This window comes from Stegodyphus dumicola, chromosome 8, assembly GCF_044657685.1.
Source record: "Stegodyphus dumicola isolate Sdum_Otavi_A_Nest chromosome 8, ASM4465768v1".
Lineage (NCBI taxonomy): Eukaryota > Metazoa > Arthropoda > Arachnida > Araneae > Eresidae > Stegodyphus > Stegodyphus dumicola.
The window spans coordinates 103739594-104864506 of NC_140775.1; the positions used below are offsets into that span (position 1 = coordinate 103739594).

Here is a 1124913-nt window from a genome sequence, read left to right on the forward strand (position 1 = left end):
TTTAAAATGGCATAAAATCATAAATATTCTTGAATTTAAAGCTCTGCTTTTAGCAAAATTAATTTTTCACACCTTGGTTCAAAACGATTTACAGGTTTTCAGGGATTGTTTTGGCTGTTAAAGCTTGACGATGAATGGTGCAGTGAGTGAATTTAGTTTCAGGTGTGACTTTTTTTATCTGAGAAATAACGCTGGAATGTTTTCCTCTTAAAACTCGAGCTCTGTCACTGCAAACGCCAATGCACTTATTCCAAGGAATATCATTCTTAGACATAAAATTGTCAATTACTTTGAAAATTTCATTTGCAGTCGCTCTATCATGAAGAGATTCACAAAATAAATATTCTTCGGCAGTTTCTTTATCTTCTTTGAAACGTATGTAAACTAATAATTAAATAAAGCTCGTTATATCAGTACTTTCATCCAAATGCAATGTGAAATACTCAATGTGTTTTATTTTTTGAATGTGTCTCTTTTATGGAATTTGCCATTTCATGAATTCGTTGACTTACTGTATCATTTGATAATAGAATATTAAGTTCATTAGCCGCTTTTTCGTTGAATAATATTAAAGCTATATCTAGCTGCTGGAAACAAGGTTTTTCTTCAATAGTGTGAGCCTGCCTAGTTTTGGCAATGTTGACGCTTCCTAGGTAACTAGCTTGCAAAGCTTTTTCACTTGAAGTAATATAACATTTCATTACTTGTTTATTATTTTTGAACTCCAATAATTTCCTCTTAAAGTATTCTTCAGATTTACCTTTAAATTGGCATGCTTGGATTCAAGATGTCACCTGCTGTTAGGTACAGCAAATTGACGTAAAAGACGTAATCAAATGATTCTGATTGAAAATAGAGCAATGAAACCCTGGATATGGTGGCTATATAAAGTGTAGACATGCTAATAAATATATCAACTTTTAAAGAATTAATGAGATACTATTATCTTTTTATAGGTACTTATTTTTATTTTCTATTAAATACAACATCCATTTCTATTACTCATTTTAAAAATACCATTTATGACAAATTTTATTATGCCTATGGCTAAGAGAATATTCATGAAATAAAAGCGGACATCTATGAGCGGCTATTGACCTCGAACAAGGCTCAGATCGCATAATTTATTAGTGTTAGAGAAAAAAAAAAAAAAAAAAAAAACTTAAACAGGATGTCAGGGTGCTTAATTTTTGAATTTAATGATTAAAAATACTTTGATACCACCGGTTGAGAATCGCTGCTGTAGAGAACTATGTTGATCATGAAATAAAAGTATTCTGCCGCTCTCAACTCTAGCCCGGATGAAGAAATTTGTTAACATTATCTGACAGGAACTATTGCCAGAAATGGCACCATTCGACCAAGAATTGTCATGTTCGGAGCGTTAAATGTGCAAGTCACTATAAAACTGATAATTGGCACCTGGATATTCTTAAGTGTGCGAATTGCCTAGGCACTCATGTGGCCTCCTATAGAGGCTGCCCTAAATTCCCATAATACAAAAAACGTTTTCAAAAATCTTCTACAAAGCCAGGAACAAGTATGCACAGGCTGTTCAGCCCATTTGCACTGTCAACCCAAACCAGAATGTTCTAGAAAATGTGTCAAAAATTAAAATTCTCCAACCTGATAAATTTTACCGAGGTGGTAATACAGATAATCGCCCTTATCGCGCAGATATCTCTGAATTACTTAATGTAATGAAAGAAGTACAAGACCTATTTGGTTTTCAAGTTGGCAAAGTTATTCAACTATACAAGAGTAAGATCTCGGAACTTAAAATATGTAACAACCTGTTAGATAAGATGCAAATCTTACACCTCATTCTTGAGAAGGTAATGCTAACTTTCAAATGCAAATTAATCGCAAATATCTTGTAACACCATAATTAATCTGTTACCGTCAACTACTAATTATTTTTCATTTGCTACACCACACACCTACGTTCCACCTACCGTGCATCTTCCTTTTCACTATTTGTTTTTGGAGTCCCCTGCTACTGTTTTTACATCTGATTAATAATTATTTTGATCATTAATTAATTATCGATAACTAATACAGTAGACGCTCGTTTTTACGAACTCGTAGGGACTACGAAAACAGTTCGTTAAATCGAGAGTTCGTAATTTAGAAAGGCTTCGGAAATTGTTAGTATTTCACATTTTAATGTTTTCGAGACAGGTTAGTGATACTATTCCATGCTTTTATTTATGTATTAGGAATTATTTTTAATAGTATTACTACTTAATAAATGATATCCATTCTACTAAACAAACAAGAAATATAAAATATTTGTAAAACGTACCTTTATTAAGTCATTGAGCAACAAAATAATCACTTATCTTTGTCTGTTTTAAAACAACAGATAATACAATGCAAGACTCCATCTTCTCTGTATTTGTTAGCATTTCACAATTATCACTGGGCTCAAAAAATCGTCTTAAGTTCTGACAAGTATTCAGCAGCTTGTTTTAAAGTCGGTCTTGGTGTTACTTCATTTTCTTCTTCTTCTGGATCTGAAAGTCTCATTCTCGTTGATTATGCTGCTAGTAATATCGTGATCCGATATTTCCTCCGTGCAGATGACATTAGAATCCACATTTAAAAAATCCTCGAATGAAAGTTCTGGCAACTGTGGATTTCTACGGCGAAGTTCATGCTGCATGAGAACCTCATCTTCGTCGTGAGATCTATTGCCATGGATTTCTTCAGTTACGTCTGTTTCTTTAATAAAACCTGCATGTCGAAAGGCTTTAGAAATTGTTTCATCTAAAACATCATTCCATGCACTGATTGATAAATGCATTGCACCAAGAATATCAATCTGATAAGGTTGTTCCCTTTCCAAGCCAAGGATTACTCTTTGCAAGAGCACTGTCTTATGTTTTCTCTTGAAACTATTGATTATCCCCTGATCCATTGGCTGTAAAACTGCAGTTGCATTTGGTGGGAGATATTCCACACGGATTGCCTGAAGCCCAGTGACTTCCATGTGTGCAGTACAATTGTCCACGATTAAGAGAACTTTGCGCTTCTCTGCTGAAAAACGGTTATCTAAATCTCTCAACCATTTTTCGTAGATGTGGCCAGTCATCCAGGCCTTATTATTAGCATAATATGCAGCAGGAATCTTCTGAACATTTTTGAAACACCTTGGTTTCAGATATTTTCCAATAAAGAGCAGAGGCAATTTTTGTGACCCAGTCATGTTGGCTGCAATCAAAAGTGTAAGTCTCTCTTTAGCTTTATTACCTCCAACACATTTATCTCCTTTGTAAGCTAATGTTCTTTCTGGAAAAATCTTAAAAAACAAAGCCGTTTCGTCCGCATTAAAAACGTCATCTGCAGCGTATTCAGAAAGAAGCAATTTCAACTTTTCTTCTTTCCATTCATTTGCTGATGACGTGTCTACTGCTGCACTTTCACCACACACTTTCCGGAAACTCAAACCATTCCGAAATTTAAATTTCTGTAACCAACCATCCGATGCTTTAAAATCTTTGATGTTTAATTTGGAAGCAAAAAAGTGTGCTTGTTCTTTAAGTACATTTCCATCAATTGGAATGTTTAAGCTTCTCATCTTTCGAAACCAAACAAGCAAAGCCCTTTCCAAATTTGGGTGTTTTGATTCTCGAAAATATTTTCGAGAAGAGGCTCCACATTCATCGTTTCCGTTCTTAGCTCCAAAGATCTTCTCTCTTGCCTTTAAAATCGTCGATAAACTATTTTTAGGAATTCCATATTTCTGAGCAATTTGTGTCTTGCTTAATATTTTTTCGTCAACTTCTTTTAAAATCTTCTTCTTTATTTCAACCGCTAAACAAATTCGTTTCTTCATTTGCGACATAGCTCTAAGAATCTTACTTAACAAAAACTGGCCCAATCTCCCTCTCGACTAACGAGACTTCACTGATTGAGTTGTCCAGATGAAATGACTATGACATTACAAAAAGCAACTCTCTTTTAGAAGCAACCCAAACCCCTTTAACACGAATGGTCTCACCCCCACCCAACAACATCAGGCCGATGCTCTTCTGAGAACCTCCCACAACAAACAACACCATAAATTTGTCCTAATTCCCCCTCTTCTCCGCCCCCTCCTTCCTTACTGTACTTCTTCGAATGTTTCGCACTTGCTGCCTCAAAATAGTTGGAGATTTTATTTGATCTTCACACTTCGTCCCAATGAAACACGCTGAAGTATGAAAACTGATTTCGCAAAAAAGAGATTTTCCTGATTTGTAGTTCGTAAATAAGAGCGCAAAATTACATTACATCTATGGGAGTGTATTCGGGACCATTCGCTAGTTCGTCAAATCGAGAGTGTTCGTAAAAACGAACGTGTACTGTACTTGTACGTAAAATCAATGTTTGTTTTATCTAGTAATATTGCTGGCTTGCTTTTTCTTACTGTGTACTCCGCACTTACTGCCTGCATTTACCATTACATCCTCATTCCTCGGAAAGTGTCTTGCATATTGTGGCATTTCTTCTTACTGACTGCTTATGAACTTTGTTTATCCACGAACTCTTTTACTCGTACTTAATACTCATTTGATTGGCTAGCATCATAAGAGCGGTATTGTGTCGTACGGTTCACTAAATGTTAATCAAGACTGACATATTATGCCAATAATTGCTTTATCTTTTTGGACTTTGTGCTGTGATATGCCATTTTCTATTCTCGCAACTAAAACACGATCGAAAATAGTCAATGATACTATCCTGGAATGCGCTGACGCGCGGGTGCCCGATTTGCAACTCGCGAATGAACGCCTGAGCCGACAGGAACTAGGAAAGTGTACCCAACACCCCAGGGTGTCTTCATTCTAATTACACAGGCCAAAATTTCTGTTTAACCTGTTTTATTGAAGCATTACATAATTGGAAGATAAATCAATGAACTGCGAACACTTTATTCCGGATCTGAATAATCAGATTTTCGCTAGTATGAGTATTATAAGCGACGGAAATTAGTTTAATAAACGGCAGTTTTTCTGTTGATTAGTATATATTCGCTTTGGTACCTGGAAATTAACGCAATACGCCGCTGAATTCATTAACCAACGATATAATGAATTCAGCCACTTATTCTACTATTTACGGACTTCCTCAGATGTCAGGCCCAATTCGGGATTCACTCAGGAATCTGGAAAGAGCAGGAATAGGAATTCCCCGCTGCATGCCAGAATAATAACAATAGTATCAAACCAATGATTTAAATCTGATATATTTTTTAAATAATAAATTTTTACACGACGTGTGTTTTTCTTCTCCTGAATCTAAATGAAATAACATTTAATTTATAAAGACAGTGTAAAACCCACAAAAGAAGTGGTCTTTGTAATTCTACTCAAAATATTCCGGAAAATGCATACGGTTTATTTACACAAAGCATATATTCTCCATACTTTAGATGTATTATATTTTTAAACTAAAGCTGACTTAACTTTATTGTCTTGAAAACTCATGGTTTGTAAGCTTTCAGCTTAAATCCTTTTTTTCCCAAATTAAGAATCATACCCTAGTTAATACACTTGATTAAATAATGGTTAAATACACTTTCAGCTATACAAATAGCAAAATGTAAATTTGCGTAAATTTTAAGATATCTAATAATTTAATTTATTCAAAATAATTTGATAGTTTTAAACAATGCTTTTGCTGCGATATAACAGGCTTGTCTAATTAGTTGATCGAAAATTTGTTACAGAAACAATCCGATCAAGAACTTGCATATTTATGTTGGGTTACCCACTTTAAAATGATGGATTCCGATGCAGGCTTAGTCTGAAATGGCGAAAAAATGTTTCCTAATCATATTCAGTAATGTTTTCAGTTTTTTAGTTGTTAAACATTTCTAAAATATTTGAATTCTAGCTAAATATTTCGATAAAATAATTCAAGAAATACACTAAAGGAAAAGCAAACATTGGGTTTTTAACCACGATTACAAGCGAAATTATAGATTTTTTTATATTAAATAATTAAAAGAAAATGATGACGCAAATTAGATTGGCCTTCCTATGCTTTACTCAGTTGTAGGCACCAGCGGCTACTTAAACTCTTATCACATCTAGCGATGGTCCCTGCTAGACGGGACTTTTCTGAGAAATGAGATTCTGGTAGCACTGGTTTAAACGGGAGGATTCCTAAAAAAAAAAAAAAAAAAAAAAAAAGAGCTCTGCTGGAAGCTAAATCCTGCCTAACTACGGAAACGATGTACCGGCTACGCGGAATTTTTTTGAACGTCGCCGAAAATGTTTTGGCTGCAGTTCTGTCCCTCGTAGAGAACAACCAATCAGAGGAAAGTTCTGCTTCTGAAGAATCACTTGATTCCAATCTGAGGGAGTAAGTGAAAATGATAACTTAGTTACGTGGGTTTCCTGGAAATGTGCGGGTTCTGAGAATTACCTCTTTCGACGTCCAGTCCCGCTTAGCGGAAACATAATGTCATAGGGATTAAGGCATTTAGGATTGCATGCTAAAAGCTCACAAAGCGAATGCTGATGTTAAATTATATAAAAGCAAAATAGTTGAAATTTAAATAAATTATTTGAATTTTTTAATTGAATGTCAAACCAGTACTTCTGATTGCCAGTACCAGGAATGTTAAACCAGTACTTCTGAAAGTTTTCAGTATCGCAATAGGTACACTGCGGGGAAAAAAAAAAAAAAAAAAAAAGACAGTTCTATTTATCCCTTTCTAGTGGGCCGATTGACGAAATTCAACTTGCGTATTTCATGTCCCGAAAGCGCGTCTTAGGATATGTATTAGATTTATATATAACAGTGTTTCTCAAACTGTAGGTCACGATCCTCAAGGGGGTCGCCAAAAATTTTAGCAGTTTTGATATTTCTTTAACTTATTATAATAATTTTACAATTACAAAATATTTGTGCACAATATATCTGAAAATAGATAAAGAGAAGACAATACAGACAAAGAAAAAAAACCGAAAACGTTTCGACGCATTCTTTTTATAATATAAACGTTAATTTTCCTTGCTTTGCACGTGCCGCAGTCATTTCGTCTGTTACTTATTTAAAAATTTTCACATTGTTCTATGTCTTAAAATAAGAAATTAAAATTAATGACCTAAAACTGCAATAGTATGTTACAGTACAAGTGTAAAAAATTGACAGTTTCACTCACGCGTGTGACGGATTTGCGCAATATGGTCCCACAACATTTTTGTAAATATTATGGGGTCCTGGGGTCGCGAAAAATGTCTCAGTGATAAAAAGAGGTGGCGACCGGAAAAAGTTTAAGAAACCCTGATATATATCATTGTTCTAATATAGGTATTTTGGCACAAAATCGGACATTTTCTGAAATATCATACCAATTTTTTTTCCATATTTCGATTCTACGATTCAAATTACGCCAAAGTACCAAGTTTTGTAAAAATCGCACGAGTAGTTTTTAAAAAATTAGCTCTCAAAATTTTAGCTCCTCCTAATTGAGTGTGGTATATATTTATTAATCTTTTTTTTTTTTCATTAAACTTATTTGATTCTTCCTTTCACATTTCGAAATTCAGGTTCATTCCAAATAAAGTTCACTCATTTTTATGATTTATTTTTAAAATTTGTATTTTTAAATAATTTTTATAAATTTTCAAAAAACAATTTGATTTATAATCTATAAAATTTTTACCATCATCCTAAAGTAGACGTATTTCTTAGCATATCTGGAAAAACTTACAGATTATTTTATCAAAATTTCCGAAGATATACGTGAATTTATATATATATATATACATATATAAAGAAACACAATAAGTTCCCCATGTACCACTTAGTATCACATGGGGCTTACAAAAGTAAGTATGAAACACAATAACAGAAATAAAAATAAACAGAAGAAACTGAAATAAAATTAAGGATGATTACAAAAAGCTTTACAATGAATTGACAAAAAGTGTTAGAAGCACCTCTCTCGAAAATAAATTGGTAAAATTCTGGAGGTCAGTTAATATTAAAATTTTTCAGTCCCAGTTTCAAGACTTCTTTTTCGCTCTCATATTTAGAACATAGAAGAAGCACATGTTCAACATTCTCTTCGCCACCGAGGCTACAATCACAGACAGACTCGGAGCTCAAATCTGTTCAAATAACTTTTGAAATTTCCATGGCCAGTAAGAAATTCGGCTAATTTATAGTTTGTGAAGAAGTGATGACATGACAATCTCATCTTAATAGAAGGGAAAAAATCTCTTAGTTAAGCTCCCTTCATTTGAATTAATAAATTCGTGGTTCCACAACTTCACAATACTTTCATACATGACCTTCTTATAAAAGGAATTAGGGATATTGACAAAAATGTCAATTTTCCGCCTAGTTGCAGTCTTAGCAAGGAAATCGCCTCGTTCGTTTCCAACAACACCTGTATGACTACGAACAAATGAAAACGCAACAGAAATATTTTTATCTTTTAGGTTTTTCAGTTCTTTTTGAATCTCGATAATGATATTATTATTAGAAGAAATACATTTTAAGATCTCCAAGGATGAAAGGGAATCAGTACAAATGAGATAGTCTGAAACAGCACTATTTTGTTCAGAGACTCATTTGATGGCGAAGTTTAAGCACAAAAGTTTAGCTATAAAACCGGTACATTCATCTCTACTTCTAAATTGAAAGTGCTCAAATTCAAGAGCATTTTTGAAGACAACAAATGCGCGACCAACCTTGCCATCAATTTTGCAGCCACCAGTATAGCAAGTTACAGGCGAATCATCTACGATTTTATTGCTAAACTGAATAAAATTAACAGCATTTCTTTCTGAAGGATGAGGGAGATCAGATGGAGGTAAAATACAATCATACTGAGAGACAACAGAAGCAGAAATATTTTCCTTATAAGCACTAGAACGAAGAATGGCAATGTCAATTGGAGTAAAGCCAGAAATTGCATAAACAGACTCATAGCTAACGGTACGATATCCACATATGACCCGCAGAAGTATCCGCCTTTGAACGCGTCGTAAATACAGGGGTTGGACAAAAATATGGAAACACCTTTAAAAAAAACATGTTTCTTTGCTTAATATGGTGTAGGAAACCCGTTGGCATCCAAAACAGCTTGCAGTCTTCTCGGAATGAATAAATACAGTTCCTGTATGTTTGCCAAGGGAATATTATACCATTCTTCGTGCAAAACGGTGGCAAGTTCAGATAACGATGCTGGCGGTGGATAACGAGAACGCACTTTCCGTTCCAATGTAGACCACAAAGGTTCGATAATATTCAGGTCTGGTGACTGTGGCGGCCAGAGGAGATGGGACAACTCATCCTCGTGCTCAGAAAACCAGTCCTGGACAATGTGAGCTGCGTGAACAGGGGCTTTGTCGTCTTAGAAGACACCATCACCATCGGGGAACAAAGTTTGTACCATGAGATGAACTTGATCGGCCAAAATGTTCACATAAGTCTTGGCAGTCATGTGCCCTGACACAGTTATCATGGGGCTAGCAGAGAACCACGATATGGCTGCCCAAACCATAACAGAACCCCCGCCATGTTTCACTCTTGGCAACAAGCAGTCTGTATTATAGGCTTGAGATGGCGTTCTCCAAACGTAAACTCGGCCAGAAGTGGGAAACAATGTGAAAGAAGACTCGTCAGACCATATTACTCGCTTCCACTGCTCTATAGTCCAGGCTTTATGACTTAAACACCACCTTTTCCTGTTACGGGCATTAGCATCACTGATGAGTGGCTTCCCAATTGCAGCACGGCCAGCAATTCCCTGTTTATGAAGCTCCCTTCTAATTGTTTTGGTACTCACAGGGTTCGGTAACACAACATTCATTTCAGCAGTAACTTTTGCAGCTGTGGTCTTTTTATTTTTCGTCACAATTGCCCTTAATGATCGTCTGCCACGATCACTCAGGACTCACTTTCGTCAGCGCTGTGATTTAGCAGATGATGTTTTTCCGCTTTTCAAATATGCGGAATAAATCTTCGATACAGTACCTCTTGAAACACTAAACACCTCGGCTACCTTGCTTACGGAAGCACCTACCATACGTGCTCCAACAATTTGCCCACGTTCGAACTCTGACATAATGCAATGACAACCTCACATAACAGTACTCCGACAACAACTGAACTGTTTAGCACATATACGAAGTTGTATAGGTGGCGTCAGTAGTCAAATACGCTAGCGTCACCTACATATTTCATTAAAATCAATCTTTCTTTTCAAACATGCATTTCACAAGGTGTTTCCATATTTTTGTCCATCCACTGTATCTATAATTTATTTTCTTCTTGAGCGATATACCCCAGACTTTAGAGCCATACATAATGAAGGGTGCAATTCCTTGTTTATAGATGAGCGAATAAACGTGCTCATGAATTTATATATTGGCGGGTTTTGAAATTGCCATATTTGTTGAAAGCGATAAAACATCAAATGTGGTTTAGGCACTTTGCGAAAATTATTTGAAAGTTGGAACGATGTCCCGCTCTGCACGATGTAAAAAGGTAGGAAAGAGGTGCCTTTTTTCCCACTCGGGCATAATGGACAGAAAGTTAAAATTGTTTGCCATATATTAAGAAGTTCGCCAAGTGAATTATTCGCAAACTGACAAAAATTGGGCAAAATAAATTTTTGAATTTCTCCTTAAATTTCGCGCCAAATTAAAAAAAATTAATATCTAGGTATAATTTGAGTCTTGGAATCGAAATATGGAAAAACATTGGTATGGTATTTCAGAAAAAGTCCAATTTTGTGTCAAAATACCTATGTTAGAATATTGCTATATATAAATCTATTGTATATCCTAAGTCGAGCTTTCGAGACATGAAAAACGCAATTCGAATTTTGTCAAAACGGAAGATATAGAACTGTCTTCTTCTTTTTCTTTTTCTTTCTTTTTTTTTTTTTTTTTTTTTCTTTTTTTTTTTTTTAAAGGTGGGAATAATCGGGAATAAAATCATCAAGACTGTTGGGAAAAGTCTCATTTGGGTCGAACATTCTCTTTGACCTCCTCTTGTCAGACTTATTCAAGGTTTAAATATAATATTTCGAGCTATATTACACATGTATATGTATATATGTAATGATTTTAAAATGCGTAGATGAAAACAGTGGAACTTTTAACAACTTAGATACTGCATAGATGACCGAGAATACCGTAGTGGGTTGAAGGTGACAGAGTGGAAAGCATGATGACGCAATTTAACACAACGTATCTTGAAAAATCACAATCTTTATTTTTTACGCATATCAAATCATTCTTTTTTTTTCAGACAAGATGTTTCCTAATTATATTTGAATACAGTAAGTTGCATTTTGAAGTACGACGTCGTTTTAAGCAAGTAAGCGGCAGCAGCATACATAAAAAGCATCTTGCCGGCGGGAGAGCTTATGCGGAAAAGGGGAAAAGTTATGGTACTTTCAGAGGAAGAAGGTTGGGAGTGGGAGAGTTTCAGTTCAGAGTTTTGGTTTACAATTAATTTGCTTGGACAAGAGGCATCTGCATTAAAACGTTACGTAAGATAGAACATTCTGGAACCTGTGAGAAGAGATGAACTTAGGGGCAGATCACCAGATTTAGAATGTTAATTTTGAGGTCGCCAATTATTTTTTTGAAATAGCTATCATATTTTGTTATATCTTACATATATATATCTATACATATTCCTGGTGGCGTCGCGCTCCGCGATATATACCAGTGATCTTGACTTGTTACATACATATTCCGTAACCGGACTCGTAAGTTAAAATTCTCGTATCTCAGATGAGTTTTTCCCATTGAAATTAATTGAAATGTAATTAATTCGTGCCATCCCCCCTAAAAAGTCATTCCAGTTTTTTTGCTAAATACATAAGAAAAATATATTGAACAAATATTGTATGTAAAAAAAATAAAAACTTAATAATTTGATATTTTTTAATAAAACCTTTTAAAAGATAATTTTAAAAATAAACAAAAACATACGCATTAGATTATTAATATGATATACATATAAATGTTTTCTTTTCCCTCACCCCCATCCATGGAGGTAAGATAGAGAAGACATGCCTAAACTGTTGTTTCCCATAGGCTCTTCGAAGCAGTGACACACACCCTTCTTGGTGACCAAAATATTCAGTGACTTACTATTAAGAATCAACAGTTTTTTTGTTTTTTTTTCATCATCTTAGAGGTAAACATTTTGTAATTACGTCGTAAGTATAAATGTATATATTTTCTTTTTCTGCAGTATTTCAGAGTCCTAAAAGCATATTTAAACAGCATTTCATTCTGAATGGAACTAAATGCTATACTTTTTCCAGAAAAGTTTTAATATGAATGAAATGTTTTTACAAGAATTTGCTAATTACATTAGAATGAAATTTTAAGGTAATTCAATTTTATTCGGTTAAAAGTTGAAAAAAATGTAAATCAAAGTTTATTGTGTTATTAATATTAAAATCACGCGTTATTTCTTTTATGTTTACAGAGCTTCTTTTTAAAATATTTTCTCAAATATGAGATGATTTGCAGCTTCTGAGGCATTAAATCAAAAATCAAAGTCACTCTGTAATTAGTGCTCTGTTTGATTCATTTCAAATTAGAGCACCTTTTATTTTAATAGTTAAATATTGTTGCTGATTTCCATGTATTTAACATTCTATGAGTATTTTTGAGGGAGAAGAGGGTTTGTTAATCTATATTGGGTTGTTAGGAGAGTAATTTCATTTTTTTCCAACAGAAGAATATAATTGTATTTTTTCACAGCCAACTTCACATTTAAACCGCATAGTCATTATATACTCTATAACAAAAAAATCTACACACCAAGAAGGATTTATCCGATGGGGGAAACAATTGGTGGATAGGAAGATTATGTACAAAATGGAAAATTATTAAAATTTCAGAATAATTGTATGATTTATTTCAGAGTTACATAGTTACAAAGTAACGAGTTCAATAAGGTGTTGACACACCTCTAGCCTGGATGCAAGTTGTCAAACGGCATGGCATAGACTGATAAAGCTCCGGGATGGTCTCCTGCGGTATTTCTTGCCAAATTTGCCTCAATTGTCGGGCTAGGTCATCAACATTTCCTGGTAGATGCAGTCACCTTCCCATAATATTCCAGACATGCTCAATGGGGAAGAGATCTGGTGGGCCAAAAAAGTGTTTGACAGGCTGTAAGATAGTTCATAGCAACACGTGCCGTATGTGGTTTGGCATTATCTTGCTGAAAAATAAGGCCAGGGCACTGTAAAAGCAGCGGTAGCAAAACAGGTCTCAGAATGTCGTCAACGTACCACTGTGCTGTAAGTGTGCCACTAATGTAGACCAAAGGGGTACGGCTATCAAGGAAAATGACACCCCAGACCATAACTCCTAGTTGAGGGCCTGTGTGGCGTGGAATAGTGAAATCAGGATCTATACGCTGCTCTGGGCTTCTTCAGATACGTCTTCGATGATTCCCACGACACAGTTGAAAGCAGGATTCGTCGCTAACGATTATACGTCCCCAGTCAGCATCATTCCAACCTGATCGAGCCAAGCACCATTGTAATCTGGCTCGACAGTGAAATCTGTTCTTCAATGTGTGTTGTGTATCTTCAAATCGTTATGGTTCTAAGTGTAAAATTACAGCATACTCCAAATAGTACAAGAAATATGTGTTCTCCATCTGGAAATTATATTTTTATAGTACTTATACTGACTGAGTTCCTTCTACTCAAGCTCGTGATTAAATCTCTCGCTTTCAGTTAAAGTAAAGACTCTTTTGATCGCTAGATGGCGGCACTCGTCCATGGATTCGGCTTTTCGGCGTGAGCACGCCTGTGTTCTTAAACTTTTAAATAACGCCAGCGCCTTCGGGCAAAATCTTCAAATATAGGAAAAGCATATTTTAAACGCTAAATGCCTATTGTATCCTGATGACCAATGAGATAAAAATCTGCTTTATTTTGCAAAACGTTGCCACTGCTCGCTTTCAAATCGTAGATTTTGTTAAAAAAATTATAAGTTTTAGAAAATAGGAAATAAAAATAGCATTGTCAAAAGTTAAACATCTTATTGTTATGAAAGGTCATATTGTGACGTTGAAGAAAGCACATGAAATATAAAAAAAATTTAAGTTTGCAAAAAAAAACGGAAAATGTGAATGAAAAAAATAATACATTTCATATAGTAAGAAGTGAGAAGCAAAAACAAAGCAATGAAAAAAATATGCTTGTGAAATAAAAATTAAAATTAGAAATGTTGTGAAATTTCACAATTAAAACAGCAGAGAATAAATTTAAAGCAATGACTTGAAAAGGCCGTTAACAATATACACTGACAGAACTATACACACTACTTTTTTTTTTATTTTTTTTTATACTTTTTCATGAAAGTTGAGGAAAAAAATTGATGTTTAGTGGACTCCTGTGCAGATATTATGATGAGTAAAGTAAAACTTTTCTTTTTCTTTCGTAATAAATTATACAAATAGCTGCAAGATGTACGCATTTTTCGACAACCAAGTAAATAGTAGCGCTCAAATGGACAGATTTTTTAGTAGCGATTACTGGGCATTATTATTTAATGACTTTCAATACTGCGCCTCTAAATGCCCTATCTACTAATGTTGCTAATTTTTCTTTATTTGCTTGTTTGGTAGCAGGATGAGGTAGAAGATATAAAATAACTATTTGACTCCTTTCTGCAGCTATTTTAAGTCTCCTCAGTATTTTACTGCTAATCACCACTAGTAAATAATGAAAATAATCAACATCGGCAAAGATCCCATAGCGAATTTTCTGTAGCGATGGCTACATCGCTACAGAAATGTAGTGACATTAAAAGGAATGTAGTGACATTTTAATGGTCATTTTGCTTTGCGCTTACAAAAATAATTCGTGTATGTATACGCTGGAGGTAAATTTAAATTAGAAATTTTTAATCTCAGATTTTGCTGTCGTAAAAACGAATCGTCATAAGTTGAGGACAACATGTATTTACGAATTACTGTTGCTACGCAACTTAAATTATTACATTCAATTAAAACTTTCATTTTTCATGCACAAGTGCTAAAACGTAACTGCAAAACGTTAATTAATTTTCAAATTCGCCAGTATGTCCATTTTACTAACAATTAACGAGGAGTAATAACGCATAAATCTGAATGAAATTCATCGTTAGGCATGTTACTTATAGATGGCAGCACTGAATATTATTCTCTCATGAATCACTTAGTTCAATGTAAGATACGTAGGTAGCACAGTTATATCAACGTTATTTTTTATGGCTAATGATAAAAGCAATCAAAGCAGTTTCTCCTACATTTACATAAAAATATTTTAAAATGCAAATACTTAATTATAATTATTCAGACTTTCTGGATAAAAATATACGTATAAATATAGAACATAATTTCATATCGGAAATTTCATATTGCAATCTAATACCTCAAAGAGCGTCTAAAAATTTAAAAAATACTAAAAATCATATTAAAATATTTCGCTTCTTTAAGACTAAAATTGCTTTTGACCTTAGTTAAAAGTTGAGTGTGAAAAATGATTAATGAAAGGTTTAATGCATTAATTTTATTTCATGTCTTTAATGAATAATCCTGCCACAACTTTCTCATGTTGAATTTTTATTAATTTTAAAAGCAGAAATATTTAACCTGTGTAATATTTGTTGACTAAACGAGATATAAGTACGAACGGTGAATTTATCGTAAATGAAACAAAAGAGTTAATGCATTTGTGTTACATAATACCTTTCTTTCGTAACTAAAGCAATCGCCCACAGCGACCGAGCGGTAAAGTCGTTGAACACTGGTAGTTCGGTTCCGAGGTTCGAATCTCCCGAACGGGCTGGGTGTTTTCGTGGTTTTCCCCATGTTTAACATGTATGCGAGCCAGTTTCCCTTAGAAAGACCTCCATGAAGGCATCCCTTCCCTTAGGCAGATAGCCGTAGTGTGCTTTGCCATAATTAAATAAACCAAACCAAACTAAAGCAATCCATTTCTTCTTTTCCAAACCAAGTTACTTCATTGTGAGAATCAAATGTAAAGGCATCTTGGATTTGTATTATGCAAAGATGTTTGAAATGTGTTAAATTATACACACTTTTAGAATGATTTCGATGAAGAATTAAAAAAAAAAGCAAATATTTAGAAATTATCGTTTGCTACTTTTAATTTTATTCTTCTTTCAAAATGTAGCATGTAAACAACCTGTGGATTAAATGATAAGTTTTTGCGCTTTCTGAAGAGAAATATTTTTGTTCCATAATTCAGAAGCGTTGGGAAATGCGCCGTATTAAAATTTCTAAGTGGAAAATAATCAACATTACTAATCGGAAAGGGAAAATACCATAAATCATTACTTCTACATGAAAAAAAAAAACTCCAAATGAATACCCGAAAAAGGTACGTATTGTTTCTAAGGTTTCTAAAGCTAAATCGTTAGTAACAAGAAAGAGTCCGCCGAGGCAGAAATCAATTGCATAGTCTTTAAATACATCTGTAGCAACAAAAATAAAATAATAAACCAAGATTTACAACTTAAGAAACCTAAAAAAGGATAACATTCTTTAGCTTTTGCAGAGGTATGTGGTTCAACGCAGAACAATTGATAGCTCTATAAAAACTACTTTGTTGGAGATAAATGGAATCACATTGCTACGCTTAATGAAGCATGAGTTAACATAAATGACTGCAACACGCACACACACACACATTAAAAAAAAAAAAAAAAAAAAAAAAAAAAAAAAAAAAAAAGGTCTATTTATTATCAAAAAAGGAAAGGGGAAGAACATGTACAAATCTGATTTCTTCAATGCAAAGAAGGTTTCAATAAGGCGTTTATGATTGTCACAGGACTCTCTTACAGTGGCAACAGAAAAAAAAAAAAAAAAGTAACTTAACACACTATCAGAAGAAAGTTTTACGTCTGGTATTTAAAAGAGAAATTCCATTTCTTACTTTCTGTTTCTTGACTTTCAAAGACTGAAACTTCGACAAGACAAAGCATTATGACATGCTTCGAAAAGTGCCACTGCATTCTTTGAAAAAATGAAGACTGGTATAGGTACTGTATGTACACATTTCCAACGTATTCCTGCGAAATCTCCTGACGTTTCACCTGCGAACTATTTATTTGCCTTTGATCTCTTGAAAAGAGCTCTTTCTAAGCGCAAATGGCTACGGCTAATGGATCTGGAGAAATTAGTGGATGAAGACTGGAAATCAGTATCTTTGGAAATTGTGCGAAAAGCCTTTTTGTCATGGAAATCACGATGCAGACCTATAGTCCGGAAAAAAGATTACCTGATCGAATATATATATATATATATATATAAACCCACCACTCTTCGCACTTTAAACTTGAATTAAATGGCCTCGAAATCATTCTAAAAATGTGTAAATACTCTATAGATGGTATATGTAACTAGAATTACTTAGTTTTCGAGGTTTATCTGCTTCGAGGGAGGATTCATAAACACACATAAATTTTTTAAAGAAATTAACTGCATATTTCATATGGACGTTAAGCGTGAAGAAAATTGCAAGACAAACAATGCAGGTATTCTCTTAAATTAACTGGAATTGAATTCCCAGGGAAGCTGTCAGTTTTTAATTACTTTACATCTAGGGAAATTCTCGGTCAGAAATAGTTTTGGTCAGTTCTATCTGCAGAGAATAATGTAACTTGACTGTGTTAGAAGAACTAAAGGTAAGTCAAAATGCTCGTTACTTCAGGTTGCAAACACTCAAATAAGCATTAGGCATTTAAATAAAGTGCACCTTTTTTCAGTTATTCTGCTATGAATATTTCGGTACATTTTCTATCTAAAACTGAGAAATAATAGACTAACTTTATGATTTAATCTGTATTAACAGGAGCTTACATGCTCTGTGATACGTACGCTTGAAACCACAGCATTTGAGTCATACGCTTGATGTAGATGCTAAAGGAACAATATTCGTTATTGCAAAAAAATTGAAAAATCTGTTTACTTTTTATAATATAATTTGCACATGTGCGTTATAAGATGATTCAACAAATAGTAATAGGGAAAAGCTTTTGGGATCTTACGGGTATAAATTTGCCAATGATTTATCAAATGAAATCAAATAATCGCCGCCCCCGAAGTATATAACATATTTACAAATATTTGGTTAATTAGTAAACAAAAATTGAATTTAAATGAATAGTCTTTGAGAAAAGTTGGCACAAAGTGAATGATGTGGAAGTGTGTGTTTTCCTTAAGTAGGGTTGCACAAATGGCAATTTTACCTTTCTTGCACACTGCGCGTCTCTTACTGTCGGTTCAAACCTCAACACGATTTTGATGGTTTTTCCTTAAATAGAAAATGCTCCTGTTTTAAAAAAAAGTATTAAAAAAAATTTTTTTTTGTGGGGGGGGGGGAAGGATTGAATTATTTGTGCCATAACCCAAGAACTATCTGCTTAGGTTAAGAATTGCATTCGAGGAGGATGTTTTAACGGAAATTGGTCTGTAATTACTTTACATATAAGTACTTTACATATGAGTAAGAACATGCAATCTGAGTCTATTCAACTAAAGAGAATAGAATCGGAGAACTACTAGCAGCGTTTCTTTGCTTCAGCGACTCCAATATGATAGGTCTATTCAAGAAAGAGTAGTAATAAGTAATAGGTAATGAAATTTACATGTGCGAATTAATGCAAGCTTTACAGGTGCAAGGGAAACAAATCAAGTGATTTCGGTCTAAATCCTGGCCTGATTATATGTATCGAGAGCTTGACTCATATTTCTTCTGCCTGGCCTGTTATTTGTTACTATATAACTGAATTCAGTCGAACCTAATTCAGTTAGTATGTTAGTTGATTTTAGCAACGTTCCTGAGGGCACTGATGTGCGGGGCATGCCTTTTTGGAAGACCTTTCTAAAGCAAAAGTGGCTAATATCCATGTTACGCACGAAGAAAATCCTATTACACTAGCCCGATAAACCGAGAGCGGAACTCGTATTCAGTGATCATGGCACGCTTAGGTAGAGTCTCAATCTTGTTTATTTTGTTTAAACCCGATTTATGTATATTAAATCAAGACTTACGTTTCCTATGTTTGGCCCTTACAACTTAACGTACCCAATAAGGTAATAATTTTTCTGTTATTCATCAATTACTATTTTGTACAAAACATATCCAGATATAAATTCTACCAATATACGCCTTAAAAATTTCCTCTTTAGAAATTTGCTGAAATAATTTCATAACCTATAAATTCTTAATTATACATACTGAGCATTATTTATTTATGATAGCCTGACATTTTTTAGGAATTTTTTAAATGCGCTGTTAAAAAATCATTATTCCACAAAATTTAAATTTAGTGAAACTTTGAAAATTTAAATTCAAGATAATCAGTAATAGGTTCCGTGTATTTGAAGTTATACCATAAAAGCGATGATACTTCGTCGAAATGTTATTAATAGCCGAAAGATGATCCACAAATAAATATCAAAGATTATTTGCGATTAGAGATTCAAAAGCATCTTTTAATGTACATGCAAGATGGTTTATCTTAAATCAAGAGGCACTGATAGGGGAAATATTTGAAAGACTATGGGTACAAAGGTAAGCGTCATTGTCAACGAAAGCTTGTTTTCGATAACACTGAAAGTTACCCCACAGATATTCTTGAAAGAATCTTCAGTAATCCAATTTTTGCTCTGAAATAAGATTTAGGTAAGTTTAAAGGAAAAATGTTTTATGTCGTCATTAGTATTTATTGTCAGCGTAGAGTTTCAGTTTCCCCGAAGTCTATTACTATAATACCCTAAGCTCTAGTTTTCAAGATCACTTAACTGTTGTTTGTAATTTAAACAAAATTAAGCTTGTTGAATTATACACTTGTTTTTATTTTTTTATTTTTTTTTTCGTTGATTTAAATTCAGAGGGAGAAAAAGAGAGAGACTGATATTTTGTCATTAAATTTAGTATAAATTTAGTGAGTAAAAACTGAATTTTGCAGAATTTTTTGTAAGTAAATTACGACAATAAAAGAGCTTTTATTTATTTAAACAGGGGTAGGCTAAATTTCGTGTTTTACCCATATAAAATAAATTTTTAAATTTAAAATAAAAAAATCTGTGTAAAGCTATGTAATTAAGCTAAACAGTTTTAGTTAAATACACTCTAAAGGTCATTTTGTCTTAGCTGTCAAAACGTGGCTAAAATAAAAACCAGACTTTTAAAAAATGATGGATTTTAAATCAGAGTAGTCTAAGAGGATTAATTAAATTAAATGTAATTAATTTCATATATATCATTTCTGGGTTATAACTTGTATTGCTCTCTAAAGTTCAATTAATATTCCAATATAAAGCTTTTAGGGCATGCTGTGCTTTTTATGTTTATCTAAATACGACCAAGAATATTGTATTACCTGAAATGTTTTTTATTGTTCAGTGCATTTAATTAAAAAGTGTTGGCTTAAAACTTTTTTACATATATTTTATTTTATGTTTTATAGTCCACACAAAGGGAAAAACAAAGAAAACCCTTGCTTGTGAGCGTAAGAAAATTATTGCTTTTAATAACAATAAGAATGACGTACATGGTATCATGTGCTTCGTACTCTAAAGGAAAATGTATTTTTAAAGATATTTTGACCTATCTAATGATATAAGTTTACATTAAATTTATACGAATTTCTTTGTGACAGTTTTAATCTAAAAGCCCATCATTGTTAGTCAATTCCTTGATCATTGTTAGCAAACGTGATTGTTACCAGCTTGAGATTAGAAAATATAAGATGATTTAAGCACACCATTTACACACGAACCAAGTCAAAATGTGAATGTGTGTTTTTTGTTTTAGATTTGACCGCAGAGAAACATGACGTTGGCTTTTTCACAAAAGGTGCTAATACATTCGTATATGCAGCTTTCTCAACCTGCAGATAAAGTTCAGTGTATGTACGTCTGGATTGACGGATCTCTCCGTAACGTCCGAGCTAAATCCGTAACCTTTTCAACAGTATCTAAGAATCCCACAGGTAGGTATATACAGGTACATTTCTTACATATATATATTTTGATGATACGTATTTACTGCTTATCCTTTTGTTATTGATCTAAGTTTGTTGTTCTATGTTTTGTTTGTTTTAAGTCAAGCTCTTTTAGTAAATCTCTTACAAAACATTAAATGTTGACATAGTGAATACTATTTGAGATATCTTAACTACTTGTATTACAAAGTAAAGATAAAATTCCAAAAGGTTTTTGTCATATAGTCAGTAAATTTCAACATGAGTTTCGTTGTTTGCCCTACTGATATCAAAACGGTATTCTATTTTTATCCACGTGCGTTGCATCATACCTGGTGCGTTATGATCCAACGAAACAGGTGACTGTACCCCGCAAGTTCGCCGAAACTTGTATACATTTATATTATGTACATTTACATTTTGCATACCACAACACGCAATGCACTTTTTGTTGTACAAACTGGTTGGTTAAAGATGGAGACGTCATTATTACTAACCAAAGTTTCTGTGTCTATCAGGCTTACCTCGCTCTTCCTATTACGGATGTGTAAACAATTAAAATATGAACAGTAAAATTATTTTGGTATAAATTCTGAGAAGAATTTATGATAAAGTGATTTAAAATTAGATCCGTCCTTTCGATGGTCCTGTTTTTACATCCTTTTAGTGACAGAAAAATATACATCCGGGTAGCTATTTGTTGAATTTAAAATAAAATCTTCATGCAGAAAATAAAAATTGGGCAGGAAAAGAAAGGTAGTCATACTGTTAAATGTGCTTATAGAAAGCTGTCAAATAAAAAGTGTTATAAAGCATAAATTATTTGCCTTTAGTATTATATTATTAGCTTTGTAATATTTCTGAAATATTTTTTCAAGACAGTTGTTTGAATTCAGCTCTACTGGCCGCCTGATAGCAATTTCAAAGTATTTTCTACGTGTTGATTATTAAATGCATGTAATGATATATTCCTTTTCTATTGTCTCTGATATTACTCTATTCTCAGGATGATTTTTAGATCGTTTAAAGCGTAATTTTTTCTAAAGCTCAGAAGACAAGGTTTGACAGTTTAATTCCCGAAATGTACTTTTAAAAATTCACATGTGCAATTATTTGTTAACGTTGCTTACAAGTACTCCTCTGTTTCATTTATATACTGATTTAAATGGCATTTCCGTTTACGGAAACTGGCCTGGAACTCATTTTCCGGCATACATATTGCATACCTCTCTTCCGCTGTGTCTGATATCAGTTACACTAGAAAATTTTCAATATTCAGACCAGCATTTAATTTTGGAAATAGTCGTAAATTTTTTTAGAATAAATTTCGTTGAAGAGACTATAAGGTATTTCTCTCACCTTCTTGGCATGCCTTCGTGGTGTGGTGGTCTGCACCATGGGCGCCTATTCGAGAGGTCCTTGGTTCGATTCCCGGCGAAGGCGTTACATGTTTTTCATCTCTCCTGCTTCCAATAAACCTAATGTCTCTGCACTGGCGCCCGAACTAAAAGGGTGTTGGATGATGGTTCTCCACACCCAGGATTTGGCGATTGGGTCCCCAAAAATCCCAGTCGCCCTTTAAAAGGGGGAGTATATAAGGTATTTCTCCCACCTCTTGGCATGCCTTCGTGGTGTGGTGGTCTGTACGCTGGGCGCATATTCCAGAGGTCCGAGGTTCGATTCCCGGCGAAGGTGTTGTTAATTTTTCATCTTGCGTGCTTTAAAAAAATACCTAGTGTCTCTACAAGGCAAAATGATATAATTAAATAATCACTTTTTTTTGGTCAGAAGGAATTTGAGGGCAGCGGGGCTGTGACAAACGTAAAGTTTGCAGAAGTATTTGTCATGTCAAACACTTCAACTTAATTAATATGTAATTCTTCGGCTGTCTAGCTCATACTCAGTCGTTTGCTGGACCATATTGTGTCCCATATTCTATTAATTTTTCTAAAATTCATCGTTCTTGTTTGTGGTTGTCAGTTTCTAGATCCTTGGTTACATTTTTGGGCCTATCTTTTAGATTTCTTATGCCATTCAAGCACGTTCTGTTCTTTCAAAGTACCTTCATCACGTCCTTCTTTCAATTATTTTAACGTTTCAACAGCACGTTTTCCAATTATCATAGAAAATTTATTGTTAAAATAGTGCCTTAAATTTCAATTAACCATCTTTACTCCAAAGTGCTACCGCAGATGTCTATTTCCTTTACAACATCAAACAAAAAACTATATCATCTTGAAAATTATTCTCGTATTAGTTCAGACATGTTCTTACATGAACATTCGTACAATTTAAGTACAGTTATGTTAGGACCGACATCATGCAGCTGTTCTCAGAATTAAATTGCTGCCTCTTGCAATTTCATGGGCTTCAAATTGGTTTCAAAGCAATACCAGTAACATCATGTAATGATAATACAGAGAAAGTTATGAAAGAGGCTTTACATGTTTTTCAACTTTCAGAACTTCCACTGATGGAATTTTGTGGGTCTGCTACAGGCTTGGACGTGGGAGATGTTGCTGACTTCTATGCAAAGCCAATAAAATTTTACAGCGATCCTTTTAGAGGTGGAAACAACAAGCTGGTATTTTGTGAAACGTATTCGCGAGACAAACTGCCAACATGTGAGTATGGAACGATTTCTACTTATGATTCTCAAATTGTAGAATATAGAATTATCAATAATGTCATGCTGCAGTGAAATACATTGTTTGATTGAAATTCGTAACTAAGCAAATGTTTCTTTTTCGGATACGTGCTATAAATTAGACTTAATTATTTAAACGTGTCTCATTAAAATGTTTCTGATCTTTTATTCTTTTTATTATGACATTTGAAAATATTTCGAATCTTTAGTTTGTGCAATCAGTATACATTCGGTGCATTTTAAAAGACAGCTGACATTCGTTCTTTTATCACGACGATATTGATCTAACTGTAAGTAGACGGCTAAATACAAATCAAAAGCTTGGATGATCGATATTTAAATTAAACATGATATCTTTCGTCTCTGCATCAACACTTTGCAGATGCAACGGCTTAATTTTAAGTCCTAGATATTTACTGAAATACATTATTTGTATTCAGTTTTCTGTTGTCGTTATTTTTACTTTGCGACTAGGATAAATTATGGTCGCATAAGTGGGTGCGCCTGTCGTATGCCTGAAAGTGGTAACAGAGCATGTGTACTGAGAATCCCAGTTTTGATCGATAACTCATCGTAGAATACAATTCAAAGATTATAGTATTCTCCTTATTGTACCATCAATTTCCTGAAAAAGCTTTCTGATCAATGTGTTTTAAATGCCCTCATTCAACGAGATATTTCATTAACGTTTGTTCATCTGTTGCATTATTTGTGATTTAAATCCGAGTTTGTTATTCTTCGTTAGCTATCACATAACTACCGTAGCACATTTATCGTACTTTCTTTGTCTCCTATAGCATTTTTTCTTTTTGCTTATTATACATAACTTTTATAACTTCTGTTTTGTAGGTAGTTGAAATAAATTCATTTTGAGATTTAATGCAATTTTTCTTTCAGTGCTGTAAACTATTAAGTAAAAGGCTCAGATATGTGACATCAAGCATCGGCATTATGTACGAATTTCACGGTGAAATTTTAATAGGTGAATTTAGAGGGTTATGAAATTAATAAGACTGAAGTACATTTAAAGGATTTTTTCATCAAAAAGTGCAATAAAAAGAACTGCCATAAACCTAAGAAATATGCGAGGAAAAGCATCTTGAAGCAAATGATTCATTCATAAATTTCAGTTAAGACTTTAAAAAAAAATTCATGTTACACGGGGAAAAACGGCCAATCAGCCGGAATTCCAATGCAGTCCTAATTTCCAGGCCCACCAGCGGCCGAGCGGTAAAGTCGCTGAACATTGGTAGTTCGGTCCGAGTTTCGAATCCCGCGAACGGGCTGGCTGTATGGGTGTTTTCGTTGTTTTCCCCATGTGTAACGTGTATGCGAGCCAGTTTCCCTTAGAAAGTCCTTCACGAAGGCATCCATCTCCTTAGGCAGATAGCCCTCGAGTCTTTGCCGTAATTAAATAACCTAACCTAGCCTAACCTAATTTCCAGTTTTCAACGATCTTATCCATTCCGTCGCTGGTGGTCAAATAATCTAAGAAAAACGACTATCTATGAGTTAATATTTTTTTCACTTTTGTATGGCAATAAATGCCGGGAAGTTACAAATCTATCCATTCAAATAGTTTGAGTAATCTCCCTTCCAAAATCACAAAACAGTAATATTCTACACGGGTTTCATTCGCAATGGTTCAAAGATTTCTGCTGCATGATGTTATTCTCTTTGTATTATGTAAGTACGGGCCGGTTTTCTTTAATGCCTCCGCCATGGTAAATACTCTCAGGTGAATAACTACAGTGGTTTTGCCACAAATAAAATGTCCAGTCTAATCCATTCTTGCAAAAGTGACGAATTTATGCAAAGTGTTATCGAAAAGTAAATTTTAATCGGTTGCTTAGTTCAGGGCAACTATTACAATTTTTTCATGAAAGTATGTTCTTAAAAATTTTAACTCTTGTGCAGAAACTTAAATTTTATGATCATTAACAGGAATATTAAAGCCTCACTTAAATTAAAAGAAAGTACAGCAATCTAGTTACAGCAAGTGTGTGATAGATATATCATAGCACCCAGTATTCTAAGATTATGTCTACTATACAGTGTGGCAATATTGCGCTCAAGCTGTGCTGCCTTTGCTATCAGCATCTCATCTAAAGGAAAGATTAATGATTTCATGTCAAGCTCTCCTCTTTGCTTATTTCTGAGTTGCTATCTGAGGCGTTGGATGCAGTGAGAGAACTAAAGTGGAGGGAGAGAACTAAAAATGCCCATTTATAATATCATTCGTTGGAGTTGGAAAGTAGTATTTTACAATGACTCTGAGCTGAGCTGATATTATTGCAGAAGAAGCTGTAGGTTTCAAGAACTTGTTTTCTCGTTGCTTCCTCGGAGATCAAAAGAACCTTAAAAAACCTAGATATTATTCATCACAAAAAACTTGTTACAGGAAAAACTTAGAATGTTCTGCCCACCTTCCTTTTACCAAAGAGGCTTTTCCGTGCAGATTTTATTTCAAATTTTAGAATCCTTACGGACATGACTTTATACATAGACATCTACACCGCACTAGTGTTTCTGATTTCCCTGACCTCTCTTTCTCTCTGCAGCGAGCCAATGTGTTTTAATCATCTGATGAGCTGTATCAATTTAATCAGTATTATAATTCTGACAATTTTTTATTTTAAGGCGCCTTTATATTGCGCTTTTCGAGAGAAATTAGAAATGCCGGAGCCCTATGGAAGACTGTCAAGGTAGAAGAATAAAAGTAAAGAAATAAATAAAACGGCTAGTAAAATAATTAATAAGTAAATAATTAAATAATTAATTATTAAAATTAAATAATTAATGATTAGAATAATTAAACAATTAATGTTAAAATTTAATAAAATGTAAAGCCATAAATAAAAATATAATAAGTTATTAAATAAATGGTAAACAATTCAATATTAAAATAAAGTAATGGACCCTGACTTTTTTGGGGGTTTTTGGCTAGAATTACAATTTCACATAAAAAGTAAGAAATAGCTCAACCGGTCTTCGGTTTAATTTAAGCTATAACCTACTACTTCAAAGGATGATAGAAATTAAGATTACTCTTTTTCAAGCTCACAAAAAAAAAAAAAAAAAATGTTCAAATGGTTAAAGCTTCACTAATGAAAATATAGAGAATGCTATAAACAGTAAAAGAATATGAAGAAAATCTTAACGGATGACCTGTAGGTATGCCTCCTCCCCCCCCCCAAAAAAAAACAGAAGAGTCCAACCCAACATTTTCTGACCACGATCTCCTCTCAATATACTTCTAACTGTCAAGCAGAATATGACAGGGGAACAAATTTTGGCCGAATTGCAGGGTTAACTGGAAAAAAAGTTACAAACGACAATTTCCATCTCCCAGTCATTTGTTTCATGGCTCTAAAAAGTCTGCAAGTGCTCTTTTCCGCGGGAAGACACTAGCGTTGGAAAGAATAATTTACCCGATGTCATAAATTCATTGTACGTTCTGGAGAATAAGCCTTTGACATGTGGGTGGGAGCTTCTCTTTCTTTAAAAATCTCGACTTGTATCCAAGAGTGTTTCTCAAGGAAAGAAAAGCATGCGTTCAGAAATTATAATCGATTTTTAATATAATTTTATTTTTAAAATTAAAATTTTCGAGTTCAGATTTCTGCTGAAATTGTTGTTCAGTTACATTAAAGAAAAGGTTCCGGTGCGCTTCTGCTATAATTATGATTAATCCCCAAAACTAAGAAGTACCGGTGCTTAAGCTCTGAGCCTAAAGAAAGGGGGGGGGGAAAGAAGCGTACGTGGGAAAGGAAATCTCATAATAAATCCTGATATATTCTTTGCAGGTTTGTAAGGTTTATGTTAATTTTTCTAACCGTTAATTTTTAGTTAAAAGTTACTTTCCTATCTTTCTGAATTTCAGCTTACAACTTCCGGCCAGAACGTATTTTCAGAAACGCGTTTGAATGCACATGAGGAGAAATATTTAACTGTGAAGCTCTACTAACTTCGTTAGAGAGCCAGGTATTCCGACTAGCGCGCGTTCGCCTTTTTAGGCTACACTCTCTCTTAAGCTATTATTACGCCCGACCGTACTTTAGACCCTTGATAGCTTCGCCGTTAATTAGCGTTAAGGAGCCAACTCTGTTAGAATCTTGATAACTTCGACTATATCTTTTTAGTTTAGTTATAAGTTTTATTGATTATTACTCCCGAGTTCAAGCCCAAGTGGAGGCTTCATTGTAACTCCAAGAAGGAGTCGTCTGTTAACTTTATTTTGAATAATAAAAGTGTAATTAATACTTTGTACGTTTACGTTTCTCTCTCTCTGAACTAAGATTATTCGCTTACCTGTTCTTAAGGTTCCTCAATTTCAGCTGCAGATTAAAACATAGGAATCTTACAGGCTAAATATATAGTTTGGAGTGCTTACATATTATCATTCTTTAATGATGAAATACATTCTACTATGAATTTAGTTCTTAACCTTTGAAGCACGCTTTGACACCGAATTTGTAAAAGAGAAGGGGCATCAAAATAACCTATTATATTAATTTAACTTTCTTTTCTTCATTTCTTTTTCAGTTGCAAACAACCGCTATCGCTTATTATCAGCTGAGCGAAATAGCCGCAATCATTTTAGTCAATATGGTTTCCAACAGTCTTTCACTCTCCTTAGGAAAGATGGCAAACTACTGTCTTATATGAATCCAGCTTATGATTCTGATTCGAGTAAGTTTATGATGTTAACAGTGTCAGCGGTATGATATGTATAAGAACTGATTTAAACTTTCCTGAAGCTATTTAAAAGTATTAAGAAGTGAAGTTTTCTCAGTGAAGGTTTTAAGTTTCAAAATTGAGCACAGTTCAGTACATTGATGTCTGTTCTTTCGTATTTGTCAGTTTATAATATAAAAACTAATTGTAAAATATCTTTAATTCATAACATCTACTATATGCAAACAAAATAAACAACATTAAGCGTATTTTTATTTTATCATCAAACATATATTTTTATCTTTGTTTCTTACAATGACGCTTCTTTCTAATCTGTAAGATAAATAATTGAACTCTGCTGACTGAAAACAATAGCATCATAAAGCGTAGATTTCGATGTGAATACAATGAAAAAAAAAATAGATTAGAGTATGAATTATTTATATAATATTATAAAATTATCTTTCAAACGGGTTCTTTAAGTTCCCGAAATTACCTTGTTTTGCACAGTTTCGGAAAAATCTAATCATTTTTAATTATACTAAATTTACTAGAAGTCCTGGAAATTCTGGATTTTAGTGCTATCCACTTCAGGATGTGCTTCTCCAGGATATATTCTCGATACCAGAATATATCCTCGATTTTGAAAACAGTAAGATACTTAACAGTTTGGCTAATGTCGTTCTATACATTATTTTTATGGATTCGGAATAGAAATATGTTCCATATTTAAGTAGCGTGGCCAACAAAAAGAGTGATTTGCAAAATAATTTTTGAAATTCTGCAGTAATTGCATTTCGTATTTGAAGGAAAAAAAAAAAAAAAAAAGGTAATGCAATTAAATTATCTGCAGAATTCTAAAAAAGGATCGGATTGGGAAGTTAGGGAATGCTTAACCTTTTCAAAGAAGCATTTTGACCATGGAGAATTATTTGATAACACAGTATTATTCAATGTAATATTGTATTAAAAAATGCGTACTAGCATTAAATAGTACCCGAGTATAAAAGTGAGCTATTTTTAATTAATTATTTTAAAATTTAATTACTTTAATAAGTTTTCAGAGCGGGAATGTACATAATAGAATTGCATTTATTGGGATGCAAATGCTACAAAGAGTATGTGTTTCGGTAGTAAATCATATGTAGGCAACCGAATGATCATAAAATGTAATGCTACTAAACTGAACCAGTTAAAAGAAGCAAAGTAAGCATTCTTGATCAAAATCTTGGAATTAAGCGTTAAGTAAATTATTTTGGAATTGAATGGTTTTTGAGTATCATACTATTTTGCCATTTTATGTAATTAAATATTGTCAGATGTTTTATGTTATAAGGTATGTTCTCCCTCCTTTCGATAGCCTTCTTGGTGTAGTTGGAAGAATTCTGGACTCGTGTTCGAGAGGCCCAGGGTTCGAGTACCAGCGAAGGCACTGCCTATCTTTCAAGTCTCCTGCTTCAAAAAAAAAAAAAAAAAAAAAAAAAAAAAAAAAAAAAAAAACCCTAATGATACTATAAGTGGTACCCGAACTAAAAGGTGGTGGACGATATTTCGTCACCACCAGGATTTGGCGATTGGGTCCCCTAATCATCCTTTAAAAAGGGGGTGTATGTAAGTTATTTCCTCCCTCCATTCCGCATACTTTCGTGATGTAATTGGAAGCATACTCAACGCGTATTCGAGAAGTCAAGCGTTTGAGTCCCGGCGAGGGCACTGTATATTGTTCACATCTCCAACATAAAAAATCCTAATGACTCTACAATGTAATTCCTCGAAATAATCATATTAAGCTTCAACCGAAAGTAACTGAAATTATATTGTGCTGAATGTCTTAGGACAAATTTGGTTGCTTTAAATTATACCAAAAGTGCTTTAAGTATCCTTTGCCGCGTTCAACGTTTCTAGAGGTTCTTGTATATTTAGCAAGAACATAAATGCAAGTATTTACCGAAAGTTTTCATTGACGAGTCGATTTCAGCTAAGGAATTTGACTTTTTTCCTTATTTATATTTAAAGGTGATGTACCGAAAGTAATCTTAATAAAATGCTGCAGTTTGTTAAATATAGACTCTAAAAATTATCCTAGAATATGCTATTTTTTATTTCTTATAATAGAACCTTAGATAAATATTTAAAGTACTTTAAATAAAAAGTTTTGAGAGATAACTTCATATCTACTTGGTAGTTTGTTACGAGTTTGAATTTTGAGCAGATAAAAGGACACATAAAGAAAAATTTTGAAACCCGTAACAGACTTTAAAAAGTAAGTGTTTGGTTATTATTACTCGAAAGAATTTTGGTCGACAGCGCATTGTCATCTACTCGGTTTTTGTAAAGATCATGGAGTGCACTGAATCAGTGACAGACACTAATTAGAGCATTCTGTGTACTCTGTAAACACTTAGCTGAGCGATCGACTAGTCGCTGAGTTCTCTGCTGAGAGAGCACAGACAGTACCTTGATATTTGGGTTATCGGTAGAACATCGTAGAACGTTATTTGTAACTGTTCATCACTAGCAAATTGATATTCACTCAGATACCAACCCCTACTCCATTTCTGAGACTATGCGATTTCTGCGAACCATTTCTCCGATATGTCTTCTGTTAAAAACATTAGTGCCCTTCTTTTCTTGTCAGCATATCTGCGCAGACGTGTTCGGTTTACAGCATCATTTGATTACGAATAGGTATGAATGCTTTTGTTCAACCTCTAATTTTACAATGAATCTTGGTACTCTGAAAACTTGAAAAATCTTGCCGTTATTCATACTTTAATCTTGATGAAAGTTACCAGTTATTGCACCATTTTGCTGTTGTCTATGATGGACTTTTTAATGCTATTAAAATCATATAATTTTTATAGGAAGGCAAGAATTTGAGCTTTATTCGGTGTATGTATGATTGTTATCTTCTAATTTTGTCATTTTATGACGACAGCTGTAACTTATGTTTTTCAAAAATTTTTCTTTTATAAAGAGAGAAGTAATTTCTGCTTTTAAAGATTAAAATACCTTAAATCCCTACATAAATTATAAGAGTAGATTTCTTCCAGAGTCAGGCTTCGTCTGTGGCCGAGAGATAGCAGAAGCATATTATCGAGCCTGTTTGTATGCTGGAGTCAGAATCACCAGCATGGAGCCTCTTTCTGTGAAAGGACAGGTAAACTTATTTTCGAAATTAAACATTTTCCTTCGGATATTTTTATTACTATGCAGCGATAATAATACTATTCTGCAGTAAAATGTTCCGCAAAAAATCATGCAGCCATTCTACATAATTTTGACTTCAGTAATTTTAAAACTAGCCTTAAAAATACTCTATCGCAGATCATTCTTAAGAAATAAATTATGTTCATTGAAAAATTGCATTTTGAACAAGTTATTGGAGTAAAATTTGTATAATAGGCCAAGTGCAAATTTATTATTAGGCTTAACTTTAAAAAGTATCATAAAGCGGAGTCCCTAACAAGTAAAAAAGCTAGGATCCAATAACTGCGAATGAAAATATTATTGCCTTTATGGATTCATTTAATTTATTTAACAGTTAATTTTATTTTAAAACAACTTTCCTTTTATTCTCGTTTTCAACTCACGCTTTCTTGCCAGAATGTTAATAAGCTAGCGCGCGTGTATTCAAATGAGGTAGAATGAAGTAGTATTTAAGGGAAGGTTTTGGTAGGTGATCTTTATTCATTCTTTATAAATGATACTTCTTTGTTTAAGTAAACTGCATAGTGATATTTGGGAAATTTCCCATTTAAATACCGTTTATCTTTGGCTGCATTTACCAAGAGCATCATAATTTTTTAGTAATTTATCCATTTCTTTCTGGTTAAAACTTTTCTTGCAAGGCATTTTAGGACATATTACGAGTTATGCACAAAGCAAATTAAAAAGGTCTCGTTCAGCGATTTTCTAAATTTCAAAATTTATGTTTTTTTAACCAATAGAAAGCCTGCATTTTATCTGCTAAATCGATCTTCCAATTCAATGTTCTTATATTTTTTTTTAATACCAATGCTTTTATTTTTTTTTTCTGCTTCAATCTACAGCAGCCACTCACCAATCCATTTAAAGACTGACAATTTTACATAATGCTAGAAAGCATTTCATGAAGTTTTCTGAGAATTCCATGTGAATCTAATGTGTGTATTAAGGGAAGATTTTGATCATGGAAAGCTTCAAAGATGGGATACTTTGTACTTTCTGCTTTTAAAAGTATCCATCTTTGAAGAGTTAGCTAGCATTTGAGAGCGTGTTAGCTAGCATTTGAGAAAAATGCTCACTTATGCTTCTAGGAGAAGCACTTTTTTTAATCATAAGATATGCCCCTCTCAGTTCCAGTATGGACAAACAGGCTGCAAACAGTGCCTGACAAAAGCCGGAAAAAAGAAATACACTGGCTGGAATTTCGGCCATATCTCTGTCATTAAGCATTTCGTATGTGAATGATAAATAATTCACCGGCCTCAATGAATGGTTTACAAAGAACTTTTATAGGTAGCGACAGAATATTTTGATACTGAAGAATCAGTCTTTTGAAACCCTGAATTTTATAAGCGGAGAAGACGAGTTTAATAAACAGAGTTTTTTCTATTGATTAGTATGTATTCTTTTCGGTTGCTAGAAGTATGAACACAATAAATGGCTGATTTAATTAAGCAGTGAGCTAGCCTGCTTTAGACAGCAAAGCAAAATGCAATATATCAGAACGAGAAATTCAAAACAGGGATGAATTTAAAAAGACTTCATTCAGGGCTATGCAGATGCAAGATATAAGTTGGTCACGCGATTGTAGCTCAAGCTAAAAGGGAAAGAAACGGCGGACGAACGTCGGTTTACAACACGGGACTGCTACTCATTCAAAGTAATTTCAAGTTTAAAATACTGTAAATTACAAAGGTGAAATTGTAAATAGTGACACCGTATTAAGTTATCAAACTTAAGATTGAAGTGAAAACTACAAATTAAGATCGCAGCATTTTTGGTAAGACTTATTTACCAAAAATGCAAACTTGTTACAAAATAAACGTATTCTTCTCAGTTTCAAACGTTTGACTTTGCACAATTAGCTTTGTTGCTTTGTCGCTAAGGGTGTACGGTGCGATAGCACCTTATCTTAAAATCTACCGTGATTGGCAAATAATGCAAAATAATTTTGACTGGTAAAACTTCATAGAAGTCGAGTCCAACAGTAAAGTGATGATCTGTGATTTCCTGGACAAGCCAACAGTCGCTATTCTCTGCTGCTTAGGAATCCAGAACTTCAAGAAGTTCATCGTTCCGGAAAAAAAATGAACAATGGCATGTGAACGAAGAGATGCCTGGGCAACGAAACCGTAGGCAGTTTCGGCAAACGTACGATTTTACGAGGGGTCAGATTGTAGGTTTAAGCACTGCTAGTTGTGTTAACGTCGTGCCATTGCTGAAACGCATTTAGATGTGCATAGAATATGGTCTAGATGGATCAATGAAGGAAATATAAATAGTCGCAAAAGCCCAGGTCCATTTAGGCATATTACAGAACGCATAAAAAGAGAAGCAGTTGCGGCTTCACAGTAGACTACTGTGAACATTTTGGGGAATGTACCGGGAGCTTCGAATGCTCCAGTATGTGGGAGAACAGTTTCCCGACATTTGACTTAAAGCGGCTGGCGCATAAACCGTCACCATCGAAAGACTGCGATGGTGTCGTTAGCGAGCCATTTTGGACACAGGAATGGTACAATGTGGTATTCAGCGAGTGTCTTGGTTTTATTTGCCTGATGATAGTTACCAGTTAAGGCTCTGAAGCCGTCGGGAGACAAAGTCAATCCGACTACTATTACTGAACGCCATATCGCTCGCCAGCGTGGTATAATGGTTTGGAGTGCCATCAATCATGATAGCATCAGAGGCATAGTCATGGCAGACAGTACGTTGATGACGTGCTGCAGCCGGTTGTGTTACTTTACCTTCAGCGGCTTCAAGATGTTATCATCCAGCGACTTAGCACACGGTATTCGTTAACCGACAAGGCTTGCAGTATGTCCCATTGCTTCTTTAGCCTGCGATGTCCCTTGATCTTTCGCCGATCGAGCATATACGGGACTTGATTCGTTGTCATTTGTCTGCTCTGCCCCAGCTTTTATCAGAGGGCGAACTTTGGAGAAGGGTTCAGACCATATGGGCCTCCATCCCTCAGGACACTATCCGCACACTAATTAAATCCGTATATCTTAGAGTGGCAGCTTGCATCGCCGCGAGAGATGGTCGTACATCTTATTGATTCCCTGTATATTTAAGCACTGTATAAATTTATATTTCTATAAATAGCATCACTTATTTACATATCCATGCTGTGTCTGTGTATTAGTTAACATCACATTCTACCCAGTCTTTCATAGTGCTGCATTTTCTATGTTGGGCAGTGTATATTTCGTAGGTTTTATAAAATTTCATTTAATATGTTTAACAATTCCTATTTTTTAAGATTTTACAAAGATAAAACCTTTTTGTGCTTTTTATATAAATTTTGATTTTAGGGTTTTGAAACAACTCTCTCTTTTCATGTTTAACAATGATAATTGTAAGCACCCACTTTAGAGAAGGGATGATATAAATGCTTTCTTATTCAAGATTCTTATTTTGATTGCAGTGTATCGTATTTTTATGTTAAATGCTCCCTTTAGTTTTTCATTTAAAGGGAATCTTATTCAAATAAATTTTTTAATTCTGTTTGATGATTGTCTGGTTATTCCATCTATCATAAATTTATTAAATTTTAAAATTGAATGATCACATTAGGAATTTTTCGTTTCCTTTTAAAGAAATTAAAAACATCTTTCTTTTGATTTTGGTTCTTTTTCTTTTGGTTTGGAGCTGACTATCTTTAACTAAAGTTCTCTCTAAGTTTAGATTTACGAATCTCCTTAACACGCGTTTTTTGATAAGTTTCTTTTATAGCAATAGAAAATATCTTCTGTTTCCGATCTATTGAGCCGCAAGAGACCTGCGCTTTTATTGAGAATATAACCAGTATAGTATAGAGACATCTCATATGCACGTTATGTGGGATGTATACACGTTTTAGATAATATCTTTAAAATTGTTTGAAGAAGCAGTTTTAAACATCTTGCTATATAAAGCATTTTAAGCGCACTTGAATAAAATAATAATTTCATCTATTCTAAACTAAGTTTTCTTTGTACTGAATTTTGCTTTAAATTCCTCATCTTGCTGTGTTTATGTTATAATGATCATGTATATTAATCAAAAATGTTTTTTTCCAAATTAAAGAATCATCAAATTAATTCAATAGAAATTAGTTATCTATGTCCAAAAACTGCGGACAATCTGTATTGGAATTCATTCTGAAGTAACTTTCTGCAACTGCAAAATCCAAATAAATATCGCAAATATATTTCTGATATTTATGTCCCTATGCGTTTAATTTGAATATTTTTACTTTTACTTTGACTGATATCTTTCTTCTGTGTTTTCTCCATTGTTCAGGTATTATACGTTCTTTTATTGTTCTGCTTGTTTCAATCATCAAATATTTTGTTCGATTTTTTTTTATAAATTTCAGTTTTGTTTCTTATCTTTTGAATATCATATCCAGAAAGTATGGTCAATTCGCGTTTTTTTTTTTTTAAAGCTGCTAGCGAATTACTTTTTTCTTATTAGATTCTGGTATATTTTAAACTGCTTTTCTGCTGATTACTACTTTTCTGCGTGATTTCATCTAGTATTAAGACACTTATCATAACTGATCCCAAATTTTGAGTTCCAGGGTTGTTTTAGACATTTTCATATTCTATAAAATTCCAGCCACCAAGAAATGTTTTCAGCAGGATTTATGTACTAAGGTGGTCGCGCCGGACGGCAGAAATTGGCGGGACAAAAGTTCGAGAGGCACCGGGCGCAAAAAGTTTAGCGCCTGGTGTGAAATGTAGAAAAAGATGAAAATTTTTGGATCTGTTTTTGAGTTTATACACATGAAGGAAGTAATGATGAATTTCTTGTTAGCGAAATGAATTAATGCACCACTTCTAATATTCAAAATATTAGAAACTTATTAGAAGCATCTTGCACCTTATAATGTTGGAAATGAAGGAGTTTCACATTATTGCACAAATATCACAAATGTCATGATCGTAGGTACAGTAGTAGCATTCATACTGATAAAACTTTAAACGAAATTATTATGAGCTGCAGCCAGTCAAAGAAGGATAATTTTGTGCGTACTTGATCCCACCAAAATGTTTAGCAAATTCCAAGTCCTGCAATCGCTTTTCTAAGCAAACTTCATTGTCCAGGTGTAGATTTCTGTTCTTTTATTTTCAGTTATGTTTTGTAGGGGAAAATAGATTGCTACTACAGCAAAACATTAAACAGTTCCAGAATGTTTAGCACAATAAAAATTACATGTCAAAGGTCTTACATTTTCTGTTTGAAATGCAACGAATTTCACACGCCTAGAGTAGGTGGCAAACGACAGTAATTTACGAAAGGCCGAAATGACATATTACATTGTGATGGTTTGATGTGCTTTTCCCTTATAGCAATTTCGACATAAAGTTGAAAGCTTGGAACTTTAAAACCAAATCTTTATACCAGTTATTGTAATGTAGCAAAGCCTTATTGCTTAGCCACGAAATTTAACTTACAGGTTTCAAAATCGTTATGCCGCTGTGTAACGCTCCCTGAAGTCATCGTAGTTTCACATTCTGTGCATTTAGGAAGCTAGCAGGAAACACCATTTTACAGGTGATGGCCCCATGATTATACTGATCATATTAAACACACAGGATGGCGAATATCAGAATTTCTCCAAATATCATATGTAGTTTACTCATTGAAAGAATTAATCCTATACGCGCACACTTGGGAACTCTGCGTTGCAGTGGCAGTATTTTCTAATAGAACTTATTTTCTGAATAATTATCTTAAATATATGAATTTCTTTCTTATATTCACGCAAGTGATTTAAGCTAAGTTATCATTTTATCTAAATACTTTCCCATCTCATATCAACAGCCAGAATGCGCTTAATAAATTAAAACAATCCATCCTCATAAAGAAAATAATTACCATTTCTTGTCATAGAACTTAATTAAATTGAAGAGTTCTAAACTTAACTACACTTTTTATGCTCTTCTGTTTCATTCATGTTAAATTTAAGCTGGATAAAGTAAGATGATTTCTAAAAAGTTAATTATTTTTTTCAGTGGAAATATTGTATAGGTCCCTGTTCCCGAGTAGAGTTGGCCGATGATGTTTGGATGAGTCGCTTCATACTGCTTCGCGTAGCGGAGGATTTTGGGGTCTTGGTCAGCTTTGAGACATCGTCATGCACGGAACTTAGAAATCGCATTTCTGCAGCTCTTATTATCTGCACCGAAAGTATGATGCAGGGTGAGAAGCAACGGTAAGTTATGCTTGACTCTGATTCTTAGTTTCAACTGAGAGTACATAATCTTGTCAGGGGAAATTACATAGGAAATTAAGTGAACATGTGAAATTAAGTCAACATGAATTTCACTTAATATCCTTACGATGTTGCATACGTTAAGAAGTTAAGTAAAATTAGGTTTCAGATTCGAAACTAACAGTCACAGAAACCCAACTTAAAAAATTCTTCACTGAAGCAGTATCAACAAGTATTTTGACCGCAATAAAAGTTGTATTTCTATAATAGTTTGAGGAATTTGTCGGACATATACTACTGTTTGAACCTGTAACGTTTATTTAAATATTCATTTTGGGTTAATTCTTTTCTGTTCTTTCTGTTTATCTAAGAACCTTTTCTCAAAGCAAATTAAGTAGCAAGTGCAACAGAAATTTAGAGAATGTGGATTGGCAATACTAAATTAGCTGTTTACTCTGAACCGAACCGTTGCGAATCGCTTTTCTATATGAAGTTGTTTTTACTTTCTGTTAAGGATTTGTATTAATCGGAGGAAAGGAAGTTGAAGTCGAGGCTTAATAGACTGAGTTTGAATTATAACATTATCACTTATATTCCTATATTAATTTGAAATATTGCAAGAAGCGGTGGATAGCATTACTAATTTTAAGTTTTTAAGCTTTGCTAATTTTAAGTTTAGATTGCAAGCCCTTAAATGTAGTAGTAAATAAATCTTTGAGTTTATAATTCTGTGTTGTGAAATTAAACTAAAGTAAACAGTTAACACGTAGAGTTATCTTAATTTCTTGGTCAGCTCCAGCCCTTACAGTTATCTAACTGTAAACGCACACACATGGAAGGTCAAATTAAAATCCAAGTATAATTTATTATGCCACTCTTTGTAGTTTACTACTAAGTTACAATACAAACTAAAACGAAGTCTTGTCGTAGTAAAATTATAAAATCGAGTCTGCTTTGCTCCGTAAACTTGAAGTCTTTACTAACAAAGTACTTATTCAAAGATCAACTTTGGTCGGTCTAAATTATATATAAACTCATAAATCGGTTACCAACCACATAGTTACTTATCTATGTTTGGCATTCCAGGGATTCAGCAGACACTAGTTCTCAGTTAGATAGCCGCAGTGCAATAAACGCTCTAAAAAGCAACATTTTAAGTCAAACTCTTCCTTTTAAATTATGCTGCATTCATGCCTTCCTTGTTTGAGCGAAAATGGTGTCAGAAATAAAGAAGGATAGGATGAAGTCTAATTCAAAATCTGTTAGTAAAATTTAAACTGAATTTTACCTTTGTGAGTTACTGAAGTTTAGTTTATGCATTAATTAATTTGTGGGAATTATTGTTCGTTTGATTAAGGTTAGACATGAAAGAAAAACTAAGTTATCGAGACTTTATAAACTATCTTTAAGCATTTTAATTTTATGAAAAATCTTAAACTTTGGTTTCAAAGTTTCGGTTGGAAGTATTCATTTTCGGTAACTGAAAGAAATTCAAAGTTAAGTTTCGCATTTATAAATAAAGCTAAAATTTTACAAATCAATAAGGATTCTTGTGATTTTGAATCTTAAAAAGTAAAAGTGATGTATCTAATAATAAGTTGCAGAGGTTATAGGTGTGCTAGATAACTGCAACTGTGAGTTAGATAACTGTTTTGAGTAAAGATAATTATGTAATTATAGCTTTTTCTTCATTCCATTGGGACATCACCCAGCCTTCCAGTTTCAAAATAGATTCTTCCATTGATACATAGAGATTTTGGTATAAGAATTCCATTGGGGCATCACCCAGCCTTACAGTTTCAAAATAGATTTGGTATAAGAATTCCATTGATGCATAGAGATTTTGGTATAAGAATTCCATTGGGGCATCACCCAGCCTTCCAGTTTCAAAATAGATTCTTCCATTGATGCATAGAGATTTTGGTATAAGAAACGTTGGACAAACTGAGTATTTGTGAAGTATGGGAAAAAAGGGGGAGGGAGAAAAGAAAGCACTATTAGTTCGGTCATATCAATTTAAGTGTAATAAAAATTTGGTATCGGTTCTATTGTTTATAGTTGTGAATTTAAAAAAAAAAGGAGAGAGAGAGAGGAAAAAAAAGAAAGCACCTTTAATTTAGTTTAAATATCACGCTGAATGACAGTCAAAAACAAAGTCCAACAAAGAATCAGCGTAAACTTTAAAAAATATTTTGCAGTACTAGTTTCGATAGTTTTTTAACTGTCTTCTTCAACTGCTAAAAACTATCGAAACTAGTACTGCAAAAATTGTTAAAAAATTACGCTGATTCTGAGAGAAAAAGAGAAAAAATAAAGCACTTTTAGTTCGTGTACCTCCCTGTTTCAATGTAATAAAAATTTAGTGTCGGTTCCATCATTTATTAGTCGTAAATTTTTAAAATGTTTCACGGATTTAGTGAATAATTCTGTATAACGGAAGATAAGTCAGATTATATTATGATGACAGTTGAATTGAAATTTCATTTTTACTCAAATTTTTGTTGATAATGTACAAGAATGCATGGAATGTAATAAAATATTTCCATTTTTAATTATTAATAAATAAAAATATATTTATAACGTTCTGAAATGACCATTTCAATCAACTAAGAGAGAAAAGTCGTATGATTTTGATGCATTAGTTGGCTCAGCAAGAAATTACTTTTGTGCATATAATTTTGCATATAATCCCTAATTAATATTAGCTTCCATAAATTAAGAATGTAAAATAACTGCTTTTATAACTCTGTGATCAAAACATAAATACGCAGATTCGAGAACCCATGATAATTTCTTTTCAGTTGATACACAAAATTATATTATAAAAACCTGTAATTATTTTTCATTTTATTCATATATATGTTCTATTATTTTCAGTATCGCGGAAACTTTGTTTTCAAAATTTGGGCTGAAAGAAGAGAATCCATTAAGGGTTCTGTCTTTTCCTGGAAGGATTCTTCTTTCCGATTTAAATGCAGATGTTGATCCTTATTCGGCCATCACCAAAGTTTTGGATGCTTTAAAATCGGTTAGTTAGTAAAATGTGCATCATGTATTTTACGTTGGTGGTATGAATAATAAAGAATTTTCTTCTGCATAAAATTTAATCATTTGTCTTTAAATATGTCAGAGGTTAATATGTTATTTAATAGTTAATTAGGTATAAAATTTAAATCATACCAGGAACTTCATTGTTCAAATCATGAAAATTTTTCTGACAGTGTAATGCCGTTTGTCAACCGATTTTCATAGCGGTCAGACGCCATAAGTCCCTGTCTCATCGCCTTCGGAAGGGATAATTCTTTTCAAAATTTACGCTAAACTAAGGTTGCTTTTATGCCTAATTTTAAATTATGCTCTGTCGTGTTTTTCTTCCAGCATGATAAAATATTTATGTTTTGCGCAGTGGTAGCTCTTGCTGAGGACTCGTTTTAAATTCCTTTCGTGCTGCTCAACCTGCAGTTTCCGAAGAAATATTGTCTCTATGGATTTTATTTTGTCCGTTTGACATCACAGTTTGAGCTGAAATAACGTGAATATAACAGTGTGTATTTCTTCTAATTAGACCCATAAACACCTTTTGAGCTGCAATAAATGTGCACTGAATATATATCATAGATGGTTTTCAGAATAAGTTCAGAATTTAAAACAAGTTTAGAATATTATGGTCATATAAACAAAGAAAAAAATCAGCTTCGTTATATGTCTTATTTTCTGTTATTTTTACCAGGCATATAATCACTAGCAGAATATGGGCTTGACCGAAATGAATCTACTCAGAGCACCAAATGAATGAAAATCCATATATGAAAGAAAACAAAAAGTTGCAACTTTAATTGATGTAAAGTAAAATGCGCGAAGCGTCAATTTCGAAGGTCAGTTAAAGCGTTCAAAATTGTAAATGCCATACATTTTATTAAGTGTATGAAAAGTTTTACCAGTTTTTCAGTCGAAAAGAAAGGCTTAGAACTCTAAAAGCAAAGTCGCTATAATTTTTTTAAATCGCTAACATTATGTGTAATCTCTAACCATTTATCTGGTAATATTTTATCTCATATTGATAAAACTCATTTGTTTTAGACTAAAAAATGTCTTCCATCTTTCACATCGTAGAAGATTTGGAGTGCGAAAGTTTTCTATAATGGTCTAACGAGACGGTAGAATGTTGAAACAAAGTCCGGAGAATACCTCGAATGGGTTACATTTCACAATCAAAGTGCAATATGCCGAGTGAATAAAACAGCGCGAGGTCTGACATTGTCATTATGAAGCATAATGTCTTTGCGATTGGCGTGTGGATTGTCTCTTAAATGTCAGTTCTGTTCCAGTTTGTTCAACTACTGAGAGTCTAAATTTATGTTTCCTTACATTCTATTAGCTTATTCTTTTGAAATATCACCGTACACTTTGGGATGCAGTCCTCTTTTTGAGGCTGATGGCGCAGTTCTTTAACTATTATTCAATCCTTCAGTGTTTGGCATTGCAAAACAATATTTACTTCTTATCTTCCAGTATAATTCGTCCCAGAAATTATTAACTTATATAATATGGAAAAAGGATGTACAGAGGTTGATTCTTTTCTTTTAATATTTCGCTGATATCTGATATGATGAGCCTAGGGACCTGCATCCTTCTTTTGATTGATATTTTAGTTCACTGATAACGTTTCTGCTAGATTCTGGATTTTGGGACGTGGTTTATTTTTAGGCCTCATCAAAAATTTATTTGAAATAACTGATAGGTCTCTTGAATGTGATAGACCTATATATCACCTTTGTCTGCGTCCTAGCATTGTTGAAACTAACGGTTACATCAGCTAACATCATTCGCATCCTCTCCAAACACGTGAAAATTGCAATGACAAACTTCGGTTGCATTATTTACTGCCTTTATCAGACTCGTACGGTATACAGTGTCTAATGTGTTCTTTACCATTTACCATTTAAATTAATAAACGCGTGAGTTTCTTTGAGAAACTTAATACCTTTATTTGCTTTATTACTCTTCTTATTCTTTGAAAACAATTCCAGTCATTCAGTGTTATCTGTGGCATAAGCTGTCTGTCATGTTATCTGATTATAGGCTGCATTTACAAAAGGTAAACAGATCAGATAATTCCCTAAAATGTTATTTTTTTAAACATTTAATTAATTTTGCTTATCTTTGTCACAAGAAGCTCGAATGCTTGTGAATTTCATTCTCATAAATGTTCTTCTGAGCGTATGGAGTAATGTATGCTTGTGAATTTCATCTGCAGTTGATTGATTTAAGTTCTTTGACTCATTCTGAGAATGTGCCATATGGAACTATTGCTACTTTCGAGTAGTTATAACCAGATACTTTTACAGTTTCTTTGCGACTTTCAGTTATAGTTTTAGTCACAGTTAAGTCTCAATTTAACAGATAAAAATCCGACTACTGATCATTGCTGTTCAATTATAGATGACACTAAGAGAAGGGACACATTTATACCAGTTTACACCCTTCTTCAGTTCAGATGATAATTTATCCTATCAAAATCAGTCTCTAGTATGATAATCAAACTAATTTCTTGCCAACTTGAAATCAACTAGTTTCAAATCTGAAAGCGAAAGAATGCATTAGTTTTGAAAATATAAAATTAACGAGATGAACGAAGCAGTGAATATTAAAACAATCTAATTTTGTAACATCTCAGCGTGGTCTTCTTATATAAACTATCAGTTCAGAGTGCTGACAAAATTATTTAAGTTAACGATGTGTGACAGATGATAAGTGACAGAAATACAGTTGATGAAAGAGAAATAAATAAGTCTTATTATTGTCATTTCTTATTATTATTGACTATAATTATTGTTTCTTAAACAGATATTGAAAGATAAATGGATGGAGAACACTGATTTGGCTGAAGCAAATTAATTTTTTTTCATATTTCCTCGCACAGAGATGTTGTATATATATTAATATTTTTGTCAGGTTTTCTAAGAAAAATATTCATATTTGTTACAGAAATGAATAAACTTAGATTAACCCCACTCAGAAATCATTGAAAAATTTTCCCCGCAATGAAAAACACTTTCTCCTTCTTTCAACTCTTATGTTATGTTATTATAATTCAAAGCGCTTTAAATTTTTATTAAACAGAGTATATTAAAATTTGAATAAAATACTTCGAAAATTAATGAAATAAATATAAATTTACATGTCTGATTTTATATGATAAAATCTTTATTATCTGTTTCGGAACGTAGAAAATAAAACAAAGGTAATTTGAGAGCAGATAAATTGTAATATGCATTCGAGCCTTCATTAACAACAATTCCACTTTAAGGAGCATCCTCTATTAACTGATAGTTCTGAATACCCAGACGTTCGATGTAGGAGAATAAAGCACTCCCGTTTACGAACGTTCGAACATTAACGAACGTTCTCTGCTAATTAAAAAAGTACTTGTCCCGTGAATGTTAGCTAACAGAAGTGGTTCGACTGTATTTATATTTATGTTTATTATATTAATGCATGGCTGGTAAAATTTCTGTTCAGTCGGGTTCGGTTCGGTTCGGTTAGGTTATTCGAATATGACAAAGAAGGAAACGGTTATCAAGGGTTATCTGCTTAAGAGAAAAGATGTCTTCGCGGGGGACTTCCTAAAAGATACTGACTCGTATTCAAGTTACATATGGGGAAGATTACCCAAACCAACCACGCAGCCAGCTCGTTCGCCTGGGATTGAACCCACCTCTCAAAATTCAGCGTTTTAACCATTCGCCTTAATCTTCTAGCAGTCGGAATCTTTTCTTGCGACAAACAGTGCTCAGAACCAAGAAGTGTATCAAAAATTCTATGGAAGAAAAATCTTACAGATCTTTTGTAAGCCTATCATTCATCTGACTAATAGTCTCATAAAATGTTTTGGTCCCTAGATGGCACTTATAATATAAATTAACAGTATTAATAAAGTTATACTATATAATTTCTATGCAACTGATAGAAAACGTATGCTGTAATTTATCGTACATCTTAAATTAAGTCAATGTGTTGTAAAGTCATTAGGCTATTTTGAAGCAGGAGAGGTGAAAAATGTGCACTGCTCTCATCAGGACCCTGGACGTTTCGAATACGCATCAAGTATGTTTTCAATTGCATTACGAAGGCTTGTGGGAAGAAGGGATAAAATACCTTATACCTTAGTGCATTTTAAAAATAATCTTTGCCGGAAGTAACTTTATGTAGATTCGTGTCGTTCAGGAAATTAAGAAATCTGATAAAATGTGCCCCAGGATTAGCTGATTTAGGTATTTATAGTTTCTGTTATCCGGAGGCGCCCAGACGGTATAGTGGTGAGGGAAGCCTGACTGCGATATCGAACGGCCCGGGTTCGAATCTGGGAGAAGCATGGATGTAAAAGTATCTGTCATTTCATAGGAGGCAAAGGTGACCCTATTAGGTGCCTCCATAATAAAGAGACCACCACATCTGGCCTTAAGAGTGGCCGATGCCAGCATAGGCAAGTGTCCGTCATTGGGAGAGAGAGAGAAAAAAAAATTCTGTTATCCGCCGTTAACAGCGCAATTCAGAAAGAGGTACACCGTTTTCGATTCGTAAACACACACAAGTGAAAACAAGAGAGAATGCAGTATATTATCGAAATTCAATATGCCCAATATTGCCGCTTCCTACATTACAATAAATATCACAAGCATAGGTACTTGCAACTTTCTTTCGAACCGATATAACGAATATGGATAGAGAGTGAAAATGCTCATAAGCAAACTTCACATATATTTCCTCTTACAGGTAAATTTAGACAACCATTCCTCAGAATTCTCCAACAACAAAATGTCACAGAGTATTTAACTCATATATATATATATAATTAAAAAGCTAGGTAGTAAGTACTGTGCAGAAAGACCTATTTGGTCTTGAACATTTTTTGAGCAATATGCTGCAAAATTAAGGAAATGAGAAGAAGATAAATTGTAGTGAGTTCGTCAAAAAGTTACCAGGAGCTGTGGCTCCAAGAAATAGTTCAACACTGTATTTTTTAAAAAACAGGGACATTAAAGGGTGAAAAATTAGGCTACACGCGAAGTAAAATGTAGAATAAAGAGGGAGCTAGCCTGCTTTACAGTGTTTTTTGTAAGGAAGCTTTACGTATCGTAAAAGTGGAACTGTAAACAGTTTCAGGTAACTCATTAGCTAAAGCTTAAAAAAGTTAAAAACTAAAAACCATCTAAAACTTACTGAAACGTTTTGCGCTTATAGCTGCTAAAAAGAAATAAAATTAAAAAGCTAGGTAGTAAGTACCGTTCAGAAAGACCTATTTGGTCTTAAAATTTTTTTGCGCAATATGCTGCAAAATTAAGGAAATGAGAAGAAGATAAATTGTAGTGTGCTCGCCAAAAAGTTACCAGGAGCTGTGGCTCCAAGAAATTGTTCAGCACAGTATTTTTTTAAAAAACAAGGACATTGAAGGGTGAAAAATTAGGCTATATATATATATTGGTTTCCGCACTCACCCATCTCAGTTAAAATTCCATATACTGTGACGTGTATACGAGTCAGTTTCCCTTAGAATGTCCTTCACGAAGGCGTCCCTCCTCTTAGGCAGATAGCGCTCGAGGCTTTGCCATCATAACATAAACAAACCACAAATCCTGTAGTGTGCTATTGGAAGTCTCCTTTTCTCACTGTTCTGCGTTACCCATATATATATATATTTTTTTTTCATTAACGTACAGAAACTGAATGCTTGGGTTCTTCAGATTAAGTAGAAATATCAAAATCCCTTACTTTTACTTGTATTAGATAAAATATTATTCTGATAAAAAAGTATTGAAAATGCTTTTATAAGCATATGATTCTATTTACTAATCGATATTTATTGCATTCCTTCAATATAATTCTCTCCGAGTGCAATGCATTTATGCCACGTTTTTTCCAATCCTCGAAAGTTGTTTTCATGAAATTTCTTCAGCGCTTGCAGCGAATTGCCTTTTCTTAAATTAATAAATTTAAAACAGTGATAACAATGTTGCAGTTCTTATCATGAAAATAAGAAACAGTCATACGGTGCTAAAAATACACGAAGGCAAGTATATTGTGAAGAAATATATTATCCTGATGCAAAATCCATGAGTTACCTCCCCACAGTTTAGATCGCTTTCTATGAAGTGTTTCACGCTTCACGCTAAGGCCAAAAAAACACTCAAATAATACTCTTTATTTTCAGTTTGGCCAGTTTGTAAATACGTATGGTTGATAGATTTCAATAAATGCCAAAACAACTGTTGAAAAATCTTTGCAAGCGACTTCTTTGCTCGCGATTTCTTGTGTATTTTCACTGAATCATTTTCGATATTCTTTTTATCACAGTAATATACCGTACTATAAAGTATCGAAATAGTTTTTATTCACAAAGAAAAATATAATGTAACATTATGTAACATTATGTAAAGCATACTTGATTAAATATCCATAATGTCTCATTAATACATAATTTATGAATCGTAAATGTATGTTGCACCAATATGTTGTTTTATGTAGCCTTATATTATCCTCATTTCACGTATCCATCATAGGTCAGGGGATCATAGGTTATGGGATCCTAGGTGATCCACCATAGGAGGCAAGACCACTACTGTACATACAGGGTGGTTATAATTAAAGTTACCCTATTTAGATTTACGTAGAACCGAGTCTGGTAGATCTATTTCATTGAAACGTGGTATATACGTTATGGACGACGAGGAAAAGAAAAAACTGCAATAAAAATAATAGTTCAAATTTCGACCACCAGCTAAGAAGGGGCGCATGAACGAAAAACACAAATTGGAAACTTAAAAAATTTTATTTAATCATAGCATTTATTGAGTGTGCATTCCATTTGCGTCAATCACACGCTCAAAGTATGTTATTGCGTATTCAGAGGTAGCGCGAAGGGTTTCTCGATCAACTGCAGCAACCTGGTGTGTTTTGCTTACTTTCAATTTATGCATGGTGAGTATGCTTTCTCCATAGACACAATCCTTCAGGAATCCTAGAAATCATAGTGATTCAAATCCGGAGAATGAGGAGGCCAAGCAGTCAGGAAACATCTTGAAATTACCGACCAGCTCCAAAGCGGGCACGAAGCGATCGATGCCTTCACTAGTCCTACCAATGCGAGGTAGTGAACTATCTTGCATGAAGACAATCTCTAAACATTCTTTTCCTTCTAACACAGGAATGACGTGCTGCTAAAGAAGTTGGCAGTACCAGGTAACTGTGATGGAACACATTTGAACCCTTGATGAGTATTCTCATCAAGAAAAATGGACCAAGAATGAAATCAGAAATATTGTAAAACTACACCATACGGTAATGTAATTAAGATGCAGAAACTGTTTATGCATAATATTAAGACTTGCAGTACACAATATACAACTGTTTTGAGTATTAACTGCTCTGTCTAGGGTAAAATGCGACTCGTCCGACCACAATTAGTTCCAAGGCCATGGGTTGTCAACGGCTATTTTGGCCAAAAGAAGGCTAGTAAGATAAGTGCCTTTGTTCGGTTCTGCAGGATTTACCTCTTCCAGAATTTGGATGTCGTATGCAGTCGTATGCCATCTTGCAGTGGATCGCGGAACCTTCCCTAACATCGATCATGGGGGAGACAAATCCGAGACATCGTTCGAGTACTTGTCGAAGAATACTGGGAACAGGACGCTCTTTCTATCCCGCAAGAGAAACTTCTTCAACAGTTTCACGTGAAATCCATTTCCGCCCTCTCCTCGCAGCACGCACAACTTCCATTTAGTAAAAAATCTGTTTCTGTCCTTTCTTCGCAATACACATAACTCCCATTTAGTAAGAAATCCTTCTCCGTCTTCTCCTCTCAGTACACACAACTCTCATTTAGTAATCATCTTTTTCAAACTCTGCCTTGATATGGGCCCCTTTTGTAGGCCTTTAAAGCCTACTGCACTGCATTATTGTAGCAATTTTTCAGCAATGAAGCTGAAAAACTACTGCTGTTCTGATTTAATAACGTGGTCACTAAGCTCGATCTTTCTTCTCCAAAGGTATAGTGAAGAATGATTTTACGGCATTGACTGCTTCCTTTTTAAAACGCTCCAAATTTGCATACTGTCCTTTTGGCATTGCATGAAAAGCGCCATCTGTTGGTCAAAATTTGAATTTTTAATTTTTATTGCAGATTTCTTTTCCTCATGGTCCAGATAATACATATACCAAGTTTCAACGAAATAGGTCTACTAGGAATAAGTTCTGTGTTTGTCTAAATAGGTAACTTTAATTATAACCACCTTCTATTTTTCATAAGAAATGAATTTCAAAAGATACTTTGAAATTAAATATTTTCAAAAAATGAACACAGTACATGAGAGAGAAAAATTTAATCTGTGTGATAGTTGTATCGTAAGAAATCAATAAAAATAACACAAAAATAAACTGAAAAGCAATAATGATCTTAGTGTTACTATACTTTTATTAGTTTCATTAAAATGATTTCATGTTTTCACAAACTTTATATGAAGTGCAGCAGCCAATCATAGAAACGAATGCCGTGAAAATTGCAATTGCCTGCAAATATAAAAGAAGAATGGATGAGAAGTCTTCAGTTGTGGTTATAAAATATTCATGAAATTACTAAAGCTAGAAAGTAAAAGACTAAAATTATTTGTCTTAACTCAATGATATAATTATAACTTTATCTTATTGCAGATTTATTCTAAGCGACTAAAGCTGAAGATAAATTTAATAGAGCAAATAGTTTAAAAGAGGTCATGGATTACAGCAGAAATTAACAAAAACAACATCCAGAGAATTAATAAATATTTAGAGGTGTTCATATACATAGCGTCAAATGAAATTTGCTCAGTTACATACATCTGCGTACATTCATTTATGTAATACACATTTAGATTGACGAAGCAGATACCGGAGTAGATGATTTTTTTCTACAATATAAGTACAGATGCGGATTTCAGATGCCCCTTTTTTAAGAATGTTTGTGGAAGAGTAAATACAATAAAACAATACAAGTGCCATAATGACGTAAACTGTTAGACGCATTGATAGCGTAGATACTGAGATATTGAACCACAATAAAAAGCAAACTTAACAGCCAAGGAAGATTAAATATTCATTTTTATTTTAATTGACATTTGAGGCCACAATTCATCTGGCACTCTAATCTTATCTATTTCAAAACGTTTACATTTTTGATAGCTTTGAGGAAAAAGGGAAGTATCAGGCAGCAGTCTATCTAGACAGCAAAGTGCGCAGTTATCCAGTATGGCAATTTATTAAGCGAAAGGTTTCGGTTTAAATTCTGAATTAGCTGCGTCATCATTACTACGCAAAAGTCACATGATAGGACTAATCTAGAAATGACGTAGTCCAGAAAAGTTATTACTATTTTAGATTAGAGATGGAAAGTACTCAAATTAAAATGGGAATCAAGGGACTATTGCTAATTTAAATTATAATTTTAGTTTACATATTTTTTATCTTGCATATATGTGTAACAGATTGGAGTAGAAGTATAGCTGTAATGAATTAGAAAGGTTTACTGCGTACATATAATGACGAAACTTGAAGACAAAAACAACTATTGATAAACTATAATTTGCGTTCACGACGAATCTTAATTCGAAGCAGGTTAGATTCGGTTTCAATACATTTTATACATTTTAGTTGGATAATTAATAATGCTCTAAAAATGCTATTGGTTGTTTGATTTGTAGTTCCATTTACGTATGTCATATGATATGTATTAGTCTAGAAATGACGCAGTCGAGAAAATGTTATTATAAGGAATTGCTATATTTGAAATGGAAAGGGGAAATACTCAAATTAAAATGAAGAATTAAGGGGCTATTGCTAAGTTATAATTTTAATTTACACATTTTTTTATTTTAGATATACAGGATGGTCATTAAAAACTTCCCCAATGTATTAATCCCTAGCTGTCTATCCGCTCAAACAAACTACATGAAATTTAAGGTATTGCTATTTGAAAGTATGTGCTCGAGATTGTAATGATTTAAAACAATAGAGCTTTTGCGGTTACTGCTACAGTCAAGTTATTCGAAATTTTAGAATGACAATACCCACTTTTTTCTGAAACGCTTTGTAAAGGAGCAATAACAACACAGAAAGGAGTTGCATTGACGCACTTTGCATACTTCGTAGGAACAGATAGTAAAAGCACAAATCACAGAACGCCATGTGCAAAGCATTGTTTATGGAAAACCTTTAGTAAGCAGTGTGAATAGACTGTTTCTTCAATCAGGTGTTCGAACGTGCTAGCAACATGACACTTAACAGTGAAACAACGAGATGAATTGATAAAGCTGTTTTATTTGAAGAGGAAAATATTTTCGAACCAGTGGAAGTTTATTGATGAAATCACAAGCTAAGACAAGGCCTATACTCTGTAAAAACTGTACGTGATTTGGTAAAAAAAAATTTGAAGAAACTTGCATACTGCAAGAAGGGTTGCCCACAGTTTGGATGTACCAAAAACCCTAGTCCTAATCTTTAAGTTTCTGCGTTTTGTTCTGTTGATGTTTGCTTATCGACGTGGAGACGAATAACAGCGTGTGGACTTTGCGAATTTTTTCTTCATCAGACATGATGAAAATAGCAGATAATATGCACGATGAGGCGCATTTCTCTTTAAGTAAAAACGTAACTCCAAGAACTGTGTTCCCTATGCTGACGAAAATTCTCACGAAGTGTTCCCAGTGCCTTGACGCGAAGATAAAGTGACAGTGTGATGCGGTAGCGCAAGAACATTCATTCACGGTCGATACTTCTTCGAAGAGATCACTTTCACAGGTATGAAATCGTTCTTCGTCACAAGTGCTGGGTATAAAACAATGTTGCAGAATTACATAATTCCAGAATTGCAGCAGGGCTATGTCATTACTGAATTTCTATGGATGCAAGATTGTACTCCTCCACGCGTCCCCACATGTATTTGGCAAGTGCTGTAACAACACTTTGGAGATAGAGGCATATCCCGTAACTTTGCAGTTTCGTGGCCCCCGACCTCACTCCAATGGATTTCTGATACTGGAGTTACCGTAAATCTAGGTCTACACATCAAATCCACAAGATCTGTTAGACGCCGTAGAACGTGAAATTACACAGATTCCTTCTGCGATGTTACATTCGTCGCTGTTTTCAGCAATATCCCGCATGCTGTGCGTTATTGTCTGCGAAGACGGGCACGTCGAAAACTTGTAATTTCAATAAAAGGTTTTTCCTTTCTCTTCTCTTGTGTTGTCATTGGTCTTTAACAAATATTCTTCTTTGAAAATGTTTTACGCCGGCAATTTTCGTCACGTGTATTGTTCCAACGCCGTTTATAGATTTTCAATGCGCTGATCAATTTACGCAGGAAAAAAGTGGTAGTTGCCATTCGAAAATTTAGAAATGTTTTCATTATAACCGTAACCGTGAAAGCTCTGCTGTTTTAAATCATCCCAAACTCGAGAACATACCTTCAAATAACAATATCTGATACTTCATTTTGATTGGTTAAGCGGATAAGTTGTAGAGACATTAGGTATTCTTTTGAAAGAAGGAGAGATGAAAAATGAGCAATGCCCTCGCCGAGACTCGAACCACCGAGCTCTCGAATACTCACCGAGCGTGCTGACGGGAACCAACCGCCAAATGCTGGTGGTGAAGAATCATAATTCACCACCGTTTTAGTTCAGGCGCCACATAGAGACATTAGGTATTTTTGAAAGCAGGAGAGATGAAAAGTGGGCAATGCCCCGGGACTCGAACCACGGACCCCTCGAATACGCACCGAGCGTGCTGACCACGAAGGCATGCTAAGAAGGAGGGAGAAATACTATACGGTCACTAAAGGCTCAATATCGGAGAAAAGTTTTTTTATGACCACCCTGTATACACTCAATGCTGTTATATATATATAACAGCATATACATATGAACACATAAAGGTTGCGGAATACATGTTTCTTAGGTGAAAAATAATCGTTAAAGAAAGAGTTGCATTATTTAGATTATGATAAATTCGCATGTCTTCGTCGAGGACTTTTTTAAGGGAAACTGGCTCATATTTACGTTGCACACTTAGAAAATCACAATAAATCCCATGAAACTAGGCTTTCGCTGGAATTTGAACCGGATTTGAACTACCAATGCTCAACGTTTTTACCACTTGGCGGCTGGTAAGAACGAAGATTATGTTACTGTGTCAAAAAGGGGAAGATTATATAATTGCGTGAGGTAAAGAAATTGCGAATTTGCTTTATTTCTGAATTAAGTGCCATATTACCGGTTTATTAATAATTGTGTATAAAAGTTTTGGCTTTAATATTATTGAATAAATGATTTCATTTTGATATTTGATGTTTTTAAATATATATGCTTTATCTGTGTTACACTAGAGTCATACGACAGCCATTAATTCTGGAATGACAATTTTCAAATTCAAGTTAAAATTTTATCATACGTACACATGCTGCATAGGTAGAATCCAAACGATGATTAACGTTTTTATGTTATGTAACTTTGGTTGAATGCGTGAATTTAGTGTTTAACTCAAAAACTCATACTAAACTACATTAGCCTTTTGCTGCTCTTTTGAATTAATTAAAATAACTCATCTAACATAATACATTAAAATGTCTAAAAATAATGCAATCGGAGATAAATATGTAAAATAGGACATTTAAATGGTTGTTGCTGAAACTTTAAGACAATATCAATGCAAATAAAAGGAACTGTATATCTCGGAACATTTTAAAGAAGATCAGTAAATGCTATTTAGTACTTTATGAAACTTATAAATAATTTTCGCCTTATACTCGATACAGAAAAATACGTGCAGATACTATTTCATTTATAAGCAGTGTAAAGCTAATCTTTTTTGTAAAGCAAATCAGTATAAAGTAAAACTTTTTTGTAAAGTATATGAAATGTGTGTTAAAATACAAAGTGTTATGTGTAATAGTAAACCATAAAGAAAAAGAAAGCAGAAGCTTTCCTGTTTAAGGCATAAAAACACATATTTCCGAGACAAATGCTGATTATTTCAGTAAAATAAATAGAATATAAGTATGCTTATTTTAAATCCAGTGATTATTATTTTCGATACGGAAAAGGAAATATCTCAACGTAAGTGTATTTCACAGGTCAGCTGATAGTCTGTTGAAGTCTTCCAAGAGGATGCATCATCATATTTCTCTTAGTTTGAAAATCATTATGTGATTAAATTAAGTAAAAAGTATAAATCGAAAGATTTGCGTTATATATTTGTATTAAGATTGTTTCGTAAGACATTACAAAACTGAAATGTTGCTGCTAACTTTATAAACAGGAAAACACATCTATTTGGTAGTGCTTTTTCTGCTTGAGCATTCAAATCGTCTTTCAGTAGCCATCACTCTTGTCTTTAAATGAAGTCATTTTATGATCTCTTTATGTGAATGCTCAACCTCATCAAAATGCCGCGAATAAAGGCTCTTTTGATGCTTTTGAGAATGAGCTACTTATATGCGATCAAAATTATTGTGCTTATTTAGAATGAAAAGATTTCCTGAAGTTGATGTACATCACACGCAGAAAGAACTTTTCAGCAAAAGAACGTACGCTATAAACATTTAAGATGCGGAAGACAAATTTCGGTTGCATAACAACTTACAAGCATTTCACTTCCCGGGTAGCTGTTGATGTTGTATACTTGAGATTGAAGTGGTCATTTTTACCAATATCTATTTTAAGTTTTCTTTGAAACAAATGAATTATTTAAAAAAATTGAACTTTCATTTCCTTATCTTTAATTAAATAGAATTTTTCTCATTAGTTAATTATGATATATTTTGCTACTATACTTTACGACATAAATTAGTTTCGTCAAATATTATGTCAACATTCAAGAATTTTCCAATATCAAGGCAACAAATTTTGTTACTAAGAATAAAACCTTCACTTACAACTTTAAACATTTAAAAGTCTAAAGATATTAATATCTGTCTACTTGATGCTCAGTCCCATTAATTAATTTCAGAGCTCATATAATGGCCTAAAATTCATCTTGTGTCTAGAAATAAACTCGTATAACTTGAGGATTAAATTGTCAGTCTGGATTTTATATACTAATTTCAGAAGGCCACGAAAACAACTACTCGAATATATAATCTGTGGTAATTCGTACCATATTAATGATTTACCAGGAGATATACTGTTGTTCTCCTTTTGCTTAATATCATAATTTAAATTCGTGCAGATCTGGCATTAAATGAGGCTAATCTGTGGTACCTGGTTTATACCATTTTCATCCCAGTCAATTTACATGCCTTTTTAACCATGATTACTGCATTTGGTGAAGGCTGTATGTGCATTTTTCTTGGTTAATTGACGGCTATTCTATTTAGGTTATAGAGAAAAGGTTGTTTTAAGCAAGAATTGGGCTAAAAGAGAGATAGGAAAATGGAATAAAAGACGTAATTAATATGTTCAAACAGAAAAATTTCATAGAAAATCAGCTGGAAAACTAAATGAGCTATAAAATCCAAAAAACGATTTTTTTTCCTACAATGAAAGCTATTTACAACATATCTAGAAGTAATCAGGAGATATCAATGTATCGTGCTCACATAATAAATGTACTGTATTTCGTACTACAAATTTTTATATTAATATCTGTCTACCAAATCATTAATATGGTACGAATATGGTAAATCATTAATATGGGTAATATGGTAAATCATTAATATGGTACGAATTACCACAGATTATATATTCGAGTAGTTGTTTTCGTGGCCATCTGAATTTAGTATATAAAATCCAGACTGAATTTAATCCTCAAGTTATACGAGTTTATTTCTAGACACAATATGAATTTTAGGCCATTATATGAGCTCTGAAATTAATTAATGGGACTGAGCATCAAGAAGACAGATATTAATATCTTCTGCATACACGTTTTAACAAGAATAAAAAGCATTAGATGTCTTTACTGTTTTGTATGTTTTCTGTGTTTAAAGAATTCTGACAAAAGGATATAAAGGTATTTCTGAAAGAATCATTGATCGAAAAAAACTTTTTATTATCTTTTTCTTGCCATTTGTGTATTTAAATAAGCCCAAAATAGTGATTAAATAATTGAAATTAATTTGTCCGTTAGAAGTAATTCCATTTGATGAGATTTAAGATTCTAAATAAAATAGATTTATAGAAGTTCGAAAAACAAGAGACCTGACCAAGAAACAACGAGCCAATGCGCGTAGCGTTAAGATAAACTCGATTTATTCCACATCGTTTTCACATCCTTCGCTTTCCGCAAGTAATACATTTACTCCATGGCTTCAGCCATTTTTGGAATTCACGTACTATACTGCTACTCTTTGAAAAGTTCTTCCGATCTACTTTTCGCAACTTAAATGCGAGTATGCTAGTGAGAGATGCTTAGAATTCACCGTAATTAACGTTAATATTATTCTCAGAACAAATACAGTAGTATTCATTAGTCAAGATGTTGAAAGTCGTAAATGTTATTTTGCAGGCAATATTTTAATATTTTTCCTTGCGTCTTGAATGCCAACGAAAGACACTTGCCTGCAGTATTGTTTCATCCTAATAACCCTGATGCAACATGGGGATTTTCTGCCATCAGTTTCCTTAAATGTGTACGAAATTTTATTGTAAATGGCAAAATATAGCATATGTATCTATGTCTAATTGGCTTAAAAGGATGAAAAATAACATTTTCCTTTTAAACACTTGTCTAACCATTTTTCATAGGTATCAGTAAGAGCAATGAACCTAATTCATATTTTTCAGGATTGGAATACCTTGAGAGGACCATTTATCGCATTTTCCCCTTGACAACAAGTAATGGATGTGCACATTTTTGGTTAAACCAAGGCAACAAATTATGTTCTCTGTTAATATATTCTTGTTTTTTTAAACTTCGATATGAAATCAAATATACAAACTTCACTCACACCTGCAGTTCCTATTTCTTTCTCTTCTTTTGACTCGAAACTCTTGCATTCCCAGATGGACGCTGTTCCTGTTGCCACTAAAAGTGTAAAGAACAGAAGATCGTGCACACAAATCTGAAAAAAAAAAAAAAAAAAAGGAAAACAAAATTTTAGTTTGCTTTTATTTTACATATTTTTACGAGGTTAGATTCAACATAACTTGAATTTCTCTGTTTATTCTCAAACCTCAGAATAATTCGTACTGTTAGCGTACAGTGGTGTACACTGGATACGAGATTTTCAAGATACGAGTAGACGTTAGAGCAATTTTTTTTGTATCTAAATACAAGTAAAATTAAGGATACGAGTTGTTTGCTCTACCACTACCAGCTGGCGCTGCGCACAAAGCGAAGAGAAGCTCGTTCTTTTAGTTTACGTAGCTACCCATATTACTTGTAGATGCATCTTTACAATATTTCTTGCTCGCTTTCTGGCATTCTTCACGTGTTTGTGCAGTTACTGAAACAAGGAGATAATGAAGGCAACAGCGCCAGCAAGTGCATTTCAACAATACCGAAACCACGGATAAGAAGTAAAAAGACTAACTTAAGTGAAAAGACGGATAAGTTGCCGTTTGTGGGCTGAAGGAAAAGAAGCCGAAAGGAGATAGCTTTAACCGAGGACATCATCGGCGAGAGGGCAAGAGTTATATATGCTGATTTGAGAGGATCGTAGCTTTTCAAACAATGAATCTGAAGAAACATTAAAATCACGTCGAGGCTGATTTGAAAAGTTTAAAAGGCGAATTCAAATTGACTCCGTCGTCAGAGTGGTGAAGCAGCAGGCTCAGATATGAAGGCAGTGGATGAGTTCTTCGAAACTTTCGGCGGCACTCATAAAAGATAAAAAGTTACATCCTAGTTACTGCTACGATCTTAAAGTGACAATTTCAAAGTAACATACTGCAGTTTTGCGATGACGTTCGTGAGGAGAATGGTGTGATATTGAAATACAATATCGTAAATGGTTAGTTACTGATTGGATATTTCGCTTGAAAAGTAACATTAACATACTACCTATTTAGTTAATGTAAATTTTCATAAAACAGGCTTTGTAAATTATTTTCGCCTTGTAGAGTTTTTCACTGTTACTATATTAAATGAACGTTGAGGAACCCAGTGAACTGTTAAGCTACTTATCGCTGAGTTCAAATAACTAAAGTCGTAGACTCAAGAAAGGTTATCTACCCTTTATTTCACTCAAAATAAGATGAACAGTTTGCCTCTTTCTCGGGCGTACAACAAAGCCTCCACTTGGGTTTAAACTCAGAATAAGAAATGAGAACTAAATTAGAACTAAGAGACTTAGCCGAAGCTAACACAATTATCTAACGTAGTTGGCCCTTAATTTAAACTAGTCGGAGACTATTAAAAGGCACGTAATATATGGCCGAGCGTAACAGCTTTAAGAGAGATTTAGTCCGAAAACAAACACGCGCCACTCAGGATTTCTACCTCTCTCTGAGGAAGTAAGTTGAACCTTCCTTAAATACTACTTTAAACTCATTTGCAATCAACGCGATTCTAAAAATTCATTCTGGTAGGAAGTTGTAAGTGGAAACAAGAATCGATAGGAAAGCTCATCGAAATTAAAACATTTGCTATAAAATTAACATATAGTTTACAACCTTTTAGGCTTTCTGGAGACAATAACTCTGCATAAATATAACTGTGAGAAATCAATGATTTACGAAAAGGACAGATTGAAAATCGCACTCTAAGTGAAAAATCAGAAAACAATTCAGAAGACAAGAATGATTATATTCAATATTATATCTTTGCTCAAGTACTTAATTTGTCCATAAATATTCTAATCATAATTGGACTAAGAAGTTCAATGAATACTTCTTTTCGATTTTTCTTTAGATCATTTACTACGAATAACAGATGATGTAATTATTTTACACAGAAAAAACTGTTACCACTGTCTCACATAACCAACGTTTGCAATGAAACATTACCTAAATTAATTAACATATGTAATTAAATATATTTCGTATAAATCAGAATAGCATATGATCGAGATCCTCTGCATTTATGGTGAACTTATGAGCCTGGATAAAATTAAGCAATGAAAGATAATTACCTAGCACATAAACATACTTAAGAGAAATTTCTTAACAGCACAAATTATGAAATTTTTGAAATTGCAAATATATATATACATGTTGGTGTTGGTGTATTTAATTATGGCAAAGCACACTAGGGCTATCTGCCTAAGGGGAGGGATGCCTTCGTGGAGGACTTTCTAAGGGAAACTGGCTCGTATACACGTTACAAATGGGGAAAACCACGAAAACGCCCATGCAGCCAGCCCGTTTGCGGGATTCGAACCTCGGACCGAGCTACCAGTGTTCAGCGACTTTACCGCTCGGCCGCTGGTGGGCCCTATATATACATGTATATGCATATATATGTCATATTAAAAGCACAGGAAATACCGGAACACTGTGGAATAAAAGCAAAGGAAATAACGGAGCAGTGTCGATGCGTAGTTATCCTATATTGAAGAGGAAGTAATCTGATTGCGTCGTAAGCTGTGTTGACTTCGTAAATAAAACTTGGCAGTAGAAGCGATTTTAATTCCATTTTTATTTCCAATTGATATTTGTGGCCACAATCACTTGGCACTCTAGTCGTGCCTTTCCACAGAAGATTTACATTTTTGATATTGTTGGGATAGAAAGCAAGCCAGCGAAATCACATCTTAGCACAGTAGCGAGCAAAAGCTGAAGTGCATAGTTATGCAAGGTGGAGGCACGCGAAGAGAAAAGTTTTGGTTTTCAAGGGCAGTTTCAGTTCCCAATGATTACGTCATCAGAGCTGAGCCGATCATAGAGTGATCTAGAAATGACGCAATGCAAAGAAGTTATTACGATTTTAGAATAGAGAGGAAGAATTAATGTTTATAGTTTAATCTATAATTTTGATTCATATATTTTTATCTTACATATATATATATATATATGAAAACATTATATATAAATGTGAGTAGCAGGAGTGCAACAACTCAACACAACTAACGGCATTGCAGTGAGACGAGAGATGGACGATGGAAGCGAAAGAGAACAGTCATGTTTTCGACCAAGACGTATTAATAGATGGCGAACCTGTTAACTTCTCAATTATAACTCTTTTTTTCATTTGTAAATACTCATCATTGTATCTCCATCAATAACTAAATAAATACTTAGTCACCTAAATGTGTGTCGTCAGCGTAGAAATCCCCTAGACGCCGAGTTTACATGGGCGCTTTGACCGGTTCTTCTTCAGTCAAGGCAAGCTGTTCTTTAAGAATCAAATAAAGAATATTTTGAATTCAATTTTGATGAAGTGCAATTAAAGAATCTTTGAATTAAATTTTGATGAACTGCAACTATATTTTTACCATTAGAACGTATTGTGTGAAAAACCAGAACTTTTCTTTTCGAAATCGAAACTCAATTTTTATTTTATTGTATTAACTTGTTTCTGACTTGTGTTCTACGAAATAGTTCAGTTGTGACAATGTCAACTCTAAATGATATACCACATATCGCTAAATCCTTAAAATCAGCTCCCACGAAAGCAATTAAGCTACTACATAAATTTGTGTTTAGTCAAGAAGGCGACCGTGCAAATCACAAACGACTTCACTGGACTAGATAACTCTTTTCACACTGCCGAAGTTAAGGAACGTTTATTAAATATTTTCACTCTGGCTGATCTAATTTTGATTCTTAATGTTCTGAATTTAGAATGTGCCATTTCCGCTGATGAATGTTATACTGCAATTGTGAATGCTTTAACTAATTTCGATTTGCTATTGGAAACTGCTATTTCCGATTCTGATTCTGACAACGAATTAGAAAACCCAGAACAAAAATTAATTGCCGAAAATCAAACAGATTTTGAAACCACTACGCAGTCAATTACTTGTTCGACCTTGGCAGCTAGCCAGGTCATCGCTCACAAATCAAACACCTAGTTTCGGCTTACAAACCTAATAAAACCAAAACAACTGATTTGCAAGTGTCTTTAATTTTGACGGATGAAATCCCTGAACGTCCTCGCCGCTTATCTATAGCTGAACAACGTATTGTAGAAGCTCAAATACAGCAGTGGCTGAACGAAGGAATTATCAAACCTAGTTGCTCCGATTTTGCTGCCCCTATAGTCCTCTGCAAAAAGCGAAATGGATCTTACCGACTATGCATAGATTACAGACGTCTTAACAAGAAAATAGTGAAAGACAATTTTCCTCTACCCCTTATATAGCAAATTCTGGATAATTTACAGAATTCTAAGATCTTTACATCTCTTGACTTGAAAAACGGTTTTTTTCATGTTCCCATGAATCCCCAAAGCAGCAAATACACTGCATTTGTTACACATGAAGGCCAGTATAAATTCCTTAAAGTTCCCTTTGGACTGTGCAACTCTCCTAGCGTTTTTCAAAGATTTATCAATACCATATTCAGACCTCTCATTAGTGATCAGGCTGTTATAATTTATATGGATGATATAATAATTCCATTTAAGGACGAAGAAGAACGGAATTAAAAAATTATGACGAGTCCTTCAACTTGCCTCAGACTATGGTCTAGAAATAAACTTTCAGAAATGCAACTTTCTAAAGAAAAAAATTGAATTCCTAGGTTATGTTATTCAAGATAGCACCATTCGACCGTCACCATCCAAAACACGCGCTGTACAGTCATTTCCTGAACCCAAAACAGCTAAACAGGTGCAAAGTTTTCTTGCCTTAACTAGTTACTTTCGAAAATTCATTCAACATTATGCCAAAATTGCAAAACCCCTCAGTGACTTACTACGTGAGTCCACTCCTTTTGAGTTTGGTCCTGCGCAACAGCACGCTTTCTTAAAACTGAAAGAAGCAATTTCCAGTGATCCTGTTTTGCACCTTTACCAACAAGGTTTACCGCTTCAACTTCATTGTGACGCAAGTAAATACGGTTACGGATCTGTTCTCTTACAACAAAGCACTGATGGTTCCTTCCACCCAATTTACTATATGAGCAAGAAAACTACCCCCCCCCCCAAGAAGAGAAATACTTCAGTTATGAACTAGAAATCCTAGCCATCATTGAAGCCCTTAAAAAATTTAGACATTATTTAGCCGGAACAAAATTTGATATTGTTACAGATTGCCCTGCTTTTGAAAAAACCATGTCTAAAAAAAAAAAAAAAAAAAAAAATAACACCCAGAATTGCTCGATGGGCTCTTTACCTTGAAGACTTTGATTACGCAATAAAACACCGCTCTGGACAGCTTATGAAACATGTAGATGCTCTAAGTCGTTTCCCTGTTATGTTAATTGCCATCGACAGTGTCACTCAAAAGATTATTCACGCACAATCAAGTGATGACTTCATTACGGGGATCCAACATACTTTAGAAAAAACCCCTTTAAATGACTACTCCTTAAAGAACGGTGTTCTGTATAAAATAGTTGAAGACCAAGAATTATTAGTTGTACCGAAACGGAATGCAAACCGAAATAGTGCAAAATGTTCACTCTAAAGGTCATTTTTCTGCTCTCAAAACGGAATCCATTATTAAACATGAATATTGCATCCCTAATTTATCTGCGATTGTTAAAAAAATCATTTTGAACTGCGTACCCTGCATTCTTTGTTCCAGAAAGGCTGGTAAAGCGGAAAGTTTTCTTCATCCGATTCCAAAAGGCGATACACCACTTGCTACTTATCATATAGATTTGCTGGGACCACTGCCGTCAACAAACAAGAATTAAAAATATCTTTTTACAGTTGTTGATGCATTCTCAAAGTTTCTTTGGCTTTATCCTGTTAAATTAACAACCACTCAAGCTGCTGTCGACAAATTGAAATTACAGCAAACAACTTTTGGTAATCCCCGACGCATTATCTCAGACAGGGGTGCAGCTTTTACTTCAATTGAATTTCAAACCTATTGTCATGATGAGAATATTGAACACATCACAATAACTACGGGCGTTCCACGTGCAAATGGACAGATTGAACGCATGCATGGTATTTTGTTTCCCGTCTTAACTAAGCTATCTTTAGACGATTTAGTGGTTTAAACATGTTGCTTCTGTGCAGAGAATCATAAATAGCACTACATCTCAAGCCACTAAGTTCACGCCTTTTGAATTAATTTTTGGAATAAAGATGAAAAACAAAGACGATATCAAAATTAAGCAAATACTTGAAGAGGAACATTTCCAATCCACTTTACAAGAAAAAGAAAGATTACGCGACGAAGCGAAAAACAATGTTCTCAGACTTCAAGAAGAAAATAGATGTCAGTATAACAAACGCCTCAAACAGTCTTACTTATACAAAGTTGGCGATCAAGTTGCACTTCAGCGTACTCAATTTGGAATTGGAATCAAACTTCGTTCCCATTTTTTTGACCTTACAAAGTTACAGCTGTTAAGCCAAATGACCGCAATGAGGTAGAGAAAGTCGGACTACATGAAGGTCCGAATACAACTTCCACAGCTGCTGATTTGATGAAACCATGGCGTTTTCAACAATGAACTCTTAATTTAGAATTGATATACTCTTCAATTGGACATTCTATTTAGTATTTACTACCTTTCATTTTTTTTCCTGTTCATTATTTTTTTAATCAGTTGAAAAGTTCTTTTTCTTTTCCTCTCTACAAAGAATTGTTATATATACAAGATTTATTAAGATGTTCATTTTTTATTGCCTAACCAAGATGTCTCAGATATGCTCCTAAAGACGCTCGAGCATTTAAGACGGTCTGGAGAAATAAAATTTCTTCTTCCCTCAAGATGTTCCAGAGTGATCTATTGACACTCCAAGCAAATGGCGTTCCTTTTTTTTTCCTCAGAACGTTCCAAGATGGTATATCCAAACGAATATTTTTTTTTTCCTTTTCTTTTTTTTTTTTTTTTTAATTACTCTTTTCAGATTTTGTTGTAACTCCATCGTCGCCAGGAAGCCCTGTCGTGTCAAGATACCCGAGTGTGAGTAGCAGGAGTGCAACAACTCAACACAACTAACGGCATTGCAGTGAGACGAGAGATGGACGATAGAAGCGAAAGAGAACAGTCATGTTTTCGACCAAGACGTATTAATAGATGGCGAACTTGTTAACTTCTCAATTATAACTCATTTTTCATTTGTAAATACTCATCACTGTATCTCCGTCAATAACTAAATAAATACTTAGTCACCTAAATGTGTGTCGTCAGCGTAGAAATCCCCTAGACGCCGAGTTTACATAAATATATATAAATATATATACAATATACATATATATATATATATATATGAAAATATTATATATATATATATATTTCATAATTTCTAATTAATAAAAACATTTATTGATTTATTAAATATTTTCTTATTTATTTAAAATTGCACTTCTTTAAAGTAAGAGATTATTCTCTTAAATCTGTAACTCATATAATTGTTAAATAAATAAAAGAAAATGCATTCAATATTTTCTGAAAATCTTAAAAAAATCTTCCAGTTGAGATATCGAAAGATTTCAAAAGTTTTGCTATCAAGGAATCTACAGCTACGTTAATATAAAATATAAAAAAAGTGAAAAAAGAATTAAATACTGATTTCACATTTAATATGGATTTTACATTACAGTTAATTCTTTTGCATTGAGTTGCAGAACAGGAAGGTGATCAGAAGAATTGGTATTCTTAACTTCCAAGTGAGGTATTTGCAAAATATTTTTGAGAAAAAGAATGTCAAGAACTTCACTATGGTCGTTAATGTGAAATGTTAAAGGTGTTGAAGGATCCATAATTTTGATTCTATAGCGAATAGTAAACTTTTCCTGAATGCTTCCGTTTACATTAAGAGATTCTTGAGTTCTAGTGTACTCTTTTAGCACAGAAGTCACCTGCACTGATAGCTAAGGATGAAAAAAGGTAACATTATTAAAATATTGCTAAATAATTAGATTAGATGGACGATTATAAACTGGAGTAATATTTTTCTTTAAATTTAGTATAAATAATTGGAGCAGTAGTTTAAATATATGAGATAATTGGGAGTGAATAAGGAATAAATTTGATTATCTCTGATAATTATGGCTGTTTCACAGTAGCCGTGGAATTTTAGTTTATCAGAGAGCTAGTTCACTAAAGGAAAGAAGATGAAGATGGGCTTCAAAGGAAAGAAGAGAAAATGGAAATGAAGACGGGTTTTATTGATCATCTTAATATCATTTTTTGTGAATGAACGCATTCAGTAATTTGAGATTTTCGACGAATGCCATTCGCGCTGAAATAGGAAAAATTTCTGAAACAATTTACTGTTTGATTTGGATTCCTAATGAAATGCTGAGGATGGTCAAAATTCATAATCCAATGATGCAATAAATTATAAAGTTTCGATCAAAACTTATGTAGAAAGGATTTAGCTACCTTTAATTTAATAAGTAATTTTTTGCCTTCTTTTCTGATACATTCAGTAAAAGAAGGGTTTTCTTCTTTTTCCGCAGCATTGTTAACGTTGGTAGTTGCTCTGGAATTTCGGTAATCCTTCTTCTATTGGAGATTAACATTGAAGTTATTGGCCTATTATGAAGAATTATATTCGGTTGATTTTCCTTTAGTTTCAAAGAGGAAAATTATTTATATCATGGTCGTAGGGTTTAGACTTTTCTCAATTCTAGTTTTATGTACTTTGGATATTTTGAGCAGCCTATATAACTTGAGATATGGTAATGACGTACAATTTGCATATGTTCCTGGTCACCTTCTTTCTTGCTTTCCCACTTACAAATTTCGTGCGATCCGGTACATTTCATGCAGCTAGCAAGATTATGACAGAAGGTTTGGTCATGGCCAAATCGCAGCCAATTATGATACTGTCGAGGTATTGTTTTGATTTGAGTTTACATATGAGTAATTTTATAGATTTCTTTGCCTTTATTACTTTGCTAAGTTTCAACAAGAAATACTGGCAAAGGGGTGTTTTCTCCACCTTCATATTTTGTTAGTTGACGAACTCTGATTACAGGAATTTCTTTTTCACTCTAAATTTATCTGATCAAATAGATATATCAATGGGTAGATTTTTAATAACGGCCTTAACTGGACTATCTTTATAGAGCGTATATGTGTTATCACACATGGACCTTTATAGGGAAAGAAGCTTCGGATTTTGCGATAGGCATTGTTTATGCCAAATGCTCGTATTTTTTTATTTCCCATAAGTTCCCCTTTTATTTATCCTACTCCAAGTCCTTGTAGTTATTCTTTAAGTACAGACCATTTTACTTTGGGTTTGTAATCACAAAATAAGGAAGCTTCCCTGCCACTTTGGTAAGTTGCTCAAAATCTGAGCCATTGTCTGCTTTTGCGGTATCCATGCCATTATTGCCATTCAAAGGTGGAAGTTTGCAGGTCTGACAAATTTACAAACTTCAGGATTGCTACAAACTCTTATTAATGGAATTTTTAGGAATTCTTACTTATCTTTGAAATTTGCGGTTGAAGGAACTGGTTGTGAGAGAGAAATTACTTGTCTTAATATACTGACTTGAGTTGAAACGTTTGGACTTGATCATGCTGTAACTTCAGTCTATAGAAGCTTGTATGTAAGTTTACCATTCATTCACCATTCATTGATAATGTATGTAAAAAGTAAATTTCCTTTCACGGCCATTAAATAGCGGAATTTTGTGCCCGGTGGCGCGACTGTACTGCAGTTAGGAAAATTACGTATGGTACACCATATGTAATATTCCCAGGTGTTATTATTATTTTGAACCCCATTTGTACACCTTTACCCTCTGTGTTCTACATTAAATTTTCTATACTTTTATCGATACATTTAAATCCACATCCATTTAAAGGAAGATCCCAACATCACTCAATTTGTTTCACACGCTTATTCACCAAACAGGTATATAATTGGAACTTTTCCTAACATATTTGAATATATTATTGATATATTTTCTTCCTGAAATTTTCGTTCAGGTGCAGTCACATTCACTGCATTTTTTGGCAGATGATACAAAACAAATCGAGATTTCAAACATGGGATTTAAAATTTAATTGCTAATATTCATTTATATACGTAAAAGAATCTTCTCTCGTAATCATCTTTTCTGAAATGTTTTTACCAAACAGTACTCCATTTGCTTGAAATAAAATTATCTCGAGGAAGTTTCGACAGCACAATCTTTTTATGATATCTTTCGGAAATAGATAAACACTAACATACCCTTTGTTCTACTTACTGTGGAACAAAAGAGTATGTTAGTGTGGATTTACAGTTAGACGCACTGCACTGATGAAACATTAATGATGCCGTAAATTGACAATAATAAGAACTTGCGTCATGGCCGCCTTCTACGTACTCGCCTTCTCTGCCCTGTAACCGTTTACGTTGAAGAGAATGGAAGGGATCAAGGGTATTCCTTCTGTAGGTGCTTTTGTGGTGTCACATCCAGCTAGCAGTAATCAGATCTGCAATTCAATTATAAAGGGATTTTCATGTTTCCCTCTCCGAAAAGTCCGAATATTCTACAGTTGAAAAATGAATTTGATTTACAGAAAAAAAGAGGTACTGGAATTTAACTTGTCAAAAATTATCATGTTCCATAGACTCATGCTTGTGTGGTAAAAGTTTTTAGCACATTCATTTTGGCCATTTGAAGATATATGGTTTGAATTTATGTCACGACACAACTACGTTTTTGTATTTCCCTCACCCTAAAGCTTGTAAGGGGTTAAAGTGCTGTCTTAACTAAAATTATAATTCTTCACTATCTGGATTTAATCTACTAGATCTTAATTCTCTCCTCAGGTCGGGAAGAATGTAAGAAATTATTGCATTCCCTTTCCTGTGCTACTGGGTGCATGGAGCTGTTTCGAAAACGTGTTTCGTTCTCTTGGTTCATTTGAGATTCAAAACCGAAATAGAATATATTAAATTTTCATTTAAGACACTAAAATTCATATAAAACCGAAAACTCGAATCTCAAATGTACTAGGATTTCCCCTACACGCCTTCGAAACACTTGGTAAAACGAATAAAACATAACATAGTGCTAAATTACCAATAAAAACCACAAAACTTTACATTATGTAAAAAGACCGTTCAAAAAAATAAAATTGGTCTAAAATCATTATATGCAGATCCGAAATTCAAAAGCAAATAAATATAGAGAGTAAAACAAATGAACTTTAAACGAAATTGTCATTTAAACAATACTAAAAAATGGGAGGCTCCCGATTATGGTAAACTAAACTTTTAATGCCAAGAAAATGAAAAACTTTGCACAAAGATTCTTTACATTATAAGGTATGTCTCCAGCCTACCTAGCGTGACTTCCTGGTGTAGTAGTTTTGCACTCTGTGCCGGTATTCCAAAGGTCCGTGGTTCGATTTCCGGCGAAGCCATTTGCTAATTTTTCATCTTGCCCGCTTCCAAAGAATACCTAATGTCTCTACAGTGGTTCCCGAACTAAAAGGGTGTTGGATGATGATTCTCCTCACCCAGGATTTGACGATTGGGTCCTCTAAAAACCGAGTCGCCCTTTAAAAGGGGGAGTATATAAGGTATTTCTCCCGCCTTCCTAGCGTGCGTTCATGGTGTAGTAGTTCTGTACGCTTGGCCAGTATTCCAGAGGTCCGCTGTTCTATTCCCGGCGAAGGTGATTGCTCATTTTTCATCTCTCCGGATTTTCCAATTATCCTAATGTCTCTACAACATAAAGTATCAAAACTGAGCTTTATCAGCTAAAAAACTGGAAACGAATTAAAAACAAAAATTGAAAAAACACAAACTTACTCAAATCTTAGAATGACCTTCTAAATGAAAATATACTTCATTCTTCAGACAATTAAACTGTGTTCTTTGTAGAATTCAAAGTTGCTCTGTAGCTGCAAAACATTGTAGTTCTTGGAAAAAGAATGCGTTAAGGTTCAAAGTGCCCAGTAGCAGAACTAAGTATTTAAACATGTGTTCAAAATGTCCTATCCTGTTAAACTTTGTGTGCGGAGGTGCCAAATGTTGGGTGCGGTCTGTAAAAATTATTACCTCCGAGGGGGGTGATCGTCGACTCCAAAATGGTGGCGTAAGAAACTTTTAAAAGATGCTGACTTTTGTAAAATCTTAAAACGCGAAAAGAATACTGGCTCAAATTTGAGGAAAAGAAAAAATATACGCTATAAAAGATAAAATTCTTTACGTAATCGAGGTACAATACGTCTTAGAAACTAAAAAATCCCATTTTTTTAGTAACAGCTAGAAGATTTGCCAGTTATTAAATTTGCAAAATAGCAGAAAGATAGTATAAATAATAATTGAAAGGGAAAAGAAACAAAATCTTTGTACATATTTACATTAAATTTCTTATCGTAGTCATCTAACTATTACCTCCGGTTAAGGTTTAAGTAATAATTATCATATCACTTTAGATGAGAAATTTAAAAAATATATATAGTAGTTAATATCAGCTTTCTTTAGAGTTATATAAATTTTGAATACAGGTGTATTATTCTGTAAAATAGTAATCTTTTTCTGCGCTGCGTCATTTCGATATTAGTTCACGTCATATGACTCTTGCATAACAATAATGATGTAAATGGAACCAAAATGCAAGCAGCCAATAATAACTTTACACTAGTACAAACTATCTAATCAAAATACATTGAGAACCAAAACTAAGTCTGAATTAATATTTTTTCCTAACCTTCGGCCTAGCTGAACTGCTACCTGCTGCTCTTTTCTTTCTGCAAAGCTATTAAAAATGGAAACATTTTGAAATAAGCAGAATAAACGTAAATGTGTGCCAAATTATTTGTGTCTACGTGCTTTTTAAAATAAAGATGGATATTTAATCTTTCTCGGCTGCCAATTTCTTAGTTATTATGGATCTACATTCTATGAAATCAAAATTCTTGCCGTTCATTACGGATTCAACATTCTACGCTATACGCAATCAAATTGCCTGCTGTTTATTACTTTTAAGTTTGCTTTTATTACACACACATTTATATATATTTATATAAATGTATATACATTTGTTACTGCCGATTGCAATAAAAAGGGGAGGTACACAATTACATGTTATAACACTGTGATACTCAAAATTTCAAACATTCAACGGCTAATCATTTTGAGTTATACGAAATAGCTACATACAAACAGATATCGCGAAAAAAATCTCTTTCGAATTCATTTAAAATTTATTTTACAAACCGTTTTGGAAAAAAGGAGTCCTTTATTCTATCCATACGTACAGACGTCACGCAACAATATAGTAAAACTGATTTGCGAAAGGTCAAAATGGATATTTCCGTTGAGATATGATACCCGAAAATTTTCGCGATTACAATACTTCCTCTACTTGGTAGAAGGAAGTAAAAAAAGAATGGCGGTTAGTTTATTACAGTTGGTTGTAACAGGCAACAATTGTATGATGCTAAACAAGACTAAAAACTGTTGTTTGCTTTACTTCCATTGTTTTTGAATTCACTTGCTTCTTTAAATGAATAAAGTTGAATGATACGTATCATATAACCCAATGTATGCTTACCAATGGAGTTTCGTATATTTTGGAGGTGGTTATCGCCGTCAAGAGAATGAAGGTACATAGGACAAGATGTGAGCAAGCTACAAGCAAGAGGCACGTTGCTGAAGGGGAAGCTCCGAAATAGTCCCTGTCGAAAAACCCCGCATGGCCGATCAAACCAATGATAGATAAACAACAAGCCTTTAAAAGAACAAGTTTTCAAATTCAAGTAAAAGTTTATTAATTTATACAGCTATAAATGAAAGTACAAATCAGAAATTTATCCAAGAAATATTAACTAGTATGAAAGGTGATAAGAGTTACGATACAGGTGCGTTTCTTTTGATCTGTCTATTTTCTACTCATGTTTATTATAATCTTTTTATGCTAAATTAAACTTTATTCAAATCATTAAATTAATTCATTAAAAATTTTTAACTCATTTTTAAACATATATGTAGTGAAATATATAGATTTTCAGGAATCAGTACACATATACGATACGTACCACTTGGACAGCAAAAAAGAGTTTACTAGAGATATACATTCAAAGGAAACAAACAATCGTCTTTTACAGGTTTCAGGTATTTCCTATGTTGCATTACAGCATAGAACTAAAAATGACTTTGAGTTCAAGTTACATTCGTTTTTCTTAATCTTATCACTGTTCTTTCAAAATATTCAATACAAGTTGATAATATTGAGTTGAATGTAAATGTTGCTATTATCTGCTTTTACAGGTAACGATAAAGAACTTTAGTTTAGTTGACAGAACGCTGCGGGAGGGAAAGGGCACAAAGCTCACTTGGAAAACATGGCTCAGATATTATGATATTCCCAATTCAATTTTTTATAAGTCTAAATATATTAATTTTATCAAAAATTAAAGATTATACTATCCGGAAAAGCGCAATATGCTTATTAAAAAGACTATTGAAACTAATAAAAATATTCAGCAAACGAAATATAAATTAAAATTAAGCAAAGTAAAATAAATTAATTTTTCAAAATCTTTCCATACCATTTATTACAAAGTGTGATTTAATTACACATAATTTAATGTTAGAGGTAGACTTATTAGGGGGCAATTATCTCAAAAAATTTCAATAATTAAGTTTTGAAAATGCATTTCATCCTTCTTAACTATTTGAGATAACTAATTAAACATCCTTCAAAAACTATTAAATAAACTAGAAAGCCTGGCGGTCATACGAAATGACCGCTGTTCTAGATAAATTGTAATTAAAATGATTTGTGCAAAGGTGTCTGCTAATTTAAACTGAATTACCCAAGGCAGGCGACGAGGACGTCCCTTTGCTTACTGCCCCACGGGGTTTCCCCCTTCTACTTGCTTAATTGCTTAAAGTAGAGTGCAATGAAGGAAACCACTGGCGGTACATTTCTTAAGAGCCCACCGCTAGCTCAATCAATAAAGGTAATTTAAATAATGAAATGTTAATTCACATGTCAAAGATCTCTTTGTACACAACATTTCTTGTGTAGATCTTTCCATCATTTTTAAGCTCGCCTTGCAGAGGACATTCAATTATTTTTAATTTTACTTCTGTTCTTTCAAGAACTTTTGTACAGGCAACAGAAAGTTGACCGTGTCCAAATGCAGGCTTATGTAAAAAAATGCCAACACACTTAAGCGTTTGGCCCTGAGACTTATGGATGGTCATAGCAAAGGCAAATTTTACAGATTTTATATATATGGGGTGAAGTAACATCATCTCTTCCGAAACGGCTGGCTCCCGGACTTAGCGAAGCACACCGTTGGATTCCGCAGATCCGTGGCACGCCATTTTGTCCATTCGCGTCTTCTTGGGACTTTAATTAGTCGAGATATTAATTAAAAACTAATTTTCCCCTACGTTTTCTCTACATTTTCCACTTTCTTTCTTGGGCCTTCCCTATTACAGGGATTTGGCTACGTGCCAAATTCTTTTTTCTCGAATATCTACGGAACGGCGCCGAATTGAAATTCGAGATGCGTATCCTCGGATTCCAAAAAATTTTCCGAATCCATCGATACCGTTCTCATCTTCGTACGACTTTAATCGGCCAAGATATTAATTAAAAACTGCGGAAGCGTTAATTTCCGTGCTCATTTTTCCGAGTGGCAACAGAGCCCACCAGCGGCCGAGCGGTAAAGACGCTGAACACTGGTAGTTCGGTCCGAGGTTCGAATCCCGCCAACGGGCTGGCTGCATGGGCGTTTTCGTGGTTTTCCCCATGTGTAACGTGTATACGAGCCAGTTTCCCTTAGAAAGTCCACAACGAAGGCATTCCTCCCTTTAGGCAGATAGCCCTCGTGTGCTTTGCCGTAACTGAATAATCCAAATCCAATCCGAGTGGCAACAATAAACTATCGGCGACGCACACTTTAGCCGCTTATATATATAAAGAAAAGAAGATATACATAAAATTTTTTATAACCCATTCACAGAGATTCAGAAATATGACATCAAAGAATTAAGATTTATATATATGTAGTAATGCAATTTTGAAGGAAGATATAAACAATTAACTTTCTAGTCATGGCCCAAAAAACTGCGGCGTAGATGATTGGAAATTACTGTCTAGTGGAACGGTCGGTTGAAATTTCGGAAGGAGCACTACCCAGCTTGATAGTTAAACATCATTTATTTTTTATGACGAATTTCCTAGTACATATCTTCATAATTGGTAGAAAACCATGGCTGCTAAAGGCGCCCCACAATTTTAGACATGCCATTACTCAAATAACGGAGAATAGCTAAGCTGTCAGCAAGAAAAGAGAGGCGAAGAAGAGAGAGAAAATACGCAATTAGTAGCTATTTATGTTAGAAGTTTAGCTTTAATCTGATTGTCTGAAGGATTATGAGCAATGCGGTGGTTACAGAATTAATTTCTAGATATGGTTCGTTTTCAAATTAAAAAAAGGGCATTAAGAACTAATTTAAAGTGTAATCTAATGTTACGTATTTTTTTAAATTTTACATGTGGAATATCTCTTCTTCTCTACATATAATAAAGAGTCTGTCTGTGTGTGTGTGTGTCTTTCGTTCGCGCTGCGCGTAAGCTAATAAACCCACGGCTACGAAATTTGGTACATAGGAACATCTAGACAAGAGCCAGTGCATCTCGAAGCGATTTTTTCGAAATTCGAATTCGAATTTTTTTTATTTCATGTTTTGTGACGAAATCGCGTCATTTTGAGACATAATGGGCTATAGGAAAGCGAGATTTTACTCTATACACTCCATTTTCACATCGTCATGAAACGTAGGCACTTACCTATTTTACGAACTTTACGAAATAAATTTCGTGTTTCAATAAATCGATTAAATACGAATTTATTTAACAAAGGGAGCTTAACACCTTTTCAACGGGTGTTTTTCTAAAAACGTTTATTATTCTTTGATTTTTGGACACGTTAAACTTTCATCCTTGCGACTGCTTTTACAATAAGAATTTTGGAAAAATGATAATATTTTGTATTTTTAAAAGATTTTTTAAATGAAGCTTCCGAGTACACTTCTCACATCTCACATCTTTAAAAATGTGATTTTGGCAATAATTTTTCCGTCTTATTGTTGTTGATAGATTTTTGATGAAATCGCATCATTTTGAATAGTTTCATTCTTTTAGAAATCTGGGTTTGGCAACGATTTTTCATCGTATTTCTTATGTAACTGTTTTTAAGAGATTATTATTATTTTAAGAGCATATTTCATTGTCATTTATAATACATTTTTATTGATTTTTACTTCCTTGTACGAAGTAAAAAGGAAGTATTGTAATCGCGAAAAGCTTCAGGCAGCATATTTCAACGAAAATATCCACTTTGACCGCTTTCGAATGCAATTTAACGATGTTTTTGCGTGATATCTGTTCGTAAGAACATAATAAAAGACTCTTTTCCTCAAAAAAAAAAAAAAAAAAAAAAAAAAAAAAAAAAAAAAAAAAACTAAACTGCTTTAAAATTAATTCTGAAGAGAATTTTTCGTGGCGTCTGTACGAACGTATGTACGTACGTATCTCCCATAACTCAAAAACGAGTAGCCTCAGAACGTTGAAATTTTGTATATAGGACTATTATAACATGTAGATGTTCACCTCGTATTTTGGTTTCATTCGGCCGAGCCAAACGTATATAAATATATTTATAAATATATCCACTCTGTTACTCGTTACGGTTTTATGCCTTTAGTAAATCTGTATGCAATATTTTTAGAATTATCAACAATTTAAAAGTTGTTTAAGTGCTGCTAAGCCTATTTTGATGGCGGCCATTGCTTGTTTACATTTGAAACAGCTGAGTAGTGAATTTGTTGCCAATCTAGAGAAACGTAGCTTCGCAACAACAAAGATAAACGCCTTCATTTATTATTGCGATTTAAATCATGCTTAATCCTTTCTGGAATTTTTTCGAGGAAATATGTGTTTAAGATTTACTTAATTTTTAATAATTTAATTTTTAATAATTAGTAATTTTTAGTAGAGATATTTTGAGTTTTTATGTATTTTTGCTTTGTCGCGGAGTGAGAACTGAATTAATTGAATGAGAAATACTCAATCGTCTGTGAAAAACTGTTTCTTTTTTGTTTTGTTTGCTTCATTTCTTTTATACATCGTTCTAGCTTTATTGTAGTACTTGAATAGAACATGTGGCAACGATTAGATAATTCTTTAAATGATACAAATTTTGTGCATTCTGAGTTATAATATGAACGAAATATAACACTGTTAAGTGAACCTAGCGCCAGATTGTCGCTATGGTAAACAAATAGAGTGAATTTTAAAGAATGCACTTATTCTACTGTGGTTTATGCGCTGTCGGCGAAGTGGATATAATTAAATCCAATAAGTTTAAACAAAATGCAAGAAAAAATGCGTATAATTTAATATTCCGTACAAGGAAGTCATGTGGCGTACACATCAGATTTTTTAATTTCGCAATAGTGTTTAACAGGCTGGCAAAAATATTCAGTGAACTAATTCTGGACAATTTTCATATTCATCCATGATTTCTTATTAGACTCTCAAACTACAGGTAAAGTTGATTTGGATATTCCTTTTATCGCTTTTGGGGGTTTTGGAATGGTAAACAAGTAGTGGTTTTAATATGAAATCTCCACTTGCATTATCACCCAGTAGAAGTGTTAAGCGATCTTTTGCAGCTTTAAATCCAGGTGCACGTTTTTCTTCATGGGATACAAATGTTCGTTTTGACATTCTTTTCCAAAATAGGCCTGTTTCATCAATATTAAAAACCAATTCTGGAGGATAGTTTCTTCGTTCAGTTATAGTTTTTAATGCCGCTGGGAATTCAGCCGCCGCTTTCGTATCACCACTTGCTACTTCTCCTGTAATCTGTATGTTATGAAGATTATTTCGATGATTAAATTTATTAAACCATCCTAGACTTGCAACGAAAGTGTCACTTGCCTCCACCTGAATGTAATTAAACATTCTTCTTGCTTTTTCCATTATAATAACATATTGCGTTCAATTTCGTCGTCAATCCGTCGTCGTCTTCTACTGGGTGACTTAATGACATATTGCGTTCAATTTCGTCGTCAATCCATATAGAAAGTCGTTTTTCCCTTTTCTCTATCGTATTATTTCTAGAACGGGTAATTCTAGTTGCAGATCTTGTCGTTGTTGCAGTTGCCAATGACAGTATTTTTTCTTTATACTTAAGAATAGTCCTTATTGTTGAAGTTGCCAAAATCAGTGCAGCACCAGTTTGAGACTGCAGTATCTAATCTGCAGTATCTAATCACTTGCATTTTAGTTTCTAGTGAAATGCTTTTTCTTGTTGCTTTATTTTCGTGTTTTTTATTATCACCCATGATAAAAACTAAAAATCCTAATATTTGTCACTATATCAATCGTTATATTATATAATTTATACTTAGAATAACATCAACAAATGTTTGAAACGATAAAAAATAACGTTCGTATAACACCGCAGGAAAGAACAAACACGGATAAATGCTTCGGATATCGGAAAGCCTAACGCTGCGTACAATTTCGGGGAATCTCACAATTCAAATAAAAGAGCGTTAAACCGAAAGAGCGCTAAACGAAACAGCGTTAAGCGGGGTCTTACTATATAGCGTTTTAGATTTATTATAGTATTTGAATAGAACTTGAGGTAATTCTTCAGATGATATAATTTTTGTGCCCTCTGAGTTATAAAATGAATGAGATGTAATACTGTTAAGGGAACCTAGCGCCGAAGTGTCGGTATGGTAAATAAATATAGTGAACTTTAAAGAGAGCATTTATTCTATTGGGGTTTGTGCGCTACCCACGAAGTAGATTGAATCCAAAATTCGTTAACTGTTAATTCAATATGTTTAGATGAAATGCAGGAAAATTGCATATAATTTAATATTCCGTTATTCCGTACAAGGAAGTCATGTGGTGTATACATCAGATTTTTTTTCTTAAAGTTGTTGTGCAGAGTAAACTTCTGCGCGGAATTTTATGTTTTTTGAGTTGCTTTCATGTTATTTTTTGCTTATTTCACTGTTTGTAAGATATTGAAAAGTTTTGCGTGATTTGTTTTCTTCAACGGAAAGTTGATTAATTTTTTATTAGGATAATTAATATTTATATTAAGGGATATAGCTTATTTCATTGTAATTTTTTTCTCTTGAAAATATAAGATAAAATATCATTAATTATACTTTGCTTTTCAGAATTTTTTGTTTTTGTATTCTTTTACGTTATTTATTGCTCATTTCACTGTTTTTAAGATATTGAAAAGTTTTGAGTGATTGTTTTAGGAAACAAAGTTCTTAACCTCCTTTATACCATTTGAGTTCTTACGATTTTGGAAAAGGAAGTTGGTTAATTTATTTATTAGGATAATTAATATTTGTATTAAGGGGTATTGCTTATTTCATTGTAATTTTGTTATACGTAATAACATTTTTATGAAGTTGTTCTGCAGAGTAAAATTCTACGCAGTTTTTAAATTTAACGTTTAGGGTTCCCTTCAGCCATTTTTCCGGTATATTTAAAAGCCAGACGAAGGCTGTCAGCGAAGCTCCTAGTGTAAGATAAAACACATGTAAATCAAAATGATAATTTAAATTAACGGCAACCCTTTAGTTGTCTATCTCTATTCTAAAAATTGCAATAACTCCTCTGGATTGCGTCATTTCTAGATTAAGCTATGCCACAAAGCTTTCGTAACGCTGATGACGTAGTTATTTTCAGAACCTAAACTATGAGAATTAAAAACCATTCTAATTAAACCCAAACCTTTCTCTTAACACACTGCCAATATTGTATAAATCGCAGTTAGCTTGCAGCTCTGTTGCCCGCTGAAGTTGTTTCATTTTGCTGGGCATTGTCGTGCCGCTACGCCGCTATTTAAAATGTGATACTCTATACGAAATTGTGGTGTGCGTATTAAGATCATGACCACGTGTAAAGAGAAATAGTCACGATAATTAGTTCGTGTCCAGCAATAAAGATTATGCTTAGTCTGGCAATGTCTGTCTACAAGTCTGTTTTTCGAATGACATCTTTCTAATTATGCAGTAGTTTGTCCAGGTTTATATATATACGATTGTATATTGTATTTATTACATAATTTAAACTTACTTCCTTTATTTATTATCTGTAACAGTTTAAAATGTTTTCATAACGAGGGGCGATAATTATTAAAACATAATATTGGATACGAAACATATGATAATATTGATCATATTATACTTCAGAAAATGAGAAAATGCAATTATAGAATGTTAATTAAACCTCTTAAGTTAATTTTGCGGGCATAATTCCATAACATACGAACTTACAAGATGAAAAATTTTAATTTGATTGATGTGAATTTATTGAATATAATTTTTAATTTGATATTTTTATTTCAGAATTTTTACATTCGCTTACAGCATATGTTTCAATATTCCAAATTACGGTAGGTATAAACAATTTTGAAACAGAAAATGGCTTTTTATTTAGATTTCCATCAAATGAATGTTAAATAAAGACTCACCTGAATTGATAACGAATATAAGTTAACAATCAATATAATGTAGTACCTCAATATTTTAACGAAATTTATTTTTTTGCTTTGAGAAAACTGAGAATTGCTTTCTCCTCTGAGGAAAAGTAACAAGCTTATAATCTTACGAATGTTTAAATTCGGAATTTTTAGTCACACTTGAGGTCTAATTTTTTTTCTTGTATAGTTTTGAATCATATTTAATAACATTTAACACATTAAATAATTATGATATGAATCATAAAATAATTTGAGCTGGAGAAATTCCTACATGTTTTTTTTTTCTATTTTTGAATATATTGATATTTTTTGAAAGTTTGTTTTGAGAAGAATTTAATTAATTTTTTGAAGGATATTGAAACCAAATTAATTGTTTTATATGAATTTTTGTTTGTTTGTTTGAGTGTGAATCTGAATGTTAACCTTGATAAATAAGATTAAAGCACTAAACTGTTATAATTCCTTTTTTGATATGCTATATATATATCAAAAATATATATGATATATATATTTTTGATATATATATGATATATATATTTTTGATATATATATATATATATATGATATATATATTTTTGATATGCTTTCGTAATGATAGCCTATTATTGGCTAAGTAGTAAGATCACGGAACACCGGTAGTCCAGCTCGAGTTCAAATTGCTGTGAATGGGCTGGCTGCATTTTGAGAGCTTTTCCCATGTATTACATGGATATGAAAAATTTTCTCTTAAAATGTGCTCCAAGAAAACATTTCACCGTCTAGGAATAGCCCTTTGTGTATGCTTTGCTTTAACTAAAATAAAACTGAAATAATAACGATTAAAATATTCCTCTTAAATACATAATTTAAGGAATATTTCCAACATGCGAAGTACTGCTTGTAATGAAGCTTATTTTGCACGCTACAAATTTTTTAGGTTATTCGAAATTGTAGAAAACTACTTTAACATTTATAATTCCTGTGAATTTGGTCGGTGGATAACATTCTGTGAAAGGCACGGTCATTTGATGAGCATATCTGGACAGGATGCAGATTACTGTGTTCTCTTTATAAGATGTAATTCTTCAGTAAGTTAGGCTATCTCTCTGCTTTAAATGATATTTACCCATTACTGGGTGACACTTTATCGTAACATGGATTGGAAAAGGATCACCATTTTTTTTCTTTGAATATTGCCAAATCTTATTCCATCTAACGTTTTAATGCTTCGAATTGCTAAAAATATATAATAAGGTATATAAAAAGCTGACACGTGTATAAAAAGCTGACACCCGATCAGGGAAAATTTCACATGAAAACTTGGGTTGTAATCATGAAAATGTAAAACTGAAAATATTTCTTAAAGCATGAACTGGCTGGATATTCGTCGCGCCACCAGTGAAGTTCTAACTGAAGTCATTTAAATGTGCATAAGAACATCGCTATAAAATCATGGCAGATCAAGAAAAGTAAGATAAACCCTCTTTTCAATACTTCTTGCTGCTTTACAGCAAAATTGAGGATTTTGCAGTGATATTTGATATTTTTTCTCACCATTTCTCTATATATTAGTATATTGAGAACCCCCTAACAGCGAACTTGAGACGATTGAACATTCAGCTACTTAAGATTAAAGGAAAAGTAGTCTCTTGATTACACACGACACACACGAAGTAGTTCATATTAAGACAAAAGTCGAGATAAGATTTGATATCTCCTCGATTCAGTGACACAATAGCAGTAAACACTCGAATTTCGACGCCGCTTGCACCTGTATGGAAGGTGAGACGAAACCACCGCACGAACTTCTACTCGCCCAGCTGGTAAGTTTCGGTCTTTTCTACTTGTTGTTAACCGATAATCGTTTTCTAGCCGCCTGTAATACTTTTCGTGAAACGAATTGCATTTTCATTTCTTCTCAAATTTTATTTTTGTTTATTCCCCTCCCCAAGTCGACACAGTTAATTTACGATAAACACTTACAGAAACAGAGTAATAATAATACAAATTGAAATTAAGATCTAGTAAGAAATTTTAAATTCGGATTTTTGAGCCTGCATAGAATAATTCGAAGGTTAAATGAAATGTACGATGCATTTTCAGTTTCGGAAAAAAATTATCATTTGTTTCTCATCTGATATTTCAGTTTCTTTAAACACTGAAACATAGGCAAAAGTTTTATTCAGATTACGTGATTTCCTACATACGAAACTTTTTAAACTGGAACGATCACATTTATTACTTCTTGTATGAACTAAAGGAAGTACTGTAATCCCGAAAAGTTTCGGATATTATATTTTAACGAAAATATCCATTTCGACCGCTCTCGAATCTATTGCAACGATGTTTTTGCGTGGTATCTGTACGTACGGACAGAATAAAGGTCATTTTTTTTTTTCAAAATTGACTGTGGATTTAAAATGGATTCAAAAGAGATTTTTTCGCGTCATCTGTACATATAGGTATGTATCCTGCATGAATCAAAAGCGAATAGCGTTAGAATTCGTAGAACGAGTAGCCTTGAAATTTTGTACTCGTATTTGGGACTGCTATAATATGTAGCTTTGCACCTTTCTTTTTGATTGCAGCTGGCAGCACCATATATAAATATATATACCCATTCTCTTACCTGGCTTGGTGAGCTCAGTTTTTTATTGTTATTTGTTGGTAAATTGTCCATTTTTTGCATTAAAATTGATTGAAAGATGTTTTTCTTATGTTCGGTTAGAGTTTTTATGGCTTTAGTTAATCTGCATGCAATAAATGTAGAATTATAGACAGTTTAAAATTTTAAATTAAGCCTAGCGAGGCCGCCATTTGTTTACATTTGAAACTCTAGAATAGTGAATTAAGTCATTTTATGCACGGACTTCATGGTCTTTCTGCCGAGTGGGACCAAATTTAAACTTTCAATTTTTGTACCAAAAAAATCAATTTTCATGCCTGCTTGAACATGAATTGCTTGTGTTCGCGTAGAAACCCCGATTTTAATTGTAAAGAAAAATTTAACTGTTTTTAACTGTATTAGGAGTTTTATATTTTTCTATACATTACTTTCTGTATTTTTCTGTACTTGATGAAGATGATTTGAGTTTTTATGTATTTTTGCCGTGGCACGAAAAACTGAATTAATGGAATGAGAAATATATTTCCAATGAAATTGGAGGAAATAGATTTAAATGAAATGCAGCAAAAAGTGGGTATCATTTAATAGGCCATACAAGGAAATCACGGGTGGTGTCCACATCAGATATTTTAATTAATAAGTGCAGGTCTTTACCAATGTTTATTTCATTATGTAACTTCGCAGTTAAAATACGTATAAATAGAAAAATAGAAACATTAAAAATGCATAAGCATGCGAATAAAGTATGAAACTGATAACAAATTGCGAAAACTTAAAAAATTTTAAATATAAAATAATACAGAATATTTGCCATTGTTCCCATTCCTAAATAAAATTAGTTCACCAGCGGCCGAGCGGTAAAGACGCTTAACACTGGTAGTTCGGTCCGAGGTTCGAATCCCGCGAACGGGCTGGCTGCATGGGCGTTTTCGTGGTTTTCCCCATGTGTAACGTGTATACGAGCCAGTTTCTCTTAGAAAGTCCTCCACGAAGGCATTCATCCCTTTAGGCAGATAGCCGTTGTGTGCTTTGCCATAATTGAATAACCCAACCCTAAATAAAATTATTTTTTAAACAATTGTATATCATTAATGATTCCATTTCATCAATCTTTATTGAAGCATCAATCTTTATTGAATGAAATGCATTGAGAAGAAATATCACAGTTTTAAATTTGTTTTAAAATCGTTCAAAATTATTGTAATATTTTATCTTAATCTGTTTAGGAACGAAACCTTTAAAGTGCCAAATTTTTATTTATTTTTTGATTAGATTTTGTTCAGTAAATGTTTTTCCAATTCAGTAAGGATTGGGAAATAATAAATAGGCAGATAGAATTTACACACCACATATGCGAACTTTGAATTAATGGCAAGCGATGAATTAAAGTATTTCATATATTGAATATATGTCGGTATTCTTACATTTATCGCAAATGTAGCAAGTTCGTCTTACACAGTTTTGTAATGATGGCTTGAAAGATTGTTAAGTGATACCTTTTTTCGGATCCAATTTATACAGATTAGTCTGATTTTCGGAAACAAAGCAATAATTATCAACTAAAATAAAATATTATTTTATTACTGTCATACGAAGGAGTATTTTGTTTTAAGGCGACTTGGCATTGTATGACTATCCTATATATTTTTAATTTGTTTTGTTTGAAGTAAGTTTAATTAAAAGCAACTAAAGTTATACATACGTGTCAGCGTACCTAAAGAAGTTAAATAATCGAATAATACACATATGAAAAGGCGCAGTTCAGTTGAACATATGGGAAAAGACTGCTCAGTTTGACTGGTAAATGTAACTTTTAGATCCTAGAAATTATGATTTGGGAGGTAAATGAAAAGAATTTAAAGTCTCGAATTTTCTAAAAATTTCGCTTGAGAACCAAGAATACTGAAATAGGATTAAAAACATTTCTCGAGAATCCGGGTCTCAGATTTTCCTGTGAAACTTGAAATTTCTCTAGAGGGAATTCTCGTGTATCGTCCTTACTAAATTGTTTATTGATTCAGTTTATCTCGCTTATATCGAAGCATAACAACATCGATAACAAGACAAACACATCGAAGACTTGTAGATCGGACATATTCGTGTATTGACCTGCATTTATGTTGAAAGTTAAAAACAATTTTTATATAAAAGTTTTAAAATATCTAGAAAATCTACATTTTACCACAGCATTATTACATTTATCTATTCTTATAAGATAAAAATTCTTTTACAGCTTTAAAGATGAACGACAACTGCGAAAAAACATCTACATATTTCAGAGTTCTAGTACACTGTTAAAAGACTGTGTTTGCCATAACTGGCGGTATTTTTTATAACATAAAAATTTACCCTATAATATGCAGCTAAGTACAAGCTTTACAAATATTTCTTAGTTCCATTTTTAATTTAAAGGTTGATTTTATGTTTTACAGATTCTAAGTGCTGTAGTCATTGGACTTGTTGGACATGCAACGTATGAAAGTTTTTATGAAATCCCGAAATATATCTTTGAATTTCAACGTGGAAAACATTATTTCAGATTGGCAGGAAAAACTCGCATCGTGATCAATGAATTCAGGTTATCCCCTACCGTACTTTTCCTTCTGACGGTGAGCTCTGCGTATTTCTTCGTCAACTTGTTATTGTATTGTACGAACAAGATTATCAAGGAACCCATTTTAAATGGAACAATTTTGGTAAGTAAGAAAACATAATGGGTTTTACAGCGTTAAAAGTAATAGTAGTATGGGATGGGTCCTCATGAGAATAAGCAGCTATCTGAAGATAGATGCAGTTATCTTTTGCTTTTAGGACATTTACTAAATGATAATCGGACTCAAAAATAAAGATGGAAAATAAAATATTATTTATTCTTACGTCTATTTTGGTATGAAATGAAAAAACAAATTGAAAAAACAAGTTTCTTATTTCTTCATTACATGTATTTGATGCTGGTAGCGCTGATAACACGACATACATGATCCTCACTTGCATATTATGCACTAGTTCAGAAATCTCTACGTGTCACTAATGATATCCACATCGAATGCTTGCGAAGATGAAATATAAAAATGATCCCTGTTTCTTCATTTCGCATTAAAATGTCCGCAGTGTATGGAAAAAAATGATTTTACTTTTCGCTATTATTTTTGAGTCACCCTGTATAATCTAAAACTTCAAAAGAATGTCTCTTAATTCAAAACACGCACAAGTTTGTAAGGATCTTAAGTTTTACTAACGTTTATTTTATTTTAAAACTTTACTATCACTTCTTATGTTCCACTTCCGTCCAGAATTAAATGTGTTAACTTGTTTATGCAAATTGTACTTGCTAACGCCCAAGTATTTAAGTTGTGGCTCTTTGCCAAGACTTAGAGAGGGAGAGGGAGGAAGTGAGCCGCCTTGCCACTGCATTACACGCGAGTTTTCAATCAGCTGCTGTCCGCCTTTAAGTCCAGAGGTTTAGTCCTCTTAATGTTTTAAAACGTATTGTAGTTTCGACAGTTTGCGTACTACATACATAATAATTTAAAAGGCCAGTCTTAGCGTTAGGCATTTGTAAACTAATTCAAAATTAGCTCTTATTTAAAATTTTAGTTAGTAGTTTCATATTTTTACGTTCAGACCACAAGTGGTTGGTCTCTATATCCCGAAGTGAGGGAGCACCAGTAATCTTATAGAGAATAAAGGGTAAAATCAACTCTTCCTGCTTGTGTTGTCCATTCCACATCTGTTTTGAACATAGCTTGAGTAAGCTCCCTGTTCCCGTTCAGGACACATCATGTTTCCTAAGCAAATCAAGAGAAACACAGGTCCTGATAAGTTCACTGTATTATGTAACATAATAAAAGGATTTCTTAGGTAAACTAGTTTTACGCTGCTTTATTTAACGTTTTTTCTCCGTTTGTTGATTTTTTTAATTTGTTTCTTTGAGCAAAATATTGTAGTTTTTAATTTCCTTCCATAGACTTGATTTTTCTTGAAATGTTTCACCCATACAGATGGCCTTCGACTTTCGCACATAATTGGTTCCTGACGTGTGTGAGAATGTTTTGTTCGAAAGTAGAGAGGCGTAAAAAATAAGGATAAAAAACAGTGTTTTAAAACATTTATTTATCTATTATATACGCACAAAATAATGAAGTTAATGAGGCGTGTTTAAGTGTTTTCAGGCATTTTCTTTATACTTTTGTCAAGAGTTAGTTGAGTGCCATCTTTTTTTCTCTTTTCTTGATAAAGATTTTTATAACATGGGGTGTCTCTCTCAATCGCCCTACGCACCTGAGATATACGTTCTTCATTGGGATCACATTCTTCCATAATAGTAAAAAATTTGTCAAGATACGTGAAAGTTTCATTCATATTTTTAATTGTCAAAGTCTAAACGTTTTTAATCAGCTTCTTCTTCCTCACTTTACTGTGTATTTCATTGTTGCTCAATTAAGTATTCATTTGAGATTGCTACTGAGAGAGATTCAATCAACTTATTAACATTGATGACGTTTTAGTTCATTCATTAGGCAAGTTATTTCATCTGTTATAACTTCCAAAGTTTCTTCAAAATTTATACTCATCATTTGTGGACATAATTTTTTCCAGGAATCTTTCATTGTATACTCTTTTATTTCAACCCATGATTCTCAGATTTGTTTACTGCATTAGATAAATGATAATGCTTTTAAAAATCTCTTAATGTAGGAACATCTTCCCTGCCAGATGTCTTGACGGTCTGATTCCTTATTGCCCTCATATTATATCGTTCAAGTGGTGTTCTGGTGCATTGTCTAAGATTAAAATTTTTAATTATTATTTTTACAATATTGCTTAACTGTTGGAACGAAATGGAAAAAAAAAACCAATCTTTAAATATTAACGAAGTAATCCAGGCATATTTTTCTATTTGCTTTCCAAATGATTGGAAGCAATGCTTTAGTTCTACCTTTCAAAGCTCTGAGTTTTTCCGCTTGTCAAAATGCCAAATGCTTCAATTTTAACCTACCAGCTAAGTTTCCACCAAGAAGAATGTCAATCGGTTTTTGGAAGTTTTATGTCTTGGGGCAACTGATTATTTTATCGATAAAAATGTACGATTAAGCATTTTTCTCCAAAATAAACCCTGTCATTTATATTGAATATTTGACCAGGAAGCCAGCTTTTGTAGGAATTAATGTGTGTCTGTGATGTATATTACCCCAGCTCTACTCTCTTCACGGCCGCAGATGCCTCTGCTGGCGACAGTAAGAGGAAACAAATACACAAGAAAACGAGTGAGCCGAAAACTGTTGACGTGCGGGCAAATTTTTTCATTATCGACAGAATTATTTAAAAAAACTTAAATTAAAAATTTTGCGAAATAGCGAACTGTGCGAAAATCGAGGTTAGCCTGTACTTTTTTATGAAGACAAAACAGTATTCCTAAGGAATGCTTTGAAAATTGGAGATTCATTTTTTATTTTGTGCTGAATTTTCTCACATATCTTTGCATAATGATCAAACAAATCATCACAGAATTTTGATTTTTGCATCTTCGAATAGACAGACAAATAATCTTCCAGATACAGAATTATTTCGGAATTTTTAACACGATGAGCCGAATTTTGGAGGTAAGGGTTAACGCACTTGCTAGCAATAATTTATTTTTAAACAGAGATTTCATTTTTCTTTGTAAGGTATGTTATTATTCTAAGTAAAGACCTCTAAGTAAAACAGAAATTTATGCAAATTAAATGTACATTTTAAGTCATCGGAAAAATTGAAAAATCTCGAAGAAATGATGACGTCACGCGTATTTTATTGCTCCCTTTATCTAAAAAAATTAATTTCCACATTTAGAGGTAGTGATTTTCCTTTTTACTATTCGGCAGTTTACAAATTTATTTCATAAAATTATGAAATAAAATACAGTTTTAAATAAATTTAAAGTGGAAAAAAGTTTTATTTAGCTGTTAAAATATGCTTATTTATAGATGACATGACCGGACTAAAGTCATGAGTTTCCCGTATATAAATTATATTAAGATTTAATTTCAAGGAATACTAAGCGATGGAAAAGAAGAGACATACACTGACTACCAATAAGTATTTGGACACCTATGCAAATGACGATATCTGCGGTCCTAAGTTACGTCACGGACTCCGCCGGTATATATCGTGTAGGAAACAGCATCGGCTTTAGTCGCATGCAAGAAGCCTCGCAGTTCGGAGCTCTCTGATTTCGAGAAGAGTATAATTATCGGGTATCACAAATGTGGCGATCCTTAAGAGACATATCTAGCGATCTGAAGTACCCAAAATCAACAGCGGCCTATGTGATTAAGAAGTGAAAGGTGAGCGGTGATGATGTGCTCCGAGTCGGCAGACCAACGAAACTAGGAGATAGAGACCGACGAGTGCTGTCGGAAGAACCGCATCCAACCGATGGCCCTCATCCGCGAGGAGTTTCAACAGGCATCCGGGAGTATTGTTTCAATGAATACCATCCGTAAGGAAGCACATCTGCTTGGTTTTCATGGTCGTGCTGCTGCCCATAAGCCTTTGATCACAAAGTCCAAACGCGCTGCCCCGTTAATGTGATGCAAAGAACATCGAAATTGGACCGTAGATCAGTAGAAATGGGTTCTTTGGAGTGACGAATCAAGGTTCACCCTTTACCGTTCGGATGGCAGGGTCTGAGTCTGGCGTCTACCTGGAGAACGTCTCTTGCCAGAATGCATTTTGCCAACAGTCAAGTTCGGCGGAGGTGGAATTATGGTCTGGGGGTGTTTCTCCTGGTATGGGCTGGAACCCTTGGTCCCCATTCATGGTAAGCTCAACTCCGATGCCTACTGCACTATTTTGGATGACAATGTGCTTCCTACGTTGTGGCAGTTTTACGGGTTGGACCCCTGATACTTTCAGGACGACAATGCCAGTTGTCATGTTTCGACGTTAACCAAGGCTTGGTATGGTGTCAATGGAGTTCATTGAATGGACTGGCCTGCCCAGAATCCAGACATGAACCCTATCGAGAACCTCTGAGACGAGTTGCATCGCCGAATTCAGGGGTGCACTACCCGTGCAAAATCGGTGAAGGAACTTCTATGTCTTCTCCAAGCCGAGTGGAAGAAAATACCACTAGCTGTCATACAAAGACTTGTGTAAAGTATGCCCCGGAGGGTCCACGATGTAATTACCTCTCGTGGAGGCTCTACCAACTATTGATTTTGAATAAAGTTGTTTTTTCTTTTCTATCGCAGGTGTCCAAATACTTATTGGTAGTCAGTGTATTTATGAATTATTACACCGAGTTCGCTTAAACCTTTCCTTGACAGTTTTGATTTAGCTTGATCTTTCACTGTTAGCAAACCCACGACTTAAAACTAATTTTTAAATGGTATGGTTATATTTAAATTCAACAGAAAGTAAAAAAAAAAATTAGTCTCTATATATGCTTAGTCACATTGTAGAGTCATTAGGATTTTTGAAGCAAGAAACATACAAAATAAGCAATGCCCTCGCCGGGACTCGAACCTGGACCTCTCGAATACGCGCCGAGTGTTCTACTCTTACAACGAAGAAATGCAGAAGGGAGGGAGAAAATACATTATATACTCACTCTTTTAAAGGGCGACTGGGGATTAGGGTACCCAATATATGAAATTAAAAGTATCTATATATTTTATCATCTACGTTCGCAGGGTCCATCTCCAAGACAGTTCAATTGTAGCATACAAATGAATTCAAGAAGATAAAGCTGTTGATCAGCCTTCTCATATTTACTATCATCGAGTAACCTTCTACAAGATGAAAAACATCACTGAATATAATTTCGGTGCATAAATTTAAAACTTCAATTTTAGACCAGGCCTCGGCAGCCTATGACCCGGGGGCCACCTAATGACCCATTTCATAAATTCCAGTGACCGCCTGAGTTCCAAAAATTAAGTATAATATGTAAAATAAATTACAAAGCATAAATGTAAAATCAGCATCTGAAGAATATATAAAATAATAAACCGACAATAAATAATAACAATAACATTTATGTTCGATTACAAAAGTTACTGTAACGAACATGCGTTTTAAAAAACTGTAGCACAATTTCAAGGAGAAATCGATAAATTTGGCAAACCCGATCCGTAATCCATAATTCCAAAAAATTGGCTTTTTGTCCGCATTCGGTTCAACTTATAAATGCGAGCAAATATTTTCATACATAACATTTATTTTAAGTAAAAATAGGAGCAGCTAAACTACGGAAAATTCAGATGCTTAGTCATCTTAAGACGATTAACCGTAATCCAGACTTTATTAAATAGATATCAATTCATCAGAGAAGCCAGTGATACAGAAGAGAAAATTAACTTCATTTAGTTATGTTTGTTTTTATATTGACTACAATTATAATAAATATAATTTTTGTGTTTAAATAATATCGTAATTATTTACTCAATAAAATTTATCTTATTATAAAATTTGTCTTATCATAAAACTGTTCTAAAATGAAAATACCACTAACTTGAAACGTTTTCTTAATACACAGATTTTGACCCGCAGCCCAAAAAATGTTTACCGATGCCTGTTTTATGCACTGATAATATCGAAAGCGATTCTTGTTAATGATGAGCAGAATTTCCATAGTTAAATTGCCTTACTGTCATCCTTTAATATACTATAATTACTTATTAATTACGTATGCAGTAATTCAGGATTTTACTTACTCGACGCTAGTTCAAGAATATTATTTTATTACAGTTATCATGATTTCTTTTATCTGGAATGATTAACTACATATACATGAACCAAAAGAATTTCATGACTTCATTTCGAATTAAATTTTTGATTCATTTGCATCTTTTAAAAATATATAGTTGGAAAAATAATTTTTAAACAATAAGAATAAAAAAAAAATTATCGTGTGTATTTTTCTTTCAGATTTTAATGCAGGATGTAGTATTTTGCTTTCTGATGTTTGCCTGCAGTATTGCAGCCGTTGCTTATCCTGGTGAAAGAGCTACAGGATCCAGAGAGACTGAAATCATAATAGCATCGGTAACATATTATTACATTAGTCAATAATAACTATAAATTTTCAAATCATTATTGATATCTAAGCGTGTCAATCTCTTTAAATAATTAGCGTTCTTCAGGTACACGAAATGAATAGAATTTTTGTACCCTTGCATTTGAAAAATTCAATTCCGTTTTCTATTGAATTTCTAACCCACTTAATTAAAAACATATCTAGAAATCAATAAATTTTTGTTCTCTCTTTTCCGAAAATAAGTAGAAGGCCTTTAATAATTTATGACATTTAATAACTGTGAAGCAATATTGGATGAGATCACGGAAGAAATTCATATAATAGGTTAAGGATTGTACGAGGAAGTGCCACTGAATTAGAGAAGCCTCATCAGAAAGATTCGCTGCTGCTTTGGACTTGATAACGGCTGCCACACGACAAGGCAGAGAAATTTAACAAATCGACAGAAGTGCTCCATATGTATAGCTTGGCAAAGATCTTCTAGATTTTGCCTTAAGTCAGTTAAAGACAGTTCTGTGTGCCTGCAAAACTTTTTCCAGACTTTCCCAAAATAGTGGGAGAGCATTTTGGTGGCCATTTCAGTTGGCAGAATTCATAGAAAGCTCCTTGAACCAGATGGTTGAAACCGGTATCGGTGGCAGGAGTAGTTATTCTGCTGGTAATGTAATTGGGCGCAGCCCTTCCCATCTAATCTTCTAAAGGATGGTCCTATGACTAAACAGCCTTAAATTAAGTTTTACTATTAGATATTTTCAACATCCAAAAAACTAATGCCAGTACCCGGAGTAATCAAAAAGTTAGCAAAACACAAAAAATAAAAATCATAAGTATTTATCAGTAAGAAGCCCAATAAAATAAAATAAAACTGAATATGACACAGCACAAAAGAAAAGCACAGAGAAAGTAAGAAAAAATGACCTAGGAAAGTGTTTGTTAAGATGAAAGAAGAAATAATATACACCTCAAAAACATAGACGTGAAGAACACCATCAGAAATTACTTTAAAGTAATGCCAGCCGCCTGGCGATTATCATTCATGTGATTCAATATTTAATTAATAATTTGCATAATTTTCTAAAATCATTAAGAGTTCTAAAAGATCATTAAAGTCGGTATTAAAATCCCGCAATTTTCAATAAAGTATCGCCCATCCCCCACCTCAGTATCACCCTACTGGTATATTTCATTTCCATACGGTTCGAAGAAAAGCATGAATTAATGTAAGTGATTGTTCAGTAGATCAACGTATACTTAGATGCAGGAAGGATGCTCAGTACAAGTAACAAATGTCCCAAATTTTGCAAAGAAGGAAAAAAAAAACTTCAAACCATCACCGAGTTGAAATTACCTTGTACAGTTACAATTTGGTATGGTGGACCCATGGCTTCAGTGTAGCTGGCGTTATGTTTATAAACTACTATCAGCGTGATGAATTCGGGATCGAGACTCACCAATCCATGCTACTCGTTCCCAGTCGTCAAAGACCCAATCATGTTGTTTCTGTGACGAATCTAGGACTTTCACCGTGGTCGTTTCGCCGTCGGGACGTTTCGCCATAATACTTCTCTTTACATGACTGTATTATGTCTTTCCTTCTTGCCGTATTATACTCGCATTAAATTTATTTAAATTAATAATTATGTTTACCTTTTGTATACTTAATAAAGGTTGCTTTTAATATATATAGTTATTTACAAGTATGAGATATGAAGAAATTACGCATAGTTAGTTGGAAATTATGTCAGTCAAAGAGAACTGGGGCTAAACTTCTGATTTAACAAAAGTTATATTATGGATTTTAAAATCATGCGGGTACAATATTTACATGATTCGTCAAAATTTCTTGAAATTTTAATCGGCTGCTTCAGAGAAATCACTCATACAAGCAGGAAATTCACATTTTCATGAAATTTGAATGAAAAACGGAATTACTTTGGAAGCTTGTTAGCACCTTATTCTCTTAAAATTAAAAAGTCATGTGTAACGGTGTATTTCTATAAAACTGTACACAAAAATAAATTTAAATTAAATTAAGTTTTTAAACTAAACAGAGTTTTTAATTTTAATCAACTTATTATGATACGGCAAGATATAATACAGTCGTGTATGAAAAAATATGTCTTGATGGCGAAACGTCCCGACGGCGAAATGGCCATGGCGAATAGTCCCATTCTCTTCTGTGATGATCAAGGTGGCAGGTTTTGATAAGTTGAATTGTCGCGAGCCTTTGGCTTCTGAAACCCATATGGTTAAGTGAACGCTGCACAGTCCTTTTATTTCCTGCACAAAATAATTGTTCTCGAGAACTGTTTTTGCGCTAACTTTGATGAAGATGATTTTTATTCATGATTAGTGGTAGTCAAGAAAATCTGGATTCACCACATTGCCCAGGAGCGAAATAAGAGAAAATAATATGTAAGTACAGTGGATCTTCCCAGTTGGACACATTCGGAACATAAATTTTCTAAGAAAGTTTTGGTCACCATTTTTTGGAATAAAGAGGAGCCTTTGCTTACCTGTTATTTGCTACACAACGCCACATTCAGAAGTGTTATGTCAACTTATTCATTCATTTCCGACGAAGGTGTTGCTTTTGAATGAAAATACGTCTTAAACAAAATTCAAGTTTCCTAGAGTGTTGTTCGATAATGTGTTCAAACTTATTCTCCTTCATTTTAATCATCCTACTAGGCTACTGACATTTTGTTTTTGTTTGTTTCAAAAGATAATTAGAACTTGTACGACTTATGCTCTGTTGATATTAATGATATTAAAGATACCGTTCAGGTTTTAGGGGTGTGAAAAACATTTCGTTTCTGCTCGAATTCGACGCGTAATAACAGAAGTTTTAAATGCATTGAAGGCTTTGTAACCAAGGAAAACTGTTGTCTACAGAAGTACTATTTTACTCTCGTAAACTGATGAATATGAGATTAAAAATTATGCAATATAATTTAAACATAAAGTCAAAAGGTTTTATCTGGATGAAAGCTAAAATTATTATGAAAATTATTTATTCCAAAAATTTTGGACTATAAAAGGAAAACCCTAGAATATAATATTCTAAGGTAATGGACATTTTAAAATCTTTTGCTTCTTTTATTCTTTTTATGAACATTTTAAGTTTAAGATTGAACTATTTTTGAAGAACATGAAAAGTAATTTAAAACAAAATCCGCAAACGTTGTTACCCAAAAAGTTATTTATTAATAAACTTGTTTGCTACCATTTGAAAAAATATTTGAAACAAAACTGGAAAAGATTCATTTACTGCTTGAATTATACTTAACTTTAATAGCACAAAATAATACGTTCATATGTATGACAGTATCTTTCTTATAGCGTATAAAATATTATGACTCCTTTTAATTAGAGCGAAAAGCCTAGAAGCCTGTCGTTTAGCTTTTAAGAGCTCAAGAAGTCACTGTTAAGACCTGATATCATGGACTGTTGCAATGTTTATTGATATCAGTTTTCTTTCTTTCAGCTATAAGTTATTATCAAATTTATTAACACAATTCCTTTTTTTTTTACTGAAACACATGCATTATTATATGCTAACACACATTTCAGGATTCGCATCGGATTAAGTCAGGACCTTCTGCTATTCTTGCTTCAATTTTTAATCAAATATTGTTTTATGATAGTTTCTTGTACATTCCAAATGAAAGTTTTACTTTTCTTTTTTAATTCCAAAGACCTCTACAGTAGACATCCATATATGTACATCATTGTTTAAAAATCTTCCTTGTTTCTTAAAAGGCTGGGGATAAGTTGAAAAATCATTAAACGTTTAATGACAAACTCAGTTTAAGGGTTATTTATCTGTGTCTAACATACCTCAAATGAAAAAAAAAAAGCGTATAATCTGACTTTCGGGGAAATATGATCTATATTATCGGTTAGCAGAATATAAGTGTAAAAAAACTCTATGAAAATTTGCCAACAAGATGAATTTTTAACTCTTGCATATTGAATACCGGTCACTTTCTTTTAAAATCCCTCTATGAAAACTTTCCTCCCACAAATAAATAGCTATGGTTGTATTTAATCACAAAAATGATCCGGAATAAAACTAAGACTATGCAAATTACATATGCAAATTCAACTCACAAGCTGTCAATACTTCATTAGGAATGTAGTTATGTATAAAGATTTGATTAGTTGACAGTTTATCATTCCTATGGTTAACATTTCTAACAGTGTCTTTAAAACAATAAGGAAATGATAACTTGGCTTTAACTGGTCCTGATCTTGATTTAGTATTCGTCATGTTTGTCAACTAACCGATATGAAATCAAATTCTAATTCGATAGATGAGAGAGTTATATTAGGAACTTTGGAAAAGAAACTTTAATAGCCTTCTAATTCTTAGTTTCGACATCAAATTTGGTTTGGTTTGGTTTATTTGATTATGGCAAAGTACTCGATGGCTATCTGCCGATAAGGAAGGAATGACTTCGTGGAGGACTTTATCGTATACACGTTGCATATGGGGAAAACCACGGAAACGCCCAAGCAGCCAGCCCGTTCGCCTGATTCGAACCTTGGGCCGAAACCAATGTTCAGAGTCTTTACCGCTCGGCCATTAATGGGCCTCGTTCTGTGTCAAAAGTTTTGCCTGAAATATCTCAAATTTAATACGTTCTAAGACATATTCGGCAATTTTCTATTACAATATATCGTCTGATTGCAGTTTGTTATTTTTTAAAGCAAATAAAATGTCCAAAAATATTTTCTTATTAAAAACTTGGATAATTGCACAAAATAAGGAAAGATACCTAATGAATATTTGAAAGCATACAAAACGTTTAGGCTTCAACATTTATTGTTAATTCATATTTCATAGTGTTAAATTGTATATAAACTTTTGATATTGGGATTAATAAACATTATCATGGTTTTATAATATTCTTTATTCTTATTCCAGGGAGTCTCCATGTTCTGCTGCGTCTCTTCCGGAGTTGGAGTTTATTATTCATACAGAGTCTACAAAGGACTATGACAAAGACTTCCTCTGTACGTTAGCTGAACGCACAAATGAAAGTATTCTCCTGAAAATGAACTGACTTAGACTACTGGTGGTTAAGGTTCAAGAGATTACTCAATTTGAACTTTACATCATAAGTACAGAAGTTGCTAATATTTATTTTTCAATCGTGCCAAAATGTTACTCATCACAATCCCTTGGGCTAGACTCAACTGTGTTTTAACATACAAAATAAAATCCTTCAAGACAAATGCATACATTAAACTAAATTGCTTTTTTGTTGAATAAAACTAGCATGTCCTTGCTTAAAGCAAAATTCAACATAAAGTGGCAGCTGTTGCACTAAGAAAATAAACTGAATACTTAGAAATAAAGTAATATTTCACTTATCTTTTGCTTCTGTGGAATTCTCTAATCCGACTTTGAGTAAATTCCTCCCAGGACAGGAAAAAGGATCCCCAGAATAAATTCCTCACAGGAAAGCACTTATTTGGAGAATTCGGATTCCCCTATCCAGTCGCCGATGGCTTTCTTAGTCTTCTACCAATGGCTTTCAAATGTTTCCTTAACCGCATGGATTTTACCTGGGGTTGCAGACATTTAGGCGTAGCTGACCGATTCGTTGATGGATGATCTGCCATCGAAGATTTCCTCTTGTTCATTTTCCTGAATTTGGACCATTGACTTCATTCCTCTTCCGACGACCGCTTAAAACGAAGGTTTCGGCTTGGATGACTCTCCATTTTCCTCTTTGCTGTAAGCTTGCTGCTGGCCTTCTCTTCTTGTACTTTGTATTCGCTGACCTTGCACTTGTCGTTGTTAAGCACTCAATTGATAGTCACATCTCAAGAATCTTTGAACGTTTCTTTGATCCTTGGATAAATTTCTTGTTTTTTCCTTTCTTCTTGGTGCTTTGGTTCACTGTTCATTTGTTCCTTGATGTTTTCTCGAACCTCCGTTTTTTTTTTTTTTTTCATTTCTCAGCCTGTTTGGCATACCTTCTTTTCTTTGCTTATCTTGTACTCTGAATGTCGAAGCTGTAGATGGCCGTTCATTGCTCAAAGTAGGGAATTCTCGCAGAGCCTCTCTTAATAGTGGCGCATCAGCATGTTCATAATAATGCTTAATGTGGTCCACATTTGCTTTTGTACTTTCACCATTTTGTCTTTTTCAAAAATACAACTGTTTGCTTCATTCTCTCAATACAGTTTCCCTGCCTTTCCTTCTGGTGCACATGAAAGAGAATGCTCAACTATTAAGACTTTATCTCTCGCCTTAAAATCAACTTCTTTCGCACGGGCCATATCCGAATTATCATTTTCTTCATCCACTAATTCTTGAATGCCTGTCATCCTAAATCTGCAGATTTCTTTTCAACAACAACAACAACAACAACAACAACAACAAAAAAAAAAAAAAAAAAAGTTTCTCGAGTGGAGTAGTCAACTTTCTTTTAAGAAATAATTCAATCAGTGTTTTCGGTGTATTGAGTTTCTTTTGTATTTGGCCTTTCTCATCGTAAATGCCAATTCATTGACGCAATCGTCCCAAACGTTTCTGATAATTTCTTACATAGCTGCGAATAATTTTAATTATATTTCTGCTCATCCGATCTGCAATATTTGACTGTGGTCGATAAGGAATTATTTTAGTGTCTAATGCGAAACATACACTTTCCCAAAAACTTAAGAAGTGATTTCCGTTGTCAGAGATTATTTTAACTCGAGGTCCTTATTTTAATACAAAATGATTTAAAATTGAATCTGCAACACATTTAGTGGAAGCTCGTTTGAGGAGAATTAATTTCACCCACTTTTCCCTATGGCTGTTATTTTGTTCGATAGCAAATCCGCTTTACAAGCTATCTCCAACAATAAATTTTGCACTTTCGAAAGAATTTAGGAACGGATTAGGAAGCTTCTCAGTACTCTGGCTGACTCAATTGTCTTGCAGTGGATTCCTGCTTATTGTGGCATCGAGGAAAATGAAAGAGCCGATTTCTTGGCAAAATAAGGAACGACTATTCTACAAACCACTAATAATTGTATGACTTTTAATTCTGCAAAAATCCTAATTAAATTAGAATTTAAGAGGAAGTTTGCCTCCTACCCATCAAATGAAGCTAAGGGAAAGGCCTGGGAATGTCTCACTAGTTCAAAGCCTTTTATTCCAGGTTTTCCTCGCCCTGTAGCCGTGGCATTATTTCGTTTTTTGACTGAGTATGATTGTCTGAATGTCCATCGTTTTAAAATTCGACTTAAAAGACTCTTCAGTCTGTACTCTTTGTAACACCGGACAATCCACGGATGAAAAGCATGTTAGCGATCCACGGATAAGAAGCACTATTATCTTTTAATTCTATTGTTCTTAAGTATTAGGAAGCAAGATCAAGACTAATGGCTTAGTGGCCAAATGTTTGCCATTTGTACAAATAAATAAATTTTTACTTACTTCGAGAGATGATCATCTATCAAAAGAAAATATCTTTTATATTTTTTCACAATGTGAGTAGGTACCTAATAGGTCAATTTCCCAATTTGATCAGGGAAATCAGCTTTTATATTAAAGGTACCCGTAAGGGCTATAATGAATATCGTTATCTAACTGAAGAAAGGTACAGGTCTTGACATATTGAGTTAAAAATTTTTGTAACTGTGGAAAATAAAGCTTCCTTTAACCTCTGGTCTGTTTACTCCGAGATCGTCTGATATGCTATCATGCAATTCATATAAAATACTTAAACTCATGGGAATAACCGATCTTAAAGTCATTATTATTACTTTATAAGGTATTTCTCCCGCCTTCTTAGTGAGCCTTCGTGGTGTAGTGGTTTGCATGCTCAGCGCGTAATTGAGAGTTCCGCGGTTCGATTCCCGGTGAAGGCGTTGCAAAGTTTTCCTCTTGCCCGCTTCCAAAAATACCTAATGTCTCTACAGTAGCGCCCGAATTAAATGACGATTCTCCTCACCCAGGATTTGGCGATTGGGTTCTCTAAAAAGTCCCAGTCGCCCTTTAAAAGGGGGAGTATATAAGGTATCTCTCCCGCCTTCTTAGCGAGCCTTCGTGGTGTAGTGGTCTGCACGCTCAGCGAGTAATTGAGAGATCCGCGGTTCGATTCCCGGCGAAGGCGTTGTTAATTTTTCATCTTGCCTGCTTCGAAAAATACCTAATGTCTCTACAACTTGTATTATTATTATTATTATTATTATTATTGATGAACAGAAGATTAGCAATAATTTTGTAATTTGAAATACTGTTCTTAATTATTTTTACATCACGCTGTTCAAATTATCTCAGTCCTTAAATACTCGCAGATATTTTAAATTCAGAGTCTGCTTGCAGTTCTGGAAGCAGACTCTGAATTTAAAATATCTGCGGGTATTTAAGCAGTTCTGCAAGCAAACTATAATAAACATTTTATGTGGTAAATCTAAAATTTTAGAAGTTAGTATGGCACATTTCCCTTCTTTCCCCTCATCATCTAGTTTAGTCCGTGACAGAACATCCACAAAACATTGCCTTTCCAGGGAGTATGTTTAATTATTAAGTTAAACATATGTATTTGCAATTTAACAACCCATCTTATGAATCTGGGTGATAAATTCTTACTGGAATACTAATTTACAGTGCCGGCATGGTTCATGTACGCGGTAATCGACATTTTCCCAAAATAAACTCGAAATTCTTGTACACTAACAGGACTCTTAAACACTAACAGGATACCTAGTAGCATAATTTCTTTCAGTTGGACTAAGTATGTTACCGTCCGCTTCAGGAAATTTCAAAACGAGAGTTTGGATTAATGCCACTTAAAATTTTTCAAGTGTCGTATTGGCTTAATGCCGACCAAGTGAATCTGGCCTTTTTCCTTTTTAAACTGAATAGAGGCTCTATATGTGGGAAAATCTTTGACGAAAGTCTTATCTTATAGCTCAGGTATAGAAATTCTTTGGCTTGGAATTTAAATTTTGCTGAATTCACTTTTAATTCTGCTTCTTTCGGAAGCAAAACATTTTCGCGTAAGTCCTGAATGTATTCATCAGTTGAGTTGGTTGTGACTATTATGTTATCTAAGTTAAAAAAAAAGTTGATTTGCCGAGGACAGGTCTTAAGATTATATCCGTGGTTCTTTGAAAAGTGGCGGGTGATCCGCATACATACATACATACAAAAGACATTCTAAGAAAGGCATAAACCTCTGATTTCGTGATAAATGCGTTTGTGGTACGTCCGATGCTTTGACACATCTGAAAATATGCAGAAGTGAGGCCTAACGATTTCATATATTTTGTGGATTTAATTTTCCTTATTATTTCCTCAATTATTGTATGGGACAAATCGGATATTTTGTTAAGCTATTTAGTTTTCTATAATCAATAGTGAAATGAAATGCTTTGAAATACGTTGGTAAGACGTTAACGTTTTTGGGCATAGTGATACCAGACTAACGTACAGACTACTTCTGTGAATTATAATTTTATTTTTCAGCATTTCTGCAATATGTGTTTCTGTGATTTTTTTCCTTGATCTTGTGAGTGGTAGGGCTTTACTGTACAAGGGAAAAGGCGATTTCATGTTTCTATCAAATGATTGATCACCTGGGACAATCTTGTGATACATTTCTTACGAACTGCTCCAATTTATTTTTCTCCTCCGGCTTCAGATCCTTTAAGTCGAAGGCTGGCGGTAGAACTTCTTCTTTTCCCACCAGTTTATTCAGCTTCAACTGCGCCATATATTACTGAAAACTGATTTTTCCGCTAGCAAACTTTGAAAAATTCTCCCTTAGAATTACACTAGCATGTAAATTTCTCATCACAATAAAAACCATAGTCTGGTGCTCATTTTTAAACTGCCGACTCAAAATTACCTTCCTTATGGATTTAGAGTGCTTGCCCTCGGCCACTGTTATCTTCGTTCTGCTAACTCAAATAATCTGTACTGTTTAAAATTTTTCCCGAAAAAAAGGTAGTGTTGAGTAATGTCAGAAAGGAGATTATTTAACGAATGACATACAGCACACATTTCAAATAGGACAAAATTAAAATGATATTTACATAAGTTTTCTAGTATTGTTCTAGATAAAGTCAGGCAACTATGATTTCACTAAATTAGAACTAATTGCTTTCACCCATAATGCCGAAAAGCTTGCCTTCCCATTCTAAAGGCTATAGGTGTCATCTTTTCTATTTCATTTCCATCTTCATTCTCTTGTTAGCTCTCTTCTACTGACTCCTGCTGAGTTCCAGCCAAAGAGTGACAGTGCGGTTAAGTAGATGAATACTGGTAGTTGGTCTTTCGATTTTAGGCAAAGGGCTGGAGTACGTAGATGAAAGCCAGTTTTACTTAGAAAGTCTACCACGTGGCATCGGTTCACTCAAGCAGACAGCCTTCGTGTGCTTTGCCATAATCAACTAAATTAAAATAAATCTATAGAGTTACTGTATCAGGTTCAATGTTTCTTCTAACCTTCTTCGGAAACATACAATGACCTGACTAGAACAGAGAGCTTACTAAAGCTATGTTCACTAATTGTAGTAAGTAGACAGGATACAGACGAAGGGTATACAAAACCCTTTATTTTTTCTTTATATACAATGACTTCCGTACTTCGGAATACAATGACCCTCCACTCGGGGTCTAACTTAAAAGATATCAAAATAAAACTAAACTCTAATTTAACTTTAGAATAAGATTGGCCTTATAATAACAGAAAGCGTATGTAGCACAGAGACTGTGAACACTACAATACGTTTAATTTATCAAGAGGATTAAAACCTCTGGCCTGGAAGGCAAAGTAGCAACTGCGTAACTTCTAAGGTAAGCGGCCTGCTTCGAACTCACGGCTTCCTCTCTTCTGCTTGGCAAAAAGGCCACACTTAAATACTTGGCGTTCGCCAGACAACTTTGCATAAACTCCTTCACGCTTATAATTCTGGCCGGAAGTAGAAAATAAGAAGTGATAGTAAAGATTTAAAATAAAATAAACGTTAGTAAAACTTAAGATCCTTACAACTGTACACAAAATGTTTTGGACTAGCAAAATATAATACCTTTAGCGTTCTTTTATTCCTACAGTTACACATTCTTTTTAATGTTCATGTCTTATCATCCGTGTTTCTTCATGTTCAGCACATTCAAACTCTTGAACAATAAAAATAATTTTAACGAAGCCAGTGTTGTTATCTCTTTTTCGACAGAATCTTCTTCCTTCTTGACAATACCATAAGCCAATCTATAGCTTTATTTGAGAATGATGCACTGACAGGATAATTACATTACCTCTTCTTAATCTTTACTGCATAAATTATAATTATCTATAATAAATTAATAATCTGAATAAATTATTATTATAGAACTCTGAAGGAAAGGAAAAAGTAGAAAGAATAGGAGAAGAGACCCAGTTGGTAAACTGTTAGAAAATTAACAAAGGCTTTACGAAAAGATCATTAACAATTTATTAATTCTTTGAATACTTCATAAGATTTTGCATTTTTTTGGTAATTTATTTAAAAAATTACAGTTTAGTCTAAAAAGAAAATATTTCCACTGATACGTGTTACAAGAGTAAGAGCACAATAAATTCCTTATATTCTCGTCTAATGTCTGCTCTTAATCTTCAGAAATTTCAACATAAACTTTCAGGTATGGACGATACACATTTTATTTAGTTCCTCACATTAATTCCGCATGCAAAGCTTGTGATAACTCTGGAAGTCCAAAATATGTATAAAAAAGACAAATAAAAATTTCGACAACCAAATTCTTGATACAGCAAGTTAAAAACTCTTATACATGTATACTGATTCAGTTTTGAGTTGCTTTCTTCACTTCAAGAGTTTCAGTGGGCAGGAAGCAGATGCAATCAGTGCAATTCATTAACAACTATTTTTGATCACATTATCTAAAAGAGATCTTACAATTTAAGGCATCAAAAAAGTATCATAAATACGTATACATTAAACAGATTTTTCATAAAGCTAAATATAGGGATTGACAAACAAAAATGTCCGTGTGGAAACTACGGGTTCAATACCTTTTTCTCACAGTTCTTTGTGAAAATCAAAGTAATATTGCACGAGCATATGCGGTATTCAAAAACTAAGTTTTGGCTTGATAGCTATTCTTTACAAATCCTTCATGAAATAATTCAGAAATAGAATATTATTATTGCTTTCACTCCTAAAAATTAAGGACATTTAAATTTTTTTTAAGTATGTCATAATTATACAGTAGATGTTATATCTTTAAAAAAATAAATCCATTTTTCGTAATGGGGAAGGAAAAGTGGAGTTTTAAGTATCTCTGACAAGAATAAAGCTTGAAACATTTCTTTCAATGCTCATTAAGCGTTGTTCTGTGATTTCCAGGCGTAATAAAGTAGTTCGTGATACACTCTCATTCAAGCATGAAATAAGATTGTTGAGCAGGGTAATTACCATTGGGTGGGAGGTCAGAATGATAGTGAATTCTACCATTAAGATGCTATCAGAATGTAGTGAAACACAATAGGTTTTTTGTCTCCATCTGTAATACTCAAAGAACTATTCAGATTTGTATTTCGCTTTCCACTATTTTTTTTTTTTTTTTTTTTCAGAAAATTTTCTTTGTTAATAAAAACAGGAATTATATCTAAAAAGGAAAGATTTTGAAGTTACTTTCAAAACTAAAAGTTTTCTATTGTAACATCATTAAATTTTTAGAATGAGAAGTGACAGAACGCAAACTTATCGGAACCTAACCTTATCGGTTACGTTACAATAAAAAACTTTAAGTTTTGAAAGTAACTTCAAAATCTTTCCTTTTTAGATATAATTCCTGTTTTTATTAACAAAGAAAATTTTAAGAAAAAAAATAGTTCTTTGACTATTACAAATGGAGACAATAAAACCTATTGCGTTTCACTACATTCTGATAGCATCTTAATGGTAGAATTCACTATCATTCTGACCTCCCATAGTGTCCGATAAGGCCTAACCGAAAAGGTTACGGCTTAGTACCGATAAGGTTAAGGCTGGTGACAGAACCTAACCTTATCAGAAGAAACAAAAATAAATAAATAATCAAAATAAATAATAAAATGATCACTAGCTATAATTAAAATAAACTACAGAAATAAATTATTAAATAAATATTAGTAAATGCCACATAAATAAACAATAAAGCAAATAAATTCGTTTTCTTACTATTATTTATTATAAATAATAATTAATTATTATTATTTATAATAAATAATAGTAAGAATTATTAATTAATTACTATTATTATAATAAATAATAGTTGTTAATGATTATTTAATTGAAAAATAAATGACGAATAAAACATGAAAATTAAATGAAATTAAAACAGAAAAACTTAAATTAAACAGTAAATCAAATAGCTTTAGAGCGAGAATAGAATTCAAAAATAAATAATTAGAACAGCATTTCAGTTGACTCTGAAGTATATATTTTATTCAGCCATTTCGTCAAAAATGAATCTCATTTGGGCTTCGATGCACGTCACCTCAAATTGTAATTTCTTACAAAATATTATGAAATACCGGAAGCCAGGCTCAGGTCGGAATTAAGCATTGCTTGCAGACTATATCAAAACATATTAAATTTAATTTATCTGTTTAAAATATTACAATATTTTGTTATTCATATTGCAGAAAGTTCGAAAATATTTTTGATTTCTTTTGAATTAATTTACCGTTATCATATTATTTTATCATAAAAGTTGAATTTTCATAGTTTCCTCGGAAGTCTCTGATTACAAAAATAATTAGTTTAAGTTTAAATATTCTGTTGTATTTCGGGCTAATATTTTTGGTATATTATTTTTTTAATATTATGCCTAAAACTTGAAATAAATTTTTTAATTAATTAGGTTTATTACATTTATTAAAAATGCTCTAATATTAATATGAATTTTTACTTGTAGTAGCATTCAGTGATAAAGGGATATAAAGAAAGTGTTTCGTTAAACCTTACCGGAGCAAAGTCAGTCTTTTACCTTCGAGTGTTCGGAGTACTAGACACTAAGAAAAGCTGCTTATTCTCTCCTTTTGTCTTTGATTAGTTTGCGTATCTTATCTGATACCGCATCGTCTATAGCGCGGGTAAACAAAGGACGCGATGGGGGTTTAGAAAGAGGGCCCAGGCCGAAAAGTCTGCTAGTCTCCAACTAGAATTAAAAGCATCAATCCTTTAAGAGTATCGCAATGCAATATCATTGGACTCTAAACTTATGTTACAATATAAAAACTGGACGAAATTTCAGATTTAGCTGATCAGCATGAAGTTCAAATTTTTGCACTAAAAGAAACTAAACTTAGACCTACCTACCAACTTAAATTAAGAGATTATCATATAAGACTAGAACTAGAAGAGAAATACGCTAATGTGACAATCAAAATCGTTAAAACAACCTTGTATTTAGCGTAGTATATTGAAACAATCGATTTCGAGGGCAGCTAAAGGTCCCTCCTCATCAGGAGAAAGAAATACCTAGAAAGAAGAAAAATAAAGGGGAAGGAGTCTCAGAAACACGTGGTCCTTATCAGCACTGCACGTGGTTATAACCGGATATTTAATCAGAGTTACACTGGGAATAGTACGAACTTACGTATTGAATAATTATCACTTACGAAGTATATGATAATTCGAATAATTGTCATATACATAAAATGACCTAAAAATACAAGTTATAACTCTAGACTGGAATACAAATTTTTAATGCAGGCTTACCACCTGAATGCAGAGGCTTGTATGATGGCTTGTCACTTATTTCAAATAAATAGACTATTCTACTGGGAAATCTCAATACCAAAACTAAATAATGGGGTGGCTCTTCCAACAATCAGAGTGGCGCTCAATGATTAAATATTGTTGATGATACAACTCTCTTGTTCTTAAAAGACAAATCTCCAACTCATTCCTTTTATGGCTATGCTACAAACGAGGCTTTCGATGTTCCTAATGTAAATCCTGATTTATATTCTAAATGCAAATAGAATGTTTTGGATAACATAGGAAGAGATTACTTACCTATACTGACCGGATATAAGTTTCTATTAAGAATAAATGTTATTAAAAGGAACTACTAGAATTTTAAAAAAGGTAATTGGATCTTTATCAAATAATTATTTTCGAGTAATTCGAATAATTATTATCAAATAATTATTTAATAATTATTTTTATCGAATATTTATTTTTTATTTAATAATTTTAAACTATTGCGAATACGATTACGATTGCGATTACTTTTCCCGATGATTTGGACCAACACTGCCCTTTATCTCAGAGAGATCATTTTAAGAGCTGCTAAGTAAGCTATCCCAAGAGGAAATATTAAGAATTTCCAACCCAACTTCACAAATATTTTACCTACAGTGAGGCCTCTTATTCATAAGAGAAAAAAATTATTCAGGTAGGATAAATGTCTGTTAGAACTGAGCTCAATAAAGTGAATGCAGAAATTAAGCGCATCTATGCTTACCAAGAAATAAAAAGATGAATCGATACCTGTGAACCCTTTGTTGCTCAGTGTTCCACTACATGGAAAAACCAACTTGAATCGCTTCTGAAACCATTAAATTCAACCGTAAATGAATAAAAATGACTATATAATATACTTTGAACTTTTCTTTTTAAATAGTAGATGGCAGCATATCACAAGGAGACCCAGAATTTTCACCTATGGTGTGTTATTAAAATTCACCTATTTTCAAGTAATTTTCTCTATTTTTTTGTGATACAAAAAAATTGTTTGAAAAAGAAATTCTGTATAATTTTAATGGCTGTACTCTTTATTATTTGTTGTATATTTTAAAAAAAAAATTTCATACAAAAATGGATCTGCGATTTTCTCAGAAATAGGGTTTTCAATATTAAATATAACGGCGCTGTCTCTGATGGATACTGATCAAAACAAGGGACTCCTCAGGGTTCTATATTGAGTCCCACCCTCTTTGCATTATACATCTCCAGAATGAAATCTCTTATTACTCATGATTGCAAAATTTGTTTATTTTCTGATGACATTGTACTTTGGTGTAGTGATCCAAACATTGACAATCTCGAATCCAGTATAAATAATTCAGTTCGGAAAATTTCAGGATTTTGCTAGGGACCACAAACTTAGTTTTAATCCTCTTACATCTATAACTGTGTTCTTTATAAAAGCAGGCAGGTATATAGTTAAAGTCCGAAAATTTCCTAAAGGTTCACCTCTTATAGTGTGAGAGGAATACAAATATCTTGGTTTTGTCCTTGACTCTAAAATTACTCATAATAAGCGCATCGATTTACTGATATCTAGAGCTAGAAAGAGACTGAATATTTTGAAATTTATCTCTGGCTGCGACTGGGGCGCTGACTCCAAGACTTTAAGGACAACTTATACCTGCCTTATAAAACCGATTCTTGAATATGGCTTTGAAATCTATCATGTCGCCTCGGATACAAATCTTCAAAAACTGGAAAGGGTACAATTGCGTGCAGCTCGCCTTATTACAGAACTTCACAACAGTACTCCTGCTGAAATCGTTCTCTACGAGGCTGATTTGCAATCCTTGCAGCTGAGATGTATCCCTCATCTTACTAAATACTTTAGCAAACTCTTAAGTTTTTGTGATCAACATCGTACTGGGATCTCTCTGAATGGTTGGAAAAATAATTAAAGATGTAAAAGGAATAGTCCCCTCAGTCGTAAGAAACTGGATGTATTACAGTCTATCGCATTGCTTATGGACCCATTATTTATGAAATGTCATTATATTATTATATAATTTTATTAACCAAAATTTTCTTGACCTAACTTTTATTAATAAAGGTCTTATTATATTCTAAGTCGTCATGATAAGCCCGGCAAAACTGGCCAAAACGAAAAATGATATTTACATCTTTCTTTGCATCGTCATCAGGCGGCTGGTGCAACGAAAGAATAAATAAATAAAGTAGTCTGTTTCTGAATTGATAAAGACATAAATTAAATTAAAAATTAAAAAATAATTCTTGGAAAAAAATAATCTTAGAAAGACAGTCAAAGTAATCTGTGTCTCTGTCACTTCAATGCTTTCAAGCCGAAGTAAGCAGTGCAAAAATTATTGCATATAAAACAACGACAAATCCGAAAACATAGCGAAACAAAAGACAAATTAAAAAAATATTTTGAGTAGATGGAGTTTAAAAACCAAACTTGCAAAAATAATAATCCAACACTTGAAAAAACAAAATCATATGCAATTTATTTAATTCAAAATTGGAAAATGCAAAACCATATAAAATTTTTTAAACACATTTATTCGGCTTTATATTCAGGTCAAGTAAAAAATGACAGCAAAATTCATGAATAAGCAAAAATGCTTGAAAATCTAATTAAAATTTTCAGTTTGAATGCACCGAGCCCAAAATCATATAAAACAGATGTAATTCAACATATGCAAAAATAAAAGATATATGTATCTATATGAGAAGAGATTTTTATATATCATCTACTAGGAATATAAGTTCTTATTTTATTACTTAGCAACTTTAGCGCAAGTATTTGGCTTTTTAATTACTAATAATTACCTTGTTTATTTAGATCTTATACATATCAAACTTCGTGCTTTAAATTGTGTAGTAGAATTAAACAAATAGAAAAATATTACATATTTTAATATTAAATTCTGGTTAAAGATAGATGTAAGACAACATCTGTTTAATACTTTGCACCACTGAAAGGGCTTTCGACCTAAGGTGATACCTAACGGAAAAAGCCCACCTAGCGAAAAATATTTATTGAGACGATCTTTTTTTTACAGAAAATCTGTAAAATACTGGGCAAAATTATGTATCCCCGTTTATCATGAACAAAAATACTTTCACTTTCTTATTATCTGTGCACTGCAGAAGCACGCGAAGCGCTGTGGAGTTTCGAGAACTCCGCTTCCCTCCTGTCTAGGTGCTTGACAACTACATGGAAATTCTTGGTTCTTGATTAACTCTTTCCAGCTATTGATTTAAAATGAAGGACAATTACTTTAATATTTAGAGAGAACTTTAATATTATCAATAGCTATAATTTCAATACTTTATTAGTTATATAGTTTGAAATAATGTGAAAAATTATGGGCTTTGAGTTACAGGAAAATTTATATGAAAACTTAAAATATCTGGGGAGGGCAAGAGAAATTCATGAGACAGATATTTGCATCATGAAACTAATCTGACTAATAGTCTTCCAAGAACTAATTTAATAAATATAAATTTATTGAACACTCACAAGCCATTATACTGGTATTATTTAGCTTAACTTCAACTATAATGAGTATTAGTAGAGCAAGGTGAGAAAACAAAATAAAATATTATTTCTGTAATTAAAATATAATACATTTTTAAAAAGTAATAGATATCTGCTAATACTGCATAATATATTAACCAAAAAGTGCAAAAAAGGGCAAAATATTTTCTATCAGAAAAGAAGCTGGGAAAATATGTTAACATAAGTAAGAGACAATAAACTTACATTTTTAAAAACAGAGTTTAAAAGAAGTAAGTAGTAAAATACTTCGTGATATATTTGGTAAACTGATAATAACTGCAGAAAATTCATGAAATAATTATATAATAATTTAAGCGAATTGAAATATAAAAACAAAAGTTTGTGGGACATTATCCTTTTTGTTGGTAATGAAATACAAAACAAATTATCGATTAAAAGCAAATGTAACTATTCTTTGAAGGTTATAAAGCTTAAAACTGGAAAATATTAATTGAAATTAAAAACTGTATAATTTAAATAATTTCATCAACTTAATCATCATCAGCTCGGCTCCCAACGATAGATTGGGTCAAAATATTTTTTTTTTACCAGAAATGTTATTAAGTTAAAAACGATTCACCATGTAAGAAACAAGTAATGGTATTTCCTATTTTACCTAGTTAGCTTTGCATCACATTACACATTTGTATGCTAGAAAACTGCTATACAGAAAGCCATAAATAATTAGATGAGGTTTTTAAACTACTTAAAAAAGAATACTACAAAGTGATTCAAGCATCTGTTTACTGCTTAACAATAATTATGTTCTAGATCACGTTTGAAGATATTTCTCTTTTAAGTGCTCCCTGCTTGCAATTGAAATGGTAACCATCTTTTCTCTTCCTGTTATGAGCTTCTGAGACATTGTTCCGGCTGCTTCATTGTGCTTTTCAGAAATAGGGAGCCAATGCATTATCTTTATGTAGTGTTAAGTGATAGTAATATTGTATCATGTTGCCAATTGTTAAAACAGAATATTTGACCTGGTTTTGAGAATCACTGAAAGGAAGGAATGAGTCCGATGCTGCAGATACCTAATATATATAGAGAGCCGGGCAAGGAGAATTCAGCATTCGCCTTAGACATTCCTTTTTTTTTTTGCTGATTTTCAGTAAGCTCTTGGAACACTTTACAATATTAAAGCTCTTGAAACACTTTACAGTATTAAAGCTCTTGGAATACTTTACAGCACTACAATGAACACCGTAAGTATTGGCCTTTCGTAAGTTTACTTTTATCTATCAATAACAATACGTTATTTTTTCTAAAATGAAAAACTTAATAATTTAAAGTGAATTAGTACTTAAAAAGCTTGACTTTAAGTGCTAAGTGAAGGCTACGATTTTTCAGAATCACTGGAAGTTGTAGATTAAATTCAGCAGTTTTATAATTTTAAGTGAACTTATGTTTTACTTTTCAAAAGTTATTATCCAGTTTAATTGCGCATTGAGTGAAAATAAACGGCAAGGTATTTTCTCCCTCATTACCGCAAGCCTTCATGGGGTAATAGGAAAGCACGCGTGGTTGGCTATCGAAAAGTCCCGGAGTTCGGATCCCGGTGAAGGCATTATACAATTTTCAAGTCTCCAGCTCCAAAATAAAATGCTTGATGGTCTCTACAGAACTTATTTTAATGTATAATGCTTAATTTCGCGATAGGTTATTTATTAGAAAGACGGTTTTTATGCTTAGGAATAATGCCTTGATAGGAGTTTTGTAAAAATGAGTATCTGTTTCAACAAGAACACCAAGGAAACCCTACATAGCAGCCTATTCAGCCGCAGGAAATCGAATCCCGAATTAACGACCAGCGTTGAATATTGTTATTCATACAACCACCAGCAGAAAACGTTTATATTTAAGGTTTGGTTTGGTTTATCTGATTATCGCAAAGCACTCGAAGGCTATCTGCCAGAGGAGAAGAATGCCTTCGTGGACGTCTTTGTGAAGGAAATTTTTATAAAGACGTTACACATGAGGGAAACAACGAAAACGCCCATGCAGCTGGCTTCTTTCGCAGGATTCTAACCTTCGACCGAACTATCAGTGTTCAGCGATTTTACCGCTCGGTCGCTCGTGTCTTTATCTTTAAGGAAGAAGTTATGACTGTTCCGACTTCTCCCAACTTAATTCTTTCTCCTGCACAAAAAATGCTTTCTTCTATTTAGGGGAAGGACGAATCCTAAATTTTATCAAGTGCGAATTTTTTAATTTCCTCGAATGTATAAAATCTTTAATCCGTCAAATAAAAATAAATAAAAGGAAGCATATTAATCAAGTAAAATTAAGTAAAGTTTTGTGCTATTTGCCTTTATTGAAGTGCAAAACTAAGGATACAGCTCTTAAAAATACACCTATATTTAATAAGGAGATAAAATGGGATTTAGTAAATAAACTGCATAATTAATATTCTTGAAACTCGACGATCATTTTCTCTATGGTTTCGCAAAATCATTTGGGTAATATTTCAAATTTCAGGTGCAGCCTAAAGTACAAAAACAATGGCTGAATAATTCAATTAATAGATAAGTGCAGGGAAGTGTACATAGCTTTTATATATCAAGTACACAATTCGAGACTTAATTTAGAGAAAGCACAAATTATCTATTACGTGAAAATTCCAGCAAATTTCATTAGATGGACTATTGAAAAAAATTGGCCCTCAAGATCCTCGGAAAGTGACTTTTTTTCCGTGAACACTTTTATGGGAAGCCAACAAAACTAAGCTTTCTGAAGTTCTGATTTAAAATAATTAATAGTTTTTTAGATCAGTAGTCAAGGAATCAAAACGACGGGGAAAAAAAAGAAAAAAAAATCTGAAATGGTTCAGATTTTAAATTATGTCCAAAGGAGCGTTTCTTTAACATTTTGTGTGTTACCTTTATTTATTAAATATCATGTTCTTTGCACTTAAACTTTAAAATTTAGTTCAATAGCAGTGTTGCAAAATAATTTTAAAATGAGCTTATCTTTAGAATTTCCAATGCACAGTTCGACGCGCTGGAGATAAAAATGTTTTTCCCCCTCGTAAAATGTTGCCATTGCTCGCTTTTAAATCGTTGGCTTTGTTACTCAAAAATTCGTTAAAGTTTTACAAAATATGAAATCGATCATAAAACAAATTCCAAATTTCAAATTTGGGATTTCAGATTCCCATATTCGCAGTAGGATTACGTCATTCAAAATTGGATGGCTCTAGATACCGTTGTTTTATTCCAATGGGAGAAATATACATACAGTTATGTCGATTTTTCATTATTTAATTTCTTCAAATATAATGCAGGATTCTAACATTTTGTGGCAACAGTTTGAAAAGTGAACCGACATTTATAGGAGTCCGACGCAAAATGCCAAAACGAAAGTAATAGTCCTTCGGGACTCAAATCCCTTTGGACTAAAAAAAAAAAACCCGACAAAATCTGAATTTTCGAATTTTGAATCTTTTCCGAGATTCACAGAATTCGAGGAGTCGAACCTCTTATCCTTAACACTAATAATTTGTCATGTTATTCTGGTAGGTAGATGAATGATTGCAGTTTTAAACTTATAAAAAATGTTAGGTTAATGTATAGAATTTCTGAAAAAAGGAAATCTGCCTAAAAATTAAAACTATGTCTGCTAATCTTCTTCTAAAATTGTGTTCATAATATTTCTTTCAAAGTTTGAGGCATTTCCTGATAGACGGATCACTTGTTTTATTAGTATATATGTATAAATATATTTATTTCAATGATTAAAGTTAAGTATTAAAGCAAAGCTATAATAATCTTTTGCTCTTATTCTTAATATTTGAAAAAGTAGAAAATATACTAAAATGAAAATTAATTCCATTTGTAGTACGATCCAATCTTCTTACAGTAAAAAACCTCTTCAAATTAAAATGCCTTTTTGAATCTTCTATATGTTCTTATCTTCCATTTACAAAATCTGAACCTTGCAGTGGAAAACAATAAAGCAATACTCAGCATAACATAAAACAGATGCGAGTGATTTTTTTGGTAACTTACACAACTTTGTTTTTTCCTGTTATACAAAATTACACATGAATTATATTACACGTGAAAGTAATTCCAAACTTACATAGAATTTTAATGAAAAAACTGACATTTCTAATTCCTTTTTATGATATCTTGAATGGTTTACTAGTTATTAAATAATAATTTTCATTTTCAGTTTAATTACTTAAGTATAATTATTTCAAAATTCTGACTACATGCAGAAATTTTTTTTACATTTTTTTTTTTTTTTACAAAAGTACATCAAAATAAAATTGGTCTGTAATAATAAGCTCTATCATTGGTTACAGATTCATTTAATTTAGTAAAACCTAATGCAATTGATAACATTAAAAAAAAAAAGAATTAGCTAAATTTTTTGTGTGTGTGTCTTTGTGGAGGTGAGTGAGGAACATTGTTAAAACAGACGTGGCAAGAGTTAGTTGAGATTGTAATTACTTTAATTACTTACCTCCATCACTACGTGTTTTAAGTTACGCTTGATTATCATTCAACATTTTTAATGGGCCTACTCTAAATTTCACAGCGCAGTTTTATCCAATACGGGAAAAATAATCACTGAAGAGAACAACATTTATTTTGTAGCCTCTCCCCTAAATTTGAGCAAATAGCCTTCAGCTTTTCGGTGATAAGCATTGAAAACTGATAAAAGTCAGAAAATAAATTGACGCATATCTCCTTGCATTTTGCACATTAAAGACGAAAACCTCTATTATTTAATTTATTAACCAAGCAATATGCTAATCAGAAGTTTTATTTTCCTGGAGTCCACAGAAAAAAAGATGCGTTTCATATTTAAAGAGCTCTCCGAATCACCAATTTTGAGACTATATTCAAAATATTCTGCATATTATTTTGAAAAACTTTGTGATTCAAAGTACATGTGCAGAATTAGTACTTAAAGTTATTAAGTATATGAGGCCTTTTTCGAAAATCCTGTATAATGAGGCATTTCTGGTTTACCAGTGGCCGAGCGATGATAATACTGAATACTGGTATTTCGCCCTGAGTCAGGTTCCCAGAGAACGGACCGTACGTTTTCAAGATGACATTCGTCCAAGGTCGAGCCATGCAGAATTGAATGTCATCCCAGTAGGAAATTTTATGTAATATATAAAGAAAAATAATGAAATAGGTATACAAAAATGACATAAAATTTACATGACTAGTTTTTGCAGTGTTTCGCAGCAACGATATTATAAAGTTAACATACTTGCATGCGGTTTTTGATTTTCCTCATGTGAATCGGAATACAAACCGGTTTCCTTTAAATTCTACACGAAGGCATTCCTCTTATGGTGAAGCGGTCTCGAAAAAGCGAAAAGCCTTTTCAAATTTACTCTAACTCCCCCCTAAAAAACTCGGATAACATTTACATAAGACACATAAATAACCTTTAATTAATGAATTATTAATAGTAGTATATTTCCACCATTAAATAAAGTGTTTCGTGTTTTTAATTATACATTTATATTTTATATCCATGGTTAGCGTGAAAGTAAGGGATGTCGATATTTTAACGTTAAGAGAAAACAATAAAAAGTTAAGATGAGCGATAAAACATTAGTCTGAATCGAGCATGAATATTCGTGCTTATAGTCAAGATTACCATAGGCAAGTAGTATTGAACACTTTTAGATTACTGTACTTCAAAATATTATGACCAATTCTCTTTGCATTTGATATTTTTTTAGTTTGGCAATCGTTTTTATCATATATTTGAAAACTACTGTTATTATTATATGCAGTAAACTCATAATTAAAAATTATTTTTCTTTGTTAATTACAGATTACTGTTATAGCTCTGGTAATTTTCGTTTCTTCTTGCACTGCCACATACAATGGAAATAGCTTGATAATCAAGCACGATCCATCTTATGCCTATCCAAATCCATTGTATGTCCCTCCTCATAGTCCTCATGGCACAAGTGTCCGGTACGATATCCGGTACAATCCTCTGAAATTCGGGTTCTCAGCACCAGTTGCTCCATTGACTGTTTATTCCGTCGCTCAGGATTATCCTGCTCACCATCCGGTAGCAGCTGCTAAAGTACCTACCCATATTATAGGGTTACCTACAGCCCATTCTGTTGGAGTACCTGCAGCTTATGTCCAATCCTATTCCCCCGTTCACGCACAGAGCTTTATAGGACGCCATTTTGAGCCAGCATATCATCATTGACGAGACATTACAGGAAACTGACGTAAGTATTTTACCCATTTTTCTCTTCTCGGTAGTCAAAATGGCAGAGCAATGGAATTCGCTTATCATTCTTTGTTGAAATTAAAACTTGAAAATATTAAAAATAACTACTGAATATACTGAACAAATAACATCCGAAAATATATGCAGATATCTTTGCCATCGTTCTTCTGCTTTCAAAATTTCATTCTTGCTAAAATTATATGACTAAGAACAATTGCCCTCTGACGTTTTATTTACAAACATTCCATATGTTAGAATATCATGCAACTAACCAGAAGGATCAAAATCATTTACATCAGTTTCCACTTTCTATTTAGTTTTGAAACTGATATCATTAAGTAGATGGGAGAGGAAAGGATTAATGCGATTTCAAAATCGATATATCGCAATTTTTGTATTCTCGGTTTCTGTCACTGCAGTTGAATTCACATCATCGTATAGGGGCTGTCTAGTAACTTGAGCAGGGCGTTTATGACGAATATCCAAGAATTGCATGAAGAATTAAACAGTTTTCTAACCACAGTCTTGGATATGAGCAGTAAGACTTCAATTCTACAAATTTTCTTAGCTGTGAATAATCCTCCGAATCATTTATTTATTACCTTTGTAACCAGAGGTTTTTCATCTAATGCTCTACTCCTTCGTTTCATCAACGATATGCCCTTTTTACAAAACAGTTGCTAATTTCAGGCTAGTCACACAGAAAATTCATATGTAGTTGCCCTTTTCTTAATATATATATTACACCTTTATTTCTAATCCCAAATGCAGCCTACATTAAGAAGTCAAATGTTTTAAGAATCAGCAATTTTTATTCTAACCCTTTCATTCATTCTTATTATAATATACGACCAAAAATACTAGGCCCGTATTTTTGAAATATTTTGATGTAATTAAAAATATGATGTTATATAATTCATTCTTTTAAAATTCAAGATCTTAGGAATTCCTATAATCTACGGGAGGTTACGTTATATTGCTATCTCAGCATTAATCAGTTACACGCATAAGTAAATTCTGTTGCTAGTTTTGAGGAGGAAGTTCTTTAATTTGTCTTTTAAATTATAAGAATGCTTTGCACATTTCAGGTTACAAATTGAAAGATTAAAAATATACACATTTATATATAAATTTTGTCCCTTTTTAATTACTTAACTATCTGCTATAATATAGATCGCTGATAATTTTTATAAATATATATCATAATAGTTAAATAATAAAAAAGTTTCTAACTTCGTTCCGTAGTCAGTCGCAAAATAATATTTTACCTGTTGCCTAGCAATGACTTTGCTATATTTTTAAGCCAGAAATTTCTACAAAAAATAATTCTAATTTATATGTGTAATTTGAAACTTGCAACAAATATCAACATATCAGTAGATGCATTTACGAATATAAAAACGCGGTATTAAAATGTTTAGTCGTTTATGCAATAAATTTTGATCTTCGGTTTCACAATTAATTTGCTGTGAAATTTAATGCTCCCATCTTATTTATTACTGTAACTATTTCAGTGGATCTACTTTCAAACAACACACATACGTCTTATCATTGTGACATACATGTGGATTTTACATGCGGCTCGGGTTTACCGATAACTAACTTTAAAAAGGTGCAAAGGAATAACATTTGCTTCTAAAGCTGGTCATTAGTTTTGATCAAGAAGGAATTATTTCAACTCGGAGTTAAAATTAAGCTAATTTATTAAATAGAAACTTTTACTATAAAGCAACGTCGTAAAAGAACTTTTTAATTACCCAGTGTCATAAAGTGTTGTTCATTAAGTCAATGCTGTGAACTCTGAAACTGAACTTAACTCAAAAGGCAAAATCAGACAGTTTTATTAATCACCTATATTATACTGCATGATACAGTTAAAACTTAAAATTTAAACAAAATAAACTGGTTTTTTTAAGCATTTTAATGGGATTCATGGAGGAATGATATAATAGAAAGTGACCTGCATTTAGGCTTGATATAAAAATTAATGAAAATAAATGGCATAAATTTCATAAAGCAGACCGTTTAACTGTCAGGTCTGGAAGCCAAGGAACCCCACAAGTTGTTATTTCTATAAACATTGTTGAGAAATTAACTACATTAACTACATGAAATTAACTACATGATACAATTTCAACTAGACTCTAGTGATTCGAGAGATTAATTGCATTGATTAATTAACTAGGGGCATTTAATTTGGGAAGGAAAATTCCCATAAATCTTTAATTCCCACAGAAAAACAATGATTGGTATATTTTAAAATACATTATATTTATAATATATCCAATTAAAATCATGTACATTTGCAGCATTACTGCACTCATTGAAACTATATCTGGAGCCATAGATTATGCATTTAGTATAGAATCGTTTGATGTTTTATTTATAAAAGGATCTTTGCTCTTTGTTTTCTTTGAACAGAAAACAAATTAACAAATGCTCTGTTGAAAATTTTATGAATAGAAAGAAGATTTCATTACAGTAACAATTTATTAGTGCTAGTGAGAATTTAAAATTAGACTCGAAATTATTTATGAATTTTCTTATCTGGGAGGCGACAATTTTTAATTCTTGCTTTTTTAATTCTAGGTTCATTGTCAAATTGACAACTATACAAGCAGATGTTCCATGAAAGCCAAATGCATAATTACCTGTATTATATATATATGGATATATTTTTATTTATACATAATAATAATTTCTGTAACTTATGACGAAAAGGTAAATAAAATTGGTTTCAAATTTGCTGTTCTTTTACTGTTATGTACAATCTACATTTTAACCATATAATATACGTAGACGCGCAAGATATATATATATATATACATATAAATAGAGAATCATATGGCTATGTTATCATTTTTCATTAAAGAAATCGTTTAATCTTTAACTATGCCATTTTACATTTATAGTTTTTTTCCCCTATTGCGGAGCGAATTTTTCAAAGTTTGGATTGTGGAAATATCAAATAAGTTTACGAATTTTTTCCAATTGCATATTTTCTGCATCAAATATTGTATTATTGTTCATTCTTAAATAATTTAATTACCATAAAAATGCAATAAAAAGTGCACATGAGTTTGTATACATCTTATAAGTGCTCCATTTATTCATTCCTGATGATGCGGCAGACTTCGGTCTCAGATAGCCTTTCGCTTTGCATAGGCAGCCAGTCTTGTGTAGGCACTGAAGAACTGACTTGCCTGACCTTTCGTACAGTCTTCATTTGTACCGTCAAAATCGACTCCCATTCAGCACATCTAAAAGGCAGAAACATTTTGTTCGCCCGTGAATGACGTGCTTGCGTTATATCGTCAACTATTGTTAAGAGTTCCATCTAGCGGATAAACGCACAAATTACAGAAAAAACCAGTTATGAATGCAAACTTAAAGAGATTCGTTCTGTATATTACTATGAAATTTCTAATGTATTTGTCATAGACACTTTAAAATAAATTTTCGAAACTCTAGCGGGAATTCGAATTTCCTGTATTTTAATGTAGATAGGAGTTGATGTAATTATATCATTATATTTCAGTCACGAAAATATAACTTGAACTGGTTTACGTTCTAAGTGGCAGTTTTGTTGCGATTCGAGTTTCTACAATTATTTTGGAAAATTTTATATGATTTCCAGAAATTTTGCAAATATGAAATAAATTCTCCAGATTCCAGACTTTTTTCTTGTATACTTTTTGACATCATTGTTGAATTATATTTCACGTTTAAATAATTTTAATACTTGCCCCTTTTCTAACTTAAAAAGGAAGCGTATACGATAATATGTGATTATAAAATCATATTACTTCACCGTTTATTAAAATGGAAATGTTGAAACTCATGTAACGATGGGTGCCATATCATAATCAGATTTTGTCTGGCTTATAAATTTCAATATCAGTTTGAAAGCAAATAATGCAATACTTATTCCTTTAACATTACTTATTTAAATTACTGCTTCATATTTACCCTCTTATAGTGCAAATCATATAATGCAAAGTTTTCAGTGTAGTTTTAGACTCCAAATTTTCGAGAAATGATTAGGGCGAGCCAATTTGGTAAATTTCTTCATTTTCCCCTCTCTATCAAATTCCTTTCTCTTAGCGATAATTTATTTTACTAGAAACAGTATTTAATATTCCCATTTCACTTTTTAATTTTTTAAATTTTAGAAAGTTTAAGTAATGTAACGTAATGCAACTAACGCATGATCAGCTTTTATTTATTATGGTTCATTTGTAAGGAATTAAATGTGCTAGTTCCATTTCCTTTTCGACAAAACGGTAAGCCTCTACCACATCAAGCAGAATAAATTAAATTTGCTGCATAAAGTTGTAAAAGCTTTATAGAGGTGAATCGATCGTTTTAACGACTTCTTGGTTTTCAGTAAACAAAATTAACGACTGTAGCTGCAAGTGAAAAGATATCTATGGAAATTTGGTAAGCTTGTAGAGTTGCGCGCCTCCAACCTGCACGCAACCAAGAGGTGACTGTTGAAACTGGAAAATAGACAGTCTTGCTAAGGGTTTAAGTCCCTTTTTATTCAACTTACATTGCGTTACATTCAACTTACATTACAACTACAAGAATTACAATTGCGTGCTCTTGATGCTAACAAACTACGCCGACCCGGCGGTAAAATAAAAATAAGAACCTGAAAAGAAAATAATAACAAGACTCTAACTACGAGGTTCTCTAAAAGTAACTGACCTCACCGCGTTTTACAATACCGCTGCTAATTCAGCAAACTTTGAATATCACGTTGAACGAATAACAATTCTCCGAGGCAAGCACACAGGCCGAAACGCGGGGTTCTTCAATTTCTGTCTAACTACCTCCGCGCTCGTGAAGTACGAACAGCACACCTCGAACTCGTTTCCTTTCTATTTAACTCAGAATACTTCCGCTGATAATTTGAATCCTTGCGCGTTCTACTAAAATTTACATACTCTGGCATTGGCAGTTCCAGGGGAAAGTAAGGCTTGACAGGAAAGATAGTTTAAACTTAAAATAAATGTTAGTTAAAATAAATATAAACCCTACAAGCTGATACTAAATCAAATCACAGTATATTTGTTGACCATCACAACATGCTTGGGGATAAACGATAATTCCTTATGTACTAAAATGATTAAATATCAAATTATATATAACTCATTTTTTTCATAAGAAAAATGCATCTTATAAATTACAAATCTTCACTTTGTACACAGCAGATAACTTCAGTGTACTGTAGAAGAAGCCTTTTCAGTTTTCGGGTTCATCTCTAGAGTAAAAACGTAACTTAGGAAACCTGCAATGAATTTAGAGTACGATTACAAAGTTTACATCATATTATGTTTAGTTCTGTAGAGAAGCACCTGTATTTTCATAGAAACGTGATTAAAATTTAATGTGAGTTTTCTGAAACACTAATTATTCTTTAGCTATTAATTTTGTCAAAATCTTAATTAAAATATTGCATTACTTTGCTAATAAAACTATGTTGATAAATAAATAAATAAAGAAAATTCCTGAATATTTTTTCTTAATGCGCTTAAATACTTTATTTTGTTTATTTTATTTGATTAAAGACTCAAATCATCACTTGATTTCAAAATTATTAATAGAAAAATATCTTTCTCCCAATGCTAGAACTGAAATTAAAGTATACATCTTACAATCGGAGAAACATGGTAAATTAAAAAAAAATTACGACATCTTAAAAAATATGTTACACCTGCTTAATAAAAAGAGTTTATCTTCCCTTGTACGCTACTATAATACAAAGAAGAAGTGTTATAATTGCGAAAAAATTTCAGGCCTCAGATTTCAATCTAAATATTCATTTTAACCGTTCCCAAATCCATTTTGACTATAATTTTGCGAAGTCTGTACGCACAGACAGAATAAAGGACTCTTTATTCTAAAACGGATTGTGAAATAGATTCAAAATTCGTGACCTCTGTTCGTACGTATGTACGTGTGTATCTCGCATCACTCAAAATCTATTAATCATAGAACTTTGAAATTTATGTATTTATTTTCCATTACCCGAAAAATAAATTTATTATGTATATAAAATTACCGGAAAATAAATACGCAATTCGTAGAACTTTGAAATTTATGTATTTTAATAGCCATAACCCGGTTTAAAAGTCCTTATCCGGTCTTTATTTTCTCAAACGTTGGTTGTAGACATATACTTCCAATTACAGAAGTGTTTTAAATTCTGGAAATATTCCTGTTTTGGCAATGTCAAATTAAAAAAAAATTAATTTTGGACAAATAGCGAAATCTAACTTTTAATCCCGTCTCCCGGTTTCTATAAATGTATGTGGGAAAGTTTTAAACTCGTTATGAAAATATATATATATATATATAAATATAAAAACATTTGATTTCCTTTGTACAAAAATTGACTGGGATACTAATTTCAAAATTAACAGATTTGAATGTAATTTTCAACTTGCTTTGAGGCCAGGTTAATTTATAAGGTATTTATCCCGCCTTCTTAGCATGCCTTCGTGGTGTAGTGGTCAGCAAGCTCGGCGCGTATTCGAGAGGCCGGTGGTTCGAGTCCCGGTGAAGGCGTTGCTCATTTTTCATCTCTACTGCTTTCAAAAAATACCTAATATCTCTATAGTGGCGCCCTAACTAAGAAAAAGGTGGTGGATGATGATTCTTCATTACCAGGATTAGGCGACTAGGTCCTCTAATCCGCAGTCGACCTCTAAGAGGGGGAGTATATAAGACATTTCACCAACCTTCTTAGCATGCCTTCGTGATGTAGTGGTCAGCACGCTCGCTCGACACGTATTCGAGAGGTCCCACGTTCGAGTCCCGGCGAGGGCATTGCTCATTTTTCCATTTTCATATCTCTTGCTTCGAAATAACTTAACGTCTCTACAAATCAAGCTAGATTAATTCGAGGAAATAAGTTTAGTAGCCAAATAGTGCATAATTTAATAAGGATAGAAAGAAGTCACGTGGTATCCACGTCAGATTTTTAATATTAGTACATAACTTTGATTACTTTATAATGAGTAAGCATCATTTTAGAAAATGATAGTAGTTAAAATATTCCGAAAATGCAATTTAATTTAAGCTATTGCAGCTCTAAAATTTTTATACGCTTTCAACATTCAAAATCTTCATTTAACACACGTACATTACCTTATAAAGAATTAACTATCTTTAATCATGATCGCATAAATAGGTGGAAGAGAAGCAGTCTATAGTGTAGACTTCAGTTATCGTCTGAGTAGTCTATAGTATAGAGTTCAGTTATTATAGAAGTGAAGAAGTATAAGTACAGTAGAGCTACGATTATCTGTTTGTATCGAGACCGTTGTTATGATGAATAAGATAAAAGGCGGAAAATGGAAACTTAATGCATCATAGCTAATTATGGATATTCATTAACGAAGATTCGTTTTTAATATAGTGCATTATTTAGTACGAATAAAGCCATAATTATATTTGAAAATAGGTCGGCTCTAAATTATTGTTCTTAGACTTTTTAATACTATGTAAAGTAAAATGCAGTAATTATAAAAAATCCAAATAACTAGGTAGCCAAAGCACGATACATATCAAGTCTCTTTTCCTTTTGTAAGTAGAAAGTTTGTAAAATGATTTAATTTTCATCAATTTAAATTAAGTTTTATTATTGCATTTTGTACCTACTGCAGCAGACAAAATGTATACAGATAGAATTGCACAATCCAATATAACAAGAGAATTTATTGTTCTTTCAGGTATACCGTGCAATTAAATTAACAACGCACATTTGAAATCCATATCGCATACGCGTGTTTTAACCGTACCGAAAGTTATACGTATTCGAACTTGCACAGTAACATTTTAATGCAAAATACTTTGTAGTTTTATTTGAAGATGCAATACCCCATTCTTTACAACAATATTTAACCTTTTAGTGTACACATTATGGCAACATAATTATGCAAAATGGTCTTAAGTAACTGAGAGCATTTTAGTGATGAATATCATGTAAGTTAATGAACATATCTACTGAACTTTATATCAAAATATACAATCACTGAAGAAGATATAGAAACAATACTAAATGTTAAAATACTTCAATAGATGCTTTTTTATGTTACGTATATTATTTCCTTCAGTATTCATACTCTCGGGACATAGGACTTCGGGAGTTTCGTAATGTGTTATTGATGTCTAACAGTGTCACATAATTTAGTTATGTAAACATAGTCTTTTACTAATACCCGTGTAAAGAAATCGAGGCAGGTTATATCAAGGGATCAAGTTGACCGAAAAATCAGCTCAAATAATTTTCTTTAAGTGGAAACATTTGTGAAAGATCATGCTTAAGAAGCTGCTTAAACTATGAAGCAGTGTTATACTTAAACGGCGGATCACGAAAACAATTAGGATTGCTGCAGAAAAGCGTTGCTTGAACTACTGAATAGGAGTAATGTCGGAAATACGTCTCGAAAACTGAATATTGAATGAAATATTTTATATAGCACTAAATGAATCCGTACTGGATTGCTTTAAATTTTAATACTTTAAATTTTGATGCTTTAAATTTTAATGCATATGCCGACACGGCTTTTGAATTGCTGTTACTTGATGTGCAATCTAAACGGGTGTGCTTTTTAGAAATCATTCACTATATGTAGTACATTCACATGTATTATATTGAATTGCTGTTACTTGATGTGCAATCTAAACGGGTGTGCTTTTTAGAAATCATTCACTATATGTAGTACATTCACATGTATTATATTGAATTGCTGTTACTTGATGTGCAATCTAAACGGGTGTGCTTTTTAGAAATCATTCACTATATGTAGTACATTCACATGTATTATACACAGTAGCATGTCAAAACTGGTATTGGTATTCTTTTTGCATAACAGGCAAATAATATACTTTAAAATGATCCAAAAGTGATTGATTTGATGGTGGATCGATGTTTGCTCTAAATGCAACGCGTGTAATGCATATTGTACAGCACGTATTAGAACGACCTAGAAGAGTACAAAAATTATACATTAGAGGGTGCGTCCTGAGAGCACTATTACGACATATACCACTTTTGCAAGTTGGAAATAATGTTCTAAATGCATGTCCCCGTCACAGAACGAACAGCATGTTCTTATTGCTATGAACGTTTCAGTGATACTCGATCATATCCGTTGAAATATATCAGTGACAGAAACTTACGATTAAAAAATTGCCAGGTAATTGAATTTCCACTATATTGCATTTTAAATTTGAGAAGAACGTTGTAAAATAACAGGATGAAGCAGAATTTTATCTTTTCTGTCACTGATACATATTAACATTCAGTAATATTCCTGACCTAGATTCCCTCTACCCTGTTCGGCATACAAATATATCCTGAGCGATTAGATCAGGAGTGAGAGATAAAAATTACAAAATTTGTCTAGACCTTGACTTTGTGGACCCAGTCCCATGTAAATTTAATTATATCTCTAGAAGTTCTCGAAAACGTGGTTTTTCCACTTAATTTGTGGGAAAGTGAGAGAGAATATGAATTCTAAAAGGGGTGTGACCTTAGTAGTGACGACTATGGCGAAATGGATGGTTCTATATTCTTTTTTATTGTCTTTATTTTTTAGCTTTCCTGTCCGCACGTGTTTCGAAACTCGTCCTCGAACGTTACGCTTCCAGGTTGATTTATTGAAAGAAGTCAAGGTTGTAGACTGGTTTCTTAACTTTTCTTCAGGGGATGAGACAACACACTAGCAAAATGTCTTTTTTCTGGTTAAGTTCTTGATTGCCGAAACGTTCATTCATAAATTAGATTAATACGATATGGAATCCTACACTTTCTCCAAAAATTAAGTATCGAAGATGGAATCCTGCACTTTCTCCAAAACTTAAGTATCGAAGTTACAGATTACTTGTGCAAAATATTAATTTTTTACGTATATTTCGTCTGAGTGTGTAGTCTTAATATTGAATTTTACCAAACAAAATCATTATTTTTTTAGATGCATCTGGATGATTCTGAGAAATGTTCTTTTTTTTCCTTTAAGAGAGAATAAGGTGGGAAATAAAGTGTGATCAAACCTTGGCCTTATATATAAGTTCAGTTTTAGATAGTAAAGTTATTTTTCAGCTTGTCGAAAGGATTTATGCGTTCAGCAAGACCAATAATTCTATGAACTGAGTCAGTAATAATCATTACGCACTGAGGTCAGTAATCGCGCATATAACTATGCACTTTGCAGTGCGTAAAACTGCCTTCAACAGAACAGCAATGTGTCAATACTGGCAAATCACGCAATGCAGGACAGTTCATGAGTTCATGTACTACGCGTACTAATACAATCACATGCATATAGCGCGACATATCCTCAGGTGCGAAATGTGAATAATGGAGAAATGCACAGATGTAAAATCCCGCAGTAATGTACTAATTGTAAATGCAAAAGTAATCTACGTATATTAGGAATGCCAATGTAATCCATTATATGTTTTCGGTACAGAATGGCATTGTAAAGTTTACCGGTTTAAGTATAATATGCACATTCGTATAAGTTATTCAGTATAATTTATCCTGCATAATGTTTCACCTGTGCATAACAAATTCTCCTGCGTATAACTTAACACGCATCATGTAATCTTATATACCTCCTTCTGTGCATAATGTTTTTCCTATGTATCACTAATTTCCCTGTGTATAATTTTAATGCGCATCCTGTGTTTAATGCGCAGCCAGTGCATACAACATTATTACAATCTGATGATAATGTATCTTTTACCAGTATACGGCATATAAGGAAAGAAAATTAATGTAATAAGCAGTAGCAAATTAATGTAATGTTAAGGTAAGGCATTATTTCGTCTTGTCAATCTGATGTGTAGAATATAATGTAATGTGTAGACCATGTATCGCAATTTATAATGTAATATGTAGTGTAGTATGTACTGATAAACGAAGTATGCACTATCTTGTTAATTTGATATGTAGTACATAATCTAATGCGTAAGCCAAGTATCGCAATATATAATGTAATATGTAATGAAATCGTAATAGTGTGTCATATGTATCATAATATATAATGTAATGTAGTATGTACTGATTAATAAGCAACATGACACACTATGCAAAGCCAAAATGAAACAATGTAAATGCAAACTGTATAATAGTATTATGTATAACGATGTAGGCAGTGTATCGAGTAACGGGTACAATTGGCATGATGCTGATGACAATTCAATATGCATCCAGTGTATAAAGCTTATCATATGTATAATTTATCCTGTATAATGCCTGTGTATAACTAATTTTCTTGTGAATAATTTAACCCGTATCATGCTTATACCACCCCTATTGCATATAATGTGCCCATGTATCATTAATTTCCCCGTGTATAATATAATGCGTGCCCAGTGTATGATGATAATGTAATGCGTATCCTGTGTCTAATGCGAAACCTGTGCAAAATAACCCTTTTTGAATCTACCAATATAGGGTTTATTAGGAAAGAATTTTAATGTAATAAGTCGATGTGAAGTTAATGTTATCGCTTAACGGGAATGGTCATAAAACATCTGTAGCCGTGAAAGCATAATATTGCAACGCTTTTTCTCTTTACATCTGTTTTTATTACCCTTAGATTATTACCCTTACATTTTAGGGTATAGAAAATTTATTACATAGAAAAATGTAAGATTAAATATAACTACCTACCTGATTTACACTTATGGCTCATTTTGATTCAACTAATTATAACCTTACAAATTGAATAGAAGTCTAAATAAACTGCAAGAACCTAGAGAAGAGATAAAACTTAAGAGGTTTATTAAGAAAATAATTAAAAACGGGAAAAATAAAATTCACCGTTACATGCAATATTTCCAAAACGTATATATTTAAAATAGTAAAACAATATTATATATCAACCCGGCTCCGACAACAGCGATTCAAATTCTGCGCTCTCACAGATACAAAATTCATTTATCAAATTCACAGGCTGAATAGGTGGACGGTTCTTCTTCTACGTTTAACGCGCTATTATATTGTACATTTGCCCTAATATTCTCTTTAAACTACAAATTCGATAATTACTACTTAACTAATTTGCATTCTGGTGAAAGCTGACAGATAAAACGGAAGATACAAAAAGAAATTAACATGGCAATAAAGTGTTAACTAAAATAAATTTCACAACCATCTACCCGTTACTTTTAAATACTATAAAGAATACATATATAGTAATATAATAAAAGAAAAATATTATATTTTGGGGATTTAAAACAATTATGATTGCATTTCTACAAAGATTCACTTGGTAATTTACCAGGATTAGGTAAATTATATTCATGTATTTAAGTTTCCAATTTCGGGAAAGATATTTGCACCGTAGAGACATTAGATTAATTAAAAGCAGGAGAGATGAAAAATGAGCGACGTCCTCGCTGGGAATCGAACCATGGACCTCTCGAGTAAGCGTCGAGTGTACTCACCACTACACTACGAAGGCATGCTAAGAAGGAAGGAGAAATACTTTATATACTCCCCCTTTTAAAGGGCGACTGGGATTTTAGGCAACCCAAACGCCAATTCCTGTGTGTGGAGAATCATCATCCACCAACCCTTTTAGTTCGGACGCCACTGCAGAGACATTAGGTTAATTGGAGGCAGGAGAGATGAAAAATGAGCAACATCCTCGCTGGGGATTGAACCACGGCTCTCTCGAATACGCGTCGAGCGTGCGACCGCTACACTACGAAGCTAAAAAAATGTGAAAAAAATTTGAAAAATTAGCTTTATTATGTAAGATTCTCACTAGTGTATTCCTCAGTTACTGTAGAAAGTGACGAGTTAAGAAAAGAAAGAAGGAGGCGGGTGAAATACCTTATAGCACTATGAATTGTTCCTTCAAGAAACATGGGAGAATATTTATAGCACGCGTAAGTAATACGTTTTCGATTAAAGTCCAACCTGAGCGTGAAAAATAAGCAAATTTTTACTTAAGTTTGGCTCAATTTCAAATAAAAACGCTTGACGCATTTCAAGAGACAATTTGACTGGTATGCTCTCTGGAAGCAAGCAAATACGTTCTTCACATTGATTTCTGCCCACTTAATTGACAATATTTTCAAAACATTAGTCGTCTAAAGCAAAAACGTCATTATACGTTATACGTTATTTTATACCTAAAAATTTGAAAAATTAGCTTTATCATGTAAGATTCTCACTAGTGTATTTCTCAGTTACTGTAGAAAGTGACGAATCTTAAGAACTAGTTAGCGAATAATCGCTTAAGTTCGTGTGACAAGAAACAACAAGATGGAAGGTGTAACAGCTTTAAATAGTATTAAAATCTTGTAGTTTAAATAATTTAAATAGATGAACATTAAGTTATTTGTAAATGGCAATATTTGAAACCAGACTCGAGTGCCACGTGCGACTCTCGCACGAAGAATGTATTTATTTTTAAATGATAGAATATGTTTTCTCTTCTTGTTTGTATGTCGCCATTTTTTTGAGTGTTAAATAAAAGTTATTGCTGTGTTCCATCATTGGAGTTGCTTCATATCGCCAAAGAAGTATTACAGTCATAATTATTTTGGAGGCACCGACGAGATCGAATAATCGTGCGTATTTTTATTTTATTAGTTCATCACTGAACATAATATTAGTGATACCAGATTATTACTTCCTGTTCATAAAGAATTGCTTTATTTTATTAGTTCATCACTGAACATAATATTAGTGATACCAGATTACTACTTCCTGTTCATATAGAATTGCTTTATTTTATTAGTTCATCACTGAACGCAATATTAGCGATACCAGATTATTATTTCCTGTTAATATTAAATTGTCTTATTTTATTACCGTATTTGATATTATATTTAATATTCATTTTAGTTGTGCAGACGGTAGATATATATATTGCTCTATGTTATTATTCTTATTTTAATCACAATTAATGTGGTAGAGAGAATGAACTTCATATAATTTAAATATTTCATTTTTGAGGTATACGTACTTAACAAAGTGCATTTAATTTCGTGATTCCTGACTGCATTAATTAATTAAAGTAATTGAATTGAGCTATTTTGAGGAAATATAAAGAAAACAGTGTTCGTTAATTTTAAACATAGAAACAATGTCTTACTTAGGAAGAGCTCGTAAGGAAGATTTGCAAAATCTCGCGGCTGAACTGGGAGTTCATGTGACTGCAGATTTGAAAATAGTCGATTTAAAACAAAAAATTGTTGAAAGTAGAGATTATGATGAAGTATTCGTCAAAGGAGTCTTAGACACAATAATAGAAGAACGGAAAGTGAGGGAGGAAAGGGAAGAACGGAAAGAGAGGGAGGAAAGAGAAGAACGGAAAGAGAGGGAGGAAAGGGAAAGAGAAGAACGTAGGAGACAGGAAGAAGCGGAAGAGCGGAGAAGGAAAGAACAGTATGAATTAGAGAGATTAAGACTTGAAGCAGAGACAAAGTCTCAAAATACCGGACAGATCCGGCCGAAAACGGAGCTGCGTCACCTTATGCAGAAATTCGATGACAAGAAAGGAGATATCAGTGTATATTTGCTATTGTTTGAAAGGCAAGCAGAATGGGCTAAAATTGATAAAGAAGAATTTGTATCTCATTTACTAGGACTACTTCCTTACGAAGTAACCCAGTTAATAGCTAGAGAACCCTCCGATAAAGCTAAAGACTATGAACACGTGAAGAATTTATTGTTAAGACGGTTTAAACTAAGCCCGGAAAAGTTTAGGCAGAAATTTATGAAACATCAAAAGAGTACCGAATCCACATGGGTGGATTTCAATTATGAAATAGAAAATTATTGCAAGGAATGGGTGACTGGTCTAGGAGTTAAGACTTTTGATCAGTTGCTAGATTTGATGGTGATTGACCAACTTAAGCGTCGAGTTCCTCCTGAAATTCGAGATCATTTTCTTGATGAGTGGGTAGAGATGATTTCATCTAAAAAATTAGCTGAAAAACTTGATGCCTATGAAAACGTTTGCGGAAACTTAAAAAAAAAGCCTGTAGTGGATAGGCAGAAAGAAAGATACAATGCACTAACTCAAGGTAAATTGAGTTCAGATAATAAAAATAAAACTGAAAACAAAATGTCATCAGGATTTAATACGCAAAGCTTGTTTCATAGACCTAGAAGTCCACGTCCAGATGATAAATATGAAAAATGAAAGACGCCACAATGCTATCAGTGTGGGTCCTATCAACATTTAAGGCCCCAATGTCCAAAACTTAAGAATAGTACTGAATCTCCTGCTAATCTTAACAGAATTAGTGCAAAACCAGAGGATAAATTTCTATTACCTTATACTAGTATGGGTTACGTAAATGGTCATAAAATTCCTATATTAAGGGATTCAGGTGCTAGTATTGATATAGTTTGTCACAAATACATCACGCCGGAAATGCTGACAGGTGAAAATGTGTGGGTGCAACAGCCATTAGACTTGAATCCAACCTGTTTACCATTGGCTGAGATCGAACTAAATTGCGATCTTGGGCGAGTAATAACTAAGGCTGCCATTATTAGAAATGAACTCGACAAAGGAAGGTATTTATTAGGCAATCGAACTTTTGCACTGTTGAATAAACAAGGAAAGGAGCCTGATAGTTGTCCTCACCAGGTTAATGCTGTCTCTATTAGAGCTCAAAGGAAAAGAGAAATAGCTGAAGAGAAGCTCTTGGAACCGATGAAGGAAGAAAATAAAGCATCCAGAGATGTTTTTGAAGAAGAAGATAATTTACCGGAACTAAATACAGAAGATGAAGCTCTCATGAAACTGGTAAAAATTGACTCAGAAGAAATTGCACAACTTCAGCTTGCTGATAAGGAACTGTCTAAAATCATCCAAGAAGTTAAAGAAGGTACATGCAAAAATGAGAACTATAGTCTGACAGGAAAAGAAATTTTAGTTAAAAAAACGACGGATAAAATGGGCTTTGAAAGACAGCTTGTCGTTATACCTGAAAAACTCAAGCCGTCAATTATAAAGATGTGCCACGAAGGAACTTCTGGTCATTTGGGTGTCAAAAAGACCAAAGACAGACTTGCTAGATATTTTTACTGGACGAGGTGTTACAAAGAAACTGAAGATTTTGTAAGAGCCTGTGATGCTTGTCAGCGCGCTGGAAAAGGAAATGACAAAAAGAAGGCTCCAATGACATTAGTACCAGTAATTTCCGAAATATTCACTAAAATAAATGCCGATGCCGTTGGTCCGCTACCTATTTCGAAGACTGGAAAAAAATATATTATTACAGCTCTATGTATGTCGTCCAAATATCCAGATGCTGTAGCGGTGACAGACATTTCTTCGCCATCTGTGATTGATGCTTTCTTACAGATTTTCAGTCGTATGGGTTTCCCAAAAGTGATCCAAACAGATCAGGGGACCTCTTTCGTCAGTGCTTTGACAGAGGAATTTTTGGAGCGTTTCGGCATTAAACATGTAAGAAGCTCTGTGTATCATTCGCAGAGTAATCCCGTTGAGCGATTCCATAGAACGCTAAAAAGGGTGTTAAGAGTCGTATGTATAGGAGCGACTTCGGATTGGGAGAATTATCTACCATCAGTTCTTTTTGCTCTCAGAACAGTCACACACGAAAGCACTGGTTTTACACCAGCAGAATTAGTTCATGGCAAAAACCTACGAACGCCAGTCACTTTACTTTATGAGCAGTGGCTAGAACCGATTGAAGAAAGTAATAATGTTGTCAGTTACGTTTTCGAACTTATTAATCGAAGGAAGAAATGCCAAGAACTTGCCGTGGAAAACATGAAAGAAGCTCAACAACGGAGGAAAACATGGTACGATCGAAACGCAGTGAAAAGAGAATTTGCTAGAGCAGATTTAGTTCTTGTTTTATCAACGAATCGTCAAAATAAACTAGAAGTACAGTGGAAAGGACCTGGAAAAATAGAGCAGAAAATTTCAGAAACCAATTATATTGTAAGTTTCGAGGAACAAAATGAGCCAAATCAAGTATATCACATTAACATGCTTAAACCATATTACAAAAGACCAGAAATGATTAATATGATAACTGAAGTGGAAGGAGACTTAAAAATGGACATTCCTCGTTTACCTTCCAATCCAAGTATATTAAATTTCTCGGACATCATAGAGGAGAATGAACTCGAGAAAAGGTTGAAATCCGAGCAAATAGAAGATTTACGAAAGATTTTATGGAAATATTCTGGTTGTTTTTCAAATAATCCTGGACTAACAAACTTAGTTTGTCATGATATTGAGCTATTAAATAACGAACCAATACAAATAAAGCTATACAGACTGTCACCCCGACAGACTGAAATTCTCAAAAAGGAAATCCAGAAAATGCTCGATCTTAAAATTATAGAGCCGGGAGAATCGAACTATACATCTCCCATGATTTTGATAGAATCTTCATCAAAGGATTCTTGGCCTTGTATTGGTTATCGTAAACTGAATGCTGTTACTAAAACTGAATACTATCATTTGCCTAATATTGAAGAATGTATCGAAACTGTAGCAAAAGCAAAATATATTACCCTATTAGATTTATCTAGAGGCTACTGGCAAATTCCGTTAACAGAAAGAGCCCAAAGATATGCAACGTTTGTAACTAGTTTTGGAAGTTTCAGGCCTCTACGTTTACCCTTTGGATTAAAAAATGCCCCATATTTTTTTAGCAAAGTTATGACTAAAGTCCTGGCTGGATGCGAAGGTTTCGCTGTACCATACCTGGATGACATTGCCATTTACTCAGAAAACTGGGAAGAGCACCTTAAAAACTTAACTTCTGTTCTAGAAAGAATACAGAAAGCAAATTTACGACTAAAACCATCAAAATGTAAATTTGCACAAGATCAAGTGAGATACCTAGGCCATGTTGTGGGACAAGGACAACGAACCCCGGATGAAGTAAAGATCCTGGCTGTAAAGGAGTATCCTACACCTAAAACCAAAACAGAAGTACGTGCTTTCTTAGGGCTGGTAGGGTATTATCGCCAGTACATACCGAGATTTTCAGAAATTGCTTCACTCCTCACGGACGCTTTGAAGGGGGTAACAAAAAAAGGAAATATACAATGGTCTGAAATATGTGACAGAGCTTTTAAAAATTTAAAAGAGTTGCTATGCAAGAAACCAATTCTGTATGCTCCCGATTTTGATAAAAGGTTTATTATACAAACCGATGCCTCAGACAATGGCATGGGTATAGTACTATGCCAATTAGATGATGAACAACGTGAACATCCTATCTTGTATATAAGAAAAAAATTTACTAAGTTTGAAAAGAATTATTGTACTACTGAAAAGGAGTGCGCTGCTATCATCTACGCTATCAAGAAACTGCATTTTTATCTGGATGGTCAGCAAGAATTCTTGATTCAAACTGATCATAATTCTTTGGACTGGATACAATCCAACGCCAAATGTAACTCTAGATTGATGCGCTGGGCACTCTCATTACAACCTTATAATTTTAAGGTCATTCATCGCAAAGGATCTTTGCACAAGAACGTAGATGTTCTGAGTAGAATTAAGTAATGTAACTCTTAGTGTATGTAACCACGTTTAGAATTAATTTTATTGTTTAATGTATGCTCAACTAATGTATTTGAACGTTCTCCATTTCTTTCTTTTTAAATGTAGTGTAAAAGTATTGTTTAAAACTTAAAATTTTTTGGCCTGAAATTTAGAAATTTATAAGAGAAATAACCTTTGCTCTTTAAGCAAATGAGCAAGCCGAGCTTATTAAACTGTCAAATTTTACAGAACTTTTCCCTTCGGAAAAAGTCTCTCCGTTGGGGGAGAGGTTGTAACAGCTTTAAATAGTATTAAAATCTTGTAGTTTAAATAATTTAAATAGATGAACATTAAGTTATTTGTAAATGGCAATATTTGAAACCAGACTCGAGTGCCACGTGCAACTCTCGCACGAAGAATGTATTTATTTTTAAATGATAGAATATGTTTTCTCTTCTTGTTTGTATGTCGCCATTTTTTTGAGTGTTAAATAAAAGTTATTGCTGTGTTCCATCATTGGAGTTGCTTCATATCGCCAAAGAAGTATTACAAAGGGTAACTAACCCTTTATTATTCCAATAAGATTTAACAAAACTCCGTCTTGGAGTGTACAATAAAAGCCGACACTTGGGCTTGAACTTAATAGACTAAGAAATAAACTAAAACTAAGATTAGCTAAAGAGATATAGCCGAAGCTATCAGGATTCTAATCGAGTTGGCCCCTTAACTCTATTTGACTACGAAGCTTATCAAGTGTCTGCCGAGCGTAATAACAGCTTTGAGAGAGAGTAGCCAAATGACAGACGCGCGCAAATCAGAAACTCCGATTCTCTCTAACTCAGCAAGTAGACTTCGCGGTTTAAATACCGCTCCTCCTCATTAAGTATTCAGAGTGATTCCAAAACTACGTTCTGGCCGGAAGTAGTAAATTGAAGCTAAGAATTGGACAAGAAAAATTTAACTGTAATGAAATTAACATAATGCTTACAATCAAGCCAGACATGCCATTATACATTTTAATATCATGCATCAACACTTTTTTTTTTGCATTTCAATTAATCAGCACTTTATTAATAAAACTTTTTTTTAAATAGTTGCGTCTTTAAAAGCCAATTCAAATATTTCCCGATAAAAGCAACCTCAATGCAAGTAGTTACACCACTTACACAGTGGCCAAAAATACTTAACTGATTATAGTCTAATACCCCAATTTAGGCAGTTTATTTTAATCGGTAAACTTTCTAAATGTGCCTCAAAATGTACTATTATTATAGTCAGAATGTCTTTTATGGGTGTAAATTTGAATTCAGTTTTTGAATTTAATATGAAATTATTCCAGTAGTTAATTATCTTGCAGTTAATTGATTAATGTTTGAATTGTGAAAATGGATTAATTAGACACTGAGATATGCGCACTACGGCATCGACTTCAGCATGAGTATTACGGTTAGGGTTAGTATCAGATTCCCTTTTTGCTGTCGCCTTTTATAAAACAATGACACTATGAATCAGTGGTACATTAGCGAGGTCTTATAATCAGAAGATTTATCAATGCCACGGAGCTTACTTCGAGCTTTCTTTCAATAGGATAACGTTACCGCCCATATCGCATGCAATATCCGACGTTTTTTCTGTGAACGTCATATACCAATTTTTTCTTGGTGTCCTCTTAAGCTTGATTTGTACATCCAGCAAGTATGGATGGAATGCAAACTCAGACCTGTACGTTAGCACCTACATGATCGGATCGACGGTAATTTGAAAGCTGATCGGTAAATTTCTGACATTACGTCCAGTAGTTGCACCCTATCTTCGAGGCCTATCAAACGCCATCTTTCAACAAGATAATGCAATATCACATGTTGCTGTCGTGTTCTGACCTTTCTCGATGTGCAGGATATTCCATTGCTGTACAGGCCTGCATGGTCTCCAGATCTGTCACCCATTGAAAACATCTGGTCATGGGTTGCTGAGAGACTCGTCCTTCACCCCTCTCCAGCTAATGCTATTGATGAAGTGTAATATGGACTTAAAGCAGCATTGATGCACTGTGGATACTTTTTGAATCTACACATAAATACACTGCTGGCCATTAAAACTGAAAAACGATGAAAGAAAGCAAACACAAAAAGGATATTTATTGTGCATCTATAGTATGGCATGAAGACAAAATTATCAAATTTGTAAGCAGTCTGGAGGTTTACAGGCGTACGAAATTAGTAGAAACATCTGCCAGCCCTAGCAGCTGAAACATCACTCACCCGGTTAGGCATGGAATCGAACTGGGCTTGTATGACAGAAACGGGCAACTCATTCCATGCTGCTTTAAGTCCATATTACACTTCATCAATCGCATTAGCTGGAGAGGGGTGAAGGGCGAGTCTCTCAGCAACCCATGACCAGATGTTTTCAATGGGTGACAGATCTGGAGACCGTGCAGGCCAGTACAGCAATGGAATATCCTGCGCATCGAGAAAGGTCAGAGCACGACAGCAACATGTGATACTGCATTATCTTGTTGAAAGATGGCGTTTGATAGGCCTCGAAGATAGGGCACAACTACTGGACGTAATGTCAGAAATTTACCGATCAGCTTTCAAATTACCGTCGATCCGAACTAGAAACGTGCCTGTCGTGTACCCAATGTCTGCCCAAACCATCACACCAGGTGCATGGTCCCTAGGCCGATATCGATGCAAAGAGACAACGTGCGGTCTCCTTGGATCGTCCAGACACGTATACGGCCATCAGAATACGGCACACACAACTGGAATTCGTCTGAAAAGACGGCGTTGTGCCATTCCTGCATCTAGCTTTGTCGTTCGGGGCATCAGAGTCGCCTTCTCTCTGTGTGCTACATTGTCAAGGGAAGCCGAAATAATGGTCGCCCTGTTGATAGTCCACACTGCTGAAAACGTCGACGCGCCCTATGAGCGGATACTGGGCGTGCTGCAAACATCATTTTCTGACTAATGGTCCGTAATGTGGTTGTACGGTTTTGCAGGGCAGACCTCACAATATGTCTGTCCTCTCGGGTGTTAGTCATTGAGGGCGTTGAGGTCCTGCATGCTGTTCAGTAACCCATTGATTCCAACCCTTCAGCAACCCATTGATTCCATATTTCGAAACTTGCTGGTAAATATTTCTTCTTACTATTCGAGGCATAACACGATATTCTGAGCAAACTCCGACCTTACAAAGCCCTTTCCGAATGAGAAATCCACTACACAACTTTTCTTTTATGCAGAGCGCTTCAGACGTCGTTTTTGTCTCCTGCGTCGTCTGAAATGCGCTGAAATACTGATCATTCGCATATCCCAACCTCTTCTTCCTTTCGTGTAATTTTGACATTCGTTAGATCATTCCTTCCTGGTGATGCAATTTTAATACCCAGCAGTGTATATTCCACAGACAATTATCCAGATTATTTGGATACCGACACACCGTGAAAATCTGTTAACTGCTAAAGGTAAATGTATAATGTACTAAATGTATTTCAAAGACTGGTTTTGAGGGGTATAAACCACATGATGGTATTAAGCTGCTTCAACTAGTTGAAAAATTAATTGTTACTGTACTTTTTAAAAATTTTATAATGTGACAGTAAGCTTTCAAAAGAAATTAGATTATTAGTAATAGATATGTCTTTAATTGTATATATAAGCTGTACTTAAAAATGACGTAAATTTGCAACGCAATCCCCCATTTTTGTTTAATTTTTTTCCAAAATATCTTCTTTCGGTTAAATGGCTGCATTTTTTAATTTTATATTTGCTCAAAATTGTTTATCTTTTTATCAGCTTGAACTCCTCTTTTAACTGGAGTTACGTCAGTTTTTTTGGCTTTTAAAAGAACTTTTTCCTTCTATTCGTTTCCAAAAAATGTAGTCTATCCCCCACCCCTATCACATTTTAATGCAAAGAAATGAACCTTCAGTTTATATTTTACTCCACACATACTGCAAAAATACAACATTTAATACACTAATAAAAAAATTAAATGTCTGCAAATCGCTATAGGTATAAGACTAAAGATGCGTTTTAAGCAAATATATTCTGGGTAATACACCAAAATCTCTACAAAGTATTCTTTTAGTGCGCTAAAACTTGGACTGCGCGAGTATGAGTAAAGAGGACATTTTAACCCAAATATCTTTTTTTCAGCAAAAATATACTGAAATTCTCTACCTTGAAAGGCACACCAGAGGCCGAACTATTAAGTTGTAGAATACTGGTAATTCCAGTTGGTTTCGATTCCAGGCTGGCTTCATTGGTTTTCGCAGTGTGTAACATGGATACGAGCCAACTTTCCTTAGAATGTCTTCTACGAAGGCATCTCTTCAATTAGGCATAGCCTTCATGTGCTTTGCCATAATCAAATAAATTAAGCCTATGCGTTGAAAGTATGTGGAAAGGAAAGATCCTGGCACATTGCAGAGAAAGATATTGTGGAGAGGTGAAACGTAATCAGTTGGTTAGAGAAAAAAGATAAAAATTTTTTTTAACAGTTTCTCTTATAAAATATGTTGGCGAAACCATCGTATCCCTTAAGAAACTTAATGAGCTTTCTTAGAAATGATTTATATGTGTGCCAAGAGCCAAACCTGAAGCAATAAGAAATACGTTCTAGCTATACTCGTGCTGAATTTAAAGAACATTCTATGTTGTAGCATATGTTCGCCTTTCTTCCTAACGTGAACTACACGTGCTGCAGTCCAGAAACAAGTTCGCTCCACATCTTGCAATTTTGCCGATTGGCTAGACGACCCAGTTACGTAAGGCCTCTTTAAAATGATGAAACACGAAGAATTCACCTCGTTGCGAAAACTTCAGCTCAGACATGTTGCCGAAGGAGATAGATATCTGAAACTTTCGACTACAAATCAAAGAAAATAAATGTTAGAAAATTCATTCGCATAGTATGAAAAAATTACAAATTCTTCATTTGTAATGTCCTTCGAATAGCAGTTAGATTTAATACGGCGGTTTTCAATGCTAGAAATGTTTGTAACCTGTAGTTCCATCTTTTTCATTATATTACGTTGCATTTTTATAGTATTATTAATAAGCTGATAAACATATTGCCAATTTTAGAAGTTTCTGCTAGTCTCTAGCAGAAGATCATTGTTTGTTTGCTTAATCGATTACGGTAAAATACGCGAGGGTTGACTTCCTTATACGAGGCAAGCCTTTACGGTATGGGATAGGGAGGGAGGAATTAGGAAAAGACTTTGCAGTGAATAGGCCTAGAAGATTTTTATGAAAAATTATCAATTTAAAAAGTATCACTAATCTTTTGAGCGAGAGATTAATTTTTTTCCAAACTATATCTGCATATTATAGCTAATTAACGGTTAATCTAATCTTTGAATAGTTTGATAATTTCAAAAGCGCCATTGTTTACCTTTTCGGGTCGAATTTTGTATTGTCTCGTTAATGAAGCTGTGATGCTGGACATAAATCGTCGGCTATCTAGCAATTTGAACAGTTAATTGACAGCTTGAAATTAAAACTATAGAAAAAGTTACAGGTTATAAGTAAAATACGATTAATAATCCTCATTCTTTAACCAGTATAACAAAGTAATAAAAACGTAACTAATTTAGTAACATTTAATTGTAAGTTTAATTTTCCTTGTAAATAGAATAATTATTGGAGGGTGTTATTAAGATTAAAAAACACAAAAAAGATTTTTCTTGCAACAATATTTCGAATCCGTGAATTTTTAACTTTTAGGGACGCGACACAAATTATCACCCTGTGGGAAACAATGTGTATTCAGCATGCTTAACAAGTTCTCGTGAATGTAAACAAACATCGCAAAAGATAGCCATCCTCGTATATAAACAAAATATAAGCATTGTTACAGTGCAACAGATCTTCTTTTTCACTTGCCGCTACTGGTTTAACAAGTGCTTTTTGATCGTTCCCATCTCTTGAGAGTGGTATAACCCCATTAGTACCACAAGAAGTCAATGGAGGCGCGGCCCCGGAAACGCTGCAGATCCCATTTCTGACTTGTGCAATTATAAAAAATGACGTCTGAATCACCTCCATTCTTTAAAACTGCGCACCGAAAGCAGCACGCGTGGCCGAGGTGAATTGGTAAGTGTTACACCACAGCACAATACCTTCGAAAGCGAAATCGTAATACTGACCCATACGAAGGGCAGAGAAACCCCTGCAGGACTTCGAACCCGATCGACTCGATGATCCCTTTCATTTCTGCCTTTAGGCTAGATACCCATGATGTATATAAAAGTTGTCGGGTAACTTTCATTAGCAGACACCCTTTAATCTGCAGCGAAAGATAGTCCTTTTCTTTTTTTTTTTTTTCTTTTAAATTCCTCAGCCTGGTGAAGGAAGATGAAGGTTTTGGTAAGACTTTTTGTGACATGTTTCGCATTTTAGGCGAAAATAAATATAATGTTTTATTTAAATATATTACTTTGACAATAATCTCGTAATGATAGAAATAGAACAATGTTTAAGGGAAAGATTAAAGGTTAACTCTCTTTCATGCAAAATGGTTGTGCATTTTTGAAGATGTTTAACAAATGCAAAAAAGTACCTGCAGCTAAAAGATATCCCGTATACTACCTCGTTCAAGACATTTTGAAAAGAGGATAATTAAGTTGTTTCACTCTGCTACTTCTAGAAGAATACAACAAAATGGGTTTCATATTAAAATAAATTTAAGAAATAAGCTATAAATTGTCTTAATATATATATTTAAAAAATTTTTGACTTTGCATACGAAGTGGGCATGATTTTCAGAAGATAATTTTTATATAAAAGATATTGGTTATGAAGTGTTGGAGTTGGCAAAACATTCTAACCTCAAAGCACTGGAAAGGTTAGTTTCACTGATGTTTAAAGGAAGCATTCGCTAAAAAAATAAAACCGTTATTGTTATTTTAGTGGTCTAGGATCACTAATACCACATTGTGACGGCTGTTAATTTTCTGAACAGAATTTAGCTTTCTAGTTTCAATGTTATCTATGATAGTTGTAGAAACAGGCCTGCAAAGTTTACCTATTTGAGGAATAGAATATCTTTTTAATTAAAAAGGATCCTGCAAAAAAATTCGAAAAAAAAAATAATTCCTGTTCAAATATGTTTTTTCAAGAATTTTCCTTATGTACCTTTTCCTTTTTGAAATTTATACCTTTTTTTTTGAAATTTAATAATAATTAATTTAATAATAAAAATACCTTTTTTTTGAATTTTTTGAAATTATATACCTTTTTCCTTTTTGAAATTTCATTTGTATCTACTTAATACATATAGATGCATTTTAGGAGCTATATTCTTACTTTTCATTAAACGCAGATTGGAAATTTCATTTTAATAAAAAAAAACCTTCCCATATAAAGTTAAACCTGTTTTCTTTTTTCTTATTTTTATTATTCTGATGTGAAGAATTCTAGAGATTTTCAGGATTCGGATTCAAAAAGTGAATAATTTGTTTTGTCCTTAATAATTTTTATTTGTTAAAATTATATTTAAACTAATTAAAAAATAATTACAATGAAAAAAATTAGCAATAAAAATTAAGAAAAGAGATCAGATAAAAATATTAGTTGATAGAAGATAAGACTTTTATTCTCACTACGGCATTCTATTTTATTTGCTTCCTTTACTTTTAAATATCTAATGTACTATTGCATTTGTCTCACACGTAAAACGGCCTTAAAATTTTAGATGATGCATAAGAAAGCCTGACCCATCAGCGGCCAAGCGGTAAAGTCATTGAACACTAGTAATTCTGTCCGAGATTCAAATCTCGCGCACTGGTTGGGCTGCATGGGCGTTTCCGTGGTATTTCTTATGTGTATTCGAGTTAGTTTCCCTTAAAAAGCTTCACGAACGCAACTCTCTCCTTAGGCAGATATCCCTCAAGGCTTTGCCGTAATCAGATAAACCAAACCAAACATAAGAAAGCCTACTTTGTATAAGCTCGTTATGTAAAGGCACTACACAGGAAATATATTAAAAAATTTTGAATACAAATTTTTAGGGAAAATTAAGTAAATATTTCCTAGAAGCGTTATGTGCTAAATTATATTATATACAGAGATTGCTATATATTACGCAAATTTTGAATAATTAATTATATATGAAAGTATATGGACATAAATTAAGTAAAAAATTACCTCTACGTATTTTATTTAAACGTTAAGTTGCGCATATATGACGGGTCTGTTTAAAAGAAAAAAAATCGTATTAAAGCCGAACCAGTGCAATTACAAGTTGAAGAGTACTTAAAATTTATGAAATTAGAACAATAGTTTTTATATAGTTTCAAGTTTTTTTTTTTTTTTTTTTTTTTTTTTTAATGTAACGATCATCAGTCCAGTTTTAAACATTTGTTACGCAATTTTACTTCGAATTTTAATTTTTTCTGTATGAATTCTTATATTTAATATTATTAATTTCCTTATGATTATTATAATACGGTTGTACATAATTTTCCTTTATACTGCTTGTTCGTTTCTTTTGGTCTTTTAATATTTTAGGTCAAATATTGATGTTAATTTTTGACTCTGTCCTATCAACCCGATTTGTTTGGAGAGTTTCCACACAGATTATTTGCAGTGCCAATACAAGAAATATTCCAAGAAATATTTTCAAAATTCAGTATAAGTTTTCTTTTATTTCGTGTTGAAATTTTCCCATAAATTATTTTTTAACGGTCAAATCTCAAAATTTTGAACATTGGATAAATAGAAAAATAATCTTCTAAATAAAGGTTTTGTAGAATTTCTGATATTACTTGTCAAATTTTTGGATTTTGTTCAAATGTTGTTCAGTTTCTTAAGTTACCGTGGAATTGGTAAAAAATGAATTTTTAAATTAAAAAGTTTAGTACTTAAATTTATAGCCCGAAAATTTTAAAAGGTATTGCTAACAGATTGTTGATTTAAACAGAAATTAAGGAATTTGAATTCAAATATGTCCAATTGGATATTTCGAAAGACATTTGGAAAAAAGATGATGTCACTTGCTCTTTATTATAAGAGGTCATTAACGAATAATTTAAGTTCATAAGCAACGCTGTTCTTTATTTATTACTTTCCCATATACTACAGACTAAAAAGCATAAAATAATGCATACGTGTAGAAAAAGACTTTTAAATTACATAATTCTGGTTAAATGAGCAGTAAAAAGTAAAAAATGATTTTTATAGCTCGCATAATAATCTGTGCCACATGCGATTAGAAATGAAATTATGGTTTTTCTATATACGAATTGTATTACGACTTTTACAACATTATAAGTAAATTAGAACTAGTTGCATAGTAATGATGCATTTAAAGAATGTGTGTGTGTGTGTGTGTGTGATTATGGCAAAGCCTCGAGGGCTATCTGCCTAAGAGGAGGGATGCCTTCGTGGAGGACTTTCTAAGGGAAACTGGCTCGTATACACGTTACACATGGGGAAAACCCATGCAGCCCATGCAAACGAAAACGCCCATGCAGCCAGCCCATTCGCGGGATTCGAACCTCGGACCGAACTACCAGCATTTAAAGAATGATGATTATATTCGATCTGCTTCATCACCACTTTATCGATCTGCTTCATCACCAAAAATTCACCACTGTTAGCAATTCTCTGATTTTGCTTTCAATCTCAGATGGCCAAACATGATTTGACGGATATAAATTATTATTTTATTTTCTATTAGTCAATTTAAATAAATCTATGTAATTTAAAAATGATTGTTTATTTATTATTTATTGTTAGTTGCAACGAAATTGCAGTAATAATAGCAGTCGTACTTATACGTAAATAAATCTGATGACACGTTTCATATATACTCAAATCACATAATGTTTTGCATAGACTCTTATTTGATTTCTACTGTCAACTCTCGATTTACCATGGTGATTCCAGGCGACGTTCACATATAATTCAAAGTCATGGTTAATCCATAGGCAGTTAAAAACACAAGAAAATTATTATAACTCATACTATAAGTAACAAAAATATAACTAACGATTTATCTGTATTTTCAAACAGTTCAATCTAGATAATAACTTCAATTTGTTACGTAAATTATCAAAAGTAACTCTAAAATACTCAGAGTTGCTATAATAACCATTTTTATGATGATATGATATGATAACTATTTGCTTATGATAACCATTTTGGTTGTCCTACATATATTTCTTTTTATATTTTCTAGTGGCAGCTTTATTTTACGCTGACATTTGACAATAGTTGATTTTCCACGTTCCGCTATAAATACATGTTCAATTTATTTTAGACAAGGCTCTGTTAATTCGCAGTACAATTAATCCGTTCCCAGTGAATCTGGAGTCTATAGAAAAGTTAAGTTATTAAAGAAAATGTTTAGTATGGAAGTCACTATGTTTAAACAATACTTGCAATCTCTAATGTCTTAACCTTTTTTAATCTTTCTACATTTTGGATCAGGTCAACATTATTATATCTCTAACCTGAAAATAATTTTCGAAATGAAGGTAGATAACTGAAACCGGAAGTAATCAGACATAGGAGCGTGAGATGAACATGCATATTAAGTTCTGAAAATCATGTAAGTTCAATTTTTGAGGTCAGAGTTCATTTGCATATGCAACACGTTCTCTTTCTTATTGATGCCATTATGTTTCATACGCCGTTGCATAGCAGATTCATTGATAAGTTAGACAAAAGCGAAAATCATGAATTTGGAAAATTGCGTTGCGAAAATGAATTTTATAAAGCATGAAATCTATCAAGCGATAACTAATTTATAGGATCAAGAATAATTTTTGAATTATCATAATTATGGAGAGTTGGAAAACTTAGTGGAATTATTTGCTTGTTGTGCTTAAAATGCAGAAAGTTGAATAAAAAGAAATATAAAGGCAAAAGTACAAAATTATGCAATAAAAGTTTTTACCAAAGTACGTATTATAGTACTATATAGCATTAGACAAATCTCTACTCAAGAAAAAAACTAGCATAACTAAAAAAATTGCGATTTTTCGCTTATATTAAAAAAAAACGAAAATGTGATATATTTTCATGTGGAAGGGTCTCTTCGTATATATAGCTGCTAAGCGACAGTTATGTTAGTGTTGTTTTAACAAAACAAATCTTCATGCGAGTTGTCCTTTTAACTAGTGATTTTCGAGTTGTGCCGCTTTTCTTCCAAAGTAGCGACATCTTTTAAATCGCAATAACAACGAAAATATTCACAAACAATTACAGCTTATTATTATAAGTTCAATATTATAGTAAGTAATATTAAAAATATATCGATTGTATAATATATACGCTTTTTGCTTTAAAATCGTACAGTTTATTAAACAACTATAATTATAACTCTAAACATAAAGTTCAGTTATATCTAGAAAGAATTAAGTCACGTCAAATGATAACGTTTCGGAAAATGGGTATTTGCAAGTTCTAACGGAAATTAAATTAAAGATCTTATAGCCTAGGCGATGACAAAACTTCCATATCGTTTAGATGACAAGAGCTCCATTGACGTAATAGATTCCAATATTGCATAGAGAAAAAGAGGTGTAATGAATAAAGCTAAATCACGCAGAGGAAAATATGGATAACAAATTGTTTATGTTACTAAAACAGATTTGCTGCAGTAAACGTATTTACTAAAACAGATTTTGTTTTGTTGCTGTACGAGATACCAATATTACTTCTATCTTGTCAAATGGAGAAGTTTGTGAATATATGTTTTTTGGGGAATTCGTAAAATTTCTTTATAAGAAACACAAGCATAAGTCCGTTTTCCTTAGATAATTACTTAAGGAGTTTCACAAACATGACAATTCTGAAGCGCATTTCTATAAAACTGCAAATGTTAGTAATTATAAAAACCTGAATAATAAACTAAAATATGCAGAGATAATTTAAGGTAAATAATGTGAATGAATAATTTTTTTAACAAATAAACGAAGAATATCTTCAATATTTAATTTCAAGGCTAGAAATAAATGTGAGGGGGGGAGGGGAGGGAATTCTCATTTTAAAAATTCATGCGTGCATCTCATTTAAGGTAGAAAGTGACAAGGTTAAATGTTCAGATTTATTTTTTAAAATGCACCTTTCATTTCGATCGTGTCTTTCATATAATATTTTTGGTTTATAATGTACGAATAGGAGCTATTAAAAATAAACGTGATAAAAATATGAAGCAGTCTGTATCTATTTTTGAAACGGCGTTTTTGATATTTCAGATTGGAATTAAATCTGCTTTTAACGGTCCTGCAAATCTTTACTAGTATACCATACGTAAAAAGCATGTTATTTTGCATATTATCTTTACCCTTTTAAATTTAATGCAACTTTATTTTTCTAGCAATGGTCTTATCTCCAATTATGTTTTTCGAAGTAGGAGAGAGGTATTTCATGCCTCTATTTATGCTTCATTTTTAAAAGGAAATAAGTTTTTTCCTAAATTTTTGTTTCTTTTGAAAGAATCTGTAAAAGTTTTCTTTCGATTCGTATTAAAAAAATTCTCATGCTATAAAAGTAAATTCCTTTTTAGCTGTCAATAAAAATTTCTGCTTTGAAACTATTAATAAGGAACATTTCACATGGGTTTCAGTAAATAAAAATCAAGGATTCTGCACAGAGTTACGTACTGTACGGCATTAGAAACATCTTTTAATAATCATAGAAATGCTGCAAAGTGTTATAAAAGTTATTTTTTGGATGTATTATTAATTAAATTTATTTTGAAATTACTGCACTGAGATACATATTAAAAAATAAAGAGGTTCTTTTATTGTTTACAAATTATTCATTTTGTCAAGTAATTAGAATAAAAAATGAATTGAAGATTTTATTTTGTGTAGAAGGAAACACTTTAAGAGCTGATTACGCGTCAAGAAGTATGGAAAATCTTATCTCTTATGCAGTTGCAGGACTCGATGGGCCACGTAGAGGAAAGATACATAGTAGAAAAACAAATTCTATGTAATGATCTTGAAATATGAAGCTGTTATCTTGTTAAAACCCTGTGCTTTTAGGCTAAATTTTTAGGAAATTTAACAAAAATTAGTTGCATGAAATTAAATGCAAAATACTGATAATAGTTTTTAAAATAACCAATAAGCCTTATTTTTAAGATTTATTTAAACTATGAGTTTCTAAAGTCTACATTATACATACTTTCCATAGCTAAATTACTAGAATAGTAATTAAAGGTAAGCTAATAATAAATCATACGAAATAATAAAAATAGATAAAAACAAGAGATATTACAATTTTTCGACAACGCACATTTTTTCCTTAGTATAAACCTCGTTACAAATGGCTTTCAAATTACATTTTGGGAAATCAGTCGGAACATTTTAAGCTATAGACTAGTACTTCAAACCGGCTTACCATTAAAATTAAGCCCTGCTCTTAAAAATTTACAAAAATTTAGAAAAATTAAAAAACTAAAAGAGTAAAACATTATAAAAATCGACTGGAGAAACATGATTCGTAGCCACTTATGTTTATGTGGCGTTAGAAATATATTTTACTGATGATACCAAAACTGCAATTGTTCATTAAATTATCAGTTTAGTATATTATAAAATTAAATGCATTTTAACTTTAATCAGTTAGCTGCCTTATTAAGAAAGTAAAGATTTAAATTATTTAGGAATGCGTTTATAGCTTCCAAATCACCCGCCTTATTTGTTAATAAAAGATGCGCTCAATTTGAAAAATAAATTAAAGGTATTATGTTTTGCAGAGTGGCAATACTCTGAGAATTGGCCATGGACACAGGCGCCGAAAGAGAAATTAATGGTCTTAACGTTCCATACAGAGGCAACTTTTATCAAAGCAACTGGATGATAAACGCCGTCTTTATATCTCTTCCTTCTTTATCTGTCAATTTCAGAGATATGATACTGTTTACGGATTTTACTTTGCCCCGACGTGATTTCACATGTTAACTGAAAGCAATAAGTCTGCTTCTAGATTATAGCTTAATAATTTATCTTAAAGGTAAAACAATATGGATAGTTTCTTAGCTTTTTGATTAAAATCAAATTGTAAAATGACATCATAAAGGATTAAGACTAAACAAAGTGTCCTTAAGATATTGTGCTTCACATGCTTTCTTTTTGGCATCACATGACCTCTTGACCTCTTTAATTCTCTTTTAGGTTTTCAGTCTGTGTCACATTACAACCATTTAGTGATTTCTAATGTTCGATAATTTAAAATGATTTTTGACACTGATTGGGAGATAGCTGTCTCTGGGCCTTCAAACAAGAAAAGAAAAAAATAATTATATTAATTTAGCTGCACATAGACATGAGTATTATAATTGTATTCATTCTAAATTAATTATTATGAAGGACTCCTGATCTGCGACAGCTTCAAAATGAACTGATCTGCCAGGAGTGAGTAATTAATAGTTTGGATAGCTTTGAATTATCTTTAGGAAACTGATTTGCATTGTGTATTGCTCAGACGCTTTTAAATTTAAATTAAGCTTTTAAAATGCGTAATTGATTATGCAAAATGCTCAGAAGCTAAGTACTATTTTAAAGGGGTTGTCGTCTTAGAAGGCCTTTCTAATGCAGGATAAATTTAATAGTTTCAATTGGGGATGTTGTCAGCCTTTTATTTAACTGTTAAGTATTTAGTTTTAGTGTTTAAATGTAAAAACAATACTTACGCATTAACTCAATCACCTTGGCGCAGTTCAGAGATTTGTTTTTACGAATGAAAATGAATGATTATGTAAGACATCATACAATTCAATTGAAAAATTTAACTTATTCCTTGTATAATTATTATTAAATATGCATCTTACATTCTAATTATGTATTTATCTCAAAAATCAATGAATTAAATCTACTCACAAGCTGCTTTTTATTTTCTTTTGTTGTCGTTGAAATTTCGCGGCCTTTAAAAAATTCAAAACAGTTGTTCCCTTTAGTGATTTTGTGTCAAATTACTGTATTTCTGTAAAACTTTTACCACAATTTCTTCCCTTGCTGGCAAATTACATAAGCGTTGAGTTTAAGGCAAAAAATATCACTGTTCGTCTGTAAAAATTATTTGAATGTGGAATACAACGAAAAGAAAGCATATGAAAATGGCTACATCGCTAATTTGAAGAATTGTTATGAGTATGGCTGCCAGAAAAACTGTTTTGCGTATGGTTGTCAGAGTTTGGCCCATTCTGAGAATTTCGCGACTTCTACTAAGGGTGGTTGCGTTAATATGTAAGCACCTAAAAAAAAAAAAAAAAAAAAAAAAAAAAAAAAAAAAAAAAACTTTTAGTGAAGTTTGATATTTATCAATATTTTCTTACTTTTTTTTTTATTTAATTTGTAGAACACGTTAAAAATAGTCTAATCTAAATAAGTGTATATATGTGTTTTTCGAGTTTTGGAAAGGAGAAGGGAAGAACATTTAAGAATGTTGAAAGCGGTCCATGTGGCAACAAAAGTTGAGAACAACTGCTGTAATGGAAACCTGTTATCGTGTAATAGCTATAAGGCATGTTACTTGAAGAAAATTCTTTTGGGACATGCTTCCTAATAAAGATTACATTCTTGCTTTTATTTTTTGATCTCTTGATTAGTTCAAATTTTTGAGAAATAAGTAGTTAGCATATACTGTTCTGTTTGCACCATTTTAAGTTGTTTGGTTATAATTCAAGAACACAGTATTAATTTAAAGAATGAATTTGAATTGATGGAAGTTTTTCAAAAATTCAAAATTAAGAGACAAGTATCGAAAATTTTACTCTTTACAAAATAGTAAAATCTTGAAATATTTTCTATATTAATATGAATTTTGGATTTCATTAACTATAAAATATTGCATTCAAGAATATAAATTAACTATAAACTTGTAATAATTATATTATTATTATTAAATAAACTCATAGCTCCCTAATTATTAATTTAATGCTGAAATCTGTCTATTCCTTAGGCGGCAATTCTTTTTCTCAGTCTGCTGTCTTGCTCAATGGCCATCATTTCCATACACTTGGGACATTCCCATCATTATGTGCCTTCCTATGGACACGGACACAGCTATGGTCATGGATACAGTCATGGTCCTGTCTACTATTATCCTTCCTATCATCACGCCCTTCATCATGGACATCACGGGAAAGCCCTGACTATAAGTTTGGGAAAGCGATGATCAAGGTAAAACTGCTTTTAAAGAGAAGAAATCTGTGTTTTAGTTTCAAATTTTTAATAATTAAAAACAAATTAATTCATATATTTTTACAGACAGTGTCCTATTTTCCTATTTCATGGAAAATCTTTCCCAGAAAGAGTTTTAAATGCATCTGTAACAATTAATAAACAACAATGTGCAGCTTAAAAGACTTAAAAAAAAAAAAAAAAAAAAAAAAAAAAAAAAAAAAAACGAAATATTCATGGGGTTTTGCTCATGTTTCTATAGCTCCCAACCGCCCAAACTCTGCGCAGTCAGATTACTCTATGGAGTGTATAAAATTTTTTTCAAAGAACTGTACTTGTATAACCCATAGTTTTGAGATATATGTAAAAGAAATGTATGACGTCATATCTGAGGCAAAAGGGGGGAACTTTATTGAAACATGATCATCCGTTATTGCATATGTTTACACAGAAAGACGTTCAAATGTCTAACGAGCATATCGAGGCATGCATCGATGTGCACGTTTAATGCTGACTTCACACGTTGCAGCAACATGGTGTCCGCCAAAGTACATGCAGCAGGAAGATGAGAAATTAAGTCACTTTCTATAGTAATTAGGTCTAGCTAGAACAGTTTCATGAAATGGTCTCATAGAAAAAAAAAATTACAAAGGTGTCAGATCTGGCGTTAGTGGCGACCATATAATCAGCCAACCCAGTCCAGCGACATGAGCATTCCATATCCAGCCAATCACGTGCAGAAGCGCAGAAATGCGCCAGAGTTCCATCAAGCTGCAACTATATGCGATGTGGCGGATAAGAGGTCATGCTTTTCTTTCGCATTTATCTCGAAAATTATGGATCGTAGAGGTGCGTTATTTGGTCATTTTTTATTCTATTTTTTATTATTTTTCAAGCAAGGATCTGGCTGTGCAAAATTTAGGCCATCTTGAAGGGACACCGTGTGTAAGAATTATTAGTCTCAGACTTGACATAGTTCTGTCCCATGTGTTGCTAATTTTACCATGATGCTATTTATTTTTGCTGATCACATCGAACATTTGATTAATGAATATTTACATTTTGAAAATTAATTAAGAACCTCCAAATGTGCTCTATAATTTGCCCTCTGTATTTCAGATGGTCAAAAAATAGTCGTATTAATACCATAACTACTGACACATGGTTTTAAATGTCTCAAAAATTCAAAAGTTTCACATGATATAATAATTACATAAACAGAATACTGTTTAACTTACTTCAAATGATTCAAGCTAAAAGATTTTTCTACGAAAATATCATAGTTGACTTTTCATGAGCATTATTTTATATTATAGTGTAAAAAATTCCAGCCTGTAGCTTTTAATCTTTTAAAAAAATCTTCTCCGCATCATAATATTTTTAGTATAGCTGTCGAGGAAATTTTTTATCTTTAAAATAGAGTTCCAAATTTTCTGTCAACTATCTCTCCTAGTTCATAGTCAAATATCTAACTCCTGAAGCGGATTAATAAATGGGTCAAATATTCTAAAATAATGTGATAACTATAGCAGTGGTCGTCAACCCTTAGAACTTCACGGATCACTACATACATAATTTTATATGTATGTAGTGGACCACTAATATGGATTAAAATAAAGTTAATACATTTATACAGTAATAATCAGCAAACTACACATATTCCGTTCTCATTGAAAAATTACACGGACACCACAAAAATCTTATCTTCTTGTACAGAAAACTTCACATTTCCATATCACTGAAAATGAACTTCACGAAAGCAAGAACAAATCGGAAAACGCAAAGCAATATCAATAAACTGACAGTGTTATACCTCCAATTTTTAATTATTGTAAACGTAATAATCATCGCTTACTCAGCGATGGCGCCATCGATCAACAGTTAGACAAAACGAAAACGGAAATTTCCAGAGATGCAATAAAAAAGAATGCAGATGGTTCTCATAAAAATCCATCAAGATCCTACTGACACGGAGAACAACTATGTTATTATCAACCACAATAGCATATGTTTGTAATTTAAAAGGAAAGAGAATTCCAAATTAGCGCTATTATTGATAACAGCAGCATATCCATGAATGCCAATTCTCACTTTCAAATGTCGCTAGATACACCTACAGAAGCAGCTAAAAAGTCGCTAAATTCAGAAGGAATTTCGCTAAAGGTAGTATCTAAAATAAAAGTATAATCCATAGCATATTATTCTTGAAAATGTCTTACTAGTAAAAATATGAAAAAAAAATTTAAAGACTTCAGACCAGTTAATTAAATTAAAAAAAAAAAACTTTTATTAACATATATGAAAACTAAAAGAATATTGCTCATTGAAAGTTTCATTTCTTCCATCAGCTATATGTCTGATGCATTTAAATGCTAGTAGCTGCGCGTTTATACTCAAAATCATATAGTACATTTGCTAGAGAAAACAAAATTAAAGGTACTTTACGGTATTATCTCGTCGACCGTAAAAGCTGGCTAAAGTTGAGCCAATCGTTTCTATGAAATTCTGAAGGAACTGACGTCTCTTTAATTAAACAATGAATAGACATGATTCACTTCAGCGCTTCCTAAAAAGGTTTTCGTTGATTTCTCCTATTTTATTTTCCGATTTTACCTGAAGAAATGTTTAGAAAGCTTTAAGTACAAGCTTCTTACAGGCGATTGTTCCGATGTACTGTTGTTTTGTCGGCTATATCGTGTCCATTAGTATACACTTTTATGATAGAATCCTGTAATGTAATATTAAAATAATCCACTTATTGCTGTTCTGTAGGTGGTAGGTCCAAAATTTTATTCATTTCTTTTAAAATTTAAGGAAAAATTACAGCAATAATAGTTAATTTATATCCTTGTTAATAAAAAAAGGACTTATCAAGAATCGATTGAAGCTACATCAAATAAAACAACAGATGTTATGAGTGTAGTGTTACGTCACGCGTATTCATAACTGGAGTTAAATAGTGCTGGTTAACGAAAGTATCACAGTCGACGGGATAATACGTAAGTAGCATATTAAGAGTAACAAAGTTAATATATGTTTAAGTTATACATTTCTTTGTAACTCGAGAATTAAATAAAATTTTTGTCTTTTAAAAGTATTAAGGTTTTTCCTTCTGACGAACCTCAGTTGTGCATTCGAGTATAAAATTATAAATTAATTTGGATGAATGTCCAAACCTTTCTAATAGCTTTTGCAGAGCCATTTTTATGAAAGTCAAGAATTACCAGCTTATAGCTGCCATAAATAGCATATTATCATATTTTAAAAAATTACTATTACTATTATTGTTATCTGAAACATCACAAGCAACAAACTATGAATAATTTTATCAAGAGATTCAACTTATGTATTAATCAAGTTACTATAAATGTTTTAAATAAAATTTTGAAAAGTGTTTAATCAATGTATTATATGTAATATTAGCACTTTTGAAATGTTTTGAGCAATATATATCAACATCTCTATGTTACCTTTTCTGTAATAATTAAGTTATTCTAAAAATGTAAAGAAAAATTTCAAAATAACCAAACTTACAAAGAAGATCGGTGAAAGTGCAGAATCCCCACTGATTGGCGCGTTTTTAAAAATTGCACATACTCGGTATCCATGTACACATCGACCTATTTTCACTTAAAAACAACATCACAGAATTGCACAAAAATGGCATTGCGCCCTCCCTTTATCCATGTACATATGGACCTATTTTTCACTTAAAAAGTTAAAGAAAATTGACAAAAATCCAATTCTTCTTACTTTTGTAAAAAGAGCCAAACAAATAAGTGGGCGATTCTGCACTTTCTCCAGAAGATCTTCCATCCTTGAACTTTTAAAATTTCTAAAACAAATACAATATATGAACCTTCGTATCATGAAATGCATAACAGTAAAAGAATTAGATGCTAATATTATTAACATTTTATAGAAAATCCCCCCCCCAAATTACATTGAAAAATATCGTATTTTTCATCGCCAATGGTGAGCTTTTTTGACGAATTTCATCACCAATAGCGAACTTTCCAAAAAAAAGTTTAAAATTTCTTTAAATCTCCACGGCTCACCAGTGGCCGAGCGGTAAAGTCGCTGAACACTGGTAGTTCGGTCCGAGGTTCGAATCCCGCGAACGGGCTGGCTGCATGGGCGTTTTCGTGGTTTTCCCCATGTGTAACGTGTATACGAGCCAGTTTCCCTTAGAAAGTCCTCCACGAAGGCATCCCTCCTCTTAGGCAGATAGCCCTCGAGGCTTTGCCATAATCACACACACACACACACTTTAAATCTCCACAACAGCACTGCATCACAAAATACAGTTCGACTTTTAAAATTTCAGTTTCTCATTCATACTCATTTATCAAAAACACTTCCTTAAATTTTAAGTAAAATTACAATTTGCTCTTAAGTGAACTTGGAGCCGATTTGGGAAAAAGAATACAAGAGATTCCAGGTCACTAAAAGAAAATTACTGTGTTAATGTTGAAAGCTAAATTTTTATAGATGAAATAAAATAACCAAACCAAACCTTTCTAGATATCGAACGTACACTTTTTGTAGATATTTTCTTAGCTTTAACTCTTTTTTTTCTGATAGCCTTTGATTAAGAAGATATTCGGATTGCAGAATATCCTCTTTCAATCAAATTATTTACAATCATAGTCTTAAGCAAATTAAGTCTAACTGATAAAAAAATTTTACTCTTTATTTATATTACATTAGATATATTTTGTATCGAGCTGTGGGATCGTTGACTCTTCTTTGAATACTAAGTCCAGATAAGCAGGATGAAATGAAAAATTTATTAGGCATAATAAACAGTACACAGAGTACAGCAATGATTGGAAATAATTCAAGAAAAATATGGATATTCAACAGTATCTGCTTAAAAGAAGGAGTTCTGGAAACTTTTGAAAGAATCGGTCGAAATCTTCGAAAATGTGTTTTCGCATATCTTACGGAAATTCGCCAACTTGGTGACAAAACCTTTCGCCAAAGCTCTTCAGAAACGAAATTACCTATATTTCCACCACTAAATGAACCATTTTTACAATTCTAAAACTGTCCATTCAAAATTAAAAGAACTATAATTCTGATGATATAGATTGTGTAAGTAGCAAATAAATACTTAAATACAGGACATATATCCATTAATTACATTAAACCCCAAAACAAACCGTACAATTATCATTATTAAAAACAATCAATAAATAAAATAAATAAGTAAAACAATGAAAAATATTGCAATACCGAAAATCAAAAATACAAGAAAGAGAAATAAAATATTTATAAATATTTACAACATTATATACTTTTCATTAAACGCACACTGCTGCCAATATGCAGTATTTTTTTAACATGAAATAAATTGATTGAGAAACCTAAAATTAAGGAGACACTAAATTCGAATTTTAATCCATACTTATTTCTTTATTTGAAGGTATAAATTCATACAATGCGAACTGGATATTATTTCAAATTATGCAGCTAGGTATCTGAAATTAATAAATTGTAGAAAAGAAGGTATTTAACTGAAAAACCTGATTTCTGAAATATTTAATTTCAAGTAAAATGACGGATGATAAAGTAATAGGGGGAAAAAATTTGCCTCTTCACTTCTGAAAATATATAGATATACATCTGAAAATGAATTCACAGATAAATGTCAAATAATAAATCTGAGAAAGAAAACCAAGCCAAGCCTTAATCATATATTATTTCGAGATTATACGAGTAAAGAAAAGAAGGAATAAAATTCTGACGTAACATAAGGCGAAAAAACAAAACAAAGTGCAACTTCGAATGTGCCCTCAATAAATTTAGCCAAGCGAAAAATTTGCAGCATTTTTATTATTGGAGATAAAAGCTCCAAAAGGAAAAATTTTACTAAAAAATAGTTTCAATGTAAATGACTTGCATTCACATTATCAATGGAAAAACCACGAAAATTTGCCTTCAGGCAAACCATCCACCAAAATTTGAGCCTACTTCCGAATTACCTATCACGGGTTTTACCAATCGCCCTTAAATTTTCCCACCTGAATTTTTGAAACTTTTGGATGCTACTTGCCAAATCTAATTATATTTTATAGTATTTTAGATCTTTATCTATACAGTATTAGCAGCAAATTCTTTCGGTGTTATGAATTTTAGATGAGTATAACCATGTATAATTTTTTCAGAAAAATTTAAAGTTCGATGTTAGACCAATTCAACGTTCAATTTAGAGAACTTCCTTGTTAGAACGTTTTCCAAAATATAGGTTAAAAATGAACACGGTTTTCATATTATGTTTTTGACTAACTTTCTTCTGAAATAAAAGTTTTTAATTTTTGGTAACTTTTAGTAATCAATCACTTGACTGCGAGTTAAAATATTTCAATAACTCAAATAAATATTTTAGGACATTTCATTTAAAAAACTACTGACACGAAATCAACGCTTATTTATGAAGAAATATATTTAACAGTCAAAACCGAATACTTGAAAATTTATAATTTCATTTGCAATCTAATTGAAAAGCAGCAACTGATAAAAGTCTGGAACACTGATTTATTTAGGTCGTAAAAGATATATATATATATGCTTATATATGGGAAATACAGATGATAAATGGCATCATAAGAGGGGCTTAAATCTATTTTGATAAACTAAGCATTAAAAGGATGATTTTCTGTATTTTTTAAACACTCAAGATCAAAGTGTTGAAATTCCCTCACGTCAGAAGTTCCGCTTTAAAACTGCATAGTATTTAACGTGACAATGACTACGTGATTTTAAAATTACATCAGTGTAAAGGGTAAACAAGCTTCCTATTGGTAAAATAGCGCATTTATATTTCATTTTGAATTTATTATAATTATCCTAAACATGTAATTTATGAATTTTAAATTAAAATAAATTTTCATTTTAAACATTTTGATTTTTTTTATTGTTTAAAGTCTTTTAGAAGGCAAATGCTTTGTTTGAATGCCAGATATTCTCATGTTTTCAAGTGTGAATATGAGTAATAATGTGAAAAGACTCTTTTCATGCCATAGGTTTCTTACTTAAGAAAATGTTTTGAAAGGTCCTACAGAAAGAAAGTTATAAAATCCTTTGCAACGTACTCTCAAATTAGATTACTATATTTATGCCGTAACACTTCACGTCTGTTATTCTAGAAGAGAGTTCTAGTCGCATGTTTATCTGCAAAGGAATGAAATGAAAATAAATATAGTAGTCACCTATTTTGCAACATTATGATTCTCATCTGTGTGCTATAAATAAATTTGATATGAAAATGTAATGGATTTAAGAAAACCCTTGATTTTATTATTGCAGTTCAGAAATGCATCCGTTGTTAAGGTAATACGCAATAAAAGTTTCATGACCTGTTTTTCTACAGCAATACTTTATCCAAATTCATATCCATTATATCTTTGTCTCGCATTTTGTTTCCAGTTTCGACCGAAATCGCCATTTCAACCGAAAACGACCGAAAACTTTTAAGATATCCATGAGGATATCTTAAAAGTTCTCCATTTACTTCTATGTAAGCGCAACACTTAAGCTTTATAAAGTGCACAAATAACTCTTACTATTTTGCTTTTCTCTAGAGGTAAATTTTGCAATTTGTTTTATGCAATATTCTTCAGAGATGAAATATTCCTTTCACCTATCTTTGATCTTTAAAACGTCACTACTGCACCACTGTATATATTTCATACTAATTCAGGAAGTTTTTGCCTTGTAATATTTATTGTTTTGAATAATTAAAAGTTATAATAATTCAGAAAGTAAGAAATATAAAAAGTATAAATCACGCTAAAAGTTTCTTTACTACTTCAGTGCAAACTTGTATTACCTTGGAAAAACAGATCTTTCTAGTTGTTTCATGTTAGCAGTAATGAATTAAAATTTCCTCCCAGACCACTGCTTCATTGATGTTGTTTAAACATCTTTCTCATGACACCTTGACTGCAAATTTAGATTCTTTTTATTTTGTGATTTTGCATGATAATAATATGTTCTTCAATTGAGAAATCTCCTGGAAAATTTTGTACGCACTTGCGATGAAAAATTAGTGCAACATCATTTTCTTTACAGTATTAGTATGCAGCTTTAAATTGCCGTCTGCCAAAGCGAATAATTAGAAGTTGCATCCAACCTTCCTGAGTAGCAGACATCTTACAATTAAAAGTTTCATAGTGATTTTAATGCCCATTTTCACAATGAGCAATATTTTCAGAAAATAACCTTGGTATCATAAATAATACTTCAATTTAGCTCTTAAAACAGAAAATACCGTGTAACATAAAATTATCCAAATTTGTTAATAAATATTACAGAATTAATAAGCCCTTTTTCATAAACTCTACGTACTGGTGGAATGTATATTTTCATGACAGTGCTTAAGATACTGCAGTCATGTAGTTAAATAGAATGGACATATTGCGAAAAGAAAATACCACTATTAAATGTAACGGACTTCTGCACTTTAATATGCATCAAAAAGTTAAATAAATCACCGAATTGAGTATAAACTGTTTTTGACAATATAAAGATCATTTTTGATGGAGAAGATAGAGAAAAATACCAAATAAAAGCATAACCCTAAATTTGAATGTCAGTTGACGCTTAAACAGAATATATTTAAGCGCCAGCTTTTATAAATCATTAGAAGAAAATACCTTTTTATAGTTTAATAGTAAACAAAACAAGAAGTTCAATGCAAAAAACTGTCCAAATAATCAAGAAATTATCGATATCTGCATTTCGGTTGGAACTCAGTCTAGCATATTTATTGCAACAAAAAACTTTGGAGTGAATTCCGATGAAATTGCAGTTTACTTCTACAAATTTTTACATTGAATTTCTTCATTTGTTTATTATATTTATATATATCATATTTCTTGCATTCTATAATATATAATTTTGTAGTATATCCATTTATGGCTGCTGCTTATTTGCTCTTCAACTAAAAATAAACCAATGATGATTGATCGTGTGAAGCCATGTGGGTTAAAACCATCGATGAAATAAAGGATATTCAGTATAGTGATGATGGTTATATTCAACATTATGAATTTTTACAGTATCCAAACAAAATTGTACTTTATGAACCCAAGATACAGTCAAAAGCCAATACCATTTGCATTTCTAGAAAGTTCGCATTAGATGGAAAAACTCGTAACTTAGATCAACTATTGTAAATTTTTGCAGTCACATCGCTATATAAATTTTTTCAAATCTGTGAATTAAAAACCTTATAAACTAAGATGACCTAGAATTCTTTTGTTCTTTATGTATTTAAAGTTGCAGTATTAACTCTATACTGCACTTCTTAAGTTTGTAATGCCTTTCGATTAAAGACACTATTTACGAAAGAGGCATTTCCATGTTTTTTTCTTGTGTAAAGCGAATACAAGTCACTTTTTGTTGAAACGTTTTGTAAGAAGTCATCCTTTCCTGTCATATACTTTGCGAAATTTGATTAAATAAATAAATTGAACGAGATGCCATGATTATGGGAAGAAGCAAATTAAACTGCTTCTTCACATAAATTTCAAGCACAATTTTTACCATATGCATCAAGGACTGCCAAATATTAAAGCATGAAAACACTTTTATATTTTTAAAGAAAAAAGAAATGATTTTAGGCTCAATCCGGAAGCAAAACTGCGAATTTGCACATTTAATGATTCGCGAGCTGTTTATTTTTAAGTTTAATGCGAATTTTTATGTCTTGCTTTAGAAATTCGAAGTTTGTAATATTGGCTTTCGAATTAATTAATTAGGAAAAAAGAGAAAATAGAAAAGTATTGAAATTTTTATTTTTATTTAAAAAATACTAAAACTTCTGTTTTTCAATTTTAGGAACTAAGGAGGACGTTACAGCGAACAAAAGAGAAGCTACTCTCACTAGATATAACAGTCAATAAAATACAAAGTTATAGCATATTGACAAATTTCTAACGCACCTTTGTCAGAAACTGAACTGAAACTTTGTCTTCTTAAAATATGTATTTTCACATAGAAGTTGGGCTAAGTTTTCGCATTGATCTGATGTTTTATACATAATTTTATTTGTAAATAAACTGTTATTATGTCACTCTGATTTAAATGCACTTTTGGTATACATTTTTAATTTATTTCAATACATTTTTAGTATAAATATGTATATATTGTTTGGAATTTATACGACTTACTTAATTTTAAAGCAATGTTTGATTTATAGAACAACAGGGAAATGTATGTTAAAATGTTACGGTTAAATCTGCTTGATAACTAATGCATAGAAACGTACTACAAATTATTCGAAACGTTTTTTAAAAATTTTAAGCTTTAAACTAGATAGCACATGCAAATTCGAAAAGTTAAAGCTTTTAAATTTTTTTCAGTTATTTTCGTAAATTAATATGAATAGAAATTATTAAAGTAGCATTTGACAGTTCTGAAACAACAGCTGGTATTTTTATTTGTATCTAAAACGTGTACTTTTCCACACTGTTTTAAACTTTAAGTGCTAAAACAACACAGACGACGTATCGTCCCTTCATAACTTTTAGATTACAGCGGAACGTACAGCAGCGGTTCTCAACCGGTGGTACGCAAGAGAAAAGTTGGTGGTACGCAAAGAAGCAAATATTTTTAACTATTAAATTCAAAAATTAAAATCCGCAACGTTCTGATTGAAGTTTTCTCTAACACTCGTAAATTTATACGATCTGAGCTTTGTTCAAGATTGGTGGAGGTAGTAGTATTTTGTAGTGGTGGTACTAAAGATTTTCAATTTTTGTTTAGATGGTACTCGTTAATCAAAAGTTTGAGAACCCTGAATACCATAGCAATAGGACACTTTCTAATGTGTCTACCACATTACATTTTAAGTCATATATCTGGTCTAAACTCTGTAACGTTCTAAAGGCAGTGTTTCCATCACTGCGATGCGGATGCAGTACGTATATGGGTTCAAATGAGCTACAGAATTAATTTTGAATGATATTTGGGGTCCATTAATTCAGCAGTTACGACATGTCCCAAGCCCTGATATCACTAAAACCTCTATCACTGCGATCGATGACAATTGCTATCGATTACGATCGATAGTTGTGATTGACAGAAAATTGTTTTCCGTTATCGAATGCAATTTTCTACGAATCTTTGTATTCAGGAAATTTACATAATTAGGTAACGCTGTTAGATGCCTTGACATTTAACTCCCTCTCACTGGTTGACGACCTGCGCTAGACACAAAGTCAAACAGAACTCTTTTTAACATCGTGGTAAAATACTGCGGGTAGAAACCTCTCGTTCCTGGAGGAAGTCATGTATATGAAGATCTGCTTATTGCGTTTGTTTCTTTTGGTATGATTAGCAGATTTAAAGAATGTGAAAACGTGGTAAAAAAGGAGCAGTCAAATGATGTACGTTAAAATAGTGACAACAAACGCTATGGAAAAGAATTGTTCGAATAATAGTTTAATTAATAGTTCTTTAAAAATAATTTCTGAAGTTCAGAAATATGGAATAAATCTAGACATTGAAAAATTAATTAATCACTTTAGTAGTTTAATTAGGAAAAAGATAAATACATACCAAATACATTTCCAAACATTTTTGGTTCGCTGCGTATTTCCGACTTTTCGAGATTTACTTTTCGCTCAAATCCCCTTTAGGATTTGTTCAGCTCCATTTACCCATACAAAACGCACAAAAGTTTTTTAGATATTTCTTGCACTTACACAATATTTTATAAATTAAAACTCATTATCACATAATATGGAAAACAGAAAGTTAAATAAAAACTTCTCGGAGCATTTATAATAATGAAGCTAACAATCATGGGTAGCACACGAGTATGTATCGAAAGAACATGCTACCTACGTGGTGCTACGCATACTTGATATTATCGCATATTGAATGTACTACACATATTGGACATTATTGCATGTATGAATTCTTAATAATGTTTTACAATATTAAAGCTACATCGCTTTCTCTTAGAATAGAAAAACAAACCTACATGCAATTTGAAAGTAAAATGTCGACTGGTACGATTTAGTGCGACTTTTGTAAAGACACTTGGTTGTAAAATTTTTTATAATTAAGTGAATGTTTAAATATTTGTTCTTCCTTAGGTATTTATCAGCAATTTTCCAAGCGTGTGCATAGTGTCCATATGCTTCTCAGCGGTCCGTTAGTGGCCTTCGAACAACTAATAGCCCCTACCTCCAAATCTCTTCGTGCTAAGAAATTTAGGTTTCGTGAATCAGTGAATTAACAACTCAACGAAAGCTTACGTGAAAAGTACTTTAAAATTCATTTTAGTTCTGTATACGAACTTATTTCTTAAAAACAATGAGGATCTTCGCATTTGTTCCACCCAAGTGCAATACGACATTACCAAAATTTTCTTATAGTAGTTAAAAAGATAATGAGATACTTTGGAAATTAAATTTGACAGTTTATTTAAAACATTTCACTTCATAATTTTAAATCCCTCCGTTCAACCAATAGAAATCCAAACCTATCCGTTCAACCAATCGAAACGAAATTTCAGATATTGTTATTTGAATGTATGTGCTAGAGATTATGCTGGTTTAAAACAGTAAAATTCTCGCAGTTACGTTTACAATTAAAGATTTCAAAACTTTTGAAGGGCAACATTCCCTTGTTTACTGCACAAAATGATAAGCGCATTGAAAAACCATAATTGAGTTTGGAACAATACACATATGATGAAAATTGCAGGCGGAGAAGAGCAATGTAAAGGACTAGTAACTAGGAGAGGAAAGAGGAAAATTTCATTGAAATTTCAAGTTTTCAACGTGTACAACGTTTCAAGACATATTCATCTCTCTCTAACTTTGCAGTTTCGCGGCAACTGCGATCCCGCGACCTCGCTCCGATGGATTTCTGGTTCTGGGATTTTCTGAAGCTGTATAAGCTATCTGAACTGTACACATCAAATCCACGAGATATATCAGAATTGAAAGATGCCTTAACAGGAGAAGCTAAGATTCCTACTGCAGTGTTACGTTTGCCACTGTTGTCAACAATCTCCTACATACAACGCGTTACCGTCTGCAAAATTAGGATGCTACGCGCTGGTGAAACAAATGAATGAACGTGAAAGTGAATCATCTAAAGGCGTTAGAATTTTGTGTCATACGTTGAGGTCTATAAGATTTACTTCGACGCCTCTCCTCATTCTTTTAAACCAATCCAATCCTTTTAAAACGGAAATAAAATGAACAAGCTTAAAGTCTGCATAAAAATCACTTTTCAGGGGTTACTTTTCATAATACGAGTAGTACGATGTTAATAAAAAATGAAATTAACATAAATTTGTTTTTCAAAATGCACTATTTTCCTGCTTAAATTTTATTTAAAATATCTTGTGATACGACACAGTGATAACAATTTAGTTATTTCTATCCTTCATCTAACGAAACGTGCCAGCTATGACGAACAAGATATCTAATGCAAAAATTGTAAGCAATCCTCAATTTTGACATATACTATGCAAACTAAAATGAAGAAATTATAAACAGTGAAGAAAGAAAATCTTCTTAACCAATTTTTATGCATCTTGAAATTTATCTCCTTACTGCATGAGCAGTTTGATCTGGCCTTCTAGCTAAATGTTTTGCAGCAGTTTCATAGATGGTTTTAATTTTGTTCATTACGTGGAAGAATTCTTCAAATTCGTCGTTGCTCAACTGAGATTTATTCCAGTCTGTTTATCTTTGATTTATAATTTTGTTTCCTCATTCTTCGAAGCACTTAAAATGTTTCCTTTAAAGATAATATGCAAAAATCTTAATCTGATTTTATATTTAAAAGCAGTAAGACATCAAAGTTCATGCATTCAAATTCTAATATATAAAAGGTAGGACGTTTTAGCGTTCATCCGAAGTCTAAGAAAGAAGAATAGAAGTCTCTAATTAATAGAAGTTTGTACTTAAGAACTGAATTAATTTTCTGCATTGATATAGAATACAAAACAATAATAAATTCAGTCACTAATTATGTTCTTCGCTAAAATACAACATTTCAGCAAAATGCTTTAATAGAAATGTGATTCTGCCATAATAATCCTTTCTATCATTTAAACTGAAGGCTGAAAATCATGATTACGTGAATGAAATCAGATAACATATTTTTGAGCCATAAAAATTAAGAAATCAGTTGTGTCCTTATAAAATAATATTTTAGTTTACTTTACTTTTGGTGAGAGAGAGAGAGCTCATCATACTTATGATACTAATAGAAGCCAATATTTTTTTAACCTTGTTTGAACCTTGGTTTTGAAACCTTGGGGTCTTGCTCTCTTGAGCGACGTGAACCTACGGGCTGCGATTATGAATGTTCATATGATTATATATTTTTAGAGTTTTTTGTCCGGCACCACTAGTCAGTTTGAGTTAAAGTTTAAAAAGTTTAAAACCCTGTAATTTTTCAGATACTTAATAATTAATTTTCAGAGATTCAACAAGATACATGCATGCATTAAATTTTCGTTCGTACAGATTAGGTACAACGTACAGATGACATGAAAAAAAATCCCTTTTGGAATCCATTTTACAATCCGTTTTGGAAAAACATTCCTTTATTCTGTGCGTACGTGCAGACATTACACAGAAAAAAAACTTCCGAACTGATTGGGAAATATTCAGAATGAATATTTCCTTTGTAATATTATACCCGAAAGTTTTTTGCGATTTCATTACTTCCTCTACTTCGTATAAAAAAGTAAAAAACAGTCCTAAATGAGTGAGCAGTCTTCATTTGGGACTGTTTGTTCTTCAGAATTGAAGGAAAGGAGTTGCTTTAAAATTGAGCTCTGATTTTCCTTCTAGAACGCCAGGGGATGCAGAATTTCAACCTCTGCATCCTACTACGATCATAATCTTCCGGTTGGGATACACATCTTAAGTTTACAGAAAGTTCTCAGAAAAGTTCATGAAATATTTCTTTGAATTATCATACCACTAGCAATCTTTGAACGGAAAAAGAGAATGGTCACTGTAGACTGAACCAAACAAAATGCAATCGTTTTGCTAGATTTCCTCACTAATTTTGAATTTGAACAGATTACTAGAAGAAGCATCTTTTAATTTGCTGTGTACGTAGCTTGTAATATGTCGAAAATTTAGGCCTGAAGGAAAAGGTGTTATGATGTTATTGATATATACAGCCAAGGAGAAGTCGTTTGAGCCGGGAATTTTAAAAATGAACAATGCATTGATAAAGAGCTAATAATGCATACAAATGTCTGAAAGAAGAGCAAAAGGGACAGATAATCGAGAAATTCTGAAATGGTACCTCCAGAATGGTTTTAAGCAGTGAGATTAATGCATATTCCTGTGTCTCGAACTCTTTTTGTTTCAAAAGCTGTGGAATTCACTAAAACAGAATTTCCTAATTTGCTAAACAGAATTTGCTAAAACAGAATTTCCGACCAATTAATGGTTCCTTATCCACTTATAATTTTCTACTTAAAAGATGGAAAGAGGTATTGTTTCTCAATTGGTGAGAAACAAGATCATCAAGCGAATAACTGAATAAGAGATTTGTTGTTACCTTGGTTGAAAAAGGAATATATGTAGTGTGAAACTACAGGCGAAACAGATAAAGACAATAAAGACAAAATTGATTTATTTATTTACACAGCATAGTCAGATATACATTAATGTTTAAAAATGAAACTGAAGATGGCTTTGAGACATTGAGAGACCATGTTAGTGCGTTATTATTAACATACAGTATAGATGTAACATATAAGAGACATCATTTGTTACTGGAAAAAGCGGAAAGCCTGGATGTTTGAAAGAATCAAGGATTTACTTCTAACTTATCATAATAATAAGATCTGAATAAGAAACTGGAAAAGAGGGAAAGCCTCGGTGATTGAAAGAATCAAGGACGTACCTCTTACTTATCATAATATTAAGAACTTAGGCATGATAAGTATTATTTTTAAGGATTTTGTTTTTAAACAGGACAATGAATAGAAAAACGAAAGAATAGTTTTACTGCGTATCCGCCGAAATCATCTCGGAGAAAACGACGCAAGGCGAAAACATCGTGATACAAAATATGGTGAGAAAAAAGGAAGCAAAAACAAAATATCGCAGTTCTAAAACATCGTTGTACAAAATATCGTGGTCGAATATAAAGCGGTTCAATAACTTCGCTGTTTAAAAACATCGTCGTAAAAAATATCGTGGTAAAAATTAAAGCACCTACAAATCATGGCAGACATGCGTTTTTTATGTTTATGCATAAAAAACGCATAAAAAGGAAAGAGGTACATTTTTACTTTTGCATTTCGTATTTTTGATTGAACTAATAAATTTTTGCTAAAAAAATAAGAAGGAGACTTAAGAATCACAAATCTGAAAATGAGTATAGAATTAAGGCAACTTAAAGCACATAATAGAAATTTAAACTTACTTAACTGATTTTAACTAATAAATATCATTAATAAGTAAATTTTTTTATAAAGTTTTATTGATAATTTTTCATGAAAAATGTAAAGAATAAAAGAAAAAGGAAGATAAGTGACTGTATGATGTAAATGCATATCTGCAATGTTATCGTCATGCGATGATTTGTAGGTGCTTTATTTTTATCACGATATTTTCAACAACGATGTTTTTAAACCGCTTTATTTTCGAAGACGATATTTTGTACCATGATGTTTCTAGAATTGCGATGTTTTCCCTTTGTTTTATTTTCTTCCACGATGTTTTGTACCACGACGTTTTCGCTTTGCGTTTTTTCTCCGCGACGTTTTCGTACGCGATGTTTTTGCTGCGATGTTTTTGGCTGTAACCCCTTACTGTTAGGTAACTGTACCGAGTATCCCTCTGCTCTCATTCAGAAAAATGTTTAATTTGGTTTTCTTATAAATACAACTTCTAGCATTTCGCCTTTAGACCAAGGTATTATAAAAACTTTCAATTATCTTTATAGAAAAGGTGACTTTCAGAAAAAGATTCTTGGGAAATTGTGAGCAGTTCGAAGGAGACAAATAAGTTGATATCTTTTTTGGATGCTATGCATATTATAATTAATGCACAAAGAGCAGTCTCTCTAAACATAATTAAAATTTTTTAAAAAAAATTGTTCTTTATTCAGGCAAATTATAGATTCATTAGGTTGTTTTAAATCAGGAGCTATGAAAAATGTAAAATGCCTTCGCCGGGACTCCAAGCCTGGACCGCGCTAATACGCATCGAAAATGCTTCCAATCACCAAGAAGGTCTGAGGAAAGGAGGGAGAAAATACTTTATAATGCCTCAGAGGAATTTCAGTTCGTGGCCGAAATTCTGGACTTCATTCAAAGAGGTTATGAAGATTCACTCCTAGAAAACGTTGCAAATGGCAGTAACCTTGAGACAACATGTGGAAAAAACTGATTACGATAGCATTGGAAATTACGATATCATATGAGCTACAGAGAGTGAAAATGACAGTAAAAGAGATATAGAGGAAAGTGAACATGCCAGTTTCAATCGAATCAAGAAAAGCAGTGCAAAGTTTAAAACTTTCGAAGTGAAAAGTGGTGATCGAAAAAGTTAACAGCTGTTTTACAAACTTGAGAATACAACTTAAAAATTATTTATGAACAACGAAACCAACACGGATAGATTATTCTTTGTAAAAGTTTAAAATTTCATCAGGAGTGTAATTAATTTTTAATATAATAAATAAAAATTAAATTTTAAAATTGCGTAAATAGCTTTAATATTAATCTTGAATTGTTATTTTAGGTATTAATTATTAGATTAATTGTTTGTTAGTGTCCTACTAGATAAGTTTAAAGCTGATATCATATTTTGAAATACAGTAATATCCCTCGTAATCCAATTAACTGGCAACATCAAAATAACGTTCTAAATTGAAATCTAGAATTTAGGACTATGAGATAAAAATATTGTTACGAATTTGGTATTTAAAAAGCTAATGTTAGTTCAATTATAAATTAAATGGTTTTATTTCCCGCACAGTACAGCGCGTGACGAATATTAAGAGAAGAAAGCTAAGCTGGAAAATTAAAAATACAAGAGCACGTGCATTTAACATTAAATAAATAAATATGTCTTTTTGATTTCGAGAAAGTACTAGAAAATTCTAGCGCGTGATTTTAAAATCTTATAAAAGGAGGAAAACATCTCAGTTCGTATTAGTTGCTTAGTTTGTTGTTGTTTAGAAATCTGCTTTTGTTGTTGTTTAGAAAACTGCTTTTGTTGATTGTAGCGAATTCGCGGATTAGCTTTCTTTAGCTGTTTTGAAATTACGTTCTATTGGACATTTGAGTAGTTAAAAGATAACTACTGTGAGATATTGTAATACTGCATGATAATTTGAGAGAATGTAAGCATTTTTGTTGTGATAATAATAAATTTTTGTTCATTTTTCATCGGACTTGTGAATTCATTTCATAACGAACCCGTACGCACGCAACAATATGCAATGACTGATAATTTGAAGACCGTAAATGTGGAAAATATTAGCGCTTGTTTTCTGTTGCCCAGCATAACAAGCCTTATAAAGCAAAGGAATTACTCAGAATATAAAGGTGATCTACCGATTCCTTTTGATGCATCGATGTATGAAATTTAAAAGTAGTGTATAAAAAAACCTTTCGTGTTGGCAGACGCATATTTACGTTGTTCTGCGAAATTGAAATGAAGATTACTTTACATTGTTGTTGGTGTAAATTATGGCCTGTGATCATTATCGTAGATGACGAATCGAATAATACAGATTCGTTTGGTTTTAAAACAAGTCCGGTGCCCCTATTCTGTATCTTAGGTTTAGTTATATGATCGATCACTGTTAGAGATCAGTGCTAGAGAATTAGGAGATACAGGTTCGGATGGATATCAGGTAGAGAAGGAAGCGAAAGATGAGAATGAAGGTCAGGATGAAGATGGTAGGCAAAACAAGAGAGTTACATGGAAGAAAGCTCACGAAAAACTGCAGGCTTTCGTAAGATTTCTTAAGATTAAGAGAAATGTTTGTCTATGTCCTTACTCGAAGTTACGGAGCTTCATTGAATAAAAAGCGAATTTTGTAAATTATGGTAGTCTTATAAGCAAACAGATATTCGAAGTTATATATCGCCATAGTAATAAACTCGTAATTTTAATGTGAAAATAAATAAAGTAATTTTAAAATGTTATTTAAGTTTGTTTATCTGAAATATAAAATCATGTGTATGCATTCTAATATTAAATAATCTGTACGATTTTCAATATTATTTACTGAAGTTTTGGCTGACAAATAAAAAAACACCACAGATGAACTTCATATGCTGTAACTTTTACACATGAAAATTTTCCTCACTTTTCTATAATTGGATTCCTTACTTTTCTATACTTGGATTACATTTCTATAATTGGAAGTATATGGCTATGACAAACGATTGCAAAAATTAAGGTAAGGTAAGGACTTTTAAGCCGAGTAAGGGAGTGGATATACGTTTGATACTGTCCATTGCAATAAAAAATGGAAAGTGCACAGCTAGATGTTACAGCAGTACCATACACAAAATTTCAATGTTCTACAATTAATCTTTTTTTAGTTATGCGATATACATACATAAGTACGTCACGGGAAAATACCTGTTGAATCCATTTTAAATCCACGCTACAACACGCTTTGGAAAAAAAATTCTGTTCGTCAAGGATATCATAAAAAAAAAAAAAAAAAAAAAAAAAAAAAAAAAACCACCTCGTTCAGTTGGATTCGGTAATGGTCAAAATGGATATTTCCGTTGAAAATATGTTACCTGAAATTTTCATGATTACAGTACTTCCTTTACTTCTTACAAGAAAGTAAAAAGCTTTATTGTACTACAGACAGGTTGATGAAGCAGAATGTCTATGTATATAAAATTCGATACATGGAAAAACCGTCCTCCTACATAAGCATTTTTCTTTCATGCAAGGGAATTAAGTCATGTTTTAATAATTTATAATATAATGAAATAATGCCAGTTTTAGTAATGCATAATATAACGAAATGTTTATTGATTTCATTTTAGATATTTATAGGGAAGAAATTCTATCCCAGTGCTAATTTATATTTGCGAAGTTTACGGGATTTTTCTAAGATTTCGCGTACATCACATTTGATGATTGCCGAATAAATCCTGAAGTTTCTGGTTTCCTACTTTTTTTTTTTTTAAATTTTTCTCAAAACTGTTAGAATAATTTTTATATTTAAACACGTTTTTTACTGTTTTAAGTTAGAAATTCCAGAAAACATGCACTGCAGTTTAATTCTATTTCAATATACAAACCAGAGTTCTGAATTATATTAAGATTTTTCTGGATTTCTGGAATGTGAGAAAAGTCGCTTCTTAAAGTTATAAAAAGACCTTCTTCTGTCTCTTGTCGTTTCCGATAACCAGTTTCGACGCATATCGATCCCTTTTTAATTTACTTTTCCCTTAATATTTGCATTCAAAATATAATATTAATTTTATATTTAATTAAGTAGTAATTTTGCTTTGAAATAACTGTATTGAATACTAATAATAACTGTATTGAATTTGCAGAATTTGATGGGTTTGTAAATGTCAGTTTTAATTAAAAATTACGCAATATAACTCTTATTTATTTATGTACTGATTGTTTATGTTACTATTGCGTGGTCCCCTTCCCAAAATGCTAATATAAATCCTCTAACGTAAAATTATTCGTGAAATTTATTTGTATAAATCCCTGGGGTCCGCGAAGTTTTTTCACTTATTTCGTAACAGCTTAGTGATTTTGTCTCTTTTTCACCCGCAATAAAATGAACAATCGTTTTACTTGTATTATTGTTTCATATCTGTTAGACTTCTTTTTAATATAAATCCAAGCAGCAAAATTTCGCAAACCTTACATTTTTATTGACTAAAATAAGTTTATTATCCTATTCATTATTACACTACTGTGTCTAAGAAATATGATTTTAACTCTTTTTATATAAGTATTTCGTAAAACGGAATATCAGGAAACGAAAGCGGAAGCAGTTCTCTTTTGTTAATTTGGTTTGTTTAATCACGGCAAAGCACTCGAGGATCTAAGAGGAGGGATACTTTCGCGGAGGACTTTCAAATGGAAACTGATTCATATATATGCTACATTTGGGGAAAACCACGAAAACGGCCATGCAGCCGGCATTTGAAACTCGGACCGAACTACCAGTGCTTTGGGATTTCACCTATTGGCTGCTTGTTGGAATATTGCTTTCAGAAAAAAATGTATAGCTTAAAAAGAAATATTTGGAACTAAACTATCTTATTTTGACTATTTCGCTTTACTGCGATAAGTAACTTAACCTGCGAGTATTATGCTCTAACAGAACAAGCAACTGCTATGTGTAGTTTAAAATAATGCAGTAGCCTTAAAAGCATGTATGAAGCGTTAAAAGGATTTAACTGATTATATAATGTCGTAATTCGCTGCTGCGTACCCGTCGAACTTTCCTTTGTACTCTTCAAGGTCTCGAACATGTATTTCGATGCTGCTTCTCCACATATGTGGCAAGAATTTGAATCCTTAGCAAAAAAGATTCACTTACCGTTTCTGGACACGATTCTTTACTTTCAAGAAACGTTGCTTGGAAAATATGACTCTTGATTTAGACAGGATAAAAAAAATTTACATTCTCGGACAAGGTCAAGTCTACTCTTTCGGTAATCAGTAACTTAAAGTAGCGATTTGTTATACGGTTGGGGAAAAAGTAGGGGGAAGAGAAACAGAACAAACGAGTTGTGAGATAACAGTGGATGCCAGATTTCATAAAGATTAATCAGAAAAATAAAATTATCATAGTCATACCGAATTAATGAATCATAGTGGCCCCTTACATTTAATGCATGCTTGGAAAAATTTGTCATAACCTAGTCAGGTGATTTCACCTCCGGCTGCTTAAGCTTTGATTATATTTTTTCTTTTTTGTTATTTATGGCAGGCTACTGGTGATTTAATAAAATAAAGGAGGTAAATGGTAAAAAAAAAAAAAAAAAAAGTGTTACTGACAGATTTTAGAGTGGGACTGAATGTGTCCAACTCAAGGACATTTCGAACCTAAGTCCTATATAATGAGCTGATATGTATTTCCGAATTTACTATCCACTTTGCAGCGTGGCTAGTAAAGATCCTGTCCAGTCTCCAACATGAAATTCTTGGTAAGATCGACTTTATTGTTTCTTTACGAATACGATTTTTGGTCTCACTTTTTCTTTCAATTATATGACTGCATTCGTTGGAAAATACACAGCTTATAATTTACTAACTTTTATACTGCTTTTATACTGTTTGCTTGCAAAATTATGCTGTTTTTAGCGAGATAAGTAAAAAAAGATAGCAGATTTTTTTTTATTTTGCCTAATTTTTTCCTTCGAACAGTTTTATTATTTAAATTAATAATTTCAAAGTAAAAAAATCTTAAATTAAAAAATACAAATTATTTTTAAAAAATTAATAATGCACAGATCTCTGCGTTTCCTACCTAACTTATGAACGTCTAATATTTTAATTCAACTAATTTTTATGATATTCAGCAGCTGGTCATGTTTATATTAGGTTTCGCACAGCATTGAATTAACAGAACATTAAACAGAAGCGGCCGCACACATTAAACAGAAGCGGCCATCGTAAAGTAAAAAGATAAAATATTTACTTATATATAGCGTTGGTATATTTTTTGGGCAGCAAAATCATAAAAGGAAGTTCATTAAACGTATTTAAGAAAACATATCTTTCTTTCGCGTAAATAAAGTTTTTTTATCATTTGAGTAAAACCATTCTACTATTAAGGCTATAACCAGAATCAAATATTCAGGTTACAAAGAAAAGCGGTTTTTCAGGAGCAAAACTTCCTTTTCAGACATTGTAATAGGCATAAAGAGTTTGTTTAAATAATAAAAATACGTCATAAGTTTGACCGTATAGTTGAAAACTTATTCGGAACATTCAAAAACATCAGATAATAACTTTCTATCAAAAGCTTATTACGTTTTTATTTCATTGAACAGATGGTAACTTTCTAAATATTTTCTTACAAACCTCATACGAATATAATTAAACTAAATCGAAAGCCATTATTTTTAAAACATACATTTAGTGTTTTGGCTATTCCATTTTCTAAACATTAGCAAAATAAAATTTGTTCTGTTAGTTTTATATTTCAAAATTTTCTCAGTAGATAACATACTACATACATGCAAACCACATTTAAAATTTTTCGGTAATTTATTGTAAAGATATTATTTTTTAATCCAAACTCAAGACAAAATTTTAAAGCATTGTTCCGAAATTCTATACATAAAACTATTCCGTATATTATTAATGATGGAAATAAATTCATTTACTTTTAAAGTGAGTAGTTCATACAATAATGCATGAACTACTCACTTTAAAAGTAAATGAATTTATAGAAATAATTAAATTATTATTATTTTGCAACATTCAGTCAACATTATGTCTTAAATACCACTGTGAAGTTTAAGATGAAATGCACTGTAAGAGGAAAATAGGTTTTTAAAAAATGCATTATGTTCTAAAAATTTTAAATCATTCATATAACCTATTATATAAAATTTACTTGTTAGGAAATCTCCTCAGAGATCTTGATAAAATCTTTTTATTCAACAGTAGAACAATTTATTTGTTTGGTTCTTTCTTCACGGATTTTTTTGACAAAAAACTAAACTACTCGTACATATCACAAATCAGTCTGTTTAAAAATAAAGCATTTTTAAAGGGATTTATTATTTTTTTTATTTTTGCATAATAACATTCAAACTTTGTGCAAGTTAATAAGATAAATAATCTATGAAAGCTGAGAAAACTTCAGTACAGGAGAAATAATTTTCTTACTTCAATATTTTAAAAACTGCAAATATAATTAGATGTCTATTTTAATTGAAAAATTTAGAATTTCAATATATCTTTATATGAACATTATTTTCCTGCATTTATAATAGTTATCCCTAAATTTGAGTTATTGAAACGTTCTGAATAAATTTAATTAGAAGAACATATCAGTTAATAAAAATTCTTAAAACAATTAACATAAGAAAATTCCTTCCCATGTTAAAAGATTTTATAAGTAAATTTTCAGACTGTTTGAAAAAATATCGTAAGTGTTATTATATGTTTACAATTCAAATATATATTAAAATATGTAATTAAAAAATATATAGAATAGATTTAAAATTTTCTAAGTTCATAAGTTTTTCCAGGATTAACTTCATTTAATTAATGGGAAAATATCTGTTCAAATTAATTTTTTCCTCCTCAAAAGCTTGTCTTAAAATATTGGACTTAAAAACATTCAAGAACTAAATGCTGATAACGTATGCATAAGATTTCGAGAACCTAAAATTTCTTGATACTAACTGTGCCAGAAGATTTCAAAATTGCTATGACAATGTCAAGTAACTATCAGATCTTCTTCAAAATAAATTAACCTAAAATCAGAAGGTCTTTTTGTTAGAAATAGGCTAACTTGTAACCAAGAGTGATAACTTGTAAATGACAGCTTGCAAAGATTTGTTAAAAGTAAACAAGTTAGCAATACATTTCTGGTGTGAGAATGATCGAGAATTATTGATTGATTTAATTAAGTTCGTCCAAATTAGAACCTAAGGTAAGGTTTAAAAAGAGGTATGATTTAATTATAAAGTGTTAAAACGACAATTCAAAGGAAAGCTAACTTTCATGATTGCAATCTAATAGATTAAAATAATCTAATAGATAGTAGAAAAAATTAATATTTTTTGTTTTTCTAAGATTCAAAATTTTTACTATTAAATTTGTTGTTCCATAGAGACCTAAGGGAAGGCTTTCATTCAATAACAAACAATTATATCATTCGAAAAATGCAGCTAATTATTATCAAAATTTTTAATTAATTTTTAATAGCAATTAACTGCATTTTCCCTAATAAAAATATTGATAATTCCAATAATAATATCAATTATTAATTCCAGTAATAATAGTTTTTGTAATTTGAAATGTGAATGAGGACTTTAAAATTTGTATTCTAAATTATAAACTGCTAATTTTAGAATATTTTACACTTCTTATTGGTTATTATCACTAACAGGATTCTATTACAAAACTAGTGTAGTAACTATTAAAATTATAATATTTGAAATCTTATTGCTTAAATTTTGAGAAGAAATTTTGCAATTGTATTGTGAATAAAAATAATAGTTTTGAAATACTATACCCTGTTCAAATTTGTAGTTGTCAATGCTATTAAATCCCACAGTAAAATAGCATATTTTATAATTTTATTGCTGTTTACTTCTAAGTGTTAATTTTGGTAATCGAATGTCCTAGTATAAAAGACATGAGAGTAGCATTAGAGAAGTCTTTTAATTTTTGTTCAATGCATGTATAATTAGGATTGAAAGATTACTTTTGACTGTTACAATCCTAAACTTTTTTATTGACAAACTTTTTAAAATAAATTTCAGAATGGAGACAGTATCTAGGATAATACTGCATTTTGAAAATTCTTTTAAAAATATACTTTTGTTTTATTTGATCTCATTCTAACACGTTTCATTAAAAAGATAGAATTTTTGACATAATCATAGGGCTACTATAATAAAGAAACTACTCATATACTTTTCAAAATAGAGTTATTATTCTTTTTTTTAAGCGGGAGATGGGGAAAATATGCAGGGCCCTCCCTGGGATTCGAACGCTGGACTTCCCAACTATGCGTCGGGTATGCTTCCAGTTACACCACAGAGGCACGCGGAAAGAAGGGAGAAAATACCATTTATCTATACCATGAAGCATTTCTAAAAATTAAAATCGTAAGGTGCTCCGCCAAGGCTGGACTTGCATTTTTAACATGTGTGATGTTTCCTCTTTAGATATTTAAGTTTAGAAGCTAGCTTAAATTACCTATCTTGTATTGTACAATTTATACGAGTAATTTAAATTTTGCCTCTCAAAACAATTCAGTTTCTTTTCATATTTCGAACATATTTAATTACAATATAGAGTCACTAATTCTCTATTAATGCAGAGTAACAATAAAGAAAGAATATTCTTTTATCATAAAAGTTTTTGAAGAAAAGATAGATTTACTTTTATTTTAAGAAGTCTTTGCATTGAGATGCGCTGATCTTAAATTTATTATTGCATGAAGACTCAGGAGTACTAGAGGTAATTTTGTTGTTAGTAGCTGATGTTTCTATTGGTAATCGAGGTCCAAAATTTGCCGCAGAGAAGCGTACAGTTAGTAAGCTGCCCCTTGCTTCCACACTCTTTCTTTCCTTTTGGGAGGATAAAACATTCCTGCGAGTTCGTCTTTTGTTTTTCGGCCCGGGGGAGGGGGATTCATTCAGTCAAATTTGCTGAATGCTTCGCAATACTTTTTCAGTCTTAGTAACTTCTCCAGACATTACGAGGCTAATATTATTAATTCTGTTGGGTAAAACAATTGTTTTATTATATGATAAAAACAAATTCTGCAGTAGTAGTTGATGAGAAGAGGAATATAGCTGTAAGCAGTTTTGTAATATGATAACTTTTTTTAATAATCATAATTTTAACTCAACATTTTCTTTTAATAATGTAATTCAGTTTGTATTATGAGTACTGTAATTACCAAAAGTTCCTAAAATGAAACTGCAAAAATACTAAAAGTTAGTATGTTTAGGTTCATAACTGGATTAAAAGGCAATAGTTCAGTTAATGCTTATAAATTCGTCTATTTCTAAATACATGGTATCATTTCAGTAATTAGTAGAGATGAAGGATATTCAGACACATATAGGCTAACGTATAATTGTTTAATGCCTTAATTTCTAAGCCGTTCTTGGCCTCAACACAGACTTTATATTGAATCAAAGATACACGTGTTATTGATGGAGAAGTTCCATATACTTTTCTCTCTACAAATTTTATCGAAGCGACGTCAATAAATTACTTGTATTCAAAGTACACGGAGATCTAATGCAATTATATCCAAAGAAGACTTAAAATCATTTATGCTTTTGCGGAAGAATTTCTAAAGGAAACTGGCCGTTAAATATGAGAAACATCCCTAAATATCGCTTCAGTTATCCTGTTTTACCGAACGTGAGAGAGCTATCAGTATGTCGTGGCTCAGCTACACTGTCAGTGTTAAATCGTACATCAAAGAAGCAAACTGTTCTTTGATTAAAATTTCCTGCAGATGAATAATCAGGCCTCATAAGCTGTTAATATATAAAACATCTCAAACTTACTTATTAGATAATTTGATACTATCAGTCCTACGCCCGGGTGGCTTTTAGCAGGCATATTTTTTTTTTTTTTTTAAAGTAAGTAACAAAAGCATTTACACTTTAAAAAAGAAACTAATGAAATCTCATTGAGCATTAGCCAAGGCTTCTCAATGCAAAAGACACAAGCTAGACAAAGAAAGCGTCGGGGCACATTGGCGTTTCCGGCTGTCCGCTTTGAGGGAATTTACAATTATACAACATTATCAAAAATAGTTTTTGATTAGCCTAAGATATATGGAATAAACGTATAGGTTTTCAAGCTCTAAATAGTCAAAAATATTATGCTAGTGTTATTGAGATATAATTGATATAATTTCTTTTTTGAATATATAAAGTATAAAAATTCCAAGCACTAAAAATTGTATGCTGAAATCAGAGCATTAAAATTTAGCTTTATTTTGAAAATTAAGGCTAGCGTTACTATAAAATAGCGACATATAATAATATAACAATAAATGAATACTATTATAATAGTGACATATAATTGATATAAAAATGGAACTTTCAGGAAAATGCTATTACTGTCATATAAATAAAGCATGAATTGAAAGGCTTTTCTATTTTTTAAAAAATATTATAATAATAAACATAATTTTAGTTAAGGTCACTACGGGTAGTATCGTCAACGCTCTATATTGATGACACACTATAACTACCTCGTTGCATTATAAATTATCGTAACTACAATGGCTTTATTGTTGTTTATATAAATACGTAAGTAAGAGAGACGGAAAAAGGTGAATTTTAATTTTTTCCTTAGGTTGTACTTCTTTTTGCCGTTGCGGCCACCGCTACCAATTATGGAAGCTATGACAAATATTACAGCCATGCTCCAACTACTTATTCTTATACTTCCGGGCATTCCGATTATGTTCCATCCCACGGTACATACAGTTTGGGAGGTTTAGGATATGGAAGCGCCCTTTATGGTTCTTCATATGGACATCAGGGTTACGGACAAAGTGGTTGGAAATCTGGAGGCAAGGCCATATACGGACAATCAACCTACACTGCTCCCGCACATGCTGAATACATTTCTGGTGGTTATGGATCAGATCATAGCAGCGCACTCTACGGAACTGGATACGGCAGTGGACTCTATGGCTCTTCATACGGTCACCAAGCTTATGGACAGAGCGGCAAAGCTATATATGGATTAGGAGGAAGTGGACTGACACATCATAGTTCTTACGGAGGAGCTTATGTCAGCCAACCTAAGCGTTATCAGCCAGCCAGGTAATGTTCCCATTAAAGATAAAAATTTATGCAAAAGCTATAAGAAATATCTGAAATGAAATCCATTCACATCCTATTCATAAAGCCAGATGTTCAAAAATTTAGATTACAAAACTGAAACAAACATCCCCATAAAACTTTCAGCGTTTTCAGTGGTAACGCTCCAAGGGGGCATATTTATGAGAATAAAATGTTCTAATAAGGAAAAATCAAGACCAAAAAATTATTACAGGCTGTAGAGTAATCCATATATCATTGTTCAAATTATAGAGATAAAGAAAAGGAACTTAATATCAAATGAGTAAATTTATAAGTAGCTATGCTTAAAGCTGATTAATTTAATTTTTCACTGTTAATATTCAATATTATCACATAATGTTCCATTATATCTATAAGGAATAATTAATTTAGATAAGGTTTGGAGAATGAAGTTTACAAAACAATTGATATAGCAATACATCTGCACTAATTGATACCTAATAATATCACGTGTAATATACGCAATTCCAAAATAAATAAACATAGAGCGCATAGAGCTATCATTAAATATTAATTAAATTGTTAAAATTATGCACGCATTGCTCTTCATTTTTTACATCCAGGAACACGTCTCATATATCCGAGCAAAAATTTTGTTGTGTTATTAACGGCCATCTGAGGTATATAAGTAAAAATTACACTCACATAAAAAATATTAATATCAATAGTCGAAAATAAAAATTAAAACAAAGTGATTATAACTTTTTTCAAATATGATTAAATAAGCTATGTATAAAAGGTGCGAAATAACTAATATGACAAATAAAAGATAAAACAAAATAAAATGAATATATTTTATCAAATGAACCTTCTTCATACAGAAAATTAATGTAAAAAATAATGTCCAAGAAGGAAAAGTGTGAAAAGTGTATGATAAACGTTGTATATATATATATATCAAGTGCATATAAATATAACCTCCTGAAATATTCCTTCCCACGTAAATTTCAAGAATAAAATCATATTGTATATGCTTATATTTATCTCAAACATTTCAAATACTGTAAGTTTTTAGACTTACAGTAGCTAAACTCCAATAAATAAGCGTAATTTTAGGAAATTTGAACATCTGGGTCTAATAATTTATATTAAAATGTAAAAAGAAAATACGTGTTTCTTAAAAAAAATATATTGTTAAATTCCTTTCCTTTTACAGCTACCGTAGTTCCTCTTGGCAGAGATCTGGTGCTCATGGATTCTCTAGTGCACAGGGACCAGGCAAAATCACATTCACAAAGGAGGTACCAAGCTATTCCACCTACCAGAGAACGAAACCAGCCGTTTCCGCTGTATCTAGCTACTCTTCCTACAAGAAGCCCGCCGTTACTACTTATGCAGTCCAACCTGAAATTACCAGCTATGAAAAGTACGTTGAACCAGAAGTGTCAGTTGTCTCCAAGCCTGTTGCTACATACGCTGCTGTTAAACCCACAACTACACATTTTGAAAAATACGTTGAGCCAGCAGTCTCGTTTGTCTCGAAGCCCGCTGCAACATATACTGAAGTAAAACCCGCAGTTACACATTTTGAAAAGTATACTGCCCCCAAAGCCTCATATGTTGCACCCGCAACTACGTATGTTGCATCTGAGGGAGTAGCTTCTTTACCAGTTGCTGCCCATAAACAAGATACCCATTCTGCTTTTTATACAGAAGTCGAACCAGTCAGTACTGTCATCACTCAGCCCAAATACCAGTACGTGGCTGAAGCTCCCAAACAGCATACCAGTACTTACATCAGCAGGCCTGTCAGCACTGTCGTTGCCCAGCCTAAATACCAGTACGTGGCTGAAACTCCTAAACAACATACCACTACTTACATCAGCAGGCCTGTCAGCACTGTCGTTGCCCAACCTAAATACCAGTACGTGGCTGAAACTCCTAAACAACATACTACTACTTACATCAGCAGGCCTGTTAGCACTGTCGTTGCCCAACCCAAATACCAGTACGTAGCTGAAGCTCCCAAACAACATACCACAACTTACATCAGCAGGCCTGTCAGCACCATCGTTGCTCAGCCTGCTGTTACTTCGGTTGCTGACCCAGCTGTCAGTTATTATGAGAAAGATCATCACTCCTCCATTGCTACTCCAGCAAAAAGTTATATTTCCAGTTCTTATCCAGCCTACAGCTACATCTCAGAGGCATCCCCAGTCTACAGTTTTTCATCTAGCAGCTATCCATCCTATACTTACAGCTCCCCATCTGTTTACAGCCCATTCTCATATTCTCACTCCTACCCAAGCAGCTACTGGAAGAAATAGGCACCTGTTCGATCATTCAAAAAGGAAAATGTAAGTATAACTTTCTTTCATTTTACATTTAAATTGTTATTATTGTTATTGATTATTTTTACATTGCTGTTGCTGCAGTAAGTTCAGTAATTCACTAGTTTGTAACTTTGATCTAATTTAGTGCAAGAAAGTATGCATCTAAAGAAGGCTACTTTTCATGCACCCGAAAGTATCGGAAAAAGAGTTTTCAGGTTTAAAGAATTTAAAAACCTTGACGTGACTATTGCGCAGTCTTATTCTGTTGTCAGTTCTGGAATCTTTCCTGGAATTCCATTAAATTTCCTAGACGTATTTAAACCCTAAAATGAAAACGACGAGATTTAGAAAAGTAATACGAAGTTAAGAAACCGTTAGTTTTTTAATTAGCAACATAACTGAACTTTAAGAATATTTATAACTATTGAACATTTAGCGAAAATGACGCTTTATGGTAGAGGCGAAAAACAACTCTCTTACTGAATAGGAGATTGCAAAGAATTATAACTTCCTAAAATAAAAATTATGTTTTATTTCAACGAATGGAGCCAATTCACGTGTCACCTTTTTACCATATGATTAACTGAGGTTTGCATGCAATGTATATCTACTTTTCATTCACTTTCTGAATGACATTTACACTTGAAAATATATTTCTTCAGAATTGGCAACTTATTTTTTCCCAGACTAAAAAATACCTTAGCAGATTTGTTTGCGTGTGTCATTTATTTAGCGCTTACTGGATAATAGCTTTAAGCACTGATATTAAAAATCGTTGTAATAACAAGTTTTGCGACAAATATCCATTTTGCACTGACTAAACTTTGCTTTTCTTTCTTTTTTTTTTTTTTTATTATTTGCTTTGTCCGTTCGTGTCTAATTTTCAGCTAAATGAAAAAGGAAATTAAAATTTTGTACTAAAAGTACTCGTTTATGTCTGTTCCATTATCTCTCAGCAATACTTCGCTTACGCAATTTGATTTTTTATTCTTACATTTAATTCTCTCTAGATTAACTCGAGGAATGCATTGTTAATCAAATGCATTCAATTGGCAACTTTTATAATTAGGGGCAAATTAAGGTTCGCACAGCACGTTTTTACTGTTTTTACAGTGAAGTTTACCTGTGTGTACATATATGATATTTTTTCATCCACGATAGCTCCTGTATCAAACTTCCAAAAATTTTCTAGTTTCGGTATTAAGATTTTTAGCATTTACATAAAGAGGTGATTGGATCTTGGATAAAACTGGACAAAGGAAATGGTACTTCACTTGAAGCATGTAACTGTTTTTAATGAAGAATCATATTACAATGTAATTGAAAGTTTTCAGTTTTAGTATTTAAGACTTTTATGTCAAGGGGAACATTGGCTAAAATTGATAAGCATGGTACTTTAGTTGAAGCTTCCACCTCGTCGTGGTGCACTCTGAAAACGCTTTGCGGCTAAGTGGCCAACAATGTTGGCGTGCATAATTCTTTCCTACTCCTAAATGTTAAAAAAAAAAAAGAAAAAAAGAAAAAAACATATTAGGAAAACTATATTAAAAAAATATAATCACAAATTCTCAGATTTGATATTCAAAACTCTAGTATACATATACGAAGCATATATGATATTCTTATCATAATATCATATATGCTTCGAAATAAGAATAAAAAATCAAACTGAAAACACTATCACTGAAAAAGTTTTTGATTACATACGATAAACCAGAATGTACTTTACTTGAAACCCTTAACAATATTTGTGGACAAATATTGCAGCACATATTAAGAAGACTTATATTATCAGAATCATAAAATAAGAGTTTAATCTAAAATACTGCAGCACATAATTAGTAATACTTATATTATTTCTAGATGTGATATTTATTTATATCAAGTCGTAGAAGACAATGAATTTTACAACAGCCTTTCATTTGCTTTTTAAATTATGCTGTTCGTTTCAAAGTACTTATTCTAAGTGTACTAAAAGCCCTTAGTTTGCTTAATTAAAACCAATTAAATCATATGTTCAAATGCCCAACAAAATAAAAGTTTAGTAAAAAAATAAATAAAACGGCAATCGTTTGATTATGGTGGTAAAAATTTAGGAAAACACCTATGCACATCACCGATGATACTTAATAATATAGAATCCAAAATGTCGTGCTGAAGATCTTTCTATTTATTAAGAACAGTAAATTAGATTTTGTTTACAAATGATCAACCAAAAGTTATACTTTACTTAAAGGTAGTTGTTATTTAAAAACGTAAAATGTTTGGGATTTTATGTTCAACATTCTGATATGCTGGCCACATCAGACTGTTTTTATGAGATCAAAATATTTTACGTGATGGTTACCTTAATTATTTAAAAATATATTCAACAACTTCTGTCTACATATAGGGATTAAAAATTTTGTATTTATTATTTACTTGTAAAGATAACATCACATTCGTTCATTTATAATTTTCAACAAAGAAAATCGGGTATCAAGAAGCCTCGTTTTTGAATCAGTTTCTAGTTTTGAATGGGAATAAGTTCATTTTAGGTGTATATCTACTTAGATTTATAGATATGTCGTACAATAAAACTCTACTTATTTGTAACTTTATTCTCATCGCTTGTTTTTATTTTTTAGACCAAGTAAGATTAAGGTTACTGTAAATTTAATTTCAAGTTTTTACGTTTTTCGTTGATTTACACAATATGAAAAGATAATGAAATGCAGTACGTATATTTTAAGAAGCATTTAAATTAATTTAAAGGAAAGCGTAGACATGTACAGGGTGATCAGCGAATAAGCCCTGATTTCAAAATTAAACAAAGAACGATAGAATTATGCTTTAAACTGTACGTTCATTAGCAAAACTGTAAAAATGGTGTATGGTGTACAAAAGTTTAGAAAATTTAGTTACAAAAATCGTTAACATATCGTTAACTCTGAGCTGAAAACGGTTCGGAACAATGAGGTGGCGTAAACGAACAATGAAATTTGACATCACGTCTTGCAATGTCTCAACAGAAATGGAATCACATGCAACACCAAACAACGATTCAAGCTCATCTAGAGTAGCTGGATTGTTTCGATAGACAGTGTTTTTCAATGCGGCCCACAGAAAGAAGTCACAAGGACTCAGATCTGGAGAATATGGAGGCCAAGCTATTCCTGTGTCAGTAAATTTCGGATAATCTAACGCAATTACTCTATTTCCAAAGTATTCATGAAGAAAGCGAAAAACTTTATCTGTTCGATGTGGTCGAGCCCCATCTTGCATGAACCAGTCGATACCTGGTCGATCCTCCAACGCTAGTTGAGTGCTGACAAATTGTTCGAAAATTGTAACGCAACGTCCAGTAGTTATCATTTCTCGTACGAAAAATGGTCCGATAATGCCGCTGGCGCCTACCGCAGCAACTTTAGGCGAATGCAGTGCTTTCTCTTCACACAAATGAGGACTTTCGGTACCCCAAAATCTCCAGTTTTGTTTATTAACGATTCCATTCAAATGAAAATGTGCCTCATCTGTGAACCAGATGCAGCTTACATCAAATCTGTCGTTGTCGACCATTGTTAGAATCTGATTCGCAAAGTCAACTCTTTGTTGCACAGCTTTCATGGGTATGGCCTGATGACCTTGGATTTTGTATGGAAACAGCCGTAGGCCATTTTTTAATATTTTTTGCGTGCTCCTGTACTTCAAACCCGTCTCTGATGCCATCCGTCGGAGGCTTTTCCTAGGATTTTGCTAAACAATTCCAGAAACTTTGACTGAATTTTCAGGAGTGACTACAGTTTGCCTAGGCCCAACATTTCCCTTTCGATCATCAGCCACGCTGCCAGTCCGTTCAAATTTCGCGAAGAGCATACGAATGGTTTTCGCATTGGGTTCAACTGCAACATTGAATCGGTTTTGAAAACTGCGACGTTTTGCCGTAGTGTGTTCTAATCGGTGAAATTCCAGAACCAAAAAAAACATGTTGTTCAATGGAATACATTATTTCACTTTCTACGCTAGCCTTTTTTCACTAGCCAACAATCGTACTGATCACTTTCGAATTCAAAACACATTTTTAAAAGCTATTGATAGGTCATTGCGATTAGAGCGCCATCTGTTAGCGATTTTCGTAACTAAAATTTATAAACTTTTGTACACAATTTTTACAGTTTTGCTAATAAACGAACAGTTTACCGCATAATTTTATCGATCTTTTTTTTATCGATATTTAATTTTGAAATCAGTGCTTATTCGCTGATCAACCTGTAGATTGATTTAAAATATTCGATAAATGTGTAACCGATGAACATAAATGGAAAAAAAATTACAAATTCTCTTAGAATTATTATTTTTTATTTATTGATAAATTGCTTAGTCATAATACACTGCTGGACACTGAAAAGGCAACACCAAGAAGGAGTGGTCAGAAAGTGATAAAATTTGAAAAAAAGAGACAGCAAGCAGCAATAAATGACCTTTATTTCAAAATGATAGTCAGAATACAGAGCGAGAACGGCGTCGGCTCAGTAGGATGTAGGACCACCGCAGACAGCGATGCACGAAGAAACATGTCTAGGCATAGAGTCAATAAGAGTGCGGATGGTGTCCTGAGGGATGGCTCTCCATTCCCTTTCAACCATTTGCCACAGTTCGTTTTCTGAACGAGGAAGGGGCAGAGTCTGCAAACGGCGTCCAATTGCATCCCACACATGTTCGATTTTTGACAGGTCAGGAGATTACGGTGGCCAGAGAAGCATCTTCCATACCTTGCAGAGCATGTTGGTCAAATGCGAGAACTGTGTGGTCAAGCGTTATCTTGCTGAAAAATTGCATTAGGCAGCACCTGATTTCCACCGGCCGCAGTACATTATCCAAGTATCGCTGGGCCGTCATAGTGCCCTGAATACGAACTATAGGTGACCTGGAATCATAGGCAATAGCGCACCAAACCATTATGCCACGTTGTCGCGCGGTGGGGCGTTCCACAGTTACTGCCGGATCAGATCTGTCTCCACGTTGACGCCACACACGTATGCAGCGACTGTCACTGGATAAACAGAAGCATGGCTCATCTGAGAACACGACGTTTCGCAATTCTGTCATCCACATTGCTCCATTCCGGCACCATTCTAAACGTTGGCGTTTATGCTGTGGGGTTAATGGCAGTCTTCTTAACGGACGCCATGAGTGCAGGCCACGTTCAACCAATCGACGGGAAATGATTCTGGTCGACACGGGAACGTCCACGGTATCTTGCACATGCTGCACAATCGCGGTACAAGTGACTTGCGGGACCGCCACAGCTTTTGGGCGGATGCGTCGATCCACGCGTGCTGACTTCACTCTGGCTGCGCCTGCACCCCTCCTTCTTCCCACATTTCCTTGTTCCAACCATGTTCGCCATAGCCGATGCACCGTGTTCGCATCCATTTGGGTATCAGCTGCGATTTGATGTAAGGACCAACCCGCCCTTCTCAGTCCGATCACCATACCCCTCGTAAAATCGTCTATCTGCTGGAAATGCCTTTGTTGATGGCTACCTGGCATTCTCTCCTATTAGACGTATCCTCCGGGGCAAAAACCAACTTTCTTCGATAATTCGTCTGGCAGAAATAATGACACGAATATTGCCCATTCTGCACGTTCCTTCCCTTATATCTTACTTCCCGTGCGTCGGAGAGCTGCGCATTTCACATCAGTCGCATAACTCAGTGACGTGCGTCTACTCTAAAATTTGCATAAATGTCCGACCACTCCTTCTTGGTGTTGCATTTTCAATGTTGAGCAGTGTATTTGCTTCTTTTCTAAAAACGGACTAAACTAGAGCAGTGATATTATGTCATTCTCTACTCAAACAATTTTTATTTTACTTACTGCAATCGAGTACCTTTAATTAATTTTTTATGTCTTTTACTAGGTTTTGGGGGGAAGTCTTTCGTTTTTAAGGATAATGTGTCATTTTTGAGTAAAATGTAATATTTAAAAAACTGTTTTTTCTTGATTAAAATAAAATAAAGCAAACAAATCAACAAAAGTTTGTCATTTATGTTGCTGTAAATAAACTGTTGATCAAAAGGAAGAAGGAAACATTTATATTATTCGAATTTTTCAATAATTAAGCTTTCCTTTATTGCGGATAATTGGAATTCTTCTGCAATTCTGTTAAAAGTATCCTAAATCTAACGCTCAAATTTTTCAGTTGAGTTGATTTAAACGAAGTGGATTTAAAACTCCCAAAATTATTAATTGCATATAGTCGAGATTCCACTTATTTACGCTAACGTTTTTTCATATCTTTGTTACTATATTATAGGCTTCTATATATTTTGTTTTTCTTTTGCAGATCATTTGATGAATGGAAATACTAAGAATTCAAACCTATCTCATTCGTCTTTCGGCTAAGGGGACAAAAAGGATAAAATCATCTTTGTGCTTTTGTAAAATGTTTTCAAATAAAAAATGTTATAAATGAATTACTCCTTTATTTCTTATTATTGCTTAATACACATGAAATAAATTTAAAATAAAAATTTTAAATAGTAATAAATTAAAAATACTTCTGTTTCATAATTGAAATTTAAAACAGAAGCGTTCGACAAGCACAATGAGAAAATATTTATATAACATGGCGAGCTATTTCATTTGATAATCTCTTAATTATAGAGTGCATTCTTATAAATTGAATTTTAGAAGAATGAATTTTTTTAAAAAAAGTTAATTTTCATCTGAGAAAGTTGTAGGAAATACTTTGGTTATTCAGATACACGTTATATGCATTCAATGTTTTCATTTAGAATGTCTACTTTAAAAGAATAAGAAATCATGTTCCAAACGCTGAAAGTTTACCAATTTTTCTTTTATAATTAAAAAAAAATACTGTTGTACCCGTTATCAGTTATATATAACTTGTAAAATAACAACTGAATTCATTTTCTCTCAAATGTTTCCCGAGATAAGTATCTATAACTGACTTTTCAGGATTATGCTTTAGCAAGTTCACATAATTTCACTGAGAAATTTATAAGAAATTGAGAAAATAGGACATAAAATACGATAATTTCTGTATCGCAACTGAGATATAAGCAGAAAGTAATTATGGTGCTCAATATTAGGATGAAAATATATATTTTTGTGATAAGTTGGCAGCATTAGGATTTATATTATTCTGAATTAAGTTTATTTTATGGATTTATATTATTTCGAGTTGAAGTTTGATTTTATATAATGCTAAATTTACCAAATAATTAAGCAATAAATATAATTTATTTTCAATGCGGTAGATTGTTAAAAACAATAATTTATCTACACAACATTTCATTACATTTTAAAATGCACAATTTTTAAAATGATTTATTACATTTTATTTCAAGAGCAGGCCTTTCAGTGCTTTCAGATAATACTGTAATATTAATTAACCCAATAATACTCAGATGTTTTGAAATGAGGAACATCAGTTACGTAATGTATATTATCACTTAACATTTACTTCTTTAAATTGTGAAAATGTTCCAGATTAATATTATTTTTCTAAAATGTACATAGAATAACTAACAAAAACTATAATAATACAATAATAATTTAAGTAATAATACGATAATAAATTAAATGATTTATAATAATACATTTATGACAACCAATATGGAATTTTTACTCTTCTTATACGTTTTACTCTTATAATAGTATTTTAAATCTTTCCGTTACAGTGTGAATGTTGGGCATACAAGTCTTTTTGGAGGTTCACAAGGAATAGCTGATCAAGGTTTCTCTTCTGTTATTGGTCCAGCTTCAATGCCTTTTGTAAAAGATACAGGAATTGCTGGGCATTCTCGAAATCATGAATTCTCCACATATAATGCTGCAAAGCCAATCGCTGATGCCCAACACAGGTGAGACTTAACTTTAAAATTCTGAATTTTTAGATGTGCAACAATGTATTTGATGCACACTCTAACTACTCTTCAATACACTTTACCTAGAGTAAGTGAACACTCTCATGACGGTGCATCTGCCCTTAAATTTGGATCACATGGTTTTGCTGCTTCCCAAGGTGGTGCGAAAGTTTCTTTCACCAAGGAAGTTCCTACTATTGGCACATTTGAGCATTTTAAGTCTACATCCACCCACCAATCCACCCATGGGCCAGTGAAACCAGCAACTGGAACTCTTCACAGGTAAGATCTTTCACTTAAACGTATGTTAGGAATCTAGTTAAAAGTATTCTAAATTTCAGGAACTCCGGTTATCTGAATTAGTTTTTTTTTCGTTTTGGGCCAAGTAACACATAATTTATTTGAGGCATAAGGATGATTTATGTGCTAACTTATTTAAGTGTTTTCAATATTTTCTCTGATTTAAATGGCACAGTACTGCATAGTTTTACTATGCTATTAAATTAATTTTGGTTGAATATAGTTTAATACGCATACATTTATAATTTATGTAGGCTGACCAGCGTTCGGAAATATGTAGACTATACATATCAATGGAATAGGAATTAGCGTTGAGCAGAGGACTCCAGTTTTTTTGTTTACTTCATTAATAATTAATTAGTCATAGTGCTCTTTTTCTAAAAACAGACTAAACAAATTTGACGTTTAAGTGTATCAACTGCCTTATCATGTAAGGAGTTTTTATTTTGAAATATGAAACGGAATGAAGTCAGTTGCCTTGTGTGTAGGTTGTTCTGTAGTTCATTTACGATTTTTGTTCTTAAGATTAAAATTTTTATATAAAATTAAAAAATAGAATAAAAATAAAAGTATTTTAATTGAACGATTTTTGCCGAAATAAAATATAATAAAGGAAATAAAAGCTCTCATTTCCATTAGAATGAATGTTCTTTTCGACCAAGCTGAAAGAAAAAATTTAAAGCAGTCGGATGGCGGGCGGCCGTAATTTCGTTCGTGAGAATATTTGAATTTATGTAATGCATTAAAGTTGGTCGTAATCATTAACCAACTTTTGATATTTATTTAAACAGTGAAACCACTGGACAATCCCATGGTGCCTTTACAACTGTCTACAAGGCTGGAAGAACTAGCTTTTCCACGCCGCACGGCCAAGGGCAAATTACTTTCACCAAGGAAGCTGCCTCTGCAACTCTTCAACCTGGTCGACCAAAAGTAGCTCCGTTCGCAAAGTTCACTGGATTGAAACCAGAAGCTGCACATTTTGATAGGTTTAATATCTTTTTATTCTAATTGAGTGTCATTATTTAAAATAAAATCGAAATTTTATAATGAATAAAATGTTTTGCAATTTCAGAACCTCAGGAGTTCAGTCTCATTCTTCAGAATCCTTAGACGACGCCAAATCGCATGGTTTTTCTGAAATACATAAAACAACTGAAATCACTTTCGTCAAGGATGTCCCAGCTTCACCCGGATTTTCTAGTCACTTTGAAAATGCACCACTGCTATCTACTTTTGGAGTCGCAAAGCCACAATCTGCATCTCATAGCAAGTAAATTATCTGGTTTTACATTTCCCATTTTTTTCTTTAAAACTGATCTGATTTAAAATTAATAAAACGTTTGATCTCAAAATGTTTTTTTTTTCCACTCCAGAGTACTTGCAGGACAAACTCATAGCACAAGAGCCATCCAGAAAAGCAGCGGACAGGGCTTCTTTGCAATAAGTGGTCCATCTCAAATTTCCTTCACAAAAGATTTTACACCCACAAGTCATTCTTCAGGTGCTGTTGGTCCTTCCACTCATCCCAAAACTGGAAGTACTGTGTCCTTAAATGCAGCCGATAAACTGGCCTTTCCAGCTTTCGAAACATTTTCTACCTCATCTGCATCAGGATCTCCTAAATCCACACATCAGGTCTCTGGTCAGTTTCATAGCGCTGAGAGAAGTAAAGTTTCCACATTAAGTTCAAGTTTCGCTAAAACGCCTGCTCAAGGAGAACTTGATGCAGGTTACCATAAAAGTTCTGCCCTTGTTCAACCAGCTGAAATTCCCGGAGTAAGTTATATTGATGATAAATCGCCTGTTTCAGAGCACACAATTGCATCTGCTCATTCAGGAGGCTATTCAGGTGGAAAATCGACAATTCAAGGCCACTCTTTCTCTATCCCAGTAAGCGGAGAAAAATCGATTACTTCTGAAAAAGCCTTCGTTCTTGTTCCAGAAGATAGCATTGCTTCTGGAAAATCTTCTGGGCTTTTAACTCTGTCTAAATCTGACTTCTTGAATGCAGGTAAAGATACTCATTTTGCAGGTTCTTTGGTGTCTGCTGGAGGAAGTGGTTATGATAAATCTTCAAAACACTTTACGGGTATTGAAACTGGAACATTAGGACATTCTTCTTCAGCTTTTAAGCATACATCTACTGATATTCCAGCTACAGAAAGATACCAGTTACAGAAAGATAAATCTTCTGCCTGTAAGCATACATCTTTAGTTGCTCCAGAGCATGCATCATTTTCTAGTTCAGAAAAAGGATATGAAACACCTACAGTCGGTACTCTTAACAGCCAACGGTATTCTTCAGCGTTTTCCCCTACTTCTCACTATGGGTCAGCTATTAGTGACTTGTCGGGTGCTCACGAAGTTCATGGTCAAATTTCCAACGTTGCTCCTCTCTACACCTTTAAGTCTGACAGCTACCCTACATATGCTTATGAATCTCAATCTATAATCAGCCCTTATACTTATTCTCACTTTTATAGTTCCTAATCTCACTGTAGAAACCACAGTTCCAAGGTTTATCTACTGAAAAAAAATGGTATGTGCCTAGTTTTCATTAAATAAATGAATATTACTTTTTTAATAATTTATGTTATATTTTATGTTTAAATTATTTATCCCGAAATTGTACAAATTAATAACTGTTATCATTATTATTGTAACTACCGCAATATACAAAGTCGAGCTTAAGTTAATTAAATTTCAACATTAATGAACCGTTCTTGAATCTCCGGACTTTCGAAATAATAACCAGTACATTTCCATTTTAGCGTACACATTTTGATAACGCACTAAGTTAAAGGGAAATTCAACTATGTTCAAAAATATTTTGAGCTAGGCTTTTTTCATTGCTATTATCATTAATAACTCTAACGCGTTTATAAACTTGATTAATAAATTGTTATTCAACTAATTGTCTATAAATATTAAATATTAAAGAACTTTAAACAATTTAATCTATAATTTTTACCTTTGCTATGAAGCCTTTTTCGTGAAATTTATAATCAGGTCTTTAAAACCAGGTTCTGTTTAAAACCAATTTTATTCATCAAATAATTTAAGCCTTAATTTTTCACCTAATTGCTTTTGTTTTACAGAGGAGGTAAGGAGAAAACTGCCTTTTTAACAAATGAAAAAATCATGATTAAAAAACGGTATTTTTTACAAACTGCACTTTCGTAAATATTCCATATAGATTGCACATCTTAAATCAGAGAGCCGAATATATATGGCGTTTATATCAGAAATACTATATACTTTGAAACAAAAAGGAATGCATGCATTGTAGAGACATTAGGTATATTTTGGAAGTAGGCAAGATGAAAAATCAGCAATCGCCTTCGCCGGAAATCGAACCACGGAAATACCGGCCCAGAGTGCTGAACCACTACACCACGAAGGCACACTAGGAAGGCGGGAGAAATACCTTAGTATAGCATGAGTATTTCTAACAAAGGTTCCTCAACCTTAAACATTTCGGGCTTTCATTTTCAGCTAATAAACTTTCAAGCTTTCTTTTTTTGCGGCCTAAACTCATACATATTTCACGATTAGTTTCTACTTTATTTACATAGTGTCTTCACAGATGTTCTTTTATCCCATTCTCTCGGGGTGATCTCTCTTGAAATTGGGGGCGGAACTGAACCAAAGTCAAGCTGTCACCTACATGGTGCTCAAAGCTCTTGCCAACGATAGGCGCATTTGACTCCTTGCCACGATGATTATCGTGGGCTTGTGCTGACCATTGTTAGAACTAACTAAACTGAACTAAAGTCGATCTGTAACCTACATGGTGGTCAAGAACTGAACTTAAGTCCAGCTGTCACTTACATGGTGCTCAAGGCTTTTGCCAACGATAGGCGCATTTGATTCCTTACCAAAATGATTATCGTGGGCTTGTGCTGACCATTGTCAGAACTAACTAAACTGAAATAAAGTCGAGCTGTCACCTACATGGTGCTCAAGAACTGAACTAAAGTCGAGCTGTTACCTACATGGTGCTCAAGGCTCTTGCCAACGATAGGCGCATTTGATTCCTTGCCACGATGATTAACGTGGGCTTGTGCTGAACATTGTTAGACAAGCAAGACTGATAACAATATCAACGGATGCTCTGCTTTGATAGAAAAAAAATCCTAAAATTATGCTGCTTATAACAACGAGTTGAAAAGATTTTATTCGCAAATAAAGCCTTTTATATACTTTTGCTTAATTCGGCTTTTCTGCTTATTTTTTTGGAGGGGAGGAAAGATCAATCCATGACGTTGACTTTTTATCCATTTCTAGAGATCCAGTTTTCTTTGCAGTTTCCATAGACACTTATTTACAATAAGAATGCAATAATCGTAAGAATTGTTTGATATTCAATATAATTTTTATTCTAAATTAATTTAAACAGTTCTACTCCTGTTTAATGGTAAAGCGAATTATCTCTTAAGTTTCATTTTTATACTGTCAAGTTCACTAAAAAATAGCCTTTTAAATGAAGCTTTTGGGAAATCTTTGTATAATTTATTGAAATTCGGTTCTTTTTAAGAAATCGCTGGATTTATTTTAGTTATGGTTCTTAATATAAATTAAACTATACAAAGCTAAATTTAAACTAATTGAATCTAATCATTCTTATAGAATGTAAACTCAGATCACAAACGCTTTGGATCCCAAACAAATCGGTTTCATGCACAAATATTTTAAACAAAAATGTCTTGGGTGACGATGTCTCGAGATACGAACAAGTAAGCCTGCAGCAAATGGCTTTCCAAAATATAATTAATGCAGTGGAGCGAATGTCTTCAAAAGAAGATGAAAGTGTTGATGTTCATATTTGTTTCACTTTTGCTTTATGAATTTACATTCAAAATATTCTTTTCTAAGCAATCATTTAGGAAAAGGGAACGCATTATTTAGTTTTACATTAATTCCTGTAGGGAAAACTGTAACAGTTTACAAATATTTCAAGTGACTTTAGGAACTTTGGTATCTTTAGGAACGACTTACTTTTACGAAACAAAGTTCCATTGCATATATCGTTTCTGAACTATCATTTCTATTGTTCCTTGAATTTCCATTAATACCATGTTACGGCTAGTGTATGATCCATGATTTTATTTTTAGACTCATATAAATAAGAAAATTATGGTGTCTAAGGAATTTTTTAAACTTTTTAATGCATTTAAATTAAGCTGTGTGATTTAATAAATTTTATATATATACATATAATTTATTAAATTTCACAGCTTTATTTATATGGCTATATATATATATATATATATATATATATATATATATGCATATATAGCTTTTATAGGACATACAGATTTATTATAAAAGTGTTTTTTGCAAAAATAGTTAATTTTGCTAACACAACAAATGTATAATATGTATTGACTACCATACGTGTATTTGTCACTCTTAAATAATTTTCCTCTGAAATTTTGCATAATACTTGTAGTTGCAAGATTCTTTAGTTTATTAAAAATCATTCTATATGGAGATATGTAAAATTCAAAGCACAAAACAAGTATCTGATCTGTATCTGAACAAGTACCTTTAAAACACAAAATAAGTATCTGATGAGATACTTATTTTGTGTTTTAAAGCCTTTCGAAATTATTTAAATAATTTTATCTGCTTAAGTAGAATTTTTTTTTATGCTAAGCTTTTTATTATTACTTGTTATTATTAGTAAATATATTTTGCACTGATTATTTATAAATGTGTGTGAATAAAACTGATATTCACCTTAATATTGCTAATATTATCTTTACATGATAATTTAAAAGGAGGAAATATAAATTTACGGAAAGAAATAATCTACGAACATACGATGTCTAAATTTTTTAGTTTTATTAGTAGAATCCTGGAATCCTACGAATCTTGTGTACGGTTAAATATTGGAAAACTGTTTGTTATTGACTAACAATGCATTTATTAAAGATTTTAGAGACAATTTAGCATTCCATCTGATCCTCTCGTATTTTGATTTGAAAACTTTCTGGAAAAATATACGAAATTTGATTTTCTATTCAAATTCTATTTTGAAAATAAATCTCGGAACTTGAGAGTTTTAATTATGTACGTCTCTACTTAATTTCATTTGTAACTTCTTATTAAACGCAAGTATATTTTTTAAGAACATATTCTGAAATTTATTTATTATTAATTTATTAATTAATTTCAAAATTATTAATTTATTTTTCATAAAGTGCAGACTTAATTTTTTTAAATTAAACACTTAATTTTAAAATTATTTTTATCATCTTATCATTATTCTTACATGAAGGATTAAGGAGATTAGAGAAAGCTTATGATTCTTTTCACTTCTGCGTATTATATCTATCATAATCTACAGTTAATTTGTTACATATCGAACTAAAATTTATTTTAAACTTTATTGTTAAACATTTAATTATCAAAATTCTCTTTCAATAAAATATTGCAGCGCTAAGAAATTAATCCAAACAACCAAATATCTTCGTTATTAAATATACTCTAGTGTAAATTTACTTGTAAAATTTTTAAATTAAAAAATATTTAAAATGTGCACATTTTTCAGGTCTAAAGATTTGGGAAGCTGCGCGACTTCGAATTCGTCAAGCAAGGATGTTTATTTAATGAATATTAAAGATTTTAAGTTCACAGAGAGATCTTAAGTTTTAAAAACTTCTCTGATAATGCTGGAAATAGAAGTTACTTATTAAATTATGTGCATTTGTAAGGGATATGTTCAATTTCATTAAAAATGTTTTCATTCAAGGAAATGAGGTACGATATAAATGGAGGTTCTGTGTTTTAAATGTTAATTTTTTGTATGTAAAGTATTAAGTAATAAAATATCCTGCATGAATTGCGATATTATTTTATTTTGCTAAAAAAACATTTAATCTGAGTTAAATGACATGAAAAATATTCATTGCGTATTATTACATTGTTACATACATTTTAATAATTTTACATCATGATATGCATAATTAAATCAAACCATTCATTTTAGGGGACGGGAAAAATAATGAAACACAAATTGCAGAGAATAGGTATACATTGCAGAGAATAGGTATTTGAACATTTCACAGTGGCTTCGAAAATGAAAAGAGAACAATTAGTGCCATTATGGATTTATAAATACTCGCATATTTCCCTAATCATGTTTTGATTGTTCTGCATTACATAGGAATATAGGAGCTTTTATGAAATTTTAAGTAAAATTATGAGAAGCATTACGAAATTTAGAAACAATTTTCTACCTAACGAAAAAAACAATTTCGTTTCAATGTAGGACTAAAGCTCAAGGAATTTCAGTCTATGATGGAGATTTAATATTTAGTACTTAATGTGTAGCAGGAAGTGACAGACACTGTCGATTAGCTTTCATGTTAATTTTTACTTGAATATATACCATGACTATATGGTCCCGTTAACGTAAAAAATAAGCTTTATAGCTCACGGGAAAGAATCCACTAAAAATTTAAAAGGTAATATAGACCTAGCAGAACTATCAGAAAACCGGACGAAAACACCTGAAACAGGATTCTAGAGATTTTGCATGAGAGCAAAGAAAATTCAGTGTTTCATAAAAATATTATTCTCGCCAGGGAACTAAAATACTCTAACAAGTTTTAGATGATATGATAAAAACAGCAGTTTTAAAGAAGGGAAATACACTCTAGACATACATAAAAAGTTATGATGCTCATAACTTTTTATGTATGTATGTAGGTACATATTTGGAGGGTACATATATACAGACAATTAGAATTTTAAGAAGCAAGAAACGTAAGAAATAAACAGCGCTTTCATCAAATTCGAACTATGGGATCTTCGAATGCTAACTAGAACACACTCCTAATTCCTTACATTCTGTTTATTTAAAGGGCGCTTGAGAGAGGCAAGACATCTAACCGACCAAATTCAAGTGTTGGCTAGTTATTGCTCACCGTATTTTAATTCAAACACCGCTGTATAGACGAAAGCTTTTTGTAGCCAGGGGAAACGGTAGATATCAATTGTGCCTTTGCCGGGGTTCAAATCTTTCAATGATAACTGCATAAATCGACGAGAACTTGCATGAAGAAATGGCATAATTCCTCATAAATAAAGCAAATTTATCCTTTTCATAATATAACCTGCATTAATGAATGTGTAATATATAGCTGATAAAAAAATGGAATATAAATGACAGATTTTGATTTTTTTTCGTAAACTAGGAATTCACACGTATTTTTTAAAGAATATTTATTTATTTAAAAGTCGTTGCTTAAAAGTTTTTAAATAAATCTCTAATCCCAATATATTAAAGTTATGATGGAACAAAATATATTTGATTCATAAGAAAATGCCATGAAGTAATAAAATGCAGAAAATCTTCATGATTTAGTACAATTTTATATTTGATTGTTGAAAACTACAGAAATTCAAGCTGCAAACTTTTATGCAGGAATTGCACTTCGTAGTTGAATCAGAAAAAGAGAAAGAATTTCATTCTAGCCTCTCTTTGTATCTCGATCTTCTTTTAAAGAATTTTAATACTGACACACAAACCAAAGAAATGTTATCGTAGAGGAAAAAAAAGTTCAGTGAACTGATAATAGAATTAAACTTTCAGTTTCTGAAATTAATATAAAATCAAAAGTCTCGGGACATTTCCACTGTTGTTTTAAAAAGAATAGTTATAAATAATGCACTGAAATAATATTTCATACATCCCATATAGAATTACAGAATTGTTGTAAAGAAATACAAAGTGAAAATTACATTACTCTTCTTTTAACACTGAAAATTGTGGTTTATTCTCCAGTTAAATGGGATCAGGAGCGATCTGCTTGAATCAGCTTCCTACTCATTCAAGAACATTGCATAGTTTATTTTACATAAACACAAATTTAGCTTCCTGTATTCAATATTTTATTTTAATATTAAATTATATATTCAATAAAAATACAGGAAAATTATGCAAATTAGTGAACGAAAAAATTAGTTATTGAATTTGTCCCTATTGACATCCGTCGTTTAACCTTTACATAAATTATGAATACACATGACTGTGGTGTGGTGTGGTATTCATAATTTATGTAAAGTGGGTACCACATGTGGTACCCACTTTACATAAATTCCGAGCTGGGTACCACATGACTATTTCCTCGAATTATTCTAATTTAATCATCCGATCCCTCAAAGAAAGTTAAAAATGGCATAAAAAATTGCAAATTTTGAAATTAAATAGCTCGGTCAATTTTTATCGTACGGGAATCACACTTTTAATTTTATTTTTTCATAACGACTATAAAATTTTCTCAAATATACGTACAGAAAATGGGAGATCGCATTAAATATTAGAATTCGTTATTTTTAAAAAATAAATTCTTTTTAAATTTGACATTACCAAAATATGAATATTTTCGTCATTTAAAACACTTCTGTAATTGGAAGTACATGGCTAAGAGCAACGACTGCGAAAACAAAGGACGGTCAAGGACATTTAAGCCGGGTGAGGTGCTGACTGTGTGTCTGCTGACAGCAACAGAAAAAGAGGTCCATAATTAGAAGTTATAGTAGCCCCATATACAATATTTCAACGTTCTAAGGTTAATCATTTTTATGTTATGCGAAATAAATATATACTTACGTCAGCGGTTCTCAACCTTTTGACTAACGCATACCATCTAAACAAAAACTGAAAAATTTTAGTACCACCACTACATTTTACAAGTAGCCTATTTTCGATTGGGGGTAGTGTCTATGAGCAGGCACCCCGGTGCTACACCATCACTCGTTGCGTACTACATTTTACATTGATTATTTTTCAATTTCTCATTAGAGATATTAAAAGCAAATATATTTTGTTATTTGCGCAACCTATTGGCTATTATCAAATCAAATTTTAAATTTCGATTATCAAATCAAAAGTCTCGGGAAATTTTCACTTTCTTTTAAAAGAATAGTTATAAATAATGCATTGAAATAATATTTAATACAACAAATATATAATTACAGAATTGTTGTTTTAAAAGAAATACAAAGTGCAAATTAGGTTACACTTCTTTCAACGCTGAAAATTGTCGTTTATTCTCCAGTTAAATGGAATCAGGAGCGATCTGCTTGAATCAGCTTTCTACTCGTTCAAGAATATTGCATCGCTTATTTTATACAAGTATAATTACAAATTTAGTTTTCTGCATTCAATATTTTATTTTAATATTAAATTATATATTCATTGAAGCATACAGAAAAACTATGCAAATTAGTGAACGAAAAAATTAGTTATTGATTTTGGCCCTATTGCCATCCGTCGTTTAACCTTTACATAAATTATTAATACTTCTTTATATTAACTTATTTCTCTAAATCTTTCTACTTATTTCTATGTATTTATACTTAACTTATTTCTACTGAAAGCAAAATTCTTTTACCTTTAGATGGCAATATTAGAAACTAGCAACTTTGCTGCCAGCCTTCGTCTGGCTTTTAAATGTACCGGAAAAATGGCTGAAGGAAAAACCAAGCGTTAAATTAAAAAACTGCGTAGAATTTTCCTCTGCTGAACAACTTCATAAAAAAAGTTATTACGTATAACAAAATTACAATGAAATAAGCAATATTCCTTAATACAAATATTAATTATCCTAACAAATAAATTAACCAACTTCCCTTTGCAAAATCTTAAATCCTCAAATGGTATAAAGGAGGTTAAGGACTTTGTTTCCTAAAACAATCACTCAAAACTTTGCAATATCTTAAAAACAGTGAAATAAGCAATAAATAACGTAAAAAAATACAAAAAACAAAAAATTCTGAAAAGCAAAGTATAATTAATGATATTTTATCTTATATTTTTAAGAGAAAAAAATTACAATGAAATAAGCTATATCCCTTAATACAAATATTAATTATCTTAATAAAAAATTTAACCAACTTTCCTTTGAAGAAAAAAAATCATGCAAAACGTTTCAGTATCTTACAAACAGTGAAATAAGCAAAAAATAACATGAAAGCAACTCAAAAAACATAAAATTCCGAGCAGAATTTTACTCTGCAGAACAACTTTATCAAAAAAAAAAAAAAAAGTCAATAAAAATGTATTATATATATAAAAATGACAATGAAATATGCCAATCTCTTAAAAACAGTGACATAAGAAATACGATGAAAAATTGTTGCCAAACCCATATTTCTAAAAGAATGAAACTATTCAAAATGATGCGATTTCATCAAAATCTATCAACAACAATAAGACAGGAAAATTGTTGCCAAAATCACATTTTTAAAGATGTGAGATGTGAGAAGTGTACTCGAAAGCTTCATTTAATTTTTTTTTAAAAAATACAAAATATTACCATTTTTCCAAAATTCTTTTTGTAAAAGCAGTCGCAAGGATGAAAGTTTAACGTGTCCAAAAATCAAAGAAAAATAAACTGTACATTTTAAAAAATAAACCTTTTTAGAAAAAAGGCCCGTTGAAAAGGTATTAAGCTCCCTTTGTTAAATAAATTGATATTTAATCGATTTATTGAAACACGAAATTTATTTTAAGTTCGTAAAATAGCTAAGTGCCTACGTTTCATGACGATGTGAAGATGGAGTGTGTGGAATAAAATCTCGCTTTCCTATAGCCCATTATGTCTCAAAATGACGCGATTTCGTCACAAAACGTAAAATAAAAAAAAATCGAATTCGAATTTTGAAAAATTCGCTTCGAGGTGCACTGGCTCTTGTCTAGATGCACCTATGTACCAAATTTCGTAGCCGTGGGTCTATTAGCTTACGCGCAGCGCGAACGAAAGACACACACACAGACAGACTTTCTTTTATTATATGTAGAGATAATGCTTTCTCAAATGCGAGTATTTTCATTCTGGCCAAAGGGTCAGAGCAAACTAAATAACAGAAGTAAGATTGGAATGAGAAAAATAAAGAATTATAGCTTAAATTTTGATAAATTAATTATCAAAATTTAAGCTATAATATTTTAATTATAAATTTTAATGTAAAGTTTGGGCCTGTTTAAAACGGATCAGTTTGTTATGTTTAATCTTATTTCATTTAGTTTTAACCGTAAATTAGGATCCACTTTTAATTTTGTTCTGTATTTATTTTTCAAACATAAAATGGAAGAAAATCCTTGTTCGCATAAATAGGTTGTACAAAAAGGCCATAAAAATTTAACAGCTTTATTTGAAATGCCTTTAAATTCTTCTCTTCGCTTCAGTCAGAAGTTTATAAGTGTGTTATTTTTAAAATCTTCAGTTAGAGTTTGATGACAGGAAATTTCTATCAGTTGTTCTTTTCCTTCATGAAATAAAATTTCAGGTACGTTTGAACAAAATGGATTTCTAATCTTATTTTTTTTCATAATCCTCAAGAAAATACATACTGAAATTATTTATCAATGAAAAACAGTCATTTTTAATGTCGGATGCTAATTCTTCTTTTATTTTCAAACTATTTTTGGTTAGAAAACTTTCTAAAACTAGTAAAATTCTTAAAATTATATCTAATTCTTTGATTATTAGCTCGAATGTTTTTTCATCATTGCATTTATTTTTTCTCTAATGGTAAACAAATTAACATTTTGTCCTTGTAATTCTAAATTTAATTCATTTAACTTTCCAAAAATATGAGCTAAATATACTAACCACGCTAACCACAATTCACTAAATAAACATATTTGCAATTCAAATTTTGAATCACAGAGGAAAATTTGAATTTCAGATGGAAGTTCAAAAGGACGTTTTAAAACTTTCTCTCTGGATAACCACCTTACTTCGGAATATAACAAAAGTGTTTCACGTTAACTGCCCATCTCTTGGCATAAAATCGTAAATATTCTTGAATTTAAAGCTCGGCTTTAAATTAAATTAACACTTTTCAGAGCTTGATTCAAAAGGATTTTCAGGCTTTCGAGAATTGTTTTGGATGCTAAAGCTTCACGATGAACGGAGCAATAAATAAATTTAGTTTCAGGTGCGACTTTTTTATTTGAGAAATAACATCGGAATTTCTTCCCGTTAAAGCCCGAGCTCCGTCACTGCATACGGCAATGCACTTATTCCAAGGAATATCATTCGCCGATATAAAATTGTCAATTACTTTGAAAATTTCATTTGCATTTGTTCTATCACGAAGAGACTCACGAAATAAATACTCTTCGGTAATTCAATTATCTTCTTCGAAACGTAAGTAAACTAGTAATTGAATAAAGTTCATTATATTATTATTTTCACCGAATTCCAATGCAAAATACTTAATGTGTGTAAAAGTGTGTTTTACTTTTTGAATAAGTGCCTTCTTTATGGAATTTACTATTTCATGAATTCGTCGACTTGATGGATCATTTGATTACGAAATATTATTACTTTCATTAGCCGCTTTTTCGTTGAATAATATTAAAACGATATCTTTAGCTGATGGTAACACAAGATTTTCTCCAATAGTGTGAGCCAGCTTTGTTTTGGCAATTCTTAGGCTTACTAGGTAACTAGCTTCCAAAGTTTTTTCACCTGAAGTAACAGAATCTTTCATTACTTGTCTACCATTTTTGAACGCCGATAACTTCCTCTTAAAACGTTCTTCAGATTTAACCTTTAAATTAGCATACTTAGATTTAAGAAATCTTTTAAGAAATGATGGTTTCATACTTTGATTGGATAGACAGAAATAACCGCAAATAACACACTGAGGTTGAGGTTTCATTTCATTTTCATTCCAAGTAGACCCAGATGGTAAATAACTTTCATTATACTTTCTAGAAATAATTTTTCTTTTCTTTTCAGTATTCTTAATGCTAGTAGATTGTTCTGGATCTATCACCTTTAAATTATCACTTTTCCGCTTAGTAAATCCTAGCTATTTTTCCATTTTTAAAATCTAAGTTTGTTTTATTATTTTATCACAAATATTTAAATGTACAATAAATTATGAGTCTTCAAAAACAATGATATTCTCAAATAGGGTAGAAAAGTAAAGAAAGCAAAGCAACAAGAAGGCAAAATACCTGCTGTTAGAAACAGCAAATCAATGTGAAAAATGCTTCTAATTTAAAATAGAGTAATATGAGCCCGGAAATGGTATAAAGTTTAGACATCAAGACAACCCTGGTAAACATGGTAATAAGTCGATCAACTCTTAAATTAATGAGATACTATTACTTTTTTATAGGAAATTACTTTGATTTCCTATTAAATACAAAATCCATTTCTAAATCTCTTTTTAAAAACCTCATTTATGATAAATTTTGTTAGGTCTTTGACTAAAGGGGTATTTGTAAAAATAAAAACGGATTATTTTGATAAAGTCTATGAGCGGCTATGTAGACCTTGAACAAAGCTCAGATCGCATAAATTTACAAGTGTTAGAGAAAAAAACTTAAAAAGGATGTTGAAGTATTTAATTTTCGAATTTAATTGTTAAAAATACTTTGTTTCTTTGCGTAGCACCGGCTGGGAATCGCTGACTTACATGCATACATACATATATACATCTTCATGTACGTACATATGTCATGAAAAATATCCCATTTGAATCCGTTTTAAATCCATTTTAGTATCCGTTTTGGAAAAGCGTTTTTTTATTCGGTTCGTATGTGCAGACATCACGCAAAAAAATTGTCCAAATGAATTCAGAAACAGTCAAAATGCTTATTTCTGCTGATATATGGTACCCGAAATTTTTCACGATTACTGTACTTATTTCATATAAGGAAGTAATTACAAACTACTGAAAAGCTCGTTTTTTATATTCATAAAAGGCCGCTAAAAATCCTTGCGCTGGCTGTGACCTTCGGTATTATAAAGGTGCGTTCTTCATCCGTGTAAAAACTGAACCATTTCAAATATGAAGTTATCTGTTCTTCCGAAAAAAATTTACAGCAAGTGTATTTCAATTATGGGAAATTAAATATGGTTTAAATTTTGAACAATTATTTCTAGTGCTGTACATAAAAAATCTTTCATCTATGTGTAGAAATTTTTTTAATTTTTAATTTTTGGTTGCATCTGCGTCTGAAATTAAATCTGAGGCAACGCTAAAACGTTTTGGTAATATACACACATGAAGCCTTTTCTATATGATTTTTCTTTTAATTTTTTCAAATATTAATGTGTATGTTTTAAAATTTTTGATATTGTTCCGTTGATACTATTCTATACTTAGAGAAGAAACGTAGAAACTACAACAAGAACTTTAATAACTGAAATTTTTTAAAAATAAGTATTAATTTCATTCAAAAACAACAATATTTTTTTTTGTGTGTGTGTGTGTGTGTTGATAACATTAAAAAGGGAACCGAATATTACCATGATTTAATTTTGTTTTCAAATTAAAAAAAATTAAATTAAGGTTTACTGGTCAACTCTTTTTTTGAGTTGTTAATCTGAAACTTTAGATTAAGAGTTTATTTACTTTTCTAAACTATATTCTAAGAAATGTTGGTAACGGTCAGAGATGGTGGTCTTAGGTAGATGAAAGCTGTGACATATACATTTATCCGATGACAGCTTTTATTATATGTAGTCTACATTATTTTAAATAAGGATTATATTCATTATAAAGGCAATAGATGATATATTGATAATAAAGGAATTTAATGAACTGTTGAATTCATTCCAAGAAATTTCGAACATAATTTAAAAAAAATATTCCACGAACTGCTATTCCGATATTATGGTTGTCGCACAGTGATATTACTACACGTAAATGAAAATGTTTTTAATCTTATATTTAATTTAAACTCTAAACATTTGATATATCATACGATCGTAAACATCAAATTTTATTCCCAAATGAAGGAAAATTGAAAAGGACTTCTTTAGAATTAATAACCCGAGTATAAATGCTTTTTAACACGTGGTCTTTTATGGGAAAAAGATTAGTGTTAACATAAATTGTAATTTTACCAAGTGAATCTGTGGAGTCATTAGGTTATTTCGATGCAAGAACGGGAAAATCATACATTGCCCTCGCCGGGACTCTAACTCCGGGCCTTTAGAATACGCGTCGAGCGGGCTTCCAATTACACCACGAAGGCATGCGGTAAGGAGGGAGAAAATACCTTATGTACTTCCCCTTTTAAAGAGTGACTTGGGATGAGAAGACCCAATCGTCCGATTCTGGTGGTGATCAATTATCGTCGATCACCTTTTAGTTCGGGTGCTACTGTAAAGCCATTAGGTTGTATAGATGCAGGAACTTGGAAAATGTACAATGGCCTCTCCCGGATTCGAACTCCTCCCAAATACGCGTTAAGGATGTTTCCAGTTAAATCCCAAAAGTATGCGGAAAAGAGGGAGAAAACACCTTATTTTATTTGTTTATTTCATTTTATTTTTTCCTTCATTTTTTTTCCTTTATTTATTTACTTATTCACTTGACGCCAGGTTGAAAATTACTGCTAAGTTTCAAACGCGAATATCTACGAAACGGTATGCAAGGTTCTTATTAAATTTCGATTTTGTGTCAAATATGTATGTTAGAGTAATGCTATATATCATCTTAAGTCACGCTTTCGAGATAGGAAATGTAATTTAAAGTTTGCTGATCGGCTAATTCGAACGAAAGGATTGGAAACAGTTTAAATTTAAACTCTAAATAGTTGTTAAAAATATTTTATTAAATATATGTACAATAAATTAACATATCAATATACAAAATTTACATTTCAAGACTATGTGAAATGCGACGAAAGGTCCATAAATGCTGTGTTGCATACTTTTAGTCTAATGCTTCCTAGGAGGCAACGGTAGCCGCTTAAAAAACCGCTTAGGCTTTCCAGGCGGCATTAAGTTGCACATATTTACACTGGTTATCGTAAATTAAGGAAAAATCACAAAAATCACGATTACTGAAAAAGTTACATGTAGAATTTTATGAAACTTATCCACAATATACAACACATAGTAAGCTATCAAATAACATAAAAATAAATTACCAGACATTTATGGTAGTACAGAAATTAACCCATGTATGAACAAATCGAAGGTGTCAGTTTTCTATAAGAAAAGTACCTTCAATAGGGAATATGGTCGCCTCTAGAAGCAACACAGCACATACAGTGATGTGTGATGCTCTCAATTATGCGGTCTATCAGTTCCACAGGAAGCGAAATCCATTGCTCTTGCAAAGCTGTTGCAAGCGCGGCAAGGGTCTGAGGGGGCAGACTGAGAGCAGCTAGACGTCTTTGTAAATAATCCCAAACGTGCTCTATAGGATTCAAGTCCGGGGATCGAGCTGGCCACTCCATGCGCATAATTGTTTCCTGTTGAAGATAATCATCTACGATGCGAGACCTGTGTGGTCTTGAGTTATCGTCCTGTAACAGGAAAGCATCACCTATTGCCCCGGAACATGGGCGCACATAAGCATCAAGGATATCATCTCTATAAACCGGAGCATTCACGGTTTCCGTTGAAAAGACATGGTGGTCTATGCGTCCACCCAAAGATATGCCACCCCAAACACAGACACTGCCTCTTCCGTATGCATCTCTTTAACGGAAGTTTGACGGATGATAACGGGTTCCAGGTTCTCTCTATATCAAATAACGCCTACTTTCGCTTTCTAGACTAAACCTGGACTCATCCGTAAAGAGAACAGCCCTCCACTGATAAAGCGTCTAGTGGACATGTTGTCGTGCCTACTGCAAACGGTCCCTCCTACGACATGACGTGAGCGGCCCGCAAATGGCTGGTCGCCTCGCATACAGACCACCTTCGTGAAACCTTCTACGCACAGTTGACGTTGACACCAACCTTCCAGTGGCTGCAGCAAGGGAGGATCTAAAAAGAGTCGGAGTAGCGGTTCTATTCCTGCTTGCACATAATGTCAAACATCGGTCATCGGCGCTCGTCATAGCAGCTGGCCGTCATTGGCTGAACCTCCTAGAGGTCGAATCTGTGGCTTGAAATTGCCTCCAAAGTCTATGAATCACAGAAGGACTCACATTTAGCCATCTGGCCACTTCTGTTTGACTTTATCCTGCCTCTAGTCTCCCAATGGCTCTCCATCGTAATTCTGTAGGCAAATGATGTCTGGAGGTCATTGTTACGAATTGGCTATCTCAGATTTCTGATGTCACTATCACAGTGAAGTATGTGGGCTTGCTCTCAAACATGGACTTTTATTCTCCTCGCAGATGACGTATTCCGAGTGCAGCGCCACTAATTTGCATATTGCAGTTTTACTCAGCTACTCTTGGCAACATATTCAAATTTTGCACGGTTTGTCTTATTTTTGAGGGAGTTATCGCTATTTTTCTGATTTTTCCTTAATTTATGATAACCAGTGTAGTTTTACTTGCATATGAGTTGAAAATACCTGCAGCATGTTACCGAATTTTGTAGACATATGGCGAGGAGTTTGTAGACATATGGCAGTTGACAATTTGCTGGAATGCTCTTTGCCATTCTTCTACAGAATTGTTAGTCTTTGGAAGACCATTGAAAAGGCCGGATTGGACAATTTTATAATACCTGGTATGAGCCATTACGGTTTATTGCCTGTAATAGTAATTATTTACTTTTTTTATAATACCTGAAATTAATCTCTTATATATATATATATATCAAGCCTAAAGAAATTATTTTAAATATTTTTATAATACCTGGCATTGATTATGGCTTATTGCCTGCAATAGTAATTATTTACTTTTTTATAATACCTGACATTAATCTATTTGCTGTGAAAAAGATGTTAATAATTTGATGCATTATTAAACGATGACTGTTTGTATGTGAAAGTCATTTTCTCAGGCTAGTTTGGCACGGGCTATTTAGCGTTAGACTGTTCCTCAGGGCTCTTTTGTCGAGGTTCTTATGGCTTGGGTTATTTGGCGGGTCGTGGATATTCTTCGCAATTATTTATTCCTTAGTAAGACTAACTACATTTTGATGCAATTTCGAGCATCAATCATGCTTTCTGTGAATAAATTCAGGCTGATAGATATCATGGATGCAATAATATTTAAATGAAAAACATACGTATATTTCTTAAATAGCATCATTTTTAATATTTTAATGTTAATAGTGGTATATTGTGATAATTTAAAATAACTAAAAATTTTTCTATCTCATAATGTATATGACTGAGTGATTTGATGAAAATTTCGTTTTTTAAAAAAATTGTTTCCATTACATTACAAAATCCATTACGAAAGAGGGAAAGAGAAAGAGACTAGAGAAAGATATTATCTTGACCCCTCAAACAGCTTTTATTTAAATGATACAAGTAAATAAAATAAATAAAATTTAATGAAACTTGATTTGTTAATATTAGTTCCTCAAGAAAGAATTTACAATTAGCAATCTTCAAAAATTAAAAATGATAAGAAAATTTTTAAAAAGAATAAAACAGGCAAATATTTCGCATTTTCTCTTAAATGAAAATAATATTTGCTACTAACTTATAAAGGTAATTCCTTAGCACTGAAAGCCCACCAGCGGCCGAGCGGTAAAGACGCTGAACACTGGTAGTTCGGTCTGAGGTTCGAATCCCGCGAACGGGCTGGCTGCATGGGCGTTTTCGTGGTTTTCCCCATGTGTAACGTGTATACGAGCCAGTTTCCCTTAGAAAGTCCTCCACGAAAGGCACCCCTCCCTTTAGGCAGATAGCCCTCGTGTGCTTTGCCATAATTAAATACACCAACACACCAACACACCTTAGCACTGAATAAAACTAGACTTCTAAAAACATTTCAGTTTTAAAACTCCAGTGGTAATTTTTCATTTCTTTTTCGAAAGTAAACTGATATAAAAAGAAACATATTACAATATTTAGAAAGATAATCTATTACCATTCGAACAAAATTAACAAAAAAGTATATAAAGAGAAGCTTGTGATTTGTATGTTACTACAAAATTTCATCACAACTATTAAATTTTATTTTAGTTAAACTTGTTAAGTACACACAAATTGGAAATTTTGATGAATTCAATCTGTGATAGAATATTAGAAACCTATTTACTTATGGCACTGATGGTATATTATAATACTTGTTCGAAAATGTTCTTATGAAGTCCAGGTAAAATGACTGCTTCAATGATTGATTTCCGTTGCATTTTCACCGTATTGATAATAAATGAAAGCTTCAATGAAATATCACTTAGCTTCTTAGAGCCAGGTAATTAATTTTGTTTTCAGGCTTCAGCAAATATAACCACTGTGGATTCAATTAAAATAATTGTGTTTCGAGACGCTATCATCGTTATATTTACATGTAAGAAATGGTAATATGCAACAGTTATTAATTTCTGCATTTAATCATTTGATAAACTATTAAACAAATCATTTGAACGCTTGTATACTGATTAAAATACAATATTTCTACGTGTCAGCTTGTCACTATTCTGAAAAGCATAAGATATTTCATATTTCTGTCAGATTTAATATGTGTGTTCTGATTAACAAACTAAGGCATTTAAGAGCAATAAACTCAATTCTTTTAACTTTATTGTTATTAATTAACTTGACGCCCCATAAAATTGCACTAACTAGACACATTAAAATTACTATAAGGCCGTTTGCCAACAACTACTATTTATGATGGACACGATTTTATCTCAAAACAAAGGCAATAAAAATGAATAAAAGGTCTGTGTCAAAAGTAAAGATAAAAAAATACTAACACAGGCTTATACAGACATTTATATTTACTAGAAGAAAAATTTACAATAAATCATTTTATTAAGAAGTTTCTTATATATATATTCCTATTTTACTAGAAAAATGGTGCACGTGAAATTTTTAGGAATGTAATCATATCAATTTGCTAATTTTCTTAAGCCAAAATGTCGCTTTTACGCTTCTAATTGCAGAACGATGTTTTTAAATATCTTGAAATGTAAACTGCCAAGATCACCTTCTCTAAATGAATTTTCAATTAATTTCTATATCTTCTGAAAGATGGAGCCACTGCATAGAATTTAAATGTTTAGCAGAAATAAATTCCCATCCAGAATTTCATAAAATCAACGTAACTTTAATTTTTCTGTTTTTATTCGAAAATGATTGAATATGAGATTTATGAATGTTGGGCAGTTTAAAAAATAATACTAATATTTACCTATATATATAAGAAAAATAAAAATAAATGGGCATCACGTTCTTTATAAAAGATGACCAAACCTATCACGACATAGAATGAAGAGAAAGATGACACTTTTGAGAAATTTCCGCTGCGTTATTTCTTTTAAGATACGGTTATCATACTGCTTTTGTGCCCCTACTAGTAAAACTGGAAAAAAAAGCCATCCTCCTTTATTCAGTGTCTTTTAAAATAATACAGGACGATAATATTTGGCGGCAGCAGTTTGAAAAGTTCAATCACAATTGAATTTTTGATAAGTCATTCAGCCTTTTATAGTGATTCAACGCAAGATCCCGTTTCGAGACTTGTAGCCCTACTGAGCTAACGCTCCTTTGGGCTTAAAAAAATCTGTAATGCTTTTATTTTAATTAACTAATTGTCTTATTATTTTGATTGCTCTACATTTCGCTTGTCTTCAACCGTCATGAAATGTAAATATAAAGCTCTCAGTTTACTTTCAGTTTGTGATGAGAAGCTGTTATTGTACCCGCAAGCTAGCGGACGTTTTGTTTCGATTAACTTCACTTTGTGTAACCATCATATCGAAGTGTTAATTAAAATTTTTATTTTGAATTTCTGTTGGCAGTGATACTTATAATTAAGATATTATATGGATCGTCTTACAGTCTTTTACGATCAGAGTAGTTAGTTTGCAGTTTAATTTGAAAACGTAAAGCTGTATAAACCCAAAAAGGTTTAATTTTTTATAAATTTGTTATTTCACATTTACTTAGATATCATTCAGTTTTAGCATTATTCGATTTCGCTGTATTGAAATTAAAAAAAAAAAAAAAAAAAAAAAAAAAAAAAAAATTAAAATTAATTAGGCTGGCAATTAATTTTGCAAGAAATTAAAATTTTATCAGTTTTTACCAACCCCATAGTTTAAAATTTTTAGTTCTTTTACAGAGCTTTATTGCTTACTTTGGAATATATTCCATTTCAGCCATCATTCCTGCTTGTTTTCCAGAGTTAAGATTCTGTACAATGGCGCTAACATTTTGAGCGAAAAGCTAGTTCTTAGTGAAAAAAGCACAAAATACAAAAGCGTATTTTATTAAAGCAATCAAAGCAGTTAGCATTATATGGAATTCTTTCCCTAAGAATTTTTTTAAATATATCTGGATACTTCTTCGTATGTAATTTTGATACGCCAATAGCAAATTAAGACAATATAACCATAGCCATTATCATCTCTGAATACTCACCGAACTAATCTTTCGATTTCGCAATCTTTCCTAATTTTAAGTTATGCCCATAATTAGGCAAACCTTCTGCCCTATCAAGGTTAAACTATTTTTTATCACTAAACATAAGTTCTGTTCAATTATCAATCCAATGAGTACAATCATAAGTCTACTTCATATGATTATATTTCGGCGTCTACGTAAGAGGCATAGTTCGTGCAATATTTGACGTATTTAATACCTTTTTATTACTTAGGCAAAATTGTTGTTTTGAACAAGAAGCATTAGAATTGTGTTCTGTAGTAATATGTAATATTTTCTGTTATTTCCCATAATATATAACAGATTTTGAGAATCACGGATTTCATTTCGAATATTTTATATCTCACTACTCATTCAAAAAATCCTAAGCTATAGACTTTTGTCTTTATATTTAACACACAAATTCGTTAAACTCTTTTTTGGGAAAGCTCTGAAATACTTAAAACGAACATTTTCGCCTGTCGGGAATATTTTATTATAAGCGATTTAAATAAACTTAAATAAGTATTAGGCTAAACCAAGGGTAGTCAACCTATTTATTCCTACCACCTACTTTGCAGGCAGTAAATTTTCCTAACCGTCCTCCGGTTTGATCCGAAGCATAATTTAATGCAACTACAAAGTAATTTTTGAGGGAAGGTTTAGTAAAAATATATAGTTAAATTTATCCATGTATCTATACTTTGCGTATACTTATAAATGACAGAAAATTTATTAAAAAATAACAAAGCCAGTGTAAGTATGTGGAAATAGGAGCGCTTGGCACGCGGGGGAGCTATTAATCAGAGATGTAAGCTTCCACTTGCATGTACTTACATATATATATATATATATATTGTAATGCGTGAATGTGTTTTTATCTTTTGTGATAATCATCATCTGACAAAAGTCTCTACCTCCCACTGCGAAAGCTTAAGCCGCCCACTAGTGGCTAGTGGCCCTAGTGGCTAATCCCCTGTTGACTATCCCTGGGCTAAATCTTTCCTGCTCATTACCGAAAATGTTGCTTCTACAATGAATCAGACAACAGTTTTCCTAAACACCTCAACGAACACAATTTTTTCAGAAATCTTTACTTCCACGAATTACATATAGTTAGTCTCCTGATCATTCCTCTACTCTGATTATTCGATGCGAAATACTGCTAGGAACGAAAGTTTTTACTCATCGTCCTATAATACTGAGGATCCTGACCTCCAAACCAGTTCTGAGGAGAAAGTTCTTATAGAACAAGTAGATATTGCATTTTACATTCGTAAATGTGATGTGGCTTTTACAGTAGCATACAGATTTTATACCCGTATATTGTGGGAGGCAACACAATTACTGCCAAGCCTTACATGAAATTAGACACCAACAACACTGGTTTTGGATTAGAAGTTAGGTTCAGCTAACCAGCACATCGTCCAGGAAGGTTAAAGAACTTTCTAATAAAGCGCAACATTGCACAGTAAAAAATCATAGCATCTCAGTTAGAAATTGAACACGTATATCTGTTAAAAAACGAATTTATACACTTGTAGGAAAAATTAATAAATTCCTTCTCCGATTGTACGTGAAATGGTCTTTTCCTACGTTGCTAATTAAACAGAACAAAGAAAAAACTGAGAGAGAGAAAAGAGGGAAAGAAATAGAAAACGAAAACTGAAATTTTCAGATATTAACGGCGCTCCGGAGGTTTGTTTAGGTCTTTTATGTTCTCGTTGAGCTCGCAATCAATCAATCTGCTCTTAGATTCACTCTTTTTGACAAAACGTTTTTGTCTTTTGTTATTAAACACCACATTCTTGGCACTAACGCCATTTAAATTCAATAGCACACTCCCAAAATTTTATGAACAGCCTATCTTTAGAATTCTCGATACAGTGTTAAGTGATGCTATACATTTTTTAGCCTAAAAATTGTAATAATGTTTCTAGACTGCATCATTTCTAGATCAATCCAACTTGCATGGCTTGCGTCATGCTGATGACGTTGCTAGTTCGGAACATAAACTAACAATTTCGAGAAATGAAACCTTTCTAACCTAAACCAAAAGCTTCTCTTAGTGAGCCTCCCACATCGGATAATATCTTGCAGTAAAGGTGCTACTTCGCTCTCTTTGCTTTGTAGCGTTGCTAACTATGCCGTTTTCTATAACTACGCAGTAAAGTCTGCCCAGGATTATAACACACAGAATAATCATCAATCAGTTGTAGCTTATTCCAAGTCATCTTATTACAAAAAGTCGGACAGAATCTTGTGAAAAATGGGGCTTCGGAATTAAATTGCAAGTTGAAAAGTGCTAAACTGTCTAACTGAAATTCTAAGTTCTTCAAAAGCAATATCAAGAAAAGGAATAAAAAATATCGTTATGCTGTGGCTTTCTTGTGCTTTTACAACCTACCTCTGCGTTATACCTGGTGATCACTTAAGTTGTAAGTAAAAAGAAAATAGTTCATCATAATGTATTCAAAAGTAATTCAACGTCAGTAGGCTGATATTTAGTCTACTTCCGTTTTCAGTGAATTCGATCTTCGCGTTTATCTTATTAGTCTTCAGCCGTTTTATCGGGTTTACTCGCGTTTTTTTTTCGGAGGTGCTTAAATAAGAATTGGGCAACGGATCGACGATGGTTTCTGTGCGTTATAATCCTGGGGAGACTTTAATGGGTAGCTGGAAAGATGACACTCGAAGGAGAGACATGTAGACAGACGTGGCAGAATTGAATGTAATTTTTATTGCTCGATACGATATGTTGAAAATGTATTTTTTGTCACATATGATCATGTGCGTAATGCGCACCCCACAAGTTTATACAGAGTATCACATTTTAGGTAACGGCGTAGTTAGCAACACGACAAAGTAAAGGGAGCAAAGCAGCATCTTGACTAGACTTGCAAGAGAGCTGAAGCTAAAGTTCGTATTTATCTAATATGAAGGCTCACCAAGAGAAGATTTTGGATTAGGTTAGAAAGGTTTCAGTTTTCAAAATTTTGAGTTCAGATTCCGAATTAGCTTCGTCATCGGCGTTACGCAAGTCATGCAAGATGGATTAATCTAGAAAGACCAGGAAGTTAAAACAGTCCAAAAACGATGTAGCGATTTTTAGAACAGAGAGGGGGAATTACATATCTATTGCTGGTTTAACCTTATAATTTTTATTTACATATTTTTATCTTACATATATAAGCTTTTAATAAATTCATCTAGTGCAATGTTCGCAACACACGCGTGTCATAAGTGATACAACCTACCTCTGCGTACAACTACCTCTGAATCCATTTCAAATAACGCGCATACTAATATTATTTGCAGAGCCGCCGATGAGACGAATTATTGCATGATATAAATGTGTTTGTAGCTTAGAACAGCCTTATCACTGTCAACGTATGCTAAGCTTACCTCAAGTGCGTTCGAGTGCCTTCTTGGCAGACGGATGACAAGGATAGCAGGTGGATGATTCTGTATGTGGTATGGCATCAGAGTTAAGCTAGAGACTTTCCGAATTTTGACACGCAGTAGTCAAATGATTCACTATCACTGAGCTAATGTAATAAATATCACGCGTCCAGCTGGTAATTAGTAAAATAGGTAAAAATGTTTGTTACTTTTAAATTGCTTAGTTTGTTAATCACCAACAGTCAGATTAGATTTAAAAGAAAAATTAAATGCGGTAAGATTTGCTTATTGGCAACAAACTAGAACGTGGAAGTTAAAATATTTTATGTCGGATATCTTTAGAATTTACGATAAAGTATTAAGTGAGTTTTGTTATTAAAAAAAAAAAAAGAAAAGAAAAGATGAAGGGAAAAATCAGAAAGGTTTCGGATTTTAAATTACGCTCAAAAAGGCGTATTTTAACATTTTCTGTGTTACCTTTATTTATTAAATATCACGTTCTTCGCACTTAAACCATAAAATTCAATTCAATATCGCAAAATAATTTTAAAATGAGCATATCTTTAGATACACAGTCTCGCGCGCTGAAGATAAAAATGTTTTCTCTGTACAACGTTTGCCATTGCTCGTTTTGAAATCCTTGAGTTTGTTAACTAAAAATTTGTTAAAGTTTTACAAAATAAGAAATCAATAATAAAACAAATTCTAAATTTCAAATTTGGGCTCCCAGATGCCCATATTCGCAGGAGGATTACATAACATGCCAGAATGTTCTCAAAAGTACTGGTCTAGGGGAAAGATCCCGAAATTGCGGAAAGTTAGTTAGAGGCTGCCTGTTCGCGTAGAGCAAAGCCATTGTATTTTTTTTATATTTTACATATATATATGAATAATGCAAAGCAGTTCAAACCTAATCCAATTACATGTTGAAGAGAGAGCAACAAGCGGTGGTAATAATACAATATAAATTAAAAGAATACCTTTGAAATCACCCCATATTCAATTCGAAACTAACTGTACGAAAAAAAAAAGAACAAGAAGCACAGTGACAAACTGTACGATAGGCGCACAGATTGCCAAAATTAAAAGTGAAAATGAAAAAAAAAAAAAAAATCTTTCGTCACATCGTCATCAGGGGTCACTGCAACGAAAGAAATAAGTACATCAGCCTATTTCTAAACCAACAAAGACACAAATTAAAGTTTATTTAATTTAATAGAGAATAAGTAAATGAAAAATGATCTTCCATGAAACGTGAAGTGAAATTAGGGAGTAAATGTGCGCTATTATGGAAATTAAAATTTGTAATTTTGAATAAAATACAAAAAGACTAAAAGAAAGATTAAAAACAATAGAATTGATGCTGTCAATGTCGTGTATTATTATATACATATATTTCTGTTGCTTTCGGAAATTATTCTGGTTTGAAAACTCTTAGTTGATGTTTTCTTAAATTTTTATTGGGAAATTTTGAGATTTTGCTTATTTCTGAATTTCATTTCTTTCATGTCTTTCTGAATTAAGTGCTAAATTTCTTATTATTTTTTCCATAATTGATTAATATGTATATAGTACCCGCCGCTTGATAAAATCACATCCGTTCCGAACGTATGTGAATTTATTAAGCAATTGCGTTTAATAGACGACGATTTGTCAACTGTAAATCTGATATCAGTTTTAAACTTTTCAAGTAAAATAATAATTAGCAACTGAGTGAATAATTAAATCTAATAATTCTAATTAAATTTAATTCCAAATTTATTAAGAACTTTTGAAAATCATTTTTCTAATTTTTTATAAAAATAATTTTATAACTTTGTTCTAGATGAAATTTTATACCTTACAAACAGCTATTCCCTCTGCGTTTGTTTCATAGTATTCAACAGCAACTTTTTAATTTTATTCTGAATTCGATAAAGCTTTTCTATGCTGATAGCTTTTCTTTATGCTGATAGCTTTTCTTGATCAGCATCTTTCAGTACATGTTTTCAGAGTTTTTCTTAGAATGCTTTTATAGATTTGATGGATATTGTCCTATAATCATTTTTTATCACTTTCGCTGACGTTTCTGCAGTTCTTTTAACACTTGTTTTTAACAATGATGTTTCAAACATTAGCTATAATTTCCAATTCCTGTAAGTTTTATTCTACATTAAAGCCACATTTAACGAAAAACATTTTTACCTGATTTTGAGATATTAATCCTCTACATTGACTCTAATGTACGGGCAATCTAGCAAAGATATCGACTTGCTTATCCCCTTCGAAAAGGACTTAAATACTGTTCATGATTTTCTAAACGTCTTTTCTGTAATGACATTTAGAAGCTTTTATAATACTCATATCTAAAAAGCTAAATGTTAAAAATTATAATTGCAGGAAGGAATCCTTATATTTTTTCAGAAAAAGTTCAGAAGTGTGTGTGCTTCACAGTTAGCTAATTAATATTTTTTCATTTTGCACTTCTTTGTCCCATTTCAAAGAAAATTGGTAGAAATACTAATTGTCATCCCTAATTTCGTTTGCCGTAGTAAGTTACCAATAAATGACTCCTATCAAACATTGAGGTTTACTACCTTTCTCAATAACCAGAATTGTTTTCTTAATTGTTGGTTTCATATATTGCACCTTAATAACCCAGTAACTCATTCCTTCAGTTTCTTAAACCAGCTGCTCGTTCAATTTCAAATATTAATGCTTATTTTCATAATGTTCTACAACACAGTCATAATTATAAGTTATAAATTTCGTGTGGCTTGCATTCGTTTAGACGCCAAAGTAAAATGTATTTTATCCACTTATCAGCCACATGACGATCTGCTACTTACTTCTTCTCACTATGCTGTTTCTGATGAAAAATATCGTGTTTCTCTTCCTCCAACTTGTGAGCCATGTGTCAGTTCATAGAAAATTCTCTCCTATCATTTAGCGAATTAGTGAAAATAAGCTCTAGAAATAAAAACTGTTTTTAGTTTTATATCTTCAAATCATTCTACAGAGGGTGTTTACATACTTTTAGATCGATTTCAATAAAAAATTTTAAAAACAAATGCAACAAATTGAATGCATATAGAACCGATGATAGCTGATAAAATTTATTTTATGAAAAGAATATCTTCTGGAAGTTTCCACAGAAATACTCGCATTGCTTTTCACGGTGATATTACAATCAGTAGTTACAACTCAAACTACTAAGAAAGTTAAACATAATGCAATGCAAAGCGCATCTAAAAGGCGAAGCTATCACGGATATCTCAATACTCCGAAGTCGTTCTGAACTACAATTACTGACAGCAGATGCTCTCTCTGGTCTCATATAGTTTTCATCCGGTCGCCGAGAAATCCCTAGTAAATTTCATTTCTCGAAATTGCTAGAAGGCATATTGCTAGAATTACATTTAAGGTTCGGATACGGTTACAGTTGCATATGTAGATAAATTACAGTTATTCAGTTACATTCATACAGGGAACGCACCAAAATGTCGTCAAATGTTTAGTAATTTCAGTGACTTTTGGCGACAAAGATTAGTCGCCAAAACCTTTGCCAGTTTGGCGATATCTCCCTTCCATTTACTCATTGTTAAATAGACTTGTTCCTGCATTCTTACTTTTCTGGCAAAGTATCGTCTCTTTAGATTTTCATGCTATATTATATTCCCTCTAAAAAAAAATACTATAGTTTCACTAAAATTATTTACATATGTGCTAAATGAGTAACAATTACAGTTATATTCTAATTAAAATAGTTGTAATTGCAATTACATTGTTCTTGGGTGATTTTTAATTAAAATTACATTGCAGCTGCACGATTTTTAATTAGAGCTAGATTAAAATTGTACTAATTTATAATTACAAGCATAAATAACTGAATTATCATGCATTACGCTAGTAATACACTGTAATTAAATTAATTATACTTGGAATTAAATCTTAATTCAACTTTTAATCAATTAGAATGCAATGGCTTGAGCATCAATTGCATTGTAATTGATTAATGACCATATCCTAATAACCGGTCCTCGGATTTCCCATTCGGATAAATGAGGTATTTGAAGTTCATTTTTCACATTTAATTAAAGAAGAAAATTGAACGATTTAAAAGCAATGAAATCTGTAATTTTATTTTTGAATCTTAATCAATATGTTTTTCATTCAAGAATTGAAGATTAAAAACCAACAAAGAATTTTTTCTTAAATTTAAACATTTATCTTATTTTGATAATAATGTATCTAATTGAAGGAAATTAAAATGCATTTAATTTATAATATACATGGCTAAAATATTTTATGAATATTTGCATCGTTATTTCAGTTAATAAAAGATACTTTTAACATCATACATTCGGCACTTTGTACAAAATCGTTTTTCTTTTCTTTTTTTCCAATGTTATTTAAGATGCATATGTTACTTTTATATGACCTACTGAACATATATTCTAAGATAACTGAAATACATAAAAACGAAATCTTGAAGTTCATTTCATGCGATTTAGTCACTCACCATCAAAGTGGTAAAGTTGCTGAATACTGACTCAAATTGTGGCTTCATGAGCTTGTTCTTATATGTATGTAACATAGTTTTACTCATATGTAATTCGCATACGAGCCAGTTTTCCTTAAAAAGTCCCCTACGGAGACATTCCTCCCCTCAGATAGGTAGTCCTTGCTTGTTTTGCCATAATCAAATAAACCAAACTAATTCTCACTTTGAATTACAAGAAAGAGTCATCTGATATCTGAGACGTATTTTCTCTCTTCATATCAAAATTGTGCTACTCAGCATTTTAAATAAATGCTTGTTTACTTTTTACAACAGAAGGGAAACAAAGAGTCGAACTTAAAAAGTCAACTGGCCAATAGTATAAAACAAACTTTCAAACATTTTACTTTAAGGTAAAAAATTTTGGAAACTGCACTGTTGCATATTTATTATATGTTATGTCTGAAATTACAAAAACATAAAAATCTCCGTTTTTTCGCAAGAAAACATATTTTTGCCGTTAAATAATAATAATAAATGCCCAAAGGTTGCTTGAGACTCAAACAATCGAAAAATATTGTAAGCTTTAATTTTATTCTTCGATAACAAGACTATAGTAGTTTTATTACTTTCTGAACGTTTAGAAACAGGTTTCGACAGTCGCAGTAGATTTCAAATAGAAAGGCATTTTACACATATCTGATGATTAATCTTCGACCTCACCTTTTAGCCAGGCATTTGGTAAAGAATTTTACATCCACAATATAGAATAAAAAAAGTTTTCAAACCATAGTTTCCCATTGAATAGTCCTTATTCCACAATGACAGGGCACGTGCTTTGCATACTTCCCCAAGCTGAGAAACAGGGATGAACTTAAAATATGAAAAAAGATTATACAAATCCGATGATCTGGACTACTTTCAACCATTGTCTCCGAACAGCTTTCATTTAACTTCAGGGTAAGGTTACGACTTAGCTGACCATCATCTGTCAGACAGAATGAAACAGGTTAACAAATACGAATTGCTGAGGTAGTTTATCTTTCTACACATGAAAGGAGTTGAGTGGAGGGAATTCTCAGGTACTCGATGTCGAAGCTTTAATAACGTGATATTAACATGAGGGACGAATTAAAATTTGGGTCATATTATTATGCAGATATTAAAAGTAGGAACAAAGCTAACCTGAGACCACTGAGAAAGTTAAACAGATAGAGTTATTTCTTTTTTCACCTTGATGGAGAATTTAGCCTCTACGTTGATCAACTTTATTTGTGAAACTTCCTTTTCCCTCTTCCCTTTTCCTTTTTTCTAAACTACTAAGAGGTGTCATTATTTTTATTTTGCAACAGAATCGCGTCCATGAAGAATACAGATGTTTTTTCCAAAGTGGTATAACAAATATTTTTATTTGTCTTCAGAATTATAAAAGAGCAACTCAATACAATCATTTAAAAGCTATCGTTTAAAATGAGGTAAGTTAATCGTGTAAAATGTCATTATACTAGAACTTCATCATAATGCTCTACTTCTACATTTTGTACCACAAATTTCATAAGCAAATTAGGCTCCTAACACCCTATAATACGTCAATTGTTAAATTTTTTAATTCTTCTTCGTGTAAATGTTATTGTCAGAATAAAGAAAAAAATGTAACAGTTACAATAAATTTTGCTGAAGCATGCAGATTTGAAGCCTGTACATATATTTCTTTCCTTAGGTTCTCCTTTTTCATAGCATTCAAACAATAATATTACAACATTGCTATTATATTATTGTTTGAACAATTCAAACAATAATATACTGTTTAATAGTTCGATGGTTTCTCATTCCTGTCCAGTTCAGAAAAGAAATACTAAACAAAAGCCGGATCATTTAAAATTGAAATTACTTTTGAGTTAATTTTCAATTATATTCAACAGGGAAAAAATTATTTTATTCGCAGATGTTATTTTTATCGAACAAGAGGAACAAAATATTTGCGCGATTTTTATATGATTTTATTTCTATATTGGATGAAATTCTGAATTTAATTTTTTACCCTTTTCTAGGGACCTGAAACTCTTTGAGAATTCTTGAACATATCATACATGTTTATGATAATAATGCAGTATACAGCAGGCATGCCAAACTCGCGGTCTCTGACTCATTGTTCTACATCTCTCAGGTTTACCCCGAGCAAATAATGAGAAATATATAGTTATACTATATTAATAAAATTCCGAATACGGTCCAATAACGAGACATATATATATACAACCTAAATTTACGTGACAAAAATGACTCTTCAGATCGCTTCTTTACAAAAGCAATTTTTCAACCAATGCTCAGTGACTGCCCATTTACAGATGGGATCAACAGAGATTCAACTCTAAAGGGAAAATTCCCTGAAGTGGGTATCCTCAAATTTTACAGATAACTGTCTGCTTGGTTCCCACAAATCAGGAAATTTGCATAGTACATGATTTCCATATTCGGTAGTATGCATCAGTATGAACAATTTTCTCATAAAAGGAACAAGTTCTCAGCGAGATACTGTTTAACAGACATTCATCTGGACCTCTTTTGAAAATCGCTAGTGCGAGCAGTTTATCTCCAGACATCCGAAGGCTTATTGCGGGAAAAAGGTGTTAGATGTCGGAAAAGAAACAATAAGTATACATCTATTACCAGGAGTTTCCTATGATGCATGTATTTTTTAAAGAATTGCAGTGTTAAGCAAGGTATTATTACGCATTTATTCACTTTCTAAATACATAATTAAGTGTGGAAATGGGCCCCTTTTTCTCTTGCAGCGCGCATTGTTGTACACTGATCACTATTTGGCTTAATGAGCTTCACATGCCTGTTCTACGGGAAGTTTCCAAAATTGAATTTGGAACTTTTTATTTAGTGCTGAAGTTTTCTCATATATCTTTTTTAACAGGTCAAAATAGTCAACGCAGGATTTTAATCTTTACTCCATTTTGTAGAGAGAGAGATGTCCGTTTGAGGTTAGATTAAATGGTTATGGCAAAGCGCACAAGGGCTGTCTCTCAAAAGAAACGATACCAACACGCCCTTCGTCTGGATTTGAGATCGAATCGAACTATCAGCCTTTAGCGACCTTGTCGGCTTGGTCAGTATTAGGGATGGGCGGTAAATAAATGCTTTGTGAAATTTCTAAATTTATCTTTTGGTATTTAAAAAAAATAATTCGATATTTCCAGCTATCATGCCGTTGTAAATAACGATGGATTTTGCAAGAAAAAGTTATTCCTTCACTGGCAGCAACCTCATGATTTTAAATTACTATGTGATCTGATTTCTAGAACAAATATAAATTAAGTCATTTGCTTCTTGCGGCTGACATCCCAGGAACTCGAATAGAGTATAAATTCGAAACGCATGAAATACGAAATTACAACATAAAACTAATCAAACAATGTAAAACTTAACAGGTCATGATCTGTACAATTCTGTACTTCAACACGAAGTACTTCGGCTTTGAAAGTCTATTTTTCTAGACTACAGTCTTAGATTTGCTTATCCAACTTTTCAAAATATGCAGTACGCTACGGAGAGTATAAGCCAATCATTTTTTTATACGCAAACGGTTTCCAATCCCTTTCTTTAGAATGAAGTTTAGAACCCACCGCGAATGAACTTCACAGGGTTCTCTTCCGAAGTTATACTCGTGGATACTTTTTCCATACACCTCGCCATTAGAATTGTTACACCATGAAAGTGACACGCAAAAAATGTCAAATTTACTTGAAATTTACTTCATCCTCGAATACGGAATAAAACAGCGTGTTTGCATGCGCTCGAAGGAGGTACGAATATCTACATTGCATAGAAATGTATTTGGCTCGGTGTTTAGGGAATTAGTATACAGAAAAAATTGAATATATGTTATCAGATTACTTAAGTATTTATGATGAACACTGATGTTTATGTTATTTAGAATGGAGTATTAACAGATGATAAGTGATAATGGAGGTATTACACCGCTGCGACATCTTCATTCTTTCACATCCTCTTTCTTATAAATCGAAGTACGCAATCACTTTCTATCCCAACATTTTCTTGCCTTGCTCTCTGTCCAGTCGTACTACGGTGTCACACTCCTAATACGCAGGTAAATGAAAACACTGCACAGTGAGGTTTTCATTTAGAAATCACATCTTAACATCGGTTGTTTGTGTAAAAGTCGTATTATACCTCATATAAGGAGGTCAAACTCCTACCAATACATGATGGAATTCGATCGTGGCCTATCGGGATTGAAGTTTGTCACTCTGCGACATTCCTGCTTGTGTTAGTCGAAATCCTATCACTATCACGCGAATATGGAATCGATGGGTGGAAGGGCCATATTGAACACAATGCTAGATTTCAAAGGTCCTGGGAGGTCCAACATCGGAGAGTATAGACATTTTGCGGAATCGTACACCCACGTTCCGTGTCCTTATAACAGTAACTTGGTATCTTACCCTATAAGGTATTTCTCTCACCTTCTTGGCATGCCTTCGTGATGTGGTGGTCTGCACGCTGGGCGCGTATTCCAGAGGTCCTCGGTTTAATTCCCGGCGAAGGCGCTGCATATTTTTCATCTTGCCTGCTTCCAAAAAATACCTAATGTCTATACAACCCGTACCCTTAGACAGAAACTGCGGAGGCAATTGTCAAATAGATTTTATAAAAATACTTTATAAGAACAATTTAAAAGAACTATAAAAAGACTTTTACAGATGTACATGGCCGAAAAAGATAATACGTAATTCATATGCTATTATATTTTTATTCATTTCGGAAAAGACGTAAAAGGTATATCATAGCACAACTCAATGTTAACAGAAAATTTTAATAACGTAAAATTCCAAAAGCTGAGATCATAATTCGCACAAAGATGAATAAGTAAATAAAAAAGGAACTTTTCTGTTAAAGGAAAATATATTTTATTACTGGCAGTATCAAACTGGCATTTATATCATTTCTCGCGCGTCTTGTACACTAACGGAAAAAATCTAGAAATATTTGTCTACCAGTGGCAGACTAGTTGAAACACTGGCAATTCGATTCGAGTTTAAGTCCCTCGGAAAGGGCTAACTGCACGTGTGTTTTCATGGTTTTCCTTATATGTAACGTGAATACTAGCTATATTCCCTCAGAAATTCCTCCCAGAAAATATCTCCATTAGGCAGATAGTCCTCGTGTGCTTTGCCGTGTTCAAATAACTTAACGTTTAATCAAAATTGTTTTTAGATTGACTTTCTACATTACGGAAAGTACAATAAGGCTATCTTCCTAAGGCAAGGGATGCCGTTGTGAATTGTTTTCTAAGGAAGATTAGCTTGTATTAACTTTACAGATGACGAAATGCACGAAAATGCTCTTGCAACCAATCCATTTGTTAAACTTAAGCCCATTTAAGATATCTTTACTCAACGGTCTTAGCCGCCCTTCCACTCATGGAAGAAAATATAATATGTTTCTGTAGGATAAGTATAACTAATTAGCCACTAGTTACACAATAGTCGTGCAATTTAATTTAATTTACCAAATTCATTTAACGTTTTACTTTAAGTTTTGAAAATCTTTAAAATTATTGAATGTTTTTGTTTATTTAGAGAATAAAGCTCAAACTGCGCAAAAGGCTTCTTTTCAAATAACTTTACTTGATTTTAAAAAGTTTGTCGTGTTCTTTGACTATGACAGACCACACCAGGATTATCTGCCTAAAAGAAAGACAAACTTCCTGGAGAATTTTCTAAAAAAACTGGCTCGTATTTGCGTTATTTATCGAGGAAACCTACGAAAGCGCTCATGCAGTCAATTTCTTTTCGATGATTTTAGAAAGAATATATCATCAAAATTAACGAACGACAAACAAAATAAATTATCAATCATGCTAAAAAATTAAGAGTTTCAAATTTGAAACTTTGATGTCATGCTCGAAAGAAAGAGTTTTGAATAATAATTCAAAAACAGAAATATAAAAATCCGTTTTTAGCACCACACGGAATATTTTCAGCACCACATACTGTAAGAGACGTTCACAATGAATAAATAAGAAGTTATAAATAAAATAAAAGACCTTACGACGTCAAACTCAAACGTGCGAGAAGTGAAAGTTCATAGAGTGAGGCTTTATCAACCTTTAACTCAGAAAGCTTAAAGGCATTATTCACTGAATATGCAATAGCGACTAAAAACACCTTCAAACGGAACTCATCTTCTGATTTAACAGGATTGTAATTCTGTTAAAACTGGTACTAAAGGTAATAAGTGTCTGCTCCAAATTATTTTTTTCCAAATAAGGAGACACATAATTTAAACTAGGAAGCAACTTTTCAACATAAGAAGGTGACAATTACGTATTCAGCGTGTTCTTTCCGGTAAAGAGGTTAAGTCCCAGGGAAACTAATCACTGTAGGCGTTTTGCAACCTACGACACAACTTCATTTTTTTACAAGCTAATGTGTAATAAATATTACTTAAGCCCACAAACCTTAATAAATGATGTTTACCCATTGCAGTTGTCATGACATTTCCCTTATTAATATATTAGTAGAAAGTTAGCAGTAACTGAAATATTTTAAACTGCATTAATACAAGATGTTTTAATATTATTCATTGCAGTTTGAAATTTTTAACGATGAAGTTTTTCGATATGTGTATGTAGTCTATATGCTAATGTATCTAAATTTAGCGCGATTCTATGAGTCTAAGACACCCTAACTTTAACGTCATCAACCGAATAAAAAATAAATGAAATAAAATAATAAAATCTTGTTAGCAAATATTTTTAATAATCGACTTAATAGTATTATTATTATTATTTATTATTAACAATAGTAATATTACTATTTAAATAGTAATTATAATACATTAACTGCTTCGAAATAATTAGTAATTCAGAAAAACTCTGGATTTTGAGATGCCATAAGTTCTAAGACGCACCTTGATTTGAGCAATAATTATACGAGAGACAAAGACATACGGTAAATATTACAATGCTAATATCTGCGCAAATATATTATTCATATAAATATTGTTGCGTGGATACGGGTTCGTAACAGATTGAATCCGTAAGTCTGATGAGAAGTTAATAAATTTTATTCTTATCACAAGCTGAATCAAAATGCTGAAAATTTTCCTCACAGATATTCGTACAATATCACAACATCACACTGTAATTATATTTTAAACTACTAAAACGTTAAATAGAACATAATTCAAAGCGCAAAGAAAGCTCATCCGTTCAACAGAATTTACCACAGCTAAGTAAACAACAACTAATAAACAACTGAACTGAAACGTTTTTCTCCAGTTTTTTAAAGCTTTTTAATCATGCACGAGAAAATTCTGGTAATTTTTATTTTCCCGAGATTTCCGGAAAGCAAAAGAATATAATTACAGTTATAGCTAACACACAATTGCATTTATTCAATTTAAATATAAATTGCGAGATATCTATTTATTAAATGTGCGTGATTCTGTATTTTTTGCTTTTTCGGCGTAGCTTCTTTCATTTAAGACTCGTCACGCACTGCATAGCACGGGGAAATAAAAGAAAAAATAATTACAATTCTACTAAAATAGTTAAATAAATACAAAATCCGTAGCAATGTGCATGTAGCATATTTGTGATAGAGAGTTTAAGTAAAATTTGTTAAATTAAAGAAAAAAACATTGATTTTTAAAATTTTATAGTTGTACTACAGATTCAGATTCAGAATCTACTTTTTCCCAAATTAGGTTGTAGTGATCATTCGATTTTCAAAGCAGGAAATGCAAAAGTTAAGTATAACCTCACCGGTTTCTAAATAAAGATCTGCAAACTACTGTCTGGATGTGCTTAACCACTTAACCATGACAGCATGCAAAGAGGAATGTAGTAATTCCTTACATCCCGCCCCAGTTAAATGGAGATTGGGGAGAGACACAAAACTTATTCGAACAAATAACAGGTTTCAATGAATTTTCGTCTACCACATTTTAATTTGGGTGCCATGGTAGAAAGCATTAATTTTTTTCAAGTACGAAAGATGAAAGATCAGTTATCATCAGTTATCGCCGGGACTCTGAAAATCACCCGTTACTCGAACCACAAAGGTTTTAATTTTACTCTGAAATATCTGAATGTCTCATTCTATTACAATAATTCAGGAGCAAATGCGTAATAAAATAATTTTTTTCCAATTAATCTTTATCAAAAGAAAACTTTCAACAACTTAGGTTTTAAAAATAACAGTTGTTAACATCGAGGCTCAAGACAACAAGAAAAAATTTCGAGTATCCGAAAATTTGTGTTAGCTAGAAATGTTTATATTAATTTTAATATAAAGTGAGACACGAAAGTAGTCAGTCGTCTTACAAGATTCACAAATGACTAAGTACAGTAAAAGTAAAAAAATAAACATATTATCTGAAATTTCCTACTTCTGTTTTAATACATACAGGACTAAAAAAATCAATTCAACATTCAAGAAAATAATACCGATAAACAATAAGAAAGACTAAACTCACCACGCAAAAGTGTTCGGCCACCGCAGTAAGTCTAAATTTCTGGATTTAGTGATCACATGCTGTCATCATTATGAAACTCGTAACTCGTAAGTCTCGTAACTGTTTAGCTTAGTCGTTCAAAGTAATTGGATATTTATGGGGAGAGTAAAAATCAATTAAAACTAAACTTTCAATCAGAAGGCGTAAATATTAGCAGTTAGTTGACCTAAAAACTCTCATAGACTTACGAATGTCTCATAGACTTAAAACAGTCATACATACAATAGGTAATGCAATAAAATATTTATCATCATGTTAAAATCATATCGAAAACCCTAACGATAGTTGCCTAATTACCACCGGCTCATCGTGAATAACGTTTGATGTGGTGTCGTTACCAAGAAATGTAGGGGACTATTCGCATCGTTTCAGCGATGAATCTATATTCTCGCTCGAATAAAGCCGCAACCATGGATGAATGCGGTCAGACCAATGCTGTTCAACCTATATCGCTATGTTGTAACATAGTCCTATCACGTGTGGGATTCTGTTGTATATAACACACGGTCGCGTAATGGCACACCGCACATTGAGTTGATCAGTGTTAACGAATTTCGCTTACTGCACTTGCTCAATGAAGTAACGTTGGCGTGGGAGGAAATACTGGTAGCTAAGGGGCATAAGTAACTCTACAACAAGCCTGTTCGTCATGTAAGGTCTTATCAACTGTTTACAATTGCAATATTACGGAAATTTGTTTTACGCTTATTGCTTCTGTTTTATTTCGTTTTTAGTTTATTTTGTTCATAAGCATTACGTTTAATATCAGTTATTAATAATTTCTTTGATTTTAATTCAGTAACTTAAACTGGATTTGTTCCTTGATTTGTTAAAGTATATATGAATGGAAAGTATGGTAATTACTTTCCATTCATATCGTATTTTGCTTTTATCCCTCAGAAGAATAATCAATAAACATTCAGCTAATATATCTTGTAATGTTTCCTGCTGTATAATCCTTCTTAAACAAAAATTTGCGTAGTTTACAATCGATATTTACATTCGCACCTTAATGTAATGAAGCACCTTAAACATAACAAGTTTTAAAACCCCGAACTGTTTACGCCCAAATAATAGAATATGAACCATAAATAGTATTTATCTTCTTTTAAAATTGCGCCAAAGTCGTAATACGGCCAAATTCTTTTCTGGGCATGCGCAATATGCCAAATTCCTTTAACATTGATCAACTGAATATTCAGTCTGCTATTACGATATCCGGTCGTCTTTAGTCACCTTGCGCATCCACCTAACAAGCCAATGTTGCGTAGCTTCCATCCAGCGGCCTGTTAAAGTACCCATGCTGTTGTAGCTGTCGAAGAATTATTTTCGATATAGTAATGCCCACCTGCACTCAAATACATAGTTATATACTTTCTTTGCAACATGGCAAAGCTTCTATGGACGCCTGCTCCAGCTTTCGCAAATCATGTCTGACCTGGCGCTGCACTTACACGGAAGTTGACGGGACATCGCTCAGAATACCATTAGACATTTGCTTAGCATATGTCCTTGCCAGAACGCATTTCTGCATACATCGCCGTTGAAAGCGGCCGATTTATATGAATCTCTAAGGGATCTATACCGTTCTTGCAACACAAAATACTATTACTATATTTTCTACTTAACGTGTGCGTGAACGTAATGTGCGCACCTCATACAATATATTTTTAATAGCACGAACACTTTATTTTCATACGAAAAAACAAATAGTTTACAAAAATAGAACCATATTTATTATTACGTTAGCATACAGCGTGTTACTTTCATTACTATCAGTCTCTTCTCTTCTAGTATAGTCCAAATCACATGAGAGAAAGGCAATATGCGCCGTTCGGCTAAACTGCGCATACGTGGTCATCAAGTCATCACACGTCCATATCCTTAATTGCAACACTATGAATATATAGAAGGTTCAGCGAGAGAGCCTATTTAGTTTTAAAACCCCGCATTTGCAATTATTATAGCCGCTAAAGCATCTATACAGTCTTTTAAAGATAATTTGCGAATACCTTTCATTTCTATTAGAAAGTTAAATTAAGGATATTTTTAGCATTGCTACTTACTGATGCTACTGAGAAAGAAGCTTCAGTCAACTCAAAATGAAAAAAAATTATGTATTTCACTTGGAGAAGAAAAACTATCAACCATAAACATTCTTTAATTTGGAAGTTAAATGCTGATTTTTGTCGTTTAACTTTCAAATTAATACTTGTTCGGCGTGTTACTGTATCTTAATCATAAACATTCTCTTTATAGAATACAAATTAAGCAAATAAATTTTGATAAGAAATTATTTATTTTACTTCAGTAAAAGCAATGCAAATAAATTATAAAAAAATTGTGAATTAATGTGACATTTTTTTGTATAAATGTACTGCTGTTTTTACTTTTTGAGGCTAGTTTGACTGATTTACTTAAAACATATATTTTAATGTTTTTCACTTAAAACAAGAAAAATTTCTTTTTTGCATTATTTTTCTAAATTAAAAAATATACGATTAAATATTATTGCAGCAATTACGATATTATGATTCAGTTAAAATAGTTGCATTTCTTGAATACATAATACAATTGAGTACAATTGAATACAACAGTTACCTCGGAATTTTGCCATTAAGCAAGAAAATAAGTTTGACTGCAGTTTTGCAGTTAAACTCTAAAACTATTTTCGTAAACTATTGCTCTGCTCTAGAAAAACATATAACAGACCATCAATGTAAATGAATGATTATCAGTGTAACCTATACCGCCTGTAATTAATTGACTGCCTGTAATTAATTTACATTAATTTACATTGATTACATTAATTACATTCAATTAATTTACATTAATTTACATTGACCTTATTATGGTATTAATGATCATCGATGTAATGATTGTAAATTAAGAGAAATTAAGATTAACTAAATTAAGATTACTACTGTTACTATGGTATTAATGATCATCAATGTAAAGACTGTAAATTAAGAGAAACATCGAGCAACCACTTTAGATAAAATAGCAATAAAAGAATTTTCTATTTTCAGAGAGCTTGTCAATGATGAGCAAAATTCATCATTTATAATTTTTTTTCTGAACTATGTATAAGGATTCTACAACTAAGTTTGACATTTTGGTCCATGTCTGTATCAAGGCGTATGTTTACCAAGTAAGTATATCAAACTAGTTAAAAATTTTCTTTATGAGAGAAAAAATTAGAAAAAATTATTTTGGATAATACATGAATATTATTATATACATAACCAAAATAGAGCTCTGATTTTCCTTTTTATTTGAGATTTTACCTATCCAAGATAGCCTTGGCCCTCATTACCTTCTGTAATCAGATATATTATATAAATATTTTTCTATTGTCCCACTATTAATATTACCGGAGATTCAACAATCACGCAAAATTAAGCAAAAAAGCAATCTTAGTTTGTAAGGATCTTAAGTTTTACTAACGTTTATTTTATTTTAAATCTTTACTATCACTTCTTATTTTCTACTTCCGGCCAGAATTAAAAGCTTTAACTTATTTATGCAAATTTGTCTTGCGAACGCCAAGTACTTAAGTTGTGGTTTTTGCCAAGCAAGAGAGAGGAAGGAGTGATTAGGAGCAGGCCGCTTGCCATAGCAGTTTTACTCGGTTGCTGGTTGCCTTCAAGACCAGAGGTTTAATCCTCTTGATAATTTTAAACGCATCGTAGTGTTAACAGTTCTCTGTACTACATACGGCTTTTTGCTAATATACGGCCAATCTTGGAGTAGGCACTTGTTTGATTAATCCAAAGTTAAGTTTAGTTAGAGTTTAGTTAATATTTTTATATTCTTACGTTCAGACCACAAGTGGTTGGTCTCTGTATTCCGAAGTCCGGAAATCATTGTAAAGAGAGAAAAATAAAGGGTTTCGTATACCCTACCTGTGTATCTTGTCTACTTCCCACATTTATTGAACATAGCTTTAGTAAGCTCCCTGTTCCGAGTCAGGTCATTTAATGTTCCCAAAGCAAGTAAGGAGAAACACTGAACGTGATAGTGGCGCCCGACGAAGAAGAATAACCATGGCCGAGTTTCAAGAAGAACCTGTGCTGCCTGCAGAAGCGGCTCAGAATCCAGAAATGCGAGCTGCCGCCCTGGAAGGATTTGGTTACATCGTCCAGACCATGCGCGCATCGATGAAACCAGAAGCAACATTTAATGGAAACTCACCGGTAACCAGTTTTTTGGAAAAATTGGAGGACCACTTCATGCTGTATCCCGTGCATGAGTTCCAGAAAGTCACCTTAGCTACCAGCGCTTTGAGGGGCCAAGCGCTTAATTGGTTCAAATGAATCGGCAGAAGCCTCTTGGGTCAAGCGGGAAGTCCCAACTATACTTACGAAAATTTCAAGACTGCCTTAGTAAAAGCCTTCCCTGTCGTAAGAGATCGTGCAATATTAGAAGCGGAACTTTTCAACATATACCAGAAACGAATTGAAAATCTCTCAAGCTTTATTTTAAGAAAAATTCACGTCTTCAAACTCTTGTATGGAAACCGTCCGGATCCTGAGATAATTCAAGTGATTTTGCCGAGGTTACTTCCCCAAGTACAAGACTTTATTGAATTAAGGAATCCGACTACACTGGAAAAGTTATTTGAGCTAGGAATCCAGTTTGAAAGTAGAAGAACGGCGGACATTGAAAGAAGACGCCAGTATGAACAACGAAACCAATTTGGTGCGCCAAGACCACAACAAAGTCAAGAACACGGCTACGGAAGCAAAGAGAATCAGTGGGCAAGGAAACCCGAGTATCCAAAAACAACAGGCGAACGTCGACAGTTCAATAGTAATCCAGGAAAAAAGTCTGAAGGCCAGTGGAAAAAGAAGGAAAGCACGGAAAGGAAAAAACAGATTTAAACTAAAACGGATTTCTGCTGACGGGAGGATGCGGAAATCCGAAGGCCAAGAAAACCCCTCTTCCTTCAAGTTAAATACAGTGATGGTGAAAAATTTGACTCCTCTAAAGATTGAAGTGTTGGTGAATAACATCCCAGCCTCCGCACTCCTGGATACAGGCGCGCAGTGTTCCTGTGTGGCAGAAGATTTTTTTAGGAAGTATTTTCGGAAATACCGCATATATAATTCGGATAATACGACAGTGTTAGCTGCGCAGGGAGAAAGATGCAAGTGCATAGGTAAATTACCGCTATACGTTCGTATCAAGGACGAACAAGTAAAGATTATGTTTTTTATAGTAAAGAATTTGCAAGCACATATCATCTTAGGGATAGATTTTCTTTCAGAGGCAGAAGCAACGCTGGATTTTAACGAAGCGTCCCTTAAGCTGACGATGAAACCAGTTCGAAAAGAAAAAACAGAACCACCAATGTTAAACCTTGACCACCTAAGGAAGAGCAACAAAAAATCCGACAAGTGGTAAGTGAGTTTGCTTCGTTATTTAGTGATATTCCAGGATTAACTCAAGTTACTAACCATAGTATCGACACCGGAGATTCACTGCCAGTTCGCTACAAACCATACCGATATGATAAGAATAAAGAAAAAATTATAGAGTGGCACATTAGAGATATGTTACGTAAAAAGATCATAACGCCCATCTCAAGTAGTTATGCTAGCCCGGTTGTTTTATGTAAGAAAAACAATGACTATCCAGTAACACATTCAAAAAGGTGGCGTTTTGCGATTGACTATCGTAAATAAAACTCCATGACTAAATATCCGGTATATCCGTTACCTATTATTGAAGAAATTCTAAGGAACATAACTTCTACCAAATACATGACGACTTTAGACTTAACGACTGGTTATTTTCAAATAGGTGTTAGACCGGAAGATGTGCCTAAGACTGCTTTTATAACCACGTCTGGCACTTATGCATTCCTGCGTATGCCGTTTGGCCTTTCAGGGGCACCGGCAACATTTCAGCGATGTATGGACATTGTGCTAAGGCCTGTTCTTGGAAAGTCCACATTTATCTATTTAGACGATATCATTATTACTAGTGATAATCTGGACCAACATGTACAGGATTTAAGACAGGTGTTTTCATTATTAAATGAGGCCGGTCTAAAAGTTAATGTCGAAAAGTGCAAATTTGCAGCCCCTGAATTAAAATACTTAGGTTACAAAATATCTCAGAAAGGAATCGAGACAGACGAATCAAAAATAATCGCTGTGCAAAAGTATCCGGCCAAGAATCTCTCTTCTAAATACGGCGAAGAATCTCTCTTCATTTCTAGGACTTTGTTCGTATTATAGGTCCTTTATAAAAGATTTTGCAGCTATTGCTGAACCATTGTTAAAATTAAAAAGGAAAAAGGCAAGATTCTCGTGGACGGCCGAAGCCAATAGTGCTTTCGAAAAATTAAAGCAAGCATTAACGCAAGCCCCTGTTTTGAAATTTCCTGAAAAGGATGAGAATTTAGAAATTTCAGCGGATGCTTCGGATTATGCGGTAGGAGCGGTACTTTCGCAAAATCACCAGCCCGTGGCATTTTTTAGTCGAACTTTAAATCAAACACAAAGAAATTATTCCGCGACCGAGAGAGAGGCACTTGCAGTTCTGTTAGCAGTGCAAAAGTTCCGAGTCTATTTTGGAAGGGCGCCAATAACAGTGTAGTCTGATCATGCGGCGGTAACTAGATTGTACTCAGGGAAAAACTTATCCCCAAGGTTAATAAGATGGGCACTCAAGTTACAAGAGTATAATGTGGTAATCAAGCACACCCCGGAAAGGAAAATATCGTAGCAGATGCCCTATCCAGAATAAAAATAGATGTAATACTGTAAAGGTAGCAATGCTCACAGCATGTACAATAAATTCCCGAGAAACTGTAATAACCGAACTGGGTAAGGATCCTGAATTTAGAAACATTTATGAGTATTTAAAGGATCCTGAAAATTTTAGCCACAAGATATTGTGGCGATAAGAAATAGGGCGGCCCATTACGAACTAATAGATGGTCTATTATTTTATACAAAAACTACAAATTCCAACAACGAATTTCGACCTGTTATCCCAGCTAGTCTTAGATTAAATATCCTGCAGGAGTTACACGACTGCCCTTTAGCTTCTCATGCTGGTATTCGAAAAACTGTCCAACGCGTACGCGAGGCAGTCTACTTTCCTGAACTGCAAAAGTTAACAAGGGCGTATGTCCAGTCCTGCCCAACATGTCAAGCAGTTAATTATATTAATTTCCGCCCGGCCGGGTTTCTAAATAGCATTGAATCCGAATTTCCAAATGAAATAATTGGCATCGATTTATTGGGCCCTTTCCCCAGTTAAATAAAACAGTCCCAGTAAATAAACAGTTAAAAAAAGTCAGTTAAATAAAACTCGGTATCTCCTCGTTATGGTTGATCATTTTAGTAAGTGGACCGAAATTGTTCCCTTAAAAGGAGCCTCCGCGAAATTAGTTACGGATTATATTTTAAATAAATATATTTTAAAATACGGGGCGCCCCTAAAAGTTATATCGGATAATGGTCCTCAATTTGTAAGTAATATATTTGAAGACATGTGCCAAAAACTGGGCATACGTCATTTAAAAATGGTCCCGTATCGGCCGCAATCAAATATAGCGGAACGGGTCAATAGAAATATAGTGAAAATTATCCGTCGTTATGTTAAAAATTTTCATAAAAGCTGGGATAACTATGTGAATGAATTAGCTTTCGCCCTTAGGACCGCAAAACATGATACAACGGGCAAAACTCCTGCTGAGTTATTTTTAGGCAGAAAGATTATAACGCCGTTAGATAAATTATTTTATGTTCAACAAAGAGCCCCAGAATTTAAAATGGGTGATATAGAAAAATTAATCAAAGAAGCAAAAAAGAACACTGAAGTAGCACAGAAAAAACAGAAACTTTATTACGATATGAAACGACGGGGAGTAACTTATAAAGTAGGAGATGAAGTATTAAAAATTAAGCATTCACTTTCTTCAGCACCAGAAGATAAAACCGCCAAATTTTTTCCACGATTTGAAGGACCATATGTCATAGAAAAAATAACTCAGGCTGTAGTGGTGTTAAAAGCCAGGAATGGTGAAACATGCTCCGCAAACATTGACCAGATAAAACCATTCTATGACCGTAATAAAATGCAAATATTTAAAGATCTTTTGCAGGATCCGGCACGGCAGGCACAAGCTCCAGAGGTGGAGCATCGACAATCACAAGGGCAAGCCATTAGGAGGCAGGAGCAGTTGAAAAGAAAGTTTCCCCGTTGGAAAATTGAAGGTAACAAGAAAAAGAAGCCGTTCCACCGACCAGAAAAGAGAGCGCACGACCACCCCCAGAATGAAGAAGGGAGAAGTACGACGAATGCAAAGAGAGCCAGTAGAAATAACGACAACTATAACCCGGCTCACAAACGGAAGATCTACCCATCGGACAGGCGTCTACGCAGCAAATGTCGACGAATGGCTGAAGGAACACCAGCTGCGGCGGCAAAGAAACAAGGAAAATTTGAACAGCCAGCCACGAGATCCAAGCAGGAACGAGAGAGAAGTGTCCCGGTTCCGCCAAGACCAGCTGCCATCAAACGGCCAAGACCACAGGCAGAGGCTAAAAAGAAGGTCTTCAAGGGTGACCGAACTGGAAGGAAAAGAAAGCTCATAGAGGAAGGAACTGAAGGGCGAACCCGCACAAGAAGGAGGATAAATCAAACTAGAATCTTCGCTACCTTCCAGGACTGGGCAGAAAAAAGAATGTCCGAATATCACAAAGATAAGTAAAACTTTATGTTACTTCGCAACCTTAAGTTAATCTTTCATTCTTACTGCAAGTGGCAGAATTCAAGACGTTTTACCTCATGTGAGGTCTACCTTTATCGCCAAAAAGGCGAGAAATGAGTTGTTACCTATTTTGGTATTATGTTTTTCAATTACTCGCGAGTAAAACTAAAATTAATATATAATAGGAATGTGTAAATACTTGAATATTGTAAAAGTTGTTGTATAAAATTTTATTTAAAACATTCTGGCAAGAAAGAAGTTTTAGTCTGAAAGACTTTTGAAATGTAGTATTTCAATGTAGAAGAATTGGCACTTGCTTGGAAAAGAATAGAAGTTAACAATGTACTACTAATGTATGTTTTAAAATGCGTAAAATTAACGGCATGTTAATATGTCCTTATATACAATGTGAACTGTTATTTAAAACGTTAAGAAATACTGTGATATGTTAAAAGTGAAAGTAATGCCAGAAAATTTTAACTTATTTGTGTGACTGTAAAAAGAGCCAAATTATTGTGAATATGTGTTAAAGGTTGAATGAATATAGTTAGGCTCTCTGACGCTACACTTCAGAGTTAGCTACTTTCAGAATAGTACCTCAGGGTTTAGAGATGAATATAAGGGTTATGAGGTCTTGTTATGTTGAATTTTAACACGTTAGTGTTTTGATTGCAGGCGGTAGTGTTGAACACTTGTATATAAACACGTTCGTGTCTGGTGTTTTCTTTTACAACACATGTCAGAGAGCACGGGGAGAGAATTAAATAACGTCATGAATGAAATAAGAATGTTAAGAGAAATATAAATATTCATGTTACTTGCCATTTAATTGTGTAACATTTCATTAAACTAGTTTTCCTTCCAGATCTCTGGAAGGAACCAGATTTCAACTAAGAGCTCCTGTTTAGATGCAGTACAGATGAAAAGTAATTGTCCATGAAGTTGATAATGTAAAAAACGATTTTTTTTTTAATTTCTAGTTTCTAGTGAGAAATGTTTGTAAAAGATTGGCCTCGCGTTAGATTCTAGAGCTAAAAGTTTTCAACAAGGTCGTTTTAGACCTCAGTTTCAAACTAATTAACTCTGGCGGGAAGTATGTAAGGATCTTAAGTTTTACTAACGTTTATTTTATTTTAAATCTTTACTATCACTTCTTATTTTCTACTTCCGGCCAGAATTAAAAGCTTTTATTTATTTATGCAAATTTGTCTTGCGAACGCCAAATACTTAAGTTGTGGCTTTTTGCCAAGCAAGAGAGAGGAAGGAGTGATTAGGAGCAGGCCGCTTGCCATAGCAGTTTTACTCGGTTGCTGGTTGCCTTCAAGGCCAGAGGATTAATCCTTTTGATAATTTTAAACGTATCGTAGTGTTAACAGTTCTCTGTACTACATACGGCCTTTCTGTTAATATACGGCCAATCTTCAAGTAGACACTTGTTTATTAATCCAAAGTTAGTTTAGTTAGAGTTTAGTTAATATTTTTATATTCTTACGTTCAGACCACAAGTGGTTGGTCTCTGTATTCCGAAGTCCGGAAATCATTGTAAAGAGAGAAAAATAAAGGGTTTCGTATACCCTTCCTGTGTATCTTGTCTACTTCCCACATTTATTGAACATAGCTTTAGTAAGCTCCCTGTTCCGAGTCAGGTCATTTAATGTTCCCAAAGCAAGTAAGGAGAAACACTGAACCTGATAAGTTTGGCATAAATTTTCTCTGTGAAAGAAAGAAATAAATTTTCAACGTTTAGTAACAGTAAGTGGCTCATCTCAGTTACCTAGAGAGAAAAATAAGCCACTGGTGATGCACAGTCTGTCTATCATAAGAAAAGCTCTTGACAGTTAATCTGCAGCTGTCTGTTGCCGTAGAAACGAGCCTTGACCTATTTTCCCTAGGGGTGTCTTAAAGACGAATGATAAACTCTTTTTCCCTCAGCCAACAGTCGCCAGAAACAAAATAACAATAAAGTAACCCTTGGTTCTCCCCTATTTTAAATATACTAGCCCTGTTGATATAACGACTGCCAGACACTGTGGCGGGAGCTTTTCTTCTCGTAGATAGACAGCATATCAGACATGGCCAAACTGTAGTTCTCGAACCGCATGTGGTATTACAGATACGGCTATCGTTGTAACAACTAGTAGGTTTATATTTGAAACAGAAGTCATGTTACGAGGAAATTTTTTAACAAACAGCAACGTAATCGTAAAGTAACGTAACGTAACAAACAGTAATGAAGAGCAAACAAAAGTTTACAAAAGTTTAAAATTTGTAAATCTCAGGAATACAGCTGAAATGCGTAGTTTTGAATCAACCAGAAAACCTTTTAAACAAAGACAATGAAATAAAAGACTTTTGCTCAGAATGAAGAGAAGAAATATTAATTTTTCATCATTTCACGTACTACGTACTACACTAGATGAGGTGTTGGGATCACTGGCCAAGAGGATTCCAAAGATCTTCGAAGCTACGAATTATGGTAATAGGCATGTCACTGTTTAAATCCGCTAGCTTCTGTGACAAGTGATGTCTGTCAGGGGGTAGTGTAAAGAGCTTAAATTCCAAGCTTTAAACTTCCTGGTTCTCGACTTTCTTGCCCCCTTTTTTTGTCACGGCTCATCGTTTTTCATAGCAAGACCCCAAGGAATCTTATCTATATATACATATCTAAATATCTTCACCAGAGTCTTGAAATCTGATATAAGTAAGAAAATACCAGTTACTGATTTAAATGAGATTTCGTTATTATAATTCTGTTATTTAGCAATTCCTTTCACGTAGCGAAACGCTTTCAATATCTACCGGATATATGTGTATCATTCGATATCCAACACATTGGAATCGAATAGGCTGTGCTGGAAAAACTACCACTCTGGTTGGCACAGGCGGTCAACCTCACTCATAAGCCTCAAATGTTTAGGAAGGGGGGAAATGATACTGTGACGAACTGTAATTTTGAAGAAGCACCTTAAAATTTAGGTCTCTAGGTCCGGAACTTATTAGCCTAGGTATTAATCAGGACCTACTGATTATAGAAACATCGCAGTGATACATCTTTACAAGAATTTTATAATGATGTCACTCGACCCTTCATATATGTTAATTCATGTTGTGCATAAGTTTCGATTTTATTCTAAAGTAGCATACAAATGAGACACACATATTATCAGTATAGAAATCTAAATAGTCACCGCAATTCAGCAGTATCCAGTACTCGACCCCATGTGCAACGTGGATACGAGCCAATTTTCCTTAGAAATTTCCCCCACAAAGACATCTCACCCTTTAGGCAGATAGCCTTGGTGTACTTGGTCAAAACCAGATGAACAAAAATCAAACCATCTAGTACTCATAAATGAAAATAATACCACGGCGAATGCTGTGGCACATATTTTAGCACGTTTTTATCAGATTCCTTACTATCAATGCATTGAAAAAGCTTCAATTAATGTCATTTTGTCTCTGTATTCCGTGGATAATTTTAATTAATAAAGATAAATGCAAAAAGTATTCAAAAATTTAATTGTGTAATTCACTCAAGGCTTCCTGATCACATTGACAAATACCTAACAAAAAGTTTTTGCAAGAATAAGGGCGTTTATAAATCCAAAGGGAAAGATGAGGGAAAATATAATCAAAAAGCGAGTTGCGAACCAGAAAATGTTAAAAACCTATGATCTAAATTAATTTAGTAGTTTTTTAACAATAAGTATTGTTAAGATAAATAACAAGCTGAACAAGTATTAATTTAGAAGCCAAATAACAAAAATCAATGTTATATTTTCAAATCTTATCTTATATAATCACTATACCTTATCTCGTTCACTTGCGCTTTTGCCGCTGAGGATGATGGTTCCGTAAAACCATCGAAACTAGTTTCTTGTGAACATTTGAATAAGTGTTGTATTTTATTATCTTTTTATAAAATTTAAATTAATTTAAAAACACAGGAAAGAGTAGGCAATAAATTAGTGTTTATTTAACTTCATCACTCCAGGTTTATACGATGTTTAATTTTTATAAAAAATTATGCGTAGTTCTTTTTAAAGAATAAGTTTTTCCTTTTAATGTGAAACAAATTTTTACTGATGCATTAACAAGTGACATAAGGCGGTAATCTATAAGGATTAAGTCATAAAGGCTTCCAGATCTTGTTGGCAGAATATAAAGAAAATTAAATAGAGGGATCAAATGGCACCCAGTAAATAAGATTATTCAAGAGTAGATTCAAATTATTGTAAGCAATGAAGCATCGTATTTCTAATTGGATTATACAGCATTCAAACTCGTTTGAAAAATACTCGCTAGTCTTCCTGCGTCACAATTCAGATAAAATAGATAAAATTAATTCTTAGCACATTCTTTTCGTTTCATTACGAAACTAAAAAAAAACTTAATTGCAGAATTACAGTTTCTTCTACGGACTCCTGCCACGTGCTGAATATATTTTTAGATAAAAATTTCTTTCGTCTTCCTTCTTCCTAATTTTCATACATTTCACATATTTCTATAGGAAAAAGTCAAGGTAGACTAAACTTTAATTAATGCAGACCAGAAATTCTTTGAGATGAGGTATTGAAACATGATAATTATGCTGAGATAAGCCAGAGATCTTAAGGTCATGGATGACGTCAAATACTCTATTATTCATTCACGACGATGAGCAAGATTTAATTTTCATATTATTTCTAACAAATCTGTCGCATTCCAAAAACCCTTCCTTTTTGCTGAAAGATCTAAAATTTATTTAAGTTAGTGTTTCAGATATTAAATAAAATTTAGACATGAAAATATTAGATTTTGAACTGAAATCTACTAACAATATATAAGAACCAGAATAATTAGAATATAACTAGAATTATAGTTTTTCTCAAAAAGAACTAAAATTGAAATTCTAACCGTAAAGATCAAAATGAATCAATTGTTATCCACCAGCGCACAACACTAGCGGATTATTCCAGGAGATGTCATCTTTGAAATCATCAGAAATTTCTCTGAGAACTTAGTAAAACATATCTGGTTATAACAAATGTTTTCCTCCAAAAAACGTTTTTAATCAGTACCCAAATCTATGACTTTCTGCCAACGTTTTGGTAGTTTTTCAAAGCCTTTCTTCCAGAAACTTGGTAACCGCTAATACAAAACCAGATCTACCTTTTCAGACGTTCTGTACAGAATGGAATATAGCACCAGCAAGATGTAGCTGCAGAACAGAAAAAGTTAGAAGTACAAAGGCGCGATGTCGAGGATATATGGTGAGTGGGGCAAAAGATTCCTTTTGAGTTCGTACAGAGTCCAGCTGGTGAATGCAGACACATCTGGTCTTGCATTTTCGACGTTTCTACTTGATAGCAGTTTCAACACGGACTAGCATTTCGATGTACATCTTACTGTCCGAGGGTTTTACCTTTCCCTAAATATTCTTTTTGGACAATACTATGTGAAATCCCACCAGATACAAAGCATGATCTTTTTGTTAGTCAAATGTCCTTTGCAACGCTGCCGACGGGCTCATCGGCTGCAGACCAACCCCTTTTAAGTCTGTGTTGTTGAAGTAAATCCCTTTTTCATCACATGTGATTCTCCGGTCCAAAAGTTTGTCCTTGCGTTGATATTCGAGCATATTATTGCAGGCACGAACACGTCTGTCCTTATCTGCTTTAGTCAGCTCACCCAGCGATTGAACTTGTACCTCCTTAGCAAGCTCTCGAGTGGTTGCATACTGATCTTTTTCCACAAGTTCTCGCAGGCGAGGTCATCAACATCAGTAGGCCGGCCAGAGCGCTCTGCATTTTGAATGTCATAATCCTTATTTTTGAAGTTTCGGTACCAAACCTTCACAGTGTCATATGATGCAACGTTAATACCTAAAACCGTACCATGATTTGGTGACTTTCTGCAGCTGACCTTTTGCAACAGAGCTAGAAGCAAATGATGGTTCCAATCCTGGTAGTATGGTAGTTCCATTTATGTCACCATGTATTCAGTAATACAAATAAATTTTTTACAAATTTCACTACACAGTGTTCTAAGGCAAGTCTTTTCCCAAAAATCGTTTGATAAAATACGATTAAACCCCCCAACGTCAATTGTTTGCGCAGACGACATTTGCGGTGGCGGGAAACTTTCGTTAACACCCGATATTTCAAACCGATTGCATGTTGATTTCTTCTTGAAGACACCTAAATACTTCTTCAAATAGGTTCAGTTCCAGGATATAATTTCAAAGCTATAAAAATATTACTTCATAAATATGTTTTCAATTTACCGTCCTTAGAAATGATAAAGTTCAAAATTTAGTATTTAATGAAATATTTAATACAGCCCCTAAATTTCATGTTTATGCACGCAATAAAATAGCCTGAATCATTGTACGGTGTACTCTCGATTATGCGAGTGCAGATTATTTGGTTTGCAGATTATCTGTGCGTAACGGTACCCACGCAAGCACATTTAATGCTGTCGCGAGAGCTCTTAAAAACAAACACGCGCAAGACCGAAAATACTCTAAAAACCGCTGAATTAAGTCTTTCAGTTTAATTTCAATAATTACCTCGTACAATTCAGTCTGCACATGCATAGTCGATGGCATCCTTTCTGTTGATAACTGCGTTTTGTTTTTGCTGTTGTTGCTTTTATTTTGTTTTGCATGTAATTTGGCGCATATTTTATTCTTATTCTTTTAATTTTTTTTTTAATTTTAGAGCTAAAAAAGGAATAAAGAGCACGCTACAAGTACTGAGTACAACAAATTTGTTTTAACATTATAACAGAAACTTACATTGTAACATGGCGAACCGGCAATAAAGCCGAAGAATATGGAACTGAAAGACAAATGTTCTTGACGCTGTTAAAAAATAAAGAAAAATAAATTAGAGGCTTCATAAGAGACTGTGTGTCCTCCCAGAGGGTCGGATCCGACGGTCTCGCACCCTTTTTCTCTATCACAGCCATATTTGGAGTGCCCCCATGCCGCTCAGACAGTATACAGTTGCAAAGATACATGCCATTTCTGGGATTCGAGCCCGAGCCCTTCGGTAGGGCACTCAGTGTTGCTAACCACTATTCCGGTTGGGCGGCTCATTAAATCTTCTCTTTCTTTTTCTTAAAAATGATCTAATTTGATTCTAGTTTCAGAAAGAGTGTACCGTAATACGAAGTGCATGATAATAGTTAAATGAAAATTAATAGTTAAGTGAAAATTAAATGGAAGGTATGTTGATTCATTTCAGAGCATTTAGAGATCATTTTTTTTATTAAACAGCATTTTTTTCAAACTTTGAAAAGCTAAATAATAATAATAATAAGATGATGATTATTATGAAACGAAACTGTTGTCAGTGCAAACAGATATAATCTAGAGGGACTTCATGAAGCTTTGAAAAAGGAAGTTTTGTGATTTTTCAGATGTCGAAAGTAAAGCAGAATTCATGATTTAGACTTCGATTTTGAAATAAAATTACTTTGTATTTTTTGAGCTCCTACTAGTGAAAAGTAATACTGAAATTAATTAAATATGAAAAGTTACTTTAATTAGGATAAAAAAAAATTAAATTTCCGGGTTAATTAAGCCTGTGGGGAAATTTAGTATTTGCGAAATCCGCCAAGTTCTCTTAAAATTCACAGCGTGAAAAAATTGCTCCCTTAATCTTGAAAGAATGTGGTGATCATAGTTATTATATCATCATAATCACTTATTCAGGATTATCATTCTTATTTCATTCTGAACACGCTTATTTCTTTATGTAGGAATGGGAATGTAATAGTTTTTGAAAATTACAATGAATGAAGCTGAGTTGCAATAGGAAATGAGCGTTCCACATATTGAAAGCATTTTGAATAATTTAGGGCTAACGAAAAATCGTGACACTTTGGAGTAAGGTGTTAGGAGTGTGCATTTAAGTCCTTTTCAACATTTCAATGGTTCTGCAGAATGCGTCTTCTGAATATTCCTATTATTATAGATGAAATGCATAATAAAAGCTATTAATTAAATTCAATTTTGAAATTTTAAGGTAGCCATAAAAGAAATGTCTTCGCATCTCATTGTAATAAGACTCGAAGAACAGCTAAAAAATGATAAAAATTATATTGTAACTCAAAGAAGCTCACTGAAAGAAGAGAAAACGAATAAGAAACCGAGAAACGGCACAAAAACCGATTAAGTTTAAGTACAATATCAAAACTGACAAACAGTTGAAGCTGCGAAATGAAGAAATTGGTGTTGTCTTTTTCCAAAATGCAGTCGAATGCATTTTGTACAATAAACCCTTGACGAAAGCGATAATTAAGGCAAAATCGTATTCCGCAAAAATAATGCTCTATGGACAAAATCTGTCAGCTATATTTCAGATTAAGAAAGTGCGAATAAATTAAGCAAATCTAAATAGTGTAATTAAAAGGAATAAAACGAAAAAATGTTAATTGTAAGGATATTGATTGCTGCTTAATATGACGTGATGCAATTATATTGTTTAAAAGCTGGTGACTTTTGATTCGGACAATGATTGACTCAATTTTTTAAAAGTCTCGCGGTAAAAAGCACAGAATTTTTCAGCGCCATTCATTAAATGTCCTCTTTCTTCATTTGGTTCAATCTCCATTAAAAAGTCAGACAGTTTCTGTGCCTTTTTAAAAAATTCGTTTAACTTCTCCGTAAGTTAAAAGCACTTTATCTCCTTCTTCATTATCATTAAGTTCAGTGTCGGACACTAGTCGTTTCGCGATTACTTTTTTGTTTTAACATATGAAAATCATCGCTGCAAATTCTTTCCTTTTCAATTGATAGATATTCTTTTAATTTTTTGATAATATATGGTCAGATCTTATGCCAGTAAATATTCAAAATTTATGAATGAACACTGAACTGCGCATGAATGAAATTTCAGAGTTGGACAAATTAAATGGAAACGAGATAAATAACGCGTACACGAGAAATAGCGTTCCCCAAATGCACACCCGGTCAGGGTTTAGTATATATAAAGTTCGTGAAGCGTATGGAAGGGCAACATAAAGAAATAAAACTTATTATTATTCAAAATACAATGATCAATAAGCAAATTATTTGTAACTAATCGTTTGTTGTTATTACATGCACTCATTTGTTATAGCAACATACATTAATTCAAGACTTCTACGTAGATTTCAGCAACTTAATGCTATGTCTAGATAAGCAAGCAGAAACGTATGAAGGGTGTAAAAGGTTGATTAAGAACTTCAATAATTTGAACAGACGGCATTCACGGCGCTTACAAATCAGCTAGCATCTATGGTGTAAACTCAAAAGCCGAATTTTAAATTAAAATTAAATCCGAGTCTTTCTTAGCCAAAGGCTGCGCAGATATATTTAACAATTTTGTTTACAATAGAAAACAATATTTTTTGGCCATAAAGGGGTTATTCGTCTCGAAATGGGATTTTGCGTCGTTTCACTTTTCATTCGAGTCGGTTGCCATTCCGCAGACTGTAAAGATCTTTCAGTTTGAATCTCTCCGTTGTGGATTAAAAAACCAAGCTATTTGAAAGTAGTTCGTAAGGATATTCATTTCTTACTTTGGAATCGAATTGATTTAAATAATAAAAATGTATTTAATTCGTGATTTATCTAATTAAATATATTCAATATTTTCACAGAATAGTGTTATATAGTTTTTATTATTTATTTTATATTTTGTAAAACCTTAATGAATTTTTGATTAGCCAACTCAACGATTCGAAAACCAGCAGTGGCAACACTGTGCGGAATAAAACATTTTTTATTGGGCGTAAAATGCGAAGCAAATAATGCTTAATAATATAGCGAAAAAGTTAAAAAGGAGTTAGCATGAGTGAGTGCAAAAGCAAAATGGTAGACTCCGAGCTCAGAGAGAGCGTAAAACTGCCTTAGCAAACCCTTCTGAGCGACCGTTAGGGTCTGGAGCCTTTAAAAAGTGTTTTTTCCATTAATGGGAATGAAATTTTCCTGCTTTTGAATCATGTTCTCTCCAGAACTGTCACTTTGGTATATTTCTTTTCTTACAAGCAGAACACCTAAAACAAAGGATTGACGTTTTGATTTCCTCGAAGACGGTTAGGCCAAATCACATTGTCCGCTAGATACGCTTCAGTCGAAGAGAATATTACACTTTGTGCTGCAAATCAATACAACATTCAGAATGATTCTGCTTTAAATGAAATGAAAAACAGATTTAATTATGGCGAATTTTTAAAATTTCCTTGATTCTGTTAGATTTTATTTCCTTATCAATTTATTAAAAAGCGAGAATTTGAAGTTATTTTCTATTCTAATATTTAAGAACTCCATTTTCAATCGATTTTTACTCTGCCTTTCCTCATGTAGAACGATCAGTGGAGTCCAGCCGATCTTGCGAGTCTGTACACTTTGATATTGTTTAATTATTTATTATTATTTGATGCATGAGTTTTTCAGATTATCAGGCTTTTGAAGCAAGAATCGTGAAACATCAGCTGTATCCTTGACAGGATTCAAATGACAGATCTTCCAGCTGTCAGATATATACAGTAACTTCTTAAAATACAAGAGCATGCGCATGAGGAAGGATGCAGTTCTTACTGAAAAATAAAGCATTCCTAATTTCCGTTTAAGAAACCTAAAGCTAAGAAGAATGCGACTACACCAAAAAGAAGTAAATTTGTAGGTTAACTAGTAAGAGGAAATTGTGTTTTACTGCCTGAAAACAGTTTAAAAAATGCATCGTTATTCCATTCAAAAAATATATTGAGAACTTTCGAGAATTTGCTTGATCCATTTTCTACACACGTTTATCAGTATTCGACGTGCCAACTCAATTGTTATTCTTACTTTTAACTGTCCTTTCAGCAACCTTGAGTTGGGCCAGTTAAAACTGTTTTTTGAATTATGGGAGTTATACCACCTGCAAGGTTTAAAAAACAAGAAAGAGGCGTACATTTCTTAAAAAATTGCGTACAATAAATTATTCTTACTTTAAATAATTGTATTAAAGAGAATAACAAAAAAATTAAAAAAACTCTCTCGCTTTTCTGTATTATTATTATTATTTTATTCTTTTTAGAATTTCATAAGCATTATGGGATTATGAAATCTGAGTGAAAACATAATACTTCTTTCCAATTTTGTTTAACCCGTAGATGCTATGTGACTCAAACATCGGTGACGAATTTTTTATTCAACAGACTGGCACGTGACACAAAACTTGGGTCACATGTTTCTTTCAACTTTAAAATCGAGTGAACCAATGTTTTTTATGCTTTGCCTACTCAGACGCTTCAAGAGATATTTAAAACGTACGCAGACGTAAAACGTCAGACCATTATGCCACAGCAAAAGGCATTGTTTCCAGCAAATATGTAAGCTGATGTTTTCATATTTCCCCCTATATAAATACGGGTTATTCCCAGTGGTAAACTATGAAAATTTTAACAAAGAGTCTCGACTTTATCTTATAAAAACAAAACATCAAATTCTATTCAAATAGAGCAACATTTTTTAGAAGAATAGAAAATACAAATATGTGTGCAAGGACAAGAAAATATTTTAAAATTAAAATATTAATTTGATGTGGACACCATGTGATTTCTTTGTACGACCTATTAAATTATACTTTTTTTCTGCACTTGATTTAAACTTATATCCTCGAATTATTCTAACTTGATTAACCAATGCCTCCAAGGTGAAAATGATATCAACAGCTACAAATTTTGAAATTAAATATCCCGGTCAATTTTTGCCGAACGGGAGTCAGAATTCTTAAAATTTTATGTTTTCATAATGAGTATAAAACTTTCTCAAACATAAAGAATAGGAGCCAGGAGGCCATATTGAAAGTTAGATTTTGCTATTTGTGGAAATTTAACATATTTTTTTAAGTTTTATAAGTTTTATGTTGTCAAAACATGAATATTTTTGTCATTTAAATCATTTCTCTAACTGAAAACATATGGTTACGACCAATGATTGCGAAATTAAATGTCCGTTAAGGATTTCAAATCGGGTAAAGGATATATATATGGTTGTATATATATATATATGTTTAGTACTACCGGTTGCAATGTAAATGGAAAGTGCACTACTAGATGTTACAATAGTCCCATTTACATTTCTACGTTTAGTTGTTTTTGAGTTATGCAAGATAAATATATAAGTACAGATGTCACAAAAATCTCCCTTTGAATCCATTTCAATCTATTTTAAAATCCGTTTTGGAAAAAAAAAAGAATCCTTTATTCTACCCGTACATTCAGGCGTCTTGCAAAAAAGGGTCTAGATGAATTCGAGAATGGTCAAAATGGGTATTCTGTTGAAATAGGATACCCGAAATATTTTGCGATTTCAATATTTCCTTAACTTCGCACAAGGAAGCAAAAATTAAATTGAGAGAAAAAAGAGATTAAAAAATATCACAGAAATGACATTAAATAACGAGCAATTTAAGTATGCTAGAAAATTTATGCCAGAAACTGCTTCACATTTCTTGCTTCTTCTTTTACGGCAGTTACAACTTCTAGGAGATCCTAAGGCTGAGCGACGGCGTTTCAGAAGTATTTTACATGAGGTTTGTGATCAGACTTTCTTAAGAATTTTTTTATTTACAGGAGTTTGCCATTAAATCTCAAATATATTGAAGACGAAGATCTTTTTGTATCTTCCACCTTGGTGATAACTAATATGATAAATTATGAATAACAAATGATATGAAAAATAAGTAATGAGTGATAAAATAAACAACGAGATTTTCTTTAATTGTTTGGATGTTAAACAGCTTGAAGTCACGGGATATTCATTGAGAACAGACCGCATTTTCCTGTGACTATCTAAATTTTATTAAATTTTGGTTATCTACAACGCAAAATTAAACGAAGCGTACGGGTAAGACACGAATGTATATAGGACCGATGAGAGCTTGATAAAACTTATTTTACAAAAGGGAATACTTTACACAAAAATATTCGTTCAGCTCTTCTCAGAATCACAGAACACAATCGGTAGTTGCCCTTCAAACCACTAAGAGTGTTAAACACAGTAACAGTGCCTAGCTCTTCTAGATATTTTAATACTCCAAATTCAGCTCTGAATAAACAATTGAAAGCAGATACTTTGCCCAGTATTACATAGTTTTTACGCGACCCCCGAGAAATCCCTAGATAATGCCAATTTCAGAAATTATTGGAAGTATATATGGTTAAAGTTACATCCTAAGGATCGATACAGTTACAGTTACATATAGTGATCAATTACGGAACCAGGACCAAAATGTCGCCAAATGGCCAACAAGTTTCGCGACTTTTTGTGATTTGTTGCCAAATTTGGCGTTAAAAATTAATCGCGAAAACCATCGCCAGTTTGCCGATATCTTGCCAGTTTAGTGAGACAGTCATTTACTAAATGTTAAATAGACTTGGCCCTGTATTCCTACTTTTCCTGCAAAGCTTCGTTTCTTTAGCTTTTGTTGTTGCATCATACAACAAAAATTTACTAAAGTTTCACATATAACTTCACTAAAATTATTTACATATATACAAAATTCGTAGCAAAAATTTAGCTTTAATTTTAATGGCGGAGTTAGGGATTTTTTCGTTATAGTTTCACCCAAATAAATTAAATTTGCAAATTCAATTATTATTATTTATTAGAACAAACGTGAATTATTTAGCTATTATAAAAGAGCAGAATGTACAAGGAGTCAAGAAAGGGAGGAACGGTTCTATATCTCAAATTTTAGATGCCTAATCAACAAATTTTAAATTGAATGTTTCATCTCTCGAAGATTCGAATTAGGATATATATCAGATTTTTGAGCACTTTTTCTTTACCCATACATATTTTGACACAATATTGGACTTTTTTTCTTAACAAAATGCCGATAGTTTTCTCACAAATCGATTCTAACTTAAAATTATGCACCAAATTTTGTAACAATCACTTTTTCCAAGATATTCGTGTTTAAAATTTCTCAGTAATTTTCCAAATAGCGACAAAAAATTTCAATTGGTATATAAGGTATTTCTCCCGCCTTCTTAGCATGCCTTCGTGGAGTAGTGGTCAGCACGATCGACGCGTATTCGAGAGGCCCATGGCTCGAGTTCCGGCGAGGGCATTGCTATTTTTAAAAGTTACATCCTTATTATTTAGGTATTTTTCATCTCTTCTGCTTAAAGAAATACCTAATGTCTCTGCAGTGGCGTCTGAACTAAAAGGTGGTGAATGATGATTCTTCACTACCAGGATTTGGGGGATTAGGACCCTAATACCTAGTTGCCCTTTAAAAGTGGAAGTATATAAGACATTTCTCCCGCCTTTTTAGCATGTCTCCGTATATAGTGGTCAGCACGCTCGATGCGTATTCGAGAGGTCCGTGGTTCGAGTCGCGGCAAGGGCATTGCTCATTTTTCATGTCTCCGGCTTCGGAATAACATTGTCTCTACAGGTATACTTCTAAACTACGCTGGCCCCGACTTTTTGATCTCTTCAGTGAATGACCTGGTGCCTGAAATTTAAAACTCTTGCTAGTTTAATCATAAAATTTTCATATATTCAGTAATTTGCACATTTTTTTTTTGTACTACAGAACTTAAAATAATCAAGTCGTCAAAAAATATTTAAAGGATGTTCCATGAAAATAAGCTTTTTAATCTTTCATCCGTTTGCAAATAAAATTTGATACTTATGATTATCTACCACATAAAAGATTAAGAATTTGAACTTAATACATGATTAAAGCGTGTCAATGTGTCTTAAAAATATAAATACGAGTGACTAGTAGAATTTATACAACTCAGAATAGCTATAAGACCATTGTGGTTTTTTTTTAACTTGCTGTATTAGAAATTTTGATGAGCGAATAATTATGAATATACGCACGCATTCTTTCAAGTACTGCAGAACTTCATATAATAAAAGTCGACATTGAATCTCTATATATCTCACAATGATCATCTTCCTAAGAAGATTGCCTCTGAAAGCGACCAGCATTTCGCAGAAAAATATTTGTAAAATTTAATTAACAATCGGTAAATTTCAGGATAAAAAAGTCAGAAAAGAGTTAAAAAATTTAATTTATTTATATAAATATTTTGATTACTTTTTTAGAAGCTACTGCATTTGTTAATGTATTTCTTTTCGAAGCGTAGAAGAGTGAGAACAGAAAAATATCAAAATATTAGAAAAATATATATCACGGTTTGAATAAAATTAAAAGAAGTTTAAGAAAAACGATTTTCAATATCTTTACGTTGCAGCAAAATTTTATCATTACCTTTAAATTCATTTTCAGATACAGATGCTAGTATATAGAAGAGTTTCAGTTAGAAATTTTACAATTGATAAATGACGATTTTTACGTACAATATTTGAAATATTTGTTTAACACAATATAAAATATATTTTATTTCTCATAATTATGATGTAAAAATATATTTGTCGCAAAATTTTGTTTAGAAGTACTGATAAATTAATTTTTTAAAGGGTTCAATTTCTTTTACTGATGGGTAATGCATTTTATAAATTCAAAGGTATATAAAAAGTCATATGACACCATATCTCTCACAGGATTCTTTTAGTAAAGTAAAAAAAAAAATCGGACTAATAAATGCACTCGAAAAACAGAAAAAGATCAAGTAATTTACGATGTATAAAGCTGCATTGTTCTACTTAACTGCATTTAATCATGCAAATTCTATTGACACTTACCATCTTTTAAATCTTCCAGAGTATTGGACAGCTTCAGTAGCGTAGGAAGCTTCTGGCCTTGACTCTGAGGCCAAGGCAGATGAATGAAACGAAGTTGAGGAAAATCTTACCACAAATGAAGTTCAAGGTCCCACTAAAGCTTCAGAAATCTCCTATAATTTATTATCGTTTTAGGTATATGTCAAGAGAGCTGATTCCGCAATTTAAAAGTAAAATTTTTTCCAAGAACCCATGTTGAGCTCCAAGTGTCCAGAGTGAAAAGCGAGATTTGGTTCCAACCTTTCACCTTTGGTATATCCCGAAATTGTCAGACAACAGACTAAGAAAAACAAAAATGCTACCTATATAAAAACAACGAGTTTTGACAAGAAGAATATTCCTTGGTAAAGTTTTAAGAAAGAGAAATTATCTCGCTCTGAATTTGTGCATCGAAGGCTGTTGTCAGAATGAATTCCTTGGTAAGTTTCGTACTAAAACTTTGCTTGAAAATCTTAAATTTTAGTTATTTAGCTAAATTTTCATAGAATTATACACCTCCTTTGTGCTTTTTTTAAAATTACAAAAGTTTGGTTAGATAGATCTATAATGCCTGAATTTATGATCTATAAAGAAATTATTATAAGAAATCCTGAAAGGTCTATTTATATTTGAACCATATCTATTTTAGTATGCTTTTATGTCATAGCTTTCTAGACAATTGAGCACACTTTGAACAAAAATTATTTATAGTATTCTGCAAGTTTACTAATAATGATAATTATCAATATAGCATAATCATAAACTCTCAAAGTAAAAATCATAAACAGATATTATAAACAGATATTATCAAAAGTGACTCTTTTTACCCTAGAAAGTTGATGTTATGAATTTAATTTTAGCGGAAGCGTTTTCTTAACTCTCTGCAATCTCTTTAAAGAGTAGAGCAAGAGACAAATAAGCAAAGCCTTCCCGTAATGTGCTCAATAGTGTTTAAAGGAAATTATCAAATGCACACTGGTATGCGAATTATATTTTCAGTGCCATCTTTCTACAAAGTAAGATTATTCGTGATAGATGTCAATTAAAAAAGACAGAAAATAAGATTTTTAATCTTATAAGGAAAATTTTTCTGTTGAACATATATGATATATATATCTATGTATGTATCGTACTTAAACTGTATATCCCCCGCCACTTTTTTAAACATTCGGAACTTGTTATGTGCTATCTACATCATTCTGACTAACGCATTATCACAGTATAAGAGTGTTCATAAGCTTTTGGAAGGTCAGGACATTTGAGGCCTTTCATGAAAATGAATTTTTAATTTTTGAGAATTCACGAATTTGAGATGGCAATACATTATTCCAAAGTTACTTTTGAAAAACCGATGCAGAATTTCTCTTTTATGATTTAGTGTCGAATTTGTCTTACATTTCTTTGTATAATTTTCCTAACTAATTATTGCAGGATTTTCATCTTTAAAAGATTCCCGATGAATCAAAAAATAATCTTCTAAATGTTTTTCGAAATTCCTAATTTTATTTACCTAATATTGGTGGCTTTTCAAAAATCCTTCGAGTTTTTAGTTACCTTGCAATCCTACTTGGTTTTTTTTTTAAATTTCAATACCACCAACAGGAAAAAACACTTTGATAATACCCAAATGAAATACACGAAATGAAAGGCAAAATACATTTAGCAATAATTTTTATTAATCGATACCGATTTATGAATAAAAATAATATATCTCTTAAAATTAGTAGTAAGGCGAGATTGATTCCTTCAACTTGACTAGTAAGTGGGAAACATACGCCATTCTAAGACGTTGAGGAGTCTATGATGCAAATTGTTTCACGACTTTCATCCAAGTCTCGACAGATCATATCATATGATAAAAATCTGCGTCTTATAGTCGAAGAAACACGATATTTAAAGTTAAAACCAAAAGCATTTTTCTAGTAACGAAGTCTTGCTTCCCATTCTTTGTTCTGAGATAGACTAAAAGAAACTATTTCTGAACTTAGATTTTAATAGAATATCATTAAGAAAATAAAGTGTGTGATGAAAATGAAATCTGTACAGATTTAAAGAGCATTTTAACTATGATAACAATACTTCAGCATGTGTTGTGGATGTATTATAAATATTCAACTAAAATATACCATTCTTTATTTAATTTAAGCAAAATATAAATTTTAAGTTCTCATATATTTTCTTGTTTATAAATATGTTATATTTTATATATACGATTCTTTATAAATGCGTTTATACTTACGAATAAAATGAATTTATGAAATCCACCACCAGTCGTACTAAGGTTCTTTTTAAATGCAAACATTTTAATTTTATTGCGTTTTCTAGATAATATGAGCTTTCCCTTTCAGAAGTTGAAGACTTGTGATAATCTTGCATTAGCAAGCATTAACTTTGCTTGTCGGTCGGCGCTATATTATCTGTAGGCCAAATTTTGGTAACATTCACAATATTTCAAACTTTTTCATTAGTAATATATTTCTTTCGTTAGCTGTGCACGAATGTTTTAAAATTATCCTACTTAATAGTCGTTTAATGCTTTCTAAGTATTCATTGATTAATGTTACGTTTATTATTAAAGAAAAGGGTTTTATTTAAATGGGTATTATTATAAGAGCTCATTTTATGGAGTTCTTTTAGACTATTACAAAAAAAAATCAAATCTAATTTTTTCATCAATATACACTGAAGCTGAGGTTATGAATAATCATTCTGTTGCCTCAGGCTCAAATATAAATCTCCCTTCTTTCATTTCAAGTACATTATTATTAAATGATGACCAAAGAAAGAAGCATCAAACTTCTAGATGGGCTGCAAATTGGACATCTTGGACTCTCAGTAAGCCCAAATAGTGAACTAAATTTTCTTAATGAGATTAAAGTGTTATTCTGACAAACAAGAAAAGGTAGTATTTCTATATGGACTATCACTATATGGAATACGAATATAAACGTTCATACATGCAAACTGGGAAAAATCAAAAGCATCATGTGTATCATTTTATTAAACTATACATTTTATTGCTCTGAACAGAAACTAGAGTTTCTTTCCGGGGAATTCTATAATTTAGAGGAACATTTTTAGGACTTCTATTATTACAGAACATTTAAGGAGTATATCAAAATGTCTTAAATCTACTACTTATAATAAAAATGTAATGACTTCTGGAAGAAAAAGAATGCGTCCAGTTTCTGGTTATATTAATGAAGCAAAAAAGGATATTTTTTTATCTGAAGCACAATGTAATCTCTTTATGAAGGAATCAAAATTAATCCATATAGCTAATCAACTAGTGGTTTAAAACCGACACTTAAATTTAAATGTCTCGTGAATAAGAATAATGTTTCTAGTCTTATAAGCATATAAAATTATGAATTCAGCTCGCATAATTAAAATAACACATAACAATGCATAAGCTACAATGAGATGACAGAAAAATTGTTAATTATCTTTCAGAAAGGAAAAAAGAAGGATGGGAAAGTTTCAGACAAGTATACTGGAATAAATGGATTGAAAACCACGTATAAATATGAACAGGAATTGCACTATATAGATATCAATTTACAGAGACTTTTCTTTTATTATAAATGTTGTTGCGCTGTTGTGAGTTATCTCACTTGTCTAACAGTAACATCAGAACATGTCTACGAAATTCATCAGGACAAGAATAACAAGATTACGCCTGTCGTTGGCAACAGTCTTGAGCACCATACAGGTGACAGTACGGTTTTGCTCAGTTCCGCTCCCATTTCAATGGAGAGCCCCCCGGGAGGACGGATCCGAGGGTCTCTCACCCCCTCTTTCCCTACCTCCAACCTCTCGAGAGGACTTTCGGTTCATCGTATATTTAAAGTATCACCATGTCACACAGACACTACGCATTTACAAACATGCATGCCTTCTTCTGGGACTCGAACCCGGGTCCTTTAGTGACGAATCCTAATTAGAAGCGAACCCGTGTAATATACAGGAATATGCTGAATTACCTTTGTGCCATATACTACATACAAGTACTATTACTAAAGAAGCTATTGCAGTATTATATGAATCCCTAAATTTTGTTTAATACTTACTGTAATTTGTAGAGATACCACAATCTATTATCTATCAAATTTGCGTTTTATAGAATATTGATTCAGATTTCACTGTTGATCATTTCCTTCTATATGCTCTGAAATTTAACCTCTATTTCTTGAGGACGTTTTTTACCTGTTTCTATCAAATATGTTAATAAAAAAGTGCACTACAGTTAGTTCCTTAGGAAAATAACAGTGAGAGAAGTATTTTCACAGAAAACTTTACCTAAAGGCAGACATAAAAAAAGAACAAGAAGGAAAGGAAGAAGGAAAAAAATAAATTCTTAAAATATTTTTCAATACTTGAGAAAAAAAGATTTCAAATAATATTGCATCCCTTTTCCACAAAATAAATTTTTCTTGCGACACAAAGTATTCTTGTTAATTTACGAGACATTCTAATAATTTAAAATTATCTGTATAGAGCAAACCAATTGACGTTATCCTATTAAATATATAGTAAATGCAATAATGCAAACATGGTTTCTTATATCTTTAAATCATTCAACTAAATAACCGTACTGGTTAACTTTGTGCATTTACGTTTATTATCATCTAAATCATACGTTGCTGTCTTTTATTTGTAAGGAGAAATAAGGATTTTTTGTTTACGTACGTGGGATTCGTAGCTTCATTTGTCTTTCATTCCATTGGCATATCACTTACAAATTCAGCGAAGTAAAGCATTTACAAATTTAAATTTCTTAGAAACATTTTGATAACATTCGATGGAAACATGTTTTGTTAATGTTTACTGCGTTGCCATAATTAATAAAGATGTTTTTAACGCAAGATAATTATGTACCTCTGTTGCAGAGTTTCACAATAACCCCTCTACTCATACAACATTGTCTGGATTAAAAATAAAGCTTCATGGTAATAATAAAATCCGAGGATAACAAATAGATTTATACCAACTACATATTTCATTCTTTTTAAAATGTTTTATTTAAATATGAAAGCTTGGTTTTATTCGATCGCAACTTGGTTTTAACAGTTCCTTTCCAGATTTGTATTTCATTATAATTTAGCTTGAAGAATTTCAGACCTTCAAAACTACTGTTTAGTTTACAGGTCATAAATATATAAAGTGATTCTGTGAAGGAAGATTGTACTTTTTCAGAGAAAATTGCGCCAACATGTGGCCGAATAAATAAGATCGCTTAACATAAGTGGTTGGAATTAGGGAGAACGGATTAGTAGCGTGAGTGGTTTTTAGTTTTCTGCGTATGTGGTGAATTCGCTTCAGTTACTCTTAAAAAGACTCCTGGTAGCCATTTCATCTGATAGGTAGACAGCCTTCTTGTTCTTTACCTTATTCAAATTGTTCACAGAGATTAATTTCAATATTTTGAAGTTTATTTATACCACGCATGCCAGAATAAATATTTTTAATTTCAAAAAATTTTACTTTTAATGGAGTATAAAGGATTTATCAAGCCCTTAACTCGCTAAAATATTTGGACAAGCTACGAAGTTTTAATTAGCATAAAATGAAGGTAACAAGATAAAAATTGAATATTGTAAATAGAACAGAAAAATTATTAAAATTTAGCATTTTGAATAATCTTCTGAAAGAGAAACAGAATAACCATGTAGTGTAGAAACCTGTGGAGTATTAAGTTAAAAGACATATCAGGCAATAAACAAAAATCTTTGCAAGGGAAAAAAAGAAAGGTTAATGTATAGATAAGATGGAAAGTGAAAATTATTGGAGCTTCGAGATACTTTTTACTAGCATATGAACCCTAATCTTATTCCAATTTACGCGGCAATTTTTCCGACTCACACGGATCTTGCAATATAAGGTAAAGAGTCAAAAATGAATATGATATAAACAGAATTAATAATTAATCTTAATCTTTATTACAATCGTCAGAAAGGAAGATGTCGTAGAATAATAAGAAAAATGTAGAGTTTATTTTTTGCATTATGAATAAATGCTACAATGTGAATTAAATTCACGACGGAAACAACAAAAGAGCTATTGATTTCCTTAATGATTTAAAGAAAATCTTGTTAAACGTTAACGCTATCTTCCTTATATCAGAGATTCATATTTGCTAATTATATGGTTATTTATTTATTTTTCATGATGCATAATTACACGATTCGGTGATTTATTTTTATTTATTTACTACGCACGAAAATCTTCAAGGACATTCTTTCTCATACTGATGGCAATTTATTACCGACCCAATGATAAAATGTAGCTAAGGTGTACTTAAATGATGATAGAAATTTGCATCGCTCTAAAATGAATAAAGAATATCTTTAATATGGTGTGTTACATGTTTAGGAAAATAATAAATGTTTGTGTTGCAGAGACATTAGGTATTTTTTTAAGGCAAGAGAGATGAAAAAATGAGCAATTCCCTCGCTGGGACTCGAAACACGGGCCTCTCGAATGCGTGTCGAGCGTGCTGACCCCTACACCGCAAAGGCATGCTAAGAAATCGGGAGAAATACCTTATATACTCCCCTTTTTAAAGGGTTTTAGGGGACCTAATCGCCATATCCTGGTGGTGAAGAATAATCATTCACCACCGTTTAGTTCGGTCGCCACTGTAGAGACATTAGGTATCTTTTTTAAGCAGAAGAGATGAAAAATGATCAATGCCCTCGCCGGAACTCGAACCACAGACTTCTCGAACACCCGTAGAGCGTGCTGACCACTACACCATGAAGGCATACTAAGAAGGCGGGAGAAATACCATATAGTGTATAACTTAATAACGAATTACTGACGTTCTAAAGTTAAGAGGTAACATTAACGTTCACAACCGTTATCATAATTTTTGTTAGTAGATTTGAAATTACTGTTGATAGTTATCTTTTCTAGCGTAAAACATTTCAAAGTGTTAAATTCTGTTATTGAATGTGAGTTGCAAAACATTTTGAATGAGAATATTTCACACTGCATTGTTGTACTATTTACAGAAGTACATTAAATTGTGACATTTCTTTCAACTATTTATGTAGACAAAACTGTAAATTTAAAATGAAATATTTAAAAAAGATTTGAAAAATGTCTCGGCACAATTTTCTGCTTCTAGCAATTTTTGTTTTCAAATTACAAAAAAATATTTAACAGAAGCATCATAATTTAGTCTAGGTTAGACGGATTACATAAGGAGGCTGAAGAATTTTCTAGCAAATTCTAGGCAACCATACGGATAGTTTCACAAACCTTAATATATTTTATATAAGAAAAAATAGTTAATTAATTGCTTTTTGATGGGTGCAAAAAAATTAAAATAATGATTTTGTAATTTTATAGTATTAAATTTTGTAGTTTGCAGCTTGCAAATGCATACGGGGTCTTGTCATGCTACACACAGAATAATTAGACAACTGTATACTGTTTTGATGACAAAATATCTGTAATAACTTATAATATTTAATAATAACATAAAACAATAAATAATAAATATTTACATGAACAATAATAAATAAAAAACAATATTTAAATTTTTATCAATATTTATTATATCTCATTCAAATAATCCCTTGCCACTGCAATGCGCTTAGGACACCTTTTTTTTTCTTTTTCGAATCACAAAAACAAATTTTAAAATTGTTTCCTCGAATACCCTTTTAAAGTTCACAGTACAGTATTATTTATTACATCAACAGACACAAACAAATGCGAAACTGTCTGAAGCATGATAACTCGGCAAAATGCTATGCTATATCTTATAATGTAGCTTAGTATTAACGATTGTGAAGCTCCAGTGTTAAATGGAGAAATAAAAATATCACACGTCGGTTATTTTAGACGAATGCAGAATTTTCGTAGCAGCACTTATAAAGCTTTTAGCCAAAAATTTATGAACGTAAAGAGCAATTGTGAGCAGGTACAAAATCGATGAGTTATCTCGCCAATAATTCAAGTTATATTCCATGAAGTGTTTCATACAGACGTCATTAATTAAGACGTCATATCTTATAATGTAGCTTAGTATTAACGATTGTGAAGCTCCAGTGTTAAATGGAGAAATAAAAATATCACACGTCGGTTATTTTAGACGAATGCAGAATTTTCGTAGCAGCACTTATAAAGAGCTTTTAGCCAAAAATTTATGAACGTAAAGAGCAATTGTGAGCAGGTACAAAATCGATGAGTTATCTCGCCAATAATTCAAGTTATATTCCATGAAGTGTTTCATACAGACGTCATTAAATACTTTAAAAGTATTTTTTCAATAGCTGGTCAGTTAATAAAAGTTTGTGTTGAGCATTACGACTATCAGAGAAAAAAGTCAACAATATTTTGATTTCTAAACATTAACGGTTTCGCTTTTCTTAGAACAGTCCGAGAAACGACGCGCTGCAAGCTCACATAATATTTCAAATTGCTTGAATGGATCTAAATGATGTGAACAGTATTCAGCAACATCCCCAGTTGTTAAGACGATAAACAGGGTATAGTACAAAGTTCTTAATTTTGATAAAGTGTTGCCTAAAAGGCTTTTAGATAAATTTAAATGTCTTTTGCTGAAACTGCATTGCAAAAACGAAACTTAATGCAATCTTAATGCTTAATATCCTTTGACCAATTACATTCGTTATAGTTTGCAATCTCCAAAACAAAAATTCTTTTTTCACAGAGAACAAATTTGCAAACAACACTGTAAAGGAAATGAAATACAAATGATCGATTGATGACGACCAAAGTCAAAGAAGTTCTGAAAAACTTTGCTAACAATTTCTTGCACTTGTACATTTTAAATTATTCGTTTAGATACTTTTTAACACACTATCGTATATCGTAGGCATTTATATACATCAGTTTAATGTTACCTTTATTAATACGCATTGTACTGCATCATATTTTTATGTAATTCAGTTACAGAAAAATTCAAAATACTATATAAATAAATTAATAACCACCTTAATTTTACTTCAGTTAGAAAGCTGGAACAATAATCTGAATAGATGGATATCTGGAACCCTGGTTATTTGAATACTGTTGCATTATTAAGTTAATACTGTAACGTAAAACAGCTTTTCCTTTTTTAGGTAATCATCTTCGCAATTGCGCTAGTTTACTGCGCTTCTGCTGACAGACAAGTTTACTCTGGGAAATGGAAACAAGCTAGCCAGACAGGATACGATGCCGCATATTACCCTTACTACGGTCAGTATGGAGCTGGAACTGGTAGCTACGGTTATGACGCGAACTACAAGTACTCTCAAGATCGCTATGCCACATACCCTATTGATTCGCAACGATTTTATCTTCCTGGAGGTGTATACAGGCCTCATGATTATGCTGACTCTTTCAAGTATGGGTACAAGCCATATACCTATGATACTTCATATAAGTACTACGATAACTCGGCAAAACGCTATGTGAAGACACCTTATGACATTTCTTCTTATTAACGACTGCGAGTAAGAACACGGAAGATGTATTAACAAAATACGTAAGTCGTTACTTTATACCTTAATCTAACTGTTTTTATATGAATGAATTTTATTAATAAGTTTGAAATATGTGATTATAGATTGTATTTCCTTAAATATTTATTCTTGGCAGTTGCTTTGAAATAAGAAGTTTCACGAAATAAATTAAAGTATTTTACAAACACATTTCCAAAACTGTAGAGGACAATTTTTGCAAATATAAGACCAGACTTTTTATGCAATTCCCTCTGAGCAAGAATCCCAGACAGTGAAACATTCTGTATACTTAAAATTGAAGAAAACAAAGCTTGTAGCTGTCTTTTCAAAACACTCTGTATATCACTATTAATTATTTAATATTAAATGATAACCTTATGTCTATTATCCTATGTATCTAATTGTCTATCTATATACATAAATGAACAATAATTTCTTGAATAATAACTTCATTTCGACTAACAGAGGTAACTGTGAATTGCTTAAGATTAGCATTTAATTTTTTCATTAATGCGATAGTGAAACGTAGGCTAGAACATATCATCTAGCCAAAGAACTTAAATTCTGTTCAGTTTTATCTCCTTAATGGCTAGAATATTATTCCTTTGCTATGTTTAAAATTTTGAATTATTATTATCGTTATTGAAAGCTACATTAAGGTTAAAATTTCTTGAGAACTATACATATACTACACTCAATGAAAAGATCAGCTTCAGCTATACTTAATAAGTTAACGTTTATCTACGTACACACAAATATATATATATATATATATATAAGACAAGTAGTTAAGTCATGAGGTAAAGTTGCTCCAGAGTGTTACTTTATTATAGTCACTTCAAGGTCATTTTTGACCCGTCTTGCCTTGTAACCATGGTAAAAACTGCTACTGCAGATGCTCGAGTTCTCTAATTTCCTATTCCCCTTTGTGCATGATAAAGAAGTACATTACGATTATAAATTGGAGAGGGTCGGTACGACCTCTCAGTGACTATTTTAAAATAACAGTGTATAAATGAAGGATTTATTCCGTTGAAATAGAGATAAATCCTCATCTAACGGGACATTTTCATACGGTTGCTTCATTATAAAAGTGACAGAACTCATATACAGCTGAGGCAGTGTTGGCCAGTTCAGAAATCTTCATAAGTATGTCTGAGCAAAAATCTTCGTAAAAATACGGCACCTTTTCCAAAATTAATTTTTAATTGTGTACAGCCACATTATCTTATTATCTTGGGTTCATACTATAATTTCTACTTTCATGAACTTCCACTAGAATGCAAATTATTTAAAGCATTAAAACAAAATCCCAGGGTCTAAGTTCTTCAGAAATCGTTTAGTTTAGTAGGTAAACATTGCAAAATGTTTTCTTAAAGTCTATTCCTCTTACTCAGAAGGGATCTGACATTTTAAAGTATTTAACGTAACCATATTACTTGAAAAAAAATCAATTTTCATAGATGTGCTTGTTCTCGTATGGAACACTTATTAAAGTATGACTTAAGTAAAATTAAGTTTGTTACTTTGATTAATAAGGTAAATTAATATCCCACCTGAAGGAATTCCATTTAGTTACCTCTGCTTTTAAAAGATTGAATAACAGTGCGCTATTACAGTTAATGACCAGGTGTACTAGAAAACCATAAGCCGAATCGATTATGAGGAATACATTATGTGCTGCGAATGGAAGATATTCTGAGATTTTATATGTACTGGTTGAAATTTACTTTCTTTCACTTCTCAGTACCATTAATTCACTTGCCGTTTTGAGTTCTGAATAAAGTTCTATGTAAGTGAAATTATTTATCCCCGTATGCGTAATTGATCAAACTATCATTCCGCTGAAGTTGTTTCGTACAAATCACGTTTCTGACGCAATATTTCCCCTTATATATTGTTTAGAAAATATTTGAAGCAAAAACATGGAATTATTATTATTCGAGTTACCTGCTCTTTGAACTCCTTGGAAACACGATAACGCCGTAGCGTAACGTGACCTTTTATCCCTTATCGGCGCTATTAGAGTTAATTTCTATATGCTACTACATTGCAAGTTGCAATAAGCTTATGCAGCGTGTTTCAGAAAATTGGTTACGAACTCTCAGAAGAGACAGAGTACACCTAGACGATGTAAAATCATATAGCTATGTATGGTCGCAAACGCTTTCCTGGCGCGGTAGTGACGACAGAAATCACAAGAAATAAAGGTCATGAACAGAGTGAGAAAACATCGTTAATATGCTTAGTACACAGAAATCAAGAAACAAGAACAAAAATAGACAACGATCGTCATCAAAGAAGGTGATCGAAATTACGACCTCGGACCAGAATGCAGGAAACTTGAGTCAGGCATCTTCTATGCGTGATGCCGATCTTCCATGGTCCAGAGATGTGGGTCCTACATCACGGTCCGGGGTTCTAATTTCGAATACCTTCTTTAATGGCGATCGTTGTCTATTTTTGTTCTTATTTCTTGATTTCTGCTGTAATAAGCATAATAAAAATGTTTCCTCACCCTGTTCACGTCCTTCCTTTCTTGTGTTTTGTGTCGTTACAACCGCGCCAGGAAAGCGTTTCCAACCATGCTTTGCTATTTGATTTTCTATCGTCTAGGTGTACTCTATCTCTTCTGAAAGTTTGTAACTAGTTTGTTGGAATACTCTGCATATGTAAGTTTCCAACATCCTATTATTTTCAGCGTTTTCAAGGCCAGTCTTCAGTCTGAGTCTGGAAAAAATAGGAGAAAGAGGATAAAAATAATTAGGGCTAGACACCGACCTACATCGAGACTAACAACGCTTTGCAAAAAGTTGAAACAATTTTTAATATAATGTATTAATGTTAAAAGTAATAAATTTACTTGTCTAGAATACATTATACTTATTTACAATGGGTATTAATTTCCTAGTTTAATTTTTCCTGCATTCATTTTTTATTTTCTTGATCCCACTGTAAACGATAGATCAAGGCTCCATTATAATGGTGTACTAAAATTAGGAGACCATTATAACTCGTATTTAATGCTGCATATTCAAAGAAAAGGTATAATGCATGCATATATATATATTCTTCACAACATGCGAAAATACATGTTCAACAAATAAAGCTAAAAAGATATAAACTAATTTAATAAAACACTGAATGAATAAATGATAATTTGAACGTTAAAAAAGCATAAAAAATAAAATAAAGATGATCTAAGAGAAGAAAATATTTATATATATGTATATATGACTTTACTATGGTCACATATATATCTTTTACCATCTTTTACATACACGTGTTTAAAAAATGTTACAAATGTGAAGCCAAAAGAATAAAGTACGTAAAAATAAGATAAAAGTAATTGAAAACGGAAAACGAAAATATATATAAAATCTGAATTTACTGGATTAAACTTTAATATATATACAACAGTTTCAACTCACTGATAGATAGTTCGTAATAAAATATATACTGTTTAACTCTCAGATCACATCATTTTAAAAAAACTATGTCAAAAAATTTATTTTTCGTTGTCCCACTTAATTAGTTATTTGTTTTTATTTTTAAACACTAAATTTACAGATAAAATTCTGTCTTTCAAAACAGTAATTTTATCAATACATTCTATAACTATAATACAAAATATATTCAAATCACTCACCTTTTGTTGCAAAATCAATTTTCGTGAAAGCTTTACGTATTATGAATTGAGGTTTCTAAGCCCAATTAAAAGATTTTTTACTATCCGTTTTTGAATTTTAGTTTCGCAGTTATAATAAGAAAAACTAATTGAGGCGTGTGCTTAAATGTAGGAGATTCCTCCAACTATATGCATTGCCAATATCATAATTTTTAGCCAAAATGCATATGAATATTTGACATGACACACATAAGAAAAAATATGGATATAAAATAAAACAATTTATATATGTCAAGTGATAATATATCTTACTTGCACAACTTGTTTTCGGCAAAATATTCACTAAATAGTAATTTTAATTTGTTTTAAGTTAAAATTATCTTGCCCATATCTCTGAAACGTTAATTGCTTAATTTAGAGTTAAAAAACGTGCGAAACTAAAGAAATTACCTGAAACATATGCGGCCTTCAAATGAAGTACCTTTTTAACCTAGATAATCCTTTCAGTTCAAACGCGTGAGCTATAATTAAAATTTTAAGGTTGTGAAAATATTATTTCATTACAGCATTACTTGTTTCAGTTGAGTTTAAAAAAACTTCAAACTTTTTAATGTTTTCCTAAGAAAAATTCTTTAAAAAAACTAATTTAAAAGAATAATGAGAAGACATAAACAAAATTGTACTCTGTAGAAATATGTTCTGAAAGATGTAAATTAAAATAGTTCTTACTCATTTTACGATTATAAACTATCATTCCGCTGAAGTTGTTTCGTACAAATCACGTTTCTGACGCAATATTTCCCCTTATATATTGTTTAGAAAATATTTGAAGCAAAAACATGGAATTATTATTATTCGAGTTACCTGCTCTTTGAACTCCTTGGAAACACGATAACGCTGTAGCGTAACGTGACCTTTTATCCCTTATCGGCGCTATTAGAGTTAATTTCTATATGCTACTGCATTGCAAGTTGCAATAAGCTTATGCAGCGTGTTTCAGAAAATTGGTTACGAACTCTCAGAAGAGACAGAGTACACCTAGACGATGTAAAATCATATAGCTATGTATGGTCGCAAACGCTTTCCTGGCGCGGTAGTGACATTACCGTCTTTACCGTCTTGCCTTCCAGTATTTTTGTGTTACAAAATCAAGACTACTGCAGAACAGGAGTTTAAATGTCCCTTATCAATGGATTATTAAAAATTGCAAAGAGAAAGAACGCAATTAAGAATTTCTGAATCTAATATAAAACAATTAAGCATTAAGGCAATTGTACCCAGTGAAACGCTGGAGCGATAACGCAGCTGCAGCTCAAGGAGAAACTAGGACAGTATAGTTCTTGTCCAGGAGACTTTGTTAAGCCTTTTATTTATATAGTATAATTTAAGCCTTTATAAATGTTGGCAAGAAAAATCGGTAAGGAAATTCAGAAGATGTCAGCACTCATTAACACGCTTCGAATAGCAAAATTAAAATATTTTACTCTTAAAGAAAAATTGCTGCCATAAATCAGTGTAATACTTTACTAAAATAAATGTGTAAACTATTCCAATCTTTTAGAAATAACGCCATTAAAAAACTACTTTTTTGAAGTGAAGTTCAAATGTGAATGAATGAATAAATTAGATGCGATAATTAGCTTTAATAGTACATATTGTATAAACGTTACAGATCGAAGAGGAAATGTTCTTTTTTATTTTAAAAGGTTTGTTTTAGGCCACGAAGAAGCGATTTTCTACCAGAAAATGTTGATAATCTTTTATGATGCAAAATCGGCTGAACCTTTTTTAAAGTTTCTTCAGTTACATGTTCTTTGATACTCTGTGAAATAGTTGTCGCGAATAAATTCAGTTTTTTAAACTCTTTTTCATTATTTTATTATTCAATAGCGATGAAACGTTGCAAAACCCCTTTCTGCAGGAATTGCTATTCTCAACTTTACATAGCTTTTCTTAGCGGCTATATAATTTATTTACACACATGCCTTGGTCTTTGTCTATAGTATGCCAGTATTTTAAATCTTATTCCAGTCGATTCATTTTACTCATATGAAGATGCCATTAAGCGTCATCAAAACTGGGTGCATGCTTTGTCTCTTAGTGTCTTCTTGTATTGCATTCTTTTGATACTGGCACTGACTGACTGGAAATTAAACACACTGTCTTAGCATTCATCGGTCCAGAGTATGATAAAATGATCTTCTTTTTATTAAAAACATATCATAAATGTTTTTATTAAAAACATATCATAAAGCATTTTACTCTTAGACTTAATATTGATTGAAGACTTAGTATCTTATCATAGACTTAATACAGATTGAATACTTTTAATCACTCATGGCTATTTTCCGATGAAAATTTTTCTCCCTAATAAAACAATTATAATAATAGCAGAAAAATTAATAGTCTATGGCTGACACAGTAAAGATGCTTTCCCATATCAAAGAGTAGTTACGACTTTTTGCCTGGGAAAGAGACCACTACACAGTAATTTAAAGTTAGCTAATAATTAGTTAAAAATCGTTGAATATTTTATCTGTGTGGTGACTGTGAATAAGATTCTTTTGCTTTAATCGAAAATAATTACCCTAACATGAATCTTCGAAATATAGCTCGAAGATACTGGTCGGCGCACTCGAAAGAACTACCTCTGATGACGTCTACCTAACTACGACATTAGGTGTTATTACTAATATAATACTACTTGATAGTTGGTAAAGAAATGGTAAATACCGCAATATATCTTAGTAATTTGCAAGCTTCACTAAAATTGTTAATGTAATCCATATTGTCTGAAGGACTGAAGTGTACACCCTAAAAGAAATCAAAATTATGTAACGTAAAAGCTTCTGTATCGCGAACTGTGAACATTACATAACTCAAAACGCAAATATGCCAAACAGCTGGGACCGTTTCGCCGTCAACGTTCGTACATATTTCAACTTGAGCTAAGTGTCCGTTAGATGCGCTTCGGTCACCAAATGATTTACTTATTGAAACTTTGTAATAATATCACAAAAGCACTTAATTAAGATAACAACAGTTATAACCTTCTCGTTTTTATTATTTATAATTTTTTCAAGTTAAATTTGTAATTTAGTGAAGAACATTTGGACTATATAGTATGTTAAAAACGTGACTTTAATTTTCGAAGAATAAAATAATCCTATAGTTACGCTCATGTTTCATGTTTAAATATGTTTTATTAAGTATAATATTTATAGATTTCACTTAGATATTTGTTTCTTCTAGATTCAAGACCGATCAAAGAACTTACAAAAGAGCCTCAAACCTAGTCAAGACTAAGAAGACTGGAAAATAATTCATTTGATTTTTTTTAACTTCGCATTCAAATAAAACTTTGTTTAAATAATCGTTGTTTCATTTATTTCTTCTTTGCTAAGATTACTTAATTTCAGCTGCATATTTGACAGACTAACAATAACTTTCTTGTTCAACATTTTGTTCATCATTTGAATCCATAAAGCGAGACAAATATACTTTCAATTACACACTAAAGGTAGGTGGATTGCGATATATGCAGGAAAATATGCTTTGAATCTGTAATTTCAGGAACTTTGGCTATTAATCATCCTTATGTGAAAAAAATTATATTCCAGTATTTTCTACATCCGTCTCTCTGACAGTTAGGAAAGTAATAAATCCTATGTTTTGATTTGATAATCTTGAGAGGATTTCTAAGTGCACAAAATATAAGTGTGTGGAAGGATACCAAAACTTTCCTTTATATATATATACCATTAATGTATCCATCTGTCGCAATGATATATCAGATAAACTACTTTAAAGAATCGTAACTATACATGTCAAATAATAATGAACGACAGAATTTTATATTTCCATAACAATATAGGTATACTGCCGTACTTTTACGCAAATCTATATAAAGATATACACATATCTGTGTGTATGGTACCGCATCTCTCAGCTCAACCTTTCTTTATTATGCATTTGTGACAACAGCAGTTTTCGCTTTATTGGCTCTTAACTGAATAGACGATTTTTGTATCTCAAGCATTACTCGGAAACTTCGCTTTTTCAAATCGTTGTGTTCTGATATTATGCATTATATTTTAATCCTCTTGTTTCTCATACAAGGCATATTAGATAAAATAATCATTTTAACATATTTAGATTTTAAGACGGCCACAATTAGATATACGTCATTTCGATTAGCTTTTTGACTTAATAATCGTGTCAGGAATTTGCTTTTTACTCAGCATGAATCGAATAGGGGAATATGGTACAGAACCGGGAGTTCTGCAATGGGCATCTGGTATTAAAATGTCTATTTAAAAATATAATATTGGGAACAACCGCTTTCACAACAGATACAAAACTTGCTTGAACCAAATTCCTTTCGTAGAAGTACGTTGTAATGTAACCATATACTGTAATGCAAAGTTTCTTTAAATGCACAAAGAAACGGTTCTGACGTTCTATTTGCAGTACTTTGCACCATTTAGTCAACATCATATTTTGCGTCAGCAATATATGGCGTTATGCATGTGCATCCAGAATTTTCTTGCAGTGTTATAATCACCAATAAAGTATTGTAATTTGCTCATTCATCATTGAATTGCTTACTCCCTTTAAGTGCAATATTGAAGTACTGAAGTGCAACAGCGCATCCAAACATGTATCAAAACTTTCTTACTCATTATTTAATGTGGAAAACCGGAAAGCATGTAACTTTGAAATATGACATTCCATACTCCACCAAAGCAGAAAAAAAATCCTATCCTAATCTTCTACATCATATCCAAGCTTACGCTGATGCTCGAAAGTCCAAAACGCATTAATTGGTCACTGATTCTAATATGCAGTAAGTCAAAAATATTCAAACACGAATAAACAAAAGCTTACAAACTATGATAATTATAAAACTGAAAAGTTTAGATTCTACATTTCCTCCTTTGCATCGACATCAAGGTACAATATTTAGTATATATCCTTCATACATTATTTGCAGAGTTGCATAACATCACAATTGATCAAAATTACATAAAATTCTTAGAAAACAGTAAATGATGGTGTGCATGTAATTTAATCTGAAAGCTGTTGCCATTTATCAATATTTATCATATGTTGTAAAACATATACGTACTGCTTATTTTTACGAAAAACAATTACGCATCAAGGCAAGATTTCAAAAATATATAAATTCAAAACATTCTTTTTTTCATTCGCGAGCACTTAGCAGACTTAGGCTTGGACAAAGCATCTAATAGGCGAGCCACCGCTACCCCTTAGGAACGGACGGACAGTTACAGCCATACCTTTTCTCCGGGATCCTTACTTGGACCCTTCGGTATCGCAGGGTCCCCTAACCACTATAACGTCTGGGTGGCCTCCAAAATGAAGAATCTTAGGTGAATCTCCAAAATGAAGAAAGAAAAATCTTAGGTGAAGAATTTCCAAAATGAAGAAATTAGAAGAATCAAAAATACACTATTCTAGAATAATATTAAAAGTATCTGATGTAGACACCGCACGACTTCCTTGTATCTATTAAATTATACACATTTTTTGTTGCACTTCATTTAAACTTATTTCCTCGAATTATTCTAACTTAATTCACCGATGTCGCAAGGCAAGGTGAAAGAGATATAAAAAATTGAAAATTTTGAAATTAAATATCCCTGTGAAATTTTGTCGTACGGAAATGAAACTTCTTATAATTTTATTTTTTCACAACGAGTATAAAACTTTCCTAAATATATGTATAGGAAACTGGAGACTCAATAAATAACGAAATCTAACCTTTACTGGTTAGATCTAACCAGTAAAGGTTAGATTTCGTTATTTATTGAAAATGAACTTTTTTTTACCTTGGCAGTGCCAAAACATAAATATTTTCGTCATTTTTAAAAAAAAAAAAAAACTTCTGTAATTAGACGTATATTACTATGACAAGCGGTTGCGAAAATAAAGGCTGGATAAGGACTTCTAAGCCGGGTAAGAGGTGTGTGTGTATGTGTGTGTGTATATACATATATACGTCTGGCACTTCCGATCGCAATAAAAAAGGGAAGTGCAAAGTTAGATATTATAGTAGTAGTCCCCTATACAATATTTCAATGTCCTACTTCTAATCGTTTTTGAGTTATTCATAAGGATGCACAATGTTTGTACAAGGAAGTAAAAATGAGTACTTATATACATTACAAACTAAATCTCATCCCTTAATTAAAATTATTTAATTTGTTACAATCAAGATGTTTATCGAAACTATTCCCTAGAGAAGTATGTGAGGTGTGTATTCCTTAATGAGATGTTTTTCGAAACTATTTTTTAGTGATGAATGCATATTATAGTACGCGATTTAGAATAAGCCACATTCTAAATGGGGTTCACTATCATTTTCCGAAGACACCATTATGCAAAAACAGCCCTCTGTGGCTAATCATCAAGTTATAGTATTTGCTACGCGTTGCTAAATAGCTGCAATTTGTTCAAGTTCCGGATACTCTAAACGGTAATTTGGGGGAAATTGAAGCGAATACCCATCGATCTTCCAGGCTAATGGAATGATTTCTGCATTCACGATTCATGACACTTCTGTCTAAAAAACCCATTTAACATAATCTTTGATGCAGCCATACCAGCGTCTGGTCGCTTGGAATAAGCCTCAATGTGTAGCACTCCGATAGAGGAGCTAAGTAGCTCTCTTGTTACAGTAAGCAGCTCTATGTGCTAGATGCATATGTGTTGAAACAGTTATTCGTGAAACTTTCCACCGGTACTGCCTCTACACACGATTATCAAATGATGGTTTTCTGCACGGACGTTTTTAACAGTTCTTCAACAACTTCTTCTGTAGCTTTACTTCTGAATTGCACTTCTGACCTTGCACTGCTATCTGATCCTGATTAGTCTTTGAGTAACCTATCCCTTCCAGCAATTTGTACGCGCTGCAGCGAAATGCTTTTAATATATGTACTATATAAAATCAATAGACTTAAATTGTGACTAAACGGTTGCGATTGTTAATAGTATTATAAAACTGCGGAAAACTGCAAGAATTTCCCTACACGAGGCAAGTTAATTTAAACTATTTGGAATGAAAAACCTTTTTTAAATGCAAAAATATTTTTTTAATTAATTTATATCGTGTAGGGGAATTCTTGATATGCATATGAATATGTTAAATCTGAGGAATTACATATTTACATTTTAATTTCATTTCTATTTTCGATTTGCATATCCATAGCAAAGACGAAACACGATATCTGAAAGACTGGAAGGAGTGTTAAATAAGCTTATTCCCCTCAAGGTTCGGTATCATTTCGTTATCTTTTCAATTGTTCATTTTTAGTAATTTTATTTATATAGCTTTAATTATCATTAATAAAATTTTTGTCGCAATTTTATGCATACTCACGATTATTGGCCATTGCTAGTAAAGGAATTTTTCGGTACTACTTTGGTAAATGTTTTTTTTTTTTTTTTTTTTTTTTTTTTTTCGAGCGATACGACTTATAATAAACCCATTGCTATACAAGTTACTTATGGTAACCGATACTTTGTTGTCATTTTATTTTTAAAATAATGCTTTTATTATGCATAAATTCCGTGTTTTAAATATTATTTATGACTTCTAAATATTAAAAGTCAATTTAATTTTGCATTTTTATTTGAAATAAAAATTTTATTGTTTATGATATTTTATGGAATTTTATGTTGTGGACGATGTAATGAATGACGTCACATTACTTTAAAAGTAATTGGTTTTAATATCTATAAATTTAATCTAATGTTTTAAACATTATTTATGGCTGTTAAACATTAGACTACAATTTAATTTTGCATTTTTTAAATGATTTTATTACGTATGAATATTTAAATAATTTTAATTCCATTCATGATGTAATCTGCTCCCTGATTGGTTACAGCATATTTGTGCATTACCGCGCCATTTTAAAATTTTATTATTCATCTCTTCGAATTCCTTAGATTACATTTTTCAAATTTTTTTCCTTAGAGTACATTTTTTTAAATTATATTACATTTTTGAAATTTTTTTCATTGATATCTAAATTATGATTCCGATTTTTTTTTGGTGGTGCTTATCAATATACGACAGGTTAAATACTCAAAAAAATGTAAGTACATATTTTTCTTTTACTTTATAATTGTATACTTCAATTTTTATTAAAAAATTAATACACTGTTTTGAAAAATTGCCGAGATATTTATTGCCACATTGATTCATTGCCACGAGATATTTATTGTTTTAATGTTAAATTATTATTTTCTATAAAACTTATTTTAAAAGATTTGAATTTAAGTAATATTTTAACTCTTTTTAACGTTGGTATGATGTTTTTAATCCGATATTCAAATTAAGTAATATTTTAATCCAATTAAACGTTGGCGCAATGTATTTATAGCAGAGTTTTTATTCTATTTCTTTGCTATATGAAAGTAATAATTTAACCTTACTTTAGTATTTTATGCTTATAGTAAATGTATTTATTGACATTTGCCTACCATCTTAAAAAACGACATTTTCAACAAAAAATTAATCCATTATTTTTAACGATATTACAACGATATAACAAGATGGCTGACGATTGTAAAAACCGCGCCAACAATTGCGCCAACGTAAATCGCCAAAAATCCTTGCAACCGTCTGCTAAAGTAGTATCAATTTTTCCATACCGATTTAACTTTTACTATTTAATACTTGTAAAAATTTTCTAAATTTTTTAAAATTTAAAGTTTTTTTAATATTACTTAAAAGTTACGAATTTGTAAATTAAAATTTATTCAGATTTCAAATTGTAATTCTTTTATTTTCTTAGCTTTCTTTATCTTTAATTTGAAATCTTAAATCTTATCTTTAATTTGAAATATAAGAATTTTAATAGGAGTATTCCCCTTTAATTACAATTATATTTAATTAAATAATTGCAGCCTAGGTGCAGAATTCTTAATAGTCCTTCCTTACACTTGATGGTAGGGTACGAACTGCGCCAAATTTGATCGAAGATTCCCTTCCCCCTCTCATCTAATCCACGAACTGCGCGACGTTTCCTATCCCCTATATCTTTTCCAAGAAGATTGGGTGCCACAAAAAGTCATTTATCGCCATTAATGGGACATTCTATTGAGACTGTAAGCCTTTATTTTCATTTATCAATATTGTAAAAATTGTGCAAATATTGTAAAAAAATGCAAAACAAATATTAATTTAAAGTCTGGCGTGTGCTAAAATAAAAATAAATTTCTTTTACACTCATTTTAAAGTTTTATGATGCTTAAAGGAATGATCAGCCAGATCTTTTTTATTCCCTGTAAGAATTAAAAACTTTCCAAGTTGTAGATTTTAGTCGCTGTAATGACATACAAAAAATTTATATATAATCAACGTATCAAATATCGGATTTGTAGCTCACCTTAAATAAGTTTCTTGTCTAGATAAATATTAACAAATCTTCTTAGATAGCAGAATGGTTTTAACTTTCAAATTTACCATTTTAGGTAAACAGTTCTAATTTAATTTAAAAATTTCTTTTTATTAAATCTAAAAATTGGACTTCTTAAGTTGTTCTCAATTCACACTAATATTATTGGAATATATTCCCGTATTAAGCTTTCCATTTTTAGTCATGGAAGTTATTTTAAGGTTATTTAACTTTGTTACAAATTCCATATTTTAATACTAGAAACATTTAAATATTTATTCTGTTTTCCACTTGATGTACTTTGGCATACATTTAATTTCTAATACACATTTAATTAATAAATTAATAATTATGAGTGTCAGCAGTATTTTCATAATTAACAAAAAAAAAATTCCCTTATATTCATATCCTGGGATTTTCAGTTCCCTTTTAATCTATTCCTTTTTCACATATTGTTGCACTGTACTCACGTTTTCATGTATGTAGAATTTATATATTTTGTATTGTATTTATGCCAATTTATATTTAAATGATAATTTTTACGAATTCTTGCATCATAACTCTAGTTAAGAAAAGATATTTCTAACACCTTGGTAAAGCTTAATCTTCAGCATGCAGCTTATTTTCTAACCTAGTTTCAGGCTGAATTATTTGTAAAATTAATTACTTGAAATTATTTGTTAACAAAGATGGTCCGTAAATCACGCTAATAATATTTGTAACTGTTGTAATTTATAATGCAACGAGTTCGTGTTATCTATAATATAATTCATTTATAATTTTTTCAGCAGTATTGAAATTAATAGCAGATACTGATAATGTTATACATTTAGATTACAATGATTTAGATTGCCATTGCCTTCTTCACTCATGCTTTTATGCTACATTCCTAACATTTCATAATGGCATACAGGTAAGTTTAACTCCTTCATTAAACATGTAAATCTCTAATTCAGCCCACTGTTGTTATTACGTGTGCTGTATCTTCTATTTTCTTTACTATATTATTCAGCCTAATTTCAAAAGGTCTTATAATGAAATGGTCTTATGATCAAGCGGAAACGTCACTAAACATTGGTAGTTCGACCCGAGTTTCTAGTCCCAGTGATCCCCCAGCTATTTCTTTTTTTTTTTATACTTATTTATTGTGTAAAAATGTAGCGTAAAAATTTCAGTTCATGAAGTAAAAATACTTTTTTAATTTATTCTTTAAAAATATTGCAAAAGTTTTCACCTTTACCTTAGCCTATCTTTTTACAAATCCCTCTAATAAGAAAAAATAAGGAAAGAAATTAACTCGGTTTCGGTGATTGATACGTCGGTGCAAATTGTATGTAACATTTTTCCAAAAGCATAGAGTTTATATGGATATCAATAAATTAAGGATTATTTCTCCATCTAATTTTATCAACATGTTTATTGCAGAATTTTCCTTTCCCACTGTAGCGCTTAACTTTATGAGTTTTCTATAATCATTCAATTGCTCTAACCATGCCAACTTTGCATACCTTCTGACAAGTAGTTATATTTTTAGCCGCCGTATTTTAATTCCTGTTGACTATCAGTACATTATTCACTCTTTTCACAAGTGCTACTTTTGTTTTATACGCAAATCTACGTAAAATAGCATTAAAACTTCATTTATGCGGAGCACCTGATCGATTGCCTGTTTTAGATTGAATGAAATTAAGCTTAATGTTACTGTTAATTAGCTTGTTATTAATTTAATTATACATTTCTAATTAATTATATGTTCAGATATTTCCTAGTATTCCTCAAAATTTTGCACCCCAATTTTTAATTTTTGATTAAAAAAATAAACTTTTATTTATTGAGAGGCCTGATTGATTATATTAATTTGCAGTACTGTTTATCTAATTCCTTTCTTCTAGATAAATTTTAGAAAAAACTTCTTAGCATAATAATTTAAATTTATTTACAATTTATACGTCAGTGTTCCAAATGCATAGTAATGTTGTTATAATAGATTTCATGCTACGCTTTTTTTAAATTTAACTAAATTTAATTTCTGCAAACATTTACATGAATACTTTAAATAACAAAAAATATTTTTAGCACACTTTAACACACTTTGATATGAAATACTTTATAATTATTTAATTTATGATATTATTATAATAAATGAAAGATGTTTGTAATGCTAATATGTATGTTTACCAATACCTTTTATTTTTTTTGTTAGCTCTCGCATTTATTACTGTTATTCAAGGAATTAGCTTGCTTGTTAGATATTTTTTACTTGTTCTTGTGATATGTAATTCTATTTATTTATTTTTATTTTCCTCTTGGCTACAATTGGCTTCAAAAAGTTAAATTGTAAACCTGTAGGCAGCAGGGGGGAAGAAATTTTGATTGGCGCAGTTGGACTATAGTTCGACACGGGGGGGATTTTCATTAGCGCAGTTGGAGTTCATTAGCGCACTTGATTATCTGCTAATATTTATAAATATACATAAACACACACACACATACACACATTGTATCTGCAAAAGTGTAACAGCGCCTTTATTTTCGCAATCGTTGGTGTTTGACATATACGAGAGCATTTCGAAAAGTAAAGATACAATGGCTCGCATTCCTTAAAAAAAAAAAAAAAAATATTTAGAAGACGTCAGTTACATCTTATTAACTGGATTATTTATTATTTTTCGACATAATCACCCCCGTTATCCAAACATTTGTTAAGTCGATGCACAAGCTTTTGTATCCCACAGTCATAGAAGGTTGCCGCCTGTTGGAACCACGCGCGCACACAATTTCCTGTACCCTAACTTGACAGTCACAACTTCATAAAGAGTTGTCATTGACACTTCCAGTGTGATTTGATGCAATTCTTTCAATTTGAGACGTCTATTTGCACGAATTGCTTCCTCTGTTCTCTGAAAAAGGGCATCAAAGATCACAGATGGCCGACCTGTTCTTTGTTCGTCATGAACATCGATCCTACCTTCAGAGAAATGACGACACCATTTCGTTACATTTTGTCGATTCATAATATTCCTATAAACAGAAACAATTTCTTTGTGAATATCCGCTGGTCGCTGACCTTTTGCATGAAGAAAACGTATGACGGAGAGTACTTCGCATTTGGCGGGATTCTGAATCGGCGCAGCCATTTTAACACGACCTACTCCAACCAGAATCAACGTTGAAATGCCGAACGACCGCGAGGAGAAAGCTAACGGTTCAAGATTAACACCTGTGTTGCCAACTTGCTCACCAAAACTTTTCTTTTCCTCTGGCGTACGATGTATCTTTACTTTTCGAAATGCCCTCGTATTTCAACTTACAAAAATGTTTTAAATGACTCAAAGATTCACATTTCGGCATTTTAATGGTTAAAGAAATGTTCCTCCGGTCCCTATACTTATATTTAGGAAAATATTATTTTCCTTGTAAAATTAACATCTTTTTTTAAAATATATATATAGATAGATAGATAGAAATATAGATATTACTACAATAAAGGCAAATATTTTTTTCCGTTCAAAACTTTTGTTGCTCTAATGATTTTAAGAACTGACTACTCTATTTTTTATTACTTTTTATTTTACATTTTTAGATAACATTTTCATTTTTTTCATTTATTTTTCATATCTTGGGTTATCTCTGTTTTACATGTTTTTGGACTCACATTTTAACTGAAAATGATTACTAGAATATTAAGCTTTCTTACTTGTTTATGATTTTTGCTATCTTTTAACCCAGCTTGTATGCTTGTACGTTTTCAAAATTTGCATATAGTTTTGATTTTCCAATATTTTATTAAAATATTTGCATATGATTTTGTTTTATCAAGTACTGGATTTATTATTTTTGCAAATTCTGTTTTTGGACTCTATCTGATAAAAATAATTTTTTCAAATTTGTCTATTATTTCGCAATCTTTTTGAAATTGTCTATGTTTTTGAAGTTATAAGTTTGCAATTTTCTGCACTTCGCTCTATAGGGCTTAGATTTATGAAGAACCGATTAGTTTTATTATTTGAGATTATTTTATTTTAAATTTAAACTTTAGTTTAAAATTAAAAAGTTTAGCTTGGGTTTTTGTTGGTTCAGAAACAGGCTATTTTACTTATTTACTTCTTTCGTCGCAGCAAATTCCTAATCACGATGCATCGAAAAATGTAAAGTTCATATTTCATTTTTGGTTTGGTATATTTTGCGCCCCCTCCCCCTTTTTTTTTTTTTTTTTTTCTGATTCTCTTTTTCTTCTTGATTTTTTTTTTCCTCTGATTCTGGTTTTTGGTTTTTGCGTATGGTCTATTCCGAAATGAATGTGGGATACATTTTAAACGCACTTTATATTTTCTATTTATTTTCATTTTTATTTTATTTTGCATTGTTACCACCACTTGTTGCTTCTATCAGCAAGCAATTAGATTAGGTTTTGAACTGCTTTTCATTTTGTATTTATTTTGTGTGTGTGTGTTAGATATAGATACAGAGATACACTGGTGTGCAAAAATTAAGGACGAAGTCGAAAAATTAGCATATCAGCTGACCGAAGAGGCAGAGCGGACAGAAAGACCAATCAGGAGATTAAGTAAGGTGATGTACGGTAGCACATGCCCAGATATGCAGGTAGACGTAATGGGGGAGTGTCTGAGTAGTATAAAGCATGTTGTCGGTGTAAGATCAGTATTTCTGGCAAAGAGATTGCACACCGTATAGCAGTTAAAATCACACCGAGTTGCTGCCTCAGCGAGAAATGGCTAATAATCAATCTGTTAGACGACATCTGGATGCTTTTACCCGAGGTCAAATCATTGGGAAGTTGGAGGAAGGCCGCAGTGTGACAAGTGTGGCTGCAGAGTTCAGAATTGCTCACAGCATCGTTTCACGACTTTGGAGACAATTTCAAACTACAGGAACAGCTATCCGGGGGTTTAATAGTGGTCGTCCACGAGGAACCACACCCGCAAATGACCGGTATATTGCCTTACAGGCCAGAAGAAACAGGCGGCAGACAGCGGGAGAAATCCCTAGACACACGACACAGGCAACTGGGCGACCGTTATCGCGTTTTACCGTGGCCAGAAGACTGCACGGTGGTAGTCTGTTTGCACAACGCCCTGTACGGTGTGTACCTCTGACGCCTGCCCATCGGAGAGGGCGTTGTCTGTGGTGCCGGGAACAACGGAATTGGAGAGACAATGAATGGGGACGAGTACTCTTTACAGATGAGAGCAGATTCAGTCTGAGTAGCGATTCTCATCGCATACTCACCTGGAGAAAGCGGGGAAGCCGCAATCATCCCTCGAACATCATTGAAAGGGACAGGTATGGAGGTGGCGGTGTTCTCGTTTGGGGAGGCATCAGTAGTCGTACAGACCTTCACATCTTCGACGCAGGTTCAGTCAACGGGACCCGTTATTGTAACGAGATTCTTCTTCCATATGTGCGTCTTTATAGAGGCACTATGGGTCCACAGTTCCTTTTCATGGACGACAATGCACCATGTCATCGCAGAGTAGCTGCCGAACAGCTCTTAGAGAGTGAGGATATTGAAGTATGGATTGGCCGGCACGATCCCATCGAGCATGTATGGAATTTTCTAGGCAGACACTTGGCAGCTCGTACCTTACCACCAGTAACGATTCCGGAGCTTCGATTGGCGCTGCAAGACGAATGGGCAGCAATGCCTCAACAACTCATTGACACCCTCATTCTCAGCATGGGCAGACGCTGTGAAACCTGCCTAGCAGTCTGGGGAGATCATGTCCCCTATTAAAGACCGGATGTTTCTTGCTGGACACCCATCACAGGGATGTTTCGGCCTTCAGTCGCATTGCGCTCCATGCTACTTTTTCAATAAAGCTTCTTTTAATCCCTCTGATTTCTCTTTTAGTAAGTGTTGCTTACATTACTCATGTCCTTACGTATTGGGGATCTTACGGTATGAAATGTGTTGATTTGGAAAGCTTTTGTACAAAGTTATATTGAAAAAACCGTCTCGTCCTTAATTTTTGCACACCAGTGTATATTGATCAGTATTTTCACAATAATCTGTATAAAAATGCATGTCATGTAATCTCAGAATATCCTAATTCTTTTTGTAAATGATATTTTATTTTTAATCAAGTACGAATGGAAACATTTCTCTCTTGAATGTTTCTACAGCCCTTGACACTGATTCCTAGCTTCTATATTAAATATATTGATCAGTTTTTATCGCATGAGAGTCAAACTCTTTGAGTCCTATTTTTTACAAAGAGTCCAAATCTTTTGTAAATGTAAATATAGGAACCTGGAAGAAGATATAAAAAGTTAGATTTCGTAATTTTACAAAACTGATTTCTTTAAATCTGAAAGGGCCAAAACACATATCTGCATGTTTTACGGATTACTTTAACATTCACTGCCAAACATTATTCTAATTGAAAGAAGCAATTTATATATTGTTTTGTATATTTAACCTGATGTTACACGTGACACGTGTGTCTGGTATATTGCATGTAAATTTGTAATATGTATTGAAATTATTTTCTTAAAATTTAATTTACTTCGAACATGGTTTAAGTGAAAAATTATGTTCAAATGAAAATTATTTTCAATAATATTCAGTTTTTTTTTCTACAACAGCTTGTCGGAACCTACTTTTAAATTAATTTTTCTATTTTCTTTAGGTGCATAATCCCTCAGAGATATATATCAAAACATATAAAATGTAGTCAAAAGAAAAGTTCAAATTTAAATTTATTTTCTCTCTGAAATCTAAATTTGAGTACCCGCAAGAAATTTCTGTTGGTTACACTTCGCAATTTAAACATGTTGACAGCTAAAGGTTTTCTAATTTACATTTATTTCAAATAATTCTAATAGGTTCAACTAACCACTAAATATTACTTAAACTAAGCATAAACAAATTTTACGAAGATTTTCAAAGTACAAACTTTCGAAGTAGGACAAAGCGTGAGAATAAAAAATGATAATTCTTTTTCTTTTATTTATTAGGTTTTTCTTTGACATATGCAGAAAAATATATATTGTTACGAATATTGTGCATAGATGGATGATTTTAGAAAAATTATATGCGAAATTGCTGTATTTTTCTGTGTAATATAACAAAAAAAAAAAAAAAAGAAAAAAAAGAAAAAAGAAAAAGAAAGAAAGAAATCTAGAGAGATGAGCTCTGCCTAAAACAAAAAATACAGGGGCAGGTCCAAGCATTGAATAAATGGGTATCTCTGTAATTTGGCGAGATATCCTGTCATATTCTGCTTCTTGGGCGGGTTCTGGATATAGGTTTCCTTAAAGTGCACTAAATGTGGGCATTACTCTAATGTGGACTGTTTGAGTTTTCAGAGATATCTGGCGTCATCCTAATGTTGTCTAAGGCTGGATGGATGCGCTCAATGAACTCATCTACAGTGCTCAAAGATTTCTGTTATATCTCTGACTTCACGTGATCCCGTAAGATGAAATCGATGTGTTTCAGTTCTAATGATCTAAAATCAAAGAGAACATACCAAGTAAGTAATGAGTATCTTTCTAATCCCTTCGTTTAAAGTGATGTCGTTTAACTGTGAAGTCACATACCTCTCGAACTATAGGCTATATTGAAGCCATTCAAAAGACATTTTGTCATTTCTTAAATACCTAATATGCGATGGCAAATATTATCGCATTTTTATAAGATACCTTCAGTAATAATAGCAGTACTGGAACACAACGACAGCTGTAAGAGTGGAATTTATTAGTATACATTTTTATTGACTTTAAGGATACCTCAGTGTCGGATTCGTGCGTAGTGTAAGCGAACGAACTTAAAATCCTTGGGACGAACTTGGCCTATTTTTGGACGCTATGTAGTAATCCAGTGACATTGAGTGATGCAATGTCTCGTGGAGGTATAATCCATCGACATAAGGTCACTGAACTTTCAAGGAAAGGCAGAAAGTCATTTTAGCTCAAGCATGAAAACTAGTAACCAGCGTCAACTAAGTTAAATAACCAACAATCCAACAAGAGTTAGGAAACCAGCAACACGAAATTTAAAATTTAAAATACTCTTAGAAAAACAATAAAAGTAATTAAGTAATTTATGTATTTATCAGTCCAACCCCTACAGGCCGATAATTTTTAAATTTTAATTTGTGCCTTTGACGGTTCAGAAACAGGCTGCTTTATTTATATACTTCTTTCGTTGTATCAAACCCTGATGATGATGATGCGAAAAGTATAAATTTCATTTTTCGTTTTTGGTTTTCGCATATTCCATATTTGGTTTTCGCATATTCCATATTTCCATCATATATTGCATATATGATGAATTTTAAACGTATTTTTATTTTTTTATTTTATTTTGCATTATTACCACCATTTGTTGCTGCTTTCAGTGCGCAACTGGATTAGGTTTTGAACTGCTTTTCACTTTATACATATTGTACATACACTTTGTACTTTTTATACATACATATGTATATAAAGTAAGCTGTTCAGAACCAATTTTACACAAAGACCCTAAATAGGGAAAATTCAATACCAATAAATTTCAAAATACCCTATAAATATGTAAAATAAGAATTAAAGAATTGTAAAATTAAAACCCAAAAGTTAAAAAAACCAGAAAAAATACGAAACAGGAGGAATTCAATCAAATTTGACATAGCGTTATCAAGAGGAGGGTACATCAGACTCAATTACAGTCCCTCCTCCACTTGAAAGCCACTGCGTTTCTGTATCCAAAATTAGCTGATGAACCAGTCTAAAGTGTCAAATTAAAAAAAATTCACCTGAAAAGTTCTTTTTAAGTCTTAAATAATTTTGGAACATTGTAATATATATAATATGAAGCAAAATTATTAAACTTAATTTAAACTCAAATGGCAATAGACATTTGTATCCATAAATGTTAATTAAACACAGCCTCCCTTCGAAGATACGTTTTACATCATTTTGAGACTCTCTGCAGCATGTTACATCACTCTTTTACTGCAATTTCTCTGCGCCGCAAAATCTTTTCCCGATCGCTGCTCAGAGTTAAAACAGACTTTCCGGCTTATAAATATGACCGCAGTTATTATAGTTCAAATATCTTTAGAATGCCAAATTTTTGGCTGCAAAAGCATAAGCACATAACATTAAAAAATTAAAACAACGTGAAACGCGGTTTGAATAAACCGCGGTTCTCGCTCCGCCTTCTTTCTGTATTGTTTGAATAAAGTGTGACTGCGTATTGCCCCTCAAAATACTCTGTGATTACGCTGGGCCTCTCCATATGATGTTTTAACAGCTTAATCATCAAGCAATAAAGATATATTTTGATTATCTCAAGGATTTTATCGTTTTTCTAATCGTTCAATCATGTACCATGTTATCGGCATGGGTGTCACATCTGTTATTACTTCGACCATAATTAACAAGTTGATTGGTTTCACCTTCCGCAAAAACTACAACATCACATACACATATGTATATCTTTATTTTATTTTAATCAAACTAGGATATTTTTTTTTTTCAATGGAAGATTGTGAACAATTACAAAGGTAACCCAGTCCATTAATCTATACAAGGCCGGATGTGGTGGTCCCTTTATTATGGAGGCACCTAATGGGTGGGCTACCATCGCCTTTCCTATGAAGGGACGGACAGTTACAACCATGCCTTCTCCGGGATTCGAACCCAGGCAGGCCCTTCGGCATCGCAGTCAGCTTTTCTGACCACTACACTGATTGGGCGACTCAAACTAGGATATTACTATGATATTTTCATGTTTTCTTGTTTAGGCCATTTTATGTTCAGAAATAAAATAGGAATTCAAAGCCGGAACTACTATAAAAATAAAGTCTTTTCACTTTAAGTTTTAAGTTTATTCAAGATTAAAGTATTAATTTTATAAGTTGGTAGCAGTAGATAATATCTTCCTTTAACAAAGGGATCATATGTGCATGATAAGTTAAATAATATGTATTTCAATTTTTATATTTTTTAATATTTAAAAATTTTTAATAATAAGCTCTTTTTCTAAGTTTTAGATTATAATTTGAAATTTTCAGATTGCAGGTACATTTTGCCTTCTTTTTCTTCTATTAATTACGATATTGTTGCTCGTTGAATTGGGCTTTCCAATATGAATTAATATGAGCATGATGGGCCATGATTTCAAAAGGTTGAAAATTGTTCTTTTGCTTCCATCCAGTTCTTAATTTTAGGTTCCCATTTCAAATCACCTTCTTGATGTTCGAGCGTAACTAGACTGGAAAAGGGCAGTAGCATTATAGACTGTAGCATTATAGATGTAGCATTATTAGACTGGAAAGTCTTATAATGCTACATCGTTTGACCTGATCCACTTAAACTCATAGTTAAATTCCGCTACCGTAAACAGTCTATCTTATTATTTTTACAATATCGTGAACAAAAAAAATCTAGTTAGAAATTTTCAGGTCTTTTAAAAAATATTTAATTAAAATTTTAAGACTGAAATTAAATTATAATAAAACAAATCTGAAAGCATTCAGATTTTATATTACGCACAAACTGGTGTTGTTTTCATTTACAGACACATGCACGTTTGGCCATCACTTGGGCTAACGCCACATTGGGCTAAAAATATTTAAAAACGGTATATCTTTAGAATTTCCGATAGACGGTCTCTCACGTTGAAGATAAAAATTTTTTATTTCCTGCAGTTGCGCCCTTGCTCACTTTAAAACTGTTGAGCTTTTGAAACAAAAATTCGTTAAAGGTTTACAAAATATGAAATGGACAATAAAACAAATTCAAAATTCCAGGTGCCCATGTTTGAGTGGAGGGCTATGTTAATCAACATTTGATGGTTCTAGGTTCCGTTGTTTTTGCACAGTGCGAGAAGTATAGATGCATTCATGTAGATTACTCATTATTTATTTTCTTTAAATATAATGCAGGGCGATAATATTTGGTGGGAACAATTTTAAAAGTGATACAGCCATTGATACTTATACTTAAAACCACATATACTTAAAAGTGATACAGTTATTCGACGCAAAATGCCGTTTCGAGACTAACAACAGCTCGTCTGGGCTAAAAAAAAAAAAAAAGAAAAGAAAAGAAAAGAGATCTGATTGAAAAGGAAAATATTTCTTTTGAATTGCAGGAAGAGAAATAAATGTACGTAGTTAAAACTAACTAAGATATTTGTGATAAACGAAATAAATATTTCGTAGCTCTAGTGAAAATTTTAGGAACTGGGAATTTAAAAAAAAAATTATTAGAATTAAATATTTTAAGAATTCGTTTGGTTTAGCTTATTTGTTTATGACAAAACCTAGTGAAGGGATGACTTCTTGGAGGACTTTTCAAGGAAAACTGGCTTGTATTTATGTCACACGCGAGGGAAACTATGAAAATGTCCATGCAGCTATCCTGTTCGCCTGGAATGAAACCCAGGATGACTTACCAGCGTCCAGCGACTTTACCGCTCGGACGCTGGCAGGATCCCTTAGAAAAAGAAAATCTAATGGAACCACATTTAAAAGAGGAAAAATATCAAGAAGGCTGAAGGGTCAGATCTTTTGGTGTGGGGTGTGTTAAGGGATTACTTGTGGTGAACCTCATAATGTGGAGTTGCGTATTGACTTTAAAGAGTCGGAGATTCTTAATGCGGAATTTGATGTCTCTGCAATATTCAGTGATGTCCCAATATCTCTTTTAGAAAGGCTAAAATAAAGGTTTAGGAGCATAAACTTAATTATTTCACACCAAACGTGAAAAAAACAGAATTTCCAATTTTTAAGCCCATTAAATAACCATAGCTGGAAAGCGGTAAGTGGACTAACATCTCCCAGTATGAATTTCGAAGTAAATCGAAAGGATCAGCTTAGAGCAGCGGTTCTCAACCTTTTGACTAACAAGTACCATCTAAACAAAAACTGAAAACCTTCAGTACCACCACGACAAAGTACTACTACCACCACCACTCTTGAACAAAGCTCAGATCGCATAAATTTATGAGTGTTAAGAGAAAAAAAACTCAATCAGGATATTGGTTTTTTAATTTTTGAATTTAATAGTTAAAAATAAGTTGCTTCTTTGCGTGCCACATATTTTTCTTTTGCGTACCACCGGTTGAGAACCCCTAGCTTAGAGCTGTTAGGGACCATTATGTTACTTTTTGAAATTAAATTGATTTGTTTCAGATGAACGTACTAATTCAAAAACTCACAAATAAAGTACATTAAAATTGAGCTCAATTTTAATGTATTTTATTTGTGAGTTTTTTTATTTTTAGAAAACCATTATTTATCTTAAGATGATTATCCGCTGTCCCAAAAATTTTTGTCTTCTGCGGATGTGATCGTCGATGCAAATTTCAGCAGTGACTTTCATTTACTTTCTCAGAAATACTTATTATCAGTTCAAAACTGGATGGTCTTAGGGAAGTAATCGCTACGACAGGATTCACACTACTACAGGATCGTTACGACAGGATTTTATTGACAGAAAAAGAAATAAAAGAAAAATACTGTTGAGTGTAGATTACAGTAAATGCTTAAAATAAAAAATAATAGTTTATGAAATGTTTTAATTACACTCTTAACTTTAGAATATGGTAAAATGTATTGAAAATTTAACACGATGTTCTGCAATTGAAATTAAACAGTTTCAAAGACATTTCATGAGTGTAAAATGAACTTAAAATATATCGTTTTCTTTTTTAATAGAATATAATAATTGCACAATTAAATGGGAGCGTTGATAACCATCACCACACGTCACATTTGGTAAAAAGAGAAAGCAGTTTTATTCTGATTATTCTGGATACTTCCGATTAGGGTCATGTTACCTGCGGGTCATACGGTGAAGTTAAAAAAGAAAAACAAAGAAAGAAAGTCACATTGGTGAAATAATGTCGCTTTGTATGTTAGAAGCGATGTGGATGACGCATCATTCGAAAAGTGCGAAAGTCTAACCAAGGTATGATTTATTGGCTTCTAACGCAAATGGGTTGAGTCTCCTTAAGAGGTTCGTTGCCACATCTAAACAAACAAACAAACACGTTGGGAAGTTAGAGAAGACAGTGTTTCTTTTTATTTCTTGCTCTGTTTTGAATTACCAAACAGGAGATAAGATGCAGATCTTGCGTGTCAACCTCTGAGATATTAGTTCGCGCCTCCAATGTTTAAAACTAGACCTCCCGATTGACATGCAAAAGCTAACTAATTGTAAACAAAACATGTTCTGTTGCGCTGACATAAACTTTTGGGGGAAAATATTAAAGTAGAACACGGTTACTTAGATATATTTCCCTCGTAAAAGTTAAACGAAAAAAGTTTAAATCTATTGTTTCGGTCAAGGGCGATATTATAATACAATTTTAACATGCATAGGGTGTAAAGGCTTATAGCCAGTATAAAAGACAGTTGCAGACCAAAATGGGACGCAGTAGTAGGGCACTACTCAATTAGAAGTGTTCTTGCATTATATTTCCATGACGATGAAGGTTCTGGTAAGTTCTTTTATAAGATTTTATGTGCAAAGCTCTAAAATAATGAAAATCGTGCATTATCAGTAATAGCTGTAGCAGTTTTATGATATGCCCCATATTATGAAATAAATTTTCTTAATTATATACTACTAACCAAACACGATTTATAATATGAAAACTTGTAGTTCGGTTGAAAAATTAATAATCTTATCTCAAAATTCTTTATTTTTATACCTGAAAACCGAAGCTCAATTCAGAAATAAATGTCTTTGTCTTCGAAGGTCTTTTTTATACTGTATTAAAAATTATGCATAAACCAAGAGTGTTTAGTTTTCTTTACTATAAACTATGCTTTAAGGAAAAAAGTCAAGAAACTTTAGTGATGCGCAAACAACGCAGAACACTCCTTCCGTCAACTTTTTTTTCCACTTTGTAGAGGAATCTGAGAAAGAAACATTTACAATTATGCTCTCGCTGGGACTCGAACCACAGATTGCCCAGCTGCTAGTTGAGTTTTCTAACTCCTACGCAACAAGACCAGACTTATAACTTTAGCTCCTAATTTGTTCCAGCATATTTAAAAATCATTTTATTTAAACTTTTCCTTCACATCAACACGACGAGTGAAAATGATGTTTAGAATCCGAAATTTCACACTAAATAATTTTGTATCAGATATTTGATACGTGTATTAAAATAAACGTCTTAATAGACTAGCCAGCAAAAGGAAAAAAATGCTATAAATCAGCCTTCAAAATACATCCAAAGGTCATTTTCGAGAAAGTTAAAGGCGTTTTTCCATTCGTTCTTGTGATTCAGTAGACAATACATACAACTAGTAATTCGAAAAGAGAGTATAGGGTCTTTAAAATCTTAAAATATGCTAAACCTGTAGCACATTAAATATGTTATAGATATATATAGCTACTACTACTTACTAGATAATTTTACTATAAATATCTAGTTTATGATCATGAAATTTTGCACATTTGCTTGGGTATCCTTGGTACTGTATCTACTATGTCTACTTTATGTTCCAGATATTAAAATATTTTTAATAAGTAAAATAAATGAACGTTTTAGACATAAAATTATAATAAGCCTTGTACTCAGCATAATGTATAAACAAATCACTATTTTTAACTAATTTCGTTTTGAAATTATAAAGAGAATATACAATTAAAATGATCAACTTTAAAAATAATGAATTAATTTTTCTAAAAAAACAATTAATTTTATTTTTAGACCCCAAAATCGACTTTTATTTAACACAAAGTTTAGTTTACTTCCTATTATAAATATTATAATAGTTTATCATTTCATACTCAAAAGTGGTCAAAATTTCTTGAACTTCTCACCCAGCTGCCTAAGTATATATTACATAATAGTATTGCGGAGATAATCATCATAATTTTAGTTGAGACAACGGTAAACGACGAGGTGAAATTTTCACATGATTTCAACTTTATTTAGTTCTTATGTCATAATCATAATAATTGGTCCTTTTCTGCAGATACAATTATTACACAATGAAAATTTCCTGAAATTCTAATCAACTATTTCATACGAGTAAGAAGTAAAATTGCATTTATATGAAATATTAATTGAAAAATTAAATTACTTGAAGTTCTAAATGTTATTACTTTCTTTAAATTAATAAATATATAGATTGAATTATGCCAATAAGTAAACTTTTATATCATGGGCTACTATATATTTGCAGCGCATTTGCTTAAGAAACAGAGATTAAAAAAAGATAGATTTGAGTGATAATATGGCAAATGCACTAAGATAAAATAACCAGAAACCCTTGTCAAAAGAGAATTTTAATTATTAGCCTTTGACATTTATACATTTACATATATTTTGACATACATTTTATTATTATTTGACAAGTATCATTTAATATTTTTAGTTCAAAATTACATAATATATTTAATATTTTCATAAATTAATCGCAAAGACAAATAAAACCACTATACACTGACAGTTTGAGATTTTTGAGCTCAGGAAGACTACAATACAAATAAATATTATTTTCTACATATTTAGTTTCTACATAACAGAATTTATGGCCCTTATCTATTAAACTGAATTCAGAAAAAAAAATTACTCTCGCTTATTATTTGATGGATAAAACAGAATTATTAATGTTAAGTTTGACATTCTAATTGATATTAAATTTTAGTGTTTAATCATTTTTTAAAAATTTTTATAAATATTTGTTTTTAATAATGTTTCTTTTCTTTTCTTTCAGAGCATTGTAATCCTATTTTGTATTTTAAATTGTACATTAGCAACATATGGAACTTTAAGTGGCCCATCTTATGTCACATATGATTCCCAAACTCCAATCAGTTATACTGTAGGAAGTTCCGCAGGTCAAGGAATTCCTTCCAGTGCGATATCATATGGATCAGGTGGCTATAGTTCTTATGGTGGTCATTTAGGTGGTGCAGGAGGTGCTTATCAAGTAGCAGTGTCACCAAGCAGTAGTTTCTCAGGAGGATATTCTTACCCTGTAACAACAGTAAGTTCGGCAGGTTTAGGAACTTCTTCCAGTGCATCACTGTATGGAATCTCAGGTGGCTACGGTTCATATGGTGGCTACTCAGGAGGTGGGGCAGGCACTTATCAAGTGGCTGTTTCTCCAAGCAGAAGTTTCTCTGGAGGATATTCTTACCCAGTAAGACGAAGAGTCCCTTCTAGTGTATCATCATACGGAATCTCTGGTGGCTACAGTTTATATGGTGGTTACGCAGGAGGTTCAGGGGGCATTTCTGGTCGTCAGATAGCCGTGTCTCCAAGCAGAAGCTTTTCCGGAGGATATTATTACCCATCTGGACAATCTTATTCTATTCCAGCTGCAAGAAGGCCATCAGCTGGTGTTTATACTTCTCGGTCTCGATATACCCCCGCACCTCAAGTTAGAAGTGTAATTCAGTCCCCTCAAATCCAGTATACAACTGGCGCTATTCAGAGTCAGTATGCAGCTCCTCAAATCCGATATAGATCTGGAGGAGCTCAGAGGCGATTAGCTGCTCCTGCTGCTGCCCCTCGTATTAGCTATGCCGCAGCTCCTGCACCTCAGATTCGTTATGCTGCTGCTCCTGCACCTCAGATTAGTTACGCTGCTGCCCCTACACCTCAAATTCGTTATTCTGCCCCTGCACCTCAAATTCGTTATTCTGCCCCAGCACCTCAGATTCGTTATTCTGCCCCGGCACCTCAGATTCGTTACTCTGCCCCGGCATCTCAGATTCGTTATTCTGCCCCAGTACCTAAGATTCAGTACACTTCCGGTGCTGCTCGATCTGAATACGCTTCTTACCCAGCCACTAGTTTATACAGCCCAGTTGGCAGACCTTCATATTCAGCTATCAGACCAGCAACCGGATATTCCGCTCCTGTATCTAGACCAAGAATCAGATATTCTGCTCCTGTTTTCAGACCAGCTGTCAGAGATTCTGCTCAATTTATCAGACCAGCTGTCAGACCTTATACCAAACAAGCAGCACCAGCTGTTGCACCTGCAGTCAGTTACTCTGCTCCTGTAGCTCCAATTTCCAGCTACTCAGCTCTTGTCTCTAGACCACAAGTTAGATATTCAGCTCCAAGGCAACAAGTCAGATATTCTGCTCCAGTTACCAGTCAAGTTCGTTATTCTGCTCCAGGTATCAGATATTCAGCTCCTTCTGTCGCTGCTTATGGTACATTAACCAGTTCGGTTTCCAGTGCAACGGGCAGATACTCTTATCCTGCAACCACTTCATACGTACCTGCTTCTGAAGTCGCCCAGACTTCCTATAATGTTATTCCAACATCTTACGAAAACATTCAGGAGGTTCCATCCAGGGTAGCTATATCAGCTCCTGAACCTGCTTTATCTGCTGCTGTGGTGCAAACCAGCCAACCTGTTGTTACCAGTAGTGTGTCTACTTTGCCAATCAGTACTTATAGCGGTTCATCCACGCTAGGATACAGTGGTGTCGGAGGTTTCAGATATGGTGGCAGCTACAGTTTTCCTACAGTAAGGAATTACGATGGCAAAAGTATCAATTAGACAAGTTCCTGAATTCCTTTAATGTCAAGTGAGTCTTTTTTGCATTTATATTTTATACAATTATACAATGGATTAAGTATTTAACAAATAACTTTCAACTAATATTGGGAAAAGAAGAAGACAATGCTCACTTACTTATTATAAATCTTAGCTTTCAAAGCAAGTCTGCAGACTTATGTATAAGAACATTACATATGAGCTCAGCCAGCAAATCATGAATATTTACAAAGTAGAAATTAATATTGTAACGCAGTAAATGTGTTGGCATATTAAACATTTTGCTTTATTATTTTGATTGCCACTAAGCAATCACAATCTCGGGATTTAATAGTTTATGTATTCCGATCAAAATTCTCAAAAATGAATTGTAACATTAGTGGTTTATAATAACTTCTTATTATAATCTTACTAAAATTCTTATTTTTCTTAATTATATTGCGGTTCTGTTCTTGTGCTAAACAATGATTCTTCTGAATAATAGTTAATACGACTTGAAACTATTTGAAATTCAGCATATTTTAAGGGAAGTGACGTTTGTATACATATCTGATAGACCCTGCGTTAATTCTGAAAGAATGCGAAGACTGTAAATAAAGACCCTTAATTTACATCCTACGTATTTTCCAGTGTGCATCCGTATCGTGCATTCAGAGGCGCTAAAGTTTCTTAAATGAAATTTTTTTCATAATGATTATAAATTTGCAATACTTGAGAAGAAAATATTCAGCAAATTTGCTATTCAATCTGGTTTTCCTTTTTTTCATGAAGCTGAAGATTTAGTTTCTACTAATATAATTTTATGTAACAGCTCAAGAATTTCCGTAATTCTCTAGAATTCTTTTGTTAAAAGAAATTTTATCGTATAAAATCGTTTCTCGTGGTTGTTAAAAGGAAAGTTTTCTTTAATTTCTCTGCAGTTTATATTATGTACACTAATTGCCAAATGGATAAGATCACTAAACACTGTTAATTTGTTCTCAAATCAGTTCCAGGCGAATGGTTTGGCTGCATGCGATTTTTCCTTACGTGTGAATACAACCCAGTTTGTCTTAGAAAATTCTCAGTGAAGATATTTATTTATCTTAAAAGATATGGCACTCACCTATTTTGCCTTAACGAACTAAACATTTCGTAGCTCGCAACCCGTTCAGAAAAAAAAATTCTCCCTTTAATTTTTTAAATTCTATTCTGTATGAATTTTTTTCTTAACAAAAAACTTACAGTTGCGTTTTGAAAAACTTGGGATTTTAATATCTTCTTGGACCTTTTAATTAAAATATTTAGCTGGTTATTGATTCATGGCAAATAAATCAATAAATACTTTGGCTGACCATTGGTTAAGCAGATAAAACCATGAGATATTAATTGCTCTCCCGAACTCTATTTCCAGTTATTGAAAGAACAACTTGTACAAGATTTTAGAGACTCTGCTCTTAAATAACAAAAAAGATACTTTCAATTACAAAATTCTTTGTGACGAGCCCCTATCATAGGCATAAGATTATAATACCTTGGTTATTTCAAAACGCACCACTTGTCTACCAGCGACCGAGAGATAAAAGCCGCTGAACACTGGTAATTCGATCCGGGATTCTAATCCTGATGAAGGGACAAACAGCATGGACGTTTTCGTAGTTTTTCTCATTTGTAACGTGGATACGAGCCATTTTCCTTAAAACGTCCTCCACAGAGCAATCATCCCTTTCCGTTGTAAAGTGTCTATAGGCGGAGCATGTAATAAAGAGAAAAGATACATTGCTTCCTATAGGCAGTGCGCTTTGCTATAATACGGTTAATACGATCGAATTCAGTATATAACTAAATCTCTAAATTACTAAGAATTAGTAAATTTCGATAGAGAGCGGTGAAAAAACGCAGTGAAGAAGTGATGCAATACGAAATTTTGTGGAATTAAAATTAAAGATAGACCAAAGATTTATTAATGAAAAAATAGAATCATCTAAAATTTTTAATTTTAGTGGTAGCTTTTTCCTAAATATCAGTTAAATTCCTTGCTTTTATTCCTTGCCAAAATGGTAGTGTTTTAACACTATCTACGTTTCTTTCACCAAAAGACTAAGATTGGTCATTAATTACTTAATAGGTATCATTTAAGAAAAAGTACACGGAAAAGTTTAAGTAAACGTAACTTTCTCAGCATATAAATTATCCAGTCTTACTTATGTATTTACTTACGTGAGATTTGTATTTCATATAATGATATTATTAATCATGCCGAGCATTGTCAAGAAATAAAAGTCTTCGAAAATACGAAAACCAAATTTTCCACCGCTTTTAAGACAGTATTTACACAAAATCTGAACTAATCGCACAGCATAAAGAGCTTAGTTAAAGGGGTACTTACTACGTACTATCACAACCACCTTGCTCCAGTTTGGCGAACTTTACGGAAGGAAAGGAACAATTACTTTTGTCTTAAAAAACTATAGCTTAACGTTCACGTATATTTTACGTTTTAACTATATACTTATCCTCCCAAAAAACAGTTAGTAAATCTAGTTACAAACAAGTTTTTGTTTCTTCTATTCTAGAAAAATCGTAGTGATCGCTTTTAGAAAAGATTCAATCCATTATTCATTTAGCAATAGCGTGACAAAATGCTGAACTGCAGTAGAAATTTCACTTCTGTTTCGCCTATCATCGGAAAATTCCACAAGCACAAAATTTAAAATCCTGTTTAAAACAACAAATACTCTTACTTTTTCCTTAAAATCCTCTGAAACTTCTAATACAGCAAAAAGAACACATACAGAAATGGAGATGTTGCAAACTGAATATTTGTCATGCGCATGGTTGCCTGAATAATTGCTACTCGCATGGTTAACAGAATTTGGTGTATTCTAAATCTTTGGCGACTTCTACTAAAGGCGCTGTGATAATACATAAGTACCGTTAAATGATACGTAGAAGAATCATTTTAGAATCACACCATCTGTACTATTACTGTCATGTTGCTGTGAACATATATACTCGTATTTACGTATATACAGAGTGAATCTACAAAATTTTAAGTTTGCACAAAATCGAAAGTTGAAGAAACAACATACACAGCCTTACAATTCTCAATCCTTGAATGTCTATACGACGCTTGGGAAGTTCATATAACTGTTCGTATAACTTAGAAATTGCTTGACGCATAGACAATTGTGTGAGGGCATATTACCGTGTAGTAAAACCCAGTTAATAAGTAGAGTTTTCTTCAGCTTAACTCACTGAATTCTCATCAGAAGTATGTTTATTACGTCTTTACAAAAAAGGAATTCAATGTCTGTTCCTCAAATAAATTCCTTGTGAATCGATAATTCACAAGGAATTGCAATCAAAAACAGTCACTAACATGGTGTTTACTCGAGATTTCCAAACCGAAGTTTCTGTAAACTGCGGCGAACCTTATGAAGCCCAAGCAGGTGATTGTCCGTTTCACAATTTTTTCAAAAAAATTCTCAGTATCTTCCATCTAGTCATGACATACGAAAATTCGATCTTCTTTCAGTTCTGCAGTCTATGCATGAGGGGAAAAAACAAGATTTTTTTTCAAGCTCATATACGATAATATTTTTGACAATATCATTTTGATATTTAGCTATCATTCGAAGAGACAAGTGATATTTTTGGCAACATATGTCAACTATTTAAATGCTCTCATCCATTCGAGGTTATGAAGGACAGCTATATCATCAACATCTTGACATTCAATCATTGGCATTATCATAGAAAAATCTATCCACAACAAACGATATGATAGGAAATGCAAGATAAGATGTCATAATAGTAAATGCTGTGAATTATATGGCAGATCTGAGGGACTTTTTTAAAATATTAATCCCAAAATGTTTAGTCGCCTGTGATAATAGTATATGTAATACTTGCGCAGGTACTACATATCAAAATAGTTACATCGCAAAAGAAAAACGTCTGATATAAAATACATGCTGTAAGTCGGAAGCATTTAATTTTAATTTTTGTTAAGTTTGAAAGATTTTTTTATATTTTAATTCATATTTTTATCATAGATAAAATATGAACTACAGAAAAGGATCTGCAATTCAAATGAAAATTTTATTGCAAATTTCTGCAGATCAAGTGGAAGAGAAATTTCTAATGAAAACTCGAAAATCATTTCAAGATACTGGTGGCGGCCTCCTTTTTTCAGGAGTAAATTAATCCGACCATATGCATTCATTTATTTAATGCTATAGAAGTAATGAGTCTTTCCACTCGGAATGCATTTAACTTTTTCGCTTAAAATCAAAAAAGGTTAATAACAAGTATCGGTTAAAAATATAAATTAAGAGTAGAATTTTAAAAGAATGAATTATAATTTTATGCCAATTAATTCATTTAATAATAATTAGGTAATGTTAATTTATGATTTAGAAACAGAAATATATAATTAAAAGTTAATTATGATATTGCTTCTACTTAAGTATAAAGAATACAAGAGAAGTAATATTTTGTTTAATTTAAAATTTCGCAAGTAAGCTTAATTTGGGTTTTGAGGGCGAAATTACTTGCTGTGCCAAGACTGAATTATCTTGTAGGTTATGCAGTCATTTTCTAGAGCATCCCACTCTCCGATCAGAATTCTCTTCGAAATATACTTAAATTTACATCACTTGATAGTAAGCTGGGGCCTTGTGATTTTGATTAGTGAGGGTAATAGGCTATATCATCAACCTGAAACTTTTCTTCTTATGAATATGGACATATACAGTTTTATCAACCAGCTTCGTTACGCAAGTGACCGTTTGTATTTTCCATTTCTAAGGACCATTTGTCTCAGATATTTGAGGCTTTATCTCATGTGCACTGTTTGCAATCGATCACTAGAGCAATGCGTTTGCATTTCAATGGAGTCTTGCTTATATAATTTTTCTCTACCACGGTACAGCATATCTCAGAAAGAAATTCATTTCAATTGTGTTATTTATTATTGTTGTGAAAAGCAGAGTTAAGTGGCCACCCAACAGCAGTCGACTAGATAAGATAATTAAATTTTGAAAGAGCATCCCAGGCTATTTCCTATGGCTGTGAGGACCGGCAATAATGGTATTAGGCTATGTTTCTACTTGAATTCATGAATTACGAACCAGTAATAACGTCAGAAATAGTCCTCCATGAAGTTTTCCCTGCTAAAGCAGGGATAACGTCATAGATCGCCTGGGAAAGCAGATAATCGTCGAGTTACTTTGTCATATAAAATAAGTTACATCGCTCTCTGTTTTAAATTATTTTGATTTTAATAGAGATTATCTGCATTTAATTGCAACTGGAGAATAAAGAAAGAAAAATTGTTATTTATTATTATTTTATTTTTTTATGAATTATTTTATTTTCATTTTATTCTGAATATCCCTCTTTATCAGGGAAGTTAGCGTAAACGGGCACCAAATTTTGAAAACGTCTTCCTAGAATAATGTTGACTGTCATGAAAACCAAACACAAATGACTTTCCTTCCTTTCACATTGTCACCGTTTAAGGAACCACGATCACTATCAGAAAAAGATGAAAATCGATTTGGGTTGCTGGAGGCTGACCAGCGTTTTACAAAAGAAACGCCTTCACTAACTTTTATCATGCCATTGCCATTGCATCGTGTATGCAAAAGTTCTATTTCACTGTAATTTTTCCATACACGTCAAAAAACTGGTGATGGATCACAGTAAACAAAAAGCAATACACTGCATTTCCCAGGTGGAGGCGCATTTGCCTGAACTGAAAATTTTATACCTTGCAGAAATAATGCGTTTGTTTTCAAATAATATTTGTTACTTGTATATATAATGCAATTTTTCTTAAATGGACGTAGTCGTCACAGCAGAATCGCAGTCAACTAATTGGTGAAGAAATTTACTTATAGAATATTGCTCTCATATCTGATAATAATATACAGTATAAATTATTACATTTCTCAGCTCATTGCCAAAGGTTATTTTACAGTAAATAATCAATTCAATTACGATACCAATATTTCTATTTTTAAAATCTATAGCTGTTTGAAATTGTAATAACGCTTGATATTGGCGTTTTTCAGGAATGTAAATTGGCGCAAGTATGTAACTTAGAAATTAAAGATGTTTTAGTAATTCTAAATGAATCGCCTTATTCATTTCTAAATTATAATTTAACCATATGCTTATACTATCAATACTATAATTTGATGCTGACATTAAAAACATACAAGATAATAGTTTGTAGTAAATATAACATAGATAAATTTTCAAGTGATTTTAAGCCGAAATCAGGAGAGAATTTAGCATCATAAAGCACCTACATATATTCGATTCTTATTAGAGCTATTATGACAGAAGTAAAAAGCTTTTTATCATAATCTCCTTTTACTATAAATATGTTGTTCTTTAGCGGCTTCTTAAATTAAAAAATCACACTTGAAATGAGTATGTTGAATATATATGGTTGCAACGGAAGTTTTCCATCAAAAAACGTTCTTAATAAAGTTAGAAAAAAACATGAAAGCAATACCTTTAGTCAGGGTAGTAATCACCACCCAAATATATCAACTTTTTGCCAACGTTTTGGTAGTTTTTCAAAGCCTTCGGCGCAGAAACTTGGTGGCCGAGAGCCAAAAAACAGATCAACCTCATTTCGGACCTCTTGTGCAGAATGGAAGAAAGCATCAGCAAGATGTGCCGGTGAGAAAAAGGTAGGAAAGGCTGCAAGAGCTGCCTTTTTCACACCAAACTGCAGGTGTGAAAAAGGCAGGAGTCCGAAGGAGCGATGTCGGGTCTATATGGTGAATGTGGCAAAATATCCCATTCGAGTCCATACAGATTCCAGCCGGTGAATGCAGACATATGTAGTCTGGCCTTATCTTTGTTGGAATATTAATTTTTGCGCCGGAATTCAATTAGACGTTTTGCCTTGACAGCCGATTCAACACGAACTAATAACTCTCTGTCCATCTTACTGTCGAGAGCGTTACCTTTTTCCAGATGATTTTTGTGGATAATACCACGGCAATACCACCAGATACAAAGTATGATCTTTTTTGTTAGTCAAATGGCGCTTTGCAACGCTGCCGACGGGCTCACCAGCTGCAGACCAACCCTCTTTTCAGCCTATGGTGTTTAAGTAAATCCACTTTTCATCACAATTGACGATCCGGTCCAGAAATTGTTCTTGCGTTTATTTCGAACAGATTAGTGCAGGATCGAACACTTCTGCCTTTATCTGTTGAGTCAGCTCATGCAACACCCAGCAATTAAACTTGTACGGCAAGTTTATGCGATGCATAGCGCAACTAATGGACATGGTACTAACGTCTATATCCTTAACAAGCCCTCGAGTGGCTGCATGGTGATCTTCTTCCACAAGTTGTCGCAGGTGGGTCTCATCAATGTTAGTAGGCCGGCCAGAGCGCTTTGGTTCTTGAATGTCATAGTCCTTGTTTTTCAACTTTCGGTACCAAACTGTCAAGCGCCATATGATACAGCATCAGTATCTAATGCTGTATACATGATTTTGGTGACGTTCTGTAGCTGACCTTTTGCAACAGAACTGGAAGTAAATTATGGTTCTAATCTGGTAGCGTGATAGTTCCATTTCAGACACCTTGTACATAACGATAACGATATTATTTTACAAATTTCACAACACAGTGCTCTAAAGGAAATCTCTTTCTTTCAACTGACAAAAATCGTTTGAAAAAATATGCTTAAACACGCTAACGCGCACTGTTTGTACAGACCATATTTGCAGTGGCGGGGAACTTTCGTTAAAACTCGATATTTACTGTTGTGCTGTAGCTTGTATTTACTAAAAAATGTGCCCTACTAAGTAATTTTCTATTTTTCTTTTACAGGATTTTTGACATCTTTAAGGAGTTCCCAAATTGTGCTTTGAGATGCAATGACTTATTTCCAGAAATAGACTTTAATCGTAAGATCTTTCAGAAACAAATTTTTCCAGAGAAACTGCAGTGTTATCGACAAAACGAAATTTTCTGAAAATGCTCAATAAAAATTCTTAATTTAGAATAAATACATTTTTTATTTTATTGATTGTTGTTATCATAAATAGTATATACTTCATAATTAGTGCTAGCTAATAACAGAACAAATATCTGCACTATTTGAAGGAAAAGAAACTGGTATCTGTGTTTTTTATTTCATGAGTGTAAAGTTTACATTCATTAAAAACATTAGTGTTGACAAGTATTTTTGTTATTTGGACAACAAATTGTGTCTTTCAAGTTGTATCAGCATATATTTGTATGTATATTCAACTAAAGACAATCAAATTTATTAAATAATTCAACATTTACCTGCAAGGTTCTTTCAAACAATCTATATTAAACAAATAAAAAGGAATTACTATAAGTTTATGTCCAAAATTAAAATTTTATTTGAATTATACACAGTTATTTAAATCATTTTGATGCAAATATACAACAAGGTGCACGTTAAAAGGGGTAGCAGAATGCAGCTACAATAAACTCTTGTTACCTTGAGATCCATGAGACCGATAAAAATGCTCGAGACACTTGAAATTGGAATTTTGAAGAAATTCAGATGAAATTACAATTTTCCATATGAATTTCATTATATTACTATTATTGATTAAAATGTTGTAATCAGTGTAACGCATTATAATAATCATAAAAAGAAAAGAAACGTAATAAAAATTACATAAATTATGAATAAGAATAAATGATGCACTAGCTGTTAATAACAAATAATATAAATGGTGTGAATAATGGTAGAAAATATTATGCATTTTTAATAAAGTTTTTGCATTAGGAAAAGTACCCTTAAAATCCTTTTTAACAGTCCGTAAGTATTTAACAATGAACGTATCGAAGTTTTCTGCCAGTGTTAGTTAAAGGTTAATGGCAAAAGCGGTAAATCTTCGTTGCTATCTTAAAAGTATCATTTCTTATATGTTTTTATATAGGATACGCAATAAAAGTGTGGTGTGCTTTCTTATAATTTGATAAAATCTGGCTCCATACCATTATTCATTATATTTCGAGCATAAATGTCTACATGTTTGAAGCAATATGAAGAACTCTAGAAGGCAAAATTATATTAAATATATAGATTTAAGCGATGGAGTTACTTTTCTAGACAGAAAAACATAATTTAACTTTATTATTCCTGATTGTTAAAAGTTTTATTTTTAACAGTCTTGGATAATTTCACTTTCACTTTTACTGTTATATATTCGAAATTATGCTGAAATTTTATCTCGCGGTCAATGAAATTAACGCACCAAGAAGACACTGATATAAATGCAATTTAATAAGCATAAAGAAACATGTCAAAGATGCACATGATCTCTAAAGCAGAGCAATAAGTGAAGAGGTTGGGGACTTAAGCCTATCTTTTTCAATGCAGTGTTGCCGTACCGCATGCAGTGCCGCAACACAAGGCCACAACACGATCCGGCACGAAATTCAACAGACGTCTGATACTGCCTTGTGGTACATGGATTTACTTCAAGCTCTAAGAACCAAGTCACATTTTATCTGGTCCTAGACATGTTCAGTAGACACAGGTCTGCGAAGAGAGTAGACCATGAAGGTATCTGCATATGATCGAAACAATCCTAGAGAGTTTGCCGATAGCGGCCTAACGTTCCAGGACTCCCAGCAAGGAATGGGAGCACATATAGTCGGAAAATCCACATACCGTTAAGCAGTCAATGTGCTACGGTATCGTCACTAGAGCGGTCGGTTATCGCAGTTTATGGCTTTCCAGACCATAACGCCAATTGTTGGGAACGTTTGCCGTTATCACGAGGTTGTGATTGCATTCCGAGCCACAGAACCTCTATAAGTGTATAAAATGGTTATCCTACCCCAAAACGAACCGATGCCCTTAGATTCCTCCATGTAATTTATCGAACTCAATTCTGAGAACAAAAAACAAAAAAAATTATTTTTTAAACTAATTATTTAAGTTAGCTTTCTTATCCAATAAAATACTGGGAGTTCACAAGGAATTTATGAACTTCACAAACAGTTGATGAACTGATGAATTTGGAATTGATGAAGTATTATATTTATAAAGATTTTTTCCATCATCTGCACGGTTTTTAGATGTACAGTAAAGCAAATCCGTTTAATAGATATTCCGATGTATTACTTATAGACACGTTGTCATCATAAGACGTAAAAACGTTCTATAGCATTTTCTTAAAGCGGGAAATTATCTTTAAAAAATATTAAAAAATCAAAGAATATTTCTTGTTCTTTGTTAGATAGGTTTCAAAAATTGTTTTGGATACTCTTTTTACGAATCTGCATTTCTTTCTAACATGAATATATATTCTGAACATTTACTGAGCAACAAAATATTCTCATTAAATCATGACTTGAACACTAACTTCATTTCGGACCTTATTTTACGATTTTTCTGATATCTAAGATATTTTTCAATATAAATCAGATTAACCAGTAAAATATAAGATTTTTCAAGAATTTCAAATAAACATACGAATTTCGTATTTCCCAGTTATTTTCTTAATTTATTCTCGAAAGTCATCAAGACAAACATTACCTATTAATTATTTGTATTATGGCTATTGTTTCGTTTACAGTATGCACCTTAACCCTGAAATATCAATATAAATCGTCGAGCGCAAAAGGGTTTCGTGAAACTGTTAATGAAATTTTGAAGCTAGGAATGATTCTCAAATTTTCATGATTTAATATGCGATTACCTCACAAAGTTTGCCTTTATTCACCTGGCGAAATTGTTGCCTCAATCATTGCAATTCAATTCCAAGAAAAAGCCAGTTTTATTCTAAACATCTACAAAAAAAAAAAAAAAAAAAAAAAAAAAAAACAATACAATGACATAAATATTTTTATGAGACGGGAAGAAATTCTTCAATGATTTCTGTTATTTAAAAACATTTGAAGATTCTGTTGTCAACTTCTTCTAAAATTTTTGTTTTGTAATAAGATGTTCTGCCTTTTTTACAATTCGGTATAAAAAGGAAGTCCCTATATCAGAGGGTAAAGAAAGTGGAACCTTTCAGTACAGATAAATCTTCATTGATGCGGGTCCAAAATTATTAGCAGAAAATTAGTTTTTGATGCTCTTCTGTGGAACCAATATTAAAATTAAATCCTCAACAGATCCGTATTTTACGATGAAAATACGATATTCCACAACAATTCTTTCAAAATTTGGAAATCGGTATTTTTTAATGTTCAATTTTTCTCATACAGTTTAACGATCAAATTTATCACTGCAGAATTTCTGTCTTTGCACCTTCGGATAGACCGAAAAACAAAAGTTTTCTAGAATCCGTTGCATTACTTTCCGAATTACGGCAGTTTTTCAAAAATTGTTCAACTATTTTAATTAAATTTTAATTTAAATTTTAAAAGTAGGATTGCTAACAAGTGCGGATTTGTAAATTAAAAAAAATAATTTTTCATTCTAAGCACCCCACGATTTTAAGTGATAATGGAATCGCATTTCTGAACTAAAGAGTTATTTTAACATATTGAATGTAAGCTTACATGACAGGATAAATAGGAATCCTCTGTCTTTTTCTTTGATGAGTTATAACAATGCTATCATCATTACTTGAGTCTGTTCTTTCACCATCCTCAGAATCACTAGCAATCGAATCAACATCCGAAATAATAGCCTGTGCCAGGGTTATTTTTAAATATATATATATATAAAAACGGTAAAAAGTTATTTCAGAATGCACTCGTGTTACAAAGTACGCGTGAGGTCAGACTACGTTCACACGCACGGAGCAACAACGACACACTGAAACTCGCAGCGCAAAAACGCTGAGTCACGGTTTTCGAGACAAATGAATTTGCCCCGCGTAGCAGTCAAACGGATACGTAAGTACGTATAGATACTGTACGTATACAACATACAGACAAATATACTGTATGGGTACAGATACTAAACTTATACAGTATACGGACACATATACTGTTTATAGGTAGAGATATTGTAGGCATACAATGACGTACGTATCTACAAATACTGTACGCACTGTTTTTCGTAACGTCTGTAAGTAGGTATTTTTCCAATAATGGCGAACGTAAATGAATTTTTCGTTCGTTTAAAATCTGTTTTAAATCCATTTTGCAATCCATTTTGGAAAAAAGAGTTCTTTATTCTGGCAGTACGTACAGTTGTCACGGAAAAAAAAAAAAAAAAAAAAAAAAGTCAAAATTGATATTTCCTTTGAATATGTTACCCAAAATGTTTCTCTATTACCATACTTCTTTTACTTCGTACAAGAAACTTAACATGAAAATGATCTTACCTAAATACATATCCCTTTGGACAACAGCCTTATTTTGAACCCATTTTAAACAATTTCAAAATTCTTTAATTTTTTTAATTTTCTATAAAACAAAATAAAAATAAAGAGCAATATTTATTAAATTTTTATTTTTATTGTAACTCATTTGTAATATTTTTATTTAAATTAGCCAGTTATTTCTAATTTCAGCCTTTACTATAACTTCTACCTTCGGTTTTCTCACCAGAATGTAAATTCTGTTAGACAGAATTTAAGCTAAGGTTTTTGGACCGTAAGACAGAGAATGTTCATGCCCCCCGTGGTTCATGCCCCTCGTAGTTTCTGCCAGATCTAATAAGTTTATAATTATTTTGCTTTGTATTGTTGCCGGCGACGCTTGATTTTTTATGCCGGCTATAGTTTTTGAACCAGCTTAGATTTAAATTTAATTTATCTTTAAATAATAGTCTTCGTTTTAAATTCAAATTAGACTTTTAATTTAATTCACGTCTGAGAGGCACGTTTGAGAGGACGTGAAGTAGAAGACTTTGTAGCAAGTAATGATCTATCCATTCATAATGAGCCTGAATGCCTGCCGACATTTGAAACCGTTAATGGAAAAGGGTGGCCGGATTTAATGCTCTCATCTGCAGCCCTGACCCCCAAAGATAAAAAATTGGACAGTTGAGAATTCCAATACCAACTCAGATCAGAGGTACATTACCTACAGTATAAGCCAACAGCATGAAAGGCTAGTAATGAAGCGCTATAAGCTTACCAGAAGTAAAACTACTCAATTTTCTAGGAAAGCGTGCCCTATCCTAAATAAATTATTAATAAAGCTGCCAGACACCATAGTAGTCAAGGACGTGGAAGAATCGACCAATAGTTTGATCAGTAACCTCCAAGTTATCTGTGACAGCACCTTTGCGCTCAAAATACTAAACGCTCTAAACTGGTGGACCAGGGACCTCAGAATACAGGGTAGTCGTACCAGAGCTATGCACAGGCGCATGAAAGCAGAGGACGATAAGGAGTCTAGACAATTACTATCCATAGAATATAATAAAGAGCAGGCCAAGTATAAAAAGGCCATATTGCGGGCCAAACTTGAAAGCTGGAAAAACTTCTGCAATGATCATAGAGATACCTATGGGATTCTGCACCAAATAGCCAGCAACAAAGTTTTTAAACCTACTCTACATCCCACTTTTCATGGTCATGCCTATGGAGAGTCAGGTATTATGAAAGCAACCATAAGAAGAATCCTAGGTGCGGTTTTTTCCTCAGATGAGGATGACACATCAGACCTGCAATTGCATCCGGCGTTCTCGGTTATATCAGGCCCCCCAAATGATGTACCTTACACCGATTCAGAAGTAAATGCAATTATGCGAAATCTGACGAAGAAGAAAGCTCCAGAGCTCGACTCTCTAGATTACGATATCATTAGAGCGGTGCACAGAGCAAATTCGAAATTTCTTGTCACCTACTTCAATAAGCTCCTCTCTCTGCAATATTTTCCGAAGTCCTTTAAGATGGGGCAAGTGGTCCTATTTCAGAAATCCGAAAGAGACAAAAAAGATCCTTTTCCCTTCTACCCCATCTGTCTTCTTCCAGCTTTGGTCAAAATTTATGAAAAGCTGACAATATTCAGGATCAAGCATAATTTAACTTTGACTTACCACATCTCAGAGGCGCAGTTTGGCTTTAGGGAGAACCGTTCCACTCTTAACGCTCTTTCCATTGTTAAAAATGAAGTTCAAAAGATCAAAGAAGATAACCGGCATCCGTCCGTCCTCAGCCTTGACTTACAGAGTGAATTTGACTCCCTGTGGTGGCCTGCCATCATTGAAGCTTTACATACGGCAAACCTGCCTAATAATCTTCTACAAGTAATTAAAAGTTATCTTAGCGACCGCAATTTTACCGTGGTATATAATAGAGGCACAGTGAAGAAAAAGCAAAAACGAGGCTGTCCACAGGGGTGATGCGCTGGACCAAATCTCTGTAATGTCACATTTAATTCCGTACTGAATGCGCGTTGGCCGCCGCATACAAAGACAGTAGCCTTTGCAGATGATGCCACTTTCATCGTTCGAGGCCACAGCAGGGACGAATTGGAGAAAAACTGCAATGATGTTATCTCGCTCTTTGACAACCTCTGCACTGAAAAACACTTTAAAATGTCACAGGATAAATCTAAATACATAATATTTCACAAGCCCAAACTAACTATCATAAGGAACCCGTGCATCAAGCTAAGAGGAGTGACGGTCAAGATGGTCAAGGAGCTAAAACTCCTTAGCCTCTTCTTGGATGAAAACTTCACTTGGATTCCTCACTTGCAAGCCCAAAAGGTCAAAGCCACAAGAATAGCGACTAGGATTAAAAATATGCAGGGCAAAGGTTGGGGATTACGACCCCACATCCTCAAGCCAATTTACACGATAGTAGCAGAAAAAATAGTTTTGTATGGGGCAGCTATTTGGGCCCTACCCAGGATTGCGAGGAAATTGAGTTTACTTAATAGCATCCAACGATCTTTCGTCCTTGCTATCATGAAAACATACAGAACAACGGCCACAGCAGCGGCAGCGAAAAAATCTATATTTTGCCCTTGTATGGCCATCTACTTTGCCCTTGCATTGCTTTCGGAGTGTAGCTTCAGATAGTTGCGGGATCAGGACGATACCCGATTAGTCTATGTAAGTCGTCCGGGTGTCCGGACCTGCTCTCACCTATCACCTGTATTTGGTCTTTTATATTGTTCTGCATTTTTCAATTTTTAATAAAGATATTTTGAGGTTTTATGTATTTTTGAATTCTCGCGAAGTAAGAACTGAATTAATTGAATGAGAAAGCTATCTCTAATGAAATTTCTAATTAATTTCTCAATTGCTTCTATTAAATAATCGTTAATTGCAAATCTCTACGTTTAAACGCTTAACATGACCGTAATGAGATAAATTTGAACTATTGTTCATTTTTTCAGCTCCTCGCCAGGATGGCATCTTGTAAAAAAAAAAAAAAAAAAAAAAAAAAAAAAAAAGAGAGAGAGAGAGAGAGAAACTGAAGAAGAAAACCGAGAATTCAATCAGGACTGGACGGAGTCGTCTGCATTCATATGCGACACAGACAGCATTCTAACTTGTCTCATTTGCCACGAAAAACCCGCACACAGTAAGTCAAATTTGGAGGGACACTTCACTACAAAACATACCCAGTTTACTGGTAAACACCCAACCGGTGACGCACGAAAAAAAGCTATTGAAGCTAAAAAAAATAACAGTCAATTTCCATGCTAAGTAACTGGGCGCAATCTTCCAATAATTAAATCTGACAAGCTTTACAACTTCATTAGAAATTGCAAAAAGAGGAAAACCGTTCAGAGTTGGTGAGTACGTCAAAGGTTGTTTTATACGTGCATCTGAAGAGCTGTTTCATGATTTTAAAAACTAAACAGAAATCATGAAAATATCAAAGATTCGCCATCATCTGTTAAAACAGTACAAGACAGAACTGCTAAAATGTCTTCAAATGTAACACATATGCAAGTAGAAGATATTCAACTGGCTTCTGCCTTATCAGTTGCTATAGATGAGTCTTGCGACATACAAGACACGGCAGTTACCCTTTCGTCAGGTAAATGTCATCCCAAGGTTCAAAAGAAGAACTGCTAGGATTGCTACCGCTGTCAGGGGAAACACGTGGAAAAGATACAGGAAAGTCTGTTAAAAATGCCTGGAAGACAATGGAATCGATATGCATAAAATTGTTTCGATAGCAACTGATGGAGTCAGAAGCATGTCGGGAATACATAGAAAAGGGTAACATCAGTTCTTCAAAAGAAAATAAACCATGAAATTCTAACGTTTCACTGCTTAATTCCTCAACAAGCGCCTTGTGCCTAAACATTTCCGGCGGAAATAGTTGAGGTCATGAACTTAGTAACATTATTAGATTATTAAATTATTAACAGCATCTTGGCAAAAGCACTCTACCATCGCCAATTTAAAGATTTTCTTGAAGAAATAGGTAGCCAGTTTTCTGACCCACGTTTTCACAATAAAGAGCAATGACTTTCCAAAGATAAATGTATTGCAACGTTTTGTCTTGTGCTTGAGTTAAAAACATTCCTCAATGAAAGAAGCTTTGACCATCCCGAATTGGAAGAAGACAAATGGCTGCAAAAATTCTACTTCATGGCAGATACCACATTGAAACTAAATGAACTAAATCTAAAACTGCAAGGAAAGGGCAAACCAGCCTACGCGTTTCTTGAAGAAGTAGTTTGTTTAGGAAAAAAATTACTTCTTTTTGTTGAAAACAGGGAGAGCAGTAAATTACTTCATTTTAAAAATCTAACACAATATCGCGATGAGATCAATGCATCTATTGACACGAATTACTTCAACATAGCTTTAAAATCATGAAGGATGGATTTGCTGAGAGATCCGAGCAATTCAAAACAACCAAAAGTACTCTTGCGTTCATAGTAAATCCTTTCAACAAAAATACAAATGAGATCAACATTGAGCCATTTGGAATTGATGCTGGATCGCTTCAAATGCAGTTGCTGGATTTGAAAACCAAAGACTTGTGGAGTGGCAAGTTCACAAAACTCAAGAGTAAGTTGGAAGAGTTGGAGGTCCAGAAATGCATGCACATCATGCAGCACAAGTGGGCAGCGCTAAAAGAAATTCCGCGAGTTTAGGCTCTCATATTCGGCGCATGGTTTTTTGATGTTTCAGAATGCCACAGTAAGGTGAAGAAATTGGCATATGGAGTGCTGACGATCTGTAGGTCGACATATTCGTGCGAGAAAGCTTTTTCTTGTATGAATATAATAAAAAGTAAAGTTAAAAGTCAACTAACTAATAAAAATCTAGAGTCGTGCTTAAAACTTAAAACAACAAATTTATAAGCCAGATTTAATCAAACTTTCAAAAGGCATGCAAAACCAATGCTCCCATTAATGTAAACTGTATTTGTGTTTATATATATATATATATATATTATCCTGTATTTAAAGCCGTTTATTTTAAATCAAAACTCAAATATATGTAAACTTGGCTTCTAAGGGATTTCTAGGCTGACGATACATATCTAGGTGACTTAAGTATTTTATTTAGCTATTGGTGGAGATACATTTGTAACTATTTACAAATGGTAAAAAAGAGTGATGATTGAGAGATTTCATCTTTGTTTATAAATCATTACATCTTAGTCGAAAGCATGACTGCTCTCCTTCGCTTTCATAATTCCCCTTACTTCGATACAGTTAGTCGTGCTGAGTTGTCGCACTCTTGCTATTCACATATATATATATAAACAAAAATATAACATTGAAACGAAACGTTTTAGTGGCTGTTCGAAACCTAACAAATTTTGTAAATTGTAACTTTTGGCTCTTCCGTTTCAATAGATTGCCGACTCCTTGTCATTGAGACCAGGTTTTTATTAATTGTTTTCTATGATCTCTTTTGCTATATTTTTTGCTTCATTTCCAATTTTAAACCAGGTCTTTAAAGTCCATCTTGCTATTCCTAAGGTCTTTTGTTAATTCACATTCTTCTACATAGTGTTTGTTATTTCCCAGCTTCCCGCATAGTAAACAGTTTGCGTTTTCTTGAATTTTAAATCTGTCTGTGTAAGGAGGGAATCTACCGTGACCTGAAAGAATCTGACAAAGGCCTTTACCAGTTATGGTTTTCAGTTTTTTAGAGACTCAATGTTGCCTAAGTAGTCCTTTCTACGGTCTGAATCTCTTCATTTTTTATTGCATTCTCAACATATATTTATATCCATTTTCCATATTGCTTTCCTTTTAGATTCCCGATTATCTGTTCTTTCTATATTTACCTCAGTAGCAGCCTCTTTTGCAAGGGCGTCCGCCGCTCATTTTCCTCATACCCATGGTGCGCTTTCACGCAAGAAAGTTTTATTCGATGTTTTGTGGAAAGATCCCTATACAGTTCTTTCACTTCCTGAATATCGAAACTCGGCTGGTCCGGGCTGTAGAGATTTTCTAATGCTGACAGGAAATCGGCATAAATCAGAATTGTATGCTGCCTTGACAAATTTCCTTTTCTCCAATTCATCGCTTTTAAGATGGCGGCTAATTCGGCTTGAAAGAGTTAAATTCTGCTAGCTTATATTCTATATTTTCGATTTCACATCCGTGGAAATGCACAACAAAAGCCAATTCAATTTCCTCTCCAATCCCGGAGCCATCCGTATATATGTCTATTTCTCCTATTGTTGATGTCATATTAATATAAGGAATCTATATTCTGTCCTTTGGGTGAAATAAATTGATATTTAGTTTTTCAAAGGCGCTTCTTGTTGCAAAGTAATCTTCGTAGATTATAAAATCTTTCTTGTTAGTCCTTAATAAAAATTTTTCGAAAAGAGAATTTATAGGATAAGAAAATAGGGGAGACGCCTGCCAATACACATAGCACCTCTATGGAGATGATTCTAAATGCTCGGGTCATGCAACAGCAGTCATCTGCTCTGTATTGTATCTAATTTCATTCTTAGGCGATGTAGCTCCGACGCTCTGGTTCCCATGCTCCAATACTAGTTGTGATCATTGGAATTGCAACGTTTTATAGATTTTGCGTACTATAATATTTTTCTTTCTAAAATAACCCATATAAAATTACGTTTATAGAAATTCAAAATTCCCCCACTTTCTGTAAATGTTAACTTATTGTCTATGATTACTCGCAGGCATTTCATGCCTGTTAGGAATTTTATTTTTGTTCCATTATATAGGAGTCTCGGATTTCTTATTCGAGTTCCTCCTCTTGGATATAATATCGCCGAAGCCTTGTCGAGATTAAATTCCAGATTTTCTTCTCTCTTTCAACGATCCATCACTGTAACTAATAGCGTATCTAAAATTTACGCATTTAGCACCCCTAGTCTTCTGTCAGTTGTAAAGATATGTGTTAAGAAATTCGTCATTGAAAAATAAATCATATTTAACTATCAAGTTGGCCATCTGTCTTTTAAAATTCCATCGAATCATTCCACCACGACATAATTTCCAATTATCTAGGCAGCAGTACTTTCGTCCATGACTAGAACGTGAATTGTTTTTATCTCCCGCCAAAAGTAAAACTTTACATATATAGGAATGCATATATAAATCACTCAAGCAAACGAATTGAGGGATTGATGGTAATAATTTATTTTAAAAACTTTTTGCAATTTCCAAGTACGGTTATAGGATTCCCCACTTATACAGCGTCTGTTATAAGAAATCCCGTTAAATTTCAGAATGATTTAACTTTGTGATAACAAGCTTTCTAAAATCAGCAAACTGAATTTGGTAGCAGTTGTCTAGAATTTGTTTCAGTGGCCATAATGCACAGAAATGGACTGAAATAACATCAAAATATTAAGGAAGGGTTTCTGAAAATGATATATAGTATAGTTAAAAAGCCATCAATCAGCTTCTTACTTTATTCTTCGTATCCAGATTTCGTTGTTTTATTTTTCAATAATGAACGTTGCTATGAACGAGGTAGGGTTCGAATTTCTGCTTTCCCTCAGAGAATTTTATAATCGGATTCATTTACGATAGTTTATGTATTGGTTAAAATTACTATTACTAGTTTCTTGCTTGTTGCTACAATTATTGCTAGTTTATGTATTAGCTACAATTATTGCTTGCAATAATTATGGGTAAAGTGAATAAGCATCTTAGCTTAATTTTCTTTCAAGACTGGAATGCAGAGAGATAAGGTAAAGCATGATTCCTCTTTTTTTTAGTTGTGCTTGAATTATGTATGAAATAATTAAAACAGAAATTTTAAAATTTTAGTTTGTTGTAAACGAACTAACATAAACTACTAGGACTAAGGTAAGTAAAACTGGGGGTATATAAAACACTGATGTTTGATTTCCCTTAAAAGATATCCTTGCTATGGATAAATTGGTAAATGAGATATTAAATAAACATTGGTCCGAAATATAATTGTAGCAAAAACATAAAGCCTTTTTTTTTCTTTTCTTTTGTTTATTTTCTTAACATTTACCCCATCCTACCAAAAACAAGGCAATAATACTTGGTATTAACTATTTTTAGAACATAATGTAATCAAATATTTGTTTACCAACTAGTGGAGATGTTGATAAGATCTGGTATTTCGTACGGGTTTCGATATCTGACGAATTGGTGACCTGATTGAGCATTTTCATATTTTCCCCATGAGTTACAAATGCGAGTTAAGAACTGTACACGAAGATATCGCTTCCCTTTGGGGTACAGGACTCGTGTGCTTTTAATTAATCAATTACACAAACCAAATCAAAAATGTAGTTATTTATTAACAATTTAAATTTATTAAAATGAAATAAAAAATCATTATCAAGGATCTGATATAATTTTGTAGAAACAAAAAATCAACTCGTTATTACTGCTTAGTATTCATACAGATGCGTTAGTTTTAAATAAGCATCAAATGATGTATCATTGAAATGGATTGAAAGTAATAAGCTCATTGGGGAAAAAAAGTCATTTCAAAATTTTCTTTATGATATCTTCGTGGAATTTAACATTGTAAGAAACTAGAAATCAAAACTCTAAATGTACATAAAGCTGCAATTTTAATAGAACGGTTAAACTGGGTTCTAATCCCGATGAATAGTTTGGCGGTACAAGTGTTTTTGTAATTTTCTTGCTACAATACAAACCAGCTGCCCCTACGTATAACGAGCCAATTCCCTTCACCTTAAGTAAATAGCTGTTATGTGATTTTCATGCTGAATTTAACAAATAAATATAACGGAGCATTAACGAGCATGGTCAATAATTAGATTGTTGAGAATAGATCTCTTATCTAACAAGTGATAAATTATTCACTGGATTTAGATATTTTAAGAGAAACAACTTATAATTTATTATTTAAATAACCAAATGGTATTAAATGCTCCAAAATCTTTATAGGAAATGTACAGTTTTAGAAACTATGCTATTTGAACAAGCTAAAATCACTAAAACATGATTAGCCAGTAACGAATTTTTTTTTATTCCCCATTCGTGCTCTCGTGGTTTAAGCAAGCACGTCAAACTTGCAGTTGCAAGGTCCAAAAATATATTAAATTTCTGTAAAATCTTTTAAAGATTATTCAGGTACTACATATCCGATTTGGCAATGGTTGCCATTTACTATTGTTAGGGTGAAAGAAGCTTCAGTAAATTACAGAATAACGAAAAAATTATGCAAAATCTTTTATTGGTAAAAAAAAAGTTCAAACGCGACTATACTTTCTCTAGAATATAAAGTCAGTTAAGTAATCAAGAAAAGTTATTGTCGATTTTGCTTATTAAAAGCAAAAAATATAAATTATAAGAAAATATTTTAAATTAATGCAATACTTTTTTATATTATTTGTATTACTATTACATTATTTCATTGCTTTTTGCTATTTAAAAATAGTTTTTATTTAAAAATTAGCGATTTTATTTAAATCGTAGAATTTTTATTTAAAAGTTATACCGCACTGCATGCATTAATTTTCTGAATATAAAAAGCTGCGATTCAAAATTATTATAAGAATTATAGTATTATGATTTAATATATAGTTATTTTAGTTAAATATAAAATGTATGATATAGTTATTTTATTATATACAAAGGTACACATTTAACTCTTTGCCCCAAACAAAAACTAATTCTGTGCAGGACTCTGTTTCCAAGGCACACATTTAAAACTTTGCTCCAGAAAAAAATAAACCTATGCAGGGCTCTGTTTCCACGTATTGGATAGTGTTAACGAATTTGATAAATATCCGCATAACAGGGAAACCAGCATTAGCCAAAGGGTAAAACCGCTGAATATTGGTAGGTCGGCCCGGCCTCGAATCTCAGTTAACAAACTTACTACTTTAGAAAGTTTATTCATATAAAATAAAATGTGTACCAATTTCCCTTATAAAATTTAAAGCGAAGGCATCCTTTTCCGTGATCAACAGGCCAAGTGTTATTTGCTATATTCAACAGAATAAAAAAAGAAACGCTCTCGTTAACAAGGCTGGCGAAATATCCATCGTTCGCAACCGGTTAAGAGTTGAAAACCGGGATTGTCCCAATTCAATATAAAATGTAAATGTTCTCAGTATTTTAATAGCAAAACCAGTAAACATAATAAAAAGATATCATCAGCTTCACATAGCTTTCAGATACATTTGTCTCATGATAAACTTTCCAGAAGAGCTTCGTTAAGGAACGGGAAAGAACGATGCCATTTTATATAAAACAAGTAAGAGAACTACTAAATAAGTTTTTAATTCAAATATATTTGTGTTCAAAAAATAAGCAACAAATGCAGACAAGCAAAACTACCCTAAAACGCAATCCCTCAGTTCCACCTAAAAAGGGACATGCGGAACCTATGCGTCAGTTCCTAAAAAGCGATAGTTCCGTGTAATCTGAGATTGCCAAGGCGGAAAGCATGAGACGAAGACACCATTTGCATGATAAAATGCTTTGGAGGGCTGTCAAGATTTGCAAGCAGGAACAAGACAATCCTCTGTTGCGAGAGAACTGAATGTGTATCGAGGTATTATTAAAAAAAAGCTGTGGAATCGTTACCAAAGGGATCGAAGCCTTGTAGAAGGCATGCATCTGGACTGGACGCCGGAGCATTAGCTAAACTGCAGACGATAGCTTCCTGTTGATATATGCAAGTCGCCATGTAACACTAACAGCACGTTAGATGCGTCGCATTACAAGGATGCGACGGCCTATATCCCACCAAACTGTGTCACGTCGACAGCATGAAGGTGGACTGTACGCCTTGCGACCTGTGGATTGTGTTCTTTGTTCCCATCGCCTGTCACAACGTTGCTGAATTGGGCCCATAAACATCGCAGTTGGACATCAGAGCACCTACTCTTTATGGATGACTTTTTGTTTAACATCTAGAATGATTTTCAAAGGAGAATGATACTGCGAGAACCAGCGGCACACTATTGGTTACCAAACATCGTCGAAAGAGACCAATACAGAGAAGGAGGCTTACTCGTATGGGCTGGAATAACAAAGAACGGCCTCACCGACCTCTACGTGATTCCCGGTGGTTTCGTCATAGCTGCCCGTCATATGAAAAGTGTTTTGATAACAGAAACTATATGAAAAATAACTGATGATTAGAGAAATCGAGGAAAAAATATTTTTAAAAAATGAATTGTTTATTTTTTACTGTGAACAGTGCATACTTAAAGAACAATACTTGTAAAACTGAAAGTAAAAATGTTAGAATTTTATGATTAATTAGCTTATTAAAAATTAATTATTTAAAATAAAACTAATTAGATGTTCCCTTTCGATGGGATCCGTAATATCTCGGTTACCTCAGTCAGTCATAAAACTGATAGTAGAACCACAAGAATTTGCTAAGAGAAACCATAAGACAACATCTGAAACTGCAAGAATTCCTTTTTAATTAATATTTTATTATTTTGATCTGAATATGAAATAAAATACAATTAAAATATCCTATACAATAAGCTTTTAAAATTGATTTGATAATTTATGCACTAAAAGGGGAAAAATAATTTATAATATATTTTAATGGGAATAATATACTAAATAATTCTGTTTACAGAAATCTTCTACAATTTTGTATCGCGAATAATAACAGCGTCGGACGTCCATGATAATTTAAGAAATTAATGATTTATAGTACATTTGACAGTGCAGCTAAAATAATGCATTTCATTATTTAAGTTCACTTTGCTTTTATTATTTGTGATATAAAACTGTAGATGAAATCTATAAATAGAATTATATAATCTACTATTCTCATTAAACTATATAAAAAGGCTCTCGTCAATGACAAGGCGTTGCCACGATAAATTTCGTCGGCTTACTCTGATGTCAGAGACCTGATCTGATGTTACTATCGATCGGGGGGAGATACAACAGTATATAAAAAAATATTTTTCTTCTTTCAGTACGTTTGTAGGGTCCAGGTGGGTTAACTTCTGTCTGGATACAGGAGTAGCAGGAAACTACACAGAAGAAGGGTTCAAACCCTTTATTAACTCTTTAAAATTTACAATGCGTCAACTCAAAGCTAAAAAATTTCGCCTCTACTTGGGCGGTAACTGAAAAGCAGGTAATTAAAAATTAAAAGTTCAAATGTACAACAAGTGCTAAACTAACCTACGGGGCTCAGCGAGATCTCGAACTTCAACCCCCTTCTAAGCTAGTGGTAGTAAGGCAATGCAATTAAGCCACTTGAAGCAGCAATAAGAAAATCGCATACTGCCAATTCGTCATCAAGTGCGGTAAAAGATGGCAAACTTCATCATTAAAGGCGCTAAAATGGCAAATTCGAAAGCAATTTTTCCATGAGAAACGCTTTTTTCCCGCATTTTCTTCATATGGCAGGATATTTTTTTTAAATGTAGAAAACCACTAAAATAATATTTTTTATTAAATTCGTGAAAATTTCAAAACTATATTTTTAGGTATTGAAATTTTAAAATAATATACATCAAATAGTCTAAGAAATTGCGAGAGTTTCAAAAATTTACAAAATGTTCAGAAATTCAGTTACAATTTTCATACAAGCTTCACTGAAAAGACGTTTTTGCTGTTTATTCCATGACATAATGAAAAATACTATTAATAGTTATTTTAATTCTTTCGTTATATGCTCAAAAAATCATTTTAAATTTAAAACATATAAAAAGAATTTTGAAATATTCGCTTCACCATGGTGCATTAACATCGACCAAACAGTGTGCACAAAATTTGAACTCTGTAGCTTATTATAAGTAAATTAAAAATTGATGACAAAATTCCACTCACAGTGAAACACTATGAGTAAACTAAATAAAAGGTTATGAAACTGAATTTTATTAAATCTTGAATCAGTATGTGGTTTGGCTGTGAATTTAAATACGTAATTTAGAACTTTCCTTCCATTTTCTACTGTACACTTTTGCAGATCGTGATTTCTGATTAAAAAAAATAACGAAATCTAAACAAAGCAATAGACCGATGTATTTTACAAAAACGTGTTGATCAAAATTTCACCCCTTCGACAAATTTTCTGAGGAAGAGTAGCAATAATGATGATGATAATTATAATAATGATAATACTAGTTAAATCTTCAAAAAAAAAAAAAATAAAACGTTCTTATTATGCAATGTTACGAGTTTTTAGTTAAGACAGAAATCAACGGGAGACGTTAGGAATTAATGTTCCGCAGGACTACAATTTCATTAAAAACCAAACGATCGTGATCTTTTTTGCTTTTTACATTAAAAGTAGAATTTCTAGGTGAAAATTGCAATTTTCAGATTATTTCGTTAAGTCTTTCAATCCCGTGTGAAAAGAATTTTCATCACATTTGACGTGCAAAATTATTTTTGTCACTAGTTTCAAGGATTACTTCAGGGACGAGATGCCCGGTCACGCCATGTAAGAAACCCAGTATTGTTTCCTGCAGTGATTTGTCACTTTAGTTTTTTACTTTTAACTTGCACACCTCTTCCAGTACGTGGGTCTATGAATCGTCATATACTTTCACCTTAAGTGACACACGCAGTAGTGTCACCCCTGATTTCTTATCAACTATAGAAATAACGGAACTGGTTCAGTGACGACACTCGCAGAATTAGAAAACAGATATTTTAACGTGAATGTTAAATTCTTCCTTGAAATTCCTCTCATTTGAAAGTCAACTGCGTTTCTTCAATTAAAAATAAGAGCTCGTGGCGTCTATTGAATTGGTAAAAAATAAATAATCTTGATACTACCAAGGCTAAAATAATCTCACCAAATAAGTAAAGGCAGAGATTTTGAGATTCCTGTAGATAAGTCAAGGACATTTAGAAATCCTTATATATAGTAAGAGAAAAACTTGCAATTTTGTATAACTCTTGCTGTTTGCAGAAGAGTGGTAAGTTATCCAAATTTCTCTGACAAGCGTAGGAAAGACCTTTTTCATCATGAATGTTCTGGTAAGTTTAACTTCAGTTTTTAGACCTTATCAACTGCTTCTTAACGATACCTTTTTGCTATACTCCCATCTTTGTTCGATATGCACTTCAGGAATTCTTTGCCTATGATTAGAACTCACAAATCAGATAATTAATTCGTTCATTTTCGACCCACTTTGTCGTATTTTATAAATTTAAAGATAAGTTTTATTTCAGTTTAATGTGCTTTCTCGCCTACGAACTACGCATTTCAGCTGTCCAGCATGTATCAACAAGCAATTGCAGAACGTTAATTACCTCATTTAACTCAAATCTAATAAGCTTGAAAAAGTGCTAACCCGACTGAGTGAAAAGAGAAGGATAAGGATAAGTATCAGAATGCCAGTATTCACTGTGGTTAAACGAATGGCTAGTCTTCCAACATAGATTAGAAAATGAACACCCAAAAGGTACACAAGGGAAATGATATCACATTATGCTTTAAGAAAATAAATGAATTTGTTCTCTCTTCCTCCCCCTCTTTTTTTTCTAATTAAAGGTACTTTTTATGTTATGCAAAAAATTTTGCGAGCAGTCAAGGGCTGCATTTGACAATGTTGAAAAACTACTTCAGTTTTAAAACTACTGATTTTGGCAAATAACAATTAATAACGAAAATAACACCTGTATTATATTTTCCAGTAAGCGAGTGGATAAGACCTCTGAATACTTGTATATCAGCTAGAAATCTAGTCCTGTCGAACGGGACAAGAGTTTTCATAACTTATCTCGTGTGTAATGCGAATATGAGCTAGTTTAAATTAGAAAACCCTCTACGAAAGCATCTTTCTTTCGAGCAGACAGAACACACGGGCTTTGCCTTATTCACTTATAGTTTTAAAATGTACTTATGATAAAAAAAATACAACAAAAATTCTTAATACTAAACCTTTATGTTAATATAAAAAGTAAATTACAAAAGATGATATTTTCATGTTAACATTTTTATTAATAAAAGCTCAGCAAAATATGCGGTGATACATAAGAAAATATACAGGAATCTTAGGAAACAGCTGTAATGATATATATATTTAATGATTAAAATTCAGAATTATTATTTAATTAATGTGAGGAAAAATGTAAATATTAATCGTTTTATGTACTTTTTAACTCCTTAATTATTAATAAATTTTTAAATAAAGAATTTTAGAGAAAAATAAATAAAATATTTCTCACCAAATTTTTACCTCATAGTTTGCTTTAAAATACTCTCTAAGGAAACAATATTTCATTGTTATACTCGAATTATTATACTACTCGAATTATGGTAGAAAATAGATTTGAAATGAAAAAGGTTTTTCTAACAATTCTAGGTTGCAGTTATTTACAAATGACTGTAAACTATAAATCTAAATATTTATTAATCTAAATATTTAATTTAATTACCGTATAACCACACATGATTTTTAAAAATATTTATCACATACGGAAATTACACGATTAAAGAGACCCATTAGGCCTTTTATTTCTGCGCAGGAAAGGTGAAAATGTGCAGTACCCTAGCCGAGACTACTTCAGACCTCCCGATTGTTAGTCGCATGTGCTCTGCAATTAACCACAAAGATAGACGGCAAGAAGGGAGAAAATTCTTTAAATGGTCATTAAATTTTTTTTTTTTTTTTTTTTTTTTGTAGCCAAATGTCTTCTAACATCATCTTTGCAAATATCAGCAATTGAACTCCAGTCTTCTAGCTGCTAGCTGGATGCGTAGACATTTGCATCATACGGCAGGGATATCCTTAAATCCTTATCTATGACTTTATTACAAAATCGCATAATTCATTTCCTACCTATTTAGAGGTATTTTCTATAAAATGCATATTAATATTATTGAAATGAGATCATTCTTAGTTATTCTTATGACGATTTTGTTTTATTTCCTACGTATTATTATTATTATTATTAAACGAAGAGATTATAATAATATTATATTAACATTATATTTAAAAAGTTATGTTCACCATTTCCATCGGTTTCTTTATAAATGTAAAGAAATTTTATGAGATGTGAGTTATTGGTCTTTCTTTGTCATATTTAGTCCTTAATTCTGTTAACTTATAGGAATATTCCGTTATTACACTTTAGTACAGTAAAATCAGCATCGTAACAATAAACCGAATTTTTGTAGACAATTTTTATAAGAATTTCCAAAAATGTTAGGCAAATATGTTTGCGCAGTAAAAATACATAATATCAAAAATAAATCAGATTATAAACGTACAAATATTTGGAAATTTATATTAATGTTAAGTAATAACTTTGTTTATTGCATGATTACGTATTTTTACAGCAAATCTATATTGTTGTGAGTAATTTTGTTGTCAAACTAAGCTTTAAAAATTAGTAATTTTACTGCCAGTGGCTAGTAAGGTATGTAATATGCATATCACATATGGATACAGATGATAATGTTTTACTGCAGTCACATATGGTAAGGTTTTATTGCCAATGGCTGATACGGTATTAAAATTTCATTTATTCGTCTCATTGTCTGATAAAATATTATTATCGAGAAATATTATTATCCGGAAGAGCAACTGACATAAATTAGCGACTACAAACATGTTTTCCTGCTTCTAAAGTGAATTAACTATCATTGGAACCCCCAGAGTTTTGTATTAAAATTTCATTACAATGTGCTATTTAATTATAATCGTGTATTCTCAAAATGCAATAATTTTTTTAATTATTGTAGTACATGAAAGCATTTTAGCATACCTGTCTTCACTAAAAGTGCCTAAGGACAGTTATAAAAGTTTTATTGCTTTAAATTTCATTTAATAAGCACAAGAACGGCTACTTTAATTAAAAAAAGCAATGGTATGGATTTATTATCATGACCTAGCATCTAAATGGACTTAAATTTGGTCCTTAATGCTACGGTTTATCGATTAATTGGGCGAAATTAATTTTAAACTCTGCGGTTTCATATATTTATTAAAAACATTAGTTGACATGTTGTACGTGTAATGTTTCTTGGCGGATGTCATTCAGTTGATAGATAAATCCAGTTTATTAATTCCTTTAAGTCACAAATACTAGTACGTAAGACATAAATGAAAGTACTAAATATTTTCTTCCTCAGGTAACATTTTATCAACAAATAATTATAATGAAAAAAATTGTTTTTAATATAAACTCATATGCTTCGTAGTCCCAGTTTTATAAATTGTATTTAAAATGTATGCATTTTAATAAAAGATGCAACTTTTATTATGTAGTTTCCTTTTACTTGGTTAGATTTTAGATAAGTCAAAACTTCAAAAAGTAAAAGAAGCTTTATAAAAACTTATTATGAACTAAGAAGATATATACTTATTATTATACACTAAGAAGGTGCATATACATATATACTTTAATAAAAAGTACATGAAATTAAAAACGTCTCATTGTTGCTCAACTAAAGCAATTAAGAGAGATTAATTCAGATGTCGAAAAATACAATATAATTATTCATGAGTATGTCAAAGCACTTAAAATATCTCAAAAGAAAATTTTTCTGTTAAAGAAAAGAATGCGTGCTGAAAGCAGTAATTAGAATTAGATTTTTAACGGATTTTTTTAAGTTCCTATAGTAATTTGAAAAATGTTAGCATGAATCCTTCTGCATGAACATATCAATGAAAGATGTAAGTTAAAAAAGGCATTTTTAAAAACATTTATTTAAGTATACAGCGTATCGATAAAAATAGTCATGTATGTTGTAAGATCTGTCTGTTCTATTCCACATTAACTAGATCCTAAAATGAACCTGGCGAATTGTCGGACAGGCGTAAATGAAATGACAGCACAGAAGAAGGGTGAAACTAACTCTTTATTAACTCCAACTAATAACAGAAAGGCACGTGTTTAACAATAACACTCTGAACATGCGGTGAAACTTAAACGTAGAATATAAATCAATTCAAAATCTAATTAGAATATTGCTAGATTAGCACGCTAAATTATGCTAATTCAACAAATCCTAACAGGCGTGAAAATTATCCGAAAGGGCCAAGGAGCGTACGAGCGTAACAGCGGGATAGCAACAAAACGTCCTCTGGCTCGCGAAAACACGCTCTGAATAAAGTCAGATATTCACCCGTTTAAATACTCACTTCACTTAACTTTAAATTTAACATCCTGGTGAGGAAATATGAGGGAAGTTGAGAAGTTCAGGAAAGGTATCAAACTTAAAATAATTTGTTATGCAAAATAAGGGAAACCCTACAATACTTAGGAAGAAGTATAAGAAGGTTTTGAATTAGGTATTTCAAAATGCTCTTCAAATGGTTAATTAATTCTTATATTATTATTCCGCTTAGGAAAAATTAATGAATAAACGTTAACTTATTATAAAAATTATTTCAAATATGAAATCAAAACCTAAAATTTCGTTAACGATTTAAAAATTTTTAAGAATATTTTTATTTTATCTGTTTAAAACCAATCATTTCAGATCATCGAATAACCCATGAACCGTTTCATCTAATGCAGATGAAAGATCAATGTATTATTCATATCCGTTATTGCTAGATTCCGCTAAATTAAAGTTTTATTAATAATATTATTCATATCCGTTATTAATACATTCGGCTAAATTGTATTGTATAAAGTACGTTAACAGAAGATTTTGAACATTTTTAATTCATATTAAATTCTAAATATTAGTATTTTGAACCTCTTTGAGAACGAGTAATCTCAACATTGTTATAAATTGCGTAAAATTTGGCCTTTGAACTTATTTTCAAATGAGAGCATTTATTGCATTTTAAAAGGGGAACGTTAGTATCTGTTTAAATCGGAGTTTCAAGAGGGTCTAGAATTATAGGCAATAAAATAAGCAAATCTCTTACAAAAGATACTCAATAATTTAAATTTTTAATAAAAATAATTTTTTATTCCTTATTCGCAAACTAATATCTTTCAACAGTATAATTCGGTTTAAATGATAAGTTATATGGAGACTTCTGCAATATGACTTAGATCGAAAATATTTCACCTTAAGCTGTCAAATAAAAAACTGATATGGTATATATATATATATATTACGCCATTACAATAATAGTATATTATATTACAATACATTACCATTACAATAATGGTATATTATATTACAATAATACATATGTATTAACACAACAACGGAAAAAGAACTCAATTTTTTTTCTAGTTTAAATAGTTGTATGTAATGCAATTGATTCTATTTTTACAGGTTGTTTTTTCAGTTTTTTGCCTTTTCACCAGTGGCTTAGCTACCTTTGATAACTTGTACTATCAACCATCCTCCTACATCAGCAGTTATGGATACCCATCATATAGCAGCTCTTACGGCAGCTATGGTAGCTATGGTAGCTCCTACAGTCCATTGTCATATGCCTCGTATTCGGCACCAGTTTCATATGCTGTGAGTAAACCAGTCACCTATGTCAAAGAACACACAGCCCCTGCTGTTTCTTACATCAAGCAGTATGCAGCACCTGCGGCCGTCTCTTACGTCAAAGAGCAACACGTAGCACCTGCTACCGTGTCTTACGTCAAGGAGCATCATGCACCTGCCACAGTCTCTTACGTCAAGGAGCATCATGAACCTGCCACAGTCTCTTACGTCAAGGAGCATCATGCACCTGCCACAGTCTCTTACGTCAAGGAGCATCATGAACCTGCAGTTTCAGTTCAGCCCGTGTCCTACGCTGTCAGCAAACCCGTTACGTATGTCCAGAAGTATTCTGCGCCTGCCGTTGCAGTTCAGCCCGTTTCCTACTCTGTCAGCAAACCTGTTACCTACGTCCAGAAGTACTCTGCTCCTGCAATCTCTTACGCACCTAAGAGAGTCTCTTATGCTGTGAGAAGTGCTCCCATCACGTACACCACTGTTAGCAAGCCAGCCACTACATACACGAAAACCTACACAGCACCTGCTGTCACTTCAGCCTCCTATATCAGCAGGCCCATCAGTTATGCCAAGACCTACACAGCACCCACCTCTTACGCTTATTCTTACCCAGTAAGCTACAGTTATGGAGGTGGACTTGGTGGCTACAGTTATGGAAGTGGACTCGGAGGTTACAGTTATGGAAGTGGACTTAGTGGCCTTAGTTATGGAAGTGGACTTGGATACAGTTACGGAAGCGGACTTAGCAACAGCTACGGAAGCGGACTTAGCCACAGCTACGGAAGCGGACTTGGCCACAGCTACGGAAGTGGGCTTGGTGGCTACAGCTATGGAGCAGGGCTTGACTACGGAAATGGCTATAACTACTTGGGACATTATGCTTACCCTCAAGGCTATTATTCCTATTACAAAAAATAAACGATTACTCTTGTAAGTTGAAAAACATTTATTTTCATTTAGTATTTAATGATTTGAAAAATTAAAAATATTCAGCAATGATATAATAATAAATTATACTCTCCTGTTCGGTAAATTAATTATGCGTTTAAATATTTATCAGCATAAACCGCAAGTTTACAATACACTTGTAGAAACATTAGGTACATTTTTGGAAGCAGGCAAGATGAAAGCTTAGCAACGCCTTCGCCGAGAATCGAACCGCGAACCTCTGGAATACCGGCCCAGTGTGCAGAGTCACTACACCACGAAGGACGCTAGCAAAGTGGGAGAAATACCTTACACACTATTCAGTTTCATTAAACAGCCCTAGTAAATCGGAAATAGTTTTGAAAAATGTGTTTATTATTAATAGCAAAATCTACAATATTTTTTAAAAAATCAAAAAATACTTTTTTTTCTTAGACAAGATAATACGAGGAAAATCTGTTATATGTGATTAAAGCAATTTTTATCTCTTTCTTAACGAATTTTATTTCTTTCTAGCCTGTCATATTGCTTTTCATTATCATGAATCTAATTTCTTACAGGAAGCGGACAGAGTAACATATGAGAAAAATTCTTTGGTATAATAAGATTTCATCCAATGTTTTTACAAGAAATTCACCTCAATTCAGTTCAGTATGAGAATGAAGAAATATATAAAAGTATGAGTATATATGAAAATGAAGAAATATATAAATAAACAATGAATTTATCCTTCAATTTGATCACCTCCAAACATGAAGAGAAAAATATAAACCATAGTAAAATTTTCATTATTTCAGAATCAATAGTAAATTTTCATACTAATACATATGATTTTAATAAATTATTTACGCAACGTAAATTTGCATAATTAAATAAATAGAATATTAATTTATGAGACATTATAAAGCAATCGTAAGATGAGCGAATATCATAAGCTAGAAAATAATGCAGTAAGAGTAAGATTTTTTGAGCTAGAAAAGACTTTTTTTTTCAAAATAATAATGAGAAGAATACACGATAATGTAATATACCAGTAAGCTGCAACTCTCCTGGTCAATTTAATCAGCTTCATGGTTCACTTAGCAGAAGAATACACGATGTTTTTACACACCTTAAAATCAAAATTATGATATTGTGTGGCATTAGTATATTTAAAGTAAGTCTGTAACAGGAAAAAAGTATTTCGGAGGAAGCATAGAAGTATACCAACCCACGGTATCAAAATTTTGAAATTTTTTAGAACAGATGACTTATCAGTATATAAGGTTATTATTGGAAACTAACCAGTTTTTTATATTTTCAGCCTTTACTGTACCTTCTCATTTCCTCTCCAAAATGCAAATCAGTTACATAGTGTTAAAGCTGAGGTTTTAGGATTGCAAGATAGTGTGTATTTCTGCCTTTCGCGGGCACACTGCGTTAGTTCTGTAGCTCTGATAAAAGTTGTATTTTTTGGCTTTGTGTCATTGTTGCCGACATTTGAATTTGAAATGCAGGTTAGAAGTTCTGAGCCAGTTTATATTAAATTGGATTATCTTTGACTGCTACATTATATTTTAAACTGAAATTGATCGTTACTTTGGCTGCATTAGCACGAGTTGTGGCTAATATTGTTAGGATAAGAATGTGCACTTATGTTCTAAATTCTATTTGAATTAAAAAAAGATTATTTTAATCTTCCCAAATATGTGTAGTTGCTTCAAACTTGGCGATAATTCGCCATATGTGTGATAATGTTTGGGACTGTAACTTTGAATGCATCAAGGAAAACCCTATAAATTACAAAAAACAATATTTTGCTTACGTCTACTGCCGTTTTTGATTTATTGTGTAATACAATATAAGACTTTTTACTTAGTAAGACCAACTGTCATTCTCCCAATATTGTAATGAAAAAGATTGCTTATATTATCATCATCTCAATTTATTAACAAACATATACCAAGTTTAATATTTATACAAATATGTGAACTGTTTAATGCAATATATTTTCGTTTCTGCACAAGACTTCATTGTTATATTGTAATAAATCAAAATTTAAAACATAAAATTTTACTGTCGGTGCAATTTTATCAAATTTCTAAATCTTAGACTTCAAAATATGCTGTTTAATATGTTGTTTAAATATGTCACTACTTGTACATTATAATAACTTTAATCCATAAAATTTTTTAAAAATTTCTTGGAGAAATTAAAGTTCAACCGAAGCAATCTCCAGTGCTTAATAAAAGTGCTCCAGTGCTTAAATTTCTTCTCGACTGTGCCTATTTTTATTGCTTTTATGGGATAAATTAATTTATTATTCATAATTAATTAATAATGAAATAAATGAAATTTTCATGTTATATCTTTCAGGATATGACTGGCTTTGACATTATCTTCAAAATTCCTGCAGCAGCGAACTGGCAAAAAATCATTATGCAAAACTGAAAGAATTTTATAATTTAAAAACAATAAATATTTTTTTTTTCTGTTAGTGTGTGTGTTTAAAGTTTCACTTCATATAGTTACATAAAATAGGTTTAAAAGTTTTTTAATAAATTAATGAAGCAAATTTTTCCTTTAATCCCCAGTTGCATCTGAAACAAAACAAAAAGTATTTTGAAAGTCCTGTGTCATATTAATGTGCAAAAAAGGGATCTTTCGAAATACTTAATTTGTATGCACTTTTTGATCGACCTCCCCAAAAATCTGAAAACAGGGTTATTTTCATTATTTTAAGCTGTATTGCTGATATCTTATATTATATTGCTGATATCTTTCTAATAAGCATTTTGTGTCAAAATTATTGATCTAATGTAACAGAATATGACATAATCATGTCCCATGGACGCAGATTAAACCGTCTTATTCTTTACACAACTTGCAATCACAATTTGTATGCAAATGGAACAAAATAGCTGAAATTATAACATTTAGCTAATTTTTACAAGACAATTTCACTCAACGCACAGTAAACACAAAAGACAAAATCTACTTTGGTCTATATTTTCCCCCGGCATACAATTTCCTGATAACCAAACTGTTATATAGCAGCCAAAACCGCAGTTTTGCTGTTCGTCATTTTAATTATTAAGAATTTTGCACAGTTTGAAGTTATAAAGGCTTTTCTACTATCAAATCTAACTCGGAGCTTTTAATCCGCATCTAGCTGATGTTTACTGACCATTCAGAGATAAAAAGTGAAATTACAAAACAGTTGGAAAATTAAATTTACTTAAATTTATTATAAATATTACCCGAAGTTTGCCAGACGGAAGGAAAGCTAACTCATCAGCAGTCGAGATGCAAAAATCGCTGAACACCGGTAGTTTTCCCCAAGTGAAAAATCTCTGCGAAAAGATTAGCTAATTGGGAATTTTTGTCATTTCTTCTATGTGAAAAGTGGAAGCAAGCCAATTTCCCTCAGAAAAAATCCTATACGAAAGCATCACTTCCCTTCGGTAGATAGCCTTAGAGTGTTTTCCAATAATCCAGTTATGATAGAAAACAAAACACTTTTTCATCCTTTTTTGCACTCAAGCAGGCACTGCAGGAACTCCAAAGAAATCTTTTTAATTTAGACCCTAAAAGTTCTAAATTATTTTAGAAGGTAGGCTTCAACCTTTCTCAAATTCGAACTAGAATACTTTAAATTCTCTTATTCCGACTAATATCCTTTTCTTAGATTGATATAGTATAAATCTTTCAAGGTAAATACTAGTACTAGTAACGTACGATAGCTCAGATTTTTAAGGATGCAAATAATCAACTTCAGGCAATCAATTATATTTTGTAAGTCTTACTAAATTATTATATTCGTAATTTATGTATTTTTGAAAAGAAAGAGGATGTTAAATGAAAAAATGTGTTCTGGGAGAGAAAAGTTAAATTATTAACGGAACGGGAAGACGTTATAAACAAAATTTGTGTAAATTTTATTCGTTAGCTTCAGTTAGCCTTATGTTAAATGATTTCTTCAATTTTACAAAGTTAGAATTCTTCCTAACGAGATTAATTAATTTAGATTAATAATAACGGTATTTATCACCAGATGTAAAATTCGTTTTCAAAAAATTCTGCTTAACGTAAATTATTAATTGCTTAATAATTCATTATCAGGAATCTACTTTTAGAATGTCAAAGTATTGAAAAAATATAACTGATTTAAAGCTCAGGATATTTATAACTAAGACGTGTTTATGTTAGTGAAATTTTGTATACTTGTTTGAATATCCTTGATACTATATCTACTATTTCATTATACAAATATATTCCAGATATTAAAGTATTTATAATAAAAAATAATGTATCTTCTTCGTAATTCACATAAAGTTGTAGTATGTGAACGGAACTTAGCCCCTCTAAATGTTGATCTCTAGATAATCGAATACAGTCAGGAGAATTTATATCCCAGTCTTAATCTCTAAGTAAAATAATTCCAACCCAGATTAAGGTTAAAGTAAACCTTAAGTTCGTCAGCCTAACTGTAACATAACCTGTGTAATAATAAAAACAGTTTCGTCAGTCTGTAGGAATAACTGAAACAAACTGAAGAACTGAAAGAAAGTTAAAGTAAAATTTAACTCATTAAAATATCAGATGTTCAAGCCTACAGCCGGCCTAAAAGCTTCAACTTTCAGCGAGCAATCACGGCTATCAAGACTAAATAAAATTGATATAATTCACAAACTAGGACAAATAGTAGTGAGGCGGCTAAGGATAGATGCCACAAGCTCTCCATTAACTAAAGAATTCTGTGCTTTTAGTACACTGTGGTGGAAGAAATTAGAAACCGTATAGAAACCGTATGACCGTATAGGCAAAATGATAAGATTACTGGTTAAAATACAAATCCGTTCATGTGCATTACATTATGGATTAACGAAACGGAATTTGAGCAGATATTTTCCAAATGAGAATATAATTATAATTAAAATGACTTATGTGAAGTATTATTGAAATATATTTTCCTAAAATCATTTGCAAATAATATGTTTTATATCTTAGACATAAAAATCCAATATTTTAATACAAAATTATAGATATAAATTTGAAATATTGATTAAAATTTTATAACTATAAAATTAAAAATAATTTCCAAAATTTCTTTGACAGAAGCATAATAGGTATGGGAGATATCAGAAATATAGCATGAGTCAACTGGTAATGCCTTTCAATACTGACTAAACCGCTAAAAATTGCAAGCTTTATAAGAGTTCACACACACACACACACACAAAACAAAAAAAACAAAAAACAAAAACAAAAACAAAAAAAAAAAAAAAACATGATTGAGGAGATGAGTAACTGCAGCTTTCCAAAGAATCCAGAGTTCGCCCATTATTTAAGTATTGTGCAATTTCGCCTTACATCCCACATCCAGTATTTATTAAAAGTAATGACATAGAACATAAGAAGATTACAATATAATTTCAATTCAAGCTGAAATTCACAAATGGAAAACATCTGTTTTGATATAACAAAACTAACAGATAAACATAATAAGTAATTGCTAAATATAATGAGATAAATATAATTAGTACTGGGAACACAATATTATGATGAACCGTATTGCTAATACAAAAGAAGTGTCCACGGGGTCAAATCATTTGAAAATAACGTAAAAAAACACTGTGAGGAAGAATTTGAGAGGTCAAGGATTTGGAAATGCTAAAATTCGGAATGCAGAAAATAATTTTGACATGAAACTTTTACAGTTTTAAAAAAGGTATTTAAAATAGTATGTTGGAACAGGTTATTACAGTCTATAAACTTCACAAGTAGAAAGAAGTCTTTTGAACATATTTCCAGGATATAAAATTTCATTAAATTTATGTAGCATGAGGTACTCGACAAAAGTCTAGCCGTAGAAAGAGGCCTCAAATCATTATGTAAAACTGGGAGAATGAAATCAATTGAAACTTTGGATAATTTTTTGAAAATCTAGATACTGATGTTTATCTTTAATTAGAAACCTCTGGAATTCCAGGAGAGGAGTTTGTGGGAATTGTATGTGACTATGCTCAGTTGAAGGGCATGAGAAAGTGTAATAAACAGAAGTTCCCTGTTCCCCACATGTAGAGATGTTGGAGTTTTCCATATTTCTTGCATAGAAATATGTGGGGAAGCGTCTGTGTCTTTTATATATATTAATTTAATGAAGGATTTGTGTACAGAGATGTGAAGCTTACACTGAGAATCAAATTAAACGTGCGTCTGCCCTGTAAAGCATTATTCCGTCAATATTTTGAAGCAAAATGTTATAGTTGGTATTTGAAATTTGAACGAGGCCATAGAAGGAGGATTTCAGAACAATCTTGATGAAGAGCTATTCCTTTGGGTAATTCGCCCACCAGCGGCGGAGCGGTAAAGCCGCTGAACACTGGTAGTTCGGTCCGAGGTTCGAATCCCGCGAACGGGCTGGCTGCATGGGCGTTTTCGTGGTTTTCCCCAGGTGTAACGTGTATACGAGCCAGTTTCCCTTAGAAAGTCCTCCACGAAGGCATCCCTCCCCTTAGGTAGATAGCCCTAGTGTGCTTTGCCGTAATTAAATAAACAAAACCAAACCTTTGGATAATTCATTTGCTTGATCATTACCAAAATGGCCACAATGTCCTTTGATTCATGATATTTGAACTTGGTAGTTTGGTATTAAAGCAAGAAGAGAATTTATGTCGGAAATTAATGGAAAGCGAAATAAAGGATTCTTAATAACTAAAATAGCTGCTTTGGAGTCAGATTTTATGGTAAGTTCGTTGAGATTTTTTACAAGATGCCTGTTTTAATTACTGTTTTTATGGCTGACAATTGAATCTGGTAAACACTACTATTATTATGGAGGTAACCTTTCCGTTTGATGATATTTGAAGGGGCAATTTTAAAATAGACTGAGTCAACTTTTTTTTTCAATTTTTGATCCATTAATATATGAATTGGAGATAAACTACTAGAATTTCAATTTTATTTAGCTTAAGTAATGCGCTAGATGAATAAGATTGGGATTATTTTTCTTTTCATAGTTGGAAAGCAGAAAGGTCTGGTTGTTAAATTCTACAGCTTGATTAAGCTGATGGACTTTCATGTAAGTGCTTTCCATATTTGCACTGATTAAGAGTGAAAGAGTACCGGTTAAAGTAACAAGAGCTATATTTAAGTTGTGCGATACGCTTGACCTAATGCAAAGAGTAAAAGGACTTTGAATTTAAACATTTAATCTTCCTCATTTGTTTAAAAAATTAAGGAAACTGTTATTTATACAGAATTATATTTGCGCTAATTTTTTACATTAAACTCTTCCTTATTTATTTTATAATGGAAGTATTACCGACAAATAACTTTGATTCCTACTTTTCATCAGTAAAAACTTATCTTCAGATCGGAATAATATCTAAAACTAGTTTTTTAACATATTTGTATAGTTTCCAGAGCAGCCACACCTTGCAGGCACCTAAAAATGATCTTAAAGCAAAATTCTTCGACAGGCGATTCGATCCATGTTCACTGCAGCAGCACTTTGAGTCTAAACTCAGTTTGAGGAGAGGAATCGATAATTTGTACACGTCTAACACTATCACCAGGTTAGCTGAAACCCAAAATAGTGAGTTGAATTCTTTTTTTAATTTCTCCAAACTCTGTCTAATTATATAAACCCTAATGGTAAGATAAGTTGTCGTACTAAATATTACAGATTTTCGGTTCAGATAAAATTTGAAAACTTGACTGCGGATGTTTGGCTAACAGATCTCTTATACTATTCATTTCACATGAGATCATTACATGCTAACACACAGCAAGGCAAGAAAAATGCTCACCGGAACAGATACTGCCTGCGCTAATTAACTAAAAATGTGTTGTCTGGAGACAAAGCATTGTAGACAAAGAAATTAAAAAATACAATTACACAAATACAGTTTGATGGCTGCTTACACCATATGCAAACCTAGCCAAGGTTTGACACCAAGGCATGCTACGCAGATTCATTACTCCATACGGTCCTCTTCCATTTATTCGCAAGTGCCAAGTTCCTTTCATCATTGTAAGCTGTTATAATTCTTGGACATCTTCATTTATATTCTTTTGAATCTCAGGCGATGTGAAGTATGACGCATAGTAGTTATATAAATAAATAGAAACACTTACCAAATATATAAGAGTCAGTGAATGTATGATATCACAAAAGATGTATTCTTTTCTGATGTACCACTCGTAACATTTTAAAGTCCATGTCTAAAATTAGCCATAAAATGCCAAAAACGTAAGGTATTTTATTTAATGTTTGTAGAGACATTAAGTATTTTTGTTGAAGGTCGGATAGCCGAAAAATGAGCAATCACCTTCGTCGGGAATCGAACCACAAACCTCTGAAATACCAATCCAGCGCGCAGAACCACTACACCACGAAGGCACGCTAGGAAGGCGGGAGAAATAACTTATATGTTTGCTTTTCTAATCAGTCTTAGTTAGTCTAGATATTGCACGAAAGCAGATAGGAAATGATAAGGTTGGTTCTAAAGTTTTGCATCTGCCATTTGTGTTCCTAGTCAGAATTATTAGTTACTCTTTACTGCACCTTTCATGTTTCTCCTTTATTGATTATTGCTTACTCAACATGAGTAGATCACATATGAGCGATATTCAGGATAACTATAAAGTGCTTCCCTGGTATTAAAATTTTGTATAAAATAACTGCGAAAGATAGAAATGTGTTTTTTTTATTACGTAGTTCTATTGTTATAGCTTTATTACCAGTAGATGACGCCAAGTAAAAATTAATTAGCGACAAAATGGCGTCGATAAAAGAAAACGTTAAATATGTTTTGTGATATCATCGAAACTAAATGGCGCATCTTCGGCGACTTAGAACTTTTTATGGGTGCAACTCTCCATACCTTGTAGCGGTGTCCGCCGATAACATCGCGGGCGAAAACGTCGCCGAGAAAACAACGCACGGCGAAAACGTCGTACTACAAAACATCTTGGGAGAAAACATCGCAGTTCTAAAACATCGTGGTACAAAATATCGTCGTCCAAAATAAAGCGGTTCAAAATCTTCGCAGTTTAAAAACATGGTCGTCGAAAATATCGCGGTAAAAAATAAAGTATCGACAAATCATCGCAGGACGATAACATCGCAGACATGCTTTTTTTCAGGCTTTAATAATTGTAAATGTATATTCCCATAATGATTTGTAAGTGCAAGATGGAAAGAAGGATAATTTTTACTTTCATATTTTTTATTAATTAATAAATTTTTGTTGAAAAGTAAGAAGGAAACTTAATACTTACGAATAAATTGAAGCAGAACAAGAAATAATTTTCATTATAAGAGTATTAGATTGACAAAAGTGAAGAAAATAATCTCATAATTGGCAATTCTTTATAGATAAGGTCATGCAGTTAGGCAGCTTCCTTTTTCTAAACTTTTTTATACTTTTAATGAAAAATTACCAGAGAAAACTTTATAAAAATGATTTATTAATGACCTTTGTTAGTTAACTATGTCAGTTTAAAATTCTATTAAGTGCTATAAGTTGCCTTAAATTTCAATGCTTGAATTTCCTTATTACTTTTTCAGAAAACAATTATTAGTTAATAAAAAATATGAAAGTAAAAATTATCCTTCTTTCCATCTTGCGCTCACAAGTCATTATGGAAATATCCATTTACAATTATTAAAACCTGAAAAAAGCACATCTGCGATGTTATCGTCTTGCGATGATTTGTAGATACTTTATTTTTTGCCACGATATTTACGACGACGATGTTTTTAAACTGCGAAATTTTTGAACCGCTTTATTTTGGACGACGATATTTTGTACCACGATGTTTTAGAACTGCGATGTTTTCTCTTTGCGATGTTTTCTCCCACGATGTTTTGTGTCACGACGTTTTCGCCTTGCGTTGTTTTCTCCGCAACGTTTTCTTCCGTAATGTTTTGGCCGCGATGTTTTCGGCTGTAACCCCTTGTAGCACACGAATCTCATTTGAAAGGTTTTCAAGAATCGGATGGCTTTCCAATAAATAGCTGACCTAGTGGTGGGCGACGAGATTCTTGATAACATTTCGTGGATAGGATAGAAGACATATAAAGTATCGAGTGTTTGCCACATTAGTTAGTGTTATTGATACTCTGAAAGCTAGAATGATAGACACATTACCAAATTTTACACAACGAATGCTGAAAACCACGTGGCGAAAACTGGAATATCTACTTGAAAATTTTTAAGCTGCAAAAAAAGTACAGTTTTAAATTTATTTATATATTATGTTCATTCCTGTTTATAATAAAAATAATTATTGCAGTTACCATTTTTAGAAAACTACGTATGTCTAGGTAATGGTGAAGTGTGCAATCTACCGCTTTTAGTTATTTATATTTATTTCTCAGATAGCGCCACTAGAACGCTATTTTTAGTATAAAAATAAGTAACAATAATTTAGAATACATAAATGGAAGTTCCATTAATAAATTTGAAGATAACTCATTAAAATTTTAGTTCTAAAATTTAATTGCATTGAATTAAAATTTCTTCCAGTTTTACAAAGCAAAAGTGGGAGTGGTCTTAAGAAGACCGTTTTTATGAGTCGTCCAACCATATGCATTACGAATGTCGAGGCAGCATGGCAAAAAATAGTCATCATTTTAATGAATCTTCACGTTTTTGCAAGATTTCTAACATATTTGTGCTATAAATTTCAATAGGTTCACAACTCAATAACTTCATAACATAAAAAATAACTAGCTTTCATATTCAAAGGGCGCGGAAAACGTTGGGAAAAAGAAATGATGAACATGAAATCAATTTTAGTAACGTTGTATAAAAAATAAATAATTACCATATCATTCTGACGTTTAATTATAACATTTTTCACGCAATAAAGTTTTTGTCATCAGAAAAATGCTTGATGCTCATCCTGTATTTTCTTAGCACTTGATTCTAAAGACACTTCTTGTTTCTGTATCGCTTTTAAGTTAAACGCATAGGAAATTAGGAATGCAAATTTAAACAAGGCATTTTTAAATACGCAATCTTTTAAAGGTTTAAGTATGCATTGTGCAGTTGTTTAAAATCCTAATGATTCCAGTTAATGAAATGTAGCTGATGTTTTTAGTACACGCATTGTTAGCTCATACCTTTCTTTTGTGTAAGCTCATACGCGAGCGAGAAGAACTTTAAAAAAGAATTGTGCCATGCGTTTAAAATAAGATATATGTATCTAAAGATTCGTTCTGAAAATTATTTTTTGTCTTCACATTCGGGAATATAGAATTATTGTTTTTTCTCTTAGATAGATACCGTGAACGGTATAGATTACTATAGGTACTGATTAACGCAGGCTCGAAATGAGTTTCATTTTTAACCTCATACTGCAGCTCTTCGGAAAGTAATAATAAGAAAACGAAATATAAAGTATATCTTCGGGCAAACAAAATATAAAGTAGAGACAAAAGACAAAATATAAAGTACACCATCGAGAAAGCGAAATCAAAACTAGACATTTTGTTACATATGGTATTATCGCAAACACGCTAATAGAAGTCGCCAAATTTTCAGGAATATGCCAAATTATGGCAATAACGTGCATAAACATTCTTCAGGCAACCATGCTCGTAGCTTCCATCAGTAAAACAGCGTCGCCATCTTCATATGCGTTCTTTTTATTGTATATCGAAGTACCAACGGTGTTTATAAAGAAGCATATTTTTCCCCTTAATTTTAAACAATGGACTTTATTAGTATTCTGAGAAACTACGCTAAAATTTCGTCCAGAATCTGTTTACGCTCAAAAATAAGATATATGTTCAAATGATGATACGCTCAAAAATACACATCGAAAAGGTGCACAAACTCGGCATCGTGCACACTCTAGGCATTTCTATTACGGTACTAGGCGATAATACGTAAGTACCGAAAATTTATATGGAAACCCAGAGCTATGCTCATCTTAGACTTAAATTTTGATTTATTCGTGTTGTTCAGAAAAAAAAAATTTCAACAGTGGACACGCGCTAGAAAAAGTTATTAAATATGTTATGCTAAAATACATTTTAAATGGCAAACTAGCTTTGGATTGATAAATGAAAACATTCCTATTCTGCGGGTCATATTTTGAGGAGTTTTACTTGAAAAAATCAGGAAGGTTACAAAGAAACGGAAATGTTTTTATAAATCTTTGTTATATATTTATTCATTCATCTAAAGCATCATTTTTTAACAATGAATAAAAATAGCCTTGCAGGATATTAATAAAGCAAATATGAAATCAAACTAAGAAAAAAAGAGCCTGAAGTGTTGATTAACATTAACAATTGTCCTGCTTCATCAGTGTGCTAATGATCCCAGTTTTAAGCAATTTGCTATTCGAAATGGGAAAACACATAGAGCATCTAGATAAAAATATTAAATATGTGTTTGTAAAGCAGGTTACGACTATACAGACTGTAAAATAGTATCTTAAAAAATATTTTTACAAAACAAAGAGTAACACCTAATTTGAAAAGAAACATGCCAGTGTAGAATTTAAAATCAGATAAAAAGAACAGACTCACACATAGCTTTGATGGAAAATAAAAGTATCGATTTCAAAGGCGACCAGATATAAGTCCCACTTCTTCAGGAAAAAAAATTTTGTAAAAGGGAGATAAGCAATAACCATATTTATAATAAAGTCAACAAGTGGAGCAAAGAGAAAACGAAAGTAATGCCATCTGTTGATGGAAATAGTAGTAAAACGGGAAAATGCTACGGTGTTAGGAACTGATAGCATTGGGAACTGGATTGAAACTCTTGTCATTAACTAAAGTCAACTTTTATTAATGTTCCAAGTTTCAAGGAAATTAAATTCACTAAGCGATGAAATTTTGAGATAATTTTGGCTTTGCATAAGGGATATCCAAGGCGGCCAAATAATTGAATAATATTCATCTCTAGACCTTGGACTCCTGCTTTCAACTCAGAGCGGATAAACAGCACTTCCCTTTTTTCAGCAACAATTCTGAAGAAATTTACAAAACCGATGAACTGATAGCGTTGGGAACTTGTCATTATCTAAAGTCAACTTTTATTAATGTTCCAAGTTTCAACATTGTCATGGAGTAACAACATGGACATGAAACACATTGGACAATTAGTCATGGAGTTTAGGTCATTGAGCATTTTCAATTATGGCAAAGCACTTGAAGCTATCCCTAACGGAAGAAATGCCTTCTTGCAGGACTTTCTAAGAGGAACTGGCTCATACTCATGTTACGTATAGTAAAAACTACGAAACGCACGTTCTTCAGGATTCGAATCCCAGATAGAAATACCAGCTTTCAGAGACTTTTACCTTTAGGCCGCAGGTAAACTTCGTCATTAGAACAAACCATATCCACACGTTATAAGCACATATCCTCTTCGGAAGACCTCGATATAATGTTAACAAAGTGTGTATCCTAGATTTTTTACCGATGACAACGAATGAATTTTCTTCTAGCCATTTGCCAATGCAATTTTATTTTTCGATCTGGGACCTCACAGGAAAACCTATCTCAGTAAAGTAAACTAAAAGAAATTTCAAAATAATCTCAGCCGAAGTAATACCAACACAAATAGCTTCCAGTTAGATGATGTCCAGAAAGCTATCGATTCTATAAATAAATATTTGTGAACCTGTGGATGATGAAATTTATCGCCAAGCAGTCTTACAACTTTTTAGCTAGGTTTATCCTTAATAGGATCAAGGAAAAGAACAGAAGAAAGAAGCAACGGACATATATGTGGAGACTCCAGCATCAAAAGAACTCTCAATAGAAATGCACTAAAAACCTGTATTTCCTAATGTCACTACGAACGTCAAAATCACATTAAAGGAAGAAGAGTTTGGGATATGAAAAATGATTAGTATTTCAGCGTATTGAGACGAAGCAGGAGGGAAAAACGACATCTGAATCACTGTATTAAAGAAACGTTGTGTAGTTGATTTCTCATTCGGAAAGCACTTTGTAAAGTCGGAGTTTGCTCCGAATATCGTGTCATGCCTCGAATAATAAAAAGAAATAATTACCAGCAAATGTCAGAATTCGATAGAGGCAGGATCGTTGCCTATCGAGAGTGTGGATTATCCTTCCGTGATATCGCCTGTCGCACTGGTCAAAATCCAAACACTGTCATGAGAATATGGAATCAATGGGTTGCGGAGGATCATACTGAACAGCATGCAGGATCTCAACTCCCTCCCATGACTAACGCCTGAGAGGACATACATATTGTGAGGTCAGCCCTGCAAAACCGTGCAATCATAGCACAGACACTTAGTCCGGAAATGGGTATGTTTATGTTTTCAGTACAGTGTGTGGACGTTTCCAGCAGCGTGAACTGTCAGCATGAAAACCATTACTTCAGCTTCCCTTGAAAGTGCAGCATAGAGAGAGACGGCGAATCTGGTGCGACAAAAGACAAAGCCGGATATAGGAGTGGCAGAATGTCGTCTTTCAGATGGGTCCTGTTTCTGCGTGCAGTATTCTGATGGCCGTATTCATGTCTGGAGGCTCCGAGAAGACAGCATGTCACCTTCTTGCATAGATATCGGCCTAGGGACCATGCACCTGGTGTGATGTTTGGGCTGACATTGGTTACACAACAGGCACGTCTCTAGTTCGGTTCGACGGTAATTTGAAAGCTGATCGGTACATTTCTGACATTACGTCCAGTAGTTGTGCCCTATCTTCGAGGCCAATCAAACGCCATCATTCAACAAGATAATGCAAGACCACATATTGCTGTCGTGTTCTGACCTTCCTCGATGCACAGGATATTCCATTGCTGCCCTAGACTGCACGGTCTCCAGATCTGTCACCCATTGAAAACATCTGGTCATGGGTTGCTGAGACACTGGTCCGCCACGCCTCTCCAGCTAATTCGGTTGATGAACTGTGGCATAGACTTGAAGCAGCATGGAATGAGTGGCCCGTTTCTGCCATCCAAGCCCAGGTCGACTCCATGCCTAGTCGGGTAAGGGCCGTTTTAGCTGCCAAGGATGATAGATGTTTCTACTAATTTCGCTCCCCTGTAAACCCCCAAACTGTTTACAAATTTAACAATTTTGTCTTCATGTCATACTGTATACGTGCAATAAATATATTTTCTGTATTTGCTTTTCCTTCATGGTGTTGTGATTTTATTGTCCAACAGTGTAAATGAGTCTTTTTTTTTTTTTTTTTTTTTTTTTTTTTTTTTTTTTTTTTTCAGTAATAAGAATCCACTCTCATTCCGATGTAATCTTTCAGACAAAGATAGGATCACATAAAATAGCCTTATTAAAAAACCATAGAGTCTCCTTAACACTTCATAATGATAAAACACTTGAATAAAAGCTGCATGCTTTTCCTTAATCATTTTCACGCAATGTTCTCTAAGCAGTTACATATAGAACCTCACCAGATTTTTAATTATACATTTGCATGAATTTCATCGCTTTAAAATAAACTATTCTAAACTACTTATTCATAAGTAAACTCTTTATTCTAGTGGTAATGAATCAAACTCAGTTAAATTATAGCGTTAAAAGTGAGAATCTTTACAAATTTATTATTTTCGTTCACTTAGTCTTTCGCAAGGCTTTATTTTTCTTATCTTCCCCCAATTGTCTTGACTTCCCCAATTTCCATTTCTAGAGCAACAATTAAAATAAAATAGAAAATAATAAAATGGTAATTCACAAGTGCTGATCTAGTTCTCATCCTTCAGTAATAATGTCAGGAAGTCATCCATGGCACTTCGTAAATTAAGAAAGAGTATTCTAGAAATGTTTGTAAAGCATGTGGCTAAGAATTCGCCTTGCATTTCAAATAAAGTTTGAAAAGGTAATTTGTATTCTTGCAGTCTCCGCAACTGCTCCAGAAAAAACCAGAGGACTTTCAATAGATAAGACAAATGCCGACAAAATAAAACTGAAAATAAAAACCGCTACTTACCACGAAAAATTTTGTAAAAGGAATGTTTTCAAAGCTCAAAAATGTTTCCTCAGAATCTATTCCAAAATTTGCTTTTATGGAAATACTAAAACAAACAGAATATTTATTATTTTTTTATTAATTTTGTTTCTCCATAACTAAAGGTTATAAATTCTGAAAATTTCTGCGGTCTTTTGTACCTCAAAGAAAGTACGTATTGAGATTTTTTTAAATATTTTATTCCCTTTCCTAAGTATATAAAAAATTTCAGCGAATTCGTTCACCAATTTGATAAATAAAAATGGCCTACAAAAACAAAACTTTAATTATACAATGAGCTTCCATTATTCAAACCTAAGTAATTCCAAATTTTCGACACGTCGAACTGAATGCTTTTCATAGAGGAAATATATTACAAATTTTAATGCATTTTTGACAAATCGAATTTCTTTAACTGAAAATATTACATAACTCATACATTTTTCAAATGATGCTAAAATTATTCTCTTTCCTTTCTTTTCTCAATAAGATAAAAATAGACACATATGTCGTGTATTTTATATCCAAACTTCATTATAGAGTTTTCATTTGCGTGAGATTTCTGGATTATTTTTGGATCATTCTGGATCATTACCCCTAAACCAACTTCATTTTTTCACCTTGAGTACTGTACATACTCATGTCAGTTTTGCCTTCTCGATCTGTAAACCTAACATAACCAAAAATAAAATTCAACCTCAAATTATACGCGCGTTCAAAAACACGACACAATTCTTGTATAATTTCAGATACATCCGTCTATATTGCATAGGAAACAGTTATTCTTATTATAGTTGCTGACGTAATTTCATTAAAACAAAATAGTAGACTAAAAATTATATATATATCATAAATTACAAATAAACTATAATATAAAGTTTCACCAAATGAGAAATAATCTTCATTTTGTAGAGATCATTAGACATTTTATTTCGAAGCAGGAGACTTGAAAACTCTGCAAAGCCCTCGCCGGAATTCGAACTCCATATCTTCATACAAAGCAATGGACGTGCTTTCCAATAATCCTATGAAAGCACGCGGTAAAGAGGAAGAAAATGCAATATAATTTTGGAAATAAAACAAGGAAAATTTTCTTTAAAAAACTAACCTGCATTCTTACACGCTCAACATTTTAATATTTCGTAAATTATACCTCAAAATCAAGTTTCGACAATTTGAAGCATTTAAACAAGAGTATATACGACATGTAAAAACGTACTTTAAAGAAAATTGAATATTACTTTAAAAACGAATGTACATTTTTATTTGAAATTAAATTCATCAGTTAATATCATCACATTTCTACCTATTTTTTATTTTAATACTATTAGAAAATTTGTACTTCCCCTTGAATCTGTGCAGCGCTGAAAAGCATGACAACTGCAACTGTATATAATCTCTAGTGGAAGTTTGGCTGATGTGATTATCATCCTGGCTATCATTGTGGTTGGTTGTAAGCTGTATACTCACCTCGTGGTGCGATATTACGAAGTACGTAATGATGACGTGAAAATAGCTGTGGAAGATGAGAACAGATTTTATTACAGTGTGACATTTAAACCCCGACCACATCTACTAAGAGTATATAGCTACGCATCGGATCGTAGTCAAAGGCCTTCCGAAGGATATAATGTCAAGTAAACCGATAGACCTCGCATTAGACACAACAGCTATCATAATCAACTCAACATCTGTTTATCTCATCTTGTTTTACATGTGTCATAGGTTGACGTACATTGTTCATCTATTCTCATAAATCTAAGGAAAGGCACATGAAAGACCTTAACTTTATTCACTTAAATCTAATGCTCTTTTTGATTCGCAGCTATTACGTTTAGCCCCGAACTATAACTTTTAATATATTTGTTTTAAAAAATCAAAAGAATAATAGAATTATTATTCCTTGCTGTTGTTGTGAACATGTTTCAATTGCTGATTTCAAGGTTTTGTTGTTGATTTTTGAATTTCTGCTCTTAAAAGGAAAAGAAATATTACCCAAAACTAAGAAGGTATTTTGTTAATTTTCGTTACTATTTTCAAATGGTCAGATTCTATCTAATTTTTCATGAACGATATGATTTTATGACAACATCGCTTTGCACAGTAGTTTTGTAATACATGAGAGAAAAATCATACTTATTCTAATTTAATTTCAGAATTCCTTATTTATCGATATGAATTTCATTATGTAAATGTACGCAGTAATTTTTATCTTAGTCTGTTAAATGCATTTACATATATATAATTGCAAAGTTCTTTTAGTCGCCTTTTGTGGAAAACCACTACTTAATTTTCAAATACTTGTAATTTACTTTTTATAATAATTTTATTTTCAACTTACTAAATTTTTATTGTTTTGTTTTTATGTTAATTTTGTACAATAAGCAATTAGTAATTAGCTATTAAAATAAATATTTGGGATCTTAAAACTCTTTCACATGATATAAGATATAGCAAAATTCTTTATTTATAACACAGCGGTATTTAACAAGAGAAATGTTACTCACATTCTGTTGCCCAAAGCAAAATGTTATCTAGAATTTAAACATTTACAAATCACTCTACAAATTTATAAACACATGTTGAATATATAAAATTGCCATTTAAATTTTTTGACAATGCTAGTCTTTAGAAATTTCTTTTAAAACCAAATAGTCTATATGAGTGTTATGCAAATTATGGGTTGCGACCCCATTTACAGTCGCGAGAATGCATAGCGTAGTCGCAAGGTGGATAAAATTCTTAAAAAATCTGAATTGATGTTATATAACTAAAAGCTGGTGCTCTGACTACGGTCGCGAAATATTTTTACAGGTCGTTTGCATTTTTATGAGGTCGCACTGTCATAAAGTTCGAATATCACTGGTCTATATGTTATCATGGTTTCGAAATAAGAAAAATTGTAAAAGCTCCCAAACAAAACACTGAAACGATAATTAATCGATTATAAAGGCCTGCCAGCGGTCGAGTGGTAAAAGCCATTGAATGCTGGTAGTTAAGTCTGGTATTTGAATCCTGGCGAACGGACTGGCTGAATGGATGTTTTCTTGGTTTCTCCCATGCGTTTCCCTTAAAACATCCACCACAGGGCATCCCTCCTTTTCCGTATAATGCTTAATGGCGCAGGCAGTAATAAAATAAAAAAATTCAATGTAGGAGATTAGATGTAATGCATTTCTGAAAATTTAAGAAATAAAGCAACGAGTTATCTCAGTAAAATCATAGAAAACTTTTGTATAGCAACCATATGTATCCTCTTTATATTACTATTACTCAAGCTAGTTTTTACAAGCAATAGAGAGCAAGGAACATCTGCTTAAGACAACTTAGTTTTACTATTGCAAGCTCTCTTTATTATACTAAGTATAGTTTAAGACTTGGTATGTCAAATGTCATTCAATGATAGTATCAATCTCGTATACTACTGGATATTTTATTTCTCTCTTTAAGAGAAAAGCCTCTATAAAATTTTCATTACTTTCGTATTTTAAGCTTCATCGAAAGCACAGCAAAAATGCACGCGCCTGTGGAATTCTAATAAAAAAAAAAATCTAAGAATGTAAATAAAGCTTTCAAAACAAAATTAATATATTTGTATCCAATAAAAAGTATGAAGCACATGTATAGTATGCGTATATATTCGTAAGCTTGCAACGAACTCAGAGGAAAGGAAAACTCATTTCAGAAGCTCCAGGTTTACAGCTGCAATTCATGAAAAGCAGATCATAAAGCATGGAGACAGGCACATACACATAAGTATTATTAAAGGAGTTATTGGCACAAATTACTAGGCTATTTATGCATCTAAAATGTACACTGAGTAGCAAATTTTTAATTCAGTTTACAAAAATCTAAAAGCGTGATGGAGAATATTTTAAAATTTTCTAAATTGTTAATTTTCTTTTTTGAATAACAATATGAATTTAAAGCTGAAAATATGAAATATAAATTTTAAATTGATCACGTTAAAGCTCAAGTACTGAATATATGTCCAATATGTACGGAATCTGGCTACGTCAATGCTAATTCCTGTTTCTGCGTAAATATTCAAGCGACTTATCGCTCCGTCTTGGTCTTCGAATTAAAATAAACCCGATCTCGAAAGACAAAGGTTTAAGACAAAAATGTTTTGTTTAGTTCTTTAGTTAGCAAAACTACACAACTCGTGCAATAACAGAATAAGTCACCGCTTCTTGCAAGATCAAAACTTAACACAAATGTTAAGGTAAAATTATGCAATTAAAATATAAATTCCCACGGCAAAGTCCTACTTAAGTTTTAGCTCAGGCCCCCTAATCATGCGAGCAAACACGGCTAGCAAAGGCTAAAGCGGATGCAAGAAAAGCAAGTTGGGAGAATATGGCTTGGAGATTTTCTACGATCGATGCCAAAAGCTCTCTTTCAACTTTAGGAGCTCTTTTCTTATGTGTGTTAACTAATTTTCACTCTGGAAGCCAATGAAAGTACAGGTGACAGTAAAAAAAATAATAATAAGATAATGGGCTAAGCTCTACAAATATCTTGCTTTAAGATTAACTGGTTTTCTTAAGAACAATTATTTTGGATTTAATTCTAGTTCGAATACTTTCATTAGAATAAAAGAACTATTGATCTTTTATTTTTCTCTTTTGCATAAAATTTCATTCATTTTGTATAATAATCCACCACCAATAAGAAACTCGCCTGAGATCACATGACATTGTCCCAGCTTTTGCAGTCGAAAATGCTAAGATCTGTCCATAAGCGCACTTTTTTAATCGTTGTTGCCAATCTTGTATGAATTTATTCCTCCCCCTCTAAGGAAATTCCTATTTTTCACATACAAAACTATTTATAGGTTAAGACGCCCCGATTTTATAAAACTGACTGATTGAATCTGACATTTAAAAAATATTTTGGCGTTATGAATCGAAAGGCGTGATTCTGCTTTTCGAAGTTCTCAAAGAATGATCAAATTTTGGCTTCTTCGATATATTTAAAACGTTGATATTTTAGTGTTTCATTTTTAAATATCTAAATAATATATGCTTAGCATTTCAATACTCATAAAGTTTCGAAATCATCTAACGTTCGCATATATTTTCTTAGAGGTTTTGTTCTGAAATATTTTTTACTACAACGTTTTAAAATATTGAAACTTCAGTACCAAAAATTTGTAATACGCAATGATGTACATTGTCGCCAAAGCATTCTGTCACGTAATCTACACAAAGCTTTTTTTTATTATTTTTGAAAGCGAGATTAAAGTGAAGCTATAAAAAACATAAAATGACAGTGTAAGAATGAGAAAACTTCAGTTGTAACTTTTAATTTAACTGTCCTTTATATGCAGACAGACGTTCATAAAACATTTCTAGCATGCGCGTTTTGGTTATTGTTATTACTTCCATCCTCCATGCTCAGTCATATAGTCTTTGGATAACCTCATAAAAGATAAAAGGGTGAACTAGAAAGCGCCTGTCATTGTCGCAAGTCTTAGATGTCCATGTGGTAACTTTAACCTCTTTGCACAATACCATTCCGATTTTAACAGAAAACACCTCGGGATACTAAATCCAAAAGCTTCATATCCTTTTCCTTCCTGGCCATGAGTCCGCTTTTCCGTGCCGAGCGAGCCGACTACACCCCGATGCATGATCCTCTTCTCTTCCTCTACTATTAACAACTCGGACAGACTTTCGGCTTGACATATTTTAACTGCCCTCATGCCGTAGACACAATACACATTTACAAACGCCTCTGTATTTTTCCGAGATACGAAAACGAGACCAAAACTTATAGCAGCGGCCTTTGCTTGCTGATTAAGGAGGCACATGTGTTTTAAGTGATATCGATACGGGACAGCTGTATAAATAAATAAACAATGTTGTTCCATAAAATTTAGAAAAAATCAAATTTTAAGAATTTTGCACAAAAATTGGTTTTTTAAAAATAAATCTCTTCAGGTTAATTTTAAGAGTATGTGGATCCTTAAGTGCTTTAAATTTTTGTGTACCTTATAAGAGTAAATAATATAAAATACCATTAGATGGAAAGACATTCTTCCTGTAAAATAATTTTTACCCCGCTGCCACTGTTATTTATTAATAATCTTTTTCGTTAAATTTTGACAAGTTAATACATTATTTTAAGTAACGTTTATTCCAAAGGTATATTGTTATTATATCAACGCATTTAAACAATGAAGAATGCTGTTCAATTATAGGAAAATAGTCTGCTTGTGCAAAAAGCGTTTCAGTGCCCTTGTTCTGTCACAGAATAAAACACATATATTTTAACAAATAAACAATAAACAAAACAACAACTTTCTATCATAGCATCTTTCTTGCTGTCATCCATATTTTATTATGTTGTTTTTTCTTTTCAAAGGTATACTTTTTGACATTATATTCCAGACATGACAATACTTCATGTCTAACTCTGCAACTACCTCAACCTTTTGGCTACGAGAATGCTTGTCTTCAAAAGTTTACAAAATAAAAAGAAAGCGGAATGAACTATGACACGACTTCAAGTGGCAATAAACTAGAAACCAGGGCTGAAGTCGTAAAGCAGAAAAATCAGTATCTAGTTGACATGTTTTGACTTTTAGCAAAACAGATTAACTTTCTTCAAGGTTCTCCATCAAATATTATTGAAATGACCTTGATCGAAATAAGTGAAAAATTAGTGAAAACTTTCCTTTTTCACTGACAACTCTTTGGGTAGTGAAACAATGATTGCTAGAAATCGCTACTGTGTAGTCTGTAGTTAAATTCAGTTTTCAAAATTGTACAATCGGTTTTACTTACCTTTAATTCGTAGGCTTACTTCAGAGTTTGAGACATTAGTTTAAAAGACCATCAGAGAGCTATAAAGCAATTCTAAGAGGTAAAGTTAAAAGAGTTACTAATTGAATTCAGCAAGTTATTGTATCTCTCGATAAAATATTATAATTTTAAATCACTAACTCAATTAAAAGATAAATCTAGTTTGCAAAAATTTTGAAAATACTGCCTAAGAAGCGCTTAGTTTCAACAAATTTCAAGATTATCAAACAGCGTGGAGTATTTGATTAGGATCTTAGAAAATGTATAGGTTTAAAAGATAATTTCTCTGATATCTTAAAGCTTCTTATTGCAAAAAAATATATCTTAATTTTTTAATGTTTAAATTATTTTTATTAGTTTAATTAATTTAAAATTAGTTAAAGACATCGAAGAAAATTCCATCGAAGGTTTATTGTTTTCAATTCGTAGATTTTGTATATTGGCAAATTATTGGGTCTTAAGAGAAATAGCTGCAGCAACTCTCATGCGCATGTAATATTATGAAATCAATGCACAAGTATGTTAATTAACTGTCAGTGGTTCTTGATAATTCAGACGAAAAACGAAACTGTTGTTCGAAATCCTTTAAATATAATTATAATATATCCTTTAAATTTAAATAGAATGCATTTTTTTCAATACATGCAAAGAAGACTTACTTATTGAATTCAGCAATAAAGTTATTATATCTCTCAATAAAATATTATTAATTCTGCTACCCCATCCAAGAACATTCAAAGGAATGCTTTACATAGAGCCCAACTTCAATCAGGACTCCAAGATTGGCGAAAAGTTAAATCTCGAATGGAGTAGAATCGCACTAAGAAGAACATGATGTTCGCACCAAGATGAACATGATGAAGTTGATGCTCTTTTTGGTGCGATTCTACTCCAATATAGGTGAGCTTCGTTGAGGAGGATGTAAACAGCACATAAAAGATGTATGGCCTTCATGTCCACATCAACTACAATAAATATCTTGAACGCCGTCAGTTGCGTGATTATATTTAATGCGTTGCTTATCAAGAATATTATTTGAAATTTCAGAGACTCTTGTTGTATTTTTCCTTGTTTCGCAGGTCAAATTGCATCAAGTGTCGTTCTCCAGTCAATTAGTTCTTCGACAGTGGTACATTCGTGGTAGCTAAGGCGATTTGCCATTTTTCTTCTGTATTGCCACCAAACATCAATGAAATGCGCTCAGATTGTGGAATAGTAAAAGGAGTTTTCTCCACCAGGGGCATTTTTTCATAAATACATTAAATTACCGTTAGGTTGTGCTTTTGTATACTAAAATTTTTCAATTTTTGTTCACTTTTGTGTACTAAACATTTTTGCATTGTCGTCTTTTAAATCATGAGGTAAGAGCATTTTTCGGTAAAATCCAATCATTATAATTTTTCCCTGTTGTCAACTGCCAGTGTTTTGCCGATCCGTCGAGACAAGAATTAGTCAATTGTAGTTAACGGCATTTGCCTTAAAATTCTAAACTGAATTTGAAGTATCTTTGGCGGATGTAATTTGGAGAAACATTTGGGGAACATAATTTTCTATCTGATAACAATTATTGTGTCTCCAAGGTAGGGAGCACTGCACCAATATTTAAATCTAGTTGAGAAGGAGAAGGTGTGAAGGGGTAGAATGGATGAGGCCGATTACTTAAAAGTTATATTTGTTTTGTTAATGAATCATATTATTTCAATAATTCTGCTTTGTAAGGAATTTTTTTTTTCGGGATTATGCTCATCATTATTTGGCAATTGCGTACGATAAGTAATTAATTCACCTAAAGTTGTATCTTCACTTCTTTTAATGTTATCCTTCACAATGCGGGAGTTTAAATAATTTTTATTTTTTTCAAAGCGAAGTCTTCTGAAACGAAATTCTGCTTTCAACTGTTCGATAGCTAAATGACGAAGAGGTTGCGCTTCTGAAAAAATTAAGACAATGTTTACGTTTGGTGATATTTTACTCGTATTTGTTGGTTTATTACAACGTGGCAAGAAGCGGGAATTATGTTTGGCGCTATCCTTAGAGAGAAGCAAAGCAAACAAGTATTATTTAACGAAAGGCTATTTTTAAAAATTAACTAACAAAATAATTATTATTAGCATAGAAGGGCTGTTAGTCTCAAAACGGCATTTGGCGTCGAATCATTACAAACGGCTGTATCACTTTTCAGATAGCTGCAACTAAATACTATCGCCCTGTATTATATTTAAAGAAATTTAATAATAAAGAATATACATGAATGTATGAATTTTCCTCGCATTGTGAAAAACCAAAGGTACCTAGAGCCGTCAAATTCTGAATAACGTAGTCCTCCACTCGAATATGGACACCTGGAAGCCAGAATCTTAAATTTCGAATTTGTTTTATAATTTATTTCATATTTTTAAAACTTTAACGGATTTTTGATTAAGAAACTTAACGATTTCAAAGCGAGTAGTGGCAACACACAGTGCGGAATAAGATATTTTTATCTCTAGTGCACGAAATTTTCTATCAGAAATTCTAAATATACGCTGCTTTTAATACTTTTAGCCCAAATGCTCTCGAAATGTGTATGTATGCGTAAATGAAAAAAAAAAATGCCCCTTTGGGAATAATATAAAATCTGAAAGCTTTACGATTTCAATTATTTATTATATAATATTACCTGCTCGAGACATAGACGAAAGATGAAAACGTTTTCATAAATATTTGCAGTCGAACTTATCAGAAGTGTTTGTATTCATGTTCATTCCAAGCGGTGAAGGACGGAATGGCGACTCGGCGTAGCTACTCAGAAGTTTTCACCAAAGAATTCCAATTCATTTTGTTGTTGTTGCAGTTTTTTGAAAAATACCTGGGGCACCATATAAGAGAAAGTAAAGTACTGAAATAATAGTGGAACTGAGAAATGAATTGATTAGAATTAATTTATTAAAACGCTGACGAAAACTAGATGAACCGATGATATTTTTTTTTCTGTTTCTGACAACAAACGAATTACAAACTACTGGTCCGATACATATTCAAGTGAAATATTTCTTTGGGGGTTTCTTCAGATACAAAACACAGACGTTAACTTTACATCTCTGACTAATGGTGAAATTCTGATGCCCATTTCTATTCGTACGTTTTTGATTTCAGTACAGTAAAAATAAAAAGAAGATTATGACTCAGTTTTAGGACCAACATAAAAGAAACTAAATTAAATTGTTTTACTTTCATTGAAGTAAAAAGGGGCACCTTTAAACAAATAATAAATAATTTTTGTTTTATTTTGTCAAATAAAAAAGAATGTTTTATTTAATTGCATTTAAGTATTTTAGTTAAAGCAAAGAACGATAAACGAAAATACAAATTTCTTTTCACTTTGTTTTGTGGTAAATTCCTCTTTTGCTTATAAAAAAAAGATAAACGTAGTTATCCTGATTTTACTAATTATAGAATGGGTTGTGATCACAGTTGGTGCATTTATTTGGAATTCTATCGCATTTTTAATTAAATACCATTCGGAAAGTATTATTTTCTTAAGGTCATAGACTTTACTGAATTTTAAGGAAAGGTGAAAATGAAGAAATCTGTTTTCGGCCACAGTGTCACCTCATTAACCTATTTAGCAATCCTATTTCTCTTATACCGCCGAAGGCTATCTCATTAGCCTCCCATTCATGAGTTGAGTTTCTCCATTGGGATACAAACTACCACTGAAGAAATAAATGGAGATGAAATTTGTTATCACGTGTCGTCGGTGATACGTGGGAATGAAATGTTTAGGTAACAAGGGAGGAATTTTTTCGAATTATGTTTACGAAGAGTTAATCCTGACGTATTTACATTTTGTAATTTTAAAAATTTTGCAATAACTTACTCATTAGCCCTTAGGCGACGTGCTTGTTCAAATTTAGGGTGCATGCAGCAATTTATTTCAAATCAAGGACTCTTAGAAAGTATATAAGAAACAACAAACCTACCAGAGATTAAGTGATTTCACTTAGCAAAGCATCGTAAACAAACTTATCAAGCAATGAAGATTTTGGTAAGTGTTTTACAAGGATTTACTTTGGTGCCTCGAAGTCCACGGTATAAATTTAAAGCATTATATTTCTTTTCTGCCAGTTGAGAAGACGTTAAATCTTTATAAGCATAGATTTGCAGCGCGTTATTATATCGTATCAATATACAGCTATTCATGTTACATATCAATGGATCCAAAATCAGGCTATTTCAATCAGATTTCGATATTTGATCCCACCGATTACCTGCATGAAATCTGTTTCAGTAAAAATTAATTTCAGAATTAACAGGAGAAGAAAGGCTGTTTTAAATATAAAGTATTTTGACTCGATAATTCAGATCTTCTGCTGAATGAATGACATTAATTTGCATTTTGGATTAAATAAATAAAGAAGGCCAGCATAATAAAAAGGCCAGCTTTTGTTTTTAATATCCTAAGTTAAATGTCCCGTTAAATAAATGCTGTTTTGTAAATATCATTCACTTGGCAAAAGATATAAATAACATTTCATGAATTTTACATATTTTATATGCGTGATAAATTGATTATTATGGAACAGATTCCAAATTATACTTATCACTTCTGACATTCCCTTTAGTCATTCAGTGCTTAACATTAACCTTGAGATAAATAATTCGTATTATCTAATCATTAAATAAATTTCAAAAAGTGGAATCGAATGAATTTTGAAATGTTTGGGATGGCTTTGTCCACCTTAAGCATTTCAAGGTCAATGAACACCTATATTTCTTCTTTTCCTTTAATTCTAGCTATTCATCATGTTAGCTGGACACTGTGTTTTGTAGTTTGCCATATGTGTAAGGAAATATTAGTTAAATTCCTTTAAAAAATCTTTTATCTTTGCCCACCCTATTGCTCTTGATTGTTTTGCTGTTTTAATTAATCTTTACATTGCATTAGCAAAAGTCATGCAATATCATAAGAAGTTTAGATTTTTGACTTTTAATAGATTTATTTACTCCTTTATTAATCGCAGTTTCTGGTATCTCTTATTTTAATGCTTCTTTATAAATTCTTTTATAAACTTTATAAACTTCTTAAAAATGAAGGAAACAACTAAGACATTTGTTCAATGTTGTTATTCTTTTTCATATTTAGATAAATTACTCAAGTGGTATTTTTTAGTTTTTGGTTTTTAAATAATAAAATCCTTTCTAAATTTCTCTTTAATTATTTCGTTTTAAACAAGCTTCATAAAAGCTATTCAGATATTTTCATTGCAAATGAAAACATTTAATTCCAAGTAACATCTTGCATTGTGAAAGAAATGTACAACATTCGGCTATGAATATCTGAAGTTGAACTTCTGTGATAGCCTAATTAGCCACGATGAAGTAAAATCACCAAAAGTTAATATTAAAAAGTATTTTTTAAAAAATCTGAAAGATTTCAGATAATAACCGTCGCCTTAAAAGGGTTTGCTAAGGTTTTTCCCACTCTCGGTGAGCTCGCAGCCTACCAGTCTTCTGTTATATTTACTCCTATTAACCTATTTTTTTCTTGTCTTTTTAGCTTTATTAATAGACATCATTTTCTTCGCACTTACGCCATATACAGATCAACAGCAAAATTTTAAAAGGAGCACAGCAGTATACGTTTAGAATTAACTTTAAGTGTTAAGTAACTTTAAGTGTTGGAATATATTTTTAGGTTTTTTTTTTTTTTTTTTTTTTTTTTTTTTCAGTCTTTTCTCAGTTTATCATATCAATGTTCAGTTTTCGAACCAAGATGTCATTACAAAATTTTTTGGCATTTTATTCTTAAAGTTTCTTGTACTCAATTAATTATTAAACATCACGTTCTTGGCACTTACGCCACATAAAATTCTATTCAGCAGCAAGAATAATTCCTGTTAGTTCAGTTATGTACTTCAGCTAAATTCAATAAAATTTCCATTATTTTCCTTTCTTTTATATTTGTTTAGCGATCTGATAGTATTAACTAAAACCGAGAGGTGAAAATTCTTCCGGCAGGCTATAAAGTTAGACTAATCCATGTATTATTTCTGAGGACTGAAGGCCTAACGTTTCAGCAGTTGACTATCAGTTGCCCGAATTTAAATTAAAGGGAAATATATCGACTGAGAGACCAAGGAAAAATATGCAACTTTTGCATTCTTCCCCATTAATAGGCATAAGAAATTCCAATAAAGAAAACGCTTGATAAACTACCAACTGGGGCACGATTTTGCTTTCGCCTTCTCGATTTTTCTAAGAGTTCCCCAGAAGAAATGGTTTTTGCAAGTCATTTATCCCCATAATACATTAAAATAAAGTATAGCACTGAGGATAAAAATCTCTATTTTCATCTTATAAACAATCTGAAAATTTTGTATACAAAATAAACATTAAATGACAAATTCGATCCTCTAAAAAATGAATCATACTGACATTCATATTATACTTATATAACGCTTAAACGATTCATGAGCCCCCCAAACTTGAATACTTTTTATTTTTATTTTCATGTTTAATTCATTGCTCAATTTACCCAATAGTTATTCAAGTTACTTACTAGAAAATTTAATTAATGTTAGTAGTTAGCTTTTGATTTAGCCAATGGTTTTTCTAGATTCTTATACTTTTACTTAAAATGTTTGTAATTTTTATTTCAGGGTCCCATTTGAGCAAGTTATATCTTGATAATTAATTAAATTAAAAAAAATATTTTAAGAATATTTATTGCACTTTTAAAGCAATTTAATTATCTTAATTTTACTAAATTATCTTAATTGGCATTTTCTTTTACATTTCGAAATGTTTCCAGTCCTAAGAATCATTTAGATATAATTCAGAATCGTAGTTCTGTCACAAATTCTTAAAGAAAAAAGAAAAGTACCAAAGAATTTGAATAATTCCTTATTTTTATGTTATTTTTATTTATTTTATTGAATTTATTTTGTTTAAATTTTAAATGTTTATGTTTTTCTTTTAATTTTGATATGCATATTTCTTGTTAGGAGATAGCCTACCTTTCATAGTTTAATTTTGATTTATTATTATCTCTTGATTATGTAAATATATTTAGATATATATAATTAACCTATAAATTGTTGGATTTGAGAGGAAATACTGATATCAGTTTATAAAGCAGTTTATAGCATTCTTCGATTTTGGGCAAACAATATCAAATCTTCTTAGTATAAATGGTTTTTCACTTATTTTAAATTTATTATGTTTATGTAAATAGTTCTCCTATAATTTTGAAAATTTAGTGAATTAAATATGAAAATTTGGTCAATCAATCTAAATTCACATGTTTTGATAGACGTCTTAAGCTGTTATTTACCTTCTAATGTTTTTCTCATTAGTATTAGTTTTAAAGTATTCTATTTTGTTGCCTACTTAGTGTTTCAAGATTAGGCATTTATTTTTGAGCTTACTTTTTCAAAATGCTTGGACTTTCACGTTACGTTACAATTAATTTATCATCCTGGCAACTTGATAAGTATTGCCATTTAGCAAAATATAAGGTCTTTAATTCATTTTTCATGTGATTTGACAAATTCTTTCCAGGCTGATTTCATTTACTACTTAACAACCTGAGTGATTTAAAAGAATAAACACACATATCAATAACTTAAATAATTATTCGATTTTTCAATTACTTCTTTCATTTATGCAATAAAATTTCTAACTCATTATATAATGCATCTCTTGATTTTTAACTTCTAGTTCACTCCTTTCATTTTAAACCCACTTCGCACATATTGTTATGTTTAGAACTTGTATATTCTTGCATTGCATCACGTGATTTATATTTATTTTATAAACTTTTGTATCCTAACTCTAAAGAAATTAACGGACGTTTCTAATCCCTTATTTTACCTTGCACAGTTACTTTACAGCCTCAAATCAAAATTATGCATTCGAAAGAAGAGAACACATTGCTTAACCTTAATTGCGCTCTAGTTTATTACACGTAGTTCTGAGATAGGACACTGGAAATACAACAGAGAGGATAAAAATTAACGTACTTCAAAATTAAAACTCTACGGGTAATAGTGAACGTACTATAGTATATATCAGAAATTCACGCATCTAAAGAGGAACTGGAAATGACCAAATTCCTATACATGATCCCACATCCCAGGTTCGGCATGGAAGCGTGGTTTTTCGCTTATGAGACTGCAGAACCATATTTCTTTTAACAAAAGAAAATCTTACAAAGCTAACCTTAACGTGCTTTACATTCCTTACCAACTGTTTGCTTATTAGGAGATTTCATGAAAATATCACATTCAAATAGACAGACAAATGTGGAAGAGCAAATGGTTACCTTTCCTGTCAATATGTTAATGCTCATAATCATACAGTTTATGTATATATAAATTTGAGTTCAGTTTTCAAAGAGGTAATCAGGCGATATCCGTAGAAAGAGCTTGAAGGCGTCTGTTTTAGTTTCATTTTACCAATTGTTGAAATCGTGCGGAATTCGACGAAATGCAATAAAGTGTAGAGTTTCTCCAATTCCATTAAAACGTCTAACCTTCAGATCTTCTCTAAAGCTTAATCTTCATGTTTAATCTAAGGCATCTGATCATTCATCAAGTGAAGGATTTCTTCTTTTGTCAATTATTTTTACGATTTAAGACTGAGTTCTGGCTTTAGTATAACAAATGCGTATCGAATTGCCATATGTCACTATTTTGTTTTTCGATTGGCGTACTGTAATTTATACGATAATGCCTCAAATTCAATATTTGTTTTATCAAATGCCCTTTCAAAAATCCACTTATTTTATGTGCGCGGCTTTTAAAAAGGGTATTGAAATAATTTCTTATAAATTAACTGTTACGCTAAAAGAAGGTACATTTATTTCTTTTTATATTCACATTTTATGTACATATCCCTGCTTCATTACGATATCTTTCGTAAGAAATAGTCTGGAATTTCACAAAAAATCTTGCCTTACATTTATATTACTCAGAAGTTTTTAAAATACTTAAGAATAGAATTGTAGTTCAAAATATAGTATTTAAACCATTTAATTATTTTTCTCATATAACATGAATAAAACGAATGGCAACACGTTTCATCGCAAGTACATGATGTTAAGTGATGCTTAAGTGAAATAGTGGTTTTGAAAAGTCAGTTCTTTCCAAAACCCATATTTCACCCCTCTTAAGTCAGTTACTTGAACTGAAGGACAATGTACAGCAATACCAACTCATCACAACTATTACTTTTTTTCTGTAGGTTATTATAGAATTCTTTTATAAACATCATCAATGTTACGGTGAGTCAGTTTGGATCGGATTATTTTGGTTAGGCTAAAACTTACGACGGCTATCTGCCTTAAGAAAGAAATGCTTTCATGAAGGACTTTCGAGAAAAACTGGCTCGCATTTACGTTATACTCGGAAATTCCACGCACCTTCCCAGGTAGCTAACACGTTCGCCAGGATTTGAACCTGAGTTGGAGCTATCAATGTTCAGCAGTCTTACAGTTCGAGCGGTGATGGGTGCTATTGGGAGTCCTTCCAGAAGATTCTTTTTTCTGTGTATTTCTATTTGCAAGTAACTGTTTTCGTCACTTTCCTACAGTCGAGAGCAACAATGTTAAATAACATTTTTCTAAATTCGTGACTTCACAATCATTCTGGTATGCAATCGCTCGGGCTGCAATCGTAACTTGCTGTTGCATTTCAAGCGCCGTTTTGGCTAATGACGTAAGGTTAGGCACACGATTCACATTAGAAATTAAGAAATGGAAGTTTCAAGTCAAATTGTCATTTATTATTTCTCTGTACAATGTACACGACAAAAAAAAAAAAAAAAAAAAAAAAAAAAAAAAAAAAAGACCGTACTATATCTCCCGTTTTTGTGTTTTTCACGTCTCGAACGCGCGACTTAGAATATGTATTAGAGTTATGTATAGTATTATTCTAACATAAGTATTTTGACAAAAAATCGGAATTTTTCTGAAATGACATGGCAAATATTTTCCATATTTCGATTCTAGGACTCAAATTATACCAAACCACCAAACTTTGTAAAAATCGCACGAGTAATTAAAAAAAAGTTAGCTCTCAAAATTTTAGCTCAATGTTAATTGAATTGGCTATACATTTATTAATATTTCTTTTCAATTAAACTCCTTCTTCCAGAATTCGAAATTTAGGCTTAATCCAAATATAATTCGCATACTTTATTTATTTATTTTAAAAATTTGTATTTTAAAATATATTTTATAAATTTTTCGAAACAATTTTAGTATTACAACCTATAAACTTTTTAACATCATCTTAAAGTAGGTGTATTTCTAAGCATACCTGCAAATAATTTGAGTTTTTTATTCCAAATTTCCTAAGATATACTTTGGAGCTTTGATTTACACTTTGGAGCATTTTCAAATTTGGTGTTTTTAATATAAGCGTTAATAATGAAAATGTTGTTTAAGGACTTTCTTCAAATTATTTAAAAGAATGAACGATGGACCCTTTTTCCTCTCGTGCATGAATGAAAAAAAAAAAGAAAGTAAGTAGGTTATCAAGAATTCCACCAAGTGAATTATTCTTGGCGCAAACTGAAAAAAAAATACGCCAAGATAAATTTTTAAATTTCTCCATAACTTTCTTACCAAAAATCATAAAATTTAATATCTAGGCATAATCTGAGTCGGAAAATAGAAATATGGGAAAAAATTTATATATTATTTCAGAAAAAGTTCAATTTTATGTCAAAATAACTATGTTAAAGTAATGCTATATATAAATCCAATATATATCCTAAGTCACGCTTTCGATACAAAAAGCACGCAAGTTAAATTTAGATAATCGGTCCAATAGAACTGGAGATATAGAACTGTCCCTTTTTTTCCCCGCAGTGTAGATTTATTTCAAATAAATTATATTACATTTATTTCAAACATGGAAATATATATATTTCTGATTTTTGTAGAATACTTTGAACATATCAAGCTCGTTTATATGCAGTTATCCTGTGTGTAAACTCCTTATTTTTCTTACAAAATACCTCAGGTTTCTCAGTACTGTGTTAGAGCTCGGCGAATGCAATGCTAGCTAATAAAAAGTCAAAATAATTGCTACTATATAATAAAAAAATTCTACGTCGCATCTAATTGCTTGTTGGCATTACTTTAATCATCATCCCTGTTTCTTATACTTTTATAAACTTGAGAAAATGAAGATCTAATGGAAAGAAGATCTTTTATATTCAAAATCCTTCCCCATAACATCTTTTGTAACATATTCTGCAATTGCACAGAAAATATTATCTTGAATTTATAGTTCTCAGAAATTTTTTAAATGTCCAAATCAATTAACTACCTTCGCATCCTTTTCTTACTGATCCTCAAAGTACTGCAGTATGTCGTAAACTACGCACTTTCTCCTGTTATGGTTATAGGAGATCTTTTGCTTATCTCCGGTCATAAAATGCACTGAAAGCGTTTAGTGATTTTATACTGGGACATTTTATTTGCTGAATTTACTAGTTTATGGTCCCTTTTTTATTAATTTTATTTCTTGTAATTATAGAGGAAAACTTATTCTTTTCCCACTTATGAAAGGGCATATAAATGAAGAACATCGCACGTTAAAAAGAACATATAAAGAATTACTACTGCATTCTGTATTTCAAGAAATTACTCTTTCCATCAGCATTCTTTTCACTTACAACAATGAACTTTCTGACTTATGGGAATAGCTGTACACACAGTTGTTACTATAAGTCAGATGACTTAAAAGCAAGGAGGGATATGTGAGTAAATGCAGCTTTTATTTACTTTGTTAGTTTGCTTCAACTTTGTAGGTGAGAGCAGCTTTCAGTTGCTTGATTCGTATCTTTTATGTATTATCTTTTATGTATATTTTATGTATTATCTTTTATGTATATTTTATGTATACTCGTATTTTATGTATTATCTTTTATGTATTAAGTTTGAAATATGAGCATTTGTATACCGCATATAAATATATGAAACATATTTATCAATCTGTGGTAGGTTGTTTTTAATTTTTTAAGGTTACTTTCTGAAAGTAAAATATACTCCTTATCTCCCGACCTCCTGCCCGGTATTTTTTTAATAATTATTTAACCAAATTCATAACAGTTTTTCATAAGGACAATAGCAAAAGAATTTTTTGCAGCTCGATATACAGTATTTTTCTGCTATTATATCCATAAGATTAAAAAACAATCCGATGTGGACACCACATGACTTCATTGTATAGCCAATTAAGTTATGCACATTTTTTTTGGTGCACGTTTATTAAACTTATTTCCTCGAATTATTCTTCCTAACTTAATTAAACGATTCCTCAAAGCAAGTTAATTATGCCAGCGAAAATTGCAAATTTTGAATTTAAATAGAGTCAAACTTCTTGTGTTTTTATTTTTCATAATGAGAATTAAACTTTCCCAAATATAAGTAGAGGAACCGGGAGATCGCGTTAAAAATTCAATTTCGTTTTTTGTCCAAAACTATTTTGTAAAATTTGACATTGCAAAACCATGAATATTTTCATAATTTAAAACACTTCTGTAATTGGAAGCATTAATTACGACCAACGACTGTGAAAATAAAACCTGGGTAAGGATTTAAAGCCGGGCAAGGAGGGTAGGTATTATGTATAGTATATACACACTTTTGCCTTTGCTGATTGCGATAAAAAAAGGAAGCTACACAACTAGATGATGTAGTAGTCCCATTTACTAAATTTTAACATTTTACGGCTAATCATTTTTGAGTTATGCGAGATACATATGTATGTAAATACGTACAGAAAAATTCATTTTGAATCCATTTTACAATCCGATTTGGAATAAAGAGTCCTATATTCTGCCCGTGCGTACAGACGTCATGCAAAAAAAAAAAAAAAAATAATAATAATAATAATAAAATAAAAATGGGTTCAGAAACTGTCAAAATGGATATTTTCGTTGAAATCTGATAATGGAATTTTTTTGCGATTGTAGTACTTTCTTTACATCCTACGAGGAAGTTAAGGTCAGACTTCTGTTTTATTTCTTAATCTCGTCCAACAATTTTGAGCGATTATGAATACGGAACAATAATATTCGTAATATTTCTACATAACTGTGCATTATTGAATTAAGACAATCCATCCCCTTTAATTGTTTTCAATAGTTAACATCTGAGCTCAAGTACTATGATTATTAATAAAGTATTATGATTATTACTAAAGTTATGTACTATGGTTATTAATTACACTGAAAAATTGTTTTTACTTGCCTGATACTGACACATTCTCTTACAGGGCGCAATCATCTTTTCTTGTCTGCTCGCCAGTGCTTTTGGAGCTTATATTGTTCCATCTTCTTACATTAGTGGCTACGCTTATCCAGCCACATACAGTTACAGTTACCCAGCGGGTGGCTATGCCTATGCTGTACCAAGCGTCCCAGCATATGTAGGTCTTGCCAGTTCAGAGCCTATTTACTACCAACCTAGTTACACATTAGGTTATACCTATGTTAAGAAGTAAAAAAAAAAAAAAATTAAAAGGTAAGCACGTCTTTTTGCTACTTATTATTTCTTGACGTTATATAAACCAGGCATTAGAAATGATCATCAGAAATTGTACGTTTTTCCAAATTTTAAAGCGTTTTATTTACATATTACGCAAAAGACCACTTTTCTTTTTAATTTTTTTTTAAACCTTAAATCTATTTCCAAGATTAAGCCTCATCTTAACGTCAGCCTCATCTTAGACTTAATTCTAAGAAAGAATGTCTTCCAATTTTCTGAAAAAGAAAATGTGTATGAATCATTTCACCAAAAAATATACAATAGTGAAAAATTTAGTTGTTGCTGTAATATAAAGAGACAGTTAAAAAATTATAGCATGATTTGGCGATACGGGCATTTTTGCTACTTTCCAAATTTTCAAAAATGAAATCTGAAAGTTCAGGTTTATTTGGAATATGGCAGAGCACTCAAGGGTATCTGCCCAATAGGAAGGATACTTTCGTGCTGGGCTTTCTAAGGGAACTGACTCGTATACACGTTGCACATGAGAAATTATTTCCGTTGTGGAATCCCATTAACGGTTATAAGTTATATCTATCTAGCTCTATCTCGGTAGCTTTCTAGCTGTCTCACAACTAAAAAGTTGTATCTATCTATCTCTAGCTCTGTACATGTGGAAAATGAAATTGTTCTCGCCTGCGTTGCATCGTTCTTCCATCCCTCAACGATTGTTTCGTCCAGCACTTGTCTTGCACAAAACATACCAAAGTATGTTTTGAAAGCTTTTGAAACTTTTGAAAAGAACGTTAGTTTACTTGCCGCTTGCTCTCCAGTACTTGTAACCATAGTACTGGAGAGCTTGCAATCCAGGAACTTTTATTTTCACTTTGAACGTGAGGAATCAGCTGTGCTTCTCTTTTTCCTCCGAATCGGTTTAGAGTTAAATCATTTTGGAATTTTATGGGGACAAAAAATAAAGGAAATGTTTTTGATAATTACTCGAATTACTGGTAATAAAACAATATACGAAAAGCTGCAAATGCTTTTTCTCATTCACCAAGAGATAAAAAAGTGAAATGATAAATCAGTGTAAATAAGAAATCGAAAATATACTAACCTAACTCTATTTTGTAATGTAGCGTTATTTTGGAAATTTCTTGAAATTTTAAAATTGTGCCACATAACCTCTAAAAGTTCATAACTGACACTCAATAACTGCATTTTTAATAGTGTTTTTGTATAATCTAGATGTTATTTTTTTAACGTTATGTGTTTTTGTCTGAGTAAATTCATATGAATTTTTTAAGAAAAAATCAAAGTTTGAAGAACGTTCCTTGTATGCTGTAAGTTATGTTTGCATTGTGACATTGAATCTTAGGATTATGCTTTCGTGGCCTTTAGGTCTGTAGTGAATTCAACCAAGAAGAGAAATTTTAAACGACATACTTTAAATTAAAATATAAATGTGTATTAAAAAACCGTTATAGGAAAATGCGCAACTTATTATTTTCTCTAGAAAAATATACATACCAGTTTGATACTTCCATTGAGAAAGCATATTTTCATTATGAGATCACTTCGATTGTGGTAAAAACTTTTAAGCATAAGATGTGTGTCGTTAGGTTAATTATTTCAATAATGAAACAGAATACATTTAAAAAATATTTTGACGATAATTTGGAAACAAAATTAAGATAAAAATAATAATTTAACGATGGCTAATATTTTTTATTTATTTATTTAAAGAAAAAGAAATCCTCGTGCACCACAAAGTATCACACGAGACTTAAAATCGTAAGTAAAAAAGGCAGAATAGTAAATAATATCATCAGTTTTCAACAATACAATGAAGTCATAACAAGAAAAAAAATACAAGTAAATACAAAAGTATAAAAATGTATAAAGAAATCATTAACAGTGTTTAAAATAAAAGTCAACAAAATCATTGAAAGCTCGGTAGGCCGAAGTCGAGGATACAAAATCATAACATTTCGGCGGCCAATGAATTCCAATGAATTTCAATCTACATTTCAAAAGATTTCTTGCTTTTTAAAATTATGAATTTACTTGCCAGACACGGAACTGACCTTTGCGCAGTCGAATAATTAGTGCAAGGCCACATATACCACGTATACGCAAGGCTAAGTACACCGCGTATGTGTACATGTACTGTTTATCCGAAGCGTACCGCAACATCTCAGCAGTACTAATCAAAATTCAAGCAATATAAATAACTTAAAAACCATTATATAAAATAGTTCATGCACATCAACAAGTATGCGCGAACATCTCCATTAATTTAACAGTGAATATTAATATGGATGACGTGTCAGACAAAGGAAGTACCCAGCTGACTTCAGGCTCCGCCTAGACCTGAATTGCAAGTGTAATGCTACCCAATGCCCATCTCCATAAGTGGCTGCACAACCTAACTGCTTTAAATACGTGTATTTAAATGTAAATGTCGCATCGGATGTACTGAACAGTCAAAGGACAATATCTTAGAATATGTATGCAAAAGCATATGTACAGTACAGTCTGCGCATACCGCAGTGACATAGTAAGATGCTCCTATGAACAGTAGAAATGTATACTCACATGCCCCGCCATGTCAGACATCCTAACCTCATTTGCATAACTGCCAGAGCAATTATATTGCTTAATATGTATCAAAATCTAATGTCACGTTGGACATAATAAAAACACTGCTGAATCCGAACGCTGCACAAACTGTAAATGTAATACCACGTAACGCAAGTGTAACGTCATTTCTGAATAGTAATGTAAAGTCATATGCAATGTTGTATTGAATTACGTAACATAATATAGAAAATACTTACAGTACCGCATTATATGCAAACACTGTCATAAATAAGTATCTATGTGCCTGTACAAAAATCTCACAGGTACAGCAGGACCTCTGCCTTGAGCACCTATAATGTCTATATATCAGGTCTGCCTGTACGCCATCCTGAAGCTCAATCACATAAAAGCAAGAGCAAATATAGTGTTATAAATGTGTTCTATATGCAATGTTGCTCCTGACAATATATTTACAGAGTTGAATCTGCATAATGTAATTCGTAAATGTAATGTCAATAATGGTAATGTAATACCACTATTATCTCATACCTCATATATAATGTCAATGCCGTATCGCATAGTGTCAATATAAGACATGCAATGTCATAATTATGTAAATATGTATATGCACAGCACTATTTATACGTGCACTGAAGTAATTTAGTTGCAACCGCCTTCTGCACACATGTAGTGCATATGTACTAGCCCAGCATGAAAGCTCTCCCAAGTTCATTTGCGTAATTACAGGAATAATTATTATGTTCTATATGTACCTATATGCAATCTCTAGCCAACTTTAGATAAGGGTGGACGTGGTGCTGCACTGATTAATCTTTACGGCAAAGGGACAGTGCCCACGTCCACCGTCACTTATCACTTATCACTTTATCAAGCAGTGAGCAATCAAAAAGCAGGTGGAAAACACTTTGCTGAACGCTAAGACTGCAATTACACAAATCGAAAGATTAATACACAATAACACGCCAAATAAATACCAATTCAGAAGTCAAACAACAAATTTTTTTTCTATCTTATCTAATCATTATTTCCTATCTTGTTCATTTGCGGTTTTGCAGCTGAAGATGGTGGTTCGGTAAAACCATCGAAACTAGTCCTGTGAAAATTTTGTAAATATAACGCTGATTTTTGTTGTTTGACTTCTGAATTGGTAAATCGGAAGATGTCAGCTTAAATCGTTCAAGATAAACATTAAACTTACCATGTCCAGACAAAAATTGCGTAACTTTAAAATTGAGCAACAAGTCCTTACTTTTCAGTCTTTCAAAAATAGTTGGGAAGAATGTTTTTGTAACAGATCCCTTATCAGAAGAGATATAATCACAGTTCCACCGCTCAATCATTTCAGCATTGAATGTTTTTTTTTAAATAAGATTTTGGAATATTTACATCAACGTTAATATCATTTTTAGTTGCATTCTTAGCAAGCCAATCAGCTCTCTCGTTTCCATAATTACCCGAATGACCACGGCTAATATTGCCACGTGTTTTCTCATAACAGATAAAGTCCAAAAAATCTCTCTTAAAAGCAATCTAAAAAGTAAAAAGATTTAAATCAAGTTGAAACTGCGAAAATGTAAGTTTCTGTATTTCTTCAGTTAATGAAATATCAGTTAGAAGTAACTATTGTAATTTAAAAATATTTGTTTGCGTACATTCATTCGAACGGAAATTGACAATTTTTGCATCCAAATTTTCCTTCCGGGAGCAAAAATACTGCCTTTTAGAAATAAGAAAGATGTAAATATAGTACTTCTTTTTTTACTAAAGCCCTATTATTTAAACGGCGCCAGCATATGTCACAAACCATCAGTAGTTCTTCGAATTAAGTTCTTCACTTTCAAATGTATTGACCAGAAGCAATCAAAATGCTGTCATAGGGCCTATCAAGTGTGGGAACATTTTTTTAAGTGCAGCCGGCACTAGCGTCCATAGACGAAAACGATTGGTCTCATTAAGACAAAATTAAGGCTGAGAAAAAGCGAAGCTCGAACCCGAATCTTGAGTGACGGCCGAACAATACAGATCTACTCGTTCCGGCGACTTTTCAGGACTTGACAAGAAAAGAAAATTACTTTTCTATCTTCTCAAAGCCCATAAGAACTACCACTGCGTTAACAGAGTTATTACATATGGCGACAAACGACGCTAAAAAAAAAACTTTTCCTGGGAATCGATTTTCCGAGCACTATTTTAAGCAGGAGGTTTCTAACCAAAACATTTGCGCTTGGCGATGTGTTGCGGGTATGTAGTCGGACATTTTACGAGGTCAGTGGCAATCACATATCCTACACAGCAAGTGGAACTACACAGCAAACATTGATTTGCTGTGTAGGTTCTTGCAATTTCCGTTAATTAAAAATTCCCGATAATCTTGGCGCCATTTAAATAATGGAAGCTGTAATAGTGAGAAAGTATAGAAATGTTTGCATTTAATGTTAAATAATCATATTCATTTATATTTCTTAATATTACAGGATCTTCAGTTTTCCCAACCTTGTCAAAATATTTTGCGAAAAAATACATTGTGATCCAAATTCATCACAGACGAAGACTTATTTAAATTTTCATAAAGGAAACCATGTATTTATGAAATAAATGTTTGTTCGTTTATTTTTTGTTTTATCTGTTTCTAAGAACTTAGATTTTATACTTAGAACTATGCATTGTCTTCACCACATATGAAAAACGATATGTCACATATATATATAATTAATAAGTAGTTAATTAATACGTAAACACTGAAAGGAAATTAAACTAAACATTGCATTCATTTAATAATTTGAGCGTAAAGAATGCAGATTGGAATTTCAATACAGACAAGAGTGATTTTCTTAAACATCATCTGTTTATTCTCTTATAATAAAAAAATTAAAATTAAACTGAGAATGTTTAGTTGATTAATACCTTCAACTTAAAGAACCGCATTTGAACCGAAATGTAAATTTAGTACGGTTTTAAAAAAATCGGTATTTACGTGTTATCTCAACCACCTTAGTAGAAATATCCAAACTTTCAGAATGTGTCAAACTTTGGCAACCATGTGAAAAACCATCATTCACTCAAGACATGTTGCCATTTTTGTATGTATTCTTTCTGTTGTGTCAAGTTTCAACGGTTTTTAGAAATAAATAGTGATATTTTTTGCCTTAAACTTAATTGTACAATGCGCTTGTGGAATTGTCCTGAAATGTAAGAAAAATTTCTGCTGGAATATGGAATGTTGCTACCGTCAAAATCTCTAAAGTAAACAACGAGAAAAATATGCTTGGTAGCTAGCCAGTGTTGCCAAAGTTTGCGCAATGCCGAGTCTCTGCAATTGTATGTTTTTTAAGTGAAAATAGATCGTTGTATACTTAGAGTAGAATAAGGCAAAAAAAATTACAGGAAATGTTTAATTTTTTTAATGTAGAAATTTAATAATTAAAATTTGTATTTTAAATTGCTAAAGTTTGTTTTCATACTCTGATAATGTCTGCCAATATCGATAGTTTAAGAATCTTTATAAAAAAAATTCTCGAAAACCACCAACTTGCGCAAGATAAGTAACGGTAACCTTTTCATCTGTAAATAACCACTAAATATTACAGAGGTGGTTGCGTTAACTCAAGGAAGGCCAAAAGCTTCACTGATCTGTTTGCTTAGAAAAATAAAACGCCTCAAATTTTATTTCAGATTCGCAACAATTTCTCCTCCCTCCGTTCATTCAGGTATGAAAGTTTCAAATGATATCGTTTCTAGCTCATAACAAAGGAGCTTCTTCATTAGCCAGTACTCAGTACACTAAGTCACCTTTAAGCTAAAGATTAAGAACCACAAAAGAATCTTTTTATGACAAGATTGTTTTACAATAAAAGATGAGCGGATATAATGCATTTAAGGAAACTGCATCTTATGATGTTATTATACGCTTTATGGGAAGGATAGAAACAAAGCATGCCATGTCGGCTATTCGGGAAATCGTTGGTCGTTTGAATGAAGAGCCATCTTGACCGCTTTGGTCGTAATAGAGTTAATAAGTACAACTTGTAAGTACGTATAAGTACCAAAATTTCATGAACATTTGAAAATATGGTACTTGCGAATTATTCCATCGACTGTGAAACTGTCACGAAGTAGACCGATGGAGAAGGATATAAATTAACTGCTATAGCTGCGATTTCACCTTGCATTTAGAAACAAATTATTAAAATTCGAGACCTGCCTTTTATAGGAACCCAAGCAACTAATTATTTTCAAAGTTATGCAAGCGTTTACCATTAGAAAAAGTGTATATTTATCGACACGATATGGGAAACGAATAAACAATGGTGATGAGCTATTTGTAAATTTACTCCGTTTCATTTACAGCTGGTGGAGAGAATTAGCATCTGTTAAATGGGGGAAAAAAACGACAAAACAATAATAAACTCGAATGCTGCTGGAAGTTTGCATTAATACCTTTCTAGACCTTTTGGTACATTCGAAGGGCCTAAGTAGTAAAAACTGACGAAAGTCGTTTTAGGAAACTCAGAAACGAAGAAGGACAAATATTGATTTTGAATTAAAGAAAGAAGCGTCAGTTTCTTAAGAATTGTGCAGGAATGATATTCCCGATTTTAGCAGGATCTTCACTAACTTTTATAGTCAACAGGGTAATACGTAAGTAAAGAGAATATTTAGCGTACATTAATTATTGGAATTGCAGCCAATCAAGCTAGAATTTTATTAACATTTTACATTAACACCTGAGACATTTCTGTAAATGTCATAATTTTGGGCTGAGAGTAGTTGTCATAGTAATACTTCTTTAAAAATTTTATAGGAACATCGAACTGTTTGATTTGAATATTATACATTACTTTCGTACCACAATTTTCCAATGAAATAAGATACTGCTATCTTGTAAATTAAGAGTATCGTGAGGCAATCAAAAAAGATTAAAGTTCATCTTTGATGTTAAGTTACGTAAGAATTAAAGTAATTTAAACGCAATATTCGTAATTCATGTAATGAATTTATAAATGCATAAAATTAAATAACAGAAATCTCTCAGCTACTGGGAATTAAAAATGCCAGAAACGGAAGCTGTCACCTTGTAGTATAGGAGACATGAATTGCATGTGGTGAAATATGTATTTCAGAAATTTAATTTTTCATTTTACTTCTTTGCTGAGATATTTAAATAGTAATTTACCAGTAAACATACTTCTTCTTTTAGACTACTGTTAGCGTGAAGGAATCAAAAGTAGTACAATATCCGCATTAAATCTCAAAGCATCGGAGAAAATATTTTCGCTCTTCAAAATTTTTTATATCGCTTTCTCAGGGGAAGCTTTTAGAGCTGATAAGTGCAATATTTCTACATGAAATATAGGTGATTCCTCTCATCTAGAAGTATATATTATTAAAATAATTATATGCTGAATAATAATATATATCAGCAGTTAAAAATATAATAAATAATGATATTTAATAATGCAGTGCTATTCGACAACTTCTCAAAATTTCAAAATGCTATTTTGCGAGTGCTTAAAACAATGCTTTTGTGAGTGCTTCTAAGAATAAAACTATAATAAACAAAAAAATAAAAATATGATAGCTTTCAGATTTTAGATTACGCCCCAAAGGAGCGTTTTTTTAATGTTTTGTCTGTTACCTTTATTTATTAAATATTATGTTCTTCGCCCTTAAACCACATAAAATTCAATTCAACAACAATATTATGAAATATTTAAAAACAGCATATCTTTAGAATTTCCGATAGACAGTATTGCTCGCTGAGATTTTTTTTTTTTTTTTTTTTTTTTTTTTTTTTTTTTTTTCCAGTCCAAAGGAAGGAAGTCCCAGAAGGACTATTGCTTTCGTTTTGCGATTTTGCGTTGAAAACTTTAAAAGGCAGAATCACTTTTCAAATCGTTGCTACCAAATACTATCGGCCTGTATTATTATATTTGAAGAAATTAAATAATGAAGAATCTAAATAAATGTAAGTTGTATGTTTCTCGCATTGTGATAAAAAACGGTACCTAGAGCCATCCAGTTTTGAATGACATAATCCTACTGCGAATAAGGGCATCTGAATGCCAAATTTGGAATTTGTTTTATTATCGATTTCATATTTTGTAAAATTTTAGCGAATTTTTGATTAACAAACTTAACTATTTAAAAACGAGCAATAGCAACACACTACGGGAAAAAAAAAAAAAAAAAAAACCTTTTCATCTCCAGCGCGCGGAACTGTGTACCTGAAATTCTAAAGATATCTCATTTTAAAATTATTTTGCGACATTGCTGTTGAACTGAATTTTATGGTTTAAGTGCAAAGAACATGATATTTAATAAGTAAAGGTAACACACAAAACATTAAAAAAAAAACGCCCCTTAGGAGGTAATTTAAAATCTGAAACCTTTCAGATTTTTTTTAATTCTTCTCTTCTCCCATACAATGTTGCCATTGCTCCCTTTGAAATCGTCGAGTTCGTTAATCGAAAATTCGTTACGTTTTACAAAATATGGACTAGGTAACAAAACAAATCCGAATTTAAAATTTCGGGCTTCCAGGTGCTAATGTCCGGGTGGAGGATTACGTTATTCAAAATTTGATGTCTCTAGGTAACATCGTTTTTTCGCATTACGAGAAACATACATACATTTATGCAGATTCTTTATTACTTATTTAATTTCTTTAAATATATTACGCGGCGATAATATTTGTTTGCAACATTCTGAAAAGTGATTCAGACTTTTAAAGTGATTCAACGCAAAATGCCGTTTCGAGATTAATAGCGCTTCTGGGCTAACGCTACTCTAGACTAAAAACTGTATTTACTCGAAAACGAGACAGCCCTCGAATGTCGATGGCTCTTTCATTTTAGGAAAAATTTTAAGAAGTAATAATATAATTGAATATTTGATGAGAACAGGGTTCTTATTACCTTGCATATAAGATAGAACATGGTTCCTCTCTTACATTGTTCATTTATTTCTGATTACAATAAAATGCAAGCTGCATAATTAAATACAATATTTTTCTACGGTACAGAAATAAAAGTTATGAAAAATTAATGATACATTATTGCCTACTTGTTTTCAAGTATACCAATAATCAAAGGATGTAGACCTTGAAACCACTTAACTAGGCGTGGCAATTGCAATTAATGGTAGCTACGTAGTTTACATAGATGATAATTACTTACATGCTTTGTTTAGCATTTAAACAGAGTAATTATTCTTTGTAATATAATATTAAATTCTTTCCTCTCATTCTACAATTCCATTTATTATAATTGTCGATTTTAAGACTTCAGCCCAATTTTAGAAAAAATTACATCATACTCCAAGTTTAATTTTCGGGCAAATGCGGTGTATAAAAAGCAAGATAAGAAGACATAAATTCAGATTTCTAGTATATTATTAACTTAATATGTGATGTGAAAAGCAAAGCAGAAATCAGAGGAATTTAATTTTTAAAAACGTGGCCAGAATAAACTAAACTGTGAAACCATTTTATTACAGAATTATACCTCATACTGTATCACAGTCACACCATACGGGAACTTACAAGAGGCACGACACTAGACACGTCTCGATATGAAAAACTTTATGCAGCCTCTACGTTTTCCATTCTTGGGACAAGCAGAGATAAAAGAAATATAGCAGATATTTCTGACACTCTTGTTAAGTAGTATAGGACATATTTAATAAAGTAAAATCTCAAGCGGACTGTATTAATGAAAACATATTTATTGAATATTGAAAAGAACAGCAGTAAAAAAAAAACGATCACCAAGGCAATGCACAATCTTTTTTACTCTCGCCATAAAGCTCGAGCAAGTTAATCTGCATCTGCCTGTGATTGCAATCTAGTTTTGAAAATGTAGGCCTAAACATCCCGCCCACCATTGAAACACAGTTTCAATTAATTACAATTTTAAACACAAACTTTTCAAGCATAATAGAATGCCAACATTTTTGAGGCTGCTAATCAAAATCATACTCAAGAGTCTATATCAGTTAATAGTTTGTATCATATTTAAGAGTTTGTCTCCTGGTTCAATAAGTGACAAAGCTTAGCAGTAGGTCTCTTGAGTTCTTCCGTGTGGAGTTCGTACCGTTACTACGCGGATCTTACGGTCACTTCCTGGATGTAGTCTAATGACTCTTCCCATACGCCACAACACTAGTTGAATGTTTTCTTCTTTGAGCAATTTGTGGGTCATATTATAACAGAAAATAACCGTTTTGGAGGACAAATTGATCGAAAGTCCTTTCGGCAACTTTTTTTTAGCTCAGCCTTCAAATTCCGGCAAATGGGATGGCTGCTTGGAAGTTTTCGTATTTTCCTAATGTGTAACATGGATACGAACCAGTTTTCCCTAGAAGGTTCTCCACGAAAGTATTCCTACCGTTACGCAGATAGTCTTCTTGCAACTAATCCAATCTATTTCAGTCTTACTGAGCCATTATTTGCTATAATAGTCAACTAGTGGTCTGCAAAATGGATTGAAGAAGAAACGGATATATATTATAAGGATATGTGGGCTATCTGCGAAACAGCAGGGATGCCCTCATGGAGGACTTTCTATGGAAAACTGGCTCATATTTAAGTTACTTATGAAGGAAACCAACCATGCAGCCAACCCATCCATGTGGGACCGAACTCGGATCGGATGGTCTTAACCTCGACATTCAAAGTAAATTCAACGAACAACTTAATTATTCGCTCGAAATGCATAGAAGTGTTTAATTTTAATTTGTTGTCTATTTAATTTTACTCAAGTTTGTCACTGCTTTGCACTGGAATTCAGATGGTTGACAAAGTGGAGAATCTCAAGGAAATTAATAAATGATTTTACAGAAGTGAAACTAACAAGATGTAAATTTGAATAAATCATTTTTTTAAAATTATTTTGTTATTTATTTATGTTGCCTTTTATCATCAGTTTTATTAATCACACTAGACAGTTGCAAACTTTTAAAATCTTCAGGCTGTTAAGATCTGAAAACTTTAAGATTTCAAACTGTTAAATTCTGAAAACTTTAAGATTGTTTATTTATTTATTGATGAAAAAATTTAAATAATTCGTATTTGTGAGCTAAGTAAATTATGATGCACTATTACCATGATTTCTTTTTACATGCTCTTTTTGTTGTCTGTCAGTCTATAACTTAACTAGTTATTTATTAATTTCTTAAAAATAATAAATAATAATAATGATGATAAAGGAACCTTAAACGGTGTAAATTGCAGATGTAAAATTCAAGATAAAATTTCATATAAAATCTGCTAATCTAGAGCTTCTTTCTTTAACCACATATTTCGCATGTTGCTCTTTAATTCTGGACTTTCTGTGACATGCTTCTTTTCTTTATAGTTAAAAACAGTGGCGGCTCGTGGCTAAAATTAGTGGGGGTGCTGTTCCAAAAAAATTTAACCTTCGTTTTAAAATTGTGTAAAAGGAAACAAACATGTATAAAAAGAAAATTTATTTTGAAACTTCATGAAATCTTACAAGAAAAAAATTAAACATATCTTAATTACTTTAACCAAAATTGTTACAGTTCAATCTTTGTCTATTCATTTAAAAATGAAGCCCACCAGCGGCCGACCGGTAACGTCGCTGAGCACTGGTAATTCGGTCCGAGGTTCGAACCCTGCAAACGGGCTGGCCGCATGGGTGTTTTCGTGGTTTTCCCCATGTGTAACGTGCATACGAGCCAGTTTCTCTTAAAAAGTCCTCCACGAAGGCATCCCTCCCTTAAGGCAGATAGCCATCGAGTGCTTTGCCGTAATCTAATAAACCAAACCATTTAAAAATGAAATCCATTCTTTTAGTTTTAATTTGCCCGAGAAGATCAATAACTTTATCCTTGATCTCTGGGTGACAACTAAGGAAATTTTTCTTTATTGAAAGCAACGCAAGCGCATTTATTCTTTCCGAATTCCTGGTGCTTCTTAGAAAAGTGTTCATTCTTTTCAGTGTTGAAAAGCAGCGGTCTGCCTCTGATGTAGTAATGGAAACTCTCAAGAGAATTTTTATCAGTTTCGTAATTTCACTAAGAACATCATCTTAATTATTTTCGAAGATAAATTTCAGTAGCTCAGTTAATTTGCAGTATTTATGGATATCAGACCTACAATAGAATACTTTTAGTTCAGTTTCAAGCTCTTCTTTGTCAATCATTGGATATGCTTCAGTGGTCAGTACTATTTTTTCTGTAGAATGTTCATTTCTAAAACTAAGCATTTCTTGTTAAACAATTTATAAAATAGCAATTTTGAAATTTGTTATATATTCATTAACTTTAAACACACTAATTTCTCTGTATTGCATTTGGTTGTATATTATTTCAACATGAGGCATCTGATAAAAAAGCTCTAACCCAAACTTTAAATTATCATCATTTAGATATTTTAAAATTCCTGTTGCTTTTGCAATAGTTTGATCTGCATTTGATGTTGACTAAATTTTAGTAACGCAATTTATAAAAAGTTGCAAATTTTCATGAACTCTGTTTATGGTCCGTATGTTGAAGTTCCACCTTGTGGAGGACGTTTTCGACAACATGTCAGAATTTCGGCACTGCAGGAGCGGCAGTGCTCTTTTCTCTACCCAGCTTGCATGCTGCTTTCTGTGTGCGCATGCGCAGAACAGCCAAATGGCATGTCGCTGGAACTGTGAAATGCGCAGTTCCAAACAAAGACTTTCGTATCTTTTTCACAAACTGGGGGATGGCTACTGACATTAAGCTTAAGGATTATGTATTGTAAAAGTATAAAGAAAGAATTAAAGACTAAAGGGCGCACTATATTAAATATTAAAAATAATAATAAGTGGAAATAGGAGATGCTGCAGTTCCACAGTGCTTATTACGAGTCGCCACTGGTTAAAAATTTGTTCCCGATACATACCCCAATGAAAGGAAAATCTCATAAAAAATCTAATCTTCCAAGGAAGCAAATCTCGATTAAAACCAATGATGCTAGGAATGCTGCTCAAATTTTCAGTCTTCTTAAATTTTCTTAACCTAAAACAGAATGAAGAAGGGAGGGGTACTCCAGAATTTTCTTTCCAAAAAATTCTGTTATGCATTTCCACCTTTATACCCTGTAACCACGTGCAAGTATCGCTTAATAATTAATCCAGCCCCAATCCAAACCATCATCAGTGAAATAACCTCGATTTTCTCTCTTTTCCTTATTTTTTTTGGGAGGGGAGGGTTTGCGTAGGCCCACGATTTCTGTTTGCGCTGCTAAAGATTGTCTTTTATTTTTACTTTATTATATATTATATTTATTTATTTATTTTTTACTATATAACAGGAATTTTCAACTTTCATAGTTTCAGGAAAAATGCAGCCAGTCTTTTATTTAGTTGTTAAATACTTAGTTTTAGTTTATGAATATAAAAAACTACTTTTAGTCAATGTTTTGGAATTTATCAACAGTATTTTGCTGTTTAATTTTTAAACCATGTTAAAAAACAATCCAAAATAAATTCAAAATGTATTTTTTTAGCTTTGGAAGCGAGAGCAGGTTCAATGGTGTTCTTGCAATGGTGAAAGCTGTGCATGTACTACATGAGCAGAACAGGTTGAAAATATACTTTCTTTTTTTTTTTTTTTTTTTAAAGTCCCTTTCGAAACATCGAGACGAATTTCCATGTTAAGTTAGAATTTAGGTCTTGTTTGTGGCGCCATCTATAATTCTTCTTCGTCAAAATAATTAAATATATTTTACTCAATTTAAAACTGTTCTCAATAAAATGCTGTCATAAAATTTAGAAAGCAAATTTTATATGACAATTATCCGATTCAATATATAAATAAAGAATAGATTGACATCTTTGTTTAAATTTTCCTTTCAGTGAGTAAAATTACAAATGTGACAGTAAAATTACAAGTAACCTCTACTTACCTATACTTACTAGTATTAAATAATAATAAAAATATATTTCGATTAACAGAGGATATTTTTTCTCTAAATTAATAGTTTCTTATTGTAATCTTATATTATGTATTTGCGTACTTTTATGAAAGCATATGAAAACTTAAATTTAACTCAATTTTAATTCTTATTCTCTGCATAAGAATTTATTTCATGTGAAATAGTTGTAGCAGATATCATTGATTAATAGCTGCATTATTATAAAAATAAAATAAAAAATAAATAAATTGAAAGTAAAATTTTAAAGACAGCATAAAACTAGTAGCCAGAGATGAAGGTAAGATTAAAATGTTTGAAATTGCAGCCTGCGAGGTTTTACATATTGTAAAATGCCCATTCTCTTCACACTCACTGTTTCTTTCTCCGCTAACTTTATTTGACTTTATTTGACTTAACTTTTTAAATTTATTTATACAGTATTTATTCTTATTAGTACAACCGTTTCTTTATCCACATTTCCCCCCTTTTTCTTTTCGTTTCTTTTTTTTTTTTTTTTTTTTTTTTAAAGTCTTGAAAGTATATACATAACAATTTCGAAATTTAAGGAATTATTCCTATTTGTTTTAAAAGCAATATTTGCTTATATACCTTCATTTTAAAACAACATATATTCAGAGGCTGAGCTTATAAGTGTTGATTTTTAGGTATACAAACGTATTCTGTTTTTTAATTCAATGCAGATTTATTCGTTTTTGCTACTGATACTAGATGGCAGCAGGTTTTATAATTTAATACATCATTATGTAAACAAAAGTTTGAAGTTGCATTTGCTTCAAATATTGCATGTGGTTTAAAAAATTTATGTCAACAATGTTATGCATCAGGTACATGTGGATCACTAGTGTATGACTACATGAATAAAATATGAACTATAGTATTTATTAAAGTAGAAGAAAGACAGCTTGAAATTTCACGAAAATGAAAGGTAATTTAAAATGATGATCTAGAATGTATTTTTAACATTAAATTTCATCTAATCTAGGCCTAACTTTCATTGGCTTGCTCCCAAAAAATAAAGATTTTCTATTTTTAAGCACTGTTACTGCTTTTAGGAGTCGTTCTTTCTGTTTCACTTACAAAATTATATCATTTAAGCAGTATATGGCACTTTAAATATCTATAAACGTAGCTGTACATTTATTCCTGCGGCGTGGCATTTCATGTGCCAAACTAATATATCGATTTGTTTTGGCTTCGTTGGCATTTTTTCAAATTATTTCAGTAAAATGAACGCTTCTTTCTACACTGTGTAATTCCAGCACTGTTATAACTAAGTACTTCTGAATGGTGTAAAGCAGCTAGAAAATTCTGCCAACTCCACTGTTTCCTCAGGTACATTTATGAAAAATTTATTTATATACATAAAGTTTACATTAGCAGTATCTGATGCGACAAAAATTAATTTTTCTTAAGTTTGATTTTTATGTTGTGATATTAGGAGTATTTATATTACCGTAAATTTATTATTTTGAGTTGCATAAACGCAGTTACTATATTTAAAATTACCCATTTCCGCAACGCAAAAGTTTTCCTTGATATTTCTGCTTTTTGAGCTTATTTTTACCTTGTATAGAATAAGAATTGAAGAGTTAATAAAGTATTAAAATAACCACCCGTAACTTCGAGAATTATTAATATAAAATATATTAGTTAAACAGTATAAGTGCAGATTATTAGATTATTAGTTTTATTATTTATAAGAAGTATGCGTTACCACACGAAATAAAGTGGGTAAATACCTTGTTAGTAACATTCATTAATTCTTTAGAGTTGAAAATTTGGAATAGTTTTATAAATACAGCAGTAAAAAGTTTCAAATCTTACATTTTTTTCCACTAGTAATAAAGTGTAAAACTGTTTTCCCTTTTAAAAATTTTTAATATTTTATACTGTAAAAATGCGGTAGGTGTAGTAAAGCACTTAGTTTGTTGTTTTTAAATGTAAATTACTTTAAAATAGGTAAATAAAATGTGATTGTATTTTCTCTAGTCAAATATCAAATGACACAAATGGAGAATTGATGAAAAGTCACTTAATCTTTTATCTTTTATATTATAAGTTTTACTGTAATAATAATAATAATTTTTTCTTTGGTAGATTTTTCTTTGTAGGCTTGTTCTTAATTTATCTTTTGTTTTCTTTTAAACTAATTTCAGTTATCAGAAAGCATGAACAGTTATATTTTATATATTTGTTCAAGGTAGAAAATTAAGATTGCAAGAAATATAAGGAATCTATTTTATAGCATAAAAATATTATCAAGATTTATTATTAATACATTATCAATAAAAATATTTTACTTTTTTTAACATATAAATACATATTTTTTGTAATGATTGCTAAACTTTATAATTCTTGTATTTTATTTATTGACATCAAAAAAAGGTGCATATTGAAACTAAATTGATCAGAATTCTTTGGCACTTCCTTTCTGTTTTGCATAGTAGGACTGTGTTCAGTCAAAGCTGTCAGATCAGAAAAAATTGGACCTATATATAATTTTTGAATAATACTTATTGTATATCTTCTTGAAATACTGACCTGATATGTATTGATAGTAACAAAAAAAAAAAACATAATAATGAAAATTCATTTAGTCTTTGTAAGCAACAAAAATATCATTAATATTTAGCAATATTGTATCATAAAATTTTAAATTGTCTTAATAGGTTGATAAACTATAATATGCACATCATTTATGTATAATATTTCAAAGCAATATGTTTAATGTCATAATCAAATTCAAGTCACCAATAAAGAATATAGAGGATGGCTATATATTAAGTTATTTATCATACCAAAGCATTTGGCTGTGCAGCTAAAAGCGATGCAGTTTTGAAGGAAATTTAAAGAAAAACTGATTTCTTGAGAGGATTTGTGGAATTTTGTATCTATTATAAAAAGGGGATTAATTTTTTCATCCAAGCACTAAAACACTACATATATTGTTACATCTGTGAAATGTCACAAAAACCACTTACTGTCTTCAAGCACCAGAAACTAAATCCATTGAAAACTACCAGTATTCAGTTTTCTTATCCACTTGGACATTGGTGAACCCCATTAATATTAAGGAAATAACTCTTCCTATCTAAAAGAAATGGATTATTCCAGAAGCTACTATCATTAATTTTATTAGTTTATTACAAATAATAAATAGTTATTAAGATCTCATAGCATAATATCTGGTAGAAGATATTAAGCAATAAATTGCGTAAACTTTGTTAGAAAACATTATCTTACCAGTATGATTTAATTTGGATGAGTTTAAGTACTTAAAATCCAATTGTACATTAAACTTTTTTCTGTTGTTAACTTTTATAACTTGAACTAAGATGTTAGATAAGGGTTTCTTAAACTGGGGATCGCTGGACCTGCTGCAGGAAGTCACCAAAAATTTTAGCAGTTTTGATATTTCTTAGACTTTTTATAATAATTTTACAATTACCAAATATTTTTACACAATGTATCTGAAAATAGATAAAGATAAGACACTGCAGACAAAGAAAAAAATGAAAACATTTTTACGCCCGCCTTTTTATAATATAAACGTTCTTTTTTTTTTTTTTTTTTTTTTTTGCTTTGCATGTGACGTTGTCATTTCATCTGTTACTTATTTAAACATTGTTCTGTGTCTTAAAACTAGAAATTAAAGTTAATGACCTAAAACTGCAATAGTATATTATTACAGTACAAGTGAAAAAATTGACAGTTTCACTCACGCATGTGTTGAATTTGGGCAATATTTATAGGGTCCCACAAAATTTTTGTAAAAAGCAGCCAAAATATAATAATGGTATATATATATATATATACCCGAAATATAATTATAGGGTTCTGGGGTCGCGAAAAATTCTCAGTGATAAAAAGGGGTCACGACTGAAGAAAAGTTTAAGAAACCCTGTGTTAGATTAATTGCATATCTATCAGTATTGAAGAACATATTATTCTGTTTGGATGATTTTAAATTTGCATTGTATTGGAAAAAGATTCTAATTTTACCTTCTAATAACAGGAGAGAAAACCATTTGGTTATTTGCAGTCTGATTTGGGATTGTCTATTTGTTTAAAAATATAAGTGTTTTGTTTTGTTCCTATTGAAGTAGTGAACGTATTCTGAAATGTCTTTTTCAATCAAGCTTCTCATTTATCATTTGTTTCGCTTCATGTAACATTGCATTCCATTTGTGTTATTTTTAACATTGTTCTAAGTTGCAAGTAAGCATTATTAAGTCTCATTATGCCTACTGTGTGAAAATTAAATTTTGTAGTGTATCTTCACTAAAAGATGTGCAGATTTTCTTTATTATTTCTTGAAAAGAACAAAATGTAGTATATATTTATCATAATTCATTTCACCATAATTATTAATACAACTTTACAACTTCTAGGAATATGAATATATATATACACTCAAACTTGTTTTTGTGCGGTGAAAAGGGACTGCATTAAAAAAAAAATGCACGAAACTTCACGAGTAGCTATAAAAAATAGTTGGAGTCGTTTAGAGTTGCATTTTTTTCATTTACTATGAAGCTGGTGGTCAGTTTTTGCTACGACTGTTGTTTCACTAGATGCTTGTATGTCTCGGTGGCCATATAGACAAGATTGAAGCTCCTTTTTTTATTGATTATTTATTTATTTTTTATTGATAACTTCATCAATTGTGTTCCAATTTGATTGAACCTTTTGATTTTCATATACTGCACCAAAAAAAAAAAAAAATCGCACAAATAAAAAGTCACATTAAAAAAGGCCGCAGAAAAACTAGTTTGAGTATATCAATTTTACTGCAGAAATTGCTTTTCACTCAAAATTGAATTAGCTAAAATGCTTTATCGAAATGAGTTATTTGGTTCTCTACATTGGTTCTTTATCCCTTCTATTCACGGAAATGTTTGACCTAGCTTGAATTGCCGGTTTGGCATCGCCTTATTGCTCGAGTAAAGGACGAAACACCTTCGTATTTATTTCTTAATTATTGTTAATTGAACGGGAATTGGTTTTTCCCTTGAAAAGTCAACTAATTTCCGATCAATGGCAATGATTACTTGCATTTAATTTAATTTAATTACTTACTTTTAATTTATTTCTTTTTACAATTGAAATTTTGTTATTCATGATTTAATTCAAGTCCCCCTTAAAAATTTTTAACATTTTTCGAAATTGAAATTACTAAATATGGATTCACTCTTTTAAGATAATTCTACTAAAATTAATCTTGGGAGATAATATAATCAATATTCTTTAGTAAATAAATTATTATTAGCTTACTTTGCAGCAATTGCGCAAGTAGTAGAATAACTTGATTTCGCACTAAGTGAATTTAAGATTATACAATATATATATATATATATATATATAGAGAGAGAGAGATAGATAATTCTTAACAGTATTTGTATATATATAGCTAGAAGTTGCATTTTTCTTAACAATTTATACTTAGTGAAATCATTGATGATTAGTTTTCCAATTAGGATAGTTGGTTGGGATGGGAAAAAATGTTAGTATTTATTTTTTTAAGTAGGTATTTTATTCGTGCTTATTTTTATAATGTAGATTACAAAATATTTGCTGTATGGTAATACAAAGTTAGTCTCAGTTCCAAGAAATTCCATAAAATCTTGTGGATCTGAGTAGATGAGATTTCCTGAACAGCGGTAGTTCATCAAATATTCACTTTTGACAGCTGACATTGTCCTAGACAATGTGCTAATTAATGTAGGCTCAGGGATTTCAGTGCCTTTAATATTGAATCTCAGATAAAGCATGTTCATTTATGACTGTACTGCAGCAAGGAGGCAAAGACACTACTGTCACTTAAAATCTGTTGACGTAAAAGTTCTGTTTAGAAGGTGGTAAGGAAAGCATGCGTGCTCCGCAAGTTCCATCAGGTGTACTGTTAGTTAAAACTAGATTGGCAGATAACCCTTATTTACCTACATTAATTAATGCAATTGAGACCTTTAGAAACAATTTTTGCAAACATAATCCTGAAGTACTCTGGCATAATAACCTACCTGTGATATATGGGGTTTCTCGTATGTAAAGTAAATATGAATCCTTATCCTTGTAAAAGTTTTCTATGAAAGCACCCCCTGAAGTCAATGTTTTTCAAGTAGTATAATTAATCCCCTAAGTTAACCTAACTTTCATGTTATAAATTAATCTAACTTTCATAAAATCATGCTATAACACTAATATAAACCTAGGAACTTGTTTTTACTGAAATTTTATTATATATAATATTAATATTTAATTTTCCCCTTCTAATTTTCTCTATATTAGACATTTAATTTTATTATGAAACTGATTCTGTCCACTTTGGTGCAACAGATTTATTTATGCAAATAATCATTTACTATTCCCTCATTTATGTGACAAATTTAAATAGCAAGTTATGTTTAATACACTCATGCTTTGTAACAAGTATGTTTAATATTATATTATTCTCATTATTATAAAACAGTCATATTAACTGGAGATTATCAGTTTTTAAAAGTTTATAGCTACTGATGCCTTTAAGGTTGAATATTCTCTTTAGAAACTTATTATATATAAGCAGCATAAATTGAAATTTTGTAAAACATTTAAACATTCTCTATGCACTAAATGCTATAATAAGAAAATGTTTTTGGCACTTTTGTGTTAACTAGGTGCCACTTAGCGCCAAACATAAATTTTGACTCGAAATCTTACGACATTTCGGCAACCCTAACGATGCGTAAAGCTGCATAAAAGAAGAAGAAAAAAAAAAAAAAAAAAAAAAAAGAAGAAGAAGAAGAAATTGTAATAACAATAATGTATCGTATAATTTATATAATGTTTAATGTGCGTAATGCCGAATTTGTGCAAATTTCTGATTTTTCGCTTAAAAAATAAGAGAATTGCACAAATTCGACATCGTGCAAAACCTTAGCATTGCATAGTTATTCATGACGCGATATAAACAGGCAGTCACATTTGGCAACTCTCGCCCAGTTAGCAGAAAAAGTACCGTACCGTATTTTCTGTTTTATATATTCTTTGACCACAGAGAGCCTACTGGCACTCTTATGTAACATTTAGACCGATCCAGGTACTTACGTATTAACGCAACCAGGCCAAAATTCGCATAAATTGCGAAATTTGGCGACCCTACTTACGGCAACCCTACGTGTTATACGTAGTTTAAAAAAAGAGCATGTGGAGATTCACAAAATTTTCCTGCATTTTCGTGCAAATTTTTGTAATTTATGAGAAAATAGCAGTGTACATGGATAAAGTGAAGAGTGTGCGCAATGCCATTTTTGTGCAATTCTGAGATGTTTTTTTAAGTAAAAATAAGTCGACGTGTACATGGTTATGGCGAATACAGTTTTGGTACTTACGTATTATCGCAACCAGGGTGACGCTATTTGTGAGTTTTGACGCTATTTGTAAGTTTGAGTAAAAAAGTATGAATAGAAAGAAAATGTACATTTATTAATTACAGATAATTTTTAATACAGTTTTTTATATTATTTTGTTTTAAAATATAAAATAGCAATTAAACCCTTCCGGTTTCGAATTTGAATAAGTTGCAGAATTATTTTTTCGGCGGAAATCTTTTAGCACTAATTGAAAACCGTATTCGCCATAACCATGTACACGTCGACTTATTTTTACTTAAAAAAAATCCCAGAATTGCACAAAAATGGCATTGCGCACACTCTTGACTTTATCCATATACACTGCTATTTTCTCATAAATTACAAAAATTTGCACGAAAATGCAGGAAAATTTTGTGAATCTCCACATGCTCTTTTTACAAAACTACGTATAACACGTAGGGTTGCCGTAAGTAGGGTCGCCAAATTTCGCAATTTATGCGAATTTTGGCCTGGTTGCGTTAATACGTAAGTACCCCGATCCACCCTAAATGAGAGTTAAGAAATTGTGTGATATGTAATCTAAGAACGCGGATGATGTAAAAACAATTTTTACAGCAGTTTTCATCTGCTCTTCACCCACAAGTGGCCCAGCGGTAAAGTCGCTGAATACTGATAGTTTGACTTGATTCCAATCGTTCGGGTTGGCTGCACGGTCGTTTTCGTTGCTTTCCCAGTGTGTAACGTGGATACGAGCCAGTTTCCCTTAGAAAGTCGGAAAGCGGCCGAGCGGTAAAGTCTCTGAACACTGGTAGTTCGGTCCGAGGTTCGAATCCCGCGAACGGGTTGGCTGCATGGGCGTTTTCGTGGTTTTCCCCATGTGTAACGTGTATAGGAGCCGGTTTCCCTTAGAAAGTCCTCCACGAAGGCATTCGTTCCCTTAGGCAGATAGCCTTAGTGTGCTTTGCCGTAATTAAATAAACCAAACCAACCCTTAGAAAGTCTTCCTCGAAGGCATCTCACCTCTTAAGCAAATAGCCCTCGCATGCTTTGCCGTAACCAAATAGACCAAAACAAATCTCTTTTTTAAATTACATATTTTCGACTTTCGTCCTGTTTCCTATTTTTTTTTTAATGCACCGAGAAAAAAGTCGAAACATTTCCGATCATGTTCATCCATTGCATTTCGTAAATCAGTTTCGTTTCCAACCGCACATACGTGTTTGTGTTAATGAATACGCTATCCGCAATCAAATAATGTTAGGCACAAATATGCACTGTTTATGCATCCCAGACATATGCAGTTTGCCAAATGAATTTAAGAAATTTGTGTACTTGTGTCATCGTTTAAAGGATTAATTGTTGAAAATCAGTACAAGTCACACTAATATTTAAAGAAAATGTTAAATTATTTTCCTTTTGTATTTTGTGAAATGGTGTCACTTTCTATTTCCATAAAAATATGCTAATTTGCATACTTTCCTTGCTGAGTAGTTGATCATAATATTTTACTATTCTCTAGTGGGACAAAATCTTCAATTAGAAAATTTTTTTAATTTTCAGTATGCTGTAAATAACAGTTAAGTCTTAAAACAAAGCACGCAGTGTTATTTCTCAGAGAAGGTATAGTATTAATTCAGAAGTCAAACAACAAAAATCAGCGTTAATTTACAAAATTTTCACAGGACTAGTTTCGATGGTTTTACCGAACCATCATCTTCAGCTGCAAAACCGCAAATCATTTGCGGTTTTGCAGCTGAAGATGATGGTTCGGTAAAACCATCGAAACTAGTCCTGTGAAAATTTTGTAAATTAACGCTGATTTTTGTTGTTTGACTTCTGAATTAGTATTTATTCGGCGTGTTATTGTGTCTTAAGGTATAGTATGTAATTTTTAAAAAGTTTTTGATGCTTGATGCTTGTTATGGTGCAAATTTCATGTTCCTTGATGCAAATTCCGAAAGTTATTCCAATAAGCTCAATTAAAACAGAGAGAAGTAAAACAAGCGAATAAAAACTAAATCAATTTTTAGTCCAAAGGGATTTCAGTCCCGAAGGACTATTGCTTTCGTTTTGGCATTTTGCGTCGGACTCATAAACGTCGGTTCGCTTTTCAAACTGTTGCCACAAAATGTTAGAGTCCTGCATTATATTTGAAGAAATTAAATAATGAAAAATCTGCATAAATGATTGTCTATTTCTCGCATTGTGATAAAACAATGGTACATACAGCCATCGAATTTTGAATGAGGAAATCCTACTGCGAATATGGGCATCTGAAATCCCAAATTTGGAATTTGTTTTATTATAGATTTTATATTTTGTAAAACTTTAACGAATTTTTGATTTACAAACTCAATGCTTTAAAATCGAGAAATGGCAACGTTATATAGAAAAAAAAAAAAAAATACTTTTATCTCCAGCTCGCGAGACTGTGTATATCGGAAATTCTAAAGATATGCTTAATTTAACATTATTTTGCGATATTGCTCTTGAACTGAATTTTATGGTTTAAGTGCAAAGAACATGATATTTAATAAATAAAGGTAACACTCAAAACGTTAAAAAAACGCCCCTTTGGACGTAATTTAAAATCTGAAAAATTCAGTTTTTTTTTTTTTTTTTAATCTTAGTTATATTCTGTGTACTGAGTAAAAAGCAGTCTTCTTTAATCAAGAATTTTTGCCTCTTGGGGCAATTTCAGCGGCTCCTTAATTCTACCTCTTGGTGCTTCCATAAATTTTAAAAATTTGGTACGTGTTACAGATTACACCGGCTATTTTACACCAACATATTTTCTTTGGCACTTATGTATTATTTTGTTGACCGTTGACGGAAATTTCGGAAACGGTCACCACTCGGTTCTTATAGAATTTTATAGGAGGTGGTTTATTCATAATTGCGCAAAACCGCGGTACGTGGTAGATCGACGAGACAATACTTAAGTTCTTTCTTTAAGTAAAAAATATTGTCTTTGTATCGTACCTTTGTCTTATTCAGTGAAGTAAGTACTGAACGTAGTTTATCATTACGTTAAATGATTAGTAACTTCTATTATTGACTAGTTATACTTGTAAAGTGGTCACTGTACAAATCTTTTGTGATTTGAATTTTTCTGGTTATAGATTAAGCCAATAGGTTCGCTAATTTTCGCGGCTATATTCCGTGACCGTTTTCACAAGGTAGTGTCATAATGTTTTGGTACAAATATAATTTACTGTTTCTTCCTCCACCCTGTTTTTAATGCATACTCGAAAGTTTGCTGATTTACGAGATCTGAGATCTTTGGATTCCGTTCGTCGAAGTATTATAAATAAAATTGGGATGGAATGAGCCCTAGTGCGCTTTAACTTAATTGCATAACCGAGTAATTCACTTTTTCTTGAAATGTTTTGGTACAGATATAATTTACTCTTTCTTCCTCCACCCTGTTTTTAATGCAGATTCGAAAGTTTGCTGAATTCCGAGGTCTTCGGATTCCGTCCGCCAAAGTATTGTAGACAAAAACTGGAATGAAATGAGCCCTAATGCGCTTTACCTTAATTACATAACGTGGTAATTAATTCACTTTTTCGTGAAATGCCTGTCTGAAAAATTCACTACACAGTGCTGTCGGGACAGGCTTCAAATCGCGGAGAAAACATGGAGATTTGTGACTATAGTATTTTTACAGAAAGAAGAATTTAAAAATCAGTCCATTAAAAAAATCCTCTAGGAAAGTTAGTGATACGGGAGGTAGAGCTGATTATCCGTTGTACTGTACTTCGGAGTATCAGTCCAAACAGGGATGAAATTTAGGCGGATCAACGTAGTTATACCAATTCCTATTTAACCAAAGGATCAAAATAACTAGTTTCGCCTTTTTACAGTGCAGTTTGTAGCCATGTCTGTTATGCTTTATTGCTCTTAATGATTGTGGTTAGATTTGCTTGGTATAATACCTACAGAGATGATTTAAATTTGGTCGCATTTTCTGGTCGATTAATAAGCTTTTAAATTAAATTTAAGATGTCGAATATCATTCTTGTAAAGCAACATTCTCTTCATAAATCAATTCACAATCCCATTAACTATAAATCGAATTTTACAATGAATTTTTGACGAAACATTTATTCTCAAGCATATGTGATAAAACTTATGCCCAGCTTGTCTAAAAATATTAATTGTCGTTTCACAGAATTATGTCACACTTTCATCATAGTGCGGTCTAAGACTGTTGACAAAAATTATATCCTAAGTGGCTGTTTTGTTCCACACTGTCATTCTGATAATTTAGTCATTACTTATCTAATGAAATGATGATTGCCTAAAAATACTGGTTGTATGTTAATTCTTGAAAATAATTGTTAGAAAATAATGATGTTCTTTCATGAGTTTTTAGCCGCTAAAAAGAAAAATCTCAATCATTGAAATCTTAATAAGGTACTGCATTGTTCAGAATATATTTAAAAATCTATTTATTTTTATCGTGAAAAGAGTTTCTAAGAAAGTAATTTTCCTAACAGCACCAGTATTAGTAACTAGTATAGTATATCTCTCTTTAAGCAAAACGGTCGTGAAAAATTTTTGAAGGAGAACATAAAAATAGTGTTAGTATTTCATATACTATTTCACCTGCACAAATAAAGCAATTTTCACGTTCAAGTAGGAAGCAAAAGTCAAAGTGATGCTCTTAAATTTCAGCTGAATTTGAAAGAACTGAAGTAAAAGAAGCCAGGTGTTATATCGGCATCGTGTACGAAAGTATATGTTGGCGCTGTAAGATAAGATATTCAGTACGCTCTTGTGAACGGCTGTGTACACGAGAAATAGATATAAAACGTATCAAATGACATTTATCTTCTGTATAGATACAGAAAGCAGATAAGCCTCATTTGTCAAAATGATCGTGACAATTTTAATGTATAATTGATATACCTTGATTAAAAACATTGTGACGGTTATTTTTCATGTCATATAACTGCTCAGTGTGTTATAATGGGATTGTCACATGTAACAACGCTTATGTGAAACTTTTCCAATAAACGAGTTTCTTTCAGCACTAGATTGAAGAGAAAATTTCTAGCCGAAACAGTTTCGCTTAGCGATCTGTCGTGCGTACGTACCTGAGACATATTACGAGGCTGGGGAAAATGTTTCGTATAGGAGAGTAAGGAGACAGCATACTTATTAGAGGTCTTCCCGTAGGTCAAACCAAACAGATTCGGGGATTAAAATTTCAACAGTACATTACAAATCTTATGTAATGCAGATTAAAATATGCCTTCCCACGCACTTGGATACTTTAACGACAATTTTCAAGTTTCTTTTGAACAAAAGTTCTTTAAATCCAAAAATAAGTTATCTTGACTCACAATATGTACTCTTTATTTGCATGAGTAATACACAGATTTCAGTCATTAGAATTATTAAGCGCACACCTTCAAGATTATTAGGCTTAAACACTTCCTTACTTAACTATATTCCTTATGCCCAGAAATGGAGGCACTGAATAGACGACCACCGTTGCCTTCTATAAAGCACAAACAATTTACATCCATGATTTCTCTGGGATTAGAGTATCGGCTCTTCAATACGGCAATGAGTCTTAAATCACTTTCCCGTTTGAACGGCCAATTACTTAAAACTTAACAGATCCATTTCCCGGTCCGCCCGGATCTAATGTTCGGAACTTCATTGTTGTTTCTCGACCTTTCTAAAGAGGAACTCTGAAAATATTATAGCGTTAAGCAGAATGTCTGCTTAAAATTGAAATGTAGTCAGTTAAGGAGAATCGGCTGATGTTCACATTACAGTGATAGCTTTCAGTCGCCGAGAGTTGAAGCAGCTACGAACTAGTACCAATGTTCCGCCATTGTAACGATGTTTCTGGGTTTCACCGAAACAAAATTTAAGTTCTTGTAAAACATTTGATCCAAAGATAGGTGGCTTTCACACGCAGATCTGAACACTTTAATAAATTATCAGCCATATGCCTTAATAAATCAAAATGCATTCCGAACAGTAAATATGTCAGACTGTCATAATCTGACGGTTGGTAATGTTAATTCGTAAGACGACTTATGTTTTCTGTTACCTGTGGGGTCCTAGGTTTTATAGAAAACTTGTGTTCTTAGCGAGACTTTCTGGAAACTGATATCAGTTATAATGTAAAAAAAATTTCGGAGTAAAAAACAAATTGATTGTAAGAACAATACTTTCAGTAAAGATTTAAAAAATCTGATGTGGCCGCCACATCACTTCCTCGTACGGCCTCTTGAGTTATACACATTTTTTGCTGCATTTCATTTACATTTATTTCCTCGAAACATTCTAATTTAATTAACCGATTCTTCAAGGAAAGTTCAAAATGACATAAAAAATTGCAAATTTTGAAATCAACTATTCCGCTCAATTTTTGTCTTACGTGACTCAAAATTTTATTTTTTCATTATGATTATAATACTTTCCAAAATAAAAGTACGGGAACTGGGAGAGTCCACATTAAAAGTTAAATTTCGTTATCTGTCGAAAATTTATTTTTTTTTTCCTCAAATTTGACATTGCCAAAACGTGAATACTTTCTTAATTTAAAACACTTCGGTAATTGGAAGTACAGGGTGCGGCAGCGGTCATAGCGTAATTTGACTTGCGTAGTACAATGACGTACTGCATGAATGCACGCCAGCTCGTGCCGCATTCGTGTACTAATGAGCTGACATTTCGAGTATGACAGTGATATGGATGGGTGGAGTGCACAGCATTGTGCCTTTGCTATTGAAAGTTATTTCAAAAATAACTACTCTGTTATTGCTACCCAGCGTCTATTTCGGCAACATTTCAACTTGGGACGTTATGGGAAAGTTCCTGATGGACGAACCATTGCGACAGACATTTCCAGGTAGAGTAATTTCTCGTTTGGGTGACATTCCCTGGCCGCCTCGCTGACCTGATCTTTCATGTGCAGACTTTTTCCTTTGGGGCCACCTGAAGTAAGAAGTTTTCCGAACACGTTGTGCCACCATTCCTAAAGTTGAAGGATCGCATCAGAACTGCCGTCAGCAATGTCCCGGTGAATACGTTACGCCAAGTTATGGCAAGCTTCCAACGCCGTCTGGATGAATATTTTGTGCAGGGGGGGCATAATTTGACAGGCATCATATACAAAAAGTAATCCACGGAATGGACAATGACTTTAGTAAATGGCATACCTTTAACTATTGGCATAAGAGGTAATAAATAAATTACAGTTACTGCCTTATGATGTATTTTTAATATCCTACTATGAACGCTGCCGCACCCTGTATATGACTACGACCAACGACTGTGAAAATAAAGGCCGTATAAAGATTTTTAATTTGAGCAAGATGACATATAGTAAGCAGCAACAAATTGACGATGGTTCTCTGCGTTATATCCTTGAGAGACTTAACTGCATAGTTAGAAAGAAGACACTCAAAGGGAAGACTTGTAGACACTCTCAGGTAATGCTCAGATTCTCTTCTAAAGTCCTGTACGAAGGCATCCCATTTGGGACAGAAAGCACATTGCCACTGTTATCTTCTACTTTCCCACTAATCTTTAGTATAACAGTTAGGTTTCAATTTACTTTTCCGTTATCCACTCATTACACATGCTAAGTGCCTCATTCTAATGAAAATCAAATTAATTGTTTAGTTATTATTCAGTGGCATAATTTTATACAAATTATAAATATTTACATAAATTTCATTGCTATGTGCTGTTTGATATTTTGAAATAAAATCTGTTAGTTTTTGGTAAACATTTTTATTGATCACGTACTAAATTATAATTTTCACATAATGGTGTCTGTGAAGGTAAAATGATTCAATAAAACTGTAGGCAAATGTACAAGTTTGAGGCTTTCCATTAAGGATAAAATGGAATGAGTTTCTACTGCAGTGTTAAATGTTGAAGTGATCACAATGTTTTTTAGAGCCATTCTATTAATCAGTATTGCATCTTTTCATCATCTTAATAATGACAAAATATATTGCTCATATCAAACATCATATCCTCTCCGATTTCAGCCGCACTGTGGGTATCGCGGTTTGTGAAGTATCCTTGCACAGCTGGGTAGACTCGTATGTGTACATTGCACTCGAAACCCTTGGCCTAGAAGCATTAACTGTAAAATTTTGTTCCCTCAAATACCATTACCGACCTTGCCTCTTCGTGGTGCAATCGAAACGTTCGACTTGAGACGTTCTGAAGTGGAAAAAAAGGGGTAGTTATTTCCCTTTTCCCGGTTTGTCGTGAAATGACATTTTTAGAGTTTATTGAGATCGATGGAATACCTTCATATGCTGTAGTTCAAAAGGAGACAATTGGATATTCTAAAGCGTATGTTAATGAGTTTCCTGTTCATAATCGGCATAAGAATGAAATATTTATAAGAGTGACATATGAATGGATAGAAAATTGTCATAGTTGTTCATTATTTGCTGTTTTTCATTCAAAATTCTTGTTAAATTTTCGATTATACATTAATAAGAGAATATTATTAAGTATTTGCCGGCCCTATTGAATTACATTTAGCAGCTGAGTTAGCATATAATTAATAAAAGTTAACAGTTATATGATTTCAGTTATAAAATATAATCTTATGTCGTTGTCCCTTTGATCTGTATTTAAGACTACTGAATGCTCGTAGTTCGACTTATGGCCCCCAGCGGCCGAATGGTAAAGACGCTGAACACTGGTAGTTCGGTCCGAGGTTTGAATCCCGCGAACGGGCTGGCTGCATGGGCGTTTTCGTGGTTTTCCCCATGTGTAACGTGTATACGAGCCAGTTTCCCTTAGAAAGCCCTCCACGAAGGCATCCCTCCCTTTAGGCAGATAGCCCTCGTGTGCTTTGCCATAATTAAACAATCCAATCCAATCCAATCCGTAGTTCGACTTAGCTTCTAATCCAGGCGTACGAGCTGGCTGCGTAAGTGGGTTTGAGAAGATAAACATAAACGTGAGCCAATTTTTCTCGCAAACTCCTTCACGTAGATATTCCTTTACTTAGACAGATTTAGCCGTCATGTGCTTGCATTTTCAAGCAAAAAAGTAGCTGTCTTCCTAATAAAGAGAGATGCCTTTTTATGAAAAAAGAGAGACACCCCATAGAGACAACCCGTTCTCTGGTATCTGAACCTGGGTCGAACTATTAGTGCATAACGACTTTACCGCTCGGCTGCTAATGAGCCTGTTTACAAATATAAGCCGGCGGATTGAGTTGATTGATATCGTTTGGCAATGTACGTTCATGAAAGATTTGACACAAAATTATAGCTGGGCGTTGAGCAATGAAGATGGCTGCCGGAATCTGAAAAAAAAGTTATATTAAATATCCACTAATGTGATATAATTTATATACTGCTAATTTTTATTTATAAATGGCTGAAGATAATATTAGATTTATATGAAGTATCCGATCTGGGAACCCACCAACGGCCGAGCGGTAAAGACGCTGAACACTGGTAGTTCGGTCTGAAGTTAGAATTCCGTGAACGGCTGGGTGCGTGGGCGTTTTCGTGGTTTTCCCCATGTGTAACGTGTATACGAGCCAGTGTTCCTTAGAAGGTCCTCCACGAAAGCATTTCCCCTTTTAGGCAGATAGCCCACGTGTGCTTTGCCATAATTGAATAATACAATCCAATCCGATCTGGGATTTTAATTATTAGTGCATTTCAATATAAGCATCGAATGAGGAGTGTAATTACACCAATGTTATAAAAATCGAATGACATTTAAAAAAAAAATGAAAAGAATGAGTTAAATGCATTTTAGCAGTACGTGCAATATGCTGTGACAGTGTAGTACAGAACGTCTTCCTCCCCCCCCCCAAAAAAACACATAGTCACTGAATACGTTTCTTTTGAATCTCTATGTGTTTATTCTTGTTAGAACCTGTGAAGGTGAAAATGTGAAAAAGGGCTGTAAATTAATACTAAAAATATTAAAATGCAAATATTGTATTATAAAAAAATCTGAACGGGTTCATATTTTGATGACCGTCCAAAGGAATCTTTTAGTGTTTAATACCGTTTATCAGTAGAGATTATTAACAGAAATGGTCGAGGTGAAGTGACGAAACATTTTATAGGATAGTTCTTTGTAGAGACATTAGGATTTTTTGGAAACCGGAGAGATGAAAAATTAGCAACCGCCTTCGCCGGGAATCGAACCACGGACCTCTGGAATACCGACCCAGCGTGCAGAACCACTACACACGAAGTCACGCTAGGAAAGAGGGAGAAATACCTTATGTACTCCCCTTTTTAAAGGGCGACTGGGGTTTTCACGGGACCCAATCGCCAAATCCTGGGTGTGGAGAAACCTCATCCAACACCCTTTTAGTTCGGTTGCCACTGTAGAGACATTAGGATTTTTTTGAAAGCAAGAGAGATGAAAAATTAGCAACCGCCTTCGCCGGGAATCGAACCACGGACCTTTGGAATATAGGTCCAGCGTGCAGAACCACTACACCACGAAGGCACGATAGGAAAGTGGGAGAAATACCTTATAACTTAAATATGTGTTAAGAACGAATATTTATATTTTTTTCTTCGGACCTTAACAAAGCTTTTTGCTTTTTTTTTTTTTTACAATTCATTTTGCCCTCATTCGATGTTCTTAACACAATTCTACAAAGCAGAATTCCATTAATTCATGTTTTGCAATGAATTATTTATGATCTGTTTAAAGACATTTTATCAAAGTTTGTAAAACCAGTCTGTGTTTTGTCTTGTAACTCTATATATGATGTGATTTAAGGTGAAATAGAAAATTAAAAGAAAGATGAAGATTTGGTAATAGGAGCTGCAACTACAAAAGTAGTGGAAGAACTTTCAGAAGAAGACAAAAATAAGTTTTATCTTCATGTTAGAAGTTACTTCTGTCGAGTATGTGATTACATACTACATAAATTTCCAGTCAACGATGAAGTGATTTTGCATGCTAAAGTTTGTGATGTTTCTGCTCTAGCAAATGCATCTTTTTCTGATATAAGGTACTTTTTGAACAGATTTCCTGTGTTACTTCGTTTAGTCATGAAAGATGATGATATTGATGTTGCTATTGATATACTGCAGTCGCAATTTTGCAGTTTACAATTAGAAAACTTGGATGAAGTTATAAAATCAGCTAGGATTGACACCCAGTGGAGTTTAATTGGAAAACTGAAAGGTGTTGATGGAATTTTAAAATATAGTGAACTGTCTAGAATTATGTTGGCCATCTTGACAGTTCCCCATAGTAATGCGGAGTGTGAGAGGATTTTCAGTGTTGTTGCGAAAACGAGGACTAAATTTAGCAAAATCTGCCACTGTTCGTAACATTTGTATGAAAACTGATTATAGTGTCTTTTTTTTTTAAACGATGCAAGTAATAAAAATGTTTTTTATGTCTAAGGTATTTTTGTGTTGCTTGCATTTAAGACTTAATAACTATTAAAAGTTAATTCATTATTAAAAACTATATTTTATCATTTAAAAAGCCTTTTTAACATTGTGAAAAATCTCCTGATTTCTTAAAAAAATCTCCTGATTTTTGAGTGTCATAAGTTGGCAAGTATTTACTGAACATCTTTTCTGTCACGCCATTTGAAAGCTTTTTAAAAGCTTTCAAATGGCGTGACAGAAAAGATGTTCAGTAAATGACGAACAGGATTGAATTTTGCGAAAATGCAAGCATTTCGAAAGAATTCAGTAAGTCAATATCTCTGCTTGAGGTCATACATATTATAGTCAATAGAGGTAAATTTTTTAAAAATCTGTGTTCGAAAATGTTGCTTTTATGTAAAAAAAGTCTCAGAGGAATTGCTAAAGTCTAGGTATCAGAACATTACCAATAGCTTATGTTTCAGGTATCAGGGAGGGAAGTTATGAGGATTCATTTTTAGAATATTGTGTGTGTGTGATTATGGCAAAGCCTCGAGGGCTATATGCCTAAAGGGAGGGATGCCTTTCGTGGAGGACTTTCTAAGGGAAACTGGCTCGTATACACGTTACACATTCGAACCTCGGACCGAACTATCAGTGTTCAGCGACTTTACCGCTCGGCCGCTGGTGGGCTTTAGAATGTTGATAACTGTCTTAAGTTAACGTTCATAAAAACTGAACTGTGGAAAATTGTTAAAAGATGGATAAACTGGCATCAGAGGTAGTAATGCAGAGGAGACGCGATGACATGCTATCATCAGTGGAACATACGAAAACACTGCAAAATCTAAGAAAACTACTTAAACTGAAAGATGCTGATGAAAGAAAACTATCGGCTATTTTACGAAATCGAGAATACAATTAAAAAATTGTAGTTGAACAATATGAAACCAAAGCAGATAAAATAGTTGTTTTTAAGAGAGAAAGTTTCATCTAGAACGTAAAAGTATTTTTATAAAAATTTAAAAATAATTTCAAAATTGCATAAATTGTTTAATTTTAATATTAATTTGTAATTATTATTTTAGGATTATTTGATGAATAGCACTTTTGGGCCAATAAATGCTGTAAACAAGAGAATTTGTCGCTGTGGAAATATGCCATGTATTTTACACATTTAAAAGAATATTCATACCATTGAATTAATTAGAATTCGAGGAAATTTGGAAGTGTATGTTCATAGTATCAGAAATTATTTAAAATGTTACTATATTTTGTTGATTACATACATGTTTTCTGTTGCATATATGCGATATAGAAATAAAACTGAACCTATCCTTCGTTATATACCACACTTCTTATTAAAAAAAAACAAAAATCCGAAAAATGTTCGTATTTTGTTCCAGTCTGCTGTCACTAGGCAAACGGTAAAATATTTATCTTTCAAATTAAATCTGTCTGTTGTGGATTAACAAACTAAGCTATTTGAAAGCAATTAGATGCAGTTCTTAAGAATATTCGTTTCTTACTTTTGAATCGGATTGATTTCAATGATAAAAGTGCATTTAATACATGATCTGTTTAATTTAAAATATTCAGTATTTTCATAGAATGACATTATATATTTTTTATTATTTATTTCGAGAAATTTTAATGAATTTTTGATTTACAAACTGAACGATTTGAAAGTGAGCAGTGTTAAGAATGTACGGAACGCGCGAGACTGTCGATCAGAAATTCTAAATATATACTGTGTTTGAATGCTTTGTGATTTTGCTGCTGAATTGAATTTTATGTAGCGTGCTTAAATGAAAATAACGTGATATTTAATAAATAAAATTAACTCGTAAAACTTTAAAAAATGAAAAGACAAAAAAAAAAAAAAAAAAAAAAAAAGAAAACTGAACATTGATATGATAAACTGAAAAAATATTTTATGCCAACACTTAGCACTGCATCGGAAATTCTAAACATATGCTAATATTCAAAATCGTAAAAACAACCTTGTATTTAGCGTAAGTATTGAAACACTCAATCGATTTCGAGGGCAGCTAAAGGTCCCTCCTCATCAGGAGAAAGAAATACCTAGAAAGAAGAAAATAAATGGGGAAGGAGTCTCAGAAACACGTGGTTCTTATCAGCACGTGGTTATAACTGGATTTTTAATCAGAGATGCACTGGCCGCCTACTTATACTGAGCCAGGCTATCTGATCAAGCATAAAGGACAAGAAAAATTAGCGAAGTTAAAAATAGGGAGCGAGGGGCAAATGCACCTTCACGTTCAAAATCTGAACTTCAAATAATGGAAAGCAACCACTGAACGGATTTTTATACCCTCTGGTAGTACCAAACGCGAGGAGGTAACGCCATCTATCGGCAAAAATAACTGAATTAAGATAGTAGAATTTCAAAGGCATTAGGAAGGACTGGATTGGACTTCAAATCATTAACTAAACCTGCTAAATCTTTGTGAATATGAAAAGCCTCAAGAAAATCCAATTCACCTATGGAAGAAGCCTTTTGGATAATTTTTGCAGACCCAAAGTCAAAATTATGGTTAAATGTCCAACTATGATACGCTATTGAAGACTTGTTAATTTCGCCTTTTCTGACGTAAGATTCACGTTCCTTGATACGAAACTTCAACGCTCTTTTTGTTTGGCCAATATATCTTAAACCACACTGACACGATATACTATAAATTCCCCAAGAATTCAAGACAGAAACGCAATCTTTTAGAATCGAAGGGTGAATTTTATTAATAGGGGAGAAAACGACTTGAAAATTGAATTTATGGAGAATCCGTGCAATTTTATAGCTAACAGAAGGATAAAATGGAAGCACGACAAGGTCATTAATATTATTTCTAACAGTGGAATGTCTTCTTTGATGGGAATCTTAAAATTTTTTAACGGCTTTATCAATAGTCACGGGAGAAAATCCACGGTCAATCGCAACTGCTCTCAAATAATTAAGTTCATTGGTAAGCAAAGATTCAGAGGAACAAACTTTAAGCGCGCGGAATACATAATAGTAAAAAGAAGCCATTTTTTGCTTAACAGGGTGGCATGACTTGGCATGGTGTGGTAAACAAACTGCAAAGGGTTTATGGTACACAGTGGTGCTAAAATCAGTTTGATTGCGGATTATAAGAATATCAAGGAAGGGGAGGGAATTGTTGAATTCAATTTCAAGAGTGAATTGGATGGCTGGATCAATTGAATTCATAATAGATAGAATCTCGGATAAAATTCTGATTAAAAATCCAGTTATAATCACGTGCTGATAAGGACCACGTGTTTCTGAGACTCCTTCCCCCTTTTTTTTTTCTTTCTAGGTATTTCTTTCTCCTGATAAGGAGGGACCTTTAGCTGCCCTAGAAATCGATTGTTTCAATACTTACGCTAAATACAAGGTTTTTTTTACAATTTTGAGTATCACATTAGCGTGTTTCTCTTCTAGTCTATATGCTGATATGCTGTTTTTGTGACTTTGCTGTTGAATTGTATATGGTGTAAGTGCGAAGAAAACGATGCTTAATAATAAAGCTAAAAAGACAAAAAAAAAAAAAAAAAAAAAAATATGAATGCTTTTAAACTTTACATTGCACTCAAAGGTACTTTTTTTAACCTTTTGTGTGTTACCTTTATTTATTAAATGTTCTTTGCTCTTAAACCATAAAATTAAATTCAACAGCAATATCGCAACATAATTTTAAAATGAGCATATCTTTAGAATTTCCGAAACAAAGTCTCGCGCGCTGAAGATAATTTTTTTTTTGTTTTCCCGTACAGTTTTGCCATTGCTCGCTTTGAAATCGTTGAGTTGGGTAATCAAAAATTCGTTGAAGTGCTATGAAATATGAAATCGATAATAAAACTAATTCCAAATTAGAGCCTTCAGATGCCCATATTCGGTGGAAGCTTACGTTATTCAAAATTTGATGGCTCTTGGTACCGTTGTTTTATCACCATGCGAGAAACATACCTACGTTTATGCAGATTCTTCATTATTTAATTTTTTTAAATATATCACAGGGTGATAATATTTGGTGGCAACAATTTAAAACCGACGTTTAAAGTTTTCAACGCAAAATGGCAAAACGAAGTTAATACCCCTTCTGTGTTAACACCCTTTGAGCTCAAAATTGGGCGAGCAGGAGTGAGTGCAACAGCAGACTGATAGCTCAGCCAGAGCGTAAAAAACCTAAACAAACCCTTTTGGGTGACCGTTCAAATCTGAAACCTTTCATGTTTTTAAAAATTTTAATTTTATTATTATTTTTTTAAATCTTCAACATTTGGAGCAATTAAGTAATATGTACTTCTCTGTAGTGTTCATATTTGGGCTTATTAGTTATGTCGAAAATTACAGTGTTGATCGCAAAGCCATATTTGATCGAAGAGACGAATAAATGAAATTACTTTTACTGAAGAGAGGGGGGGGGAATGTTTGGGTAAAATAAATTCTGAATTGCCATGCTTATGCGTCGTGAAAGAACAAAAAGTACAAAGTCAAGTTTGCAGAAAGTACAAAAAGTTGTTTTTTTTTTAAAAAATCGCTTAGTGAAATATCAATTATAGTTAAGAAAATAGCTCAAGGGTTATAATCTATTTTTCTGTTGTAAGGGTAAAAACAATATACGAACAGAAAAGAAAATTAAGCGGTTGCTTTTCATACCTTCGTTTTTACAATGCACTCTTGTGTTTGGATTAATCATCAAGTTAACGAATGCGAACTTTCCATATGTTATGCTTCGGAAAATGCAACAGAGTCCAAACATTTGTGTTTTTAAATATGCTCGTGAAATTTCTGATTTGAAAGTATCGTCAGTGATTGCCACCAGGAGATTATTAAATTCCCTTTGATTTTGCAATAGAATACAAGAGAATAGCCAGTTAAGTAAGTCTTCAAAACTCTTTACTGTTCAAAAATGCTTCTGTTTCAAAAGCTCGTTCTAAAGTGATTATTCAAAAATATCGTATTCCTCCCTTCTGTATACTTGTGTATTTTGCCATATTCCGTTTGTTACAAATTCGAAGCTTTTCTGCCACCGCTAGCAGCGCAGCATTTATTTCTTTGAACCTTTGTGGTAACACTGCTCCGCTCGAGTACGGATCGTCCAGGCAGCTGTAAAGAGATCATCTCTCTTTGGTTCTCAGTAAGAAACTATTTAACTGTAATTGTAAATAATTTTGTATATTAAACTTTGTATTATGTAAATTACAGTAGTCTACTAATGCGACGGATATCACATTCAAAATAATAATTATATTTTATTCGAATTATCTTTGTAAACATTTTAGGAGTTAGAACAATGCCGAAATCAAATGTAAGGTTGCACAAACACAGATGAATAACAGGATTTTGTATAAATTTTACGATTCAGTTTTTTTTTCGTAAAAGCATGGGTACGTGGTTATTACTATTCTTTTTGCGCAGCTAGCCGTTACAGTATTATGACTTAAAGAATATTGTTTATTTATCCTTTAAAATTTTATGCAATCAACCCTTCTGTCTGGAGACGTGTTAAAAGTAGAACGTCAACTCCACAACATTTTAAACATTCTTTTTTCATTTTTCTCCAAGGACTGTGCTTACTTTGCAGCGTGTGCTGTCGCCGAGAATAGCGGAAAGTTTTTTCAGTGTTTAAGGAGTTGCTTCTAGCCCATTCTATACAAACAGATAATGAAAGAAGTATCATTATATTGTAGAATTTAAAATTGTGGAAACAAACTTACATGATATATACGTTTGAAATTATTGATGGACTTCTGGATTCCCAGGACCAGTTCGGACAGAGAATGAGAGCAACAGTAAATACTTTTAAATTTTTGATATTGATATAACGTGGAGATTTGAACACACATGCGACTTTAAGCAAAAGAAGAGTCAATTCTGACATATTTGGGCACTGATGCCATTGATTTAAAATTATTTTTGTGTTGTATCAAGGAAGAAAAATAGTTCGTTGGAGACTTAATATGTTTATATATATTGTATTTAATTTATTTCTAACAATTGAAGTAAATTTTAATTATTTTTAACTGCTTAATAGATTTATTAATTATTTCATTTATGGATAACTGCTTCAAAATATAGGTAGCAGGTCCAATAATGATTGCAGAGATAAGTCATTTAGTAATGGTAGGTCCTCTTGGATTTCGCTTCGAATAACTGATCAGACTGAATTTAAAAATATTCTTTATTTTTCCCATGCGTTTGAACACCAGTGATCGATTCTCAGCAACGAAGTGACTGCATGAAATTTGCATGATTGTCTCTCTATAAAATGTGATTATGAATCACTGTCCCTAAAAAGTCCTTTAGGAAGAAAACTGTTCTAAGGGAGTTAACTGAATGAAGCGCAGCCTTGGCTGCTTTACCCTGTAGAGTTTACTTGGCTAACTCCTGTGTGAGAACTGTAATAGAAGTAACTACACAAAAGAAGAGTAATAAAAGTACCTTTTATTAACTCTCTAAAATTTACAATGCGTCAACTCGCTGCTAACAAACTACGCCTCTGCTTGGGCGGTAACTGAAATCAAAGAACTAACCAAATATTTGAGGATATGTATACAAGTCGTTTCTTAAACCCCCGTCGAAAACTATTGGCAGCAATTAAATGCAATTAAGCAATAACTCTGAGAGCAGACGCTTAAGCAGGAGAGGTGACGGCAATAGCCTAACTCTCCCTCTTTCCTACTGAATCTCGGTTTTTAAACTCTTTCTTCAAGGTAGAATTTGCATTCCTTCACGCGCGCTACCAAATTTAAATATTATGGCGCTAATTCAGAAGTCAAACAACAAAAATCAGCGTTATACCTACAAAATTTTCACAGGACTAGTTTCGATGGTTTTACCGAACCATCATCTTCAGCTGCAAAACCGCAAATGAACAAGATAGGAAATAATGATTAGATAAGATAAGAAAGCCTGAACAAGAATAAGAAAGTGGCGCCATCTGTTGGCGAAACCAGAACTAAAACATAATTTCTCTAAAAGCCGAAGGCAAATTTGGATTGGAATTAGGATCGTTAACTAGAACAGAAAGATTTTTATGAATGTGAAATGCCTCTAGAAAATCCAGTTCTCCAATGGAAGATGTTTTTTGAATAATTTTGGCAGCAGAAAAATTGAAAGTGTGATTTTCGGACCAGCAATGTTGAGCAACAGAAGACTTCTGTGTTTCCTTTTTTCTAACATATGCCTCATGTTCTTTGATGCGAAATTTTAAGGCTCTCTTAGTTTGGCCAATGTAAATTAAACCACACTGGCAAGGAATCCTATAAATACCCCAGGAATTCATATCCGGAATGGGGTCCTTGAGTATAGAAGTTGTAATTTTATTGATGGGAGAATAAACAACCCGAAAGTTAAATTTCTGCAAAATATGTGCAACTTTATAGCTAATTGATGGAAAGAAGGGAATGACAACAGAATTTTTATAATCTCCTAAAATAAGAGTGTGGCTTTTAGTGTGTTCAGATGAGAATTTTTTAACTGCTTGATTAATAATGTTGGGTGAAAAGCCCCTGTCAATAGCTATTGCTTTTAAATAATTTAGTTCTTCATCAAGGGCTAGTTTGGAGGAGCAAACTTGAAGAGCACGGAAAACATAGGAATAAAATGAAGCTAACTTTTGTTTAGTCGGATGACATGATTTAAAGTGTGGTGGAAGGCAAACCGATGAAGGTTTACGGTAAACTGTAGTACTGAAGTTGGATGTGTTACGTGTGACCAGAATGTCGAGAAACGGAAGAGAATTGCAAGTCTCAAGTTCAAAAGTGAACTGAATAGCAGGATCAATAGAATTCATTGTTGAAAGAACTTTATTTAAATCATCTTTATTACCTTCAAACAGGGTAAAAGTATCGTCTACGTAGCGGAACCATGCCGGGAAAATTAAAGTTTCAAACAATTTTGATTCATAATAATGCATGTAGATATCAGCCAGGATGGGACTAAGGGGGCTTCCCATGGCTAATCCCTCAGTTTGCTTGTAATATTTATTTTGGAAAACAAAATGTGTTTGTTTCAAACAGAGTTGAGTGAGAGAAATTAGCTCCTCAATTTCGATGCAAGAGAAATGAAATTCGCGAAGTCTGGTTTCTAGACATCTTAATGCACCCTCCACTGGGACATTGGTGAATAATGATTTTACATCAAAAGAAACCATGAGTAAATTACTAGGAGAAATGTTTTTAACCTTTTTTACAAACTCTTTTGAATTTTTTATGGTGTAAATGTTGTTGTCTAATAGAGTGGAAAATCTAGAAACTAAATATTTAGCTAAAGGATACGAGGCAGTACCTAAATTTGATACAATAGGGCGGAAAGGAATACCACTTTTATGAATTTTGGGAAGAGCATATAATCTGGCACAATTCGCAACAGATGGGATAAGCGAATGTTTTAAGTTGCTTGAAATGATTTGCGAAGATTTGATCGCAGTTTTTATTTTGGATAAGTCCGAAGGTGAAGGATCTTTAGGGATCGGATTATATGGTCCTTCGTTTAAGAGTTTAGTGACACCATCGATGTAAGTGTTCTTATCCATGACGACTATCTGGCCACCTTTGTCGGCCTTTGAAATGATAATATCCGGGTTAGAATGAATTTCGCGCATTGTAGCTCTTTCTCTCACAGTTAGATTTGGTTTCAAAGGTTTATTATTGAATTTCACATTATGAGCGATAAGATACCTAATCATTTCTTTCTGTGAATCTGAAACTTTACTGAACTTGAAAGCTTTTTCGATAGGAGCCAAAATCTTTGGAATCGAGGGTTTACAGGTTTGTGAGAAGTTAAAATTATATTTTAGAATTCTCTCTTGTTCTTCTGAAAGACTAACATTAGAAATATTAACTATTGGCTTGATGTTTACAATGGGAAGATTTTTTGAACTACTTGAACTGGAAGACTGTAAAAGAAGTTTTTCGAATTTAACTGCAAGTGTGTTTTTATGACGGTTAACTGCATTCTCCGTTCTAGACCAAGACTTTTGTTCAAGGGCAGTGAATTTTGGATATGATTTAGCGAGTTCCAGATGAAGCTTATAGAGTTCATGTTCAATTTTGGACAATTGTTGACGTGTATCCCTTATCACGGACCGAAGTAAGGCAAGCTTGCAATTTAACAGAATTCTTGAAACGCGACTCGAAGGTTTTTGATTAGATTTGATTTGAATAAAATTGGGGATCAATTTTTTACGTTTACATTTAAGTAAAAAGTCAAGATGATTCAGGAATTTTTGCCGTTTCAGGCGTAATTTAGTGAAACGATTAACGGATGAAGGCATGATAAACAATGCAGAATATCAAACTAAATTAACTGAGCAAAAATAAAGTACACCCAAAACAGCAGAAAAATCCCTCAGTGAAATGAATAGAAAACAAAACGTTTGTAAGCAAAATGCATGAAATCAGACAAGCAAAGCACAATATCCAAATGTACAAAACATAAACATAACTTGAAAATTGCAAAAATGTACTCACCGAAACTCCTACAATCACAAAATGGCGGCCACACCACGTGCAAAAAAGAAAGCAAAATGTAAGCCTGTTTGGGGCTTCTATAATTAAGACACGATAACACGCCGATTAAATACTAATTCAGAAGTCAAACAACAAAAATCAGCGTTATACCTACAAAATTTTCACAGGACTAGTTTCGATGGTTTTACCGAACCATCATCTTCAGCTGCAAAACCGCAAATGAACAAGATAGGAAATAATGATTAGATAAGATAAGAAAGCCTGAACAAGAATAAGAAAGTGGCGCCATCTGTTGGCGAAACCAGAACTAAAACATAATTTCTCTAAAAGCCGAAGGCAAATTTGGATTGGAATTAGGATCGTTAACTAGAACAGAAAGATTTTTATGAATGTGAAATGCCTCTAGAAAATCCAGTTCTCCAATGGAAGATGTTTTTTGAATAATTTTGGCAGCAGAAAAATTGAAAGTGTGATTTTCGGACCAGCAATGTTGAGCAACAGAAGACTTCTGTGTTTCCTTTTTTCTAACATATGCCTCATGTTCTTTGATGCGAAATTTTAAGGCTCTCTTAGTTTGGCCAATGTAAATTAAACCACACTGGCAAGGAATCCTATAAATACCCCAGGAATTCATATCCGGAATGGGGTCCTTGAGTATAGAAGTTGTAATTTTATTGATGGGAGAATAAACAACCCGAAAGTTAAATTTCTGCAAAATATGTGCAACTTTATAGCTAATTGATGGAAAGAAGGGAATGACAACAGAATTTTTATAATCTCCTAAAATAAGAGTGTGGCTTTTAGTGTGTTCAGATGAGAATTTTTTAACTGCTTGATTAATAATGTTGGGTGAAAAGCCCCTGTCAATAGCTATTGCTTTTAAATAATTTAGTTCTTCATCAAGGGCTAGTTTGGAGGAGCAAACTTGAAGAGCACGGAAAACATAGGAATAAAATGAAGCTAACTTTTGTTTAGTCGGATGACATGATTTAAAGTGTGGTGGAAGGCAAACCGATGAAGGTTTACGGTAAACTGTAGTACTGAAGTTGGATGTGTTACGTGTGACCAGAATGTCGAGAAACGGAAGAGAATTGCAAGTCTCAAGTTCAAAAGTGAACTGAATAGCAGGATCAATAGAATTCATTGTTGAAAGAACTTTATTTAAATCATCTTTATTACCTTCAAACAGGGTAAAAGTATCGTCTACGTAGCGGAACCATGCCGGGAAAATTAAAGTTTCAAACAATTTTGATTCATAATAATGCATGTAGATATCAGCCAGGATGGGACTAAGGGGGCTTCCCATGGCTAATCCCTCAGTTTGCTTGTAATATTTATTTTGGAAAACAAAATGTGTTTGTTTCAAACAGAGTTGAGTGAGAGAAATTAGCTCCTCAATTTCGATGCAAGAGAAATGAAATTCGCGAAGTCTGGTTTCTAGACATCTTAATGCACCCTCCACTGGGACATTGGTGAATAATGATTTTACATCAAAAGAAACCATGAGTAAATTACTAGGAGAAATGTTTTTAACCTTTTTTACAAACTCTATTGAATTTTTTATGGTGTAAATGTTGTTGTCTAATAGAGTGGAAAATCTAGAAACTAAATATTTAGCTAAAGGATACGAGGCAGTACCTAAATTTGATACAATAGGGCGGAAAGGAATACCACTTTTATGAATTTGAAATCTTTTATGAATATGGTGTGGCCGCCATTTTGTGATTGTAGGAGTTTCGGTGAGTACATTTTTGCAATTTTCAAGTTATGTTTATGTTTTGTACATTTGGATATTGTGCTTTGCTTGTCTGATTTCATGCATTTTGCTTACAAACGTTTTGTTTTCTATTCATTTCACTGAGGGATTTTTCTGCTGTTTTGGGTGTACTTTATTTTTGCTCAGTTAATTTAGTTTGATATTCTGCATTGTTTATCATGCCTTCATCCGTTAATCGTTTCACTAAATTACGCCTGAAACGGCAAAAATTCCTGAATCATCTTGACTTTTTACTTAAATGTAAACGTAAAAAATTGATCCCCAATTTTATTCAAATCAAATCTAATCAAAAACCTTCGAGTCGCGTTTCAAGAATTCTGTTAAATTGCAAGCTTGCCTTACTTCGGTCCGTGATAAGGGATACACGTCAACAATTGTCCAAAATTGAACATGAACTCTATAAGCTTCATCTGGAACTCGCTAAATCATATCCAAAATTCACTGCCCTTGAACAAAAGTCTTGGTCTAGAACGGAGAATGCAGTTAACCGTCATAAAAACACACTTGCAGTTAAATTCGAAAAACTTCTTTTACAGTCTTCCAGTTCAAGTAGTTCAAAAAATCTTCCCATTGTAAACATCAAGCCAATAGTTAATATTTCTAATGTTAGTCTTTCAGAAGAACAAGAGAGAATTCTAAAATATAATTTTAACTTCTCACAAACCTGTAAACCCTCGATTCCAAAGATTTTGGCTCCTATCGAAAAAGCTTTCAAGTTCAGTAAAGTTTCAGATTCACAGAAAGAAATGATTAGGTATCTTATCGCTCATAATGTGAAATTCAATAATAAACCTTTGAAACCAAATCTAACTGTGAGAGAAAGAGCTACAATGCGCGAAATTCATTCTAACCCGGATATTATCATTTCAAAGGCCGACAAAGGTGGCCAGATAGTCGTCATGGATAAGAACACTTACATCGATGGTGTCACTAAACTCTTAAACGAAGGACCATATAATCCGATCCCTAAAGATCCTTCACCTTCGGACTTATCCAAAATAAAAACTGCGATCAAATCTTCGCAAATCATTTCAAGCAACTTAAAACATTCGCTTGTCCCATCTGTTGCGAATTGTGCCAGATTATATGCTCTTCCCAAAATTCATAAAAGTGGTATTCCTTTCCGCCCTATTGTATCAAATTTAGGTACTGCCTCGTATCCTTTAGCTAAATATTTAGTTTCTAGATTTTCCACTCTATTAGACAACAACATTTACACCATAAAAAATTCAATAGAGTTTGTAAAAAAGGTTAAAAACATTTCTCCTAGTAATTTACTCATGGTTTCTTTTGATGTAAAATCATTATTCACCAATGTCCCAGTGGAGGGTGCATTAAGATGTCTAGAAACCAGACTTCGCGAATTTCATTTCTCTTGCATCGAAATTGAGGAGCTAATTTCTCTCACTCAACTCTGTTTGAAACAAACACATTTTGTTTTCCAAAATAAATATTACAAGCAAACTGAGGGATTAGCCATGGGAAGCCCCCTTAGTCCCATCCTGGCTGATATCTACATGCATTATTATGAATCAAAATTGTTTGAAACTTTAATTTTCCCGGCATGGTTCCGCTACGTAGACGATACTTTTACCCTGTTTGAAGGTAATAAAGATGATTTAAATAAAGTTCTTTCAACAATGAATTCTATTGATCCTGCTATTCAGTTCACTTTTGAACTTGAGACTTGCAATTCTCTTCCGTTTCTCGACATTCTGGTCACACGTAACACATCCAACTTCAGTACTACAGTTTACCGTAAACCTTCATCGGTTTGCCTTCCACCACACTTTAAATCATGTCATCCGACTAAACAAAAGTTAGCTTCATTTTATTCCTATGTTTTCCGTGCTCTTCAAGTTTGCTCCTCCAAACTAGCCCTTGATGAAGAACTAAATTATTTAAAAGCAATAGCTATTGACAGGGGCTTTTCACCCAACATTATTAATCAAGCAGTTAAAAAATTCTCATCTGAACACACTAAAAGCCACACTCTTATTTTAGGAGATTATAAAAATTCTGTTGTCATTCCCTTCTTTCCATCAATTAGCTATAAAGTTGCACATATTTTGCAGAAATTTAACTTTCGGGTTGTTTATTCTCCCATCAATAAAATTACAACTTCTATACTCAAGGACCCCATTCCGGATATGAATTCCTGGGGTATTTATAGGATTCCTTGCCAGTGTGGTTTAATTTACATTGGCCAAACTAAGAGAGCCTTAAAATTTCGCATCAAAGAACATGAGGCATATGTTAGAAAAAAGGAAACACAGAAGTCTTCTGTTGCTCAACATTGCTGGTCCGAAAATCACACTTTCAATTTTTCTGCTGCCAAAATTATTCAAAAAACATCTTCCATTGGAGAACTGGATTTTCTAGAGGCATTTCACATTCATAAAAATCTTTCTGTTCTAGTTAACGATCCTAATTCCAATCCAAATTTGCCTTCGGCTTTTAGAGAAATTATGTTTTAGTTCTGGTTTCGCCAACAGATGGCGCCACTTTCTTATTCTTGTTCAGGCTTTCTTATCTTATCTAATCATTATTTCCTATCTTGTTCATTTGCGGTTTTGCAGCTGAAGATGATGGTTCGGTAAAACCATCGAAACTAGTCCTGTGAAAATTTTGTAGATATAACGCTGATTTTTGTTGTTTGACTTCTGAATTAGTATTTAATCGGCGTGTTATTGTGTCTTAATTATTATGGCGCTGTCAATTAGGGAAATGAAGGTTTGTAGAAAAAAATAACAAATTAAATAAAATTGGTTATTTAAAATAAATATAAATCCCTACAACCTTATTAATTTAATAAGGTTTAAAAAATCCTTCGCGGAGTCATCCTTCCTCAGGCAACCACTATCGATTGCTTTACTGCAACAAATACCGAAATGTAGCCTATCATTCTTAACACAGTTCTTCTTTGTACTTAATTATACTTTGTTATTATATCGAGATCCCTATAATAATGTATAATTGCATTCTTTATGTTTCTAGTTTAATGGATTTTTTTATGATTGGTATGTTTTTATTGTAAAGTAATAAAACTTCATAAGAATATCGATAATATATATTTAGCGTTTGAAATTTTATAAATTACTCGTAGGAAAATTTTTTCGGCTTTCAAGTTCTAGCAAAATTATACACTAAAGAATGTTGTGCACCAGTAAATTATAAAAGAATACCATTGTATGATGTTTAACGCAAAAAATCAGCCTCGATTTATTGTAAATTTTTTATTTACCAGTCCATGAAGACAAGTTGAAAATGATGTCAAAAATCCCAGATTTTGAAATCAAAGGCTATGGTCAATTTTTGTATTACGAACGTCAGACTTCTGTTTTGTTTCTTAGAATGAGTTTTATTCCTAAATATTCCCGAAGACCGACAGACCGTATAAAAAGCTAGATTTCATAATTTTACAAAATTGAAATATTATTATTATAACCAGATTTTTGTTCAGTTTTAGAGTGCCAAAACAAGAATCTTAGCATCATAAAAAAGCATTTTTATTATTGGAAGTATATGTCTGTGACCATCGGTTGCGAAAATAAAGGCCGCGTAAAAGGACTTTTCTAATCACAGTGCACATTCGTGTGTAAAATCTAGAGAATTTTCAAATTATGTTTATTTTTACGAAATGTATTGAACCAAAGGACTAATTATGGCGTCGAAGAATTTGCAAATATTCTGAGTCGGACACGTAAGCGTAAAACGTGCTTACCTGTGGAGCTCTGATTTTGAAGCGGATATAAGCACAGGAGGTGTTTTCCGCAAATTTTGGATTCGTACTCCTTCACGACATTCGTCGTACTTCTTGCAAGACTTGGGTAAATTTATAAGGTGTCAGGTAAAATGAGTAGCCTCGAACTTTTGGATGACGGAATGAGATGGGAGAATTATCGGTAGAGTGTAAACAGGCCAATCATAAACGCAGGTGGCTACAAAGCTCAATGCAACGCCCATTGTCACCTGCAATTTGTTTAAGCATTTTTAGGACACTGGATCCAAATCGAAAAGACCTGGACGGGGTTGATCAAGATCCAGATCCTCAACGACGAATGAGAATCTTTGTTTGGCACTTTCAGCGTAGCGACACAGAACTGCTGTAGCTTCACAGCTCTCACGTGAACTGTATGCTTTCACTGGAAATCGAGTTTCACTGTGGCTGATGCCAGAAGACCCGATGTTTCCGTCCCGCTCACTGCAGCACACAAGACAATGCGTTTAGCATGACGTAGACAACATGCAGCTTGGACCAAACTTCAGTGGAGTGCTAATTTTTTGCAGTCGAGGTTCAGCCTGGGTACTGATTCTCGGCGTACTTGTGTCTGGAGAGAGCGTGGAGCACGATACCATCTCTCTCTCCCCATTTAGGAAAATATTAGGTGGTGGAAGTATAATGGTTTAGGTAGGCATTATGTTGGACTGTCGCGAATGTTCAATTTTTCAGGGGCGCAATGGATCCTAGGGTTTCTATTAATTTTGAATAATACTCGTCCACATAGGGTGCAGCTGGTTGACGCTTACTTAGAAAGTGAGGATATTCGCCGCATGGATTGGCTAGCCAGATCTCCTGAGAGAATGTCCCTATAGAGAATGTCTGACCCTCTTGGCAGAGCAATTTCATTTCGCCATCCGTCTCCGAGAACTATCCCAGAGTTGAAACTGCCTTGCTACAGGAGGGGGTCTTTAACCTTTTCCGGCACACTACCTTTTAAAGTCGGAGTTTTAATTAAAAAAAAAAAAAGGAGTAGGCAGTCTAATTAGGCCTAGAGGAGTACACAAGTACAGACTTTTGTGAAGACAGCAGTTATCATTTTAATTCTGTAGGTGTTCCCAAAGTGGCACACTGATTGAATAGAGCTTCGAAAAGAGTGCTGAAACGAGCATTTTTGTCAATGAACTGACCGATGAGATTGACCAGAGAAACAAGGAATACAGACTCTCAGTTGTCTTAGATTATCGGTGAGTCCGATCTGGGCACACCTAGAGTTCGCCGTTTGGTTTTAGGCAAGATTTCAAGGTAAAAATTTAAAACTAATATAGAATAAGGAGATTAGCATACAGCCAAAAAATAACATAGAAATTTCTTTTCAAACAATTCCTTATATACCCTAAAAAAATCTGGAAGATTTCTTTGAAAAATGAGGTTCTTAAAAAACTAAACATGGCTAAACTATATGGACTGGTTTGTGTTGAGTTGCCATCTACTATAAATAAAGAAGGTTCAGAGTAACCTATAGTAACCTATAAATCCTTTTCCATTTAATTTTTCTGTGCGTACAGAAGGAAATTTTTAGGTGTGTCCGGACCGGACACATTGTGCCGCAAAGGGTTAAGTGACTCCTGTCCAGTATATACCGTCACGTTGTGCAACCAGTCTGGCTGTGAGAGGGGACCATACCGTATGCTAGACTCATTTTCAGTTCGATATCACAACGTCTTTGGACGTCCCTGCACTATGAGTTTTACTGATAATCATGCGTACATAAAATTACATTTGAATAATACACTGCGCAAAAAAAAAGAAAAAAGGTCAGTTCTATATCTCCCGTTCTTACGGGCCGATTACGAAATTCAAATTACGTTTTTCATGTCTCGAAAACGCGACTTAGGATATATATTAAATTTATATATTGTTTTAATATAGGTATTTTGACACAAAATCTGACTATTTCTAGAATAACATGCCCATTTTTTTCCATATTTCGAATCTACGACTCAAATTATACTTAAATATTAAACTTTGTAAAATTTGATGCGAAATTTACGGAGAAATTCAAAAATTTATCTTGGCGCATTTTTTTCATTTTGCACCAAGAATAATTTACTTGGCGGACTTCTTAATTTATAGCAACCTAATTTTCGTTTCCTGTTTTGCATTGCAAACTAGCGGGAAAAAAGTCATCTTTCATACTTTCAAATAATTTTAACAAAGTGCGTAAAACCACATTTGATATTATTATCGCTTTCAACAAATATGCCAAATTTCAAAACGCGCCAATATATAAATTCATGTATATCTTCAGAAATTTTGAATAAAAATCTCTAGTATATTGCAGATATGCTTAGAAATGCATCTACTTTAATCGGATGATAAAAATTTTATAGATTATAATTCAAAATTTCTTTCGAAAAATTTATAAAAATTATTTAAAAATACAAATATTAAAAATAAATCATAAAAAGTGGGCGAATTTTATTTAGAAAGAACCTAAATTTCGAAATACTAAAGGAAGAATGAAATAAATTTAATTAAAAAAAAGAGATAATAATAAATATATACCAAATTCAGTTAACACTGTGGAGCTAAATTTTTGAGAGCTAATTTTTTTGAAAAACTACTCGTGCGACTTTTACAAAACTTGTCAGTTTGGCATAATTTGAGTCATAGAATCGAAATATCGAATCGAAAAAAAAATCGGCATGTTATTTCAGAAAAAGTCCGATTTTGTGTCAAAATACCTATATTAGAACTACGCTATATATAAATCTAATACTTATCCTAAGTCGCGCTTTCGAGACATGAAGAACGCTAGTTGAACTTCGTTAATCGGCTCTGTAGAACCGGAGATACAGAATTGTCCTTTCCTCCCCCCTTGCAGTGTACATCTTTTTCTCCGTTATAAATGTATATTCACACTAAATTTCATTAAAATCTATTAATTTTTTAGAAAGTTGACATAATGTGAAAATTCTCTTAATTTTGCACTCGAACGTATATGAATCACAAAGGTACAGGAATTAAATCATAGTAACCCCGTTGTAGAAGCATCTGTTTGCTCTAAAAATATTATACAGATTTAGTCCCTATAGTTGTAAAGTTTTATTAAGATTCGTTAGTTATCAGTTTTGGTTGAAACAGTTCAGTTAAGTTGAGACGCAATAATCTTTACATTTTAAATTATATCGTATCAGGAAAAAAAAAAAAAAAAAAAATCTATTACCTACTTCTTTGTAAAAAAGAAAAAAAAAAAGTAATTTCGAAGGCATTCAGGCAGATAACACTTGCGTACTTTGCCATAACTGATCAAACAGCAACAACTTCGTGAATTTATCCAGTGTCCGAAAGTACTTTATTGATTGCAATTAATTTGTTGCATCTAATATAATGCAGCGTGCGTACGAATCATTGAGTTCTTCTGTAGCAACGTCTTAGCAATTATCTTTAGACATGATATAAACGTAGAATGCTTATCTTGTTTTCCCCCCAGCAAGGAACAGCGACTAAAACAACTGAAAGTTATAAGAAATTAAGAATTAGTATGAGAGGAGTCATTTGCAAATATCTTCAACGTTACGACACGCTATAAAAGACGAAAATACTGAATTAATTTGTGCTTTAAACCAACCATTTGTAAAGTGAACAACTGTAAAGTTTTCAAGAATGCGAGTTCCTGAAAACTGAATGAGTTTGCTGCATAAATTTTTCGCGGTTTTGCTCATGAGTAATGTAAATATAAGCCAGTATTCCATAAAGCAGTGGTTTTAAACTGACCGCCTGTGAACCACATATGGCCACCGAAGCAATTTTTTACAGCTTTTGAAGACAGTTGTGGTGGTATAAAGATATCAAGATTGTCGTTATTTGAAGTCCGAGTTTCATCAGTTATGCCCCTGAAAATTTATAAATGGAGCTAATTAATTTACAGTGTAATATGATTTTATTCAAAGATATGAGGATCATATTTTTTTAGCTTTTATTCGTACCTTTCAAAAAATAAGTACACTCAGTTACGATATTTTCCCACTAAGAATTAATCGCTTTTTGAGGATACATTTGTAAGTGAATAGTTAGATTATTATTATTTTTTTTTCTGGCAGTTGAAGATGAATAAGAAATTAACTAGATTGATCGATGAGCATCTATGCAGTCCGTGATGAGGACAATTTCTAATAATTTTTTCTCCAAGCCTACAAACGGCCCACCAGCGGCCGAGCGGTAAAGTCGCTGAACACTGGTAGTTCGGCCCGAGGTTCGAATCCCGCGAACGGGCTGGCTGCATGGGCGTTTTCGTGGTTTTCCCCATGTGTAACGTGTATACGAGCCAGTTTCCCTTAGAAAGTCCTCCACGAAGGCATCCCTCACCTTAGGCAGATAGTCCTCGAGGCTTTGCCATAATTACACACACAACAACACAAAGCCAAGCCTACAAACATGAGAATCGAAATGCCATTATGTAGGTATCAAGCTGTAGTAAGAGGTTTTTAATTATTTACATACAAGTAAGTGTATTTTTATGTATGCGACGATGAAAAATTTAATAAATGAAGGAAAGAGACTAGGTTGTCATTATTTATTCTCAAGTTTTGTCCCACTTAGTAAATTTTCTATGAAAACTTAGAAAAGTTTCATTCATTTGTTTATATTCAGTTTAAATTAAAGTAAATTGTTTGAGATTAATTAAACGTGTTAGAATTATTTGAAAGAAATGTGTCAGTCTAAGAATTTAATATTTAGTTGTCAATATATTTGAATTACAAAGTGTAACTGAGAAAAATTTCTTCAGGTACCGAACTTAAAACTTTAGATAGAAAATAAATATAAATTTGAATTTTTCCCTTTGCCATATTATTACTACTGTTTATGCATGTTTTGATAAATATTTAATGAGCCAAGCTTAAAATTTATTCGAAATATATTTTACTTTATTAATAAAATTTATAATTTTGTAAAAAAAATTGTTTCGGTAGTTGTTTTTAGTTCGTGTCTTCGCCCGCATGCAGTTGGAGTCAGACTACTGCTATAAAGTACCAATGCATCCTTTCTATCGGCAGATATCGTAGTGTGTTTTATTATAATAAAACTATGTAAATCTAATTCCATTTCATTGAAGAATGTCAAATTATTAAAATCAATTTTATTCTTTTCTTCCAACTTCCCTCTATATAGTAGATATTATCTTATATTCACAGCTACTTTGGAGTAGAAGGGAAAATTGGCAGAAACGAGTGACACACACTTGGAATATTCTTAATTTTCCCCGTTTTCTATAGGTGCTACGCAAGACGTATTCATTTGGGTATTTGGGAATAGCGATAGATACTTAAGAAGACATTAAAACGTGCCGAGAACAAAAGCAGGTGTTGACTGAAAGCATGTGCTCTGAATTGCGATTAATTTTACTTATGCTATACGCGTAGACCTTAATAGCACTAGTTGTGTTATGTTTAAAACTAAGGTAAAACAGTAAATTTCAGGAATATTTTCACTGTGTGTAAACTTTCTCTGAAAACTATTCTTGCTTTGTAAAATTTGTTTGTATCTGCCGAGATATATTTTCCATGCGCCAAGCTACTGGATGTTACGGCTGGGAAATTTCCTGATAATTTTTAAAACTGAAGCAAAGTCATTAAGTTTGCGAGACTTGCGGTATTTGATTGTTTCACTTGACACTTGAGCAGATGCCTGCGCATCTTCTTACCACTGGCAGTGGGTAGATTCTTATACTGATGTAGATTAATGAGCGCTGCAAAGAATGGGAGAATTGAGTTTTATTTGTTTGAAGTCTCAACAGTCCAGTGAATACTGACATTTAAGCCCTTCCGCAGTTCTTCGTTTGTGATTTTTACTTCCTTATACGAAGTAAAAAGGAAGTATTGTAATCGCGAAAATTTTCAGGCAAAACGAAACTATCCAATAAGACCGCTATCGAATGCAATTTAACGATATTTTTGCGTGACATCTGCACGTAAGGACAGAGTAAAATAATCTTTTCCTCTAAAAAAATTACAAAATTGCTTTAAAATGAATTCTGAAGAGAATTTTTCGTGGCGTCTGTACGTACGTATTTCGCATAACTCAAAAACGAGTAGCCTCAGAACGTTGAAATTTTATATATAGGACTGCTATAATATGTAGATGTGCACCTCGTATTTTGGTTGCAGTCGGGAGCACCAAAAGTACATATATATCCACTATGTTACTCGGATCAGTGCTCTCAGTTTCTCTACTCTAATATGTTTGTAAATTGTGCATTTTTGTGCTTTAAAAATGATGGAATTATGTTGTTCTTATCTTCCGGTTAATGTTTTTGTGCCTTTAGTAAATCTGCAAGCAATATTTGTACAATTATCAACAATTTAAAAGCTGCTCAATTGCAGTTAAGCATAATTTTTAAATAACATGGCGGACATATTTCTTTACATTTGAAACAGCAGAATAGTTCATTTGTTGCCAATCTAGAGAGACTAAGCTTCGCAACAACAAAGATAACGCCTTCTTTTATTACTGCGAATTAAATCATGCTTAATCCATTCTGGAATTTATTCGAGGAAATAAGTGCTTAAGATTTACTTCGTCATTTTTAATATAGATATTTTGAGTTTTTATGTAATTTTGCCTTGGCAAGAAGTAAGAACTGAATTAATTGAATGAAAAATAGTGAATTGTCTGTGAGAAACTGCTTCTTTTTTGTTTTATTTCATTAATTTCTTTTATACATCGTCTTAGATTTATTATAATATTTAAATAGAACATGTGGCAACGATAAGTAAATTCTTCAAATTTTGTGCATTCTGAGTTATAATATGTACTTTACAAAGCGCTATGGACTTTGTCCTTGCCAAAGCAGGTATAGACTTTGGTGTGTATATAGTTTTATTCTTGTGAACCGTTTTCTACTGTGACAAACTATACTATTTCATCATATAATCATTTGCCAATAACTGCTTATCTAAAGACTAGAAAGACCGGCGGTTATACGAAATGACTGTTGTTCTAGATATTATAAATTGTAATTAAAATGGTGATAGCGAAGGCAAGTTTTATTGTCTACGTCTCAATTGAAACGGCAACTTCAACTTTTAGATGTAAATTTTGAATTTCACCCCGTTGGCTAGTCCACTTACGCAAGCAACCAATAAACTATCGGCGACAAACAGACACTTAAGCCGCATATATATATGGGGTGAAGTAACATTATCTCTTCCGAAACGGCTGGCTCCAGTGCTTAGTGAAGCACACCGTTGGACCGTGGCACGCCATTTTGACCATTCGCTTCTTCGTGGGACTTTAATTAGCCGAATTATTAATTAAAAACTAATTTTCCCCTACGTTTTCCCTACATTTTTCATTTTCTTTCTTGAGTTTTCCCTATTAGGGGTATTTGGCTACGTGCCAAATTCTTTTTTCTCGAATATCTACGGAACGGCGCCGAGTTGAAATTCGAGACGCGTATCCTGTGATTCCAAAAAAATTTTCCGAATCCATCAATACCGTTCTCATCTTCGTACGACTTTAATCGGCCGAGATATTAATTAAAAACTGCGGAAACGTTAATTTTCACGACCATTTTTCCGAGTGGCAACAATAAAATATCGGCGACAAACACTTAAGCCGCTTATATATATACTAGAAAGCCTCGCTGCTCTAGATATTATAAATTGTAATTAAAATTATTTGTGCAAAGGTGTCTGCTAATTTAAACTGAATTACCCAGGGCAGGCGGCGAGGACGCCCTTTTGCTTACTGCCCCACGGGGTTTCCGCCTTCTACTTGCTTAATTGCTTAAAGTAGTGTGCAATGAAGGAAACCACTGCCGGTACATTTCTTAAAAGCCACCGCTAGCTCAATCAATAAAGGTGATTTAAATAATGAAATGTTATTCACATGTCAAAGATCTCTTTGTACACAACATTTCTTGTGTAGATAGATCTTTTCATCATTTTTAAGCTCTCCTTGCAGAGGACCATCAATTATTTTTAATTTTACCTCCGTTCTTTCACGAACTCTTGAACAGGCAACATAAAGTTGACGGTGTCCAAATGCAGGCTCAGGTAAAAAAATGCCAACACTCTTAAGCGTTTGGCCCTGAGACTTATGATTTTACAGGAAATTGTCTACGTCTCAATTGAAACGGCAACTCTGTGCCGTGGCAACTTCACCCCATTGGCTAGTACAGGTACGCAAGCAACCAATAAAATATCGGCGAGAAACAGACACTTAAGCCGAATATATATATATGGGTGAAGTAACATCATCTCCGAAACGGCTGGTTCCCGGACTTAGCGAAGCACACCGTTGGATTCCGCAGGTCCGTGGCACGCCATTTTGACCATTCGCGTCTTCTTGGGACTTTAATTAGCCGATATATTAATTAAAAACTAATTTTCCCCTACGTTTTCTGTACATTTTCCACTTCCTTTCTTGGGTTATGTCTATTACAGGGATTTGGCTACGTGCCAAATTCTTTTTTCTCGAATATCTATGGAACAGCGCCGAGTTGAAATTCGAGACGCGTATCCTCGGATTCCAAAAAATTCTCCGATTCCATGGATACCGTTCTCATCTTCGTACAGCTTTAATCGGCCGAAATATTAATTAAAAACTGCGGAAACGTTAATTTCCGCGCTCATTTTTCCGAGTGGCAAGAATAAACTATCGGCGACACACACTTTAGCTGCTTATATATATAAAGAATAGTACGAAATTTTTTTCAAAAATGTCTCACAATACAACCTTCAAGAGACCGCAGCACCAGCATACTAAGAAGCTTTTCAAAAATAAGATGGAGCCACATGAGCAGCTTTGTATCTTCTAAGTTTACTTATCTCTCAACAATAGTATGAAAGTGACAGTTCAGAGTCAGGAGGCGGATTGAGGATGAGTTCGCAGGCGGATTGCACAGGCGGTGTGTAGTGCAAGTCCAAAGCCGGAGGCGCAGCAGATAAGAAGGAGTGTTTTAAGATTCTTCATTTAGGGATAAGATGACGTCACACTTTGATAAGAGACGATCCTTGCTTGATTTTCGGGAGGTTTTTGTTAATCGATGTTTTAGCCTTTGTATTCCAGATTTTTTAGGACGTATTTTATGGTTATTTCCTAGGTACCCTTAACAGCGCATATTTTCGAATTTAATGATTAACCTTAACTTTAGATGTAAATTTTGAATTTTTCCGTATATTTTAAGCTTTAGTATTTCCTATAGACTCAGAATTTTTCTTTATTTCTCAAATCTTCTGTTCATAATACCAGTTTTACTTTCCGTAATCTTAATTACATAACTCATTTTTATTATTAAATTCATTTAACCCAGAGTCTTTTCATACTTGTTAGCCAATACTTTTAACTTATTTCTTATATTTTACGACTGTAATTTCTAAATCACGCTTTCTTTTGTGTGTGTGTGTATTATATTATTCAAAGTTAGATGTAATTTTAATTTTTTTCGTTCTTTTTAACGTTAGTGGTCTTCAACATATTCTGTATTTTAACTTATTTCATGTATTTTCTGATCATATAGATGGCCTTTACTTAATTTTAGATGTAAAATTTCGCTTCTTTTCTACTTTTTAACGTTTTTTGTTTCTAACGTACTATAATTTTTAACCAATTTATATTTTCACACTATATACGTGACTGTTATTTGATTCTTTTCATACATTTTAATCTTCATAATTTCTAATATAGTTTTAATTTTAGCATAATTCCTATATTTTCAGATAATATACCTGATATTTATTCAATTTTAGATGTACATTTTAACTTGTTTTGTACTTTTTAACGTATTTAGTTTCCAACATACTCTGAATTTTAACTAATTTATGATACAATTTATAGACTTATATTTATAGACTATGTACATGACTTTTCTTAATTTTTAACTAATTTCATACGTTTTAACCCTCGTAATTTGCAATTATACTTTTAAGTTTAGCTTATTTCCTCTATTTTCTTTCCATATATATATATATGCCCTTTATTGAATTTCGGTTGTAATTTTTAACCTCTTTCGTACATTTTAACCTTCGTAATTTTCAACGTACTTTAAGTTTTAATTTATTTTCACGTTATTTGCATGAATTGTATTTACTTTTAGATGTAATTTTCTAACATATTTAGCATTTTTGTTTCTTATGTACCCTTAATTTTAAAGTATTTATCATATTTCCTGTTTATAATACATATTTATTTTACCATTTTACTTAATTTTACATATTTTTTCACATAATTTTACATGTTTAAACTTCTTAGCGAAATATTTAGTGTGGTTTTTATTAAAACAAGTTTAATAAAAGAAGATTTCTTATTTACGCGCAAAGTTGTTTGAACACACGTAATTGTTTTCGTGGATGAAATTTTAAGTTGAATAAGATGTAATTTTTAACATTAAACCATAATTTCTATTTGGAATACTAGAATTGTTGCGTTTCTTGGATTATATAAAAAGTTTATTTTTGCAAAACTCTTCTACTTCTAGCTTTAGAATTTTTGTCATAAAATTTTGCCCCTTTTTATGAGAAATTTTGTAGTTGGAAGTGCTTGCCGATAATAAATTTTTAAGTAAATGAAGTGTAATCATATTTTTTTTAACACCTTCTAAAAAGAAACCGAAGTTTCTTTGTTTTTGATAAAATTGTTGTCCAAATAGCTTTTGCTGCAATGTTTAGTGTAATGAAGCCATTATCTTGATTATTGATGGAAAATTCTCATAATGACGACTTTGATTATTTTATAATTCCGTTTTAATTAACGTAATTTTGCAGCATTATAAGGATTTGCAGGAATAAGAGTTTGGTGCTTCTAACTAGCATACATCCAAACATATATAAACTCTATTCAAGAATCCACAGGCCCATCCATCCTATTAAACAACATTTACATGTTAATACATGAAAAATATCAAAATACGAACATATATTTAACTTTTATTAATAAGATAAAGATTATCTGAATTCTAATAGCCTTAAATTATTAAAACAAGCATGATTTTTGCTGTTAGCGTAATTATTTAATATCAGTATAAAATTAAATGAATTTTAAACAATTGTATATTTAAATTATAAATATATTGATAGTAACATATATACCGAAAAAATTGCTTTCGAATGGGGCAGGAGGAAGGTGGTCCGAAGAACATTCTAATTTGTAGAAGTGGTCCCTAGTAGAAAAGAATTGAAGAAACGCTATCACTTCCTTACTCTAATGGAGCCTTTGTGTAATGTATCTGCTATCCGCTTGTAGTTACATTTCACATTTCGAGGGTTGTATCATTGTGAGAAAGTTTTAATAGACCTCTTCATAATGTTCTTCCTGTCTTGGCTTACTGCCAAAACTAAGCATGACGAGTGATGTTTTAAGTTTTGCAATCGTAAGAGCTTTGAACCGAAATCCTTGTGGAGGAGGAAGACAGTATAGTGCTTGGTTGGAGTGCAGTCAATAAACTTGTGATTGTCTTTTGTACTGATCAGTTAACTCCAGTCCAACAGTTAAATTACTAGTGTTACTTTTAAAGTAGAACTCTAAACATTCAGCCCGAAATCACAATCAGCACTTAGAAAATCGAGATAATTTGTTTTTATCTATTTATCGTCTGTTTTTCTTCTGTAAATCTAATTACTAGGCATTTTGCTTCAGACAAAATTAATGAACGAAATTAAATTTATTTCCGTAAATATGCGACCAGTTTCTGTTTACAGATAAGATTAAAAAACGAAATTTATGTTTATCTACACGAGTCCTAAATTAAACTCTTGCTTTAATTTCGCTGCACCAAAGTTAAAGAAATAATGCTTGATTTGAGTAAAACAAAATGTATAGAAATTATTTCTGTTCGATTAAAATTAAACTGAAGTGTAATCTTTTTCATTCGCATGTATAATTTTATGGGTTTTCAAAATATGCATATTCTGTCCTGTTATCTTGTACTTTGCTTAAATCATACAAACATTTAAAAACACATAACTAAAGTTAATATTTACTTCCTTGTACGATTTTTCGCGATTCCTTTTCGCTATTGCAATCGCGAAATTTTCAGGCATCATATTTCAACGAAAATATCCATTTTGACCGCTATCGAATGCAATTTAACGATGTTTTTTCTTGACATCTGTACCTAAGGACAGAATAAAAGAACCTTTTCCACCCAAAAAATTATAAAATAAATTTAAAATGAATTCTGAAGAGAATTTTTCGTGGCGTATGTATCTCGCATTTTGAGTTATGCGTATGTATCTCGCATAACTCAAAAACGAGTGCCCTCAGAACGTTGAAATTTTGTATATAGGGCTGCTATAACATATAGACATGCAGCTCGTATTTTAGTTGCAATCGGCCACACCAAACGTAATAAATATATCCACTCTGTTAACCGGCTCAGTTTTCTCAGTTTCTTTACTGTTATATGTTTGTAAGTTGTGCATTTTTTGCTTTAAAAATGATTGAATTATGTTGTTCTTATCATCCGGTTCAGGTTTTTATGCCTTTAGTAAATCTGCATCCAATATTTGTGTAGTTTTCAACAATTTAAAAGTTGTTTAAGTGCAGCTAAGCCTAATGAATTTTGCGATCGTGGACATGTTTGTTTACATTTCAAAATTGGCAAAATAACGGATTTGTTGCCAATCTAGAGAAACTAAGCTTCGCAACAACAAAGATAACGCCTTCTTTTATTATTGCGAATTAAATCGTGTTTACTACATTTTGGAATTTATTAGAGGAAATAGGTTATAGATATTTTGAGTTTTTACAGGGAGTTTTTATGTATGAAGTGAGAACTGAATGGGAAATATTGAATCGTCTGTGAAAAACTGTTTCTTTTTTATTTTGTTTGCTTAATTTCTTTTATACATCGTTTTAGATTTATTATAGTATTTTAATAGAACATGTAGCAACGATTAGATAATTCTTCAATCATGTAAATTTATATGCATTCTGAGTTATAATATGAACGTAATGTAACGCTGTTAAGTGAAGCTAGCGCTAGAGTGTCGCTATCGTTAACAAATATACTGAATTTTAAAGGGTGCATTTATTCTATTAGGGTGCATTTATTCTATTAGGGTGCATTTATTCTATTGTGGTTTATGCGCTATCGACAAAGTAGATTTAATTCAATCCAATAAGTTTTAATGAAATGCAAGAAAAAATGCGTATAATTTAATATTCCGTGCAAGGAAGTCTTGAGGTAGACACATCAGATTTTTACTTGTTGTTGAAGGGGCGGCGGAAGAAGCTGTCTTCTTCGGTTGGAATTTTACCTCTTTTATCTCTTTTTGGACGCATGCATTAGAATAAAAATTTCTTTAAATTTAGCTACATATTTCAACTTAACGCAAGCTTTTATAATCCTATAGTCTCTCTTTTTATTGTCTGAAATTGGCACAGCATTTACTACTGAAGACTGTGTAACGTCTTATTACATTTATGTATGTACCTTGGAGGGCTAACTTAAACTGTATCCGGGGGGCCACAGGGCGCACCGTATGTTTTGCAAATATTTAGGAATATTTTCAGGAATAACTGATTATTTAAGGATTCATGTATTATTTGTATCAATTATTCTTTCTATGAAGGTTCATATGGTAACATTGTTACCGTAATCAAGAGCCATAGGTAGAGAGAGATTTCACGGGCTATTTAGTTTGTATTACTGATGCGCATATTTGAAATCACTACAACGGGTAGTAGAAATCAACTCTTTCTTCGCTCCAAACGCGTAATAATACTCGTATATTTCGGAAAGAAGTTTTTGTTTCTTAATAATGTATATTTTGATTTAACATCTTCCGCGCGGGCTTCTAATCTTGCCGCGATCTGCTGTTTTTAAGCTTAGTGTGGCCGTTCGGAATTGACCCGGAAAATTCTGGTTTTCTAACTGCGTCTGAAATTATGTCCTTGATGGAAAAATGTTCGGAATTTTTGAATCGGTGACTACGAAAATTGAAGAAAAAGATGACATTTATTTGTAGAAGAGAATAAAATGGGCGAAATTAATCATATACTTGAATGTAGGTATTTAAGTTGAAATCAGGTAGTCTTTGAGATCTGAATGGGTAATTTCATTAATAACCTCCGTATCACTTAAATCTTCACAACAGTTCTACTAAAGAAAGCAATGTACTTTTCAATATTCGGAATATTTTGTTCATCGATTTCATTCCTTTTTCTTTTACTTTTATTTCTTCATATCAGCTTTTTATATATCGCATTAACTTAAAAAAATACATTTCATATAGAAATGCGTTTTAATATGAAATTTATATATATATTAGATTTATATATATATATATATATATGTGTGTGTGTGTGTGTGTGTATAAATAGCCCTAGATTAACTGTCCGAAAATACGATAAACTTAGCTCTGTTCTCTGCTCATTTAAAATTTGTCTCCATATATTCGACACCTAATTCATTCTTTTGACTGGTTTATACCACCAGATTTATAAATTTAAAGCTGAGCTTTTACTTATCTTGCTGTGTTCTTATGTTATGTCAAGGTGTTATTTAGTTTTCGTGCGTATTTGCGAGTAATATATGTTAATATGTGATTAGCTCAAACAAGAAAGCTTATACATCGTATTTCTTTAGTATTGGCTATGAACATCGTTTCTTGATCAAGATTTTCTCAAAGGAAATTAAAGAATTTTATTAAATTAGTTTCAACTTTTAGCTGAAAGAATTCTTTCTGTAAATATAAAATTAAATTTTTCATATAGACCCTTAAATCAAATTAACAAAAACGTTCAGTGTATTTTAAGAAATTAGGTAGAAAATGTCCTATAGCTTTGCATTCAAAATTCTCAGAAATATTAGAGAATGACTGATATAGGCCACGTTTCAAGGGCAATTACAAAATGATTTCGATCCTGTTTTGCCAGATTCAGGCAGAAACTAAGGAACTGTTCCTTGTTTTGGCGATTGTCTTGTATTCGTAAACAGCCATTCATGAATAATTTTGCAGCTGTCCACATTAAACTACTCGTTAGTAATATGCACTAAAATTTTGCTTAATAATGCAAGGAACTTTTTTTCTATTTAACTTATTAAAGTGTAATAACATTTTATTAATAAGACTTTTTGTTCTGTTGGGATCTTATCAAAAGTTAGATTAATTGTGGGTGGAAACTCTCCTATCCTCTGAGTCTCTGTCTTTTCAGTTCTTCTCTGTCAGTTCTTTCTTTTCAGTTCTTCTTCTTTCTCTGTCTTTTTGTCTCTACCCTCTGTCTTTTCAGTTATAATTGCATGTCTAGGTCATATAGCTACCTTTTTTGAACGCTTCGTTTAATGCATTATGTATAGTTTTCCGCAAGGAAATGCAGAGGCGCGCCGAAAACCGTCCAGTTCTCATTTCGGAAACATCTTTAATTAAAATGAATTCATTTGATCGTATTATATATATATATATATATATATATATATATATATATGGGGGGTGTTTCCAGAGTTTAAAGAAATTAGGTATAATTTTTTTTTTATTTCATCAGTATTCATGAAAATGCAGGTTTTCAACATAATCCCCATTTAATTGAATACACTTATCCCAAGGAAAAGCTAATTTCTCTAAGCTTAACGGCATGTTTAAACTCTTAAATCGAACATATTTTTTTTTTTTTTTACTTTATTATTATTATTATTTCTTTTTAATGTGAAACAAATCTGCGAACAGAATACTCCTCGCAGTCGTTGAAGAATTTCTCAAGTTTTCAAACTCTCTTCCGATCTTCCATGGTTGCAAAAGCTTTGCTATAAAAATGCGTCTGCACTAGTTAAACAACTGAATCGGATTAAATATTATTGTACCGGATAGCTGCATAAATATGTCAGGAGTTGTGTCTGGCGGATACCGTTGCCGATAATTTCTAGGAATTGAAGTAAAGCTCAATTCCTAGAACTTTGGAAACATCCCCACATATATATATATATACATATCAATTTGCATTGTAAAGAAAGAGAGATTATTTATATGTCTACAAATGTGACTCAATAGTTTTTGTCTACATTTTTGCTGTTGCTGTTTCTGCCCTCGAGTGACTGATATCTGTTCATGAGTAGGGAAAGAAAAAAACACATTACTTATTTTTTTATATCATTAGTTTTGGAAATTCCCAAGCAAACTTTTACGTAAACTATTTATTTTTTCAAATGTAATATTTGAGTTCGGTTTTTATTGTTATTATATCGATACATAGAAAGATTAACTGCCTAAATTATTTCCAAAAAATTTTCTAAGGTTAGGGGGGAGAAATAGCCTAATAATAGATAAATTAGATTTTAATACCTGAAAATGACGACAAGAATTGTTGAATCAGTAGATTTTTTTGAATTAGGATGAACTAAAAAATGAAGCATGTCGTTGCTAGGAATCAAGTACGCTACACTTGGCAGTTTGGACGAATTACGACCACATTCGTTACAAATTTATTGGTGGAACATAAAATTTCAAATATTAATGCTACGAATTTTGAACATAGATAGATAATTTTAGTTTAATTATATGTGAAATCGTTATATTTTTCTGTATAATGTAACATGAAAAATCTAGAAAAGCAGAAGCTTGCCAGAAAAGTAAGAATACAGGGGCAAGTCTATTAAATTGAGTAAATGCCTGTGTCACGAAATTGGCGAGATTTCGCCAAGCTGGCAATGATTTTGATAACTAATTTTTGTCGCCGCCAAAAGTTGCCAAACTTGGCGGCTATTTGGCGACATTTTGCTTCCGTCCCTGTGTAACTGTAATGGATATTGCAGATGAATAACTGTAATTGATGTTTAGTGTAACTCTAACTGTATTCGGCCCTCGCATGCCTTCCAGTAATTTTGAGAAGCAGAAAGTATTAGAAATATTTCAGCGGCCGGTGGAAAACTATATAAGACTGGAGACGGCATCTGCTCTGAGTTGCTGTTCTAGCTGTTAGTTCAGCACGAGTCGGAGTACTGAGATATCTCCGGGTTCGTTTCGCTCTTCAGATGCGCTTTGCATTGCATTGTTTTTAACGTTCTTAGTAGGCAAAAGTGTTATTACTAATTGTACTCTATGATACTGTGAACACTTGTATTTCTGTGGAAAGTCCCAGAACGTTGAAGTGTTTCTTTTGATAAAATAAATTTTATCAACCTATCACCGGACCTTTGTGCATTCAATCTATTACGAACCCGTACGCACGCAGCATTATCCATCACTCTTCACTATACAATATTTCTAAAAATGCGCTTACTTCAGTTTTTGCGTTGGCGTAGAAATGAAAAGGTTTATTTATTTTAAATGAAATTTATGACTTATAGAAGGCCTGAGTATTTACTGTTACACGTCATGCGAATTTATAACCAACAACACAAAGATGCCACTGTAGGACAGTATTCTGACGAGAAAATAAAAGAATGAACTTTGAACTATGCAAAGTTTTAGTATAATTAATAACAGTCGTCAATCGGTCTCGGTCTTCTATCGACCTTTATTCGCTGCAGAGCGCTGTGGGGAAAGACACAATTCCCGCCCAACTTATTTTCGTTTTTCAAGAACTGGTTTCGCCGCCTACGCCAGTTCCTTTCTCCTTAAGTTGATCTTTATCATTAACTCTGTGATTAAATACCCGTAAATATTGATGGCCCGGTGCCCACCTGTCTGAGCATGGGTGAAAAGTAATAGTAGTACTATAGAAAAAAGAAAATTACCAGCATTATGCTCCACCTTTTCTTTATCAGAATGTTGGGTGGAGATAGTGGAGATATCCATTGACAACCTTATGACAAGTAGGGTCAAGTTCATATATTTTGAATTCATTGCTCGTGCGGTCCGTTGGTATGTCTACCGGCAATCGACAGCCTGTGATCATGCGTGCGGTTAAAAAATGGTTTATGAGTTGATTTATAGATCGGGCACTGGAGTACATGGATAAAGAAATCGGAAACGTGATTTATTCAGAGCTTCTGTACTAAAATTTCTTTTTTAAATTTTTTGATAAATGAGTAGCGGTTTGTACCGGTTGACGCTTGCTACTATGAAAGGTTTTGATATATCAAATGCAGCTAATAACACATTGGGAAAGAAAAAGTCTTCATTATCTTATAACCGGAGTCTTAAGCTTCAGCGGATTGCGCTGAACTAGTTGCAAGCATTTCACCAAGATTTTAAAATCTAATGTAGTAAGAGTGGGTGCTCTTTTTATGATAGCCCAGCATAACATGATGCTTTTATTTCAAATCGAATGGAAGACATGTTCTTTCCGTAAGAGAAATTCCTTTTTTAATTCCCCTGAAAATTGGAATATTCGTTTTTTATGTACTCTTCTGAGCTACGGCATTGTTGATGTTTCTTCAGATAATGAGCCCAGATAAGTAGAAAGAAATGAATAATTTATTAGGAATATGAGCAAACTATGTGGCACACGCAGTATAATAATATCTGGAAATAACTCAAGGAGAACACCGGTCTCAATTTCTCCTTAGCACAGGAAATAAAGCGCAAGTTTCCTCAAATTACTTTTAGGGTAAACCCTAACTCGTAGTTTAGCTAACCGCTAAGTCTCACAGCTGATTCGAAACTCTTTTACAAGCTCTCCTAACCTTATTTTATACCCTGCAGCATAAGCTTTGGAACTTCTGGAAGTAGGGCTTCGAAAATGTGTTTTCGCAAATCTTCCATAAAGTTACCAAGTTGGGAAACTTGCCGACAAAAATTATCACCAAGGCTCCTTAGGAAAGAAATTGCTGATATCTTGCTTTCTAATTAAGCTATTTTTACAACTCCAAAGCCGTTGTACTCAGAATGAAAAAAATCTATAATTCTATAAGGGTCAGTCAAATGAAAACGGGACAGATGGAAAAAAAGTAAGTAACCTGTTTATTATTTTAAAAGTAATCGCCATAACTGTTAATGCATTTATCCCACCGTGAGACAAAATGGTCAGTGCCGTCATGGAAAAGTGTTTTGCCCACGGAACCTCTTCGTGGATAGGCGTGCACCTCTTCATCCGAAGCAAATTGACGGCCACTAATTGCCTTTCTTCAGGGCTCCAAAAAGATGGAAATTGCAAGGGCGGAGATCTGGACTGTCAGGGATCTGGATTTAACTGCCATTGCAGTCAAAGAAAAAGGTCAGCATTACTTTCTCAGAACTGGCGTGCAGGACTTTGGGTTTTTCCGTTCGGAATGAAGCAGTGCGCTTACTTCTGACGCTTGCTGTCTGGCTCAAAATGATGGCACCAAGTTTCATCAATTCTGTCACCATTTCATGGGACAGGAAACGATATTCTTCATAATGATACCGTTCCAGGTGCTGCAGTGATGTCGACTTTCCGGTCAATTTCTGCTCCTCCGTCAGGTTATGAGAAATCACTGCGCACAGATTTTCCGGAACTTCAGATGCTCTGTCAAGATGGCAAGAGTGGTATTATGATTATTGCTCAACATGAGCCGAATGTCTTCTACCGTCCGCCGTCGGTCTTCTGTAGTGGCAGCATCCATCACAGAAGTGACAGAAGGGATAATGATACGATGAATCTGTCCTGCCTTTCACTGACACTCGACCTTTGTGTACGTGTAATACTTTTGATAATATAGTCTTTTCAAAATGAATAAATATATAATGTACAGTGTATAATATACCCTGTATAATATACAGTGAAAATTGCAGAAAAATGAAAAGAAATTAGTTTGACAACTGTATGTTGACTGCTATGATGATTTTCCTGTCTCTCGCCACTACCGCAACTGTTTTTATATATATTAATTGTAGTCGAGTTTGTAATATTTACGCAGTGTGTAGACATCTAAGAAAATCGTGTTGAATGATACTAGTTGTTCACTACCTCATAATCAAGAGCATCTTTCGAGGATTTGTCAAGCGCCTTGTTCGCATGCGTCCACTGAGTGGATTTGCTCCAGCTGTCGTAACAGACACTTGATCGCTGGTAATAATTCGATAAAAAATCCGCTTTCTATTGTGTCTCAGAACGATCTTATTAAGCCTAACATCTGATTAAGCCCTTAGAAAGGACATTTGTTCATACATTTAGGCTTTTGGAAGCATCAGTTGTTGAACTTTTGAAAGACAGTCTTTTCTCAATATGATTTGTGTACACTATTAATACCAGAAATAAGTTATCTCAGAAAGTCCTTTCAAGGCGTTGATGGTAAAAAAAGAGGGGCGGGAGAACCTCGGACCACCCCCGGGGTTGTCCCTCAGAATTGGGGTGGAAAGTTTAACAGTTAGCTAGGTTTAGCCATACCTCAATTACCTATGGTACTACGGAAGTGCTGGCCTAGCTTCTACCTGTACCTGTGTCTCAAAACGAAGAAGTGCACAGATCTGTCCTGATGTGCCTTCTTCATAAGAGTGTGATCGTGGATCGTCCGTATGTCTGTCTATCTTTATCATTTTGCCAATTGCAACCATGGAAGTAGAAATGTTAAAATTGCATACCTCCATGATTTCAATCAGATGCCTGTCGTTTACAACTCTTGGTTCACTTAACGGCTTATTGAAAGACAGCATTATAATTCGCAGCCAAATGACTAATTCAGCTTATCAGTCACATAGTATGAACCAAAAATATAAGTGGTTGCATCCAACATTACTTAATAAGCCGTTTTCAATGTACCAACCCAATATAATGGGGGAAAAAGTCGCAATATCGTGTTTTTGTAGTACTATAAGTTACATTCTAATATAGTATTTTTGACATCTTATAAATTGTTCGTGATGTAATATTTTTGCCATATTGTAGTAAATTGTATTGTAATTCTGTATACTGTTTATATCCGAAATAAAGTTTTATCTCGAAAATTGTGTTTACTTATTTAAGAAAATATTTATGCTATTCTGATCGTTCGTGGTCTATCGTTCTGTTTAGCCAGCAACAGAATGCATAAAATCACTGAGTACAGACGGTTTGCCCAGGATTCGATTTCTAGCTAAGTGGTTCACTTCCTGGAATTTTCGGGTTTTTTCCCTGCCCATTTCTAACGGGCATTCTTTACTCCGGAAATCCATTGCCAATTTACTTCAGGAGTCCACCGCTTAAGGCATCCATCCATCCTTGTGCTAAGGTGTAGTCATCGTGTGCTTGACCATAATCGATTAAACAACTGTATAATAGAGCATTAAATTGATATTTTTTATAAGTATTTCGAAAGAAAACTTCATAGGTATTCGCAGAGGGAGGTTTTTTAATGTCTAATGATACTAATGAATAATACAAACATAGTTGTAATAATAAATATAAGATATATGACATGTTTCTCATAACATGCATAACCAATTAATCTGCATTTATGCCCCTTGACATCACAACTTCAAATTATTTTCTTTTTAAATGTTTCAAAGATTTCAATTCGCGGATCCCAGGCAATATAAAATATTGCCACTTCGAAAAAATATTTATTGCTAGCCTCAGTATAACAAGATCAGATCTTGTAAACAAATTACACAGCTTCAATAATTAGTTGAACAAGAAAGCTTTTTCTTTACTGAACTTATCAGATGGCCTTAATTTAATGATGGAGTAGTAGTATATCAGATTTTACTCCCCTTCCATCTGGCAATGCTATTTTGAACAGCTTATTTTAAGGATATGATTTTATATTCCTATAGTTTTAATTTCTAGGAGGCTAATTCTTAATAACTAATAGGTTTGTTAAAATGGCTTATTAAATTTTTTTGGGTATTAAAATGAAATCTGCATACCAAAATCAACTTGCAGTTTCTTTTTAAACTTCGAATTTTTATATTTTTTATTTTTCTAAGTATTTTTTACCTTTTTCTGGATTTTGAAATAATCTGGTCTTCGAGAAGTTGGACCGTCTTCAGACTTTAAATATTTTGAATCCCCCACATTTACTGTTTTCCCCCCACATTTTTGATAGGAAGGAATATTAAAAATTCTGAATGTCATAAAATACATATTCTAATTGAGTATTAATAATTTACCATTTTTTTATTTCTTTTGGTTTCGTCTGTAGAAGTCAATATATACTTTATATCAGAAACAAATCTGGTATTGGAAGCAGCGAAGAGAGGAACAAAAAAATGTGTATGGCCTGGACGCACTCAGTTGATCAATGTTTATTAATGCTTAACAATTTTTTTTAAACCGAAACATTGCGTAAAATGAAGTTTTTGAGTAATTTTATAAGTTGATTTATTTTAACTTACGCTTTGTTAACATTTTCATTATTGAGTTATGTTGTAAAATAAAACAATAAAATTATTGATCCACCTTCTTTTATTCTTTATTTAATGTTATTTATGTATTATTTAATTTCGTTTGATTTTCTTTGCTTTTAATTCACCATGTCTCAAAAATGTGTATGCAATTTTAAAGTTGGATTTATTCTCTACTTTTCAATTATCTCATTCTCATTTCCATGAATTTCATAACATAGCGAGTTTCACGCGTTCTCTTATTCGATTCGTTAGAGAATCGGGGGGGGGCTCACTAGTGATCTCATATTACATATAAAGATAAAAAGTTGTAAAATCATTGTGTATAAGATTACGTGCTATTGTATTTCTAATCAATCGCGATAGGGGCGTGGTTTCTCGTAAGTACTTAAAATCCATTCCTCATTGTTGTAAATAATTATACTATTACTTAAATTATTTGTTATTACTCTTATTGCTCTGAAACCAAGTATTGCTTTTATTAATAGAGATATGTAAATATGTATTGTAATACATATGTTTGCTTAACGTTTATTACGCATATCTATTTCCATTTTAGCGAAAGTGGTTCCCATGAGGTGGAACAGTCAAACAAACAGGAATGTGCTATGATAGTAGAAACTGCCGAACTGTTTTAATCCTCGATATAATAGTAACTATCGCGTAAATAATAATCTATGACAAAGTGTAATTAATATAATCAACCACTAAACTGTCGTAGTAACACGAGGTTCAGTAGGTGCCGAGTGATTGAATTTGAATCGTAATAATCTTGTTCGTTCCGGAGACGATTCCCTGGCACTGAGTAGGCTATTTGCATAGCCTTTTCGCTTATATATATATATATATATATATATATATATATAAATCAACTAATCTTTACTTAGGGCAGTTTGTTTGAACTGACTTCAAACTAAATCCGTTCAAAGAGACGGTTTGACTTCCAAATTGCTTGATTTCCGAGTCGAATTTCCACGAGAAATAATCGTACATTGGATGTCTTTCAAGAGCCCTAAATTTTATTTGCCATGAAACTTTGAAGTGCGTCTTTCAAAAGTTCGTATTGATAAATAATATTAAAACAAACCTATTTAATGAAAATAAGATTGTTTTATTAATTATTATTATAAAAACATTGAAATCAGTTAATAATGGTTAGACAGATATTGTTCGATAGAATGTGAATTCTATCTCAACTAAGGGATTCTAAACGAATCCCTTAGTTGAGGAATAAAGCTGATTATTGCCATAAATTGATTTTTCTTAAAACGGGGTGGAGGCAATTTAATGTCGTTTACGTTTTGCCTATATATAAATTTTCCTGAAATGCTGCTTAATACTCACATCTACAACTACGATATTAATGTTTTGAGACTTCGTTTAGAACTACGCTATCGAGAAAGGAGTTCATATCTTTTTTCACAACTATGATACGGAATTTTGATATTCTTGTTCACAATAACGATGTTCATGTAATACAGAGGTCTCCGAACTACGGCCCGAGGTCCGAATCTGGCCTTCAAGCACTAATGATCTGGCCCACCAGGGGTTGTTTAAAATAATTTTATAAAAATTAAAGTAACAAATAACATGCACATTAACTATTTTATAACAAAAGCCAATTTAGAAATGCTTTGCCTACCATGCACGTTCTATATAAAACATATTATAAACATTATACAACCGTTTCTAAATTTACGATGAGTGAAATACAGTAACACTCTATATAAAAATCTCACGTGAACACACATGACTTCCGCACACGTCCTATTAAATTCGTTTAAACTTTTTCCTTCGAATTTCTTTAGAGATATGTTTCTCATTCAATAAACTCAGTTCTTGCAAAAAATTTTTAATATCACAAAGTTAGCAGCTTGACCCTCAACTTTACCTACATAAGCGCCATCTATATAATTTGAAGAACACACTTACTTGTCTTTAAAAACACTTTTGCAGACCCCCAACACTCATATAGTAGGAAAGTTAGAATTAAAACTTACTATTTACTTGCTTTAAGTATTTTTTAAAATTTTTTATGTAGTATTTAAGTATTTTCTAAATATGAAATTATATTTTTAAGTATATTTTTGTTTTTTAAAAATTGTAATTAGTTCTTTTTGTTTCTTATTGGTTTATATGGATTATGTCTAGTTCTTTTTTAGTTCCTTTTTATTGATATGCATATTCGTGTCGGGGAGGTTTCTGTAGGCAAGGGTTTCTAAAATACATTGGTTTCTAGATTTTTTTAATTAATTTTTGAAAAATTAATTTTTTAAAAAAAAGTTTAATTTAATACTTGACTTTACTTGCTTGTTTCTCAAAAGACTTCATTAGTATTTTCCTTTTAAAACTTTAATTCTTAAATGCTAATTTCTAAGGGTACCACTTTATTATTTCTTTTTACTTTTGGATTTGACTTTACCCTTGCCTGCATGAATGACTAAACACGAATTGAATGATTGGAGAGTTAGGTTTGGAGGCAACTTCCCCTTGATAAGTCTGTCTCCTGCCTACTCAACAGTCATTCACTTATGCATTTTTAAAAAAATTGTTTGGTTTAATTTTAATTTGCTAAATTAGTGAATTTATTTTCATGGATTGTTTTTGTACTTGATTTGCTTATGCTTCTGAATTTAAATGATATTGTAGATTAGTTCGAGAATTAATTCTTTTATATGTTTGCACATTTTTTTAAAATTTTTTTAAAATTATTTTGGCTTTTTTTCATTATTTTGGCTTTAAATTTGCTTTATTACTTTTATACGTGTTTGTTAAAATTTGAATTTAAATTTGTTTAAATATAAATATAGTAATATATAGATCCAATCACAGAAATCTCACTGCTTCGCATAAAAACATGTTATGCTATTCATCATAGTTGCATCGCCGTGCTATGATGAATTAACTGGATCTTGGCCCTCCAAGCTTCGTAAAAGAATCAATATGTCCCGCAGGCTGAACAGTTTGGAAATTCCTGATGTAATAAAAGTCTAATATATTCAGCCACTACTGGCTGCTACTTCATCCATTTCAATTAAGTATACTGCCTAACAGAAAGTAAGACGGCTATGTGGTTCTTTACTCAGTTTTAAAATTTTGTTTAGATTTTTAATCTTCCCCCTCCCCCCTTAAAGGTGCAGAGAGTTTGAATATCAAACCGTTCGAAGTTCCAGTGTACTTTATGATCTGAATGTGTTAATGTGAAAATGAAGATGATTGGTTTATTTGATTACAGCGAAGCACGCGAGGGCTTAGCATGCTATTTTTGTTTTATGTTTTATAATTGCTTTCGTAAATAAGTGTCATTTTATAAGTGTAATAGAAGTTTTCATTTTTATGGAACACATTTGAAACTACGAAGTTTATAAAGCAGAAGAAACAGATGATTTTGTTTTTCTTTTTGTGTACATATTTCCCAGTATCCTTCTGCATAAACTTCTTTATTTTGCGGAAAGTGAAATCATTTCAACGTTAGTCAGTAATAAATAATTGGAGAAAGGAATTGCAAAATAAATAAGGAAATGAAACATAGAAGACAACAGTCCGCTCATCCCAGATTGTTTTCTCGAACTCTTTCACCTTGACTACTTTATCGTATCCATAAACAAAAACAATAGAAATCGTGTTTACACCCTTGTTCGTTAACACCGATGAATGTCCGCTAAATGCTCTGCGTCACGTAGTCTCTACGGTTACTTGGTTTCGCTTTAGATCGTTTCACATGCAGCTCACAGTGGTTTGCGGTTAAGGAATAAAATATTTTTTAGATGTCTGACAACAAAATACCTTCTATTTTGCGGTAGCATCTGAATCTTAGCGGCCGTGGCTTCTTTTTACCAGAAATCTTTTGATTATTTTTATCATGTTTTACGAGTATATTACAGGATTAACAGGAACCGTAATGCAGATTATTACCATTCAGAGTTACTCTTTTGCTAATAATAATTATAGGCTTTTATTTTATTTTGAATTCTTTTTTACACTAAAATTATAAATATGTCTTTTAATAATTTAATTATTTTGACACATAAAAGTCTTGTTAGGAATTATCATTTACATTTTGCATGTAAGAATTACGTAATAATATGTGTGATGCCTTCGTGAAGGACCTTCTAAGATAAATTGGCTTTATTTACCTCATAAAAGGAACGTACATTTCCTTACTTAAAAAATAAACAAACAAATAAAAATAAACACGCGACAAAATGATGTTTAAAAATATTTTCTTTTAAACGTAACATAAAAGAAATGCAAGCATAATATTTATAGCACAGTGAGAAATACATAATGTTATACCATGGCGATTCCGAAGATAACTACACAAACTTGTATACTGCGGCCCGCCAACGGCGGTAGAATCTAAATTCAAACCTAAGAAAAAAGGGGAGGAGAGCAAAGTCTTTTCGAAGTGTTCAACTTCAAAATGAGGGGAGAAAAGTTGATACAGTTTTTGATTTAATACAGCCTTCCATCTGGTTCGCCTTCGTCCCGAGGAGAAAGTAGCATTAAGTTTTCTAGGACGTCAAGTTTATAGCAGTTTGTATCGCATTTTTTCCTGTAATCTGCAATATATTTGCGCATTCCTGTGAAATAATATTATTGGGAGATTCTGTGATATGTCTCTTCAGCACCATAATGTCTTGCTGTAAAGAGCATCATGATATTACTTAAGAATTTTTTCTCGTTCTTAATATTACTAATTGAGCTTCCTCTGATTCAGAGTCAAGGGAATAGCGATACAGATTTCCTTGATTCGTTATATATTCTCGTCTGGTCCAATTAAAAAAAAAATCATCTTTTACGTCACCTTCGAAAGATTATATGATCTTTTTAAGATCTGCATCCTTCAGCTGTTCTCCACGGATTTTTCCTGCACTTCGGGTTGGCATTTTAATGGTCGTAGTAAAAACTTGATGTGATTCTCCTTCATAGTTGCACATAAGACATGACAGCATATCGGCTACGAAATTAGCTCTTCTAGAGATGTATTCGATCTTCAAATTATAAGACTGTAATTACGTAGCCCACTTAGCAAGTTTATCTGTAAGTGACTTTAAGTTTAAAATGCATTTCAATGGTTGGTGATCAGATCCCACAATGAAATCTTGACCATCAATATAACCACGGAATTTATTCAAGGTTCATACAACAAAGCCACACAGCAATGGCTTCTTGTACTGATGTAGAGGAATTTCGGCGATGGACAACCAACGGCTTGCATATTCTCTTGGGCAGCAAACAAAGCATAGTTATTAGTATCCGTTCGAATGAAAGGCTTTGTTGCATCATTTTGTTTTAATACGGGAAGGCTGAAGAGAAGCCGTTTTAATGTCTGGAAAAAGTTTTCTTCTACTGATCCCCATGTCCTGCTGACGTTCTTTCTAGTTAGATTGCTGAAAGGTCTAGCTATCTCTGACAATTTCGGCATGAATCAACTATACCAGGAACAGATCTGCAAGAAAGACTACACTTGCTTCACGTTTCTTGGAGTAGGCATCTTCTGTATACAGCAGAGATTTCTTCTGGATCAACATCTACGCCTTCACCAGTCATCCAGTGACCAAGATACTTCACTTAACTGCAAGCAAAATTGCATTTCTTGTCATTTGCATTAAATTTAAATTGCAACAGTCTTTCGAAAACTACTTTCTAGATCAGTTACATGTTTTTCGAAAGTCTTTGATAGAATTATTATATCATTTATGTAAGAGAGAACAAGCGTATCCTTCAGGCTGCTTCGGAATTTATTCCCTTAATCTCTGAAAAGTAGCCGGAGCAGTTTTCAGTCCGAAAGGCATTCAAATGAAGTGAAAAGTTCCAAAAGGGCAAAACAAATTCTGTTTTGTCTCTGTGTGTAGGAGAAACGCTGACTTGATGGTAGCCAGAACAGTATTCAGTGTTTGTCATGTATAATAAATATTTAGCAGCACCCATCCTATGTAATGTATATGAGTGTGACATTGTAATAGCATTCAGTCCTCGGTAATCGACGCAAAGTTGGGCTTTTCTGTTTGGTTTTGACACAAGAATCACAGGCGTAGCGTATGAAGTCTCACATTCTTCAAATTTTCTTTTCCAGCAAATCGTCAAGCTCCTCCTTTAAATTAGAGGATACGTCCAGTATGGAGGTGCTAAAACCGGAAGATTATTCCTGGTATTTATATGGCGTTCAATATAGGGAGTTGCTTCTCTCCCTGGTTGGAACATTATTTCATATCCCATTACTCGTATTTTGTTATCAGAGTATTGAGTTTTTCCCTTTCGTTTTCAGTTAAATGGCTTCCTTCATTTTGTCTTAATCGCAGCGTGTTGAATTCCCCATTACTTTCTGGACGCTTGGATGGTTTGAAAACGCCGTCACTAAAGCTAAATTTCCGTTTAAAGTCGTCATAGAAATACTATCTATTGTTTGGAAGGTCTGAAACAATGCTAGCGCTAGATGAAAAAGTTCCTGAAAGCATTCTGTTATCTTTTGCTGTAGATAACACAAATTTATTCGGAATGATCATCCTTCCATTTCGATCTCTACTTTGGGTCGTATACACTTTGCTGTCCTTCTGGAGACCATCGACGAGAGTAACATTCATACTGTTTTTCCCAAATTCTATTCCTCTTTCTCTCAAAAGACGATATAACGCTTATCCCGCTATAGTGTGATTGGCTGCAGTATCAGCACGAATAATTCCGGTTAACCCGTTTATTTTTACTCTCAAAAGAGTCATTTGGGATTCATCGACAGAGGAATGTCCGAAGGTGTATAGCTCTGATTTCAGCTTCTGCTTTCTTGAGAAAACGGCAGCAGACGATGCATTTAGCCTTAATAAAGCCTGATTTCCCACAACCATAGCAACTAAATATTGAGCTACAACTGAGTGCATGTTATGCAGGTTCTCGCCAAATAACTATAACATAGTAAATAACTTTTAAACATAGTAAAAAAGTATGTTATTAAAAGATTATTCTCTGACAAGTCTTTGCAACAGCATATATTTTTATGCTAAATTAAAAACTCTTGCTATATATGGTTAAACACAATGAAGTTAATTTTAATTTTCTTAAACATACACTCATTTATATATAAATTATAGTAAAGCAATGAAACTGATTCGTTTTATGTAGACTCTAGAAATAAATCTTATTTTTATTTTGCACTATACTAAAATCCAAGAGAAACATTTTTGTTTGTTTGTGAAACAAAGCGCATGATATATATAGTTAACTGTGTTAACTGAGTATTAAATTAAGACGTTATTTTTTTATTTCTTAAAATGGTAAAAATGAGCTATAATATGCGTTATTTAAGTTGTTGAACTTTTATAGAAATATTTCAGAATAAAAATAATAATTTTGTTCCATTTTAATATTTAGATAAAACTGGGAAATTATTTATTGCTGAATGCATTAATGGAGAGAACCTTCATTATTCGTCTGCTTTTAATCTAAAAGTGAATAGGGAATCATCTGAATTTAAGGATTGCATTTATCTGCAAATGAGTGCAATGGAACTCACCTTTTTTTTCCCTTTCATATATTGTTTCCTGATTATTAGTAAAGAGATAGCAACTTTGAAATCGGTGTAGTGGATTTTAAGATTGAGAATAATTACTAAGACAATGATAGAGTTTTTTTTTATTTTACTTATTTTATTTTTGTATGAAATTTGTATTGATTTAAAAATGATTGTCTGAATTAAGTGCTAATCTTTCTACATTGAACTAATATCTAATCTCTTGTCTTTCTGAAGTAATTCTCTAAATTTTTTTATCTCGCCGGTATTAATGCGGTTTTCATGATTTATATGCCACTCCATTTGTTTTATCTGACTTACGATCACAAAATGAAGATAATTAGTAAGTCTCAGCATTATTTCAAAGAATGAATCTATTTTAGCAGATGAAAGAAGTAAAGAATTCGTTTTCTGGGAAACTATTGCGCGTTCTGTTGCAAGCAGTGGGAACGCATAAATATTCTATGGAGGAACATCGATTGCAAATTGTTTCTGATATTTTGGTATTAGTTTATTTGCACAAAATTTCTTAAATCAGATTACTGTATTTATTTTTGCACACTTTTAGCATATTTTTACAATCTTAAAAAAGTGCTTAATTTACAAGAAGGAAAATTGCATCTCATAAAAAAATTAGCGTAATTCATTTTTCCATCCCAGCTTAAGAAACTTTTTAAATTACTTGTAATCAAAATTCAGCACGACGATTAGAATGTTGAAATATCAACAAGACGTTGTCTCATAATTCGTAGAAGATTTTAAAAGTTTTTGAACGTGGGTAATATTCGAGATGCAGGACACATGTAATGACAAAATAGCTTTTAGGAAATTCAAGACGGTTTTTCATTTAAAACATTTTCTTTACGTTAGAGTATTACAGTATAGTTTAAAAGATAATAGCAGTGTAGAGAGCCGCAAAATACGTAACAGAACGGCAAAAAAGGCACTCAGCTTAAAATTTGGAAACTGAAAATCTATATGCTTTTCAAACGGCAATATTATGTGAGTGGAAATATTTAAAATAATAATTTTAATTGCTAGATCATTTATTGTGATAAATATTTAAAATAATAATTTTAATTGCTAGATCATTTATTGTGATAAATATTTAAAATAATAATTTTAATTGCTAGATCATTTATTGTGATAAATATTTAAAATAATAATTTTAATTGCTAGATCATTTATTGTGATAAATATTTAAAATAATAATTTTAATTGCTAGATCATTTATTGTGATAAATATTTAAAATAATAATTTTAATTGCTAGATCATTTATTGTGATAAATATTTAAAATAATAATTTTAATTGCTAGATCATTTATTGTGATAAATATTTAAAATAATAATTTTAATTGCTAGATCATTTATTGTGATAAATATATTATGTTACTAAATATATTTATTATATGTGAATATTAAACGATTTGATTTGAATGCTATCGCTTTTGCTTATAGGAATGATGAATTTCAAAGAAATTAATATTAAACGTTGTTGGCTTTATTTTAGTCATGTACTTATATTGTCATTGGTATCAAGTATTGACCCTGGAGTATTGTAAACGTTTAATTCAGTTCTACAGTCAAATAGATGATGATATGATATGAGGGATGCAGCCCGACCCTCCTGGCAGACTTTCCGTCGCCCTATGACCTTTTTGCGGGCTGCGCCAGAGCAAGCTAGAAACAACACCTTTAACAAACAGACATAACATAACTAAAAAACAAAATTAAAGTCCCTAGTGCAAGCTTATCATGATTAATCTTCTCCACCATTTTCCTGGTAAATTTTTTCAGTCTTTTAAAATCACTTAAAATATCATATATATTAAAAGCATCTTTTTTCTTAAACTCGTTCCTGATATCAGTAAAATATTTACATGTTTCCACATAATGCTCCGCAGTGCCCGGTTCTTTACAGATATCACAGAGGTCAGACTATTGTAATTTAAACCTTTTAAAATAGAAAGATAAACGGCTATGACCTGTAATGATTTGACGGTCAAATAGAAATTATATTAAAATTTTTACATTAATTCTAGAATTACCGAGTGTAAGACGACCTTAGATTAAGATAACTATTCATTTTGAAGACTGCGTAGCATATATTAGTTTAATATGTGGAACGTAATATTATTAAGTATAAAATGTTACATTCCTTGAATATTTTCCTTCCTAAGTATTAATGGCACATATTTGAAACCTGCTGTTGTGCTATGAACATTAGGATTGAATTAGATTATTTAGATTATGACGAAACACGCAAGAGCTATCTATCTACCTAAGGAAAGGGATATCTCATGGAGAACTTTGCAGGGGGAACTGGCAGGTATTCACGTTGTGCATGGGAAATCCATAAAAACTCTCATACACCCAGCCTGTTCATCAGGCTTTGATCCCAAATCGAATTAATTATATTTATTCAACGCTCATACCGCTCAGTCACTCAGTCCGCTCAGTCAGTCACGCTTATACCGTTCATTCCCCAGACACTCTGGCATTACAAACCGCATGAAAAACCATGTTGTCCTTCTCTCGATCGAACCGCTCAGTCGCTGGTGGGCTTGTTTAAATATTATGGATTATATCTTTAGATATTGCTGAACTATGTTTGAAACCCGCTGTTACACTATTCGAACTCCATAAAAATCTTTTCCTAAGGTAAAATATACTATTTTAAATCAACTGTTGTGCAATATGTCTAAATACTAACTCCACGAAAATCTTTAGGTGTTTATGAAGTACTAGAAAGCTGGGCAGTCATACGAAATGACCGCTGTTCTAGATATTATAAATTGTAATTAAAATGATTTGTGCAAAGGTATCTGCTAATTCAAACTGAATTATCCAGTGCAGGCGGCGAGGATGCCCATGTGCTTATTGCCCCACGGGGTTTCCCCCTTCTACCTGCTTAATTCCTTAAAGTAGAGTGCAATGAAGGAAACCACTGGCTTTACATTTCTTAAGAGCCACCGCTAACTCAATAAATAAAGGTGATTTAAATAATGAAATGTTAATTCACATGTCAAAGACCTCTTTGTACACAACATTTCTTGTGTAGATCTTTCCATCATTTTTAAGCTCGCTTTGCAAAGGACCATCCATTATTTTAAATTTTACGTCCGTTCTTTCACGAAATCTTGAACAGGCAACATAAAGTTGACCGTGTCCAAATGCAGGCTCATGTAAAAAAATGCCAGCACACTTAAGCGTTTGGCCCTGAGACTTATTGATGGTCATAGCAAAGGCATGTTTTACAGGAAATTGTCTACGTCTCAATTGAAACGGCAACGCTGTGCCGTGGCAACTCTACCCCATTGGTTAGTACAGTTACGCAAGCAACCAATAAACTATCGGCGACAAACAGACACTTAAGCCACAATATATATATATATATATATATATATATGGGGTGAAGTAACATCATCTCCTCCGAAACGGTTGGCTCCTGGGCTTAGCGAAGCACACGGTTGGATTCCGCAGGTCCGTGGCACGCCATTTTGACCATTCGCGTCTTCTTGGGACTTTAATTAGCCGAGATATTAATTAAAAACTAACTTTTCCCTACGTTTTCCCTACATTTTCCACTTCTTTCTTGAGTTTTCCCTATTAGAGGGATTTGGCTACGTGCCAAATTCTTTTTTTCTCCAATATATACCGAACGGCCCGAATTTGAAATTCGAGACGCGTATCCTCGGATTCCAAAAAATTCTCCGAATCCATCGATACCGTTCTGATCTTCGTACGACTTTAATCGGCCGAGATATTAATTAAAAACTGCGGAAACGTTAATGTGTGAGCTCATTTTTCCGAGTGGCAACAATAAACTATCGGCGACACACACTTTAGCCCCTTATATATACAAAGATGCTTGAAACAGTCGTTGTGCTGAATGTCTAAATATTACTTCTTTAATTGTCTTTTCCGTTGATGTTAGTGAAATGTATTTGAAATCAACTATTGTACTATGGTTTACTGAGTTACCATGCACTTCAAGTGGTTCCGTCGTGTTGATAGCGTGAAAAATGAAACTGAAATGGTTGTGGCTGTCTGGTATTGATTTCAAAGAAGATTTATGATGTATTTGAAGCATATTCAATTAGAGCTGTCTTCTTGTTATGATGCGTCTTTAATTCCGTTTCCTAGCAGTTTTTTGTCTTGTAGATTTTGTAATAAGATAGTATTAATATTAACTAAAGTTGCTGCTGGAATCCTTTAATACTAAATAATATTATTTTAGGAAAATTCTCGGAGAAGGGGGGAGGGAAGCCGTTTTTTACGGAAAGTATGTAACGAAATTTATGGAATGTATGTGTCTGTTACATTAATCGGATTTTTCTTGTTGTACAACACACACCAAAAAATGTGTAGAAAGATAAATGCGCCAACTTGATATTTCCAACGGAAAAACTTATTTCCGCCATCAGGTCATTTCAGATGCGGAAATATTTTCGAAATATAAGAAATATGGTGTCTCTTAGGTTAGTTATTAAATAAAAAAAAAATAAATATAGTGATGAACTTTAAAAACTTCTTACTGACAATACTTTGAAACCAAAAACTCTGGTATAAGATATAAGAACAATACATCAATTTAATGGTGTCTAGTAAGCCGTTTTAATGCATATATATTTTTGACAGAAAATGGTTAGTGCATATTTTCCTATAACGCAAAAGATCATATTTATCTAATTAGTACGCCAATTTTTACATAATATATAAAAGTGAACTGATTTCTTAAAGTAAATGAGCGGCCGCGAGCGTATATTTTAAGTTTCAATGAGAAGGAACTAGTTTATAGATATTAATCATTTGTAAAATCTTAACAGAACCACGTTATTTTTATTTGTGTGACATATATATAATGTTAACCAAAATAACTAAAAAGAATACTGTCTGAATTTAGGAAAACTTCACACTGCGTATATTAGGCATCATATTTGGTAATGAGTTGACAGCTTCTATTCGTGTGGAATATTCTAATTTTTCCTAGGTATAGTCAGTTTTTTGGATTTTTAGATATCGAGTTGATTGAAAACATTAATTGCGTTGTTCTTCGAAATTATTAGATAATAATTTATTTGAAAACACACGAGGTATAAAGTAAGTTGTAAACAGAGTTGTAAATAGAAGATTGGTTTCATCATTTTGTTTGAAACCTTACAAGCAGTTATTGGTAACAAATAGTATACTTTTCGTTCAGGCCGCGTCAGTCATTGTTGACTGACGTTATACAATTTAAAAAAATCATGTTACTCTCAAATTCAAAACAGATCTCCGGCCGCCAATATATCGGTGAAACCAGATATCTTGGGTTAAACGGAAAGGAAGACAAAAAAATAGTTTTGCCACTTAACGTGTTAAATCACATAATTGCATTATCAGATATGTTTAATGGCCGCGCATTTCATTCTCACTTCAAAAGCATAGTATTGAAACTGGTTTTATAATTTTCCCCTAAAGTTATTCAAAATATAAAAGATTGTTCCATCTATTAAAATGACATTTGGGATAAATATAGAGAACAAATACATTTAAATTGCTGCAGATTAGCTTGTTTTACTTCTGCCATCTAATTACTTGCGTAATCTAATTAATGAGCGTAAAACATTCTCTGAGATTATTTGAAGGGTTTTAGAGAATGCTTTTAGTTTGTGACGTAGTAAACCCATGTTGCGTTGTTACGTGTAATCAGAAATCGACAGGGCGGGTTCATCTGCGGTTAATTCTAGGGTTTTTCCGAGACCATAATTTTCAGTTTAGTATGTTCCAGAAATCAGCTAGCTAGGCCACAGGGTAATCTTTCCGAGATGTACTTCAGGTTATGCTCTCATTTAGTGAAATACCTCCTTGATTCTTTTGAATTTTGCCGGATGTGACATAGAATGAATGCTAAGCGGACATTGACTTTTACTTCTACATTTGTCTAGTTTTGTTTACGTTTCCATTCTTTTGTTTACCTTGCATTAGTAATATTTACAAAAATTTTTAGATTTGTGAAGTTTTAAGAAGTATCCGGCGCGTAACTTAAAATTCAGGTCACTGTTTTAGGATATCACTGGCATTTTATTGTATAAGTATATTGATATTCAAAATGAGCTTACTGCAAAGCCGACTTTAAGCGTAGATAATATAGGCGACTGCTTGGAGTGCCAATTTTCGAAAACAGCGCAGTTAAGCTGCTTTTATAAGGAAATTAAATATATGCATATTTTATTTTCAAATTGTTGATATGTTTAACTTAATACAAAGCACCAACTCTAGGGTCGCCTAAGGCACATACGTTGCCTTAGGCGATCTAAGGCGCCTAATCGATTTTAGGCATTTAATTAAATGTGTATAATTACTTATGTACACTATTTTCATTCTGTGGTACGCATACCCCGAGGGATACATGAAATGGTTTTAGGAATTACGTGGGAAAAAAATCTTGCAATGGCGGTCATTGATGGATTGATTGAACATAAGAGAAAAGACAAAAAACTGTGGCAACAACTGGCATTTCCAATCCAAATTATACATCATTATGAAAAATAAAATTAATTAAATTGAATCTAATGTAATTTTAATTTAGAAAGATATGAATATTTTAAATTCAGTTTAGGTATTATCAGGTTCAACGTTCCGTTTTACTTTCTTCGGGAACATACAAGGACCTGACTCGGAACAGAGAGCTTACTAAAGCTATGTTCAATAACTGTGGGAAGTAGACAGGATGCACAAGAAGGGTATACAAAACCCTTTATTTTTCTCTATTTACAATAACTTCCGTACTTCGGAATACAAAGACCCACTACTTGTGGTCTAAACGTAAAAATATAAAAATAAAACTAAACTCTAATTTAACTTTAAAATAATAAACGTGGAAGATTGGCCTTATATTAACAGGAAGCCGTATGTAGTACAGAGAACTGTGAACACTACAATACGTTTAAAGTTATCGAGAGGATTAAACCTTTGGCCTGGAAGGCAACCAGCAACTGAGTAAAACTTCTAAGGTAAGCGGCCTGCTTCGACTAACTGCTTCCTCCCTTTCGCTTGGCAAAAAGCCACAACTTAAGTACTTGGCGTTCGCCAGACAAACTTTGCATAAATACATTAACGCTTATAATTCTGGCCGGAAGTAGAAAATAAGAAGTGATAGTAAAGATTTAAAATAAAATAAACGTTAGTAAAACTTAAGATCCTTACAGTATATACATTGGTGGGAAAAAGTAAGAGATGGAACACATTTTTTCCAATATCTCGAGAAATACTGAATAGAATTAAATGAAATTAGGTACGGATATAGCTTATTATATGACAGTAATGTATACAAAACAACAATGAAAATGCCATTCATTAGAAGGAATTATGGCCAAGAGTCCAATGTTATCCAAATCTGAGGTTGAAAGGTGGCAGTGAAAATGTGGTTGGTGTGGTGTGTGGTCGCATCTGATAGACAGGCAGCATGCATAAAGAGTGCCATGCTGTTAACAAGATAGTTCGGGAGGGTCTGTGGAAGTTGCATGCATTCCTGCACCAGAGCAGTTTTTAACTCCTGAATGGTTCTGTTTGGGGGTTGGCGTATTGGAATAGTCCTTGCAGAGCATCTTAAGCATGTTCAATGGGATTAAGTTCAGGAGATTTGGCTGGACAATTCATTCGGTGAATATCCTCGCTTTCCAGATAGTCATCAATGAGGTGGGCCCTATGTGGTCATGCATTGCTGTCCATAAAAATGAACTCAGGGCCAACAGCTACCCTGAAAATTTGCACATAAGACTCCAGGATCTCCTGCTTGTACCTCTGGGCATTCACGGAATCATTGTCAAACACATGGAGGCGGTGTGCGGATATCTTGCATGATCCCTACCCAGACCACCACTCCTCCACCACCATAATTGCTCTGGCGCTTGGCAGAAAGTACTAGATACTGGTCGTCACTGGTCGTTGGGGCTCTCGGGCGACTTTGTCCTGGTCTTTTGGACGTTGTACCACTCATTTTAAATTGATTCCACAAATTAAAGATGACGCTTGGTATTGCATCCAGTTCTCTTGCAACCTGAGCTTGGTATTTCCTGCCTCAAGCTTACCCATGATTCTCCATCTCGTACCTTTGTATAAGCGATCATGTGTACTCATTTCACCTAAAAAACAACAAAAAAGAGCAACATTATTAAAGAAAGGTAATAAAAATCACTACTATGTTGCAGAGCGGAATGAGCAGAGCAGCTGGACGGACTATTGTACCTCCTGCTGGAGTAGCGACATACACCGGAATACATAAACGCATCTCAGAGATACCAGCGCCACAGTGAATATGGCAATCAACCGTCCAGGTTTTGTCTGGTATTTTATGAGGAATGTGGGAAAATGTTTTTCATTTCTTAATTTTGTCCATCAGTATATTTTATCTGCAGAACCAGTACTTGTTGACAGGTATAGCACCATCAGCTGACACGCAAATATAGGCATATTTCAAGAATCCTTAGACGAAGTGAGCAAGCAGTTCGGGATTGTTTTCTGTAATAAAATTATATTTCTGCGAAAAATCTGGGGGTAGTACAACATCTGAATGGACTGAAGGTAGCTTCGAAAAATATTTTCCTAAACATGGACCAGATGACCATTGGATTGCATTCATTTTCAGTAAAAAGTATTGTGCATCTTAATAAGTCCCAGAAAAAGTTAAGTTAGTTGAAATGAAAATAGATTCTTCCCGTAACGTAGAATTTAAGGAGGGGGAACCCACATCTCGTTCTGGACTGACTTGAAAGAATATTCTGAACTATGCAAAATATAATTACTATTCTGTTACTATTCACAAGCACCTGTATTAGTACAGAGGACTTTCTCGTCCTACACTTACTTAAAAAATACACACATATTACAGATTTTCCAGCGTAAGTTCGGCATTTTTCATTTTCCAATCCAGATTTAAAATTACCGAGTGCTGTCCGACAGCCTCTGGGTTTCCATTAAATGTTCGTATACTTTTTTATTTAATTAAATGTGTACAGTTACTTGTGTACACCATTTTTGCATAACTGTTAAAAATAAAAAGCCTATGTATTATAATGTTATTACTGTACCTGTAAATGTTAGTAATTATACATGATGGGAGTGGAGTTTAGGGTACGTGGAAGTAGTTATGATAGGTTAATGGGTACGCGGAGATAATGGGTAGTGATGATAGGATGATAGGTTAATGGGTAGTGATTATAGGTTAATGGGTAATTACTCAAACATACTAGTAAAATTTAGTAAAACATATTAGAGTAAAATATACATATTTTAGAAACGCTGGTCTAAGGCACCGAAAAGGCCAAAGCTGGGCCTGTATGCGCTGATGATTCTTTAAACAAGACTGAGTACTCCAAAAACGTGGGAAAGATCATGATGGTGTGATAAACAATTTTTACATATATGTAGATCAAACAGTATGGAATATACGCAGAAAGGAATTCGAGTGCGAGGAAATTGCATGGCCCTATATCGAATGGTTTGTTTGTTTGATTAGGCCCAGAATACAGAAGGGCTATCTCTGTAAGGAGATGGATACTATATAGTGCAGGACTTCCGAGGAAAAAGGACTCTTATCCATGTTACGCTTGGAGAAATCCTCGAATACTCCAGTGTAACCAGCCCGTTTGCCAGGATTTAAACCCGAGTCAAACTCAACCTGTTCAGATGGTCTTATAAATAAAATACTTTGGAATATAGTCATAAAGAAGCATGCATTTTAATGGACCTGCGTGCTCATAAATATCTAATGATCATAATGAAATAAACAAACAGGGAAATACAGAAGAATAATGAAGAAAGATGAAGTAATCTTCAACATATCAGATGTATTTAAGCTTAAGGTGAGAAGGCAAAACTTCTACATTAAGTTATATAAAAATAAATAATTTCCGTTGTCCTAAGTTAAAAAATTACAGATATTTACAGAATTTGTTTTTTCAATACTGTCAAATATATTCGTGGTAGAAATGGTCATAGAGTTTTTGAACATCCACATAAGCATATAAGGTATTTCTCTCGCCTTCTTAGCGAGCCTTCGTGGTGTAGTGATCTGCACGCTCAGCGCGTAATTGAGAGTTCCGCGGTTCGATTCCCTGCGAAGGCGTTGTTAATTTTTCATCTTTCCTGCTTCTAAAAAAAATTGTAATGTCTCTACAAGCAAAATAAGCGAACAAAAAGCCAAGAAAGTGCTCGGATTCGAGGGAGAAAGTTATTCCTTAAGTGTACATACAGGGGTTGGACAAAAATATGGAAACACCTTTAAAAAAACATGTTTCTGTGCTTAATATGGTGTAGAAAACCCGTTGGCATCCAAAACAGCTTGCAGTCTTCTCGGAATGGATAAATACAGTTCCTGTATGTTTGCCAAGGGAATATTATACCATTCTTCCTGCAAAACGGTGGCAAGTTCAGATAACGATGTTGGCGGTGGATAACGAGAACGCACTTTCCGTTCCAATGTAGACCACAAAGGTTCGATAATATTCAGGTCTGGTGACTGTGGTGGCCAGGGGAGATGGGACAACTCATCCTCGTGCTCAGAAAACCAGTCCTGGACAATGTGAGCTGCGTGAACAGGGGCTTTGTCGTCTTAGAAGACACCATCACCATCGGGGAACAAAGTTTGTACCATGAGATGAACTTGATCGGCCAAAATGTTCACATAAGTCTTGGCAGTCATGTGCCCTGACACAGTTATCATGGGGCTAGCAGAGAACCACGATATGGCTGCCCAAACCATAACAGAACCCCCGCCATGTTTCACTCTTGGCAACAAGCAGTCTGTATTATAGGCTTGAGATGGCGTTCTCCAAACGTAAACTCGGCCAGAAGTGGGAAACAATGTGAAAGAAGACTCGTCAGACCATATTACTCGCTTCCACTGCTCTATAGTCCAGGCTTTATAACTTAAACACCTCCTTTTCCTGTTACGGGCATTAGCATCACTGATGAGTGGCTTCTCAATTGCAGCACGGCCAGCAATTCCTTGTTTATGAAGCTCCCTTCTAATTGTTTTGGTACTCACAGGGTTCGGTAACACAACATTCATTTCAGCAGTAACTTTTGCAGCTGTGGTCTTCTTATTTTTCGTCACAATTGCCCTTAATGATCGTCTGTCACGATCACTCAGGACACACTTTCGTCCGCGCTGTGATTTAGCAGATGATGTTTTTCCGCTTTTCAAATATGCGGAATAAATCTTCGATACAGTGTACCTCTTGAAACACTAAACTCCTCGGCTACCTTGCTTACGGAAGTACCTACCATATGTGCTCCAACAATTTGCCCACGTTCGAAGTCTGTTAACTCTGACATAATGCAATGACAACCTCACATAACAGTACTCCGACAACAACTGAACTGTTTAGCACATTTACGAAGTTGTATAGGTGGCGTCAGTAGTCAAAAACGCCAGCGCCACCTACATATTTCATTAAAATCAATCTTTTCAAACATGCATTTCACAAGGTGTTTCCATATTTTTGTCCATCCACTGTATTTTGTTCAGGAGACTGTATAAGAAATTAGTACGGCTGCCCAGTATATTTAGAAATGATTGAAAAAGACAAAAAATATTGTGAAAATAATAAAATGCATAAAAGAAGAAATCGGGAAATTTGGAATGACTAAAAAAAAGGAGATCAAAAGAGAGAATAAACAAAAAATATATTATTATTTCTCAAGTCAGTCTGTAAGGTATTTCTGCCACTTTCCTAGCATGCCTTCGTGGTGTAGTGGTTCTGCATACTGGGCCGGGATTCTAGAGGTCCGCGGTTCGATTCCCGGCGAAGGCTTTGTTAATTTTTCATCTTTCCTACTTCCAAAAAAAATCCTAATGTCTCTACAAGTCTATTTTGAAACGGGTGTACTTGCTCACAGGTAACAAACAACCTGTCCCACAAGTGCAAGTTTATATGTGCTTGCGCAGAGATAAACTTGCTCTTGTTGCACAGTTTGAGAATTAATAAGATGACTTCTATTTCGAAAATTCAAATAAATAAATAAAATATGAAATTATGAAAGTTAAATTTACCTTTGCGTTTCAAATTACTATGAACAAATAACCACTTGGTCTTAGGAAGCTCTTAGGTTAAACATTTTTATTTATTGGAAGAATATCAGCTTTGGATTTGTTCTTTCAGTGTTAAGAAATTCTATTTTGAAACAAATTAAAGATTAACCTCACTTTTAAAACAATCTCAGATGTAGAAAATTCAAATAGTTTTAATAATAAAAGTAATGAATATTCCTTTCTCTTAAGCGCAAGTAATACTGTCTAGACCGCAATTTTTTTTTTTTTCTAAATTACCTTAATGCTGAAATTCTCAAAAAACATTACCTTTAGGGGAAAACCCTCAATTTTTACTTGCTTTCTTTGTCGCTTAAGTATGGTCTCCATAAACGTATGTTATTTAGAAACTGATATATGTACACCTTGTAATCATCTTTTTGAGGGTACAAAGAAGCATTTTCTCTCACATCCTGTAGAGTTTTATCTGAAATACTGCTGGTTTTGTGTTCATGAAGTCCCGTAAAAATTCCATTTTACTGTGGTTGGACTTAATACGATAATCTGATCTAAAAATCGTCGAGGTTCGAAGAAAGTAACCACAGATCTATTTTTTTGAAAAATGTAGACTAAATAATTCTCATATTTCTGATAGATGTATAAAGAAATATTCCAAAAGAATTTTTTTTAATAAAATATAATCATGTCGAAAATTTTCGCGCATTAAGCTGCTGAATCATCAGTAAAGACATAAAGTAGGAAATTTAGAACAAATTTTTCACAAAGACTGAAAACTGAAATTCATAAGTAATAAATTTAAAATTATCCTATAAATGCAATAAAGAATTTAATAAATGTTAAAACCAATACTCTTCAAACAAGCAAAAACCCAATAAAAAAATTTGGCTCTAAATTTCTTACCTTATGTCTTTACTGATAAGAAATATTCTAACATATAGTTACCATTGTACATAAGCATAATGTGAAGTTTCTATTTTTGCTGCAGTGCACTAACGATGGAATTCATTTATACGGACTGGTAATATTTAACGTTTCCAGGTCTAGTAATATGTTAGTAAACTTTCGTTTCAATGAAATAGAAGAAATTCTAGGAGACATAAATGTTGCTTAAATCTAAAGTAAATTCTGTAAACAATTTTAAATTTTGGGGTTAGATCATCTAGAAAGGAGATGTGAACTATACAAGTGTTATTTTTGATTTTGTGTTTACTAACATGAACTCTAATTTTAAATCATTAAAATATTTTCAAAAAATCATGCACAACTCTTTGAAGAAAAGCGTAGGCAAGCATTTTTACTTAAAAAAAATGTCGATACATAATCTCGATTTCGAAATAAATTAATCGGAATATTATACAGTTATATCAGGAAACGAAATGTGTATCATATCAATAAAACATTAATGTAGATAAAATGCAAGTAAAAATTCATTCACGATATTTATAACGATTCATTTTAATAATCATCAAGTTTTAAAGCATCCAAAGTTTTAGATTTAAAAAAAAAATTATAATTATAGAGATGAATGACATTATTTTCCTTTCATATATTAACATCATTTTTAAAATTCGTCAGTAAATATACTTCTTCACCTACACTTCAAAGCTTTTCAGTAAAAGATATTTTCATACACTCATGTCTTCTTTGTGAGGGATGAAATACAATACACCCTTCACATCTCAAAATCTTATTCACTGCTGACGACAATTCTATTTTAAAATTGTTAAGGGTATATATGAAGTAATAATTACAGAATAACATATACGAAGAAAAATACAAAGACTAAAAATCCTAAAATTTAAATTAAATGTAATTATCGCTGAAAAATAAAATGTAATCTTTAAAATTAAATCTTAGTAATAAAAGGTAATCTTTATCTTGTGACGTTGCACCTGCGGACCTGCACCGCACATTGCTTCTTTGCGCTAAACTTTCACTTTCATATTTCTAGCCATCCTACGTATTCAGAACTTTCATAAATTATGCCCAAATGAAAATTTTGAATATGTAGGGATGACTTTATTTTCTGTGTTGGTTTATGCAAAATCGTTATAATTTTTAATTTATCTTGCTAACTGTTATTTAGTTTCTTTCAGATTTTATCTGTTATTTTAAATTGCTTTTTCACTTTTATTGAGATGTACCGTGATGATGTTTCCCCCCCCCCTCATAAGAAGAGAAACATTCTAGCGAAACATAAAAAGCAGAAATTTTAAGAAAAGCATAGTAAAATGTAACTTGATGAACTTGACCTAAAAGTGAAGTAAACAACACCCTAGCACTTCAGCGCCAAAATTTATTTCTTAACTTAAACAACATTTGATGGTTTTATTTTGTATTTTAAAAACCAAATACAGAAGTAAATATGCCGTGCGTTGGTATCTTAGTAACCTTTTCAAGGTTAGTCTGACCACATTTGTATAATAATTTATTACATCATCTTCCTTTCTGTTGTGCAGTGGAGGAAAAAGCTACTGCGCAAACTAGCGATTTTTGACGCAGAACAGAAAATTTTCCAACGCGTTGAAAGTTCTCATGGCTACTAACTCGCCAGCAGATTTAAATAAAGCGTTGCTGTCATCGCCCACCGTCGTGATAATATCATTAGAAAGTAGTACTGCAGGTGGTTTCCTTGGCGCATTCAGTGCGAAGTCAGGTTAATAATAATGATGACGCATATATCTTCGATAATTATTGCAATTGTAATGATTTATTCTATATAGGCGTTTGCTACACTGTTGGTTTTGTTTGATTTGATGCTTTGAAATTCATTATCACCTTTACGTTTCTGATTTGCTTCTTTACCAGCTTTAGCCCTTAGCGCTCCGCACGTTTTTGTACCACTGCCTACCAGCAACTCCGGCACATTTTCGCAGCGGAATGCAGCGTCCAATATATAATTAAAATCTCTTTCTTGTAAATATTTTATCAAAGAAAGGGATGTGACTATTCTCCTTAACTGACCAATAATCCTGCATATTCGCCAGGGGTATCGTACCCATATTGAAAATAACTCCAATAAAAACCCAAAACTCATCCTCTTCCACCGCGCACGCCACGTTTTCCAAATAGAATTACTAGATATTTCTTTATTCTTTAGAACATTTTCTGCGTAATTGTTGGTTTCTTTTATAATTTCATTTACTAGTTCGTTTTTGAAAAATAATTTGAAATTTTGTGTCGGCTGTACAATATTTGTAGGAATTTGTGGTCCAATGACCTTTGGCAATACACTAAAATGTATTCTATCCGGAATATCTAATTCTTCCGTGACATCGCGCCATTCATCTAAGTCTTCCGGCGACTCTTCACTTTCACTTTCAATAACTACCATTCGTCGTCTCTTTGATAATATAATTTCGAAACCACTACTTGAAGTGTCAGAATTACAATCAACATTGTCTTCTACAAAATCTTCTAACAATGAAAAATCAAACATATCTTCACTATCACTCAACTCTATATTCTCATCACAATAATTATTTGTCTCCATGTTGCTAACCATAAAATGGGTCAAATAATGTTTCAATCGTAACAGTAGCGAGACTGAGCACGTTTTAACTACAGATAACAACTGCCGACGATTCCGTAACATCTTAAGCCTAATCATGCTAAAAATATTGGGCTCCGCAGCGGACGTTACGGAACAAATGACGGACGGCTCCGTAGTTGAGCCAACGGAGCGCTAAGGGTTAATTCATTTTGTACGTATACTGCGGGATTTGTCCGAAATAAAATTTTTGCTCAATATCAAGATTTCACTCTAAGAAAGTTGATGGGTATACAGTCGAAAACAGGCTTCCCTTTCAGCTCCAATACAGAATGAGATGCGCGGAAAAGGGAAGTATAATTGCGCGATACATAAATTTTGATAGTCATGTCTGCTTTGTATGCTACAGTTGATTGTACATGTAAAAAGTGTTAAAAAGGAGTTGTAAACTTCATAATAAGTACGCCGCCACGCGTATGTGCCTTGGTCAGAACTCTTTTAAGTAAATTTTTGCTGTTTTTATTAGCAGTTATTAATTTTAATACATTTTAGTTTACTCCTTCGGAAGCCCGTACGAACGAATCCTGTGTGCAACTGTTCTTTTAATTCGATTTGTAGGCAAGTCATTATTGTTAGTTAGTTATAGCAAAGCACATGAGGCTATGCCTAATGGGATGAATGCATTTAAAGAGCTTTCTAAGGGGCAATGGCTCATACTAATATTGCATTTTAAAACAAAATCAAGAAAACGACTCTGCAGCTAGTCCGTTCGCCGAAATTCCAATGTCGAGCAACTAGAGTATAGCGATCTTACCCACTCAGCAATTGATGGATAAATAGGGGTCACAAGGAATATATATAGACGTAGTGAGTATCGCAGGCGTAGTGAAAGGCAAACATATGTATATATATTCGCCTGTCAATACGCCTATGATTTTCTTCATGCGCTCAAGATTGTGATTGATTTTCAGGTATGCGCTCAAGACTGTGATGATTTAAAACAGAGTTATCACGGTTACCCTTAGAGTGAAAAAATGACAAAAATTGTCGGCGTAAAGCATTTAAAGAGCATAATAAAAGACCAATAACAACATGAGAGAAGAGAAGGAATAAAACTTTTATTAGAATTACGAGTTTTCAAGTGACCACCTTCGTCGTGGACGACAACGCATTGCATGCGGGATATTGTTGACAACAATGACGAATCGTAGGAGGAATCTGCATAATTTCACGTTTTAAGGGATCTTTCAATTCTGACAAATCTCGTGGATTTTATGTGTGCATTTTCGATTTAAGATAACCCCAGAACAAAAGAATCCATCGGAGTTAGGGCATTGCGGTGGATAAGAAGCTGCAAAGTTACGGGAGGTGACTCTATCTCCCAAACGCTGTTGCAGCCCTTGCCGAGCATATGTGGCGACGTGTGGAGGAGCACGATTTTGTATCCATATAATATCATTAACGGCATTTAGTTGCTGTAATTCTGGAATTACGTAATTTGGCAACATTGTTATCTACCAAGCACTTGTGATTGAGCACGTTTTAGACTTATGGAGGTGGCCTCATCAAAGAAGTACGGACTGAGGACGAATGTGTTTGCAATGTGGCACCACACAGTCACTTTAGCTTCGTGCAGAGGCGCTGGTTCCACATCGTGAGGATTTTCGTCAGTCCAGTGAAGGAAGCTGTTGGAGTTTACGTTACCAGTTAAGCAGAAATGCGCCATAATATCCTCAGCGGCTACCTGTTATCTTCAATATATCTGATAAGGAATGGTATGATTTCTTCTCTGCATATGTTTTACATCGGTAACTGTCGTCATACGTGCATCGTTTCAACATCATTTATGGTTTTCATTGCGCTGATCAATTTACGCAGAAAAAACGTGGGTGTTGTCATTTAAAAATTTCGAATTTTTTTTTACTGTAACCGTAACCGTGAGAGTTCTGTTGTTTTAAAACATCCCAATCTCGAGCGCATACCTTCAAACAACAGTATCTGAAATTTTATTTCTGTTAATTGAGCGGTTAATCACTCACTTATATATCGGGGAAGTTTTTCATGACCATCCTGTATAAATACTACGCCGTTTGACAAGGAGAGAACACTGGATTATAGAAAGGAGGATCTTCCTATCGCGAATTCGCGGCTCGTATGGCGCGTGATGCTTGATCAGAAGCAGTGAACTCGTGAGAATCGGAAAAATCGCAAACCTGAGTGGACTACAAATGTTACATCAGCAACAGAAAACAGACATCTCATCCACATGACAGTGATAGATCGCGCAGCTTCATCATTGCAGTTGGCAGATAATTAGAGCATTGTTATAGGTGTGCCATTGTCAGTTTCAACAATTCTGTGGCGACTGCCGCGGCGTGGATTGCGTGCCTGTATTCCTTTGCCCAGGATTCTAATGGAAATCACTGATGCGAGCGGCTAAAAAATAAATTCACCAGCGTGGATACTGGCTTGACGATTGGCGACAGATCGTCTTTTCCTATGAATCTCCTTTCAGTTTGGAGTACAACGATGGTCGTAAACGCGTTACATAGGGATGAAGCCACCCTCCGGAGTGCAATATGCAGCGTGAAGGAATAAAGAGTGTATCGAACGCATGTGTTCGATCCTGCAGAACTGCGTACCCTAATTATGAAGGAGATAGGAATGCTTACACCAGGGCTGCTTTCTAACCTATGGAAAAAAATGGAGTATCGTCAATAGACATAACCTGAGCTACGAATGCCGTTGAATTAAATCAGTTGGGTTTAAAAAACAAAATATATTCTCAAAATTTAAGGAGAAAATAGCCTAGCCATTTAATAGGACAAGTTACTCGCAAAATTTGGAATTTTCTGTCTAGGTGTGTTTATAGGAAACCAAAGCAAATTTTACTGTACTAAAATTCTTTGAGTAATTATTTCCAGCTATTGGAATAAATGCATTTATTTCGATATATAGGTTGTTCTTTTTTCATCACCTTTTTTCTCGGACACCCTGTAGATATACATATTTTTCTGTGACAGTCATTTTTTGAATTCAAAACTTAAGTAGAATTTGATCAGACATAATAGTAATATACTTTATAAAATAGCCGTTAATGATCATAAAATTTTAAATGCGGTTCTTGTTTTTTTTTTTTTTTTTTTTTTTTTTTTTGTAAATTATTTTGCGCATAGCCTTGAATTTTAAGTAAATTAATTAAGCTGCTCATTGACCTGTTTAATTTATCGCAGGCTCTTCTTGCATATTTTCTGAATATTCTGTTGAGAAACATTCAAAGGTAAAACATCCTAAATTAGAGTATCTTTGACAAAATACCCATGAAGTATAAGATTCTCATTATTTTGAATTTAATCTTTGAATTTCAGTTTTAACAAATAAGTTATAAGGTATTTTCTCCCACCTGTGCATGCCTTCGTGGTGTAACCGGTAGCACACTCGGCGCGTATTCGAGAGGTCCATTTGCGAGTCCTGGCGACGGCGTTGCTCATTTTTCACGTCCTCGCATCAAACTAAGGTAATGATTGTACTGTGGCACACGAACTAAAAGGTGGTGGATGATAATTCTTCACCACCAAGAAGAAAGGGGGTGTATATAAAAGTATTTTCTCCCTGCTTTCTGCATGCCTTCGTGGTGTAACGTTAGCAGACTCGGAGGGTATTCAGGAGGTCCAGGTTCGAGTCCCAGCAAGGGCATTGCTCATTTTTCACGTCTCCCGCATCAAAACAACCTAATGATTCTAGAAAGTTTCATTTTAAATTGTCACTCTGCCATTCATTCAAAGAAGGGTGTATATTAGTGGATATATTATGGACTTTATAATTTCTTGAAATCTTTGTGATTGCAATTCAGGCATTGCGGGAAACGATGTGGTTCTCTACATAAATGGTTGTTATTTCTGTTTTATTTGAAATTGAAATAGCAACCTTTATTACACTTGTATATCAGTACTGTACGTTAGTTCTGGAAATATTTAATTCAGATTATATGACTAAGTATAATTCTGATTATATTTTGGTAATGAAATTTTCTTTTCCACTTTATTTTATAACTAAATAATTTGCAGAGTGTAAATGTTTGGCATTTCTTTGACATGAAGCGAGTTTGCAAACAGTAAAATTTTAGGTATTGTTTTTCGTTATGCGAATAAGGAAAGTTACTATTTCCTGCACAGTAATGTATGCGATTATTAATTTAAATATGCTGGTCAAATTTTTTTCTGTCCACTTAGTCTGTTTTCTTTATCTTTCGACACTTTATTGAAGCTGAGTAAACATGAAGGGAAAAAATGTGGAACTTTAACTCAACAAACTATTGCCATCCGGCTAGAAATTCTGTTGCGTCACAGTCCAATTTATTGTTGCCATTCAGTATAAGTAGATTGTTAAAATGGAAAGGCTTTTCTGTGTTATATGTCATTTTCTTTTAAAAAATATGAGTGACATCCTTTGCTTTGTCAGTTGCATTATCTACCCCTAAACAAATGTCAATGGAGCTGATCAAAGGGTGTGAGAAAGAAGGAAGTTGCAACTTCATCTCCCGCTTTATCCGACGAAGACTTGCGGCTTCTAAACATTTACCGCTAGAACCGCCAATACTCATCTGTTCGCTGTGAGAGCCAATCAGAATGAGTCTTTCGATTTATCATACATAATGAGTGCTCCCCCGAGGTATTTCTCATATATAGGCACATGGCGGGTTCCAGTGTTTCATTTCGAATAAATAAGGCGCTGCTATATTTTAACTAAATATTTTAGCTGGAAGTCAGTAGCATTTACTTGTAGCCTTCCAAGCCATTTTCCGTTTTCCGAAACAGGTAAATTTGGAGTATGTAATTTCTGAGCTTTTATCTTCCTCATGTTCATTTATGTATGTGGTCTCATCTGAATAGCCAGATGATTAAATTTGAAATATTTTGACCTTAACGGTGATTTTGAAATATTTGAATCTCCACTATCTTTTTAAATACTTTTGCTCTTTTTTTCCTTCATGCATTTCAGGGTCTTAAAACTAGTTCCTGTATTGCAGAATTCGCTTAAAAAAATTAGTATCATAATCCTGTTCCATGTTTTTCAAAATTTGATAGTTTTTAAGTTTTGGTTTATTTTGTTATGTGATTTATGCTGCTCTTTTGGGAGCTTTGATTTATAGTATTAAAAAATCTGTACTTCCCTTATAATTCAGAGGATGTCATCTGTCATATGAATTTTATAAAACGGACGGATCTTTTCATTATTAGGCAACCGCTAAACAATTTCTTCTAAAAAGATGTATGCACCAACTTGATACTTCCAGTAAGAAAGCATACTTTTGTCCTTGACTGATAAGCGACTGTTGCCTGCTGTATTGTTGGGCCTTTCTCGAGAATGCTTGTATATAATGAATACTAATGCGGAGAACGCTTGGTGGCGTAGGAGCACTTAAAACACTGGCGCAGCCGATCGTCCTTTTAGGTGCAAATGCTGGAATGAAACTGATCATAAAGTTGTTAATGAAATATAATAAATGTAGTTCACATTTAAATTTAAACAAATTTAAATTTAATTTTTAACAAACACGTATAAAAGTAAAAAAGCAAATTTAAAGCCAAAAAAAATTTTTAAAAAAATGTGTAAACATATAAAAGATTTAATTCTCGAACTAATCTACAATATCATTAAAATTCAGAAGCATAAGCAAATCAAGTGCAAAACCAATCCATGAAAAAAATTCACTAATTTAGCAAATTAAAATTAATCCAAACAATTTTTTTAAAAATGCATAAGTTAATGACTGTTGAGCAGGCAGGAGACAGACTTATCAAGGGGAAGTTGCCTCCAAACCTAACTCTCCAATTATTCATTTCGTGTTTCGTCATTCATGCAGGCAAGGGTAAAAGTCAAAACCAAAAGTAAAAAGTGAAGAATGTTCAAAAAGAAATACCAATAAGGTGGTACCCTTAGAAATTAGCATTTTAAGAATTAAAGTTCTAAAAGGAAAATACTAATGAAGTTTTTTGAGAAACAAGCAAGTAAAGTCAAGTATTAAATTAAACGTTTTTTTAAAAAATTAAATTTTTTAAAAAAATTAATTTTTTATAAAAATAATCTAGAAACCAATGTATTTTAGAAACCCTTGTCTACAGAAACCTCCCCGACACGAATATGCATATCAATAAAAAGAAACTAAAAAAGAACTATACATAATCCATATAAACCAATAAGAAACAAAAAGAACTAATTCACAATTTTTAGAAAACAAATATATACTTAAAAATATAATTTCATATCTAAAAAATACTTAAATACTACATAAAAAAAAATTAAAAAAATACTTAAAGCAAGTAAATAGTAAGTTTTAATTCTAACTTACCTACTATATGAGTGTTGGGGTAAGCAAAAGTGTTTTTATAGAGAAGTAAGTGTGTTCTTCAAATTAATTATATAGATGGCGCTTATGTAGGTAAAGTTGAGTGCCAAGCTGCTATCTTAGTTATATTAAAAATTTTTTGCAAACATTAATTAAAAAAATAAATCTAGAAAAAATTAAATTAAAATAAAAAATTAAAAATCCTAAAGTATCCTAAAGTAAATTAAAAATCCTATGTAATTCAAGTTTTAATTTTAACGATAAATTATTTAGGGAGTTAAGCCAATCAATTATGCTGGAAGTAAAATAGAGTAAAGTGGTATTGTGAATTAAGAAATGTAAACTGTTTGTAATGTGAAATGTGTGTTCTGTTGAAAAATTGTGTAAATATTTTAATGCTTTTTCAATTTTGGCTTTAAATTTGCTTTTTTACTTTTATACGTGTTTGTTAAAAATTAAATTTAAATTTGTTTAAATTTAAATTACATTCCTTGCAGCAATGGCGCAAAGAATTTTTTAATTGAATTTGTATTTAACTTAAATTTAATTAAATTCAATTTATTCTTATTAAATAATAAATATAGTTTGAAATCATGAATATTTATAATAAATATTCGGTATATAAATATAGTTGGAGCTGTCTACTTTTCGTAAATAAAGGCCACTGTTTCGTTATGATCTATATTGATCTTCATAATAGTTACTTTTTCATAAATAGAAAAGCTATTAAATCACAGTAAGATGTAAATGAAGTTCGGTAAGACAGGTATCTGTGTTGTCGGAAATTTTAACCTGCTTTTCTTAAGATTTATTGGAATATATAACTTCTTTATAATAAAAAACTTAAGCTAATAAACCTTTTATATATATAAAACCATGTTTCATTTAACCAATATATGCAATCAAATCACTGCAAAATCGATTGTGTGAAATTTAGTGTGTGTGTTGAATCTGTTAAATTATCAGCATTTACATGTGAGAAAGATAATGTGTCCACCCTATGGTGTGTAAATCTTAATGGGTTTGTTAATATGACGTGAATAATCAAGTATTTCTGTTTGATTATGTAAGGAGAAAAATTCTCCAATATCTGGAAGTTGATTTATTTTCGAATCTCTGGAGGAATATGGGCTTATTTCGCTCAATCATTTGCTGTTAAATTGTGCGTAAAAATTACTGTAGGCGGTGTGCTGTCCAAGACTGTACTTGACTGTGTTCATTTTTTTAAGTATTGACTAGAACTGAAACAGTGACACAGTTATAGCACTCTAAAGTAGAGCGGGCAGATTATAACGACAAAAAGGGAAAACTTCTGCTAAAGTAGAATGGAAAATTGTAACGACAGAATGGGATAATTTCTTACATTCTTCATTACTAAAACGCGATTGGGGAAGAGCACGAGATTCAGTTGACCAAATTCAGGTGATGAGGAAATATCGTTGACCACATTCTAGTTCAGGTGCCAGTACAAAATCTGAGGTTTTTGAGGGAGAAAGCATAAACAGTCAAGTGTGTCTTCGTGGAGATTGAAACCACTAATCTTTCAGTTGCTAACTATAGACATTCTAACTTCTTGCATAGACATTCAGTAGCATGCTTGCGACAGTTCTGTATAAGTTTCATATATAATTCCTTTTCAAAAGGGAGTCATTTTCGTATGGGAGATGATGGTGTTTTCTCGGAGGAAAAAATGTTCTATGTGCAAAATTTTTAATGATTTTTTTTTGGGGCGGGGGTTTCTTTCCGTGGTTTTCTGCGTGTGTAATATAGATACGTATTAATTTCCCTCAGCATTTCCTCTATGAAAGCATTCCACTTGGCAAATTGTTCTTGTGTATTTTTCTGTACTTAATAAAACACAAAAAAATTCTCTGTTCTATAGTTTGGCTTTCGATTTCGAAACCTGAGAGCAAATTCAGCGTTTGATATCAGCGATTGAGTCTCCAAATGAAATCAGTAGATAAATTTGTAAAGAAATTGTTTCCCGTATTGTTTATAGCAATTGAATTTTCAATCGTAATATATCTATCGTTAGGAACAACTATTTATATGTAAAGATGAGTAACAAATCATTAAATATTTGCTAATATATATAAACCAATGAATATAACTTATGCAAGTATTTTTACTAGTATCAACAAGGAAACAGAAAATCATGAATAAATAATGAGTAATCTCGAGAATACTAAAAAGAATTATCGAATTCATAAAACTCGTGTTAAGTAACTCAGTTCTCTTCTGTAATTCTTAAGCCTTTAAAAAAACTACGCTATTTATTTACAACCTGTTCCAAAACACTATTAATTTCAAAGTATACAATAAATGAATATCTTTCAGAAGTCTTTTAGAAGTCGCATATCATTGTAAACTTTAAAATTAGAATTGAGTGGAGATTTAATTTAACAAAAATCTTTAATATTATATTTCTAGAGTTGCCTAGAAAACAAACTCCTGAGAACCATTATTTATTTGTCGACATGAGACAATGGACTTCATAAGGGATGTTCGAGAAGGAAGATCACAAGCAGATTAAAATGCAAAATCTAGTAAATGTAATTACGTATGTAATGTAATGTAGGCAGAATTTTGCAATCTTTAAACTTAAACGTTGCATCTTTAAATATAAAAGCAATCTAGTTTAAAAGAATGATAGCATTCCAAAATAAATTTAAATACGTAAGAGCAGCAACTGTGGAAGTATGCTTGAATCGAAAAACATACGGTATGATATGACGTTTTCAAAGAATGACAGCGAAAGTTAAATTGAAATTGCATTGTTACAATTTAATTCAGTCAGGAGTTAAGACTGGTCAGAATCATTTAACAGCGAAAAATATGCGGCATTTAATTATATGAGTGTGGAAATGGATTTAAAGTTTCCAAAAACACCAACTGTATTTTATGCCTCTCCATTCTCAGCTGAGACCGAACTTGTTTGCGAGTTGCAGAGAGACAAAGTATACATATTTGCGAGCGTCCGAAATTACCTCCGAATGTAAAATGACAGAAATTATAAATTGATGTTTTTGAATGTACCCTATCACGTCTTTTGTTTGAAAATATTTAATATGTATCTTTATCTGGAGCGTATAACCTTTCAGGTTATGCGTCAGAATATCCACTACCACTGCTATCACGTCTTCAGACTAGATGATTTTTTTAAAAAAGGGCTATAATATTCGCATTATAAATGTTATTTTCATTTAGTTTAGCAACAAAAGTTATACTGAGATATATTAATAAGACTCCACTTGTTGAAAGGATAAAATCGCTGAACATCGGTAGTTCGCCCCGGATTCAATTGTTCAAATCTTGGTGAATGGTTTAACTATTCTTGATATTCCCTGTACGTAATGTGAATGCATATAGGATTCCTTTCAGACCTTTACGAAGGCATTCGTATTTTCGTGTCTTGACAGACTTTTCCGGGCGATGCCATCCGTAGCAAATTACGTTTTGGTGGGCAGTGCTGTGTAGAAGCTCGATATAGTACCTATGTGTTAGAATTTTCTGTTTTTTGTTGTTAAGCTAATTTGATTAAAGAAATTATGCGTGAGCTGTCTGTCACAATAAAGGGATAGCTTTGTGGAAGACTTCGAAGATACTCCGAAGCTCGTCACATTACATGCGTGGAAAACCAGTTGTAGTTAGCTCATTGTCTGGGAACTTTTGGGTGAACTATTTGTGTTCAAATACTTTGATTGGATGACTGATGGGATCGAATTTTTTGTTTAAAGAAAGCGGGAGAAGATTTTCTGACTACAAGAATAACCTCTTTCCTTTTTAAAAGGAAAGATTCCAGTAGTTAGAAAAGCCTTTCTTGTCACTAGACTTTTCTTTTTCTAAGAATGACTAAATGGTATTTGAATATTGTTTTAAATTACGACTTTATATCTTTCCTTTTGTAATAATTAAAAAATAGATATGCTGAGTAATTAATATAACTTGAAGAAATTTGTTCATCCAGCTATCTGATAAAACCAGTCTGACAATGGCCGAGTGAGTAGGACTGCTGAACGTTTTGGATTCGTAGCCCGGCAAACGGGCTTCCTGCATTCAAGGCGGTCATGCGATCATGGTTTTCCTTTGTATAATCGAATATGAAAAGTTTCCTCCAAAGTTTCTTCCAAAGGCAACCCTTTTCTTGAGCGGGTTAACCTCGAATAATTTGCCATAATCAACCATCAAACCTTTATCAAATCTCATAGGGAGATGACAAAATTTGAGATTGCGTCTTCATTTCAGTTATGGGCTGTAGAACATTTTCTTTAAATCATATTTTATTTATAGATAAAGGAACCTGTCTAAATGAAGGAATGGCCTTGCATATAACTTTATACGATAAACGGATTTGTACTTATATGTTACACATGGAAATAACTACGCAAAATTTACGCAGCTAGCCCGTTTGCCAACAAGGGAGGTCTTATCGAACTAACAGTCTTCTGCTATATTATCCACGAATGCATAAGCTGCTATTTTGCAAAAAAGATCATAACTTGTCAGTCTTCTGATAGGCTAGAAAATAGCTGAAAGATAGCAGTGTCATATCACAGTTTATGGAATATTTAGCAAACGGAATATTTTTCGAGAAGATGTATAAAAAATTGTGCACTTTTTAATTACTATACGTTTTTCTGTAGAAAACTAAAACAAACAATCTAGCTGGCAGCATCATTCTGATATGTATTGCTATGTACCAATTGCAAATTTAAAGAGATAAAATTTGAAAATACTATTTAAAATGTAAAACTCGTGAACAAACTGTATTAAATTAGAAGCTACTAGTTATTTTCATTCACTTTGTTGTTTTTATTGTGCGCTTTAAAGAATGCAATTTTTTATTTAGAATACCTAAATTGTTTGATACTATGTTAGGTCGGAAGCTTTTGCTTGTGTATATCATGCTAATTTCTCTATAGGTTTGAGTCGATAAATTAAAAAAGTTAACACCGTTTAATATCCTTTTCGTACTCTAAAATCAAATGAAATCCGCTGTCTGACACGCGACTCATGTCTTATCAATACCGCCATATCGGAAACGTGTTTTTTTGGCAGATAAGAAGGGATAATGTGACACGAATGTCATATTCACACCTTGTTAATATCCTAACGGTTTGCGCGAAGGGCTACGAAAGGTTACAAAGAAAGTACAATGATTCGAAAAGGGATAATTATGAAAAGAGAAAATATTCCTTCTTTCCCTCACTATGTTATTGATTTTTTTTTTTTTTTTTTTTTTTTTTTTTTTGGCTAACTTTTAGAAGAAAATGTGCATTTCGTTGTATTTAGACAGGAAGAAAGTTGCTGTGTTTTTATGTCGACCATGCTTTTTTTTTTTTTTTTTTTTTTTAAGTGCATTTAACCCTCTTTTTGCAGAAATTATATCGGGAAAATCTGGAATATAATAGTTTGAAAAGACGATCGCGGAGCAAGAAAAAGTGACGTCATTGCGATGACCCGTGAAACAACAATGCGTATTACCGATTTTTTGGAAATCAAATACACTTAATTAGGGCACTTTTAAACGTACATATTATGTAATATTAAAGCAGACAGCATATGAAACTGCTGTATTTTATATGATATATTTTAAAACAGTTTAGCAGAAAATAATAAACTTTTGAGGTTTTACAATGTAAAGGGTGTCTCAAAAAGAACGCCTTATTTGAATCTACTATAAATCGAATTTATTTATTTGAAAGAAGCAAACAAAACGCACCATTTTCTTCAGGAGATGTTGAGATTATACGTGAAACACAATATCGAGCATATGAGCCCCCTCTGCTAGCCCTACAAACAATCGTTCTGTCCATGAAATTAACCATCACTCGCTCACACATTTCCCCATCAACTTCGTTGAATTTCTTGTTTGAGTTCCAACAGATTATGGGGTTTGTTTTTGTAAACTCGTGACTTAGTGTACTCCCCTACGAAAAAGTCACAAGGTGTCAGGTCACAAGACCGAGGTGGATAGGTTTGGTCTCCTCGTAACGAAATTAGTCTGTCTGGGAACTTATCACGCAGCAGAGCGATTGTGTCTCCCGAAGTGTAGCATGTTGCACCTCTTGTTGGAACCAGAAATTTTCGATGTTCATTTGATCCAACCGGGTCCAAAGGAAATTAGTGAGCATCGCACGATAACGAACTCCATTCACCGTGACAGCCCTTCCTTGGTCATCTTCAAAAAAATAGGACCGATTAAACCCCCACTCTAAATTGCATACCAAACCGTAATTCGCTGAGGATGCGTGTCGTTTTCGTGAACTATTCTTGGATTCTCTGATTCCCATATGCAACATTTGCCTCACTCCGGCACTTCGATAGCGTTCCCGGGCTTTTGATGTCTTGAACTGGTTTTTTTCAAATTTCGTGATCAACCTACGAACAGTGGATTCATTTGGTGCATTGTTGTGTCCCATAATCGTACGGAAATTTTGAACTTTTTCTGCCAAACTCACCATTTTTGTAGTGAGTTTTCACAATCAACACTCACTGTTCCGTACTGTATCTTTCCATGACTGTACACCACAAACATTAACCTGGAAAACAAAAGCACAGTATCCAAATATAACCTCAATAATCAGTGATAACAAAACATGCAAAAACAATGTTGCCAACAACAAGAAATAAAAATAACGGGCTTTTCAAATCCGGCGTTCTTTTTTGAGACATCCTTTATTTCATGAGCAGAAATTTTAATATCAACGTCTATTAAATATCACATCTGAAACAAAAATGTTTAATTTTCTGAGGTAGTGTTCATTTTGGGTGATTGCTTTAACATCATAAAGGAAATAAAAAATCGCTGAAAATATTGGACGCTTCTTTTGTTTCGCAGAGTATAGAAATTATAATTTGCTCTCGTAAAATTGAATGAAGATCGTAACTTTTTTTTTTCTTCTCTCTTACTGCCGGATTTGTTTAGGATTTAAGCCACCCACAGTTTCCAACGCGGAAACATCCTAGTGGGGAACATTTGGCTCAATAATGTGGTCTGATAAAATTATGACAAGGGTCCGACTTGTCATCATACGGCAAGGGCTTATGATAGCTGAAAAAGAATTGGATTGAATTATTGGATTAAGGCAAAATACGTTATATGAATATCTGTCTGTTTGGAGGAAGTTTTCCTGGAAAACTTTAATAAGTAAATTTGGCAGATATTTATTTTATTTATGAAAAGAATTTTGAAAATTTTATACAGCAAGCAATTGTTGAGAGTAAATTTCAAGAGGAGGGATGGATAAGGGGATTTGGTTAGATAATGACAAAGCGCGCGGTCTGCCTACGAAAAAGTCTTCGTAAAGGACTTTAGAAAGAATCGTATTTACTTTATACCGAAGGAAAACCACGAAAACGCCCATGCAGCCATTCCGTTAGCCATAATTTTAACCTAGGTTGATATAGTACAAGGATTCTGTAATTTACTGCTCGGCCGCTGTTGGACCATTTTTAGACGAACCACATAATGTTCAGTGGCGTCTGCCTTTTATTTATAATTCACTTAGTTAGTTTGGATTATTTTATTTATTTATTTATTTTATTGCTCTAAATTAAAAATACTTGAACTGTAAAGTGTATTTCGAGGAGGCGACTTTTTTCAATTCTTTAAAAAACCTAAATTTCTGGTCTTGATTTTCCAAGATTACATTGTATTGGATATATTATTGTATATATTAAGATTACATTATATTCCATGATTACATTATATTTGATCATGGCAAAGCGTGTTAAGGCTATCTGCCTGAAGATATATGTTTTAAGAGAAATGGCGTATATACATATAGGAAATCACGAAAACACCCATGAATAAAATGCCCATGTTTAAAATGTATATGTAAGATATAATAAAATACGATGGCTGCTTTAAGAAATAATTGGCGACCTCAAAATTAACGATTCTAGATTTTATGCTCCCCGTAAATTCATCCTTACTCCCAAATTCGATATCTTTCCAAATTAAATAACACTTCTTGAAAAAGGTAACTAAAACTAAAATTAACCAATCACGGATTAGCTTTACAGAAAGCACCTACGTAGTGTAAATACTGCTTTGCGAAGAACTACGTTCCTTTTTTTCTGATTTCTTGCCATGCAAAGAACTCTTCGCCGCTTATGCTTTCCTGCTTGAAATGACTTTTTATACCTTTTTACCTGTGTGTAGTAATTAGTATCTTTTTATATGAAAACGTATTGTATTCAACGATGATTGAAAAGTAAATTTGTCTGCCAGGGAAATGATTTGAGATGTGTAAAAAAAGATGGTTATTCTTCAATTCAGGTTTGTTATCTCCTTCATCCAGTCTTCACCCTCAGCCATTTGCTGTCTTCTCAGCCGTGTCTACAGTCAGAGGTTAAAGTACCGGATTCCTTCTACGCATTAAATCATTACATATATATAGATTTTGCTTCTCTTCTTATAAATAAACACATCTACTGCTGCCAGCACATTAAATTAATCTTTACTGTTATATAAATTTAAGTTGCATTCAAAATAATTTTAATTAAAAAAAATCATTGTTTGCATTTCTTTCGTGAACGTAGTTTGGTTTAGTTGATTATGGGAAAGCACATCAGGGCTATCTGTCTAAGGAAATGGACGATTCATGGACGATTTTCTAAGGAAAACTACTGGTTCGTATATACGCTGCACATGAGGAAAACCACCAAATCTCCCATTGAGCCAGTCCGTTCGCGTGGAATATTTCGTGAGCCTAAAATGGTATAAGTAGAAGAATGTCAACATATTCGAAACGTTTATTGCCATAGGAACAAAATGAAAAGCCGAAGTAATGCAGGGACTTATTTTAGCATATATGTTACTATTCTATAATAACCTATATGTTTCAACAGAATTCATCTTTATCATTAAATTTTATCCAGGACGCAGACTATAGCATATTCGTACAGTAGAATTAAAAATTTTCTAATCCGCTAATTATTTTTTAAAAAGCTACTCTATTTATACCATTTGCGGTGCAAAATTGAGCTTGCTGTAAAATATTGTTATGATGTAAATTAAATGTTTAATGATTACACACTTATATAACGTTAAAGATAAATTATCTCTCCTGAGCAGCGCACTTATGTAATATTGATGATAAACGAAGTATCTTATGCATCATCGTTTGGCAGCAGTGTCAGTTTATTGCTCGAAAACAACAATAAATGCATCCAAGAATCTTGTTCGTCCTGTAAGTTGATACAGAATTTGACATTCAAAAATTGATAATGGAGCAGTCAGCTATCCCATTATAAAAACAGTGATATCATATTTAAAATAATAAAGATACTATTCAAACCTTAAGAAATAATGCTAGGTCCACCGTTTGCCAAAATAAAACTGCATAGCTAGAATAGCACTGTGCATTGGCATTTTTGATCTGAGTTCGGGTTTATGGTTTTCTCCGTGTGTAAGGTAAATACGAGTTAGTTTTCCTTAGAGAATCTAATACCAACGGTTCCCTTCCCGTAAACAGATAGCCCTATCGTGCTTTACCGTAATCAGACTGTCCATGTTAACGTTAAAAAATTCAAAAGAAATCGGATGAGCTGTAAAGAGGTTTACGATAAAAAAAAAAAAAAAAAAAATTTGTTTTTTTTTCGCTCAGAATAATTATTTTAAAAACAAATTCTTCTCAAAGAGTAGTAATATTTAAGTTAATGATGTTTTGCGCAAGATCTGAAAAAAGCCGAAGTAAATAACTTTTTTTAATGAGTACATTTTATGCGTATCTTTTCTGTCGATAACTTCGCGGGTAGACAGTTGTGATTTCGTTTAGAATTTTATTGGGAAAAATTGTGTTGCAGGCTCACATTTCTAAATCAGTCACGTGCGAAAAACTTTATCTTTAGATGAAATGCTAATTTTTTCATACACTTATCTCTCGAGAGTTGCTTCTTTGTTGCCGATTTCTGGATTTTGTAATAGAGTACCATGACTACAGCATTTTCTGTAACTGTTTACCACGATTTACGTGCTTTGAAGTGATTGAAAATTACATCAATCACATTTAAAACTATTGATTGGGCATGGTGAGGTACTTCTCTTTCATGTACAGATAATGATTATCGGAATTGAATGATAACATCCTCTATAAAAATGTTAATTAAAGGTGATTTTTGAATAAAAGTCTGTCAGATTAAAAAAATTTTCGCTTTTGTTAAAACAAAAAAATGTAAATGTTCCTTACGCAAGCAACCGAGGTAATGTTTGTTCTCTTTAAACATTTATTAGTTTGTTTTTTTTCACTTTAAAAATATGCTAGTGTAGGAAAAGTATTATTAAATCATCCAAAAAGATTGTGCATTGCAATACAGATGAATTTTCGGTAAATGATTCGGGACGTTTTATTTCCTTATTATCTGTAGTGAGTTGTCTGTAACCATATTTAATCGGATAGGTTATACTTTAATTTTTGGTTACAATGCAGGTTTTTGTATTAAGTTAATTTTAGAAGCTTGGTTTAATTTCTCTTTCTGGATTTAAATTAATGTTGGGAGAGGTCGCAGTGACATTCATTTATCAGTAAATCTTGAACAGTATATTGATAGCAAAGTGTAGTAGAAAAATAAGTCTGTGTTTTAATTACAAATATTTGCAGTGATTTTATACCTTTCCCCAAGCGGTAAAACCGCTGAACATTACTAGTTCGACCTGGGCTTGATTACAGATGAACGTAGGGTTTTCATAGATTTTTCCATGTGTAATGTGATGCTACCAGTTTCCCTTAGAAAGTCCTGCCAAAAATTCCCTCCGTTTAGGCGGATAGCTGACGCATGCTTTGCTACAATCAAATGAACCAAATCCCTCTGCCCCATTTTCTATCATCTTCGGCTGATAAAGCTCTCCGTGAAACAAAGCTTCGTGTAGGTCTTGTTATGATGCAATACTCAAATATTTACTGGATTAGATTTTTTTAGATTATGACGAAGACTCGACGTCCATCTGTCTTAGGGTATAAAGGAGTTATCGCTTCCCTCTTGTCTTGGTATTGTGATGTAAGTGGTTAACACAGCTAGCAATAGGAATATTCGTGGTTCGAATTCCGGCGAGAGCCCAGTTGATTTTTTTTCATGAATCCTGAACCGAAAAACCTAGTGATGTTTACAAAGCTAACGATGCCATCATGGAAGACTTTCAAAGCAAGCTAGCTCATATTCACATTACTCACGATTAATTACTATTTACCTAAGTGATAATCCGCCGTATCCGATACCTTACTGTTTGTCTGATTGGAGCTATTAAATATATCCATTTGAAGGTTAGTTAAAGTTAGGAACTTAGGAAAACTGATATATGTGTGATGTATTTAAATCGTAAGTTTCGTATAAAGCTATAATTTATAAGATTCATTTCTGTGTCATGTTTAGTTCTCATCCTTTTTTTAGCTGTTGTGAAATTTTGCTATTCAGAGGTAATTAATTACCGTTTCATTATTTGACTTACATTCTTTTCATATTAGGATTATCATTTGATGAAAGTGCGAAGCTGAATAGCGTGTTTTATAGTAATATTAGATTTCGAAGAACAATTAAGCACTCATAAATCTTTCTAAAGGAAGATAGAGATTCTTCGAAAAGACGAAATATGAAGTTATTCACGGTCAGCAGGAAGAAAGAAATTCTATTATAACCTGGAGATAGCATTTTGCAATTTTTTTGTGCGCAAACCCTGAATGGATAAGACCCCTGAACATTAGTAATTTGATTCATTTTCGAACCCCGACAAAAGGGTTGGCTGTATGGGCATTTTCATGGTTTTCCTCATCCATAATCTATATACTCTATACTAGCCAATTTTTCTTAGAAAAATCTTCTTTAAAGTCATTCATCCCTTAGGCAGGTAGCCCTTACATGTTTTGACATATTCGCTTAAATAGATCAGTAAACAGACTTAAACTCTGTCCTTTTTTTAGAGTAAATTGCGAGAGGGAAGAAACTTTAATGAGAGTTTTCTTCAAAATATCCGAAGTATATGTCTAAATAAAATCATCTGAAACCATGGGGGGGGGGGAAATATCAGGAGTTCTACTATTAATTAATTGTCGAATATATAATGAAAACAAGTCGTCGAATAATTATTTGAAAATGAAAAGTACTATTCAGCTGTCTTGTTTTTTTTTCTTTGCCCCCATTTAATACTTTTTACTGTATAATATTAACCTCTTGAAGATGTGAAAAAATTAATTATTGAATAAATTGTGCACAGTTATTTATAAATATAATGTTTCAGTAGATGTGAAGATAATGTGTGCTTCACCTGGCCACGTTTTTCTTAATACCAGTGTACTAGGTTTGTCGAAATTGAACCAGAAATACAATCGCGTCTTACCATTGTGTCCTCAAAATTCGTCGCTCACCAAGAAATGTTATGAAAATATTTCTTAAATCAGTAATGACGTTGTAAGTTTTTATGTCTTCAGCACACTGAGGTTAGAGTGCCGACGTTTTTTGCTACGATGCGTTCTTTTTTTAAAAAATTACTTACAAGATTAGGTTAAATTAATTTTTTTTTAAGATAAATGACGCGAGGACTATCTGCCTAGGCCTTCATGGAGGATTTGCTAAGGGAGACTAACCTTTATCCATTTAAACATAATTTATGCTAGAGAAATCATGAAAATATCCATGTTGAACTCGGGGCAAACTATAGCGTTCTTCGGACGTATCCACTTTGCTATCATCGGATATATTATTACATGGATATTTTTAATTGCCTTTTGTCCATTAATATGAGTTGAAGTCTTTGTAAACAAAATACTTGTAAAATTTCAGTTAAGTGAACAAAAAATTGAGCAAATATTTCGCGCTATTTTTGAATAGCTGTGTGCTGTTAATTTGCAAAAGAGCGTAGTTACGCAAAGGTATATATGTAAAAAGACAAAGGAAAATATTCACGTGTTTCCTTTATTGTTGACTGAATTGACATTACTATCTTTAAACCTAAATGTGCGATCTCGTTTCTCATTATTTGCAGTGCGATAACTAGTTCGATGCGGAAGTAACAGCTTGCAGACGATTCATTTATCTAGAACTTTTATCGCCGCTCTGAAAGGAACATTTAAGAGAGTTTCTTGAAGCATTTTGCTTATTTGCTAATAAGTACAGATTTTAACCTTATATTGAAATTAAACTTTGACATATGTCTTGAAGTAGATTTTTAGAAAACTGAGAAGAAAATAAGTGGAACTGACAAAATAAGAGAACTGACAAAAAAAGCTCAACGTTTTAGGAAACTGGCAAGAAAATAAAAAAAGCAGAGTTTGAACATATTATCGCTTCCAATTTTTCCTTTCATATTTCTTATAATCCTTCCTTTGATATACTTGTAGTTATTCAAGTAGGCAACTCTAACCAAGTAGGTTCTCCTAACAACAACCTCTCGAGAGGATTTGCGCTCGCCGTGTAGTTTGAGTGCTCCATGTCTCACAGACACTTGGAAACATCCACATCTTCTTCGAGATGCAAACTGGGCCCTACGTATGGTAACGACTTCAACTAACTCCGAATGTATAATTCAATTATACCAAGAACCAACTCAGCGGTTTACTGTCCCTAACCGTTATATGGTCGGGGCGTGAAACACAAGGCAGAGCAAGGAAGTTAGACACAAAGGCAGTAAGTATTCTTGGGGAAAAAAAAAAAAAAAAAAAAAACCCGCAAAACCACAGGGATTAAATCTGAAAACCAGATAGCCGTCGCATTAGCGAATTATTTCCCTATACTCAGCATCCTGCTCACTTTCGCTGCAAAATTTTATTTGGATATTATTGCTTGTTTGTTTTTTAACCAGTTTTGGTAAAGCATGCGAGGACTGTCTGTTTTGAGATAGGTGATTTCGTGGAGGACCTTCACTGGCTGAAATTAACGCTGTTCATGGGAAAAACCATGAAACCGCTCATGCTGCTAGTTCTTCGAACAAAATTAAACTATCCAGTATTGTACAATTATATCCACCACGCCAGTCATGCACTGAGTTACATTCGTATTCGCAAGCCTCTGGTACAAAGCCAAGCAACTGTCGTTTTAATATCTTAGAAAAAATAATTATCGCAATCTTCATTCAGTCTTCATTCATTTGGGCGGCATATTTATATGTACAACGTATTCTGTAATGCTGTGATACTAGTGTCTCTACCTTGTACTTTCCTTCCTTGTTTCTCTCCTTCTTTCAAAATTCTCCTGTCAAGTCCCAGAGGATATTGCACTTAACTTTTTTTTATTTATTATTTATTTATTTATTTATTTATTTATTTATTTATTTATTTTAAATTTTATCGACGGTATCCAACAGGCTGATAAGTACCTAACCCACGAGACCACTTGTTCTGTCAGTCGCGAAAAGAAAGTCTTCATTCATCTGCGATATCAACCAGCTTCTCAGTATGTTTAAAGTAAATTATTCTATAAGATATTTCTCCCTCCTTCTTAGTATGCCTTCGTGATGTCATCAGAACACTCGTTGCGAATTCGAGAGGCTCGTGGTCCGAGTCCCGACGAGGGCATTGCTCGTTTTTCATATCTCCTTGCTTCGAAATAACCTAATGTCTACAATTCTCCTAACGCATTAAATATCTGTCATATGAAAGCAGGTAGAGGTATGGAGTGTCTATGATACACAAGGGGGCTGAAATAATTATTTCAGTCTAATAATGCATGATATCGGTTGCATTGTTATTAGTTATGAGCTTAAAAAATATTTCATGGAATCATGGAATAATCTTGTGTTTTTACAAATACATAGTTAAGTCTGCGTTAAGTCTTTTTTTATCCCGCATAATTTCGCCTTTAAAATTTGTACTCCTGTGATGCATTATTCAAAGTATGTATGCTGTTCACAATTTGTGAATTTTGCTTAATGACAAGCAGTGCATTGACGCAAAATGATATATTTGAAAGAGAGAAAATAATATAAAACACTACTTCTCTTTTATATGCATGAAAAGGGACAAACTTATACGCTGAGAGAGATATACATAAGGTGCCTCAGCTGCTTTATGAATTTTAATTAGAACATGTTTATTTTAAGTGAATTATTATAATTATTTATTATTATTATTTATAGTTATTTATAATTTATTATTATTATTATTTATAGTTATTTATAATTTATTATTATTATATATAATTATTATTTAGAATTTTTATTATTTAAAATTTTAAATTTAAATTATATTTTCTGTACAGTCAGCCTTAATTTTTCTCTTTTTGGAATTGGCTGATGTGTAAAACTCGCGGATATGATACCTGTGTTAAAAAAGATCACGTTAATGGAGTGCTTTCAAGAATACTCTTCTTATACTGGAAATCATGGAAACTTTATGCGTCAAATCTTTTGCCCATGAATATAGAATAACGAGCGGCCGAGCATTAAGATCTTTATGCACTGGTAATTACACCTGGGTTCAAATCCCAGCGAATGGTTTAACTTTGCTTGGGAGATTTCGTGATTAGATATACTTTTTAGTGATGGGTGTTTATGTGTAGCAAACTCCACAGTGGCCTAGCGGTAAAAACAGCAAACACCGATAGTTAAACCTGGGTCCGAATCCACGTATATGGGCTTGCTGCATGGGAGTTTTGGGGGTTTTGTCCATATGTAACGTGAATCTGGCTTAATTTTCCTTAAAAGTCGTCTATGAAGATATCCCACTCCTTAGGTACATAGCCTTCATGGGTTTTGGTGGTAGTCTCAAAAGTCCTAACTCCTGAGTGTAATATGAATTCGAGCCAATTTTCCTTAGAAAGTCCTACCATAATAGTCTTCGGCAAATAGACTTGATGCTGTCTGGCCTAATCGAAATAATCCTGTCATATCTTACAAATTGAGACGAATCATATCTTAGATATTGAGGCGGAGAAGTAATTATCGATATTAGTTATTCCCTCTCATGTACTTTTTCATGTATGTGTTTAACGATTTTATTGACGCTAATCGAATAATATTTTTTGGTTTGATTTTTTTTTTTTTTTTTTTTTTTTTTTCCTTATGAAATTTTAAGCCATACATTTTCAGAATTTATTTACTTCGAAATAATACAAAACCTTGTTATGAATTTTCCATAATTCTTGTTATGAAATGGCTAAAGTGTGCTTTATTTTGAAATAATTGTATAAATTTAAGAGAGATGGCATAGCAAAAACATTTGGAATTTTTATTTCGTTATGATTTAGAAAATATTAATTAAAAATTTGTACTCTTGGAATTCATTATTATACATTATTTATTAAAGATATTATTAATACGAATAAACTTCTTAGTAGCTCAAATCACTGAATTCTGAAAATAGTCCAGAATGTAATTTTAAGAGAAGCGTCTTCTCTTCGGAATTTTTCATTCGACCAGTTGTCAGAAGAACTTAAAGCCGATGAACGCTGGTATTCCACCTCTGTTTCTGTTCCCGAAATTATTGCGTTATTTTAGATTATGACGAAGCATATGAAGCCTATCGCCTAAAGGGTAGGGATGCCTTCATAGACAACATTTTAAGGATCTCCTATTAACGTTACAAAACAGAAAAAATCCTAAGAAATCCTATGCAGCCAGCCAGTTCATCGGGATTTGAACTTGGGATGAACTATCAGTATCCAGCTCTTTTATCGCTCGGCGATTCGCGGAACCAGCTGATGGCTCCGTAGGATTTTATGTTTTCCTTTATGGAAGTAACATAATTCCTTCCTCCCTCTTTCTGCGGGATGCTTTTCATTCATTGCCATAATTGTTATTAACAAACCAAAATTTGTACTTCTTATCACGCAAAATGCAAATAAAAAAATAGTTTTACTTTATTATTCTCCACAAAAGCATGGTTAATGGGTCGCACTTGTCCCTGAATCGGTTAAAACCCATCGAAAAGAATTATGGTAAATATTATGGCGTTAAATTTTTTTTCAGTTACTGGCAATATATATGAAAATAAAGTATTCCATTAATATTCTGTAAATGCAGTTGTAATTACGTTGAAGTCATGCGTTTATTGTTTTAAACTATAAGTTTATTTTAAAAACGAATACATATTTCAGTTATGAAATTAATATTATTAAAATCAGTAAACGATGCTGTTTCTTTTGTTTTATTTCTTGAATGACAGAAGTTAAGTTTCTTTCTTTCGATTGGTATTTTATTTTATGTATAGGTTAAATCTTCGTCAACTTTCTTTTCAGAAACACGTGAGGAATCTAAATTTATACTTAAATGACAAAGGAAACTTAAAGCTGCAGCTTTTGTTCTTTTATAATATATTGCTGCTAATTTATGAACCGCATTTCTGCCGTTCTGCAGTATGCATTTTCTATAACAAAACGGTTTCGACTTATTTGTCGCAAACTTTGCATTGAACTGTAATTCATGAAATTTCTCAGTATCTAAAATAAAACTTTAGTAGTTTATGTATGTATTTTATAATTTTTTGCACTGTTATGTGTTTTTATCTGAGTGTATGTCTTTGTCAAATTTTAGCCTAATAAGAATAAGAAAAAAATTATGTTATGAATTATCAGGAAAGAGCTATCGATCTCGTATCATTATTGATATTTGCAGAAATTAACTTTTACGTTAACCATAGATAAAATTTGAATTAATAGAATAAAGATTGCACTACGCTAGTGCAATATTGATACAAGTTCCGTTCGTTATCGCTTGTTTGCATTATTTAGAATATCTCTGTTGACTTGTTGCAATAATCGAAATTAAGGCGCTTTTGTAGTATAACGAAACAAGCTTACTTTGTCAACGGCGTAATTTCTTTTACTGTACTAATGATAAGCTGATTCAAAATATATTTTACAATGAACATTTTTGAAAACAAGTCTTTTTACCACATTTATCGATAGTATGCCTATTTTTGTTATATAGTATTTTTCTGTTCCTTACCTATGAAAGTGCTCACTCAAATTCTACGACGTGAAAGCAGATGAAAGACTGGAATTAAAAAAAAATTAGCATAAATAAAATTTATTAAAGAAATTAAACATTTTTGTACTGCATATTCTTAAAAAAATGCATTAGCAGTCAATAATGATAGTGACGAAAATTTTTTTAATTTATACTTAATTTCTGTCTAAAATCTACACAGACTGGTATTTGCAAAAAGTTTCTGTTTGTTACGCTTTATAATTCAAACATATTGGAAGTTAAATAATAAATTTTCAAACTGGCATTTATTTCAATAATACTAATATACTGAATTAAACACTAAATAACTTACTTTTAACTCAAAAATAAACAAATTACGAAAATTGCTGAAGAAAGATAAAATTTAAGAATAAATAACGATATTGTATTCTCTTTCTTTTATATACTGCATTTTTCTTTGCCGCATACAGAAAAAATACATGTTTGTATGCAAATAACTGTAATCTTGTTTATTTCTTACTATAGTAAGAATAGATACAACACCTTTTATGAAGTTTCGATTTTGATGAAGCTTGTAATCTTGAAGGAAAATTACTAGAAACTAGCTACATCACGAATTCATCGGCAATCTTATCCTTTTCTTAGACTTCTTAATTTTCAAAAACTGGGAAGAAAACTGTTCGCTTAGCTTCAAAGAAGCGATTATTCTGATTGCAAAAATTTGTAACTGAGGATATTATCTTTTGACAAATACGATGAAAAGTTTATCAAGTCTTCACCTTAATATCTTTGAATAAGATTTATATCACAGTGTAAATTAATTAGCTCCATTTATACATTTTCTGGGCGTTACTCTACGTTTTAGGTATCGAAAATAACGTAAAAATTGACTGCAAATTTTTAAAATTTTAAACTTTTCTTCCGATTCTTGTTATAATAATTCTAATAAATTTATAGGAAATGTTTTTTTCCTTTATTTTTTATTTATTTATTTATTTTTAAATTTCCAATGCCTATGGAAAAAATTGCAAAGAAGTAAAATCTTATGAGCAGATGTTGCAAACAATAGAACTAAGAAGAAAAGGACCGAAGTCATTGCCTAAGGCAGCGTTTTTCAAACTGGGAGTCGCGCCTTCCTAGGCAGGCGTGGACTAACTAGTCTAAGGGAAGGCCAGAATATTAGCCAGGATTGCTGCACGTGCAGCTAATACAATACGTAACATATAGGTACATATTAACTACTATGCTGCTTGGCGAACCAGTAACTCTCTAACTTCCCATGTCAGAACTGAAAATAATTACATTTTTGTGCCTATTACAAAAACTGTATATTTATGTATTTTGTAAATAAATATTTAGTCACTGCAGTAGATGAACTCATCAACATCGCATATATCCACATAATTTTCTGTTGTTGCGAATCATAGAAGATGCAATACAAAAACAATTTGTGGGGGCACCTTTTGTAAAAATTTGTGATGAATTTGTTTAATTGGAAAAGGCTTTTTCATACCAATAAATACTTCTAAGTATTGACAGCGTATCCAACATACACATGGGATTTTCACATTTTTGATAACGATTTCGTGCTCGTTTCATTAATGTTTAAAATATAAGGAGTATTTTTTTAATGCTCGATCTGTTAGCCGTTTTTCTGTGCTATAAATCTGCATAATGATGACAGAAGGGTTTTTCGTAAAATTTCCAGTGGTACTGATTCCCATTCCTCTTCTACTTTTCAGAGTACATCAGTCGCAGTGGATTTGAAGTTAAAAAGAGCTCTTTTTAAGAGACTAAAGGGCGTAACATTACATTGGTAAAAAAAAAGTCAGGGAACTTCGCTATAATACGTTGAAAAGGTATATGTGCAATACCTTATCAGTCTTCATTTTTTCAAGGAACGCAGTGACACTTTTCGAAGTATGATGACTTATTGCTTTGTCTTCATGAAGTTTTCGCTTTGCAAGTCATTCGGATAAAGAAGTGGAATTTCTTCTATAAATTTCGGAGGTAAAACTTTCTCTTCATAGTATGTTGAGTTGATTTTGACATTTGTTTCCACGTTTCTTATTTTTAATTTCCGATTGTAAGAAAATAATACGACAATTATAAATCCCTCGATGAAACTTTCTTCGCATTGACAGAAGCAAGGTTGTACTTTTTTTTTCTCTTCGTTTTCGATAATAATAAAGGGGCTTTTCTTTGCAGTCATTTAGATAAACCCATGCTTCATCAAGGGTAGCAATGTATTTTCATTTATCTCCTCCTAAATAGTTTTCATACAGGTTTCAAGAAATTGTTCTGCGTTGAGTTACGTGCCTTGGCAAAAGCTGGTGAATATTGTTTTTTAGATTTTTTAAATTGTAAATATTGTTTATTATTTAATTCACTTTTGCTATAGACGCGTTTAATGACTTGAATGAATTTAATTTTTGCGTCCGCGGTTTTTTTCTTGTTACCAACGATTTTACTTTACTAGCATTAAGTACTTACTTTTTTCACGTACACGTTTGAAGTCTTTTCTCCATGTAGAAGTATTGGCTGATAGTTTTTGTCTTATAATAGTGCTTCTTTTGAGCTTAGAAATTTAATATCATGCATTTCACAATATTTTTGATATGCAATAGGAATATTTAACTTCGAAAAGCGCAAAAACGTATCCCGTATCCTTCAATCCATGGCTTGTTTACATGCGGCATTTCGAAAGAAGAATAAATGTAAAAGTAGCAGACAATATTTCTCGATTTAGCATATGTGTTAGATTTATATATAGCATTGTTCTAACATAGGGATTTTGACACAAAATCAGGCTTTTTCTGTAATGACATGCCAATTTTTTCCGTATTTCGATTCTACTACTCAAGTTATGCCTATATATTAAATTTTGTAAAATTTGGTGCGAACTTTGAGGAGAAATTCAAAAATTTATCTAGGTGTATTTTTTCAGTTTGCGCCAAGAATGATTCACTTGGCGAACTTCTTAAATTATGGCAACCTATTTTCCTTTCCTTTTTTACATTGTGCACGAGAGGGGAAACTCACATCATTCCATGGAGGTAGGAAGTAAGAAGGAGTCGCCCTAAACAAGTTTCTCCGTACCCTGCTCTGAAGCACCGGCGATCCCTACGTGGTGACCAAAACATTGGGTCATTTACCATTGAGTTCTATGGGATTTGACGTGTTCGGGTGTAAATATTTTGTAATTACGTCGCAAATATACATATAAATGTGTATATTTTCTTTTTCTACAACACTTCAGAGTCCTAAGTATGTGAAAACAACATATTTTTAAACAACATTTCATTCTGAACGGAATTAAATGCTATACTTTTCACAGGACAGTTTTCTCAGAATGGTTTAATTTGAATGAAATATTTTCACAAGTTTTCGTTAATTACATTAGAAAAAAAAATTAAGGTAATTCGATTTTATTCGGTTAAGGTACAAAAATTAAGATCAAAGTTTATTGTATTATTAATATTAAAATTATGCATTATTTCTTTTCTATTTATAGAGCTTCTTCCTAAAATACTTTCTTAAATATGACATGATTTTTTGGCTTCTTTTAAATCGAAAAATGTAAGTCAATTTATAATTAATGCTCTATTCGGTTCCTTTTAAATTAGAGAATTATTAGGAAAATAGTATTTGACTTTCTCTGAACATTTCTGAAAGGGAATAAATTTTTTTTTTTTTTTTTTTTTTTTTTTTTTTTAAAGTATTATTTAAAACTTGTAACTGAGTTATTATAAAATGTAAAGGGAATAATTCTTTTAATTATACTTATCAGATTTTTTTTTTTTTTTTACCCTTCATTTCAACAATACATATTCCAAAACTCTTTATTACGTTCTTAAGTGCGCATCTCATAGCATTTGCTTTACAATACCTTTTAACAGATTGCTTTCCAATACGAACAATTCTTGCTTAAATACTTTTATAACGTATTTGTCAACAGGATTTCAATTTATGTTTACAATTCAATATTAAGGTTATTATATATTTAGATAACATTTATAATCATTATAAATTAGATACATTTAATCATTAGATTTCTTCACAGTACTATCACAGTTGTTTATAAGTGAATAAATTCTTCATTTCAAATACATTTATAAATAATTTAATGAATATTTAAGTATTTTGTCAAAGGCAGATACATGCTTTTTGCAAGCACATGCATAAATACCCATACATATTTCCTATTTATCATTTCCGGCATGTGCAAATCTTTAATTTCTGTGCATTCACTATATTTTTTGTGTAAAGTAATTTACACTAATTTAGCATACACCCGAAAGTTTTACATAAAAAATATATATGAATATAATTTGAATGAAAATTATAAGTATTATTTTTAATACCCACTCAAAGGTCAGTTTTTCTTCAAAATTCCCCCATGATGGCATCTCTCTCTTTAGGCAGAAAGCCCTTGCATGCGTTACTCTATTTAATAAAAACTTAATCTGACCTATGTGCCTAATTACAAATATTTTAACATACATAATTTTATATTTACATTTAGCCATCAAGTTTCAAACTTTTCAAATCTTCTAGAAAATAAATTTTGGCAGATCTCTTTTAGCAATTTTCTTAAAATCTATATTTTTGTAGTGCAACAGCTTAGAATTTTATAAAACAAATTCATAATCAAAATCGCTGTTGTTAGTTATCAAAAAATAACCAAGATGTGATTTTTGCGTAAATGTCAGTAAACTATACAAATTGCTATTATCCATCACACTATGAATGTTTCTTTCATGCGAGAGTGTCGCTTTTTCGATTTCTATGGAACTGCCGTGTGTCGAAATGCTATCAGAATTTTGTCAAGCGAGCTTCTGAATGTAAACAAAAAACACCCCGTCTGGTGACCCAAGCTTCAAAGCAGTGCTTCACTTCTAACGCGGAATGGCCCCTCCTCCCTTTCCTACCTCCATGCATCATTCCTACTTTCAAATAATTTTAACAAAGTGCCTACATCACATTTGATGTTTTATCGCTTTCAACGAATATACCAAATTTCAAAACGAGCCAATATATAAATTCACGTATATCTTTGGAAATTTTGAATAAAAATCTCTAAGTTTTTTGCAGTTTAACTTAAAAATACATCTATTTTAAGATGATGGTAAAAGTTTTATAGGTTATAATTCAAAATCATTTTGGAAAAATTTATGAAAATTATTAAAAAATACAAATATTAAAAATAAATCATAAAACATTTGCGAATTTTATTTGGAATGAACCTAAATTTCGAAATGTGAAAGGAAGAGTCAAATAAGTTTAATAAAAAAAGAGAGATTCATAAATGTATACCAAATTCAATTAACATGCAGGAGTTAAAATTTCAAGAGCTAATTTTTTAGACTCGTGCGATTTTTACAAAACTTTGCAGTTTGGCATAATTTCAGTCGTAGAATCGAAATATGGAAAAGCATCGGCATGTCATTTCAGAAAAAAATCTAATTTTGTGCCAAAATACCTATATTAGAACAACGCTATATATAAATCTAATACATATCGCTTTCGAAATCGTCGCGCTTTCGAGAACATGAAAAACGCAAATTGAATTTCGTCAATCAGCCCAGTAGAACCGGGAGATATAAAACTGCCGCCCTTTTTTTATTGCGATGTACGTTGGATGGTTATTCTTCAGTGGTCATTCTTGTGAGTGAGTTATTAAAAAGTGTAGTAAAATTTCTTGCTGTCTATTCTATTCAGGTCTGTAAATCTTGAAGCGTTTATAATGTTCCGTATGCCTGCCTGTTCTGTATCCCGTAAATTCAGACACCACCTAATCTTCTCCTGCGGTCTTAAGAAATTAAGTTAATTTCAGTAGCGTATAATATCAGTTAAAAATGCTAATCGTCACCTTTAAAAAAAAATGCCTCATGCAGACATGTAGTATCTGAAGGAATTAAGTGATGATGAAAATTAGGAATCTCTTTCCGTAGTTCAAAAATATTTTACTTTACTGCTTGACTTCGTGGTTTAATTGGAAAGCGCATGTGCCTTGCAATCAGAATATCCGGAGCTCGAATCCTGTCGAGGGCATCGTTGATTCTTCAGGTTTCTCGGCTTCATTCTAGACTCTACGACTTGATGAAGAAGTATATCTAATCTACGACTTGATGAGAAATATATCTTTTGATTTCATATTATCAGAAATTTACATATGAAGCCGTTTAAAGGAATTGTTACGTGTTAACTTTCATTTTAAAATTTTTGTCCTGCTATACTAGTTTACCATCTAAAGTATATTGTTAAGTAATACATTGAATTGCCGGATGATTTATGTCATTTTTCTCTTAAAAGGACAGATTTTTTTTTTTTTTTCTGTTATCGGTTTTGCACCATTTGTTGCAATTACTGGCAGTTTTTCAAAAGTTCCAAAATTTTTCAACTGACGTCATAACCACTTAATGAATATTTTCCCTTAATAGTCTCTTGAAGAGAATAAAGTGGAAGAACTCCTCTTGATTGAAAAAAATCTCTCCAAGTTACGTACTACATTCCAATTTACTTCCCAAGTTGCCCATAAAAATTAAAAGTGGGTTTACTTATGACAGTACTTTCGTCAAGTCACAATGAAAAATAACATTTCTTTGTGTAGTTTAATCGTTTTTTAATCATCTGCTCGATCTGATATTATTTTGTGCACAGCCTGATGAAAAAGCTTAATTCATTCGAAATGTTTTTGCGTTATCAAAAGCTGTTGCCGTTTCTGCTGCACATTACTTAACTTAAAAAAATTCATTGAAATTTAAAAGCTTTGCGCTTGTTTCGCTAGATCTTCGGATGACGGTATCCATTCTGTAAGTCGCTTTTTTGGCTACCGTGCATAGAGAAGGTGGGGAAAATTAAGGGCTTTTCATTAAATGTGTGGACTGTTATATAAGTCATTTCTGCAACTCCCATAACTGTTCTTAGTTTTAGATAAAGCCTAAAAAATACTTCAAAAACTCTGTAAGTTACTTCCAATAAATTTGGATTTCATAGGAAGATTAAGGTATACATAGTTAGTTATTTTATTAGAGCTGTAAAACATCCCTGCGTTAGAACCATTCTTGTTGCTGATCACTTTTTACCGCAAATAAATTTGGTTATGATTTTATTTTTATCTCATGAAAATAATATTGAGAATTCTACAGTAGCGATGAGAATTTTGATAAATATAATTTCAATTATTGCGTTGTTTTTCAAAATTAAAGTTGACTTTGGATTTCATTTATTTTAACATTATGTTCGATTTGTTATCATAAAAAATTATTGAAATGGGGTATCGCTGAAAATTATATCTTGTGTTTTAAAACGGTGCTTGATGTATTTTATTGATAAATTTACCCCACTTGTCATTCTCACATTTTCTGTGTTCTCTATTATGTAAACGGAGTCAAATTTATAAAGTGGCAAGTGAACAAAATAATCTGTTTTATTAATGAAAATTATAATACTGTAATCTACCTACAATGTAAACTGTAAAGGAAGCAGTTCACCTTGGAACTAGATATGCACCTTAGATGGCATATTAAGTTTTCTATGCTGTTTTATTGCAAATAACTGTTCGAAAAGTTCCAGATTGATCTTGTTTAACTCCAATGAAACTCCAATGATTTTTCAATTTCTTTATCCACGGAACATCAGGAAAGAAGGAGCTCTATAATTGTGAAGGTAGTTAGACTGTCTCGAAATGATAAAGGTTCTGGCTAAAATTATTTCTAAGACTGAATTCTGCTTAGTTTCAAGTACGATGCTCATTTCGTCTGTTTACATTAAAGGAGGGGGAAAATTGTTCGTTCGTTTAACTATCTCATGATACCTTCTTTCGGTGGCAAGCTTATTCCAAAGAATTAAAGAGTAGTGGAAGTTAAAAAAAATTAACAATTTATTTTCATTCGCTTACTGTATCAGACTTGTATGTCTTTTGACTTGCTTTGGAAACATGCTGTGTCCTGAATAGGAAAAGGGAGCTTACTCAATCTATGTTTAAGTATGTGTGGAATGGACGAACGACACAAGCGGGAAGGGTTTACTTTACCCTTTATTCTCTATAAGATTACAGGTGTTCCCGCACTTTGGGATATAGAGACCAACCACTTGTGGTCTGAACGTAAAAATATAAAACTACTAACTAAAATTCTAAATAAGGAGCTAACTTTAAATTAGTTTACAAATGCCTAACGCTAAGACTGGCCTTTTTAAAAGGTTACGTATGTAGTACGCAAACTGCCGAAACTACAATACATTTTAAATATCAAAAGGTCTAGACTCTGGCCTTAAAGGCAAGCAGCAACTGATTGAAAATTCGTACAGAATGCAGTGGCAAGGCGGCTCACTTTCCCTCTCTCTGTAACTCTGGGCAAAAAGCCACAACTTAAATACTTGGGCGTTAGCAAGCACAATTTGATAAACAAGTTAACACATTTAATTCTGGCCGGAAGTGGAAAATAAAAAGTGATAGTACAGTTTTTTTTTTTTTTTTTTTTTTTTTTTTTTTTTTAAATGAAAAAGTAGAGGTTCACCGAAAAAGATGTCTGGATTGTGAAAACTGTTATGTGTTTTAAGACCATTAAACACTGACATGATTCATGAAATTAGGTTATGTACAAAAGTTCATCCTACCAGCAGCTTTCAATTATTGCTACATTTACATACTGTATGGCAGAACTAGAAACTATTCGGAGCCCTTTTATGCCCAATTAAGAATGGAGTTTGTTTACGATGGCTGTTGCAGATCTTATGTTAACTATAGGTTATAATGAATAGTTTCGCCAGAGCAATTTTTATGGTATATTTATCGGAAATAAGTCCTCGGAATAAGAGAGTACCATTTTTCGAAACTTCGAGGATCCTGGATAAGATGGATGCTTACCAAAATAAAACTGTATTTGTACTGCTCAATTCCTATCGATTCAGTCTTTGAAAAATATCTCACTATCTTTATTCTACATTAAACAAAACGTTCGTTATTTTGACACATTTTAACGCATGCGAAAATTCATGTTGTGTACAAAAATAATAGTTTTTGAAAGGACTTGAGTTCCATGTATGTTTCGCACTTGGAAAAACGGACAGTCAACTAAATCATTTATGGAATTTTATGTAGATAACATTGAAAGATATTACAGAATATAGGAGTGGGGAGGACAGGCTACTTTGACAAGAAAATATTTTGACAAAGCAGAGTTATATGATATTAAATTTTTCAGTCAATAATTGCATTTAAAAATTATATGTAATAGCTGAAAAATTAGGCAATAATCAGAATACAAAGTGAAATGCATCTTGAAAGATAACCGTTGCCTCTCCTGCCAGTTATATAACGTTAAGAATTGAATTGTGCTAATTAAAGATAATTGCATCATCGGAGCGTGTGTTTTGATTTGATATATTTTAAATGACAATTAATAAACTTAAGAAAGGGCAGTAAACATGGACATCTGGATATCTTATGATTAGGAAATTCTATACTGCTGAACTGTGCAAACAATTCAGCTAGTGTGTAAAGGAAAGTGAGTAACTGCTGAAAAAAATATTCGGAATGAGGTTACATATTAGGTTATTAGGTAAAAATTAGTTTTTTCGATTTCCGTCCGTATTCGATTTCAGTGATTGAGTTGGTTTTACTAGTCATTACAGCATCACCAATGAAGGTTGCGAGATATAATATTTCTTTTCAGCAGAGCGAAATTAACGCATTATAGAGTATTAAAAAAATTAAATACTGTTTCTAATTTTTTTGGGGGGGGGGGATTGGTGCTTACTGCTGTTAGTTTGTTTTCTTTCTTCTAGTTCCTTCATTCAGAATGAGTTCATAATTTTTTTAGTAAGCAGCACTTTCGAGCTGCAAATATTTCATTTTATGATATAAAAATAATAAATTTAACTGGTTATCTATGTTTGCTGCGTGATGATATTGCTAATGTGATTATAATTTTTTTCGTCTTTATCTCTGTTCTGTATATTATAATTAGTTAATAATTTTTTCCACATTTATTGTAAAATATGTTAGCTCATTTCCAATAACTTATCAGTTTGTGGTGCCGTGCTCTGAAACAGAATAAAAATCATTCGAAAATTCCTTTTTTCACGTAGTTCGTTTTGTAATATTGCATTCATTCGTTCAATAATTCTTTTCTCGCCTTTATGTCAAGTACTTCATGATATTAATTTACCTTGTTTGCATAAAATCTTCATACGATTCTGCCAAACTTTGTAAAACAGTTTGTTCCTAATGAAGAGAAGTCACTGTCTCTTGAAATGCATGGAAGTTTTTAATTTTGGCACCAGTTTCCAATTATAATTGAATTTTACATATTTTTAAAATCACCTGTTGTCTATTTTAACTTTTCAGTGACTTGTTTAAAAATACTTCATTTTTTCATGTGTCTAAGTATAAAAACGTGGATATTTTATTACTATTGTAATAACCTTCGATTTGAACGTCATTAATTTTAAAATTTCTTTAGTCGGATTAGGCCACTTTCAAAATTTTGTTACTATTTTATTCGCATATATATGTGTATGAGAATTGTTAATTACAGAAATTAGAAATTTTGGAACAGAAATAATTCGAAAAACAATATATGCATGCCTTATTTCACATGTTGAAACTTCAGTCAGGTATTCTGTATTAAGTTTTCATAGTTTCACTCCTTGGTAGAAAATACTGTTATCCTGGGTATTATTTATTCATGTTAATAAAAATATCACGCATAATATCGTGTCCTGTTTTCCGTTAATTGCAAAACATCAAAATTTATCATATTTAATATTCATCTTTAGAATGAAGTATTTTTAAAATACTTGTTTCTGACCTTAACAAGAAAAATTAACGAAATACGTAATTTCGCTACGTGCGTTTATCTTAACTTTTTGAGTGGACGAAGAAAAATACGTCCCATATCAGGCTTATTTTCAGATAACATTATGCTTATGTGATAACTCTGATATGAGGATTAACGATTTGAATGAAGTAAACATTAAAACGTTATCTAAATGCGTATATTTTATTGCAGTACTTTATAGTATTTGATATTTCGCAAAAGGAGTTTTTGAGCCAAGGAAAAGCAAAGGACTAGATTAATTTTAATTGTTTTATAGTCTGTGTACCAGTGTGTTTATAAATTTTTAAGATCCAATTTTTTTCAATGATTTCCAATTGATAAGCGGTTGATTGGGCGGAACAACCACCATTCAACTGCGTTATTAATTCGGCCTGTAGATAGTGTATGATTATTATTAGTTTCTGGAATTTTCTTATTCCTTCGTATTTTCGTGGTAGTCTCACTGACACTTTTGGATGATAATTTCAACAATGGCATTGCTAATAGTATATAATTCTTCAGGAGATATTTCAGGTTATGATTTAGAAGAAGATTTGATCATTTTTTAAAAACTTTTCTTATTGCTGCAGCCATTGAAATGCTTCTTCAATCAGGATATCCAACGGGTCCAAAAACATATCACGCTTTTGAAACCTGCACTGGAGCCTTCTGCAGTTAATACTGAAGTTTTGATAATATGGTATCTCCAAATGTTTCGCTCTTAATCTCTTTCTATTCTAAAGGCATTACAATGTAGAAACGATTGTAGAGTCTTCATTCCGTAGAAACGTGTTTTAATGCGATACACCAATTTTTACAACTATTACTTTAATCAGATTAGAAAGGACATTAGTTAGCATATATACAAAGATAACAAAAAAAAAAAAAAAAAACATCTGTTGTAAGTCGCTCGATAAAGGAATAGTTGTAGGAGGGATTCCACGTTAGTAGCCAACATACTGATTGCGGAAAAGCCAGCCGGTGTTGCGCGACCCGACCGAGGTCACTCATGAAATGTCGAGGTTCAGTCACACATTCTATCCCCTCCTGGACGAGAGGCAGAAAGCTGGTAGCGCCATCTTTTGGATCTGACTCCTACATAAAGAGTTCTTCACAATATTTCCCTCGAGTGCCGAAGGTCGCAGATATCTGGTTTTGATGCGCTCACGTCTTCCCGAGCGTATAACGACTGGTAAAGCGCTGTGAGGAAACAGATCAAGTGAACGAGGAAGGTCTGGAGAAGCAGGGGGATCCGAAGAAGCAGGAGGATCGCTGATCATAGGGATCGGAGGATTCGAAAACGTATGAGTGTGGTTGATGTGTTGTGGCATGATACAGGATTAGGAGACGACGTTTTCATCGCTTTTTGGAAAGTCTGGAAGAAGGACGATGGTTCGACTGGTGCAAAGGATGGTTGAAAGAGTTCGGATGGTAATCGGAGCGTCATGCTGTAAACAAGTTCAGTGGATGTACCTTAGAGGTTTCCTTAGAACGTATACTAAGAAGCACAAGAGAAAGTAGTGTAGTCCAACAGGGTGTTGTTATGACACTCGAGGGCTGCTTTTAGGTCATAGTGAAAATGTTCCACTCAGCCGTTGGAAGGATGATACGGCGAAATGCGAATTTGGCGTATTCCAAGCATGGATGTCAGAGAAACCTTGATCAGTTGTTATGAGTGATAGTACGCCATGCCCTGCAGTCTAATCGAAGGCTGCACATACTACACCATGCCCTGCAGTGTAATCTACACTACTTCATATAATAGGAGATACAGCAGCTCAGCTGGGTGTAAGTAAGTAAGTCTAATCGAAGATTAATTGTCGAGTCAGGTTCACCAGAGATGTCTTATATGGGAAAAGCTTCGAGCCATCGAGAAATCTGTCGACGCAGGTGAGCAGATATCGGTACCCTTCATATAGAGATGGATCGACTATTTGAACATTATTGAATCGCTCAGATGGCATATCGATGTTTTGCAAAGGACTATGCATGTGCCGGGTAATTTTGGAGCGTTTTCTAAAAGGAAAGTTCTTTTCAGCTCTTTTTTTTTGGGGGGGGGACAGATAAATACTTCTAAGCAAGGCCTGATTAGCACCTAAGTCTGCAAGGTTCATAGGTTTTAGAGGTCGCCAAAGTCGTCCTGTTTTTATACCTTGCAAAAGTAATGGAAGTCGTCATTAAAAGAAATTGAAAAAAATCTCTACCCTTGACATCAAAATGCCTTAGTCGAGCTATCGCTTCGAACTAAAAATATTCAGAATTTCGGAATCCTCTTTTCGTTTGACTCCTCAACAAATCTCTATTCACTTTGCTAATTAAAAGAAAAATATATTTACCAAAAACTAATAATGAAATTGAAAAGAAAGTCCATCATAGTTTTATTAGATTTAACAGTATTACTTACTTGGTTGACGTAGGATAATGTAAAGGAAGAAAAAAAAAAAAGCGTAAGGCGGCTATTGTTTGATGCTGCCATCGACACATCACTTTTTTTTTTTTTTTTTTTTTTTTTCTGAAGAGGGCATTCATGTCAAGAGAAACTGGTGTGCAGACTTTTTGAATCCATTTCCGCTTCCAAAAAGCAAAATAAAAATAATTTATGATATATGTGTATGATAAAAAAATATGTAAATCAAAATTATAACTTTAATTTACAATAGTCTCTTAAATGCCTATTTTTATTTAATTATTCCCCCTTTTCTTAATAGTAACTGCTTTAATAAATCGCTCTGGTCTACATCCTTTCAAAATTAATCCATGTCGTATGATTCTTACATAATGCTGATGGCGCAGATACTTACCTAAGACTTCAAAGCCGTAATTTAATATTATAAAATCAAAGCTAAACTGAAACAAACCATTCTGAATCAGTATTCATTTTAAGATTCGCCTCATTCTTGCAGTCATTAGCTCTCCTGCGAAGATGATTTCCGCTAATTTGACTTTAAATAGTAGTAACTATCATAACGAAATAAAGAGGCACAATTTGATCAAGAACAGGCGCGCAGATTGCTCCCATTGAGTTGTGTATTATTGAGCATTGTTGTGTCCAGAAATAAAATGTGTTCAATCGGCCGTAAATGCTGCTTTCTATTTAATGTCCTGAATTTTTTAATCTTCTCATACACACATACACGCACGCACACATATATATAATGTTGTTCTTATTTGAATAATAACATATTTTGTAAATGCTTTCCGTCGATGTCAGCTGAGCGGGTTAGGTTATTCGGATGTGGCAAGGAGCGCATTTTCATGGAGGACTTTTTAAGGGAATTGTCTCTCCCATTATTCAGCGATTTTAACCACTCGGCTACTATATGTTCAGTGGGAGTTTGGAACATGTAAAGGTGATAAACAGATTTCTGAAGCATGTGTATCCAGTATAATTGTTATCAACATTATTTTACATTTATCCTAGATACAAATACTAGATTAATATTTTACTTTGAAACGAAGAGGTTTTCTGTAGAATCAGAAATTTTACTTTAGAATTAGGGAAGAAATTCATTTTAAAATTAATTGTTCTCAATTAATTAAAAATTTTTAGCCTGATTTTTTAAAATATGAGGGAGAGACTTATAATTTTAAATATATTAGAAATAATAATAATTTCATTAGAAAAATTTATAAATTTGCTCCATTTTATCAATAAAATTGAATACTTTATGTCTGAATGTGGTTTTTGCATTTAAACACACGTCTATTATTTTAAATAAAATCGACTGTATTTCAGTCATGTTTTTTTTTTTTTTTTTTTTTTTCAAATAACAAGAATTTTCAAATTATAAGAACCTTGTAGTAAAGCAACTTTTGATGAAAGCTAAATCATGTGTAGCGTGAATACGAGCCAGTTTCCTTTGGAAAATCCTCCACAAACGCATTACCTTCTTGGTCAACTAGTTCTTATGAGTTTTGCCATATTCCAATAACCTAATTTAACCTAACGATACTGAAAATCAAGAGTACTGATTATGAAGCAGATTCCAAGCATTCCAAATTAAAACTCTTGCATGTCACTTGCTTTCTTCATAACTGTGTTTTTACAGTTCCGAATTAATTTATTTGAAATTCGATTGGAAAATTTTACTTGTGGAACTTATGCATATTTTGTTTCTGAGCCCTGATCCGCTTTATTTATTCAGCTTCACTTGTAGTCTGAATCTTTTTCCATACAATGAGCAAACACGTTGAATCAAACTATTTTTAATAAAAGGTTCAGGTTCATATGGGGCGGTGTCTGGTGATGTGATACGAAACTGTGTTCTGTATCTCGGTTTTCTGCCAATGACAATACAGCAACCTCCTCCCGGTTGCGCAGTACTTCCACCCCCTCCACTCTTGCCCTTCTGGTGTTTATTCGCAGCGATTGCACCTCCGTCTGCAATCCCCGAAGGCAATCAGCTGTTGTTTCTTTTTGCCAGGGGACGATAATGCCAAGAGTGCTTTTATTCTCCTCATTTTATGGCGGAGAACAATGTCGGAGTTTTGGTAAGGTCATAGAAACTTTCTGGTCTTCGCAATTTCCCACTCCACCCCCCCCCCAAAAAAAGAGTACGCTGATCTACGTTATTAGACAAAGGTAGGAGAATTAAAAAAAGACGTACATCTGTCTATTATTAATTACAAGCTTGTCCCTGTACGTATTTCCTCTCTAATTTTTAAAGCTAAAACTTCTCTCGATATGTTCAAGGTCAACTGGAAACAGAGATAGCGCTTTGATTGAATAAAATAATTCATTACAAAGGCACATTTTATTTATTTCAACTATTAATATTTAATTCTGTTACATCAGTTGTGCAAAGTTGATTTTTATTTGATACGCCTTTTTATATGACTCTTTGTCCTTTTTTTAAAATAAAGGCTGATTTAAAAAAGTGAACCGTTAGGCCTCTGTTTTGAGACTTTTTGTTTTCCTTTTTTCTTTAGAACAAGAGTCCCGAAAAATTTAGATGATCGACCCCCTTCAAGAATTTATTAATATTTAATCGACCTCTTTTGATAGGATGTAACAGGGAAAAAATTAATCTGCATTTTAGATTGTTTATTTCACTTTTTTATGAATTTTTAAAGTAGTTATCTAACAGAAGTTGTCGGCAATAAATTTGTTACATCGAAATAATAAATTAATCAATCTTAAAATCGTATCTCAAAATTTAAAAGGAATGAAAACTTACTACAAAAAGAAATTTCTAATTTCATTTAAAAATTTTTATTTTACTCAAAAAGCTGAAAAATCAAAACACTATTAAAAAATTATAACCTTGGATAAACTAGTTCAGTGTGAGAAGTGAAAACTTTGTTCATGCTGAAGATAAATGCGACTTCCATGCAGACTTCGTAACAGTAGAGAGAGTAGTGACTGATCCCTGAAGACTAGAGACTGATCCCTGAAAAGTAAGAAATATGAAAGGGCGAAGTGAAGGATCCTGCAATGAGACAAATACTAAAAGTAATGAAAACTGCAGGCGAAAAAACTAGCTGGCAAGAAATGACATCTTTTACATACACGATGAAAAAACATTGGCCTTTATCGGATAAACTTCATCTGCAAGATGTTTCACATCCTCAAATGGGAAGCCGACAACAGAAAGAGTTTTAGATTATTCTTGCCGATGTCTTGAGCCTTCGTGTTGTGTTAGAGCTTCTCAGTAGCCCTACTACTGGAGATCACTTTGATGTAGCGAACACACTGCATAAATTTGTAAACATTTCTTCTAGGACAAGGCCAAAGTAAATGCAGAAAAGTGGTGCGAATCCTGTAATACATAAAGAATTCGGAAAAGCCATCAAACCTAAGGAAGTTTATAGCACTATTAATGTAGGACCATTCGAAAGGATATCTCTGCATATTTTCAGGTCTTCACCTTTTAGAGAGGTACATCTTAGTTGTCATGGTCTACTAAAAAGCTGCAATCTTGTAGGAATTTTAGTAGAAAACTAAGTTCACTGCTTTGGAATGCCCCTTCATATTCATTGTAGTTAAAGAATAAGTTTCACATCTTCCATATTTAAAGAACTAGATTTCGTTTCCAAATTTGACCCAAACAAATAAAAATAGAAAAAATTAAATAAAACCGCTTAAAAAAAACCTTTCTAACAATACTATACATTTTGTCAGTTTAAATAAAGACTGGTTTTACTATAGAAATAATACATATAAATTTTGCTTGGGGTGGTATTATTATAAGTCCGCTAAGATATTCCAGAATTTTTGGATTCATACCTAAAATATAACTGATATTTGAAATAGTGAAACAGACTTGTGGCAACTCTATCTGATAAGGAAAGAACAATTTATTATTGAGCATATATTGTTCTTTAATTGAAAATAGAATTTTATTAAACAGAATTTAAATTCAGGCTGTCGAGACTTAAGTTGATTGGTTAACTAATTATAGTAAAATACACGCCTGCTCAATTAATAAGCAACAAAGTCAAAACACGGAATAAAAAAAAATATTTAATAAATATCAGTGAAATTGATCCAAAAAGTTTGACATTACCAGACCACACAGCAACTGATAAAGCAAAGATATACAAAAACACATCTATTACGACCATCACATCGTGAAAGACCATATGCGTTCGAAGAATGTACAATGGAAACATCACGCTAATAATGGGTATGATACCCTCTAGCTGAAATGCATGCTTGACAATGGCGAAGTAAGCTGGCAATAGTGTCTAAGCTCGTTTGTTGTGGCAGTAGCGTTCATTCATGTAGTAATGCATATAGGAGCTCGTGGAGGGTGTCTGGCGGCACACTGCGATCTGCTGTCCATCGTCCCAACGTGTCTCACACGTGCTGTTTGGGATTCAAGTCTGGTGATCTAGCAAGGCCAAGGCAGATGTGGAATGGTTTTTCACTCTCCAGATAACTCCGCACCACTCGAGCTCTATGCGTGTGGTTGCTACCGTCCGTAAATATCTCATCGTTACCATTGACAGGGATAAAAGGACACAGTATAGACTTTCGTCGCGATATTGGGCGGCTGTGTCGCAACCAGCAGGAATTACCTAGAGGTATGTGCGGTCCCAGCCCATACAAGTAAGCTTCCTTCTCTGTAATGGTCTCTCTCCACGATATTTGATTCCCAGTAGCGTGTCCCTGGCTCTCACCATATCCTTGCTCTTTGGGAATCGTTCTGGATATTAAATCGAGACTCATCCGTAAAGAGTACGTGGCCTTACTACTTTGATGTTCAACTGCGATGTTCACTGACCTGATTCAACTGCGCACTGACATGCGATGGGGACAAAGGGACACAAACCACAGTTTGTTGGGCTTACAATCCACCTTCATGCAGTTGACGGGACACAATTTGGCGTGATGGGGACCGTCCTGCAGCAGCAGAGCAATGCGACGCCAGGTGTCGTGCTGTTAACGATCTACGACGTCCTGCATATAGCAACAAGAAGCGATCGTCTGCCTTTGTGGTAATCCTTCGGCATCCAGACTCGAATCTTTACAGTGATTTTGATAGCTCTGGTAACAATGCCACAGCCTACTGTGACGACACTACGATGCGCATTTAGTTGTCTTGCACCAGCTTGCAACATCTCTACAGCCTTCCAGTGTACTTCATCGTACAAATGGTATTTTCAGCTTATGCTTTCTGCTTTGTCTATCTCGGATTACACGGAACTGTCACTGCTTGTGAACTGACTGACGCATAGTACCATCAGGCCCCTGTTTAAGACGCAGTGGTGTGACTGCAGGATTGTTGTTTTATGCTAATCTTGTTTGCGTATTCGCATTCAGGGATGCAGCCTTTACCTCATATGTAAACTGTATGTTTTTAATTCTCTTTTCTACATTCGTACCATTTGTTTTTTGAGCACGAGTGTATATGAAGCACTTATAAGGAATACGTTGTATATTTTTTAGGTTATGTTTAATTTATACTGTTTAAAGTATAATTTCTTTTCTTTTATGCACATTTAGTTTATCAAATTATGTTTTTTCAATTAAGTAATATAATCGCGCTAATTAGAATGTCTTTATTCTATTTAAACAATGATCCACATCGCTTGTTCTTTCTGAAGTAACTAATATTACTTGCTTATTTATAATTTTCTAAATTTCTTCATTGATTTAAATTAGCCCTCTGCCCTTAAAAAAAAAAAAAAAAAAAAAAAAAAAAAAAAGCTGAAAGTTTTCAGATTTCATATTACGCCCAAAAGGGGTTTTTGTTATATGTTACCTTTTTTTATTAAATATCATGTTGTTCGCACTGAAACCATAAAATTTAATGCAACGGCATTCAGATTACTCATAATGGATACAGATGGCTCCAAAAGAGAGCAAGGTCCAGACATCGGTTTCTGTAAAATACTAGGGTACAATGCAATCCAGACGTGGTCACCAAGCCAAAGTCGTGACAACTCAGTTTTTCAAGCCGAGCTAGTTGCTCTTAGAGCAGCTATACAATTCTGCATTCAGACGGAACAGCCGCTAACTACAGATAGCTACTCAACCTCATCTCCAGGCCATCCAGGGTCAACGATGCAAAATCCAAATAGTGAAAGAGATTCAGAGACTATTGTTCCGAACATGAGACCGAAACTCAAATGGGTTCGTGCACATGCTGGGGTTTCGGTAATGAAAGAACCGATGAAAGAGCAAAACAAGCAGCCATGAACCCAAACACTAGAACCCTCTTCATGCAAGCCCCAAGCTCGCATATGAAGGCCGCAACAAATTGTCAACTCATGGAACAGCAAATAAAACAGCTGGAATGAGGACTCCACAAAATGAGTGTTCAAATAAATCCCTAGAGTCAGCAGGAAACTCAAGAGCGGAACAGCGGAGTTAACTCAATTCCTCACTGTTTCTGGCCGTTATTTGTGTTATTTTAAAGGCTTCGGATCTCGTGACAATGATCAATGCAATGCTACCCGTTCAAAAATTTTCCAAGTTCTGGAAGAAGGCTGGATGTCCTATACCTATCAGATTTTGAATGGTCTTTGCCAGATTTAGGTATGAGGATAATTTTACTGAACTGCCTAGCTTTCCTACTCGTATTTATACCTGCAACATTAGCTGTGGAAACTTCTGGAAGAATCGGTCGTAGGGCTTCAAAAATGTGTTTTCGGAAGTATTTCAGAAAGTCGCTAAGTTTGCGAGAAATCGCCAAATATCCACAAATTGGCGGCAGTTCTCCTTAGACACCAAATTAACTGTATCTTATCTTGAGCTATTTTTGCAATTCCGAAGTTATTGCATTCTAACAAATAAATGCTTAGATACGAGACATATGACTATAAATTACATTTAACACAAAGTAAATTATAATTCTAAAAACAATAAATAAGTAAAACAGTCCTTATCTTGTATACTATAAAATAGTCTTTATTACCTACTTGTTCTTTATACTTTAGTGTGTGTCAGTGAGCATAGCAGCTGCATTAGTACCTCTACAATTCATTTACACATGTTGTTAACGGACAGTATTATTTGCTAATTTGAGTTGCAACGTTCCATTCCTCTGAAATAGAGAAATTTCATGAAGTTTAATTATTTTTCTGCAGAGTTGCCACTGTTTTAGCTTATGTTTGATATATATGTTACTATTGGCTTAGAGAACTTTACAATAAGTCATGCGGCATTTGGTTGTACAATGGGGCACCGTTTATACATTTCTCGTTTATGCGCCTTTTACTCTCATACGTCGTATCATCTTGGAACCTATTCAGTCCTATTTATTTTAATATCAAAATCTTTTCTTTTATACGTTCCATAAATTTACATTTCGGAGGCCCACCGTTGAAGTATTTCGCCCAAAAATGGGGGACAGGAGAAGGAAGCAAAGGCATGAAATATCAAATTCTAGTGTGGTAGTTGAGAACCAGTTCATGAACAGAAGGTATATAGTTTTTTTTTTTTTTTTTCTGAACAGGATGCTGTGTTTAGTAAACTACGTGGAGCAGAATTAACTGATGCAAAATGTCATGAAAGCGAAAGGTACTGTTAAGATTAAATTAAAATCTTAAAAGAATTTGAAGAGAATTCTGGTTTGACGAACGCCGAGTTAACAAAAAAACTGGATATTCCTGTGAAAACACTAAAAACGTTATTTATGATAGAAAAAACGTCAAAGGAAGAGTAGGAATTTGTAGATAGTCCACTACAAAGAAATTGCGTTTTGAAGCTGGAAACCTTCCTGATCTCGAACTCATTTTGCTGAAATTTTTCTTTCAGTATCGTGCATCCAATATTCCAGTGAATGGTGGTAAACCGAGAAATCAAAAGAAATAGCACTTCGACTCAATGTGAAAGAAGTTTGCCTTTGAACTGGATGGCTGTATAAATTTAAACTGCGGCATGGTATTTCATTATTGGTTTGAAAAGTGATTGGAAAAGATCAGCTTTGGAAGAAGCTCAAAAGTTCTTTTGCTCTGAATTGCTTTGTACCCAAATGTTTCATATTTCTCACGGCTTATTTTTTCAGGCATGGTTTAAGATACGATTTTGGCCATGACCCACATTTGCTTTACTATAATTGAGATAGAACCCCCAATCTTTTTGCGAGCTTTTGAAATTCTTCTGATATTATCTGCTCTAGGAGATATGTGTTTTTGGTCTTTTACTGACTACACCGCAGAGAAACAGTTATCGCCCAAGCAGAGGCGTAGTTTGTGCAATCATGCAAATTTCATGCAGTCACTTCGTTGCTGAGAATCGATCACTCGTGTTCAAACGCATGGGAAAAATGAAGAATATTTCTAAAACCAGTCTGATCGGTTATTGGAAGCGAAATCCAAGAGGACCTGCCACTGCTAAATGACTTCTCTGCAATCATTATTGGACCTGCTACATATATTTAAGAAGCAATTATCCATAAATGAACTAATTAATAAATCTATTCAGCAGTTAAAAATAATCAAAATTTACTTCAATTGTTAGAAACAAATTAAATACAATATATTTAAGCATATTAAACCGTTCCCAACGAATTATTTTTCTTCCTTGATACAACACAAAAATAATTTTAAATCAATGGTATTAGTACACAAATATGTCAGAATTTACTCTTCTTTTGTTTAAAGTCGCATCTTTACCGCAGAGAGACAGTCTGAATGAATGTGAATTTTAGTCAAATTTTCGTTAATAGCACGGAAAACGACTTTTAGAATTAATACTTATTTGGCGTGAAATGCGCTGTTTTTATTAGACGGATGACCTTTTCACTCAAGTCTGTTTCATAGCGAAAAAATGTCATTAGGTACACCAGACTCCTGTTTCGAACTGTGTGTATAGGCTACTGGAAATTTTTGTATATTGTTCTGTATTGGTGGATAGCTGGATATCGTTTGGTTAAGGATTCATAACAGATTTGACCAAATGTATTTTCGTTCATGTTTAAGTTTGTTCTAAGAAGATTGTAACGGCTTGTGTCATGATTAATCGTTATTTACGAAACAAAGATGCACTTCAAAACGTTTCAACACAAATAGTAAATTCCAAGGTGCATTTCTCCCGCATAATGTGTACTGCAGCATTTGGCATTTATTCAGGTGTTGGTAAAGTGCACGGCTCCGTCTATCGTGCAGATACTCGGCTTGTACCCAAATTGCAACTGATTCTCTAGATCATAGTTTTCCTGTTGTTCAGGAAGTCTTTTTAGTAAAAGAAAGGTGCTTCTTGGACAGCAGATTCTGTTTAAGGCTTTTGGCATAGCTAGCCACCAGAGGAAATCGGCAGTATGTTTAACTTGAATTTGATGAAATTTATTGAAATGACAACAATTTGAAGTTGTTCTCAGAGTTTTGATTTTGCTTGTTTGTCGCATTTAACGTGAGGCTGGCATTTTGGTCTCAAACATCAGAAGTGAGTGAGGGCCAGAGTGAACATCGGAAAAGAGAAGAGATTTTCAGTTTCTGGAGCTGGTATATGATTTGAAGATCCTTCAATGAAGAAACTAATTTTCTTTCTTTCATTAATTGCTGATTTAAACCCAACACCGTGTATTTTTTCATATGAAATTATTTCTGGTTCCTTAAAGGGCACATATCATTTAAACAATAAAGCAAAAAGTAAGTGTGTAGCAGAGAGATTTAACCAAGGTGATGGTAGCTAAATTATGTTTGACCTCACTGTGTCATTAAAAATGCATGTATCTCTTTTTTTAACACTCGGTAGCCTTTCGTTGCTTTCCGAAAACGTGGTACTACTCAAATTCTTCAGTGCCAGTTTTGATCTCTCTCGCTTTCTCTTTTAAATTAAATATTATATTATCTGCTCAGTGGACAAGTGGATAGAACAGCTAATCACTGGTAATTCTATCTGCCTGTGCAGGTTTTCGTTGCTTTTCCCATGTTATCCCCCATTTCATGCTTTTTCCGTGTTTCGTTGCTTTTCCCATGGTTACGAACCTGTTTTTATTAGAGAGTTAGTTCCCTAGAAAGGTATTCTTCTTCTTAAGCAGATAACCCTTATGTGCTTTAAAATATTCTAATACCTATCATATTCCAATGAGCTGAACTAATTTTCTGCTTTGTTCCAACCAGTTGGCTGAGGTAAATCTCACATCTGGGATTGGCTGATTAGTATATCTTAATGCAAAATTCTGAAGAAAATTTCCCTTCCTTAAGATTCACTTTTATTCTTATGAAAAGTAACCACGTTACTACCTCATAATATGCTCTCATTATAGAATGAGCTTTTCGCGGCACTACACTAATTCTTTGCTGTAATGCAAAGTGGAAAAATTAGAGACTATTCGTTTTAGAAACTTTTGTATTTTGATTTATCGAAATCTTAATTCTTCTGACGATTTATGGTATCCCACTCTTTTTAATTTGAAAATCCTTGAATAGTGTGTGAGGGCAATGCACATATGCCAAAGGTTTCCATTCTCTTCGACCTTTAGGTTGACCCACTTCTGGGTCATTCTTCCAGTGGAGTGGGACAAGGTTATCGAATACGTTTCCACTTCATTGCACTCTGGGATTTTTGGCAGTCGCGTGAATCCGTGCTTGGAGGATTGAAGCTTTTTTTGTTGTTTATTTTGCGGCTTTTTTTGGAATGCTGACTATGGTAAGTAAATAAAGTTTGTTTCTTGCCGCTTGCCATTGACTCTGTGTTTTGGTTTTCATCCCAAATGCGTCGTCTCCGAAAGAAATATTTTTAGGAATTTTCGCTTTCTCTTTGATTACTTATTGCGGTGCCACATTTAATTGATTTTTTATCTCAACAATGAGCATTACGTTGCTTTTCAGTATTTTGAGTCTTTCTATGCATTAGTTAGCTAGTAAGAAAAAGCAGAACGGGGGGAAATCATTTTCTGATTTGCAAAAATGGTAGAGAAATAGTGAGATTTAAAAGGTACTATTATGCATTAAATATTTGTAATAGAAGTAATGATAATAATAAAATATCTGATGAATAATATGAAAATGATAAATAGTGATGATATTAGTCCCTCCCTCCCCAAAAAAGCTAAAGCCACTTGTTTTTTAATTAAACGATGAGATTAGATTAAATTAATCCATTAAGGCAAAGTAACTCGATAGCTATCTGCCTATGGGAGGGATGTCTTCGTGGAGGGTTTTCTAAGGAAGCCGGTCTTTCCTACGTTACACAAGAAGAAAACCCAGTAGATGCCCATGTAGCCAGCCTATTCTCCGGGATTTCATTCGGCTGCTGGTGACCCCTCTTTCGTTGTTCCAAATAAAACGAGGCCTTTAACATTATTCATTTGCATGAGTTATCTTCATACTATTTTACTTACACTGATAATAAAAATTATATATTTTGTAATTTTTGAAAATGAAATTCGCATTGTGATGGCCCTTACGTACAAGAAAACATTTGTTACTGGATCGGTATTCCTAGTGTATATAGTATAGCGGCAGTTCCGTACAAAACCACATCTTTTTTATTACCTTTCGATCGCTTAAAGCTAGTGGATTGCAGAAGAATATGTTTTCATTATGTATGTGTTAAATTATAAAGAATGATAAATACCTCAAGGAGTCAGGTAGCTTTAAAATGTCAAAATATCTCCAAAATACAACATATTTTAAAGCTGAATGCAATTGGTTTACGAGCTTGAAATTTGGCATACTCATTTCAATATCCTTAATAATTAATTTGTTACTTTTATATTGCATTTCAAAGATTAAAATATTTTAAACCAAGTATTTGACATCCATATAGCATTATATAAACAGAGCGGTATTTTTAGCTGATTTTTTTTTTTCAAAATACCAAAAGTAATATGCAATTAATATAATATGTTGAAAATAACAAAATTATATTTCCTTAAAAAATTAAAAAATTACATTTTATTTATTTTTTATATAACTTCAGAATCAATTATTTTTTTAGTTTCTTGGCGAGAATTATCGGGTTTCTAAAATAGACTGATAGTTTTCGAAAATTTATAACAGGAAGACTGTTAAAGTTAAAAAAACAATCTTGTAGTAGATTCATGTGACAGGGCATACATTTTTTTTTTCTCCCAGAGTTCCTGGTTTTAGTTCAAAAATTTTCCGACAGATAGCTCTTCAGATAATAGACTCGTAAATCATAGAAAAATAATTGAATATCACATCACAATTTTTCGAAATTTTTTAATGAATGAAAATTACACATTACAGTATTTTCGAAATGTCCACCATCAGTCGTTATAAGATGACCGATACACTGCAAGTGACTTTAAAGGAAGAAATCGCACGGATTTAAGTCTGGTGAATACAGTGGCCACTCTATTCCCTTTCCTGTGAATCGTAATTTAAAGCAATTACACAGTTATCAAAATATTCCTCTGAAGTAACTGTATCACGTAGAAAAAAGGGTCCAATTATACCTCTTCTGGAAACAGCTGCCCATACAGTCACTTTTTGACAAAAGAATGATTGTAGAGCACGTACGTAAGAGTTCTTAGTTCCTCAAATTAGCTAGTTTTGATTATTGACGAATCCACAGAGGTGGGAATGTTCTTCTTTCGAAAACCATATAGAGTTCACATCAATATTGCCATTTCATTTGCAAAATATGTTCCTTTTATCTACGAATGCGGTCTGAAGCTGTTGCTATGTTTGAATTTTTGTACGGGAAAAAGGTCGGTACTTACGCATTATCTAATGCGCCGCCGTTTTTATGCGGTTGCAGTTTTTCGGATTGATTTTCTAGGCGGACGTGCAATTGTTTCCATAAAGATCTGTACATTTGCTTCTGTAACAGCCGACCGTAGTCGTCTAACAGATTTGACTTTCTCATCTGCGACACTATGGGTTCGTTTGAATTTCTCGTAAAATGTTTTTATTGTATTTTACTGCGCATTATTAGCGATTTGAAATTTGCACTAAAAGCTTTTGCTTCTTGCTGTATTACTGTCCCCGGTCGGTGTAATTCCAGTACAAGGAAAAGTTTTCTTCCAACGAATACGTCATTTTCAACACTTTTCTGCAGAATCTGCTGTTCAGCTCTCTGCTCGTACAGTCACAGATACTTCTTTTAAGTCAAAACATCAACACTGTCTGCGGATGCGTATTTTGATGATTTGCATACATCAAAACTGAAAAGAAGGGATTTGAAGCGTCACCTGTCGGAAATTTTTGAAATAAAATCAAGAACTCTGAGAGGAAAAATTCCTGTCACATGAATGTGATTCAAGAATTTTTTTTTTAAACTTAACCGTTTGGACACCAAGTATTTTAGTTGCACATTTAGATTCACTTAGGTGTTTATATAGTTGGCCAAATCCTTTTAAAATTTGGCCAATGATTTCAGAGAAATCGCGCACGCAAGCAAAAAAAATAATAGTTGCGAGAAGCCCTAACTTAAAGATATAATTATTTTTAAATCTTGTAAATAAATTTTATTTTCTTAATAAAGCTATATAAATCTCTCTCTACTTATATATGTGTGAGTAAAGAACAAGAAACATTGAGAATAATAGTCAGAGCAGTAATGACAAAATTTAAAAAAATCATGTCAAGAAATCATAAGGTTGATTCATTATTCTGACAGGCTATACGCAAGTGTCACTTGTCCGTAATTGGTTATACTTGTTAGAAAATTTTGTGCCAAATACCAGTTGTGCGGAACTGCCATGTGCGCAAGTGTCACATCACCACCCAGCAGATAAGTTGCCACGGAAGAACTATCACCGACAGTTGAGAGTTTGGTGAGTTGGTTGACAGGAGTTGGTGACAATTTTATTCATTCGGCATGAATTTACAAGTAATTTACTAACGTTTCAAAAAAGACATTTAATAGACCACGTTTCGAAGATCTTCCAAATTTTAAGATTTTTCTGCAATATTTCACTATGCAATTTATTATTACGTTTTGGTTTTACTATGAAGTTATGATTAGCGTTAAGTGTTTTTAAGACCTAGTGTTTTTAATTCGATTCATGTATCAAAGAGATACATCATTACACCCATAATTAAATCATGATGACACCGCTGTGTCTGAAATATTCTTAATCAAAAAGAACATTTCTTAATCAAAAAGGGCATGAAATGATTTCGAGAATTAAAATTTTACGTTGCATATTCAGTCGTCGCTCTCTGAAACGATCACCCACTATTTCGGAAGATTTTGGTTCTCTGCAGGGATGTCGTCATACAGAGATAACGTTCAATATTCATTTCTATGTTGTTAGAAAAAAGGGTTTTTTTCATATATGATGGTGTTAGGGAGATGGTCACCACGAGAGAGTTTATAGTATTCATACTGAAAATAATGATTTGTCCTAAGATCACTTGTGCTTAACCATTTCTCTTTAAAGTCTTAACAGTTTTTATGATTTAATGGTTAATTGGCTTTAAATAAAAATGCTAAGAGACGTGTAACGAATCATAATTACTGGTAAATACTGTTTTTATTGCCGCTCATATATGTTAATTTTTAATGACGGCATTGCTTCACGCTTTTAAGATACTTTAGAAATTTTAGGGCGTAACGCTTTGACCGATAAGTGCATGATAACTCAAAACTGTCCCAGGATTGGTCAGTCGCGTTGCCCATTGGAACACCCTAAAAGCGTGGGGCGAAATGTTCTTGCTTTCAGTTGACTTTTCTTAGCACGTGAATAGTAGAATTCACCTCGAAAGTATTCTAGGCTGTCCGCTACTTTATCATGGTGAGCAATTTAATGAATTTTCATTTTTATTTAATTTATATTGTTTGCATGCAGGTTTTAGTTTCTTAAATAAACAATTGTTTCTGCATTTTAATTTTTACGTATTGACGAAATGGAGTTAGGTTTATGGATTTTTTTATTATTATTATAGAATCTCGAAAAAATTGGAAAGGCTTTCTCCCACCAGTAGCCAAGTGGCTAAGCCACAATAGCCGATGGTCACATTTCGATTCCATGGTCGACAAATGGACCGAGAGAATAAGGCAGCTGACACTGATAGTTTGTTCCTACACTGATAGTTTGTGTCGAATCCTAGTGAATAGGTTGGCTGCATGGAGTTTTCTGTATGTGTAACGTAAATGCAAGCCAGTTTCTTTTAGAAATCTCTTTACGAAGGCATTGTATCTTTGACGGACTTGCTAGGTGACTAGAATGATCATTTGTATAAGCTTTAACACATCTTTTTGAGATGTATTGAATTTATTTATCTTTCGTTTTACAGAATGTTTCCTAGTTGGCTTAAAATTCTTATTTGTTAGCAAGTGTCATACAAAAACCTGAGAAACATCTTATATAGATTAAAGCAGAGATACATTTATTTCAGTAAGAGATAGAAACTGAATGAAGTGCTCCACAGAAGTCATTTATTCATTCACTACAGAAGGTGTCTACAAATTTTTAGACCGATTTCTGGGTCGTTCAATTAATGTTTCAAATGTAAAGACTGCTTTTTAAATTTTCAGTTTAATAGCACTGTGCTAGACTATAAGTATGCGTCGTGACCTCCATTATAGAAGAAATTTTTGTAAAATTTCCAGGGGTATTCCTTTCCATTCCTCTTCCACTACTTTCCAGAGTTCATCACTCTAGGTTTGTTTACGCTTAGAAAAAGCTTTTTTCAAGACACCAATGGCAAATAATTGGTCCATAAGTGAAACATCAGGGGACATCACAGGAATACATTGAAAAGGTATTCACGCAATACGTGTAACAGTCTTCATTTTTTCAAGGAATGCAGTTTGAAAGTATGACTTGTTGCTTTGTCTTGATGAGGTTTCACTTTTTAAAAGTTACTGGGATAAAAAAAATGGAATTTCTTTTGTGAATATTGATCTAAAACTTTGTCTTGATAGTTTGTCGAATTAATTTTTAAAATATTTTCCCACTCTTCTTATTTTTAATTTCCCATTGTAAGAGAATCATGCAACAATCATAAATCCCTTACTGAAATATTCTTTGCATTGACGAAACCAGGTTTGTGCTTTTTTCTCTTCGTTTTCGATAACAAATAGATCAATTTTAATAACAGCCATTTGGGTAATCTTCTGCTTCATCAAAGGTCACAATATGTTTCCATTTATCTCCTGTTAACTAGTTTTTATACAGGGTTATCCTTAATTTATGTACTTCCTTGTACGAAATAAAAGAAGTATTGTAACGGAGAAAAATTTCGGGTATCATATTTAAACGGAAAAAACCATTTTCATCGTTAGCGAATTCATTTAGACGATTTTTAGACCACGATAATGATCCATTTGGACGACATACGTACACATGCACGTATGTATGTATTTATCTCGCATAACTGAAAAACTATTAGCCGTAGAACGTTGAAATTTTGTATATGGAATATACAAATGTATATGCAGTCGACAGTGCCAAACATGTATCCCATTACCGGCTTAAAAGTTCTATTCCTTCCTTTATTTCTCTAGTCGTAATCATACGCTTTCAGTTACAGAAATGTTTTAAATGATGAAAATATTCATGTTTTGGGTGTCAAATTAAAAAAAAAAAAAAAAAGTTTAATTTTCGATAAATAATGAAATCTAACTTTTAATGTGGTCTTCCAGGTCCCATACTTATATTTAAGAAAGTTTTATACTCGTTATGAAGAAATAAAATTGTAAGAAGTTTGACTCCCATATGACAAAAATTAATCCGGGTTATTTAATTTCGGAATTTGCAATTTTTATGGCATTTTCAACTTAAAGTGAACATTTTTTAACTTCTTTTGGAACTGGTTAGCTAAATTATAATAATTAGAGGAAATAAGTTTAAATGAAAAAATATGTATAATTTAGTTGGCCGTACAAAGAAGGCATGTGGTGTCCACATCGGATTTTTAAAATTTGAAAAGAAATCGGTTTGCTAAAATTCATCTTTCTATTCCTTTTTAATAACATTATATTCTTTACTATTAACTCGTTTTCCATTTTTGCTGCCATAATCGATCCAAACCTTTTTCCAATTTTTCTATTCTTTCCTTCAAATTTTTTTTTTAATTCCCTGCCAGTCAAGTTGTGATGACATAGTATATTTCAAAAGGACGTTTCTGTGCGAAGATTCTTTTTCTTCTGGCAGGAATTGCTGAGTGATGTAGGGGAGTTTCTTTGTGACGTTGCCGTATGACGCGGAGAACTTTCAGCGTTAATTGTCTCTTTTCTAATTTATTTATTTCACTTCCGGAAGTGATGCTTGCGTCAGAAATCCGGCTTCTGCTCGTCTTAGCAGAAAAAGGAATACAGACAAAAACAGAACATCAGTCAATATAAGAGAATAGAAGTCTTGCATCTTTTTCCGGGGTACTCTGAAATTTTGTTTTCAAAAATGGTATAGTATATTAAAAAAGAAGGAGAAAGAAACTTCTTTACCCTGTGTATGAAATGTTAATTTATTAGGCTGTTTTGTTTTTTTTACAAAAAATTAGATTATGTCTGCTTCTAGCGATTGCAAAAATAGTTGCAGTTAGAAGCAGTCGGGTGTTATCGTTAGGCAGGCAGTTAGTCAAAAGTCCTTTCAAAATCCGGTTTCATATCCGGAGTTCTGATGCAAACTTCGAATAAATGGTCCACTATATTATAAAAAAGGAAGACTAATAAGTCATTTTCTTATGCCGGAGGCGGTGAGGACGAGGTATTTTAATATTCTATACCTTAAGAAATGTGTTTTAAAAAGTTAATAATCATTAATGCCTTAACTTTAAAATAACAGTTAAGGCATTAATGATAAATTCGGTGAAGAATGAAATTCATCTTACTATTACGGTAGAGACTTTATGGTAGCTCATTAGTACACGATATTTTTTCAGTTGATTTCAAATTGGATTACTAGAATTTTCATATTCCACTTTCAACTTCGGTGAGTGATGTATCATTTTACATACGGAAACCGTTTAGTTAATGATAAATGTAAAATAGGATGGTAACTGGTTCTTCATGCTATTTTACATCTCCTAAATTCCTTTTTAGAATTCGCACTAGTTAACTATTAGTTTATAAAAATGATAGTATATAAATATATATATATATCTAGTATATAAATATATATATATATTTATTTTTAAAAATGTTTCGTTTTTACTGGTACTTTGATGGAAATACATTCTAGGCTTTACATTTACAGATCCTAAATTATGCAGGGACAAAATCAAGACTGAAACCGCTAACTACTAATTCTAAGCGACATGCTACATTCCATTATTTTATAAGTTTTCTGCAGCTCACAAATTATTTCTCTGCAATTTTCTGCCTTTTGTTACATAAGCCACTTTTATAAGGACTCGCATATTAAATGAAACTTATTTAGTGTATCTTGAAATGCAAAACCATTCGTTAGCTCCCTAAACACTAACAAAAGATAGTCTCCTTAATTTTCACTCCTGACCAGTGGCCGAGTGCAGTGGTCTCAAACAAGCGTCCGCCGAAACAGTTTTATGCAGCCAGCGAATACATTTCTCATAAATTAATTAGCATATTATTATGACAAGAATTTGAAGAAAAATTTTAAGATTTTAATGGTTTGGAGTCCAATTTTACATTATTTTCATTACCAGAAACGAAATTGAATGCCGGAAAATCTAGAAATGAAGCTAATTAATTGACATTGTAATATAAATTTTACTCAAAGATTTTGAGATACAAATTCGATTAAGCATTTAGAATTTGTGATGAAGGTACTTTGTAGTGATTTTCCTCCAAAATTACAAACTTTATGAAAATCCAAAAGCCCTAAGATGTTGTAGCTGAAAAGTGTAGTAAGAAGTAAAGAAGTTCATAATTATTTATATTATATTGTTTATAATGGTTTAAATACATTCTTGTATTTAACTGCATACAAATATCTATTTTTTTTGCATGCTTCAGAGAAAAATGTAATTAATAACAGAAAGAGATTAAGTTATTATTTATTAATTAAGATATAAGATGCGACAGCGTTCATAGTAGGATATTAAAAACTAACCATAAGGCAGTAACTGTAATTTATTTATTACCTCTTATGTCAATTAATAGTTAAAGGTATGTCATTTACTAATGTGTAAGTCATTGTCCATTGCGTGGATTACTTTTTGAATATGATGCCTTCTCTGCACAACACATTCATCTAGGCGGCGTTGGAAGCTTGCCATAACTCGGCGTAACGTATTCCCTGGGACACTGTACTGCAGTACTGATGCGATCCTTCAACTTAGGAATTGTGGCACAAACGTGTTCGGAAAACTTCTTACTTCAGGTGTCCCCAAAGGAAAAAGTCTGCACATGGAAGATCAGGGGAGCGAGGCGGCCAGGAAATGTCACCCAAACGGGAAATTACTCTACCTGGAAATGTCTGTCGCAAAGGTCCGTCCATCTGGAACTTTCCCATAACGTCCCAATTTTAAATGTTGCCGATATAGACGCTGGGGAGCAATAACAGAGTAGTTATTCTTGAAATAACTTTCAACGGCAAAGGCGCGATGATGCTATGTACACCACTTATCCATATTACTGTCACACTCGAAATGGTAGCTCATTAGTACACGAATGCGGCACGAGCTGGCGCGCATTCATGCAGTACGTCATTGTATTACTCATGTCAAATTACGCTATGAACGTTGCCGGAACCTACATATACAGTAACACGCCGAACAAATATTAATTTAGAAGTCAAACAACAAAAATCAGCGTTATATAATATCAAATTTTCACAGGACTAGTTTCGATGGTTTTACCGAACCATCATCCTCAGACCGAACGGACTGGTTGCATAGGTGTTTTTCGTGGTTTCCTTGTGTGTATCGTGAATAGTATGTAAATGTTTAAACAATCGTAGGATATATATATATATATGGTATGTATAAGTTAAGATATGTACATTGTACAAAAAAAGGGCTGTTCTAGTATATTTCCCGTTTTACTGCGCCGATTGACGAAATTCAACTTGCGTTTTTCATGTCTCGAAAGCGCGGCTTAGAATATGTATTAAATTTATACACAGCATTGTTCTAATATTGGTATTTTGACACAAAATTGGACTTTTTCTGAAATGATATGTCAATTTTTTCCATATTGCGATTCTACGACTCAAATTATGCCAAACTACCAAGTTTTGTAAAAATCGCACGAGTTGTTTTCAAAAAATTAGCTCTCAAAATTTTAGCTCCTATATGTTAATCGAATTTGGTATATATTTATTAATATCTCTTTTTTTATTTATTTCATTCTTCCTTTCACATTTCGGAATTTAGGTTCATTCCGAATAAAATTCGCCCATTTTTTTACTATTTATTTTTGAAATTTGTATTTTTAAATAATTTTTATAAATTTTTCGAAAAAATTTTTGAATTATATTCTGTAAAAAGTTTACCATCATCTTAAAGTGGATGTTTTTTAAGCATACCTGCAAAAAATTAAGAATTTTTACTCAAAATTTCTTAGATGTAAGTGAGTTTCCATTTAGGCGCGTTTTGAAATTTGGCGTATTTATTATAAGCGATAATAACGAAAATGTGGTTTACGCATTTTGTTAAATTGATTTGAAAGAATGAAAGATGGACATTTTTCCCGCTCGTGCATAAATGGGGGAAAAAAAAAGTTAGTTAATAGGTTACTATGAATTAAACATAAATTATTCTTGGCGGAAACCGAAAAAATGCGCTAAGAATAAATTTTTGACTTTCTCCGTAAATTTCGCATCAGATTTTTCAAAATTTCATTTTTACGCGAAATTTGAGTCGTAAAATCGAAATACGGAAAAAATTGGCATGTCATTTCAGAAAAAGTCCGATTTTGTGTCAAAATACCTATGTTAGAACAGTGCTATATGTAAGTCTAATATAGTATATTGTAAAGTCGCGATTTCGTGACATAAAAAATGCAATATGAATTTCGTCAATCGGCTCAGTAGAACGAGAAATATAGAACTGCCCCCCTTCGTTTTTGCGCCGTATACATGGTGTTTCGTATGTACCCTGCTTTTCCAATATTTATCACATTTACTAGAATATGTAGGTTTATTTTTGTATGTAATGGCATTCCAACATTTGTCGTATTTATTAGTATGTATATTATAAGTTATTTCTCCGGCTTTCCTAGCGTACCTTCGTGGTGTGGTGGTCTGCACGCTGGGCCGGTATTCCAAAGGTCCGTGGTTCGATTCCCGGTTCGATTCGATTGAAAAATTAGCCTTTGCTTCCAAAAAATTCTAAATACAGTAAAACCCCGCTTAACGCGGGGGTAGTAATTCCATCAAAGTAGAGCGTAATGCGAAACAGCGCTAAACGAGGCTATCTTTACATGTAAATATTGGGGTTAGGGGAAGATGGCTAGGAAATTGGTTAGGTATTAAATTTAAAAAGTATGTTTTTTTAATAAAAATAAAACCAAACATTTATTTCTTAAAGCCCAAATTAATACCACATTATTATTTCTTGCAAAAATAAAAACAAAATATAAATAACAAAACGAATATTCTTAAAAAAAAAAAAACAAATAAAATTCTCAGTCAGTCATATTTAGTTAGCCTTCCGCGTTTTCAGTGTTCTGCCTTTTTGTGACAAAAGCATCTAATGTTGTTTGCCTTTTCTTTTGCGTTGTTCTCTTAAAAGTTCTTCATAAACGGATAGAGCATCTCTAACACCACGCCTTACTTTTGAGCTCCTGTCAAAATTCGGATCATTTTCAATGAATTGATCCATTATTTCAGTTATGGTAGACAAACTCCTTTTTACAAACGCCATCGAAAGTTCTTTTTGCTCTTCTTCTGAATCACTGCTGTCAACATTTTTGTTTTCTTCTTGTTCAGTTAATTCCTTGAACTCATCATTAGAAAGACTAGCCGCTGCTTCTTAAATTATTTCTTCGACATCTTCCACATTTACCCCTTCAAAATATGTCTGTACAATACCGCACCAAACAAGAAATACAAGTACACTCTTTCGGATATGTATTTGAAACCTATCGCTGCAATATTTCGGGGAATCCCCGTATGCTGCGAGCGATTTCGTGGAATCCCCGTGTCGAAATAAAAGAGCGCTAAACCGAAACAGCGTTAAGCGGGGTCTTACTGTAGTTGGATGTATGAGCCTGGCTTGTATATTTCATGGTGTGTATACGTCGGGGCATGAATATGAATTTTCGTAGGCATCTGATTTCCCAATGTTTATCCAGTTTTATGTATATATTACGGTATGTGTATATTATGTATATGTTATGGTGTATGGATTAAGTATATGTATTTGTCTGGCCAGTTGTAGTGTACGTTGTGTAACATAAAACCAATGCTCAACTAGACAATTGCGGGTACCGGACGATACCCTATTTGTCATAAAAAGCCGCCCGCGTGTCCAGCCGTCACTACCGGAAAAACCGGTGGTGACGGTCCAGCCCTGCGTTCACTTGTTCACCTGTGTGTATAGTGACTGGTAGACGCCAGGTGCCCCGTCCTTCGTCACCCGTTTACCTTAGGAATGTCTCGACGACGGCATTCCTACCGTTTCCTGATAGCCGTCGTGTGCTTTAGTATTCAGATAACTTAACCACGTCTATAAGTTTTGAGTTGCCAGTTTTGGAGAATTTTGTTTTCGTATCGAAAAGCTCCTTCTTTCACACTTTTCAAAGTTTTACATTAATCTATCTTTTTGCTTGAGACGGTTCCCTAAAATTAATTTCATGTTTTCAGGGCAAATTTTTTTTTTTTTTTTTTTTTTTTTTAAATATGTTTCTGTTTAGCTTTCCAATCCCACTCGAACAAAAGCATTATTCTACGTATCCAAAGGTTAGTCAAAAGAATAAAGCTGTTGCTTTCAAATCTTCGCTAATATGTTATATGGGAATACCCACGGAGTCGCTAATATGTTCCCCGTATGGGTAGCTGAATGCAAAATTCTTATATTTTCATGCGACTTTTCTGACACTGAGGTATAGTCATTTTCGTTGTCAATTAGAACTGCTGTTAAGTTTGTTTGAGTTAGCGGGCAACCTCCATTCTTGAGAATTTGTATTGACACGTCAATTAATCAAATAATGACTCTGTGCCAATTACAATATATGAAAATCATCTATTATGAAAAATAAGAATTTAAAAATTAACTTTTACCTACGTTGGATGAAACTGACAAATCTTTATATGTTTTAGTAAGAGCTTTTTCTATTTTTTGAATCTTAATCTCACCTGATATTTTGAAGCGTTCATATCGTAATGGCATCGCGTAAGCTGGTCCTGGCTGGAGATTGTGTGTATTGGGGTTGAAAAGACAGCCAACACATCTGACCTAGAAAAATTGTATCGAAGAAAAATTCGGTTGCAAAAAAGATGAAACCCAATGAAGATCTGATTTTATAATCAAAATCGAAAGCGTAAAATACGTAAAAGTAGCAACACCCCTATAACAAAAGCGTAATTGATCATTATGTATAATACGTACTTTAAATGTTACCTGTGTATATGGGGTGAAGTATGATTTTCAAATTTGTTTTAAGGGAAAACATGTAATCGGGCTAGCGGTGGGTAATGTTATGGAATTTAAATTATGGATTGATCTTTCATTTTGTCAATAATTGTCGTCGTACATAAGTTCAGTCATTATTTTTCTCAACATAATAATGGATGTCTTTCTAAAGAAACGTTAGAGAATTTGAGCTTCAGGTGAAAGAGGTTTGAGAGGTTGCCTCCCATTTTTGCTGGTTTAAAATTATGTTGCGCATCTTTATAAAACGCATGAAAACAGGAACAAGTGACTACGGACAATAGAAAGTTTGTTTTATCAGTGTGATAATCAGTTATCATTCAGTTCATTGATTGTCGGTTTAGTAAACAGCGTTATACTAAAATGAAATTTCCCGTTCTGAAGTACTGTAGCGTTAGAAAGATAATATTGAATTGTGAGAGATAAAAACAAATTATTTATTTCGCTATCAAAAGCAATTATATCTGTATCAGGGATTCTAATATTACCGTTAAAAATATATTGTATTTAAATACAATGGGAATTCAAAATTGCGTTCATCTCTAAATTCTTGATAAACAGAGCCACATACAGCTATGAACATAATGTCTAGCCCTATAGTAAAAGGACCGCGCGTTGGTGATTTCTTCTTTCTATTAGAAAAATAATAAAATGTTCATGATAAGTTTTTCGAAAGTAAAAAATTGAAATATAAATATAGAATTGAAATCTTTTATTCAAAAATAATTAAACCAAGACTTAGCTAATCAATACTCGTAAAGTAATATTATGCCCCTTTGATGAGATTTAGAACTTCATTTTCTTAATTTTAGTAGTAACGTAGTCTTCCCTTTTTTCACGCTAGCGTCTGTTCTGCTAACATATTCTATATATGTTAGCAGAACATATTCTATGCGACTTCTCTTCTTCATATGAAATATACGTTATAATTATGGAATAATGAACGCGCCTCTTCATTGCAGCTAGCGTTTGCTCTGTTTCTCTTTATGGCCGATTCTAATGTTATAAAATGTTAAATTTCTATTTGTAGTTTGAGGAGTAGCGGATGCAATGCTATTACCATATGCACCGCTTTATTGTGTTTTATTGTATTGCGAATTATACTTAAATCAAGGGTAATATGTGTGTCCATGAACTGCCTCCTATACAAGAGACAATAATCAGCAGCAGCATCTGTATCCACGTCAGCTATTTTTACTTCCTTCTACGAAGTAAAAAGGAAGTATTGTAATCGCGAAAAGTTTCAGGTAGCATATTTCAACGAAAATATCCATTTTGACCGCTATCGAATGCAATTTAACGATGTTTTTGCGTGGTGTCTGTACGTAAGAACAGAATAAAAGACTCTTTTCCTCCAAAAAAATTATAAAACTGCTTTAAAATGAATTCTGAAGAGAATTTTTCGCAGCGTCTGTACGAGCGTATGTACGTACGTACGTATCTCGCATAACTCAAAAACGAGTAGCCTCTGAGCGTTGAAATTTTGTATATAGGACTGCTATAACATGTAGATGTGCACCTCGTATTTTGGTTGCAATCGGCCGCACCAAACGTATATAAATATATTTATATATATATATCCACTCTCTTACCTGGCTCAGTGTTTCTTAGTTCATATGTTTGTATATCGTAAATTTTTTGCTTTAAAAATGATTTAATTATATTGTTCTTATCTTCCGGTTAGGGCTTTTAGTAAATCTTTATGCAATATTTTTAGAATTATCAACAATTTTAAAGTTGTTTAAGTGCCGCTAAGCCTAATACTTTTTTTGATGGCGTCCATTGCTTGTTTACATTTGAAACAGCAGAATAGTGGATTTGTTGCCAATCTAGAGAAACTTAGCTTTGCAAGAACAAAGATAACACCTTCATTTATTATTGCGAATTAAATCATGCTTAATCCTTTCTGGAATTTTTTCGAGAAAATAAGTGTTTAAGATTTACTTCGTAATTTTTAATACAAATACTTTGAGTTTTTATGTATTTTTGCCTTGTCGCGAAGTGAGAACTGAATTAATTGAATGAGAAATACTCAATCCGTCTGTGAAAAACTGTTTCTTTTTTGTTTTGTTTGCTTAATTTCTTTTATACATCGTTCTAGCTTTATTATAGTATTTGAATAGAACATGTGGCAACGATTAGATATTTCTTAAAATGATATAAATTTTGTACATTCTGATTATAATATGAACGAAATATAATACTGATAAGTAAACCTAGCGCCAGAGTGTCGCTATGGTAAACAAATAGAGTGAATTTTAAAGAGTGCATTTATTCTATTGTGGTTTATGCGCTGTAGGCGAAGTAGATTTAATTCAATCCAATAAGTTTAAATGAAATGCAAGAAACAATGCGTATAATTTAATATTCCGTACAAGGAAGTCATGTGGTGTACACATCAGATTTTTTTATAATTATTATTGCATTTAACATATATAAGAATGCTATTATTTTCTGTTCGTTTCATGTTGAGTGTTTAGCATATCATATTATGCTGATAAGTGTGTGAAAAAGTAGCATCCAGATGCCAGAGATGGTGTGACTAGTTTTTCCTCTTTTGTCCAGAGAATTTGTGACTGACCCTGGACAGTTCATCTCTAGCAATCAGCAACGAAGCACCGAACTGACACATGTCCTTGTCCTGGTCACGCAATACCGGCCGGCTTTCCTGCAACTAGCGTGCTTGCTACTAATATGGATACCCACCCGCCTGTGATTATTCTTTGATTGTGCCGAGCGACTTACATCTGATCTTTATTTTTGTTACCTTTGTATAGATGCTAAGCTAATATATTTTCTAATCTAATTAATGTATGTAAAAATAGGTACATCCTCTTTATCCTTGTATTAACACACGTCTCTACAGGATGATGTCGCTGCAATCTCCACTAGTAAGATAAGCAGATCTTCCATTCTTTGTTCTTAAAATGGCCTTCTAAAATCTGACGTTTAAGAATGGCATTAAGAATTACATTAAAGGATTAATAATTTTTATTCTCTTAACTTATATACTAAGAGGGAACCTATTTAGTTAGTTTTACCTCAACGCATTAACCCAGAAGGGCTATTAATTTCGTTTAATGTAGCATTTTGCGTTGAAAACTTTAAATGTCGGTTCACTTTTCAAATTGTTGCCACCAAATGTTATCGCCCTGTGTTGTATTTAAAGAATCTGCATAAATATATGTATGTTTCTCCCATTGTGATAAAACAACGGTACCTAGAGCTATCAAATTTGAATAGCATAATATTCCACCGAATATGAGCATCTGGAAGCCCTAATTTGGAATTTGTTTTATTATCGATTTAATATCTTGTAACACTTAACGAATTTTTGATTAACAAATTCAACGATTTTAAAGCGAGCAATGGCAACACTGGACGGGGGCGGGGGAAGCATTTTTCTTTCCAGCGTGCGAGACTGTGTATCGGGAATATCAAGATATGCTCATTTTAAAATTATTTTGCGATATTGCTGTTGAATTGAATTTTATGGTTAAGTGAAGAAACAGAAAAATAAAGAGCATTTAATAAACAAAGGTAACACACAAAAGATTAAAAAAAAGTCCCTTTGGGCGTAATGTAAATTTTAATTTTCTTAGTGTCTGTTACTGTAAACTGTCAGAAGAGAAATTGACATTCTACATGTATAGGTTGACTGGAATTTAAGCTATTCAAAAAATCCTATTAAAAGCATATTCTGAATTTGCATCATTTACGTAGAATTTCAAAATGCATGGATGCATGCATTATTTCTGCCAGAAGAGAAAGTAATTAATTGGAAAAACCAGCGTAATCGCAACATCACCTTTTTCAATGATTAGTTGGTTCGTGAGAATAAGATGGTGGTGGGGATATTTTTCTTACTGAAATGTAATGCTGGTCTTCCGGAATTCAATTTAATGCGGATATGATGTAAACTTATTTCCGATTTACCTAAAGGCGGAAATAAACTTTTAAATTACTTTAGTGAAGATTAAAAAATTATTATTTTTACCAATTTTAAACTCTTAACCTTTATGGTATTTTTCAAGGACAAGAGCATCACATATTACTATATACAAAGAAAAAATCATATGTAATTAAACACTTTTGTTACTATCAGTAAAAATACTTAGCCATATTTATGTTAGCAAAATTACTATTCCCGATTGTTAACAGATCGTTAATAATATGAATTTTAATGATTTATGTATGTTGTTGTAATAAAATTTAATGCGTCGAAAAACTGGTCTCAGTAAACGAATTTTATATCCTGGAAGTGAAAATTTTTCCCATTTTATAATATATGCGGGAAATATTTATTGCAAATTTCATATACGAGCGATCTGGTAAAAAAATGCACTACTACGTCATAAGGATTAATTCATCTTTATTGTTATTATTTTAGAAGTAGAAAATCTCTGTGCGGCGTTCGTTGAAAGTAATATATTGTTATAGGAATTTTATTATATTTTTTTCCTCACGTAATAGCATTGCTGTTTTAAAAGTCTCATTTTAAGTATGATTTTATTTTCAGCAATTTTATTGATTCATTTTCAGCAAGTTTCAACAATTAACATATTACTTAGTAAACAGTTTTTAGGATCAGCTTTCGTTTATTAAAAAACAAATGTCAAACAAAAAACAATTTCCTAACTTCTAGGGTACTGCCACCCAGATGGTGCAGAGGTTAGGGAGAATCCGACTGCGATACCAAAGCCTCGGGTTCGAATCCCGGAGAAGGCATGGTTGTAACTGTCCGTCCATTCGTAGGAGGTGAAGGTGGTCCACCTGTTCGGCGCCTCCATAATAAAGTGACCACCGCTTCTGGCCAGCGTCTAGGACGACTTGTGCCTCCGTTGGGAAGCGGGGAATTCTAGGGTACTTTTAGATTTAGAAAATTGAAGAACAAAAGAATGGCTGTCAACATAGAGGAGTGAAATGTAAACTAACAACGCCCTCAAGCGTGAAAGTGAACAATAATCTAACTGTATAAGTTTTTCAGAATTATCTAAGTCATAAATAACCAAAAGACAGCGGCGTTTTTTATGATGAATTTATATTTATTTGAATGTGAAATTATATGTAACCCTGTGGGTGATATATTATGCAGTATATAACCCTTTATTATTATAAACGTTTTTGTAGCTTATTCATCGTTTTTGTGGCTATGGTCAAAAGTTTGTGATCGTTTTTTAAACTATCGAGTTCAAATTTTGCACATACGTTATTTGTGGATAACACTAGTACGATGTGTTGTAGCGACTTTTTTTTTTTTTTTTCCCAGAATTCGGTTTAGATTTTTTTAATTTGATGTTGAAACAGTTTTTTGTGCATATCTTCGTTTAACAGTTAAATCAGTGTATTGTCATCGACAAACAGTATGCATGCAAAATTTGAACTCGATATTTTATCAGGAAGTAGCTCAAAAATCGATGACAAACTTTTGACCATAACGATTTAGACTGTTAGTCAGCTAAATAAAAACTTAATTAAGTTATATATCAAGTATAATACATTACAAACATGAGGTTACATATATTCCCCATTCAAATCAATATTACTTTATTATAAAAAGTTACCTGTTCCCAAAGCGATCAGTATGGACCCCTGGGGGGGGTCCATGAAGTTTCTTGACGTCAGTGATGGTCAAGAGGTCGATTGGGCTGAATAGCCAAATGAGCACCGACAATGCATCGGCTTAAACGAGATCCCACTGACTACAAGAATGTTTTTTGTTGTAAAAAAGTTTCAGTTGCAAAGTTGTGAAATTTTCACAGAATGTAAAATAAGGTCTTCACCTTCTTGTATAAAAGAATGATTAACAAATATTAACTAGCTGATTTTTCAATATATTTTGAAAAAGTATCTGCTATAAGCAGAAAATATCGGTTCTTCCTACAGGGCATCACTTCGAAACATGACATAGTATTTGATATTATGATAATACAAAATGACAACAGTTTCAAGGTTATGGTGTCATTACGTCATGCAGTTTTTCTTGCTTCCGTGTAAACGCGTTCATCTTGTTAAGAATTACGAAGATATTAAGTTTGCTTATAGAAATCTGCCATTTTATAAATGCTGTTTCTTCTCCCAACCGCCCCCTTTTTTTCATGGATAGATTTTTGTTTTACAATTCATTTCTTTTTATTAATCTCAAAATAACGGAGTGTAAGGATTGATTAATGTTAAAATTTTTTTTTTATGAAATCTCGTCATTTTTTTTATAAGTTTATGCACATTTTACTCCGTAATTTCATTTAAAGTTGATTTCCTGAATTTTATTATGGTACATAATATTAGATTCTTTTGCAGGATTTTGTATATAATTTTGCATGAAAAATGTATCTTCTATAAGGATTTAAAATTTTTAAAAGGTATAAAATAAACTCATAACCTATTTTTAAAACAAAACTGATAAAAAAAAAATTGATTCAAGGATTTCTAGATTTTTTTTTTTTTTTTTTTTTTTTTAAATTTTGACTGTGGTCAAAATTTTGGCTTCGATTTTTAAACTATATCCTAGGCGACTTCAACCTTTTTTGCCCCATGCACCCTTTTCACCGTTGTTAGACGATTATCCACCTGGTTTTCCGTAACTCGAAAAAATACAAATACATTTCTTTATATTTAGATTATATTTAATGTGTTTTATTAATTAAAGAAGAAAAAGTGCAGAAGATGTGTATAAATGCCTAAACTTGAAAAAAAGTAGTTTTCTATATTCACAAACTAAAAATAAATACGTAACAGGTAAATAAAATTCTGACCGCATTCATTCTCCACCCTTGACACTATGAAATTCCCTTCCTGGTTGAGAAACCTGGTATATCCTGACAAGCTGTGGAGGTCAAATTTTGCACATATACTCATTTTGGATGAACGATATAATATGTTGAAGCAGTTTTTTCAAAATTTGGTTTAGTTTTTTTTAAATTTATTTATTTATTTAATGTTGAAACGATGTTTCGCACTTATCTTCGTTTCCTGAATAAACAGACTCTCAGAACTTTAATGTTTATATCTTAGGGGGAAAAATCGGAAGAAATATTTTAAATAGATTTTGTTTAGACTTTTAACGTGATTTGTGAATTTTATTGATTAGTTCATTAATTATTTTGATTTTTAAATAAAAGCTTATAAAAAATAAACTTTTTTGATTTATACTTATGCGAATTAAGTTTTTCTGCAGAAATAGATTTCTGAATAAAATAATTTCTAGAATCTCTATTGTTAGTGAAATAAAGTGTATTGAATTTATCTTGAAAAACGTGAGCAACAATATTGGGATATCTCTTGAGCAGTATTCTTTGACACATTTGATATCCTTGAATGAGCGAAAATATCTCAAAACTGCAGATGCTGTTTTCTTGTTAGAGTGATAAAAATTTCTTCAGGGGTATTAGCAAATCAAGCAAACATGTCGACGTTTAGCTTGATATCTTGATAACAATCTTTTAGATTTCCACTGAAAGCGTATTCCAGAGAAACTGGTATATAATTCCTTTTAGGAACCTCATTTTGTAATGTTTGTGTTTGGTGTTAGCTGTTGTTAAAGACCATCATGGTTAGCTCAAAATGCGACTGAGAATTAATTAATCTTTCCGTGCAAGCCGGAATATCTGCCGTATAACTCGGAGAAGCTGTATTAATTAAGTACATTGCACTAGTAAAAAGCAAAATATATTTTTCAATTTTTGCGTTGTGGAAAATATTTTTTTGTCTTTTTTATGGCGTAATCCTGAAGTGTCTCACTATTAAGCAATGTGTTTAGTGTTATCATATTCTTCATGCAGTTCCTTTAGTAACTGCCATTTTCATAATATCTTTTCTGATTACAGTGCTGTTTACTGAGCGTTATATTAGCTAACAAAGTAACGCCCAAAACAAACAACCAAAAAACTTTCGACAAAACCAATCCTATGATTTTGTGCATTTCCTTGCTAAATAATTGCTTTGCCGTACATAGCAAATTCGCAAAAATACATTTTTTTAAAAACTTGTTTTTTAATTAGTAAGTGTTCTGATAGCTTCTATTATAAAAATATATATGTTGTAAACCTTTTTCATTCTTTGCTCATTTTAATATCTGAATAAAATAGCCATTCATCTCAACGGAATGATAATTTGCATAACAGCACATCTCAAGAATGTTTGAACTTAAGCCGCTCGACTGCATCACTTTAAAAATCTATTAATTCCAATAAAGTTATGATGGATTTATTAAAGTACGTAAATTTGTAGAAAATTCTCTCCGGGCGTGCGCTCCTAGTATAAGTGATCTTAGCATATCCTTCATTTTTCACTTTTTAAGACCCCGAAAAGCCTAGTAGTTCTTTTGGCTTCAGAACTAAAAATCCGGTGAATAATTAATTCTTCGCGGCTTGATCGGCTGAGTCTCTTGCCTTTCACCTGTTACCTCTTAAGCGGTAAAAATGTACGGAATTCTTCAAAACTATTCAATAGAACAACGCTTGTACTCTTGTTGTGTAAATAGTTAGTACACGTAGTTTATAAATTAGAGGATTCGTTAGAATCCGGCGGAGGCACAATTGATTTCTCAAGTTTCTGGCTTCGAAAAATCTATATCCCTACACGTTTAATCCTGCAATGAAGCGAAAAATGTCTTTTAAAATGGAATGCATAAAATGCGTAAGGAAAGGTGAAGTCACTTTAAATGTTGTGAAAGTGAAATGGTGCTTTTACCACTTTTATCAATTTTTGACATACTTACAGCTGAAGTCACCCCATTTTAAGTTTAAAATAAATGCTATGATTAAAAAAAAAAAAAAAAAAAGCTATTAGGCATTTTTAGAATACTTCTGGAAAAATCTCTTGAGAAATTTTTCCAGAAGTTGTTACAACTTTCATCACCATCTGGTAACTATCAGGATTTCATTTTCTGGCATCGAAATCGTTTTTAATGAATAAAGAATTTTTGTTTTAGTGATTTTCCAAAATGGAAAATATAATTGAACTGACCGATGGAATTTCTGCTGCGACGCTTGGAGAGGACCCAAAAAGGCTTTGAGGCTAACACTTTATGACATATATGTAAGTTATAACAAAATACAGGGTGTTTATAAAGCCCCGGATCCATTTGATGTTTAATAACTCATAAAATAATAAAGATAGATTAATATTGATAACATAAATGGTTAGATAGACTCAAAAAGTTTCATGACCCTTGTCAATGAACTTCCATGTTTGCCCCCTTCGTCGCACGGAGAATATCAAGTCGATATTCAATTTCACGCGAGGTACCGGCAAGCATGTCGGCATCCACAGGAGCTATTGCGGCTGTAATTCTGGCTTTTAGGTCATCAATGTTCGACACTCTCCTCCTGTAAACGTTGTCCTTTACAAATCACCAAAGGAAAAAGTCCAGCGGCGTTATATCAGGGGATCTGGGTTGCCAAGGAATTGGATCTCCTCGCCCAATCCATCTTCCTGTAAAATTGTCATTCAAAGAACTACGAACGATGGTACCCCAATGAGGTGGGTCACCATCTTGTTGAAAAAAGACATGTGCCTGAAGCTCTTCTAGTTGTAGAAATACGAAGTTTTCCAACATGTCTAATAAGTATACGACTGATGAGGCCGTCTTTTCTGTAAAAAAAAAGGCCCAATGACTCGGTCGTGCATTAGTCCACACCACACATTAACTTTCGGGGAATCCCTTTGTGCCTCACGGTATTCATGTGGGTTTTCAGATCCCCTTATGTGCACATTATGGCAAATAACAATGGCAGAAAGATGAAAGGATGCTTCGTCGGAGAACATTATGCGCTTCAGAAATTCAGCATCATCTTCTATCCTCCTTAGCATATCTGTTGCAAAGGCCATCCTCCTAGGCCTATCGTCCGGTGCTAAAACTTGAACAATTTGAACTTTGTATGCATTCAGTCTTAATTTTTTTCTTAATAAACTTGTACACCGTCGAAATTGGCATATCCAGTTCTCTTGCCGCTAATCTCACAGATCTTCTAGGATTGTGTAAAAATGTCTCTCTGACACGCTCAACATCAAAATCACTTGTGCACGGACGTCCGGAACGTTTTTTATCTGCGATACTTCCAGTTTCTAGAAAATTCTTTTCCCACCGCAAGATGCTGCTTTTGGATGGAGGATCTTTTTGGTAAATTCTTCTGCAATTTCTCTGTGTTTGCGTTATGGATTTCGTTTCTATGAACCATCATAAAATCTGTGCTTTCTCTTGTGGTGTATGCATTCTCCTTAATATCCGGTCGAATAAAACATCACATACAAAAGTACTAGAATAAACGCATGAAAAAGTAAACATAACATTGCAATAGTTGCCAAAAACAAAAGAGAGAAAAATGCAGTTAATAAGCAGACGATATTTAGAAAAGTACAGGTATTTAGACTGGAAAATGAAATTATCTGAAATTAACCACACGCGCAAACGAGATTTACAAAAGTAAAGATATTCAAACCTGAAAAGTAAAATATATAAGTTATTCCATCAATAAATGCCATAAGTTTGTTTATATCTTCTTTATTTTATGAGTTATTAAACATCAAAATGAGTCCGGGACTTTATAAACACCCTGTATGATAGCTGCTTTAAAAAATAATTGGCGATATCAAAATTAACGATTCTTGATTAGGTGCTCTCTCCTTAAATTCATTTGTTCTCACAAATTCATTCCAAATTACATAACACTGCTTGAAAAAGGTAACTAAAACTAATATTGACCAATCATAGCTTATAAATACGGCTTTGCGAAGAACTAGGTCCCCTTTTTTTTTTACTTCTGCTATGTAAACAACTCTGGGTCGCCTATACTTTCCTGCCTGAAATAACGTAGTGTCGCTCTATCTGTGGATACAAGAAGTTACTATATTCAAGTATGATTGAAAAATAAATTTGTCTGCCTAAGAGATGATTTGAGATGTGTAAAAATAAAGATGGTGTTTTTTGAATTCAGTTTTGTTATCTGCTTCATCAAGACCTCATCCTCAGCCATTATTGTCTTCTAAGCCATGTCTACAGCCATCTACACAATATCGAAAGCCGTTAAAAGTCCCAGTGCCTTCATCTACGCATTTAAAATACTGTAACAGCTTTAATATCGTTATTAATCTCTCGTGCATTTGAAATAGATGAATAATAAATAATGTACAGATTACTGGCAATATTGAAATGCAGGCTCGAGAGCTGCATGCATTTTCTCGCACGAAGCATGTAATTATTTTTTTTTAATAAGTTTTTAGAATATGTTTGCTTTTCTTGTTTGTATGTCGCCATTTTTGAGTGTTAAATAAAAGTTATTGCTGTGTTCCATCATTGGAGTTGCTTCATTTCGCCAAAGAAGTATCACAATACAATATATATATATTTAAAAGTAGAAAGATAACATGGACAAGAGAAAACTTAGTGGTCAAGAATTTTACGCATTGAGTTGCAAAATTCTAAAAATATTTGCAAAAAAGAGGAATGTTTAAAAGCTATTGCTAAAAAGTACATTCGACACTGTAGTTCCTGTGTAAAATAGTTACATCATGTATATATACATGTTACATCATGTATATATACATGATGTATAATTATATCATGTATAATTGCATCATGTATATTTGTATGTGTGTGAGTAGAATATGATATGATGTTTAAGGAAGGCGGAAAATGAGTCAGAGATAAAATATGTTCTGATAGACAATCCGCTTCAACTAATGAGCAATATGCCTTTCATGTCAGAGATATGACGCTTTGTGATCATCTTTTAATAGTTAGGGAAACTGATAACATTTAACATGAGTGAGAGTTTATTTGAACGTGTGGTTTGTACTATTTGAATCCGTTTAAGAAATTTTGAAAGGTTTTGGGGTTTGCGGTGCATTACTACACGAATTGGTCCGTGGTGTCAGGAGATGTTGTGAAGTGGTCCAGAATATGCTTTCTCAGTGCGATCCCTTCTTAAAATACCCTAGCACCAGTTATAAAATATAAATCTGCGCTTTTGATGCAGAAAGAACTCAAGTTAAAGGTGCTTGAAAGCTGAAGCAAATCTGAAAAGACCATACCAGAGCTGAAGAAAATACAGAGTAACTGTAACAGTTTTCTTCGACTGTTGTGATATTGCATATCATGAACACACCATTGGCCAAACTGTTAACAAAAAATATGTGAGTATTTTTCTGCGTTTGTGTCAAGCACTTCGTAGAAAACGCCCTGAAATGTGGAGAAAAAATTCATGAATTCTGCAATAGCTATGATATAAATTTTTATTATGCTCTTGTTTTTTGTGAATTTTTTACCAAAAAATCAAGAGAAGGCTTTGAAGTTCTGTGGTCGTCTGATATAGCACCATATGAATTTTCTATATTTTCATTGTTAAAGTTACTGCTTCGTGGTCGCCGTTTAGGTCTTTTGTTGAGTCCTCAAATTTTTGTTGATTCCTGAAAGTCTTTTGATGGGTTTCACGAAAATGACTTTAAAACATTATTTTGAGGAGAGGAAAAAACGTTGACATGAGTGCATTGCTGTTGGAGGGGATTACTTTGAAGGGGAATATTGTAAATGGTAATCTAGAAAATTAAAATTTGTTATTTTATGGAATCATTCGGGATACTTTTTTTATCACACTAGTCTAAATCTTTATTTGGCGTACTTTATAAGCAAAAATATTTGTGCTGTTGATCAAACCCTGATAAAGAACAATAAGATCCCTTTGTGTACAACAAGATAGTATATAAAATGATATTTGCGTATTAGCTGGCTACCATCCAACCATGAAAGGTTGCGGAAATCTCACCAAAGCTGTACCAATCTTTACGACAAAATTCTGCCCTGCATTTCTGTCTGCAACGTTTATAATAAAACATTCGCAAGTCTGTCTGTACAATCCACCAAACAATCACTGCTGCAGAAGTATTGGACCCGCCAACGCTTTTCCGCATCGTGAAAAAGCTTTCGTCGATTTGTACTATTTTGTTATACCTTCCTACTTTACCAGAAGGCCTGTTTAAAAATACAAACTTCTTGCAGGTAATGGTTCCCATTTGTTACTGTTTTGTCGGTCATTCTATCCCTTGTTTACATATGTTAGTTCTACCAGCCAATCGTAAATGAACCGTGAAAATGTGATTCTGCGTGATTTATCGAAAATCAGTAGAGTTTATATGAAATGAAAATGCAGCTATTATGTGCATATTGTGACGTCACGCTTATCTATAACTGGAGCTAAATCACGCGTTTCACGGTGGGCGAGATAATAGGTAAGTACTAATAAAAGTTATTTGTATTCACACTTATATATCGTGCAAGGAACTTAAATTTCAAAAGTTTTTGTTAACGTCATTTCTTAAAGGAAATGAAAGCAGAGAAAATAAATTGTGAAATGTTTAGCGTTTCTTTTTTATTTAGCGTTCAACTGTTACAATAAATTGAATCATAGATTTTAATTAATAGAGTTTCTTCTGATTGTGGAAAATAGTTCTTCCTCACAATTAACTAAACTTAAAACACTATTTTTAAACTAAAACTTCTTTTCGTTGGTATAAGTTTCATGCACTTTGCGAAAGTACAGCATTCCTGTTAAACATTTCAGTAGTCAAAATGGCTCAAAGCAAAGATGCGAATGTGGTGAATTTGCACGAAAAAAAATTTCGAAAATTTCCAGTTTATTGATATGTAATCATACCCAATAACACATATTGTAAATTAACATTAGAGGCCAGGGTATTAATGTAAAAATGCAGCTCGTTAAAATAACGTATGTACAATGCAGTAACATTTGTCAAAATTAGGAAGACAATGAGTACATTGGAAGGTTTACATTTAGAGCCAATAGCGATAGGGTTTTGTGAAAAATGAATGCGTTTTATGAAAAAGTTTAAAGAATAGACTTCACTTTTTGATGCTATTTCTTGCCAACATTTAAAATATGCAATTGATGACTGAATGTCGCGGGAGTGGCCAAGAATTGAAAAGCACAGGTTCATGTAAATTTTGATTTGGTTTAGCGAAATATGGCACAACCTGCAAGATAATATGGCTAAGGAAAGGATGCCTTATTTTTTAAAGTTTATTTATTAATTTATTAGCCCAAAGGGGCGTTAGAATCAAAGGGCTATTAGTCTCAAAACGGTATTTTGCGTCGTTTTACTTTCTGCGTTGATTCACTCTTCAAACTGTTGCTATCAAGTATTATCGCCGTGTATGATATTTAAAGAAACTAAGTAATGAAGAATCTGCATAAATGCATGAATGTTTCTCGGATTGTGAGGAAACAACGGTACCTAGATCCATAAACTTTGAATCACGTAGTCCTCCAACCGAACATGGGCACTTGGAAGACCGAATTTTGAATTTCGAATTTGTTTTATTAGCTATTTCGAATTTTGTAAAACATTAACGAGTTTTTGGTTAACAAACTCAACGATTTTAGAGCGAGCAATGGCAGCACTGTACGGAAGAAAGCATTTTTATTTCCAGCGCGCGAGACTGTGTATCGGAAATTCTAAAGATATACTGTTTTACTGTGTTTTTAAATAAGATGGTGCTGAAATCATCATTCCGTGCCTCGCTCAAATTTCAAGTACCAACTAAAACAACTTGCTTCAAAATCTTGGCAAGATTTGTGGAACAATGCTCCACTGGGAAGACGCACATATAACTTGATCCCCAATGAAAGCTTCGCATCTCTGTATTCCAATCCTTCATTAAATTGCTTTATAACAGAACACGGACCCTTTCCCACATATTTCTACGCAAGAAATATGGCGAACTCTAATATCTGCATATTTGGGGAACAGGGAACTCCTTATCATTACACTTTCTCATGACCCTTAACTGAGGATATTCACATAAAATCCCCATGAACTGATCTCCTGGCATTCCAAAGGTTTTTAATTAAAGATAAACCTCAGTATCCAAAGTTTCAGAAAATTATGCAATGACTCCTTCCTACGGCCTAGATCTCTCTCTGTCAAGTTCACATACTGCATACTCTTAGTGATCTTTTACATGCTGTGATTATGGGCAAAATGACTCTACTCCTGAACTTTATAAACTGATATAAACCTTTATATCTGAAATAACCCATGGACACCCACCTCTTTAGCACTATTATTACAATTCATTTTAACATTGTGTTGCCAGTACTAATTATAATTATCTCATTATATTTATCTCCTATTTTTGTTGCACCAAATCAGATTTACAATTTATTTTGTGAATCTCAAATTGTATTCCTACTATTATGTAATCTACTTATGTCCTACATCATTATATTTAATAAATACTGGATGCGGGGCGTACTGTGTGGGATTGCACGATGTACCATAAGACAAACTCTAGACCTTTTGGGAAACTTCAATCTATGTAAATTCTTATAAAACTTGCAATCTCCCCTTTTTTTCCGAAGAGTTAATATGGAAAGGCATTACTAGTTGACCCATGGTGCATCATCGCTGGTGTCCCCCATACTTTTACCCTGTTGGAAATTTTACACATAAGTATATTTGCGAAGAGTAAACAATATTTCATCAGTCGTAACCTAGGGTTTAATTCCGTGATGTCCTTCTCTATCTTGTCGGATAATTTATAAAGGCAAGCACAAAGTAATCTTTAACAGAACATTTAAAATGTTTTATGATTGTAGCAAGGTTAATGTCATAAGGTGAGGCGGCAAATAATCCTTATAAAAGTAAATAGCTTAATGTGCAGTCTGATGAAAATTAATTAAATTGTCGTAATGGATTTTAAAAAAAAAATCTGAATAATATACTCCAGAGGTAAAAAAGTATAAAGTAAAAATTTTTATTTAGAATAAAAGCATTTTACGTTATGTACTGTAATGAGATATAATACTAAAAACAGTAAATTAGCTATCATATTCTTAATTCTATGTGGCCAAAATTAAATTTGGGAGGCGCCCATGTGGGACAATAAAAGAATTTAATAGAGCAGTAGAAGTGATGATAGTATATATAATTTTTGGGGGGGGAGGGGGTAAATTAAAAAAATAATGTTATGTATAATATGCTGACAACTGTTTAAATCTGTTTCGGTTAAAAACAATTCAACATTACTCTTCCGTATTAATATATATACATTTCTAACCAATACAATGCTAATATGGGAGCTCCGCGATTTTATTTTTAGTTACATGTGAACAAAAATGCTGCAATAGCAAAAAAAGTTTATTTTTTACTTTTTAGTACATTTTATGAAATCCATACAAGTTAAAAAAATTTTTATGTATAATTAGCGTTAAAAAGTATTACATTTTTTACAAAGCGAAAAATATAATACTTATTTTTAACTATAAAAATGGGACCTAAAGTGTGCATAGAAAAGCTTAGAGAATGTAACTAATTGTTGTTAGTTCAGCTACATATTGTAGGGACAATATTCCTTGCATGGAAAAGGAATAGACAGAACGTTGCCATGGCCCGTCAGGGGACAAATAGATAAGACCGCTGAACCTTTGGTAGTTCGATCTGGTTTCGAATTCTCAGGCAGTTAATGTTTTGGCAGATAATTTAATAGTGGTTTATCTGATAACGTAATGGCGGTATGCAAGAATTCTCGTTCGCTAATTACTGTACTGGTCGGCAAATAACTTAATGATATGTGCCTTTTTCAAGTTTCTCCTCGCAGATGACTACGAACAAGTTTCCTGTAGAAGTTCTTCATGAAGGTATCCCTCCACTCAGGCTGATAACCTCCACTCAGGCTGATAACCTGTTTGCCATGGTTTATTAAAAAACAAATAATTGTAATGTCACCAAGTTTTAGTATATATTTAGGAAACTAATACTTGTTACGGCTAAGCAGTGATTCACAGAGTAAATGAAGAATAGTAGGCCATATATACACTACCGTACATAGTTGATTTTATCATTAATGCTAGGATTACTGACTATTCTTTTTGTCATATATATTCATCAAAATTAAGTATATTCTTAAAAATTGTTTACTGGTGATTTTTTTTTTAATTAAAGGGGTTTTGTCCCTGAAGGACTGTTGCTTTCGTTTTGCGATTTTGCGTTGGTTCACTATAAAAGTCCGTTTCACTTTTCAAACTGTTGCCACCAAAGGTTAGAGTCCTGCATTATATTTGAAGAAATTAAATAATGAAAATTCTGCATAAATGTATGTATGTATATTTCTCGCATTGTGATAAAACAGCGGTACATAGAGCCATCGAATTTTGAATGACGTAATCCTCCTACGAATATGGGCATGTGGAAGACCAAATTTGGAATTTGTTTTATTATCGATTTCATATTTTATAAAACTTTTTAACGAATTTTTGAGTAACAAACTCATCGATTTAAAAGCGAGCAATGGCAACACTCTACGGGGGAAAAAAACCTTTTTATCTCCAGCGCGCGGAACGGTGTATCGAAAATTCTAAAGGTATGCTCATTTTAGAATTATTCTGTGACATTGCTATTGAAGTTAATTTATAGTTTAAGTGCGAAGAGCGTGATATTTAATAAATTAATGTAACACACCAAACGTTAAAAAAGCGCCCCTTTGGACGTAATTTAAATTCTGAAACCTTTCAGATTTTTTATTCATTTATTTATTTTTGGTACTATTTAATTCAATAAGGAAAACCAAAATGCATAAGTAAATGAACAACAGTTGAATTTCACATTTTTCATTAGTTACCATAACATTAAATAATTGGAACTTCGTGTAACTGGGATACGGATAATTTGATTTATTCTGTGTTCTTACAAGGTTGTTACGTGTTAATTGCTTACAACAGTTACGCAAGCAGTTATTACATTTTCTTATTCCATAAAAAGATCAAAGACACTGCGTGTTCTGTTAATTTTCGGAAAAGTTAGCGAGAAAAATTTTTCCTGTTACGTACAGTAGGATGCCAGTCGTGCAAAGCGGAAGCCAACGTCGCATCGTTTGAATTCTACCGTTTATTTTCGCGCTTCACTGCGCAGCTGAATGAATATTCGGCGAACCGGAAAAGGGGAAATTTCGTTCTTTCTGTCTTTTATTTTTCCGTGTAATATCGAAAGAAAATTGGGAAGGTCACTTCTTTCTTCGATCGGAAATCATTCGATTATAGGTTTCTGCGAAAGTCAGCTGAGGTTGAGCCAATAGTGTTTTGCTGCGAAACAAAACTGCTATTCGCAATTTAACCGTCGAATTTTGCAACTAAATTTCGAAATGATTTCAGCAGTATTTTCAGTTCATGTTTACAGGTGATTAATTCTTTCCCATTTGTTCTTTTCATAAAACAATTTTCCTTCTCTTTCTTGTTTCGTCCATCCGGGCACTTTCAATTTATGCTTACTGAAAGGTATGTTTGTTTATAGATAAAAAAATTTCATTTTCAAAGCAGAATTCAATTAAACATTTGTTTGGTAAAGTATTCAAGGTTTTAAAATTTTATATTTGTTTTAAATACTTATTCATTCAGTGGGTTTATGTAAAAATGTTTTAACGACATCAAAAGTTTTCGAAAAAAAATAGTTAAAAATTAGATTAATGCCACAGTTCCAGTATGTTTTATGCGCATTAAGATAGTTTACTCTAATAAGAAAAACTGCAAAGAAAATAAATTCTGGCTGCATGGGCATTTTCGTGGTTTTCCTCATGTGTAATGTGTATACGAACCAATTTCCCTGAGAATGTCCTCCACGGAGATATCCCTCCCCTTAGGCAGATAGACCTGAAGTGCTTTGCCGTATTCAAAACAAGCAAAACCGAACCAACAAAGGTATCCCTTCCCTTAGGCAGGTAATCCTTGCGTGCCTTTTTCGTGATTCAAGTAATCCTATACAGTTTCATTCATTTGCAGCGTTTTAAGCTGTTTGAGAAAAATTAGCCTATTGTATTGTGATTATATTTTTACTTCCTTGTACGAAATAAAGGTGTAAAATGTTGAAATATGTTCGGGTGTCATATTTCAATGGAAAAATCTATTTTGACCGTTTCCGAAGTCCCCTCTTTTTTTTTTTTTTTTTTTTTAGCGTGACATCTGTGGGTACTGACACAGTAGAGGACTCTTTTTTCCAAAACGGATTTTAAAATGGTTTCATTTTTTTCGTGCCTCACGGAATACGTCGATATATGTTTTACGAAAAACGTTGTGCGAGATAACGTACGTATCTCGCACAACTCAAAAACAAATACAGTGGGTAAAGAAAGTATTGGCATTTGCCTATAAATGATCATCACCTAACAAAGTAATGCTTGACAATTTGAGCTGGACATAAAACACAGGAAGTAAAAAACACACAAATCTAATGAAACTTTCAATTTAATATGCCTTTTACACAAAATATTTAACAAAAAACGTTAAAAATGTATTGGCAAAGTTCTAACTACTGTGCAAATTTTGTTATGTTGAGGTCACGCGTTTAGACTGTTAAGAAGCCCTGTTAGTATAAAGTATGCTGTCCTACTTCAAAACTTTTAAAACGTTATTTTACCAATACAGCTTCAAGTCGAAGGAGTTGGATGTTAATGTTAAAAACAGGATTATTCAGCTCAGAAATGAGGGTTTAACTTATCCTGCTATAGGAATACAACTGAACATGCGGTTATTTACTGTTAGAAGTGTTGTAAAAAAGTTCAAAGAAACAGGATCAACGAAAAATAAGATTAGAAGTAGACGGCCTCGAATATTTTCTAAAAGGAAAAACGTGGCATTATCAAAGAAGTTAAGAAAAATCCTAAAATACGTGCACCCTAGTTAGCCAAAGCTGTTGCTAATACTTCGCATAAAACTTTTAGTGTGCATACTGTACGGAATGTGTAACAAGAAGGAAGTTTTTATGCAAGGGCAGCTAGAAAGAAACTTTTCATTTCAGAAAAACTGGAGGAAGAGATTGGATTTTGCGAAATCTCATATTAATTTATCATACGAATTTTGGAACACAATTATTTTGTCCGACGAATCAAAGTTTAACATTTTCGAGAGTGATGGATGACAAATATGTGTGGAGAAAGCCTACCACCGAAGTGGAAAAACAATATTTAACACCGACTGTAAAACATGTTGGAGGGCGCGTCGTAATTTGCGGCTGTACGGCAAGAAACAGAGTTGGTAACCTGTGCTTCATTGATGGTATTATGACGGCTCTACCTACATTGACACATTGCGCCATAAAATGAAATTCAGTGCCCAAAAACTTGGCGTAGGAACACCATTTGTGATTTAACAGAACAGGTTAATGACCCTAAGGATACAGTCAACCTCACCTGGCAATAGTTACTCTATAACGCTCCTCGCCAGTTAAAGACACCGCCTCATTCACCTGAAAAAAATTTAATTGAAAATTTATGGCACAAATTGGACCTAGAATTCAGGAAACATAAAATTTTGTGTAAAGATGAACTTAAGCGTATACTCCTGAAAGAATGGCACAAAATTTCCAACAGGACTTCTTCAACAACCAGGACTTTTTTCTGTGAGAAATAGATTACGAGCTGTTACATAAATGCAAAAGGTATGAATACAAAGTTCCACAATTTTGTTCCCACATTTTGCTGTATGATCTTTCCAATACTTTGTTGACATCCAAATTTACGTTTTTCGTGTATATTTTGTGTAAAAGGCATAGCAAAACAAAAGTTTCATTAGATTTGTGTCTTTATTGCCTTCTGTGTTCTTTTATGTCCAGCTAAAATTTTCTAGCATTTCATAGCTAGATTGGCCAATTATAGGCATGTGCTAACACTTTTTTTAACACACTGTAGCTGTAGAGGGTTAACTTTTGTATATGGGACTGCTATAACACCTAATTTTGCACCTCCCTTTTTAATTGCAATTGGCAGTACCAGACGTGTGTATATACCAACCCCCCTTATACGACTTAAAAGTCTTTACCTGGCCTTTATTTTCGCAGTCATTGGTTGTAATCATATCCTTCCAATTGCAGAAGTGTTTTAAATGCGAAAACATTCATGTTTTGGGAATGTCAAGTTTTTAAATAAATTAATTTTGGAGAAATAACGAAAACTAATTTTTAATGCGATTGGCTTCCTCTGCAAGTAAAGATGATGATGATTACTTGAATTTCTTGAAGGTTAGACATTTTTTAAAAAATTTCAAATAGCCTATTTATTTCTAACATGAGTAATTTAGTGATAAGGAAATAAAAGCAGATTTCTCTTCACTAATTTAAAAAAAAAAAAAAAATAGCGTATCTAATGCATCGCTGTTTAATCATCTTTTACATTGTCGAAATGTGATTTATCACAGAGATATCTTTTTTAAAGAAATTTGCCGCTGCTATTATTATACGACAGCTGCTAGTTTTCTTATTATATTACAATCGTTTCCCGAAATTTCCTGTTTATACATCTGGACCTTTGCATGCTGTGTTCCAGTTTGCTCAGTGTAAAAATCCAGAACAGTTATTTGTGCAAAAACAAACTCTCTCATGGTTGCTTGTACGGTAGCTGATCTGTTAAATCGTCTCGGCGATCGCAATAACCTCGTTGTTTTCATTCGTTGCGAATAAGGCCGTATAGTTTCGTTGCACACCTGGCGAACTTTGTGTGTGTACATAAACTTGCGGCTTGGAAGCATTTTTTTGTAAATGTTTGCGTCTGATATCATTATTGGACTTGCATATTCATGGTGCAATCGAAAACCGCCGCTTCGAAATATTTGAGGATGGGGAAAGAGTAATTACTTCCTGTTTTCAAGTTTTTACTTTGAAAACCCTTGTTTTGCTTATTGATATCGAATCGGGTATCTTTTTGGAGCTGGCTTGCTTTTTAAAGTTGTGCTTTTCGGGCGCACAAACTTTCTTAGGTTAAGTGCAAAAAAATGCAGAACATGAAGAAAGTACTGTTAAAATACGAATAAAATTTAGAAATCACTGTACTTTATTTGTCCTTGAACCTTGCTTACAATTATAAAAAAGTGGATTTCATGTTTCTAGCCGCAGAATTTATTTAATATGTATAATTAAAATGTAAGTGTTTCAGTTGGTATTTTGCCGATGATTTACTGTTTATGAACTTGATGAAGCATATTTCCTCAGCAGTGCATGGGTCGAAAGAAACGAACATAAAAGAACACGGTCGTTTGTTTTTTGTTCTTGCACAATTGGAAAAATTATTTGTTTGTATATCTAATGTTATTGAAAAAGCTGACATTCTTTGCTGTCATTTAATTTGTTTAAATAAAATATATGACGACGTACATTTCCCAAGACAAATGGAACTCGCATGTTTTACCATAATTTACTAACCAACCAAACTTCAAAATATTAGCTTATTGCGAGTTTCCCACAACAGTAGGACTGAAATGCGAGATGTTTACGGAATGAGGTGAAATAAAAAATCTTATATTCTGTACCTTTTCGAAAGAAATGAACTAGTGTGTATTGTACAATAAGCTCTGTAAATATTCAGACATTTTTTAATAATATTTATTTGCTTTGTATAAAATTGAAAAGATTCTGTGTAATTATATCATTTAACTGGAAAGAATTTTAAAACAATTAAGTGCACATAATGTTTCTTTTAATACTTGTGTTCTTGGTGTCGTTGCAAAGAATGATGATTTTTGAATTTGAGATAGAGGCTTAACGGCGACATATAAATGTATGTGTAATAGTTTTTTTTATGATGATGTCTTCTGTATATGTGTAAATTTTGAAATTAATCATGATTACCAACTAAATTTTATTATACAAATATTTTAATTATGCTAAGCAGATGGCTTTTCGTCCTCAAATGAATTAAAAATACCTCATGATAAATACTTAATGTAGCGATAACTATTACTGGGTTGTGTCTTTAGACGAACTAAGACGTATGGATAGCAGAAAAAGTATTTTTGCAAGAATGGTTGGTCGTTAATTAAAGCAATACACGTGAAGTCTATCTACCTAAGTGGAGGGTTATCTTCATGACAGACTTTCTAACAGAAAGTGGCTCATATAAACGTTAGACATGAGAAAAAACACGAAAATACAATGCAATTAACCCGTTCATTGAGATCTAGACCCTGGTCGAACTCCCGAACACTGTATTTTGCACTCAGCTGTTGGTGAACAGGTATCACTTGATATGCTTAAAATCATCTTCGCACTTCCAGGGACAGGTCTCTGTATGATTTTGATTTCAAACTCTGTGAATATTACGTTGCATAATCAAAAATAACTCTATAATCATAGTGATATCTCCGTAATCATCAAAAATAGCTCCATAATCAAAAATCGCAGAATTTCCAGTCTGGAGATGTGGTGACTGTTCATTTAAAGTGACAAATTGCTATCTTCTGTAAGCTAAAAATTGAAAATAAGAGAGTAATAAAGAGTAAGGTTCGCGTCCTGCAAGAATCTCTAGTATTTGTGTTTAGTCTATGTTTAGGATCGAATGTTTTTCCAGTGGGAGACTGACTGTCAATAGTGTAGTTATAAAGCAGAGACATTGATACTGGTTGCTTATTCTGGCATGCAGCGACAGATGCACTACTCCTGTTCTTTCCAGATTCCTGAATGAGTCCCCTTAGGGTCCTGACGTATGTAAAAGTCCAAAGATGAAGGTTCTCCAGTTGAGATAGCCTTGTAAAAGAAAGAGAGAAATAAAGGCTTGAGCTTCGATGATCAGCAAGTCATGTTCTGGGGCAGCTGCAGAAGGACAAGGAGGTGGGGAAAGCTGGCCGGAAACACGGAGCTTGCAAACTACTGTACAATTTGAAAACAATACATGTATACAGAAACATTAAAGAAAAAATCTATGTACAATCTAAAATATCATCTCTTCTGACAAAACAGCAATCATTTGGAAGTGATTGCTTCTTAAGTAAATAACAGGAAGAAATAATTTTGGATTACCTATGTACAGCAACAAAACTGGTCTTTTAAGGGCAAAACAACCAAAAACACTGATTTTACTAGCCTCTGGTACCCAGGAGTACCGGCGTAGCAAATTCTGAATGTTTCACAGCACTAGAAACGCAAAGATTTTACTTTGCGATGAAAAAATTGTCACAAATTGCGAAAATGACCACTTAAATTGTTGGTAAAAATGAGGACGACATATATAAACGTACAGCAGGTTCATTATTTCACAGATAATCCATCAAAGCATCAAGTTTAATTAAGTCCTGAGTGAGTATGCTGAGCTCTCGTTGGTCGGTTTAGGTAGACTGTAATAAGTGAGCAGCGAATGAGCGAAGAAGTTTGTCTTCATCAAGTATTTCGTAACTTAAGATATTAGCGAAATTAGCTGTATTGTGGCTAATCGCTGTGTTGAAAAATTTTTCATTGATGCGATTAATAAATTCTTGAATTTGTGCTAATTTTAAATCCGAGTGCAGACTCTGATTTCTGACGAAGTAGGGAACTCCAGTAATTATTCCTAAAAACTTGTTTTGAAGGACTTGATTTTTTTTTTTTTTTTTTTTTTTTTTTTTTTTTGTAGTCCTTGTCTTTTGCGTTTGCCCAAACAGGGTAAGCGTATGTGAGAATCTGTCGAATAACTGTAAGATAGTCTGTTTTTCAGATGTGCAGAGAGCTGTTCGCATTTTAACAGTGGGGACAGTCTAAACATAATTTTGTAGACCTTTCGACATACTTTGGGTCACGTGATCGTTCCATGAGAAATTACTATTGAAGATAACTCTGAGGTAGCTTGCTTTGTTGACCATTGGGATTGGGGAGCTAAAAAGGGTAACTTCAGCTTTAATTTGGTCGGGTCTACGATACTTCTTGATGAAAATAATTTTAGATTTTGGGGGCTGAATGCTGGTTTTCCAAACACCACACCCTTTTTCTATGGCTTGAATTTTCTCTTGCAGCCTGGCCAGGCTGCAAGAGACTGCATGGTCCGGTCGACATGATTTGGAAACAATTGGCGTGTCATCGGCGTAGCTGGCTATGAGACTGTTAACGTCATCTGGAAAGTTGGGGAAATCGTTAACGTAAAGTATGTAAAATAAAGGTCCAAGGATCTTTATTTTACACTAGCAGCTTCGCTGCCAGCCTTCGTCTGGCTTTTAAATGTACCGGAAAAATGGCTGAGGGGAACACCGGACGTTAAATTTAAAAACTGCGTAGAATTATACGCATATCATATAAAAAAGTTATTATGTATGACAAAATTACAATGAAGTAAGCAATATCCCTTAATACAAATATTAATTATCCCAATAAATAAATTAACCAACTTCCCTTTGCAAATTCTTAAGAACTAAAATGGTATGAAGCAGGTTAATAACTTTGTTTCCTAAAAAAATCACTCAAAAATAATAAAATTTTAAAATGGCGCGGTAATGCACAAATATTCAGTAACCAATAAGGGAGCTGATTACATCACGCATAGAATTAAAATTATTTAAATAATCATTCATAATAAAATCATTTTTAAAACAAATGCAAAATTAAATTGTATTTTAATATTTAACAGCCATAAATAATGTTTAAAACATTAGATTAAATTTATAGATATTAATAAAACCAATTACATTTTAAGTAAGGTGACGTCAATGATTACATCATCCACAACATAAAATTATATAAAATATTATAAACAACAAAATTTTTATTTCAAATCAAAATCCAAAATTAAATTTCTTTTTAATATTTAGAAGCCATAAATAATATTTAAAACACGCAATTCATGCATAATAAAACGCATTATTTTTTAAATAAAATGACAACAAAGTATCGGTTACCATAAATAACTTATCCAGCAATGGGTTTACTATAAGTCGTATTACTCGCCAAACGAAAAATCGGCAAAATCTGTGCAACCGTCTACCCCAAAAAAAAAAATAAATAAATAAAATAAAATAAAATAATAATAATAATAAAATGAAATATGCCAATATCTTAAAAACAGTGACATGAAAAATTGTTGCCAAATCCATATTTCTGAAAGAATGAAACTATTCAAAATAATGCGATTTCATCAAAATCTATCAACAACAATAAGGAAAATTGTTGCCAAAATCAAATTGTTAAAGATGTGAGATGTGAAAAGTGTACTCGGAAGCTTCATTTAAATTTTTTTTTAAAAATACAAAATATTATAATTTTTCCAAAATTCTTTTCGTAAAAGCAGTCGCAAGGATGAAAGTTTAACGTGTCCAAAAATCAAAGAAAAATAAACTGTACATTTTTAAACATAAACTTTTTTAGAAAAAATCCCGTTGAAAAGGTGTTAAGCTCACTTTGTTAAATAAATTCTTATTTAATCGATTTATTGAAACACGAAATTTATTTTAAGTTCGAAAAATAGCTAAGTGTTGACATTTCATGGCAATGTGAAAATGGAGTGCGTAGAGTAAAATCTCGCTTTCCTATAGCCCATTATGTCTGAAAATGACGCGATTTTGTCACAAAACATAAAATTAAAAAAAATTCGAATTCGAATTTCAAAAAAATCGCTTCGAGGTGCACTGGCTTTTGTCTAGATGCACCTATGTACCAAATTTCGTAGCCGTGGGTCTATTAGCTTACACGCAGCGCGAACGAAAGACACACACACACACTCTTTGTTTTATTATATGTAGACACTCTGTTTTGTTATATGTAGACACTCATTGTTTTGTAGACACTCTTTGTTTTATTATATGTAGAGATAAGGTCCATATTTAAGGTCCTTGCGGGATATATGGATACTAGGATATTCTTTACAGTAGAAATCGCTTTTGCCACGTGTAGCATCAGGATTGCGACCCTTATTCTATTGTAGATTGTCGAGCCTATGAATTCATTGAGGCGAACAAGCTGCGTCGCAGTAGCAGTTTTTTCCTGAAACCGCGCTGGTGATCCGCTAAACACTGGATGTTGTTGATCAATCTACGAGTCTTTCGAAAAGAATTTCAGTTTTCTTTTATATTTGGAAATATTCTGTGCGTAAGTATAGATAAGAGTGAGCAAGTAGCCTTCTTAAAATTTCGTTTTGAAATTTTTCGAACAAGAAGATTATGAGTGAAACATTTGTATTTAATCAGCTGCTTTTCTGCAATGATTTTATTGTTACATTTTTAAATGCCTATTTCGCAGTTATTTAAATTTTTTAAATGTTTACGCATGAGAAGGAAAAAAAAAAAAAAAAAAAGCCGCTGCGAACTGCCGGGATAAAACTCTCATAATATTTAGCATAAAATAATGTTTGGTAATTAAAGAAGGTGACAGAATCTCTAGGAAGTTAATCTGTGAATTAATTTTCAGTCTTCAAACCACAGTGTGCAATAAATAAATACATTGCGAGCTTCTTTTGAAGCTTCTTGTAAATACGTCACGATCTCCTTTTGAATAAATACATTCCAGACCCTAAAGTTTTTTCTAATGTAGTTTTTTCCATGTATCCTCATGTGCTTTTCCATAATCAAATAAACCAAACCAAACCAACCTTCTGAGCTTTCAATTAAAATTTATTTTTTAAACTTCATCATTACTGAAAGAAATCGCAGCATCTTATTTTGGTTACTTGTGGCTAGTTATTACACACCGCATACCATAGCTGTAGGAAGTATCATTTTTCATTTCGTAGAAATTAGTTTTGTTTGAATTAAATAAGTAGATGACGAATTTCTTCATTTGACATTTTACTTGCATATTATGTGGGATGAAGCTCGCATGCTTGCGAAAGAAATCATTGTATTGTTAAAGCTCTAGAATGGTAGTTGCCGTAACTGGATTGCTGCATAACTGTCTTAAAAGGGAAATCTTCAATTTGCATTTCCCATTTTTGGTGTATCTTATTGTTGTCTATTCACGTGCTAATATATTTTCTTACGTGCAGTATGTGCTTGCTCATCAATGCGGTCATGAGGAATTTTCAAAATGATTCCTCTTTCGGTTATAGTTTCTTCCATTAAAACATTCCATCTTTTAAAGATATTGTACTTCTACTTTTACTTTTACAGCACGCTACAGATTATCGACCACAGTTTGTGTTATCTTTTATACACAGAACTGGAATAAAAAATCTGTGATTCACTAACACTTGATAAAAGTGCATTTTTGAAATTAAGCTGTACACAAATCAAAACGCAATTGCACATTTTCTTCCTGTTTAAAAAGCAAATAGAATTGGTAGATAAATTTAGCAATTTATTATGACCAAGCTCTGGAGCAATGAACGGATGTATGAATTGTGTCCCTTTTGACCTGAAGGACGCAGGTTAAATTTATAAAGATTTGAGATGTCTTTGAAACGCAAGACCCTCTCGAAATTGCGTTCAGTACGGTTTGATTAATCTGCCTCTTTTCTGGATAGGCTGTCTATCTTGAAAGCAATTTTTGGGAGGATAGGGGAATAATTTCCTGGATAAAGCACATTTCTGTGTTTATATATCAGGTTAAAAAAAAAAAAAATAGCTACGTCATATGACCGTGAAATCAGCCCATTACGCTGCCAAGTACTGAACTCGCACGAAACTGCCAGAGAATGCTCTTGCTAATTCGGCCTTTTGCCTCTAGTTGTTTTTACTATGGCTTTGATTCGGTTTCTAAATTACAGGGTGGTTATAATTACAGCTGCATTTTGAAATGGCCGTAAAAGGAAAACTACTAGACCAAATGTTATCAAGCCTGGTAATCGTATAAAGGAGGTTATGGGAATTTATTTTTCGCGGGGGGCAAAGAAGTTTAAAACTCACCACCAGGGGGAGATGGCGCTGTATGCAATATTGTTAAACTAAATAAGGGTCGGAATCTAACTTAAACTTTTGTTACATGGGTTTAACATGTTGTATACCCTTAAGAAACATTGACCTAAACAAAATCACCATTTAAAGGCATTAAAGGTAATAAAAATGCGCCATGCGTGTAAAGGAGAAATCCGTGCGTAAAAACTACAGATTAGCGATTAGAAAATGTGAGATTGCAAATCACTTGCAAAAGTGTGCGCATTCCGGAAATCGTTTTCTTACAGATCGTTAATTTGCGATTTTTGAAGCCCGAATTCGGCCCTAAGACATGAAGATTGTTTATGGTGATAATCTAGACCAACGGTTCTCAACCTTTTGACAAACGCGTACCATCAAAACAAAAATTGTAAATCTTTAGTACTACCAATACAAAGTATTACTACCACCACCTCTGTTGAACAAAGCTCGGATGGCATAAATTTACGAATGTTAGGAAAAAAAAAACACTCAATCAGGATGATATGGTTATAATTTTTGAATTTAATAGTTAATAATACTTTACTTCTTTGCGTACCACCTATTTTTATCTTGCGTACCACTAGTGGTACGCGTACCATCGGTTGACAACCCCTGATCTAGACAGTTTGGCGGAATTGAAGGATGCGATACATCAACATGTCCGTAACATTCGTCCTGATGTGCTAAGAGCTGCTTTTGAGAATGCAGTAATACGATTAAACTTCCTTTCGGAAAATGGTGGACGCCACATTGAACATGCTTTGTAACACGTTTCAGAAACGATTAAGCACATTTTAAACCGATGTCTTCATGTCTTACTTCATTTAAGAATATTGCAAATAGCGCCATTTCCCCTCTGGTGATGAGTTTTTGAACCCCCCCCCCCCGCGGAAAATAAATTCCCTGGACCTCCTTTACACTATTACCGAGTTTGATAACATTTGGTCCTGTAGTTTTCCTTTTATGACCATTTCAAAGTGGAACTTTAATCGTAACCTCCGTGTACATCTCCACCGTTGGGAGGGGGGGGGAATTAATGAGGTAAAGAATTCTCAAATTAGTGTACGTTTGTATATTAATAATTTGAACTCTTATTTTACGTAAAATTCTTCATTGATGTAAGTTTGCTCAGAGGACTTATATAAATGCTTCTTTCGTATTGGAATACACTATTAGACAAAAAAAAAAAAAAAAAAAAGACGCACCGAGAAGATATAAACCAAATTGGACACAAATTGATATGCATACAGGTTTCGACGCAAAATGCAAAATTTTACATTTTGGCTGCGACAGCGCATCTGATCTGCGCAACTAGCAGGATATTTAAGAGGAGAAATTACGATTCTAGGTCATAAATTCTTTACGAATTTAAATTCGTGTACTCTAGTAGACAGTAACGATGCCTCGCATACAGGTGCGCGAACGATATGCGCAGAGGTCAGAATTTGAGAGAGGTCGTTTAGTTGGGCTCAAAGAAGCCGGCTGGTCTTATCGGCGAATAGCTCGACATTTGAGGAGGAGCGATGCCACTATTACACGATGTTTGCAGGAATGGATGAACCATGGCCGGACACAGCGTCAAGAAGGAAGCAGTAGGCGTAGAGAAACGACAGAACGTGAAGGCCGACCAATCGTCAGAGCGGGACTCTTAGCCCTAGATGCATCATTATCATCGATTGTACGTGCAACTAGTGCTTCAGTGACCGCAAGGACCATTCATAGACGGCTCACAGAAAGGGGGCTGAGGTTATGGCGCCCCTTGCGCCAACTACCATTGACCTGATTCATATGTCACTAACTGGAGTAGAATAGTCTTCAGTGATGAGTCCCACTTTGAACTGAGCCCCCAATGACCAGCGAAGGCGGGTCTGGAGACACCAGGACAGCGGTGTGATACCAACCTGACTGTCTTCCGTCAGACAGGCCGACAACCAGGAGTTATGGTCTGGGGTGACATTCCATTTCATAGTAGGACCCCTTTGATTGTCATCCGTCACAATCTTACAGCACAACGGTACGTCGACGAAGTTCTAACGCCCGTTGTGTTACCCTTCCTGCCACGCCACCATGGGCGTACGTTTCAGCAAGATAATGCCCACCCCCACACTGCACATGTTTCTACTGCTTGCCTTAGTGCTTACCGAACATTACCTTGCCAGCAAGGTCTCCGGCTCCCTCTCCTATTGAGCACGTTTGGAGCATTATGGGCAGGGTCCTCCAACCAGCTCGGGATGCTGAGGATCTAACGCGCCAGTTGAACAGAATTTGGCACGATATCCCTCAGGAGGACATCCGCAATCTCTATCAATCGATGTCAAGCCGAATAACTGCTTGCATAAGGGCCAGAGGTGGACAAACGCGTTACTGATTTGTTCACTTTGTGAAGCTCTATCACTTAAATAAATTATCAAATTTTTCTCAAACTGTAATCATTTGTTTTTCTGTACATTTCTACCCGTTTTCGTCTCATTCGGATAACTCCTTCTTAGTGCGTCGTTTTTTTTTTTTTTTTTTTTTTTTTTTTTTTTTGTCTGATAGTGTATAATAGCGATTTTATTTTATTTGTCTGTAAAGCATACAAATCTAATGTTACAGTGATTATTGTTATGGGTAATGTAAAAATTTTTAAAAGCTACATTTTTATTATTTATATTGACTTACTGTCGAGTTCTAAATCTCGCAGTTTATGAGGTTTTTGATGATGTGTTTCTTAACGAATAGACTTGATTTTGTTTTTGAGTCTGAAGATTACTCACAATAACAGTCGAGCTGTTCTCGATTGCTGCGTGTTATGAATCTGAAATGTCATGTGCTCTCTTATTAACTAAAGCTATTAAGTCATTCATTTGGTAGCTATTCGTATCTAAAGTATATCAAACAGCATTAGACTTTAATCGATCCGTGGAATAATTCGTGTGTAATTGATATGGTGTTATCGTAAAAACCAATAAATTAAACACTTTTGTTCAGGAAAAATATTAATAATTTTATCTGAGGTAAAATATAGTGAATATATCTTTAAAAATAATGACAATCCCAAAATGTTCTGGATTTTCTCTTATTAACATAGAACGTCATTAGGTGTAATAGAACTACTCTTATATGCGCCCTCAGGTCGCCAAATGCGGCGACAGATTTCTCGCCAAACATTTTCGCCGAGAAACTTCACGCCGCCATATTACTTCCTAAATGTTTTGTCTACATTTCGGATATTTAGTCTAAAATGTCTGCAAAAACGCAATTTTCGCATGTGCAAAAACCACGTTTTGAACACACAATTTAAGCTAAAAACTCGAGACAAAAACAAAAAAATTAGATAGCAAAAACTTAGTTTCTAACCAAAAATATTCGACAAGAATCCATAAACACAGTGATATGTTTTAACTTTAAAAAAATCACAGAATTGCACAATCTATGCAGCGAAGGAATCTACGAAGTACGCACACCTAGCTTAAATAAGTTAACACACACAACAATAAATTTCAAAGACTACCATATACACAGCTTTCAGTTTAAACTTAAAACATCTACGAATTGCACAATCTAGGCAGCGAAGGAATCTACGAACTACGCACATCTCGCTTTAATAAATTAACATAACAACAATAAATTTCAAGAATACCATGTACTGTGTACTGTTTAAACTTTAAAAAACATTTACGAATTGCACAATCTAGGCATTGCGCACTAATCAACAAAATAAACTAAAATAACTAGAATAAATTTCAAACAATTAAAAAAACAACAATAACGACAGAAACTCATACTAAAAAAAACAATGAACATAACATTATACTAAATAAGAACAAGAATGAAACAAAATGCACTTACCATAAATAAATGCTTCTTCGAACAGCAGAAATACCAATTTCAAACATCACCAAAACAATTTCACCACAAATTTGTTAAAAGCATCTCCCGTTTCAGAACAACGGTGAAAAAATATATAAACCTCCAAATTGCATTTTGGATTATAAGTAGAATTTCCAGCCATCCGAAAAAGTAGTTTTACCAGGCACGCGACTAAAATTTTGCCAACACGTCATAAATCACTTAATTACCACAGGAACCAACTAGCAAATCCAAGTTTCCACGTAAAAAGGGTTATGTGGAATTAAATGAGCTATAAATCTAAGTGATAAAGTAAAATGGCTATTAAATATACTTGTTCGATTACATAAACTAGGTATTTTTCGGGAAATTTTTCTTTTTTCATTTATAAAATTTTTAAGAAAATTTTATAAAATTTTCTTAAAAATTTTTAAATATGTACATAATCCTAAAGTTTCAGTCCATTTAATTCACAATATTGTATGTAATAGCTGTGGAAAGTTCCATAAAATTACCGTACTAATATTTTTACGTTATTTTTTTTCCGGTAGCAGGGAAGTTGAAAAAATTAGGTTTAAAGTTATATTTTTAGAAAATAACTGTTACGCTACATTGATAAAACTGCCTTGTTTTCCTTTAACTCTGTGTTAGAAGCTATTTTCGTTAATGAAGTTCTTAATATTTTTTTTTTCCCTCGTGATTTTTGCAGAAAGTAAAGATATCGTTTTTGAGCCGACAATCCGCGTTTCATAAATACGTTTACATTCCCTTGACAGTATATCGTTGAGGTGTATCGTTAAGTTTTTCTAATATTTTCATATTTTTAAATCAGCTATGAAATTGCATTACTCCAGTATAGTAGCCGAGGAATACAAAATTTACGAATACTTGTTTTCGTATTATACAGCGTACTATATTAAAGCTCTCTTTGCAGTTTTGAGCTTTTCAATGTAAGCAATTTTTTAATAGCTTGATGTCACAAAGCTCTATGTACACAAGTTTTATAATATTTATGTAGCCTTTGCGAACCCGTTAGTTTTATTTTGTTAACTTGTTCCCAAAACAAGATTTTTTTAAAAATTTGCAACAGCTGCAACTCCCTTCGGACACTCTCCATACATTGAGAAAATTTTAAATCTTGAGGAAGAAAATGCCGGTAGCAGACTGCATATTTTGTAAATATTTATTAAGGTACACATACCTTAATAAATATTCCACATACTTTAATAAATTCCACATAATTTATAATAATTATTTTTAATTAAAATTTTAAAAAAATACAGAAATAAGTATAAATAATGAAAAATTGTAAGTACGCTAAAGACTCAAAATGTAAACGCAAATAGAAGATAAAGAAAACATTGTGAAATATGGAACTGAAATTTCGGAGCTGATCTTGTTCCCAAGCACTTAACAATAAGTAGAAAGTTTCAAAATCATCTTTTGAACATCATCAAGTGTTCAAACGGAAAATGATCAGTTAAAAGACACGTACTGCAATATGAGTTCCTGTAAACATCATCTTCCGGTCTTTTAAACAGCAGCTCCCTCATGACGTAGAACTGAACAGCCGTAACTCTGCTTCTAATCACTGGAGAAGTTAAAGTACTTTTGAGAAATTAAACGTATAAGCTTTAAAGCAGGGTTTCTCAACCGGTCGTAGGCGTACCACTGGTGGTACGCAAGAGAAAAATAGGTGGTACGCAAAGAAGCAAAGTATTTTTATTCCAAAGGGGCTTTGTCCCTGAAGGACTATTGTTTTCGTTTTGCGATGGTTCACTATAAATGTCCGTTTATTTTTTCAAACTGTTGCCACCAAATGTTAGAGTCCTGTAATATATTTGAAGAAATTAAATAATGAAAAATCTGTGTAAATGTATACATATTTCTCACATTGTGATAAAACAACGGTGCATAGAGTGAGTTTATATGACGTAATCCTACTGCGAATATGTGGCTGGAATTGGTTTTATTATCGATTTCATATTTTGTAAATCTTTAAAGAAAAAAACGCCCCTTTAGGCGTAATTTAAAATCTGAGACCTTTCAGATTTTTGTCTTTTTCTTTTTAACTTATTACATTCAAAAATTAAAACCCCATTATCCTGATTAAGTTTTTTTCTCTAACACTCGTAAATTTATGCGATTTGACCTTTGTTCAAGAGAGATGATAGTAGTAGTACTTTGTAGTGGTGGTACTAAACGTTTTCAGTTTTTGTTTAGATGGTACGCGTTCGTCAAAAGGTTGAGAACGCTGCTTTAAAGTAATAATTTTTTTTTTGAAAAAATTCCTCAAAATTCACGACAGAATGTAGTCGGATACCTTAGTGTTTCTTTAAAAAGGATTTCAGTCCCGAAATATACTGGATTCCCTTATTAACGTTAAAACTTTGAAACTTGTACTATAACATTTAAAGCCTGATTATCGATTCTTGACTTACACATGATTTTTAAACCTAAAAGGGTTGCGATGACGGATTTGAATAATATATGAAAGCACATTAAGACTGTCTTAGACTTGTTCTTAGGAGAACGAACTGGCCCATATTTACATTTGTCTAAAAGAAATATTCTACTATCAACCCTTTCAAACTTCGGCAAAATAATTAGGGCAATTATCAATGTAGTTTAACTACTCAGTTTTAACTACTTAGTTTTAACTACTCAGCTGTGTATTAACTTGCATGATGATGCAAATTTGTGTATGTTGTATAATATATATTAATCTATATGGAAATGTGAATTCATTTTTCATTGTAATTAAAATGCGTTTAAAAAGTTTTAAATTCATAAGGCGAATGATATAATAAGCTGCAAGCACTAATGTCTTTATCACTCTAACAAAATATCGTCATTAAACAAAATTAGATACTAGAAAAGTTGTATGTTTAATCCTTGTCCTTCTGTTTTTAAAGTTTACCTTCCGACGCCTTTGTTAACGGAAAACTTTTTAAATTAGTACTTTGTTATTCTTATTAATTATGATTGTGGTTCAAATTTATTGGCTAACGTTGAAGGTTAGTCAGCTTTGCAACAACCGAAAATATTTAGCTGAAGAGAAAAATAATAACGAAGAGGGCGGACATAAACCATGCAGTCTCGCTTTCGTCGCTTGTATCTCAGATGGGAAACATACAGTGTGTGTAGGCAAACAAAGCATTAGATTTCTTCGCGTCATTAAAACCCACGTTTCGGATGCTTGGTGGCTGACCTTCAAAAAGTTGTTCTCCCCCGCTTTGTTTATCCATCTTATTTTATTATTTATTTATTTTTTGCTGCGAATTATTTCATTTTATACAATGATATATATTTTTTTTACCGCAAAACATTAACGTTATCAAAAGTAGTGGGTGTCCAAAGCGGAATGGATTGTCACGTCCGTGTGGTCCTGTCGCATTGTCGTGATAGGTTGGCATCTGTTGCAAATAGATATTGCATTGTTTCAGGTGCCGGTGAATCATTGCTTCAGTTATCAAAATATATTTACTTTAAATACGTATTTTTAAGACTTTATATTTGATGACCCCCCATACTTCAACCTGTAACCTCTACAATATTCTTTGAAAGTTATTCTGACTACACTATCACAGATCAGCATAATGCGGTTTCAGAGACTGTTGACTTTTATTAAATAAAACTGGAATTTGTTGCTAAATATAATCAGTCTGATAAATTATTTATGACTTAAACTATGCTGGTGGAATTTTGATATGGATTATATGTTGGAAACTGAAATTTGTTGCTAAATATAATTAGTCTGATAAATTATTTATGACTTAAACTATGCTGGTAGAATTTTGATATGGATTATATGTTAAGCTACGTTCTTCTTCATTAGCATGAAATTTCTAATAAATAGAAAAACATCGCAGCCTGTCTGATTCCTCTTACGTGATGGACGTTAAACCTTGCGTAATATTTTTTTACGCTTTTAATCCATGATATATAAACTGAAACCACCCACGGTCCGAAGAATTTTGATCTTCCTTGTCGGTGATTGTCTGAGATGACCAACGATTTGCATATAATGCTTTAAGCGTCTGCTAATAAAAAATATTGCGTGGATAATGTATGACTATTTTTAATTTTGAAGTCGCCAATTATTTTTAAAGCAGCTATTGTTTTTCTTATATCTTATACATACACACATATACAGTGGTGGCCAAAATTGTGGACACTTTTGGAAATTTTTATGTTTTTCAACTTTGTATGCTTATAGAAAACGTCACGTTTCACAAAATGCAAACTTGTATATATCATTTTAAAGAGAATTTATTACTGAATTCAATACAAAACACAAAATTCAATTATTTGCAATACGAAAAAAGTTAAACGATAATAGTTATCGATATACATTAGATAGTGATGATTGCAGTTAGTTATCAGTACTTAGTAGTGTACCCTTTATTTTTGATTACAGCTTCACATCGACGTTTCATTGAGCTGACAAGAGTTTTAAGCTCTTCTTTCCTTATTACATGATGCCAGGAAACAATTATAGCCTCAATTAGTTCCCTTTTATTTGATGGGCGCATCATTCAGACAAGAGGTCTCAAACGGTGCCACAAATTTTCGATGGGATTGAGGTCAGGACTGTTTCCTGGCCATGACAACAATTTAATGCTCTTTGTACTAAACCAATCTTTCGATATTTTGGTCGTGTGGCAAGGAGCAGAATCCTGCTGAAAAATAAACGAAGCATTGTTGGGAAAGAGATCTCTGATGGAAGGTAGAAGTTTTGGTTCTAGAATAGTGTCAATGAATTTTCTGGCATTCAGTGTCCCATCGATGACATGAAGACGACCAATACCATCTGCTGACATGCATGACCAAATCATAACACTAACTGGGTTCTTCACAGTTGCTTGAATACAGTCAGGATGTAGCTCTTTTCCTATTCTACGTCTTACATATTTTCGCCCAGCACTATCGAATAACGATATCTTAGTTTCATCACTCCATATAACTTGTGACCACTGATCATCTGTCCAATTAATGTGTTCCTTTGCCCACTGTAGTCTTTTTTTTTTTTTTTTTTTTTTTTTCGTTGCTGAAAATTAAGATAAGGCTTCTTTCGTGGAAATCTACCTCTCAGTCCAACATCTGTCAATCTTCTCCTGATTGTTCTTGAACTGACAGAAACACCAGCATCATTCAGATCACTTCTGATGGACGCTGATGACATTTTTCTATCTTGGAGACATAGTCTTTTTATTCTTCTGTCATCAATAGATGTGGTGCACCTTTTTCAGCCTTTTCCTTCTTTGTTTTTTATTGAATTTGTCTCGTGATATCGTAAACAAAACTTTCGGACTCCAGATGTAGTCCTGAACCACCCACCTGTCTTGCAATTTCAGCATAGGAAAGACCACTCTCTCGTAACACAATAATATTACATCTCTTTCTAGGTGTCCAATCTACTCTTTTATTTGATGTCATTGCTTCTTGACTAAGTATTAAAAATTTTTACAAAAATTCCTGCTTGTAATTGCAGTGTATAAGAAACAGGTCCTCCTTCTACAAAACAAAACAAAATAATGAATTGTTTCAAGTGTAAACATGATGTCAGCTTCTACTGGCAGTTACTAACATTTGATTAGTTCTCAGAACAAGAACAGTGATTGGCCAGGAAAGCTAGACATTACAAACCACTTCATAACTGTGTTTTTTTTATTTACATTAGAGTACATATAACTTTTTTGTATTGCAAATAATTGAATTTTGTGTTTTGTATTGAATTCAGTAATAAATTCTCTTTAAAATGATATATGCAAGTTTGTATTTTTCGAAACGTAACATTTTCTATAAGCATATAAAGTTGAAAAACATAAAAATTTCCAAAAGTGTCCACAATTTTGGCCACCATTGTATATATATATATATAGAGAGAGAGAGAGATGATATAGATATGTAATAAAATACACTGTAATGAAATAGGTGACTGCAATATTAATGGTGTAGAAAGAAGAATATTGAATCGGTAATGAAAAGCAAGAATTTTGATTGCATAGAATTTGATTCGATAATTAATACTGCTGTAAGATTATTATTGGCTTTTTGATTTTAGTTCCATTTACATCATCAGAATTATGTAAGAATCATATGACATGGATTAGACTCGAAATGACGCAGTGGAAAAAGAGGTTACAATTTTAGAATAGAGAAAGGGAAATTAATTTACGCTGCTAATTAAAATTATAATATCTTTTACATATTCTTTATTTTTTCTGCATGTATAGATATATACTATATATGTATATATTATTCTAAAGTAGGCTAAAAGGACAGAAACTCTTAATCAGAGTTTCTTAATTATTGTATATGATTGGATGAAAATGTATTAATGTCCCATTTCATGTAATCATCAATAATAAATTTTATAACTTTAATTTTTTGCAGTCCTTAATTATTAGTACAAATTTCTTTGGCTATTTTTCCTTGTATTACACTAGACCTTTCACGATTTTACATTTTACTTTTCCGAAAATTAATCAGAGTTTAATAAAAAAATAATTTGATAATATATACATATGTATAGTGGGACAGTTGCTAGTGGGACAACTGCTAAGGACGGGTAACAGTAGCAGCGAATAGCAACTACCATATCGAAGGCAGGAAAATATGGAAAGTAGCATAATTGCGGACGTGGTTGTGCGTATGAAAGTTGTGGATTGCTGAAGCTGTTCGTCACGTGACGTGGTAGTAACGGTGTTAGACACCAGGGTGCCTGTACATAGTGCACTACACCTTCTGTAACTGAGTTAAAAATATCGAAATAGATTAAGGTTATAACTTAAAGAAACTAAGAAATCGAATTCTTCCTAATGTCCCCCCCCTAAAAAAAATAAGAATTTAGAAGGATTTACGAAGTGTAAGCTAGAAAGCCGTCGAACCGGATCAATACTATGAGCTAGTAGTGATGTAGAATAACTATATACAAGTTTACAAGATGTAAAACTATATAATATACAAAAACAACGTATTCGCATATAACTTGTTTACTCAGAATAGGTATGGGTTTTCTGCTATTTGCTATAGTCATAATTATAAATTTGTATTACAGGATTAAATAAATTGCACTGTCTGGAATGAGTTTTTTGCTAGATGATAAAAATAGGTTCTGATTTGAACAATTTTAAGTTCTTCATGAATCTTGCTATTTCTAATATACCAGGGGGCATTTTGTGACCTGTTTCGAATACAATTTTGAGCATTCTGTAATTTTTTCCTGCTGATCTTGCAGAAGTAAGTCCAAAGTGGGCAGGCAATAACAGAGCTAGAGACGCAATACGAATTTATAAATGTGAAATTTGTTGTCGATATATAAAACACTGTTTCGTGCAATTAGTGGGAAGAGTCGAGCTTGTTCGTCACGTGACAGCGCTGATAACAGATACAAAGGATTTGACACATATTGACCATTGTTCTTCAAAACCAAAATTTAATGGGAAAATCAGTTGACGAATTTGAAATTTTCGGTATATCTTCTCGACACCGCTTAGATGAATTTCTGCGTGGCCGTATTATTGGCGAGATTGAAGAAGGGTGAGAAATAACAGATGTTACGAGGGAGTTCCACGTCAAACACAGTGTTATTTCAAAGCTTTGGAAATCGTTTCAAACAAATGGAATGTATGGCAAACGTCAAGGTCGTGTTCGCATTACGACGCCTGCAGAAGCAATAAAAAAGAACCGGCGCACCACAGCTACTGAGATACCAAATCAGTTACTTGTTGCTACTGGCAAGCGAATCTCCCGAAAAAAATTAAGCCAGTAGTTTGCATAAAGGAGGACTAGACCCCCACCATCCTGTTGTGTGCATTCTATTGTCTAGACGTCTCCGTTCCGCTCATTAGCAATGGTTTCGTCAGCATCGCAATTGAAGGGAAAACGATTGGGTTTTTGTACTATTCTCAGATGAGAATAGATTCAGTCTGTCATCGGAATGTGAACGCCAGTTGATCTAGTATAAGAGTGGTACTGCATATAATCCGTCAAAAATGCAGGAAAGGGACCGATATCCTAAATGTAGTGACATGACATGGGCTGGGATCATAATCGACTACCTTACGTCGCTCTGTGTGCTTCCATCTGGACTATGACTAACGAATGACACGTTTATGGCTTATGATCGCATTTTCCGTGGTGATAAATTTTTTCATGGACGACAACGCAACATGTTATCGAACAGTCGCTGACCAGAAATGTCTAGAGAGCGAGGATATTCAACGCCTCGAATTGCCAGCACGTTCTACAGATCTGAATACCCATTGCAAATATTTGGGGTGCTTTGGAGAGGAGTCTTTCGGGTCGTTAGTGCCCTCCAATAACCAAAGACACCCTCATTGGTGCACTGACAGAGGAATGAGATATATTACCCCAACAGTTGCTGAATAATGTTGTGCAAACCATGACACTACGTGTGGAATCTTGCATCACCCTCCATGGTGGACATATCCCGTGTTGACATCTTTACAACAGAATGCCTGCGGACGTAATTGCAATTTTTTTCACATCTTCATGTTCAGCACAAAATGACCATTTTGTCCTTTGAACACTTTTCATGGCCTTCTGGATTTCAGGGCTCAATAAATTATTTATATTGTTATGTCCTAGCATTCTGACATTCTTTTAATTCACTTGATATCCAATCATACTTACTTTTTTACGCACTATATCGCCATTTGTGATCCGTCCTGAACAGTTGTCTACCAGTGTATACACACACACACACACACACCGTGGTACTTCGGTATACTTCTGCTTTGAAATACGTCTAATATGAATTAAGAAAATATTCAACGTATTTGAAGTTATTCGTACTGTTACGAAACGTACAGGCGCGGTAAGATGACTTCCCCGCAAAGCAGGTTTAGGGCTGCCACATTTGGCGAGAAATCGCCCATTTCCTGATATTTGGCAGAAAAATTGGCGATATACCATGGACGAATAGAGAACCTTCTGGAACGAATTGTTACCGGTTTAGCCCAGAATGTTCTCGAACACAAGCCGAAAGCTATATAAACCCTGTTGGTCCGCAGTCAGTTAGTGTGTGTGCCTCGTCTAGCGAGCTGATAGTCAGTCATTGAGCGAGTGTCTCCAAGTCTAGCGCCGAGTGCATCGCGAATTAGTGCATCGCCGAGTTTTGTCTTAGACTGTGCTGAGTCGAGAGCTATACTCTTGTGTATCGTCGAGTGCATCGTGAGTTGTAGCGTGGAGAGTCTCAAGAGTACGTGGAGTTCCGAGAACGACCAAGCAGAGTCGAGAGCTGTACTCTAGTGTTTTGCCGTGAAGCTGTCTCCACCGTGATAGCCTGATAACCTGAAGCCTGTGTCGCTGATCGTGTCAGCGTGTCTATAGTACTTCATCGACGATTGTAAAACGTGACTTTGGAGCTGTCCTGACAATACTGATAAATAAAGTGTGTTTCGCTACTTCATCAAGAAGTGTCGTCGTTATTCACTCCAAATCTACGAACCCCGAACGAACGTGAAGGAAGAAAATAGCGTAACAACTGGTGTCAGGAAGAGAAAAACGAAACGGTATTAATCTCCAATACGAATAATTTGAAATACGTTGGTGTATGTCCAAATATCCTGTTTAGACATGAAAATCTTTGTTTGGTGTACATATTTGTTTGCAATACGACAGGAGTTTGATGAGTCACGACTGCGCGCATACATACCTCTTTCGAGTCAGTACTACGACTGTCCATGTTGTTACTATTTAGTAAACGGCCTGCGCTATAACTGCGAATTTTCAATTCATTTTGTGATTTTCTCGTAAATCTTTTGTAAGTTCATTAGCAGTGTGTTTTAGGAAAGTTAATGAGACGAGTCAAGCAACGAAGAAAATTGTTAGGATCATCATAGAGATAAGAAAAGGGATTGTTGAAAAGTAATGAGAAGGGCATGCGTATGAAGATTACAACGGTACCAATAACATCAAAAGCAAAAATAAACTACGTTTGGCACTACTTCAATATTGCTTTATCATATTGCATCGACTGCTTTCTTTCTTTGCAAGCAATTAAAATAGTAGTTCAAACAGTAAGAAATGCAATAAAATAATCTAAAGAAGTTCTCATGGTATTGAAAAAATTCTTTCCGGTTTCGATTTGACCTGCGGAACTCTGATAGAACCGCAGGGTCCGCGGAGTAATTTGAATACCTTTATCACATTGGATAGTCTTCGTCGTGTTAGAGAATGGTCATATTCTGTTATTATAATTATCAATCTTTATTTTTCTTCGGAGAAGAACTGGTCATTTTCAGAGGCGGCTGAAAATTAGGTATAAGTATTTCTCATAAGGGGTTGCAGGGAGAGGTTTCACTTCTTTATATATATGTTACATTATATTCATAATTACTCTTTTCTGTTAAATCCCGCGTCTGTGGTAAGGCAAATTAGTGACTGGGCACAAATGTGTGCTAAGCTCTAAAACAGAAATACCAGTCCACTGTAGTTGCATCGGATTTCAACAGCAGGTTGAGAAGAAATAATTTCAAAATAGGGTAACGAAGTTAAGCTTCTTGCATTAAATGCCATTTCTTCAAAGAGGGAATGGGGGGAAAAATTCTCTTTTGCTACTTTATGAGAGCGGTGAGCAATGAAAACTATTCAAGTAAGAGAACTGTAAACCCCATTTCGTCGAAACGGGTCGCTCAAAAAGAATGACCGGCGTTGACCATTTTCAATGTAATTACTCTTGGGGCCATCTTTCTTAGCTTAGGTGTCACGCTCTGCTTCCCGAAATCAGTGTCTAATGTAATGAAACCACGATTTGTAACAGGCTTATTTTCAGTGACATCATTACGTTTTATGGAAATCGTATTACCTAAGCTCTTAAGCAACAAAAATATAAATATCGTTTACCGTCAATACATGTAATTAAAATATTGTCATAAGTGGCCTTTTTTAAAAAATAGCTGTTCTACGATTCTTGCATTTGCGTGCAGTCGTCATCTTTTTTCAGTTGACATTTCCTTGAAGAAGTGTCTTACCATAAGAACACGATTTTTGCCTTTGGGGTTTTAGAACAGTGAGAAAATTGCCGAACCACGCGAAATTCGTTCCTCCCTCTTTGACATAACACCTCTTCCAAATTATCTTCTTGAAACTTTGCGGCTAATTGGAGGCGGTTCTCATGTCCCTGAGAAAGGTTCTTATATTTAGATTTCACAGCGTCAGGAAAAGCTATTCTCTTAGTCTGAAAACTTCTTGTCAGATCTGTTCCGCAACCGATACGTTACGCATTTCTACAATCGGATACTGTAAGTTGAATTTTAAACTTCATTATTTATTTCATTTTTACAATTGCGCTTTTGCGTGACAAAGATCACGTCACCTGCCTGCATTCAGTAGATATCGTATTCAATAGAATTACCGAACTGAACGCATGTTTCTGTGCGGAATTGCAACTCCTCAGGGCATTTTCCGTTGAACTTAAGCATTACATGAATAATTGTTTTAAAATTTAATGAGTTTAAACATAAATTCAAATTCCGACAAACTGTTATAATTTGCTGAACCTGTTTCGACTTATAGGGTTGCTTGTTTGATTATGTATTTGAAACTTGAATTGTAATAATTGTACAGGTGTTGTTTATATTTATGTATTTTATTTTTCTTTCATTAGGTAAGCTCTCTCTTCCATTTCTGATGATAATATTTGTGAACATGATTGAGCAAAATGATGGAGATTCATCATAATGTCAAGGTACTGTATTGCTTTCATCGATTCAAAACAGTGAACAAAATTTTCTTTCAGTCCTAAACGGTAAATTTTAACAATTTAGAAATTATTACTTAAACTTAAAGGATGCATTTAGAACGTACCAATTAAAGAAATATTCCTTTTCATGTTTCATAAATTTAAAAGTAATGCTTTTGTCAAAAATGTTTTACGATGATACTTGAAATGACAAATATAATTTGTGGCTTTAAATGCAATCCTTATCTAATATAAAATCTACTTTTTTCTTGTTATCCACTGTTAGAAGTGTGGGTTTGAATTGTATAGGAACATTGATTGAATTGCAGACTTGCACTAAAGCTTAGGTGTCACGCTCTGCTTCCCGAAATCAGTGTCTAATGTAATGAAACCACGATTTGTAACAGGCTTATTTTCAGTGACATCATTACGTTTTATGGAAATCGTATTACCTAAGCTCTTAAGCAACAAAAATATAAATATCGTTTACCGTCAATACATGTAATTAAAATATTGTCATAAGTGGCCTTTTTTAAAAAATAGCTGTTCTACGATTCTTGCATTTGCGTGCAGTCGTCATCTTTTTTCAGTTGACATTTCCTTGAAGAAGTGTCTTACCATAAGAACACGATTTTTGCCTTTGGGGTTTTAGAACAGTGAGAAAATTGCCGAACCACGCGAAATTCGTTCCTCCCTCTTTGACATAACACCTCTTCCAAATTATCTTCTTGAAACTTTGCGGCTAATTGGAGGCGGTTCTCATGTCCCTGAGAAAGGTTCTTATATTTAGATTTCACAGCGTCACAGTTCTCTTAGTCTGAAAACTTCTTGTCAGATCTGTTCCGCAACCGATACGTTACGCATTTCTACAATCGGATACTGTAAGTTGAATTTTAAACTTCATTATTTAACGCTATACAAACAGTCACTGAAGCGGTAAAACTCACTTTTCGCTTGAGGTTATTTGGAGACTTTTGGACTTCTGAAAACGTTTTAGCGTTACCAACTGAAACCACTATTTTTATCACTTATTCCACAATATGATTGTATCTGTATATAATGTTTGCGATAAAGATGCTGTATATTTCAGAGCTTGAGCGTACAAAAAGTTTGAAAAATATTTTTTTTTTTTTTTAATTATGGATGAAAAAATTATTAAGCTAATAAAAATCATTCGGTAATTCTATTGAAATACGATTTTGCAAAGTATATTCCACAGACAGGTTTTACACCTGTTTCAAGAAAAATATTAAAACTAATGATATAAACTCTATGCAATTAATTTTAATTTTTAAACAATGTTTTAACGATTTAAAAATAATTGCATAATGTATGCATTAGATTATACATAAAAATTAATTTTAAGACATATTAACCTCGGCTAGTGCATATTTACCTGGCTTGTGCCCGATTTAATTTTTGTGCTTCGTTGTTCAAAAACCTTAATAACATGGAAATCAACTGATTTTCCCACTAGTAGTTTATATTAAAATTTTTATCTGCAATGTAAATGCTTGAACACGTTTTTTATGTATTTATTGCGTTTTTGTAGAAATAAATGTATAATTTCCCTTCCCCTTCAAAAAATTCGACTCTTTAATGTAATAATTATTTCAGTCTTAATAATTTTGTATTGTTCCTAGTTTTTCTCATCAACTGGGGTGGGAACACAAAATACATAATTCTCCGGTGCGTTGAAAAATAGCGACAGTTTGAAGTATGTTTTAATAATAATATAATAATGTCGTACAGCAAATAAATAACTAAAAGTAAGTTTTGTTGAATTCATCATCTATAAAAATCCATATTTCTATTTAGCTAGCATGCGTATTTAAAGAAAACATGAAAAGCTTTGAAATTCGTCAGCAGTAATGGAATTTTGAAGACTTGGCCGCCAGTGACAGCTGAGCCACTTTGTATCCAGATCTAGCTTAATTTAGGTGGAGAGAAAGTGTTTTAGAACTAAATTCGAAATTATGCTATTCTTCGTTCCTAACCGTCAGATTTTCGATAGGAATTCCAACTCAACGCTCCTTTAAACGCTTCCATGTCACCAATGCCCGTGCTTTCCTCTAGATTCTAAGGTTAGGTTATTTATTAAAAGCAAAGCAACTCGAGGGCTATCTGCCTGTAGGGAGGGATGCCTTCATGGAGGACTTTTAAGGGAGACTGGCTCGTATCTACTTTACACATGAGGAAACCCTACAGTTTTAAAGCTCGCCTTAATAACCGTATAAAGTCTTTATAAAGTACAACATGCAAATTACCTCTCTAGAGAGGAATACGAAAAGAACGTCTCAGGTAATATTACAGACACAGTAAGAAACAGTAATTTCTCAGGTAATACTGTGTAGTGTTCTTCATTCTCTTATGATGAGTTGAAGACGGCTGTCACTTTGCAATCCGAATCTCGGTTCATCAGCGAAAAGTAGAAGAGTGCAGTCAGTGAATGATGCCGTCTGCAAAAGGAAGATAAAATTTCTACAACGCTTGGCATATGGGTATATATCACCAAGTCCCCCATGTATGCTCTGCCATGATGAGCTTTTAATAGTAATTACAGAGAGCTATGAAGGTAACTGACTGATAGTTACATTTTCCTCTTTCAAACCAGGGGCGAGTGGTTGACACTGCTGAACACTGGTCGTTCGATGCGCGTTCGAATTTTTCGAAAACGGGCTAGAGTGCATCGGCGTTTTTGTGGTTTTCCAACCGTATGTAACTTATACAAGTGAGTTTCCTTTAGAAGGTCCTTCGCGAAAGCATAGGAAAATAACCTCGCGTGCTTTGTCGCAATCAAACAAACCAAACCATCCCAAGTTATTAATATTTAAACGAATCTTCTTATTGGTGAAACCATCTTTTTCAAATTCAAGGAAATAACGCGAGGTGTAATCATGTTAAGTACAAGAGCATCAAAACTTTAAGTGAACTTTACTTGGCTTCTTGGAAGATATTTTCTTTCTCAGGAACTCATTGCTGTGTTGAAGACTGCTTCATAAACCTTCCGACTACCTTAACCTCCAACATTAAGGTTTCTTATGCTTACTCATCAAGGATAACGTACTTACTCGATGTCTGTCTGACTAGGCAAAGTCTCTTCGACTCAGCTCATTCGCTTTCGGCTCCAAAGATATCAGGATTGTTTTCTTTTATATTTAGACTCTTCCTCATCTCTGAACGCTTTTTTCTTTGTTTGCTTTACCTTATTAGTGGACTGCTTTTTCTACTTCCGCTCGGCTAACTTTGTACTCACCATTTTTGATATTTTTAATGATATATATAGCACAGTGAGTATGTGTTAATAATTTAATGTTTTTTGGCCTTTCTTCCTAAATGCGGATTCCCCCCTTACTTTTTTTAAATGACGCAATTTGTGTAATGCTTTCAAATTCCCCCTCCCCTTAAAATCTATCTCTCATGTAGATATTTTCAGGCGTAATTCTTTTAGGTTTGTCAGATGTTATTATGCTAGATTATTTCTAAAAAGTTCTAGAAAAACTTACCGCATACTGTTTATAAATAGCTGTTTAATCATTTTCAGGTTCCGGTTAACTTAAGTCACATTTTTCCTATGTAGTACAATTGTACTGAAAAAGATATCAACAGGATTTACAACAAAGTTAAAAACTAGGAGAGAAATGATAGCTTTTACTGGTGACAGGATTAAAATATTTCATTATAATTCCTATGATTTATGTTGCGTAGCTGAAGAATCGCAGTTTAGTTTTTATTCTTCCTTTGAGGATTGTTTTGAATTCTAAGCTGTTATTTTATTGTTTTTGTCACATTGTTGCTCTAAAATTAATTTACATGAGATTCTAAAATCAATTTTATTAAAAATATCAATTTTTTAAATTTTTGTTTAGGATCTAAAACATTTATGAAATCCTTCATTCAAATATTACGTACAATTCTAAATTTCTCATCTTTTTTTTTTATACTCGTATTATTACAATCACTATTTAAAATATTATATTAAGTTTGTTGCTACTATATATATCTGAATAAGTAAAGGTGAATTGCACGTTGTATAAATATTGTCTGTGTGTATACATTAAATGTATATTATGGTAAAAAATATTTAGCAGTAAAATTCTAGTGTGAATATGTACTAGCCCTTTGTGTGTATTTTTAATTTAATTTTCTGCCCTTCTATCCTAAAAATAACAGGCTTGTAATAAACTTCTCTGAACTGCATCATTTAAAATTGATCTTCGTCATATGATTATTACATAACTCTGATTAGGCATGTACTTACGTAACAAGAAACATCTTTTAACCAATAATAACGTTAATTTTGTAAACCAATAGAAATCAAGTAGAACTACATTTTTGCTATCTTTAATCTAATTCCAGTATCGTAATGTGTATGTGACCTGCTAACATGTAGTCTGTCCGTTCTTTAGCTTAGTTGAAATACATGTGAGAAGTAAGATTGGCTTTGGTTTTATTTAATTAAGGCAAAGCATGCTAGGGTTATCTGCCTGAGAAGTAAGAATACAATCACAGAAGAATACAATAATGTTTTATCATGAATAAAAAAGTGTTCAGACTGTCCAAATTCTATGCATCAACTGTGTCATCATGTTCTACGTCAGTGTTTCCCAATTTTTTACACGCCACGGCATAGCTCATAAGCATAAATAATATCGCGATACACTGTGAAGGAACATTTTTTATATTAACATGATTATCGTATTTGACGGCATATAAGACGCACCCTTATTTAGAAGGCCACACACAAGGAAAAAAGTTTCAGTAGCGTGGTTTCTTTTAGTTCTCACGTTTCGTAAAAGCCAAATAAACAATTATTGAATGCAATTACCTTCACGTATAAGACGCAGGTAACTTTTTTGAGACCAGATTTAGGAAAAAAAGTGCGGCTTATATGCCGTCAAATACGGTAATTTCTTCTATTTTATACTGTGCCCACCAACGGCCGAGTGGTAAAATCGCTGAGCTGTGGTAGTTCCGAACCTGGGATCGTTCCAAATGAACGGGCTGACTGTATAGGGTTTTCGTGGTATTCCCCTTGCATAAAATGTATACGAGTCGGTTTCCCTTAGAAAATCCTCCACGAGGCATCCCTTCTGTTAGTCAGATAGTCCTTAGTGTACTTCGCCATAATCAACTAAACCAAACCAATTTCATGTTAAGGATTCAATTAATAAGATCTTTCTTTCAAATGTTTTTGCATTATAATGTATAAACATTCCAGCTATCCATTTAAGATAAGTCTTATTATGAAAAACGAAATAAACGAAACTATAGACTGAAAATACCTGATCCGCATTGATTTTATATCGCATCTATGAATTATATTGAGTAAACCTGTAATTAATTTCTTTTGTTCAGTTAGATGCATGGGCTTATTTCTATGAATGTTACATATTTAGGTCTATGGCCAAAAGGATACATGCAATTCATGATTATGACTTTTTCAAAGATTATCCATTAAATTCTTGATAGTAAGTATAGAAGAGGAATTTTGTTTACGCATAATAATTGTTGTGAATGATAAAAGAAATTTTATGGCTTTTTTTTATCAATGCATTGAAACTCATTTTTTTTCCAGTTGCTCAGAATTCAGTGAATGGAACATCCTTAAACTAAACTTCAAGGGCGCACCATAACTTTCTAATAACTTTTTTTTTCCACATAAATCGAATGCCATATGATCTAAAAGGAAGATGGAAATAGATTTCGAACCCAGTCTAATTTGTTTGTCATTGTTAGTTCAAAGTACAGCTGAAGTTTTCTCTCAGGCATGCATAGATGTTTATCTACAAGTTCTAGTAGTTCTTTTTTAGGATTAGAATATCGACTAATAAATAAGTTCCTCTGCAATTAGAATATCGGCAATGCAGAGGAACCATTGTTCATTACGTATTTCCAAAGCTAATTTTTTTGTTCTCGATTCCATTAATTTCGTCAATGCAATTTAATATTTTGTCAAGCAGTCCTTGCATTTTCCGATTAAGTTCATTTAGATATTCAAATATATCGGCTAAAGAAGGCATTTTTTGCACATAAAAAGTAATTGTTTTCCAGCTTAACTGAATTTTAAGAGTTGCCCGCAAAAGTTAAGTTGTTCTTTCGACCCATGAGCTCATAACGGAACTCTGCCTCTCGGCAATCTATGCATTTCAATATAGAACAGTAAAGATTGATGCTCATCTGATCCCATATTATTACATAAAATTGAAAAAGACGCTATCGTCTACTTTTAAAACTTTCACCATTTTTATAATATCGTTAATTTTATATTTGAATTCTAAAAGACATAAGATCTTCGCTGTAAGTGAAAGAACGTATTGTTGAAGATCGATTTTCGAAAGCCAAGGCTCTGACCCTTCCTATCATTGCAGTCTCGCTGGCGGCATACAAATTTACGCAATTTTGCGCATATATGTTCTCATGAACCATTGATCATTTCCAGCCTAGCCCTCCGATACTGTCGTCTTATAATCAAGACTTTGCGATTAAATCTTTTGCAGCACACTTGCTGTCCTTTCTCTGTACACCACTGTGTTGCAGCATTTCGGCAACTGTTCTACGTCACCACACAAAATTATCATGACAAATAATAAACACTTACAGGATAGTGAACCTGTGAAATGTCTACGAAATTAGATTAGGTCTTCAAAGTGATGGTTTCGTTTTATTTTTCCTGGGTAATTAAGGGTTCGGTTTACAGACTTTAATATTATTTTTAATTAAAAGGCTTTTGCATTAAATTTAGTGCTGAACAGTGAGTGAGAGTTAATATAAGAATCATGTGATAAGAATGAATTTCGGATGCTGCTGTTTAGACAGATGTATTATGTCTATGATTACTAGCTTTAGGGTGAAAGAGAAATAAATTAAAATTGAGACTTTGGGGTTATTACAAATTCAAGTTAGAATTAAATTTTGCTCATTTTTATCATACATATACATACAAGGATGTATCACTTGAATAGTTAACCAAAATTTAAAAATTTCTTTTACTACGAATTTTGCTCATAGCCTTCATAATATATGTATGTATATGTGTGATAAAAAAAGAGAAAAAGACGTAGCAATATTGTTAGGTGTAGAACGTAGATTCATGCTGAAGAGGAAGAATACTGATTGCGTAGAATACTGAAATGCCGGTGCACAATGAATAAGAAATTTGGCAGTCGTGACAGTTTTAATACTATTTTTATTTAAATTCACATTTAGAGTCGCATTTCGCTTGGCACTCGAATCGTGCCTATTTTCAGAACTTGAATATAAATGCGACAGGAACAGAGCGAGGTAACGTCCAAGCAGCAACAGAGTTACAAGCGAAGTAAGCATTTATCCAATATGACAGTTCACCAAAGAGGAAGGTTTTAGGTTCCGAAACAACTACGCCATCAGCGCTACTCAAGCTTTGTGGCATAGATTAACCTAGAAATGACGCAGTCCAGAAATGTTATTATTATTTTTAGAGTAAAGGAAAAATAACCAAATTAAAAAAGAGCAGTTAAAAGGCTATTACTAAATTAAATTATAAAGCTGATTTACGTATTTATATATATACATACAAGATGAAAACGACGTAGTACTGTTGATGGTGTAGAACGTAGATCCATATTGAAGAGGTAATTTTGCAGTCGAGAAAGATTAAATATTTCAATTATTTTAGTTTCATTTAGAACATTTACATTTTTGAAATTGTTGCGATAGAAAGAGAGCGAGCGAAGTAGCCTCCTAGTAGCAACAGAGGTAGAAGTTAAAGTGCGCAATTAATCCAATATGGAGGCTCACCAAAAGAAGGTTTTGGTTTAGGTTCTTATTAAGAGAAAAGTTTTCCGTTCTCTAAATTTTGAGTTCAGGTTCCGAGTTAATTAAGTCATTAGCGTTACGCAAGTGATATTAAATAAGTTGATCTAGAAATGACGCAGTCCAGAAAGGAAATTATTATTCGTAGAATAGAGAGGGGGAGTTAAGGCTATTGCTAATTTAAATTATAATTTCGAGATTTGCATATGGACGCTGCTTCTCTCGCTCTCTTCCTATTGCAATGATATAAAAAATGTAAATGTTCTTGAATAAGCACGATTAGAGTAACAAGTACATTGTGGCTGCAAGTGTCAACTGAAATAAAGTTGAATATTTAATCTTACTCGGCTGCCAAGTTTCTTCTTACTTTTATACGTATTTGTTAAAAATTAAATTTAAATTTGTTTAAATATAAATATATATATATAATTACAAATTAATTTTTTAAAAGCAAAATATAATCGTGCCTTCGCGCATTAAGCTGCTGAAAAATTATCAGTAAAGACATTTCTTACTTTATGTCTCTCTTGTAATATATATAATATTATGCTTTTATGAGCGATCGTGCTTTGCTGCGTATTTATAAGTACACCATTGATTGGTCGGCATGGCATTCATAGCCGTTAACAAATTAGTTTAATTAATGTACAGAAAGCAGTTAAGAACTTCTTTTCGGCTGTTCTTGTTATAGACACAGTCATATTATGTGTAAATAACATCCCTGCTATATATCCAATTTTTTATCATAATTGACGGAAATATTGAGACAAGGAGCTTGCAGTTTTCTAATAACTTATATAACCCAAAGTCCTAAGAACAAACAACCTGTTTTAGCTCTTCTTGGAAAGATTCCGAATGTGTGCCAAAATAAGAAAAACAGAAAGCATTATCACTTCATCTTTCAAGTCAGAAATCGTACACTCAGTAGAAGGAAAACCGATAGTTAATTCACGTTCTTGGTCACCTTGACCTCTGGGGTCTTTCACCTACTCTGAAATTCCATCTTCGATTACTTTCTTGCCGAGCATCGGGAAGAAAGCGATTGAGAATGAAAAGAGAAAGGCATAAATAAAAGGTGACATTGAAAGTGAACCATCTGATGGACACTAGTAAGTGTTGAGGTCCGAGAGGCCTGGGAAAGCCTGCGTGAGGATTGTGTGTGGGATGTGTTTTTCCTTGCCGGGATCCGCGAAACCTGCTGAGGATGAGGCAAAAGGACAGATGAGCGAAGTTAAGGGACATAATAAGTTAAGGGCAGATGAGGAGTTATAAGAGATATACTGTAAAAAAATTATTATGTAGAAAATAGGTTACAGTAAAATCTTATAAACTGGACGTTTTTGCATTGCACCCATTAAAATTATTACGAGAGAATAAGAGACACCGTAATGTACAGACAGTGTGTGATAGGAATGGATTAGGGCTATGGCCTATAAATTTCTGGTAACGATCAGATGCCTCTGTCCATCGTCATTTTTCACCTGAAAATGGTATGATCCAAATTATGTGCTGAAAACTCGAAAATATTTTGTTTGCATCAGATCACACTTTTCAATTAAAATTATTCTTCAGAAACATCTGACTTTCTCATTCTGTTTACTTTATATTCTAAGAAATTATTAAGATTTGAATTAATTGAAATAATTCAGAAGTCAAACAACAAAAATCAGCATTATATTTTCAAAATTTTCACAGGACTAGTTTCGGTGGTTCGGTAAAACCACCAAAAGTAGTCCTGTGAAAATTTTGAAAATATAACGCTGATTTTTGTTGTTTGACTTCTGAATTAGTATTTATTCGGCGTGTTATTGTGTCTTAATTAATTGAACTAGTTTTAATTTGTCTTTATTTAAATAAGGTTTGGCTAATTTTGATATAGCAGTCTCAAGCAGAACTAGAATAAGAGCAAGTTTTCTTAAATAAAATCTTTGCGCATTGTAAGATAAATAAAGGAAGATGAATTATCCGATAGAAAAATGCCTGATTATGAATGTTTTGTCATGGTGTCATGCAAGTTCTAGTTTCGAATCTTCGGCTGTTCAATCGAATTTCGAATCAAACATGTCCCCCCAAAAAAATAAAAAATAAAAAGGGAGTATCTATTAAAATTGATTCTTGCACCTTTCCTTTAATTAAATAAATATGCCATTTGTATTTCCTTCCGCTTCAAAAGAGATAGTAAAAATGGTTTTAAATGCCTAAGGTGAATAATTTCTGATTCAAACGCATATTACCAGAAGTTGCATAGTGGATTTTCATCGTTGCACCGCAGCCAACACAGAGCAGCAACTGTGGGTTTAATTTACAATAATAATTGTTGCAATAAAAATAATTTCAAATACGCTTCGTCGTAGCCCATAACGTGTTGATCACTAAAGTCCATATCGTGCAATACTAACGTCTCTGTTGTTAGCATTTATAAAAACCATAGGAAGTTCTGAATGTTGCATATCAACGCATACTTTTACTCGTAGACTGAATGAGGCAAATGTGTATCTCCTGCTATTATTTAAAAAGATTATTCCATGTTAGTCTATCATTATGAAAGATTGTGTCAAACCATAGTTATTTTGCTTTCCGAATGGGACAGCCTCGTGTTAATTGATGAGTCTTGTTTTCATATGACTTTTGATGATCGCTCATAATAGGTAATACACCACCAACACATCGGTGAGAGGTTGCACCTTTTCTATCAATCAGGGTGTAAGAATTGTAAGAATTGGAGGCTCCTTTCAGCCCACCTGGACACGATATCATATTGTGTAACCGATATCATATGAATGGCAATTTCTTCTTCAGAACACGATTCGGATGTATATAAATTTAATGTCAGATAGTTGCCGAAAATACCTCCAGATATGACATGTCTATTGAACTCGAATTAATCTATATGATTGTTTATCGTCCTTACCGATAGAAATCCATTTACTCTAGCACATATATGAAATTGTGACTAAGTGTTGTTAGCAGCTGAGTTATTCTTAACCACTATGGATAAATTTTACTCAACTGTAAAATTCTTAGAGTCATTTTGTTCTGACCGTCTGTAAAAAGATACGATTACAAAAGAATATATCTTATATTAATTAAGTTTAGTTACTCGCTTTTAAAATGGCATGTAATGGCGCCAGTTTTTTAAGCTTGCGACTAAAGCTGCTGAATATTGGAAATTCGCTTTATACCTTTTTCTCGCGAATGAGCTAGCCTTCAACCCATTCGACATCGCTCACATTGATAAACCAAATGCAAGAAAAATAACTGCCATAAATATAAAAAAATACGATGGACAAAACATAGGTGTTCGAAATCCAGGCCGCGAAATTAGTTTGGCGAGATTTTACCAACTGGCGTCTGTAACACTTAAATAGCTGCAGTCATCTTTCAATAAAATCAGGAAATGTAAATCCTTTATTTGCTACATCGAAAACAAATGCAACATATACTTTTATAAAAATCGAAATATGTAAATTTGGCTAAGAATGGAATTCAATTTATGCACTTCCTCGTATGTAGCGCTCTGTTTCATAGTTTCTGGGTTTACAGGAAATGCAGAAGTGAACGTATTTAGTATATTAATGACAAAAGGTGTCGCAAGTGTCATTTTCGTTACCTTGAGCTTTTCTGAACTCCTTCTCATTAGTTTTGATTCGCTGCTGTTGATCTTGACCTACTGTTAAAAAAGAAAAAAAAAATTAAACTTGTTATTCTCTTTTCTTTATAGATTTGTTTTTGTGCCTTAATTCGCAACCAACGCCGAAAATGATTATTTTGACTAATTCATCAGCCACTGTTGGTGGTAACTTTGCATCTAGAGGTGATAATGAAGGGAGGATACTGCTCATCTACTGGCTTGACTACTTTCTTTGGCTTTTTTTTAGAAAGTCTCTCCAGTAGTGTCTGTTCGTAATGACTATTTTCTAGTTGCTTTTTTAGGGATTTCCGTTAAATCTTGGGGAAATGATTTCACTGTAATTTCAAGATAGGAACAATGTAGTCGTAATATGATATGGGAAAAACTTTGTTGTACGTCGAAATGATAATAGTATTGCATATATTCCTACATTTTTGTTTCTCTGTAGCATTAAAAATGGGAATTTCCCTTGCATTATAATGCACTAAAAGTATTCAAAACTCCCAAGTCAAGTTTATGAAGATAATAATTCTACTAGGTAAAATCATTGTTATATATATATTCTTTTTGTATGTAGGGAGGAATTGGATGGCTATTTTTATAACAAAGTAATCAAATGAGCGATAAAAATGAGAGAAAAAGGGAATTGAAGTGAATATTTGATGGCTAGACATATTTAACAATTAATTTTTACTAACTTTATATAAAATTGAACTCCTTAATGCAAGCTAATAGTAATCAGCATTGAGTTGCTAATAGTAATTAGCAACTCAATGCTTCTTTATAAAGGAAAGTTATTACTGTTCTTAAATGTAGACAAGTCTGATCAAAGGTTGACTGATTTATAAATGTACATCATATTTATACATTAAATTTACATATCTCTGTCTTAGACTTTCCTTTTCATAATGCACATAATTCTAATTACCTTCGTGGGTCTTCCGTAACAAGCAGAATTAGCGCATTTCATGCATAGTACGTAATACAAAGTTTGAGAATTGAATTCACACTGACGCAAGCTCGCACCAAAAAATAAACCGAGTTCACACACACATACACCCAAAAATAAATAAATAAATAAAATATCGTAATATACAAATAAAACAACATTATGCGTAACTTTATATATTTTCGTACGTTGTCTATCTGTTTGTATGTTCATAGAATTTCTGGATGCTTTCAGAGTATTATTCTATTCTCTTGTTATGTTTTCCAATATTTTTGAAATGTTATTATGTTTCGGTGCGTTAATGTAAAATTTCACTTTTTGGAACGGAAAATAATCTTCAAGGTGCCAAATCTGTTAAATTGATTATTTGATTTTCATCGCAACATCCATCATAAAGCATACTGCGCCTCGCCTCGGGATCCAACAAAAAATTTACTACACGCACACGCACACACACACACACACACACACAGAAAAAAAAAAAAAAAAGTGTGCAGCGTTCTCACCTTTCTCCTATTTCTTGTTGCCGTATCCATCAGGCGTTGCATTATATACAATTCTAATTATTTTATTTTGAAACAGCAACTGGTATTTTGATAATGCCATGGTGTCTCTTTATATTTTGTTGTTCATGCATACATTTTTATTTTTTTTATAGGGGATCCTGTCGGATGCATGTATGAATATTTCATTTCATTAGTTCCGGCATATTTCTGTTCTGTTATATACTATGAGCTGTATTATAATTTTCGTGATTTTTTTGTGTGTCGATTGCTTCACACTCAGGATATATCTGATATCTTCTGGTGTGATTGGCTGTCTGGTTTTACAGTGGTTTTCTTATGAGTTGGGGGCAAATATTATAATGCTCGAAATTACCCCCTTCCCCACATATGTATATATCTGCTTCGTTTAGATTTCTAGCAAAATAGTATGTGAAAAAAGGGTGTGTCCCGTTATGAATAGATTTATTAAGATATTATATGAGATGTGGTCATACGAGACGGACTTATGCATTTTATATACTTTTCTTCCTTCTTGTGCTTCATTTAATTCGTTTTTTTTTTTTTTTTTTTTTTTTTTTTTTTCCCTTCATATTTCGAGTACCCCCCCCCCTTAGGAATTCTTGATATGTTCTTGGGAGCAGTCTTTCTACTGCAAGCAGTGATTCATTCTGTGCCTCTTCTTTGGCAAGAATATCTGCTTTTCCATCATACGCTTAACCAGCATGAGCTTTTAGCCATTTTATTACTATTTTAATACTGTCATTTTCCAGTGCTAGATTGTGAATCTTTTTGTATAATTAGCGATTTATTTCTGTAATCTGCAATTGCCTAAATTACTGGCTGACCGTCCAGAGAATGCTAATTAGGTTTGTAAGGTATTTCTTCTACCTTCTCAGCATGCCTTCGCAGTGTAAAGGTCAGCATGCTGGGCGTGTATTCAAGAGGTCCGTGGTTTGATTCCCGGCGACGGTATTGCTCATTTTTCATCTGCCCTGCTTCGAAATAACCTAATGACTTTACAGTAGCGCCTGAACTAAAAAGGTGGTACATGATTCTCCACCCCCAGGTTTTGGCGATTAGGCCCCTTAATCCTCAGTCGCCCTTTAAAATGAGGAGTATATAAGGTCTCCCGCCTTCTTAGCATGCCTTCGTAGTGTAGTGGTCAGCAAGGTCGGCGCATATTCGAGAGGTTCGTGGCGAGGGCATTGCTCATTCTTCAGATCTCCTGCTTTCAAAATGTACCTAATGTCTCTACAGCTTGACTATTCGACGTGTTGCCCAAATAATTGCTTGCTTTACAGCTGTCAGCTCGGTTTGGAATACCTAGTTATATTCATGCAGGTGGCCTTTCCAGATTACTTTTTTCTGATATTAGTATAATATACGCACTCCCGACTTGTTAAATTTAGATACGTTTGTAGGGCATTGGGTATTCGATTACTGCATTAATATCTACTTTGATGTCAGTTTTCATATTCGAATCAGATATGCCGCAAGTATTGATTCCTTGGGAATTCGTAATATAATGGGTTGATATCTTGATCATTAATGTATAACAAATTTTTAATTGTAAATTTTTTCCTGAATCAGCTTCCTCTTCTGTTCGAAGAGGGCGAATTGCTATTAGCACACACAAGGCTGCAGTTGGTATTGTACGAAACCCTTTTAGTATTTGAAGAAAGAATGGTCGTTGTATTGAAGCCAGTTTTCTTCGTTTGCATGCGTTCATTGGGTACGCCGAAAGCGCTGCTCCGTAAAGCACCATCTTTTCAGTTACTGTATGATAAAGGATATATTGTATTTTGATTGAAGACCCCGCGTGGATCCCTGCATTCTAGAAAGGGCTCTTGAGGTTTTTTTACATACATTTTACAGGAGAACTTGGGCTCTAATATTAAGCCTTAAAACTTTTATTTCCTACCATTAGGTTTTTTGAAATAGGAGACGGGAAAACCGTGCAGTGCCCTTTCCTGGACTCGAACCTTGAACTCTGGAATGTGCTCGAGTAGGCTTTCAATTACATCACGAAAGCATGCGGAATGGAGGGAGAAAATATCTTATATGCTCCCCCTTCCAGAAGGCGACGACTGGGAATGAGGGAACCTAATCGCCAAATCCTGGTTGTGACGAATTATCGTCCACCGCCTTTTTTGGTTTCGGCACCATTTGTAGAATCATAAGGTTTTTTTTGGGGGGGAAGCAAAAGACCGGGAAACTGTGCAGTGCCCTCGTCGGGACTCGAAGCCTGGACCTCTCAATATGCCTCGTGTAAGCTTCCAATTACACCATGAAGGCATGCGGAAAGGAGGGAGACAATACCTTAAGTATTTTAATTTTTTGGTTATTGACTTTATGCATGGGTGGCATTGTAAAGTTTTAACCGGTTTTGGAATTAGAACTTTATTTTTATTTTGTTTCCAAGGTGACTAGTTTTTGTTTATTGCTTAGATCGCAGAATTTTAAAGAGTATCATGACAGTTGGGCTGCAGAATTTCTCTTGAGTGTCCTTTCGCAACAAAGGATACATCATCTGCAAGTGCAGTCATCTGTGCATGTTCTTTCCATTTATAAAAGTAATCTTGTTGAATGTCATTTCCGCAGGTCTCCCGCTAACGAAAAAAAAAAAAAAAAAAAAACCTGGACACCATCTTGATTGTTTTCTTTAAATTAGTTGGTTATTATATATGATAATTCTAGATCTATTTGATAGCTTTTCATTATCGTGTGAATGTTCTTTGGACATTTGATGTCTTTTAATGCTTCTACGCTACCTGGCAACCACAGCGAATCGAATGCTTTCTTAGAGTTCATGCACATGATGGTTGAATGTTGGTTGGGTATTTTATTGTGGTGAATAATGTCTTGAAGACTGGAGATTGCTTGTAGTGTTAATTTTAGGGGTTTGAAACCTTATTGGTTTTGGCTGATGATATTATTTCGCTCGATGTAGTAACATATTCTATCAGCAATGGCTCTTTCTAAATTTTCCCTGCTGCAGAAAATAGTTTGATAGGACGAAACGCACTTAGGTTCCATGGGTTTTATTAAGTTTTTTTTTTTTTTTTTTTTTTTTTTTTTTTTTTTTTTTTTTTTTTAATAATATAATTTGCCCTCTTTTAACCTTTTAACTGTCATGCCCGAGATAATCTCGGGCACAGCACTGGTGTTCGAAAATGCCACGCCCGAGTATTATTCGGGGTAATTTTTTTTTTTGAGTGCATCGTATTGTTATACCCGAATATATATCGGGAGACGTTTATTTCGGCTTCATCTCTTTGTCAAACCCGACTGTATCTCGGTAACAGTTAATGTGCGCTCTGTTCAATAGATGACAACACTTTACTGAAGATTTCAAAGGTTAGATGTTATTTGGTTCAAGGTGCATGGGATCTTTTTGTTGTAAAATAGCGTCCAGTTCTTTGAAACGTTATATAGATGATTTAGATTCTTCAACCGAAGATGAAGGATGTGTGTTTGATGAGCAGTATTCATGATACTTCCATGGTCAACCTCAAAAATAAAAAATGGAGATATACTCAAGCCGAAGATTATTTCTAATTACGGTCTAACTATGGGTGGTGTAGATCGCTGTGATCAAGAAATATCCTTTCATCTAACAATCCGAAAACGTCAGAAAAAATATTATAAAAAGATATTTTTACATTTACTAGACAAGGTACTCTGGAACTCATATTTGCTCTATAAAAATGTAGTTGGGAAACGTATTGCATTTTTAGAATTTCGAATCCAAGTTGTAGAAGAGCTTTTAGATAAATATGATGATGCAGCTTCTGGACAAAAGAATGTTGGCAGACCACCTACAATAGATAACAATGCCCGTCTTACTGAACGACATTTTATATCCCATTTTCCTCCTATTCCTGCGAAACGTGAGCCTACAAGACAGTGCAAAGTGTGTTGTTCGAAAAAGGATAAAAATGGGGAAAAGATAAGGAAGAAATCACGATTCTGGTGTAGTGATTGTGGAGTTGGTTTGTGCTTGGAAAAGTGTTTCCAGTTGTACTACATAAGACTGAATTACTGAACTACTAATAGGTATTCACTTATATTTATTTATGTTTTAGAAAATAATTAATTTTTTTCATTTTTAGAAAATAATGCTCCACTAGAAGCGAACTTTGCAACTGCCATGTTGAGTGGCAGCCGCCTCAAAGAAAATATGCAGTGGCTACAAAACTTTAAAAAATTTACCCATGTACGTCAAAATATCAATTTTTAACTACTTAAGTATATTTTATTTTGTACTAAACATTTGGTTTTTGGAATAAAAAAATTTGACAATTTGTGTATCCAAATCATCAAAATAACTTGACAGTTAAAGGGTTAAAGCATAATGGAAACTTTTGAAAGTTTTGACGTTTGTTAAACAGTGTGAGAAAAATGGAGAGAATTGGGTGATTATGATTCCATTGTTAATACCATACGGCTCTGGTGCTGTCATGGTCATCTCTTGGGGACTGTTTAAGAAACAATGCGTCTAAAATTTTTTTGAGTACAAGAGCTGTTGCTTTTTCATTCGCATTTTCTTCTGAGAGTAGGTCTTGGAGGAGGAGGATATTAGATTGTTCATATGTTTTACTTGTGGGCCATTTTATAAAGTTGTCCATATGTCTTATTGTTGTCAGCGCAAACATTTTTCTAGCTTCTCATTTTTGTTTGTCTTACCTTCTTTTCGTACGATGCTAACTGCGCTTTATACTTTATCCGTGCTGCTTGTTTCCTCGTCGGGATACTTTTCATTTTATGTCTTAGCCAGTTTAACCACTTGCACTACGACTAAACTTCTCGGTTGCGGTGCCTTGCACTACAATATAACAAGCGGTAAAGTGTCTCATTTACGCCGCTCCGCGTCTGCGAGTGCAATCCAGAACTGTAACTCGAGAAATAAACAATCTCGTTGTTAGGCGACGTGTGCACCACGTTATTTTCATTTTTGCGATAAATGCCTATCGACGTGGTGTTCACGTCCCTCGCGGTTTGAGACAAAAGCATCTCGACGTGCGTGGCACGTCTTTTTAGCTCAAGTGGTTTAGAGGTTTTTCTCCCTCCTTAGTTCTCTAGTCCACCAGTTTGCTTTGGTGTTCTTGTCATTATTTCTTAGCTTGAATGTGTTAAACACGGTCTCTTATATTATTCTTATTAATTATCATTACTTTTGCTTTTTCCTTAAAGTCGGCATCTGTGCATTGGTCTAGGAGGTGTTATGCGTCTTTTAAGTTAGATCTGTTTGTTAGTTCCTTCCAAACTGTCTACTTTTGTTTTTTTGGATTGCAAAGTGAGCGCAAAAATCCGTTATGGGGTCGAGTCAGGTTTGTAGCGTCATTAGGTACTATTTCATTTCGAAACATGAGACGTGAAAAATTTTCATTGCCCTCGCCGGGACTTGAACTTTGATCTTCCGATTGCCACCCGGATAATTGAAAACAGTTACACCGAGAAGGCACGTCGAAATGAAGGAGAAAAATCTTACTAGATCGTAATGAATTTTTTTCAGAAGTCGGCATTTCTGCTTTATAAGATGTGAATTTCACTGTCTTGTCTTTCAAGGAACATGATGCTGGAAGCTTCTGAGAAGATATTGCTCTAACTGAAGCGACATTTTTGATGGTTATTTAGATAATTATTGGTTAAGTAAAATACCTGTAAGTTATAAGTGAAATACCAAATGTGTCTTCAATAGTAATAATTTGTTTAAATAAATTGTCTAATAGCATTTTGCCTGTCAATCCTTGACAGTAGTTGCATTAATCGAGCGCGACATTTCATTTTAAATTCTATTCATAAGATGATACTTGAACAGAAAAGTAAGTTGAGAGATTGAGACTATTACTAATTATTACTACTTGTTATTTTTTGGGAGGTCCTATCTGACTATTTAATGTACTAGAATATGGCCGAATGTACTAGGGTTACCTGTACAAAGGCAAAGATAATGCCTTCTTGGGGAATTTTCAAGAAAATTGGCTCGTATTTTAAAGAGCAAAGAAATAAAGCTCTCTCTGTTAATATATTTCTGAAAAACATCGTTTCTCTTTAACAATCATTAAATCTGATGCTTCTGGTGTCTTCTAGTTAATTTCGTTAAAATTAAAAACGAAATTGAAGATATTGAAATTGTTGCCATTTTATTATCCAGCATTCTTAAGTCATCATTATATAACTGTATTATTTTTCACTTTCAGTGGAGTATTAAAGGAATTACATGAAATATTGAACTCTTTATTGTGAAAAAAATTCCCCACTGTTAAATGATTTTGGTTGGTTGTAAGCTGATATAGATCTTCTAAAAACAAATATGATACTTGATGTTCGGGTAGATTAAGCTGGAAAGTACGGATGATGATCGTAGTTTATTGCCACATAGACGTTTCCGAGATCAGGCATATTCAGTTTTGTGATGGATTTATCTGAGCTGAACACCATCGTAAACCGAAGACAGTACAAGTTTTATTTGGTAGTCGAAATATTCAATTCTTCTAAGCTTATGTTTATAAATCTTGTATCAGTGTACCATTGGCTAAAAGTACTCAGTTTTCTAAATGATATTTTATTCCCCTCCTCTATATTCTGCTTGTCGAAAAATTTAAAAGAAATTAGAATATACTTTAAAGCGCCTCGTACAATAATTAGCTAAAATGGCAAAAATTACAGTCAAATTTTCATGTTCTGAAATCCGGTTTAATACCTGAAACAGTTTTAAACTAAGCAGTTAGGCTAGGCCTGCTAGCTCAAGAATTAATTTCCATAAATTCCAGGTACAGAACACAAAATGTGTATCTAAAACGAACTGTTTAAAATAGAAGTGTCAATTGGTAAATGGTTGTTTTTCCATAAATTAATAGTCCATACAAACATTTGCACGTGTAAAGCATTTAAGACATAGCTGTGTACCAAATATTACCTGCAACTCAATGTGTTTTCACTATCCGATATTTTACGTTTGCTATTTGTTTTACTCGCAGATTTTTGGATTTTTTTCATAGCCTGGCAAAACATTAAATTTGTGTAGAGAAAGCAGAACTGCTAATAAAAACGAATTACTTCTCGTTCGGACGTATTAAATTAAAAAAAAAAAAAAAAAAAAAAAAAAGAGTTATTCGCAAGGCAGTTATTGAACTGAATGAGTTACTACGCAATATCTCAAAAATTATTTATATAATTTTATATAATGTCTTATTTAATTTCCTAATTAATAATTATTTGAGAAAAGGGTAATTGGAAAATCGGGTAGTTGTATTAATATAGCAAATAAATTTCTAGATGCCATTCTGTTCCTAAAAACATTAATTCTTTTGCCATTTGGGAAAGTTTAATATAAATAGCGTAGAGAGCTATCCGTAAAACTTGTTTTACCTTTTAAAGTACGGTTATTTATTATAGTAAGTGTTTTCCGAAATGGAGGCGTAACTGGCATTCCTGATTGGAAAGGCGCGCGAATTGTTTCATTGGATCACGTTTCTGTTGCACTTTTTTCCCTGACCTCGTGGTCCATTTGTTTGTATGTTCGAATGTAGTGGGCGTCCGTATCAGGTTTGGAACTCTGACGTCTCCATCATCTGGGTGAGAACTTTCCTTTGCATTCTCAGGAGAGTTGTTTTCTTTCTCTACCTTTTCGGATTTGGAATGCGCAATTAGAAATAGAATGAATTCGTACATGCTTTGAATGGTGTTTACGTAACAAAAAGTGGCCACCTATTGTTGGCCCCAAGAGTGTCCTAAATTGCTTTAAAAAGAATTTATAGTAAGATACGCATTTTTGATGCCAACTGTAAGTGGTTAATATTATAATATTATCAATATTTAATTGCTTAATTGAAATATCTGAAAAATGAGGTGCATTTTTGTGATACATTGTCTATAACTGAAGAGATAAAACTGTAAGAATATTTTCTTGAATCCTTCTTAAGTGTGACGTTTTAAAAATTTTGTCGTAAATATTTTACTTTGAACTTCAGAAAATTTAGAATTTCGTTTTGATTTAACTTCACGTAATAAATATTACAATTGACATCCTTAACAACTTCAAAGCACGAAATTAAACTGATTTTAGTGTGGCCAGGATTTAAAAAAAAAAAAAAAAAAAAGTGGTGGGGGCGGGAAGGTCACTTATTTGCTTACGCTGCTTCTTTGATCGGTATAGTGGTTAGTGCTGCTGGCTGTCGTATCGTTGGCCCACAGTACAGTATAAATCCGATATTTTATGTGCTGCCTTGTTGCGCAGACATACAAACATCCCGAAGAAGACGTGGATGTTCGTAAGTATATAATATCTGTGCGGCATGGGAGCACTTATATGGCTAAATACCGATAAATGTTGGCCATTCCCAACAAATGCATTATGCATTAAGTTTCAAGTGCTTGCCCTTTTGAAGCAAAAACTTACTTACGTTTCCTGTGCGGAAGCATACTAAGCTAGTTCAGTTGCTAATTAGTTTTCTAAGAATCTCGTTGAATAATTTGGGTGATACGACATCTGGCAAATTACGTATATATTAACCGAAGAGAGTTACAAATTCTGAGTATTTTTCCTTTTATCATAATCATTGCAATGCATTTTAGCATTCTACTTTGCGCACTTTTGTGATGCAATAGTTAGTACATCCAGGTTGCAGTTAGGAAATCCATGGTTCGATTCTCAGCGTTTCTACGATTAAAATTTCAGACGGTCATCTCTTTCTGTAAAGAAAAGACGTTCGCTGTTACAGTTTTTATTACTTATTGTCTTTTTATTTCTGAATTATGAAACATCAATTTAGCATAAGATAACTTAATGTGAGTGCATCGCGGAAGGAATTTTAGAATTTAATGCTCTTTTAATTTTATATAACTGCAAAGCTCCACTAGAGTACTCTACCTGGGTCATGATGATAAGCACAACTGTTTCATGTAAACTCATTTTCGGCATCTAAGAGAAAACTCGAAATAACCAGTCTAGTGATTTTATCTGATCTTCGGATAGCCTTTAAAACGTGGTTTTCAGACGTAGAAACCGCAGCCAATCAGTTCACCATCAAGTGAGTCAATGAAAGCTATTGGTATCCCATCATTTTAATCATCATAGTTAAGTGGAAGTTATTCGGAGTTAATTAATGTTCTTAAAGTTCAAAAAAGTACCCAAGCCGAAACTCAAATCATTACAGCTACGTAGAATTAAAGTAAAAGCACTGGAATCTGCTCATAGTAAGACGGTCCTGGCCAAATGGTTGAATGCCACGCACTTAGTTCAAATGAGCGAGAAGCCTAAAGGAGGCATCTACTCAGTTCATACTTAACGTACATTTATGAAAATGAGATAGAAGTTACCATTTTAAAGAATCTTATTATACTTGACAAAACTCTTAGGTACTAAAAAGCTTGTCAATCTCTATTGCCTGCTTCAATTTTTGCTTCGGCATGCAGGTTTATGCGTTGCCCTATTCCATACCGAAATAATTACGTAACACTGGGATTACAAACGGAAAAAAACATAAAATGCAACATAACGAACTTAATCATGCATGGAACTTGTAAAAATACTCTTGAAAAGAGAAAAAAAAAGTAGTTTGATTCGTACATATTTATGGCAATTGCATTAACTAAGTTTGGCTTTACTGTGCCATCTTAAGCAACTCAGTTTGTTTCTTCTTTGTTTGTTCTTTTTTGAAGTATCATTTCATATTCTTTTCCTCTGATAAGGGAAAAAATTACAAGATAAAGCTTTTCTTAATTTCTGCTTTTGAAAGAAATATCGCTTTGATTTCAATAAAAAGAAAGATATAATTTAAAGAGATGTAAAGGAGTCGTTACATTAGGTATGATTAGCCACAATAATACCTTCTTGAGTAAAATGTTAGATGAAAATCGAAATGTTCAAACTTTTTGCATTTACGTGCAGGACAAAAATGTTTTTCTAATTGTCTACTTATGTGTTTCATCACACATATTGATGAAAGCTTACGTTGAAAATGTAAAAATTTAATTGGGCCATATACGATATCAAGTTTGAACTCTTAAGCTATGATGCATAGAATCAAATCTTGGACTTTCACTTCTGCGTACTGATATATTTTAGTATTCGCGTTTTAACTCGAATAAGAGATGAATATTATTTATACAACAATTCTGGAAGCTTTGAATTCTTATCATGCAGAGATATTTTGACCAATAGCCATTCTGTTAAACTCTGCCTCTGAAAAAGAATTTGTCACCTTTTTTTTTTTTTTAATAAAGATTTTACACGGTTTGCTAATGTCAGAAGTCACCATTTATTTCCGAATTATTTAGTTTTCTACTGTAGAGACATTAGGTTATTGCGAAGCAAGAGAGATGAAAAATGAGCAATGCACTCGCCGGGACTCGAACCACCGACCTTTCGAATACGCGCCGAGTGTGCTGGCGCATATTCGAAAATTTATAGTTGTTCTACAATACATTTTGCATTATATGTATTCGTAATCGATTTTTCAGTTTGTCTTAGAATATTGTGTATAAATGAAATAAATCCACTCCGTTTTGTACAGCAATATTCAAGAAATCAGTATTCTGTGTATACTAATATAATATATTTGGATATCAATATTGTTTGTGAAACAGAGATAAAACTGACTAACAGAGAAACAAACAGTTATAGGCTAAAGCAAGGCTGGTATCTGTGCATCCATGTAGGCATATCAGGTATTGCCTTTCGCGAGGATTTCAGGTCTCTGAGTATTTTGAGTGCCGCTTGTTGCAGAGACACTGTACGCTTACGAACATCCATGCCTTTTCCAGGGTATATATATATCGAAAAGAATTTCAGATTATTTCTTTTTCAATGCTGCCCAGACGGATTAGTGGCTAGCAACGCTGACTGACATACAGAAGGGTGAATGTAAGAATCTCGGAGAAGGCATGGATATTTGTAAGCGTACAGTGTCTCTGCGGCAAGCGGCGCTTAAAATACTCTGCGAACCTGATAAGGCAATACTTGATATGCCTTACCTGATAATATATATTTAAACAAATTTAAATTTTAACAAACTTGTGTATACGTGAAAAAGCAAATTTTAAGTTAAAATAATTTAAAAAATGTGCAAACATATAAAAGGTTTAATTTTTGAACTAATCTATACAATATCATTTAAATTCAGATAGCATAAGTAAATCAAGTGCAAAACCAAACCATGAAAATAAATTCAGCAGTTTAGCAAATTAAAATTAATCTTTTTTTTTTTTTTTTTAAATGCATAAGTGAATGACTGTTGGGCAGGTAGGAGACAGAATTATCAAGGGGAAGTTGCCTCCAAACCTAACTCTCCAAACATTCAATTCGTGTTTCGTCATTCATGCAGACAAGGGTAAAAGTCAAAACCAAAAGTAAAGAGTGAAGAATGTCCAAAAAGAAATACAAATGATATGGTAACTGTAGAAATTAGCAATTAAAAATTAAAGTTCTAAAAGGAAAAAACCAATGAAGTTTTTTGAGAAAAAAGCAATGTAAAGTCAAGTATTAAATTAAACTTTTTAAAAAAACCAAATTTAAAAAAAATCAATGCATTTTAGAAACCCCCCCCCCGACGTCTACAGAAACCTCCCCGACACGAATATGCATATGAATAAAAGGAAACTAAAAAGGAACTAGATATAATTTATATAAACCAATAAGAAACAAAAAGAACTAATTCATAATTTAAAAAAAATAAATATATACTTAAAAATATAATTTCATATCTAGAAAATACTTAAATGCTACATAAAAAATATTTAAAAAATACTTAAAGCAAGTAAATAGTAAGTTTTAATTCTAACTTACGTACTGTATTAGCGTTGGGGTCTGCAAAAGTATTTCCAAAGTGTTGTGTGTTCTTCAAATTATATAGATGGTGCTTATGTAAGTAAAGTTGAGTGCCAAGCTGCTATCTTTGTTTTATTAAAATTTTTTTGTACACTTTAATATTAAAATATTTAAATATAAACCTAGAAAAATTAAATATCCTAAAAGTATGTAATGAAAGTTTTAATTTAAACTGATCAACTATTTATGGTAGAGAGTTAAGTAGCTGAGCCAATCAAGAGATGTAAGTTTGCTTTGCAAATATCATAAAAAGAGTACTATTTGAAGTAAAGTAGAGTTAAGAGGTTATTATGAATTAATAAATGTAAACTGTTTGTAATGTGAAATGTGTGTTCTGTTGCAAAATTGTGTAAATATTGCAAATAATAATGTTAAGTGAAAACAATTTTTTGTGAAAATTGCAAATAATTAAAAAATTAAATTATAGTAATTAAGTAAAACTGAAATGTTTTAAAATTTTTTTAAAGTTTAAAAGTAAAATTTAAAATTTAAAAAATCTTAAAATGTCTTAAAAAATTCTTTAAAAAATTTTCCAAAATTTTGTAAGTAAAAATTTTTTGAAATGAAATCCTTAAAAAACCTTTAAAAAATTCCCAGAAATCTCCCAAAAATTCCTTAAAAAAGTTAATTAAAAGCTATATTTAATGAAAGAAAATATTGAAAGTTTAATAAACTTGATTTCAACTGGTATATCAAAACTTAACTAAATACTGGCTAAAGTATGGAAAATTAGAAGAAGAAGATTAAAGTCTTCACTCAATTCAGGTTATAACTGAGACTTTTGAAAAGAGTTGGTTCTATATTAGTAAAAGGAAAGAATCCAGTATTGATTAAATATACATATTTACAAATTTATTTACAATAAAAATTTACAAGATAATTCCTTTACTCTTCTATATCCTCCATTACCGTCCAGCTAAGGTTTAAGGTAATTTTATCATACCAAAAAGAGCCAAAAAACTATAAATTAAATTTAATGCCTGCCTTTTTAAATGGTGGCCAAAATTGTGGACACTTTTGGAAATTTTTATGTTTTTGAACTTTGTATGTTTATAGAAAATGTTACGTTTCGCAAAATGCAAACTTGTGTATATCATTTTAAAGAGAATTTTATTACTGAATTCAACACAAAACACAAAATTCAATTATTGGCAATACACACAAAAAAAAAAAATTATATGTACTTTAATATAAATAAAAAACACAGTTATGAAGTGGTTTGTAATGTCTAGCTTTCCTGGCCAATCACTGTTTTGGTTCTGAGAACCAATCAAATGTTAGTAACTGCCAGTAGAAGCTGACATCATGTTTACACTTGAAATAATTCATTATTTTGCTTTGTTCTGTAGAAGGAGGACCTGTTTCTTATACACTGCAATTACAAGTAGGAATTTTTGTAAAAATTTTTAATATTTAGTCAAGAAGCAATGATATCAAATAAAAGAGTAGATTGGACACCTAGAAAGAGATGTAATATTATTGTGTTACGAGAAAGTGGTCTTTCCTATGCTGAAATTGCAAGACAGGTGGGTGGTTCAGTGACTACATCTGGAGTCCGAAAGTTTTCTTTACGATATCAGGAGACAAATTCAATAAAAAACAAAGAAGGAAAAGGCCGAAAAAGGTGCACCACATCTATTGATGACAAAAGAATAAAAAGACTATGTATCCAAGATAGAAAAATGTCATCATCGGCTATCAGAAGTGATCTGAATGATGCTGGTGTTTCTGTCACTTCAAGAACAATCGGGAAAAGATTAACAGATGTTGGACTGAGAGGTAGAATTCCACGAAAAAAGCCTTATCTTAATTTTCAGCAACGAAAAAAAAAGACTACAGTGGGCAAAGGAACACATTAATTGGACAGATGATCAGTGGTCACAAGTTATATGGAGTGATGAAACTAAGATATCGTTATTCGATAGTGCTGGGCGAAAATATGTAAGACGTAGAATAGGAGAAGAGCTACATCCTGACTACATTCAAGCAAGTGTGAAGAACCCAGTTAGTGTTATGATTTGGTCATGCATGTCAGCAGATGGTATTGGTCGCCTTCATGTCATCGATGAGACACTGAATGCCAGAAAATACATTGACACTAACCAAAACTTCTACCTTCCATCAGAGATCTCTTTTCCAACAATGCTTTGTTTATTTTTCAGCAGGATTCTACTCCTTGCCACACGGCCAAAATATCGAAAGATTGGTTTCGTACAAAGAGCATTAAATTGTTGTCATGGCCAGGAAACAGTCCTGACCTCAATCCTATCGAAAATTTATGGCACCGTTTGAAAACTCTTGTCCGAATGGGGCGCCAATCAAATAAAAGGGAACTAATTGAGGCTATAATTGTTTCCTAGCATCATGTAATAACGAAAGAAGAGCTTAAAACTCTTGTCAGCTCAATGAAACGTCGATGTGAAGCTGTAATCAAAAATAAAGGGTACCCTACTAAGTACTGATAACTAACTGCAATCATCACTATCTAATGCATATCGATAATTATTATCGTTTAACTTTTTTTATATTGCAAATAATTGAATTTTGTGTTTTGTATTGAATTCAGTAATAAATACTCTTTAAAATGATATATACAAGTTTGCATTTTGTGAAACGTAACGTTTTCTATAAGCATACAAAGTTCAAAAACATAAAAATTTCCAAAAGTGTCCACAATTTTGGCCACCACTGTTAAATTAATAAATTTAGGTGGTACTTGGTTATTCAACTTGAACATTAATTAGCTTTATTATTTCTTCCTTTAAATCTTCTATTTCAGTACATATATTTTTTATTCTGATTATTTGGCTATGAAACGTGTTTTCTATTACTTTTCTAGAGATATTAGAGTTCCAATTCATTAGCTTAATAGTATGAAAATGGAAGTTCCTTCTTTTATCATATAATTTAATTTTGCTGTGTTTAATAATTAGCAGGTCTACGTATACAATAGTATCTTGATTCGTACTCGTTTTATTAAGTGTTAAAGTATTTGGGTAAATTTTGAATTGCTCAAAAGCAGGATTATTATTGAAAGTTATAATATCATCTATGTATCTAAATGTATGTGCAAATAGCTTTAATTCATTCTTATTTAAACTTAGTTGGAAATTTTATTCATAAGTAAAAAGAAATAGGTTACATATTTGTGTAGAACTGTTTGCTCCCATAGGAATTCCTCTCACTTGCTGAAAGATCTTATTATTGAATTTAATGTAGTTATTAAATTATGCACAATTCAGATAAGTATTCCATCTTTCAATACAAAGGATGTCAAGCATGTCAGGAAAAAGTTGTGGGAGTTGCATTAAACTAGTAAAAATTTCTTCTAATGGTAGAGAAGTATATATATAAAGAGTCTTCTTTTTCATTCTTGCAAATGATACAGTTGCACCATAAAAATTCTTTCTGTGTGTGTATAGTAATCTGTTATTTAATTTTAAATGTTAATGTTTATTTTTCTGCTTAAGTAAATCCATTGAGGAAGTATTGCAGCAGAAGTGTCTTCTTTTTTTATTGAGCAATTTCAATAAAATAAATATTTGATCTCTTTCAATAAAATGGGCGAATATGCTGGCTTTTCTGCACAAAATGTAGGCAAAAAATTCTTGCTATGTGCTTAAAACTTGCAGCAATTGAATTTGATTGTTATAAGGCGATGGTTTCCGCTGTATAGGAGAAATGTATTAAAATATATATTTCGGAACATTGTTCGTATTGTAGTACAAACGGAGTTAAAGCATCTCTCGATATTCCTCGCGATGTCGCATTTTGAGCAAAGGGCATAACGTTTCATACAATTCAAGGTAACCATAAGGATAAGAGAACCAGGTCTGTGATCGATAGCAAAAATGGCAGTTTCTGATTACTTCTAGGAATTACAGGAGGGCTGGAGCAAGTGCGTATGTGTTCTGAAGGATGTTGCATGAAAGGTGACTTATTACCTTTTATTCTGCAAATAAAAGCATTCAAATAAAAGCCTACAAACGTTTTTGAGAGCGTTTTGAGGGTAGAAATACATTTTGTAAAACGATGCGTTTTTCGAAGATAGACACACTTCCAATCTAAATTTCAAGGCCTAAGAAGAATACATTTGTGCACTAAAAGCTGAGCGCAAGAGCGAGCGAGAATTATGGTAATCAGCCAAAATATGAACATACTCTTAAATTTTCCGCAGTAAAGCTTACTTTTCGCTGTCGGTATTAGATGTGAATTACGCGCCTTTTTCTGTTACAGTGATGCCATTCGTTATATCTGCTTCAAGAAGGGCTAAAATGATACAAAAAAATAAGCTGTTCATTATTTCTAAGTTTTCGTTCAAAGGTGCTGCTGATTAATGCTGATGCATTAAAAATATGAAGAAATGCATTGAGCCGCTAGCCAAGTTAAAACATCTAATTTGGAATGAAGGCGGTCCTAATTAAAAGAAGTTTTAAGAATTAACATTTTGCCTTCTACCGGAAAATTGTGTTCGTATCCTTTATCCTCAACAGAATCGTATTCTGAATCTTTATACTTTTCCTTTTCATTTACAATTTAAGGTCTTGGAAGAAAATACCGCTGAGAAACCTGAAGTGCTCATTATTTTCAAATATAAAGGTTAAAGAAAGATTATTGTTAAAAGAGTTCCACTGTTAATAGTTTGTGATTGAGAGGGAAAAAAAACTGTATCGTATATTCTTATGTCGGTGATCAGCTTTTAATAATTTACATGAAACATGATGCTTAAACGCTGAAATGATCCTCATTATTTCAGCGGTGACCATTTATGAAAAGCCATTTATGTTTCCTCTGATAACAATCCGTTGTTTCTTTCGTCCGAAGGGCGGCACATTTGCAATTCTGATGGGATCAGTTTCTTTCTGTTCTAAATACAATTTGCGCGTGGGCAGAGTTGGATTTAGAGATCCAATTAAATTATTAACTTCGAAGCTGAGAACATGAGAATAATAAGATTCAAACAGCATCCCGAACAACCGCGTTTTTTGCAGGAGACTTAAATAAACCCTGTTGGTGAACTGTTATATTTTTTGTGTGTAGCATGTGGCCAGAAAATAAAAATAACGAAGTTACTGGACGTGCTTATTTTCCATTTTATGATTTATTAAAAGTGCTTACCTAGCGCAACAAATAAAAATAGGTGTTCGTACTGCTTTGCATGTAACTGTTCTATACAATTTGAGACGCATAAATTGAATTAAATAACTTAAACACGTAGACCTGAGATGACGCGAGGAGGGCACACCTATATTTTGGATTTAGAGAGTTGAAGTTTTATACCTTCACTAGCAGCTACGCGGCCAGCCTTCGTCTGGCTTTTAAATGTACCAGAAAATGTCTAAAGGAAACAAACACCAAACCTTAAATTTAAAAACTGCGCAGAATTTTACTCTGCAGAACAACTTCATAATTTTTTTAATGTATTACATATAACGAAATAAGCAATATCCCCTAATATTAATTATCTTAATAAATAAATTAACTAACTTCCCGTTGCAAAATCTTAAGATTTCAAATGGTATAAATGAAGTTAAGAACATTGTTTCATAAAAAAAATCATGCAAAACTTTTTATAAAAGAATTACAATGAAATAAGCAAAAACACTCATATTTTCAAGAGAAAACAGTTAGCAGTCCAGTACCCAAAGCAATGAATGAAAAACTATTGTCAAAACCACATTTCTAAAAGAAGGAAACTATCATCAGAAAGCAATAACCAATCAAAATTGTGCTTTGTGGATGATGTAATTCAAAATATACAAACCTCTTTGCAATTAGTTAATAAAGAGAGAGAGGGAAAAGAAAAAGGAAATTCTTTTTTTCTGTTGGTGCCTCGCGAGACACATGCGCGTCAGAATAAGAATATTGTGATGTGCGTGTTGCGTGTCTAAAAATTAAAAGAAAAAAAAAAAAAAAAAGCAGCATTTTATCTCATATTTTCAACAGTCAGCAGTCCAGTATACAAAGCATTAAATGAAAAAATGATGCCAAAACCACATTTCTAAAAACTTGATACTATTCAAAATGGAAAAGATAAAATAAAATAAAAAAAAAAAAAAAAAAATTCGCTTAGAGGTGCACTGGCTCTTGTCTAGATGCACCTATATACCAATTTTCATTGCCTTGGATCTATTAGTTTACGCGCAGCACGAACGAAAGGCACACAGACTCTTTCTTTTATTATATGTAGAGATCATACCGTATCTGAGCCAAGGTGACAAAGATTTCGTTTTAAAAATTCGAATTAGATTTTTCACCAGAAGAGATTTTTTTTACTGGATTTCGATACACATATAAGCACATATGTGTATGAATAAGAATTCCGCGTCTTTTTACTAATATCGTGATGCAACCTGAAAAATCTTCTATAAAAGCTGAGAAAACTCATTACTTATTAAATAGCCGACTTATTATTTATTTAATAAGTTCTTACTAAGGAGTGTTATTTTAAGAAAAAAGTAGCTAATTAAGGTTGATGGTTGAAAAATATGCAGAAATAACTAAAAAAGGCGGAAAGAATTTCTTAGTTATTAACAGTTTACAGAGGTTTTTAAGATTTGAAATTCTTATATATATAGAATAATGTCTAAAGATGACGTCTAAATTGCACTTTTAACTAACTCTTAAATAGTTTGTCAATCACCCACAGCTTATATAAAAGGGATCAAATAATGTTTAATAGATTTTAATCGTATCATCTTTTTTAAACACCCGATAGTGTATGTGTGGGTAATATATAAAATATGAAAGATTACTAACTTTAAATTGCCGTTTATTCCTCTACTTTGGCATTTATTCCTCCATTTTATTCCTCTGTAAAGTGAATTAGCTTTCTGTTGCAGTCGTAATGCCACGTTTTATTTTCGAATAGCAGAAAACTTTCCATTAGAGTTGGACGAGGTAGGTAAACATTCTAGTCGACTAATTAAACTGTAATAAATTCTGTAGATAACTTGATATTCTTTATTGAATATATAGAGTGATGACTCCTTGTATTAGCTTGACAAAAGCTGGTAGTATCATAAATGTATAACGGGGAAGAAGAAACTTACAGACATTAGTCGTAGACGAGGCATAATTTATTGCTGGGCGGTCTTGAGATACAATCACACATCATTTTGGGAGCGATAAGCACCTCACAATTTTGTATAGCTATTTACCTCTTTAGACAGTGGACGAAACGGAACAGCGAATTACACGGGCTAGCAGAGCAAGAGGAGACTCTTCATTATTTAATTTCTTTAAATATAATACAGGGTTCTAATATTTGGTGGCAACAATTTAAAAAATTTAAAAACAAGACAGAAAAATCATTATCAAATTTTATATAATTTTCTCTGTAAGCAAATCAATTTAAATTTTTATGTGTACGAAATAAAAAAGTTAAAGTCTTGCGATCAAAAAACTTTAACTGAACATAAAAAGCTTCGCGCTTAATAGATGGCTGAGCCTAATATCGATTTCCAACAAATTAATTAGCTGTAGGGGCGTTTTCATAGTTGTACCAATGTGCAACTTAACACGAGCCTATAAAAAGGTAAGAAAAAAGTTCCTTTAAAAGTTCCTTTAAAAAGTTCTTTACGAAGATATCTCTCTCCTTGGGCAAGTAACGCTCGTCTGGTTTGCTGTATTAAATTAAACACATAAATATAACAGAAAACTTTTCTCTTCCCCCCTCCCCTAGGTAATAAGAGATGTTTTTGAAAAATTTAAAAATATAACTTTAGAGATGAATATATGAACAGAATATGAAGAGAACAGAAAAAAGAATTTAGTAAATCACGTCGTCAAGAATCATTTAACGTAAACAATAACTAATTCAACAGAAAAGTATTTGTTCGTAGTAAAAATATAAGAATTTATAGATGCACGACTAAAATGGAGTCCAAGCGCACGACTAAAATGGAGGTATGAAAAATTAAAATTAATGAGATAGCCTTCCAATTTCCAGTTTCTAAATGATGCAAAACTAATGTAATTGGATTTAAGTATTTTTGAAGAGCAACGTAGGACTTAAATATTCAAATGATATAAACGTTCGAGGTATTCCATCACAGATATCTAGTTTTGAACTATGATATTTCAATAAGTCTGATCACTAAAGAAGATCAGATCTTTTAAAGATGATTCAAGAATATTATTTAGTTCAGTCATATCTGAATTCAGAGATTGCGTTCAAAATACTTTTAACATTAGCATTTACTATCGTTTGGGGGAAAACAAACCTCAGAACACTTAAAAATAATTATAAAAGCTATGCTTTGATTTAGTGTCTTTGTTAAATATAAAAGTATATAGATATAGTTAATTTTATCGTATATAGGGGCGCACATTTACCTGTTTGCCTCAAGTGAAAAAATACCTAGCTCCGGCTCTGCCAAACACCACATGATCCGCCAAATACTAAGAATAAAAAACATTTGCACTTCAGTTAAAGACATAAATAAGAAATTCGGTATCTAAAAATCACACTCATTAATAATCTTATTTCACTCAATTTTATTAACTTACTACTTCAAAAGTTACACATTAGGTCATTTTAATTTTCATTTATTGTTACTTATGATAAGATTTACTTAAGCCAATGTTGGAGATAATGACTGAATGCGTAACAATCGTAAATATAATTGTAAATTTGTATATACACTTATGTCCATAAATTAAGGATAATTCGGAGTCACGCGGAAATCGAACTCTAAAATAAATATATCACCTGTAAAATCACTACACACATCTTCAAGAATCATATGCAAATTTCAGGAAGTAACCAGATGACGCCGATGGTACGTCACAATGACGTGATTGTAAGAGAGTGATATATAAGGAATACAGGCAAAGAAGTAAAATTGTTCGCAGGCGCTTTATAAGCATTTCAGGGCAATAACCGAATAGTTATGACACTAAGGACGTATTTGGATGATTTTTTTTTTACGTGGTAGAATTATCGGCCGTCTGGAATGTGGGCGTACCCAACTGGAAGTATCAGACGAACTTGGAATTGCCCAGAGTGTCATCTCCAGGCTTTGGCAACGATTCCAAGATTATGGTAATGTAAGTAGACGTTACAGCACAGGTCGCCCCAGTGTTACAACGCAGAATGTGGACCGGTATTTGGCAGTTACTGCCAAAAGAAACAGGCGGAGCACAGCCTCAGACCTGTCTCGTCAGCTCTCTTCAGCCACTGGTACGACAATTTCAAGGCAGACCGTGTACAGACGGTTAGGGCAGATTGGTCTATATGCTCGTAGACCTGTCAGATGCGTTCCACTTACTGCAACTCACTGTCGCCTGCGGTTAACTGGAGTAGAGAGCATGCATTGTGGACACCGCAACAGTGGGCTTGTGTGATGTTTTCCGACGAGTCCAGGTTTAGCTTGCACTCTGATTCTCGCCGGACTTTCATATGAAGAGCTCCAGGTACCCGTTACCACCAAGAAAACATCATTGAACGACACCGTTACGGTGGTGCAGGAGTGCTCGTTTGGGGTGGAATTATTCTGAGTTCCAGAACTGACCTGCATGTTCAAATTGGAACCATGACAAGCCAAATCTATCGGGACGTCATTCTGAAACAACATGTACGTTTGTTTCGGGCGCTATGGGCGCACAATTTGTGTTTATGGATGACAAAGCCCTTCCTCACCGTGCAAACATCGTAATGCATGCTTTCGCATTACGATGCATGTAATGCATGTAATCGCATGCTTTCAATCGGAGGATATCACCCGTATGGACTGGCCAGCATTCTCACCGGACTTGAATCCAGTAGAGCATGTGTGGGACGTGCTTGGCCGACGAGTTGCAACCCGTCAACTTCCTCCTACATGTCTACCCAGAACTTTTGAGAGGACTGCTTTTTGAGTGGTGTAATATCCCCCAAGATCAGATCGGTAATTTGATACTCAGCATGCCCAGGCGTTGTACGGACTGTATTGCATCGTCTGGGAGACGTACAATGTATTAACAATCATACTAACCATGTAATTTTTTTTTTTTTTTTTTTTTTTTTTTTTTTTTTGTAATTTGCTCCAGGGAGAAAAAATAGCTAATTTTTTTAATAATGTCAAACATACAGCATCTTTTTTTGCTCTTTACCTTTTGTTTAATAAATAAGCTTTACAGATAAGTCAAATTTGTTTTGCTTCTAACTCTTCCTTTGCCTGATTTTGCATTATCCTTAATTTATGAACATGAGTGTAGTTCCCGCAATCTCTGTTTCTAACAAATCACCGTTTCTGATCCAGTGGAATAGATGAAGCCATTTTACTATTTTCCTTTTCAAAACTGTAACCAATCTCCCCATTACTCCTAGTTCCTTTTTACATACATTTTATGCACTTAAAATTATTAATATTTTTTATTTAAAATTTTTAATTTCTTTCCGAGCATTCACATTTTTAAATAATTTTTTTCAATATTTTTTGAAAATGGATAATATTTTTTAAAGTTAATCTAATTTTCTAATTTAATTCCCAATTTTCACTAAATTTTTTTTTAAAAAATTACGAAATTAATACCTATTCGATTTCCCATTTTACAATACATTTTCAATTTCCATTTTTCAGGCTTTAAAATTATTGTACCTTAACCCAGTTCTTGCATCGTGTTTATTTTTTCTTTTCTCCAGCCTCTCAGCTGCAAGTTAGCTCGAGTCTTTCTTTGAAAAAATTCTTAAAAGTTACCTAGTGGGTTATCCCCCATTGCTTTTTACAGAAACATGAATTTTTGCTTCCTTCAGGTTTTATTTAATTCCAAACATATTTCATTTTAGGCATATACTTTCATTTTAAAACAGTTGCCTTTATCATCGATTATCCGAAGTTTATCATCCATTGTCTGAAAATGTAAGCTTCCAAAAACTGTAGGGTACCTTTGCCCCCCCCCCGATGATGTGTGAATAAGAATATGTGTATCAAGAAGTAGTTGGCAAGCAATAAATTATGTCTTGTCTTCGGCCACGTCTGTCCGTAAGTGTCAATTCTTATCTACGCAGGAAAAGCTTCTTTAAGTTGTTTACAACGCCACCATCTCCAATCCATTGCAGCTATCGCGCAATATTACAGTTATATTATATATGTATATATTATAGTTACGATAAAATATGAATTTGTAATAATACCTTAACATTCTTTTTATACTTGGTTATTTTCTCTTTTCCTGTGAAAAATAGTAACTGCTGATAGTATATCTCTCTAAACTATGTCTTTTCAAAATTAAACCTTTTCACGTGATTCTGTTGCATAACGCTAATAACTCAAGTTACTTACATAATGCTTCAACCAATCATAACATTAAAATATGCAAATTGAAAGTTTAAAGTACCCAATCAAAATACTATTCTACTGTAAGTTTTAATTTTCGATAATGTTTGAAATGTTCGATTCTGTAACTGTCCGTTTATAATGAATTGAAAATGCTTTTGAAAGCTTATTTGAATAGCGAAAAAAAAAAAAAAAATAGAGCTGTCATGTGAAAATTATTTATTGCATTAAATTAAAATGATATAAAAATGTATTGTAAAACAGACTGTAAATGCATTGCAACACTAATATTGTAGTAGGTCATTATATTAATCTATACTTCTATTGACAATATCATAGATGTTCGTTTCTGCATGCATAATTACTAAAAGCAGTTAGTTATTCTTGCGTTATTTAAGAAAATGAGTTTCTTAATGTAATGACTATGTGTCCTAATTACTTCGGACAAATGTAGTTAGTGTAGTTAAAACGTTCGATTGGTTTAATTTTGAAAATCACTTTTTTTCTTATATACTAAAAGAAAGTAGTTGTATCATGGTTCAATGAGTGAGAAGAAATGCTATGGACTGCGTGTTTAGTGTAACAGGAAGTTGCAGGCACAACAATCTTCGTTTGAATTTTTGTGTCCCATTTTCAGATCGCAGGATAAATATTAGAAGTATGAGATATTTTCTTTAAAATATGAATCAGATTAGATTTACAGTTGTTGTGAAAGATAATTTATTATTACAATGGAAGTAATAGCGCGAAAAAGGCAAAGAATAAGAGCTATTTTTAATGCATCTTTTCAGCTGGATATTTCTGGTATGTAACATGATATTATCCAGTAATTAATTATTATAAGCAAATTTTATCAATTTTTCATTGTCAGCTACTTTTTGATAAAGTTTTGTCATCCGAAACTGAGGTAATTAAGCTTTGTGTAAATGGCTAAATTTTCAGTCTTGGGACAGCACCTGTTTTTTCTATGAAAGAGTCTTTTGAAATGTGTGAAATTCTCTTCCACTTAATTAGAGTCTTAAAATCGGGTTCCGTTAAATGTTTCTTAGATTTCTGGCAGCTTTTCCGCCTAATTTGAGAACTATCCAAGGATAAAACATAACAGTGACCGAGGTGGACCTTGATATGTGAAATGCCTTTCAGATTGCGAAATCCCACATAAGTTAGAACTGTAAGCACCTGTGCGTTGGTGAATGACCGCGGATTAAAAACCCACATGCTTTTAGGCGAGGTTTGCTCCGTAGGTGCAACCCTATCGCGTTTTACCAAATTTGGATATCTGATGTTTTTTCGTGGGAATTATCGATATTGACGTATATACGATATGTTTACATACTTTATTCCATGTTGGCGGATCTGTCATGTAAAGGGAAGATAAATGATATGTCCCACGTTTCGAGGGCGCTGTACCAATAATTATTGTCTTATTTCAGAGATGTTCTGGATTGCATTCCAGCGCTTTTATTTGCTTAAAAGTTTTAAGTTTCTAGATAAGTTCGAGTGGTAATAATGCATTTTCGGATTTTAATCTGTAACATACTCATATTATGAAATAGATCATTCATCTATCATTAATATACCATTAATTGGCGTTACCATTGCTTATGCAACTAACGAGGAATCCATCGTTTATAGGTATCGTCTGTAGAAATAGAAGAAAGTTTAAACAATTCTTCTTCTCTTAATATGGCCAATCAGCGGCCGAGCAGTAAAAGTCGCTGAACACTGGTAGTTCGGTCCGAAGTTCGAATCCCGCGAACGGGCTGGCTGCATGGGCGTTTTCGTGGTTTCCCTATGTGTGACGTGTATACGAGCCAGTTTCCCTTAGAAAGTCGGGCCCACCAGCGGCCGAGCGGTAAAGTCGCTGAACACGGGTAGTTCGGTCCGAGATTCGAATCCCGCGAACGGGCTGACTGCATGGGTGTTTTCGTGGTTTTCCCCATGTGTAACGTGTTTACGAACCAGTTTCCCTTAGAAAGTCCTCCACGAAGGCATCCCTCCCCTTAGGCAGATAGCCCTAGTGTGCTTTGCCATAATTAAATACACCACACCACCCTTAGAAAGTCTTCCACGAAGGCATCCCTCCCTTTAGGCGGATAGCCCTCGAGGCTTTGCCATAATCACATACACACTGTTATTTTAATATCCCCATGTGTAACGTGTTTACGAACCAGTTTCCCTTAGAAAGTCCTCCACGAAGGCATCCCTCCCCTTAGGCAGATAGCCCTAGTGTGCTTTGCCATAATTAAATACACCACACCACACCACCCTTAGAAAGTCTTCCACGAAGGCATCCCTCCCTTTAGGCGGATAGCCCTCGAGGCTTTGCCATAATCACATACACACTGTTATTTTAATATCGGTATTCTCTAAAAAAAAAAAAAAAAAAAGTTTGAACGTTTACTTTTATAAGGAAGTTGTAGTTTGATTAAACATTAAAAAATGCACTATCTTGTAGCCAAAGACATTTATGGTACAGATGTGCGTCATTTTTATAATTGGCGCTTGCGAATTTTCGATCCACTTTTCTAAAAAAGTGATTATTTCGCGTTTTTTGTCTTGTGTATTAAGAAATGGTTGTTTAATGCTAACAAAGTTGCTGTTGCAACATTTTAAGAGGATTTTCCTATGATGTGGTTTTATCCGAATTTAAGTTGAGAATTTCCGATAAGGTTAGTATTTGGCTGCTTATTAATAAATTTCATGGCAACCAACGTAATATGAAAAGCATGCAGACAAACCAAATGAATATGCGCCATACTACGCAGTTTTCAGGCAAGCAAGCATAGTCCTATTGCATTATCTGGCCACCCTTTCATTTGGGAGTTATATATTAAATTTAGCGCTATGTAGAAAGCGCTAAGCTTTAGCTTGACTTTCTCTTAACATTAAGCCTTGACAGTTATGTCCAGGGCTATCTTAACAGAATCACAGACCACTTGTCTTTTTATATTGTTTTGAGACCCCCAACAAGTCTTTCAAGAACAGCATAAGTCGAACATTAATCGAAATCTGCCGGTAGTGCCATAGATTAATATGAGACTGCTTCCATTCAAACATACTCATTATTTCAATTCTTTTAATGAAATATAACTTGCACCAACATTTTTTTCTTCTACCAATCGTAACCAATCGGATCGGGATTTTATAAACATCTTGTAGATTGACTTCCGGAATGATATTGATTAAGGAAAGATAGAAACATAAGGTCGTTGTGAGGGGAGAGAATACTCCCTTATTGATTACTTTCTTGTTAACACGATTCTAAAATTCAGCTTCTGTTAGTAGTAGATATGGCAGCAACAAACACCATTTCAACTCTAATGCTGTTGTATCCAAAGTATCTATTTTCACTTTGTAAATAGTCCGAGATCTTTTTAATTCTAGAAACTTAAACCTTATTGTATTAATGAATTACTTGTATGCGTGTAACCGGCAAATATGGGAAATTAAGCATGTATAGAATGCCAGAAAAGTGTGAAACGCTCAAGTATTTTTACGCATTACCGCTTTACTTTGTAATCTGAAATTGAGATACAATCATGATATTGATATCAATGGAAATTAGTTTTTTTTTTTTTAAGTGTAAAAAAAAATTCTTATAAAGGGATCTAGAGGTTATGTAAATTATTTTTGCGGTAGTTCAGCATTCTGTCTGAATCTTAAATTACTGTAATCTGTGCAATCATGAATAAGTCTCTTTCCTTAACTTCTGCGTATGTAGATGAATTATAAATTGTGATCTGGATCCCGTATAATAGAAGTAAACATATTTTTTGCAATGTGAGCATTTAGTTCAAATCAAAATGTACTTTGCTTAGAGAAAGCGTAATGGATGTTATTCTCTCTAAAAAATCTTATGGATTGATTACATGCAACTGTTTGGCATATAACATGCTACACTAACGTCAAAAAAATTCCTTCTCCCTAAACATTCTCTAAACCTAAACTAGTAAGTTACTGCAGTTTCTTAAAACCGACTTAAAATATTGCAGCTGTGAACCTAAAATGATCACCTTTTTCGTTGCTTGAATCCCGACCGCAAAGCAACCCTCAGAAATGACTGATCTGCAACTGAGATCCGTTTGCTGTAATAAGAAACTGTAAAGAATTTTATCATTAGCACATTTCGGGAAAACCCAAGCAACCTCACCACAAATAGATTCTAAACCAACTTCTACAAAAAGAAAACTAAAATTTTCGGAGCCGGATGTTGGGAAGATCACGGGCAAGAGGAAACGTAATAACTTAAAGAGCATATTATTATTTGCAAATTTGCTGTATATTTCGTTTTGGAGGAAATTAGAATAAAATTCCTGGATTTTTAAAACCTAGTTGCATGAAATGAATATTCATGGTGTATTTTTAATTTCCTTATAGTTTATCTCTTTCTTTCGCTTTCATTCCCAACTGCTTGTAGATCAGATTCCACTACAGCACACTCGACAACATCGTCATCTGCATCAACAAACTCCTTAAAAACACCAGGGTTCGGAACGTCTTAAAATATTCCATTCGTCAGGTAAAGTGATATCGTTGTCGCGTCTAACTCGTCAACCAGGCTTAACATCTGTAAGTCTCCGGGCTCTTCTAAAACGGTTCTGTATGTGTTGTGGTAACACGAATTTCTAGGTTGCGGCGATAGCTTTTACTACATCAAGCACAGTCGAAGTTGGCGTTTCCGTCTTCATTTCAACAAAACGTAATTGGCTTAATTAATTTAGAATTTTTCAAGATATAACATCAGGCTTACGAGTTAACTTTCAAAGAATAAAAGAGCACATCTGAACGAGAATTGCATTTGCTGCTCATTGTTGATGCGACTAAAGTTAATTGTAGACATGACGATCGTGACTGTCGAGTAGTGTTACTCGTGTTCAAGAATACACTAAATTTTGGGAGGTTTTCACAGGACGAAACATTTCTGAACGCAGCCCTAGCGGAGAAAAAACATAAAAGAAATATAGAAAACTTTGAAAATTCGTGTTAAAAAAAAAATCTAACGACGCAACGGACTAAAAAAAAAAAAGAGTTCGTGATTCTTGCTAACCGGTAAAATTTCCTGTAAGATCATGTACTGTGGGTTAAAAAGTATTTGCACACCTACATTTTTGTTTGCATTTCATAAAAAAAAAAGCATTAAGAAATAAAAGAATTGGTATTGCCAAATCATAATAAGTTTAATCATCCAAAACAAACAGAAAAATTACAATAATATAAATAACAATGCTTTTTTGTAGTAAAATTAAAATACCTCGTATCAAAAAAGTATTTGCACACCTGCATGAATACAAAAGAAATAAAATATATAAGCAAATTTCAAATAACTAATATTTAGTATGCATTCCTTTAGCATCTATTACTGCTTGTAATCTTGCTGGCGTTGATTTAATTAAATTTTCTGTAATAGTAGGGTCAGTATTCGATCACTCTTCAATAAGGGCTTGTTTAAGGGCAGATTTGCTTGAAATCTTCCTTTTTCTTATTTTTAAATCCAAAGAATTCCAAAAATTTTCCAAAGGATTTAAGTCTGGTGATAATGGTGGAGTGGCAAGTTTTCTGGGTACATTATAAAGCAACCACATACGTGTTATACCGGCAGTGTGCTTGGCATCATTGTCTTGCTGAAAATAGTATGAATTACTGATACCCAATTTTATTGCACTTTGTGGCAAGTTATCTCGCAACACATCAATATAGGTTCGAGCTGTCATATTCCCATCAATGAAACACAAATTACCAAATCCTTTGCTAGCCAAGCACCCCCAAATCATAACAGAACCTCCTCCATGTTTAACTGTAGGTAACATATTTTTGGTATGAAAAGCAGTACAAGGTTTTCTCCAAACTAATTTCCTGCCATCTGATTTAAAGATATTGAACTTACTCTCGTCGGAGAATATGACATTTTTCCAGAAATCAATTGGCTTATTGATATATTTCTTAGCGAATTCAAGTCTCTTCAGTCTATTTCGTTCAGTTATGAGAAGTTTTTACCTTGGAGATCTCTCATAAATGTGTGCATCGTGCAGGACATTTCGAACACTTTGGGCACAGATTTGAACTCCAGATGTTGAAGCGACATGATTGGCTAAAGTAATTGCACTAATAAATGGATTTTTCGATGCTTCTCTTATGATTTTTCACTTCATTTACAGTGAAAGTTTCTTTGGGCGTCCGGAGCGCAAGTTATTTGATGTAGATCCTCTTTCTTTATGACGTTTTATATACCGAACAGTAAAGAAGCTCACATTTACTTTTTTTTTTTATCTATTTCTCGATAACTTAGGCCATTTTCACGTAGAGAAACAATTTTTTCTCGCAACGAAATCGGCAATTAAGATTTCTTAGGTGCCATTACAATTTGAAATCGACAATCAACTGATAACGTTTCGAAAACACCTCCTTTTATAGTCGTCTTACGTATGTTATTTACTGCGGGATGACTGTCAAATAATAGCATAAAAATGCAAATTTGCTAAAGTTGAGTTGAGTGTGCAAATACTTTTTTGGCATAAGATATTTTAATATTGTTGCAAAAAATGTTTTTATTAATATTATTGTATTTTTTGTAATAATTTTAAATGAATAAGCTTATTCTGTTTTTTAAATGCCAACTTTTGTATTTCTTAATGCATTTTCTTATAAATTGTGAACAAAAATGTATGTGTGCAAATACTTTTTGTACCCACTGTACATCACGGCTTGGACCGAAATTTTGTTCATGTTAACCAAGTGTTCGCCTTAAGCGAGTTCATGTTAAGGGGGTTTCCTTTAATTTGTATATTCACATTGGTTTAAAAATTTAATTTTTTATAATATTGTTTCATAAGAATAAATAGTAAAGTTAAAAATGAGCGAAAACATTTTTTGTTGTGTATCGCTGTTTTCCAACAAATTTGGTATTTTATTGTGATCGCTTAATCAGTTTTAATCAATTCAATAAAAATTGTTCAATAAAATTGCTGTCTGAACTAGTTTGAACTCTAACTGAATTTCGAGAGAAAATATAACTCATTCTACACCTTCAAAAAGAAAACTACAAAATCCTTACTAAATTTCTAAAGATTAACATAAATAAAGAAAAAAAAAATATTTTTAGTCACCAGAAGCAAAATTTCTCTTAAAAATTGTGCTTTGAAAAGTATAAAAAATATGTAAAATATATAATTTGAATTATTCAAAAAAAAAATTTTTTTTTTCATTTTTACTGTTTAATGCTGTATTTTCAGATATTCGAGAAACAATCTATAAGAATTTTTTTTATTATTGAAACTTATTGTATTTTTTACGTAATCTGACAAATTCATTGCGCATATTTATTGATAGATTTTGTTTTGCTGTTTTTCATCTTAAATTTCTGTAATAAATACATTGTGTATATAATTATTCAGAATAAAACATATGTGTTATAAGTTTTATTCTGAATAAATAAAATTCAAACTTACGCGTTGTTTTATATGTAGATAAATAAAAATCACATACAGATCTTGTATATGCTTTGTGTCCAAACTCGTAACTCGTAACTGTATTGTGCTCAATAGACATACGGTAAAAGAAAGACTTACTTTCTTTCTATAATCTGATGAGATCAAGAAAATATTCACACAACGTTCGCATTGCAAAGCGTCGTAGTCTGTCCTTTGAAGTTAATTATGCTCTAAGTTACTTATATGTAATGCCGTCGACCATGAAATGTAACCAGCAGAGTGATTTAGCGCCAGTTGTGAATAAGCCTGACATACCAACACAGTCATAACATCTGCGCTTTCGTTTGATTCCAGCCCGACTGGCTCTCGATAAGCCAGGTTTTATTTTTGTGAGCAAGGTTATAAATTAATTGTTACTTCTTCTTCTTCTTCTTTTTTTTTTTTTTTTTTTTTTCCCCGAGGGGAGGATTAAAATTTGGAATCTATTTTCTATAGAAAAGTAAACAGTGGATTATTTTCAAAGTTATGGTATAGTACCACAGAAAAAGTATGGATTAATGGACGCGATGAGGTCAGCTGAATATGAACGACAAAACAGTAAGAGACTGAAAAATCATCTGTGAGGAGTTTGTACTCATAGCACTCTAAACAGAGCTTCCGGTAAAATCTGAGTGTTTAGCAAAACAGTAGAAATCCACGAAAGCTTTACAGCCAAAAACGAAATAAACTTAGGTTTAAAAACGAGGTTTTTACGCGCCGATAGGTCAACTGAGACGTACGCCTAACCCAGCTAACATTCGAAATGGTCATCGGTGTTTTTTCCGTATCTTTATAGACTGAGTTATGTCATTTCAAGTTTTGCCTACGGTTCATGCAAATTTTCAGTTGTGTAGACTAGAATAGACATTTTCCAATCGGCAACTTTCGGAATTAATTTTCTTTTCATAAAATCTTTTTCTTTTGGGGGGGCATGTCTTCATTAGTCCCCTACCAAATTGGTGGCATTTGAGCTGATAGATAGAGCTGCAAATAACTCTGAGTACTGTTAATTTTTTTCAAAAGTCCTGTACTTATTTTGACACATCTTGTACGTCAGAAATATCATTTTTCATTATACATGCGTTTAGAATTCTTACTCTTTTTCATTTACTGAAATAATTGCAACGTTTCGGATAGGAACTCTGTTATTACAAAAAATACTACAAACTCTCAGAGAAGCATTTCATATTCACTTTACATATCAGGAACAGACATCCACCAGTGATTCAGAGTATTATACACTAGTAATTTGCCCTGGGTTCCGCTGAACGAGTGGCTACAAATGTTTTTCTTTGTTTTCTGTATATGTATGGTGAATATAAGCCAATTTTTCTTGAGGTCAGTCCTTCATAAAATAATCCCCCGCCAATGCATCAACACCCTGAAGTGTTGTAGTACGAAATTAAGTTTTGCGTGAAAAAGATGGAAAACGCTAAGAAGTAAACTCGTTTCACTCTTCAGTAAAGAATCTGAAATGAAAATACTTCTCTCTTTATATCAGCGAAAGCAGATTGTTCATTACAAAAAACCGAGCAGTGGCATCCAGGAACGGAAAAGTGAAGTGAAGATATGTATAACTTTTGCTGCTAAGGTTTATCGAAAATTTATTCCTTTTTCACACCGTCAAGTTAAGAGCAAGCTTATTCACTGAATGTTGCTTTCTCCCAACGTCTCATGAACCTCTGATAAAAATTGCTGGTTTAAAAAAAAAAAAAAAAAAAAAAAAAAAAAAAAAAGATTTTCTATGTTAAGTCCGAGATTATCGAAAATTATGTAAGGGATGTGAACAGGTACCCTGTTTGAACAGTTCAGCTTCAAATTATGGTTTTTAAAATCGGTACGATATGAAAGCGTCGTTGTGCAATGGAAATCATCTGATCTAAAGAAAATTCTAAAATTGGTCTGTTGTATTTTAGCTTATATTCAAAATTTTACATTTAAATTAAAAAATTATTAAACCTTAAAAGATTTCTAATTAAGTTTGATGGATTGTTTTAAATACTTTATTACGTATTTGATCTTGTCTTTTTGCCTATTTGTTGGCATTGGAAAAATATCGATTTTTTAATAAATATTTGCACGTTCCTTCAATGTAAATGGATTTCCAAAGTGATAATCACTGAACATGACGAGCCTTGTGGCTTTTATTTTCTTACAAAAATGTTCGCATTTTCTCTTTTTGTTAATCTTTGTGGCGAATATTAAACGAAAAAGAATCAGTTTTTTGCAAACTTTTTGGCAGTTGTGATTTTAAAGTAACTGCTTTAATTATGTTTCTGATGCAATATGCTTCCTACTATTCCTCCAAGTCAGTTGACTGCCCACATGCAAATAGTAGGTCAAGGCACTCTTTAGGAACACCTAACTCTGTCCTCCACAAGGAACCTCCGCAAGCTACCGCCTCCTGATTATTTCCTTACACTGTTCCATCAACTCATTCTCGTTATCCTACTTTTGCTCCAGAATGTCTGGTATTATGATGCAGCTGCTCCAAAGGATTAACAGTAGATAAATGATAAGCCGAGTCTAAAAATTAATGTCGCTTGGTTCGGTTAGAAATTTTGGAAGTAAATGAAAGTTTGATTTGCTCCAGAATTTCATTTTGAATTTCTCGGAAAACAGTTTTATTATTATTTTATTCGACATTATTTGCAGAAGACTGCAGCCAGATAAAAATACACTTCACACAGAAGTTCACCAAATTGAAATGGCGCAAATAAAAACGGTCTTTTTGTTAGCATTCGTGCCATGGCGATTTCCATGGCGAGAATATTTTATATATATAAATATTTTCAAGCTTGTCTAAAGATTGCAAAGTAAAATGAAATAGTAGGGTCGGCTTTAATATTTTGGATAAATATTCAAAAGCCGTTGTCGTCTTCTAAAATGAATAAATATTTTCCAAAAATATTTTAATATAGTGATATGATACATATTCAATTATTTTGCTGAATTTTGCAACAGTTTATCCGTATTCTCGAAATCAATAAAATAAGTGATATGCTGCATTGTTCTGAAATAGGCATTCCAAATTAATCATAGCGATCCTTCTCTCATTTACGTTGGTAACCTGTATCACCATCAGTACACAGAGAGAAGTATTGAATTTTGCAAATGTGAAGGCTCGACGACCATCTTTTGTAACTGTCTTTGGAAATATTTGTTTTAAAGTAATAGATTGTAGCAACTATACATCTCCCTCTCTAATTCTTCCACAGAAAAGCTATCGAAAATGTACTGCAATGTTACCGCTAAATATCAGCAAAATTTTTTCGTACATTTTGTAAATTGGTATAAAACTGGCCCATACTCACAAAAAGAACATCTTGCATCATACGTGGGTGGTCTTATGTATATTTGACTGCTCCGCCTTACGCAACAGTAACTCATATGCAGCAATTAATTGTTATGTGATCACGGCTAATGCTATCATTCTAATATTGTTATCGAATTGCCAAAAGCCAGCATCGTTGTCGTCGAATTTCATCATAAGTCGCGGCTTCATTCTTGGCGAAACTACCCTCATAAAATTGTGGCGCCAAATGGTCTCCAAACAAGATTTTCATCACATCTCTGTGTTTTTTTCGGAGAGGGGGGCGCCAAAAAAGTATTTTGCCCTGGGTGCGAGTTATGCTCGCTACTCCACTGGTTTCATGCCTTCTTTTTTAGAAGAAAAACTATCGATATTTATAGTAAGTTTGGCATACAATATCAACTTAGGAATAGAAAACATACTTTGGGAATTTAAAATACAAATTTGAAGTATTAATAAGGATTATGACATACATTAAAAAAATAAAACACTTATATTCTTCTTCGAAACTTTCTGTAATTTCTTTTTTTCCGCCATTCTTCTCCCGAAGTACACAGCGTTCTGTTTTCACTTAAAAAAAAATCAGAGAATTGCGAAGACTCGGCTTCGTGCAGTCTTTGGTAACAGCCGCTAACTAGAAAACGTGTTTCATCGTATTTCCTTTAGAAAATTTTAAGCAAAATTCTGTATTACTGTCGAAATTTTACCGTAGTTTCTTCCATTACAGGCGAATTCTACAATCTCATATTTGAAAACTAAGTTTAAGGCATAAAATATCACAATTTGTGTATAAAACCGATGAAACTTGGATTACAACTAAACAGATCGCATACGAAAGTGATGGTTTTTCTTTACTGAAACGATTGCTATCAGCATGGTTGCCGAAAGCATGGTTATGCGTACGGTTGCCAGAGTTTGGCTCTTCTTTATTTATATTTTGTGCATCTTCAGATCTTTGAATGAGACTGATATCACACTGTAAAGTAATCCGCTCCAATTATAGATTTTCTGGTGCGTTATTCATGTTTGTTTTTAATGGAAATAAAAATATAGTCAACTCCTTCTGAACGCGGACTTGCAAAACGCGATTTTTCGTATACGTGTCACCTTAATTGTTTCCATCTATTTTGTCAAACGCGAGAATTTCTATTATACACTGCAAAGCGTCGGTTGCGCTGCGATAGTTCTTCTTAACCACTCCTTAACGGTTTGAAAATCTATTCATTATAGAAGTCAAACATTGCTCAGAACAGCTAAATCTGAGCTTTAAAATTAATCTAATTCTCGATAAAGCTCCAGTGCTGAAGCCCTCCCAGCTCTGCATCCAAATGGAGAGGTTTTATTCCCTTCTTTACACCCCTTCTTTAATCTAACCAACATTCAAAGCCTGTAAGCATTCAAAGCATGTTTACGTATCTGCAAACAAAAGCATTAGACGAAGGAAAGCACGGCACACTAATGCAGACGGAGAAAACAACGATTGTGAAGAAGTTGAAGAGCCTTTAACATGCAAGAAGTTAAATGAATTGTTAAGAGGCATAGGAACTGCCTGATATTGTAATGAAGATTAACCCAAATCAAGAAAGAACGGGTACTTTATGAGAAGTATTTGAAAATATTTGCGAAACGAAGTTGCATCAGTCATTGTCCCGAGTAAAAAATTACCAGATATTTTTTTTTTAAATGTGTCTATTTTTCATTGAATTATGCCTATTTTTTAAGCAGATATATTCTTTCTAATCATTTTTTAAGCAGTTACATTCTTTTTAAGCGGTAATAGAAAATCTTTTCACTTAACATTTGTTTCATTTTTCACATTTAATTACAAAAATATTTAGGCTTATATAAATTATACATACTTTCTTAATCTGAACTTTACCTAGCCCGTTTTTTCAACTGTGCAGAATGTGACTTTTCCGTACGCACAATGCTTTAATGATGTAACGCAAGCGTTCTACAAAGGTTTACTGTAATATAAACTCTGATTTCAAATAAAAAATAACTTCAAATAACTTCTTGAAATGTTTGCAACACCGTACCTCCAACAAATAATATAACTGAAATTGGCCGCATAAAATCGTTTCGGGCGCCGCATGCGGCCCATGAGCCGCCAGTTTGAGATCACTGCCATAGGTATTCGTGCCGCAGAGGTTTTCGTTTTTTCAAGGCGTTAATCCTTTCTTCTCTAGCATTAAATCTAGTCCAGCTTTCTTCATCAATGCAAAACACAATATTTACATTTGATCGTTTTATTTCTGGATTAAATTATTGGCAAATTCCTGTGTCGGCATTGAGGAGTTAAAACGTTTATAATTTCAACTCAAGAATTTCAAAATGCATGCATAGATTTTTGCTTCTGTAGATGCAGCTGAAAAAAGTGTGAGTTTTCGATGTGACATGTTGAGTGTGAAGATAAATATTATATAAAAAAGAAGTTTTTTCCTCCCTAGCCGCGTAGGGGGTCCATTCTGCTTAAATTCGCATAGAAATTATTCACCTAGGGCGCAGGTCGTAGGCGTAACGTTTCAGAAGGAGGATAAAAATGTGCCTGCGCATCCCCTGTAAGTATATCCCACCTGATATAACAACGCGGAGGCTCTGGGCGACATACCGTGCCCACCTAACCACACGCTTCTTTTTCGAAGGTGGACAGCAAGTCAGAAAACTCTGTTTCGTAATTTATACAGGGCTAAATAATGATACTGGGAGTACCGTCTCCTCTTTCTGAAATCAGTTCTGTTAACTCTTCCGTTTAAATCAGAACTTAACATTTTTTTCATTGGCCGCATATTCCTCCCTTTCTGCTCATTTTGTTAGTTTTTTTAAAAAAATAAGATAAAGTTTTTGTTCATTTTACTGCACCTCTGTGTATATTTAAATAATGCTGTTAATTTTCCCATTCATTCATAGTGGATAATATAAGATGTTCGTGAAAGATGGGCATAGATTTGTCCTGAGCGCATGCTGCTAAATTTTACAAATAAGATAGACAATTTTATGAGAACAGTTTCAACACAGTGGCTTTAAAATTTTGAAAATACAAATTTCTTTTTATGTGATCTTGGTAATGCAAAAACCCAAATATAAAAATTCCCATTTTTTTCCCCTAGTTGAACTTATTTTATCTTTAATTTATATTTTATAAAGCAAACTGAGCAGCTGCTTAACATAATTTCAGTAATTATCATTCGTTTAATAGTAGCTTCCGGAAATTTAGGGAATATTTAACTGCAGTCGAGAGTGTGTATTGAGAAGCGATTTACCAGCAGATTTATTTCAGGAATTTTGCACATAACACGGGACTTCTTCTATTTACTGTATCAATATTAAAATATGATGAATACTTTTCTGTTTTGTTTACTCTTGGAAACGATTTCAAAAGTTAGATTTTATATTTTCAAAGATATTTCGGCTTCGAATGCTGAAACTGTTCTGCCAAGATTTTGTACTTTATTTAGAGGAATTTTAGAAATACACGCCTAGGATTATAGGATATAAAAGTTTGCACTCACCTTTTACGAACACTATGTATAAGCGTTTTACGGCGAATAAAATGTATTTGCATATTAAAAGATGAAAGCTCACATTTCAACAATTTCTAGTTTTTGTGTGTTACACATTGGATAAAAGCAGGTGATGTAAAGTCTGTTACTCAGCAAGTAATTATTCCACCCGTAATGAGGAACACTGAATTAAAGTTTCGCTTATATATCATTAGAGTGAAAATATATGTATATATATTTATTATTTTTTTAAATTAATGCTAAGTACATTTTCGATGCAAATCGATCGCAGTACAAAATAATTTTTAGAAAGTGTATAAATTTTCCGAAACCCGAGTGAGAAATCTTTATGTGCCTACCTTATTTCATTATTATTAATGTATTGTTTAAATCGCTGATGCGTAATGATTTGAAAATGATGATACGCGTTTAAAAAAAAAATAGAAGTAAATTAGCCAGGAATTGCTATGCACTAATTTAAAAATCTGCCTTAGTTTTAATGAAGAAAGATACCAAACATAGGGTCTGCCTTTGTTACTATCATTTTTAATGTAAACTGTATTTCAAAAATGCAATTTTTATTTATCATCCAGGTGGCGAAATATTATTTCTGAATTCGTAAGAAAGCGCTGAAAGTGATAAAGAGTTTTAATTGCATTAGTTTCTAAAATTGCCCAATGAAATCTATTTTCCAACACATGTTTGATTTTTCCATGCCGTCTTGAAAGCTGTTGTGAAAGACCTGAAGTTCAATAATTCGTTGAAAATGTTTCGCATATCGCACTCCCTAGTAGGATTGATCTACTGAAATTTATCATATTTGGTGAATAAAAGCAACCTTTACTAACTATTGTTTTGAAAAATTTCTGAAATGCTTTCAACTCTAGTTTTTAATCGTGTTTAGACTAAGCACATAATAATGGAATATATGTAGAGCGTATCAGATTTATCTAATGTTACTTCTTGTTATTTAATAACTTAAAAAACACAATTTAGTTTCATAAATGGCTGATAAAATTTCTTTCGTGTTCGCTTTTTCCTTATGTAACAGCTCCGTGTGTTGTTCTTAAAATCTTGATTATTTTATAATATTGCAGTGAAGAAAGGTATACTTTCAAATAAAATTGGTGCTATTCATTTGCCGACAGACGCTTAATTTAGAAATTATCTTTAAAGACGCTTAATTTAGAAATTTGCATTTCAATTGTAATTGATAACAGGTTACGTATTACTGACGTGTTATGAAAGAACTTGTAATCGGCTGAAAATAGCAAGAATGGAGTTCCGTTTTGTAAGGAAAATTTTACCTACGCCAGGGCAGCATTAAACAACATTGCATTAATGAATTTACCCTCATTTTAGATTATAATGTTACGTTTTAATGAATAAATTGTTAATTGATTATTTTCTTTTACTTCGTCATCCTAAAACATTTGATATTTATTATATTTATTTTATGATGTCGCTATGAAACCTTTGGACTCGAGGCCTTTTTCGCTTGAGCGAACTAGCAACTCGAGACGATTTTCTGCAAATTAGATGAATTTCTTACACTTAAAATTATTTCACGCGCGATTTAAAGGAATTTTAAGGAATCTAATGGTTCTTCTATCTCAGAAGATAATTGCGGTTCTGCGGCTCTTTTGATGAATACTAATGGTATTCTTTGAGGTATTTCTTCAGATTCTTTGCATGCTATCCATTCTGAATATTCAGTCTCTCTTGCGGAATCACTTTCGCTTTCATATTTACTATCTACTAGTCTGATTCTTCGCCTTCTTACGCCTTTTACTTCATCGCCATCTTCATCGTTGCTTTCCTTCTCTCTATCGTCAAGTGGTCTATGCAAAGACATAATTTCATTCTTCATCAGCCAAAAATCGAACCGATTTCCTTCAAGGTACTCCAAGCTTTTTGGGCTCCGTAAAATAATATTTTTATTGCCACGAGTGTCGAGTTCGAACTAACGTCGAAGACGCACATGTAACAGTAAATATAAAAAAACGTATTTAAGATTAAAGATCGGCAGTTGTTTTATGTGCATGTATTGTTGGATATATTCATGAAGCGGATATTGCCTAAACGAGATCTAAATAGTCATCGTTATTGCTCCAGTTATCGCATCAAACCAACTGGTGGTCGAAAGTCACCTCTCAATTTACCGAGAGTCACCTCGAGTTACCGCCTCAAATAAAGTGGTAACTGACAGTCACCTTTCGAGTGCAAAGGGTTAACTGTTTTCTCTTACTACTTATTGTATAAGTATCGCACTTATTTTTGCAGCTATTAAAATAGTCAGGTATTTTATATAAAACTGTCAATTACGAATATTTCAAAACAAAACAAAACAAAAAAAAATCTAAAAGGTTTCAGATTTTAAATGAAGTCCAAAGGGGCGTTTTTTTTAACGTTTTGTGTGTTACCTTTATTTATTAAATATCATGTTTTCACTTAAACCATAAAATTCAGTTCAATAGCAATGTCGTTAAATAATTTTAAAATGAGCCTATCTTTAGAATTTCCGATACACAGTTCCGCGCGCTGGAGATAAAAAGGTTTTTTTCACCCCCATAGAGTGTTGCTATTGCTCGCTTTTAAATCGTTTACTCAAAAATTCATTAAAATTTTACAAAATATGAAATCGATAAGAAAACAAATTCCAAATTTCAAATTTGGTCTTCCACATGCCCATATTCATCATTCAAAATTCGATGGCTCTATGTACCGTTGTTTTATCATAATGCGAGAAATAGACATACATTTATGCAGATTTTTCATTACTTAATTTCTTCAAATATAATGCAGGACTCTAACATTTGGTGGCAACAGTTTGAAAAGTTAAACGGACATTTATAGTGATTCAACTCAAAATCGCAAAACGAAAACAATAGTCCTTCAGGAACAAAGCTCGTTTTGACTAATAAAGGGAATATCTGGCAGAATGAAGAATATTTTCTATTTACACGTTAAAAAAAATTTAGTCTCTTTCTTTTGGGGGATGAAAGGAATAGAAGAATTTATGTTATTTCAGTTAATCTTCCAGTAACTATACCTTATTATTTTGTAATCAACTACTTTACAGAAACAAAAGTTATAAGTTGTTACTAAATAAATTCTGTTTATTGTTTACTTACTTGTGAATAAAATAACTGAATCCATGTTAATTTTCTTTGAAGGCCTGTTCGCCTGTAACACAGTTAGAGGTTAGCCAGTTAGTAGCAGAACTAACTAGATAGAATTTACGGGCTAGAAGTTGCATGTGAATGCAAGCTGTTACAAAATGTATCATCAAATAAAATGAAAAATAGACTTTTCTCAGTCTTATTTCCTGGAATAAATGACATTTTTATGAGTACTTTTTATGAGTACTGATTGCCAAATACGTATTGCATTTGTGGCGTGCGCTACGTAAGCAAATCTACACAATTCTGAGAACGTTCAAGAATATGTTTAACTCATCTTACGATTATTTTAATCATGCGTAAAGTAAAAAAGAAAAATATTTAGCCTTTACACTTTTTGGAACATGTACTCGCTGATACACTGGGTCATGGCCAGCACTCCGAATATGGAATTTGCTTTTCAATGTCAGAAAGATAGATGAACTTTTAAGGGGAGAAATAGTATCGCGTGACTACGTCACAGACTTTTTTCCGGCTTTATTATTTTATGCACGAGGGAGTCTTTATTAAGATAAGTTGCGTAGTGAGACGTCATGGGAAGGAATGTACGCTTTTTAATTTCTTTTTTACCTTTTTTTTTTTTTTTTTTTTAATTTTAATCCTGAATCTTGTTACCTTCGATTGTGTAACTCTCGCGTGAGGTCTAGATGAGCGTTTCCATTAGATTCCTTTATGGCTCTGCCAAAAGCAGATGATTTAATTAGAAAATGTTGTAATAAGTGGAAGTTTTTTTATTAAATAAAAACATTTTGTTGGATAAAAAAAATAGTATATTTCTCACGCAGTTTAATTTCGTATTATTATAATTTTTCATTTGCAGAAAATTACCGTGGAATTCTAATTATCCAGATACAGTGCGACCACTGAACACCATCTGGATAATCGGAAAACCGAATTAACGATCCGTATTTCAAGCGCCAAAGAATTTTCTCTAGAAAAAATATACAAGAATAGTCCCAGTATGAAAATATACTTCGTGTATAGGAAAATGTTCCTAATATACGAAACGATATATATATCTTAGGTAATTTATTTCGATGAACAAAGAACGAAATAGAATGATGTACTATAAGAACTTTTTGTTGACAATACTTACTTTGAAAACACATATAGTGTTATAAGAGATATGTATAAGACTTTTAATTTAATGGCAACCAATAGGCAAAGTTGCCGCATATACATCGTCGTTGAAAATTGCATAGCGCGTGTCACCCTATATCGGAAGAGATTGAATTTGCTGTTTTTATGTAGGCTATATAACTAAAGTATATAGTATAAAAGAAATAGTAAATATTTTACATTTTCCTTTATTATATATTATATCGAGAAAGATTAAAATATTTTGAACACGATAGCCTCCATAAACTAAAATATAAGTCACTCTATTTTCTGAACAAAATTAAATAATCAAATTATATTTTAAGCGAAAATAAAATCCATTTCTGTTGCGACTAAAAATAGAACAAGAAATTTAGCTAAATTACGCAGTAATTTTTTTTTTTTGGTACACTATATGTAAAATAATAAAGAAATGGTAGTGTCAGCGTTTTATTAACAACAAGCCAGCCAACAAATAGCCGAAGTGGATATGACGGCTGAGAACCGGTACTTGAGTAAGGTGACCAGATTTTAACATTGGTAAAGCGGAACACCATTTACCGTGGGAGATTCTTGATTAAAAATTTGCTCTATATGGAGCAACACAAATTTCATAGAACGCAAAAATAGTACTGTAATATGTATTTTTCAATTTCAACATAAGTGCAGTTTGCAAATATAATACATTAAAATATTACGTATAGTATTATTTTATTTTGGCATATTTCTCATTTGAGTGAATTCTTTTAGTAGATTGCTGTCTTTTTCTGTTAAATAACTTTTGGACAACTTGTGATGCACAAGATCTGAACGAATGATCGTGATTATTATCATGAAAAGACATAAGTCTTTCTGCTAACGCTAATTTTTTTTCTTCGTTTCCATAAATGGTTTCCGAAAGAAATCCTTCATTTTGGAGCAAGATGCAGTAGTATGTAAATATCTTTTATATTTCTGTGTCCCCGAGTGCTTTAAAATATCATTCTTCCAGCCGGATCAAATAGAAAATTCACCATTACATTTCTCACATTTTACCATGTTTTTTTTTTTTTTTTTTTTTTTTAAGAAAAGGAAATTTACTTCTTAGATCATCTTTGAATTTGCATCCTCTGTTCTTACTCATTATGTTAAAAATCTAAAGAAGTAATTTATTATAAATTTATAAATTATATTATAAATTTGTATCTATATATTTAAAAACACAGTAAGTAGGTACATAATTGCATGAAGATATTTTATTGTTAGTTTAAAAATTAAATTAATTTGTTTCTTATAAAATAAGTATATTTTAAAAATTATTTAAATTTTAATCCTATATTTCTTTCTAAATAATAACAATACTAACTTGTATTATTTTCCTCTGAATTTGCCGTAACGTAAGTTAGTTGTAAGCGTCACTTTCAAGGCCTACGCTAGACCTTTTGCCGCCATTATAAAATATAAATAATAAGAGTAATGTCTGCTAAATTCAAGAAAATTTATGTCTTTATGAAGTAAATTACGTACCTAAATTATATGAATAGCTGATTAGTTGACATCACTTGTTTAACTAGCACTAGTACGCAGTATGATGTGTATCGTCTGAGAGACAGTTACAGAATGTTTTCGTCATTGCCAATGCCAAAAAATGCTAATAAGTCCAAATCTTTGATGGTCGAATTCTAACAACTGATCAATAATGCGAGCTTTAATAAGCAGGTCTCGATAATCAGTTGTCAACAATTATTTGTTATTATTAAAATTTAACATTATAAAATTAACAAAAATAATATAAGACTCATATCCTGGCGAAGTAGCCACATGGCCTCCAAAAACCGTATTCTCCCGCACTTCCCTAGCTTGTCGTGCATCCTTTCCAAAAAATCGGGACTTTTTTTAAAACGCCGCGGGACAAATTGCTAAAAAGCGGGACGTCTGGTCACCTTCGATTTTGGTTCTTGGCAAACGGGCTGACTACTAAACGGGCTTCTTGATTTTCTGTTTACGTAATATGAATATAACCCAGTTTTCCTGAAGAAGTCCTCCTCGAAAGCATATACCTACCTCCCTTTAGCTGATACCCCTAGCGCACTTTGCGTAAGCTAATAAACCTTGATAGTATGCGTGACGTGAAAACGAAAGAGTTTCCTTTTGAAAGTCTTTTTGATGTCTAATGCATTTTCGTAGACAGTGGTCACATACGCCACCATAATTATTTAACCAGCTGATGAAATGAAAGAGAAATCATGAGAAATCATGAGAAAATATCGATTATTCTTTAATTGATGTTAATAAATTTATTGAAAAAGTGAAATTCAAATTTTGGGAAGCAGCATAAAATAAAATTAATTTGATATTACCTTTTTGTATATTTTTCACATGTCACAGAAGGGGCTTTTGAAAGAAAATTCTTAATAGCCAAAACTGATCTACATGAGTAAGATTTTGCATTCAGTTTATTCTAAAATAGGGCTTGATCTAAAATAACGAAAATACATTTTTTTTCTATAGTATTTAATCATGTTACAATGTCTATCTTATTGCAAATACAGATTAATAGTTATCGATTATTCAAATTTTGGACCAAACATTTAGTTTTTCTTCCCTGTGGGTTAACCCAGTTGTTGCAAAGAACACAAAGGCTATCTAACACTAGATTGCCCAAGTCATTTTGACTGCTTTTTAATTTCAATTAGAAAAACAATTATGTATATAATGACACAATTTCTTAGAATTTTGTGACTTTTTGTACAACAAATAAATGCGTTTATTAATAATTGTAATTAGCCCCTTCTTTCATTTCTGGTATATATATGTATTATAATATTGCCCAAAAGTAGTCATTTTGAATTGGGAAATTTTAAATAATCAATTGACTCTTATTATTGAATTGAGTAAATTTCTTATATGACCAGTTCGGCTCTGTATTGAAATAACAGGTTTCTTTTTTTTTTTTTTTTTTTTTTTTTTTTTTCCGATTGCCGTCACATGATAACATACAAGTACGTGATAAATTGTCGATTTGGGCGTATACTTGATAAGTTGCAGTTTCTCAATAAGCTAAAGTAGTACTTGTTATTCGAATCTCAGTGAACACGTTATTCTGAAACTTGTCGAGCCATATGCAAGCTGAGGAAGAAAGATCACAACCGATAACTTTTCCACTAGCATGTCACTCGCGACAAAATTGTTGGCCAAAGAAACAACTCTAGTTGGTTTTGTAGAGGAAACAAAAGAGAACTACCCAAATCAGCCAAACAAGACGAAGGATAGCATGCCTAGTTTTTCCACTCTGCTATATAAATCAGAGAATTGTGTTCTTACAATATATAAAAGCAAACCAAATAAAAGAATAGCTGTTCTAAGTTCCAAGCATAAATATGTAAAAATTGATAAAAGTAATAAAAAAATGTTACCGGAATCTATTCAATTTTATAACAGCACTAAATTTGGAGTTGATATGACGGATCAAATGGGCAGAAAATATACAGTAAAAGCTAGTTCTCGTAGATGTGCCCTCCAAATATTTTTCAATATTTTAGGTTTGGCTGCTATAAATGATTGGATCCTTTCAAAGAAACGGCAGGAATACAAATGCAACGAATAGAGTTCTTGCTTCAATTAGCAGAACAGCTTTCCACCGAATACAGAGCTCCAAGACAGAAAAAGTCATCAGAACATGAAAACCCACAAAGATCAGCTACTACATCCCCAAATGCAACCCATTCTAACAAACGCAAAATTTGTCAAGTACGACTTTACCACAACAACAAAACAAATAATATATATGAAAAATGTCAAAAGTATGTTTGCGGAAGATGTACATATAAAAAGATTTCCACTTTCATTTGCAAAACATGTACAAATAATAATGCATAAATTATTTTTTCCAAGTGAAGTAATTTTTTTATTGTTAATATTTACTAATAACTTGTTATATAACTGTAAATAATATAAAAACTATTTAAAATTAATTTTAAACAAATTTCTTTACACATTAGTTATTTTTTCACAATGCAGTCATTTTGACTGCTTTGGGGTAGTTATAGGTATATACTAAGTTTCACTCATTCTAGTGCGAACTAAGGCGAGAGACGCCTTCATGTAAGACTTACTCGTATTTGCGTTCTGCATGAAGAAATCCACGTTTTAGGTTGAAACACTCTGAAATGCTTAAATTCGCCAATACGGTGACTTACTGTCTCTACTGTAAGGGAGGAGAATTCAAATGTAATTTTACATTAAAATTATCGAGCTTATCTTTGCCGAAGTAGGTTCTCATTAATCAAAAATCTTAATTAGGTTTCAAACAATCCTTGAGAGAAAATGAATAAAAGCAGTATCAGGTTTCAGGTATTTTGCTTTTTTTTTTCCTTTTTGTCCTAAAAATAATAATAGCTTATAATAAATTGCTCTTAAACTGCTTCATTTCAAAATTGATCCTTCTTTCATGTGAGTTGGATGTCATTTGGTCGCACCGGATGAAACGATCTGGGTTTTTCATGAAAAGTCAACCATGAAAATGCTAGTATATATATATATGTAAGTCAATGATAATCACGATATATAAATCCTAAGTCCTGCAATAGGCTGTACATCTCTAAGTTTGGCCTTTACATCACCTTTCCTATGTATTAACTGAGACATACTCTAGCGCACTGAGGCACGTTATACAGAGACGCTATACTGAGGCATTCTATACCGATAAGTTAGTGTTACGATGGAAGAGAACGTATTAAATTTAATGAAAGGAATTAAAAGAGTATTTGTATATGTAAAGTGGATTTGTTTGTATTTTCTGTTGAGTATTGTATAGTTTAAGAAGATAGATAGCAACTTTCAGATTGTAGCCTAAAAGAAGTAGACCTCAAACTTGAACACAATTTGTGTTGAAATACAGAATGATATAGATCCAGACATGCACGAAGTTTTAAATTTTTTCATAAATTTTATTCTCTAGTTTCGTAATTCTACAGTTTCGTGAAAAGTGCCGTTAAGTAGCTCAGAGGGCGGCAGGGGGAAGGCTTCGACTGCAGTACTAGATCTCCTGGAACAGGTAATATTTCTAGTGCAATTTAATGTATCATAATCCTTATTAATCCCTTAGTATCTTTTCACATCTTTGACGTCATAAAATAAATGCGTGTATGCATACATAAAATACATGTATATTGGGGGATCCTTCTGTCATGGGGTTGAAATTTTTATTTCTTTTACGTCCGGCTCTTCTTATCTGTGAAGAGGATCAATCATCTGCTTATGTCGTGAATGATATATGAGACGTACAACGTCACGGGAAGCAACTCATGTGAAGTTTTCTTTGGAGAAGAATGGAATGAATGAAATAGTATGTGCGTGTTTAAATGAATTAAATTCCTACGATACGAGCAAGGCTGCCCTTTTCATTTCTCCGTTGATAAAAATATGAAGTGCCTGTACCGGGAAGTAATTCGTCATCAGCCTTCGTCTTGTGTTTACGGTGGTCATGATGATTCATTCTTGTTTACTAAAATCGTTTTGTGTTTTGGTATATAAACACATCGAAGCCCTAATGGAGTTTAGTTTTGCAAGATATTTTTTGGAGTTATACTAACTACAGTGGCATCAAAGTGGTCTGTACAGATATTGAGGATTCATAAGAGTCAGTGAGTGATTTTATTATAAATATTTTGGATTTTGATTAGCGAAATTAATTTTATATAATGAAAGATAAATTTATTTATTTTATTTATAATTACATTCGTTTACTTTGTGGAGCTGCCATGTCTTTCAAATACGAAATTGTTGATTTTTTTAATTTTTCAGAAATGCTTAACATTTAATTGATTGCGGTCTTTTGCCTTTTTATTTGTTTCTAGCAAATTCAGGCCAGAACTATGTTAATTTCGAAAAAATAAAGTTGCTTCATTCTTCGTAAATGTGATATTATTTGGATAGATTTGTATTTGGGCAACCCAAGCAACCAGAATCCTTTTCTGTTGCTGCCCTCAATTTGTAATTAACACTTTAGAATATGTAGTAAAGTTTTGACATAACTCTTGCCTTTGATATATTTCTTCTGACATGCGATCCTATAGATTGCTTTAATGATAGACTGTTTATTGTGTATACTACTATGAGCGGATATGGATAATAGATTATGGCAAAGCACTGGGCTGTAATGCCTGAGAAGAAATATTAGTAGGAAGCACAAATGTATGACCAAAACTTCCCAGCTTCTTTAGTATCTTAATATAAGCAACTGAAATCAAACCCAGCTTCAGTATTTTCAACGACATAGATTATCAATGCAATTTATACCCCGTAAAAATGAAATATATTAGTATTTAAAGATTAATTCATTTTTGGTTAGCTTCCACTTGTGAGAACAACATTAGCTTGCGCCTTTCAAAAATTGGCTTCGTTGACGTTGTGTTCCCTGTGCTTAGAGCCGGCCGTGTTTAAAATATATTAGGATTGTTATTACGTTTAACCTTTCCTAAAATTATATTTGATAACTTTGAATTAACTCCTTTATATTCTCAATGGTATATAGTTCTGGGGAATTTATTTGCTAAGCCAGGTTCTAATTACCAGAGTTCATATTTATTTCGCATGGGAAACTGAAGTTGTTATATTCATTATAATAAAGCAAACGGATACTAGCTATGGACCTTTAAGACACGGAGGCCTTTGGGATGACTTTCTAAGGAAAATTGTTTGTATTCACATAGCATATAGCTAAACCAAAAATTGCTTATGCAAAATTTTTTTTTTTTTTTTTTTTTTTTTTTTTTTTTGTAATACCTAGTGACGAAGAGATTGCCAAAAAAGATCATAAAGCAAACTTCTTGACTATTTTGGAATAAATCCTCCCCAGGCTGCGAGCTAAAAATAATGCAAAAATGTGTCCGCTTTGAGCGCGTTGTTACGTTTTACGTTTCTGCCGCGCGCAACGATTCGAAGTGGCAGAACAACCGCGACTCGTTTCAAGACCTGTCGTGGGCGAGCCAAACCGGCAACGTCGTCGAGTAAAAGAACACAACTTTTTACGTAGGGGTTAAGTATGTACTACTGCCAGAGAGTTTTCGGGGCGGGGGTAGAGTAGAGTAGTGCTTTCTTGGCATGGTTCGCGACGCACTTACCGCACCTACCTCTACAGCGCCGGAGGATCATCTGTTCTGCTTCCTTCTGGACCAGGTTGCCTTCGCTATTAACGGCGCTCTCGTCGTACCTCGAGCTTGTCATTATTGCTATAACACATGCAGTCCTGTTAGTTAATTTATTGCGTTTAGTTAACAAGGTGTAGTGAGATCAGTGCCTCTGGATTTGTTTCTTTTATTTTTAGCAACCATTCACGATGAGCGGTAAGCAGTAGTTTTTGGTTTTCTCTTTTAGAATTTGTAACTGTATGTTTTACCTTGAATCATGCAACGTTGTGTTTTTTTTTTTTTTTTTTTTTTTTTTTTTTGAAGCTTTGTGATTTTCAGTTAGCCTTAGCGTTGAAATTTTAACTGAAAAAGCGAAGACAAACGACTGTTAGTTTTATCGATTTGCTTGCTAGATTCAGATTTATATAGTAACGCATAATAATAGTGTTTTAAATTTTTTAATTCTCTAAAATATAGTCAAGATGTAAAAGCCGATGCTTTATTAATATTATATCACATATTAGTAATTTAAGGAACTGGAAATACTCTTTCTGCACTTTGCAGTGATGATAAAAAGAGCTCGAAATGACGAATGCACCATCGAATTTTCTGTTCAGATTTTACTTTTAAAATTCTCCTTTAATAGTTACCAGACAGTTACTGTTCTAGGTAAAGTGAGATAACCTCTATCCGTATATGAAGTAAATTTTAGACTAGACATTTTAATTAGCATATTCCTGATTTTAAAAACATTTTACTGAGATTAAAATTGATTTATGATTGGTTTTAGAGATATTTAATCCACATGTAAACTAATTACGTGTTTGTGGGGGGGAAAGGTCTTGCAAAGGGAACTTTTAACTGATCCAGGGAAATTTATAGTGACTTTGTTGTTATTATTATTGATTTGTTTAATCTATTTTAATGTAATCATTTTGTGTATTACATAAAATTTGCTTTAAGTTTTCGCCCTTCTGCTTCTCTTCTAGCGGCGTATTTCAGCCGTTAGCGCTGGCATGCATTTCACGAGCAATCAAACGTGTGAACTGATATTTCTTAGAATCCAGTCAGTTGAATTGGATAATACCGTTTTTGTTATTTATTTTTTGTACATTAATAATGGCCAGTTGTTGCTTTCAATCTATATCCGAACAGCGAAGTCACTTTCTGCAGCTCGGTAAGATTAACAAATTTAATATACTGCCTGAATTCTATCATTATTCTTTATATTACAAGAAAGAAATTTGTCAGTGAGTTGATGCAGCAGTGTTCTTGCATAATTAAATAACATGTGGCACAAAATTGCTTATCGCAATGAAGTATGTCGACTTACGCCATTTTCACTTGTAAAACATTTGATCGGAGAAACTTTCCTCTTCTCCATTGGGAGATGTGTGATTAACCTTTGTGTTATTTGAAATGATAGTTTTTAAGCCGGTAAATCAGTTTCTTCTTTTAGAAACACCTTGTATTGATTGACTTTCTCATGTATTTTTATGCAAAGTCGATATCAGAAAAAGAAGTAACTACACTACTGATATTAAATAACAACGAAACCCCTTTTCAAATGGCAGATATTTTATTTATGTATCTTGTTACTACTGAAGAATATCAAAATATTTTAAAAAGCATACTGGCTTGCACTGCTGTTAAATATTATGATTTGAAAGGTTTAAAGATGGCTGGGCTGTGAGCGGTAAATTAACGATTTCTGGTGCCAATTTTATTTCGATTTTATTAATTTTCTTTTTTCTTCTGACACTGTAGTGCATCATACAATATCCAGTGCGTTTTACCAGCGGTTTTATTAGAAGTAGCATTTGATTAACTAATTAAATTTCGCTTTTATTAAGAATTATTATTATTCTTTATTTCGTAATAACAATATAGTATTTGAAATTAAGCACACAAAAAAATATTCGATTAGCGTAAATTTCATATAAAACCGTGCCGATTTCGAGGGCGATCAGACATAAATCTTTCTTTTTCAGGAACAAAGTTTATTTATTATTTTACAAAAGTTGCTTTGATGCTAAATGCTTATGTTTAATTGGCCAAAATTATCTGGCCGCTATAAGCTCTGCTATTAAGTCTCCAAGTGCATATCACGTAAAAAACCCAAGCAAGCTTTTGGAGGGGAAGAAAAGCAAGAAAGCAAATAAAAGGAGAAACCACATTATCATAAATGTGGATAATCTTATCGTCTGGCAACGCGAAACTGGACGATGCGTTGTTACAGGTGCTTATGCTATACAAATGTATAAATGCCCGAGTCAGTTCAGCCGTGATAAGCAATGATAATAAGGCTTCAATGGCGCATTATAAAAACAATAAAAAAAGGTGCTCACTAAGAAAACAGAAGAAAAGCCAGTAAAAGAACAGACCATAGTTTCATAAATACGAAAAAACATAACATCGCTAGATAAGTCGGATTGGCAGAAGTGCACACTACCTACGTAAAGCATGCTGAAACAAAGTATGTATAAATATTGGTAAATATACATCCAAAATTATGGTATGGCTGGAATACTTGCTTTCTCGCAAGGCTTTAAGATTACCGTATTTGACGGCATATAAGACGCACTTTTTTTCCTAAATTTGGTCTCAAAAAAGTTACCTGCGTCTTATACATTAAGGTAATTGCATTCAATAATTGTTTATTTGGCTTTTACGAAACGGAGAACTAAAAGAAACCACGCTATTGAAACTTTTTTCGACCGATAACCATGCTGTGTCCTTGAAAAAAGAATTGAAACCCCTACATTAGTATAGGGAAAATACAAACACATTCCAAAGAAACGAGCTTTCAATCATCTCATTTTAAATATAAAAAACTAGTTGTTTTGTTAAGAATTACATCACAAACAAAAAACATTTAATCTAAATATAAAGCAGCGTTTGTAAAGTGTTGCAATATCAACGATGCGAATGAAACAATATCGCGCGATTTATCGCTGACGACCGATCAATAGTAAAGTATGATGAAGAAAAGGCCAAGTAACGAAATTTTCTTAACAAATACATAATACAAATCTACAAATGTAACTTTTAGCTAATTTTGTAAGCTAAATTTTGTTCAATAACTGCTGAAAATTTACCTTGAAGTATATGGGTTTCATATAGGAAACTATAAGTGACAGTGATACTTTTATTTGCAAAAAAAAAAAAAAAGTGTCGTTTCTTAGAAACAATAAAAGATATTTCGAATTCGCGCAGCATAATGTCTTTCGCTTTTATCTCATACTGCAACAGTATATTACTTATTAGTACATAATAATTAAGCGTTTGAAAGCAATATGTATATTTTGGTAAGATTTTGATGTTTCTCTTTGGCTATTAAATGATAATACTGCAGGTGAATTAAACATTTAGTGTAAGTTTCTCTGAAAAGCAATTCCATGAAGCAGTTTCATTTTGGCTATACGCCAACGATTATCCTTTGTGAACTTAATTGGAATCTAAAATTATAGTGTGTTTTGCTATCTTGTTTCTGTATACTTGTTGACAGCCCTTCCCCCCCTCCAATGGGCTATAAAGCTCCCTTTTTACGGATGTTGTGGTGCACGAGTTGACTTGACAGCACATACAGTTTTCTGTGCTTAGTAAAAAAACAGTGGCATCTGCTTCCATTGCGCTAACAATAATAATAAATTTCTTGAGTACCATAGATTATTACCCTTTATATGTATTTTTTTATAATTATATTTTGATAGATTGTTAGCCATTTTATTGATGACCTGAATGGGTATTTTTTATATTTAAAATTTAAAAAAAAGGGAAAGATTTGTAAGATTCCCTTTTTGGGGTATATATTTAGCAATATTTGATTCGTAAAATTCTTGCGAGCAAATATTTTTTACCGTAGAGAAAACATTTGCGATTCATATCATACATATAAATGCATAAATATGTCTCGTGATACAAAGAATTTTTTTTTTATATTTACTTTTCAAACAGCCATATAAAGATTCATTTCTTTAGTTCTAAAGGTAAATTTCAAGAGATCAAATTTTCTCTCTCTCTTTTTTTTTTTTTTTTTTAATTCTTTTTATATAAGACAGTTATAAGCATGAAACTGTTTAAACGTTTCGCTGTGTGTATAAAAAATACTGCGGCAATATATTGTTTATTATTTGCACAAACTGAAATAAATTGTATTCTATATGCTGTTAAACAAATCTAATTCTATCTCATATTATGTATCCAAATGCTATATAGAGTCGGCTTGAATATATCTGGTGCAGACAGCGTTAAGTCTGCATCAGATGGAACACTGTTCCAGTTTGTGTTTTCTTGGGGAAGAAGTGATTTACATAATATGACGGAAGTAAAAAATATAACGAACATTAGTGCTTGCTGGCTTTTTCTTCACCGGGTTTCTATTTCGAATGATGAAAAGGAAGATCCCAGTGCGCGACACCGCAACAAAAAGAAGATTCTTGCTGAAGTTTCAGTGCTGTCTTTTATCTGCAGATCTCGCTGGCTGACAGCCCAAAATGCGTACCAGGCGCCTTTCCCTCACCTTACCTTTTCATTTTTTTTTCCTTGCATGCACTAGGTGTTCGTTCCCTTTGAAAAACCGACATTTAAATGGCTTCGAGTGTTTCTTGGCAGAGACGATGGAAAAGCTGCAGATGTTGTGGTCTGAAAATTGAAATTCAAGCCAGAGGAAAATGGAAGCTCTTATTCCCTCCTCCCTCTTTAATCTTGTCAGGGAGGATCTTGAGTTCAGCTAGCTTTATATGTTTCTGTTTCACGCAACCTTGTCAGGGAACATTAACTGACCTCAGAAGCAGAAAATTGAGACAACTGAGTTCGCCTATTTGCCTTACGTCCCGTTGAAATCGACTCTTCATCGATTTGGTTTGGTTTAGATGGTTATAGCAAAGCACTCTAGGGCTATCTGCCTAACGGGAGGGATGCCTTCGTAGAGGATTTTCTAAGGAAACTGGCTCGTATGCACGTTACACATAAGAAAAACCATAAAACCGTCCATGCAGCCAGCCCGTTCGCCTGAAATCGAACTCCACAAGTCACTTGGCTTCGTATTTGAAGTGACCAAAAAAACTGCTAGTCTTGCTTGCAGTTTCAGTAATATCAGATATTAGCGAAAGAATTTCGAAGGGATTAAAAAATGACTTTCTAAAAATATGCGAAAAAAGAGTAATATTTCATTAGATGGGGAGATCTTCTGAATATTGACACTCATATTCAACACAGTATGTAGCCTGCTAATGTAGAATTTATAAAATCGTGGTGGATACATATTCTCAGCGTTGATATTACCCCCTGTTTCCTACATTGGCATATTTTCGTTGTTACTATAATGCCCATGTTCAAATCAAAGCGTTTTTGGTTGAAAATAACACTTGAGTCTTGTGCATCCTTGAACATGACAGCAAATTTAGAGCGAATGCGAACATATTTTTGTAAAGGTATTTTGTTTGCTTTTTCTAATTGGTTGTTTTTTTTAATATATAGTTTGTTCCCATAACAACGATGTATATCAAAGAGATTTCATATTTCTTTTCATGTTCAGATCACATAACCTGCTGCTCAAAGTCTTCTTCCGATCTGAATATGAATGTTAAAACCTATAATGGGTATATTTTGTTACATCAGTGTTAAGATTAATTAGTCAAGGTCACTGATTAGAAATAATCCGAAGCTGCTGAAAGTAACCAATAATTCAGTTTCTAGTACATACCGCAAAGATATGTTCTGCATTCGTTTCCTAAACTGATTTATGTCTATGTAAATTATTTAAACGCAGACGTGCCTTACAATACATAACACTTATGACAGCTTCGCAGTTAAGTGTATTTGATTCTTAACCTGTAAGAGTGTTATCGCCGAGATTGTAGTATTAGTTTAAAAGACTAAAATTAACCTCAGAAAAACGATAAAAATTAGCGGAAAGCGCTAAAAATGAATTTTCTTTTATCTGTCTTTTCAGTTAATAAATTACTAAGCAATTTTGAATTTAAATTATGATCAGAGAAACGGAAGGTCCACGCCTGAATTTGGAAATTTCCTTTGAAAACAAATGTACGTGGATAGCGATTTATTAAATGTATTTTGCATGTGAAGCTTAAATGCAAAAAACGGTTCAGTTTATTTAATTATGGCAAAGCACACTAGGGCTATCTGCCTAAGGGGATAAATGCCTTCGTGGAGGACTTTCTAATAGAAAAATTGACTCGTATACACGTTACAGATGGGGGAAACCACGAAAACGCCCATGCAACCAGCCCGTTCGCGAGATTCGAACGTCTGACCGAACTATCAGTGTTCAGCGACTTTACCGCTTGGCCGGTGGTGGGCAAAAAATGATAAGTTGCAGATGTAAAGTGTATTTTACATAATTGAATCACGTAATAAGTGAGGTAAACGACGTCAGTGTTAAGTTCAATTTTTGTTTTATTTTACAAGCGTGCTTGCTACACACTACCTTTAATCACAACTTTTGATTGTTGATCATTCCAGAGCTATAGGAAATTAACCAGAGAGGTGCATAAGAAAATTCAGTGCTGTGCATAAGAGCATGCTATGTTTGATTTGTAGCATGTTTCGTACCATTTATTTATTAGAACGTTCATTGTTCGTGCCAAGCTGTCGACAGATTTATTGAAATTTCTGGATCGGGATAAAATTTCTTGTTAAGAATTATTTTCGAAACAGAGAACATGTTCTCAGCCTTGTGAAAGAACTTATTTTTTTCTTTTATGGTTATCTCAAAAGTTGTTGACACTCTGAATGGAAACAAGTGTTTTCACTCCGATAACACCCACGAAGAACTTCCTTTCTTTCTTGCGGTGTCTTAAGTATTTGTTTACAGTTGTCTTGAGATTCGAGGGCATTGGAGATGCAACATTGTTTATTTTGATCTTAAAGAAAAGAAAGAAATCATATTTCATCTTAGTTTCCTTAAGTGAAGTTTCTTCCTTTATATTCGAATCAGAAGTAGGAAAAACCTGGAAAATTATGTCTTTTTAATATGTGGGGTATATGTTGAACATAGTGATGCCTGCCTTAGGTTAACTATATTTAAAAGCGTTAAATTTCGTAGTTGCTTAAATTTTTTAGACTCCTTAAAATAAAATAGCGACGCAAAGGTGTCGGATTAACTTACCTTATGTTCTTGTATTTGTTGAATCTGTTGAGCAAAAGTTAACAGGTTGACGTTCGTCCCTTAAATCTATCATAAACATTTAAACCACGGAAGAAAATATTGTTTTAAATTGCAGAAATGTATTGCATATCTCATTGCTTTATAATAGCTTCGGAAGAATGATCATGAACTGTAACAAATTTTGTGAATGCGTTTACCTTTTTGAAATATCTTGCAACAAAAGAGAATGAATGCAAGAGTATATATCGCTGACTTACGACTCTTATTATATAAAAATATAATAATTGTTGATTTGCACTTATTGTTAAAGGTTATTATTAGGACTTATTGCTTTTATATGATATTGGACTAATGGCTTTGATATGTACTAAGACAATTGATTGTTTATTGCAATGCTACATACCTATATAGCATATGTGCAACAGCATGTTATCTCACCTAACTTTTATGTTATCTATAAATGATTGTACATGAGAGATAAAGAGCAGCTTTCTAATGGATAGGTATAATCGCCAGTGAATAAATGAATATTTTCTAATGAATAAGTGAGATAATTTCTCAGAAATATATATTAATAAAGTCAAAAACTTGTTCAGGAATCATTTGTCAGAAACTTTCATTATTAGCCAAAAGTTTAGACATTTCCAAAAATAAAATAATAAAATCGCATTATTCCTAGAATTGCTTACTAAAAGGATCTTATTTTTCCACCCTACTTTTTTATGTTAGATAAATTGTTCCCGTCGTGGACGTATGGGGATCAATCTTTACAAATAGAGATTTTGCCATATAAATCAAAGACTTCATCTACAGTGCTAATAAAATAAAGTGTAAAATTTTATTTATTTGCTAAGATTTATTATTAAAATGTCTGTCCTTAGATTTTACGATTTAAAGTGTAATTAAGTTAATACTGAGAGGTGTTCGTGCGAAGAAGCAAGTTGCTAATATTTACATGTTTCTAATTTTACACGGCCAGAATATTGCCATCAGTTAGTCATTTTCTTTGAGGTAATTTCGCTGCCTTTTTTTTATAACGAAAAGGATGCGTTTATATATTCGTCTATTTCAAATAAGGAAAAGTTGTTCTCCTGCAATTCAGTCATTTCAGTACACTTTTGATGTAGTACCCATTTACAAAAACCATTGCGCGTTTCCCTCCTTTTCGTTTTATAAAATAGTATATTTAAATTTAAGTATTATCCGTATCGGACAAAGATATGAAAATGTACTGGAATCGGGAAGTCGTCGGTAAAAAATAATGATAGTAAATTCTGTTAAATTTGCCATAAGCCTTGGGAAAGAAACTACGATATCGCAAAATGGTGAATGTATTTTGTAGTCACTGTATTTATCCATGATGAAAAAACTAAAAATTTCTTATAATTTTTCAAATTGTTAAGATAAAAATTCAGTGCTGTGTATATAAATATATTAGTATCAGTTCTTGGAATCTAAACTTACTGAAGTGTGATATTTATCATAATGTTTCGATTCGTAGCTAATATATGTCAGCAGTAGGATAAAAAAAAACAGGTCTTTTAAAGCATCATTTAATTGCAACTAAAATACTGGATAGAGGCAATACATCAAAATGCCACATAACAAAGAGTAAGTCAATGAACGTAAATTGATGTTACGCAGAAGCCTGCGGTGTAATAAAAAAGCCAACATTTTCCTCCCCATGTTAGAAATAAGAGGCGCTAGAGGCAACTGCTGTGATAATTAATCATAAAATAAAGTGATATTTAAATAGCTTTATTTGCTCCAAAGGCTTTATGCTTACGTTTTGTAACTAAGTTTAACATTTCAGCCAAGTTAACCTTTCTCATCCGATGCTGATTTAAAATTTTTATATCTTTCGTAATATTTTAAGATTTTGTAACATTGTATTTTTTTTTCCTTGCAGAAATAGTCGTCTGATTCATTTATCTTTCTGCAATAAAGGAAGATTTTCAAGAGAGTCATTTTAAAAAATGTTGAGTAGTTCTGTCGCAATTTAATGGACTTGTAGCTGTGTTTTTTAATGTTCTCAGAAATTTACGTAAAAAATAAAGGAGAAAATTTTAAAGCAAATGGGAGTTTTTATTTTCCCGTTAAATTTCGCAAGTTTTAAGTCACGGTGATCATATTTGTTCGGCTGCTTTAAAGTTATCTTTAAGCTTCTTTAGAATGCTGGTCTAAAAATGCATTTCATTGCAACTTATCGAAAACGACATTTGAATGGACTGATATCATATTTGAGTTTTGTTTAGGTAACTTCTGCTTTTTATATTAGGTGAATTGGAATGTTCGAAAAGACTCCTCCTGTTTCTTAATTTATTTTTATTTATTTAATGTATTTTCCGATGACCGGACACTACTAAATGAGCATTCATCAGGAATGACCTCATCCATCAGTTTGCCGTCTGATTGCCGAAAACGTTGCCCAGAATGCACCACAAGGGGCAGCTTAAACCACCGTCAAAATAAGTAAGTAAATGAATAAATAATACCAATGCTACATTATAGGAAAATTGATCAAGTGACCATTTCAGGTTGTACAGAAAGTAATAGTTTCTCAAATGTTTCTTATATACCAAAAATAATTGCTTGTTAAGAGACTAAATTTAAATAATCAACTTAAATCATTAGTATGTTAATCATAACTTAGAATTTTTTTATTTATATAAGAAATTTGAATCGAAATTTCGATTCAAATTTCTTTTTAAAATTAGATTTTCTTCCATAGAATAATTGAGGATTTTATGCAGTTTATAATATTAGATCGTAGTTGAGCTATTTGAACTGTTGATGAAATGTTTTATTTTAATTTATTGGATGAAATGACCCGTGCTTCAAGATTTGCCATATTAAACTGTTCTTTAATAATAAAATAACTTTTTTCAGAATTTTCGAAGTAATAATATGTAATTAATTAAATTTAAAATCCGATAAATAAAGTAAAATTGCTTAAAAAAATAAGAAATGTGTAAATTGGCATTTTAGATACGGTCAAGCATTATACATATAAGACTAGAAGAGAAACACGCTAATGTGACAATCAAAATCGTAAAAACAACCTTGTATTTAGCTTAAGTGTATTGAAACACTCATTCGATTTCGAGGGCAGCTAAAGGTCCCTCATCATCAGGAGAAAGAAATACCTAGAAAGAAGAAAATAAAGGGGAAGGAGTCTCAGAAACACGTGGTTAAATTGAATAATAAATGTAATAACCACGTGTTTCTGAGACTCCTTCCCCTTTATTTTCTTCTTTCTAGGTATTTCTTTCTCCTGATGAGGAGGGACCTTTAGCTGCCCTCGAAATCGATGAGTACACTTACGCTAAATACAAGGTTGTTTTTACGATTTTGATCATTATACATATGCCTGAATATGCCTAAGTGACAACTTCTCTCTATTTCAGTGAATCAGCAAGCACTTCATGAAACCTCGCTAGCATGATAGACAAAAAATCATTTTTTCACAAAACGGTGGGAAGGAAAAGGAAAACAGTACTCGCTTAAGAGAAAAAGGGAGGAATTAAAAAGCATTCTGTACAAATTTTAACATTTGAAATGCTAATCACGTTTGCAACTGTCTCCTGCAGGGTACCTGATAAAGGTACCATGATTACTATGCTAAAGTGCGTTATGAAATGATTCGGAGAATTGTTAGGTCCTGAACTGATACAGTTTCCCTTTTCCAAGAAAAGATACACAAGGAAGAAAAACTAAGGAAATATGGTTTCTTGTTATGATAAATATAGATGTTCATTGCATTTGTTAGGCAAGGAAATGTACAAAGTAGACTATGACATATTATTCTACATACCTGATAAAACCACAACTATATTTCAGTTGGCTCAGTATCAGTCAGAATTAATGTAATTTTTGATAACTTTTAATTTACATTTATTAGTTTAAAAAAACCAGGTTTAATTCTTTTCATTACATGTATTTAAGACTATTAAATGTGATTCTTGTTTTTTAAATATAGAATGAAGCCCAGAAACATTTTTTTTTCGTATGCCAAATACGTTACCCAGGACATTGAAAATTCTCAATATATAAATATATATATATATATATATATATATATATATATATATATATATATATGCAGGGTTCAAAATTAAAAATAAGTATATAGAATTTTTTTAGATGAGTTCTTTTCATGTCTGTTCGATTACGACAGCTTTCTAAGCCCTCCCCCCCCCCAAAAAAAAAATAACATTTTAAAAAAATGAGATATTCTCTCGGTAATGGAACAAGTTTTTTTTAATTTTTTACCTGCGATTTTTCCTGAACCGTTTCATTTTACTCTTGAAATATGTAATTTTATCTTAATTTCCTCTTCAGTGTATTTAAAATTAGGTATAAAAATGCGTCTGACGTAGATTTCGAATAAAACTATATCGATTTGGAAGGCGGATTTTTCTTTAGTAACCAAAAAATGATTTTTCCAATTTGTTTTAAATAGACATCAGAAAGTAACCAGTTTTGTGGGTTGTGGTTGAAGCGTATGAAATTTTTGAACTCCATCTATGAAAAAATGTTTTTGTTCCTGAATAAGAGGGATCGTCTTCGAAATCGATGTAATTTTATTCAAAAGGTACGCTGAATTGAGGTTGACTTTATGTCTGATTTTATACTAGTATGTTTCTCTTTCGATCGGATTGTAATGCATCTCTAGGAATACCACAAAATTTCCTTTGCGCAATATTCAAAACCTAGTTAAACAACCATTTTTTCAGCTCTTCTAACTTTTCAGAGCATCACTGATATTTTCGGAATAAGGTGAATTGAATTAGCAACCTTCAACGCGAAAGAAGAGGCGGAAGATTGCATTATAAAATGACAAGGTACATTATTTTCATTTAGGTAAAATGCGAGAAAAAATAAAATCGTTATAAGTGTCGTTTCGGAAGCTATACTAAACTTATTGTGTTTTTCCTGAGAAAAATATTAAGTGTTTATCACTTATTTTGCAAAATAAATATTAACGATTTATTAAATTTTAGAGTTAAATGGGAACATAGAGGAATTGCTTAGTCATTCTTTAATATTTATTAAAACTTTTTGCTATCTTGATGAAAAAATGCACATTTTTTCTTGAAAGAAAACCGTGTGCTACACATTTGAATTTGTTCTACAGAAATCGAAAACTTGGGGGTGGGGAGTTTTTATTTGTGTTCTAGACTGAAAGGCATTGACGGTTTTTAAATCCTGAAGTAAATTACAAAATTCACCATATGAACTATTTTTATCTGTTTTATAGTATTTATGTTTAATGTAATACATTTTTATTTTACGTTCACTTTTTTTACCCTCTTTGCGACTTATGCTCTGTGTATGATTTTTCATTACCAACAGTTTTCATATATTAAATACGTTAAAGATTTTATAGTTAATTACGAGAGATCTAACTGCGTGCGAATACTAGTGGAACTTTATTTTTATGAAAAGGCTTATATTTACTTTATCTGGGGAATACTTGAAAAACGAGCCTGTTCATCCAGGTGCTGAATTCTGAACGAACTTTTAATGACCGTGATGTTTAATCCCTTAGGTTTTGGTAAGAACAAGTAATAAATTGTTGACTATTATGTTTAAATGATAGCCAAGTGTACTATCAAATCTACTGTAAAAAATCAGTGTATGTCGTATGCCTGATTTTTTATTGCATATCTAAAGAGCTGCAAAAGGAGTTCAAAACCACCGGTAACCGCAAGTTTTAAATCGAATCAACCGGTTATAACCGGTGTTTTCAATCACATCAACCAAATTCAACCGGAATTTAAAACCGCTTGCCATATCACATTCTTATACATATGCTACATATTGAAAACGATTTATGGTACTTAACTGTAGGCTTTTTTTTTTTTTTTTTTTTTTTTTTTTGGTAGTTTATATTTCTGTATAAAATTATTTGGATTTCAAAAGAAGACTCGAACATTTTGCTTTTGTCTTTTGTGAACGTAGCACATTTTGACGCCCACTTTTTCTGTAGTGAAATACCCTAATTTCGGCAAGATAAAGCTACTTAAATTTCTCTCCATTTTCCCTGTTTCGAAGTTGTTTTAGATTGTCATGATTGTTGCTTATCTGTTGATTAAGAACTATTGCAGTCTCTGATATCTCATTGTCTGAAGTCACTTAGCAACAGCGTGTTTTCAGTGCAATAGCTGGAGCGAAATTTATTGTCGTTTCTCAGTTCTAGAATGCTTAAAATATGATCCTCAGACTTTGACATCAACTTTTTTTTTTTGGTTGTGGGTGTAGTTATCAGTTTTAATACCTTTGCCATTTAAATTTGTTTTGTCAGTTATTTTAAAGCTATCAATGATATTACGTGAAATGCGATAATACTATCACAGATGAAATTGCCTGCTAACGTATGATATGATTCTTAATGCTGCAGCTGTGTTCTTCATTTTTGAAGTGAAAAAATAATTTATGGGAATGAACTTGCAATACTTTCTTCGCAATTCTGTAGTGATATAAAATCTGTGGGAATACAATTTTTTTTCTTGCTTGAAGTTTATTTCTTCTAATTTTCTCTTTCTAAACTATGCAATGAATTCGGATTTCTCTCAGGGTGATGAATATTTGTTCTTATATGTTGATATGTTTCGCTGGAGGATCATGCATATCTGGAAAGATATGCATGATCCTCCAGCGCAATTCTTGTGTCTGTTATAAATAGTAGTTTGTTAATAATAAATGTAATATTTTCAAATTCTTGTGGATTTACATATTTATATTTTTATCATTTAATTTTTTATATCTGATTAAAATTTACTATTATTTATATGCATGCTGTTTACTTCAAAAATAATTCAGTCGAATCATGCATCTCCAGGCTATCCCATTCTCATAGCTGCACCGTCATTCTAAACAATGATCAGTTGCAGCGTGAGCGACTTTAGAGGCCCATACTTTAACTTGCTACTGCATGTTGAGCACCATTTTAGCCAAAATTACCTCGGGTATGCGACTCTTACTTGAAATTTAAAAAAAAAAAATTTAATTTAGCATGCCATTCCCCATTTTCCTCTCCCATACGCAGGGATGATTACATTGCATTTACTTCTAACATGTAACAATATTTCTAACTTAATGTACATGAGGATAAATCATTGCAAGTAGTTTAATTTTTTTAACAAAAAGGAAAAGAAATAAAATAATACAAATGTAAAGAAGAAATCTGGGAACAATATGAATTGCACGTTATGTTTTAGTTCATTAAAATGCACCATTATGTTACGCTAGTCTTGTGTACACAAGCAGATTCTCAATATTATTACATGTATGTAGTTTTCTTAACAAGCTTGACATTATTTTATTTCAAATGCTAGAAGAGAAAAACAGTTATTAGATTAGAGTTCTTCGTATGTAGAAAACAAGTATGTTTTGTTGAAAATTTCAGTATTAGATACGGAGATGAATGTTGTTTTGGAAGGCATCTTATGAGTGTATGTTATCTGTGCTCATTAGGGGGTTAAATTTGCTAAAAAATTTACCAACTTCAAGCAGTTTAGAATTTAGATTTTCAGTTTTGGGAGATGTTCAAAGAAATCATTCATAACTAGGAATTGGAGTTCCTTTGTTCCCTTGTATAGTTGGACATTTAGTTTAGGAATGAATCACAATGCGTCTCTGGTGTCACGGTTTTCTGTTCTTATGCATGACTTCCATTCGTACGTACGAGGCTTTAAACCTATTATACCATCCTAAACTAGAGAACTACCGCCACCAGAATGACATTATTTAGTGATGTTAGAACTGTAGAGACTCCCCGAAAATGAAACAGTATAAATTACTCTCTAAACTATACCTGTATGACTTGCCAACATGCAATGTGCCATTTATCAGTAGTGGTATTAACTGATCATGCGAATTTGGTCAGTCTGGCTCTGTCAATGATTTTACTCTGTGAAAAAATATCCCTTAAGGGCTATAATGTACAGTAAGATAGCTCCGCCGAATCGAAGAGTTGTGTTCTCGTTCAACTTTTTCTATAACGCTGCGTGCTAGTGACATAGATTGTTGTCCAAACATTAACCTATAAATAATTTTTAGATCAGTTGTTTTAAATTAGATAAAGTAGAAGTGAAGAAATTGGCACAAGTATAGATCATGGAGTAACTTACTGCATGTTACAAATGTTATAAATCATTATTTTTTATCATATATTTGATATTGTAAATAAATGATAATGTCAGTTTTTATATGGAATAGGTTTTCTTCTGGCGTGAATGAGATATGGCAATTTTTTTTATATTGCCTATTAAATTGTCAGGTACTTAATTCGGTTACTAACCAATGATAACTCATTTAAGGATTTTACTTAACCAATGATAACTCATTTAAGGATCACGGAGAGTAGAATGAAGCAGCTACTTGTCTTCTGACATAACTCATCTCATCTCCATGAGACTGAGATCTGATAATCGAGCTGACTAATCTGTTTGCTGAATACCTTCTTGGCTAAGGTATTTCATGTCATTCATTCGCCCCCCATGAGGCCAGGAAACTGCGTATCAAAGCAAAGAAATAGCCGATTGCGGCAGCGTATGGTCTTACAGGAAAATCGAGAATCTTGTCTGTATACATCTAAGGATCCACCAGTGGCCGAGTGGGTAAGGCCACTGAATAATACTGTTACGAAATCTGTAGCTGCGGTAAGATAGCTTTTCCGCAAAGCAGGTTTAGGGTTGCTATAAAATGACAATGGAGAGCAGGGTTGCCACAACAAATACATCCTCGTTGTCATGGATTACTTTACGAAGTAGCCGGAAGCTTACCCAATTCCAGACCAAGAGGCTGTCACGACAGCTGATGTTCTGTTACAGAATTGGGTGTCCAATTTTGGAACCCCCTCCAGATTCATTCCGACCAGGGCAGGAACTTCACTACGGCTGTGTTCAAGGGACTCTACGACTTGTTGGAAATCAAGAAAACGCAGACGACTCCGTTACATCCTCAGTCTGATGGCATGGTGGAGAAGTTTAACCGTACATTCCTGAATCACCTCTCGCTTAGGGTGTCCAAGAACCAAGAAGACTGGGATTGCAAGATGCACGTGTTCCTGCTTGCTTACCGTAGTGCCGTCCACGAAAGCACCGGCTATTCTCCATCACAGATGCTCTTCGGTCGCGATCTCCGTCTTCTAAATGACCTGCTCTTCGGCCGCCCACCGGATGTACATTTCTCGCCTCAGGAGTATGTGTAAGACCTCCAGGCCCGGTTGGAAACAATACACAGGTTTACTCGAGAGCGGATCAACATCTCGACGAACCGGATGAAGAAGAGATACGACGCAAGAGCCACCGAACATCAATTCCAGGAAAACAATGGCTCTTGAATCCGAGTCGTCGTAAGGGTGTTTCTCCTAAACTGCAGTCGCATTGGGAAGGTCCCTATACAGTCCTCAACAGACTGAACGACGTCGTGATACGGATCCGTAAGTTCCCCAGTTCCAAACCCAAGGTCGTTCATTATGACAAATTAGCCCCATACTATGGCCACAGTACTTAGTGCTTCTTAGGGGAACACATGATTCTTGTGCATGAGTTTTCTTATCTAGTAGTTTCTGTGTAAAGTTTGTATGTAGTGTAAATGTTTGTTTCTTTAGTTATGTTGTTTTTTTATTGCCTTTTGTTTGTATCGAAATTGGCTTCTGACCAAGGATTGTACTGCCCGTGACGTGCAGTCGTTGGGAGGGGGCAGTGTTACGAAATGTCCAGGCGCGGTAAGATAGCTTCCCTGCAATGCAGATTTAGGGTTGCCATAAAATGACAAGGAAGGCAGGGTTGCCACATTTGGCGAGAAACCGCTCATTTAGCGACATTTGGAGAAAAAATTGGCGATATGCCATAGACGGATGGAGAACCTTCTGGAACGAACTCTTACTGGTTTAGCCCGGAATGTCCTCGATCACAAGCCAAAAGCTATATAAATCCTGCTGGTACGCGGATAGCCAGTTAGTGCCTCGTCTAGCGAGTTAGTTAGTGAGCCCATCGAGTTGATAGACAGTCAGTGAGTGCCGAGTGGGCCATGGAGTACACCGAAAGAGTCTCTTAGTGTATCGCGATTAGTGCATCGTCGAGAGAGTGTGTTGAGCTCCGGGAACGACTGAACCGAGGAGTTGGGAGCTGTACTCTGAGGTATTATCGAATGCATCGCGAGTTGTAGCGTGGAGAGTCTCGAGAGTACGCGGAGTTCCGAGAACGACCCAGTGCTTTACAGTGAAGCTGTCTCCGTCGTTATAGCTTGATAGTGTAAAGGCTGTGTCGCTGATCGTGTCAGCGTGTTTAATGTAGTTCTTCGACGACTGTAAAAACGTGTTTTGGAGCTGTCGTGATTATACTGGCCAACAAAGTGTGTTTCGATACTACATCAAGTAGTGTCGTCATTATTCACTCCAAATCCATACGAACCCCGTACGAACGTGAAGGAAGAAAATAACGTAACAACTGATGTCTGAAAATAACGTAACAATACTGGTATTTGGACCTGACCTCGCACGCAAATGAACGAGCGGGCTGCATATGTGATTTTTGAGGATTTTCCCCATATGTACCGTGAATATGAGCCACTTTTCCTTAGTCCTTCACGAAGGCATCCCTTCTTTTAGGCAGGTAGACCTCACGCACTTTGCTAATTGTTCTCGTATTCGAATAACTTAATCCATATATATTTGAGCTACAATATCCTTCAGGATACACGTTCTTCCTTATGAGACTGCTCAACCCCATTCATTCATGTTCGATAGCTGTATCATGTTTCCTGCTCTCTCCAAATCACAGTATGATGAGAGTCATAATGTAGGGAATACATAATTTCTTCTGTCAACAGCACTGAAAACAAATACTTTTTATTGCACGGGACTTCCATCTTTGTCCATCCCACTCCCTGTACTGTATGTGTAGGAGAGAATGGAATACAAACAACGAGTCTTCTGGAAAATGTTATATGCTTATGTAGCCTTTCGACACTAGAAGCGCATATTCGTTCTCTTGCGTCTACTAAGCGATCAGCAACAAGACTTGTACAACATCTTGCTTTGTCGCCTTCTAATCGGAAGCCTTGAAAAATGTCGTTTACTTAAAAGGAGATGAAGTGTGACTAACTGTCTAAACTTGATGACTTCCATAAGAAGCTGATTTCATACTCTTACGGACGGTACTACGATTGACATTTTAGTCTCTGTTATTTCAGCCTATAATAGGCTCATTTCCAGGCAGTCCCAATCCATGTATTTTAGTACCCATTTGCGTCCACTTATTTTGACATGCTTATAGTTAATCATTTAATACTAAAGAGAGAAAAACATTCTTTATTTTTTTTTTCAAAGCAGTGTATATCCTGTTATTAATATAACTATCGATCAATTGGTACAATTAATAACTACTGTTAAGCAATCCAGAAAAGCTGTTGAAAAGTTTTCACGGGGAATCAGCTGTGCAATGCAACATTTTCCTGTGAATCACTATTATCGGTAATTTTTCTGTGTTAATAAACGGATTTAGTTTAAAATTTTTCTTTAGTTAATTTGCGTTAAGAAATTGTAAATATTATGTTTTTCTTACGGAATAATAAATATCGTATACTATAAATTCATCCTTGTGAAATAAAAGCTGTGCACTCATTTGTTTTAATAACTATCAATACCGTTATAAAGAGTGATTTTTCTTTTTTCTTTCTTCCCCCGCCCCTCCGATCATTGTGAAAAGGATTCTTCGTTAATTATAATTTCACGGAAGAAGGATTTTTCCCCTATTGCGGAGCTGACTCAGGAAAAGTGAAATTCGTTTTTTTTTTTAGCTGTTTCATACGAAGTCTTTCATCCTCTGTTTTTCTTTTTACTCAGTTTGTTCCATTTATATCGGTAGTACATGACTCTTTCATCTGATTTTTGAAGTCGCCTTGAGAGGTCAGAGACACGAAAGACTATTTTAGAAATTAAACCCTCACTGCAGTATTCTTATGAAGCAAGTTATAACTGCATATAATAATGGCCAGCTAATATTTATTGTCTATAATTTTTTTTTTTTTTTCGGGTACCAGATGTGTGCCAGTTAACACTGTAAGGTTGTTTTCTTGGCAATGTGTTTCGTTCGTAGGAGAAACTTATTTCCAGTCTTACCAGCAGCAGAAAATTTCTGAAACATTTTAATACGTTGAAGAAATGTGTTCTTACATTAAATATATAGATATTTTAAACTTTAGTTTGTTTTTTTTTTTAATTTTGGAATAAAATCTAATTAATTAACATTTTGTGGTGGATATGTTTGAAAACTTGGCTGTAGTATGAGAACTGTCAGTTTGGTTTGTGCGCTCTGTGTTTTGATAACACTTTCAAAGTTTTATGACTTTAGATGAGTAGTAGCTGTGCTGTCTTTTAATACGGGTTGTACTAAGTGTTAAGTTTTAGAATACCTTCTCAAAGTAAATGAAAAGGGAAACTTGAGTTGGAATAGTAATTTTATTGGTTATTTCTTTTTGCATAATCCACTTTTAAAATGAGCGTGGGGAAGTTTCTTTTCGACATGTGGATGCAATACAACACGTGTGGTGAAATTTTTACAAAATAAACAAAGTCAGATATTTCTATGATAATTTTTGATAATTTTCTATGATAATTTCTATGATTGAGCAAAGGGCTCTTAACTAATCTGATTAAATAGAAATTTATCAAAATTGATACAAAATAAAGAATTTCGAACCCGATAACATCTTCAGATATTTAGATACGAATTCGTATAATAACTCATGGTAAATACTGGAAAAGTTGAATAAAATGCTTGTAAATATATTTGCCGTATTATTTTTAAAATGCAGTCAAACAGTTATGCAACGAATTTGTGTGACTCAGCTATTTTAGTTATTGTGAATATTTCATGAAAATAAGTTACAACAGAATTAAACATGCACACGTACTCAGATTCTGCTAATGTATTAATACGATTTAAAACAAGGAATGTTGCTTTATGGAATATCTTCATTTAGCACGAAAGTACTGTTTCATAACCTTTACCCGAAAAAGACATCTCTAGGGAATACATAACTTGCACAAATTAGAAAGAAGCAAATTTCTAGAAAGCTATTTAAAAGAAATAATGTGAACTGGGCATTCTTTTATTCAAAATGTGAAATATATATACAGATTTTTTTGTAACAGGTTGAAGAATTATAACGAAAAATTATAAAAAATACAAACGTAGAGTAAATAAGAAAGGTGACGTGTCTTATGTATTTCCTGACCTGAAATTTCTAAATTATAAATTCAAGTTTCTGGTAAGAGGTGTATTTTGTCAGTTTGTCGGTGTAAAGCAGTTTAGGATAGTTTATTCACTGTGGAAAAGAACTCGAGTGTTGTAAGGTAGATTATGGCAATGCACTTAAAAGCAATTTGCTTGAAAAGAAAGCAGTGCTTTCTTGTTTCATAAAGGACTGCTTAAAAGAAACTGACTTATCTTTACGTTATTCATGGGGACACGACTTAAACTCCCATGCAGCTGTTCCGTTCGCCGGGTTTTAAACCCTAGTCGAAATAATCATATTCATCAGTTTTATTGTTTGGTCGCTGATGTAGGCTTATTAAAAGAATTCTAGAAATTGGTGTTAGGTCTTGCTGAAAATAAATTTTTTAAAGTATTATGGGCGTTGTTAATTGTAGGATGTACTTTATGTTCAATTTTTTGCATATTTATTCTGAGATCATATTCATTTTGACTTCAGTAGTGATGGTTATTGTATCTCATTTTAATACAAGATAAAATGCTATGCATAAAATAAGCTACGATTAATTTATTTGTTATCTTTATATTTTTTGGAGATAACTTCAATCTATAAGGAAGAAGATAAGCTTTCTTTATGATTGAAATATTCTGACCTTTTAATTTTATCGCAGGTACTGTTTATTTTTTAGCTATGAAATTAGGATACCGTTATATTGTTCTTTATATTCTGATCTCATAATCACGACGTTTATTTCAGATTAAGCTTTTTTTGTTCACCCCCCTTTTCCCACAATATATTCATTCTCGTTGCTTATGTCCACAAAATTATTTAAAGAACGGGCTGTTACTTTAATGAGTGCTTTAGAATTCGGGTTTATATTTGACTAATAACAATTCTTTTATCAGTTTTAATTTTCTATAAATCGTAACAATTTTATTTTTTACTGCATACAGGTTTACAAGTTATATTTATGAAATAATTTTTAAATGTTTTTTTGGCCCCAATGATATTATAAAAACTCTTTTATAATCGTAACACGTTGAAGATTTAATACTGTAGAGGCATACAACTGATATTTTAATGAAATATTTTATTTTTTCAGTTATTTATTAAAACTGGGTTAATTTATCAGTATTTAATTAAAACTGGGACATTAAAACCTGAAATTTTAATCGTGAATTAGTGTATTCTTGCTAGTCTTACTAATTGATTTCGAAACAGTTATTTTTAAAAGTTAATGAGTATAGTATTTGTGTTTAGACTTATTATTAAAGCTGTAAATCATTGAAAAACCATTTAAAAGTTCATTAGCGCGTAATAAAAATAGCTCTTATACATAATTTTGCATTCTTAAGTTCTCTTCTACGAAGAAATAGTAAATAAGCTATGTTTGAGTGAAAAGGACTGAGTTGTGTTGTTATAATGAATAATTAATTATAACTTTTCTTTTCTTAGTAAATACGAAAGATGGGAGAATATTTTAACATGAAACTTGAGTAAAAATAACAAGCGTTTGCTTACATAAGCTCTAATGAGTGATAATATCTTAACAATATTCCTAATCCAAACTTAGATTATTGGCAGCATTCTTTAGTTAGAAAAGTGCAAACGAAAATCTTAGAATTTCGTTATAATTTTCAAACTTTTTTTTTAATCCTTATCTATCTTTTATGAGAAATATTCGTATTTTAAGATATATGAGATGTGAGTAATTCTTCGATTAACCTCAGTGAATTCCTTCCTTCACTCAGGTATTCGTTAAAATATATATACATATATATATAATTTAGTTATAGTATCATTCCAAGCATTTTAGTAGCATATTTTATACTATCATATAATTCACATAGCCAGTTCTCTGTGACGCAAAGCGGCTTTGAAAATGTTGCCAGTTGTAGGAATTCATATGCTTTTAACTCATAGAGAATTGTAGTTCAATCTTCTAACGCCCTCAAATAACACAGTAATTTTTTTAAATATAAATTCATTGTGTCATGCGTATTCTGTCTGAATGAATTGTGTCAATCCTGTTTTAATATACAGACACGTCTTATAATAAAACTGATATTGCATTCATTTTATTTTAAAAAAAGAACAAATGTCCTCCAAATTGCTATTCTAACAAAATTTTGATGAATTCTGGTACAGAATATTTTTTTTATTACATTGCGTTCTCTATCGGAAACTGGGAAAATAGCACCATTAAAAGCTCAAACCTAATCGAAGAGAATTGTATAACATAAATTATAGATTGATAAAGTAATAACGTGCTTAATGTGAAACTTTATTTAGCTACTTTTAACTATCGTTAAAACTTCACAGGAAGCGCATTTTAATAAAATGGTAAATCTCCATCAACAGCCATACAAATCTTCAGTTTAGTGTGCAACTGATCCTGCAGAAGCTGGATACCATGAGGTTTCTACTTTTGCGCGTAATTCTGAGATAGTCATTGCATGCCCTGATGTTTGCTTGTTTTTGCTTGATCCAGTCTGAGACATATTTAATTGGAGAAAAGTATGGAAGAGCATGACTAGCCAAGAAATTGGCACCCTGCTTGGAGAACATACTGAACTGTCTATGCGAAGTGTGAAAGAGCTTTCTTTAGAATATTGTTTTTTGAATTTCATTCAAACATTAAAAAATGGTAGCATGATTGGTAGGCGATGTCATTTACATAATATTTAGTATTTTATTCACTCTCTATAACATCAGATACATAAGAGAAGGATAGTAAATCGCTACTTGAACCACGATGCCTATTGAGAATCCTGTATGCAGTGGCGTAGGAAGAGTGATAGAAACTATCGTTTTGATGAACTTTGATGGCTTAAACAACTACCAGATCTATTGAACAAACTTTTTCATCTCTAAAGACTATCTGTTTCAATTCTATCCTCCAGTAACCTCGTTTCTTAACCATTGCAGACATTCTCGTAAGAGGTCCGGAACCCATGGTAACCGTGCCATCAGCTCATTAATCTAGCTTCCACTAGTTTATCGCATAACGTCCACTACATAATCCAGCTAACTTATTACATGTAATCCTTCCAAATTATATAATGGGGAATAAGCTTTGTGTACGTCTTATTACTTTTTTTTTTCCCTCTTGTGTGGTACATCAATCCTTTCCAGTGTCTATGAATTTGTGCGATCCTAAACTGCAGTTTATATTGTTGGAAATGCTATTCTGACCAGTGGCACAACTGTCATGACAATGCCGATGCCGAGATTTCTTGTACAATACAGACCGTTTCTCGAACACATAAGCGGTATTGGACAAATATTGCACTTTTGCGCTGTCCAGGCACAGTAGCTTTTTCAAAGAACAATAATTAATCCATCTCTACTTAAATCAACATCTTTCTCTTTGTCTTAAAATTGATTTAAAGCTAAAATTGCATAATTACAGAATTGTTACTGAAGTTCATATAATGTTTGACGTGTAGTTTGCGTATCTGGAATCGTTGAAAAGTATATTAGTGAAAGAAACGAGAAGTGCTTTATTCTGTTGGAGGAAGATCTTGGTATAATAATAAAAAAAAAAAAAACGTTTCAAAAAGAGTTTTCATGACTCTGTGATTTTACTGAAATTCAATATATTATTATGCTTATCAGCATCGATTACTTATTCTTGTTTTATGCAATTCAGTACTTAATTACTAGAAATGTCTTTAATGTGCCTTTAAATTACAGCTGTTACTAATCTTTTATTCAGTTTATAGATTCTGGGTTTAACTTTTAATTTCATGATATTTAGCTTTCTGTTCATGAAATCGTTTTCTTCATTTCCGTTCATATATTCGCCATTTTATAATTGCGGAAGTAAAAATATGTGATATATTTGTTGTTTTCATTTTGTGTTCACTATAAATGTAGTCGCTGTTTCGAAAGTTTGTTTACATATGCGTCCTTCTGCACGAAACAAGGCTAGCACGTGCTTTTGTATATACGGTGAACACGACCTTTGCAATTACGAAAAAACGAGGATAGGTGGGTGAGGGGCAATATGAAAAACTATCCTCTATTTACAGAAGAAAGAGGGAAGTGAAATCAAAATATTAAAGGTCCTAAAAAAATTTTATAGTCTAAAAAATAACAACGATAATGGCAGGGTCACCACCACAAAAGAATACGGATCGTTTCCCAGAGTAAACAACTCAAAATAGAGAAGACTTGATAAGATAAAGCAACTGAGACTTTTATCAACCGCAAAATGGCATCTAGAAAGCCATAGACGCGATTATCTGATAATGAGTGACAAGCAGGGAAAAAGAATTGATTATTTGCTGATAACAAATGAAAACAGTGGATCGACCGGCACATCGGCGTGGAATTTCTTTCGGATATGCTTCTGTTTTAAAAATCTTATAAATTTTGTATTAAAAAGTTTAAATTTGAAAGTCTTAAGAGTTTTAATTTCAAATAAATATTTTTCTTGTTTAAACTGTTACATAAATTTTGAAAATCAATACCAGATATATTGCCTTACAATTCCGCATCGTACATGTGAAGAAATACTACCTTCTCAATATCCTTAATGCCGCGGCCTGTCAGTTACCAAATGTATAACCCCGATGAACCGTAATAGTTTAACCCGGGTTCAAATCTTGGCGCAAAGGCCGACTGCATTAGCATTTTTATGCGTTTTTTATGGATAAGCCAGTTTTACTTAATTAATCTACGAAGGTATACATTCTGATAACCCGCATGTGCTTTGCCGTAATGCATTTATGCAATCTAATGGCGCACCATTTCTAGGAGTTTATTTCAAAAAGTAGCAGTTTCGAATTATCTACAGTACCATATTCCGTTCTCTCCATTCCTCTTATTCTATCAGCCGCTGAATAGCACATTAATATGTAGCTCATTGATGTGCATTCAGCCAGAGGTTAAATGAAGGTTCTGTAGAACCTTGGCTGAGTTTTATGAAAGTTTGCAAAATCAAATGCAGAAAAATTTCTTAGTAGTGAATTAAAGTCCCCAAACAGCAATACAGGCCCGATAGCGGAGTCTCATGCTCTTTATGATGTTGTCAGTGAGTTGTTTGGGTAGCAATGTTCTTCTGATCACGTAATACTAATTTATGTGCTCAGTGATCACATAAAATAGTTCTAAACTCATTTAGGTTTGTGGAAGGGGTTGGAGGGAGGCCAGCAACACGCCTCCCGAGAGCGTACCACAATGATCATTGAAATTAAGGTTCTTAACAGCCTGGCAGGCATTCCATTTGAACTATAGTTTCTTCTTCAAGGAAATGGTGAAAGAGGAGAGCAGGGAGAGTCACAATCTGCTTGTAAAATGAAGATATCGCAAATTGCGGCAACATATTGGACGAACTACGATCCAGTATATCGTCTTTTGTACCTGTTAGTATTGAGAGTTCCATGTAGCACATGCAAGTCCGTGCGTTACCTAAAGTTATTCCTTTTCATATACAAGAACGTTACCTCCTCCATAAGTATCCCTTTCCCGTACGTTAGACGGAACATACCGAGTGTTTGCTTCTCTCTCTGTTACTCGGTAAAATATAGTGGGACTCATTCCTCTTAACAGAATAAACCTCCACTGCTTTTCAGTATAGTTTACATGGGAGATTATGTGCCAAATTTAGATTCTTCCTCCGGTGGCGAAAATAACGGGACATACAGGGCCTAACATACAGATCTCTTTAATGCAGCCTTCTGCATACTGCTTTGGCTAATACTTTCCTTCCTGCAGAATATTTTGGTTAGTTTATTATGGCAAAGCACACTAGGGCTATCTGCTTGGGGGGGGGGAAGGGATGCCTTCGTGAAAAACTTTCTAAGAGACACTGGCTCGCATACAGGTTAAACATGGAAAAACGACGAAAACGTCCATGCAGCCAGCCCGTTTGCCTGGATTCAAACCCAGTTCGGTACTACCAGTGCTCAGCGATTTTACCGCTCATCCGCTGGCGAACACTTCCTGTGGAAGAAAAAAGTCGGGATCTAAGCTGAGGTGGAGTTGCAGATCTGTTGCGACGAGCACCAAGTCGCGAATACCTGTCGTCTGAAGAAGGGGTAGGTCTTTGAAAAGCTGAACCAGTTGTTAGTAATTGGTTCCACAACCGGATTCCTACGGAGCGATCGACATTTTGCCCTCTTGCAGCGTCAGACCGTCGTTGGCTTGCTTCTAATCGTCGTAGGTCTCTATACTGCAATCCTGGTAGCAAATTTCGCCTCTAACTCATTTTCTCATTTTCCCTATTTCGAAACTACTGTTTAATACCGTCGTTCATTGAATAGCGGTTCTATCCTAAATATCTGGTTTTAAGCTGTAACATATTTATGCAAGTGATGGCTGCACTACTCTTATGCATAACACTCTTCGATGCTGCATGTTTTTATGCGTAACATATCCAAATTATGTGTTGCTTCAATTTTGGAAATCAGTATATAAACTAATTCGATGTAGAAAACTGTGCACGTATTTGATAAATAAAATACTTCATTATTTTACTGAAACACTTACGCATGAGGTTTGCAATAAGTATTTCCCATAAGTGCAATATTTCTGATTTTACCACAACATCGGATCCTTGAACTGGAAACAATAAATAACTCCGAGAGTTTACCTTCGAAGTGTTTGATGTTAGTAATAATAATCTTATCTCGAGTCAAATTACATCAGATCGTGAAGTTCATTGTAATTTAGGAGGGGAAATTAACAGCAAGAGACATAGAAATAGGCAGTAGTAGTGAATATTCTCTATTAAGTGATTAAAGGTTTTGTAACCATTTATGGTGCCATACAATAAAATTATTATTATTACATTGTGATAAACATTCTTGCAATTATTTTTTAAAAATATTGATGAAAAGAAATTATATTTATACGTCCGAAAGTGAAAGCAATGCTTGCCTCTGCATTGTTATTTTTTTTTTCTTTTGTTGTTTGTTTGAATAAAGCGTACATATACATAAAAGGAAAGGGAACTTTAAAAGTTTATTAATAATTTGTCTTCTGCGTTATATTTATTGGTCACTGGTAGTTCGTTCGAGGTTCTAATCCCGCGAAAGGGCTGGATGCATGGGCGATTTCGTGGTTTTCCCTATGTGTAACGTATATACGAGCCAGTTCCTCTTAGAAAGTCCTCCATTAAAGCATCCCTCCCCTTAGGCAGATTGCCCTAGAGTGCTTTGCTATAATCAAATTAAGCCAAACGTATTTCATATTACACATGGCGAAAATCATGAAATAGACATATAGCGAGTCCGTTTGCCGGTTGTCGAACTCAAGAAAAAGTACTAACACTTAGCGGTCTTATAATCCGTGCGGCTGCTGGTGGGTAAATAAGAACAATAAATTTTTTCGTCACTTTATGAAGCTCTTTGCATAGTTTGCTCTTTTCGGTTGGAATACACTTCTAACTTTTCACCACTCACCCACTGCAGAGTATGTCGTTATTGTAATCTTCTCTCCCCATTTGTAGTCATATCTGCATTTTGTTGGAAAAACAACTATCATTGCGATTTCTTTTACCATCGCTTTTCACTTCCATAGATTTCATAAATTAGTACCATTCAGTTCATTTACACTATGCAAGTGCCTTATTCATATGTCTGAAATGGCTTTTATAAATGGCCTGTTATCTAAAGGTAGAACTGATTTTTAGTTACGTATGCAATACTTATTTATACTTTTACAATGATTTATGCTAATGTCGCACAACTTACAGTAAATTAATAAGATGTTATTAAATGTGTACAATCAGTGTTATCACAATGTATTCAAACATGCCGTTTTACAGTAAGCGTTGAAAGTAGTTTAATGCCTAGTATGTTTTACGATTGCGCATGTTTTTGTATGTAGAGAAAATATTTTAAAGGATGGTTTAAAAAAATGAAATAGAGTTTAAAAATGTATAAAAAGTACTCTTGTTGTCCAATATAGCTTGAAATTATTTGTAACGTATTTGAATTGCAGTTCATTAGTCTATATAACATTTCCATCAAATACAATAATGAACATTTTGTATTTTACTTAATACGAGAACTTAACATCAGCAGGATTTTATTAAAACGTTGCTTTCGTACTCCTCCTCCTTATTTTCTTAAAATTTTTAGTGTCTTTTTTTTAATAGCATTAAAAGCAGACCGCTAAACATCCTTATTATGGCTGTAAGAATAATAAAGCTTATACACGTATATTATTTTAAGTTACATGATAGCTACTTGAAGGTTTCGTGGCTTTTTTATCATTCATAGCTCAAACACGGAGTAATTTTCCGTAAAACCCTTCGCAAAGACATTTTTTCGTGATAAAGATATGGCGCTGATACGCTGCACCCTAATCAAATAATCCAATTAAATCCAAGATGTAAATACGCTCAATAATATTCAGATGAGAGTAGGATTCACCAGCTGCCAAGTGGTAAAGTCGCTGTCATGTTTTTCCTCATTCTTAACATGAATACGAGCCAGTTTTCCTTAGAAGGACCTCCACGGAAGCATCCCTTCCTCAGGCAAACAGCCCTTACCTGCTTTACTCAAACAAACCAAACTAGACCAAATGACTAAAAGAATAGTTAGTTCAGTCGTTATTTTGACTTATTATAACAGAGCAGGGTGGTTACATGAATACTTCAATCTCTTCCCCCTCCCCCAGTGAGGTAAATGCTAGCTGGTTCAAGACAAAAAATTTTCATAGAACCGTTCTTCCATACCAGGTCTAGAATGCTTTGCCATAATAAGCGTAATTAAAATATGTTAAAGTCACTAGGTTACTTTGAAGCAGAGACGTAAAAAATGAGCAATGTCCTCGTCGGGACTCCAATACGCGCCGAGTGTAGTACCGTTACACCATGAAGGCATGTAGAAAAGGAGGGAGAAAATACTTCATACCACCCCCCTTTTAAAAGGACGACTGAGGACTAAGGAAATCGCCAAATCTTGGTGGTGAAATATCATCATCCACTACCTTTTAGTTCGGTCGCCTGTAGACATATTAGGTATTTTTTATGCTGGAGACATGAAAAAAGAGCAATGCCCTCGCCGGGACTCGAACTTGAATCTCTCGAATACGCGCCGAGTGTAGTACCGTTACACCACGAAGGCATGCAGAAATTAGGGAGATTCGAGTAACTGTCATTTTTGGTCCTATGTAGCAAAAATTTATAAATATGATAAAAATGGTAATGTTAGATAATATTATTTAAGAAGTCCTTTTGTATGATTTTTCAAGTTATCTCTTTAGAAAGTTCAAAATTAAATTGTGAGTAGTTACTTCCTTGTTAAAGAGACCATATAAGTTTTTGGCAACATCTGAAATTTGCACATTGTAAAATTGGTTTATTTAGATTATGGCAAAGCACTTGAGGGCTATCTGCCTAAGGGGAGGCATGCCTTCAGGGAGGAATTTTTAAGAAAACTACCTTGTATTCTCGTTATACAAGGGGCAGATCACGAAAACTCTTATGACGCCAGCCGTTTCGCCGAAACTTGAATTCGGCTCGAATAACTAGTGTTCAGCGAATTTACCGCAAAAATCGCTAATGACCTCTCCAAGCAATGTTCAGATCGGAAATTAAATTTTCTAATTTCTCACCTAACCGCGGTGGTTGCTTTAACAAGGAAGTACTGATGAATGTGTCTCGTACATTTTCGGGCGGCCGAGCGGTAGAGTCGCTGAACACTGGTAGTTCGGTCCGATGTTCGAATCCCGCGAACGGGCTGGCAGCATGGGCGCTTTCGTGGCTTTCCCCATGTGTAACGTGTATACGAGCCAGTTTTCCTTAGAAAGTCTTCCATGAAGGCATCCAGGTATTAGTAAAATTAAAATTTTCCAATACCTGGATGCCTTCGTGGTAAAATTAAAATTTTCAAATTATTGGTAAAATTAAAATTTCCAACTACACAGGAGATATTTCTTCAAAAAATAACGTTAACAAGGAAGTGTTAGTTTTTCAAAGTTTTCTCCAATTCGTAATTTTAATCTTCGTGTTTGAAGTGAACTACTGCGTCGCATTGCATTTTAGTAGTAATAAACATTTGGTTGCCGCTGTTTATAATTCTAGTACAAGCCAACGTATGATTTTGAAATAATTTATAATCAGTAGAATTATTTGTATTTTTTCCTGAGTGCCTGTACCATGAATATATTTTCGTGTATGTTGACGAAATTAACAATGTAACTTTCTCTTCTACAGGGCGAGGTGTCAGACGTCGTGGGGTGGTTGCACACCTGAAATATGTCAATAACCACTTATGGAAACTTCACATGGTAAATAGGCTTTTTTTTTCCCTTCCTCCGCGTAGTGTAAATTTGAGTTGGATGTGTTTTTATGCCAAAATAAATATTCCTAACTGTTGGCGCACGCTTCTGGGCCCGGCTATAAAAAAGTTATTTGTAGCAGAGGAGTGAATTCGCGACTTGATGATTTTCATATGTTTGTTCTGTGTTTTCTGTTTCAGATGTTTAAAAATACTTTTACATTGAATAATAAAATACAGTTTCTTGGTTTCAGTTGTTATATTTCTCTTTGTAGTCAAAAATATAAGAGACGAATATTTTATAAATGGTGTTTGTTCAAAAATAACAATAATACGAGAAGGAATTCTGTGTTCGTCCTGTTATAGATTTCTGAATAATATAATTTTTTTAAAATAGTTAATAATCTGCATCTGTAACTATATTCAAATAGAAGTATACATTTGAAGTTTTAATAAGAATTGTAATGATAACAAGTATGCATTTGAAAATTTTTTAACCTTGAAGCAGCGTGAGAAGTAATTTTTTGAATTCGATTCTATCTGAGTAATTAGCAGAGGAAGGCATGAAGAAGTGAGGAAACGCCAATCGCCGAGTTGTGATAATTCGGTCCGTGTCAGAATAATGGTGAGTGCGGTAACTGCGTGGGTTTTTCGTGATTTTCTCGCGCGTAACACAGATAATGAGCCAGTGTCTCTTAAAAAGTCCTCTGCATCTGTTGCCTTAGGCAGATAGACATTTTATATTTTACCGTATTCGTTAATCAAAATATAGTGAAACAAATGAAAATTCTCAAGTTAAAAGTATGGTAATATTACTCATTACGTATCGTATGAATAACTAGTTGATATTTATATTATAAAGAACTCTGAAGATAAGTTGTCGTAACGTTGAGTTGCAAAACTCGGATTTTCGCATTTTGGCTTACTTTGAAGTGATGGAACAATACTGTGGGTAACCTTTTGGTGAATTCTAATTAGTTTTAACTAAATAAAATGCAGGAAATAATTTATTTAAACAATATTTTATGACCTTCACATATATTTCATCTGTAACTGACCTGAGACAAATGTTGATCACGATATGTCTTCTAGAAGTCTTGCGAGACATATCACAGGAAATTTAGCGATGAGACTCAGCATCTAAAATAGAATCTGATGTGTGAAATAAGTTTCAAATCAATTTTGTATACCACTGAATCATGGCAGTACATTAGTTTGAAATGCCCCTTAAATGCGTGAAATATGCTCCAACTATGAAGCGAACTGTAATCCTAAGCAATTCAGTGGCATAGTTAAGATACTGATGATTTTTGCCGAAATTAAAACATGTTGCATTACTATGCTGGAAGCTATTAGAAAATGAATGTAAATTTATAATTTACGTCGATTATTAGCTATATTCTCAGAAATTCAGTACGTGAAAATTTGACTTGTCTGTTACTTTATGGAATTTATTATATCTAATTTTATTTTAGATAATGAAGTTCGGTGTGTACCTAAATTCCGAGTAGTATGAAATATATCATCTATAAAACATTTACTCTAGCAATAATACTTTTGATTCCTTCAACAGAATTCTCGATGTCGGGTACTTCATGCGTCTGAATTTTTACAGTTAAAAGAATACAGTGGCTTCCAAAATTACTTAGACAACTTAGTTGACAATTTTGGTTTGTGTATAAGTTCCTCAAATGAATATTAAAAAGTTATAGGATTCGAAGTTAGTGAAAAGTTTTTGCAGTTATGTGTGCGTGTATATAGATTATTAGAATTCTATATATGTAGTAATATTCTGTTAGCTTTTGTAATTCGGTAACGGATTATATCGTATTTTCTTAATCTTTTACGCGATGTGTTAATCATAAAGTTTAAAATATGCTGTTTTCAGTTTTATTAGCTATTCAGTCTACAGGGAAGCGATATTTGAACTACTTTTAGTATGTACTTCGGACAACTGCATCTGTTTGCTATTCCAATGTAAACTTGCTGTCATTCCTTTTCAAGAGATTTGCATATATCACTTTGTTGAAAGTTTCGTCAATAACCTGAAAATTCCCAGCACCGGTTCGAGAACTCACCATTCTGCATGTGATTGGTCGAGGGAATCAAACTGCTCGACAATAGTAGTGCGATCCAAATTCGAATCCCAGTGAGTGGGAATGGGCGGGCTTCACAGATATTTTTGACTTCTTATACGTATGACGTAAATATGAGCCAGCTTTCCTTAGCCATTCCGCCGAACGTGTTTGGTGCATGGGTGTTTTCGTGGTTTTTCCTTTGTATAACGCGGATATGTGGAATTTCCGTTTAAAAGTCCGCCATGAAGGTATCCCTTCACTTAAACAAATAGCCCTTGCATGCTCTGACATAATTCCAAACCAATTCTTAGATAACCTTCTAGGAAGGAGGTGTTCCTTTAGCAGATAGCTTTTGAATACTTTCAATGTATTCTTTAAGGGAATATTATTAACTTTCCAGTAATCCATGTTTTTGTGTTGATTTAAAAAAAATAAATATTGATGGTTTCAAAAATATGTATCGTACTTTTAGATTTGGAGTACGAAACAGTAATTAAGGTGAAAGGCATAAATTAATAGCGCTGCGCCCCTTATTTTCAACAAACATTTTTTAAAAGGTTGCTCTTGAACTATTAAACTGTTTTTAACTTAATTACAGTATTTTTTTTTTTTTTTCTGATTATTATTTCGAAAATTTGGGAAAATCGATTTTTCAAATTTGTAGTAATGATTAAAACAAAAAACAAAAACAAAAAAACAAAACAAAACAAAAAAACAAAACAAAACAAAAAAAAACCTGATGTGTACACCACATGACTTCCGTGCACGGAATATTAAATTAAACGCATTTTTCCTGCATTTCATTTAAACTTATTGAATTAAATCTACTTCGTGGATAGGGGATAAACCACAATGCACTTTTTAAAATTCACTATATTTATCATAGCGATACTCTGGTGATAGGTTCACTTCACAGTGTTACATCTCATTCATTTCATAACTCGGAATGAAAAAAAAATCATCTGAAGAATTATCTAATCGTTCCCACATGTTCTATTCAAATTTTATAGAAAATCTAAAACGATGTATAAAAAAATTAAACAAAGGAAAAATAAACAGTTCTTCACAGACGATTCAGCGCTGCTTACCCAATGCGCATGCGATACTCGTAAACATTCTCCTCTGTCCGAAACAGACTAGCGATAGTAGTACTTTCTGTCAGTATGAAACACTTATTTCCTCGAATTTCATTAGAGATGTATTTCTCATTCAATTAATTCAGTTCTCACTTCGCGGCAAAACAAAAATAATAAAAACACACAAAAAAATTTACATTAAAAATGTAAAGATATAGAAAAACATAAAACACTGAATACAGTTTAAAAATATTAATTTTTTTTTTTTTTTTTTTTTTACAATTAATTACAGTTTCTACGCAAAAACAAGGATCGATCAGCTGGCAAGAAGACATATTTTGTGGTGCACAAAACTGACAGTTTACTTTTGGTCTCACTCAGTAAAAAGACATTGAAGGTGCAGAAACTGACTTAATTCACTATTCTGCCAAGTTTCAAATGTAAACAATGGCGTCTCTTTAGGCTTAACTCGCCACTTAAGCTTTCAAATTGTTGCTAATTCTACAACTATCTAATGCAGATTAACAAAAGGTATAAAAACCTTATCTAGAACATAGAAAATACATAATTCAGTCACTTTTAAAGGGGAAAAAATGCACAATTTACTAACACAATAAGAATAAAAAACTAAGTTCACCGTGCCAGGTAACACAGTGGGGATATATATATATATATGTAAGATATAAAAAAAAAATACGATAGCTACTTTAAAAATAACTTAGCGACCTCAAAATTAACGGTTCTAGATTTTATGCTTTTTCCCTAAATTCATCTGTTCTCTCAAATTCAAGATCTTTCTTTACTACGTAACATTTAATGCAGACACCTTTTGCCCAATCAAATAATTATAAACCGAAACTTTCTCTTACCTTAACTGAAACTATCGACTCCCTCCCTTCTTCCTCTGAGTTGCAGTGTTTTTTTTTTTTTTTTTTTTTCCTTCCCCGCTTACGTGCTGGCAAGACATTTGCCTAAGATAACGTTGTACTTTAAAATAAAACGTATTGTATTCAACTATAATTAAGAAATATTTTGTCTGCAAAAGTATGATGTGATATGCGTAAAAAATAAAGATTGTGATTCTTCAAGCTCATTTGCGCTAAATGCGTCATCATGCTTTTCCACTTAGCCCTACCTTCAGCCACTACGGTCTCTCTCAGCCATCTACGCAATATCGAAAGCTGTTAAAAGTTCCAGTGCCTTCATCTACAATTATCTCATGCAGATTAGTCATGACATATATATAAAATATATAATTGGTGCAGCCGATTGCAACGAAAAGGGGAGGTGCACAGTTACATGTTATAGCAGTATAACAGTCCCATCTACAAAATCTTAAGGTTCTACGGCTTATCTTTTTTGAATTATGCGAGAGACGTACAGACGTCAAGAAAAAAATATTCTCTTCTGATTCCAATTTAAATCATTTTGGGGGAAAAAATGGCCTTTATCGTGTCCGTACGTACAGATGTCACGCAAAAACGTCAATGGTTTCGAGAGCTGTTGAAATATGATACCTGAAATACTAGGACGTAGTATGCTTTCTCTCTCTCACTCTGTCTCTTTTTTTTTTTTTTTTTTTTTTTTTTTTTATAGTCCAAAGGAATCTGAGTCCCGAAGGACTGTTACTTTCGTTTTGGCATTTTGCGTCGGACTCCTATAAATGTCGGTTCACTTTTCAAACTGTTGCCACAAAATGTTAGAGTCCTGCATTATATTTGAAGAAATTAAACAATGAAAAATCTGCATAAATGTATGCATATTTCTCACATTGTGATAAAACAACGGTATCTAGAGCCATGCAATTTTGAATGCCGTAATCCTACTGCGAATATGAGCATTTGAAATCCCAAATTTGAAATTTGGAATTTGTTTTATTATCGATTTCATATTTTGTAAAACTTTAACAAGTCGAACTTTTGAGTAACAAACTCAACGATTTAAAAACAAGGAATGGCAACAATCTACGGGGGAGAAAAAACCTTTTTATCTTCATCGCGTCGAACTGTGTATCGGAAATTCTAAAGATAGGCTTATTTTAAAATTATTTTGCGACATTACTATTGAACTAAATTTTATGGTTTAAGTGCAAAGAGCATGATATTTAATAAATAAAGGTAACACACAAAACATTAAGAAAACGTCCCTTTGGACGTAATTTAAAATCTGAAGCATTCCAGTTTTTTTTTTTTTTTTTTTTTTTTTTTTTTTTTTTTTTTATTTCCATGATACATGTATGTAAGCATAAGTTAGTTTTAAGCATCAAGTTAATATGGATTAATATAATCGAATGTAATGGAAATTTTCGAAATTAAATTTTTAATAGCCGTGTAGAATTTTAACAGTTCTGAGATGTAGCAAAACATGTTTTCACTTTTGAGGTGATGGCATTTGATTATGTTGTCGCCGCTTGCACTAACAAACATTCATCATAACGATTATTCTGTTACAACGACAGGTATAAAAATTATCCAACTGATGAGGAGTACGCCATATCAGTTTTTGCTATGGCGACCACTTGTAACATTCTTTTTCTTTACCCCTCCCTTTTAATATGTGTATGGAATTCGAGGAGTCGTTACAATATGTGACAACTGTATTTTTCAGGTAATACCTGCACGTATTTATTAGTAATATGGGAAATTTGTTTTTGAAAAATGCAAAATATTTTCTGTATGTTTTAGTAGTTGTTGCTCAAATGAAAATTGAGGGGGGGGTGAAACTAACTGAATAGTGGGAATAATATTTTAGATTTTTCCTCCTTTTAAGTGTAAATTAATTATTTTTAGAGGTTACTAAATTATTAGAAACTGTAAAAAAAAAATTCCACCATAATTTTTCATATTGCTGAATACTGTGCGAGGCGATGCTGAATCTTATCATTTAGAACAGTTTCAGATTTTTTGCGTTTTTTATTGCAGAAATATGGGCTTCATTAATCCTAATATCTAAATTTACTCCATCCTAATTTCTGTTAAATAAGTCGAAACAGAAAAATGCCGCATTTCGTGGTACAGGTTGAAGAAAGGCTAGCATCTGTGCATTCCCGTAGGTCTATATAAGATATCGTTTGGGTCTTGCTGAATGTTAAGTTTACGCTCCATTTTTGCGGGAGAACACCCCAGGAGCGCTCAGAGGGTCTCTTAACTTTTCTTTCCCTACCAGCAACCTCTCAAGAGAACTTTCGGCTCGCCGTGTTGCCACAGAGCCCTCTTGCCACACAGACACTAATATGCTTAAAAACATCTGGCGTGCCTTCTGTGGCATTCGAACCCTGGCCCATCGGTACGGCAGTAAGCGTCATTTATCACTATACCTGCCGGGCAGCGCATGTCTTGTTGTTGAATCTTGTTTAATAATATATTACTAGTGGAAGAATGTATTGCATGCAATTTATCAGGGGTCTCTTGCAACTGACAGAATGGATAAGACACCAAAACAACTGCAAGTTCGACCTGGTTCGAACCCCCGCAAGCAAGTCTGTTGTATTGGTGATTTCACGGTTTTTTCTGAAGGTTTCTTTGGCAGGTTGGTTGTCTTCGCATGCTTTGACATAGTCCGCAAAACAGATCACATGACAGTAACGAAAAAAATGCATTGCAATAGTGCGAAAACTCTAGTCATGCCCTTAAAAAAAGGGGATGGCTGTTGACTTGTTGATTTTTGCGAACTTTAAAACATGGCATTTCATATATTTCTGAAAAACATTGCTGTATTTTAAGCAATATATAACAGAAAACAAACAGAATTTTCCTCTGATTGATTTATACATTGGTTATGTTTTAACAAGTATTGTAAAGATATTAAAAACACGTAGTATTGCTAGACATTACACCGCAGACGATGCTATTCCAAATAAAATAAGCGAGCATTGCAAACGACGTAACGCATCCTCATTTCGAAACAAACTGCGTCAAAAAGAAAAAAAAAGAAAGAAAGAAAGAGGAGAGGAGGAAAACAATCCCCCCCTCAAATAAATGCGCCATTTGATAAAAAGCTTTAATTTCATTGGTCGTTGATGACGGTTGATGGTGTATGTTTGATAAGACCTTCCATTTAAAATGTTTGCGTCCGCTTGTTCATTTCAACCTGAGTATTGTAGCAATGAGCTGACAGTAGGACGAAATTTTTACAGGTTTTATATATCGCGTGGAATTTTTTATATTTTTTTACATTTTTTACAAGCTGTTATTTGTTATAAAAACTTTACTTCAAAAAATATATTATTTTATACATAAACTTTTATATTTTAAAGTATTTATTTAATTTTGAGTGAAGTGCAAAATGGATTTTGTTTTAAAGTTTGAATGCGCGAATGTGTGGTCTTACATCATGTTGTCTATAGACAGTTTAATTCCGGCAGTTCAGTAAGTAGTTTCTTTTCACTGTTTAAATAACAATGAATGTCAAAATATGAGGCATCATTTTTATCCTCCCTTGTATTTATTTTTTAAAAATGTTTTAAATACTCTTGTAAAATTCAAGTATACATCATTTAGTTTTTTATATATATGTTATTTTAAGTATAGAGCAGGGTTTCTTAAACTTTTTCAGTCGCAACCCCTTTTTATCACTGAGATTTTTGACTCTAGTGTAGAGTTGGGTGCCCCTACGATTGGCGACAATTTTTTAAAAATTTTGGCGATGAAACTTCACTTCTGGTTACCACGATAGTTTTAACTTTGTTTTAGCTTCTCGATTTTATTTAAATGAAAATAGATTGATGTGTACATGGACATATTTAAGGCAGTGCGCAATGCCTAGTTTATGCAATTCTAGGATGTTTTTTTAAGTAAAAACAGATCGATGTGTACATGGACACAGATCTTGTGCAATTCTTTGACTTTTTATTTTCGTTTTGTGTAGCAGCCATCTTGAAGTTGTACCTTCATGCCGCCGATCTTGGCGTCAAAAAGGAATCGCCAATAAACAAGGGGCACCCAATTGTAAACTTTTACCAAACAGATTTTTTCGTGACCCCCAGGACCCTATGATATTTACAAAAATTTTGTGGGACCCCATAAGTATTGCGCAAATCCGACATATGCGTCAGTGAAACTGTCAATTTTTCCACTTGTACTGTTGCACCATTTTTTCACTTGTATTATTGCAGTTTTAATTTCTAATTTTAAGACATGGAAGAATGTGAAATTTTTTTTTTAAATAAGTAACACACGAAATGACAGAGTCACGTCCGAAACAATGAAAATTAACGTTTATATATAAAAAGAATGAGTCGAAACGTTTTAGTTTTTTTCTTTATCTGTAATGTTTTATCTTTATCTGTTTTCAGTTACATTGTGTAAAAATAATTGGTAATTGTTAAATTATTATATTAAGTTAAACAAATATCAAAATTGCTAAAATTTTGGTGACCCACAGTTTAAGAAACCCTGTTATAGAGCTTGTTTAACCATCTAAGAGAGGTGCTAAGTTTTATATATCGAATATTTGAAGTTAAATATTCCCCCAGTACATGCAGAGATCTTCCATATTAGTGAATTTTTCACATTAGTTCCTTCTTCTTGAGGCAAGGTCATTTTATTTAATTTTATTATTCAGTTTAGATTTTTTTGATTAATACTGCATGTTTTCTTTGTTAATAAAATATGCTTTATCAAATAAAGAAAATTAATATCTAAATTTATGTTATTGTAAAAGAAAAGTACTCTCGATATAAACGGTTTTATATAAATTTCTTAATATGCTTATTGAATGTATGTCTACTGTATCATCCTATTGCTATGAATAATTTTCAGAGTATCATCCATTTTCTTCGTGAATAGCTCTGTGATTTAAGCTTTATTTCTTTTGTCTATCTTTTTTTGTTGATTGCTATAAAATTGCTGTGCTGCTTTTGCCTAAATAGGCATCATCTTCATTATTATTATCAAAGTTATCAGATAGACTTTTTCAGAATTGTTACTATTCATTTCCTTACTTTCATCACCTCATTTTGCATTTTGTGTTCTCCATCATTACACATTGAAAAGACTGACAAATTTCTGTGGATTTTATGGCTAGGGTTTGAATGTAGGAATAGGTGTAGTGAATGATATTTTTTTGCCTTCTAAAGTGTGATCAGTAAAATGATTAGGACAGGACTAGATTTAAATGCAGTAGTATCTCATTTCAAGATGTGCCTCAGAGATATCCCGCCTTCTATAAATATTCCTGGTCAGTATAATTTATTGAATTAAAAGTATTAATTATAAATATGGAGGAAGTGCAGAATCGCCCACTGCTTGGCACATTTTTAAGAATTGCACTAACTCAGTATCCATGTGCACACCAACCTATTTTCACTTGAGAAAACATCCCAGAATTGCACAAAAATGCTATTGCGTACTCCCTTGACTTTATCCATGTACACATCGACCTATTTTCAAAGAAAAAATTTTCAAAGTCAAAGAAAATTAACAAAAATCCAATTCTTTTTACTCTTGTAAAAAGACGCCAAACAAACGCCAAATAAAGAAGTGGGCGATTCTCCACTTTAGCGATAAATATAATTTGTATTATGCTTATTATTGCTGCTGCATAAGCTCATGAAATATTTGGGGGTGATAGGATCAAAATTATATTCAATAATCAAATAATTTTCCTTTCTACATACATATTTCAAGCAACTTGCAAGATCATAATAAAGAGTGATTTGTGAAAGAATTTATATTCCAGTTATAAAAAATTGACAACATTTTTTTTTTTTTTTTTTTTCATCTGCAGAGTTTTAAATAACCTTGACAAAGAATAATTATCTGATGTTGAGTTTGAATATTATAATATTATATTAAAAATGATATATCTGAAAAGTTAAACTAAGCTATTCAAGTATAAAACTGAAATTGAACAGAATGGAGCTAGATTCTTACTTTAATTAGAAAAATCATGTGTCTTTCATATTAAACATTAATAATTAAATTCTACAAATGCAATAACAGAATTTATATTTCAATAAAAGGTATAATAAAACCTCTCATTAGCCGCATCTTTAACACGTTGAGTGCATCCGTTCAGCCGACAGCAAGCTAAGCCGTATTTTTGTTTAGAATGTTTCAATACATTTCATTAAAACTAAATTTGATCACATTTCATTGAGACTATATTTATTTTTTAACTTTAATACTATCGGTCCCGCAGACCAACACCAGTCAAACGAAAATTCCAGTGCTGGCCACACGGAAAATTCACTGTCAGTTCACGCCACACTCAACATGTTAAAATGGAGAGTATTTCTTAGAACATAAACATTGGTAATTGAGAAATGAAAGGCAGATACCATATGTAATATACATAAATTATTAAATGCTTTTGTATCAAACATTACATTTAAATAACAAAGGTATGTATTTTCTGCTCGGTAAAATCTTTTGATATGTATAGTTTGACTTCTTTTGTTTCAAAATAAAATACCATCCCTTCCTATTCAAGAATAAAATATCTTCTTTGCTTTGCAAACTAATAATAAATATACATGCTGCTAATACCTGGATTTTTGTTTACCTGGATTGCATGTTATTTTTGATAAACCAAATAAAATTAAACTTCTTGCTGTATAGTTATTCATTGATTTAAGTATTGACATGAACGATGGACTAAATTAACTGATTGAGGGAGTACACAAGGGATATCTGCATAAGAAGGTTGGTTTGGTTTTTGTGATTATGGCAAAGCCTTGAGAGCTACATGTCTAATGGGAGAGATGCCTTCGTGGAAGACTTTCTAACGAAAACTGACTCTTATGCAAGTTATACGTGGGGAAAACTACAAAAACATCAATGCGGCCTGCGAGATTCAAACCTTGGACCAAACTGCATAAGAAAGGATGTTTACTTTTAGAGCTTTCAAAAAGGGAACTGATGTTCATGTTACACACAGGGTAGAAAACTCATGAAAATTCCCATTCACGGGTCTGTCAGAACTTTTGTTCTTTTCCAACCATAGCAGCATTTAAATAACATGAAAAGCTAATACATTAATACAGTGCAGTATTGTGTATATATTTAAGAAAACTCTTGTAAACTGTAAATATAGAAATTTAATGTGTTCAGTTTTTAAAATTTTTAGTGTTTGTACCTGTGATATCTTAATTGAAAAATTGTTAGTGGGCTTGCCTTTTCTTACTTTCCGATGCCTGCAGTGGCGTAGCTAGGATTTCAGCACCAGAGACAACTGAAGAATTTGTGCCACGTTCTGTGTGCCAAGAATGGAAAAGTTTCATTAAAAAATTTCGTAGCATCAATTTGGCGCTGCCTGGATGCTGGACCCAGGGACATGTTCCCCCTTGCCCTACCCTAGCTATGCCACTTGATACCTGTCTCAGAAAAATGCTGCTATTCATCATATATGAAAAAGAAATATTTTCTTCTTAAAGGAATGCTGTAAACAATGTCTATTGTCATAAAATATTTTATCAGTTATGCCTGCAACATGGGGTCTCAACCATGGAGGAATATCCCCTGTGGGAAGAAATTTCATAGTTTTTTTGGGGGGGAAGGGAATGCATCAGTCTTTTATGTTCATTTTAGTTAATAAATATAAAAAAATACTTTTGTTCAAGTTTTGGTACTTATCAACATTTTCTATACTTTTTCCTTGTTTAATTTTAAAATGCATTAAAAAGCAGTTTAAAATTTTAAGTAGAAGTTTATGTGTTTTTTAATTTAGCTTTGGAATGAAAGAAATGGGGGAATGATCATCTAGCAATGGTGAAAGGGATGCCTAAGTTAAAAAAGGTTAACAAGCACAATAATTTTGATTGTCAGGGAAAAAAGTTGAAATTCTTCGAGCAGATGATAAAATTTCTTAGCCTGTTAATTATTCTAACAATTTCGTAGAAAATTTTCATCCTAGGTTTAAAATAAAAACTCTGCATCCTGGATTTATCCAGTTTCCAAAAATGCTTGTTACACAGTGGCATAATGATAAAATAATTCTCACTTTATAAAATAAGCTTTATATTACTATAGTCAAGAAAAAATTATGATCAGTTCATTTTAAAATGCCATGTCCAAGAACTTGCTTTGGAAAATTTTTAGAAACTGGCTAAAGTTTTATCAACATCTAGAAAAAATCTGCATTTTATTTCCTTTTGTTATTTACAAATAAATTTGTTTTCAATGAATAAAGAATTTTTTGGCCGCTCCAAAAATGGTAAATTTAATGAGCAAAAAACATGCATTAAATTTTGTTTTTAGAAAGAAATTTTTACAATAAAATTTCTTCCCCTTCTTGAATTTTATATTTCTGTGATTTGCATTACATAATATGTACTTTATGCGGTAAAGTATATTAACATATAGGCTTGAGTTTTATAAATTTTGTATCATATATTCAGAATATTTTATATATTGAGCTTTAAGGCTTCTTTTAATTTTTTATACTCTTTTTTTTTTTCCCCTCCTTCTTTTCTAGGAAGTTATTCATGGTATGGAGTAAAAGAGCAGAGTCTATAAACAAAATGGGATCCCAAGTTGTTCCACAAACATTTCATGACATGGATATTTTCCCCTCATCATCTCAAGGTAATTAAAAAGCATTAGGGCATCATATTTATCTCAGACAGGAAAAAAAGGTAAAATTTGAATGGTAGTAAACTTTGAAATTTCTGGGTAATAATTTTTCAAAGTTCACAATATTGATTTCCTGAGATTTAGAGAAACATTTATGCTCTTGGATTTTGAGAAACTTTGCAAAAAACTTGCACCACATTATTAATTTATTATGAGAGAATTTACACATAATGATGCAGTTGCTAGAAGCAGGAGATGAATCTTTGATTGCAGAATTTTTCTGGAATACTGGTTGTTGTTTCCGGACAATTTTTCGAAATATCCTGTTGTTGTATCCTATTGCTAATAAATCAGTTGCATATTAAATTATATTTATTAGCTATATTGCTGTATCAATTTATTTCATTTATTTATGTGGCTAAAGCCATTTTTATTGCTGATACAGTGAAACGTTTTTGCATGAACTTATTTTGCTTCTGAAGATAGTTTGTCAACCCAAATAGTCATAAACCAGAACAATTTTCCCCATAGGATTTAATTTAAAATTAATAGTCAAGTTCTGAATACTGAATTATTATTTAAAAGAGTACCAGTAAGTTCATAATACAAAATTGATGGAATTTATTAAATCAACACAGTATAAGCATAAACACAATGCTTAACATATTAAAAATAGGCAAACTTGAATTTGTATTACAGAGTAATGTTGATGGCATAAGTGAAAAATGAAGAAGCCAAGGATGCAAAATGTTATTGTTTGAGAAAGAAATAATATTCTATAAAAATATAAGATAGCTGTTGTCTTTTTGGTTTTCCGGCAACCTTTCTGTTAACATTGCCAATTACTTCAGAATTACTGGGCCTTTTCTCATTAAAAAATTTGTTCATTGTGATTTATTTCTGTTTATATTTTAAAATGTTTCTAAAGCAAGCCATGGGATTGCCATTGCAAATATTATACTACTGGTTCATCAAGGTGATAGTGTCCTATGAACCTTTGCACGTTACACTATTTTGAACAAATTTCATTAGTTAAGTAACTGAGAAATCCTCACTTCTGTAGACATTTCCAACACTGCATTAATTAATTTTTGGAGTATATTTCTCATTGCCAGTATACTTGTTCATATCTCAAGACATCATAACTCATTCAAGCTATTTTACTTTTGAAAATTTGTTTATGATACAAAGCTCCATTGTATTAAAATTAATGCATCTTGCATCAGTGTCATATTAAAATAAAATGAATGTAAATCTCTGGAACTTAGTTTAGATTTGCATTATATAATTTATAAGTATATTTTCAAACTGATGCTTGCATTTATAAATGGAAAATTTCAGTACTCTCTCGTGCTGTTGTATGTAATCAAAATGCCAGCTGTCAGTGTTTGATATGATATTCTTGATGCATGTATCTTTTTTTTTTTTTTTTTTTCGTATGATGTCTGTTGACATGTTTTGACTTTCAAACTATTTAAATAGGAAAAGTAATCTATCAATTAATAAAGGATTTAAAAAATTTGTAAAAAAAAATAAACTAGAACTTGCAGAGTTATTTAATATTCTGAAAATCCTATAAAATACTCAGATATAGTCACAAAAGTTCACCCCATTATAAAATTACTATTCCGTCTATAAAGATAAAATGATACAATTCTTTAACAGTTGTTTTTCTAATGTAAACCTCCCATTAGTTTCCCACCCTCAATTTATTGTTTATGTCTCTTTTACAACAGTTCAATATATGTTTTATTATATATGTTATGTATTCATTTAATGTATAATAATTTTTAAATTACAATCTATCATAACATTGACTCATTCAATACCTTTTTTTAGTTCATGAGATGTTACAATGTGCCAATGAATGCTCAAAGAGACAAAATGGAGATTATATTACATTTGGAGAATTTTGTGTGTATGCATCAGAATTAAAATCCTGTTATGAAAATAAGTACGCTATTTTGTGCATTATCATATTATTATTCTCAAATAATTTGAATGTATTGGAATATATGCTTTATTTGCTTCATAAGTGATGCAGGGCTATATTTAATCAATCACTTAAATAATGTAATACTTTCTTACCAGTTTTTATGACATGTAATTTAATTATTTTTAATTACAGTCAAAAGTCTTTAATCCGGACTTGTCGGGACTTCGGCGATTCCGGATTATAGATCATCAGTTTAAACCTGGTAAGATGGCATGCAGAAATTATAAAATTAAAAATATGAAGCTGTAATTTATGAAATAAAGGGCAATTATGACCTGAAGGGTATCAAAATTTACAAAAAAAAAAAAAAAAAAAAAAAAGCTTAATATTTATTTGTTTACTTTATTAAACATTTCTTTCAACGCGCGCATGCGTAAAGCATACATTATGCATAGTCGAAATTAGAAAATTGCAACCAGAAAACTATTTGATATGTCCTCGTGATAACGACGAGGAATTTTATTTAAATCATATCAAGACGGAATACATCGAGATGAAATACTACATTTAGTAAGGAATTATAAACTGAATAAAATAAAAACATCTGCCCTGAAGATAAGGATAGTGCTGACAGATTTAGTTCCAGTTCATTGCACTTCACGACGTCTCCCTCCCCCACCCCGCAGAGCAGCGTGAAATTGATAAACAGATTTCGGAATGGTTAGAGAAACAAAGGATATGCCTTTATCCATTTTTTGCAGCAATTCCACTTTTTGTTTGATGGACATCGAAACGTACTTTCGCTTTGTAGATGATCCTTTGGCAGCTCCAGCATCGGAAATTCTATTTGACATAATCGAAAGTTCAAGCTTACTTTTATAAAATTGCTCTAACAGTCTGCAAAAAAGAATAAGCCGGATCCAATTCGAACAATGCAATCTGCAACATTAACTGAAATAGATAATTAGATAATTTTAGCTTAGCTTATACCGTCCGTTATACATTAAACGCGCATGTATTATGTGCATGCGCACACGTATATGCGCATTCGTAAAAGTATTATGCGCATGCGTCAACGCGTTATGCTTTGATGTATGCGCAGAAAGTTTGTAGCTTTGAGGTCCGGATTAATGACTTTTGACTGTATTAAGCATTTTAAGACATTAAGTTTGTATAATTGTAAAGTAAAAACAATTTACTGATATTTTTAAATTTGATATTAATGTCACATTGAAATGGTGAAGAAGGGTGAAAATGTTGAATAAAAATTTAAATATTTGAAGAAGGGAAAATTGAGATATTTCCTTTACAAATTGTTTCATTTTTTCTATAAATAAATTTTAACTTTTTTCTTTAACTAGTAGCATTTTAACCTTTTTTTCTTCCTTAATGAATAGAATTCCTCGTCCAACTCCTCTATCCAAATCAGCTAAAGAAACCCGGAAATTAAGCAATAGAAGGAGAAGTGCTGTACAGCGTGAGTTATTAAAGCAATCCTTAATTTTTTTAAGAATGTCTTCATGGAAGATTTTTAAGGGCAACTTGTTAAGTCAGTTTTCCATAAAATATGCATGATGAAGACATTTCACCTAAGCAGATAATGCTTAAGTACTCAACCAAACTAAAGTTAATATTAGAAATTGTAATTTTATTTATAATTAAAATAGTTTATTTAATTTTTCACATTCATTACTTAGTAATTTTTTCTTATTTTATATTTTAGGGTCTTCAAAATATCAAGGTAACTATTTTAATTAATTTTCTTATCTTTTATTTATATATATTTTTTTGCAATTTATGATTATATATGGTATAACTTAAATGATGCACATTATCTGAACTCAAATAGCCAGAAATAGTGAACTTAAAAAAAATCTTCAAATTGAGGAAAAACATTGCTTGTGATAGCATTGTTTATCTGTAGGCCAATTCAAGCAAGAAAACAAAATATATGTTATACGCATTAATACAGATGATGTAGAATGTGATATATTTTCCCTAAAAAATTAAGTACATTTTTTTCCATTTCTGACTTTTCATAAATATTAAAATACAGGGTGATCTTTTTTAAAGTGACAGTGTTTGGAGCGCCCTGTAGCGCGACCTAATAGTCGAAATAGCACCAAACTTGGTATTTAGACTAATCAAGACATGGAACATCAAGACATACAATCGTACAGTTAAATTATTAATGTTTATTTATTACATTAACTTCCCCAGTGAGGAATTAGACGTGTGAGCTCTGTTCTCAGAAATAACACCGTGCATTCTGTGCACAACGTTCTCCACAACCGTATGTAACATATCACGAGGAATATTCAACACTGTCTTTGTTATGTTGTCCTTTAGAATAGACAAATTTGGTACTCCACCAACATAAACTTGAGATTTCAAATAACCCCAGAGCCAAAAATCGCATGGCGTGAGGTCAGGGTAACGAGGAGGCCATGCAACTGGAAAACTGCGACTTATGATTCTATCATCAGTGAAGTTTTGGTGCAACAGCTGCTTTACCTTATTACTAATGTGTGGCGGAGCACCATCCTGCATAAAGATTGTCTGTTCGAGATGGTTTCTTTGCTGAAGTTGTGGAATAACAAACGTTTGCAGCATTTCGTGGTACCTTTCTGCATTTTTGGTGCAGTGATGGTCTCAAAAGAGAATGGCCCAATTACGAATTCGACTGTGAAACCACACCAAACACTGACTTTTGGGGAATTTAATGGGATTTCGTGCACGGTGTGTGGCTGCTCAGAAGCCCGAATTCAGCTATTTTGTGTGTTTACGAACCCATTGAGATAAAAATGGCACTCATCTTCCCACAGAATATTTCATGGGAAAACATCATCAATTTCTACCCTGGCAAGAAACAATAGAGTGAATGTCACTCGCTTATCGTAATCACTTGGTTTCAGTTCGTGCAAGCGGCTGATTTTGTAGGGGTAAAATCCAATAACGCACCGCAAAACTCTCCATACTGTGGAATAATTCATGTCCATTTGTCGAGCTACACCCCGGGCGCTACTCGTACCAGCAAAGGTTCCCTGCGATCCTTCGACAATTGCAGTAGCCACATCAGTTATTACATCTTCTGATACTGGTTGACGTCCTCTCCCAGCGCGAATGGTCAGTGACCCCGTTTTCTAAAACTTCTTAATCATTTTCTTAAGTCCATTCGGCGATAAAGGCACTTTCGTAATTTTTTTCTGGTTTTGAAATTCCCGAAGAGCTGCGGGTGCATTACATTGATTCATGTAATACAGCTTCACCAGTAATTGCACGTTCCGGTAACATGAGAGGCATGTCCACTGGAGCTCGTTTACTTCAGCTGAGATTATTTGTCGGAGCTGTCTACTACTTGCTTTTATAGCCCTTGTCACTGGAGCTGTCATTGCACAACATTTGTATTTTTCTTTGATACCCATGTTTTATGCTAATTCTCATTATTGTAAGCTACAGCAGTATTGTCTCATTATTGTAAGCAAAATGCCCTAGCGGCGATTTTCAGAACTTTTTTTTTTTTTTTTTTCACGGAATCCTTTTTCCCATGTCTTGATTAGTCTACATACCAAGTTTGGTGCCATTTCAGCTATTAGATAGCGCTACAGGGCGCTCCAAACACTGTCACTTTAAAAAAAAGATCACCCTGTACTTTAGGTTTAAATAAAAATAAATAAATAAAAAATATTTTGAATATCAGATATTTGTGTACACAGTTCTTCTGTTCTCACAGCTTTAAAGTCATGCCTTGGTTTCTGAGCATAATACATTCCAAAAATGGGCTCACAGTCCAAAGCATTAATATATCAAACTAAATTTTCTCGTCAGATGCTTCTTTCCGCAATCCAAAAATATCTATGTAAAATGATAATACAAAATATAAATTGAATAAAGTTAAGTGAAATCTACATTTTACCCTTGAAAATAATTGTGAGTAATGATTGGAATCCCTGTTATCCTACTATAATATTTCTTATTTCATGTGATTTTACCAATGAACTTATCCAATAACTATAGCTTTTGTCTCCTTTCGAGAATTTTGCAGAAATCTAACATTGCATTATCGTTGAACAAATTCATCTCACACAATCTTTTTCTGGTTCTTTTCTATCAAATCTTGCTCTGTTTCCCAATTTTATACATTTTTCTAATCTGATTTGAGATGAGGCATTCCTCCATCTTTTTCTCCTCCTTTGAGATGAAATCTCTTCCACAATCCCTTGCTATCACTCATGATTTTGTTTGTCATCAGTTTGTCAGTGTTCAACTCTTGGCCATGTTCCTTCATCAGTTTTTGAATATTATTCTCATAACCACATAGTGTTTCCCCAAAGACAGAACTTGCATTGCCAATTGGTGTTTCATATTTATGAGTAAACCTCTCCGTGAACATGATCAGGCTACAATTTTCTCCAAGATAACTGAGGGGCTCTTGGTAATCCCATCCCAGGCTTTATGATTGATCTTGAGGCTGTTCATAATGTAAAAATGAATTTCTGGAGGATATTGCTTACTCCTTTCAGTCATCTCAAACCACGACTGAAGTAGTGCTTTAATGTAAAGCTGAAAATGACCTGCTGCTCCATGGGCTGGAGTAGTGAAGTGGTGCTGGAGAAAGAAACTTTGATGAACTCAAATTTTCTGCAGTAAGTCATCCTAAAGAATGACCAGGAGTATTACATATAAACAGTGATATTTGGGGTTACAGCTTCCTTTGTAAAAAGTATTTCTTTAGTGTATAATTGAAAACCTCATTGTTCTAATTAATGAAAGGATGTGAGTGATCCCAAATTTTGTTACTGGACCTTCACATAATGTTTAATTGATATTTCTTCACCTTGCATTTCTTGAAATCTCATGGATTAACCATTGCTAATTGCTAATTGATTTAACCAAAGTGATAACCAGCAAGATCTTGATTTTGAGCTCTCTACTTACATTAGCATACCAAAAGAGGATGAGATGGTCTTTTATGGGATTGTGACTGAAAAGTTAGTTGTAATGTAACTCTTATGATGTAATGCAGTTCCTCTAGTACCTTTTTCCAAGAAGAAAATCCAGAGTTAAAATTTAACTGAGGTAACACTTGGAAATCATTAGTTTTTAAAACTCAGCAATTAAAGCAACTGTCTTAATGTCCAGACTCACAGACTATTTGTGCTTCACATTGCTTTGGATGCCACTTAGCCTTTTAAAGTTATCAAAATATCCCCTGCTCACCTTGAAACCTTTTTCATTTTTTCTTATTGTACTTGGTAATTAACGTACAATTGGTACATAAATATTTTCTCTTCTTGTATAAAGCTGTAAGCCATTGTATCATTTTCTACATGCTTCTTGTCTATCCAAATGAGAAGCAACTTTTTGTATCTTTCAGAAAATATCATTTCTTTGATGCTCTCATGGCATCCATCTTCTCTATTTCTTTGTTTTATCAAGTAAATATTTTCCCTTCTTATATAAAGGCTGTATGTCATTGTATCTTTTCTACATGCTTCTTATCTATCCAAATGAGAAGCAATTTTTTGTACCTTTCAGAAAATGTCATTTCTTTGATGCTCTCATGGCATATAGCTCTTCCATTTCTTTGTTTTCTGTAATACTGTGCAAATTGTAGTAGACTTCTTATAAAATCTTGCAATGAGCTGCTCATATACCTTATTCATACTTCTCAGAGTTTTCCTTTCTGTACTTTTTGAATTAGCTGTAATCATTTCAAGTCTTATTCCTTTCATTTTAAACCTTTTTCTTCATGTGAATCATTATTGTTGTACAGATAGTAAGGGCAATGCATGGACACTTAAAAAAATTATGTGCACACACCTAGTAACAGTGCTATAATGCTGATTGTACGAGTAAATTGCACTGATTAAAATCAAGCATGGGAGACAAATACGTGCAGTCGCACAACAGTAATGAGAAAAACCATCAGGTTTATTGTGGTCATGTAACACTTGATAGGGAAAGCATACTTGTTATAATACCTCCCTCATTTATCAAGTTTATAAAAATTTTCGCTTACCTTCCAAATCGCTCATCGCCCAAGTTACTTGCAATCCAAGCCTTCACTGTATTTAAATGCCGCCTTATAACATTTAATCCCTGATCTTTTCATTTTATTCCATAATTATTACCTGTAAGGGAATCTTTCTAGTAGTATTATAATTAGTGAGTTAAATTCTTTAAGATCGAAATCTCTGAATTTATTTGCATAAGAATTTTAACTCTGTATTACTTGATTTCTATAATTAAAAATACAAGATAAATGTTAATATGTTTTCGTAGAATTTTGTATGTGAAGTCATTAATGTTTTCTGAGAATTCTAAATGTCATGCATAAATAAACCTTACACCTTCGAGAATAGGAATAACTATTTCAAATTCAGTTTTAAACTTTATTGATAAATAATAAAAGAAATATCCATAATAAATGTCCAGTATAAATAATAATATTACCCTATAGCTTGGTGACAGTTTATTATAAAAGAACACAGGATGATTTGTATAGGAAATTGTATATGCTTGAAATTACTTAAAATTATAAATTAATATGCAAGGTATAAATTTGTAATCTACCTCATAAACAGGTGTGCCTGTGCATTCATTTCTAATGTATATATTTATCTTTATTTTATCTTATTCACATTTTTAATAACTTCCTTTATTTCTAAAAATTCATACCTGTCATTTTCCTTAACATATGAATAGTAATTATGCTGTCTTGGGTATTTATCAGTTGTGCATAGTATGCGATTATAATGCATCAGCTACTTATATCATCGTATCATATGGAAAGCAATAACCAATATGTAGAACTGAGAAAATGAAGGTTTTAACTATCTATATATTGCTTTGTGAGTTGATATGTATTAATGTCTTGTACATTTTCATGTGTTTTCATAACATATAAATGAATTTTTTTTAAATATTTTTAATTTTTTGTAAACATTGGTTCCATAACCCTTTCAGTATTCCTTGGTGGTTCATGTAATCCTACTACTTGGAGAAGAGATATTGCTATACCTTTCTTTAAAAAACTGGGAATTACATACTACAATCCAGTAAGCATTTCACATTCCTTTTAATTAGCATGTTATTTAATATTTGTGCAACATATTTTTCACGCAATTATATGTTATTCATAAATAAGCATAAGTTAATATCTATCTTAAAATTAATTTTTTGGCATTAAACTGAAGAACTGAAATAGTCATGGGTACTCTTTCTAAACGTTAAAGCTAGTTAGGGAAATGAAAAGTTGAATTTAAATAAGACTATAAATTTACAGCATGTGTGAAGAACATAATCTTGATATTTTTCTTTTCATATGAGTTTTATACAGGGTGATTGAAAAATATTTGGCAGATAATATAAACTAATTTTGTAATGGAATGTGTGTATGGAAATGGCACATTGAAATGATACAAGGTGCTGTGATCAATGAACATGGAGCTCATCGACATGCATTTTATTATAAGGACCATTGTTCAAACAGAGCAGCTACTCAGAGGTACTTAAAGGTGGTGCAGATAATGATTCTCAAGTACCTCCTTTGAGCAGCTACTTCATGTCTGTCTTCACCTCCATAGGTAAAATACAAGCTCCAGATTCATACAGCTATGCATTCCACTCAAAATGGAGCACACAAAAAATGGTGATTTTCTAAATGTCCTGCACCACTCAACATCATTTCCTCGTAGACAATTTTTAATCCCTCGTACATGCCTTTAAAATTTTGCCACATATTTTTTAATTACCTGGATAGGTATCATCTTGGTGTAATAATGTGAGGTGATATTATGAAATTAGACCTGAATACAAAATAGTTTTAAGAAGCATTAGCACAGTAGAAGTTCTGGATATAAGCACAATGAAATTATAACTTTGTTGTTTAGAAATAATAATCTGAAACTTGCATATTAAGAATGCATAGTTATATATTTATAACAAAGTTGATTTGGGATTTAATTTTCTATCTGTAGGTTGAGTACATATTGCATATGCTTAATATCATATTATTATCAAAGAATAGAAATTAAATTTAAATAAACATGAAAGTTATAGGACAGTAGAAAATAAGATATATAGACAATAAGTAAAAACCAAAGCAAAGATAAAAATAACTAGAAATGTCTGTTTTATTTGCAGTGAAAGAATGTCAAAATGTCATTTCCCATTTGAAAATGAGTTTCATTGACCCTAATGTGTAAAATAATAATGCTCATATATTTAGACAGAATGATCTTTTATCAAAGTGATGTACAAATTCCTATTGTACTTCCATTTAGTACTTCCATTAAAACAGTTTGGTGTGTTTGATGTTTGTGATTTATATTAAAATAACTATGGTACTTGTAGATTGATTGTATATTCCATGCATAACTGTATATACATAAAGGAGTAAATTCTCAAAAATAAATCTTCTGAATTAAAATTCAAAATTATTTTTAATTTTCTGTATAATGTAGTTTCTATAATGTGCTATTATACGATCAGTATTTTTTAATAATTTAATTATGTTTTGAATTAAATTATATCATGGTTCTGGGTATTTAAAATGCTATTAAATTATTTTTATTTAATTTGATTTTACCAACAGCAAAATATTCCTTATGCAGTAAGTCCTTTTTTATATTTTAGCAAGTTGCTCAGTGGGGTCCAGAACTGATTGAACTTGAAAATCAAGCTAAGCAAGTAAATATCATTATTCATACTTTTATTGAAATAATTAATGATTTTAATGTATGTGATCATTACATTTGTATAACTTCAAATCTATTTAATTAAAATCGAATATATTTATTCTAATTTTATATGATAGTATTTATATAGGATAGCTAATCTAAAGCCTGGAAACTTTTTCAAAAACAATATAAAATCAAAGAATTTGTATATCAGTATTTCTTTTTAAATGTTTTCAAAATACTATTTGTACTTGAACTTCAGTGGTTTTTTTATTTTCCTTTTAGAATGCTGAAGTTATGTTTTTTGTGATAGATAATCAAACAAGATCTGTAGCATCTATGATAGAAGCTTCTCAAATAGCTGGTTAGTATTAGTTTGTGAAAGGTTATATTGAACAAGAATGACTAAATCATATATTATGTAATACATTGTGTTTTTATTAAGTTTGCTGTAAAAAGATTTCAACTTAAATTATTGTGAAAGTATGTTGCACTTTAAATTAGGTTTTGACTTAGGAATTTTTTAACTTGTAGGGACACAAAGAAAACTAATACTAGTAATACATGAATTTGAGAAACCTGGAGCTGTTGTAATGGGAGAAACTGTTACAGAAAAGTTAGTACAGTTCTATAAGTTGATTATATGTATGTGTATAACTATAATGAAAATTTCTCCCTTTTCTCTGTCCTATACTTATCATGCCATTATTTTTTTCTTCATTGTGCTTCAGAATTATCTAACCACTTTGTGAAGAACATGTATTATTAATCTCTTTGTTGTGATTGTAAAACAAATACACTTCTCTAGAATACTTTTCATTAAAAGATATGTAATATCGAAAGTTTAGTTAACTGGTAAAAAAAATAGATGTTTTCTTACTTGTAATATTTTGTGTAATATAACAATCGAAGGAATATATTCTGTAACCTCTTGATGCCTAAACTATTTTATAAATATTTATAAATATAAAATTTTTTCTTCTTTTTTTCATTTCAAAAGCCCAGGTCAGGGGTAATTTGACCTGGGTTTGATTTCAGGGAAACAAACTGGCTGCATGGATGCTTTCATGATTTTCAATCTGTGTAACACAGATATGAACCAATTTCCCTTAGAAAAACCCTCTAAAAAGGCATCTCTTCCCTTGGACAAATAGCTCTGGAACACATTTTGTCACAGTAGGCTAAAACTGATCCTGCTATCTAATCAACTATTCACATTTGTCTGTATAAAGCATACATATGGCCTTTGTAATACTGGTACAGTTACTGTGTTCTATGAGATGTGTAACTGAAAATCAGTCATTCACTAAAATTTATAATCCTAGCTCTTCTGCCTTTACCTTTAAGGCCTTGTTTAGGCTGAAAAATGCTGTGAATGTTTGAGTGACATGTATTTCACATGACTTTAATTATCTTTTTAATAACTCATAACTGGTAAATGTCATCTGGTGGCATTACTATGAAATTTTATTAGCTCAGGATGATCTTCCTGTATTAAGTATAGAACACTGTAAAAAAACCAGTAGTTTCATAAGAACTAATTTTTCTAGGTTAGCACAGTAGTACCAATCTTTTGCATGTGACAAGTCATTAAATATGTGTTAATAATTTTGCTAATTTATAATTTTTCCCTAAACGAGTAAATTTTGTATCCTTAATTTCTGAAAATTTTAATTGTATATCATTATTCATTGTATATATTTTTATGTATAATTTTACTATCATGTGCAGTATATATTTTAATTACATTCATTATTTATTCTCATTCATTATATATTCATCTCTTTGCTGGGCTTGTTGCAATTATGTTATTGTGATTTTATAATTTAAAGTCTTGCTTGCTCTTGTAATTCAAAATAATAGGTTTAAAATTGTGTTGTAATGTTTGTTTAAAAAGTGCATAACAATTAAAAATAATTATTAAGTACTAAAGGAATTTTATTTCATGCGTCTTTTCATGTTCTGAAAAAATTTACTGATTGAGTAAAAATTTTCTTTGCAGGGAATTCCGAGATTTGCAGCAAGGTCAGCGATATCTCCAAGACTTAGTAGAGAGACAGGGCATTCCTGTTTTCAATAATATTGACCATGCTGTCCAGTGTACTGCTACTATTCTACAAAAGAATATCAAACCTCAGGATTTAACAATTGCAGATGCTGCACAACCAGTTAAAATGGCATACATACAGATTGGCGATAAACTTATGTAAGTTTCTGAGTCACTTTATGCTGAGAAATTTAAACTGAACCGTGCTGATTCATGAACTCTTATTGAATGATTTTTTTTTTTTTTTTTTTAAACTTTCTAGAAAGTTAAAAGAAGTATTTGATGACTTGGATTCCGATGGCTGTGGAGAGATCACACTAAAAGATGTATGTAGACCAAACATTCAAATGCATTTAAATTTTTAAAATTGTGTTTATGTGATAAATTCTGTTTTTCTTAAACTGTTAAATAGATTTATCTTTAAATATACAATTTTTTTTTTGCATATGTTCTTACTACATCTTTCAAAATTTTAAGGTTTGCATGGCATTTAAAATACTTACAAGTTCTGAGCTGCCTATTGAGAAGTTGAAAGCAGTTGTACTTCAACAAAAAGGTTTCCCTAGCGATACCCTAAAAAATTCTTCCTTTGAAAACTGCAGAATAGATTTCAATCAGTTTTGTTGTATCATGACAGAGTTTAGGAGTGAGGTATGTTCTTTTTTATATGTTACCTTTTTCAAGAAAAATAATGATTTTAATTAAATTTTATTTTAAATTTTCTCCTTTTATTATTTTGATTAAATGTGTTATTATATTATTCTCTTAGAATTATTGACAGCTGTTCATGATAGAGACTTCTGAATCAATCAACTTACATTATTAAAGCCTTATCAGCTGTAGGTTATTCATATTTAGGAAATTACTACATTTGTATCAAATAAAAGGGCATTCTTTTCCTTTTTTCTTAACCCATTCCCCTGTCTCTGTAGTACTTTACAATGCATAGTGATAATTCACCTTAAGTCTTTAAAACGTTTCATACATTTTATGCTTCCAAAGAACACATGACATTATAAACTTACCGTTTAAATTAAATTATAAAATCCTTATTGCAGTTACCTTGAAATGTATAGTGGCAGAATTTTAACTGAAGTTACTTTTTAAATTTATATCATTAAGATATTCTTTCTGTATAAAAGATGTATTTATCTGTTTTAAAGGCTGAAAGTGGATCACTGAACTTTGCAGCTGTGAAAAGTAAAGCATCAGATTTCCTTTGCTCAGTTTTAACACCATTGTCCAAATTAGTAGGTAAGTATTCACACGTTATCTGAAAATTTTGTTTTATCTTTAGAACACTGCATGATGAAAAGTAAACATTTGCATTTTATTTTCAATTCATAAATGTATTCCTTAATTCAAAGCTGTCTTTTAACTCTAAATATCTCTATGTATGCTTTAGATGAATTACAGTAGAATTCAATCATTCATGTACCTTAGGACTAGCAATTGTGTGGATTACTGAATTTTGAAAATTTTTGTTTTTCGTTACATTTTTCCCTTTCTAACTTTTAACGTTCAGTTATTTTAAAAATTCTTTTTTACATGTTAAATGCTCTGTAAGAAAAGAAGAATGTCATACAGCTACCAACATAATTACTTTAAAATAATTCTCTACTTTCTCATTAACCACAACTTCCCTAAAAAGTTGTGAACTTGTGTTCAACTTCAGAGAGAATTTGTGAGCTAATTGGTCACTAATGTTTCACCAAGCTGATGCACAAAATACAACTAACAGTTCCATATAAGAGCAATTAATCATTCAAATTAAAAAATCAAACATTTTTTATAAATTACATTTCTTTTTTGAGCTGTTGTTTTCTGCAATTACACTTCACAAAATTGTTCTACTACAGGTATTTTGACACAAAATTGGACTTCTGAAATGACATGCCATTTTTTTTTTTCCATATTTGTATTAAGACTCAAATTACTGCCAAGTTTTGTAAAAAACGCACAAGTAGTTTTAAAAAAAAAGGTCTCAATATTTTGTCTCCTCAGTGTTAATTGAATTTGATATATATTTATTAATATCTCTTTTTTTTATTAAATTTACTTGATTCTTCCTTTCATATTTCTAAGTTTAGGTTCATTCTAAATAAAATTCACCAATTTTTTATGATTTATTTTTAAAATTTTTATTTTTAAATAATTTTTATAAATTTTTCAAAAAAAATTGTGAATTATAACTTATAAAAGTTTTGCCATCATCTTAAAGTAGATGTATTTCTAAGCATACCTGCAAAAAATTGGAGTTTTTGTATTCAAAATTTTGTAAGATGTACATGAATTTACATTTTGGAGCGTTTTGAAATTTGGCGTATTTATTATAAGCGATAATAATGAAAATGTGGTGTATGCACTGTGTTAAAATTATTTGAAAGTATGAATGATGACTTCCCCCCCCCTGCTCAAGCACAATGAAAATCGGTTGCTATAAATTAAGAAGTTTGCCAAGTGAATTATTCTTGGCACAAACTGAAAAAAAATTGCCAAGATAAAATTAATTTTTCCATAAATTTCTCACAAAAAATTACAAAATTTAATATCGAAGTATCTAAGTTGTAGAATCAAAATATGAAAAAAATTTGGTATGTTATTTTAAAAGAAGTCTGATTTTGTCTCAAAATATGTATGTTAGAACAATTGCTATATATAAGTATATATATCGTAAGTCACGCTTTCGATACATGGAAAATGCAGTTTGAATTTGGGCAATCGGCCCAGTAGAATGAGAGATATAGAACTGTCCCATCTTTTTTTTCAACCATAAGATTGTTGGTAATGGATTCTATGCATTTTTATTTACTTGAGTCAGTTAAAACCGTATGTGAAAAATTGTCTATGATCTTAGCAATAATTCCTAGTGATTTGAACAAAATTCGTACAACCGTTAGATTTGTCAGGTAATAAATCCTTCAAAGCTGAATTTTGAAAGCAGTGGGAGTGTTGAATGAGTGAAGGATTATACTCATATAACCAAACGTGGCAAAAATGCATAGAGCACCTTATGAAGAAGTTGCAAAGTGGGTAGGAAGTGCAGGGGAAATTAGTGAAAACATCGTCAATAGCATCAGGGCTCAAAGAAGCTGAAATTACTTTAAGGAAACTGTAAACCAAGAGGATGAATGTGAACCAAGAGGACGACTTAAACTAGACCAGGATAGTGAAGAATCAGATTTTTATGGCATGTCATGTAGTTTGTTGTAGTTCTTTTTGTAAGCAAAAGTAAAATTTAAAATTTTCTTCTGTCGTTCAATTTAATATCGTAGTGTTTTTATAACATAGTATGAGTATTATGTATATGGACTTCTTTAGTGGATAAATATAAGTATATTATCGTCATTTCTTACCTGTAATTTATTTTTGAATTATTGTTTCAGTTCATTAATTTTTCTTAACTGATGTGCAGTATATCAAGACATAGATCAAGGTTTTACATCTATAATGTTCATGCATGTCTTACATAATTTAACTTAGTGCAGTGTTTCTGTGCAATTTTAGTTTTCCCTACCACCACCATTTTTCTCAAGTACAGCAGCATTTATGCTGATGCAGCCTCTTTTTTTAGAAATTTTAATGACATTTTTAATTTACTACTTTATTATGAATTATTTTTTGTCAGTTGGGTAAATTATATATCATTTAAATGAAAATATTAGTTCTGGATTCCATCTAAATTGATACCATATTCTTGCATATTTCTCCCACTGGTGTGTTCCTTATATATTAATTTAGAATAAGCATATTGTTTTAGAAACATCTGATGTATGTCAGTCAGTAATGTACAAGACGCAGACAGATAGCAAAATATGTTGTGTAAATAAAAAGAACAGCATTAAAAGTATTAATTCTAAGTAATTTTTTAAAAAGCAGTTGTGATAAATATTTTAAATAGATATTAGTGCATTTATTGAGTTCTTTTCAATCAGCTAAGTTCTTATAATCCTTCCTCAAAACACAGTGTAATTTTCACCTTCCAATTTTCAAAGAAAAATATTAGAGAAATTAGTGGAAAAATAAGGTAATAAATGTTTTACTGTTTAATTGATTTTATATAATTTTATGAAATTAATTTTTCATAGATTGGATACGTCCAGGAAGTACATCAGATTCAGATATCAGAAATGTAGGTAATGATGTGTCTTACGATGCTACCTTAAGAGATGTTTATTTAGGTGGTACTAGGAAACCATCAACCTGGAGAGAAGATATTGCAATTCCTCTGTTAAAGTATGTCATGCTGATTATTATATTTTGCTGTTTGTTTTATATAGTATGTACATATTAGATTTAAGAGTTACTTATTTCCATTACAAGTATCATAATGAATAAAACTAATGCATAAAGTATGTGATGCCTAAGTAGTGTTTTGATTAATTAGGACAGTAAACTGATAGATTAAACTATTTTAACATATAGTTTCATATAAACAAACAACAATTCTTAAAATTTGTATATATAATTAGTTCATTTGAGAAATTTTAAAAAGTGTATGTTTGCTATTGGATTTTGGAATTGAGTAATTGAGTGAAAAAAATACTTGAGAAGGAAGTTTCTGAATAAAAATAATATTGAAAAAGTTTAATTTATAATTTAGGACTAAATTATTTCATGAAATTTTATACTAATAAATTAACAGTATTTTTCATTACCTTTTAATTAGTCGCCTTTTAATTCGGTAATTATGTTTTAAATTTTCTTTTGGCATAATAATGGAAAGCTTGGTAGTATAACCAAATTAATTCAAATAACCAAAATAACTACGAAATTATAAACAAAATTGCCTGAAAAAGAAAATGCAACACTATGAAAAAATAATTTGAAATAGGTCAGACTTTGTACTTAGATCCATAGCTCAAGACCTGATTTAATTTTCAGAGTAGTACAGTGATAGACACTTAGATATACAGAACATTAAAGATATTTTTTGGCTTCCATTTCATTCAGTACAACCTTGAGTACTTTGTTGCATTGAATCAATAAGTATTAAAATTGTGTATTCTGGTAATGAGTACTAAGCATTGTTGGAGTGTTTATGTAATCCCACAGTTAATTTTCATTTTATGATGGAGAAGAGGTGTCCAACTGACACCTAGTCATGTTCCACAAATGCTCAATTGTATCGGGTTGCCAGGAAATATCTGCACATCTTGCAATGCATTAAAGGTGAGCTAAGCTGTGTGTGTCCAGGCATTATCTTGTGAGAAAATTGTATTTGTTATGTTAGGTGCTACAAAAAAATATGCTCTTGCATCAATGTAGCAGCATCCTGTTAATGTCTATAATGCACCTTAGAGATAAATGGCTGTTAGCATGAATGGCATTTAAAATCATTATTCCATGTTGGCGTCACTCCAAAATTGCAGATATTTATCTAGAGACCATGTTGCCTCCACACTTATCACTTGGAGACAAAAATGAGTCATCACCAAAAACCACACTATATCATTCAGCAATCCTTGCTTCTTTATTGTTATGCTCTTGCACACTCATCAGTGATTTGCTGTTTATGGAAGCCTTCATAAAGGATGGCTGGGCATGAAACATGTATCAGCCAATGATCAGTAAACTGTCCACAACAATATTTAAGCAGTGGAAACATCCCATACATCTTTTTGAAAATGTTTCAGTTTTGGAGCATTGGAAAGATGCAATGTGACATCGTATATAATGATTATTGTGCTGTGATATCTTTCTCCTTACTCTGAGCTCCCTTCCAGAATTGTGTTTTCTTTGTGTGTCCATTGACATCATATCAAAGTAGTAGTTGTGACATCAACCTGCATTTCCTGTAGGATATGCCACAATAGCCAGCCAACAGTATGGAGCTCTAATGTGAAGCCTCCCACAAGCTCACCTGTTTGCCAATTCTGAATAAAATATCTTTAAAGCATTATCATTTCTTCCTTCATTACCGGTTTGCCAATTCTGAATAAAATATCTTTAAAGCATTATCATTTCTTCCTTTATTATGCCCTGAAACAGGAAAAAAGATGAGTTATTGCTTTGACAGTATTGAAACTGAAGCTGTTTGGATGCCTTTATTCTATTTAATAATCAACTAATTGACTTGCAAATCCAGTCATTTGCATAATTTGTTTATATTCGCTATCACAAAAATTTGCACTGCAATGTGGTTTTTTCTTTATGGTTTGATATTTTCTTTCAGGTATTGTATATATGCTTAGAAATATATGCATATAAGCAGTGTTTAGTTCAAGTGCATGCTGTTGAATTTTTAAAAAAATTTTGGAATTTTTGTATTTTAGTTATTTAACAGATTTATTATTGTCTCTAGTATGTTGCATTACATTTTTAACATTTCTTATCACCTCAAAAGTTATTCTTCAAAAACTGATAGAAGCTTTTCTTTTCTTTTTCTTTAGAAAAAAAGGTTTGACATATTTTTCCCCTCAGGATGGTGTGTGGAGTGAAAGATTAATTCCTATGGAAGCTACAAATATGGAAAATAGCCAAGTCTTACTTTTTGTAATAAAAAATGATTCCAGATCTTTAGCCGATATGATTTTAGTAAGTATCTTGCATCTTACCGTTAATTAACTGTACTTGAATAATACTGTGAAAAATGAATTTTACTATTCTGGGTAATATATATATCACTTTATTATTAAATGAAAAATTACTCAGTCCTTTGACATACAATGACATCTGAGATGCATCGTATATTATTAATTTCAAAACAGATTTTGATGGATCTCAAATGTCACAAAACTGTAATCACTTCAAAATGAGTTCAGACCATAAAGTGCACATTTATTTATACAGTCAAAAGTAGTTAATTCGGACACCCATAATCCGGAATGATCTATAATCCGGACCTCAAAGCTAAAATCTTTCTGCACATGCGCCGCATTGACGCATGCGCATAGGCGTTTTACTCGTGCGCGCAAGACATTTACGACTGCGCATATGCGTCTGCGCAAGTGCAGAATACGTTTTCGCGTGCACGTTTAATATATAACGGACGGTATAAGCTAAAATTATCTATTTCAGTTAATGTTGATGATTGCGTTGTTCCTTAATCTTCAAACTGGATCTGGCTTATTATTTTTTGCAGACTGTAAGAGCAATTTTCTAAAAGTAAGCTTGAACTTTCGATTATGTCAAATAGAATTTCCGATGCTGGAGCTCCCAAAGGATCTAGAAAACGAAAGTATGTTTCGATGTCCATCAAACAAAAAACGAATTGCTACAAAAAATGGATAAAGGCATATTCTTTGTTTATCTAACCGTTCGGAAATCTGTTTATCAATTTCAGGCTGCTCTGCGCCAGGGGGGGACGTCTCGGCGGGCAATGAACTGGAAGTTGATTTGTCAACACTATTGTTATCTTCAGGGCAGATGTTTTTATTTTATTCAGCTTATAATTCCTTACTAAATGTAGTATTTAATTTCGATGTACTCCGTCTTTGATATGATTTAAATCAAATTCCTCGTCATTATAAATATCACAAATACAAATCAAATAGTTTTCTGGTTGCAATTTTCTAATTTTGGCGATGCGTAAGGTATGCTTTACGCATCCGCGCGTTGAAAGAAATGTTTAATAAAGTAATCAAATAAATATTAGGCTTCTTTTTTGGTAAATTTTGATACCCTTTAGATCATAATTGCTCATTATTTTATAAATTACGGTTTCATATTTTTAATTTTATAATTTCTGTATGCCATCTTACCAGATTTAAACTGATGATCTATACTCCGGAAAAATCGATAATCCGGAATTGCCGAAGTCCCGACGAGTCCGGATTAAAGACTTTTGACTGTATATACATACATATATATATATATATTATATATTAAACACATCAACTTTGAATTTTACTTGTATGTCAAGGGGTTAATTTTCCCCTTCTTCCTAATCTTTCTTCTTTTCAGGCAAAAAATATATGTTCTCTCTCTCTATTTTTCTTTGAGGGGGAAGGGACTGGAAATTTTAATGTCTTAAACCTGTTACATGCATGCATTATGTTTTCTAAATGAATGAATTTAAATATATCCTTATTAATGTATAACAGTATTTACAATGCTTAACAAATTGCTATAAATGTGAATAGTAATACAAAGAAACCAATAACTATTGTGATTACTGCAATTTCCGGAAGAAACGCTGCGCCATTTACGTGTTTAAAACTTAAATTTTCAGCGGGTGCGTCGTTTCTACCTATGCGGCGTTTAGGTCACTAAATATCAAATATTTCGTATGATGGTCATTGTACATAGTTTGGATAGCCTTGTCATTCATTGTGCATAGACTGGTGCTGTTCCCACACAAAAGACCACTCAGTTGCTTTTTGCAAACATTATTTTGTTTACATTCTTTCCCTTGAATGGATCTACATGCCTTATTCACCCTAGATATCTCAGAACAATAACATCCTTCCCCCTTTCAAATCAACAATCTCATCAGTTTGAATAGTTTTTCTCCTCTGCCATTCCATGAATCTTCCAGTACCCATCGTCTCCCCACCCCTGCCTTTTCTGCAATTTTTTTCAAAGGCGGACAGGACTCCACCTGCCTCGCAATAACGAACTCTGACATATTTCCCCTTCAGCATGAATCGATTTTTCTTGGCATTCTGCCAGATACAGATCCCATTAGTTTGGGTACAAGTACTTGTTGGATAGTTTTTAAGTAAGAAGGGAGTGGAAAATTTTTGAAACTGTCACCTAAACTGCACAGAAGCTATACTGCTGGTTTTAAGCTTAATGTAATTTCACGTGCTGAGCAAATTGGAAATCAAGCAGCAGCTCGAGAGTTTGAAGTTGACAAGAGATCTATTCGACGTTGGAGGACTGAAAAAGAACTTCTTAAAAATATGCCACAACAGAAACGAGCCAAAAGATGTGGTACTGTAAGGTGGGCGAATCTAGAGGACGACATTGAAAACTGGAAAAAGGAGCAACGAGGAAAGGGAATGGCAATTTCGACTGTAAAAATTCGCTTACGAGCAAAATTTATAGCAAAACGAATGAATATAAATGATTTCAAAGGAGGTGTAGCAGATTTATGAGAAGAAAAAATATTTCTGTGCCTACTAGAACAACAGTCGGGCAACAATTACCAATGGATTGGCAGGATAAAAAGGCATCTTTTCTAAAATATGTGACAGATATTATTGACAAAAAAAAACTTCTAATCACAGATAATAAATATGGATGAAACGCCGTTAGATTTCGACTCTCCTGCAAACAGAACTGTTGATGAAACTTGTGCAAAAAACTGTATCTGTGCTTACGACGGGGCATGAAATAATGTCATTTACATGTGTGTTAGCATGTGCCGCAAACGGTGACAAGCTAAAGCCGAGGATCATTTTTAAACGAAAGACTATTCCGAAGGGAGATTTTCCTAATGACGTAATTATTTGTGCAAACGAGAACGGCTGGATGTTCGAAACAATCGTGCATGAGTGGCCACAAAAAGTTTGGCAGTGTCGTATGGGATCTTTTTTCCAACCAAAAGGGTTATTGATAATGGATTCCATGCGTGCTCATTTACTTGAGTCAGTGAAAACCAGATGTCAAAAATTGTCTACGACCGAAGCAATAATTCCTGATTGTTTGACAAAAATCTTACAACAGTTAGATTTATCAGGTAATAAATCCTGAAGCTGAAGTCCGAAAGTGGTGGGAATGTTGGATGAGTGAAGGATTGCATACGTATACCAAAAGCGATAAAATGCGTAGAGCATCTTAAGTGCGTGGAAATCGGTAAAAACATCGTCAATAATAGCAGGGTTCAAAGAAGCTGAAATTATATCCTTAGATAAAGAGACTGTAAACCAAGAGGATGAATGTGACAATCTGGAAGACTTGGACTTAGATCAGGATTTACTAAATCTTTTTAATTCAGATAGTGAAGAGTAAGATTTTGATGGCTTCATATGATATATAGTTTGCTGTAATTCCTTTTGTAAGTAAAATTTAAAACTTCCTTTTTTCATCCAAAGTTAATATTTTGTTGTTACAACATTTTTTATAATATAGTCTGAGTATTACAAATATGGATTTCTTTAGTGGGTAAATACAAGTATATATGTGAAGCTAAATATACTTTCCACATTTCTTACCTTTAATTTATTTTTGAGTTATCGTTTCATTTCATGCATTTTTCTTAACTGGTATGTAATATATCAGGACTTAGGTTGAGATTTTGCATCTATACGGCCCACGACGATGTCACGCGCAATTTAATCTATTGCTGCGTTTACGATGATGCGGCCTTTCTTCCGGAAATTACGGTAACTTTTCAAAACATATTTATTGCAGATTTAAAATATGTAAGTTATTTCAAGGAAGCATAAGAAATTAAAGTTTAATCAAGTTGTAACAACCAAATTCTTATTTTATCCATTCATAAAAAACTTGATAGTGTTTCCTTGGTATTGTGAAAAAAATTATAGTAGAAGTATGTGTTGAATCTGTTATGTTTCTTTCTCTCTCTTTTATCTAGGCAGCTCATTATGTTGGTCTTGGATGTCAAGTTGTTCTTTGTATCCAGTACATACCAGATGATACGGAAATCGATGGAGAAAAGGTAATAAAAAGTATTATTTACCAAAAATAGGACTGATGCTTTAAATGAAAAATCAAATTTTAATGTGCTTGCATTGTAATTCAAAAACACATTTACAGTTGTTCATTTTGGTACTTTTTTGTTAAAGCCATACCAGTAGGGAATTTTACTGGGAGGAGGGATGTATTTCATCAATGCCAATTTAATTAAGCTTCTTTTTTTACTATAATTATCTTTATAACCATCAGTAGTGTTTTTCATCTAATCTTAATTCCTTTTGTATAGTAGTGAATAGGGACACCTCTATTTTCAGTACCCTAGGCAAACAATGCATTTCATGCCTAAGTTAAACATATTAATACTTTCTAGCAAAACATTCATTTATTTAGTTAATTAAAAATGAAACATCTTAAATGTTTATAGACTGTTATAAATGAACATTAGGAATCTTTCATATAAAACCGTCATTGATGGTGTCATGATGTTGTATTTCTTGGACAATATCAATTGATAGAAATTCAAGAGATTTTAACTTTTCTTCTCTTAAGCATGACCTTAAGCTTTTATCAGTTTCAGCTTAGAAAAACTTTCCGCTGCAGTCCTATACCAGGAATTAACAATAAAAAATCTAAACCACCCATACATTAGCATAAGTATCTTCTAAAGAATATGTATGAATATAGGAGGCAACTTTAATGTGTGTTCAGAAAGATCACTTAGGACCTCCTGAACATCATCTGTTTGAAATCTTAATTACTTTCACAAATTCAGCATTCCATCCAGAAAATAATTCAGCAATTAGACCCTCAACCCAAGAGCAGAAAACTTCTCATTTATTTACTAATCCAAAGAAAGGATTACAGGTACATTGGAGAGAGAAATTGTATCAACAGGTGGTTTAGCAGCATCACAGAATGCTAAATTTAAGGAATGAAATTTACAGGACACACAGTACTATTATTCAAAATCAAAATCTTCTCCTGAATGTCTGCATGTTTGCCTGTCATATTAGCAACGTGATATTATTCTGAACTCTACAGTTATTAAGCTGAAGATTATTCTGATTCAAAAATCCAACTATATTTCTGTCACTCCTTCTCTAGTAAAGCTGCCCAGAATCCCTTTGAAATATATAGGTTATAAATTATTTATAGGTTTAAAAGTACTTCTGTCAGTTTCAATATATCTTAATATCAGACATTTATTTCTTATGGTGTATGTTTGATGTGCAGTCAAAGGTGATCAAATGATATTTTGCCATAACTACTTTGCATTTGATTTCATCTTTAATTTTTATTTATATTTTTATTTAATTTAAAATTTTAAGAAATTAAATTTTAACACTCTTTCCAAAATAGTGAATCTGTTTCATTTGCTTTTTCATGGCTCTTTGGATATACTTCAGTCCTACAGGATTAAATTATTTAAGTAATTGGATTTAAATTGAAAAAAAATTCCATTGCTTTCCTCTTATAACTTGCTGGTAGTTCCACTTAGAACTAGATTTATGCATGGTATTGAAGAATTTCCATTTGTCTGTTTAGAATCTCTCTGTGCTTTCTCTTTCTCCATTAAATTTATCCTGCATATCAATATAAAGGCTGTTGTTCACTTTTAATCTTCTTTGTTTCAATTCATTGCTAATGCTTTGATATGCCAAATTGATGTTTGATGCTTCTTGAGAGTGTGATTTTTATTTCCAATTGCAGTTTCCAGTATTCATGAGACTACCACTGTTGCCCCTTTCAAATAATTTGCAAGTAAATCCGAAAACTTCATCAACATTCCTCCAATACACAAAGTAGCATAAGTGCCATATTTCTTCATGGTTTTCAAGAACTCTTGTGAACAAAATTGCTCATAAACAACTATTATTCTTATCTCTTGGATATGTATCAGTGTGCCGTACTTTTTATTTTGATACTACTAGATATTGTTGAGTTCTAACATATATTTGTAACAGCCATGTTGTTGGATCAGCCATGTTGTTGGATCCATGTTTTCAGGCTCTTCAAATTCTGTGCTGAAAGCACCACATTCAGATTTGTAATTTATTTCAGTTTTCTGCTTAACAATATCATGAATGAGCATTAAAATTCTATTAGATCATATATCAGATGCTTTCTCAAATTATCTCATACTGATGCATTCTCATTATCAACATTTATACAGTCCACTTCTTCTTGAGATGCATTTCCCAACTGTAGATTCTCCAAATTTTCAACTTCTGCAAGTGTTTCATGTTTAAAAGATTTATTGAAAGTACCATATAGTTTATTATTATTATTATTTCTCCTTTGTCCTTGAGTGTCCTTTTCTTGTATTCATATTCTGATGGCTTTACTTTCTTCATTTTTTTGATTAATTCTGTTGACAGTGAACAAGAAAAGAAAGCTGTGGTAGTGATATTAGAGAAGTAAATAGAGTCTTTACCTAAAGTCTAGATATTTTATTACTTGTAAAACCAATCGGGAAGTGATTCAGTGATAATTGGCATTGAATAATAAATGTCTTACTACAAAAACAAAATAACTGTAGCAACAGTGAGATACAAAGAACTTGTAAAACCAATTGGGAAGTGATTCAGTGATAATTGGCATTGAATAATAAATGTCTTACTACAAAAACAAAATAACTGTAGCAACAGTGAGATACAAAGAAAAATCAAAAGCAGTGATACAACTTAAGTGAAAAAATAAAAATTCTATTAAAAATTTAAAGAATGTCTGTCACAAGAAAATGATCTGTCAAAAGTTAGCTTTAAAAAGTATAACAAATAAAATACAAATAACAGTACCAAAAAAATAAATTTAGTATTCACTTGTCAACATACAAATATCTCATGCCTTGCTTCACTCCAGATATTGAGTTTATAAACACTGTGCCTTCTAAAAAAAACATGAGACATCTTTTTATATATATTTGAGGGTATGCAAAAATATGTTCCTCGGTGGACTTGCGTGTTAAGTTACTGTATTTTAATACATTATCCCTGTTTGTTAGAGCATTTTATTGCTTGTGAGAGCTACTAAGTTGTTGTTTTCCGAAAATCAGATCCCTTGAAGCATCTCCTTGAAACCAAACCTGACAATGGATTTCTTTATTTAGGATTTGAAATATTTCATGACTTCATGTGTCATTGCTTTCAAAAGAGAAAATGTTCTCAGCTGTGCTAAATGACTTTTTAAATTGCATTTGTGCTGCTGAGTCTTCATTCCTTTTTTTAAATGTAGTGTTTATATTAGTTTTAGTCCAAAGGTGCAATTTGCCCCGAAGGATTATTAATTTCGTTTTGGCATTTTGCGTCGAAAACTTAAAAATCTGTATCACTTTTCAAATCGTTGCCACCATATATTATTATCCTGTCTTATGTTTAAAGAAATTAAATAATGAAGAATCTGCATAAATGTATGTATGTTTCTTGCATTGTGGTAAAACTATGGTACCTAGAGCCATCAAAATTTGAATAACGTAATCTTCCTAATAAGGACATGTGGAGGCCCTGATTTTAATTTGAAATTTGTTTTATTATCGATTTCAGGTTTTGAAACACTTCAATGAACCTTTGATTAAAAAACTAAATGATTTCAAAGTGAGCAATGGCAACACTTTACGAAGAAACGTTTTTATCTCCAGCACACGAGACTCTATATTGGAAATTCTGAAGATATGCTCATTTAAAAATTAATTTGCAATATTGCTGTTGAACTCAATTTTATAGTTTGGGTTCATAGGACATGATATTTAATAAATAAAGGTAACACACAAAACGTTAAAAAAAAAAAAAAAAAAAAAAAAAAAAGCCCCTTTGGATGCAATTTAAAATTTGAAACCTTTCATATTTTTTTTAATTTTTACTCATTTAAGAAACAATAAATGTAATTGCATTTTATCTCTATTCTATGTTTAACCTTTTTCCTGAAAAGGGCTTCAGAAATGAAACCAACAAAAAGGAGAAAACATTAGTGACATTGTGAGAAAGGAGAAAACATTAGAAAATAAAACTAATGTTCAGAAGAAATGCCCCACATTGCTTTAACAAAAAAGTATCATTTATTCTTTTTCTCTTGCTGAATTTCTAATTTTTATTAATTTTTTCAGTAAGTAGATTAATACTCTTTATAATGCTTTGAATAGTATTTTGAATTCAGTTATTATTCATATGCTGAGCATTAACTATTTAATGTTTGGTGTTTTTGTTAAGGAAACATTAAATTACAAATTAAAATGTAAATACTGTTATAATTAGAACATTGTATTCAAGTACTGAAGTTACATTTTAAAGTGACCTAGAAAATGAAAATTTTTAGCTTATTTTCTTTGTCCATTTTGGAGAATTTTGTTAAATTTTTATCCTGTTGTGGGGAAAAATTACTTTTCAATACAATTGCATTAATCTTTAAAAGGATAACAAGATTGTGTGCTTAATAACAATTACCATGGAAACTGAATCTTTCTCTCTGAAAACGTTCTTCACATAGAACTATGGGAGTACATTGTTGCAACATGGCCTATTTTTCTATAGAAATAAGTTTTATATGGTATATGGGCATTGCCTAAGACAAAGAATGTTATTTATTTACCATAAATGTGATTTACTAAAATGACAGTAGTTGTGCTAAGATTGTTAAAAACTAGGGCTTTAGGCACTAATATGGATCAATAAATTTTGTCAAAGCTGTTACCAAGAAAGATAAGATATTTATTTGCATTGTGTTAGTTATATTTTTAGTGAAGTCTTTATTTTCAGACATTATTAAAATAATTCTGAAATTATACAGAAAGCATTCTGTGCTTAAAATATGATTTGTTTTATTAGGTTACAAAATTCAACTGACATGGATAATTCATTGTAATAAAAAGTAATTTTGAGTTAAATAAAGAATTTTGTTGATCTTTGTTTTAGAAGGAAAATTTCCCTAAAGCATCTTATTTGAAATATAACAAGGAGCTTTAAATCATTGCTTAAACCAATGCGCATTAAATGTATTATTTTTACTTTTGTTGATGAGATCCCATGTTTCTTTTTGACACATATCTAACTTCTTGACCATCTTTAGGCTATTTAATAGCTTGTCACTATTTCAATGCAATTGCATACGTAGTCAGTGACTTACAGTATTGTAATTGGCTATCTGTCTAAAAGGATGAGTTTTAAGTAATGTGGTAAAATGGTTTATTTAATAAGTTAAATGCACATTATGCCCCCATGATTTAGTATTTTAGCTATATTTTTCAAATTATTTTCTGTTCTTAATGTATCGTTTCAAAATGTACAGGCATAAACCTGCCAAAGAGAGAGTGAAATAATTTAACTAGTAAGAATTAACACACATACTGAATACTCCCTTCCCTTTAAAAACTTTCCTGTGCATAACTGTTGAATTGTATAATTACAACATGTGATATTCTTCATTTAATTGCAAGTGGAAATAAAAAATTTTGCATTAAGTTTTACTGCTCATGCTAATTTCTAAAAATTAGTCAATTGATTTATGCTAACAATTAATGAACTGAAATAATTAAGATAAGTTACTGGGGGAAGGTTTTAAATAAATAAACTTTCAAATTCAGATATAAGCGGAGGATTGCATACAACATGCTGATTTTAAAATCATTTTGTGTAAAATGATTTAAGCAGTGTGAATATACAGATCAGCTATCTGAATTGAGAAAATTGTTAGTACAAGTATCAGATCAATTATTTTGAACAAAAGGATAGGAAATATTTTTATATATTCTTATTGGCAACACTAGAAGTTCTTGAGAGGACCATTTGTTACCAGCTAAAAAAATTAAAAAGACATATAATCAGTATTGACAAATTTGAACTGTAAAGTCTGATTATCAAGTTAGTCTATAAGAAGGATAGCTCTTAGTCTATAAAAAAAATAGTTCTGTATTTTTTTGGACTGCAGACATTTGAATGACATGAAAAAACTGCTGCAAATAAACACTGAAGAGAATGGATGGGAAAAATTTCTTACCATTTAGCAATGAACAGAATACTGATATCAATAGTAATAGCTATATAACTTGTATATACAGTCAAAAGTTGTTTATCCGGACTCGTCGGTACTTCGGCGATTCTGGATTATCGATTTTTCCGGATTATAGATCATCAGTTTAAATCTGGTAAGATGGCTTGCAGAAATTATAAAATTAAAAATAGGAAACCGTAATTTATGAAATAAAGAACAATTATGATCTAAAGGGTATCAAAATTTACAAAAAAAAAAAAAGCTTAGTATTTATTTACTTTATTAAACATTTCTTTCAATGTAAGTTGTTTAAGTTGCTTCGTTTTATGTGATAATACTTTCTCTTTAATTCTATAAACAGACATAATTTCTTCTTCAGTTACAAAGTTCCGCTGTTGAAGTCCTATAATTGCTGTGTCGAGAATACCGAATAATTTGTCAATCGAAATTTTTTCGTTTTCAATAACTTCTGTGTCACTTTCTTCACTATCAGAAGCGAATTATAATAACAAGAAATTTGATTTAAATCATATCAAAGACGGAGTACATGGAGATGAAATACTACATTTAGTAAGGAATTATAAGCCAAATAAAATAAAAATATCTTCCCTGAAGATAAGGATAGTGCTGACAGATCAACTTCCAATTCATTGCGTGCTGCGGCGTCTCCCCCCCTCCCGCCGCAGAGCAGCGTGAAATTGATAAACAGATTTTGGAATGGTTAGATAAACAAAGGATTATGCCTTTATCCATTTTTTGCAGCAATTCCACTTTTCGTTTAATGGACTTCGAAACATACTTTTGCTTTGTAGATCCTTTACATATTAGTAAATATATATCGGAAATTCTATTTGGCATAATCGAAAGTTCAAGCTTACTTTTATAAAACTGCTCTAACAGTCTGCAAAAAATAATAAGCCGGATCCAATTTGAAGATTAAGGAACAACGCAATCTGCAACATTAACTGAATTAGATAATTTTAGCTTAGCTTATACCGTCCGTTATACATTAAACGCGCATGCACACACGCATATTCACAGCCGTAAAGGTCTTACGTGCATGCATCAACGTGATGCATGTGTAGAAAGTTTGTAGCTTTGAGGTCCGGATTATAGATCATTCCGGATTATGAGTGTCCGAATTAACGACTTTTAACTGTAGTAATTTTTTTGTAAATAAAATTTGTGAAATAAAAATTGAAAATTATAAAATCATGAATATCTTGGTATTCAATCCCTGCAAATCACACAGAAAACCACTTGATTCTTATAGCAAAATCTCACTTCAAGCTAGGTATACATACAGTGTTCTGACTTTGTTTCAACATTTGAAAATGCCCATTTATATACTGAACTGTTCGTTTATGTGCATTAGAAAGCATATGCATAATTATTTTCCAGATGTGTTATGAAATATATTATTACATAATTAGAAAAAAATTGCTAAAATAATTATGTTCGTTAAAATGTAATAATGAGAAACAAATAATATATTAGAAATGTTATTAATCAAATTTAAAAACCGGAATATTTTTTGTCTTTTTGGAAATTTCCGAATTTTTAAAGAAATTTTAAATATTTAAAAGCAATTCATGTCTAAAACTACTAAAGCACTGTTAAAGAAAAGAAGAATGATAAAAATATTAAAGCAAAGTTATAAATCAAATTGGTATTTAAATACATGCATTGCTGCAGATCAGGTCATTCATTAACCCTTTGTTGTATACAAATAATCTAGAGAGGTTAAACGAAAATGTTTGTATTTTCTCTACTTAAAATAACCTTAGTAATAATAAAAAAATTAATTTTATTCAAATTTCGTTTTAAATAATTGCTACAGTTTGTTCAGTACAGTAGACAGCATGCATATACGTACATGCATACAAATCTCTTCCCAATGATTTACAGTCATTGCATTTGAAATCATTTCCTACCTTGTTTGCAGTGATCATTACCATCTTTTAAATGGTAAATCTACAACTGACATGTACATAAAGATCCCCCAAAATACCTTCATTTCATTGATTGTGATTGAATTCATTTTGTTACAATTTTGTAGCCTGTACTTATTGGATTCAAATGTCAAATGTTGTAGAAATTCCTTGTCAAACATAAACATTTCCAGTGGTGTTTTGGCTTGATAAGGAGTACAGTTGGGTTTAAATTGACTCTTTTCGGTAGATCTTTATCTACCCACTCCACAATTTTCTCAAACTGACATTTAAAGTAAAATGTCTAAAATTACTAATTATGAATAAAAAATGGCAGTATAAGAAAATGTAAGCAATATTATATAATATTTACTATGAGAAATTGTACCAGCTTGGAAACAGAAGTAGCAGCCATTTTCCAAATAGCAATGCTTTACTTAATGATGCTATACAGCCATCTATGATCGACAGTTGAAAGTTCTAATAATATAGAATGAATAAACACAGGAATGAAATCTGTTAAGGCATTTACAGAAGAATAAACAAATTTAAGCTTTTGTCTACTAGAGTGGACATGATGCAACAAAGGGTTAAAGGGAGGTACATAATTAATCCTTTGGTACTATAATATTTTACACTTCTCTGTTTAGTGAATTTTTTTGCAGAATTCTGCCTGAGGTGGGAGCTTCCTTGTATAAAAACATTAAATAACAAAGTTTTTGAATGGGTGGTTTTTTTTTTTTTATTATTATTATTTTATTTTATTTTATTTTTTTGAAAGCTTTCTATTTCTACTTTAAAATTATTTATTCATTTGCTGTGACATGTACATACATGTAGCTTTGGTCCTAAAGAAAAGCCATGTGGGCTGTTATTTGTAGTCACATTCCATTCTATATGAGGGAGGGAGGAGTTTCTTTACTTAGTAATATTTTGCTCTTACGTAGCATTGAAAAATTAATATATATAATAAAAATATTTTTAAAATATAACTGCACTGGCATTGATAACATTACAGAATTTTATGATATGTGTGTCTTTTTTAATGAATATTGCCTGTATGTATTGCAAATGACATTAGCATAGTACAGTATGAAGATTTTATTGTGGAAAGTATGGGAATGCATGAAGGGAGGCTTTGCTGGTCATTTGAGAAACAGGAATAAAAATGCTGCAATCTTCATTCATGCTGTAACTTTGTGTAAATGTTTAACTAGTATAAGTTTTGAGAACATGCTACAGTATATTTAATTCCTGCAAACATTTTAATATTACACAAACATATTTATATCGATACATATTCAAATAATACATTGTAGAAATTATCTGATGCATTAAATTTGTATGTTTATGGCAGTGACTGAACAGTAGTTGTTCTGTTTCCTTAAATCTTTAAATCACCATAGGCTTTGCTATATTGTATAATCAATATTATAACAGCTAGAATTTTGTATGTAATTTATTCCTTTCCTCTCTATCTCTTCTTTCTACCCACCAGTGGCAAAGCAGTTAAGCCGCTGAACACTGGTAGTTTGGTCCGAGGTTTGAATCCAACGAATGGGCTGAGTGCATGGATGTTTTCATGGTTTTCCCCATGTGTAACATGTATATGAGTCGTTTCTGTTCGAAAGTCCTTCCCAAAGGCATCGCTACCCTTAATCAGATACCCTCGAGTCCTTTGCCATAATCAAATACACCACCTTTCCTCTTTCCATTAAATCAACAGAGAGGAATGAAGGTTTAAAATGACATATCTCAAAGAAACATTTTGCAAAAGAATTCTACCATAAAAGAGTTGTTTCTACAGGACATACAATTTGAAGTCTAACTTTTTGGAAAATTGTGACCAGTCATCACTCACACATTGACAGGCGAGGTGGAAAATAATGTATGACAATTTAGTGTGATTGGCCATTTCTTGGCTTTTTATATGACAAACTGGCTTAACCATTTAATTTCTAGCAGAGTTAAGCATATGTCAATTAGTGAATAAATATGTTTAATAGAATGAATTTATTATCTAAAAATTTTTCTCAAAATGAAATAAATTATCCTAATATTACCTCATGAATTGTATATAATATTAACACATATTTTATGGAAAATATTCAGAGATTAAATAAATTTTTCAAATTATTGTGAAAAACCATATTCAGTGTTATAAATGTTATAGATATTTCAGATTTGTAAAAATATCCACCAATAGTGATTTTCTGAAACGGGCTAGTGTTCCACATTAACTAGAAATTGCTTTAATTCATGAAAATCATTGCTTATCCATATAAAAATTTGCTTAACAAGGGAGAATCCAGTAACATTTTTACTTAGTCTTTTGATGGGAAAAATTCGTGTGGAAGAAAATATGTGTGACATCACCTGAGAAGTAATTAAAGTACAAATGGTTTTACTCTCGGGAGTTTAATAGTGAAAACTTAAACATGTCCTTTTTAGTTGCTGGATGTCAATATATGTGTAAGATATTAAAATAAAATTATAGTCATTATGAATTATTAGAAAAACATTATCAGACCTAACATAGTTATCAAATTTTTAGGTTGCATGTGTATTTAATAAAAACATTGAACATGCCCTGTGTCTTAACTCTTTGAGGAGCAGGAAAAGTCAATTAACTTTTTCATCAAAACTCTTGTTTTATTTATTATATCAGGTGTTACAATGAAATTATTTGCAAGAATTACACATATTTTGTCCAAGATGTGTGAAAAAAATGAGTACTTCTGGTGGTTAATGTCGGTGACTACCGTCTGCAGAACAAATCCCTATAAATCAATCTGTATAATACTCATGGAAACAGTTTTTCATTTTCAAGCAGAGTGCAACTTTGCATATGCTGCACTCCCACATTTCGAAATTGTTAAATGTTCTTTTGTAGATTGTGTGCATTAAAAGTAATCTTGGGTTTTCATCCGCAGAGAACCCGTTGGCGATTCGGGAAAGAATCCATTGGCGCCGTTGCATTTTTACTCGCCAAGCTCGCGGTTCATCGACGATGAGCCGAGCCGTAAATGTGATATTTTGTAAACGTGATTTTTAGTGCATGTAAATTCAAGTTAGCAAACAAAACAAGCATATGGTAGTAAAAATTCACAGATAATAAGCATGTAGATGTAAAACTAACCGGTTAAACGTGATATACGAAAATAAATGTGAATTAAATTCAAGTTAGCACAGAAAAGAATATATTAAGCATAAGACAATATATAAGCATTTATAACGGAAATAAAAATTCATTTAAAATTATAAATTAGTATTAATGTATTGAAATTAACCGGTTAAACGTGAGAAACGAAAAACATTTGTCTTAAATTCCAATTAACACAGAAAAGAATATATTCCTTACATCAGCAGTGGTTTGCTAATTTTGATGACCATGGTGATGCATCAAACTATTCTGTCATCTTAGATAATCAATAATATTTTTTTATTTCAATTTAATCATCTATTTATGTCACACCTACCATCCTCTGAAAGGTTATTGTTAGAAAAGCATTAACAATATATTATCTTGTTAAAATTTTACGCCATAAAAATTGATTTATTCTCATAATTTTAGATGACAATAACCAATAATAAAAATAAAAGCATTATTTAATTAGTTAAAATGCACATGCATATTTTTGCGGCCTACGGAAACAAATTATTTTAGAGGTTGGAAACCTCATTGTTCTTAGAGTTGTTAATAATTAAGAACACACAACGTGAACAGCCGTGTTACAAATTAGCATTCACCCCTCCCGCCGTATTTTCTTCCTTTCATCCCGAACCGAGACTGGCCTCTATCTACGAAAATATTTCTATCTATTCGTTGTTAAAAATTTCAGAAAAAATAATAATAAATAATAGAAGAATAATGTAAATCTGCAAATGCGAACAACAACAGTGATATTTCAACAAAATGAATGCAAGAGAAATGGTTGCAAACTTCGAACAAGCGAATGCGATAAATAGGCTGGGTTACCAGGTTTGAACTATTATCGCCAAAGTTGGCGATGTTTACATTTACCGGGTTCTCTGCGGAAGTGCTTCCGTAATCTTAACAAGAATGATGAAATTTTATAACATATTCATTAAATTTTATAACATTAAATTACAGTTTATAACAAATAATAAAATTTGAGTAAGAAATCATAATAAAATAAATTAAAGGTAATAAAATTTGAGTAAGTTATAAGTTGTAGATCTCGTTTCATTTCTTTTTAATTGTCTTCATATAATACTAAATATTTCTCCTTCTCTTACCATTTTATGTTCAAAACAGAAATGTCAAAGCAAATGCCAAAGCTTTTAAAACTGAAATGTCTTGAATTAAAAGTTGGTAACGGTAATTATTACTTTTACATAAAATGTAAAATATTTATCCTTTCTAATATTTTTAATTGTGTTAATTTTTTAAAAAGTGCGATTTTTTTATCATTATAACATATTTAATGGTCATTTCTTTTATTATTAAAAAATATTCATAACACTGTATTGTAATTTGAAATTTCCGTGTAGATTTTTTTTTTTTTTAAATAAGGTAGTACATCCTTTTAAATCAAGTAGTTTTAATTTGAGCAAGCTGAAATTGTAGGGTTTTTTTTTTTTTTTTTTTTTTTTTTTTTTTTTTTTTTTTTTGAGATTTTTTTAATTTATCAGGTAATTCAACATGTGAATATTATGTATTAGATATTATTGTAATTTATTATGTCACAGAAATTCAAATTTAGTTCATGTGATACGTTGTATATATTTTTATCTGTGGCTTTGTTCTTATTGTTTAAATATAGGTGCATTAAATTCTTTCTTTCTCGATTACAGCTGTCTACTCAGGCTGTCAAAGATTATAACAGAGGACGTGTTTATCTTTCGGACTTAGCAACTAGAGCAGGTGTGCCAGTTTTTGAAGAAATTGATGAAGCTGTTAACTGTGCTGTGAATATGTGTCTCCAAAATTCTTAGTTTGTAAACTTTTCAGGAGAAATCCTGGAACTTTTGAAGATCTGATATTATTCCACAAACTTCAGCATTAGACTTTAATGGCAGTTTGTTTGGAATTACAGACATTGCATTGTGTCCTTCTATCATCAGATGTGAAACATACGCACAGAGTTTTTAGTTGTTTTTGTTTTACACATTGCTCATGTGTTGGTAAAGATTTTAGTTGTGTCCTGTTTTTTTTACTCAGCGAGTTGAACTTTTCTACTGTTTAATAATAAATTAAATTATGAATAATTCTTTAATATATTACACTGAAATGGGACATAATTTGCCATACAGACTGTTGAGAATCATGTTCGTGAAGGATAAATCTAAGATTTTTAATTAATGTAAAAAATATTAATTACAATTTTTTTTTTTTTTTAAATTGTATAGAATGTATCAAGAAGAGTATCCTTTCGTTGTAAGTACAGTTTACCACATCTGAAATGCATTATTTTTCCTATTCAGAACTGCCTCATTTTTATTACATTTAAAAGTATTCCTGTAATTTTAAGTTGTTTATTAAATGATTTCTTGAAAAGTAGAATGCGACTGCAAAGAGAACATTAAAATTTTACCTGAATACTTAAATATAAATTTGATAATTTTTTGTTTGAATCATGGGAAAAAAGAGAAGCATTAGAAATAAGTATTAATTAGTGATGTAGATTATTCTTCGTTTTTGGCAATGTTCCACTGTACATTATCGATTATTAACAGTATTAGCACTACCATATAGTTAGGCCTTAAAAAGCAGTGTATTATTTTTTTACAATATGTGTTTAATATGTGTTATGTTTGTTATGTGTCATATGTGTAAAAGGTAATTTTTAAGTTTTCGCAAAATGCAAATTTCTAATTTGGTTTAATTGCAAAATGGTATTATTTCAACTTCTTTAATTGAAAATAATTAAAGCATTGAGATTAGAAATGGTGTGTACCACCATTTATCCAAATTAAATTTTTTGTGCCGAAACACAATATATGAAGAAATGCTGCAAGTCATTTTCCCTTGGAAAATATATTGGTATGGTGAGAACAAAACAGAAGCCGATAGAAAGATTTTTAAATCTTAAAAATTTCAAAGCAGCAACTACCACTTTTCTGGTCTTGGTCATCTGGTTTGAAAATACTTTTTTTTACATAATTAAGCTGTTATGTGCACATGAATTTGTTTCTGAAATACAAGATTCTCCACTAGCTTTAATATTATGTTTTGTAACATTTATAACAAGCTTATAATTCTTCAAAAATATTATTTATTAATTATGTTATTAAAACTTAAAAAAATATTATGACCTGTACACTTTACCGTATTATAAGAATTGGAAATCAAATAGGCATAAACGATATTCATATGACCTGTGGTTAATTTATTACTCCTTATATAAACATGGAAAATCTGAGACAAATAATATTTTTTGGTTTCCTAATAGCTCATTTGTGTGATTGCTTTGTAAAATGTTTGTTTTAATATAATTTTTAATATATTGTATATATGTATTAAGGGACCAACCACAGTTTAAATATTCTTTTTAATTGAGATTTTTTTGTTATGAAAGACAGATTTTTGCATATTTTGCTTTTTACATCCATGTGTTTTTTAAGAACTGATTCCATACTGCTAAATTATTAGCATTAAAATTAAATATGGAAACTGCAGATATTGAAAACCATTTGCTGGGGAAATTTTATTTCATAACCTAAATCTTTTATGAAATAGCATGTGTATTTTAAAACTTCATAGTATTATTTATGTATTTACCAATTGCTTTTTGTGATAATGAAAATTATTATTTTAATGATTAATAATTACAGTAGTTGCTAATGTTAACAAAAAATATAACTGATTCATATAACAAATATCAGTTCTTGTAGGGTGTATGATTATTAAGGCTGTTAGGTGTTAATTTAGGGGGATTTTTTGAAAAATAATTTTGCTAACTTCACTAAGGTGTAACTATTGTATATATTTTCCTGAAAACAACAATTAAATCTTTATATAAAGTTCTATGTGTCTGTGTCTTTTCCTTTTTTAAAACATTCTTTTAAATACAAGAAAACTGTGATTATCAATGAAAGGACATAATCCGCACTCAATTGTAGATGCAAACTAACAATTTCAATTTTCAGAAAATTCAGAACAGCAAATTTTATTATTATTATTATTTTGGCATGTGTAGGAAAATAAGCTCTTTAACAAAAAATACAGCCTCCCAGGACAGTATAGTGGTTAGGGAAGCCTGACTGCGATACTGAAGGGCCTGGGTTCGAATCCCATAGAAGGCATGGTTGTAACTATCCATCGCTTCATAGCAGGCGACGGTGGCCCACCTATTAGGTGCCTCCATAATAAAGAAACCACCACATCTGGATTTATATAGATTATTGGACTGTGTTACATTGTAACTGTTCACAATCTGCCATTGGGGGAAAAATATTTTTATAATGTATTTGGTTTAAAGAAACTAATTAGTTTTATTATTAAGTTATTTAGCATTTTCTGAACCCATATAAGCTTTTTTTTCTATAATAAACACGGATCGTAAATATCGGCAAATGTTTTGCTAATTCCTACTTTTAGATGTTTATACCGCCTTTTTCTTTATATTAACTTTGAATCGATATGATTAATTTAAAAATCATATTGCATGTTTAAAGGATTCATTTGTCTTATAACTTTTGCTTTATACTTAATAACATTGTGTAGCTGGTTTTTTACATTCCACGCAAACATCAATTGCAAATAGAGACAGGTTTTTGAAAGTACTTACGAAGACATTTCTGGATAAAATATGATGAAGAAGCTGAGGCCGAACAATAGAGAAATTTTCTTTTAATAACTTCAAAGAAATTTTGGCACATTTTATAGCATTTCTAATCTTATTTCACCTATCATAACAGCAGAATTATCCTAGGAAGTAAATTAAGTGAAATCATTATCCTAGGAAGTAAATTAAGTGTATCAGGAGTTTTGTAAGTGGTGTATGTATTTGTTCATTCTCTTGAAGTATAAATGTTACTTAGAAAGTAATTTTATTGGTAGATGTGCAGTATTTTTACTCAAAATTTTGCGATGCCTTTAAGAATTTTCCTTATCTGTCTGCTATGTATATTGACGTTATTTTGTTTGTATGCAGTTGTATAAGTTTTTTTATTCTGTAAATTGTGATTAAATAATATTTAAAGTGTTTTTATTTCTGTGAAAATAATCTAGATTTGATGTAAAAAATTACAAAAGGTAAAATGCAGACAAAACTCGGATATGATAAACGCGGTCAACAAAATTCACCAATTCGTACAAACCTTGATCTTGAGGTATGAGGTTTATAGGCATTCTTCTGTACCATTGTACAGTGAGGGAAAAAAATATTAAATTCAACTGTTTGTAATGTCTACCTAATATTTTATTAAGTTTGAAGTACAAGCATGTTACTGTATGCATCATATATTTATTAGTAATATTCACAAAATTATTGAAACTAATTTATAGTATCTATAAATTTTGCATCAAATTATGATTATATTGAAAGTACAACTTTCATTTTAAATGTTAGTAAGACCTGTCTTGATAGAGCGTAAAGGAAAAAAAAACAGCATGCAGTGTCTCTCATTAATCCAGACACTTTTAAAATCAGCCAGTTGGCATAGTGGTGCAGTTTGTAGCCTGCCTAGAGCGATGGAGGAGCTAGAAATTTTGGGCCATTAAGGCAAAACGTAAAGTAACTATAGTGGAACCTTGAGATACGAGCACCTCTGTAAGCGAGCAATTCGAGATACGAGGAAAGTATGAGCGAAAAATTAGTCTCTAAGTACAAGCATTGGCTCGAGCAATGAGCCAGGCTTTTGGTATGCGAGACGCGTTTCCCGATCCAGCTCGACTCGAGGAACCATCTCGTCAGATCATTCAGTGTTCTTTGATCTACGTGTTTGTGCGCTGAGTTATTTTTTTTTTTTTTTTTCCATTTAACGTAAAAATAATTATTTTACGATGCCTGCCAAGAAGATTGTTGCCGCAGATAGGCTGCAAAGGAAAAGAAGGAAGCCATGACCGTTGAAATTAAGAAAGAAATCATAGATGTTATGAAGATGATAATACAGATACAATTTCTTGGATTAGTTGCACTGTGTTGTCCACAGATTGAGGATCGAAACTTAAGTCAGGAATACTCTAGGACCACATTTGTTTCCATGCTGAATGGACGATTCGCTGTATTCTGAAGAAGAAGGAAAAAAGTAAGAAACTTGATGTGGCCTAAGGAGTTACCGCTACTTCCAAGCACCCTCCGAAACTCCTAGATGTTGAGAAGTTGTTGATGTGGATTAACGAGAAGCAGTTAAAAGGCGAATTAGTGCCGGAAGCTATCATTTGCGCTAAGGCTAAGAATCTGTACATGGACCTCCTCCGAAAAACGACAGGTACATTGACTGAAGATGAGACTGCATTTAAGGCAAGCCGTGGATGTTTTAAAAAATTTTTACAGAGAACCGGTGCACAGTATTGAGCGACATGGAGAGTGCGAGCTGCTGCTGATAAATTTCGCCCAGAGTTCCTACAATATATTACTAGTGAGGGCTTTCTTCCCCTGCAAGCATTTAATTGTGATGAAATAGGTCTTTTTTGGAAAGAAATGCCTAAGAGGCCCCACATCACGCAAGAGGAGAAATCTTTGCCTGGCCACAAGCCAATGAAAGATAGACTTACCCTCGTGTTTTATGCCAACGCAAGTGGAGATTGTAAAATCAAGACGTTGCTCGTCTACCACTCGGAAAATTCACGAGTACTCAAGAGGGGGATGGTGCAAAAAAACTAACTGAATGTGATGTGGCGGGCCAACCTGCGTAACACGGCAATTTTTCATCGAGTGGATTAATGAAGTTTTTAATCCCTCGGTGAAGACCTTCACGGAAATAAGTTCAAGGCTTTGCTCGTCCTTGATAATGCTCCTGCACATCCTCCAGGGCTTGAAGATGATTTGCTGGAGGTACTTCAGTTCATAAGTCAAGTTTCTTCCTCCCAACACCACTCCAGTTCTCCAGCCTATGGAGCAGCAAGTTATTTCCATATTTAAGAACCAGATTACAGTGGCAAAAGTGTTTTGAAGTAACTGCAAATACAAGCCTGACCCTCAGAGAATTTTGGAAGGATCACTTCAACATCCTGGTCATCAGGACCCTGAATTCAGCATGGAAACAAGTGTGGCCTTAGAGTATTCCTGGCTTTTCGATCCTCAACCCGTGGATAAGAGAGTGCAGCTAATCCAAGAAACTGTATCTCTGGGGGAAACCATGGGTCTTAATTGTGGATGGTGCTGATTTGGATGAGTTAGTGGAGGAGCATAGTGAAGAACTTATAATTGACGAACTTAACCACTTGCGATAAAAAGACGTGCCACGCACGTCGAGATGCTTTTGTCTCAAACTGCGAACGACGTGAACACCACGTCGATAGGCATTTATCGCAAAAATAAAAATAACGTGGTGCACACGTCGCCTAACAACGAGATTGTTTATTTCTCGAGTTACAGCTCTAGATTGCACTCGCAGGAGCGGCGTAAATGAGACACTTTACCGCTTGTTATATTATAGCACACGGCACCGCAACCGTGAAGTTTAGTCGTAGCGCAAGTGGTTAAAGAACTTCACAAGGAGCACCAGCAAGAGGTGGTAGAAAAGCTTTCGTTAGGGCAGGAGATGAGGCCTCTTTCAGTAAAGATTATGGGAATGTTGGCAAAGTGTGAACAAGTGAAAACTTTCTTTGAAGAAAATTATCCTAATAAAGTAGTGTGTGGGCGCACCATGAACTTGTGTAATGATAATGTAGTGTCGCATTTCAGAGTCATCTTAAAAAGGAGATAGAAGCAAGCGTATATAAGTTTTTGGTAAAGCAACTGCAACTGAAAGAAAGTTAAGTGATTCTGATCCAGAACCTGCTTCCAGCATTATTTATTAGAAAAATTGATTTTTATGTTGATATTTGTGGTGCCGAACGGATTAACTGGATTTCCATTATTTTCAATGGAAAAGTGTGTTTCTAGATATGAGGAATTCCCTATACCATCTGAATCCCAAAACAAATTAAACTCTTATCTTGAGGTTCCACTGTACTTACATATTAGTGCAAACACCTAGCACAGTTTGGCATTTTTCATTTCGGACTAAACATATGCAAAATCTCCACAACCAGATTACAGTGGCAAGCTGCAAAGGAGCAAATATTCAAAAACCAAAAATGAAATAAGAAATTTACATCTTTCACTCCATCAACATCAGGAGGTTTGGTTCAACGAAAGAAGCAAATAAATCAGCCAGTTTCTGAACCAAAAAAGGCACAAACTGAAGGTTAGAACTTAAATATACTGAAGTACATAATTCTGAATGTTATATGGATTTATAAAATGCATAATCACTTCGATCGTTTGCGTGTGTTTGTTAAGGCAAATGAATCTATATGCTCGAATCAGTAACTGGTTGAAACTCCTTTGGTGGTGATGCATGCTTTGTAAATTTTGAGGTAAGATGATGACTTTGCTAGCCGAGGGAGATATGAGCTGCTCGGAGACAGCGCTGAGATATGCGAGCCGTATGGGTTCTAGCATTATCCTCTTAGAAATTGGATCCAAAATCATGTGTCAGTGAAGGGTAACATAAACAGCCGCAGGATTTTACCAGCGTATCTTAAAGCTATTAAAGTTGTATGTAGGATGGCTAGGGTCAAACTGTTGTAAGAGATAGAACTCGGTGTCCGCCCATAACATCGCGGACGAAAACAACGCAAGGCGAAAACATCGCAAAGAGAAAATATCGCAGTTCTAAAACATCGACGTCGAAAATAAAGCGGTTTAAAAACATCATCGTTGAAAACATCGTGGTAAAATATAAAGTAGCTACAAATCATCGTATGACGATAATTTTTATTTTCACACTTTTTTTTTTTTTTAACTAATAAAATTTTGCTGAAAAAGGAAGAAGGAAACTTAAGCATAGAAAATTTAATGCAACTTATAGATTATACTTTTCATGAAAAATTACCAGTAAAAACTTTATAACAATGATTTATTAATGGTCTTTGTTAGTTAACTATGTCGGTTTAAAATTAAGTGCTATAAGTTGCATTAATTTTCTATGCTTACGTTTCCTTCTTACTTTCTAAGTAAAAATTTATTAGTTAATAAAAATATGTAAGTAAAACATATCCTTCTTTACATCTTGCACTCACAAATCATTATGGGGATATCCATTTACAATTATTAAAACCTGGAAAAAAAATATGTCTGCGATGTTATCGTCATGCGATGATTTGTAGATACTTTATTTTTTACCATGATATTTTCAACGACGATGTTTTTAAACTGCGAAGTTTTTGAACCGCTTTATTTTCGACGTCGATGTTTTGTATCACGATGTTTTAGAACTGCGATATTTTCTCTTTGATATGTTTTCGCCTTGCGTTGTTTTCTCCGCGACGTTTTCGTCCACGGTGTTTTTGCCGCGATGTTTTTGGCTTTAACCATAGAACCCACATCATCACATACGGGGTAATGATTGTGTACTTCTGTAAAACAAAGGTTGACAGTGGCCGATGGCCCTATCCACACGCATACTCGATGGTAAATTTTGCGAGACTGAATGCTATACGATGGCATTCGGCCGGCAGTTATGATGATCAGCTACGACAACTTCAGACGACTCTTTCAATTCTGTGGGGTTAAAGGACGATGTGAGCTCAATCCTGACGTAGCCAAGCACCGTGAGATGTTGAAAGGCGCACAAGTGATATTTGTTTATTTATTTATTACCATTGATCAGGCTTCTGAGCTAAAGTATATACCAAGCAGAATAGTGCCTGCTCAGCGGATAGATCTGCTATCCAGCAGCCGCTACAAATAAATCACGTATTAGACGGCATTTATTTAGAAAATCGGAAGGTACATACTAGATATAGCTCAGAGTTATAAGTAGGTACTTAATAGAATACTGAAACAGTTCCTCTTTAAATTTTACAAGTAAGTGCTTAATATAATAAATAATAATGATATAAAAAATAAATGAACAGTATAAATAATATATGTAAATAAATAAATAAAAACTTTATGCAACGATTACTTGCTTAGCTAGTTGATTAGTATGATTATCGTTCATTACAGAGCTGTAATATTTTAGTCAATTTAGTTAGAGCTCTTTGTTTTTGATAGATGTAAAGTCTGAAAAAATTTCATAAGACAACAGAAAAAATTTCATAAGACAACAAAAACAGAAAAGAACGATTACTTGCTTAGCTAGTTGATTAGTATGATTAGCGTTCATTACAGAGCTGCAATATTTTAGTCAATTTAGTTAGAGCTCTTTGTTTTTGATAGATGTAAAGTCTGAAAAAATTTCATAAGACAACAGGAAAAGGCATAAGGTTTCGGTGCCCACCGAAAACATCGCGGACGAAAACAACGCAAGGTGAAAACGTCGTGGTACAAAATATCGTGGGAGAAAAGAAAGCAAAGAGAAAACATCGTGGTACAAAATATCGTCATTGAAAATAAAGCGGTTCAAAAACTTCGCTGTTTAAAAACATCGTCATCGAAAATATCGCACCGCAATCATGTTTTGTATCACGACGTTTTCGCCTTGCGACGTTTTCGTCTGCGATGTTTTCGGCTGTAACCAATGTTCCGGAATTCATTGCTGGCCACATTCAGAAGTGTCCAGTTCTGTAATACCGAATCGATGACCTTATTTTAGGAAAGGAGTATGGACTGTTAGAAAGTTAGTCAATGCAGTTGACTAAGTTCGTACCAGTTGCTGCTTGCGTTTGCACCCAATTGCCACGGGTGGTATGGATTTTCCACGGGTTGTAACACGTTGAGTAGCGGACTATGATGTCGCTAGGGCAGTTTAGGTCTATTGCACAGTCATCCGATCTTAACTCACATTCATGTACTTTCTTCTTTCAAAGCCTTAATTCCGCTGATGGGTATCTTGCAGAAAAGGTGCAGTTCCCAGCACCTTTGTAGAACCGTATCTGTACGGTGCAGGTAGCGGCCTATATTTCGCTATTGCAAGCCTACTTCACGCATCCGTACTATGCGACCACGTTTGAAAACGTCCAGTTGTCTAAAAAGTAGTCGACAACTTTATAATGGTATTATTAGCTGCGTATCTAGAGAACTGCAACGCCGACAACAAAAAAGGATAAACCTTGCAATACTGCAGTATTATTCTGGAGGCTCTACTGCCTAAGCAGTACTTCTCAGAGCATTTGCTACAGAGTTCCTTACGAACCCTGTAAAGGAATGGTACATAAAATGTGTCCTTCGGAGGAAATCTTGAGCTGGTGAAAAGAAGAGAAAAGGCGCTTTGCCCTGTAGCAGCTGAAGCCACCACGCATCTGGTGCCATCTACAGCACTAAGAGAAAATCCAGGCAGGCGGGTGGAGAAGATGAGTTTTCCCAAGTGTAAGAGTAGCGCCAGCTTCCAGGTGGCAGTGTTCAATTTAGGCAACACACAAGATAGAAAAATATACAGTATTTAAGAATTTACATCATTAAGCGTAACACGTAGTTGGGCTATGTATAGGTAAAATACATGTAATATTGGTACGTAAAAATTTAACAGGTAAAATTTGCACTGTATCGGATTTATTCTTTGAAGTATCGAATTTATTCTTTATTATTGATTCTTTAGCAATAGTCAATTTTTAGCCGATGCTCCATACACAGCGCTCGCTTCACGTGATTTGGAAGAATTGTGGTTTTTAATTTTTAACCATAAATTTTTCTGAGCTCTAATGCTTGAACACCAATTACTATCACAATAAGAACCAATCAACAAGGTTTGCAGCGTCAATACGTCCTTAAAGAGAAGCCTCCTTTCTGAAAGCTGGAAGTTTAAGGACATCAAATTATTGTCCATCTCAGTGGGGTGCGAATGATAGCCCTTTCGGTCAAAACAAGACCATCTCGATCCAAATGGTATTAGCAAGTTAGGGGAATTTCGCTCAGTCATGAGAGAACGCTTTAACGAACCACAGCGTTGTTTTTAGATTGAATGTTTAATTTAATCTTGATTTTTTTTTTTTTTTTTTTTTTTTTTTTGGGTTTCATTAAGCTTTTAAAGTGTTGTATGCCGAGAAAGTGTGTTAAAGTGTTACGCGGAGAAAATTATTATGCCGGTCCTAAAGTGTCAGTATATAGATTTTCTAAACAACCGTATTTATTGCAAAAATAGTTAAAATCGATACCACGGGAAAATTTTACTACTTCAAAATATTCCAAGGTAAGTCAAGCCTAATTTGAAATTTAAATTTATTAATGTATTTGCTACTGTATTTTAGGAAATGGACATGTTTAATAGTATGAAATTTCATTTTTATAGTATACATTATGTATAATACTGTATAGGGCAATCACGTAGCATGTAATTATGCATCTAATTGCAAATATTTACTTTCTTTTTAAAATTTCCAATTTTTGACTTTTTTTTTTAATTTTATAGCTTTAAACTATCATGTTCGTACTTATATAGCAGAAAATATAAGTATTTAATTTAATATTTAATGTAGTTTTGTATTAGAAGTTTTTATAATGATATTGTCAAAACAATAAACATGTTCGTGGTTTTTTAAAGTTATAATATAAAATGCATACGTTTTATATAAAATAAGAAGGAAATTAAATTCCTGATGGATAAAAATTCAAATATCAGTAAAACTTATGTCAGTAAGAATCCTTTTCTCCCTCCTACCCGTCGTGTGGGGGACAAACATACATATGCTTGCAATTACATATTCCATTCAGAAATAAATAGCAGTACAAGAAATCCTACGTTTATGATTTTAAAATTAGTAATTAGATTGTTTGGCGATTAAAATTAGTATTTAGATTGATTGATTAATAATTAGATTAGATTAATTGGGCTGGCTGTTTGGAATTGTTCATGATTTTTCCATCTTTACAATACAAACCAATTTCTCTTAAATCCTCCTCCTCCAAGTTACCCCTTCCTTCAGGGAGTGCTTTGCCATAGTTCAAATAATCCTAATTTTTATGGCTCTCTAAACGTATATCTTGATTTAATTTAATTATTGTTTATTTTTCGAAATCTATTTCTGGTCTACATCTCTACAAGTTTACATTTATAATACTACTTTTCGAGACCATTTTAAAGACGTAATTATGAGTGTTCAATAACTTTTTTTCAAGGAGGAATTGCTTTTTTGTCACGGTTTTTTAAATAAGCTAACTGTCCGTTGAATTACAGTTTTAAATTAAAGATTAATTTTGTTGCATTGAATAACTTGTTTTTGCAGATAGAAGTCTGTGCCACTCAAAATACGTTAACTTTTTATTTGAAAATGTCGGAGGTCAGTTTTACCAATAATATTTAAAAAGGAAAAAAAAAAAAAAAAAAAAAAAGCTTTATTGCAGACTGCAGCTCAATTTATTTTTAATAGCAGTAGTTTTTTATTCAATACCTAAGTCGATATTTAATAGAATAATGAAGCGTATGTAATCATCTTATGGTGATTGATTGTGAGAATTTCGCTTCCTAACCTGGAATGTTCTCGTTGCCTTCTGTCGAATGTCGCATAGTTTCATGCGAGAAGGTTATTTTTTTATATATATTTTTTATGCTTATAAAATAGATTAATCCAATAACCTACTATCAGCTTCCTATTTTAAGTAATGTAAATTTATAGAATGGAGATTTCTAGTAGATTAATAGTTGTTCCTCCAGGAGAAACTTCTGTCTAATGAAAGTTCTTTAAATTGAGGTCGCAACGGAATTGCTCTATAAAATGAGTTGCACTTGCTATGATCTGATAAATATCTGAAGAAAGCGTATCAGAGAATTTGAAGGCGAAACGGTGTTTTTAACGGGGATTCATTTTCTAACTTCCCGAACGGATGATGTGAAGCTGAACTAAGCTGATAGCAACCTACTGCCACTAATCACTGTGTTCGAAACCAAAATACAATTCTGCATAAATACTCTAGCGGTAGATATGAATTGTTTGAAATGACGAATTTAAGATTACTTTCTAAATAAATGCATATTTAGTTTATTATTCTTCATTAAATAATTATAAAATTTAGTGTAAATCCACTTACTAATACATAAAGAGGAAAAGCTTTCTTATTCTATTACTCAATCGCATAGATTGACTGATTGACTAGAATATGCGTATATAGCGTATAGTATACACATTCACAATTTTAACCTTGTTTACTTACGAAGTTAAAAAAATTGGATTGCTTCAAATATCAATTAGTTTTTTTCCATGATGACACTAAGTGCCTCATTCGTCCTTACCAACCACAGGTGCTTCGTTTTTATTGGGCCTGAAAATTCCACGAGCAGAGCGAAGCTGCACGACGCCATATTTTTATGGAATGAAACAGGGTGCTGCTGTTTTCGTTGAAAAGAGAGTTTAAAAGAAGATCGGCAGAAGTTAGAAGCCGGTTATCACGTTTAAAATTATATTATTAATGAGAGAGAGTCTCAAGAATCAGATAGAATTCTAAGGATACAGAGAATATTCGCACATTTTTAGACGATTTTGCTATAAAAAAATTGCCTGCTTAGAAAAAAAAATTAACTACGATTATATTTTGGAAATTGTAAATTATCGCCTGCCATTTTGTCTTCACTCAAAATGGCGCTTTTTAAGAAGCAATGGACGGAAGGCTATGTTTCTGTTCTTCCTGAAAAAAATTATTCTTATTTAGTTAATAAAAAATGCTCTGAAAGCCATAAGTTTTCTGTCTCTAAAGGAAAGATAGATAGTTTGTCGATAACAAAGGGAGGGAATTCAAAATTTAGCTTCAAGGGGAAAAATTGTTAAATATACATATCTAAGGGAAAAATGAATTGGATTGGATTATTTAATTATGGCAAAGCACACGAGAGCTATCTTTGTAAAGGGAGGGATGCCTTCATGGAGGACTTTCTAAGGGAAACTGGCTCGTATACACGTTACACATGAGGAAAACCACGAAAACGCCCATACAGCCAGCCCGTTTGCGGGATTCAAACCTCAGACCGAAGTACCAGTGTTCAGCGTCTTTACCGCTAGGCCGCTGGTGGGCTAAGGGAATAATGGAAAATTTCAAATGTTGCAAAAGTAAGAACTTAAGTGTTAAAAGAAAATCTAAGTGAAAAGACAATTGCATAATAATTAAAATGATCAGTGTCAACTGTAAACAAAGTGATTAATGCCGATCTGAATCTTAAAAAGGCAAAAAAATGCAATTTGCGACATGTAAACTTTCTCCACTACATGTCGCCAAAAGCAGAATTCTCTATGAGAAACAATTTTTCGGATAAAAATGGGAAAATGTTGTGACAATAGATGGCTGTTGGGTATATTTAAATGAAAAGAGATCCATTTTTTGTTCTCAAAGAGAAAAAAATCTTAGAGCATGGTTCAAAGTATCTAAAGAAAAGTTTTCAAAGGGATTTATGATTGTTGCTGGTTTTTGAAATAACGATAAATAAAAATTAAAGAGAGTGCAGAAAACTGTTAAGAACAACTTCACATATTATCTATATCCAATTTTCCAATTTTGAAATGCCCTTTCTTTACCCACAGTGCCATCCATCAGTAGAACTGCATCAAGCCCAAACAAGCAGACGCACGTCAAAATCCACTGTTAATTTACTGGAAAAATTGAACAAGCCCTGGAAAAAGGATCGAGGCCATACCCTTCACTCATATCCTTACTAAGTCTCCTGATGTATCATCGACGAATTTTGCACTTTTAGGCTTTATTTATTTATTTACTTATTTTTGGAATTACGTGTAAAAACGATAATGAAGAATAAGGGTTATCAAATGGAACATTTGAAGCGCAAGAATTTTAAGTAAAATATTTCTGTAAATACAATAAAAATCGTCTAAGAAATGTGCGAACAGCTTCTGCATTTTGATTTGTTTGGAACTGTCAAAGTTATAAATATGTTCTATTTTAACAGGCTTTAATTCGCTCTAGAAGTCTATTATTGTAAACGATGGTTTGATGTTAAGTGCTACTTATTATGTTTTATAAATCAATTGGCAGAAATATTGAAAATAAAATTATTATTTGCAAAGATTACAAGAATTGTTCGGTGCAAAATAAATTAGTGCTAACTGCCTAAGAAGAGAAAGGCTTTCATGGAGAACTTACTAGGTAAACCTAAGTTATAAAACCAAGAAAATGCCCCTACAGCCAGCAAGGTGTTCAAAGCCAAATCTAACTACGAGTATTCAGCCGTCTTATCACCCCACCCAATGAGGAGTACAAGCTACAAAATTCATAAAATTGATTATTTTAAGATAAATTCTGTGATACCCTATAAAGTTTGATTTATAGGGTATCACAGAATAACTAAACTAATAATTGGTATAAACTAGTATCATATTCCTAACATTAATTAAGCGAATTACCGCTATATCTGGACAGAACTACAGAGTCTCAAGGAGGTTTAAAAACTCTAGAATTTTTCGAGGCCAAAAAAGTAAAGAAAGCCGCAATGCGATCGAACTACAATGCGACTGGGACTCGAGCTGCTGACTTCCCGAATACGCGCCGAGCATGCTTCCAGCTACACCACAAAGCCATTCGCAAAGGAGGGAAGAAATACCCCATAACATTTTATGAAGTTTCACATTCCTGAGTTTTGTGGGGTTAAATATTTTTTTCAGAAGGGCATTAAAACTGATATTTACATGCGTGTTAACATAGACATGTAACTGTTTGATATGTGTGATATAACACACACACATAGTATATATAGACAAGCGTGATGTAAAAATTGTGTAAATCAAAATTACAACTTTAATTATCAATAGACCCTTGATTCTTCATTTTAATTTGGGAATGTTCCCTCTCTAATATAAGAATAGTAAATGCTTATAATAACTTTCTCTAGATTAATCTGTATCATTTGACTTTTACATAACGCTCTGAAGAAAACAATTTATATGATCCTTCAACCAGTAATAATTTTGGAGCTTTATTCATAATCCTATGAAATAGTATTGAAGCTGTAACTCTAATGATTTAAGATTTCATCGTGAAAACAAGACTCTTCGTGCTGCTCTTTTCTTCCGGTCAAATATAAAAAATATAAATGTTAGACGGCACGATTAATGTGCCAAATTTTTTGTTGCTGCAAAAGGTTTAACTGCAATAAAACAAATATTACTTAAATTTGTCATGACTGGTTCTTATTAAATCTGCAATTACTATTTCATGCTTCACTATCTGATGTCTGCGACATTCCCAAATCATCACATATTCAAACCAGACAGATTCTCTCAAATGCACAGGTCCTTCCAATGGAAAGTTTATTCAGCCAACAGCGTTTAATTAATAGAAAATTCATTGTAAGCCCTGACTGAAAGCTCATCTACAGAAGTAAAAGAAGTGTTATTATTATCATCTGAAATTACAATTTTTATAATTTTTTAAAGCAATGACTGCATGATGTTTTAGCCAGCTCTTCAAATCCTCGTTCATTAATAAATTCAAACCAATGCATGAGAAATAGGAAAAAAATGTGCTTCAATCTTCTAAATGATTTGATGTGTGATTTCGAAGGCCAGCATAAAGCTTACAATAAAGTGATTTAAACTTTGATCAGTTCAGATTCACAAGGTCTACAGTTCTGTAAAAGGAGTAAACGCTTAAGGTCTACAGTTCTGTACAAGGAATAAATGTTTACGATTACAGTACGTGCCCATAAACTCAATTACACAAAATTATTTTCTAAACTGATTATAGAAATGTAAAAACTAAGCAAATAAAAATAAAACAATGCATAACATTATAACAACAGACACAAAAATATAAATGGACTGAATATTTACATAAATTTATATCAATATGTGTAATTTAAACTGCATATATTAGGCATTACAATATGGTTGTGAAAAAAATTACAAAATGTTATGTTGAAAATCATGTGCACGACTGTTATCCTTGAGGTGTCCCGTATGTAAGATCCTGCGCTACTGATAAAAGATGCTAACTCGCTCGAGACATGCGTAGGAATGAGAAACAGGCTGACAAGATGGTAGTGTCGTTTCAACAGTGGCATTGGGGATTTCTTTTTAATCGAAGGACTAAAACATGTACAGGCTTACTGTTCGATGAGAATTTAGTACCGCGATAGGTGCATGAATCATTCCCAAGCGCTGAAATGAAATGAGAAGAAGAAAATCATCTTCACTATATTATGGAGGATATCTTCATCCGGATTTAGCCAACAGCTTCCAGACGTAACTTCTAACTTCATGTAGTGCTGGTTCAGCAGAACTGCTCAGCAGTGTAGCCATTGCAAATGTAAAGCGTATCCCATGTAAGGAGTTAGTATTATTGCTTGGCAGTAAAAAGCTCATGCCTTTCATTATGACTCGAGAGAATGTGTGCAAATTACGTACACAAACGTTTAAAACCTAAAATGGTCATCATAGGATAGAATTTCAGTATGCCAACTGACGTATAATTTCTGTGTAAGTGTATGAATAGATTGAAAAAATGATTATCAGCAATATTACTCTTTCAGTCGAATTTCCAATAAAATGATAAAAAAGGTATTTACAATTAAATAATTATATTTGTTATTGCTTCATAATCCATATTGAGCACGCTCAAAAGCAGTATCTCATTAATTTTAAACAAATGCCTTTATATTAGTTCATTTGCTCTAATCTACCATTTTCAAAATTCATCTGGAAATAATTCCAAAGAAAAAACTAAAAGAAAAAAAAACTTAAGAACTAAAAAGAATAAAGTTCTATGTACTCGTACTAAATTCGAGATATTCTTTATTTCAGAAGTGCATCTTTTTTAGCCTGAAGGCTGTAGAGATGATTTAATTGAAAGCATAAAATTAGAAGATAATTTAAAATTGCACAACACTGGAAAAAGGTTTATGTAACTAAACCATAAACATAACAACTTATTCGAGTAATTAATGGATTTGATGTGCTTTATACATACGATACATACGATTCTTTATAAGATTTGTGAAAATGTAATATTTTCTCCTGCAACAACTTTTTTAAACGTTCAATATGAGCATTTGTCGTGAAAACGTAATATTTCTCTGTAAATCAAAGAACGGAAATAATGAAACATGCGAAGAAGTTTGAAAGGATTCCATGTAAAACAACAAATGAAAATAATGAAAATTCATTAGAGGTTAGTATCTCAAAATTTATTTTTTAACTTTCTGCTATTAATAATTAAGTCTTGAGGCAGCCTTTAAGTTATAGGGTTTTAGTTGATCCAGTAAATGATAATTAGATCAAAATCTCCTAACAGACGTGAAGCGAATTATCGATATGTTTGAAAATAACTACAAAGTCAGAGAAAGGTTTAAATAAATCTTTTTACTTTAAAAGAGCTTAGAACATAAATGCACGTTCTTGTACTAACAGTATCAACGACAAATCGTCTTGAGGCTATTAAAGGAACCGTTAAAATAAACTAAAACATGCACTAGTAGTCAAAGACTATACACTTTAAATCTTACTATAAGCTGGTCGAGTATCTCAACCGGCATATTAAATACAAATGTCTGCAGCGATATAAGCAGAGCCGAATAATTAAAACTTATCAGAGCTGGCAAGACCTAAACGTAGCTTGCACATGCAAGCCAGAAACACTCTGTCTTAAACTCTAAAAGCCTCAGCTTAAGTACTCTCTAACACGTTTACATTCTGGCGAAAAAGCGAAAAGGAAAACTTATAGTAAATGTAGAATTTATAAATAAATGGTAATTTAAATAATAACCTTTTAAATTTAATGATGATATATTAATGCAGTTATTTTATTTCTATTTCATAATATGCCATCAAATGACTTATGAATGATCGTTATCAATTAATTTCCTATTTGTTACTTACTGCCAGTAAAAGGAGGTAACAATTAAGTGACCTACTTCTCTCTAAACAACGTCTTCTGTTTCGAAAACTGCTTTCTTAAAGATGTTGAAAAACCGTAATTCCAGAAAAGTAAGACACTGAAGAGGAAAATCTGATGAATAGCTTTTTGAACTTCATTCAGTTTATGATGGAACAGTATTTTATTATGGTAGTCATATTAATTATTCTGAAGAGGCATTTTAATTGCTATTTAAGAAGAGAAACTTTTTAGACTCATGCCTTTATTTAATTTTGAATGATTTTAAAATATTGGCCCAGCTTGTAACGTTATAGAATTCAGATTTATCTGAAATGTGAAATTCTGCAAGAATGTTCGGCTCAAAGCATTTCTTCAAAAACCCTTTTAAACTTTCAAATGCAAACTTTAAGAATTATAAATTTATATTAAAATCAAAGTAATACAATTTGAAAATAGTGTTGCTATTTTCCTCATAACTATTTTGTACCGTGAATGAAAGAAATTATGGACAAATGGCAATATATAAATAAACTAATAAAAGTTCGAAACACGTTATTCGATTTGGTAAATTAAGATCGATTTGCATATTCATTTTTAATATTTTCTGTGCCTGATTTTTTTTATTAAATTCTTCCTAACAGAAATAAAACATAGTTTTTTATAATCATATATTTTGAAACTACATTTTCCGCAATAACTCTTTTTATCTAAGCACAAATCGCTATTTTCACCTGCTCTCTGTGTGGTACCTAAAAGTGAAAAGTAATCGATGACAAATTTCTGCGTAGCATATACAAGTAGGAATTAATTTTTCCACCTTAAAGTCAGGGAAATTACGTCAAGTCGTTGATTACTACGAAGTAGTGTTTACAGGACATCAGTTTTTGTTTGAAATGAACAAGTCTTATAGCGGTTAGCTGAGTCGGCTGTCACATCATTGGGGCGTATTCGAATCCTGGCGAAGGCATGGGCGTCTGTAGTGTCAAATGTAACCCTGGTCTCTTCCTTTGATTTGCTCTGAGTAATTTCTTGGTAAAGTGACGGTTAGAGTCGCAGTGATTCAAAAGCTAGGGAAAACCGCTAGCGTTTTCTGACTTCCCTTAATTGATTTCTGGTAACTAATCATAATTAAATACGATTAATATGCAATATTAAAATAATTATAATTGTGTACGTTGTCTACATAGAAATATCATTAAGCATTAAATGTGCAATATTGAATGAATGTTTAGATTTTTTAATGGCCTTAACCATGCAGTTGTTAGATATGAAAGCATAATATGAAGAAATTTAGGAGTTTGTAAGGAAAGAAATTTTAAAATCTGAAGCAAAACTTGAGATCTGTGAATAACCAGTTTAATAGTCTAACTGCTGCAAAATTAAAAACACAAATATTTTCCTATTTGAGGTAACTTATTATTTTATTCAAACATAGGCAACTCTAAATTCCGTAAGCCGAAAATCTACTTGATTTACTAAGGGGATTTTTTGTGGGATTTATTTTTGAGAAAATGTTTTCCTTAAAGCATGATAATTTGTAAAAAAGGAAAAGAGAAGAAAACAACATTAAGTTTCCACTTATTAGAGTATTCTATATTAATTAACTTATTACAACCGTGCATCTAATAACATACACTTTCAAAGATATCAACCCATAGCTATGCTTTTAGTTAAATTACTTACAAGCTTTCGCGTGCAGAAACGACAAAGACAGACAGCACTATCACTTATAAATCATATGAAGAGAAGCGCATTTGGGGTCTCAGAAACACAAACAACTCCATCTGTTTTCTGCACGAACAAATTACAGACATTTAAATTAATCGACTGCCCTGGCGTTTTCCGTTCCTTCCCCCCTTCTTTTTTTTTTCCTCTATCAAGTAACGAAAACTTGATTTAGGTGCCGTGCAGCAGTATTTTACTTATAGCAGTTAGCGTAAACAGCTAGTATGCTGTGAATTTGGGCATGAATGTGTAGATGTTCACGTTTGTCTTCCCTTAAAAAGAGTTCTGCGCACGCCAGATCTTTTGCCGTGATGTTATTACAGGAAAAAAAAAAAACACGAAATTCTTAACTAATAGCCCCACGAAAAGTATTTTCAATCAAAAGTGTGAAAGTACACTGGAGAAATAAATTAAGAGAATTTGCATATTTTATCGAATTGTATGAAAAGAACTGAACTGAAGGAAAAACACTGCTTCTAGATAAAAATGCAAATCTTGTACGGCAAATACGTAAGCCTACACGTGTGTGTATGCGGAGCCAGCAGAAAAACAGGCTTTATAAGCGCGTGGAGAGTACGACGAATTGCGTTCGCTAGCACACCAACGTGCGAATTCGGCGAATTTCTTGGTATTATCTTTCAGCAATCGGTTAAATTCACATCGAAACAGTAAAAATGAGTAACCACCAACGTTTAGATGATGAAATGAGGTTGCGAATTGTGGGGAGGCTAGATGCAGGTCAATTTCAAGTCCAGATCTGCAGAGAGTTTAATTTAACGCCCAGCGTCGTGTGTAACCTATGGAAAGAGTTTCAGAATACTGGATCCATCGAGAGAAAGCCTGGGCAAGGTCGTCCAAGAGCCACGACGGCCAGAGAAGATCCCTATTTGTCCATTTTAGCGAGGAGTAACAGAGGAGCTACAGCTTCTCAGCTCACTCGAGACCTGTAAGCAGCCACAGGAACCCGTGTAACAATGGTGACTGTTTTCAAAGGACTGAATGAGAGAAGGTTTTTGTTAGAAGACCGGCTGTTTACGTCCCGCTCACGTCTACGGACAAGAGAGTCCGATTAGCATGGTGGAGGCAGCATATTGATTGGAGTACGGAGCAATGGGCGGCCGTTCTGTTCACCGACGAGTTCCGTTTTAGCCTAAACACCGATTCTTGCCGTACTTTCATATGGAGAGAGCCTGGGACCCGCTACCTACCCACCAATGTCCGCGAAATCAACAATTATGGCGGTGGCTTTGGCAATTATGGCATCATGTTGGATGGCCGCACACCTCTCCACGTCTTTGACAGAGGCTCTGTGACTGGTGTGAGATGTAGGGATGAGGTCTTGGAGCCCTATCTTCGCCTTTTCCGGGGTTCAGTAAGCCCCGAGTTCATCCTACAGGAGGACGATAATGCGAGGCCACGTAGAGCTCTTCTGCTCGGCAAATTTCTCGAGAGTGAGAATATTCGCTGGATGGATTGGCCAGCCAGGTTTCCAGACTTCAACCTCATAAAGCATGTTTGGGACGTTCTGGGGAGGACAATTTCCACTCGCAACCCCCCTCTGAGAACAATCCAAGAACTGAAAACAGCGTTGCTGAAAGAGGGGCACCAATTGCCACAGGCACTGATCAACTGCCTTATATCCAGTATGACATCACACTGCGAGACCTGTATGGCTGTAAGAGGGGGCCATACCTACTATTAACCAATTTCTTTTGTGTCTTCTGCAACCGCTATTTCAGACCTTCAGACTCCCATGAGTGTTACACACGAACATGTGTGTCTATTATAACTGTTGATTGTTTATTTTGTTTGTATTATATCTAAAGCAAAAATTTCAAATCCTGCTTTTCTATTTAAAGATGAAGAGAACATGCCATTAGTTTTCTTGAGGTACATAGAAATTTTCCATAAAATTAATATCAATCTCAGGTACCATTACAATCAGTTTTAAAAAAACATGCGCCTTCTACACATTTCCTATCTGCTCTTGTAGAGACATTAGGTTATTTTTAAAACAGGAGTGATGAAAAATGAGCAACGCCCTCGCCGGGAATCGCACCACAGACCTCTGGAATACGCGCCCAGCGTGCTGACCACTAAACTACGAAGGTGGGAGAAATACCTTATGTACTCGCTCTTTTAAAGGAGGATTGGGGTTTTTAGGGGAACTAATCGCCAAATTCTGAGTGTGGAGAATCATCATCCACCACCCTTTTAGTTCGAGCGTCACTGTAGAGACATTAGGTTATTTTTAAAGCGGGAGTGATGAAAAATGAGTAACGCCTTCCCCGGGAATGGAACCACGGACCTCTGGAATACGTGCCCGGTGTGCTGACCACTGCACTAAGAAGCATGCTAAGAAGGCGGGAGAAATACCTTATACAATGGTACATAACTTGGAGATGAGACACACAGTTTATTCCATCTCTACTGCTATTTCTCCTGCTGTACTGATGCTAAGCAATGGAACTTATTACGTCAGACTCACGTTTTATTTGTTTCATTCTAAATGGTGCCCGCCATTGGCCGAGTGATAATACCGCTCAATACTGGTATTTCGAGCTAGCTTATAATTGCTAGATTTTCAGAACCTTGTGTTACTTTTAAAGAAAATTATTCTAATTTTACGATATTAAGCGCGAAATTAGTTTTTTACGCATTTTGCAGTTATTTGCAAAGGCACCAAATATTGTGCCATTTTGGAGATTTTCTGCCATATCTACGTAAATTCGTCTTTTCAAATGACGTTTGGGCTACTGTTTGGATTTCATCTCTTTATTACATCAAAAACAAGTTCTTCTCTTCTTGGAAAAATAAACTTTGTTCTTCCATTTTGTAAAAAATGACTTCGAAAATTAATTTCCATCTGCCGTGCTTTAAAATAACTTAATCTTTCGCTTTCGCGATTTTTGAATACCTTGAGTCTATAATTTAAATAAAATAGTAAATGTTATAAAGGATAATTTCAAAATTATTCTCTAACAAAGCACAAAATGTTATTATACTTGTATTAAAAATAATTTCATTTTTCTAATTTCCCATTTTTATAATAATAACATTGCTCTATTTTCTTAGAAATCAAACAGACATACAGAGAATTCATCATACTTAACTTTATACTTATGAGATTAGATCAGTTTTCTCTGTAAAATTTACTTTATATCTTTTTTCTTTTCCAAAAGTATTCTAATTTTTACTCTTATGAAGGTATCGATATGCACTCTTATAAAGATATGGTATATAATCTCACCAAACGGGTTAGTTGCATGGGATTTATCTAGTTTTCCTTATGAACATTAATATATTACGAAGGTCCATTTTCTTTTAGGCACAGAACAGTGGCAAGCTTTATCATAATCAAAGAATCAACTCCAAGTAATCATTTTGGATGAAAATTTACTTATTAAACTCCTTTAAGCAGCCGTATCTGGAATTCAAGTTTGACATTTAAGAAATTTAAAAAAAAAGGTTCTTAAAATTATTCTTAAAATTATTATTATTATACAAGAACTTGAATCTCAAAAGCTTTTCATTAGTCGAAATTTTAGGGAAACTGGATCAGTATAAGTCAATAGTCTTCAAATTATTTTTTTGAATCAGAAAGCTCCTAAAGCTGTATGTTTTATTTACTTATTTTTTGGAATACCTATCATTCTGAAAAAAGTAAAAATTTAAAAAAAAAAAAAAAAAAAAGGATAAAAAAATACATTAATTTTGCTTATACTTTATGCAGAAAATGAAAAGGAAATCATCATTTCAATATTATTTTTAATGAGCAATTTTTTTAATGACACAAGCTTCATAAGAGTAATACTTGATTTATTAATCAAAAGACCATTTATGAAATAGAAACAAAGATTATCATTTAATTAATCATTTTAAATATTTTACCTAAACGTCCATATAGTACTGAATTTTTTTTTAAATTTAAATTTTGAATAGCGGCACCCTTAGTGAAATTGCATGAAACCCCACGGTTCCGCGGAACATAGTTTGATAACCGATGGCATAAGAATTAGTTGCTTTATGAGATGAAAATGATATAACAATATTGTTTTAAAACAAAAAGTTACATAAAACTGATATTAACAAGCAGATAAGTAACGTTGCTTTAAATGCAGGGTTTTACCATAAAGGTTTTGGTTTAGTTGATTACGGCAAAACATACTAGGGAGGGCTACATGCCTAAGGAGGGGATACCTATGTGGAGGACTTTCTAAGAGAAATTGGCTCTTATACATGTTGCCCACGGGAAAAAAGCCACGAAAACATCCGAGCAGCAAGCCCGTTCGTCTGGAATCTGACACAGGTCTGAACTACCATTGTTCAGCGATTTTACGTCTCGGTCATGTAGAATTTGTCATGTATTTTGTCAAATTTGTCATGTAGAATTTACAGTATTAGTTTAACTAGAGCATGTCAACTGAGAAATTCTTCTGAATATCCGAAATTTGTTAATAAAGTAATTTTCGCATATTTCTTTCAATTATAAAGCGAAGCGGATATTTATAGAAGTAATTTACCTTAAAAGGGTCTTTCCACCCGTCTTCTTGTGTTTTGCTGATACATTAGAAATTGGCGAATAGTCGCTTCGCAGTTCTACCTCCAAACCAACTTCAATTTAGCTAGAATCGTATAGTTATTTTAGCTTTATTATTCAGCATAACTTTCTTCGGACTTACGCCATATACTATTAAACAGCAAAATTTCAAAAATTTTACAAGCAGCATAGCATTATGCGTTTAGAATTCCCGATGTGGTGTTAAGAGTCATTATTATTATTTACGTGTTCCGCACTAAGGCATTACACGAAAGGGAGGGGTGCCTTCGTGGAGGACTTTCTAAGGGAAACTGGCTCGTTTTAACACGTTACAGACTATTGTTTTCGTTTTGCGATTTTGCGTTGAATCTCTATAAATGTCCGTTTTACTTTTCAAACTGTTGCCACCAAATGTTAGAGTCTTGCATTTTATTTGAAGAAATTAAACAGTGAAAAATCTGCATAAATGTATGTCTATTTCTCGCATTGTGATAAAACAGCGGTACATAGAGCGATCGAATTTTGAATGACTTAATCCTCCTACGAATATGGGCATGTGAAAGAGCAAATTTGAAATTTGGAATTTGTTTTAGATTTCATATTTGTAAAACTTTAACGAATTTTTGAGTAACAAACTCAACGATTCAAAAGCGAGCAATGGCAACACTCTACGGCGGGGAGGGAGAAACTTTTTATCCCCAGCGGGCGCGGAACTGTGTATCGGAAATTCTAAAGCTATGCTCATTTTAAAATTATTTTGCTACATTGCTATTGAACTGAATTTTATGGTTTAAGTGCAAAGAACATGATATTTAATAAATAAAGATAACAGACAAAACGTTAAAAAAACGGCCCTTTGGACGTAATTTTAAATCTGAAACCTTTCAGATTTTTTTTATTTATTAATCTCTCTCTCTCTCTCTTTTTTTAAAAGAGAGAGAACTCTCTCTCTCTCTAAAAGAGATTTTAAATTACGACCCATTGGATGTAATTTAAAATCTGAAATGTTTCAGATTTTTTTTTAATTATTAATCTTTCTTTCTGTCTTTTTTTCTCAGTTTATCATATTAATGTTCAGAACTGATTAAATATCGCGTTCTTGGCGCTTATTCCACAATTGAATTCCACAGCCAAAATCACAAAATACTTAAAAGTGGCATATAATATTTAGAATTTCTGATAGAGTCTCCAATGCTTGAGATAAAAATGTTTTATTCTGTATAGTGTTGACACTGTTCGCTGCTTTCCAATCGTTGAGTTTTCCAAGATGCGTTAAATTTTACAAAATATGAAATAGATAGTAAAACAAATTCGAAATATAAAATTCAGGCTTCCAGGTGCTTTCTGCTCGCCGCATATTTAGGGTGCTGCCATACCGCACCGACACTATACATTTACAAACATCCATGCCTTCTCCGGTATTCGAATTTGGGAACTTCAGAACGGCAGACAGCGACGTTAACCACTATATCGTTTAGGAGGCAATAGTTTATCTACTAAATAAACTAAACCTAGTAAATAAACATGCTAGAAAAAAAATTATACAAAAGTTAGGAACATTTTTTACGACTACAAAGAGTAGCAGTTTTATAGGTAAAGATATAAGGGAGCAAATCATTCGGATATTTTCATCAATTCACATCAGTATTAGTATAGAGAATATACAGTAAAATATAAGTAGTATAGAGAATATTAAAAAAATGCATGGTAAATTTTAACACTCTGTAAACAGGAACACTGATCAGCTGACTGCGCCCACGGCCCACACTTTCGCCTTTTCTAATATAAGATACTATTCAGTATCATAATAACAATAATATTTATTTAAAGAATATTTTTCGTGGGTTCTGGAAAACAAAGCGTGGTGCTCTGATGTATATAATATATTCAAGTTGAATAAATTAATTCAATGTTGAATAAATTAAATATGAACTTCCTATATAAATTTTGTTAGTCTTTTACTAATTTTATTTTTACCTATTTCTTACTTTAGCTATTCGTTAGACATGTTCTGATTCCTTTTAAAGGCAATATTCAGGATTATCCCATGTACTGATTGAAAGAAAAAATATGTAATATTTTCATTTTTTTCTCTCATAGCACATAGCTGGTCCAGGAACCATGATAAATGTCAAATCGCAATTCAATTCATGCCACACAATGTCTTGCATTTTTTTTAATTGCTTAAGTGGTGTGGTTAATGCAGAACACGAAAGCGATTTTTATAGTAATTCTACAAGAAAAACTCCATGGGGCCAAAAATTAAACCGGGTGATCTTAGCCCATTATATAGATACTTATCGTTTCTTTTAGCATGCCTGATCGGCTGTGAAGCTTTAACGTCATCTAATTTTATACGCCGTAATTTTTCCTCAGACGATATGCCACCTTTTGCATAAAAATTGTTGAATTTATATTAATTATTAGTAAACATCTTGTACTAAACTAATAATTTCTTATATTTAGGAAACAAAGCTTGTTTTAGGCCTGATGCCAGGTTTTTCTCCATTATATCGTACATATTTATATATTGGCAGAATTTAAAGATTTAAATTCTAAGGTACCCTTAATTTAAGAATTAACAACAATAGAAAAATTTGGTTCTAAGAAAGTAAATTAAATGAAACGTTAAATACATCACTATTGCTATTTATATTTTTGTTATGATAATAAGCACTAGTTTATTAATAACAGTTTTGAAATATTTATTGCCTTTGAAATATTTAGCAATTCATAAAAATTTGCGACTCTAAGATGACATCGACTTCTTTCCTGCTCGCACTTCTATTTCACTGTTACCGTAAACAATTATTTCACATTCACGAAGGCGCATCCCGCTTTTTAGCGAAGCTTGTGTAGGAGAATAAGTCTTCCAGAACTGAAAAAATATAATATTTCGCCTTCCGTATGTTTGAATTTGCGTTATTATTTCTTGTAGCAAAGCTGCGTTTCGCAGAGAATATTTCCATATCAAATGTTCTAAATCAGTTCTATCATTATTCAAAAACAACAACTACCTTGATCTCTATAGCTCAGTCTGTCACACGTATAGTTTGACAGAAGTAAAAAGCGAGTTTCTGTCAATTCAGCTTCCTTCTGAAACACTGAAGCAAAATTTAAGTCAATGCTTTCCTAACAAAAACAGGATTCAACCGGTTCGTTTCGTGTGCCATGGCTTCTGGAGAACTTAATTCCGAGGTTACTGAAGGAAAAAGTTACTTACTTGGCATATTTTATTATTTTTGCTCTCTAATATGTAAATTTTCTCCGCCTATCAATTAAACAGTGCTCAGGATGAAGGTTGTTTCAAAAATTAATGTCCAAGATCTTCTTTCCTGCTCGCACTTCTCTCTCACTGGTACCATTAACAATTACTTCTCATTCATGAAGGTGTTACTTACCGTTCCGGTTGAAAGGGTCCAGGTGTTTGTAAATATATCTTTGTGATCAGGATATAGTTTATCGTTTAGTGATAAAAGTAAACCCAAAAAACTTATGAAATATCTCTTTCTACAAACGTATATCGTGTTATGATGCGAAATCAGAGTGTTTCGAAGTAGCAATCTTGATTTCATATTATTTTCTTACTCTACGCTTTGCTTTTTATTAGTTACATTTCTTTTTCCATTAAAAAGAGTTTGTTAGGTGGAATGTTTGATTTTCTTAACACTGGAAAAAATAAACTCTTTGTAACCTGCATATTTTATTCTACAGTTTTTCGACTGTACAAAGCCTTTCATTTAATAATTTATCAATAGCTTTTATGCTCCTACAAGTTTAAATTTCCTCATTTGACGGTAGATGTTTTAGAATACAGCAAAGAGCTTATTCGACAGAATTTGCAATGGACTTTGATTTTCAGTATATTGTTTAATACATATATTTTATCTTCTGAGATCATAAATTAAGTAAATTAAATAAAATAAAAGGAAAGAAATTATATTAAAACTGAATATTTATAACACTAAAACAAACACATTTTAGCTCTGGTATAGTGAATACAGGCGAAAACATTGCGGAAAAAACAATTATGAGTTATGGGTTAAGAGTTATAATGAGTGATACAGTTGGAGTAGAGCTGCTCTTATTCTTTAATTCATTGAACCTTTCATCATTAAAGATAAAAAAAATCCTAAAAAACACACCAAATCCTAATGATGATTTAATTGCTATCTTGTTTTATATTTCCAAACAAACATTTGAAATGTTTTTAAATTACTATAGAATTGGATATGCATTTTGTTCTCCCTCCTTTCAAATCTCTCTAAATTAAAGGAAAATCAGAAAATTTGCAATATGATAATAGAAACATAATATTATTAATACTAAACTTTGTTATGATAAATACGATACGCATAACTTTAAGGTGTACATTATTTTCATGTACATTTACACGGAAAGAGATAAAGGGACATCATGCGATATCAGTGTATAGTAGCATAGCTTAAAAGTTTATCGAAAGAAGCTTACATTTCATGCCGTAAAAAACGAAAATAAATTCTGAAATAGCCGTTTTAAAGAAACGTCACTCCGCCAGTATTGGCTCAAAGAACAGTTTTAAAGACCATTTATCGATACTGTAATCATAGTTACTTACAGATGTCCTTCTTAAACATCAGGCCTTCTGCTGTCTGACAGCCAAATATTAGTCTATAAAAGCAAATTTAGCAATTAATTCGTCATCACTCAAATTGAATTAAAAAAAGTGAGATTAATGAAGTCTTCCTGCAATTAGCTGCGCGGAGAAGGAAAATAAACTTTGAATCAACTCAAATGCACTCGTGTCGCTACTACAGAATTCACTTTATCAGCTAATACTACACATAGATATATTTATGACGCAGGTCTTTCTGTGCCAGTACTTTGGGTATCTCTTTTCAGCGTATCACCAGGGAAGCGAAAGAATGAATAAACATGTGAGTATGAAAACTGGGAAGATCCGTACTCTTTACAGATGAATCAAAACACTCCTTGAACAATGATACTCGACGTTGTTTGATGTGGAAAGAAGCAGATATTACTACTAATTTCACGAATAACTCTGATGATAGAGACAATCGTGGAGGAAATGCAAATTTGTATAGGACTGATAGGAACAGAATTATGCTCATATGAAATAGAAATGATAATTTTAGATAACTTTGTAATTTATGTACTGTATCAGGTATTTCTTACGCCTTCTTAGCATACCTTCGTGGTGTAGTGGTCAGCCCGTTCGGCGCGTATTCGAGAGGCCCGTGGTTAGAGTCCCGGGGAGGGAATTGCTTATTTTTCATCTCTCCTACCTTTAAAAAATACCTACTGTCTCTACAGTGCCGCACGAATTAAAAAAAGTGGTGGATGATGATTCTCCACCACTAGTATTTGGCGACTGGGCCCCCTAATCCCCAGTCGCCCTTTAAAAGCGGGTATAAAAGGTATTTCTCTCGCCTTCTTAGCATGCCTTCGTGGTATAATAGTCAGCACGCTCGGCGCGTAATTCGAGGGGTCCGAGGTTCGAGTCCCGGCGAGGGCATTGCTTACTTTTAATGTCTGCTGCTTCTAAATAACCTAATGTCTCTACAAGGTAATCTTGATTTCTCTTCACAATTAATTCTTCATAAAATAATTAAAATTATATTTTCCTTCGGTAATGCTCTAACATAGTACTTAAAAATGTTTCATCGGTGTAAAATTAAGCTATTTATTTTATTATAAGAAGGAGTAAAAACTTTATAAGAAGGAGTTTTGCTTTTTTTTTTTTTTTTTTTCTTTCATACAAACTGTAAAGAAAATGTCTCATTCGGAACCTATAAATTAAAATAAAAATGAATATTATCAAGGTATAAATGCAAATGTTTTTCTATTTAAAATGAGATTACATCCTTATAAATCCATTCTACGTTGAAAATATCCGCAAGTTAAAAACATATCTAATAATCCAACCTACCAAACATCACAACTCAACCTAATTTATCCTAAATGTGTTCGAATGATTTACAAAGTAGAGGTACAAAATTATTTAATCTCAAAGCACGTATAATAATAAATTATTGATTATTATCGTGTAATTCAGGATTTCTTAAACTGTTGGTCGTGACCCCCAAGGGAGTCGTTGTACCTGCAGCAGGGAGTCGCCAAAAATTTTAGCAGTTTTGATATTTCTTTAACTTATCACAATAATTTTACAATTACCAAATATTTTTACCCAATGTATCCGAAAATAGATAAAGCTAATACAGGCAAAGAAAAAAACGAAAATGTTTCAACGCATTCTTTTTATAATAGAAACGTTCATTTTTCTTGCTTTGCTCGTGACGCTGTCATTTCGTCTGCTATTTATTTAAAATTTTCACATTGTTCCATGTCTTAAAATTAGAAATTTAAGGTAATGATCTAAAACTGCAATAGGATATTACAGTACAAGTGAAAACATTGACAGTTTCACTCGCGCGTGTATCGGAGTTGCGCAATATTTATGGGATCCCACAAATTTTTTTAAATATTATGGGGTCCTGGGGGTCGCGAAAAATCTTAATGATAAAAAGGGGTCGCGACTGAAAAAAGTTTAAGAAACCCTGGGGTAATTTATTGTACATTGGACTAAGAGAGAAAAACAGTAGGATTACATGGATTCTCATCATTTCTAAGCACAGCTAAAGCAGAGTGTTTGAAGCATGGATTTTGAAGTAATTGCTAATTGGCGGTGATGTTTCAGTACACAATGTCATGGATTTCTCTCTCTCTCTCGTTTTTGATGATTTAAAGAACACCTGATAAAATACTTTGAGACATCAGCATTTATTGGAGTTCAGTAAACATTGTTCTTCAAAAAGCTACCCTGTAAAATTTATTTCTTCTTTTAATTATAAATTTTTATACAACAAGCGAGAATTTCCTGCATCTGCATAACAGCAACTTTACCTGTATATGATGCACGTATTCCATATTACTAATAAAAGTTAAATCACAATTCAAAGTGCAATACTTGTTTACTCAAAATGCATCGCTCAGTCACCTACGAACCTTGGAACTTGCAGGATTTAGAGCATATGTGGCGTAACTTTAGTTCTCAAGAAGATAGAGTTAAATATAAACGTGGAAGTCCTGTTGATAGTAGATTGAAATCTTCAGTACTTTATGTAGGAAATCTTCAGTACTTTATGTAACTGGCTTCTAAATTTACAAATTTTTGACTGTAAGGGGCAGTAGTTTGTTTAGAAGCGAAATACGTTTAATATTTTTTCAAGCAATATGTAAATATCTTCTCTGTTCTTTCTTTTCTTTTAAAAATGGAAGGAAAGAAATTATTGTAAATACTGTATTGTCTCATAGCTTGAAATATGTGTATTGTCTCTTACCTTGATCGGTGTAAAAATATTCGCAAAAAAAAGAGAGCGAAAAATATTATAATAATTTTTTAACCTCCCAATTCAGAATAAATTCCTAATAAACATACGTACGAGGCGTGCAATGTACTGCGTTTGAAGACTGAATCAGAAGTGCATAACAAAAGAGAACTCGCATAAGAGAATAGAAGAATTATATGATAGAAAAGATCTACAACATTCTCCCCGTGCTTGCGCTTGCAAAGTAGTTAGCATATATCTGGGTAGCAAATGGGTCCATGGCTGAGTTCTCGAAAAGGGCATAGTTGATTTCTTCCGTTTATATATCTGAAAACCTGATATCCGTTTTAAACTCAGCTAAAAGAAAGAGAACGATCAAGATCTTGAAAAAAGAGAAGTGAGAAAAATCAATTAACTCGTAAGTTGGACTCAATATAAGTACAATACGGCGACTCTTTCTTTCATTGTTAAAAAAAAGATAATATATTTATGCATGAGAACGGATAGAGATAAGGTTCTAAGACAATGCATTTTTTATTGCAGAATATCTAAAAGAAACAGAAATGTTCTAGAAAGTAATCCCTGTATATTTTGATTCATATGGAGGGCAAATTGTGCCCTTTAAAGTATTGGCTTAATTAAATTAGCAGAAAATATGGACGAGGAGATAGGAAGGGTATAATTATGGAAGACACCAGTATCTCAGGTGTACTCCTATACTAGAGTACTAAAGGAACGGGCACTCAGAAAGTTTCCTGGGCAGAAGGCAGAATCACCTGAGGGCAAACAATGGCTCCAGAACTAAGACTAATAATTATTGTCAGCACCAGTACGTATCAGCAGGAAATGCGACGCCTTAAGAGCACTGACAAATTTGTGTATAATGCAGACATAAAAAGTGGAAGTAATAAACCACAAATCTAAATCCCTGGTCACACTACTTTCCTAATGGTGCAGATTTCGGTATGATCGATTAGCCAATCATAAGAAAAAATATATTTATTCACCAAATAACTGCAACATAATCCTAAAAGGAAGCTTTTTTTCATTGCGTAGATAATGCAGAAAGAAGAATTTCTCGCAGCGAAGGAGGCGTTTAAAAATACAACACCTAAAAAACTACTGATATCAGCTACGACGGCTAAGAAATGCATGCAATTTGCAAAACCATCAACAGCCCATATGGCAAATTTTATGAAGTGGTCTCCAATAACATCAAACAAAGCACTGTTCAAAGTCTGACGATACTGGAATAGGAGACTTTTTCCAAGACCAGATATAACGTGAAAGTTGTCAAGGAAAAGGACATACTTTGAATCTTTAAATTCGTGTCTTATTAAATAGGTATTGTACCGTTCATATTGTAAAAGCATTCCCTTTTATTCTACTCGTCTTCAGTAGGGCTTAAAATATTAGATATCTATAGAGGAAGACGATGAGTTAAATTTGAGTTAAGTTTTTATTACACTATCTCATATTTATAGTAAAAGCTAAACAGTTTCTTAAATTTTGGACTATTGCAATCACGACAAGATAGCCGGTTAATTGGAGTTTTAGCATGGTAGCTGTTGAGATCCACCATTATTTACACTCATGTCAATAAATTAAGAATAATGCCAGTTCCGGGAAATAAAGGTTCAGAAACATAAAAAAGTGGCTTATTCATAAAGGCTATTTATTAAATAAAACATAAAGAACAAAAAAGATGGTGTATGAATGATACCATTCATAAAAACTACAATTTTTGCTCCCGGGAGCTAAAACAAAAGATATGTCTCTTACAAAAACTTAATATTACATGATTGGTATGATGGTTAATACATTGCATGTCTCTCAGACGATGAAATACAGTCCGTACAATACCTAGGCCTTCTTAGTATTAAATATTCGAGCTGATCTTGGGTCAGATTACTCAACTCATCAAGCACTGCTCTCCAAGGTTCCGGTACACATGTAGGAGGTGCTTGACGGGCTGCAATTTTCCGACCAAACATGTCCGACACATACTGTATCGGATTCAAGTCACTTTAGAATACTGGCCATTTTATACGGGTGATATCCTCAAATGGAAGGAGTTCCTTTACGATGTTTGTACGGTGAGGACATCATTGTCATCCATAAACACAAATTCTGCACCCACAGCACCCCTAAGCAAATGTACGTGTTGTTCCAGAATAATGTCCCAATAAATACGGTCTGTCGTGGTTCCGATCTAAACATGCTGATCTCTTCTGGAGCCCAGTATAATTCCACCCCACACAAGCAATCCTGCACTATCGTATCCGCGTTGTTCAGTGATGTTGTCTTGGTGGGTTGTGGATACTTGGAGTTCTCCATATAAAAGTCCGACGTGAATCAGACTGCAAAGCTAAACCCGAATTCGTCGGAAAACATCACATCACACAAGCCCACTGTGAAGATGTACACATTGTATGTTTTCTACTCCAGGCTAACCGCTGGAGACAGTGAGTTGCCGTGAGCATAACACATCTGACAGGCCTTCGGACATATATCTCAATCTGTTACAAACGTCTGTACACGGTTTGCCTTGAAACTGTCGTACCCTTAGCTGAAGATACCTGAAGAGGCAAGTCTGATGCTGTGCTCCGTCTACTTCGTTTGGCAGTTACTGCCAAATACCAGTCGTCATTAGGCTTTGTAACTCGGGGCTACCTGTACTGTAACGTCTACTGACATTTCCATCATTTTGGAATCGTTGCCAAAGCCTAGAGATGACACTTTGGGCTATTCCAAGTTCCTCGGAATTCGCCCACATTCCAGGCCGACGATTTTTCTCCCACGTAAAAAATCATACCACATGCGTCCTCCGTGTCATAACTATTCAGTTGTGGCACTGAACTGCTTACAGAATGCTTGTAAAAAATTTTACTTCTTTGCTACCATTCCTTATATACACTTCCCCTACACTCTCGACATTGTGGCGTACTATCGGCGTCATCTGATGGTTTCCTATAATTTGCATATTATTCTTGAAGATGTGAGCGATAATTCTAAAGGTGAAATTTTTACTTTAGAGTTCGATTTCCGTGTGATTCTGAACTATCCTTAATTTATGGACATGAGCGTAGCTTCCTTCCAATTTGGATGAACTCCCTCAGAAAACGGTCCATCTCCTAGCGCATTTTCCCTACCCTCAGTCTTTTCCAAAAAAAGGCAATTTAGCTCGACAATGTTTCAAATAATTCCATATAGCAAAGACACGTTGCACTTATAAACATCCATGTATTTAAAATCAGCAAAGTAAAAACTTTGTGTTTGGCGTAGATTTAATCATAACTCTATTGATTTCGATTGCAAACAGGTACATGTCCCATAAGAGCAAAGAAATACGAAACGAAGCCAAATCCTCGGTTGAATTAATACTCAAAAAGAGTGAAACGAACTAGACTGTAGCACCATCTGTCAGAAGAAATAGTAATGAAAAATGAAAAATTAATAGAATTTTCAAAACGTTAGAAAGGATTGGATTGGATTGGAATTAAAGTCTTTAAAACCCCTTCGCGCCGACTGTCACGTATACGTGCCAGCAACGAACACACTTATCTACCGGCCGATACGCAGGCGTGCCAGAGCATTGTTGCGTTTACTACCGATTGTCACGTATTTGTGAAAGTACCTTGGAACGTTTTTCAAACTATAATTTCTGCCACAAGATGGCACTGTATGTCCATATGGTTTCACATACATGTACATTAGACCTTCTACTCGAAATAAGAGAAGCATGACTCACATACACGTGTTTTTGATTATATAAACAAACGGGGAACTAAATGTTTCCGAATGGCGTGATTTATGACGTCTCTTTAAATCGCACTTTATTCGCCACGTGGTAATTGTTTATTGTAAGTAGAAGTTTTATATGCGCTAAAGCGTTGAGTATTTCGGTTTACAGTTCAGTTTTTAGAAAATAATTAGATCTTGTTAGACGTGAATTCTTTCTGTTTTTACCGTTTCAATGTCGAAGCGTCGAAAATGTTTAACAGAGCATGAAATACCAGAAATGATGCAAAATATTTCGGATATTTATTCTGAAATTCTGATATTGATTCTGAAAGATTAACTGAAAGACATTTTCCAAAACTTTGTTCAGAAGAGACTGATAAGAAAATGATACGACGATGCTTCGTTTGTTCACATTCCCGGAAAAATCCTCCAAAACGGCAAATGAGTTATTACGAGTTCAAGGAATGTAACGTAGGACTGTGTGTAGATCCCTGTTTTAAAATTTTTCATACGAAAAGAGAATTTTAAGTAATATATTTAGTTTTCAGATGTATAATGTTAAAAGTCATAAAATGGTGAGTAATTAAAATAAAATGTGTAAAATATGCATTTAAACAAGAAATAAGGTAATTAAAGTATATATATGAAAATATCTATAAAGCATAAGCCGTTTAAATACTCTATAGAGCATTATTAAACAATGCGTTGATACTTCGGAAATTTCATGGATTTAGGCTTAGTAGCAAAAAAGCCCCCGGCCCTGGAGAGACGCTCGCGGAAGACACTGCCGGCCTCCGCGATAAGCGCGCGTTTTCGCTACCCGGCTCGAAGGGATTAATTAAACAAAATAAATTTTTGTGAACGTGAAACACTTCAAGAAGATACAATTCACCAATTAAAGAAGCTTTCTGAATTATAATTTTAGGCCCAAAGTCAAAATTATGATTAAAGTTCCAACTACAAACATCTATCTAACACTTACAAACATCTATATACTAAAAACTATCTATATATCTGTTCGAATCTATGCCCGGATCCAAGGCGGTGATCCGCAGTCACCGTGCCAATAGGCTGACACTTTTATACTGATAATTTACTGTGTCAGTATCTCGTTACAAGTTTTTTCTTATGAAGTTTAACAGTTTTTTGAGTTTTTTCCTCCTATATAAAGCCAATAAAAGTGCTATGACTCTCTCATTAGTATTGTTACATTGTTAAACAAATATCCTCCATTATTTTATTTTATTATTTTTTTCAAAAGAACTCATGCCATTCTGAGATCTTCGTCTGTAAACTGAAGTAGAAGTCTGTAAACTCAATTAGAGATCGTCTGCATTTGCTAATTCTACGAAAGCAAAATCTTTAAATTTCAGAGATGGCATATTATGTTTCAATAGCCTAGTTTTGAAACTAATATTGCTAACTGAATAATCAGGGAAATACTTAATAGGAAATTATGAGCATTAGTGCTTAATAGAAATATGCAAAAGTATTATTTAAATATTTTGCATCAGACGAATTTGCTCGAAAGGTAATTTAACATATCTCGAACTTCTTGTGATGCCATGCGTGAAAATAATTATAACAAAGAGTTCGAGGGTGTTTGAATGCATCATTTTTCCTTCTTTATGTTTACCATGAAAAAGGAAGAAGGGATATTTTACTTAATATTTTGCTTTATTCTACTACATTCGAGAGTTCCTGATCTAGTTTTCCTTAAATTTGTTGAAAACAAGTTACTCTTTATCAGCGAAGAAGAAGATTTGAAACAGATTTTGTATTTAAACCTTTGGTTAAGGTTTAAATTTATTTTCCGGTTTCTTTTCACAATTGCACCCATTGTATTCTTATTTGACCCAGAACAAAAATTTTCGAAAAAACATTAGTTGTTATTCAGGAACTGCAAAATTCGCTTAAATATTTTTATAATCGGCGAAAACGTGTAAATAAATTTTCCATTCAAGAACAGGAAATCAATTTCAGTTTGGATTTCTGTTTCTTTCTTCATTAATTTCCACCCTTGGCATTCTGTAATAAATTCAGTTAGCTTGAGATGATATAAAGATCATATGAAAATGTAATTTTTTAAATCTAAATTCAGATCGCGATTCTGTTTTTCAAGAATTAAGGTTGAAACAGTTATTTTGTCATCATTTAATTTTTGTATTAAGTTTAGTAAATGAAGCTGTAAATATGATCTTACTTAATAAAAGTATTATTCTTTTTTTCTTCTCTTTTCAAACGTTAAAAATTTAGTCTTTATTTGAAAGAAAAAATAATAATCAACTGTGGAAATTTTTTAGAATAATTAATTCACAAGGCAATTCTAAAGTTTTAACAATGTGTGTTCCGACTGGTCATTCTTATATATTATGATGTCACTTTTAAACATCTTTGTAATCTTTTTCCGTATTAATAGAAAAAGATTCTGTACGTTTCGTTTCTTAGATAAAAATTAGATTGAGGAGGTTGTTTGATTTAGGTAAAACGCAAAGTCTATCTGCTTTAGTTCTGTTCTAACACTGACTAAGGGTTTCCAGGGGGATGGAATTAGAGAATCTTGTATCCCTCTCCTCTCTACCATCAACCTCTCGAGAAGGCATTCTTTTAAACAGACTTTTAAGTCTATTCGTACCGGAAAGCCACTACAGTCACAGTCCTCATGTCTTGCACAGGGTTCTGACCCGGAAAGGAGAAAATTGCTCCGAGGTGTACACCGTCTTTATTCGGACAATCGAAGTTCCTAATTTCGTAGCGCTAAGCTATCCGTCTGTGCCCTAAGCTCAGAACTTACATACTCATAGATTCTTCATTTTATAATAGAGATGACCAAAAATTTTTGTTTCTGCCTTCCGTTACTTTAATTTTGACACCTGAGAGTTATTCTGAGAAGCTTCTTCAAATATCTTCACATAACTTGATTTACATTCGTAAGTAAAATTTTAAGCCTAAAGGTCATATAAAAAAGGAATAAAATTTCCTCTACTTTTTTACTCTGGAAAACAGGGAATTAAAACGAAATCCAAGATATCATTTGGTCCATCTGGTAATACTTTACGCAGACAGGACAAAGTTATGCATTGTTTCTTTCTTGGTTTTTTAAAATTCTTTTCATGACGGAACAGTTTGATGCAACTCATGTCACTTCTTTTCTTGTCCTGTTAATAATGAAAAAGCGAAAAACCAAAAACCCTTTTTATTTTCATTGCTTCAAAAGAAATGAGAAGTTTCGACAAAAGAGAGGTCACTATGAGAAAAGTATGTCAATTGCCATAACTAATTGGCAACTAATATTTCAGTTTTGATGACAGTGGATATTCAATGGTCGATTAAATTTGTTCATGACCTTGTACGCTTAAATACAATGAATAATTGTTATTACTTTTCCTTTAAATTTAGAACAGTTAATTATCCATTGTTTAACAAATACAAATAAGTATGAATCTGAGGAAATAATGATGATGTTTTTAATTTTACTTTTATTTATCGGAAATAAGATGTCTGTGAATAATCATGCCGCTGTTTTATAATGAACGACTTGAATATTCTGGAAATTTATCGACACCCATCAGTAACGATAAAACAAAAATTGCTCTTGTATTTAGTGAACCGGGTGATACTTCTTATTAAAGAGATGAGGATTGGCAAATTCAATTTCTTGTTGTATATAATGAGGTCAAAATTAGGTTAACTCTCTTCTCACAATTTTGTATTTAAAGCCCAGTAATGAGTTTGAAACAATTTTTGAAAAATACAGCCAAGTCTTGATAGTATGTAGTTATTAGAACCACAAAAAGTGACATTACAAGTAAAATGATATCTAGAATTGTTAACAGTAGTATTAGGACTGATTATAGAATAACATGATAAGCAGAATGGCTCTTAAGGCTTTGATAGTAATCATTCTTGGGACTGATAAAAAAGTGACATAATAAGTAGGGAGACTTTTAAATAGAATAATCACTCTTAAAACTGATTAAAAAGCGTCCCATCAAGTAGAAAGGCTTATAAGGTGAACATTTGGGATAGTATTCACTCTTGGAATTCATTAAAAGAGTACAGAAACTATTGATGTTAATTTCCAAAGTGATGAGATTTTATTAAATTCTCTTAAATTTGATTTATAAGTGTTGTATCAAAAAGAGTAACTTCTAAAGACCGATTCTTGGAACTGGTAAAAAAGTTATGCATTAAATAGAGTTGCTTTTAACGTCAAGAGCTGTTAGTAGTCTTTTTATAGTAGTAGTTAGACAAACAGATTGATTAAAAAACGGCGTATCAAGCAGAGTGACTTTCAAAGTCAAGTCCTAATAGCAATCACTCTTGAGATTGATTAAAAATCCACGTACTCTTACCTAATGAATTAATTTTCTAAAATCACAATCTGATAATAGTCACTGTCGCGATTGATTAAAAAGGAACGTATAAAGCAGAATAATTTATGCAGTCAAGCCTTTACTCTTCAGATTGATTAAAAAGTGACATATCAAACAGAGTGACTTGATGCGTTACTTTCAAGCAGAGTGAAGACCTGATACATTTAATGTTTGAAATGATTAGAAAGTGTTGCATCAAATAGAGTCATTTCTATTCATGCTTGGATAACAGGAACGTTTTGAACTGATGATAAGCGACATACTAATTAAACTTCTAAAGTTATCTTAAATTCTATTAAAAAAATATTCGTATTCATCTTTCAGATTTTCTCATCAAAATTTTAATCGAGGAAAAAAAAGAAATGTTTTATTTCTTTAAATGCGAATTTACTTAATTTTAAAACAACAGCCGATTTGATTTTAATCCTATCAATCAGGTTTTAGAAAGCTTTTAAAAATTGGAATTATCTTAAGACATCGAATTACGACGCCCTAAATTCACTGAAGTTCGATGTGTGAATTCTTCTATCCTTATGATTCTGAGTCGGATTTAAAGATTAACCTTTGTTTGTAAGAGTAATGTAGAACAGGAATTCTGTGCGGTATCCGTTATCAGGAGTAGCTTATATTATTGATGACTTTATGAGAATTATTTATCTGCACCTTTGTCTTTTAAGGCTCAAGTTGTTGTCTTTTGTTAGACAAAAATATTTTATCTGTTTAATATAAAAATATACTTTCGGAAATAGCTAAAGCATAAAAATGCATCTGATACAACATTTTCTTCCTTTTATAGTCTGAGCAATAACCCAAAAATTACCAAAATTTCTCTTAAACCTTGAATACTTGAAAAGAAAAGCTTATATTAGAATCAGTTAACATGTAACATTCCGGTTCAAACAACGAAATATAGGACATCTGGACCTTTTAATTTTAAGGAATTACAAGATGACACAATACTTTGAAAAAGGAAATAGATCTCATATTTCAAAATGCAGCTATCTAGATCTGTATAAGATTCGAGCAATAGATAGAAAGAATCAAGTTAAGGCCTTGAATCTTATAACACTAGGCGAATAAATATGTTTTCGAAATTTAATTTTTTTGTGGTAGAAGGAGGTAATTAAAGAATAAAAGTGAAGTCCCAAAGTCATGCAGTAAAAGTACAAGTCCTTGAATTACAATTGGAAAAATAGTTATATGGATATGCAACTGATGTTTTGGATTTTGAAAATTTGACGGCATAAGTTGAGTGATTTGTTATCTAGTTGACGACTTAAAGAGGTTTCTTTGACTGTCTATAAAACATCCTTAAAATTTAATTCTTATAATTAAAAAAAATTTCAATACTATTTCTTAATTTGTAGAAATTTCATATAAGCGATGAAGTTTATCACCTTTCTTGTTCTAACATCTAGACTCTATTCTTATGTTATTTTTACAATTTTTATGCTGTTTGCCTTTTACAGCAAAAGCAGATAATAAACAAATTATCAACTTGACCATATTTAAAAATATTTCGAATTTTCATACAGTTTATAAAGCAGCAATCTCTAAGATCGCACTACGGTAAATATGATATAGGATTATAAGGCATTTTTATTCTTCCTTGCCTTTGCGGTGTAACTGGAAGCATTCTCGACGAGTATTCGAGAGGCCCAGGGTTCGAGCTCAGTAAGGGCACTGCACTCCTGTCCCTCCCCCCTCCGCCAAAAAATACCTAGTGATTCCACAGCGTCTTAAGTGTGGTAGTTTGAAATAAGAATAAATATTGCTAGCTTAAAGAAATCTGAAATAAATTTCATTTCTTACCTTTGTTAAAGCTATTGCTTTAGGAATCTGGAATTTTGCAATTATAGCAATGGTTTAAATTAATCGTTTTAAAAATTAGAATATGATTTTGTTTAACTAGAAAATAATCAGTTCATTTTGTTCCTAAAATATTATATGCAATAAAGAAAGTGAAAAAAGAATGCATTAAAAATCTATAAATGAACGCTTGAGAACAGAAACAAATTCCTCATAAATCTTTTTATAATCAGTCAGTTAATGTATTAAACTGATAACGAGGGAATTCGCGTACCATGAGAAAGAATTAAACTGCGGAATGAGTCTTTATGCATGTTAACAAGTATGTACTAATACAGAAAATTGAGAAAAAAATCCCATGCCATGAAAGTTTAGACAAACTTTTCATTGATTTGCATACTTGTAAACTATTTACCTTTCAAATCTGTTACGGTTTAATCCCGCTTATCACAGCTGGCTGCATAAAGCCATTTTGAATAATTTATGGTCACGCTCGTTTTCATAAGAAAAAAGGCTGTAATTTGTTTTCTAAGAATGACACTTTTAAATGCATTTTAAATAAAGAAGCTTAGCTTTTCCAATTTAAATAATTACTTTCATTTGTTGCTGTTGTTTATCCATTTTTTTAAGATTACCTAAGATCATATATACAAATTCATCATATCCAAGAGGAATACAGCTCCTGTGGCTCTCAAGGTCTTCAGCACCTTCCAGATGGCAGGATAATTTTGCCCATATCCCTCCCAATTTCGACCAAGAACGCCATCTGAGGCAAAATACAAGAATCTTTTTCTACCACCAAAGTCTAGAGCAGAATTTTCGGTTCGACGGATTTTTTAGTGCTTTCATGCCACCAAGACACTATATATTTACAAACATCCATACTTTTTCTGATATTCAAATCCAGCTACCGGGGTATATTAGTCGATTCTGCTAACTACCATACCGATCAAGAATGCCTAATTTTCATTTAAATAACACAAAATTCTGTGATACCTCCTCCGTTAAAATGGATGTTGTGTTTTGTCCTCACACTTTTAGATAGTTTTCTTTATGTACATCCGGGTTTTCTACTTTAAAAGATGTTTTAGAAATCAGAATTAGACAACACTGTTTGTTAATAAAACAACGAAGAGCTTAGCTGCTGTACCATCTGTTTCTAAATACCGAATTCTAGCTACTTATTTTATTTTTTTAAAGAGCATTTTAAATCGTTTTGAGTGTTTCTTTTACTTTTGTGAATATGCTCTGACTGAGCGCCGCCTGAGATAACCACTGACCTGACTTTGTTGTAAAAGTCTTACAGTGTTGATAGTCATCCTGCCAGAAGGGAATATTTCCTCCGTGTAAAAATATAAATATAAATATTACATGGGCATACAAGGCCTGTGTATAAGCATAGATATGTTGATTACAAACATTGTCTTGTACACGTCACATATGATAGTTACATAAAATCATTACAGCTATGTGTACATTTAAACAATATCTGAATTCATAGACCATGGCCAGTGTAGAATTGAGTTTGTGCTGCGCTGTATGTATTAACTGAACATGTAACTTTCGAAAAGAACTTGTATGTTCTCCTCCCTGTTCCTCCCTGTACTTTGCCTTTCCCATCTTTTCTGCCATTCTTGTAAAAGGCTATTGAGCGTGATTTTTTTAAATAGGACTGCGGAACACTTACTGCGTTTTCCAATCTACTGGAGTCATTGGCTGCAGATTTCGCAAGCACGTCCGCTGCTTCGTTGCCAGTAATACCCACATGAGCTGGAACCCAAATCAGGATAGGTCTGTCATCTGGTGGGATACTTAGAAGAATTTTCTGAATATCTTGCACCAAAGGACTCCTTGTCTTGTGCCCTCGGATGGACTCCAAATTTGAGGAAGAGTAGCTATATATGTTGACCTTTATTCCGAATTGATATTTTGCCAAATTGATGGCTGCTTTTAATGCAAGAAGCTCTGCCTGAAAGACGGTACTTTTGTCTGTAAGTCGTCTTTCCCAAGTTTTAACCATTTCTCCTTCTTGGAGTACACAGTAGGCGCAGCCTGTGCCTTTCTCCGTCTTTGACCCATCTGTATAAATAGGTAATGCCTTCTCATTTGGCGGAGTGTATCGCATGTGTATTGTGTGCGATAAATCTGTATCTGCAGGGTGTCCAAGCATGATCGGCTTGCGCTTCTCATAGTCTGTGTGGTAGAATGTCTTTTGCCACAGAGAGACATTATTTTCTAGGCACAATGTCCTTACTAATTATGATTCTCTCTCCACTAGAAGGTCCAGTGGAGGGATACCCGCCAGAACTTGCAGTGCCGCAATTGGGGATGTTCTATAACCTTTGCATATGATCAAAAGTTGCATTCTTTGTATGGTGAGAAGCTGCCTCCTCATATGGGCAGTAAGCTTCCTTCCCCATATGGCAGCCTCATATAATATGATCTTTTCTGAGATTGTTCTGTACCAGCTTTTGAGTATAGTGATTGGAGTGCCCCAATGAGGTCCTGATGCTCTAACCATGAAATTACTAGGCTGATTTATTTTCTGCTTAAGCACTTTAATATGAGGTACCCAGGAAAGCCTATTGTTAATTATAACACCTAATATGCTCTGACTGCAGTCGAGACACATCCGTTTAAGCTTCATTCGAAAGACGTTCATAAAATGAATATCAGAACTTGCTTGATAAAAACTATCGCTAGATTTACTTCGTTAATGATTTATAAAGTATGGAGAATAACATATTTTGTTCAATTCTCTGGATTTGTTTTAATTCTGCTTAGCGGAAGATAATGACAAATTGCTGCACTTAGATAATAGCAGAAAGACATGAAAAATGTTACAATTGATACCCATGACTAGTACGATGAGTGGCTATTTTTGCCTGTAATTTGCGAATGCTGTGTAACTTTAAGCAGTTGCACATTCTAGTAGTAATTTTAATGGTCAGTAATGGGACTGTCTTTCATAGATATTTCTTTACATTTTAATATGCTACCGACCTCAACATTGCTTCAAACGAATGTGGTTTCTAGCAAAATCAAATAAATAAACATCTTAAAATTACTTTGGTGCCCACAAAATCGTTTCATAAAGAAAACTATCCTGAAAAAAAATCTGAAAGTTTTCAGATTTTAACGGCCGCCCAAAAAGGTTTCTTAGCGTTTTTAAGGCTCTCGCTTAGCTCGCAGTCTACCAGTCTGCTGTTGCACTCACTCTTCCTAAATCATTTTTTAAGCTTTATTATTAATTATCGTTTTCTTCTATTATATAATTCAACAACAAAATCACAATAATTTAAAAGTAGCATATCAGCAATATGTTTAGAATTCTGGATGCAGCATTAAGTGTTGGCACGCATTTTTATATTTTTTTCAGTTTTTTCTCAGTTTACCTCATCAAGGTCCAATTTTCTTAGGCTTACCAATTTTTTTATCTTTTTTATCATTATCGCTTTGTGTGTTTACCTTAATTATTAAGTATAACGTTTTTCTCACTTACTCCTCATAAAATTCAATTCAACAGCAAAATCTCAAAATATTTATAAACAACCAAGTATTTAGAATTTCCGATAGACAGTGTCGTGCACTGGAGATAAAAATATTTTAGTTTTCCCACTGCTCGCTTTCAAATCTGTTAATCCGAAATTAGTTAAAGTTTTATAAAGAATGAAATAAATTATAAAAAAATATATAACCTCATTCTATGAACATACTGAATATTTTTAATTTGATAGATTATGAATTAAATGCATTTTTAATACTTAAATCTTTCCGATTCATAAGTAACAAACCGATATTCTTAAAGAACAGCATCTATTCTCTTCAAATAGTTTAGTTTGCTAATCCACAACAGACAGCGTCAGTCTGAAAGACATATTGCAAATATAAACAGACTCGAATTAAAATTTTCCCTCCCCTATCCCAATAACGGACACTAACCATTATCGGCGTTAGCCGCTATTAATAAAGTCAGAAGCCGTGGTCACTTTATTATAGAGCACGCTAATAGATGGGTCACCATTGCCTGCTATGAAGGGACAGACAGTTTACATCTATGCCTTCTCCGGGGTTCCAAACTGGGCCTTTCGGTATCGTAGTCAGAGTCATTAGCCGTTACGAATGAAAAGTAAAGTGAAGCATTTATAGGGGTTCGAAGTAAAATCCCATTTCAATACTAATATCTTGTTTGGGCTAAAAAAAAATTATCCATTTTATCCTCGCTCTAAAAAGGATAAAGAAATTAGTATACGTTAGTAATTAGGAAAGGATTATAATTCAACTGTAAAATGAGTCATGTATAGAAGAAATTTGAAAAAAAAAATAATCAAGAAAATGTATAAAAAATTAAAATATATATGTATGGAGCGTTTTCAAAATGTATAATTAATAGCAAAAAATAGCTTCGTTGGAATTTATACTACCACTAGGTTTCATATGTACACCATTGGGTTTCATTCTGCATGAAGATACATTCCGTACAACCTTTCTGTGGAAAGGGGAGCATTACTATGTTTCTAATATAAAATGTTAGAAATTTTCCATTCGAAGCACATATTATATGGCTTATTAGGAAATTTTTAGTCCAAAGGGGCTTTGTTCCTGAAGGACTATTGCTTTCGTTTTGCGATTTTGCGTCGAATCACTCTGAATGTCCGTTTCACTTTTCAAACTGTTGCCACCAAATATTATCGTCCTGTATTATAGTTGAAAAAATTAAATAATGAAGAATCTGCATAAATGTATGTATGTTTCTCGCATTGTGACAAAACAACGGTACCTAGAGCCATCCAATTTTGAATAACGTAATCCTACTGGGAATATGGGCATCTGGAAACTCAAATTTGAAGTTTGGAATTTGGTTTATTATCGATTTCATATTTTGTAAAATTTTATTAACAAACTTATTTTTTATTAACAAACTCAAGGATTTCAAAGCGAACAGTGGTAACGTTGTACAGAAAATACATTTTTATCCCCAGCGTGTGAGACTGTGTATCGAAACTTTTAAAGATATGCTCAATTTAAAATTACATTGCTCTTGAAACACCAAATTTTATGGTTTAAGTGCGAAGAACATGATATTAAATAAATAAAGGTAACACACAAAATGTTAAAACAAAACGCCGGTTTGGACGTAATTTAAAATCTGAAACCTTTTATTTTTTAAAATTTGTTTTATTTATTGTATTATTTAGATAACAGTTGATAGTATTTTCTAGAAAATATTATTAAAAACAGACTGTTTTTAAAAGATTCACTTTTGTTACACTGATGCGCAATGATTACTTCTAGAATGCGGGAGCGCTGTGCTTTAATTTTGGAGCACTATATCGTGAAGCACGACTGAAAACATTTAAACCAATGACACCTTATTTACAATATTTAGTCATTCTATTATGCTTTCAGTTATAAAACGTTTTAGATTGTATTTAACCTCTTTTTAAACCTAGCACTTCAGATCGTTACATCTCGCCTTTACTATAATGCTGTGCTTCGGTTAAGTGATAATTCAAGGTAGACATGCTACAGCTGCGAGAGTAAGAAAGGCACCAGAAAAAAAGTAATTCTTAGTAGTAATTATCACATCTATTACAGTGTTTGAGGTTATTATTTAAATTAATCTGTTATTATTTTTTCTATCATTGCTATAACTTCTCCTTTCCGTATTCCTCATCAGAAGGCAAATACGTTAGCCAGAATTTAAACTTGGGTTTTTGCATTTTAAAACAGAGCGTATTTATGTACACTGTGTTTTAGTTTCCTGGCAGCTCTTATAATTGTAATTATTCGGCTTTGCATTCTGTTGTTGCCGACACTTCGATTTTGACGCTCGGATAGAGTTATTGAGCCAGCTTATTGTAATATTTAACTGTGTAGTCTTTGACTATTGTTCCATGTTTGACCTAAATTTGTCTATTCTGTGTAGTTGCATCACCACAAGCTGAGGTTTATATCATTGAATAAGATAATGCGCCTATATTCTAAATTCTGTTTAAATAAACAGGTTATTTAAGATTTCTCATGGCTTCGTAGTTACTTCAGACATAACGATAATTCGCTTTACCTCTGTTCGGGTTTTTGGACTGATTGGCATTATGAAATCAAGTGAAACTCTATAAGTTGTAGAAACCAAGTCATGAATATCTTGGACAATAAATTACTGAGATGAATTGATGGGAATATATCTTGTAGTTTTGGAATTTTTTCCCCTTAAAGAATAAAATATACTCTGACACATCGTATATGTGAAATAGGAAAGTTCTCTTTTTTCTTTTAAAAAGAGAGAAGGTGAGTGAAGTATAAAATGAAGGGTAGAATAGAGTTAAGTATTTGAAATTTAGTTGTCAAGATGTTCATTTGTTGTGATTCTAGATTAAGAAGTTCGATCCGATTTCCAGAGGAGAAAACAATGCATCAATTGTCTCTGTCTTGCATCATTTCATTCGAAAATGGAGCACAGCGTTCTTTGGAGCAATTTGTACCTCTTTCGACTACATCTAGGAAAATGTGGTAGATTACGCTTGCATAATATTAAACATCGTGGAAGGAAGAGCATAAACATTCAAAGATATTTTGAGATTTAGAGCAAATTTTAAAAGTTACGCGCATAATTTATGGGAAGGTTGATTTTATGTCAGTTTAACTTGCAAAAAAGCATTTATCGAATTTTAACAAACGCCAGATCACATGAAAGGGTATCGTAATAAGACCGTCTCCGAATTCGCGTTTTAGGTGGATTATTCTCACTATGCGTACCCATCAAAGTAGTTCTAAACATGCTATATTTCGAACCTTTGACAACGCGTGGACAATCGTGACTCACGATGCTAGTAATTAGAGATTTACACATTATCAACTTCATTCATCTTCTCCAACTGCATCTTTATTAGTAGTTAGAGTTTCTATTTTCTCTGAATAGATACTGTGGCTGGTATCAGTCCTAATTTAATTTGTCTTGCGATTATTTGAGATAATAAGGCATCTGTCGTGGAACACAAAGTGCAGTGTTTTTGAACAAGCAAATTTTATGCTTAAAGTAACAACACTGTGATATTACTTTTGAGATGTTCTGTGTGTGCTTTGTTGTAATGAGCTAGATTTGGGATTTTCTCCCGTTGTTGCATAATATAATGCTATTTGACATGAGAAGTGGGTCACTACGAAATTACGATGTGTTTGAAACTTCGAGCTGCCTTTAAATCAAGAAACGGATTTATTTTATTTGAAAGAAATTATCTTATTTTTCCATAAGAACTCCCGTAATATAAGTAGCTTTCCTGTCCAATTAGTATTGAAAGAACAATTTTTCAAATCCTGGAAAAGTTATATTTTATTTTTATGTTTCTTGTCTACGAAAATCCTAATCATTCTACAATGGAACTTGAACTAAAGTATCGTGGACGATCACATGCTTGGATTTGATCGACTGAATTTTGTGAGGCTTCCCAGGTTCCCTTTTAAGAGGAGAAGTATGTAAGGAATTATTGTATTTCTGCCCTTATGCTGTAGTGATAAAGGTGATTAAAACATTAAGCTATCAAAAGACCAGTGGTACGAAACCCGGCAACCGCACAGATGATTTATCAGGTTTCTTAATTACAAAAAACTTAATTGTCTCTGTGACAGCACAATGAATTCAAAAAGATTCATCAGCTCAAATCTATTTCTAATGTTTTTATAATGTCACTCCGACTAACTGCAATGGATGATAATTCGTAAGTAACTTAAATTGGAAAACATGGAGACACGTTTCACTCCTACACGTAATTTAGAATCTAGTATTAAGCTTAATATTTAAAAAAAAAAAAAACGTTCCTTCGTGTATTCTTGCGGTATAAAAAGCCGCCAAGACGGGATTGTGATTAATGACGCTGACTATCACATTTAAGGGCCCGGGGCTCAAATCCTGGCGACGACATGAATATTTGCAAGCGTATGGTGTTTGTGTGGCAAAGGGGCACTTAAAATACGTGGCGAACCGAAATCCTTTCTAAAGGCTGTGGCAGGAAAAGAGGCATAGGTGACCCTCAGACTCCTCCACCCCTCGGAGTGTTCTCTGTCGGAGTTTCAAAATGGCGAGGAAGCTTTATAATTAGTTAGGTACAGTAATATCTTAATCACCTATGGTACTATAGAAGTTTGGGATTACTTTCGACCTGTGCGGGGTTTAAATATCATCAAAGATATCTGCAATCTTAAGAGAGGTCAGTTTATGGTGAGAGGGCTGTCGGTTTCTCAAGATCCTTTACTGTAAAACACCTAACGTTAACACTGCTTTTAAATTTTGCAGTACACAAACAAATAAATACACATTACTATTTTTAGTTAAATTTAAGAGCTTCTTATTATGAAACATAAACAGAACTGGAAAATATGCATTTAACAATATACTGATAATTTGTACAAGATTATGAATATGTAGTAACTACTACACTTTATAACAAAATAAATGCACTGTTTCTTGTTACTACTAGCCGAACGAATTAAATTTACATCTTTATTAACGGCTGCCTTAATTAATTGTTAAAATGAGCGAAGCCAATTGCTAAATTAGTTTAAATTTCCACCTCAGTTAATTGCCAAAACTGGCAAATTCTGGCCACTTTAGTAAGAAAGTATAGAGTAAACACTATAATGATACAAAAGTTAATGAAACTGATGGGAAAATGACTGAGTAAACACACTATTAACTATTTAATGGGGATAATTTCATTTAATATTAATAACAAGTTAATTCTTTGTAAAGAATTGAGCTTTTGTACAATTTGTGGCTTCAAGTTGCTAAAATATTCCAATGGGTATCGGCGATCTGAGATCAAAGTTTTGGAATGTTTTTCAGTTACAATAAAGACCTTTCATACAAATAATTTTTGTAGCTTTGTAATTGAAATCTATACTGAATATTTTCTTAAAAGTACGTATTCTCATTAACATACTATAATTTTACAGGAAACAAGAACCTTTCACAACTAATAAGGATATTTAGAGAATTTGATACTAATCATTTGTGTTTCTGATTATGCCAAAAACCGCTTTGTTCTAACATATTTGTTATCACTTACTCAATCATGCAATTTATGTATCTAGTTCCTTAAGCACTTGAAGCCACTCTTTCATTATTATGCAAAGCTGAGCTGTAATAGCACCACCTTAGCAAGCATTAGGGAATAATAAGAAAGCATTTTGCACCTAGTTCTTCTGCACTATTTCTTACACTTCTATGGGGCGTGCTGTTTAAAAGCAGAGCTTCAAAAAACTAATGAGGCGTTAGAAAATGGTGAAACGAGGAAATCAAAACAAAAAGATACATATTTTCCCCTTTCCGGTAACCTGAGAAGAATACATGCGTTTTGAAAATAGATAAAAAAGTTATTCTTTCACTGACTTTTTATGAAACAGCCTTCATTTTTGATTGACATAAATACACCGTACTTATTTGCCTTATTAAATTATTTATTTTTTCCCTTTTATTTTTTATTTTACTTATTAGTCCAAAGGAGCAATTTGCCCTGAAGGACTATAAATTTCGTTTTGGCATTTTGCATTGGTTTACTATAAATATCGGTTCTTCACTTTACAAATTCTTGCAACCAAATATTAGAGCCCTGTTTAATATTTAAAGATATTAAATAATGAAGAATCTGCATAAATGTATATATGTTCCTCGCATTGTGATAAAACAACGGTACCTAGAGCCATCAAATATTTAATATTGTAATCTTCCACTAAATATAGGCATCTGAAAGATCGAATTTGCAATTTGTTTTATTATCGATTTCATATTTTGCAACACTTTAACGAATTTTTGATTAACAAACTGAACGATTTCAAAAGGAGCAATGGCAATATTGTACTTGTATATATATATATATATATATATATATATATATATATATGCAGCGCGCGTGAGACTGTGTATCGGAAATTCTAAAGATATGCTCATTTTAAAATTATTTTGCGGTGTAGCTGTTGAATTAAATTTTATGATTTAAATGCGAAGAACATGATATTTAATAAATAATGGAAGCACAAAAAAAGGTTAAAAAGGTTTAGCCCAAAGGGTTAAACGCCCCTTTGGGCGTAATGTAAATTTTGAAAGCTTTCAGATTTGTTTATTTCCTTTTACTAATTTATAATTGGAATAAATTTTAAAAATATTATTAAAACACATTTAAACATAAATTTAGTAATAAATAATATTTTATTTTATTTATACTTCATCTTATTCAATTTCGCACAATTTGGTCTCCGTCTTATCAGGCTTTGCTTTAACTGATCTGATTTTCTTAAAAAAAATGTTCATATGAATCAAATTTCCAGTTATCCTAGAATTCAAGTATAGTGCACTCCAAGCGTATTAAGGTGATAGTGCAGTGCATTCTTAAACAACATATTACATCATTTAAAAGTAAAATAAATAAAAATATTGTAATGAATTTTGCACAGATAATTTTCCTTTTATACGTAATAATTTTAATTTAATACGTAAATTGTAGTATTTCTTTTATAACGCAACATGAAAGACCTCAAGAGTGTGAAGCATCGCCGGAAAAACGGTTTACAGGGATAAGTTTATTTAACATTGAGGTAAATGTCTAGTCACCAGTAGAGGATTGAAGATAGTGGTATTTCCCCCGGAAAATTACTTTTAAGGTTCCACAATAGAAATTATATTTTTAGAGGTTCAAAAGAAGAAACATACAGTTTTAGAGGTTCCCTAATCTTCCGAAGTATAAAGAATCACCTTTTGTGTGAACTCTATTCCAGTTATTTAGGTCCTATTGTTTCGATATTATTTAAAGTCCAAATTTAAACAGAATTTAGAAAAAAAGCAATTAATCATAGAAAAATATACATCTATAATTTACAATCATAAATTAATAATCATTTCACGAAAAATTTAAAAGATAATTAGTTTCCAATTTCTAACTGTTTAAAAGATTGAATGCATTATTCACAATCTCTTTTCCTTCAGCTAGAGTATAATATAATATTAGAAAACTTAAGCATCGAAAATTTTGAAAAAGAACAAAATTTACTTATATTTCACATTCGATAGGCGGCTTGCGACTTTACTATATTGTTAGGTAAGAACTATTTTGGATCATTAGAAGACAAATTTGAAAACAAAAATCATATTTATTTATTAATCACAGTTCAAATAGTAGAAGACACATAAAATCCATCATAGTGTTGTCAGTTTTATGTATTGCTTTTTAACAGAATTTGTAATTTACTGCTATTGAAACCGTCCACAGGTACCACAAAATTGCACGTTACAGAAAAATGCACTAGCATTGCTGTTATATATTTGGGCATTGAAAATTATTATTACTTTTATATATTGTTCAAAATCTGTTGATAACTTTGCTATGCATGCATGCATTTATGCATTCAAATAATTTATCAAAATATTGTAAGGTATATTATAATCATATCGCAAGACATCACCATTTTGACAGTTCTTGTCTAATCACAAGAGTAGATGTAACGAAATGATAAGTGCTCTATATTTTTGAAAGCTTGAAACTATCGGCTCTTAATTCAAAGAAAAAAACACAAGACTGGATCTTTCTTTTATGTTGTTTATTTAGTTTTGGTGTTTCTGCGGCACTTAAAAAAGAATTCTTCATCTAATCTTCATTCTATTGCAGCTGTAAAAACGTCAAAGACCGCATGTTTAACACAACTATTCTACCGTTGCAGGTGTTATAAGCCACTCAAACCTAATCCTTACACGACCTTCAAACATCAGGTTTTTTTTTATTTTTTCTGATTATGAAACAAGAATTGTTGACCTTAATAGCCAAAATGATATTTTTAAAAACTCCACCAATGTTTCAGCAAGATTTTGCGTACATTAATACGCGTCCATTATAGAAGGTCATTGAATGCATCCATTAATTCATCCCTTGCTATGGTTCAATCATTGTTTAATCCATGCATTTCCTTATTCTTGATGTTACATAAATTATAGCATTTTTGTTTATTTAATATTATTTTAATTTATGAATAGTACGCATTCATGCCCGCGCTGTATGTCATTAAAATCCAATTTGCTTAAACTAGACTAATCTAAAATTAAGCCTGCCTGATGAATTCTTTTGTGCTCTGTTACAAACTCAGAACACTAAATCAAGGCAACGGTAGCACAAAAATAAATAATTAACATTTATTCTAGACATCTGCTCGAGGATATCAGACAACAAGCAGACTCGAATTCTATATGAGTTAAATCTATACCAATATTTGGTTCGCTAAATTTCACGAACTAATCACTTAATTTGCAATATCAAAAACGGAACTATCTCAGCAATTCGAAGGTTTCTCGCTCGAGTCGGTTATACACAAATGAAATTCGATTTAAAAATTTCGACTGATACCAGTCTCTCTTTTCTTTAGATCCTTACTCTGTTTAAAACTCCTTCATTAACATATTCTGGTGGAAGCAGACGAAGTAATAAGAGCATAGAACAGAGTTAATAAGCAGAAACGCGTCAATTCAAGTAAATCTTATACCTTTTCGGTATGATGGTTTTCGGAGCAGGTTCCTATATTACTGGATACAGTTTCGAATCTCGGAAAAGGCATAGATGTTCAGATGCATTGTATCTTTGTGCCATGGAGGCAATTAAAAGTCCGTTGAGCCAAAACCTCCCAGGAAAGGTTTATGATAAATGAAAACTGGTAGAAGGCCCTTGAATATCATCCGTCAGAGCGTTATTCATCAAAACTGAGATAGAGATGAGCAAATTCTTAGTGTCATACTAATGCAGACTTTCACATATGCCTTTAGTTTTAACTTTGTTCAAGTATATTTCTTTGGTATGAAATTATTTTTGAGTTACGTTTCAACATTATTCAAAGGTAAAGATTAAGTTTCATGAGTTGAAAACACCAGATTTTATTTTTATTTAGAAACAGAAGCAAAATATTTGTGTTTAGACTTTTAAATATTTTATGTATTTAAATATTTTTTATGGTTAACACTTCTTTAAGGGCATTATATCGCAATCTGAAGCATTCAGGTTGCAATTTTGTTTAATTAAAGACAATAAACTTATAAAAAGCATTCTATAGATACAGTGTTTGACACTGACAATTTTTTTAAGTTTGGAAAGATGCTTGAAAAAAAATCTCTTAAGTCCCTTTCATTTTTAACTCGCTATGCTTAAAATCTTGCAGAAGGTAAAGAAAGAGAGTAATGGAAATGTTGTACATTAGTAAGATTTTCAGAATTTAATAAGCGAATTTACAAAATGCAGAATTTCCTGTAACTACCATTCAGAATAATTATTTTCAACTATAACTATCATAAATGGAAATTTTTTTCAGATTTTACTTCCGAAATAGTGCGAGTTCTTCGATCCATTTATCCATCGAGTAATTCTTTTCGGATCACGAATTGTGGAACGCACGTTACATTATCGTTCGCTTTGATGACTTCACACCCACGAGCTAAATACATTTAATAACATTGTTTATAAGACTTGCGACAAATTCCATTTCTAATGATACACATATTTACACCGGCAAGTAATTATTTATAATCCAGGTTCCTAATGGTGATGATTTACAATCCCAGTCTCTTTACGCTTGGTGGCCTCTCGCAAAGCAGCTGAAGATCGTGCTGTTTTAGTTTCTTATTGAAGGAAGAGAAGCATTATTTTTATAACTACTGTGTGGTACATTGTAATCAGTTGTTTACTTTGAGAGCACATCTGTTGCATGTTCGAAGGTAACTCAACCGTTCATTTAGAATAAATATGCAAAGCAATGACAACAGAACTCCATTTCAAGCTTTCTTTTAAAATTCATAAGTGAGAGGATTGCAATTTAAAAAATTAAGGTCAAAGTAATAATTACTATTATAATAGAGAAATAAATTTATTAAAAGGAATAATTTTTATAGTATTTTTATCAATAATTCGTGAGACTCAACTCGTGCTTTAATATTTCAGTACATAACATTTCATTTAGTGGTTGCTTATAGAGTAAGAAACAACAGTTTAAAAACATATTTTTTAAGAATTTATAAAATGATTACAGTTAGATTCTTTAGATTCTTTGTAACACCTCAAAAATGACTTGACAATATGAAATGTGTAATCAAAATATAAGTACTGATTTTTTTAGAATGTAAAATACACGTTCTCCAAGAACGAATGGTAGAATTTCATGAGGATTCAGTGAAGTACGTATTATATAAAGCAGATAATTTTTTTATTCAGTATTTCTAATATTTAATATACGTATGAACATGACTTCATTGCAGATCAAGCCACGTTTCACGTAAATATTTGAGTAAATCGCTACAGTTACCGAATTTGGAGCCTGAAAACTCATACGCGAAGCAGGAACATATTCAAAATTCTGTTAAGCTCAATGTTTGGTGCAATTTAACAAATAGCAAGATTTTGGGACCTTTTTGTTTTTTGAACATGCTACATAATTTTTGTTTCTTCAAATCAATGAAATGGAAGAAGGAGAAGATGAATTGTAGAACTTCTTTCAACAACATGTAGCACTGCCTTACTTGGCGAATCATGTACGAGACGAATAGAATCATCGATTTACAAGACTATATATTGTCAGAAATATACCAAGAAGAAGCATGGCCCACAAAATGTCCTGTCTTTAACCCACTAGACTTCTTCTTCTAGGACTTTATTAAATTTACAGTAAAAAAAAAATTGGTAATCTTGACTATTCAAGGATCGAATTGCACAAGCAACTGCAAGCGTTACACCAGAGTAGGGACCAAAATTGGATATCGATTTCACATCTATCATGGTGTTAATGGCGCTCAATAGTAATTTTTTCATGATCGTTTTGAGCGATTAAATTAAATAAAAGCACTTTCAATCCATTTTAAATAACATGTGTTGCACAGAAACTCCATGAAGGCCTTGTATTTAATTGTGATGCATACAATAAAGTGTTTTAATTGTATTTTATGATATATGGACTGACAGCTCTCCTTATTTAGAGATAAGATAGCAACTCGATAAAAGCTGTTACTTATATCTATCATTTCGCTTGAGTACTGTACATTAGTTTGCTGAGATAGGTAACACGTCTTGTTCTGAGAAGTATTTTTTTGCATTTTTATTTCTGCGCTGAAGCAATAACATTTACTTCCAGGTTTCTTGCTAATACAGAAGAGATCACTTATTAGCACCCATATTTATAGTTACAAAGTAAAAGGCATTTCTTAAGTAACTTAAATTTGCGTCAGTAGGGCAATGCTTCGATAAAAAATTGTAAAGAGAACGCAAGGATATTTCGTATCGATAATTTCCGATCGAAAAATTTGCAATCTGTATCCACTTTAAATAGGAAAAAAGAACAATGCTGATCATTTTATTCAGTTTTTCGCACTACTAAAATTTTATATTAACAGTTTTCTGCTGTTACTTACTTACTTAGCAGTGTTTTGCCAAAGAAGTTGCTAGACAAAGTATGTTAAAATTTTTTTAATTAATTTCGAAAACCGCTTTGTATTATTGGCAATCTATAACTGTCATGCTTTTGGCTTTCAAGTGTATTGTTCTGCCATTTTATGAGATTTTTATCTGCGTATTTAACGCCACTGCTAATTAAAAGGCTATCCTCATTACAGGTTTATTGTTAGGTTTGTGTGAAAGGTAATGTAAGCAACTGATTATAGTAATGTTTTTTTTTAAATTTTTTATTCCAAGAACAGATTTTGAAAATTATGTGTTTATTTACTCTAATGATACGACCGTATTATCTTCTCCAATGTTTCTAATCCTAACATTTAGGACATTAACATAACCACTTTATAAATTTTCTTCCAATATTGGGACTGATTAGTTTGATTACCCAAAGAATTACATGAAATGAAAATTTTTTTCATTGCTTTTATCTTAAAGAAAGGTATTTAAATTATTTAATAAATTTTTATATTTTAATACTATTAGCATATCACGCTCATATACATGTATGAGATCAGCCTGCTTTTTCTTACAAACACGTTTTCGAAAATGTCTCATGTTATATTCTTGCACTATATTTTCTTATATTAGATTCAGTACAGTTAGTTTTAGAGCTTTAGTTAAATCCATATAAACATAATCTTTAGGAGGTAGAATTGTATTTTTAAATAAAGGGTTTGCTTAGTTTGCTTCTATTAATGCTCTTAATATTGTTAGTGACCGCTGCAGAAAATACTTTTATTTATTTGCATTCAAATAGAAATTTTATACATTTAAGACTCACATAAAAGAAACATCAAAGACATACACTCGCATAAAAGACGAGTAATAATGCAAAATCTTATGACATATCCTCTAGCTTTCCCTTAAGCGCATAATAAGCTTGAGCACGCACAATATAACCACATTCTGAAGACACGTGTCACAACCAAGAGTTAAAAGGCCAAAACGCCCAATAAACTCAACATTGTTATCACAGCTGATCCGATAATCTTTTGGCATTTTCCTCGCTATTTTAAGTATGAGTTCAGAAAATAAGAGCAATCATTCTTTCCTTATAGCAGTCCTTCGGAACATTAAGTAATTACGACATAAAACTCAAAGCATTGCACGCAAAGCACAAGACATATCAGTTAAGTTAGTATTTCACATCATGGAAAACGTTACATGACCTTTAAGAGTGCTTATTTCATCAAGGAGCAGTTGTACTTAATAGTTCGAAATTTTCTTGTTGTTAGAATCTGCAAAATTCAATCATAATTTACGTGTGAGTTTTAGAATAACAGTATCTTTTAAAATTATTCATGAATATCAGCGCATTCAAATTGCTTCGGAGAATTTTATTATGTCCTTTTTGAATAGCTTTCCTTTTTGGTTTTGGTATGTTCGATCAGAAGTTGCACAGAAGAGTTTCGAGTATATTTCTGTAGGGAAGTATTCTGTCTCTGTAGAAATTTTAAGAATCTTTCAATGATGGATCTTATATGAGCTTTATAACCTTCTGAAAAATTTGTTCATTGCCTTTAACTTTGATTATAAAATTGCTTTATGAAGAGTATGGTTCTTTGAGGTTAGCTCTGAATTTAAGATTACTTTACGAACAATATAATTTTTGCAGTCAGTTTTGAATCCAAGATTAACTTAATATAGTATATATATATATATAATAAATTAAAACTAAGAAGCAATCATTAGCAGAAATTCGGATCGTATAGAAGTGTTGGTTCATAATGAATAGTAAATTGGAGGCGAAGACAAATTAAATATTCATTTTTTATTTCAGCAAATATGTTGCGGCCACAAACAAGTTGACACATTAAATGTGTGCCTATCCCAAAAAGTTTACATTTTTGATAGATTTTCAGTAGGAAGAGAGTAGCAGACAGACTGCAATCCAGCTACGCCCAAGCATAGAAAGCAAGTGCGTTATGTTCAAGGGGAAATCGTAATTCAGACTGAGTTAGTTTTGGTTCTCAATGCATTTTGATTGGATAGTTAATATTTCTGTAAAATTATTATTGGCTGCTTGAGTTTTAGTTCCATTTACATCACCAGAATTATATAAGAGTCATATGGCATGGATTAATCTAGAAATGACACAGTACAGAGAAAAATTACTATTTTTAGAATAGAGAAGGGAAATTAATTTACACAGCTAATTTAATCTTTTACATAGTCTTTATTTTTCTTACATATATATATATATATATGAATACGACTTAATATATACATATATATATGTGGATGTAGTCTCTGAATTTTAACTTTGAATTGAAGATTACTTCCAGATATTTGGCTGAATTTTCAGAAGAAATTTTTTCATTACTTACCAATAGCCAAGCTTTTTATACAGCTTTGAAATCATTTTGGTTTTGTTTATTTTCAGTACTCTGTAGGTTACTTCCTTACATAACAGTAATTTTTTCAGTGATTCTTACATTCAATTAATAGTAGCTTGAGAGTTGAGGAAGATTATAGCTTTAACACCTGAGTTTTACCAAAGAACCTATTCCGTGTTTTTGGATGATCTTTTAATTAAAAATTATGTAACAGATATTAGAATAAATTCTTTAGAAAATCATACCTTTATAATTACAGAAAACTGTCACTATTTTCATTTTTAAATAACTGTGTGTAGGATAAGTCTTTGAGACAGGAATATCAGAGAAGGATTAATAATCTTGTAAAGAGGACCAGTGTGCCACACTTTGCAGAATGCCTTTTGTATGCCAAAGAAGCATGCTGAGGTAATTTCTGGTTTCTTAAAACTTAAGCTGATCGAAGACTACGAAAACTAGTCTTTTAAATTGTGACTTGTTTCATGACTGCGATGGAATCCAAACTAGTTATTACTGCTGTATATGCTTAGTTCGCATTAAAAGTTTGAACACCCTGAACAAAATCTTTTAAAATATGTTTTAGAGTTTCGGGAAAATAGTCCCAACAGAGCGACGAGGGATTCTGAAAATTAAGTCCACTTTATATTTTCCCATTTGATTAAACATTCTAGTTACTGAAATATTCAGTAGGTTTTTAACTAGCTAAAAACTAAGAGCCCTGTGTTCATATATGCAAATTTAAGAACAAATAAACTGACATCGATTCTTTTTACATTCTTATCTCAGACGTGATCGCAGGCGTCTGAATAAAAAATAATGTTAAAAGCTAGAAATCAGATCTATTGAAACCGGCGATCAATGGTTTTCGTCTAGAATAAAATAGCATCCATTATTAAAGTTATAGATGAATATTTGAAAAACTTGGCGAGGATTATCATATTCCTCCATGCTCACTGTTATGGATAAGATGTAATTAGCGGTTCCAGCTAACAAATGGACGAACCGTGGTTCCTACGCCAATGAAGGGACAGTTGCTTTTTCATATTTCCTCTTTCAAAAAACCTAATAGACTTTCTTTCTTTTCACCGATTGTGGGGCAACGGATCTACTGGGGCAGTTAACATATTACCAGGTGGCCCCGCTTTAAAGGAATTCACATTAATACAAAAGTTTCTGGATTGCAGACTCTTCAGGCATATATCTGAAGAAAAAACAAATAAAATTATGCATTTCAGCTCTTTTGAAAGTTAAAGACCTTTGCGAAATACAAATACTGTGGGATTTCAAAACGGGTCCCGGACGAGTCAATGGTTCAGGGATGAAAGAGGGGTGTAATCAGCATCCAACAAATGCAGCAGTTAAACCTAGGTGATGTTGGTGTAATGCGGGTGAATTATTTTCAAACTCAAATGTAGGGAATGACAAACCATCATTATTTAGACTGATCGAGTGGATAGCGTGACTCTCCCCAGACGCATTTTAAGTGTCGGAAAAAATAATTGCGTTTTCGAGCTTGCATTAGCAATTACATCTAGGTTCGAATTTTGATGACGGCCCAGTCGGTATTTTAAACTCTTCCCTTGAAATATTTATTAGCCTTTAGAAGCATGTATCAATGAATAGCGAATATAAATGTGCACAAAGTTTTCTTTGGGGCTAACTAAATTGCAACAAATATTTTAATAACTGGAAGGCGGGCAGAAAAGCATTCCTAATTATAAACGTGGTCCCCAGCTGAAAAAAGTTTGAGAAACCGCTAGACTAAATCCTTCTTGCTAAATGATTTACTAAACTACTGGAATCCTGAATAATTTTTTTTCAGTCTGAAATTTGGACCATCTAAAAGCAATAACTTTTCTCATATTGCTATTTATATCCCACTGTTTTAATAATTACGAATGTAATTTTAACAGAGTAAAATTGTAGTTATTTAACGTGGTAGGTTTCCTTGACATTCTCTTTGTATGTTGATCATCCAAATTGTTTAACATAATAACAAATACAACTACCAGCTTTCGAGAACGGCAGGCACAATTCAAAGAAATCTGACTGGAAGATATTTCTTTATCATAAAGCGCAACAGTCGTATCTCATGAATTTAGAATGCATTACCTCTTAAATGTTAGCACTTGATAAAATTTGTGATAGCAGATAGGTTGCGCAAATATCTTTTTAATATATTTGTGACAACATAACGCTTGGAGGAATTATCCAGTTTATTACTTGCCAGGAATATAGAAGTAACATTGAAATGGAAGTTAACCATTTATCTACATTTTTGTGTGCACAGAAAGTTTGAAAAACCGAATAGGGAAAAGACTGTTGGACGTGCTGAAATTCGATATTGGATAAAGCATTCTTCGATAAGAGTAATAAAAACGTGCTTTTGTTTCTACCATAATGATCAATAAAAATATTTCTTCTGTGCTCTTTAAATTTTGATGTTTTTGGAAGCAATCTATATATCTTGAAGTTACTTCGGGTGAGGAATTCGGCAATCTTTAATTGTTGAGTATTTTAAAAAAGGGTTTGGATATTAATTCCTGGCGGCTTCAAGTATCCGTTGATGAAATGTTTTTAATGTAGAAGTGAGCAATGAATGGGCCATGTCCACAAACATTCCAGAGTGCTAGTCTGTTGGGTGTCATGTTTTGACAAAACTTTGTAAATAATTCCGCCCTTTTTGTATTACATCCTATTTCTGCTTTCATGCTGCTATTGATTTTTATTGCAGATTCGTAGATAAATAACTTTCTTTCCATGTTATGTGTAGCATATTGCTGTTCATAATTTACGCTCTTTTGGAACTTCTCTTGCAAGTTCATCTTCTTATTCATTTTCTTAAAATTGTTTCATCTTTGAAATAATAATACTCCAGTATTTGCAACTGTTTAGCACTTGTCGAATACTGTTCTTTACTGAGCAGCGCTTGCTGCATGTTTTTAATAGCATATAATGCTGACGGGTAGTAGGACTGAAATTGCAGTTTGTTGATATTGTCTCTGTAGGCAGTTTGTTGACGTTGTGCATATATTTTTGAATTAAACAAAAACAAATCTTTGCAGAGTAACGCAGCTTTAGCAAAAGACTCTCAGCTGCATACATGTGTCATATTCTCGAAATTTGGTCTTAAGAGAGCGCTGTACAGAACTAACGTACATTGTGTTTCTCATAAGTTATTGTTTTCAAACTATTCTTTTCTTTTTCATTGTTTCCCAAGAGAGTTCTTTTCATTCAAATCTCTTCCTTATCCTTCAGAATACTTAATATTTAAGTACTACTGACATTTATATTTCATAAGGGACTAAAATCGTAAAAAAATGAAAAGTTCCTTTTATTATCAAATGAAACATAAAATATCCTCTTAGTTAAAGCAAAGTCTTTTTTCCCATTTTTTAGGATTATGTAAAGAATAATTATGAAATATATATACATCCTCCTAAATAAGAATATATTTATTCGTTTTAATTTATCCTGTGTGATTCAGAACTCATTCAGCAAACTTTAAGAGACTACACAGCACACTACAATAAACTTTTTTTTTTTTTTTTTTTTTTTTTTTTTTTTTTTTTTTTGTGCATAGGAATATAAATCGTAAGTGACGTGTTGAGACGAAAACACAAGAAATAACAGATGAAAGGCAAAATAAACTCTTTACATATAGCATCGTTGACAAGTTCTTCTTACACCAATTTTTACATTGCAATTTTTAGCAATCATTTTATAAACTTCTTAAGTTTATAAAATGATTCTAAACTTCTTAAGTTTATAAAATGATTGCTAAAAATTGCGCCCACCAACGGTAATAGCACATGGTTTGCAGAGGGGATGAAATGATTATCCTGTTCTCGGTAAAAGGCAGTAGGCAACGTGCCGCCTATCAATATTATTCATTTGTGGTAACATGCAATTTGAATGCAATTTGAGGTAACATGCCATTTGAATGCAATTTGCGGTAACATGCCATTCGTCATTGATGAAAGAGTTTACAAATACCAAGAAGACAGACATTCATCAACTATATGGAGCTGCAAATGGTAACGATAGAGCAAAAATACCGGATGTATCAAAAACGCTTTCTCAATAGACGAGTTATCTAATCCCTAAATCTTGCAAAAGACAAGAATACAATCTTGCGGAATACAAGAGCTATTACACTTCGCTTATGTGTAAGTCAACCCACCGTTTGGTGAGTGTTAAACGAAGAATGGATTACATCCTATCCATTTCAAAGAATCAACATTCACAAAGTTCATGCATGGGCAATATTAAGCCCACACGTTACACGTCCATATTCATTGTAAAGACAATTTTCTATGAAATAGTGGACGAGTAATATAAACGACTTCTTGATTACTTTCAATTTACTGCCAGCTAGGAGTTTTTTTCTGAAAGATGTTTTACTACAACAGTTTCAAAATATCCCGATTGCAGCTCGTTATCCACAAAAGTTTCATCATGATGTGCCAATCCATTTCAGTATGGATGACAGACACATTCACGCTTTTTGATGACAATAAAGCAGATTTATCCCAAATTTTATCTATTGTAAATTCGATCGATCCAGCTATCCATTTCAATTTTGAAACTGAGTCTGACAATGTCCTTCTCTTCCTTGATATTCATATAACCTGCAATGAATTTGATTTCAGCACTAAGCCAAGCAAAAAAATGGCTTCTTTTGCTCTTATGTACTTCTTAGTACTCAGAATCTTTACTTGCTAATGAACTTAATAATATGAGAACATTTGTCGTTACGGAGGATTTTCTCCTATGGTCATTGATAAACCATTTAAAATATTTTCATCTCGCCATCAAAGAAGACATTCCGCTGTTAGATATAAAATTAACTAATTCATAAAAATTTATCTTGTTTAGTTAATGACTTTAAATCTAATTCAGTCCTTCCTAACGCTTTTAAAATTTTATTAACTTAATTTTTCAGTTTTCGTCATTATTTCTGCCGACAGATGATATGATTCTACCTTCTCGTTCGCTTTACTCCTTTTGAGTTTGAATGTAGCCGTGGTTTTCCCTTCGATGCAGATTTCTTTGCTCCTGATGAAAAGGAACCTACATCTGTTTGCTCTCGAAACTGATCGGGTCTTGATTAAAATCTACATCACAGCAAGAAATATTTGCTTTGACTAATTTTATATTTTACTTTGGGGTGTTTTCTCTTTTGTCTTGATTTTTGAACGTACTATTGTTGGTGGACGCAATTCTGTAAAATGACGGCAAACACTGCTATAAAAAAGCACTTATCAAAGATGCGTTAAGTGAACAATTTATGTTTTATTTCTTGTGCTTGTGCCTTAATACGCCCGTACAAAAATGTATACTGTAGTATCGTACACCACCTCTTAACTTTTGTCCCGTGAGTCTTGAGTTACCTCATCAGGTTCAATGTTCCGTCTTACTTTCTTCGGGAACATGCAAGGACCTGACTCGGAACAGAGAGCTTACTAAAGCTATGTTCAATCACTGTGGGAAGTAGACAGGATACACAAGAAGGGTATACAAAACCCTTTATTTTTCTCTATTTACAATAACTTCCGTACTTCGGAATGCACAGACCCACTACTTGTGGTCTAAACGTAAAAATATAAAAAATAAAACTAAACTCTAATTTAACTTTAAAATAATAAACGTGGAAGATTGGCCTTATATTAACAGGAAGCCGTATGTAGTACAGAAAACTGTGAACACTACAATACGTTTAAAAATTATCAAGAGGATTAAAACCTCTGGCCTGGAAGGCAACCAGCAACTGAGTAAAACTTCTAAGGTAAGCGGCCTGCCTCGACTAACTGCTTCCTCTCTCTCGCTTGGCAAAAAGCCACAACTTAAATACTTGGCGTTCGCCAGACAAACTTTGCATAAATACATTAACGCTTATAATTCTGGCCGGAAGTAGAAAATAAGAAGTGATAGTAAAGATTTAAAATAAAATAAACGTTAGTAAAACTTAAGATCCTTACAACCTTACATGATAATAGCATTATTCATATCGAATTATTGATAAAAAGTATTAGAATAAATGCTATTATGATTAAAATTGATGATAAAAAAATTAAAATACTTTTGCTTTAATTTCAATTTTCAATATCTCAGACAGGAAAAAGAAAGGAATTTTCCTAATATTTTTCTTCCATTTATGTTTTAAACTTGCTGCATTTACTCCCAAAGCGTACCTTTAGAAAGAATTTAGGATTTTTCAAAGATCAGTTTAGGATTCATTCATTTCATTAAAAGTGTTTTATAGAATTAGCCTGTGATGGTAACATTCTCCTACTCACAAACTACATATTTTGACAAGTTCTCTTGAAGTAGCGCATCTAGAGATTTTAGTGTTATTCGAAGGAGACCTATTCGCTAATCATCCTATGGATTAATTCGCGGGTTTTTGAGTTATCTTAAACGCCGCTTTCATTTTCAAAGATTTGCAGCTTTTTCTTTATCAAGGATGTATTTTACAGCATTTTATAAACATTTCCTGTCTGTTGTCATGTTTTGTACTGTCAGGTCTTTTTTCCAAAATGAACAATTGTGATGAATTTAGTGCTTGTATTACCTCAGAATTAGTAAAGAAAACTTGTATACTTAAATAATGTTTTAGATATATAGATCAAATTCCTTCGAATGCAACAAACGATCGCATCTGCAGTAAAAGCGTAACAAAAAAAAAAAAATACAAAATGTTTAATTTTTACACAGAAACGGAACAAAATAAATAAATATTTTCATTTTTCCATACTGCAAAATAATTTGTTGTTCAGAAAGAGTTTAGTTTTCAGAAAATTAAAAATCAAATGGAAATATTTTTTCTGATTTTATGTATTTTGATGTTAACAGTATTTCAATAAAAGGAACAGATATTTAATTGATACTTAATAAAACTTAGGGAAGTTCGTTACTAGAAATAGAAATGATTTTTCCTACTACTCTTACAGAGTACTGTATACTGTTAATTTATTTTTGAATGTCAATAGCAAAATATTTCAGCAATCTCTACATTTAATAAAAGAGAGAGTCATTCGTTCGTGTTGCGCATAAGCTAATAGACCCAGGGCTAAGAAATTTGGTACATAGTTGCATTTAGACAAGAGCCAGTGCACCTAGAAGCGGTTTTTTTCAAAATTCGAATCAGATTTTTCATTTTATTATTTCTTTTTATGAAATCGCATCATTTTGAGCAGTTTTATTCTTTTAGAAATGTGGTTTAGGCAACAGTTTTTCGTTAAATGCTTTATGCACTGGACTGCTGACTGTTGAAAATATGAGATAAAATACTGCTTATTTTCTTTTGATTTTTGAACACGCAACACGCACATCGCAATCTTATTCTGACACGCATGTGTCTCGCGAGGCACAACAGAAAGAATTTCCTTTATTTTTCCCCTCTCTCTTTATTAACTTGTAGGGATTTATGTTTATTTTAATTAACAATTTAAAGTTCAAGTTCAAACTTCCCTATAAGCCTTCATTCCCCTAATTGCCAGTGCCAAAATAGCTAAATATTGTAGCGCGCTCGAAGAAATGTAAATTTATACTTTGTAGAAAGTATTTAAAAGCCGAGTTTTGGTAGGAGAGAGGGAGAAAGTTAGGCTTTAACCACCAGGACTGCCGTAGGTGCGTTTTGCTTATTGCTGGTTCAAGTGGCTTCAATTGCATTTATTTGCTGCCACTAGCTTCGAAGGGGGTTTAAGTTACGGGATCTCGCTGAGCCCTGCAGTCTAGTTCTATCGTTTGTGAATATCTTCAAATTTCAATTTTATTATCTGACTTATCTGACTAGGTCGCTAGAGTTACCGCCCAAGCAGAGGCGAAATTTGTTAGCGTCGAGTTGACGCATTGTAAATTTTAAAGAGTTAATAAAAGGTACTTTAATCCTTCCCTTGTGTAGTTTCCTGCTATTCCAGTTTCAGACAGAAGTTTATATACTGGACTCTACAAGCTGATGGCAAAGAGGTTTGTATATTTTGAATTATGTCATCCACAAAGCACAATTTTGATTGGTTATTGCTTTTTGATGATAGTTTCATTCTTTTAGAAATATGATTTTGGCAACAGTTTTTCATTCATTGCTTTGGATACTGGATTGCTGACTGTGTTCTCTTGAAAATATGAGATTTATTGCTTATTTTATTGTAATTTTTTATATTATGTTTTAATAATTTTAATTATATAAAAAGTTTTGCATGATTTTTTTAGGAAACAAAGTTCTTAACTTCCTTTATACCATTTGAATTCTTAAGATTATGCAACGGGAAGTTCTTTAATTTATTTATTAGGATAATTTACATTTGTATTAAGGAATATTGCTTATTTAATTGTAATTTTGTTATATGTAATACATTAAAAACATTTTTTTGATAAAGTTGTTCTGCAGAGTAAAATTCTGCGCAGTTATTAAATTTAATGTTTAGTGTTCCCTTTAGGCATTTTTCGGTACATTTAAAAGCCACACGAAGGCTGGCCGCGTATCTGCTAGTAATATATAAAATTTCTAGATATCTCATGCAAAAGACATTCGAATTTATACCCGGTTTTAATATGAACATTAATAATATCATAATTAAATAAATGAGCAAAAGACATCAAATTAGACTTCAGATGGACTTGATAAGTAACTGCATTTTGCTTGGTGAATAATTTTATGTTCCTACTCAAGCTAAGTACTGTGAATAAAAAGTACAGCGAATGGTTCATTTAAAATACTCTCGTGCAAAAAATAGCTTATTTTTTTTTTTAGTTCTTAGTACATGTATGTATAGATGTAAGAACCGACTATTATTTATCTTAAGTAAGTAGGTATTAGTCCCATACGCTATTATTCAGAAAACCAACATTGTTCACGGCGTTTTCGAATCATGATGAAACTGTGGTTCTGGCGTCTGCCGAAAAATTCCCGAAAGAAACATCGCGTATAAAAACGTCGCGGAGAAAACACCCAAGAGCGAAAACGTCGTCTTCCAAAACATCGTGGGAGAAACGGGAGTAAGGAGAAAATATCGCAGTTCTAAAAAATCATGGTATAAAACATCTTCGAAAATCGCGGTACAAAATAAAGCACCTATGAATTATCGCATGACAATAAGATCGCAGATGTGCGTTTTTAAAGTTGTAAATGTATATTCTCGTAATTTGCGAGCGCAAAATGGTATGTGGAATATGTTTACCTTTATATTTCACATTTTATATCATATTTTTAGCTTGCTTCATGTCGCCTCTTGAACTGTTCCAAACAGGTGAAAAATTTCCTGAAAACTAAAACTTATTCAATCACAAAACCAGCAACCTATCTAGGCTTCATGATAGGTTTAGGACACTGTTCTTGTATATGAATTTTTAGTTGAAAATTCAATAACCATGGCTTCGCGAGCTTCCCATTTACCTGATATCACTGCTAGACTTTTTACAATTTCCATGGTTAAAATTGTGGCTTCAATTTCACTGGGAATTTGAGAAAACTCAAAGCGAGTTCAGAAGGGATTTCACGAAAATGACATTCAGACACGAGAAAAAAAATTATGCTTGAAAATAAAAGCTGCGTGAGTTTATTGCAGTCACTGAGGAATACATTCAAGATGATGTAATAAATATTGTTTAATAAATTGGAGTCTTGTGGTTTTTGGAATAATTTCCGATAATTTTTTATCACATCGGTGTACCAGGTAACCTATATTTGATATTAGCACAAGAGGTTTTATTAGTCTAAAAATTCACTTTTTGTTTCTATCTATTCTATGTCCGAATAATTTTTCAAATTGCTTTAACCAAATGTTATTGCCATGTATTATTTTTTAATAATTAAGTAATGAAGAATCTGTAAGTATATGAGAATTTATGTTTCTCGCAATGTAGAAAAATGATGGCCACCTACAGCCACCAAATTTCTAATACACGTAATCGTCTGTCCACACACATTCATCTCGAAGAACGAATTTTGAATTTGTTTTTGATTTATTTCATATTTTATAATACGTAATAAATTTTTGTTTAACAGAATCAGCAGTTTGAAAGGGAGAAGGGCATCAATCTATGAAAAAAAAAATAAGACTTTTTTTTTTTTTTTTTTAATCTCCAGTGTGCCAGACTGTTACCATTCAGCCCAATGCCAGATATTTATCTTTTAGTTTCAATCAACTAATTTGGCTATTTGAATTTGGCTATTTCAATCAACTAATTTGGCTATCGCGTTGCCACTGCCTGAAATAAAATAATTTTATCTTCTACGTACCAGCGTGTTGCTATTCAGTAAAGTATATTCAGTAAAGAATAAGATATTTAAATTTCAAATTTAATCTTTGTGTTACTGAGTAGCAAAGCAAGCGCTTGAAAAGCAATAAACAAAGTTCTTAAAAATAATTTTTCTATTTTTAATCTGATTGATTAAAATAAAAATGGATTTAAATCATGAGATGTCTAACTAGAAATATCAGATATCTTTATGAAATGAGAGTAGCTGAATTCATTAAAATTATCGTACACTTTTTTGGCGGATGGCCGCTCGAGCGGCTCTTTTTATAAGGTTCCTTTACGTTAATTAACCAGTCATTTTATATTATGGATTTTTACTGTTACTTCTCACTTCCGTTTTCCAGCCAGAATCCAAATTTAGTTCTCGTATATTTATAGGGAGGTTTTTAAATTGCAAGACAGAGCGTGTTCTGTGTCTCAAGGTCACGTTAATAGGTTGCTAGATAAGATGCGATTTGCAGTCTTCGGGTTTGCATTATAATTGCTGTTACTTGATATCCACACCGGTTAAATTTTGAGCATTAAATCAATAACTTCGTGTTAATTGATTTGTTTATATTGAATTTAAATTTTACATTTGAACTTACTGTACTTTAAGTTATTTTGCCAAAAGTGTTGGCTGATTTGTAAGCACCAGGTATGCCTTCCGGTCTTCTTAGTTTGTAATAAAAGGTCTCTTACACCTTTCTCAAGTTTCAGTTGTTAGAGTTAACGATAATTCGCTGACAGTCTATCTAAAATTTAATTACAGTTTATGATTGCAAAGAAGATATCTAAACTTTACTGTTTTCAATGAAATAGTATAGCTAATATAAAGGAATGTATGGAAAACTCTAACACTCTATCGGAAATTCTAACGATATACTGTTTTTAAAAATTTTGGCGAATTTTATGTGACGTTAATACGAAGAAAGTGATGGTTAATAATAAAGCTTAAAAACACAAAATAATTAAGTATTACGTTAGCAAGAGTGAGTACAAGAACAAATTTATAACCTGCGATGCTCAGTGAGAGCACTAAAACCTTAGAAATCCTCTGGTATGACGTTAAATCTGAATCCTTTCAGACATTTTTTTCTTTTTTTTCATTAAGTCATTAAGTTCTTGACTGTATTTTAGAAGAAAAAAAAAGTTACCGAAGTGGAAGCGAAATTTTAGTCGATTCTCTTAGGAGAATTGTACAATAATTTCTGATTTATCGTGCTTAGTTTAAAGTACAATTGATTTCCTTTAAATTATACCATTTTGATTGCTTTCATAACACATGCGCTTTTTGAAAAAGTGAATTATAAATCTGAGTCAAGATATTTATATATAAGGACTACATTAAATATTCATAAAAGACATAATTAAATTGAAGTCATAAAACAGGGGAAAACTTTAATATTCACATAACTTTAATAATATTCTAGAGTAAGAACTTCAAAAAAGGCTTTATCTTGAATGAGTTAACCGTTTAAAGCAATTAAGATAAAATTTTCCTTATTGTCTTCTTGAGCTATCTCCTTTCCTTACTATATGATTTCTGCGAATGAGCTGTTTCCTTTGGACAATAGAGAATATTTTCGAACCTCTGCAGAAGAAATTCCAACTCACATTATTAGGTCAAGTGTTCTAAAAACTGAGTCGTTCAACTGCAATTATGTTCAGAAATTTTTCTTTTCTTATCTGCTTTCGGACAATTTAAAAGCAACACAATCAAATGGTGTTCATTTGTTTATCGCTTTCATCTACATATTTTCTGATACAAACATGCGACATGGCCATTTTCTTTTACAAAAAGAAAGAATTTTAGATTTTGCTTGCATTCTGAGTATATTCGAGGCACCAACTTCGTTCAGAACCTTGATTATTTTACCAGAGAAGCATTAATATTTTTTGTTCTTTTTTCCTTGTCTGACATTAAAACTTCTTAAATTCCATAGCGTTGTACCAAAGAAAAGGACGACTTTCTCATTTCACCAAAATGTGAGTGAGAGCAATATTGCTTAAATTTAATTTGTATGCAGGAATCAGTTTGTTAGGAGCACTAGTTTTAGATTATAATAATAATTTTTACACTAATCTTTTACTACAAAGAGGCCACTTAAGTCTATGAAAGAATAACTGACAACTTTATAAAGATAATTGTAGGCACCGTGCCAAAACGTTTTACCTAATCTTTTGCGCTTTTCTTTTATATACATTATTTATATTACTTTTGCTTGTTTTACTAGTTAATGAAAAGAGTCGAATGCATATTCTACGGATGAATATACAGTGTCTCACAAAATTGATGGGACACTTGTGCTTTACAAAAGGAAACTGTAGTAAAATAAATTAAAAAAAAACATGTAAAATTTTTTTGTGGGTGTGTTTCATACTTAAATTAATAACAATTATTACATAACATACATTTTATCAAAATATTAAAATATTAATTTAATAAAAATGCAATTGTTTAGAACGGAGCAAAAAATGGCTCACATAAGTGATGGGACACTTACTTTTCCATCAAATATTTATCCAAAAATTTTACTTTTTAAAAGGTTTTAATATTTTGTTGGATTTCCTTTTACTTTTAAAACATGATTTAATCTTCTTGGTATGGATTCGACTAATTTTTTTATGATTTCTGAAGCGATTTTACCCCATTCTTCTTGAAGCACCGATTTTAATTGTTGCTTTGAAGAAATGGTGTGTTTGCGAATTCTTGATTCCAATTCTTGCCAAATATTCTCTATGGGATTTAAGTCTGGAGATTGTGGTAGTGCTTTTATTATTTCAGGATAGTTATACAGCAGCCAGAGTCTAACGTTCAAAGCAGTGTGCTTGGGGCCATTGTCTTGGTAGAATTTAAAATCGTTATGAAGGTTCAATTTTCGTGCTGAAGATTTCAAATTTTGATTTAAAATGTCGATATACTTGTATTGATCCATTATGCTGTCAATAAAAACGAAATTACCAACTACAGCGGACGACATACAGCCCCATACCATAACTCCTTCTCCAATATGTTTTATTGTTGGCACCAAGTTCTGTTTGCGAAATTCTTCCCTGGTTTTTCTCCACTCCAAGATTCTACCGTCAGAACCAAATATATTAAATTTACTCTCATCAGCAAATATAACTTCATTCCAGTAATCAGAGTTCTTATTTATGTTGGATTTTGCGAAAGCCAGTCCGAGTTTTCTATTCTTTTCACTTACGAAGAATTTTTTCCTGGCTCCTCTACCGTGATATCCAGCAGATCGAATTACTCTTCTAATAGTCTCAGGTTTAACAATTACTCCATATAATGCTTGTAAATCAGCAGCAACTTTAGGAGCACTCATTCTTGGATTTTTTTTTAATATTTCGAACGATAATTCGCTTTATTCCATTGGATAGCTTTGATGGTCGGCCAGGTCTTCTTTTATCCTGAATCATATGATTCTTTTTATATCGTTTAATGATATTGAAAACTGTTGAATGACTCAAGTTAACTGTTTCAGCAGTTTTTCTAATAGATTTTCCACGTTCAATATGCAAATTAATAACCAATTTTCAAATTTCAAGCAAAGTTTCTTTTCGTTTAGCATTCATGGCTGCACAGAGCTAAAAGACACAAAATTTCCAAAACAAACTGGAGAGAAATACTGCAGACGATTTTATAAATTATTGCCAATTGATTTTGAGTAAAAATAAAAACCCCAAAAATATTTTTATTGTAGTATGTAGTAGTATCTAATGGTGTCCCATCACTTATGTGAGCCATTTTTTGCTCCGTTCTGAACAATTGTATTTTTATTAAATTAATATTTTAATATTTTGATAAAATGTATGTTATGTAATAATTGTTACTAAATTTTTACTAAACACACCCACAAAAAATTTTTACATGTTTTTTAAATTTATTTTATTACGTTTCCTTTTGTAAAGCACAAGTGACCGATGACTTTTGTGAGACACTCTATGAGGGTTAGAGTGAAAAATTACTACCCAATTCAATGTTCTCAAAATGAAGCACGTGTGGAACATTTAATAAATTTTTGTGAAGGTTCTTATTTGGCTCAAATTCGCTTTTGGACTGAATCACTTTTCAAAATTTTACCACCAATCGCGATGTATAATTTAAAAAAAATTAAACAATGAAGAAGCTTGTATGTATGTATAGTTCTTGCGTTATGGAAAAACAATGCCATTTACAACCACGGAATTTTTAAAACACGTAAACATCCACCCCAACATAGGCATCTTGACTTACGAATTTTGAATGTCGAATCTGGTTTTGATTTATTTCGTATTTTGTAAGTTAAAAATTTTTTAACAAATTCAGTGATTTAAAAGCGAAATATGGCCATAATCTTCGATCTGAAACATTTTTATATACAGCTTGTCAGATTGATGCCATTCGGCAGAATGAAAAGATAAACCTTTCAGTTTTAATTCACAAATTTTGCTATTTGAAAGCAATGTGTTACGACTGCCTCAAATAGAATACTCATTATCTCCACGTACCAGAATGTTGTCATTTAGTAAAGCGTAAGATATTTAGCTTTCAAGTAATTGAAAAGCAATAAAAGCACTTCTTAAAATAGTTTTTTTTTAATTTTAATATGATTGATTTAAATAAAAATGCATCTAAATCATATGATGTCTAATCAGAAATATCAAATATCTTTATGAAATGGCATATTTATTACATATATATATATATTACATTAATTTATTATATATATATACAAATATTTTTATGAAATAACATTTTATGATAATTCTCAAAGGCCGGTGTTTTGAAAGAAATAATGTAGCGAATATAAAAAAAAGTGTATGACAACCCCTAACACTCTATCGGGAATTCTGAAGATATGCTATTTTTAAATGTTTTGTGAAATTTCACTTGAATTTTATATGTTGCAAGTGAAAGAAAGCCATCTTTAATAGTAAAGCTAGAAAGACAAAATAATTGTGTTAGCAGGAATGAATCCAAGAGCAAGCTGATAACCTGCAAAGCTCAGATATAGCATAAAAAACTGTATCGAAGCAACCTCTGACGTGACTTTAAAATCAGAATCCTTTCAAATTTTCTGTTATTCGCAAAATATGAATCCTTTCAAATTTTCTTTTATTCCCCCTCCTTGTATTTGTGGTTTTTATAAAGTGACGATGAACGGATAGTATTGTTTTTAAAGAACTGTCAGTCAACTCTTTTAACAGATTTATCCGTATTCATCTTTCTAAATATCATTATAAAATTTCCTATCAAAAATTCGATTATTTTTAAGTTCCTCAAAAATACTTGTCTGATCTTATACGAATTTGAAATGTTGAAGGAAGAAGTGTAGTCACGTAAATGTGGTTTTATTCCAGTTAAGATGTGTTAATATTAAAACTAGAAAGTAATAAATTTGATTTGATAACTTTAATAATCCTTTAAATTGAAATATTTCTAAAAATTCATATTATATGCAATTGTGATAGTTGGACAGATTTAAAAATCTGCGAATATAATAGAACAATTTATAATTTTGTGTTTCAGATGTAAGTTGGAAATATTTGTTTCTTTTCTTTTCTTTTTTTTTTATTATTATTATTATTATTATTATTATTATTATTATTATTTCAGTGTTTCTCTCTCTCTTTTTTTAAAGGGGAGTTTTTGGAAAGAAAAAGAAAATAATAAAATAGTATTTCTGTATTTTCCAAAAACAAAATATGAAAGCTATGCTTGTTCTAAAATATTATAAGCAATTTTCCATGATATATTTTGCTGCAATTTTTTTCGTTGACGTTTCTTAATTTGTTATAACATTCATTTTCCTTTTTATTGTATTAATCTGTGACTGAGAAGCTAATCAGTTGGAAGCAAATTCTAACCGTTTTATATAGAACAAAAGAATGAAGCAAATGTTAGATTTCTGAAAATTGCCGCCAAAAATTTCTCACGGACACCCATTTTAAGATCCGGCAAAAAGCGTTTCTTTAGTGGAGGATGTCTCAGGTTAGAGTTGCTCAAGCGAAAACGAGAAACTAGTTCAATTCGTTGCGAGTGCTCAGGGCTGCCAAACCGCGTGTTCCGTATATATCTTCAAACAAGTTGGCCTAAAACTCATTTACCGAGTTTTGCTGCCTTGCGCGCTCAAGAGCAACTTTTCCCCGACGCACCTTTCTCCGGAATATTATTCCTTTTCAGGAGCTTGACTTTTTCTCTTTTGACTGGGCGCACTCATAATTGGTCCTACGCAGGTACGCTTTTGTGCTTTGTTCTTCCTTAGTCATCAAAGTAAAACAATATACAGACCCCTTCTATAGCATCTATACAAAATCCATATATAGGATATGTAGTGTATGTAAATTAGCAGTTACGTATGAAATTTAAGTGCCTTATACTATACAAATTTTATTATATAATTTTTATTTTTTCTGCATAATATTTATTTAGACTTCTTATACATATATACAGCTAAAGCAAATGGATATGCGTATAAATTTTAAAGAAATATATGCATATATAGAGTTCTTTTCTTTAGTAACATAGATGGGGATTTTAATTTACGGGAAGCTCTGAATGTATTGTTCAGGTAACTAAAGCGACGGTAGTTCATATATATCTAAAATAAAAATTTATATCTTAATTTTCTGGGAAATATGACATGACTTATAGTTGCAAAGTATTTGTGGCGATATGGGATTTTGATTACCTTGCGTAACTATTTTTACTGGATTAGCAAATACTATATGCTAAAAATATAGAGATATAGAGTTGAAAGTTGAAAAATTATCTCAAGGATATTGCAGTAAATATATAGAATTATTTTTTTTAAAATTGAATAAAATTAGCTTGAAAAGATAAAATATTTTCAAAAATAAAAGCTGCATACTTTTTAATGGACTTTATTTTACACGTGAATTACATAAAACTTTGTTTCCTCTTTTTATTACTTTTTTATCTTTTCATATTTTTAATTTAAATATGACAAATGTTGTAAAGATAACTATTTAAAGTGCTTTCTAGAAAGAACAGCTTATATTACTAGCACTTCCCTGAGAAAAAATTCTACAGGATTATTACAGAAACAAGCTTCACATTTTTCCAAAATTTACTGCGAAACAAACTGTTTCGGCTGACTAAAATACTTTAACTTTCATTATGTCATTATACTGAGCTTTCTAAGGAAATGATTTATTCGAAGCGATGCAACAATGCGGTCTCTTCATATGACTGCTTTGTTTCAAGACATGAATAAAAGATAGCAATAGATATGCATAATTCCAATGAAATTTTTCGATAACTTTCACTATACCTTTTTGTCTTCAGTAACAGACTTATAATTACCTACTACTCACAGCTAAAATTTAATTTATTTTAGAGAAGATTTGATTTTCAAAATAATTTAATATTTGACTGCAGTAATATTGTTGCGTGCGTACGGGTTCGTTATGAAATGAATGCACAAGTCCGATGAAAAATGAATAAAAATTTATTATTATTACAACAAAAATGCTTAAATTTTCTCAAATTATCATGCAGTATTACAATATCTCACAGTAGTTATCTTTTAACTACTCAAATGTACAATAGAACGTAATTCAAAACAGCTAAAGAACGCTAATCCGCGAATTCGCTATAATCAACAACGGCAGTTTTCTAAACAACAACAAACTAAGCAACTACTACAAACTGAGATGTTTTCCTCCTTTTATAAGATTTTAAAATCACGCGCTAGAATTTTTCAGTACTTTCTCGAAATCAAAAAGAGATATTTATTTATTTAACGCACGCGCTCTTGTATTTTTAATTTTTCCGGCTTAGCTTTCTTTTAATATTCGTCACGCGCTGCACTGCGCGAGAAATAAAACCATTTAATTTATAATTGAACTAACATTAGCTTTTTTTAAATACCAAATTCGTAACAATATATTTCTTTCAACTTGTTACATTAAATCCATATCAATTCCTACCATTCCGTGCACGATGTGACGGTTTTTGGTTCCATGCACAATCTGACAGTTGGTTTCTGGCACGGGTACCGAATGCTTGCCAGAAACCTCATAAAAAATTTTACTTTTGTTAATAATTACCTGATTTTGTTTGAACATGTTTATTGCTTACACATTACTTTAACTTACACCTTAAACGGAAACTGCTTTAAATGAGTTTAACATCAGTAAACTTGGAAGGATCAGAAAGATGGTGTCATCCTGTTAAAATAATAAATCTAGATATTCTGTATTTCAAGTTACATGTGTGTGTATATAGTATATATGTAGATAGTAGATATAATACATATCTGTGTGTTTGTGTGTGTAAAATAAAAAAATATGTAAGGCAAAATCCTTAATTTAATTTGCAATAGTCCCTCAACTTTCCATTTTGATTTGTCTATTCTCCCGTTCCATCGTATAGTACACTAGCAACAGAGCGGTAAAGTCGCTGAATTCTAGTAGTTGGATTAGAGTTTCAAATCCCGGCGAACGGGCTAACTGCATTCACATTTTCTTGGTCCCCCCCCATATGTAACATGGATAAGAGCCAGTTTTCCTTAGATATTATCAACGAAGGCATCCGTCGCCTTAGGCAGATAGCTATCAGTACTTTGCCTTAATTAAATAAACCAAACCCAAACCATTTTATAAATAATGACTGTTTATGATAAATCTCTATGAGCTGCTTCCTAATTCACAAGCGGCCGAGCGCTAAACACTGGTAGTTCGACCTCAGTTCCAGGCAAACGGGCTTGGCTGCATAGGCCATTTTCGTGGTTTTTCCCATGGGTACGTGTATAAGAGCGAGTTTCCATCCGAAAGTCCTCCATAAAGGCATCCCATCACTCAGGCAGATAGCCCTAGCTTGTCAAATAAACCAAACCAAACCAAAAACCTGAACTGCGTCTTTTTGAAATTAACCGCTGTCATATGTTTCTTACACAACGCTCTTACATAAAGATATCAAGTAATAATAATTTTAGGAAATAGTTATTAGTCAATCAGAGGAAACCTAAACAAATCACTTTGAACTAAAATTTCATCGTGAACATCTCATATTCACTTTCACTGCTCTAATTTATCTATGCCGGCTTCGAAATGCTTGTTAACTAGAAACAAAAATTCTGATGTGTACACCTCATGACTTCCTTGTACGGAATATTAAATTATACGCATTTTTTCTTGCATTTCATTTAAACTTATTGGATTGAATTAAATCTACTTCGCCGACACCGCATAAATCACAATAGAATAAATGCATTCTTTAAAATTGACTGTAGTATGTTTTACCATAGCGACATTCTGGCGCTAGATTCACTTAACAGTATTATATTTCGTTCATATTATAACTCATAATGCACAAAATTTATATCATTTAAAGAATAGAATTATCTAATCGTTTTCACATGTTCTATTCAAATACTATAATAAAGCTAGAATGATGTATAAAAGAAATTAAGCAAACAAAACAAAAAGAGTTTTTCACAGACGATTGAGTATTTCTCATTCAATTAATTCAGTTCTCACTTCGCGAGAAGGCGAAAATACATAAAAACTCAAAATATCTATATTAAAAATTACGAAGTAAATCTTAAACACTTATTTCCTCGAAAAAATTCCAGAAAGGATTAAGCATGATTTAATTGGCAATAATAAATTAAGGCGTTATCTTTGTTGTCGCAAAGCTAAATTTCTCTAGATTGGCAACAAATCCACTAGTTTGCTGTTTCAAATGTAAACAATCAATGGCCGCCATGAAAATAAAGGCTTAGCGGCACTTAAACAACTTTAAAATTGTTGATAATTCTAAAAATATTGCATACAGATTTACTAAAGGCATAAAAACCTTAACCGGAAGATAAAAACAACATAATTCAATCATTTTTAAAGCAAAAAATGTACAATTTACAAACATATAAGAGTGAAGAAACTGAGATCACTGAGCCGGGTAACGGAATGGATATATATATAAATATATTTATATACGTTTGGTGCGGCCGATTGCAACCATAATACGAGGTGCACATCTACATGTTATAGCAGTCCTATATACAAAATTTCAACGTTCTGAGGTTACTAGTTTTTGAGTTATGCGAGATACGTACGTACGTACGCACGTACGTACATACGCTCGTACAGACGCCACGAAAAATTCTCTTCAGAATTAATTTTAAAGCAGTTTTATAATGCGAGGAAACGAGTCTTTTATTCTGTTCTTACGTACAGATATCACGCAAAAACATCGTTAAATTGCTTTCGATAGCGGTCAAAATGGATATTTTCGTTGAAATATGCTGCCTGAAACTTTTCGAGATTACAATACTTCCTTTTTACTTCCTTGTACAAGGAAGTAAAAAGGAACATCAAAATCGCACATGATACCAAACTTCTCCTATGCACATTTATTTACTATAAAACATATGACTTCAAATTTTCCAAATTATTTCTTATATATATATATATATATATATATATATATATATATATATTAATATTATATATTTTCAAATAGAAATTTCACTTAATTTTTCTTTTTTGAAAATGTAAAACTTTCAACAAAAGCAATCGAATGAAACGAATGTCAGCTTTTTATTTTACTCATATATTAATGATATCATTAAGCAAATACACAGCTGAAAAGCATTCAGACAGAAGCTTGTCCATCTACATGAAATCTAACTTAAAATCAAAAAAATTCCATTTTTCTCTCCTGCATTCAAAAAAACGAAGGCGTGATTTCAAGTTGAATGTACCTCCTTTTTTATTCATTTTGCATAATTTCGCATAAATTTTCTTTTAAGGAACGAATGTTGAACTATATTATTGGTTAAACAAAAAGTTTATTAGATTGTTACATACTGAATAAAAGTTCGAACCTATGCGTTGTTGTACGACTAATAGAAATGTATTTTCTGATCATCTTTAAAAAGACATCAAATTAATTTCCTTGGAAGCTATTTTGACTAACTGCACATTTTATAAAAAGAAAGACATAATCTGAGAAGACAGCAACGAAAGCAAATTCTTCCAAAAATTTATTTGCATATATTTACATATATTTCATCTAAACTAAGTCACCTAAAACTACTCTGAAAAGCCATATTTTTGAAAACTAACGTATTGTATTTTTGAAACTTCGTCCAAAAAATAAACTATTTCTCCGAAGAAAGTATAATTTTTTATAAGCCCCGAAGAATTTAATCTTAAAATGTGTATAATATTTTTGCACAAAATAGTTTTCAATTAAATACTTTTTGTGATAGAGGAGCTGTTAATCAGCTGAAATGTTTTTTCCTTGGTAGTTGAAAAAACACCAGTATGAAATAACTACATTGAATATCAATTGCAACAAAATATTCATGAATAACTATCATGATTTTTACACTTTGAATTATCATGCTTTTAAGTGTATATTTTGAAAGAATAATTTTTTATTCTGCATTTTCTTGTGGATCATTTGTTTTTTAATTAATACTCTAAGGATGAATCATTGTTATTCTTAATTTACAAAGTGCTTCTTATTCTATTGTAAAGTAAATTTAATTTTTTTGTACTTTCAAGATATATAAGTTCCGCACAATGGTTAATAACAATGGATTACATATATGAACAAGGATTAGAAAAGAAACATCTCTTTTCCAAGGTCATTAAAGTTTTCTCTCTAGCTTAACAGAGATAAACGAAAGAATTTAAAATGTGTCACCTTTTTATCTTATTTCCTGTTCTTAATTCCTTCAGACGAATAACTTCTATTAGTACACGCTTTTAAAAAACCGCAAATATCATCACACGAAACTTAGCATATGATATTATCGATAGATATGTAAATCGCACACAGAAATAAACAATCTACAGAATTCGCAAAGTCGTGTTAACTGTTTTAAAAGAAAACAAAAGACGATATTTACTTTTGAAGTTCCTTATTTCTTGATTGCAAAAGAGCAAGCTCTAAAGTTCTTTTCCTTAATTCAGTTTTACATATACGAGAAATCTACAAATCTCGAAAAATTTTAATGAATCTATTACTTTGAACACGGATTGCATCTTGATCGTGATATTCCTTTAAGCGTGCTACCATATTTATGATAATAACTCCGTACGTTTTAATATTAATCTCTATTTACTCGTAATTCACAAACCACTTTTATGCAATTCCCCCCCCACAAAAAAGTTCGGTCCTTTTGTGTTACAAAGTAAACAATGACAGACATTCATTATAGACTTCCGGTTTAATTATTCAAGTATAATGCTTTAGTTAGAGGATCTACATATGTTCATTGCAAAATACTTCGTTATCTTAAAAATGTTACAGGCTGTTTTAAAAAAGTGTATACATTTTGAATGATCATGTTTTATTAATATATGGCTTATTTTAAAAGTCTAAAATAATCTATAGAAATGAATTGTTTTTTCGTATAACATTTGTTTTTAAATGTTATCGCTCCAAACAATCATTTATGGGAATCGCGTATCTTCTGCATATTTCACCAAGTATTTCCAAGTACTATTCGCATAACTGTTCTATTCTGTATGGATTATCTCCAATGACAGCATGGATTATACTTGGAATGTAAATGACAGTACTTCAAAATAGGATGAGCATATGGTTTTGAAATTCCTGTCTCCTGATTTGCTTGCCTCACGTATTTTCTGCAGTTTTGTCCATATGTTTCCGTAAAAGATTGTATAGTTCATTGACGTCCGTAGTCTTTCTGGGCATATATATATGCATTCCAAGCAGTTTCATCTGCTTCAAACGTGTCGCTAATTTGAGTGATGGTAAGTCCGATAGGTGAAAGTGTTCGAAATTCTTTCCTAACGTTTCACTTTAGTCTCTATTTTCGAAAAATTTCCGGTAGCACTGTAGGATAAATTTTCTTTGTTAAAGCTTAGTCTAATTTCATTTTTTATTTCAACTTCGTTAAACCTAAAAAGAGCTAAAATTAAAATAATTATCTGCTATTAAAGCACACATATTTGACACTTCCTGTATGTGTAATCATTCCCAAGTTACATAGGAAGACCCAGAACTCACATGTCCGATGAGTATTTCCTATTTTCGGCCTTTTAGTCTTATTTTATACATTTGCAAGGATGCAAAAATCATATACATGGCTTTAGCCTTTCCGTCGCCAAAATGTATGGGCAATCTAAAAGTGATTGGATTCGCATTTAGACCATTTTGAGGTTTTACAAAGTTTCGTCTTGAAGAATGAATCAGCAGTTATATGAGATTTGAATTCGAAACAGTGGACTTAGGAATTGCGTTTATGCTCAAGAATGCCCAGTCTTATGTTTAAACTACCTCTCACAACTCGAGATTCAGGTACACATTTACTTCAAACAGGGGAGAAAAAAAAAAGAAAAAAAATATATTTTCTTTTATTTCTGCTGCGAAATTTACAGCAGTTTCATCAATGTTCTAGGATTGAATGAAATGTAATTATGATTCGGACTCAATGAAAAGCCATAATCAGATTGTTTGTAGAGCTATTAGCTTATTTCGAAGCAGGAGACATGAAAAATGAAAGCAATGCCCTCGCCGGGACTCGAACCACGGACCTCTCGAATATGCTCCGAGCGTGCTGACCACTAAACCACGAAGGCATGCTAAGAAGGCGGGAGAAATACCTTATACGTTATCAAGTAAATAATTAAAACTCTCTGTCTTATATTAATTAAATGATGAATTTAGTTTTCCAAAATGAAATTCCTAATCTCAAATTTAAGATCAGGCAATCATAGCGTAAAATTAACCTAGATTTGATTTAAGAACGCATGTCATGCTTTTTAGTCACGATTTATTCCTGTCAGTTATTTATTTTTGTTTTCAAAAGTTCTTGATATATTCCTGCTTATCTAAATTACCTGTTACGTATAATTGGTTTTTATAATTTAGAAAATATCAAATTATTCAATGGCGCAGTAATTAAGAAATTCGCAATAACCAAATATTTTATCGTAATTATCGTAATGTTATCTATACCAGCAATGAACCTTACAGAACACGAAGGACTTAATTAACTGTCAGACGTAGAAAATTATAAACAAGCGCATAATTAGAATTCATTCGACTAAATAATTCAGGTCATATTATGCATATAAAATGGGCAACTGTCAGAACTTCCAGACATTTTTTTCATGCTTCATTTTTTCATTTAAGTCATCTTCCTTTCATAGAATTAAAAATTGTATTCATTTTTTTTTAGTTCAATTAACGCGTTCACGCCGGCGCGGGCCACCTGTGGCCCGCACTAATCTGTCTCATCGGGCGGCGCGTACCACCGGTGGTACGCATTCGATTGTGTTATTAGACGCTGAAAATTAAAATAAAGAAAAATTAATGTTTATTTATTATAAAAACTTTTTAATAAAAATTATAATTAATAACTATTAGCAAACGTACAACTCGTATACAGGTTTGAACAGGTAATAATCGCGCGCCGCCAGATGAAACGCGGCAAAAGTTCGAGCGCCGTCTCACGGCGAAGAACATAAAAATTGGCCCCGGCATGAACGTGTTAAGTCAATATAACACGCTTGAACGGCGGGCTTTACGAAATATCACTCCTTAAGTACTATATAGTGTGGGGTGTAAAACTGAATATCTCCTACCAATCTACAATGTTTACAAATTAGACGCCATACTTTATTACTGTTTCCAATTTGCCTTGTCGCAATGCTATGGCAGCAGGGTAATTCCTAACCTTGAGAGACTGGATTCGAGTCCAAGTGAAGGCATGAAAGTTTGTAAGTGTTTAGTGTCTTTGGAACATGAGAGGACTGTCCAGCCCAAAGCCGTCTCGAGAGGTTTATGTCAGGCGAAGGGGGCAATCATTAGATCCGTCGTTCGAGACGTTCACCATTAAAATTTGGAAAGAACTTTCCTCTTTCTCACAAGTGTAACCCGATTACCTGAGACAGGGCACCCTGGGCAACGTTCTCGGTGATGAGAAAGCTAAAACGGATGATGGATTTTGGTCATTCTTGATGAATTATTAATTGGCAAGTGTCCGGGTATTTGAAATGACAATAGTATTATTGTTATCAATAATAAAATATAAGGTATAGCGGAGAGTATTTACGTGATTTATATATGCATGTTAGGCAAAATTATATACATTGGTAGCATTTCTATTGATTAAAATTAGGTTTTGCTTACTTGGTAATTCCTAAATCGTGTTTACGCAGTCCTATACAATGGAGGAAAATTTTACCTCATATATAAGCATAATAGTCATTCATTATAGAATTTGTATTTTATTCATTAAGACATAATTCTTTAGTTTAAAGATTCTACAACACCATTTAGTGCGCATCTCTTATTCAGAATGGCGATGATGATGTTTCGAATTGTATTCTGTTCACTTTATGAGTTTTTTACTGAGGGAACTCGTTACCGCATTAATAGTATATATACCTTTAGAACAGAGTTCACTCTATAGTCCACTAGTTATAGTGCAATTCACACTATGGATCTGCTTCGTTTTTATCACTTGTGTATGCATCTCTTAAGTAAACAAGGTTTAAAATGTTTAAATCAAGAATTATGTGTGCTTATATGCAATAAAAATTCAGTATCAGTGATAAAGAAGATATTATAGCAGGCAATTTTTAGTGATAAAGAAGATATTATAGCAGGCAATTTTTAGTGATAAAGAAGATATTATAGCAGGCAATTTTTAGTGATAAAGAAGATATTATAGCAGGCAATTTTTAGTGATAAAGAAGATATTATAGCGGGCAATTTTTAGTGATAAAGAAGATATTATAGCAGGCAATTTTTAGTGATAAAGAAGATATTATAGCAGGCAATTTTTAGTGATAAAGAAGATATTATAGCAGGCAATTTTTAGTGATAAAGAAGATATTATAGCAGGCAATTTTTAGTGATAAAGAAGATATTATAGCAGGCAATTTTTAGTGATAAAGAAGATATTATAGCAGGCAATTTTTAGTGATAAAGAAGATATTATAGCAGGCAATTTTTAGTGATAAAGAAGATATTATAGCAGGCAATTTTTAGTGATAAAGAAGATATTATAGCAGGCAATTTTTAGTGATAAAGAAGATATTATAGCAGGCAATTTTTAGTGATAAAGAAGATATTATAGCAGGCAATTTTTAGTGATAAAGAAGATATTATAGCAGGCAATTTTTAGTGATAAAGAAGATATTATAGCAGGCAATTTTTAGTGATAAAGAAGATATTATAGCAGGCAATTTTTATTTTAACAGACAGGTACATGTTGAAGGACTTCCATGTAGGCATAAAATTAGGCAAAGCAGCTACCTTACGTTTGGGGTGTGTTGTACCATTTGTTGTTGCTTTACCTAGTTTTATATTTTACTTCGGCATGATTCTCTTCTATCTTGTTTCATGTAGGTATATTAGAATAAAATTCACCAGAACTTACTACTTCTTCAACTTCTTCTCTCAATTTTTCGAAAGAATCTCTGTTGGGTGGGTTGGTCTGAGTGTCTTTTGCCTCTCTTTCCATACCACCAACCTTTCAAGAGGATATTCTAACTGTGTATTTTGAATGCCCCACTGCTGCATAGACACTATACAAACATTAATGCCTTCTCCGGGATACGAACCCGGGGCTTCCGGTATGGCGTTCAGTACCACTAATCGCTATACCGGTTAGGCGGCAAATTCAGCAGTCAGTCCTGAGCTTTTATAGTTCATTTTAATTCAGCATAATTTGTGGGATAGTAAACATTATGGAAAACTGAAAGCACATTTGAAAAAATTATGTGCCACGTGCATTACCCAAGAATCATATAATGGCATTAATGTTGAAACAATGTACTTAAGAAAGATTTCTTTTAACCCTCTGCCTGATCATCCCGCGATTTCCACGAGCAACTCAAATGTAGCAAAATTTGCTTATCTTGCGATTTCCGCGGGCATATGTTTTTCTTCTTTTATTGAGGAGCGCATACCGTTTTTTCCCCGTTTAACCATTGAAATAAATTATATATAGTATTAGGCGTTTAGTTTACGTTTCGGCCAACAGATATCGTTAGTTGTCCACTAAATTGCGGCATTTGAGGGCGCGTGGTATTAGCGCTCAAACTTCACTTTTTGGCGCTTTTTTCTTACAGAAATGGCTGATAGAAAACGTTCAGCGATTATCTTGATTATTTAATTAAATTATTAATTAGATTAATAATTAGATTGATTGTTAATTAGATTTATTGAATCTGGCGCAAAAACTGTGAAGCTAGACTTAGCCTTGAACCCTGTTTTGAATTCTATCATACTAAATTACATTTCTAAGGTATTTTTCCCTTAGCGCTTTATATTTTCTTAAATTTTATGCATTTTACTTTTTTATATTATGCAATAAATAAAAATTAACTGTCATTCGACTGAAATTTATTTAAAAACAGATTTTTTTTGGTGATAACATCTGAAATTGTTTTTTCTGGCAACTTCGTTTCTCATGATAAAAATCTATATTAAAATATTTTCTAGAAAGAAAAAGTACATTTTTCAATTCTCAAATATATATATAGATTTAAAAAATGAAAAAAAAAAAAAAAAAAAAAAATCAACTCACACACAATTTTGGAAGCGATTTCGGTTCACAAATTGGGCAGTCAAAGGGTTAAGCATTTTGACTGCCCAATTTTGAGGTTTTTGGAATAGAGAGAGAATTTGGATTAAAAAAAAGGCTATTATAAATTGAAGTGCTGCCCAACCAGTATAGTGGTTACCGTCGCTGACTGCCGTGCCGAAGGGCCCGGGTTTGAATCCAGGAGAAGGCGTGGATGTTTGTAAATGTATAGTGTCAGTGCGGCCTGGTGGCACTCTAAATATGCGGCAAGCCAAATGCCCTCTAGCGTGGTTTGGTGGAAGAGGAGAGGAGAAATCAGCCTATATATGGTAAAGTTGTAAATTTACAACCTCCTTTTTCATGGGGGGGGGGGAGCTGAAAAGCAGGGATAATCTTGCTCGGGATCTTGAGAAAATATGGAAGTTGTTTAAACATCTAACTTCTCTACATTCAAATTTATACAGAGGAAAATACAAATTGAATTCTTCGAATGAATGCAATTTTTTACGATGCAAATGTATTATTGAACGATAAACTGTAAGGCAAAAAAAAATCTTTTTTTTAAAAAGCCATAGGTGTAGAAAGACAGATATTTGTTACACGAATGAATTTGTAGTAAATATTGAGTTTTTCATTTCGAATGCTATGTTCCATGTATGCGAAGTAGCTGAGTATGTGAGAAAACAGTCATAACCCAAATGGCTTTCAACCATTTCACGTCTAAGGATTGTTTTTCAATTACATTGTGGTAGCTGCTTTTTGGTTAATTTTCTAATGACATATAAACAATAATTGTTTTTATTTGAGACTTATGAATAAAATAACGCAAACTAGACTACGGAAAATTCTTCAGAATGAAATAAAAAAATACTGAAAAATACATTATTGATTCACTTTTGGGTTTTATATGTAGTAGTTAATATGGTATCCTTAAATTATATATATCTATGTATAGGTATATATAAACGGAACAAAATATAGAACAAGGTATAAAATATCAAAGAAAAATATATTTATTATACTGTGTTCATTACCATACAACAACAACAACATAAATTGAAGTGGGAATTATATCTTATATATATGCTGAATTTTTATCACACCCCTCAATGGAAGCAAGACAGCATATTATTGAATATTAACCTTCTCATAATTTTCTATTCATTCTTAGAAACAATATTCATTCAAGGCAAATTGCTAATTTTAGAATGACGAACAAATTAAGATAAAAAATAAGCAATGATTCTAAATTCATCATAAATAGAAAATAATTAATCTCTACTGTAAACAGGTACTATTTTAGGATTAATTCTTATCCTTAGAAAGAGTTGATTTTATAGGCATTATATTTGAAGCATTTTTTAAAATTTAAATTAAGGTATCCGACCACGTTCGGAGCACTTTTTTTCAAAAAAGCAGTATAGGTATACTATAAACACATTTTCTCATTTATTATTTACAGAGATTAATGATGGAATATCAAAATGTAATATATTCTATTATTATCCTGCAAAAAATATTAAATTTACATGAAATTTTAAGCAAATTTTAAAACAATTTGAAACATTCTATATAAAAAAATAATTATATTAAAAAAGTCATATAATAATAAATTACATGCTTTTATCTAGGGAATAACATAGGATTTTAAAGATATCTCAAATAGTAAAAATATTACAGAATTTTGAAATATTTTATGAGATTTTGTATAAATTCACGGTCTTATTATTTAAATAACAGGCCATAATTTCAAAAATATTTAATGTATAAATATTCTGGTATGTCATTCCCTAGATAACTATATATTGATTAAGCATACAAAGTTTCATAAAAATTAAATAATAATAATTTGATTTATCGTGCACCAAGTGAGCCAGTTTTTAGAAAAAATAGATTTTGAGAAAAATGCATTTAAAGTGACCCGGATACCTAAAACTCCCCATATCTATAGCTTATACCTTCCGTTTGTTCAACTTTATCTGTTTTTCTGTTTATATTCAGCCTATTTGTTTTTTGTGTCAATTTTTACTCTGGGTAGTGAGTGATATTTTGATTTCCTTAATCGCTCCCTGTCGAGCTTACTAAATCTCTCGACTGCATATTCACCATGTTGCATACCTATATAATTTAAAATATCTAGTAAGCCTAAAAGCACTCTGTTAAAGTGTATAACAGCTATATATGCCCCCAACTTAAGAGTTTGTAATTTCACAATGGCAACCATCGGTATAAATTTCCAAAAAATGTCATTAAAATTTTGTTTGCATTTTGTGTCTTTTTTTATAAGCACTTTTAAAAGAGCTTCTGCTCACATAGTTTTATATACACTCTGAAGAATATTAATTACATTCTTTGGCCCAGTCCTTTAGATTTGTTTGTGTACACTCTTCTAACTGATACAGCTCGCTAATATTTACAAAAAATGTCTAGTCCATCTGGGCACTGACCATGTATAAGTAGTTTTGCACTAGACAAAGTGTGAGAAAATGGAGCAATTACAGCAAATATTGTTCCTGATTCTAACGTTCATTGTTCCTGATTCTAACTCCATTTTAAAGTTTGTCAATAAAGACATCATTAGTGAACGCCGTTGACCCCTCCATCAAGATATTTTTGTTTTCCCTTCAATTTTCTAGCTTTGGAACGGGGCTTTTGAATATGACTTACGCATTCATATTTAGTGACACTACTTGAGTATAAATATCTACGTCACAAATCACTTTCAAAAATATCCCCTGCCGATGAGAAACATTTTATTTTTAGTTCATTCGATGGAAATTACTTTATTAATAATATTCTCCACTTCCTTCGCAACACGTTTCATAAATTTGTTCCTTATGCATTTTCGTTTACAAACACACGACTTCGATTTTTTATGACCCTTTATTATACTTTAAAGTAGAATATTTTTAAAAATAATCAAAGACTAAGATAAATCTAATTACAGTACGCAATGTGTCGAATCAAATCAAACTCAAGCGAGGACATAACGCTTTCCACAGGTAATTAATAAAAATATTGCATTTTATTGGAAATAATTTCATGTTGCTGAACAGACTACAGATAAGATTCTATAAATTCCCTCTCTTTAAAAGTCTTGACATTACATTTCAAAGACAACAAATTATTTATCTCCATTTCTAGCTCTTTTCAACCCTTTGAATGGCACTTTCGGTGATTTAAATGCCCATTTCCGGTTTTTGCGTCTTTATGAAATCCTTAATATCTTGGTTTCTAATTAACGTATAAACAAAAGCATACTAGTTTTGGAAAGCTAAATAAACAGTTTATCCAATGAACGAATAAAAGAAAATTGCCATTTTTTTTGCCAAAATTATCTTTTTCAACGTGTTCGGATACCTTAAATTTAATGAGCAAAATTTTTATACAGTCTCATGTTGTGCAATAACTGTCACTTTTGATTACAACACTGTACATTCAAGAAATCATGCGGAACGACAGTATTCTAGAAAATGTCATTTTAAATGGCAATTTTAGCCATTTAAAAAGCGATTTAGCTCTTCTCAATGCAAGAATTTTAGCGGTCTGCTAGTATAGTTGCTCAGTTAAAATTTTATCTTGAGAAATTTTGTGGATGGTTTGAAGTTTAAACTTAAAATTAACTTTATGCTAGCTTTAGGACTTATAACATAAAAATTGTGAAGAGGAATTTAAAATAACTAAAAATTCCATATTTATTTATGAAAATTTTGGGAGAGAGAACATATTTTCTTCGATTCTTTTCAATTATTCTATTGTACTGTTAAAACTTTAAGCGTGTGAATTAAATATTTGTTATTTTTCTGTTTTCTCGTACTCAAGCCTCAGATCTTTTTGAGGTGCATAGTCTTCCATTTCTGAAGCTCGGTGTCAGCTATTTATTTTCACAGTTATTAATTTTATTGATCCTGGTTTACATGATTTAACGTCCAAAATAATTTAAATTCTTATTGATATTATTATTAGATTAAGATATTGTTCTTTTTCATTGCACTGAAATCATTTAGATACCAAGAGGAATAGAAAATAACGTGATGGTACAATGTAAATCATCAAGTATATAACCAAACTATTTCCCGTTCTTTAAGTTCGCAGGTGATCGAGTGGCTAAAATAGCTGAATATTGGTAGTTCAAACCGGCTTTGAATCTGGCAGAACAGGTTGGTTCATGAGCGATTTTTCCCACGTGTGATATGCAAACGGACCACTTTCCTTTAGAAATGCCCTTTTTCCTGTTCCGAAAAGATTTCGAATAAATGATTTCTGTGCGCATCCCTACTTTTATAATACATCAAACCTTCCCTTCCTAAATTTGATGCTACTTTCCGAAGGATATACTTGTATTTCGAAGCGTAATATACGGAATAATTGAATTGCGATATCTGTACTATAACCACGTAATTTTTATTTGCCAGAAATGTAGAAAGAATTAAAAAATTCATGAGGGAGTGAAAGCATAATATAAAGCAAACAGGGGATTCTGGATTTCGATATATTTCATAATTCTATTTGTTTATTATTAAGATTAGACTGATCCACTTTATAAACTTGCAGTGCTATTCTGATTAATCCATCCCCTTTTCTGACCGTCTGAGAAATTTAGACAAGCATTTCCATAAGGGGTGTGCTTTGATGTTTTCGTCTACGTCTTTTAAACGTTTACATAAAATCATCAAAAAGGGGATACACCCTTTAAGTCACGACTTTTGTTGTAACTTATGTCATTTGTCAAAAAACAACATCAGAATGAATCCACAAATTTTAACTGAAACACGAAGTGCAAGATTGTGTCCCTCGTTGGCATGGGCCTTGGACGCCTTGCAAGTGTTGGTATGACTTCGCCCAGTTCCGTCCCAATTTAGAAGGAGAATAACCCCAGGGACTGATTCAAGGGTCCTCCCACTTCACTTCCGCTCCACCAGATCATTCGAGAGGACTTGTGCTATGTGTTTTAAGTGCCCCTAGGTTACAAAGATGCTATGCATTTACAAACACCGAAGCCATCTCCAGAATTTGAAGCCGGGATCAACAATATGGCAGCCAGTAGTGCTAACCATTATATCGGTTAGGACGGCTTAGATCACACTTTACCTTTAAAGTACTTTTTTACTTCACTGCTCCCTTTTCAAGGCTTGTTGTGCTCAGTATCACCTTCGAGTCTGTTTGGGCCTCCTGCTGCTTTTGCAACAATGATGTCTGTTGAATAAACACTACTTAGCCGTACTGTGTACTACTGTAAATGCAGGGTAATTCAAAAATAGCTAGCAAAAATGTAAAAGTAGTTAGATTGGTCCGGAAAAAGCAGATTTTGTAATGAAATGCGTTTGAGAAAATGATCCGTGGAGGTGGTATACAGCACTAATCAGCGGTAGATAGAAGCGTTCTGCTGGCATAAATCGGCATTCTATGGGAGGTTTCAAGTTGGCGTGCATCACTATACAGCCTAAACGCATTTTATCTACGGGGCTGAGGCCAAAATGGAGCAGCTTCTCAAATTAGGTACAGAGAACGATTCCTGAGCACTTCTTTCAGCAGTTGTTCCGTTTCTGTCCACAGCCCTCCAGATAAATTGCGCATCGGCGAATGCTGTTTGAAATTCGAAAGAGGAATGACGGTTTGCACCAGCATAACACTGTAGCTTTTATTGTGGAATAGCACTTTGTACTACCTTAACGCGCAAATTCCGTATGCATATTCCTTTGTGAATCTGCTTATTTCGGTATCTCTACTTGCATTTGCTATATTTTTAACCATTAATGGTCATGTTTCTAAAATATCAGAGTGATAGTCTGTAATTTCTGATCTCTTGATACAGAAAAATTAAACAAAATGCACATATCTACAACCTGGGCCATCATGTGTGAATACTTGCAATAACATCGGAATTATTTTTATTTTATAACTTAGAAAATTATAAATTTTTTTCCTACATAAAGTGAAATAACTTTTCAATGAGCAACAGTTTTATTCAAGTTATTTATTGTTTTCTTTCTTTCTTTCCTTTTTCCTCTTTCTTTTTTTTCTTTTTTAATTTATTGTAGAGAAACCTTTTATTTGACTACATACAGCATGGTTATTTGATGAAAAATTAGTTTTTTAATTGTCGCATTTAATTTCTATATTAATTTTAGCGAGTTTCTTCAACTATTATTCGAAAAACTGGAAACATAAATAATTTTTTTCTAATAGCACTGAGGTTAGAGTCGAATGATTTTGGGGCAAATTAGAAACGAATTTTAGAAAGTACACCACAATGGCTGAATATCATTCAATTCCAGGGACTACAATTTTTGATTTTATCAATTCTAATGGCTAATGACAAATAACTCTGATTTTAGTTGTGGTGCTAAATGCCATTAGAATTGCGTGACAATTCATATGAATTGAAATTAAACGCAGCCGCATTAAATGCAAGTTTAACCTCACCATTTTGAGCTTACCTGTTTTTAATAAGTATAAACTGAATGATATGCTAAGTGTTTATTTCAGCTGGGGAATATACCATGCCTGCTAAAGTCAATTTTCAATAAATACATTTCTGTACTGGTATTAAAAATGTAGAAGAGTGTAATTAATAGCTTAAAGTGACAATAATTTTAAAATGTTATGAATGCTTTAATAACAAACAGAAATCTACAGGTACGTTTTAGGATCTTCCAACATTAAGTTGAATTAATTTTACCCGTTTAATTAGCTAGTTCCTTCGTTAATTAATTATTTTAATCAATTATTAATTAATAATTTATATAATTAATTTTTCGAAGTACGTTCCTTTTCAAATATTACAGTTTTTAGTATAAAAACAATGTTACTAATTTATCTACTTGTTTGAAATATTTTATACAGAATAAATAAAAACGTACAAATAAAAATCTTAATTAAAGACATTTTAATAATTCTCTATTTTATGTAGAATAAATGATTTAAAGCTCAGTCGTTGAATCAGATGGAAATTTTAAAATTAATATAACACTGAATTTTCATTTCCTTCTAGTCAACAACTTGAAAGTTGCGTTTCCGTTGTCGTCACGATATATGTAACTTTACTCGGAAATAGCAAATTGTATGGAGTAATTTAGGTAAAGATGAAGCTTAAGTGACTTGATCCTAGATGAAAATAGAGGCTCTACTGATACTCTCTTACGTATAATAGCGTAAGCAAACAAAACTTAACATTGCTAACTAGTTAGGGTAAAGTCGTAGATAAAATAAAAGTATGAAAGTTTGAGATATAATATTTCATAAAGTAGCTTCACATCAGCTTACTAAAGTCGCTGGTGAGAAAGCATGCTTTTACTAATGTTGAAAATTGAACATCTACTAAAACTACTCACAAGACAGCACACTTTTATTGATGTTAAAAATTTAACTATTACTAAAATCACTTGCAACACAGCCTGTTTTTACTAATGTAAACTTGAACAATTGCTAAAATTAAAGGGAAGTTAATCACGCCTGAAACAAAAACTAAAGGCAGCGCAGCAAATTCGTCTTTTTGTGGGATGTTAACATACTAACCTTTCAATATAAGCAAGAGATTTTCATTTAATGTACGGTGAAGATGAACGGAATTTTTTAAAACTATTGAGCAGATTGATTTGTAATATTGATCGCATATCTATTTTATCTCATTAGTAACATTAAAGCAATTTGCAAAAAAATATGACTTCTTATTTTCCACATGGAACAAGCTAGAACGAGGTACTATATGCTTCAGGTATTTACATCTCTTTATAAGAAAAGTATATAATAAATTCCCGAGTAAAAAATTTTGTGTTAAATAGAAACTGCAGATTGGAAGCATCTAAATTTCACATGTCAGTTTATGTACTAAAAAATTCTGGATTTTCTTTACAAACAAACTCTTCAGAAAAACGCGGTCAAATGTATGACCAGCTTTCACTATGTCGATTAAAAACAGATAATTTTTTTTAAATTTTGTTAGAAGCAATCAATTAATTTGAAAAGTGCTAAATTCATCACAATGTTTCAAGCATAATCAAATAATAACATTTCGTAGTTCTCAAAATCTAAATTCTTACCGAATATATTCCGTGGATTAATAAGAAATTTATATCGATATCAGCCGCCTTTCTAGAGCTACGCTTCGAATAAAACGAGATTTCAACAATAAACTGTTCATCGATTTTCCTCTGCTATCAGTTTCACTTATTCTATAAAACTGGGGAATAATTTTTAACGTAATTTCTGTTAAAATCGAATTTTGAGCTGTTTTATAGTTAAATGAGCACGTTGGTTTCAAAACTATAGTCAGTTTCTTCTACCATGTCAGATTTCTTCTCTACACTTTATATGAATGTGACCACTCTCTGAGGCATCGAACATGGATCAAGTACTTCTCCTCTCCTATTGGCTGATTGTTAGTTTCGTATTATGGAAATATAAGGATATAATAAGGAACAAATGTAAAATAGAATATCCTAGTTTACCATCAAACTAAACGGCAAGTACCTCACTCAGCTGAACTCCCAGCGCCAGTTTTTAAAGAATTACTCTCGTTGGAAATATACGAATACGATTCTGGTGAATATCGAGTTGATCCCAACGACGAAAATTTTGAAACTGAAGATAATTTCGTTCGTAAGTTATTTTACCAGATGAATTGAATGATTTGGCACGAGATTTAGGACTATCCCAAAAAGCTTCAGACCTGTTAGCATCAAGAATGCACTAGAAAAACTTGCTTAAAAAGGAGCAAAGATATCGTATTTTCGATTGATAGAAAGTGCGTTTCTGCAACACTTTCGAAGTGATGATAGATTTGTGTGTTGCCTTAACGTATATGGTTTTATGGAAGAGTTGGGAATTTTAGCCTATAACGCAACTCAATAGCGACTGTTCATCGATAGCTTAAAGTGGAGCTTTAAGTTTGCCCTCTTTCGCAAAGGAAATTTATTTGGTCCCAATAGGCCATTAAGTTTGCTTGTATGAAGAATATGAAAACATAAAGGCAGTCATTGATTTGGTGTAATATCACATGCACCCATTTATCATTTGTGTTGACCTTAAAATGGTCTGCTTTCTCCTAGGACAACAACGCGGATATACCAAGTGTCTCTATTTTTTGCGTACATGGGACCGTAGAACTTATGAGAAACATTGGGTGCAGCCGAATTGGTCGCGAAGATCTAATCTGACTGTATCACTGTCCTAGAGATCCAAACATCCTATACCAGCCATTTACAGACAGAAAAAATATTACATTTTCACCTCTGCATATAAAACTGGATCTCATGAAGCAATTTTGTAAAGCTTTGCTGGTTTAGGCAGGGTGTTTCAAGTATCTCATTTCGGCATTTCCTATCCTGTCATTTGAAAAAAATGAAATACCGGTGTGTTTGATGGTCCACAGATTCGGCAGCTCCTTAAAGATGAACATTTCATTGGAACAATCACAGAACTTCAAAAGAATGCTTGGTTGGCATTCTAAAATATTCTCAAAGGGATTCTTGGTAATACATGAGCACAAAGTTACAGCGAAATTGTCCATCAACGTTTCGTATTACAGCGAAATTACCCAGCAACATTTGGTATTACAACGATATTGTCCAGAAACTTTGGAGAGCTTCAAAATGCGTTGTGGTAACATGAGCATCAAATTGCGTTTTTTACGTATCTGTACTCGAGGGTCACTTTACGTTTTGCAGCTACGGGCTACACAGTGTGTGATGTTTATCAAATTTTTAGGAATATGTCCTTGGAACAATGAACAAGGAAAAGATTTAATTGCAGGTTAGGAGTTACTCTTAACAAACATTTTAATGATGTTGAAAAGAAAAATGACTTCTAGATTTTTGTCTGTTCACCATACTCTAATTAAGACACTGCGTTTCTTATACTTCTTGTTTTTTAGCTATTGTATCTTTATTGTGATATCCTAGTCAGTGTAAAATTATTACAATAATTTTAAGAAAAATAGAATTTCTTTCATGATCTTTGGATCAGTGTCGAATATTCTAATAATTTCTATAAAAATCTAAATTTCTTTTCAGATAGAATTAAGTAATTTTAAAATGGCGTTTTAGATGTCTTATTAAACCGTTAAATAGTTTTTCAGTCTTTTTTGCTGATCTTTTTTCCCCCAGAAGCTAAATTTTTATTTGGTCATGAATTCTAAGAATTTTAAGTTTGTTTACATACAACGAAGACAGATCAAAGAGATGCTGTAAATGAAGAATGATTTACTATTTTTGTGTTTATTTTTAATAGCAAGTATTTCTATTAAAATTTTAAACCTTAAATAAAATAATAACCTTAAAAAATTCTTAAAATGTTTGTTGAGAGCATCTTAAATTTTTAATCAAACTTCAAAATTTAAGATGAAACATTTTTTTTTTCAAATTAAAGCAAACTTTTTTCATTTCTGACAATTGAATTTTACTTCTTCTGTTATATAGCGCCACATTTTTTCAAAATCAGTATGCATTAGCATGTGATACATGTCTTCAATTCAAAGATACCATCGTTGTTAAGATAAGCTCTTGAATTTCCATCCCAACAAGAATGTCTTTGATTCTAAGAATGAAGTTTGAAACTTAAGAAACGCCCAACCACTATTTTAGATTGATTAATAACAACATTTTTCTTATCTCTAACTGATATTTAAGAAAAATGTTTAATTCGAAAAAATCTGCAAATATAAAGCGTCATTATTTTAAGACACATAGAGCATCTAGCGACGTTTATATTGGAAAAAAGATCTGTGTTATATTCAAAGAAATACCGTATACATCTCAGCAGTGTAAATTTACATTCTCAAAATGATCCAACTATTGAAACTTTGAATAAGAAATATGATCTATCATCTCCTCCATCATTGTGCACTTTAGAGGAAAAAAAGGAAATAAACAAATAAAAAAAAAAATAAAATAAAAATAAAAAAAAAAAAAAAAAAAAAAAACAGAATCATCTTGCATGACAACTTGAGCATGCACCTTAATCACGAAACGGTTTATTGACAAAAAAGGATTGTGAAACGATGTATTTGTACCAAAATACATACTGTATCAAAATACATGCTGTATCAAATACATACTGTATTTGTATCAAAATACATGGCTTACAAATGTGTTATAAATAATACTTTTCTGACCCCAAGTTAGACTTTTTTTTCATTCTGACACTCTAGTATAAAAACGTATCACCTTTCATTTTTCATCCGTTCCCTCTGATAACAGAAATCACAGAAATAGTAACTGCAGATGTCTTTTGCGCTAGGATATGACGAACAACACTTGATTCATTGGTCTTGGAAAAATGTTTTTTTCGAACTTCATTTCACTTATTTAATGAATTCAGGTTTTTATTTTTAGGGCTTATTTTTACTTTTATTTTATTTCTTACTACGTGTAATTTTGAAACAGAATTTAAAAATCAAGCATTGAGTTTTTAACAAGATTTTTTATATCAAGTTAATTTTACATTTAATAAAGCAATTTTAAAATTGAGTAACTGAGTATTAAAGAAATTATTTTGACTATATTTATGGAACATCTGCTGCACAAAGCTTGCTCTTTGAATATAGACTAACTTTTATACCTTTTGGTTATATTAAATTATTTTTAACAGCCTTATTTTTCTATCAGTTCCTTGCGTTTTTATAATTTATAGCTCATTATTATTTACATACTTTTTTATTCCGATTATATTCTTTAGAGTAGCAATTTAAGATAGATGTAGTAACTATAGAATAGTATATAAGTTTTAAAAATCACTCAATACTTTCTGCTAATTATCTCATTATAACTCATGAACCTAGTAATATAATTAAGAGTTATAAGCATACATTCATTGTGATTATTTAAATTAACAGAATGGTTATTGAGTTTGAAAGGTATTTATTTTTTATTTTTCTTAAATGATAATCCCTTATCAAGGAGATATTCAAATTTCTAATCATCTAACAATGTAATCTGAATAATCATATTCTTATTAATCAAAAAAGCAATGAATTAAAAGAAATCTTAATTAACTGTTGGCAAGTTATTCAACAAGACTATTAAGTTTCGCCTTGAAATGAATAGATAAGTCATATTAAATGCTTTTTTTTAAAACTCGAATATTTGTTCGCCGATCAGTTGACCTTGCTTTCAGGAGAGAAAAATGGTGTGATCTATAATTATAGATACATATATTCAAATAATTGTAATTAAATCAAATTCAGTTTTAGTTGATTTAAATAACTGGGTTGCAAATAATTTAAATTTTTTTCTATAAACACTTCCTTGTAATATATTAAATTTTATTATCAAGAAACTTCTAAGGATGATCTAACCAAGATGTTAAACATTAAAATACTCAAAGAATCCAGACTCAAAGAATTCAAAATTCGATAGAAATGCTTTTGGATCAAATCAGTTCTGCTAACTGAAACTGAGTTCAATTATCAGAACCTTCAAGAAATTCACTGAAGATAACGATTAAAAGATAATTGAAGATAATTTAAAGATAATATTATAACATGTAAAAATGGGAAAAAAGCAAGAGAATAAACTTTTAACACGCATGTTTTATTAAATATGATCTCTATTTTGCCTGACGATCGTTAATTTCTTAAATCCTTTTCATCTTTTTTCTTTCTAACATCTCGAAGAAAATCTTTTCGAACTATTTAACTGTTTTCACTTCGCAGATCCGACGTCCTGGAAAAGTAGAATGTCTTGCCATTTCACTTGGAAGAAATATTTGCTACAGCTCATACGCAAACGGTTCAATGAATAAAAAGTGCACATCTATGTGCAGTGAATCTTTAATAATTAATAATTAAATATTTTCTACGTTAAATGTATATATCTCCACGCAGCGTTAACTGACGATGATCAGAGCAACCTTTTTATCCTACCATCAGGCATTGTTCTACAGTGGCTTACATTTGTTTTCGGAGACTTGCATGTTTAAAATTTATTTGCATAGACCTTATAATAAATATTGAAACACAGATTGCAATTTTTTTCTATTCTATTGCTTTTTCCGAATTTTAAACTTCATCATTATAAAGTAAACATCATCAATATATTCCTTGGGTAAAGTAATTTATTCAAAAGTTGGACATTGGACACTTGGAACTTTTGTTGACATGTTGTGGAAAGTTATGTTTCTTGTCATAATTTTTTGTTCAAAATGAAAATACATCGTAAGAATTATCGGTGTTTGGAAATTATTTCTTGTTCAAGAAAATATATTAAGAGTTTCAGATTTGAAGTGAAAACGGCAACACACTACAAATTAAAAAGTTCCGTTAGAAATTTAACTATTCATCATTTTAAAGATGGTGAAAGTATTAAAAATATTCAAAAAATCATTGAATGCCCTATTATTTGTTAGTTAAATCTATGCCAGAGTGAATGAAAGGCGTAATTTTAGCTAAATACTATCCAAAGAAATATTGAATGCCCTATTATTTTTATGTTTTTATTAAATCTAGACTTCTTGTTCAAAGTTCTCGAAAACTCACTTGAGTTTAATTTCAGAACTTTTATATTTTTTATTGAAAACATTTTGAAAATCATTTTTCAAAATAAGCAGATTTTAAAAAATGACGAATAGTATATTTGAAGGAAAAATATAATAATTTCGCTAATATTTAATAACTAATGTTTGCATATAAAAGGTTTACCGTTCTGTATTTCTTGCAGACTCATTTTCAGATTAGTAGCCCTATCGTAATCGTTTAGCTTAAGATAATTTCACTTGTTCTCCACTCCAACATAAAATTTCAGTTTCTATTTTACCTTTAATCTTCTCTAACGTTTTGAATATTTTTGAAATTTTGATGAAAACCTATCCGAGGATTTAGATTCTAATCTAAAGTGTTCACCTTGCAACTTCTTTAACTTGTTATTTTTCCTCTTACTTTTTTTCAAAAGATCTCAAGAATAACAATTTTTTTGATAACTCCAAAAACTATCTAACGTAATTTGATGTCCTAAATATGCTATCTCCCATCGAACATCTAAAATCACCTTCATTCATCCGGTTAAGAAAACAGCACCTTATCAAAATATATGCATGAAACCGAATTGGAACTATGCCTGCAGCAACAGCATGCTTCTTACTTGAAATACCTATAATATCGAGTTGGCCGCCGGCTTCGAAACAACAAGTTACAGCATTAGCGAAAAGGAAAATTCTAATCTTTTCAAATCCTGTTGAAATGCGTTAATCTTAGAATAAAATCTCAAGTTCTACATTGACCAAATAGCGGAACGTTACTTCACACCGGCTCATGAAATCTTCCTGTCAAATTCAACGTCCTACTACTTCGGGAATTAATTTTTTGTATCGAACATGCACGGTTCGTTGGCCTTGACACACATTTTTGTCTGCTTCTTCCAAGTTCAGTTCCGCACCAGAAGATTTACCCATTGCCCTGTTTTTCTATCTTATTTTCATTTTTTAGAAATTTTTATTTTAAAAGCGAGCTTCCATGTCATCGAAAATTACAACTGTGGGCTGTGGAAACAACTTTTTATATGACGTTTTAGAAGCTGCTAAACGAATGACTATAACAGAAAAGAGAATTTTTATTACTTGTACCATCATGTCCACTTGGCCGATCTACTGTAGTAAGTTCATTTATGTCGCTTATTTAAATTGTTTCAATATATTATATGATACAGGTATCTAAAGTTCTTTACAAATGTAATTTCTTTTGTAAATTAAGCATTGCCAGATGTGTGTGTCTTTGCATAAGATATTTTTCGTGATCGCGTCCTATGTTGTATCATAACGTTACATAATCGGTTATCCCAATTGTAATGAAATTTTATTGAGGCATTTTTTACTTCTAGCATATTAGAGTACTCCAGTACATTAGTTATAAAATCTAATGAGATAAAATGACAAACTAACAGATTATGAAAAGCATGGAAATCTAGAACTTTAAAATTAGGCAAATTTCAACCTTAATTTTGCATTAATTTTAGGCACATTGTAAGGAATTTTCTACTTTCTTACGGCGTGCTTTCGCGATGTAGTTAGAAACATATCCGGCTAACAGTCCAGATCCGGCAATTAAACAAGATTTTAGTACCACCTTCACACAATGAATATTCCTAACAACATGCAATCACTTCGGCAGAATATATATACGAACTGATTAAGAAAATTTCATTCACAGTAAAATCTGTGAAAGAAATATGGAAATTAATGAGCGTAAGGTAAATAAAGAAGAAGAATTTTCACCTAAAAGGCATTAATTAGGCCTACTAAAGACGAAAGTGCAAATGATGAAATCCGATTCAGAACGAAGATTAAGTTGTAAGCTTGGCCAACAATTAAGTGAACAATTGATTCATTTCCAAAGACCAATCTGAAGATGATTTCGAGAAAAGCATTTATATTGCTGATCATGCAACTGTTCAGATAACTGAGGAATTTATTAACATAAGGAGGAATTATAAACTCTACTCTTATTTTATATAACATACAATAACTCTTAACAATAGTATATATAAGAAAATTTAACATCGTAATAAACTATAATCGTAATAAACATAAAATGAAGCTATAAGCTAGATAAAAATTATGTATTGAAATTGATTTAACCTTCAGCACTGAACTTCAAGTTGAAGATGGTTGCGGCAAAGACAGTTTTGAAGCGCATACTAATGCCTCGACTTTTAAAGAAACGGAAGAATTTTTGTTGAAGGAAGAGGATAAAAATAAGTCGGTTGCGAGTACTTATAACTGAAATTTTAAATTATGTGAAAACATTTATTTGTGCATGAAATTCTCGGCTATATTAGACGACGAAATTTCTGAGCTATATTATACCAGTGAACAATTAAATTCAAGCTCTTTAAATACTGTCAATTTTTACAGTGTTCATTATTCGTTTCGAAATGATAAAATAGGTTACGTTTTAAATTTGTATTATAGCTTTGATAATGAGAGTATTTATCAAGTCATATCATTGCAAATTTTGCAAGACTACTATATTTTTTGTTTTGAATTCGTTAAATATAATGCATATTTTACTGATTGGAATTTTTCTGGAGGGAGAACATAAAAGAAGTTTGTAATTTGATTTTTACAGAACCCTTTTACCTATAGCGTTTAGATTGCCTTCACAAAATTCTCTACTTCATTTTGAGAAATATTCTGATTACAGGTATATCTTTAGGATAATATTTAAGGAATTAAAATATATAGCCTACTTTTTTAACCCCCTGATAAAACTAACTTAATTACGTATGCACAGTTTTAATTGGAACAGGAAATAGAGTTAATTTGGTCAATTCCTTGCTTACATGTAATCCTTTGTAGGTATCTTGATGAAAGACTTAGTGGATATTTCCGAATGCTTTCTATCCTTTTTGTGACCTCCATAAGCGCCAGAAAATACCGTCTGTGTGATTATATGAATGAATGTTACCGTGAATACCATTACGCGGGCGGAAAATGTAATGCCATTAAGAAAGTATAACTTAAATCAAATTAAAATTGTGGAACAAGTGACTTTTGACTTTAGTATCCCATTGACAGTACAGCTCAAACTTCATTGTATTCTCTTATATCTTTTTCATTTCTGAAACAGAGAAGTTAATCCTCAGGAAGAAATGAAGGTCAAAGACGTTCCTTTTATTTCACATAATGATCTACAAGTTATTCTTTCATGTTTTTTTTATTTAATTCTTTATTTTAAGCATCTTAAGATGTCAATGTACTTCCATCAAACACAATAGCAGGAAGTAAATTTTCTTGCCATATTCAATTCAGTCTTGTATTTAAAGTTGCCATGAAAAATCAGTCAATCTTCTGCTTCATCTTCGATATTTATCGGTTCATTTCAATTAAAATTTTAAAACATTTTCACCACTTAATGTTTCATATACAAATTTATGTTTAAAAAGTTTCATATACATTAAATTATCTTATAATTTCTAGCTCAGGGTTTCCCAAAGATCTCGGCATGGAAATCCTGGGGTCGATGAAGTTTTAAAGAAAGTCAGTGATGGTGTATTGACTGTAGCCACAGAATGTATTTTTACAAGGGTTTGTTTTTACAAATCGTTTGACGCTGCCATATAGTCAGTTATTATTTTAAGAGAGTATTGCAAACCATTTAAATGAATCTGATTAGTTTCAAATAAAAAAGAAGGAAACCAAAATTGACAAAACCATCTTAAATCTAGAAATAATTAAAACGTATAAAAATCTATGGAAAACGTTTCTCATCGAAGCCAGTAATGACAAATCAGAATCCTGTTTCTAATTTTGTCTTTTAAAGTAGTTTACTTTTAATTTTATTATTCCTATTATTAAAATATTTGATTGCCAGTGAATATGTTTCTTAATTCCTTATTCCTTACCATTTCTTAAAAGTTCATATTTCCCTTTGAAATAAACTGTCAAGGTCATTTTATCTTTCGTGGGGTGGGGAGAGAAATTCAGTCAAAATTCACTGCATATAAAATCATTTGAAAAAAGAAAATATTTTGCGTTAGTGTTTCATGCTGACAAATAGTAAATAATCTTTTCAAATGTATGCAACTTACACGGTTAAAGTGTCATGTTTCTAACCAGTTATTTTATGTTAATGTGCTATCCTATCAGCCTAATTTCCATTTCCCTAGCAGGATGTAAATTTTTAGCTCGCGCGATATTCAAATGAAGTGGAAGATATAAATTATTTAATGACAGGTTCTGAAGAGTAAAAATGTTCTGCCTCCTTGAAAGCGCTTTGCTAACTTTGATATCTGTAGCGCTTAGTATTCTTCGGTGTTGAGTTATTCTTGACATTACGCTGGCTTATGCCGACTTCGGTTAGAGCCAGTTTGCTGGCTGGTTGAACTGTGAAGCCATTAGAACTATTCTTAATTTCATTAGTTTTAGTTCATTCATTATCTTTTACTTAAATCCAAAGCTATTGGCTTTTGTAAGCACGAGTTGCTGCTGTTCGTCAAACTTTATTTAAGTTAAATAAAGGGTCCTTTACCCCCTTACCTCTGTGGTACATACATAGTGAAAATTCAACAATTGTCTTTTTTAGAGTTTTGGTCTAATTTTATGCTACATAAGAAGGCCAAATCCTATAAATTATTTAGATATTTTACCTTTCCTTACATCGAAATTACAGGTCCTCATTACAGCCTTATCTTAAACGAAGGAAGCATAAAGTCACTTATCTAGAAGTCTTAATACCTTAACTACAAGTCATAGAAAGATGAAAAATTATTAAATTTATCTGAAAATTTTATTGTTGTTGGAATGAAAGATACTTGTTATATTTCTGTTGCAAGGTTGATGGTATAACTTTCTACAATTACGAGGATACATGATCTTCCACTAATATTTTTATGTAGGGCAAAGAAAGATTAGAAGTTTTAAATTCAAATGCGTTCTGCGATAGATAGGATGTTTTTTTAGAAGGGCTGAAATGAAACGGCCACCTGCGGACCAAAGAGAAGGGATCATGTGTTTTTCAGACGTCGAAAATTAGGGCATATGCAATCTTTCCAGAATCATCAAACTGGCAATTAATATGCTTCAGTATAATCAGTGGGTAAAGAAATTACATTTTCCTAGAGTCTTTAGGTCATCCGTCTCATTGCATCTGCATTTTCACAGAGAATCTCGTTTATCCCAGGTATTGCACCGAGTTCCGCTTTAAAAAGATGCCATTTCTTGTTACCTTCCTTTGCGTATTTAGGCGTGTCGTCATTGATGCAAATTTGAGCACTTCAGTGATCACATGCTGTGTTACAAAAATTCAGATCACGACCGTAGATTGCTTTAAATAAATATATGTTATATGATCAGCTTCGTTAACATAACTTTGTATGAACATTCTTTAAAAGATATGCAATCAAACTTATCATGAAGATTAAAACCAATTTTTACGTTACAGAACTTTTATTATAATGTTATAGAACACGGTTACATCTGGTTACATCTGATTTATTTACTTCAAATTTAATTAAATGAATATGTGATGAAAAAATCATCTAAGAATTGCAGCCGATACACTGCCATTGTTAAAAAGAATGCACAACAATATCATGATTCCTCTAGCGATTAGGTTAGAATTCTCATATTATGAAATTTAACTAAATATAAGTTATTCTTAATACGTTAATACCTGATGAAATTCAATGACATATTATTTGTAAGATATTAATGTGTGACCAGTGATTGGTAAACCTGAAAAAAAACCTGAAAAAGCTAGTAATAAATAAACTTGTTTGAGTATTAAAATGATGCGAAATCGAAATTATCTTTCAATACAATTTCTCAATTCATCAAATTTTGATCATCTTTTTTCCAAATGAAGTTTAAATTTTTCAATGTTTTTATTATTGTTTTTATAATTACTATTTTCCCGAATATTATTATTACGATTAATAATTCAAATTCATTATTATTATTATTACGATTAATAATTCAAATCCATTATTATTATTATTATTGCGATCAATTATCACGAATATTATTGTTACGTTTAATTATTAGTATTACGATTATTAAGTCGAGAATAATCAGCTGTGACTGAAGATTGCAAAGTATAAAGCATTTTTTTAGCTTCTTTTATTGTTAATTTATGAATAAAAACCACATTAATTTTTACAAATATTTAAAAAAATGGAGAGATTTAAATTAAAATTTGTTAAATTTTCAATTAAGAGAGGACGAAATATAAAAAAGGTTTATACTACATATCTAACTGTGATATATTAGGAGAAAAAATTACGTTTTTGCTAGGAATTTTCATTTAATATTTCTCAGAGCGTTCAATAGACCTTAAAGAAAATCACATTTATTCATGATTTTTTAAGGACAAAATACGTTTAAGCAAACTCTGCCAAGAAATTCGTATTAAAACTAAAATTTGGTAAGAAATAGGATTGCTCGCATAAAAATTATTTTCTGAAATATATGAGTTATGACAAAAATTGGAACCAAGTTTCTTCTCATCTGTACAGAATCAAATTACTGTTATCCTGGAAACAGTTTTACATGAATGACCACAGATCTGGCGCACCGTTAAACTCTTTCCTACTGTTTACACTCAAAAGTACTCAGCTCACGTGCCTCTCACCCCACACCCACCCCCCACTTTAAAAGGCACAACATTGGCTAAGGCTTCACTGAAGGTATCTATCTAACCAGGACTAACAGCATGCAAAGAAGCCCTTTATAATTTCACTGCCGAGCTAATACCCACTAATCAGTCTTTTTTAGTACCTTCCTGAATGTTCGGGGAGAGGATGTGCTCTCTCATCTTCATTTTTTCTTTAAAAGAAACCATCTGAAACTTGTTTAACCACTGTATTAGATTTATGGTACAAGGACTTGCAAAAAAACCTCTCTAATATCAAACGGAAACAGTAAAATAAATAAATGATGTTACATGCACTTTTAATTATACAACAAGGTGAGCATTTCATATTCACTGCAAAACTATTGTAATTTTGAACTGCAACGCTACGCTGCAAAGGACATTTTACAAGACCTAAAGAAATTTTTCTCAGCTCCTTATATCAACGTGCGAGCAGGCCTTATGTCTATCCAGGGTCTTATAAACCATGCAATAATTTCTTATAATCCTGCTTTAAGTTCATAATTTTTTTCAATAGCTCTTTATGTCAATAAGAGGGGAGAACTTATTTCTACCCAGAGTTCAACACTTTCAAGTGTTCTCAAAATCATCTCATAATTTCCTATAATCTTCTTTTTCTGTTATAAAACTCAGGAAATTAGGCTCCTACCTGAAATAATTCTTTGCGTAGAGCTGCAATGTGTCTTAATCGGGATTCCCATCGCTGGCATTTCAACAAATCTCTCATTTCGCTATCTCGATTTCTTAGCACATCTGAAAACCGAAGTCTTCAAACATAAACCTCAGCTGAATTCAGAAGACAAATAAATAATTCTTCACGAAACGATAAATAAAGTTATATGAAATTTAGGATAAGTTTCAGAATCCTATGGCGCAAAGTTAAATGTTTGGATAATGCCAGTTTTCAATCAGACCGACAGGTTCAATTATATCCTCATATTATGTGATAATATTTCGTATTGATATGAAATTATTAGAACACAAAAATAATACATTATTTTACTGTGTGTTATTAATGGCATACTACTCTTCTTGATGCAGTAAAAGTTATATATTATATCCTGGGTCTTGTTTGTATTTCGTATTGATAACATTCTTCTTAACCTGTACAGTAATCATACTTTGATTTGTTTTTTTTTTATATAAATATAACATTTTTGATACTTTTAAGTGAAATTGAAGCAGTAATTGCTTATAAAAAATTGTTTGCACGTTACTTAATTAGAGAAAAATACTTTATGCTTAACTGAGACGAAGCTAAGCGAAATTTAAAATATTAACAAACGAAGCACGTAATGTAGCAAGAATAGCAAAGTTTTATTTGAAGCTGAAACATTTGTCTGTACAGTGACATCATTTGCTGCCGACAAACAAATAGTACTTTTATGATTTAGTAAAACAATTTATCGAAAACTGTATTAATTTTTCAATGGTTTTTAACATATTCAGAAATTCAGTCTCAAAAATAGTAAAAATCTATATTTATCTCTAGCTTATAGAGTGAACAGGGAAGAATCTTAAATATTGATATATTTATCACGATCGTGTGAGTTATCAAAACAGCAGATATTAACTTGCAGACTTTATAGAATGGTAAGAGAGACCGAAACTTTAGAATTTCCGTCTATTCCGTCTATTCTTATGTTTGCTAAAGCATTTCGCGCACTTTTATTTATGCGGATATAAACTGTTTCCTTAATAGATAGTTGGCTTCTGTATCATCCTTATACAAAATCAGTTTTTTTTTTTTTTTTTTTTTTTAGATGTTTTCAGTGATAACTAATTTTAGTTTTTCAAACTGGTATTGATCTAAGAGAATCTAAGCGAAATTTAAAATATTAAGAAACGAAGCAGGTAATGTAGCTATTATAGCAAAGAAATTTTATTTGAAGCTGAAAAACGTTTCTGCAAAGTGACATGCAACCTTTTGAAAAGAAAATTTTCAGCTACTGAAATTTCAAGGTGAAAAATTCAAATTTTCTTGTCTTCAAAATACTCTATATTTTTACTAGTACTATTTACGTAATTTTTATTACTTTTTATTATTAGATATAAAATATTGTTTGGTCAGCAACTGAATCTAATACTCCACTAACTACCTAGAATATTCAAGCCATCGAAATGCTTTTACTTTTGTACCTCATAAAACAATTCCCGATTTTCAAGTGAAATAATATTAACATCCATTTCGATGATTACGCTGAAACTGAATCTTTTTCCCAAAAAATGTATTACTATTACCGAAAATTCCCCAAAAATGTATTGCTATATTTACGTATTACCTCATATATCGCAATAAGAATTTTAATACTTATCAATTTGGAAAACAAAATATTAATGCGATATTCGAGCAAAGACAAGTAAATGCCTGACATGTTTAGCTTGAATTTAAGACATATTGCATAAGACAAAATTTTGAGAGATTTTGTTGTGGTTGAAAAAAGAAAGGGATAATTCCCTTGTATTTGAAAATTTATCTAAAATTTTATAAATATATAGTAAACCCCTGCCAAACGTAGGGGTTGCGTCACTTACACATTGCGCGTACGGCAAAATCGCGTTCCGCAGAGTTAACTTACGCACGAAATACTACGTCAATGGGTCATTAATCCTCCGAAACGATCTTTCCTCTCAATAGCTAATGCAATAAATCATGTAAGCAACATATTATTTAGTTAGATAACTCAGAAGAAGAAACTGACGTGAATCATTTTAAGATTCAAGTTTAATGAATCTAATTCCCATTCTGAATTTTCTTTCAGTGAATAGCTGTCATGAAGAAGAGATGTACGGTACTTCTTCGGAGTACTGTATATTTTTTCTTTCATTTTGGATAAGTAACTCTGATGCCTATAACAAAGATAAAAAAATGAGAAGCAACAAATTCATATGGATATAGTCTAATTTAGTATACATTATAACTTTTATTCTTGCAGAGAAAAATTACTCTAATGAAACTTCCCAATTTACATGGAGTGCTATTTATTATTACTATATTATATTAATTAACTGGATCTATTTCAATTTTCGAAATGCACGCGATAGTTCTCTCAGATGTTGGATGTCTTTAGGAAGAACTTTCTAAGAGAATAATTTACGTTTTATGTACAAAATTGATAATGCATATGCTTTCCAAAATATAACATTATATGGTATATTTTAAATTGCACATGTATGGATGAGCGAAAAATATTTCCTCGTTACGATTCAGAACCTTTACCAAAATTTTTTATTCAGAACCCTGAATGCAAGTTTGTACTTAGAAAGTTCATTTTAAGTCCGTTCTAAGCAATGATTTTTCGGTTCATATTTACAAAAAGTAATTTTAATAAATTTGATCATGGCAGATAAATTTACGCATTAATATGAACTTCTAAAACAAATCAATAAAAGCAAACATTTTTGGGGTCAGACACTGCTTATCGAATCGAAAAACATGCTAAGGGTTAATGCTTAATTAAACTGCTCTGGCGCTCGGTGAACCGATGAGATAATTCTGAATAAAAGCTTGCTTTTTGTCTTCTACGTGGATTTAGCTAAGAAAGCAAGAGATATTTACCCAGCACAGATGTAAGAGATAACGACGTTCTTCTGCTGAAAAGTTAGTAAATTGATTTAATGACTGCAGACAATTAAAAAATAAGACGTCTTAATGTTATTTTGAGGGCGAAATCTAGGTCGGAAAACGATTTGATTGTGCTTTATGGGGTTCCAGTCGTTTCGTTATCAAGGCCACGTTTAGATGGCACTGCAGGCGTTTAAGTCGCCATTAGAGGATTCCTTGACCTTGAAAGGTAGATTGGTTCTACAGTTGGTTGATAACATAAAGACTTTCCGATACGAAATATTTCAAAATCGGGAAGTCTAGTAGCTGTTCCAATGAGGAAGATGCTGAAGCACGCATATCTTTAAACTGGAATGACACTTCTTTTTTAAGATACAGTTTATTTCTTTGCGATACTGTCCGAAGTCAATGATACACATGTGGGTTTAATTTATTATTATTCTTTAAAATAGTTTAGAGTAAAATTTATCATATTAAATAAATTTCAGTATAATATTTAAACCTATATTATCTTGAAATCCAAAATTATTGCATCAATACTCAGCAAACATTAACCCTCAGAAACAGTAACCGAGAAGTAAAAAGTTCATGGCAGCAACAATAAAACAGCGAAAGATCAGCAATGCAGTAGACAGTAATGAAGTATAAATTATCAGTGTAATAAAGAAAAGTGAGAAGTTATGAAACATTGAAATCCAAAGCATTAGAGACATTTATTAAAGAATGTCCGCGCGTTTCTTTACTTTGGGAAACTGAAGTCAATCAGAGGAACAAAGATTCTATAAGGTTATATCGACAGTTTTCTTTTCCTATATCTGCTGAATCAATGTGCATGATTCGATCCTTTTCGGTCGCGTTGGATCAATAACAAAGAAGGCTCGATGCAAAAGCGAAGACTTTTCATAGTTATTTTTACATTGTAATAAAGGAGACCTGTTTAAGCTCTCGAAGATATGTTGCCATGTCTAGGCATCTAATACAGACTTAAGCAAAAACGCATTTGGTTAGTTAAATGGAACCGTCGCGATCTGTGTGAAACGCAAGATGGCTTTCAAGGAAAGGCATTGCTTACTTAAGACTGTCTGTATCGTATTGCAGTAGCTTAAATATTACCTTAAAAATACCCTTCTCTGGTCGCTGAGTTTCCCTCAATCCGTACAGTGATACTTGATATAATGTATCCATTGATTTGTTGCATTTTCTCCATCAATGGTATCAACGCAGCTGCTATCTCTACTTGTCTAATCAGATTTACGCAGCATTATTTATGACATTAATTCCTATAAGGCCCTATTCCCGAAGAGGGCATTACTAATTTTTCATATCTTCTGCTTCACAAAAAAACCTAATGTCTCCACAACCTCCTGCTAATTAATATTAAAACTGGGACACACAACCCTTTTATGTTGCAATTCATATATGTTAGCGAAAATTCGAAAATTATTTATCATATTCATTGTAATTTAAATTAATGAATACGTTTAACATAATGCAATTTTTAATCAAACATTCTAATTTATGTTTATACAAACTACTAAAAACACTTCAAAAATGTAACACCTGATCATATTCCATGTATCACACATGATCACACCATGTATCACACATGATCACACCATGTATCACACATGATCATATAAACATGAACTGCAACAAAACTTAAATTCGGCCTCAACTATTTAATATCACAACTGATCTTCAAATTTGCCTCCCACGGGTAATAGCTATTTCATATTTTGAAGGATTTTCAGCTAAAATTACATTATAAAAATAATTTAAAAGAAATGTTCAATAACTATACTCTTTTATCTCCGTTGAAGATGTGCATGTACTTAAAAATTTCAAACATACTGTTGATTAGCGAACGTACAGTTACATTATAGACATATATTTCATGTGCATAATGTTTTTACTGTTCATACCAATGCAAAACGTATTTACTGTTTTTTCAGATTAAACTCCGCTATGAGGATACAATAGGACGTAACGTCAGATTTCAAGAATGAAATTACATCAATAGCATGCCCTAGGAGGAGTACAAGCGTACAGCAATGGTTGTCTTCAGGGTTTCAGCCCTATTTATCTTCACTTCATTTGCCATCGGTAAGTTTAAAAGTCTTTAATATGTAGTGAAACAAATATATGAATAAATATAACCGTAAGTTATGAAACCTTTCTGTTAGATTTAAATGACCGAATAGCAGAAATTATCATTACTCTGAAAGACTTTAATTTGCAAAAAAAAAACTGAAAATCATTTATTTTTTTGTTGGAATTTTTTCAAAAAAACATGCTGTGAAAAATTTAGTTTTTTCGAGCTAAAATTGACGCAGAAAAAAAGAGGAAACTATTTTGTGATTGTAGAATTTTCCTCACGTCGCATAAGAAGTTAAAAACAAATTTAGATAATCATTTCATTTCATTTCATTTTTATTCAATAAATTCTAAATGCTTTTCTACTATTTTTGTCAGTCTACCAAAATCTTTAAACTCATCCAGTAAGTAGCAATCTGAGAGGTTCTATAATACGACGCTTCTAGTTGATTTAGTGAGATGGTATGGGTATTGTAACAGAGATCATTTACGCAATTGTTATCAAATAATTTCTGTTATTAAGCTGTAATGAATTAAAGAGGGAACTAAAGTAATAAAATGCATTGACTCATACAAACGCCCGTTTTATATATATTAAATACAGCGATCGAAATCGCACTTGTCTTTTTGTACTTACGGTCGTGATTTGTAATAAGGTAGTACAGTGCAGGTATTTCAAAACAATCTTCATGTCAGTAATTTAAATATCTAATTATGGAATGTTAACTGTGATACACACAACGTTAATGAACGAAAGGTTACGTAAAAAAAGGAATATTATAGAGTTGCTCAGTGTATATGAGCAACATGAAATACGAAATTATTTTAATTTCAAGAAATCCATTAAATCGTTGAGTAAACAGTTATTTTAAAGCAAAAGCTAAACGTTCTAATCAGTTAATCTCAAATAAATTTTAATAGCTTTTAGAAGAGCTACACGAAATTTGGGCATGAGATATCTCGATGATAAAAAATTTCCAATATTTTGCTGAAATAATATATCTCCGTTACTGTTTCACATGCACATTTATACAAACGAACGCAAATATTCTCATTCTTATATTTAGAAAAAATCAGATCGTAGTAAAATCTTCCAATATGATTCATATATCTTTGGCAGGAATACTTCTATCATTATCTCGACCTGTTGAAAAAGAAAAGAAAAGTGTAGAAGTCATGGAAATGAAACGATAAAAAAATAATCATTCACGGTCTATTAAAATTTTATTTGAGATACAGTCGTTACAGGATCAACGATGTGCAAGACAATAACTCTTCTTTTGGTTATATAGGACTTGTTATCCTCATCTAGTCGAAGTCTCCTTTAAAATAACATCTGAGATAATTCGAAATTCCATAACATTTTCCTTCTCAAATGATATAAACACTGCCTTAACAATCATGAATAAATAACCCTAATATCCTTCTCACCCAGAACAGCAACACTGGCTAAGATAATCATTACAACTTAACAAAACAAGCCATATTCCTTGCACAACTATAACAATGTAGCGAAATTAACCGTACATCAATAATGCATCGTGAAACATTGCGAAAATAAGAGATCACAACAACGATATATCAATTTAATCGCGAAATGTGGTGCAAACTGGATTGCAATATTTGATATTCTAAATCAAACCCCTTTGTCTTTCAAGAAAATAGTACCCACCATTGTTAAAAGAAACAATTACTTCTTGGTCTTCGTAACAACAAAGAGATTCCGACACGTGTCGTTAAGTTATTTCATTGTTATAATCTGTTCTTTAATTACTGTCTGTTGAAAACTAAATTCTGTATTCAAATTGCGATATGCTTCTTTCTGTCGGAATATTTTTATAACAAAACGTAATTACAGCAAGACACTTTCAAATAGCAAAATGAGTATAAAAAGCAAAGGTATTGATGTAATATGCCATCTACCACTTTTGCGATCGTATCCTATAATCATCGAACTTTTCAGTCTTTTGTAGATGGTACTAATATTTAAACAATTCAGTCGTTCTGAGAGGTTATTAAATCAATTAATGGAATCATTTTATTTTATGTATTCTTAATTATTTTTACTTTCGTTCATATTTAAAAATAACGCTGTAGTAATGACATCGAAGAAATAACTAACTAAAAGCGGTAGATCACATTCTACATCATTACCTAAATAAATAAATAACATGAACAATAACAAAGAGGAAACTACGGAATGAAATCTGACGCACATGGAGAGAAATATTTTATAATTTCCTAAAATATTTCTATCGAGTTGAATCAAATATGGATGCTTGATTTCTACAATCGCTAAATATTGGTATTCAACCCACATTCAGTTCTCGGTGGACAGACTGGCTGCATCGATTTTCACTGCATGCAATTTTAATACGAATTAGTTTTTGTAAGATTTTTCTGTTTATTGACGATAAATATCTACTTGTGGAAATATGCCTCCGTGAAGGCATTTTTCCACAAGTAGATATTTATCGTCAATAGACAGAACAACAATGAGATGTAAAAATCGTTGATATTCAAAGATGATATTAAACGTTTCACCATGGACCTTTTTCAGTCCAACGATGACAAATGTCCTAGCATATAGGCCCAAAGGATAACAGTTGAATAACTACATGAATTGAAAATAATCAGCGTTACGCAATAACATGATCATTACAGATGAAGGTTTTAGGGTCCTGCTTTGAAAACCATTTACATCAATGTGGTTTCATTTATGTCTGTCGTTAATTTTTGCCAATTTAATGTTCTATACAAAGTTTCTAATTTAGCAAGCAGGCACCTGCTGTTGCCATTATTTCATTGCAATATCTAACATTCTAGCTGCGCAGCTACTTACTTAATGTCACTGGTTACCTGGTCATGCGAATTTCTATTACTCTCTATCAAAAAGTTAAAAATCTTTAAAGAACATTTTGTAACTAAAATATTTCTTAGAATTCAGACTTTAATAAGTAGTATAATTTAGCAATTGTTATAATTGGACACGTATACTGAAACATGCAGAAGAAATTAAGAAATGCTTGGTAGATTTGCGGAAAGCACATGCTAAAAAAAATAGAAAAGCACAGTATTGCAAAATGTATGAAAGAAAGTAAGTGTGATGTGGAAGGCGTAGTTGTTTCATGATGTTTCTCAAGGATGTCAAATAATGATGTTTTTTCATCCGTATACTGCACAGTACAGGCCATAAATGAAATAGGACAACTAGTGAAAATAAGGAAAGCGAATTAGAATTTACTGGACCGCGTAGTCCATTCTCAATTAAAGATCAATGAACAGTAATGCTCTGCCTCTTATTTTAATGAGATAGGAAACTTCTAGACACTCTTAGGTAACAAATAAATTGGTGTTTTCTCCTTGTGAGCAACGATGCGAGGACAGATGGGATTTGAGACTACCATTCAGTTGAGAAATGAAACTGAAACGAGCTAATAAAAAGCATGTGTAAAATGAAACGTGAATTCAACACATAAAATTAAAACTATTTCTTTGAAATGATTTTTCATTATTTGTTACAGTATTTCTTTAAGGTTATGTTTTTTTAAGGTTATGAATTAGCGAGCGTTAACCTTTTCGCGCGGGCGGTTAGATTAGCGTTCTGAAAATATGTTTAAATGAAATAGGCATACAACTGGAATTAGCACAGTGAAACATATTTATATATTCGACAGCACAAAAGACTCCTGCAGAAGGTTTCTTTGGCAGTTTTTCATAAAATTAACGTTCCCTTTAATTAAAAAAGCAAAATTCTTGAAGTTTATTGAAGTTTCTGAGTATAAATTTTCACCTTCAATATTTACGATTTAAGAAATATTAATATATATTTTGACACCATTCAACAAGAAATTTCCAACTAAATATTCCCTGTTTACGAAAGACAGCCATCATTAAGTAGCTTTTCATAAGGAAAACTTTTTTAAAATATTTCAAAGGAAACCTCTTTAAAGTAGTATTTATAGTTTCCACTTTGCGGATTTGGTCTCTCGGTAAAATAAACGTATTGCCGTTCGAAGGAAATATTCATTGCAAGCCTAATGCGTCAGCGATTCAATCAAATAAATTAGGTCTAGAATAATGAAACCATTTACTTCTGAAATAAATGCACGTCTGTACATTGGGTTAATTGAAGATAAAACAAAATCACTGCAAAATAGTTTTTCCAATGATTTAGCTAGGCTTTTGAACAGATCTTTTAATACTACTTTTAATTTCTGGGAGATTAATTCTTCAACAATGGGCCTATCATAAGTCCTTAGTTTAAAATTGCTTCCGACATTAAACTGAACCCTACATTGCTATTTTTTTATAAGCTTATATTTATTTTAGTTATAAACATTTTGTTTTTAACTTTTTTGAAACATTCATAGTAAACTTATATTAGTCTGCAATCTGAATATTTTAGATTGAAATTTTATGCTTTTTCTCTTTTTTTGGGGGGAAGGGGGGACGCTGATCATAAATTTGTAAGAAAGAAGCCGATATCGAAGTTGTGCAGTCCTCGAATTAAAGTCATTTTGTAATTTTTACATAATTTCAATTCATTTTTAAATACTTTCGCTTCTTTTTTATTTATTTATCTGGCAAGTCTGTGATTAACTCATTCATAGTTAGTTTACATACAGGGTGACTCAAAAGTTCGTTCATATTTAAAAATTCAGTAATTCATTGACTAGTATAGGTAGAGAGGTAAAACTGACATACATGCTTGAACTTTCACGGGGTTTTATTGAAAGCAAAAAAGAGAGCAATAATTAGCATAACAATTGATTTTTAGCAAAAACATTGTTCTTTTGTAACAAATGTTCAGCATGTCGTTCGTCATTTATCAACAATATAGTCGAGGGACAATGTCGTGAACAGCACTGTATAGCATATCTGTAGGTATGGTGAAAAACTGCCGTCGTATGTTGTCTTTTAGCATCCCTAATGAAGTTAGACGATCGTGGTAGAAGCGATTTCAAGTAACCCCACAACCAATAATCACAGGGATTGAAATCTAGGGACCTGAAATGCCAAGCATGGCAGAAGTGGCGGTTCAGCACGCGATCCTCACCAAGCGATGTGTGCAAGAGATCTTTCATACGTGTAACAATATGGCGAGGAGCACCGTCCTGAATAAAAGTCATATCTTCCAACGGTTTTTATCAGCCATACTAGGGATGATGTTATTCTGTAACATACCAGCGTACCTGGCGCCCGACCATTGACAGTTTGAATAGCATTTCCTCTGGAAAAAAAAAAAAAAAAAGAGTCCGATCACGATTGATGTGATGAATCCACATCACACCGTGACCAACACCTGGAGACGAGAATAGAAAATTGGCCAGAGTCATGAAGGGACTGATTCCTTCTTACTACAGCTCATTTCATACACGCTTTTCATGCGCCGTTACTGATATTTTGCTGCCCACGGTCATATGTTGGCCTTTTTTTAAGAATTTTTTAGCTTTCAATGAAACTCGATGTCATTTCTAACATGTGTACAGTTTTAACCACTCTATCCACATTATTCCATGAATTATTGATGAACTTTCAAATGTTCACGGACTTCTGGGTCACCCTGTATATATGCAAGAGTAAGAAGAAGGTTTTAACACGATATTCGTTCATGTCACATAGAAATAAAAATGAACTATTGGTTATTCTTAGGCAGTAATTTTAGCTATCGGCTATGCGCACATATTTATTATTATTTTCCTCAAAATGGAAAAAAAGAAGAATCGCTTTGGAAACTAATTATTAGTGAGCATATACATTGACAAATCTACCCAGATTCAAACCCGATAAAAAGACACGCTGCATGGATTTTAGGGATTTTCCTTTCATCAATGTAAACAGGAGCCAGTTTACGCTTGAAATTTCTCCATAAAAGCATCATTTCCAGGAGTTGCATAACCTTCACGTACTTTGAAAGCATTATATGCAAAATGCATCTTCAAAAAAATATATATATTTATAATTATATATATAATTATATATATAATTATAAATTTTCCTAATTTCTTTGCAAATGTTTCTTTCTATCAAGGGGGGGGAAGATCACTTAATAAATAAATAAAATAAATATTAGAGAAATTTATAAGGAGGTAAAAATTAGAATGACGTATAATAATTTCATATCCTCGAAATCATGTTCACAAGGAAAACCATATGAGACCGAAGAAAAAATGGGAACTTTCACTTTTGCTTTTAATCATACTACAGCATATTTGAAAAGTCCTAGAACTGCATAATTAACAATTTAACTTTCTTCTTTCAAAAGACTGCGAAGATTTTGCTTTATATCCGGTGAAAAAATTTCATAACGAACACAATTTTAAATGTTGGAATTTTGAAATAATAGACATATAATGGTCGAAAAAAATCGAGCAAATTTCAAAAACTTTCTAAAAGTTAGTAAATTATGTTAAAATTTTGGTTCATTATAATTATTAATTGCATTTAAAAGACTTTTTTTCACGCTATCAAAACATTAAAACACTGAGATTTTCTGGTTGTTCGTTAAACAGAAGGTATGTGTAAAAAATCGAAGAGGAGGGAACCTAAATCGAATTTTGGAAAAATTTCTTTGAAGTGCACATCTTCGTCATCCGGGCAATATATGTTCCAAATTTTGTAGCTCTAGGCCTATTCGTTGTTGCACTCTGCGATGTACTCAATACATTCACAGGTTTTTCATCTAGAAATTAAGAAGGTTACATGTATTTTCCAAATACTGTGCTTTTGGTTCTAAACACTTACAGATTTTGTTAAGTATCTCACTGCATAATTTTTATATATTACTTTAGTTTTGAATATTGTTTTTAAGATTTAATTTTGCACGTCATGTTTCGTACCATTAGTTATTTATTTCCTTCACTTATTTTAATTTATTTTTACTTTATCTATTTATTTATTAAAACGTACATCTAATTCATGTATTCATAATACCATGTGAAACATTTGTTTTCTACAACTAATTCAATGAAAGAAAACTGAATGCAATCATTGCTCTATTTTGCAACACTTTGTACTCGTATAACATATGTCAAAATGTATCACTATAACCTCCACATTTTGACCAAAATATGAGAAATAATTTCAGTCCTAAGTATAACAAATGTAGTCTATTCTTTTATTATTGGGAAATGATTTTGCTATAGCTGAAAATTACAGCATATATTATATACTTCACGAAATTTGAACATGATAATGACGTTTAAATTTGATAGATCAAATATATGTGTTACAGTATTTGTCAGCTATTTCGCAGAACCATCATCAGTCACTCAAAAAGATTAAGTAAATGTATCAGTTGATGCCCAGAAAAAAAGTAGTACCACACTAGTAAATAACAGTCATATGAACATGATAATAATGCGATGGATCAGTAGTTAATGGAAAATGCAAAGATCTAAAAGGCTTATTTACAGAATTATAGAATTTTAGCAATCGTAAACAGTCTGGAATTAAAAGCATTGAGTATCTTTAGCTAACAGAACCATTATATGTATACAAAACTTTACTAATTATGTCATTTTAAAAAATGAGTTATTTGGCGTTATTAATGACTTTTTTAATAAAAAAAAGTGAATAATTTATGCTTTTTTTTTCCTTCCAGCTCTTCTGCTGGACAGGGGAGTCAATGGCGTTGGAAATAATTTTCAGGTATAATTTTTCTCTGTTGCTTGTTTCTCCAAATTGAGCTGGTAAACTTTCAGGTTCATTTTTATAAATGCTAAATAGTAATTCCTGGTTTCAGTTAAAAGATCATTATTTATTTATGACGCCAAACAGACCTCAAGAAGACTGAAATTAGGTTAGGAATGTCGGCCTTGATGAATATAGCCTCCGAAAAGTGGCCGCTGTGGTACCGAGGCCACACTTCCGTCTTAAAGCAGAGTAAACAAACGCCCAGTGAAAGATAGCAATCGCTGCACCAGTTTCAACAAATCACTGTTTGAATGAAGTTGAAAGTGATCCGATTTCAATGATAACAAATCACCTATGACTTTCTTTGTGTCTCGATTGTATAGTGTATATATAATAGCAATTATGATTACACCTGCGGATTGTCTAATGAAATACTGCTTGTATGTTTCCGCTTTCATTGAAGTGGGAAATATACATGGCCAAAAGACAAAAATTACATCTTACCAATCATTCGAAATTCAGAGCAATGTAATATTTATGATTTTTTTTAAAAACATTCATTTTATTTTAATCGTATTCAGTTCTCAAGCTTATTGGCCTAATTTTACTCTCTGTTTTAGATTAAGGTTTCACCAGTGCCTAAAAAAATCTAAAACGGTCGCACAAGTGGGTTTGTTAAGGTTTCTTACGCTCTCGCTGAGCTCACAGTCTATCAATCTGCTGTTGCATTCACTCCTGCTAACTTTTTTTTTTTCTTTTCGGCGTTATTAGAAAGCATCTTTTTTTTTTTTTTCGCACTTAAGACTCATACACTTCAAAATCACAAAATTTTTAAAAGCTGCATAGCAGCAGATGTTTACAATTTCCGACTGTGCCATACATTTTTCTTTTTTAGGTTTTGCTCAGTTCATCATGTCAATATTCAATTTTCTTAGTAAAATGGATAACATTTTTTGTCTTCTTATTATTAACTTTTTATGTGTTAACTTCATTTATTAAATAATATGGTCTTTGCACTTACACCACATAAAATTATATACCCCAGCGTATCATTAAAATTCGCGATAGAGTGTTGGAGATTGCCATAGATATTTTTGCATTTGCTATATTATTTCTTTAAACTAGCCTAAAATAGTTATCATTAAAAAGAAAATGTATATAATGATTTTAATAAGTCCAGCTAGTGTAATTTCATAAAATTATTAAATATTTCTAATTACACATCTCATGATTTTTAATGCATCTTTATTTAAATCACCACATTAAAAAATAGAAAAAAATATTCTCAATTGCCTTTAAATTGCTTAGTTTATTACTCAGTAACCTTCCAGATTAAATTTGAAAATATCTTAGGCTTTTCTGAATGGCAACACGCTGGAATGTGGAAGAGCATTTTATTTCCGGTTGCGGAAACATATTGCTTTCATAGAGCCGACTTTGTTAATTTGAGTTGAAAGATAAATATCTTACATTTTTCCGAATGGCAACAGTCTTGCGCGCTGGAGATAAAAATGGCTTACTTCGAATAGTGTTGCCACTGCTCCGTTTCATATCGTTGAGTCTGTTAATCCTAAATTCGAAATAAATAATAAAACAAATTCGAGATTCAAAATTAGGGTTTCCAGTGCATATGCTCGGGTGGAGAGTTATTCAAAATTTGATGGCGCTAGGTAACGTCGTTATTTTACAACGCAAGGAACATACATACATGGAAATTCTTCATTGTCTAATTTCTTTAAAAATAATACATGACGATAATATTTGGTAACAACAATTTATAGTAAACCAACTCAAAATCTCACTTCGAGACTAATAGGTCCTTTTGGACTAAAAAAGAAGAAGAATTAAAAACGCTATGACGTTAAAGGATTTTCGTTATTTCAATTTTGCTTACTTATTGTTTTGGGAGCCTAATGTAATCGATTATTTCACTACCAGATTGTGAAAGGTAGATTCACGTATCTAAAAATAATAACATGCATGAAAAAATGATCGAAAAGTAGCATATACATTTTTAACACTAACAACGAATCATGTGTTGTTTTGTTCGCTAAACGAATTTCACGTCCTACCAAGATCGAAATTCTGCTATTTCATCATTACAAACCTCATGAAGGATCCAATGAAAGAAAAATTCACGGCCATATTTAAATAAATAAGGACAACAGTCGTGTAGTGGCAGTAATTTGTAATGAAACCGTATAGCAATATAATTTATCTTACCACTTGGTAATTACTATTTTGAGCAGCTCGTTTTAAATACATGATTTATTTTCTGTGTGTTGAAATTCTACTAAGTCAATCTTAAATTAGTAGACCTATCGTTGCAGCTATTTAGTTTACAGTTGTTTCAGGTATTAGACTGAAATTTAAATAAATGTGACTATGAATATTTTTACACAGCGAAAAGAAATGGTTACACTGTAAAAATTTCGTTAAAAATCTTAGTTAACTTTAACACAAGTACTGAGAATATCAACGCATTTCTTTTATTGTGGTATAGTTTTAGTATACTTTGTTCATCGATTTCTGGGATTACAGCCCTTCACGAATGATCAGAATAATCGAAAACTTAATTCCATACGTGAACTATGGCACAAAAGTATTGCATTTGTTAGAGCTCTTAATAGTCGCAAAACAGTACATACATAGCCTGCAATAAATTTTTTGTGCATGCACTCTATCTGTAATTTACAAACATACGGATTTTGATGTACTTGGTGCCTCAAAATGATTTATTGGATACCAACCTTTCGATTTATTTGAAGAAATTCAATCGATGGAGCAGTGGTGGATATACGACCAGAAAACAGATTCTGATAAACAAAGCTATCTAAAACTGGGGTCTCAATGGAAATAAATATTTCATTAGCCTCGTTTCTCATACTAAAATGATGATCCTATTAAAAGAATTATCCTACAAACAAGCTTATTTAAGTATCTGAGTAGGAGATTAATTTGAAATTCAATTATTTTCTCAAACTGGATTTAACTTTTTCTACTCATTGTTACCCAAATAAACAAGACGATCTTGATCAAATTATCATACATTCTGCAATTATTCTATGCTTTAAAAAACTACCCCAAAAGACTTCGGGTATTGTTTTTTAACTTGCCTAAATCAAGAAATGTTATGTAAACGGGGAATTTAGTGCACGAAAGATGAAAATGTTGAAAATAGTTTCCCACGAAAGTAATTTCAAGAGGACAAGTTGCCCGGAGAAAAAATTCTTTCCCAAAATGAGTCTTGAAACACTGCTCTCGTTATTTTTCCGACACCAAAAAGCAGCGATGCTCGAACCGAAGATCATCTTCAAAGCTTTCAAGATCAACAATGCTCGAGATACGCTTCACTACTCCCAGAAACTGCCAGGAATTTTCAGTCACAATTTGGGTTAATTTTTAAGACCAACCATTTTCCATGCTACATTGGCCTTTGTGCATTGTCCCGCATTGGATTTTGTTACAAAATGCATCGATGAAAAAAAGAAGGAAAGTTTGCAAAGCGTGCGCCAAAAGAAAGTAAAAAAAAAAATATATGTCTAATTTCTCTGGAACTATTATGATAATCCCAAACAAACTTTCAATCTTAAGTTTAGATTTAGAACGTTCATTTGTCTGCAAGCTTTAAAAATGTATCCTTTGTACAGCAGCTGAATAAGATTTTAAAGAAAAATGGAAAATCTTTTTTTCCATTTTTACTGTCTGTACTGTCCGTATAAAATTACCTTAGCATAAAAACTTTCTACGGAGTTCAATTAAAGTTTTTAATAAGTTCCACGAGACTTTTTTTCAATTCTTTTCTTAAGGTAATTTTATGCCAACTATGCCACATGTGTTATACGACTGTACTATATATATCTTAAATAAAGGGGCTAAGAATTTCAGTTTGTATAAAACTAATTTGAGCGAAAATTTCAAATGAATTCTTGACAAAATATAGTGCCTTCTCCTTTCCTATAAACCATCTGTATTCTTCTATTACAGTTAGGAGACAGTTTAGTAAACAAGAATACACCTCAAATAATAAGCAATGGTTTATAAGAAATAAAATGCTACTAAATAATATCTCAATTCAATGGTATAATCTCAATTCATAATTATGATAAAAGACAAAATATTAATATTGTGAAATATTAAACAGTTATTTTTAACAGGTGTTCGATTTGTTATTTTCTCTAAAGCAGATAGCACTAAAGATAAGGTTTTGAAGTGGTATCATAAAAAATGAAACCAAAACTTCAGAAAAATAATAAAGAGGAATTTTTCTGAAATTTTCAAAGAATTGAAAGTATAATAAGACAAAAGAAGTAAAAGAAAAGAGCGAATATATGGTTAATGGCCAAAAAACCATTTCTTAATAGTAAATGCAATATATGACTCAATAAATTTCATTCAATTTTATTCATCTATATTATAAATCATACATAAAACTAATATATAATAAATTAAATCATTTATTTAGAAGTATTATTTAATTCTGACACTATCCAGTTAATTACATACTACTATAAAGATTTAGCTAATATATTTGTTTGAATTCTTCTTTGGAGCAAATGATTTTCCAAAGTAAGTTTTGCGAAAAGACGTCTTGCTCGTTCTTTTAATGTTATAAAAGCTAAAATAATTTGCATAAAATAACACTTTCTGGTATAATGATAAACATGGTAGTGAAAAAGAAGCGGAGTAAGGAATCTTATAAAGAGCCTAATTAAAACCATAAAACAATGTTAAATTCTAAATCGCTAGAAGCTTTAAAGCGCATAAAATTGAGGAACAAAAGCTTTGTAGCTATGAATATAGTGATAAAGAGGAATACAAGCTCTGCAGGCCAGGTATTCAACAAGGTATCAAGTGAATTGATTTCTGCTTTTCAAGTGCCAGTTGCTTTTCTTCGCTGGAGCTTCTTTAGAGCTATTCTTTTATTTTATTATCGTGATACTAATGAAGGAACCGAAATTAAACTTGAAATTATTCTCTCTCGTTTGATTCTGCACTCAATTTTTCTAAGTAACGACGTTCTGCATCAGAAGTTTATAAACTTATATTAAATCCTGCTTAAAAACATCGTTTTATATTAATAGCAATAAATATTATTAACCAAAATATTTCCTTCATTAATAATAATATTCTAACAGAATAATCTGTACGTTACTTTACATATCTTAATTTTGTAAATATAAAATGGGTTCACATGAGAAAAACTTGCACTGACGTTGTAAAACGGGGAAGAGTGCAAATTCTGCATTTCAGGCAGCCATGAAAGATAATTATCTTATTGCCTTAGATAGTTTTGTTCATCTAAAGTAATGAGATAGTCAAAAATATCTAAGGTGAGGATAAGTAACGTAAATACAACAATTAAAGAGTAGGCTAATTGAATAAATTTTCTTTTAATTAAAATTTAAGTGATAAATAATCACTTAGCTTATTTTTCAGATGTAAAGTTGCTCATATAAAATGAGTACGATTTTTAGAAAAGCAATTAAAGGGTAGGTTGTCATTTGGATCAATATAAATATCAAAATAATTCAGTTACATATCTTGAATTAATTATTAATAACATAAATTAATGTATATAAAATTATTATAATCCTTTCATAATGTTTCACTTTAAGCTTTGCTGTTAATAATAATACATATTTTTCCATTAGGCAGATGCAAAATATCACAAAACACAAAAATATCTGCGGGCAGAAGATACATTAATACTGCATCTTTCTGAGAGTCCATGATACTATAAGCATACAATTATTTTATTAGCGCAAATTTTTCAACCTGAAATACAAAAATATAAAGTATTTTTTGTTAATTATGTTAAATAAATTTTTAATCATAAAAATTAGGACTTACCTACAAGAGGAGAAAAAAAAACCCTGTATTTTCCTCCCTAAAAAACTGTCTTTTGACATTAAACTTATTAAAACAAACACCAGAGTAAATTATATTTTAATAATGATAACACATGGTGGTACAATATATCTCTATGTTGCAACACAAAAGACGTATTTATAATCGAATATGGTTCCAGACATTTGACTTTGATTACTAGACAACTTACTACATAATAAACTTAAAAGTTGATGGATATCAACATTTTAAAGTTTATAACGATTACATTTTTGTCTATATGGTCTACGGAGCGCAAGCAAAATGTCTGAAAGATTATTGGAAAAGCAAAATAAAAAATATCAAGGAATGGCTCATCGCGACTTAATATCCTATTTTGCATAATCGATGACGAGAGAATAAAGAGATGTACTTTTAAAATAATTTTGGAGAACATAAACAATTTTTAGCTTTTTAAACAAAAAAATTTTTTTGCTTGTTTAGATATACAAATTACTCATTCACGCACATTATTCACAAAAATAAGAGTAAAATACAAATAGCATAGAGAATGGGATATGTAAATCTTATCCTCTTTCTCTGTTTAAAATAATTTATGCGCTCCGCTATTATGTGCTCCTCTGACGGATATATTTTTCTACCTGGCAATATAACATATGAGCCCGGCTCATGGAAAAGATACCTTATAACTTTTATAATATCTGTAATTTATCTTTCATATTATAGCAACATGTTAGTTATAGAAAACTGTGAGAATTCATCTTAGAAAAGAAATTGTGATAAATTTTAAACAGAGAAACAGGATATTTTAATTTAATAAATCATATCACAAATAAATACTAAATTCATGTGTCGAACTTTATTTACTTTCATTCTGAGTAGATAAATTATTAAGAAATAAATAACACTGAAATTTAATAACAGAATTCCAAAATGCTTAAGAAAAACAGTGCATAGTAAATAACTGCACAATTCTACGTAGTAAAAGAATCGAAGCATAAAATTAATTTTAAAATGCCTTAATTTTATAAACAGTTTGAATTAACATAATCAGAGTATTTTAAAAAGTGTATTCGGAAAGAAATCAACAGCTTCTAGGATGGTTGGTTAGTTTATAATATTTTATAATTTATCTCTACTAAAAGCTATGAGCTTTAGTAAGCTGCTGTAAGAAAAGAAATTGAATTAGTTGTCAAGACTGTAATGTTGCTAATAATTAATTAGATGAGAAAGATAATTTTAAAATGCATTTTTAAATAAATATGTATACAAATCAAATAATATTTTAACAATTTATTTATTATTAGTTTGCTACGTCGAGTCCATGGTATCCATCAGGGCCACTTGTTGCCAAGTCTTCAAATGAAGAATCCGACGCTTTAAGAAAAGTATTGCCTCTAGTAACTTTTGACTGCCGAGGTAAAACTGGATATTTTACAGATTCTAAATTTAACTGCGAAGTCTTCCACTACTGCAAGCCTGATGGAATCCGAAATACTTTCCACTGTCCTTCAAATTCCTTATTTAACCAGTTGTCGTTGGTATGCGAAGAAAAAACACCTCTCAACACTAAACTGTGTAAAGAGGGTTCAGTTCCTTCAAAAAGCAACAAGCCAACAGATTCGAAAAAAACTACGGTGTTCAACTCTAAATATCAAACGAAACATCAAACTGAAAACGGACAAAAGCAAAATACTTCCAAGTCCATAATAATTAAAAATCCCTTTAGGGACCCATCAAATCTCATGATGACTCTTGAAGATCTGTTAAGCTACATGAATAGGGCCCATGAAAGCGATAACAAAGAGCCAACTTTCATCTCAACTTTCCATACACCTGGAAAGGGATCTAAGCCCACTAAAGCTCTAGTCACTACAAAAAAAGCGCCAGTTACTACAGTTAAGCCTCTGCGGGACACAGAATTAACTCAGCTGACTACGACAGATGATTCATGGTCCATTAGAGAGAATAATAATGCAAATAAATCCAAGACGACTTCGTCTAATAGTGAAAAGAATACTACGCCGACAACTCCAAAGCAAGAGCATCCAGATTACAGCGAGGAACTTGAAGAAGTTTCTGCCGAATACGATGCGATTGAAGGGAAGAAATACAGGAAACATAAAAGAGTAGGAAGAGTGTTAGATGTACCAAATGTACCACTGACAGCCATAAAGGTAATATTCATTCAACAGTAAATTGTTTTAATCCTGTTGCACTCCAGATTATTTATAGTATGTTATTGAAGAGCCGAAGTTCCAGAGCAAATAATTTTATCAAATGGTTCCATGTCTTAATATATTTTCAATTATTTTTACAAAAACACCTCCTAATTTTAACTTATTCACGACTAGACATAAAATATAGATACCATTTAATGCAGTTAAAAAAATATAAAATGTAATTTCATTCAATTTTCCAGTGAAAGTAGAAAAATAAAACTTCTCGTGACATGAATTTTCGAGTACTTCCAAAAATAAGTACATATACATATAAATAAAGTAATAAAATTAACTGTTTCAAAGCAAAATTGTAACAGAATGCTAACTAATGTTTTGTTTTTTACAATTTGACTTACAAATGTTAGTAAAATTATTATAGCCTCATTTACTTAGAATGAGTATAATAATTTACAATTTAATTCCAAATGAATTAATTAATTTTTTCCTTATAAAAATTAATTTCTTGTTTCCAAGCTATAAACATTCCATTTTCATTGTTCATTTTGTTTTGTATTCAGATTTTTCTGTTGTTCGTGGCTTCTTAACCTTCTAAGTTTCTAATTAATGAATTTAAGACAAATTCTAAATAAATAAATAAATAAAAATAAAAAATTCCGCTTTAAGTGTAATTCAAAAAACTATTTCAATGATTTTAAACCAGTAAAATTTTATTTAAAATCTAATAATGCCCACAAGTCATCCTTGGTAACCTAAATTTCTGGCGTATTTCTCTGTTCAAGAAATGTTTTAGCTCATAATTGATGCCAGTTCAACAAGTTTCAAGTTTTTTTTAAATATCTCTTCAAATAACTGTAGATTTATAGAAATAAAGATTCAATTCTGAAAAGCAAATTTAAATAATTAAAGAATTAAGAAGTTGCATAAATAGTTTGAACACTTTGCCATGCCTACTTTTAATTAATCAAAGCGAATAGTGGTTATTTTAACTTTTATGTCTAACTGTTTAAAAACAATATTAACTAAGAATAAAATTAAAATGAGCTATGAATTATTTTAAAATAATCTTCATGAATTGTGATTTCATTCCAGCGTCATATACATTCGCACGTATCTGTAAGATCGCCGACAGAAACGCCACTCTCTGAAGATATCACAGATTTAGAATTAACCCAGTCTGGTTTAAAAAGCAATTCATCCAGTTCTCTCAGCCTCTTTTCCACTGATAGAACCAGAGCAAAAGACTTTCGTAAGAGAAGACGATTTCAGAACCGTCGCAGAAAAGTGTTAACAACAACAGCATCGAGTAACTCCACGGATTATCCAATTCTAAATGATGGCACGACAACAGTTAGCACAGATACAGCAAGGCATGACTTGGATAACAGAAAAATCGCTTACAGACGGTGAGTATATAGAAATTCCTTCAGCAGATTAGCTACAATATATAAATCAATAAGATAATTACAATATTACGGGCAACTATATAATATTACATAAATCATTTAAGTGCATTATGAAGTTTTCTAGAAATGCTCATAGTTGATTCCGAAATATATTAGCGAAGCGTTATGAAACTCCAAGTAGAACTAAGGAAATTAGTGGGAATGCGATACAGGTTCGTCACCGGTATCAATCCTACAATAGTATCTACCCAAAAAAATAATTTATTAAAATTCTTATCCTCTGATCAAGTGCTGTTGCTAAATTAAGTAAAAAAATGTCTAATTTAAATATGTATCAATCTCTGACGCTATTAATCCTACGACACGTATCAAGACTAATACCAGTTCGATTTTGACACAGTGTTGGTCCTATTCCTGTGTCAGTTCTCTCCAGTGTCAATCCTACGGTTGGCAATCCTTCAGTGTGTCGTTGGATTGGTATCAAGCGTATACCTTTGACGACTCTGTACAGGTAACAAACACGCATTAATCCTCTTAAGCAGTATTTCATTATTACAGTAATATTTACCTTTTCATCGTGTTGATCGTATGAGAATAACTAGTTAATCCTATGCCGATGTCATATGTATACTATCCCGAGCAGATATTAATTTAGTATTGATCCTGTGACTGTTTCTTTCTTTATTTGAATACTGCACGCGAAGTGTATCTACCTAAGGAGAGGGGTGTCTTCGTTCAGAAATTTTTTAAAGCAAACTGGCTTATATTTTTGTTACATCTGGAAAAACCTACGAAAACATTCATGCAATCACTCCATTCGCTTGAGTTTAAACCTGCGTTTCGAGTCTAAGAATGTAAGCAAAGTAGATCATTCTAAAAATTGTTTTGGGAGAACTTCGAAGGAACGCATTAATAATAAGTACATGAATCCCTGTTATCATTAAAAAGTGATCGTTCTTTTATTAAATCGATGTTACTTCATTCCTTTAATACTGTTTTCATCTGAAGACAGATTTCCTTCCGAGGTTTGAATCCACGAACACTTGGCTCATATAGTTAGGCTACTTTTAACAAGTCATATATCGGGGTCAATAACCAGCTGCAGACAAATTTTACTTCAAAAAAAGAAACACGGTCCTCAAAAACATTGATGAAGGGATCGGTTGAAATAAGGCGGTTTAATTGCCGAGGCTTGCAGAAAATAAGGCTGGGGCTAATTAAAATCCTTTGAATGACAGGATTTCAGCAGAAAAGAAGTGCTTTCTGGCATAACCTATAAACCATTACTGAGCTGCGTTGTTCAAACTCAAGATGTTTGCTGTAACGAGAACCAAGCAAATGCTGCTTTAAAACAAAACAGACGCCTCTTGAAGCCGTAGGTATACCTTGAAAGGCTTTTACTTAATATACTTGAATACAGTAGACAGAGGAAAAACTGAAATTCGCTTTATTAAGATAGCAGTCTGGAAAATATGAGTGTTGCAACTCTCAGGGCTACAACGTGCAGGTTACAAAATAAATAATCACACCAGGGATTATTAATATAAAGATTTAATATGGATATCTCACACAAGCTGAAAACGTTACATTACTTTAACTAGTGCATACATATAACTGATTGAAAAGGGAATTTCCCCGCTTAGTTCGCAGTTAAAGAAAAAATAAGAATAATAAAAAATAGTCCAATGAAATGCGGCGCTCCGTCTGTCGACCTTCGCCGATCCGTTATGTAATCGTCTGTCTACAGCCGCCGTCTCCAACATTCTCCCCCCTCTTTGAGTCGACTTCAGGTTGGCTCAAAGACATACAGTACCTGGTCGAAGAGATCCAATTTCTGAGGCGCCTTGATCACACGTCCAAATCTTGACACTTTAGCACCTTGCAGGATGTTAGTAGAGTTATTTAAAGAGTCATTAGAATCTGAATGCTCATCACTAGAAATAGAAGAAATAGGATTAGTAAAAGAGTTATCGTATATGGGATCAGTGGGTGTGTCCGTTAACTGCACTTCCAATGGAAAAACTCGCTGAATGGGACGAAGCAGCGTACCAGCTTGAGTCTTCAGTTCTACAGTTCTCACCTTGCCATCTTTCCCAGGAATTAGTCGAATGACCTTAGCTAAAGGCCAATGCATCCGTTTTTTGATGTCATCTCCTATTAGGACAATTTCACCCAACCGTAGCTCTGACGATGGATCCTTCTTATTTTGGACCAAAAGGCCTAAATATTCTTTCCTAAATCTATGCCTTAAATCATTAAATAGTTTTTGGCGATGTCTAGCCCTTTTTGGAAGACCTTTCGAATCGCAGAAATCAACATCAGAAACACCTAAGCTACAATTCTCGATGAGAAACATGGCTGGAGAAAGTGGGATTAAATCATCCGGATTTTCCGACACATAGGTAAGAGGTCTAGAGTTAATTATTGACTCGCAGTCGCACAATACTGTGTACAACTCCTCGGTTGTAAGAACCGCGTTACCGAGTGTCCTTCTCAACAGTTCCTTTACTACACGAACTAACCTCTCCCACCAGCCTCTTGAAAGCATATCTGCCATGTTTAAATCACCTGGTAGATGGCGCCAACACTGAGAAGGAATCAGACTGTTTATCTCTTTTACCTTATTCGCAACGAAAACTGACCAATCACCACTTTTTTTAATCCACCAGAGTGCTACCATAGAATCACTCCATGTAATAATTTTCAAATCAGGCAAATCTAAGGCGGCGTATACTGAGTGAACCAGTCTCGCGCCAATGCAACAGGCCATCAATTCTAACCGGGGTATTGTCAGAGATTTTAACGGCGCTATCCTGGATTTGGCTCTGATCAATCGAATTTTGACTCCCACGGGCGTCACAGTTCTAATGCAAACACATGCACCATAGGAGCTCTTACATGCATCAACGAATAGATGCAGCTCTGAATTCTCATTTATCTCTACATATCGTGGAATACTAATTTTCTCAAGATATTTAATTTCATCCTGCCACTTCTGAAAAGTTTTCTGAATGTTATCTGGCAAGGGATCATCCCATTTTAATTTCATAGTCCAAGCTTCCTGTAATAGCAACTTAGGTAACAAGGTAGTTGGACTCAAAAATCCCTGCGGATCAAAAATTTTATGTACCATAGCCAAAATATTACGTTTACTTATCTCATTATCCATTGAATAGTTAAAATTACATTTCAATGTATCGTTATCCAAATCCCATAAGATTCCATGAAGAGAAGTTATACCTGAACTACGGGAAATACAATGACCTGGAACATTACTTTCCCAACCCCGTAGATTAAAACATCCCCGAGCCATTACTTCGGTAGCCTTAACTATAAAATTTTCTTGCTGTTTCATATCGTGAACCCCAGTGACACAATTGTCAACATAAAACGAATACTTTAATTTTTGGGTCACATCATCAAACTTAGCAGAGGAATTATCCAAGAGATGCTCTATCAATGCTGAGAGTTGGAACGGAGACGAACAAACGCCGAACATCACTCTGCAGTGTCTGTAAATCATAGGTTCTTCAAGAGTTGGAAGAAAAAACCTCAAATAATCTCTGTGTTCTGGGATAATACTCAGCTGAAGAAATGCTTTCTCAATGTCCGATGATAAACCAACAGAATACATTCTAAACCTGTCAATTATATCAGGTATGAGTTCAGTTAAGTTCGGACCTCTATTTAAACAATCATTTAGGGACGGTTGATTTCTCTCTCGGGCTGAAGCGTCGAACACCGGCCTTACCTTCATTGTCTGGCTAGTATGCTTTATAACAGGTCTGTGGAGCAAATAATAACTTAAATTATCAATTTCAGTTTCAGGAACCTTTTCTATTACTTTGAGGTCTTCCCATTCCTTAAAAACTACCTTATAATCATCTAACTGATTTTCCTCATTAATTCGGTGACACATTCTTTGATGACTTTTAAAAGTCATAGACTTATTGTTCGGTAACAGAATTTCAGATTTAAAGGGTAGTGGCAATTCGTATCGGCCATCAGGAAGAACATTTAAATTCTCTTTAAATTGCTTAAGGGTGTCAGAGTGAGCAAGTTTACGTTTAACATCTTCAGTTGGGTCTGTTATGCCAATGGAATCTAAATTCCAGAGTTCGGTTACGCTAAGATTAGCACAATGCAACGAAACTACATTATTACACAAATTATTTTGTAGTAATGCTAGAATAGTAGCTGAAGTAGGTTCTTTAGATAAGCTGTTTACTTTACCAATCACGGTGTATCCGAATTTAGTCTCAACTACAGTTACACCAGAGTTCAGTTTCAAAGAACTGCCAGTAATAATGTCTCCAATGACATCTGCTCCTAAAAAGCAATTCAATGTCATATTCTTTAGCTTGCAAATCAGACAAGGTAATATTTCTTTCTGTTAATTCTTTTAGGGTATTGGGATAAACTACTTTTGGAACACATTCACATATTTTGTTTTGAGAAAGTACTTCATTCAAAGTTATGGTCATAAGTGCCCTTCTTTGCATTTTCTAACAGCGAACAGATCAAGCAGAACTTGTCACGGTATTCTTCTGCTTTCAAAAAATCTTCGGAATAGTCTTCTTGAAGAGTATCCTCACTCAGCAACAAATTCGAAACTTCTGCTTGAGTTGTTTCCGAACGTGAGAATTTGTCCTGAATCAGCCGAAACAACGTACTGACTTCGTCAATTCCTAAACTTTTGTTTTCGATCTTCTGAGCTATATCGTTGCAGCATACCGTAAAAGCTGTTCTCAGCGACTTTCGTTTTGCTTTCAAAACTTTTATATCCATATTTCATCAAAAATATAAAGTAGCGGACGCCCAATTTACTATGTTGCAATTCTCAGGGCTACAACGTGCAGGTTACAAAATAAATAATCACACCAGGGATTATTAATATAAAGATTTAATATGGATATCTCACACAAGCTGAAAACGTTACATTACTTTAACTAGTGCATATATATAACTGATTGAAAAGGGAATTTCCCCACTTAGTTCGCAGTTAAAGAAAAAATAAGAATAATAAAAAAATAGTCCAATGAAATGCGGCGCTCCGTCTGTCGACCTTCGCCGATCCGTTATGTAATCGTCTGTCTGCAGCGGCCGTCTCCAACAATGAGCCTTAAGTCCTGGATAATAATCGTGCAAAATTAATAGTTTTCTGCTGAGTTTTTCTCGGGATTTTACCTTTATGTCATGTCGGAACTTCACCAACAAAGCTCTCTTCATTCCAAATCTCCCTAGTAGATGTCCAAGTTCTGCATTTATGCATTGTATCGTTTCTGGGACTTCATGGTTCAAGTTATGTTTCCTCTCTTGTTATTAGCTGTGAATAAAAAATTTTAATGGCATTAATCATGGAGAGCATTTCTCGATGACATTTTTTTTTTTTTTTTTTTTAATTTCTAGAGGCAACCTTTTGGATTTTCATCTGCCGTAGACATTTAACTTTGATATCCCCAACTTTTTCATGCATATTTGTCGGTGTTAGGTCTTCTTTTGTCAAGGATTGAATCACCGAACAATATCTGATATGTTTTCAGCATAAACAGACTCTTAAAAATCAAACAACACCTGTGTAATGTATTTCCTTTTTTACGCTTCCATGGAATGATGTAGTTATTTAAGCATGTTTCATCCTTCCAAAAATATCACATCATACTTGCGATTAGAACTTACAGAACGCCTTTTATATTTATATCCTGTTAAGAAAAGTATTTGAATGAAACACTTTCAGTGATAAAGGAATGTAAAATCGGACATAAAACCTCTCATCACACAGCGCTCGACTGTTGACTCTTCTGTTATACATATCCTTCGAAACATTCATACTTTATAATTTTTATTTATTTTTTCAATTTCAATAGTTATTTTAAAAATAACGGCAAATGCAATTTTACGTTCCCGACACTGCATCGCGATTAATGAGAGAAAGAGTAATTATAAATTCTTACAATAACGTGCAAAACCTGCCAAATGAAAATCGAATCTAATTTTGTTTAATATCAGTTTAATGTCAGTCGAGCTTCTAAAATTACCTTAATTATGGCGTAATATAAGTACTATACATGTTAAATGAGCTATACCACTGAACTTTTTAAGATGCAGTAAACGATCATACAACATTCAAAAATATAATTCATAAATTTAAAAAAAGTTTAAAAAAATTTCAAAAGAAAAAAAACCAAAGGGACTTTTTTTAACGTTTTGCGTGGTACCTTTATTTATTAAATATCATGTTCTTTGCACTTAAACCATAAAATTCAATTCAACAGCAGTATCGAAAATAATTTTAAAATGAGCATATCTTTGGAATTTCTGTTACACAGTCTTGCGTGCTGGAGATAAAAATGTTTCCCCCCTCCCCTCCGCACAGTGTTGTCATTGCTCGCTTTGAAATCTTTGAGTTTGTTAATCAAAAATTCATTAAAGTGTTAAAATATGAAATCGATAACAAAACAACTTCCAAATTCCAAATTAAGGCTTCCAGATGCCTATATTAGTGGAAACTTACGTTGTTGAAAATTGGATGGCTCTAGGTAGCGTTGTTTTATCACAATGCGAAAAACATACATACAGTGTCTCACAAAAGTGATGGGACACTTGTGCTTTACAAAAGGAAATTGTAATAAAATAAATTAAAAAAACATGTAAAAATTTTTTGTGGGTGTGTTTCATACTTAAATTTAGTAACAATTATTACATAACATACATTTTCTAAAAATATTAAAATAATAATTTAATAAAAATACAATTGTTTAGAACGGAGCAAAAAATGGCTCACATAAGTGATGGAACACCATTAGATACTACTACGTACTACAATAAAAATATTTTTTTGGGTTTTTATTTTTACTCAAAAGCAATTAGCAATAATTTATAAAATCGTCTGCAGTATTTCTCTCCAGTTTGTTTTGGAAATTTTGTGTCTTTTAGCTCTGTGCAGCCATGAATGCTAAACGAAAAGAAACTTTGCTTGAAATTTGAAAATTGGTTATTAATTTGCATATTGAACGTGGAAAATCTATTAGAAAAACTGCTGAAACAGTTAACTTGAGTCATTCAACAGTTTTCAATATCATTAAACGATATAAAAAGAATCATATGATTCAGGATAAAAGAAGACCTGGCCGACCATCAAAGCTATCCAATGGAATAAAGCGAATTATCGTTCGAAATATTAAAAAAAAATCCAAGAATGAGTGCTCCTAAAGTTGCTGCTGATTTACAAGCATTATATGGAGTAATTGTTAAACCTGAGACTATTAGAAGAGTAATTCGATCTGCTGGATATCACGGTAGAGGAGCCAGGAAAAAATTCTTCGTAAGTGAAAAGAATAGAAAACTCGGACTGGCTTTCGCAAAATCCAACATAAATAAGAACTCTGATTACTGGAATGAAGTTATATTTGCTGATGAGAGTAAATTTAATATATTTGGTTCTGACGGTAGAATCTTGGAGTGGAGAAAAACCAGGAAAGAATTTCGCAAACAGAACTTGGTGCCAACAATAAAACATGGTGGAGGAGGAGTTATGGTATGGGGGTGTATGTCGTCCGCTGGAGTTGGTAATCTTGTTTTTATTCACAGTATAATAAATCAGTACAAGTATATTGACATTTTAAATCAAAATTTGAAGTCTTCAGCTCGAAAATTGACCTTTCATAACGATTTTAAATTCTACCAGGACAATGACCCCAAGCACACTGCTTTGAACGTTAGACTCTGGCTGCTGTATAACTGTCCTGAAATAATAAAAACACCACCACAATCTCCAGACTTAAATCCCATAGAGAATATTTGGCAATAATTGAAATCAAGAATTCGCAAACACACCATTTCTTGAAAACAACAATTAAAATCATTGCTTCAAGAAGAATGGGGTAAAATCACTCCAGAAATCACAAAAAAATTAGTCGAATCCATCCCAAGCAGATTAAATCACGTTTTAAAAGTAAAAGGAAATCCAACAAAATATTAAAACATTTTAAGAAGTAAAATTTTTGGATAAATATTTGATGGAAAAGTAAGTGTCCCATTACTTATGTGAGCCATTTTTTGCTCCGTTCTAAACAATTGTATTTTTATTAAATTACTATTTTAATATTTTGAGAAAATGTATGTTATGTAATAATTGTTACTAAATTTAAGTATGAAACACACCCACAAAAAATTTTTACATTTTTTTAAAATTTATTTTACCACAGTTTCCTTTCATAAAGCACAAGTGTCCCATCACTTTTGTGAGACACTGTATGCAGATTCTTCATTATTTAATTTCTTTAAATATAATGCAGGGCTCTAATATTTGGTGGTAACAATTTGAAAACTGAACCAACATTTATATTGAATCAACGCAAAATACCAAAACGAAATTATAGCCCTTCTGGGCTAATAATATTCTTGAATGAATACACACTAATCTCAGTCATTTCATAACCATATCGTACAGCAGGCACACACACTTTTGGCATTCTTTCTTCGCTTTATACTTGCCAATGCTCATGGTATAATTATAGAAGAATATTTAATAGTATCATATACTGCTGTGAAAGTTAAAAAAATTTCGAGTGTTTTCAGTAATATCCGAATCTGAAATCGAAAGCTACAAAACATCTAACCTACATTTAAATTTTCATATTCCAGTATAGCTAGTAAAAACTTGAAAAATGGGATAAAGTTATCATTAACGCAATATTTTAATATAGTATGAACTCTAGTGTAATTTAATAGTCCTCGAACCTGGGCAGGCACTTTTAATTATTTTATTCTTGATCTTTTCGCTCCTCAAGTTTAAGGTAAAAATCATTAATTTTTCAAGGAATTATGACTTTGTAACTGGTGCCGCCATCTATTATTATTCTGATAAATAATTTAAGGTAAATGATGATGGCTATCAGTCGCAGCTCATAAACCACTATCCAAAATCTGCAAAATTTTACCCTCATCGTAATAATAATTTAAACAGAAACACTTAAGATAAATTTTTATATTTCTTTAATATTTATTAAAAGTTAATAAATTTTAATCTTGATAAACCAATACCCCAATTTTGCTCAAAACAGCTGCTTTCAAGAGCAAAGTCTTTGCTTATTTGATCTTCAGCTTTTAATTTCCACCTTGGTAATGGAAAAGATCATAAAATATTCAGTTGCTGTTTAAAAAAAAATGACAATCACATTGCTATATTACAACAATATGCTGTTGGGAACACTACCAGATGATTTTTTACTGATGGTGACATCTATCGCAGTTCCGCGATATAACTGGCGGTCAGCCGTGATAGTTTAAGATACAGATATATGAACCGAAGACGTAATTTCGACATTTTATTATATTTTTTGCATTTTCATTCGCAAAGAACTCGTTGGCGCCTCGGGAAAGAACCCGTTGGCGCCGTTGCAGTTTTACTCGCCAAGTTCACCAACGGTTGATCGATGACGAGAATGATCGGCCATACGGTTATCAGATATTAAAACACGTGGAAGTAAGCCGCGTAAACGTGATATTTAGTGTATATAATCAAAATAATTAAAGAATAAGTAACATAAATTGAAGTTAGCACAGAAAACAATATATTAAGCATATTAATTAAACAATAAGTAACACAAATTCAAGTTAGAAGAGAAAACAATATATTAAGCATATTAATTAAAGAATAAGTAACATAAATTCAAGTTAGCAGAGAAAACAATATATTAAACATATGGAAGTGAAAATTCAAAATTAACCGGTTAAACGTGATATACGAAAGCAAATTTGAATTCAAGTTAGCACAGAAAACAATATATAAAGCCTAAAGGTATGAAATTAATCATGTAATAATGAGTTTTGTAATAATGATCCTTTTTCTTGGCAAAGTTAACTACTTAATGGAAAAAACAGTAAAATTCAGATCTGTCTTTGAATATCTTTCAGTACTATAAAATTCCAAAATATACCTCTTTTTAACAGTGCAGTTTCTAAAGAAATTGTGAAAGTATAAAAATCAAGAAGCCAATTTTACGATTAATATCTTCATTGCATGATTTCAAAGTACTTCCAAAATTATGACTGAAAATCCATTATCATGACACTAATGAAATCAATATATATTCTCATTAAAAAAAACTTAATTGCAACTACCTGATTACATAAAAGTTTTTTTTAGTAATAAATTATATTCTGCTCTGACTCATTTTTTAAAATTTTATGTATATGTTCATGTATTGCATAAATAAAACCAACATATTCAATCTAAATTTGGCATATTAAGTTTTATTAAGACTTGCTTTCTTACATGTAACTCATAGCAAGAACCAAGGAACATATTATTTGTTATTCACTGTTTTGCAAATGATAATGCAGCTCATCAGAAGCCAAACAGTAAAGTGACTGAAGTCTGGTAGTTTGGTTAGCCAAGCTAATGGGCAAGTTGTAGGATTTTTCTCATGGTATTCCCAATATGTAACATGGAACCAGTTCCCTTCAGAAAGACCTCCTTGAAGGCAACTTTTCTTCTTAGGCAGATATCTCTCCCATGCTTTTCTATAATTTAAGCAAACCAAACCCAACTGATGTATGTTGCTAAAAATTTAACTTAAAGTCCACATTTAATAACATTACAAAAATTGCAAATATGGTCCAAGTTAGATCATTTTAAATGCAGATATTTAAATTAATTACACTAATTGCATATATTTATTATATGGATATTTTAAATGTTTATTTTATCATTAATTATTGTAATATATTTATGGACAACATTTCCTTTTTGATTGTACAGTTGAATTTATCTTTGATTTTAATTTCACTTTTAAATTCTACCAAGTTTGAACTATTATCGCCAAAGTTGGCGATGTTTACATTACGGGTTCTTTGCGGAAGTGCTTCCTATTTTTTGCGTAATTTGTATTCAAAATTCCTTCTGCTGCCAAAATTTCACTAATTTTCCGATGAAGACTCATAGGAATATTTCTTAGAATTGCTCTAGGTCTAGATAACTGAGTAATCATAGACTTATCTGATAATTCTTAGAGCCCTATGCCTACCAAAACCTTTGCTTGCTGAAAATATCTATTTTGCAATACTGAAAGCAAATTTCAGTGAAAAATTCACACCTATAGAATTATAAAGTTATCTTATTTTCATAGTGGAAATAAATTACGAAAATAAAATATTTAAAACAAAACTTTTAATCCTTATTTATTTATTTATTTTTCCCCTTCAGACGAAAAACTAATCGAACACGTATCAATCACTACAAAGAAGAGGATTTTAATGGATGGTACGGTGTTAGTAAACCAGAAAAGATTGAACCTTATACTTTACCTCCCTTACCTTTTCCTGAAGATGAGCATATGGAAATTACGACTGAAACCACGCAGAAAAAGGAAAAATTGTCCCAAGGTAGCAAAAAGAAGGCAGAAGATGTATGGCATAAAACAACAGATGCTCCAGTAGACGATAAGTTGAAATTTGGAGATAAATTAGCCGGTAAGTTTTCTTTTAAATACCGTTAAGTTGTTCGCAATGATTCAGAGCATACTATTTAATAAGTAAATAGTACATCAAGTTATACAGAATATTTTGATTCTTTCAGACTGTTCATAATACTAGTTCAGCGATGACATAACTTTTATCATTAATGTTTCTACCTTTCAAGAAATCATTATCTGCACTTAACATCATTTTGTTAGCAGCTGACAAAAGATCTCAACATGTAAAAAAATTATACGTTTTAATATCGTTTCTTCATCTATTTAAAGAAAGTATCGATTTCCGAATATAAATACTACAGGTGCTTCGTAAAATAAATATTGTCTGAATTTTTAGAGCTGGATTAATCTAAAAAGGCGAATTTGCATTTTAAAGAAATAAATGATCTACACATTTAAAGGAACAAATCCATAAGGTACTTCTTTTTCTTAATCTTCTTATATTACTAATTTTTATTTCAACTTGATAACTACAAGCAATTAAAAAGAAAAAGCTTTTTTTTTTTTTTTTCTTTCCTTCCCTTCAATTTTTTAATGTTAACTTTTATTTCCTTGCACGAAGTAAAGGAAGCATTGCAATCGTGAAAAATTTTGGGAATCTTATTTGAATGAAAATACTCATTTTGACCACTCCCGAATCGAATTGGACGATTTTTTTTGCGTGTCATCTGGACTAGACCCGAAGAGTCTAAGTAAGCCGCACGGGTGTCCAGATTCTGCTCTCAACTGTCAACTGTGCATACAAACAGAATAAAGGACTCTTTTTCCAAAACGGATTGTAAAATGAACTTAAAATGGACTCAGAAGGGATTTTTTCCTTGACGTCTGTACGAACGTAAGTATATAGTATGTATCTCGCATAACTCAATAATTAACTGTAAAATGTTGAAATTTTGTATAAGGGACTATTGTAACATCTAGTTGATCAACACTCTTTTTTATTGCAATCGGCCGTACTAAATGTGTATATACGTATATATATACACGAATATAAGGTTATATATATATATATATATATATGAATTGTTATATATATATATATATATAACAATTCTTTTGAAAATAAAACTCAAACACACCTAGTATTTTCGCACATTAAGCTGCAGAAAAATTATCATTAAAGACATAAAGTAAGAAATCTAGAACTAATATTTCACAAAGACCAGAAATTGGAATTTATAATTAATAAATTTCAAATAATCATATAAGTGCAACAAAGAATTTTAAAATGTTAAAACCAAAACATTTCAAACAAAGAAAATCCCACTTAAAAAAATTTATGAAATTTAATGAAAAATGAACAAAAACAGAAGAGGAATTCAATCAACCTCAATGTCACTGCATCAGGGAAAAGGAACTTTGAAATTAATTGAAATCTCTCTTCTACAAAAATTCCTGCTTTTCTGTATCCAGAATTAGCTAATGAACGCTTTTAATGTATTTTAATTATAACAGTTCACTAGAAAATTCTGGCTCTAAGCATACATCCTGCCCCTTACCCGCATTGTTGAGCTTTGTTTTTTTATTCTTATTTGTTATTAAAGTGTGCATTTTTTGTTTTAAGAGCGATTGAAGTATTTAAATAAATTTAAATGTAACGCAGCAAAATATATGTATAATGTGATGTCCACAAGTCATGTGATGCCCACATCAATTTTTTTTTTTTTTTAATTTAAAAATTCTTCATACTAAAATAAACTTCAATACTATGACTAACTTGTAGTATTGAATATTTGGTTAATATCTTTTTTTTAACTGATGCATGACTTTAAAAGCGTTATATTAAAGTCCAGTCTAATTATTGTTGTTATTATTATTTTCTGCTTTCCTTATTTCACCAAAGCGATTTTGTACATATTTTATTATCTTGAAAATTTTTAATAATTAAATGAATCCGAAGTAATAATTTAACATACACTGTTAGTAACAAACTCTAAAAATCTCAAAACATTCTAGCAATTATCTTCTTGGTGATAAGAATTTACATAGTTAAAAAAAATGAAATTACAAAACTGAAAGATCTTGAATTTAATCTCCCCTCTTAACAACCCTTTAAAATGCACTACACTAGCAGAGAAATACGTCAACATAATAATTACGCGTAATTAAAATTACGCGATACAACTCCTTCTTCATCAGAAAAAGGGAAGTAACTGCTAATTAAACTGGCTAATTTTCCCTATTATAAAGAAGAAGTATCTGTCAGATGACTTTCGAAATCAATAAAGCTTAAAATCTATGCCAGTCTCTCAGTTATGTCTAAATTTTATATTTGCACATATACATTCACAAAAACATTTCTAATACAGCTGAATCGACCAATCCGCGTGGGCTTAAAACTGTAAAACACGTCCCTGATACTACTGTTACAAATTTTGTATAACGTAAGATGAAAAGTCTGAAGACAGCGAAGCTCTACCGGAAAAATAAGATTACAGGGACAAGTCTATTTCACATTGAAGTAAATGGCTATCTCGTTAAATTGGCAAGATGTCGCCAAGCTAGCAATGGTTTTGGAGACTAATTTTTGTCGCCGAATGTGGCAAGAAATCGTTAAACTTGACAACCCTTTGGGACATTTTGTCCCTGTGTAACTGTAATTGATCTCTGTATGTAATTCTAACCGTATCTGGCCCTTAGATGTAACTTTATATGCCTTTCAGTAATGTCGAGAACGAGAAAGTACTGGAAATTTCCCAGCTGCTGGTGAAAACTATACAAGATCGGAGAAAGAGTATCAGTTCTCAGTTTTTCGTTCAGAATTGAATTTCCAGTATTGAGAGATCTCCGTAGGAGTTCGCTCTTCATATGTGGTTTGCACACAGTTGCGTTTAACTTTCTTACTCTGAAGTCGCTACTAATTGTGTCAGTGGAGTCCCCGAAAAAAACACAGTGATATGATGAAAATCTTGTTTGTACCCCCTTGCCCCCCCTCGCTACGACACTGAATTGTGTTTTGTCATATTGAGAAGAACTGTACTTTTGTGAAAAGTTTTAGAACTGATAATAGTTTCTTTTCGGAAAATAAATTTTATCAATCTATCATCGGGTCTGCATGCATTCAATCCATTACGAACCCATAAATATGCAACACTATTATTTTCGGAAGCTGAACAGACTGGTTGTATTCGTAGGTATTCGTAGCCTTCCCAATGCGTGACGTAAAAACTACTAATTTTCCTTAAGACGTTTCCACAAAGCCATCGATATCCTTTGGCTGATAATGTAATCCTACTTGTGATTAATAAATGTAGTCAAATACAGTCTAATGATAATGATAAGTCAAATACAGTGTTAGAAAATTTACAGAATAGATTTACAAATACATACACGATATTTTAGCTCCGAATATGAAAAATCGAGTAATTTTATGAGTTTTATTAAAAAGCAAGCCGTTTTCCACACTGAAAAAAAAAAAAAGAAAACTGGTAAGAATAAAGCTTTAATTACGAGCTCCTATTAACAAAATAAATAAATGGAAAATTTTAAAGCAATAGCTAATAATACCTTTAACACAGAAAATTACAATTTTCTAAACCAATTTTAGTACATTAAAATTTTGTTCATGAAATTTCTGATATTTCGAATTAAAAAATTTTTTAAATGGAGACCAGTTTTTGCGGAATGATACTTCCAAACAAAACCTTTGTCGTAAAAATCGAAAGAGATTTGCCAAACTTTTAAAAACTATAAAATTTTTGCGTCTAGAAATAATTAATTATAAAGACCAAAAGAAATTAATTCTCACGACTGAAAAATTTTATTTTTTCTTCTTATCATTATTATTCCTTTTTTTTCTTTTGATTGACGGCTATAGTATTTATTATTTACACTTTTTAGAGCTTCATCAACACCATCATTACCAACCAAATGGGAATACTAAGACAAGCCCAGCTGGCCCGGTTGACTTTTATGGTGAGAAAGGTGCACCCGATGCTTCCGAAGAGCTTTTGACAGAAGAATATCACGAAAAAATCATGGTGCAGCCACCACCTCAACATGAAAAATTGTCGCAAACAACCAGAAAATCGAAGTTTCGGAATTCCAAAAAATTTAAAGATGAATCAGATTTACACATTCTGAATTCTTCTGAAAGCGAAAAACAACCAACAATAGAACCCCAGCATTTGTTTCCACCACCACGAGCAGAACCAAGGGAGCAACAATCTATCCATCACCATCAAATGTTAAATTCGCATGAAGACGATAAAGAAACAACTGCGCTGGAAGAAATTAAAACCACAACTGAAAATCCTTTCAGAGTTTCACGTCCATATTTGGGAAAATATCAAACAGATGTTCGAGAATTAGCTGAGATCGAAGAACAAAGATGGAAAGCAGAAAGTACATCAAACGGAAAAATAGCCGTAGGTTCTACTTTTTTGTCACAGACTACACCAGAAACAACCGTTAAACCTCGATTGCAAGTTCCTCCAACAACAGAATCGCCAGTGACAAACAGCGTTTACAGAGAGAAAGAGACGTCTAAGCATACTTTAGCTCATCAACATTTATCAAAATTGATGAATGACTTTTTTGCAATGTCTGCTCCGCATTCTCCAAGCATGATGCAAATGACTTCAAAGAAGAACAAAGATGAACTGTTCATTCCTGATTATAGAATTCCAGAGGAGGATATTTATGAAGGATCGGAGTCCGTTGCTGAAGAAGTTGAAGAACTACCGTCTGAACTATTGGAAGTGGTTGATTTCATAACAAGACAGGATGAAGATGAAAAGAAAGACTTAAAAGCGCACACAAGTCATGAAATTATTAAAATAAATGGACCAATCACAGATGAACACTTGGAAAAGATATTTTCAGATGATAAATCAATAGAGATTGAAAGACGGAAAGTAAAATCTCGTAAAAATTCGATACCAAAAATTGTAGTCGTACCGCCGGAGGATAAAGACGATGTGAAAGATATAGCCGAAGTCGCGCAGTTCACTTCTTTAAGACTTGAGCCACTGTTAAAACAAATGATGGCAGAACATAAATCGATGTCTGTTCTTCCGCTGAAGCAAGATTCAACTCGAAACAGACAGCCAGCAGTATTAACTGCTAAGAAAGTTCCAGTTCGTGTAATTTATAGGGATCAGTTAAGCGAATCTAGACCACAAGCTACATTAACGCGTAAACCAAATGTAAAATTGGTTCGTTCTCGCTTACCAACGCCAAATTATCAGATAATTCATAATGGGAGAATAAGACATCAACAGCAAATTTATTCCCCGAATTCTAAGCCTCAATCTGCAATAGTTTTGCATCCTCCTTCTATACATCCTCCACATCCACCGCCCATACCAAGGAAGCATTTTCCCTTTAGAATCGGCTTTCCTTTCACAACAGGAATTAGACCTTTCTTACATAACACAAGGAACATTCCTCGAAGAAAAAAGAGATCTATAACAAGCAGACTTCGCAGACAAATACGGCAAAATCAAAACTTCCTTCCATTTTCTAGTCCAATATTTCCAACATTCAACCCGAAATTTGCGCCTACCTTTTCTCCTTTCAAAAATATTTTCAACCAAAATCCAATTCACAGCTCTGGTTCTAACCTTTCTCCATTTACATTTCCGGGATTTGCTCTTCGAAGGCCATCGATTGCAAGACCACAAATTTTTAAGCAGTCTCATTCTCGCCCACCACCCGTCCGTCATGTAACACAAGGTGGACAGCAAACTGTTATTGTGGAAGAAGTGCCAGTACCTGTACATGTAGAAATGCCAGCTCCTAATACGTTTCGTCCAGCTCATTCTGGATCACATCAATCAAACCTTGTTCACAGGTTACCCAATCAATTCAGAACTCCATCGCCTCCAGCCGTTCAAACCCCACCTCTGTTGCAAGGACCTCAAAGCAGATATCCCATACGTAATAACTACCGCCCCTTTGGAATGCCATCCAATATCGGTCCCCCCGCAATAAACTTCCGACCTTCATTACCCTTTTCAGCACAACTTCCTCCAACCATAACAAGTCAAGGTCAAGTTTATGCTCTTGGTGTTACAACAAAACCTTTTATGCCAGCTAAACCTCCTCCTGTAAGGCCAATGGTTCCTGGAAAAATTCCACCCGGGCCTTTCCAACCATTCGATGTACATGCCAATGCATATCCTAATTTTCCATACTTCCAAGGAGCATTTACAACCCCAATATCACACGAACCAGTTGTTGGTCGCTTAATGTACAGTGGATATAAACCGCCAAAATCTACTGTAGGAACTAAACGTCCGAAATCAAATTCGCGACCAGATAAAGAGCAAAAAGAAGCACCCTCAAGCAGCAGCAGATCAAATCGTTCAAGAGCAAAGCATGTACAATCCCAATTTTCATCTCAAGGCAGACCTGCTATAGAAGAACATTCAAATTACAAAGCTATGACCGATATACAAGGTAGGTCTAAACAGAAGCCAAACATAGAAGATTCTTTCAGAGATCAGTCATTAAAACCACCAAGGCAAAATTTAGCTAGCATGTCTTCAACTTCATCTGAAGACATTATACCCCGAAAGAGAAGGCCAGGTAGAAGGCGCAGACCAAGGCCATATTCAACTTCTACTTCACCTACAGCACATATTCGAAACAATATTTCACCTACACCTCCTCCACCCGAACAGATTCCACCTCCACCAGCCGATTACACAAGCGCACCTTACCACCATGAAATTTCAAACGCATTACCTCCAATTAAAGAAAACAACAAAGTTCCTGAAACAAGTAGTCTATACCCTCCTGCGGGATATTATGGTAAGGATCAGCTAGGCCAGTTCTTTGATTCTTCTTCCAAACCTCATAAAAAAGAATCAAATCAAAAACCTCATCAACAAAGAGGATTCGGAGAGAGCACATCAAGCGCCGAATCTGATGAATCCGTAGTGAGTTTTTCAAGTGAGGATGGAGAACCTGCTTTTGGAACTAGACTGAGATCAAAGTCCCGTAGCAGTCAACCAGGTAAGAAACTTAGACAGCCGGAACAGTCTTCCAGCCAAAACACCGAAGTTAGAACGCGACCCTTAAACAAACCAGACGAAAAAAGAAACACAAATAAAGCCCCTTCATATTCAAAAGCAAGTGAAACTGGCAGATTTCAAGGCCCAAATCCAAACAGAAATGAAGGCACTCTTCCAAGGCGCAGACGGCCACCACCACCTAGACCAAGAAATCGCCCACCAACAATACCATCTTCAAAACCAGAAATGCACCATTTTAACGATAACGGAGGATTTTATAGTGTACCCAGGGGACTTCAAAATTTCGTTCCGCCTTCAGAACGACCTCCACCAACTCTTGGGGGCAGCACCGATATGTTTGGTATTCCGCATCCCCCCATAGACCAAAGCATATATTCATTACGCCCTCAAGGTGCCCCTGTTGATTTCAATCCTAATTTCTTCAGTGTTCCACCACATGTAGAGCAACAACAAAAATCCCCTTTGCACAACATGAATATCAAATCAATGCCTGAATCGGCTAGGGAATTCTTTACGGCAGCTCAGGAAGAATCATCTAAAGCTAGAGATGCTAACTCCTCAGAAAAAAATGAAAGCGAAGAACGCAGTGTTTCAAAGGAAACAAGTGGTGATAATAGCCAACAGCGTGAGTCCCCGCCAAGGAAATTAAGGAAGCCTAAGAGGAAAAACAGATATAATCCAAGAAATAACGCACCAAAAGACTACAGAGATGTGACTACAGGTAAACCTCAAACAGAACATGCGAAAGCAAAAGAAAATAATGCTATAAGGTACAAAGAAAAAGTAACTACAGCCCCAAGTACTACTTATGAGCCTCAAGTACCTACATCACCAAATTCCCAAAATGATATTAAAGATCCATCAGTTCTTTTTAAACAACGGCCTCCCTTATTACCTAAAACATTACCAGAAATCTCCAAATCCCTTTTGAATGGAAAGCTTGATATACAAAAGCTCAATGCCAGTATATCTACTTCTGTTTCAGTATCTGGGGGATTTCCACACTCTAATAATGCTAGTTCCGAAGATAATTCGAAAAGGGTATTTTCTTCCCAAAATGGTGGATTAGCAGTAGTTAGAAAAGGTCCCAAAAGGAAAAGAGTGAGGACAAGACCTACTACCATTAGTCCTTTTGGAAATGATAATGAGTCTAGTACAAATGCAAAATATGAAATAGCAGCAAGTGTTTTAGATATCATTAAAGCGACAACAGAAACAGAGAGGCAAGCATCAGGCTTCTATTCCAATAGTTACCAAACGGGAGAAAATTCATCACCATCCAGGGTATACAAATCATGGTCTGAGAAACCATCTGCAAATGAACAAGAAAAGAGCAATAAAGAAAGCAGATGAAATTTCTAGCTACTGTTAAAATGCAAAAGACAATAACTGCAAAAGAATTTAAAAAAAAGAGTCCTATATTAAAGATTTTAACTGAATACAATACAAATGCTTAACACTGGCTGTCACAGACAATGCCAAATTCAGTTAATGCTGGCTAAACTGCTATGATGATATGTGGTAATGCATATACGGGGGGGGGAATATGACATATACGGGGTGGGGAATATGACAACAGAAACAGAGAGGCAAGCATCAGGCTTCTATTCCAATAGTTACCAAACGGGAGAAAATCCATCACCATCCAGGGTATACAAATCATGGTCTGAGAAACCATCTGCAAATGAACAAGAAAAGAGCAATAAAGAAAGCAGATGAAATTTCTAGCTACTGTTAAAATGCAAAAGACAATAACTGCAAAAGAATTTAAAAAAAAGAGTCCTATATTAAAGATTTTCACTGAATACAATACAAATGCTTAACACTGGCTGTCACAGACAATGCCAAATTCAGTTAATGCTGGCTAAACTGCTATGATGATATGTGGTAATGCATATACGGGGTGGGGAATATGACATATATGGAACGATAAGAACAATTCTGGTATCCTCTTCTCCATTCTCATAATGAAGCATTACTGCAAAGTAATACATGCTAATAACTGCAAATTTTTCGTTCTTCTATTGAAGAAAATACACTTGAAACAGATATTACATATATCCATTCTGGCGAATTTAGGGAGTGTGTTCTTAACAGTGCAATTCAGTAGTGAAGCTCATCATTATGTATTGAAGAATTTATAAATTTCCATTAATGCCAAATGTAATCAAAGATTACAGTGCACTTTGGAGCTACTGACATTTAATTTGCCATACATCCAAGGAGAAAAATGTTATTCTGCAATTTGAACAGATATTTTTTGTACATATGTTAAATTTTTACTGTATAAGCATTTTGTACATACTGTAATTTAGCAGGTATCTAAGTTACATGTACAGTAGTCACTAATATTTTAGCAGCAATAATTTGTTTTTATACCAAATAACTTGTATAAAAATGCAATTTTTAGTCCATGCCAAAAACAGAAAAAATTCTCTGAAATCAGGAGAAAAGATTAATAAAAAAATATCATTATTCAACATTGATTAACTACAAATTCTCAGTAAGCTAATAAGAAAAAAACTTAAAGAATAAAATTAAAATAAATATAGCATAATTAAAGAATGCCACATAAAAACTGGATATCAGATGTTGCTGAACTCAACAGAGCTTCGTTGCCAATGTGTTCTTGCTGTTCCTAATACTAACTGGTTACCCATGTTTCCTACAGATGGGATAGACCTTATTTCCCCAGTCAAATTTAACACATTTCAGGTATCCACTTAGAAGCCTCATCAAAAGAGTTTGCTGAGCATGATTACCCCTAAAAGCAATAGCATTTTTAATAATGAATAAATTTTTGCATTTTTGATAGCATCATCAGCATTTTTGGAAGCATTTAGTAGAGTGCTTGAGGAAAGAAATTTTACATATCTTGTTGAACAAGATTAAAAGCTCATTACCTATTAATTAAAATAGCGATACTGCCAATAATAAAATACCTTTTTTAAAAGCACACTGTTTTAAAACATTAACACTTTTTTTTTGTTTTGGTACATATTTTTATGTTACATTTTATAAAAATAATAATACTCAAATTCTTTTAAAATAACAAGTAAACTCACTAAAACTTCTTTAAAAATCAAATGTATCTTAAATTGATACCTTCTGTAAAACCTTTTAGGTTTCTGAAAGCATATTTTTGTAGGGAAATAATCATATTACCCTACAGAATTTTACCGTTTTACAAAAATGAATCAAGAGAACAGGGGTCTTTTCGATTCCTAAAAGAAATTAACTGTAGTTTTTATATAATAGAGATACTAATTCGATCAGATAATTAACACGTTTATGCCGGGCCCAATTTTTATGTTCTTCGCCGTGAGATGACGCTTGAACTTTTGCCGCGTTTCATCTGGCGGCACGCGATTATTACCTATTCAAACCTGTATATGAGTTGTACGTTTGCTAATAGTTATTAATTATAATTGTTATTAAAAAAGTTTTTATAAATAAATGTGAATTTTTTATTACTTTAATTTTCAGCGTCTAATAACACAATCTAATGTGTACCATTGGTGGCATGCGCCGCCCGATAAGACAGACTAGTGCGGGCCACCGGTGGTACGTGCCGCCCAATGAGACAGACTAGTGTGGGCCACTGGTGGTATGTGCCACCTTATGAGACAGACGGGTGGCCCGCGCCAGCATGAACGTATTAAGCTACTGAATACCTGATATACAATAATAAAAGCTCTGTCACAAATTGTGTTTACAATTCATTAATGACTATTTCTAATATTTAAAAAATTTTGTTAAGAAAGAATAGTTCACATAAATAAACTGCCTTATTAGAAAAAATATTTTTAAACATTACTTATTATAACACATCCCTTCTTTTTCTTTCTTAATTAACATGAAATGCATGTATTAAAAATATTCATGCACTGTTAGATGATACTCTGTGCAATATTCAATACTACTCATAATTCAGAACTTGACTTAAAGGAGAAAAATGACCAGAATTAAATGAAATAGAGCCTAATTTATATATTAAAATAATAAAAATATACTGGAAAAGTAAAGTTTTATAATATAGGATATTTGATATAGCTTGCCACTACAATATTTTCCATTCTTTGGTATCTTGCTCCAACTTTCAGATACAAACAAGTGGTGCGTAACTAGAATGTGAGCTTAGCTCGTTGATGACCATAAAAAGATTAAAGATAATATGGTAATTGTACAATTACTAAGTGTCCTGCAAAATATTAAAACATAAGCTCAAAAACTGAGACACCAGGAACGTCAAGAAATTTACATGAATTTATAAATTTATGAAATGCACAAAGTATCTGCTCAGGTAAAACTTTTTACAAAGATTTTAGAAGACTGTTTTAGAAACCATAAAATAAAATGCAATATTTATATATACAATATGATTTATAAGAAATGTTTGTTATTAGATTACAATTATTAATATATTGATGTGTAAAATTTAAAGCAATGTTATTCAAATTATTCACATTAATCCAGTATGCAATATTGCTTAATTTGTATCTGAAATGTATTACTATGTATAATGTTAAAGTAATATCCAGCTAATTAAAAAGATTTGAATTGTAATTTAAATTTTCAATATTACCAAGACACATTGTGTGACGATGGATAAATTTTTAAAATGCTTTTTGTCAAAGATTTGTTTGCAAGTCAAATGCTATACATATTCAATAAACTTTTTTTGTCATACAGAGGCAAAAATATGACATAATATGCAAAAATTTTTAATACAAAATTCAAACGTGCTATTTAAAAGTTTGAATGATTATCTGGATTTAAATCCAAATTTTAATATAATAAATTATAAATTGCAATTTTATACAAATTATCTGTTTTGTTTGCTGTTAATAACTCATATATGTACAATCTGATTTTAAAAAGTGACTCTTTTCAAAAGATAAATGGCAAAGAAGACTAGAAGAAAAATTTTTAGGAAGTTATTATTTTCATTTTTAATCTACAGACTATATTTTTAGTTTTATACTAATTTAAATTCTCCTATTAAAATATTCGTCCTTAATAGAAGAATTTAAATTAATTTTCAGTTGTCAATATTATTCTGTTATAATAAAATTCTAGCCTGAAGAGAAAATTTGGATGTTTATAGTTATTAAAAAGCTTAAGACATCATACACAAAATCTCATACATAATTAAATACAAGGAGTAAAAAATTAGCTTACATTCTGAAAATTCCAGATCACTATCTAACACAATAAAGAACATTTAAGAAATTAAAGGAAAAAATTAAAATATATAAAAAAAATCATATAAATATTTAATTTCTTTGTACTCTTTATCAACTGACTCAAAAATTAATCTTTGCTACTGAACAAAATTTTTTTAAAAAATTAAAATTATAAATAGAAAACTATTAATATATAACTACTATAATAAAATTTAAAAAATATACACATGTACCAGGCAATATTTTAAAATTTTATCATCCTATTTGATTTTATTTTGAATGCAGAAAACAGGTTATAAAAGAAATAGAAATAAAAATTTTACAATCAATGTATTTTATAATAATATATTTTACTTACATTATGATGCAATACATACTTCAAAAAATTATTAAAATGTACAGATGAAGTAACTTTTTAAATAGATCACTTTCTTATTCTAATGAACAAACTTTCCTATTCTTTTATTCCACTTTTATAAAACTGAAGACAACACATCATTGTATTTCTGCTCTTTATTAACTTAAGATGGAATTTTAGCATCAAGTGAAAACAAGATAATATTGAAAATGTTTTTTAAAAACATCTGTAGCTTTAAAGTCTTCATTATTTTCTAATTCTGAGAATAATCTGAGATAAGTTTTGTATATTCCTCTCCCAAAATAAAATAATTACAAAATTCCACAAAATGCTGCCACTGAAAAGACACCAGTGTGGTTAACTTTAAAATACTTATTTGAAAGCTCGCATATGGATCTTGGCAAATTTATTTGAATATTACAGTACAGTAAGTATGATTACAAATCAAATCTTAAATGCATGGCTAAAATATATATATATATATATATATATAAGAAATAGCATGAACAAGTCAAAAGTATAATGCAAAATATAAAAATATTAAATTTTTTTTCAGTTTAAATTATGGTACTTTTCGTTACTGGGACTGGATTGAGAAATACATGTGTATATGCATTTATGTATGGATGTACATGCTCACGTATATATCTATATATGTACATCATGTATGTATTTATATATGTTTGTGTGGATGAGTATATACACACATATATGCACATACATACACAAGTGCATACAAATTATTCTTACTATAGGCTTATCTGAATTAATTTAAAAAAAGAGAGTAAAACAAAAAAGAGAATAATATATCACACAGAATTTTTATTTTTCCGAATACTTGTACTTGGCAAAACAAATTATTTGATTCATGACACAAATTTTGTATCATGCTCAGCATAAAAATGACCTTTCAAGCATTGAAATGATCAAGTCTAAAACTATAAATATTCTGTCAAGAAAAGATTTGAATTCCAGAAATATGAACCACAATAAAAATGAAAATCTATATATATTGGGGGATGTATGTTATATGCACAGAAATTCATACAAGAGTGAAGCAATCCGGTTTAGAATTCTTAAAAAAAAATTTTTTTTAATTTAAGACATTACAAAGACCTGCAATTCTATAAATATGAATGATATTAAAAATGGCAATCTAATCTGCAAATTAAAAAAGGAAAAAGAAAGAAAAGAAAAAAGCATATTACAGCTACAAAAAAATCATATATGTGCCGAACTACTTGTTTGCTGAATTAAACTGTACTTAAATTGCACTTAAAGTTTCTAGCCTTCATTCTAGCCACAAAGCTTATCCCCTAAATCAAAATATACTCTACAGTAAATTTTATTGTCAACCACAATTAACATAAGTACTGAAGGCAACAAAATCTAGAAATAATTCTTAAAACATGTATAACATTAACTTATATTAGTTATGAAAAGTACAACCAAACTGATTTTCATCTGTAATAAAAAGTTTTTCCCAGAATAAATGTGTAGGTATGTTTGATATTCTATGCTTAACTATACAAGTGTTACAACAACAAAAACACAGTTTTTTTGTGATGATATAGTATGCGATCTATTGCTTCTAGTTAGTTACCATAGGAACTGAACTTGTTTGTTGTTTTAACAGTTTCTTTTTCCCACCATTTCAACTTTAGTGTTTTAAAGTTGAAATGGTGGGAAAAAGAAACTTTTAAACATTCAACTTCAAAAATAATATTTTGGTCGCAGCATCCAAGAAATATATAACTAACTAAAAAGTAGTATGTTAAATACCACATCATTCCCTAATTTTTTCATGTTCAGCTCTTATAAAATAAAATATCTCGTGAAGCTGGTATACGATACATATGTAACAATTAAGTGACGAATTCAACAACTAACATTATTTAATTTTTATTTAAAGCAATAAAGAGCTCATATTCCCAAAAGTATAAATGTTTCGCATCTAAATCTTTTACAAAATAAAATTTTTATGCATAACTATATTTATACTGCTTAATTCTAAAAGAAAATTGATGGGCTGCAACAGAAATTTAATTTTAAATATCTATTTTAACTTGCGCAAATGTACTCATATGTTGGTCAAATTCACAAGTCTGATCGAACACCAAAACCAGGGCCTGGAGGAGGCTCAGTTAATGATGTCAGACCACCAGCTGGTTCACAAGCTAATCTACCACTACGTGGACCAGCTTTTGGTACATTCCCTGATTTTAAGTCATTTAAAATTTCATCTACATCATTTAAAGACAAATCTTCATAATAATTATCATTAATTTGAATCATTGGTGCATTAACACAGGCTCCAAGACATTCTACAACATTCAATGTGAAGAGACCATCTTTTGTTGTTCCACCAACATCAATACCTAAATTTTTCTTACACTGATCAAGAACATCTTCTGCACCTCTTAACATACAAGGAGTTGTCGTACAAACTTGTACATGATACTTTCCAATTGGTTCACGGTTAAACATAGTGTAAAAAGTTGCAACTTCATACACTCTCATGCGAGGCATTTTGAGCATATCAGCCACATAATGCATTGCAGATATAGGTAACCAACCATACTGTCGCTGAGCAAGATCAAGTAAAGGTATAACTGCAGCTGACTCATGTCCTTCTGGATATATACTTATGATAGATTCAGCACGTTTTAAATTCTCAGGAGTAAATTCAAATGGTATATCTGGATTGTTTTGCTCAGTGTCCCGATGAACAAAAAGTTTGTCACTCTTAAGTATAGAAGAAGTTGTAAACAAGCAACCAGTATTTTGTTGAGGTCCTTTCTGCAGCACACATCTTCTCCCAATGGTAAATACTGATCTTGCTAGGCTCTGCATTTTTTTACTATGCCTATAAAATAATAATATATTTTAAAAAACAAAAATGTGTAGCAATAATACATAGTAATCATGAATCAAGTGCATTTTTTTACATTTTAATGCCCTCTTCTATATCATAGGTATCAAAGAAAATTTAGATAATGAAAATAATAGTAAGCATTTTCAGTTATTTACATAACTATGAAATCATTTTAATTATCAAATTAATTCTTTAATGGCATCCATTTAAAAAAAAGTAGGGAAGAAACAACACAAAATCGGTTTGAGCCAACAAACTACTCACTCATATTTTTCTTTTTCAAACTAATCTTTAATTAGAAGTAAACTCATATCTTTCAAATATCTATGTTCATTCACAAAAAATATAAACTAACCTTTCTGCAGCTATGGGATTAAGCAATTCTTTCTTCCCAAACATGCACAATATCTATCAATCATAAATTTGTAATGCAAGATGTATTTATTTGCACCCACTGCAGTGTATAACTGGAATGCAAGCTGAGTTCATTGATCACCATTAAAAGGTTAACATTTGTTATGAATTAATAACAGCTTTATAAAAATGAATATAAAATAACCATCACTGTTTCAGTAAACTATTCAAAACAATTGTGCAATACTTTCAAGCTAACTTTTGCATTCTCTGAATAAACTCATCACCAGACTATTATCGATGTTGATAATATTCCAGACAAAAATTCCGGAAGACTTATATATTATCCTGTTGACCATAAAACTGTCATCAAGAAGTGCAATTTAGTGGTAATTACAGAAAAACATGATGTAACACACTCATAATATCTGAGGTTTCACTTGATGTAATCTGGACTGACTGTCTATAAGCCACCTTTTTTTTTTTTTTTTTTTTTTTTTTTTTTTTTTTATGAAAAAGGATATAATTAGCTGTAACTCGTAAATTTTTTATTTGGTGCTTGCTTTCTGCAGAACAGAAGGCAGTGGATTATTTTTAAAGTTATGGGATCCTGCTATTTAAAAAAAAAAAAAAAAAAAAAAAAGTGTATATTAATGGAGACGTTATGGTCAACTGAATACAGTCAAAAGTCGTTAATTCGGACACCCATAATCCAGAATGATCTATAATCCGGACCTCAAAGCTACAAACTTTCTGCGCATGCGTCTCATTGAAGCATGCGTGTAAGACTTTTACAGCTGTGAATATGCGTGTGCGCATGCGAAAAATACGTTTACGAATGCTCGTTTAATGTATAACGGACGGTATAAGCTAAGCTAAAATTATCTAATTTAGTTAATGTTGCAGATTGCGTTGTTCCTTAATCTTCGAATTGAATCCGGCTTATTATTTTTTGCAGACTGTTGAGCAATTTTATAAAAGTAAGCTTGAACTTTTGATTATGTCAAAAAAGAGTTTCAAATTCTGGAGCTGCCAAAGGATCTACAAAGGGAAAGCATGTTTCGATGTCCATCAAACAAAAAGTGGAATTGCTGCAAAAAAATGGATAAAGGCATATCCTTTGTTTATCTAACCATTCCAAAATCTGTTTATCAATTTCATGCTGCTCTGCGTGTGCAGGGGGGGGGAATGTTGCGGCGCGCAAATGAACTGGAAGTTGATCTGTCAGCACTATCCTTATCTTCAGGGCAGATGTTTTTATTTTATTTGGCTTATAATTCCTTACTAAATGTAGTATTTCATCTCAAGGTACTCCGTCTTTGATATGATTTAAATCAAATTCTTCATCATTATAATTTGCTTCCGATAGCGAAGAAAGTGGCACAGGGTTTATTGAAAACGAAAAAATTTCGATTGTCAAATTAGTCGGTATTCTCGACACAGCAATTATAGGACTTGAACAGCGGAACTTTGTAACTGAACAAGAAATTATGTCTTTATAGAATTAAAGAGAAAGTATTATATAAAAAATGAAGCAACTTAAACAACTTACATTGAAAGAAATGTTTAATAAAGTAAACAAATAAATATTTAGCATTTTTTTTTGTAAATTTTGATACCCTTTAGATCATAATTGTTCTTTATTTCATAAATTATGGTTTCATATTTTTAATTTTATAATTTCTGCATGCCATCTTACCAGATTTAAACTGATGATCTATAATCCGGAAAAATCGATAATCCGGAATCGCCGAAGTCCCGAAGAGTCCGGATTAACGACTTTTGACTGTATTACAGATTTATCAGGTCCCTGCCTAAGATCACTCAGTTATAAGCAATTGCAAATGCCATTTTCAAAATGCAATGTAATAGATGTATAAGTAAGATCTGTTCAAACTACAAAAAACTCTTAAAATCATGAGGGCAAGCATTAAAAGAAATGACAATTTATTAGATGATTAAAATTGTTAGTTTGTACATCTTATAATAAAGGTGACACTATCTACTACATCAAATATTATCTCTATAATATTTATTCTTAGTTACGAATTTTTGCAATAAGAGTAATTGCTTTGTTTGGGAGTACATTTACATGTAAACAATTTTTTTTTCCATAGTTGAAAATTAAGAAGTCTACAAAAATAACCAGACTGGTGATGAATATTTCCAATTCGTAATGAAGGTACTTTCAAGTAATTTTCCACCTTATGAAAATTGGAACTCCATGAGGTGTAGCTGATTAAAGGTTTAGTAAGAAAGAGAATAAGTTTGGTTATTCATTCTCAAGTTTTCTCCCTTTTGGAAAGTTTTCCTATAGTATTTCTTTTTAGTCCGAGTCAAAAGTAAGTTATTTAGTGGTTACTTCAATATATTACAATTATTTGAATAAATGTCAGTCTGAAAATTTAATATTTAGCTGTCAGTGCATTTGAATTAAAAAGATTCAAAGCATTTTAAGAAACAACATGACACAAAGCAGTCTGCATTAAAAGTAAGCATTCTGAATTAAATTGCATGGATATCCAATCATAATTATTTCCATTTCAATGTAAATGAGCATTTATGCCATCGGATGAGCAACTCGATGAGGAAAATGGGGAGGGAAGAAGACAAAAAGCCATTTATGATAAAAGAATTTTAAATATTTTTGGAAAGTGAAAATTAAGAATCAAAACTGACAAATCTGGATGAATGTGATAGGCTTCTCAGAAATTTAATTTATGTATCTCCTTGCATTGTGGAAAAATAGTGGCACCTACAGCCATCAAATTTTGAATGACTGTAATCCTCCACTAGATTATGTGCATAAGTTTGAATGTTTTTATGTTTTTCATATTTTATGTGAATTTAACTACTCAGCAACTTAAAAAGCAAAAATACAATACTGCTCAAAATAAAAAAAATTTTATCTCCAGTACACCAATCTGCTGTCATTTGGCAAAATGTAATCTTTCACTTTTTATCATGCAATGTACGACCACAGCCTAAAATAGAATAATTTTATCTTTCAGGTACTACAGGGTTCATAGCCACATTTTAGTTAAAAAAATAAGCACCTATAAGTACTTTTCAAGCACATTTTAAGGAAAAAATAAGCACCTGTCTAATTACATTATACACAACTGCATAACCTTAAAAGAAAAATTAGACTTGTAATTTAAAATATGAGCAATGCAATATTTATTAGGAGAATGAGCATTACCTCAAAAATGGAAAACAATTAACTTTTTTTTTTTTTTTAATTTTAAATGACAGTTCAATTTACAGAATTAGTTTACAATGAGAGAAAAAAAACTATGCAGAACTAAACTATATTACAAAATTTACTGATGATATTTCAGCTGAAAATATAGAAAATAAAGGTACAACTCTAATATACGCCCTAATTTCACCAAATGTGACGATATGTGTTCTGCGCTGGTTTTTGGCACGATTGCGTGTTCTATGGCAACCCTGTTGACGTTGAAAAATCTTTCGCTGGAGCTCGTTGGTTCACCTCTGTGTCTGAGAAGATGGGAGGGAAAGATAAAATGGTAGTTGTTGAATTGAAGTTCGGCAAAAGGAAATATGATTGTGGCTATCCTGTTGAGGGGTAGTGGGTATTTGGAACTGTGGAAAGAGGGTCTGGGAGATTATTTTTAATGGCAGTGCATGATAGAAGTAGGGATTTGTGATTTTATTTATTTGTGAACCATAGTATAAATTTTCTGGATAGTGTGTCTGGCTGTCATGTAAATACGATAGTGATTACGTGGCGGCATGTTAAAGGCGGTATGAAATTTATATTTCTACTATTCGAAAATGCATTAATTCATGGTAAGTGCATTTAATTTTATCCTTGTTCTTATTTTGTAGAATGTTATGTTCATGGGTTCTTTAGTATGAATTTCTGTGGTTATTGTTGTTTTTTTAAATTGTTTGAAATTTATTTTAGTTTATTTTGTTGTTTAGTGTCTAGACTGTACAATTCGTAGATGTTTTTTAAAGTTGAAACAGAACGCTGTGTACATGGTATTATTTGAAATTTATTGTTGTTATGTTATTTTATTAAAGCGAGGAGTGCGTAGATCATAGATTCCTTCCTCGCCTAAATTGTGTAATTCGTAGAATTTTTTTTAAGTTTAAACAGAATGCTGTGTACATGGTATTCTTTGAAATTTATTGTTGTTATGTTAATTCATTAAAGTGAGGTCTGCGTAGTTTGTAGATTCGTTTGTTGCCTACATTGTGCAATTCGTAGATTTTTTTTTAAGTTAAAACATGTCGCTGTGTACATGGATTCTTGTCAAATATTTTTGGTTAGAAACTTTACGTTTTTGCTATCTAAATTTTTTGTTTTTGTTTCGGATTTTTAGCTAAATTGTGTGTTCAAAACGTAGTTTTTGTATGTGCGAAAACAGCGTTTTTGGAGACATTTTAAGCTAAAAGTTCAAAATGTAGACAAAAAATTTAGATAGTAATATGGCAGCGTGAAGTTTCTCGCCAAAAATATTTGGCGACTTGAGGGCACATATCAGAGTAGTTCCACAATAAATAATAAGAAGCCATATTAATTGTATTCGTTTGGCACCTAATAATAAATACAATTTATTTTTCCACTCATATTAATATTTAAATAATTCAACTTAAAATTCTGAACATTTTCATTCCATAAGTTTTCCGTTAACATATATCCCAAACAAAGTAATTTAAGTAAAAAAGAGGCACATTTCTGAAATCAGAAGACGGGATTTTGCTTCATGCAGTCATCCTTTAACAGTAAAAGCTTAACTAACCCGCATACTCGGAAATTTCCGGATAGTAATTGGAAAAAGAGGAGTGGGGGAGATTGTAGCCGTTCTTTAGATTTAAATTTAGGCTAAATAAATGATTTTGACATTTCGATATTATGCATCATATAAAAACAAACGGAACTTAGAAATATTCTCTTAGAAAGCACAGTAAAACTCTTTTAAGTGTTCATAAACAAATCTCAGACTGAACATCAAAATTAATTATCAATGCAAAATACCGCAAACTTTATTGCGCAATACGTGCGGCGTAATTCCTCCATATGTGATATTATGCAATCGGAATCAACACCTGCCGGTGTTCGGAGAATAAAGAACTAAATAAAGGAAAAGAAAGAGACTTACTAATCCGGGGTGTTTCTGATTCTAATTTTCAACAGACTGTATTAAATTTCCGGAATAGAATCAATCTTCGCTTGGGTTGGGTAGACCGCAAAAACTTTTAGTCCTATTCAATCCAGATAGGTCAGTGACAAAAAAAAAAAAAGTCCGCTGCTTCAATATTACAGATTTTGCGGAGAAACTCCCAACCTCCATACTGTATAATGTATTGGCAAAGAAAATGAAATTATTTTGACTATTCGATTACTTTCCTTTTATTTAAGCCATTCCGAATATTATTCCTTAAAAAGCTAATCTGTGTAAAAACACACCCATTTTTGGAAGTTTATCTATACTTCAGCAGTTACTGCAACTATATTATTATAAATAGTCATACATATGCTCATAATATAAGCATAACGATCACATAAAAACGCGAATATGAACTGATCACGCGGAACGAGAATGCAAATTATTAAAATCTTGATAGAAATTCAAACGTGTGTAGTATTTGGGTGGGAGGAAAAGAATATCGAATGTACCGGAATTTTCTACCGTTTTCGCAAATCTTTAGCCAACAGAACGACGTGCACCTGTCTGTACTCTCGCGCGAACCATAGGTTACGTTAATGCAGAGGAAGGGGGAAAGCAATTTCCGGGAGTATGATTCACCATCTGACGTTGCATATAAGGAAGAAAAGTTGTTTATTTAGTTTCGGCTTTGGTACGGGGATAAAATGCGCGTTCATTAAAAACAAAGAATTAAAAAAAAGCACTAAAAGCAAAAAATAAGCACTAAAAACAAAAAAATAAGGGCTATAAAGAAAAAGTAAGCACCTATAAGGGCCTTTATATTTTATTTTCAAATATAAGGACTTATAAGCACTTGTAAGGACCGCTACGAACCCTGTACTAACATAATGCATTCAGCAAAAAGTAAGATATTTTCAAATTTAATTTGTTTGTTATTAAATAACAAAGCAAGCAATTTAAAAGCAATAAATGCAGTTCTTTAGAATACTTTTTCTACTACTAAATCTGAGTTAAAAAACAATACATTGAAATCATGTCTAATTAGAAATAATAAATATTTTTATGATATTATATTAGCTAGACTCATTAAAACACTTCTAGCGGGACAACTTCCGACCTGAGGCTACTGCCAAACGGAATTGAGTGCCATCCCGCCAGCGACGAACTACGATGTAACAGACACTAGAGTACCAGTATGGTCCCTGCCAAGCCTGAACCATCCTGAGAATAAACTCGGGTTCTGGTCCTGTGAAAAGTGATTATATACCCTGGTGGTTGAGACTACCTAAGTATAGATCCTAGCCAGTACTTCCCAAGAATTCTCCTGAGTCAACCTCCAGGCTACGAAGTTATCTCTCGTAATGTGTTGCCACTTGACGAAATTTAATATATTTTTATTTCAAATTTAATCACAAAACTTCGGGATTTAATGTTGGTGTCTTGCCATTCCACAAAGCATAAGATATTTAATTTTTTCTGAAATTTAATCTGTCTGTTACTGATTAACAAACTAATGATTTAAAAGCAATAAACATAGATTTTCATCTCTATTATTATTACTTACTAGCTAAACCTTTGACCTTTACATTAGCTGAGTTCATTAAATTCATTATACATTTTTTTCTTTCTTATAATAATTATTTTAGGTTGCTGGCTGTGAAAGTGGCTAAAAGTAATGATAAAAAAATTAAGATTACAGAATGTATTATATACTGACTTGAACTTTAAAAGCAATTCCTAAGATTTTAAAATGTCATTATACATTTAAAACTTCCCAATAATAAACAACTGTGTTTCATAAGCAAATAACTTTCATAAGAAAAATTCCATTTCTACATTTTCACACTCAGCATTAATAGGCAGATAACATTTACAACAATGTAAACAGATTTTATAATTTCTTATTTGGATTCTATAAGCAGACATTTTAGATTTAAGAAATTTCTTACACACACACACAAACAAAACAAAACAAAACAACAAAAAAAAAAAAAAAAAGATGAAATCCATAAGACACAAAATGAAAGTATAGAAAATGATAATTAAAACACAAACACATAAAGGAATATTTTTTATTTATATATAACTGCTGCTACTTTTTTTTTTCTGTTTGTTGTTGTTTTTGTTATTGCGGCATTCCTTGGAAACAACTGTGCTCAGTTGCAGCTCTGTAGGTAACCTGTACGATCTGTTCTGTATCTTTAAAATGTTCAAGATTATGGAATCTCCTGCCCTGTGTAAGGTTTGGTAAGTGATACATTTTGTTTGTCTGCACTGACCGAACTTGCATGTTTTATTTTATTTTTTTTTTGTCCACAGTGACTGAACGTGTCCACTGCAGACATTCACTGGCAGATTTGTGAAATTTATGGAGCAACTGCCATGAGTGAAAGCAAAGTGTGTAAGTAAGTCAGAGACTTCAAAGCTGGTTGTGACAACGTCCCTCATGAGTCCTGCTCTGGTAGCCGATCTGGGATCACAAACGATGTGGTGGCTTCAGTTGAAGGGAAAATTCTTGAGAACAGACACTTCACTATAAGCACTCTTTCAAACGAACTTCCTGAAGTGTTTTCCTGAAGTGTCTAGGACGTGAAAGGCCATGACCTCTCAACTGTCGGAGCAGGCGGAAATTTCCATGAAGAGGGTATTCAAAATCTAATTCTAAGGTATAAGTGTTTAAACAAATTTGGCAACTATGTTGAAAAATAGAGAAACATATGTAGAATCTGAAAATAAATTTTTGATAATTTTCTTTTATTTGTTTTTTATTTTCAAATGGCCCTTACTTAAAAAACACCCCTCATACAATGATGTAAACAAAGTAGAAATAAACAGCAGCAAAATGGAAAAATGTTACATCAATTTCCATACAGAATGTTAAATATGAAGAAGCTTAGAGAAAACAGAAGTAAATATTCCTTTCAGCTTGCTTTCGTGAGCTTTACCTTGAGTATATAAGCATTAAATTCCCAATCAGTACACTATTAATACAAAATCAACGGGTAGTTATGACTGAAATGAATAACTCATTAACTATTGATTAGAAGATCTTGGTCAAAAATGAATTAAAAAGAATACCAATAGTACCAATCTCAAAGCATTTAGCGAAATTAGGGTGGATATCAGAGTTTACCAATGTAACATTTACGGACAACAGAGCAAGGTTTGGAAATTATATATCTACATTAAGAATGGCAATATTAAAAAGATACAAAAAGCTTCCCATATAAAGACCGTCAAGAAAATTTTCTCCTTAACTACAAATCATCCTTTAATACAGTTTTACTTAGATTAGCAATAATATAGGATTAAGCATATATTAACCATAGAGCACTGGTTTACTTGAAACAATAAGTTTCTCAGCTAATTTACTCTATTCTCTGGTAGACAGATTATTTGCATTTTTATGCGATATCTTCTTATGCAACATCTCCTATCATCTTTACAGCATTTCTCGACAACAAACACAATGTTCAACAATCTTCAGTGCAAGCTACTAACTTGTACGTTGATACATGATAATTAATATAGGCAATCAACTCCTCAAACCCATGTTTAACTAGCTGCAAATTAAAATATTTATTTTACAGCTGTTCAAAGAAAAAATAAATTAGAATTCCAAGCAGAGGCAAATAAAATCTATTTTAGCTCATTGAAACAAAGTACTTAAGATTTTTGTTAAGAAATTAATGCAGCTTATTTTAATGAAAATTTAATCAACAACTGTTCTTATATGTGGAACAAGATGATTTCTTAGGCAATGCTATAAAGTAATAAAGGAAATATAAAGAATAATGACATTAACATATTAAATATTATATAAATCATAAAAACAAATTAAAAGACGCATCATTTATCGACTATATTAAAAAAGAATATATATATTTCGCACATTGTAATCAATCTGCATTCAACGTTTGAGTTATTAAACTTACTTACCCAAATGTTTACGAAAATGTCTAGTCCTTTTACAAGGAGTTCTTAAGTTGAGCAGTCAGCTTTCTGAAATTCGGTAACACAAAATTAAATATGGGGAGGTGGAAATCTCTAGCGAAAAAATTTTTTTTTGGCCTGAATATATTATGATCATACCTATGATTCTTTCTTCAAGCATTCTTTTCTTGTGAAAAGGTCTCCAAAGACTCTCTTGTGATGCATTTATAACACTTTAGGCTCCTAGAAAGGGTATCTCTAGCAGCTCTAATAACACATTCAATCGCAGTTTTAGTCAATGGAAGATAAATACGAACTTCTACAGACTCCACAGTGTGTTTTCAAAGAGGCTCTGTGGGCATGAGGTCAATTTTTCGAAGGGGAGGGGGTACCTTATGAATGAATATACTAATGATGATGATCCATCAAAATGAGATTTCAGTTTGTAGAAGAAACAATAAACGTTTGAAGTTAACTAAAGGCTATAAAAGGGCTGGTCAGACTACATATATCCACGCTATTGATTTTGAATTGCTGAAAGAAATCAGGGTACCCACGATATAAAGATTTTGTTCCCGTCCAGAAGTTATGCAGACGCGCTAAACTGTGTTTTGGATGGATCCATTCTTGCTACTAGTTTCTTTACTTTTAATATCCTATCCCTCAATTCTTCTTTCTGGAATTCAATAAATATTTTCAGATATCAATGCCTCCAATGATTGTCCTACGTGAGAATCATATTCTAAAACTTCTCACCCTATGCGAAATTGTTTTAACCATTCCTTCATTACGAAATAAGAATAAATAATGGTACGGCGGACTATACAGAGATAAGTAAATCGTGTGAGCCGTCTCTGCAGTTCACTGCTCCAGCCTTTACAACGACATGTTTTTGACATCTTAGGTCCCAATCACATTATGTTTCGGCTACGCGGGACTCGAAAGTCGAAAGGGACAATTCTAAGAACCCGCACGATTCCGGGAAACGGACGTAGCTAGGTTACCATTCTCACTTACTACAAAGACTCGAACTCCAAACAGTAATCGATTATCGCTTAAATCGGGATCACGTGCTCCTTGAGAAGAAGAACTTTCGTCTGATTGCTTGTCTCTATCCGGGACCAGAGACATTTTCGGTGAGGTTTGAAAAAATCCCGCATAGCCGCAACACTGCTTCTGTAGCTAGGCGGGACTTCGCTTCAGGCGGGGCTCTTTTTTCTAGGAATACTACCGTTTAAACCAGTGCTACCAGAATCTCGTTTCTCTGAAAAATCCCGTCTATCAGGGGCTATAGCCATATGTAATAACGTCTTCAGAGACATAACTTCATGACTAGTGTGAAGAGATTTTAATGCTCTAACCGTGTCTGTGGTCAAAGCCTCTCGATTTTAGGAGGGGTGACGAACCAATGATCTAATTTTTAAATTGAAGCATAAATATTTTTAACAGCATTTAATTATGTGCTGTTTGTTAGCTTTAAGGCAAAATTAATGATGAAAACATAAATAAATCATATTTATTTACGAATTTCAGAATTTTTATTAGTTGGGATAAAATGGAAATACATACAACATTTACATTGGCATTCACTCACGTACGTTAGTTGGCAATATGAAGTTAATTATATCGTATATCTTTAAAGACGAAGTTAATTATATTATAAAGTTACACATGATTTACTTGTTGATTATATAATGTATTACTCCTTGCATTATGTATAAATTGATGCTGATATATATTACGGGAAAATAATAAATTGGAATGAAATTATAAGTATTATACAAAAAGATTTACATAGAAAATTATAAATAGATATTTAAGCAAAAATGCCTGTAAAAAAAGGCATATAGAAGTATTCATATTAGCTTTAATTGATGAATACTTACATATTTGCACGACAAAATTAAATTCATAGATATGCATATTTATTTTAGTACTTTGTTATTTTAAAATTGGTATCTCAAGAGAATATTTCGGCCTCTCTTTTTTTCTTTCCTTTTTGCTTTCCTTGGTGTCTCAAGAGAATATTTTTCCCTCACATTTTTTCTTTCCTTTTTGCTTTTCCTTTTTCCTTTCCTTTTTGATTGCTTTTCTTTTTGCTAGTACTTGAGTTAACTTTTCTCATTTTCATTTACTGCTGGCAGTTAATATTCGCAGATGAAAAATGACAAATTATAGTCTCAAATGAAATGTGAAAATTATTTCAGTGGAGTACGAGCATGGATGCTAGAAGCAAAAATGACGTTCAGTTGTAAACTTGTGATGCATTTATAACGTAACAAACTATATTATAATTAATTTATTTATTAATTGTATATTTTATCTCTTCTGTGACTTATAATAATGAATTGTTACTGATAAGTGCTGAATATGAATGCTTACAGCAAATTAAGACTACCCTTATGTATCTCCAAATAGAAGTAAATATAATGGAGAGTGATGTACTGTATACATTCATACTTTTTCTTATACTGTTTTTTTTTCCAAGATAATTCTCTGAAAAATGGCAATGTGATTTATTAACCATATTCGTATGGTCTGTATTTATAACTTCGCGTATAATACGGAAAATATGTACATGAAAAAAGGATAAGAACTTGGATTTTTTAAAAACGATCAGCATTCTACCTCTGAGGACATAACCGTGATCGGAATTAAAGATGAAGGAATTAAACCCGTCTACCAAATCATAGCTCAAAACGATATCACAGAACTAGCCAGATCAGGTTTTTTTACAACCTGGATCCATAACTGAAAACAGAAATTTCCGGCAGGGTGTCATGAAATATCTCAAAATCTATTACAGTGGGAAAGGAGTATTAGTAGCATCGGCCTCATCGACCTATGGTGGACCACTATCCCGGTCAGAGTTGCCAATGTAACTGATAAGGCTGTCCTAGGATGCCATTGTAACTGATCAGAGTTGCCAATGTAACTGATAAGTCATTACCAAGTTAAAATGGTTGTAGCATGTACGCCAGTTATCTGCGTTAAACGAAGCAGCAACCCTCCAGAATCTGTGCCTTCAGAGATCCTATTATTAGAGTTATTGCAGAATTCAAAACTAAGAGGAGAAGAGAGGAACGCCTTAGAATGTGTCATTCAAGAATTTCAAGAGCTTTTCTGAGCCCATTTTCAGAAATAGGCTGAATTAGTTTGAGGCAACATATTGTAGAATTGATACAGGGGATCATTCACCATTCAAGAAACATCCAAGACGCTAAAAAGAGAAATGTAGGAAAACGTCTAAAGGATATCCAAGAAACGACGCTATCAAGCCTTGAGGAAATCCTTGGGTCTCTCCTATCGCCCTGGTCAGAAAGAAAGAGAGTTCAACTAGATTTTGTGTTGACTATCGCCATTGAACGAGGTTACAAAGAAAGCTACCTTTTCCATAGAACCGACCACATTTTGGACACTTCTTCTGGAAGCAAGTGGTTTTCGACACTTTATTTAATGAATGTATATTGGCAGATAGCAACACACCATGGTGACCGATATAAGATGGCATTTACTACTAAACAAGGCAGTTCGAAGTGTAATGCACCGTCGTATTATATAATGCAGCGTCAACGTTCGTTGAAATGCACCGTCGTTCGCATTATGTAATGTACCTTCAACATTCGAACGCCTTACGTAACTGCAACGTTATGATGTAAAAGTGACTTTTGAAGGCATTGCCTTTGACATCCTAGGACCTCTGCTACGAGCTGCTAATGACAACAAATACATCCTCGCTGTTACTGATTACTTCTAAAAGTGGCCTGAAGCGTATAAGCTATTCCTCATCAAGAGGATAGGATGGTAGCAGAGATAATGATACAGAACTAGATTTCCAGGTGTGAAGTGCTTCTTCAGCTACATTCCGATCAAGGAAGGAATTTTCATTTCGGCTGTAATTAAAGAACTCTGCAAGCTACTCAGCATCCATAAAAGCCAAAACGACACCTTTACATCCGGAGTCATACGGCATGGTAGAGAAGTTTAATCGAATCATCTTTAATAATATTTCACTGGTGGCCTCTAGAAACCAACAGAACTGAGATCATATGTTACCTCTGTTCTCACCGGTCAATTGTAGCACTTTTTTGCATAATGTAATATGAAAATCGACGAATAGAAGCTTTGCCGGCAAAGTAAAAGAATATAGAAGCAAGTTTATTTAACATTGGCTAAATAGCTAAATAAATTAGAGAATTATCGGCAAGTCAACAATGTATTTGGCGACTAAATGTTTCTTGCCAAATTTGGCGAGAAATCGCCAAAATGTGAGGAGGGAGTTTAGCGTGTGAGCAAGACTTCTTACATAAGCAAGGACTTGGGGGAGAAATCGCTAAAAGTGGCCAAACGTGGAGACCATTTGGCGACATTTTGGTCCGGTCTCTGTATAACCGAACGGATTTTGTAATTTAACAACTTTATTGATGCTATATGTAGCTCTAACCGTATCCGGTCCTCATATGCTTTCTAGTAATTCCAGTATGTTTTAGGTACTAGAAATCCCTCGGCGGGCGGGGAAAATTATATAAGACCGGAGAGAGCAACAGCTTCTGTCCAGTTCACCATGAGTTCTGAGTATTGAGATATCTCTGTGTCAGCTTTGCTCTTTGAATGCCCTTTGTATTTAACGTTCTTAGTAGTTTGAAGTGTAACTTTTTTTTGTGCTCTGTGATACTATGAAGTGTTTCTTGAATGCGCTTTGTATTACGTTGTATTTAACGTTCTTAGTAGTTTGAAGTGTAACTTCTTATTGTGCTCTGTGATACTGTGAAGTGTTTCTTTTGGTAAAATAAATGTTATCAAGTTTTCATCAGTTCTGTGTGCATCCAATCTACTACAAACCTGTAAGCACACAACAGTAAAAAAGAAATAACTAAAATTGCATGCTGTTAGCAGGAAAAATAATTTATTTCGAAAGGTTTACTGAAACACACAACAATGAATCGGGAGATGGGCTAGGTCAGCTCGCAGGAAAACATTCCATTAAAGAAGAATTACGTCAGCAAGGTCAATAAAAGTCACAGTAGGGGAGATTGAGAAATTGTGGTTACATTAAATGTTTGCTGTGATGTGCATGTGACATCCGTCTTACATTCACATCTACATAACAATGTGACATCTCTGTGACATTGTATCATGGTCACAAATGTAATGCTACGAAAATGAAGCATTGGGACATCACTGTATAAGTGTGACGGTGACGTCGCTTTGACATTGCAAACGTGTCGCACTGTAACAATCTCAGTGTCACAATGACGTTGTAGGAATGGCTTAATGTCTGTTTTGGGGACGTCACATTGTGACTTTAAGTAACTCACACCGTGATACTCATGCGCAATCGAGCTGCGACTTTGTTGTGAAATTACACGCAGAGATGTTGTTGTGAAGACACACTGTGACACTGAGATACTTTGATATAATGTCATAGAATGGCATGAATGTCACATATAAAATGGCATGGTCGTAACTGGTTAGAAACTTAAACGCGAACTTTACAACTTTTAGTAGCTCGTATGGTAAACTGAATTAAACTTTAAAACTTAAAGTATGATAAACTTCATAAGTTCTGTATTTTAATCAACAAATACGGTCAGTAAACGCTTATTGTATTTTGATGTGAATGATAGCAGTGATAATTATTGTTTATAATTTTAAAGCGAAATTTGAAAAATATCATTAAAAATACATTAAGAATAGAACAATTATCGTCAAGAAAAATATCAGAGAAGCATGAACTTTTTAGAAGCGCGGGAAGATCAAAGAGGATTTTTCACTATCCAAAATTTCTGCAAATATGGAATTAAAATGGAAAATTTTCTTAACTTGGTTAATTGGAATTATTTTAATATGATCAGAGTTAAAGATGAGAATTCGGAAAATATTTTGTAGAGACATTAGGTTTTTTTTTTTTTTTTTTTTTTTTTTTTTTTTTTTTTTTGAAGCAGAAGACATGAAAAAAGAGCAATGCAATCGCTGTGAATCGAACCTCGGACCTCTCGAAATACACGCCGAGCATGCTGACCATAACACCGCAAAGGCATGCTAAAAAGGGAGGAGAAATATCTTATATACTTCTCCTTTTATACGGTGACTGGGGTTAGGGGAATCAGTCGCCAAATCCTGGTGGTGGGGAATCATCGTTTTTTTAGTTCGGGCGCCACTGTAGAGCCATTAGTTTTTTTTTTTTTTTTTTAAGCAGAAGACATAAAAATGAGCAGTGCCCATGCCGGACCTCTCAAATACGCGAAAAGCGGGCTGACCGTAACTACGAAAGTATGCAGGAAAGGCGGGAGAAATACCTTATAATGTTTTACGGTAAAGACGAAGAAAATGAGGTAACATGAGATACATGCTTTCTTGTTATTCTTCTCGTTTAACATATGTATGAAAACAAAGAAGTGTTCCAGTTACCCAAAATAAGATACCCAAAACTCTAGTTAAGCGGCTTATTTGTTATTTCTACATTATCCGAAATTAATTTCTTTTTTTATATGATTCCAGTTTTCTTAGCTTTGATTTAACTAATACGAAGATATGATAGTTTACAATGCATACTTTTAAAAAATTGTGAATATAATCTAGATGGATCTGCATAACACAGAGCCGCACAGTTTTTGAGCGAGTGAGGCACTTGCTTGTATTAGGGCACAAATACTTCATAAATAAGGATTTGAAAGGTAATAAAAGTGTCTAAGAGAAGCAATTTTGAGATTAGTTTCAGATATGAATGCTTTTCTTTGAATGATCTTTATTTCTCTTTTCTCGACTTATGATAATTCTTCTGCATCTATACTTCCTTGTTTTCTCAATTCTTTCGATTTTTTACAGCTTACCAGAAATCTCAAAATCCAGCTAATAATGCGTACAAATACAGCTAATAATGCGTATTTCTTCATACTGTAAAAAGTAACGATAGCACCAGTTAGTATCTAGACTTTTTTATCTGAGTAGTCAATCAGCTTGTTGAAGATTGAAACAGCAGTTTTCATCCCTAAGAACTTCATCCTCATTACAACAAATTCTGAACAAGGCCATTTCTCAGTAGATAAATATAACAAATCAGTGCCATCCCACCATTTTGACCGTATAATTTTCTTTTTCTCGGAACAGCTTCTGCTTAGAAGATCAGCAGAGTTTAATGTTCCTGGCACATGTCTCCATTTTACCCTTGAAAGTCAGAATCCTGATTTCAGATATTCGATTTTGAACAAAGGTTCCTCATGCTTCTTTTTTAATCCAAGTAAGAACAGTAGTGGAATCCCTCCCAAAATAAACTTCTTCATGTGGAATTTCAAGTACAATTGTACAGGCAAGGCGAGAAGCAATTGTGACTGCTAATAACTTTAGCCTATCGATAGCTGTTTTTTTTCTTTCCAGTTGGGGAAAATAGTTTTCAACTCGAAAAAAGGCTTCTGCCTCATAGGCATACATGCTTGTGTCACAGAAGAAATGTAAAGAATATTTTTCGTTGTCATCATCGATTTTCAAATAGCGAGGAATGCGCACCTTTTCTAAATGAAAATATATCTCATCCACTTCAGAATTTCTGCTTTAGTTTCAGAATCAACCTCTTCCTCCCAATTCAACTTCATCTCCCAAGTTCTCTGCAATAATGATTTCGGGAACAATGCAACAGGACAAGTCACATCAATCGGATCGAAGATTTGATGAGCAGCATAAAGTATAATTTTCTTCGCAACTTTTTCTACACAAAGATCTCTGAAATTAGTCACACTGCGATGCCTAACATATGTTCATCTTTATCCCACTGCATCTCCAATACATTTGCAATGGGACTTGTGCCACTTTGGTTTGGCGCAAGCATTTTTACTTCGACAGTTTTGTCTACAGAAAATGTTATTGCAAAGAAAATAGATGTAGAAAGTGCAGAAAAGATTCTTTAATCTAAAGGCTAGAAAAAAGGGCATTAAGTCGGACAATTTTTCATATTGTGCAAATAGTGGTTGAAAAAAAAAAAAAAAAAAAAAAAAAAAAAAAAAAAAACACTGTTCATTGTATGTTTAAAAACAACTAAGATAATAACTCATTTCTATATATTTTTTAATATAATTTGAACTTTTGATAATTATACTGAAAAAGGGTGACAAAGTTCAACTTCCACAGAGCACCAGCAACCATAATGCCGGCACTGCATATACGTGTCTATTAGCGCTGAAATATGATATGTTTAATGTTTTATAATGACAGTATAAATATATCGGAATTCAATAAAATTCTAAAATCAGTATAAAGCAAACCTATTCCATACGATAATCTAAATTTATGAGTGAATTTTAAACCAAAGTTTTTCTTTAAAAAAATTAATAAAATTTCAGTTTGACTTGAACTGGGAATCCCAGCTTCTTGCAGTTTCCGTTAACGACGGAATATCTAGACACTTTGAGCAAACCGTTTCATACCATGTTGATTCTCCATGACTTTCCTGTGTTTAATTTAAGTATAAATCAGCTTGCTCGGAAAATCCTCCATTAAAGTGCGAAAGATACCTTCCCAGTACAGGAAACCCAAGCGCTTTACAGTCGTAAATTTTAACCTAATCCTCTTTCGACCCAGCTCCAATAATTTTTCGTTAATAAAAGTTTTCATATATACTGCATATAAATTTAAATAATTTTTTATTTTTGAAAATTATTTGTAATATGCAGAGATAATTATGTTCCCACACACGCTCAAATTTGTTTTTAAAAAAGAAAATAATTTTTCCTTCAGAAAGAGTATTTCGAACCTTTCCTAGATATGTCGAAATTGTAAAATTGCGCATTTCATTGCAGGAAAAGTGTGCTTCATTGATCATTATACTAAGCAATGCGTTTTCACTTTTGCATAAATGGAAGTTCTACCTTGGAAAGAGGATGCAACAAAAATTCGCAATCATGAAATTTCCTATAGTATAGGAAATCCGGCGCGACTTGCCTTAGCGTCGCTCAGTTCCTCTTTTCGCATTCAGTGTGGTTTAAAGTCATAAATCTCTTCATTGCTGAATCATTAGTCTTTACAGCAGAACAAAATAAAAATATTAACATAAGATGTTGTTCTCATTATGCTCTTTATTTTTGTTTCTCTTTCAACTGGCCTACTCTCAAAGTAAGCTAACAGTTTTTATTTTAATTATTCATCTTTAAAGAGAATGGGTAATGTTATGCTGCGTTCTTCAAGGCAAGTTTTAAACAATATCCATAGAGGGAAAAAACTTAAATATTTTACAATATAGATTGTATTTTTAGATGTGTATTTTCTTTACTCAAGGGCTTACAAGAAAAATTATGTGAGTAAATAACTTAAACATGCGTAATTTTGCTCAGCAAGAAGATGCGTTTTAAATATCAAACGTAACGCTAATATTTTCACTCATGCTTAATATTTAATGCTATAGATAAAGACTATATATTTTTGCTAAAAAAAGGGCTAATTATTTTCTAAACGGGATTTTGCGTTGAATCACTGTAAAAGACTGTACTCACTTTTCAAAATGTTTCCACCAAATATTATCGCCATATACTATTTTCAAGGAAATTAAATAAAGTAGAATGTGCACGAATGTAGGTATGTTTCTCACATTTTGAAAAAGCAACGTTACCTAGACAAATTTTGAATAATGTAATCCCCCACCCAAACATAGGCACCTGGAAGCCCAAATTTTGAATTTCGAATTTATTTTATTATCTATTTCACATTTTGTAAAACATTAACGAGCTTTTGATTAAGAAAAATGTTTTCTTAGCGAGCAGTGGCAACACTGTACAGGAGGGAAAAAAACATTTTTATCTCCAGTGCCAGAGACTGTCTATCGGAAATTCTAAAGGTGTGCTGTTTTTAAATATTTTATGATATTTTTGTTGAATTGAATTTCATGCGGTTTAAGTGCGAAGAACATGATATAATAAATAAAACACACAAAACGTAAAAGAAAAAAGTCCCTTTGTAAGTAATATAAAATCTGGAAGCTTTCAAATTCTTTTTCATTCTTACTTCAATTTTGCTTTTGTCTTTAAATGATTTTAAGCATAAATTTAACCTAATAATGATTACACATTGTTTCGCGTTTTTACTAACACGAGAAGTTACAATTGACGGTATAAAATAAATATACTGCTGCCTAACAGTTGGTTAAATTTTTAGTAGAATAATAATATGACATTTCAAATTAAATCGACATACTAAAATGTTAAGAACCCTTAGATTCTGCAGTAAAAATAATGGGTTACTTCAACTGTAATTTTTAAATATTTGTTCATTTCCGTGCAAAAATTCTTTTTGCAAACAATTTTCACTGAGTGGGCTCTGTGACATCATGCCATGGTATCCTAAAGAAACGTTGGAAGAAATTAAAAATTAGTTATTTTTCATTTTAAAAATGATAGGTCGTTTATGGATATTATTATAAAAATTTGCCATTTTCTACTGGTTTAAATTTTGTAAAAGTATTCAAAGAAGGAAACTGAATTCTAAATAGGAAAAGAAGCAGATATATGCCAAAGCTTACTTTGCAAGACCAACATTTTTATAGTTGAAAAATTTTTAGGAAATCTGTATTTAATTGCCAGAAAACATTCTGCAGAGTTTAAGGAAACATTTAGTATAGCAGTCAGAATAATTGTTAGATTAGTCGCATGCTGCAGTCAATCAGCTAAAAAAAAATTTCTAAGTTTTCTTACTTAGAAAACTAAACAACTCATGTTTTTATTTACAAAATTAATGATAAATAAAAGTTTATTCCGCTGAAGATCAAGTCATCTTTGCAGATGAGAATAAGTTTAATACATTTTGCTACTTTGACTTACTAATAAGTCATATTCTTATGTAGGGAAAAAAAAATTAACTAAATCTAGAGAATTTGGTATGTAAAGCAAAGCATGGTGACGATGATGTACTGATACATGGTTACATGTCAGCAGCAGGACTATCTAATTAAGGTTTCGTTGATACTGAAATGGATCACGTAAAACATGTGAATATTTTAAAATAGATGTTGAAGGCTTCAGCACAGAACTAGGAATCAACTATAATTTAGCATCATATCGAGACAACGACACTACGGATATCGTTTTAAGCGTGCATTTTTGGTTGTTGTACAGTTGCCAGGAAGCGAAAAAACATTTCCCTGGTCTCCTGATTTAAGTTAAATTAAATATATTTGAAACAAATTAAAGGTAATTTGGAATTCCATTTCCCTTCAAGTGAGTTAGTTGGATTTGAATACAGCACGGTAACGAAGACTATCTAGCCTAAAGAGGGAGAATGCCTTCGTGGAGGATTTTTAAAGAAAACATTACATATGGGGAAAACAGTAAGTTGTTCCCTAGATTCGAATTCGGGTTGAACTACTAGTATTTGGCGGTTTTAATCTCTTGGCCACGGTGGGGGTCCAAATTAGAAAACATAGCGTTTCATGAAAAATCAGCTTTAAAAAATGAAGCTACAAGAGTAAAATAACTTTAGTTCAGAAATTACAAAAACATTAACTCACTCAATGCCATCTATGCTTTACTCTTGACAGAGAGTTGCTTTCGAAAACTATTTCAATAAAAACGGCTTCGTTTTGCGTTACACGTGGTACAAACTACAAAAACATCCACGAAGCTATCCTGTTTCTATAAATGTAAAACTATCATAATTCAGAGATGAACAAGTTTATTGCATAAAGAAGTCAACTGATGTTGTTGATAAATAGGCTACTATATTTCGTCGTAAGTTTATTTCAGAACTATCATTTATAATATATGAAATTCTTCTTACCTCATCCAAGCAAGAGCCCATGGAGTGCTTTGAAGAAAAAGATAAGAAGACGGAGGCATAGAGCAAAATATATGAAAACAATACTTCAAGAAATGCGGTTAAATATTCCTCAAGACATTTAACGTGTATCTAACTTATGCTTAGAAATATTACCGGATGAATGCTGCAAAGAAAGGCTTACCGAGAGCAGATTATATGCAAATTTATTATCCTCAGATCTTGGTAAGAATAAATTTTTCATACATCGAGGTGCTTGCTATGGTGCTTGTATTAATTTCTCTTTCGCAACATGGTTCAATGGAAATATTTTACTCATTAAATAAATTTTCTTACTAACGTAAAACAGCCGATGTTTTAGCACTCATAACAAACACGTTTAGACTATTTGCTTATTTATAAGAATGGAAAATTTAATTATAGTAAACCTTGCCCTAAACCTGGGTACAGTGTAGTTTCACATAATTTTGTTTTATATAATATATTTCATTTCTTTTTCTAATATAGGAATTCGATTTCCCGGTGAAGTACGACGATCTGATGAACCTAGCTCTGACCTTTGTGGTTCAAACAGTCAGTGTCGGACTTTGGCTGCTTGCCCTGCTCTTAGAGCATCTTCAAATTGGAGGCAAGATGTGCAAACTTGCGGTTTCACAAGGGGAGAAAGGAGAAGGCGTATGGTCTGCTGTCCAAATCAAAGACCACTGAGACGTACAAATAGACGCCAACGCCCATCGACGCCACAAGAGGTACCACGACGTCCATTATCAGCACCACCAGACCCGATCCCAAATACAATAAGAACTGGCCCAGTATCAAACTCAAGTAAGTTTGATGAAATTTTTTTCATATTCGATTTGTTTCTAAAATAAAGGTATGGGTAATACCAGCACAGTCGTAAGTTTTATTTTTTTCTTAAATGCGTTTTCTTCTTATGCACTCATTTGAATGATTTCTTTATTCACTGATTCATTTAAACCTCTAAAATTTTGGAGGTGGATCGAAAGTTGTGCCTAAAGTAAATTTAGTTATTCTTTTCAATTTGAGTAAGGTTTATACCAGCGAGTTAAAAAAGAATATCAGCTAATAAAGCTACTGATTTAATGCATGTTCGTTCTCCTTCTGTGACATCTAAATTCAAGTTCATATATCAAGACAAATAAATAAATACTTGATTAAAATTTATTATATACAAAATTAGTCTTAAATCTTTTCACTTATTAAACAAACGTTATGATACTAAAATAAGCCAAATTTATAGGTAAGTTATGAATATGTCGTTTCTATGCTACGACTTTTATTCTTCCTTAAAATTAAAAAGTCAATATTCCAATGCATTTCTCGCATGAAATTCAGAAGTTTTTATTTTTAATCAAGTAAGACCAAGAATATTATGATAACTGAAAAACTATTTTTCTTGTTTATTGTTTTTAGCTAAAACTGTTGAATTTAAAATCTTTTTCACATATTTTATTTTACATCTTTTTTTAGGGCTCCTAGAATAATAAACAAAGAAATCTCAGTGCCCCTGAAAGTAGAAAAACTTCTTTTAAATTAGCCCTGTGACAAAATTAATCAGCACTGAGGCAAACTAGGTGATGTCACCTTACTTTCGGGATCTTCAGATCTATCCAATGATATAAAATTACATTCAATTCATTTTCTGTTCGATTTAAAAATCCTTTCTAATCTTCACTTAAAATCGTGGGGTGTTTTACAAAAGTTCGGAAATGCACATACGCACGAGTTTTTACATCATATAAAATAACAAAGCCTTTGTGATTTAAGTATCAGGACATCATATGTTTTACATAGTAAATTATTTCATATTCATTTGTATATTAAATTACTTAAAATTTTTTTCTTAGAACTTTCAGTTGCTTGAAAAAAAGTATTTGCTTAAAAGTAAATGAATACATAATTTCCTTAATGTCTCCTAGATTTTGAAATGTGCTATTATTTCTTAGATTGTGGAATATCTCCAACAGCCCGCCTCTATTCGCCCTATGTTATGGGTGGAGAATTTGCTAATCAAGGCGACTGGCCATGGATGGTAATATACGGATTTTTTTCTTTTTTATTATAGGGGGAAATGTTTGCAATTACTTGCTGATGAAGACCTCCTTAAATAATTAGATGAGATGGAAAACGAAATTTGAAACTTTAAAAAGAACAAGCTTTCGCGCAAAGATAAAATGCTACAAATAGTTCAAGGAAAATAGAGATATAAGATAATTAAATATCGCAAATTATAAATTTGCTTAACGAGTAAAGACAAAAATCACTGAACAAAAACTAAGTAATAAATCAGATCAGTCTACAAAAGACCGAATCTTAACTCCAAACAATTCATGGCTCTTCCCAGTTTCCTATTTATATCATTAGTAAGCATTAGTATAATTAAATATTCTCTGGTTTTAAAAATTAAAAAAAGGTCTGGCGGTGCTCTGCCTAAGAGAAGGGAGGCAAGCAGGCAAGCACTACCAGATCTTTCTAGAAAATGTTTTCTTTAAAATCTCGAAACATGTTTCCTGGAAATTTCATGATTGCTGCCAAATTGGTGAAATTTGTATCCCGAGGCCTGGTAGGTGGTTTTAACCTATCTCTCGCGCTAACTTTAAACTATTTTTAATACTAAGAAAAAGCAAAGGAATAATTTATAGCTAACTTATGAGAAAGGTTTTCTAATTTCTCTGAGAGAAAGGGAACTTAAGAAATCTAAAATAATGTATTATGTTATAGTAAAAGGTTCCTAAATTTCCTTTTAAGATTTTTTTATTTCAAACCAGAATTAATGAAAATTCTTCAAATTAATGAAACTATAAAATTTTAATTTTCAGTTTGCACAAGTACCAAAAATCAATAATAAGGCTTAAAGCATATCTTTCGAAAAGTAAAATGCGCTTTCACTCCTCTTGTGGTTTAAGCATAATAGTTTATTTTGGCCAAATTGAATCTATTCTCATGTGATCATAATGACTACATTTCACGATACAGTAAATCACCGTTCATGATCGAAGCACTATACCCAGGACATCCTAATCCAGGAGAAAGAGGATTACTGCTTAGAATGCATGGCTTGTAATATATACATGAACTTGTAATATCTATATGAATTACTTGTAATATCTATATGAGCTTGTAATATCTAAATGAATTACTTGTAATATCTATATGAACTTGTAATATCTGTATGAATTACTTGTAATATCTATATGAACTTTCGATATCTTATATCTGTTTGCGGTGGATATTGAACCAGTACAATCAGCAGCAATAAATGGTCTATTAAAGAGTTGTACGGACTGATTTAGCCTTTCAGAATAAATTAACTAACCTGAAACGTCGGGTGTAATCTTATGCATTTTTATTACATATCGATTTTATTGTATCTTCAGCAAATGCATAATATCTTGAACTTAAAATCTTATAAATTTCTCTGCCATTCCAGTCCATAAAAAACACATAAAAATGAATCAGTCAATTTATTATTAAAATATCTTTGTTTATAAATAAAGAAATTATAACAATTACTGTTTTAATTAGAGTAATACATTTCTCAGGATTAAATATTTTACTCGTTTTCAGGTTGCTATAACTATGCGAGATAGACAGAACCGTCAATCTCCCTGGTGTACTGGTTTTCTAATTGACAGAACTCATGTCCTATCAGCTGCTCATTGTTTTGACAGAAATCAGTAAGTGTATTCAAAATTATATCTTTGAACTTTAATTTTCTAAAGATCGAAGTGAGTTTTAGATAAAAATGTTGACAATGTGAAGTATGTTTGTAGAGATATTACATTTTTAGAAGTTGTACAACAAGATAACTCACCTATATGCTTGCTGGGATTTGAGCCACTGATTTTCCAGTTACTAGCTGGATGTGCTAATCAGCATGAAAGCACGTTTGGGAAAATGCCATAATTTCTTATATTCTCCCTCACTTTAAAACCAATTAGGAAAAGGCATGAGATCTAGCAGACTAAATGTACATCGCAACGAGTTGCTGTGCACGATATTTTTAATTTGGGCCGCACTCTAGAGACACTAGTGAGAGAGAAACGTGAAAAATTAAATTCACCCTCACCAGGATTCGATCAGCGATCTTTAAGATATTAACTGAACGTGTTACCATAACATTATGAGAAAATTATTCGATACTTATTTCATGTTCTCACTTACTTTAATATAACAGTTGGCATAAATATATATTTTCCATATTTCTACAAAAATTTATGTTTAATATACAATTTTGTAAATTTAACTATTTTTCTCAATTTTCCAGTCGTTAAAAATTATTTTTAATTCACAACCGTGTAAAATAATTTACAGTAACGACTGCAAAGGAATGTTGTTTGTTGGAATCATATTCATTGAAAGCCAACAGACTAGCTGTAAGAGGTAGGCATGTAGACAGTTCATTACGCCAAAACTGATGAAATTAGCTGTTTAGGATGCTCAATTTCCTTTTGCCGGCAATTTTTTAAATTAAGAAAAATGTAACAATTAAGATAGCTTTCTTCTCCTAGAATTTTCAATGTTTTACGTCACTTCTTTTATTATATTTATTAGATTATTCTTAATAACTTAATGATAAATTTTGCAATTAATGAATTAGTTTTTGAGAAAAAATAGAAAAGGATATTTATATGTAAAAGCTTTATTTATATGAAAAAATATGATTTCAGTTACTTTTCAATATTTTGCAAACCCCATTTTTTGTTTCTATTAAGTATATAATTTTAAACAAGCAGTAAAAGTATTAAATAATTTCATCCATATCTATTCAAATTTCGCTACTTAAGTAAAGGATTTACCGAAAACGTGCAAACTGAGAAAACGCAATTTAAAGAACGTAAGCTCTTCTAAATGGTCATTAAATCATTTCAAAATTCTTAAATACTTTTCTTACTGAATTTTTATATAAATACTTCTAAAACGAAATATATTATTCATCGATTGGTGAATATAAATATAAATTACAAGCTTTTATTTGAAAAATTTTATATGACCGAAAATATTACAAGAAAAATAATAAAAGGCAAGTAGAATGGTTCTTTACTTGTTTTTATTTTTTAAAACATATTCAAAACAATTTTAATAGATGAATTAATTATACTAAATTTTCAAAGATATTTAGAATCAATACTAATAATATTAATTTGTCGTTTTATTGGTTTTTTTAAAAAGTAAAATTTGAAAAGACATAAAACTTTTTATTTAAATCTGCCCAGCAGCATACGTGATTTCTTCTCTTCTTTTATCCATTTGCTCTTCTATAAAAATTTCATTTTTAATTAATTCAGGGGTATTTTGCTGAAATTTTGAAATTTTAATTTTTTAAATATTAAATCTTAATATATCATATTAAATTTACATTTTGAATTTTTTTAAAAATTGTGTTGAAATTGTATTGAAAATTGTGCTGGAGTGTTTGTTTCAGAACAATTTTCAATAACGCTAACTGAGGAACATGATTACTTTCAATTTAGGTGATGCCACGTCTTTCTGTTTATGTCTATCACAAATAATTTCTGTTTCTTAAGAAGTACAACAAAATTGATTAGCAGTTCACACAGAAATATTTTCTAAGCTGGAACTTCATTTAGTATATAAACTGCATTTAGTATATAAATAATACTTTTTGAACTACATTTAGTATGTAAAATTAGTCAGTTTATCTATATATAAACTGACTAATTGCATAATTTGGAACTCTAAACAGAGTCCGCTGATAGATGTAGTCACATTTAGTTAAGATCCTCTTCTTCTACACCGATTTTTAATAAATAACTGAATTAAGAAGTTAAAAAAATAAACATTAAGTAGGGTGTGGCTTTTAAAGGGCTGTCAAAAAACTGTTAAAAGTCTTTTTATACCATTTTCTTCTCAGTGTAGTAAGGGCATTAAGATAGATTTTTAGAAAAAAGTTGGAATATCGGTAAATTCATTAATTTTGTGGCACCAAGTCCCAAGTTTAACTATAAAAAGAGCACAATTTAATTATATGAAAACTTATAAACAGATATTTTCTAAATATGTCTACCAACAGCGAAGTTACATGACGATCTACAATAAAATAGCTGAAACATAGCATTTCGTAATGTGATGTTAGTCGGGGCCGACACTCAGTGCAAACGGTGCGCTCGCACCGGGCGGCAGAATTTAGGGCCTGCAAACGTTTTAGAATTTAAGGAAGTAATGTGCACCAAAATTTAAGAAGAGCAGAACTTTTGGAATTTAGAGAAAGTACTCAGTAGCAGAATTTAAGTGTGACAGAATTTTTAGAATTTAGTGAGATAACATACATTGCTCTTGAGCAGCAAAATACTTAGCCCCAGTCCTATCAATATCAATACACGACGCTCGGCGGGTGTAATTATGCCAATCGCAATAACCTTTATGTAAGTTAGGTTTTAGTTTGCCGTACTGACTATCAAAGAAAATGAAAATGCATAGTGCTGCGTCGCCATAACGACTGCCCGCACTTATGTCAGTTGCTCTTTTTCAGAATCTTTATGCCGGGGTACTTTTTCGAAATTTTGTCCCCCGCCGAACAGTGGTCGACTTCCACAAAGATGTCAGCATCTTTATGATGGAGCATTGTTCAAAGACATCTGAGATGCGTTTTTCAAATTACAGTCTTTGTTTTATTAGTTAAAGAAAGAATGAATGCAAATATTTATTCAAATATTTAAAACAGAATGCAAATAAAAATAGTTAAGCTAAGCATTATGAAGCTGTTAAAAACAGATAACTGAGATTGTCTTCGTTGTTCATGAACGTGGAATAGAATATTAGAAAAATTCAAACAATTTTTTACCATTTACATAAAAAGTGGCGTTAGAAACTTCTTTTATTAATTATAATAATGCAGCAAATATTCAGAAAAATTATTAGTTAAATATGTTATGAATTAAATGTATTTTGATTTATATTAATTAAGTACCTTATAAAATAAAAGATATAAATTACTAAGGAGTGCGTCTATTGCTTTTAAATCGTTTAGTTTGTCAGGCAACTACAGATCGGTTAATTTTGAAGAATAAATTTTAGGTTTTATATTTTGCTAAATGGTAGCACTCTGAAAACTGACTATGTGTGACACACGTGGAAGATAAATTAAGGACCTTATATTCTGAACCTAGTTAACAATCTCTAAGGCAAATGATTATGTGTGTATACATGGGGGGATGTAAAGTTATAACCTTTAAGGTTGGCTAACTACCTAAATAATTATTTCTGCTCCACTCACCCTTATACGACCTCAGTGAGTCGATGAACTATCATCTTTGCTTGCTTTCGACTGTGGACACAGTACGTCAGGGTCCACCCCTCATTCAACTGGGCTGTGGGCACAGTACAAAATGTAAAATTTAACTCAAACTTTATTTCCTCCCATTTAGTGAGCAAAACTCAAAGATAATGCAACACAAATTAAAGTCTTGACAATAGAGCTTGCTGGAACTTTCACAGTACTTTGATCTTTATAGTGGGGGTCGGAATTAACTTAAAGGTACTAGTAAATCTAAACGAAGTTACAATAGTAACGCGGTCGTTCAGACAAAGCTCAACTAATCTGCTACACTTACCAGCTGTGCCGATGTCAAGCGTTCGCTTCTGTCCTGATCAGAGTATTTTTCTAGTACGCAAGTTTCTACTACGATGCCGGTTACGATTCTTCTTCTCATTTTAATCCTACGTTATTCGCCATAAAGTTTTGATAACTCTCTGTGAGCATGGACGTAACGAACGAACGTGACGAATGGACATTTATGGAAGCATGAATATGTTAAAAAGAGGCGTAATGGAAAGAACTAATGTAAGCTTAATTGGAATCAACTTCACAAAGTACTAGTCGAAAAATGTTGGAAACACTTTGTTAAGGACAATTATACATCAAAATTTGATAATCAGAAAAAGCAATTACAGCAAATAAGATTATGATATCCCACCATGCATCCCGAAGAAATATAGCATTCATGTATTTTGATTTAAAAAAAAAAATCGGTCTAAGGAAGGTACCGTAGATAAAAAAAACTTAGGAACTAATTTTTAAGCATAATTACACAGATGACAGGAAAATTAATAAAAATGTTCTGGATTATGCTTGGTTATATTAGCTAGGATCATTAGAACATTTCTAACTGTAAGCGTTTAAACAAAAATACTACAAAATGTGAAAATATAAGCTACAAAAAAGACATTATTAAATCTCTTGTATAAAATTTCTTTACCATGGTTCCATTTAATCTAGATGTATAAAACTTTACTAGAGATTTTTTTCAGCTTTCAATCAAGCCAGTTTTAAGTAACTTAATTGCCGTTAAATTCTAATTTGTAACAAGTCCAGCATTCTCTAATAACTTTTACTCACTACTCTAATACTTACTTAATTCAGTATAGTATAAGGTATTTCTTCCGCCTTCTTAGTGAGCCTTCGTGGTGTAATGGTCTGTACGCTCAGCGCGTAATTGAGAGGTCCGGGGTTCGATTCCTGGCGAAGGCATTGCATATTTTTCATTTTGCCTGCTTCCAAAAAATACCTAATGTCTCTACAACTACTCTAATAATGTTTACTCAGATAATGTAAAACTATAAGGAATGTTCATTATTCGTGCATGTTATCGTTGTGTAAGCGGTTTACACAACCAGATAGCAAACTGAAGCATCAATCTCGGATAGCACAGTGATTTTTTATGTTTCCTGGTCTCTAAAAAGTCCAAATTAAAATATTGTTCGTGCGTATAGTTTGGTAATAGATTGCACGCACACAAAACTGATGACAGCTTGATAAAATGTATTTTCACAAAAGAAACTCTTTATAGTTCTGCAACTTTCCACAGATCTTCTGAGTGTGACAGACCACAAGAAGTAGTTACTTTAAACTGCTAAGAAAGTTAAACACATCGTAATGCAAAGCGCTCTTAAAGAGCGAAGCTCGCACGGAGATCTTCCAATACTCCGAAGTCTACTGAAAACTGATGCTCTCTCCTGTCTTATGTAATTTTTTCGCGGCCGCCAAGAAATCTCTACTTCTAGTACTATTTCTTGAAATTACTTGAAGGCATATGATTAGTTGAAGTTACATGTTATGACCGGATACGGTTAAAGTTACATTTATTGATCAGTTACAGTATCAATAAATGTTTTGCAGAAGCAAGATCAAAATGTCGACAAATGGTAGCCATGTCTGACGTCTTTTGGCGATTTCTCACCAAATTTGGCGACTCTAAAAAAAATTAATCTCAAAAACAATCACCAACTTGGCGATATCGCGCCAATTTATCGAGACAGACATTTACCTCAACGTCACATAGGACGTTGACACTTATCTTAACGTCACATGTTTACCTCAATAATGACGTATAGACATTTACTTCAACGTCACATTACCTCAACGCCTTTGCATTTTTATTTTTCTTTGCCTTTCAAAGCTTTGTTCCTTCTAGAGTGCGTTCATGACACATAATATAAAATTTGTAACAATATGATGAATGATAATTCGTCACTACCTGAATTTGTTCGGCTGGATCTCGTGCTTCTCCCCAGTAACATATTAAGTGGAGATGGAGAATATAAGCGTTATAGCATTCCCCTATGCCGTATGCGCTTTTGAGACGTAACTGGTTAGCACGTTCAGCTAGAAACTAGAGCATTGGTGATACGAAGTTCACCTTTGATATTTTACATTACCAGATCCTAAAAAGTCTAACGATCTCTAAAACACTTACTTAAGATCGATAATATCTAATATAGAACGAATAAATAAGAGGATTTATTTTTATTATAATTACTTAATAAACTTTGTGTCACTCAGGCCAAACCTATATTCGACAAGAATTGGCCATGTGAATATCACTGAAGGTGAAACATACGATGTCGATAGAATACTTGTTCACGAGGGATATAGGCCCGGATTCTATTATGACGATATTGCCCTGCTGACACTGTCTAGAGCGGTAGACCTACCAAACGTCACCCAAATTTGCCTACCTGATACAAATATGAGAGATTTAGGAGGATTTGGAACTACTGTCGCTGGTTGGGGAGCGGAAAGATCAGGTAAAGAAAATTATGATTCATATTTTTTCATTAACTAAAAAGAAAAGTTCTCGTTTATTGAGGATTATGCTTTTATTCTGGAATATTTTACTTGATCTCTTAGAATGAAGGCTTAAAATGCCAATAAAGACAATAATAATATGTAAATTTAAAATTTTAAAAAAGTTTAATTTGATGTAAAAGTGGCATAAATGCTTATTGTTTAATTCATGCCACCTTTTTTAATTCAATATTATTATTTTTCACAATTTGGTTATGAACTTCAGTTGTTAAATTTTCGTGTGATTTAATTAATGAACAAAACAAAGAGTTTAATTACGTTACCTTAACTTAATTACATCGGACACTCAGATTCCACATTTTTGTGCTGTTTAGCCGGAAAAATTAACTATAGCATCTAAGATTCCTTAGTTTCAGATTTTTTAATGTTCCAATTTATATGTATACAGGAATCAAATTTAGTACCATTAAATAAATGTTATTCTTCTATGTAGTGAAAGTTTTCAGGTATGTTCGAAATTACTAAAATCAGAAAACTTAGGCACTTTCTAAAATCAACGAAGATAATAATTCTATAGAAATAAGATTAATAAAATAGGTAATAGAAATACTATAAAAACAGCAAAAGATAATTATTATGAGAAAAATTCCTTAAACAAATTTTAATGAGACTATTAGCTTTGCTTACTCGCAACTAATTGGTCCATATTTTCAGGAACTAACGACAACAGTAACTCGCGCACCTTTCCAATCGCACATTATTTAACCCGAAACGGTAGCCGCTTTTAATTATTTTCATTGCGGAAAATAATTACTGAAAGTAATAAGCACTTCCAAAAGGCGTCATGAGTTGCCTTGCATTCTTGACTAATAATGGAAACATTTCGAAAATTATGTATTTTTGATAAAACTTTTCTATGTTCACATTCTGAAATTTATTCTCAAATCAGTGTTGTTTTGTAAATCAATCTTTTCCGTTTGTAACTCAGCTGAAACTGTTTCCTCGTCTATATTTAATGACAATGAAAAAGTACCAAAACTAAGAACGATTTTTTGCCATCTAAATATTTTAAATCGCGATTCAAATTCGGTTATTAATTCTTAAATACCAAAACTAAGAACGATATTTTGACATCTTAATATTGTAAATCGAGATTCAAATTCGGCTATTAATTATTGTATTTGCCTTACGTATTTTCGTGTTTCTGAAGGAATTTCTTTCCTCAAGTATGGAAAATGTTACGCATTTGACAACAGGTGTTTGTTCCATATTTTGAGTTTACTTTAGAAAGCTTTTCTTTTATCAAACATGTTATGTATAAACTGGCTTTTTTTTTCCACATTAAATCATTCAGATGCTGAGTTAAATCGATGAGGAAGGCAAAATCACACATCCATTCTTTATTGTTGAATTAGGAAAATGGACATTCTTTCTTTTCGACAAACAACTGAATTTCACTTTTCAAGTTACATCTAATTTTAGCATAGCAACTTTATTCAGCCAACGCACTTTTGTGTTATAAACTGCATTATATATACATTTCCTAAATCTTTTAAAAATTCTTTAAATTGGCGGTGATTTAATGCTCGAGATTCGAGAAAATTAAAACGTTTTATTGGAGGATCGGGGATATTTGGCATATTTACATTTGGCCTTTACGCATGCCTTCTTGGAGTAACTGGAAGCACGCTCGATACTCGGAGGTCTGGAGTTCGAATTTTGGGGAGGACATTGAGGATGTTTTCAGTTTCTTAACATCGAAAAATTCTAATGACTCTACAGTGCTGCTGATGAACTAACGATTAAGAAATACGTTTCTTCCCACAAAGTTTTAATAATATTAAATAGCATTCCCGATACTTCTAGATTCATGCTTGCTATTGCTATATCAGTTGATATGCCGACAATCTTTCCCTGTGGAAATGATAAGTTCCCAGGTCTCTACCTGTTGTAGTTCTTGTCACTGGTATCAATGAACTCAGTTCTTCAATTATGATGAAAACTGGAATATATTCTTATGACAAATATTGCTAGTTATGATGCGACACTGATGCTAGAGCTCTCATCAAGTACAAAGGAACATCACTCAAATTTTTAAATGCGTTTACATAATGTTGCAGTAACGTTTTCAGAGAAGTATTTAATTCTTCTTGCAGATGTAAATTTTGACAAACTAATTTTAGAAATAAAATCTTTTTAATCAGGTAAAGCTATTTCTTCAACAGCAGTTAAACATTCTTTCATCATCTCCTCATTTGCAAATGATTTCACTTTTCTTTTTTTTTTTTTTTTTTTCCTGAAATTTGACTAACAGTGTAACTAGTCTTTAGTGCCATATGCGATGAACTTTAAATAAATTTTACTGATATTTTAAGTTTTGATTCAATTTATTCAATTTATAATCCCGCATTTGGCCTTGTATGTTTTTATAATTTGTGTCATGTTTAGTCTAATAATGCCCTTATTGTTATATTCTTTTAAGACGAATACTGAATCCGAACATAATAGGCAAACAGCTTTGTCTTTGATCAGAACGTAAAAAAATCTAATTTTCCATTTTTCATTAAAAACTTTCATTTTGATTCCCGACTTTTAGTTTCTTTTGTTTGTTTCGAGAACATTTTTTCTAACCATAAGAATAGGGCAAGTGTTTATAAAAAATCACAAAAAATTAATTTTAGGTCGACGGAATTGATTTTTCAAATTAAAAACATTGCCTATCCTTTTGAAGGGTTTATATTTATTTTAACTAACATTTATTTTAAGTTTAAACTACCTTTCCTGTCAAGCCTTACTTTTCCCCTGGAACTGCCAATGCCAGAGTATGTAAATTTTAGTAGAACGCGCAAGGATTCAAATTATCAGCGGAAGTATTCTGAGTTAAATAGAAAGGAAACGAGTTCAAGGTGTGCTGTTCTTACTTCACGGGCGCCGAGGTAGTTAGCCAAAAATTGAAGAACCCCGCGTTTCGGCCTGTGTGCTTGCCTGGAAGTATTGTTAATCATTCAACGTGATCTTCAAGTTTGCTGAATTAGCAGCGGTATTGTAAAACGCGGTGAGGTTAGTTACTTTTAGAGAGCCTCGTAGTTAGAGTCTTGTCTTTAGTTTCTTTTCAGGTTATTATTTTTATTTGACCGCCGAGTTGGCGCAGTTTGTGAGCGTCAAGAGCACGCACTTGTAATTTATTACGTTGAATAAAAAGGGACTTAAACCCTTAACAAGACTCTGTCTTTTATCCAGTTTTCACAGTCACCTCTTGGTTGCGTGCAAGTTGGAAGGCGCGCAACGCTACATTGGCGCCCGAACACTTATCGAACTGAAATGGCCGAAAATTCGATGGAAGCCGCTGGACAACACCAAGAAATGACAAGCCAATTGGAAGGATTTGGATACATGGTCCAGACTTTGAGAGCGTCAATCAAGCCAAACGTCCATTTCGACGGAAAAAATTCGGTGGCGGTATTTCTAGAAGGTCTAGAAAACCACTTTCAGCTCTAACCTGTTCCTGAAAGACAAACAGTTGCCATCGCCACATCCGCACTAAGAGGACAGGCCCCTCTATGGTGGAAAATATAGGCAAATTTTTAATAGGGGAATTTGGAAGCCAGACATATACATTTGAAAATTTCAAAAAATCGTTAGTAAAGGCCTTCCCCATAGTGAAAGATCGAGCAAGGCTGGAAGCCGAACTATATAGTTTCTATCAACGGGATATAGAAGATTTGACGGACTTTATTCTACGAAAAATTAAGCTGACGGATATGCTGTATGGGAAGAAACCCGATGCGGAGATTATTGAAATAATCTTACCAAGATTGTTACCTGCTGTTCAAGACTACTTCGAAATTAGAAACCCAAGCACATTGCAGGAGCTCTTCGAATTGGCGGTGAAGTTTCAAAATCGCAGAATAGCGGAAAAAGCTAGAGGGGCAACGTATTCTCAAAGTACCCGAAGGAAATCTTCAAATGAGGAAACCAGAAATGGAAATCGCTCTTATGGGGGAAAGAGCTAGCAAGCTAACCCATCGAAACTCGAAGGTCAAGGCCCAAAAAGAAAATTCTAAGATAAACATCCGCGTACCCAGAAGGCACAACTTGAAAGGAAAGCTTTAAACGAGTAGAGTGGCCTGTGAAAGGGAGGGTCCAGACCCCGGAAGTTTTAAAAAAAACTTCAAAAATACATTTAAATACGGTCATCGTAAAAAACTCACATCTACCAATTATACAAGTCCTGGTTGGCGATGTACCAGTAGAAGCCCTCATCGATACAGGAGCAGAAGGGAATTTTATGAGCGAAAATTTCTTCAAAAAGAATTTTTATAGGGTACGATTATTTAAAACCAAAAATACGGAAATTATAGCGGCGCAAGGAAAAACATGTCACTGCATCGAGAAATTATCATTAAACATACAGGTAAAAGAGGAAAGCCTCAAAGTATTAATTTTTGTAGTGAAAAATCTGCAAAACCTTCTTATTTTAGGTATGGAGTTTTTAAGGGCCGCGAGGGCCAAATTGAATTTTCAAGACAGTTCCGTGGTGCTGGAAATGGACCAGAGGGTGGTGGAACCTGTGGAGACACCGCAAGTGGACCTTAGCCATCTGAATGACCATGAAAGGCAAGCCATCCAGCAAGTGGTGAGTAATTTTGCTAACTTGTTTTCAGAAAAACCGGGGAATTGTCAGATAGTTACGCATAAGGTACAAGTAACTGCCGTAGGATTGTAGGACTAAACCTTATCGGTACGACAAACAAAAAGACGTAATCATCGAAGAACATATTCAGGAGATGTTAAAGAATAAAATAATAACGCCCATAAATAGTGAGTACGCGAGTCCAGTTGTACTATGTAGGAAAAAGAACGAGTTTCCTCCTTCGGATAAAAGGGCTTGGAGGTTTGCTATCGATTACAGAAAACTAAATAGTATTACTAAATTTCCAGTTTACCCTTTGCCGGTTATAGAGGAAATCATTAGACAGATCAAATCGACAAGATACATGTCTACTTTGGACTTAACATCTGGCTACTATCAAATAGCTATGAGACCCGAAGACGTACATAAAACCGCGTTTATAACAAAATCGGGCACTTATGCATTTTTACGCATGCCCTTTGGGTTGTGTGGGGCCCCATCAACATTCCAGAGAGCTATGGACATTGTTCTAAAGCCTGTCCTAGGAAAATCAACTTTAATTTATCTAGATGATATAATTATAACGAGTAGTACGCTGGAACAAAACATTAATGATCTAGAACAAGTTTTTAAATTATTAAAAGAGGCCGGTCTTACATTTAACGCCTCAAAATGCAGGTTCGCAACTAAAGAACTTAAATATCTCGGTTATAAAATTTCGCAAAAGGGTATAGAAACGCAAGATTCAAAAATAAAAGCCATTAAGAATTTCCCACCGCCCAACACCGCCAAGAAACTTTCTTCTTTCCTTGGGTTATGTTCTTACTATCGGTCTTTCATAAAAGATTTCGCTAATATTGTTGAACCACTCTTAGTAATCAAAAAAAAGAAAGGTAAATTTACGTGGACAGCGGAAGCAAACACAGCTTTTGAAAGATTAAAAGAAGCGCTCATCAATGCCCCTGTTTTAAAATTCCCGGAGGGGAACGAAAACCTGGAAATTGCAGCAGATGCGTCAGACTATGCGGTGGGTGCGGTTCTTATGCAAAATAGCCATCCTCTGGCATTTTTTAGTAAAACATTGAATCAGACACAAAGGAATTATACAGCTACAGAAAGAGAAACATTAGCCGTATTAATGGCTGTACACAAATTCCGAGTTTATTTCGGCAAAGCGCCAGTAACAGTCTTTTCGGATCATGCGGCTGTTGGGGACTTTACTCGGGGAAAAACCTAACGCCCAGGTTAATAAAATGGGCTTTAAAACTCCAAGAATATAATATCAGAATAAAATATAAACCGGGTAAGGAAAACAATGTAGCTGACGCACTTTCTCGTATAAAACTGGACGATGAAGGAAATGAACTTAAATGCGCTGTGTTGACTTCAAAAATTTTAGATTCTAGAGATACGATTATCACTGAACTGAAAGCTGATCCTGAATTTGGAAATATCTATGCATATTTGAAAGACCCCGAAAGCTTTGAGCACACAGATATCGATGCGATAAGAAATAGAGCAGAAAACTATGAAATGATAGATAATTTATTATTTTATACGAAAACAACAAACGAAAATCTTGAGTACAAACCAGTCATCCCAGCCTCGCTTCGATTAAGCATTTTGAAGGAATTACACGACGCGAAAACAGCGGGTCATTTAGGGGTCAGAAAGACTTTAAAAAGGGTACGCGAGGCGGTATATTTCAAGCAATTATACAAAATAGTAAAGGCGTATGTCTGGTCCTGCAATCAATGTCAGTTAATAAATGATATTAATTACAGCCCAGCCGGGTACTTAGATAGCATTCGCGCTACATTTCCGAATGAAATTTTAGGCATAGATCTTCTTGGTCCCTTCCCCCAGAGCGAGTTAAATAAAAATCGTTTTCTTTTAGTAATAGTAGCTCATTTTTCAAAATGGACAGAAATTGTTCCACTTAAACGCGCGTCAGCCAAAACAGTCGCAGATGCATTCTTACACAGATACATTTTAAAATACGGTGCACCGATAAAAGTCATTAGCGATAACGGAAAACAATTCATTAGTCAAATATTTGAAAACATATGCAGTGGACTTGGCATACGCCATATCAAAATGGTTCCGTATAGACCACAGGCAAACATAGCAGAAAGAGTGAATAAAAACATAGTAAAAATAATTCGCAGTTACGTGAGCACACATCACAAGCGCTGGGATGGCTACATAAATGAATTAGCTTATGCTTTAAGAACGGCAAATCACGATACTACTGGAAAAACCCCAGCAGAATTATTTTTAGGCAGAAAGTTAATTACGCCTTTAGATAAATTATTCTTTGTGCTACAAAGAGAGCAAGAGTTTAAGCAGAAAGATGTGCAAAAACTTATTGATCAGGCGCTTAAAAGCTCGGATACGGCAAGAAATAAGCAAAAAGCATATTATAATAGAAAACGCCGTGAAGCAGATTTTAAAGTTGGGGATGAAGTATTGAAGCGGAAATTTTCTTTATCAAGTGCCCCAGAAAATTTTACGGCAAAGCTAGCTCCAAAATTTGAAGGCCCCTATGTAATTCAGGAAATCAAAGGTGTCGTATTATATCTTAAGAACGAGAGAGGGGAGATCTGTAAAGCAAGTCCCGACCAGGTGAAAAAATACTATAATCCAAATGATTTTGAAATCCTTAAAAGTTTCTTGCAGGACTCAAGTCTAAACGAAGTAGAAGGTCCAGAGATAACAACAACTGTTCCACCACCCAAGAAGCAGAGAACTGAAGAGAGACCTAGCCCTTCTACAACCCGGACGACGGTATCAAAATGAAAAGAGAAAAACTTTCAAGCTCCAGCATTTAAGAAAAAAAAGAATACAGATGCTCCGCGTAAAGAAACCTTGATAAAGAGCAAAACACCACCTACAACGGATCGCAGGAGAAATTATACATCAAGGAGAACGCGCCCAGGGCCAGAGAGTCAGGTGCCAGCAAGGCCGCCGTTCCGGAAACTGAAACGGCAACAGGAGGAACAAAAATACCAGGAACAGAAGAAATTCAAGAAGAACTCCAGGCCGGAGGACGTCAAGACCAGCCGTCCCATGGAAAAACGGAAACGACAACAGCCCGACGATTACTCCCAAGAGGCCAGCATGCAGAGGACGCAAAAGAAAAACTAATGTGGACGACACTCGGAGGTCAGTAAGGAGAAGATTGACGTCCATGAAACCTCTAACTTGGGAACAATATTGCCACAAAAGAATGACGGAGTTTCAAGCATCGAAAACTCAAAGATAAGTTAAAATCTTCTATAAAATTTTTTTCTCTTTTGTTCCGAAATGTTATGCATAAGTACGAAGTTCTATGTTTTGACGAAAGTCAATATGTCTCGGTTGAGACTTAGTTTTGTTTTACTTTATTTAGCTAAGGCGAAAGTATTATTTTCTTTAAGTATAAAAGCTAAGAACAAGCATTTTCTGTTGGTCGAAAGACTAATTCTGTTATGTTAAAGCCAAAATTTGGCCGAAGATAAAAATAACTTCGTATTCTTGTATTAATAAGAATTTTACTTTCATTGCCGCCAGCTTGGCGAAGAATGAGTAAAGTAAAAATTTATTTTCTCTTATTCATTTTATGGTAAATTGTAAAAAGCATATGTATTAAAATTTTGTAAATGTACGTAAATACTTGAATGTTATGTAAAAGTAGAATTTAGTCTAGAAGCATAAAATTTTAGATGCTAAAAGTAAAATGCTCAAAAGGAATGAATTCAAAATTTAAGTATTAAACTGTAGACAAAGTCATGCTTTAGAGCGAAAGCCAGCATGTTTAAAGATGAATGAGGGGGAAGTTAGAATGAATGTGTTTTGTAGGGTTCTCCACCTACACTTGAATTTTTAAGAATGTTAAAGTAGCTCATTGAGTTGTAGAATGTCGAGTAAGGTGTGTCTACTTGGTCGTTGAATTCTAACAAATCATGGTGGTTAGGGGAAGTGTTGTAAGACTAAAACACGAATATTCCCGTTTGACACCACACATGGTGGAGAGCCAGGGTAAAGTTAAATTAATGCTTGAAAAATTGAATGAATGTGAATTAAGCAATAACTAAGGAAAACGAATCGTTTAAAAACAAAAATTTATTGTGTCAAGAAAGTGTAAATTATAATGTATTTAGAAAGATACTGATACTTATTCCTTCCAGATGCTGGAAGGAAAAGACCAAGATTAATTGATGAAGTGCAGGAAAAGTTGCTGTAAGAAGAGAGAGTTATAAGTATACACCGAATTTTAGTATACAATTTGTTACATAAGATTTTTTTTTTGTGTAAACGAGGTTCTCGAGAGTTAGTTCAGAATTATAGAAACTTACAACAGGTCGTTTGTAGGACCTGCTTCCAAGTTTTCCAAATTCTGGCAGCGGCAAATGTAGGGTTTATATTTATTTTAACTAACATTTATTTTAAGTTTAAACTACCTTTCCTGTCAAGCCTTACTTTTCCCCTGGAACTGCCAATTCCAGAGTATGTAAATTTTAGTAGCACGCGCAAGGATTCAAATTATCAGCGGAAGTATTCTGAGTTAAATAGAAAGGAAACGAGTTCAAGGTGTGCTGTTCTTACTTCACGGGCGCGGAGGTAGTTAGCCAGAAATTGAAGAACCCCGCGTTTCGGCCTGTGTGCTTGCCTGGAAGTATTGTTAATCATTCAACGTGATCTTCAAGTTTGCTGAATTAGCAGCGGTATTGTAAAACGCGGTGAGGTTAGTTACTTTTAGAGAGCCTCGTAGTTAGAGTCTTGTCTTAAGTTTCTTTTCAGGTTATTATTTTTTTGACCGCCGAGTTGGCGCAGTTTGTGAGCGTCAAGAGCACGCACTTGTAATTTATTACGTTGAATAAAAAGGGACTTAAACCCTTAACAAGACTCTGTCTTTTATCCAGTTTTCACCGTCACCTCTTGGTTGCGTGAAAGTTGGAGGCGCGCAACGCTACACTTTTATTACAATGACGGATTAATAAGTCACAAAAATAGTCAACACAGAATATATACACACACATTCGTATGATTGCTAGCGACTATCAATATAGTGCGTAGGTACCCTAGTGTATAACTGGATGACTTTTCAGGTAAAGTAAAGGGAAACAACTTAGTACGATTTTGATACGCACAGCCACAAAAGAGAACAGTTTTTACAAAACAGTCTCTTCTGGCTGGCGTTTGGCGACAGCCTGTGTACGATATGCGATCACTGCCAATTTTATGGGGGGAGTTTCAAATATAATTCTTGCTTGGCGTCTATAAATAGTTTTGAGGATTCACGGAGAATAAGATGGCTGACTGACCGAGAAGTCTTGCTTACCTTTGAAATTAATGCGGGCGGCACGATGGAGCGTCATCACCGAAAGAAATGGGTACCCAGATAACGTTACCTACGTCAGCGGATGACGTACTCTGCTGCACTGCGGATAGAAGGTTTAGATTCTGACTTGTGATTCCTCATGCCGTTATCAGCTATGACGTATGTGTTGAAGAATAAAATAGTTTTTAAACCTTTTCAGTTGATAAAATTCGATCTTAACACCTACCAGTATCTCTTCTCTTAAACGCGAGAACACTAACGAAGCGGGCTCTGTTGATAGAATAATTGTCCCACTACCAGCTGTGATAGTTATTCTACCAATCTACAGCTTACTACCAATAAATAGAAAATATTACTAGCCTATGCGTCGGTAATGCCTATAAATAAACTGTTTCTTTATATTTATGTTATGCAAACTAAATACCATTTAAAAGTTTTTAGTTGACGTATCATATATGCAAGAACGAGTAAATATTTGCCATTATTAGCTTTTAATTACAAGCTCATACTGAAGAAAATATTTTTGCTTTTAGCTATTAACTCTTTGAGGGGCAGGAAAAGGCAATTAACTTTTTCAGCAAAACTCTTGTTTTATTTACTACATCAGGTGTTACAATAGAATTATTTGCGACAATTACACATATTTTGCCCAAGACGTGTGAAAAAAAAATGACCACTTCTGGTGGTTAGTGTCAGTGACCACATCTCTACAAATCCGTCTCTATGGTACTCATGGACACAGTTTTTCGTTTTCAAGCAGAGTGCAACTTTGTATGTGCTGCATTCGCACGCTGTTCTTACAGGCTTTTTCTTGGTGCTGCAGAGTGCTCATCTTCGTGATGTTGTCTTCGATGGCTGATGCTTATTTTCTTGAAGACGAATTGCTGCATCAACTACTGGCTTATGTTTCTTGATTGCCATCTAAAGAGCTACAAGGGAACTTCAGAATCGGTCAGTCTTGAAAACCACTCACACGAGTGAGGAAGACGTTCAATAGAAAAGATGTTACTGTAGGTAACCACCGCCCTTCAAAGAGTTAAAGTCAAATGTGTAAATAAAAAACGTTTACAAATATCTAAATATCTTCTTTTAACCATTTAACAATGGCATACTTTTCATAAATATTTTCAAAAATCATCGATTATTTAAATTCTCGTATTTTATTTAATCACAAATTTCTGAAACGGTTGGTATAATTTAGTAGAATGTTTTTCTTGAAATTTTACTTTTTAAACATTTTATTTGATGCTATGAAATTTAATTTTGACGATATGAAATTATCTAAAACTCAAATTTATTTTTTTACCTTATTTATGGCCTTCTTCACATACAGTAGCATAAAAAAAAGCTTCAGTGCGGGAATTTATATTACAAAATTACAAAAATTACAAGAACAGTGTAATTAATTTATGCTACTACCTAATAAGATTATGAATTTTTTCCTATAAAATGGCATACCAGCTTATAAATGATTGCATTTTGAAACTTTTACAATTTTTATTCATATGATTAATTTCGCAAAATGAGATGTGTAATCCAGTAACAGAAACGTGCTTCGGAAAAATGCCCCAGAATCACATCCAAATCCTACGGAGGCTATAATCTTCTTCAGCAAAGTAACGCTCATTTTACAAAAATATGCGATAAAATGGAAATGAAAGAAAATGCACAAGTCAACTCTCTAGTCTTCTAAAAATTTCAATAATAAATATTTGTTACTATAAAATCAAATTTATAGGATTTTTGCTGTCACCTACTAACCTTTTCTGCATTTAAAATAGTTATAGGAACGTAAAATTGAATAACGGAATAGTATGTTCAGAATAGAGCCAGGAAGAGTACGGCACGACAAAATAAATTCGGAATAACCGTGCTCAAAGGTTAAGGTAAAAGAAAGCTCAAAGCTTAATTATTACCGGATTATAATATGTTTACATCTTCTGCCAACAAACACATTTATTCGCATGGAAGTGCTTTATAACAGTGGTCCTCAAACCATTTAAAAATTGTATAATTTAACCCTGACAAAACGTCTAATGGATTCCCAAGTTAAAATTTTATCAAATGACTAGTTCAAAAAATATTTCATGGTTATCTAAAATTAATACGCTTATTTTTAATTAGTCAGGAGAATAATTTTTTTGTGAAATTACCTCAAGTAGCAGACAGCTATTTCAAGAATCCTAATTTTGCTGTAGAAACTCTAACTGAGAATGACTATTCATAACCCAAAAGAAATAATTCACAGTTAAATACTCATAGAAACGGTTTATGTTTTTTCTTTCCGGCAATTAAACAGGAAAATGACTAGACGGATATATATTTTGCGAGGTTATACATTTTTATAACTAAAATTAGTCTTATTTCTGAAGAATAAAAAAATTAATCCTCAATGTTCTTCTGTTAGATGGATGTGCTTGCATTCCTTCATACAGAAAGCAGAAGTTCGGCTCCAACAATAAGCTATGCTATTATTCTCATACAAATAATGTTGCCGAGAAAGGCAGCGTAAAGACGACGACGTCATCAGGGTTTTCAGAAAAATTGTTAGTTTTTTAAACTAATTTTTTTTAAAATACATGTTTTCTTAGAATATTCAAGGTTTTCATCAAAAAATACACTCACTTCCAGCAGTTAAGCACGAAGATGTAAAATGCAAAAAAATCAACAAATACTGCTTTGATTGACACAAAATTCGGGAGGAAAGTAGCATATATATATATTTATTCATAAAAACAAAATCAATAATTATATACAGAAATGAAAACAATATTGAATTTTTGTAAGTTATCAGATAATGACATACTGGAGACTTAATTATGTATAAAGTGAAAATAAACAGCATAAAATGAAAAAAAGGACATTAATAGGGTATGTGACCCCCTCTCATCTGTATACAAAGTTTACACTTTGTGACCATGCTTTCAATTAGGTGATCAACCACCGCAGAATTAAGCAATCGCCATTCTTCTCTTAGTTTCCAGCTCAATAAGAGTGGCTGGAGGTGGGAAACGTAAAGATACAGCACGGCCGAGAGCATCCCAAAGATTTTCAATGGGATTAAAGTCGGGCGAATATGCTGGCCACGCCATACGCGCAATCCCTTCACTCTCCAGGTAGTCATCGACGATGCCAGCTCTACTGGGACGTGCGTTATCGTCCGTTAAAATAAAAGTAGGGCCAACTGCTGCAGCGTACAATCTCACAATAGGTTCTAGGACTTCATCTGGATACCGAACAGTCGTCAAAGAACCCCGTTTAAAGATGTACAGTTCGGTGCGGTATCCTAATGAAATCTATGCCCACACCATAATGCTTCCGCCTCGGAATGCGTGATGTTCGGTGATGTTTTGGGACTGATTGCTTCGTTGTTCACGCCATATCCTTATACGCTTGTCATCTGGCTCCAGAGCAAATCTTGACTCATCAGTAAACATGACATTGCTCTATCAGGTTCAGTGTTCCGCCTTACTTTCTTTGGGAACATGCAAAGGCCCTGACTCGGAACAGGGAGCTTACTAAAGCTATGTTCAATAAATGTGGGAAGTAGACAAGATACACAGGAAGGGTATACGAAACCCTTTATTTTTCACTCTTTACAATAATTTCCGTACTTCGGAATACAGAGACCAACTACTTGTGGTCTGAACGTAAGAATATAAAAATATTTAACTAAACTCTAACTTAACTTTGGAATAATAAACAAGGGCCTACGTCGAAGATTGGCCGGATATTAACAGGAAGCCGTATGTAGTACAGAGAACTGTTAACACTACAATACGTTTAAAATTATCAAGAGGATTAAACCTCTGGCCTGGAAGGCAACCAGCAACCGAGTAAAACTTCTAAGGCAAGCGGCCTGCTTCGACTAACTCCTTCCTCTCTCTCGCTTGGCAAAAAGCCACAACTTAAGTACTTGGCGTTCGCCAGACAAATTTGCATAAATAAGTTAAAGCTTTTAATTCTGGTCGGAAGTAGAAAATAAGAAGTGATAGTAAAGATTTAAAATAAAAATAAACGTTAGTAAAACTTAAGATCCTTACAGCCCTAGTCAGACACATTCCAATTGACATTTTCCCGGCACCACTGTAATCGTGCCCTTCTTGATTGGACGGATAGAAGAACACAAACTCGAGGTAATCGGGCGTACAGTCTACTCATGTGTAATCTTCGGCGTACAGTAGCTGCAGATATCGCCTTACCAATGGACATGTAACCATAGATATCACACATGTGGAGGTCGCTCTGCGATTCCGCTTGCCTACAATAGCAATATATCGATCTTCCGCGGGGATTGTAACCCTTGGGCGACAGGCTGCGGGTTTTCGGACAACTGTCTGTGTGGTTTGGAATTTTTTCGATAAACGTGAAATTACAGAATGATGAACGCCGAAGAAAAGAGCAACATCTGTGATCGTCTGTCCTGCTTCAATGCGGCCCACAGCACGCCAGCGCTCAGAATCTTCCATTCGTCTTCTGGAACTCATAGAAACACGTATGTCTTGAAAACAAGTTGTACGAAAGTTTTAAACACCTCCTATCAGCACTTACAATCAACTTCTGTAACCCTTCATAAAGCTGGTTTCTTATAAGACTGCCTTTTTTGCATATTTCTTGACATGAAAGCGCGATTGGCTGTTACCTAACTTATTAACATACTTCCATCTACCTCTGCAGCGAATTGCATCTTCTTCAGTTCTTATTGGCTTCCGGAAATTAGCTTTTTCCTCTCCTTGCTTAACTTTTAGAAGTGAGTGTAGTTCGATAATTTCTTCTTTTTCCTTCGCTGGAAAGAAATCTTGTGTTTAGATTTCCCTTTAAAAGATTTCAGGAAAATGCTTTCTAACGATTTCAATAAAATCTAGACGACTATTATTTTATGTAATTAGCAAATGAATCATGAAGATCAGCTTCATAGTTTTCTGTAAAAGTTTCTGATCCATGAAGTCAGAAAGATCGCCTTTTTCCTGGATCCTTTCCTTCTCTTAAGCTGAGAGAAATTGTAAGATTTTTCTCCTTCCTTACCAATAGCTTTCGTGGTGTAAATGGAATACCAGAAGGTCTAGTGTTCGAGTGTCGGTGAGGATACTGCACAGAAGAAGTCACGAGAATATTACATACTGCTCGGCCATTTTCATAGTGATTTACAAGGATCCATATAAAGGTTCTATAAAGTCTAATTCTCTCTTCTGGAAGCATGACAGCAATTTATGAGCAGTTTTTTCAATAGCAGTGCAAAAATGTTATAAATAGCTTTGAAATTTTAACCCTCACTGAAAGGGAAGAAAAGCAAATGACGAAAATATTCATTATTACCTACCTAACTCTTTATCGTGTGCCTGAAAAATCGAACTCTAGATAAAATAGCAAGAAAGATGAACAAAAAATTGTCAAGATATTATAAAGTTGGTTAAAACAAAACCCTGGGAGAAAATGTTCCTGGATAAGGAAACAAATGCAGTTTAAATTATCTAACTCTTAAATACTTAAATCTTTCACTGGATAGCATCTTGAAACTTGATATAAAAACTTGAGGTTCTTGGTAGGAATACAGAAAAATTGACCTTGACAGTAGGCATATGTAACCAAACACAAGAAGAATAGGACATGCAAAATTAGAAGAGGAAGGAAAATATTATTTTTCAAGCTTTTGTTGTCGTTCTTTCAACATTCGATAAGAAATGAGTAAAGTTACATGTTTCACAGCGATATTTTATAATTTAAGCTACACAATCCATCACTGAATAACTTTACAATAAAGTCATCCATTGATAGAATATGTAATTTTCATCGATGTGCATCTTCGTCTGAAAATTCTGTTTGTGTTCATTACATATTCTTTCCTGAAATTAAGCTTTATACTGGTTATGAAAGCATGACATTGAAATACTTTTTTCTTTCTTTTGTTATAGGAGGCGTCATGACCAACCGACTGAAAGTACTGAGTTCAATTCCTGTAGTTTCCAATCCACAATGCGATCGCACATACCGAGATAGACTCTCAAATTTTCTTCGCCAATTTCCTACAGGAATTTCGAGTGGCATGCTTTGTGCCGGCTTTCCTGAAGGAGGGAGGGACAGCTGTGGAGTGAGTTTTAATATTATTTCCTTTGTATCACACTTTGTTTATACTAAAGAATAGGTTCTCGATCTTTTATACTTCAATCAGCATACGCTTTATTGTAAGTAAATTAAACCTTCTTCTTCTTGTTCAGCAAACGCTTGTCTTTAGCCATGTAAGCCATTTGACACCGCGCCTTCCAGTATAGCCATGCCCATCCTTCATTGCGTCTTCTCGGGTTTCCACCTCCACATCGTTGCAAGTGCGAAGATGATAAGCGTTCCTTTCCCCTGAGTAACATACAGGGCATATGGGGGGCTGACAATGCCGATTTTATGGAGATGGCTCTGGAAGTAGTCGTCACCTGTGGTTCAGTCTGAAAATGGCTACAGCGACGTGCCGGGGCAGATTGTTGGGGGATGGATTTTGTTATTATCGCTTCCCATCTTTTACTAACAGCAGCCGGCCTCCACGCATTGTCCACGGTCCCCTTGACTGTAGATGTAATTTTGCTGCATATGGTTCTGTATGTTAGGGAGTGCATTGGCTGAGGCATAGAACATCCTTCCTTTGCTAGTCTGTCCGTCTGTCTTTTCTGTGATGTCGCAGTTATCCACAAAGCAATCACGAAATTGCAGTTGGAAAGTTCATTGTAATATGTACACTATTTTACTATTATCCACAGAAGCAAATGTTTTTGTAAATAATAACTTGGCTCCCAGACGATAAAAAAAGAAGGAAAGAAAACTAATTCTTAATATTTTCAATGCAATTCTAAATTATGCAAAACTACAGATTTGTTATAGAAGTCCAGTCTATACAAATTGACTGGTATTCCAACAATATCAAGCACATTTTCTAAAAAATGCTATTATTTGGTCCATTACATGTATCTAATTGTTTATAAAAAGGCTACAAAAATACATAATTTCTTCAAAGGTGTTAAAACGTCTAATGGAAAACAGGAACTAATTCCCAATTAAAATAGACATAAAATACATAATTATTGAGTACATATTCACGCGTAGCGATGAGCGCGGGTTCGAATCCCGGAGAAGACATGATTGTAACTGTCCGTCTATTCATTTCATAGGAGGCAACGGTAGCCATCTGTTAGGTGATTACATAATGAAATGGTCGCCATGTATGGCCCTTGTAGTGGCGTAAGGCTAATGACTATTAAAGAAAACACTTGGTCATTAATAAAATTGTCTCGGTGACTTTCAAGAGATTCTGTTTGTGCCTGATATTCAAGGGAGAGGATTGGATTCCGAAGCACCACAAACTATTCGTAGAGACTTATTTTGAGCGGAGTCGAGCTTCATTTTTACGGTTTCGCTAGCTGTAGAAAAGGCTTCTCATCCGTATTCCATCATTGACCTAATTTGTGCTTTACAGGTGGTCGCAAGGACTTGATCTGTTGCAACCCATTCGGTCTTAGTGATTCTTTTTAGTATGCATATCTTCTAGGTGGCCCTGGTCGCTATATCATCGATATGTTAAGCTCATTTCATCGAAAAGTCTGGTTGTATTCCCAGGTATTTGGTTGTAGGCGCTGTAACTATTAACGAGGCATTATACTGAAGGTCTATCTGATGTTTTTTATTTGCTGTTGACAGAGTGAATAGATGTGCTCTGGTCTTGTTCATAATCATGTCGTTTTCTGTACGCCATAATTTAAAATGCTAATATACCAGATTTAGCGTTTGCTTTAGGACAGGTATATGCTGGTGGACCAGATTGTTACATAGTCAGCGCGGCACAAAATATCGGTAAAATTGATCTTATTCAGTTTAGTTATCAAATCATTAATCATGATGTTAAAGAGTGTGCAGTTCAAGACAGAAGCTTGGGGGAGACTCTTCTTTTGAGGTTGATAAAAATGCAGCTTAGAACAGTGACTAACAAAAAAGGATCACTGGATATCATTTTCCTGATATCTTATTAGCCCGAAAACGATTTCATGACATTTGACATAACTTTCCAATTCCATAATGTTCTGACAACATGACTGTTCGATACCACAAATGTTCACTTTCAAAATGAAGGTACTGTTATTATTTATCTGCACGTAACTAATACCAATAACGATAAAAAATGAAGTAAATTATTTTCTTAAATTTAAAATGTTGCTTTTTTCAAATAAAACGCATACATACATTAATATTAAATTCTGTATTGAAAGGTTACACACATTGATAAATAGATAAATGATATAAAAATTTAACAAAGCTTAAGATATAAATATTTTACTATATAGTAAGTGAGGTGACTGCGATTGTTTCCGTTTGTACAGTTTATCAATCAATGATTGATGTTATCTTGTTTAAGCAGATAGGTTTGGCAACCCAATTACATTAGAATATCTTGTCAAATTTCGGGTTACGTAAATTTTATTCATTTTATTAGATTCATATGAAAAGTGATTGTGTCGTATGCTGTCACATCTTTCCAAACTATAAAAGATATATGGGTTCATATAAAAATCATATGAAATGTATACCGTATATATACGATGTATATATATATATATACGATCCTCCCATAAAATCTTGTATATTTTGACTAATAGCAAATCACTATTTATTTTATTTTATTTTGTACAATGGCATTACCTGCCCATTATCTGTAGTTATTATCACACCTTAATGTGTTTCTTCAAGCGGACGCGTCGGGAAATTGGAACAGAGAATTGAGACTAAAGTTATGGCGAAGTTTTTTCAATTAATTTATAAAAAGTGTTTCGTATACAGTTTCAATTGTTTGTTTCGGCGAAACGCGATATGGAGTTAGCTGGATTCGAAAATCATTAAAAATAATTTCCCCTGAAGAGCCTTAATGAAATTCGAATTGGGCTAATCTACCATTTACCGCTTCTTTGTTTTTGTACTTTTGCTTAAGTCATTTGTCGCACTTTAATTCTAATGTCTAAAATATGCCTTACTTTGATCAGTATATTACATTACTAGTATTATTTCAAAATAGTGTTGAATTTTATTTGTAAATATTCAAGTGTTTATATTGTTTATCTAATCTTTGTTACACATTTCATTGCACTTTATTTTACTTATGTTAATATTTTCACGAAACCATAGTATCTGAGCAACTTTTAGCGTACGAACTAGGAATTTTCTTTCAACCTTTTTCTAAATTTTGCAGCTCAATGCGTAAAGTTTTTGCCCACATAGGTCTTTTATCGTTTGTTCTCTTTTCTTTAATTATTATATATATATTCATATACACATTTTTACTTGCAAATGCAGTTGACAAGAGATTCTTGGGTGTTACTGCAAGTTTGTAAAAACTCGTAGCCTTTTTTTCTAACTTCGTTTTTTAGGTACTTTTAATTTATTACACACTTGTCTTCCTCTTTTGTGTATATCTATGACATTACAATATACTTGAGCGCAACTAACTTAAAGCCGAGGCCTTCGAAATGCAAATTATTTAGCTGAGAATTTTAGCTATAAATAAGCCACAGTGATAGGTTTAGATTAGTTTAGCAGAATCACATCACTCATTAGACAATGTTCGCATATATTATGAAAACATCAAAGTGATTTATATCTGGTGTTGCTTTCAATGCATTCATCTGATAAGAACTTTATTGGTTAAACTTCATCGGTTAAATTTAAGTTAGTTAAACTTCCTTGGTTCTTTACGTCTGTTACCGATTTTAAAGGATTTTCTATAATCGCAAAGTCTCTGCCTCTTCTAAAGAATTGTATCAAGTTATATAAGATTTTAAAAATGTAAAAAAGGCAATTTTTGGAAATAATTATAGATCAGGAATTATCACTGAATCTACTTTATCATTTGAAAGGGAGGAAGTCATTAAAACAGTGCAAAGATTAATTCTAATAAATCGCATTAGTTGGGAGTTATCAAATAACTTTGTAATAAAGTTTTAAAAGAAATTTGTCAAAGAGCTAGTTTAAGAAATTTATTTTATTTATGCAAAACTTAATCTATCAAGCCCAGCACGAAGATGAAAATAATTTATATGCAAATACAACGTATTATGCTTCTTGTAGCTCCTTAATGTTATCGAACTGTTTTTTGGGAACATTTTATAAATGTTGGAAGGCCTGTTTCTACTGAAGTGAAATTTAATATGAAATCTAAGCTATTTAGAAATATAAAACGGTGACCAGGATATTATAAGTTATAGTTTGATTTGAAGATCAGTTACGTAGATTTCGAGATATATTTGTGGAGACATTAGTTTATTTTGAAGCAGGAGAGATGAAAAATGAGCAATGCCCTCGCCGAGACTCGAACCACGGACCTCTCGAATACGCGTCGAGCGTGCTGATCACTACACCACGAAGGCATGCTAAGGCACTTATACATTTTAAGTTTTAGGAAGAGTTAAGGGGGAACATCTCAATTCTGATGAAGAAATTTAACTAGTCTTCTGAAAAAGAGATTGCTATTAACAGGGTATACTGAAATTGATGCCACAAATGCAAGTACAGTCTTGAAATGCCTCATTCTTTTGCTGAAAAATAATTTATATACTAAGCTGCATTGTCTACATACTATTTGATTTTGTCTATTTATTAAGCTTTTACTAAAAAGGGAGAAAAAGTGTTAGACATTTATTACCTTTGGTCTTCTTGCATAGTTCGGTATTTTAGACAGCGTTTCATACCTTATGTTACTAAATCGTAATAACACTGTGAAACTTCTTTGCAATCCTTTTTAATATACAAATTTCTGTTTCCATCTCTAAAATTTGACATTTATAGCATTTTCTGAAAACTGATTCAATTATAACTTCAGGTACTCTTATTAATTTCAAGCACTTGCATTTTCGATTTATTAATTACGTAACTTAAAATTTAGGGTGATTCCGGTGGACCTCTAATGTATCAAGACCAAGGTCGATGGTTTGCTGTGGGTCTTGTTTCGTTTGGTTACGCATGCGGAAGACCTGGTTTCCCGGGAGGCTATACCAGAGTATCTTCCTATTTAGGCTGGATACAGCGAAACCTGCGTTCTTGATGCGACTTCGAAAAATAATGAAGATTTGTAAAATAGATGCTGAAGTTAATGATGAAATTAAGTCTTATTTATATGAAATCTGTTTTATTGTGTTTTTGTTGTTCTATTTATTATTGTTATTTATTAATTTTTAACTTCATAGCTTTTTGTTATTTAAATATTTAAAAATTTCACTTAGTTTACATTAATCTAAGGATATTGATTTACTTTATTTTAATTATCGAAGAGATGTTATTTCCCTGCACTGTAATAATATAAATGATAGAATAACATCCTTTTGCAAATGCAGTATTTAACAGGTCAAAACTTTTACGAAATAATCCCGAAAATTTTTCTTATGTAAGTTTCGGTATTAAATGATATCCAAAGTTAAGTTTTCTGGGGTATGGAGATTACTAAATGTCACAGGAACGAATTATATATATGATTCATAAACACAGGACTGACTGATAAATATATGATAACTGAATGACGAGAATATAGGTATGACGAGAATATAGAATTTATTAAGTGTCGACACATAAAATGGTTAAAGTTTAAAAATCAAAGATGTTGAAATTTTGAAAAAAATATAACCCTTCTATTCTAATGCACACATATAACGCTTTAGTAATGCACACTTTAATAATAAAAAAACCGAGATTTTGAGAGCTAATAAATGGACACAGTAACTGGAAATTGTGAGTTTCTACTTTTATTGCATTTTTGTTTTGTTTCTACTTAAGCAGTTGGAAAAAAATATTATAGTTGAACACTTGAAAAATATGACCAGCTTCTTGCTTATTTACATGGAAACTCTTAAATATGGCTAAAATGAATTGTGAAAACTGAATGACTTCAAAATCGCAGTCAACTGTATTATTTACTGGCATATGTTGCTTTATGAAAGGTACTATTATTCTTTTTCTGAAGCTGGATATAACTGAACTTTATCAAGGAAATCTGGCTTCTTTCTTTTTTTCAAAAAGACGTAATAACCACTGACACCGATAAACATTCCAATGATCAACAAGATAAAGATTACAGCAGCCAGTGTCACTGAAATGAAAGAAAAAAAGAATAAATTAAGCAATTCATAAGCTTATATGAAAACTAAAATGAAATATATTACAGTTACAATAACTAATAATGCCATGTATTTACTATACGTCGCTTGGGTTAGCTTCCATCTAGACTGTTCGCCATATCAAATTTTGATGCCTACTCGTCAATAGCTTCGATATCCTGTCATGCAATGGGTCTATGCTGTTGGTAATCTGTACTGTTAGGGCTATAGCTGACTACTATACATATACATTGTTTTCAAAAGCATTTTCATTTAAATCCCATGAACTTATTCAAACAATAAATTCAAATTAATTCTAGTAGCTATCATAGCAATAACAGAAATGCTAACTTCTCCTATGTAAGCAGGAAAATCCTCATTTTGCATCTACTGCCGTCGATAAGATTTACAACTCGTATTTATCCGGACGTTTTGTTATTCTTAAAATTTTTCACTGTTTTTATGCAGCTTGGCTTAATAGTATTTCATAATTTGCACCAGAAATGTTATTTTTAGGGTCTAAAATCGTTTCTGTGATAATAAAAGTCGGTGCGACTCAAAACGTCTAGCTTATATCACAAATGAGCACAAAATAAGATACAGACAAATTATAAAGATGCTGTTATTTGAGAATTATTGCACCAATTTCGAATTACAGCTATCTTAAAAATTCCAGAATTAATGTTATACTATTGAATGTTTGAAAGTTTCTAAATGAAGAAGTCTATGTAAATTCAAATTGAACAAATAATGATAAATTTAATGCCTGTGTTATCACATAGCACAAGATTTTGAAATTTATTGGTGCGTTTAAATTTCTGACGCTTACTAGATAAATGCATTCATTATACATAGTAAACCCTTGCCGAACGCGGGCTTGTAGAACGTGATTTTCAAATATTCGTTTTCTCCATTTAATTTCTCCATTTTCCAGTGAGAGAAAATCAATTTATGCGGTACGCTGCAGAGCATAGGCCGTCTAGCAATAGTTCTCTTTAACGACTGGTTTGAAAATTGATTCATTAAAGAAGTCAAATATTACTTTATATAGCAAAACCTAAACTTTAAAGTTCTTCTAATTTTCGATAACTGTCCAAGACATGGTACTGAAGCATCACAATGTTGCATCCAAAATGTAGAGGTTTCATTCCTTTCACCAAACACCACTTTTTTAATTCAACGAATGGATCAAAGCATCATAAAAACGTTCAAAGCTTATTATGTCAGGCATGTTTACATCTCTGCAAATAAAGCTCTAGAAGAAGGAAAGCAGGACTTACTAATGGCATTTTGAAAGCAACTCAATATAAGATACTGCATAGAAATGATTAAACTCGCATGGGAACAAGTGAATTCATAAACAATAAATGCTTGATGGCATCAGCCCTTGAAAAGGAAGGCAAGGAAATCAGATAAATTACAAATCTAATAGGCAGCGAAGGATTTTTCAGACATGGAAGAAGAAGAAATGAAAGAGTTAGTCAAGAAGGACAAATATGAAATGGCAAATGAAAAACTGGATGATCCTGTAACAGCAGTCGGTGGTGAAAGAAGCAATAGTGAAGAAGATAAAGAACCTTTAATGTACAAGTAAGTTAAACAAATTATTTTAAAAGGCACAGGAACTGTCTGTGATCCAAATGAAGAAAGAAGAGGACTCTTTATAAGAGGTATTGAAAATATTCGCATACGTGAAGGCAAAACGTTTAATGAGTTGCATTAGATAATGTCCCAAGCAAAGTTCACTAGCTATTTAAAAATTATTAAAAAAGTAAAAAAAAATATATTTTAAAAGTAATTTTATCATGTATATATTTTTAAAGCAGTAATCGGAATCTTTTTAATTATCATTCGTTTCATTTCCCTCTTTTAATTATTATAATATTTATGTTTGTATAAATTATACACACATTCTTAATTTGAATTAACCTAACGCATTTTGTCCATTAAAAGTTAACTTTCATTTAAACTGAACAGGATTTTGCTGTTTCAGCTTTAATTTGCAATAGTTACTTAACGCTTCATTTTAATTTGCTATCTCCCTTTTCTGTCCTAAAAATAATAACTGCGTGTAATAAATCTCTTCAAACTGCGTCATTTACAAATTAACTCATATCATATGATTTTACATAACGCTGGTGATGCAGATGGGTTTGTGAACTGAAACTCAAGCAATAATTTTCGAAACCTTTAACAGCCAATATTAAATTTCGTAAATATAACTCTATTCGTTTTGAATTAAGCATTTCATCTTGTAATACGACACATTTCGCTCTCCGGTTCGCTTCTGCCAACTTGCTGCTGTCATAAAAAATGTAACAAATTCTGTAACAGGTGCACTTACTACAAAAATTAGTTTTGTTCTGGTTATTAAAATGTGTGTCAGTAGTGTATATATGCCGGAGCTGGCGCAGAGCCATTTACCCTCCCATAAAAATCCCACCCACTTTTAGAAATGTAATGGCTCTGTTTCACCCATATAATTTTTTAAAACAATGGCTCTCAAAGCCCCCATTAAAACCGCACCCACTTTTAGAAAACAATAGCTCTCCAACCCTCCATTAAAAATCGAACCCACTTTTAGAAAACGCCGCTTTTACAAACGCCACTTTTCCTCTTCATCGCATGCTTCTTTTGCAAGGGGCATTCGTCCCCCCACATAATCCACTGGCATGGTATATTTAGTGAGGGTATTAATTTATACCATCAGTGCACCATTATGTATGGCTTCTAGAGCGTCAAAGGAGAGACAATGGGTAATTGATTAATAATACCTAGTGAATAATAAAAGCATTTAAAGAGATGCATTCTATATGTAAAGATGGCAAATATTTATGACTTATTCGGTGATATTAGAGCTTTATATAGCTCAGGTAATAACAGCAGAATGTGCGGCCTTGCTAGAATGTGTCAGCATTTACTGACTGCTGTTGAAGAAGAAACAGATATGAATAATAATTATCCTGAAATTCATTCGCTAATTTTAAAATATATTATTCAAATGTATCAAATACTACACGAAGAAAAGAATAGTAAGGTACAGAATATGGGTTATGACACTCTATCAAAAATGACCAGATTTCTTTTGTGTAACTAAGCCTACTTTATTTTTTAATGACTCTAAAACCATTAAAAAAAAGTTATTGCTCAAATTTAAACATGTTTCCAGGTTGGGCTTTCCCGACATCTTTACTTCCTAAATAAACAAAATAAAGAGGTTTAATACCATTGAGCTTTAAATAATCAGATGCTTTGTTATCACATCGCTTCGGTAAAGATACAACACACTCAGGTAAATGGACTATTATTTTTTTACCATACTTTGTGATTATTTCTCTAATTTCTGTAACCGGATACTTTTCATTGATATTAAGTTCGCTCATTTTCTTGAACTCATTGAGAGAACTAAATGTGTTTAATTCTTGTAACAATTCCATCTTTACATATAGAATCCATCTCTTTAAATGCTTTTATTATTCACTAGGTTTCATCAGACCCCTCGAAATTTTACGAAACCTTCGTTTGAAATGACTCTGAGATCAGTATATTCATAAGCTGTAGTAATTAACTATGATGACACTCACCAACGATACCAAGGACTCGCTCGCCGAGGTACCGAGAACAAAGCCAGGAAGGCCCCGCAAGCATGACCGAAGGACCCCGCGGACACTCTCCCCCATTGGACTAAACTTTGAGCGAACAGCCATTACAACACGCACATACACAGTAAATATAAACGGCCTTACCATCATGATAAGATAAGCTATCATACTTTTTCCCAATGTAGAGGTTGGAGGGCGCAGTGCCCTCCAACTTTTTCTCAGTCACCTGGAGTTGTGGTCTGACTGGACTCACAGGGCTCACAGGCCACCTCTCGCACAACATATATAGGACATACATATATACAACATATATAGGACATATATACAACATATATAGGACAACATAGAGGACATACACTGTAAGACTCTGACGCTTTAGCGTCGGGGATCCCACTTATGAATAACGGTGAATGCTACTCTATTGGTTCAACGGCGAGAGTAAGCTGGAATAACGGTGAATGCTACTCTATTGGTTCAACGGCGAGAGTAAGCTGGAATAACGGTGAATGCTACTCTATTGGTTCAACGGCGAGAGTAAGCTGACATGTCTTTTTGGCTAGGTTAAGACCATCAATCCGGATTGAATGACATCAATCCGGGAGAGGTCGGGGTTTGAACTTGGGACTTTGATGTTAGTAGTCCTGCGCGCTAACCGTTCAGCCAGGGTACCCGTATTCAATAATTGCTAACTGTCTTATAAATGTAACATATCAAACATGTTTTGTGAGGTGCTGCCATCTGTTGTCACTTTCTAATACTACGCATTTAGACGCAGTCAAGGTCGTGACGTATACGATAGAATAAAGAAAAAACACTTATCATTTCCTCAAGCTAGGAACACGTTTCACTCCAAGGTCATTTCATCAGCGTTCGCTTCGATTTTTTTTTTTCCCCACGCGGGACGTTGAAAACGGAAACACGATCATAACAAATTGCGGGTAGTTATTTTATTTTTAATGCTACACAGCATTAAAAAATTACTAGGTTTAAGGTTCATTTTCGCTGCTATATCTATATAAATTTCTGTTGCATATGTTAGTTAGAAGGATGCAAATTAGTTTTTTATAGTGCATCTCGTAAAAGGCATTCGATAGTAAATGGTGTTTATAAGTCATCAGATGACAAAAGTCTATCTTATCCTGGTGTTCTAAGATAAACTCTTCGCTAAAGGTTTGATATCTGACAATTCGTTCCCATTCCAGCTGTTCTGCGAATTCCCTCATGAAATCTTCAGTGAGTGTTTGTTGGGAAGAGATAAGAACCATATCGATATAGTCTTTGTGCTTCCACATGAAGTCTATGCTCAGTACTTGGTAGTGGGAAACTGTTATCCAATGCACTTTTGTTATATGTTTATCGAGGAAAGGTTCTGTCATCTTTTGGTACCTGCAAGCTTGTTCCCAGTCTAAACTATAGGCATATTTGTCCATGAAGGGTTCCGACAATTTCTGGTATTTGGAGATTTCATACCATTCAACTAAACCTTCATGTTTTTCTATAAATGGTTCTGATAACGTCTGATACTGACAAATGACCTTCCAGTTCACCTGATTTGAGAATTCTTCGATGAACTCCTCCGAAAGAGTCGAGTATCGACTCACGAGCGACCAACTTATATTCTGTTGTAATGCCCTGATTTGTCCTTCCAACAAACCGGTCTTCGAAATATCGTTCCAATTTACGTCAGCCATTTATTATAAACACAAAAGAATTTCTACTTTCAAGTATACATAAGTTTTTAGGTCCTTAGTCTTAACGAATACTTGTATCTCTTTATCTTTCTTAATATAGTTTATAAATGATACCTGTTCGGTGTTATAATTGAACTCCCGCAGCATCTTATTACCGTTTAAAATTTGAGCTTCAACCACACTTTCAAGATAAGTACCATTATTATCTATGAGTGCGAAGAAGGTTATTTTAGCCTTTACACTTTCATTCAATGTCATGAGTGCTCCATTCAGTAAATTATTACTGAACGAAGTAAATGTCACCTTCTGAAATTTTGAGCTGCTGTACCCGCTTTCAGGAGGATCTGCGCATATATAAACACTTTGAGTATATTCCTGTAATTTTTCTTCAGTATGCTTGAATCCTATTTCCAAGCTTTTAAGCTTCTTCGAAGTCTCTGACGAATAATTTTTAAAGCTGTTTACCATAGCATCATTACTTCTCCTAGCTTCCAGCTTTAATTCCTCTATTCTGTTGGTCATAACATCATAAAGTGTCCTAATTTCCAGCTTTAAATCCTCCAATTCTCCGGAAACGAAGGACTTCGTGGTGACATCGTTGGCGTCTACTGGATCTTTACAGTTTTTCAGCACCTTGTATTCCATATCATAATTCCCATCGTTTGTGAGTTTAAACCCTATTCCAGGTGGACCGCGAAGACCCACCGCTTTTCTGGGATAGTATATTCCAAAAGGATACCAAGCCATCTTTATTATTATATAAATAAGTTTTTAATAGATTACAATCTATTAAAATCTAAAAATAATCTCTAAATATTACATCCTTAAAGTATTCAACACTATGATCTTCTTTTCTACCATATTGAGTTTGCATCTCTTTCTCTCATTCAAAACAAAGTAAAATACATACTTATCATCAGGGCTGCTCTTCAGTCTCCAGTGAAATTCAATCATCAGGTTGCTAACATTTACGTACGGATCGTGAAAAGATAAGTTGAAGCATATGATTGGATAGAGACTTCTAAAGGTTTCATAGTTGATCAGACATCCGGCTTCGGAAGTGATATTGTTAAGCCCTGCATCTAAGAGAGCGGCGTAGAGTCTCGAATAATCTTTTTTCTCAAAGTCCATAGTATAATTGATGTTTGGCACCCTCACGTTATTGATCATAAGCCAGCAATCAATCATGTTTAAGTTATCGAACAGCATGTTGTTTTGAGAAAAGTTTTCGTTTCTTTTATCATATTGGGGCACAACGTAAAGGCTCATCACTTCATCAGTAGTGGCGGGTATGTTGCATGATCCGCTGCTATTTTCTAAAATGTTGGACTTGACTACTCTAGGTTGCCTCCAGTTAATGTCGATGGATTGGTCCGACAGAATTAGTTTTGTAAACTGACCATCAACAGAAGAATTGAATTTAACATAAGGTAGCCAAAGCGAAAGTTTCTTGACTTGTACTTTATATTTAGGATTAGGTACATTTGTATACAACATGTTCCTATGACTGTTTCTTTGAAACTGAAATTTTACATCAAAGCCTGTAATGACTTTTTCATAATCATTGAGGAAGCCGAAAATGTATTTGAGCGGTATAAATATGTGCACAGACTGACTATCTCGGGTATACATCCATCTTTTGGTAAAACCTTCGTTATGGTCATCATTCACTCTTAAGTTAGTGAAAAAATTTGTCATTGTTGTAGCGTCGGTAAGGGCACCGTTAAACTTGAACGATCCTCTCTCGGTAGAATCGGAGGTATCTATATAGTAAAACATATTGGTCGCTTCCGAAGTTGCATAATCAGGTGTGAAGTTAATTAAACCCATAACCTGTAACATCAAGGATGTGTCATGCACATCTGAATCTATCTCATAGGCACCGATGGTCATGATACTTCTCCTGAGTAAACCTCCACCATTCACCAATGTCACGTTCTCTTCCCCTACAGAATCTCCATTTGCTTTTAGGACTCTGAGTTCTTGGTGAATATATCCTTTGGAGTAGAGAATTTTAGCGTTTGTATCGAGTATGTGAAAGTTATACGTGGCATCTTCACTCGTATCTTGAGTGTTGTGCGTTTCTTTGATTTCTCTATACTCAAAACTTTCTATATCTCTGATGACGTCTTCTGACGTTTGTTTCAACTCCCAAATATTGTTCATCTTTATTATATGCAGTAAAATTATTTTCGCTTCATATTCTTTCCAAGGATAGCTTCTAATTTAGCTTCGTTCACTACTTTTAAACCTGTGCCTCTTTTAATCGTTTTATTAAGGATTGACTCCAATTTACTATTCACTGCTTGCTGCACCTCTTGTTCAACCTCTTTCTTAGCTAGGTTCAAAAGCTTTCTCCCAAAGAAACCTCGCCCTTGTATCCTCTTGATTGCTCCGTAAAGTCTATGTCTGTTCATTTATTGTAAGTACAAAAATTTTCTTCACTCCACCAGCAACCTGTAAAGTACCCTTTGATTATTGAGCTCAATAGGTTCACCATCCTGATTGGTCAGACGCATCCTGATCCTATATATGTGGTTACTCTTTGTCTTAAAAAAGATAGGTCTGTCAAAATCTTTAGAGAGCAAACTGCCTGGCTCTTGAGCCGGTGTGAAAGAATGGATAACTTCTGATGCAAATTGGTTCAAATAAGCTCCCTCTATTATATCACAATGGATATGAATATCATCGATGCTTCGAGAAATATTAGCCACATACTTGGCTTCTTGTTTCACTTCTTCGTAAATCTTTGGTTCAAATCCTAAAATCTCATGAAGCTTACTCTTTGATAAATCAAGCTTGTAGTGTTCTTTCAGTTTTATCACAAATCTCTGTCGAGCGAATATCACGCCAAACTGTATGGGAGGACTTTCGTCCTTGAAGTACTGCGTCATGTAATCGTTTAGCTCCCCCAGAGTATAATTTCCATCCGGAATAGTTAGATCATACCAAAGGCTTCCATCATAGAATGAAAGCATGTTGTTCTCATAGGCCTTGCAAATGTTGTACCATGAAACCCATAAGGAAAATGATTGCAAAGCAACCCTCTTGATTCTCAGAGGCGTAGCGTATTCGACAGTAAAGTCTTCTGACTTCGGGTAGTCTTTTGAGTTTAATATAAGCAGAGTCATTTTATTATAAGCATTTTATTTTTTTTTTTATTTTAATGGGCTTTTACCTATTAAAATAACACACATGTTTCATTAAAGTAGCACTTTCTTCTCATTATGATCACTTGGTTCTTGAGTTAGGGAGTATAAGATGTCCCAAGGAGGGTGTCCTCTATTTCTCTTTTTTATGTATGTCATACTGAAGTAGCCACAACGCTCAGATGTGGGTTTCTGCAGGAAGCTTGAATTGTACCGAACTTCTTTGTTTGATGTTCTCAGGTAATGAAATATGTTTGCCGGGATAGTGTCATCCTTTAAAGTAGTACCTTTATATTTGTAGTCTCCGAATGAATCAAAATATTCTACAAAATTATTTTTTGGATCGTTGTAGTAAGCCACCCAATGTGTTCCAGGCCCTGTCGACAAGTCTAAATTAATAATTCCACTTTCAAACTTTCTCATCTTTTTGGGTAGCAAGTCTGATGTGAAGACGCCACGAAATCCTCTCTCACCATTCATGCATTCCTCAATCATTTTGTTCGAGATTCCCAGTTTTGTAGAACGCCTTTCCCCTTTTTTTTCTTTCCCCCGCAACCGGATCCGCTTACTTTATCCATAATCTTTTTGGCTCCCCATCCAGCTGCCCCCGAAAGAGCACCGGTAGCTAAAGTAGTAAGAATGGGAAGAAGAAAAGGCAAGAATCCACCATTTGTCTCCAGTTGTGTTTTGCTGATCTTTATGCGTTTGCCCTTCTTTAGTTGCTCGATCTGTGTTTGTGTAAGATATAGATCATGATTTGGCGCCTTGGAGGTATTGATCTGTAGAGTGACCTCCTCTTTTTTCTTGTGTGCAGTCTTTAACTTGTTGATCTGATGATCAGTCAGATGCACTTTTGTTTTAATGTAGTTACTCATTTATTATATGTAGAGAAAATTTTAGTTAGCTCAAAAACTTTGCGTAGTAGCTTTTTACAAAATCATTAGTTAGCTCACCCTTTTTCAAAAGCGCATCCAACAGAGTAACGATTTTATTGTAGAGCGTTTTACTTTTATTCCCTCCACATCTTTTATCCGTCAGTCGCGAAAGCAGCTCCACCCTATCGATACCCTCGCCTGAATAATAATTTCCATCCCTGAGTGTTTTGAGTGCTTTTGTATAGTTCCTCATCATTTGAATTTTGTAGTCGAACTTGTCCAACTCTTTTCTTAAATAGTTTTTCCTATCTTCATTATCTTCTGCACTGTTCTTCCATTCTTTTTTCATAGGCCCTTTTCTAGTTCCGAATTCTTTATTTCTGTCGTTGGCGCGTTTTATGATTTCATTCAGCTCGCCCTCACTTTTGTTCACTAATTCCGATGGTAGTTCAAAACCCTCTTCCCGAATGAAAGACTCGTCGATATCCTTATTTAAGTTTAAATTATAAATCCTGCGCTCCAAATCTTTTATTCCATAATCCAATTCTGGAATTGTTGTGGACTCTAACGATGGAGAGGATATTTCCTGTATTGCATCCTGAACAGCTTTAAGGTGTTTGTTTCTAGATACTTCCTGCTTAGTCATCTCTTCTGTCACAGGCTTATGAAACTCTGTTAACATTTCTCGAACACCTAATTTTTCTTGAAGCTGCTGCTCGTTTTTTCTTCTAAGATCTTTTTGTAACTCACCCAATCTTTTTTGGGCTAGTATCTGCCCCTTTATCTTTTCAATGCGTTCCTTTTCTAATTGATTCATCTTTATTACTTAGCAAATAAAGTTTTGCCTTAAAGTAAATGTTTTTGCCTTAAAGTAAATATTTTTTGCCTTAAAGCAAATATTTTCACCTTAAATAAAGATATGATTCGAATAAAGAATTACACGCAACCTGAAGAGTTTGCATATGCTGATCAGCATCCTTTGCTACCCAAACATCCCTTCAGACTTTTAATCACCGGACCTTCAGGGTGTGGTAAGACGAACTTGCTTCTTAACTTCATCTACGATTGGTTGAAGTTTGACAATCTCTACGTATGTGCTAAAGACATCTTTGAGCCCAAGTATTCATCTCTACAAGAAACATACACGCAGTTTAATGATATAGAGGAAGATGATATTCATAACCTTAAAAAAGTTAAGAAGGTTGATAAAGAAAAAGTTTTAGAAATGTTTCACAAATTCAAGAAGGAAACATTATTCACGTCAGAGTTGGGCGATTTTATAACAGTAGATGAACTTGATCCTAACGTTAAGAATCTAGTTGTATTCGATGACTGCGTGACAGAAAAGAAGCAAAAAGTCATAGAGGACCTATTCATAAGAGGTAGGAAGAAAAATGCGTCCATCATCTATATATCTCAATCATATTACTCAACACCCATCAACATACGCAAGAACTGTAACTACTTTATCTTCTTTAGACTCCAACCAAGAGAGGTTAAACAAATCCTGAGGGAAATCGATGGTAGTCTCACCAGCGAGGAGTTCGATAGTATGTACAAAAAGTGTGTCACGAAACCTCATGATTTTTTCATGCTTGATTTAGTTAACCCTGAAATGAGGTATAGGAAATGTTTTTCTTCTTTAAATAAAACATGGAACAAAAATTAGAGTCATGCTTGTACGCATACAGAAAAAGCTACAAATTCTACAGTGATGTTAGTCTGTCTCTGACAATTGCGAAGTTCTTGTTTGGTACTTCGAGTTTGACAGCTTTCGCTCTGCTTCCCTTAGCATCCTTGAGCATCGTGGCCAGTGTCATAGAGATTATTGATAAATCCTTGCATGTCGCAGAAAGGAAAGAAGAATACAAGTTTGCCTACAAGTTTTATAAGTCTTTACTAAATTGCTTGAGAGCAAAGACTATTTCGGAGGAGGAAGCTTTGATTAAAGAGCAAGAATTTATTCAGGACTTGAAGTACTTCCCCATGGAAAAATATTTAAAGGAGAAAGGTTTGAACGGGTACGAAAAATAATTTTCTATTCTTAATAAATGAGCAAACAAGATAGAAAGATTAAAGGTGGAGATTTAGTCGGTTGGATGCAAGATAAGCTCAATCCACCAGAAATGCATCTTCCTGGTTATCAGTACTGTGGACCTTTTACAAAGCTTTCTAAAAGATTGACTAGAGGGGATCCAGGAGTTAACAGAGTAGATAAAGCATGTAAGAAGCATGACATAGCATACAGTCAAACAAAAGACACTAGACAGAGACATGTTGCAGATGAAGAGCTTTTAAAGGATTTAGATGCCATTGAAAACCCAAACAGCGGATTTTATCCACTCGGAGAAAAACAAGCTAGGGCTATCATCCGACCTATCATAAAAACCAAAAGAGTTTTTGGACTAGGTGCTATTGTGACATATTGCTTGATTTGTAAAAAGAAGACAGGTACACTAAATGTTGAAAATTCGGTAACAAGCAACGGAAGGCCTATTATGAAAGGAAAGTGTGAAAAGTGTGGATCAAGGAAAAGTTCTTTTTTAAAGTTGACGGGGTAACTCAGAACACCCCTAGACTGAGAGATGTATACTATGATCCTGAAACTGGATATTGCGGCATCAAGGAGCTTCAGAGGAAGGTGCATGTTCCTAGAAAGGATATCGAAGAGTTCTTACACCAGCAAGATGTTTATACCAAACACAAACCACTTATCCGTAAATTCAAAAGAAGGAGAACTTACGTATCACACGTTGACGACCAATGGCAAGCAGACTTGCTATTTTTAAAACCATTATCAAGTTCTAATGATGGTAACAACTACTTACTAACAGTCATAGACATTTTTAGCAAATATGCTTGGGCTATACCAGTTCGCAGAAAAACGGGAGAAGAAGTTACTATAGCGTTTAAAAAGATCTTTAAGGAAAGAATTCCTCAAAAAATTCAGACAGACAAGGGGACCGAGTTCATTAACAAAGAGACGCAACAACTGTTTAAAGAGAATAATATTCACTGGTTTACTACTGAAAATGTCGAAATCAAGTGCTCCATAGTGGAAAGGTTCAACAGAACTTTAAACGGTAAAATTAGAAAATATTTAGCAGCAAACAATACAAAAAGATACATAGATGTATTGAGTCAGTTAGTAAAAAATTATAACAATTCCTACCACAGAAGTATCAAAATGACACCTGTTGAAGCCAGTCTAAAAGAAAACAGTGGTGATGTGTATCACAATTTGTTTAAAGAAAAGGTCATACATAAACCTAAATACCAAGTAGGAGATAAAGTAAGAATATCAATATATAAGTCTGCCTTCAGAAGAGGTTATCAAGCAACTTTTACAGAAGAAATATTTGTCATTTCTGAAGTATTAGAAACTGATCCAATCACTTATAGAGTTCAGGATTTAAATAATGAAGAGGTTAAAGGTACTTTTTATGAAAATGAATTGGTAAAGTATGATAAGAAAGACAACGTATATAAGATTGAAAAAGTCATCAAAAAGAAAGGGGACAAATATCTAGTAAAATGGTTAGGCTATCCTGAGACTAGCTGGATTGATAAGAAGGATTTAGTTTATTTTTAATAGCCGACGAAAGCTATTAAAAATTATAATTCACTCATTGGGGTCATCGCACCCATATTTGTGCTCCAATTTAATGCATCGAAGATGGTTCTGCAGATTTCTTCATTCTGAGCTAGCGTTGTCATCAGTTTAGGTAGCTTAAGTGGGACCTCATAACCACCTCTTTTCCGTAACATTTGGTATAAAATATAGTCTTTGCTAATTAAGTTCTTACGCTTCGGATACAACTCTATGTATTTAGAGATAAAAGATGACAAATCAATCATAAGCTCTTCTTCGAAAGGAAAGTTATACTTACTTATCCATTTATAAAGATTTGTCATTCTGCTTTTCATTCTAGCTGTCTGCGCCTTTTCGAAATATAAATCTTCTAATTTGATAGGGGGTTTATTTGGATTATATCTCAGTTCTTCACCACATGCTTGGCAATTGTACCAGTCATCACCAATTACATATTTGTGTTCACACTCTTTAGTTTTCAAGTCTGAAGAAACTTCTGTGTCTGGACTAAACAATCTCATTATTTCCTCCATTTCTTCCGTCATGTCCATATTTATTTTAATAAGTCTTCCTTTTAACCCCTTTTAAATTGATTGATAATGTTGTTGTCATGTCTATACATAAGTGCATGAGGTGCAAAAATCAAAAAGTCTTGGTGCTGCCAGTTCTGGAGGCGGATCTCTATTGGCGGAGTTCGAAGAGGCATGAGGGATTCAGGACAGCAGTTGGGATAGGACCAGTTGGTGATACCCTTGAAATGTTCAGTACGTAGCCGAGCTATTATAGAGGAGAGGTTTCTTGGGCGGATCTCTATTGGCGGAGTTCGAAGAGGCATGAGGGATTCAGGACAGCAGTTGGGATAGGACCAGTTGGTGATACCCTTGAAATGTTCAGTACGTAGCCGAGCTATTATAGAGGAGAGGTTTCTTGGGCGGATCTCTATTGGCGGAGTTCGAAGAGGCATGAGGGATTCAGGACAGCAGTTGGGATAGGACCAGTTGGTGATACCCTTGAAATGTTCAGTACGTAGCCGAGCTATTATAGAGGAGAGGTTTCTTGGGGGCCTTACCAAAATGCTGATCCTTCGCCTGGCGTCTGTACAGGTGACTTTTGAGGTTGCTCTTTATCGCATAGTGACCGTGAGCCAAGGTATGGATACCATCTGGTAATATGTGCCGCTTGTCATCATCTCCTGAAAGGGCAATCTTATTTACTTGTATGGAATGAATCTCATGCTTTGTGCTCCTGATGAGATTCATGGTCCTGTACTGTACTTCCTGTGAGAACAAACAGCTTTTATAGTCCCCGAAAGATATCCTATTTTTCACTACACATTTCTTAACACCCTTAGACTTTTTAATTAGCTCTTTTTCAGTTTTACAAGCATACATCTTAGATCTTAAGCCAACGAACTCTTCCAAGATCTTCCCTGCATTTTCATCCTTCATCTTCCCCAATACCTTTTTATTGACTCGCGGTATTCCATACCTGTTACCTTCTGCATAGTCAGATGTATCAAAGTAGTCAATCATTCCTTTCATATCCTCATAAAAGTCCTCGGTCTGTATGTCATAGATGTAACTGTCAGTGTCCATGTACAATAGCTTGATATCGTCCCCGTATTTAGGCTTCATAAGATTATAATGGAAGTCGTACATCAGATGCTTCGATAGATCTAATATACTCATGCCGACGTATATTGGCTTATTAAAGATCACTTTCGTCTTGTTCATATGCACGGCGGCTAACCTTTCGTTGAAAATGGTCCTCCCCTTGAAGTTGGGCTTAGCAATGAGCTTCTCCGCTTTCTTGGGATCACATACTAGTCTGATATCGAGTCGCTTCCTGATATTTTCCATCGTCTTGCCAAAGACCGAGTTGTTCATGAGTTTGAAGAAGTCTTTCTCAAAGTTATTGGTTGCCTTGGTCCTCATTTCAGTGTTCAGGTCTATGTATCTCTTCAACCAGGGAGACTGCTGAAACTCCAACACTTTGTGCACCTTTTTGAGCTTCATCCCCAACTGCAACAGTTGCTTCAAAACCCTGTAATGAACCACATAATGTTCTTTGTCATAGAGGGTCGTCAGTAGTTTTGGTTGTTTTGAGCCATCGGGCATCCTGCTCTCAGGTGCTAGAGGTAGGTCTGAATGGAGGTTGTGCAGATGGGCTGGGTACTGTAGGTCGCAATCGACGATGTATCCTGTGTCTGAGTCATCCGCTACTTGGGTCACATCTGACACAGTGCTCCACTTGAAGCCACCATGCGGTAGGTATTGACTCATGGCCCACCCGTAAAGGTTGTTGGCGTCAAGGTACATCAGGTAATTGGACTTCTTGTTCTCGTCATAGTCCTTCATGTACTTGTTGTTCGCCCTCCCATATCGGTTACAACACTGAGAGACACCTCCTCTGGTCCCCTTTTCTAGCATGAGTATCATGTCATAGTCTGTCAACAGCTCTAACTCGACCTCTGTGGTTTTGAGCATGGCATCCCAGGAGAGTCCAGGTGCGGTGAAGTACCATGCAGGATCCAACTTATAGGTCTTTAGACAGACATCTCGAAAGTGCTCCATGATGTCGGCAAGGATGAGTACATCAGTCTTCACATACAAATCGGAATATCCACCCAATGTCCTAATGTTGAAGGCCCTCCATACCCTTTTGGCGTGCTCGTAGTCCTCATCCTTTATGTGAGACTCATTCAATTGGTTGTAAAAGTCTTCTTGTGGGGGCAGCTTGGTCTCTTCGCATTTGTCCCACGAGTCCATGTAATCGTATGGATAGACGCCTTTTCGGGTGACTAGGTCTAGCTTGTCCTTGGGGAAGTACTTGGCTGTCTCCCTGAACTCCTTTACGTTCTTCGCAAGACTGTCTAGGCTAGCAGCCATGAACTTGAACGAGTCGACAAACCTCAACTTTATGCCAGGCAACTTTACTTTCTTCCCATCGCCTACATCTAACATCTTTGCCCCGACCTCCTTGCTGAATGAAATGTACCTCTCCTCGTTGTTCGGAATGACATCAATGTCTCCTTTCTCCCCACCGAGCTCCTTTATGAAGAGATGGGCGTCGTAGCCAGAGAGGTTGTGGATAAACACCGGAATGAACGAAGGCTCTTGGTACTTTAGGTTGCAAAGGTTGTGAGCAGGCCCTCTGTAGTTCGATTCACATTTCGCCGGATCAAGAAGATGGTCATAATCTCTGACCTTTCGGAAGTCTGGTTCATCCTTGGGTGAATAGGGGGAGGGTTTCTTCCTGATGTCTCCGCCACAGATATGGCAAACATGGGTCCTTTGGAAGTGCTCTTCATCTTCGGTGGTCATTTTAATGGGTTGCTTCTTATCATAAATGTTCTTTATCGCTAGCGCCTCAGCCTTCACTGTATCAAAGAACAGTTTGGTGGCATTGGGTCCTCTGTACGTGATTGGTGCCTTGTAGTCTGCATGTTTATACTTGATGTAGACAGTGAAGCTCATAGGCTCGTGCTTTTGATACTTATGCAAGAAGGATGCGTCTTCATTGGGATGACAGCTGTTTATCTTGTTTGTCAAGCACTCGAAGTCTCCATACATCACAAAGGGTACTCGCAATGACCTTTGGTAGTTTTTGAACCTCAGAGATTCGTCTTCCTTAGGCATTACAATCTTTACTGGCGTGTTCTTCCTACAATCCGTCTCATGAACTTGAAGGTCCTCCTCAGAGTGATAAAATAACAGGCACCTTTCACAGGGATATACTCTTTTCTCATGTTTAGTTAATTGAGCACTTATTAATTTCGACATGTCTTTTATCCAACAGTAATGACTGTTTCCTTCTTTATTCCTTGTGTACAGCAAATTGACGTGTTTGTCTTCCTTATTTTTAGTGATTCTCAATGGGTAAATGTCATTACCTTCGTATGAGTATATGCTCACCGATATGTCATTCAACTTCTCGAACCTGTTAAATACTCTGTCTTCCATCTGCACTGGGAACTCAATGCCTTCGAACTTTAGCTCATTCTCATACGGTTTATATTTGGTGACTCTTTGGGCATCTTTTTCCATAGGGTGCAGTGCAGAGAGTATTGCCCACATGAAACACTTATTATCCTCATTTTGTACGTTTATGACGGCTTTTTTAGCTTTAATTCTTTTCGGTAAATCAATGTAGGATGAGCCTCTCAGTGGGTTGTATTTATTGATCCTCACCTCAAGGCTTTTAATTCTGGCAAGCGTCCAGCCTGAACCCCTTGCAACAAACTCCTCCATTTCTGTCAATAACTTTTGGATAACCGATCTGTAATAAGCTATCAAATCAGTTGACTCTAAGATGACTTCATTTATTGTTTTAAAGTTCATCTCCATTTCTTCCCTCATTCCATCTTCCCCTTTTTGATAGTCGCAGAGGAACTGGAAATTAACCTTGAGACCATGCAGTCTTTTCAGATGTTTAGCGATCAGACCCCGGACCTGTGATGAAACATCGTTCAGAAAGTCTTTGGGAAGCATCAGATTGTGTTCGTTTTGGATATCATACGTCTTCAAACGAGATTCATAGGCTGTCTCAACTTCATGGGGGGTATATAGCCTTCTCTCTCGTGAATCTGAAAACAGGTCGGAGTCAAATGCGAAGTGACGGTTAAACAATACGCTTTCTATGTATGCTATGATGTCCGCCTTCCTTCCTAGCTTGGAATAGCCCGCAATACCATGCGTTCGACAAAATTCACGTAGTTGGTTAATGGTCATATGATGCAGCCCCTGCATATTGTCAAAATCATCTCTGTGAACCTCCTGGCTGGCCTTCTTAGGCTTATAGTTTTGATGAGCTTTAGTTTGTAAGTGCTTATTTATGCTAGATTCCTTTATTAACTTTCCGCAACACCTGATTTTTAGCTCCCTCTTCTTCTTTCGCTTGATAAACAAGTGATTGTGGAACCTGGAAAAGCCGTTGTGGTATTGAATGAGGGCGATCAGTTCCACCTTTTTAAGTTTCGAGTATCCTCGAATATCATTTTCTCGACAGTAATCTTGTAACTGTCGAACTGTTTTTGATTGAAAATCCATTTTGTCTTTCTATATACTGCAAACCTTCTCTTTAAATGCTTTTATTATTCACTAGGTATTATTAATCAATTACCCATTGTCTCTCCTTTGACGCTCTAGAAGCCATACATAATGGTGCACTGATGGTATAAATTAATACCCTCACTAAATATACCATGCCAGTGGATTATGTGGGGGGACGAATGCCCCTTGCAAAAGAAGCATGCGATGAAGAGGAAAAGTGGCGTTTGTAAAAGCGGCGTTTTCTAAAAGTGGGTTCGATTTTTAATGGAGGGTTGGAGAGCTATTGTTTTCTAAAAGTGGGTGCGGTTTTAATGGGGGCTTTGAGAGCCATTGTTTTAAAAAATTATATGGGTGAAACAGAGCCATTACATTTCTAAAAGTGGGTGGGATTTTTATGGGAGGGTAAATGGCTCTGCGCCAGCTCCGGCATATATACACTACTTGTGTCAACCAAAATAAAAGGGAATATTTTAATCTGCAATGACTGAAACTACTTTTCTATGTTTCAATATCATGATTTCAACATTTACCAAATCATTACACACACACAGATACATATATATACATATATATAAGATAAAATTATGTAAATCAGCTTTATAATTTAATTTAGCAATAGCCTCTTAATTCCTCATTTTTCATTTGGGTGTTTCCTCTTTATTCTAAAAACTGTAATAACTTTTCTGGACTGCGTCATTTCTAGATCAATCTATGTCACTTGCTTTGCGTAACACTGATGACGTAGCTAATTCAGAACCTAATTTAAAGTTTTGAGAATTGAAACTTTCTCTCAGTGAGCCTTCGTACTGGATAATTTCGCACCTTAGCTTCCGCCTCTCTTCTTATTAAGACGCTATTTCTCTCTACTGATTTCCTATCGCGACAGTATCAAAAATGAAAATGTTCTTAAATAGGCACGATACAAGTGCCAAGTAAATTGTGGCCACAGACGCCAACTGAATTTAAAATTAATATTTAATTTTACTCGGCTGCCAAGTTTCCTTTTCAATATGATATATATACAGGGTGACTAATAATTCATAGTACAAACTTTGAGAGCTAGTACAGGACACTGTAACAATCACATTTTGTATAGGAATGCATGGAAAGTAATGAATATAGTAATTTACTTATCTACTCCTGTTCTAATTCATTACATAGGGGCATCATTAAAGCCAGCATCCTCTAGTAAAAAAATAGATTCTCTGTACTCATTTGCAAAATTTCAAACAGAAATCTTCCCTCTTTGTAATTTGTTGTTGTTGTTAACTAATGCTCACTTGTCTGACCTAGTCAGCCCAAGCCCACGATATTCATCGTGGCAAGGAGCGCAAGTTTACGCCTGTCGCTGGCAACAGCCTTGAGTATCTTACAGGTGACAGAGAGATTTAGCTCAGTTTTGCCCCCAATTTTGATGGAGAGGAGGGAGGGGTTTGAGCGTCTCCCAACACCTCTCTAGAGGACATTCGGCTTGCCGTAGATTTAGAGTGTTTTCATGCCGCACGGACACTATACATCCATGCCTTCTCCGGGGTTCGAACCCAGGCCGTTCGGCACGGCAATCAGCCAGGCTAACCACTGTACCAGTTGGGCGGCCTCTTTGTAATGCTAACCTTCATCATGTACTTTACTGTCTTTTTTTTTTCACCGCCATATAAAGATATGAAATTTACTCCAGAAAACGTGAAGTAAGGAATATACACTTTATACCAACACCATTAAACACCATTATAGGCTTATGCTACGCTTTAACACCCTTAAACTGTGTAAAAGACACCATGAATACATATTCGTAAAGCATGTCTCGTATCTTTCTATGTTAACTCAATTTTTATATCAAACTTTGTTATACTGCGTCTAACAAAAAGAGAATGTTCTAAGACAATACACCCTACTTATTATCAAAATAAAAAGTCAATATGAGAATCTTCATGTTCTGCCTACGCTATCTACACATCAAAATTATCATTATATATGTAATTACTATTATTACATTAAGATGTCGGACATTTAAAAATAGGTCAAAACTCTTTAAACCTCTTTCACAGGAAATTTTGTTAATTATTCCAGTAGCTGTACAAGGTATTTCATTAGTCCAATCGATCTAAAGAAGTTTAAATTTAGAAAAAATGCACTATTGCTTGTGGGTTAACTTAAAATTCTCAGTTTACGCAAAGAAAATTATTGACTTCCAGTGCTTGGAAGAATTTTTGACTCATTAAATATATATTAACTGACAGGATCTATGTGTTGTAAAGAAGGGCGAGGATTTTGATGATATTCTGTGAAAACCTTTTTATCAAGAAAGACTTCTGAGACACCTTGTATGCACTTACGTTAATTACGGTTTTATAAGTGGATAGAAATTAATTAAATTACCTCCGGAGTAGCAACTTTTTTGTTCACCTGAAAATAAAAAAGTATAATTACTAAATCTTAGATAATCTTAGATATCTTATTATCTTAGATAATTTTTATAGTATATAATTATATATACTTTACGTAACTGGTATGAAGTGACAATAAACTTCACAATTACTAAATCATTTTTGAAAGAAGAAACATGATTAAAACTTGTAGTATAAAATTAGACGTGCTTTAAATATTGGATATGAAATGACAAGTAGTGTACTATAGCTATAACAGCCACAGGAACGTCATTTAAAAAAATGTAATAGAAATGTTAAAAGAAATTTAAATGCGTTGATTTCTGTACAAAGAAAGGAAATATGCAAACCAAAGATATATTACGCAGTTAATAATTTTATAAACAAAAATTGCAAAGTACCTACACGAATGTCGTATCTTTACATCTGGCAATGTCTTTCATGCCTATGTTTGTTCCACAAATTTTAGTCTAATTTTTAGATTCTGTAGGCGTTATTTTAAGTTTATAGCAGTTATTTTAATTTTTAAATATTCTTTACTGTCTATTCTCGTTTCCCACCTACTATTCCCTACCAGAATAAGTTTCTAGTATCGCATTGCATGTAAATGAGGTAGAAAGGAAGGTTTCCCTTACTTTAGCAGAAGAGCTTAGGAATACTTGTAAATATTATGTAAATAGTGGTCTATTTTATGTAAAAATATGTATTTTATGTTTTATGTACTGTATAATTCTGTAAAATGTGTTTTTTCTCATCTCTCACATGACAAAGGAGTCACCAACTTTCATTCTTATGCTATTTTATGTATAATTTTAGACTACCTATCAACGTTTGAACTTAATTGTTAGTTATTGTTTATTTAAAGCGTAGCGATAACTCGCTATCTTGTCTAGTAGGGTCTTCAAAACTTAACTTTAGTTTCCAGTAAGTAATTTTTGTTCCTATTGCGATTTATTACAACTATTACGACTTTGCACTTTTACATTTCTGACGTTCTTCCAACAATAGTATGCATATTGTGTTGCTTCCATTATATGCTTTTCTAAAACCTGAATCTTCTTTTTTTGAAGTACCGTATATACTCGCGTATAAGTCGATACCGCGTATAAGTCGACCCCCCACTTCGACATAAAAAATTCGTAGAAAATAAGAAACCCGAGTATAAGTCGACCCCCACTTCCGAAATCGATCGAGAAACTTCGTAAAATTTTTTTAAGTACTACATTTATTCAAAATCATCCGAGGAAAAAAAGTAAATATATGATAAAAAATACCTTGGTAAATAAACAAAATCAAAATCCTTCAACGTCCGATTCATGGTCAGATTCGCCAAACATTTCATAGAACTCTTCTGTCGTCATTGGCTCGTCATCATACATATTTTCAGTCTCGAACTCTGTATTGTTACAATCACTACTAGAGCCTTCGTCGTCATTTTCCCTTTCAAAAACAGTATCATCTTCCGTGCCGTCTAGTTCGTTGCTAATACAACATTTTTTAAATGATTTTATAATCATTTCAGAGGGTATTTCGTTCCAAGCATCTTTAACCCACTGAGCAATTAATGTAATATCGGGCTTTTTAATGTTGCCTCCCTTTGTAAATGTTGGTCGACCGGAACTAATCCACTCTGCCCAATATTTTCTAACATTTACTTTGAAGGGCTTATTGAGGCAGACATCTAGGGGTTGAATGACGGATGTTAATCCTCCCGGAATTACGGCCACAGTCGTTTTTAGGTGTTTTGTCACTTTTATCACTTCTTCAGAAAAGTGTCCACGACACGAATCGTATATTAAAAGCGAAGGTTTTTTGAAAGCTGCTCCCGGTCTTTTATCCCACACATTTTTAAGCCAATCGACTGTTCCGTCAGCATCCATCCATCCCTTTTCATGGGCGCGAACCAGCACACCTGATGGAAACACAACGTTTTTCGGTAAAGTTTTTCTTTTAAAAATGATCAACGGACGATCTTTAAAAATGACTATCTGCATTTCTCTTTTCTTGGCGTGTTAAACTTTTTTATTGCTCGATATTGATCGGTTGTTCGGGAGCTGAAAATTCTTTGGTTTAATCGAAACGTACTCTAGTTAAAGTATGAAACTCTGTGATTAGTTCGTCACATAATTTAAGTCATGAAATTACTTCAAGTAAGTGACTTATTTGATAAGTCGTCCAATTTGAGCGCGGGAAGAAAACAACTGCATTATATAAAGAAATTTTTGAACTTCCGATTCTTTTAATTTTTTATGGCCCCACGTATAAGTCGACACCCCCACTTTGAAGTCTTTTTTTTTTTGTCCAAAATATCTCGACTTATACGCGGGTATATACGGTAGATTTTCTCTTTTTTTCCCCAGTTGAAATGCTTTCGCGCTGGAAAATCCCGGGGTTAATTTTAGGAATTTATGTGGATATTCTGAGATTCCGCAATCATCAGGTTTTTCTGTGATTGTTAAATACATCTGTCGATTCTATGTCCTTCCTGTTACATTTTGATTTCTCTTGTAAATGCCAGACTATTTTTATGCTTGAATTACTTTAAAAATAACACCTTTAAAGAATTTACTTAAAAATTATACACCACAATTACCTTATTTCAAAATCCAAACCTGTGTTCTAAACTTGTGCAAAATTAAGCAAATTTGCATATCGTGTCGAATTTTTAAAAACTAATGGATAGATTTTAATGAAATTTAGTATGAATGTACATTTAAGAGAGAGAAAGAGATGTTTATGTTCTCAAAATTATCGTAAAGCTTCTTATAGTGCAAGGATGTCAAAAATCCACTTTATCATATCGAAGTGAAAATGAATCTGATATGAGGTACGGTACCTTCTCACAGGCAGACAGGTCACGCAGCGTGACAGCATACTGGACAGTAAGCAGTTGAGGAGTCCCTGTGGCATTTGATCCCACTCCTGCAGCAAGGCAGTTTTCAACTCCGAACTGATTTTCGGAGGGGGATGGCAAGATGAAATTGCTAAGAGAATCCCAGACATATTCTATAGGGTTAGGGTCCGGAGACCTCGCTGGCCAATTCACGTGGCAAATATCCTCACTTTCAAAGTAAACGTGGATGGTAAAGTCCCATGGGGACGAGCGTTGTCGTACATTAACAAGAACACAGGACTAACTGCTCCTCTGAAAAGTCGAACTTAGGGCTATCAGATCATTCTGTACCTCACAGCAGTCAGGGAGCTTTTGTCATACACATACTGGGGTAGGCGACCGTCCAACATAATGCCTTCCCAAGCCGTTTCTTCTTCACCACTATAATGATCCTTTTCCTTGATGAGGACCTATGATATCGTGTGTTTTATGCTCTCTCCAGATGTAGGTACGCCATAATCGGTATCCAGGATGAATTTCGACTCATCTGTAAAAGCACCGTGCTCCACTGAAGTCTGGTCCAAGGCACATGTTGTCTGTACAATGTTAAATGCGTTCTCTTGTGTGCTGCAGTGTGAGTAAGTCAGAGGGTCTTCACTATCTCATGAAACCTTTGGGCAAGTCACTGCAGTCTGTCAGAATCGGCCTCCACTGGCACCATACAGCTCACATGAGAGCTGTAAAGTTGTAGCCGTCCTGTGTCGCCACGCTTGAAAGTGCCAAATAATGATCTTCGTTCACCGTTGTGGATCTTGATTGACCTTTTGTCATCCATACGTTCGTGGCTACTCATTTTACCTGATAATTTATAATAACATTTACCTATTCTTGCGAGAAACACGTTGAATGCCGTGAAGGAGTACGATCACATAAACCGCCGAAAACCCTCGTGCGCTTACATCCCTTTCACAAACACAGCTTCACTCGCATGTGTACGCTTACGTACTCGATTCTAATTATTTGTATAATTCTTCAATAATTAGCACCCTATGGCTCAATACTTTCTTAAAAATAGACATATTCTGCAAATTCTCTTAAATTTGCCTACCAGAGTAGTATCAAAAACATTTAAATGAAATTTTGATCTCAGATAAAGGTAATGATTGCATTACGAAATTTTGATTGGTTCACAAATCATGCATTACGCCTAAATCACGAATCCGTACATTTTGCTGCATACTCTTACATCCATTTTCTACATTAGTTGCTCTGTTTCCCGTTATGCTAAAAGAAAGAAATGCATATTTTATGAAATGGATATATAAGAATTACTGAAAAGAAGATATAATTCCTTTTAACTTCAAATATGTGCTAAGTCTCTATAGGTACTTTTTCAATAACTTTTTTTCAGATTTATTGTTTTGGGGAGAGGCTGACGATGTTAAGTTATAATACTAAAATATTAGCATATACACCATATGATAGTAGTCGTTATGCACGGTTTTGTACTTTTAAAGTTTTGGACTGATGCTGATAAAAAGTTAAGTTTCAATTGCTCAAATATTAAACTATACAGCACATAATGGTAGTTATGATAGTTATTTGTGCTACGCTACTGCTTTGCATTGGGTATAATGCTTTGCCTTTGAAATATTAGTATAAAATATTCGATAGGGTTTTCACGAAACTGTTCTCGTAAATTCAAAGTCGGGAAGTTTCTTTATTTCCGTCGCTGCTATCCCGTGACTAATACCTTCTTTCCTTGATAAATTTAATTCTCATGATATTTAGGACTACAGAGGAAGAAATAGAGAATCGATGAATAAAAATTTATTCTCTAGCACAGCTTCTCTGAAAAATGATTTCAGCTTCATCAAAGTGTCGTAATTAAATGTATCAGTTTAGAAAGGAAGAAGAATGCGGAAATTTAACGTTCTTGACCTTATGATCAAAATTAGATCCGGAAGAAGTTTTTAAAAATATCCATAGAAAAGCGGAATAGAAACAGCACCAAAATTGGATTTAAAGAGAAGGAACATTTGCGATGACTCTTAGGAAATGCGAATTAAAAAGTAGATAACTGATTAATTTGACACCAATTGTATATTATACAAGTAAATGGCGGACATGTACCTTGGATAAAACTAGACCCACGTTCCAATAAAGCTGAAGTCAGTACACACAAAACCCTCATATTCATGTAGTTTTACAATGAAACACGTCTCTGCCTTTAATCTAAATAATGAAAATATTTGACTATGAGAAAAAGTACAATGTTCAAAACGACATTTTATCGGGCATCTTGTAAATTTTATTGATTGTACTGCCACATACATTATAACTGTAATATAAATAACTTGGAGCTATATACTCAATAACTATGGCCATGACTTTTTAAGAAACGTTTTAATGAAGTGTTTTGTATATATCCAGTAGCACTTCGCAGTATTTACTTACGTAGTTCACGGACAATATAAATACTCTTATTAATTTTTTAGAATATTTCGAGTATTATCATAATTTCTAAAAAATCTAGAATGAAAAATCTACTTACTTTTACTTGAGTCTAAATCTTCTATCGATGTTACTACATACTGAAAAAAATAATACAACACAAGAATTAGATTAAAGAATAGTTTTCAACATTTTGAATGAACTTTAATAAAGCATTTTTTCTTCATTAAAAGCAATCGTAATTTTACTATTAAATGCCATTATATTTCAACATATTTTGTTCATTTTTAAAATTAAAAATAACTTTGGAAAGATATTAAATATTCTGGAAACCTTAATGAAGTTACATGAAAATCACATACCTTTCCCCCTGTATGCACAGTTATAATTAATTTCCCCGCCGAAATAGCATCTTTGATTCGTTGGTAAGCTTCATCAATATCTGGTTCCCAATGTCGCTCTTTGGTTACTGAAATGATGAACGAAATATAGAGATGTGAAAAATGAATAACCTAAAGATTATTTTGACGTAAAACTTACGATTCACTCAAATTTGGTGAAATTTACTTCATACGTGAATGCGTGTATGTTGGTGGATTCAGCAAACCTTACTACGCAGCTGTCCTATACAAATCAACTAATATTAAACTAGACAGAAAAGAAGCGGATACATTTTCATTAATACTTGCGAAGTATTCTATATCTTTACATTTATGTATACCACCTTAAGCTATATTTTACTTAATATGATGAAAGTTGACAGTTCATTAATTCTTGCATTAATTAACAGGAATGATAAATTTTATCCAAAATATCAGAACACATGTGAGGAGTCAACTTTTTACCTACTACAGAATCAAATATTTATTCATGGTTATTAACTGTAATTTTCTTATATCATGTCGTATTATAACATGACTTTCACAATCAAAAACACTTTCTGCACAATTCAGAACACTTATTAGATGTAAGAGAACTTTAAATAGCTGTATTAAATGTAACTATTCTCGAATACTAAGGATATATTCTCTGAATCCAAAAGAGGAAAGTTTATTTTTAACTTAACGTATTTTTTTAAACAAAAATTACATCGTTGAAAAAAAAATACTTTCTTAGATAAAAAAATGCAATACATGGCCAAATTTTGCTCTGTATTTTTGAGAACGTTAAACAGGAAAATTATTTTTTATTTTGCCTAAATAAGCGTTTCATACTTATTTAAACTAATGATGGGCAAACCTCTTTGCAAGCGGGCTAAGAAACAGAAGAAAGAATATTTAGAGGGACAAATAAAATTTATTTTTAAACTTTAAAAAGAGTATATAAATATTTATGGGATGAATAAAATTCCAAATGCGTTATTAAAAGTTCCTTAAATTCAGATTTGCACTACGATATACTAATTCTGGGAAGTGATCCTAAATTTTCACATGACAGTTTATTTCTAACATAATTCTTCTCAAGTTTCTTGCAGAAAACACTTGTTTACATATATATTAAAATGAAGCAAACCTAGCAAAACCTCAAATCTTTTCTGGGCGTGAGATCTTTACCGCTTTAGATGATTATTAGATTGTAATTCGATTAATTCAAATTACAAATCCGACCTCACTGCTTCACAATTACTTTGAAAACCATGGTGAAACTCTCCATGACACTGAAATCTTGAAATTTGGGCTCAAACTCAAAAACTTAGTTTTCTCTGGTCACATTTATAATTCTTAAGCTTATCTTATTGCTTACGATATTGAATTTAATTTTAAATGAGACAAGATGTATTTAGCTAGCTGCCCAGCAAATAGATCACATTTTAGTTTAAAACCTTTGAGATCAGCTGGGATATCATCAATAAATAGATCTTTCCCTTTCGTATTGACATTTCTTACGTTTATATAACAAAAAATATCGGTGAAAATTGCAAAGTCCAAAAGCCATGTTGTATCTTCTAACATTTTACAAGAACATTGTTTCTCATGGAAGAATGACACAATGTCGTCTTTCAGCTGCTAAACTTCCTTGAAAACACATCCTGCGCTATACCGTCCTATTTTCGTCTAATGCAGCGCATCAGAGTAATCATATTATATGGACTGAAGGAAATATCGAAACTGCCTGTGAGTAAGTCCATTAGATTGAATAGTATTTACAAGCTTGAAGACTACATAAGCTTGATGACAAGTTTCATATATTCAGTTCAGATTTACACAGGCCATTTTGAAAATCACTAATATTTCCACGTTCAGTGGGTGGGAAGAGAATTTTTAGTCATTTAGGAACATTATCAGGTTGTCAATAAATATCGCTTCTAAGAAATTTTCAAAAGGACATTTAATTCTTATTATACTTGCTCGTACAACAACAGAAAAGCACTGGGCGCAGCTTAAAATGCGTACTGTAAATGTCAATAAAATGAGATAACAAAGCTCTTCTACATGAACTCGTTCGTTTTCCTCTCCAGTCAGATGACATCTTTTTCTGTTTCGGCACTACACAATATAATATTATACATTGCATATAAAAATATTTAATATATAATATTATTATATTGCATAGTAATATCGTAAATATATACAAATATAACATAATTTTTTAATTTCCGCGGCTGGCCCGTGGGTGGTAGTTTGCCCATCCCTTACTTAATAAAAACAATGAAATCAGTATTTACTTGCACAAGCGCATAATCGTGGGTCTTTTTTAAGCATGTGAAAGCAAAAAAAGTTTTTTTTTTATTTGAATAAAACAAAATTCTGATCCTTATGGTAAAAGCAATGGAATAAATCTGATTTTTAGCCGCAAATGTTTCTTCGATTGCTTTAACCCCAGGAAATTTATGACCAAATTGCTAAATAAAAAGTGGTTACTTTTTTTTACGTTTAAGCATGTCGTCTCTAGAAGTTTCACTTCAGAATCTCTTCTTAGGAACTTTTTTATTTGAAAGCGACTGCCATTGACAATGGGTTTTCTTTCGCATTTATTCGTAAAAACTTTAAGAAATTCTTCTCTTGCCATAATAAAAGGCATTTTGCTGTTACAAATAACCGTAATAAAAGGACCCTGTTATCATCTCATTTTTTCCTTCGGTCAGTAACAAAAGTACTCGGATTCTTTTCAACTTTAAGGCTATTTTCACACTTATAAATAAGATTCGCTACTTGCTATTTAAAGAATACTTGTAACTCAGTAGTATCGTATAATTATTCTTCGAAACTGGTTTCCTGAAGCCTTTTGAAAGGGGAAAAAAGTTTCATATTTATTCTAAATGTGTAAGGCATATATATTGAAGAGACCACAGTTCTCCAATAATCATAATTCTCAATTAATAGTTTTCATGATTATCATAAACGTAAATATAAAGAGCTGATCAAAATATAAAGGGCTAGTCCTACAGTTAATCAACGCTCCGTTTATCACAAGTATAATCACGGTTCAAAGCCTATTTGCATATTTTTCTGCAAAAATCTTAGTTTAATTCATTAAAATTTTTTAATGAAATGTACTGAATTCCTCAGTATTACGAACATTCTAAATGTTCAGCGTATAATGTAAGTGATTAAAGAGTCGTCATCAAGTCAAATGCTGGTTTATAAGAAAAAAGTGCACTAAGTTTCCCACAAATAGATCTTAAATTCAGTCCTTTATGTTACCTGATATTTATAACCAGGCATAATTATTAAATTCCTAAGCAGTTCTACAATTTGTTTATTCAAATTTCTCAGTCCTTTTTTCATTATTCTAAATGATATAATAATTATTAATTAACATATTGCAACGTTTCTCAAATTTTTTCAAGTGGGGACCACTTTCATAAATTACAAAGTTCTGCGGACCATTTTAGTCTCGTTCACTTCGAAAGCAATTTTTTAGTGTATGTTACTACGAATATACTTATACATTTAAAATAAAATTAATTAAAATTCATTTAATTTTTTATTGCTTTAAGTAATTAAATTAATAGAAAAATGTGTATTTATTTTTTATAACTGAAAGCTATTAGAGTTTAAATAACCTTATTAAATAAAAATGACACAAATTAAACGTTGATACGCACATTAATAAAGTTGTTGAGCCTACCGATTCTTTCATAGTTTTTCTCTCTTTGGATGTTTGCTGGTACGAAGCACAGTCATAGTACTTTAAATCCCTCTTTTGTTCTTAAGGCTAAAGTAGGAAGTTCGTAGGTAGGCTAACGAGTAATAAATTTCATAAAATCTCAGTCTTGGGAGAAAAATTGATAGATGGTTGCCATGCGTAATTTCCAAACTCTGAGAGTTTCAGCTATAATGTGACATGCGCAGTTTATAAATCTAGGCAGACCACAAGGGCAAGTTTCAAAGACTACAGACTGAGGAACACTGACATATTACATGTCGTAGAAAAGAATGTTTTTACTTACGTTTTGTTGCAGACTTGTCTAATAACCATCCTCTAAATTCTGTGATATTTACTCCGTCAAATACACCCTATAAATAAAAAATATGTGTTGGTTTACTTCTTATTGAAAGAAAATTTAATAAGCAACTAATTTTTTTAATCATTTAGAAAACCAGGAGTGTAGTATCGGCAGTCTCAGAATTTATCCGGACGACCAGACATTAGCAGTACAAAATCCTGAGATATAAAAATTGGCGCTGAAACTTTTTTAATGGATCATATGGAGGAACGAGTAAGGACACATGCAGAATAAATAATTTCCCTTAAACTAGATACTCATTTAACATTTTTAAGCTGCAGAGAACTTATCGTTTTAGCTTAAAGTCTATCAAACAAAGAAATCCAAACAAAGCTAAAAAAAAACTAAAAGTTTTTTTTTTTTTTTGCAACTAAAACTATAACAATTTAACAGTCATTTCTGGCAGAATCTGGAGATGCAAAAAATGTAGATGTGCGCAACACTAACTCTGAATTAATTGCTTTCAACCTAGCTCCTAACTCTACGTGATTCTGAAACATAACTACTAGCAAACTTAGAAAACATTCGCAAACGTAGATTACAGGTGAGTAAGAACATGAGAACAACAGCGTCGCTGGTAGCATTACCATACTCTCTAATCCCCTATTTCGTTCGCTATTTGTATCCCACTTAATTTGCATTTCTGGTGAGGCTAGCGGAAGTAAGAGAAATACAAGACATATTTAAAATAAAAATAGCGTGTTAATTAAAATAAGCCTTACGAACTGTAATTCATCAACTTCAAACTTATAATTAAAGGCAGAGCTGATAAGACAAATGAATATTATTAATTGTACCAGGGTTCGTGCCCAGGCGAACGGGCTAATTCCGTGATTTTTTGTTATACATAAATATGAGTACGAATTAATTTCTCTTAGACATACAATAAATAGGATCGTTTTCTCTAGGAAACAAAATTCTCCACAAAAGGAATACCTTCTGTTAGATAAATAACCCTTGTGCGTATTACCTTGATCGATTAACAAATTTCTTTTTCATTTTGATCTGGCAGATTGCTTTTGACTTAACTCTCCAAAATATTCAGTAATACTAAACCAGCAGTGGAAGAGACTGTTAGAAATGTTAGTGCTTTTCCTGAAGATTAAACACACCTGGTATCATGGCCTTCAAATTGTTACATGAGGTATAAATGTTTTTACGTATTTGGAGACCGAATTCTAACTTCATTCTAATAAAAGTAACAGACTATAATTTACTTTAATGTAATAACAGAGTATCATTAATAGCCTTTAATATTAGTAATTAATATATTTTATAGTGACTAAATTTTGCTTACCACTATGTGTATGTAACTGTATGTAACTTTTAGGACTTACCTGTGATGACACCCTTAACAATTAATTTCAGAGAAAAAATTTTTTTTCTTGGATAGCTTTAATTGGGATCCATTATATAATTTTTATTCACACACTATTTCAGTCTGCATTTCAGAAGAAGGTTTAAAATAAAAATTTTCATAAGAATTTAAAAACTTACATATCTCGTGTAATTAACAGGACGATTCACTCCTTCTTGAGGGATTTAACAGAGCATAGAAGTTAACATAAATAATTGAAATATGCGATTCACAGGGCAAAGTTCTGTTGCAACTTTTTTCTCATGCCTTTTAATCATGCTATCAAACATGGCTAGTATACGGCTGAGCCGATCCAAGTAAATCTAAGAGTTGGGACAGCTGGTTCGAAGACGGTTAGTGGTCTCTCCCAAAAGTTCTCTTTAAAGAATTCTGCTCTTATATACGTTTACTAATTTGTATCCTGGTGGAAGCCGATGAAAGCGAGTATAAAGATAAAATAATAGGATAATGGGCAAAAAGCCGTAAAACCTACACTCTTAGGATTTATCAGTAAACAACATTTCCGTTCAACAGCGAAATCCTTCTCGAAGTATGCGTAATTTGAGGATATTCTTAGCACATTCCCTAGAGTAGAGAAAAAAAAATGTTATATATGCATTCCGCTGTTCATGCATCTCTTCATTCATTCTTTGTGTGTACACGAACATCCGTTACAGGGCCGGTTTACAAGTCTTCGAAACACCAGCAGATGCGGGCGGCCCCGTCTTCGAGAAAAGGTGCCGCAAGATTCTTTTGCATTAGATTATTTTTCGTACATTCAAAGCAAATTTGGTCAATCTGTATCGCAAATTATATTGCGGCTTTGTGAAAAAATGGAAGGTGAAAGGCTAAGACCACTATATAACAAGTATTAGTAAAAATTAATAAAAATAATTGTAATTTCTCTTTGAAACAATAGTTTGAATTACTGAAATCAAATTGTTAATCACAGTTATGATAACTTGGCTATTGCCAATTCTCTTTTGGGTAGACGTTCAGTAACAACTGCTGTCCATTCTTTAGGTCTGAAATACGCAAATAGGACTTAATTGGAAGAACAAGAGAGAGTCTGAGTTACTGCCAGTGGAGTAAATAGGTATATGCAAATCATGCTGGTGTACTGGGGACTCGAAGCCTTAGGGGGCTCTTAAGTTTCTTAACTCCTTCCTAGTGAAGAACTTATCTCATTATGGTTACAAAGTAAATGTTTTCAATGTCCTGAGGAAACATATGTAATGTCGACCAGATCAGTGCTCCACTCGAGATAAAATTCATTTCACGTGTGCTTCATTTTGTTAGATATGATTAAAAAGCGAACGAACGCTTTCGGAACGCACGAATTTTGTGCTTTAGCTCATGACATGATCTGCTAGGGAGTAACATTATAATTTAGCGAATTTTGCACGCATATATGGAACTTTATATTTAACTAAAGTTTCATACCTTTACATGGAACTTTAAGTGGAATGAATATTTCATTATTTAGAAATTTGGTTCGATAGAAGCTATATGAAGTTCAATAGAAACTATGTAAGTTATATTTTATTAATTACAGAATTTATCCCATTTACTACGCAAAAGTTCTTTTCATAAAATTACATGCTTACTTTGAGAATTTTTTTAATATGTTGCATATTGCGTCTAGAATTAATATTTAAGGAAATATGCCATCAGAGACCTTTATCGAGCACGCTTCATTATAAGTAATCAAATTAAAATAACTTTCCCTTTTATTCAAATCTTGTGGCGAAACTCTCCACCGAATTGGTTGCATGGGCGTTTTCGAAACAAAGTGCGATACTCTCTGTTTTCAAGATTGCCTGTTTTCAAAAGAGTAATCTGTGAAAAACATTTTTAGAAGAACTGGCTACTTATGTAAAGAACAGACATACGTGTATTCAAATATTTTCACCTGAAATCGACACCAGAATGTAACTAAGAATTTTCAGAAGATTCGGTTAGTTCCTCAGCCAACGGATGTTATTTTAGTACCTGTCTGCAAATTAAATGAATTGAAAACGAAGAGCGTATTAATTTCAATCTTCCCTACATTAATTTTATAGAGTTTTGTTACTATTAGGCTTTGAAGTTCATATGGGCGAAAAAAATTGATGTCCAAGAATTAAAAATAATTATGCAGAAATAAAAGAAAGAAAACGCAAATTAGTCATCTATAATATTACTTTAATTATCAAAAAGTAAAAAACACAGAAAAAAAGAGAAGTCGAATATGTCGAAACATATTGATAATGGATACATTTTTATAGTTTTAAACAGAAATTTACAAGTCAGATTTTATCCTTAAGCTTCCATTTCTACTTACCCGTTTTTTCTTGAAAATATTTATATTTCATTGCTTTATTTCTAAAATACCACTTAGTGGAAATGATGGAATTATGTTTTTTGGCAGGTGATATGCTTTCTAGTACAGTGTTCTCAAGTTTAATTTACCGCATATAGAGTTTAGAAGTTTCTTCCGTAGAAAGATTTTACAACTGTGTTTGTGTGCAATGCTGTATCTACGAACCGATGTTTTTAGATGTAGAATATTTTTCCAATATATATGAATTGAATTTCGGACTGGAAACTATATATCATTATTTATGTGAACATATAAATGTATCTTTTCATTCTGAATTTCAAGTGACCACTATTTTTCTTTGCAAAACGTTTTTGTTGTATGTGAATTCTGTTCGTGTTATCAGTGAAAGAGTAAAGAGAAAGATAACTTGGAAGAAAATACATCGCTAGGAAAGAAAATTAATTGAATGTTCAAAGGAAATGCAAGTCAGCAGTATGATTGTGAATAAAAATATAATAAAACATGAAATATAGCGAACAAAATTTCGTATCTGGTAAAAAATTTTCAATTTTAGAAAGCAAAGCCTGAACAGAAGATAGTGAAACAGAACTTGTAAATATAACACGAGTCATTGGGATAAAACGCTCATTAAGTGAAAATGTAAACATGGGGAAAACAGATAAAAGAGAAGCAACTTTAGAGTTAGTCGCATGCACTATACGAAATATATTACGTAGGTGTGCACAATTTCTGTTTTTGAAATAAAATTATTAGTGGTAATCAATTATATAATGGTATAGAGAAATCTTTCCTAGAAAATATAGTTTAAAGGGGATCCCCTCGGAGACCTACAAATCTCAACTTGCAAGAGACCACGAAATTACTTAAACTGGCCCTGCAATTACTTAAACCGGCCAGGTATCAGTATATTATGTACTATGAGTATAAATAAATTACATAATTTACAAAGATTATTCTTATGGTATTATTTTAAATTAGCTTAATTATTAAATAGCTTATTATTAATATAAAATGAAATCAATACAGTTTAAAGTTTTATTCACAGAAAATAAATCTTCCACAACAATATAAACTTACTTTTAAGCAACTAATGCTAACATATTTAACAAAATTAGCCTAACTATAAAATGGCCTCGTATATCAGATAACTCTACATTCTTGAAGATCAAAAAAGATCTAAAATGTAAGAGGATCGGATTGGACTATTTAATTTTTATAAAGCGTATGAGCGCCGTATACCTAAGCCTGACAACAGTTTTAAAGAGCAGAGATACATAGAAGATTTTTGAATCTGATATTTCGGAGGAGTGTTGTGGTTACGTAATATAACTGAAAAACCTTCGAGTAAAATTAAACAAATACTCATGTTTACATTAAATGAAGAAATTTAGGGGTAAATGGTTAAATATTATCGCAAACCTTAACATCCCTACTCTTCATATAAGACGAGTTTGATTTTCAAAAGAGCATAGAAAATGCATCGTCTTAGGCTTAGATCTATTAGAATATTTCTGATATCTTTTGATTATAATTCAAAAGTAATGAATAAATAAAGATTTACTTACAGTAAGCTCACTGATTCTGATGACACAGACTCCAGAAACATTGACTAACTTCATATACAGAAGTTCTAATACTTCCTCATAAGAGTGGCCCCCTTTCACAATAGCAGGACCTAAAGACATCATATACTTCTTCATAAAAAATTCTTTTACAGTATTCGTAAACTGCTTTCCTAAACAGCCTTATCTGATTTATATATATTTATATTGAGAGAAAATTTCACATAAATGTTGTTGTTAGTACTTATGTTCACTTGTCTGACAGTAAGATCAGCCCAAGCCCACGAAATTCCTCGTGGCAAGGAGCGCAAAATATGCCTGCCGTTGGCAACAGCTTTGAGGACCTAACAGGTAACAGGTGACAATTCCGCTTCCAATTTTGATGGAGAGTACCCCGGAGGAACGAGTCTGAGGGTCTCCCACTAAACCTTTGGCACGTCAGTCAGCGACGCTAACCACTACCGGTTGGGAGGTTCACATAAATGTTCACATGTTTATATAAAATGTTAAAATTAATTTCAAATTTCAATAGTTACGTTTCATACTACTATGTTCCTTTATTTAATATCTTAATTTTGATGTACTCCCTAATTGCATCCCAATATTAATTAAAACGTGTATTAAAATTTAAAACATTATTCAGTACTTTTACTATAAATATTCCCATTTTGAAAGATTAAGTATAAAAAATATGTATTTTTAATTGATCAGTTTTTTCCTTTCCATTTTTCCAAATATGGTTTAGGTATGGTTTCGTGCCAAATGTACAGTCATCAAATAATGTTTGAACTAAAATATGAGCTCGAAATTCGTAATACATGTATTTTTTTCGCTAACTTCACGTCTACGTCTTTATTAATATTTTATTTTGAAATGAAGTATACTTATTGATTAATCAAATTTAACAGAAGATCTAATGGTGAAAAAAATCAAATAACTTTAACTCAGTAGACTATTTAATAGTAACAATCAAATTTCGATAATAATAAGAAGCAAATATTTTACATAATTGTAAAAAGTATATAAAAACTTGACTACAAATGAAATATTTCCACATCTAAGTGATATATTTTAGTACAAATTCTTCTCTTGTTCAAGGCAAGAAATTATGTTTCTCTAAGTGAAAATTAATTAAGTCTTTTCTTGCTTTTTAAAGTTTTAAAAGTAAACAGTTACATATTTTCTTCTATGATACACTTGGTAAAGCATTCTTATGTTATTTACACCTAAATTTCGTTTTCATCTTTCAATCTCAATCAAGTTCATTAGAACTTTCATAGCAACTGCATTTTATAATTTATTGTATTCTATAATATTGTATAATATAATTTATTGTATTCTATAGCAAGCTTGTTTTCTTCTCACATCTAAAGTTAATAAATATTAAGTTATTTTTAAGTTATTTGTGAAGTTTTATTTCTAATTATTGTTAAAACATTTCTTCGCTAAATTCAAGTACAGGTTATCTCATTTCAATGATAATTAGTAACGAAAACATATCACTATTTCTTTTAGTAAAAATTCAATTTTTTTGCTTGATTTCAAAGCTATTAATAATAATGCGCAATATAACCTTTTATTTATTACTTGAAGGTTAGTGCAAGGTCCTCATTTTGAAACTATTTCAAAATTACCGTTACACATATAATATAATTAAAAATCTTAATTGCTGTTTACTAGGAAAATTTGCCTCTGAGTGATAGATAAAATTACAGTTTTATATGATGAATAGAATTATTACTCATTACAATGTCAGCTGCGTTTAATTGGCCAAAGAACAACCATTTGGCATGACAATGACAAGGTTAGTTTGGTATCATCAAATTTAATTAAAATCATTAAGTTAAAATGAAATAAATTATACATTGGAGAATATCTTAAATTATAGAAAACTAATGCATTCATTGAATGAATTACCTTCAATTTTAAGAGCAAAACCTTTCTTGTGATCTTTCTTGTAACAAGATGCTACATCGAATGCTTCCCAATTTTTTGGCTGAGATCGGAAATTGTTGATAGACAAATAGGTCAAGGATGAGAGCTGAAATATAATACAAAAACTAATTATTTCTTAAGGAAGTATTCATTATGCCAATGGAGGTAAACCATTTTGCAATTAAACTTCAATAATACTCATACCATCAGAATCAATAAGTACTAATATTAAATTTACAGAATATTAAATTAATTGAAGTTAGACATTTTTAATATAAAGTCTTTATAATTTGAAGCAATAATCACCCATTTTGACATCTTTTATATATATATCCTTAATTGGATCAGACAGGGAAAGAATTGTTGCGTATGATTCCTTCGTATTCAACTCGTTTAAAATCTTGCGCTCTACTTTGAAACTATCATTTTTTAAATTGGTTTCAATACAAACAAATGATAGATGGCATAAATATATTCATAATTTTATGCTAAAAACGTAAAATCTGAAAGGTTTCAGATTTTAAATTTCGTCCAAAGGGGCGTTTTTTAAACATTTTGTGTGTTACCTTTATTTATTAAATATCATGTTCCTTGCACTTAAACCAAAAAATTCAGTTCAAGAGCAATATCGCAAAATAATTTTAAACTGAGCATATCTTTAGAATTTCTGATACACAGTCTCACGCGCTGGAGATAAATTTTTTTTTCTGTACATCGTTGCCATTGCTCGCTTTGAAATCCTTGAGTTTGTTAATCAAAAATTCGTTAAAGGTTTTCAAAATATGAAATCAATAATGAAACAAATTCCAAATTTCAGGTTTGGGCTTCCAGATGCCCATATTCGCAGTAGGATCACGTCATTCAAAATTGGATGGCTCTAGATACCGTTGTTTTATCACAATGCTAGAAACATATATACATTTATGCATATTCTTCGTTATTTAATTTATTTAAATATAATACAAGATGATAACATTTGGCGGCAACACTTTGAAAAGTGAAACGGACATTCAGAGTGATTCGACGCAAAATCGCAAAACGAAAACAATAGTCCCTCAGGAACAAAGCCCCTTTGGACTAATAATATCAATTTTACAAATTGAGCTACTACTGCATGATTCAGCAACAAGTGTTAGCCAGCAAAAGATTAAATATTACAAAAGGAGTACTTATATACTTAGCGTTCGAAATTGCTAATTCCGTTCGAAGACGGCGTCTTTTCTACTTGCAGTTTTATGAAGGTTTTATGAAGGATAATCAGAATTATTATTACATACAGATTTAAGATGGCTAAGTAGAAATAATGTCCTGAGGTTTTATTTCGTGATCTATAAACTAACATAAAATCTCGAAGAACAAGATAATAAATGTAGAAATTTAAGTGATTAAACTTTTTTCAGTGATTCAGCGTTTCTTGCAGATTTGACATTGAAACTGAAGAGTTTAGAATTGCAAGTAAATAACAAGATAATAACTGAAATGACCTTTGGCTTTAATACACACAAAACAAAATTTATTATACTATCAGGAAATCTTCAAAAAATTTAAAACGCCTTCGAAATATGTCCGATTATCCATAGAAACATCAAAATTGCAAATATAACTTTGAAAAATATGTTACAAAAAGTTGGTTGAAGACACTGATATTAGAATTCATTACTTTGAAAACCTTATTGTGCAATATCTGCTTTTCTTTTAAAAAGTATTTAAATTTAAACCATATTGCTGTAAACAGTTTTGACACATTTAATACTGAAAACAAGAAAAATGGAATTATAAATCTAAAAACTAATCTAATCTTACAATCCGAAGAATTAGAGGAAGAGCTTTGGAAAAACGTCAGTAGAAAAAAGTATCTAATATCACCAAATGTACAGAGTACATCTACTTTTTGGGGGGATCTACATACTTATGTGAACGAGGTCCAAACTTCTAACAGACTTAGAGCGAATTATTGTTGTGTCTGAAAAGAGCTGCAAAGTCTTAAGAAGGTTTCAAAACAGACCTTTTTAACTAAATCAAATCTGGAGCATAAATGCACGTCTGGTGTTTGACAACTTAGCCAACCAATTGTGGGGATGTAATTTAAAAATAATAGTAAATTCAAAATTTAAACTTAAGTCTAGTAGTCAAAGACTACACAATTTATTTAACGCGAAGTGGTTCAAAAACTACTCGCCGGCGTAACAATTTCAATGCTGGCCACTATAACGCAACGCAGAAGAATTACAATCTTACCAGAACTAGAGAAACTTAGTAGTGTGGCCTCTAAAAGCAGAAACACGCTCTATCTTACAATCCAGAAACTTCAGCTTAAATACTTTCAAGTAAATTTATATTCTGGTAGGGAACCGGAAAGGAAAAGTGACGGTAAAGATCTAAGTAAAATAACTGGTTATGTAAAATAAGAATAACTCTACAACTTCACGAAGATTAAATATGGTTCCTCCTTATTGAATCAAAAACTGAAGATTCATCATCACCTTTGCCTGAATGTACATCAAATTATGAACACTTAATTGGGGACACACAAATTTCCCATAACTGATAAAATAAAATTTAATCTGTATTTTATAAGGTTATTTTTCAATTAATAAACATTATTTATAAAACATGTTGATTTTATACACCCTTTCCCAATGCCACTTATTGGTACAAAAGATCCAAGTTCCGGTGAGTTAATTGTTAAGATTTTAATATGTAAATCTCGACACATCTTAAAAAAAGTTGATCATGCTATATGCACAGAAGTTAACCATATATAGCATTCCTGCAACTTTATCCTAGAACAACAGTGGGCGATTCACCATGTTAATGTGGAGCTTACAAATACTATTAATAAAAAGAAAAAATATTTAAAACTACCAAGCATTGTTTAATTCTCTTTTCACTCACCTGGTAAACACTTACATCCGCTGTCATCTCATAGGTATAAATAACAGCATTCGCTATGATGATTTCAGACTCTTCAACTGCTTCTTTTTCTTTTGGAATATTCTGTAAGTTAAGCATATATAAAGTATATTAATTACCATATTACGCTTATCGTCAATCGCTAATTTACATTTTTCTCCCAGATACACAGAAACAAGATATTTTAACTGGATTAACATCTATTGTGAAGCGGTAAGGGAAGAATTTTCGCGAATTTAAGGGGAATTTTTAAGATTTCACGAACAAGAACTTTTACTCAAATGTCGAATAAATCCATGTACTTTAAATTTTTTCCCATTATCTTATAATTTCTATTAAGATTGTTTTTGTAATTAAATAATTTTATGTTATTTTCTTCGGAATTTTCTTAAAATACAAAGTAAATCTATTTCAGAATCAATCTACAAAAGTGAACTTTGAAAAATTTTAAATTTTGCTAGATTTCTAAAATACGAGGAAAGATTGTTTCCCGAAGTATACTCATGATCAATGAAATTAGAGCAGATCGAAGAAACTGTGATACAACGCCGAAATTAGGCAAATGGATAAGACGCATGTTGGTACTCAATGGATCTAAATTTGATGCGAATGCGCATTCTAACTCACCAGGTTGTTCTCGGTGCCTTACCAGTTGCCGAGTAGTTAAAGCCTCTAAATTCGACCTGGATTGCGTTCAAACGCTGGCGAATGAGCTGTCTGCAGTGTTGGTGTTTGTGGGTTTCCCCATGTATAACGTAAATACAAGCCAATTTCCCTTAAAGAGTAGTCAACGAAGCTATCCCTTTTCTTAGGCAGATATCTCTCTTGCCTCGAACAACCTAACCCAGGGTTTCTTAAACTGTGGATCGCGAATCCCAAGCGGTTAGCGGGGCCTGCAGCAGGGGGTCGCCAAAAGTTTTAGCATTTTTTATATTTCTTTAACTTTTATAATAATTTTACAATTACCAAATATTTTTACACAATGTATCTGAAAATCGATAAAGATAAGACAATAAAGACAAAGAAAAAACGAAAACGTTTCGACGCATTCCTTTTAAATTATAAATGTTCATTTTCCTTGTTTTGCACGTGACGCTGTCATTTCGTCTGTTACTTATTTCAAATTTTCACATTGTTTTATGTCTTAAAATTAGAAATTTAAAGTTAATGACCTAAACCTAAGTACCAGTGAAAACACTGACAGTTTCCTTCACGCGTGTGTCAGATTTACGCAATACTTATGGGGTCCCACAAAATTTTTGAAAATATCATGGGATCCTGGGATCGCGAAAAAAATCTTAGTGATAAAAAGGGGTCACGAATGAAAACAGTTTAAGAGACCCTGATCTAACCTAACACAGTAGTTCTGGAATCGTGATCTGTCGGAATCTTGCTGATTCCGTATGAAAGCAAAAAAGATTATCAGTTCTTGCAAATATGCATATGGAAGAAGAATTGTGTCGCTTATACACCAGAAAATATGACTTATGCAGTTGATAGACTTCCAAGCAGATCTTTTCAACGGAATGAAAATCGCGGGCTGTTAATGCGCGCCGTATAAATCCGCCATATGGATTATTCGAACAAATACCATTATACTGTGTTGGCAACAATAGACATGACAAGGGATGTATATGGAAGACCGATTCAAGAGGTCCAAGGCAAACTGCCTGTAAATAAATCGAAAAATCGTTCACTAAGCACATGCAGACCCTACGCATTATACGGACAGCTGCAGCGGCTCAAAGGCGAATGGAAAACGATTGCGATTCAAGAAGCGAACAAATGATCCCTTCACACTTACGTACTCTTCCTTTAACATCGGAATATAAAGTGGCTCCGCTTCCAATGGTACCAAACTGGAGCAGCATTAATGCCATGAAATGGCGATCCATTAGCGAGGAATGATCAGCAAAGAATCATACTTCGTTTTGGGTGAATTAGTACTCAGATGTGAAGGTTCTCTACCCGGCGTCACTATAGAGGAATGTAAGAAGGAAGGGCTATTCCGACTACAGGGGAGGAAAATCGCTCTTTTTTGAGCACAGAATCGTTTCCTTATTGAAATAAAGCGCTTTTTTTACGATTCACTGCTCACTAAAATAATCTTGATGAATAATTTCGGAAATGAGCAATCAATCAATAGCGGTGATTAAGGGAGGATGAAGGAGCATTGAATCAAGAGCGAGGATGAAGCGAATGGAAGAAACGTGGGATCGAGAGATAGACTCAGTGGAATCTCTGGATTAATTTCTTTCAACTGTAGCGTTGAAGATTCCCTAAAACCTTCTTTCTATACAAAACTAGCAATAATTTTCCGAAATAAAAGTCTGTTAAAGAAGTTAATAAACTATAAAAATTTTAAATTACTTTGAACATGGGAAAAGTGTTATCCATTTCTTTCCTTAAATAGGAATCAAATTTCCTGGCACGTTTCCAACAAGATCTCTTAAAGCAGCTACCGCTCTGTTTCGTCGAATCTTTGTTCTTTCGCCCAGGTTTAATTCGGAAGCGAATCGCCCATTTCTATTTCCTACCTCTATGAGCGATACAGTCCTATCTTCGCTGTCTAGCAGCACATAAAGCACCCACTACCTCTCAGAGCTGACGAATAATTTCGATGCCAAAATATGTAGTATATTATTTTAATTGAAAGTTGGTTTTTTCATTATTGTTTCGCAGCCGATACACATACTTCTTTCCCCAAGATGTTAGTATAATACCTCGAAATTATATCTGCTAATATTATTCTGTTAGCTTAAATGGTGTCCGCCGATAACATCGCGGCAAAAACATCGCGGACGAAAATGTCGCGGAGAAAACAACGCAAGGCGAAAACATCGTGCTACAAAATATCGTGGGAGAAAACATCGCAAAGAGAAAACATCGCAGTCCTAAAACATCGTGGTACAAAACATCGTCGTCGAAAATAAAGCGGTTCAAAAACTTCGCAGTTTAAAAACATCGTCGTCAAAAATATCGTAGTAAAAAATAAAGTATCTACAAATCATCGCATGACGATAACATCGCAGACATGCTTTTTCCATACATGCTTTAATAACTGTAAATGAATATTCCCATAAAGATTTGTGAGCGCAAAATGTAAAGAAGGATAATTTTTACTTTCACATTTTTTATTAACTAATAATTTTTTTCTGAAAAAGTAAGAAGGAAACTTAAGCATAGAAAATTAAATGCAACTTATAGATTATACTTTTCATGAAAAATTACCAGTAAAATCTTTATAAAAAATGATTTATTAATGGCCTTTGTTAGTTAACTATATCGGTTTAAAATTCTATTAATTGCTATAAGTTGCATTAATTTGCTATGCTTAAGTTTCCTTCTTACTTTTTCAGAAAAAATTTATTAATTAATAAAAAAATGTGAAAGTAAAAATTATACTTCTTTCCATTTTGCGCTCACAAATCATCATGGGAATATCCATTTACAATTATTAACGCATGTTTGCGAAAAGCATGTATGAAAAAAGCATGTCTGCGATGTTATCGTCATGCGATGATTTGTAGATACTTTATTTTTTACCACGATATTTTCGACGACGATGTTTTTAAATTGCGAAGTTTTTGAACCGCTTTATTTTCGACGACGATGTTTTGTACCACGATGTTTTAGGACTGCGATGTTTTCTCTTTGCGATGTTTTCTCCCACGATGTTTTGTAGCACGACGTTTTCGCCTTGCGTTGTTTTTTCCGCGACGTTTCCGTCCGCGATGTTTTTGCTGCGATGTTTTCGGCTGTAACCAGCTTAAATCTAAGATTGTAAAATTTTCGAAAATTTACCCAGCCACCGCCTTGCAGATTTTGCCTTTATATTATTCTTTTCTTAAATATTAAAAATTAACAAAGCAAAAATAAATTAAATTTAAGAATGCTACAATTTTTATAAACGTATCTACCTATTTCGTTTATCAGTGTTTAGTTATTTTTAATAATAAATACTAATTAAATAAAAATAAGTAAATTTAAAATAAATTTAGATATAAACAACAGACAAATCTTTTCCAAATGCAGGCATATTAATCTTCTGTTATTGTTTCAAAATCGTGCGTAAATTCAAACCGTCATTTCTCAGTTATGATACAGACACTTAAACAAAATTTTACCCTAAACTTACTATGGATTATATTTTCTTCATTTAAAAATTTCTATATGTATTTTTAAGGCTGAATTACAGTGAAAGTAACGTCACAAAAATACTCTTGTTTGAAATTCCCAAAATTCATGTTTTGAGCACCTAATGCTATTCAAACAGATTACTTTCCAATCGTTAATTCCTCTATTAATGGAATGTAAGGAACTTAATTTGCATTATTGTTTCGGAAGATGAAGAGAATCTATGAAAATATAATTTCATTTTTTCACAAATTTCCAAACTTTCTCTGCTTAGATCGATGCTTTTATCAAAAAAATATTTAAATTCAGCAAAATAACAGAAACACAGTAAAAAAATAGTTTGTTATTAGTTCATAACATTAATTAAAATAACAAGCAATTCATTTCTAATATTGTAATTTTACTGTTTTTATAAATGCTGTATGCTATCCCAGTTTACTAAAAAAAACATGAATATTAATTTTTTATTATAAATATTATCTTTAATTATGAAAAGATATCTAGAGGGTCTTCTAAAATTCTGATATTATTTCACTGTGGTTTTATAGGTTCCAAAGGGAATATACCACTCGGGATTTAGTGGTTAATTTAGTATAATCATCAAACTCTTGCATAAATTCAGAATAAAATATACTCATGTCCATAAATTAAGGATAATGCAAAATCAGGCAAAGGAAGAGTTAGAAGCAAAACAAATTTGACTTATTTGTAAAGCTTATTTATTAAACAAAAGGTAAAGAGCAGAAAAAGATGCTATATGTTTGATATTATTAAAAAAAATTAGCGATTTTTTCTCCCTGGAGCAAATTACAAAAAAAAAAAAAAAAAAAAAAAAAAAAAAACTATTTACAAAAAAAACAATATTACATGGTTGGTATGATTGTTAATACATTGTATGTCTTTCAGACGATGCAATACAGTCCGTACAACGCCTAGACATGCTGAGTATAAAATTATCGATCTGATCTTGGGGTATATTACACCACTCAAAAAGCAAAACTCACCACTCAAAAGTTCCGGTAGACATGTAGGAGGAGGATGACGGGCTGCAACTCGTCGGCCAAGCATGTCCCACGCGTGCTCTACTGGATTCAAGTCCGGTGAGAATGCTGGCCAGTCCATACGGGTGATATCCTCCGATTGAAGGCATTCGTTTACGATGCTTGCACGGTGAGGACGGGCGTTGTCATCCATAAACACAAATTGTGCGCCCATGGCACCCCGAAACAAGCGTACATGTTGTTCCAGAATGACGTCCCCATAGATTTGGCTTGTCATTGTTCCAATTTGAACATGCAGGTCAATTCTGGAACCCAGAATAATTCTACCCCAAACGAGCACTCCTGCACCATCGTAACGGTGTCGTTCAATGATGTTTTCTTGGTGGTAACGGGTACCTGGAGCTCTTCATATGAAAGTCGGGCGAGAATCAGACTGCAAGCTAAACCTGGACTCGTCGAAAAACATCACACAAGCCCACTGTTGCGGTGTCCACAATGCATGTTCTTTACTTCAGGCTAACCGCAGGCGACAGTGAGTTGCAGTAAGTGTAACGCATCTGACAGGTTTACGAGCATATAGACCAATCTGCCCTAAGCGTCTGTACACGGTCTGCCTTGAAATTGTCGTACCAGTGGCTGAAGACAGCTGACGAGACAGGTCTGAGGCTGTGCTCCGCCTTTTTCTTTTGGCAGTAACTGCCAAATACCGGTCCTCATTCGGCGTTGTAACTCTGGGCGACCTGTGCTGTAACGTCTACTCACATTACCATCATCTTGGAATCTTTGCCAGAGCCTGGAGATGACACTCTGGGCAATTCCAAGTTCGTCTGATACTTCAAGTTGGGTACGCCCACATTCCACACGGCCGATAATTCTACCACGTAAAAAATCATCCAAATGCGTCCTTTGTGTCATAACTATTCGGTTATTGCATTGAAATGCTGATAAAGCGCCTGCGAACAATTTTACTTCTTTGCTTGTATTCCTTATATCTCACTCTCTTACACTCTCGTCATTGTGACGTACCATCGGTGTCATCTGGTTACTTCCTGAAATTTGCATATGATTCTTGAAGATGTGTGTAGTGATTTTACAGGTGATATATTTATTTTAGAGTTCGATTTCCGCGTGACTCCGAATTATTCTTAATTTATGGACATGAGTGTATATGCCGAATTTCGCAGCAGTTTGCGTACTAATAATTATTATAAAAGAAAAGTAATTTGTTTAGAACTGTCATCAAATGAAAAGATTTGGTGTACTTGAACGCAAGAAAGCATCTATTACCCTTCTTCAGGAGCTATTTTCCGCGTATGCATTTGTTATTCTGCATTAATACGCAAAGATGTAGTTGTGTAAATTCTTTTTTTTTTTTTTTTTTTTTTTTTTTTACTTAGTAAATTATCTGGCAGAATACCGGTTTCAGATAATGAAAGAAAATTCATTACATTTACCTTTATGAAATAGAATTCTTCAACAATCTTCGCATCCGTTTCCTCATCCATCCTTGAGGATGACCATACAAAATAATCGATACCTTGGACACTTCTCTGCACATATTACAAAACAAAAATTGTTTATTATATATTTACATAAATTCGTTATGAAGCAAATAATATTTGATAACTGCAGAAGTATAAAATACAGCCAAAAGCAGCTACAAATTATTAACCATCTAATTTTCGTTATCATTTAGAACATTTTGTTATGTCACACTTACAAACAAATACTCTTAATTCAAACATAGTCTTCAGATGCTAACAGTACCATTTATTCCGCCTAAATTCAAATTAAAGATACATATTCGGCTTTCTTTCGTATGATTATCGATGCAGCGAAGTGTTTCGATATAATGATCCTTAAGAAATTTCCAATATATTTTCCGTAAGCCTAATGCACTATTTCTTGAATATAATGACCCAGTAGTTGACCCACAATAACCAGAATTGTGTTATTGTGACATTTTGAATGCATCAATTAGATAAAATTTGAACCTTAGCTTAAGAAATGGATGATTGATCTTGTCTTCAATTCACAACAAGCAAATTTAAATGCGATTAACCAAAGTGGCTTTAATTCGAGCAGAAAATAGAAGAAGACGAAACAAAAGTGACAGTCTTAATTATAAAAGGGAAAAAATCTTTCTATTCTTCTAAAAAGAATAAAAGCTATGCTGCTGTTTAGAGGAGTTGAACTTTCCTTTGTTCTAAGTTAAATGCAAAAATAACGGGTAAAGAGTGATGTATTTAAAAAATGTGTTGTAAACTTTTTATTGGTTGAGTGGAAATGTTCATGCTCAGTTTTTAGACGGCAGAAATATGACAGTAAGGATAGTACTGTTGCTTATTTTATGGTCACATGGCATCCCGATGGATAAGTAGAAACAAAATGTGCCATTTTAGAAGCAGACTTCTTTTAGTTGTAACATCTAACTTGGGTTAGTTCTAACTCAGAAAACAAATAGATACAGAAATAAGATAACTTGAAATTTATTCTGCCTCATAACTGTTGAAAATTAAATTAAATTTGCAGAGCACAATTTTATTACTTACGTGGATTTGGCTTAAACACAAAATTGTTTGAACTTGCTAGAAATTCAAACAATTTATCTAATTCTACCGGAAGCTATGAGCTTGCCTAGGTGCCGCGACAGTAAATCAGACTTACAACATTTCAAGCCAGATCTCTTCTTGCACTGTATTAAATTCAAGATCAACGTCGAAGTCGCCAGCACAGAGCGAAACTTCACACGACAAAGCAGCCGTTGCGTGCAGGCCAAAACTCTCACACTATGCGCAGTTTTTAACTTTATATCAAGTCTGCTTGCCGTTCAAATCTACATAAATTCTGGAATGAGCGAACCTTGCTGCAAAATGAGGCAGATAGGAAAGATAAAAATTAAGCAAAATTTAAGTGTAACTTAAACATAAATGCTACAAAGTGATTGTTTTGGTTTACTCGACTACTGCAAAAGACTAGAAGGTTATCTGCCTAACAGAAGGGATGTCTTTGTGAAGGACAATTTAAGCGCCATTAAGTGAAGCAAATTTCCGGTTGATAGGAAAGCTACATTCGTGTTATGTTGTGTCTTTCGGAAACGCGAACATTACATTTATTATATACGTCTGGAATGTGTATTTTTTCTTAGTACAGAAAAAACCTTAGTTTGGATCATTTCGAAATGGTGAACCAAGAATCACTTTGAAATGATATAAAGAACAATACAGACATGTTTTAGAGGAAAATAATTCACAGAGTGCAATTAAGAAGATTTCTGAGAGACTTAAGATTGACAAATTCGTCTGCATTCCATAATTTATCGAAATCTGGATTTCCTTTCAAGCTCGATCCATGAGTACCGCATTGTTTGAACGAAAAAAATACATTCGGCTGTTTCTTATCAGCCATTTTCTGCTCGATGCCATGAGAAAGAGCTATTTGTAGATCAAGCGGTAAAAGAAAACGAAAAATGTGTACAAAATGTGCAAAGAAATAAGAGTTAAAATCAGGTACATGAAATTGAAGAACAAGATAAGAGCTGTCTTTTATTTAATGACGATATTTCTGCCTTTTTGGTAAGATAGCATGGAATTATCATTTCCTTCGAACTTCTGCCATTCAACAAAACAATCACAGCGAACAAGTTGTGTGAACGACTTAACAAAACTCAACATGGAAATAACCCAATGACATTTGGTGTTGGTCACGAATAACGGCATTATCAACCATCAAACAATATCAGGTCTTATGCTGCCCAAATGATACTGTAAAAATTGAAGAAATTAAACAATGAAAATCCTTCAGCAAGTGCATGTTTTTGAGAATTTCCTGTTTAAGGCTTTCATTTGTTTCAATCTCTCCAAAATACTATTTTGAATGGCAAGAAATTTTATTCTGCGAAAAGTGGGAAAAAATATTTGAAAGCGTTTAGATTTTATACCGCACCCAAAGGGGTGGTTTGTTTTCATTACACATAATCACACGTTTCAGGAGCATTTGGGCTAACGCTCCTTTGAGCTAAAAATATTTAAAAACAGCATATCTTTAGAATTTCCGATAGACAGTCTCTCGCGTTGAAGATTAAAATGTTTTATTCCGCACTGTGTTGCCACTGCTTGCTTTGAAATCGTAGAGTTTCTTAATCAAAAATTCGTTAAAGTTTTACAAAATATGAAACAGATAATTAAACAAATTCGAAATTAAAAGTTTGGGCTTCCAAGTGCTCATATTCGGACGGAGTACTACGTTATTCAAAACTTGTGGCTATAGGCACCCTTGTTCTTTCGCAGTGCGAGAAACATATATATCTACATTCATGGAGATTCTTCCTTATTTAATTTCTTTAAATATAATATAGGTCGATAAAATTTGGTGGCAACAACTTGAAAAGCGATTCAATGTTTTTGGTGATTCGACGCCGAATCCCGTTTCTAGACTAATAGGCCTTCTGGGTTAACGCCCCTTTTAGCTAAAAAAATAACATTTCAACTTTCTTTGCAGAACAAAATACGCAGTCTCTGCAAAGAAAGAATCTGCAAGTTTATAAATATTTGGAAGAAAATTCTAGGCAATGATGGTTTACTATATCACATATAAAAAAAACTGTTTTCTTTCAAATATGAAAGTTCGTGTTCTATTTTTACATCGAGCATAAAGTTTCTCTAGCATCCAATACATTGTAGAGTCCAGGTGGGTTAACTTCTGTCTGGATACTGGGGTAGCAGGAAACTACACAGAAGAAGGGTTCAAACCCTTTATTAACTCTTTAAAATTTACAATGCGTTAACTCAACGCTAATAAATTTCGCCTCTACTTGGGCGGTAACTGAAAGTCAGATAATTGAAAATTGAAAGTTGAAATGTTTAACAAGTGATAAATTAACCTACAGGGCTCAGTGAGATCCCGAACTTCAACCCCCTTCTACACTAGTGGCAGCAAGGGCAATGCAATTAAGCCACTTGAACCAGCAATAAGCAAACGTACCAACGGCAGTGACGGCAGCTAGAGCTCTCCCTTTTCCCTACCGAAACTTGGCTTTTAACTACTTCCTTCAACATAGAAAATTTCCATGCGTTCACACGCGCTACAACATTTAACTATTCTGGCACTGACAATTAGGGGAATGAAGGCTTATGGGAAAGTTTCAAATAAAACTTTAAAGTATTAGTTAAAATAAATATAAATCCCTGCAACATAATGTCGTCAAAAGAAAAAAATCAATCTCTTAATCTTGATAATTGTACTGCACATCCTCGAGATACAGGGGGAAATTTTAAGTTCTGCAAAAATTAAATTTCGTCTATCAAATATTTTTTAGTTTTACATTTTATGAATGAAACAGAGTTGATAATATTATGGAAATCGAGTGATGAATAAAATTTTCTTTCGGTTGGGAATTAAAATAGCATTTTGACATAAATATGCCAATTGCTGTCAACGTTCTAAAAGCTCTTGAGATGCAATTTTTATGTGGATGATTCACAATGGGTTTCACTACACAGAATTTATGAAGGAAAAATACGATCAAGAAGTTCCTGACAATGAGAAAACAACACAGATCATTTCATCGTTTGCTGATAAAGAATGTAAAATTTTGAAAGGTAAATAAGTTAATCGAATAACAGAAACAAAGCACCATAAACTTTCAGCTCTGTGAATTATATCGCAGAAAAAAAATAATCCATGTATAGCGGATGCACACAAATAAGATTTACTTGCATATTCGCTAAATCCTCGACAAATCGGTGAGAACTGAACGAAAAGAAAGCTATTCTTTCGCTAAAAATATAGAGGAAGAACAGCAGCATCCAGCAATAAGAAGCGTAACAAATGTAATTAATCGGTGTGTTGACATAATTTATTCGCTAAAAATACAAAGGCAGAAGAATAGCATCGCAACTGAAGTGTTTAGATAATTTCTCCAAAAAGAAGAAAATGCAAGTCAATACGAAAAATAAGTAAATACTTACGAAAAATAAGTAAATCAATTATCAGTATACCATTAAAAACAATTATTATTAGTATTAAAGATTTTATTAAAAAATACTGATATTTGCTTAAAGTTATAAGAAATTTATTGTAAATAATTAAAATTCTACACTTGTAAATTGCGACAATAATTTAATTCCTCGGTTTTTCATATTTTTAAAAGAATAGAATATTGTTAAATTACTTTTGACTAAATTTTAAGCAATATTTCATTCGACTACTATATGACAGAGTGTTTGGTTTCGTTATATGATAATTTATTGCAAATAACCAAAATTCTGAGCTTGTAAATTCCAATGATAATTTAATTCCCCAGGTGTTTCAAATTTTAAAAGAACCGCCTATTGATAAATATCCTTTTTGCCTACTTTCAAGTAATATTCTATACAACGATCATAGGATAAAATTTCTTTTTTCATTGGTGCCATGGAGAGTCGTTGTTAGGCAAAGTGACTGTGTTAGGCTTCCAACGTTTTGCTATTTATGTGATGTTCGTTCATTGCTAATAAAAAAATGTACAGAAAGTGTGAAAGGCAGTTATAGCAGAAGATGAAGTGTTGCATTCAAATTATATAGAGGAGATAATTACAAATTATTCATCATATTCTGAAGTCCTATAATTTCGAAATTATGCGTCGTATGTGTGTGACAATTTACTTTATTTAACTAACAAGCTCTTTTTATTTTGTATCTTTACTGTCCCTTCTTGGTCACGCAGGTCATTCCTTCCAGGAAATAATGTAGATTTTTATATGGCAAGCGTAGGTGTATAAATAAGAAATTAATTGAAATCGTAGAAGCGTCTGTGTGTATGTGTCTGAGTGAGCGAACGAGAAATACAGAGCTGCGCTTGGATGGATTGATCGTTAACCTGGCCGGAGTGGATTCCATAGAAGTCCTGCCCAAATGGTAAGCTGCAATTAAAATTTACTCTATGAGGTATATGTACTTCGAGAACTCTATGAGGATATATGATATATTAATATATCGCAGCTGTGATTATTTCCTCAAGGGACAGCAAATTTCATACTTCAGGAATATGAACTTACCTCATTAGCATGGGCAGATAAGTCGCTATTGGTCAACATGGGGAAAATGACTTAACATTATTTAAATAATCACTAATTTTTCCCGACCTTATGTGATTTTTTTCCTATTGGAAGTATCCTGAAAAAATAATTGTATTCCCTTGCGGCTAGCAACATTAGAGAAGCTTGAGAACTGCATTACAACTGCTTTAGTGATCATAAGTTAGGAAATGTTATAAACATGATCGGGATGAAAAACGAATACTGTTTGGGTATGTGTTGAGTAATAAAAGGAAAACGCGTTTAACATTTGTAGCCTAGTGACTAAATATGAGAGATTTTTGCTTCATTTCATTTAACACTAGTTTTTTTAAAAAATGTCCTTGTTTTAAAAAATACGATGTTACGAAACATGAGGCATCGTCTGTCATAAGCCTACGAATCAAAATTTAGTTAGATAAGATTTGAAACTATAGCTTTTGATTTAAATTTGATCTATAAAAATATTCTCTTTTGACTATTATCGGTGGTTTGTCGTCACTCAAATGAAGATTATTGTTTTGAAATTACATATTAAACACGGAATACTATCGCAACAAGGCATTTAGTTTTTTATTATTTTAACTATATTTTCAGAGTCAATCGAATATTACTAACTTTTTATCCAGAAAAAATAAACACTATGACGTAGGACCATTAATTCATTGAAAATACAGTTAACACGTTAATACCATTTTTTATAACTGGAAGCGTCTAATACATTTTATATGAAATTAATCAAATTTTATACCTCCACAAAGTAAGCTTGGAAATTTTAAATCTTAGAACTTACTTTTCCTACAAAGACAGCACTGTTTGAGGTTGAAGATGAATTCTGCACAAAAAATGCCTTTGGCAGCATAGTTATTTCATGTAAAGCCACATCGTCTTCAATAGCACCCATTGTGCAGACGGCTAAGCTGGCTATGATGGTGTATGCTACCCCTGTATATAGAACATTGTGAGTGAATTAAATACAGTAGTTTTGACAGTAGTACAGTAGGTATTTTTGACAAACTACATTTAAAAACTGTTATTAAATGAAGTAATTTTTTATGATTCGACGCAGTTGAAGACATTTAGTGCTTTGTCAAAAATGAAATTACTAAGTTCCTCAGGAGTAACTGAAACTTTTAATATGCTTTTATAATTAAAGTATTCTTAAGAACTGCAGTTCTAAAGTATTTAAAAGTAGTAGAGTTTATTTTTGCTATGTCCGCTCGTACTTGCAAATAAACTCTGCATTCAGTACTGAATAAGAGGAACGTTTATATCAAGACTCAAAGGAGATGAAAATTATTATGGAACATCGATATGATGAGATATTATTACTGGATTCTAAATTTGAATCTAATGTACGTATAAAGTAAGACTTAAATTAGTTGGAGCACACCGATATTTCTCAGTCTATAATTAAGATCCCAATTCTCGCCGGAGCCTCAAATAAGAGGATATCCAACATCTTAATTTTACCATTTAACTATTTGTCACCAATTTAATTAAATTTATTAATTTTCATTTATTTCATTGCATTCTATTTAAGTTTATTATTCGTTATTATTTATTTTATTGATTTAGCTTTTCACAGAGACCTTCCGTAGGCCATCAGGAAAGCTCTACGTTTTAGAGATTAAATCCTGGTGTACCAGGTAAGATGCAACTGAAAGAAAGTTAACTTATTTCTAATCAAAAAACCAAGTTTTCAGTACGAATACCTTGCTGCCATTTTCCAGATTTTATACCTAAGTCGTATTAATTTCCGTGTTTTTATTGCTTGCCATGCATAGATAAAGTCCTAAAGTCATATTTCTATAAAATAAATTGTTTGCTGCATGTTCAAAGTAATTTTGATAATGTAAATGCGTATTTCAGAATGTTAAATATTAAAGCCTGACACTGAATTTTCAATATTTTAATGTGGATGTCATTTTGTATCATTTTGTATATTTTAATGTGGATGTCATTTTATTAGATCTAAAAGATGACCTATATATCCAAATAAAGAAGATGTGACTATAGTAAAACAATGCTTTTTATTTCAGTGATGGTCTACTTTGATTCAACATCATCACCACCAATACCTGTTTTCGTAAGTACATATGTATCAAATCTAAAGTAGTTATGTGCCAGATAATATAAAATCATATAATTACATGTTAAAATGTACTGTAAAACATTTCGTCAATAGACAGTGCTAACCAGAAATTTAAAACTATACTTCAGCCAGTAAGCAAACACAGAAAATGCTAATTTTCACAGTTTTCAAGACACTAATTTCATCTTATATAAAATGAGTATAAAAATCTTTTCTTCAAGGAGTAAACAAAATTATTGTAAAACCTTTTAATGTTATGGTTTCATACGAAAATCGGGCGATATCTTTCACTCTCGAAAAGGAAGGACAAATAGGGGTCAGCCCTTTTTTCAGGTGAAAAGGAACCACCTTTTAAAAAGTCGCTCCATCCCGATTGGTGCCATTTTGTCACTAGAGGGCGAACGGATGTCATTTCTTACTCAAATACGGTTCTTTCGAATTTAAGAGCACAAAAGTCAAAAACAAAGCAAGCAATTTCACTCGCAACAAAACAATGGACTTTTGACTAAGTTTATGTACTGGAACTAATACCTAGTTCCTTTTATAAACATATTCAGCAATAGTCACAAAATAATATTCGTAAGCTAAACGTTCGTTACTCATCTTATTGTCATGTATTACAAAATAAAAAAGTCAAATCAAGTTATGAATAAACTTTCAGTTATAAAGGAAATCTGAGGATATGCTTAGAGTGAGAAACTACCAATTTTTAGAAAAGGTTTTATCACTCGACTCAGTTTTATAGTCAAGTTCTACTCCTACATGCCTTTTCATGCCTTCAGTTTCAGTAACTTAACCCAGTCATTCCATGTAAACAACAGGAGGATGTTCTTTTATGTAAATAAAACTAGAATTAATTAAAAGTAATACGATTTACTCTCGCTCTGATTATCTTTAATGTCAATTATATAAATTTTCTATCATACTTACTTCCGTATAAGTCAAATATTCTGGATGAAGTGGATAGCCCATCGTCATCATATTCGTCAATCCGAATTTGTTTCAATTCTGCATCGTACCATACCTAAACGCAATTAAAGCTTATTAGGCTGTACAAGAAAATAATATATGCACTGATATAAAGACATAAATTGTTTAAGTAAAGATTCAGTAAAGTATTCAAGAAATGCTTCTCTCGAGAAATTCCTGTCTGCTGGTTGATGGTTGATGTTCGAGCTGGTTGATGATCGTGTTTTCCCCATGTATAATAAAAATGCGAGCACTTTCCCTCAAAAAATCCTCTAGGAAGGCATCTCTTCCCTTAGGAAGATAGCCGTTGTGGTTTTTCCATATTCAAATAACCTAACTTATCCTTTCCAGTTTCATTTACTTGATTTATTTTAATGTACATTTCTTTATTTTTCGTATTTTGTATTTTTATTGGGATTTTTAATCAACTTATTTTCTGTCTGTTGTTAAGTCTCCTGTTTATTATTGTTATCATAACTGAAGCTTATTTTTAAAATTAAGACTTGAAGATAAAAGCATTGAAAACTTTCCAAATTATTATGTTTGTTTTGAGATTATGTAATTATTATGCTATAGGAAATCCCCTATTAAACACAAATTATTTCATCTGCTTTGATTTCTCTGATTGGCTTAGTAGCTCAGATCAAATTAGAAACCAAATTGCCCTGTGTAGACGAAATGCTGTCAGGCGCCATGTGTGAGAGAAAAATGTTACTGTATCGCTGAGGCATTTTGCCTCCTTGTGTGAACGGGCCTTAATCGTTAATAAAAGCTCCGAAATAAAACTCGGATTTTTAACGTTTTATGAAATTTAAATTCAGAAGATCATCTTATTCTTAACAGCTCGCCAAGCAAATAAAAAATATGTGAATCAGAAATCCTATTTCACTATTTGATAAAACAAATTACAGATATGTTGAATTTAAAATACATATAAAATATTATTTAACTATTTTGTAATAAAGTTTATCTTTTGAAATTCAGTTTAAGAATAACAGTTCTAAGAAAGATAAAAACAAGAATTCAAAATCAAAAGAAGGGAAGGTGGAAAAAACGAAATCAGGATTTGTAATTTAATTGCGTTTTTATAAAAGTAAAATTTCATATATTATTTCATTCAAATTCTAGCACCATTTTAGGCCATTTTTAATATTCAGTAATAAAATTATTATTACGAAAAATAAATCATATATTTAAATTAGAATAATAAGCTTCTAAATCATAAAACTAGTTTTTGCTTACTTTTTTATGTGTTGAGAAAACAGCGTTATTAGGATTTTCTTGCGGCTCCATCATGTCGAAGGAAAAACTGAAATAAGTAGGTAAAACTGGAAATGCCATTTTGCTTTTGATACCGCAATGTACACCGGCAGGCACTTGAAACACTGTCTGATCACTTATACCTGACCGGAAACGGTAGAAGTTGTAGACCTGATTGACGTCTTCTTCGCCTGCTTCATTTTTACATCTTACAGATATTGCAATAATAGTAGGCTTGCAAGCATGCCCTACACATGTCGGCAGTTCAATTTCTGGTTCTGGAAATAAATTAATTAATGAAGACTATTTCCTAAAGAAAAATCTTCAATTAAGTGCTTTTATCTGAGCTCATTATTTTAAAATAACTACGCTGCACTGAACTACAGTTTTTTAGGATGTAGGGTTTATATTTATTTTAACTAACATTTATTTTAAGTTTAAACTATCTTTCCTGTCAAGCCTTACTTTCCCCTGGAACTGCCAATGCCAGAGTATGTAAATTTTAGTAGAATGCGCAAGGATTCAAATTATCACCGGAAGTATTCTGAGTTAAATAGAATAGAAATGAGTTCGAGGTGTGCTGTTCTTACTTCACGAGCGCGGAGGTAGTTAGCCAGAAATTGAAGAACCCCGCGTTTCGGCCTGTGTGCTTGCCTCGGAGAATTGTTAATCGTTCAACGTGGTATTCAAAGTTTGCTGAATTAGCAGCGGTATTGTAAAATGCGGTGAGGTTAGTTACGTTTAGAGAGCCTCGTAGTTAGAGTCTTGTTATTATTTTCTTTTCAGGTTCTTATTTTTATTTTACCGCCGGGTCAGCGTAGTTTGTGAGCGTCAAGAGCACGCAATTGTAATTTCTTAAGTTGAATAAAAAGGGACTTAAACCCTTAGCAAGACTCTGTCTATTTTCCAGTTTCAACAGTCACCTCTTGGTTACATGCAGGTTGGAGGCGCGCAACTCTACAAGGGCAAAGTGAAATAATCCTCCTTAAATATTAGCATAAAGTGAAGTGATCAGATGTTTCCGTGATCTCTCCGAAACTAAGTAATTTTAGTAACTAAGAAGAAAGAACATATTCAAAAAAATAATGTAAGAGTTCTTACACTATCAATATTTTAGTCGGTCACGGATGCTTATCCGACAACTATTTAGCCGAAGAGACACTTAGCCGACAATGAAGCCGGTTACACATTTAGCAGACAGAACATTTAACAGACACGGACATTTAGCCAAGATGATATTTAAGCGACAGTTAGCCTAAACAGGAACATTTAGCCGATGCGTATACTTAGACGACAGCACGTTTAACGGGCAATACGTTTAGCTGACAATGAGTATATGTAGATAAGAAAACATGCCACAATATTTTAGCAAAATATATTAATATTTATCTGACAATAGGCTACACATTAAATTATACAACGAGAAGGTTCAGGAATAAGTATCACATTTTTGTTTTTGTTTAATGCTAAAGAGTCTATAGACTTTAAAACTCGACAATTTTGACAGCAATTAGTCATAGAAGCGAAATGATTTTAAATGGAAAGAAATGAGTTGAGTAAAGCGAAAACAAGCCTAATCTGTCAAATAGTAAGGAAACGTGGGGGAAAAACTAAGCTATTAAGAAATTTGAAAGCGTTGAAAAATCAATGTCGTTCACTAAACAAGAAAAATTTTCGTTGACGTGGAAAGGTTCAAATAATTCTAATTAACTAAGTCAAAATTATGATTCAGATCCCATTTCTAATTAGCTAATATAATTTTGTTTATTTCTCTTCTTTATACATACGATTCATATAATCTGGTAAGAAGTTTCAACGCCCTTTCAATTTGCAGATAAATGGCAAACATGACTAACCACATTAAGCTAAAATTACCCGCGAATTAAAATCAGGGATAATATCTTTAATAATCGAACAGCAAATTTATTGACAATTGCAAAAATAACCTAAAATTGACTTTGTGGAGAAACCAAAAGGTTTTGCAATAAGAGAGAGAGACGACAAGATTGTTAGGATTATTTACAGCTGACGGCTATTTGTAATATCAAGAGGAACATTTTGCAAAAGCTTCAGCACTGTTTGTAGCAAAACATCCTCTTCAATGCAAACTGATTCAAATGATTAGTTTCTTAGAAAGTAAGTATTCTGAAAAGCAAATTTTTGGAGCGGGATATATGTAATAGTAGAAAGAAGATATTCGTGAGTTAGTAGAGTAACATGATTTGCATGAAGAAGCAAACGAAGAGAAATAGATTTACAGTAAACAATTTCGGTTTTAGATCCAGAACTATGAGCAATATATGAAAAATTAGAAGTCGAATTGGCAACTAATGAAATGTAATGTTCCTAAGGCTTTGTATAAATAGGATTTTAGGTAATAAATTACAAAATGTCTTACTGAAATATGAGGTCAGCTCAACCCATGATGTAAATTTATCATATGAAATATGAGGCGTGTGGTATCAATGAAAAATATAACACATCATTTATAAAAATTACTGTGAAATAGGATGTTTAACAATGAAGAATTTTAAATGATACGAGGCGTATTCGGAAACTAAGTACCGTTTTGAAAAAAAAAAAAAAATAGTAAAACAATTTTTTCGAATCCAATTTTATTTTTACATGAAAATGCATGTCTTAAACTATTTTTCAACATAGTTTCCGCCAATGATCAAACATTTGTCATAGCGGGTGACCAGTTTTTGTATACCATCGTCAAAGAAACTTCCTGCCAGTTTCGATAACCACGACTCTACAGCATTTTTCGTGTCATCATCAGATCTAAAGCGCTTGCCACCAAGCTCGCGCTTCATGTGCAGGAATGTTTGGAATGGCACGCCTTAGTTTTGTTAAAGTCTCACAATATCGTGCCGCATTGATGGTTTCACTTCTGGGAAGAAATTCAGTAAGCAAAACGCCTTTCCTATCCCAGAAGACAGTGCACATGATTTTTTGTGATGACATTGTCACTTTGAACTTTTGTTTTTACGGAGAATGAGTGTGTCTGCACTCCATCGATTGTTGTTTGGATTCTGCTGTGAAATGACACACGCAAGTTTCATAACCTGTCACAATTTGGTTTAAAAAGTTTTCTCCCTCATCACTGTACCACGTAAGAAATGTCAGGGCACTACCAAGTCGCTTTGTTTTGTGAACATCAGTGAGCATTTTTGGAACCCATCGGGAACACAGTTTTCGATAATTCAAGCGGTCAGACACAATTTCGAACAAAACAGTACGTGAAATTTGTGGAAATGCCTCTGAAAGAGTTGTCATTGTGAAGCGTCTGTTCTCATGAATTGCTTCATCAACTTTCCTTACCAAATCATCGGTGACAACAGAAGGCCGACCACTCCGAGCCTCGGCGTGGAAATTTGTTCGACCTGCATTAAACATTCTTAAACACTTTCTTACCATTCCATCACTTAATCGCGTATTCACCGTAAACTTCTGTCACTTGACGATAAATTTCGGCCGGTTTAACATTCCTCGCGTTCAAAAATTTAATCACGGCACGAATCTCACAGTCAGCGGGAGAACTAATTGTCTTAAACATTTTGAATATGCACAGCAAACTGAAAACACAACATAGAGCAACCAAAATGGCGACAATTGAAAGTCAGTGAACAATAAAGACTAGTGCGCATGCGCGGGACGCCTACCACAGCGCTGCGACGGAGCTAGAATGAAACAGTACTTAGTTTCCGAATACGCTACGTATTTATGAGTATTTTACAGAAAACGAGTTCTGCTTTTACTTCATCCGCTGCTGCATCCGTTACATTTTGCTACTGAAACAGAGTAATTTTTTAAAAAATAAATAGCTCCACTTTGCAGTTACCAGCCTTCTAAAAAACTGAAAATATATCAATTTTAAAAAATACAGGTTCCTTAAAAATTTAATAATTTTATTTGTTCTTACTAAAATTTTTGTATAAATTTAACTTGATTAAAGCATTTTTCTTAAAACCCTGCTTGATTAAAAACATTTGCATTACATTTGCACATGTATTACATAGTTTTGGATGCATTTACGCAGTTTAGGATTTATCATTTTGAATTATTTAATTTTGATAAATTCCGAGCTTGCAATGCGTACTCACGAATATTTAACATACAATAAGAAAATTTTAAAACACGTTTTAAAAGATATTTATGTTAAAAAACGCATCGAAAATAACAAAAATGTGTGGTGCATAACAATACATAATAAGCAATTAAAAAGCATTTTTTGCCACCATAAAAGCACATTTCGACATTAAGAATAATTGTAACAACAGTGCCACAATACTCTTTAATCTTTCTATTAATAGACAAATTTCCCTGATTCTCAACTTTAAAACTTAACTTCAAGATTTCAACTTCATATAATAATCAGTAAATTTCGTTGTTCATTTCTTAGACCCAATCTTTACTTTTAATTTCTGTTGAATTTTGACCTACCATGTCAATGTGGCGTTACATATATTACCCAAACTGAAAAACCGTTGAAATTTCTTTTCAGAGAATATGCATCATATGTTTGGAAGGAGAAATAAATGTTTAGTAGTTAATCACAATTAGACACTCAAACAGAATTTTGATTTTCGATACACAAAATGTATCCATATAATTTTTTTAGTAAACTGTATTTCTTTGAATCTTTTCACTTTAATAAATATTTTATGCTTTACTTAATGACATAAATTTTTCCACGCTTTCAAAATTTTAATGTGTTAGCATTTCCATGTTTCATTATTATTTTCGTTGGTAGATTACATTTGTTTTCACCTTATTCCACTCATTTCGTTCCTTATAAAATCGTTTCGCTCCTATGTCTGACTGCTTTTGAAACTGATTCCAAAATCTTCGCCAGGGTAAATTTGCTTTTCTGTCCAATTTTAAAATGTATAGTCTCTTTAACATCAAATAAAGACAAAAATGTGTACTTAACCATAAACCTTCTCGTTGTGTACCCAGAAAAAGAGTCTTTTATCTGTTAAATATGAATAAATTTTATTAAAACATTGTCGGATGTTTTTGTCTAAGCGTTGTCAGCTAACCATTATATCGGCTAAATTTGTTGTCTATTAATAGTGCTGTCGGTTAAATGCCGCAGCAGTTAAATGTTCTGTCGGTTAAATGCTCCGTCAGTTAAGGGTCCTGTCTGCTAAATGCCTCTGTCGGCTAAAATTTCTTTCCGCTAAATGTCCGAGTCAGCTGAATATCTGTCGGCTAAGCGCCGCGGACCCTATTTTATTAGCCTTTAAGGTATATCTCCCGCCTTCTTGGCATGCCTTTGTGGTGTAGTAATCTGCATGCTAGGTGCGTATTCCAGAGGTCCATAGTTCGATTCCCGGCGAAGGCATCGCATATTTTTCATTTTCCTGCTTCCAAAATACCTAATGTCTCTACAGTGGTGCCGAACTAAAAGGGTGGTGGAGGATGAATCTCCGCACCCAGGATTTGGCTATTGGGTCCCCTAAAAAAACCAGACGCCCTCTAAAAGGGGGAGTATATAAGGTACTTCTTCCTCCTTCTTGACATGTCTTCGTGGTGTAGTGGTCCGCACCCTGGGCGTGTATTCCAGACGTCCGTGGTTCGATTCCCGGCGAAGGCGTTGCATATTTTTCATCTTTCCTGCTTTCACAATACCTAATGTCTCTACAAGCCTAAAAAATAAATTTATTGACTAGAAATACTTTTTGAATAGTTCAGCAATGTTAAATTTTGCAATTATCATAGATTTCAGAGTCTCCCGATTGTTATCTATTTTTTATGGTCAGACTATATGTTATATTGCTTTCTTTGTTTCCAGTAAGAATAGTTCAATCAGTAATGGTACATATTTAAATGAATTTAATTGTCTGACAAATCTTTCTAGGACTATGCAACTCAAGAGTATGTCTGTATATATAATGTGAATACGAGCCAACTTTTCCTGGAAAGTTTGACGAAGTCTTCCCAAGTATGCTAATTCATATTCATACTTGGAAAGTTTAAACAAGGTATTAGGATTAAACAAAACTTTATGCAACCAATTCGTTAGTTGAACCGGAACAAACAATCGATATCAGTGGCCAATACCTCTGCAAATGATGGATTAAAATCATGGTTTAAATTTTCAGCTATATCAAAATATTTCTAAACGTTTTTCAAATGAATAATATTTTATCACTTGACTTTTTTTCACCAAAATGTTTTCATGGAAAAGTTAACCTTTCGACAATACTTTTCCATTCCACATTGCTTTTCAAGTGATCCATTGCAAACTCTGAAGATAATTTAATTCCAAACGACGTTAGAAACAGGAACTCAAAAATTCTTTCCCAAAACATTTTTGCAAACCTTTTTCTTTTTATAGACAGCACGAGTATTCAGAAAGTATATTTAGATCTCAGAGTTATTTGAATATTAAAAGCATTTTTATTTTTTAATAACTTTCCATGGCTACATGAATCAGTATTGGAAAATTTCATATCAAGTATTTATAAAATCTGGGACGTATTATAAAGAGAGACACTACCCTGGAAATCTGGGACTGTCTTACCTAATTTCGAATGTCTTACTTTAACATACAGGAAGCAGCGCAGGGATTTGAATGAAAAATTATTCTTTAAAGTATTTAACATTTATGCAACATTATTAAACTCTGATTGCAGCGTAAAGATTAACTCTCCCTTACAGATGCTTATTAATCTTTATTTCTTCATCAAACTTCTGATGAAACTTCATCAAACTTTTTCACCAAAATGTTTTCATGGAAAAGTTAACCTTTCGACAATATTTTTTCATTCCACATTGCTTTTGAAGTGCTCCTACTATACCCCTACCTTATAATTATTCTTATCCTAATATTTTAAAGACCTTTCAAGTTCAGTTTAATAAAATTATGCAATTTTTATAAACAGCGGAATCTATGAAGCAAGTGGGCATTCGAATTTTGCTTGGAAAGACTTCACGCACTGGCATTATTAATAACTTTAAAGCAAAAGCTGATTAAATGTAATTAAATTATGAATAAATTGCTTTATTAAGTTTGACTAGTTAAATTATGTTTGTAAAACTGCTGTATGCAATTTTATTTTCATTCTAAATACATTCAATAATGCGACAAAAATATTTTTGTGGCATTATGTGGTTTTAGCCAATTCTCCAGTATACTTGATAATTATAAATTCCAAAATGCACCGGAGTTTTGTTGTAAATAGAATTTTAAATTTCAAAAAATTTAGATGTTACATTAAAGGCTTATCATCGCTTATTAAATAAAGCAAATAAGATAATTTATCTTACTTGAAAAAACGTGAACCACTTCGCAGTTATTTCTCCCAAACTGCGGAAAGTCCAATTTTGTTGTGTATATATATGAAGGGAAAACAAAAAGTTCCTGTCTGTCAAACGTCTACAAAAGCAAATATGTTAAACTTTTATTTGAAAGTGTAATTAAAGAAACAAAATGCACTTCAAAACTTTTTCAAAGTTTGAAAAAATAAAATTTTATAATAACTAAAAATGTTACCGAATTATCAAAGAAAAGGGCCTTCTCAGGTTTCTCAAGTATCTTTTTATTGTTTTTATCTATTGTATAAGGGAAAAACGAAGTCTCCTCCTCAGTAGGTATTTTTGATACAGAACATTCATTTCCTGTAAAATAAACAATTTCAATGAAAACCAAAAATATGGGTAAGGTGCAATTCAATTAATCTGAAAAAAAAAAAAAAAATTAAAACGCAAACATGTGTGTCCTAATCTTACAAAGGAAGTTTGCTCTCTCTCTTTATGAACTACAAGCGTATAAGACAGCATATATTAAAAATGGAGTTTTCATTACAAATAATATGATTTTTGTAAGGCTGCAAGGATTATGTTAATTTTATTAACAATTAAATTTTGAGTTAAGCTTCTTTCCTGTCAAATTCTTAACTTCAACTTACTACTTCCAGGCAGAACGTAGTTTTAGAATCACGTCTGAATACATAATGAGGAGGACCGGTATTTAACCACGAAGTTCTACTTGCTGAGTTAGAGAGAATCAGAGTTTCTGATTAGCGCGCATCCGCCTTTTTGGCTACTCTTCTCTCAAAGCTGTTATTACGCTCGGCCATACTCGGGACCATGATAGCTTCGCAGTCATCTCATGTTTAATAGGCCAACTCCATTAAAACTTTGATAGCTTCGGCTATATCTCTTTAGTTTAGATTAGGTTTAGCTTTCGTCTTAGCCTCTTAAGTTCAAGCCCAAATGTAGGCTTTTATTGTACACTCCAAGACGGAGTTCTGTTAAATCTTATTTGAATAATAAAGGGTTATTTACCCTTCCATCTTGTTGCTTCTTGTCACACGAACTCAAGTAATTATTCGCTTATCAATTCTTAAGATTCTTCACGCTTCTCTCATTTACAAGTGGGGAACTCTACAAGGCAGCCAATGATGTTCCATTTGAAATCTTCCAAAGTTTTTGGGAATATCCAGATTCACTTTCTTCTCTAAGTATTTCTAAAAAACATGACTTTGGGGTGATAAGAATCGTGTATAATTAATTATCCGGTTACCAAAGTAAACGCATAAATAATGAATACAAGTTCTTGCTTCTTTGAACTGGCTATACGATTTAATTCACTATCCTATATCGCCAGGATATTTGTATATGCTTCTTCTCTCTCATTATGCGTTTCATCATGCAGAGAACTGTTAGATTATATATTGATATATCTGTGCCATCAACTTGCTTTAAAAGAAATTGTAATCACAGTTTATCATCTTAAAAATACACAACAAGAGCCACCAGCGGCTGAGCAATAAAAGCCCCTGGACACTGGTAGTTCGGTACGGTGCCGGAGTGCCGTGGAACAGGCTGGTTATGTGGGCCTTTCAGTGGTTTTCCTCATGTGTGACATGGATACGAGCAAATTTATCTTAAAAGACCTTCACAAGATGCTCCTCCCTTTCCGTATACTGCCAAAAGGCGGAGCACATAATAATTTTTTTTAAAGTACATAACACAAGTGAGATTATGCAGATACAATGATTTCTTTCGCAGAGTAATTTATGTGCTTTATGAATTAATAAAGCTACTCTCAGTCAGCCAACGTTTGTCTGACTGTGGAGTTCAGCATGGAAATTTTTCTTATGAAACCATTAAACCAGAAGCTGAACTGTGTCTGCTAATCTTAGTCCAGTGGAAGAAGTTCATCAGTGCTTGTACTTCGTAAATACATACTTTTTTAACAGTTTTTCGTGAAGAACCATAAGAAACCTCGTTTTTTTCCAACAACTGTCCAATTGATTTCTTGGAAATTTTTCCAGCAGCTTCTGTGGTTAGTAGTACTGATCTTTCTCCTCTTGTTTTCCTTTGAAGTTGTATTCAATTAACTCGTCTTTTCTTAGTTTGAAACTTTCCTGCATTTTTATATTTCATCTATTACATCAAAAAATTATAAATTTCGTGTAGAAAGAGGGTCCCGAGATTGGGGCAAAATATCGGCTCTAGTAGCAATTTCTGGTAACCCAAAATCGACTCTGTTATTGAACTTTAAGTGAATTGTAGAAGGTGTATCACGTCACAAAGAAGTATGTCAGGTAAGATAAGTACTCAGTTCTGTTCATCACTTTTTTTTCCGTTTTGGATGATCCCGCGAAAGACACTTTGTTGGAGGTGATATCTCGGAAGATCTTGCTTAGAACCACTATTATCTCAAATGTTGGAAAGCCTGTGATCCCCTTGGTAATCAAGGTTTCAACATTTGTTAGAAAATCATTCTTTGACGCATAAAAACTCCGAAATTGATACTCATACCAAATCTACTGATGGCATGGGCAGCCAGATTTAGTGGCAGATGAAATTTCTGATTCTTATTTGGTGGAGTTTTCGTGGCGTCTTGGGTACTATGATCAGGAGGAACAGAATCCGTCTCGGGACCATACAAGTTGTATTAAAGAATTGTATGTGCTCCAGTTATACAATGCTGACCATAAGACATAGCTATGAACACACAGGTGAGTACTTTTTTTGTTTTTGTATGAACACACAGATGAGTACTTTTCTTGTTTTTGTAACATATGTTTTCGGACAGCTATCTTGGAAAAATTACTTCTTGGCATCAAAAAATTCTCCAAAAATATCAAGGGGCACCCTACTGTAAAAGTTTACCTATATCCTTTTACCCTATACCTTTCATCCTACTTAAACCTATAAATTAAGTAAATTCAAATAACGACTGAGAATCTAAATTTATAGAGAGAGTTTGATTACCTGGACTCGGAACACGATCATACTATTTCTTCTTGCTAGTGTGCTCTATACTGCTTCACTCGTAGTTACGTAAAAAGATGGATTAGTTCAGGAACATGTTTCCTAGTCCTTCATATGTTGAATTATTAAATATCGAGCTATTATGCTATTATAAGGCAGCATGCAGCGACACGTAGTTTTATTATTCTCTTTAATTATAAACTACAAGCCCTGAACCATCAATAAATATTTTTAGCCTATAAGGTATTTCTCCCGCCTTCCTAACGTGCCTTCGTGGTGTAGTGGTTCTGCACGCTGGGCCGGTATTCCAGAGGTTGGTGGTTCGATACCCGGCGAAGGCAGTTTCTCATTTTTCATTTTTCCTGCTTCAAAAAATCCTAATGTCTCTAAAGTGGCGCCCGAACTAGAAAAAGGGTGTTGGATGAAGATTCGCCACACACATGATTTGGTGATTGCGTCCCCTGAAAACCCCAGTCGCCCTTTAAAAAGGAGAGTATATAAGATATTTCTAACACTTTCCTAGGGTGCCTTCGTGGTGTAGTGGTTCTGCACGCTGGGACGGTATTCCAGAGGTCTGTGGTTTGATTCCCGGCAAAGGCAGTTGCTATTTTGCGTCTTGCCTGCTTCCAAAAAATACCTAATGTCTCTACAGTGGCGCCCGAAATAAAAAGGGTGCTGGATTCTCCACACCCAGGATTTGGAGATTGGGTCCCCTCAAAACCCCAGTCGCCCTTTAAAAGGGTGAGTATATAAGGAATTTTTCCCGCCTTCCTAACGTGCCTTCATGGTGTAGTGGTTCTGCACGCTGGGCCAGTATTCCAGAGGCCCGTGGTTCGATTGTCGGCGAAGGCAGTTGCTCATTTTTCATCTTGCCTGCTTCCAAAAAATACCTAATGTCTCTACAAGACCAAAAAGAAACGAATGGGATTTTGCAGCGTCCACTGTAAAGGCGAATCACTTTTAAGATTGTTGCCACCAAATATTATCACCCTGTAGTTGTTTTTAAATAAATTAAATAATGAAAAATCTGCATGCGTGCATGTATATTCCTCGTACTCTGGAAAAACAACGGTACCTGGATTGGTCATATTTTGAATAACGTAGTCCTCCACCCGAAAATGTGCACTTGGAAGCCCGAATTTTGAATTTTGTACTTGTATATTTCGTAAAATGTTAATGATTTTTTTTTTTTTTTACTAACAAACTCAACGATTTGAAAGCGAGCAGTGGCAACACTGTATGGAGTAAAACATTTTTATCTCTGCACTTACGAGACTGATTACAGGAACTTCTAAAGAGATACTATTTTTAACTTTTGTGATTTTGCCGTCGAATTGAATTTTAGGAGGCGTAAATGCGAAGAACACGATATTTAATAAATAAAGCTAACACACAAAACGTTAATAATAAAAAGACAAATCAAACGTTTTTCAAGCCATCTTATTAAGAAAACTGAACATGATAAGATGAATTTAGAAAAGTCTGAAATTATCAACTCGTATTGCGTATCTTTTTGTTGACCTGCTGTAAAGATTTTGCAGCAATATAAGTTTTTACAAAGAAAATTCTTTACTTATATGTAAATGTCTTTGGAGTGTAAGTACTGCAAACGAAAGTTTTAAATAACATTTTATTTTAACTAAAAATGAAAAGATGCACTCGCTTGGTCCTCACAATTCACCACCCCTTGTAGCTACGTAAATTAACATAAAATGAGAATGTAACAAATCACTAGTAAATTAAGTAGTATGTATAAACTCAAAGGTGTCGAATACCAAACTATAGAGCTAATTTCAAACTCTCAGCATAAATATCGGAATTAAACCCGCTACTACCCTTTTTGAACACTTGACATGCAGCTTAAATACTGCTTCTAAAACACGTTTAAATTTCCATTTATGTCATTGCAAATTTACATTCCGGCAAGAAACTGAAAACAGGAGGGAAAGGAAAGAAAACTAAAACTAATTGATTAGATCGACACCCTTGCGCACATAAATTGCAGGACATTTAAATTACAAAACAGTTTTCTTATACAACCCATTTCTGTTTATTTAAAAGCTATTTAATTTCATATACTGTTTCTATCTTTGATTTTTTAACTCAAAAGAGTTACTAAACTGTTTACAAAAGTAGCGAAATTTTAAAATTAAACACGAAATAAAATTGAGTAAAAAAAAAAAAAAAAAAAAAAAAAAAAAAAAAAAAAACCTCTTCTGAATTCATTTTAAATCCATTTTACAATCCGTTTTTGGAAAAAGGAGACATTTATTCCCTCCGTACGTGCAGATGCCAAGCCTGAACATCGTTCAAATAAATTCTAGAGCGGTCAAATGGATATTTTCGTTAAATATATATTCGAAATTTTTCGCGATTACAATACTTCCTTTACCTCTTACAAGGAAGAAGAACCGCATTTAATTAAATAAATCATAAATTAATTTAATCGAAATGAAAATTTTCATTAAAGAATTTTAAAGGACAAAATTCACAGCAATTTTTAGCATCCGTTAACGAATTGTGCACTAAAATAAATTTAATAAAATTAAAACAAGGGACAGCCTTTTAGCAGTACAAAATAGCTAAAATGGTGTATAACGCGAGGATAAAAATTAAATAATGAAAAATATTACCATTTAAAAACACGCTCAGGAAACTTTTACAGATCTCAAACTTACCTGCAATATAAATCACTTCATCATCGTTGAAGTTATAGATGCTTTTAGTAAACACGTCCTGATAAGTGTAAAATAAGGCAGCTCTGTTGTTAGTTCTGTCGTAATACACAGCTGCATCTATTTCCTCGAGCTCTGTTTGAAAAATCGCTTGAACTTCTGTTTCAAATACATCAGGAAACGTTGGCTTCGGTGGATCACCTATGAGAAATTATAATTTAGATTTTTTTGATCAAACGTGATTAGATATTAAGAGAGTCGTATATGCTCTCTTGTGCTGCTAAGTAAGTCATCAAAGCTTTAGAAAATTTTTAATATGCTTTTTTTGACAATTTTTATCATAACGTTAAAATTTTATTTCTTAATTACCCACTTCTAACTTTATTTCAAAACTGCACAAATTCATAGACTTTTTAATCCTTTTCTCTCCATTTTCGGCTTTAGGGTATTAAAAACAGTTAGAAACGGTTTAATGGCACTTTCTTGCCTGACATTTCCAAAAAAAAAAAAATATTCATTTAAGGGCAAGGAGAATTGTGGGTTAAGTAATTTAGTGCGCATCAAAGCATTTGCCCAGCACTCAATTACCTGAGAAATCCACTGCTTGATGCCACTTGCCCGACTACGTTTGTCCGACAACTCGTTTCCCAGACGGGTGTGTTTGCCCGACAGGTAAACGTTTTCCTGACATATTACTTTTTTTAATTCATTCTAGATAGCAGATTATTATATTTCATAAAAATGACCCTAAATACATATGCGTATGCCATGGGGAATAAGATTTTTCTGACCGACGAGGGAAACCAATTCATCTTCGCTTAAAACATGAAAAATTCTTGTAATTAAAATATATACATTTACGGGTAATTATACAACTAATGAACTAATTAATTAACTAAATTACTAACTAATTAATAAGTAACTAATAACAACTAATGAACTAACTAAATTAATTATAAAATAATTAATTAATTTAAATAACGAAATATAAACAACATTAACTACTTTTCGATTGTAATGATAAAAGCGATCACAAAATATACTCGATATTTCATTTGAAGCAGTTACAAAAGTCAAAACTTACTACTTTGAATGTACATTAAATATCCATTATACAAATCATTTTATCACATTAAATATCAACTATACAATTTATTTTACTTTGAATGCATATTAAATATGAACTGCACAAATTATTTTATTAAAAAATGGCACTATGTTTAACGCGATGCATGAGATTTTACAGTGACACAAAACAGAATATTTAAATTTTTATTTTAAATATAAAAAGGATATATATTAATTCATAGGCATACCTCAATCACTCGTTACATTTTAATAATATGTTATGCAATTAAACACTAAATACAGTATGTAATAAAAGAACAAAAACTAATTAAATATATTAAAACCATTTAAATATTTTTAAATATCAAAATGAAAATTTGCAAAAAATTGTTAAAAAATTCAATAAGGAAAGAAAGTTTTTTAATATAATAATTTTTTAGAAAAAATTTTACTCCGTCTGGCTAAATCATTAACTAATTAAGAAATAATAATTAATGTACCATGATCAACTTAGCCCACAAATATAAATTGTTCAATAATTTACAAAAAAAAAAAAAAATTGAATATGTGAGCTCTGTTTGTAAATAATACAGGGTAAGCAAAACTTTTTCCCTCATTACAAAACAATATACTTCGCGAAAACATACAGTTAGGCACACATATTTTTGAAACACTAACTGCAGCAATTCAGAGGCAGTTTTTTTTTTTTTTTTTTTTTTCTTTTTTTTTTTTTAAGAACAATACTGTATAACTAAATTTCAGTGTGTTCTATAGTTTGGCTTTTCTCTATAGTTTGGGAAAAGTCAACTATTTAACTTTTCTTACCAATTCCTTATGCTCTTAACATCTGGAGGATGGTGTCCATACAAGCTCTTAAACCACCGCTGATGGGCGATTTAGTTTCATGATACCACAAAATATAATCAGCTTTTTTTCATCGATTCATTCCGTTACAAACTATTCACTGGTGCAATTGAATGTCAGTGAAACGCTAGAGTAAAATTAATTGCAGAACAGATTAAAATGAAAACGTTTTGTGCGTTCTAGTTCAGTTCATTAATTTACACGCTATTAATAGTATAACATCCAGTGCTTAAGTGAATAAAGTTGCTGAAAATTCCTAGTTATATCATAACTTCCATTCCTTAGAACAGAAACATCATCGATGCTTCATCGAAATATCGTAGATTGACTACATCGATACCTGTTCTCATAAAATGTAGCATAAATTGAAACAATATTTCTAAAAATATTTTCCAGAGATTTCTTTTGTGGAAGTCGATATCCTTGAAAACAAACTGAATATCTATTTTCAACTCATTCAAGAATTTCGTTTAACGTCTACAAAATTTGGAAAGCGAAAAAATTTATTTAAACTTGTTTTCTGTATAATAAAATGTGTATTGAAAAAGTCTCTCCTGGATTATTTTCTTAAATATTGATCCCAGCTGTATACATACGATTATAAAGTTTTTTTTTAACAGAAAATAGCTAACTGTACAAAACAGCTTCTGCTAGGTGGAGTAGAGGGTGTATAAGTAATGAAATGTAACATTTTGTATAGCCATCGTTGAGCGAGATTTCCAATAAATAACATTTTCATTAGAGTAAACTCAATAAATAAAAAGCTCCAAACATTTGTGTGCAAAATTAACGAAGTCACAAAACAACTACACTGACTGACCATCATCTTTGTTGAGTCAATAACAGTAAAGATTTAAAGATAAATTAAAAATTGAGTGTTATTTTTATATCCTTTATCAACGTTATTTCATACCTCCAAACGTCCAAAGATGCAATGATTAATGTGATTTCTTTTTCTTTATTTAGCTTATATTCGCCTCTCAGAGCGTTATGTGACGTAATATATGTTTTGGGCAATCTGCCAACTTAAGCTTTGAACTTCTAAATAATACTATAAACGTTTTATTAATCTACTGTGAAGTTAATATTTAAACAATTAAATGGGAGTATTCCAAGAATTTGCTGTGCGTGGTGCGTGAGGGCGCATGGAAGATGTATTTAAGATTTTGTTTTGCCGAATGACAACATTCCGAGAAACTGCAACCAGTGAAGACACATGGAAGATCATTTAGTAGCAGCTCTTGCCTACAGCTTTTCTATATTATTTCCGTTCATATCTCTGATTTCCGAAGAATTATTATGTCTACAAAATTTTCTTTTCCAATGACAATATTTTGTATCGCAAGTAAAAAAAAATTATCTTCTTTAAGGTGTAATAAACCACAAGTACTAGTAAAATAAATAATAATTACACTGTAATTCTAATTTACGTATATGCAGTATAATAATAACTATATTGTACTTTTAATTATAATGTAATTGTAATTATAAATTGCACAGTTTCATCGCTATTCATTTAATTACATTGTAATTGAATTAATTGCAATTACAGTTATGATGTAACTGTATGATTTATGATTGCTGTTACGATGTAACTGAGTTAATGCTGTAATTAGTAATTATAATTACATTATAATTGAAGGCTATCGACTTACAATAAATAATACTGTAATTGCATTCCAATTATATTGCAATTGTAGTTGCAGTGACATTGTAATTATAAATGTAAGTAATTCAATTACAGTTTAATTGTAATTATAGTGTAATTAAATTATTTACACTTGCAAATACATTGTAACTCAATTATTAATCGATTTACTGAAACTGATTACTAATCACCAATTCCTGTGACCAGTTTTTAAGTTTTATCAGTATTTATATACAATTCAGTATATTAACAATGGATCATCATTATCGATTGCTTGCATCTAGTTGTGGTATTTTTCGTTTATTCTTCAGTTTTATTCGTCACATTGATGGTCCTGAGACTGAGACTTCGACTATACGTTTTAATGTAATTTACTGTATGTTTTGTTGCAAGGGAAACTTTAATTTTTCTTTTATCATATTTCATTTCATCGAACATTAAATAATTTTAAAAAGTAAAATATTTGTACTTCCCTGAAACAAAATATAAAACTTGCGGAAAATAAAAAAATAAATAAATAAATAAATAAAAGAAAAGAAAAATAAATAAATAAATAAAAATAAAAATAAAAATAAATAAATAAAAATAAAAATAAAAATAAATAAATAAATATTTTTATTTGCTTATATCATAAAATTAAAAATGTTATTTTAAAATTAAATTCACATATCTTTTTTTTTTTTTTTTTTTTTAATATACTTACGCATAGTATGCAACCGATTTTTCGTTATTTTACAGGATAAAAACAGTTTACATATTGCAGGCATTCACCTGGATTGATTTAATAACTTCTGTAAAAAATTCAACTACAATTTTTTATATTTTTTAAATAAAAAGAAAAATTAAACCTTATGCACAGAAATGAACAAGCGTAGTTTACTTCATTGAAACGTGAATAACCATTGATAAATCCGAATATTTCTTTGGAGAGCAAAAAACAAACATTTAACTTATTAATAAATGCCTTTTAAAAGGATTAAAACTTATTTCTTTACAATAAGTTTAAGTTCTTTACAATAAGTTTTAAGTTAAGTAGTTTAAGTTAAGTTCTTTACAATAAGTTTAGTTAATAAGTTTTAATAAGTTTAACTTATTTCTTTACAATAAGTTTTAAAATGTTTCAGTCATCATACAGTACATGAAAGCTTTATACCTTCTAAGCCTATGATATTAGGATAAATTTAATTTTAAAAAATACTTTTGAATAAAATTCAGGTACAAAATAATTAACGAATATGTTGTTTCAATGCAGTTATGAATTAAAAAAGAATTATTTGTCCTTAATTAAATTTCCTGTCGCTATAACAATACTTCGTACATTTACCCTCATAATTCACGCGAAATAATTTTTCTGGAAGTTATTCTGTATACGAAATAACCATATTGAAATATTTGTCGAGTTTAAAACAATTTTTGATGAATCCTAAATTTTATTCGTTGCTACATCGCAAAGAATTTTCATGCATCTTACCTTGAGAATATGCTGAACTAATACAGAGTAAAAAGTACAAAGTCCACATTCCAGCAGAGAGGAAAGTACTTCTCATTTTCAGTCGCTTCATGAGGTATATGGCCCAATGATCATTACCTTACCTTCAAGCAATCATTATTCACATCATCACAAGCGGGGCGGATTAAGCAAATGCTCTTCGTATGATGACTTATCAGACGGTTATCAACTTCTCAAAGGTAAACAATCGGACATATCTAACTCTCATTGAGACAATATCTATAACGTGCTTTAAAATAGGAAAAGAAAGGATAAAAATCATTGAAGTTGTAAAATTTTCAAAGAATTTACTATCTTCGAATATGACGGAAGAAGTTTCGGTGTCTTTTAGGAGCAGTTCTTATCAATAGAAATATTTACATACATGCATAAATATTTACAAACATGCTACGATTAATTATCACGTCCTGGTATAGTGCGACGACAGGACTAGATCTGAACTCATTTTAATGAAAATTAAGGCCTGTACAATAAAAAGACTAGCACAATAAAAAAAATGTTATGCCCATATGTGTTTAATAGGGAACTTCAAAAATTGCATTTAGTCAAAAATTATGTAAATAAAAAGCAGAAAAAATATAAAATTACAGCACACAAGACACAGTACTCAAAGATACGGTGTTATACATAAAATCGGGAAAATATTAATTTTAAGTTGACGTTGATTTCATAGAAAACTCAATTGATGCCCAGGAAGTCAAACAATCAAATCGCTCTTCTTCATACAGCAAAAATATTCTTTGCTGGGCCACTTGTCAAATGAATCTTTAAAATGAGCTGAACAGTGGCAGCGCAGTCTATCGGGCAAAAGAGACTGAAAGTAAGACTAATTAGCCAAGATTTAAATGCTTGTTACTTTATTACTTGACTTCCTGTAGTCTTTAAAACAGGCGTTTCAGTAACGTTGCCTGTCCTCCCATTTTCAGTCGTAATATGTGTCATCACCGGATAGCACTTATCCCCTAAACCGCTCTTTTGAAACTGTAGTTTTAGTCAGCTTTCATTCGCGCTTTTTATGAAGCAAAATACTGTAAACAGAAATAAAACTTATAAAATGGCATCAAATCGTCTGCTGCAGCTGTAGTTCCCATGGTTACAAGGCAAGTCGGATGGCGAAAAATAACCTTGAAGTTCTTATTTTAGACTATAATAGGTTCTTTAGCATTTTGTTGGAAATACTACGCTGTAGAATATTCCTGCTTTTTAAATTCTTGATAACTAGGGAAAACGTTTGTGAATTAATGAAATTTGCAAAGAAGAAACCATGAGAGAATTATATATTAATCTACCTAATCACTGGAATCCTTATATCATGGGTCAATATTGAGTTCAAATTGGTTGTGAAAGTGAAAAGATAATGACTGTCTATGATATTTCGGAACCGCATTAAATTTTCATTACTATCCAAGTTCTCCATGTAGTTCATCTCAGTTATTGGATCATTTGACGATAAAATTTGGAAATTTACTGAAGGAATAAAAAAAAATTCAGAATGCCCGAAACAAACTGTACGAACTATACTCGGAGAACAACTATTTAAAAAAAATTTAAAACTAATGAACGATTTCTAAATATTCTTGCAAATTTCTGCGATAACAGTATCACCCGCATAGTAAAAAAATACTAGTACAGAAATGCACGGAATTTTCTCATTGACTGAATAAAAACTGACTTCATTTTCTTTCATAACATAAAAGTTTGATGTAATTATGTTTTCATATTACCTATAACTCTGTAATTGTATCATTTGATATCATTATGTATGTTAAACAAATGATTTAAAAAAATCAGAAAGCTTTCAGATTTTATATTACGCCCAAAAGGGCATTCTTAAAGTTTAACAGAATTTGAAATAGAACTATAAAATTAATTCAAAATTTGGGCTTCCGAATGCCCATGTTCGGTTGGAGGGCTACGTTATTCAAAATTTGATTTCTCGCATTGTTTTTCCACAATGCGAGAAACATTCATGCATTCATGCAGATTCTTCATTATTTAGTTTCTTTAAATATAATGCACGGTGATAATATTTGGTGGCAACAGTTTGAAAAGTGAAACAACTCAGAAAGTGAAATGACGCAAAATGCCGTTATGAGACTAATAGCCATTTGGGTCTAACGCCCTTTTGGGCTAAAAAAGAAAAAAGGATTGCTGTGCTAACAATCTTCACGCTGTTGACTTCACGCAAACTATTTAAAAATATTTCCTCCTTTAAAATAGTAGAAATGCGTATAAAATAGGCTAAATGTTGGTTACGAAAAAAACTACTTAATTTGGGAGGTGTCGAAACCTATTGTTGGGATTGAAATGAAGCTTCTGAGAAAAGATTTGCTTTTGCTTTTGCAGAGTAAAAATAACCATCATCAATACAGATATGCGTGCTGCAGTTTCTATTAAGATTTAAGATTTTATTCCTCTCTGAGACAATCTTGTGATTTACAGAAAGGGTCTTTCATGACATGCTTTTTATTATCAGACTGTGCTTTTAGGATTCCAGATATTGAACCATTTTCTTCCTGTATTCTGTTTCTTAGTTTAATTTTGGTACATATATTTTTGAGAAGTTGTCAGTGATATTGATACCGATTTTAACAGTAGTCGCCTCTTCATATGATGTCATATAATCAGTATATAAACTAACTGCATCATTGGAAGGATTCAGTGCAGTTAGATCATTTACAGATTCTTCCCTATTTTTCAAAAACCTATTTGCTGTCGAAAGGTAAGATCGCTGAACAATGGTTTTCGATCCGAGTGCAAGTCCCGGCAAAAGAGCTGGCTGCTAGAAGTTTTCATGGTTTTCTATCTGTGTCATCATGCGTAACATGAGCCAGTTTCCTTTAAAAATTCTTCCATGAAGGCATACTTCCCTTTAGGCAAATAATTCTCAATGATTTATCTTAATCTAAATTCCTCTTTTTATTTTAAGGTGTTGATTTTCAGATGTTATAATACGAGTTCTTAGCTTTCTCGAATTAAAAATTCTAGTCATTCCAAGACCTAGCACATGTTCTGAAGAAAGATCAATTATTCTATCCAGTTCTATGAGAAAAAGAGAAGCTCCTAAAAGAATGTCTATGATGTGAATTCTAAAATATAAATGTGTAATTCTGTATGTGAAATCCTCAGAAATGGGAAGATCGAAAGTTGAACAAGAATAAAGTTTTCTAAAATTGTGTTTCTAAATTTACGTTAAGATTAACAGTCTTTGCTCTAGTTAGAAAGATCCCCTTCCATTAAAGTATTAAAGAGATTATCAAGCAATTAGTAATTGGTGATGTAACAGCGAATTAAAAAAATTGAGAGAGAAAGAGACAGATCTGTATCTCCTGTTTTGTTCAGCCGTTCAATACTTCTCGAAATGGCGACTTAAATTGTGTGTTAGTTTTATGTATAATATTTTTCTGTCATATGTATTTTGACTTTCTCGGAAATGATATATCTATTTCTTTTCCATAGTTCGGTTGTTCGTTTCAAAATATGCCAAACTGCCAAATTTTGTAAAATTGCCAACGGAAGGCTGGTTTTTCTTCCCCTAACAGCACATAAAGTCTTAGATCCGCAATGTTAATTGAATTTGGTATTTATTTAAAAGTATCCTTTTTTAATTAAACTTACTCGACTCCTTCTTCCAAAATTCGAAATTTAGTTTTAAATCAAATAAAATTCAGATTTTTTTTCTGATCCATTTTAATAATTTTATTTCTAAATATTTTGAAGAATAGTTTCACAAGCCATTTTGAACTATAACCTATAAAGATTTGCACACCAACTTAAAGTAAATATTTTTAGACATATATCTAAAAGATTAGAATTTTTTATTCAAAAACGTTTGGAGATATATTTAGATTTAAATATCAAGAAGGTTTGGTGAAGATTTTAAACTAGCATAAGATTAAAAGCGATAACAATAACAAATCTGGGTATCATTACTTTTGTTTTACTTAGGTTCCTTTAACTTGGATTTATTTTTCATTCTACTTTATTTTCAACGAATTAACAAACTGAAACCAGTTTGAGAAACAAATTTAAAATATTTTAATTTAAAAGCGTCAAATTAATACATTCAAGAAGTTACACTTGATTCTTAATATTAAATTTTAACGCTTAAGTTCAATATTAAAAATTTTGAAATTATTACAATTACAATGTTAAATAATATATTATACTATATTAAATTTTAGCGCTAAATTTTAATACAGTAATTGTAATGATTTTTAAGAGCCTTATTTAAGGAAAAATGGTAACTTATTAAATTTTGAGTTTTGTGGTTGGATGCATTTGAAACTGAGGAAAATATATATTATAGTAATGAAGGCATTCATGAAGAATCGGAATATAATTCGCCTTTGAAATTCAATAAAGAAAAGCCAGATCATAGTTTCAGTGCAAACATCATGATGACTACCACAAATTAACCACTAGTTAGACTTGTCACATTTTATATGCTTTTGTATAATGCATGCATTCAGTACCTGGATGCTCTGAATAACTAAAAGTAGACAATGATAATTTCTGTTTCTTATATGTATGTTAAAAAAGAAGTAATGAAGATTTAGGTAGAGAACATTACGCTGTTGAAAGACGGTACTATATGTATATACTACATGTATCGAAGGTCTATGACTAGATATGTGATCAGCTACAATAAGGCCAAATTAAAACCTAAAACGGTATTATGAATAAACTGATTCACATTTTTTAGCTAATTAAAAGAGTAAATCTTATGACAATATCTGATAGTTTAATAATTTCTAACTTATCAAGCCCCTGTAATGTATGTTTAATTTTACTTGTTAATGTTGCAACCAATTAAAAATCAGTTTGGAATTTAAAGCTAATCATGTTATATTATATATAGCTTGTTCGCCAAATTATCGCCTCCTACGATTGAGGCAGCAGACTTGAAGAAGAAATCTAACCGGTCTGACGTGAGCAATTACTTGTAACCGAAGCTCACAATTAAATTGTATTTTGCTTCACTGTAAATATTTGTATATGATGTTTTTCTAAATAAAATAATTAAAAACGAAGCAGTGAAGCTGGTCCGTCGATAAAAAATAACCTTTAAGAAAAATAAGTTTATTCATCTGGCTCCGTCGACCCTGGAGCCTACTTCAGCGGTATGGATATATTAATGAAAAGCAAAGCATCCCTAAAGGGGAAAATAACTAGATTCGAAACTTTTGTGCAAACTGCAAATAGTGATGTGGACTTAGTTGAACTTAAAGTTAAACTAAAAAACATTCAAGTTCTTCAAAAAAAAGTTGATGAACTACGAAGTGCGTGCTACGCACAAAGTGAAATGAAAGATGATGATCTGACCAAAATTGATGACGACTTAAACCAATGTGATGATCGTCTGGAAAAATTGGAGGTAAGAATTGAAATTCTCATTAATTCTTACAATAAGTTAAATTCTGCAAAAGCAGTAAATGTTACTGAAAGTAATGTAGATGAAAATTTTCAAATCAAAACTAAAATCCCAGCGTTAGTTTTGCCTGAATTTTCAGGAAAATATGAAGGATTTAGTTCATTTAAAACTCAATTTGATGATTTAATTACAAATAATGTTCAGCTGAGTCATTCACAGAAATTGTATTATCTAAGATCTTGTCTTACTAATGATGCTAAGCATTTAGGTAGTAACTTTGATAATTTTGAATCTTTCTACAATGCTTTAGAATCTTGCTATGATAATGAACGTCTGATTGTTGACATTCATGTGCAGAATATTTTAAATTTTGAAAAGATTCAATCCGAAAATGCGAAAGATATCAGAAGTATGATTGATTATATACAAAAGAATTTACGCGCTTTGAAAGTATTAAAATATGAACAGAACAAGTTATGTGATGTTTTTCTAATAAATATTCTTCTTCAAAAACTAGATAAAGAATCTAGAAAAAATTTTGAATTATCTCACAAATCGAAAGTAGTTCCAACATTTGACGAGTTTATTAGATTTTTGGAACAGCGTGAATCAGTTTTGTTATCTATAAATAGAAATATTACACCCGGAAGTAGGGTTAATATAAATAAGAATTCCACTCCTTCCCATAAATCGAAGGTTCTTTTGACAAATGAAAATAAAAATAAAAACTGTGTAGTGTGTAGGAGCTTTCATCCTATTTTCCTTTGCGATACATTCTTAAAGTTAAGTGTTCATGAAAGATTAAAATTAATTCGTTCACATAAACTCTGCGAATTATGTCTAAAGCAAAATCATAAGAAAAGTCAGTGTCTCTCGAAATTTAAATGCGCTTGCGGGGAAAAACACAATAAATTAATATGCATGGATAATGAAGGTCATTCGAAGACTCCTTGTCGCTCGGTGACGCCACTTAGACAAAACAAAAGTGAGCTCGATGCCGCCGCTGGAAAAGGTGACTCAGAATTGAAAGCGTTGAGTGTTTTAAGTAACAAGAATAAACAAAAAAGAAAAAGTGTACTTTTTTCTACTGCAGAGATTTATGTCCGTGACGCCAATAATCGAAGAATAAAAATCCGTGCGATTTTAGACAGCGCATCTAATATATGTGTTCTTACAGATAAAATAAGTGAATGCTTAGGAATAAAAAGGGAGAAAATTAAAATGCCTGTTACAGGTCTTAATGGATCAATTCAAAATATTAAATGGAAAGTGAATACATTTATTTCAAATGAAGAATGTACCTTTAATGAACCAGTTGAATTCTTGATTGTAAATAAGATAACAGGACTAACTCCGTGTGCTACGTTAGATATTTCGAAAGTAGAAATTCCACAATTTTTAAATTTAGCTGATAAATCATTTTATGAAGCTTCAGAGGTACATGCCCTTATAAGTGCTGATTTATTTTTTAAGGTTTTGAAAAATAATACGTATAAAATAAATGATGATTTATTATTTAAAGAGTCTGAATTCGGATGGATCGCATGTGGGAAGCTTAACGAAATGCAACCTTCTTATCAGGGACATTGTTTTCTTGTGCAAAATGACTCTCTTCAAAATACTTTAAAACTTTTCTTTGATTTAGGGGGACTTGGTATTCGTGATGATCCAGTTTTGCATGAAAAGGATCAGGCAATGGAAATTTTTAATGACACCGTTGAATTTAAAAATGGACGTTGTGTAGTACAATTACCTTTTAGGAAACATTATGAAGAAATATCTGATAATTATTCCTTGGCGAGGCAGCGTTTTCAGAATTTGTGGAGAAGATTTAGTCATGATCCTGAGTTACATCAACAATACCGTGAAATTATTTGTGATTATTTAAAAGAAGGCATAATCAGCATCGTAAATCCTGATACAAAAGAAAATGCTTTAAATAAGCCTATATATTATTTGCCTCATCAGGCTGTGCGTAAAGAAAGTAGTTTAACGTCGAAAACTAGGATCGTCTTTGATGCGGGTAGTCATCAAAATAATGAACTTTCTTTAAATGACTGCTTGTGGCCAGGGATTAACTTAAATCCAAATCTTTTGGATTTACTAATTAATTTCAGATTGAACAAAATTGCATTTTGTTCAGATGTTAAACAAGCTTTTCTGCAGATATGCCTCTCTGATGAACATAAGGATGCAGTTCGTTTTCTTTGGAGTAATGATAATCCAAGTGTTGATAAAAGGCCCAATTTACAGATTTACCGTTTCAATCGAGTAAATTTTGGGGTCAGTTCGAGCCCATTCCTGTTAGCAGCTACTATTAGACATCATATTAAAAAATACAAGGAAGATTTTCCCGAAACAGTTGAAATTTTAGACCAGTGTTTTTATGTAGATGATCTCATTTCTGGAAGTGAGGATTTTGAAGAAGCACTTGAAGTATCTAAAAATGCCAAGAAAATTATGGAAGAGGCTGGAATGGTCGTCAGGAAGTGGATTAGCAATAATGCTGAATTAATGGAGCAATGGAAGAATGAAGAATTCGATACCTATCCTGCAGACGCTACTCTCAGCTTGGGCGCACACCAAACTAAAATCTTGGGACTTTCTTGGAAGACGCACGAAGATTATTTAACTATGGATACTAAAAATATTTTGGAATTTCTTTCTATGGACAAAAATACGAAACGCTTCTTACTTCAAGCAATAGGGAAGATATTTGATCCTTTAGGATTAATTTCGCCTTTCACCATTCGAGTTAAATGCCTCATTCAAGATCTCTGGAATGAAAAAATTCAGTGGGATGAACCTTTACCAAAGGAAATTGAAAAGGAATGGAAGAAGTGGTGTGCTGAACTTCATCACTTAGAAAATTTGAAAATACCTAGGTTGGTTAATGATTCTGCATCAAAGGAAGATACTGTTGAAATACACAGTTTTTGCGACGCAAGTAAAAAGGCATATGGCGCTGCCATATATTTGAAGGTGAAGACACTCAGTGGAATATCGGTGAAACTCCTAACTTCAAAAAGTCGTGTGGCTCCGTTAAACGGTGTAACCTTACCAAGATTAGAACTATTGGGTGCTCTAGTTGCAGCTCGTCTTAGTTCTAAGGTAAAGAGAATCGTGAATCTGAAAAGATCTTCTGTTGAATACCATTGGACAGATTCCAAGACTGCACTTTTTTGGATAAAGGGTGCAAAAACCCGATGGAATAAATTCGAAATATTACTTGCCAGTTTCTTTCCTTCAAGGAGAGACCTTTGTGGCAAACCGAGTGAACGAAATCACCAGCTTGACAGATCTCAACTCTTGGCATCACTGTGCAGGTAAAGAAAATCCCGCCGATCTTCTCTCACGTGGAATGAATGCTGATTCCTTGGTGACAGATTCTAGATGGTGGACAGGTCCAGAATTCTTGATGCAGCCTGACAATTTCAAGAACTTGCAACCATTTATTCCTGAGATTGAAACCATCGAACAAGTCGAAAAAGAAACTTTGCGGCGAGAAAGGAAAATTCCTTTTGAAGATGAGACTTGTAAAGAGACAGCCCTGCTAAATGACAACTCTCAACATTTTATTGTGGACGACCTCTTAGAACTTTCAAACAATTATTATAAAATTAACCATGTTTTGTCTTATATTTTCAGGTTTATTTCCAATTGCAGGAATAAGGTAAAAAACACAGGACCACTGTCAGTGGAGGAGGTAAGAGAAGCCGAAGAAGTGTTGATTAAGCATGAACAACGAGTTCTCCTTGAAGGAAAGAAACTGGCAAGTAATATTTCGAATTTATTTCCGTTTTTTGATGACAAAGGAATAGTACGTGTAGGAGGAAGGCTGAAGAATGCTTCAGTGCCATATTCTCAAAGACATCCTCCTATTTTACCTAAGGGTTCAAGATTAAGTAAAATTTATTTTGAAAGTTTACACAGGAAATTATTTCATGTTGGACCACAAGGTCTGCTAAATGCAGTGCGCTTGAAATTTTGGCCTTTAGGTGGCCGTAGTCTCGCACGTAAAACAGTACATCAATGTGTAACGTGCTTTAAATGTAAGCCCACTCTTTCTTCACAAATTATGGGTAATTTGCCTAGTGAAAGAGTTAATGTTTCAGCTCCATTTTCTATTACAGGTATTGATTTATGTGGCCCTTATTTAGTGAAATTTAAAAATCAACGTAAAGGTATTCTGAATAAATTGTATATTTGTATTTTTATATGTTTCGCAACAAAAGCCATCCATCTTGAGACATTAACAGATTTGACTTCTGATGCTTTAATTGCAACACTTAAACGTTTTACAAGTAGACGTGGCAAATGTTTCAAAATTTATACTGACAATGCTACTAACTTTGTTGGAGCGAATTCAAAATTGAAAAAATTTTATAAGCTCATTAAATTCCCAGACAAAGAATTAGCTAATCATTTTTCGCAAGAAAATATAGATTGGAATTTTATTCCACCCAAATCGCCTCACTTCGGTGGACTTTGGGAAGCTGGGATAAAATCGGTGAAGTACCATCTTAAACGTACGATTGGCAATTTTCATTTCACTTACGAAGAATTCGAAACGATTGTCATTCAGATAGAAGGAATATTAAATTCGCGACCGCTTACTCCTCTTTCTAGTGATTCAGAAAGTTTCGAAGTTCTGACGCCAGGTCATTTCTTGATAGGGCGACCTATAACAGCAATTTCTGAGCCGTTTTTAACGGATTTAAAGGAAAACCGCTTAAGTCGTTGGCAAAAAACTACAAAAACTATACAACTTATTTGGAAAAGATGGAAGTCTGATTACTTGAATACTTTACAATCTAGATCAAAATGGATGGTTGAAAAAAATGATCTGATGATCGGCCAAATGGTTTTGATTAAAGAAGATTTTCTGCCAATTAACAATTGGCTTTTAGGGCGAATAACATCATTGTACCACGGTTCTGATGGAAAAGTCCGTGTTGTAAAAGTTCGTACCAAAACAGGGGTCTTTAAAAGGACAATTAATAAAATAGCTGTATTGCCTATTGAAGTTTAGCAAGTTGTGAATTATGTTACTCAGTTGTTAGTAATTATATTGAAAATTATTTTTCTCAATAATTTTGTATTCATGTTTTGTTCACTTATTTTATATTTTTCTATACATATTTTATTGTTTACATGAATAACTGAAACTTTAATACTGGTATTTCATAATTAAATGTTAAGTTCTTGCATGTGAACATAGCAAGGCCGGGCGGGATGTTGGCGCATTTTACGCCAACGAATCTCGCCAAATTATCGCCTCCTACGATTGAGGCAGCAGACTTGAAGAAGAAATCTAACCGGTCTGACGTGAGCAATTACTTGTAACCGAAGCTCACAATTAAATTGTATTTTGCTTCACTGTAAATATTTGTATATGATGTTTTTCTAAATAAAATAATTAAAAACGAAGCAGTGAAGCTGGTCCGTCGATAAAAAATAACCTTTAAGAAAAATAAGTTTAGTCATAGCTAATCATGTTATATTATAATCATGTTATATTATTTATAGCTAATCAAGTCAACAAGTACTTATGATGATTCACAACTTATTTTGTACATCTAGTATGGTTGGCAAATGAACATTTTACGTACTTTTGTTCTGTTAATAAAAAATGACATTAACATTTAATCTCTAAATTTTTTTAAATATGATTTTATTGCTTCAGTATTCCCAAAAAATATCATGTAACATAGAAAGAAGGTAAACATTTTTATATTATTGAAAGAAACCTTTTTTTAAATTTACAGGCGGGTGTCGGAAATCTTAAAGACAGCGCTGATGTTTCGGATACTTCAAATGTGTGTTATTCATGAGTGTAAGAAAGGGAATCATTTAAAAAATAATTTTTCTGTACTTCTGAACAGACTTATCAACAATTATATCTTCATAACATAAATATGAAAAGTGAAAGATGTTTTAATGCTTTAATCAGTCTAATACTCTGTACTCAAGTCTTTATTTATCGACTAAAATTTTCCTAATTGTAATTTTGGATGCATAAGTGTGTATCTAAAATTAAATCTAAAGGTAATTACAAAATTTTGCTACATCATATGTATTGTAATACTCTGTCCGCATATTTCAGTTTTGTACAGATGTTAATCTATATTTTTTTAATATTTTGATTTCTGCTCACATTATTTTACGTTAAGAAAAGAAATATAGGAAGAAAGCAAAACTTTTTTAATTGAAATTATTTTTTAAATTTAATTTTATTCAACAATAGTAAAAACTTACTTTTATAAATTGATAACATAAGATATTATATTTATTTAAAGAAGAGAACCGAATAGTTTACATGATTTAAATATAATTTTAAACTTTTAATTTGAAAAAAACTATTAGTTAACAATTCTTCATGCAGTAAATCTAAAATTTTCAGATTGCGATTTGAGCGATTTTTATTTATTTTTTGAGAAGTACATGTCATTTTTCAGATCTGATTGTCTTAGGGAGATTATCGCTGTAAGATTGTGATCTAAAAAGCTCAAAGCCTTTAGAATCATCACAACTCTAAAAACAGGATTCAAGGGATCTTTTACTAAAAACACTAAAACCACATTTTTTATGATGCATTCTGCTACACTTACATTTTACGTAATTTCGGGTAATGCTCCATGGAATAATAAATGTTTCAATGATCGTATAAATACCAAAAGTGTATTCATTAAGAAAACCTTAAAGCCAGTTAATTTTACTGGATAGAATTTAGAGTTCTACAAGACAAGAGTAGCTAATGTTTTCTGGTATTTTTATTTCTGATCTTAAGCTAAAGCAGCATAAGGCTTTGTCGATTTGAAGTTATCAAGTAATCCTTATTGTCCAAGGCTATTAATAGTAGCTTTAAAATCAGTAAGGAGATCTTGTCTTCCTGCACTGCATTTTTCACACTCATTTTAAGATTATAATTCTTAACTACCTCCAAAAATTCTTGGGTCACTAGAAATTTATCTGCAGATTCTATAAGTTAGAGAGAAAAAATGCGTTGCATCATTTCAAGTTTTCAAAGTGTTTTTTTTTTTTTTTTTTTTTCTTTTCCCGTAGCTCGCGCATGAAGGATCTGTATTTTTGTGTCGAAATCTTCCGTGGATCCTTGAACACCAGCGGATTTGACGTAGTGTTGCGGGAAACTTGAATTTGAAATATATCCAAAATGAAGCTCATTTTCCCATTAGATTTATATGGCTTGTAAAAACAGAAGATCAAACAAAACCTTTTAAAAAGCTTTATTTTACACACATCTAGTGTTTTCAGAATATGCAAATTAAGTCAAATAAAGATGACCTAATCTAAAATATAAAACAGAAAGTCAGAAATGTTCGTCAACATAACGATGAAATACTGCACATAATATTTATACCAGAACTTTTAATCATTTTCACTTTCCTTCTTTCCTTGAAGGTTCTTTTCATTTTTTAGGCACAGCGTTCTTTTCAGCACATTCCTTTAAAAATCTAATTAAAGAATGAAATAATTGCAGAAAATAAAGAAAAGGATGAAACATAAACTAATTTTCAACTGCAAATTAAATTTCAATTTATAGAAAAATGTTAAAAGAGTAGAAATAATTCAAAATGGAAATGAAATTAACAAATCAAAGTATAGAACGAAATAAAAGCAATTAATTGAAAAATAGAAGAATTTACAAAAGAAATATTAATAAAAAGAGAAGAAATCAAATTAAATAATTAAATTAAGAGAATTGTTAAGTTAAAAACGAGAAAAATAAAAGAATTTGAAATACTCACACGAAAATCTTTGCAAACCTAAAAAGTTAATAATAATAATTATGTGAATTAAAAAAAATCTGAATATGATTACATATCAAAGTATGAAAACGGAATGAAATTCATTATTTCAAACTTACATCAGTTAAGTATTAAGTTAATTGCTACATTAGCAATTCTTTCTTTTATACCAAGAAAACAAGAAGACTTAATAATCAAACAACATTTTATAATAAATTTATATGATATACCAAAATAATATTCATCAATTTAGAAACATTCGTGGAATTATTATCGTCTGAATTTTGTAACATTATGTTAGAAAACAGTCTTAAATAACATAGAATGGATTTGATGCACGATCAAATTTTAATGAAAAGTTTTATTGGGAAAAAAAAAATAGAGGAAATTTCGACATTTACAAAAAAAAAAAAAAAAAAAAAAAAAAAAAATTACAAAAATCAACAAATTAGCACTATTGGCGTGCAGTTCATACACGGGCTTTTTTGGCATGAAACATATTTTAATTCGAAGTTTCTTCGATATATGACTCACAACCAATAATATCCGGAAAAAATGCAAATTTAAGTTCTTAGTAAAAAGACATGCAACTGAGAACTCATAATGGATTACTAGATTATTAGCCGAGTCGTAATTTGCTTACATATATAAGAAAATATTGTATTGTATGATACTTCCTCCGTATCGAAATGGTTGTCCGATTTTATAAATATTTACTGGATTAAGAAAACAGAAGCTGGAAAAGTGATTTTGAATTACCTAACCTTCTATAAAAAAGGATTTTTATACTATATATGTAAAAAAAGAGTTATTTTCGTTCTTTTTTTTTTTTTTTTTTTTTTTTGTTGTTGTTGTTGTTGTTGTTGTTGTTGAGCTGTGGGAAAGAAACGAAATTTAAGGTGTAAAGAGAGGAATGCGATTCTACAGGAGCTATTGAAAACCATTAAAAATCAAAGACCTAAGCATAGTATTATACCGGTTATTGCTAAAGCACGTGATGTGTCTGGCAAAACTGTACTTTATATCATACTAAATGATTCTTGATCAAAGATGAATAGAATATCCAACTGTGCTGTCAATTTCCCAGCTGCCCTGATTTTAACATCATAGATTTGCATTCTTTAATGCCATACAACCATCACAGTACCCACCTGCACCTACCAGAATAAATGAATTTATTCAAGCTTTTTATATTTCATTCAGCGAGTTAAAATATCGAAACATTAAACGATGCTTTTTTTGACTTCGTAGCAAGTAATGAATAAGTATACTATGCGGGTTGGTTGAGGAAATACACTCATGTCCATAAATTAAGGATAATTCGGAGTCACGCGGAAATCGAACTCATGTCGATTTCCGCGTGTAAAATAAATATATCACCTGTAAAATCACTACATACATCTTCAAGAATCATATGCAAATTTCAGGAAATAACCAGATGACACCGATGGTACGTCACAATGACGAGAGTGTAAGAGAGTGATATATAAGGAATACAAGCAAAGAAGTAAAATTGTTCGCAGGCGCTTTATAAGCATTTCAGTGCAATAACCGAATAGTTATGACACAAAGGACGCATTTGGATGATGTTTTTACGTGGTAGATTTATTGCCCGTCTGGAATGTGGGCATACCCAAATGGAAGTATCAGACGAACTTAGAATTGCCCTGAACTGGAGTGTCATCTCCAGGCTTTGGCAACGATTCCAAGATGATGGTAATGTGAGTAGATGTTACAGGACAGTTACAACGCCGAATGAGGACCGTTATTTGGCAGTTACTGCCAAATGAAACAGGCGGAGCACAGCCTCAGACCTGTCTCGTCAGCTCTCTTCAGCCACTGGTACTACAATTTCAAGGCAGAACGTGTACAGACGCTTAGGGCAGATTGGTCTATATGCTCGTAGACCTGTCAGATGCGTTCCACTTACTGCAACTCACTGTCGCCTGCGGTTAGCCTGGAGTAGAGAGCATGCATTGTGGACACCGCAACAGTGGGCTTGTGTGATGTTTTCCGACGAGTCCAGGTTTAGCTTGCAATCAGATTCTCGCCGGACTTTCATATGAAGAGCTCCAGGTACCCGTTACCACCAAGAAAACATCATTGAACGACACCGTTACGGTGGTGCAGGAGTGCTCGTTTGGGGTGGAATTATTCTGGGTTCCAGAACTGACCTGCATGTTCAAATTGGAACCATGACAAGCCAAATCTATTGGGACGTCATTCTGGAACAACATATACGTTTGTTTCGGGGCGCCATGGGCGCACAGTGTTTATGGATGACAACGCCCGTCCTCACAGTGCAAACATCGTAAGCGAATGCCTTCAATCGGAGGATATCACCAGTATGGACTGGCAAGCATTCTCACCGGATTTGAATCCAATAGAGCACGTGTGGGATATGCTTGGCCGACGAGTTGCAGCCCGTCAACCTCCTCCTACATGTCTACCGGAACTTCGGAGAGCATTGCTTTTTGAGTGGTGTAATATCCCCCAAGATCAGATCGATAATTTGATACTTAGCATGCCTAGGCGGTGTACGGACTGCATTGCATCGTCTGGGAGACATACAATGTATTAACAATCATACCATTCATGTAATATTGTTTTTTTGTAAATAGGTTTTTTTTTGTAATTTGCTCCAGGGAGAAAAAATCGCTAATTTTTTTAATAATATCAAACATATAGCATCTTTTTTTGCTCTTTACCTTATGTTTAATAAATAAGCTTTACAAATAAGTCAACTTTGTTTTGCTTCTAACTCTTCCTTTGCCTGATTTTGCATTATCCTTAATTTATGGACATGAGTGTAATTGTGAGCTGCCACACATGAAAGAGGCAATTCTTCTATTTCAGAATTCGCTCTCGGAATTCACGACTTATGACGAAGAATCCGCTTCAGCAGCCGATGAAGCAATAGATAATTTTAAAAATTAAAAAAAAAAAAAAAATCTGAAAGGTTTCAGATTTTAAATTACGTCCAAAGGGGTGTTTTTTTTAACCTTTTGTGTGTTACCTTTATTTATTAAATATCATGTTCTTAAACCATATAATTCAGGTCAACAGTATTGTCCCAAAATAATTTTTAAATGAATATATCTTTAGAATTTCCGATACACAGTTCCGCGCGCTGGAGATATAAAGGTTTTTATTCCCCAGTAGAGTGTTGCCGTTGCTCGCTTTTAAATCGTTGAGTTTGTTAATAACTCAAAATTTAATGGGTCTAAGTATCTTTGTTTTTTCATAATGAGAGAAACATACATACATCCATGCACATTCTTCATTATTTAATTTCTTCAAATATAATACAGGGCGATAGTATTTGGTGGCAACGATTTGAAAAGTGATACAGCCTTTTAAAGTTTTCAACGCAAAATTGCAAAACGAAAACAATAATCCTTCAGGGACAAAGCCCCTTTGGACTTATTAGTTTTGGCCTCGTTTCTCCTTAGTCTCTTATCTTATCTTTAGTCTTATTATACCAAAGGAGCACATGTAATACATATAAAATAAAAGTTAAATAACTACTTATTTGCTCCTTAAAATTTAAGTCAGAGCAGAAAAGTACTGTTTCTTATCTCGTTGTTTGAAAAGGCATGATGTATTTTTTCTTTGTTCTTCAAAGGTCCTTTATTTATATAAAGATCAATTAGTAGTTAGTAGTATATTATCTGTTTTGTTCAAAAAATGTTTTTTTTTCTTTTAATGAGCTTTGTAATTTCCTATTCACAAAAGAAATTCGCTTTATCAAAAGAAAGCTGACCAAGGTGCTGAACTGGTTGTTTTACTCATCTGAACTGGTTGTTTTACTACGAAAGAAATTTTGAAGACAGCGAAAATCTGAGGGCACAAGTTCAGGCGAGTATGATACGCGTAGCAACACTTTTCATCCAATAATTTTTGTCAGGTGGTCAAACTTGTGTGTGGTCTCGCGTTATCGGAATGGGATGCAGTTCCTATAGTATTAATGAACTTTGAATTCTGGAAGTTTTTGGAAGATGGATTCGTTGAAAGTGTTCAGTTGGCGAGAGCACACTTAAAACTAATTTGTTAGCTCGTTGGTAGGAGCTTGGAAAGAAGATCTGACGCAATGCTTATAAAATTCAATAATTATTAAAACAAAAAAATACATTCTTGGTTTCCAGATCAATGTGAATCTTAGAATAGGAACCAAAGACACAAAAGACAACTGATGACATGAAGACTTTCCCATCTTGGGTAGCATATCCCCGCTTTCCGACGAAGAGTGATCTCTCAACTGATCATTCACCGGCAACACCTAATTAACACCGCCAGCCAAGGTTGTGTGTATACTATGTCGAACTATATGTGTGTGTTTCTCTCCTCAGCGGATGTAGTATCGATTTGTTGAGCACAAATATTCTGTGGTGTAACTTGGGTAATACTTTCAATGAAGAGACCTCTAAATAACCAATGAGTCTAACTATTCCCAAGAATGCTTTGATCAAGAGTCTGGCCGTTGGATTTACCAAGTAAAAGAAACTAAGCAATGAACTATCGATCAAACAAAGCGATGTCTAGAACCAACAACTAAAGGAATAAAGCCTGGTGTCGCCTTTCTAACGTCCTGTATAAGGAGATCGCTGTAATATACAAAATAGGCCTTAAACGTTGAAAACTAAACATACTCACATATAGATTTAACTCATAGAAAAATAGTAAATTATGAGTAAAAAAGAATATTTTATTGATCCAGATGGTGCTATTTATAACCGAGCTTTCAAATAGTTAAATGTGATTAAATAAAAGGGATTTCATCTGTAAATGTGAAATGTTAGAATTATAGCTTGTTTCGTTTATTATTCATATATTGCAAAAAGATAGATAAAGCAAAAAGTTTGAGTTAATGAAATATTCAATTACCTTTTGGCCTCCTTTCTCTTCAATACATTGTTCATACTGGGGGAAAAAAGTGAGATATTGCAAATAAATTAGGGTAATTGTAACATCTTAAATTTATAGTAGAAGTAATCTACAGCATAAAATTAAATCTTAACGATGTTTTTACAGTTTTCTTTAAAAATCATAAAAGAACTTAAACATGAGTTTCAAAGATTTAGTTTTTCATAATTTAATTCCTTAAAGATAGAAAAATTGAGTATGGCGAAGAAACAAATTTACCTTTCGCACTTTTCAAGGCATAAGAAAATAAGATTCATTTATCCTGTGACATAGTCAAAGGCCCATATATTATGAGAAATGCTTCTGAAGTCTGGTTTCTTAGTTTTACTGCCACTAGTAAACTGCAGGTTTATTAATAAAGAATACAGAAACCAGTTATAGTTTCTTGAGCTATGAAAATAAGAATTCCTTTTCCTGTGATTCCTAGAATATTTAACTGCCACACATGAAATGAACTATCGATCAAACAAAGCGATGTCTAAGCAATGAACACACATCGTTTTAATGTCATAATTCGAAATACGCAGCAAATATATATACTGCAACTGTAGTAAAACTTCATTATGATTGAAGGAAATAAATGTTGGTTGCAAGATTTATGTCGAATACGAAATTCTTTTCGAAATCAGTATCTGAACAAGGGTTGCATTTATATATTAAGCATAGTCGTGGTCTTTATGATGCTATAAAACTGAACATTGTACTCTATGTTAAAACTAAAATTTGAATAATATAACATTTAAAATATTAATAAATGTAAGAAAAAGCTCAATCAACTCTCGTTGTATTCTTCTTTGGCAGTATCAAAAGCTTCTTATACACCATATAACACATTTTAAAATTAAGCTTTGAAAACTAACGCGACGTATTCTTTTAAGCACTGCGGTTGTAATACACACGCATGATCATTTTAATTAAAGAAATAATTATAGTTAACATCTAAATTAATGCTACTGTCAACATATTTTAGTTACGTAATGCTAAAATAATTATGAAGAGTAAAATTATTTAATATTTGCCCTGTACACGATAATTGTTTTTTTAATTAATGAGAATAAAAATAGTAATAAAAATAACTGTTTTAATACCTACGCAAAAGTTAAATATAATATTATTTTATATTATTTCTCCACGCAAATGTCTTTCAGACTCGAACATTTTAGATTCGTCATAATACGTCATCAATGGTTTGCATATTTTTGCCATAGAAACTTGCTGCCTGGACAATCGCCATAATTTAAGAGAAATTATCAGTTGCCATCGGCTTTATTCCCAATCTTTCTGATCACGGACTTATGTTTCGCCTTTCCTGAAGCTTCTAGTATCATTTAGATGCAGGACCGACAGTAGGCTTTCACACATCATGCCATCTCTGCCACTCCTAAATTTTGCCCTCCTTAAATTTTGCTGCCCAATGCAGCTGCATTGGTTTCACCAGTGCCTCAATAACACAACAGTGACTAAATAAAAAATGATACACCTTGCCCCCATTAATTGAAAATTAATTAGAACCTCAATTTCTGAATTCTACTTGGTATAAGCTTCAAATAAAGAGGAAAAAACATATATCAAAGTTAATTATAAAAGGAAATAGGTAACAGCAGTTACCATAAAAGTGTAATTGCTTATTACTGGAAACAACAACCATCAAACATGGTGTTAAGAGTATTTTCCGTGAGCGATAAGTGTCACTTACAATGTGGTAAAAGAAAATGATTAGAAAAAGAGTGTTTAGAAACTACTGAGAAGAATGAAAAGTAGGCAAAATAAACAAGTACTGAATCCTTCAGTGCCAGAAATACAGGGATTCCAAGACGAAGAAATGAATGTTCAGCTATCAAATCCAGGTTGCTTTTCATGCAATCCTATATTTAGCTACCAAGATTATGCCCCATCTGAGAGAGTAGCAGAAGAAACATCGTACACGCAAAAGGTTAATGAACTCTATGAAATTCCTAAAAATTGCTCAAACAGAAAGAAGCCATAAACTTAAAAACTTCTCCTAGAAGAAGTATCCTCTCAACTGAAGGAAGCCTTTGACATGATCGTGAAGTATGCACGTGCGCCTCCGATCTACCCCAAGATTCAACATCACTTGCAAGACCCAATAACAACAAGAAACTTAACGTTCTTAGACTACCTGGATATCCCAAACACATCATCCCACATGACAGGAAATTCCCAGTTCTCAGGGATGCCATTCTGCACTCCAAGACAAATCTCCCCAAAACAACATCTTGCTGTTTCCCTGATTCACACTATAAAGAGCCAATAGAGAGACATGAGCTAGAAATTCCAGTAAATAAGATATTCTCTGAAGTCCTGAAAAGCCCAGACAAGGAAAACCTTCCTTCGATCCTATTATACCCAGACAAGAAGCTAAAGGGAGAACTAATCCAAAAAGTAAATGAATTGGTTCCTATGAAAATAATCGATGCAATAATAGAAAAAAATTCACCTGTATGAAACGGGATCATACTAATCTTTTGCAACAAGGCAGAAGATGTTAATAATATTACATCCGTAATAAAATCAGTGTAAAAAACTAAAAATGTAATCGAAATTAGGTAGCCAAGATCCAGCTTCCCAAATTGGCCATCAACAACGCTCCACAAAACATCTAAGCAGAAAAATTAATAGAAGAAACGATAGAGCCACTTCAACTCGCCAATAAAATTATTATTCTTCAAACAGAAAAGAAAATTTCAAACTCTAATAAATGAATTTTGCAGAGCTCATAACCGGAAAATTTCGTAAAATGCATTAACAAGGAAAAGATAAATATTCAACGGTACATCCTCTCAACAGCAGAATTCTACGGAATACGCAGGTATTGCAGATGCCAGGACTTTAATCATACTTATTACTCCTCAAATTCTGAAAGCTTACCCATTCTGGTGAAGGAGAACACCAACTAAAAGAATGTTTTAATATCCCCCCAATATATCAATTAAAATCCGTTTGCGTTATTATAATCACGCAAACGGAACAGAATTGAACAGCACACACGCTGCCTGTGCCCCCACCCAATTTCTACATATACCAGAGAAAGATTCAAAGCTAGAACTGAATATTCACAATATTAATCCAACTAACAACACAGAAATCCTTATGAAAGAAATCTATAATAGCAAAGCACAAAGATATAACCGAACACTCAGGCTAAAATAGCCCAAACCACCTTATAATGGAATCATAGAATCACCCACCACTGCTAAGAAGAATGACGAATTCAAGCAATACAATCAAATGCCTTCAAATTAATTTGAGTAGGAATACAGCAGCAACATATTGTTTAGTCCAATATGTACTAGAGCAACTCATAGATGTAATATTTGTACAAGAACGATGTGCAGTTCAAGAAGTCAGAGACCTTTCCCTTCTCTGGAAGCTGAAGATTTAAGAACACACTTATCTGTCAAAGAATGGGCCCGCTCAATCTAATTTTAGAAATATAGTGCCTATCTCCATAAACCCTGTAAACGAAGAGCTAATACTCACTATATGTTACATTTCGTCTACTAAAGATGTTAACATACCGCTGAACGAAATAGAAAACATGGTACATAAAACACCAACTGCACAGCGTATCGCAGCAGAGGATCTAAATATCCGCAATATAACATAAAGCTATGCAAGCGATGAAAGGGGAGCTCAGGTCCAGAACTTCATTGGTGCGAACTACACTAACACTAACACTAACGACGAAATTGCGCAAGGTTCAAGACAAACAGAAGCCAAAGATGGCTAACCACTAACTACATAACACTAAAGACGAAACTGATCAAGGTCCAAGACAAACAGAACCCAAAAATGGCTGATCAAATACAAGACTGGATATACAATGATGAAGAAAACCATTTTGAACATCGCTACATTCTGTTCAGTATTTACAAAGACACTTTTGCTACAAAAATAAAAAGTAAATGCGTATAAACTAGGTGAAAGGTCGACACATGATCGGGAAGCCCGGAGTTTGAATTCCGGTTAGAGCATTGCGGATTTCTTCACTTTCCTGACATCGAAAATTTCTAAAAGATTCTGCAAGAGGTGACAAACTAAAAGGTAGTGGACGATAATTCGTCACAGCCAGGATTTGGCGATTAGGTTTCTTAATCCCCAGTCACCTTTTAAAAGGAGGCGTATATAAGGTACCTTCTCTATCCTTTCCGCATGCCTTCGTGGTGTATAACTGAAAACACGCTCGACGCATATTCGGAAGGTCCGAAGTTCAAACCCCGGAGAAGGCAATACACATTTTCAACGTTCCGGCATAGACATAACCTAATGAATCTACAACTTTATAAAAAGAAAATTATTGAAGCAAAAATCAGAGCTAGGAAACTGTTGTGCGCAGACTACAGGGACCGTTATAGCATTTCATACAAAATTACTAGCAAAACGTCTTTAACCCTACCATGATCTCTAACCAGAGAAACTATACAAAGGCAAACCTGAACGCACAAATGAAGAGTACAGATGAATGAAGAATGAAACCTGGATGCAATTTTTCTGAAAGATGGCACGAGCTAGGATGTTGAACAACACAAAAGGAGCAGATTAAATCCAAAAAAGCCAACTCTAGTAGATGAGGCCAGTTTTACTGACCAAGAGCTGAAACACATAATCTATAATTTAAATAAAAGGAAAGCACCAGGACCTGATTCAATCAACAAACTATTAATAAATATTATTCATAATACTGACAAAAAATCATGTCTGCTCCATTTTACAAATAAATACCAGGAGCAAAAACAATTTTCCCAAGATTTCCAAAAACAAACCAAATAATCCTGTTTATCAAGCAGGACAAGAACCTAAGAGAACCGTCCTCATACAGGCGAATAAATAGAGTAGTGTAGAAGACAATATAGAAGACACTTGGAAGATTCATAGCAGGAAGAGGTAATCATCAACTTGATAAAAAACTTATAGCACCAAAACAATATGTATTTCGATCAGAATACAGGATAATCCACTCAATTGATACAATAATAAAACAAATGAATAAAAATAAAGAGGAGAACAAACACAGTGCCATCATCAGTATGGTTTTAAGATGTAAAACTTTATAATGACGCAAACGGACATAGGCAAATTGCGACAGAAACGGATGCACTCTGTTCCTATGGTAGCCAGCAGTAATGATAACTGTAGCCGAACCAGGTTGCCTAAAAAATATCTACTGTTTACTAAGTGATTAATTCAAAGATAGAAAAAGCATTCTGATACACAACGCTATAAAAGTAGAAAGAACACAAGCAAGAGGATCCCCAGAAGTATTTTGCCTCAGTGCAGACCTATGGGCAATCACCGATAACGAAATAGTTTAAAGTACTTCTCCACCTACACAAAGTTGTTTGTATTTTGCAGACGACACAGCCCTAGTAGTAGGTGGCCATTAAAGAGAAATCCTTCAAAAGAATATGAAAGGGCGAAGGGATATTTGTTTAAAAAAAAAAAAAAGCTTCTACAGAGTCATTAGGTTTTTTTGATGCTGGAGACGTAAAAAATGAGCAATGCCCTCACCAGAACTCGAATCTCAATCTCTCGAATACGCGCCGAATTTGCTACCATTACACCACGGAGTAGAAAGAAAAGAAAGGACGGAAACACCACTGAGCAGAAAGGAAGTTGAAAATACCTTATAATGTCCGAAACAAAAGTTCACATATCACAAGAAAATCCATGACCATTATCATGGAAAAGCCAGTACAGAAAATAATTCGGCTTCCCTAATTCGGCCTAGGAGGAGAAAAGATAAAAATCACCAAGGAAATGAAATTACTTGGAATCTTAATACATAATTTTGAAATGATATACGACTTCAAAGAACTAAAAAGGAAAATGATACAAATAGCAGCAAAATGATATTTGATGTTAGGACAATGTTGGGGGCTTAAAACCACAAATAATGAAAATTCTATACAGGGGACAGTAATACAGAACATCGTCAACTGTGAAATAGCAATATGGGCTTCAAAAATGAACGAATGAAAAAAACAATGCTCTTAGCAATCCAGAGACACTTTTTTTTTTTTCTTTCAGATGACAAAGGCATTCCGCACAACAACAAATCAAATGTATTTTAGCAGGAATCCCTCCCTTACACATACAAGCAAAGAAAGAGGCTGCAGAAATAGCCGTTTTTGCAATTACGACTTCCCTTTGCAACAGAAGATATAACATCAAGTCCAAAAAATTACGAAGTCCTAGAAATAATTTACAGACGACATCCAGCAATCAATGTTAACATCAAAGTCAGAGAAATATCTACTGGTTACTAAACATCCTACGAAGGAAAATCAAATAACACATGCCCAATAATTTCACTGACGGGTCAAAAATGGAAGGTAAAGTAGGAGCAGCACTTCTGGAAGAACGAGGATACAATGCGCACGTCTTTAGGTCAAGTACACCATGAACCAAAGCATGACAGTTGTTTGCTTGATTCATTCAAATCCTTTGACTGAGCAGTCAAACAGAGTTTTATTCAAACTAAATGCTATAATGGAAATTTTAAAATTTCTGTTATTTAGGGATAAAGGCGTGTTCAGGAGTGTGGGGATAAGCCTAACTTTTGAACTTTTATTATTTTATCACTATAGATGTCACGCCGAGTTATGCAGCTAGCACGTGTACGCCATTTTTTTCTCCTGAGCACCGACGCCAATGACCAAATCTTCTTCTTGGATACAGAATTTTCCTCTTTTAGTTAAAATAACCGGCGACAATTCAACTAAGATAACTCTACTTTGATATTTTCCCTTCTTCAAGAGTTAGTAATGAAAATTATTGTGCGGACTGACTAAGGTTCTTACCCATTCATTATTAAATCTCTGTTACGGAATTTCCAAGAACTGTTTAAGATGTTCGTGAAAATTGCGATTTATCTGCAGCTTTTGCACAGCCAAAATAATTAATAAGTATCTAAAAGTAAATAAAAGTTCACATGTTCATGAACTTTTATTATGACACTATGCTGTATTTAAAGTAAGCGAAAATATTATTCTTTCTTTTAGCTTTGGTTCAGAAAAATGAATCTTGAAATACCAATAGCATTCGGTTATATTTTAATTCTATTTAAATATATTTGTTTATGGAGACACATTCCATCATATGTTCTATCTTCTAAGATCTGGCACACAAAATTTAATTCCTTCCGTACCATTTTTAATGGATTATTGTGGCACCAGAAGTAAATTTTAAATCTATATGTTATTCTAACAAAAGTTTCAGAAGTATCATTACAAGAAGCAGCAAACGAGAATTTGCCTATCAGTAAGTGGCTAAAAACCTGACGCTTCAGTATTTTCGGAATATGATATGATATGGAATTTTTCATTCATAATGTTCTTACATACTAAAACCCAAGTTAAGTAAATAACGTGACAGAAATTAAAATTTGAATTTTCTTCTTCTCAAGCTGATAAAAATGTTGAGGAAAAGCAACAGACAGAAAAAAACTCCCTTCCATAGCGGATGCTAGTGCTGCGACACATTTGATTTATAAAGCTTCATTCCGTAAACTGTACAACTGAAAATAGGAAGGCTTTTCAATTTTTGAAAAAAAATATGGATAAAACTTTTCTACATCCCACCAGCAGAAAATTGGATTATTTTTGTACTCAGAATTTTATAAGGTATTTCTCCCGCCTTCTTAGCATATTATGGTAGTACAATTTTTTGAGACAGATCGTTAATAATAGTAATAGAATAGAATAAACATTATTTTGTTTTTGGTTGCTATGGGTTACCAGACTGGCAGCGTTGAGTTGTAGTAGGCAAGTCGGCACAGTACTCCCCCTCCAGTGCTAACGATACCTTACAAATACTTTGGGTTGACGCAAACTCGACGACCCGAGCGTGTTCTTGTCGTAGCGTCTGATAAGTCGTAAGTCGTGGTTTCTGTCGAAGGTTTGGAACAGCTTGCACTGAAGTGCGTTGGAGATAGTTGTGGACCTTGAGACGGAATTTGCGATGGTGAAGACGCATTCACTCTAGTGGCTTCCAGTGTCCAGATAAATGCCGGCTTAAGACGGTCGATACTAACGACGACTTCTTTTTCATTGACCAAAATTTTAAATGTTTTTTCGTTTCGAGCTAGCACTTGATGGGGCCCTGAAAATTGTGGTGCGAGAGAAGGCTTTAAAGCATTGCATCTGAGAAAAACATGAGATGAGTTTCTAAGGTCTTTATGCACGAACACAGTTTGTTTGCAATGAGCGCTGGCAGAAACTGGTCGATATTTTGACATACAGTTCCTAAGCTGATGCACGAATGTAACAGGATGTACGTTGCAGGTAGATGGATTGACTGAATGTACGAAATCCCCAGGCAAACGGAGATTAGTACCATGTACCAGTTCGGCAGAAGAGGCATTCAGATCCTCTTTTAACACGGATCTAAGACCTAGAAGTACAGTAGGTAACACATCCGTCCACTGTAATGCAGTGTGGCATCGAATTGATTGTTTTAAGGAGCGATGAAATCTCTCTACAATTCAATTGGAACTTGAATGGTAGGGGCTGTTTCTCACTTTGTAAGTGCCCAAATACTTAGTTATGACGTGAAGAGTTGGGACTCTAACTGACGACCCTGGTCAGTAGAAATCTGCTTCGGAACTTCAAATCGAGAAATCCAAACGGTGCAAAATGCCTTTGCCACCGTATCAGCTGAAATATCTACCAAAGGGAACGGCTTCGGGAAAGCGAGTAAATCGATCAATACAAGTAAGAATATGGGAATATCCATTAGAAGGCAGCAATGGTCCGCTCAAGTCGAGGTGCACGTGATTGAAGCGAGATGAGGGCAAATTAAAATTTTTAAGTTGGCTGGTGGTGTGTCTGACAATTTTAGATCTTTGGCACTCCAACCACGAACGTGTCCAATTGGCTGTGTCTTTTTGCATGCTAGGCCATACGAAACGTTGCTGTATCAGTTTCCTCGAAGCCCTGATGCCAGGATGTGACAGATGATGTAACTGACTAAAAATGGCATGGCAAAACCCGGAGGGAACATAAGGTCGAAATCTTGAATCCTGAACATCAAAATAAAGTGATTTTCCAGGTGACAGCTGCATAGGCTGGAAGTTGAGCTTGGTGGAAGATTTGCTTTGAAGAGGGTTTGTAGTTTTGAATCCCGGTGTTGTTCATCCACATGGGCAGCAAAGTTTATTGGCGAAAGTACGGCTAATTCTTCAAAACGAGACAAGGTGTCTGCAACAATATTCTGCGAAACCTCGATATAACGGATCTCTATTAAAAATTGCCCTATGAAGTCTAGGTGTCTCATTTGACGAGGAGAAGCTTTATCCAAACGCTGTTGAAAAGCATAGGTTAAGGGTATGTGATCTGTGAAGCTCATGAAAACGCTTCCCTTTAGCATATGTCGAAAATATTTGACAGCTTCATAAATTCCTAATAATTCGCGATCGTAAGTGCTGTATCTGGTTTGTGCTGGTGAGAGTTTTTTAGAAAAATATGAAAGTGGTTTCCATAATTCTTGATCTTTCTGTTGTAAAACTGCTCCTATACCTGTTATTGATGCGTCAACGTAGAGTGATAATGGTTTAGATGCTGAAGGATACTGCAAATTTGTTGCCGAAATTAAATCATTTTTGCATTTTTGGAACGCTTCGCGAGATTCTGTGGTCCAGGTTATAACACGTTTATCGTTTTCCTTGTTTCCAACCAAAAACGAATTTAGAGGTGCCATTATGGTCGTTGCAAGAGGTAAGAAACGTCGATAAAAATTGAGCATAGCAAGAAATCTTCTTAAGTCCTTCACTGTAGATGGTTCGGTCATATCCCGGATAGCGGTGACTCTATCTAGAAGGGGTCGAACACCATCAGCGGAAATTTCATTCTCGGTCATAAAAGGATACTCTTGATTGCCCAAAAACGCATTTGGAAGGATTAAGACTGACATCGTGCTTTTGAAAACGTTCAAAACCTGTTCTCAAATGTGATAGGTGTTCTTGCTCTGAAGAGGAGGCGATTAAGATGTCATCAAAATAAGGTACACAAAAGTCGAGGCCGATTAACACCTGATTCATGAAGCGTTGGAACGTTTGAGCAGCATTGCATAAGCCGAAAGTCATGACCGGAAACTGAAATAGTCCAAAAGGCGTAATAACCGCAGTTTTTGAAATATCAGCTGGGTTAACGGGCACTTGGTGATACGCCCGCTCAAGAGCAAGGGTTGTAAAGAAGCTTTCCCCTCTAAAACTTGCATACAGTCTTGAATGTGCGGGACTGGGTAAAGATCAGAAGTTGTAGCTGCATGTAACCAGCGATAATCGCCACACAGGCGCCAGTTACCATTTCGATTCCGAACTAGATAGAGCGGACTGGCCCATGAGCTTTTTGAAGGATGGCAAATTCCCTGTTCCATCATGTATTGAAATTCCTCTTTGGTGGCTTGAAGCTTGTCCGGAGATAAGCGTCTTGGTTTAGAAGCAATTGGATGTCCGGTAGTTTCAATATAATGTAGTACATCGTGCTTGGGTTCAGAAATGCCCATAACTGGGCGCGTGATTGTAGGGAATTCTCTGAGAAGTTGATGCCATGGGGATTTACCCGAAATCAGTTTAATGCTCAAATCTTGACTATTGAGAATCACTCCAGGATAAGTTAAGTTTGTTGTGGATTCTACCAAACGACGATTCTTAAGATCGACAAGCAAAGAAAACTTTTGTAAAAAGTCAGCACCAATAATAGGACTTGAAACAGTAGCAATAATGAATGGCCATTGGATGTTGCGGCGCAATCCTAAATCAGCAAATATCTGGCGTTCACCAAAAGTTTGAATAGGAGTTCCATTTGCTGCATAAAGTTGTAACTTGGTAAGACGCTTTTTCTCGTGAAAATATAGTGGAACGACAGAAACATCAGCCCGGTGTCTACAAGAAACTTTAAGCCCGAAATCTTATCAATGACGAAAAGGCGTGCAAAATTCAGGCCGTTGCCGTTCCCGACTTCAAGCGACGGCCCTTCTCGTTTCGCTGGTCGTTATAACGACACGGTGGGCGGCATTTGTTTGCCTTGTTTCCAAATTTGTGGTTGTAAAAACAAATACCCGGAGGAGGGCTTTCATAACGTTTCCTTAATGGGCTATGACGTGTATTTCGACCACGTGACGTGGAGCGGTTGCGCTGAAAAGGTTCAGCTTAGATGGCTACTAACTGAGCAACCTGTTTGGACAAATCATCAATTTGAGCTTGTAACGCCACAATACCTGGACCAGGAGCCTGCACTGCGTGTATTTGCGCTGGAATGGCCAGCTCGTGAATTTTAACAGCGATTTCGGAAAGATTCTTAAGTGGCTCGCTACTGGCCGCTAAAATGGCTTGCATGTTAGATGGGATTACATTCATCCATAATGTTTAAGAATGTTATCCGTTAGGTTACCGGCGGCTAAGTCTGACATTTTAGACAACAATTGAGAAAGCCTCATATCACCCAACTGTAAATCGTGCAATAGCTGCTTGATTTTAGCTATCTCGGATTCTTCATAAATAGAAATTATTTTTTTTAAAGGTTTGTATTTGTCCGTCGCCGGTAGATTCAAAATTATTTCACGAGCTGATTGCAGTACCTCTAATTCTAACGCGGCGATCGCTGTATAAAATTGAGTTTCTTCGGCAGTAATGTGACTCAATTTAAACTGTGCATCCAATTGAATGAATCATAACGATGGGTCTCGGTGACAAAATGGCGGTGGCTTAACTGCCACTTGCACCAATTGTGAAGCAGCATCGTTGTCAACCATTTTAGATCAATCAAATATGCACAATAATATTATGTATAGGATATGCACAGTAATAATATGTATAGAATACATACAATAATAATATATAGAGAATATGCACAATAATCAATATGTATATAGTGACACGGTTTCTTGGTACTTGAAATCAGAGAAATTGGCGGCTCAAATGCAGCAAACGATAGATATATCCGCTAAAATTATGACAGAAATATGCTGACTCACCGGAATGCGGCACAACACTTGAAATGACAGGTGAAATTTCTTACATCTCATCACACTGGATAACTTACTGTTGCTCAGAATTTTGATATATAAACTCCATATTCGTACAACATTGAAGTTCTATTCGTAATAAATACGGCTCACCAATTACGGCAGTACAATTTTTTGAGACAGATTGTTAAGAATAATAATAGAATAGAATAAACATTATTTTGTTTTTGGTTGCTATGGGTTACCAGACTGGCAGCGTTGAGTTGTAGTAGGCAATTCGCCACACATACCTTCGTTGTGTAAAGGTCAGCACGCTCGCAGCTTATACGAGAGGTCCGTGGTTCGAGTCCCGGCGAGAGCATTGCTAATTTTTCTTGACTCCTGGTTCGAAATAACCTACTGTCTCTACAGTGGCTCCCGAACTGAAAACGGTGGTGGATGATGATTCTCCACCACCAGAATTTGGCGATTGGATCCCCTAATCCCCAGTCGTCCTTTAAAAGAGTAGTATATAAGGTATTGCTCCTGTCTTCTTAGCATACCTTCGTGGTGTAATGGTCAGCACGCTCGGCGCGTATTCGAGAGATCCGTGGTTCGCGTTCCGGCGAGGTCATTGCTCTTTTTTCATGACTCCTGCTTCGAAATAACCTAATGTCTATAGACGTTAAGTAAAATTTTAACTTTTCGTTAATTTCTGTTATTCTTTTTTAGTGAGTTCATATGTTCATTGATAAAATAATTTTTCATCGTTATAAATGTGTAATTCGAGGAAAGAATCAGAACCATGATATTTTTGCTAAACACAAAAAAAAAAAATTACTAATATGTAGTAAAACTGGAAAAGAATTGCCAAAAATTTAATAAATTTTCTAAATAATCATTATATATTTATTAAAATTAGATTTATTTTTCACTTCTTGTAGTAGATGTGACAAACTCAGTTTTTTTTATCCCAGCATTCAATTTTGACCGTTTTGGAGAGATAATTTATTTTTCTTTCAGGATCTTATAAAGTGAACCACCGGTTATAGCGAATCAAACTTCTGATCCCTTGAAAGTCATTATAGCGAGGTTCGACTCTATTCTCGGGCCCGAAGAAGATCAAGCAAAATGCATTAAGAGAACAGAAGTCTAAATATAAACAGAAGTCTAAACTCCAGAAAGTACAAAACAAAAATACAAAATACAATCACAATAGTTAAAAAATAGCAGATAATAGATCTTTTGCTTTTCAGTATCATTTCCTAAGATATTTACGAGCAGGTTACTACGGGTTACGCGAGATATTAATTTTTGATTGTTGCTAGATATAAACTGAAAAATCTGTGGCAACAAAAACGTTATTTACGAATTGGTTGTTTGCTTGAAGAGCCCACTCATTTGGCTGGCTTGCACGATAGTTTATATATAAACTCTTTTAGCATGTCATATTTTCTTTACCATTAGTTAGCTTCATTTTAGATTGTAACTTGGTAAGTTATTTGAGAAGAGCTTTTGGGTTGAAATGCGGTTTAGCCCACTGCTTGGCGATTGTTTTTCAATGGGCAATAAACGCGCCAACATGGCTAACCCGATGTTTTGAAGCTGTGTTGTTATTCTGTTGCCACTAAATGTTATCGCCCTGTGTTATATTTAAAGAAATTAAATATTGAAAAATCTGCATAAATGTTTCTCGCATTGTGATAAAACAACGGTACCTAGAGCCATCCAATTTTGAATAACATACGTTTCCAACCTAATATGGGTATCTGGAAGACCAAACTTGGAATTTTTTTTATTATCTGATTGATATTTTGTAAAATTTGAACGAATTTTTAATTAGTAAACTCAAAGATTTCAAAGCGAGCAACAGCAACACAGTGCGAGAAAAAAAAAAAAAAAAAAAAAAAAAAAAAAACATTTTTACGTGCAGAGTGCAAAACTGTGTATCGGAAATTCTAAAGATATGCTCATTTTAAAATTATATTGCGATATTGCTGTTGAACTGAATTTTATGGTTTAAGTGTAAAGAACATTATATTTGATAAAGAAAGGTAACACACAAAACGTTAAAAAAAACGCCCCTTTGGGCGTAATGTAAAATCTAAAAGCTTTCATTTTTTAAAACTTATTTATTTATTTATTTTTATTTTTACTTGTTAATTCTGTTGCGGTTTGAATATTCTTATGTGGTGGTTCTTTTTTTAATCGAGTGTTTTCCCCCCGTGTGGGTTTTAGCCTTTTTTCTGCATATGTTACGGAAACGGCGTATAAAACGTTAGTAAATTTATTTAAAGATGAGGAGGGATCCAAAAGGGTTTCCCCCTGAGATAAATTCATATATAAAACCCCTCTAAAAGACTTTACATTTTTCTTGCAAAGGGTAAGTGAAAAAATTTTTCTTGTATGGTTCGTTTTAAAGTTGCTTATTTTTAATATTTTGTATTTCTTTTTGGCTCAATCCTAGAAGATTGGAAAAGCTGACGTTGTGCTATTCTCTGATGTTTTTTGAAGTGAAAATAGATCGATGTGCACATGGGCAAAGCCAATGTGGTGCGCAATGCCGACGTTGTGCACGATGCCGAGTTTGTGCAATTCTGGGATGTTTTTTTTAAGTGAAAATAGATCGATGTGCATATGGGCAAAGCCAATGTGGTGCGCAATGCCGAGTTTGTGCAATTCTGGGATTTTTTGAAGTGAAAACAGATCGATGTGCACATGGGCAAAGCCAATGTAGTGCGCAATGCCGAGGTTTTGCGCGATGCTGAGTTTGTGCAATTCTGTGATGTTTTTTTAAGTGAAAATAGATCAATGTGCACATTGGCAAAGCCAATGTGGTGCGCAATGCCGAGGTTGTGTGCGATGCCGAGTTTGTGCAATTCTGGGATGTTTTTTAAGTGAAAATAGATCGATGTGCACATGGGCAAACCCAATGTGATGCGCAATGCCGAGTTTGTGCAATTCTGGGGTGTTTTTTTAAGTGAAAATAGATCGATGTGCATATGGGCAAAGCCAATGTGGTGCGCAATGCCGAGGTTTTGCGCGATGCCGAGTTTGTGCAATTCTGGGATTTTTTTTAAGTGAAAATAGATCGATGTGCACATGGGCAAAGCCAATATGGTGCGCAATGCCGAGGTTGTGTGCGATGCCGAGTTTGTGCAATTCTGGGATGTTTTTTTAAGTGAAAATAGATCGATGTGCACATGGGCAAAGCCAATGTGGTGCACGAAGCCGACGTTGTGCACGATGCCGAGTTTGTGCAATTCTGGGATTTTTTTTTTGAAGTGAAAATAGATCGATGTGCATATGGGCAAAGCCAATGTGGTGCGCAATGCCGAGTTTGTGCAATTCTGGGATTTTTTTGAAGTGAAAATAGATCGATGTGCACATGGGCAAAGCCAATGTGGTGCGCAATGCCGACGTTGTGTGCGATGCCGAGTTTGTGCAATTCTGGGATGTTTTTTTTAAGTGAAAATAGATCGATGTGCATATGGGCAAAGCCAATGTGATGCGCAATGCCGAGTTTGTGCAATTCTGGGGTGTTTTTTTAAGTGAAAATAGATCGATGTGCATATGGGCAAAGCCAATGTGGTGCGCAATGCCGAGGTTTTGCGCGATGCCGAGTTTGTGCAATTCTGGGATTTTTTTTAAGTGAAAATAGATCGATGTGCACATGGGCAAAGCCAGTGTGGTGCGCAATGCCGAGGTTGTGCGCGATGCCGAGTTTGTGCAATTCTGGGATTTTTTTTAAGTGAAAATAGATCGATGTGCACATGGGCAAAGCCAATGTGGTGCGCAATGCCGAGGTTGTGTGCGATGCCGAGTTTGTGCAATTCTGGGATGTTTTTTTAAGTGAAAATAGATCGATGTGCACATGGGCAAAGCCAATGTGGTGCGCGATGCCGAGGTTGTGCGCGATGCCGAGTTTGTACAATTCTGGGAAGTTTTTTTAAGTGAAAATAGATCGATGTGCACATGGGCAAAGCCAATGTGGTGCGCGATGCCGATGTTGTGCGTTATGCCGAGTTTGTGCAATCCTGGGATGTTTTTTGAAGTGAAAATAGATCGATGTGCACATGGGCAAAGCCAATGTGGTGCGCAATGCCGACGTTGTGCACGATGCCGAGTTTGTGCAATTCTGGGATGTTTTTTTAAGTGAAAATAGATCGATGTGTATATGGGAAAAGCCAATGTAGCGCGCAATGCCGAGTTTGTGCTATTCTCTAATGTTTTCTTAGTAAAAATAGATCGACTTGCACATGGACAAAGCCAAGGCAGTGCGCAATGCCAAGTTTGTGTAATTATCTGAATTTTTTAATCTTATTTAATTGACTTCAAATTGTATAGCAGGCTTTTCTATACACTGTTTCTGGTATGCATAGTGACTGATATCTCTTTAAGAAAATAGGTATGCACGCAAATAAATTTTAACAAATGAATCATGCATTTTGCGAGAAATAAACTTCCATGTTTGAATGAAAATGTAAATTTCTACGAGGTTTAAACCTCTCGCATTTGTTGTGAATTACACGCAGCGTTTAAGCGAAACTAATGGTATTTTGTGTTTTAAACTTAAATTTCAGATTTTATTTTGCTTTTTAATTTCATTATATTTGTTGTCTTTTTTTAATTTCCTATCGTTGACAATATTACTTATCGTAGCTTTAGATATCGAAAAGCCATCGCTTTCACAGCGTTTTTTAACAACTAGATACGAATAAATTTCTTCGGAGAGAGCACAAATGTCCGAAGACAAATTGTCAAGTAGCAGACGATAATTTATGCTTTCAAAAATATATACTTGCAGTTAAAAAGAATTTCCAAGCAGACGATTTCTCTTGGAATTTTTACTTCGTAATTTGGGCAGTTAATTCAGTTGCCGTTTGAATGTTATTTGGTAGTTATCAATCGAGTGGTTTTATCAGTGTGTTATTAACATTTTTCAGCATATATTTCGTTAAATAACAGTCGCTATGGATTTATCTGTGATGCTAAGAGAGGTGAGTGATTGTACATGTAAATTTATTACTTTATTGGAAATGCAAGGGAAATGTGCCGTCATTGTCAAAAAGACTTTTTATTTTCCTGAAAAGGGTAAGTGAAAATATTTTTTCTTTTTAAAATTGCTTATTTTTAATATTTTCTTATTTTCTTTCACTGTGAGAAATTAGATTTTTTAAATGTATTAATGTGTAGAATTCTAATAAGAGAGTATACAACGTGGTTTAGGAACTTAAGAAACAGGGAAATGAAAGCTGTGTATGATGTTGATATTCAATCATAAATATTTTTCTTTTTTATTAATGTAAAGCTTAAAAATTTTTAGAAAATAATGAAGATTGTTTACTTACTAGTATGTAAGAGATGGTGTCGTTACGTAGCAATAAGGTAATTTTGTAAAGATGATAAGTTAAAATGTTCCGCAATATGAAATTAAAATTTTAAAAAAATCTGTTTTTATTTGTATAAATACTAAAGCTTAAAAATATTCACCCTGTATGAGAGACTGCGACGTTGTTTACAGTTTTAATAATCGTTACAATTTACTTACTAGTATGTAAGAGATGGTGTCGTTACGTAGCAATAAGGTAATTTTGTAAAGATGATAAGTTAAAATGTTCCGCAATATGAAATTAAAATTAAAAAAAAATCTGTTTTTATTTGTATAAATACTAAAGCTTAAAAATATTCACCCTGTATGAGAGACTGCGACGTTGTTTACAGTTTTAATAATTGTTACAATTTACTTACCGTATTATAGTAGTTTGAAATACAAAAAAATTAGTATACTTATTTCTACATCTGTAGAGAATCCATTGTGACGTCACAATCTTAGTCCCACCTATTTATGAACGTCACATAGCTCCGCCTTCGCAACTTTGTTTATGCAACGTATTCTGATATTTTACTGGCGATTTTCAAAAAATCGCCGCTGCTGAAAATCGCCAAGCAGGGGCCTAAAGCACATTTTCACCGAGCCTTCAACACTCCAGACTCTTTCTCATATGAAACAAAGGCGTCAGTTTGCATTACTACATCTAACTGAATTATCCAAAAAAATCTCTTTTTTAGAAAAGTACTTTTTTTTAAAGCTGAACTTTTGTAAAATGGCATACGCCTAATTTGTTAATAAGGGTTTAACAAAGCAAGATAAAACTGAAAGAAATGTGAATTCCGTTTTTAATGATTTAAAAAATCTGTTGACAAAGTACTAGACCATAGTCTGGTCATTAGTTGCTTATTGGGAAACAGTTAAAGGAAAGGTTCACTGCTCAATATATATATATATATAATAAAACTCTGAAAAATTTCAGATTTTGAATGAAGTCCAAAGGAGTGTGTTTTTTTTTTTTTTTTTTAACGTTTTCTGTGTTACCTTATTTATTAAATATCATGTTCATCGCACTTAAACCATAAAATTCAGTTCAATAGCAATGTCGCAAAATAATTTTAAAATGAGCATATCTTTGGAATTTCCAATACAAAGTTGCGCACGCCGGAGATTAAAAAGCTTATCCCCCCCCCCCCTCCGTAGAGTGTTGACATAGCTCGCTTTGAAACCCTTAAGTTTGTTAATAAAAAATTCTTAAAGTTTTACAAAATATGAAATCGATAATTAACCAAATTCCAAATTTCAAATTTGTTCTCTCACATTTCCATATTTGCAGCAGGATTACTCCATTCAAAATTCGATGGCTCTAGGTACCGTTGTTTTATCACAATGTGAGAAATACCCATACATTTATGCAGATTTTTCATTATTTAATTTCTTCAGATATAATGCAAGACTCTAACATTTGGTAGCAACAGTTGGAAAAGCGAAATGGACATTTATAGTGATTCAATTCAAAACCGCAAAATGAAAACAGTAGTCCTTCAGGAACAAAGCCCCTTTGGATTAAAAAAAAAGAGGGGAGCAATTCTATATCTCTCGTTCTACTGGGCCGATTGACGAAATTCAACTGGCGTTTTTCATGTCTCGAAAGCACCACTTAGGATATGTATTGGATTTATATAAAGCATTCTTCTAATATAGGTATTTTCACACAAAATCGGACTTTTTCTGAAATGACATTTTTTTTTTTTTTTTTTTTTTTCCCATATTTCGTTTCTAGGACTCAAATTATAACAAACTGCCAAGTTTTGTAAAAATCGCACGAGTAGTTTTTAAAAAATTAGCTTTCAAAATTTTAGCTCTTCAGTGTTAATTAAATATGATATATATTTATTAATAGCTCTTTCTTTTATTAAACTTATTTTATTCCTTTGATATTTCGAAATTTAGCTTCATTCCAAATCAAATTCTCCTAATTTTTAAGATTTATTTTTCAAATTTTTATTTTTAAATAATTTTTATAAATTTTTGGAAAAAATATTTTGAATTATAATCTATAAAATTTTTACCATCATCTTAAAGTAGATGTGTTTCTAAGCATACCTGCACAAAATTACAGTTTTTTATTCAAAATTTCCGAATATATACGGGAATTTATATATCGGCGCGTTTTGAAATTTGGCATATTTGTTGAAAGCGATAATAACAATAAATGTGGTTTAGGCACTTAGTTAAAATTACTTAAAAGTAGAAACAATGTAACATTTTTTCACTCATGCACAATGTAAAAAGCTAGGAACGCTGTGCCCTTTTTTTTTTTTTTTTTTTTTTTTTTTTTTTTTTTCGGTCCTGTATAATAGAAGGGAGAGGAAAATAGGTTGTTATACAGTACGAAGTTCGCCAAGTGAATTATTCTTGGCGCAAACTGAAAAAAAATCCTCTAAGTTAAATTTTTAAATTTCTCCGTAAATTTCGTACCCAATTTTACAAAATTTAATATTTAGGCATAATTTGAGTCGCAGAATTGAAATATGGGAAACAATTGGTATGCTTTTTCAGAAAAAGTCCCATTTTGTATCAAAATACTTATGTTAGAATAATGCTATATATAACCTAAGTCGCGCTTTTGAGACATGAAAAACGCAGTTTGAATTTCGTCATTCGGCCCAGTAGAACAGGAGATACGAAACTGCCACCCCCCTTTTTTTTGTGCGCGCAGTGTACATGTTGTTAAACTATTAATGATGGACAGACGCATTTTTCCAATTGTATGTAATATCTAATATGTTCAATATGACCAAGTTTAGATCATTTTTATGCTTAATCTCTACAGTTTCCCTATTTTCTTCTGTGCAACCACAATTGTTTCTGTCTTAAGGTCATTTATATTTCTTATCATAGTAATATAGATAAAAACAGAAGAAGTCTTTTTATATTGGCAATGATAAGATAACCAGACAAAGTCGCAGCAGGAAATAATTCAAAATTTGCAACTATGTACAAATTTAAGAGAATGTACATTCTATTTGTTTTAAGTTAGCTAAAAGGAATGATATAAGATATTAAAATTTATAAGTAAATTCTCAATAAAAAAATACTGATGATAATAAGTGAAAGGTGATTGCAAAACCCTTTCACATAATCTTAATGATAACCTACTTAGAAATACAGGATTCACTTGAGTTAACACAGCATGTTAATCAGAGAAAACAAAATATAACATGTTGATTAAATAGATTTTATTGATTGTGAAAATGCATTTTTATTGATTAACGTTTTCAAAATTCTACTTTGCATTTTGATTTTTCATTTGAGAACAAATACAGTAAAGGGTAATTAATAATGCTGAAAATAATTATATAACCTTCATAAGAAAATACAGAATATTTTCGTTTAAATATCATTCAGGTAAATCAGAAAAATCTTTCTTTGGTGCATTCAGAATTCGTTTGAGGTCGACAACAAACTTTTATAAACCTAATTGTTATGTTTTTCAAAATTTCATTTTCCCACATGTTAAGAATGTTCACATATAAATTGGAAATTTATTACAAGGATAATTTTTTAATGTAGTTTGTAGACTCATTAGGTTTCTTGAAGCAGGAAACATGAAATACGAGTATATGCAGTGCTGGTATTCGAACTTCTGACCTCCCGACTGCTAACCAGTAATTTTCGTAATTTAACGTGCTTTCCAGTAATGCTACGCAGACACGTGATAAGGAGGCAAAGAAAATACCTTACATCCTTCACTATTTAAAGGGCGACTTTGGAAGGAAGAGACCGAGTCGCAAAATTCTGCTGGTAAACGAATTATCGGCCATCACCTATTAGTTTGGGCGCCTTTGTAAAGACCATAAGGCATTATATTTCGTAGCAAGAAATGGAAAAAAATGTACAGTACTTTCGCAGAAATTCGGACTCCGAACTTTCCGATTGCGGGCAGGGCGTGCTTTCCAATTACATCACGAAGGAACCCGGCAACGACATAAAAATACCTTACAATTTAATCTCTTTGTTTTTCCGAAATACTGCTTCCTTCAGAAAAAATATTTTCAGAATAATAGGAAATCAAGAAAAATTCGTCAGCATTTATTCTACTATGTGCCATGACTTATATTACCATAAATTCATCGGAGTGAGGTCGAGGGATCGCAGTAGCCACGAAACTGCAAAGTTACGATAGATCTGGACTCTAGTTGTGGGGCTATCTGAAATATAAGACATATGCATCAGACTCACGAGATATGTCAGAATTGAAAGATACGATAAAACATGAAGTTATACAGGTTCTTTCTGCGATGTTACATTCGCCATAGTTGTCAACAATGTTCTGCCTGCGTTATCGTCTGCGAAGGTGGGCACGTTGAAAACTTGTAATTCTAATAAAAAATCTTTTTCGCTCTCCTCTCTTGCGTTGTCAGTTGTCTTTTAGGATGCTCTTTTTGCAAATTTTTTTCCGCCGGCAGTTTTCATCATACGTGTATCGTTCCAATGGTATTTATGCTTTTCAAAGCTCTGATCAATTTGTGCAACAGAAAAATTGGGTGTTGCCAATAGAAAATTTCGAAATTCTTTCACTGTAGCCGTAACCTTGAGAGTTCCGTTCTTTTAATTCATCACAATCTCGAGCGCATAACTTCAAATATCAACACCTAAGAAATCCATTTTCATTGGTTGAGCGGACTGATCGCTAGCGGTTCATATATCAAGGAAGTTCTCTTATGACCACCCTGAATATATAGTTGGTTAGTTCCACCTCAGAAAGTTTTCGCACAACTCTACTAAGCTAATAGATATCATTGCCCTTTATGAACTCAATTATCTTTTACGGATGTAATTGACCAGCGATAAACGACAAACCTTCTAAGATCAGCAGATTCCAGATTATATCAAAACCATATCATAGACCATAACGCTGTCTCCATTAAACCAGCTTATGGTCCATAAGCGTATCTAACCCACATAGCACAAAAACATCCTTGGGATATCCCAAGGATGTTGCTCGCGGGATATGCGCACATCCTTAGGACATCCCGGAATATCCCGCGAACCTCCTAAACACCTCCTCCCGAGTGCTTAATGTCACATCCCGGGATATCCTCAGGACATCCTAAACAAGTCCCACCGACAGCGTGCGGGATGTTATTAGGATATGAACTCCTACTTACTACATCCTCAGGACATCCCACAAACCTCCTAAGCACATCCCATTATATCCTAAAAACATCCTATCTATGTCCCATCGACAGCATATGGGAGGTTATTAGGATTTAAAGTCCTACTCACTACATCCTCAGGACATCCCGTAATATCCCAATTTCCTCCTAAACTCATCCTCCTGAGCGCTTAATGTCACATCCCAGTATATCCTTAGGACATCCTATCTACGTCGCACCGACAGCGTATGGGATGTTATCAGGATTTGAAACACTAGTTACAATATCCCTTTAACCTCTTAAATACATACTCTCAACTGCTTAGTGTCACATCCCAGTATATATACAGAGGAAAATTCCAGTGAAAGTATGTGAAGGTGTGATGATCTAAAACCTACTTTTTTTACACAGATAGTCTCAAATCCTTTTCCTATGGTTGCTATGGAAAAATCAGAAATGTTGAAAATATTTATACAACTTATTTTGTTTTTAAATCTGAATTTGTGAATATATTAAAACTGAGCAAGGAATTTAAAATGAATTATTAATACAAAATATTAAAACTGAAAATTTTGCTTTTATTTTTAAGATATTAAAAATCTTTTGATCATTTTTAAACATCCAATAGACTCCAAATTGAATTATTCATAATTAAATTATTTTACAAAATCAGTTTCTAATTTCAGTTAATTTGTATTAAAAATTGAATAATAAAATTAGCCATTTAATAATCTTTACATAAATGAATCATCTTTCTTTAAAACATGTAAGGAATTTATAGTGTTTTGATGACACTGTTGGGAAATTGTTAAAAGAAATAAATTGTATTTTTAAAACTAAATCAATTCCTAGCCTCAGAATAAATAAATATGTTTTCGTAACATGAGAATGCTGCAGGCTTTTTTTATATATTTAATATTTAGTTGTAAAAATTTGACATTATGTTAACAATTCTTTATATCATTCAAAAGGTAACTCAAGAAGCTCTTCTAAAATTCTATCTTTCTGCTCACACAATTAAAAAAAAAATCTGAAAGGCCTCAGATTTTAGCAGTCACTCAAAGAGGCTAAAAGTTTATGAATGCATAGATTATCAATACAGATGGGGCAGTGGAAATAGCAAAACATTTTATAAGATACTGACACCAGAAAGTTATATATCTTCTATATATTTGAAAAATGAAGAAATATATCATGTAATTATGTAAAAATATTAAAATGTTTTCAATTAGATATATCATGAATTAAATGCATTTTAAATCAATCAGATTAAAAATTAAAAAAAGCATTGTTAAGAATTGTGCATAATGCTTTTAAATAGCTTGGCTTGTTAGTCAATAATATATTAGATTTTAAAGGTAAATATGTTAAATTTTGCCAAATGGCAAGACTTGAATGAAAAGCGAAACAAGTTTACGACTGACAATATGAAGTCACATTTCAAAACTAATAGCCCTTTTAGATTAAAAAAAAAGTTCTGAAAATAATTTGCAACGGTTCATTGGTATTATTTTATGCAAAATTCAGTAAAATGAAATTTACCCGTTGAAATCAGCACCAAATTAAACTTTGTAAATTCTAGCGCATGTTAAAGGTTGTCTCATCCATAATTTTATTACTAACCATTCATTTAAGAGCAAAATAAAACAGTAATCGCCATTTATATGACAATCAATATCAAAAATTTAAATCTGCATTTTACGCAACATAGAAAAACTTCAAAAGATCTACTGTTTACCATGCAATTAAGGCATTTTATTCTGCAATCAACTCCACCAATTATTAATTCCATTAAGTATATTCAGTTTACACTTTCTGCTCAATATATGCTATGTAAAATTTTCCATAAATTTATTAATTCATTTTATTTTGAGGTGAGCTTTTATTCAACTCTCGTCAACGAGAATGTTTAGTTCATTTTTTATTCGGTCTCAAAAGAGAAATCAAAATACGTGGATTTATGTACGTGTATTTATGAATCAAAATACATGAGAAATCATAGTGAGAAAAGCACTGCTACCTTAAACTGTGATTATATATAACAAATGCAGTGAATTATAGTTAAAAAATAGTGAAAATATTTATATTTATGAACTATTTCATATATAACATTTTCAGTTTCGCATATGTGGCAATTTAAGAACTTTACGTATACCAATTTTTTGAAATATCTGCAAATTTTTGTATTTTCAAGGAAAGCTTATTCTTTCACCTTTAGTACATAAGTAATGGTAATTTACCAGATAAAATTACTTAATGGGGAATACAGAAAAATATCTAACCACTTACCTTTGTGACTTCATCTGCAGAGACTAAAAAAGTAGTTCAGCTAAATCTGCTATAATAAATATGTATAATAATGCTAAATTATGCAATATCTATTAATATGACAAATTTTTGTAAAGCTATTTATTTGGATGAAAAATAAACACATTCAGAAATTTGTGGCACTATATTATGATTAACAGAGGAAAAACACTTTTCAAAATTCAAAATAGTTTTTATTAATCCAATTTATCACATTTTATTTGAATTCATGAAAAACAATCTTATATCCATGTATTCTTATGTATATAAGAACTCTTGATAAATTGGATCTCTGTCATTGCCTTTCACAGCACCTAAAATAAAAAAACACTCACAATTACTATATGTGAATATAATTCATAATTAAATTTAAACAAATGACTATTAGAATGCAAATTAAAGGAAGCATTTAAAATATTTTAACATTTAGCACCTATAAACAGAGTAGCAATTATTTGATTTTTCGATTATAGTAAAATAAACATGGGGGATGCCTTTTAAAATTTTTTATGTCAGAAAATAAACTCAAACCACCAGCTGAACATATGAGCAGTTTTATCAATCAGCCACTGGTAGGTAACCTGGATACTGAATCAACATATAAAGTTGCCAAGATAAAAAGAGAAACAAAATTATGATAATCACATCTTACCTATTCATAAAACTATTTTAAATTTAATGTGTAGGTAAGTCCAAAAAGAGTGAGAATGAATTTATTTTGCAACACAAAGTAAAGTCTTGCAGGAGCAAAAAAAAAACTTGTCTCATGAGATTGGCAAGTAAAAAATAATTAACTGCATCTGGTAACATTTATCTGACAACTCATAAGTAATTGTTAGCTACGTGCAGAAAATAAAATCTGATCATGTTAATGCAATTTTAAACTTTTGAATTTAACCGCAGAAATTTACCAAAGAAGTACTTGTAACAGTAGTAAATGAAGATGTGGCTAATCTTTACTGTATGGTACACTTTGGTTTCTGTCTGAAAAAAAATCACAAAGTGGTATTGGTTGTTTGTGAAATGTGGAAGCCCGTTGCGTCAAATAAGTTTTTCGGTAACCCTAATGTTGATAATGTTGGCGAAAGTAGCCTTTGGGGGGAAGGGGAATTATTATTATTATTTTTTTTTTTTTTTTTTTTTTGGGTCAATAAAAAGGAGTTATTTCTGCAAATATTGCCAATGTGTTGTGATAAATTTAGTTTTGGGCTACTTTTTTTAACAGTAAACCTTTTGTACGGACCCAGGTTTTTGGTTCTTACCATTCTTTTCAATTGCTGTGTTTGGTTGCACGGAAGTGGTATGGTCTTGTATTTTGAACATGCTATTTATTATTTTGGTGCGGGTACCATTGTTTGAGTATGTCTGAGGTGACTAAGAGACAAAAAATTTAATTGAATTGCTTACCTGGAGGATGGTGGTGGGAAGCCTAAACATATGCATGTGAAAAAAAAAGGTATGTTAAAAAAAATGTTTCATTTATTTTTTTGTCTCTGTGTGTTAATTTTTGTTAGAAGATTTGTTGTTTAATGTTTTTATGTTAGGAAATATGTATTTTTGGTAACTTATTCCTCTCTGTTTGTGTATTTTTGGTTGTCTGTGTGTTAGGCAGTGGCGAATTTTTTCTGGTAACTATGATATTTTTAACTTTCTGATTTTTTTAAAGTGAAAATAGATCAATGTGTACATGGACAAAGTTAAGGCAGTGCACAATGCCCAGTTTGTGCAGTTCTCTGTTTTAATAGGTCGATGTGTACATGGACACAGAGTTTGTGTATGTCTTTGACTTCTTAATTTGGTTTTGTGTAGCGGCCACCTTGAAATTGGTGCCGATCCTCTCAGGTGACGATCTTGATATAAAAAAAAGAAACGATTCGCCAAGGGTTACATTAGAGTAAATTTTTATCAAAGATAAAATAATCCATAATCACCATTTCAGTGGTTTAAACACTAGTGGAGCAGTATGCAAAGATGAAGATTTGAGTTTTGTTTACACAGCATGATCGTTTAGGCACTCCAGCCATTACAGTGAACAAAATTATAATAAACATAGCCACAATAATTGTCTATAAATATTGATGTATAACACTGCATTAACTAATATATTTCTTATGCTAGTATATACAGAATCCTTAATCGAAGGGAAAATCAACTGTGCATACATTTTCCTTTAACTGAAACATGGATTTGACCATACAAATCTCAGTCTTACGGGACATGCCACACTATGCAGATAGATAGTAAAAATTCTTGTGTTGTTTTTATTTGTTAGAGGTATGAAATAAATATACTTCTAGATTTTAATTTTTTCTTTTCTTGTTTAACATTTGGATTACCTATCAAAAAGTAAGGAATTTTGATATTATTACAATATCGGAGTTAAAATAACAATTACTGGACATGTTAAAGTAATGAAAATTTTAAATTAGGTTAAAAAGTAACCCTTAATGTGGCATATTTTTGAATTAAACTCTATCAACATTAAAAACAACAAAACGTCCCTCTTTATTAAGGACTTTAATTAACTAATTTTAAATACGGAGCTACATTATGTATTTTTTCCCTTGCATGTTATAATAACTGAAATAAAATTACTCTGATACAGTCAAAATTCCTAAATGCAAGTACATAAAATTGACTTTAGCAATTTAAAGAGATGAGACACACTGAACACATGAATAAATTTCTATCAAAGAATAATTTATTAAATTTGGCCCATTCCATAGTAAACTTTAACCATTAGATTACATTATTACACCATGTTATCAGTTTGAAAAGCAAGTCATATGCCAGATCTTGGATGTAAAAGAAATGCACAAAATAATATACAGATTATTGAAAAATGATGTATACCAATGTTTATAGATATGATTAAATGTAACAGAAAATTTACTGTCACAACCACATTTTTAAGTGAAATGTATTATTTTAACATTTTACAATATTTAAGGTATGGCATTAAATGCAACATTATGTGCCTGGACATAAGTTAGCAAATTAAAAAAAAATAATAATAATCAAAGAATGAATGTCATGAAAAATTTCAAAAACAAGCAGAATTTAAGTTAGACCTTTAGACACTTATGATAAATAAATTTGAAAATTCTTCACCCAAAATTAAATTATAATTAACTAAAACCAGTTTGACTGACCTTCTACAAAATCCTTCAGCTGCAATTTTTTCTAGCTTGAAAACCAAATTCTTCTCCACACGGTAATAAGATCTCAACCAGTTGAAATTCCTGCAGAAAGTTTGATAACACAGTAATAGAATTAATAGAATAGAAAAATTAACACAAAAGTATAGAACATCATTTAAACTTAAGATTATTACAAATTTTGGTGCTTTCTGACTATCTGCAAAGCTGTGAAAATTGGCAAAATGGTTAGTTTATGGTTCATATCTACTGCTCTGTTCACAAGTAGTAATTCAAATAAGCACTTTATAAGAAACAAGAAATTTTAGGATGCACACACACAAAAATATATATATTGGGTCAATATTCACATATTTTTCATCGAATGGAATACTATTCAGAAATAAAGATTAAATATAAAGCATGTAAATACATGTGTGTGGTATGCATATTCATATTTTGCTATTATCGTGTGCATACTCTTGCTGTTTTAGCTTAAGTTGAAGCTGTGAGGGTAGATGATAAAAAAGTATCAGAATTTTTCATGTATAAGAAAAGATTGCCCTGACAATAGTATCTCAATTGTTTAGCACTGACATTTACATAGCGCATTAGAAATATATAGTAATATATGTATAATAAAAAGATAATTGCATATTATTAATTCATTTTTTTAAATGCCAAACTTTAATAATTCTTTCACTAATTAAACAGAATTCTTTCACATGAACATCTAAAATCCATTTTTAACTAAAGAATAAATAATAAAACCATGTAAATTTCTTATCAAGCCCATCATTTCCGAAATGTCTACTTCTGAAAGTTCCCAGCATTTCTCAATATATTATTAAACTAAGCATCAATGATCGTCATGTTCGCTAATGTGGCAATATCTTTCACACTTCTTTGTTACCACAAGTAACAAGTAGGCTTCAATAAATCTTTAACTGTTACATGCTACTTTTGTCTAAAATTTGTACAAATAATAAAATTAAATGAGCTCTTTATAATATGCTCAAAGAAATAATTTTGTATGAAAATTTGTATGTTATATATTGGCCTGATTAATGATTCAGGAAATAATTCAGGTTTTCAAAGTGCTTCCAATAATTCAAATTTCAGCTTGTGTCAAAATAAAATCTATAACACAAAGATAAGCAAATTTCCTTATGCACAATGCATTTTAACATTTTTCAATCACACAGCACTGATTGCTTCAATAAACATTACTGTAACTGTGTTATTTAAAAGAATGTAATGTTTTAATTATTTCCTTAATTAAAACATTACAGTCTTTTCCTCCTTCTAACACCAAAAGAAAATCCAGATAAGAAATATAAAAATATCAGCAAAAATAAATTATATTATTGAATGACACTTTACATTAATTACACTTATGCATATATTATTTTATTATAAATTATTTCAAAATCAAAGAAGAGAAGGGGGAGAAACTTTAATATTGACATTTCTAAAATGATATAAACATTAATCATTTAGTACAGTTTGTTATTTCAGGCAAAAAGAATTCACTTTTCTGGATAGCATTTGTATTTCCATCTCACTTTCAATGAAACATTAAGAGAAATGCATATAATTTAAACACCAGTTTATTTTATTTATCAGACAGATTATGTCAACTCGAAAAAACCTATCAGTAAAATTCGGTAGCAGTAATTCTGAATGTTAGGCAACTTGCAAGATTCAACAAAAATTATCAATACTTTTATTATAATGACAATACTACAGTAACATGAACATAAAATTAAACTGCATATAACTATAAAATAAGCCAGCATATAATAATGGTGCATTGGTTTCTAAAACAATGGGCTCGATGAAAAAATACATGTATTATGGTAGCTATTCATATTCTTCAGCTTTCCTAATATTCTCATGTTCACTTTACATAACTAATGTATCTAAAATACAATAAAAATGCAAACAATATTTATGAGAAAATGTTAAAAGCAATCATAAGCATTTGATTGAATGACCATATTTTGTCTTCCTGCAAGTCGAATCTTAAAATGATATGCAGTTTGAAAAATGCTTAATCATTTTATAAAATATTCAAAAAAGATTAAAAAAAAGTACTGTTCTGTTATCAGGACCGGGTTCAGAAATGTATTTATGTATGCTTGTAAATTTGTATGTGTGTGTGTCTACATTCAAACATCTATGCACATACTTACGAACACAGGTTCATACATTTCCGATTCTGGTCCCAATAACAGAACAGTACCCCCAAAAAAATTTGAATTACAAACTAGATTAAGATAATGTTTCAATCATACATATTTTGGGCAAAACAATGCAAACTCTTATTTTTATACAATTGTTCAAATTATTTAACATAAATTTATTGCTGCAATAAAATAATAAGCAATCTGATCACACATATTATTTTGAAACTGAATGCATAAACTAGACTAAAAAAAATTCAGTCATAAACATTTGGATAGCAGGGCAAATTAGATATTTGAAAAGCCAGCCAGCCATTGAGATACACGTAATTCACGACAGAATGGTAACAATTCATAAAGCTGTGAAACATTTAACTGTCAAAATGACATAAATAACGTAAATTCGAAAAGCGAAAAAAGTAAACATACAAGTATTGCAACTGAACTTACCTTTCATGCAACAAAAAATATCCATACAAGTTAACCTCATGGCGCAGCCATTTTGGATTTCGTTTCAAATCAGACAGATGTTTACGGATTTGCGGAAGAATACGAGGAACTAGTAGTTTGCCGGATACAATGTGCAATGACGCGAAAGAATATAGTTCTGTAAAACTTTCTACATTATTCCGTAATAAATAGAACTATTTCCTAATTTTTTCTTTATCTAATTAATTAATTAATAGGGAAATAGTTAAATAATGCCGAATTCATTTTTAATGAAATGTAAAATTTTGCATGTATGGGACGACCACCTTCCATCCAATATTTCTGAGAATATAAACAAATTTTGGAATCTGAGAGTATCAGTAAATAAATATATAGAATATCGCCTCTCAAACGACCACTTCTCAAAGTGACCAATAGTTCTGAGATTATAAATAAATATTGATATTAAGCATTATTTCTATAAGACGACCATCTCTATATAAGACCAAAGTTTCTAGAATCTTGGATAGTCATCAGAGATGTATCTTTACTGCGAAATTATCGCACGACTGTAATTCAATATCAATAACAGATCGCGCGATTGAAAAACATTTTCTGTCCTGTAATTAGAGGGAAAAAATTTTCCTTATGAGGTATTTCTTCCGCTTTCCTAGCGTGCCTTCGTGGTGTAATAGTTCTGCACGCTGGGCCGGTATTTCAGAGGTCCGTGGTTCGATTCACGCCGAAGGCGGTTGCTAATTTTTCATCTCTACGGCTTCCCCAAAAAAATCCTAATGTCTCTACAGTGGCGCCCGAACTAAAAAGGTGTTGGATGAGGTATATCCACACCCAGGATTTAGTGATTGGATCCCCTTAAAAAAAAGTCGGCCTTTAAAAAGAGAAGTAATATAAGGTATTTCTTCCGCTTTCCTAGCGTGTCTTCGGCCCACCAGCGGCCTAGCGGTGTGACCCTGGTCGCTGAACCCTGGTAGTGCGATCCGAGGTTCGAATCCCGCGAACGGGCTGCTGCATGGGTGTTTTCGTGGTTTTACCCATGTGTAACGTGTATACGAGCCAGTTTCCCTTAGAAAGTCCTCCACGAAGACACCCCTCCCCTTAGGCAGATAGCCCTAGTGTGCTTTGCCATAATTAAATACACCACCACCACACCTAGCGTGTCTTCGTGGTGTAGTGGTTCTGCACACTGGGCCGATATTCCAGAGGTCCGTCCTTCGATTCCCGGCGAAGGCAGTTGCTAATTTTTCATGTTTCCTGCTTCCAAAAAAATACCTAATGTCTCTATACCCAAATTTAAAAAAAAAATTCGTTTCCGTAATTAAATATATATATATATCTAATTTTACCTATATTTGTAGTAGGGTTTGTAATCTGTAAGTAATTATACATGTAATTTATTCATTTTTTATAAAAAAAAATATGTTATTTAGAATTTTGCAAATATTCTAGAAAATGCTAATCCATTGAAAAAAATCTTTTCCATGACTATTTAAATTTTTAAAAACGTCAGAAAAAATAGCAGTTAAAATTAATAACAAAATAACAAGAATAAATCATCAATCATATCAATATTTTTAATGTACAGCATTTAGAAACAACTTAGTAAAATACATATGAAAAATAAAATAATGTGCAAGTTTCAGATGTGCAATGTCAAAAAATTAAAACTGGTAAATTTGAGAACAAATATCCTCAAAATATTTGACAACGAAAGTCCTCCGGACAATGCAGAATGAATGTCCTCAGGATGTGAAATTGGTGAACTCCTCAGGACATCTGAGAATCAACATCTTCAGGACATCCTGTCATATCCCGGGACATAGCGACTTAAATAAGACATCCTCAGGATGTTAAATTACGATCTCCTCAGGACATCTGAGAATCAACATCCTTAGGACATCCTAAGTATGTCCCGGGATATTGCGACTTAAATAGGACATCCTGAGGATGTTTTGTGCTATGGGGGAACTAACTCCTGTCAAGATTTAAAGCCTAATATGCTATCATCCACTTCTTTTTTAAAGCAAGATGTATGATTCCCTGAAGAAGGTAAGTTTGTAAGGATCTTAAGTTTTACTAACGTTTATTTTATTTTAAATCTTTACTATCACTTCTTATTTTCTACTTCCGGCCAGAATTATAAGCGTTAAGGTTTTTATGCAAAGTTTGTCTGGCGAACGCCAAGTATTTAAGTTGTGGCTTTTTGCCAAGCGAGAGAGAGGAAGCAGAGAGTCGAAGCGGGCCGCTTACCTTAGAAGTTACGCAGTTGCTTGTTGCCTTCCAGGCCAGAGGTTTTAATCCTCTTGATAAATTTAATTCATTGTAGTGTTCATTGTAGTGTATTGTAGTGTATTGTAGTGTTCACAGTTCTCTGTACTACATACGCTTCCTGTTATTATAAGGCCAATCTTCCACGTTTATTATTCTAAAGTTAAATTAGAGTTTAGTTTTATTTTTATACTTTTACGTTTTGACCCCAAGTAGCGGGTCGGTGTATTCCGAAGTACGGAAGTCATTGTAAATAGAGAAAAATAAAGGGTCTTGTATACCCTTCTTGTGTATCCTGTTTACTTCCCACAGTTTTGAACATAGCTTTAGTAAGCTCTCTGTTCTGAGTCAGGTCCTTGCATGTTCCCGAAGAAGGTTAGAAGGAACATTGAACCTGATAGTGGCGCCCAACGAAGAAGAATAACCATGGCCGAGTTTCAAGAAGAACCTGTGCTGTCTGCAGAAACGGCTCAGAATCCAGAAATGCCAGCTGCCGCCCTGGAAGGATTTGGTTACATCGTCCAGACCATGCTCGCTTCGATGAAACCAGAAGCAACATTTAATGGAAACTCACCGGGAACCAGTTTTTTTGGAAAAATTGGATGACCACTTCATGCTCTACCCCGTGCACGAGTTTCAAAAATTTACCTTAGCTACCAGCGCTTTGAGGGGCCAAGCGCTTAACTGGTTCAAATGTATAGGCAGAAGTCTCTTGGGTCAAGCAGGAAGTCCCACCTATACTTACGAAAATTTCAAGACTGCCCTACTAAAAGCCTTCCCTGTTGTAAGGGATCGTGCGAAATTAGAAACGGAACTTTTCAGTATATATCAACAAAGAATCGAAAACCTCTCAAGCTTTATTTTAAGAAAAATTCACGTCTTCAAACTCTTGTATGGAAACCGTCCGGATCCTGAAATAATTCAAGTGATTTTGCCGAGGTTACTGCCCCAAGTGCAAGACTTTATTGAATTAAGAAATCCGACTACACTGGAAAAGTTATTTGAGCTAGCAATCCAGTTTGAAAGTAGAAGAACGGCGGACGTCGAAAGAAGACACCAATATCAACAGCGAAACCAATTTGGTACGCCAAGACTACAGCAAACTCAAGCACACGGCTACGGAGGCAAAGCGAATCAGTGGGCAAGGAAACCCGAGCATTCAAAAACAGCCGGCGAACGTCGACAGTTCAATAGCAACCCAGGAAAAAAATCTCAAGGCCAGGGGAAAAAGAAGGAAAGCACGGAAATGAAAAATAATTTAAACTAAAACGGATTTCTGCTGACGGGAGGGTGCGGAAATCCGAAGGCCACAAAAAACCCTTTTCATTCAAGTTAAATACAGTAATGGTGAAAATTTTGACTCTTCCGAAGATTGAAGTGTTGGTGAATAATATCCCAGCCACCGCACTCCTGGATACAGGCGCGCAGTGTTCCTGTGTGGCAGAAGTTTTTTTAGGAAGTATTTTCGGAAATACCGCATATATAATTCGGATAATACGACAGTGTTAGCGGCGCAAGGAGAACTATGTAAGTGTATAGGTAAAGTACCGCTATATGTCCGTATCAAGGACAAACAAGTAAAGGTGATGTTTTTTATAGTAAAGAATCTGCAAGCACATATAATCTTAGGGATAGATTTTCTTTCAGACGCACAAGCAACACTGGATTTTAATGAAGCATCCCTTAAGCTGACAATGAAACCAGTTCGTACTGAAAAGGCTGAACCGCCGATGGTAAATCTTGACCACCTGCCTAATGACGAGCAAGGAAGAATCCGACAAGTGGTAAGTGAATTTGCTTCGTTATTTAGTGATATTCCAGGATTTACTCAGGTTACTAACCATAGTTTTGACACCGGAGATGCAATGCCAGTTCGCCAAAAACCATACCGGTATGATAAGAATAAGGAAAAAATTATAGAATGGCATATTACCGATATGCTACGTAAAAAGATCAAAAGATCATAACGCCCATCTCAAGTAGTTATGCTAGCCCGGTGGTTTTATGTAAGAAAAATAATGACTATCCTTTGACGCATCCAAAAAAGCGGAGATTCGCTATTGATTACCGTAAATTAAATTCCATAACTAAATATCCGTATATCCGTTACCGATCATTGAAAAAATTCTAAGGAACATAACATCAACCAAATACATGACGACTTTAGACTTAACGACTGGTTATTTTCAAATAGGGGTTAGGCCTGAGGACGTGCCTAAGACTGCTTTTATAACCAAGTCTGGCACTTATGCATTTTTGCGTATGCCGTTTGGCCTTTCAGGGGCCCCGGCAACATTTCAGCGATGCATGGACATTGTGTTAAGACCTGTTCTTGGAAAGTCCACATTTATCTATTTAGACGATATCATTATTACTAGTGATAATCTCGACCAACATGTACAGGATTTAAGACAGGTGTTTTCTTTATTAAATGAGGCCGGTCTAAAAGTTAATGTCGAAAAGTGCAAATTTGCAGCCCCTGAATTAAAATATTTAGGTTACAAAATATCTCAAAAAGGAATCGAGACAGACGAATCAAAAATAATTGCTGTACAAAAGTATCCGACTCCAACCACGGCGAAGAAGCTCTCTTCTTTTCTAGGACTTTGTTCATATTATAGGTCCTTTATAAAAAATTTTGCAGCTATTGCTGAACCATTGTTAAAATTAAAAAGGAAAAAGGCAAGATTCTCGTGGACGGCCGAAGCCAATAGTGCTTTCGAAAAATTAAAACAAGCATTAACGCAAGCCCCTGTGTTGAAATTTCCTGAAAAGGATGAGAATTTAGAAATTTCAGCGGATGCTTCGGATTATGCGGTAGGAGCGGTACTTTCGCAAAATCAGCAGACCGTGGCATTTTTTAGCCGAACTTTAAATCAAACACAAAGAAACTATTCCGCAACCGAGAGAGAGGCACTTGCAGTTCTGTTAGCAGTGCAAAAGTTCCGAGTCTATTTTGGAAAGGCGCCGATAACAGTGTACTCTGATCATGCGGCGGTAACTAGATTGTACTCAGGGAAAAATTTATCCCCAAGGTTAATAAGATGGGCACTCAAGCTGCAAGAATATAATCTGGTAATCAAGCATACCCCCGGAAACGAAAATATCGTAGCAGATGCCCTATCAAGAATTAAAATAGACGAACAAGGTAATACCGCAAAGGTGGCAATGCTTACAGCATGTACAATAAATTCCCGAGAAACTGTAATAACCGAACTGGGTAAGGATCCTGAGTTTGGAAGCATTTATGAGTATTTGAAGGATCCTGAAAATTTTAGCCACCAAGATATTGTGGCGATAAGAAATAGGGCGGCCCATTACGAACTAATAGATGGTCTATTATTCTATACAAAAACTACGAATTCCAACAACGAATTTCGACCTGTTACCCCAGCTAGTCTTAGATTAAATATCCTGCAGGAGCTCCATGACAGCCCTTTAGCTTCTCATGCTGGTATTCGAAAAACTATCCAACGTGTACGCGAGGCAGTCTACTTTCCTGAACTGCAAAAGTTAACAAGGGCGTATGTCTAGTCCTGCCCAACATGTCAAGCCGTTAATTATATTAATTTCCGCCCGGCCGGGTTTCTAAATAGTATTAAATCCGAATTTCCAAATGAAATAATTGGCATCGATTTATTGGGCCCTTTCCCAAAAAGTCAGTTAAATAAAAGTCGCTATCTCCTTGTTATGGTTGATCATTTTAGTAAATGGACCGAAATTGTTCCCTTAAAACGAGCCTTCGCGAAATTAGTTACTGATTCTATTTTAAATAAATATATTTTAAAATACGGGCGCCCCTAAAAGTTATATCGGATAATGGTCCTCAATTTGTAAGTAATATATTTGAAGACATGTGCCAAAAACTGGGCATACGTCATTTAAAAATGGTCCCGTATCTGCCGCAATCAAATATAGCGGAACGGGTCAATAGAAATATAGTGAAAATTATCCGTAGTTATGTTAAAAATTTTCATAAAAGCTGGGATAACTATGTCAATGAATTTGCTTTCGCCCTTAGGACCGCAAAACATGATACAACGGGCAAGACTCCTGCTGAGTTATTTTTAGGCAGAAAGATTATAACGCCGTTAGATAAATTATTTTATGTGCAACAAAGAGCCCCAGAATTTAAAATGGGTGATATAGAAAAACTAATTAAGGAAGCAAAGAAGAATACGGAAGTAGCACAAAGAAAACAGAAGCTCTATTATGATTTGAAACGACGGGGAGCAACTTATAAAGTAGGGGATGAAGTTTTAAAAATTAAGCATTCACTTTCTTCAGTACCAGAAGATAAAACTGCCAAATTTTTTCCACGATTTGAAGGACCATATGTTATAGAAAAAATAACTCACGCTGTAGTAGTGTTAAAAGCCAGAAATGGTGAAACCTGCTCCGCAAACATTGATCAAATCAAACCCTACTTCGATTGTAATAAAATACAAATATTTTCAGATCTTTTGCAGGATCCGGCACGGCAGACACCGCAGGCACAAGCTCCAGAGGTGGAACAACGACAAGTACAAGGGCAAGCCATTAACAGGCAGGAGCAAGTGAAAAGAAAATTTCCCCGCGGAAAAATTGAAAGTAGCAAGAAAAAGAAGCCGTTCCACCGTCCAGAAAAGAGAGTTCACGAACACCCCCAGAATGAAGAAGGGAGAAGGACGACGTATGTGAAGAGAACCAGGAGAAATGACGGCAACTATAACCCGGCTCTAAAACGGAAGATCTACTCATCCGACAGGACTCTCCGGAGCAAATGCCGCCGAACTGCGGAAGGGCCATCAACGGCGAAGGAAAAGTTACAAGGAAAATTTGAACGGCCAGCAACGAGGTCCAAGCAGGAACACGAAAGAAGGTTCCCGGTTCCGCCAAGACCAGCTGCCATCAAACGGCCAAGACCACAAGCAGAGGAGAAAAAGAAGGTATTCAAGGGTGACCGAACTGGTGAAAAAAGGAAGCTTCCAGAGGAAGGCACTGAAGGGCGAGCCCGTACAAGAAGGAGGATAAATCAAACTACTATCTGCAATACCTTTAAAGACTGGGCCCAGAAAAGGATGTCCGAATATCACAAAGATAAGTAAAATTTTATGTTACTTTGCAAACTTACTCGTAAGTTAATCTTTCATTCTTACTGCAAGTGGCAGATTTCAAGAAGTTTTACCTCATGCGAGGTCTACCTTTATCGCCAAAAGGGCGAGAAATGAGTTGTTACCGATTTTGGTATTATGTTTTTCAATTACTCGCGCGTAAAACTAAAGTTGATGTATAATAGCGTTGTGTAAAGACTTAAATATTGTAAAAAGTTATTGTATAAATTTTATTTAAAACATTCTAGCAAGAAAGAAGTTTAGTCTGAAAGACTTTTTGAAATGTAGTATTTCAATGTAGAAAGAATTGGCACTTGCTTTGAAAAGAATAGAAGTTAACAATGTACTACTAATGTATGTTTTCAAATGTATAAAATTAACGGCATGTTAATATGTTCTTATATACAATGTGAACTGTTATTTTAAATGTTAAGAAATACCGTGATATGGTAAAAGTGAATGTTAAAATTTTTTTTATTCGTGTGACTGTAAAAAGACTAAAGCATGGCGAATATGTGTTAAAGGTTGAATGATGTAGTTAGGCTCTCTGACCCTACACTTTAGAGTTAGACACTTTCAGAATAGTACCTCAGGGTTTAGAGTTGAAATTAGGGTGTGTTAAGAGGTCTCGTTATGTTGAATTTTAACACGTTAGTGTTTTGATTGTAGGAGGAAGTGTGGCACACGTAGACAGAAACACATTCGTGTTTGGTGTTCTTTTACAACACATGTCAGAGAGGACGGGGAGAGATAATTAAAATAGTCATGAATGAAATAAGAATGTTAAGAGAAGTATATTGTATATGTTACTTGCCATGTCATTGTGTAACATTTCATTAAACTAGTTTTCCTTCCAGATCTCTGGAAGGAACCAGAACTGAATAAAAGCTCCTGTGTAGATGCAGTACAGATGAAAAAAAAAATTGTTGTATATCCTGGGAGCTGCTTTTGTAACAAATTTCTTTCTTTTAAATTTCTAGTTTCTAGCGAAGTTATGTTTGTAAAAGATTGGCCTCGCGTTAGATTCTAGAGCTAAAAGTTTTCAACAAGGTCGTTTTAGACCTCAGTTTCAAACTAATTAACTCTGGCGGGAAGTATGTAAGGATCTTAAGTTTTACTAACGTTTATTTTATTTTAAATCTTTACTATCACTTCTTATTTTCTACTTCCGGCCAGAATTATAAGCGTTAAGGTTTTTATGCAAAGTTTGTCTGGCGAACGCCAAGTATTTAAGTTGTGGCTTTTTGCCAAGCGAGAGAGAGGAAGCAGAGAGTCGAAGCGGGCCGCTTGCGTATTTCCAAACCCTACCCCACTTTTTGAATTTTTGACGTCACGGAAATATCGACTAGTTTCACCTGGCAGGACGCCTACCCCACTTTTGACTACTACGGCGCGCTTTCGAAAGAATTGTGCTGCTGAATAGTGAGTTTAGGTGATAATTGTGAGATTTTCGCAATTTAAATTATTATAAGTGGGAATTTACGCAAAATCTTTAGTGAATGGTTATTGTTTAACGCCGTAGTGTATTTGAGGAAAGAGGAGAATAATTCACTGCTGATGTGTACATTAACACTATGAAAAATCTGGAAGGTGATACTCGGCAATAAATGAGCTGCATTTCATCGCAAAATTCAGCGACGCCAGTAAAACAAACGAAAGTGTTCGAAAAACTTATCCAAATCTGAAGCCACTATACAAAAATTGTATGTGTGCCAATACAGCAATTTAAATTAAAAAAAAAAAAAAATTGCAGAAAACTTCAGATCAAGGAATAAGACTTGCAGTGCCTCTATGTGCTTAAAAACTACGAAGCATTCTGCAGACTTTCGTGCCAAAATCAAGTTTGACAAATAGATTAATACATTTTATTGTTTCTTTTAGTGTATATATTTCAAAATTATTAAAATAACTTGAACAGTTGTTTAATTGCTTAAAACAGCAATAAAGTTCATTTATAAAGATATACAAGGAACTTCATAATTCATTGCTTTGTTGAACAACTGAAATTTACTAAATTACCTAAATTTATAATATTAAATATCTTTGTGTTATTATGCTGTGTTTTATAAAAGCTTAACTACTTCTAAAAGCTAACTACTAACTAAAAGCTTAGCTACTTACTATTCATTTAAAATATTTTCTGATTTATTTACTAAATGCGTAATCAATCATCAGGATTATTAAATGTATTAAGAATTTCATACCTGCTTGTGCAGTGTGAATGCATGTTTGTGTAATGAACTTTGATTTTCATGAACGAAAAAGAAATACAATCTCCGAATAAATACTTTTTTGTTTTCCAGTTCCTGTGTTTAGCTGTAAAAGTAAATTCACTTCAAGTATGTGTCTGTGTAATTTTGATGATGTAAATGCTGAAATATATGTATAGTAAAAACTCAACAAAAAAATATCCAGAAAGCTCTTGAAATTTTGGATAGCTGAGCATATAAAAAATGAAATATTGTAATAAGTGAATGGAAGAATAAACTACTAGTCTAAAATCATAAAAACAGTTCAGCTTATTTGTATCAACTTGATTATCAAAAGCCAATATTTAATATTATGCACGATTTTGAAAAAATGTATGCTGCTGATCTTTGGAATATGATAACAGGTGATTTGAATGATTTGGCGATTTTCGCCGATTCAAGATGGCAGAAAAAATTGCACCAAGTGCCGGTTATCTGAGTCTTCCCAACTACTGCAACGAATTGTTCCGATAGTACAGTAAGAGAGTTCATTAATACAGAAATTTTCTCAAACATTTCATTAAGTGTCAGCTCAGTTTCAATATCCTACTTCTCCATTTCTTTGGGCGCCGAAGAATCTGGTACTTTTGAGAATCGTGTGTAATTTTCATTCATCCTTGGAGTCGCTGAATTCTATGCAGTACAACATATGAGCCAAACTCACTAATTTTTACTGACACTGCCATGTACTCATCACTGAATTCCAAAGCTAACTGATGAGAGATGAGATGTTTGTGTGGCGTTTGTAGACGTGGAAGGCGAAAGTACCGTAGATAAACAAAACTAGCTCGTGTCACAGGCTATTCCGAGGGTATTTCAAAGCCAAATTAGCCTCTTTTCTACGAAACATGTGAAACCACCTCTCTTTCATTTCACACCCCGTTTAAATCTCGCCAGCGATAGCAGTGTTTTCTGTATTTTGTTCATTTCCAGAAAGGATATCTTTTCGTGTTAAGCGATTTTTGTTTCGTGTTAAGAGAAACAAAATGCATGAAAATGCATAGTAGTTTGTCGGGACCGTTGCATTATTTCGTGTTCACTGATATTTCGCGTTAAACGTATTCCACTCTATACAGACGTGTTTGGACTATGTATATACAAATAATGTTTTAAAAGGAAAATTTTTGTGCATTATGCTGCTAAAAATTGATCAGTAAATATATAAAGAAAGAAATTTAGAACCAATTTTTCAGAAAGAATAAAAATTGAAATTAAAATTAACTTGATAAAATCCTGTTTAGACTAGTAAAATCTTTTTAAATTGGAAGATATTTTTAACTTTTGATTTTACTTCCCCCCCCCCATTTCCCTTTGCTACTGCTGTTTGATAAGAGGTTCTAGTAAAGATTTGTGTTAAAATTATTTTGAACTTTCAAAGATTTTCCACTGCAGGATTTTAATTTTTTCTACATTTTAAGGGCATGTTTTCTTTCTTTCTTTTCTTTTCTTTTTTTTTTTTTTTTTTTTGGTGAACTATTAAAATAAAAAAATATATTGAAATGGTTCATCAGCTGATTCTGGATACAGAGAAGCAAGGATTTTGTTTTAGAAGGGGAAATGTAATTAAATTCAACATACCTCCTCTTGATGATATTATGTTAAAGTTGGTTGGATTCCTCACCTTTCTTGTTCTTTTTATACTACTTTTTTGGTTTTTCTTGTGATGGTTTATTTTAACATGATGACTGCCGTGGTGGTCACCGGTGACCTACACTCGGCTTGGCTATACAGGGCCGTGGGTGCCACTGGCAACGTGACCAATAGTAAAATACATAACTAGAATAAATATTGATACTGATAAATTTTTAAATAGTACCATTGTTACTATAATGGTTTGAAGAATAATAAATAGTAAAAATTTAAATTATAAATCACAAAAATGGTCTACAGATGTTTGGAGGTCGCTGGTGACCCCCAGCATGAAGCACAGTTATATAACATTATTTTCTGTAGATAATATTTCGACATAATATATATCGCAAAAATAAAAATTTCAAGTTGCTGTCATGGGCAAATCACGTAAAATGCGCGCGGCAGTCAACGTGTTAATTTTTACATTTTAAAGTATTCTTGTTCTACATTTATAAGATTTTATGAAGATTATTTGAACTTCAATTTTTAAGTCTTTGTGAAAAGTTGGTTCCAAATTTCTTTATATACTATATATAAGAACTCCTACACTCCTAGAAAAACTAATTTATAAATTTATTTATCCCACATTTTCATTTTGAAACATTTTAGTACATGCTTTTCCTCAATATTTTAAAAGTTGATTTTTTGTTGAACTGAAATATGTAATATGGAAAAATTCTATTAAAAAACATAACTCAGAATCAAAATAGGAGATAAACAGAGATAATAATAATGTGGGGTATTTGATTCTCTTCCCCTAATAGTCATTTGAAACATTTTAGCGTGTTTTTCCATTCAGCTGAAACAGTAAAAATATAGAAAAATTCCCATAGAAACATAATTCGGCTGAGAAACAAAACAGGCAAAAAATCGGGTTGGCATCAGGAAACTGATTGGTCTAAAACAGAGCTTCTTAAACGTTTTTTCAGCCTTTTTTATCATAGATTTTTTTACGAGTCCAAAATATTTATGAAAATTTTGTGGGACCCTATAAGCATTGCGAAAATCTGACACACGCGCGAGTGAAACTGTCAATTTTTTCACTTGTATTGTAAGATAGTATTGCAGTTTTAGGTCATATCTTGAATTTCTCATTTTAAGACATAGAACAATGTGAAAATTTTAATTAATTAACAGACGAAATGACACCGTCACGTGCAAAGCAAGTAAAGTGAACATTTATAATATAAACAGAATGCGTTGAAACATTTTTGTTTTTCTCTTTGTCTGTATGGTCTTATCTTTATCTTTTTTCAGATACATTGTGTAAAAATATTGGGTAATTGTAAAATTATTATATTAAGTTTAAGAAATACCAAAACTACTGAAATTTTTTGCGACCCCCTGCTGTAGATGGGGGTTGCGATCTACAGTTTAAGAAAGTCTGGTCTAAAATAACGTTACAATATTTGATTTTGTTGGAACATTGGATAACTGAGGCCACATCCAGTGCAGTTATGGCAAGTGTGCAAATTTTGGAATTTACAGAAATATCAAGTAGCAAAATATATGGAATTTAGGAGTGGAAACGTTTTTAGAATTTAAGACCCACAGAGATTGCATAGCACAACAAAATGTATCTGCCGAAGCTAGGACTCCAGTGCATGGTTATATTCTTATAAAGAGTGTATGCCTGAATGCAAAGATGCATTTTGAGTCATCATTGCTAGGTCAGCAGCCTACACAGCATTGTGTGATACATCCTTCATGTAAATAAGAAATAAAATTGACAGCACTTTAGTTAAATAACCTAACTCATTCCTTGTGAGTATTATGCAAGAGTATTGTAATTGTTGAATAAGAATACAACACTTGCTTTCTGTTCATCTGAAATGGGATAGATATTGTAGCAGTTATTCCAGCAGAAATTTGCAAGAACGGATCATTCTTTATTTAGTTAGATAATCAAAATACACAAGCTATGAACATATTAAACCGTAATTCACTTTTCACATTAGACAGCCTAATTCACATTAGACAGCCAATGTTCATCAATTTTCACATAAGTCGTACTTTCCCGTAAATTTGAAAATACTCTATTGTATGCTGTTCTGTTCAAGACAAGCCTGAAATCATTTTTTTTTTCTTTTTTTTTTTTTTTCAAAATGCAATTGATAACTTGTTTTTTTATAAAATTTTAACCTGGGAGTTATGAACAAATTTGTGGGGGTCACCAAATTCAAAGAAAATTATTTGACAATAAAAAGTATACATAATTTGAAGAGAATTTTGGATGATTTTTAACATTTCCATATTTTAATTTTGATTTTATTGCTTTCCACTTGATTTGTGTGTTATGCTTGATGATTTCCAAACAGCTCATCAAATTTCAAAGCAATTGCATACGCGCAGCTAAGATGTAGTTTTTTTTTCGTCTATCTTAGTAGTGTCTTGCATGTAATTGTAATATGCATCATTTATAAACTATGTTTCTTATTTCTAATCAAATTTGTTGTCAAGTAAGCACATAACATTTCCTAAGTATTGGAAAATTCAGTAGTGTCTCGGATAATAAAAACAACTTTGTTTTAGTTGCAGTTTTGTTCATGATGGTTAAATGGCCCAAAATAGATACCCAATGTTCACAAGAGAAACGGGATGGATGGACCAATATCAAATGAACTTTAATGAGAAACTTTAAGAGAAAAACTATTAATGAAAATGCAAACAATAATGAATCCATTGGCTCTCTTTCTACTTCTAAAAAAAAAATTGAGTAAATATCAAGAAGAGTTTATTTTATACTGTTTTACATGTTGTATTATTAATGGAAAATAAATATCCATTGTGTGTTAAATGCAGTGAAAACTTGGCACATGGAAAGCATGAAACCTGCGAAATTAAAAACACATTTAGACGGTACTTTTCCGTTTTGACGGCGCAAACGATAAAGTCGCCAACAATGGTAAACTGATGCCAAACGGAATATCTTCGCTGGCAACCTTTTACGCCTCATTTACAAAACAAGTCGCAGCCATTTCTTATCAAATTGATTGTACTGGCATAAAATTACGTGTCTCAAAGGATAATAAAAACAATTTTGTTTTCGTTGCAATTTTGTTCACGATGGTTGAATGGCCCAAAATCTCTTGTAAGAGAAATGGGATTGATGCACCAACATCAAATAAACTTAGAGAAAAACTATTAATGAAAATGCAAACAAAAATGTAACCATTGGCTCTCTTTCTACTTCTAAAAAAAAAAAAAAAAAGAAAAAAAAAAAAGAAATTGAGTAAATATCAAGAAGAGTTTATTTTATACTGTTTTACATGTTGCATTATCAATGGAAAAAGAATATCCATTGTGTGTTAAATGCAGTGAAAACTTGGCACATGGAAAGCATGAAACCTGCGAAATTAAAAATACATTTAGAAACAGTACTTTTCCCGTTTTGCCGCCGCAAACAGTAAAGTTGCCAACAACGGTACTACTGATGCCAAACGGAACATCTCCGCTGCCAACATTTTACGCCTCATTTTCGAAAAGTCGCAGCCATTTCTTATCAGATTGTTTCTTTCAATACTGGCATACAACTACATATAATTTTTACAAGTATAATTAAAATTTATGCCCCAAGACCATTCGCGGTAATTAAGACAATTACACTGGTGTGCAAAAATTAAGGACGAAGTCGAAAAATTAGCATATCAGCTGAACGAAGAGGCAGAATGGACAGAAAGACCAATCAGGAGATTAAGTAAGGTGATGTACGGTAGCACATGCGCAGATATGCAGGTAGACATAATGGGGGGGGGGTGTCTGAGTAGTATAAAGCATGTTGTCGGTGTAAGATCAGTATTTCTTGCAAAGAGATTGCACGCTGTATAGCAGTTAAAATCACACCGAGTTGCTGCCTCAGCGAGAAATGGCGAATAATCAATCTGTTAGATGACATCTGGATGCTTTTACCCGAGGTCAAATCATTGGGAAGTTGGAGGAAGGCCGCAGTGTGACAAGTGTGGCTGCAGAGTTCGGAATTGCTCACAGCATCGTTTCACGACTTTGGAGACAATTTCAAACTACAGGAACAGCTATCCGGGGAGTTTAGTAGTGGTTGTCCACGAGGAACCACACTCGCAGATGACTGGTATATTGCCTTACAGGCCAGAAAAAACAGGCGGCAGACAGCGGGATAAATCGCTAGACACACGACACAGGCAATTGGACGACCGATATCGCGTTTTACCGTGGCCAGAAGACTGCACGGTGGTTGTCTGTTTGCACGACGCCCTGTACGGTGTGTACCTCTAACGCCTGCCCATCGGAAAAGGCGTTCTCTGTGGTGCCGGGAATACCGGAATTGGAGAGACAATGAATGGGGACGAGTACTCTTTACAGATGAGAGCAGATTCAGTCTGAGTAACGATTCTCATCGCATACTCATCTGAGAGAGCGGGGAAACCGCAATCATCCCTCGAACATCATTGAAACGGACTGGTACGGAGGTGGCGGTGTTCTCGTTTGGTTAGGCATCATGCTTGGTAGTCATACAGACCTTCACATCTTCGACGCAGGTTCAGTCAACGGGACCCGTTATTGTAACAAGATTCTTCTTCCATATGTGCGTCTTTTTAGAGGCGCTATGGGTCCGCAGTTCCTTTTCATGGACGACAATGCACCACAGTAGCAGCCGAACAGCTCTTAGAGAGTGAGGATATTGAACATATGGATTGGCCGGCACAATCTCAATCCCATCGAGCATGTATGGGATTTTCTAGGCAAACGCTTGGCAGCTCGTACCTTACCACCAGTAACGATTCCGGAGCTTCGATTGCACTGCAAGATGAATGGGCAGCGATGCGTCAACAACTCATTGATACCCTCATTCTCAGCATGGGCAGACGCTGTGAAACTTGCCTAGCAATCAGGGGAGATCATATCCCCTATTAAAGCCCGGGTGTTTCTTGCTGGACACCCATCACAGGGATGTTTCGGCCTTCAGTCGCATTGCGCTCCATGCTACTTTTTCAATAAAGCTTCTTTTTATCCCTCTGATTTCTCTTTTAGTAAGTGTTGCTTACATTACTCATGACGCAGTAACGAAGTAAAGCACTGCGGTTTCTACATAATTTCTGAGTAAGCTATTTGTACGAATTGAAATAATTCTTGCGTTTAAACTTGTATTCCAAATTAAGATTTAACTTGAAATTAATGTAGATAATTACTGAGAGAATTAGATTTTTGTAGCATAGTTTACGTGCGATGAGATCACGTGGTGTTACGTGATACGAACCGGCAAATTAGGATGTTGAACCATGAAAACATAGTAAATTCTTAATGTCTTTTTACAAATTTATTATCTTTATTGGTTTTTTACAAAATTTTAAATGATATTAAAATGTTTGTGCCTTCAAAATAAAAAATTCTTAGAACTAACAGTTGTTAACATTTTTTATGTGTATATTGTATGTTGTCGTCAACAAAGTCTGCTTGGCGAGATTTGCACCAGTGAAACTGAAAAGTACCTTAGAAACTAAAAATAAAGATTAAATAAATAAATCTGAAGAATTTTTTTAAGGAATGAGCTGAGAGCATGAAAAATTAAAATGTGTTTTTGAAAAAATATACAACAGTTCCTGAGAAGGATTTACAGGCATGGCTTAAAAGTTTCGTACTTAATTGCAAAAAATTTAAAACCTCATACAATTGGAGAATCACTCATTCTTCCTTCAGCAATTAAAATGACATCATTTATGCATGCAGAAAAATATAGTAACGATTTAAAAACAATAGCATTAAAAAAGATACTGTTTCTCACCAAATTTTTGTCATATCAAACACTATAGAATACAAAATTCAGTCTTTACTATAAAACTTGAAACTACCGACATTACTAAAATGTTTCAATTTATCGTTTATGTGAGATATGTTTTTGAAAACAATGCAGTAGAATATTTTTTATGTTGTAATATTTGGGAAGGAAAAGCAACTGGAGAGAAAATATTTGAAATTATTAACAGACATTTTGAAACAATGTTACCTAGACACACTGTGTCGCAGTTTGTACTAATGTAAGCTTTTAAAACTAAGACAATACTTTGGTAAGGAGAATTGAACAACAAAAAAACAGAAACATGCTTTTCACAATTTACTGAAGAAAATAATACAGATTTCTTGTTTAAAACGACATATGATAAAATTGACAGAAAGTTTTTTGAAAAATTTCCAAATAAGGAATTAGGTTGGATCTGTGACCCATTTTGCCTTTGGTGATTTCAATTCCAATGTATCTCTAAATGAAAAAGAACAATTAATTGATATTTTAAGTGACAGAATACTGTGTGTTAAGTCTCTAACTTGCCAAAAATTTTAGTTGATTGGAAACTAATATGCCGATTTAAAAGGAATGAAAGTAAATCATTACGTTACTTACGTAAAATTGTACAGTAAACCTTTAGCTTCTATTTAAAACTTCTAAAATGCTTATGTTACATTTTTCTCTTATATAAGCATTGAAAGTGGATTTCTCACTGAAATAGAAATAATTTTGCTATTGAATTAACATGGAGAACTTTTTTATTGAGATATTTTTTCTCTGTGACATTAGTTGCATCTACTACAAAATAAAGATTAAAGAACTGTTTTTAAAACATTTTGAATTCGTTGTCATATTGATCTATGAAGCACTAGATTAGTGAGTTTTTATTACATTATTGACAAATATAGTTTTTAAACAATCAAAAAATTTAAAGCGGGGATAATTATTTGTCAAATATGAATGTGTTTTCAAAGAGGGAATAAATAATAAGTGATAAAAAGAAAATTCAGTCAGAACATTCACATCTCTAACAAAGTAATTTGCTTTGATTTAATCTTTATAATACAATTTATTTTAAAATGATAAGGCAAAATCCAATATGAAAGGTTATGCGAAGATTACGATAGTACCTAGAGTATTCAGCATTTCATATATTCGTATAATCCTATAACCAGATAATAATAATATTAAAATAAATTTTATCTGAATGAAGTTTTCTTATTACAGAAACAGTAAAATTATGCAATTACATAAACGAATACACTTTCGGACAATACACTTAATATTGTTTACAAGCGCAAGCCAAAGTTCTGTTTATGTTACATCTCGCCCTTCAGCGCATGCTCAAGAATTACGATCCAGGCGAAACTAGTCGATTTGACCGTGACGTCAAAAATTCGAAAAGTGGGGTAGGGTTTGGAAATACGCGGGCCGCTTACCTTAGAAGTTACGCAGTTGCTTGTTGCTTTCCAGGCCAGAGGTTTTAATCCTCTTGATAAATTTAAACGTATTGTAGTGTTCACAGTTCTCTGTACTACATACGCTTCCTGTTATTATAAGGCCAATCTTCCACGTTTATTATTCTAAAGTTAAATTAGAGTTTAGTTTTATTTTTATACTTTTACGTTTTGACCCCAAGTAGCGGGTCGGTGTATTCCGAAGTACGGAAGTCATTGTAAATAGAGAAAAATAAAGGGTCCTGTATACCCTTCTTGTGTATCCTGTTTACTTCCCACAGTTTTGAACATAGCTTTAGTAAGCTCTCTGTTCTGAGTCAGGTCCTTGCATGTTCCCGAAGAAGGTTAGAAGGAACATTGAACCTGATAAGTTCACTCCCGAGATGATTGTGCAAACATACGTGTAATCTGCGACACCGAAAACATCAGCATGAGCGTTATCATTAAGGGCTCAGTTTTGAAACGTGTCTTTTCCTTTAAGAATGGTTGTTTTTAAGATCATTAATATGAACAGCCCAACTTACGTGTTTTATGATGAATGATCTTGACGTGCGTGCTATGTGATTCAACAAGGATCTGGAATTGCCTGCACTGGACGGTAGTCATATCAGTGGGACTCAGCCTTTTATAACATAATTCTCCTTAACGACAATATACACATTTGTACTGTAGCTGTATGACTAATAGTGTGTGAATGCTGAAAAGCCATTATATTTAACAATTTGAATATAAACCGACTCCTTTATTTACTTATTATATAGGAAATTTTCGAAGAAATTCTGGTTACTTCTCCAAATGAAACATTTCTCATACCTCTATCTGGCATCCCATAGGAGTATTGCAGAATATCTTCCAGTAGCACATGGCGATATCAGGCGAATCATAGTTCGCAGGTGTCATCGCACATTCGGTGACGAGAGGGCACTCAGACATGTCATCGCTTTTACGATCGGTGCCGCAAGTATAGCAAGACGCCAACTTCTCCCAGCATGAGACAAAAGCCGAATATCCCTAAACAAAAGAAAATTAACAGATTTGAAACTATATTATATAAATTGGAAAAAAAATTGCAAGAACATCAGTATATGTGTTGCTTTATATAATTATTTAGTCTTAAGGTGATTAAGTAAGATTTCTTGAAAGCAAAACACTATTTAAATTTAATAAGTAGAAAAATAATAAGTATTATGGGTACGAAAAGTTATATCAAATGGATTTTAAGCAATATTATCAAAAGATGAAATGCAATATATAGTATACTTTAAGAAAATAATAATTTCTTGAAAGTGTTAACTAAATCGCAATAACAACGCTGCGCAGCATGCAATTTGTGAGATTATCGATCATATTCTACAGGTAACTTCGCCATACCTCAATGAAAGTATTTTGCTGCTGATGAAGAAATTAACGGAGTTTCAAGCGTTGCCACAGTAAATTTTCAAATGCATATCAGATGCCTAGAATCCATAATGAATCTTGACTTATGGCGGAACAAAATTTGATTCCCCTATTCATGTTCTTATTAGTATTTAAATTGATTCTTTTGAATTACGTTGAGACAGCCCTGCGACGCTACTTCGGCATCGACGCCGAGGTTGCCATTTTCAGAAATGCTAGGCATTACTATATTGTTTTGCAAAACAGAGTTGTTGCTCTTTTTTTCTTTTACATTGAATTAAGAACTTTTAAGGATCATGTATGAAAACAAATTGAATTAATTAATTACCTATGCATTCGGCTTCCCTATTGTAGCACAATTCTAAGAATATAACACAAATCATTATTAAACTTTACCTATTATTTACCAAAACTATGATATGAATTTGGGAATAAAATCAACTTCCTAAAAGTTAACAAGTAATTACATTTAAATTAGGAAATATTTTGACACATTTGTACTTATAACAGCTAGACATATTTTGAAGGAAATTTAAGTGATCATTATTAAAAAAACATTTTTTAATTAAAATTATTATTAGTCCAAAGGGGCCATTTACACTGAAGGACTATTATTTTCGTTTTGGCATTTTGCGTTGGTTCATGATGTACGATTCACTTTTAAAATTGTTGCCACCAAATATTATCACCCTGTATTATATTTAAAGAAATTAAATAACGAAGAATCTGCATAAGTGTATATGTTTTTCTCACATAGTGAAAAACCATCGGTACTTAGAGCCATCCAATTTTGAATAACGTAATGCTACAACGAATATGGGCATCTGGAAGCCCAAATTTGGAATTTGTTTTATTATCTGTTTCATATTTTGTAAAACTTTAAAGAATTTTTGATTAACAAACTCAACAATTTGAAAGCGAGCAATAGCAACACTCTACGGGGAAGAAGAAAACCTTTTTTATCTCCAGCGCACGGAACTGTGTAAAGGAATTTCTAAAGATATGCTCATTTAAAAATTATTTTGCGATATTGCTGTTGAACTGAATTTTATGGTTTAAATGCGAAGAACATGATATTTAATAAACAAAGGTAACACACAAAACATTAAAAAAACGCCCCTTTGGATGTAATTTAAAATCTGAAGCTTTTTCAGATTTTTTTTTAATTTTTAAAATAATAATTTATTTAATATTATTATTTATAAAATATATATTATTATATAAAATATATTTATTATAATATATGCTGGCGGACTTCTTAATTGTTGGTAACCCAGTAACTTTTACCTTTCGCTGTGCACGAGCGAAAAAAAGAAGGTGCATCTTTCGTTCTTTCAAATAATTTTAGCAAAGTGCGTAAATCATATTTGGCGTTATTATCGCTTATAACAAGTATCCAAAATTATTTTAAATAATAATTATTTTATAATTATACACAAATATTTAATTTTTAGAATAATAAGTATAATTAATTTTTTTATTTAACTTTTAAAATAATAATTAGCACTGTATTATTTAAAAAAATTTAAATACTATGGACTCTTGATTATCCGGGTGCGGTATCCGTGCGTGGCATTCAATGCTTAAATAATGCTGACATCGTTTCAAAAGTCACAAGAACAGAACAGGCAGAGAGTGATGCTCAAAATATAGGAGAAGATCCTGACAATTCATTACATCGGTTCGAAGCTGCAATAATTTCTGTTGAAACACTATTGGACTTCGTCGATGGAAGGGGACTCGATAAAATAATAGTATTTCGAAAAATATTTTTAAAAAAAATGAAAGCTTTCAGATTTTACATTAGCTTTCAGATTTTTAACGTCTTCTGTGTTATCTTTATTTATTCAATATCATGTTCGTGCAATTAAACCATAAAATTCAATTCAACAGCAATATCGCAAAAAATATTTTAAAGTGAGCATAACTAGAATTTCCGATATGAAATCTCGCGGCGCTGGAGATAATTTTTTTTTTTCCCCTTACAGTGTTGCCATTGCTCCCTTTGAAATCACTGAGTTTGTTAATCAAAAATTTGTTAAAGTATTACAAAGTAGGAAATCGATAATAAAACAAATTCCAAATTAGGGCCTCCAGATGCCCGTATTCGGTGGAACATTACATTATTCAAAATTTAATGGCTCTAATTACCTTGTTTCATCACAGTGCGAGAAGCATACATACATTTATGCAGATTCTTCATTATTTAATATCTTTAAACATAAAACAGGGCGATAATATTTGGTGGCAATAGTTTGAAAACTGAATCAACGCAGAAAGTGAATCTATGCAAAATGCCAAAACGAAATTAATAGCTCTTCTGAGCTAACGCTCCTTTGGGCTAAAACTACGCAGCGAAATCCGACAGATATTTAAACATTTTCAAAAAAGAAATTAATTACTGAAGTTTTAAAAAATAAATGCATATTATATGTATGAAAATTTATAACTAAGATTATCAGTGTTTTTCAGTTATCCGTGACTTGCTTCCTCTGCATTAGCTATGATATTCGAGAATACATGGTATTCGTTAAAAAAGCACTATTAAAACTGCAATATAAAGCAATTTAAGGATATAAAACAATGAATAATTACAAGTATAACTTATCCCGTTGGTTTTAAAAAGCTATTGTAACATTTAAAACCATAAAACATACGTAACACAAAATATTTATGTGTCATTTAATTTGAAGTTTTTTCCGATATTTCAGCTCCTTTTTATATTTATTTCCGTTTAACATTTCTTCTAATTTCACTTCCTCTAATGAACAAATCAGAGTTCCTATTACTTTCTGCTACATCTTCTAATTTAACATTTTCAACAATATCCACTTGAGAAACACTTTTTTTTTTCCTCCTCTCTTTTTGTAATCAATTTCTTCCTTCAATATTTAATCTTCATCTTTGAATTTTAAAATTTGGTTAGAGATTTTTGTTGTTCAAAAAATGCATGTCTTTAGTACGACAATATCAGAATATGTTTTGCAATTTTCCATGCTTGTGAATAGTTAAAAGCACAAAAATTAAGGAAATATAAATAATAGGATGAATATAGTAGTGCGCAAAATTAATAAAATTTGCACATCATGTCGAATTTTTGAAATACTGATGGATAGATTTTGATGAAATTTGGTATGAATATACATTTATAAACTTAACATATATTCATAGTGCATATATTCATACTTAACATATATTCATAGTGCATTCATTCATTTATAATATATATTTCATAGTGCAGGGATGTCCAAAATCCCGTTGTGGTATCGAACTAAAAAAAAATGAACTAAAAAATTATCATGCAATGCATTTTTCCCAGTGGCCCTAGAAGTGGGGCAGTTAAACTCCCTATGTAAATGTATATTTAGATTTTTAGATTTATTTAGATTATTCCAATGTCAATTACTTAACTGGGCCAGCGAAACTCAGTTTTTATTATCTATAAATGATTTCATGGAATTAATAGCATGGTACTGCATTCACAAAGATAACCATTTCTATGGATACTATTAGCTCGAAACACAATTTTGCTTTAAATGTAGTTTACGGTAAATGCGTTTACGGTTACGGAAAACAAAACTCCGAAAGATGTCTAACGGGGTGCCGTCAGCCTTCACCAGAATGAAAATTAGTTTGAATTTTAAATGCAAGAATTTTTTTTTTTTTTTTTTAATTTTGAGAGAATACTGTGGCAACCCTTCAGTATCACTATTTTGTTTGAGACCGGGAAGCGTAATGGCAAACCGCACATTGAGTTGAACAGTGTTAAACGAATGTCGCATACTGCGCATGCCCAGAAACAAATTTGGCGTAATTATTATGTTGGCGCGATTTGAAAAGAGGATAAATACGGTATGTGGTAGATGTACCGCCATCTACCGCAAAGGCCACAATACCACACATCAAATATTAAATTTAGTTGAATTTATTGCCCAAGAATTTACAAAAAAGAACGGAGTAGCGGCATGCTTCCTCGATTTCGAAAAAGCTTTCGATCGAGTGTGGCATGCTGGCTTACTTCATAAGCTATCTAACTTCCTTTTATCAAACAGCTTTATTAAGCTTATGCATTCTTATTTTAAACATCGTACTTTTCAAGTGCGCTGTGGTGAAGCAATCTCTTCAAAAAAAGTGATTTACAGTGGAGTAGCTCAAGGCAGTGTTTTAGGACCGAAGCTTTTTACAATATTCATAAATGATATGCCTCTACCTTTTCATTCTAATATACTCAAATATGCCGACGACACAGTCATCCTCACCAGTTCACGAAGTCCAAATAATGCTTTAGAGAAACTTCAGCTCCAAGTCAACATTATTAACAAATTTTGTCAAGACTGGAAAATCAAACTAAATACTGATAAATGCTGCGTAGTTCTCTTTCGCAGATACAGAAAAAATATCCCAGTGAATATAAATATCCGACTCAATAACCAAGATATTCCTGTTTCCAACTCCTATAAATATTTAGGTGTCTATATTGACAAAACCCTAAATTTCAAAGATCATATTCAATATGTTACAAATAAGGCTAACGCTGCTTTCATTGCTCTCTACTCATTAATTGGAAGAAACTCTAAGTTAAACCTCCGTACCAAGAAAAATATCTACATCTCACTTATTCGACCAATAATCCTCTATGCAGTTCCAGCCTGGGCTACTGCCCGAAAAATAGACAGACAAAAATTAAATGTACTTCAAAACATAATCTTACGTAGCATAGTGAACGCACCCTGGTTCGTGCGAAATTCTCAAATTCACAAAGACCTGGATATCAATCCAATTCACGACCAAATCCTAATTTCTGCACACAACTTCTTTGAAGATATGAGAAATTCTCCTTATGAAGCTATTAAATCGCTTACAGACTATGACCCTACTATTGAGAACGTAGTGAAAAGACCTCGAACGATCCACCACAATTCTAAGTGGTGGTAGTGTATATAATATGAAAAAAAAAAATTACTATTCCTTTGCAGTTACTATTCAAGAAAGATGAACTTTGCAAAATCAGGACTTTATTTTTCATCGATGAATTCTTCATTTTACTACTTATTTAACCAAGATTTTTACTTTTACTTTTTATTTTTACTATTTCGTATCATGTGTTTTAAAATCAAAGTTCGTGGTAACATCAAGTGCTTACTCTCACTCATTAGCCCTAGTGAGCTACATGACCTCATTTTCACCTTTTACAGTTTCCTATTCATTTAATGATTATATCGCAAGTTTAGAAGATTTTCAAGGGTTTCAAAAGACATAAGACTCTTAAATTCACAAATAGATGTTGCTTTTACTATGTTCGAACTTTATTTATTGCCAAAAACTACAAAAACTTCATTTTTCGAACTCTGACTCCTCGACCAATCTAAATGCCGGACGCTGATCACGTGTTCCTGCTCTTCTTGACTCACGCAGAAGCTTAGACTTTCATTTCGCTTCTCGCCACCATTTACGTATATAATCACCTATGCTATGCCATGATATGCAATTTAGCAAAACTTATTTTATGAGTTCTCTCATTTATTGATCTCGCCTTCGGGCGCGGTGTATTTTAAATACACCTCTTAAATTTTTAACTTTATGGCCTATGGTAAAATGATAATATACTGGTAAGAGCTCCTAGTAGCTAAAGCCAGCAGTAAAGATATGATCCAAGATCCAAGTACCGCCATCTGATTGTAAACAAATCCGGCGTTTAAGTCTTCGTAGAGTATATGTGCAATGTAAAGTAATTACTGTGTAAAATTAGATTTTTTTTCCTGTACTGCTCCAAAAAGTGGAAAGTTGAACGATACGATCAAGTTAAATTCGATTGAAGAGTGCACAAAATGGTTAAAGGAAGTAGCGTAAATGCAGATGCTCCAGTGGATAGCGCGAGCTTCAAACCAAATGCTATTGCGAGATTGCTTTCAGGTATGTATATATTTTCCCATTTCAGTAAATTTGATATGTTATATGTGCAATATGTGATATATTGTATTTTAGCACATATACAGTTCATTAACATTATTTAACATTTCCTAAATTTCTATATAATGTAGCATTAAGAAAGATGTTTTAAGAAATTTGTTTCCTGACTGTTTTAATTTTTTCGAAAAGAAACATCATTTTCGAGAAACTTCAAGAAGAAAGTTATTAGCGTAATTTTATTACAGCTAAAACTGATGCAAGGTACTTGAGTCTTTTATCTCAAAATGTGCTGAAATGTTTTGGTTGAAGTTAATATAAAATAATGTAATGAATTGTGGTATAACTGTAAAGAATTGGTAAAAATAAAATATAATTAGCTCAAATTTACTTAACTCCTTATATTATCAAATATCTATTGAATAGAAAAACCTGTTGAAATATTAAATGTAACAAGTTCTATTTTTAAAAGGCAGATGATTGTACAGCATGTAGGAATTGATGATGATTTTTGATAATCCTAAAGTAATAGTAAAGTCAACAATAAAGTATATTTTGATGTATGTAATTTTCATCAATGATTACATAAAATTGCACTTTAATATAAAGTATGCTTGGATTGTTTTCATGTATGCTATATATTATTGCAACTTAGTTCTTCATAAAATTGTATATTTCTGCTGTGAAAAAGTATGTATGCAATCATGCAAGTTGTAGGAAAACATGTACGTGTACTGCACATGTACCAGGAAGACAAGATAACAATTATGACTGTCAATCATCATTTGCTGACTGTATCTGTCAAGCTGACTACACAGAGTAGCCAAAGATAAGTTGTAGAAAGTGTGTTTCAGAGTTGAATATATGAATTAAAGTTAGTAGGATAATTATTCTTAACTAAATAATAAAATTTAAATAAAACCCCTTATTTCATTTTTTATAAATTCTCTTATTATTATGATGTGATTTCACAACCATTGACCCTCTCCTATTGTTAAATAATTCATTCAGCACTGAACAACATATTATTTTATTGGTATAAAAATAATATATTTTGTGTGTATGACCAAGTTATGATCTAAGATTTTTCAATACTTGAATCATCCTTTTAAAGATTTTTATAAAATGATTTTTTTAATTTCAGGCATTGACACAGTGAATGGCAGCTGAAAAATTTTGACCCTTGTTTCTGGAAGTGAAATGTTAGATGTAAGTAATGATGTCTGAGATCCTTATCACACGGCATTTGTTTCACATGAACAACTTGTTTCGGACAATTTTTCTGCCTGGTTTACTATTGAAAGAAAGACATGCAACGTTTTCCTTCCTTTCTAAAAAAATTGCAAATTGTTCGTTTTCAATCAATCAACTATCAGCTTGTTTGTAATGGGGAACCAGTTTTCCATGTTAACCCCAAAGTGACCTATGATAATTGGCTGTTGTGACAAAGCAGAAAAATTGTGCCAAACAGTTATTCTTCCAAAACAAACTGACGTGTGATAGCATCCTTACTGTTAATAATACTGTGAAGCACTTAATTGTATGCTTTGCTAATGAATATGTACTAGGCAATTGTGGTTATTATGAAAGAGGTGAAATTTCAAATACAATTGTTTCAGTTACAATTATTACAGATATTATTTAATTTTGTAATAATGCTAATTAAAAATATGAATTAAGAAAATGCAAAAATTAATGTATAAGCATACTAAATAGTTCAGAGTAAGACTTGTACTTAATTTATAGTACGCACTCATTCACACATATGATGACTCGTACACTGATATAAATTTGATATGCTTTTATACTGTTTACATGTCTTCTATATTCAGATTTGAATCATCATCTGCCAACAAATTCAGTTAATCAGGCATTGTTGACCTTATTAGTTTCTTGCAGATGTGTGAACTTTGGAAACATTTTTAAATTTAGTGTAGTTTTTGTTTGCTTTACAGGTTTTCCCATAATATCAACTAGAAACATTACCTCTTCATTTTAAAGGTCAAAGAGATAAAATAAAAAAACAATTAATTAGTTAATATCAAACCTAAAATGTTCTTTTATTACACAACTATTATTTAAGCCATCCAAATGGGCGCAATATTTTTATAATACTTTTATTTAATTTTCCAGTATATGTTATTGAAGCCATTCAAATCCCACTTGGGCATTTTCAAGCATATTAGTTGTTGAATATTATGTCTGACTGTAAACACACAGGCAAAGTATGTATAATTATTATGTAATTTAACCTATCTTTCTTTCAAATATTTCTTTAAAATTACATGAGACAGGCATACATTTGAGCTTTGATTAACAGACTTAGTGTAGTCGCCATGACGGATAAGAAAACAGATGAATGATAGACCACCCATAATCACCAACATATAATGCAAGGATTTGAGAATAAAGATTGCTTATTAGCATAATAGTGCACTGAATATTAGATATAAGAATTATAGAACTGAAAGATTTGTCATGTATCATCTTTGCTTATTATTATATATATTGAAAATAAACAGTTTGCTTCTGCAACAGAATAAATATCGAGTGTCTTGAAATGTTTTGTATACCTGGAGCTTTACAGTTCAGTACATTATACAAAGAGCAGTATATATAATGATTATCAGGTCTGCACAGAAATTTTTAATGGAAAATTCTTATGTATTGATTTAGTTGATATTTCTTACCTTGTGTCCAGATTTAGTTGGTATTTTGCAAGACATGGCAATATTTCAGACTTTTATTGTAATTACTGTGACAAAACAATCATTAGAAAATTATACACGTATGAAAATTATTAATATTACATTATGTAGCTTATATTAATAATTTTCATACGTGTATATGTAATATTTTGGCAGGCACAGGAATGACCAAAGCTTGACAATATAACTACATCATAGGCCAGGCATTGTTATGGCTGGATAGAAGGTTGCAAAATGACGACAAAGAAGGATTTAGCTTTTTAGATCCCACATCTTTATTCAATTCTCTCAGCAGATCATTTTGCCTTTAGATGAAATTCTCAAAATTATATATTCAATATTGATTTAAACTAAGTAAGATTAAATTTAGACTTTACGTCATATCTGCTTTAACAAAGGAAAGAACAAGATGGGAGGAGCAGCTGCAAGGTCTTGTAGCAGTGGTAGAAGAAAGCAGTCTGATGAAAAATGGCACGTATTCAGTATGTGTACTAGCAGTTATATAACATGCCAGAATGTTCTCGAAAGTACTGGTCTAGAATAAGATCCTGAAACTGCAGTAAGTTAATTATAGGTTGCATGCTCGCGCAGAGCAAAGCCACTGTATTTTCTATATTTTACATGTATATAATACATATTCTTTGTGTCTTGGTGAATACATTCTACCTCGCTGGCAGGTAACAGAAACTGACGATCAAAAGATTGATGAATATTTAATAATTTTGATGAGATTATCTAGGAAAGTAAAATAGTTTAAAACGTATTAAATATGGTTTTCCAGAATGTTTCCTAGCATAGTTTTTAATCTCAGACTAAATGATACACATTATCATATTCTTGTGTCATAAAGTATGCTTTATTGTAATTAGTCTTAGATTGTAAAGTTAAATTTATGAAAATATTATGAGTTAAAAATGTATTGCAGATATTAAACTAGATTTTTATATGCAATTTTGAAATTTTAGAGATCTTGCTTCATGTAATTATTTTTAATGTTTTTATTAAATTCTTAATAAATGCTATTATGCATGCATTAGAAAGTGAAATGAAATAATACTTATGGATATCATTTGGCTGCATTCTGTTGTTTCTCAGTTAAACTATTCTGCATTCAAAAAATTACTCAAGGATTCTCACGAATACCAGCTCAAACAGTTCCAAAGTATTTCTGCAAAATATACGTAATTACTTAAGAATTGTATCTTTTTGATAATATTATTTAGCCTTTACAAGTTACTGCCAAAATTATTTTGTAAATCAGAAATCTTCGAGGGGATTAGTGTATCTCGCATAGTTACCCTGGTGCCACACTATAACACTGAAATTGATAGATGTATAATTGAATGTTTAATCAAAAATGTCTAATTCCTCTTTTATGATATTTCAATAATTGATACTACTGAAACAAGAAATATTGGTACATTAACATTTTCTTAATATTCATTGTGTATTTGTTATGATGCATGTATTAATGTCATTACAAGTTAGCATTTGATAATGTTTGTTTCAACAATTTAGGGTTTGATGAAGTGCCACAGAGATTATCGCTTAAAGAATGTGTGCAGGCCAACCACCAACACAAGATATTAAAAGAGCAATGAAAATGAAGATTTAACTATAAAGAAAAATCTGACTAATATTATTACTCATAACACTTAATTGTTTCGTATTATTGTAGTTTTCCCGTATTCTGTTTATTTTGCAACTTGTGTTATTGAAAATTCATGTATGTTTTCATTCTTGCTCTGTCATGCATTTCATACTAATCGTTTGTTGTGCATATTAATTATATGCGTATATTACATCATTGAATTACTGTATTTGAATTTTAATAAACCTTTTTACCATTCATTAGTACTTTTCCATAAAACCCTGAACATTCTAAACATCCCATATCACTAATTCTCAATTCTAAATAATACTTGAGTTTATTTAATTCATGTATTAATAACGAATTTGAAAAATAATACAATAGTGACATATTTTGAAGTAAAATAAATACTGCTCAATTGGATATTTTAAACTGTTTTTCCTTTTAATAGAGGAACATTTTTTAAGGATTTAATTATTAGTATTTGAATATTGTATTAATATATGATTAATTAGTATATGAATATACTGTGTGTAATGAATAAGTAAGGCAGTGAATAAATTTTGAACAATAATTTCATATGAAGAAATATGATCTGCCTGGGTTAAAAAATTAATCTTTAAATCCTATTTATGAGATTATATGGCTGAAATCTGTAGCCCAAAAGCAGTTAAAGCAACCCACCTCCAAAAAAGAAGACATTTTAAATAGTTTCTTCCAAAACTTGAAATATTTAAACATTACACGACCCTAAATTTCTAGTGAATTTAAAATACTCATTTCATTCAGTTCAGCTACTAGCCATTACATGAAATTTTCCTATATTATTAAAATGTTCCTCATGATTTTGCAAGGTGAAGACCACAAATGTTCTGCCCTCATAACTAATGATGATATAATCAGCATGAAGTAGACTTCAGCGTAAGGAATATGGCACTATATATTTTGCTCTTTATTTATTAATTAGCTCACTTTTAAAAAATTCATATCATATAGTAAGTAGTATTCGTAATTTTTCTCATTTTCTTAATATTTCATTGAAGTATTTAAATGTTAATTTAATTAGCAATACCTAATAATGTCAAATGCATATATTATTATACAGAATGGGATTCTGACCATAACACTCAGGCAAAGTGATATACATGTTAATTTTTCAGCAAGTTTCTGCGTTATGCTTTTTACTCTCTACACAATGTTTAATTTTTAATTATTATTTTTTATTATTTGTAGGACCTAAGGTCCTACAAATAATAAAAAATAATAGTAATACCAGAAAGTGTGACTTTCTTATATTATCCAACAGGAGACCTATGTTCACATCTTATATTTTGAATTTACAGTTTTCTTTTGTAGATGACAGACACCATATATTCAAAAGAAATTAACATGCTGCTGGATATATGCATGTGTTTTTCATAATTACAGCTGTTGCATGTGATGTTATGTAATCGGGTAAAAAATGAAAGAAATAAGTTTATTGACACCAAAACAAATGCATACTTCGATATAAAGGCTGCATAAAAATGAAAATGGCTAAATTAAAATAGTGAATTGAGGTTGTAGAGTTCTCATTTATTTTTATTAAACAGCTATTTTATGATAATTAGCTTTTCTTTCTTCCTTTCCATTTTCCTGCCAGAATGCTAATTTTGAGTGTATTCAAATGAGGTGAATTCATTTTGTTACTTTTGATTTACGCCATAAATGCTAGCTGATTCTGTATGAACAAGCTGTGCACTCTGTTAATTTGTCCGAAAAGGGTTTTTTTACACCTATTCCAAACCTCTGTTGTAATTTCCAAAACATAACGAGAAGTCGCTTAAGTTTTCCAGAGTTCTCACACAGTCTAATAATTTTGTGCATCTCCAAATCAGATGATGGTGGTTCAGTGAGTTCACTAATTTTAACACTTTTACGTTTTTAACAATATTTTAATTACTATATACAGAGCGTATTCTTAGGCCGCCGCCTTCAACATGAACAAACTTTATTCTCTCACAACTAAGCGAGCAACAGCGCCCTCTAGCCTTTTTCTTCAAATTACACAACATTCCCCACCTGAACTCGGTGGAGAGTTCATCTTTCAATAATATATTCTAGAATATTCAATTAATATTTCGACAATAAATCCTGGAGAAATGGTTAAATATAACAAACATGCATACATAATTATAAGCACATAAATTTTTACAAAACATTAAATGATACCTATCAGCAAGGTCAGGAGAATCAAACCTAAAAATACAAAATACAAACATTAGTTAAGTTCCATATTATATAACAATTGTATATGCCTTTTTAAGGTACCAGTAGGTGTTTTAATTATGCAAGATCTTATTTTACCATCTCTGCCTGGCATTAATTCCAAAATTTTACCTATTGTCCAAAGATTTCTGGGATGTTTGTCGTCATGAATCAAGACAATATCGTTGATTTTAAACTGAGATGCGTTAAGAGTGTGGAGGACAAATATTGGCAGATCTCAGATTAAAAAGATACTCTGATCTCCAACGCTTCCAAAAATGATTTAAAATATCTTGATGGTATTTATATCGTTTAATAATTGAATTTCTTGATCCAATCAAATTATTTGATGTTATTTTATTAGCAGGCAGAGATAACAATCGTCTACCAACCAGAAAATGAGAGGGTGTTAGTGGAGAAGGTTCATTGGGATCGGTAAACACGTAGGTAATTGGTCTACAATTAATCATTGCCTCGATTTCAATGAGCACTGTTTCAAGCTCTTTCACAGTAAGGGATGATCGACCAATAATTTTTCGCAAGTTGGATTTTATGGTTCGTACCTTACGCTCCCCAAACCCTCCCCACCATGGACCCCTCTCAATAATAAATTTCCAATTTATGCCTCTAGCAGAAAATAATTCTTTCACAGATGAGTTACTCAAAGTTTTAAAAATATGTTTTAGTTCTTTATCAGCTCTTTTAAAAGTCTGGCATTATCGGAGTACACGGTGGTACACAGTCCTCGGCGAGCTAAAAATCTTCGGAAAGCTAGCAAAAAACTTTCAGTGCTGAGATCAGTTACTATCTCTATATGTAAGGCACGAGTGACCGCACACGTTAACAACAGCATGTAAACTTTACCTTGCCTGTCTTTCGTAAAAAATGGACCGGCGAAGTCCAACCCGGTCACAGCAAATGGAGGCGACTCTTGAATTCTGTCTGGAGGAAGTGAAGCGATATCCTGTACCCCAGGACGAGCACTATATCGTTTGCATATCACACATTTGCTGATGATAGTCTTAACACGCTGTCTTCCCTTAATGATCCAATATTTGTCTCTGATCTGAGTTAGTGTCGAATTAACTCCAGCATGGAATACCCTTTCATGCGAGTCCGTGATGATCAACTCGGTAAACTTGCATTTTGAGGGTAATAGAATAGGATCTTTTAAATTCTCGTGACAGTCTGCAAATTGAATGCGACCTTTCAACCGAAGAATTCCCTCCTCATCAAGCCTTGGATTAAGGGAGTAGATGGAAGAATCGAGAATTGATTTTTTATTTGATAACTTAATTATTTCCGCTTGATACGATTCTCGTTGCGTAATTTTTACCCAATAATGTTCAGCTGCATTAATCTCAAAAGCACTTAAAGGCCCATTCTCTGTAGACCTTTTCCGAAGCCTCCCAATAAATCTAAATACATAGGCAGTAATTCGAAGTAATTTTCCTAAAGAACTGAATTTTTCTATATGCAAAAATGGGGATTCATTGTTAATCACAGGTGCAGTCAAAATAATACTTTTTCTTAACTCCAACGATTCTGAATTTGGTTTTAATTTCTTTTGTTTTGGAAAGTTTTCAGTAGGAAAACGTAACCAGTGTGGCCCATGCCACCACAGATCATTCTTAACTAGTGACTGAGCACTAATTCCTCGAGTCAGTAAATCGGAAGGATTTTGTTTTCCTTCGCAGTGGTTCCACAATTTGTTGCATATACCCTGTATTTCTGTAACACGATTGGCGATAAATGGTTTCCAATTATTTGGCGAACCTTTAATCCAAGTAATGGCGATTTCGGAATCACTCCAAAAATAAACATCCTCAATTAAATCACCAAACAATTTTTTCAAATATTTATACATTCGAGCAGCCACGAGTGCTCCCATTAACTCTAAACGAGGAAGCGTGATTGCTCTTAAAGGTGCAACTCTGCATTTCGACATGATAAAGGAAGTTTTAATTTTAGAATCACTCGTACAATATCTGAAATATGCGATGGCCCCATATGCTTTAGGACTATAGCGTCCGAAAATAGGTGAAGGCTTATATTCATTGGATCATTATCAAAGAAATTTCGCTGTATCGATATTTCAGTTAAATCATTAAGTTCCTCCCGCCAAATGTTGAATTTGTCCTTAATCTCTGCAGGAAGGACCTCATCCCAGTCAGAACCGGAACACCAGATTTCTTGCATAATAATTTTTGCCCGAATAACAAAGGGTGCAATAAATCTAAATGGATCGTATATTTGGGCGATGCTTTGCAAAAGTTTCCTTTTTGTAGCAAAATCGTTTCCAGTAGAAAAGTCAATTAAATTTTTTTAATTTAACTTTATATCGTCTTCAATGGAATTCCAAATCATGCCTAAGAAATTCGATTCACTAGTTAATTTGTTGTCTGATTCCTTAATCCCATCTGAGACCCATAAATCGTTTAATGCTTTAGAATTAGTTCTTAATTTTCTGAAATTCATCCCAGCATCCTTAAATATATTAACCGCATCTACAGATAACCGATATGCATCTTCAACCGTTCCTGCTCCAAAATATAGGTCATCGACATAGACAGAAGAATTTAACATTTGGAAACTGTCCGGCATTTTATCTTTATATTTTCGAATGTGATATTTTATAGTGGCGGCCAAAATGAAAGGAGATATAGTCAAACCGAAAGCTACGCGACACATTTGCATAATCTTAAAGGAGTCATTATTTTCATTAAACCAAAGAAATTTTAGAAATTTTCTATCACCTTCAGCAATTCCTATCATCAAAAAGGCTTTTTCAACGTCTCCACAAAACGCTATCTTAAACTTACGAAAATTTAACATAATGTCTAGTATATTTGGATTTAGATTAGGTCCCGATTCAAGGCAGTCATTTAACGAATTCGTGTCCTCTGTCCTTGAGCTAGCATCGTACACAATTCTTACCTTAGTAGTTTCACTAGGTCGTATCACTGCTCGGTGCGGCATAAAATATCCCAAATTTGTATCATTATTTGGACATTCCTCCACAATTCCTTCTAATATCTGGTTCTCAATTATATTTTTAAATCCCAAAAAATCTCCGGAGTTTTACTTAGTTTATTGTGAAGGTTTGCGAATCGTTTCTTAGCTACCTCAAAATTATTTCCTAAATTATTCGGACTGTACTTCCAGATTAAATTTGCCTCATATCTTCCGTTTTTAAACTGCAAATTTCTTTCAAACTGGTCTACTATTTCACAGTCAATATCGGAATAATCATCAGAATCACTAATTCCCATATGTTCTAATTCCCAAAAACCTCTTAAATCTTTCAACACAACAGTGTTTGTCATTACCGCTAAATTTCCAGAACAATTTTTGTTTGTTTTATTTTTCTCGATTCCTGCGGCAACCCAACCAAACACAGAACTGACTGCGTACAACCCTTCAGATATTTTAATTCTTTCAGAATAAACTACATTCCAGAATTCATCCCCCCCAATTAATATCTCAACATCTACGTTATTTTTTCTTGCGCAATCGGCGATCTGCAACCCCATATGCTCCATGAAGTCTGCAATTTGTTTACTAGGCACACTGATGGACGCCGAGGAAATAACATCCGAGATCAAACATTCAATTTTTATTTTATTATTTTGTTTCCAATTCTGAATTTCGATTTCAACGACCGGATAGGAATGATTCATTGCCTTCGTCGCACCAAATGAATAAACAGAAAGTCTTTCATAACGGATTGGAGTAAGTTTTAAATGGTCGGCCAATTTTTTCGTTATAAAGGATCTGTGACTGCCTTGATCAAGAATTAATCTAGTTAATTTTGATTTATACTTAGAACAAGCATAAACTGTACAAGTTTGTAATAATATTTCCCTGGCATTACAGTCTTTATTATTATCACCTTGAGGAACAGAAGCAATCAATTTTAAGTTTTGAACTTTATTTCTTTCCTCAGAATTCAAAGTCAGAGATTCAGTTTCATTTTTGGAATAACCTTGTTCCAACATTTTGTTTACAAGGGATTTATTAGTACAAATCGATTCATTGTGATACATACCGCCACATTTATTACATTTAGTTTTATTTCTGCACCTTTCTGATGTATGGAATTTTTTAAAACAAGAAAAGCAGCGGTTTTCGGATCTTAGTTTCTTTAATTTATCAGAAACATTCACTTCGCATTTAAATGACTCGTGCAAATTATCACAAAAGATGCATTTTCGGTTAACTGCAGTATGAAATGCAGCCGTGGGTGTATTTTTTACATATTTTCTAGTTTCATATTTTGATTGATCGACTCGCGGAGGCACAGGATTTTTCCTTTCGCTTAATACTAGATTTGAAACTTCCCTGCATTCTATTTCCGTTTTAATAAATTGTGTTAATTCCGAAACTTCAACTTTATCTTTCGATCCTCTTTGCCGATTAAATTCCAAAACTAAATCGTCCGGAATTAATTTTAATAATATTGGAATTAATAAATGTCCATATGAGCCAGAAGTTACTTCTAAAGTTTCCAAATTACGAATCGAAACTTCTAATTCGTCATATAATTTACGTAAAGCCTTTACGTTAGCAGAATTTTTAACGGCTTCTAAATTGAGAATTTTATTCATGAATGAATTAATGATCAGGTCTTTTCGACCATATCTGTCCTTTAGTAATGCTACACAACTATCATAATTACTTTCTGTTAACTCAAAGCCTGACACAACATTCGAAGCTTGTCCCGTTAAGAATGTTTTTAAGTATACAAATTTTTGTATTTTTGAAAGTGTTTCGTTTTTATGTATCGAATTTTCGAAACTATTCCAAAATTCATTCCATTGTTTGGGGTCTCCCCAAAATTTATCAATCATTAATTTTGGTAATTTCAGCGTACTACTCCCACTAGAACTGGAACTTACATGCAAAATTCCATTACCACTAGACTGGTTTAAATCAGAACTTTGGGGATTCCTCGCTGGCGGTACTGCGGTAACCGTACCTAGAAACTGCTTAATTTGACTACAAGCAATTATACATTTGTCATTGTATTCTTCGCTTATACTACAATCTTCTTCAATTAAGTTAACATCAATTAACTCTTGTATTTCATCATCAAGCGTTCTTAAATTATTTTTCTTTTCGGTTAATAATTCAAACAATTCTCGTAATTCTTTAATCAAATTTTCCTCCCCTTCAATTTTTAATTTATCTTCAATCACTTTAATTAACCTATACGCCGATGCACCATCTGATAATTTTGTGCATCTCCAAATCAGATGATGGTGGTTCAGTGGGTTTACTAATTTTAACACTTTTACGTTTTTAACAATATTTTAATTACTATATACAGAGCGTATTCTTAGGCCGCCGCCTTCAACATGAACAAACTTTATTCTCTCACAACTAAGCGAGCAACAGCGCCCTCTAGCCTTTTTCTTCAAATTACACAACACACAGTATATATTACCAAAGTGGGTGAAACTCGTATAAGGTGTAAGAAAGACAAAAAGGAGATTTATTAAATCAAGAAAATTAATCGGTGGAAAAGGCATTTAATCTTAATAATGAAAAAGCGAATTTTACACCAAATATTCAGACTTTTGTAACTGTTTTATATTTAATTAGCGAGAGTTTAAAATAAAAATTACCTTTATATTCATAACATAGGTTATATTCTGTTAATTTTCCATAAATAAACATAAAGAATACATCGACAAAATCATTGTACTAAGCTATTTTCATTGTACTTCAAATTTAGGTTGTTTTCATGAAATTCTTTTATTAAACATTAACTTATACTTGATAATCAATCTTCAAGTTCGAAAATAAGTTAACTGTAATTTCATTTGTTTTATGATCAAATATTTTAATTTGGCATTTGAGCATTTCTAATGGCATTTTTTTTTCTGTTTGACATCTCTGCTCTGTTAAGGTTATAACCAGTTAAATTGTTACTGTGTCTCTGAAAAATCAACAGCATTCTTAAACACCATTTTAAAAATATTTCTGTGTGTAGTATTTTATCAGTAGAATTTTTCCTAAATAAATACAGAAGTTATTATGAAAACATTTGAGAGTACATGTCTTGAAAGAGAAACAGTATTCGTAGTGTTTAGTCAATTATGATATATTAACAGCTATCATAACTTTGCATGTATGTTGTATGCATTATACATATATATATATGCATAAAGACCCAATTTTGGCAATAAGTAGAGCTGTTATAAAATAATCATGAAGTCTAATGGAATGTACTCGTCACACATACTGGGGGGGAATCAAATTTATGTACGTATTTGCCACTCTTAAAGAATTTTGGGGGGAATTACAAATGTACCAATTTCTTATTAATATATAATCATTTGTTAATATTAAAGAAAAATTTATTTCTTAACTTAACTAAGCCAGCTAAGTCATAGACCGAAATATGTGTTTCTGCAGATGTTCAGAACTTCCGGAACTACGAATACATTCACAGTTACAAAATATGTAAAATATATTTCTTTTAAATGCTTGGAATATTCGGGAAAATATCTAAATTCAAAGAAATGGTAAAATACGTTTCACTTGCAGATTCTTTGTTATTTATTTGATTATATCACCATTAATAACAATGTTCACCCCCCCAATAAAAAATATATTGTTTATGTACTGAAGTCTTGGTTTGTTTCCCTTGACAAGTCAATTAATCTATCATCAATGACAATAGCTACCTTTTAAATACTTTTAATTTTGGCACTTAAAATGTTTGCATTTCAAAATAATATTTCTATGCAGCTTTTAAATAATTTTTAATGCAACAGAAATCTAAATAACTTCAAATGCTGGCTAAAATTCATTCCAATAATTCATCGCTTTAAATTTCTGTTCCTTGCAGATGATACAGGAAAAACCTTTTCTAATAATATATTTCTAATTCTACCAGGAATTATTGATAAGTAACCCGATGAAAAAATTGATACAGGCATAGATGGAGAAGATGTAAATAATTATTACGAAATAATGTGAAGCAGTGTTTGCATTCAAAATGTAAGATGTTATACTTATGAAATTCTGCACTTCACTTTGGAACTGTACGAATTTTCGCTCAGAAAAAGACTGAAATTCAGGATATATTAGTTACACTTTTAAGGAATAAAAACAATTCAGAATTTACCATACGTTACATTCGTACATACGCAAAGAAACACGGACATACGTAAAAAATATAGCAAGTGTTCGCAAATAACATTGAAGAAATTTTACAATTCCTTAATGCTGTTTATTTAATTCTTTTAAATAAGAAATAAAAGCGCGAATATACGTTAACAAACTAAGCGGGAAAATCCAGTTTACATTACTGAGAATTACAACATGTAAACGAATTACATCTAAATAACGAATTATTAAGCACAATATATGGTAACAATTATTAAATGCACTGTTACACAAATTAAAATGAAACATATATTAGAAAAATAAGCAAGTGCAATCGGTATGAACGTTAAAATAACTAATAAACAAAGTTCCACAACATTGCAGTTGTACACATCACTCGACAGCCATGGAGATCACGAATGAGCTAGCGTAGGGTTGCTTTTAGTCGCCAATATTTCTTCCCGCGCCAAAGGTACACCATCAAGCATGCGCAGTAAGCGAAATTCGCTTAACACTGTTCAACTCGATGTGCGGTCTGCCATTACGCGACCGGGAAGTTCCCACCCAAGTGACATGTAAATTGAAAGAACGAATTTTTAACTGTTTATTAAAACTACAAGACGACGATTCAATAAACCGCACAGTTATTTTTAAAAATCATTTGCCTAAGTTTTTGAAGTTGAGACTTCTATTTCATCTGAAGCTGATAATTGAAACAAAGGAATGTTAGTCAGGTGTAATTAGACAATTAATTGGGCTTAACCTTAAATTAAGTCTCTAGTTGAAAAGATTTTGTTGCAATAACGCAATCTTCGAAATCTTGATATATAGCAAAACGTTAATTATAATAGCTGTCCAGATGGTACACTGCCAGCTTGCGATTTACAGAAGGGAAAGGGGTTAACTGGAATTTGTGTAAAAAATTAAGTTTGTTTATTGAGGAACGAATAGAAAAGCATTACAAGAATTAGCAGTATAAAATTCAACATCCTACCAAATATCAATGGTGTAACAAAAAAAAACATGATGTCATAGTACTTAGGAATAATTTTTATCCATAACAGTACGTGATTAATTTGCATTTTATCTGGAATAAATAAACATCATTAGAGGGAAAAAAATTAACAATTTTTTCAGACGCTTGTCCTTAAAAACGAAAATTCTGCCCAAATAAAATAAATCAAAAGTTGTTACTGACAATTTTAATGCGACTTTGGGACATTCCTCGAGTTCTCTTGCAAATATTTTCCTTGAGTGAGACTTAATAACTTAGAATCTTCATTTCTGATGATAATTATCTTTTCTTCATTCACAGTGCGTTTTGTTTTGAATACTTATTTAATTTACGTAACCAAATGAACCTTTATTCGTATTTAATACAGAAAAATTACTAGGAGTATTTTTCTAATAATTATATGTGTTGTTCCTCTTTCCTATGTTTATTTAGCTGCCTTTAAATTAATCCTGATTTTAAGATCACTGTGAACGTTGCTATCAGTATTACTTTCGTAAATGGAGTTTAACTGTTTTTGAAAATAGGATTGCAAAAATTTAGTTCCTTTCAAATCAAAATCATAGTGTAATAAAAATACGTTTGTTGTCTATGTTCTTCGTATCCAACATTATATCCAATTTACGCAAAGCAAATTCGCTTATGGCAAACATTTTTGCCCCTGAAGACGCAGACTAATATCATGACGTCCTCGAAATGGGTAGAGTTTTATTCAAAATCTGAGCTAATCTAAGGTTGCATTTTTACTTAAAATTTTACATTGGCATCTTTATTTTTCAGTTATAAATTCTTTTCTTGAACATTTTGAGAAAGAGTATTAAGGAGAAAGATTCTACAGTTATGATGGCAGAAATTAAACCGGCTCAAGAAGACTCACGAAGGATGTTTCTTGTACAGCAACTAAAATTTTACGTAATTAAAAATTCGGTGTGATGCTGATCTGTGAAAAACTATATTTAAGGTCTCTTATATATATATATATATATATACGCATAACCTTAAAACACACACACATATATATACATATATAAATAATCAATCGAGAACTGAACCTTTAAAGTTTTCTAGAATAAATCAAATTAAGCCAAAACAATATCTTGCCACTTACCACAGATGAAATCAGCCACTTTGCTTGCATTGCTTTCACCATTACAGCCCTATAAATGGATTAGTAAAAGAAATGACAAAAAGTAAAAATTCAATCTCGACATTTTTCTTTTGAGAATTATCTTTCGAAAGAAATAAATATGAATGAAATATAAGGTCGTATTTTGGTCATGGTGTTGGATATGAATTTGGTTTTTATATGGGCGAACTCATCAGCTGTGTCAATGAGATAGTCGTGAGCTGGCATAAATGTTCTAGAATTATCGTGTAAACATGAGGATCATCTGGATATATACCAACATTCAAAGCTGAGAATTTTCCAGCAGCAGGTGCTCTAGAAAACACGTAAAACATATGCTCAATCCAAGGACAAGTGGAAGGATATCAATCGCCCACCAGCGGCCGAGCGGTAAAGTCGCTGAACACTGGTAGTTCGGTCCGAGGTTCGAATCCCGCGAACGGGCTGGCTGCATGGGCGTTTTCGTGGTTTTCCCCATGTGTAACGTGTATACGAGCCAGTTTCCCTTAGAAAGTCCTCCACGAAAGGCATCCCTCCCCTTAGGCAGATAGCCCTAGTGTGCTTTGCCATAATTAAATACACCAACACACCACACCAAGGTTATCAATCAATTATAATCTGTAAAAATAAAAAGTTTCAGGCTTATTATTCGTAGTCAAACATACAAAGGTTTAGGCTCATACTCCTAGACTGTAAAATGTAACTTTTAAAAGAGATTATTTTCTGAATGCAGGATTACAGTATATGGCAAAAATAATACATTTAAAGTTCCGAAAAAGCCAAAAAAAATTTAATGCTTTGCAATGAAACTAAAAATCATTCTTTCCGTTTCAGTATGAGCTTAGCTAGTCTACATTTGTTTTTTAAAATTTTTTTTAATCGTTTGAACGGGAAAAACATATTCAAAAGGGATTAAAGATTTACTTTAAATAAAAATACAAAATATGCTTTCAAGATGTTTTTTAACATTTTATTGCATTAGCATTCGGCCGCTCAGCCGGTATGATTGTTAGTGACACTGAGCCTGGCTCCAAACCCGGAGAAGGCATGGATCTTTGTAACCGTAGAGTATTTGTGTGGTAAATGGGCATTCAAAATTCACTGCGAGCCGAAAGTTTTCTCAATAAGTTGGTGGCAGGACCATGGAGGTAGGAAGTAAGAAGGAGTCGCCCTAAACAAGTTTCTCCGTACCCTGCTCTGAAGCACCGGCGATCCCTACGTGGTGACCAAAACATTGGGTCATTTACCATTGAGTTCTATGGGATTTGACGCGTTCGGGTGTAAATATTTTGTAATTACGTCGCAAATATACATATAAATGTATATATTTTCTTTTTCTACAACACTTCAGAGTCCTAAGTATGTGAAAACAACATATTTTTAAACAACATTACATTCTGAATGGAATTAAATGCTATACTTTTCACAGGTCAGTTTTCTCAGAATGGTTTAATTTGAATGAAATATTTTCGCAAGTTTTCGTTAATTACATTAGAAAAAAAAATTAAGGTAATTCGATTTTATTTGGTTAAGGTACAAAAATTAAGATCAAAGTTTATTGTATTATTAATATTAAAATTATGCATTATTTCTCTTCTATTTATAGAGCTTCTTCCTAAAATACTTTCTTAAATATGACATGATTTTTTGGCTTCTTTTAAATCGAAAAATGTAAGTCAATTTATAATTAATGCTCTATTCGGTTCATTTTAAATTAGAGAATTATTAGGAAAATAGTATTTGACTTTCTCTGAACATTTCTGAAAGGAAATAAAATAAGTTTTTTTTTTTTTTTTTTTTTTTTTTTTTTTTTAAGTATTATTTAAAACTTGTAACTGAGTTATTATAAAATGTAAAGGGAATAATTCTTTTAATTACACTTATCAGATTTTTTTTTACCCTTCATTTCAACAATACATATTCCAAAACTCTTTATTACGTTCTTAAGTGCGCATCTCATAGCATTTGCTTTACATTACCTTTTAACAGATTGCTTTCCAATACGAACAATTCTTGCTTAAATAGTTTTATAACGTATTTGTCAACAGGATTTCAATTTATGTTTACAATTAAATATTAAGGTTATTATATATTTAGATAACATTTATAATCATTATAAATTAGATACATTTAATCATTAGATTTCTTCACAGTACTATCACAGTTGTTTATAAGTGAATAAATTCTTTATTTCAAATACATTTATAAATAATTTAATGAATATTTAAGTATTTTGTCAAAGGCAGATACATGCTTTTTGCAAGCACATGCATAAATACCCATACATATTTCCTATTTATCATTTCCGGCATGTGCAAATCTTTAATTTCTGTGCATTCACTATATTTTTCGTGTAAAGTAATTTACACTAATTTAGCATACACCCGAAAGTTTTACATAAAAAATATATATGAATATAATTTGAATGAAAATTATAAGTATTATTTTTAATACCCACTCAAAGGTCAGTTTTTCTTCAAAATTCCTCCACGATGGCATCTCTCTCTTTAGGCAGATAGCCCTTGCATGCGTTACTCTATTTAATAAAATCTTAATCTGACCAATATGCCTAATTACAAATATTTTAACATACATAATTTTATATTTACATTTAGCCATCAAGCTTCAAACTTTTCAAATCTTCTAGAAAATAAATTTTGGCAGATCTCTTTTTAGCAATTTTCTTAAAATCTATATTTTTGTAGTGCAACAGCTTAGAATTTTATAAAACAAATTCATAATCAAAATCGCTGTTGTTAGTTATCGAAAAATAACCAAGATGTGATTTTTGCGTAAATGTCAGTAAACTATACAAATTGCTATTATCCATCACACTATGAATGTTTCTTTCATGCGAGAGTGTCCCTTTTTCGATTTCTATGGAACTGTCGTGTGTCGAAATACTATCAGAATTTTGTCAAGCGAGCTTCTGAATGTAAACAAAAAACACCCCGTCTGGTGACCCAAGCTTCAAAGCAGTGCTTCACTTCTAGCGCGGAATGGCCCCTCCTCTCTTTCCTACCTCCATGGGCAGGAGTTAAGGGGTGTGAGATTCTTGTGCCGTCCCTCCTGCAGGATGTCCCTCAAAAAATGGGGCGGAACTGCGGTGGGACTACACCTGTAAGACCAAAAGTAAACTTCTGATGTTCCGCCCCCTTCTACCTGTGGCTATACTTGCATTACAGTTCGTTTTAAAATATGTTTTAATTTAAGTAGGTTTTTTATTTATTCTGGTCTAATTTTTCTCCTGCATTATTAATTCCGTGTTAGAATTTTATTTTCGAATTTCATATTGCCCTAATTACTAAATATGTTTGATGGATTTTTAAATCTTGCCATTGAAGAAACGAGTGTTTCAAAACGACAATAACAACAGTCAGAGTCTCATTTACATAGCAGAATTATTACGGCAGTTGTTTTTGTAGAACTCGGAATTTTGTAGGTAAGCTTTTATGTCTGGTGATTTCAAACTTCCTTTTAAATTGTCTTATTTTCATTTTAAAATTTTTGTATTGATCTATTATACTATCAGCAAGTTTAAAAATTACAATTTAGTGGATGGCATAATGTTAGAATTATGTTCAATCTTCTTCGGTTCTTCTTCTATCTCAATTGATTATCTTAAATGTTAACTTTTACGAGTTTACGTTACTTTACGAGTTCTTTCATTGAAACAGAATTTCTTTTCTTGACGTTCAGCCAATATATTTAAGGAATCCGATTCCCATTTTTATAGTTTATGGACTAACAAATGTTCCACATATTTAATAAAGTTCTATTGCAAACTTGCAGAATATATAGTCTCCTAATAACTTAATTTCTTTAACAATATTACGTTGCATTCCACAAGATAGCTTTGATGATTCTACCCTAATTTTTCATTCTGAATTCCACCATACTTTAAATAACATTTTATCACATCAGAAACTGTTAAATTCTTTAAATTAATTATTTCGACAAACTTTCTAACAGATTTTTCCTTTCTTACTAGCAAATTAAAGAATAATTTACTAACTTCAATTTATACATCATATAAACATATGTATATTCTTTCTATAAGCAGACGTGAGTAACAAAACGTCCAAAAATAACATTTAGAAAACTCAGTCATATTTTTTTATGTTGCCTGTTGCTTTGATGCAAAGTAATGTCATTGTACTGGTATATAATTTCATTGAGATGATTTATTTGCTATCTCAAAAAAATCTAACGACTTTCGAGATGATTTTCTAACCTTAATTAAAAACTGTTAATTTTTAGGCTCCATACTTTGGAAATTATTCAGTGTGAAAAGTACGCTAAATGGAAATTTACTTCAAAGAAAACCATGACAGTTTCCGTTACATGCACTTAAAATTATGACATCAGTTTTGGGAAACTAAAAATCTCCAGTCCTTTTATGAGACACTGAAGAGTTTTTTAAGCTTTCATTCGGCTAATTACAGTTGTATATCTTATATTACCTTTGATATAAGATAAAAACCTCTGGAATTTCAAAAATGAATTACATTTGTACTAGAAAAACATTAATTGTCACCAGCAGATGGCAGAAGAAAGTGGATAGTGCAATATTTTTAGAAACAATATATGTTTCTTCCATTTATTTGAGTTCTGTGTCTTTCCGATGTGAGTTATTTTAGACTGTGATCTAGATTTCAATAATATCTGATAATAAAGTAAAAAGTAAAAGTAATAAAAAACACATCTCCAATCTGCCTTTTTCATTTACAAACAGGTAACAAAAATATTATTTAAAAATTTTTTAAAGAATTATTGCCGAAAAGATAAGGAATCTTGATACGACTAATCAAACTTAGATTTCAAAGCCACTCACAGATTCCTCAGAGTTAGAAATGCGAAATATCAACCATGACCTGGCCGACATTCAAACCATGGATTTAAAACTTGCTAACCGGGTATGTTGATACACCTAAGAATACTCAGTTGGAGATATGTTAATCACTTAATATTCTCCCCACTTAAAGGACAACTAAGGAGACTCACCAGACTCAGTCAACAATCAAGAAAGTGATGCATTATCGTTCGCTGTATAGTACAGTTTATTACTTTGAAATACGCTCTTCAAAGTCGTAAGCAAAACAGTAAATTCTAGAAAATTACAGGGCTTGACCATTGTCCGCATCAGTCGTTACCATGATTACGAGGAAAGGAAAGAGTCTTGGAATGCTTGTTGTAAAGCAAGAGACTAAAGCTTGAACGTTACTGTAGAAATTAATAGACATTTCAAATCAAGAAACGCGAAAAATCAACATTGCTCTCGCCGGATTTCGAGCTTCTAGCTTCTAGCTGCTTAACCATTTACACCATGAAAGCACGTACAAGGACATTGATTCCTTAGAGCTTCGATCACATAATTACTCCTATCGTATAAAAAGAGGTGATTCTTAAGATCATACCAATTTATTGAAATAACAAATAGAGTATATTATTTTTTCCAGCTATTGATTGATGCAAACTATCGGTTTTTTTATTCAGATTTTACGCATTGGAAAGGAATACATGTACTAAACCGAAATTTTAGGTTTAGCTCATATTTACATTTAATTTCATTGTTTCGCTGCGTGTTGAGGTTTTTTTTTTTTTTTTTTTTTTTTTTTTTTTTTTTAAATAGTTCAAACTGAAGTAGCACAACTACATTATAACGATGCAGAAAACATAACGGACATGGTTTTGCAAAGAGCAGGCATCGAACCTTTATTTTTTTAGGGATTTTTCATTAAGTAGCGTTTCAAGCTTTTTTTACCTAGCCTTTTCAATTTATTACTTTACATTCAAAATTCTATTAAAAGGAAAATATTCTACCTTTTTCGGATGTGAAAAATTACATGACGATATTTTATTAAGAAGAATGAAGAATTAAAATTAGTATGAAGAATCAGATGTTTTAAAAAATTTTAAGTGAAATAAGATTTTAAAAAAAATTTCATGTATTTCATTTCAATAAAAATTTCGCATTAGAAAGCTGAACGTTTACGTATTTCCTGCATAACACATAAAATAGAGCTGTAAAACATTCTTCCCGTAAACTAGCAAAATTTAACTGATTAATGTTAATTTCAATAACAAGGGCAGCTGTAGTTCAAAGGACAACTTTATACGAACACCTTCATCAGTAACTGATATTTAGAAATTCTTGAAAGATAAATTAAAAGTTTTCATTACAACAAGTAATATTTATCAACATACATAAGGAAAAGCATAACAATGAATAGACTAATCTTTGAGAAATTTAACTGTCAGGTAAGGGGAATATACTGTTCGAGGACAAACGAAAACCTAAACAGACTAGTTCTTTCTGTTCAACGCGGATTTATCTGCATTGACAACTTCTCGATGTTCATGTAACCTTTTAAATACCTTCTCCAGTCGGCTTTGTGAGTTTTCTCATCAAAAGTGAGGAGATTGTCGTCTAAATAAACATCGCAACAATCCATGTCCTTAAGATGTTATCTATAAATCTTTGAAAAGTTTGTAATACGTAAAAAAAACTATAAGCACTCATATAACCCGATAAGCGTTGTGTTTGCTGTTTTAGAGATATCAGGTGGATGAATCGAAGTTTGGTGATAGGCTTCTACTAAGTAGGTTTTTTTAAAAAAATTGTTTCATGACAAATTGTGAGGAAAGTCGGATATATGTGGTGTTGGATAACGGTCTAGCAATGTCACCAAGTTTAAACGGTGATAATCTTCATAAACACGCCATTGCCCATCTTTCTTTGCACCAAAGTGAAAGAAATTGACCACGGAATCTTTGAAAGCTGAGTTAGGCTCAATTTCAACAGCGATTGAAGTTCCTTCTTCAAAACCTAAAGTTTTTCTGAAGTCTTCTTCGACGAAAGGGAAAGTGGTGGTCCTATGTGTCAGTATAAAAGTGTTGAACCACATGGGACACTCAAATCAGAAGGCTGCATATTCAAATCACTTCCGGGTCAGCAAATATATGATGCCAAGAAACAGGTACATGTAGAAGCTAGGCCAACGCTTCTGTAGTAACTCGAGTGGTTGAAATATAATCTGCGCTCCCACATAACTCCATTTAATCAAAAGATATGTTAAATGAAATAGAATCTGTTAACAAATGAACTGTTATTTACTATGACCCATTAAAGAAACAAAAATTAGTAAACTAAAATAACCAAAATAAAATTTGAGAATTGATAGTTTATCTTTAAATTAAAAGAACGCAGCGTGAAGAATATTATACCAGCAGTGCTATTACTGACCGAAAGCAGAGTGTTCTTTGTCACTGGCCTTCACTTCGCTCAGGATACTGGTTGTAGGATAAGGAGCCAAGCTGAAGAATTTACCTCGACTTCTTCCTTCATGCACTTGTTGTCCTCAAGTGTTGGATGAAGTCGTCCTCGTCGGTTCACCACTGGTCATTGCTGCTGCTGTTGCGCCGGTTCAATGCTATATAAATATAGCTAGGCTTATAAATATTCTGACGCTAACTGCGTATGCAGAACTCCCCCATCTAAACTTTACATATAGACAAGCGCTAATGAATTGATCAAATAGCGCAATAACAATAGAGTATATAACAATAGAGTTGTTTGTCACCTGAGGGGGGGATATGTACCACAGGTGTTTTAGTTATATGTGATTAGTTGCTAGAAAAGTTATAATTCTAGAAAAGTTACAGTTCAAGAACAAAAGCAATTGCTGGAGCCATAAAAATGTCATGATTCCAGCAGATTAAATCTAGCTATTTCTCTTCTTCAGTTTCACTACTTCAGAAAAAACAGTTTAATAGTTTTAAAGTTAGCAGTTTAAAAATTAAAGCAAAAACAGTTTTAAAGTTAACAGTTTAAAAATAAGAGCATTATGCTTGTGACCATTGCCCTAATGGACGTTGTTATGTGACAATACGCTCATGTTTTAAGAGCACTGTGACAAGTTTTGCTTTTATATATTCAAATGGTTACAGTTATTTGTTTTGTCATTGATAAAATGTAAACTTCAAACTCCGCAGGCGCCCCATTTGCCGCCCAGCGGTTAATGACTGCTGACTACTGGGGGTTCGTCCTCTGGGCTTGAACACGAGAAAAAAGGTCAGGTTTTTCTGGTTTTCCGTATGTAACGGAAATACGAGCTATTTCCCTTATTATGTCGTCTACCAATGCATCCCTAGGCTGTGCTTTGCTATATTCAAACAACCAACTAAACGTGAAAACATGTCTCCACCACACTCCATTTTAGTGAAAACGTTCAGTCTTGAGCTTTCTCCACGCCGTTTAATATCCATCCCTCCCGAAAGTAATCAATTTGCGTTCATCTACAAATATAATCGAATTCCAAATTCTTGATGATTGAATGTAGGTCTCAGCAAAATCTAGCCGACCTCTTCGATTCGCTTTTTGTTCTTGTCATTTCGGCACGAAAATTGTACTTTCTTTAAATATTCCTAACAATTACTCTACATGTTAAACATTCATTGGGCTTCTAAAGTCAATTTCACTACACTGATTTCCCCCCCCCCCACACACACACACACTCCAAGATTACAAATAACATTTCTAACGATGCACCTTTCTTCTTGTTCAGGTTCAGTGAAATGATTTGGATAACTAGTTCGTGGTTAGTTTTCGATTAATTTGCTTTGAAGTATACCATTGCTTTGCAGTATACTTTGCAGTATTATAAACAATAGATTTACTTATATTCAATATTTCACCTATTTTGCTCAGAGGTTTTTCAAGATTCCAATGAAAAATTAAAAAATTTCTCTTGGCAAAAGAAAGCACAGAATGTTCTTGATTCGTGTTAATAAAATGGTTGTTCAACCTTAAACTTTATCTTTGCTATATTTAAAATCTTTCTGTCAGCAGTTTTATGAAACAGAATTAGCCCCTTCTCACGTTTGTTACTACAATGCCCCAATGCTTTTTGTTACCTTAGCTTAGTATTTTACCTTAACTTTAAAAACAAGATATTTAATATATCTCAGATATTTATACACATTATTTAATTTTATTCATCGCAATAGATTTAACATATTATTTAGACACAGAAAACAATAAAAAGTGTTTCATTTTGGAATAGCTGAATTTTTATCACTAAATGTTAGGATGCTCCTTCAGCTCCAATACTTATATGTGCTATATAAGCACATATTTAAAGAAAGTACGCGCCTTTATAAAATTTATTATTTTAACTCCAGTATATAAGGCAGACTTTAAATATAGTGACATGTTTTTCGATACAAGCACTTCTCTATGAATCCCACAGTGAACTCATGTTACGTAAGAAGAGACTTCTTTCTCTATGAATCGCACAGTGAACTCATGTTACGTAAGAAGAGACTTCTTTGATTCGGACTAGAGGTCTGCTGTGTTTTCCAACTTGGCACGAGCTACATTACTGTTGTACACCCCCACATAATATTCCTAAGAAATATTACTTTCCATGATAAAGAATTTGCAATTTTAATATTTCTTTTCTCGCAGCCCTTAAAAAAAGTAAAATTTTCAATGACTTCATTTTTTTGTATTCATATTTTGCAAAAATATTTGCATAATTGCATAGTTGTGCAGCCTTTTGGCAGTCGATGAATTCATCCAACTGAAGATTGAGAGAATTTTTTTTTTTTTTTTTTTTTTGCTTTCCGATTATAAGTTTACTTTTCGCATTATCTGCCATTTCGTGTATTCTGGGACCAATTGTTATTACAAAGAGAAATATTTGATATTTATCTGTCGCTTTTTTTTCCGCCAAAGATAATGACTATTTCATCGGCTGCTTGAACAATTAACTCTTCAGCATTTGGTATGGCTTGAGTGTTTTAGCTATACAATAGCTCATTCGGCAAAAAACCCTCCAATGCTTTTTTTGTTAATATCAGTAAAAGGAGACATAAATTTTTGCTTACATTTCAAATGTCTTTTTTTTTTTTTTTTTTTTTTTTTTTGAAAAAATTCAGTGGTTTTATATTTGAGTTCTGGGTGGTTGGTGTGTAGAATGCATCTGCAGTTTATTTAGTTCCAGTGACGCGTTTGACAGTACTGCCAGGAAATGAACGCATCTAGTCCTTGGTTCATCATCTTCGATACATACAAAACCTTATTTTATAAACTCATTCTTAAACTTACGAAATCATCTGTTTGCTTTTTCTTCTTAATATCGCGACTCTGTAGAGGCAGAAGCCTCCAAACATATTTACTGGGTGTCGGAACTTAAAGTAGCCGAAATCGTAGCATTCCCGTCAGTTTTTCCTTCACTGTCTGGTTTTTTTTTTTTTTTTTTTTTTTTTTTTTTTTTTTTTTTCAATAATCCTACCAGGTTTAGCTACTTATCGACGAGGAACATAAAATTTATAAATTTAATGTGTTTTTTTCATTTATCCAACCAGATTTAGCTACTTATCTATGGGAAAACAGAAAATTCATAAATTTAAGAGTAGTAATGGCTAAAAAATGTTGAACACAAATTCTAATTTAAATACGAAATTTTACACCAAAATTACAATTTAACTCACAAATGTGCCACTTTGACGTCAAGTAGAATCAATGCTCTCCGCACTTGTTTACGAACGCGTACTTTGAAAACGAAAGCGATATTACTAGCTGTATACCAGTAGAAATGTTCTCGCCATTATGTCTAGTACTAGCTATTGGTGGTCGGCTATTATATTTCAAGTAGGGGTGAGCAATGAATGCTTTATTGTTATTTTGATTCTGACGAATGTTGGCTGCGGGAAAGAGAAAGTCAGTTCGTCATTAAATGCGCCAAGATAGCAAACTGAAAAGCAATTCTTCAAAACATCTCTATGAAAAATCGGTTAGTGGTCGTTTCGGCAGCAGACTATCTGTGGAGAACTGCTCGTGTTGCAGACAGGCAGTACAGGACGTCGTCTCAGGTATATCCTGACTAGAATTTGGAAAAACGATTTTAAAGTGACCGAGTCCATCTTCTTAAAATCGCTATTCTAAAAACAGAGTAATCTCTCTACGATTTAATAAAATTTCACATTTTAAAAATAAAAATCCTTTTTAAAAAAATTTGTGAATGATGTCTTTGCATTTAATAAAATTTGTTTACAATTTTTCATCCATCTTACGACCCCAGTGTAACTTTTCGCGACCCCATTTGGGGTCGTGACCCATAGATTGAATACCACTCCTCGAGATGTACTATAAATTAGAGTTCCTTCCGGACTACCATCTGATAGGAGAAGGAAATCCAACTTATGCATCCCTTTTAAGTTTTCCGCATTCAAAATCTTCCCTTTGGGGTAAATACATTATGTTCACAGAGAGTTATTAGAAAAGTTCATGAAAGACCTTTTAAGCATTACAGTACATTAAGCGTCTGTGCATGGAAAGTAAATGGTAACTGTAGACTGAAGAAAAGTAAGGAAAGCATTGGTCATGCTTGGAATCATGAAGAGGCAGATCAACTAAACAGACAAAGGGTAGTTTTCCTGCTAACTAGATAGGTAAATTTTGAAATTTGAATAAATCATTGGAAAAGCACTTTATAATTTGCTGTGTGCTGAACTTGTAACATGTCTAAACTTCAAGCGAAAAGACTTAAGCCTGAACGAAAATTATAAATTGTTGAAAGATTTTAATGTTCTTGGTAATTGCAACTACAGAACAAAATGCATTTAAACTGTAAATTTAATAAACAGCTTCGTGTAGTTTACTTAAACAAGGCGTTATAACGCATGAAGAACTAATACAAAGTGCAAATGGCTGAAGAAAATCGGCAGACGTCGAAATTGCTTTTCTAGAATGGTCTCGAGCTATAAAGCTAAAAAATGTTTCTCTTTCTAGAGCTTTTTTTTACTAATTTGCTAATTGCTAAGACAGAAATTTATTTCAATTGACATATGGCTCACAAGTTGGAGAAATTGAAATCCAACAATTTCCTTCAGAACTTTCATAGTGAGAAGGAAGAAGCGGATTACCGTGTTGCTGTTAACTGGATACAAGATGCTTTACATGGGCTGCTGACTGAATAAATGAAATTTATAATGCGAGCGAAACTGGCATTCGGTCCTGATCCCTCGTGGATGCAAGTTATCGTTATGAGCGAGTCCACCGAAGCTATTTTGTCATCAGGCAACGTTGATAACCGTACGGACGATAGCGTCCCTCGGATGATACTACGACTAGGACTAGCGACCGAGTCGCCGACTCAACTGCACAGAATGATTTACTCAATCCGGATTTTATACGTTCCCGGATACAAGACTTGGAGGCTCACGACTGTTAAAGCTTACCAACAAAGACGTGCTGTGACAGATGTGGATATAATGACTGAACCTATGGCCAAGTTAATACAGCAACTCAGGAAGGAAGCCGACGATCTGAGAGGTAAGTGCGGTTTAACTACTTCGGCAGGCATGACTAAGTTAAATATTGCCCCTAGTGGTAACAGCACCTCAAATCTTAAACGCAAATCTGTTAATGAAATTAGATCTGATTTAAATGTAAATGAAAGATTCCGAGTACCTCGTAAAACGAGTAAACAAATTAGAGTGGAAAAAATTAAAAATGTACTAGAAATTAATAATAAATTCTCTGCATTAAGCGAAAATGAAAATGTAAATGTAAACGATAATTCTTCTAACAAAGCTGGCACTTCCCCTCAGGACGTGGTAATTCAGCAAGTTAGCTCCCCCACAGATACAGAATATTCCGCCCATAATGGTCAACCCAGGAGAGCTTTCTTTTATAGAATTTCTAAAACAACTTGCACTAAGAACGCAAGCAAAATTCTTAGGGAAAATTAATGGGGAATTTTTAAAAGGTTTACCCCAAACTCCTGAGGATCATCGAACACTGACTGCGCTATTTAAGCAGGAAACAATTTAGCACTATATCATCAATGAAAAATACAAAAGGCCTATCAAGGTAGTCATAAGGGGACTGTCAATTTAAGCTAAAACCTAGGAAATTTCTCAGGCAATTACAGAAAAAGGACTTGCCGTGCAAAAAGCATCCCAGCTAACGAGACGAAGGACTGGAGCTCCTATGCCACTAGTCTTACTAACTCTCATGCAGTCTGAGAATATTGATGAAATCTATAAGCTGAAGGGGCTTATGCTATTCTCTGTTGCAGAGGGAAAACACACTTCTAAAAACCAGGTACCTCAGTGCCATAATTGCCAAAAATGGCACCACTCCTCGGAGAATTGTTTCTTCGAGCCCAGATGTGTGAAATGTGCTTCTCAGAACTGCCGAATGCCCAATAAAAGGTAGCACAGATAATCCTAAATGTGCGAACAGCCTAGGCTAGCACCCATCGTCGTATCGCGGTTGCCCAAAATTTCCTAAGTACAAACCTGCCAACATCAGGAAAAGCCAAGTGAAACCTGGTCTCAGCTTTGCCTAGGCATTGAACCCTGCAAACAGGCTTAATAGCGCAGCTAGTGAGGACACAAGTCCAGTAAATGGCCCTAGTGCTGAATTGGCACAGGCTGAAAATAGAAATGAAAATTAAAAGGTTAATAGTAATAATAATAATATGTTTAATTCTAGTAATAAGAGTACTAGTGGCTCAGATATTTTTGAATTCCTAAGATACATGAAAGAAATACATAGCGTATTTGGTCAGGCTAACATAGCTAAAATGATCCAGATTTTTAAAAAATATGTTCCTAAACTTAAAACTCACACTGATAGCATAGATAGATTGTTTGTATATTTTGAGCATAGATAGATTGTTTGTATATTTTGAAATGCTTAATGAAATTAATCGTTAGTCTGCAAAAATTGTAAATTGTAATTTTATTTGACTTAAACTCTGTTACTAAATTAATTCTTTGGATGTTGTGCCTTAGAACTAAAACCTGATAAATTTCAATTATCTAAGCCCCTCCCCCTCCCTTATTCCGCTCATCCTATCCCCATGGACCTTATAAGAGATAGACTAACCCAGTGGGCGGGGCGCGCGTCACCTACATGTCGGCAAGAAAGAGTAGGGACGATCTGGTTTACTTTAACACTCAAACCTATGGCGTTTGTATCACATAACTCTTTTTAATTATTAAATGTGATACGTTGTATACTGATGAGATTATGAAAGCCACAGTTTTTAACAAATAGGATTTAATATATCTCATTAAAGCAAATTTTAATGCACTTCGCGCATTTTTTTCACGCGTAATTCTTGTACGAACGTCTTTACTTTGGTAAAACGGTAAAAACTCTAAGCACAAAATTTATGAACTTAATTTTGCGTAAAAATAAAATTAAATACGATTGATAGTACGTGATGCTTTGAAATAAATAAGGTAAAATTAAACAAGATCTGATAATTTTTTTAAAAAATTTAATGAACATTTTCAGGCAGTGATTTTCCAAACTATAATAACTATACGAAACGGGAACGAAACTATACGAAACTTTTCGAGAAAGGGCCCAATAAATCTATGCCAATTATTTCATTTGGAAATTCCGATTTAATGCTATTTAGAAACCCGGCCGGGCGGAAATTAATATAATTAATTGCTTGACATGTTGGGCAGGACTGGACATATGCCCTTGTTAACTTTTGCAGCTCAGGAAAATAAACTGCTTCGCGTACGCGTTGGATGGTTTTTCGAATACCACCATGAAAAGCTAAAGGGGAGTCGTGCAACTCCTGCAGTATATTTAATCTAAGACTAGCTGGGATAACAGGTCGAAATTCGGTGTTGGAATTCGTAGTTTTTGTATAAAATAATAGACCATTTATTAGTTCGTAAGGGGCCGCCCTATTTCTTATCGCCACAATATCTTGGTGGCTAAAATTTTCAGGATCTTTTAAATAATCATAAATATTTTTAAATTTCGGATCCTTACACAGTTCGGTTATTGCAGTTTCTCGGGAATGTATCGTACATGCTGTAAGCATTGCCACCTTTACAGTATTACCTTCTTCATGTATTTTTATTCTGGATAGGGCATCTGCTACGATATTTTCCTTTCCGGGGGTGTGCTTAATTACCAAATTATACTCTTGTAACTTGAGTGCTCATCTTATTAACCTTGGGGATAAGTTTTTCCCTGAGTACAATCTAGTTACCGCCGCATGATCAGAATACACTGTTACTGGCGCCCTTGCAAAATAGACTCGGAACTTTTGCACTGCTAACAGAACTGCAAGTGCCTCTCTCTCAGACGCGGAATAATTTCTTTGTGTTTCATTTAAAGTTCTACTAAAAAATGCCACGGGCTGCTGATTTTGCGAAAGTACAGCTCCTACCGCATAATCCGAAGCATCCGCTGAAATTTCTAAATTCTCATCGTTCTCAGGAAATTTCAAAACAGGGGCTTAAGTTAATACTTGCTTTAATTTTTCAAAAGCACTATTGGCTTCGGCCGTCCACGAGAATCTTGCCTTTTTCCTTTTTAATTTTAACAATGGTTCAGTAATAGCTGCAAAATCTTTTATAAAAGACCTATAATATGAACAAAGTCCTAGAAAAGAAGACAGCTTCTTCGCCGTATTTGGCGGCGGATACTTTTGCACAGCGATTATTTTTGATTCGTCCGTCTCGATTCCTTTCTGAGATATTTTGTAACCTAAGTATTTTAATTCAGGGGCTGCAAATTTGCACTTTTCGACATTAACTTTTAGACCGGCCTCATTTAATAATGAAAACACCTCTCTTAAATCCTGTACATGTTGGTCCAGATTATCACTAGTAATAATGATATCATCTAAATAGATAAATGTGGTCGTTCTTAAAACAGGCCTTAGCACAATGTCCATATATCGCTGAAATGTTGTCGGTGCTTCTGAAAGGCCAAACGGCATACGCAAGAATGCACAAGTGCCAGACTTGGTTATAAAAGCAGTCTTAGGCACATCTTCTGGTTTAACACCTATTTGAAAATAACCAGTCGTTAAGTCTAACGTAGTCATTTATTTCGTAGAAGTTATGTTCCTTAAAATTTCTTCAATAATAGGTAACGGATATACCGGATATTTAGTCATGGAGTTTAATTTACGATAGTCAATTGCAAAACGCCACCTTTTCGGATGTGTTACTGGATAGTCATTATTTTTCTTACATGACACAACCGGGCTAGCATAACTACTTGAGATGGGCGTTATGATCTTTTCACGTAACATATCTCGAATATACCACTCTATAATTTTTTCTTTATTCTTATCGTACCGACACAGCTTGTGGCGAACTGGCAGTGAATCTCCTGTGTCGATACTATGGTTAGTAACTTGAGTAAATCCGCGAATATTACTAAATAACGAAGCAAATTCACTACCCACTTGGCGAATTTTTTGTTGCTCTCCCGTAGGTAGGTGGTTGAGATTTAACGTGGGTGGTTCTCTTTTTTCTTCTAGAACTGGTTTCATGGTCAGCTTAAGGGACGCTTGGTTAAAATCCAGCGTTGCTTCTGCCTCTGAAAGAAAATCTATTCCTAGAATTACATGTGCTTGTAGATTTTTTACGATAAAAAACATGATCTTTACTTGCTCGTCCTTAATGCGAATATATAATGGTATTTTACCTATGCATTTGCATCTTTCTCCCTGCGCAGCTAACACTGTCGTATTATCCGAATTATATATTCTCTATCTACGGAAGTACTTCCTAAAAAAATCTTCTGCCACACAGGAACACTGCGCGTCTGTATCCAGGAGTGCGGTGGCTGGGATGTTGTTCACCAAAACTTCAATCTTTGGAAGAGTCAAATTTTTTACAATAACTGTATTTAACTTAAAGGAAGAGGGGTTTTCTTGGCCTTCGGATTTCTGCACCCTCCCGTCAGCAGAAATCCGTTTTAGTTTAAATCTTCTTTCTTTCTTTCCATGCCTTCCTTCTTTTTCCGCTGGTCTTCAGACTTTTTTTCTTGCTTACTATTGAACTGTCGACGTTCGCCGGTTGTTTTTGCATACTCAGGTTTCCTACATAACACAACCAGACTAGCATAACTACTTGAGATGGGCGTTATGATTTTTTTACGTAACATATCTCGAATATGCCACTCTATAATTTTTTCTTTATTCTTATCGTACCAACACGGTTTGTTTAGAAGCTTCTAGCCGGAATTCTGGCCGGAAGTAGAAAATAAGAAGTGATAGTAAAGATTTAAAATAAAATAAACGTTAGTAAAACTTAGGATCCTTACAAACATAGAGATATTTTTGCAAAATTCGATAGGGATTTGAATCCCGAAGGACTATTAGTTTCGTTTTGGCATTTGTTTCGGCATTTTGCGTCGGACGGATAAATGTCGGTTCCCTTTTCAAACTGTTGCCATAAAATGTTAGAGTCCTGCATTATATTTGAAGAAATTAAATAATGAAAATCTCCGTAAATGTATGTATATTTCTCACATTGTCATAAAATAACGGTACATAGAGTCATCGAATTTTGAATAACGTAATCCTCCAACGAATATGAGCATGTGGAAGACCAAATTTGAAATTTGAAATTTGTTTTATGATCGATTTCCTATTTTTTAAAACTTTGACGAATTTTTGATTAACAAACTCAAGGATTTCAAAGCGAGCAATGGCAACGTTGTGCAGAAAAAACATTTTTATCTCCAGCGCGTGAGTCTCTGTATCGGAGATTCTAAAGATATGCTCGTTTTAAAACTATTTTGCGATATTGCTGTTGCACTGGATCTTATGGTTTAAGTGCGAGGAACATGATATTTAATAAAGAAAGGTAACACACAAAATATTAAAAAACGCCCCTTTGGACGTAATTTAAAATCTGAAACATTTCAGATTTCCCCCCCCCCAAATCTTTAATTTTTTTTGCATTCTTAACGACGAAACTATTAACTACAGAATTTTTCATTTTTGCGCTAGGATTCATAAGAAAATAATCTTCCACGTGATGCTTTTTCGGAAACTTTAACTTAGTTTACCAAGCTCTAGTAATTTTGCAGAAAATATTCTGTTTTTTTAGCCACCTCGTGGCCGCTAACAACGATGGATTTTTTAATCAAAATACTTTATTTTTCATTGCTTAATCTCCTGTAATTTAAAGTGAAGATGAAATCGGATTTCTAAATCAAACAGAAATTTTAATGTAGTTTTACATAATCGAATAGAGCGGAAAATCTAGAAAGGAAGGTGGCGTAAGTAGTTACTACACTTATTGGATGGAATAATTTTTCTGCTTTTCAGGATGCAATGATTTTCGTTTTTGTTATTTTTTTCCCCGTTTTTATTATTTATTTTTGTATGAATTAAAAAGTATACAATATGAAATACATATGTACAAATAACTTTTTTAATTACGCAGTTTAGTCAAATGCAGCAAAAAATAATAATTTTTAGTCACAAAAGAATTTTAATCTTATAAAATTAAATATAAAATCGGCAGGCGAGGATATAAAAACTGTATTAGAATACTAAAAGATTAAAGACTAATTGAAGAGATGAAACGGAAATGGCATATCCAAAAATAATTGATAATTTCTTAAATTTCTCTGAAGCGATTTTAATATGAAATTCGTCATTATTAAAAGCACCGAGATTTGGTTTTTAATCATCTGTAACCAAGGTTAGTCAATGCAAGCTGAGATATTTTTTTCTGTATATTTCATTATATTTTAGAATAAATATTTTCCTCGATTCTTTAATGAGCTTTTCAAATACCTTTCATACTGAAACAGTTTTCTCTTTTTCCCCAAATTCAGAACAATTACATTGCTAGTTCATTAATACTTCGATCAGATTAACCGACTACTTTTTGACCGTAAGAAGTGACATATTTTTCAAGTTTTCATTATACAAACAGGCGGGATCTCGTTAATTTGATAAGAATATTCGAAGGATGCCATCAACACTAAGCGGCGCCTATTGTATATAATAAACGCGGAAATCATCAGCTCCGTTTCAGTTAAGAAGTTAAGGAAAACGTAATGTTAAGTTTCCAAACAGAACGCATGATTTGTTTCTCTCACCATTACGCAAGGATAAGAAGAGAAGTAAACCACATTATGCTAAACATGTAAAGATTTATAATGGAAATCAAACATTTTACAGCTAACACCAGACACGCATAAACTCATAAACTTCAAAAACCCTTTACTTTTATTTTTTTTTTCCGTATTTCAGCTACAGAATTATATAAAAAAGAAGCAATAAATAAAGTAGATAAACACGAAATGTTATACATATGGGGTAGAATACTTCTACGTATAAAAATCAAAATCATCTCATGTCCGTTTGTATATACATTTATTTGAACGTGAATATAAACGTGTTTTAAAAATTACTTTTCAAAGAAACATTTTTGAAATTGTTGCCTGTCCTTCAATATTCATGTAAAATTAAATATCAGGCATCACTTTTTATGTTTGAAGAATGACTAGGATGGTAATTCTTGAGCATGCGCTGAAGGGCGACAAGTAACAAAAACACAACTTTGGCTTGCACTTGTAAACAGTATTAAATATATTGTCTGAAAGTGTATTCGTTTATGTAATTGCATAATTTTACTGTTTCTGTAATAAGAAAACTTCATTCAGATAAAATTTATTTTAATATTATTATTATTATCTGGTTATAGGATTATACGAAATGCTGAATACTCTAGGTACTATCGTAATCTTCACATAACCTTTCACATTGGATTTTGCCTTATCATTTTAAAATAAATTGTATTATAAAGATTAAATCAAAGCAAATTACTTTGTTAGAGATGTGAATGTTCTAACTGAATTTTCGTTTTATCACTTATTATTTATTTCCTCTTTGAAAACACATTCATATTTGACAAATAATTATCTCCGCTGAAAATTTTTTGATTGTTTAAAAACTATATTTGTCAATAATAAAAACTCACTAATCTAGTGCTTCATAGATCAATATGACAACGAATTCAAAATGTTTTAAAAACAGTTCTTTAATCTTTATTTTGTAGTAGATGCAACTAATGTCACAGAGAAAAAATATTTCAATAAAAAAGTTCTCCATGTTAATTCAATAGCAAAATTATTTCTATTTCAGTGAAACATCCATTTTCAATGCTTACATAACAGAAAAATGTAACATAAGCATTTTAGAAGTTTTAAATAGAAGCTAAAGGTTTATTGTGCAATTTTATGTAAGAAACGTAATAATTTACTTTCATTCCTTTTAAATTGGCATATTAGTTTCCAATCAACTAAAATTTTTGGCAAGTTAGAGACTTAACACACAGTATTCCGTCACTTAAAATATCAATTAATTGTTCTTTTTCATTTAGAAATACATTGGAATTGAAAATACCAAAGGCAAAATGAGTCACAGATCCAACCTAATTTCTTATTTGGAAATTTTTCAAAAAAATTTCTGTCAATTTTATCATATGTCGTTTTAAACAAGAAATCTGTATTATTTTCTTTAGTAAATTGTGGAAAAGCATGTTTCTGTTTTTTTTTTTTTTTTTTCTTCAATTCTCCTTGCCAAAGTATTGGCTTAGTTTTAAAAGCTTACATTAGTACAAACTGTGATACAGTGTGTCTAGGTAAGATTGTTTCAAAATGTCTGATAATAATTTCAAATATTTTCTCTCCAGTTGCTTTTCCTTCCCAAATATTACAACATAAAAAATATTCTACTGCGTCGTTTTCAAAAACATATCTCACATAAACGGTAAATTGAAACATTTTAGTACTGTCGGTAGTTTCATCAAGTTTTATAGTAAAGACTGGATTTTGTATTCTATAGTGTCTGATATGATAAAAATTTGGTGAGAAACAGTATCTTTTTTTAATGCTGTTGTTTTTAAATCGTTACTATATTTTTCTGCATGCATAAATGATGTCATTTTAATTGCTGAAGGAAGAATGAGCGATTCTCCAATTGTATGAGGTTTTAAATTTTTTGCAATTAAATATGAAACTGTTAAGGATGCCTGTAAATCCTTTTTAGGAACTGTTGTATATTTTTTCAAAAACACATTTTAATTTTAAATGCTCTCAGCTCATTCTTTAAAAAATTCTTCAGATTTATTTACTTAATCTTTATGTTTAGTTTCTGAGGTACTTTTCAGTTTCACTGGCGCAAATCTCGCCAAGCAGACTTTGTTGACGACAACATACAATGTACAAATAAAAAATGTTAACAGACGTTAGTTCTAAGAATTTTTTATTTTGAAGGCACAAACATTTTAATATCTTTTAAAATTTTGTAAAAAGCCAATAAATAGAGATAATAAATTTGTTAAAAGACATTAAGAATTTACTATTTTCATGGTTCAACATCCTGATTCGCCGGTTCGTATCACGTAACACCACGTGATCTCATCTCACGTAAACTACGCTACAAAAATCTAATTCTCTCGGTAATTATCTACATTAATTTCAAGTTAAATCTTAATTTGGAATACAAGTTTAAATGCAAGAATTATTTCAATTCGTACAAATAGCTTACTCAGAAATTATGTAAAACCCCAGTGCTTTACTTCGCTACTGCATTCTCATTAGAATTGATGAATTTAACCCTTGATTTTGCCTTCGGGTGGGTGGTGTGATTGTAGTCTAATTGTCTTAATTACCATGAATGGTCTTGGAGCATAAATTTTAATTATCTTGTAAAAATTCTATGTAGTTGTATGCCAGTATTGAAAGAAACAATCTGATAAGAAATAGCTGCGACTTGTTTCGAAAATGAGGTTGTTTTCAAAAAAACAATTACAATACTCTTGTATAATACTTACAAGGAATGAGTTAGGTTATTTAACTAAAGTGCAGTCAATTTTATTTCTGATTTACATGAATGATGTATCACACAATGCTGTGTAGGCTAGTGACCTAGCGATGATGACTCAAAATGCATCTTTGCATTCAGGCATACACTCTTTATAAGAATATAACCATGCACTGGAGTCCTAGCTCCAGCAGGTACATTTTGTTATGCTATGCAATCTCTGTGGGTCCTAAATTCTAAAAACTTTTCCACTCCTAAATTCCAAAAATTTTGCTACTTGATATTTCTGTAAATTCCAAAATTTGCACACCTGCCATAACTGCACTGGCTGTGGCCTCAGTTATCCAATGTTCCAACAAAATCAAATATTGTAACGTTATTTTAGACCAGACTTTCTTAAACTGTAGATCGCAACCCCCATCTACAGCAGAGGGTCGCAAAAAATTTTAGTAGTTTTGGTATTTCTTAAACTTAATATAATAATTTTACAATTACCCAATATTTTTACACAATGTATCTGAAAAAAGATAAAGATAAGACCATACAGACAAAGAGAAAAACAAAAATGTTTCAACGCATTCTGTTTATATTATAAATGTTCACTTTACTTGCTTTGCACGTGACGGTGTCATTTCGTCTGTTAATTAATTAAAATTTTCACATTGTTCTATGTCTTAAAATGAGAAATTCAAGATATGACCTAAAACTGCAATACTATCTTACAATACAAGTGAAAAAATTGACAGTTTCACTCGCGCGTGTGTCAGATTTTCGCAATGCTTATAGGGTCCCACAAAATTTTCATAAATATTTTGGACTCGTAAAAAAATCTATGATAAAAAAGGCTGAAAAAACGTTTAAGAAGCTCTGTTTTAGACCAATCAGTTTCCTGATGCCAACCCGATTTTTTGCCTGTTTTGTTTCTCAGCCGAATTATGTTTCTATGGGAATTTTTCTATATTTTTACTGTTTCAGCTGAATGGAAAAACACGCTAAAATGTTTCAAATGACTATTAGGGGAAGAGAATCGAATATCCCACATTATTATTATCTCTATTTATCTCCTGTTTTGATTCTGAGTTATGTTTTTTGATAGAATTTTTCCATATTACATACTTCAGTTCAACAAAAAATCAACTTTTAAAATATTGAGGAAAAGCATGTACTAAAATGTTTCAAAATGAAAATTTGGGATAAATAAATATATAAATTAGTTTTTTCTAGGAGTGTAGGAGTTCCTATACATAGTATATAAAGAAATTTAGAAACAACTTTTCACAAAGACTAAAAAATTGAAGTTCAAATGATCTTCATAAAATCCTATAAATGTGGAACAAGGATAATTTAAAATGTAAAAATTAACATGTTGACTGCCGCGTGCATTTTACGTGATTTGCGCATGACGCCAACTTGAAATTTTGTGCGATATATATTATGTCGAAATATTATCTACAGAACATAATGTTATATAATCGTGCTTCATGCTGGGGGTCACCAGCGACCTCCAAACATCTGTAGACCATTTTTGTGATTTATAATTTAAATTCTTATGATTTATTCTTCTTCAAACCATTATAGTAACAATGGTACTATTTAAAAATTTATCAGTATCAATATTTATTCTAATTATGTATTTTACTATTGGTCGCGTTGCCAGTGGCACCCACGGCGCTGTAGTCAAGTCGAGGTGCAGGTCACCGGTGACCACCATGGCAGTCAACATGTTAAAATAAAACATCACAAGAAAAACCAAAAAAGTAGTATAAAAGAACAAGAAAGATGAGGAATCCAACGTACTTTAACATAATATCGTCAAGAGGAGGTATGTCGAATTTAATTACATTTCCCCTTCTAAAACAAAATCCTTGCTTCTCTGTATCCAGAATCAGCTGATGAACCATTTCAATATATTTTTTATCTTAATAGTTCACCAAAAAATTCTAGTCCTCCTCAAAGCGAAGGAAAATCATTGAAAATATCTTCCGATTTAAAAATATTTTTCTAACCTAGAAAGAAAGAAAACATGCCCTTAAAAATGTAGAAAAAATTAAAATCCTGCAGTGGAAAATCTTTGAAAGTTCAAAATAATTTTAACACAAAACTTTACTAGAACCTCTTATCAAACAGCAGTAGCAAAGGAAAATGGGGGGGGGGAGGGAAGTAAAATCATTAAAAATATCTTCCAATTTAAAAAGATTTTATCAAGTTAATTTGAATTTCAATTTTTATTCTTTCTGAAAAATTGGTTCTAAATTTCTTTCTTTATACTAATCAATTTTTAGCAGCATAATGCACAAAAATTTTTGGAAGGATTATAAATTTTCCTTTTAAAAAATGATTTGTATATACATAGTCCAAACACATCTGTATACAGTGGAATACGTTTAACGCGAAATATCGGTTAACACGAAATAATGCAACGGTCCCGACAAACTACAGTCAAAAGTCGTTAATCTGGACTCGTCGGGACTTCGGCGATTTCGGACTATAGATCAACAATTTAAATCTCGTAAGATGGCATGCAGAAATTCTAAAATTAAAAATATGAAACTGTAATTTATGAAATAAAGAACAATTATGATCTAAAGGGTATCAAAATTTACAAAAAAAAAAAAAAAAAAAAAGCTTAATATTTATTTGTTTATTTTATTAAACATTTCTTTCAATGTAAGTTGTTTAAGTTGCTTCATTTTTTATGTGATAATACATTCTCTTTAATTCTATAAACAGACATAATTTCTTGTTCAGTTACAAAGTTCCGCAGTTCAAATCCTATAATTGCTGTGTCGAGAATACTGACTAATTTGTCAATCGAAATTTTTTCGTTTTCAATAACCTCTGTCACTTTCTTCGCTATCGGAAGCGAATTATAATAATGGGGAATTTGATTTAAATCATATTCAAAGACGGAGTACATCGATATGAAATACTACACTTAGTAAAGAATTATAAGCCAAATAAAATAAAAACATCTGCCCTGAAGATAAGGATAGTGCTGACAGATGAACTTCCAATTCTATTTGACATAATCGAAAGTTCAAGTTTACTTTTATAAAATTGCTCTTACAGTCTGCAAAAAATAATAAGCCGGATCCAATTCGAAGATTAAGGAACAACGCAATCATCACCATTAACTGAAATAGATAATTAGATAGTTTTAGCTTATACTGTCCGTTATATGTAAAACGCGCACACGAAAACGTATTCTGCGCTTGTGCAGTCGTAAAAGGTCTTACGCGCATGCGTAAACGTCTATGCGCATGTGTCAACGCGGCGCATGCGCAGAAAGTTTTTAGCTTTGAGGTTCGGATTATAGATCATTCCGGATTATGGGTGTCCGAATTAACAACTTTTGACTGTACTATGTAATTTCATGCATTTTGTTTCTCTTAACACGAAACAAAAATCGCTTAACACGAAAAGATATCCTTTTCTGGAAATGAACAAAATACAGAAAACACTGGCATTGCTGGCGAGATTTAAGTGGGGTGTGAAATGAAAGAGAGGTGGTTTCACATGTTTCGTAGAAAAGAGGCTAATTTGACTTTGAAATACCCTCGGAATAGCCTGTGACACGAGCCAGTTTTGTTTATCTACGGACTTTCACCTTCCACGTCTACAAACGCCACACAAACATCTCACCTCTCATCAGTTAGCTTTGGAATTCAGTGATGAGTACATGGCAGTGTGAGTAAAAATTAGTGAGTTTCGCTCATATGTTGCACTGCATAGAATTCAGCGACTCCAAGGTTGAATGAAAATTATTTTCATTACACACGATTCTCAAAAGTATCAGATTCTTTGGCTCCGAAAGAAATGGAGAAGTAGGATGTTGAAACTGAGCTGACACTTAATGAAATGTTTGAGAAAGTTTATTATTAATGAACTGTCTTACTGTACTATCGGAAGAATTCGTTGCAGTAGTTTATGATAATGTGTGTACAGCCCCAATTAGGGCAGACAAAGTTATTTTGGAGTTTGTTCAAAGCTAAAAAGATATCATTGATGCAGAGACGAAAATAAAATGAATGCAGTTCCTGTTCCCATGTCATCCGAAATGAGGAATATCATAAAAAGTATGGACAGTTATTTAGACGCACATTCCAATGGCAAAATGAATAACAAAATGTTTGACATTGAACAATTTGATGCTAAAAAAGACAATGCAAAGAAAAATATCAGATTATTTTCCCAAAACTCAACAAATGTTTTGTTTTTCAAAAACTTGAAAATTTTGTATTAAATTCCATTAAGTTCTTGTGGATGTTTTTGTTTCATTGGTTTTTATTAAATACATGCATATATACATATCTATGTAAATAAAATGTACTCTAATAAGCTTAATTTTGTTGAATATATGCTTTTTTTTCTTTTCAATATTCTTTAACACGAAAAAATATTTCAGTCCCCTCAGTTTTGTGTTAAATGATTTTCACTGTATATCTGTGGCACATGAGAAATTCAAGATTTTATGTAAGAAATTCAAGATTTCTTACATAAAATATAAATGTATGTATAGAATAACTAAATAAATTATAAAGGAAGTTTAATTAGCAACTATGAAATCTTAAAAAAGTACATAGTATGAAATTTATAATGGCAAACATTAAAAATAGATGAAAGTAAATAAAATTTAAATTATAGAATGTACTTTATAAAATTAATAATAAGTGGTTAAAAATATATTTTTTAATTACTTAAAACATGGAAGTTATTTGGCAGAGATTGTTGGATATAAAATTACTACTTAAATTTTCAGATTACTATTGTTCATATTGTTACGAATTTGGTATTTAAAAAGCTAATGTTAGTTCAATTATAAATTAAATGGTTTTATTTCTCGCGCAGTGCAGCGCGTGACGAATATTAAAAGAAAGCTAAGCCGGAAAATTGAAAATACAAGAGCGCGTGCATTAAATATATAAATATCTTTTTTTGATTTCGAGAAAGTACTGGAAAATTCTAGCGCGTGATTTTAAAATCTTATAAAAGGAGGAAAACATCTCAGTTTGTAGTAGTTGCTTAGTTTGTTGTTGTTTAGAAAACTGCTCTTGTTGATTGTAGCGAAATCGCGGATTAGCGTTCTTTAGCTGTTTTGAATTACGTTCTATTGGACATTTGAGTAGTTAAAAGATAACTACTGTGAGATATTGTAATACCGCATGATAATTTGAGAAAATTTAAGCATTTTTGTTGTGATAATAATAAATTTTTGGTTCATTTTTCATCGGACTTGTGCATTCATTTCATAACGAACCCGTACGCACGCAACAATTTTTCGGTGTCAGGAGTGGGGTTTGAATGCCAATAACAAGAGCGATGGAAGAGCAATTAAGGCAGTTAATATCAGCCTTTGCCTCATTTAAAGAAGAAATTAAAGAGGAAATGAAATTGGGCCAGGAATCCGTTAAGGAAGAAATGAAATTGGGCCAGGAATCCGTTAAGGAAGAAATGAAATTGGGCCAGGAATCCGTTAAGGACGAAATGAAAGCCGTTCAAGCTGGTCAAGAAGAAATGAAAAGAGAAATTACCTGCATAATAGAAAATAAATTTGAAGCTATAGAAGGCAGAATTGACACAGTTGAAAATAAAGTTGGACAAATTGAAGAAAAAGTTTCTTCCGTAAAAGATCAAATTGAAGAAAGAGTTTCTTCGGTGAAAGAAGAAATAGAAGAAAAAGTTTCTGCTGTGAAAGAACATATAGAAGGGAGAGTTTCTGCTGTGGAGGAACGAATTGAAGGAAGAGTTTGTGCCGTCCAACACCAAATCGAACAACAAATTGATGACAGAGTTTCTGCAGTTGCCAAAGAAATGGATACTTTAAAGAAATTCGTAGCGTCGGCAGGGAGCAGGAGTGATGATTTTAAATTCTTACCAATGCCTGCTCGTCCACCTCTGAAGCTATCCACATATGATGGGATGACCTCCTGGCAGGTGTATAAGACACAATTTTCTATCATGGCGGATGCGAATGGATGGGATTCCCAAGCTAAGGCCTGTCATCTCGCCGCTTCTCTAAGAGCCGACGCAGCGGATATCCTTCAGACTCTTCCCGAAAACAAAAGGTTAGATTTCGAAGCTCTGTCCGGCGCCTTGGAGTTGAGCTTTGGGGAGAAGTGTTTAAAAGACTACAGCAGGCTCCAATTAAAATCTCGTCAACAGAAGCCTACCGAAACACTTCAGGAGCTCGCCGCGGATGTTGAAAGGCTGTCCCATCTCGCCTTTTCGGAATGCCCGACAGAAACAAGGGAAATCCTGTCCTTGCAATACTTTATCGACGGCATCCGAGATACTGAAATACAGAAAGCTCTACGAATGGCGGATGTAAAAGATTTAAAAAGTGCTCTAGTGTACGCCGTGAAATTGGAGGCAGCCCAGCAAGCAACTCTTAGAGATCGCTACCCATTTAGAGCTGTGCGAGTCCACTACCCAGGGGACCAATTGATGGCTCGTTTAGATGATTTATCCAGACAAGTCGATGCTTTGATACGGAGTAGCAGTGAGAACAAAGTGGCTGTAAGATGTTGGAGATGTGGTTCTGAAGGTCACCTACGACGGAATTGCAGAACACCCCAGGGTACGGATAATAAAACGGATGAGTTGACAAGACCAATGAATGCTTTAAGGCGGAATAATGGTGAAACGAAACCGACCCTAAAGTGCTGGAATTGCGGTGTTGAAGGCCACCTACGAAGGAACTGCAGAACTCCCCAGAGCACGGAAAATAAGGCATACGATTTAAACAGACAATTAAATGCCACGGGAAGGAAAAGGACTGACAAGAAACGAAAGTGCTGGAATTGTGGAGCTGAAGGCCACGTACGAAAGAATTGCAGAACACCCCAGGGTACGAAAATTGAGACAATTTCTGAGCAACGACGCAGGAAACAAATTAATGACCATATCAAGGAACGGAGGTTGCCAGATAATGAAAAACCCTGTTTTAAAGTGCTTAAGATCTCTATAGTGAGTGGCAACAATAACGGACTGTCCATCAATGGGAATATCGATGGAGTTCCTTGCAATATGATCATTGACACAGGAGCTAATGTTACCATCATTAGGAAAGATTTAGCTGAACAGTTTAAAGATAAACTTATTTGGACGCCATCCTGTGTTACCCTTCAGACTGCGTCTGGTGATAAGATCGACATAACTGGGAAGTTAAACGTAAGCATCACGTTTGGAAGTGCCGCCTACCATCACATGGCATATGTGGCGGATATCACAGATCCATGCATACTCGGATTGGACTTTTTAAGGAAATACAATTTTTCTTTAGACTTGAAAAACAACAAACTGCTTTCAGCATCTGATGGCATGACTATCCATCCTCAAAAAGGATCCTCGCTTGGAAATGCCGACGCCTTGTCCGAAAGATCCAGCTCGGGAAGCTGCCGAAATCATACTAGGGTCGAAAAGAAACGCAAGACTACCAGCTCATCTCCAGCCCAGATGCTCTTCGGTCGAGACCTTTGTCTGCCTTGTGACCGCCTGTTTGATTGCCGTACGGATGCGCCTTCATCGCCTGAGGAACACATCCAAGATGTCCAGGCCCGTTTTGAAGTGATGCCCCATTTCGCACGAAAGCGAGTGAACTTGGCGACGGAGAAAGTGAAGAATAGATACAACAGGAGAGCTACTGGACATAGATCCATCAAAGGAGACAAGGTGAGGTTGTGGAGCCCGATTCAACGAAAAGGACTGAGTCCTAAATTACAGTCACCTTCGGATGGTCCATATACAGTACTGAACACGAATGACGTCGTGGTTCGGATCCGTGAGTCTTCGAACTCTTACGACAGGTTAGCTTATTACTATGGCCATAGTACGTAATGTAAATAATTGTAAATAGTATAAGACCATGGTCCTTTATGTTTTTAAATGTATATTTGATTTGATTTGTATTTAGTATTTGATTTGCATTTAGTATTTGATGTGTATTTGATTTGTATTTGATAGCATTTGATTTGTTTTATGTATTGCATTTATTGTTCATGTTGTTTATTATTGTAATGTAATGCTTATTAATGCATGTATGCCACAGTTGTAAGTTTAGCTTCCTGTGCAGGGATTGTACTGCCCGGGACGTGCAGTCCTTGGGAAGGGGGCAGTGTTACGAATTTGGTATTTAAAAAGCTAATGTTAGTTCAATTATAAATTAAATGGTTTTATTTCTCGCACAGAGCAGCGCGTGACGAATATTAAAAGAAAGCTAAGCCGGAAAATTGAAAATACAAGAGCGCGTGCATTAAATATATAAATATCTCTTTTTGATTTCGAGAAAGTACTGGAAAATTCTAGCGCGTGATTTTAAAATCTTATAAAAGGAGGAAAACATCTCAGTTTGTAGTAGTTGCTTAGTTTGTTGTTGTTTAGAAAACTGCTCTTGTTGATTGTAGCGAAATCGCGGATTAGCGTTCTTTAGCTGTTTTGAATTACGTTCTATTGGACATTTGAGTAGTTAAAAGATAACTACTGTGAGATATTGTAATACCCCATGATAATTTGAGAAAATTTAAGCATTTTTGTTGTGATAATAATAAATTTTTGGTTCATTTTTCATCGGACTTGTGCATTCATTTCATAACGAACCCGTACGCACGCAACAATATTTAAAGTATCAACTTGCAGTCTTAATCCACATAACAACCATTATAAAAATCACCCATTATCATATTCCAAAGATCAGCAGCATACATTTTTTTCAAAATCGTGCATAATATTAAATATTGGCTTCCGATAGTCAAGTTGATACAAATAAGATGAACTGTTTTTATGATTTTAGACTAGTAGTTTATTCTTCCATTCACTTATTACAATATTTCATTTTTTATATGCTCGGCTATCCAAAATTTCAAGAGCTTTCCGGATATATTTTTTTTTGTTGAGTTTTTACTATACATACATTTCAGCATTTACATCGTCAAAATTGCACAGACACATACTTGAAGTGAATTTACTTTTACAGCTAAACACAGGAACTGGAAAACAAAAAAGTACTTATTCGGAGATTGTATTTCTTTTTCGTTCATGAAAATCAAAGTTCATTACATAAACATGCAATCACACTGCACAAGCATGTGTGAAAATTAATACATTTAGTAATCCTGATAACTGATTACGCATTTAGTAAATAAATCAGAAAATATTTTAATGTATAACAAATGAATAGTAAGTAGCTAAGCTTTTAGTTAGTAGTTAGCTTTTAGAAGTAGTTAAGCTTTTATAAAACACAGCATAATAACACAAAGATATTTAATATTATAAAGTTAGGTAATTTAGTAAATTTCAGTTGTTCAACAAAGCAATGAATTATGAAGTTCCTTGTATATCTTTATAAATGAACTTTATTGCTGTTTTAAGCAATTAAACAACTGTTCAAGTTATTTTAATAATTTTGAAATATATACACTAAAAGAAACAATAAAATGTATTAATCTATTTGTCAAACTTGATTTTGGCACGAAAGTCTGCAGAATGCGTCGTAGTTTTTAAGCACATAGAGGCACTGCAATTCTTATTCCTTGATTTGAAGTTTTCTGCAATTTTTTTTTTTTTTTTTAAATTTAAATTGCTGTATTGGCACACATACAATTTTTGTATAGCGGCTTCAGATGTGGATAAGTTTTTCGAACACTTCCATTTATTTTATTGGCGTCGCTGAATTTTGCGATGAAATGCAGCACATTTATTGCCGAGTATCGCCTTCCAAATTTTTCATACTGTTAATGTATACATCAGCAGTGAATTATTCTCCTCTTTCCTCAAATACACTACGGCGTTAAACAATAACCATTCACTAAAGATTTTGCGTAAATTCCCACTCATAATAATTTAAATTGCGAAAATCTCACAATTATCACCTAAACTCACTATTCAGCAGCACAATTCTTTCGAAAGCGCGCCGTAGTAGTCAAAAGTGGGGTAGGCGTCCTGCCAGGTGAAACTAGTCGATATTTCCGTGACGTCAAAAATTCGAAAAGTGGGGTAGGGTTTGGAAATACGCGCCCCCTCACTCGCTCCTTCACACGCATCTTAAGTAATGAGGAAAACAACCTTGCGCTTCACAATAGCCCAGAAGGCATGGAGATTTTCACAGACGACTACTTGAAAACCTTAAAGCAGCCTGTAGTGAACTACTCTCCACACGCGCAGCAAAGAAAATACAAGGAGTTAAGTGGTGGACGAAAGAGCTCAGACAACAACGGCAAAAATGCAGAGCTATCAGACGACGCATACGTACCACCACCAATGAAAATAGGAAAAATCCAACTATTGGCGACATTCCGCAAAGAGCGCATTCTATACAAAAACAACATACTAGCGGCCAAAATTACCAGTTGGAGAAACTTTTGCACCGAAAACAGCAATCCGTATGGAATCCTCCACGAGCTAGCCTCAAGTAAAATATATCAGCCAGCTCAAATCTTCATGCAGCCACCAAATACAAGCAACGACAATCCAGTACAAAATACAGCCTCCACAATCCTCAACGAAGTCTTCCCCACAGACAACGCGAAGGAAGATACGCCAGCACAGAAAATTGTTCGCATGAATACCAACATCACACCGATTCCACATGATATACCATTTAGTGACAAGGAAGTCAAGCAAATTTTCCGACACCTACCCCTGAAAAAGGCCCCCGGTCCAGACGGCGTAGACTATAGCATCATCAAAGTTACCTACAAAGCACGCCCCTCCTTCTTCCACAAATTCTTTAACCAACTGTTTGACAACCAAATATTCCCGCAGGCATTCAAGAAAGGACAAGTTGTCCTATTCCTCAAAAAGAACAAAAGCTCGCAAAAATCCGCGCTCTTTTTGCCCGATATGCCTTTTGCCAACCCTGGGCAAAATTTACAAGAAATTAATTGTTAACAGACTAAAATATCATCTCCATAGCAACAATCATCTCAGCCCCAGGCAGTATGGTTTTCGCACTGGTCTGTTCACTACGCATGCCCTCTGCAAAATTCGTGAAATAATTCAACGCAATAGCACCACAGGTTTCCATACAGCTTTCATATCCATTGACCTGTGCGTTTGACACACTCTGGTGGCCAGCGATAACACGAGCCCTCCGAAACGCACAGTGTCCATCCAACCTCTTCAGCGTTTTTAGTAGTTATCTAGAGAATCGTAGTTTTCTCATAGCCACCAACAACGACATTACCTTCAAAGTGCAAGACAGAGGATGTCCCCAAGGCTCTTGTGCTGGATCGATTCTCTGGAATTTAACATTCAACGCTGCACTGGATGCAAACTGGCCACGACATACAAGTGTCATCGCCTACGCAGACGACACAGCTCCTCTTGTCAAAGGTCGCACTCGTGCGCAGCTCGAGAAAAACGGCACCGAAGTCTGCTCCCTCTTCGCCAATATCTGCAGCAACTTAAAGCTTACAATCTCTACCGCAAAGTCATCAGCAATAATAATACCCAAAGCAGGCACGAATCCAACGCGCCGCCCCTGCATCAAACTACAAGGAACCAACATAAAGATTGTCCAAACGCTAAAATACCTAGGTGCAATCTGGGATAAAAAACTAACCTGGATCCCTCACATCCAAGAACTAAAGAACAAAACATCAGCTATAGCCAGTAAGGCGCGCGCCTTCCAAGGTAGAAACTGGGGTCAGAATCATGTCAAATGTATTTAACATTTCCTCTTCTGTATATGCATAATACTTATTTATTTATTTTTAACTTATGAGCCTGTATTTTAATCCTATTATTTTGTAACTGTATTTTTGTATTTGTATATTTAATTTGTATTTTTATTTGAATTTTATTATGAATATGCAAAATTACCATAGCAAATTGCAACAACAAATGTCAAAACGGTAAAACGAATGCAATCTGCCCTTGTATGGCCATGTAAATGTTCTTGTTAACATCCTAAAAAGCTCCTGAGGCCTCAGGGAGTTGTTCCTGGTTAGTGGAGGACGCGGGACACATGCCTGTTTACCTCTGTTAGACATCAGGCGTCCCCGTCCTCCGTTATCAACCAACCAACTCTACGTCAACATGCCTTCTAAAATTCTATCTAGAAATGACAATGTGTAAGAAAACTCGCGCTTTATACTTTCCATTACAGCGCTGTCTACCGGTTCACCACTTGCTTTCCGTCTATGCATTGGATAGTGAAAACTGCTTGTTTAGATGTTTTCTATCATCCCTTAAATTTTTGCCCATGAGTTTCGAAACAACAGCATACAGCTGCTACTTACCGAAGAAAAGCCTTCATGCAATGGCGTACCTAAAGCAGGGAGAAAAGGGCGATCAGTTTCAGGTTGTACACTTTTAGAGGCTGCATTTTTCATGTAAGACATAATTTTTGTAGGTATCGGTCATGGATTGTCGTTGCAGAAAGATAATTTTTACCCTGGACAGAATATTCAAAAAAATCAAAAAGAGGTTCCGTCAGATTACGTTTTTGCTCCTCATTCAATCGAAACTTTTGAGGGAAAAATATGAATATTAACTAAATTATGATCGTAATGACATTAATCAGGAAAAATTCACCGCTGAGATAGAAATACTTCACCATATTCTTTTCTGTCACTGCTAAGAAAGACGAAACAGAATTATAGAAAGTATTTTGTTTGATCTTTTACAGTTTACTCTAGTCTCCGGAGAGCAGTTCCAAATATCGCAATATCATTGCGAATTTTCCTCACAATTGCTGCTAATGTTACAAGTCGTGAGAAAACATTTTCTAACGAAAAATCGATTAAGAAGTATTAATACCTGTAGGTCTTAATAATTATATCAAGTGTCGGCAACCTTTTTTTAAAATTTTTATTTCTTATTTTTATGTCTGCGGGTAAAATTAACCAAAATGTATGCATTAAGATGTTTCGAGTCAGTGGGATTTTTATTTTACAGCTATCTTTCTTGGTGAATAATGAAATAAATTTTATTGAGAAAATCATTACAATACGCTTTAAACGTTAAATATAAAAATTTAAATTATAATTCCAACTATTATAAAAACAAGTAGAATTTAATGAACTTCATTTTTTTCTTCGTTGTCAATGGCTTCCCTGATGCTGAACTTGTGACATCAGTTTACTCAAGTCTGGCTTACAGCTAGTCGTCTTAAGTACAAATATTGGAATTTTCAGTAGTTAAACTGCTCCTGTTCTTACTTAAAATAAATTCCACGTGTGAAAATATTTGCCTGTATTCATAAGTTGAACCGAATACGGACAAAATGGCAAAGCCAATTTTTTGGAACTACACTGTAAAAAAAAATCTGTAAGGTTACTAAGAAAACTCATGGAAACTGGGATGCCATGGGTTATTTGAGTAACAGAAACAGGTGTTTTCTTTGTAACATTACAAGAATTTTGCCTGTAATGGTTACAGATCTTTTTCTTGTAATATCACAGCATATAGTTATGTAAGTAGAACATATTTTTCTCATGTAAATTCCCAAACGATATATCTGTAATGGTTACAGATTATTTGCGTGTAATATTACAGCAAATAATTATGTAAAAAGATCATGTTTTTCTCATGTAAAATCCCAATCGATATATCTGTAATGGTTACAGATTATTTGCGTGTAATATTACAGCAAATAATTATGTAAAAAGAACATGTTTTTCTCATGTAAAATCCCAAACGATATATCTGTAATGGTTACAGATTGTTTGCGTGTAATATTACAGCAAATAATTATGTAAAAAGAACATGTATTTCTCATGTAAAATCTCAACATATATATCTGTAACCGTTACAGGTTATTTGCTTGTATTATTATAGCAAGTTATTATGTGAGTAGAAGATACTTTTCTTACGTAAAATTCCAATGGTTGTATCTGTAAAGGTTTCAGATTATTTCCTTCTAATATCCCATTAAGTAATTATGTGTGTAGAATATATTTCTCGTAGATAATACTAAAGGATATGTATAAAAGTAATAGATTTTTTTTGTCTAAAATGATGCTTATTATAATAAAATATATTGAAATCAAGATGTTTTGAGTAAAACAATATCTGCATGTGTATATCATTATACAGATATATGCAAGTGAAGCATAATAGTTTGGCATTTTAAATTAGTCAATTTGACCTCAGAATAGCATTAATTTAAAAGATGTGCTTTCAACAGCAATGTTCTTTTTTCAAAAAGTAACATTAGTCTGTAGCAGAGTAATTTTGTTTTATGAAGAGAAACTTATGTGTGATATTATTGAAAGGCCTTTCATATTATCCTTTTGATTAATTTAAAAGTTCAAATTGATATGCTACTCTTTATATTTGCCCTGTAAAATAGCTGAAAAAAATAGTATGTTTTATTTGCATGTTTTAGTGTCAGTTAATAAGATATGTTCTAGAACTTTCTTTTTAGTAATTTTAGCTAAAATAGACACATGTTACTTTAGATTTAACTTATATGAGTAAACGTGTTGCATGTTAATATGATCATATTATTACAGTAAAAGACATTTTGTGAAATATTTCTATGAAGAACTCAGAACAGCTGTTCTTCATATTTCAAAAATATATTCTCTCCTTCTAAAAAATGACATTTTCAGTAAGTTAAAGAATTCAACATAGCAATGAACTTCATTTTGTTACTACAAGGAATTCAAATTTTGTTCATACGCTTGAATTACAACGTCTAACTAATCTTTTTATTCTTATCTGCACTCAGTGTTTGTCAACAGTCTGCTGTTGTTTGAAATAATGCATAACTTTTTTACTTACCTTCAAATAATTTCCTTTGAATTAACACAGAGAAGTCTTTCATTAAAAACCTAATGTCATGCTTTTTGAATAAGCATAAAACTTTGCCAACTGACCTTAATTTTTAAACCTTGTTTCCCTTAAAATTCTTAATATAATTATGCCTTTAAGAAATTTATTTCTAAAATTAATACTTCAGTTTAGCTTAAAATTTAATGCATTTTAATTTTACCTATAATTTTTTACAAACTTAATATGTAATAAACCTAAGCTTAATATTTACCATTTCGAAAGTGATACTAAAAAGTATTCCTAGTTATTATAAATTTCGAGATTCGCATACAAAATTGTGAAATAAACATGTGACAACAGAAAACAAACTTTATGCTCTCTCTATATTACAGCATGTTAATTAAGATGTTTATTGAATTTATAATTTTATTGTGAAACACTATGAAGCAAATGATATGCTAATTAAAATACAGAAGTAAAAATAATTTATTACTTAATTCATAAACTTTACATAAAACCTGAAAAAAAGAATTAATTAAAAATAACATAATATAATTTAATAAACATTTCATAAAAATTCGTTTCGACTGCTTGGAAAAAATGAATGGTTTTTCCCCTCTTTGCAAACCATGTCTCCTAAATAAAGAAAAAAAAAAAAAACATTTCTTTTAAAATCATAATCATGCTCTTAAAAAGCTTATAAAAATTATTTTAATAGATGTTTTAAACATGTGCTTATATAACACTTTTAATCATATTTCTTTATAATATCTTAATTAATTAAGAACAGCTTAAATTCTTTAAAAAATTGGATTACAGTGAACCGTCTCATTACGACAAGCTACCTCAGTCAACCACTTTTTAAATTTAACCAGCATTCCTCATAAAATAACTAATTAGTAAACATAACTTCTCTAGGATGCCCACTATCATTTAAAGATCAAAATTTTCAGGAATCACGTATAGCTAGCTTAGAGAAGGTTCATTGTAGAAAAACAGCCAATATTCAAATATTTTCATAAATGAAGCCACCGTAATTATTAAATATAATATACAGTATACTTATATTCAGAATTCAGAACTTGAATAAATTTCTCGAACTGTTTTAGCATTCGAAAAATATTACATTTATTACCTTAAATTTCTAAAACAATATTACATATTCGTCCAAAGGAATCACTGGGACTCGGACAACATTTTCCCCCTAGCTTTCTTTTAGCACAGGATTCTGAATATGTTTTAAAGATTTAGGTAATCTTTGTCTTCCTTAAGGCGGTCACAAAACAAGTTACTCTAAATGTTTTGTCCGCATAGTGGTCATTTTCATCTTACTAACTGATTTGCTAGTGGATTTTGGGTGCATGGCCTATCATTGATGAAACAATAATAGTGAACAGATTCAAGAAAATGGGGCTATCTTTATGCTCTTGATGCCATATTCCCACTTATTTTTACTAATTTTATCTTCCGAAAATTAAGAGGGAAAAATTAAACGAATAATTTAATTTCCAAAGGACACAGCCACAGTAGGAATACAACAAATGAAAAGTAATCATGGATAAACTACTACTATCACAATATTATTTATTTAAAAGAAACCTCTATTTCAATAAGAATACACATAATTGCAACATCTAATAAGTTATCTCATTTCTTCTTTATAATTTGAACTTCTGTCATTCTCATTGTTGTTCTTGCAAATCCTTAGGCCTCAGATCATACATAAATAATTAGAGAAGGTTGTGGTCCGATGCTTGCTAGGGTGAACATTCAGCTGATATGGCAAAATTGCACAGTGAATGGCAGTTGGTATTTGCTTTCACTATCATAGATCATTGTTTGTATTAGGCTGACATAATTTTCAACAGTTAGAAGAGAAAGATTCAACGGGGCCTTAAGTGTGCAAAAGTTTGCCTTTGTTAGTATGACGAAAACAATCATTATGTTGATAAATCCATTTTAAAATCTTGGGATATTCATTTTCTGAATGCATTAAAAGGGGGAAAATTATGTAAATATTTTTTTTAATTTTCAGAATCTGGTTCTAAAGCTGGGTGGGGTGGAATATGCAACGCAATACGGTAATTCTGAAGATCATTGCTCGATGCAGTACAAACTAAACGGTGATAACTTGCATGCTGAAGAAGAAGACACAAATTGCAGTTCCAGATGCATTAAATGCTTTGAGGTCTAGGGAGTAGCAGTGGGCAATACTAAGAGTGAAATTCAAGGTATAGGGAAGTAGGAATGAAAATTGCTTTTATCAGATAACTTAAATGGTTATGTTACTAAGTGTTCTTATTGGAATGTAGGTTTCTTTTAAATAATAATACTATGATAGTTATCAGTAGTTCATTCATGAATATTTTTGATTGGTTATGATCTTATTATAATCACATCCTTCAAAATTAAATTGATTGCTTAATTTCCCCCTTGATTTTCATACTTAGTAAAAAGTTCATATTAGTAAAAAGGAAGAAAAAAGTCTGCAAGTAAACTCCTCTTTCTCCCTCTCTCTCTCTCTATATATAGGTATGTATCTTCGTGTGCAACTAAGCAAACCAAATGTGACTTTTTCTTCTTTAAAAAAATTGTGTAAATAAATAGAATTAAGTTCATTTCAAAGACTTATGACACATGAAATATACATGATCAAAATAAATTAGAAAATTAAGTTCAAATAAATTTTAAGCTAAATTACGTGTTGCAATGTAAGTTGCAATAATTCAGTTGTAATAATTAATACTAACAAAACCAAACATCATATTCCCATTCTGCAAAGTATCAAAATTCTTCTGCAAAACTGAAAAAATGACCAACTGTTTGGCTTATTTGATAACTTTCAAACTCACTCCTTTGTTTGCATTTAGAATTTATAACTTTAATTTTCCACACAAATTTGTTTTTCATTTTAAAAAATTTCACTGGCATAATTTCATTCACTTCAGCATATATTAATAGATGCAGAAGTTTTTGTACCTTACATAATTTTAAATCTTATGTAAACTAACGTAATTAATAACAAAATCAAAACATAGATCAGAAACAGCATAAAATTTAATTAATAATTACTACTAGTGTCACACAAAATACTATGAAATTAATTAATAAAATAAGAATGAGATAAAATATATAGAATTAATATTCCACATGTGTGAAGTTTGGAAGTTTTACATTAAATATTTTTTTTTTTTTTAATTAAGTATTTTTAAAAATGACCCCTTAAAGCATGGGACCTTTCGTAATTAGAAATTGCAAATCCACTTCGCTAGTCTTTTATAACATTGCTTTTCTTTTATTAACAAGAAATATTGCATTCAGTTATTTAATTTAAGATATCAAAAATAATGCTACTGAAAGGCATGAATACTTACTTAAATTTGAAATTAATTTGGTTGACTTAAAATAATATTTAAAAAAATTAATCTTCATATATACGTCTAAAAATCAGACCTTATTAATTTTCTTTTATTTGAACGATATCTGAATTCTGCCTTAGTTTGGACTAGTAAATCATTGGGCAATTAAATGCCAAGCTATAAGAGAACTAATGTAGTTTACAAATGCACTGAATTTTATTTCCGGTATTAACTTTCAAAGAAAGTAAAATTTTCTGCATATTTGCATCATTTGGATTGATAGAATATGGCAAAGCATGCAAAGACTATCAGCCTAAAGGAAAGTATATATTCATGGGCGGTTTTGTAAGGAAAAGTAGCTTGCATTTCCATTTATTCATGTGTGTATATATATATATATATATATATATTTACATTGTTAATGCTAAAATCAATGCTTCATTAAAAATTCATTATTATTTTATTTTTAATACAACATACAGATACAGAATTGTTTTAAATTCCAATAAACAATAATAATTTATTTTTAAGAAAACTTATTTTATGATTTATATATTATATTACATGAATAAGAGAAACATTTCAATTCAGAAGTCAAACAACAAAAATCAGCGTTATATTTACAAAATTTTCACAGGACTAGTTTCGATGGTTTTACAGAATCACCATTTTCAGCTGCAAAACCGCAAATGAACAAGATAGGAAATAATGTTTAGATAAGATAAAAAAGCCTGGACATGCCAAGACAAGCCTGGACATAGGCTTTCTTATCTTATCTAATCATTATTTCCTATCTTGTTCATTTGCGGTTTTGCAGCTGAAGATGGTGGTTCGGTAAAACCATCGAAACTAGTCCTGTGAAAATTTTGTAAATATAACGCTGATTTTTGTTGTTTGACTTCTGAATTGGTATTTATTCGGCGTGTTATTGTGTCTTAATTAAGAGAAACATTTGTCAAGAAATGCATTAAACTTGTATTAGCAGATTCATGCTATCCTAGTAACAAGACTATCATACTTCAAAACTGTATTAAAACTGGGCAAAATAAAATCAACATAAATTCTACATTAAATGTTTAAAAACTTATAAGTATGCATTGGTAGTTATATATACAATATAATATATGTTGTCATTTATAAAATATTAATGAAATGATATTTTTGGAAATAATGAACAAAATTTTAGTTTTGTTTTATAATTAGTTTAACGAATTGTTAGAAAAATATTTTAGGTCATTTCAATTTTTCCCCTGTTGATATTGGTATATTAAAATATATGGAATAATTAAGTTGCATCTAGTTAGTAAAACAAAACATTACGAAAAGTATGATACGGCATATTTTTAATCAATATAATTACTTCATTTTGGAGTTATAATATTTTCGTAAGAAATTAATACGACTGAAAAAAATATTATTACACTAAAGGAATAAACGAGATTCTCGACCGCGTTGTTCAAGTTTTTGTAATTTTACTTCATAACACACTCGTACATAAACATATTAGACTGAATTGTAAACCAGGTATAACTAATTAGATAATCCTAGAAAAAGAATAAACTAAACCCAGTAAGCAAAAAAATATATACATTACATTCAGAATTCTAAATGTTTATATAAACGTTTCTCGCAAGGCCTGCCGAAAAAAAGATGTCAAACGTTCTTTGGTCAGATGATTGGAAAAGAACGCTAAAATGATTAGTTTGGTTTTCAACAACCACATTACCATTTCAATTATATACCACAAACAGTGATTAAATTTTAGAAAAATTAGTTTTAAGTAATAATACGGGCAATTTAAGGCGTAATTTATCGGATGCACAATGACAAAATACTACTATTAGATCTGCATTTGGAATAAATATTTTGCACTCTTTCAACTCATTAGACATTAGGAACACTGATATTAATTAATCGCAAAGCTTAATCGTTTAAATACTTACTCACTACATATAACAGTGCAAAGTGCATGAGAATAATCTGCATAAAATGAACAAAAAATATTTCAAGTAGTAATTGTAAACATTTTCTTACTTACCTGCGCTATACAACCAATATGCATTCAGCCATGTTTTTTTCTGCAACTAGCTTTCAAACACTTTTCTCCTGATTGGCTAATTTCCAGTCAGTCACGTGATTCTTCCGCGCGGCTACTGAAACATTATTTGTAATCAGTATCAGTATCAGTATCAATCTTGCCTTTTAGACAAGAAGAAAGATGATGAGGACTTTGGCGAACACCGTTTCCTCCCATTCGTGAGGGTTAATATTGAAATTAACAACAAACGTTTTTACAAATTTTTTATTAAACATATACAAACATCCATGCCTTCTCCGGGATTCGAACCCGGACCCTTCGGCACGGTAGTCAGCAACGCTAACCATTATACCGGTTGGGCGGCATTATTTGTAATGTTACAAGCAAATCAGCTGTTACCGCTACAGTTTGCTTTCAACCTGTTACCATTACAGGAAATTCTTCTGTAACTTTACAAAACTTTTGCCTGTAAAGAGCGAACTTTTTTTTTTTTTACCGTGTATGGATTATGGGTGGATTATTGATATTTAAAAAAATAAAAATGCATGTTGTTTATTGCAACTTTGTAATCCAAGGTGGTTCTCCATGTTGTAATCAAACAAAAATGTCATTGTTATTATTTTATTTTGGGTTTATTTATTTATTTATTTGTATTTTTCAAGAGCTCATTTCATTTATGTTTTATAGCCTATCTTTGCATATTACACTTCATTTTCGGAATTCACATGGGTCACTCGGTGACCCACGGATTATAGGTTGCTGAGGCCTGGTTTACATATAAACCGTAAGACATATAAGTACCTTCCATTTAAGAAATCTTACTATATTGATTGCAGTAATGAAATAGACTTACTTCTATATCAAAAGCAATTTTGCTAGCAGAAAGCAAGAAGAATAGCATTTGGAGAATGCTTGAATTAGAGTTTTTAACTAAAAACACAGCTTTATTTTATTTCCCTATTTATTGTTCTAATATACTGTAGCTTTTTAAGTGTGTATTGAGAGGAATGACCAAATCAGATAGCTTCTGGGCGCTAAAAGTTCTAGATTCGCCACTGCCTTCGGGGACAATATTCTAAAGAAAACTGGCGCATATTTACGATACACATACAAAAAATTGCGAAACCTTTATGTAGATAGATAACAAAAGCTGACATGAGACAAACTGCCACTGTTTCGTGGCTTCTGTAGGTCATCAGCACAAATTTATATGCAGATGCACATACACTACCCAGGGCTTAATTTCTAAGATTAGAAGTGCCGGAGCCCTATGGAAGACCGTCAGCAGAGAGAAATAAGAATAAATAAATAAATAAAATGACTTTTAAACTCATTAATAAATTTAAAATTAAATAGTTAATTATTATCAAATTAATTATTAGCTATTTAATTAATGTTTATAAATTGTTATTTAATCAATAATTATTATATAATTAATTATATGTTTAATTGATGATTATTAGATAATTAATTATTATTTATTGAAATAATTAAAGATTGAAGTAATTAACTAGATAAAATTAAATTAAATGTAAAGAGATAAATTGCAATTTAACACGCGATTTTCAATATAATTTTATTGTTAAAATAAATTTTTCGAGATAAAATTTCTTCTGAAATTGTTATTCAGTTACATAAAAGAAGTGCCGCAGCGTTCTTAATCAGGGCTGCGGTGCGTTTCGACTAGAATTATGATATATTACAAAAACTAAAGCACCGGAGCAGAGATCCGGTGGGTTCCGGCCCAATTTAAGTTCTGATCGTAGGGGGGTTCTTTTATCATCACAAAAATTAAATAAACTTAAAGTATAGCTGATGAAAATCCCAGGGCGAAACAGAATGAAGGTATGAGTGGTTGAAAACAAAAAATGAGAGGAATCTTGGTGAGAGAGAACGTTTTCTTTGACCGCGGCTCTCTGTTGATATAATTATAGCCATCAAGCAGATGGGTGTCAGGGGTAAATGAATCGGACTCCTAAACGTAAAGGCATGGAGGTAAGGTAGGACTTTCTTACCTCGATGCGTAAAGCTGCTGGTTACAGTCCCCCCCCTCCATTAGTGGATACTGTGGGAAGACGGTGTATAAGACATGCTTGAACAGTTTATCTCAGTATTTCACTCTTATTGTACTCGCTGTCACTTAACGCACATTTAAGAACACAAATTTTCCTTCCTGGGAGGATAACTAACTGTAAGCATCGGTAACAATAAACTAGATACAGTGGCATGGCGAGAAATTTAGACGCTCTTAAACAAACTCCCCCAAATGTATTGCTTTTCTTAAAGGGAAAGGTTTCTTCATGTGAGTGAGGGGACTTTACTTGAACGTCTCATGTTCTCATGAGTTCGTATTTCTAGGGAAATAGAGTATTGCAAGGTCTGCTTATTGTTAAACTAAAACGTTAGGAATTCTAATTTTTTTCCCCTTTAATTTGTGGTTCAGTTTTATAAAAAGAAGTACCGGATTTCATCTTATTTAGGGCTCCGGTGCGCTCCCGCTAAAATTGTAATTTATCTTAAAAATTGAGAAGCACCGGAGCCGGGCTCCGGCGCAATTTAAGCACTGACTCTACCCATTAAAATTGTGATTATGCACGCTTGAGAAAAAGGTTATTTAATAAAGAATTCACTAGTGCATGATTTTTCGGAAACTCAGAATTTAAAATTTTAAAAAGTTAATCACTGCACACGGTAAAAAAAAAAGTTCGCTCTTTACAGGCAAAAGTTTTGTAAAGTTACAGAAGAATTTCCTGTAATGGTAACAGGTTGAAAGCAAACTGTAGCGGTAACAGCTGATTTGCTTGTAACATTACAGATAATGTTTCAGTAGCCGCGCGGAAGAATCACGTGACTGATTGGAAATTAGCCAATCAGAAGAAAAGTGTTTGAAAGCTAGTTGCAGAAAAAAACATGGTTGAATGCATATTGGTTGTATAGCGCAGGTAAGTAAGAAAATGTTTACAATTACTACTTGAAATATTTTTTGTTCATTTTATGCAGATTATTCTCATGCACTTTGCACTGTTATATGTAGTGAATAAGTATTTAAACGTTTAAGCTTTGCGATTAATTAATATCAGTGTTCCTAATGTCTAATGAGTTGAAAGAGTGCAAAATATTTATTCCAAATGCAGATCTAATAGTAGTATTTTGTCATTGTGCATCCGATAAATTACGCCTTAAATTGCCCGTATTATTATTTAAAACTAATTATTCCAAAATTTAATCACTGTTTGTGGTATTTAATTGAAATGGTAATGTGGTTGTTGAAAACAAAACTAATCATGTTAGCGTTCTTTTCCAATCGTCTGACCAAAGAACGTTTGACATCTTTTTCCCGGCAGGCCTTGCGAGAAAGGTTTATATAAACATTTAGAATTCTGAATGTAATGTATATATTTTTTTTGCTTACTAGGTTTAGTTTATTCTTTTTCTAGGATTATCTAATTAGTTATACCTGTGCAAAAAAGAAAGCAAAATGTAAGCCTGTTTGGGGCTTCTATAATTAAGACACAATAACACGCCGAATAAATACTAATTCAGAAGTGACTTCTGAATTAGTATTTATTCGGCGTGTTATTGTGTCTTAGTTATACCTGGTTTATAATTCAGTCTAATATGTTTATGTACGAGTGTGTTATGAAGTAAAATTACAAAAACTTGAACAACGCGTTCGAGAATCTCGTTTATTTCTTTAGTGTAATAATATTTTTTTCAGTGGGTTTAATTTCTTACGAAAATATTATAATTCCAAAATGAAGTAATTATACTGATCTATGATAAACAATGATCTATGATAGTGAAAGCAAATACCAACTGCCATTCACTGTGCAATTTTGCCATATCAGCTGAATGTTCACCCTAGCAAGCATCGGCCCACAACCTTCTCTAATTATTTATGTATGATCTGAGGCCTAAGGATTTGCAAGAACAACAGTGAGAATGACAGAAGTTCAAATTATAAAGAAGAAATGAGATAACTTATTAGATGTTGCAATTACGTGTATTCTTATTGAAAGAGAGGTTTCTTTTAAATAAGTAATATTGTGATAGTAGTAGTTTATCCATGATTACTTTTCATTTGTTATATTCCTACTGTGACTGTGTCCTTTGGAAATTAAATTATTCGTTTAATTTTTCCCTCTTAATTTTCGGAAGATAAAATTAGTAAAAATAAGTGGGAATATGGCATCAAGAGCATAAAGATAGCCCCATTTTCTTGAATCTGTTCACTATTATTGTTTCATCAATGATAGGCCATGCACCCAAAATCCACTAGCAAATCAGTTAGTAAGATGAAAATGACCACTATGCGGACAAAACATTTAGAGTAACTTGTTTTGTGACCGCCTTAAGGAAGACAAAGATTACCTAAATCTTTAAAACATATTCAGAATCCTGTGCTAAAAGAAAGCTAGGGGGAAAATGTTGTCCGAGTCCCAGTGATTCCTTTGGACGAATATGTAATATTGTTTTAGAAATTTAAGGTAATAAATGTAATATTTTTCGAATGCTAAAACAGTTCGAGAAATTTATTCAAGTTCTGAATTCTGAATATAAGTATACTGTATATTATATTTAATAATTACGGTGGCTTCATTTATGAAAATATTTGAATATTGGCTGTTTTTCTACAATGAACCTTCTCTAAGCTAGCTATACGTGATTCCTGAAAATTTTGATCTTTAAATGATAGTGGGCATCCTAGAGAAGTTATGTTTACTAATTAGTTATTTTATGAGGAATGCTGGTTAAATTTAAAAAGTGATTGACTGAGGTAGCTTGTCGTAATGAGACGGTTCACTGTAATCCAATTTTTTAAAGAATTTAAGCTGTTCTTAATTAATTAAGATATTATAAAGAAATATGATTAAAAGTGTTATATAAGCACATGTTTAAAACATCTATTAAAATAATTTTTATAAGCTTTTTAAGAGCATGATTATGATTTTAAAAGAAATGTTTTTTTTTTTTTTCTTTATTTAGGAGACATGGTTTGCAAAGAGGGGAAAAACCATTCATTTTTTCCAAGCAGTCGAAACGAATTTTTATGAAATGTTTATTAAATTATATTATGTTATTTTTAATTAATTCTTTTTTTCAGGTTTTATGTAAAGTTTATGAATTAAGTAATAAATTATTTTTACTTCTGTATTTTAATTAGCATATCATTTGCTTCATAGTGTTTCAAAATAAAATTATAAATTCAATAAACTTCTTAAATAACATGCTGTAATATAGTAAGAGCATAAATTTTGTTTTCTGTTGTCACATGTTTATTTCACAATTTTGAATGCGAATCTCTAAATTTATAATAACTAAGAATACTTTTTTAGTATCACTTTCGAAATGGTAAATATTAAGCTTAGATTTATTACATATTATGTTTGTAAAAAATTATAGGTAAAATTAAAATGCATTAAATTTTAAGCTAAACTGAAGTATTAATTTTAGAAATAAAATTCTTAAAGGCATAATTATATTAAGAATTTTAAGGGAAACAAGGCTTTAAAAATTAAGGTCAGTTGGCAAAGTTTTATGCTTATTCAAAAAGCATGACATTAGGTTTTTAATGAGACTTCTCTGTGTTAATTCAAAGGAAATTATTTGAAGGTAAGTAAAAAAGTTATGCATTATTTCAAACAACAGCAGACTGTTGACAAACACTGAGTGCAGATAAGAATAAAAAGATTAGTTAGACGTTGTAATTCAAGCGTATGAACAAAATTTGAATTCCTTGTAGTAACAAAATGAAGTTCATTGCTATGTTGAATTCTTTAACTTACTGAAAATGTCATTTTTTAGAAGGAGAGAATATATTTTTGAAATATGAAGAACAGCTGTTCTGAGTTCTTCATAGAAATATTTCACAAAATGTCTTTTACTGTAATAATATGATCATATCATCATGCAACACGTTTACTCATATAAGTTAAATCTAAAGCAACATGTGTCTATTTTAGCTAAAATTACTAAAAAGAAAGTTCTAGAACATATCTTATTAACTGACACTAAAACATGCAAATAAAACATACTATGTTTTTCAGCTATTTTACAGGGCAAATATAAGGAGTAGCATATCAATTTGAACTTTTAAATTAATCAAAAGGATAATATGAAAGGCCTTTCAATAATATCACACATAAGTTTCTCTTCATAAAACAAAATTACTCTGCTACAGACTAATGTTACTTTTTGAAAAAAGAACATTGCTGTTGAAAGCACATCTTTTAAATTAATGCTATTCTGAGGTCAAATTGACTAATTTAAAATGCCAAACTATTATGCTTCACTTGCATATATCTGTATAATGATATACACATGCAGATATTGTTTTACTCAAAACATCTTGATTTCAATATATTTTATTATAATAAGCATCATTTTAGACAAAAAAAAAATCTATTACTTTTATACATATCCTTTAGTATTATCTACGAGAAATATATTCTACACACATAATTACTTAATGGGATATTAGAAGGAAATAATCTGAAACCTTTACAGATACAACCATTGGAATTTTACGTAAGAAAAGTATCTTCTACTCACATAATAACTTGCTATAATAATACAAGCAAATAACCTGTAACGGTTACAGATATATATGTTGAGATTTTACATGAGAAATACATGTTCTTTTTACATAATTATTTGCTGTAATATTACACGCAAACAATCTGTAACCATTACAGATATATCATTTGGGATTTTACATGAGAAAAACATGTTCTTTTTACATAATTATTTGCTGTAATATTACACGCAAATAATCTGTAACCATTACAGATATATCGTTTGGGAATTTACATGAGAAAAATATGTTCTACTTACATAACTATATGCTGTGATATTACAAGAAAAAGATCTGTAACCATTACAGGCAAAACTCTTGTAATGTTACAAAGAAAATGTAATGTTACTCAAATAACCCATGGCATTCCAGTTTCCATGAGTTTTCTTAGTAACCTTACAGATTTTTTTTTTACAGTGCATAACTATACCAAAATCAATCATTCGGATTTGGTTTACCCTAGGAATTCACATTTAGCACAAAGTCTGTTTGAAAAATATCCTCCACATTCGGAATTGATGCAATGAGCGAGCATTGCGGTCGAAAAGAAGTTACAAAAATTTGCGTCTGCATTTTTTAATGCAATGAAATTTCTAACGTTGCTACTCCCTCTGGCACACAGTCAGTCTTTTATAAAACCAGCTAAATGGACTTATCTAGTCAAATTTTTCAAGTCATATTTTCCTATCAGTTTAATTTGATATAAGTAATGAAAACATTCGCATTTATTTGTATAGGTTTACAAAAAAGACGCAGAAGCTGAACAAGGAGACTATTCATGTGATAAAAGCAGCCAACAAACTCGCACCTTAAACCCTTTTCTCATCACTGTTGTCATGTCACCAAATCAACCGTATATTGTACACATACTAGCACGAGATGAGAGATGGCTAAAATAAAATATGATTTCACTTTTTTTAATTTTATTTATTTATTTATTTTTTTAAGATTAAAATTTTTTAAGGCCTAAAAGCGCAGAGTTGCGTTTGGTGGACGCATTGGGTTCGCTTTGAATCCCTGCTGAGTCAAACAAGTACGTGAAACCATCTTATTCCGAAACAAAAAACAAGCACGATTTTATTTACTACATTTTATTTATACTGCCTTTCGCTAAAAATCTCAAACGTCTTGCTTTTCAAGTATTTCACGTGAAACTGTCTTCAAGCAAAGACGGATTTTTGGAAAAGATCTCATAAAAACAATATGAGGAAGTTAAAATTCCGCTAAACACTCCGAAAATTAAAACCCTACAAATAGTTATTCAGGAAAATACTTTGTTCTACTGAAAATCCTTCTCATGAATAAGGCTAAGCGAAGATTCAGCCTCGAAAGTTTAACAACATTTTAAAAAGGATCATCTTCATCATAAGGTATCAAATTGAAAGCTTTGTCTTTTCAAGCTACAGGCTAGATTCGCTCCATTACCCACTTCTCCGTCTTGACTTCCGTCCTTAATGTTTTAAAAAGGAAAGCGTTCTGTCTTTTTGGGGGTAGAAAACAAAAATAAAATGCTGCTTTAACTTATAGCATGATTTTCATCCTTTGAACATAAATAATAACCGCTTTGCAAAGAACAAAAAAGTTTGTTAATCTTTTCTGCTTCCTAGGGAAACAACTTTGAAAGTAAATAATCTGACAGTTCTAACGCAGACAACTCTGTTATGTTTAAAAGAGACAGAGAGAGATTTGTTGTGCAAATTTAGAGATAATTTATCCACCCTTTTCCTTTAAAATTTGAAGGGAAAAAAAATAAAGGGGAATATATATATAAAAATCTGAAAGCTTTCAGATTTTACATTACGCCGAAAGAGGCTTTTTTTAACGTTTTGTGTGTTACCTTTATTTACTAAATATCATGTTCTTCGCACTATTCGTAACTAATCACCATAAAATTCATATCATAACATTACCATAAAATTCAGTTCAACAGCAATATCGCAAAATAGTTTTAAAATGACCATAACTTTAGAATTTCAGATACACAGTCTCGTGAGCTGGAGATAAAAATGCTTTTTTCCGTACAGAGTTGCCATTGCTCGCTTTGAAATCATGAAATTCAAGATTCGGGCTTCCAAATGCTCATGTTCGGTTGGAGGACTACGATTAGAAATCTGTTGGCTCTAGTTTTCTCCCTTGTTTTTTCACAATACGAGAAACATTCATACATTCATGTACATTCTTCATTATTTAGTTTCTTTAAATATAATACATGA

General features: G+C 32.8%; 14 protein-coding genes, 3 long non-coding RNA genes and 1 other non-coding gene across 33 annotated transcripts; 12 read left to right on the forward strand and 6 right to left on the reverse strand.

The window, feature by feature from the left end:
* Window positions 1-19550: 19550 nt before the first annotated feature.
* LOC118186821 (glutamine synthetase-like) lies at window positions 19551-63916 on the forward strand. 3 transcript variants are annotated; one of them, XM_035356975.2, is made up of 7 exons: window positions 19551-19690; window positions 20825-21002; window positions 23456-23617; window positions 28186-28332; window positions 31371-31477; window positions 37530-37729; window positions 63671-63916. In XM_035356975.2, exons 2-7 carry the CDS (start codon window positions 20843-20845, stop codon window positions 63732-63734), a joined length of 840 nt encoding a protein of 279 aa, XP_035212866.1. In that variant the 5' UTR covers window positions 19551-19690; window positions 20825-20842; the 3' UTR covers window positions 63735-63916. The 3 variants fall into 3 exon arrangements, with proteins under 3 accessions (XP_035212866.1, XP_035212867.1, XP_035212865.1); XM_035356976.2 differs by lacking the exon at window positions 63671-63916 and adding an exon at window positions 56542-56852; XM_035356974.2 differs by lacking the exon at window positions 63671-63916 and adding an exon at window positions 40607-40831.
* LOC118186822 (uncharacterized) lies at window positions 49180-419602 on the reverse strand. 5 transcript variants are annotated; one of them, XM_085822216.1, is made up of 5 exons: window positions 419423-419602; window positions 377597-377706; window positions 152827-152908; window positions 70281-70457; window positions 49180-49294 (listed from the first exon to the last, which is right to left on the reverse strand). In XM_085822216.1, exons 3-5 carry the CDS (start codon window positions 152887-152889, stop codon window positions 49211-49213), a joined length of 324 nt encoding a protein of 107 aa, XP_085678342.1. In that variant the 5' UTR covers window positions 152890-152908; window positions 377597-377706; window positions 419423-419602; the 3' UTR covers window positions 49180-49210. The 5 variants fall into 5 exon arrangements, with proteins under 5 accessions (XP_085678342.1, XP_085678341.1, XP_085678339.1 ...); XM_085822215.1 differs by lacking the exons at window positions 152827-152908; window positions 377597-377706; window positions 419423-419602 and adding exons at window positions 56706-56819; window positions 359849-359985; XM_085822213.1 differs by lacking the exons at window positions 377597-377706; window positions 419423-419602 and adding an exon at window positions 56706-56819 and having other exon boundaries at window positions 152827-152904.
* LOC118186817 (uncharacterized) lies at window positions 79920-97343 on the forward strand. The gene is made up of 4 exons (XM_035356970.2): window positions 79920-80072; window positions 83308-83571; window positions 89789-89905; window positions 94828-97343. The coding sequence occupies exons 1-4, from the start codon at window positions 80025-80027 to the stop codon at window positions 94900-94902; spliced, it is 504 nt and encodes a 167-aa protein (XP_035212861.1). The 5' UTR covers window positions 79920-80024; the 3' UTR covers window positions 94903-97343.
* Window positions 109228-117146, forward strand: LOC118186816 (uncharacterized). Its single transcript, XM_035356969.2, has 3 exons — window positions 109228-109382; window positions 113983-114397; window positions 116989-117146. Exons 1-2 carry the CDS (start codon window positions 109374-109376, stop codon window positions 114373-114375), a joined length of 402 nt encoding a protein of 133 aa, XP_035212860.1. The 5' UTR covers window positions 109228-109373; the 3' UTR covers window positions 114376-114397; window positions 116989-117146.
* On the forward strand, window positions 139144-159160 carry LOC118186820 (uncharacterized). 2 transcript variants are annotated; one of them, XM_085822217.1, is made up of 3 exons: window positions 139144-139300; window positions 148853-149073; window positions 158920-159160. In XM_085822217.1, exons 1-2 carry the CDS (start codon window positions 139289-139291, stop codon window positions 149066-149068), a joined length of 228 nt encoding a protein of 75 aa, XP_085678343.1. In that variant the 5' UTR covers window positions 139144-139288; the 3' UTR covers window positions 149069-149073; window positions 158920-159160. The 2 variants fall into 2 exon arrangements, with proteins under 2 accessions (XP_085678343.1, XP_085678344.1); XM_085822218.1 differs by lacking the exons at window positions 139144-139300; window positions 148853-149073 and adding an exon at window positions 149123-149922.
* LOC118186818 (uncharacterized) lies at window positions 171086-194922 on the forward strand. Its single transcript, XM_035356972.2, has 9 exons — window positions 171086-171241; window positions 177111-177586; window positions 178782-178991; window positions 187587-187769; window positions 187860-188054; window positions 188864-189061; window positions 189148-189345; window positions 189449-190614; window positions 194632-194922. The coding sequence occupies exons 1-8, from the start codon at window positions 171230-171232 to the stop codon at window positions 190563-190565; spliced, it is 2589 nt and encodes an 862-aa protein (XP_035212863.2). The 5' UTR covers window positions 171086-171229; the 3' UTR covers window positions 190566-190614; window positions 194632-194922.
* Window positions 251508-267702, forward strand: LOC118184044 (uncharacterized). Its single transcript, XM_035353679.2, has 3 exons — window positions 251508-251662; window positions 260318-260724; window positions 267582-267702. The coding sequence occupies exons 1-2, from the start codon at window positions 251651-251653 to the stop codon at window positions 260681-260683; spliced, it is 378 nt and encodes a 125-aa protein (XP_035209570.1). The 5' UTR covers window positions 251508-251650; the 3' UTR covers window positions 260684-260724; window positions 267582-267702.
* Window positions 287061-299297, forward strand: LOC118184045 (uncharacterized). Its single transcript, XM_035353680.2, has 3 exons — window positions 287061-287216; window positions 289453-291286; window positions 299103-299297. Exons 1-2 carry the CDS (start codon window positions 287199-287201, stop codon window positions 291256-291258), a joined length of 1824 nt encoding a protein of 607 aa, XP_035209571.2. The 5' UTR covers window positions 287061-287198; the 3' UTR covers window positions 291259-291286; window positions 299103-299297.
* LOC118184046 (uncharacterized) lies at window positions 317364-326314 on the forward strand. The gene is made up of 3 exons (XM_035353682.2): window positions 317364-317519; window positions 322732-323841; window positions 326194-326314. The coding sequence occupies exons 1-2, from the start codon at window positions 317508-317510 to the stop codon at window positions 323827-323829; spliced, it is 1110 nt and encodes a 369-aa protein (XP_035209573.1). The 5' UTR covers window positions 317364-317507; the 3' UTR covers window positions 323830-323841; window positions 326194-326314.
* On the forward strand, window positions 350472-365299 carry LOC118184047 (uncharacterized). 2 transcript variants are annotated; one of them, XR_004757344.2, is made up of 3 exons: window positions 350472-350629; window positions 359874-360121; window positions 365164-365299. It is a non-coding gene; the product is annotated as an uncharacterized LOC118184047 (long non-coding RNA). The 2 variants fall into 2 exon arrangements; XR_004757345.2 differs by lacking the exon at window positions 350472-350629 and adding an exon at window positions 358147-358353.
* raw (NDT-like domain-containing protein raw) lies at window positions 375389-701539 on the forward strand. 7 transcript variants are annotated; one of them, XM_085822210.1, is made up of 18 exons: window positions 375389-375540; window positions 650695-650768; window positions 663327-663436; window positions 665264-665378; window positions 666758-666837; window positions 667084-667101; window positions 672330-672421; window positions 674001-674054; window positions 674330-674408; window positions 674579-674660; window positions 676047-676250; window positions 676354-676417; window positions 676569-676742; window positions 677255-677345; window positions 680180-680327; window positions 682484-682628; window positions 686575-686658; window positions 699368-701539. In XM_085822210.1, exons 2-18 carry the CDS (start codon window positions 650737-650739, stop codon window positions 699506-699508), a joined length of 1713 nt encoding a protein of 570 aa, XP_085678336.1. In that variant the 5' UTR covers window positions 375389-375540; window positions 650695-650736; the 3' UTR covers window positions 699509-701539. The 7 variants fall into 7 exon arrangements, with proteins under 7 accessions (XP_085678336.1, XP_085678337.1, XP_035216800.1 ...); XM_085822211.1 differs by lacking the exon at window positions 375389-375540 and adding an exon at window positions 375886-375947; XM_035360909.2 differs by lacking the exon at window positions 375389-375540 and adding an exon at window positions 532563-532581.
* On the reverse strand, window positions 392376-392449 carry TRNAI-UAU (transfer RNA isoleucine (anticodon UAU)). The gene has a single exon. It is a non-coding gene; the product is annotated as a tRNA-Ile (tRNA).
* On the reverse strand, window positions 680933-728450 carry LOC146995915 (uncharacterized). Its single transcript, XR_015042692.1, has 2 exons — window positions 728280-728450; window positions 680933-682073 (listed from the first exon to the last, which is right to left on the reverse strand). It is a non-coding gene; the product is annotated as an uncharacterized LOC146995915 (long non-coding RNA).
* Window positions 728451-775044: 46594 nt separating this feature from the next.
* On the forward strand, window positions 775045-852877 carry LOC118190227 (uncharacterized). 2 transcript variants are annotated; one of them, XM_035360903.2, is made up of 7 exons: window positions 775045-775209; window positions 812113-812263; window positions 819861-819907; window positions 827050-827919; window positions 829015-829328; window positions 840538-840803; window positions 844646-852877. In XM_035360903.2, the coding sequence occupies exons 2-7, from the start codon at window positions 812212-812214 to the stop codon at window positions 849136-849138; spliced, it is 6042 nt and encodes a 2013-aa protein (XP_035216794.2). In that variant the 5' UTR covers window positions 775045-775209; window positions 812113-812211; the 3' UTR covers window positions 849139-852877. The 2 variants fall into 2 exon arrangements, with proteins under 2 accessions (XP_035216794.2, XP_035216795.2); XM_035360904.2 differs by lacking the exon at window positions 775045-775209 and adding an exon at window positions 800974-801100.
* Window positions 852878-854131: 1254 nt separating this feature from the next.
* ND-24 (NADH dehydrogenase ubiquinone) lies at window positions 854132-865789 on the reverse strand. Its single transcript, XM_035360902.2, has 2 exons — window positions 865642-865789; window positions 854132-856195 (listed from the first exon to the last, which is right to left on the reverse strand). Exon 2 carries the CDS (start codon window positions 856180-856182, stop codon window positions 855427-855429), a length of 756 nt encoding a protein of 251 aa, XP_035216793.1. The 5' UTR covers window positions 856183-856195; window positions 865642-865789; the 3' UTR covers window positions 854132-855426.
* Window positions 865790-874585: 8796 nt separating this feature from the next.
* On the forward strand, window positions 874586-908560 carry LOC118190224 (venom protease-like). The gene is made up of 7 exons (XM_035360900.2): window positions 874586-874740; window positions 877897-878214; window positions 879357-879442; window positions 880978-881087; window positions 887213-887457; window positions 903327-903502; window positions 908324-908560. The coding sequence occupies exons 1-7, from the start codon at window positions 874683-874685 to the stop codon at window positions 908480-908482; spliced, it is 1152 nt and encodes a 383-aa protein (XP_035216791.1). The 5' UTR covers window positions 874586-874682; the 3' UTR covers window positions 908483-908560.
* A 600-nt stretch (window positions 908561-909160) lies between these two features.
* Window positions 909161-984341, reverse strand: LOC118190223 (uncharacterized). The gene is made up of 16 exons (XM_035360899.2): window positions 984181-984341; window positions 979133-979330; window positions 973723-973847; window positions 973497-973605; window positions 966201-966496; window positions 964920-965013; window positions 962688-962839; window positions 956294-956389; window positions 949684-949785; window positions 946771-946894; window positions 944857-944966; window positions 939555-939621; window positions 935524-935630; window positions 935262-935301; window positions 929867-929893; window positions 909161-909520 (listed from the first exon to the last, which is right to left on the reverse strand). Exons 1-16 carry the CDS (start codon window positions 984269-984271, stop codon window positions 909378-909380), a joined length of 1881 nt encoding a protein of 626 aa, XP_035216790.2. The 5' UTR covers window positions 984272-984341; the 3' UTR covers window positions 909161-909377.
* Window positions 984342-1027222: 42881 nt separating this feature from the next.
* LOC146995916 (uncharacterized) lies at window positions 1027223-1032907 on the reverse strand. The gene is made up of 3 exons (XR_015042874.1): window positions 1032824-1032907; window positions 1030203-1030292; window positions 1027223-1027364 (listed from the first exon to the last, which is right to left on the reverse strand). It is a non-coding gene; the product is annotated as an uncharacterized LOC146995916 (long non-coding RNA).
* Between the last annotated feature and the right edge of the window lie 92006 nt (window positions 1032908-1124913).

Excerpts from the sequence above, each read along its gene's own strand:
- ND-24 (XM_035360902.2), bottom strand. The coding sequence starts at position 856,182 with ATGCAGAGCCTAGCAAGATCAGTATTTACCATTGGGAGAAGATGTGTG.
- LOC118186818 (XM_035356972.2), top strand. Across the intron at positions 177,587-178,781 it reads AAGCGTTATCAGCCAGCCAG|CTACCGTAGTTCCTCTTGGC; the intron begins GTAATGTTCCCA and ends TTCCTTTTACAG. Across the intron at positions 187,770-187,859 it reads ATCGCTGATGCCCAACACAG|AGTAAGTGAACACTCTCATG; the intron begins GTGAGACTTAAC and ends CACTTTACCTAG.
- LOC118190227 (XM_035360903.2), top strand. The coding sequence starts at position 812,212 with ATGGTTGTCTTCAGGGTTTCAGCCCTATTTATCTTCACTTCATTTGCC. Across the intron at positions 812,264-819,860 it reads CTTCACTTCATTTGCCATCG|CTCTTCTGCTGGACAGGGGA; the intron begins GTAAGTTTAAAA and ends TTTTCCTTCCAG. Across the intron at positions 829,329-840,537 it reads AGAAAAATCGCTTACAGACG|ACGAAAAACTAATCGAACAC; the intron begins GTGAGTATATAG and ends TTTCCCCTTCAG.
- LOC118190223 (XM_035360899.2), bottom strand. The coding sequence starts at position 984,271 with ATGAAGCGACTGAAAATGAGAAGTACTTTCCTCTCTGCTGGAATGTGG. Across the intron at positions 935,302-935,523 it reads CTGTGCATACAGGGGGAAAG|TATGTAGTAACATCGATAGA; the intron begins GTATGTGATTTT and ends TATTTTTTTCAG. Across the intron at positions 929,894-935,261 it reads AGATTTAGACTCAAGTAAAA|GTGAACAAAAAAGTTGCTAC; the intron begins GTAAGTAGATTT and ends TTTTATTTTCAG.
- LOC118186822 (XM_085822213.1), bottom strand. The coding sequence starts at position 152,889 with ATGGAAGATCTTCTGGAGAAAGTGCAGAATCGCCCACTTATTTGTTTG. Across the intron at positions 56,820-70,280 it reads AAATATACGAAACTCCATTG|ATTTGTGTGCACGATCTTCT; the intron begins GTAAGCATACAT and ends TTTTTTTTTCAG. Across the intron at positions 49,295-56,705 it reads AAGAAATAGGAACTGCAGGT|GCAATTGCAATTTTCACGGC; the intron begins GTGAGTGAAGTT and ends TTATATTTGCAG.
- raw (XM_035360905.2), top strand. The coding sequence starts at position 658,197 with ATGGATTTTGTTTTAAAGTTTGAATGCGCGAATGTGTGGTCTTACATC. Across the intron at positions 677,346-680,179 it reads ACCATTGTCCAAATTAGTAG|ATTGGATACGTCCAGGAAGT; the intron begins GTAAGTATTCAC and ends AATTTTTCATAG. Across the intron at positions 686,659-699,367 it reads CGGAAATCGATGGAGAAAAG|CTGTCTACTCAGGCTGTCAA; the intron begins GTAATAAAAAGT and ends TCTCGATTACAG.
- LOC118186821 (XM_035356974.2), top strand. The coding sequence starts at position 20,843 with ATGACGTTGGCTTTTTCACAAAAGGTGCTAATACATTCGTATATGCAG. Across the intron at positions 23,618-28,185 it reads GCGAGACAAACTGCCAACAT|TTGCAAACAACCGCTATCGC; the intron begins GTGAGTATGGAA and ends TTTCTTTTTCAG. Across the intron at positions 28,333-31,370 it reads AGCTTATGATTCTGATTCGA|AGTCAGGCTTCGTCTGTGGC; the intron begins GTAAGTTTATGA and ends GATTTCTTCCAG.
- LOC118186817 (XM_035356970.2), top strand. The coding sequence starts at position 80,025 with ATGGAAGGTGAGACGAAACCACCGCACGAACTTCTACTCGCCCAGCTG. Across the intron at positions 80,073-83,307 it reads AACTTCTACTCGCCCAGCTG|ATTCTAAGTGCTGTAGTCAT; the intron begins GTAAGTTTCGGT and ends TATGTTTTACAG. Across the intron at positions 83,572-89,788 it reads TTTTAAATGGAACAATTTTG|ATTTTAATGCAGGATGTAGT; the intron begins GTAAGTAAGAAA and ends TTTTTCTTTCAG.
- LOC118190224 (XM_035360900.2), top strand. The coding sequence starts at position 874,683 with ATGTTGTTCTCATTATGCTCTTTATTTTTGTTTCTCTTTCAACTGGCC. Across the intron at positions 879,443-880,977 it reads AAGGCGACTGGCCATGGATG|GTTGCTATAACTATGCGAGA; the intron begins GTAATATACGGA and ends ACTCGTTTTCAG. Across the intron at positions 887,458-903,326 it reads TTGGGGAGCGGAAAGATCAG|GAGGCGTCATGACCAACCGA; the intron begins GTAAAGAAAATT and ends CTTTTGTTATAG.